Here is a 1100982-nt window from a genome sequence, read left to right as displayed (position 1 = left end):
AACCTATCAGTAATGATCTGCCAAGCAGAGTCATAGCTTTTCGTTTCTATGGGTAGATGTTGTATCAGACGAGCAGCATCACCCGTTAAAGATGTTTTTAAATACTGTAATTTTTGAATATCAGAAAGTTCTTCATTTTTATTTATTAAATTATCGAAAAGATTGAAAAATTCTATCCAATCTTCAAATTTACCCGAAAAAGGCTCTATTTTGATGCGTGATAAGCGCACATCTGAATTATATGATTTTGAGTTATTTAAATTGCTATTAGTACAGTTCAAGGCACTTGAATCTAAAGAGATTGTTGCTTTTTCTGCCAATAGCTTATCTCTATCATCGTTTATGGTACCGATATATTTGTAATATATATACTTAATTTTTAAAAAATTTCATCAGCAAAATATGCTTCTTTAGAAGTATCGGACGTACTATTCACTATAACCGCGTGGTCTTTCTTGGCTCGTGAAAAAATGTCCTCAACTTCTTTCATACACGCGTTCACGTACCCCTTTGATTTTCGCGACGCGATTTCTTTTAAATAGTTTTCGTAACCACTGGATAATTCAGATAAAGTTAAACTTTGTCCTTCTATTAATTTTGTTAATTTAGACATATTTTTTTTTTTAATTAAAGATTCTGATTGTGATATGATTTTCGATTTAAGTTTAAAATTCTTGATTTAAATTTTATTTGAAATAAATTTAATATAAACACATGAGAATTATATTAAGTTCTTAAATATGTGTTATAATATGTAAATTGTATGGTATTGGAGAAACAGTTTACCTTAATGCCATATACTTAATAGTTTTGTTAATGATAGCAGTAAGCAGTTCTCGGATGAAGATACAGCTAGTACGGTGCTCCTTACTGTCCCTTGATTCACGCTCTGATGAGGTAGCAGTAAGTAGTTCTCGGGTGAAGATACAGCTAGTACGGTGCTCCTTAACTGTCCCTTGGTTTACGGTCTGATGAGGTAGTTTTGGTGAACAAAGATGCTTCCTTGACGTTCTGATGCTTTTTAATTCTGACCATAAATCGATGCTATCCTGGTTCTTTTTGATCTTATTGGCAATTTTATTGCAAACTTCCACTCACGTTGATTAAATTTACTTTTAAGTTATAAGTTCTTAATTATTTTGACTTCAACAGTTAAAACTTTAAACTTTAAACTTTAAAATTTAAACTTCTTAAACAAATGTTCTTAGGTGCATTTAAATTATTCGAAGGCTCGAAGGACCATGTTTCGCGGCAAAGGTATAACCAACGAAATAATATTATTTTATTTTAAGTTTTAATAAAATACGGATTTTTGTTTCACGTTATAAAAATGACTTGTTTATTTTAAATTGCAAGGAAGAATGAAAATATTACAAGTGTATGAAAACTTTACACCTCGCTATTGAAAGTTATATGAAAGTCAGCTGTGATATATAAATAATTACATAAGTATTTCAAAGGTTATTGACATTTCATAAATTTCTTGCAGACTGGAATAATATTAAATTTAGCATATACAATTACATGCTTAACTTCTTTTTGCAGTGTGAAGCAAATACATATTTAATTTAATACATACAAAACATGTAATGATGAAAGTATGACAATTAAATTTTAATGAAAAGAAAAGAGATCATTATATAATTAGCTTTGCAGTCTGCACATATAGTCTGCAAATCTAGTCTGCATATTTAGTCTGCACATTTGACAGTTCGTGTTTGACAGTTTATTAGATTTCGGCTTGTTTCTTTCACGCGTTAATTAATAGTGATTTTAAATTTAGATTTTTGTTTTGTTTTTAATTTAGTTATATAAATCAAAATATCTCATATAGAAGAGCAAGGTAAAAATTCGCTTGACTGGTTGTTGAGATTGTTAAACCTTGTGTTTCAATTTCTTAAAAGGCATCTCAGCATCTCAGTCCAACGAATGTTTTTCCCGCCTTCATCATTGGTGTCAAATGTGCAGATAAAGTTTTTAAATTCTTTGAGTTAAATAAATTAAATAAATAAATGTATATAATTTTGAGATACGAATCAAACAAAAGTGATTTTAAGATATAAATAACAAGATATAATAACAAAAAATATGTTGGGAAGCAACAGTGCGTGAAATGATGAAAAAACCAAACACATTCTCACATTTAGTGTTCCGGCCCATCAAAATGCTTCTTTATAGTCTGCAGGCACATCTAAATGCTTTATTTAGAATGTTTTGTGGCCTCGTTCAAAAACTAAACAATCCTAACCAACAGAATCTGAAGTGCTGACATGGTTTTAAATTGGTTTTAAATTAAATTTTAATTTAATATTTATTAATCAAAATGGAATTGAAAAATAGTTGCAAGCTTAAATCATCAAAAACAAACTATAAATATACTTGGATTTATTAAATTGATACAGATTTTAATTACTTGCAAAAAAAATTTGAATTCAATAAATTGCGCTCGCACCCTTAACTTGATGGTTCTTCGAACGCATTTTTGATACAATAATCCGAAGTTAGTTATGAAATTTAAACAATTTCGTAGTGATTGCTGTAAATGAGTGAATAAATTATATTTAACTGGTGTTGAACATGCTTTTTTCAAGAAAAAATTTACATTGGTTCGCTAACAACAAAATGACTGCAAAACAAAAGCTTAAAACTGAGTTTTTCATCGAAAAAAGTAAAAAGAAAAATCTGAAAACAAACTTATTAACCACCCCATTTTGTTTTTGCTTTGCAAAGTGCCGCTAGCCCACGGCATCGTTTTTTTTTGTTTGTTTTCACATCTATTCATGGACTAATTGTCAAAATTACAAATACAACAATGTAAACAAACGGGTTTGGGAGAGTGAAACGTACGAAAGATTCCGATCTTGGTAAATGGAGTATTTTTGCTTTCGATAGACTCTGCAATGTACTAAAGGATCTGGAAATGCAAGATTTAGCCTTAAAGCCTAGTACATACTTCCTCGTGAAGTGAACGTTCGCCAGTGGAGAAAGTGAACTTTTGACATTGCTCACTGGTACACACTTGTGAGTACACGTTGTGAACATGAACAAACCAAATGTCAAAGCTTCACCAACAGTTCCCGTACATTTTTCACGTGAATTGCCCGTGAACGAAAACTCTCCACTTTGTTCTCCACTCAGCTTCACGAGCAAGTTCACGGGTGAACCAAAAACTGAAATTTGTATGGGTTCACGAGATGGTTCACAAGTATGTACTAGGCTTAAGAGCCTTGCACATGAGAGCGAACAACGAATGGACGAACAAACGTGATTTTACACATTTCAAAACGTCAATTTCAAACAAAAACACAATTAAATTATAAGAAGCCAATTGACACTTATGTTAGGATAATAAAATTTGCATTTTGTTCTCCAAAACAAGACAATTTTGTAAAAACAATTTGTTAGCAACGAATTGCAACGTGGTTGCTACGAGCTGTCAAACTCTATTCGCGTTCCACATACAATCCACACTGCAACGAATAAATTGTTCGCGCTCAACTTAACCTCAAAATTATATCTCTCTTATTTTGTTTGTTGAAAAGGGTAATTATAAATTGACAGTTCGTCGCTGTCTGCGAATAGAAACAAAGCTCATGTGAAAGAAAAGTCATCCACAGTTCGCAGTTCGTAGCTCATGTGCAAGATACTTAATGTATTAACTTATCAAGTTGATTTTCAGGAAGACAAAGATCTATATGTGCTCCAAAAGAACGAATGGGATCCCGCCAATGAGTTGTTTAACAAACGTTTCGATACGAACATACAAGAAACTTCCAGTTTATCACCACCCACCGTCTCGGATGCGGATAAAATAAAAATATCCAAGTACTTCCTTCCACACAGTGAAGATGCTCTATATGGTATGTATTCTCTCAAGGAATTTTTTGAAAATTTTTGAAGCGGAAACGTTCGCCTAAGGATTTGTCTTCACCGTCAACACCCTTAAGTCGATAATCCTTTCTTGTGCCGTGATGGTGCAGCATATCAGCTCAGACAAAGCCGTAACACAAGCTCGTCTCGAAGAAGAGTTTCAACTGAAGTTCTGGGGACAGGTGGAATGGGCTCACGACATGAACCAACAAGAACTACAAGTTCGCTTGGCTGCAGCTATCCTCTTTGTTCTCTTTAACCGGTCCGAACAATTCACTAAGCTAATTGTCTAGAAAATATATCATAGAACTAACAACAAACTTAACTGTAACGATAAAAATTAATTTTATTTGAAACAATTTTTTCTCCTTTCACAACAAATTCAATCCAAAATACTAAACTTATGACTTTTGCTTCTGTTGGCCAAATATGCCTTCAGAATCGCAATATATTGTGGCCGTCCGAGCAACTTATAGGAGGGGTTGAGAAGATTCTGAACGATTTTATGTAGGTCCTTATGGCCGGAGCAGAAAAGGTCAATTCCTAGTTCTAGATTATTACCAAAATCATACTCATCCAGAGTGATCACTGAAGCTGTTATGATGGGCTGTATACATAATATTACTTACCGCCAATTTTATTTCAAAATTAAATTTTTGTTCTGACAGCAGCCATTAGCTGTTTGTTTACATTCATTTGAGCGCTGAATGTTTCGAAAGGTTTGTTTGTTTAGTTCAACTTTGAATTGCTACTAGTTTTCGAAAGGTTTTATATAAAACTTGTGGTTTACCAAAAATGTATGAAAAAACTTGAGTTTTCAATGTAGGTTTTCTGCCAAAAGCGATAATTTCTCGAAAACCAGGTTTTGGACTTGGTGCGAAAAGCATTATTAGGCTTACTATTATATTTGGGGTAGGTGCCAAGTTTGGTGTACGTAGAGTTTCTTTGCGTTTAATGAAATTTGGCATGCATCTAACCTCGACTTATTTCGCTTTCTGAAAGTGAAGCGATCTGTCATTTATTTCGTTCAATGTTTGCGTTTTATTTTAAAATTTAAAACTTAAATATTGTAGTGCACAAAATAAATTAAATAAAAAAAGTTAAAAAAAGTTGTCAGAATGTCCAAATGTTGAAATGTATAATATTTCTTGGTCAGTATGTCAATTTGTAATTTGGACGTTATGATATTTTCGCCTTGTTGAAAATAAGCGTCATTACTAAAAACATTTTTTTGATGCCCATACGGATTCTTTTGATGTAGTTCAACTGGCTTGAATTCTTGTTGTAACTTAACTTTAAAAGTCTTCAATTAAAAGTTTTTATGCAAAAAACGGTGTAATGGTGATTTTGGAATGCTATATTATAAAGATCGATCAAAAATCCACAAACCCGGTGTTTTGTCGATACTACGGACTGCAACTGCTCTTGTTCCAATAACTAAAATATCTCCACAGTTTACCTATTGGAACCAATGAATATATATGTTAGTCCGGTATTACATGGCGCGTGTTTAGCCTCGCGTGAATGAAGTGCAAAAGAGAAAGAAGGAACGAATAGATGAAACAGAAATAAATCTATCTCAACACGCACGGGTAGAAATTTCCTTGCGTGTTTTTGACGTTTCTCTTTCTACTGTTTCTCTCTTTTTTGGATTTGCTTTATTTACATTTTGAATGTTGATGAATGAACACAAATAAAAATGGCTGAGGAATTCAAATGGAGCAAGGAATTAACGTCCGATCTCATTTTAAATTACGAAATGCACCTCATTCTCTATAATCCTTGCCATCCGGAATATATAACAAACAGGGTCAAAAAGGCAGACGCATTTGAAAGCTTGTTAAACGCACTGAAGCCAAGGCATCATCCCTAACAATGACAAATGGAAGTACTCTTCCATCTCCCACAATCCTGTCGTGTGGAAACTTATTAGGTGCATCATCCAATATGTTTTGCAATGAGCTTTGTAGCAAAACTCCAGCGTCATTAGTTCCTCCATTGCTTCCTATGTCCACGTAAATTAACCTGCAGTTTGCGTCTGTCAAAGCTAATAAAATTATGCTGTTAGTGCCTTTATAACTATGGTATTAAGCGCCATCTTTTCTTAGGCTTCTGAAAGCAACATGTTTGCCGTCTAGAGCTCCAAGGCAATTTGGAAATTGCCAACGTATCGCAAAGTCTTGAGCTATTTGTTTCCAATCGGATTTCAATTCTGGAAACTAAAAAAATCATCATTTTCAACAACAACAATAATAGTAATATTAATAATAAAACCTTTTTTTTTCGATTCAGAGAAGATTAAATACACCAAATATTGGCAAAAAATAAACATTGTGGCCGAGCTTCTTAAAAAAAATGCAAATAAATCATCGTATTCTTGGCTGGGGAAACAAGTTACTTTTGAAATGGAAAATATCCAAAATGAAGCAGTTAAGAGGAAGGCAAGTTGGGCCATACAAAAAATTCTCCGCGAATGCGTCGAGGAAGATTTATCCCTCCCTTAGAGATAACGCAGGGCCTCCATCTGAAACTTTTTTGACACCAGATCGACCTTTGGAATCATTTCCCTCCACATCAAACAGTTCGAGGGTTAACATTTTAAGTGTGGAACAAATAAGACCTCCATCTTCAAATTCAGATACGGCTAAGAGTTATTTCACTCCAGATCCAGACTTGCTTGAGCAGTCAATGGCAGGGATATTCGAGGATGAAGATTTTATTTAATTAATTTGCAATTTTTTTAAACTATGTACCTACTAAGTTATCTAGACTTCTAGAGTAATAAAAATAACTTACCTTTAAATATGAGCTTTTTAAGTTTTTCCAAATCGCTGCGCAAACTTCTGGGATGGCTTTGGAAAGAAAGGGTTGCGACAGCCTGGTTTAATAATGTCTGCTCTTGAAAGATTCACCTGTAGATAGAAATCTCCAAGTAGCTGCCAATTTTTCAGACGGTGAGATCATTTCATCATTGTATTTTCTTTGTATTTGTATTTTCTTTTTTGATGTCATTTTCAATTAGTTATAAAAGCAGGTCAAAAGTTTTTTCGTTTATCCAGAGATAATTAAAAAAGGATTCACTGTCATTTACTTTAAGTTAAGATGTTAAAAAACTGAATGATCCCTGGACAGGTCTTTGTTTCCTCCATTGTTTAATCCATTTTCTTTTTTTCTTTTTGTTTAATATATCCAAAGCATCTTCACAAATATCTACAATCCCTAACGTTATTTGTCGGAACTGCTATCGGTATCTATACAATTAACAATAGTTATCGTCGTTTCTAGTAAATTTGTTAGATCTTTAGCTTCCATTTTTGCTATTAGAATTAAGTTTATTTACATGAGTTTCTAACAATGAGCGAAGAAAATAAAATGAAAAAAACTGTCAAATAAACGCGCAGTACTGAAATGAGAAAAAGGCTTTGTGTAATAACACTCGCGTTACGGAATGAATGTTCAAAAGAAAATAACCAAGAGTTGCGCGTTAAACTCACGCGCCGTGTAATACATCAATTATTTAAACAATTTAAAAACTTAAATTGCGAATTGCAAACAAAAAGGTAGATTTATTTTATATTAAGGTAATAAAATTAGCCTTTTCATTGACAAAATAAGGGAAATATAAGAGAGAAAATTGTTTGTCGTGAATTGCAATATGAACTGTCAATCTCAATTCGGGTTCCACATAAGATCCACACTTTTCCATGCTTTTAACCCAAGAAATTCATTCTAATCTTTGTTGTAGTGACAAATAAAAACAAGCCATGTGAAAGAAATTTCATAATGTTTGACTTTTCGTTAATTCGTTGTTCATTGGTCGCTCTCGTGTGAATAGTCCTTGACTTTTTACAGGAGTAACTTATCGTCGGCTAAAGGTGCTCGTAAATCCACTTTTTTCCAAAGTCGAGATTTTTGAAAATATATCAAGTAGGCATTGAAATTTATGTCTGGATTAAAAAAGGTCATTATTGTTGTTGTAAATGCAGCCAAAATAGATAAAAGACAACTACGTGCATCTACGTTGCCATTTTACATTGGGAAAACCACGTAAATCCACAGCTTCAGCAGAACAAGTGTCGCGAGTAAGAACTGTGTTAATAAAATTGCATTTTATTTGTGAAAACAAAAGTTTCTATTTGAATTTGGATGTTTTAATTTAAAAAGGTATGTATGAAATTATTTTAAATCATTAGAATTTCTGATAATAAAGATTGTTCTTAGAGTAAATAAAGAAGTTTTGTATGAGTAAGTGGATATAAAGGGTGTCCCAAAATTAACGCAAGATTTGAATTAAATAGAAAACGCCGTTCTTAGTCTTTTGATAGTTATATTTTTATTGACTCGTAAAGTACGTAGGATAGGGTTATGTATGGAATAACACATTGGACAAATGGCCTCCACGGCTTTGCATGCACATGCGCACTCTTTTGTTGAATTTTTCCATGACCATTTTGCATAAATGTTGCTGAATTTCGTTGATACAGCGTTGAATCTCCTCCTTTAATGCACGGGTGGTTGTGGGCTTGTTGACATAGACTTGTGATTTCAAATAACCCCATAAAAACAAGTCTAATGGTGTTAAATCACACGATCTAGGAGGCCAATTTTGATTACCGAAACGAGAGAGTACACGACCTGGAAATGTCTCATGCAGTAATTAATTTGTTTCACGGGCTGTATGACATGTGGCACCGTCTTGTTGAAACCACATATTGGACACATCAATATCATCCAATTTTGGCAGAAAGAACTGTGTAATCATGTCGCGATATCGAGCACCAGTAACAGTCACTGCTTGACCAGCATCATTTTCAAAAAAATATGGCCCAATTATGCCTCCAGCCCAAAATCCACACCATACAGTCACGCGTTGTGGATGCATTTGTTTTTCGACAGTCACATGTGGGTTCTCCGAACCCCAAATGCGGCAATTTGGGCGATTGACAAAACCATCAAGATGAAAATGTGCTTCATCGCTTAGGATGATTTTGCTCGAAAAATCAAGGTCCATTTGTTGATGTTCAATAATCCATTCAACGAACTCTCTTCTCTGTCCATTGTCATTAGGCTTCAATTGTTGTGTTAATTGAATTTTGTAAGCATGAAGACACAGATCTTTGGTGATTTAATAACCCTATACTGTTAGTTGTCAAATTGCTTTTTTTTCAGGGTTGCCAACACTTCACTGCACAAATGGGGGCAAATTCAAATCTTGCGTTAATTTTGGGACACCCTTTACAAGGTTTTCTTTCTTATGCATTTCATATCCAACAAGGATTTTCAGGTTTTTCTTATTTTCTCTAACGAACAATATTTTAACAGTTCTAATGTTTTTACACTTCAACTACCACGTTAAGCTTGCCTTGAAAAATGACATTATTCTATCCGAAGAACTTCCAAATAATGTCATTGAGTTTCAAAACAGAATTTTCGAAGGAGAGAATAGTGTAATCGATATGCCAGAAGATTCGCACGAATTAATATTAAACGATTTTTATGAATATATTGAGAGCAATTCAATCTTGAGCAAGCATGTTGAACTTGAAAGTTTGGTTGAAGTTGAACCTATTCCAACTGATGACACAACAGTAGTTTTTCATAATTCAGAAACCCTAATTCAAAGTGATCTTAAAACTCAAGAATGTGTGAATACTGAAAGTTCAGATACAATTCTGCCACGAAAAAAAAGTCACAAAAATAAAGTAGACAAAAAAAAAGGTTTGGTAATAAGCAAAAACTTTCAAGGGAAAAAGGGCAGTCATCAAATCAAATGGGGTGGCGCAACAATCCGTTGTGAACTAGGGCCTAGTGACTTACGACTCTCAACCATTCCTGTGTTCGAGTACTGTTGTCAGGAATGGAAGGGACCGAACGGCTAGTTTGAGGAAGCACTTTTTCATGACATGAATTACTCTTGAAGGATTTGTCAATTCCTCGCAAGAGGCAGTACCCGCGAAAATTAGTTTTTTTTTTTTTAAATTAAGGTGGTACAGGCAGGGATTGAACCCAAGACCCCTTGCATGACAGTCCAACGCACTAACCATCATGCCACGGGCAGTCATATTTTGGAAAAAAAATCAGGTTTGGAATGGGAATACAAGAAATCTTGGAATGCAAAAAAGGTTTACGTTGAATGCACAACTAAAATTGAAGAAATTAAAAGACGACGGGTCCAACAATCAAGGAAACGAAATAGTTCAATTTATTATTTTCTTAAATACAACAATGAAACGAAATGCGTTTGCAAGGTGATGTACTTGAATACCTTAAGTATTGGTGAGTGGGCTGTAACTAACTGGAAGAAAAAAAGTTTGGAAACTGAAAGTAAATCCCTATTCAAATAACCGCCAAACAAAATTTAATGTTCTAAAGGACTTTTTAAAAGATTTTCTACTAGCCCTACCAAAAATGGAATCTCACTATTGTAGATCAACTTCATCAAAACTGTACTTCGAGTCTACTTGGCAGACAAAAACACAGCTGTATAATGAATATTTCAAAATTCGGTGTGCAGCACATGACAAGAAATCTCTCTCCATTACAGCCTTTAATGAAGTCTTTCATGATATAAATTTAAGTCTTTTTCGTCCAAAAAAAAAGACGAGTGTGAAGTTTGTGTAGGATATAGGACGGGAAATGTTCAGGAACCAGTCTATTTGGAACATATAAGGCTCAAAGATAAAGCTCGCGAGGAAAAAACTAGAGATAAATCTGACCCCAATACAAAAGTCTTCACTGTAGATCTACAATCAGTCTTACTTACTTACTAACTTAAGGTGGCGCTACAGTCCTGTGTGAACTAGGGCCTCACCCAACAAACTTCTCCATCTAGCTCGGTCCCTAGCTAGATGTCTCCAGTTTCGCGATCCAAGTTGGGTGAGGTCACCTTCCACTTGTGCGCGCCACCTGATCCGCGGTCTTCCTCTACTGCGCTGTCCTGTGGGTGCGGATTCGAAGACTTTCCGGGCCGGAGCATTGGTTTCCATGCGCTCTGCGTGACCCAGCCATCTTAGTCGTTGGACTTTTACTCTTCTGGCTAAGTCTACGTCGCTGTACAGCCCGTTCAGTTCGTCGTTCCATCTTCTCCTCCACTCCCCTTCGATGCATACGGGACCGTAGATCACACGAAGAACTTTTCTCTCGAAGCGACCCAAGGTGCTTTCATCCGCTTTTGTCATGGTCCATGCTTCTGCACCGTATAGCAGGACGGGGATGATAAGGGTCTTATATAGCAACACTTTGGTCCCTCGAGAGAGGACTTTACCACTCAATTGCTTTCTTAGTCCAAAGAAACAGCGGTTAGCAAGAGTTATTCTGCGTTTGATCTCAGCGCTGGTGTTGTTTTCTGCGTATACAGCGGAGCCTAGGTAGACGAAGTCCTTGACTACCTCAAAGTTACGTCTGTCGATGGTGACGTTTTGACCAAGACGTCGGTGTTGTATGTCCTTTCTTGACGACAGCATGTACTTTGTTTTGCCCTCATTAACCGTTAAACCCATTTTTGCCGCTTCTGCCTCAATACTCACAAAAGCCCCATTGACATCACGCTGAGTTCTTCCGATTATGTCAATGTCATCAGCATATGCCAGTAATTGGACAGACTTTTGAAAGATAGTGCCTCTAGTGTTGACGTGTGAGCTCTGCACTATTCTTTCAAGCACGATGTTAAAAAAATCGCATGACAGAGCATCACCTTGTCTAAAGCCTTTTTTGACATCAAAAGGTTCTGTTAAGTTGTTTCCAACCTTTATGGAGCAGCGTGAATTCTCCATGGTCATCCTGCACAAACGCACGAGTTTGGCAGGGATGCCAAAACTAGACATGGCTCTATACAGCTCGTCCCTGTAGATGCTGTCATATGCGGCCTTGAAATCGATGAAAAGATGGTGGGTGTCGATTTGGTGCTCTTGAGTTTTTTCCAGGATCTGCCGTAATGTGAATATTTGATCAACTGTTGACTTTCCTGGTCTAAAACCACACTGATAAGGACCTATCAGGTTGTTGACGATGGGCTTTAGACGTTCACATATTATGGCAGAGAAGATTTTATAGGCGATGTTAAGTAGACTTATTCCTCTATAGTTGGTGCAGTTTAGAGGGTCTCCTTTTTTCAGGATCGGGCAAACAATACTGAGGTTCCATTCATCGGGCATGTTTTCTTCCGACCATATCTTACAGATAAGTTGTTGCATGCTCCTAACCAACTTATCTCCAGCTGCTTTAAAGAGCTTGGCATTCAAGCCATCTGCTCCAGCGGCTTTATTAGACTTCAACTTAGATATGGCAATCTTTACTTCGTCTAAGTCGGGAGGACGGGATTGTTGGCTTTCGTCGTCTATATCGAATGGGTCATCCTACCTGACAGCGGAATTCAGTTCTTCATCGCCGTTATCAGTCTGCAGAAGTGGTCTTTCCATATCCTCAGCATTGACTGCGGTTCCACTATGATGTTATCACTTTCGTCTTTGCAGCCTTCGGTTCTAGGTTTATGTACCTGTGAATTTCGTTTCACCTGTTCATAAAACTTTCGAACTTCATTCCTGCTTTTAAACCTCTCAACATCTTCGACCGCACGCTTCTCATGCCCTCTCTTTTTCCTTCTGAGAAGTCGGCAACGCGTACTGGCTACCATTACGTTTCGCCCCGTAGCAAAATCTATGAGCCTGAATCCATTGTCGGAAGTGTTGTCGTGCAGGCTGTTCTTCCCAATTATTCCACCAAAGATGTCTTCCCTTCCTAGCTTGGCATTAAAATCGTCCAGGACTATTTTAATATCGTAGCTAGGGCACTGCTCATATGTTTTGTCTAAGAGCTCGAAGAACATATCTTTGCTGTTGTCGTCTTTCTCTTCTGTGGGGGCGTGCGCGCATATCAGGCTAATGTTGCCGAATTTAGCCGCATCCAAATAAGCGCTGTTGGTTTTCGTGGTAGCAGTCACCATAGTATAGATATCGCAGTTTTTCATCCTCTTTTTGCCCGGCCCATCCCATAGTATTTCCTGGATGGCGGTGATATCTGCTTTATATCGTTCTAGGGCCTCCGCTAATTCTTCGGCCGCACGTGGTCTGTTAAGGGACCTAACATTCCACGTGCATATCCGAAGTTCGTTGTCCTTTATTCGTTTGCGTTGGTTGTCAACAGTAAATCCGTCCGTATCCGAGGCTTGTTGGTGCTTCGCAACTTTGAAAGCTTTTACGTGGCCAGGAAGTCACCCCGACGCACAACCCCCAACCTGGAGGGCCAGATCCTAAGTATAACTCCAAGGATAGGGAGCCGGATAAAACCGCTCCTTACAGGCCTGGGCTCCGAATAAGTCGAAGAAGCCCTATAAGGTGTTCACTAAGTAGTTCAACCTTACTGGAACTGTAGACGCCACCGTTGATTCCATCTCGGGAATTCCTCCGCTGCCGTCTGGATAAGGAGAGGTGCCTTAGTGGAAACACCTCTCCCCACCTCTCTCGTTTGCTGCCCCCAACAACTTTCCACTGGGGTTGGAACCCAATCTCCAGTTGAGGTACTAGGCACCCGATGTTCACCACGTTGGAGGCGAGAGTAGAAGTTGATAGACAGAGGTTGGTTTTAAGAAAAATCTGTGGACGCTTGTGTCCTCTTGAATGCACATGTCTACCATTTGAACAACAATCAGTCGTACTTTCGCCAAAATCAAATGTATCGTCTTTATACTACCGATAAAAACTAATAGTTCACAACTTTACCATTTTTAACTTGGCAACACATGAAGGTTATTGCTTTTTATGGCACGAAGCTGTACGTGGAGTTAGCGCTGATGAGTTTTCATCCATTTTGTGCAACTTTCTCGTTGAGAAAGTTATACCCACCAACGATCGTAAGGAAATTGTTATTTACAGTGACGGGTGCGCTGCTAAAAATAGAAATGTCATCTTAGCAAATGCACTTCTCAATCTAACAGCCTTACACAAAATAAAAGTATTTCAAAAAATACTTGTGAAAGGACACACCCAGATGGAAGTGGATTCAATGCACGCAGCAATTAAAAAAAAAACCGCGTAACCGAAACATAAACGTCCCAGCAGATTATGTTGACATCTGTGAAAAGCTCGTGTCCACCCCTTTCCTTACAATGTGAACTATTTGAATTTTGAATTTTTCAAAAAGTATTCTTCACTTAAATTTATATCTTCAATAAGACCAGGGAAAAAAAGTGGAGATCCAATAGTGAACCTGATCCACGCTTTAAAGTACAACGATGAAGGCTCTATTGAATATAAATTGAATTTTTCTGACGATTGGAAATCAAATTGACATTTTTCGGATAATATTTTCATATCTAAATACCTACTACAATGTGTAATTTGTCTATAACTTTTTAACTTATGTCGGAAAATTCCTTTTAATTAACTTATTTTACTTTTACTTATCTTAACATCTAAATTAAAACCAATAAAAAATACTGCGTAACATTTACTTAAAAGAAAACCTCTTAAATCCTTCATATCTTTGGTTTTTTGAGGACGAAATCCTCGTAAGTACCTAAAGAATGGTAAGAAGTCAAATTCTCAAAACTTTACTACAATCAATCTAAAGAACCCAAAAAAATAATAAAATGGTATAAAAAACAATATCAGATTTGTTAAACGTATAAAATTGGTAGCAAATTAAACATTTCGAAACGCTCTCCTGAACAATTTACAAAAATGGACTTACGAGGTTTGCATCTTTAGCCGACGTTATATGTTCGTTTGACACTAGTGAAACAAATGTAATTCCAGATATGTGGTAGCACAATTATGTTGTTGTTTTAGTATTCAAACCCAACTAATGTTTATATAGACATGAGCCAGGTAATCTGCTCACATGTTAATACAAGAACTGCCTTTAGCTAAAGTATATATAAAGTTTTCAGTACCATCAACTTTGTAATCACAAAAAAAGAGCATATACGACCAAGTACGCATTCATTTAATAAGGCTGTGGATTATTCGATGTAAATAAATCCTTACAACAATCCTTCAAGCTTATTGCTATGACCTATCAAGTGGCACTTCTTATGTATAAATAAAGTTTATCATACACCTTATTTATATCAAGAAAAACGATTATCTAAAATGTAATTTTTCCCAACTATTTAAACTTAATTTCTTTAAAAATATCAATCTCTTTCAGATCTATACTAGGTTAGATATACCTCAACTAATCGTACGACAAACTTACTCTTCTCACGATATTTGTAATAATTCTTTTATAAGGATATCTTAATTCTCTGGTCTGCCATCTGACATATCTATCAATTGTACACTCAATTGTCAATTTGCAGTCACTCAAATTGGCTTTAAATTGTTCATATAAGGTATATTTTGTACCTGAGTCTATGCGCACAGGTAGACTATTTGTTCACTTTGTTATGTTATGTAAAATCAGCGTCTTTCAAGTTGGAACTTTACCAACTGAACAAATTGCTTGGTAAATTGGTGACATTCATGAATCAATATAAGATTGAAATTCCCAAAGAAAACCAAAATAAAATTGGCTTGTCTCTTCATATAATAAACTTTTTTTGAAGCAGTTGTTTTTTCTCATAAAATAGAATATGAAAATAAAATAAATATACATACATAACGGAATTTTTATTAATTTTGACAGAATATTTTCCCTCGCAAATGTCCTCTATGTTTCGAGTTTGGAAGCTTTAAAACACGCTGTGACGTATAGAAAACATACAAATGTACATGCACTATTAAAATTGAGGACATAAATCCTTTTTATGTTTTTAGACCATTTATATTACAAATCCGTTTAATAACAGATCATTTAATATGTCAAAAAAATATCCAAAAATGTCACGCACCATCTTATCATATGTACTCGTAAGTCTATGATCCCGAGTAAATAGTTTGTGACACTTAGTTGCAGTACAGTTAAAGATATCAAATTTAACTTCAATTAAATAAATTAAAGTCAAACAGAAAAGTTTACTTTTTAATCTTCCAACTTGTTTTATCTAACTTTACAATAATAATTATAATTGGCTTCGCGCACACTAAACATCATCGGACACAACCACTACTGATCGTTCCAATTTATTTGCATCATGCCTTCAAGTCTCTGAAACGAAAAGAAGACCGGAATAATATCCTAAACAAAATCTATTTGGAATCTGGACCATACTTACTCTCGAAATAAAAAAACAACTCCAAACCTGAGTCTATACACTTAGGTCTTGAATTTAAATATCTTAGTTGTAAGTATCTGCTCTTAAGTCAGAATAATAGAGGCCATGAAAGTTGACAGTTAAAGAGTATTTTTGACAGTTGGTATTTGGATTGATTAAGGTTCTGTTCCTTTTTGTAATGGTTTAAAGTCCTGTGAAGTTTAAATACAAAATTCAATATATACAAAATTTAACAAGTAGACTATATTTATATATTATTTAGACTATAAATTTAATCGAAAACAGATAAATTGTTTTATTTTCATGAATCTTAAACTCACTCAAAACTTAAAGCATTCACATAAGAAAAATGAACTCTACCTCTGTAGTCTGTACCTTACATTGAATTTAATGTTGTTTAACTAGTCTATGTGAGACTAGACTTGTGAGCATAGAAGACTTGTAGCTAAAAAAGTATTTGAAGATTTTTAAATGAGATATTTCAAGTAATTTGTTAATATGACGCATGCAGTTCTGGTCACGCTCTAAAATTGAAATCGGCATTTGATCATAAGCCCTAGTCTAGCTTTAGTTTTATTTTAATAAAAAATAAACGGACCAAGGAAATCGATCAGCAGCACAATTGAACTACTAAGCTGAATTTATAGTCAAACATTTCACATTTTGATATCCTATTATCGTGTTTAGAGTTTCGTCAGGAAAAGGATGTTGTGTTGCAACAAATCAATTAAACCAGGCCGGTTTAATTGGGTTTGACATCATTACTGAATTGAATTTGTGAATCCATTTATAAAATTTTGTATTATTAAAAGTCGTATTTGGCATTTTTGAACTAAAAAAATTTCATATTTCCAGTGTCAACTGACAACTCATTTGGGAAATTAAAATTACCAGTTTAAGGGCTAGTTATAACAATCATCACTGAAATCAATTGTTGGAAACTTTCTGTCAGGTCGGTTATAGCTTTCCTTGAAAATTCCTGTCATTGTAACAAATTTCTGATTGGAATCATTCGATTCCTGCTCCTGGAATCAAGCACTTGGGGTTGAAGTTGATCAATGAAGTAAGACTTACAACACATGAAAGCAATAACTGGCCTCTAAATCAGATTCAAAGCATTTTATTGCAGTAAGTTTATATTACTTACTTACTTTACTTTACTTTAGTTGGCGCTCCAGTGCATTGTGCTCCTTGGCCTCAGGTAATAACTTTCGCCAGCTTACTCGATCTCTAGCTTTCTGCCTCCAGTTTCGAACACCAAGTTGACTTGCGTTGGCCTCAATTTGATCACTACACCGAAGATGAGGCCTGCCTCTGCTTCTTGTTCCCTCAGGCTTGGCGTTAAATACCTAACGGGCTGGAGCTTCGATGTTCATTCGCTCGACATGCCCTAGCTATCTTTAGCGTTGAGCACGTAGTCTTTTGTCCAGTGGCAAGTGGCGGTACAGCTCGTATAGTTTATGATTATATTTTCTCCGCCTGTCGACACAAACCGGACCATAGATCGTACGCAGAACCTTCCTCTCGAAGATACCAAGAGATCCTTCCTTCGCCTTGGAAAGGGTCCATGCTTTGGAACTATTCAGAAAGATTGGTATAATTAAGGTTTTTTACAGTGTCTCTTTGGTACCTCACAAAGGGGCCTTAAATTGTCACTTTTTGACCAAGTCTATGGCGTGAATCGACTCTGTTTGACGATACTACGTCCTCGTTAATGTCAAGACCAATTTTCTTCGCCTGAGACTCGATATTAGATTAGGGACAAGTCACTGCTCGTTTGGTTCTTCCCATAATGTCGATATCATCTGCACATCCAAGATATTGTGTGGATTATTGAAAGATGGTGCCACTTGTATTGGCGTTGGTTTAGCGCACCACTCTTTCAAGAACAACATTGAAGCAGCTACATGACAGCGCATCGCCTTGTCGAAGTCCTCTGGTGGTTTCGAAGGTTTCGGTCGAGTCTCTTTCAGTTTTGACGCAGCAACGAGCATTTTCAAGCGTCATCCTGATAAGTCATATCAGTTTGGTAGGGATACCATAGGTATAGTTCGCTCCTGTCTACACTGTCATAAGCTGCTTTAAAATCGTTGGAAAGATGGTGTGTTTCGATGTTATGTTCTTGGGTCTTTTCCAGAATTTGGTGTAGAGTGAAAGTTTGGTCGAAGGTAGATTTTCCAGGCCTGAAGCCACACTGGTAAGTGCCAATTAGTTCGTCAGTAAATGGCTTCAGGCGTTCACATAATACGCTGGACTAGATCGTGTACGGGATGTTTAAAAGGCTATAAATGCCTCTGTTGTTGCTTAAGTTCCATTCGTCGGGCATGCTTTCTGCTCCAGAGTACTTAAAAAGGTTCGCCTGCAGGCCGTCATCACCGGTCGCTTTGTTCGACTCAGCCTGGTGATGGCTAGTTTGATCTCACTCTAAATCGTTAACTAAAAGGATTTGACGTGGCTGCTCGCTGGTGGAATCGTTGACTTCATCACCATTAAGCAGCTGGTTGAAATGATCTCTCCAGATTTTTAGCATTGACTGCGTCTCGACTACGGTATTCCCCTCCTTATCTTTGCAGGCTCCAGGGCGGCTAGTGGATCCCGTTGTTTTCTTTTTGACTCTTCTATAAAAGCTCCACACCTATTTCCTGTTAAAACATCTCTAGATCTCCTTCACTTCACGATGCTCATGGCCTTTTTTTTCTCTTCTGAGCAAGCGATTCTCATCCCTTCTCTTGTCGACGTAGAGCTGGTTTGAAGATCGTGTCCTCCTTTGCTGCCACAATCTGTATGTCTCCGTTTTGGCTTTGTTTGCCTAAGCACATTCAGAGTCAAACCAGGGGTTCCTTGGTTGTGGCTGTGAGAAACCTTTTCCTCGAGGTTGTTGTTCGCCTAAGAGCTTCCATCATTTAAATAACCACCACCTGATTTGTTGCAAGCATTGATTCTTTTAAGTTAATTTTTGACCACTTTTTGACATATATTGGGCGGTATCTCAGTCATAACTTGACGAATGTTGGTTTTTAAGTGCTTTAAAATAAAAGATTTATTTGCATAAATAGTCTTTCGCATAGCCCCACAAAAGAAAGTCCAGTGATGTCAAATCGTCAGTTGATATCGCCATGACGAAACGATAAATTACACGGCTAGGAAATGTCTCTTGCAATAAACCCATATTCGTTCTAGTTGTGTGGCATGTTGCACAGCTTGTTGAAACCACATATTCTTTAAGTTGAATTCTTTAATAGCAGGCAAAGAAAAATCAAGTTCAGTTGTCATATTACAATAACGGTCCGAATTGAAGGTGACAGTCATCCATCGTTGTTTTCAAAGAAGTAAGGTCCCATTACACCTCCGGACCAAAAAGCGCGCCAAATAGGTGAGTTTTTGTGGATTTCTTTTCAATTACTTGAGGATTCTCAGAACCCACCCCAATACGGCAACTTTGTTTATTGCCATACCCATCGAGTGAGAACAGTGCTTCGTCGCAGATGAAAATTTTGTTCGAAAAATCGCCATCCGTTTTTTATGGCTGAAACACAAACACGCTTCATCTTCGGCTTCTCCTGACGTTTACGAGTTCAGCCATATTAATTTAATACATGCTATCACAATGAAGCTTTGACCTCACGATTTGTTTGACAATCGTAATGAAAAGAACGTAATGTTACGTAATGTGACTCCAAAAGGAAGCTCTAGTTCAAATTTTCTGAACATTTGCTTCGTTAGAAAATGCAACAGAGAAAATACATTTGCATTTTGAGAGATAACCATTGTTTATTAAAAAAAGTTGAAGGGTAAGTTATTGAAATATTGAAAACGTTTTATTTTTGTAGAACAGAAAAATAGATTGAAGAACTCCGTAGATTGAGCTCCCGAACCCATCAACGTCTCTTAGTTTGCGCTTCTTCTTGCTCCATGAGCTGAACATGTCCACGATAGGCTCTGTAAGCTACTTGAGCGATAAATTCAATTTAAAAATTCATATCTTTTACTGCATGATAAATCAAAGCTAACTTTTGAGAAAAAATTACAGCTGCTAAAGACAGAAGTGTGATTTTAGATATGGCATATTAGAAATGTCATTCAAAGCAACCTCGAAGCAGGTTCATCGTAACGCAGACGAAGCCGAAGCGTGTTTGTGTTTTAGCCATTAAGCACCCATTTGATGTATCTACGACGACCGACCGGCGGCGTTGTGAATGGTCAGCTGGTTGTTGTGTGTGTTGGACTTTATATGGATATAGGTGTAGATCCAAATGGAAAATACGCCACTATGTGCCGTCAGACAGTACTAATTCCTGAGAACGACGAGGAATCAACACAATGGGGTCTTCGGCAAAACTTTTACTTACATATACGTGCATCAGCGTATATTTTCAATGCTACGAGCACATAGTGGCGTATTTAGTTTGACAGGCGTCGAATTCTAGCCCTATACTTATAAAATGGAAGATCCGTTGCTCCAAAAGTTGGGCTCAAGGGTATAATGATGGGAGAGCTTACAGCAGTCCTCAATAAAGCCGTGGAAACTGCTTGCACCCTCACTACAGTGCATGGTAAGAAGAAACCATATTGGTGGGCTGCTGAACTAGAAATACTGAGGAAAGGTTGTAAAGGTTGAAAGGCTTTTTAATCGTGCGAAAAAGAATAGACATCCCCAAGATTGGGACTCCTATAAGGAATCCCTCAAAAAGTATAAACAAGAACTGAGAATAAGCAAAAGATCCTCATGGAGACCCTGTGGCTCAATAGAAGAATCCTCGGAGGCATCAAGGATAAGGAAGATTCTCTCGACAAATCCAACCATGTCTAGTTGTCCTAAAAACTCAGATGGTACATGGACTATCTCTTGCGAAGAAATGCTAAACTTGCTAATAGACACACACTTTCCAGATAGCTCTAAATTTAATACAACAAACCGTCGTGGGTTGGGTATTAACTTAACTTTTCCTCAAGGTCTTGTTTCAAAAGAAAAATTGACATGAGCTCTGAACAGTTTCGAACCTTATAAATCTCCAGGTCCAGATCAAATCGTACCAGCTGAGCTACAACATACCATCGATATAACTTTGCCCATTATTGAGATGATCTTCAAAAGTTGTCTAGATCTGGTATAATACCGCAGCGATGGAGAGAAGTAAAGGTAGTTTTCATTCCCAAGGCGGGCAAATGCTCGCATGTCAACCCTAAAGATCTAAGATCCTATTACCCTATCATCATTCATTCTCAAAACTCTGGAACGATTGATTGATATCCATGTACGTAATAGCATTGATAAGAGACTATCGATGTCTCAGCATGCTTACTGCAAAGGGAAATCAGTACAAACAGCCTTCCATACTTTGGTAAGAACTATCGAATACTCCCTACAGCAAAAGGAATATACTATGGTGGCCTTCCTGGATATTGAGGGCGCTTTCAACAACGTTGACATATCCGCTATCGCTTCTGCTATTACGACCCTAAACGTCGAATACTCAATCTGTGAGTTGATTAATCTAATCCTAAAAAACAGGATCATCAGCTCTAAGATGGGGGACGAACTACTTATATCCCTTGAAAGGGAAGGCTACAGAGTGGTTGCGTATGCCGATGATGTTGCTATCGCCGTCACAGGAGAACATCCTAATACTCAGAGAAACCTCCTCCAAAACGCACTCAATATGCTCACTAGATGGGCTAATCACTGCGGACTTTGTATTTATCCTCAAAAACAGACCTCGTTCTTTTTACACGGAAAAACAAGATCCCAGTAATTGCACCTCCTTGAAAAAAAGGTGTACCACTAATTTTTACCAATGAAGCGAAATATCTTGGTCTGATATTGGACACAAAATTAAGTTAGAAATCTAATATTCAGGAAAGATTTAAAAAAGCTACAGCAGCTCTTTTCCTTTGCAAGAAATCCATAGGAAGCAAATGGGGTTTTCAACTTCGTATAGCCTATTGGCTGCACACATAGGTCATCCGACCAATACTTATGTACGGGGTTGCATTATGGTGGACTGCATTGGAGAAAGTCACATACTACGACAAACTCAGCAGAGTCCAAGGCACTGCATGTCTCTGCATAAGCGGGGCATTGAGAACCACACCCTCAGCAGCGTTAGACACTCTCCTCCATCTGACACCCCTCGACATCTTCAGTAAACAAGTGGCAGCAAGTACAGCGATAAGAATCGACGCCTCATCTCAAAGGACCAACAACAATGTGGAGCACTCCAACACTCTTTGGTTCTATGCCAAAGTACATAGACTACATTATTCCTAAACAGCTATTTGGAAAAAACTTCCAGGTATCCATTCCATCCAGAGATGAATGGGAAGACAAAAAACTCCTGGATGATAAAAGCATTCATTTTTATACAGACAAATGAGGGAGTTGGTAGTGGTGTGTACTCAGAAATTTTAATCTAAGCATCTCATTCCGCCTCCCTAATTATTGTAGCGTCTTCCAAGCGGAAATTTTAGCGATCAAAGAGGTTCTCTCCTGGCTAAGAGAAAACGGGATATCATCTTCTGATATCCGCATCTTCTTTGACAGTCAGGCTACTATTAAATATCTTGACGGTGTCTCAACCAAATCTCAAACGGCCCTCGATTGTCGATCGTCTCTTACGGTGATGGCGCATCAGTTTAACATTCATCTTTGTTGGGTGCCGGGCCACAGGCACATCACAGGAAATTATAGAGCCGATGAACTCGCCAAAAATGGAACTGTCATACATATTTCACCTGAAAGGGAGAAGATAGGTATATCGACAGCTACATGTAAACTTCTGCTAAAAGGAACAGCTTTTGCGGTAACAAACTCTAGGTGGCACAATTCACCAACATGCGCAGCCACAAAACTCATTTGGCCTTCACTGGACCTAAAGCGCTCTAAAGACTTGTTATCTCAAAGCAGACTTCAAATTAGCTCCCTAATAGGTGTCCTTACGGGACACTGTTTAATAGGCAGACACACAATATGACTTGGTGTCTGCTCTTTCACTAAGACGCAAACTTCATCTGGAAGTCTTTTGATAATCTCAGTGAACTAGCTAAAAAACATATAAAATATCTTCTTCGCTTTATAAAAAGCTCAAAATGGTTCAACTTGTAGGAAGTAATTCTCTAGATTCATTTAGTATCACAATAGGCCTTTTCTTTTGGTTGATTCTGAATTTGCAGCCACTTTAACCTAACCTAACCTAGCGGATCCTTAAAGTAATAAATAACCATGTTGTTGAGCATGCTGGTCCATGTAAACCTAAACCCTATTCATTACCCAAGAAGTTAAAAGTGCTGCCAAATAATACACAACTTTTATACACTCAATTTACATTGGAATTTTGAGTGGTTGACTTGTTGGGTAAAAGAAAAATAAAAAAAAGAGGCTGGGATGCGACCCACACTGATAACTTCCCATCCCGTCAGTCCATTTGTCTTGCTTAAAAGTTTGTCTATATGTACTCGTATCAACTTTTACCAAATTTGCGTACTATTTTTTGTAGATTTTATTTTTTATGAAAAAACGGATTGTTGGATTTTTATAAAAAAAATTACTGGATTATTTCAGTTTCAAGCCAATATTTTTAAGTTTTGAAAAGCTATTTGAGCCGAAAGTAAATTTTTACCAAGTTTTAGTATTGTTTTTTTTTTTAGAGTTTTATTTTTTGTAAAAAAACTGTCAATTCGAATTTTTTAAAAATTTTACCAAATGTTGAAAACAATATTTCTTATACGATAAAATATATTATAATATTTAAAATTTTTGAAGAGATATTTAATTCAAAAATACATTTTTACTAACTTTTATACATTTTTTTTTAGGTTTTTATTTTTTGTAAACAAAACTGTTAATTCGATTTTTCTCAAAATTTGTCGTAATGTTGAAAACAATATTTCTTATAAGACAAAAATAGTAAGAAGCTATTATCTTAAAGTTTTGAAAAGATATTTAAATCAAAAATCAATTTTTACCAACTTTTGTTCATTTTTTTTTTCGGTTTTTAATTTTTTGTAAAAAAACTGTCAATTCAATTTTTCTCAACATTTTTCAAAATATTGAAAACAATATTTCTTATAAGATAAAATAAGCTTGAAGCCTTTAATTTCAAGCTTTTGAAAAGATATTTGAATCGATTTTAATTTTTACGAACTTTGAGTAATGTTTTTTTTAGATTTTTATTTTTTATAAAAAAAAACTGTAAATTCGATTTATCTCAAAATTTTATTAGATGTCAAAAACATTATTCTTCGTTGCACAAAATTGTTTTAGAGATGTCATCGTATTTCAGTCGTAAAATTTTGGAGGTGACAAATTTTTTTTTTCAATTTTATTGATTTATAAAAAAAACCGTTATGTTGATTTTTTTCAAAAAATATACCTGTTTGGTATCACGTTACCATATATTATATAAAATTCTGTCTGCATCTTTCTGTCTTATTATCTCTATAACAAAATTTATTTCAAGTTGATATCTCTTCTGGTTCTTGAGCTATGGAGGACGAAAAAAACGTCGGGAACGTACGGACGTACGAACGTACGAATGTACGTACACACGCACGCACAGACTTCTTTCTAAAAATCTTTTATTTCGACTCTAGTGACCTTGAAACGTCGAGAAATGTCAAAATTTTCAATTTGACAAATCGGACCCATTACAATAAATTCCTATGGGAAGTTAACAAGGTTCAATGGTTCTGTTGTTTTTGCAAACATAAGACCTCAAAGACAACAATATGATGTCGTAAAAATATTTCACATATGCTTTTAAGAAAATTCCACCCATAAAATCACTTTAAATGCTTTTTTTTTAAATAAACACACACTCAAGGGGATATTACTACCCTTATTATGCAGATGCACAGTGTGAGCACTAGGAAGAGGAGAGAGGGTTTAAAAGGAGATGTCGGTGCACATTGGTTTTGAATTCCTGAATATTGCAATGACTAGGAAAGACAGAGTGTGGTAAGGCATTCCACATTCGCGTAGTACGGCTAAAGAACGAATCTCTGTATTTGACAGTACGACCGAAGTTGGGCTCGAGGGTATACTGATGAGCATTCCTAGAAGCGCGAGTATTACGGTTGAACTGTTTAAGGGAAGGAATGCAACTGGCTATATAACGGTAAAAAAGGGTCAGACAAGAGACCTTACGACGATGTTCAAGCGAAGTAAATGAACTTATGATGATATTATCATCTATCAATTTAAATGATCTACGTTCAATACTATCCAAGAGGCTTAAGTAAGTTGCAGGAGCACCAGCCCAGAGATGGGAGTTATACTCAAGCTTTGGACGTATGTAAGTCTAGTAGATAACAGCCAGATCAGAAGGGGAGAAATATTTCTTGCATCGCCTAAGAAAACCCAAACACCTTGCGGCATTTTTGGCGACATCGCGTATGTGATCATTCCATAAGGGGTGGTTGGTGACACACATACCGAGAATATCGAGGTGTTCAGTCTCATTGATGCAAGTGCCATCCATGGATAATGGCAATGGGGGTATATCTCGCTTTAACGATACAAGACAGCATTGGGTTTTCAAAGCATTAAACTCCACGCGGTTTTTTAATCCCCATTGAACAATGCTGTTTAGATCGGAATTTAATGAGCTTATCATATTTTGTCGTTGCAGTTCCACATCCGAAGAAGAGGGATATGAGTCTGAAAACGAATATGAAAAGCTAAGAGTACTATCGTCAGCGAAACAATGTATTGGATTAGATGTTGCAGACAGAAGATCATTAATAAAAATGAGAAAGAGTGTTAGAGATAAAACAGAGCCCTGGAGCACACCAGCATTTATTTTATGGTTTTCAGACTTGAATCCATCCAATACTACTTGTATTGAACGATCCGAAAGGTAATTTCTAATCCAATGAAGCAGGGATTCATTAAAACCGAATGCACGCATTTTCGATAAGAGAGCCTGATGCCAAATCCTATCAAATGCTTTTCGGCGAGATAAACCATGAGATCACCGGTGATACCATCCGGACCAGCGAATTTATGTGTGTTTAGATCTCTGAGGAGTCTTGCCACAGTACGAGTGCGAAAAAAGATTGGTCCCATAGAATCACTAACTCGCTCAAGTACAGGCGGAGTCATAACACTCACTGGCAGCGTAGAATTGGCGGCGGCGAACTGCCTAGCAGAGAGATTAGCTTTTTCATTGACAACGAGCGTAGGAACCGAAGAAGAGGAAGAATTCCTCATGTTTTTTACAAGTGACCAAAAATTTTTACTGCCTTTGGGACATTGCAGTATTTTTTGCCGTAAATTTTGGTCATGTAAAAATTTGGTCCGTCGAATATGGGCGTTGCAGGCCTTCCTGGCTTGTTTGAACTTTTTCCGGCTTTCCTCAGTACGGTTGGCTTCATAGCAACGGAAACTAACCTCTTTGGCCCTAATAACCTCTTTAAAGCTCGCATCAAACCAAACGTTTTCCTTGGGTCTGATACTTTTAACCCTGTTTGGTATAAAAGTTCTCATTTCCAGGAGAATTAAACTTGTGATCATATCAGCGCTGGCGTCAACGTCACTATCGTGGAAGCATAGTGACCAGTTAAAGATCCTGAAGTAATTATTGAGGCCGTCCCAGTTGGCTTTCTCGTATTGCCAAACGGTTCTCTTAGGAGCTCTTTCTTTAACTGAACAGTTCTGACAAGAGAAATTTGCTGATATAAATATTAATTCAATTCTTACTACTTATTTTTTTCAACTTTAAAATGTGCTATCTCAATAAAAAATACGCTGCTGTTCAAAATTTTTGATTGCATTTATTTTAAAAAGCCTTAAATCAAACTAACAATGAGGTTCTCTGCTTGACTCTGAAAAACCATAAAGGATAACGACTCTCAAACTGACGATGACGGCAAAGTCTAAAACTGCACCACCGACCATAACCATAACAACTACTGCCCACACATTGAGCTTACGATATTTGTATGGTGCTTAAGCCATGAAAAAGATTCGATAAAATAAAACTTAAAACTTTAAACCAAAAACGTATACTCTTTTATCTTCAGAAAGGTACAACTTAACTATAGACTTTTATATTTATATACGTTACGAAAAGTCAGCTAACTCAATTGCTTTCATTAATAATTGGTAAATTGCTTTTGGACCAGAGTTACTAGCGGTATGAGGTTTTGAAATGGCGGTTCGTAGATCGTAGAATGAGAAATTCGAACCACCTCCATGGTTTTGAGTGTTAATTTAGTGGAGGCCTGAAAGTTTATCTTGAAGGAGAACCAGCAGTCAGCAGACGACAACAACAACAACAAGAAATACAAACATTGGTGACAGCCAAAGTCGGAGAAACCTGATGGCAAAGGAGTCGCTCGTGATGAATTGGTCGCGGTAAGCTTGTGAAGAATTGCGGATACGTTTTGTGTTTTGGGTGGCAAATTGATCAATTGTGTGTAACTGTGGCGGTACGGCGCAGCAACGGCGGTGGTAGATAGATTTAGCGGTGGTAAAGGCGGGCGCCGCGCGTTTAGTGCTCGTTTTGAAAACATTAATTTGAATTTTTCCAACAAAATGTGTATTAAAGTGTAAGGACTTCGAGTCTCAAATATATGTACGTTTATAAATTCCTTATGTGAGACAACACGGCCTGATCGAGTTTAAACTGATACTAAGTCACCCAAATAAAGACTGATCTATGTCGATCTACAAAAATATGCACGGTAGTGAGATATTTCAGCAATTATGCAAACAATTTTAAACAATATATTTGTTCCATTATATAACAAAAAAAGGTATAAAAGCTATAGAGGCTCAACTATAAGTCAGACTTGCTGGAGGGAGATCAAAATAAAAACCATAACACTGACTGCGCTGCGGTGGCAATGGCTTGGCTTGGATTGGCTTGACTATATGGCGTTTGCTTCCACACGCTATCGATTATCTATCGATATCGGCCCAAGTTTATTGGTTATTTTAACAACACGATATTGAAAGACGGATATGGTGTAGACAAAGACATGTTTGAAAGGAGAATTTAAAAACACTTAAGTGTAATTTAAATATAAAACGAACAACAAAAAATTCCTTGTATGTTTTATGACAGAGAGCTTATTTTAAGATAACATTTTAATTGTCACAGGTATAAGTATATGTAGGCATGTTAATTGTGCAAACTTTCGAACTCGATAATTGTTTCTGTTTTGTTTTAATAAACAAATTGGGTGAGGCTCTGAAGGAAATAGTTTAAATTTATAGTTTGGGGCACATTTTGGCCACACACTTTTAGTTTTTAAGGTAATTAATAATAATAATAAATTTAATATGGTATAAAGATTTCGATTTTAATTTTAAATAAAAATGTATTGGAAAATAAACGCAGAATAAACAATGAACTGCCACTTTGACGTTTGGCGGGACTGCATGCTTTGTAATGGGCGCATTCACACAGCCAGTGACTACGTAGTGAAAATTCAACAGCTTTGTGAATGCACTACAAAGCTGGTCAATCCGGAACTGTCATAGTAATGACAAAAAGAAATATATAAAATAAGAAACATTTGTGTTTTCAGAACTTTAAATTGTTTTTTTTCTTTTTAAATTCAATAAAACCACATTTTTTCGTGCTTGAAAGAATAGTGCAGAGATCACACGTCAACATCAAAACAAAGTACATGATGTCTTCAAGAAAGGTCCTTCAACACTGACGTCTTGGTCAAATCGTCACCATCGACAGATGTAACTTCGAGGTAGTCAAGGACTTCGTCTACCTAGGCTCCGCTGTAAACGCAGAAAACAACACCAGCGCTGAGATCAAACACAGAATAACTCTTGCTAACCGCTGTTTCTTTGGACTTAGAAAGCAATTGAGTGGTAAAGTCCTCTATCGAGGGACAAAAATGTTGCTATATAAGACCCTTATCATCCCCGTCCTGCTAAACGGTGCAGAAGCATGGACTATGCGCTATGGATGAAAGCACCTTGGGTCGGTTCTAAGGAAAAGTTCTTCGTGTGATCTACGGTTCCGTATGCATCGAAGGGGAGTGAAGGAGAAGATGGTACGACGAGCTGTACAGCGACGTAGACTTAGCCAGGAGGGTAAAAGTCCAACGAATAAGATGGCGCATGGAAACCAATGCTCCGGCCCGGAAAGTCTTCGAATCCACACCCACAGGACAGCGCAGTAGAGGAACACCACGGATCAGGTGGCGCGCACAAGTGGAAAGTGACCCCACCCAACTTGTAGCGTGAGACTGGAGACATCTAGCGAGGGGCCGAGCTAGATGGAGAAGTTTGTTGAGTGAGGCCCTAGTTCACACAGGACTGTAGCGCCGCCTTAAGTAAGTAAGTAAAACCACATAGAAGACATAATATGATTGATTTATATTTGTATTTAAATGCCGAAAGATTCATTTCATTTTGAAGTCTTCTGTCCTTGCCGAGCAGCTGATTGTGAAACGTCAAAACCAGTGTGTACTTACCTTGTAGCCGAAATTTGTACACTACTTCGGAGGAGAAATATCAATTACTTTTGTAGTTAGATTTAGCCAATCAGAATCCCTTGACTATGTAGCCACTAGCTTTGTGAATGCGACCTTTGTAATTTTTGTGTTATTATGGCAAACAAAATCGTTCAAGTGTCAATGTTACAAATTGGCCAGTTTATATACTCGTATGTATCTAATATTTTAGAGATTTCAGTTTTCTCAGAAATATGAACAAGGTTTTTCATACAACTTTCTCACCTTTATTTTCAGAAATCTGAGAACAGAATTTGTATTAATTCGATTTCTCAATAATTATATGTATATCACACAATTCAAGGGGCCATTTACAGCTATCATTGAAATCAATCCGGAAAAATGTTTGAATCGATATTTGACGGTGTTTTCCTTTGATTTGAAATGTAAATTATATACTGATCGATCGGAAATCACAAAAAGAATTTATTTTTAAGGAAAAAAAGTGCAACTGCCCATTTATTTTTCTCTTAAAATGTATTTTTCTATTTATCGGACGGAAATTCATTTTCTTGAACAGCTGATACTTTTATGTTCAAAAGTGAAACGAATCGTTCCTCTGATTTTTGTCCCAATTTCACACAATTCCAATGACAGATTTCTGTCAGTAAGCATTTTTCGGTGGGCTTCAATCAAGAAATTTTTTTCAATGACAGAAATTTTTAATGATAGCTGTCAAAAAATTCCAATGTTTGTTTTCAATGATGAAAACCAATGATAGCTATAACTGGTGCCTAAATTGGAAGAAAGAAATGGGAAGCTAATTTGACTGCTAGAGTAGAATGTGTTTATATGTATTTCATTCTCCTGCTTTGTCATTCCGTCTGAGAAAATTATCAGAAATCTTAGAAATATAAACTGACCAATTGTTGGAACTAAAGATTCTCTTATGAACAACTAAACGGTGATTTTTTAAGAGCTTGAGAACTTTAAAAAAAAAAACGCATAAAATTTGCAAAATCTCATCGATTCTTTATTTGAAACGTTAGATTGGTCCATGACATTTACTTTTTGAAGATAATTTCATTTAAATGTTGACCGCGGCTGCGTCTTAGGTGGTCCATTCGGAAAGTCCAATTTTGGGTAACTTTTTCGAGCATTTCGACCGGAATAGCCCGAATTTCTTCGGAAATGTTGTCTTCCAAAGCTGGAATAGTTGCTGGCTTATTTGTGTAGACTTTAGACTTGACGTAGCCCCACAAAAAATAGTCTAAAGGCGTCAAATCGCATGATCTTGGTGGCCAACTTACCGGTCCATTCCTTGAGATGAATTGTTCTCCGAAGTTTTCCCTCAAAATGGCCATAGAATCGCGAGCTGTGTGGCATGTAGCGCCATCTTGTTGAAACCACATGTCAACCAAGTTCAGTTCTTCCATTTTTGGCAAAAAAAGGTTTGTTAGCATTGAACGATAGCGATCGCCATTCACCGTAACGTTGCGTCCAACAGCATCTTTGAAAAAATACGGTCCAATGATTCCACCAGCGTACAAACCACACCAAACAGTGCATTTTTCGGGATGCATGGGCAGTTCTTGAACGGCTTCTGGTTGCTCTTCACTCCAAATGCGGCAATTTTGCTTATTTACGTAGCCATTCATCGCTGAACAAAATTTGTCGATAAAAAAGCGGATTTTCTGCCAACTTTTCTAGGGCCCATTCACTGAAAATTCGACGTTGTGGCAGATCGTTCGGCTTCAGTTCTTGCACGAGCTGTATTTTATACGGTTTTACACCAAGATCTTTGCATTAAATCTTCCATGTGGTCGAATAACACAAACCCAATTGCTGCGAACGGCGACGAATCGACATTTCACGGTCTTCAGCAACACTCTCAGAAACAGACGCAATATTCTCTTCTGTACGCACTGTACGCATTCGTGTGGTTGGTTTAATGTCCAATAAAGTAAACTGAGTGCAAAAATTGGTCACAATCGCATTAATTGTTTGCTCACTTGGTCGATTATGTAGACCATAAATCGGACGTAAAGCGCGAAACACATTTCGAACCGAACACTGATTTTGGTAATAAAATTTAATTATTTGCAAGCGTTGTTCTTTAGTAAGTCTATTCATGATGAAATGTCAAAGCATACTGAGCATCTTTTTCTTTGACACCATGTCTGAAATCCCGCGTGATCTGTCAAATACTAATGCATGAAAATCCTAACCTCAAAAAAATCACACTTTATTTTTTGAGATTGTTGATGTGTCAAAAATTAAACAATTTCTTTTGATTCAAAGCATTTACACTCACATTTTTGTAAGCAAAATTGATTAAAAATTTACTTTTTAAATTTGTATCCATTTTCTTTTCTTTTCAAACTCGCAATTGACGCAAACATACAAATCGCTTTGACAGTTAAACTCATCTCCAAGTAGTGAGATGTTATCAACGTTAAGTTTAGAAACGAGGTGGATGACAGTAACAAATCTCAACATTCTTTGTCTTTAGAAACGACAAAAGTTAACGATTGTTAAAAACAATTTACTATTGTTAAAAAAAAACTCACCTCAGAAGTTTTTAAATAAATAGATGAATTCACTGGGTTGTTGCGTCGTTATTGTATTGAGTACAAAAACTTGAATCTCAGTTTGATAGCCCGTAACTCGTGACTGAAGACATACTTCGATCTTTTTGCTCAGTTTGATGGGTTGATTTCCCATTCCAGAGACTTCGAGGGATTCGTGTTTTGTGATGAGATGAAGCTTTGAAGCTAGCTTCTCGGTTATAAAGCTCATTTGTGAGCTTGAATCGAGCAACACAGTCATCGACTGATCTCTGAGCCGTCAACATCGTTCCCTCGATTGTTCTTTTGCTCGCTTCCTAATCAGTTAATTTTCTCATCGCACTTCTCCTATTTCACTCTAAACATCCCTCCTTCTTTTTCGGTTTCCCTCTTTCCCATTATAAAAAGTTTTTTATATTTAATTTGTGTAAGAAGTGAATAATGGCCTCCGGGCCAAATGTGCTGAGAGGCAACAGGTTTGCTGAATTATTTCAGCCACCTGACCCGCCTCACAAAAGAAAGAAAAAAAATAATACTCCCCACAAAATAACAATTGAAGATATCCCATCCCACTCAAGTTTTAAAAACCCCAAATTCATAGTGATTACCCCTACCGACCCAAAAATCCCTCTTACTTCTATAAGCGTGTTTGTACTAAAAAAATCAATAGATGCCATAAGCACTTCGTATGATTATATAACACAACTCCGTGACGGAAATCTCCTTATCCTTGTTAAATCCCTGCATATTGCTAACCTTTTCTTATCTAAAAACAACCTTTCCGGCCACTGTCCAGTCTCGATTTCACTACACAACCAACTCAACTGTTCTAAAGGAACAGCGTACGCTCCCTGCTTGATAAACGTGCCTGAAAATGAAATAATCGAGGAAATGAAAGACCAAGGTGTAACAGAGGTCTTTAAATTTAAAAAAAAATCTGATGGTAACGAAGAAAAAGTAACAGGCTTAATGTTATTTACATTCGACCTCTTCCGTCCTCCACAATCGATAAACGTAGGTTGGTACAATATCAAAGTAGAGGAGTATTTCCCCAATCCCATGCGGTGTAAAAAATGTCAATTACTCGGTCATACCATGAAGAGATGCACAGGCACGCTCACTTGCGTTACTTGTAACCTACCTTTACCACACTCCCCTGAAATTTGCACCCGCACTTTATGTGCTAACTGCTCAGAAAGTCACCCGGCATCATCTAAGCATTGCAAACGGTTCTTAGAAGCAAAAGAGATTTTGAAAATAAAAACAGTAAACAAATGCAGCATGGCAGAAGCCAAAAAAATTTATAACGATCAAATCGCTTCTACTCCCACAATCTCTTTCTCTTCCGTAGTGATAAACGGTACAGAACCCCCTCTGAATAGTCATATAGAAACAGCAAATTCCTTAACATCTCCTCTCTCCATAGCAAATAATTCCACATCTAACCCACCAACAAACAATCCGTTTACAAAAATAGTAAAATCAACAAGCTACTCATCTATTCCTTCTATTACTCCAAATACACTCAACTCAAACTTAAACCCAAACCCCTCAATTCCCACTTCATCCACTATAAATCAAACAACACAAAACTCTTATCAAAATAAAACTTCCCTACCAAAATCTATTATAAATGATCCAACAATCGATCACACAAACTCTTTTAAAACCTTGAACACAACACCAAACACTCCTCTTACTCCCAAAACAGCAACAAACAAAAGCTCATCTCTCCAAAACACCTATCTAAAAACACACAATACAACCTCTACAATTAATAGCCAACAACAACCCAATTCACAACACCTTAATCTCCCCAAAAACTCTCTTAATTCCACTGCAAAAACGTCACCTTCAAACCTTAATTCTAAGAGTAACCTAAAACAAACAACTGATTCATCTCACATAATAATGGAAACCGAAAACATCTCCCAAAGCGACGATGATGAAGACATCTAAGAATACAGTCGACTCCCTAAATAACGACTCTGTCGTCCGAAGGTCGAATCACTCAAACACCTCAAAGTGTTTCAATGATTCGACTTTGGGGCGACAGAGTCAACCAAATCACCATATAAATTCACACCGCAACTTTTCACAGTATAAAACCTTTTATACTGCACAAAAGCCGCTCCTAAACTCAGCTCGAACAATCCTTAAGATTCTGCAATGGAATCTAAACGGATATCTAAATAATTTTCATGAGCTCGAGCTATTGATAAAAGAAATAAGACCACGAATAATAGCACTTCAAGAAACCCACGTTTATGATAACCTTCCAATCAAGACTCCCAAGCAATATTCTGCCTATTTTCATAATTTGAATTCTATTGACACTGCAAAACAAGGAGTTGGCTTGCTTGTTCACAAGTCAATCCCACATAAATTTATACCAATCAACTCTAATATTTCAACAATAGCCGTAGAAATAAATCTTAAATTTAAAATAACCATATTATCCCTTTACATTCACCCAAAACAAACTTTTTCTTCATCCGACTTAGAAGACATTATAACAACAATAAATTCTCCACTAATAGTAACTGGAGACTTTAATTCATGGAATACACTTTGGGGTTCGCCCTCGACAAATAACAGAGGTAAAATAGTTGAAAATTTTGTATTAAATACAAATCTTGCCGTACTAAACGACGGTAAACCAACACATTTCTCAACACACAAAACTTACACGCATGTCGACCTAACTCTGGCATCTCCAAATCTCCTCCCAAATATAACCTGGAATAGGTCCGATTTTCTGCACGGCAGCGACCATTTTCCTATCTTAACATGCATTAGTTTTAATGATCAATTAACACAACATAAACCTTCTCCAAAGTTCTTAACTGACCGGGCTGATTGGAAGCTTTTCCAATCTAAATCACTAGAATATTTTGAAAATAAGCCTCGATCCACAAATGTGAACAGGGAAGCAGCATTATTTAGTAAAGGTCTTCGTTTCGCAGCCAACCTGGCTATCCCACAATCTAACAGCAAACCATCCAAAAAATTCGTCCCTTGGTGGAATCCTGAAATCGCTGCCCTCCGCGAAAAAAAACAACACCTTTGGAAAATTTATCAAAAATATCCGAATATTACAAATCTTATTAATTACCGTAAGTTCAATGCCATTTTTCGCAGCAATGCCAAAGCGGCAAAAATCGAAAGCTTTAAAAATTTCACCTCAAACCTAAATCCCAATACATCTAGTAAACAAATCTGGTCAGACATAAGAACACTTACAGGCAACTACATACCCCAATCAATAAAAGTAATTGAAACTGGCAATGAATCCCTAACAGATCCACACTTGATCGCCGAACTTTTTTCCAAACACTGTTCTGCTTATTGTAGTGATTCTAACTTTTCTACTCAGTTTCAACAAGCTAAATTAGCATCATTCAACTTAAGACCGACCCTAAATAACCTATCACTACAAGCAAAACAATTAGAATCTTCATTTAATTTACTTGAATTGGAATGCTGTCTTAGTTCAGTCAAAGGCAAAACACCCGGATATGATCGCGTATCGTATCCGATGCTAAAAAATATGCCACTAAATATCAAAAAGCGACTGTTGGAACTTTTCAATGAAATATACAACCAAGGGATACTCCCACATTCTTGGAAAATTGCCACTATAGTTCCAATCCCAAAGCCTAACAAACACCCTACTGATATAAACAGTTATCGACCCATTTCCCTTTTACCCTGCACAAGCAAACTGTTAGAGAGAATGGTCGCCAAAAGACTTCTTTGGTTCATTGAGAAAAACGAACTTTCAAATCCAAATCAAGTAGCTTTTAAGCACACCCGCGGTACAATAGATTCACTTCTACATATAGACGAATACATATCAAATAGCTTATCATGTAAGAATCACATCTCAATCGTCTCAATAGATTTCGAAAAGGCTTTCGAACGTATAGGTATACACATAATATTGAACAAACTTGTCAAATGGAATATTGGACCTAAAATGTTTTATTTTATTAAATCTTTCTTGAACAAAAGATCTTTCAGATCCAAAGTTAATAATTGCTTTTCAAAAATCCATGCAAGCGAAAACGGAATCCCACAAGGATCTCCGTTATCGGTCATCCTTTTTATTATAGCTTTTAATGACATCAGCGAAATAATATTAAACTTTAAAAATATCGATCATTCTATTTACGCTGATGACCTATATATAATGTCTAAATGTAATAATGTCACCCAATCTATTAATTTATTTAAAGAAGTCATAAACGAAATCTGTAACTGGTGTTTACACTCTGGTGCAAAAATATCCTTAAATAAAAATAAACATCTACATATATGTAGAAAGATTAAATGTTCTAATTTTAATATTGAAATGAATCATGTAAACATTGAGACTGTTAGTAGTTTAAGTATATTAGGCATAATATTCGACAGCAAGTTTAAATTTAAAAATCATTGTATCGAATTAGTTAAAAAATTAGCTCCTAGACTCAATATTATAAAATATCTAGCATCACGAAATAGCCTTGTTCATACCAACACACTCATTACCACAGCAAAAACAATTTTGTTATCAAAAATTGAATATGGGCTTACAATTTATGGCAAGTGTGCTCCTTCTAACCTTAAAATACTTAACCCAACCTACCACACAGCAATAAGAACAAGCCTCAGAGCTTTCCGTACTACACCAATTAAAAATATGATGGCCGAAGGAGGATTTAACAGTATCGCCGAAAGGAAGAACCTTCTTACCGCTCGGTTGGTACCAAAACTCTTTGAAACGTATAGATCACCAATACACGCAGATTTAACTAAAATTCTAAGACGTAAGAAAATACCAAAACAGCCTTCAACCTTATACGCAGCTGTTTCTTCTGCAAGAAATCTCAATATCCATGCTAAAATAAAATGCACACCCATCGAAAAACAACCTCCGTGGTTACTACCACCCAGTGCCATCGACACTTCCCTGGCAAAATATCCAAAAAACACAACACCAATTGACACATACACACAATTGTTTTTGGAACTCCTCAGCAAATATCCTGAAAGCAAATGGAATATTCTCTACACGGATGGCTCCAAGTGTGACGTAGGCTGTGGTTTCGCAGTTGTCAACAAGCTTGGTGAAATTAAATCCACTGCAAAACTTCCGGTCTATTTCTCAATATTTACTTCAGAAGCTCTGGCCATATACGAAGCCACCAAACTGGGAATATCATCAAATAAAAAAACCGTTATTTTCACAGACAGTTTATCTACCTTACAAACTATCACAAACATCAAACGCCGCACACTGCTGATAAATAATATCCGTGATAATATCATATCACACAAGGATAAATTAAAAATTATCTGGATCCCTGGCCATACAAACATCCAAGGCAACGACTGTGCTGATAGTAAAGCAAAAGAAATATCAACCAACCCCAACATCGAAATATCTCAATTTAGTCCCACAAAAAAGGACTTATCTAAATACATTAACCAACAATTTCGAACACAGATCAAAGATAATTGGAGTTCATATATACACCACTATACCAGTTTCAACAAAGATTGCTCACCAATAACCTACCCATCAGATACGCCAACCAATATGAACAGATGCTTCATTCGACTTCGTCTAGGACACACCTGGTTAACCCACAGCTACATACTAAGAAGAGAACCCCAACCAACATGTCACATTTGCCAAACAAACAAATTACTAACCATAAACCATATTATAACAGAATGTAACACAATTAATCAAACTTGTAAACAATTAAATAAAGAAAATTTAAGTTTTCTGTTATCAAACTCATCTGCAAAACATATCAAAGACATTTATGACATATTGAAACACCTAAAGGTAGAAAAATTTATTTGATATTTGTAAATAATTATTTCAAAAAAGGGGAGGAAGTGAGGGGTCTCAGGTGATCGTGTTAGTGCGCTATCTCCTGACACCCCTGACTTCCTCCCCCATATTTCATATTTCAAAGTTAATATTTAATTTTATATTAAGTATACATTATTTTTAAAAAACACTTTGTAAAACTACTATTTCACCCCAGCCAAAAGCGTAGTGCTAGTGCTGTAGCTTGTTTAAGATTAGTTTGTAACAACGATTAATAAATAATAATAATAATAATAATAATGAATCGAGCAATGTTTTTGCTTTGACAGGTTGATTTGTTCGATTAAGTATATTAAAAAGGGCTGTTCCCAATAACACATATTTCGACGGTTTTGTGTTGCTGATTGTAGCTGAAAGGCTGGTCCACATGAAGCAGAGTATTGTGATACTTATTGCACTTTGTACAGTGTATTGCTTTACATTTTGGAGCTTAGTGTCCGAAGAGTAAGCAATTAACGCAGCTGTTGAGAGATTTTATAGTTTTAAGTCTTTCTTGTGGTGAGAGTTGAAGAAACTTCGGACAAACGAATATGGCATGTTTCTTCGTTTTACAAATCGAACAATTAATAGCTTTCTTGGTAGAAGCAAGAGCTACCTTTGACCTTTTATTTAAGACGTCTGGGATTGGTTTTACTACCTTTCATCCCATAGCTTCTAACGATTGTAATCGTTGTTCTAAGAATGACAGGAACTCGCTCAATGATTGCAAGGTCTTTGGTTGTTTTAACGATTGATCCCAAAGTATTAAAGTGTTTCTATCAAGTTTCTTAATTAGAACGCTCATTAGAAGAGGATCCCAATTATGAGTATCAATGGTAAGACCTTTAAGACTCAGCATACATTATTCTGTGGTATCATGTAATACCCTAATTGCTTTTGAAGTTTCGAATTGGATTGTTGGTTGCATCAAAAGTCTCAAAAGTCAAGGATCAAACGATGGTTTGTTTCAAGCTCACTCCAATACTTTTGTAGCATGCTTAATTTGACGCTACAAAATGTTGAGCTCCAATTTTCCTGTGCAGTTTGAAGAGAGGCGATCAACCGCTGTAGATACTGCAAGGTTGTGCTATGTCTTCTCATAACACTTCAGAGTTCGACATATTTTTCTTTAGGTTGATTTTGGCTACTAGTAGTGGCACTTGCTTCACCTGTAGCAACTGCGGCTGATTTCTTTGTAAAGTCATTTTCAGAACCTGTAGACACGATTGATTCTAGTGTTTGCTTTAATTCTAGGTTTTCCCTTTTGACTTTCTCGTATGTATTGCCTTGAACATACGGAGTGTCCGCCTTTAAATGTACTTTTATTTGTTCATGATTATAATGGAATTCTCCCCATAATACCAACAATGGCCTTCTGTCTGTCCACTATACTGAACACCTGCATTTCATCCATATTGACAAGTTTTTAATATCACCTGTGAAGACTGCAGCTGTTTGCTTTTGTTGCTGAAACAACGACTGGAACAATGCGAAACTGGAACAATACTAAACTGGAACGACTGACCTGGAACAATGTGAAAATGCAACAACTGAACTGGAACAATGCCAAATTGGAACAATACAAAACTGGAGCGACTGGAACAATGCAAAACTGGAACGACTGGAACGTTGCGTAGCTGGAATGGTACGGAACGGGGAACTCCGGACGTTGACTACCAGCGTTGAAAAGCCCTGGTACATATATGTTTGAAGTGCCAATGTTAGTACCCTGGCCACTAGCTATCACTTGTCGAGTGTTCATTAAAGATCACGTCGGGGTCACCAACGTTTAACGTCGAAAACTCTTTTGAATTCGATTCGATTTTTATTTGATTTTATTGCTCCTTACCTCGGGTGGGGGGTAGCAATAGTAATAAAACCACCTAATTGACTTCTGGATTAAAAGTGATTTATTATTAATTTTCCTGGCTATTTATACTTGATTCATAAACAATTTGACAATAATTGTAATTCTATGGGAAAATGAATGTCGGAAAATAAATGTAATAAGATAGGAGAGTACATGTAAAAAGTGCTGATAGTACAGTTTTGGTGGGAACCATATGAAGGGTATGGATAGTGATGTTCATAGAAAATAAGGTGTTCTAGATTTTAATAGGGTGTTACAAAATAAGCTGCTTAAACACTAAAAAAATGACAGTTCTTGTTCTAGATGGAATTTTACTCAGACAAGTGATGATAAAATAAAAACCGTTGATGCCACAAGAGCATCATTTATGTAAGACCGTTAAAAAACTTTTGGGAAAAAGCTTAAGTATAGTTTCGTTGTTATCACAATTACAATTACACTATTACATGAAATAACTGTTTGAATGTGAGTTGCAAATGCCATAAAGTCAAATTTATAAATTAGTAACCTATTTTTTTTTCAATTTGAAAGAAAAAGTGAACGAAAGTTAACGAAAAATTAAGTTATTGTTTAAAAAGGGTATAAAAGGGGTATAAATGAAACACATATTTTAAAGGAACTAATATCATTTCTTTTTAACTTCCCATAGGAAGCTATTGTTATGGGTCCGATTTGTCAAATTGAAAATTTTGACATTTCTCGACGTTTCAAGGTCCCAAGAGTCAAAATAAAAGATTTTTAGAAAGATATCTGTGCGTGCGTGTACGTTCGTATGTCCGTACGTTCGCGAAGTTTTTTCGTCGCCCATAGCTCAAGAACCAGAAGAAATATCGACTTTAATTAAATTTTGTTATACAGACAGATAATAATGCAGAAAGATGCAGAAAAGGCTCTCAAGAAAGTTGCGTGGGTGATTTTTTTTCACCATAGCAGTTTAAAATAGGTGAACATTTTAGTAAGCCCTAAATATCTCACGAACCAAAAAGGCTAGAGACTTGATTTAAATTTTATATTAAATATTGTAACCAATATATATTTTTATAAATCAAAAGCATTGAAAAAAATTTTTTTCACCTCGAAAATTTAACGAATAAAAAATGATTTTATCTCCCAAACAATTTTGTGCAACGAAAAATAACGTTTTTAATATCTGGTAAAATTTTTACAAAAATCAAATTGACAGTTTTTTATATAAAAAATAAGTACCTAAAAAATAAATCAAATTTGTTTTTAAAAACTCATAATAAATATTGTTTTTACCATGCAGAAAAATTTCGAAAAAAAAATCGAATTAACTGTTTTTTTTACAAAAAACTAAAAACCTAAACAAAATTTAACAAAAGGTGTTAAAAATTAATTTTCGACTCAAAAATCTTTTCAGTTTTTTTTACAAAAAAATAAAAACCTTATACTAAAACTTGTTAAAAATTAACTTTCAATTCAAATAGCTTTTCAAAAATTAAAAATATAGTCTTCAACATTTTTTTTATTTCATATAAAATATTGTTTCGATATTCAGTAGACTTTTTTTTAATCAACAAAAAATAGTTTGCAAATTTAATAAAAATTTATGTTCGGTTCTTGATATCTCTCAAATTAATTGCATTTATCCAATTAATAAAAATTGGTAAGGATTTATTTTCGATTAAAAATCTTTTTAACAAAACTAGATTTTCAAACTTAACTATTTTTGTATATGAAAAATATTGTTGATAAATTAAAAATTTTTAAGAATAATTCAACTGACAACTTTTTTAACCCAACACGAAAACCTACAAACTTTTAAGCAAGACAAATCGACAGACGGGATGGGAAGTTGTTATACCGTTAACGTGCAGAATCAATTTACCCTTAAGCTCTTGAAATGTTGCTGGTTAGTTGAAGTACAGTTTTTCTTTTAAATAGCCCAAAAAAAAGAAGTAAAACGATGTCAAATCACATGATATTGGCAACCAATTAATATGGCCACCACGTTGGAAACACTGCCATTGAATTTGTCGCACGAAAGACCCATTGCTTTGTAAGCTGTCCATATCCATATATTTCAATTCGGGCTATAAAAAGTTCGTTATCATCTCACGAAAGCGAAAACCATTAACTGTCTGTCCGGCCTCATTTTAGCAAATAAGGGCTCGATGATGCCGACAACCCATAAACTGCACCAAACAGTCTCACTTTGTGGGTACATTGGTTTTTCGACAATCACTCTTGAATTTTTTGCCCAAATACCGCTATTTTAGTTATTGACGAATCCACTGAGGTAAAAGTGTGCCTTTCTTTAGGATACGCATTTTCATAATAAGCCTGGGATTGGTTTTACTACCTTTCATCCCATAGCTTCTAACGGTTGAAATCGTTGTTCTAAAAATGACAGGAACTCGCTCAGTGATGGCAAGGCTTTTGGTTGTTTTAACGATTGTTCCCAAAGTATTTAAGTGTTTCTATCAAGCTTCTTAATTAGAACGCTCATTAGAAGAGGATCCCAATTATGAGTATCAATTTTAAGACCTTTAAGACTACATTCTTGTGTGGTATCATGTAATACCGTAATTGCTTTTGCAGTTTCGAACTGGATTGTATAGGTTTCATCAAAAGTCTCTGCACATGCGCTGCTACTAGTAGATGCGGGTTATCGTATCTATCTTTTACTACTTGCCATGCTGAATCGTAGTTGTTGTCAGATGTTAAAAAATGACTTATTAGAGTTTCAGCTTCACCGGTTAAAGTTTTCGTTAAGTAGAACAACTTCTGGCAATTAGCTATATCTTGTTTATCAACAAGTTTTGTGAACAGGTCATAATACTGCTTCCATTTCGTGTAGTTCCCATCAAACTTTGGCAAGGTTATCTTAGGTAACTTCAGAGTTTACCTATTTGTATTAACGATAGGAACGTTTGTAGCTGAAGTCGGTGGTAGTGTGGAAGATTATTCAAGTCTACTCGTTAACCATATCAAGGAATGCAGAACTTCTTCATCGAATTTGTAAAATTCTTCCAAGTTATACCCTACTTGAGTGACATTATCTACAAGCTTATATGGATCAAGCGATGAATAGTTTCAAGCTCACTCCAGTACTTTTGTAGCATGCTTAATTTGACGCTACAAAATATGGAGCCCCAATTTTCCTGTGCAGTTTGAAGAGAGGCGATCGACCGCTGTAAAGACTGCAAAGTTGTGCTATGTCTTCTCATAAATCTGGAGACTTCGTCATGTTTTTCAACAGGTTCGTCATGTTTTTCAATATTTTGGCTACTAGTAGTGGCACTTGCTTCACCTGTAGCAACTCTGGCTGATTTCTTTGGATTGATTCTAGTGTTTGCTTTAGTTAGCATACCTATGCCTTTCTGACTTTCTCGTACGTATTGCCTTGAACATACGAAGTGTCCGCCTTTAAGTGTACTTTTATTTGTTCATGATTATTATGGGATTCTCCCCATAATAACAACAATGGTCTTTAGGCACTGTAATTCTTCAGTTATAGCCTTCTGTATGGCCACTATACTGAACGCCTGCATTTCATCCATATTGACGAGTTGTTAATATCACCTGTGAAGACCTCGGCTGTTTGCCTTTGTTGCTGAAACAACGACTGGAATAATGTGGAAATGCAACAACTGAACTGGAACAATGCGAAACTAGAACAATACGAAACTGGAACAATACGAAACTGGAACGACTGGAATGACAATGCAAAATTGGAACGACTGGAAAGTTGCGTAACTGGAATTAACAGAACGGGGAACGCCGAACGTTGACTACCCTGTTAGTACCCTGGCCACTCGCTATGACTTGTCGAGTCTTCATTAAAGATCACGTCTGGGTCACCAATGTTTAACGTCTAAAACTAGCTATCCCCATCCATATATTTGAAAAAGTTCGTTATTATCTCACGGTAGCGGACACCATTAACAGCAACTGTCTCTTCGGCCTCATTTTGGCAAAAATACGGCCCGACGATGAAGACAGCCCATAAACTGCACCAAAGAGTCACTCTTTTTAGGTGCATTGGTGTTTCGACAATCACTCTTGAATTGTATGCCCAAATGCCACAATTCTACTTATTGTCAAATCCACTAAGGTAAAATTGTTCCTCCTCACTAAAGATGATTTTCTTTAGGATATGCATTTTGATTTGAACGCTCATTTTCACAATAAACCGGGATAACTTTAACGCGTTGCTCAATTGTGTATATTTCTACAGTTCAAATTGAATTACATATTCTAAAATTAGAAAATGTCAAATAAAATGCAGAAAAAAATTGACGTTTAGGTGTGGTTCACATTTAACATCGCCCATTAACTTTTAACCACCCTTTATAAAAAATAAATTGCATTTGTTGCGGTTAAAATAAAAAAAGTTTCGAAAAATACTACGCATTGCATTAGTATGTTAAGTACATAGATTTTTCAGCTGATATTTCGCCCATAATCTAAAATTACATTAACTCCAGTACACAAAGAAACAAATAATAGAGCAATGTGTAAATTTGTAGGGTAAATCATTTCGATTCAATAGTGGAAAACAGATAAAAGAAATATTATCTTAAAATGAATGAACAAATTTAAATTTAACTAATAAAAAACCTACAAGGTAAAAAAACTTAACTTTAAATGAGAAAAGGAGGTTCAATCATACTTTAAACTTCTGTTTAACCTCAAAGTTAAATTACCTTAACCGAGTATACTTAAATGTTAAAAGCTTTAATAGAGTGGTCCTATTCGCAAATTCTATAACTTCTCTGAAATATTCAAACAAAGCAGATTTATTTAATTTACAAATAATGTTTGCTGTCCTAATTAGTGCATAATTTTGTATACCGCCTCAGATTACCCTTATAACCTTAAACACAGTAAGTATTCATAAAATAGGATCGGATTTGAAAGAAGATGTCCATGCACATTTGTTTTGAATATATGCTTCGTGCTCAGTGCAATGGGTGGAAAATATTGAGCCGTATAAAACATTCTAAATTCGTGTAGTTCGGTTTGCTGAGTTAAATCAATTAACTCAGCTTGTCGATGAGCCAACTCGAATCCCAGTCGTTGCAGGTCAATCCGCCAACACCCTAGACTTGTTTCTTACCTTTGACCCTAGTAAATACCCAATCAGTGTATTACCACCTCTAGGCACATCAGACCATTGTATCGTATCTGCAAATTTCTCATGTCAAAAAAAAAACAATTAAAGAAAAAACACCTATGAGAACCGTTTGGCAATATGAGAAAGCCAACTGGGACGATAGTGACGTGGATTCCAGCGCAGATATGGTAACAAGTTTAATTCTTTGTGGAATGAGAAATTTTGTCCCGAATAGGGTAAAATCTATTAAACCCAAAGAGAACTCATGGTTTGATTTGAGCTAATATTAGGTTCAGAGATGTAAGTTTCCGTAGTTATAAAGCCAAACTGACTGAGGAAAATCGGAATAAGTTCAAAGAAGCTAGAAAGACCTATAATGGTCATATTCGACGAACCAAATTTTTGCATGATCAGAAATTAAGGCAAAAAATACTACAATGTCTCAAAGGTAGTAAACATTTCTGGTCATTTGTAAAAAACGTACGAAACACCACGTCATCCTCGGTTCCAACGCTCGTGCACAATGACACTCCCTATGTAAGCTCGATTGGTAAAGCCAATTTGTTTGCAGCACATTTTGCTGTTAATTCGACGCTACAGGAAAGTGTCATGAGTCCTCCTGTTCTTGAGAGCGTAAATGATTCTATGGGACGAATCTTCTTTCGCACTCGTGCAGTCGCAAGAGTACTAAAAGACCTAGGCATACACGAATCCGCTGGCCCGGATAGTATTCCCCCTATTGTTCTGAAGAGGTGTTCTTCAACGCTGGCAAAACCACTGCGTTAGCTTTTCCATGTTTCCTATTCTACAGGCCTCTTCCCGAGTGCATGGAAAATTGCATTTGTCCAGCCTGATTAATTTTCAGCTTAAAAAAATATCTTGAAGAACGGAAGTTTTTTAATGACCGACAGTATGGCTTTCGTACCAATAGGTCTACTGGTGATCTCATGGTTCATCTCACCGAACAGTGGAATACATCTTTACATCGTTTTGGAGAAAGTAAGATTATTGCACTTGATATTTCAAAAGCATTTGATAGAGTTTGGCACCAAGATCTCTTATCGAAAATGCGTGCTTTTGGTATTGATGAATCTCTTCTTCGTTGGTTTAGAAATTACCTTTCTTACTGTTCAGTATAAATTGTATGAGATATATGGTTTCAAGTCAGAAATTCATAAAATAAATGCTGGTGTCCCCCAGGGCTCCGTTTTGTCTCTGACTCTCTTTCTTTTGCTCATAAATGATCTCTTGTCTGTCACTTCTAATCCATTTAACTGTTTCGCCGACCACTGTACCCTCAGCTTTTCATATTGGTTTCTAGATTCACACACTTGTCCTTCGGATGTGGAACTTCAACGGCAGCGTATGATAATCTCATTAAATTCTGATCTTGACAGCATTGTCCAATGGGAAATCAAAAACCGTGTAGAATTTAATTCTTCGTAAACTCAATGCTGTCTCCTTTCGTTAAAGCGTAACGCACCCCCGATGCCACTACCTATGAGTGGCACTTGCATCCAGGAAACCAATCAACTATCAGTATACCGAGTACAGATCACCTCTTATGGAATTACCACATATTCGATATCGCCAAAAATACTGCCAGGTGCCTAGGATTTCTCCGAAGATGCAAGAAATGTTTTATTCCCTCTGATCTGGCTATAATTTACAAAGCTTTCATCCGTCCAAAGCTTGAATATTGTTCGCATATCTGGGCAGGTGCTACTAAAACAAGTTTAAATATCTTGGATAGAATTCAAAAAACCGCTTTAAAAATGATAAGCGACAGAACCATAATCGAAACATTTACATCGCCAGAACACCGCCGCAATGTTTCATGCCTTTAGTTGTTTTAACGATATTTTTACAAACAATATTCTATCGAATTAGACAGCTGCATTCCACACCTTAAACTATTCAGCATATTTAACTATTCAGTTAAGTATAGAGATTTTTTCTTAAATCGCACTTCGAGAATGTGTAATGCTTTGTCCAACTCTGTTTTTCCCTCCCATTTTGATGTTTAGAACCTTAAGACCAATGTGTACCGGTATCTCCTTTTAAATCCTTCCCTATTTTCCTAACACTCGCACTGTGTTTAAATATAAACATATAAAGAGTACTAATAACCCCTTGAGTTCTTGTTAATTATAAAAAAAATGTCCGTACTTGACAGTACCTCCGAAATTGGGCTTAAGGGTAAAGTAATAATAATTTTTAGAATAACTGGTATAACGGTTGAACCGTTTGAAGGAAGATCTATCATTTTAAAGCTATATTTCTAAAAGAAATTCAGTTATGAGAATCGTCCTCAAGTTTCGGACGAATAAAGTCTTCAAAGACTTTTTTCCTGTATCATCGAAAACAAACATTTTATCGCATAACTTCTGATAAAATACAAACCTCTCTTAACTCATCGAACCATTGAATTGAATATCTGATCTACGAGTTGAATACTGAGCCACAAATGTGTAGTTAGCCTTAAGTTTAGTTTCGAAAAGTGGGTCTATTAAACAATAGTTCAATTAAATTTTGGGTTCTTAGTAAGTCAGAAAATGCGCTTCCATTTAATCAATCAAACCTTCATTCTATCGCATTAGATTAGATGAATGGAGCATAAATTATAACGCGCTTTATAACTTCTTAACTATCTGCAATCGTGAAAATATGATGATTATCGGAGATTTAAATGGTCGTATAAGCGACTATCAGAATTCGGTCTTAAATAATTTCCACTCTTCTAGCGAAAGAAAATCTTTTGACAATTGTCTAAATCAAAATGGGAAACTTTTATTAGAATTGATTGAAGACTTTGGTTTTTTCGTTCTCAAACGTGACTCAAACGGAAACTTCACTTTCGTGTCTGCTCAGGGTTGCTCTGTAATAGACTACTGTCTTATTAAAGGTGAATGGCTAAGTATAATTGATGACTTTGAGACCTATCCAGCTAATTTTTCGTCTCATCTCCCTATAATTGTCTTTTGCAAATTAGAAAATCTATTAGTAAATCTACAAACAACTGGAAATGATAAATTAAAATGGAAAGAAAGACATGCAAATAGATATAAAATTAAACTCAATCATCAGCTGCTTGCGATGCCAAGTGTGACATCTGACTCTATAGATTCTATAACTGACATAGTTTCTTCAGTGATTAGACAGTCTGCAGAACTTTCTTCCCAACGTAGAAATACCTTTCAGTCTGTATGGTACGACGAAGAATACAAAAAAGGTAGGAGAAAATCTTTCGCTTTCTTAAAACTATATAGAAAAACAAATAGCGCAGTTTTTAAATCACTGTATTTACAATCAAACCAAGAATACAAAAGGTTATGCAATCTCAAAAAAGAACTTTATTTAAAAAACACTGCTTCTAAGCTCGTTGAATGCAAGGACTCAAAATCTTTTTGGAAGACAGTACAAGTGTTGAGTGGGCGGAATAGGAGGGTATTGCTCACAATTGATGAAAATCTACTTGCTAATTATTTTGAAACTCTACTTCTGCCTGACCCTAATCTAAACACAATGAGCTTTGCATTTCCTAATGGCATTATTTCTGAACTGGATTCCAATCTTACAATGGTTGAACTAGTAGCTGCTTTAAAAAAAATGAAAAATAACAAAGCACCTGGATCTGATGGGATCCCAGTAGAGTTTTATAAACATGCTACTCCTGAGTTTTTGGAATATCTGTTAGAATTTTTCAATAGAATATTCATTGAAGAGACAGTGCCTGAAAATTTTCGTCTGTTTCGAATTACAGCCATTTTTAAGAAAGGTAACCGTGATTTGCCAGAGAACTATAGAGGAATTGCTGTGCTTAACTCATTACGAAAAGTGTTTACACAAATACTCTTTACTAGACTTACGACCTGGTTAGAAGATAATAACATAATTAGTGGCTTTCAAGCTGGTTTTCGAGCCAACCTTTCAGCTATTGATCAAATTATTGTACTCAGCACCACTGCTAAGCGATTTATTGATAAAAAACAGAACTTATATGCCTTTTTCGTTGATTTAAAAGCGGCTTTTGAAACTATTAATAGGAGATACTTACTCTATAAGCTCTCAGCAATTGGCCTATCTACTAAATTTATCAGAGTCTACGAAAAAATTCTCGAAAACACGATGGCATCTGTTCAGAATGGTGGAAAAGTATCTAGAGAATTTAGTTGTGAAGCAGGTGTCCCTCAAGGATGTGTTCTAAGCCCTATCATGTTTGCACTGTATATGAACGATGTCGAAAACAGTATATCTGGGGGAGTTCAGTTCGGGGATATTACACTTAAAGTCTTGTTTTATGCTGACGATTTAGTGATTTTATCAGACAATCCGCTTACTCTACAGCTCCAGATAAACAAGCTGAAACAGTTTTGTGATCTATGGGATCTTAGAATAAATACCACCAAATCCAAAATAATGGTTTTTAGATCCCGAAATAGATCAACTGGCTATGGGCGGAATTGGACTTTAGATGGTGAGATAATTGAGGTTGTTAATGAATTTAAGTATCTTTATAAAAGAAAAAACAACCGCTGCAAAAATTGCAATAAATACAATGTGGTCCCAGTTCTTCGCAAATAAACTCGTAGATCCAATCTCAAAATTCAAAGTCTTCAATGCCACCGTGAATACTTGTTTTTGCTATGGTAATGAAGTATATGGTTTCGAACAGTTGGAGGAAATGGAAAAAATACAGAGGTATTTTTTCAAGCGAATTTTTAGGTTACCTATTAACACTCCTAATTATGCTATCCACCTAGAGACAGGCTTACCTCAAATTTTCTTGAAAAACTTAAAGGCTAACGCCGATTTTATGATCAGAGTTATGAAGCGATCTGACCAAAACTTGCAAAAAAGACTCCTTAAAATTTGTTTTAGTAGTGGATGTAGTCCGGTCAAAAATTGGTATGATCTTGCTGTAGCACATAACCTTTCAATATCATTGCCAGTGGACAATGTGGAAGCAATAAAAAATGCATTATATGAATGTATCTCTGTTATAGATGACTCGATGTATAGGTTTTGCGTTGCGAGAGGGACTGCATCAACATCCAGGAATATATGCAGACAACTTAATCTGAAACTTGGTGAAAGAAACTACTTTAGAGAAGAGTTTACAGTTTCTGAAATGAGCTTGATCTTCAAGATAAGAACGGAAATGCTCGATTTGAATTATAGACCACATAGAACAGACTTAAAACCTGTGTGCTCCCTCTGCAAACTTGGTCAAAACGAAGGTATTTTGCATATTTTAGCACTTTGTCCAATATTACAGGAAATCCGAAGGCTCTACTTTTATTCTAGTTTTCTTTCCCAAGAGGAATGTGTCAGTGTACTAAACGGAGATCGTGGCTGGAAGCCTCTTATACGCTATGTCTCACATGCACGAAAATATCGAAACGAGTGTTTGTGTTTGTTTTGAGTTGTAAGTCGTTCTTTTCCTATTTTTTTGCTTTTTTTCTCACTTACAAACCATTATCTGTTTTAGCTAAACTAAAAGCCCATTACCAATACTTTTCTTTTTTTCCTTAATTTTTTTGTTTTGACTAAACTAAAAGTCACATTTTTTATTAAACATATAAATTCCTGTTATTGCTTTTTTTTATACTATATATATATCAAAATATACTTTAATGGTGAACATTATTCCATATGGTTCAATGTTTTCTTTTTTTTTTTTCTTTGTTTTGACTAAACTAAAAGTCACATTATGAAAATAATAATTTAAAAAAAAAATTGTTTTCTAATATTTATATTTATATTTACATTTTCTTTTTTTAACTTATTTTGTGAAATATTCTCTCTGTTTACTCAAATTGTCCTTTTCTTTTTTTTTTTGGTTGTTTATTTAATTAGTTTTTTTCCCGGCAGACGGCTTATAAAGCCATGCTTTGTATATCTTTTATCATGAAATATTGTACTTATAAGAAAATTGAAAAAATAAAGAACTTATCTATCTATCTATCTATCTATCTATCTATCTATCCATCTATCTATCTATCTATCTATCTATCTATCTATCTATCTATCTATCTATCTATCTATTTATCGCATTAGATCCGAGCTCAGTATCGCTTCAGCCAAAAGCTTAAAGTGTTACAGCTTATTCAAAGAACATAGGGTAATTTGTTAACATTTTCTCAGCTTAGCTGTAGCCTCATTGTGTGGCATATTTTGTTGGATACGTAACGTACTTCTCAAAATAGTGGCAGATACCAACTCGGTATACTAATTGAACTACTGGATTAAAGGTATCCAAACCCAACATAAGAGAGGCGCGTTCATTTCATTCTTATGCGCACCACCACAGGTATTATACCAGAGATAACCTCTGTGTCATGTAGCACACGGTCTTGTGCCAACAACAGCGCTGATGCTGCACTGTGCGGAAGGAAAACTATACAAAAATGTGTAAAATTCACAAGTAGTGACAAAACCATTGTAAGATAAAATAATACAGATTGTTTTGCAACATTGAGATAAACAAATTTATGACCAACTTCGTAAAGCCATAGACTCCAGATATGTATAGAGTCTTAAGTCATGGCGGGTGCTTGTGGTTTTGGTGTGCAATATGATGAAATTTGCGTTTATACTCTACAGTCCTCCAAGCCACCGCCGCCGGAGATCGATTGGTCTATTAACATTATATAAAACGCCTTTATAGTCAATCTGATAACTATAGTAGTCCGCCCTTGTGGTAGAGGGCTCTATTTCAGTACCTTCTGTTATGGAGGTCTACACGGCCAACCGAGATGTCTAGTGACTTTTAACAAGTGACAGCCAGAAATAAATTATAGCATTCTCGTGATTTTATGTCATTCTTTTAATATTTTTTCTAATGATTCTGCAGTGGAGTCGGAGTGCAGTGGTCTAGTTCTCACACAGTTGATAGATATTAATGGTGGCCTAATAGCAAGTCTAATTTCAGAAGCACGTTCAGCACAGCGATAATAATAAATGTCGAAAAGGAAGTTAAATAATTGTAATATGATATTTTTTTCTTTAGACCACTTTTGAAGGTTTTTGTTATTTTATTCCCGTATTCTTATTATTATCATTTATTAAAGTTCGTTTGGCAATTTGAATAAAAGTGTTTAACTGTCAAATTCTAAAACGAATTGCATTTTAAAGGGTTGGGCTAGATTGATTAAAAAAAGAGATAAAATATGGACTATGGCCATTATTGTACCTAAGACAAAGGTTGCCAATTTGCTTTTGTTTCCTTGTTGTAGATGCATTGAATTTGAATGCAATTTATCTTGTTTAAATAATAAAATTGGTATACAAAGGCAAAAAGTCTTAACTATTCTTTTGAGCATTTGAGTTGTTGTGTTAAGTTTACCAGAAGAAAAGAGAATATTCAGTAAATAACATTGGAAGCGTTTTATCGTGACAAAAACTCTTGACGCTTGAAGCATTTGTCAGTTCTTTAGGAGTAATGATAGTCGCTCAGTGTTAATTGCTTATATTCTATCCATAATCTACTTCCAGACAAAACAAAATGGAAAATAACAACAAAAGGTTTGATCGACAAGAAATTATAAGTCACGTGCAGTTCGACTAAAGCTTGAGTATAACTTAAATCTCTGGGTTTTGGATTCAAAATGATTGAAGGATTGTGATTTGGTTGTATTTGTCCCCGTAGGCAATTTAATTATAAAACTACAAGTACACAGTTAATGACGTCAAAATCTATCCAAAGAGCAAGAGTGTCAAATCATATAAACGTCAACAACGCGTGTTTACGGGTACATTTTTGGTTCCACACATTTAAAACTTTCAGAGACCGTATAAGGTTTGAGCCACGCAGTTCCATTTTCCGGATAGAATAACGATTTCTCGAAAGCATTGTTTTCATTGACTGAATGTGATTAAAACAGTCATCATTAGAATTGTTTTGACAGGTCACTTTCTTTGAAAATTTCTGTCATTTGGACTCACGTTTCCTGATTGGAATCAACCTTTTGAAGTAAGAGTTTATCATTGAAACTTTAATTGACATATTTACACATGAAAATAGAACGTTTTAAGTGAAACGAATTTGTTCAACAACCAGCTGTTCATTGAAACCAATTTCATCATTGATATTTCTGGATCAAATAATGTATTTTCTTATAGTAGTAGAAGTACATGTACCGCCTGCGGATCATTATTGAACAGTGCGTTGAATATCGATCACTACTACACCTGCTGTTCATCGACTTCGAGAAGGCCTTTGAAAGCGTTAACAGGGAGTACATCTGGCTAGCTTTGCGGAGGAGAGGCATCCCAGAAAAACTAATTGCTATTATTAAAGCAACAAATGATGGATCCAAATGTCACGTTCTGCACGATGGTAGGTTGTCAGATGATTTTGAAATCCGAAGCGCAGTCAGACAGGGCTGTATTCTGTCGCCAAAATTGTTTTTGTTGGTGATAAGCGATGTACTGCACTCAGCTCTGTCAGGTAGCGGAGGGATTCAATGGAATTTGACATCCTATGTAAAGCACTTGGATTACGCGGACGATGTTTGCTTAATCTCTCATAGAATCATAGATCTTTATCAAATGACAACAAGTGTGGAGAGAGAAGCAGAAATTGTGGGGCTGAAAATTAATTCCGGCAAAACAAAAATGATCAGCTTCGGAACCCGACCATCCTCTTAAATTAATACTGGTGGCAAATGTGGAAAGCTTTCAATACCATGGAAGCATCATTTCCATTGAAGGCGGAACCGAACAAGACGTCATCTGCCGCATCGGCAAAGCAAAAGCATCGTTCTGTATGCTGTCAAAAATTTGAAGGAATAACAGATCACAAAGGGTTTTTTCTGGGGGGAAATCTTCAGCTCTTACACCTGTTACGCAAGGAGTCCCACAGGGTTCGATTCTTGGTCCAATACTCTTTTGTATGTTCATCAATGATCTGCCTGCGTGTTGTTCGCACTCTTCGGTTCACCTGTATGATGATGATGTTCAACTCCACCTTGCCAGGCCTTTTCATCAGCTCAATAACTGACCCTCTCTATCAACGAGGATCTTAACCAAATTAATGCGTGGTCCATTGCAAATGGCCTATTTTTAAATCCTTCCAAGACCGTAGTCATTCTAATTTCGAAGAAAAAGTTCGATCTCTCTACTCTTCTTAATATTTGGCTAAGTGATCGTTGAATTAAAGTAGTAGATCATTGCACCAGCCTTGGATATACTATTGACCTTCTGTCAGGCTATAGACACACTAATTATGTCATTGGTCGCATTTATGGATGCTTACGTAAACTTTGGCCCTCAGTATATTTTACGCCTGTTAAAACTCGACGTAAACTAATAATTGCTTTAATAGTTCCCCTGATATCATATGCTGAAATAGTGTACAGTGATCTGGATTTACTATACCTAAACAAAAACTGCAAGTTTCTTTCAATGATGCTGTCCGTTACGTCTATGGATTACGTACATATGACCATGTTTCGGAATTTTCCAAAAATATATTTGGTTGCACACTGCAGCAATACATAAATGCAAGAAACTGTTTATTTTTACATAAAGTAATACATACTAAGGCTCCGTCTTATCTGTTTACCAAACTCTCATTTAACCGTTCCGCTATAGAAGTATCAACATTACCCCTCAACTCGGCAATTATCTGAACTCGTCCCATTTATTTTTCATACGCGCTGTTAAACTTTGGAACTCGCTCCCATCTCCAATTAAATTAATTGTTAACTATACAAGATTTAAAACTGCAATATTTCTTCACTTTTCGGCTCTCCCAATTCAACCATAATCCTCTCCCTTCTCCCTTCAATCACAAAGAATTGCTATTAACATTAATAAAATCCTATTCTCTTAAATTGTATTTAATATAATGTAAATTTGTAAACCTATTATATCTAAGTACTATAAAAGATGTAATCTTACTGTACGTGCAATTATTGTCAAATAAATGATATGAAATAACTCTTATCAGCTTATGAACAAAGCTACGTCTGTTTCGCACAATTGTCGAATCTTTGCTTCTTTATGGGTGCAGTACTTAGTACTTGGAATGTTACTTCAGCCATAACAAGAAAGCTGCAAACCTTCGTGAATAGATGTCTTTGTAACATCCTAAGGATCTTCTAATCTGAAAATCGAACTTGTCGAGTTGTAGAAGCTGAGTAAGGTCAATGATTCTCGAGAATTTTCTCCAGATCAGATCAGTCCTGAAACTAAAGGACATTCTTATCCCACTACCTTCCCAGAATCATCACCCACTCCCACTTAAACAAGGCATACGTTTATGTCACCAACTCCACTCCCACCTCCCACGTGTAACGGTAAAAAAGCTAGCAACGCTCCTATCTCCTATGCTCCTTCCCACTCTAGGTAACCTATCTGAATTGTTGTTAACGAATCCCAATCTTTTCCTTACATATCAGAATGATGCTTTAACATCAACTGGCTCCTCACCCTATCTCTTCCTCCCCAACCACCTCTCAGCTTTATTGGGCTGGATCTAAGGTGATAAACGACCCGATGCCGATGATCAGCCAGACTGGGGAACCAATTCAAAAATAGCCCAGTCTCTAACGGAGTATCCGAATACCTGGCGACCTCCGGATCAACTAGCCTTATCTGGTCATGCAAATCTCTGTGCAGATGGACCTCTTTTCTTCGCAAACTGTGGGACCTAAGATGTATAAAAACAAAACAAAAATGAAAAAATGATTAGACCGGTGTCTCTTCAGGACCGGGCGGCAGTTTGGCGACAAACAATGTTGCAGAATCTCCAGCGGCTAACACAGAAAAGAGAGTAGTGGCTAACCATGGACCCTCCTCTGCTGTTGGTAGCAACCAGAGTAGGAAGATAGCGATACCTAATTTCAGTAGTGGCAGGGTTGTGAAAAATGGCCCCACCACTACTAATGAGAGTACATACGGAAATGAAAAAGAGAAACTCTCAAAAAGCCTGTATAAACAATGGCAGCAAGCGGCGAAAATCCTAAAGACCTCTGGTGCATCATTGGGGGCTGCAGACAGCGCAGCAAACCGCTAGCGTCGAATGGACTAAAAGCGTACTTGCTGCAACAAGGACCAATAAGGACTCTACGTCCAATCCAAAAATATTCACATTTTTTTAAAAGAAAGTTATTTAACACTTAAAAACTATGAAAACTTTAAATGAGCACACAAAATGCATGTTAACCAATGAAAACTACTACCTTAAAATTGTTTTATTAAATTGTGATTTGTAAAAGATTCGTACCTATAATATCTTATTCTCAAACATTTTTTTTGTAATTCTATGCTTAAGAGTTGTTTGTGATTAAAATTAATTACAAAAAAAATGTACATAAATACATTGTAATTTGTCAAACCGTGTGATTATCAAAGCTAAGCTTCGGCTGCGCTACGTTGGGCCTGCTTCAAGGTTGCTTTAAATGACACTTCCAATATGACATTTCTAAAATGATATTTCTGTCATTAGCAGCTGTTATTTTTACTCAAAATAATAGTTTTGAAATCGAAAAAAAATAAATCTATCGCGGAAATGCTTACACAGCCTTTAATAACCAATGGGAATCCCTCCAAAAGCAAATGTATTTTGCTGTTGAGCTGTCAGACAAAGCAAATGTTCAGCAAATTTGAACTAGAACTTCCGTTTGGAGTCACAATACGTAACATTACGTACTTTTCCTAACGATTGTCAAATGAAACGTGAGGTCGAAATATAATTGCGATAGCATGCATTAAATTTGTATTTCTAAACTCGTAAACGTCAGACGAAGCCGAATCTGAAGCGTGTTTGTGTTTTAGCCATAAACGTCACGATAGTTTTATTTTGTAATAGTCAACGCTTCAAACTATGTAACGTTGACAATGCGTTGACAGAGCCAAATTGCATTTTTTTTAAACGTCAAAAAGTCGATGCGTTGACCTTTACATTGACAGTCTAGTTGTAGCTTAATACTCCTACATCAAGGAGTGCTCTTCAGTATAACCATTCATTTAAATTATTAACCTAACTTAAAAACCCTTTTGATTCTCTTGCATAAATTCAGTTAAATTTATCAAAAGAACAATACTTATGTAATAGAAGTTATAAATATTATGCATTAAATTTTTTGTTTATTTTATCCATCAGCACAAGTTGTAATAGTTATTTGTATCTGTTTTTTTCCTTTCTTAAAAAACCTATAAAAAAGTATCTAGAGAGAAAAAATGATCTACAAGTTGGAACGAATAAAAAGTAACAAGTTTCATTTTAAATTGGATCAAGATTACCTTACCTGCATTTAAATATGCTGAGAGGTATAGTGCACTCTTTATTTTCCAGACCAGACATGGCTGGAGTCTCAACCTCAAGCTTAACATAGAGTAGTATCCGTTCCGTTCCGTGAATAGTGCCAAAGATGTAGTTAAGAAGAAAAATATGTATAAATAAATACACACCATCATCAGGCCAAAGAAGTAACCTCCTCTTTAAGCCAGCAAGCAACTTGTGTGCTCCCCTCTGGTACCTATATTGCATTGCGCTGAAAGCCAATAATGTATTGTAGATTGCACCAGCCTCCTTTTGGTATCTTAAGATCTTTTGGATTCATGTTTTTTTCTTTTCGTTTTTAGAAAAAAATCTTTTAAAAAACGAAGAAACGAAATTACAATATCAAAGTGCATGATTGCTGTTAAAACATACTTCAATCTTGATGTGCAGTGCATATAAAAATGCCTGCAAACATGTTTAACACTTCCCAGCGGCTATTTAGAAATAAATACCAATTCATCGCTATGATGTTAAGCTTCTATATGTACATGTTTTTTTTTCTTTTTATTATTTAAATTAAATTGGACTTTGAGCAAGCGTACTAAACATATTCGAGTATGCGCTACCTTGCGTTACGTTAACATTTTTTAAATTCTTTAATTTTTTTTTTAAGATACAACCAATTATATAGGAAAATAACACTAGAATACTTGTTATACGTTTTATATGTACAGAGGTTGGTTAATTTAACTAAATTTTTGTTTTATTCAATAACTTAATAACTAATCAACATACATAATTATTTAGATATAAAAGATAATGACTTAGAAGTATCGGAAAAATTGACTGTTGAAGTAATCTAACGATGGTTGTGATGGTGTTTCATAGTATTGACCTGAAATTAATTATTTTTAATTATTATGGAGCAAAATTCAAGATAAAAAATAAAGCAATTTAAATTAAATTAATATGTTACAGTGCTGAAATGCATTTTATGGAAATGTAAGCAAATTAAAAGAAAAATACTTTGAAGTGAAAAAATTTGCATGGTGTTAATTTAAAATAGACTATATTACAAGTACTTTATTTCAATTATATGAATATTACGTTTTATGTATTGGTAGCACTGGCATTTGACATCTGTCAAACTCAGCTGTCATTCTAATTGTCATTATATAGTGTAAATGTTGGTCACATGCTATAATGGACAGCTTAGCATTCTAGTAACACGTTGACATTTTTTTTTAATGTACGCACACTCAAGGGGATTGAATACCCTTAAAATGATTATACACAGAGCGAGTAATTAGGAATGGAGGATAGGATTCGAAAGGAGATACCGATGCATATTGGTTTTGAATGCCTGCACATTGCCATGAGTGGAAAATATCGAGTCTGGTAAAGCATTCAACATTCGTGTAGTACGACTAAAAAACATCTCTGTACTTTACAGTAAGACCTAAAATGGGCTCAAGGGTAAACTGATGGTCATTCCTAAAAGAACTAGTATTACGGTTGAATTGTTTGTTTGAATTGTTTCATTGTGGCATGATGGTTAGTGCGTTGGACTATCATGCCAGAAGTCTTGGGTTCGATCCCTGCCTATGCCATCTTTTCACGGCAATGGACTGTTGCGCCACCCAATTTATTTATTTATTATTGCTTAGGGTAAAGCAGATCCCGAGGCAGCTTTTGCTTGTTACCCAAGGGAATGGAAGGATGGAGTTATTGTAAAGTTACCAAAGAAAGGAACCTTAAAAACTGTAAACGCGGTATCACAGTTCTGTCCGTTTTTCCGAAGTTAATGGCAACTATTATTCTCGAGACGATTAAGTCCAGGATCGAGTCTACCCTCAATAGGCACCAATCGGGGTTTCGCAGTGGTCGACCACATCAAAACCTTGCGAATCATACTCGAAGCGAACAATCATCTGAGTACCAATCACCGCTGTACCTGATGTTTGTAGATTTTGAGCAGGCGTTTGGTCGGGTCAATCGTGAATGCATCTGGAGATCGCTTATTGCGCGAGAAATCCCTGAGAAAATTGTCGCTGTTATTAAAGAATCGTACAACAACGCAAGGTGTTTTAAGTTGCACAACGGACAGCTTTCTGACTCCTTCGATGTGCGTCAAGGAGATGTCTTATCACCAATTCTGTTTTTGTTAGCGATTGAAGATGTGATGACTGCCACGGTGGGTACAAATGAAAGACACGGTATCCAATGGAGTCTGTTTGACAAGCTTAGCCACATTGATATATGTCTCATGGCAAACAACACGGCAGGCTTAAATCAGATGTGTCATTCGCTGCAATTGAATGAAGAGGTGGCTGGCTTAAGGACTAACACAAATAAGGCCAAATTAATGACCACGGGCCAAAGCATACAAGTTATTCTAAGGCAAGGGACCATAGAGGAGGTCGAGAAGTTTAATTGTCGGGGAATTTTTATACCTCTGGATAGCGGAACGGGCCTGGATGTTAACAGTAGAATAAACAAAGCCCTCTCCTGTGTGGAATTCTAGGAAAATATCGCTACGCACCAAGTTGAAACTCTTCGAATCCAACGTCAAATCAGTGCTGTTATATGCTTCTGAAATATGGAAATGCTCTGCCAACATCTCGAGTGGATTACAAGCTTTAGTTAGCCGTTGTCTGCGCTCTATTCTGAAGATTCGGTGGACGCAAACCATATCTAACGTTGAGCTGTGGAATAGGACCGGATAGAAAAAATTGGACGTAGACAACATGCAACGGAAATGGCTTTGGATAGGCAATACACTGAGGAAACTTGACGACAGTAAAGTAAAATAATTCGTCCAATGGAATCCCCAGGGTAATAGACGCGTTGGAAGACCAAAGACAACTTGGAGGTCATCAGCTTTGAAGGAATCTCGGTATTAAGGTATTCAATCGTGGCCACAGCTGAGGTGAGTTGCAGTAAATCGGGATAGGTGGAAGGATCTTGTTGCTGCCCTATGCTTCAGGAGGAGTTAAAGCACTGCTGTACTTGCAGCCGGACAACATTTGTTGCTTATGGAAGTAGCATCGTCGGAGAAAACTTAAACACTTAGCAGCATTTTTGGCGATGTCAAATGTGTGATCACTTAAAAACAAGTGGTTTGTAATACACATACCTAGCCCTGATAGCTGTTCAGTCTCCTCGATTCAAGTACCACTCATGGACAATGGCATTGAGAGAAGGTTACGCTTTTGCGTCAGTAGACAGCATTGAGTTTTCGAAGCATTAAATTCTAAACGGTTTTTGATTCCCTATTGTACATTGCTATCAATTTAGTGGGTAAGAAGTTTCAGACAAAAGATCATTTATAAAAATAAGAAAGAGCGTCGGAGACAAAACGGAATCCTGAGGAACACCAGAGTTTATTTCGTGGATATCAGGTTTTAATCCATCCAAGTTACTTGAATTGATAGGTCCGAAAGGTAATTTCTAACCCAAAAAAGAAGAGTTTCATCAATACCAAAAGCACGCATTTTCGATAAGAGAGCTTGATGCCAAACTGTATCAAATGCCTTTGAAATATCAAGTGCAATAATCTTACTTTCTAAAAAAAGATGTAAAGATTTGCTCCACTGTTCGGTGAGATAAACCATGAGATAACTAGTTGACCATATTGCTACAAAAGCCATGCTCCCGGTCATTAAGAAGCTTCCGTTCTTCAAGATATTTCTTCAGCTGAAAATTGATCAGCGTTTCCATGACCTTGGAAAGAAGGAATGTAAGTGCAATTGGACGATAGTGAGGAAGATTCGCCTTTTTAGGGACAGACTGGACAAAAGCCATTTTTGCATCCACTCGGAAAGAGACCTGTAGAATAGGGCAGATGGAAATGCATACGCAGTGGTTTTGCCAGCGTTGAAGAACACCTCTTGAGAACAATAGCGGGGATACTCTCCGGGCCAGTGGATTTGTGAATGTCAAGGTCTTTTAGCACTCTCGCAACAGCACGAGTGCGAAAGAAGATTTTGCACCGTAAGCTCGTTTACGCTCTAAGAACAAGAGGACTCATGACACTCATCGGTAGCGTTGCAAACAGCAAACAGTGCTGCAATCAAATTGGCAATAAAGCTCACATAGGGAGTATGATTGTGGACGAGCGTTGGAACCGAAGATGACGTGGTGGACGAGCTTTGTTACATAGCAGTGTTTTTTTGCCTTAATTTCTGTTCATGGAAAAATTTAGTTTGTCGAATATGACCGTTGCAGGTCTTTCTCGTTTGTTTGAACTTATTCTGGTTTGCCTCAGTGGGGTTGGCTTTATAAATCTGGAAACTTACGTCTTTGATCTTAATAACCCCTTTACAGCTCGAATCAAACCATGAGTTTTTTTTTGGGTTTGATAGATTTTACCCTATTTGTAAAAATATTTCTCATTCCACGAAAAATTAAGTTTGTAATCATATCTGCAGTGGTACCCACGTCACTATCGAGGAAGCATGGTGACCATTACATTATTAAAACTTACTACTAAAGTATTCATTCAAAAGTAACCATTTTTTGCGCATTACGATAAGATAAAGGGCTTCATAATGGCCTACTAAAAATAGAATCGTGAAGAAATTGAAAGAAAATAATAGTCTAACTGATGTGGTAAAAGGCCTGTGCGTATATATCATCGAAATTCACGCTCGAAAATATTACTAATGCGAATGAAAATTTTCCTGATTATCCGAATTTATCGATTCTCCGGTGTTTAAAAGGGTCTTATACCGCCTTTTTAGCTGACAATTGAAACACATTTGATTTATGGCTTTGTGCGTGAACATTTTCCTAGTCACGTAATTTCACGTTTTGCTAATGTTGATTCTATTCTGTGAAGAATTTTGTTCACTCGAATAATCATCGCAATGGGTATTGCTTTAGGAGTGTAGTTTTCAAGATTTAAAAGCAATACTTTTTTTTCTGGGGGTGGCCTTTTTGACAGCTATCACTTGTTTTTCATACTGGTTTGCCATTTTATAATGAATTTATTTACTTCTGAACAAAGTTTGCAAATGATGCAAAGTTATTACCAAAAAATGGCATTAAATTTCATACAGCCAACGAAACATTCAATCTATTGAAGGGATTTTTGTAAGCGCATTATCACACGTTAGTATACGCCTGTGGCTTCCAAGATCGGGCAATTTAACACCGCAGTCCATGTTGAGAGCATATAAAGACCGTTTTTCTAAACTCTATAACGAGGAAGAGGTATCTAATAAAATATGGTCAGAAAAAAGCATACCCGCTAAGTGGAATCTCAGCATAGTTTGCCCAATACCCAAGAAAGGAGACTGTAAACTGCACTAACTACAGAGGCATCAGTCTTCTGAATATCAGTCTCCTTTCTGTCGAACTATGTGAACGTCTGAAGCCGTTTGTCAACAACCTGATAGGTCAATATCAATGTGATTTAAGACCAGGGCAGTCCACCATTGGCCAAGTATTCATATTACGGAAAGATCCCAGATTTCAAGGGACTTTTTCATCATCGCTCTGGAACGAAGGGTGCAAAACTCAAGGGTCAACACTAGAGCACAATCTTCCAAAGGGCAGTCCAAAAACTTGGATAAGCCGATGATATTGACATACATAATTGGAAGATCAAATCAAATGTGATGTCAGTGGAGCATTTTGAGGATTGCGACGGTAGCGGAGAAGATGCATTTAGTGTTCAATGAAGGTAAGACCAAGTATATGCTATCATCACAAAAGAACATTGAACAACGACGTTTTGAACAAAACGTCTCCATGGACAACTACAACTTTGAGGTACTTAAGGACTTTGTCTACCTAGGCACCGCTATAATTTAGAAAACGACACCAGCGCTGAAATCAAACGAAGAATAATTCTTTTAAATAGGTGCTTCTTTGGGCTTAGTAGGCAATTGAGTTGGAAGTCCCCTCTCTCGAGCATCTAAAGAGTGACGTAAGACACTCATCATTCCGTTCTCATTTATGACACTGAGGTTTTGACCTTCTTAAGCATGAGAGCATCTTAGGACATTTTGAGATAAAAATTATTCTGGTAATTTTTAGTCCTGTCTGCATAAATGGAGAGTGGTGGAGAAAATACAACGGTGGGCTGTACAGCGACAACGATCGGGTCAAAAGAATAAGATTCCAACGACTTAGAGGGCTAGTTCTTGTAGAGCGAATAGACAGTGAAGGAAGACCGGAACTCAGGTGGTACACACAGGAGGAGTGGACCTCAACCAACTTGGCTTGTGAAACTAGAGCCAGTTAGCTAAAAATAAAGCTGGCTGGAGACGCCTGTTAGTTAAGGCCCAGGCCCATCATGGAATGTCCCCACCCCACCTTTGAATAAATAACTTCGTAAATTAATGAACCAGAAATGAAAACAGAATGAAAACACAGATAAAGTAAAAGTATTTCAACTTAAGTTGCTGTTTTTGAAACTTCATTCTTTTGTTGAAGTCATTTTTAAAATCTTAACAATTGTCTCCAATAAAGTGAATGCTGAAGAAAGAAGTAGAATATAAGTCCTTTGGCCCACAATAACACTTTGATAAAAAGGATGGATGTAATAAACGCTGATAAATTTTTTTATTGGTGCACTTTTGTAATAACAATATTTCCACTTAAACAAGAATTCAATTAATTGTATTATAGAGTTTAACAATATAAGGTTCACATTTGAAGCGTTCATCTTTTAACGCTTGAGAAGTAAAAAATAATAACATTGTAGAAATTTAACAACTCACACTCTAACACCACTGCAGCATTGTTAAAATTCACTACAAAAAGTGTTGAACTTTTTCCCAGATTTGTAAGAAAAGTTTCCTGAATGTTTTTGACCACCAATAACTTATGCTCTATAATCCATTTCTGAAGTTTTCGAGGACGTAAAGCAGCAACTGTGTGACATTTTTATGACATTCCTAAAATAACACTTCTGTCATTAGCAGTTGTTATTTTTTTAAAAAGTTTGTTTTGGTTTATCGTGCAGTAAAACATATGAATTCTGAAATTGAAAAAAATAAAACTATCGCGGAAGAAGTTTAGCCTATCGTATGTATGTTGAGCTCATGAAGCAAGAAGCGCAGACTGAGAGACGTTGTTGGGTCCTCAATCTTAATGCGACTTTTTTGGCCATGTCAAAGTTCTTGCTTTACCTCCTCGTAGTCGCCCCCGGGCAATGATTTCTGTATCCCAAAATACATAAGTTAACAAAAATTGCAAGGGCGAAGTTTCCTGACTCTCTAGGATAGGTTACGGAGATTAGCATTCTTCGTAACTGAACACCAAACTGAAGTTACGTTGACGACTTTTGGCTATTGTACCCGAACAAAGATTGGTTTTTGGAATGTGAGGACGCTTCTAGACGCAGGAAGTGAAGGTCCGCACAATGCCAGATTCCTACAAATAGAGAGAGAACTTATGCGGTACAGGATAGATATCTTAGGGTTAAGCGAAGTGGGATCGGGCAAATACAAGTCACCGTCACGTAACACTGTACTGCTTTACTCTGATCGTGATCCAGGAAACGCTCCAGAAGCTGGAGTTGGGTTACTTCTTACAAAAGCGGCAACCAGAAGCCTTATTTCATGGCCCTTTGGGGAAAGGCTTATCAAAGCTAGGTTTCAGAGTAGAGTACGACCCGTCGCCATTATACGGTGCTGCGCACCAACGGAGCTCACATTTGATAAAGAGAAAAAAAGCTTTTGTAGTCAACTGGGATCCGTCTAAAATAACACTCCCAGCGGAGTTATTATTTTGGTTATGGGAGACCTCAATGCTAAGGTTGGCAGTAACAACAACGGGCTCAAGGAGTCTGCAATTGCAATGATAATGGTGAGAGGTTCAATGACTTCTGCAACGCCAATAGAAGCAGTCTCTTGGATGTACAAAACAGAAGAGGCGCCGACATGGGACTTGCCCGTGACCACCACTTAATGATAGCTACCGTAGATTTCGTACAGCTACAGTTTGAAGATATAACGCGAAAATGATCAGCCTTGAAACCCAACCACCCTATCAAATAAATATTTTCTCGCAACCGGTGGAAAAAGTGGAGAATAACTGTATCAGCTGTAGTACCCGTCGCAAATATAGTGCTTTGGACTGTCATGCAAGGGGTCTTGGGTTCAATCCCTGCCTGTGCCACCTTAATTAAAAAAAAAAAAAATAATTTTCGCGGGTACTGCGTCTTGCGAGGAATTGATAAATCCTTCAAGAGTAATTCTTGTCATGAAAAAGTGCTTTCTCAAAGTTGCCGTTCGGATTCGGCCTACAATTATTGTAGGTCCCTTCTATTCCTGATAACAGTACTCGCACACATAGGAATGGTTGAGAGTTGTAAGTTACTAGTCTGCAAACCTTCGTAAATAGATGTCTCCGTAACATCCTAAGGATTTTCTGGCCAAACCGTATTTCAAATGAAGTTCTTCATCGAAGGATAGGCCAAGAACCTATAGACTCGCGTAAGTGGCAATGGATTGGAAATACGCTTTCAAAAGGTAACGACTCCATTGCAGGCCAAGCAATGCAGTGAAATCCGCTCACACAAGAAGGAAGAAGAGCTGGATGACCAAAAAGCACATGGCGTAGGACAATTGAGGTGGAATCAGCTTTACTAGGCAAAAGTTGGATGAAGCTAAAACACATCTCCGTAAACCGTAAACGATGGCAAGTCGGCGTGGTAGAGCCCTTATGCTCTTTAAGGGGTTCCCAACGGACTTAACAGGTCTAAGGACCTAAGTATTAATAGCAAACACGTCAATATTCAGTGCCCACCAGAAGCTGGTTCGGAATACTACAATTATAAGGGACACCATTCGATAGTTCTTCTGGCCACTGTTTTCATAAAATTCCCTCTTCCCAGTCGACTTCCGACCTTCCATTACATGCTAGTTGATTCAACTTTTTCCTTAAAACCATATTCGATGCGGTCGTTCCCTGGAAAACTACTCACGATTAAGAAACATAATTTTAATAAAACGCTTCCTCGAGCTCAGAGAGTTATTGAGAATGCTTTTGGAACACTAGCAGTTGAGAATTTTAAGTATTTTAAGCCTACAAATGCAGACAACATCGTAGAGGGCAGTTTTGTGCTGCATAATTTTGTCAAGCTAAACGATTCAGCCAAAGCTGAAGCGTGTTTGTGATTCAGCCATAAAACTTTTCATATTCGTTTTTATCTTTTGCAACCATGCTCCTATTGGACTTCAGTGATTGAGTATGATAAATCTTATTGAACTCAGTTCTCTTCATTCCAAAACCTATTGGTCCTATTTCTTGGTTTCTGCAAAGATCTAATTTCTTGAAACTTGTTTTTATATTATTTCCTGATTAATTCCATTCACCAAAAAAGGGACTCTTTAAGGGTTTTCACTTGTGGTGGTGGATGCCTTGACTAAACTCAATAATAATGAACAGGTGTTTGGTGAAATAGTATCACAACATCGTAAAGCTAATGAATTTGTTGATTAACTCAACTTTCACATGTTAAGGATTATAAAGCCATAAATAATCATGATACACCTTCTAACTGTACACAATTACTTTATTGTAACCCTACTTTTTGTGGTGTCCATAAAAATCCTTTCGGCTCTTGTTGCACGATATTGGTTTAAGCGAGCTTATAGTCAAATGTTAAGATTGTGGCTAGAAGGGCACACCGTTATACATTACATAACCTCTATATCCCGCCATGTTTCTCTCTCTATATATATGTAACTGTATAACTTCTGTTTGTGGTTTACCAGTGTGTAACCGAGGCTGCAGTTGTGAGTTGCGGACGCATGCTACCTCGAAAAAGGCAACAAGCAAAAGAAATTGTGTAACACATTTTTCAATTTCACCCTCTCTACTATAGCAGCAGAATATAACTGCAGCACACAGGTTGGACTTTCCGCGGCTGCTAAATTCGCGCTAAGACCGCGTTCCACCGCGCTGCTGCGCTGCGTCAGTATCGTCATCGCGTCGTAGTCGATTCGGGAATGGTTTCATTTATTTTATTTTTATACCTTGTGTTTTACGACATTTTCTATTGGAAATATCTGAACCTAGTTGATGCCTCACTGCACAAGTGGGTAAGACAAAAAGTCCGATAGGTACTTTATTGTATTTTTAATTTTCAACCAAGCGGAGGGGAAATAGTACATATCAAATAATTAGTTATTTAAACTTGCATTGTATACGAATACCACCGAGCTTGTGATGGCAATCAAACAAGGTCGTTAGGTTTAAAGGCTTTAGAATGTAATTTTAATTATTTCAAAGTTATATTGACACCAATCACTGGACAGTGTTAAAAAATGTATTAATTACTTCCCTGATAGACATACATGTATAAATATTTTAGGTGAATACTTCTAAGACATTACAAAAGTTGTAAAATTGTTAGAATTGTTAAGCTATAAATAAAGAATTTGTCTTTATTATCATTTGGATGGTTAAGAGCTTATCGTTGCCCAAGTGATGAGCACTTTAAAAGACAGTATCTTTAAGCAAACACCTATTATAAGACCCCGTGTTCCAAAAAAAAAGATTTAAGGCAGAAGCTAGACGGTTATCTATTTTTGCGGGAACTCGAAGAACTTTTGGAATTTAGTGAAAAATTTGAAAAGGTAAAATGTTTAAAATCCACCCCAAGTTGTCCCGCATGCTTTTGACCATTTTAAAAAACTGTTTAACCCAATTCATGAAGGAAACAACTTTCATTTTGTACATCCGGATATTTATAATGAAGTTTTGGACAAGAAGTAGATGCAGAAATGAACAAAATGAAGGATACAAGAGCGGCAGGCTCCAATGAGGAATTTTTTAAGTATGGAACCGTTGAGTTAATAAGCAATCTTACTGCAGTTTGCAACGAGGTGTTGGGAACAGGCATGATTTCTCAAGGAATTAGTGAATCAATCATTTTTCAGATCCACAAAAAAGGAAGCTGATCTGTGATGTCGAACTATCGAGGAATATCAGGCATTAGACAAGGTTGTACGATGAGCCCAAGTCTTTTTGCTCTCTTTATCCAAGATTTAGTCGATTTCTTACCTGTTGGTATCGAACACGCTTTAGAATTAATTAGAGTAATCTTGTTCGCTAATGATATTGTGATTCTCGCGTCATCTCCGGAATCACTACAGCCTATGATAAACAGAATTTTTGAGTACTGTACAATATGGAATCTAACATGGAAAAGCCCAAGATCATGATTTTCAAGAACGGAGGAGGTAGAAACTTCCTCAATGAAAAATCGAACTACAATGGTGAGAATATATAGAGATTGTCAAAGAATTCAAATACCTTGGAGTGAATTTGACAAAAAATTTAAATATTGAAAGGCATCTGAGAGAAAAGCTTAGAAGTGTAAAGGCAGCCATTAGCGCTTGGAGTAGGTGTATCTCAAACAAAAGTATCGCACAAAGCAGTAAGTACACTGTTTTTAAGGCAGTAGTAGAATTAATCTTGTTCCATGCAGCTCAAGTATGGGGAGCGAAGCAATATGAAGATGTGGAAAAATTGTTAAAAGAGTCTTTTTGCTTACACCAAACACGCCGAACTATATAGTTATGTTGGAAACGGGACTGCAGCCACTCTTTGTACGAGCACTTCGAATGCAGTGCTCAAAATCATGAATATCGATAATTATTGGTTACCGAAGATGTGACACTTCAAACTATTCGAGAGAAGTCAGGATGGCATGCAGAATGGATGAAACTAGCTAGGCAATGTGACATGGACCTTATACATAGATACCTTTGATTTTAACTACTGGAAAGAGTCACTGTATCACCTCATTGCAACAGTTGATGATATATTATGGAGAAAATGCCTTAATGAAGCAGTTCTGCACAGAGCAATTTACAGTTAACTCAATCACAATTCGAAGAGGAGATTTCGATGATTGTAAGGCTGCGTGGTGAACTATCTAGAGATGTAACTTTCAACAGAAATGGTTTGAAGTTTAGTATCTTAAAGCAAGGAAGAAATCATTTTCGCTTCTTAAGCTCTTAAGAAAATGCACAGAAGAACCACTGTTTTCAGAAAATGTTTATGCGGCTGCCAATAAGCATTTCAAGCATCTCTTCTTTTTAAAAAGGAAACAATATGAACAAAACACACCACGATTCTCAACGCTTCCACATTACTGAGCCCCATTCTTCACAGATATACTACTCGATTCATCTTGTACATATTTCGAAGTGGAGAATGTTAATTATGATAACGTGAAAGTAGGAGCTTTCATCAGACGACCGAATGCCAATGGAGTTTAGCTGGATTTTTGTCTGCACTGACCGAAGAATTCAGCAGGATATTTGAGACGGTAACTGTTCCCGATAGCTTCAAAAGAGCAATACTATATCCGCTACTTAAAAAAGGTGCGAACAATAACCCTGAGATTTTACCGGGGTATTTTATTATAAATTTCCTCGGTTGAGCTGTTTGGTACCCTGAGATTTAATAGGTTGACGTAGTAAGTTGAAGTAAGAACAATACTTAATAAGTTTCAAGCTGATTAAAAAATAACTCGACCTTAGATCAATTATTCTCCTTGGTCAACATTGAAATAAAAGCTTTATGCATTTTTCTAAGATGTTTGCGCCGAATTTGATTCGATTTCACTATAAGTACTTTTTTATAAGCTTTATAAAATTGGAGTTACACATTAGGAACACATTTGTAACAGAAATAAGCGTAAAGCAAGGATGTGTATTGTGGTGGTGCAAAATCGTATCATCACCTCCTAGTGGCGCCCGCTGGATAGCCGAAAGGTGAACTAACGACGAACGTTGGATCCATCGGATCCAGAGCTGTGTTACCTGAGCTACATACCGTAATCAAGACGCAGTCAATGGTAAAAACCAAAAAAGGTAGTTACTAAAATTTAGTCGGAAGAAAGCATGCCCGACGAGCTGACCTTAAGCACCATCTGCCCGATGCATAAAAAAGGTGACCGCCTTCTCTAGGCCAACTACAGAGGCATTAGATTTTTAAACATCGCGTACAAGATCTTGTCCAACATATTATGCGAACCCTTACCAATGTGGCTTCAGGCCTGGAAAATCTACCATCGACCAAATTTTTACTCTACGCCAAATCCTGGAAAAGACCCAAGAACACAACATCGAAACACACCATTTGTTCATCGATTTTAAAGCAGCTTATGACAGTGTAGATAGGAACGAACTATACCGTGTCATGTTGAGTTTTGGTATGCCTAAGAAACTGATACGACTTATCAGGATGACGCTCGTGAAAATGCTCGCTGCTGCGTCAAAATTTTAAGAGACTCGATCGAAACCTTCAAAAGCACCAGAGGCTTTCGACAAGGCGATGCGCTGTCATGTACGAGTAGCTGCTTCAATATTGTTCTTGAAAGAGTGGTGCGCAACACTAACGCCAACAACTTGGATATGCAGATGTCATTGACATTATGGGAAGAACAAAATGAGCAGTGACGGGTGCCTTCTCTAATATCGAGTCTGAGGCGAAGAAAATGGGTATTGACATTACCAAGGACAAAACGATGTATTTACTGTCGTCAGATAGAGTCAATTCACACCGTAGACTTGGTCAAAATGTGACAATTGACAGGTATAACTTCGAGGTGGTTAACGAATTTTTAACGCGGAGATCAAACGCAGAATTACCCTTTCTAGTCGCTGTTTCTTTGGGCTAAGCAAGCAGTTGAGTAATAAGGCCCTATCGCGAAGCACCAAAGATACACTGTACCAAGCTCTAATCATCTCAGTTTCTCTCTATGGTGCAGAGCAATGGACCCTCTCCGAGGCGGATGAAGGATCTCTTGGTATCTTCGAGAGGAAGATCTATGGTTCAGTTTGTGTCGACAGGCAAAGTATCATCTAGCGGAGAACATTTGATCAGGAGTTATACGAGCTGTACAGCGCCTTGTCACTGGTCAAAAAACTGCGTGTTCAACGCTTAAGATGGCTAGGGCAAGTCGAGCAAATGAACATCGTAGCTTCAGCCCGTAAGGTATTCAACGCCAAACCTGAGGGAACAAGAAGCAGATGCAGGCCTCATCTCCGGTGGATTGATCAAGTTGAGACCGACGCACGTCAACTTAGTATTCAAAACTTATTACTTGAGGCCCAGGAATACAATGCGCTGTAGCGTCAACTAAAGTAAGTAGGTAAGGATGTGTATTGTGCACCTTACTCTTCATCCTATTTATAAATAATATCGTGGAGGCAGTCGGAGAAAGAATAGAGTTTGAACGAACACAGGTACCAAAGCTTATATTCACTGATGACATTGTTTTTCTGTCTGAATCTGTAGAAGCGAATGATTAGCCGCTTTGAAAGATACTTCGGCATTTGCAATCTGTCAGTTAATCTTGAAAAATCAAAAAATATGATCTTCAGAGATGGCGGTGGTGGATATTTACGAAATGAAGACTGAAAATTTAAAGGAGAATTGTGCGGGAGTATAAATATTTATATGTGCTGATCAACTCAAACTACAACATGAAAAAACTCTTTTATTTAAAGGTTGCTGAGGTGGAAAGTGCTATTTTTGCATTGATCGCTTATTTTTTGCAATTGCAGTCTCCATATTGTTGTATGGTGCGCAAGTTTGGAATTAATTTAAGTTTGAGAATGTGGAAAGATTTATGAAAAAGTTTCTTTAACGAATTTTTCGATCTCCATTCTTCATTTTAAAACATTAAAACCAACATTGTTTTTAGATACTCTTAAATTTCATTTTCGAATACACATTGAAAGTGTGGTATACAGAAGAGAAAAGGCTTCCTAAACTAGGCTTCCAAAATATGCGAGTTTATTCAAGATTAGGTCGAATGAAGTCTTTGCAAATTATACCTAGGTCATAAGAGGTGAAAAATGTCTTGTATCGTCGAAGAAAACCTAAACACTTAGCAGCATTTTTGGTAGTGTCGTCTTTTGAAGCATTAGATTCCACATGGTTAATTACTGCTGTCGAGATCGGAATTTAATGGGCTTACCACACGTTTACATTGAAGTTCCACAGCCAAAGAACAAGGATGTGAATCTAGAAACGAATATGAAAAGCTAAAGTTATTGTCGTCAGAGAAACAGTTAAATGTATTAGAAGTGGCTGACAAGAGATCGTTTATGAATATAAAGGAAGAAAGTCGGAGACAAAGGGACCCCTGGGGGACACCAGTATTTAATTTGTATTGAACTGTTAGAAAGGTAGTTCTCAATCCAACGAAGAAGAGATTCATCAACACAGGCACGCATTTTAGAATAAAACTCTATAAAATGCTTTTGAAATGTATGTTTATGAAATTTATGAAAAATACTTTAATAAATACCTTTAATTAAATACTTCCATGCATATGAAAGCCTTAACACTTATCTTCGATAGTTTTAAAAAAGTGGTATTGGAAAGTATATAAATTAAAATTCAAAAAATTGTATTATTTCCTTTTTGATTCTTAATCAATTTTGTTTGCATGGACTTAATTCTTATACTTGAAGCGATTTCTGATAACAAAAAGTGTAAACTACTTATAGCATGCCTTCCACAAACTCAGTTCAACCATGAGACAAATAGTTAATTTTTTCTTTCACGATTCAAAACTATCTGGACTGTACGAGCATTCATTTTAATATGGTATATTTTTAAAAGTTATCAATAGATTCTAATTTCATTGTAAAGAAGAAAGTACGACAGTAATGATGCAAAACAATACGATATATATAAAAAACATAAATATTTTCTTCATAAAATGTTCAATGAACAATTTGCATATTCACGCATTTCATTTTTACGGTAATAAAGTAATAGGTTTGCATTATTGTCCGAGCTAAAAATGAACAAATTATGATTTTTCGATTAAAATCCAAATTCAGTGAAGATACGAAGTTTATACTGGATCTTAAAAAGTTTAAAATCTAATGTTTAGTGTCACTTATTGAATTTCTAATTCCGAAGAACAACCAGAATCCAAAAAACTTCGTTTGCATCAACACATCGAGCTACAACATTAAAATTGTCAGTTGTTCTCGAGTGATGCACACGATTTCCATTGTTCACGTCACTATCGTAATCAATGACTTCAAATGTGTTCACCAGCTTCATAATTGCCGGCCTAACGAAACGACGAGGACCCGAAATTGCTTTAAATTTGCATGCGAGCTTTGGCTATAAATATGTTCATGATCTTCGTAGTAAATTCAAAAAATTTCAATGCGTTCAAATTTAAGTATTGGCTAAATTCTTACTTTTAAAATGCTCAGCGATAACAGCTTCAAAATCAACCTTCTTATTGGAAAAACCTTTTCTTTTTATTTTTTAGTTTTACTTTGGGTTTTTTTTGAAGCGTTGATATTCGATACTTACAAATATTTAAAAAGAAAAAGGTACACTCCAATTATTCAACTCTATGTACCTTAAAAAAGTGTTTCGTATTCATCTATAATAACTGTTACATTAAAATTATTACGCGTAACAATATGGAACTCTCCAACACCATTTTTTTGGGGGAAGGGGATTCAAATTGGGGGTAATTTTGTTTTGGGTACCAACTCCAGATATTTATTTTATAGTGCATATTTTTCTAGCCTTTTACCCTCTACTTATATAGTTTACCTTTATTTCACTTCCAATTGTTTAAACTATTGGGTAAATTTATAAATCAAATTTAAGAGTTATTATAAAGTGCTAATTTTCAAAATTTTGTGTGCCAATTGATTAAAATAAAAAAATACGTACAATACTAAACTTCAAATTTATTTTTTTACTTAATTGTTTAAATTTTGTATTAACTTTATTGCAGTTTTCTTTTCTTTTGCAAATGGAGTATAATTTATAACAGTGATATTAATATTATTATACGTGCAAACACAGATCACAAACATTCTCTTATATAAATATATATGTATATAAAATAATTAAATATGTATTTTTATTTCCATTATATGTAGGAAGTAGGTACTAAGGGGAAATAAACTAGAGGATTGTTTAACTACATTTTATGTGCAATTGTGCATAATTAATTAATAATAATTATGTGTGCATTTATGCAATTCATAAATAATTATAACAGTGCATAAGGTTACCATAATAATAAGAGGGGCTTTTACATGTTATGAGGTATCATCTTATGTACAATTAATCAATTAATTTATATTAGTTCGGGAGAAAATTAATATTAAAGCAATTTCTTAAAAAGCTTTATTACTTTGGGAAGGTGGCACGAAACCAAAACCTGATGCACCTACAACAACACCACTGGATTCCATTGGACCATCACGGGGAGGTGGAGGGAACACAACTGGTCCTATAAAATTAAAAAAAATTAAACGAATATAATAAAAACATTTACAAAAAAAAATGAAATGAGAACGAATTAAACTATTTAATGTATATGAATCAATAAAAAGATATTTTACCTCTGTCTTGTCTTGCGTCTCTGATTCCATTACCACTGAAATCATTTGGAATTGCGTTCAGTGAAAATCTTCGGTCGAAACCACCGAAAAATTGTCCAGAAACAAGAGAGATTGACATGCAGATGGCAAAGAATACGGCAAGCTGGAAAAAACATAAAACAAAAAATTTAAACAATCAACTAAATTTTACGTACAAAATCAATATTTAAACAAATTGTATCTATAAAATAACTTATTACCCTTCTAAGAGACACATATATGTGTATTTGCATGATATTTTTCAAAATCAAATAAGTTTTAGTTCAAACTTCGTACAACAAATCACACAAACAAAAGAGCTGATGCTCGAACTCGAAAATAGAAAACTATTCAGTTTCGAGTAATTTAAGAAAATATGTTCGTAGTTTCAATATACTGCATGTAATCTATACCATTTTTAACAAAATTTTCCCCCAATACGCGCTTTTTAACTGTCAAAAAATCAATGAAAAAAGTACATTATTTGAAAAGAATCTAATGCATTCATCACTGTCACTCCAAAAATGTCAAAACAATATGTGTAAATTATTCCCTCATCTAAAACAAAAGTGTTTCAAAATTGTTACATTTTTATCTAACAAAAAGAATTCATCCGATTTAAATACAGTACATACTTTGAAACAAATTCGATCTACTTTGCATATGTAAAACTAACGATTTGGTGAAGAAAATGAAATAATGAACTTTTTTTTCTACTACTACGGTCGCCGCCGCCACCGGTCCAGCCAATAGTCAACGAATCGTGTTCAATTTAACCTGAGAGTTTTATATATGTATGTATGGGAACTCAATAGAGGAAAAGAAGAAAAAAATATTTTTCATAGTCAAAGCTGTCAAAGCAGCCAGATAGTCGTGATCTAGTCGACCATTATCATCATCCAACTGAAACCTAGGTACCGAAGATAGAAAATCAAAGTGCAATGTGTTTGTGCTACTTTTGTGCTACAATCTGCTGCATCAAGTGGAGTTTGAATTTTTGTTTTTATTTCTTACTTTATGCAAATTTATGTGTATGTTCACTTGTAGGCATGCCAAACCCATGGGAGGACATTAAGCGCGTAGTATAGAGTGTAGCCTATATTCTACTAGCCTACATTTGAATGACGACTTCCATTCAACTCTGATGGTTACCTGTAAATCAAAAATACAGCACAAACAAAAAGAAATAAATAAGACTTGTTTAGTTTGTTGAGTATAAGGAAGTCTTATTTGAAGACAAGATGAAAACAAACAAAAATAAAAACACAGCGCCACCACGCCAGAGCCAGCAGCAACGATTTCGCATTGAATTGCACGAACTTTTGATGTTTAAATTGCCGATAATCAGTGTCGATTAATCAGTTTGACTGCAAGAGAGACTTCTGTGTTATAAGGTCTTTGTATATGGTAAACTAAGACCTTCCTCTTCAATAGCAACTTTTACACAATTAAGATTGTTATCAATTTTATCAGGGGTATAATAAACGTCTTTGAGCGTTGCGGTTAATGCTCTAAACTAAAAGTAGTTTTATAATTTAACTTAGAGCCTTTTTATGGTTTATTGGTTATATAATAAATTTGCTTATAGCCTGATTTTTAAAATTTATTATTTTAAATTAATTTTGTAGGTGTTATAAATTATGTTTTCGACTATTTTAAAATACAACAAGGAATTTGCATATACCATAAGTCAAACACTAGTTAAGTGGTTTTTTGAACTTTTGAACAGGTTGGGTATTCTTTTCCGTAAACATATTTTGAATGAATATAAGATTTTCATATGCATATACGAGTACTACGAGTATAATTTACATTAATATGGAGTTATTTATTGCAGAACAAGGAATACAAGGAAAAAGAATTTAATTATTAGACTACTGCATTTCATTCAAGGTGATTTTAAGTTTAAGAACTTAACATTATTTTTAGCATCGTATTCCTTTTAATGGCTAACTTGTTCAACTGATTTTTGTTTTTAAGTCAGTTTATGACATTTAAGATCATTTCTTCACATTATCAATCAGGAGTGCCGGGGAATCAATATTGCCCATTAACAATTGGTGAGCAAATAATATATCAGCGTTTTTGCGTCTAATATATAAGGGCTGCAAACCTATCAGTTTTAGTCGATCGGCAAGTTGGATGTGTCATCCCAGGGGAGGCCACGTAAGGCAAATCGAACGAAACGTCTTTGAACATTTTCAATTCTGAGTGAATGGTTTTCATAAAAGGGAGACCATACTTGGCATGCATATTCAAGATGAGGAGGACTTGAGAAATATTGTAAAGTGTTTTAATTACATAGGGGTTGGAAAATTCTTTTGATCTTCTCTTAATAAAACCAAAAAGATCTATTAGCTTTATTAATAATTTTATCAAAATGGGAATGGCAATTCAAGTGTTTGCCACACATAATACTAAGATTTTTAATAGAATCGAGTCGGGGTAGAATAAGGGTTTGCAATGGAAATAAACGGAATCATAAACCAGGCTTTCAAAAAGTTTCGCAATAGGACTATAAACGTTAATTTCATTTTTAATGCCTTGTTTATGAATGGGAAATATAAATTAATCTTTTCATATATGAGAAAACACACCTTGGGAAAGAGAGAGTTCAAAGATTGCTGTTAGAGGCTTTGACAGAGGATGTATACATTTTTTTTTGAACAACTGATGGCACGCTATCAGGACCAGGGCTAAAGTTTTTTTTTTGAGGCTAACGATCTTAGTAACAAAAGTAGTGAGGATCAGGATCATGGAGAAGTTCAGTATAAGATTTGCTAAAGTATTTAGCAAATAGATTTGTTTTAGTTGTTGGATCTGAGGAGATTATGTTGGATAAAACCCATTGAAGGTGGAAACCCATTTGATTTTCGTTTGACATTTAAAAACTTGAAAAATGCCCTTGCATCAGAAAGAAGGTTTATTTCCATTTGGTTAAGGTATTCGTTATAAAAGCATTCCCTTAATTCAGAGAAAGAATTTTAAGCGAGAAGATAATTGTTGTGGTCAGTATCAGATTTGGACTATAAAAAGATCTTCCAAAGTTTGTTATGAGTATTTCTTAAGCTACGGAGCTCTCTGTTGTACCACGGGAGAGAAGATGTGAAATCTTTTTTGTGAGAGGATGCTACTGATTCTTTAAAACAGTATGAAAGAACCAAATAAAACTAATTTGTAAAGGACTCTACGGCTGAGCTAAGAAGATTGTTGATTTTGGAGAAATCAGCCATACGAAAATCATAGCAATAATTCTCCATTTCAAAAAAGTTTTTTTTTCAAATTCAATGGTTTAGGAGAGATTAAGATGAGGATGATAGTGATCCAAGCTTGAGAGAAGGTTTTTTTCTTTATAATAAGAACAAATCGTTAGGTTGCACTTGTTCAAGCAGATTTACGAGTAATGTTATAAGGGATGAAGGGGACCTACAGTTTTAAGCCGAACAGGTTATTTGAAAAAGCACTTTTTATGACAAGAATTACTCTTGGAGAATTTATCAATTCTTCGCAAATGCCAGTAGCCGTGATAAAACTTAAAATTGCACAGACAGGCAATCTCTGATTTTATTTTACCAACAATTTAACTCAAGGGTTACCTGGTGGGCAAAATGTTTGTGTTATAAATGCAACCGAATAATTTTCTAGATCACTTTTTAAAATTGACCGTGTTCGAAGGATATAAACATTTATGCAAGACCGCTTTTTACAATTCGATAAGACTAAAAGCTGTTCGGTCTCCCTCATACCACCTTTGGATAGTGGTTATGGTTAAAGAACAGACTGCTTCGCTTTAAATAAAATTTAAATAGCATTGAATTTTCAAAGAATTTATTTATTTAATTATTTATTTCATAAATTGATCGAAGATCTGCTGATTACAAAATTACTAAATAAGGACTGAATATCATTGGATTTAAGTTACTCGTATTCCACACATTGAGGAAAAGATGAAGAATTTCTTTTAGAATTCAAAAATATCCAAAAAGATTTCGAATTATGTTTTATATTTGATTTAATATCTATAATATAATGTCTATATAAAAACTTGTTAAGAAAATCAAATTCTTCTCTTAACTGAATACTGCACGATCTTCCGAAAAATTTGTTACTTTATAATGCTTAAATGCATTATTTTTAGCATTCTCTAATTTTTGTATCGTTTTGTTAAACCATGGAAGCTTAAACGTCTTTTTAATTTTACAAGGTTAGAGTTTTCCTATTCGATAAGGCTGTCAAGGTCAGAATTTGGCGAGCTTATTATACACTTTGATCTATGATCTTAATTAATATCCAAACTATTATATTTTCTTTGAAATTGTTTTCGTAAAATTCAGGCAAAAGAAAAATAAAGGACTTTTCATTTCGACTATGAGGTTTTATTTTGTCACGTTTAAAACTGATTAATGCTTTAATAACGTGTTAAAAATGTCCGATCTTGAAAAAATGTGCCAGGCTAATGAAAAACTGCTGCAGTACCTACATATAATGTTAACCCACCGTTGTTGACTTCTCATCGAACTTGTGACACCAAATTTTACTTTAAGATTTTATTCTTTTGAATGATCATTAACAACGTTGTATCTTCGCTGTTTATGTCTTTGAAGTACATCAAAATGATCCGGATTTTCATCCAAAATTATTTTAGTGATAATGTCTAATTTTAAAATGCGAGAACGTTAAGAATGACTATTGCAAATGGTGCTATGTTTGGACCTTACTTATTCAAAAACAAGGTTTTCACAACAGGACACCAAGATCTTGTGATTTAAAACTTTAGACTGTTTTCTTTAGGACAGGTGAAAGATTAAGTCTATGTAATTCAAATTTCAAATTTAAATATTCATTTATTGCAAGTAATCATTATACATTTTTTTAAAAGCTTTTATGAATTTTTAATTGGCTTAGCCGTTAGCTCCACTGATTAGTTTAAAATATTTAAGTATAAAATTGAACAAGTACTATGTAATCGTATAAAATTAAAAAAAGGAAAAAAAAGTATGATTTGAACGTATAAATATTTGCATTAAATAATTAAAGTATATTCCGTTATTATAAGCATTCTGTAGTGGTAACTAGCTCTGACAAATTTGACAAGGTTCGCCCAGTCTGATCCATTTAAAATTTTAATCATTTCCTGTACTGATAGGGATGGTTTACCAAAGCATACTCTTCTTTGCTGGTTAAAAATTGGACACTCACTGATGAAATTAAAGCAATCTTCTTTAGCTTTCAAGTTACATAAATTGCAAAATTGATCAAAGCTTCCGTTGTTTGGTTTTCCATTTAAATGTAGAAGTTCGCATCTTGATTTTAAAATTAGGGAAATTATCGTTATAGGAGAAAGAATCTTGGAAGTAGTTCTTGTCACACAAGTAATAATTAAGCTGGCTATACAGTAATTCGCTCTCCGATTGACAGACATTTTCAATCATCTGTTTTCGGTTAGTATTTCTAGTTTTTGGATGATTCGTAGAACTTCATTTTCATCTAAACAATATTGTTTAGATTGATCTGCACTTCTTCTCCACAGAAGGCAGCAATGTATTCCCATGTCCATCTTCATTAGCTTACATAACCTAGCTTAACGTAGAGCAAGCACTTTAATTAAATAATCAGCCTTTAACTTAAGACCTAAAGTAAAAAGTTTTGGCAAGCATGTTTCCTAATAAATATTGTGTTCTAAAGGTGTTCCTAACTTCACTATGATTGGAACCCATTACTTTCGTTTTGTCTGTGTTGATGACTAGACCTCACTTGAAACAATAGTCCATAAGACGATTTACCAATAATTGCAGGGTGTCTGTTGATTCGGATAACAAAAGAAGGTCATCAGCCGATTTCGATTCACCTAATTGCAGCTTTAAAATCGACGAACAATGTGTATACTTTTTTGTTTCTGGCTTGAAATGCTTTTACTTTGATGTAAAAGTAAATATATGTTCAACCGTCAATAGTTCTTTCTAAAGCCTGCTTGAACCTTTGTAAGAATGTTGTTTACATCCACCCTATTTTCAAGCCTGTGTATGAAAACAAAATGAAGGATAGTCTCAGTAGTTTTGAAATTCATTTAGATCACCTTTCTTATGGATTGTAAAAATTATAGATTTTTTTAAAGAGGGCAGCAATTAAAATCTTTTTACAAAGTGTATGGTATGTATGCAGATGATTATAAAAAGTAGGAGTTCCATTTTAAAAATATTTTTAGGGTATCCCATCTTCAACTGGGGCTTTTCCGTCCTTGGCTCTTTGGAGAACGAGTTGTATTTCATTGACTGATATAACTGGGTTCAATATATCATTACAAACGAGCGGCTGTGCGTATGAAAAAGTAGTTGTTCGGTTGATTTTAAAAAGATTTTTGAAATATTCAGATAGATCGTCTGCGGAAATACTCAAGCCAATGAAGAAGCTTATTTCGTTGTTAAGCTTACTCAGGTTGTTCTTTGGTAGCTAAACAATAAAATAAACTTTATTTATAAATCAATTTAGGCACTTTTTAAGTTTAAAAACTGAATATAAGGTTTTGTTTTTAAATATTTCTCAAGAGCGATATCTTTGTTCAACTTTCCACTTTCACAGCAGCGTTGCTAGTCTGTGTTATTGCTCGACAATCGATAAAGGGCTTGAAGATATTGATTATGGATAAACTACCGCAGATGTAAAAGTTGGTTATGGTTAAACAACTTTTTTTTTAAATTAAAATGAAATCACATATTGGAAAACTATGTATAGTTAAATATCTCTCATTACTTTTCTTTGAATTATTAATTAAGTTAAAATGATAAATAAGTAAATACAAAGCGATTGATTAAATTTAAAAAAAATGTACACCATTTAAGTTATTGAAATGTTAGAACTGACAGATTTTCAAACAAAAACACAATGTGGATCAACTCAAACTATTTCAAAACTTCTTTGACTACATGGAACTTATTTGTAAGTCTTCTTCAAGAACATATCCATATGCATAACTTATGAGTGCAGTCAAACATAAATTTCTGTGCAATATGTTAACAGACTGACCACTTTGAAATACTAATTGATTAATTTCCTCCATTTGCCTTTCAAAATTTGTTTTCATTAATTCATTCCTTTATGTGTTCCTCGGTGCTACTCCTCTACAAACTCTATATATTCAATTTCAAAAGATCAATTGGTATAGTAATAAATTTTCTCACATCCATCCCACATGTGGTTTGACTTACAAACATGCGAGCTTAGATACTCACCCACAAATTCGTATCTATCCTATCTTTCAAATATAAGAAAAGCTTACATTTTGAAATCGAATGCCTTGAAGCTCAAAAGAGCCTTCATATAAATCTATGTAAGAGTATATTGTTTATCCATTGAAATATCACGATCTTCAAAAATAGATAAATGTTTGTATGGATATATATTTTTTTGAAAACTATGTTTTATTGCAGTAGCAATGCATTAACAAATATTGTATCAACTTTTTGAATTTATTCTAACCTAGAAACATGAACGTATAATAAATCTTCACATACATATGTTCATAAAATATTGTTCAGAGGGTAATTAATTATTTTTCAATTTGTTAACAAACATAATCTCAGATCCTCTTTGGTGTGCTATATGAAATCAAATTTCCGCTTGAATACTCAAACAAAGTATCTTTGATTTAGTTTTTCCTCGCTCGTCAAAACATACACATTTTGTCCGTATGTATAGTGGACACATATGCTTGGATATGTATTCCAGAGTTGCCATATTATGTGCGGAACAAGTTCGATAGCCCAATTAACAAATATTTGTAGCCCCTAATTCGGAATTGAAAAAGTAGCTCAGTTTAGCCCAATTTCAATATACAATCTAACAGCTTCAATTGGAATGAATAATAATTTAAGAACCTTATCGGAAAATGAAATATGAATGAATAAATATAAAATATTCGTAATACCCGTAGCGTGATGGTTAGTGCGTTGGACTGTCATGCCAGAGGTCTTGGGACTTGGGTTTGATCCCTGCCTATGCCATCTAAAGTTTTTTCACGGATCCTGCCTCTTGCGAGGAATTGACAAATTCTCCAAGAGTAATTCTTGTCATTAAAAATGCTTTCTCAAATAAGCCTTTCAGATTCGGCTTTAAACTGTAGGTTCCTTCCATTCCCGACAACATTACTCACACACAGGAATCGTTGAGGGTTTTAAGTCACTAGGCCATAGTTCTCAACGGACTGTTGCGCTACCTAATTTATTTATTTAAATATATCATATAAGCGGCTCGATAGCCCAATTAAAAAGTAGCCCAATTTAGCCCAATTCCAATACGCTATTTAATAGCTTCAATGGGAATGTATAATAATTTTAAAACCATAACGGAAAATAAAAAAGTTGAATGAATAAATATAAAATATAAGCTGATTATACTGTTTACATCTTTTATTTTTGGGCTAATTTGAGCTATTCATAACCCAATTATGAACGTGCTGTCATACTAAAGTTTTTTTTTGAGCAATTTTGAAAGAACTTAGCTTAATTTCAGATATGATTAGCCCGCAATCTGGCAAGCCTGATACATTCATTAAATTTATATTGGACATGAAGTAACCATACGTAACATACCTTACCTACTGATCTGGTTTACTCAGGTTAAAGCTATGAAAGTATGAAACTTAAACCTATAAAAAAATGTGGTCGATTGTGGCTAGAGTTCCATTGACAGAACGGACGGGGAGATGAAACATGTGTATTATTAAATGATGCCGTGAGCGGAGTAACCTCGTCTGATTCGCATGATTACACCTTCATATAAAATAACTAACTGTCATTTTATGAAACTATTTCTTTACACATACATATGTGCAATTCTTTTCACTTTTTTTTAGCTGACCCGATAGTATCTTTATAGTTAGTGATGAAGAAATGTTAAGATACTTTTTTGTAGTAAAAATAAAGCTAAAAAATGGTATGAAGTTTAAGGAACTAATAGAGCTAACGAAAAACACCGAGGGAAGTTAAGGTGAAGTGACAAAACAAAGCTTTTATGATGATTATATTAAAAGAACGTCAAAAGTGAGACTATTTGAGCTATTTTTATGGACGTTCATAGTTCTTAGTTCTCAGCTTGCATGTGTTGGTATTTATGACAGATCATTTATGACACTTATTAGACATTTCACAGGCGAGACTTGCGTCAACGTTTATAGTTTTTACATCCTTAGTTCATGTTAAGAAATATGAATCAAACGGAGCGAGCACATGCTCAAAAAGTATATACTTTGAAAAGTGGTGAGATTCGAGCAGGTTTTCTGTGTTATTTAGTAATTTGGTTTTCTAATTATCAACGAGCACTAAATTTAGTACATGATTGTAGGTTTTAGATAATGGTTTAAATAAACACCAGATAGCGCAAGCACTTTAAGACATGGTATCAATTAAAAACATTCGAATTCGACTAACTATTAGCATACATATTTCAACACCCATTTATAGTCAATCTCAGCTTGAATTTTAAAAGCACATATAGTCATTATCAGTAAGACACCAGTTACAGTAGCTCACATTGAAACTTGTCGTTTTAATTGTTAACTTTGCAACATTTTTAAGAAACCAATCCTGTAATTTGTTTTTGGTGCCAAATATGTACATAAATGATCGTGACTTAGTCATTATATTTCGCCAGAAAAGCAACATATTTTGGACCTACCCTTTTTTCATGTTTTAACTTATTGTCAATTTCATAACAAAAAAGGTACTGTCATATTTTGGTGTCAAAGTGATAACCAATTTGACAAAAAAAACCTTTAAATCTCTGTGTTTACATTGGACTCTTTCGGAGCTAATCATTTTGACATATTTAAATTAGATCATAATCTCATTATACAATTTACATTTATCTTTGGATATAATTTTCAATGAAAATCCATACAATTTTTCAATCAAATTTCACCACTTTTGTAGCTATCATTGGATTTCAACATTGAAATCAAACATTGGAATTTTTTTTGACAGCTCGCTTATAGCTGTCATTGAAAAATTTGTCCTTATTGAAACCCGCACACAAATTTTTACTGACAAAAATCTGTAATTGAAATTGTTTGAAATTGGAACACAAATCAGTAGAACGATTCGTTTCACTTTTGAACATAAAAGTGTCAGCTGTTCAGGAAAATGAATTTCCGTCCGTAAAATAGAAAAATACATTTTAGAGAAAAAAAAATTATTTGTGTGATTTCCGATCGATCAGTATATAATTTTCATTTCTAATCAAAGGGAAACACCGTCAAATATCGATTCAAACATTATTCCGGATCGATTCCAATGATAGCTATAATTGGCGCCTTATAGGCACGTTGTTTTAACTTTACGTATATCAAAAGATGTGAGATTCAAAATTTGACAGCTGGTCAAATAGTGGGAAAATCAAATAGAAATGTCTTATTCAAAAACCCTTTATTTAAACAAAAATTACAAATTCTTTCTTTTGTCTTGTCGTCAAGAAAAAGGTAAATGATGAGATGCCAGAATGATGAGCCTTAAATCTGTACTTACTTGTAATGAGAACTTTAGAATTTTTAGTTGACACAAATCTACTACACAAATTGTAAATGTATAAGAGTAAAATTTCATATGTCATAAATGATTAGTAAGTGTACATATTAATAAAGCAAAAATTGTTCCTCTAATGCGTAAGCTGACTTTATAAATCCTCTTTTTTCATTAAACGTAAAAGTCACTTTTTTGTTTACAAGTTTGGGTAAAAGTAAACAAATTTCTTTCCCAGTAAGCTTAATTCCAATTTTAACAAAGTTTTATTTCCATCCAGAAGTTTGGCATTGAAAAATTCAGTATTTATCACTTTGCAACAATTATTTTTGTAAATCATAAAATATCATTTAAAAAGGGTGTTTTTTGTAATGTATTGGTTTCGTAAATTTAGAATTATTGTATCCAACAATTACCAAACCATTAGAATAAGAGTACTGGAACGAAATCGATATTGAAGTGCAATTTTGATGCGAAAATATACCGGGTGTTTTTTAAGACGAAAGGTTTTCAATCTGGCAATAGTTTTTGACAGCTGTCAGTTGATTTATGCTGAGGTTAGTTTGAAATTTCATAATAAATGGATTTACTCTTTAACAAATAATTGTTCTACAAGTCATACAGCCAATACTTGTCTACACAGATAAACCCGAGACAATTGACGTCTTAGAAGATATGCTGCGCGTTGTTTCTGACATACGGCCCTGAAGTGACCCTACATGAAAAAACTGGTCAAAAATTTTGGGTGTCAGCTGGAGTCTTTTTAAACAAACGAAGTGACCCCAAAAGGAAAACGTGGTCAAAGATTTGGACTCTCAGCTGGAGACCATTTAAACAAACAACTTGCTCGAAATCATCTTCAAAACATAATATATGTAAATATCATAAATGGAAAAGTCAGTTTGTTTACTTGTTTGCTTGCCGTCGCAACAGGGCAACATTATAATATGATTCTTTGTATAGAGGATTTTTTGTAGAGAGTGTAAAACAGCTACTTTTTACTGCGGTAAAATATCTCATTCACAGCTTATTCTAGAAGTTCCGCCATTAACACTTACATATATAATTAGATATTCGAAACATTCTATTTTAAGAACACTATTCTTAGGTCCTTCCTGTTTTTGGACCTACCATCGTTGCCTATTATTAGGCGTTTCTTAAAATGACAGTAAAGCATCTTGTACATGAGCTACGAACTGCAAACTGTGGATGTTTTCATATTTTGACTTTTCTTTCACATGAACTTTATTTCTATTAGCAGAGAGCGACGAATTGTCAATTTAGAATCAAATTTTTCTCAATATTTTCCTCAGCCATGATCTTTCACACAAAAAACAAAACAAGAGTGGCATAATTTTGAGGTTAAGTTGCGTGCGAACAATTTATTCGTTGCAGTGTGGATGGTATGTGGAACGCGAATAAAGTTTGACAGTTCGTAGGAACCACACTGCAATTCGTTACTACCAAATTGTCTTGTTTTAGAAAACCATGCAAAATTTTACTATCCTTACTAACATAAATGTTAATTGGTTTCTTATAATTTAAATATGTTTTTGTTTGAAATTGACTTTTTGAAATGTGTAAAATCACGTTTGTTCGTCAATTCGTTCATTCGTTGTTCGCTCTCATGTGCAAGGCCCTTAACGCACGAAACTTTGTCAACACACTATCAAAAATAGGAGATGGACGGTTAAAACCCGATTGCAAGGGATAAGTTACACTTACGAAAGGTTTTTGTAATTTAGTCCAGAGTTATTCTGAATTTATTGCAAGTGCTTACTCTGATTCATAAAATAATTTACATACATTAGGAAACATTTCTTTGTCAAGTAGAAAGGTGCCCACATTCAAGAACACAAAAATGGATTCCTGAGGTAATTTGTTACCAAAAAAAACGAAATTGTCTAGTCTTAGTTTCTTTCAATCCATAAAATTCTTATGATTTTTGCTTAAACTTAATTTGGCCTTCTTTGGCTTTGGCTGTTTTTCTTACTTCAATGTGCTTATGTTCCAGACTTTGATACATAAAAGATGATTCAAATCGAAAATAAAAAAAAAACACCCTCTAAAATGCATTGACTCAAACTCTTAACCACGCTTTCAATTCCAGTTCAAACTTCAATTCAATTTCATTCCAAAGAACATTCGTGTGTACTTAAAGAGTGAGATGGAGATATGTTAATCTCGCTCGGTAGTTCACCTCAAACAAATTAATGTATCATTGAAGTTATGAGTTATTATATTGGCAGCCGGTTTTTTAATCGCGTGCTATTACAATTTAAATGCAAAAACATACATTATTTGAGTCTTTGTTTACTTTGGCGGCAGTTTTGTTTGTTTGCATTTAGCAAAAAGATTTGTCTTTACTTTGTTAATTTTAAATAAAGCATGAAGTGCATATTTGACTTATCTTTCATCTTTTCGTTGATATAATTATATTGTATTACCAATGAGACATAATTTGTGCCTTTAGATTTTTATACGAATTCTGCATTGACCTAATTTAAATCAATTTAACTTAAAGGCTTCAAGAGTATGATAAATTGGTTTATTTAAATAAATGTTTTATGATTCATGATTCTCCTTGTCATTGTTTTGATTCTGCAATCTAACCAAAAAGTCATCATAATGTCAAAAAATTCCACTATTGGGGAATTTATTTCACTTGGAGTAAATGTCAGCAATACTAATGACAGAAAAAGTTAAACAAAAATTAAAATAAATCAAATTTGTTATAACTTGTTCAGAAAAGAAACGTGAAAATTATAAATAAGAAAAACGAACTAAATAAACAAACAATTTATTATTTGACAGTCTTTAACCACCTTAGTTGAATATTAAGTAAGCACACATTTGGAATAGTTGATAGAATTGACAGTGCAATAACTGCTACATGTGAACCTTTCTGTTATACACATACAAAACAGACCTAATTTTTGTTTGTTCATAAACAGACAACTCAAAAATTTTAATAAGGTGTCGCCTTCATCGACATTAGTTAAAAACCAGAGATGAAATGGTTTCTCGTAAATCAAAATGCTTTTTCTTTGCTTTCATGTACATCAAAGTGAGCTTGTCGCCTTCTTTATGTTGTCTTCCCTTGCTTTGTAATGGAGGCTTTCCAGTAAATTACAGACAAAAGGTTTCCACTTTGTAACATCTTCCAAAGTCAAGCTTGAGTCTGCTAAATTTTTCCATTCTTTATACCATGAACTTTGGGACCTTATGACTGATACTCCAATCTTCCAAGCAATTTTATCGGTGTGGCTGTTCATTAGTTTAACAATGTAATTGAAATGTAATCTAAGTGATTTTAGGTACAGTGGCGATAACCCAGTTTCAATAAGAAGCAGAAGTTTGGTGTTGTGTCCGGTTTTAAAAAGAATCGGAAGAGTTTTTTAGTGGTCTCCGAACGGCGCCAGACCCATGATTCTGCAGCATACAACATCATGGACTGAAACGTTGCGGTAAACACACGGTATTTGGTGCTGAATGAGAGATCCGAATTTCCGTAAATATTTTACCAACAGCGTTTTTGGAAGCCGATAGCTTTTTCTCAAGGTGCTTTTCGGAATTCAGGTTGCTCGTTGCAGGGACTCCTGTGATTCCGATAGCAGAACTAGGTCGTCTGCATACATAAATATTTTAATATGGAACCCATCGATTGTAATGCCACATGGCAATTCATTATTTAAATCTTGAATGTAAAGGCAAAATAGTGAGGGCTGAGATTACAACCTTGTTTCATTCCAGCGAACGCAAGAAACCACTCTGACAAATTTTGCCCATCCCATAATGTATAGCTTGTTTCTCTGTAGATGTTTTCAATCAACCTTCCAAATTTAAGAGATATCCCTTCTCTAAACAGCTTAGGGCTTTTCTGTCGATAGAATCGAACGCTGCTCGGAAATCGACGAAAAAGGTGTAACATTTTTTGCGCCTACGAAGATATAATTCAGCAATTTTCGTCAAGCTAAAGATGTGGTCTACTGTAGAATATCCTTTTCTGAATCCAATTTGTACTTCACTGAGAAGGTGTTTACTTTTGACCCATTTTCTGAGGCGGCATCTTAAGATTTCCATAGAAATTTTAAGCGAAGAGTTATAGTTCGCTGGGTCCATCTTATCTCCTTTTTTGTGTAGGGGAAAAATAATAGATTTTATAAAAGCATCCGGTGCATTCCCTGTGGTGAAGTTATCATTATATACTTTTGTAAGATGCATAAGGTTTTAGACAGGGTGATGCGCTGTCATGCGATTTTTTTAACATCGTGCTTGAAAGAATAGTGCAGAGCTCACACGTCAACACTAGAGGCACTATCTTTCAAAAGTCTGTCCAATTACTGGCATATGCTGATGACATTGACATAATCGGAAGAACTCAGCGTCATGTCAATGGGGCTTTTGTGAGTATTGGGGCAGAGGCGGCAAAGATGGGATTAACGGCTAATGAGGGCAAAACTAAGTACATGCTGTCGTCTAGAAAGGAAATACAACACCAACGTCTTGATCAAAACGTCACAATCGACAGACGTAACTTTGAGGTAGTCAAGGACTGCGTCTACCTAGGCTCCGCTGTAAACGCAGAAAACAACATCAGCGGTGAGATCAAACGCAGAATAACTCTTGCTAACCGCTGTTTCTTTGGACTAAGAAAGCAATTAAGTGGTAAAGACCTCTTTCGAGGTACCAAAGTGTTACTATATAAGACCCTTATCATCCCCGTCCTGCTAAACGGTGCAGAAACTTGGACTATGACAAAAGCGGATGAAAGCACCTTGGGTCGGTTCGAGGGAAAAGTTCTTCGTGTGATCTACGGTCCCGTATGCATCGAAGGGAAGTGGAGGAGAAGATGGAACGACGAGCTGTACAGGCTGTACAGCGACGTAGACTTAGCCAGAAGGGTAAAAGTCCAACGACTAAGATGGCTGGGTCACGTAGAGCGTATGGAAACCAATGCTCCGGCCCGGTAAGTCTTCGAATCCACACCCACAGGGCAGCGCAGTAGAGAAAGACCGCGGATCAGGTGGCTCGCACAAGTGGAAGGTGACCTCACCCAACTTGGAGCGCGAAACTGGAGACATCTAGCTAGGGACCGAGCTAGATGGAGAATTTGTTGGGTGAGGCCCTAGTTCACACAAGACTGTAGGGCCACCTTAAGTAAGTTAGTAAGATGCATAAGAAAATCTTTTGTTGCATATTTAAAGAATTCGTTTAGGATCCGATCAACTCCGGGAGCTTTATTTTCCTTAACATTCGCTGCAATTACTTCAATCTCTGAGATTGTTATTTCGCTAGTATTAGGTTTTCCGAAATTAAGCCTGGCATGCTGAATTGGTTGAGAGAAAAGTTCTGCATTCAACTGATAAAAGTGTTTTTGATCCAAACGTTTTTCCTTTAAGGATTCTTATTGCTCTCCAAAAATCCGAAGAGTTTCCGCAGACAGCTATATTTTCTTCAAATAGTTTCCTTTTTTGACATTGTAAATAGTTTTGAAGGCTCTATTAGCAGTAATGTAGTCGGATGTTAAAGAAATGGCATTGAAGTTTTAGTACAAGTTTAAAAACGCAGAAGATTTTTTCCTCGCAGACTCACAGTCCTTATCATATCACGGTGATTTATAGCTTTTCTGGGAACTGGATTAGCTTGATGTGTAATGGCTGTGGATGTTATGATGTTCTCCAAAACTGCTATCGTCAAAATGTTATCCTTTATTCCTTGTATACTGTCATATTTCGGTTTAAACTCATTTGATACGCTTCAACTCGATTTTTGTTCCATTTCAGTTTTGAAAGAAGGCGATTTTGTGTTAATAGTTCGGTTTCTGATTCTGAAGTGGTCAAAGTGGTGACCAATGGCATATGGTCGGAGTATATCTGACTGTCCACCTCGAAATCATAAAGATAACAGATTGGCCTCGATTGCGGATGATAGTGAGTTTACCTTCCTCATCGCTTTTTTGTATACCCTTCATAATGGACAGATCGATAGCATTTCCCATGTCAAAAATCATACTGATATTATAAATGATAAAGTCTGTTTGTTTCTTTGTTTGCTTGTTTGTTTGCTTGTTTGTTTGCTTGTTTGTCCGTCCTTTACGTTGCAACGAAGCAATATTTTGACGTGATTCGTTGCTTGAATGTAGTTGCAAGGCTGGACATTCTTTTAAGCTTCTTTTTATCGCTGTAAAATATATCTTTTCTAGCCTTTTCAAGAACCACCTGTTAAACTTATAATAAGCATGACGATTAATTATCTGTTTTAAAAGGAAATTCTAGCACCAAGATACGATATTGTTTCAAAATAAATTCAAACAATTTGGGTGAAGTAGCAGAAGATTTGAGGGAGTATCTGTCAATAGACACAACCATGGACTCAGAACACAACAGTTTCTTAACGCACTTAGGCTACGTTCAGACGGCGACCATTCCATTCGATTTTTTCACGTATGTGGTTTTATCGAATACGTCAATATAAAGATAAGCACTACTAATCATGTATACGATAAAAATACATTCGAGATTTATCGAATCGTAGTGACAAGTTCGTACGGTATACGGACAAAATTATTTTAAGAATACTGGATTTTCCCGCATCGGCGTCGTGTGAACGTACAAATATAACACTGCTCTATTCGATAAAATCCCGTATACGGTATACGAGAAAAATATGTTCGTCTGAACGTACCCCTAAGCTATTCGATGTGTCCTGACATAAGCTCACATTTAACTTAGGAAGCACACCGAACAGTACTTGTTGCTAGAAATTGTCAGTAATTGCAAGTCATCCAATCTTTTCCCAATATAATTCTGACTCACTTAGAAGTGTCTTCAAAATGTTTGATGTTATCTCTAAAATTTAAAATCAATTAAGATCATAAAATTTTATTTTAAAATTAAAAATCAATCTAAACTATAAAACAAATTAAAGATAGATTCTAACACTTTATCCATGAATAATTTATGTCTTGTTATTTCTCAAGGTAGTTTATAAATTGAAACAAATATCTATCTATCTATCGTGCAGTGTTATTTTTAATAAACACCAAAAACACAAATATTCTGTCTTGTTATTCTAATTATAATTTTATCCAAGAACCGTGTTAAGCTAGATTCTCTATAGTGATTACCGCTAATGCTAATCGCACTATACAGAATGTTTGATTGAGAAGTTAGCCATAATCTTGGGCTTTTCTACACAAAACTGGAACAAATTTAAATGTTGATTCGTGCGCAGGTTGCAACAGCAGCAGCGGCAGCGGCAGCAGTAATTTTAACAATGCATACTTCACAGCATAGCAATTAACTGGTTAAGACCGTATAGGTATAGATTATACTTAAAATTCGACCTTCCACCTAAACAAATTGATTGTTAGCTCACTTTGGCATACAATATTTAGGCTTGAAAGATTGAACTACAAGCGTGTCATAATTTATAATTTTTGTTCGTATTTCCACAATCACCCACCCACAATGGAAACTGGTTAAGCTTTGGATATTGTAGACCGAAATATTTGAAGTACTTCATCTGGAACTCCATACAAAAATGGTGGGTACATGACTAATCTCTTATTCGAAAGCCGCCTTCCGGTTTGAAAGTAAAGGAACTGCCAGTGTGCCTATGAGCACAATCAAATCCGCAACACGATCAAGTGGTATTTTATTATTTTTTCATCAGATGTTTATATTTGCGTTCACTTTTTCTTAAATAAATTCATTAATTTTGAATCTTTCACATCAAAAGTAAACGCAAAAGATCAATTTTATACATTTTATTATAAAGACGTAGCCTGATTACTATAAGGAAGCACTATCGATCGAGACCGATCGAGTGGCTATTGATTTCCCCCTTTTCATTCAAAAAACATCTTTTAATCGATGATAGGTTAAATAATGGATTTACTTCCTGTTATATTAATTGACGATTATTATCTCAATCATTGATCCGGGTGATTGGTTACAAGCTCACAAAACGCCGCCGACACGGTCATGAGTTGTGGTTCGAATGAGGTGGACAAAACAACTCAAACCACAACAGAGGTCAAGTGGGTTATTAAATAGAAAATTAATGCTATTAATCGAGAAATTGGTAATAAGAAAATCACTACCAAGCAATTGAAACTTGAAGGTGGTAATTATATTCCTTAACACGAACAAATCACAGTGATATAATTATGCATTAAAGTCAAAATAATTATATTGTTTAAAGTTCGAGTTCGAGTTCGATTGACCTTCATCGAGGTGAGAAGTTTATAATGGTATATGTATGATATGAACTTTTCTTACGACTATATTTAAATCGAGAACAATTTGATGAAAAGGTGTTTATTGTTTATAGGAGATAATGTCCCAGTATTGGTTAGTACACAATAGATAACAATTTTTAAATTTTTCAATACGAGAATAAGACATTGACATATAAACAATTTAATTTGAAATTTAACTTTGGTAATAAAATCAAATGCGATTGTACTAACGTCATATTTTTAAGGACGGCATTTGCAATTTCTTTGTTTTAACAAGGTTTAAGGTATAAAACAGTTGTTGTTTAACTTATTTTTATAACCTTTAGCTGGAAGAATTTTATTTGGTTTCTACGTCATTTTTTTCATCTTACTGTGGTAGTTCAATTAATTTTAGATAGATAAGTTTTTTTAAATAAAATATACGATGGCGGACATTTTTTATGAGACTATACTTAAAAAAGTAACGTTGACGCGAATAATCCTAGAACCCTGTTCTTAAAAACCAACATTATTCAAACTTAAGTTATAGCCGAGATACTGCCCAAACTGTACGAAAAAAGAATTAACCTATACTGATATTACAAATAGGAAAGTCAGTTTGTTTGTTTGCTTGCTTGTTTGTCAGTTCTTCACGTTGCAACGAAGCAATATTTTGATGTGATTTGTTTTGTGAATATAGTCGCAAGGCTGGACAGTCTTTTAAGCTATTTCTTACAGCTGTAAAATATGACTTATCCAGCCTTTTCAAGTGGAACCACCTGAAATACTTATAACAAGCATGACGATTAATTTATCTGTCAAAAAGAAATTCTAGCTTCAAGAAACGACGTTGTTTTGAAATAAGTTCAAATATATTGACTGAAGTAGCAAAAGATTTGAGGGAGTATATGTCAAAAGACAAAATATTAGACTCAAAACAAAACATCTTATGGCTGAATCACAAACACGCTTCAGCTTCGGCTTCACCTGACGTCATGCTATCACAATGGAGCTTTGACCTCACGTTTCCTTTGACAATCGTAAGGAAAAGAACGTATTGTAACGTAATGTGACAATTTGCTTTGTCTGACAGTTCAACCGCTGTAAAAAAATGTCAAAACGCTCTTTGGAGGGATGAAATAATAGAATTGTCATTCAAAGCAACCTCGAAGCAGGCCCAGCGTGTTTGTGTTTCAGCCATTATACCCCAGTAGAGTTTCTTAATTCACTTGAGCTGTTTGGTGCGCCCTCGTATCTTAGGAAGCAAACAGTAATTGTTGCAAGGAATTCATAGTAATTGCAAGTCATCTAATCTTTTCCCAATACATTTGTTTCTTTAGGCCTCTTTCACACGAGGCGGTTTCGTCCATACGGTTAAAATCCGTACGGTTTTTATCCGTGAGCCAAGTTAATAAAATTAACTAAAGCTTTCACACAGAACGGAGACAATTTTTTTCCGTACGGACCATTTAAAATATACGGCAACCATGCCGTCGCCGTCTTATCAGTGGCGTACGTGACCACGCGAACGCATTCACAAAAGACGATTTTTATTCGTCCGCCGTCCGTGTTTATGGTCATTTGTACTAAAGAAAAATATCTAAAATATAACCAAACGTAGACGATTCACGGTTAAAATACGTTATGTGTGAAAAAAAAAGTCCGTACGGATTTTAACCGAATGGAGGAAACTGTCTCGTGTGAAAGAGATCTTAGAAGTCAGTTACATCTTACATCTACCATCGGTTTTCACCTTTAAAAATTTTGTTTCGAGATTGAAAAGTGATTTAAAGACTCAAGTATGTGTGTTATGTTTGGTGTCAAAATAGAGATTAGAATTTTTTACTAAAATAAAATACATATTTTTTTTTTTAATTTGTCGATCATTAAACCGTTTTCAATTTACTTATTGTTAATTACCTATTTCTGAACATAATCATTCCACTGAAAACGTTCCATTTTTTTGTATTCCCAACTGTCAGTTGAACTTTCAATGACCGGCTCTAACGTCAAATGCTTGTTTCCAATAAGTAAATTTGCCTTAAATGACAGCCATTTTTAATAAAAACAATAACCAACCTGTCACAAAAATTTAAACGATTGGTTTCAACGATGAAATTAAATGATAGCTATAACTGGCCCCGTATTGTTCGAACTTCAAAGAACTTTGAAATAAATGGCACCAAAATCACAAAAATTCAAAATTAATAGTTTGATAGTATTATTCATTGTGAGAGGTCATTTGCAGCATTCAGCTTTCAATTTATTAGAAAACCCAGACATACTATGTACTAAGGACTGTTCATCCATTAAGACATTTCTTTTCAATGACTTGCTTTTATTCGTCATTTCACAGATGGGCAACAAAGACTAGAATGACATTTTTAGGTTAAGACGCGCTTAAATATTTTATTTGTTGAGGTGTGAATCGTATATGAAATCCTATTTTAGTTCGACAGTTCGTTATTTTCATATTTTAGTTGAAGATTAGTCGAGTTGAAATAAGCTTTCAACTATCGGAGATCGGTGGCTAATTGAAATTCGCGAAGAAAAGTTTGGGTCGAAGAGTTGGTTTGACAGATAGCTCTAGAGCTATGTTTTATTGCCATTATGACCCATCAAATGCATGATGGATTAACTTCACAAAAATGAACAACTACTATAATTTACATTAATGAAGTTTTGGTCTACTATTTTGACTAAACAAATGCGATTTAAATATTTTGAATTCCCTTTTTTCATAGATTTGAAAATGCATAAAATGCAAATTCACTTTTTTCTTCTTTAAACACTGATTTTACTGTATACCTTCTTAGGTCAGTTGGAATTTTAAAAAGAATTATCAACATTAAAATAATCAAAGTACGAGGAATAAAATGTCCTGTCAACATCATTTTAACTGAAATTCTATTTAAGCTGTCAACAGAAGTTTCGAAAAATCTAGATCAAAATCTAATTCAACCCAATTCTATACTTGTAAACGATGCAACAATTTATATTGACGCTGTTCTGTTCATATTGTATTCTTTGATGGGGACTCATTTTGACGTTTCATTGTTCTATCTTGCTTTTACTAGATTATTAAAAAGAGATAGAAAATGTCCTGTCAACATCATTTTAACTTAACTCCAATTTGAGCTGTCATCAAAAGTGACGAAAAATCTAGATTGAAATCAAATTCAACCCAATTCTATGTGTGTAAACGATGCAACAATTGATATTGACGTTGTTTATATTGTATTCTTTGATGGGGAGTCATTTTGACGTTTCATTATCCTATCTTGCTCTCATTAGATGATTAAAAAGAGATAGAAACCATTTTCAATATTTAAACAAATTATTAGAAAGGTGCTTATCACGTCAAAATGAGTCAACTTAACATTTTTTGAGTAAATGCTGACCTTTGTCGCATTGAAAATGATTAGACATCTTTGTTAATGTGAACTAACAATACACTTGACAATGGCTAAAAATTTCATACTTATCCACTCATAGCTTTTATAACCATATCTAAAGGACTATTCACGTGAGAGCCACCAACGACCTACGAATGAATAAAGAAGCGTGATTTTAAACAATTAATGGACCTACATTTTGTGTAAATTGTAAACAAAAAGGTAGAAGTATAGCTTAAAGCAGTATTCACATGAGCGCCACCAACAAACGACGAATGAATTACAAAATGTGAGTTTATAAACGTTTGAAGACATAATATTTACACAAATTATTAACATTATTGATTTATGATGCATACTTTTACTTTTCAATATCGTATATTAATAAATTTAAGAAAACAAAAATGTATTCGTTACGAAAAAATTGTAGTTGATACGAACTGTCAAACTTTATTCGCTTTCCACATTATCCACACTCGCAACGAATAAAATAATCGCGCGTACTTAACCTAAAAAAATCATTCTTGTTTTGGTTTCGGTGGTGAATATTGTTCATTCGCGACGAGTTAAAAACTCTCATTTGAAAGAAATGTCAAAATCGTCGAATATTCTTTCATTAGTTGGTCGTTCTCATGTAAATAGTGCTTAAGTTCATCTTAATGTAATAAAGTTAGCTTTTTTATTGCCAAAATAAATGAAACTTAAGAAAACTAATTGTTTGTTGCAAATTGCAATCTGATTGTAGCGAACTGTCACATTCAACGAGTTCTACATACGATCCACACTTAAACGAACAAAATGTCTAGGCTTGCTTTATTCCAGCAATTCATTTAAGTCTTTGTTTAGAACCTGTTATGACGAAAAAATACAAGCCAATTGAAAGAAATGTCAAATGTTGGACGAGTATTCCTTTATTCGTTGGTCACTCTCTTGTGAATAGTACTTAAGATTCATATAACCTCACAATTTTGTACGTCATATTTTGGATAGCAAAGTCATTGTTAGTATTTAAAATATATGTAAGACTTTGGGACAAGATCAACGAATCCTGTAAACTGACAATTAATAAGCAACCCTTCTTGAGAATTATAAGTACATTGTCAGATTATTGACAGCTATCAAAATATTATAAGATTTTAAAATCGCCTAATTTTAGCTTAAGAACTAGTTTTGTATATAAAACAGAACTTTGATTGTTTCAAACTCCAACATCAAAGGATAGGAAGAGTTCTCTAAATTTTGACATTTACAGTACAGTTATTGTCATCTGAAATGTCAATTCTGTGTGAAGTTTTCTATGTTACATGAGCTGAAGCTGTCCAGTTGGTTGAGTTAACTTACGTTATTTTTGGTTTGAGTTGAACAATTTAAATAAAACGTTTCAATAATCAAGTTTATTATTCAGATTAAAATTTTGATGATGAAAATTAGACGCCATACCCCTTAATTTTGCATAATTAAGCAAGCGGTATAAAAAATGATACAGGAAGGAAAAAAGTATTGATATTTAAACTGTGGGGGCATTGCCCTTATATCATTAAGTTGAGTTTAAAGGTAAAAACAATAATTCAAATTTATAAAAAGCAATAAAACCCGTCTGCAAGATAAACCTTCAAAATATACATGAGGGTGGCATCACTCGAATCAAAAATGATTCAAAACTCGATAACATTTGCATAATTTTACCAAATATCAACATAAATTAATATAACTATACTCGTATAAGCAAATATAAGCTACAAACCCGCAATGAAGTTGTAAAATAAACATTAATTTATCAATAAAGAATTGATGAGAAATGATAAAACGAAACCAACCACTACCGCGCCAGCTTCAAAACCGCACCAAATTATCAAATAACCATTTTAAACCTCATCATTATTACTCATGCAATATGCAAATGAATTCCCCCGGTTGACGACTCACGATTATGATAATAATATATTTATAGTAATTTAACACCTCATAACATTACTTAACACCTGTCTCTGGCTCTGGCTCTGACTCCGACTCCGACTCCGACTCGGGCTCTAAACCACATCACAGAGGAAACTTAAGCTATATCTATTTTTAGTAGCTCCTCGTTAATAGATACAAGATATGTGTATCACCCTAAATGCCTACGCATGCGGTACGCAGACTTAGACAAGATAAGTTTTCTATCTTAAGAGCTTCAAGCCACATGGGATATCCCAGTCCCAGTGCACATTTGATTTTGGCCGTTCCTCCAACTCAAGACTCACTCAACTATGTAAGATTATAAAAATACGACTATACGAAAATCCACATGCGTGCCTTGCTAAATGAATCCGGTCAAGCCTGCCGTTCGTTCGTCCGTCCGTCCGTGCGTTCGTCGTCATAGTCAATATAACCTAAACGATTGAACGACTTTTATCGTCTGGCGTTCTCCGAATACTACATCACAGCAATTTAAAAGATTTCAAGTTCAAGATTGAGGTTAAAAAACTCCAATAACCACTCAACATCAATATTCAGATAAAAATAACCAAAATCAAATGATCGCTAATTGATTCGTTAACCTGTCTGCATCAGTCGTATAATATAGCCGTGGACTTTGCTAAATAAAAATTCCTGATCAGCAACACGCACCGTCGCGTTGCGGCCGTATACTCGTACCTATTCATTAATCCCGAGGTAAGTGTAGGCCAGCCGAGCCTTCGCGTCGTCGTCCGTCGTAAAGCTGCTAGCCACACTCATGTGCGGTGCGTGTAAATGTTTGCAACGCAATCTGAGTTGTTGTGAAACTAGGCTTTGAGGTTTTAAGATACTAGGTAATATCTAAAAGGTGTGTGCCGTCAAGTAGTCGTCGTCGGTCGTAGCCGTGTAGTACAACTTATGTTCGTTTAAGCTCTTTTAAGAAGGGATGAAAGGCTAGGAGGCTTGAAATGAAAAAGCAAGGCTGTTATTTTTTGTATTTTATTTTTGCTGATGATAGTTGGAGATATGAACACTTGATTGCAGATCAGGTACCGCACAGAAAAAGAAAAACATAGATCAGTCATAAAGTAATGACTCTTGAGCATTGACAAATAGTTTTTTTGATTGACAGCCAATAAATACAATTTGTACAATTTTATATGCGAGTCCAATAAGACCAAAAGACTGAGCAAGGTTAACCTTTATTTTTTTGCCTTTCAATGTATCGTGAACAAAAAGAAAAAATACTGCCTATACGAGTAGTTCTAAAGATTTATTCAAGATTTTTGTGTTTGTTTGACTTCCTGTCTTGAGGTCATAGCTAATCTAATAAATCTTTTTTAAAGTTCTTCTCTGACTTTAGCAACAACATGTTAATAATTTATCAAATTATTTAAATTTTAAATTTATAGAAATAAAATGTGTTATATCCTGTGGTTTATAGCAAAAAAGTGAAAGGATAACTAAACTAAAGAATTAGCTTTATACAGTTATAAGGGTTCAGTAAAGTTCCAAAATTTAAAATTCATAAAGTATTATGTGTAATAGAAATAATTATTTTCAACGTTAATCATTGCAATATTGATCGAAAAGCATTCAAAAGCTTGACAGGCTTTAGAACAAAAAGCTGTCTTTGTGATAGCTGTCACTCCAAGAAATATTTTTAGCTAGTTACTATTTCTATGATTTCTGAGAATTTTGTCAGACAGATTGAAGCACAATCCTCTGTTCTTTCTCACCTAGCAATCAAATTAGCTTCATATATTATGTACATATCTTTTCTTTCTATTTGCATTGTGAGATAAAGAATTCTTCATAAATCAAATCATACAAATTCAGATGTTTGGCAGAGAATTTTGTTTGTATTTGTGAAAATACGTAAAGCTTTGAGAACTTTGAAATATAAGACAAAAATCAATATGTTGTCAAAATGATAGATAACAATTATGTTTAGTGTGGATAGTATGTAGAACGCGAATTGAGACTGACCAACGATGAACGATTCCATCCATTCATTATGACATTTCCTTGCAATGAGAGCGAATAACGAATGAACGAATAGACAAACAAACGTGATTTTACACATTTCAAAAAGACAATTTTAAACAAAAAAAAAACATTTAAATCATAAGAATCCAATTGACACTAATGTTAGGATAATAAAATTTGCATTTAGTTCTCTAAAACAAGAAAATCTTGTAAAAACAATTTAGTAGTAACCAATTTTTAATGTGGTTGCTACAAACTGTCAAACTTTATTCGCGTTCCACATTCCATCCACACTGCAACGAATAAATTGTTCGCGCTCAACTTAACCTTAAAATTATACCACTCTTGTTTTGTTTTGTTTGTGAAAGATCATGGCTGAGGAAAATATGGAGAAAAAAGTAATTATGAATTGACAAGTTCATGTGAAAGAAAAGTCAAAATATGCGAACATCCACAGTTCGCAGTTTGCTTGCTTTCATTCGTCAATACAGATGCACAACAAATACTACTACTGCAGCTTAAGACAAACGCTAACATTTAAGGGCCTTGCACATGAGAGCGAACAACGAAGGAACGAATTGACAAATAAACGTGATTTTACACATTTCAAAAAGCCAATTTCAAACAAAAACACATTTAAATTATAAGAATCCAATTGACACTACAATTTAAGGATAATAAAATTTGCATTTTGTGCTCTTAAACAAGAAAATTTCGTAAAAACAATTTGGTAGTAACGAACTGCAGTGTGGTTGCTACTAACTATCAAACTCTATTCTCGTTCCACATGCCATCCACACTCCAACTGCGCGCAAATTAACCTAGAAATTATACTACTCTTGTTTTGTTTGTTGAAAAGGAAAATTATATTATGAAAATTCTTCGCTGTCTGCGAATAGAAATAAAGCTCATGTGAAAGAAAAGTCAAAATATCCGAACATCCACAGTTCGCCTTCGCAGTTTTGTATATGTGCAAGATCCTTTAATTCGTTGAAGTGTAGATCGCATGCGGAACGCAAATTGAGTTTGACAGTTCGTTTCAATTAGATTACAGTTCACAACGAATAATTTGTTTTCTTGTATTTATTTTTATTTTGTCAATTAAAAATCTAATATTATTGACATAAGATTAACAAAAGTTATATTTCTACCTTTTTGTTTACAATTTGCACAGAATTCGGGTTTATAAATTGTTTAATATCATGTGTATTATACTCTCATGTAAATAGGTCTTTAAGCACCATGCACATGAGCCACGAACTAATGGCCCAACTATAATAGACTTAACCCAAAGTAATCTAATGTCAAAAACCGAACGAAAAGTTATCAGAAGTTATCGTCAAAACAAAAAGTAACCATAATGGATTCAAGTAACTTAAGCAAATTTGACATTTGCTTAAGCTCGAGCCATTTAAATGGCTCTTGCGTAATTGCGCGAAAGTTAGAGAAATTTAACGAAACTGAGCAGAACGTCTATTATGGTTAGTGACATATAAGGCTGCGTATAAGATCGTTCCCTTAAGCTGGCATAAGCTCGGTTAAGTCTATTATAGTTGGGCCTTAAGAACTGCGAACTGTAGATGTTCGGATATTTTGACTTTTCCTTCACATAGGCTTTATTTCTATTCAAAGACAGCGACGAATTGAAGGGCCTTTTTTCCATATTTTCCTCAGCCATGATCTTTCACACAAAAACAAAACAAGAGTTGTATAATTTTGAGGTTATTTAGCGAGCGAACAATTTATTCGTTGCAGTGTGGATGGTATGCAGAACGCGAATAGATTTTGACAGTTCGTAACAACTACACTGGAATTCGCTACTACCAAAAAGTTTTTAAAAAAATTGTCCTGTTTTAGAAACAAAATGCAAATTTAATTATCCTAACATTATTGTCAATTGGTTTTTTCTAAAATTAAATATGTTTCTGCTTGAAATTGACTTTTTAAAATGTGTGTCACGTTTGTTCGTCCATTGGTTCATTCGTTGTTCGCTCTAATGTGCAAGGTCTTTAAGGATAACTTATTTGCAAATTCAGTGAGAGATTTCTGTAAACTGTATTAAAATTAGTTTTATTGGACGTATTCAGAAAACCGACTTAATTGCTAACGTCCAGAATTTATCAAACATTTTATTAGCTGTTTAAACCTCTTTACGATTTCAAATCTATTTAGATAATAGCTTTCTGACTAAAATTGATTTAAGGACTGCAGGACGGGAGAATAATATTCAAAATTTTTAGAATCTTTTGTGAGAAAATTGTATAAAAGCACTACCTTATAGTTCTACCCGTTGTATATGTCTAAAAAATGCAAAAGTATAGCTTTTGTTATCTAAACAAAATAATTGATAAATTGACCGAACGTAGTTATAAATTATAAGAACTTAATGTTGTTGTTGGTTATAGTTTGACAGCTAATAATGTCAAAGTGTGTTGACATTTCTATCTGTTTAATAAGGTTTGGGTTTTGTAATGAATCGTTTAACGTCAGAAATTTACATTAAAACAAAAAATAAATCTGTCCTCCAAGTTCATAGAGCACTTTTCATATATTTTAAGATCAAAATAATTCTGTGAAGTGATGAAGCTATCATTTTTGGTAAACGTCATTGACAATAAACGGAACTAACGTGAACAGAACAAAGACAATCCTTATGCCATTAACGAATTGCCATAGTATGTTCATTGCAATTGACTGTTTGATGCGTTCTACAAGCTAGCGGCATCAATGGCTAGCAAATTTATTGGGAAATGGACAGTTTAAAATTAAACGGATCGAAATTGTTGCCAGGGTAGCGGCAGAAATATGCCAAAAATAACATTAAATCCAAAAATATTTCTGTCTTTACTTTTATTATATTATATTTGAGTTCTCTGGCTCATAAAAAAACCATATATCAAATGAATAGTTAAAATAGACGTAAGGAGGAAACCTTTTTTTGTAAATAAAACCAATTTTGATGATTAAATCATTTGATCAATACTTAATCTTTAAGTAAATAAGGTTAATTTATATGGAAAATGTTTTATTCTTTTACGACCACGTTTAAATAGTATTTGAAAAGATATTGTTTTACTTTCGATTTCCTAACTTGACGTTTTCTTAAACAAAAAAAACGATATATCTAAAGACAAGAATGATTTAATAAATCAAATTACCCTTTTTTTGTTGGAAAATCTATCCATAGTATAGTAGGATTGTACACGAATAACAAAAACAATACCCATAGTATGAATAACATTGATAAAAGTTCGATTAAAATCTTACTATGGATGGGATTTTGACATTTATACGAGTCTCGAATGTATCTTATGTGATTTCGTTCTCAAATGTTGGTACGATTAATATTGCATTTGTATTTCGATGGCTGTGTTCGTTGAGTAGTTGTTCATTTGGAATCATATGTGTTAGGGAAAAAATCAATCAATTTTAAGTGAAAATGAACTAACTGGGCTTATTTTGCAAAAGAAAACAATAGAAAAGATATTTATGTTTTGCTATGTTTCCACCAAAGGTTTATCTCAGTTTAGATTAGAAGATTTAAAAATGATTAAGTTTGACAGCACTCTCTAAAATGCAAATAGTGTTTCGATGTTTTCGATGTGTGAAGTGCAAGTGAGAAGTTTGATCCGTGTTAAACAATGAAGAACTGATTAGCTCAGAACAATATAAGAATACCACTCCAAGTCCATTTTTTTTTTGTAATTTTATTAAAACAAAACTATATTTTTTGTACACAAACATGCAAATAAATAGACAATAATGCATTATCTAAACCAACTCCTCCATACAGGTTTTTTTTCATTCATTTTGACTGAACTTCGATCCCCGAATGGATTCGAGTCGAATCAAGCTCATTTCAACTCCATTCAGGTATATAAGGAAATGAGGCGATCTTCAAGATCGCTTCAACACCACATGTTAATGTAGTTGTCTACGAACAGACCCCTTCCTTGAAGCAATTTTTAAATGAACTATTTAATAGAATCGCAATTTCCAGATGTTTTCTTACCATTTGTTTTTGAAAATCGGATCGTTTTGTTGGCAATTTCTTACTGTACTATATATGGAATTCCAAAAAAACGAGCTTATTGAACTAATTCATTAGAATTAAGGAACTAATTAGTAGGCTTTTCGTTTATTAATTGAAATATTTATTGGATTAAATTTGAAACCAATTTCTTAACTGGTTTAACTTCTAATTTAAGATGTAAAATAATCTTATAGACACAAAAGCTTAAGATAACCTATTTTTATAGACTTTTCTTATGATGAACGAATTGTTCGGACAACATATTCGTTACAAGGCCAAAACCCTAATTTTAAACCGTTTTGCCTTTTTCTGTTGAAAACCGTTTTAAAATGAAAATGAGGATGAAGATTTTTCGAAAGAATGAAAGGGAATATAGATTTGGAAAACCAGCACAGAATTTATTGAAATAAATCTACCTGATAAATTTAGATAGCTTCAAAAAGTGTTTTTTTTTCGAATTTTAAAAAGTAATATCTCAAAAATTTGACGTGATAAATTGATTTTGTAATTGCATTTGAATAATGGCCACCAAGATCGTAGAAAGTGAAAAGTGTAATTTTATTGCCAGTAAGAAAACCTATTGACCAGTGTTATCCTATAAAATTTGAGCAACAAAATTTGCATTTAAATAATTTTTAAATATATTTTTCTAATGATGCTGTATGTTGAAGATATTTTTCATCAATTTAAAAGTTTTAACATTTATTTTAATTAAACTTTTTACTTTAAATACTTTATTTAATTATAGGCCGGTTTTATTTAAATCCCAGTAATTATTCATTATTTTTATTACGAAAACAAAGCTATAAATCATGGTTGTATTTCACAAAAAAAATAACATACATTTGTTAAAATTCACTTCTATAAAAAAACAAATGTTTTTGGCACCATATTTTCTATATGCTGAAATTCTTATTTCAAAACCAATTTTCTTAAAAATAAATACAAAAAAACATAAAATTAAGCTTACGAAATTCATGTTGATAACTATTATTGAAGTTTTAACTGCGTGATAAGGTGTATCCTTTTATTTTTGAATTAAATACACTTTAGGCTTAATTAAGCATAAAATATAAAATGCAACACTTTTTTTTCACAAAAAACTTGGAAACAATTTGCACTTCCCGTCGTCAGTAAAATTTATAATTACCACTTTTTTTTAAACTATTTATTAAATTTTAATAATTTCAATAAATTTTGTTTTCGTTTATAAAATTACTGAAACTAATTTAATTATTATTTTTTGTATTTGTTTAAACCGCCTTGACTCTCATGTATTATATGGTATAGGGAGAGGAAACAAATACTATAGACTATAAAGCAACAATCGGTGCGAATAGCTAGACAGTGGAATGCAAAATGAATTTATTTGCACTCAGATCAGTTGGTTTTATATTAAAAAAGCTATACTCTATAGGTAGGCTAAAGGTACATGCTCTCAGTTCTTACATCAAACTCTCTTACGCGCGGTCATATTTCTCTTGTTGTGTTACACACCAGCACCAGTTACCAGCGCCAGCGTTCACTTGATGATAAACTTCACCACCTTGGTTTTAGGGGCTTTAGCTTAAACCAAACAAAAATAAAGGCTATTATTATAAACAAAAGCCAAAGGCAATATCCATGCGGCAGATACAAACTTTACAAACATAAACTCTCGCATGCGCGAAAACTTACTTTACAAAACAATAATAAAATAATAACAATAAACTTAACGCTCGATGGCGCTGTTTGCTTGTGTATTGATTGGAATTGCACCCATGGTTGCCACACTTTGTTAATTTTTAATATCATTGTTATTTGTATAGAACTTAATATCTAAAGAGGTTCTTTAAAGATTTTGTGTAATTAAGACGATGAATGAATTAATTTGATTGACATACTTTATTACCCAAGCACCATCACTTGTATTCAAGTCTAAAGTACTTTGTACGTTGTTGCTTGTGAACAAGAAAAATTCACACATCAGTGCCGACCATAACTACCAACAAATGATCGAATATTCGTCCATTTCTTTCTTCTATTCGTGACATTTCTTTATTATTGTTATTTATTGAAGTTTGGAACGTATGTGGAACGTGAGTTGAGTTTAACAGTTGCTTATAGTCAGTAGAACAAGTAGAACAATCTATGTTAGAATTCAAAACATCGAAAGCAAAGAGTATCGAATATAGCTTTCTTCTCTGCACTAAAGGTTTTAAATTAATTAATTTACACCTGGTTTCATAAGATGGAATATCTGAGTTTCGAAAAACCTTACGTAAGGCGAATTTGGTTAATCTTTTCTGAACTTTTTCAATCCTAAGGATACTTGATTGAGTAAAGGGATTCCATATAATGCAACAATACTCCAGGGTTTTTAGAGTAAATGTATCTTCAAAAGACTAAGAACTTCTAGATAGTTAGTTAGTTAGTTATTTATAAAGACTTTATTTTTCAAAATATAAAAGATTATAAACTGTGATTATATATACATGAGTCTAAATGGTTTGGGCTATGACCATTTTCCAGATTGACATTTTGAATATAAATATATCAATAAAGCTACAGAAAAAAGATCTTATTATATACATATATGTAATTATAACTATGATTTTAAAAATTTTCTTCGATTATGAAATTTCTGCAACGCAGCGCAGCAACATAACATAATTATTCAATACATCACATCCTCTCTCCCCGTTTAATATACCAATGAACTCGTCATCATTCAGGCAACTCTTCTCAAAATACCTTATCCGAAACTCCTTCAAAACTGTGCATATTGCAATGAAATGACAGGTGTCTTCTCGAGTCTTCATATTGCAGAGGCTGCAAAGTATTGGAAGATCAGATCTGTGCGGTACATAATTCAAATTCAATAATTCCCCTCTCGTTTTGAAAACAATGCTTATCGTATTAATTGAATTGCCGTTAAGTAGGTACGTATTGCTCCCAAGGTTGTTTTCAAGGCGGCTGTAAAAGCATATAAACACCGAGGATCTGGCTTCCACTACATTTCTGTCATACAGAACCTTTCCAAGTTTTTCGAGAATGTCGTTGAACTTGAATCTTAGTGAAGACGAGTTTTCATCTTGACCAAACAATAAATGTATAACGCATTTGGTTGCCAGGCTCTCCCACTCCACCATCATTGATCCTCTCGTCTGAATCGTGTTATTAAGAATGATTTTTGGAATTCTTTCATTCTTCATCTCCATAACCTTGACAACATAGTTAAATTGAACGCTAAGAGTGTCCATTATCATAGGTGGTGTCCCCGTTTCTAAATAAAGCATATAGCTAGGGGTATTTTTTGATAGACGAAAAATCCTTTTTAAAAAGTATCGAAGAAAGAAAAATAACCCCAGACTTGCGCTCCATATAAAAGAATCAACGCTGCTGTAGAGCGGAATAACCTTTGCTTTGCACTATGTTCGATGCAATTGGTCTTGATGCATCGCTCTCATACAGCAGAAACCGCTCGTTTTGCTTCTGATAATTTTCCGTCCAGGTGCCTCTTCATGTTGAGGTTTGAAGTTATAAGGACCCCAAGTTATTTTTACTCTCGCACAGTTTCCACACCATCACCATTAAAATTCCATTTTTCATTTTTCGAGAGTCTGCCCCCTCCTCCTCTGAACACCATCATTTTAGATTTTTGTAAGTTTACTACCAGATTCCAGTGTTTCCAATAATCTCCTAATCTATTCATCATAAGTTGCATTCCAACCACCGTTTCAGCAAAGAAGACTATATCATCTGGATACAAAAGCGCAGGAATCGTGGGTCCCCCAACTTGTATTCCACCTCTGACTGTATCCGTTATGTCATTAATGAACAGCACAAAAAGCAAATGCACTTAGAATACAGCCTTGTTTTAGGCCCATTGTTGTAGCAAACTCCTCTGATAGAGCAACTTCATCCCATATGCATGCTGTGTTCATATTGTACAACGCTCTCATAATATTAATAATCCTACTGGACAGTCCTAACTCAAATAGTTTATAGAAAAACGCTTCTCGCACAATTGAGTCAAAGGCTGCACGGAAATCAAGAAAGAACGCATATAATTTCTTCTTTTTTTTCAAGTAAGTATCAGCAATATTGTAAATTGAAAATATATGGTCTGCTGTCGAGTAATTTTTTTGGAATCCCGCCTGGTTTTTTTCTCTCATCAACCCATTGCGTTGGCCTTCTGTGAATCAGACCGGCAAATAGTTTAGCACTGGTGTTAAGGAAGGAAATCCTCATGTAGTTTAATGGATCTTCGTGGTTTACTTTTTTGAGGAGAGGATATATAATTGATTTTTTAAAGCTGCCGGGAACTGCTGCTGTTTGAAGATTCGGTTTAATTCAATGGTTAACAATGAAATGAAGTCATCTGTTGCGTTTTTGAAGAATTCAAAAGAAATACGGTCATTACCAGGGAATTTATTCACTTTGGAGTTCGATATGACTTCTTGTAATTCCTAAAACTTAAAAGGAGCGTCTAGAAATTCATCCAGGATTAGTGGTTCAGCATATTGGACGAGTGGTGAAATTATCTCTGAATTGAGGAGGTTTTTGAAGTGGTTTTTTAAACTTGATACTTGCAGGCCTAAAGCGATGATATTTCTTCCACCATTAACGTTTTTCACAGCTCTCCAGAAATCGGTTGAACAACGTGCACTATTTATGACCTTTATTTCTTCTATCAAAAGCTGCCTTTTTCATGTAACACATTTGTTTGAACTCCTTATTTACCTGTGGTCTTGATATAAAACCCAACATGGCGTTAATTCTAGAAATAACGTGGTCAATATAAAGCGAAAAACTCATTTTATAGTCAAAGATAACTCCAAGATCTTTTTGTCTTGTTAACCTTTGTAATGGATGATTCTCAATTTTTTAATATAAACTTAATGGATCTAGTATCTTAAAAAATGTAACAACACGGAATTTTATAATATTTAAATATAAACCATCCATAGCACACCAGTTAACAATGCAGTCAATATCAGTTTGAATTTTACTGGCATAATGGAGATCTTACACAACTAAAAATCTTGAGATCATAGGCATATAAGAGACATAAGTAATATAATTTGGCAAATCATTAATAAAAAGAATAAAAAGGAGTGGCCCAAGGTGGCCGCTTTGAGGAACACTTGAAAAGTTTATTGTTTTATTTGGTAAAACATCACCAATTTTAACATAATGACTACGTCCACCCAAATAACTTTTAATCAAGTCAAGGAGAGCCGAGTGAAACCCTAGCAGCTCAAGCTTTTTCAAAAGAATATTGTGGTGAACACGATCAAATCCTTTAAAAAATCGGTGTAAATAACGTCGACTTGCAAGCGATTTTCTAAACAACCAAGACAATAATTCGTAAATATTGATAAATGGGTTGCTGTTGATATATAACTCATAAAGCCATGCTGATGCTCAGAAATATGATTTTTAGCTAAATTATACAGTTTATGTTAAACAATTGCTTCAAATACTTTTGGAGTTAACTGATGTTTAGCAATAGGTCTATAATTTTCCACAGATCCCATGTATCTAAAAATATACCTTGTTGAAAATATAACACAGCGGGGCTGCTAAATTGTATTTACAAAATTTTAAAAGAAGTGGAGGAATATTATCTGGTGCAGCGGAGAAACTATTGTCCAGAGATGATAAAGCTGACAACACATCATCTAAAGATAAACAAAGGCTACCAGCATTTATATTAGAATTGGAATTATTAAAATCTTGATCATAATTTATTCCCAAGTCAGCAAAATTTTATTGAAGAAATAAGGCAAAATTATTACAAATATCACTTAAGTTCTTTGAAAAGACCCAATTGTAAGATACACTAGATGGAATCCCAATTGATTTTCTTTTAGTATTCAAAAATTACCAAAAAAAAACTTTGGAATTACTCTTTATTCTGACTCCAGAGACCAAATATATTGTTTATCAGTATTTTTTGTAAATTCATTTTACTTTTTTTATGAAGTTTAATCATAACATTTTTAAGCCTTGATAAACTTTTATAAAACCAAATCGGTCTTTTTGATTTTCTTTATGGGAACAAAATTAAAAACAGCCTGATCTAATATATTTCAAATCATAGTAAAAGCTAACTCTAACTTATAATATTTAAGTGTTCAAGAGTTAAAGGTTTATCTGAATAAACACGTGCAGTCTTCCAAAATAAAAGTGGCAAGTTGATATCGCCATGACGAGAAATTAAGCTATCTTTTGCAATAAAAGCATATTCGCTCAAGTTGGCATGTCTTGTTGAAACCACATATTTTCCAATTCGTATTCTTCAATAGCTGCCAAAATTGGTTATCATATGACCATAACGCTCTGAATTGATAGTGACAGTCGATTCATCGTCGTGCCTCGTCGCTGAAGAAAATTTTGTTTAAAAAACAACCATCGACCGCCTATTGGTTAAGCACCCATTCAACGTATCTAATACGTTATGTATGGTCAGCTGGCTTCATTTGCTGTGTTAGCAGGGCTTTATATTAATGAAGGTGTAGATCTAAATGCAAAATAAGCCATAACGTGCATGTGAGACAGTCCTATTTCCTGAGAACGACGAGGAATCGACACATTAGGGTCTTCGGCAATACTTTCACTTACAGCAACAATATGATGAACAACGCTTCCAGTATCTGCTACCAATCAAGTCGCTCCAAATTTCGTTTGCCAATTGCTTGCGGGGTTCGACGATTATATAAACCATAATCTCCTCTTAAAGCACCATATGTGGCTGTGGCAGGATGACCATGTTTGTAATAGGTTTCAACAATTTGTATGTGTAATGTGATAGTTAAGCGATTAATTTTCGTAAATGTCAGACTTTTAACTGACAAAAAAAAAATTAGTTTAACAACTTAGTTTGACAAATGTCAAATTCCAGCCATAAACTTTTGAAACGCAAAATGGATAACCCGTTATATTTCAGAAATAGTGAACATAATGAAGTCACAGTTCAGAGTTTTGCGAAAAAAGTTTCATGGATATGGAATTTCCATAAGGTGTGATCACATTTGACCACTGACATCTGTCATTTAATATCTTAAGCCACGTAAAAGATAAGGTGTATGCCAATGCTTCACTATCCATTCAAGACCTTAGGGACAAAATTGATGATGGTATCGAGGACATACAACTGCAATTGGCTTTTCTCTTTGATTTATCTTTAAGAAATATTCGTGTTTTTAATATCAAAATGAAACGTCTTATTGGAAACCCCTATGTTGAAAAATTATATGTGATCTTAGATAATACGAAGTCTGTGTTTGAAGCTTTATCGGACTTAAATTATGTTAGTAATAGAACTTGGACATTATTTTTTATTATTGTCAATTTTGGACAGCAAATTTATTATCATCTGGCAACCATGGTCATATCGCACACAATTGAGTTTATTTTTGTTTCCTTCATGAGAATCATCTTATGCGAGATACTTTTACACTCAGATACACTGACCATAAGTTGCGCTATACGCTGGTATGTTAATCGGAATCAGCGAATCGGTGATCGATCCAGGAAAAGCTATAAATGCACCAGATGTCTGAAAACTCTCAAGCCCACCAAGTTATAATTATTCCATCTAAGAACCAGTTTTGGACCGATTTAAAGCGAAAAGTGACAACAATTCTCGCATAAACACAATTTTGCTTGGAACATTTGCACGCGGTACTCGTGAGAAGCCAGACAGTTGGTTCATTCTTAATCTTAACGCTTTAGAATTAGAATTAGAATATTATGCGAGTTGCGAGTCAATAGATTTTTTATGGATTTGTTCTTGAAAAAGTTCTCTCTTAAAGTTGCGCTGGCACAGGCGAGTACGCGCGCGACAACTTTTGTTGTTGTCTTTTTTTCGTATAAAACTTAGACTCGAAGACAGTGAAGCTGGTTGAAATGACCATGACAGTCGAAAGTATGCTTGGGCTTTGGCAAAACAAAGTTTTATTGCTAACGGCGGCGATAGCAGCGGCGCGCGGCTTTGCTAAGGAATTTGCATTTCGTTCACTTGGGCGTATGAGTAATATTTGTTCAGCATGAAACTACTATTGGGTTGCCATACGATTCGCACAGCAGTTTCCGGATTTCTAGAATATCCTTTTACTGTTTGTTTATATTAATTACGTAAAATGTTCTATACAAAAAGATAGTTTGAACAGAACTTAATTAAACGCATAAAGCATTTGTGCTTTCTGTGTAGGTCTATGTTATAAGTAGAAGTTGGAAGAATGAATATTTGCCAATAGAGAATCCAACAAGATATCACGTACGCCAAGTCACTTATAGCGGTTCAAGAAATGTCATGTTATTATTTTATTATTTTGTTTATATTCATGGTCTTATTGATCTTTTGGGGGTACGACAACATCTTATTAATATAAATAATAGGCATACATTTCTTATTAACGTGATACGTATTTCAACTGCATTAGGGAGTTCTATTTGAAGATGTCAGCTATACAATTCTCTTAAATGCATATAGTAATCGTGTGAACTTACAATTTTCTGACAAGCACAAAATCCATTCGTAGAAAATCTCCGAACAAAATCTACGCTACGAATTACGAAAAGTTTACATCACAAAATCCTAATGGAATTCAAAAAGACATTGCCTCATTTGCCGCTTTCATTTTCATTTTCGAAATCAGCTGTTTTGTGTCAAACATTGTCATTTGTGAAGATTACCCGAAAACTTTTGAATCAATTTCCAGTTTTTTAAATAAAACAAATTTGTTTTTTAAAATCATAAACTATTACAGGTTTTAGCGTCTCTTTGTAGCATTTTAAGTTTTATTTTATTTTTTTTTTGCAGAAACTCTTCGTATATTTTGTTGTGTCTTCGTGTTTCTTCAATTTTTGTTTTTTCATGTCGCACAGTCTATCTATTCCTCTGTATATTTTTGTGCTTACAGCAATATCTTCCTTTTGGTTTATTTGTATATCGTGATATTTCTCTGTTTTCGAATAAAAATTGTTTTGCAATTCAATTTGCTATCTTAAGAGGCTCGCAGTATCATCTTCACTTAACGCATTTGAAGACTGATTTTTCCGAAACGTTCCACGATCGGATGACATGGACACATCTACTGGTGGGTCATCAAGCTCAGGAGCCACATTTTCAGTTTCCACCAACAGTTGCATTTATCTCTTTTTTGTTGTCGACAAGTTTCTTTTTATGTAAGATTTCCAATCTAACCAAATCTAAGAGTATTCAGATGGATTTGAAAATGGAAATCGTTAACGTACTTTTCTCCAAACTGAAGCTTCTTTAGAAGGTGGCCCAAGAGCATTCAGTTCCGATTTAACTTTTTTTCCAGAACAGCGTCACATCTTTTGGAGCTTAGGTATATCTATCCTTGAGCTATGTCCGGTTTCTCATTTAATAATTAATAAAGCCTTTCATATTGTGCCTTATTTGTTGTTTTTGCCCTTTTAATGCAACAAATATTATTAAAAGTAAGACAAATTGGTAAATACTTACATATTTATAAAAAAAACACAACTGTTTCTCACCGATTCCGACACAAATTACTTGTCGTAGAAAAAGAGGCAATATTTCCGTTTCATTCGGATTGAGTGATACCAAATTTCACGAACTTCTAAATTCGTAGCAAATTTTTCACTACGAATGAATTTTGTTACCAATTTTTTGGGATTCGGAGCAAATATCCGATTACGATGGAATTCACGATAGGTAAGTTAAGTTATAGCGGCTGTCCAAGATGTAACCGGACACATTTAGGCCAGTTTAATGGCCCATTGTGATACGACATGAATCTTGAGGCGTCCTCCTTAGCTCAATGGAACCAGTTTAAGTCCCTTAAGAAACGTGAAAGGCTGTTATGCTGATATGATTAAGATCGTTTAGATCGTTATAGAAGAATTCTCCTAGGTAATTCTTGTGTTTTCGAACCAGAGCAGTGCATGTGCAGAGAAGACGAACAATTTTTTCCTCCCCTTTCTCGTCCACACAGCTTCTGCAAAAGTCATTTGAGAATACGCCTGGTCTCGTGGCGTGCTTTCCTATTAGACAGTGTCCAGTTATGACACCTATTAACGAGCTTATATGCGATCTGGTTAGAGAGAGCAAGCACCTTAAACGTTTTAAATCCAGTGTTGGCCAGATGTTTTTTGTGACTTGACACGTGGTGATGTTGTTCCACCTGGTGCCTGCCCTCCTCACAGCGTCTTGCATTAGCAGCAGTTTACAAGTAGCGATTGGTATGCCAGTACTTGCCAAACGTGGTAGGATGGGCTGTACTGTACAGTTCCTGGCGATTTCATCTGCCTTACAGTTACCTGGAATGTCTCTATGGCCCGGCACCCAGCAAAGGTAAATATTAAACTGTTGTGCCATCTCCATTAGAGATGATCGACAGTTATGGACTGTTATAGAGTTTGTAGAGACAGAGTCCAGAGATTTGATAGCGGCCTGACTATCTGAGAAAATACGGATATCAGATGTTGATATCACGATTTCTTTAAGCCAGAACAAGACTTTTTTCATCTTCAAAAATTCCACCTGGAACACGCTACAATGATTGGGAAGGCGGAATGAGAGACTTAATTTCAGTCGTTCAGAGTACACACCTCCACCAACCCCTTCTTTTGTTTTTGACCCACCTGTGTAAAAATGGATTGAGCCCAAAAAGATCTGGGAGGTATAGAAAGTTTCTGTCGAATTGTTGGGGGATGGTGTAGCCGGTGTACTTTGTTATTGATTCTAAATACCTTAGCATTACGGAGTGGCCAATGTTGTTGTTAGCCCACTGCGACGAAGTTTTGAGGCGAATAGCAGAGCTTGCAGCTGTTTGTTTGCTAAATATGTCAAGAAGTGTTAGGTAGAGGAAGGTGTCCAGTGCCGCAGATGAGGTCGTGCGAATCGATCCGCTTGCCAGTTTTGAGTTAATTATTCTGCTAGTAAACATTAAAAGAATTACTCCCGAATCGAACTCTCTACATTTAGAGATGTTAGTGCATATGGGATTGCAGATGTGTCCACGTTGTTAAAGGCACCTTCGATGTCGAAAAAAGGAACCATATTGAACTCTTTATGATGGAGGGAATAAGGATTGCCAAGAAGATCGCTTAGATTTCCTTAGTGTCCTCTTGTAAATTCTTATGGATTCTTTGTAAGAGTCCCAGTGAGAGGCTAGTCTTGCGGCCTTGGCTCGGTTGAAGAGTTTCCTGCATTCTTTGCTGAGTCAAGCTCTGAGGCCCACCATTGTGGTTTCTTCTTTTCTCTTATGTGTCTAAGGGGACAAGCAATTTTCAGCGATCTGTTCATAGTTGAGGTGAAGTCATTGACTTTGTTGTCAAGTTCATTAGCATTTGTGGAAGGACTAGATATTCCAGGTTAAAGTAAACTTTGTAACGAGTTCCTGTATGAAGCCAAGAGTTATATCTAAGACTTCTTGCCGAGTCTTAGTTATGAAGGTTGGTTCATTTCCAACATTATTTACTAAGAGGTTAGTACCAAGAATATAATCAAAAAGAGACTTACCTCTGTCGTGATATTTGTACTTCCCCAATTATCAGCCTTAGTCAGCTGTCATTTTTTGAGGTATTTGACATGTGCTGACAATTTGTTCATATTAATTTGCAGGAACATTTGATTCAGCAAATTATCTGACAATTTTAAGACTTTTGGCTTTTGTCAGTTATTGTTACAGCACTTACAGACAATATTAAAATATCTGTGATAACCTTAAATCTCATTATAATATATTTATGTCAACTATGATCAAAATGGAAATGGCACGGCCCCACAATTTTATTCCAAATTCGAATAGATAATAAATCCCCATCAGAGGTCAACAAATCTGTCAAAATAAAAATAAATTCTTTTAAAATTCATCATTTTAATTAAAGAATAAAAGAATTAATTTATTCTTTTCCAGTATCCATATTCAATATATTTAAATGGTAGAACAAACACAGAAGCAGAATATATAATGTTATCTTATATCTTTGATTACTTCCAATAAATTTTGAATACAAAATATCATAAAAAGAATCCCATAAAATATCAAGTCAAGTGAAAAAATGTCTTATTATTGATTTCTATTTTTATAAACTCAATGAATTTGTTGACCTGCAATATGGTATATGACTTAACGCCAAAACGTTTTAAAATGTTTCCTGAAAAAAAGAATGTTTCACTATATAATTGAGTATCAGCGCAAAAGGTCATTGCTCATTCAAGTGATTTCAGTTAAAATTTATTCATTTTAATTAAGTAATATTACTTAAATTCTTTCCGTATGAAAGGTTAAATGACATTTAATATAACAGACAAGTAAATACTGAAATGTCAGTGACATTTTTTTCGAATGAATTCTGAATCATAATTATTCGTAAGAAAGAATTTATATCATGGAAAGTAGAACAATTAATCATTGTTGTTAATTTAATATTTCATGTTATATTTAATCACTCTTCAATGTAAGAAGTCTTACTCTATAGAAAGTCATACTCAAAATTTAAGTTAAGTCGAATTTTGTTTTAAATAGATTTGATATTTTATTGTTATTAATTTTAAAGCACAAAACAAATTTCCAAGAGTGCCTACTCGTAGCTCTAATTTTTGTATAATTTTCTGAATTATGTTATACTAATGACAGCTGCCATACGAGTTGATCATTAGTTGATCATTAGATTTCATTCAGATGGCGCTATTTGTAAATAATCAGTATTGTAATACCATAAATATAAACTCGTGAAGAATTCCATTTGTAAACTTTACATCACGTGTAAAAATACATTTTCTGTAGCTAATTAAATGATATAACAACAACTGCCCGTCTTATTATCTTATTACAAAATACCGAATCTAGATTAGATTGTATAAAAATTAACTTGAGAGTTAGTTTATCAGTATTTCTGTAACGTGAATGCCTTCCGGTTGAATTGAACAGCTGGAAGTCATGTATTCACTATAATCAGTTTTGAAGACATATGAACTACCAACTTTCTATGGCCCATTTAATAATGCTGTTTTTTGACGTAATCATAAATACTGGTGCTAACATTCTAAAATATATTTCATAAGTGAGGTTTGAAAGTCTCAAATTTAGAAGTGTAACGCTTAATCTAACCAAACTATTTTAAAAATTATTTACTCTTTTTTTGTTATGGGACATTGTGGTATTTCAAGTATACATTTAAATTGTATACAGACTTGGGTGAGAAGTATAAAAATTATGAAAATTTCTTCATATTCTAAAATTTAAATTTTAGAATTTGTTTAACAGAATATTTGACGATCTTAAATGCTTCTCGTAATTGGTTCGATTATTAAAATATTCAACAGACTAGAAGTGTAAAAATCAACGAAAAGCATTGAAGTTGGGTGCAGTTTGCAGCTTGTTGGGGATTTTATATTTGGTATTTTAAACGAACATTAAAAATATGATGTTAAAATCACTTTGAACTTAAAATCTATCATTGGAAGTAAACTTCTTTTATTTTTATTAAATTGAGTAATTGGGAATTTCAATTCAACGACAGCATATTTAAAGAGGACTTCAGAAATATTTTACTTATTGATGATTTTAATACTTGAATTGGTTCTAAAGCAAGTAAGATTATTGCACTTGATATTATAAATGCATTTGATGGAGTTTGGCATCAAGCTCTCTTATCGAAAACGCATGCTTTTGGTATTGATGAATCTCGTCTCTATTGGGTTAGAAATTACCTTTCGGACCGTTCAATTCAAGTAGTATTGGACGGGTTCAAATCTGATATTCACAATATAAACGCTGGTGTGCCTCAGGGCTCCGTTTTGTCTCCGAATTTCTTCCTTATATTCATAAATGATCTTTTGTCTGAAACTTATAACCCACTCCATTGTTTTGCTGATGACAGTACGCTCTGCTTTTCATACTTGTGTTTAGATTCTCATCCTTGTTCTTCGGATGTGGTCTACCAACGTCAGCTCATTAAATTCTGATCTTGACAGCATTGTTCAATAGGGATTCAAAAACCGTGTAGAATTTAATGCTTCGATAACTCAATGCTGTCTACTGTCACAAAAGCGTTACCCTCCCCCAATGCCACTATCTATGGGTGGTATTTGTATCGAGGAGATTGAAAAACTATCAGTTGTGGGTATGTTCATCACAAACCACTTGTGGAGTGATCACATATTTGACATCCCCAAAAAAGCTGCTAAGTGTTTAGGTTTTCTCCGACGATGCAAGAAGTGTTTTACCCCTTGTGATCTGGCTATAATTTACAAAGCTTTTATTTGTAATTAACTTCAGTATAACCCTCATATTTGGGCTGGAGCCCCAATAACTTACCTAAGTCTTCTGGATAGAATTGAAAAAGACCTCTAAAAATGATAGGTGATCGTTCTCTCTACGAGACATTTGCTACTTTCGAACACCGCCGCAAGGTCTCATGCCTGTCATCCTTTCCTAATTGCTCGCACCGCGATCATGTTAAGGGTATTCATAACCCCTTTAGTGCGCACACAATATAAAAAAAGGGGGGAAGGAGAGCAAGAGATTTAATCGTGAACGTGGAAGGAAGAATCATTTTAGATCTTTACAATTCTTACGGTCTTGCCATTCCGTTGCAAATGGCTCGCTCGTCTGTCTACAAACCCGGGATTTGTACTTTTATTGGACGCCAAGGAAGTTCAACAAAAGATTATTTGCTACCTGGAGAAAATTGCCACTTGATAGAGGACTCCAAAATGAAATCGCAAATATTTTCCGATGACTTTAACATTAAATTACAACTGAACGAAACAAATGTATCTTGGTTGTCAAGCACTTCGTTTTCTGTGCTTAGTCAATAAAAACCTGCACTTGCCGAGAGATATAACATTGCCTTGACAGACAACTTAAACTCTCAAATTTTTGGCAGCTTACAGTAAAAGACTTAAATGAAGTTTTGATTAAATCAATATCTACCATATGCAGACAAAGAACCAAGAGTAGAAACTTGAAGTTAAGGAAAAAATAGTTCGCTGATAAATTGGACCAAGTAAGAAACAAGTCTTTTGTCTAGTTAAAGATTTTACACAACGATTTCCTTAGGAAAAAAAAAACATTCAATTAAACAAGAACAACAAATTAACAACTGTATCTTTAGTTGAAGAAATTAATCGGAATTGTGGAAGTTGGGGAAAGAAACAAATAAGAAGGACACTTCAAAATTTAACAGTTCCCATAGGGCTAAGGGACCTAAAGAAAATATTATTCAACTGAAGGCCAAATCTACATACATATGTAATGGAAACCTGTTTGAATAAATTACAAAAATATACAATTTTTTGTATAGATTTTAGAGAAGCCTTTATAACGATAGATTATCGAGTTTTAATGCTTAAACTATATAACAAAAGATTGCTTATGAAATTGGCATTTGAAGACTTTGAAGTAGAAATCGGCCTAAGGGTTGCAAGATCAATTCCTTGCTGTTAGTTCTGTATATACATTATACATTGATGACATCCAAGACATTTTTTATCCAGAGACTCAAGTCAAAGATTCATATAATCAAAGCTTAACAAAAGCCAGTGCAACAACAATTACTTCAGTTGCATCTATAAAACAGCTTTGATTTCAAAAGTTTTCAAAGCAATAGCAAGGATACTTCTCCTTGATTTTATTCCAAATAAAAATGAAAACAATAATTCTATTCCATGCGTTCAATACAAGAAACCTAAGAACTTAATTTTGAGCGCATCTGTGACAGTTGTCATGAAAATTATATGGACATTTTTTTTAGATTATTTAATGTCAATTATTTACCCAATTTCATATTTTATCCTTGACTTTACAATCACTACGATAACAGATTCCAATTGATAAGTTGCGCATTGATTCGAAGTGATTATTTGACAATTCTATAAAGGTAGATGTCAAAATTGACATTTGATTCCCTATTCTTTGGATTCTTTTAGAAATAGTTACTTTTCTGATAAAATATACACAAATTGTACTTTAAGTTTAAAAATAAGCCCATAATGTTTTTTTTATAAATTCAGTCATAAACGTCAATTATCCATAAACAAGGCAGTCTTCGATTTGCAATCTCATTTGTAATTCCTTATGAATGAGCAGCCTTAATAGAATATCCTTTTCTAAGATTATCAATGAAGTTTATAAGTAGATTTTTTTTAATCACTACCAGATCTTTGCATAAGAAAGCTTAATACAAGCAATATATTTATAATCTAAATGTTAAAACATTGTTTTGTTATTATCAAAACCACTCGAACAACATCTGCATAAATTAAAAACCTATCCACTTAATTTAAACGTCTACATAAATATTCAGAATTAAATATTTAGAACTAAACATTATTTGGAATCTCTAAAAAACGTAAACAATTCTTTTGCACTTTAAATTCAAGTTTCAGGAAAAGTTGCAGCAACAGGATGTAATCTTTATTAATGACATTATTGTACAGTTTTTTTCATTTCTCAGGCGGATTGACAGAACAGGAAAATAAAATAACAATCCAATTCGCTATTCATTCTCATCTTTAGGTATTAAACTAGCTTTTTATTTCTTGTAACCCTTTTTGAAATCTTGATAGACGAATTATAAAAGTTATATTCTCAGATTTCTGACAACAAAATTTAAACATTTGCATAATTCGGAGCATACAGAAATCTCTGAAATTTTAGAAACATAAAAACTATAATACCCTTATGTTCTAGTATTTTTCCATTCTTAACTCTATTAATTTCCTTGAAGGTTTCCCAGTCTTATGTGAACGAGATTAAACTAGAATTTGATATGAGACTTAATTTTAATTTTCCTTACATTAAATTACTTACATTTACTATTTGCGTTCAACATGATCTGAAAATTTAATACCTATTGAACGTACCCAATAAAATTGAGTTGACGTCAAACTGTGTAATCCTAAAACTGTCCAATGTGAACACAGTCTTATAATAAGTTTTCATACGAACTTCATTCAAATCGAGAGCTTAAAGATTGTACACGGTAATTACTACGTCATTTCCCTTTGTATTTAAAGTAGATTATAAACTTAGAAGAAATATTATGTCCAGATGTTTGATCAAAATCTACATTTTCTATGAATCAATTAACATAATTAACTATTTTAATATTTTTTATTGATATTTAAAGGAAAAGATTTCCAATGAATATATAATTACATACAACAAATTAAAATCCAACACATTTTGATGTTTTATTTGTTCGAGTAAACAAATTTGTAGGTTCTACAAAATAAACAGGATATTAAAGCTGTATGCACATATGGCATAGCCACACTTCCTGTTCCGGGTATAATATTTTCACAGTTATAATAAAAACTTCAAAGAACTTTCCGATGTTTTTTTTTTAAAGAACAAGTTCTTGTTTAATCGAAAACAAGTCTAAGTGTATACAATTAAAATTTTTACATCTAATACGAGTACTTTCATGCATAAGTGACAGTTATGAATAATACAATCAACTTATCTGGTTAACTGTTAATTGAACATGCTTTCGCTACCACCAAGCGACAAAGATCGATAAATCAAATCCAGTTTAAGGCTTTTTCACTATGGTTTACAGGCTTGAGCAATGACCGCAATCATTTTTACAGTAGACAGACCCCAACTGGCTCTAAAATAAAGCTATAGTTAGATGCAGTTAGATACATATTATCAAAATGTATACGCACATGCGTCAAGGGATCGACTTCGACAGTAAATGAAGTTGGCGTTTACCAAACACAGCTGTTGGGCACAGAAACTCAGTGAAGCATGATAAACGGTTTGAACGGACTACTAATAGAATTGTTGGTTATAAATACCTGCAAGTAGTTGACTTGAAAAACTTAAACAATGACAAAAAAAGGTTTTATAGACGAAAAAACAACTTAAAGGTTAGATTACACTCGATAAACAAAATAAAAGTAGGTTGTTGTTAAAACAGAAACAGAGAGTGTGCCCCAGTGAACTTGGAAATAAATCAAACTTGTTGCATGATTCTTGAACTTGAATTTACCATCGATAGCTAGCTAACATATAGATTTGTTTTGCACTGTTTAATAAACTGTGTTACTGTATGTAGCATATGCGAGAATTGACATTGCCTTATTTGTACCGTTATATAGAGTAGGCTAATTTACAATTTTACAACAGAAATAGACGCGACGTTTCCTTCCTTCCTTATCAAATTAATTGGATTTTAGCATACCTAATTAACTGAAGTGAGTTGCAAATTTCCGTGCATATATGGATATTCCACGTGTGAATGTGACAGTTGCTGTCACTTTACACCGTGCACCGCTTACTATCGCATCAACGATAATTGCACTGACATTTCAAACATACATAATAGTTTATAGAGAGTGCTTAACTTGGCGCTGTCAGCTTTGGCTCTGCCACACACGGAATACACAGAGGTTCGTTGATTGACTTTGAACTTGATCTGTGCGCTGCGCTGCGCCGCTGATACACCAGGGTATATAGCGCTCAATTAAACCAGCTAAAGATTTATGAATGTCTTTATGTTACGTTGTTTATATAATTCCATAAATACAGTTATTAAATGATCATAGCTCAACTTCATATACATATATATAAATATATAGCCTTGAACGAAGTCATGAGTGTTTAACGTTATTGTTTAAAGCCTTTGGCGGTTCAAGATGATTTTTACCTATGTTCATTTTTGTTTGTAAGATGAATCTTTTAAATAAATAGTTAAAAGCAACATATATTAGCATAAGTGTCGCGTCGTAGTGAGAAGATTATTATCGCTGCAATTATTGAAAAAATATGAAGTTTCAGGAAGTTCTCATTAAAATTATAATGTTGTATTTTATTGTCTCTAATAAATTCTTGATTCTCTTTTTGTGTTGTGTTAACTAAAAGAATAATTTTATAACGATCTTTTTGTTATTAATGTCAATTATAATAACAAAGAATCATTTTGTTATGATAATTTTGTATAAAAGCAGAAAATAAGAAAAGAACAGTGTTTTTTTTATTTTTTCGAATTAATATTCATATCTTCTTTAAAAACCACCCATACTTACCTCTGTCTAAGGTCAAGTCAGATTAATATAAAATAATTTGATTGAAAGACATATTTTGTTGATACTTTGAGTTAGGTACACTATAAAGCATACTTGATGTCAACAGGTCATCGATCATATAAAATTAAACAAATGTCAAAATTTTAAAACAGTGCTTGAAAGAAGGTTATTTAAGAGTAGAGTGATCGAACAGATCCAGAGAAGGAAGAACAAGATCCATAAAGAACAAAAGACATCGTCGCTTTTATGTTCGCTTTTAGTGATTCACAGAAATCAACGATATAACTGAGAAAACTTTTGCCCTGAAACGTCAAATTAACTTTACCTTGCTCATCGAAGACGTTGTTCACATGTCACTTTTTTTAAGTGCATTATTTGGATGATTCATCATTTTGCTTCTCTATTTCTTTTAAACCATTAATTTAGAGCGAAATAAAACAATGAAACGTCAAAATGAGTCACCACGGAAGAATCTTCTTGACGCAGTAATATCAAGTATAAATCCCGCATATTCCAATATCAATTTGACGTACTAGTTATTATATATACTAATTCCCATACAAAAACCCCCTTTAAAGTAATTCCACCTCTTTTGCTATGCTTGCCCTCTTGTAGGTTTGGCGGACAAAATTATAATAAATTATCGAACGCCATCTGTTGCTTTTTTCCTTCAAAAACCTTTTTTTTCCAAGACAGTAAGGACACCTATTATAATAACTTACTTATTTAAGGTAGAGGTACAGTCCTGTGTGAACTATGGCGACACCAAACTTCTCCACCTAGTAACTAGCTAGATGTCTTCAGTTCCGCACTCCAAGTTGGGTGAATTGACTTTCCACTTATATAGTGACACTTTGGTCGCTCGACCAATTGCTTTCTTAGCTCAAAAAAACAGTGGTTAGCAAAAAAAATTCTTCGTTTGATCACAGCGCTGGTTCTGTTTTCCGTGTTCATAGCAGAGCCAAAGTAGACAATAATCAAATTTAGTGACGACTTAAATATTTAAGTGGACTCTAAATAATGAACCATGCAAATAATAAATTTAATAGTCAGCTTAACGCTAAACGTCACTCTAAATTTTAGAGTAGAGAAACGCGTGTTTAACTTCGTGATTAAGTGTAAACGTCATGTTTGTGCTGTCATTTTGACAGTTGGTAGCAAAAGAAATGTTTCATATGTTTCTTTTATCTGTAGCAAATTTATTTTTAACCGTGACCGTGAGCTCATAAAAATCAACAAAACTATCTATCCTTTTCCTGTAAATTTTCCTTCTTCGGGATTGTGACACCTCGTCCAAAATGTTAACATCATTAATAATGCTTGTATCGTCGGAACTCATAATTAATTTGTACTTTTAATAAATTCACTTCAAAACTTTTATGCTGACATTTCATAAATAAAACAAATGGCCGCGTTCGGGTACGTAACAAAAGGTATCTAGATTTGTTCGTGTTGTTTTAATCCCTTATTAAAAAAACAGCTGATATCAGCTGATGCAAAAAATACACAAAAGAAATCTGAATTTTTTTTGGATTTGGATACGTATCTGTTAGCATCCCGAACGTGGGGAATGTCATTTCGACAGCAGCTGTCTTTTTGGCAACAAATGTAGTAGATAATGTAATAGAGCACATTTTAGTTAAAGACGTGTTAAATTTAGTTATTGGTTAACACACAAATAAACTCGTCTCTAAAGTGTAACGTGGCGTTTATCTAAACGCTTGTTTAGTCAATAATTATTGGTAAGGCCCAAAATGTTTAACTATCTCAAAGTTATCTTTGTTATGTTATGTTCGTATTGTAGGGTTAAACTCATTTTTGTCGGCTCTGAATCAATACTCACAAAAGTCCCATTGACATCACGCTAAGTTATTCCGATTATGTCAATGTCATCAGCATATGCTTGTAATTGGACAGCCTTTTGAAAAATGTTTCCTCTAGTGTTGACGTGGGAGCTCTGCACTATTCTTTCAAGGACGATATTGAAGAAATCTTGTATAAAGCTTTTGTTGACATCGAAAGGTTCTGTAAAGTTTTTTCCAACCTTTGTGGAGCAGTGCGAATTCTCTATAGTCATCCTGCGCAAAAGGCCAAGTTCGCCTGGAATGCCAAGACAAGACATGGCTCTATACAGCTTGTCCCTGTAGAGTAGATGCTGTCATATTCCAGGATCTGCCGTAATGTGAACATTTGATGGACTGTGGGCTTACCTGGTCTAAAACCACACTGATAAGGACATATCAGGTTGTTGACGAAGGGCTTTAGACGTATAAGACATATCACGCAGGGAAGATTTTGTAAGCGATGTTAAGTAGACTGATGCCTCTATAGTTGGTACAGTTTAGAGGGTTTCCTTTTTTCAGTATATTTTATTATAAAGTTTGACAAAATAAACAAATCAATTCTTTATATTTCCGCTAAACCTTAAGATGTGCTAGTAGCGTTACGGAAATAATTATACATATCTAGTAGGGCAATGCAACCAATTATGTTCTTATTGCAAACGTATTTGGATTTAGTGTATTCAATCGCTGAATTTTCTTACATCAAAATTGCTCTGCATAACTTTTATAAAATTTTAAGAACTCATGGGGCATTGTATTTTCACAAAAATGACGTTTTCAAAATCAGTCGAAGGTGAAAATGCCTTCTTTTCTTTACCTAACTTAACTACTTTTTGAAATGAAATGAATCTACCCTATAAGCTATGAATTTATTAGTTCAACTTAGCAACATTAAATGTACTTTTGTATATGTACAAAAATTCAATATTTCCATACCCTAAACTTTACAAATTACATATTATAAATTACATATTCCAAAACACTTATTATGTACACGGTAAACATATATTATGGGCAATTACCCATAACTTTGACCTTAAACTAAAAACATTTAATTAAACTACCTTAAACCCTCTTCTACATTAAAAAAATGTTTCAAATGAATATCAGCACGTGCTCTGCAAAGCGGCGAATTCATTTATGAACTGCACATTGCATTGACATTTGAGTGACATTTGTGTATGATTGTTTGACAGTTAAGTGTAAATTGCATACAACTTTAATAATGGCAAAACAAACCATTAAACAAAGCAATGAATAACATAAGAAGACTTAACCGAGTTAAGGTAAGTATAGCAAAATAAAATAATAACACAATAATTCAAAATAGTGCAACATAATTTAATTCGTTTGTATATGATCAAGTTTTTGAGCTAGAAAACCATTTACCATATCATAAGAAATAATGGTGCTTCATTGTAGCAGCAATGTCAATGACAATAAAACGTCATTGAACTTACTCACATATGTATTTATTCACTCAACTTCTTTTCTTATAATTTTTCATATGAAAATAATTGTACTTAATTTAATAAATGAATTCATGATTCATTAAAAATTATGCAAACTTATGATTCACTTACATGTAGCCATTTTTTTTGTCCATAGAGGTTTCAATCTGTACCCGTCTTAAATGCCAAACCTCAAACAAAATCAGCTATTTATTTTGTATATCAGTGAATAAAAACCAAACTAATTGACATAACTATTCATTTTAATTTGTCACTTGGTTTTAACAACTTTTGTTTTCGTTCAAAAACTTAGACAGCTGTTAAAATTAATATTTATATTTTGACAGCTGTATTACTCTCATAAAGAGAAACGGCCGTAGTAAGAAGTAGAAGAAGTAGTTATTGTGTTTACCGCCAAACATACCAAAGCGCTGATGGCGTTTAGTAAAAGATAAAATCAACTTGAAGTTGGCTCCTAACCGTTCATATTAAGTAGGTTAATTTCTTGAAACTATTGTTAGTGTACTTAATTGTTATATTAGTACTTAAAATTTAATTGACGATGCTTAAAAACTTACTTTTTCTTGTCAACATTTGCATATGTTAGATATGAAAATATTTAAAACTATATTTACATCTTATTTGTTAAACATAAGTTACCCTCAATTTTATTTGTCTATTTATTTTTACTTTATAAATAATAAGTTAAACGTTAATGAATATTGACCATAACAGACCTTCAGAGTGGTATTCATTTTGTAAACAAGTATTATTATTATTATTGTGAGGAAGTTTTGAACCAGATGCATATAATTTACAACTTCTGAAGCTCTTATGGCACTCGACCAACATTGTCAATTGTCTTTTCCAATGTTATTACAAACCACATTCCGACAGCGTGGGATATTGCACAAGAATGCCGCTTGTTAAACTTTAAACAAAAATTCATGTGTCCATCAAATTCCATCATAAGGCGTAAATTGAAATTGAAATTATATTTTAAGCCTCAATATACTTAGTGACCATAATAACATATTGAATTGCCATTGGCAGTACTCATACTGAAAACAATTAAAACTTACAGAAGAGAAAAAAGCAGTGAGAAAAATTAAAAACAGAAAAAGAGTTGAAGATTTGCCAAGAACAAAACAAATAAACAAGAACTGGTAGCAAGCAAGGTGGTCACGTATGCATGTATGCCTCACACGCGCTAAGCTTAGATAAGTTCACCATCTGTTTCTGTGGCTTTAAAGAAAAATACCAGGCTTACCATATAATAGGCTTTTTATCGGATATTGAGCTATCTTTTTTTGAAAATTCTCGAATACAATTTAAGTTTGACAGTCTTAAAAGTGATTCCACCTAGCTATGCTTGCTCCCTTGTAGTTTTGGCGGACAAAATTATAACTAATTTTCGAACGCCATCTGTTGTTTATTTCCTTCAGAAAGTTTTTTATCAAAGAAACTAAGGACATCTATTAGTATAAAGTTTTACAAAACAAACAAAGTACAAAAATGAAGTTCCAAAGTTTCTCCATATTTCCGCTGAACCTACAGAAGAGCTAGTAGCGTTAAGGAATAGATGAAATCAACGCGAAGTTGGCTACTACAATGTAAATCTGTTAGAACGTTATAATTAAAGACGCATTTACAGTAGCTATTTGGTTAGTTTGTTTTAAATAAAAGTATGTGATTTTGATTCAAGTTTTCAGAATGTTTCAATTGTAATTGGGCTACTTTTCCGGCTCCATTTTTGGGGTAAATATATTTCTTCATTGGACTCTTTAAAACTAGCATAAGACATGGCAACCCTAGTAAATACCAGTAATGTTTGCATGGTACATGAACTGTACATACATGGACATATCTACACTATACAACACAGAGTGACCTTAGGTTTAACATTGCTGCTGTGGTAAGTAGATAATAATCAATTATGACTACTTTGTGATTAAAAAGTAGGTATTTTAAATGAAAGGAACTTGAAATTGAACCTCACAACACGAGTAGAGAGGAAATAGGTAAAAGTTACTATACTAAACGTAAGAATATGGTTATTAATTAATAATTTCCATTGAAACTTAACAATTTTATTTATCATTGTTAATATAAATACCCTATAGTCATGCATACCATATATCTATGATAGAGTAGCACTTATAAAATTTTTAATGTATAGGCAAATATATTTCAATGCTATGGTTAAATGATTTGCAATTAAAGGTAATATGAAGATTTAATTTAATGAAGGTAATAAATTTGAAATGTTAGAAGAATCTTTTTTTGTATTGTTGTTAAAAAGTTAAACCTGCCATAGTGTAATAATTTTAACTGTCAATCAGCTTCAGATGATTATACTCGTAAATAAAAAGAGTACAAAAGAAATCAACAATTTCTCTAAGTACCTACTCGTATAAAGGTATACTCCTTAAAAATTTCAAGTTCACTACCTTCAAGGTGCAAAAAGTATACCTACATTACTCGTATAAGGTCATTCTAAAGTTTGAGGGTTAACATTCGAATAAAATTTATTTTTAACTGTCCTTAATGAAATTTCTTCGGCACTATAAATCACCATAATCATTAAAAAATCAATAAAAGTAAGTTTGGCAATAACGTTTTTTATTTTATTGGCAGATATTAAAGAGATAAGCTCTTTGGAGAGTTTGGCCAGACGAGCGTGCCCTTGTGATGAATTTACTTTGTTCCGCACATTTAAAGCGGCACAAAAAGAGGATGCAAAATATTAAAATCACATTAGTTAGATAGAAATAGTGGATGCAATATATACAATTATGAAGTATACAATGAAGTACCACAATGCGGATATGAAAACTAGCGAACTCATCTTCCTGGGATTACGCATTCGGGCTTTGGTATCATCTATAAAACTCTAATTTAATTTATAATTTTCACTTTAAATTGGGTGGCGCAACAGTCCGTTGTGAAGCAGGGCCTAGTGACTTACAACTCTCAACCATTCCTGTGTGCGAGTACTGTTGTCAGGAATGGAAGGGACCTACAATTTTGGGCCGAATCCGAACGGCGAATTTGAGAAAGCACCTTTTCATGACAAGAATTACTCTTGAAGGATTTGTCAGTTCCTCGCAAGAGGCAGTACCCGCGAAAATTATAATTATTATTTTTTTTTTATTAAGGTGGCACAGGCAGGGATTGAACCCAAGACCCCTTGCATGACAGTCCAACGCACTAACCATCATGCCACGGGTACTACCTATATAATTTCACTAAGATATATTTAAATTGGTGGTGCAAAATCGTATTCGCTGGATAGCCGAAAGGTGAACTAACATCGAATCCAGAGCTGTTTCACCTGAGTTACCTTTTTAGGAAGTAGGAGAAAAGACCAGATATCGCCCTGAAGAATCAGCTCTAACGATCTCAGTCATGCAGAGGCCTCACAAGACGGCCATGAAAGGAAATTTTAAAGTGTCATGAAAACACAAGTAATAGCCTCGGACTAATAATGTTGCCAGACACCTCCCCCCCCCCCCCCAAACGAAAAACGGACAACGATTTTCGGGTATGTACATGGATTGTGCATACACTTAACCGACCACGCAAAGCAGAACAGCTTGCCGATGCCCTCACCGAAATCAAAGCTGATGTGACGGCCCTCCAGGAGATGCGATGGAATGGGCCAGGCAGTTGGAAGATTGAAGGCTGTGATGTCTACTATGGGAAGTGTCAGTTTGATGGGAGGAAGCGCTTATTTCGATATGGTTTTGTTGTTAGAAGAAATCTAAGGCAAGGGGTTTAAGGCTTTTGGGAAGTAAGCGAAAGAGTGGCGACAATCCGCATTAAGGCCAAATTCCACCATTTGAGCCTTATCAGCGCGCATGCTCCGACGGAAGAGAAGCATGACAATACCAAAGAAGAATTCTATGAGCTCCTCGCCAAAACATATGAGCAATGTTGTTAAAATTCTCCTGGGAGATTTCAACGCCAAAATTGGTAAAGAAGGCATCTTTATAGGTCAATCGAAAGACATAGCCACACGACATCACATCTGGAAACGGAATCAGGCTTATCGACTTGCTAGCCGAGAAGAATATGGAGTTTAGAAGCACCAGATTCTCCCGCCCAGATATCCACAGAGGTACTTGGCTATCCCCCGGATGATCGAACATGCAACTGAATCGATAATGTTGCTTTTGATGGAAGACACACCTCTAGCATTGGCGTTCGTACGTACAGATCAGCCAACATAGATTCCGACCACTTTCTAGTTGGTGCTAAACTGCGCGTACGAATATCCATCGAAGCTCTTAGGCGAACAACAACCTCGAGGAGAAGATTCAACGTTGGAAGACTGCAGCAGAAGGATACCACCAATGCCTTTTCCGACCGAGTATCCCTAAAGCTTGCGAGAAACCCTACAACTGACAAGATGTGTCCAGAGACATACTGGCAGCTTTGCAAACAATCCATCAGGAATGCTGCAGAAGAGGTGCTAGGTTTCTCACAGCCGCCACCAACGAACCTCGAATTTGTTTATCTGCGCACTGATGTTAGCGCCAACTAAAGTAAAGTATATTTAAATCGAAATGGAACTAATTTTACCGTGACATTTGTAAATTTATTCTTTTAGTAAAACCTAACCTATAAAGTCCATTCGACTGAACCACCAAATATTGACAAAATATTTATATTGCAACAGATCTTGGAAAAAAACCTCAGGGACTTCAAACCGATACCCACCTTCTCTTAATCGATTTCAAGGCCGCGTATTACAGCTTCTATAGGGAAGAGCTTTACAGAGCAATGTGTAGTTGTTTTTTGAAAAATTCAATCACAAACACAAGAGAGACATCTTCCAAAGGTCCGAGAATGATATTGAAATTATTGGAAGATTAAAGCGTGATGTCAGTGGTGCGTTTTTGAGTATTGAGAAAGTGAAGAAGATGGCTTTAGTATTCAATGAGAGCAATACCAAAACTGTATATGCTATCATCGAAAAGTAACATTGAACAACGAAGTCTTATACAAAACATCAACATGGACAGCTATAACTTTGAGGTAAATAAGGACTTTGCCCTCCTTGGCCCTCTAAAAATTCAGACAACGACATCAGCACTGATATCAATCTGAGAATAACTCCTGTAAATCGCTGCTTCTTTGGACTTAGAAGGCAATTGAGTAGAAAAGTTCTCTCTCGAGAAACTTAAGTCACCCTCAACAGCAACTCTTATCTGGTCTAAAGAAATAAAGTCCAACGACGTAGATGGGTGGGCCACGTAGGTCGAACGAATATCAACGCTCCAGGCCCAAAGGTTTTCTAATCCAATCCAGAGTGACGATATAGGCCACGACTCAGGTGGCACACGCAGGTGGGAGAGGACCTCAACCAGGTCCGCCACCTTAAGGAAGAAAGTATGTAAAAGACAATAAGGTATAAGGTTTAACCAAGCATTTAAGGGCATTAAGGTGAAAGACCTTAAAATATACAATTTTTAGATTGGACTCACCTTAGGTGATTATTTTTCACATTTAATAACGTTATTTCGTTCCTACCTATTTAACGAATAGTGTTTTGGTTTGTTTATTTTGAACCATCAAGTAAAAATGATCAAACGTTGAAAAGAGACGTACACTTCGTCTCACATGTATAGGGACAAGATCTAAATTTACCTGTTATACCCTTCAAAGTAAAGAAAAAAAGAGGCTGGGATGCGACCCACACTATTAACTTCCTATCCCGTCTGTCGATTTGTCTTGCTTAAAAGTTTGTACGTTTTCGTGTTGGGTTTAACCCTAGACCCGTGTACTGGGCACTGGGCAGGTCATGTTTGCAAAGTAAAAGAGCCGATATCGTGTATGTGGGCACTCAGTGCCCATATGAGTTTGGAGTGCATTATTATATTAGATTAGATGAGAATTATTCTTTTTCAACGGTTTTTTATGTTTTGACAGCGGTATTTTCATCAAGTTTGCTTTGATTTTTATTGTTTATTATAGATTTAGGTAGGCTGCAAATAAATCAGTCAGTTAGTTGCTGCTATAGTAAGAAATCGACACAATTGTTTTACGTTTTTTTTTCATAAAATAAAGTGATTTTTTTAGATATCTAATAAATTATTCTAATGTAAGTAAAAAAGCTTGTGTAAAGTGAATTTGTTATTGATGGAATATTTTTAGAATATGGATGATATGAGTCGCATACTATTCCTGCTAAATGCATCATCAAGTCGGGATTTGACTGATGCAGAGCAGGAATTTTTTGACGAAAATTATGGTCGAGTTATGGATGAAGAAGTTGATGAAGGAGAAAGAGTTCATGAAAATAACTCTGAAGACGACGACAGTGATGATGGTGCAGATTTCTCGGATGCTGATGATCCGAACTACGAGCCAAACGAAGCTTTGCTTGACTTACGCGTCCAGCAGGTTGGGTTTGATATGGAGGAAGAAGCTGAAGTGGAACTGCAACGACAGCAAGGAACTCGCCGTGAGGAGGAGGTTGAAAGTGAGCCTGCTAACCCCAATCGAGGAATGCGATATACGGCCCGAAATATGAAATTCAATGACATTTGGTGGTCAATGCCAGATGAAATAGAAAAAAGAAGAGAGATCGCAATGAACGCTTGATTCATGGGGGTGGTACATGTTCGAAGACATTTTCTTCTAAAGCTGATTATTTCAAGTCATTGGTGACTCCAGCCATTGTGGAAAACATAGTCTTGGAAACAAATAGAAAAGCAAAAAGAGTGTATGAAGAAAATCGATTATCAAACGAACCTAAGGTAATGCGTCGGTGGTATGATACAACTGAAGATGAGATCTTTGCCTACATTGCCATACTGCTGTACGCTGGAGCTGAAAAAGCTTATGGTGTAGAGGCAAAGGATCTTTTCCATGAGAGTAATATGGCCTTTTACCGTGCAGTTATGTCCTTAGAGAGGTTTGAGCAAATAAGCAGATTCATTCGATTCGATGACGGAAGATCCCGAACTTTTCGACTCCAAAGTGATAAGCTAGCTGCGTTTAGGCATGTGTGGAATTTGTTTCAAAGTAACCTCATTAGTTGTTATCAACCTTCGAAAGAGCTTACCATCGATGAACAACTCGTTGGCACAAGGGGAAGATGCCCATTCAAAATGTACATGCCCAATAAGCCTGGGAAATATGGAGTAAAAATATTTTGGATTGTGGATGCTAAAACCAACTACCCTCTCCAAGGAGAAATATATATTGGCCAACAACCCGGTGAAAATCGATCTGAGGGAATATCTCATCAACTCGTGATGCGACTAGCGGAAAAGTATCTGGACAAGGGTTATAACATAACGACGGATAATTATTTCACCTCTGTACCATTAGCCTTGAACTTGATGACAAGAAAAACAACAACAGTCGGCACAATAAAAAGCAATAAGCCGCAACTATCTAAGGTCTTTACACCAGCCGATAAGGATTTCAAAAGGACCAGGGACAAATTTTCTTCAATTTTTTGTTACTCTCAGTGCATTCAATTATGTAGTTATGCAAGCAACACAAAAAAAAATGTACTTATGCTTTCTACAACTCATCATGAGGACAAAATAGATGAAGCAACACAAAAACCAGAAGTCATCATAGATTACAACTCAACAAAGGGCGGGGTTGATACTTTGGACCGAATGGTGACCGTATACACCTGTAAGCGAAAAACTAACCGTTGGCCGGTAACGGTATTCTATAATCTGTTGGACTGTGCTGGTGTTGCTGCTTACAGGTTGTTTGACATTTGTCAACCCACATGGTATGTAAGCAAGAAAAGATCCGATAAGAGAAAAAGGTTTTTGAAAGAACTAGCCTTAGAGCTTGCGGACAAGCATTTACAAAATCGAATCGCCAAAACAACGCTTCAAACAAAAGTGAAGACAGCCATGAAACTCATAGGTTACGAGATTCAAACAGTAACTATGTTACCCACATCCAGACCAAATACTCTAAAACAACGCTGCGAAGTTTGTAAAGTTATAAAAAAAGATAACAAGACTACAGCAGTTTGCGATTTATGCTATACAGCTACATGCACAAAGCACTATGTAAGAGTGTGCGAAAAATGTTATGTGGCTAAAGATGGCCATGGTGACGAAGATGAAGATGGTGGCACTTTTCTACCTTCGACCTCTGCGGGACAATCAGAAAAACGGCGAAGAACACACAGTCCAACTTAATTATACACATTTCAATTACACACATTAATATTATTCTTATTCATTATTCTGTTCATTTGTAACACATGTTTATCACATTTATCAATTAAATTTATCAAAACAACTTGTAAAATATTAATTATCATGCTTATTCATTCCATTTGTATTATATATTTCAATTCATTTTTCAATAAACTATCAATTAATTAGTTTTTTTTAAATTAAAATCGGCTTTTCAGCACAACTGTCTCACATTTTGTATGAAAATTAAACTAGGGCACACAGTCCCCAAGTGCACGATAAGTAGAAATTTTATAGTACACGGGTCTAGGGTTAAAAAGTTGTCAGTTGAATTATTTTTAAAATTTTAAAACTACTAACAATCAAGTAACCTGTAGTGTATGGATTCAAAGAGAGCTGTCAGATAATTGAGGAAAAATTTGGGCTCAGGACCATTTTATGGCTTCAATAATAATTCAGAAAATTGAGAAAAAGCTCGTTCCAGAATTAATTTTTAAGTAATTGCCGTTATTTAGAGCTTTGAAAATTCAGCTCCACGGTCCCGTAATAGGTTATTGCTCCTCATACCATTACACCGCCTTTTGTTAAGATAGATTTCATAAATCATGGAAGCTAAATTCCGTCTAAATTTAATTTTTTTCATCGGTAAAGATGACAGTGTACCAACCTCGATTCCACCTAATATGATTTTTTGCCAAATTAAGGCGTTGGCTCTTGCGTGCATTCAATTTCGGCTTTCCTTTATTTTTTTATGACGTATATGATCTTTTTTCTGTATCACCCGAGCAGCCGATAATCTAATAGCATTTATCCCAGCTTCTGCCTTGAATTCACTATGGTATGACTCTTACTTTGTGGTTTTTTGCATACCTCTTTGGGACCTTGAGGTAGTTGCATACAAGATTGGCTATAGATCCCGGTTAGCTCGAATTTGGCTTATTTTTCCTTGGTTAGACCCTTACTTCTACCCCTTCCTATTGATTATATCAAAGTAATACTCGTACTAAGCTCCCAAATAATCAGGATATCCTTTTTCTGATATAAAACACGCTAATTTAGATCTTATAGTAGTACCCGTAGCATGATGGTGAGTGCGTTGGACTGTCATGCAAGGGATCTTGGGTTCAATCCCTGCCTGTGCCACCTTAATTAAAAAAAAAATAATTTTCGCGGGTACTGCCTCTTGCGAGGAATTGACAAATCCTTCAAGAGTAATTCTTGTCATGAAAAAGTGCTTTCTCAAAATTAGCCGTTCGGAGTCGGCATATAAACTGTAGGTCCACTCCATTCCTGACAACATTACTCGCACACAGGAATGGTTGAGAGTTGTAAGTCACTAGGCCCTGGTTCACAACGGACTGTTGCGCCACCCCATTTGATTTGAATTTAGATCTTATCCCCATTCATGTGACACAAAAACCAGCTAGTTTTTATGATCTTTTTGGGAAAAACCGCCAATATAAACTTTATAAGTACATCATTCATTCCAAGTTTGGGTTTTTTCAAAAAAACTTAAAGATTTAAAAAATATCGTCAAATTTAAAACGAAAAAAGCTTGCCCTTATTCATCTGATACGAAGTGAATGAAGTGTGGCGCAAATACAAATTTCTTCATTTTCTTTCTGCAATCAAATCAAATCAAATGGGGTGGCGCAACAGTCCGTTGTGAACCAGGGCCTAGTGACTTACAACTCTCAACCATTCCTGTGTGCGAGTACTGTTGTCAGGAATGGAAGGGACCTACAATTTTAGGCTGAATCCGAACGGCTAGTTTGAGAAAGCACTTTTTCATGACAAGAAGGATTTGTCAATTCCTCGCAAGAGGCAGTACCCGCGAAAATTATTTTTTTTTTAATTAAGGTGGCACAGGCAGGGATTGAACCCAAGACCCCTTGCATAACAGTCCAACGCACTTTTTTTTTTTTTTCCAAATTCATTTTTATTTATTCAATCCTTAACCTATCTTAAAGCTAGACAAAAATGCATAAAACTAGCCTAATTATCCATAACTTACAACTAACTTAATGGTCCCATACGGACACTCTAAGCTAAACTATAACACTAATTACTAATGCCTTTCGGCCTTAAGATCTATTTTACTTCAATTTAAATTTTATTTGTTATTTGCACTAACCATCACGCCACGGGTTCTTTCTGCAATAAAATGATAAAAATGTGTCCATGAACTATAACGTCCTTACTAGTGAGAGGAAGCATTCTCATTAATTATGTTACCAAAAGAAGTTCAAGTGGCTGCCATTGCAGTAACGTATTCTATCACTTCTATTTGGATTGTCATGCCAGAGGTCTTGTGTTTGATCCCCGCCTGTGCCATCTAAAGTTTTTTTTTTCACGCCTACTGCTTTTTGCGAGGAATTGACAAATTCTTGTCATGAAGAGTGATATCTCAAATTAGCCGTTGGGATTCGGCTTAAAACTGTAGGTCCCTTCCATTCCTGACAACATGACTCCCACACAGGAATGGTTGAGAACTAGGCCCTAGTTCTGTTACGCCACCTGTTGTTTTTTTTAATCGCCAAACAGCGCGAACCAAGGTCTTTTCTCCTCAGGTTAGTGTTTGATAAGCCAGCCATTGAGATGAATAAATAGTTAAATTTCGTGAATTGAGTTGCACGCTCGCGGCTAGTCTATCATTCTCGTTTGTGCGCACTTTGCGACTGCAGAAACTTGCTTACAGCGAACGCTATGGGTTCTTCATTTCGGTCAACACACTCTGACTTTAAAAATACGTTTTCAATATTCCAAAAAAAAAGTAGAGTAGAGAGTAAATATCACACTAAATTTCTGTCAATATTTTGAGTGGAAAAAAAAACCATCGCTGTCCCACTTTGTAGGAACCTGGAGCTTATGAAACGTTGGGCACATCCCTTTAGAAAGCACATATATTTATAGAAAATATAAAAATGTTTAGAAAAACCAATAGAGATCGACAATTGTATAATAGAAATTCAACACGAATCCAAGTGCACGTTCCTCCTTAAATTATGTATTTGCAATTTTCTTTCTACTTCATAACCCACTACCTGTCGGCGACTGAAGAAAATACAAACTAACGAGTTAAAATGTTAAACTGACGTTTCTTTTAACGAGTGATACCATATTAAACCAAGAACGGTCATAATCCGAGTTTCCACATATTTCTAGAAAAAAATAATAAATACAAAATTTGTTCCTTAACTTAAAACTATTCAAAGTCTATAAAATTCTAAGACCACCAAACTCTCCACACAAAAATAGTTCATAAAAACCAAACATGCTGCAGTGCTACAATCGAGGATGTGGTCAAACATACGACCCTGAAACCAACAACGATGGTAAGTAAGTTGGGTCGAATTAACGATGACGGATCGCCGCCGGTATGAAAACCTAACTAAATGCTTTACTAAAATATTGAATTAGACTCCTGTTGCCATCATCCTGGTGCTCCATATTTCCATGATGCCTACAAAGGCTGGTCATGCTGCAAGAAAAAAAGTGTCGACTTTACTGAGTTCCTAAATTTCAAAGGATGCACCAAATCAAAACACTCCAATGTGAAACCTCCAGAGCCAGAGAAACCCAAAGAGAATGTCGATATACCTGAACCCACTAAAGAAATTCGACCACCCATCAATACCGAAGCAATGACACGGCCAGACTTCAACTCTTCCCTAACACAAATCAGTGCGACGGTTGCGCCTGCTTTGAAACAAGCTATAGATAGTTTAAAAGCTAAGACCGGCAAAGTGGATGGTAATTCTTTGAAATCGGGGTGAGTTTTACAGTTTGGCACATCAATGCGTCACTTTTTAACGTTTCTATTTGCAGAGATATCCCCATTGGAACTGCGTGTAAAAATCGTGGTTGCAAGTATTCCTATGCAGGTTCGCCAAGCGACGAAGAGGAATGCCAATATCATCCGGGTGTTCCGATTTTCCACGAAGGTCTTAAATACTGGTCATGCTGCCAGAAAAAGACTACTGACTTTGGAACTTTCATGGCACAGCCAGGGTGCGCCTATGGATCACACAAATGGTTCAAGGACGACGAAGACAAAGTGGTGAATTGTCGGTATGACTGGCATCAAACCGCTTCGAATGTCATCGTCGCCATTTACGCCAAAATGTACCACTACGAATTGAGCAGCGTCAAAGTCAATCCCATCCGCCTTAAAGTTTGTCTTATCTTCCCTGAGCAAGATGATTCTGAATTTAATTTAGATTTAGAGCTAAGAGGAGTAAGTTCAAGAATCACATAAATTGATGGTGTTACTATTTAAAGAATCATCCCCTTTTTTCAGATTATCAAAGTCGAACAAACGCAAGTTCAAATGTATGGAACTAAAATAGAGATAACGATGCCAAAAGCAGAAGCTGGATCCTGGGCTAAACTGGATTTCCCACGGAAAAAAGAACAACCAAAGTCAAATAATAGCGACGGGAAAATGATGAAGAACCACCAAGCAGATGATAATTCGGACTCAGACTTCGATTTGGACGACATTGAAAATGTATCGGCGGGTGTCAGGCTGACGGATATTTCCTAAGAACTCTTAATTCGAATAAAAACCAAAATAAACTTTATTTTTGTTATTTTTCTTGACTTTGTTTTGCTTTAGAAACAGACTTCAAGTCTTTTCCAAAAAGAATATTTGTTAGTATCGAAAAACAAAGAAGATGAGGTCCTACATAAACTTCTACAATGTCATGGCTTGATGGCGGTAGAAATGCTTTCCCTTTAGTAACAAGGCTCCATTATTACAAGACCTCATAAATGTTTCATAACTTGAAATTTTTTTCTATTCCTCGAGAAATAAAAATCACCCTTTTTTAAATTATTAACAAATTTTATTTATTTCCCATTCTAATCATCTTTGCCAGGGACGTAGTCTTCATCGTCGTCGTCTGATTCTAGATCCTCGCCCAAATCAAGATCTCCAATACTCTGAAATAGAGTCTCATCGATTTTAACATTCTCAATGGATTCTCCAGCTTCAAGGAGAAACTTAATATCGGATTCGTTGAGGGTATTATCACAAAGGAACAATTCTTTGCCAGTCAGCTTCTTGCCATCGCTCAAAACTTTTTCTCTCTTCGCAGCGATACCGGTGCTTTCTTCGAATTCCGTTTTCCATTTCATAAATGTCTCCACCGTAACTCGAGTTCCTTCGAATTTTTTACGTTCGGCTTCTTCGCTTTCGTATAATTTGCGAGCTGTTTCGTTTTCTTGTTCCTTCTTGTGATCGTCCCAACGTTCGTTTAGCCATTCCTGAGCACTGCTCACCAACGAGAATATCATTTCCATACCCACATGTTCTTCGATTGTGCTTTGTATGTGCTCCAATAGAAGACGTTCATATGAATCTTCAAAATTGAATGCATCTTCGATTTCAACGATGGGACCTTCATCGGGATATTTGGCAGTATAAGTAAAGACAAGATTGCATGAAAGGCCGTTCTCATCTTCAGCGGCAAATTCTTCAGTGGCAATTGGAATTTGGAATTTATGAAATGGTGTTGTTTCGAGAACTTAAATTAAAAGAAAATTAAGAAAATATTAAAGAAATATGGATAGACTATTCATGGCGGGTCTTACTTTCCATATCGCCACAATAAATGGAATCTAGGGCTTCGATTTCGTTGCATTGGTCTTCTTTGTAGTTTCTACTCATTTTGCTGGAATTAAGATTTGCAAATTAAGTAAGTAATATAATAAATAATAATCTTAACAAATAATCCCAAAACAATCGACGTCGATTTGCCAATTTACACGGTTTTTCGAGGGTTATGTTGTGATTGTGACAAAGTGTCATTCAAATGTCAGTGACGAGTAAAGAGTAATGCCAAACTACTTCTTAGGACACAAATTTATGATACGTACCATTCCTTTAATTTGAGTCCCCTACCACACTAAGATATTGGTAAAGACTGATTTTTGCAAATTTTCTTTCAAGTGAGTTTCCAAGTCCGGTATTACACAACACATGTTTTTCCTTGAAATAAAAATGAAATAGAAACAAATCTATCTCGGAATGCACGTACAAGCTATTCCTTGTGTGTTTTTGACGATTTTATTTCCTTTTCTTCGTATTTTTTCGCATTTGCTTCACCTCAATATGGGAAATGAAAGGGCATTCAAGTGAAAGAAGGAAAGCAACGAAAATAGAAATAAAAGATATCTGTCAAAAAATGCACAGACTTAAACATCCAAAAAGTCTTCGTGTAATAATGCGCGCATTTTCGAATGACACTTCAAAACAAAATAGCCGATTTATGCGCATTATATACATGCTCTGTGTAATACCGGAATAAAAGCTTTATATTTATGGTTTGATGTAAAAGTACTTGACGATTTGAGCAAAAACACTCTATATATATATATAGAGAGAGAGAGAGAGTGTTTCTGGATTTGAGGCTTCATCATACATGCTATGAAACTGGATTTTTAATGAGATAAAAACTTTATTGGACTATCAATTAAATTTAAGAAATTACTTAAGTTAAATTAAAGAAGTTATCTTTATTTGTACTTTCCATGTCTACTGGAATGAAATACATCCCTAAAGCTGGCCATATACGACGGAGCTTAAGATCCATATGGACCCAAGCCGATACAAACACAATAGTGTGTAGAGAAGCTAGCTGGGTTTGGCTCTGGCTATCCATTTAGGTTCTCAGCAAGTAAAATATCATTGAGCCAGATCTAACGAGCCAATTCTCGGCTCTGCCATGTGTGGGGAATAAATGAGCCAAGCACTTCTGTCTGTTTTCACAATCTTATCTCACCACCTAACAGCTATCTAAATAGCTTAGCGTATCTCGTAAAAAATTCATGAAAACAGATCTTTAATTTCTCTTTTCTTCTTTATATTTGTTCTGGTTAGTGACTTACTTGTTTTATATAGTGTTAACATTTTTGGGAACGTTTATCTGCTTACAAGCTATGTAATTTCAACATATTTATCTAAACTGCTCGTGCTTGAAGTGGAAAATAGAAAAGTCATTAATCTGTCACATTAGCTGTGGCTTGGCCGTTTATGGCGGCCAAATTTTGACCATTTTCAATTAGTTCAGGTTTGGTCTCAAGCTTAAGATATCGATTTGTCCACACAAATAATTGTTTGCTATAACCTGCATGAAATCTAGAAGCCGTTAACAAACATATCTACTTTAGAATGTGACCTCACTTTAAATATTAACTCTGATCACAGAACCTTGTGAATATACTGGGGGTTGTCGTCAATTTCAGGAGGAATATTTAAAAAAACTTCACCAAAAAATTCTCAAGAGATCGTTCAAGAGTTGTTGGAAATTTAGCGGAAACATTGAATAAGCATGGTACTCCTATAAAAAAAGTTTCGGAATGGAAAAGGATAAATAATGAAAGTAATGGATTAAAGCAAAAATGCTCTACGGTTTTCACAATTTTATACACATTAGTAGAGAAGACGTATTCCAGTCGGTTTATCTAAAAGACTGTGTTGAGGATGTTCCACAAACTTTTTCATGAAAAATGAGGAATCAAATCACTTTATTTAAAAATTGACGAAAACTGGTTTCTTAAAACAGTAGTCTCTTGGAGATATATATTACCTGAAAGATTCTTTTCACTAAGATCTCCATCCTTTTCTTGAGAATCCTTCAGAACTTATTCCTCATTCAAGCACTAACATTGAGGTCCTCTCCAATTTCATCTCCAAGGAAAAAAATGTTGATCTTACAACGGGTGGAAGCTTAGATTTAAATTCACTCAAAGTGTATTAAAATGCAGCTTTGTTAAGTTTTAAATGCTTTGTTAATTTTTGAAAAGCAGTTTTATATGTATATTATTTTAATTCAAATGACCTTAAGAAATGTGTTCCTTTACAGATTATGTAATTTATTTACTTTTTTTGTATGAGTGATTCATTTTTAAAGTACTGATTTGAAGCAAATATAGTTGTGGATGCAAACTTTCTAATATAAAGAAGCCGATTTCCAACAAGTAACAACCATGGCTGTTTAACTGAGACAGGTGAAAGCTTTTTTGTTTTCACCAGCATTGGTTTACTTTCTGATACCTTGGTGAATTCACAAATTTGGGGCTCCTTTTTAAAGCAAAAAAACTCACTCTGTTGTATATACTGTTCGAAAGATAGAATTCCAAAAAGACTGAGTAAACAGTCTTAAAGGTTTTACCGTGTTCATATCAAATGGTTAAACCTATCTTCAGCAACACTTCCATTAGCAATGTTTTTGATGACCAAACTTGCATTACGACCTGCAAAAACTAGCTACGTTGATATAAATAGTTCTGTTTTAACAATTTAAAAGCTTGCCGTAGCCTACCAAGCTTCAAAAATCTGAAAGTGGTTTTTCTCTGTCATTCGATTTGGATTTTTGAAAAGTTCAAAACCAAAGTGTCGGAGCCAACGAGCGAGCTATTCGTGAGTGAGGAATGAAAGAGCCACATAGTTCTGCAAGATTACACAATATCAGATTGCCTTCTAACAATTATCTAACAATATCAAGTTTAAAACCGAAAAAAAATCCAATTACTATATTTTGAAATAGTTTTACAAGAACCCTTTTTACGTGATACTATTCAGTCGGAATAACGAAGGAGTCGGCGCGTTTATTGTGTTCGAGCTATATATTTATATTAAAACAAACAAACCTTTTGTCCCAAAAGTATATCATCAAAAAAGTGTAACCAGTCCCATAATCGTCGAATGACAGCTGTCAACGTTTTTCAGCACATTCGAGGTTAGAGTTTTGGCTGGAGTAAGAATTTATTCATTCTATTAATTATTATTTAAAAAATTCAATTTAATTATCTTTTATTTAAGTAATACAAATATTAAGATCTTATTTAACTCTTTTTCCTTATAATCTTCAAGTATTGAATAAAAATTATTAACTAACCAAGTTTTTCTCTTGCAGTTTTTTTTTGCGCTGCTCACAATTACATAATTGTCCAATAAGAAAAATGTCTCAAGCTCCAGTACGTGTTTCTCCACTCATCAAATTCGGCAGATGGAGTCTTCTCCTGGTCGGTGTTGGCTACGGCGCATTCCACCAGAGCCGACTTTCCACCCGTGAAGTCAAAATCCGTGAAATCGAAGCCCAACAAAAGATTGTTCGCGATGCTAAATTGGCCGAAGAGAAGAAGAGGAACGCAGCAGCTGAAATCAAGGCTCTCGAAGACCTGTCGAAACCATCTAAAAAGTAGATTTTATTCCAAAAAAAAACTCAAGCCTGTATGTTAAATCGAAACGATCTGATTTTTTCCGATACTGGATTTATAAGAATTCAATAAATAATTGTTCATAACCAGAAATATAAAATTTGTGTAAGATGTTTTGTAGGCAAGGTATGTATGACGAATGTCTCCGTCTCGTTGTGCAGTGTGTTAAGAACAACATTGGTCCTTGATCTGCCCTCGTATTAAACTCCTGTTATCTTTTTAAAGAGAAATTTTGAAGCTATGAGCTCATCGAAGGTCTTGCCAACCAATGAACGTAAAGTTTTCGCTGCCACAAGTTTGCACTAATTTTGTTGTTGATTTCAAATATCCTCAAGTCTTTCAAGCTTAGTTGGAAAGAGTATAAGGAGTTTTTTTAAATTTAAAATATTGTTTAACTTTCAAGGAGATATATTTACCCAATCAATTGATGAATGGAATAGTTCTTTGGGCCTATTACAGATTTACGAATAATATTTTTGAGTATCTATGAAAAAAATATGTTTGAGCATGCGAATGTTTATGCCAACCAAATGCCATACTTGAACCGTATTAAGACTTCTTGAGGCTATCTAATTTTATGAAGTAGCTTCTTTTACAATAAAATCCGTGATGGTTTTTCAAATCTATACTCCTTTTTAATATTCGAAAGTACTTTAAAATTTGTTAGATTTTACGTGTCTTTAAAAAAATAAATGAATCGCTAAACCATTTATATTAAAATGGTTTTCAGCAAAAAAGGCAAAACGGTTTGAAAGTAAGTTTATTTCCTTTATTTCGAATCTGTTGTTAAAACAATTCCATTATAAAAAGTTTTCGAAATAAAGGTATTAATAAATATAATGTTGAAAACGGGTATTTTTAAAACTTGAGGAAATACATAAAATTAGAGTTTGGATTCAAAATCAGCGCTAAAAATTAATTTCGATTTCGAAATCACTGGAATACAAACTGGGAGCGATATAGGGAGGTACTAGCACAACTGCTTGATCACATCCTTCTTAAAAGCTCCTCCAGTAAAGATGAACTTGACCTTTCTGTAAATCATCTCACCGATGCCTTAAATAAATCAATGAGATCTTCATGCCCTGTAAGCATTTTAAAGGGTAAAAAGAAACCTCATTGGTGGCGTAAAGAACTAGAACCATTCAGAAAGAGCTGTCGCAAACTCTTCAACAGATCTAAGTACACTAGATCTCCATCTGACTGGGACCTATATAAACAAGCTCTAAAGCAATATAAAAAAGAATTAAGGAAGAGTAAGAGGTCTTCTTGGAGAAACTTTTGTGGTAAAATAGAAAATACTTCAGAAGCCTCAAGACTCAGGAAAATTCTCTCAAAAAGTCCAACTATACCCAGTGCTTTAAAGACAGAAGCAGGCACGTGGACTATCACAGATGAAGAATCTCTTAATCTGTCATTAGACACCCACTTTCCAGGTAGCTCTAACATAATAAATGACTTAACATCAGAGTCTCTAGCTTATACAAGCGATTTAGTTGATCTAATAACGCGGGAAAAACTTCAATGGGCCATAAACAGCTTTGATCCATATAAATCTCCAGGGCCAGACGGAATCATTCCGTCCGAACTACAAAAATGCTTAGACATGATCATTCCACCATTGGAATTCATTCTGACAAGCTGTGTAAGGTTGAGATATATTCCCAAAGCCTGGAGAAAGGCAAAAGTAGTCTTCATTCCTAAAGCAGGGAAACCCTCACACGTTAACCCTAAAGATCTACGACCAATCAGATTGACTGAAATTTACATCAGACATAATTTAAAACCATGTCTCATTTCCACAGCTCAACATGCTTACTCTAAGGGAAAATCAGTAGAATCAGCTCTTCACTCGCTGGTACGTATTATTGAACATTCCTTCGAATACAAAGAATATAACTTAGTAGCGTTCCTAGATATTGAAGGAGCACGATGTTGCGATATCCGTATCTGGGAAGCATCCCCAAGTTCTCTCGGAACTCCTACAAAATGCCCTAAATGGGCTAACTAAAGGGCTTAACAATGTGGATTGGACGTCAACCCACACAAAACAATTAATTAATTAATTAATTAATTGAATTAATACTCTTTTCGAGAAGATATAAAATTCCTCAGATTAGCCCACCCAAGATTAGAGGAATACCATTAAGCTTTTCCGATCAAGCTAAATATTTGGGCCTCATTTTAGATAAAAAACTAAATTGGAAAGCAAATATTAATGAAAGAGTAAAAAAGGCTACTGTAGCGCTTTTTACTTGTAAAAAGGCCATAGGATCAAAATGGGGCTTCTCCCCAAAAATAACCCACTGGCTATACACTTCGGTAATCAGACCGATACTCATTTATGGAGCTGTCGGATGGTGGACCGCACTGGACAAGATGCGTGCATCACAGGAGCACTTCGCTCAACACCAACCGCAGCACTGGAAGTGCTTTTAAACCTAACACCACTTGACATCTTCTCCAAAAAGGTGGCTGCCAGCTCATGTGTAAGACTTAGAGCCACCTCTCAATGGACCAGTAACAATACTGGACATACTACTATTCTAGACAATTTCAGATCTATCCCAGATCGCTTAGACTATACCACCCCAAAAATGGTATTCGGTAAAAGCTTCCATGTGTCCATCCCTTTAAGATCCTTCTGGGAAGAAGAGAGACCCCTGGAAGACAATGCGGTACACTTCTATACAGACGGTTCAAAGACCGATCACGGAGTTGGAAGTGGTATCTTTTCAGAACAACTGAATCTCAGTCTATCCTATAGACTTCCCAATCAATGTAGTGTATTCCAGGCAGAAGTAATGGCGATTAAAGAAGCACTATCCTGGCTCAAAGAAAACTTTATATCTTGTAAGGATATACGATTCCTCTCAGACAGCCAAGCCGCTCTTAAATCTCTCGCGTCTGTCTCCACAAACTCTCAAACAGTCCACGATTGTCGATCATCTCTGAATGAGATGACGGAACAGTTTAACATTCACCTCATTTGGGTGCCGGGCCACAGAGACATTCCGGGAAATTGTAGAGCCGATGAGATCGCCAAAAACGGAACACTTCTGCCTCATGTTAGACAAAAACATAACATAGGAACACCACTTGCTACATGCAAATATCTTCTCAAGCAATATGCTCTAGAAACAACAAATGCTAGATGGTCACAAGGTACCACCTGCCTAGCAACCAAGCAAATATGGCCAAGTATGGACTTAAAACGGTCAAAAGGCTTGATATCACTGAGCACACAAAGTATAAGCTCTACAATTGGAGTAATAACGGGACACTGCCTCATAGGAAGACATGCTCTGAGGCTAGGGGTCTACACAAATGACTTCTGTAGAAGCTGCATGGACGAGGAGGAAGAGGAAACGGTCCAACACCTTCTATGTACATGTCCAGCACTCTCCATTAGAAGGAATGACTTCCTCGGTAATCCCTTCTTCGATAACACCAGTGAACTGGCAACGATTGACACAAAATGCCTCTCTAACTTTATTAAAAGTACAAAATGGTTTGTTTAATTTCATTACTCTCCCATGAGTAACCTCATTAGTGGTATCACAATGGACCCTTGAGGTCTACGTGTGTCAATGACATCTGGACAGCCACTCCAACCTTACCTAACCTATCTTACATGCATCAGCGTTGGCGACAGTAAAACTTACAAAGGGATGCTAGTTATCGTCTTTAATGACGGTTTTAATGGTAGTTTAAAAGTAATGTCGGTTATGGGATGCCCTATAGGCCGCGAAAACCATACTTATGTTGAGAAACGTGGTGAAAAGCGAATCTCACGTTCTGAGCGGTGCGTAAGTGATGCCGTTAAACAAGCCAGAATTGATTCAAGAGCAAACAATCTGATTAGAAAGAGTTTCAAGAAGAAGAGGAAGGAATATTCTATGGACCAGGCATCGCAGTTTACTTTCTTTGTTTTAGATAAGCCAATCAGCCGGAATCGTGGAGGAGGTGCGAGCCCATTTTTTCGAGGTGGAGTTGTTTACCCCGGTGTAACTCATGTTCTTTACAATATTTTATATTTATACTGTCGAACTATGTTAATAAATGATAATAAAATTAATAAAGTTGTATCTTTTACTGGTCGTAAAAAAACCTAAAAATTCCTTAAATTACAGGCCGTCACATGGGATGACCCCCTTAATACTAAAACATATTTTCCAAAACTATGAGTAGGTATATCAAATTCAAGTTTTTCTCCAAACCTCATGTAGATTCAAATAAAGACTCATAATTAATAAGAATTTCCAGAAACTAAGTAAGATACTTTAGTGCTTTAAATTATATCTAAAAGAGAAGGATTTGTACTTTTCAAAATCAACACACAATTTAAATTAGGGTTTAAAAACCCTGTGCTCGGTTATTTTTAACATTTTTAAAGGGGCATATTTTAAAAGCCTGATGTGATAGAAAAAGTTAAAGGAGAGATTCGAATTGAGGACACCTTAATCCCTTAAAAAAGTATTATTTTGTTTATGCGACAGAAAAAAAAATAATTTTGTCGAGCAGTTTTATAGTTAGGCTGAGAGCTACGAAAGTAAATTGTAAATTGTAATTAGGTATTGTGAGTAATTTGGATAGGATAGGTTCGGGCGAGGGATTGCGGGAAGGATTGTCCGTTAAGGCAGTTGTGGCATGCATGTGTTGCTCGAAGTAGCTCGTCGGATGTGGGGGGAGGGCGTCTTGTTACCGTAACTAGACCTCACCTCTGCAAAAAACATAAATCATACCGAATAAATTCGATGACCGGAAATTACGAGTGCACTACCACCGCTCATCCAATTTTCTCAGCGGCCACTGTGACGTCAAGGCCTGGCCTTAGCCGACCCATCCTGGCATACATTCGAGCTGGTTTCCGGATTCCCCTAAAGTGAAACCAGAAAAGTTCGCTATCCTATAACCTTCCTTGCCCGACCCTATCCTACTCTTTCTTTTCCGATTTGCCTAAATCCAAATGGCACCTAACGTCATTACAAATGGCTCCCAATACCCCATTGCAAAATGTAAAATAAAATTGCTCAACTTTTTAAAAAAGTTTATTGGAGGCGAGAACCTCTTTATTTGCTTGCTAAAATTTAACTCCTAAAGATTTTCTTAAAATTATCTAACCTATTGAATCTATGCTGCTGGCGGGTGTTGCCACAGGTGGTGTTGTGTTACTTCTATGCTACGTGCTAGAATGCAGCTGTTGATTCATTTTCAGATGTCACGTCAGCGAAATTAAGTGTGGGAATAAATCATTCTTCCCAATTTCACACCTTAACTTGTATAAATACGTATTTTAGAAACATTTAAGTAGAATTACCTTTCGGCTATACTAGGAGTGGATATGTATTTCAATATTTATGATTTTGATGCAGGAACACTATTTTGAATGCAAATTAGATATTACGATAAGTAATTACAAAATTAAATACCTAACTAAATTAACTTCGAATCACTTCAAATCCTGAATAGGACACTTGTTGGTCATAAACATCTTCAAGAGCATTATGCTCTTGATTTCTGAGAGCAATAGATTCTTCATTTCTTTTGATTTGAATTTTAAATATCTGTTACTTTAACTGTATAACAGTTTTGTCTCTAAATCCACCGTCACAAAAATTTATCCAAACATCACCAATGACGTTTTTCGCTACTTGGCGAGTGACCATAGTAGAATTAGCTTTCCTTTAAGTAGATGAAGTAAATAACCTCTTGACAGCCCATATCTAGTAAGCAAAATAAAACTGTTATATTTCATTTTCGTAGACCTCATCTCTCAGGTTATCCCAAAGAAAAAAGTCGAAAGATCTTAAATAATCGAGAAATGGTGGGAATTTTCAAAATTCTTGTTGAAACCAAAGTTTATATTAATGTCGTTCATTAAATGACTAATAGGTTTTCGTCTACGGGTTACAGCAACAATATTCCAAGTTGTTTGTTAGTGACCACGTGGTTTCGTTTCATCGCATCAGTAACTTGAGCCAACAGCTCAAATTCTTCCAGCGGCTCTAATATTTTCATCCGAAAACGTTTGTCACGCAACAACCAAAAGAACTCAATTTAAATTTAAAGGTAACTTTGTAGAAAATTTGACTTAAAACTTTCGTCAAAAAAAATCAGTTTTGCTATCAAATCAAGCCTACTTATGTCAAAATATCAGCTATATAAACTTTATAAAGCCTGCGATTTATTAACTTCCAATAGGAAGTTATTGTAATGGGTCCAATTTGTCAAATTGAAAATTTTGACATTTCTCGACGTTTCAAGGTCCCTAGAGTCGAAATAAAAGATTTTAAGAAAGATGTGTGTGCGTGCGTGTGTACGTACGTTTGTACGTCCGTACGTCCGTACGTTCGCGACGTTTTTTTTCGTCGTCCATACCTCAAGAACCAGAAGAGATATCGACTTCAAATAAATTTTGTTATACAGATAACAAGGCAGAAAGATGCAGAAAGATGCAGAAAGGGCTCTCAAGAAAATTGAGTGGGTGGTTTTTTCACCATAGCAGTTTGAAAAAAAGGTGAAAATTTTAAATATCTTACGAACCAAAAACGCTAGAGACTTGAATTAAATTTTATGTAATAAACTGTAATGTGATACCAAACACGTATATTTTTTGAAAAAAAATCAATATAACGGTTTTTTTTATAAATCAAAAAAACTGAAAAAAAAAATTTGTCACCTCCAAAATTTTAGGACTGAAATATGATTTCATCTCCAAAACAATTTTGTGCAACGAAGAATAATGTTTTTGACATCTGATAAAATTTTGAGAAGAATCTAATTGGCAGTTTTAAAAAAAAAAAATAAAAACCTAAAAAAACATTACTCAAAGTTCTTAAAAATTGAAAAAACTTGAAATTTAGGCTTTAAGCTTATTTTATCTTATAAGAAATATTGTTTTCAACATTAGGACAAATGTTTAGAAAAATCGAATTGACAGTTTTTTTACAAAAAATAAAACTCCAAAAAAAACAATACTAAAAAAAGTTACTTTCGGCTCAAATAGCTTTTCAAAAATTAAAAATATTGGCTTCAAACTTATTTTATTTCACAGAAAATATTGTTTTCAATATTTAGTAATTTTTATATAAAAATCCAACAGTCCGTTTTTTCATAAAAAATAAAATCTACTGAAAATAGTGCACACATTTGGTAAAAATTGATACGAGTACATATAGACAAAATTTTAAGCAAAACAAATCGACAGACGGGATGGGAAGTTATCCTTATCAGTGTGGGTCGCATCCCAGCCTCTTTTTTATTAATAGAATTGGACAATTGTATTTAAAGATTTGAGTAAAAATGTTCTTTGTCATAGTTGGAAATGCATAAGGACTTCTTCCTTTATAATACAAACATAACACGCCTAGTTTCTTTCTGTAGATGCATAATAATGTTGACAGATAGTCAAGTAAAGTTCCAAATTTGAAATTAATGACATCTGGAAACTAGCTTTCTTGATCTTATTTTGCGTTCAAAAAAATCCATTTACTGAAATTAAAGTCCCTTGTGTATTTTGAAGCTAACCAGTGACTGTTGCTCAAAAGTTTAATATTCAAAATGAAAACCTTTATGAAATTCAGTATTAAAGAGTTCAAAATTTCCGTTTTAATTGATAATTTCTTGACAATAGGCCGGAATTTTCGATTTTTCATGCGATACCAATCTTCTGCCAACAAACATTCTCTTATTTATTTTGTTTCTGTTTCTGGTAACAAGAGAAGAATGGTATGTCTCCTCTATGTTTTTTCAGACGTGCCTTTTCAGCTAATTTCTTCCATGAGTTTCCGTGTGGCTTAAATCTAAATATCCATTTTGTTCTGTAACATTCCCCTATAAAACATAACATTTTAGTATACTGACGAATGTGATGGTGGCGCTGTTGATTTTCCTAAATCTTAACTTTAACAGAAAAAGTCCTTTGACAGCTGCCCAGATGTCACTTTAGTCGTTCTTCTCCATGAAATTACTATCTTTGTATATAAACAATCTTATTTAAAACCGCTGTATAGAGCCTACATAAAGTTATGTAATCTCTATCATGCCTCTTAACTCGAAAATGCTATTTATAAAACTTATGCAAGATTGCATAGTCCCATAATAAGCTAAACTCGTTTTTAGTTTGAATAGAGCATACAAAAGGAAATTATTGTTATTATTATTTTGTAAGTGTCATTTTGATTCTCTCTATTAATGAAATTAAAAAGAAAACAATAATAATCGCATTCTCAAAGCTAGTGGCTACGTAGTCAAGGAATTCTGATTGGCCAAATCTAACTACAAAAGTAGTTTTAATTTCCCCTCCGACGACATAGTGTAAAAATATCGGCTACAAAATTAGTGCACACTGGTTTTGACGTTTCATAATCAGCTGCTCGGTAAGGGCAGAAGAGTTCAAAATGAAATTAATCTTTCGGAATTTAAATACAAATATAAATCAATCATATTATATCTTCTATTTGGTGTTATTGAATTTAAAAAGAAAAAAACTATTTAAAGTTCTGAAAACACAAATGATTCTTATTTTATATATTTATATTTGTAATGAATATGACTGTTCCGGATTGACTAGCTTTGCAGTGCAATATTGCATTCACAAAGCTAGGTGAATTTTGAATACGTAGCCACTAGCTTTGTGAATGCGCCCATTGCCTTTTCAGTTTGGTTCGTTTATTAATGATGTTATTAATTTAAATCGCGTTTTACCAACTTCAAGAAGGCGGAAAGTTTATAAAAAAAGGTTCAACCCAATGAGCTTATTTTTGAAAGAGAATACCGTACAAATAATTGGAACTATCCGTTGGGACCTCAGCATCGACAATAGAGGAGGCCACATCCCCACAGATTTTCAAGTAATGACTGCAATAAGATATTAGAAACAGAACGAGGTAATTTTGTACTAAATGTTCACACTAATTCGAAATTTGTACCTTTTATGATTTGTTTAATGATTTAAGACGATGGAGCAGACATCCACGTATTTAGCCAACCTATGCTTTGCCAAATTTGTAAGCGTGTGGCAAGAGCATTAGCTACCAAAAGACCTTTGTTCATTTAAAAACTTCTTTCTTCTTTTTCGGACCAGCTAAGAAATATGAACAAGTTCCCTCAAATACGGAAGTTTCCAAAGGTGGTTAGGGCCATTGACTGCACCCACATAAGGATCACAAAAGTAGGTAGCCCACCAAGGCAGTACTATATAAACAGAAAAGGGTACTATTCGCTGAATACCCAAGTAGTATGCAACGCATCCCTAAAAATGAATGACATTGTTGTTTGCCGCTGGAGAGGCAGCACTCATGAATTATTAGGGAAAGCAGAATTAAACAAAGATTTGATGATGGGGAGTTCAATGGTTGTCTGCTTGATTTCCCTATTTTGGTACTTTTTTGGCACAAACATTGTATAACTAAAATGCATAGAACATTTTTTTCTTAATGGGAATTTTCTGATCGTTACATAGAGCCTACATAAATCCTTATGCACTGTATAACTATTCATCTGTTTAGCGAATTCTATTAAATAAAACTGAAATCTATATTAGTACCGTTGTGAAAGCTCAACTCGTGGCTTTTTTTATATAAAACTTCCAACGTCAAGCCTAGTACATACTTCCTCGTGAAGTGAACGTTCGCCAGTGGAGAAAGTGAACTTTTGACATTGCTCACTGGTACACACTTGTGAGTATACGTTGTGAACATTTGACGTTTCAAAAACACAATGAAGACATAAATCCTTCGTACGTATCACCCTCCAAAACCCATTTGTTTACATTGTTGTATTTGTAATTTTGACATTATGTCCATGAATAAATGTGAAATTCAAATCACTGAATCACATGGCAAGCAGCCACAAACTTTAAAATGCGGAAACCAAATGTCAAAGCTTCACCAACAGTTCCCGTACATTTTGCACGTGAATTGCCCGTGAACGAAAACTCTCCACTTTGTTCTCCACTCAGCTTCACGAGCAAGTTCACGGGTGAACCAAAAACTGAAATTTGTATGGGTTCACGAGATGGTTCACAAGTATGTACTAGGCTTCACGGCGAATGTAAAATAAATCAGTTCCAGTTCAGATAATACTATAGATTTTATATGCAAATAATATAACAAAATAAAGTAAATGTCATTGCATTTATGGTAAATAAACACGCCATATTTTTCAGAAGAGTTTTACCAGAACAATTCTCATCGAACACATCTCATGACGTTTATCAGCTGTCACCTGTCTTTTTGCTGCCTGCGGCTTGACTGAAGGTTCTATGGTTTAGGATTTGTCCAATCTGCAAAACATTTAACAAGAACATAAGTGAAGTTCTTCGTTCAAATTTTCTAATCAAGTCAAGTTTCAATTAATTTATTTAATAATTATCTTGACAAACAAATTAATATATTTCCTATAAATTTAATAATGAATAAAGTTATTTCGATTTTCACATTTTAATGCAATTAAAGTGAAACATTGAAGTTCTTTTTCATCAATAATAATTCTTGAAAACAAGAAAAGATGAATTTATACAAATGGATCGAGGGAAGACAAAGTGGGATACTTTCCACGATTTGGACAAAAGACCAAGTCATGAAAAGAATCTATACAAGACTCGAACCGTGTAACTACTGGAATGATCTATATCCTGCCCATGTTAATAACTCGGAATATGGGGCGATTTTTAATTTAGAATTCTCTCCAGCTGGGTAAATATTTGGAACTAAAATAAAACATGTATCATATTGAAGCCATCACACAATACACTCTCGTCTTTTTGTTTAGAAATGTTTTAGCTGCTGCTTGTGAACGAAGGGCAATTGTTCTATTTGATGCCATTTCACAGAAACAAATTCAAAGAGTTATGAAAGCTCACACGGACAATGTTAACTGCATCAAGTACGAAGAACTTATATGTTTTAAGATTTTGTCTTAACTTCTTGGTTTTCTTTATAAAGGTTCCTTGACAATAGGACATTTGCTACTTGCTCCGATGATACAACAGTGGCCATTTGGGACACACGTTATTTAAAGAATCGAGTTCGAAGTCTGCAGGGTCACTCGAATTGGGTGAAGAATATTGAATACTCGAATAAGGATAAGCTTTTAGTAACGTCTGGGTTTGATGGGAGCATTTTCACGTGGGATATTAATTCCTACACCGAAGAAGGACTCATCTACGAAAAAGTTTTCAACACTTCCGGGTTGATGCGTTGTCGAATATCTCCAGATGGTACTAAGCTGGTAATGTGTACGACTGGAGGCTATCTAATGATAATTCATCATCTGGATCTGACGACTCTGCATAAGGATTTGTGTGGATTCAGAGTGAGTGTACTTGACCAGACAATTCCAGGAAATAGCAAGGTTATTTTTTTTAAAACCATTTTTGTATATTCCCCTAGCCGACTTTATATAGACTGATGCAAATGGCTAACCAATTTATACCTAACGCTGCCAAGTTTGATCACATTTTCTCCAAGAACCAGAAGAGAAATCGTGTAGAATTAGTGACTGATTTTCCTGATGACAATGACGCCGAAATAATTCATGCGCTTCAGGTAAGAAAATAATCATTTAAAATGCATATTTTAATATTATGAAAATGCACCATTTTAATCAATACGTTATTGTTTTACTCTGTGTTTTTAAATAGATTCACCCACAGGGGCTTTCATTTCTAAGTCGCAATGTTAGTATTGATGAACGAAACGAATATAGTTGCATTCACGATATAAACGAAGAGTTGTACGATTTTAAACCTCATATAAAACGAAAGAGGAAAAACAGCGATTGCGATCGACCCAGCACATCTAAAGGTATTCGAAGTAAGAGGAGAATAAGACACACAATAGTCCCTCACGATTCCGATTCCGACCAACCATCAACCTCGAGTGGTATCCGGCCCTCAGGCAGAAGAACCGAAGAACCAACTTCAGGAAGACGACCAAAGTTTCGAAAGAGAGTGGTCAGACAAGCAAATCCTAGTAATAATGCCAACTACGATAGTCAACCATCCACCTCCACAGCCATTGCTATACCAGTGATCCCCAACAACAGCAGCAGTACAAGTTCAACTGCAGCATCATCCACCGCTCCTGGAACAACTCCAACAACAAATCGTGTCAATTTTGTACCGGATATTTGGGCAGCAGAAATAACCGTAGAAGAAAGAGCAGCTCGACAAACTCGACAAAACTCTACCAACACAGTCGCTGGCTATGATTTTGTGTATGCCATCAGCAGTGGGATAATGCAAACTTCATCGGCAACCAATAACTCAAGTACAACTGCAACTGCACCCTTACCTCCGGTTGCAAGCAATGGCACCACACTATATTTAAATGATAATCCAATTCCCTACAGCGAGGAGTTCATACTTCAGAATGCTAAAAAACTTATGTATTATGTACAGGAATCAAATGAAGGAAGAGGTTTCATCAAAGAGCCATCATTCTCATCCGATGGACGAATTATTTGTTCACCATACAAAAATGGTGTACGATTATTTTCATATTCAGAAAACTGTTCCGAACATCCAAGACTGTATATGAATGAAGAATTGAAAAGAAGTCCCAAGCCACTTGTTGAGGTGAAAAACATTGACTGCCATTCGGATATTGTACTTAGCACTTCGTTTAGTCCAACGCAACCACTTTTGGTGACAGGCTGTAAGCTGGGCAAGGTTACCTGGCATTATCCATATTTGTAGAACAATAATATACCTAGGCATATTTGAAATAGACCTTTTTTTTACATATATACATATATTTTCACCATTTGTTTGAATTTGAAATAAGATCTTTTTGTTTTAAGTAAATTTGAACTAGTTTAACTAACTATTGTATAAATCACCTGTGTATCAATAAAATGGGAAGTTATTTAAATAAGATTGCTGAAAAAGTGAAAAAGAGTACAATATTAATTGCTTAATCGGTTTTGTTTAATTTTTAGTAAAGAATATAAATTTATTAGATACGTTAAATGCTAACGTTAAGTTAATAATATTAACTTAGGTCTAAACTTTGAACTAACATAATTTCAACTACTTATAGCAAACAAATTCAATTTAAAGCCTTGCAGATTTGAGGTAGGACAATTAAGAGACATTTTTTTATAGACTGAAGTTAGGTAGTGTGGTTTTAGACCAGGAAAGTCCACAGTCGATCAAATATTTACGGCAGATCCTGGAAAAAACCCCAAGAACATCAATTCGACCCCCACCATCTTTTCATTGATTTCAAGGCCGTATATGACAGAATCTACAGGAACGAGCTGCATAGAGTCATGCCTAGTTTTGGCGTCCCTGCCAAACTCGTCCGTTTGTGCAAGTTATGACATCTGGTCACCCCAATCATTATTTCTATTGGTTCTCAATGATTTCACTCAAAGAAACAGCTTTGATTTCAATTCTATAAATGCAAATTTTGTAAATGAAAAAACGGCATAAACCGTAAACTGAACAAGAGAGAGCTCTTATCAAGTCTTTGATTGAAATCAAAAACAACAAGCGATGTTTGGTACAGTCGCATAGCTTTAAGTCTAGTCGATTCTACGGTCCCGTATGCTTAGAAGGGGAGTGGAGGAGTAGATGGAATAACGGGCTGTACATCGACGTAAGCTTAACGCCAGAAAGAAGTACAACGGCTGAGATTTCCGAAAGTCTGGGAACTTTAACATTCCAGAAACTCGTTGAAAAGAAGAAACAATGGAAACGAAACATAAGACAATAAACTTTTGTTCAATATAAATTATGGCATTCCATCAAGACCACGACTGAAACATTCATTTAGCTTTAAAATATTGTCACGTATAGAGGGCTCAGAAATCGAAAAATATTGATTGATGAGAGAGTACTGTATTCTTGAGAGTTGAGAGAAATAAGTGAAGATATACATATGTACATGGAGAAGAAAAATCTTCATGTTTGAAATTGACTTTGGAAGATGGCTTGAAGAATTTTGAAAGGTCAAGCTAAGGTTGAGTATTAACGTTAATTTTTAGACCATACTTTGTTTGAATAAGTCACAAAGTCGTATTGCAGTTTTTGGTAAACTGTAAGCGTGTGATCACTCTTCGGTAGATTGAACTTCATTCGTTATTCCTTTCATTTTTTAAAGTTTTTACATGTGAATCAAACCTTACTTTACTTTAGTTGGCGCTACAACACATTATGCTTCTGGGCCTCAAGTAATAACTTTCGCCAGCTTATTCCATCTCTAGAATACCAAGTTGACGTGCGTCGGATCACTCCACCGGAGATGAGGCCTGTATCTGCTTTTTTTCCCATCAGGCTTGGCTTGAATACCTTACGGGCTGGAGTTTGATTTTCAATCGCTGAACATGCCCTAGCGATCTTAAGCGTTGAACCCGCAGTTTTTTGACCAGTAGCAAGTCGATGTACAGCTCGTATAGCTCATGATTCTTCTCCACCAGATGTTACTTTGCCTGTCGACACGAACCAGACTCATAGATCGTACGCAAAACCATCCTCTTGAAGATACTAAGATATCCTTCATCTGCTTGGGAGAGGGTCCATGCTTCTGCACCATACAGCAAGACTGGGATGGCTAAGGTTTTGTACAATATCTCTTTGGTACTTCGCGATATGGCCTTATTCCTTAACTGCTTGCTTAGGCCAAAGAAACAGCAATTAGCAAGGGTAATTCTAAATTTGATCTCCGCGCTGATGTCATTTGCAGAATTAACAGCAGTGTCCAGATAAACAAATTCGTTTACTACCTTGAAGTTATACCTGTCAATTGTCACTTTTTGACCAAGTCTAAGTCCAATTGTGAGTCGACTCTATTTGACAATACTTCGTTTTGTCCTCGTTAATGTCAAGACCCATTTTCTTCGCTTCAGACTCGAGATTAGAGAAGACACCCGTCACTGCTCGTTTTGTTCTTCCCATAATGTCGATGTCATCTGTATATGCACCATATTGTGTGGATTTTTGAAAGATGGTGCCACTTGTATTGGCGTTGATGTTGCGCACCACTCTTTCAAGAACAACATTGAAGTAGCTACATGACAGCGCTTCGCCTTGTCGAAGTCATCTGGTGGTTTCGAGAGATTCGGTCGAATTTCTTCCAATTTTGAAGCAGCAACGAGCTTTTTCAAGCGTCATCCTGATAAGTCTTATCAGTTTGGTAGGGATACCAAAACTTAACATAGCACGGTATATTTCGTTCCTGTCTACACTGTCATAAGCTGCTTTAAAATCGATGCAAAGATGGTGTGTTTCGATGTTATGTTATTGGGTCTTTTCCAGAATTTGGCGTAGAGTGAACATTTGGTCTATGGGAGACTTTTCAGGTCTGAAGCCACACTGGTAAAGGCCAATTAGTTCGACAGTAAAAGGCTTCACGCATTCACAAAATAGATCTTGTATGCGATGTTTAAAAGGCTAATGCCCCTGTAGTATTGCTTAAGTTCCACTCATTGGACATGCTATCTTCCGACCAAATTTTAGTAAATAGCTCGTGTATGCTCCTTACCAGATATGCTCCAGCGTACTTAAAAAGCTCCGCCTGCAACCGTTTTGTTCGGCTTCAGCCTGGTGATAGCTAGTTTGATCTCATTCTGGTCGGGTGGGTGGAACTCTAGATCGTCAACAAAATGGATTTGATGTGGCTACTCGCTGGCGGAATCGCAGCTGGTTAAATGATCTCTTTTTTGATTTTTAGCATTGACGTCTCGATTACGGTATTTCTCTCCTTATCTTTGTAGGCTCCAGAGCGGCTAGTAAATCCCGTTGTTTTCTGTTTGACTCTTCTATAAAAGCTCCGCACCTGTTTCCTGTTAATAAATCCTCCTCGACTTCACGCTGCTCATGGGCTTTTTCCTTTCTTCTGAGCAAGGTGTTCTCATCCCTTCTCTTGTCAGGTTTGAGCTGGCGGGAAGATCGTGTCCTCCTTTGCTGCCACAATATGTAGACCTCCGTTTTGGCTTTGTTTGCCTGAGCACATTCGGAGTCAAACCAGAAATTCCTAGGTGGGGGCTATGAGAAACCTAGCTCTTCTTCTGCAGCATTCCTGATGGATTATTTGCAAAGCTGCCAGTGGGTCTCTAGACACATCTCATCCGTTGTAGGGTTTCTCGCAAGTTCTAGGGATACTCGGTCGGCAAAGGCAGTATCCTCCTGCTTTAGTCTTCCAACGTTGAATCTTCTCCTCGTGGTTGTTGTTCGCCTAAGAGCTTTCATGGGTATTCGTACGCGCAGTTTAGCACCAACTATATGTAGGTAGTGATCGGTATCTATGTTGGCTGATCCGCACGTACGAGCGCCAAGTATGCTACAGGAGTATCTTCCGTCAATAGCAAAATGTTGATTTGGTTGCATGTTCGATCATCGGCGGACCGCCAAGTACCTTTATGGATATCTGGGTGAGGGAATGGCGTTAAAATCTCCCAGGAGAATCTTAAGTAACTCAGGTGTCACAGCCTTATCCGTCGTAAGCTCATCTTTCGGCTATATAGCGTTAACTAGATGGTTATCTTTTAGTTCAAACTTGAAAAGATGGTGTGTTTCGAATCGCTTGGGATAAAGGCAGTATCAGTATTCATAACGACTTTCTTTTGCTACTCATGCAATTCAAAGTTATCAACCACAACGATTAGATTTATTGGAAACTAGCTGCGACGATGGACTTATGCTTATCTTCTAGATGATATACTTTTGTCATTATCAGTGTGAAATATAGAGCGAATTTGTTTACAATTGAATTAAAATATTACTTATACGCCCCATTGATGTTTTTTAAAAGCAAAACTTATGCAGACTTTTTGTGTTCTTGTGAAACGTAATAAATTCGTTTTTCTAAACTCTTGTTGGTAAGGATGGCGAACTATGTAACTGAATGATATAGTATAGTGGGAGGGTTCAGGTTACAAAGAGTCTTAATTATGCAATCCACCGCATTCTTTAAATAGTTGTAAAAATGTGTAAGACAACTAGTTAGTTTAAAAATGTTGAAAGTTTAAAACTCGGAACTTTTCTTGACTTAGTCTTACATTCAGTCTACGGAGCAGCAATTAGGGATAATGAAGGGTGCTTTTTAGACCCAAGAAATTGGATAAAACTAAGATATTTATTTCTAAATTGACATGAGATTGACTTTATTTTAAAGATAATTTTCTACCATTGTAATATATAAATGTATTATACATATGAACACAACGGTTGGTTTGGACCAGTGATCCGGTTTGCGATTAGTTTTTCCGACATTTATAGCCGTATATTGGCAATAACGGGGGGAATGTTGTCCTCCAAGTGGTCAATCGTTTCGGACTTATTAGGACAGACTTAGCAGCGTTAAATCACCAATGCATGGGATAAATTTACTTAACTTAGAGGCATTATTCAAGTATCAGTCTGTATGTATTAAAATGCTAAACCAACCTAAAAGTAAATCACCTGATAGCTGAAAAAATGGCCGCCAGTTAAAAAAGTGTTCGTAAAATAAGAATTAAATGTTTACAAAAACACCCGTTAGATAAATACAAAGTAAAATTTAACTGTCAGCTTCAAAACTTTGTTGACTAGTCAACATGAAAATTACTTATTCCATTTAAAATCAATTTTCGCAGAATATAATTGCTTAGGTACATCGAAAAGAAATTTAAGTACAGATTAGAAGCTTATATGCTTGCTAAACCTTAATTTTTCGATTTTAATAAGTAGAAACCTTTAAAACAAATAAAAACATATTTACTTTAAAACCCACACCGATATTTCAGGTTATTCATTTGAAATTTCATATATTTCCGTATCTTTCAAAAATCGAATGGAAAGAGATATTTGACAGCATGTTTGAATTGGAATGCTAAATTTTAAAAGTTGTTGTCTAAAAGTCACCCCAAAAATAAATTTGCAAAACCCTAACTAATCAGTGAAGCTTAACTTTGTTTTCATTTAAAAATCGTAGTCAAGAGTTCTAACGGATTGTCTTTTAACTATTTTAAAACTTAAGTTACTATGCAGAGTTTTTCAATAAGAATCTATTTTGATATTAAAGAATAAAGAATACCAGCTTAATTGGGTGCCACTGACCACGATTGTACTTTTGCAGTTGTTTGTGCTTTATAAATTCTCGAATTCCATTTTTAAGATTTTGAAATGATTTAAAGCAAAACGTAATGCCCAAGAAAAAAGTATAAAGTTTTTAAATAGCAAGATTTCTACGGCCAATTGTGATCCCTTCTAGAAATAGCACGCTCAAAACACTTTATTTGTAGAATTAGGATAGGTTCTCTGCTTGTGTGGCACTTGTAACACCGTATTGAAAATAAGTTTCGTAGACGGCATACATACACATCTTCCAACTGTCGATATAGCAAAACAATTTATCATTCTTTTTAATCGCATTACGTTCACCGTTACAGATAAACCTTCCTCATGTTCGAAAAAGTAATGTCTGATACCTCAAACTTTCGGCTTTCGGCGTTCTTTTGATCTAGTTTTTTTTTAAATAATAAAATTAAAACTTTTCACTTCTTGATTTTCCTAAGAAGAATGGGCGTGGTCAGACGACTGATGGGACTTGAAAGTTAGGCAAGTCTCTAGTATCTATCAATCAAAATTACAGTTGATCATGTTTTTTTCATTCGACTGAAAGCTAAACTTTATTACTATATAATTTATGTATTTTTTGTACAACTTCATTTAATGCTTTCTGTAAATATTTAATATTTCTTTACAATAAAAATTAAAATCGTAATGGACTTGTAGCTTGTCTGAGGAGTGTTTTGTAGACAATAATTTTGTTGGTACTTTTTGTACTAGGAACTTAAAGTAGAGGTTTGTAAAGTAGAAGTAAAGCTCTGAATTTGAAATTCATGACACTTGAAAAACTAACTAGTTGCCTTGGTCAAAATTTACTTTCAAAGAATGAACTTGACTGTAAATGAAAACCATTATGCTGCCTAAACCTGTCCAACGATTACCTATGAATTTTAGCTTGTTTGTTTATTTTTTTTTTTCTCTTTTGACGTTTGACTAACATATTATGTGTAAATATCTACAACTTAAGTTTTACCGTCGCGTTCCATTTTTAACCGCTAGCCTTGATCGCGTTGGGGCACAATTGTTTCCTGTCCCACATTACCGCGTTGTATTGGGTCATAACTAAAAAAGGTATGGTGTTGTTAGTTAACGACTGTCTTGATTTCTTGTGTGAGTTGGAGCCGCAGAACTAAAGTCTTAAACGGAATCGACAAACCTTAATTTGCGTCTTCTTCACATTAATAATATTTGGAAAAGCTCAAATTTGTCCACCAGTTTTACACTTACTGGTCTTAAAGGTGCTTTACGACAATCCGAAAAATTGGTTTAATCTTTTGAAATGGGACTGCGGAACTAAGTTAATTACCTTAATTACGTCTGTCGATGGTGACGTTTTGACCAAGTCAACGGTGTTGCAGGTCCTTTCTTGATGACAGCGTATACTTCGTTTTGCTCTCATTAACACTAAACCCGCTTTTGTCTCCTCCATCTCAATACTCAAAAGCGCTCTATTGGCATCACGCTGATTTCTTCAGATTATGTCAATGTCATCGGCAAATGCGAGTAATTGGACATCATTTTAATAGATATAGTGCCTCTCCGTGTAGTGTTGTTGTGGGAGCTCTGTATTATTCTTTCAAGAACGGTGTTAAAGAAATCGCATGACAGCGCATCACCTTGTGTAAAGAATTTTTTGACATCGAAAGGTTCTGTCAAGTTGTTTCCAACCTTTATGGAGCAGCGCGGATTTCCCATGGTCATCCTGCACAAACGAGTTTGACAGGGATGCTTTATTCTGAAGATGATAAATGTTTATTTCCAATACATGTACTAAAAGATTTTGAGGCCGTTGTAACTGACACATTTTCTGATTTAAATTTATCTCAGGTTAACAATGTTGAAAATGAAATAGGAAAAATTTTCGATTTGGTTTATATTCAAAATGAATTTGATGTATTGGTTATTGAAGATGATAATCCGTTGTTAAATAACAGTATTCACCATAAAGCGTTAAGTATAGAATTTAACTTATCAGTTTTTAGAACTTTATCTGATCCATTATCTATTAGAGGTTTAAAATATGATTTCAAAAGGGCCGACTACTTTTGCATTAATAATTATATTCAAAATATAGATTGGTATTAATTTTTGGATCGATCTGCATTGTCTACATGTTTCTCTGGTTTTATAAATTTAGTTCAAGATTTGTTTGATAAGTTTATACCTAAGAAAGTTGTAAGGCTGGTATCAAAAAAGCAGGTATGGTTTTCTAAAGGCTTACATCGTTAAAATAATGCTTTACTTAAGGCTAAAAAAGAAGTAAGATCAGTTCAAATCTTCGAGGCAATTAGTGTCGCCTGCTCAGGGAATATAACTAAAGGGTGATTTTTTTGAGGTTAGGATTTTCATGCATTAGTATTTGACAGATCACGCGGGATTTCAGACATGGTGTCAAAGAGAAAGATGCTCAGTATGCTTTGACATTTCATCATGAATAGACTTACTAACGAGCAACGCTTGCAAATCATTGAATTTTATTACCAAAATCAGTGTTCGGTTCGAAATGTGTTTCGCGCTTTACGTCCGATTTATGGTCTACATAATCGACCAAGTGAGCAAACAATTAATGCGATTGTGACCAAGTTTCGCACTCAGTTTACTTTATTGGACATTAAACCAACCACACGAATGCGTACAGAAGAGAATATTGCGTCTGTTTCTGAGAGTGTTGCTGAAGACCGTGAAATGTCGATTCGTCGCCGTTCGCAGCAATTGGGTTTGTGTTATTCGACCACATGGTAGATTTTACGCAAAGATCTTGGTGTAAAACCGTATAAAATACAGCTCGTGCAAGAACTGAAGCCGAACGATCTGCCACAACGTCGAATTTTCAGTGAATGGGCCCAAGAAAAGTTGGCAGAAAATCCGATTTTTTATCGACAAATTTTGTTCAGCGATGAGGCTCATTTCTGGTTGAATGGCTACGTAAATAAGCAAAATTGCCGCATTTGGAGTGAAGAGCAACCAGAAGCCGTTCAAGAACTGCCCATGCATCCCGAAAAATGCACTGTTTGGTGTGGTTTGTACGCTGGTGGAATCATTGGACCGTATTTTTTCAAAGATGCTGTAGGACGCAACGTTACGGTGAATGGCGATCGCTATCGTTCAATGCTAACAAACTTTTTGTTGCCAAAAATATAAGAACTGAACTTGGTTGACATGTGGTTTCAACAAGATGGCGCTACATGCCACACAGCTCGCGATTCTATGGCCATTTTGAGGGAAAACTTCGGAGAACAATTCATCTCAAGGAATGGACCGGTAAGTTGGCCACCAAGATCATGCGATTTGACGCCTTTAGACTATTTTTTGTGGGGCTACGTCAAGTCTAAAGTCTACACATATAAGCCAGCAACTATTCCAGCTTTGGAAGACAACATTTCCGAAGAAATTCGGGCTATTCCGGCCGAAATGCTCGAAAAAGTTACCCAAAATTGGACTTTCCGAATGGACCACCTAAGACGCAGCCACGGTCAACATTTAAATGAAATTATCTTCAAAAAGTAAATGTCATGGACCAATCTAACGTTTCAAATAAAGAATCGATGAGATTTTGCAAATTTTATGCGTTTTTTTTTTTTTTTAAATTCTCAAGCTCTTAAAAAATCACCGTTTATTTAAAAAAGTTTTTATATACAATTATTTATGGTCTATTGAATCAAGGATCAAAGATGATTCTAAATATTTTTGGAAATTTTATAATGAAAAAAGAAAATCGGTAGGAATTCCCTCAAACATTAATTACAATAGTAATGTAAGTATAGTGATATTAATGAAATATGTAATATGTTTGCAACTTTTTTCCAATCAAGCTTTATGGTTGATACTTCAATTAATGATATTTGGATAAATCACTCTGAAAAAATCGATATGGGTTCTGAAGAAGAGGTTTATAATGAACTTTTAAGTTTAGATAGTAATCTAAGCCTTGGACCTGATAATATTCCTGCAAAATTTTTAAAAGAATGTGCGTCTAATTTGTCGAAACATCTGTATTAAATATTCAACTTATCTCTTCAAAGTGGTGAGTTCTTAGATGCTTGGAAATTTTCATATATTACTCCGATTTATAAATCTGGTTCAAAGCAAGATGTGGAGAATTATCGACTCATTGCCAAGTTGCAACTGATTCCTAAGATCTTTGAATTGAAGGTGAGGAATCATATATTTGTTTACCAGCATGGCTTTGTCCAACGTCGATCGACTGCGACTAATTTGACTCTTTTCGTAAACTTTTGCCTAAGAAACATGGAAAACAAATGCCAAAGATGTAGTTTTTACTGATTTTTCAAAGGTGTTTGATAGGGTCAGCCATCGAATTTAATTGAAAAAACTGTCAGCACTCCTTAAATGGATGAGTAATTACTTATGCAATCGCTCAGTTTGTTAAAATTGGATCTAAACTATCTGTCAAAATTAGAAAATTATCTGGTGTGCCTCAGGGCAGTCACCTTGGACCCTTGTTGTTTCTACTTTTCATTAATGATTTACCCACGGTGATTAATTTTTCAAAATGTCTGATGTTTGCGGATGATGTGAAAATCTTTAAGTCAATTGCTGATAGCTTAGACTTACAAAAAGATATCGATGCATTGAATGAATGGTGTTGTTTGAATGTTTTAAACCTAAACGTAAATAAATGCTCAGTTATGTCTTTTTCAAGATCCACTGTGCCAATATTTTTTGAGTACAAGATGGTAGATACAGCATTGCAAAAAGTTGTAAGTCAAAAAGATTTGGGAGTTATCTTTGAATCACAACTTTCTTTTAATGAACATATTGATTATGTTATATTGAGAGCTAACGCTATGTCTGGATTTGTATTTAGGAACTCCCAAGAGTTTGGGGATCCTTATACGTTAAAATCCCTTTTCGTAGCATTAGTTCGTCCAATTTTGGAATATTGTTCTATTGAATAGATCATAAAACCTTGGAATTTTATTTCTGCTTCCGAACATCTACACATTTTCGACGCACGCTTTTCATCCATGTTCTTTTTTTCTTCTGAAGATTCAGTGTTTCATTCTACCCTTCACAACGAATGTTTCGACTCGAACTTTTGCACTAAAAATGTTGTTAATTTGAGAATTACGACCGAAAATTGGAGACAACGCTCTTAAAATTGTGGCCACCGACTCAGAATTTCGATTAATATTCTTTACAATTTGAAGACGTTTCTTGTTCGTGTTCTTTACCTAGATGAAAATATTGGATTTACTGAATGAATTGACAATGACAGTTCGATAATTAGTAAAAAGGTTTGTTCGTTCAGAGTTGTCAAATCCGATATTTTAAAAAATATTTTTTTCAAAAGCACGCAATTTAAAAAAAAAATATCAAACAATGGCAACTCATTTGCACATCATCCTAAAAGCTTCCTATTCCCTTTTCTAAATATATTCTTCCTCAATACGCATGAAAAGCTTTTTAAATGTTAAATCTCTCTCCATCTTCACCACATCCTATATTCACAGTCACAGCACAGATGCCTGGTCCAATGCGCTCTATTACAACACAGTAGATAGTAAAGAAGCAGAAGTAACATAAATTTTATCAATTGTCCTTAAAGAAGAACACAAAAAGAAAAGAAAAAAAACCTACCGAACAGGACGAAAAAAAGGAATGACCTATCTCCCTTCCACTATACGATTTTTGTTCAGGCAAAACAGGCACATACATTGAATCTTTACTCTAGCAAGGACCAAAATCGTTTTAATTGCTCGTTTTACAATTACAAAAAGGACCAAAGTTGATTTTGAACGCGCCTGTGCTTTTTTTCGTATTTCCTTCTTTTAAATAACTTAATAATATCGCATTTAAATAATGTAAATTACAAACATTTTCCATTTTCAACCCCTTCAACTCTAAGTTATTCTAATTTTCCTTAATTTCAAATCTTTGTTCGGTGCGTGGTGTGAACAAGGAAGCTGCAAAAGGATACCCGGAGTGAAAAAATAAAACACATTAATATGATATGGGATTAAAAGAAGAGAAATGAAATAAATAAAATTCCTCTTTCCCTCTCGGTATACATTATATAATTGTTACGGAGTGTTAATTTAATACGGTCGGTGGTATCTTCAAGATAGATATTCGGGGCTTCGAGGAAAGTCATAACACAATTTGATTTTGCTCTTAAACGAGTTCCTGTGAAATGTAAAATTGATTTTTTTCCTCCTCTAAATAAATTTTTGCAATTTTTCATGTCCTTTTGTTGTGCTTGAAAGTCTCAAACTAAAAAAACAGAAAAAAGGACATTTTTCCTATAAAATTTAAGTGATATAAATTGTTTATGGTAAAAACAAATTTAGTGAGATATCATTTTGTAAATTGAGAAAAGTACATATGTACATAATCAACAAACATATTTAGACCTACAGAATTTTTATCTCTGCTAAAAAGCGCATCCTCTACAACTATACGACTCAACTCATCAGCTTTCGTCCTTTATCCTGCCTATAACAAAAAGTGTGTGAGAGTGCGAGTGTTATTTTTCCTCTACCGTACCGTACAATAGGTTTTTTTTTTGACAGCTGCTGTCAAAAATAAAAAAGTCCGATTCTGGAAGAAAAAGTACCTGCACAATTTATTACTTTATGTCGGTTATATTTATCACTCGCATGGATGAGCTAAAGTTTTCACATTGGTAGGCCTCAACTACTATTCTCAGGACGAAAGGATTCGGCAACTTACTTGTGTATTTCTTAAAAAAAAACATAAAGTTTAATGTTTTTCTTTCTGTTTTGTTCATAAAAATCGGGGCTATACCCATAGTAAAATAAAATTTGAGAAAATGTTTCCAACAATTTAACGAGGGCAATCTCAAATATTTGTTTCCAATATAAATGCTCGGGACCTAGGTACATACTAGCGTAATTTATATGAAATCATAAAACTCAAAAGTTGTTCCTTTGGAATGGGATAAACTACTTCTGTAGGATTTACTCGTGTATATCCGTGGAGTGGTGCGATATAAAGGCCAAAACGACTGCCCATGAAAATGATGCTTAGAAAATATTGTGCTTAAAATGATGCTGGTTGTTTGCGGCGCGGCGTGATAAATCTCAAAATGCCATCAAGGATAAATATGTACAAAAATCTTTCATCATTTTAAAATACATTATGATAAGAAAATGGTGAACTTCCAAGGGCAGCTAAAAATAAATATAAGAAAAAAGAAAAACATCAAAGTTGTGAAAATGCATTTCAATTACTTAAATAAATATTATAGTGAAATCTGATATTATACTTCAGTGTTGTGAAGATCGCGTAAATCCCTCTTTGCTTTATAGTTGAGGGGAGGGGGAGTCGTTGTCGTTGTGGTTTGGCGTTTAGCGTTTGCCTTCAGCGAACATAATATAGTGTAGATAGCGTTAGTGTTTTTTCTTTTTTATAATTGGATACCTGGACCATTAATAATGTAGAAAGTAGGAGGCTTTAAAAAAAGAACAACCAAAAATGCCAACATGTGGAAAAATAAATCCGATAACAGAGCCTGAGAAAAGTTAGCATAAAATTGATTTGATTACACATAGTGTCGTCAGCGTCAGCGTCAACGTCAAGTGTCAGTGTAAGCGTCAGTTTCAGATTGAAGCAAATATAAGTATACGTCAAAGTATTACGTGGTGGAATACAAAAAGAAGAAGTTATAATAGAGAAATAAAGTAAGAGTGGTCGGGTTAAATTGGCGCGTAGCATAAGTTCTAGTATAAAGCTGGCCTAAATGAAGAATGAAGAAACAAAATGTTCGCACGATATCCTTGATCGTGTGCACATTTACTTACCTATTGGTTGGTGCCGCAGTTTTTGATGCACTCGAATCGGAAACAGAGAAAAAACGTTGGGAGGCACTTCAAGGTAAGTTTTTTTTTTGTATATTTTCAAATAATTAATAAATTTAAAAAATTTTCTTTAATTGACTTCATTTGCAGTCAACTTCATTCTTTAAACGTACATAGTTACAAAGGCAGCTAGTTGGTTTTTCAGGTGTCATAAATTTTAAACTCAGAACTTTACTTCACAAACCTTCAGTTCATCGTACAAAAACTACCAAAAACATTATTGTCTAAAAAAAACACCCCTCAGTCAAGCTGCAAGTCCATCACGATTTGTATTGTAAAGAAATATTACTTATTTCTTTTCCAAATTGACAATCAACTCTTTTACAGAAAAAATTAAATGGAACAGTGCATAAAATTAAAACAAATTATAGAGGAATAAAGTTCAGCTTTCCGTTAAGCGAAAAAGAACTGATCGAATATCATTTTGACAGAAGTAGACTTGAATTGATAGTTATTTTTTTTTGACTAACTTTCCAGTCAACTTTCCATTAACGTTGCCTTAATTGGAAGGCAATTTTTTGACAGCTGGCCAATCAGATGCTAGAAACTTGCCTTACATTCAAGTTCCTTATATATTGTTTTAACCAAGGCACTAGTTAGTTTTTCAAATGTCATGAGTTTCAAATTCAGAACTTTACTTCACAAACCTCTTCTTTAATATACAAAAAGTAACAAAAACATTATTATCTACAAAGAAAGAAAGAAATATTACTTATTTCTTTTCCATATTGACAAGGGACCCTTTTACACAAAACAATAAATGAAGCTGTGTGTAAAATAAATACATCCTAGATTAATAAAGTTCAACTTTTGAGTTGAATGAAAAGACATGATCAACTGTCATTTTGACAGGAGTAGACTTGGTATGATTTTTCGCATTTTTTTCGCTTCGTTTTGTGTTTAGTAGAGAAAACACCTAAATATAAGAATTTAAGTAGAGCGAGTAACGAAAGTAGAAACAAAAGATATCTGTCAAAATAATGCACACATTACAAAGAAAGATTTAAACTTCGGAAAGTCTTTGTGTAACAAAGCGTGGATCACCGAATGACACTTCAAAACAAAATAGCAGTGTAATACCGGAAGTGGGAGGTTTTTCTTGATTAACTTTCCTATCAACTTTCCAATAAAGCTACCTTAATTGGAAGGCAAACTTGTGGCAGCTGGCTAATCAGATACTAGGAACTTGCTTTATTTTCAAGTCCCTTATTTTGCTTGAACCTGGCCATTGTAATTTTATAAAGTCACATAGTATCAGGGTCGAATTTAGAGGTCCAGAGACCCCGGGGCAATAAAGGAGGCCCCCTCCTCCCAAATTATTTTCAAACTAAAGTAAACAATTTTTTTTCACTGAGTTTTTTAATAAATAATTTATTGTGAAACCAAGTAGATTAGTTTATTATTGAACAAACACATATAAATATAAAGGGAAAAAAGAATTATCTGAATTAAATTTTAGGCTTAACGAATGGAACCTTTCGAGCTTTTTTCGCCGAAAAATCGTTGATGATTTCGTTGAAATCCAGTTCTCGGAGTAAATGACTTGCAATGCTGAGGAGAGAAAGCTTCGATAGACGGTTTTGTCCCCTTCGTGGTTCGAATCCTATTTTCTATTATTTTTTTTTTTTTAATGAGCGCTCTCCAGTGTAATTTGTTACCATCAAAACCAAATACATTCTCAATGCAATTTCAAGGTCTGAAATCTCTGAAATTTTGATTTTCGAGAATTTGGTAGTAAAATAGTTCCGGCTTTTGATCTCTTTCATAGTCCTTTTCCATTTTATATGAGTCAATCAAAGACACAAATTGAAACAACTCATTACCAAGACTAGGCTCTTAATCATGCGGATACATTTTCACTAATACCTCTGCTGCAGCGTGAAAATTTTCAGCACCAATGTTCTCGATGTGATTCAGGAATCCAAATCTCGAACGTACAGCTTCATAGGCATGTAATATTTCAGTAAGAGAAACGGATAGCTGGTCAATCACTGGGATGAAGGCGGATTTGAGATTTTGATATTTCACTGATTGCCTGATTGGAGTTATTTAAGTACTAGGCTGTAGCTAAAGATAAAGGAGCAACAAAAAAAATACATATCAAAGGAAAAGAAGTTTACAAGTGTTTACTAGTTGGAATTTGAAACCAAAAATTTCCAAAGTCTCTATTGTGGGGGCCGCGGGGCTTTCACCCCGGTTGCCCTCCCTCAAACCCGGCCTTGCATAGTATATTTCTTTAAAGCTCTTTAAAATTCATCATGATTACACTGGTTGACAAAATTAAGTTTTTCAAAGTGCAAAACCAAAACAATACTTTTTAAAGGATTAAACGTCAATTTCTTGACAAAGTTCTAGTCTCTAAAACTCTCTTTATTGATAAATTGTAGCTCGATTGAACTCTAACTCACTTCTTCATCAAATTCACAAGAGTTAAAACTCTGATTTTAATCTCAGTCTGACATAGAACTTCAATTTTGGGGTAAGGGTATAAGAAATCGGTTCAGCAATGTTTTCACAAAACATCATCCAAAGGCCTAATTCTTAGATTCATCCCGTTCTTGGATTCAATTAGAACATCTAATCTGCAATAATAAAATATTTCTAAAAAATATATGGACTGTTCGTTAAAAGACATATATATTAGCTGCATAATTTAAAATGTTTTGAACGCTGACAGTTTCATAAAGAAAACATCTTTCGGTCACACGAAATATTCATCTGGCGAAAATTGCTGAGGAGTACGGCGTATGCCCTGCGTTTTGTTAACAATACATCAACCAGAAGGAATAAAACACTCAAAGTGAGCGGCCCCCTATCAAGAAGCGAACTACGTCAGCCGAAAATGCATTGGTGAAAGAGGCACAAAAATGAGTATACGCCGAAGAAATTGCAGATTTAACAATGAACCGTGGTGTTGAACGAAGTAGGCCACTTTTTAACCTTAACCCATTTTTGGATGAAAACCATCTTATACGAGCTAATGGACGAATTTCTCTAAAACTAGAATTCAATCAAGATCTTAGACTGCCTGTTATTTTTCCAAGATACCATCGAATTACGGCGCTAATTATCGATTAGTTCACTGCCATTTTAACCATCAAAGTGATGAAACGGTCGTCAACACTCTTCGTCATAAATTCTATATATCTCAACTGCGATCCGCTCTCAAAGCTATCAAGAAATTATGCTCACGTTGCAAAATAAACAAAGCACGGCCGCACCCACCGATTATGGCGCCACTTCCTCAAGCGAGACTAGCATCGTTCTGCCGACCCTTCGCATATGTGGGCGTGGACTACTTCGGCCCCTTATGTGTCACCGTAGGGCGAAGAACGGAAAAGCGATGGGGAGTTCTTCTAACCTGCCTCACCGTTAGAGCGGTTCACATAGAAGTTGCTCATACGCTGACAACGGATTCTTGCATTCTTTGCCTTCGTAATTTCATAGCCAGAAGAGGTACACCGATTGAGTTCCATAGCGATAACGGTACCAATTTTTGCTGGGCTGAAGGAGAGCTGACAGAAGCCGCAGTCAGTATTCGGAAAGATAAACTGATGGAAACCTTCACCACCACAATAACGCAGTGGAAGTTTATACCCCCTGGCTCGCCACATATGGGCGGTATAGCTGGGAGCGGCTAGTACGATCTATTAAAAATGTTCTCTACTCTATTATGCCACCATTTTCTGTTAGGATCGCAATGTGGCTCAAAACCATTAGCAGAATTCGACGATGGCGCAACAGTATTGCGGATAAATTGGCTCATCTCACAACAGTATGCGGACCGTTTCTGGAAGCGCTGGATAGCAGAATACCTACCTTACCAGACGAACAAAATGGCTCACTCCGGCAAAACCCTTAGAAGTGGGAGACTTAGTATTTATTGTGGACCCAACTAGTCCCAGGAGTAGCTGGCCGAAAGGGCGAATAGTAAACGTGAAAAGATCATCCAAAGATAATCAAGTACGAAGCGCTTTCGTACAGACGGCGAATGGGGTGTATGAAAGACCCGCAGTCAAGCTAGCTGTCCTCGACATCAAGACGCCACCTAACACTTGCCCAGGAGAAACTACAGAGGGGGAGTGTTTAGAGGGATGTGTGTACATCCTAAAAAAGAATTGTAGTTACTCCAACCGAGTGTAAGATGGAGCTATAATCTGTTCATACCAACATTCAATCATCAAACAAACTATAATTCAACATTTTAATAATTACATCTTTTTTTTTTAGTATGATTGAATGTTGGTACGACCGGATTATAGCTTCACCATTTTTGTAAGCCACGAGGCAAGTTTCTTCTAGACCACTTAAAAATTTAACTTTTGCCGGCCACTTGGTGGCTATTTACCATAAATTAGACTAAGTTAGTAAGACCATTTATTGAACTCATATGTATTAATACTTATTTTCTTTGAAATAAAGGATTTGTAACCTACCGTAAAAATACCAAGTTTGTATTTATACTGCGTTCACAAATAAGTCTTTGCTGTGACCAAATTGTCACAACATGTACGTCACATATGTATGCATTTGAAGCCATTAAACTGTTTCATTTTCGGGCGCTTTATTTTGGTTTTACATATTTTCCACATCAATGTGTGGGAAGATATTAAACATTTTAACATTTAAAATCACTACGAGTTTTGAATCTGCACAAATAGACATAAGAATTATATCAATTACATATGTCGAGTAATAACATCCAATCTAAAATAGTCTATATTCATATGAACAACATGACCAGATAAAAGTGTAAATAAATCTGTTTATAAAAGACAACAGGCCCGTTTTGACATTAAAGAAACATTTAAAAATATTAACAGATTATAAATATTGTCGTATTGTTCATCTGGATAATAGTTTTTTGGAAAATTTCTTATCTTACTGGCCCTATCCGGGTGCTCTAAGTTAATCCATTATGTTATAAGTACTGTCTTTCAGCCTAAGAACAATAATACTAAATAACAAGACTTAATCTAAAACCAAGAAAATTAAAAAAAAAACTTGGTAAGTAATCAATTTTTTTTATATAAAACTTAAAACTATATTTAAAAAAACAACCGAAACTTATACTATAATACTTGAGCTACTTAAAACTAACCAAAACCAATAATACTACTAAAAATTACTTAAAACTACTTAAAAACTACAACAGCCACAGTAAGCCTTTTTTTATAATTTTTATGGTGCACCTTGACTGTCCCTAACTCAATCCTTAAACCAATGTTAGCCGACCAAGACCAAACACCCTAGACAACTTTAAATGACATTCTCAATTCAAAACTGGTTCTCCTGCCTTACCATATCTCTTCGGTCCCTATCGGAAACAGTCCCACTGAACCGAAGGCACTCGGCTCCGTCCAGTGCGAGGATGTCTCGACTCCATATAGCGGAGTCTTGAACAGAATAGTTTCGCATTTCTGAATGTTGATTTTCAACTTCCAGTCATCGCAATAGTTCTGAATCTTGTCGAAGTCACAATGCAAAAGTGTCTTGATAATTTTTGGGGCCTTCTGTCGTCGGCGTACGCTATCGCCTGAGTCAGAATTGCTATCAGATCACTGGTGTACATGCTGAATAAGATGGGCGAGTTACCGCACCCTGTTAAAAACCATTTTTAGTATCAAAGATTTTGGTAGATGTTACATTGCCAATTTTGACAATAAACTGTCTACTATTAAGCGTGTCATAAAGCATATACAACAGTGGTTTACTTATGCGAAGTCTGTTTAACTTTAGATACAGACCCTCTAACCATACGGTGTCAATGGCGTTCTGCAAGTCAACGAGACAAGCACCCGTACATTTTGTTTAGATTTATTCTACTGGACTTCTTTTGATCTTTATTGAAGTAAAAATGTTCATTGCAACACGAGTAGGTGTTATCAAAAAAAGAATGTTCGTAAAATGTCAGAACTACCTATGGAGTGCTACATAGTTAGCAAAAAATACGTTAGAGCTCAGTTTCATTCAATTGAGATCTGAAATTCCTAGGTTCTGAGTTCTACACGTTTGTAAGATTAGGTGTAAAGAAATGCTTGAGTTCAAAATATTTTTGAAATTACGATAAACCGAGAATTACTAGATCGAGCTTTTAATTTATTTTAGAATTTCGAATTTATTTATCACACCAGAGGTGGAATCGGCTAAAGTGATAGTTGATTATTAAATTTTTGATAGTCAAATTGACTATCGCAGACTTTTCTGTTTGTGTAAGCTGATTCAATTCAATTCAATTCAATTCAATTCGATTGAACAATTTTAAGAATATACGAGTAGTTGTCACAATTCATTGTTGCTATGGTAAAATTTTAAAATGATTTCTATAAAATATCTAAATAAAAGTAGATATCAAATTGGCTGTGTTTAAATAACGTTCTAACTTTTCTTGTGTTTTTCGAATTACATAAGCTTCGTCGGTTATACGAATGTGTTTTTGTACCTAAGGGTAACTGAAAAAAATGTCCATTTGTTTTTTGTAAGCGTCTGGTAGCTCTATTCAGAAACGACATATTTGTAGGAAAACGACTATCAAATTTTTCTAGTGACAGCTTTTTAGGTATCAATTTGACTATCACCTTGCACATATCAAATTCGATTATTTTGACTGTCAACAATCAAAAATCACCTTAGCCGATTCCACCCCAGGTTTTTAAAATATTTCTTCCTATACTCCAGTAATTAGACACTTTTTGTTTGACTTTTTCTTCCTATATTCCAATGACTTGATACTTTTGATTTGACAGCTTTCCACAAATTTTGTTTTGTTTTCATTGAATTTGTGAAAGTTGCGGTTATTTATTCAATAAACAATATTAAAAAAAATGGAATCAACTGTCGTGTATATTTAAATATATTAAAATAAAGCTAACTCAAATTTTTATATAATAACAATCAAGTGACAGTGAATAATAATAAACACTCTTTTTCCTGTGAATCGGCCAAAAAAAGCTGTCAGATTTCAATTCGCCAACAAACATTATGACATTTCAAATTCGCCTTTGAATTCGTTAATTGGTCGAAATCAAAATGAAGAATCGAAAGCAATAATTGAAAAATGGCAAACAAAACAATTCGCCGCGAATCCCATAATCAGGCCCTGTTTGCAGTTTCGAGCAAACATTGGCTCAAGCTTTCATAGTTTAAAAAAATAAATTTTAGAGTTATTTTTAAGTGCTTAAGCTCGAATCCAAACTGTGATTTTAACTTTTGGCTCAAGTTTTAAAAACACTCGTTTTCAATTTTGTTGTTATATTTTTTAATATTCGAGTATTTCAAAAACTTGATATAATAATATAATTAAGAAACAAGAATCGTTACAATAACAACACTTATTTTCAAACCGTTTTGCATTTTTCTGTTGAAATCCGTTATGTGTTTTGTGTTTCTTCCAGATTTTTGTAAGACATGTGAAATCTAAGAACTTATGCAGGCTTTTCAAATATTATATGAAATAACATCCCTGCCTATGCCACCTACATTTTTTTTCACGGGTACTGCCTCTTGCGAGGAATTTACAAATTCTCCAAGATTAATTCTTGTCATGAAAAGTGCTTTCTCAAATTTGCCGTTGGGATTCGGCTTAAAACTTTTCCATCCCTGAAAACAGTACTCGCACACAGGAATGGTTGAGAGTTGTCAGTCACTAGGCCCTAGTTCTCAAAAGGACTGTTGTGCCACCCAATTTATTATTTAAAATTTAAAAATACTTTGATTATTCAACTTAGAATCGGAAATTTTCACATTCAAATAAGTATTTACACGAGGCAACTGCAGTTTTGAATTTGAATTTTGTATTCACCGGTTTGCCCTGTTGCTGGGGACTGCGTCTGTTCCTGTAGACTTTATCCCAGTTTTTTAAAGTGGCAAAATAGGCACCCAATTCGACGTGCACCAACATTCCAGAAGTTGTCATTTATTCAGTGAATTAAAAAATTCGTTCAATGTGGTGAATGAGTATACTTAACTAAAACATTTCCTTTAATTTGTCTTTCTTTTAACCCTTTGCCGCCCGAATTAATACATTTTTTGAATTTACAAAAAATAATGTTAGAATTTTCTTTATTAATATCAATTAAGTTTGTATTAACTTTAAAATAAAAATTTTCACAAAAATATACTTCTAGAATTACTCCTTTTTGTGTGGTTCATCAGTGTAACCACCAGGCCATAAGCACGTTTTTATTCTGAAACAAATCGAAACAAAATTTGTAAACATGTGAATGTATGTATTCTATTTATTTAGTGTGAAACTTAACAAAACAATTTTTCTCATATGATAAACACAAGGCTACTTGACAAATAGAGCAGCACCATTTTGAACGATGAGGCTGGGTTTTTGTACTGCAGTATGCACATCTTCTAGAAGAACCGTATATGGGCATGTGTGCGGATTGGTCATATCTCACCTCGAAAGGAACATTTAGTTTGAAGTGGTTTGTATTTGAACATTCTGATAAGCGGCCTCCTCTGCGGGTTTGGTGTGTATGAGCTCCTACAAGTCCATTTGCTACTGCGATTCGGAACTCTTTCAATGTCAATGACTTATCATTCTCAACTGAACTTTCTTTGAAAATAATAAATGAGTTCACAACAGAAACATCAAGGAAATGCCAAAAAATACGATGCCACCATTTTTTCGATTTCCGATCGATATCATAGCATGACTTCAACATATCGGCTTTATCAACGAATCCCATGTTTTTGTTGTATACTGCTATCATTTCTGGGCAATTGATGGATACCGAAGTACCATCTTTTTGCTTACGCATGGTGGTTGTATTTTTGGAAGGGTCCAAAAAGTTTCCTAAGATATGGACAGCTTTCGTATCCTTCCACTTTACGAACGCCATTCCGTCTCTGCTGACCCGCCAGTCGGAATTTCCTTTTGTCAAACACTTATCACTAAGAAGGTCAGTTGGCAGATTTTTTCTATTGGCTCGTACAGTTCCGCAAGAATAAATGGTTTGGTTTTTCAAATCTTTTTGAAGCTGGACGGAATTGAAAAAGTTGTCAAAAAACACATGGTGCCCTTTTCCTATTAATTTTTGAGTCAGGTCTTTGACAACACGAGCACCGAGATTAAGCTCAGCAGAATCCGACGATCTTCCGGTGTAGATTTGAAATTCAGATATGTATGCAGACTCATTGGCTCGAATCCACACCTTATATCCGCGCTTTATGGGCTTCATTGGCATATACTGACGTAAACTGCTACGTCCCTTGAACTTAATCATAGATTCATCGATTGCTTGATGTTTCGAGGGCATATAGCATGACAAATAAGTTCGCGCCAGTATTTCGATCATTGGCCGTATTTTGAAAAGCTTGTCGAAGTTTGTACTTTCTCTGCTAGGTTGTTTTGTATTGTCATTCAGGTGAATGCTTCCCAGAAGCCATAGAAATCTGTTTCTGCTCATTATCGAACTCAAATACTGATCACGCAATTCTGGCTGAGCTGACCAGTAGTCTCTGCAGCTTGGCAGTTTTTTATACCCATAAACAGATTAATTGCCAAAAAAGTTTTGATCTCTTCACCATCCGTCGGAGTAAAAGATGAGACGCCTCCACCAGCTTTTTGTACTGCAAACAAGTTAGTTTGAAAAACAAGCAAGTCAATAAGCTCTTCTGGAAAGATTTGTAAAAAAAACTGAACAGGTGTTTCCAGATCACGCGGAATATTTGGTCCAGTCTCTGCCACAAAATCCATCACATTACAGTTACAGAATCTGTTTTTTTTAGTCCACACAGTATTATTCTTAATTTGTGTAGCTCTTATTTTGCTAAGTAGAACTTCATCCTCAGAATCCCAATCTGATTCAGACACATGTGCAAAGCTCGAAGGGTCTCCTTCATTTTCACTACCAAGACACATAAACTCAGCTTGGTCATCATCATCAACATCTCCGTTTTCGGAATCCAGATCGGAAGGAATATTTTCAGGAAAAGCGTCATCAAAAGTTGAAATTCTTGCTCCTGATAAGGTTTTCGCAAAACAAAAAAAAATAAATAATTAGTTACATCCCAGTGGCTACGCACAGAAACCACCCACAAAAATATACACAAAAGCAATACAAACAATTATTTTATCACAAAACTTTAAGAAACACGTAAACATTATGCACAAGATTCAGTATACTAAAAAACTTACTCGACATTTTGTTCAATATAAAAAATAATTAATATTTCCTGTAAGATCACTTTCACACCTTTCACAACTGACAAAGAGCTCAATTTGACTCTCGAATCTCACAAAATATAATCTTCTTATAAGAAATTAAAAAAATCCGCTATTTTATGAGTCTATGTTATATCTGTACCAACGATGGTTTTGCAAAAAAACATACTGGTACGCTAGACAATAAGGTTTTAAAACGTGGTTTCACTACATAACCACCAGGCGGAAAAGGGTTAAATGTTTTTAAGAATTTCTTAGCGATTTGTTAGAGGTTTTTATTCAAGTTTGAGTTCGATCCCAAATTCTGTCACCAAATCTAGCCAGCAGTGTGTTCTAGTGCTTATTCATTTTTGAAACTTTAATGAAAGTGCATCTTAAAAGTTCGAAGGAACAGAGGTGACAACCCTGTTTCCAAAATAATGACATACAAAATTAGGTGTATTATGTGAAACTTGGAAGATTTTGTGCGCAGTAAGTTTCTTCACCGTGTCATACTGCTTCGATCTCCAATTCTGTCCAGCGTAAAAAAGTATCGATGAGCTATAGTCCATGTTGCACTGATTGCGCTATTGGCCTTCATCAGCCTTCCTTTCAAATGTCTTTGCATGCTTACATTTATTTTTTAAATCATATTCTTATATTTAACTAGGTTAGCTATTAAGCTCCAAAAAAGGCGTTTATCACAAGCTGCAATGATTTAGTCGAACCTGCTAAAAGTACAATGTCACGTCATAGGTGAACATCAATATTTTAATTATCTTTCCGGGCATATTCAACATAGTATTGTAAAGCATCTTGCACATGAAAACTGTGGATGTTCGCATATTTTGACTTTCCTTTCAAATGAGCTTTATTTCTATTCGCAGACAGCGACGAACTGTCGAACAATTTATTCGTTGCAGTGTGGATAGTATGTGGAACGCGAATAGAGTTTGACAGTTCGTAGCAAACACACTGCAATTCGTTACTACCAAATTGTTTTTACAAAATTCTCTTATTATTGAGAACAAAATGCAAATTTTATTATCGTAGCATAGTTTGAATTGGTTTCTTATAATTAAAATGTGTTTTTGTTTGAAATTGACTTTTTGAAATGTGTAAAATCACGTTTGTTCGTCCATTCGTTCATTCGTTGTTCGCTCTCATGTGCAAGGCTCTTAAGAGCATTTTGCATTTTGCTGCGGAAGATAACCTTACCCTCAAATCGTTCATGCAAAACGTCAATCGTGGGGTTTGCTGTGTGGCACGTACCACCGTCGCCGTCCTGCTGCAACCACATATCTTCTAGGTTTATATGGCTCAAATTGGCCCATAAGAAATTAGTTATCATCGTTATGTAGCGCTGTGACCGCCTTGATAACGTCGTTTTCAAAAACGTACGCACCAATTACGCCACCGGCACGAAATCAACACCGAAACGATAACTTTTTGCGGATGCATTATCACCCGGGGAACCTCACGTGGGTTGGTGCCGTCCGATATATGGTAATTTTGCTTGTTATCACAGCCACCCATCCAAAAATGCGCCTCGCCATTGAAGGTGATTTTTCGGCAAAAATTAAATTGTTCTTCCAAACGATTGGAAGCAAAGTCAGCAAAAAAAGTCGTTGTCTATGGTCATGAACTTTGAGCTACAAGTTGAAGTCTGCGAAATGCCGAGTTCTCATGTACGGCGAGGAATAGACTGCCTCGGGTTCTGCTGTACACTTTCACGGACCGCAGCAATGTTCTCGGGTGATCTTGCGTTCCTTAAACATACGGGTATTAGCTGATTGGTTACTGAACCGATTGTCTCAAATTTGGCCATCAAACGTTAAAATTCGGCTGTGAAGGGCCACCATGTCTTCCGTAAACATGCTGTTGAATCGTGTAACTTACCATCATGATTTGGCATAAAAAGCTTGTGATATTTTATAGGTTTAATAAAAAGCAACGTGTTGTGAGGTTAGTCTTTATTCAAGTGCCTGCTCTTTTTATTTTGTGATAGTCTTTCTTATAATTCTTACAACAAATGACGTGGTGCCAACCTACCAAGTAAATGCAAGTTTATAAAGGCTAGTGTTACGCTGATACTACAAAGCTGAATAATAAACAAAAGATTTGACAGATTTCACCAAAACAAAATGGAGTGCCAAAATCTACCCCCGCCAATTGAAAAAGCACCCCACAGAAAATCACAGAAAAATCAAAACATGGAAACGGATAAGAAGTTATCAGTGTGGGTTGCCTCAGCTTTTTTCGTTGTTCTTAGCTGGCTCTTTGTTCTAAAATTCATAAAGGTTTTTTTTTTTATTTTAAAATGTCTTCAGGGGCCAATTTTATTAAACTATGAAGAGTTCAATGGTTTTGAATATTTACTTACTTAGTTACTTAAGGTGGCGCTACAGTCCGGGTGGACCTGAGCCTCAACCAACATGCGTCTCCAGCCAGCTCGGTCCCTAGCTAGCTGTGTCCAGTTTTGCACACCAAGTTGGCTGAAGTCTTCACCCACTTGTCTGCGCCACCTTAGTTGCGGTCTTCCTCTACTCCGCCGTCCCTCGGGATTTAATTCCAAGACCTTCCGGGCTGGAGCGTTGATGTCCATTGGCTCTACATGACTCAGCCATCGATGCCGTTGGAATCTAATTCTATTAACTAGGTCAGTGTCGGTATACAGCCCGTACAGTTCGTCGTTATATGTTCTCCTCCATTCTCCATCTATGCATACGGGACCGAAAATCACTCGAAGAATTTTTCTCTCGAAGCATCCTAAGACGCTCTCATCTTTCTCTGACAGGGTCTAGACCTCAGAGCCATAAATGAGAACCGGGATGATGAGTGTCTTATTGATGGTGATTTTAGGTGCTCAAGAGAGAGGTTTACTTCTCAATTGCCTTTTAAGTCCAAAGAAGCAGCGATTTGCAAGAATTATTCTTCGTTTGATTTCAGCGCTGGTGTCGTTGTCTGTATTTATAGCGGTGCCTAGGTAGACAAAGTCCTTAACTATCTCGAAGTTATACCTATCCAAGGTTACGTTTCATCCAAGATGTCGTTGTTCATTGTCCTTTTTTGATGACAGCATATACTTGAAAAACTACAATATTTACTATGGTGACAGCTACCACGAAAACCAACAGCGCTTATTTGGATGCTGCTTCGTCATTGGAGCCAGACTTAGGCAAGAAGTCTTGAGCTATAGGTGCATCAATGAGCGCCTCATGACCATACGCATCAAGGCTAAACTCGGCAACATTAGCCTGATATGCGCGCACGCCCCCACAGAAGAGAAAGACGACAACACCAAAGATATGTTCTTCGAGCTCTTAGACAAAACATATGAGCAGTGCCCTAGCTACGATATTAAAATAGTCCTGGGCGATTTTAATGCCAAGCTAGGAAGGGAAGACATCTTTGGTGGAATAATCGGGAAGAACAGCCTGCACGACAACACTTCCGACAACGGATTCAGGCTCATAGATTTTGCTGCGGGCGAAAACTCATGGTAGCCAGTACGCGTTTTCCACACCTCAATATCCACAAAGGTACTTGGACTTCTCCAGATCAATCTACCGTCAACCAGATTGACCAAATTGCGATCGACGCCAGACACGCTTCCAGCATCATGGATGTCCGAACTTTCCGAGGAGCTAACATCGACTAGGACCACTACATCGTTGTAGCCAAGGTAGCACTTCGGATTTCCAGACCCAAGGCAAAACAGGGAACTGCTGGGAGAAGGTACAACGTCGAACGGCTATAATCGCCAGAGATCGCCAAATCCTTTTCCCACCGCGTTACAAATAACCTCTCTCGAAGTTCTCTGCCGCCAACACAAGGTATCGAAAACCAGTGGCAACATTGCCAAGATGCAATCAGAGAAGACGCCTCTGATGTGCTGGGTTTCAAACAGCCACCAACAAGGAACCCCTGGTTTGATGAGGAATGTCGGCAGGCAAATGCAGCCAAACAACAGGCACGCAAAGCGGCGCTGCATAAAAGGACGAGAGCTGCTCGTGAGACCCAAGGCAAAACAGGGAACTGCTGGGAGAAGGTACAACGTCGAACGGCTATAATCGCCAGAGATCGCCAAATCCTTTTCCCACCGCGTTACAAATAACCTCTCTCGAAGTTCTCTGCCGCCAACACAAGGTATCGAAAACCAGTGGCAACATTGCCAAGATGCAATCAGAGAAGACGCCTCTGATGTGCTGGGTTTCAAACAGCCACCAACAAGGAACCCCTGGTTTGATGAGGAATGTCGGCAGGCGAATGCAGCCAAACAACAGGCACGCAAAGCGGCGCTGCATAAAAGAACGAGAGCTGCTCATGAGTTCTATGAGCAGAAGAGGCGAGAGGAACGCCGACTTCTCAGAACGAAAAAGAGAGGGCATGAGAAGCGTGCGGTCGAAGATGTTGAGAGGTTTAAAAGCAGGAATGAAGTTCGAAAGTTTTATGAACAGGTGAAACGAAATTCGCAAGTACATAAACCTAGAACCGAAGGCTGCAAAGACGAAAGTGGAAACATCATAGTGCAACCGCAGTCAATGCTGAGGATATGGAAGGACGCTGTCAGGCAGGATGAACCATTCAACATAGACGACGAAAGCCAACAATCCCGCTCCGACTTAGACGAAGTAAAGATTGCCATATCTAAGCTGAAGTCTAATAAAGCCGCTGGAGGGGATGGCTTGAATGCCGAGCTCTTTATAAGTGGAGATAAGTTGTTTAGGAGCATGCACCAACTTATCTGTTGTTGTTATCTGGAATCAGTCTACTTAACATCCCCTATAAAATCTTCTCTGCCGTAAAGCCCATCGTCAACAACCTAATAGGTCCTTATCAGTGTGGTTTTAGACCAGGAAAGTCCACAGTTGATCAAATATTCACATTATGGCAGATCCTGGAAAAAACCCATAACATCACACCCAACTTCTTTTCATCGATTTTAAAGCCGCATATGACAGCATCTACAGAGACAAGCTATATAGTTTTGGCATCTCTGCCGAACTCGTCCATTTGTGCAGGATGACCATGGAGAATTCAAAGAATTCAAAAAAGGTTTTAGACAAGGTGATGCGCTGTCATGTGGTTTTTTTAACATCGTGCTTGAAAGAATAGTGCAGAGCTCAAACGCCAACACTAGAGGCACTATCTTTTAAAAGTCTGTCCAATTACTAGAATATGCTGATGGCATTGACATAATCGGAAGAACTTAGCGTGATGTCAATGGGGCTTTGTGAGTATTGAGTCAGAGGCGGCAAAAATGGGTTTAACGGTTAATGAGGGCAAAACAAAGTACATGCTGTCGTCTAGAAAGGACATACAACACCGACGTCTTGGTCAAAACGTCACCATCAACAGACGTAACTTTCAGGTAGTCAAGGACTTCGTCTACCTAGGCTCCGCTGTAAACGCATAAAACAACACCAGCGCTGAGATCAAACGCAGAATAACTCTTGCTAACCGCTGTTTCTTTGGACTAAGAAAGCAATTGAGTATTAAAGTCCTCTCTCGAGGGACCAAAGTGTTGCTATATAAGACCATTATTATCCCCGTCCTGCTATACGGTGCAGAGGCATGGACTATGACAAAAGCGGATGAAAGCACCTTAGGTCGCTTGGAGAGAAAAGTTGACGGTTGAGTTTTGCACAATTCTTTCCAGAACGATGTTGAAGAAGTCGCATGACAGTGCATCGCCTTGTCTAAAACCTCTTTTGACATCAAATGCATCGGTAAGATGTTTTCCGACCTTGATAGAGCAGCGTGCATTCTCCATCGTCATTCTGCACAAACGTATAAGTTTGACAGGGATGCCAAAACTAGACATTGCTCTGTAGAGCTCTTCCCTATAGATACTGTCATACGCGGCTTTAAAATCAAAGTCGATAAAGAGATTGTGGGCATAGATTGGAAGTTTCTGTTGCTTTTTTTCCAATTTTTTAATATTTATAATATATTAGGAGTATTTGCTGAGATTAAAGCAAATTCAAATTAGTTCTACGAACGGTTTCTCTCAAAATTCTCGAAATCTATTTCAAATAATACTTCGAGGAATTTTCCTTCAAGAACTCATTGTTTTAACCTTTGAACCATGCAACACGCGATAACGTATCATGTTGGATAAAGTGTTTTTGTTCCAGTGAAATATTTCTTCAAAGGTTTTAAACACTTGGAAGAAATTCGATTTAAAAACTCAAAAAAGTGTCACAATAACAAAGGAACCAACACCAAAAGAAACAAAATATACATTTTGTAAAACCACTAAGCCTTCCGCGTTTCGGAGTATAAATAAATTTGTCTCGTAAACAAAAAGTATCTTTTTACTTTTAAAAAACACTACACCGCTTTTTCTTCATATGAAAAATGTTTCCAAGAACATTGGGAATTGGTCCTTTATCAACCAATGCGCCAAAAAAAAAGATGTGTACTCGTAACTCATATATAAAGCTTTGTTTTTTTTTTATTTTAATTTTTAAGAAACAAAAATCAATGAGGGTGATGCAACGTGTGTCTTGTTGCTGCCTCAAGGCTTCTTACAGCCAAGGCAGGGAGATCGTCATCTATCCCACATCTGAGATAGAGATGTACACACAAATTGGTACGTGAGCATGTAGATATGCTGTAGTGCGGCGTTTTCTAGTCATAGTCGTTTTGGTAGTCGTCGCTTAAGTTTCCGGGGTTACGCAAGGGACCAGTCAGTGAGGCAATCAGGTCACGAACGTTTTCTGGTTTCTTTAACCCTTTTGGGCTTAATTTGTCCTTCCTTTCCTACTGCTGCCGTGCTGCGTCGCGTCGCGTCACCATCGTTGTCGTCGGTTGTAGTGTCAGTTTTGCTACAGAGCTACATACTTTGTTGGAGTAAACTTTTTACGAGTTACCCTGAGGTTTCGTCCTGTGCTGTTGCTGTTTATGTAATTTATTTACAATAAAATAACACTTCACAGCGAGAGTGGAGCAGAGCACAGCAGCAGCAGAGCAGTGATGACGATTCCATTGCAGATATAAATACGGGTATATGTATATTTTTATTTTATTTTGGATGATGCTGGGCCGGTACGGTGCCGGTGGTGGTGGTATTTCCGATTCTTCGGCGTCGTCCTCGTACTCGTCCTAGTCGTCGTTATTTGCCTCTTGAGGTTGACGATTCTGGATATGGTACTGGCTCTAGTTTTGGCTCCAAACCTGCTCTTATATGTTTATATTTATTGGGGACACTTTTGAAGATAACTCCTTGGAGGAGCTAAAATTAGTTTGAAGGTTCACTGTACTCTCATAGCTCTCTTATTTTTCTCGGTACCCAGAACCGTTTCTAACAGGTCAGTTTTTTTTCAATTAGAAAAGATGTTAATGGAAGTAACTAGGTGGTAGGTAAGGTAGTAAAAAAGTTGCCATGGAGGTATAATAAAGTCATTGGCATTGCAGAATTTATATGGGCTTGAGGGTTGGTTTATTTTCTATACGTGGTGCGATGATGTAGACGAAATCCAATTTGTTCTATTATTGACACGAGAGTGATGAGTGAATTTTGTGTAGAATACAAAAGTACCTCTCTACCTAGGTAACTAACTGTTACAGTTTTCGTATACAATTCAATGCAAACCATGCAGATGACGTATTCATCAACTTTATTTTTATTTTTTTTTGTTTTTTTTTTTTTTCAAACAAGTTCATAATGGCCTTGTTTTTGAGTTGAAGAACCCCTCAATAGTGATGATGCTGGTAGGTAGTGGTTCTGGTCTATAAATGATATAGTGGTTTTGGTTTTGAAAGTTGTTGGTTTGTGGACTTTGAGGGGAAACAATTGGTTTTACGGATCTTTTGTTCTTTTGAGATTTGTGAACTTTTTGAAAATCAAGAACTCACATTCACATTCACATTTATTTACTTTAACTTTAAGCTATTTTTGATTTAGTGTTAAGTAAATGTACAATGAACATACATGTTTATAAGTAATTGAAGATGCAGGCAATAATCTGCATACATATTATGTGCTATTAAATTTGATGTTTATTTATTGAGTCACCAATTTTGGAGTTGAAAATAAATTTGTCTTATCCTACTTTTGGTTTGAATAATAAACGGTGATTTTTTAAGAGCTTGAGAACTTTAAAAAAAAAAAACGCATACAATTTGCAAAATCTCATCGATTCTTTATTTGAAACGTTAGATTGGTCCATGACATTTACTTTTTGAAGATAATTTCATTTAAATGTTGACCGCGGCTGCGTCTTAGGTGGTCCATTCGGAAAGTCCAATTTTGGGTAACTTTTTCGAGCATTTCGGCCGGAATAGCCCGAATTTCTTCGGAAATGTTGTCTTCCAAAGCTGGAATAGTTGCTGGCTTATTTGTGTAGACTTTAGACTTGACGTAGCCTCACAAAAAATAGTCTAAAGGCGTCAAATCGCATGATCTTGGTGGCCAACTTACCGGTCCATTCCTTGAGATGAATTGTTCTCCGAAGTTTTCCCTCAAAATGGCCATAGAATCGCGAGCTGTGTGGCATGTAGCGCCATCTTGTTGAAACCACATGTCAACCAAGTTCAGTTCTTCCATTTTTGGCAACAAAAAGTTTGTTAGCATTGAACGATAGCGATCGCCATTCACCGTAACGTTGCGTCCAACAGCATCTTTGAAAAAATACGGTCCAATAATTCCACCAGCGTACAAACCACACCAAACAGTGCATTTTCGGGATGCATGGGCAGTTCTTGAACGGCTTCTGGTTGCTCTTCACTCCAAATGCGGCAATTTTGCTTATTTACGTAGCCATTCATCGCTGAACAAAATTTGTCGATAAAAAAGCGGATTTTCTGCCAACTGCTCTAGCGCCCATTCACTGAAAATTCGACGTTGTGGCAGATCGTTCGGCTTCAGTTCTTGCACGAGCTGTATTTTATACGGTTTTACACCAAGATCTTTGCGTAAAATCTTCCATGTGGTCGAATAACACAAACCCACTTGCTGCGAACGGCGACGAATCATTTCACGGTCTTCAGCAACACTCTCAAAAACAGACGCAATATTCTCTTCTGTACGCACTGTACGCATTCGTGTGGTTGGTTTAATGTCCAATAAAGTAAACTGAGTGCGAAACTTGGTCACAATCGCATTAATTGTTTGCTCACTTGGTCGATTATGTAGACCATAAATCGGACGTAAAGCGCGAAACACATTTCGAACCGAACACTGATTTTGGTAATAAAATTCAATGATTTGCAAGCGTTGCTCGTTAGTAAGTCTATTCATGATGAAATGTCAAAGCATACTGAGCATCTTTCTCTTTGACACCATGTCTGAAATCCCGCCTGATCTGTCAAATACTAATGCATGAAAATCCTAACCTCAAAAAAATCACCCTTTAAAAGTGAGTATACGCCTCAGTGTACCAATTTGATTCATTTGTTCTCGATTTTTAGAATTGTTAGAAAACTTCAAAGCTTTCAATATTAAATTTTAATCTCGTTAAAAATCAATAGAAAACTATGTATTTATTTATTCGTCTTAAAAGTTACACACTCTATTTAGACTAATAACTATGATACTTACTTACTTAGGTCCTCAGACCAATTAAGTACGTTGGGAACTCCTTAAGGGGCATAGGGCCTCTACTACGACAACGCGCCATCGTGTACTGTTTCCGGAGATGTGTTTCAGCTCCATCCAACTCTTGCCTAGTGGCGCTGATTGCGCCTCGACTGTCCGGCACCATGTGCTTCTCGGTCGTCCAGCGTTTTTTTCCTCTTTTTGTGAGCGGATTGCACTGCCTTTGACTTTTACCTTTTCGAAGCGTATGACCAATCCATTGCCACTTAAGTCTTCGTATTATAGATCTTATAGGTTCCTGACCTGTCCCTCTATGGTGGACCTCACTTGATATGCTGTTTGGCCAGAAAATCCTAAGAATCCTAAGATTTGCAGCTTTCTTGTAATGGCTGAAGTAACCTTCCAAGTTGCTGCACCCATAAAGAAGCACAGATTCGACATTTGTGCGAAACAGTCGTAGCTTTGTTATTAAGCTGATAGAGTTATTCCTCCAAATTTTTGAAAAACCGAAAGCCGCTGTTGCTTTGCCGATGCGGCAGATGACGTCTTGTTCGGTTCCGCCTTCGATGGAAACAATGCTTCCAAGTTATTGAAAGCTCTCCACTTTTTCCACCATTTGCGAGAAAACATTTATTTGAGAGGATGGTCGGGTTCCGAGGCTGATCATTTTCGTTTTGTCGGAAATAAGTTTTAGCCCCATGACTTCTGCTTCTCTCTCCACACTTGGTGTCATTTGATGGAGATCCATGATCCTATGCAAGAGTAAGCAAACATCGTCCGCGTAATCCAAGTGCTTTAAATAGGATGTCCATTATATCCCTACTTTACCTGACAGAGCTGAGCGCAGTACATCGCTTATCACCAACAAAAACAATATTGCCGACAGAATACAGCCCTGTCTGACTCCGCTTCGGATTTCAAAATCATCTGACAACCTACCATCGTGCAGAACGTGACACCTAGATCCATAAATGCTGCTTTAATAAAGAAATTAATTTTTATGCGATGCCTCTCTTTCGCAAAGCTAACCAGATATACTTTGACGCTATCAAAGGCTTCCTTGAAGTCGACGAACAGCAGGTGTAGTGGTGGTCGATATTCAACGCACTGCTCAATAATTATCTGCCGGGTGTGGATCATTACAAAATGATTTAGCGCGGAATCCTGCTTGTTTGGCATCGAATGTGGCCTCAAGGTGTTCTCTGATGCATTCGAGTATGACTTTTGCTACTATTTTGGCACCGGCAGGTAGAACGCGAATTCCTCTTCTGTTTTCGCAATTTGTAAGATCTTCTTTTTTTGGCAGCTTGAAGATAATTCCCTTCTTCCACTCATCGAGGAAGCTTTCGGTTGTTCATGCTTCTTTTATAAGCGGATGAAACAGTTCGCTTTATGACGTTAGAGCTTTTTTAAAAGCTCTGGAATTTCATCAAGTCCTACCGCTTTGTTGTTCTTAAGGTTTTTAATTGCGGCAACGATCTTATCCTTACTGGGAGGTGCGGTGCGGATTCGGGGTTTAGTTTCTTCAGGGGCTTCAAAATTTGTCGGCTGCCCGTTGTTTGCAAAAACTCGGTTTCTGACCAAGGAAAAGTGTTCTTTCCACCTTCTGACTTGCTCATCCACCGAACTTATCACAGTACCGTCTACATCTTTCACCAGGTGTTGCTTTGAGCTGTGTGCACCGGTCAGCTCTTTGGTAATTCTGTAAACGGTCCTGCTGTCGCACCTGTTTGCAGCATCTTCTGCTTCTTGCACCAATGCGTTGATGTAGTAACGCTTGTCGCGGCGCACACTGCGGTGAACCTCTCTCTTTTTCATGCAATACGAGGAATCCAGTTCGTTTCTTTCTTCCTTTTGTGCAGCAGTTATTCGAGCCCTTTACTGTTTGCGTTCGTTGACCCTTGCCCAAGATTCTTCTGAAAGCCAAGTGTTGTTGCTTTCTTTTTTCCGACCGACTATTCTGTCAGCACCTGAAATGAAAACATTTTTCCCAGCATTGCAATGGTGTTCGATGTCGTCATGTACTGTGCTGCTGATTGTTCTCACTTCGTATGACAGGTGGTCCCTAAATAGTTGACGGGTAGTGGGTCCTTTAGTCTGGCGATGTTGAATTTGGGGGCTCGTGTTGTTCCGTTGGATCTTCAAACTGTAGCTGTCTGCAATCTTAGGGTAGCTATCATTAAGTGATGGTCACGGGCAATTCCCATATCGGTGCCTCTTTTGTTTCGTACATCAAAGAGACTGCTCCTAAAGCGACGACTAATCGCGAAGTGGCCAATTTGGTTGGAAGACGCTTGCCTGTCGCTCAACACCCAGCTAATTTTATGACAGAGTTTGTGTTCAAGCATAGAGCCACCAATCACAAGGCTATTGGCGTTGCAGAAGTCAATGAACCTCTCACCATTATCGTTGCAATTGCCGACTCCGTGAACACCCATCACATGCCTTTGCCCGTTGTTGTTACTGTAGGCGGATTCTAGTTGACTATAAAAGCATTCTTTCTCTTCATCAGATGCGACATGCGAGCTCACTCGGAGCGTAACACCGTATAATGGGAATGGGTCGTACTTTACTTTGAAACCTAGATTTGATAAGCCTTTCCCCATGCGCTCCCACGAAATAAGGCTCCTGGTTGCCGTTTTTATAAGGAGTAACCCAACACCAGCTTCTCGAGCTGGACTATAAATAAATTGGGTGCCCCAACAGTCCGTTTGAGAACTAGTGCCTAGTGACTGACAACTCACAACCATTCCTGTTGTTGAAAGTTGTTAGTCACAAGGCCCTAGTTCTCAAACGGACTGTTGCGCCACCCAATTTATTTTTAAATGCCCAAAAACTCTTAGGATTATTCTTAATATTCGATTCAAGACACAAGATTTGTTGCTTGTATACAATTTTTTTTTTAAAAACTCATACTCCCTTTTAATTTCTGACCACATTTGATTTTATACCGATGTACTTTATTTGTTAATTTTGGAAGAAAAGTTGGAACATTTTCCTAAAGAATTTCAAAGTAAACCTAAATGTTCAAAGAAGAAGAACTATTGAAAGGTCTCAGAATCTGCATTGCTCGGTATGCAACATTCTTACGTTCAGTCGTATCTAACCAGTCGCTCTCCAGTCTCCACAATTGCTGCTTAAGATAGAGTTGGTAGTACTAATGACAGTATTTTTGAGGTGTATCCACTTACATATCTTCTACACTTGGCATGCTGGCCCCAAGACTTATTCTCCTCATTGAAGGCGAGTTTTAACGTTCTAAAGTATGACCAAAGGTGTTACTGGTATTCTCGTTTCATAGGACACACGCGTTTGTTCGAACCTAATCGGCGGATGTGATACGTCAATATTGGCACCACGGTACGTTCGTACCGACATCAGTCATCAGGTCCGATAACTGGCGACCGTCTATCAACACGTCTTCTATTTTGTAATGTCTTCATTGGGTTATCCGCAGGTCGCTTCGTAAATATCTTTACGCGGAAACCTGGTACTCACAACAATCAAGTTTTTCGATGCTGCTAGGTCTAAGACATGATGTCTTCGTGCCTGCGTTATGCATTATAACTTGGGCACGCACTGGATTAGGACCCTTTCTACTTGTAGTAAGACTCTTTCTCTTCTTAAAGAGACTCTAGCCTTTTCCCTGTAGCGTTAAAATCGATAATAGTAGATTTCACTTTTTAGCAGACTAGGGAGGCTTCTTCGAACATATGGTGTTTTTTATGACAGCTGTAGTATACGTCATATTCTTTGACCTGTAAAGCACTATTTCTGTGGCTTGTTGTTGGGCGTGGAGTACCGATAACACTTCTGATATTTTATACAATGTCGACGTTCTAAAAGGTAGTATCCTTAAAGCTCTTCCATCGAAGTTTGATTTCAAATAATCGCATGCTTCCCGATTTGTTCCTATATCGTTCAATATTGGATTACTTACTTACTTACTTAAGGTGGCGGTACAGTCCAGGATGGAACTGGGCCTCAACCAACAAGTGTCTCCAGCCAGCTCGGTCCCTAGCTAGCTGTCTCCAGTTTCGCACGCCAAGTTGGTAGAGATTTTCACCCAAATGGTTCGCGGTCTTCCTCTACTGCGCCGTCTCCCGGGATTGGATTCGAAGACCTTCCGGACTGGAGCGTTGATGTCCATTCGTTCTACATGACCCAGCCATCTAAGCCGTTGGACTTTAATTCTGTTAACTAGGTCAATGTCGTTGTACTCCATTCTCCATCTATGCATACGGGACCAAAAATCACCCGAAGAATTTTTCTCTCGAAGCATCCTAAGACGCTCTCATCTTCCTTTGAAAGGGTCCAGGTCTCAGCGCCATAAATGAGAACCGATATGATGAGTATCTTATATGTAGATGGTGATCTTAGATGCTCGAGAGAGGGCTTTACAACTCAAATGCCTTCTAAATCCCAAGAAGCAGCGATTTGGAAGAGTTATTCTCCATTTGATTCCAGGGCTGGTGTCGTTGTCTGAGTTTTGGCGTTGCCTAGGTAACAAAATCCTCAACTACCTGAAATTTATAGCTCTAATCTCTAAATGGTGACGTTTTGTGAAAGACGTCGTTGTTCAATATTCTTTTTTAATGACAGCATACACAGTAGTACCCGTAGCATGATGGTTAGTGCGTTGGACTGTCATGCAAGAGGTCTTGGGTTCAATCCCTGCCTGTGCCACCATAATTTAAAAAAAATAATTTTCGCGGGTACTGCCTCTTGCGAGGAATTGACAATTCCTTCAAGAGTAATTCTTGTCATGAAAAAGTGCTTTCTCATACTAGCCGTTCGGATTCGGCCTTAAATTGTAGGTCCCTTCCATTCCTGACAACAGTACTCGCACACAGGAATGGTTGAGAGTTGTAAGTCACTAGGCCCTGGTTCACAACGGACTGTTGCGCCACCCCATTTGATTTGATTTGATACACTTGGTCTTGACCTCATTGAATACTAAACCCATCTTCTTCGCTTCATTCGCAATACTTAAAAACTCTCCACTGACATCACGCTTTGATCTTCCAATTATGTCAATATCATCTGCGTATCCCAGTAATTGGATGGACCTTTGGAAGATTGTGCCTCTAGTGTTGACGGTCGAGTTTTGCACAATTCTTTCCAGAACGATGTTGAAGAAGTCGCATGACAGTGCATCGCCTTGTCTAAAACCTTTTTGACATCAAATGCATCGGTAAGATCTTTTCCGACCTTGATAGAACATCGTGCATTCTCCATCGTCATTCTGCACAAACGGATAAGTTTGACGGGATGCCAAAACCAGACATTGCTCTGTAGAGCCACTTCCTATAGATGCTGTCATATGCGGCTTTAAAATCGATAAAGAGATGGTGGGTATAGATTTGAAGTTACTGGGTTTTTTCCAAGATCTGCCATAGTGTGAATATTTGGTCGATAGTGAACTTTCTTGGTCTGCGATACAATATTAAGGAGACTGATGACTCTGTAGTTGGCGCAGTTTAGAGGGTCTCCTTTCTTATGTATCGGGCACACTATGCTGAGATTCCACTCATCAGGCATGCTTTCTTCCGACCATATTTTGCAGATTAGTTGGTGTTTGCTCCCTACCAAGTCATCGCCTGCTGCTTTGAATAGTTCGGCAGCGATGCCGTCAGCTCCAGCAGCTTTGTTTGACTTAAGTTTAGATATAGCTATCTTCACTTTGTCAAGGTCGGGTAGGCGGAATTGTTGATCTGCGTCGCTGAGGTTGAGTGGTTCTATCTCCCTTACAGCGGAATTCGGTTCGTCATCGCCGCTATATAATTTGGAGAAGTGATCTTTCCATATTCTCAGCATCGACTGTGGTTCTACTACGATGTTCCCTTGATCGTCTTTACAGGCTTCGGTTCGTGGCTGGTACCCTTGGGAGGTTTTTTTTACCTTTTGGTAAAATTTACGAACCTCATTAGTGTTGTGACATCCCTCTATCTCCTCGATCGCGCGCTTCTCGTGCCATCTTTTTTTGATCTAAGAAGCCAGTGTTCCTCTCTCCTCTACTGCTTGTAGAGCTCGCGAGCAGTACTGGTCCTCCTGTGCAGCGCCGTTTTGTAGGCCTGTTGTTTCGCTGTGTGCGCTTGCAGGCATTTGTCGTCAAACCAGGGGTTTCGCTGTGGTGGCTGTGTGAAACCTAGCACTTCAGAGGCTGCTTCTCTGATAGCTACAAGTCAATGTTGCCAATGCAGGCAGGATAGGACTATTTAAGAGGTTATTAGAGACTCGATCGGAAAAGGACATGGCAGTCTCTTGCGATTGTAGCCGTCTAACGTCGAATCTTCTTACAGCACTTCCTTGTTTTGGCTTGGATCGGGATATCCGTAACAGTACCTTGGCTACAACGAGGTAGTGGTCCAAATAAATGTTTGCCCTTCGGAAAGTTTGGATATCCTTTATACTGGAGATCTGGTTGACGGTTGATTGATCAGGAGATTTCCACGTCCCCTTGTGGATATTGAAATGTGTTAACTGCGTACTAGCTACCAGAACGTCTCGCCCCGCAGCGAAATCGATCAGCCTGAATCCGTTGTCGGAGGTGGTGTCGTGCAGGATGTATCTCCCAAAGATGTCTGTTGGCGTTAAAATCTCCTAAGATAATTTTAATTTCATAGCCAGGGCACTGCTCATATGTCTTGTCCAAGAGCTTGAAGAATATGTCTTTGGTGTCGTCATCTCTCTCCTCTGTTGGGGCGTATATTAGGCTTATGTTGGCGAATTAAGCCTTGGTGCGGATTGCTGTGATGCGCTCGCCTGCACTGTTGCTACTCAAGACTTTTTGCCTGTGTCTAGTTCCAACAACAAATCCACACCCAAATAGACGCTTTCTTTGTTCTCTTAGTTTGCGTTTGTCCGGTCCACCCCATCGCACTTCGGATCGCGGTTATATATGACTTGCAGGAGTTAAGGGCTTCCGCTAATTGTTCGGCTGCACGTGGTCTGTTAAGGGACCTAACATTCCACGTACAGATCCGAAGTTCGTTGTCCTTATTTCGTTTGCTTGGGTTGTGAACAGTTAATCCGTCCGTATCCGAGGCTTGTTGGTGCTTCGCAACTAAAGGTATTTTGTACGTGGCCAGGAAGTCACCCGACTGCACAACCCCAACCTGGAGGGCCAGATCCTTAGTATAACTCCAAGGAAGGGAAGGGGGAAAAACCGCTCCTTACAGGCTTGAGCTCCGAATATGTCGAAGAAGTCCTATAAGGTGTTCACTAAGTAGTCCAACCTTACTGGAACTGTAGACGCCATCGTTGATTCTATCTCGAGAATTCGTCCGCTGCCGCCTGGATAAGGAGAGGTGCCTTAGTAGAAACACCTCTATTCCCCTCTCTCGTTTGCTGCCCCCAACAACATTCCACTGGGGTTGGAACCCAATCTCCAGTTGAGGTACTAGGCACCCGATGTTCACCGCGGGGAGGTGAGAGTAGAAGTTGATAGACAGAGGTGGGTTTTGAGAAAAACCAGTGGACGCTTGTGTCCTCTTGAATGCACATGTTTACCATTTGAACATCAATATTGGATTAAGGGTGCAAAGTATCTCAGTAACGATCTTTTGCAGCTTTTATGTGACTATCATTTCGTTCAACTATACAATTTGAATTTTTGGTAAATGTATACTTATTGATGCCAATGAGTGTTTTCATTTGACAAATAACCCATATAATGATAATTTGACGTTATCAAGAAAAAGCTACTTTGACAATTTCCTTAAGAAACGAAAATGTTGTTTAATTTGAATTTTTTTACATTGACAGATTAAGGGTGTGTTCACAGTAAAAGATTAGAGTTGTGAAATTACATTTAAAAGGAAATAAAGTTTTCAGAGTTTTTGTGCTGGTTTGACGTTTCAAAAACAAACTTATGAATATGAACTCTTGTTTGTCAAGCAAGACGAAAATAAAGTTGCAAGCGGTGTAAGAAATTATGTATTAAGCTATTTTTATGGCTAAAGCGAAATTTCAGAAGTATTTTTTGACACACATTCAATTAGTTAAAATGGTTGTTCAATTATATTGTAGCATTTATGACCGGTGTTTACATTCGATTGTTTTTGAGGTAAAATATTTTGACATCTCACGGAAACTTGAATATTGAAAGTCATTAATAGCGCGGCACAAAATACTTTAATGTTCTTCTTATCACCACTGTATAATTTTTACTAAGTTTTGTAATGAATTCAGCAGAATTTAATAATTTTTGGTTTTTTTTCTTTCAGCCGTCGAAGATATGATTATACGAAAATATAATGTTTCACAAGAAGACTTCAAGGTAATGGAAACTGTTGTCTTAAAATCTGAACCACACAAAGCCGGACAACAATGGAAATTCACGGGAGCATTTTATTATGCTACCACCGTTCTAACCACGATCGGCTATGGACATTCAACACCAAGTACAATTGGCGGAAAACTCTTTACAATGTGTTATGCAATTGTTGGCATACCATTGGGTCTTGTAATGTTCCAAAGTATTGGAGAAAGAGTGAATAGACTGAGCAGGTAAATACTTTTTTTTTTTCAAAATATCAATAATTTGAAAGTCGTTAACGTAATGTTTTTAAATTTTATTTTATTACAGCTTTGTTATACAATCAGTGAGGATATCACTTCGCTGTAAACGAACTGCGGCTTCCGAAGTAGATTTAATTTGTGTTGTTACAACTTTAAGCTCTCTAACGATAGCCGGTGGTGCTGCGGCCTTCTCGAAATTTGAGGGCTGGAGCTATTTTGATTCAGTATATTACTGTTTTATTACTCTAACTACTATAGGTTTGTATTAAATGAAAATTCTTAAATTATATTTTATTATTAAATAAACCGTAGGCATACAAATGTTCAATATTCAAGCGATAAATTTGTTAACTGACGATTATATTTAATTTTAATGAAACAATTGATTTTCACTTTGTTTCCATATTTAAAATTAGTTACTAAAAGATCAAATCTGGACATCTGATTTTTTTGGTAGATTAACCCCTCTTTGCACTTAATATTAACTAAATTTTTAAAAAATATTTGACAACTCTACCACTCTCGTTAACACGTACACAAAGTTATAATAATAAAATGACACAAAAAAAAAAATCCCAATTGTGTTCCATGCGCCACAAAAAAAAAATCAATTTTTGAAATCTGAATCTGCCAATATAAAACCCCGTTACTATTGTAATCATGTTTTGAACTAAAAATGTTAGATTCTGGATGATCTCGTAAAGGATTTAAAAAGTGTATCATAAAAATACTTATAACATGGTTTTCTCCTAAAAAACAAAAACGACAACTCTTGTAAATACACGCTGACCGAAATTAGTATAATGATAGCAATTCTCTAACTATTCAATTTGACTTTTAAACCTCAAAAACTTTGTGTTAGTGCCCTGCATCCATTTGCTGCAAAATAGCCGATCTGAATTGTTATTAATTAAATTCAAAATGATGGCGCTGCAAGAAGATCTTGCCGATAAAGCTCTTGAACTCACGCAAAAAAAAACACGATTTAACATCTTCCCTGATTGGTTAGGTTAGTTTAGGTTAAAGTAACTGTCCAAGATGGAAACGGACACACTTAGCCCAGTTTAATACCCCATTGTGGTACCACACGAATCTTGAGGCTTCCTCCTACCCTCAATGCTTTCCTATTAGAGAGAGTCCGGTTATGAAACCTATTATCAAGCACCTTGAACGTTTTAAATCTATTGTTGGTCACATGTTTTTTGTGACCTGGCACGTCTTGATGTTGTTCCACCTGGTGTTTGCCTTCTTCATAGCGTCTTGCATTAGCAACAGTTTACAAGTAGCGATTGGTATGCCAGCAAGAGCCAAACGTGGTAGGATAGGCTGCACTGTACCGTTCCTGGTGAGTTCATCTGCCTTACAGTTACCTGGAATGTCTCTATGGCCCGGCACCCAGCAAAGATGAATATTAAACTTTTCTGCCATCTCTATTAGAGATGATCGACAGTTATGGACTGTTATAAAGTTTGTAGAGAAAGAGTCCAGAGATTTAATAGCAGCCTGACTATCTGAGAAAATATGGATATCAGATGTTGATGTCACTTTTTCTTTAAGCCACGAAAAGCCTTCTTTTATCGCCAAAAGTTCCGCCTGGAACACGCAACACGGGAAGGAGGAATGAGAGACTTAATTTCAGTCGTTCAGAGTACGCAACTCTACCAACACCTGCTTTTGTTTTCGAACGAAATATGGATTGACTCATCTTCCAGGAATGTCCTTTCCTCCCAAAAATATCTGGGTAGTATAGAATTGTGGAAGTGCTTTAGAATTGATTCTAAGTACCTTAGAATTACGGAGTGGCCAATGTTGTTGTTAGTTCATTGCGACAAAGCTTTGAGGCGAATAGCAGAGCTCGAAGTGATTTGTTTGCTAAATATGTCAAGAGGTGTAAGGTGTGCCGCAGATGGGGTCGTGCGAAGCGATCCGCTTATACATAGGCAGGCTGAACGTTGGACTTTATTTAGCTTATCCCTGTTTATACCTTTCTCTAAAGCAGTCCACCATACTGCCACACCGTACGTTAAAATCGGTCTGATTAGCGATGTGTATAGCCAATGCGTGATTCTGGGTTGTAAGCCCCATTTAATACCAATAGCTTTTTTGCAAGAAAAGAGAGCTACAGTAGGTGTTTCGATTTCCAATTTAGTTTTTTTGTCTAAGACAAGACCCAGGTATTTAGCCTCATCTGAGAATTTTAATTGGATTCCTTTAATATAGGGAGGGTTGACAAATGGAATTTTGTATTTCCTCGAAAATAAGACCAGATCGGTTTTGTCTGGGTTAACACCCAGTCCACACCGATCAGCCCAAAGTATTAGTCTGTCCAAGGCATTTTGTAAGAGTTCTTTGCTTTCCTGAAACTGCTATAGCAACGTCGTCCGCATAGGCTATCAATCTGAAACTCTCCGCATCCAGATTAGTTAGGATTTCATTTACCACTAGGTTCCAGAGGAAAGGGGATAGAACACCACCTTACGGTGTTACTCTACTAACGAATCGTCTACTAGAAGAGTTGCCCAGATTTGTGTTAATTATTGTGCTAGTAAGCATTAAATGAATTAACTCCCGAAGAAAACTCTCTACGTTTTGAGATGTTAGTGCAAATGTGATTGCAGATGTGTCCACGTTGTTAAAGTCACCTCCGATATCAAGAAAAGCAACCATAGTGAACTCTTTATGATGGAGCGAATATTCGACGGTGTGTATTAAGGCGTGTAACGCTGTTTCCAATGATTTACCTTTACATTATAGGCATGTTGAGACGAAGAAAGAAGTCTTGTATCAATACTTGCCCTTAAATGGATATCAATCAATCTTTCCAAGGTCTTAAGAAGGAAATGGATATCAATCAATCTTTCCAAGGTCTTAAGAAGGAATGATGATAGGTTTATATGTCGTAGATCTTTAGGAATTGACTTGCGAGCTTTTACCTGCTTTGGGTATTAAAACAACTTTAAATTCTCTATATGTCGAGGGAACATGGACCAAGTAAAGACAGCTGGTAAAAATTGCCTCAAGGATTAGCGCAATTATGTCAGAAGTCTTTTTTGTAGTTCGGCTGGTATAATTCCATCTGGTCCTGCAGATTTAAATGGTTTGAAGCAGTTGAGAGCCCATTGTAGATTGTCCTTTGTGATCAGACCTTGTGCATTTTTCAAGCAGCTTGTATTAGTTGAAAGTATTTTCCGTAACCTAGAGGCAACAGAAGTTTCTTCTATCGTGGAACAGAAGGATCGCCAAGTAAGAGGCTAGTCTTGCGGCTTTGGCTTTCCTGAGCGAGTCAAGCTCTGGGGCCCACCATTGTGGTTTCCTCTTATGTGTATAAGTGGACAAGCAATTTCTAGTGATCTGTTCATAGCTGAGTTGAGGTCATTGACTTTTTTGTCAAGTTCATTAGCGTTAGAGGAAGGACTAGATATTCCAGGTTTTACTAAACTTTGTAATAAGTTCCTGCATGAAGAACAGTCAGTTTTCCGAAAATTTCGAAAAGTCAATGGACTAGGGTGTTCATCTGAACTGGATTTATCTATGATCAGATAACGAGTGTTCTTTAGATACTTTCCAGTCCCTGATTGGCATAATATAGAATTTGAAGTAGGAATTCTAGTTCCGGTGAATGCAAAGTTTCAAAGTTGGTGTTCGCAGTCGTGAAATCAAAATTCTTTACCTATTAAAGAAACTCTACTATAGCGTGATGGTTAGTGCGTATAACTGTCTTGACAAATCTTGGGTTCAATCCCTGCCTGTGTAAAATTAAATTGTTTTTCACAGCTACTGGCTCTTGCTAGAAAGCAACAAATCCTTTCTCAAATAACCAGTTCGGATGCAGCATGAAAACTGTAAGTCCTTTTCATGCCCAAAATTACTTTTGTATAAAAATAAGAATTGACATACAGCCCATATCTCTGGTCAATAAAATTACGTTTTTCTGTCCCACAAACAAAACATTTTTAAAATTTAATTTTAATATATTTAAAAATGTTGATAAAATAGAATTGTTAAGACAATAGATTCCTTACAAAATCAAAACTTACTTTAAAACCGTTTTTTAACTTCCCATAGGAAGTTATTGTAATTGGTCCGATTTGTCAAATTGAAAATTTTGAAATTTTCCCACGTTTCAAGGTCCCTAGAGTCGAAATAAAAGACTTTTAGGAAGATGTCTGTGCGTGCACGCAGCTTGAAAAAAAGGTGAACATAATTTTTGGTCAACCCTAAATATCTTACGAACCAAAAACGCTAGAGACTTGAATTAAATTGTGTATAATATATTGTAACGTGATATCAAAGAAGTACATTTTAAAAAAAATCAATTAAACGGTTTTTTTATAAATCAAAAAAACTGAAAAAAAAAATTTTGTCATCTATTTCATATCCAAAACAATTTTGTGCAACGAAGAATAATGTTTTTGACATCTGAAAAAATTTTGCGAAAAATTGAATTGACAGTTTTTTTTATAAAAAATAAAAACCTAAAAAAACTTAATAAAAGTTGGTAAAAATTGATTTTCGACTCAAATATCTTTTCAAAACTTTGAGATATACTTTTATCTCAATTTTCTTGAGAGCCCTTTCTGCCTTATTATCTGTATAACAACATTTATTTGAAGTCGATATCTCTTCTGGTTCTTGAGCTATAAAAAAAATTGGGTGGCGCAACAGTCCGTTTGAGAACTAGGGCCTAGTGACTGACAACTCTCAACCATTCCTGTGTGCGAGTACTGTTGTCAGCGATGGAAAGGGACCTACTGTTTTAAGTCGAATCTGAACTGCAATTTTTGAGAAAGCACTTTTTATGACAAGAATTACTCTCGGAGAATTTGTCAATTCCTCGCAAGAGGCAATACCCGTGAAAAACTTTAGGTGGAATATGCAGGGATCGAACCCGAGACCTCTCGCATGACAGTCCAACGCACTTTTTTTTTTCAAATTCATTTTTATTTATTCAATCTTAAACCTATCTTAAAGCTAGACAAAAATTCATAAAACTAGCCTAATTATCCATAACTTACAACTAACTTAATGGTCCCATACGGACACTCTAAGCTAAACTATAACACTAATTACTTATGCCTTTCGGCCTTAAGATCTATTTTACTTCAATTTAAATTTTATTTGTTTTGTTTTTATTAGAACATTTTGAAAAAAACTAATATCAATAACCTTTTATATTTATTTTTACTTACAAACTTCTTAAAATAAGGTCCTTAAATAAAACTTAAAAACTAACTTAAACTACCTATTCTACCTATAAACTACTTAAAACTAGAACAACCACAGCAGCAAATCTAACTATCTAACATTTTTGTTTTTCATATTTCGTTGTCTTTTTTTTTTTTTTTTTTATTTTTATTTATTTATTTTTTTAATGTTTTTTTTTTTTTTTTTTATTTCTTGTTTTTTGTTTTTTTTTTTTTTTAATTTAATTTTTTTTTTCGTGCCACCATGCCTATTCTACTTAAAACTAAACCCTTAAACTATAAAACAAGTATGTAAGCCGGCCAAGGCTTAAAACCTCATCCCGACTACCCAATATCAAGTGCCGATTGAAGCCACCAAAACTGGTTCTCCTGCTTCACCCTGTCAGTTCGGTCCCGTTCGGACACAGCCCTACTGAACCGAAGGAGCTCTGCTCCGCCTTGTGCCATGACGTCCCGATTGTACAGGAGTCGCCTATCCACGGTTCTTCGTCTGACGTGGTAGATTAACGGAACTGCCAATCTATCCTGTATCAGACCGCATCTATCTAAAAAGAGGAAAAGCGTGCACTCTCTAAATACTCGTCGTTCGGATAGAACGCCCCGAAAATTAAATTGTTGGTCGAAGACATAGCTCTTGCAATGTGACCTCGAACGAGTTTTATCACGAAATTGTCAATTCTGTTGATTCGGGTCCCGTTGTACAGGACCTCGTTGGAATAATAATGTACATAAGAAGATTCGGCTGTTCGATATAATCCGGTACAGCGTCGTAAACACTGCCGCTCGAACACCCGAAACTTCTCCATCTGGGAAGGGGCGACGTTGAACCACACAGGCCAACCATACACGATCATTGGCCGTATGAGGGCCATGTAGCAAATTACCTTCACTCTGGGGTCAAGCCGACTGCTAAAAAACAGCCGTTTCGTCAGACCGAAGGCTCCTCTGGCCCTGGTCAGAGCAGCATTTATATATCTGTTGAAATATAAATACTGATCTAACCAGATACCGAGGTACTTCACTACACTTTTGCTCGCTAAGATCAACGATGACCATTTTGCGCCAATTTTTACACGTATCCCTCGTGGCCCTAGCCCACGGAGTCCGGAACAGAATTGTCTCTGACTTCTGGACATTTATTTTTAGTTTCCAGTCGTCGCAATATCGCTGAATCTTGTCGAAATCACGCTGCAAGAGAATTCGAATAACCTCAATCTTTCGGGCCGTTCTGTACGCAATTAGATCATCGGCGTACGCAATTGCCTTTGTAAGACTACCTATCAGATCGCTGGTGTAAATGCTGAAGAGAATCGTCGAATTCACCGCTCCCTGTTGAAGACCATTTTCAAATTTTGTTGTGGTAGAAGTTACATTGCCACTTTTGACAACAAACTTTCTACCGTTAAGCATATCATAAAGTATATACAACAATGGCTTGCTTATGCCAAGCCTGCTCAGTTTTAGGTAAAGACCCTCTAACCATACGGTGGCAAAGGCCTTTTCCAAATCAACCAGGACAGCACCTGTGCATTTTTGTTTTGATTTATTCCATTGGATATCAGAAACGAGTTTAGACGCAGCATGGCATGAATTGTGTCATGACCCGCCTTGAACCCGAACTGATTATCCGGAATTATTTTGTTGTCCGCAGCCCACTTAGTCAGAGCCCTATTAATGATCTTTTCGAAAACTTTGCTGATGCTCGGAAGAAGACTTATCAACCGAAGATTTAACGGGTTGGAGTTGTCCTTTCCCTTTTTCGGGAGAGGATGAACCACAGCGGTCTTCCAATGCACTGGATAATAAGCATTATTCAGTGCATTATTGAAGAGCGTGGTGTAAATGTCAATTGCTTCTATCGGTAAATGTCTTAGTACAACGTTGGATATACCGTCGACACCTGCTGACTTTTTGTTTTTTATTGAGTTGAAGATGAGCTGAAGCTCAACCTTCGTCACTAACAAGGAACTTGGTCCCGTTTGCTCGGCGATTATGGCATTTGCCAAGGAATCGTCATTGAACCGCATGAAACCGCGGTTCTCAGATCGCCAATGTGTGATATTATTTCGAAGGTAAAAGTGATTAAGTAGGGCTCTGTTTTCCAGGTCGTGGTTGGGGCGAATGCTAACATTCACCTTGTACACTTGCTGGAAAGCAGCTCCCACCGCCTCCACTTTTTCCTTCGGATCTTCAATTATGTAAAAGTCATCGTCAAAGATGGCTTCCTCTGGATCTATTTGCGCTGTCCTGAGTACGTTTTTGTTCTCTTCAGTTCTTTGGAGTTTAAGACACGGAAGGTCATTATCGTTTTTTTTCCTGAATATCTTGTTGATTTTGGGGAACATACTAGGGTCACTCGAATTAACTGACCGGATCTTGCGGTCCCAGTACTTGTTAATTAATAGCCTGTAGTTCTCCTTAATCAACAGATTGACATTTTTTATTGACGATTTCAGTGTCCTAACCTCCAAGTCGCATGGGTCTGTAAGTCGTCTGTGCAAGTTTTTGAGTCTTGTCAGTAAGCCACTCTTGTGCCTACGTAGTGCGTCAATTGTCGCGTTTCTGTAAGCGTCCATTTGGTCCCGTTCTTTGTACTTTGGGATTGTCCGTTCCATCGTTCGTTTTATTGTTTCGTCCATCTGTTGTAAGTGTTGGTCGATTTCTGTATTTGTCAGGTTTCTGTTGTTTGGTGGGGCTATGTCACTCGAACGAAGTTTCTCGCTAGGGCATTGGTGAAACGAGGCCACCGCATCTTACTGTAATTGTAAGAATGCGTTGGAACGTATTCCTCCAACTCCACGCGTTCGTTCGGAATCTGCATTACAGCAGCCAGTCCGCAGTGATCACTGTCGTACTCGACTGTCTGTAAGCAGTTTCGCGGGTGATTACCCACTTTGTCTGTAACTGTCAGTCTGGTGTCGTACAGCAAAAGGTCCAGAAAGGAGCCGCTTCTTGGATACGATGGCCTTTCAGTAGCCAGCAGGTCGACGCCATATTCAACGCTGTAAAGATTCATCAAATTAAAAAGATGATTACCTCTGGGATTACTATGTTGATTTTCCCAATCTTCATGTTTTGCGTTCAAATCACCGGCCAAGATGAAATAGTTTTCTTCCAAGCTCAGTTTAAGTTCCCTAAAAAGAATCTCGAGTTCTGAAGCAAAGTAAGTAACCTGCGGAGCTCCAGCCGCAATCATATACATCCGCTTCCCTTGAGAGAGAGAGATGCATACAACGCAAACTTATAGCGTCTTTCGCAATTCATTGTTGTATATGACTTCATAATTAATGCCTTTTCGTATAAAGAGAGCGACACCGCCCCCTTGAGTGGAGTCGGGCCGGTCTCTTCTTACGATATTGTAATTTTTATGAGTCAATTTGTGTTTGTGGTTTAGCTTAGTTTCGCTAGCCATAAACACATCGGGACTGTAGTCTTTCAACAATTGGAACATATTGGCTCTTCGTTCAATCCTTATCAGTGAATTTACATTCACAGCTAGGACTTTAAGGCGCGTCTCCGGGAGCCCGCCCATTATGGTCTAAATTGCGCCAGGCCAGGCAACAAAGAGTAGAGATGATCTACCCTTTTGCCTTGCTCCTTTATCTGACTTTGCAGCCCTGTTAGTTGACCTTGAATGCTCAACAACAAGGCTACAATGTCAGGCTGCACCTCTGGTGCCTTAGGCACAGGGGCATTTGGGGCAACCGTTGGTGGAGCCTGTCTCGTGTTTCCACTCCCTGACATCATTTGGGCGTAAGAGAATTTGGGATCCACGAATTTTTGTGTTGGAGCCTGTCGAACTGTTCGACTTCTTTCGGCTTTTTGACTGGCCTGTTTTTGTTTAATTTCTTGGGCCTTAGGGCAACCCCTATAACTAGCCGGGTGCCCTTGGTTTCCACAGAGGACACACTTGAGCAGGGTCAAATCCTCAACCCGCTCATTCCCCAGCTTACATTCTCCTTCTTTGTGGGTTTCTCCGCACCTGACACAACGCAACTGCATATTGCAGTTGGCATTGGCATGGCCAAACCTCTGGCAGTTAGTACATTGTAAAATGCCGTCGTGCCTTTTTAATGTATCCCAGCGTGCAGTTTGATAGTCGAGAGATGTGATTTTCTTCACACTATCAAAACTGCTTTGGGGCGATGATGTTACCAGGAACATTGGCAGCCTATAACCCCCTCGCCTGGACTTCACCGTAGTGAAAGGCTTGACCCCGATAAAATCGAGATCGTCCGTGGCTTTTTGGCGGAGCTCAGCTAAGAGCTCCTCTGGTTCCGTGCAGGAACTTATGCCCTTCAGAAGGACCGTCTTGAATTTTTCACTCTTAGGCGTGTAGCTGAAGAACTCAGCGGTGGCCTGTTTGAGCACGCCTTTAAGTAAATTGTATTCGGCCAGTGAGAAGCACTGTATAACGCCTTTCGTTGCTTCTGCTTCTGCTGATGCTGCTGCTGCTGCTCCTGCTGTTTCTGCTGCTCCTGCTGCCTTGGTTGTAGCTGTTGTTGTTGCTGCTGTTTGGCCTTGGCCGAGGTCGATGGGCCATCAGCAATTGGGCCTGTGACTGCTGCTGGCTTCTTTTTATTTTGCTCCGCTCCTGTGATTTTGGGAGCGGGCTTGGGTTGTGGTTGTTTTTGCTGCTGTGGTTGCTGTTGCTGTTGTTTTTGCTGCTGTTGTTTTTGGGCTGCCTCTTGCTTTCGGCGCGCCTCTTGTTTGTTTTTAAGTGCAGTGAGGAGGGGCTCTATTTCCTCCTTGAGCTTGTTAAGACTTTGCTCGAACTGGCTGATGGCTGCCTGTTTGGTTTGCAGGGCCTGCACCAGTTCGGTTTCATCTTGGAGATCCGCCACTACCTCCAAAGCCTTCGTTGTCGGCGGGACTGGCTCTGGCTCCGATAGGATTAAATCCATATTCGGAGGCCTGAAACGTATTCAGTTTTTTCATACTCTGCGTAGTCTGAAAACTCGCTCTCGGTGGTAACTCCTCCTTTACCACCCTTCATTTCTTTCCGCATGTCCCGCCGCTTAGCAGAGTTGGCCCTCTCCACTTTGTTTGGACTATGCTTTTTTAATTTTCTTTTTTTGATAGTTGCTGCTGCTTCTATCCAGTGGTCTGATGTTTGACCAGATGTTGTTGCTGTTGTTTGTGGTGCTGTTACTGGCACCACCGTAATATCGCCTGATGTGTTGGCCGAGGTATCTTTCGATACCCCAGCTTTCTTCTCCTTAACCATTTGCTTCTCTTCCCAATCGATGAAATCAACAATTTCTCGATTATGAAAAAAAGCAATAATATTTTTCGTCGACTCCGCCCGGGATTCGAACCCACGACCTCTGGATTCGTCTGCAGACGCCACCTCCACTGAGCTACCGATGTGTTTAAAAAAAGTTGTGGCAATTTGCCAACTTTAGATTGACTAACACACTTTTTGAACTTGTTTTACTTGAAAATAAAATAAAAATAAGCACTTCTTCACTGGTTGGAAGTCAAATAACGACGACAGTCCAACGCACTAACCATCATGCCACGGGTACTACGGTTCTGGAGCTATCGACGACGAAAAAAACGTCGCAGACATAGGGACTTTGAAACGTGGAGAAATGTCAACATTTTCAATTTGAATAATCGGACCCATTACAAAGGTAAAGCCAAAAAGTCAAACTTCACTTAATAGAAACTTGAAAATTGTCACCTAATTGACAGTTCGGCCAATATTGGAAGATCTCCAAACCGTGTACTCGTGTACTTAGCTTTACGTAAATCCTTACTTAAAAACTCTATGCCTCCTCTAAAAGGGTTACGCTTTGTATGTCTCTATTCAATTTTATGTAACCTTTATAAATAACTTAATTTTTTCTACTCGTAACTTAAAGCAACCTTTTTGCAATGTTTATAAATACAACTACTTAACTGTATAATTTTTGTATTTAAATATATTAATAGAAGGCTAAAGTTTGTTCACCTATATATTTCCAAATAAAAAAAAAGAAACCCCATCCAAACAGACCGTTTTAATAAATGCGAACAAGTCTAGTTTTATCTTTAACAAAGTGAGAACAAGAACACAGTCCAAGGCCATCAGTAGTCTAATAAATTATAAGTTAACGCACCACAACTCTTTTGAAATAAATTTATTTCTTTACACAGGTTTTGGGGACATGGTGGCTTTGCAAAAGGATAATGCCCTCAATAAAAAACCAGAATATGTAATGTTCGCATTAATATTCATTTTGTTTGGATTGGCAATTGTGGCCGCTTCATTGAATCTCTTAGTTCTCAGATTTGTAACCATGAATACGGAGGACGAACGACGAGATGAGGCTCAAGCAATGCAGGTATGTCCTTTTTGTTTTCAACTCTCCACTTATATTTTTGTAAATAGTTAATATTATACGAAATGGTAATATTTTATTTGTAGTTTTTGTATAGAAATGTGTCTTCTTGTTGTATAGTCTTTATTTATACTTTATTTTTTGTCTTTAAGGTGTTTTTGTTTATTTTTTAAAACATCAATTATTTTTTTTAACTATGTAGTTGGAGTTATGTATCTTCTTTTTTTAAAATATCTATCTTTTTGCTTTGGTATCTAAAAATACTAAACATCTTTATTTTTTTAAGTGAATGTGGAATGTGAAAATTTGTAATTATTTTTGGTTTAGTTTAAAGAAAAAAACTTTGTTGAATTGAAATCATAATTTTTTTTAATAAATCTATAATTTCTTCTAAATTAGTTTTATACTTTTAGAATATTTTCAAAGTTTCAACACATTTACACTTATACATTGTTAAATACTTGATTCAAAATTAATTTTAGTAACTTTCAAACACAATGATACAAGATATTAAGAAGAATTAAGGTATATTTAGTTTTAGTTCCTAGTTTAGATACTTTGAAGTTAAAAACGGTGTTTGGTACAAAATATTTTGAAATAACCATTAATATAGTCTTTTTGTAAACTTTCGACTTAAGCTCGAATGTAAATTTTAACAACAAAAACATAACAAGGCAATTTACATCCGTTACATTTGTTTTTATTAGATTTTTTATAAATTTTAATTAAGTTATTAAACTTTAAAGTTAAAAAAAAAATAAATGGATTTTTATATCATTGTTAGAATAAATGTATTCCAGTAACAATGAAAGAATTGCCACCGTGACAATGACATCGATTTCAAGACTAATTCGCGTAGATCGCTTATAGCTTTGAAAAGCCTTATGGTTGAAACACAAACAAGCTTCAGCTCCGGCCTCGCCTGACGTTTACGAGTTCAGCCATACGAATTCAATGCATGCTATCACAATGAAGCTTCGACCTCACGTTTCATTTGACAATCGTAAGGAAATAACGTAATATTGCGTAATGTGACTCCAAACAGAAGCTCTATTTCAAATTTAATTTTTTTCTGACAGCTCAACAGCTGTAAAAAGTCAACAAACAAAATATATTTGTTTTGGAGGGTTTTTCTTTGGTTATGATAGGAACTATTAGAAAAAATAACAGCTGATAATGACAGAAGAGCTATTTTAGAAATGTCATATTGGAAGTGACATTCAAAGCAACCTCGAAGCAGAGCCAACGTAACGCACACGAAGCCGAAGCTGAAGGTTGTTTGTGTTTCAGGCATGGCAACTATAACAATTTTTATATCAAAATTTCGACTTTTTCTTTGATTGTATGGAACGTAGCGCCGTGATGTGCGTCACCCACATCAAAGCCTTTCAATTCAGGCCATCCATTTATCATTAATCATAGCCTGGTAGCGTCTTAATAGTTCAATCATCCTTATTTTCGATTGAGTAAGGTCCATCGGTAGCCCAAAACACGGAACAAACAGTGACGACATTGGGGATAAAGAGAGACTTTTCAATAATCGTTCTTGGATTTTCTGAGCTTCAAATGTGACATTTCAGTTTATTGACGTAGTCCACGAGGTGTCTCTCATAATTGAAGACGATTTTTTGAATCAAATTGGGATCATTTTGATGAACGTCAATAAAAATCAGCAAAGATATGACATTGATATCATCGACCGATTTAAAGCATCTTGCACATGAGCTACGAACTGCGAACTGTAGATTTTGACTTTTCTTTCACATGAGGAATTGTCAATTTATAATTACCCTTTTCAACAAACAAAACAAAAGTGGTATAATTTTGAGGTTAAGTTGCGCGCGAACAATTAATTCTTTGCAGTGTGGATGGTATATGGAACGCGACTAGAGTTTGACAGTTCACAGGAACCACACTGCAATACGTTAATACCAAATTGTTTTACAAAATTGTCTTGTTTTAGAGAACAAAATGGTTTCTTATAATTTAAATGTGTTTTTGTTTGAAATTAACTCTCATGTGCAAGGCCCTTAAGTTCTTGTGTGAACTGAACTTTAAAAGCTTTAAGGCCTAAGTTTTTATGCAAAATACTCTGTAGTGTCTAATTCGAAGACCGACGAGGATTCAACAGACCTGAGTTTGTATCAGCACTACGATTTTATTTTTTTACAACGCGGTGTTGAAACACATTTTAATGATGGCGGCTGTTTTTATAAAGCTTATAAAGGGTTTTTCAATAAGCGCGGGTAGATGTCGAAATGAAATAAGACAATCTGTGTGTGAGGTATTAACAAAATTATTTTTTTATTTGAAAAGCGCATGTACGCCATTAAATGAGAATATGACATCAATCAAATGCCCGCCTCAGCTTCTTACGGCGACACGGATCCGAGTGGCCCAATTTTCAATGACTCTTCCGCATAGATCTGCGTGAATTTGAGCGATGGCCTGTGTTATGTTCACCTTTAGGGCATCGGTTGATTGTGGTTTATTTTCATAGACCTGCGACTTCAAGAAATCCTGCAGGAACAATTCCAGGGGGGTCAAATCGCATGATCTTGCTGGCCAATTCACATCACCCCCGCAAGTCATAATCTTACCCTCAAATAGTTCATGTCAAATGTCAATCGTGACGTTTGCTGTGTGGCACTTAGCGCCGTTCTGCTGGAACCACATGTCGTCTAGGTCCAACCTGGGCCATTCGAAATTAGTTATCATCGTTTTGTAGAGCTCGCTGTTGACGCTGACTAAATCACTGACGTCGGTCGTTTTCAAAAAAAATGCGCACCAATTACGGCGCTGCACCGGCCCAATATCCACACTAAATTGTAACTTTTTGAGGATGCATTTTCACCTCGTGAACCTCTTGTGGGTTTTTCGGCCAAAATTGGAGCCCTCTTCGATTCGGAGCCCAGTCAGCGAACAAACGGCGTTGTATATGGTCATGAACTTTGACCTCCTGGGTCAGTTAGAGCTTGAACGGGTGTAGGCTTAAGTCCCGACGCAAAATTCCCCAAGTCGAAGGCCGAAAACGCCGAGCTCTTGTGCACGGCGAGGAATAGACTGCCTTGGGTTCTGCTGTACACTTTCACGGACCGCGGCAATGATCGTGGCTGATCTTGCGTTCCTTGAATGTACGAGTGTTGGATGATTGTTTACTGAACCGATCGTCTCAAATTTGGCCACCAAACGTTGAAGGGTCGACTGTGAAGGGCCACCACGTCTACCGTAAAATGGGCGCATGATGTTTTGGCACAAACAATTGAATAATAAACAAAAGATTTGACAGGTGTCACCAAATCAAAATAGCAGCGACTGGGCCCCAAAATCTACCAGCGCGTATTGAAAAACACTTTAGTATAAGAGCTTTTATTTTACGTTTGCAGTTGCCTCAAGGTGGCGTTGAAAGTAAAATTCCAATGGGCAGCCACTAGATGCCGTAGCCACCAGCGGCCACCCCCGTAAAAAAAAGAGCAGCACTATAATATTTATATACAAAGATGGCGTGTTACTTGCCAAATGTCAAAAGATGACTGCTTAGAAAGTGACAACTGCAAATTTAAATCTCTTATAAGTCGTTTTGTTTTTTAGCTCAGGAAAGAGCTGCAAACGCGTCGGTTAAATTAAAGATGTAGATTTTTACAAAGAACTCAATGTGAACTGAATGTCAACTTAAACTCATAGGTAATTCTTGTTAGAAAAATCAAGAAGCAATTTTCAACTTTGCTTTGACAAGTGGGTTAATAGCTGACAGCTTTTTCTTTGACGTAGCAAAACACGAAGGGTAGCGGCGTGCCAGAACGCGTTCTATTTGACTAGGCTGTTAATTCCTGCTTGATGATAAGGAAATAAGTGGTACCCGTGGCATGATGGTTTGTGCGTTGGACTGTCATGCTAGAGGTCTTGGGTTCGATCCCTGCCTATGCCATCTAAAGTCTTTTCACGGGTACTGCCTCTTGCGAAGAATTGACAAATCCTTCAAGAGTAATTCTTGTCATGAAAAAGTGCTTTCTCAAACTAGCCGTTCGGATTCGGCCTAAAATTGTAGGTCCCTTCCATTCCTGACAACAGTACTCGCACACAGGAATGGTTGAGAGTTGTAAGTCACTAGGCCCTGGTTCACAACGGACTGTTGCGCCACCCCATTTGATTTGATTTGATAAGGAAATAAAGTTGCTACGAGTCTAAATCAAAGGACTGAAGGACTGTATAAGGGACGAAACCAAACGAAATCGAAGCTACATATATTCTTCAATGACCTTTAACAACTCAAGACTGGGAATATGGCCAATTTGACAAGAAACTCTTTTATATAAAACATCAAATTAAATCCAACAGAAAATAAATAAATCACAGAGTAGTAAAGTTCAGCTTTTAGTTGAATGGAAAATTGCGTTTAGCTGTAATTTTGACATAAGAGGATTTGACTTGGTAGTTAATAAAGAAGACTTACTGACTTACTTTCCAGTCAACCTTCCAATAAGGTTGTCTTAATTAAAAGACAATTTTTTGACAGCTGGCCAATCAAATACTAGAAACTTGTCTAACTTGCAAAGTCATCTGAATCTACCCAATTTTCTTGAAAGTTAACAGAAAATATGAACATTTACATATTATAGAAGTGACAACAACAAGTTGTGCTTAGCCAAAAAAAATATAAAATATTAAAAACAATATCAAGGTTAAAATTGAAAGTTGTGCAGGGATTCAACTATATTGCCTTACATTAGTTGAGGCATCTAAATAGCCTCGCCAAAACGTCTTGAAAAACTAGTCCTTTGGTAGTTTATAATTGACACAACCTCTGCTTCACAAATATCGGCTGGTCTCACTTTTGACTTATAAAATTGAGTGCTTACCTGGTTGATAGAAAATTGGAAAAGTGGAACAGAGGGCGCTTATGAGTGTTTTGACATTGACACTTTCAATATTTGCTTAAGGGTACGTTCGCAGAGAATGGAAAACAATCAAATTGTAAAAAATAGGAAAATTATTAGTCTCAAACTCTTAATTTAGTTGCTGTTTATTTTTAATTTAAAACAATCAATGTTTTATTTGTTGACTTAAAATTTTATTTCAAACTTATTGTCCGTTTCAAACATATTGACAACTTAACAAGTTACACAATTACAAAACAAACGCAGTCCAAAACCTTTCTAAATTACTATTAACATATTAATGAAGAATGTAATATTTTGTTAAACAAATTTCAACAAAAAAAAATCTCTATACTTTTTAATTAAACTTTTATAAAATTATATTTAAAACCCCTTGCATTATTTTTAATTCAACTAAATTAATAAGAATCTCTTCAATACTTTTTAATTGTTTTTTCTTTTCTTTTTGACCAAAAGAAAATTTCAAATAAAATTTTTAAGAAAATAAAAACAAATAAAGAACAACAATTTATACTGACTAATATGTTTGAACGTAATATGTAACTTTCATTGTTATTATTTTATTTTAATTAACATTTAATTTTGTTTAACGTTTTTATTTTGTGTAAAAACCCAAAGTTTATGACCAAGTCCAAATTTTGGACATCTGAGGTGAATGTTGTTAATTTTTTTTTTGTAAATTTATATTTTTGTTTTTATTTTTTTTTTTAAATTTATGTTGAATAATATTTTTTAGAAAATTGTTAAAACAAATTGGAATATGAAAATTATTACTGAAATTAATTAATTTGTGTGTGTGTTCCCATAATATGTTAATTTTGTGTATAATTTTTTGGTTTGTGATAAAATTATAATTTTGGTGTTTTGTTGTTATAATTCGTTATCCCCCAATGATTATGGTTTGTTCTTTTTGTTTGGTTTTCTTTTGGAATTTCAAATTTTTCAGGCTCTGCAAGTTGCTGTGCGGTTAGATGGCGATGTTATAACAGCAAACGGTTCCATATTAAGTGGCTATACGGGTCATGAGCTGCAGTCTATAAATGCTGACGATGCATCGATATGTTCGTGTGCCTGTTTTAGGGCAAGTCGACATAAAAAGTAAGTAAAAGCTGAATTAAATATTTTTAATATAAGTTAAATCTAACGAAAGATGTACAGATTTGAGATTAGATGGTTTATTATTTTTATACATATACTGAAAAATATAAATCATGAATAAAAATATAAAATGGCAATGGCGGAAACGATATTTTAGTATGTAAAAATAGTATTTGCTAAGTATTTAAAGTTGTGAAGTGAACAAAAAAAATTATGATCTTTATTTTATTTTGGAAACATTGTAATTTTATTAAAAAAAAAAATTTAAATGGTTACAAAAAGGATATTTATGAAATTAAAAATTCTTCTTCTACATTAAGAACATTTAAAAGTTATTAAAACTAATTCGAGTTTAGAACTAGAGTCCAGCGAAGCAACTTTATAACTCTCAAAAATTCCTGTGTACGAGTCATGTCAGGGATGGAGGGGACCTAAAGTTTGTCTGCCGAATCCGAATAACTAATTTGAGAAAGCATTTTCATGACAAGAATCACTCTTGGAGGGTTTTCCAATTCCTCGCAAAAAGTAGTATCAGCGAAAATACCTTAGGTGTCCCAGGCAGGGATTGAACCAAGACCTCTAGCATGACAGACCTACGCAATAAACATCATGCCACGGGTACTACAAAAAATCATAAAAAGGACTTTCTATGAGACATTTCAATTATTTTGATATTTACCAAAGAACTGTCGACATAAGCTCCTACAAAAATATTATTGGAAGAACAAGATTCAATAGAAAATCATTTACAAAATTCCGATATTTTTAAGGACAATTCACATGAGAGGAGCGACCAACGAATGAACGAGTATTCGTACATAGTGTACCAAACACAATGATTTTCTTCAAAACTCTTCTCAGTCAAGCTAAAGGTCCATCACGATTTGAATTTTGTATTGTAAAGAAATATTAGTTATTTCTTTTCCTAATTGACAAGGAACCCTTTTACAGAAAGCATTAAATTAAGTTTTGCAGAAAATAAACAAAACATAGAGTAATAAAGTTCAGCTTTCAGTCGAATAAAAAAATATGATGAACTGTTATTTTGATAAAAGTAGAGTTGAATTAATAGTTTCCATTAAATTGCCTTAATTGGAATGTAATTTTTTGGCAGCTGGCCAATCAGATACTAGAAACTTGCCTAACTTTCATGCCCCTTATGTCGTCCGAATTTGCCCAATCAGATTGTTTTTAAAAAACTCTTTTTCAAAAGATTAACTAAAGCTTTAATTTTTAGCGTTTTCTTAATAATTTGCACAGCATAAAGGTTTTGAAATCTTTTTAAATTACATTTATTCATTGATTCGTCAACAGTTTTTTTTCTTATAATTTGTCTTCATCATTTTGAATTCGCTTTAAAGACTACTGGTAGAAATAGAATCTTTTAGTGTATTTTAATATTAAATTCTTTTATTTACAATTGGCCAGACTAAGCTTCGGTTAGGTAAGGTTAAAGTGGATATCCGCGATGGAGTGGGACACACTTAGGCCAGTCGTTGGTCCACCATAAATCTTGAGGAATTCTTCTGAGCTCAATGAAACTACTTATGGAGCATGAAAAAATAATTATGTTAATGTGTTTCAGATCCTTTAGATCTTTATAGATGAATTCTCCTAGGTAGGGCTTACGTTTTTAACAGAGGAGGTGAAGAACTATTTCTTCGCATGGCGGGCTTTCTAATTAGGCAGTGCCCAGTTATGACACCAACACCAAATATCGAGCTTATACATATATGCAAGCTGCTTAGAGATATCAAGCAAGTTGAGTGCTTATAGGCTAGGACAGACATTTTTCGTAGTTATGTTATTTGCACCTGGTGTTGTTTTTTTTCATAGCGTCTTGTTTAAGCAAAAGCTTACACCAAGCAATTAGAATGCCAGACGTGATAAAATGGATAGTGTTGTACCATTCTTGGCGATTTGCATGGGCGAATGTTAAATGTGTCATCTTCAATAGAGAAGATTAACTGTCCTAGATTCTGTAGAGGCAAAGTCAGATGGAGGTCGTCCGAGGCGATTTGCTTATACAAAGGCAAGCTGAACGTGCCACCTTGCTTAGTTTTCTGCGGTTTACTAATGCCGTCCACCATACTACCACACTGTAAAGTTGAATCGGTCTGATAACCAATGTGTATAACCAATGCGTGATTTGGGGTTGAAAGCTCTATTTATTACCAATTTGACTGATATAGCAATGTCATTCATAATCCAATCACCCTAAATAGTTCTGTCAAATTAGTACAAAAAAAAAGAGGCTGGGATGCGACCCACACTGATAACTTCCCATTCCGTCTGTCGATTTGTCTTGCTTAAAAGTTTGTCTATATGTACTAGTATCAATTTTACCAAATTTGCGTACTATTTTTTATAGATTTTATATTTTATGAAAAACGGACTGTTGGATTTTTATATATAGAAATCACTGAATATCGAAAACAATATTTTCTGTAAAATAAAATAAGTTTGAAGCCAATGTTTTTAATTTTTGAAAAGCTATTTGAGTCGAAAGTACATTTTTACCAAGTTTTAGTATTGGTTTTTTTAGAGTTTTATTTTTTGTAAAAAAAACCGTCAATTCGATTTTCTTCAAAATTCCATCGAATGTTGAAAACAATATTTTCTATAAGATAAAATTAGTTTGAAGCCAATATTTTATAGCTTTGAAAAGATATTTGAGTCAAAAATCAATTTTTACCAACTTTTGTTAAATTTTTTTTTAGGTATCTAATTTTTTGTACAAAAACTATCTATTCGATTTTTTTCAAAATTTTACTAAATGTTAACAACAATATTTTTTGAAAGATAAAAGTAGTTAAAAGCCAATATCTACAATTTTTGAAAAGATATTTGAGTCGAAAATCAATTTTTACCAACTTTTATAAATTTTTTTTTAAGGTTTTTATTTTTTATAAAAAAACTGTCAATTCGATTTTTCTAAACATCTTTCAGAATGCTTAAAACAATATTTCTTATAAGATAAAATAAGTTTGAAGTCTAACTTTCAAGTTTTTGAAAAGATATTTGAATCCATATTCAATTTTTACCAACTTTTGTTAATTTTTTTTCGGTTTTTAATTTTTTATAAAAAAACTGTCAATTCGATTTTGTTCAAAATTTAATTAAATGTTGACAACAATATTTTTCAACAGATAAAAGTAAATTAAAGCCAATATCTCAAAGTTTTGGAAGTATATTTGAGTCGAAAATCAATTTTTACCAACTTTTATTCATTTTTTTTTGGGTTTTTATTTTTTGTAAAAAAAACTGTCAATTCTATTTCCTCAAAATTTTACTGAATGTTGAAAACAATATTTCTTATAAGATAAAATAAGCTTGAAGCCTAAATTTTAAGTTTTTGAAAAGATATTTGAATCGATATTTAATTTTTACGAACTTTGAGTAATGTTTTTTTTAGATTTTTATTTTTTATAAAAAAACTGTCAATTCGATTTTTCTCAAAATTTTATCAGATTTCAAAAACATTATTCTCCGTTGCTCAAAATTGCTTTGGAGATAAAATCATGTGTTAGTCGTTAAATTTAGGAGGTGACAAATTTTTTTTTTTAAGTTTTTTTGATTTAGAAAAAAAACCGTTAGATAAATTTTTTTCAAAAAATATACCTGTTTGGTATCACATTACAATACATTATATAAAATTTAATTCAAGTCTCTAGCGTTTTTGGTTCATAAGATATTTAGGGTTAACCAAAATTTTGACCTTTTTTTTAAACTGCTATGGTAAAAAAAACACCCACGCAATTTTCTTGAGAGCCCTTTATGCATCTTTTTGCCTTATTATCTGTATAACAAAATTTATTTGAAGTCGATATCTCTTCTGGTTCTTGAGCTATGGACGACGAAAAAAACGTCGCGAACGTACGGACGTACGGACGTACGGACGTACGGAATTTTCAATTTGACAAATCGGACCCATTACAATAACTTCCTATGGGAAGTTAATAAGAGTAAGGTTACCTAAATTCCCGCCAAGCTGAAAATCAAATAAAAATATTTGAAACAAAAATTACGCATATTATGACGATTACAACTTTTACAACTTTTTAAATCGTTATATCTCAAAAACAGTGGCTCGTAGAAAAAAAAGGTATTAATTAATTTTTTGTAGATAATTTCATGATCTACAATTTTTGTTTGAAATATTTTTGAGATCAAATTTACCGAAAATCGTTTTTTTTACCTTTGACCTTGAATAACAATTTTTCCTTACAGGGGAAAGATGTGGAACTTTCAAATTTTGTTTTTGATGATATTTTAGATAATCTTAACGATTTTTAGCTCGGTGTGATTAGACTTTGTGGCTATGTTCCGATATTAGAACGCATTTGATTAAAACTATTTATAGTCTGAGAGCTACCAATAAATTGTGTATCCAGTAGCAAGTTGAGCAATTCTTCCCTAGAATTTTTCCAGGAGCCATCTGCATTTGTTAGGCATCTGGGCATCATTGGACTGGCTGAAGAATTTTTCTTGGCCTAGAAGCTTCGGATGTTTCTTCTTTTGTACCATTGAAGTTTTGCTAGGAAGATAGTTTAGATTTTCTTAGTTCTTATGAATAATTATTAGAAGCCATGTCTGAAGCTAGTTATTTTTTTTTAATATTGTGCGTGCACTAAAGGGGTTGTAAATATAAATACCCTTATAATGATTAAACACAGTACGAGCAATTAGGAAAGCAGAATAGGATTAGAGTGGCGAAACCGATGTACATTGGCTTTAAATGTCTGCACATTGTAATGAGTGGGAAGCATTTATCAGGTAAAGCATTCCACATTCGCGTAGTGCGACTAAAGAAAGAATCTCTGTACTTAACAGTATGTCCGCAATTGAGATCAAGGGTAAACTGATGGGCATTCCTAGCAGTACGGGTATTACGGTTGTATTGTTTAAGAGGAGGAATGCAACTGACTATTTCGCTAGAGCATTGTTTAAAAAAATAACGATAAAACAATGACAGGAGACCTTGCGGCGTTTGCCTAAAAGCAAATGTCTCGGTGAGAGAATGATCTCCTATCATTTTAAGAGCTTTTTTTTTCAATTCCATCCAGAAGACTCAAGTACGTAATTGGGGCTCCCTTTATATACATAGGTAACTGTACTTGCAATCTATATCGATTTGCTAATAGCTGAACTGAGGTCATTGACTTTAATATCAAGTTCCGCAGCGTTAGAGGGAGTACTAAATAATCCTTATTCAATTATTTAGTAGTTCGTACGATGGAAGCATTAGGACCCGAACAATACATAACTTTCAACATTTGCTTATAAGCTTTCCCAAGTTTTTACAAAAAAAAATATTGTTCGTAATAATATAAATATGAAAAAATTTAGGAACGTAAGAATCACTGCATTTCTGTTGGAAGTTATTTTAATCTGGCTGATTCAAGGCCTTTATAACCTAAATCTTTTTAAATTCAGAGAGATGTCTGTGAGTAATAGAAATAAAACATATATCTACAAAAAACGATCACAAAAATATGTTTGATATTCATTTATAGTTATAATATTGCCGTTTTTGACATCTGCTAAATTTTATTTATTTTATTACACTTTTGTGAAGGCTTACGGCAACACTTTGTGAGGGCACACACTGGCCAGCTCAAGTGAGTTAAGAAACTCTATTGTCAAGTGCTCTGTTTTAAGTCTATAACAGTGTCTCAAGTAAATACTCCCTTATATCTCCTATTACTTGAATTAATTTTCAAAACAACAGTGTTTCTTGGTGCTCTTTGGCAGAGAAATTGATAGAGAAACTTTGTAAATCAGGGTACACTTGTAATAAGTTTGAAATTTGTCTGCACTAAATTACAAAAATCTTATCTTAGTGTCACATAGCCCTCCGCATCGTGTTTTAACCCGCCCATCTCCTATTGCTAAGTGTTCCACCATAGTTTCGTGCGTTCTTGCCATTATCATTCATTTTAAAAACGTTAAGCAAGAAGTCCGCTTGCAACTTCAATGTTTTTATAAACATTCTTTTTATAAAGCGCGTTAGGAGTTTTTCAACCAAATTGTACTTTTTACATCCTCATACCTGCGATCCATATAAAAGTATGCTTTCCGCTACTGCTTCAAATACTTTATACTTGCTACTATGAGCTGTACACTTATTCATGAAGTATTGTTTCCATGTCATACTAATAGCAGTTTTCGCCTTAACCAATTTCTTCTTCAAGTGTATATCCATATTCAAATTATTTGTAACAGTAATGCCAAGGTATTTGTATTCTCGCACACATTCAATATTTTAACGATTATAGCTCCATTTTTCATTTGATGCATTACGTCCACCATCACTTTTAACAACCATAACCTTGGATTTATCTATATTTACTATTAAATTCCATAGCTTACAATACTGGTAAACCCTGTTATTTATGAGCTGCAAAGTTTCCGGTGCTTGCGCAAACATGACTATATCATCTGCGAACAGAAGTGCCTTAAGCCGCATCCCTGCGAAATCCACTCCACCCGGCAGGTAGTCTAAAAGGTCTTCAATGAATAATGCAAACAAGGTAGGGCTTAATGCACAATCTTGTCTCACTCCAGATGAGGTTTCAAACCAGTCTGAGAGTTCTCCACCTGGCCGTACAGCCGCCCTTGTTCCGCTATATAGGTGCTCAAGTACGCGACCAAACTTCAATGAAATCCCAAGACTATACAGCTGCTTTAAAAAGAACATACAGCTTTTTCCTTTGTATCAAGAAATTCTCTGTCAAGCTTCTGAGTATAAAAATATTATCTATTGCTGAATATCCTGGTTTAAATCCAGCCTGGAACTCCCTCAGCAAGTTTCCGATCTTAATCCAACTAACAAGACGCTTATGCATCATCGTTGTAAATATCTTGTAAGATGCATTTATTTCATGTTTCAAAAAAGAGCACATTGAATATCTAATTATAAGTATTACCGGCGAATCTGCGCTAATGAGCTGTGAATAAGATATTGTACCTCGGTAAAAAGTAGCCTGAGACACTCTTCAGCTACGTAACTACCTCCACACAAAAAATCAAGTCATAATATTGCTCCGTTGCAACATGAAGCACAGACAAACAAACAAACAAACAAACACTCTGCTTTCCCATTTATAATATTCATACAGATATAGATCTTAACCAATAAAATTATTCAATGATTTTATATAAAAAATACAATAGTTTATAGTTTTACAATAAAGGTTTTGCATTTAAGGTCATACAAAAAATACATTTACCATTCTATGTATAAAAAAACACCTCATCCTTTTCTCAACAGAACAAAATACAAGAAGTATATTTGTTTATTAAAAATAAAATAAACACAAGTTCTTCACATAATCTTTATTTCATTCACACAATTCATTATTTATTTTTTACTTTTATTTGTATCTTTCTTACATGCAAACGGACAGAAACGCAAATGAATTTCAATCTCAAATAAGTTCAATTGAAGGCAATATGTAAGATTTTTGTTTGTACTAAAACAATGTGTATTATAGATAAAATAATATTTATAATTAATTAAATATATATCTACATAAAAACCTTCCTGGATAAATGTACATATACATAAATCAAAAATAATTCAAATTGTGTTTTTAAAAATTCAAAAATGTTATTCCTATAAATTATTAAATTCATAGCTTTATAAAAAATAAATAATTAATAAAATTATAATAAATTTTAATTGTACTATAATTTCAGGCACCAATATAAAGTTCGCAGATCACCATCGCACATAAGACATTTACTGCCCGAGGTAGTTCCAATGAAAGATTTGACCTTTGATACGCATAGTACGAGTGGCAGTGCCATGCAATCAAGACCTCAATCACATCTTTTAAAAAGAAATGTATCGCTTTTATCCTTTCGAATCTAATTAGGTACCATAATAATAAGTAGAGAATAAAATAATGAAAACAAAACACAAGAAAAAACAATTAAGATTAATGATTTTTTGTATATTAATTAATTACGATTTTCTAATTTATTTTTAATTATTGAAAAAAAATTGTATTTGTAAAATGTTATTAAAAAAAGAAAATATTTTAATCTAAGTTTTCTTTTTTCCACTATTTTCTATTGTTTTTTTTTTAATGAAATCAATTTAATTGACTTATTTGTGAAATTTATTAAAAAGGCTTTAAATCTGCAAATTGTGAAACATAACTTTAGCATTAATAACTTAAAGAATCTTAATGCCAAATTTACAACAAACAAATTTAAAAAAAAAGAAACTTTGTATACACTTTTATCGTTAAAAAAATTAATCTTTTGAAAAGTTAACTTAATACTTTAAACTTTGAACGTTGTGTTTTGGAATTATATTTTATTTAAATTGGTTTATACTCGCAAAAGAAAATATTACCAATATATTAAGTTTAAGTTTATTTTGTAAATCAAAGTTAAAATTATTCTATTGTTGTTAAATATGCGCTAAAAGACTTAACATTTTTTAAAAATAATCTACGTTTTCGTTGAGCAATATAAGTTAAATAACTTAATCTGTTATATTACTTGATCACATCAGCGCTAATAGCATTCTAAAAATATGTAGTCTTACTGTCATCGCTTAAAGCCATTCCAACATGATAGCATTTTATTACCGCTAACGACTCATGTGATGTTTAGGGGAGCACCCCATGAAAACAATACCATAAGGTCTTCTAATGCTAGTGTTGTGCATATATTCATCTCTTTCTTATATTTCATTATGTTGCTTTATTTATCATTCCTTGAATACTTACCTAGGTTCTCAAGCCTGTTAAGTCCGTTGGGAACCCCATAAGGGGCGTAGGCCTCTACTACGCCTACGAGCCATCGTGCGAAGTTTCCGGAGATGTGTTTTTCAGCTCCCTCCAACTCTTGCCTAGTGACGCTGATTCCGCCTCGACTGTCCTGCGCCCTGTGCTTCTCGGTCGTCCAGCTCTTCTTCCATCTTGTGTGAGCAGATTCGATAGCATCGCTTGGCATGCAATGCAGTCGTTACCTTTTTGAAGCGTATGTCCAATCCATTGCTCTTAAGCCTTCGTATTATAGAGTCTACAGGTTCCCGACCTGTCCTTCTATGAGGGAGCTTATTTGATATACGGTTTGGCCAGAAAATTCTTATGATGTTACGAAGACATCTATTCACGAAGGTTTGCATCTTTGTTGTAATGGCTGAAGTAACCTTCCAAGTGCTGCACCCACAGATTCGAAATTTGTGCGAAACAGTCGTAGCTCCAAATTTTCGACAGATGACGTCTTGTTCTACTCCGCCTTCGATGGAGACGATACTTCCATTCCAAGGTATTGACAGCTCTCCATTTTTTTCACCGGTTGGGAGGAAATATTTATTTTAGACGATGGTCGGGTTCCGGGGCTGATCATTTTTGTTTTGCCGAAATTAATTTTCAGTCCCACAACTTTTTCTTCTCTCTCCATGATCCTTTGAGAGATATATTTTAAATAGGATGTCAAAGTCCATTGAATTAAGCCGCTATCTGACAGAGCTGAGCACAGTACATCGCTTACACAAACAAAATAATATGGACGACAGAATGCAGCTCTGTCTGAATCCGTTTAGGATTTCAAAAGCATGTGACAACCGACCATCGTGCAGAACGTGACACTGTCCTCAAAGCTAACCAAGTTGTACTCCCTGTTAACGTTATCGAAGGCCTTCTCGAAGTCGATGAACAGCAGGTGCAGTGGTGATCGATATTCAACGCACTGTTTAATAATGATCCGCAGATTGTAGATTTAATCAATACAAAAGGTTCCATCGTGGAATCCTGCTTGTTCGACATCGAGTGTGGCCTCAATATGTTCTCTGATGCGTTCCAGTATGACTGTTGCTACTATTTTGGCAACTGGAGAGAACGAAAATTCCTCTCCAGTTTTCGCACTTTGTAAGATCGCCTTTTTTGGGACTTTGACGATAATTCCCTTCTTCCACTAATCGGGGAGGCTTTCGGTGGTTCAGGTTTCTTTTACGAGCGGATCCTGAAGAGTCAGGAAACTTCGCCCTTGCAATTTTAGCTTACTTATGTACGAGTATAAATGGAACGGATACAGAAACCATTGCCCGGTTGCCACCACAAGAAGGTAAAGCAAGAACTTTGACATTGCAAGAAAGTTACATTGCTGGCCTAGTGCGCCATTTATAGCTATCGTTGAAATCGATCCGGAAAAATTTTTTAATCGATATTTGACGGTGTTTCCTTTTGATTAGAAATGAAAATTATATACTGATCGATCGGAAATCAGAGAAAAAAAGTGTAAGTACGCATCTATTTTTCTCTAAAAATGTACTTTCCGGACGGAAATTCATTTTTCTGAACAGCTAATACTTTTAGGTTCAAAAGTGAAACGAAGCGTTCCACTGATTTGTGTTCCACACAGTTGCACTGCCAGACTTCTGTCAGTAAAAATTTGCCGGTACGTTTCAACTAGGAATTTTTTTTCAATGAGAGACATTTTTAATGAAAGCTATAAACGACCTGCCAAGAAAATTCCAATGTTTGTTTTCAATGATGAAAACCAATGATAGCTATAACTGGCGCCTAAAAAAAGTTTTAAGAAATCACCAACTGCCCGATCTGCCATGCCACAGGCCCGCCTTGCATATATTGGGTTATTGGGTGGCGCAACAGTCCGTTGTGAACCAGGGCCTAGTGACTTACAACTCTCAACCATTCCTGTGTGCGAGTAATGTTGTCAGGAATGGAGGGGACCTACAGTTTATATGCCGAATCCGAACGGCTAATTTTTGAGAAAGCACTTTTTTCATGACAAGATTTACTCTTGAAGGATTTGTCAATTCCTCGCAAGAGTCAGTACCCGCGCATATTAATTTTTTTAAATTAAGGTGGCACAGGCAGGGATTGAACCCAAGACCCCTTACATGACAGTCCAACGCACTAACCATCATGCCACGGGTCATGGTGATACTTAAAATGGCTGTATTAAGCTTGTAATGCAATATTTAACAAATGATATTTTTAAACACAGCCGACTTCGCTAATTTGCTAGTGAAAAATACCATTTAAGAGTTTTGGTATTAAAAAGGACAATATTTTATCGAATGAGATATTACAAAAATTATGATCTGGACTTTTAATAACATAAACCAATCAAAAGTCAGCATTTCATTCCAAATAAACTTAAATTGGCAGAAGTATTAAATTTGTTTGCTAAGTTATGTTACCAACTGGGCGTCAGCTATAACTGGCGCCTTAAAAAATACTTTATCATTGGCATGACAGAACCAGCAGCGGTGTCAGTCGTTCAAAGTTAATTACTTCGGCTTTACTTTAGCACTTCCCTTGCAAGACAAGGACTTTTTTCCATCACCAAAACTTTTCTCTCTAACAGTTTTCTGTTGCTTACTATTCTATTCTTAAGGCGCAAGTTATAGATAACATGGTTTTCATCATTGAAAACAAACAAAATTTTTTGACAGGTCATAAACGACCTATAATTAAAAATTTCTGTCAATGACAAAAATTTCCTGACTGAAATCCAACGAAAAACTTTTACTGACAGAAATCTGTCATTGGAATTGAGTGAAATTGAAACACAAATCAGTAGAACGATTCGTTTTACTTTTGAACATGAAAGTATCATCTGTTCAGGAGAATAAATTTCCGTTCGAAAAGTAGAAAAATACCTTTTTAGAGAAAAATAAATTACAATTACACTTTTTTTCTCAAAAAAAAATTCTTCGTGTAATTTCCGATCGATTTTCATTTCTAATCAAAGGAAAAACACCGTCAAATATCGATTCAAAAATTGTCCGCATCGATTTCAATGATAGCTATAACTGTCCTCTAAATCAAGGAATTTCTTTCTGTCAGAAATCAAACAAATAAAACTAACTTTTCAAAAGTGTGTAATGACATTTTATATGAGAATGCGAAAGAATGCAAAGACTTCAAATGAATTCATGAAGTTTAAAATGATTGCAATTAAATGATTTCATTTCAATAATGGAAGAATAAAATCGTTTGTGCTGTATACCACAGTACTTAAGTTAAACTTCTTTAGATTCACCTATATGTATATGTATGTATGTATGTACATATGTATACATTTATAAACTATTTTATACACTTCAATACATTCAATAAAAATCTACACAAATATTTTAATTTATTATTTTTTTTTATTGATAAATTAACATTTTTGAATAGATTTCTTATTTTTGTATTCACCAAAAAATTCACAATTATAAAATGTTAAAATGAATTTACAATTGTATTTACTTTTAAGATACAATGTTTAATGTATTGAACAAATTATTAATTCGTGTAATTATTCAAGATTGAAATGAAATTACGAAAGAAAGCAATCACCATTCACATAAAGTTATAGCAAAGTCGCAGATGAACTTTTATCCCATTGGCTGGCTATGAGATTAGAACACGAAAGGTTACCTGCTCTCTTTCTATCTTGACTAACCTTTATCTTCTTCTCACCATCCTTTCGTTTCGCCCAATCACACTTTAAGTGACGCAATCCCAAGCTTACTACCTAAATCAAACGTGCATAAAGTGTACCTCAAAAATGATCCAAATCTTGTGAAGAAGATTTTGTTCCCAAAAGATTGCATTCTTTTTCAGGCCTGATAAACAATACATTTATAAATTTTGCCAAACAAATGTTGACCACGAAATTATGAATATTTAAAAGTTCAATTAGTTTTCTCTTCAGGACATGACATTTATACGTCATAAATTGGAGTTACAGTTGTTTTTTAATGTCAGACGGATGGTTTGCCAAAAACTATCCACACTGTGATCTAGTCGTAATATCATCGTTTAACCACAACCACATGTTAGGTCGGTCGGGCTTTTGACAGGCTTCTTACCGACTTTACGATATTTTACAATATAATTGGCTGCGTTCAATCTCGTGTTGGATAGGGTATCTTGGATAGGTTGATTTTTAGATACCTTGTTGAACGAGTATAAATTTGAATAAAACCAACTTTCAGCTGTTCACAAAAAGCAGAAAAAATTTAAGCTACGAAGTCAAAATTGTTGTAAGATAAAACATTAAATGGATAATTCAACTGATTCGTCGGACGATGATGAATTGAATTGGCCATCTACAAAACGAGAACAAAATAAATCAATTTTTAAGTTTAAAAAAATAGATCATAATTACATTCTAAAATTCGGAGGCAAACAGCTTCTTCATCGCCTTTTATGTGTAGAACATCCTTAAATACAACTTCAACTAACATTTTGTATCTTTTTGTTTACCAACAAATACAAAAAGCTGAAATCAATGTTCAAGTTTCTTGAAATTCAACCATGTGTTGAATCAGCTGTTCTGTCAAAAACCTACATACCCCAGAAATTCTTGGATACCTTTGGATTCCTTTTTTGACATTTCAGCTGTTTTTGATCAGCGTTAAACACTTACAAAAAAGTATATGGGTAACCTATCTATCTGAGATTGAACGCAGCCATTGGAGCTACAGGTTTTTCTAATGTCAAAAACGGATGGTCTGCCAGCTTCAGATTGATAAAATCTATCCACAATGTTATCTGGTCATAATGAAGTCACTTAACCACAACCAAATGTTAGGTCGGTCTGGCTTTTGACAGGCTTCTTACTGACTTTACTGTATTTTACGATATCATTGTGTCTTAAAGGTAACCTAAGAATTTACAAAACGTATTGAAGCTTCAATCCTCGGACGATGAGAATTTATTATTTTTTAATAAATTAATCAACATAAGGGAAGACACTTCTGCTCTGCTTTTCATAGATTTTGAAATAAAACAAATAAAATTGCAATGATAAAAGATCCGTTCGCTTACTTTCTGCACTAAAATTCGTAAAAGAGATATTTTAAACAATGGGTGAAAATTCTCTCACAAAAAGACAAAATTACAAAAAAGTAAGCGAACAAGAAAACAACAAATTTTTCCAACAATTTGATTGTCAAAAAAGAATATACATTTTGAAACATCATCGTTTAGAATTTATTTATTTTTTGTAAATTGATAAATTAAGAATGTCCATTGTTTTCTTACGAAAAAACTTGATTAAATTAAAACTTGAAAATTGCAATCTTGTTGTTGTTCTCTGGGAAAAGAATTTCCAATTTTATAATTGACAGTAAAAGCGAGCAATTTAGAACTTCAATTCTATTAAATTTGACACTTTTTACAAATCAGCCCAACAAAATTTCGTAGGTTTGTGAAATATTTTACTCTCTCGTGAGCGCTCTCTTTTACGAAAAACTACGAAATTTTTGAATACACGAACAGGATTTAGTTCAATTTCGTAATTTTTCGTAAAATTAAACTGTTTTAGGAAGGTACCCGAACGGACCTAATATGTACCGTTATTTGCTGCTAAAGCGTGACAAACTAGAAAATAGATTAATTTGGGCATTGAGATCGTACTTACGATATTTACGATCTATAGCGAACACAAAGCTTGAAGAAACATTTCAGATTGATTATGTCAAAGTTGGCACGACCGAACGCATGATTGTGGGGTAGCTGTCAATCGTTATTTAACATATTAACCTTTGAGATTGGACGTCATCTCTTTACATAATGTAAATGGTCCTTATATCCGTTTGTACGGACTTAACAAGTTGCATACACAGATGCATTTTTTGTCTTACATTTAATGGTAATATCTAAAGATGAGTTATTGGACAGTTCAATGGCATTTAATTTATAGAAATATGCTCTTAAAAGAAAGAATGTTAAAACCACCAGCTAAAGCTTGTGTTAAAAAGGAAACTAAAGATAATTTATCAACCGACGCGACGAAGTAACAGCTTCAGTTCCCCGTTAGAACAAAATCGAAGACAAAAGTTGAAGTCTTTTATGTCATAACATACTATAAAATGACGTGCCTCCATTGAATATTTTATGTTAAGTCAAGTCGACATGCAATGCAGTTATGCCAATGAAGGCGGTCTATAAAGTCGATGGGCCTTATGTCATTTTTTTCTTTAATGACTTCATATTTATTAAGTATTAAAATGATTGTGAAACATGTATAAAATTCTTCATATTTTTTTTAAAGCACATTCATATCACGTCTAGAATCGACTGTTTTCCTTAATGCTTTTCGCTTATTTTAAACAAGTTCAATTTTATTTTCATCATCATCATCAACTCAATTTTTAACATTTTTAACTCAGAAATCAAATTCAATGACTCGCTATTAAGGAAAAAGTGCCAAACTTACGAAACTATAAGATAACTTGTAAGATCTTTATGTTAGCCCACATTAATTGTCATAAGAAAATTTTGTATAAAGGGTGGTTTAACCATAACACAAAATGTTTATTGTTAAGAACAAAAACGAAAAGTTTTGAGAAAATTACCATGATTTATAAAAAAAAGATATTTCAAAATTTTATCCGGTGTTTTTAAAAACGTGTGGTTTTCAATCTAGCAAGTTGGTCTGTTTGACAGCTGTCACTTGAACGATACTCAATTTGTTAGACTTACTACTGAAGCCTTTTTAGAGGGGTGGCGAAGATTCTTACGAGAAATTCTAATAGGTTGAGAAAATACTGCAGTTAAACAAACCAATAAAGTTAAAAAAAGGTTTATTAAGAAAAATGATAAATTAAAGGAAATATTCATTTGTGTCAAATAAACAAAAAATAAAAATAACCTATGAGATATAATCCATCTTAAACATTTGTACCAAATTACCAACGAGTTATTCTCAATGCGAGGGTCGACCTTGTTTTTCAGAAATCAATTTTTCCCAACGTGGATCCGGTTTTGCTACATTGAGAATTTCTTTCCATACTTTAAAATTTGGCCATTGATGCAAATGTCAACTCACAAAGGTACGAGGTGGCAAATGGAATCAAACACTTCAAAGCCTCTAATGTAAATCCAGGATATTCTAATTTCCTTTTTAACCAAAAGGTATCCAAATTGAAAGACTCAAATTCCAATCGCAGCATTCCATCGGCAGATAGATCTAGCAGACTATCCTTGATCTTGATTGCCAATTTTTCCTCATTAACAGCTGCATTAAAAACGGATAAAGATCCACCTTAGCAAAATGTTCTTCGATATCTCTTCCATTGAGAAGTAATGACACATTTCTTCCTTCAACTTTTCTAATACCATTTTCATACCAGATATAAACTCCTTGATATTTATCTCACATCCGACTTCTTCAACAAAAGATTGTGTCGAGGAAAATGTATCTAAATGGTTTTGATTAAGAGACGATGACCAAAATTAAATTTTGTTTGCAAAGTTATGGATTTTGTCCTTATCTATGATGACATTTTCATCCCGCCCTTGAAGACTTTTATTCCAGATATGAAAGCAAAAAAGTTCGAGTTTTCAAAGTTAAAATGTATAAAATAAAAGCTCTTAAGACTGTTGCCACATTATTTTAACTAAACAAAATTCGAGTTATAGAAGGTCGAGCAATCAAAGATTGAGGCCTTTGATGAGAATATTTTGCGCTTTATTGCTGGCATACGGCTCCAAAAGTAGTCCCGTGGGTTGAAATGGCGATCTCAAGGCAACCTACCTTGAGATCCAATTAGCGCTGTAGTGCGCCTTTTTGATACCATAAACTCGTTTGACCTTTGATTGAAAGGGATAGATTGATAGAGAAGCTTCATAGCGATTATGTTAGAGCCATTTTGTCGCATTGAGAAAAAAGATTAGGTCTCTAATCTTTGTCTCAGATAGCTCATCAAGTTCTTTAAAGAATGCTTTCCCAAAGTATTTCATTCTAGTGTTTGCCAAAGCAGGACATTTGCAGAGGGAATGGATTATCGCTTCACTTTCTCTTTGTTCACTACAGCTACGGCAAAAGGTGTTGTAAGAGATACCCAACTTCTCTGCATGAACTCCTATAGGCCAATGTCCGGTACAAACCGCAACAATCCTGGCTATGTCTTGCCTTGGACTGCATAGAAGATCGTTTGTACGGGTTTTATTATAGGTAGGCCATATCTTCCTAGATATAATGCAGTTGGGTAAATTGATCTACCTTCGGTTTGATTCAGTTTGGTAGATAGAAAAGATTTTACCCTTCATAGCGCCAAGAGGAATGTTAACCATTTCCGCAAGTCAGCTATGAAGGGCCGATCCTTGCCTGGCTAGCTCGTCAGCCCGTTCTTTTCCCACGATACCACTATGGCCCGGAACCCAGATCAAGGTGACACCGAGGTTAATATTCAGGCTCGCAAGCTCATCGAGACATAGTTGGACCAATTTAGATAAGGATATGGCCGAGTTAAGGGCTTTGAAAGCTGCCTGACTGTCTGTAAAGATAGCCACATAACGGTTTTGGTTTGGGTTTTGTTTAAGTATCTTACATGCCTCCCTTATTGCCAGCAGTTGAGCCAAAAAACCCTAGCAAAGTCAGGAAGCCTAAAGGATTTGGCTACATTTAGGGACTCAGAAATGATCCCAGAACCAACTCCGCACTCCATCTTTGAGCCGTCAGTAAAGATGGTTGTGTCGAAACCTATCGACACGATGTCATCCTTCCAATCTTCTCTCGATGGGAAAATAACCTTAAAACCCTTAGTAAGGTTCAAAGTAGGAGTGTAGTAGTCAGTGTCTACCGAGATAATATCTGAGGGAATCAATTTCGTTGTGTTGCTGTGACCATAAGGTTTTGACAACCAGCTGTTTGATTCCTTCAGCCTAATAGCGCTGCAGGAAACTATGTATTTAATAAAAAGGACGATTGGTAGAAGATCCAAAATAACGTTTAAGGCGTCCGTTGAGCAAGTACGAATGGCCCCTGTGGTGCCCACGCAAGCTGTTCTCTGAACCTTCTTTAGCTTATCAATATTATAGGCTTTGCTAAGAGCAGGCCACCACACAATCGAACCATATGTTAAGATTGGGCGTACTACGGCTGTGTACGTCCATAAAATCATCTTCGACTGAAGTCCCAACTTTTTGCCGAAAGTTTTGCTGCAGGCGTAGAAGGCAACACAGGCCTTCTTAACCCGTACTTCAATATTTAGTTTCCAGTTTAGTTTAGGATCGAGTATAACTCCCAAATATTTTGCACTGGAAGACAATGATAGGATTTGATCGTTGAGTCGAGGTAGCGTGAAGGGCGGTACTTTAGTTTTGGTGTTAAAGAGCAACAGTTCAGTTTTACTTTGGTTAACTCCTAGTCCATAACTCGTGGCCCACTTGCTAACTTTCTTCAAAGCTGACTCCCATACTGAAAAAAGTTTTCGAAAATTGGGCCCTACGGCTTGCAGCCTGTTGGCCGAAGTGTTTTAAAAATATATTATCAAGCCCTTATTTTAACAATAAGATAAATTCTTGGCCATAACATTAAGTTATATGCTTTTTATTCTTCTTGAAAACCACACCTCTAAAAATACCATTTCGATTCGTTTTGACTAAAGGGCTTCAAAAAACTTATGTACTTCGAAAAATATAACAAACTTAAGGATTTGTATTGGTCCCAAGGATTACGTCAAAAAATGTTGTTTACAAATATTTGCCAACAGAAGACAAGCTATGTTTGTACCACAGAACTTACATTTCTCAATTTAATGTTGACTTAAAACTTAAAATAAATAAAAGAAATAAAAACGCAAACCTTATTTTTGCAACCATTAAAAAACAATAATTTTGATTTAAAAAAAATACCAAAAAAGCTTTTTTAATTTGCTAAACAATACTCAAACTTTACTCAATTGTATGCATTTAAGTTCTAAGCCTACGCAAATATCTTTAGTTTATAACTTTTATAAATAAATTTAAAAATTATTTTAAATGTTGTGATTTTTCAATAGTTTTTCTTTCATAGATTGTAAAAAAAAATTAAAAACCAAAAAAAACTTAAACCAATTTTTCTAGAAACTCTGTAGGTATGTAGGTAGTATTGTAACTCTTCTAGAATCCGATTCAAAAAATAAAAATAAAAACAAAAGATTAAACAAAAAAAATAGTAATATGCATAGTCTAATGCACTGCCAGTTCCAGATATGTAAGTTAATTAAAATTATAATTTATAATAATTGATGAAATACACTGTCACCACAATAAGCTCCTAAAATTACTTAAATACATTCTTACAAAAAATAAACAAATACAAATATTCACAAAATGTGTGAAATATAAGAAATGTTATATATACAAAAATGTTCCCAACAAATTCAAATTTTGAAATTTTTCATTTTTAATTAAAAATGTGGCTCTAGTCATTGTTTGCCAAACTGGTTTATAAAATTTATTCTACAAATTTTGCTTTTTTTTATGACTTTATTGACAATATTCATTAATCTACTTGGTACTTATTTTTGAAAAACTTAAGTCTTAAGTTGAGTCAAACACATTTTATTGTATATACAAATCATTACCCAATAAGTTTTCCAAGCCTTTAAATTTAAATTTTAACCCACCTAAAAGAAAACACTTTAATTTTATTTAAATAAATAAAAAAAAAAACATACATTTACAAAACAATTTAATTTTTAAATTTTAAAAATAACCTTTTTCTGTTAAGATTGATGGGATTTAAGGTGGCGCTACAGTCCTGTGTAAATAAGGGGCGGACGTAACGAACTTCTTCTCGGTCCCTAGCCAGATTTCTACAGTTTCACACTCTATGTTGGGTGAGGTCGCTTTCCACTTTTTGCGCGCCACCTGATAAGCGGTCGTCTGTGGGTGTGGATTCAAATACTTTCCAGGCAAAGTATTGGTTTCCATGCGCTCTACGTGATCCAGTCATCTTAGTCGTTGGACTTTCACCCTTCTGGCTAAGTCTACGTCGCTGTACAGCCCGTACAGCTCGTCGTTCCATCTTCTCCTCTACCCACCTTCTATGCATACGGGTCCGTAGATCACACGAGAAACTTTTCTCTCTAAACGACCCAAGGTACTTTCATCCGCTTTTGCCATAGACCATGTTTCTGCACTGTATAGCAGGACGGGAATGATGAGGGTCTAATATAGTGAAGCTTTGGTCGCTCGAGAGAGGGCTTTGCCACTCAATTGCTTTCTTAGCCCAAAGAAGCAGCGTTTGATCTCAACGCTGGTGTTGTTTTCTGCGTTTACAGCGGAACATAGGTAGACGAAGTCCTTGACTACCTCAAAGCTACGTCTGTCGATGGTGACGTTTTGACCAATACGTCGGTGTTGTATGTCTTGTCTTGGCGACATCATGTACTTTGTTTTGCCCCCATTAACCGTTAAACCCATTTTTGCCGCCTCTCACTCAATACTAAAAAAAGCTCCAGTGACATCACGCTGAGTTCTTCCGATTATGTCAATGTCATTAGCATATGCTAGTAATTGGGCAGACTTTTGAAAGATAGTGTCTCTAGTGTTGACGTGGGAACTCTATACTATTCTTCCAATGACGATATTGAAGAAATCGCATGACAGCGCATTACCTTGTCTAAAACCTTTTTCGACATCGAAAGGTTCTGTTGAGTTGTTTCCAACATTAATGAAGACGCGCGTATTATCCATTGTCATCCTGCACAAACGGACGATCTTGGCAGGGATGCCAAAATAAGACAAAGCTCTTTAAAGCTCAACCTTGAAATCTATGAAAAGATGGCGGGTGTCGATTTGATGTTCTTGGGTATTTTCTAGCATCTGCCGTAAATTGAATATTTGACCCACGTGACGGTGGACTCCTGTTCTAAAATCACACCGATAAGGACCTATCAGGTTATTGACGATGGGCTCTAGACGTTCACATATTACGGCAGAGAAGGTTTTGTAAGCAATGGTAGACTGATGCCCCTAAAGTTGCATGCTCCTAACCAACTTATCTGCAGCTGCTTTAAAGAGCTCGACATTCAAGCAATCTGCTTCAGAGGTTTTGTTAGACTTCAGCTTAGACCAATCTTTACTTCGTCTAAGTTTTGAAGACGGGATGGTTGGCTTTCGTCGTCTATGTTGAATGGATGAGCCTGCCTGACAGCGCAATTCAGTTCATTGTCACCTTAATACAGTCTGCAGAAGAGGTCCTTCCATATCCTCAGCATTGACTGTGGTTCCACTATGATGTTTCCACTTTAGTCTTTGCAGCCTTTGGTTCAAGGTTTATGTAACTCTCAACATCTTCGACCTCACGCTTCTCATGATCTCTCTTTTTAATTCTGAGAAGTCGGTGTTCCTCTCGCTTCTTCTGCTCATAGAGCTCGTGAGCAGCTCTAGTCCTTCTATGGAGTGATGATTTGCTTGCCTTTTTTTGCCTTTTCTTCCCCGACATTCCTCATCAAACTGAGGATTCCTCTTTTGGCGGCTTCTCTGATTGCATCTAGGCAATGTTGCCATTGATTCTCGATGCATTGTGTTGACGGCAGAGAACTTCGAAAGAGGTTACTTGGTAGAAAAAGGATTTAGATTATGTCCTACATCGTAGCCGTTCGAGGTTGTATCTTCTCCCAGCATCTCCCTGTTTTGCCTTGGGTCTTAAAACCCCAAGAGCTACCTTGACTACAACGATTTGATGTTAGCTCCTCGGATAGTTCGAACATCCATGATGATGTAAGCGTTTCTAGCGTCAATCGCAATATACGGTCAATCTGGTTCACGGTAAATTGATCTGTAGAACTCCCAACTCCAGAACTCCTTTGTGGATGTTGAGGTGCTGCTATTCATGTATTCATGTGACAAAAAAATAGGTACTTTTTAGGACCTTCTTCGGAAAAACCACCATAACTTGTATTTATCAACTTCATCCAAATTGCAATATAAACTTTTTACACTGGCGACAAAATAAATAGCACATATACACTAAGATCCGTTGAATGAAAGTGTTTCCCCTTCTTAACTTCGAACAACCATTTATTAATGAGGAAGTAAGAACAAAGATATATTTCATTTATTAAAAAAAAATATAAAGTGTATTGAATTCATAAAAATAAAAATAACAACAAAATCATTAATACATTTCAAGATTTCTTAGGAGAAAATAAATAGCACATTTCATAAATAACGAAACAAAATAAGAAACAATTCCAAACAATTAAAAGAAAATAGCTAGTATTTGGTTGGGTAAGCCTTATTTTTAATCATAGCAGCACACCGTCGGCATCGTTTAACAGGTACTGAGTAACAAGCACGTTGAACTTCCTGCGAAAGTTCGTCCAAATTTGAAATATCAGATCTATTTATAGCTTTTCCACATCACTCCATAAGTTCTCAATAGGATTGAGACTTGGGGGCTGGACTGGCTATTTCATAGCACTGATTTTTTTGGCGGATAGCCATTGCTTAACAGACTTAGCCGGATGTTAATGATCATTATCCTGTTGAAATGTCCACTTCAAGGGCATTTCCTCCTCGGCATACGGTAGCATTGTATCCCTTAGGATATCCTTGTATTTAGTCTGGTCCATTATACCCTCTATACGATGAAGTGGCCCCACACCATGCCAAGAAAAACATCCCCAAACAAAAATGCTACCCCCACCATGCTTAGAGCTCTTTATGATATATTTAGGGTTACATTCCTGGTTGATTTCGCGCCGCATATATTTTTCACCATCTGACCCGAAGCGATTGAATTTGGACTCATCGCTCCATAAGATATTTCTCCACCAATTTGGATCTTTTCAAATTATGCTCCTTTGCAAACTGCAGTTGCTGTACTTACAGACACTTTAATACCAAGATCTTGTCCAATTGCATTTTTTATTTTCGGAGCAGTCATGAATGTTTCAGCTTTGCTCAGGCGGGCGATGGCAACATCAGTTCGAGGGGATGGTTTTTCTTGTCTGATTCTTGTTTTCTTTTTTTTTACAGGAGGTAATCTTCAAAAGACACTCGGCAGTATTCGACACCAAGTAGTGTGGGACTTTAAACCACTAAAACCACCTGTTCATCAGGACCAATCTTGAAGGATCGACTTCCGATTTTTCTTTCTTAGTTTTGTACAATTACTTTGCGGGAAGTTTAAACTTTTAATACTATCCAATGTTTTTTTAGACCATAAGCTCATGAAGCTTGGTTCTTCTTAATCTCCGAACCTGGTTTCTTATATTCAAGACGGACTCCATTTCAGAATTAGTATGACTTTGCAGTCTCTGGTTGTGTGATACAGCATATTTTTTAACAACTTCTGTAACCATTTCTATTTGTAAGTCACGATGTAGATCGGTATTTCTTATGAACCAAGGTGCATTGTTTTGGAATTTTTGAAATTTCGGTATTTGTTTTCTTTGTACAGCCCCATAATTGGATTCTATAAGTCCAAACAGGCTTTAGTACTTGATTGTACAGCATTATTTTTTTTTGGATTGATAAATCAGAGTTGTTACCAAGCAACCAGTACATTTTTCTATATTTCAAATTTAGTTCTTCTCTTTTCTTATTGATGTGCTCTTTCCACTTAAGCTTTGCATCCAAAGTCATTCCAAGGTATTTGGCCGTATTGGCGTAAGGTACAGCTTGATTATGAATGATTATTGGAATATTGTTCATCTTTTTATTTTTAAAGTTTATATGTGAAGATTTTGTTTCATTGAATTTGATACGCCATTTTTCGGTCAAAGCTCTCACTGTGTCGACGGCATTTTGTAGTTTTACTGCTGCCTTAGAGACACATTTGTCGGGTACCAAAATTGCGATATCATCTGCAAAAGTAGCCATTATGGTGTGATTACCAACTGGAATATCCCTTGCGTAGAGTAAATACAGGGAAGGACCTAGGACACTTCCTTGTGGTACACCGGCTTCTATTTTCTTCAATTCCGAGTATTCTTGATCGTACCTTACTCTAAACAATCGGTCTGAGATGTACGATTTTAATATTTCAAACTACTGCCTGGGAAGATCCCTTTGCAGTTTGTACTCAAGTCCCTCATGCCAAACCTTGCCAAAAGCTTGAGCAACATCTAAGAAATAGCTGAACATACTTGTTTTTCTTCTAGTGCTTTATCTATTACATCCGATATTCTATGAACTTGGTCTATCGTGGAATGTTTATTTCTAAAGCCAAACTGATGGTTTGGGATTAACCTTCTTTCTTCTATGACTTTGCTAAGTCTCTTCAGAAGCAGTTTTTCAAAAACTTTTGCCATAATTGGTATAAGCGATATTGGTCTGTAAGCCGTCACTTCTGTAGGTGGTTTACCTTGCTTTGGTATGACAATTACTTCAGCAATTTTCCAATGGTGCGGGACATACCGGTGCTTAAGGTTTTTCTTTTGATACTTGTGAATTTTCTTTTGTACACTCCCTTCTTTTCGGCAAGGGAAGAGCATTAATTACCTTCTTCCTTGAACATTCTAATTTTCGCGCTACCTCCGAGTTTGTGTGTCCTTCTTTCTTGAAATCAAGAACTCGTAGCCTGAAGGCCTCTGTTGAGTATTTGCCACGTCTCATACTATAATTTATTTAATAAAATTGAAGAATCTACCAAAAAACGTATGCAAAATTATAAACTTTATCACTTAGCTTTTAAAAAGTAAGTATATGTATAAAAACTGTAATTAATTTACAACGAAAAAAATGTGTGCTAAATTGACTTAGCTTGATTGGACCTAAGTACCATTTGACTTCCATTTGGCTTTGTTTATAAAATTATTTGTACATAATTGATTTACCTTTATCTCACATTGAAAATATACATAGCAAAAAACCTCTTACGGTATTGGCATTAATAACTGCTCTTTCTGTCAGAGCCCTAGAGAGAATTTTTAACAAAATTGTGCTATTTATTTTGTCGCCACTGTAAATACCTCAAACATTTCACATAGGGGTTATTCCAAAAAAAGTGTTTCATAAATATAAAATATAAATACAAAACGAAAAAACTTGTCCCTATTCATGTGACACGAAGTGTTTATACAATCATTACCCAATAAGTTTTCCAAGCATTTAAATTGTATTTCACCCAAACTTGAAAACTTGCAGTTTGATTTTATTTAAATACAAATAAAAACATTAATTTACTAAACAAGTTTATGTTCAAAATTCTAGAAATAACCTTTTTCTGTTAAGGCGAGTTCTACAAAAATCCATTTTGGTTAAATTTCGAAAAAGAAAGATGGACTTTCAATTTCTTTCAAATGACATTAGCCGAGCATCCGTTTTTAGCAACAGCTTTCTTAATGAATGCATTCAGCATTCAATCGTTTCCGGTTGACATTACAAAATTCAGTTCTTGATTTCATGCTTTTGTAAATATAAATTTAAAACAAATGTTTATAATTTTCAATTTAAATAAACATCTTTTCACTTTTTATTTAGATAGGAATCTAAAAATTATTTAAATAAAAATTAGAAACGAAATAGAAGAAAAGAAAAAAAAAATAATTTAAATGTAAATAAAAAGAATTCTGGCAAAATAAAAAAAAACTACAAAATAAAATAAAAACATAAAAATATCATATCCAGTTTTATGTAATGTACGTGTACGTGAATATGTTTATCTTAAATTAAACAAAACACACAATAAACAATTAAACAAAAATATTCTAATATGGAACCAAAAGGACATACAATAAAAATCAGCTCCCATTATAAATAAATCCAGTTACAATTTACAAAACAAAACAAAAATAACTAAAAACGGAACAAAAACTAAATTTTACATGCCTACACAATATATAATATAAAAATAATTATAATTGAATGTATAATTTTTTATTTTATCAAGCTTTAATTTTTAATTATTATAATATTAAAATAATAATATTAAAACTCGCTTAGTAGATATTTTAAAATTAAACTTAAATTAAATAATAAAAACTATATTCAAGGGAATACCAATAAAGTGAGAATGTGAGATATTACAGTTAATCGAAACATAATTGAATTAATATTACAATTTTATTAATTAGAAATAATAATTAGTTTTTTAATAAATTATAAATTAGACTTAAAATCATTATACGCCACATTTTAAATTAAAAAACAAAACAAAAATATTTAAAAAAAAACCAATGTAATAATAAAAAATTAAGAAAAAAACACACTTTGTAATATAAATAACTAAACAAGATAAAATAATGAAAGAAAAAAGCTCAAAAGAGAAAAAATAAATTTATATAATTAAAACTAATTAAAGTTGTTTTATTGTTCTTCTTAACCACTACACTGCTTCAAAAAAGAGACATCCAAAGCGGTGCAATGAAAACTTATTTACTTACTACTTACTTAAGGTTACGCTACAGTCCGGGACGGACCTGGGCCACAACCAACATGCGTTTCCAGCCAGCTCGGTCCCTAGCTAGCTGTCTCCAGTTTCGCACGCCAAGTTGGTAGAGATCTTCATCCACCTGGGTCGCGGTCTTCCTCTACTGCGCCGTCTCTCGGGATTAGATTCGAAGACCTTCCGGGCTGGAGTGTTGATGTCCATTCGCTCTACATGACCAAGCCATCTAAGCCGTTGGACTTAAATTCTGCTAACTAGGTCAGTGTCGTTGTACTCCATTCTCCATCTATGCATACGGGACCAAAAATCACCCGAAGAATTTTTCTCTCGAAGCATCCTAAGACGCTCTCATCTTCCTTTGAAAGGGACCAGGTCTCAGCGCCTAAATGAGAACCGATATGATGAGTATCGTATAGATGTTGATTTTAGATGCTCGAGAGAGGGCTTTACTACTCAATTGCGGTCTAAATCCCAAGAAGCAGCGATTTGCAAGAGTTATTCTCCGTTTGATTCCAGGGCTGGTGTCGTTGTCTGAGTTTTGACGTTGCCTAGGTAACAAAATCCTCAACTACCTCAAATTTATAGCTCTAAATGGTGACGTTTTGTCAAAGACGTTGTTGTTCAATATTCTTTTTTAATGACAGCATACACTTGGTCTTGCCCTCATTGACCACTAAACTCATCTTCTTCGCTTCCGTCGCAATGCTCAAAAAAGCTCCACTGACATCACGCTTTGATCTTCCAATTATGTCAATATCATCTGCGTATCCGAGTAATTGGATGGACCTTTGGAAGATAGTGCCTCTAGTGTTGACGGTTGAGTTTTGCACAATTCTTTCCAGAACGATGTTGAAGAAGTCGCATGACAGTGCATCGCCTTGTCTAAAACCTTTTTTGACATCAAATGCAGGTCTAAGGTCTTTTCCGACCTTGATAGAGCAGCGTGCATTCTCCATCGTCATTCTGCACAAACGGATAAGTTTAACAGGGATGCCAAAACTAGACATCGCTCTGCAGAGCTCTTCCCTATAGATGCTGTCATACGCGGCTTTAAAATCGATAAAGAGATGGTGGGTATGGATTTGAAGTTCCTGGGTTTTTTCCAAGATCTGCCGTAGTGTGAAAATTTGGTCGAAAGTGGACTTTCCTGGTCTGAAGCCACACTGATAAGGACCTATCAGGTTATTGACGAACGTCAGAGAGTATCTTATATGTAATGTAAAGGATACTGATGCCTCTGTAGTATGGCAATTTAGGGTTCTCCTTTTTTATGTATCGGGCAAACTATGCTGAGATTCCACTCAACGGGCATGCTTTGTTATGACCACAGTTTGCAGATGAGTTGTTGCATGCTCCCTACCAAGTCGTCGTCTGCTGCTTTGAATAGTTCGGCAGCGATGCCGTCAGCTCCAGCAGCTTTGTTTGACTTAAGTTTAGATATACGAGTAGCTATCTTCACTTCGTCAAGGTCGGATAGGCGGAATTGTTGATCTGCGTCGCCTAGTTTGAGTGGATCTACCTCCCTTACAGAGGAGTTCGGTTCGTCGTCGCCGTTATATAATTTGGAGAAGTGATCTTTCCATATTCTCAGCATCGACTGCGGTTCTTCTAAGATATTCCCCTGATCGTCTTTACAGGCTTCGGTTCGTGGCTTTTTACCTTTTGGTAAAATTTACGAACCTCATTCCTGTTGTGACATCCCTCTATTTCCTCGATCGCGCGCTTCTCGTGCTCTCTTTTTTGCCATCTAAGAAGCCGGTGTTCCTCTCTCCTCTTCTGCTCGTAGAGCTCGCGAGCATCGCTATTCCTTTTGTGCAGCGCCGTTTTGTATGCCTCTTGTTTCACTGCGTGCGCTTCCTGGCATTCGTCGAGAGGAGAAGTATCGTGCGTCGATCGCAATGTGGTCAATCTGGTTGACAGTTGCGTGCTTCCATCGTCCCTTGCAAGCTCTCTCTAGTCGGTGAAACCGAGTGCTCTTGCGTCAGTAACCGTCTGATCTTTATAACGGGGTTTAGTCTTCCTCGACGTCTCAAACCTGGGGTGGGGGCTGGGAACTCCTTGACTACCTCGAAATTAAAATTGTTAACATCATGCGGAATAGCTGGATCAGTTATTTCGGGACCCTGTTGACGTATGATATCACATGCGGCTTACAAGTTAATGAAAAGATGATGGGTTTCGACTTGAAATTCGTTGGTCTTTTTCAGGATTTGCCTTAATGTGAATATTTTGCCTGGGCTCAAGCCATACTGCTACGTGCTGATCATGGTGTTGCTGAAAAGTTTTAGACGCTCACAAAGTACGTTAGACAGGATCTTGTAGACGGCATACAGGGATATGTCTGGTATTTTTATAGGACACAGGATCTCCTTTGTTTTAGATTGGCCATTTTGAGCCACACTCAGTTAGTGAGCTGGGTGCGTGCACCTTACAAGAACATAATCCCACACATCCTACAACATGGTCTTCATTGACTTGTTTCATGGTTCTAGTCAACGTGCTGTCCATTCATTAGCAGCTGGAAGTGCTACTTAAACACGTCTAAAATTCCCTGGCTACGGTAGCTAGGTTTCCATCTTTTTCTTTCGTGGCACATAGTCTATAGTAGTCTTGGCTGCTCACTACTTGATATCGCGGTACTGGTTCCACTGGTTGTTGACGCTTGTGCTAGTAGAAGTGGTCTATTTTTTGCTAAATAGCATTTTCTGAAGGACTATAAATTCTTGATAATTTCATTTTCGGGGACGAGTCCACGTTTACTATATTTGGGCCTGACAAAATGCCTTACATCTGGCGAAAGCCAAATGCAAAGCTAAAGGAGGAAAACCTTAAAGCATGTCAAAGGAAGCTTAATGGTATGGGTCGGTATGTCTTCAATAAACTTATCACTTCATCTTCCAATAAAAGGTCTTTTCTGAATAAATTCCTTCTGATTTCTCTGAAAAGGGGGCATTTTCCCAAGAAGTTGGCAGTATCGTCTCTTTCTGGTATATTGCACATATTACACTATAGGGGTAAATCAGGTCTGTGTGGAATGAAATTAAAACTATTAGTTCATTACGTAGTCTGACCATCATGAAAATCACACGGACATTATTGTAATCCTTAAAATAGTTCTTCTCTGCAAGGTTATGATTTAATCTGCTGTAAGTTGTTCTGTACAAGGAATTAGACGCTTCAGCAATATATTCAGCTCTACATTTATCATCAAGCTTAAAAATGACTTCATACAAGATGTTTTTTATAGCGGTTGTTAAATCCTCGATGGGTACATTAAAATTAATTTGACATTCGTCAGCAAGATCTTGCCACTCTCCATACCAACTGTTTTGATCTTTTATGGCCACACTTTTCACTAGCCGTGAATCATTCATTTTAAAAACGTTAAACAAAAAGTCCGCTTGCAACTTCAATGTTTTTATAAACATTCCCAGCATTATTACGTAGTTTGGCGTATTTTTCGGCAAATGAAATATTCTTTTTATAAGGGAATTTTTCAACCCAATTGCACTTTTTACATGCCCATACCTGCGATCCATATAAAAGTATGCTCTCAGCTACTGCTTCAAATACTTTAAATTTGAGCTATACACTTATTCATGGAGCATTGTTTCCAGGTCATACTATTGGCAGTTTTCGCCTTAACCAATTTCTTCTTCAAGTGTATATCCAAATTCAAATTATTTGTAATAGTAATGCCAAGGCACTTGTATTCTCGCACACATTCAATATTTTTGCGATTATAGCTCCATTTTTCATTTGATGCATTACGTCCACCATCACTTTTAAGAACCATAACCTTGGATTTATCTATATTTGCTATTAATTCCAGAGCTGACTAACCCTGTTAATCATGAGCTGCACAGTTTCCGGTAATTGCGCAAACATTACTATATCATCTGCGAACAGATGTGCCTTAAGCCGCATCCCTGCGAAATCCACTCCACCCGGCAGGAAGTCTAGAAGGTCATCTATGAATAATGCAAACAAAGTAGGGCTTAATGTTCAACCTTGTCCCACTCCCCATGAGGTTTCAAACCAGTCTGAGAGTTCTTCAACTGGCCGTAACGCCGCCCTTGTTCCGCTATATAGGTGCTCAAGTAAGATACCAAACTTCAATGAAATCCCAAGACTATACAGCTTATAGAATAGTGCGATTGTATCAAAAGCTGCTTTAAAATCGATAAAAAATACATACAGCTTTTTCCTTTCTTTTAAGAAATTCTCTGCCAAGCTCCTGAATATAAAAGCATTATCTATTGCTGAATATCCTGGTCTCAATCCAACTAACAAGTCGCTTATGCATCATCGTTGTAAATATCTTGTAAGATGCATTTAAAAAGGAAAACCCTATGTAGTTAGCTGCATCAAACAACGATCCTTTTTTATGGATTGGAAATATAATAACATCTCGAAATTCATCTGGCGACTATTCCCCCTCCAAAACTGTATTAAAACGTTTTGTAAGGTGTTCTTCGAACTTTGAAAAATAATTTGATTCAAAGTGCCGACAAGTTAAGTGTTCGACAAAATCTGAGATTCTATCAAGAAATTGATCCAAAGCACAAGGCAGGAAATGTGCAGATGATACCTGCGGCACAGTCACCTGACAGCTATGTGATTGTATATTGTCCGTACACGAATTATTCTGACGTTTGATTTCTTTACCGTAATAACTCCTTCTTCCTTTATTTTCGAAACCTCGAAGCTGTAGCTAGTTCATACAATTTAGAAGGAATGAATGAAACTTAATAAAAGACAATCATGCCTATTACCGATGTCGTCTCGTTTTTTCGACGGCTCTCGTTTTCTTTGTAGTGTCGTTTTTTAAGTGGAATTCTATAACTTTTTCGACGCAACTATTTTGTAGCAGATTTTTAAACGATGAAAATGTATTAGAGATCCACCAAACTGAAAAAAATTCTAAATCATTTCATTATTCGATATTCAACAATTATGTTATTATTAAATTGTTACCAAATAAATAAATTATTAAAATAATAAGTGTTGAAATGTATTACAACACAAGCAGCCATAGTCAAAATGATGAAGAAGGTAGAGAGCGAAATATTGCAAATTCACAATTAATTGTACAAATAGGACAGTGATATGTGGGCATGTGCATTTGTAGCCCGAATTTGCTTTGACTTATGTATGTCCGAATCATGAAGACGTTGAAGTGGTTGGGAGCTGCGATACACCAATTGCATTTCCACTTGGGCTTAACTATCTGTTTATATTTAAGCAGATTTGCAACAGCATCCTGCAAGGCACAACATATGATGAGCAATTAGTTTGGCCCTACTCCATTTCCTTTCACTTCTTTTTTGTTGTTCTGAACAATTTGTTTTTACTTTTAATTCAAAGTCAGCCCAACCTTGAAAAGCAAATATTAAAAATGTGTTAATGTAAATAGAATAATCTGATTCAAACCTTTTGCCAACTATCACCATCTCTTATTGGAGGACCTACATATGCTGTTGAGTTTATCAGCTATAACATTTCATTTTTTTTTTAATCGGCTTTGTTCATACATTTAAAAAATCCCCTAGCCAACTGCTCGTTAATTACCATCAGCTGAACAATCGCCTCGAATTGGTTTTGGTTTGTTAATTTTAACTGAAAATAAAGTATACTAATAAATTCCATAAAATTAATAATTTAACAAGGAAACTTAGTTTTGCGAACTTCCATTTCTTCGTCGTAAGCAAATTTTCGAGTGAGAGATACCGTCGTTTTTTTTTATTGTCGTCGTTTCCTTTCGTTTTACAGAATGCTGAATTAGTGATCAATACATTTGACGTTTACACACGACAACGAAACAAGTGACAAAAGTTGAAAACGACCTATGGAATGCAAATTGTGTCGTGTCGTATATTTTGCTGTCGTTTACGACATCGGTAATAGGGGTGAATATAACCGGAACTTGAAATTTAAAACAAAAACACATTCGTTTACAGTTTTATCCTTATGTTTTTTATTATTTTATTTATAATTTTTATAAGAGTTTAGATTTATAATTTTATATGCATAAAGAATTTTACAAAATATTTCTGACCAATTCGCATTTAAATAAAAATCAAAATATGTCTCCATATAAATAATAATACCAATCAAATGTAAAATATCAAATTATGTACTTACAATTTCAAAAATATAGGTAACAACTTATACAGTTAAATATTACGTTAAATTGTTTTTTTGTTTTTCTTTTCTTTTATTTGACTTATAATTTATTTTAAGATTATTATAGCTGATCTAACTTAAAGAGCATTTATATAAATAAAACAAGTTTTCTTTTTGTTCAATCGCGTGTCCGAAGTCCCCATATCGAAGTCCTTCGTGTTCCAACTGTCGGTCTTGCTACCGAACTATGAATGAATTTGTTGATCATTAATAATGGAAAGTTCTGTTGTAGCATTTCTAAAGCCGTATCTGATAATATACCAAATACGTCTAAATATTTGAGAGTTGGTATGTTGTTTAAATCCCTAAAATTATTAAAAAAAAAAAAACATATTTCAAATGTGATATTTCGATGTATACTTTTATAATGGACTTACATGTAGGCAGGTGCTAAAATTTGATAGCATCTTGATAGAGATAAATATTCGAGACTCATAAATTTACAAACAAAGGATACTGCATTTGACGAAAGAGCTGTGCAGTCTGATACATCTAATTCAATAAGTTGTGGACATCTTCTGGCGAGGGTTACTAAATCTTTAAAAAGGAACAAAACAATTTAAAAAATCAAGGACTTTCAAAATGGTTTAATTTTAAACTTACGCGAATCGAACATAGTTTTTCTGCAGCCTGATAAATTAAGTCGCATTAAATTTGGCGAAACATTCGAAACCAGAGCAGAAACCCCATCAACATTTAAATTTGTCCACGAACAATTTAAACTGTTTAAATTATTCAGTTCAAGCATCATTTTGCGTAGACTCCATGCTTCCAGTCCAGCAACCATTGCCAAATTTAATGCCTCTAAATCTTTATTCTTGGAAATTTCATCACATATTTCATCGTTAACTGGAACATGCTCCAAACTAAGCTTTTTAAGCTGTCGACATCGGGAGAGCAAAGACTTGAGGGAGGGTTTTGTTATAACGGCCATACTTAGGTCTAAATACTGTAGTTTACTCTCAAAATCGGGGTACATCTGTAGGAGTTCAGGATCAAATACTGGATGACTCATCTCTGATTGAGCCAGGCGGAGTATTACAACTCCTCGAGGAAGAATATCGCCAAGAGCTCCAGCACGAAGTGACCTCCCACCCAAATCCAATCTAGTCCACAGAGACTCATCTCTGGCACAGCAATTAAATCTCTGACACACATAGCTGCATCTTATGAGCGCCTTTTTAGGTAGTAACTTAAAAATTTGTAGAATTATTTCATCCGAAAGTTTTGAGAAATGATCTTTCCCATCGGACCCACGCATCGCTCGATTGCGATAGAGAAAGAAATTCTCATCCGGTACAAAGAACTGTTTGGATTCAACCGCGGATGAGGTTGCAGCACTTGTTTCCTTTGAACTGCATGGCTGTGCACCTCCGGAGGAAGATGACGGAGTGATTTCCTGAATTGAACCAGCAAATGTCGGAGGTTGTGTTTTATTTATATTCTTATAGTTATTGTTGCAAGCCACAGTCGCCAATGGACTGCGTGATTTTTGTGAGCTTAAATTTCCAGCACCTAATATTGCAACTCTCTTCTTCTTTTCACTGCTGTTGCGTGGATCATTGTACTTTTCAGTCGAATTACAGGCGATGTTGTTATTATTGTTGTTGTGATTATTTGTGGTTTTGTTAAAGTTATGTAGCTTAAGTGAGTCATTTGAATAAATTGCATTATCTGTAGTGTCCAAGTCAACACTGTAGTTGAGACGGTTTTGTTGCAATGCTTGATAGCACAATTTGGGGGCATCTAAATTGGGAGTTGCTTCATTTGAATTTTCATCACTAGCACTAACTGCTAAAGCTATCGCCGACGCTGACGAGGAAGACTCGTCGGATTCCAACATTCCGATACCCATTTCTTCAAGACACTGTGGAATATCGATAGTTTTCACCTGCGTCCAAGATGATGGGGTTGTCGGTTTTATGCGTTTTCTAAAATGATATCAATAAAAGAATAATTAAAAATACAAAAATAATAAGGTATACATTCATAAATGATTTGATTCAGTTTTGGGTCAATTGTATTTTGACCTAGATCTATTGTGCTCTCTTTTAGAACTGAAAGAGGCTTTCAACTTCACAACTCTTTGACTAAGCTTAAAGTCATTTCATTTCATTTAAGTTTATATTGTTAGGCCTTGAGATTCAAAACAGATTTGATAAACAAATTGAAGTTATTTATGCTTCTAAATTGAGCTTGTAAACTGTTCCTGATCTTAGCATCGATCACGAAAAAGACATTCTATTCGCTTAATTGATTTAATTTGAATCGTATTAATTTGAACATGAATTCATAAATTTCAAATAAAAATATTTACAATAAATACCACAAATATGCAATGTGACTTTTTATTTGCTTATAATCGGAGCTAATAAAGACCTAACTAGCATGAGACGTGTTTCCTAAGACCCAAAATTTAAAATTCTCCACGAAACTTCTGCGTCCGCCATAAATTCCACAGAAAACTTTCTTTACATGATTTCCCACCTACGTGTTTTTTTTTTAAACGAACCCTAAATTTGTAACAGTTATGCGGAAAAATTAACCAATAAATATTTATGCTTATACTAAAGAAATGATTTGTGATTTCACAGGTATCAAAGCGAACAAACGGGAATTTTGTACAGCCCACTCATGACTGTACCTCCAAAAACTGAAAAGAGATCCCAAAAATTACCCTTGGGGTATGCCCAATTTAAGTTCAAACAGGTCTCCGATAAAAGAACCAATACAAACTACCTGTTTTCATTGAGATAAAAATTATTATAGTTTTGTGAAGCTTCCAATTTGCTAACATCTTTTTGATTCGTTTATGCATTTAAAAAATATATTCTCACATATTAAGTGTCTTATGTCTGCTGTAAACCGGGACAACTACTTGTACTCTTTTACAAACTTGAGTATTTAAAGTACCGTTGGAAGGACGGTCGTTTTATACGAAGTTGGTAGTGTTTTCGGCTTTGGTTCATGAGCTTTTACATTTCCCCAAAATTTGGTTTTTGTATTCTTAGTAGGAATTTTCACAATATGGTAATCACTTTTAATTGTTGGAAAGAAGCTGATATATATTTCCGTAGCCGCTTTTCTAGCAGCGTTATCTACCAAGCCAGTATATTTAATCCCCGAGTGCTCTGATACCCAGAATATCTATTCTCAACTCGCTTAGAAAGATATTTGCTAGAATTCTGTATGAAAGGTAATCTAGCTGGACTGAAAGAACAATCTTCTCAGCATATTTCAAGCTGGCTTCCGCTCTAGGTTCACCACTATGGATCACATATTTGCATTGACTAGATTAGCTAGAAATCATATTGAAAAAAAAAAACAAAAAACTTTATCGTCTGTTTCGTTGATTTCAAAGCTGCATTCGACACAGTAAACAGACAGGCTTTGCTTTATTAGCTCTCAAATATGGGAGTATCACGAAAATTGTTGATGCTGTATTTTCAATTTCTGAAATCTTCAAACGCAGCTGCATGGGATGGATCTAAATTGTCAGAGTGGTTCGAAAGAACGGCAGACGTTCCACAAGGATGCATTGTGAGCCCTCTGATATTCGATCTGTTTATTGATGATATTCCTGATATTCTACCAGGTAGCGTTATCTTTGCGGGAACTCTCATCGAAATTTTGCTCTATGCTGAGTTTTTTATATTACTAGCCGACAATCCTTTTTTCACTGCAACTTCAAATTAATAAATTCCACTCGTACTGTCAAACATGTGATCTAAAAATTAATGTTCAAAAAAGAATAGCAATGATATTTGAAAACCGACAATGTAGAAGAGCTCCTGAAGAAGCTTGGAGACTTGGTAGCGAACGGATTAAATGTGTACGTGAATTTAAGTATCTAGGAGTTCTGTTTATGAACATATTATTACTTAAACTTTTTTAAGCACGCGAAGAAAAAAAGCAGTGGCCGACTTTTTTTGCAAATCCCGATATTGACCATTCTTTAAATTTCAAGTTTTTTAATGCTACAGTCAACACCTGTATGTGCTATGGGATACAAGCATTTAAGGTTACTCCGTTCGAAGAGTTTGAGTTGGTCCAAAGACATTTTCTTAAACGCATCTTTCGTTTGCCCAACTCCACGCCGACCTACGCGATTCGTGTCGAAACAGGATTACCACCAATCTGTATAAGAAACCTTAAGGCTACTTCATATTATTATACGAGAGTGATGAGAAGAAGTGATACCAGTCTTCATAAATTGATATTGGTTAGACGATTGCAAGATGTTCAAATGGTAGACATGTGCATTCAAGAGGACACAAGCGTCCACAGGTTTTTCTCAAAACCCACCTCTGTCTATCAACTCCTACTCTCACCTCCCTGCTGTGAACATCGGGTGCCTAGTACCTCAACTGGAGATTGGGTTCTAACCCCAGTGGAAAGTTGTTGGAGGCAGCAAGCGAGAGAGGGTGGGAGAGGTGTTTCCACTAAGGCTCCTCTCCTTATCCAAGCGGCTGCGGGCGAATTCTCGAGATGGAATCAACGGTGGCGTCTACAGTTCTAGTAAGGTTGAATACTTAGTGAACACTTGATAGGGCTTTTTCGACATATACGTAGCCCAGGAATGTAAGGAGCGGTTTATCCGGCTCCCCTTCCCAGGATCTGGCCCTCCAGGTTGGGGGTTGTGCCGTCGGGGTGACTTATTGGCCACGTAAAAAATACCTTTAGTTGCGAAGCACCAACAAGCCTCGAAAACGGACGGATTCACTGTTGACAACCCACGCAAAGGAACTTCGGACCTGTACGTGGAATGTTAAGTCCCTTAACAGACCACGTGCAGCCGAACAATTAGCGGAAGCCCTAAACTGCTGCAAGGCAGATATTACCGCCATCCAAGAAGTGCGATGGGATGGACCAGGCAAACGCAAACTAAAAGACTGCGATATCTACTACGGCGACTGCTACCGAGAACAAAGACAGCGTCTATTTGGGTGTGGATTTGTTGTTCGAACTAGACTCAGGCAAAAAGTCTTGAGTTTCAACAGTGTGAGCGAGCGCATCACGACAATCCGCATCAAGGCTAAATTCGCCAACATAAGCCTAATATGAGCGCATTCATATGAGCAGTGCCCTGGCTATGACATTAAAATTGTCTTAGGAGATTTTAATGCCAAGCTAGGAAGAGAAATCATCTTTGGTGGCATAATCGGGAGAGGAAGCATGCCCGATGAGTGGAATCTCAGCATAATATGCCCGATACATAAGAAAGGAGATCCTCTAAATTGTTCCAACTACAGAGGCATCAGTCTCCTTAACATTGCGTATAAGATCCTCTCTGCCGTATTATGTGAACGTCTGAAGATATTCGTCAACAACCTGATTGGTCCTTATCAGTGTGGCTTCAGACCAGGAATGTCCACTATCGACCTAATATTCACACTACGGCAGATATTGGGAAAAATCCAGGAACTTTAAATCGATACCCACCACCTCTTTATCGATTTTAAAGCCGCGTATGACAGCATCTATAGGGAAGAGCTCTACAGAGCAATGTCTAGTTTTGGCATCCCTGTCAAACTTATCCGTTTGTGCAGAATGACGACGGAGAATGCACGCCGCTCTATCAAGGTTGGAAAAGATCTCACCGATGCATTTGATGTCAAAAAAGGTTTTAGACAATTCGATGTACTGTCATGCGACTTCTTCAACATCGTTCTGGAAAGAATTGTGCAAAACTTCTTTGGACTTTGGACTTAGAAGGCAATTGAGAGTAATCGAGCATCTAAAATCACCATCTATAAGACACTCATCATCCCAGTTCTCATTTATGGCGCTGAGGCCTGGACCCTGTCAAAGAAAGATGAGAGCATCTTAGGATGCTTCGAGAGAAAAATTCTTCGGTTGATTTTTGGTCCCGTACGCATAGATGGAGAATGGAGGAAAAGATATAACGACGAACTGTACGGGCTGTACAGCGACACTGATCTAGTTAGCAGAATTAAAGTCCAAAGGCTTAGATGGCTAGACTATGTAGAGCGGATGGACATCAACGCTCCAGCCCGGAATGTCTTCGAATCCAATCCCGAGGGACGGCGCAGTAGAGGGAGACCGCGACTCAGGTGGCGCATCCAGGTGGGAGAGGACCTCAACCAACTTGGCCTGCGGAACTGGAGACAGCTAGCTAGGGACCGAGCTGGCTGGAGACGCATGTTGGTTGAGGCCCAGGTCCGTCCAGGACTGTAGCGCCACCTTAAGTAAGTATGTAGACTATTGCAAGCAAATGCTCACCTTTCAGGACCAGAGCATTATCGTCTTCTTCTAGAAATATTTATAATAACTCAATCACCGAATACCTACGGAAGATATCTATTTATATGTTAAAAACCCAGCCGATTTAATAAATACAGTTTTTAAAGCAATGGTGAAAATTCTCAACCTTAATTTCATCCCCCATAGAGTTGATTTACAGCAAATTTGTAACCTGTATAATAGAAGAGAACCAGAAGATGTTTACCATTTTATAGCTGTGTGCCCAATTTTGCAAGAAATTCGGCGATAATATTTCCAAGAAAGTTTTTTTGTTTATCAATAGTCTTCACGAAATATTAAATGGTGTTCGGGGCAGTAATAAATTGAACAAATTTTGTAAACATGCTCAAATGTACCGTAATAGTTTCTAGAATAACACGTATGCTCTACATTATTACTTTTTGTGTTTTAAATCACCATTAGAATTGACTTTTTTATTTATGTTTCAAATCATTAAAATTGTAAAAATCAAAACTCTCGCTTCTCATCCGAAATTATGATAATTAAATTCAACTTAACTACATTAAAAATCTTTTTTTGTAAATTCCTGTTTAATTTAGTAATTTCAATTATATTTCTTCCTTTTTCTAATTTTTTTATTAGTTTATTTTGTAATGTAAACTTCGGCAGACGGCAGAATAGCCATGACCGTATTCTTTAACCCATTAATAGCCGTTGTACCCATGCGGGTAAAAATAGTAATTTTCAAGTAGCCCTTATGTCGAAACGTAAAGAGTTTTTGGACAGTTTTTTTTTTGTTTCGCTCACGTAAATTGTGCTTTACAACTTCGCTTACAAAAAATAACAGCAGCGAATCCCGTTACTTTTTAGTTTGCTTTGCATCAGTCAGTTTTGCGTGATTTCAGTAGGCTAGTAATCATTTGTCAGAGTCAAAGGAAATTTGCATTGTAATTAAAAGCATTATAACTGAATTTAGAACGTTAATAGCTTTTGTTTTCATATTGTTAATAAGTTTTATTGAAAAGAAATTCTTTTGATAGCATTCGGTAAGTAATAAAAGGACTGTACTCGCTTGGGTACAATGGCTAATTAGGCACACATATTTTCTAGAAATATAGATATGGAATTTCAAAGCATCAAACCAGCAAGTTTTTACGGCAGAAACTTTCAGAATTTAGGACATGCCTTAGACTTCGTTAAAACGTCTTCAAGCCACAGCAATTTCGACATTGTGATGCTTCCACCAGATCCAGATTGTAATACGGATGCGGAGGAGGGTGATGCTGAAGATATTGTTGCTTGCACCATGCAGCAAGATGTTCCAGGTGAAGAAGAGGTGTTTTGCATCAGTGACAGTGACAGTAAAGACGATTTACCGCTTCAAGAGCTACGGCGCAAAATTCAACCCGCAAAACGTTGTGAAAATTTTCCAAAATGGTCCACAAAACCATGTGCAATTGAAATGCCAAAAAGCATTTTTTTTTCGGGACAAAAGGTAAACTTGGTAGCTAAATTAGATAGAAAGTCGGAACTTGAAGTTTTTGAAACTTTATTTGAAGAAGAGGTAGTTAATTTGATTGTTGAGCAGTCTCTCCTTTATGCAGCACAGTCTAATGCCCACAATTTTTCATTCACCGAACACGATTTGAAAGTCTTTTGCCTTGCTTTACAGCGGTTACCACTCTATGCCAAGAGAATATGTACTGGCAAACATATGAAGACACTCGTGTACCATTTGTTGATAACAATATGCCCCGAACCATATTCAAGGAAATACAAAAATATCTCCACCTTGCTAATAACAATAATTTGGTTCTCTTTGGAAAAAATAAGGCCTCTAGCAACCCTTCACAAAAAACTTTCAGTTGACGAGTCGATGGTAAAATACTATGGAAGTCAATCTTCGAAGCAATTCATTAGAGGCAAAACTGTTAGATTTGGTTTTAAAAATTGGATGCTGACGAGCAGTTGTGGTTATTGTTACCAATTCGAAAACTATTGTGGATCTAAAAACGTCACTATGGCAAAGCAGCAAATGCCGCTCGGATCCAGAATTGTTAAATTTTTGGATAAAGTAACCCATCCTTCTGATCACATTGCATTTGTTGATAATTTTTGTACGTCACATGACCTGCTTGTTTTGTTGAAACAAAAAGATTTTCGAGCTATTTTGACTGTACGCGAGTCTAGAATAAAAAACGTCCGCTGAAATCGAATGCAGAGTTCAAAAAAGAAAAAAGAGGATTCTATGATCACAGATACGATACTGCCAATAAAACACTTTTTGTGAAATGGAATGACAACAGCGCTGTGAGTGTGGGCTCAAACTTTGAAGGTATCGAACCGATGCATTCAGTCAACCGATGGTGCTCGAAGGAAAAAGCAAAAGTAAATGTAAAGCAGTCGAAAATGATCGCAGAGTACAACTCAGGGATGGGAGCCGTTGACCTTCATGATCAAGCAATCACTTATTACCGAATTAAATTTCGTGGCAAAAAGTGGTGGTGGCCACTTTTTACAGTAATGATGAATTCTGTGATGGTCAGTGCCTGGAAGTTGCATAAAATGGTCTACAACAGCAACATAGACTTAGTTTCATCGTGCTATTGTTCGTCACTACTTGCGAATTATACACAGCCTTCAGCGTCATCCAAGCGATCGGTAGTTCCCTCTGTAGCATTTTTTAGTGGAAACCATTTTCCGAAGCAAATAGCTAAACAACTACGCTTGCGACAATGTCATAACCGAATAAGATGGACTTGCAAGCAATGCGACATAGCACTTTGCGTAGAGAAGGATTGTTTCAAAATGTTTTATTTAACAAAGAAAAATGAGCATACAATGTGCCATTGTACTCGCTTGGGTACAGGTCCCAAAAACCTACTTTACATTTATTTTTTGAGTTTTTTTTATTTTTAAGTAAAATATTTATTTTTCATTAAAATAAAATAAATGAACATAAAAAGATTTTGTTTTAAAGACATTCGGCTCTTAATGGGTTAATAAACTTAATAGAAAATTAAATTCAAAAAATAAAGAATTTATAATAATAAAAAAAAATTAAATTTGAGCAAATAGTTAAAATTGAAGTTCGAAATCAAAATAATCACTAAAAACTATTAAACGTATTTTTTGAGAATTGAAAAGCATTCAATTCAAGATTTCATAAAAGAGTCAAACAAGGACTAATAATTAATAAGAATTTTTAGAAATTTAATAAGATACTAAAATGATTTAAGCTTTGATGTTTGCAAAAAATCATACAATTTATTGTACCTACATACTGTTATGTTTTTCGTAAGTCTTAAAAAAACGGTTTTGGATATTTCAAATATTTTTGAAGGGGTATATTTAAGAAAAACAACCTGATTTGATAAGAAAATTTCAGGGCGAGATTAGAATTCATAAAATCTTAATCCCATACAAAAGTAAATATTTAACTTAATTTAAGGATCAACTTGATAAGCGTTGGCTATCAGGACTTTCTGCCGATAAAAAGAGTTATTAAATAATGACACAAGAACGCACTCCAAATAGCACAAAAGAAGAAGCCAAAGGACCTTCGTTCGGTTTTCGGAACTTGAGTTTACCTGCTTGGCAGGGTATAATCGCCTTACACTCATACTGAGGATATACCCAGCGACTATCATAATTAAAGTAACCTACTTCATCACCACAAAAATATTGCAGATATGTTACCCTTGCCAATCATCCTCAAATTCGTAGTAATTGGTACGTGGCAATATTTTTTAAATACTCTTTCGAAGAATATGGCAAAAACATAAGAAACATATGTACCTCGTCTACAGGTAATTTTTATATTAAATGTCCCGAAAATTGAAGCCATAGATAATGCACCCATGAACCGAGAGAACAAAAGGAAGCACGTCTATGAAAAAATGTACTCGTCAATAATGAGAAACGAAATTCTTTACAGACGAAAAAGAAAGTGATTTGCATATATCACAAAAGCTAAACACAAAAAGTCTATGGGTGCCCCCAATCTGTATGCATAGGTTCCGATCCGACCGATAGATGAAAGGGCATTAATCTCCGCCGCCTACATCATAAACAAAAAAAAACTAGACACCCAATCAATATTCTATCGTCAGCTATTTAGCTTAAAAAGAAACCGAATTAATATAAATGTGCAACACTCATTTCTTCATTATTTCTAAACAACTTTTAAGACATTAATTGAAACCGTAGCAGTCAAAAAATATAATTAATTTAAAGCTTTTTATTTAAGAAAGTATAATCTTAAGAAATTTGTCTTTATTTTGTTTTTCACTTTGAATACAAAAGGAAATGACTTCCAGACGAAACATTGTTAAACAAATCTTCATCAATTAAAAATCATTAACTAACAATTCGTGATTAAGTTAAAAAGGAAATAATGCACTCGAGAAATTTTATTTATTTATTTTATATTTTTAATGTAGCTACCTTCGGCAAATTTGTAACAAAAACTTTTTAACTTTTCTCCACAACGTCACTCACTTAAAGACTGCACGAAAATCTCGCCGCCTTTTTGTTTTTTGACAGAACTCAACAAGACGAAATTTTCCAATGACGTTTCACCTTCGCGTAGTGAAAAATTTTTCCTTTTAACTTGTTTTTGTTGAATTTCCCCGTCCAAATGGAGGGGAAAATTAATTTTCCTTTGATGCAACACGTGCGACAAAAAGAAAATCAAGATATTCCGTTGAGCGCCAATTTCCGAGATTTACAATTTTACATAAATAATATGGATATGGAAAAACTTTTGTATGAGACTTTTAAAAATTACCTTGATAATGGACACAGATTTTCGTTATTTTCAGCTGATTTAACTTTCTTTGCGTTCATAGTTTGACAAGAAATAGTTTCTTTTTTAATAAACTAGATAACTATTTCTAGACTAATTTGTAAATAATAAATAATTATAGAATTTATTTTTGATTTGATTTTGAACCGACTGGAAGTGCGCCGTTTTCTATCTCAACAAGTGAAATTAATTTTTCGGGCAGTGTCATATGACGTTTCGGGGAAAAGCGAGCGCGAAAAGAATTGTGTTTTGATTAATGTAAGTGCTGCCAAAACTTATTAACACAAGCAAAAATAATTACGAAATTTTAAATTGCTTTTAAGGCTGGTTTTTAGTTGTGGATTATTTTTTGTTATACTTTTAATTGCTCACAATTTTTCTTATAGTTGAAATGTGTAGTTTGACAAAATTTTTGTACGACAATAAGAGTTATTCGCAGTTATTGGTAAAATTCTATGCAAAATAAATCGTTAAAAATGTTATTTTTCATTGGTTTAGTGTGAATTCCGGAAACTTCAGCTAGGCACAAACGACAGGGCCACTGATTCAAATGGACCCGACCCCATCGAAAACCGATCGTGTGTGTATAAACTGAAGTGGTTTGGTCTTGGATTTTCACCAAGTCAAAAATCAAAGAAGGTGTGGGGAACCGACGAGCCAAGTAGTTATGTCTGTTGACACTATCTTACATCACCATTTTAAAACTATCTTACTATCTAATTCTCTCTTATACAATAAATTATGAAAACAAATTAGTATTTCTTTCCTTCTTTTTATTTTTTTCTGGATCAGTTACCAGCTTTTGTATATGAGGCTAACAGTTTTGGTCATTATTGTCTTCTGTTTCGTAATTTTAACATTTGTTTTGATCAAATTAATGCAAATTTATAATTTATTTTATAAGAATCCTTTATACGTTGATTATTATCAAGATACAAATATTTTTACTTCAATTTGAAATCAAACAATTGGCCCGGTCTCTTTTACCCAGCTTTAATCTTAATAAATAAGGTGAATTCTGTTCAGAACTAGGGCCTAATGGCTTACAACTCTCATCCATTTCTGTGGTATGGAGGGCCTACAGTTTTTATGCCGAATCCGAACGGATAATTTCAGAAAGCAATCGCTTTATGACAATAATTACTCATGGAGGATTTGTCAATTCCATGCAAAAGGCAGTACCCGTGAAAAACTTTAGGTGGTTCAGGCAGGGATTAAACCCAAAGCTTCTATAGAATGACAGCCATACGTCCTAACTAACATGCCACGAGTACTACATTATGACTTTATGTAAAGTTTATTTTGTAATGTTTTGTTTCATTTTCAATAGGCTGATATATAAACAGGACTTATTCTCTGCTTACGGCAAGTAAAAAATCTTATCCTTGGCAATGCAAGACCTGAAACTGAAAAAAAAAAACAAATGAAGACATTTCCTGTGCAAAGAATTTAGATGTAACAAATGCCCATAAAATGTTTATAGTTTGAACTCCATGTTCTTAAGTCTAGATAATGTAAGAATTTGTTTGTACACTAAAATTTTAATCAAGAAATTTATAAAGGAATTTGTAATCACTCAACTTTGCTTTATTCCATTCAAAGAAGAATTTAGTGAAGCTGAGTTTTTTTGTATACTGGAAGCTTTCAGGAATACATAATATGCTACGTTTATATAATATGTAGTTTTTCTATCACAAGTTTAGCACAAGCATCTTAACTCTCCAGAAATACACCGATTGCTTTATTTGAAGCGATCCCAGGTTCTTCTAAGTCACAGGTCAAGAAAAGTCTCTATAATATTAACTTATATGAATATTAAAATACAATAAATGTACAAAAAATCAATTAAAATACACGCATAAATAAATAGTTAAAGAACTTAATATTACATATATTAAAATTTGACAAAATATATTCTTTTTAATATAAAATTTGAAAAATTACTTTATTTCCGCTTAACCTACAGAAAGGTCTATTAGTGTTAGGGAAAAGGCGAGATATCTGATTTTATTTATTTAAATTCGTTAAATACGGGATCTATACTTATAATCTAAACTAATCTGATATGTCAATGTAAATAGTTACTATATAGACATTACATTTTATCTTCTTGGGTTTTCTGCGACACCACAATCGTTAGTTTCACTCTTAAATAAAAACTTATACTTTTAAAATACATTAAATACCATTTAAATTTTTGTAAATTACACAAATATATGGAAGCGACATCTATCTCTGAACAAGAAATACGAAGATTGTGCCTAGAACTATACAAATATGTGCCATTTTTGGTCAAAAAAAGGCGTGTTCACCAAAAATGTTAATCTGTGAGACATCTCAAGAAAGATTTTAATTCTCCGTGTTCTGTTTAAAGACAAAAGATTTTGTCACCTTTCCACTTCTTGAAGTTGAATGCATTTAAGCATATACCCAGTTAAACAATGCATTTCCTTAAGCTGCCATACTAATCCCAAATTCCTAATTCAGTTTTGACAAACGAACTGACAGATAAATTGATGAATGGTCTTATCGTTTGAAATACTGTTTTCTTTTTAGAATTTACTTTGGTATTCAAAAATTTGCAACTTTTTGTCCACGCCTGTCCAAGCTGACAGAACTTCTTAACATATCGATGGAACTAGCATTTCTTTTAAAATTTAAAAAGAACAGATCTTTTAATTTGGGACACTTGCCGGTATGCCATGCAGTCCCAACCAAGACTTAGCTCAGCTGATAACTGCCAAAAATTGTCTTATGGCTTATGCCATAACAATAAAAATAAAATTAATAAATTGTATTTAATATTCAAATTTTAAAGTTATAATTCGATATGATGAGCCTCCGCTATTTATTGCCAGTCGCTTGTCCTAAGCGATGGCTCCGAATATCCACAATTCAACCAGCAAAACACTTTTGGTCAAAAAAGTCCGACACAGAAGACGACAATAGAAACAAAAATAACAAAACCAAAAGTAAATCACAGCTCCCGGCCATAAGAAACCCTTTCGATTCGGCTCAGGACAAAACAAAGGAGACCTACTTAGACATGATATCGATATTTGAGGAGAACAGTGTGCACCGACGGAATCATGTCGAATTCATTTATGCCGCCCTCAAGAGCATGGCAGAATTTGGAGTCGAACGCGACATAGAAGTCTATAAGGCTCTGATCAATGTGATGCCCAAAGGTAAATTCATTCCAACGAATACCTTTCAAGCTGAATTCATGCACTATCCAAAGCAACAGCAGTGTATCATTGATTTACTTGAGCAAATGGAAGATCTCGGAGTTATGCCAGACTATGAAATGGAAGCTATGCTCTTGAATGTGTTTGGCAGGCGGGGGCATCCAGTGAGAAAGTATTGGCGTATGATGTACTGGATGCCAAAGTTTAAAAATGCGTCTCCCTGGCCACTGCCTAATCCAGTGCCTGACGAGGCACTAGAATTGGCAAAGATGGCAGTGCAAAGGATGTGCACTGTGGATTTGCTAGCGCAGGTGGATGTTCTTGATACAAAAGATGTTAAAGATGCAGTGGATCAAACTTGGATCGTGAGTGGAATGAGTTTGGAACAATCTCAACTTCTGCGGGAGCATAATAAATCGAAGGCAGTTTATATCGAAGGACCTTTTCTGATATGGCTGCGAAATAAATCAATCAATTATTTCACCCTCAGAGCTGATCCCGACCAGGAACTCCTTAAAACCTTCGATATATATCAAGATGCTGATGGTAAATTGAACTCACTTGCGAAAAATCAAGTAACTAATGCAATAAACTCTTTTCAGATGTCTCTAATCTGAAAGTTCCATTCTTCGGTAAACCTGTGACGGAATCACGAATAGCTAAAAAACGCTCTGTCCATCAGCAGAATGATGGAACAATATTTGCAATTTGTGCAACTGGAACATCAACAAAAGACTCACTTCTATCATGGGTCCGTCTGTTAGAAGCCAATGGTAATCCTGTTCTTGGGGAAATACCAATTTTATTTAAGTTTAGAACCGTTGTCGACTCAAATATTGTACCTGTGGCGGATACACCAAAACAGACTCATAAAATAAGTTAATTTTTCTTAATAGTTTTTTTTTTATTTGTATAGTAAACAAAAATTGAAAAAGGCGAGCGTTGTTAAGCATGATTGTTTCTTAAAGTCAAATAAATAGTTGTATTTATTATTTTGAAAATATTTCTTTCAACCAATTTAGGACTTCCTATGAGAGCAAGAGGAACAGGTTTAGACTTCGTAGACTAGTTAATTTAGTTCCAATGACGGATCCTGCAAGATTTTTAATCTAAAATAGTCAACAACTATTTTGAAAGAGAAGTACACGACATATCAAATGCGGTGGAACTAAATCGAAACAAAAACAGCCTTTATCTCAAATAGCCAAGCTGTAGGCCCTACTGTAATTAACTCAGAATTAGTGTGGGTATGTATTAACACAACAATATTGTCTCTCTTAATTTGGTACTTGGTCATGTCGGTGTTCAGGGAAATTAAGATTAATTAAAGCCCACTTTACTGTGGAAAAGAGAACATATTTAATAAATACAAAATTTAGAAGTATTCAAGTCACGAAAGAACTTCCAAAGATGAGTCTAACAAAGGCATTACCCAAAGAATAATTTTAGTTTACTTCATCCCGACTTGTTTTTCTACATTAATGCTATGAGAATAACTTTAAAACTAGCTTATATCTAAACTTGTAACCATTAGGGGAAGCTGTAAGTGCTGTTGTTAGAATAAAATGAATTTTGATTCAAATTTAAACCGGAGTATATTATAGATTACAAAACTAATGATGAGTTGGCTTTATGGTAACAGCCAAAAAGTGTCCAATCTTGGAGAAGATTGATCGATAATATATCATCATCATCATATATATATAAATACATAAATTGGATAAGCTGGTGACTACGTAGTCAAAATTCAACTAGCTTTATTTTACCATTGGAGTTTTTATTATTGAAGGACAAAGAGAATAGATTCCAATTTAACTCTGTTTTGTTATTAATGAGATGAAAGAAGGACTTAGAATCATAAATAAGGTCAGATAGGGTTTTATGTAAATATTGTTAATGGAGAAAGCTGAACCGTTGCTTGAATTGAAGGTAAGCACCAGGTTACTAAAAGTATTCAATTGGGCATTGAGAGGGTAGACAAACTGTACACAGATTGTACATTTGTTTGTGCAGCGAACGAAGTCTACAATTATACCAAGTCGTGATAGACGGCGGAACTCTCGTCGTTGGTAGAAAGGAATTTTAATGAAATAATAGAATTAATTTTAAAAAGTTTCTTTAACGGACATTTTTTCAAAAATAAATGGAATTCGATTTATAAAATTTATAATTTTGGAGAATTGGGCTTTATGTAAATAATACAAAATTTTATCAAGTCTACTTACTAGCCACTGTACGCATCCTTGGCCTTACAGACATTGCATTTTATAGAATAGTTTAACTCTTATGAGGAAACGCTTGATCATATTTTGGAAAAATTTGAAGTTCTAATGCACAAAAGGTAAACCTTCGGATCATTTTAAGCTGAAGAAAACAACCTCTCCTTTCCGGCGGTTTCTCAAAAAATTAAGTTTTTAAAGCTGATAAACTTGTAGAAAGAAATGTAAAAAAAAACCCCAAACTTTGTTTATTTATTCAAACCCATTTTCAGGTTGGGCTATTCCATTTTGGAGTCTTTTGCCCATTTATTTTATAAGTAAGTTATTAATTTTGTTGCGGTCACATTTTAAGTTTAAATAAATTTACCGTCAGCTCCGTTGGCAAATTAACGTTTTAAAATTGTGTTTAAATATATACATATGTACCTACATTATAACATTACATTAAATAAAGTCCAACGTTCAGCTTGCCTATGTATAAGCAGATCGCTTCGCACGACCCTATCTACGGCACTGGACACCTTACTCTACCTAACACCTCTTGCACACAGACACAGACATCCCCCAACTGCAATACCAGATTTCTATACCTCCCGGGATAGGACATTGCCGGAAGATGGGTAGATCCATTTTTTTACAGATAGTTCAAAAACAAAAGGGGTTAGTGGGGGTGCGTACTTTGAACGACTGAAATTAAGCCGCTCATTCCGACTTCCCAATCATTGTAGCGTGTTCCAGGCGGAACTTTTGACGATAAAAGAAGTCTTGTCCTGGCTTAAGGAAAACGTGATATCAACATCCGATATCCGTATATTCACCTTTGATGGGTGCCGGGCCATAGAGACATTCCAGGTAATTGTAAGGCAGATGAACTCGCCAGGAACGGTACAGTGCAGCCCATCCTACCACGTTTGGCTCATACTGGCATACCAATCGCAACTTGTAAACTGTTGCTAATGCAAGACGGTATGAAGAAGGCAAACACCAGGTGGAATAACATCACGACGACGTGTCAGGTCACAAAAAACATCTGGCCAACACTAGATTTAAAACGTTCAAGGTGCTTACTATCTTTAAGCAGATCGCATATAAGCCCGATAATAGGTGTCATAACCGGACACTGTCTAATAGGAAAGCAATCCAAACGACGAGGCGTATTCTCGAATGAATTTTGCAGAAGCTGCATGGACGAGGAAGAAACAATTCTTCATCTTCTCTGTACATGCCCTGCTCTGGCTCAAAAACGCAAGAATTACCTGGGAGAATTTTTCTTTAACGATCTAGATCATATCAGCATAATCAGCCTCTCGCGTTTCGTAACGGTCAAACTGGTCCGTTTTACATCTTAGACAGCCACTTTAACCTAGCCTTATCTACATTATAACAATAAAGTAAAATTAAATGTTTTTAAATACGTTATTAACTGTTGAATAACTTTTCCTGAACCCAGCTCGAAATATTAATTGAAAATGTGAATTCCCAAAAATATTCCAAGAAATTTATTTACCACGCAAAATAGCTATCTAGGTTAAAAGAAACATGGTAAAAGTACAAGCGTTTCCAAATTTCGTTAATGAGAAAATCTTGTTGCATTGTTTTTAAACCAACCACATTCAAATTATAAAAACAAAACATTTTATTGCTGTCTTTAGATAAATTTATTTTGTAATAATGTGGCAGGGCTTGACCCTTAATTCCAAATGAACACAAACTAAAAAATATCAAACATGGCTTTTGTTTGAGAAACAACGGCAATATTTTTCATTTGCTATTAGCGTTTCTTTCTACTATTCAAAGTAGGTATATAAATTCTTTTATTACACACTATTTTATGTTTTTTAATTAATTTTTATAATTAAATTTCATTTCGAGTTTGTTTTTTTAAATTTTAATTCTAAGTGTAAGTTTATTAAATTTAAGAAAAAGGAAAAAACAATTCTAGTAAAACTGGACGTTAATTATTTTCCTACCAAAAAATGAAAATTATAAACCTTAAACTTTATTTTATTTCCTTTGTAATAATAAATATCTTCATTTTGTTGTAAATATACATAAATATAGATAGATTATAATTTTATTATTCGTCTACGCAAAAAACAAAAAAAAATATATTAACAAGCATTTTAAGTAAACTTAAATTAAAGCTATACAAGTCAAAATTTCTGTATTTCTATTTCTGTTTAGCCTTTACAAGTTTTAGTCAAAAATTTTATTTAAAGATTTGTTTTTGTTTTTTTTTAAATTTCAATTGAAAAATAAAAAATGATATCTTTTTTTTAAATCACAGAAGAATTATTTTCCACAATCTCCAAGTCATAGCTACGAGTACTAAGTTTTAAGTAATCAATGATGAATCGTTATCTTTATAAGAATAATAATTATTTAAAAAAATACTAATTAATTCGGAGTTTATATTTTGTTGTTGTTGTTGTCTGTTAAATGTTTTTTTTTTTTTTTAATTCAATGGCAGCATTTTTATTTGTTCAGTGGAAACACTTGTGTCACCAATCCAATGCCTTTGCTGGTGCCTTCGCGAAAGAGTATTCTCATTCCGGGTCGAACGTATTCGGGATGTCCAACGAATTGGAACATTACCGAGGCGTTGTCGTTTGTCCCGATTTTCTCGCCTCCCATTATGCCACGGATAATGGCAGTTTGTCTGATACTGCCAATGTGCACTGTTGTCTGGAATCCCACATAAATTGCAGTTGCGTGGAAAAGTACGGATACTTTAGCCTAAAACAAAAGGAAATTGATTTGTATTTTTATTGTTATAGTATTTAATTTATTTAAGAAACTATGTTTTTTAGGCAGTTTCAAAACAAGACCTTCTTACTTTTGAAACATAGTTTTATTTTGCATATTAAAAGTTATTGGGCAGAAATAAAAAGATTGAAATATCAGATGTTAAATGCAGTAATAACACAAATGGACTTAAGATACTGATTCAGGTGCAGATCAACGGAGGAAAACAACTTAGGTATAGTGGTTGTCCGAAGAGAAGATAGGAACAAGCTGGAATTCACATATCGTATGCAGATAAAGGAGGTTTATTGCAATGTAAGACGTGAATAATGTCATAACAAGAAACAGATCCGAAGGCTAAATGCTGAAAAACAAACTGAGGATCATAATCGATTACTTCAATCACTTTATCTGTTGTTTATTGATTTCATGATAATTTTTAAAAAGAAGTTTATCTGGCTTGTTTTTCGGAGAAGGGGTATTTCATTTCATTAAAACCATTTAATCTTCGAACGCTTACTTTAATGCTATAATTACCTAGATAATTAGAAGAACTATTACCAGAAAATTGTAAAACTTATTGACTAGATGTCTACAAAACGTCTTTCTTGGGCCCAATCGTATAGCTAACATGGAACTATACTTACAAACGGATCATGAACCCATTAGCTCTTTTATAAGAAGATGTAAGGATATCGCTTTTAAACAGATAATAATATATGAACTAAAAGACGTAGAAGATTCAGAAAAACAAGAAGCAAATAAGAGAGTAGACTGAGAAAAAATTAGAGGGACCTTAAACACATCGCTGGTACGGCTCACGATGGCGCGTAGGAGCGTAGGAGTGGAGGTCCTGATGTCCCGCTAGATAAGAGCTACGGGCTCATTAAGACAAATTATAATACCCGCTTATCAAAAACACATTCGGATAAAAAAATATCTAACCTATTCGGACAGTCTTTAAAATCCAGATATTCGGATAATTTAATAAAAAAGGTGAGCTCCGGAATTAAAATTAAGATTCCTGACTCATCAGTACTATAAACTTCAGCATTCGTACAACAAGTACCGTGAGAAGTTTCGCAAGAGACTGCCATGTCCTTTTCCGATCGGAGCCTCTCTTAACCTCTTAAGGAGTCCTATGCTGCTAGGTTTCACAAGGCCACAACAGCGAAACCACGTCGCTTGCTGGCAAGCGCACGGCGCTGCACAGAAGGATCAGAGCTGCTAGCGAGCTCTACGAGCAGAAAGGAGAGAGGAACACCGGCTTCTTAGATAGAAAAAAGAGAGTATGAGAAGCACGCGATCGAGGAGATAGAGGGTTGTCACAACAGGAATGAGGTTCGTGAGGTTCCACGAACCGAAGCCTGTAAGGACTATCAGGGGAACATCGTAGTGGAACCGCAGTCTATGTTGAAAATATGGAAAAACCACTTCTTCAAATTATATAACGGCGATGACGAACTAAATTCCGCAGTAGGGGAGATAGAACCACTCAACTAAGGCGACGCAGATCAACAATTCCGCCTACCCGACCACTAAATTGCGCCAACTACAGAGGCATCAGTCTCCTTTACATTGCATATAAAATCCTTTCTGCCGTATTATTAGAACGTTTGAAGGCGTTCGTCAACAACCTGATTGGTCCTTATCAGTGTGGCTTCAGACCAGGAAAGTCCACTATCGACCAAATTTTCACACTACCGCTGAAATTAAACAAAGAATAACTCTTGCAAATTGCTGCTTTTTTGGACTTAGAAGGCATTTGAAAAGTAAAGTCCTCTCTCGAGCATCTAAAATCACCATCTATAAGACACACATCATCCCGGTTCTCATTTATGGCGCTGAGGCCTGAACCCTGTCAAAGAAAGATGAGAGCGTCTTGGATGCTTCGAGGGACAAATTCTTCGAGTGATTTTTGGTCTCGTATGCATCGATGGAGAATGGAGGAGAAGATATAACGAGGAAATGTACGGGCTGTACAGCGACACTGACCTAGTTAACAGAATTAAAGTCCAAAGGCTTAGATGGCTAGGTTGTGTAGAGCGAGTGGACATCAACGCTCCAGCCCGGAAGGTCTTCGAATCCAATCCCGAGGGACGGCGCAGTAGAGGAAGACCGCGACTCAGGTGGGTAAAGACCTCAACCAACTTGGCGTGCAAAACTGGACACAGCTAGCTAGGAACCGAGCTGGCTGGAGACACATGTTGGTTGAGGCCCAGGTCCGACCGGACTGTAGCGCAACCTTAACTAAGTATTCATTTTAATGGTTTAAATCATAGAGAAATCAAATCAAATGGGGTGGCGCAACAGTCCGTTGTTAACCAGGGCCTAGTGACTTACAACTCTCACCCATTCCTGTATGCGAGTAATGTTGTCAGGACTGGAGGGGACCTAAAATTTTATGCCCAATACGAACGGCTAGTTTGAGAAAGCACTTGTTCATGACAAGAATTACTTTTGAAGGATTTGTCAATTCCTCGCAAGAGGCAGTACCCGCGAAAATTATTTTTTTTTTTAAATTAAGGTGCCACAGGCAGGGATTGAACCCATACCCCTTGCATGACAGTCCAACGCACAAACCATCATGCCACGGGTACTGAATCATAGAAATAGGTGAACAAATTACAAAAAAAAAAACATTTGAAAATTTTTATTGTTCACAAAAACTTAATTAGAATTTATGTTGGGAGATTGCAAAAAATAAACATACATTTTTTACGTTTATATTTACTTTTCAAACAACTTATTAAAGAGAAAACAAAAATATAAACACTAAATCAGCAAAGTCCGACGAGCAGCCTGCTTATGTATGAGTTGAGCACTCCGCCCTTACCGATGACGGGTTTAGAGTAGTCTCATATTTCGTCTTCCCAATCAATGTAGCGTGGCTCAGGCAGACCTTCTAGCCATCAAAGGAGCCCTCTCTTGTATAAAAAAAAACCGTGATATCGACTATCGATATACGCATCTTCTCAGATAGTCAACTAAACTAATTTGTACAATGCTTGATGCTAAACTCTCTAACCATCTCATTTTGGTTGACAGTTTGCACATTAGCTCCCTTATAAGAGTCCTTACAGGACACTGTTTAAGGGGTAGGCATGCTTTTTTTCAGAAGCTGCATGGATGAATATGTCCATGTTCTGTCCTGTCACAAAGACGAAGACTCCACCTTGGAAACTTTTACTACAATAAACTTAGTGATCCAAGAAATACTGACATCTATTGTCTTAAACGCTTCATAGCAGCTGTAACTGGTTCGACGAGTTATGTAGCTCTTAAGATCCATGTGGTATGGTATCACAACGGATCATTTATTGGTTAAAGTGTGCTGGTTTTCCCGTCAACAGCCATCCTAAACATAAAAAACAACTGCGTTTAATCCTGGATAGATGGATTTTTGAAATCAATTTTTAAGTCCTAGAAATTTAACCGTATGTTGAATGAGCTATTCTGTTAGATACCAGCATTTTCTTGCATTACCTTTGGATTCCTTTTTTGCCATCCCAGCTGTTTTGGAACAGCTGTTATTTTACACGTGAAACACTAACAAAAATGTATTTGAAAAGCCAGTATGTCTCAACGCAACCAATCATTTGTTTTTACTTATAAGTATATATAATAAATAAATATACAATGGGCCAACCAATTGGCCAAGAAGTGTACAAATGCCACAGACCGGGCACACAACCAAATTCCCCCAAATTCCCACGAATTCGAATTGAAGAGAAAGAGTGTGAGTTTTAGATTCAAAATACGTTTTTATCAAGGCTGTATGGTAAATAAAGAAAGATCAACATTTCATAATATTTAAAACAAAAGAAAAATAACCATCAAAATTGTGAAAAGAAGTTACATTTGTTATTTTCATTTTATACGATATCGAAATGACTATTACAAACTAAAATGAGCCCACTTCGACTCTAAACCTCCTATTAACCCGTACTTGTTTACTCCGCCTCTAATGCTCGTGTATTTTCTTATAAATAAGCTTTTTAGAATAAAGGAAAGTTGTGAATTTGGAGCACTCCGAAGATAATACATGTTAATAAATTGGTTCATATTGCATTCAAATCGATTTAGATATACAGTGACCCCCACGACTAATCAAACACAGAAAAGAAACATTTTAACGGTACAATTTATCTATTTAAATGTATGGAGCGTGAAGAAATTTACCTCTGATTTATTAAATAGAAACACTGAAGTTTATTTTGTAATAATAAAAACTTATTTGGAATTAATAAACAAAACAATGTAGACTAAAAACTAAAACAACTCTAATAATATTCCGTCTCCCACACATAATCCGACACTTGCTACTGATGCACTGTAGAGTGCTCAGTAACAGTACTTTTCCGGTCAAATAATGATGGGCTTTAGGAAATGTTCTATTGTGATTCATATTCAGTTTGTTTTTTAAAAGTTTTCCGCTAAATTTTAAAATGACTCCGAAAGGTAAACAGACGTCTGTTGAAATACGCAAATTGGTTAAAACGCATAGACAGGACGGAAAATCAGCTATTCGAGAAATAGCCCAAATTGTCAAACGGAGCCATTCAACAGTTCAGGATATAATTTCATGTTTCCAAAATGAAGGTAGGGTCCTTAATGTTAGCACGAAAGGACAAAGGAAAAGTCGGATATGTACTTGTTCGGCAAGCAAAGAAAAACCTTTCTTATTCTCGGAATCTCTAAAGGTGTTTTTGAAGGAGACCAGGAATAAGGAAGTGAGCAACGAAACGATCCGAAGAGTATTTTGAAAACAAGATCTGAATGGCCGCGTAGCTCAAAAAAAGCCATTCATAAGTAAAACAAAAATAGAAAAGAAAGGCTTAAATTTGCTGGGGAACATTTAACTAAGGATACGTCATTCTGGAAGAAGGTAGCATTTCTTGAATTTGTATTGTTTGTGTACGGATACACATTATAACATCATAGAATAGGTTTTGTTCACGGATGAAAGCAAATTTAACTTGAAAGGATCAGACGGACGAATGTTTCTATTGAGAAAAGCAAATGAAGAATTCTCTCATAAACATACACAGGCAACTGTGAAACATGGCGGTTGGTCGGTCATGATATGGGGATGTATGTCGAGTTCTGGTGTTGGAAACTAACACGTTGTGGAAGGTAAAATGTATCAAATAGGCTACATCAACATTTTACAGCAACACTTGGTGCCAAGTGTCAGTAAGCTTGGAATAAGAGACAATTTTATCTTCTACCAGGAAAACTACCCCAAGCATATATCTTACACAGCAAGGTCGTGGTTGTTGTATAATTGTCCCAAAGTGCTTAAAACACCTGCACAGTCCCCTAAGATGAATTGGGACGTCGAGTCGCTCAAAACAATTTTCGAAATATTCAGGAGCTAAAGTACTATTCACATGAGCACGAACAACGAATGAACGAATATTCGTCGATTTTGACGTTTCTTTCACATGAGAGTTTTTAATTCGTCGCGAATGAAGCCACAGACGAACATCATTCACCACCGAAACCAAAACAAAAATGATTTTTTAGGTTAAGTACGAGCGATTATTTTATTCGTTGCGAGTGTGGATAATGTGGAACGCGAATAAATTTTGACAGTTCGTATCAACTATAATTTTTTTCGCGAAAAATAAATTTGTTTTCTTAAATTTATTAATATATTATAATGAAAAGTAAAAGTATGTATCATAAATCAAATAGAAACTATATTGCTATCGTTTTGTTAAGAATTTGTGTGGAAATATGTCTTCAAACGTATATAAACTCACATTTTGTAATTCATTCGTCGTTCGTTGGTCGCGCTCATGTGAATACTACTTAAAGACGGGTCTTCAAGAAGAATGGACAAAAATACCCCCCGAAGTTTGTTCAAAACTTTCTTCTCGGTAAATTAATCAAAAGGATACGCCACAAAATACTAAATGCATTGTGTTCGATTATTTGTGAGACATGAAATTATGGAGTTGTTTTAGCTTTTAGTTTCTTTGTTTTATATAGTATTTTAAAATGTTGTTTTTGTTTACTTAGGGGCGACTTTCCATTACCGCAGCACGAATTTCCTTCTGATTTTTTTTACTGTACTTTTTGCATTTGAGCACTAAAATCAAAGAAATCCCCAACGAAAATAAAACAAGTATGGCAACACTGAAGAAAAAACATGGAAGAAATGTCAAAATCAACCATTTTTGTGTTTTGTATGTAAAAAAGTGAACTTTGAAAATTAATTAAAAATAGAAATTAATGTTTCATCGCTCTAAAATTGCTGTAGTTATTATTTATTTGCACTTATCTATAAAATAAAAAAAAACCGAGTCGAAATTCGTGCTGCTGTAATGTTCGATTAGTCGTGGGCGTCACTGAACATCTGAAAATACAAATATATTCCTTCTCAATATTACAGCAATTATTTATTTGCATCAACTATCGGCAATTTTAAATTCAGAATAATTTTATTTGAATTTCTGTGACTCCGCAGAAACGCAAGTTCGATTTATAATAATAGCATCTTCCTTCGTTTAAAACTAAAAAAAAATTCATACATATTTAAAACCAATCAGAAAAATAAATATATTTTTATAACCCAATATTTTTCATCCAAAGTTACCATATATTTGATGAGATTCGGACCTCATGTCATGATGCGCACATGAAATAAACATGTCTCAAAAGAAATCAAACAGATCTAAATACTTTGACGTTCCTTACGTCAGAAATGTCAATCTCATTCTACGTTTTGCCACCACCACCAAAGCAACCACTGCACTGCCTTGACTCGACTCGACCATTGGACTTTGTATATCTTTTTTTTATCAAACAGTATGTCTTTCACCTGTTTAGTTAAAATAACAAAACAGTGCAGTTTTGTAAATCCCAGCAGATCAATTAACCTGCTGAGGGAATGCTCAAGGTCATTATCTTCAACTGCACAAGATGGCAACGAAATTATTGTAGAGAAATTGTCTGGTAAAAAAGAAGGAATCACTGTTCTCGGACTCAATCGTCCAGCGGCTAAGAATGCTTTTAGTAGATCGTTGGTAAATAGATTTACATCTATTCTGTCCGACTTGGCTCATGATAAACACACCAGAGTTGTGGTCTTGCGTAGTCTGACGCCTGGCATTTTCTGTGCAGGTGCTGATTTAAAAGAACGTCTCCAAATGACCCCAGATGAGGTCTCTAAATTCGTGTCAACTCTGCGCTCTTTGCTTATTTCAATTGAACAGTTGCCGATGCCTGTAATTGCGGCAATTGATGGAGTTGCTCTGGGTGGAGGTTTGGAAATGGCCTTGGCATGTGATATGCGAACAGCAGCTGAGGATGTGAAATTGGGCCTCGTAGAGACAAGGTTGGCAATTCTCCCAGGCGCCGGTGGAACTCAACGTCTGCCGAGACTCTTGAACCCTGCTCTGGCCAAGGAGTTGATATTCACTTCGAGAATATTCGACGGATCAGCTGCCAAGGAGATGGGAATTGTAAATCATGTTGTTTATCAAAACGACACCCAAGACGCTGCTTATGCCAAAGCTATTGAATTGGCTAAGGAAATCATTCCAAATGGACCTGTAGGTGTTCGTATGGCTAAAAAAGCTATCGATAAAGGTATGCAGGTTGACATAGCAACTGGATATGCAATTGAGGAGGCATGTTACGCACAGGTTATACCAACCAAAGATAGGGTCGAGGGGCTAAAGGCTTTCGCTGAGAAACGAAAGCCAGTTTATAAAGGAGAATAGATGCAGATTGGAATTTATGTACAACTTATATTTTTTTTTAAATGTTCTTGACAAAGTGCAATTATTGTTGTTTACTGATTTTTTAAATAAATGGTGTTCATTTTTACTTTTTTAAATGTTGTTTTTGTAATGGAGATATTTGTATAAAGCCATGAATCGCAGACACATGGGTTTTTATGCCAGCGGCTTTAAATAATAATATGACAATAATTGAAGAATTTTCCATTATTCGTTAAGCTATTCCGTAGTGGTAAGAGGTGTAATCTTTTTTTTAAAGATGATTTCTGTAGTTAAAGGACTGTTCACTGACAAAGCGTCGGTTTCCATCAATAATCATAAGAAATCATCTGAAACCTTGTTTTTTATGACTAAAAACAGTGTAATCGATTAGGAAAAGGAGAATAATTAGGAAGAAGATATCGATACGTATTGATTTTGAATGTCTGCACATTGCAATGATTGGGAAATATTTAACCGTACAAAGCATTCCACATTCGTGGAGTGCGGCTTGAAAAAAAAGAAATGATGATCAAGATAAACAAATGTTTTAGTAAAACAACAGTCGCTCATTATTTCTAGACCTTTCTTTTGAGTTATATCCAAGAGACTCAAGTTGGTTATTTGGGAACCAAGGCTTTACAGATTACAGCTTAATCAAAAGGGCTTCAAAAAACTTCTTACATCGTCGAAGGAAAGCTAAAAACTTAGCAGCAGTTTTCGCGATCTCAAATTTGTGATTATTTAATGAAAGATGGTATCCTCTATGAAAGTGCTACATACTTGTTTTAAATTCACTTAATCGTTCATTTCTGTCTAGTGAAGCTTAATCAAATATATTCGAGTATGAAGCGGTTTAATCAGCTTCCTCTGAACACCAGGCCCAATTTGAAACCGTATAAGAGTCTAAAATCATTGATATCGTCTTGTCACTGAAATCCAATGCTGCGGGAGAAGATCGAGTGCCTCTTTAATTCATTAAAATGTTATTGCCCCATATTACTCTTCATATCACACATGTTATAAATTCGTGTATAATGAGTTGAACTTTTTCCCTTATGGAAATGTGCAAAAGTGATACCCGTCACCAAAAAAGCGAATCCAAATTTTGCGAATGATTATCGGCCATTAAGCATTCTTCCATGCCTATTAATGGTACTTAAAAGAGTCTTGGCAAAGCAGATAGACTTCAGTCGGTTTTCTAAGCTGGTCATATGGAACTGTTTGTCAGAGAGGAATTCGATAGGGGCAGAGTTACTTTGCTTGGCCTTTTAAACCTTTTAAATCCTTACTTACTTAATTAAGGTGGCGTGACCCAGCCATCTTAGTCGTTGGACGTTTACCGTCCTGCAAAGTCTACGTCGCTGTACAGCCCGTACAGCTTATCGTTCCATCTTCTCCTCCACTCCCCTTCGTTGCATACGGGACCGTAGATCAAACGAAGAACTTTTCTCTCGAACCGACCCAAGGTCCATGCTTCTGCACCGTATAGCAGGACGGGGATGATAAGGGTCTTATATAGCAACACTTTGGTCAATCGAGACAGGACTTTACCAATCAATTGCTTTCTTAGTCCAAAGAAACAGCGGTTAGCAAAAGTGTTTTGCGTTTGATCTAAGCGCTGGTATTGTTTTTTGCGTTTACAGCGGATCCTAGGTAGACGAAGTAGTTGACTACCTCAAAGTTACGTCTGTCGATGGTGACGTTTTGACCAAGACGTCGGTGTTGTAAATCCTTTCTTGACATCAGCATGTGCTTTGTTTTGCCCTCACTAACCGATAAGCCCATTTTTTCCGGCTCTACCTCAATACTCACTAAAGCCCCATTGACATCACGCTGAGTTCTTCCGATTATGTCATCAGCATATGCTAGTAATTGGACAGACTTTTGAAAGATAGAGCCTCTAGTGTTGACATGAGAGCTCTGCACTATTCTTTCAAGTACGATGTTAAAAAATTAGACTTCAGCTTAGATATGGCAATCTTTCGTCTAAGTCGGGAGGACGGGATTGTTGGCTTTCGTCATCTATGTTGAATGGATCATCCTGCCTGATAGCGGAATTCAGTTCATCGTCGCCGTTATGCTGTCTGCAGAAGTGGTCCTTCCATTTTCTCCGCATTGACTGTTCATCAAACTTTCGAACTTCATTCCTGCTTTTAAACCTCTCAATATCTTCGACATCACGCTTCTCATGCCCTCTCTTTTTCCTTCTGAGAAGTCGGCGTTCCTCCTGCCTCTTCTGCTCATAGAGCTCATGAGCAGCTCTCGTCCTTTTATGCAGCGCCGCTTTGCGTGTCTGTTGTTTGGCTGCATTTGCCTGCCGACATTCTTCATCAAACCAGGGGTCCTTGTTGGTGGATGTTTGAAACCGAGCACATCAGAGGCGACTTTTCTGATTGCATCTTGGCAATGTGGCCACTGGTTTTCGAAACATTGTGTTGGCGGCAGAGAACTTAAAGGATTAGGCGATCTCTGGCGATTGTAGCCGTTCGAAGTTGTACCTTCTTCCAGCACCTCCCTGTTTTGCCTTGGATCTGGAGTCGATGTTAGCTCCTCTGAAAGTTCGTACATCCATAATGCTGGCAGCGTGTCTGGCGTCGATCGCAATATGGTCAATTTGGTTGACGGTAGATTAATCTTTAGAAGTCCAAGTTCCTTTGTGGATGTTGAGGTGTGGAAAACGCGTACTGGCTACCATGACGTTTCGCCCCGCAGCAAAATCTATGAGCCTGAATCCGTTGTCGGAAGTGTTGTCATGCAGGCTTTTCTTCCCGATTATTCCACCAAAGATGTCTTCCCTTCCTAGCTTGGCATTCAAATCGCCCAGGACTATTTTAATATCGTAGCTAGGACACTGCTCATATGTTTTGTCTAAGAGCTCGAAGAACATATCTTTGGTGTTGTCGTCTTTCTCTTCTGTGGGGGTGTGCGCGCATATCAGGCTAATTTTGCCTAATTTAGCCTTGATGCGGATGCTCATGAGGCAATCGTTGATGCACCTATGCTATAGCTCAAGATTTGTTGCCTAAGTCTGACTCCAATGGAAAAGCCACATCCAATTAAGCGCTGTTGGTTTTCTCGGTAGCAGTCACTATAGTAAATATCGCAGTTTTTCATCTTCTTTTTGCCCGGCCCATCCAATCGTATTTCCTGGATGGCGGTGCTATCTGCTTTATAGAAGTCTAGGGCCTCCACTAATTCTTTGGCTGCACGTGGTCTGTTAAGGGACCTAACATTCCACGTGCTTATCCGAAGTTCGTTGTCCTTAATTCGTTTGCGTTGGTTGTCAACAGTAAATCCGTCCGCATTCGAGGCTTGTGGTGCTTCGCAACTATGAACTTTTCAAATGCCTTTGATAAAGTCAACAACATCATACTTTGTTGGAAATGCCTTAATTTTTTTGGTTTTGGAGACAGGGCTATAAAAGTTTTTTTAGAGATATATTTTAAAGAGTAGTGGTTAGTAACAATTGCTCTTGTACAAATTGTACCTCAAGGATCAATCCAGTAGTACTTATTACGTAATTCCTATTTCTAACAGGTTTTTTGAACTATCTTCTTTGTCTGATATACTGCTAATGGGCACGAAGATAAAGCTAGTGGAACCGTAACAAGTCTTGGTTTGTTAATTAATCTGAACTCGTGTTATAACCACATCCTATATTGTCTAAAAATGTTTAATGTTGTTCTCTACAACAACATAGAAGTATTAGTAACTGTATATTTCTCTGCAAACCATTAAATTCTACACGGTTTATGATTCTCATCAGCAAGATCAAAATCCAATGCGGTTAGAAAATTTTACCGTTGGGTTGGTAGTACACGTCCAAAAACGAAGAACGAAGCATACCAGCTTGATGCCGAACTCTATTAAATTAATAAGAAATATTAAGTGCAATCATTTGTCTTTGTCCACAACAATGTGAGGATGTTCTTCAACTGTTTGTTGATATAAATCAAGAGATTGTCAGTGTATCTATTGTTACAAATTATTCTGCGAGCCTTTGAGCACTTTTCGTTCCTCAACATATTTCTCAAGCTAAACATTTATCAGCGTTTTCCTGATTTTATAATAAAGGGTCAAGTTAAATCGGATGTTAATTAGAGGGAAAAAAGGTTTCAACTTTTTAGTCGCTTCTAGAGAGTATTTAAAAGCACGTTGTAGTTTCTTCAACGTTAACGACCAAAGCAAATTTTTAAATTCTAGAAACTGTGGACTGCGAACAAATGTTCTTCAAATTAAATGGTTTACGCTGAGGTTCTGATGAGAGGCACTTTTTGGCAGCGTAGAATTAATCGAATTAACAGCTAAATGTGCAACAAGCTAATTGGCTTTATCAGTCGTTCTTAACAGAGAAGAGTCATTGAAAAGTAGCGTAAGAACTGTCGATAGTCATACGCAATTTATTTTACTTAACTTAAGTATTTTAGGATTGATATTTAACTGTATTCTTGGAAAGAACATCGTTTAGAGCTTAAGAAATCCCTAGCTGCACAAACTAACATAATAGGATATTTGGCAACAAATAAAAGCAATGTACATATTAACACCCTTTCATACATAACCAAAACTTAAGTTCTAAGTAAAATTGATTATGGGCTAATTATATATGGTCACTGTCCAAAGTTTGTTTTAAAAATCATAAAAACCATCTATCACACAGTACCTAGAAGAAGCATAAACGTCTTCCAACAACTCCAACAAAAAATATCCTAACTGAAGCAGGCCTCACCAGCATCGAAGAACGAAGAGACACACTAACTTTAAGAATGCTCCCAAAACTATTATTCTTCAAGAACTCCATTATCGACAACGACATCAAAAAAACAACGAATCAAAACTAACTAAACGTATTCCATCTGCCATCAGTACAATTCTTAAAGAATCAAAGCTTAACAATCTACCGGCCAAAAGAGAACGACTCAACGCCCCACGCTACCCGCTAAGGTTCATCAATCCTGAATCGCTAATATTGGATCCTACAAAATATAAACAAAATTAAAAACAGCAACCAGCACATATCGCCAAATTTATTTATGTATCGCCTCTGACTAAGATCTGACGGATGGAGATTTATCTTTACCGATGGCTCTAAAACTCCGGACACCACATCTTATGCGGTGACTGATAAAAACGGATCAACCATAAGCATTGGTATTCTCCACAGATTTTGCCTTGGTCTTTACAGAAAAAGCATTTGCCATACTTCAAGCTACTAAAGCTGCAGTTAATCTTTCTGAAAAGTGCATTATATGCTCCGAAAGGATCTCAGTAATCAATGCAATTCACAACTTAAACAACAACACCGAAATCATATCAGTAATTAGATATTAACTCATAGAATTGAAAAACATTAAACTAATGTGGACTCCAATCTATGTTGGAATACTCGGAAACGAATATGCCGACAAAAAACCGGGCGGTTCTTATAGGATCTATCATGCTCGTATTAATGTCTTATGTTGTATCTATTCGCTAATTCAAAATTGGTCTATGTCATAAACATGGATAGTATATTTTTTGAGTTAACGGTAACTTACTTGCATTTAGTTCTCTTATTATAAGGACAGAAAAAATCCAACAAGAATAAAAGATATTTACCTGAAAGAAGAACGTTCCGCATGGTTCATCGCCGAGATTATTATCGACCAACAGTACCATTCCACTCCTCAAGGCTGGCAAGTTTTGGTTGGGTGTGAACGAAAGCGAAGCACTTTGTCCTGCTCGTACAACTCTGCAGGGCGCCTTGTTCCGATGTATTGTTTGTACCGTCACTGAATGGAATTTTCCATCTGGTAGTGGTCCTATTTTCATTTGCATATTCTCTGTCAGCACACCCTTTACCAGTAGTCCTCCCACCACCGGTCCAACCTCAGATACCCGGAAAATTTCATCAATATGAAACTCACAAGGGTCCTGCTCTAATCGCTCCTTTTCCGAATTGCTAATTCCCGGCGAGAGTACATATAAAAACTTTGTTACCAAATTGAGACCAGCTCCTGTAACATTGGACACACAAAATATCGGCACTATATTTTCTGATTCTTGATTTGAACCCGCCGTTAAGACATCATCACTGCTGGTGACCAAAAAAGGGACTTTTCGACACCCAATCGACGTTAGGATGTTCTTTAATTCGTGGACAGTCTCGTCGGGCGATGTTATGTCGGTTTTGGTGACAACAATGAAGAAAGGCATATCCAGAGCTCGTACAATCGATAGATGCTCTTTGCTGGTTCCATTAAATCCTCCTCCAGCCGAAACGACCAACATTGCGTGATGCGGCGAGTATCCCGACAGTGCTTGCACAGTTGTCTTCATGTACCGTCGATGGCCGGCCAAATCCATGAAAGTCACCAGCTTGGTTGATCGGTCACTGATTTCCTCTGCCGTCATCATCTCGTTGTATTTGTAGTTGATGACATTGCCTTGCGAATCGAAACCTAGTGTTTCATGGGATATGCAGGATGTTCGACCTGACTGAATTTCATGCATGTGTCGGAACATATTTAGACGTGCTCTTCCTCGGCCATTATCGAATTCCCCCTGTGTCAGAACACCCAAGAGTGTCGATTTGCCAGCATCGGCATCTCCCAGGACGGCTACTCGAACTTCAATGTTATGTTGGTCATCGGGGATTTTCCGAACTAGAACTTCGGCAACAGATCGCCGGCCTGCGACAAATTTCCGCCTAAGAACAGTTGTGCTTGCACCAAGTTTATGGGCCATTTGCTTGAGAGTCGCCAATGATGCATTCATGTCTTTTTCATTCAGACCATGCAGATGACCCGAGTCAGAAACTCCAATTTCGTAGATAGCTTCTCCGTGGCCCTCCCGTAGGCGCCATTTCATTTGTGTTACCAAATGCTCAAAACGCTGTTTTGATGGACTTATCAGCTTTAATTTGTATTCGATATTTCCCAATTGAGGTTCAGGCGGGAGAATTCCCTGATCAAAATCGATTATGATTTTGCCATTGTGATTGTCGGTGTCACTCTCACTGCTGCTGGAATTTGTTTGATTGAGACCGTTGCCGTTTCGTATGTCCTCTTCGTCGAAGCCATCATCGGGCGAGTTGGGATCGAATAGGCTTAGAAATGATTCCATTGTCTAAAAAAAAAACATTGATTTTATTATATTTAAAATAAGTATTCAAGTGCAAATTTATTAGGAAAGTTAAACAAGAATTTAACGTTTAACATAAAGCGAGAATTTATGTAGATACAACCGGTTGATTTGTTTCCCTGTTTTGGATTTATAGCAGTTATTTTGAAGACAAGACCGCTGTTTTGCGGACATAAGGTATTTATCTGCATCGGTTAACTGAGAGAAATAAAATGTGTGTCCTTTTTTGTTCAACAGTGTTTTATTATAATTTAATTTAAAATCTGTTGAAATATTAAATAGGATTATCCCACCTGTTGTTCGGTAATGAGAATAGATAAGATGGATGTTATCACAGTTTTTTTGCAATGCGATTTTTTGGGAAGAAATTTACAAATCGTAAACGGAAAGCAAAACTTTTCTAACTAAATAGGGTTTGTTAAGGACTAAGGACACACATTTTTCTATGGTCTTAGGGGCCAGTTAAAGACTCAGTAAATTAACGCCATTAAACGTTGTTACCTTTCGATCAAACATCGAACTTTGCGTCTCAGACAATTTTTTTACTGTTGCTTTTATAAGCAAAATTTTGAATGATGTGATCGGAACAGTTCAGCTTGCCTATGTATAAGCAGATCGCGTCGAACGACCCTATCAACGGCACTGGACACCTTTCTCTACCTAACTCTTCTTGCACACAGACTACACCATCCCCCAACTGCAATTCGACATAAATTTACAGATTTCTATACCTCCCGGGATAGGACATTGCCGGAAGAAGGGTAGATCCTTTTTTATACAGATAGTTCAAAAACAAAAGGCGTTAGTGGAGGTGTGTACTCTGAACGACTGAAATTAAGCCGCTCATTCTGCCTTCCCAATCATTGTAGCGTGTTCCAGGCGGAATTTTTGACGATAAAAGAAGTCTTGTCCTGGCTTAAAGAAAACGTGATATCAACACCCGATATCCATATTTTCTCTGATAGTCAGGCTGCTATTAAATCTCTGGACTCTGTCTCCACAAATTTTATAACAGTCCATAACTGTCGATCATCTCTAATGGAGATGGCACAACAGTTTAATATTGATCTTTGCTGGGTGCCTGGCCATAGTGACATTCCAGGTAACTGTAAGGCAGATGAACTCGCCAGGAACGGTACAGTGTAGCCCACTTACCACTTTTGGCAAATGCTGGCATACCAATCGCTACTTGTAAACTGTTGCTAATGCAAGACGCTATGAAGAAGGCAAACACAAGATGGAACAACATCACGTCGTGCCAGGTCACAAAACACATCTTGCCAACACTAGATTTAAACCGATCAATGTTCTTTCTATCTCTAAGCAGATCGCATATAAGCTCAGTAATAGGTGTTATAACCGGACACTGTCTAATAGGAATGCACGCCACGCGACTAGGCGTATTCCCAAATGACTTTTGCAGAAGCTGTATGGAAAAGGAAGAGGAGGAGACAGTTCTTCACCTTCTCTGTACATGCCCTGCTCTGACTCAAAAAAGCAAGAATTACCTATGAGAATTTTTCTTCAACGATCTAAATCATATCAGCATAATCAGCCTCTCACATTTCGTAAGGGACTCAAACTGGTTCCATAGAGCTTAGGAGTGTGTGTCCGTTCATGTAACATTTTCAAAAACTAAAAACAAACATTTTGCTGATGGATTTTACTGATAGCTATAACCGGCCCCTTAATTAAAGTAGTCTGAGTGCAATTCAAAACTGGATGTTGCTTTGAAATAATTTCGGCTTGTTTAATCCAGCAAATGAAACCTACTAACATATCAAGAAGCCGTGGGTAGCCTTTTGGTGGATCAAGACCTGACATCGCATATGTTGTTATTAATGGATGTGGCATCATTGAGTGTAGTGAAGTGTATCTATAGATACTTTAAATCTAAAATTATTCTTTATTTCTAACGATTTGATGCTGATTCAACTTCTGATAAACGTCCCCACTGCACATATTTCCTATTCAACTTTTGTTGAGGTTCAATATCGTGAGGAAGCAGAAGGCAACCAACCGTTGTATTGTGAAGCACTGAGTCCGAGTCTAAGGCACTGTCGGTAAGTGGCCAAGAAGAATAAACCAGCTTTCATTTGAATAAGAAAACATGACCAGCTAACATTTTAACTTAAGTAGACTTGACTTGATAGTGTAATATTTTTCTTCACTAACTTTTAAGGAAATTTTCCAATAAAGTTACATTTACTTAGAGGAAATTTGTGTGGCAACTGGCAAATCAGATTATAGAAACTTATATCTTACTTTAAAGACCCGTTAATAAGCAAATTGAGAATTTAAAAGGCCGTGATAATTTTGAAGATTGGAAGTTAGTATATCACAATTTTTTAGAGTATGAAGATATATATGAAGATGAAAACAAAGATAATTTTATTTTTTTGAACCAAAAAAAATGGGTTCATGTCAAGATCGCAACAAAATCGAAAGAGGTGGGGGATCGTTTACAAGCAGCTTTTGCTGGTTGAAGACCTGATTCTGTAGATGCGTATGTCAACAGAGTCATTATTACACCACATAAATTAAATTCAGTTGGAATGATTGTATTAGAGGAATGGATAGGATTATTGTTGTTGGCCGGACTGCGTGATGAGCACAAGCCAATGGTCATGTGTTTGGAAAACTCAGACTTCAAAATTACTGGAGAGAAAATAAAACTCCTACAAAAATAAAGGTAAGACTGAAAACGTTTACAAAAAACAATTTCTTTTTACATCTTTTATAGCAAATTTAAATCATAAGAGTAGGCTTGAATGTTGTATTGAATCGGGAGCTTCCGAACATATGACGAATATAATCAAAAATTTAGAAGTAATCGTGGCAGATACTTATAGCTTGGACGTAGAAGCAAAAGAAAATGTTAAATTAGAAAATTGGGTCTAAGAATATATTATGTAAATGCAAAATTTCGAACCAAAGAACTTTTGTTTACAACTGGAAACAAAATTAACGATAAGCTCTTCATACTAGTTATGAAGGAAATGCAATAAACATGCTTACGGAAAAGAAAACTTTTTATGAGTTATGGCATCGAAGACTGGGAGATATTAATCATAAAACCATGAACAAGATGAGGAAAGTACCTGTAAATGGCTTAGATTTCATAGATATGAAAAATATGTCTTATATATTAAAGGAAGTACTCAAGAAAGTCTTCCACTAAATCAGAATCGAAAACAAGGGAAGTGCAAGAGCTTGTTCATTCTGATAACTGTGCATTAATGGAATAAAATTCACTTGGTGGAGCCTATTAACTTCTGACATTTTTGGATGATTTTGTTGTGTATATTTATTTTTAACATCTAAGCCTGATATGATGAAAAATTTTATTTCATTCAGAGTTTGGTTCAAAACCAAACCAACAAGAATATGGAAATAGTTAGAAACGATAATGGAGGCGAATAAAAGTTGCTGCAGCAACCTGCCCATTTTAAACTGTCCAAAATTTTACAAGTCGTTCTATGTTGTTCAAAGCTTTCATTGAATGAAAGGTTTGTTCCATACAGCCTCGATGGTTTTTCGGATGCTGGTGCGATTACTTATTGGAAAACCACGCTGGTCTTACTGATACCGACTTTGTTATGGAAGATATAGATATAGGCAACCTTAATTTTAAACAAATAATGAAAACAAAAACGTTTTGGAAGAAGTGGCGAAAATTGACTACCAAGATATTGTGATTTAAAACATTTAGACTTTTTATGTAGCTATGTAAAAGACATATTTAGATCTATGTTAATGCTCCATAATTGATTTAAGATCTCAAAGATGGAATTCATACAGTGTATCAAAATAAAACTCGTACAAAAGCATCCAAAGTAGACCTTTAGAGGAGTTGGTAATTTATTAAACACAAGTCACTAAATGGTCCAATACATCATCAAGCGGTATGAAGAAGGAGCATTTATAGTAAAAGAAAAAGTAGCGGTAGACATGTTTTAACTGATGCGGATGAGCAGGGAAAACCCCAAAATTATTGCTCCCAAATTGCCTAAAGAGGCTGAAAAGTATCTAGGAAAGAAAGCATGCCCATAACCAATTCAAATCGTTTTAGGAAAAAATAACTACACCGTTCATCAGCAAAATAAACAAGTTAAAAAGAACTGCATGTGCAGAAGACAACTTTTCTAAATATATTGATCATTGGAAGAGGACATATTTACAGTTGAGAGTATGGTAAATCTTTTTGACTGAGATGGGAAAGTTAATGCCTGGCGTTTGCCCAATGAGAGCAACATTTAAGCATGTTGATGGATTGTTTATGATAAAGAATTGCATGGCAGCATTAGAAGTGGAAAACCCGCATTTCTTTTGAAGACATAATGGACCAACATCCTTAAATCGTATTTACATGTTAGTGCTAGTTTAAGAGATGGTTTACATTTTTACCAAGATAGCGATTCCAAACGCAAAACTAACAAAGTGCGTTTGTAGCTGCTGTATAACTGTCCATCAGTAGTTGAGACACCTCCGCAATGGAAACACATTAAGTTTATGTTTGGATTTATTTGGAGGACCGGATAAAACTGCATCATATTTCAGTCAAAATGATCTCAGAAAGGTGCTGCTGGAAGACTACCAACCTCTTACTGTGAGAAATTGGTCAGATAGGTTTAAATTAAAACTTTGTTAACAAAAAATATAATTTTGTCCTTAAAGTACATTGAATATTTTCGGCTTTGTTTTAGGTGCATAAGGCAGATACATAATTACACGTAATATACCAACATTACCACTACCACTGTTGCTTATTCTGATTGTATAAATTCATACTGAAGGACTTATTTTCGGTTATCATTAAACTAAAATCTTTTAACTAATATTTTTGTTTGAAAATGTTCTTGGTTGTAATAAATCACAATAGTAAAAGTTAAAAGTCCAAATCAAGTTGTAAATGCAACAAGCCTTTCAATTGCACCAAGTCAAACCTAAAACTCATCTTTCTGCCTCCTACCAATAAAGATACACAGCACAGCAACACATAAAGTTAAAATGTTGTCAGGTTTACTAGATATTGCGTAATGTATTTCAAACAAAATTGAAATGAACTGTGTTACTCATACAACTTAGTTGATATGAAACGTGATGTGAAAGAAGCTCCCGCTTGAAAGAGGACAACATCAAACGTATGCATAAAAGGAAACAACAATTTTGAATTAACTGACGACACCCCCACTTATTTATTCCAAAATCCCTTAACAATATAATAAATTAATAACCAACCCCGTTATTACAATTTTTCAAAACACAAATTATATGCAAAGGTAATAATTGGGTCAAAACATATAATTTCGATAAAAAGAAATACATAATGACTTTACTTTCTAAATGCTTCCAAATAAATAGTAATAGTCCATATTTTCAATGAAAACTACAACTGGCGCCTTTATTAATTCACAGAAACGACCTTGAAAGTCCAAACAAAAAAATAAACAACCTTCTAGTTAGGTATATAATATATGTATATATTATGCTTTGAGATATTTGAAATGAAAACATACATTTAGATAGATACACTTATAACTTCCGGCATATGTAAAATGCACAATATCATAAAAGGACATAAACAATGACTGTACAAGTTTACAGACAACGTCATCGTAGAAGATTCCCACCAAATCGATTTTAATCAGAATCTAAAAACCAGAAGCCAGTTTGTTTATCAACACTACACTAACTATATAGTTACCTATTTATGAACAAATGTCGTACGTGTGGACAGGGACACCGACGAAACAAACAGAAACAACTGTGGTTTCTTTCTATTTTAAGAATCCGAAATTTTTACGAAACAAAGAACAAACAAGAAAAACGAATTTAATTCAATTATTTATGTTATTTCATTTGTTTATACGTTAAACTATTTATTTGATGATGTGATGACACACTCCGCGAAATGGTCGATGGTCATTTATGTACGTTTTTCTTTTTAGAGAGGCAGAGACAGAGGCAAAGATTGTGCAATTCTTGTTTGCAATTGCAAAGAGAAGGTGACATATTGTGATGTGATTGCTTTTGGTGTTTCGCCATAGCAGCCATAGACGAAGCCACAGCTTGAAATTTGTTTGTAAATAAAAACAAAAACACACACGTCCTCTTCTGATTCTGCTTCTGCTTTTAACGACCTCTGCTGCTTGTGGCTTTTGGTCGTTCTTTTTTTTATTTTAATCTTTTCTCTTTGGTTTCGAAGACGCCCAACAACAAAATCAAAACAAAAACATGGAACCACATATTTTGAGTACACAATTGTACACAATTTGAGGGAACAATAAAAATGAAGAAATTTATAATTAGATTTCAACAACGCGACCAGAAGACAATAAGAAATAAATTTTTACCTACCAACTTTTTCGTCTTCAATTTTTTAATTTGAATTTATACTCTTATTGGATGTCCTTTAACACTTTGTTCTTTTTTCTAATTCTCACTTAGAATACAAAAATTGTCCACGAATAATAAATTTTCAACTTTAGGTAATTTTTCCCTCTTTTTATTTGTTTTTGTTTGCAAACATTTTTCTTACACTTGTGTCTTTCAATACTTTGCACCACACAAAATTGAAATTGTATGTCTTAACTTATTTAGTGGCGAATATCAATTAGTTAAGAAGAATTGGGGTTTTCAAGTTGAGTTGAAATTGAAATTGCATGCGATTGCAAAATTGGATAAAATAAATTATTAATTCACAATAATTCTCACACACAACAAAACAAAAGAAGGCGATTTAAGTTTTAACATCATCGATATATCGATTCGATGTTTTCTTTTTTGTGTGAAACTTCAGGTCTTGTGTACACATCCGTATAACAGTAAGTCGAAGATGGCTGAATATGTCAAAACATAGAATTATTGCATAGGCGCAGGCTGAGATAAATTTAGTACTTCTAGCAGACAGTAGAGTTACTAGGGGGTAGCTTGCACTGTATGACTTTATTTTGGTGACAATCATTTTTGACACCTTTTGAGTTTAACCGAAATGCTGTTGAGTTAAAAAAAGAAAGAGATGATATTTTACTTCAAATTAATGTACAAATGAAAGTAGATGTTAAGGTCTTTGAGTGTATCCAATCCTGTATAAGGTTATTTTGGGGTCCATTTTGGGGTTTCAAAAATAAACGTAAATAAAACACATATAAACTATTTTGTTTCATGATATTTTTTTTTTAATTATAAAGATTGAACGTTAACATTATGTGTGAAACACTTCGTAATTTTAATGACCACCACTTGAATTGTTGCAAGCATCGATTCTTTTAACGTAATTTTCGTCCACTTTTTGACACATGTTGGGCCATAACTTGACGAATGTTGGTTTTTAAGTGCTCAAGAGTTAAAGGCTTATCTGCCTAAACTCGACCTTTCGCGTCAGTTTTGTGGCAGTTGACACCGTCTTGTTGAAACCACACATTCTACAAGTCGTATTCTTCAATAGAAGGGAAGGAAAGTCGGTTATCGTATGACCATAACTCTTTGATTTGACGGTTACAGTCGTTCCATTATAGTATTTGAAGAAGTAAGGTTCAATTATTCCTCCGGACCAAAGAGTACACTAAACAGTATGCCTAGACGGCATACCAGCCGAGTTTTATAAAAACAGCAATATTGATTTCAAAAACTACCTCGTGTCCTTTTATAACAAGTTGTACAATGATGGATGTGTACCTATCAGTTTCAACGAATCTGTAATTTTTGAAATTTTTAAAAAAGGTGATGCTAACGCTGTGGAAAATTATAGAGGTATTTTATTTTCAATAAGAAAAACTTTTACTGCAATCCTATATGAAAGGCTCACAAAATGGATTGAGGATAACAGTCTTTTGAGCATCTTTCAAGCTGGTTTCCGCCCAGGTTTTTCAACCATGGATTATATCTTTGCCATTTCAAGCATTGCTAAACAATTTGTAGATAGGAAAAAGAAACTATAGACTTGCTTTGTTGATTTTAAAGCTGCATTTGATAAAGTTAATAGACAAGCTCTAATTTACAAACCAATACAAATTGGTTTGTCACGAAAGTTTCTCCAAGTGTATACAAGTTTTATTTCGTTCTGTCATGACCGATAGTTCTGTCATAGGAAATGTTCAATGGAGACCCCAAGTCATAAATAAATGCTTCAATGTTAGCTGCCAGTACTTCAATTAATCTGTATCTGAATAATGCAGAAAAGTAGAGAGAGGAAGATATATATGTCAAAACTTGAACTTTTTTTACTTCCTATAAAATACTATAACTATTTGACAATACAGTGTTACCGCAAAAAAAAAACTAACAAAAACTATATCATTATTTTTGGGCAAACAAAAAGAAAAAAGTGGGCTATAATTTTAATTTAAGAAAAAGGAAATGTTTTGGGAAAAAAATTATAACAAAACGTACAAAATGTGACAAAATTAAGTAGAAGTGTAAAGCTTTTGTTACACTAGCAACATTTAAAATCAAAAATTATTGATACACATTTTTGTAGTATACACTTATATAGCATTCTTTCTAAAGGTCCACACGATTCCAATCAAGATATTAGTTAAGTAGAGGCCAGTCAATAAAAGTTTAATAGCTTGGATTTTCAACAAAACAAAATTAGGAAAAATGCCATAACTCACATTTTTTATTTTCTATTAAATTTTTTCCTCCACAATGTTGACCAACGATCCGCTTCATCCTTTGAAAAACTTAAACTTTGTTCTCTTTTATTTGACATATTTTACAATTTTTTGACAAATCCGAATTTGAAACTAAAACACAACGGACGATGAATGATCTTACAGTTTTTTTTCTTAGTTTTTATTTGTCAAAATCTTTTCAACTGAAAAATTAGAATAACTGAAAAATAATAACCCAATACATACATTTATGAAAATGATGGATGTGAAACGCACAACTCTCTTACAGGAGGATTTAGCTGGTAAGTAATTTAAGTGGGAAGCTATGTAGCTATGAGAAGTATCCTTTAAGTGCGTGAAAGACATCTGAAGAATTAGCACAACAAGAGCGCAATATAAAAAATACGTAAATAAAACAAAACATAACCATTCTTGCCATTGACATACTAGATATTCGTTGATAATAATTCTCATGTAACCCCCCCTTAAAAGTGAATCTAACTCATTAGCTATGATTGATCTCTGTAGGTTTGGCGGTAAAAATTGTAATTAACTTTCAAACGCCATCTGTTGTTTCTTTGCATTAAAAAGCTTTGTTGTCAAAGAAAATAAGGACACCTTATATTATAAGGTTTGAGAAAATAAACAAAAGTTTAAAAATTACTCCTTATTTTCGTTGCAAGATAGGTTTTTATGTCAAAAGTAATACAAAATAAAGATGCTGTTTAATATCTGCCACTCCAAGAAAATTACGTTTTCTCATAAGTTCTTTAGTATTGATTGTAAGTAGGTAAATAATGTAATTAAGCCTTGAACCAAAATTATTTAACATACCCTATAGCAATTAACGAACTTATTGAACACACCCAACATTAATTAATCGGCACTACCAACATTTCTATATTAAACTATGTTTTTCGAAGAAAATGACATCTGTCAGTTATCGCTTAAAGAAAAAATATCAGCGTTGCTAAAAAATATTTTTCGTTTGTCGATATTATTAAAAATATTAGTAAATAAAAACTAACGAAAATAACAACTCTCTCGTTTTTTCATTTAATTGTTGTTTTGTTTAAAACAAAAACCAACCAAACATGGCGGATCCCCTCAGTCTGCTGCGCCAATACAATATCAAGAAAAAAGAAATCGTCGAAAAGAATTCACAAATTGTATTCGGTGAGTTTTCGTGGCACAAAACAGTTAAAACCAATTACCTGAAATATGGTTCTGGCAAAAATGGTTCCCTCAAGGAATACTACTCCCTCGAGTGCTTGCTGTATCTGCTGCGAAACGTCCTGCTGCAACATTCGGTTTATGTGCGGCAATGTGCAGCGGAGGACATACCCGCCGTCAATCGGCCCGATCGAAAGGAGCTGCTGGCCTACCTCAACGGCGAGACGTCCACATGTGCTAGCATCGACAAGAGTGCTCCTCTTGAGATCCCCACACAGATAAAGCGGCCATTGGAGTCAGATGGCTCTGGGCCGGAGATATTCGCAAAGAAGGCCCGTTTCGAAGACATGCAGGTACAAAAGGTACGCGAACAACTGGCTGCGAGGTGGTCGGTCAACAGAAAAGAAGCCACAGTGAATGTGGACAACATTAAATCGCTGTCCGAGACCATGTCTGTGGAGAAGATCGCTGCCATCAAGGCCAAACGATTGGCCAACAAGAGGATCACAATCAAACGACACGACAACGAAGACGTTATGGGCAATGACATGAGGGCAATTCTTGATTTTGACGTGGACTCAACGAAGGACATCATAAGCCGAGAGCGTCAATGGCGAACTCGAACCACGATCCTTCAGAGTACGGGAAAGATATTTGCTAAGAACATAATAGCCCTGCTCCAAGGCATTAAGGCGCGCGAGGAGGGACGCAACAGACCCCCACAGAACATAAAAGTGCCGGAACCAGTGCGTGTATCGAAGCCGCAGCAACAACTGGCCCAATACAACAGATACGATCAAGAAAGGTTCAACCGGCAAAAGGAGGAAACCGAGGGATTCAAAATCGACACCATGGGAACGTACCACGGAATGTCCCTGAAGTCTGTGACAGAGGGTTCTAGTGCGCAGAGGAAGACCCAAATACCGAATAACTTTGGGCTGGACAACAAAAATCCAAAAGTGGTGCCGTCGAACGTGCCGAAGCGAGTGTCCAGGACGCCCATCATCATCATACCCTCAACCAACTCGAGCTTGATCACGATGTACAACGCAAAAGACATCCTCCAGGATCTCAAGTACGTATCGACGGAGGAGAAAAAGAAGGGCGGATATTCGCGGGACAACGAGGTGTTGCTGCAACGCCGAAAGAACAACACCACAGTGTCCTATCGCATCATAGACAACCACCAGAAACTCGCCCCGCACGACTGGAATCGCGTTGTTGCCGTCTTCGTCATGGGTCCTGCTTGGCAATTCAAAGGCTGGCCATGGGATGGCAATCCAGTGGAGATTTTCTCAAAGATATGCGCCTTCCACTTGCGATTCAACGAAATGAAACTGGACGGGAATGTTGGTAAATGGGCAGTGAACTTATTGAATCTGTCCCAGACCAAAAGGCATTTGGACAGAGCGGTTTTGATGTCGTTTTGGGAGAAGCTGGACAAGTACATGTTGAAATACAAACCGGAACTAAAGTTTTAATTGTGTGTTTGCGCAATTATCATCAATCGATTAAGTGGTCTGGACCAATATGGCGGCATTGGCGTTGGCGTGTTATTTGAAGTCTTTCTGCTTTTGAAGTCGTCCGCAGCACAGACAGATTTCAAAATCAATCAACATGGACTTTGTTCTAAGCTCTCAATTTATATAATTTTACAAGTCTATATAACCGATTCTTCTTATTTTTTGTTTTTCTTTTGTTCTTTTGGATTATAAGACAAATAAACTTATAAACAAAATGTTTTGTTTTTTCTTTCATTATTTGTTGGTCGTATACACATAAAGTGTGTTTAGATTTCTCCTTTTCGAAATAGAAAACAAAAGGCGTATTTTATTGGTATTTTATAGCTACGCGGCCGTCATGCCGCCAAAAAACTTTAAGAAAGAAAAAAGCTAATTTAGCATTAATGGAAATGTTTTGAATGTGATTTCCTTTGAAGTGTTTCTGTGTTAGATTTCTCTACCAACATTTTTCATGGAATGAATTTGTTTTAAATATTCAAGCTCAATTTTTCGATATATACGAGTAGTTTGATTTGTTTTGAAAAATTGAAAAATCATAAGTTTTGTGGAAATATTCAAAAAATATTTTTTTTAAAGTAGAAAAGGGACAATTTGTGTTTGGAAACGGCTTAAATTACTACACACTCATAACATTATGGCAAAATTAGAAGTTAGTCCGGGTCCTAGTAGTGTCCCATCTATTCTTATAAAAAATGTTTACGTGTCAAATCCAAAACTCTTACTAATCTTTTCCTTTTATCCTTCTCACAGTGCGTGTTTTGTTTTCCGATTACTGATTAGATTTATTTATTTTCCCAATTCATAAAAAAGATCACAAAAATGTGATCGGTATTTTCACCAGTTTAAAATGGGTTTCCGTAGTACCCGTGGCATGATGGCTAGTGCATTGGACTGTGATATGTCACAATGGCGATATGAGAACCGCGGTTTCATGCGGTTCAATGAGGATTCCTTGGCAAATGCCATACTCCCTTGTTAGTGCCAAAGGTTAAGCTTCAGTTCATCTTCAATTCAATAAAAAACAAAAAGTCAGCAGGTGTCGATGGTATTTCCAACGTTGTACTAAGGCATTTACCGATGGAGGCAATTGACATTTACAGCACACTCTTCAACAATGCACTGAATAATGCATATTATCCAGTGCATTGGAAGACCGCTGTAGTTCATCCTCTCCCGGAAAAAAAAGGACAACTCCAACCCGTCAAATCTTCGGTCGATAAATCTTCTTCCGAGCATCAGCAAAGTTTTCGAAAAGATCATCAATAGGGCTCTGACTAAGTGGGCTGCGGACAATAAAAAAAATTTGTCTTCAACAGGGAGCGGTGAATTCGCCGATTCTCTTCAGCATTTACACCAGCGATCTGATAGGTAGTCTCACAAAGGCAATTGCGTACGCCGACAATCTAATTGCGTACAGAACGGCCCGAAAGGTTGAGGTTATAAGAATTTTCTTACAGCGTGATTTCGACAAATATCCAGAAGTCGGAGACAATTCTGTTCCGGACTCCGTTGGCTAAAGCCACAAGGGATAAGTGCAAGAATTGGAGCAAGATGGTTATCGTTGATATTCACGGGCACCCATTAGCGAGCAAAAGTGTTGTGAAGTACCTCGGTATCTGGTTAGATCAGCATTTATATTTCGACAGGCATATAAATGCTGCTCTGACCAGGGCCAGAGGAGCCTTCGGTTTGACGAAACGGCCGTTTTGTTTTGACCTCATAAGGCCGATTGGTTGTCCTGTGTGGTTCAACGTTGAGCCTTACCAGATGGAGAAGTTCAGGGTGTTTGAGCGGCAGTGTTTACGACGCTGTACCGGCTTACATATATCGAACAATCGAATCTCTGTTCGTGCATTACTATTCCAACGAGTCCCAAAGGGACTCGAATCTATAGAATCGACAATTTCGTGATAAAACTCGTTAGAGGTCACATTGCAAGAGCTATGTCTTCGACCAATAATTTAATTTTTCGGGGCGTTCTATCCGAACGTCGAGTATTTTGAAAGTGCACGCTTTAGCAGCTTTATTCCTCCGGAGGCATTTCCCTTTTTAGACAGATGCGGTCTGATACAGGATAGATTGGCAGTTAAGCTAATCTACCACGCCAGACGACGAACCGTGGATAGGCGACTCCTGTACAATCTGGACCTCATGGCTCAAGTCGGACCGGGACCGGCTTTTTATAGTTTTAGGGTTAAGTTTTAAGTTAGGCATGTTAGATAGTAAGATATGCTGCTGTGGTTGTTCTAGTTTTAACTTTTAAGTAGTTTATAGGTAGTTTAAGTTAGTTTTAAGTTTTATATTAAGGACCTATATTAAGTAGTTTTGAAGTAAAAATTAAAAAGGATATTGATATTAGTTTTTTTTTTTAATTTTCTAATGAATAGAAAGAAATAAATAAAATTGAATTGAAGTTAAATAGATCTTAGGGCCAAAAGGCATTAGAACTACATAAGTATTATTGTTTAATTTAGAGGACCAGTAAGTTAGCTGTAAGTTATGGTTAATTAGACTAGTTTTTTTGAATTTTTGTCTAGCTTTAAGATAGTTCTAAGAATGAATTAATAAAAATGAATAAAAAAAACGTTCGTTGGACTGTCATACCAGATAACTTGGGTTCGATTTCTGCCTTATGTAATCTAAAGTTTTTTCACGGGTACTGCCTCTTGCAAGAAATTGACAAATTCTTCAAGAGTAATTCTTGTCATGAAAAGTGCGTTCTCAAATTAGCCGTTCGGATTCGGTTTAAAACTGTAGGTCCCATTCATCCCTGACAACGGTACTCGCACACAGGAATGGTTAAGAGTTGCAAGTAAGTAGGCCCTAGTTCTCAACGGACTGTTGCGCCACCCGATGTATGTTTTTTTTTAAATGGTTTTCCAACGACTATAAACCTTTTAGAAATCATTTTCCCAACATTGATGACTCTTAAAAACAGAATATAAAGTTGACATGATCTACACAGAATTTGCCAAAGGCTTTGATCAAATTTATCATAATATCATTTGCCTTCAATTCAAAGCTTTTGGCGCTCCACCGAGTTTTACTCTATGTTTGAGATCATACTTGGAGAATCGAATTTACGAGTTTTTTTTTGTTTCTCCCTTTTAAAACCTATCTTTTCCACATCTGGGGTACCTTCCTCAAACAAGTCATCTTGGACCTTTAATCCTCGACCTTACATTGAATGATGTTAGTCTTATTTTAAAAGCCTTTTCTTTCTATGTTTGAAGGCAATCAAGGAAGCAAATGTACAAATATTACCTTTTCCTGAAAACGATCATCAAAAACCTCAAGAAATTATCATGTATAGCGAAAATCAATCCTGCCGAATTGAAAATTCGTATCGTATTAATCTAATTAGTCGTCGATCTCAAGCCCAATGTCGGCAAATAGCTTATGTTCTGTTCGCGTAAAAATTGCTTGTAAGCAACATAGATTCTTCCACTCTGCTAAGTCAAATTAACATAAACATAAATCCTAGTAACCTTCTTTCTAGTACTTTTTTCTACCTTCCTTCTCATAGAATCATACGATCAATTTGAACCTATGTCAGAATCATCAACTCTCGACTGCTGCCATGCATTCCTTTCATTTTATCACAAGTAAATACTCTCTTAAAACAGCCATTTTCCATTCCCTGCAAGATTCATTAGTTCCTGTTTCGTTCCTATTTTAAATTTTTGCTTTTAAAATGTTTAATAAAAGCATCTAAGGTGGGTGGTTGAGCCCATCTCTCTAAATGATTAAGAATAACAAGGAAAAGAGCTAATAAATAAACTCGTTCAAATGCTGAAGACAAACCATGGAGGTTATCCATTATGTCAAGAAATTAGTACTTATTTTAGAGTTATCTTTCCTTTTAAAATATACATAGTCTAAAACAATTACGTAGAAAGTAGTTGGGCGCGAGGGTATATTCATGAGCATTCCTAGAAGCGCGAGTATTAAAGTTGAAGTATTTAAAGGAAGGAATGCAACTGGCTATTTCTCTAGAGCATAAACCATTAAAATAACGGTAAAAGAGGGTGAGGCAAGACACAATTTCGAAGATGTTCAAGCGACGTAAATGATCTTATGATGGTAATATCACCAATCAATCAAAATGCTCTACGTTCAATACCGTCCAAGAGGCTTAGGTAAGTTGCAGGAGCACAAGCCCGGATATGGGAGTTTTACTCAAGCTTTGGACGTATAGTCATGTAGATAACAGCCAGATCAGAGGGGAAGAAAAAACTTCTTGCATCGCCTTAGAAAACCCAAACATATTGCGGCATCGCGTATGTGATCGTTCCACAGAAGGTGGTTGGTAATACACATACCGAGAATATCGAGATGTTCAGTCTCCCCGATGCAAGTGCCATATATGGATACTGGCAAAGGGGGTATATTTCGCTTTAACGATACAAGACACCATTGGGTTTTCAAAGCTTTAAATTTCACGCAATTTTGTATTCCCCATTGTATTATATTTTGTCGTTGTAGTTCCACATCCCAAGAAGAGGGACGTGAGTCTGAAAACGAATATGAAAAGCTAAGAGTACTATCGTCAGCGAAACATTGTGTGAGATTAGATTTTGAAGACAGGAGGTCATTAATAAAAATGAGAAAGAGTGTTGGAGATAGAACAGAGCCCTGGAGCAAACCAGCATTTATTTTATGGTTTTCAGATTTGAATCCATCCAATACTACTTGTATTGAACGATCCGAAAGGTAATTACTAATCCAATATAGCAGGGATTCATGAAAACCGAAAGCACGCATTTTCGATAAGAGAGCCTGATGTCAAATCCTATCAAATGCTTTTGAAATATCAAGTGCAATAATCTTACTTTCTCCAAAACGATGTAAAGATTTGCTCCACTGTTCGGTGAGATGAACCATGAGATCACCAGTGGACCTATTGCTTCGAAAGCTGGCGGTCATTAAGAAGCTTTCGATCTTTTATAATATATTTATATATAAATATTTCTTTAGCTGATAATTAATCAGCGTTTCAATGACCGTGGAAAGAAGAGATTCAAGTGCAATCGGTCGGTAATTAGAGGGTTATCAATATCCGCCTATTTTGGGGATGGGCTGGACAAATTCAGTTTTCCATCCTCTCGGAACGAGACATGAGGAGCAGCACAGATGAAAAAGATTACGCAGTGGTTTTTCCAGCGTTAAATAACACCTCTTCAGAATAATAGTCATAACACTCACTGGCAGCGAAGAATTGTCGGCAAACTGCTTAGCAAAGAGATTAGTTTTCTCTAAAGAGCTAACAAAAGTAGTGTCATTGACAACGACCGTAGGAACCGATAAAGATGTCATGTTTTTTACAAATGACCAAAAAGTTTTACTGCCTTTGGGGCATTGCAATATTTTTTGCCGTAATTTTTGGTCATGTAAAAATTTGGTCCGTCGAATATGGGCTTTGCAGGCCTCCCTGGCTTCTTTGAACTTTTTCCGGCTTTCCTCAGCACTGTTGGCTTTATAGCAACGGAAACTTACCTCTTTGGCCCTAATTACTTAGGTAGGATACTTTTAACCCTGTTCGGTATAAAAGTTTTCATTCACAGGAGAATTAAAATTGTTGGCTTTCTCGTATTGCCAAACGGTTCTCTTAGGAGCTCTTTCTTTAACTGAACAGTTTTGACACGAGAAATTTGCTGATATAACACAATGGTCAGATGTGGCTAGAGGAGAGAGAACACTAATAGTGTACTTACGAGGGTCAGAGGTAAGAAACAAGTCAAGAGTGTTTTTTGCTCGACCTACCACGTCCGATATTCGAGTGGGCTCGTTAACCAGCTGAGTTAGGTGGTTTAACTCAGCGAAGATCTCAGCACACACTCCTTCTGTTGTTGACTGGCCAGAATGTTGAAGCCATGAAGAATTGTGTACATTGAAATCGCACGTAACAGCGATTTCATTGCGAGGATAGGACTAAACAATTCTTTGGATTTAATCAGACAAAGCATCGAATTTACGAGAAGTTGACACTCTGTCTAGATTGGGGCTTCGATAAAGAACAATAGTGAATGCTTTGCTTATTCACGGAAAATTAAAACCACATAAAATTGCAAAAAGAATTGTAGCAGAGACAATATTGTGGCAAAAACTGATAAGCAACATCATTCCTAATGTATACGGCGAGACCATGGTGGAAAAAGAATAATGGCACCAAGTTATACCCTTGAATAAAGAATTCAGAGTGATCGGAATCCTCACCTACTTGGTTTTCACTTAGTGCCAATACGGCTGACCTATTTAAAACAGAATGGGAGTACACCGAAAGAAAATTCGCTCTAAGCCCACGAATATTACAATAATCTATCCTGAAATTTACTACCATTGCAAATAAAAAAATAGCAAGAAACAAAACAGACGAACACTATTGAGTGGGGTTCCCTCCATACTAGGAATTATATAATCTTGCATTTTTGTCTTATTTGTAAAGAGACTTAGGTCTTTTTGAGGATTTAATCTTTACTTACTTTGTCCACGTGCAAATTCTAGATAAATCTTGGTTTATCATCATTTGCGTAAACTACTTCTTTGACTTCACTGAATGCAGGTTTGATAAGGATTTCGTTCATGGGTAGAATCCAGAGGAGTGGTTAAAGTACACCTATGTAAGGAGTTACTATGGATGATTATATTTAGTTCTCTATACTACTTAGTTCGCTGTTAGCCTGTCTACGTTTTATTAATGTGTATGGTCTTACCAGCTTTAGGTATAAAAAAAAACCCTGACCTCAAGCCACAAATCAGGAATGTATACCCTTTTAAGTCTCCTATTGAGCAGATAGCTAAGATGTGGGATTACGAAATCGTAATTTTTTTTGTAGCATCATAAGGATGATCTTTTCAAAACCTAGACAGTTGAATGTATAAAAGAAGATTAAAGGCCTTTTTATCATAACATAGTTATCATACCAGTAAGTTGCTGGCTCTGATTCGTTGTTTACATGTTTGCAGCCCGGGAAGTGGATATTTAGCAATAGTTATAAACTTTCCTAAGATGAATTTCCCTAAATTATTTTTTAATACTATTTCGTCACAGAATTTCCTCCGAGAACTTCGTTTGAATTGTTGAGACTCTGCTTTAAATTTTATTGGACTTGACTTGAAAGAGTCCCCAGTCACTATTTGCGATTGGAAATAGTGAAAAGTCTTCTTGCTTCTTTGCTTATGCTGCCAAGCTCATAAGTTCACAAAGGTGATTTATTGCCTGCTTTATAAGTTTCAGTTTTTCGGCTCAGGTATGAATTGGATTTTTGCACTCTAACGGTACTTCGAAGGTCGTTAACAAAAAGAAAAAGAATACTTCCAATATTTTAATTACAATTATTATGTATATATATTTGTTTTTAAAATTTTATAACAGTTTTTTTTTTTTGTTTTTCAAAGACATTCATCGAAATATATAATTTATAATTTATTTACACTCAAGATATTGTGATGATAATTTTGAAAAGTTAGGTCCTTCGTTGAAATTTGATTTTAACACACGACTTAACCAAAATCTTTTCCTTTTTCCTAATGAAATGTGTATTTGTATTTTGTTCTTTTTGTTCGCTTTGCTGCCTGTGGTTTTCTTGGAATGCCTTCACAACTTTGCTCTCCCTCTTTCAATATTATTGATATATAGCCCGCTTATTTTTCATAGTATGCTTTTGGGCATCATTTATATGTTTTGTATCATCTTATTTACATTTAGTACAGAATAATGTATATATTTAACTTAAGCTTTACTAATGCATCAACTACAACTAATACGTTCTTGCTCTTGTCAAATCCATCAGAATAATCTCTGCACTCTTGGTCTGAGGAATTTAAATGCACCATACAGAGTCAGGCTTATAAGGCCGTATTTGATTGTGTACTTGGCAACTCTGGTTCCTAAACTGGCAGGAGGAATCTCCAATATGGGTTGTATTTGGCTGGGATTCACTTTGCCCCAGTTCTCTGCAATTCCATTGGCGTGGCCAATTCCAACAACACCCACCACACTTACTGGTCTCGATGTGCCATCGGCCTGGGGTATCGGCAGAGCGGCAACTTGCAGCGAGTGACACAAAAACAGATCACGCTCTTTGACGAAGACATCACTGAAAGCAGGAAATTCGCCAGCCATTTCTTGCATTAGTTTCTCAAGGAGATCGCGCTGTTTGCACTCTTCGACCTCCTCAATGCTGATGGTCTCGGATGAAGTTAGTCGCCATACGAGCTTCAATGTCTGGCGAAATGATAACGCCCGCAGGGCTCGCTGCAGTGTGATTCTAATTGGACGGTCACCTAAATGCAGTACGCATCCGGGAATTTTGTGAATCTCTTCGAACGCACGACGAAACTCACCACCAGGCGCCATGCCGAGTTCTTTGGCTAATTGTGCGCTCATATGGAGGAGGAGAATAAAGAAAATTCCATTGATATAGCCGTTTGTTTGAAATATACTACGGATCTATAAAGAAATTGATATGATATAAACAAATAAGTAAAACAAATTTAACACTCATTGTCAGTTTACCTTAGCAATGTTAAAGTTCTTTGCTTCCTCTAGGAGTGTTTTTTCATCGAGTTTCAAAATGTGTATACGTGATGGACACAATTCGACCATAACAACATCTGGACGAACATTACGAATAACCTTTAATAGAATACGAAAAGACATAAGATTTTTCTTTCGAAAACTTTCAGAAGAGACAACAAACTTACATATGAAACATCATCTTGTGATTCTTCACTAAAATGAGCTGTACCCACAAGATAGACTTTACTTCCAAATGGAGTTGTAAGCACCGTTACTGTATGAGGTAGATGCTTTTCGAATTCGTCAATATCATCGAAAACATGTATGGATTCCCTTTTCTTCGCATCGACCCTATTTTTAGGTGGATTATTGCCATTTTCGAGTGTCTTGGATGGTGATGCGGATGATTGTGGATTAGCTGGAGAAATTGGTGATAATGGTGATGTAGCGGCAGTTGTTGACGATGGCTCTGGGGAGATATTCAATCTCTGCTTGCTGGAATGTAAAAGTGATTCGACCTTTTTGCGACGTTTTTCACTTGAGATATCATTATTCGAACCACCACCACCGCCAACGCCGCCGCCACCACCACCACCACCACCACCACCTTCGCCTTCGTCTGATGATGATTCAACTACATAAACGGAGTTCTCATTTTCTAGAGTGGAACTATCACTAATCTCTATAATTGACAAATTTGGATTATCCGTTTTAAATATTGTCTTGTTTGCGAGTTGGGATTTTGGATCAACCTCTTCCGAATTATCGGTTGATTCGGATTGAATGAGCTTATAGCTAGCGTTTTTTGCATCAATGCTCTTTGAAAATGGAGTATCGCTATTACTTAGCGCTATATCTAAATCGGTGGAATTGTTGATGCTTGAATTGTTGGTTCTATTATTGTTGGCACTCTCTATTTTTTAAACAAATTAGAATAATTTAAAAATTGAAAAGAGAGACATTTTTTTATTGTTACCATTAAACGAAGAATACGAAGTGTACGAAGGAAGATTCTCCAAAACACCACTGTAAAGACTGCTACTGTCATCTGTTTCATTATGTACTGACATTTTACTCATGTTTCTGCTCATTACTGGCTTCGGGCCTTGTGTATAATTACTTATTAAAATTAACTGAAAATATACATATAAATTATTGTTATTAAATGGGAAAAACTACATTTAAATTAAATTTATTTTTAAAATTAAACAATTTATAGATGTAATTGTATATAAACACATCTTGTTTAAGTTTAAGTTGACTGAAATTATCAACGGGTTGATGTTGTTGCACCTGTTTTTGGTTTGTTAAAAATAAAACAGACAAAAAGATAACAAATTTAATTCATTGTGGAATAAGAAATTTTATTCCGAATAGGGTGAAATCTATCAAACCCAAAGAGAACTCATGGTTTGATTCGAGCTGTAAAGAGGTTATTAGGATCAGAGATGTAAGTTTCCGTTGTTATAAAGCCAACCCGACTGAGGAAAACCGGAATAAGTTTAAACAAGCTAGAAAGACTTGTAATGGTCATATGCGACGGACCAAATTTTTGCATGATCAGAAACTAAGGCAAAAAATACTACAATGTCCCAAAGGTAGTAAAAGTTTCTGGTCATTTCCTCGGTTCCAACGCTCGTCCACAATGACACTCCCTATGTAAGCTCGATTGATAAAGCCAATTTGCTTGCAGCACATTTTGCTGTTAATTCGACGCTACCAGATAGTGTCATGAGTCCTCCTGTTCTTGAGAGCGTAAATGATTTTATGGGACGAATCTTCTTTCGCACTCGTGCAGTCGAAGGAGTACTGAAAGACCTTGACATACACAAATCCGCTGGCCAGGATAGTATTCCCCCTATTGTTCTGAAGAGGTGTTCTTCAACGCTAGCAAAACCACTGCGTAAGCTTTTCCATCTGTCCTATTCTACAGGTCTCTTCCCGAGTGCATTTGCTGTCCCTAAAAAAGGCGAATCCTCCTCTCACTCAAACTATCGTCCAAATGCACTTACGTTCTTATCTTGAAGAACAGAAGCTTCTTAACGACCGACAGTATGGCTTTCGTAGCAATAGGTCCACTGGTGATCTCATTGTCTATCTCACCGAACAGTGGAACAAATCTTTACATCGTTTTGGAGAAAGTAAGATTATTGCACTTGATATTTCAAAAGCATTTGATAGAGTTTGGCACCAAGCTCTCTTATCGAAAATGCGTGCTTTTCGTATTGATGAATCTCTTCTTCGTTGGATTAGAAATTACCTTTCTAACCGTTCAATACAAGTTGTATTGGATGGTTTCAAGTCTGAAATTCATAAATTAAACGGCAGCGTATGATAAGCTCATTAAATTCTGATCTTGACAGCATGGGGAATCAAAAACCGTGTAGAATTTAATGCTTCGAAAACTCAATGCTGTCTCCTGTCGTTAAAGCGTGAGCGGCACTTGCATCTAGAAAATTAATCAACTTTCAGTACTCGGTATGAATATCACAGATCACCTCTTATGGAATGATCACATATTCGATATCGCCAAAAATGCTGCCAGGTGCTTAGGATTTCTCCGAAGATGCAAGAAATTTTTCACCCCTTCTGATCTGGCTATAATCTACAAAGCTTTTATCCGTCCAAAGCTTGAATATAATTCGCATATCTGGGCAGGTGGCCCCAAAACAAGTTTAAATCTCTTGGATAGAATTCAAAAAAGGGCTTTAAAAATGATAGGCGACAGAACTATAATCGAAACATTTACATCGCTAGAACATCGTCGCAATGTTTCATGCCTTTCGTTATTTTATAGATATTTTTACAAACAATGTTCTGTCGAATTAGCCAGTTGCATTCCACCCCTTAAACAATTCAGCCGTAATACTCGCACTTCTAGGAATGCTCATCAGTTTACCCTTGAGCTCAATTTCGGGCGTACTGTCAAGTACAGAGATTCTTTCTTAAATCGCACATCGAGATTGTGGAATGCTTTGGCCAACTTTGTTTTTCCCTCCCATTTTGAAGTTCAGAACTTTAAGACCTATGTGCACCGGTATCTCCTTTTAAATCCTTCCTTATTTTCCTAACGCTCGCACTGTGTTTAAATATAAACATATAAAGGGTACTAATAACCCCTTGAGTGCTTGTGAATATTAAAAAAAAAAAAAAAAAAATCTGGAAACATTTGTTATATTTCTGAATGTTGGCCAAGAAGTGCCTAGAATCAAATCTAATCCCAGTAACTAAAGAGCGTAAAGCATCTGGATCTGAATTGCGGCAATTTTACTTTCTCTCCAGAGCAACATAATCCAGTAGATTCACCAGTGTATTGTAACGCCTTGTCGGCACAATAATCAATTCATAGTGGAATGCAGCTCATTCAAGAATCACAGGAGCACTGCGTCTGGGGATTCGCTCAATGCCATTAGCACGTTAGGTAGCTCTTCGCACATTTGATTGAGTGCAACGACCTAAGTCAGGTCGTCTTCTCTTCGGCATCGTAACGTAACTAATCAAAGTGAAAAAATTTCTCGCTCACTTAACAGTAAAGTGTCACTACCACAAAATATCATCAAAAAAAGAGCACACTACTTGCAATGTCACTATTACAAAGGATCATAAAAGTAAAGAAAGTTTTCGCCCAAGTTATATATATTGTTCCAAAGAAAACAGTGTTACTTGTTCTTCGGGTCGATTGCGACTGCCGAATTAGTTTTATTATTCAAGGTCAATGCATCCACTTCCCGTTGGGCTTCGGATATTGCAATATATCGATTGTCAGCGGAGAGTGGTGTTGAATTACATTATGGGTTGCGAAGTAACCCATAATGTTTGCTTACTTGCATCTGTGTAACTCGCACGTAGCGGTAATCGGCACTCACAAAGATAGAAGGATGCACTCATAGAATATCGTAACCATGACTTTTTTCAGTGTTCTGATTTTTTTATTTTTTTTTTTTGAGTTTACCTTTAAGCCATAAATCTCCATGTTCAGAAGCGCGACAAAATGATTGACATATAAGTTGTTTTTCAAATCTAAAATCAAATATTATGGTTCTGTTCAGAAACTTAATTTGTGAAAAAACTTAAGACTTTTCAAACTTTTCTGATACAATTACTCCAACTGAAGTTAGCTAAAATTAAGTTTCGCGAAGCCGACCAAACTAATTGGAAATCAGTACTAGTAATAGTTCCTTACATTTTTTGTCGCTTTCGGGATTCACTTTTGTTTATTTTCGGAACGCGAAATTAGATCCTTCAAAGCGCACGCGAAGACTATTTTCATAGATATGATTGAATTTGAACTTTATGCAGCTGTAATAAATTGAAAATTGACTCTTTGAAGTTAGATTCAAAGTTTTTTTTTGGATTATATCCAAGAGATTTAAACTTGTTTTTGGTGCACCTCATGAAGGACAGGAGACAGCATTGTTTTCAAACATATTCTTTAAAACCATCAATACAATTTTCCAAGCGTTTTCACATTTTTGAAAATATTTTAACAACTCCGCGTGAGAGATCAAAAAAAAAAATAACTTGTTCTTGCGTCGATGTTCACGAATTGTTGATGTTTAGAAATATGAAAAAGTCTTTAGATGTCAAATCAAGACTATAGGATGGATGTGTTTTTCGAAAAAAAATTGTTGATTTTTGATTGCATAATGAATAATCAGAAAGATAGATAGGATAATTATTCAGCATCTTTTATTGGCTTTCCCCATTTTATCAAAGATTATCGGCAAACAAATGGTTTGATGACAACATGTCGTTTTATGGCAACACAAGTTCTGTTAAAGCACAAATATTCTCAGCATCATAGGCATAAAGCCATGATTCATCAATTGTGATAATATTATGGCCGTCTTTTGAGCCACCACCATTGAATTTCATACATCAGTTTGATTACATCATTTTATAGTCTTGCCTGTGTGAACTAGGGACTCAACCAATAAACTTCTCCATTTAGCTCGGTCCCTAGTTAGATGTCTCCAGTTTCGCGCTCCAAGTTGGGTGAGGTCACTTTCCACTTGTGCGCGCTACCTGTGCAGCGGTCTTCCTCTCCTGCGATGTCCTGTGGGTGTGGATACAAAAAATTTCCATGCGCTCAACGTGATTCATCCACTTCAGTCGTTAGACTTTTACCTATCTGGTTAAGTCGCTGAACAGCCCGTACGACTCGTCGTTACATCTTCTCCTCCACTCCACTTCGATGCATACGGGACCGTAGATCACACGAAGAACTTTTCTCTTGAAACGATCCAAGGTGCTTTTATCGACTTTTGTCATAGTGCATGCTTCTGCACCGTATAGTAGGACGGGGATAATGAGGGTCTTATATAGCGACACTTTGGTCCCTCGAGAGAGGGCTTTGCTACTCAATTGCCTTCTTAGCCCAAAGAAACAGCGGTTAGCAAAAGTAATTCTTTGTTTGTTCTCAGCGCTGGTGTTGTTTTCTGCGGTCATAGCGGAGCCTAGGTAGACGAAGACTTTAAGTACCTCAAAATTACGTCTGTCGATGGTGATGTTTTGACCGATACGTCGGTTTTGTAGCATATTTGGCACTTTGTTTTGCCCTCATTAACAGTTAAACTCATTTTTGCCGCTTTTGACTCAATACTCACAAAAGCCCAATTGACATTACGCTGATTTCTTCCGATTGTGTAAATGTCATATTCTTATTCTAGAATTGGACTGACTTTTTAAAGATAGTGCCTCTAGTGTTGACGTGTGAGCTCTGCACTGTTCTTTCAAGCAAGATGTTAAAAAAAATCACATGACAGCGCATCACCTTGTCTAAAACCTTTTTTGACATCCAACCTTTATAGAGCAGCGTGAATTCTCTATGGTCATCCTGCACAAATGGACGAGTTTGGCAGGGATGCCAAAACTAGACTAGACTAGGCTCTATAAAGCTCGTCCCTGTAGATGCTGTCATATGCGGCCTTGAAATCGATGAAAAGATGGTGGGTGTCGATTTGGTGTTCTTGGGTTTTTCCAGGATCTGCTGTAATGTGAATATTTGATCCTGGCGAAAAACTACACTGATAGGGACCTATCAGGTTGTTGACGATGGGTTTTAGACGTTCACATATTACGCCAGAGTAGATTTTGTAAGCGATGTTAAGTAGACTGATGCCTCTTTAGTTGCAAGCTCCTAACCAAATTATCTCCAGCAGCTTTGAAGAGCTCGGCATTCAAGCCATCTGCTCCAGCGGCTTTATTAGACTCCAGCTTAGATATGCCAATCTTTACTTCGTCTAAGTCGGAAGGACGGGATTGTTGGCTTTCGTCGTCTATGTTGAATGGATCATCCTGCCTGACAGCGGAATTTGGTTCATGTCGCCGTTGTTCAGTTTGCAGAACTATGATGTTTCCACTTTCGTCTTTGCAGCCTTCGGTTCCAGGTTTATGGACTTGTGAAATCCGAGTTACCTGCTCATAAAACTTTCGAACTTCATTCCTGCTTTTGAACCTCTCAACATCTTTGACTTTTTTTTGAGAAGTCTCCGTTCCTCTCGCCTCTTCTGTTCATAGAGCTCATAAGCAGCCTTTTTATTAGGGAGTATTAAAATATTATACTTCTTACATGAACATACTTTTATCACAAACGTGTTTATGTTGATGCAATACCTAGTTACCGTTAGTAGTACTAATGTCTAAAGTAGCCCCCATCTCCCGGCATTAACTTATAATTATAGATAACTTTAAGACTTTGGAAGGATTGAATTTGTTATATCAGGATGTAATAGTGCCCAGCGATAAGGTTTTAACACCAAACGTGGATTTAAAATGGTTAATGCATTCTTTTCATAATTCACTCTTAAAGTCGTCACTGCCCAAAGTCAAAACTTTCAACAGCTGCAACCTAAATACGTTCAAGTCTAAGGATATAAATGACAAACTTTTAAGCGGTAATGTCAAAAAGCATCTAATTTTATCAATAAATGGATGCTTTTTTTTATATGAAGAAGGTGATGTAATTTTATAAACTTATTTCTAACACAAAGGAGGGCATTCAAGCTGTTTGCCTGCTGATTGTATTCAAAGGATAACCTACACTTTAAATCCTTTCTTAGTATAGCAAATATGTTTCGAGTACAATGCATGTTGGACATTATTTTAATGAAGAGTATATACATGTAGTTCGTAAGTTTAGATATCTTTATGAAAAAAAAACCTATTGCGACGCATAAAAGTTTTGTAAATTTACATTTATCAAAAACGAAGCAAACCATTCTATATTTTTAGTATTTATCACCATACAAATATTTCCATTCTTAAGCAATTTGTTGAATGTTCAAAACAGGTGCATTTAAAACGCCTGACTTTTAATATTGTTAAAAGATTCTATAAACGTATACCTATTCTCTTGAAATGTAGCCTCTAAAGAGTTCGTTAACTTTATGAAATGTAGGCCTTTTCGCAATTTTAATTAAACGCAAAATAATTGCATTGAATTGGTAATCGTTTTTTTAAAACAATGAAGCAATTTGAATGAGAATATATTTTAAAGAGATAACTTAGGTCATCGGTCGTGAGGTTTGCTTTACGAGATATTGAAAACTCAATCCAATCATTCACCCCTTATCCTCACCCCCTCACTCCACCGCCCCCCTTCCAATCGTATGTAGTTAAATGTGTACAAGAATTTATTTTTAGTCAAAAGAAAATCTACCTCAAAGTCTTATTTTATTCAGTCGAAAATTAATTCGAACACGCACAACACAAGAAAGTCGAATTAAACATGAACCACTGCACTTGACCGTGGACAATAAAGGGGACACAACACATTTTCAAAAAAGAGGACTCAACTTTGAAGATCATGCAATCAAAATCACATAATTAAAAATAGATCAAATTTTAAGAAAGATTTTTTTTTAAATCATCTAAATATTTATTACTCATATATAAATATTGTAAACATACGCATTTTATTTTTAGATGTACCTAATTTTGTATGTCTACATAATATAAAAATTAAAAAATTATTATTGATAATAAAATAATATGAATATTGATAAGAACACCAAAACGTCAGTTTCTTTTTAACAACAAACAAATGCAACTCAAGATATCTTTTAATATTTTTTAACTAATTTGATTCATTTTAAATTTAAAAAGAAAGATACTTACATAAAAAATATATGTTTTAACAAAATAAAAGGAAATGTTTTAAAAGAAAAACAAAGTTTTTCACATTCGGCTGCCAGTAGCTAGCAAATACACGTACACAATTTTATTCGTTTTGCTTTTGACATTTCTCTTTAAACTCATTTAAAAGGATTGTACTAGAATTTTCAATTTAAAATTCCCTTTCATATATAAGGGCTCGTCTACAATCAGAAAATTATTTCTTTAATATTCAAAAATGTAATGTAAAAAGTTTTCCAAAGAAATTTCAAAATTGAGTTTTGCAGCGATATTATTTTGAAAACTTTTGATTTTATGTTCATAAAAAATAAAGCTATTGAGGTTTTTGAGTTGACTCATGTTGGCGTTTTACTATTTTATGTAGATTCACTTTGGAAGTGGCATTGGCTGCTTCGAATCTCGAGTTGGACAGGCTATGTGCATTTTTAAATACCTTATTGAAAGAGTTGGATACCTAAATTGAGATAGCTAGGAACAAATAAAAAACTTTCAGCTGTACACAAAAGGCAAACAAACATTTAGATTCAACCATATGTTGAATCAGCTGTTCTGTTAGATACCCACATATACCTGAAATTGTCGGATCCCATTAGAACGTTTTTTTTTACATCAGAGCTGTTTTAGACTTGCTGTTCTCTTAGACGTAAAATACTTTCTTTCTGAATTAAAATCACCCATTGAACAAAATGAAATCCATTTTTTAAGACATTAATTAATGATTATGCTAATTGGCTGAGTTATTAGGCTATGATATAAAGTTGATAGCTCTTAATCGCTAATAATCGGACAATGTGGCAATTGAATGTCACCAGTGTATTTTGATGGCCTTAACATAAATGTGGCTCCAAAATCACTCTTACACGTTTCATGCTGAGCTTCATGCAAGAAAGGGTGAGGAACTCATAGGATCTTTATTATACTAAGACGATAAAGGGGTTTGTTAAGGACCAGGCGATGTAGTAGATAACCAACTTTTAAAGGACGACAGACAAGTGAGCCAGCCTCTACTTGGTGAAGAGCGATCGAACAGAAATTAGCACGACTAGGAAATAGTTTGAGAGAGCTGAAGCTTTTTGTATACTTATTGTTGGTGCGTAGGAATAGTGGAGGAACTTTTTTAACATAAGGAGAATCTCACGGACGCTATTGGTCAAAAGATGTAAGAAGTAAGCAACGTAAGGTTTTTAAGAAATTGAAACTCGAAAAAAAAACAAAAATACAAGAAATTTTGAAGCTTTCTAAATACATGAAGAAGAAGCAACAAATCATCTAAACAAGAATACCACATTGAGTTTTAGAAATATATTGAAAAACAAAGAAAAAATATTGAAACCAAAAACAATACCAAAATATAATTTCAAAAACCATGTAAGCATTAAATTCAAGGTTTCTCAAAAACTTCGTATCGAGTCTAATGATGACCCAGAAGCTAGGTAAAATACAAAACGATTAAAACTATCTTAATGATAAGGATTTAACTTATAAAAACCTCCATACAAGTTATTTTAAACCGTAACTTAAACACCTGTTTTTGGTTGTCTTATAGGCTTTTCACACCAATCCCAAAACCCCGGTTTTCACGAAATTATCGGTTTTGGCCGAAAACTCAAGTTTTCCCATACATTTTTGGTAAACCACAAGTTTTATATAAAACCTCTCGAAAACTAGTAGCAATTCAAAGTTGAACTAAACAAACAAACCTTTCGAAATATTCAGCGCTCAATTTAATTTTCATTTTATTTAAATTTTAAACAAAACAGCTGATTGCTACTGTCAAAGCAAATATTTCATTTTGAAATAAATTTGGTCTTGGTAAGTAATATTATTTATAGAACTACTGCTTTTTGTTTTTTATCTACAGAATATGGAAGAGAAAAAAAAGGAAACCTTGGGGGAGCTGCGTTTCAACAGAAAAAATTGAATAAAATCCCGGTGACTATTTGCGGCACTTTTATGATTCTCCAAAGTTTCAAACGCTCTTTGTTAAGCGAGGAACCGGAATTCACTAAAGCTACTGGCGTGACAACCCCAAGGACGAGACGAGGAAGACTTGCTCATGGTTCGTAAAGACTTTCCGGTAACTCCGTTCAATCACAAAGGTTTGGGAGATATGAGAAAGGCGATAAGTTCATTTGTGGAGGAGAATATGAATGGAAATCTCTGGTGGAGACTAAGTCACAGCGAGTTAGAAAAATTTGCGTCAAAACATTCCACAATGTGGGAATCGTTGTTCCAGTGAATAAAACCACAACAGTGGGCTATCGCCCCTTGATGGACAGTGATGCCAACATCAAGAAGATCCTCAGTGCTTTGGACAAACCAGGCGAGTCCTCAAATGAAGAAGCCAAAGAGATAGTCATGGAGAAATTGCAGCCCATCATTACAGCTTCAGTGATCGCTCTGGATGAGTATGATTTTGGTACTAATCTGGAACTAAGAATTGAACTTTTCTTCTCCGGCCATAAGGACCTGCACGAAATCGTTCAGAATCTTCTCAACCCCTCCTATAAGTTGCTCTGTAGGCACATTTGGCCAATAGAAGCAATAGTATTTTGGATTGAATTTATTGTGAAAGAAGAAGAAAATCTTTTAAATAAAATAAATTTTTATTGTAACAGTTTTGTTTGTTGTAGATTATATAATATATTTTCTAGAAAATTAGCTTCTCCTTAGAGAATTGTTCGGACCTGTTAAAGTGAACAAAGAGGATAGCTGCAGCCAAGCGAGCTTGTAGTTTGGTTCATGTCGTGAGCCCATTCCACCCGTCCCCAGAACTTCAATTGAAACTCTTCTTCGAGTAGAGCTAGTGTTATGGCCTTATCTTCGCTGATATGCTGCTCCATCACAGCAGGATTATCGACTTAAGGGTATTAATGGTAAAGACAAATCCTTGAAAGAATTCAGTTCAAGAATTTTTTAAAAATTGAATCTGAGAGAATACATACCATACAAAACATCTTCACTGTGTGAAAGGAATTACTTGGATATTTTCATTTTATCCGCATCCGAGACGGTGGGTGGTGAAATACTGGAAGTTTTTTGTATGTTTTTATCAAAACGTTTGTTAAACCACTCAATGGCGGGATCCCATTCGTTCTTCTTTTGTAACTCTTATAGACCTTTGTCTTCCTGAAAATGAACTTGATAAGTACCTACATACATAAGGCTAAAGTTTGTATCTTGCATTTCCAGATCCTTTAGTTCATTACAGAGTATATCGAAAGTTCTGCGGCTAAAATCAATTTGAATTGGTGAGAATACATTTTACTTTCACAAATAATTTGAGAAGAACAAAACTTTTTACTTACACATTTTTTCATCAATACAAAATTTGACAGCCGGTGTTATTGTTTATTTAAATGTCAAATGAAAACGTGTAAATGTTTGGTGTGAATGATTTTCAGGTTTTCGAAAACTTTTTCATCAATACAAAATTTGACAGCCGGTGTTAAACAAATTTAAATGTCAAATGAAAACGTGTAAATGTATGGTGTGAATGATTTTCAGGTTTTCGAAAACTTTTTGCCGAGGTCGAAAGAGAATAAAACCCCGTTAGCTGGTTCTTTTGGTAGACACATTTTCTCTATGAGAATACAAAGCTAAGTCAACTTTTGATTATCTTACAAGGAAACAAAAGGTAATTCATTTTTTAGTTTCATGAACTATAATAATATGAACAATTGAATAACACTTTAAAATTTATAAAAATTACATCAAAAGTAGCACAATTTTGAAGACATTTAAGGAGAGCAGTAAAAAGTTACTGATTTGGTAAGGAAACATCATCGTAATGCAGGCTCAGTGTCCTCCTTCCCAATGTCCTATTCTTTCGCGGTGAGGAAATAACATGACTTAGATGTGTAGTTTTAATAGCTACACAACACAACCAATCGTATTTTTATTGCCGTGAGTAGGAAACCTGCTCACGAAATTTATTTTTTGGGACGTTATTTAGCCACTAAGATCATTCGATTTTACTGCGTTAGAATTTTCAATGGGGGACTAAAAGGACTTAGTTTACCCAACATACTATTTATGTATTTTAAATCAGGATTAATGAGGTTGTGACCATAACTACCACAGTATGCTCCAAAAAAATGTTAAAAAAGAACCACATGATGCCATAATCTTTTCGAGGAATTCGTTTGAAAACCTTTTCTAACGTTTTTAAACCGAGAAATTAATGATCATGTAACAAAACAGTAGTCATTCCATCCATAGAGGAAATATATTATAATATATATAATATATTTTCTCTAATGTTGCATCTATATAACTGTTATTAGCAAAATTGTGTTTTTGGTCACACTAAATTGAAAGTCATCTATTACTTTCTTTGCAATCGGGTGCAATCACAATAGTAAGTGACCTATCAAAAATCAAATCAACCTGTCATCTGTCAATTTTTTAAACCGACCTCCAGTTGCACGTGCGGTACACAAAGATTTTAAACTTTTATTTATTTTTATTTAAATAAATAATAATATTAATGTTTTACTAAAGAAAAGACAATGAGGTAATAAATTTTAATACAATCTTGATTCAAAATAAACTCTAAATTGTATCTGACAATTGACTCCTCTACAGCAAAACGTTTTATGAGACGCCAAGGGAAACCAAAATCAAATTCCTTCGAAGCAATCCAAAATACAGTGAAATCGAAGACGATAATGAAGCTCTGGGAGATTTTTTTAAGATAAACGAAGAAGACGAGGTATGGTTAGTGCAATGTCCCAAAGGAACCGATATTTCAATTCTCAAAGATCAAAAAATCAAACTACCTGGACGCAGTAATCAAGATGAATACGAAACGGTAGCTACTGAATTCCCCGAACCTATTCCACATGCCTTCGGACACAAAAACAAAAAAGCCCACAATAGTCTTAAGATTGTGCCAATTCAAGGAAACATTGTGATAAGAAGTCGTCTCAAAATCTTAACGCCACCGGATGCATCGCTGTCGGAAGGTTCGTCGACAGTCAAGGTCCCGATGCCAAAAGGCATCAAACAACGTCATCCCTTGCATGGAGTCGATTTCGAGAGTAAGCTGACAATTTGTCCGGAAATAGCTGAGAGACTTAAGCAAGCTCATGCGGTCTCGGAAGTCCCGAATGGAAAGCACAAATCCAAGAACTCAAAACACAAATCCAATGAATCAAACACTGTTGCGATGGACAGCGATGGAGAAGTAGAATTAGTGTTACAGAAAAAACACAAGCTAAAGAAGAAAAAACGAAAGCATTCATCTGGTGATGAGGATGTCGAGGTGGCGCCGAAGAAGAAAAAGAAGAGCAAGAAGAACAGTCAGAGTGAAGATGTGGCAGAAGATTTGGAATGGCTTAAGAGGTTATAGAACTTGAATAAATTAAACTTTCAACGGAAAATGAGTTTTTGCTTATTATTAATAGGGTTTTGTAAACAAACCTTAACACGGATAAACATTGGAAATTCTTCTTGGTCAGAAAAAGTGTTAGTCTAAGCCTCGGCAGCAAATTGTAGGAGAGGAATGATAATCAAAATTCCTTTATATGAATGTGTAGACCTACGCATGCACCATTATATCAAATTCAACCTTCTGACAGGCCGCGGTAAGCAAATCGGAAATGGTAATTTTTCCGATTTTGAGGACGAAATGATAACCACATGAATGATATATTAAAAAATCTCCAGATTACAAAAATGTGTGTCCAAGACGTTTTACTTTAACACATTTAAAACTTTTTCCAATGCATTTTTCAACTTAAAACCACGATAACGTTTTTCTTATAAGGTATTACTAAAATAGTGTATTTTGGTTATCACTCTACTCTAAACAATGTGTTGCCGGCTCTAGGGCTATTTGTGTGTTCGGGTGTCTGTATTAGCGATGTTGCGAATATTCGCATCCGCAATTGCGGATTTTTCGCAATAATTTCAACATCAGCATAAACTGATGCGTAGTTTGTTGCGGATGCGGATGTTTTTTAACGGTTTCTTTTCAAATTCGTAAAATAGCAACAGCACGGAATACTATACCTTGATCAATAAAAACGATCCTTTCACCCTAAGTAAAAATTTTAAATTAAAAAATCTCGGTACCAAGTAGGCGACGACAAAAACAACAAGTCATATGCAATGGTCACAGATTTGAGGGTATGAAACCTCTTGCTAACTGGCCAGAGAACACAGTTTATTTTTATATATTAAGTGAAAAATTGATACAAATACAGAACATAAATGCCGCCACCAACAAAAAGCAGCATTTGGATCTATTTTAATTTAAATAAAAGTGATCCTGACAAGTCCGAATCCAAAATATGTCGTAAAACATAACATAAACGAAAAAGAAGCACGACTTCTTCGTTGAAAAGCACTTGAAGTCAAAGCACCCAGAAGAGTTTGTTTTATTTGCGAGCGCCAACAATGAAAATCTTAAAAAAAAAAAGAAAGAAGATGCAGGTATGATATTTTTTTATAAACATAAAACAAAGGCTTGCTTCAGAAGCGATATGGAAATGATGCTAGATTCATCAACTAAAGACGAAGGTGAAGGAGAATCTGATAACGCTAGTCACGAAGCACTTCTCCGAAGGGAGTTGAGGGGGATGGGATTTTTGAACCAAGTCGGGATTAGAGCACTAAATTAGCACAAAAAGAGCCCTAAATCACCCCATCATTAGAATTTCGAAATTCGATTGTGGTGTTTCCAGCTTTACGAACCTGAGTTATTATTTGTAACAATAGCTAAAAATCAAATGCAAAATTGTGAATTTTCGGATATAGTTTTATTTTTTAGTTATTTTGTTTTCATTTTTAGAGCTAGCTCGAATAATCTGGGGGACTTTTCTTTATGCCGAATTTCGAATATGCGGCAACAGGTGGTCTGTCATGAACAGCCGATTATTAAAAGCTTATGAGTTTAATGATACGAATGTCTCTTATCGATAGTACAATTTGGATAGGTTAAGCTTTAACGGCAGATGGAAACTTGCGTTTCAAAATTTTAGAAATCCAATACATTAGAGTGACCTCAATCAAAAACGGGAGAGGCGAAGCATTTCGATTAATTTATAATTCGTTAAATACTAACGTTTACAATTCTTAATATACATATACTTAAAATCTAAAAACTTAAACTACGCTGTTAAAAAATATTAATTTTTTATATTATCATTTGGTGAATTAATACAAGATTGAAATTCATTATAGATTTCAATTAATTGATTTAAGGTTCTATGTACACCATAGTTCGATCTGCTAAAATTTGTATTCAATGGTTTCTGGAGTCTTATACTTGAACGACTAAAACTATAGTTTAAACTACCAAGAACTCATGCTGATGAAATTTGTCTGTTTATTATTCCAACAATAAAACAAAACTGGCAATTATTATATCCTATGATTTGTCAAAGAAGGAAGATTTATAAGAGAAAGTCTTTGTGAATATCATGAAACCACGGAAGGGTTGGATCTGGGAAATCACGGCCAAATCTTTTAATAAAACCCAGAACCCTATTCGCTCTTTTACATATACTTAAAGAACAAGAATCAAACATGTAACTAAAAACGATTGGAACTTTTTTGCGTGTAAAAGTCATGGTTTTACATTTGTCAACATTTAAAACAAGACGATTATTATTGCACTATTCCCTGAATAATATTAAGTATTCTTGCAAGAGAAGATAGTGAGATGTAAAGATGAAGAGGACAGACGAATTTTGTATGATCGAAACCAAGTCGTTTATAAATAAAACAAATAGTATAGGACCAATGTGACTACCCTGGGGGACACTAGAATTCAAAACAAATTAACTTGAAAACTCATTACAATATTTAACACTATAACGTCTATCTTGCAAGTATGAGAAGATCCAGTTTATGAAATAGTCGTTGAAACCTTGCTGCGAAAGTTTTAAAAGTAATGTTTTATGACACAATCTGTCAAAGGCCTTGCTGAAATCAGTAAATATACAATCTACTTGTTCACGTTTTTTAGAAACATCTAAACAAAAGGACGTAAAGTGAAACCGATTAATAACAGTTGAACGCTTTTTAACAAAACAATGGTGGTTATCAAAGATAATTGAGCTAAAGTGAAAAGAAAGGGCGCTACATACGATTGACTCAAACAGTTTAGGTATCACAGATAGTTTAGCAATAGGTCGGTAGTTCATTATTTTGTTTTTAAGATCTTTTTTGTGTACAAGTATTATGAAGGAGCTCTTCCAGATAAAAGGAAATGAGATTATTATACGCCACAACGCGAGGAATTGACATGAAAAGTGCTTTCTCAAATTAGCCGTTCGGAATCAGCTGAAAATTGTAGGTCCCCTCCATCCCTGATAATATTACTTCCACACAGAAATGGTTGAGGGTTGTAAGTCACTAGGCTCTTGTTCTCAACAGACTGTTGCGCCACCTAATTTAATTATTTGTCATTCGCTGCCGCAGCAGTTCAACATTAGAAGGACAAGGGTTCTAATCTGTTCACATCAAATTATCATCTATAGCTGTAAAAAAAAATAGATGATTGTTAAACGAATTATAATAGAGCTTTATATCAAGATGTAAAAAAAAGTATATATTGAGAAGAAATTTAAATATCTTTAATGTCAAATTTAACAAATTTTCTTAAGAAAAAATGAAAAAGGCCTGAATTAAATATAATAAAACAAAAGCTGATAATAACTTGGTAATATACAATGAGCTAAGAAATATGTTAATTGACTTTTCAGATATTCTTTTTAATGGCTTTATTTAAAATACTGAAACCGACATAAAAAATAAACCAAAAACTTTTGGAGCTATGTTAATAGTAAGAGAAATATTGACAGGTATCCAAACTGCATGTCTTTCAACAACGAACTTAAACTTAGCCATGACTCTGAAAAAACTTCAAATATGTAGCGAACTCCTGTCAAACGCCTGAGTCATTGGCCCCCTCACAAAATTTTATTCATTTGAATTCAATTAGTCTTTGGATCGCTAAAGATGAAATCGTTCGCAAAGCTTCAGAACTTGACGTTTGTTATAGCCCTGGTCCAGATGGTGTACCTTCTTATATTTTGAAAAAATGTGCATCCTATTTATCCTATCCTTTTCACATTATTTTTAATGAATCGCTCAAATCTTTAATTTTTCCTGAAATTTGGAAGAGTTCGTGCATAACACCGATAAATAAAAAGGGTAGTTAAAAATGAAATAAAAAATTATCGTTTCATTGCAAAACTGTCCGTCATCCCTAAGTTATTTGAGTTCATTATTTGTAAAGTCATATCGTTTAATTGTAATTCTTTAATATTTGACAGTGAACATGTTTGTTTTCAAATTAAGTCAACAGTTACTAACCTCTTTCATTTCAGTTCCTTTTGTTTAGATTCGTTTGAAAAACGAAAACAATTTAAGTAAGGCTTTTGATAAAATGTGCCATAAAACATTAACTTCCAAACTTAAATCCCAAGACTTTAACGATAAATTTGTTAGTTTGGTTTCTTCGCACTTATAAAATAGATCATACAGCGTAGTTTTTAGGAATGAGGGGTCATCAAATGTTAATACCAACTCTGGCGTACCACAAGGTAGCCACTTAGGACCTTAACTGTTTATTTTGTACGTTAACGACTTAGCTTCTGTTATAAAACACTCATCTGTTTTAATTTACGCTAATGACGTTAAAATTTTCAAACGTATTGCTTCACTTGACGACTGTTTACTCCTACAAGATGATCTTAATAGTTTTCGCGAATGGTGTTTTATAAATAAGCTTTTACTAAACATAGACAAATGTAAATCAATGTGTTTTACACGTAAACAAAATGTTTTGACTTTCAATTATCAATTAGACTCTTCTTATTTGATTTAACTCTATACTTTCTCTGACCTACATAGGTAAGGGGTTATTCTTGGACTAAAATTAACTTCTACAAATCATTATAACTATATTATTAAAAAAGCAAATAAGACACTCGGATTTATAAAACGGTTTTCACATGATTTTCGAGACCCTTATATTCTTTAACTTCTTTATATATCATTTGTAAGAACAATATTGGAATATGGCTGCATAATATGGGCTCAATTTTATTCAGTCTATATATGTAAACGGAACAGAAGGAGTACAAAGAAGATTCATGGGCTTCTCCCTGCGTTTCTTCCCATGGTCCAATAGGCTCGAACTTCCACCCTACAATCATAGGCTCAGGCTCATAAATCTTCCATCGCTTTCTAAACACAGAGTACATTCAGCTGTGCTCTCGAAATGATTTGAAAGCATTATATGATGAATAACGTTATTGTATGTAGTTTCTAAATTCAAAAATTTCGAATGTTCAGCTTTAGCAACTTTTTAAAAACTTTTATTATATGTACTTTATATTGTGTAAATATTTTAATTTTGAATTCAAGATATACAAAATCTCTTACAATTATTCATTAGGAGCATGGGTACACATTTCTATTTATTGCTAGGCAATCTTGAAGCCTTAAGCCGAGATTTTAGTATAGATCAGTGCTGGGAGATCTTGGGAAGATCCCTTCTTGTGCGAATTTCGAACCTGAGAGGGACAGAGGGAAAACCGCCTGGTTTTGTGGGAATTTCTATCTAAGCCAATTAAGTAGCTCTACCATGTGTCGAAATTCCAAAGGCCTGCGGGATGTTGCGACTTTTGTTTCCGAAAGCAGTAAGACTGCTGCAGAGCTTGTAGATTTTCAAAACTTTTTTGACGTTGAATGTCGTGAAATACTCAAACCTACTAAATCGAGATGGCTTTCCCTATATCCATACATTAAAAGATTTATTATGTTTAAGATTTTGCAAAACTACGAAGTGTTAAAGCATTTATAAAATCTAACATGGCCCTGAACTTAACAGAAGAATAAATTAGAAAAATTTAACAACTTTAAACAAAATCCTTAGTTTGAAACTTCTAAGACAATATTCGAATGGCGATCACTTCCGTCCTACTTTAATGAGGCTCAAAAACAAAAACTTCTCTCACTTTCCATTGAAGAGTTTTGGACAATGGTTTGAATTTAAAAGACATAATATCCGATTTCATAAACAAACCTAAAATCACTTTTATCTAAAAGCATGAGCGGTCAATCTGTCATATTCATTTTTTAATGACACTTTTAAAAATTTAATGAGCCAAAAATGGGCATTTACTCGTAGTTTTAAAAGGTCGCCCACCAAAATTAAAAAAAAATATAAAGTTTGCATTAGCGTTGCCCCAGCATTGTCACAGATGTTAAGACAAAAAAAGAAACTGAATGAATAATAGTGCACTTAGCTTAATATGCGTCTTTAGATCTGCTTTGGCTAATAAAAATCTAATATGCATAGATTAATAAATAAGTGACCGCCACTACAAATTTTTTGATAGCGATATACATATGTATAAAAAAGTGAAGTAATGTTTTATGGATTATTTTATTAACGAGAGCCTTTGAAAATTTATTTAAATACCCAAATTTGTTAATAAAAAATCTGTGCATTAATTATTATTTAACTTTTTTTGTCTGTGGGAAATAAAAACGGAAAAATGAAATCATATGTGGAAAAAAATGGAATTTGGAGACTGGGTAAAGGGATTTCGGAAAAATATGCCCCCCAAGTCTGGAATAGATTTTTTTAAACATAGTTCTTTGCCTGATTCCATTTTGGATCTGACGGCAAAGAAAAGAGTTTTTAGTTCCGTAAATGTACCGATCTGACTAGTTTCTGGTTCTTGTTTCGATCATGTAGTATTTGATAGATTTGCAAAAATTTTCCATTGATAAGTGTGATGGTACTAATTTTGATTAAGGAATTACTGACCATTGTATGACTGGACTTCTGCTAGTTGATTTGAATAGCGTTTTAAAAATAAGACTTCAAAATATTTCAATCAAGAAATTTAATTTTGATGAGTATTCTTTTGGACATGGTTGGTCTTAAATCTAAAAAATAAGTGTTTTAAACATCCTTCAAATCAAAACTTTAAAAATTGATTAAATTATTTGAATAAGAAAGTTAAAAGTGAAATCAAAAATATTCATTCTTCTATATTTTTTTAGAATAAGTTTCACAGTGCTTAAGGGAATTCAAGAAAGCATTGTGAAATTATCAATTCAATAACCAATACAAAAAATAAAGGGTTTATTTAGAATAAGTTTGATCTTTGGAATTTTTGTAAACCTTCACTCGAATTGAAGGTTTTTAAATTGTTGGAGCAAATTAAAAAAAAAGATCAATGACCAAAGGAAAACGACAAAACATTATAAAAGTACATAATTCACAACCATCACCGTGAATGTAGCCCAATTCACAATTATCCCATCTGTCAATGTCAAAAAGACAAGCGTTTGTTCAGAAGAACAGCAGAAGAAAGACACAAAAAGTTAATTTTTGTTTGGATCGGAAGGAAGAGTTTTTCAATATTTTTGTGTTTATTTTAGAAATAGAATAAGAATTTAATTTATTTGAAATCAAAAAACAATTCAATCAAACAAAATGCCTGAAGAGGAAATGCCAACGGCATTTCTAAAATTCATAGAAATGGAAAACTTCAAATCATACCGTGGCCATTTAATAGTTGGACCATTGAAGGAATTCACAGCAGTAATTGGGCCAAATGGATCAGGTAAACTTAATTTTCTACACTCAACAATCAAATGCCATGAAATTAAAACAAAAATATAACTGATTTTAAAGGAAAATCAAATTTCATGGATGCTATAAGTTTTGTTATGGGTGAAAAAACATCGAGCCTTCGAGTGAAACGTCTGAACGATCTTATACATGGTGCGTCGATTGGCAAACCTGTGGCGCGCTCTTGTTATGTTACAGCCAAATTTATAGTGAATGGAGATACTCAAGTGGACTTCCAAAGATGTGTTACGGGTGGTTCATCGGAGTACAGAATCAGTGGAGAGGTACATTTTTAAGATATTCCTCTGTATATGACTTAATTTTATTGAACTTTGATATTTTTGTCTTTAAAGAGTGTTTCGAGTAATACCTACTTGTCGAGATTGGAAAAGTTGGGGATCAATGTTAAAGCAAAGAATTTCTTGGTGTTTCAAGGAGCTGTGGAAAATATTGCTATGAAAAGTGCCAAGGAACGTACAGCTTTGTTCGAAGAGATCAGTGGGTAAGAACTGAAAATGATTTGAAACTTGTGTACCAAATTCAAGCTAAAAAAAATCATTGTATCTCCTAATTTAGTTCTGGACTTCTTAAGGACGACTACAATCGACTAAAACAAGAGATGAATCTTGCCGAAGAGGAGACACAATTTACTTACCAAAAGAAAAAAGGAATTGCTGCTGAACGCAAAGAAGCTAAACACGAGAAAATGGAAGCTGATCGTTATGCCCGCCTAAAGACAGAATATGTAAGTTTTAAAAAAATATAATGTCACCAAATTTTTGTATTCTGGGGACTGAAACGCATACAACAGCATCTCTCTTTTCAAAGTTTGTTTCTGCCGCACCATTACTAATAATAAATTGATATGTTTTATCTGTTGTTAACTAATTTTGTTAAGAATAACACCACTTCATACTTTATTCCAGTTTGTAGTAGCAATTGACCCCCTTAGGTTAGGTTAGTTTAAAGTAACTTTCCATGATGGAAAGGGACACACTTAGGCCAGTTTAATGGCCCATTGCGATACCACACGAATCTTGAAGCTTCCTAATAAGCTCAATGGAACCAGTTTGTGTCCCTTACGAAACGTGAGAGGCTGATTATGTTGATATGATTTAGATCGTTAAAGAAGAATTCCCTAAGGTAATTCTTGCGTTTTTGAGCTAGAGCAGGGCATGTACAAAGAAGGTGAAGAATTTTTTCCTCCTCTTCCTCGTCCATACAGCTTCTGCAAAAGTGGTAGAATGGGTTGTACTGTACCGTTCCTGGCGAGTTGTTCTGCCTTACAGTTACCTGGAATGTTTCTATGGCCCGGCACCCAGCAAAGGTGAATATTAAACTGTTGTGCCATCTCCATTACAGAAGATCGACAGTTATGGACTGTTATAGAGTTTGTAGAGACGGAGTCCAGAGTTTTAATAGCGGCCTGACTATCTGAGAAAATGCGGATATCAGATGTCGACATCACGTTTTCTTTAAGCCAGGACAAGACTTCCTTTATCGCCAAAATTTCCGCCTGGAATACGCTACAATAATTGGGAAGGCGGAATGAGAGACTTAATTTCAGTCGTTCAGAGTAGACACCTAGACCAACTCCTTCCTTTGTTTTCCAGGAATGTCCTATCCTCCCAAAAAGAATTGGGAGGCGTAGAAATCTGGAAATTTATGTCGAATTGTAGTTGGGGGTGATGTAGTCTATGTGCTTTGGAATTGATTCTAAATACAATAAATAAATAATTGCAAATGCGGCTATTGGTTTGCTAAATATGTCAAGATTTGTTAAGTATAGTAAGGTGTCCAGTGCCTTAGATGGGGTCGTGCGAAGCGATCCGCTTATACATAGGCAAGCTGAACGTTGGACTTTATTTACCTTTTCCCTTTTTATACCTTTCTCTAAAGCAGTCCACCATATTTTCACACCGTACATTAAAATCGGTCTGATTACCGATATGTATAGGCAATGCGTGATTCTGTAAGCCCCATTTATTACCTTTTGCAAGAAAAGAGAGCTACAGTAGCTTTTTTGACTCTTTCCTGTACATTGCGTTTCCAATTTAGTTATTTTTTCAAAAATAGGACCCAGGTACTTAGCCTCGCCTGAGAATTTTAATTGGATTTCTTTAAAGGGAGGGTTGATAAATGGAATTTTGTATCTCCTCGAAAATAAGACTAGATCGGTTTTGTGTCGGTTAACACCCAGTCCACATCAAAATATTAATTTAGCTAAGGCATTTTGTAAGAGTTCTTTTAAGGTGTTAAGATGCTTTCCTGAAACTGCTATAGTAACGTCGTCTGCATAGGCTAGGATTTCATTTGCCAATAGGTTCCAGAGGAGAGGGAATGGAACACCACATTGCGGTGTACTTCTACTAACGAATTGTATGCCAGAAGAGTTGCCCAGTTTTGAGTTAATTATTCTGCTAGTAAGCATTAAATGAATTAACTGCCGAAGCGAACTCTCTACATATAGAGATGTTAGCGCAGATGTGATTGCAGATGTGTCCACGTTTGTAAAAAATACCTTCGATGTCAAGGAAAGCAACCATAGTGAACTCTTTATGATTAAGGGTATATTCGACAGTGCGTACTAAGGTGTGTAACGCTGTTTCACCGATTTAGGCATGTTGAGACCTTTACATTTAGTAAAAAAATGTTATCTCATGTGCTCAGAAAGCATTAAGAAAAATCACGCTGCCGTCTTTCGCATGAAACTGTTTGAACAAGAGTCCATACATTTCAAAAAAGCCTGTTATATGTGGATAAATCATATTTAGAAGGAGGCGGAGTCTGACAATTAAAATTATTTGCTTTTAAAGATCTGTTCAGTCGAAAGATAAATATCAACACTCCTCCAAAAACCCAGCTTTTGTTGAACTCTTGATCATATCATTAGTTTGGATAGCAGTAATTTTCTCTTAGATGACTTTAACTCACCATACACTAACTGGGTCACATCAGAAGAAGATTCGTCTCAACAGGAGCTTATGTTATTAGAATATATTATCTGCACGTATTTACAGCAAGTAAGCTTTATTAACAATTCTTTCAGTCAACAAGTCTATTTAGTTTTTTCATCTGACGTTATAAGTACGGCAGTGCTTGAACCAAACTCTGCTATATCGAATATTTGTAAATAAATACCTTCTACCAATTGCGGTTTTTTTTTAACTTTGACGGCCATCTTCTAAAACATAGTAATTTCAAAGACTTCTTACACTATTTTAATTTCGGAAAAGCTAATTTCCAGCTGATTTCAGAGCATCTACATATAATCTATTTGTGTGGTATTAAGAAAAACAATTTTTAAGTCTTATTCATACTTTTACACTGTATTGGAAACCTGTGTAAAAAAATACTTACTTACTACAGACCTAAGCGGACTAGGTCTCAACCAATATGCCTCTCCAGCCGACTCAGTCCTTAGCTAGCTGTCTCCTTTTACTATCTGGACTTTTATTCTTTTGATTTGATCAGTGCCGCTGTACAGTTCGTCGTTTCTCTCCTTAACTCTCCATCTATGCAGACGGGACCAAAAATCACCCGAAGAATTTTACTCCCGAAGCATCGTAAGACGAGCTCATCTTTCCAAGCGCCATAAATGGGAATTGGTATGATGAGTGTCTTATTGATGATAAATTTAGATGCGAACTTTACTGTTCAATTGCCTTCAAAGAACGAAGAGAAGCAAGAGTTTCTCATCGTTTGATTTTAGCGCTGGTGCCGTTTTCTGAATTTATAGCGGTGCCTATGTAGACAAAGTCCTTGACTACCTCAAAGTTATAGCTGTCCATGAGGAAATTTTGACCAAGATGTCGTCGTTCGGAAGAACTTATCCTTTTTTGATGACTTGGTCTTGCTCAAAAACGCTCCACTGTCATCACGCTTTGATCTTACAATTTTGTCAATATCATCGGCGCATTCGAGTAATTGGATGGACCTTTGTGTTGGCGGTTGAGTTTTGCACAATTTTTTCCAGAACGATCTTGAAGAAGTTGCATGGCAATGCATCGCCCTGTTTAAAACCTTTTTAGATATCAAATACATCGGTGAGATCTTGTCCGACCTTGATAGAGCAGCGTGCATTCTCCATCGTCATTCTGCCCAAACGGATAAGTTTGACAGGGATGCCAAAAATAGACATTGCTGTGTAGAGCTCTTTCCTATGGATGATGTCATACGCGGCTTTAAAATCGATAAAGAGATGGTGGGTATCGATTTGAAGTTCCTGGTTTTTTTCCAAGATCTGCCTTAATGTGAATATTTGGTCAATGGTGGACATACCTGCTCTAAAGCCACACTGGTATGGACTTAACAGGTTGTTGATAAGTATGGAAGGAAGGATCTTCTACGCGATGTTCAGGAGACTAGTGCAACCAGTTCAGAGGGTCTCCTATCTTGTGTATTGGGTAAACTATGCTGAGGTTCCACTTGCCGGGCATGCTTTCTGCCGAGCATATTTTGCAGATGAGTTGGTGCTCCCACCAAGTCATCCCCTACTGCTTTGAATAATTCGGCAGCGATGCCGTCACCTCCAACAGCTATGTTAGGCTTCAGTTTCGATAAAGTTATCTTTACTTCGCCGAGGTCTGGTAGGTGGAAATGTTGTTCTGCGTCGCCTGGATTGAATGGTGTGCCATCTCCATTACAGCGTTATATTTTGGAGAAGTGGTCTTTCCATATTATCAATAAAGACTGCGGTTCTAATATGATGTTCCCCTTAAAGGCTTCGGTTCGTGACTTTTACCCTTGGGAGCTTCTTTTTAATTTTTGATACAATTTACGAACCTCATTTCTGTTGCGAGTTGCGACATCTCTCTATGTCATCGATCGGGTGCTTCTCATGTTCATTCTTTGTCTATATTAGCTGGCTATCACAATCTTCTAATTCTAGTCTATCTATCTTTAGATCAAGGGTAATTTCCCCTGGTGTTTGAAACATTCTTTGATACTCCAGTTCACAAAATAGACCCCAAAGATAGTATTATAAACTATCGCGCAATTGTCAAACTGTCTCATATTCCAAAACTATTTGAAAACATCTACGATATTTGAATTTTTTAGTGAAAATCTTTCAATTACCTTAAACAACATGGTTTTATGAAACTCAAGTCTACAACTACCAATCGTGTAGAATTCATGTCCTTAACAGTTTTGGCGCTTTAAAGAGAATCGAAGTTGACGGAGTTTCCACTAACTTTAGCAAAGCCTTTCACAAAATATCGTACAGACTTATGCCCTTTAAGCTTTCTACTCTTGGCTAGCTTTAAATCGATTTTGTTGGAATAGATTTATTCTTACCTATAAAGCCGCGTATATAACGTTCGCTTCAGGTGGCTCTCTCCTACCATTTCTTACTATCTCTGGCGTACCACAAGGTAGCCACTTAGGCCCTCTCTCTCTCTTCATCATAAATGATATAGAGTTGATCTTTGCATATTCCCATATCTTGCTTTACATTTCGTCGATGCATGATTGTTACCCTATTTAGGAAGTTCTCGGCAACTTCTCTATCTGGTGTAAAAAACTGCTTAGACCTAAATATAAACAAACAAATGTCAGTCAATTATTTCAAGAAAGCGAGTAAGAACTTCGCAGCACCAGAGTCGATGCTTTCTCTATGACCAACCCATTTCCTCTGTTTTGATTCTTTGAAACCTTGGGCTCTTATGTGACCAAAGATTAAATTTCTGTGCTCATATAGATTATATAAAACTAAAAGATAACTCAGCGCTCTGTTTTGTAAAACGTTGGCCAAAGAAGCCTCTAGGTTACCTGATCTCTATATCTCCTTTGTCAGTCCCATCCTTGAATATGCATTTCGAGTATGGTCTCCTTACCAAGGCGTACATATTTCAAAAATTAAAAGGTTCGAAGGCGTTCAATTCGATTTGTCCTCCGAGGCCTACTTTGGCATGATGATGTAAAGACAGATAAATAAAATCTTGTTCATCCAACGTCTGCTTTCTGGATTCATTAACTGTCCTAACTTTTTTACATAACTCGCATATTCCTTAACGCATATTCCTAGCACTTTTTGCCTAAGCCATCGTCTCCAAAACTGTCCTTTCACCAGCCTCTTCGTTAGCTATAAGTTACTTACTTCTTAAGTTTTTAAGAAATCGTCTCCAAACTGCCTCATCCTTAGCTATAAGTTACTTAGTTCTTAAGTTCATCCAACGTTTGCTTTCTGGATCCATTTACTGTCCTAAACCTTTACAACCCCATCTTCCTTAACTCTAAGCACTTCTTACCTAAGACATCGTCTCCAAGACAGTCCCTTTTTACAGCCTCATCCTTAGCTATAAGTTACTTTGTTGTTAAGTTATATTAAGTTTATAGCTTGAATAAAATTAGTTTACCAAGGAGGGACAAGAAAATAATATCAAGAACCCAAGAATTAAAATAGTGTTAACCTGCGTAATCTTTATCATACTTAATTTTGTATTTTATACATTTTATTTTAGAACGAAAAACAAGTGGAATATCAATTGTTTCGGCTCTTTCACGTCGAGAAAGACATCGAGAAACTCAACAAAGATCTGGAAGCCAAACAGGAGGAAATAAAAGCCGTCGAAGTGAAGAAAGAACAAGCCGATGAAGTCCTAAAGGAGAAGAAAAAAGAATCCGGCAAAATAGGTCGTGATCTGGCCAAAGTCGATCAAGAAATTCGTGAAGTTGAAACTTCAATCAATAAAAAACGACCACTCTTCATAAAGGCCAAAGAAAAGGTATCGCATTGTCAAAAGAAACTCACGTCATTGGTAAAGACCCTAGAGACAGCCAAAGAAGCTGACAATGCCCATCAATGTGACATCAGGAATTTGGATCAAAAACTAGCCGATGTTGAGGCTTTGAAGAAACGCTTCGAAGAAGAGATCGAGGGAGAATCTCAGAGGCGTGGCAAGAGTGTTCACATGGAAGAGGGTCTCGTTCAGGAGTATGATCGTCTCAAGCAAGAAGCTGAAGCAACAGCCACACAATATCGATCGAATTTGGATTCGGTCAATCGTGAGCAAAAATCCGATCAGGATTTACTTGACAGCGAAATGAACCGCAAAGCATCAATCGATGAGGCATTTAAGAAGTTGACTCTTCAGAAGGAAGAAGCCATGAAGCGACACGATAAGCTTATGGATCACATCAAATCCAGTCAGGCGGCTCTTGAGGAGCAGAATCGTATAAAGGAAGATCTAAGGCGTGATGTTGGCTCATCGAAGGAGAAAATTGCAGAGAAGCAACGTGAGTTGGAGAATGTTCGTGATCAGTTGGGCGATGCCAGAATTGATAAACACGAAGATGCTCGCCGAAAGAAAAAGCAAGAAGTTGTGGAGTTGTTTAAGAAACAGGTCCCCGGAGTATACGATCGGATGATTAACATGTGTCAACCCACACACAAACGATACAACGTTGCAGTTACCAAGGTGCTGGGTAAATACATGGAGGCCATAATTGTCGATACTGAGAAGACAGCACGTCACTGCATTCAGATCCTCAAGGAGCAAATGTTGGAAGTAGAGACTTTCCTGCCACTGGACTATTTGCAAGTGAAGCCACTGAAAGAACGATTGAGAAACATCTCGGAGCCTCGTAATGTGAAGCTGGTCTTTGATGTCCTTAAATTCGATCCGCCAGAGATTGAGCGTGCTGTCTTGTTTGCAACCAACAACGCCCTCGTCTGTGAGACCCCTGAGGATGCCATGAAAGTTGCCTACGAAATTGATCGCAGTCGATTTGATGCTCTCGCTTTGGATGGAACATTCTATCAGAAATCTGGTATCATATCTGGTGGTAGTCATGATTTGGCTCGGAAAGCCAAACGATGGGACGAGAAGCATATGGCACAGTTGAAAATGCAAAAAGAAAAACTCACCGAGGAAATGAAGGAGTTGGTGAAGAAATCACGCAAGCAGAGTGAGCTGGCAACTGTTGAGAGCCAAATTCAGGCAAGATATAAATTAAGCTGTTATTGATTGTATACAATTTTTAATCTCTGCTTCTGAAACTTTTTAGGGCTTAGCAAATCGTCTAAAGTACAGTATGGTAGATTTGGAATCGTCCAAAAAATCAATTTCACAATTTGACAGGCAGTTAAAGGATGTTCAAGGTCAACTTGATGAATTTGGCGTAAGAGAAAACCTACAAATTTAGTTTATCTTTCTTTTAAAACATGTACTTTCTTTTTTGTTCCTAGCCAAAAATTAGTGAAATCGAACGCCGAATGTTAAAGCGTGATCAGCGTATTCAGGAGATCAAAGAAAACATGAACAACGTCGAAGATAAAGTTTTTGCTAAATTCTGTCGTCGTTTAGGTGTCAAAAACATCCGTCAATACGAAGAGCGGGAACTCGTAATGCAACAAGAGCGTGCCAGGAAGCGGGCTGAGTTCGAACAGCAAATCGATGCAATTAATACGCAATTAGATTTTGAGAAACAAAAGGACACAAAAAGTGAGATCCTGTTAAGGGTTTTAATAAGAAATGTTTTTAATTAAAATTGATTTTGGTTGTTGTTAAGAAAATTTGGAACGTTGGGAGAGAGCCGTTCAGGATGAAGAAGACGCCCTGGAAGATCTAAAAGTAGCTGAAAAACGGTACTTGAAAGAAATCGAACAAGATAAAGAAGCTATTGAAAAGTTAAAGCAAGGAAAACTAACCAAAAAGACTGCCGTTGATGAAATGGAGGAAGAAATCTCGAAGGTAATATTTTTATTCTTACTTCACGTACTCATTTGAAATCTTGTGCAACTTTTTGAAAGGCTCGTCGTGATGTTGCAAACTTGGCTAAAGAAATTCATTCCCTGGGTAGTCAAGTGTCTGGCATTGAGGCGAAAATTGAGACTAAAAAGAACGAGAGACATAATTTGCTGATGCAATCTAAGGTTGTAAAATATTTTTAATACTTAATTGGTCAATTAACTGATTGAGATTATATGGTTTTAGATGGATTGTATAGCTATTCCATTACATAAAGGATCTCTGGATGATGCAGTTCGGCAAGGTGATTCGGAAACTACAACAAATGGAACATCGACTTCTATGATTCTTGAAAAGGAAAATCTGTAAGTTTTCTTTGAAAATCCTTTAAATTAATGAATCCTCTGTTTCACATGAAAATCCCTTTATTTTAGAATTGAAGTCAACTACAGCTCGTTGCCTCGTGAACTTTGTAAACTTAAAGACGACTCACACTTCAAAAAAACCAACGATTCTCTGCAAAAGGATTTACAATCCAAATTGGACATTCTTGAGCGAATTCAAACACCCAACATGAAAGCCATGCAAAAATTGGATCGTGTTACCGAAAAAGTCGCCTCTACAAATGAAGAATTTGAAAATGCCCGTCGCAAGGCTAAGAAAGCAAAAGCAGCATTTGAAAAGGTCAAAAACGAACGTGCTGAAAAATTCATTCGTTGTTGTAATCATATTTCGGAGGCAATCGATGGCATTTATAAATCTCTAGCACGCAACGAAGCAGCTCAAGCCTATTTGGGTCCGGATAATCCTGAAGAACCCTATTTAGATGGAATAAATTATAATTGTGTTGCACCGGGAAAACGTTTCCAACCGATGAGTAATTTGAGTGGTGGTGAGAAGACAATTGCTGCTTTAGCTTTGTTGTTTTCTATTCACAGGTTTGACATTTTCGGATTGTTTATAAAAGTTTGAGAATTAATGAATTTTCTTTTAAAGTTTTCAACCTGCTCCATTTTTTGTTCTTGACGAAATTGATGCAGCTTTGGATAATACGAACATTGGAAAAGTCGCATCTTATATTCGCGATCATACGATGAACCTACAAACTATTGTCATTTCGCTCAAAGAGGAGTTTTATGGACATGCTGATGCATTGGTTGGAATTTCACCAGCTGTAAGTTTTGTGGAATTCAATTGATTGTTTTCTATTTCATTTTTTTCTTAATCTGTTTTCTTTTAGGATGGAGACTGTTTAATTTCCAATGTTTATCTTTACGACCTTACAGAATTTCCAGACAAATAATTTTATGTTTTTGTATTGAAATATTTATTAATTTGTATTACATTAAAAAAAAAAAACTATACTAAAACTAATAAATTAAAAAAAAAATAACGTTCCGATTTTTAATGTTAAAGTAATTTCTTTTACAACATTAACATGTTGAGAAGGATAGAGGAGGGGATACTCGTTGATCTTGTTGTTTAGAATATAGAAATGGGAGGGAAAAATAGAGTTGTGTTAAGGCTTTGACATTTTTTATATGCGTGTGTAAAAAAAAACTCTTCGATAGACAGTTCGTCTTAAACTCAGCTCAATGGTAAACTGTTAGAAAGCCTTTAAATTTTGAGTGATACGGAAGAATATTGCATGGACAAACATTAAGGGAAGTATATTTTGTAAGGATCTATTGTGTCCTATGTAGATAAATGGGGTAGTTAATTCTTTTGAGACATTTAAATGTTAAGGCTATTTTAAGAAAAGGTATCTTTGATCAGGGCCGTCAAGACAAATTCCAGGCCCAGGACTGAAAAATTTAGGGACTCCCCATATTTACCATTTTTGTTTTTCAAAGTTCATGCCTACTGATATGATACGTTCTAATTTCAATAACGAATAGCATACAAATGGTTGTAATTAACAGAAATAATAATTTTTTGTTTGCAAAGTGTTAATTTATTATCAAATCAAAATCGATCTCACGGGTATCGTCCAGTTTAGTTGAAATGGAGGATGGATAGAAAATAATTCAACATGCAAGTAGATCAGATTCCGAACAGAATCATACATTCCATTCGATATTGCCAACGACATGTTAGTAAATGATAACACGGTCGATTAAATATTTAAAAAAAAAATAGCATGAAGATCTTTTACCTACTATGAAAATAAAATAGAGCGAAATTTGTCTTAAAAAAGTTTGCATTCAATGGAATATTTTTTGTTTGGCAAACGTGCTTTCCAAGATTTCTGAGCAGCAAGACAACTTATAATTGCATCGAAATTCAATTTCCTTGCCAAAGGTGCTTTGATGCATAGTGTACCATGTCCGGAAACACGATCTTGTGATTACCACGAACGATGAAAATTCTTTGTTCTGGCAAAGACGCTAAATGAACGTTCGGCACTAGCTACGGTTACAGATATGGTGGAAAACACACATTGAGCAATACAAATGTTGGGGAATATCGTCTCCAAGATCCGGGAATAAATAGCATTGAGCGGAAGTTCTGCTTCAAAATTGGGTTCATAAACGTGTTTCAGATGAATTATTTATTCTTGAGACACATGCGAGTTATACTTTTGTATGAAACTTAGTAATTCCAGATATAATTGAATCAACTATCAAGTAAAGGGTGTTTCTCTTGAAATTGATTTCTTCGTTTGTTTCAATTTGCTCTCCGACTCCTTTATTTCCCCAAAATGCTTCTTAAATTGCCTTTTTCAGTTCGATGGGAACGATTCTCGAACATCCCCCAATCCAGCAACTCATTTGCATTCAAATAAAATTTGATCCCATGCGTTTCGATTAATGTTCAAATCAGAGATCAATTTGTCAAGATTTCGAATTTCAACGCCAATAGTCAAGTTTCTGGCTTAAAGAATGATCGAAGACATCAGGACGCCATTTACATCTTTTCGAGCTTCATCAGTTAAATTAATATTACTTAAGGCTTCTTATGATGTTCTAAGGTTTTTCGTATGATTTGCAAATAGTTTTACTGCATCAATTCTTGCTGACCACCTTGTATCGGAAAGTTTGTGAAGGGAACCCGCACATTTTTCTTAAGAATTTCCCAACGCAACGTTGCAAAACAAGTTAAATTACTTTTGAACAACACCAAATAATGTGATTGCGGCAGTTCAACATTCCGCTGAATAGACTCCAAACAAGTTAAGGCTTTGAGCTGCACATGGTGATAATAATCAGGGGCCCAAATCGAAAAGCTTGTGACTGATAGATTGGTAGATAACATGCAAACAGGGGCCCAAACGCAAAAGCATGAATGATTTTAAATTTTCGGGCCTCTAAAAATAAGTGGGAATAGTAAGTGGAAATAGGTATGTACATATGTATGTACCCTCTCCTCACTGCTTTTTATTTTACGGAGCCCTAGACAATCCCGGGCCCTGAGGGGTTCCCCCCTTTTCCCCTCCCTCTCGACGGGGCTGTCTTTAATTTATTTACTAGTGAATCTCCAAGATATTTTTGTTTTTTGTTACCAATTATTGATCTAAAGTTGTATTTAGTTAAACTAGTACAAAATAAAATCTGTCTTTAATTGTAGTTCCCAAGTAGTAATCTATCGTGGGGTAGAATAGTCTGACATGATAGTTGGTTGATGGAATAATTCCAGCGAAACTTAAAAAAAATTCGAGTGTTTTAATGCCCATTCTTTCCAATGACGTCTAGAATAGTTGTATAAAACTGGCTCACACTCCGTTGTCATTAAGAGAATTCAAAGGTTGGTTTATTCCTAAGAGGAGAAACCTAGCCCTGTAAACCCTAAAGATCTAACATATATAAGCCTCATCATCATTCCTTCCAATAAAACATTTAAACGTCTGATTTATATATGAGGGCAAACATAAACAAATCTTTGTTATTCAACGCTCAACATGTATACAATTAAGATAAATCTTTAGAAACTGCTCTACATGCACTTTAGTTGCTTTCCTAGGTATAGAAGCAACTTTCAACAATGTCTCCATATTTGCAATCACGCTGCTTTGACATCGCTAAAGGTAGACAAATCAATCAGTAGGTCATTTTTATTCACAAGAAATTAAATAAAATTGTGCATGAATGAAAAAACATGATCGATTGTCATTGGGCAGGTTAAAACGACATAAGGGACTTGAAAGTTAGGCAAGTTTCTAGTATCTGATTGACCAGCTGCAAAAAATTACCTTCCAATTGAGGCAACTTTAATGGAAAGTTGACTGGAAAGTTAAGTCAACTTTTATCAAAATGAGAGCTGATCATGTTTTTTTATTCAACTGAAAGCTGAACTTTATTACTCTATGATTTATTTATTTTCTGCACAACTTCATTTAATGCTTTTTGTAAAAGGGTTCTTTATCAAATTGGAAAGGAAATAAGTAATATTTCTTTACAATACAAAATACAAATCGTGGTGGACTTGTAGCTTTTTTTTTTCTTGTATTCACAAGCACTCAAGGGGTTATTAGTACCCTTTATATGTGTTTAAATATAACACAGTGCGAGCGTTAGGAAAATAGGGAAGGATTTAAGAGGAGATACCGGTGCACATTGGTCTTAAAGTTCTGAACATCAAAATGGGAGGGAAAAACAGAGTTAGCCAAAGCATTCCACATTCTCGATGTGCGATTTAAGAAAGAATCTCTGTACTTAACAGTACGCCCGAAATTGAGCTCAAGGGTAAACTGATGAGCATTCCTAGAAGTGTGAGTATTACGGCTGAATTGTTTAAGGGGTGGAATGCAACTGGCTAATTCGACAGAACATTGTTTGTAAAAATATCTATAAAATAACGAAAGGCATGAAACATTGCGACGGTGATCTAGCGATGTAAATGTTTCAATTATAGTTCTGTCGCCTATCATTTTTAAAGCCCTTTTTGAATTCTATCCAAGAGATTTAAATTTGTTTTGGGGGCACCTGCCCAGATATGCGAATTATATTCAAGCTTTGGACGGATAAAAGCTTTGTAGATTATAGCCAGATCAGAAGGGGTGAAAAATTTCTTGCATCTTCGGAGAAATCCTAAGCATCTGGCATCATTTTTGGCGAGATCGAATATGTGATCATTCCATAAGAGGTGATCTGTGATATTCATACCAAGTACTGAAAGTTGATTAGTTTCCTGGACGCAAGTGCCGCTCATGGATAGCGGCATCGGGGGTGGGTTACGCTTTACCGACAGGAGACAGCATTGAGTTTTGGAAGCATTAAATTCTACACGGTTTTTGATTCCCCATTGGACAATGCTGTCAAGATCAGAATTTAATGAGCTTATCATACGCTGCCGTTGAAATTCCACATTCGAAGGACAAGGATGTGAATCTTGAAACGAATATGAAAAGCTGAGGGTACTGTCGTCGGCGAAACAGTTTAATGGATTAGAAGTGACAGACAAGAGATAGTTTATGAATATAAGGAAGAGAGTCGGAGACAAAACGGAGCCCTGGGGTACACCATGAGCTTGCATGAGGAGTGTTTTGTAGACATTAATTTTGTTGATACTTTTTGTACTAGGAACTAGAAGTGGTTTGCGAAGTAAAGTTCTGAACTTAAAATCCATGACATTTGAAAAACTAACTAGTTGCCTTGGTCAAAATGGACGCTCAAAGAATGAAGTTGACTGCAAATGAAGTGCCTTATAACTTTCCAGTCAACTTTCCATGAAAGTTGCCTTAATTGAAAAGACATTTTTTGACAGCTTACCAATCAGATACTAAAAACCTGCCTTACTTTCAAGTCCCGAACCTGCTCATAAATTAAATAATTTTACTGATCGAAGAGCTGTCAATAAAGCAACACCACTAGCCGGTGTCTTTTCCCAACTCCTCTGGAACATAGTATGAAATGAACTACTAATACAATGTTAGAAAAGGAGGGCTTAAGAGTGATTGCCTATGTGGACGACGACTTCACTGTAGCGATATCTACACATAGCGATTGCAAGTTGCCTTAAAAAAGCTCATTACCTATGCAGATCGCTGTGGACTTGGCTTAAAACCCCACAAAACCGAAATTACTCATGGAGTAGCAGTATGGTGGACTGCGCTGGACACAGCAACAAACCGTCACACTAAAGTCCAATGAACAGATTGCTTATTTATGACTGGAGCACTTCGATCTACCCCTTCACTGCACTAAGTGTTCCGTTCCATCTTATACCACTAGATATTTTCAGCAAAAAATCCGCCGCTAGCACAATCATTCGACTTAAGGCCTTCACGAAGTGTATCAATAATAAGATTCGCAACTCCATTATTTTGAATTTATGTAGATCCTTACCTAGTATCTTTGAATACATAACCTCTCATTTAATGCTTGATGCTAAACGCTGTAAGCAATCATTTGAGTTGTTAAATTCCACATTAGCTCTGCTATAGGAGTCCTTACAGGACACTGTTTATTGTTTAATGGGTTTGCATGCTTTTCGACTTGGAGCTTCTGCAAAACATTTTTGTAGAATTTGCATGGATGAAGAAGAATATGAATTTCTATGTTCATGTCCTGCCCTGTCATAAAGGCTGTAATTTAGAGACCTTGTCTACAATGATCCTAATGATCTAAAAAACTCCGAAACGTACTGTCTCAAATACTCCATAAAAGGCTCTAACTGGTTCATCGAGTAGGGTGGATCATAAGATGTACGGTAAGTACCACTACGCACCAACTATTGGTCTAATTGTGTTGCTTTTTACTCCAACAGCAAGAACAGCTAAACAGACAGCTTATTTCAGGAACACCAGAGGTAACTGGGATCCTTTCGGAAAGTAGATCTGCTCTTCCGAAACCCGTTTTATCAACACAATGACTCAAAACTATGGGATTAAAGCCTAAAATATCATGTCTAGGTACTACATCTTTAAGTAATTTGAGTACACCAGCTAGATAAACTTTCAAAGCTGAATAATGAATGGAATTGAAATAACAAGAAAGAACAATGTACATATACCTTGAAAGTAATCAGCAAACATATCAGAGATTTCATTAGATTCACAGTCGCATAAAAGAATGCAATCTTTAAGTTAAATTATTAAGTCTCAAAGTTAAATCAATGAATGCAATAAAATATTTTTAAAGACTGCATTTAGAAAAGACTTGATTTTTCCAAGGCTGCTTTGATTTGATAAAATTCCAAAAAAAATATTTGGATTATAATTTAATTTACATTTAACTGATGGAATATAATTGCAATATAGAGACCATAAAGGAAATATATTATCTAGAGTCCCGACCGGTACCCGTCCTACCTGAAACCAGAGGAACTCTTTCAAATTCGCCATCGGTGAATATATGTGAGTGGTGGAAAAAAGCAAAATGGGGGATTGGGCTAAAAAACAACTTTTGAAATTTTTTTGACTTGTCAAAAATAAAAACTCCACAATTTCAATTTTCAAAAACAAAACAATGGGAATGCAAAACCACACTACAAAGCTAGTCAATCTGGAATTGTCATATTATTGAAAAATACAAATATATGAAATAAGAAATATTTTTGATTTGATAACTTTAACTTAATTTTGTGTGTTTTTAAATTTAAAAAAATCAAATTTAAGACACAATTTTAATGATTTATATTTGTATTTTAATATTTTTAATGATTTATTTCATTTGAATTCGTGTCACTTTACCGAGCAGCTGATTGTGAAACGTCAAAATTTCTAACCGAATTTTGTACACTACGTCAGAGGGGAAATTTCAACTATTCTTGTAGTTAGATTTAGCCAATCAGAATCCCTTGACTACGTATCCACTAGCTTTGTGAATGCTAGCAATTTTGCATATACAAAGCTAGTTGAATTTTAACTACGTGGTCACTAGCTTTATGAATGCGTCACATGTTTTAAAAAAGGATTTCCCTGCAATCAAGGATATTTGTAGGCCCATCGAATGGAAGTTCCAGGGCTCCAATCCACACCCCTAAGATTGTAAAATCTAAGATTGAGCTTCAAAAGGTGCCCTTATTAACCTGGCCTTACTCGCCCGACATCAACATAATAGAAAATGTTTGGGGATAATTAGCACGCACGGTATACGAGTCTGGAAGGCAATATCAATCTGAATCGGAACTCAATCAAGAAATAAATGTGAGTGGTAAACTATTTCTTTGAATTTTATAAAGAAAGTGGATTTCTCATACTGATTTTTTTAAAATTGTGTTAAAATGTTATTAATTGAGGTACTACGTTACTTTTAATTAATTTAATTTATTTAACAGCTGTTTTTCTTTTTAACTAATGGAATTGAGTAGAATTGAAGTCTCATTCCATAACATAACGAATTTAATTTTGAACGCCTTTCGTTCAGAAACAATGAGCGGGTTCAAACAACATAAGGGACTTCATTTGATTGCAGTCAACTGCATTCTCTGAACGTACATTTTACAAAACTTTTCTTAGACAAGCAACAAGTCCATATCTACTTGTATTTTTTATTGTAAAGAAATATTACCTATATCTCTTCCAATTTGAAAAGAAACCATTTTACACAAAACATTACAAATTGAATTGTGAAGAAAATAAATAAATTCAATAGTAATAAAGTCCAGCTTTCAGTTGAATGAAAAAATATGATCAGCTGTCATTTTGACATAAATGGACTTAAATTGAGTCAGGTTGCATTGGACGGGTTTAGACAACAGGGACTTTATCAGTCAACTGCATTCTTTTACCGCAAAGTAAGTCCAAGTTCAAATGGTAGACATGTGCATTCAAGAGGACACAAGCGTCCACAGGTTTTTCTCAAAACCCAACTCTGTCTATCAACTCCTACTCTCACCTCCCCGCGGTGAACATCGGGTGCCTAGTACCTCAACTGGAGATTGGGTTCCAACCCCAGTGGAAAGTTGTTGGGGGCAGCAAACGAGAGAGGGGGGAGAGGTGTTTCCATTAAGGCACCTCTCCTTATCCAGGCGGCAGCGGACGAACTCTCGAGATGGAATCAACGGTGGCGTCTACAGTTCCAGTAAGGTTGAACTACTTAGTGAACACCTTATAGGGCTTCTTCGACATATTCGGAGCCCAGGCCTGTAAGGAGTGGTTTATCCGGCTCCCCTTCCTTGGAGTTATACTAAGGATCTGGCCCTCCAGGTTGGGGGTTGTGCCGTCGGGGTGACTTCCTGGCCACGTAAAAATACCTTAAGTTTCGAAGCACCAACAAGCCACGGATACGGACGGATTCACTGTTGACAACCCACGCAAACGCAATAAGGACAACGAACTTCAGATATGTACGTGGAATGTTAGGTATCTTAACAGACCACGTGCAGCCGAACAATTAGCGGAAGCCCTAAACTACTCAAAAATCAAATCGGGTGGCGCAACAGTCCGTTGTGAACCAGGGCCTAGTGACTTACAACTCTCAACCATTCCTGTGTGCGAGTACTGTTGTCAGGAATGGAAGGGACCTACAATTTAAGGCCGAATCCGAACGGCTAATTTGAGAAAGCACTTTTTCATGACAAGAATTACTCTTGAAGGATTTGTCAATTCCTCGCAAGAGGCAGTACCCGCGAAAATTATTTTTTTAAATTAAGGTGGCACAGGCAGGGATTGAACCCAAGACCCCTTGCATGACAGTCCAACGCACTTTTTTTTTTTTTTCCAAATTCATTTTTATTTATTCAATCCTTAACCTATCTTAAAGCTAGACAAAAATTCATAAAACTAGCCTAATTATCCATAACTTACAACTAACTTAATGGTCCCATACGGACACTCTAAGCTAAACTATAACATTATGCTAATGCCTTTCGGCCTTAAGATCTATTTTACTTCAATTTAAATTTTATTTGTTTTGTTTTTATTAGAAAATTTTGAAAAAACTAATATCAATAACCTTTTTTATTTATTTTTACTTACAAACTACTTAAAATAAGGTCCTTAAATAAAACTTAAAAACTAACTTAAACTACCTATTCTACCTATAAACTACTTAAAACTAGAACAACCACAGCAGCAAATTTAACTATCTAACATTTTTGTTTTTCATATTTCGTTGTCTTTTTTTTTTTTTTTTTTTTTTTTTTATTTTTTTTTTTTAATGTTTTGTAATGTTTTTTTTTTTTTTTTATTTTTTGTTTTGTTTTTTTTTTTTTTTTAATTTTTTTTTTTTTTTTTTCGTGCCACCATGCCTATTCTACTTAAAACTAAACCCTAAAACTATAAAACACGTATGTAAGCCGGCCAAGGCTTAAAACCCCATCCCGACTACCCAATATCAAGTGCCGATTGAAGCCACCAAAACTGGTTCTCCTGCTTCACCCTATCAGTTCGGTCCCGTTCGGACACAGCCCTACTGAACCGAAGGAGCTCTGCTCCGCCTTGTGCCATGACGTCCCGATTGTACAGGAGTCGCCTTTCCACGGTTCTTCGTCTGACGTGGTAGATTAACGGAACTGCCAATCTATCCTGTATCAGACCGCATTTGTCTAAAAAGAGGAATGCCTCTGGTGGAATGAACCCGCTCAAGCGTGCACTTTCAAAATACTCGTCGTTCGGATAGAACGCCCCGAAAATTAAATTGTTGGTCGAAGACATAGCTCTTGCAATGTGACCTCGAACGAGTTTTATCACGAAATTGTCAATTCTGTTGATTCGAGCCCCGTTGTATAGGACCTCGTTGGAATAGTAATGCACATAAGAAGATTCGGCTGTTCGATATAAGCCGGTACAGCGTCGTAAACACTGCCGCTCGAACACCCGAACCTTCTCCATCTGGGAAGGGGCAACGCTGAACCACACAGGACAACCATAAACGATCATTGGCCGTATGAGGGCCATGTAGCAAATTACCTTCACTCTGGGGTCAAGCCGACTGCTAAAAAACAGCCGTTTCGTCAGAGCGAAGGCTCCTCTGGCCCTGGTCAGAGCAGCATTTATATGTCTGTCGAAATATAAATACTGATCTAACCAGATACCGAGGTACTTCACTACACTTTTGCTCGCTAATGGCTGCCCGTGAAGATCAACGATGACCATCTTGCGCCAATTCTTACACGTATCCCTTGTGGCCCCAGCCAACGGAGTCCGGAACAGAATTGTCTCTGACTTCTGGACATTTATTTTCAGTTTCCAGTCGTCGCAATATCGCTGAATCTTGTCGAAATCACGCTGCAAGAGAATTCTAATAACCTCAACCTTTTGGGCCGTTCTGTACGCAATTAGATCGTCGGCGTACACAATTGCCTTTGTAAGACTACCTATCAGATCGCTGGTGTAAATGCTGAAGAGAATCGGTGAATTCACCGCTCCCTGTTGAAGACCATTTTTAATTGAGAATGTTGTGGTAGAAGTTACATTGCCACTTTTGACAACAAACTTTCTACCGTTAAGCATATCATAAAGTATATACAACAATGGCTTGCTTATGCCAAGCCTGCTCAGTTTTAGGTAAAGACCCTCCAACCATACGGTGTCAAAGGCCTTTTCTAAATCAACCAGAACAGCACCTGTGCATTGTTGTTTTGATTTATTCCATTGGATATCAGAAACGAGTTTAGACGCAGCATGAATTGTGTCATGACCCGCCTTGAACCCGAACTGTTTATCCGGAATTATTTTGTTGTCCGCAGCCCACTTAGTCAGAGCCCTATTAATGATCTTTTCGAAAACTTTGCTGATGCTCGGAAGAAGACTTATCGACCGAAGATTTGACGGGTTGGAGTTGTCCTTTCCCTTTTTCGGGAGAGGATGAACCACAGCGGTCTTCCAATGCGCTGGATAATATGCATTATTCAGTGCATTATTGAAGAGCGTGGTGTATATGTCAATTGCTTCCATCGGTAAATGTCTTAGTACAACGTTGGATATACCATCGACACCTGCTGACTTTTTGTTTTTTATTGAATTGAAGATGAGCTGAAGCTCAACCTTCGTCACTAACAAGGGACTTGGTCCCGTTTGCTCGGCGATTATGGCATTTGCCAAGGAATCGTCATTGAACCGCATGAAACCGCGGTTCTCAGATCGCCAATGTGTGATATCATTACGGAGGTAAAAGTGATTAAGTAGGGCTCTGTTTTCCAGGTCGTGGTTGGGGCGAATGCTAACATTCACCTTGTACACTTGCTGGAAGGCAGCTCCCACCGCCTCCACTTTTTCCTTCGGATCTTCAATTATGTAAAAGTCATCGTCAAAGATGGCTTCTTCTGGATCTATTTGCGCTGTCATGAGTACGTCTCTGTTTTCTTCGGTTCTTTGGAGTTTCAGACTCGGAAGGTCATTGTCGTTCTTTTTCCTGAATATCTTGTTGATTTTAGGGAACATACTAGGGTCACTAGAATTAACTGACCGGATCTTGCGGTCCCAGTACTTGTTAATTGACAGCCTGTAGTTCTCCTTAATCAACAGATTGACATTTTTTATTGACGACTTCAGTGTCCTAACCTCCAAGTCGTGTGGGTCTGTAAGTCGTCTGTACAAGTTTTTGAGTCTTGTCAGTAAGCCACTCTTGTGCTTTCGCAGTGCGTCAATTGTCGCGTTTCTGTAAGCGTCCATTTGGTCCCGTTCTCTGTACTTTGGGATTGTCCGTTCCATCGTTAGTTTTATTGTTTCGTCCATCTGTTTCAAATGTTGGTCAATTTCTGTATTTGTCAGGTTTCTGTTGTTTGGTGGGGCTATGTCACTCGAACGAAGTTCTCTCGCTAAGGCGTTGGTGAAACGAGGCCAACGCATCTTACTGTAATTGTAAGAGTGCGTTGCAACGTATTCCTCCAACTCTACGCGTTCGTTCGGAATCTGCATTACAGCAGCCAGTCCGCAGTGATCACTGTCGTACTCGACTGTCTGTAAGCAGTTTCGAGGGTGATTACCTACTTTGTCTGTTACTGTCAGTCTAGTGTCGTACAGCAAAAGATCCAGAAAGGAGCCGCTTCTTGGATACGATGGCTTTTCGGTAGCCAACAGGTCGATGCCATATTCAACGCTGTAAAGATTCATCAAATTAAAAAGATGATTACCTCTGGGATTACTATGTTGATTTCCCCAATCTTCATGTTTTGCGTTCAAATCACCGGCCATGATGAAATAGTTTTCTTCCAAGCTCAGTTTCAGTTCCCTAAAAAGAATCTCGAGTTCTGAAGCAAAGTAAGTAACCTGCGGAGCTCCAGCCGCATAAGCAGCAATCATATACATCCGCTTCCCTTGAGTGAGAGAGATGCATACAACGCAAACTTCTAGCGTCTTGAGCTTTCGCAATTCATTGTTGTATATGACTTTATAATTAATGCCTTTTCGTTAAAGAGAGCGACACCACCCCCTTGAGTGGAGTCGGGCCGGTCTCTTCTTACGATATTGTAATTTTTATGAGTCAATTTGTGTTTGTGGTTTAGCTTAGTTTCGCTAGCCATAAACACATCGGGACTGTAGTCTGTCAACAATTGGAACATATTGGCTCTTCGTTCAATCCTAATCAGTGAATTTACATTCACAGCTAGGACTTTAAGGCGCGTCTCCGGCAGCGCGCCCATTATGATCTAAATTGCGCCAGGCCAGGCAACAAAGAGTAGAGATGATCTACCCTTTTGCCTTGCTCCTTTATCTGACTTTGCAGTCCTGTTAGTTGACCTTGAATGCTCAACAACAAGGCTACAATGTCAGGCTGCACCTCTGGTGCCTTAGGCACAGAGGCCTTTGGGGCAACCGTTGGTGGAGCCTGTCTCGTGTTCCCATTCCCTGACACCATTTGGGCGTAGGAAAATTTGGGATCTACGAATTTTTGTGTTGGAGCCTGTCTACTTTTTTCGGCTTTTTGACTGGCCTGTTTCTGTTTCATTTGTTGGACCTTAGGGCAACCCCTATAGCTAGCCGGGTGCCCTTGGTTTCCACAAAGGACACACTTGAGCAGGGTCAAATCCTCAACCCGCTCATTCCCCAGCTTGCATTCTCCTTCTTTGTGGGTTTCTCCGCACCTCACACAACGCAACTGCATATTGCAATTGGCATTGGCATGGCCAAACCTCTGGCACTTCGTACATTGTAGAATGTCGTCGTGCCTTTTTAATGTCTCCCAGCGTACAGTTTGATTGTCGAGAGATTTGATTCCCTTGACACTATTAACACTGCTTTGGGGCGATAATGTTACGAGGAACATTGGCAGCCTATAACCCCCTCGTCTGGACTTCACCGTAGTGAAAGGCTTGACCCCGATAAAATCGAGATCGTCACTAGCTTTTTGGCGGAGCTCAGCTAAGAGCTCCTCCGGTTCCGTGCAGGAACTTATGCCCTTCAGAAGGACCGTCTTAAATTTCTCACATTTGGGCGTGAAGCTGAAGAACTCAGCTGTGGCCTCTTTTAATAACTCTTTCACTAGCTTGTATTCGGCCAGTGAGAAGCACTGCACCGAATACCGCTTTTCTTTTTCGTTCAAAATGTTTAGTAAAAAATTCCCCTTAGTGGCCGACTTACATACCTGTTTCAAGTCCTGCAGGTCAACCTGATAGGTTCTAATTGGTGGCACCTTCTCCTTGGGCTGTGGTTGTTTCTGGTGTTGCTGCTGCTGTTTTTGCTGCTGCTGTTTCGGCTGCTGCTGTTTCGGTTGCTGCTGCTGCTGTTTCTGCTGCTGTTGTTTTAGCTGTTGTTGTTGCTGCTGTTTGGCCTTAGCCGACGTCGATGGGCCCTCAGCAATTGGGCCTGTCGCTGCTGCTGGCTTCTTTTTATTTTGCTCCGCTCCTGTGTTTTTGGGAGCGGGCTTGGGTGGTGGTTGTTTTTGCTGCTGTGGCTGTTGTTTTTGTTGCAGTTGGCGTTGCGCTGCCACTTGCTGCCGGCGCGCTTCCTGCTTAAGCTTAAGTTGACTGAGGAGTGGCTCTATTTCCTCCTTTAGTTTTTTTAGGCTTTCTTCAAATTTACTGATGGCAGCCTGTTTAGTTTGCAGTGCCTCCATCAGTTGATTCTCTTCTTGGAGGATTTGGTCCACCTCCCCCTCCAACGATTTATTTGTTGGCGGTTCTGGCTCCGATAGGATCTTGTTCCTATATTTCGGTGACCTAAACTGCCCTTCTCCACCCTCTGAGACGTAATCTGGGCTCCCAGAGTCGTCACTCTCCGATGTTTCGTGCTCTGACGTCACACCTTTCGTCTTTTCTTCCATTTTTTTTTTATTAGCGTTCCGCTTAGCTGGATTGGTTCGCTTTACCAAATTGGGAGATTGCCTCTTTCTCTTAACAATGGCCCACTGGTCCGTTGACTGGTCTGATGTTGTTTCGGTGATTTTTTGTACCGCTGCTTGCACCACAGTAACATCACCTGATGTATTGGCAGAGGTATCTTTCGATACCCCTGCTTTCCTCTCCTTCTCCATTTGCTTTTTTTCCCAATCTATAAAATCTACGATTTCACGATTGTGAAAAAAAGCTTCAAGATTTCTAGTGCACTCCGCACGGGATTCGAACCCACGACCCTTGGAGTTGTGTTCGGACGCCACCTCCACTAGGCTACCGATTACTTGTTGAAAATGTGGCTTACTGCCTTCTTAAAAGGAAAACCCTACAAATGCACTTTTTAATTTTAAATTAACTATAAATCACTTGTAAACACTTGCTATCTCTCTGGAAGTCAAAGAACGACTGACGACGACAGTCCAACGCACTAACCATCATGCCACGGGTACTACGGGTAGGCCCTAAACTACTGCAAGGCAGATATTGCAGCCATCCAAGAAGTGCGATGGGATGGACCGGGCAAACGCAAACTACAAGACTACGATTAATTTTCGCCAACATAAGCCTAATATGCGCGCATGCCCCAACAGAGAAGAAAGATGAAGACACCAAAGACATATTCTTCGAGCTCTTGGACAAGACATATGAGCAGTGCACTGGCTATGACATTAAAATTGTTTTAGGAGATTTTAATGCTAAGCTAGGAAGAGAAGACATCTTTGGTGGCATAATCGGAAGATACAGCCTACACGACTCTACCTCCGAGAAAGGATTCAGGCTGGTCAATTTCGCTGCGGGGCGAGACGTTCTGGTAGCTAGTACGCAGTTCACGCATCTCAATATCCACAAAGGGGACATGAAAATCTCCTGATCAATCAACCGTCAACCAGATTGACCACATTGCGATAGACGCACGACACTTCTCCAGTACCCAGGATATCCGAACATTCCAAAAGGCCAACATTGACTCGGACCACTACCTCGTTGTAGCCAAGGTACGGCTACCAATATCCCGATCCAAGCCAAAACAAGGAAGTACTGTGAGAAGATTCGACGTTAGACGGCTACAATCGCGAGAGACTGCCATGTCCTTTTCCGATCGAGTCTCTAATAACCTCCTAAGGAGTCCTATGCTTCCTGCATTAAGCATTGAAAACCAGTGGCAACATTGCCTTGCAGCCATCAGAGATGCCGCCTTTGAAGTGCTAGGTTTCACACGGCCACCACAGCGAAACCCCTGGTTTGACGACGAATGCCGGCAAGCGCACGCAGCGAAACCGATGAGTGGAATCTCAGCATAGTGTGCCCGATACATAAGAAAGGAGACCCTCTAAACTGCGCCAACTACAGAGGCATCAGTCTCCTTAACAATGCGTATAAGATCCTCTCTGCCGTATTAAGTGAACGTCTAAAGCCATTCGACAACAACCTGATTGGTCCTTATCAGTGTGGCTTCAGACCAGGAAAGTCCACTATCGACCAAATATTCACACTACGGCGAATCTTGTGAAAAACCCAGGAACTTTAAATCGATTCCCACCATCCTTTATCGATTTTAAAACCGCGTATGACAGCATCTATAGGGAAGAGCTCTAGCGAGCAATGTCTAGTTTTGGCATCCCTGTCAAACTTATCCGTTTGTGTAGAATGACGATGGAGAATGCACGCCGCTCTATCAAGGTCGGAAAAGATCTTAGACAAGGAAATGCACTGTCATGCGACTTCTTTGTCTACCTAGGCACCGCTATAAACACAGACAACGACACCAGCGCTGAAGTCAAATGAAGAATAACTCATGCAAATCTTCTTTTTTGGACTTAGAAAGCAATTGAGAAGTTAAGTCCTCTCTCGAGCATCTAAAATCACCATCTATAAGACACTCATCATCCCGGTTCTCATTAATGGCGCTGAGGCCTGGACCCTGTCAAAAAAAAAATGAAAGCGCCTTAGGATGCTTCGAGAGGAAAATTCTTCGGGTGATTTTTGGTCCCGTACGCATAGATGGAGAATGGAGGAGAAGATATAACGACGAACTGTACGGGCTGTACAGTGACACTAATCTAGTTAGCAGAATTAAAGTCCAACGGCTTTGATGGCTAGGTCATGCAGAGCGGATGGATATCAACGCTCCAGCCCGGAACGTCTTCGAATCCAATCCCGAGGGACGGCGCGAGTAGAGTAGAGGAAGACCGCGACTCAGGTGGCGCACCCAGGTGGGAGAGAACCTCAACCAACTTGGCGTGTGAAACTGGAGACAGCTAGTTGGGCCGAGATGGCTGGAGACGCATGTTGGTTAAGGCCCAGGTCCGCCCAGACTCCAGCGCTTCCTTAAGTTAGTAAGTAAGTAAGTAAGTAAGTAAGTAAGTAAGTAAGTAAGTAAGTAAGTAAGTAAGCAAGTAAGTAAGTAAGTGAGTAGTAAGTCCAAGGAAACTATTTAGTTTTTCAGGTGTCATTAATTTCAAATTGGGAAGTTTACTTGACTATCTTTTACTTGCAGAAAGTACCTACAACAATATTATCACAAAAAAAAAATCCTTACACAAATTAGAAGTCCATCAGCTTTAAGTAACGTATGTACTTAAAACACTACCACTCCTTGGTGGACGAGGAGGAAATATTGGTGGACGGGAGGTGGACGAACCGTCGTCGTGTCGGTTAAAAAGGTCGTTACAAGAACAATTTACGGACGATGAAAATTTAAGAAACCAGGCTGAAATCACAAGTGCTAATGAAAGTCAAGAGTAACACAAGAAACGTCTTCGAGATTTGGGTCACTAGTAAGATTTAAAATTAAATTAATTCACCACACACTCTTAATTTGCCATCTAACGACTTCTTCGTGTTTCGAAAATGAAAAATAAATTTCATGAACATCTCTTTTCTAAGCCATCCTGAAACTTAAGAAACCTATTGGTGATTTGGGTATAAGAAAAAAACACTCAATTTAAATAATAGTAATGTTATCTTTATTACAATGTTTTCATAACGTTTTTTTGTTTTGTGTTGCAGATAAAAATATTATAATTCCTAAAAACAAACAGGAAACAAAACTTGTTTCAATTATAAAACAAAAGAAAAACATTAAAAGTTTTGTTTTCTTCTTTAACTACACAGTCCAAACTTAAAAAGAAAATTTTATATAAATTATAATGATAATTCAATTACCTATGGCGAGTATATAAAAAAGGATGAAACAATTTATTAAACAAATAAAATTGATTCATTTGGGAACAAAATTTTGATAAATATTGTGTTATTCATATTATTTTTCTTCTTTTGTCTACTTTCTCATTGTTTTATTATTTTTAGTACAACTATTTCTTTTTCTGAATAGAGTTAATTTTACTACATTCTATTTTTTTTTTTGTTATTGGGGGGCATACAGCTTATAGTTTACAAAATTTCAGATACGATAAGCTTAAGAAAGACTCTTGGAAGGTTGATTAAAAAAGTAGGTAAAAACTTTGTTTTGTATTTTGTTTGTTAAATAAAAATAACTTTTTTTGTTTTTGTTTGTTTATAAAGAATTAATAAACGCGATGTTGAGGCGTTAGTATCTGCTGCTGAACTTAGAGGTATTTGCTGAATTTCAGCTTTTCAGTTGGACTTTATTTCTGTAAAAGAGAAAAAACCGTTGAATTTATTTGAGTTTGATAAAAGTAAAGAAATTAAGTAACTTACATTGCTACATATTTAAGGCTATCACAATGAATCTTATATTCCATTAATAGATTAACAGGTAGATTTAATATTCTACGGAGTGTGTCGCGGATTCGTGTCGTACTGGCGAGGTCTGTGGCCGTACGATTCCACACTGACAGACTGTCCTCCTAAAAAAATATAATTAGAAAAAAGAAGAAATTATTATTAAATGTTTTTGATATTTATTTTAAAAATTCAAACAAAGAAAATGATTGATATAAAAGCAAAATATAACCAATAGAAAGATACCTCGATTTTTATCGTTGATTCTTAAGTAAAATGTACGAATTAAATAAAATATCATTTACAAAACTTTGAAAAAACGTAAAAGTCTTATTTTGACGATTCTAGGAATGTGTTTCAATATGTCAGGTAACATTTTTTAAAAAGTTATTTTTTGGGTGAGTAAAATACGCCGGCAAGCTGCTCAAAGCCGACAGAGCCTACTTTAGTCTGTCAAAGCATTTTAAATCCAGAAACCTTACCATGACTTCTAAGCTGCTGCTGTAAAGAATCCAAGACTTTGAAAGAAAAGTTTTACGGAGAATTTTTGGACCCTTATGTGAGAAAGGACGATTACGGAGACGCTACAATCATAACCTCTATACAATCTACATGGAAGCAGATATCATCACAGAAATTAAACTTAGTAGAATGGATACCTAGGTGATGAGCGTAGAGGAACCAGTTGAAGGAATAGCGTAGACGAGTAAGTCCAAAGCCTTGGGGTGCGCAACTGGATGGCCTTAGCTCGCGATCGAAATAAATGAAGAGACTCGATAAATTTGGCCAGGACCGGATCCCAGTTGATGATGAAAATGTATTTTTGATTTTGTTCTTTCCAATTACATTGGGGTTCCAGACATCGAGTAAAAACAAATTGATAAAACGAGTTAGTTTGTTTTGAGTGGTCCACATTTTGATTATATAAGAAATGTCTCCAAATTATGCAAGTCAAGTCAATAGGAACATTCTTAATTTTTAAAAGATGCTAACTAATAAGGGTCCAGTTAAATTATGTAAAATATGTCGGATTTCAATTCGCGTGTAATTGAAATGGAAAACTAGTTGAAAGTCTTTTATGCGATAACATCCTCGTTTCAAACTTCGATGTTATACTTTTGAAAAATCAGCAAATTGAAGTTTAATTTGTTGAAGTAATTCGGATTTGTCTTCCAACTCGTCGTCGTAGGTTGCTGCAACAAAAGCTCAAGTTACATAATTATGTTTTTAAGATATAGAATTGATTTTTAAAAATAAGTAGTACATCGGTAGATTTTGGGAGACAAGTCACAATAGACCTTAAAAGTAAACGGAAATAAGGTCGAAAACAGGAAAGTTATTTTTAGCTCATTCTATGATAGGCGTAAAAAAAAAAACAAGTTTAAACTGAAATTATTGTGCAGGCCTAGAATACTGACGTGATTGAGGCTTTTTGAAGAAGCCCGTCGGCTTTATCTATTTTACGGGTGTTGGATCTTGGGAGTACTTGATGAAATTCTGCAGGAGTATCTCATGAGAGCCACTCAACTAAGTCGTTCGTATTCGGCATAAAAGCTGTAGGTCCCCTGCATCCCTGATTTACTCCACACATGAATCAGAGATTCATTAGGCCCTGGTTCTCTACAAGCCGTTGCGACAATTTATTCATTTATTTACATAACATGATTGATCAAACTGCAATCCTTAAACAAATAAGGAAGGTTTACAGAGAGGATACCAATGTAAATTTGTCTTTAAGTTTTGAATGTCAAATTGAAAGCCAAAAAGCATTCCAGTTTTTATGTGCAGCTGAAAAGAGGATGGGCAGGTTCATACAACGTAAAGGAACTTCATTTGCAGTCAACTGCATTCTTTGGACGTAAATTTTAACCAAGTCCCATAAAGCTTCAAACTTGGAATTTTACTTCATTAACCTCTACTTTTAACTGATCGTGTGAAAATTACTTACAACATAATTGTTTCACAAAAGGCTTTTCAGACAGGCTACAAGTCCATATGGACTTTTATTTTGTATTTTAAATAAATATTACTTATTCCTGTAATAAATTAAAAATAAAATCAAATTTTGAAGAAAATAAATAAATAAATTACAGAGTAATAAAAATCAGCTTTTAATTAATTAAACAATTATGACTTCATTCTGACCTGATAGTTGGGGAGATTTTTCTTGACTTACTTTCCAGTCTACTTTCCAATAAAGATGCCTTAATTGGAAGGCCATTCTTTGACAGCTAGCCAATCAGATACTAGAAACTTGACTATTAAGTCTTTTATGTCGTCTGAACCTGCCCAACCTCTATATTTGACAGTACGTTTTAAATTGAGCTCATAGGTAAACTGATGGGCATTCCTTAAAGTTGAAGTATTACGGCAACATTGTTTGAGGGGTCGAATACAATTGCTTATTTCGAACACTAATGATATGCATGCAATTTGGTAAGTTCACAAAACTGTGTTAAACGATAAGTTTACACAGAAGTTTACGTGCACGCCTTTTAATTACATTTCTTAAATGCTGTGTGTATCAGCTGTTCTTTAAACGTCATCACATCGTCAATATTTATTCCTTTTTAAAAAGTTAATATACAAAGATGCCAAAAATAAGAAACAAAAAGGAATTAATTCAGTTATAAGAACAAATTTCTTTGAATGAATAACTCATTTAAGAACTATTCAAACAAAATTATGGTCCGTCTAATTTAAAAGTCACAATGACGTTTGTTTAAGTTTACCTGAACATTGAACAATTTTAATAGTTTTTGTCCAACAAAATTCTTGGAGAATTTTAACCAAAATTTGTAAATCATTTTTCATACAATATTTGACAGTTCATTTAACAAATAGTAAACTTAACCAAATAATAAACTTATCCAGTGTTTTACGTCATTGCGTTGCCTGTTGCTTATATCGATAAAATACTACATGAAATAAGTTCTTTCGCCTATCATTTTTTAAAGCACTTTTTTATATTATTTTCACAAGATTTAAGGTGCATTGGGCACATGCTCTGATATGTCATATTTTCTAAAGTCTTGTACGAATCAAGGCTTTTTAGATACGTGTCAGTGCAACGTCGGAGAAATCCTAAACATTTAGCAGAATTTTTGACCACTTCGAATATTTCATGCTCTCAAAAGTAAAGTAAGTAAAATAAAAATTTTAAATAGGTTCTTTCTGTTATAAAATGAAATCTTAAATAATTTAGCTAAAGGTATGTATTTTATGCATAATATTACTGACGGTAACGTCAGTAATATTATGCTGTGTTCCGCATAAGAAATATTGCGTACGTGATAGACACGTAAGTGGAAAAGCTGTCAAAATCTGTATACACAAATTCAACGTTACAAACAAAATGAACGGAATTGTAGTTGGCGGCGGTGTTTCAAAGATTTTCTAACTTTAAAATTGGTCGCATTCACAAAGCTAGTGGCTACGTAGTCAAGGGATTCTGATTGGCTAAATCCAACTACAAAATTAGTTGAAATTTCTCCTCCGACGACGTAGTGTAAAAAATTTGGCTACAAAGTTAGTGGAGAATGATTTTGACGTTTCACAATCAGCTGCTCCGTAAAACACACGGATTTGAAATGAAATAAATCGTTCAGCATTTAAATACTATTATAAATCATTAAAATTGTACCTTAAATTGCATTTTATTGAATTTATGTTTGGTACTGCTCCAGCTCCATATTTAGCGAACAGAACTCTCAAAAAACTTGCGTCTGACGAAGATTCAGCATACCCACTAGCCGCCCAAATGATCCGTGAAGACATGTACATAGATGATTTAGTTTCAGGTGCTGACACATTAGAGTTAGTCAAAGAAAAGTACCATCAAATTTCAACATTATTATCTTCAGCTGGATTTCATCTTCGTAAATGGATGAGTAATGGAACGACAATATTCCAGTTGAATTACAACAAGAATGGTCCTCTTTTCAAGAAGAGTTAGAAATTTTAGAAGACATACACATTCCAAGATGGATAAACACTCAAAGTGATATCAAACAAATAGAACTCCACGGATTCAGTGATGCATCAATTAAAGCGTATGGAGCTTAGAGTATTAGACAACCAGAACCTCATACACACTCATTTGCTCATTTCTAAAACAAAGGTAGCGCCTGTAAACACAATATTGTTACCAAGATTACAACTTTGCGGAGCTGTCATACTGGCAAAACTTCTCGATTATACCCGATCAGATCTTTCATTTAAAACCGTCAAATTATTTGCATGGACTAATTCTACAATCACCTTGAGCTGAATATCTGGATTACCATCGAAATGGAAGACATTCATAGCCAATAGAGTCACCGAAATTCAACGGTTGACCAATGTAAGTTAGGGCGACATATCCCCACCAAATTAAACCCAGCGGATTTAATATCTCGTGGTATCCTTCCATCGAAATTGAAGATCAATACACTATGGTGGAATGGACCACACTTTCTTCGGAAGAAGAAAAGAGACAAATCAAGATTCATGTCACCATCAAAGATGCTAATGGCATTCTTGATGTAGTTTGCAAAAAATCCAAGCTTATCAAGGTATTAAGAATCGTCGCTTTTGTGAACAGATTTATCTATAATGTAAGAAAGGATGATGTTTTAAGAATGAAGTCAGTTCTTTCGCCCATAGAACTTGACATTGCATTGCGTACAACCTTAAGGAGTGTTCAACAATTTATGTTTCCCGATGACATAAAAGAACTCGAACTTACTAAGAGAACAAAGCTTAATAAATCTCTATACATGTTTATTGATCGATCTGGTATTATAAGAATTGGAGGCCGACTACAAAATGCCAACCTTACGTATGATCAAAAGCATCCTATTGCGTTGAAACCAGATCACAACTTCCCGAAACTCAGAAAACCCTACGTGGAGGTATCCAGCAAACAATCGCTTTTATTCGAAATCAATTTGGGATTTTCAATATGAAAAGAACAGTGAAGAAGTGGTTGAGTAAATGCTTTACTTGTTTTAGTAATCAATCCAAATCAATGCCACAACTGATGGGAAACCTTCCTGCACCCAGAGTAAATATGTCACGACCATTCACTCACACTGGTGCAAAGGAAGAAATTCCAAGAAATTTAAAGGATATTTTGCGATTTTCATATGTCTCTCCACGAAAGCAATTCATCTTATATCTGTAACAGATCTCACAACTCAAACCTTTATCACCGCGTTCAGAAGATTTATATCTAGAAGAGGAATATATTCAAATATTTATAGCGACTGCGGTACTAATTTCAAGGGTGCTAATACCGAACTTCAAAAGATGTTAAATATAGCCAAACATGATTATAAAGAAATAGCTGACTTGCTAAGTAAATTGGGTACCCAGTGGAACTTTATTTCTCCTGCTTTTCCTCACTTTGGTGGTTTATGGGAAGCAGGAGTGAAATCAGTCAAATACCACTTAAAACGGGTTGCCGAAACCAAGCCCTAACATTCGAGGAGCTCAGTACGCTTCTAACACAAATAGAAGCTTGTCTAACTCGAGACCCCTTTGTCCCGTTACAGATAGGTTGGATGATTTTAACGCCTTAACACCAGCACACTTTTGATCGGCACATCAATGCATACAGTCCCTTAAGCCAACCTACCAACTGAAAAGATAGGCTACTTGGACAGATGGAAACGACTACAAGCATTACTGCAGTCATTCTGGAAGGAATGGAGCGGAGAATATTTAACAAGGCTTCAAAACCGACCGAAATGGTTGTACAAGATAACTTAAAGTTATCAAATAAAAAATGTGTCTTTTTTATATATTTGCATTTGTCAATAATATGACATTTCCAGATTGACTAGCCTTGTAGTGTAGTTTTGCATTCACAAAGCTAGTTGAATTTTGACTACATACCCACCAGCTTGATATAAATAACAGAGATGAGTCTCTTTTTGATTATATTCTAACAAGTAATCTGGTAGTAAGTAATGTAGGTAGTGAACCAACCTTCGTCACAAAAAATCGACAAGAAGTTTTAGATTTGACTCTTGTCTCGTTAAATCTCTCAAATAAAATATTGAATTGGAGAGTATCAAAGGAGAACTCGTTCTCCGATCATATATACATCCAATTCTCACTTATTGAAGGGACCCCAAAACCGATCCAATTCCGGAATTGTATTAAAACAGATTGGCCAAAATATGGGGCGACTCTGAAAAATCTGATTAAACCAAAACTTTCGGATCCGCCCTTGTGCGCTCTTGAACTCGATCAAAAGGTCGATGAACTTACAGCAGCCCTCAATAAAGCCATGGAAACTGCCTGCCCCCTCACCACAGTGCGGGGAAAGAAGAAACCATATTGGTGGGCTGCTGAACAAGATATACTCAGGAGAGGTTGTAGAAAGCTTTTCAATCGAGCAAAAAAGACTAGACATCCCCAAGATTGGGATTCCTATAAAGAATCCCTCAAAAAGTATAAAGTAGAATTGAGAATAGCCAAAAGATCCTCATGGAGATCCTTTTGTAACTCAATAGAAGAATCCGCGGAGGCATCAAGGATAAGGAAGATTCTCTCAACAAATTCAACCATGCCTAGTTGTCTTAAAAACTCAGATGGTACATGGACTAACTCTTGCGAAGAAACGCTAAACCTGCTATTAGACACCCACTTCCCAGATAGCTCCCAATCCGTTAATACAACATACAGTCCTGGGTCGGGTATTAACTTAATTTTTTCTCAAGGTCTGGTAACAAAAGAAAAACTGACATGGGCTCTGAATAGTTTCAAACCTTACAAATCTCCAGGTCCAGATCAAATCATACCAGCTGAGCTACAATATACCATTGATATAACTTCGCCCATCATTGAGATGATCTTTAAAAGTTGTATAAATCTGGTCTATATACCTCAGCGCTGGAGAGATGTAAAGGTAGTTTTCATTCCCAAGGCGGGCAAATGCTCGCATGTCAACCCTAAGGACCTAAGACCTATTAGCCTATCATCTTTCATTCCCAAAACTCTGGAACGATTGATCGATATCCATATATGTAACAACATTGAGAAGATACTATCAATGTCTCAGCATGCTTACTGCAAAGGGAAATCGGTAGAAACAGCCTTGCACACTCTGGTAAGAACTATCGAATACTCCCTAGAGAAAAAGGAATACACTATGGTAGCCTTCTTGGATATTGAGGGCGCTTTCAACAACGTTGACACATCCGCTATCACTTCTGCTATGACGACCTTAAACGTCGAATACTCAATCTGTGAGTTAATTAATCTAATGCTAAAAAGCAGGATCATCAACTCTACTTTGGGAGATTTTTGCACAAAAAGGTCTGTCAGTAGAGGCACTCCGCAAGGTGGTGTTCTGCCCCCTCTCCTGTGGAACATAGTGGTTAACCAACTACTAATATCCCTTGAGAGGGAAGGCTACAGAGTGGTTGCGTATGCCGATGATGTTACTATCGTTGTCACAGGGGAACATCCTAATACACTGAGAGACCTCCTCCAAAATGCACTCAATATGCTCACTAGATGGGCTGATAACTGCGGACTTAGTATTAATCCTCAAAAAACAGACCTCGTCCTTTTCACACGGAAATACAAGATCCCAGTAATTGTACCTCCTTCAATAAAAGGTATACCACTAATTTTTACCAATGCAGCCAAATACCTTGGTCTGTTATAGGACAAAAAATTAAGTTGGAAATCCAATATACAGGAAAGAGTTAAAAAAGCTACAGTAGCTCGTTTCCTTTGCAAGAAAGCTATAGGAAGCAAATGGGGTTTTCAACCTCGCATAACCTACTGGCTATACACATCGGTCATCCGACCAATACTTATGTACGGGGTTGCAGTATGGTGGACTGCACTGGAGAAAGTCACATACTGCGACATACTCAGCAGAGTTCAGTGCAATGCATGTCTCTGCAGTGGCTGCGGGGCTTTGAGAACCACACCGTCAGCAGCGTTAGACACTCTCCTCCATCTGACACCCCTCGACATCTCCAGTAACCAAGTGGCAGCGAGTACAGCGATAAGGCTCGACGCCTCATCTCAATGGGCCAACAACAATGTGGGGCACTCCATCATTTTGAACCTCTTTGGTTCTATACCAAAGTACATAGACTACAATATTCCTAAAATCCTATTTGGAAAAAACTTCCATGTATCCATTCTATCCAGAGATGAATGGGAAGACAAAAAACTCCTGGATAACAAAAGTATTAATTTTTATACAGATGGATCCAAGACAAATGAGGGAGTTGGTAGTGGTCTGTACTCAGAAAAGCTTAATCTAAGCAACTCATTCCGCCTCCCTAATCATTGTAGCGTCTTCCAAGCGGCAATTTTAGCAATCAAAGAGGCTCTCTCCTGGCTAAGAGAAAACGTGATATCAACTTCGATATCAGCATTTTCTCTGACAGTCAGGCTGCTATCAGATCCCTTGACGGTGTCTCAACCAAATCTCTAACGGCTCTCGATTGTTGATCGTCTCTTATGGAGATGGGGCAGCAATTTAATATTCACCTCTGTTGGATGCGGGGCCACAGAGACATCACAGGTAATTGTAGAGCCGATGAACTCGCTAAAAATGGAACCGTAATACCTATTTCACCTGAAAGGGAGAAGATAGGTATACCGATAGCTACATGTAGACTTTTGCTAAAAGAAACAGCTTTTGCAAATTCAAGGTGGCACAGCTTACCAACATGCGCAGCCACAAAACTCATATGGCCTTCACTGGACCTAAAGCGCTCTAAAGACTTGTTATCTCAAAGCAGACTTCATATAAGCTCCCTAATAGGTGTCCTTACAGGACACTGTCTTATAGGCAGACACGCAATACGAATTGGCCTCAAATGACTTCTGTAGGAGCTGCATGGACGAGGAAGAAGAGGAAACAATTTCTCATCTCTTATGCACTTGCCCTGCTCTTTCACTCAGACGCAAACTTCATCTGGGGGACTACTCTTTTGATAATCCCAGCGAACTAGCTAAAAAGGACATTAAATATCTTCTTCCCTTTATAAAAAGCTCAGAATGGTTCGACTAGTTAGAAGTAATTCTTTATATATATGTGGTATCACAACGGGCCTTTCTCTTGGCCTAAGTGTGTGGATTCTGAATCCGCAGCCACGTTAACCTAACCTAACCTTACCCACCAGCTTTGTGTATGCGACCAATTGTTCGTGCAGAAATATTGACATTTCAAATATTCTGCTGTCAAATATGGTAACTGTCAGTGCTTTTGAGTGTTTATTGTAATGTCTTATTATAATAATGGACACAAGTTAAGAAAGTGTACAAGCGGTTAGTATACGTAAGCTTTAGTGGAACTTGTCCAACAAAAGATTCAACAACTAAAAATACAAAATTAGAATGTTAAAAAGTCGCATACTACATTGTGGGCACGTATAAAACAGGACGTACGACAATTTTTGACAGCTCTTTTAGCTGCAGCATACAGTTCCAGTTGCAATTGCTGTCAGGCAGTAGCTTCCAATGCAATGGAAAGTTAATAAAATATGAGAGAATAAAATAAAATACGTAAATTATTTTTTTCGCAACAAAACAAAATTTTTATTTACCTTAGGTAAGATTACATTTTTTATAATTATAATATTAATAATAATAATTAATAAGAATACATTTGTTTGTTTTTTTTTTCTTGTTTTTGTTTTATTTATTTATTAAACTTCACCTACACATGTGTTGATTTCTTTTTTTGTTTGTTTCGCATTTGCTTTGATACAATTTTTTGTTGTTTTTTTTTTTTTGTTTATTAATTTTAATTTTGTTGTTTATCAATGAATTTAATTTTATGTTTTCCTATGAATTGTAAATTTATATAATATGAAATTTTGTTTTTACTCTCAATTTATTCCTTCTCTTTTTTGGTTTTTGTTTTTTTTTTTTTTGTATGCTTTAGTTAATTTGATTATTATTATTATTAATTTCTTAATTACATTTAATGGGTTAATTAGTAGTGTGTTTTATTTTATGCAGTGTTTTGTGTATAATTATATACATTAATGTATATTAATATATCTGTGAATTTTTGTTTGTAAAATACTCTTTTTTTTAAAATTTTTATTTCTTTATTGTTTCGTGTGAATGTCTTGTGTTCCAATGTTTTCTTATTTTGTTTGTAGCTTTTTTTTTTCTTTTTTTTTAAATAAATTTAATTTTTTTTAAAAGCCGTTTTCGTATTTATGTTAATTTTGTTTATTTGTTTTATAATTTATACTCCAGCTATCTCCGAGAAAATATTAACAAATTCGGAGAAATCACACCATATTTACAATGATAAATACATATATAATGTTTTATATAATATATAATTATAATAAGAATGAACTTTTTTGAATTTAAATGTTTTGGTTTTTATTTTAATAATTTATTATTTTATTACAGATCACCATTAAACGCCATTTGAACTACTTGAAGTAGTAAATCGAAAAATAAAATCTACCTAAGAATTGAGTTTTATATAAATATTTTGTTGAAAGTTTTATGTTTTTTTTTTCTTTTACTACATAAATCAGGAAGTTTTTCTTTTTTTTTAATTATTTATTTGTTATACATACTTTTACTTTCAAATGCTGCAATTATTTGAAAAGTGGCAGTTATAACAGAAACATATAACAACACACACGCTTAATTTTTGTTTTGTTTTTTTAAATTTATTTTATACACGAATAAAAACACATAGAGAAAAGATAAAAATTACATGAAGATAAATTTATTAATTTTTGTTTTTTTAATTTTTAGTTTTTAATTCAGTGAATTACACAGAGAGATAGATAATTGTATGAGAGAGAACGAGAAGAATGTATTTTATTTTTTGTTTTATTAAATATTCTATTTTTTCTTGTTAAATTTAAATTTTCTCCTCAATTCGTCGTTTCTGTTTAAATTGTGATTAATAATTTTATTTTTTTGTTTTTTGATTTCCTAGAAATAAATACATTAGTTAAATTTTAATCATCTATCTATTATACAACTTATCACTAACCCATAAAGATTTTGTTTAAAATAAATTTTGTGTGTTTTTGTTTTTTGTATATAATAATATAATGTATGCAGCTAGAAATTGCGATTTTGTTTAAATTATTATTATTCTTGGAGATATGTCATAGACCCGACAGATATAGGTTTGTCTAAAAGGTATTAGATGTAATGCTGACTTGGAAGAGAGGCTAGAGAGAAAACTCTTATTCGACTGTTTTTTTTTTTGTTAATTTTTTAATTTTTGTAATATGTTTTATTTATTTGTTGTATTATTGTATTTTTTAATTCGCTGTCAAAAAGTGTTGGACAATGTGCTGAAACACAGTATTGAAAATATTTCTTTTGGACATCAATAAATTATATTTTTTTGATATGCATTTTGCGCATTCAAGTATAGGTACTTTTTTATTTAATGTCTTTTTTAATTATTTTTAATTATTACTTTGATATAAATTTATTCTGCCAGAAGAAATATTTTTGGTTTTATTTTTGTTTTTAGTTGTGAAGTTCTTTTCTAGCACATTATCCTATTCAGACATTGATTTGTATTTAAATTCTTAATATATCTGAATATAAATATCAATTTTATTTTGTTTAAAGATTTAATTGTTTTTTGTTTTTCTTATTTTCAATCTTCAATCAAGTATGCGTGATTTTGAATTTCGTCTATTTTTATTTTTGTTTAATCACTTATAACTAAATTTTGTTATTATTATTATTTTATTTTTATTTTTGCTCAGTATTATAATTTATGTATGTATAAAAAATTTGCAAGCGTAAAGTATAATCTATGAAAAATTTTGTTAACTTACTACTTTTCCCAATAGAATATATAAATATATATGTATATATATAAATATTTTGTTTTTATTACGAATTTTTAAATGTAAGTTTGCTTTTTAATTATTTCTTTCAATTCGACATTTTCTTTTAATTTGTTCTTAATTTTTGTTGATTTGATGAAGCTTAAAGAGCGCGTAGTTTGCTTGAAAATATGATTTAAGTGAAAAATAAAAATTCAATTTTCTTCCACATTGAAAAAACTCATGAGCTCCATCTCAAAATTACTCATATTAGAGCAAAAACATTGAGTAAGTAAACAAATAAACTTGAACCCAATTTATTTGTAATTTTTATTATCATCTATACAAATATTATAAATGGCAAAGTCAGTTTGTTTGTTTGTTTGTTTGTTTGTTTGTTTGTTTGTCCGTCCATCACGTCTCAGAGGAGCAATATTATGACGTGATTTTTTGTGTGGAGGTAGTTACAAGTGGGGAGAATGTTTTGGGCTACTTTTTACTGCGGTAAAATATCTCATTCATAGCTCATTCGAGCAGATCCGTTGGTAACACTTATAATTAGATATTGAATACATTGATTTTTAAGAACTATAATCATAAGTATATCATTAGGTGCTGTCTTTTTGGTTTTTGGGCCTAACATCGTTGCATATCCTAAGGAGATGAGTGGTTAAAAACCGATGCCGAAGGCTACGTAAAGTGCAAGCGGTTACCTTGATGTCAAAAACAACATACACAGCTGGTCAAAAAAATAGGTGCGAGAATATTTTTGATATAAATTCTTGACTTGTTGCTGATTAGCGGTTGTTTTGAATGCAGGCAATGAAACGACATTTTTTTTAAAGAAATGCTAAGCAGATAAGTTATTCCAAGATTCTGTGTGATCTAGAATTTGGCCATAAAAAAAGGTGTGTTCCAAATAAAATCCAAGCTTCTTATAATATTCTTTTTTTTTTATGGTATAAACTCTTGAGGTGGTCTGTTCAAAATCATTTTATTAGCTTCAAACAATAGTTTTTTATTCATTACTGTTTGAATATGGGTCGTAAAGACCACTGATCGACAGAGGAAAGTAAATAAGTTCGTCGACTTAGAGATAAGGGCAAGACCTACAAATTTATTGCGGAGGTCCTAGGGAGATCTCAAAATTTAATAATAAATGCTCTCAAGCCTAATGGAATACGCGAAAATGGAGGCCGGCCGAAAAAAAAACATCAGCTATGTACGACTGACCGCCTCATACTATTTCAAGCTAAATCTAATCCTTTTATTTCGTCTAGGACTATAGGTGCTCAAATTGATAATAAGGTCAGTGCACGCTCGATCTGAAGAAGGCTTCAGAACTCGAATATCCCAGGAAGAATCGCCGGGAAAGTTCCATTGGAACGAAAGAGAAAGCGTACAAAAATGGCGAAATATCTTGTGGAGTGATGAAACAAAAGTAAATTTGTTTTTATCGGATTTTGGGCTCAATTTAAGGCGACCAAAACATGGGGACTACCACCCCCCTATACACCGAAAACTATTAAACACGCAGGAGGGAATATAATGGCGCGGGGCTGTTTTTTTCTGGTTCAGTGTAGGTCCTATATTCCGTTTGAATAACATCTTAACAAAATAAGGATATAGTGATATTTTGGAAGATGTCATGTTAACGTTTTCTGAGGAAAAATTGCAACAATCCTAAACATACCGCAGGTCTTGTTGTCCCATGGCCAAGTCAATCACCTGATCTCAATTCTATTGAGAACTTGTGGAATGAGCTTAATGGCTGAATCACAAACACGCTTCAGCTTCGTCTGCGTTACGGTGGGCCTGCTTCGACCCTTCTTGAATGACATTTCTATTATTTATCCCTCCAAAGATCAAACATTTTGTTTGTAGACATTTTGTACAGCTGTTGAGCTGTCAAACAAAGCAAATGTTCAGATAATTGAACTAGAGCCTCCGTTTGGAGTCACATTACGTTACATTACGTTCTTTTCCTTACGATTGTCAAACGAAACGTGATGTCGAAACTCCATTGTGATAGCATGCATTGAATTCCTATGGCTGAACTCGTAAACGTCAGGCGAAACCGAAGCTGAAGCGCGTTTGTGTTTCAGCCATAAGCGTAAGTTAGGGCGTCAATAATTCACTAATGGAAACCAATTGTGGGAAGCGGTTTAAAGAGAATGGTATTCCATACCCCAGCAAACCTGCCGAAAGTTAATAGAGTCAATGCCGTGACGACTTTAAAAAGTTTTGGATAATAATGGAGGATACTCAGGTTATTAAAGTAAGTAAAACAAAAATTGTGATAAGATACAGAAATTATTGTTAAAAACGATACAAAGTGAAAAAACCTCCAACCGTAGTTTTGGGGCTATATTATCTATAATTGTAATGTTTTTAAAGCCTTTAAGTGTTTTTATTTAATTAATATAAGAGCTTTAAAAATATCTACGTAAAATTAATATTTAACATAAAAAAGGAACACAAAATGAATTAATACAACAATTAATTATCACACCTATTTTTTTGACCAGCTGTGTACATGACTATCAATTTCTTTTTAAAATAGAGATTCTAGAACCAAAAGATTATGTCGTTTTAAAAATAATATCAAACATATAATGTGCTTACGTGAAATTGAGATGGCCTCGATTATGTAACGTTACGAGACTACGTGTCACACGAAGCATAATTAGTGCTCATATCTTAACCGGGCAAAGTTTGGGGTATCAGCTAGTATGTTATACAGGCAAGAAGATGACAAACGTAATGTCAGTAAAATTTTACTTTAGTTTATATTTTTTGTACGTAAGATTGAAAATTTCAAAATTTATATCATACAGGTACTCCACATACGCCTTAGTGAACCTTTTTCATTTACATTAAAGAGTTTTGAAATAAATATGCTTCGGTTCTTGTACGAATAAGTATTGATAAACTCCAGGTATATGTTGCTTTATAGGAAGCTATAGACCTCTATCAGGTGATAAAGGGTCTAACAAAGTTCACCAAATACATTTACGACATATTAATATGTTGTGTGCAAAGTTAGGGTACAATGGAGCTACGTTAATTCAAACCTTGGCTGGTTTTTTTGAACCAAAGGTTTAACGGACATATACATACACATTACATACGTCTTAAGATGCTTAATAAAACTAAATAAAGTCTTAACAATTATCAAAAATGTGAAGCAAATTATTTTTATAATTCACATAAATCATATTTTTCTTTAAACTTTTCATAACTTTTTCAATTTACTTCGCGATGCTTATTTTAAAAACAAAATAAATTTAATTTATTATTATTATTCCAAGGACATTATTAAAGTTAATTTATGTTGTATGTATATGAAGTTATTTTTTATTTAAAATAAAAACATCGTTCTTTAATATTTTCTTCAGTTTTTTTTTGTTGTTTTTGAAAATATCTACATTATTTTTGGTGTAGTATTAAATTTTAAAAATTTTTTCTTTGGGTTTTTGAAATTTAGTTTTAACAATTTTTTTGTTTGTTAAAAATTTGGATTAAAAGTTAAAATTTATTTCAAAATTTTAATTCTAAGTTTTTTTTTTGTTATTGCTTCTTGGATATTTTTGTTTTTTAAATATGTATTTATAATTTTGTTTTTGTTTTTTTGTTTATATGTTAAAAATAGACGAAAGAATATATATTAATTAAAATAGATATCGTCATTTAAATGCAGGGATATTAAAGTTTTGTGTTTAGAAATTGTTTTTAGCATTTCTTTCTGATTTATATTTTTTTTAAATCAACAAAAGAATAAAAATAAATTATCTTGAATTTTTTACATTCATATGAAAATTTAATTATAAATGCAACAAAAATAAATTTTAAAATAAATTAAAGCTCAAATTAAAGCCTCTTCAATCTGTTTCTAAACTTTTGATTTTACTTATTAAAGAAATTTTGGATAAAATTAAAATTTAATTAAGTTTTCTATCTACACACATACATACATATGTAATTATTAATAATAATTAAGATTTATAATAAAATTTGAAAAAATTACATTAATGGCTGGAACTGCAAGTAACCTACATTTTTGTTTGTTATAGAATATAAATAAAATATCAAAGGAACTCTAGTTTATATGTTAAATTGGCTCTAATTTAATAATTTATTAATAAAACATTCTTGGTAATTTATAAATGAAAATAATATAAAGATTTCTACTTATGAATAATAATTCGTATATTTATCTATAATTTTACTATTTTAAATAGGTTAACATTACAGAGAAACGTCGAAAATACAGCAATTTTAAATCAACTGAAGAAAAACTGTCCAGATAGCCATGTTCACAAAAAAAGTAATGCCTCAATTCACAAAAAGATGGCTCACCTTTTCGAAAGATTTGTTTATTTTACAAAACATAGTTATGCAATTTTAAGCTACCCCATAAGCCCTTTAAGATGATTAGACCCTCCCACTTAGTTTTTATTTAAAGGTTGAAATCCCAACTTTAAATTTTCAAGGTTCGAAACTTAAAATTTCTAAGGTTCTGATCATTTTGAAGTTTGGTGTCAAAATTATGGGAATCTTTTTAATTTTATCAATTTCAATCTTCGCACAATTAGGATACAAAAAATGACAACTATAGATTTTTATAGATTCAGAATCTGAACTGTCCTTTTATCAAGAAAACACATTTCAAGACCAAATAAATACGATATTGTCTCCTAAATATACAATTATCCTATTTTGGGAGTTCATTAGTAAACTGATAGTCGATAAATCATACTCTGGCTTATATTTGGTAAGTTTGAAAGACAGTCCTTAAAAGGGTTGCAATGCGTTTGTCAATAACGTGGTACAGAATCTAAAAAATCGTGTTTTTAAAACACTTATGGCTGAAACACAAACACGCTTCAGCTCCGTCTGCGTTACGTTGGGCCTGTTTCGAATAACACTTTCACTATGACATTTCTAAAATGGCACTTCTGTCATTAGCAGCTGTTATTTTTTAAAAAAATAAATCGTGTTTTTGAAAGCACTTATGGCTAAAACACAAACACGCTTCAGCTTCGTCTGCGTTACGTAGGGCCTGTTTCGAAGTTGCTTCGAATGACACTTCTAATATGACATTTTTAAAATAGCACTTCTGTCATTACCAGTTGTTATTTTTTCTCAAAATTAAAGAAAATATGAGTTTTGAAATCCAAAAAATCAAAGTTATCACGGAAATAGCTAACACAGCCCATAATTACCAATGGGAATTCCTCCAAAAGCAAATGTATTTTGTTTGTTGACTTTTTTACAGATGTTGAGCTGTCAGACAAAGCAAGTGTTCAGCAAATTTGAACTAGGACTACCGTTGGGAGTCACATTATGTAACATTACATTATTTCCTTACGATTGTCAAATGAAACGCGAGGTCGAAGCTTTATTATGATAGCATGGCATGCATTGAATTCCTAATCCTGTGGCTGAACTCGTAAACGTTAAAAAGAATCTCAATACTTGACAGTACGTCCAAAATTGAGCTCGAATAATCTATTATGTGAGTCTCAAGCCGGATTCAGGACGGCTTACTCGACCATTCATCATATATTCGTTCTAAGGAGCATTGTTGAGTCTTTTTTGGAAAAATATAACAAGGTATACGCTTTTTTGATCGAAACGCATTGATGTTCAAGTTGTTTGGATCCGGGATGTCGTTTAAGTTTGGAAGAGTTATTCAGAACTTGTACGCAGACAAGAGAGCAGCAGTATGGAATGAAAAGCAGGAATCTGAATAGTTTCAGACGCAGTCGGGAGTAAGACAAGGCTGTGCTCTCAGTCCTAGTTTGTTCGCACTGTTTTTAAATGCCATCACTGACGCATTACCAGGAGGTGTTAGATATGCTGGAGAGGTCAAGCCTTACTCTTCGCAGATGATATAGCCTTGCTGGCAAACTCACAGCAATCCTTACAGCTTATTATAAATTGACTTTCTGAATACTATAGACGATGGAGCTTGGTAGTAACCCTGAACAAGTGATGGTTACCAAGAAAGGTGGAGGAAGTTAAAGCTCAAGTGAACAACATTTTTCCGCTAAGAGGTGAACTGCTAAACATAAATTACGTTCCACACCGCGAAGATCTTCCACTGCTTTGTGATATTTGCAATATGGCTGAAAGAGAAGATATTTTTCATTTTGTCTGAAGGTCTCCAGTCCTGAGAGAAACTAGAAGAAATGTACTTGGTAGAGACTTTATATCAAAAAACGAAACTTTCGCTCTCTCTTAAATGAAGTAGATGTGTCTAAAATGGTATCCCGTCCTCCCGACTTAGACGAAGTAAAGATTGCCATATCTAAGCTGAAGCCTCATAAGGCCGCTGGAGCGGATGGCTTGAAAGCATGCACCAACTTATCTGTAAGATATGGTCGGAAGAAAGCATGCCCGATGAATGGAACCTCAGTATTGTTTGCCCGATCCTGAAAAAAGGAGACCCTCTAAACTGCCCCAACTATAGAGGAATCAGTCTACTTAACATCGCCTAAAAAATCTTCTCTGCCGTAATATGTGAACGTCTAAAGCCCACCGTCCACAACCTGATAGGTCCTTATCAATGTGGTTTTACACCAGGAAAGTCCACAGTTGATCAAATATTCACATTACGGCAGATCCTGGAAAAAACCCAAGAACACTAAATCGACACCCACCATCGATTTCAAGGCCGCATATGACGGCATCTACAGTGACGAGCAGTATAGAGCCATGTCTAGTTTTGGCATCCCTGCCAAACTCGTACGTTTGTGCAGCATGACCATAGGAAATTCATTAAAGTTAGAAACAGCTTAACAAAACCTTTCGATGTCAAAAAAGGTTTTAGACAAGGTGACTCGCTGTCATCTGATTTTTTTAACATCGTTCTTGAAAGAATAGTGCAGAGCTCACACGTCAACGCTAGAGGCGCTATCTTTCAAAAGTTTGTCCAATTACTAGCATATGCTGATGACATTGGCATAATCGGAAGAACTCAGCGTAATGTCAATGGGGCTTTTGTCAGTATTGAGGCAGAGACGGCAAAAATGGGTTTAACGGTGAATGAGGTCAAAACAACGAACATGCTGTCATCAAGAAAGGACCTACAACACCGACATCTTGGTCAAAACGTCACCATCGACAGACGTAACTTTAAGGCAGTCAAGGACTTCGTCTACCTAGGCTCCGCTGTAAACGTAGAAAACATCACCAGCGCTAAGATCAGACGCAGAATAACTCTTGCTAACCTCTGTTTTTTTGGACTAAGAAAGCAATACAAGTGGTAAAGTCCTCTCTCCAGTGTTGCTATATAAGACCCTTATCATCCCCGTCCTACTATACGGTGCAGAAGCATGGACTATGACAAAAGCGGATGAAAGCACCTTGGGTCGCTTTGAGAAAAAAGTTCTTCGTGATATCTATGGTCCCGTATGTATCGAAGGGGAGTGGAGGACAAGATGGAACGACGAGCTGTACGGGCTGTACAGCGACGTAGACTTAGCCAGAAGGGTAAAAGTCCAATGATTAAGATGGCTGGGTCACGTAGATCGCATGGAAACCAATGCTCCGGGCCGGAAAGTCTTCGAATCCACACCCACAGGACAGCGTAGTAGAAGAAGACCGCACCCAACTTGGAGCGCGAAACTGGAGACATCTAGCTATGGACCGAGCTAGATGGAGAAGTTTGTTGGGTGAGGCACTAGTTCACACAGGACTGTAGCACCACCTTAAGTAAGTTAGTGTCTAAAATGCTTATATATTGCAAAACTGCACTTATTTATAGAAGCAGAATTAGAGATGAACATTTTTAGTTAAAACAACTGCAACTTAATTAACTACAAGACTTTAAAACAGTTAAAACTTTTATCAATCAGGCAGACGGCAAAACCATGCTTTAAAGATTGTTTGAGATTGTTAATTGAGAAATTGTACAAATAATTGCAAGTAAATAAAAATCTGTCTAATCTAATCTACTAACCGGGTCAGCGAATTTGTGTATATGTCTTTCAGTACTCTTGCAACTGCACGAGTGGGATAAAAGATTCGTCCCATACAATTATTTACGTTCTCAAGTCCGGGAGGACTCATGACACTCTCTGGTAGCGTCGAATTAACAGCAAACAAGCAAGCAAACAAGCAAGCAAACAATCAAGCAAGGAAGTTAGCAAGCTAGCAAGCAAGCTAGTAAGCTAGCAGGCAAGAAAGCTAGCACACAAGCAAGCAAGCTACCAAGCAAGCGAGCAAACAAACAAGCAAGCAAACAGGCAAGCAAACAAGCAAGCAAACAAGCAAGCAAGCTAGCAAGCAAGTGAGCAAGCTAGCAAGCAAGTTAGCAAGAAAGTTAGCAAGCAAGCAAGTAAGCAAGCTAGCAAGCAAGCAAGCTAACAGGCAAGTAAGCTACCAAGCAAGCAAGCAAGCAAACAAGCAAGCAAGCAAGGAAGTAAGTACTTTAACTAGCTTTTCGCAGACAGTTTTCAGAGAATCAGGCTAAATGACTAATTGAAGAAGTTTGTTGGTTGAGTGAGACACAAATTAATATCTCAACTAAAATAAAAAAAAAATCATAATTTTCGAATAGGAACAGGATCAACAAAAATGATAATTTTCAAAACATACAAACAATATTCCTATTTTACAACATAAATAATAAATCTTTTCAATTGCTTGATTTTCTTTCAAATATGTTTGTTTTTCAGTTAAATTTGAATATTTGCTTTTTGTTTCATAATAATTAAGTATTTGTATATTTTATTAAAATTAAATAATTTTGCAACAGTATAGTAACGTTTTTTTTTTCTTTAGATACATAGAATATAGATTTTTTTGGTTTTGAAAATAAGGATTTTGTTTTGTTGTTGTTGTATTACTTGATGTATAATGTAGGCATTATGTATTTAGTTTATGTAATGTATAATAATTGTGGTGGTTTAGTTAAAATTTTTAATTTATACTTGATTTTTTTCTCCTTTTATTTATATCGTCTTATTTTGCATTCTTTAAGTGTGTATATAATATATATATATATATAATTTCATTATATAATTGAATCTTTTTTTTTTGTTTTTGTTGTATGTTATTATTATGTTAATTTTTGTTTTGTTTTATTATTTATAATAATGTTAATGTTTTTTTTTTCTTTATTTATTTTAATTGAACTTTCGATCTTAATTAATATAATAGTTAATTTATTATTTTTTTTCTACATGCATTTATGTATACATATATATATAATATATTATATACCTATATGAATGTTAATCTTTGATTCTAATAATAATAATAATAGTATAATAATAATAATAATTATGTACAGTGATTTGTTGTACAATGTGAATATATATGTATATATATATTTTGTTTAATGACTTGGTTATATTATATATACATATAAATATATATTATACCCATATAATATTAAATAACTTTTGTACTCATAGTATAATAATTATGAATAAAAATTTAATTACTATTTTTTTTTTATTAAATTTTTGTTCCTAAATTAGACCAAAAAATAAAAACACACTCAATATAAAACTTTTTTTTTTGAATTAAATATTATTTTAAAGTAGTTTAGTGAAGCAAATGTATAAATGTTTAATTTAAGATTTAAGATTTCTTAAACATTATTAAACAATGTGTCCTTAAAAAAAATTAACAATTTATGAACTAAAAACGGACACAGGTTTTAAAGTTTGTTTTATTGAAAAGGACAGAATAGACTTCGCTCGAGAGTGGAAGAAATGCGATTATGATTTAAAAGAAAAAAAAACTTAAAAAACATTTTAAAAAATAGCAACAAAAAACAAAATAAACAGCTTTAATTTGTTTATAATATTATGTACTTTATAAAATGATAGTTTAAGTTTTCTCTTAAAAGTTTTGTTTAAAATTTTTAAAGTGGACATTTTTGTGTTGTTGTTGGATCTTTATTTGGCGTTTTAAGGCTTTCTTTCTTTTATAACAATTCATTTTTTTTATATTGTTTATATATTTGAATCTACGATTGAATGTAGTTCAATAGTTTTTCGTTTTTATTTTTCAAGTCCATGAAAAGTTTTTTCTTCTTTTTTTTGTTTAAGTTTATAATAATTTTTATACAGTACTAACAGTGCGGAGTTTTTTTTTGTTTTATTTAGTTTTTTGTTTAATATTTTGTGCTCCTAAAAACATAAACAATTTGTTTTAAAATTTAAATTTCTAATTATTTTTTTTTTAATAATTTTATTTCATTTTAATAATCGCTCTATTCACTCACTAAGTGTAACCGCATTTAATATGATTTGTTTTGTTCATTAAATTGAATAACATTTATATATGTAAAAAATATACAAATTTTAACAAGAATAAGAATGTTGCTAAAAATTATAAATAAATATGGAAACAATATCAATTGAAAACGAAACAAAAAAAGAAACGATTTTCAAAATTTTTCATTATTGTTGCCAAAAAAGTTATTGAATATTATATATATTTATCTTCAACCGTAATTTTCTTTAATTTTTATAAATTTATTAATTTATTTGTTTATTAAAAACAAAAAAGATGTTCTGTTGCATAGGAACGCGCCTTGGTTGCCAATATGTATGTTTTTTTTCTTTCTACTATTTATTTATTAAAATTTTAAATTTTGCTTTTTATGTATAGCCGTTTTACAACAATTATATTTTCTATTAATTAAAAAAATATGAAAATAATAAACAAAAAAGAAATATTTAGTTAAGAAATTGTATTTATGTTTTGTAATTTTTTTTTGTTTTTTGTTGGTTTAATTTATTTTTTACTTTTGGTTTTAATTTTTTTTTATTTTCCTTTTGTTTGTATTTAAATTTAACATCACATTATAATTACTAATAATAATATTAATAATAAATATTAAGATATTAATGTATATATATATATATTATGTATATGTATATGAATCTATTTTATATACAAAAATTGATCACAACGTCGCACCGGACTAAATCATACTTAATTAACAATAAATAGTTTAAGAAATAAAATTAACATTTTTTTAATTTTTTTGTTTAAATTTAAATATAACACTGTTTTTATTTTTTAGTTTTGTTCTATTTTTTTTGTTTGGTTTTAAGTATTGTAGGCAATTTATTATAATAATAATAATAATTGTATAATTTGTGTTGTTTATTGTTTATTTCCATTGCGTGTTATCCTATCCTGGGTTACTGGGTGTGTTTTGAGAGGAGGAGGAAGAAAATAGTCGATTAACTTTTTGATAGTAGCAGTAGCGGACTTAATATTTTTTTCTTTTTACTGGCGCTGCTTATTTAAAACAACCTAAAATAGAAAATTTTAAATAGTAATTTATTGTTTTTTTGGGAAAATAATAAATGGATGCCCTTTGAATCGATGTGCAAATCGCGGTAACATACCTGGGATCTATCTCACTTAAATGTATTATGTTTTATTTTCGATGTCACTTCTAATAACTTTATAAAGATGGACAAAGTGCAAGTGCTGACGGAGATTTTAAATGTTTTTCCATTGGTTAAATAAATTGATTTTTGTTTGATTTGAATCTGCCAAAACGACAAATATTTTCAGAATAATTTTTTATTCCAATGGGGTTTTACATGGGAAATTTAAATTTCCTTTAAAGATTGATTTTTTCGTGGCGTATGGAACATGATTGGTTATTTGTCATTGTATTAGAGTAAACCTTTCGTGTTAAAGATTGCGTAGAGCTGTCAAGTTTGCAGATTGTATCAGTATTAGATAGATAGATAGAGATAGATAGATAGATACATTCTTTATTTTAAAAAGAGATTCCTATGGGGTCTGCCTGAACTGACATTTCATAAGTGATAAAAAAATATATAAATTAAAAAACAAAATGTAAAATTATTTAAATAAAAATATTAGAAAAATTCGAACAATTTTTACGTGATTTGAAACACAAAATTTCAATTTATAAAAATAATACAATTTTTTGAATAGTAGGCTTTAAGGACCTTGCACATGAGAGCGAACAACGAATAAACAAATGGACGAACAAACGTGATTTTACACATTTTAAAAAGTCAATTTCAAATAAAAACACATTTTAATTATAAGAAAACAATTCAAACTATGTTAGGATAATAAAATTTGCATTTTGTTCTCTATAATAAGAGAATTTTGTAAAAACAATTTGGTAGTAACGAATTGCAGTGTGTTTTGCTACGAACTGTCAATCTCTTTTCGCGTTCCACATACAATCCACACTGCAACGAATAAATTGTTCGCGCTCAACTTAACCTCAAAATTATATCTCTCTTATTTTGTTTGTTGAAAAGGTTAATTATAAATTGACAGTTCGTCGCTGTCTAGAAACAAAGCTCATGTGAAAGAAAAGTCAAAATATGCGATGATCCACAGTTCACAATTCGTAGCTCATGTGCGCGATGCTTTACTCAAAGTAAAGTATTGACACAGATCACATAGCTGCGGCAAATCACTTCGGTGTGGTGTAAAGTTTAAGTTTAAGATTTCGACTCTGGCTCTAAAAATAATACTTATCTGAGCAACTGAGTAATCATTTCTGAAGTAGTTCATGTCTGAATTCAATTGATGATTTAAGGTCATATAAACGTTTCTAGATGTTGGGGAAATTGCACTAAAAAGATTTGCTACATACAAATTTTGGTCAAACTTATCAATAACACCTGCGAAATGCGCTTGCCAGTCGTTAACATTGGTTTCCGAAAGATTCTGTTGGTATTGCGAGTTGGTTCCAGTCTTTAAACGGAGATGCATTCAATTGCAGCAATTTTTTCAAAATTATTTTGTGAAGGCACAGTTCACTTCTTTTCATCATCTGAACAATAAAATCCCCATTAGCCTTTAATTTTTGTATATAAATAAGGGTGATGCCTGACTCTACGTAAATGGCGTAATATAGAGTTGAGTTAGGCAAATGAAACAAGCTCTTAAAGAAGTGCCTTTGTAGGCTCTCGAAAGCATCTAGGTTCAAATAACCGAAAAGTTGTGCACCTTAGCACAAACATGAATTTATTGTTGCATTAAAGACTTTATATTTAGATAAAAGATCAATATTGGAGTTGGAGAAGAACTTAGGCCACATCAAATTTAGTGCCAAATTGACTTCTTTATTTTTTATTTAAGCATGTTTAGCGAAATCTAAATTTTGGGTAAGAAGAACACCCAAGTATTTAAATTAATGGACTATTTTGATAACGTTCTTCCACTTGTTTTCCTTCCTTCAAAAATTATAATTTTTGTTTTTTGTACATTTATTTGCAGACCCCAGGTCTCACAAAATAAGCAAAGTTGGTTAATTTGCATCTGTAGGGAAACTGGATTGTCGGCAAACATCGTAGTGGATGCGCACACACCTTAAATAAGCATTCATACTTAAAGCTCAACGTTTAAATGTTATCTAGCAAAATCTAAAGCTCAAATCTAAGAAAACGATATAGAAACACGAAATGCAGACATCTTGCATTTCCGCTTTTCTCTCGTCCATTTTTGATCGTGCTTTTCACCCGAGTAGGTGCTAGGAATATAGCAACAAGAGACTGTCCATTTGTGATGGAGCGACAAATAACTCCTACCTAAATTAAGTTGTAAAATAAAGTTTTGTATATTTATAAGAGTAAAAAGTTTGTTCTTTTTTTTGCAATTCCGAGAGTTGCATTCGAGGAACCACAACATAACCAAATCGTCGGCATATATCAGTATTAGTGCAAAGAATGGTAAATTTGCCAAAAATCCAGATCTGCAGATTTGATCATCATGGAATTAGAGGACTACATGCATCAGAGTTTATACTATACAAAGCCACACAAGTAGTAAATAGTAATATCAGATCCTGTAATTTATCCAGGAAGAAGTTTAATCTCTTTCTTTTAGCAAATTACAGTGATCCAGGCCAGTGTGCTGTGAAACTAGAAAGAAAGGGACTCCCACTACTGATCCTGACATCGTGCTATATGCCGCATGACGGACCATAATGGCCTCCCGCTAACATCACAAGCCAGCTTGTAGAACTAGCAAAGAAGCTGATTGGGAAAATTACAAGACCAGTTAACGTATTTTTAAGGTCGAAACACAAAGTGCAAAACGTAGCTCATGGATGGCCTTCTGCGACGAAATAGAAAGTACAAATGTATTAGTAAGGCTCAGGAATATTCTGACCAAAGATTCAGGCACTCTAGGATCTCTAAAAAAACCTACAGGCAGCTGGACTGAATCCGGCGGCTTGAGCTCCTTGCGTAGCTGATATCCTCAGTCCAGAAACAGAGTCTCATACAGAAACAATAGTACCATCGGATATTATAACGGAAGAATAGATAAAATAGGCCATTCACTCCTTTTCCCCTTCAGAAGAGCATAAACCTTATTATCTCACACCTAGCTAGCATTTTCAATAATAGCCTTAAATGGGGGTATGTTTCCTTATGGTGGCGTGAAGTAAAGAGTGGTTTCATCCCTAAGGCTGGTAAACCTAACGATATGGAGGCCAAAAACTATAGACCCGGATTGTATATCGGAATTTCAACATGCCTACATTAAAGGAAAAAGTGTCATAGAAAAAAAGTAGAAGAAAATTCATAGAAAAATCACTGAATTAGAAGGTATAACCCCTTGCAACATTTTTGGATATTGAGGGAGCCTTCAATAACGTGAAGAACGAAACAGTGAAGCAAGCCTTGGAAGACCACAAAGTCGAAAAGGCAATAACACAAATTAACTCAGACCTAGCGGAAGAAAGGGTGAGAGTAACCACATCCAGGGGCACCCCTCAGGGTGGAGTTCTCTTACCGCTACTTTGGGTTCTTGTCATGAACGACATACTCTCTAAATTGAAATCAAGTGGAGTAAGGTTAAAAGCCTACGCTGATTATCTTGCATTACTAGCGACTGGCAAGTCCCTACCCACTATCAGTGAACAAACCGAATACGCCCTCTCGATGGTAAGAAAATGGACTAGGAACTGTGGGCTGACAGTCAATGTCGGTGTGATAGATAAGAAACTAAACTGGGGCCTGAACACCAAAGATAAATTCAAAAAGTCATCCATTGCCTTTTACTCCTGCAATAGACTTTTCGGGAAAACCTGGGGATCAAACCCTAAAATTATCAGATGGATGTGTTCGGCAATAATTAGACTAATACTAACCTATGATAATTTGGTATGGTGGAAAGCTTTAGAAAAGAACACGAACCTGAAAACTTTGACAAACATTCAAAGACCTGCGTGCACTGGCATTACGGGAGCAATGAGATCCACTCCAACTGCGGGACTGGAAGTTATGCTCAATCAAATTCCCATAGATCTCCTTGTTCAAGAATCTGCAGCCAAAAGTGCCCTAGGACTTAGTCAAGCTAAAGTCTGGATAAACAGTTCTATAGGACATACCCAGATCCTTCATAAAGTTATGGGTCATAATATTACAACAAACTATAAAATACTCGAACTTGATTTTCATAAACCATTCCAGGCTGCCAACCCAAGCAGAGAGGAATGGGTAGATAATATACCATACTCCAATGAGTCGTCAATAGCTATCTATACTGATTGCTCTACAATGGACACTGGTGTAGGCGCAGACTTCTATTCTGAAGCTCTCAGGTTAACCGCATCGCTTAGGCTTCCAAACTACAGTAGCGTCTTCCAAGCGGATGTCCTGGCAGTGACAACAGCTGCTAAAAAGGTATCAATGATGGCGATACCACGAAGGTGCATGAAGAGACTTTCTGTGTCAATGTACCGCACTCTCAAATCAAAGGAAGAAACTGCTTGGCAACTATTTCTTGGGGGATTTTGAAGAACTCTCTAGTACGCCAGGTACGAAAATTCGGAACTTCGTTAAAGCCTCTAAATGGCTTGACTAACTGAACACATAGGTTTTTCTTATTAGCTTGAGTAGCTATACTCACGGTTATTACAATGGATCTGTATTGATCTAAGTGTGACGGTAAATACATCGACTGTCAGCCGCTCAACCTAACCTAAACTATCATCATGGAAATCAAAAACAAAGAAGATTTGTATTTTGACGGATCTAGATCAAGAAAAAAATTGATTTATTTTACTAATGAAAAATCCCATAAATCAATACAGATTTAAAATGTTTTCCCATTTGTTCAATAAATTGATTCAGGTTTGACTTCAATTTGTCAAAACGTCGACTTTAATTTGGGAGGAAGTTCTAATTTGGATGTGATTTTGCTGTCAGAGGTACATTAAGGCAAAGCGTTTAAAGCTTTCGGGGAGTAAGCGAAAGAGTGACGACAATTCGCATTAAGGCCAAATTGCACCACCTGAGCCTTATCAGCACGTTTACCCCGACGGAAGAAGGATGACAATACCAAAGAAGAATTTTACGAGCTCCTCGCCAAAACATGTGAGCAATGTCCCAAAAAAGACGTTAAAATTCTCCTCGGAGATTTTAGTGCCAAAATTGGTAAAGAAGGCATCTTTGGTAGGTCAATCGGAAGACATAGCCTACCCGACATCACATCTAGAAACGGACTCAGGCTTATCGACTTCCTAGCCGAGAAAAACATGTTGTTGTGTAGCACCAGATTCCCTCGACCTGATATCCACAAAGGTACTTGGCAGTAACCCGATTATCGATCATGCAACCAAATCGATAATGCTGCTATTGGCGGAAGACACTCCTGTAGCATACTTGGTGTTCGTACGTACAGATCAGCTAACATAGATTCCGAGCACTACCTAATTGCTGCTAAACTGTGCGTACGAATATACATGGAAGCTCTTAGGCGAACAACAACCTCGAGGAGATGATTCAACGTTGGAAAACTGCATCAGGAGGATACCTCCAATGCCTTTGCCGACCGAGTATCCCTAGAGCTTGCGAGAAACCCTACAACGGAGGAGATGTGTCCAGAGACCCACTGGCAGCTTTGCAAACAATCCACCAAGGAACCCCTGGTTTGCATCTGAATGTGCTCAGGTAAACAAAGCAAAAACGGGGGCATACATATTGTGGCAGCAAAGGAGGACACGATCTTCCCGCCAGCTCTACGTCGACAAGAGAAGGGATAAGAAGGGCCATGTTTAATTTTGGTATCGATACCAAACTGATACGACTAATCAGGATGACGTTTGAAAATGCTCGTTTCTGCATGAAAATTGCAAAAGACTCGACCGAAACCTTTGAAGCTGCAATACAAGTGGCACCATCATTCAAAAATCCACATAATATCTTGGATATGCCGATGGCATTGACATTATGGGAAGAACCAAACGAGTAGTGACGGGTGCCTTTTCTAATATCGAGTCTGAGGAGAAGAAAATGGGTCTTGACATTAACGAGGACAAAACGAAGTATTCACACCGTAGATTTGGTCAAAATGTGACGATTGACAGGTACAACTTTGAGCTGGTAAACAAAAACTGCGGAGATGATTTAATCAGGAGTTATACGAGCTGTACTGCTACTTGCCACTGCTCAAAAAACTGCGTGTACAAAGCTTAAGATGGCTATAGAATGTCGAGCTATACATCGAAGCTCCAGCCCGTAAGGTGTTCAACGCCAATCATGAGATAACAAGAAGCAGAAGCAGGCCTCATCTACGGTGGAGTGATCAAGTTGAGGCCAACGCACATCAACTTGGTATTTTAAGTGGGAGGCAGCACGCTAGAGATCGAGTAAGCTGGCGAAAGTTATTACTTGAGGTCCAGGAGCACAATGCGCTGTAGCGCAAACTAAAGTAACTTTCCGTTTCCAGTCAATATTCCAATAAAGTTACCATGGAACTCAATTTTTTGACATCCGTCCAATCAGATACTTGAAACTTTCCCTATTTCCAAGTCCCTTATGTCGTTTGAATCTGCTTAATTTCAATTGTAAAACTTTCTACAAAAGCCATGGAATAAAAAAAAACACCCTATAAAAAAACGGTTTGTTGAAAATTCGTTACCGACTCAGATGAATTACATTCACAATTTCATTAAGTATTTACTACTTTTCATATAAGTATTAAAGATGCTGTAACGTTTGGCAACCTTTTTACCTTTTTAATTTATTTTTCGATGATTTTAGTTGTCAGTGGCTGTCAGTTTTATACTGTTGTCCTTCTTTTACATATACATTGTCTGCGTTCAGTTTCAGACAGATAGGGTGTTAGGACACCTTTTTGTCAGTGTTTTACGTGTAAAAGAACATCTGAGATGTCAAAAAAGGAATTTAAAATTATTCATGAATTTCTGGTACATGAAGGTAACTGACTGAACAGCTGATCAAACATATGGTTGAATTTGAAGGAGTCTGAAAATTGATTTCAATTTGTAAGTTTTTTAGTAAGAATTCAGTGAATTGAAAACTTTTCTTTACAATTATTTTGTTTTTTTGAAATCTGATGTTTTTCTGCTAATTTGTGAACAGCTAAAAGATGTTTTATTTTGTGCTAGCTATTTCAATAAAAGTATTCAACTCGTTCAATAAGGTATCTAAAAATTCAATTCTTGAACGCAGCCATTATAAAGAAAAGCTTGGCATGAATGTTTTGTTCAACGACTTTTGACAATGACAGTTTGGCCATTGATATAAGGGTGCGATCACAGTGAAATTTTAAAAGAAATCTCAAGTCTCAAATGAAGATCGAATTAAAGTTAATACAATAAGATTTAATTTCTATGCTTTTTGAAAAAGTGGTAAAAATCAAAAGGTTAAGTATTCTAGCGTTTAACTGAGAAAATTCAAATTGAACATTAAATGGAATTGACAAGAAAAATCCCATTTAAAATTAAAACCTTAACAAACCAAACAATTTTATTAAATAAACAAATGAGTTTTATATTAATTGACCCTTCAATAGCTCCGAAGTGGTACTTAAAATATATAATTCTGTGCTGTAGATAGTATTTTTTTTTCTAAAAATAGTTCTCGCCGTAAGGTAAAATGCAAATTAATTTTTCCACCCTTAACTGTCAATGGCAATAATATCTCCTAAGAAAAAAATAAATTAAAACAAAGCATGCAAAATAAAAGTTGGATCAACAAGATTTTTTATTTTTCTGTCAAAATAAAAAAAAAAGAATCTGAGAACGTACATTTTTGTATACATCAAAAAAATACTAAAAAAAATGAGCATCCTTAAAAAGATATCTACCTATGCACACAATAACAACAACAACAAAAAAAGTTATAAAAATACAAAAAGATAAAAACTTTGTCGTCTTTTGTTGTCGTTTCTAGAATTCATTATTTTCTCTATCTATATTATATTATGTATATTTTCCTTGACTCTGAATGCAATTTTCTTGGAAAATTTTTGTGTTTTACATTTCGTGTGCTGAATGAAAATGTATTTTATATTTTTTCGAATCTGCCCTCAATTCAATTCTGTCATTTTTTACATGACTATACTAATGTATATATTGCACCTAATTGAGTTTACATAGAGATTAGGGATTTAAGTCTATCAAGGTACATGTCTATCCGCTATCGTTGAATATTTCTTTTTTGAATTAAATCGACAAAACGAATTAAATTAACGGCTTTATATGCAATACAACAAAAAAGAAACATTATAAATGCAAGAACAAGTTGTATTACTTGACATTAAATTGGTAGATAAGTAGAATTACAGTAAAAAGACTCGTCCAAGAAACCAATTCTGTCAAATCAAATGTCAATTTTTCCATTATTGACAACCAATTTAAAAATTATGAAAATCAAAGTCGTTCAGCTGACATATCGAACCCGTCATGTTCTAAACGCATCCATTTTCAGCTTTAGGGTCCGTTCATATTAAAGGACTGTTAACATAAGAGTGACCAACGAATGAATGAATATTTGTCCATTATCTTTCACATTCGTTAATATATTTGCATAACAAAGACTAGAATAAAAACTTTCGGGCGAACATTTCAAACGTTGAAGTGTGGATCGTTTTTAAAAAGTGAATTGAGTTTAACATTTCGTAACAAGCAGATTGAAATGAAACTTTAACCTTAAGAACTACTCAAACTATCTACCTTTTTGTTTACAATGTTTACCAAATTTAGGTTTATGAATTGTTTAAAATCACAGTTATTAATTCATTCATCGATTGTTGGTTGCTCTCATGTGAATAGTTCTTAAATATTCCGATGACCGCATTCAGCTAAAAGCAATAAAAACTTGCAAGGTTAAGTGAAAATTAAAAAAGATATTAAATTTGACGTTTCTACAGTTTCACTGAATAAAATATAAAATTTTAGAGTCTAAAGATTAAATGTTTCTATTTAAGACTAGACAATGCAGTTCAACGGCTTTCATCACAGTTACCAAATTGAACTATCAACTATGGGAGAATTTACTGTATAGAACTATTTGATATAAAAAGGAAGTCCTAGAACACAGATAATGAAAAGGAAGCTCCATAATATTATAAAACACCTGACACTCTACAGAGAAAGAATAATAATAAAAAAGTGACTCAACGTATAAATTTGATGTGAATGGAAACAAAAATAAAAAGGAAATAAGAAGTAAGAAAGTTGGAAAGAAACAACACTATAGATAATATCATGACTATAGTAAGAGCTGGTTTACGTTGGAGATTATTTATTTTATTTAAAGTGTGATAAATTATTCATTTTTCGTTGTGCTTTATGATGAAATGATTCTATAAAAAGGAAGCTAAAAGAGAGATGTTTTTTAAATTTAAATTTATACATTCGAAACGGAAAATGGAAATATGTGTATGGATTTTCATTTTCAGGGTTTCAATTTATGATCGATAAAAAATAGAGGACATTATTCTTTGCCAACTACAACTACAAAACCTTAAAGTACTTTAAAATCATTTCCACAGCAATTAAAAAAATGTTCCATTTCTTTAGGGCAATTGTCACAATTTAAAAATTTAAAGTATAAAAAAAAGTATTTCTTTTTCTTTCTTTAGACAAAAGTTACAATCTAAACGTACCCTTAGGTGATTATAAATTGGCATCATTCAGCACTATACTCGTATATAACTTATTCAAGTTATATCTGTTGAAATGCATCGGCATTAAAATAATAATCCCTTAATTACGATGACCCTATTATTAACATCAGTTGAGTTGCCAATAAATTATAACTTTGTTATAATTGACGTAATTACTAGTACTTTTTCTTTTTGTGGAGAAATGAGTTTTAATGTTCATTAGTTTTCTTAATTTAATCATATTATACAAACGAATCCAAGAAACTAATCAAATTAAATCGAAGGACATACGAAATAGAATTTTTAAATCAAAGGAAATCGATGTTTTATATATTCATTCGCATATAAGTTTAAATAAATGTTTGAAAGTGGTTAAAATTGACATAAAATGACATTTAATGCATCAAATCATGACAGTTCATCAAAATATGATTTGACTTTTAATAGAAGAACATATTTGTGATCAGTTCTAATACTTGACACTTGAGGGATTAAGGCTATGTTCATACTGATTTTTTTTTTAATTTAAGGGAAAAAGATTTGAAATATTTCTTGTTTTTTTTGTTTAGTGCAAGTTTGATCAATAATAAATCAATTTATTTTTGAAGATATAACGCAAAAAATAGAAAACACTTGACAGATTGAAACTAAAAATTAATTGATCTCCTTTTGCGGTAGAAATCCACATGCAAAAATTTCCAAGAAATGGAATTAAGAAAATCTCTAACAACTTTTTTGATGTGAAACACCAATGAAATGTCAAACACAGAAAAGTCAAAATGAAGTATGTAACTATCAATTTTGGCCGTTCTAAACAAATAAAACAAGCTATAAACCACACGTCTTTAAAGTTCACAAGATAAACCTCATTCTCAAAAATTACGAAGAGTAAATATGAAACCGGCCTCGTTTTTGTACCTTGTTAATTTTAACTTACCGAATAGTGTCTGTGGCTGTAAATATAAGCCTTCCACTTTTACTTGCTTTGTAAAACGATAACAATGTTAGATTTTTTAACAGCAGAAATGTTAAAAGCTTTTAAGGTAATATAGGAAATTAAAAAAATATATATATTTTCACAAAAAACATAAAAGCTACCAACACACAATAGAATTTAATGGATTGCAAACATATTACAAATGTCCTTTCAATGAGGATGAATTTGAGATGAGAGTTAATATTTTTGTCTGTATTCGAACAAAGAACACTTTTACTGGAAAAGTTTGTGGTATGTCATTCAGTTCAAAAGATTCACCTTAGTATTCAGTTTTGTAGGTTTAAATCAAGTTTTAAAAGCAAATAAGTTTGTAAACATGAGATATTTCAGATATGCAATTCAACTGTTTTGACAGTAAGTGTGTTTTAGTCGAAGTTTAGACATAAAGAGGTTTATGGGTTTGACGTATGTAAGCATAATCATACATTCGAATGAAGTATAAGTCAAATGATTATTTGACAGTTAGTTTGCACACATTTTTTGACCTTTTCCTTTAGCATTCTTTAAAAATGAATCACTTGTGAATATACCATTAAGAAAAAATGTTACAACCAATCCATATTCCTGTCTAAGGTCTTCTGAGTCTAATTGATGTAATCACTATAAAATTGCAAATTGATTTAGCATTTAGATATATGTTCTTCATTGAACTTAAAATCTTTTTTAAGTGACATCTTCATTTCGAAGAAAACAACAATAATCATCGATGACATTTGAAACAACAATATAACTGACAGGAACTATTAACTCTTTCGCCCTCTATCCGTCGAAAATGCATTTAACAAAGTACAACTACAAGTAGAACTCATCCTAACAATCAATGTTCGTGGATTATTTTTTTTTCACCCATATCGAATCCTATCGACGACAGACGACGACGACGATGTCACACCACTCAGTCTGTCGATGTCAAATATCAAATTAATTGAATGACACAATTACACCCCCGTTGCATTGGGGACTATGTCCATAGATCCATACCATATAGAAGAATTTGTTCCTTGCACATCCAAACAAACATAGATCCGACATACGATGACAGTTCGCTAAGAAAAATCAAAGTGAATACAAAAAGAAGAAAAAATGAAGTAGAAGAGCAACAGCTGATGCAATTTGAGACATAATGGTCTTTTCTTTGTGAACTAGGTTCGTTCGTTGGTTGGTTGGTTGGTTTGGCATTTGTAGGTGGGTTTATGTTCTTGTTAGCAAAGATTTTTCTTACATTTTTGTTTGTGTTTTGCACAATTTAAAAGCACAAATAAAAGAAGAAGAACTATATCCTCTTATTCCTTTTTTGGACGTCTAAAATAAATTTTGTAGGATATAGTATACACTGCGCGTCACTGGCATAGAAACGACTTTATCTTGAGTTTTTGTTCATGATGATAATAATTTTTTTTTGGCAAAGGTCAAGATAACAAATGACTATGATTTTCATGGTACTTCACTATCCGTAGTAGAATCCCGCTTAGAATGAGAAGTTTTTCTTAAAAGAATAAATTTGAAAGGATAGTTTTGCAGATTTGGTGCAACAATTTGGTTTTGTGACTTTTCAAAGAGCAACTTTTACCCGATTTTTTTTTCAAATTTTCCCGTGCCATTAATAAAATTTGTGTGCTCCATTAAATATGGAAATAGAATAGAATATCAAACTTAGACTGAATTCAAGACAGAGAATAAATGTTAGTAAGAAGATGATTCTGCAATGATTTTATATGAATTTTATATCAATTTGTTACTCAAAAATCCAAAATCAAAGCTTTGAAATGTCACTTAGTTTGCAAGTGTAAATTGCTTTAAATTGCCTTTGTTCGTTGTTTATTAATATGAAGTCAAAGTTTTTAAATGTCTCTAAAATAATAAGGTTGCATAAGTAATTTCTTGCTCTAAGAAGATCTAACATATTGAAACAAAATTGAACTTAAACCAAAATTTGTAATTCCTGCGTATTTTATTTAAAATTCGTTGAAGATTTCACACTTCTTTAATAAGAACTACTCAAGGTCCAATTTTCAACAACGATTTAACTCAGTGTCAAACCTAAGTAAGCAACTATCATTCATGGAAACAACACATTAGTTTGTCAAATCAAACAAACTTTTCTGTTGAGGGTACTCTTGGAACACATCCATTTAAACGTCAAGTTCTTTCGTCGTCCGATAGGAATTTAATAACAATATTTAATACAATTTCAAAGGAATCGGACACGAACACAGAAGAAATAAAAGGAAAGTACAAAACAATAAGTAATAAACAAACAAATATTATTGAAGATTTCACACTTCTTTAATAAGAACAACTCAAGGTCCAATTTTCAACAACGATTTAACTCAGTGTCAAACCTAAGTAAGCAACTATCATTCATGGAAACAACACATTAGTTTGTCAAATCAAACAAACTTTTCTGTTGAGGGTACTCTTGGAACACATCCATTTAAACGTCAAGTTCTTTCTTCGTAAGATAGGAATTTAATAACAATATTCAATAAAATTTTAAAGGAATCGGACACGAACACATATATAAGAAATAAAAGGAAAATACAAAACAATAAGTAATAAACAAACAAATATAATGACACTAAATATTTGTGGAAGACAAGACAAGAAGAGACGAAGCATTGTTGGTGGAGCTATGAGCTGACAAGCATAGAACAAATATTATGAGTATAAAGCGGCCTATAGAAACCACACTTGTGTGCACACCTATGCACTGGCACACCAAATCGTACACACGTCGGCTGTAAAAGAGGAAAGATCAGAATGAGTGATGCTGAGACATGAAGCTTTTATTGAAACAAGTTGAAACGTACCGCACCTAAAAAAGACTTAGATGCAACTGATTAGTGAATGTAGGCGCGCATGGACTGCTTAAAATAAGACTTGTTTGATTTCTGAAAAGAACTGTCAACATCGAAATAGACATCCCAGTTTGGGTCTAATTTCATCTTATTTGTTCTGATTTTTGTTCCAGGTACAACACAAGTTTCGAACAAGACCAAAGAAGCTATTTTGGCATCTGTCAAAAATGTTTTCTCAGTCAAACCATAGTTAATTCTGCACGAATGTAAATTGACCAAAAGGCTTTTTGATATGGTTAACTCAGGTTTAAATCAGGTTTAAAACTAGGATAATCTTGCATTGAAAAACTATGGACTCTGGTCTACTTCTAAGAGTAAATGGACTTCTTATAGACATTTAAAACATTATGAAGAAGATTGATAGTAAACTTTAAGGAATTTGTAAGAATATTTTTGCGAGAATATTTCAGTTAATGGTTTCTTCCTTCCTGTTTTCAACTCCAGCAATTAAAATTATGGTAAAAGTTTGAAGTTAACTTCTTCCTTCTCCTCGCTCTCAAGAGTTTTGAAATACAATAAATTAACCTCCTAGCTATACCTCACTTGGCAAAGGATTACTTAGAAAGTTTTTTACATTGCGAGTTTACATTCCGTCTTCTTTTTATTGGATTTCAGTTTTAAATGAAATTTCCATTTACTTTGCTGCCTAACAAAACTTGTTTCCTATTTTCATCTGATATAGTTCTATAAAGTTGTTTCAAATCTCTTTAACTTAAGACCATTCCATTGCTATAAAGCAAAACTAAATCAGCAATACTTATAGGCTTCTAAAAAAAAAGTTGTTTTCTACATAATAGATTTTAGGTAGTCTACTTTTCTAGTATAACCTCTCAATTCTTATGTAATCACTTCAAGTAGTGTAGCATAGAAAAGCTGAAAAAGCAATGCAAGATTAGCTTGCAAAAGGCAATTCCAATTCCTATGTAGGTACGTTTCTTAACTATACGACTTACAAGTGCTATAACTATATGTGTAGGTATATAATTGAACATTTAAGCCAATAGAAATGAATTCACTGAACTATACAACACTCTACAAAAGCATAGAAAAAAAAGAAATAGAAAAGAACAGAAAAAAAACTTTCTCTACGAAATCCTTTGCTTCAGCAGCAGCTGTTGAATTTGCACATTTTCCATGAGCAGCAGATAGCTATTATTGCACTATTGCATTAACATTGCCACCAGCAAACCCATATATATTCGCCAGGGTTGCCAGGTCTATCAACGAGTTGAATAGCTCAATTTGAAAACGATAGTAGCTCAGAATCAGAGCCGAAGGAAAAAGTAGCCCAAAGTAGCCCACTACGAATATACAAAACATCTAAAAACTTTCATACGCCAAAGCAGAAATTTAATTTGCATAAAAGATTTTGTACGTTTTTACGTCCATGTTTTGGTTGAAATATTTTATTACACGCGAAATTGTGATAAAAAATAGCCCAAAATTTGATTTGGACTATTTATAGCAAAAAATTGGATTTTGCTATTTATAGCCCAATTATGATTGGGCTGTCATACTAAAATTGTTGTCTGCGAAAAAATATCTTAGTTTCCAATAAACACGCTGACTTGGCAAGCCTGATACTCACCCACTTCTTCCGTGCCATCACACACAACAATCTCACCATATCAAGCTATAGGTACCTAACCTACCTACCCAACATAACCTCAGTCATCGAAGCGAACTACGACTACGAATGGAATCCACCATAGACATGCCTGCGGCAAGTCTGAATGCTTGCGTTGTCTATTTGAACGAATGTAACTATAAATCTGCTCGCACAAAACGAATCTAGGACTTTTACGTTTCTATGTGTACCTAAAGGTGGGTGCAAACCCCATCACAACGACAAACAGCGCACAAAAAAAAAATTACCAAACTTTTCAATGCTTTTTTAGGCAAATTCATTAAAATACCACAAAAGCAAGGCAACAAAAAAAACCCCACAACATCCCTGACCCAGAATGAGGTCAGGTCAAGTCTCCAAAGACGATAAAAAAAATCATACATATTCGTAACAAAACGAAAAAAAAGTACGAAAATAATGAAACGTTGCAGTACAAACATCCTCTCCTCGGTTAAGCTCGAATATACGCTAACCCGGCCTCTTGCATCGCATCACAAGAGTGTGTACAACTCGACCTCATTTTATTATGTAATTCATCGGATCAAGTGTATGACGATTATGCATTATGATTTAAGCTTTCATATCCTCCTCCTCTTTAAATCTTTAGAGCATTTATATGCATCATATACAAACTGCATTATCTTTATTGACGTATCAATGTAAAATTCCTTTGAGTTGTAATATATATGCGCTAGAGGCGCTTATTCCACTCTACTGCAACTGGTTATTAAGTAAAATTAAAACAAGGAGGGCTCTTATATAGGTACATATTCGTAGCAGAAAAGGGTTTTCCAATCAGAGGATTTATTGTGAAAAATCAACTATTTTGACAGCTGTTATCTTTTGACATTTGACACGAGTAAAAACCTACTCTATTACTTAAAATAGATAAAACGGTACACGCTGCAGCTACGCATTTTAACTATTAAAAATTAGCTTAAAAATGAGCTACGTTCCACACAAGTAACTTTAAAGATGGAATTTGTGAAGTTATTCAGGACATAAAGCATCTTGCACATGAGCTCCGAACTGCGAACTGTGGACGTTCGCATATTTTGACTTTTCTTTCATATGGGTCTTATTTCTATTCGTAGACATTTACGAATTGTTAATCTATAATTATCCTTTTCTCACAAAAAAAAAACAAAACAAAAGTCGTTTAATTTTGAGGTTAGGTTGCACGCGAACAATTTATTCGTTGCAGTGTGGATGGTATGTGGAACCCAGATAGAGTTTGACAGTTCGTAGCAACCACACTGCAATTCGTTTCTGCCTAATTGTTTTTACAATATTGTCTATCCTAACATAAGTGTCAATTGGTTTCTTATAATTCAAATGTGTTTTTGTTTGAAATTGACTTTTTGACATTATGTAAAATCACGTTTGTTCGTCCATTCGTTATTTCGTTATCCGCTCTCATGTGCAAGGACTTTAAGGGCTCTTCACATGAGAGCGACCAACGACCATACAGTGATTGAATATTCGTCCGTCATGAAATTTCTTTCACTTGTCTAGTTTTCATTCGTCTTTTCAGATGCACAGTACGCAAACGGTTTATTCGTTGAAGTTTGGATTGTATGTGGATTTTAAGGTTGGCAATGTTGCCCACTCGGATCATGTTCCCATAGAAGCCTAGTACGCTTCTGAACGACGAAATGTGTCATTTTAGAGGATAGCTGTACTAGCTTTCTTACTACAATTCTGCACTCTTTTCGTTCTCAATTTTATTTCCCGGCATATTAATTGCTTGCGAAATTTTGACGTTTAATTTTTTTTTATTGAACAAAAAAATTGTTTATCCGTGACTTTCAGTGTTCTGACTTTGCATTTCATCTGCAGAAATGAAAAAACTATGTACTAACTGCTCAACAAAATGTTAATAAATAGCATTCTTTTCAACTTTTGTTTACCAGCAGCTGATTGTCAAAACTTTTCAATTATTTTTGACAGCTGACAGAACACTCCACAAAAAATGCGTCGGCCGAGAATTCGAAAGTCTTGCGATAGAAGAAGGGACTGGAAAATGTATACACGACAAAAACGGATGAATTGTTGCAAAATAAAATAATAAATTGTAGAGCAAGATATCCGCCATTGCTTGAACTGCACCACGGAGTTTAAGAAACTAACACAAAAAAATAAACGGAAATGAAGGAGACACTAAGAATATTAGCATTTCTGTAGGACTTAAGATTACATTTTTCGGGATTGCTAAATATCTCTTCGGAACAACTAGTATGGAGTTATGCGACACCACATACCGAAGATGATATTCTTGATGCGCAGATAACGGGTTTTGAAGTAGAAAGGGTACTACAGTCGCTTAAAGATGGCAAAGCAGCTGGCACAGACGGAATTCCCGCAGAGTTCTTCAAATATACTTCCAACGAATTTAAGCAAAAACTGGCGCAAGCACTCAATATCATCTTTAGTTTTGCTGTACAACCCGATTGCATCGATGAGGCTTTTATATGGCCAATACTTAAAAAAGGTGACCCAAACGACCCAGCAAACTATAGGGGAATATCATTTCTTAATGCAAGTTTGAAGATTTACACTTCAATACTAAATAGAATGCTTATTAACTGGGCAAATTTAAACAACAAACTTAGCGAGTATCAGTCAGGGTTTCGGAAAAGGTATTCTACAGCCGATAACATTTTTATTCTTGGATGAATAATACGAAGCAAATTCAATCGTAATGCTAAACTTTATACCGTTTTCGTTGACTTGAAAGCTGCATTTGATACAGTTGACAGAAAAACGCTGTTCTATAAACTTTACAACTTAGGTGTATCATCTAAGTTTGTTAAAGCACTGGAAAAACTTTACAATCAAATGACAGCTAGCGTTCATAATAGATGTGACAAATCAAAAGAGATCCAAATAAATCGAGGACAACGTCTAGGATGCAATCTCAGCCCACTATTATTTGCGTTATTTCTTGATGACTTGGTTGATTGGCTTCCTTGTGGAGTGAAGTTTGAAAGCTTTGAAATAAAAGTAACTATGTATGCTGATGACATTGTCATTTTGGCAGAGTCTCTTCACTGCAGCTTATGATCAATATGATTATTGGAAAAATTGGGGACTGGAGATAAATTCTAAAAAATCTGAGATAATGGGATTCCAAAATGGTACAGGTCGTACCGCAAGAGGAGAAAACTGGAGATATGATAGATAAGTATGGGAAGAAGTCAAGGATTATGTTTATCTGGGAATGACTCTCACGTTTAATTTGAATATGGACAAACACCTCAAATCCAAGGCTGATGCTGCTAAAACAGCTCGAACTGGAAGAAAATGTTCAATAATAACAACATGTCAAAAACGCCAAATATGAAGTATTTAACGCAACTGCAAAAGCAGTTCTGTTTTATGGAGCACAGATCTGGGGTCTTCGGAAATACGAAATTGTTAAAAAATTTGCTTCGATTCTTCCTTAGAAAAGTATTTCTCCTGTCTTCCTCTTAGTACGCCTAAGTAAATGTATCATTTCGAAACAGGGCTTTCGAAACTCTTTGTATCAACATTGAAGCTGAGCGCAGACTTGCCAAATAATATGTTGAGAAGTGTCATGCGTCCAAAAATTGGATTCTACAAGGATTAGATTGATCTTGCTGCAAATTGTGGTATTGTTCTAAAACTGAATGGATGTACTAGTTTCCAGATGAAAAAAGCATTGTACGAAGTTATCGAATCAATCGATGAAAATGAAAGGAACACATTCATAGAAAAGGCGAGACCATCTTAGGAAAGGGACACTCGAAACTTAACTACAATCTAAATGAACATAATTACTTTAGGCTCGATTTTTAAGAAAAACTATTGGAACTATTTTTAAAGTAAGAGGTTAACTTCTTAACCTATGCCACACAAAAACGATTTGGTTAATATTTGCTCTTTATGCAATATGGGAGTGAACGAAAACACTATCCACTTCATCGGCGTAGGTCCAATATTAAAGCAGCTAAGGAGACCCTTTTTTCGAAAAAGCTATCTAAGCGAAAATGAAACAATAAGTTACCTAAATGAAGAAGATAGGTTGCTGATTCAAAAATATACCACAGAGGCGATGATCTGCAGAAGAAGAATCATAGATGAACATTTTTAAATTACCTTTTTTTTGTACTTTTGTGTCTACTAATAAAGGGTGATTTTTTTGAGGTTAGGATTTTCATGCATTAGTATTTGACAGATCATGCGGGATTTCAGACATGGTGTCAAAGAGAAAGATGCTCAGTATGCTTTGACATTTCATCATGAATAGACTTACTAACGAGCAACGCTTGCAAATCATTGAATTTTATTACCAAAATCAGTGTTCGGTTCGAAATGTGTTTCGCACTTTACGTCCGATTTATGGTCTACATAATCGACCAAGTGAGCAAACAATTAATGCGATTGTGACCAAGTTTCGCACTCAGTTTACTTTATTGGACATTAAACCAACCACACGAATGCGTACAGTGCGTACAGAAGAGAATATTGCGTCTGTTTCTGAGAGTGTTGCTGAAGACCGTGAAATGTCGATTCGTCGCCGTTCGCAGCAATTAGGTTTGTGTTATTCGACCACATGGAAGATTTTACGCAAAGATCTTGGTGTAAAACCGTATAAAATACAGCTCGTGCAAGAACTGAAGCCGAACGATCTGCCACAACGTCGAATTTTCAGTGTATGGGCCCTAGAAAAGTTGGCAGAAAATCCGCTTTTTTATCGACAAATTTTGTTCAGCGATGAGGCTCATTTCTGGTTGAATGGCTACGTAAATAAGCAAAATTGCCGCATTTGGAGTGAAGAGCAACCAGAAGCCGTTCAAGAACTGCCCATTAATCCCGAAAAATGCACTGTTTGGTGTGGTTTGTACGCTGGTGGAATCATTGGACCGTATTTTTTCAAAGATGCTGTTGGACGCAACGTTACGGTGAATGGCGATCGCTATCGTTCAATGCTAACAAACATTTTGTTGCCAAAAATGGAAGAACTGAACTTGGTTGACATGTGGTTTCAACAAGATGGCGCTACATGCCACACAGCTCGCGATTCTATGGCCATTTTGAGGGAAAACTTCGGAGAACAATTCATCTCAAGGAATGGACCGGTAACTTGGCCACCAAGATCATGCGATTTGACGCCTTTAGACTATTTTTTGTGGGGCTACGTCAAGTCTAAAGTCTACACAAATAAGCCAGCAACTATTCCAGCTTTGGAAGACAACATTTCCGAAGAAATTCGGGCTATTCCGGCCGAAATGCTCGAAAAAGTTACCCAAAATTGGACTTTCCGAATGGACCACCTAAGACCCAGCCGCGGTCAACGTTTAAATGAAATTATCTTCAAAAAAGTAAATGTCATGGACCAATCTAACGTTTCAAATAAAGAATCGATGAGATTTTGCAAATTTTATGCGTTTTTTTTTTTAAAGTTCTCAAGCTCTCAAAAAATCACCGTTTAATAAAAATATCTATCTATCTAACCATTTATCTTTTCTGACCTTAATAGAGCAGTGTGCATTCTCTATCGTCATTCTACACAAACGGATAAGTTTGACAGGGATGCCAAAACTAGACATTGCTCTGTAGAGCTCTTACCTATAGATACTGTCATACGCGGCTTTAAAATCGATAGATTTTGCCAAGATATGCCGTAATATTATTATTTGGTCAATGGTGGACTTTCCTGCTCCCTACCAAGCCATCGCCTGCTGCTTTGAATAATTCGGCAGCGATGCTGTCAGTTATAGCAACTTTGTTGAACTTCTTGGTATTTTTGTATTCATTAGTTGGTCGTTGGTTGATTTCCTTTTTTGAATATCAATATGAAATCTCTTATTGGAAGACCCTGCCTGTAGTTTCCTCGATACTGCTAGAAACAGCAACCAACAATCATCTTAATCCGTCAGGCAAATCAAAGACTTTAATCCATTTTTTAGTTTCTTTTTGATACAAATGAGATTTTCTCTCTTCTTTTTGATTTAGTTTTTCCTTTGCTGTTTTCTCATAAAGAACAAGTACAGTTATATTTAAACTTGGTAAAGTGGGGTGATCTCTTTCTCAAAAGAAGTCGTCGTCTAAAGTGTCGTTAGATAAAAAGTATACCATACAATTTATATAGGCTTTTATCACACAACTCAACTTACAACAAAACTAAAGGGAGCCCTTATTTTGTATTTTCTGTTTTAAGTTTATTTCCTTTTGAAAAGGATAAATATTGTAATGACAAAAGTTTTAAACTCTATTTTATCATTTCAAAGAATATCAAATTATATCGAGAGAAAGGTGTGGAAACATTTTGTCAAAGAAAAAATAAAAGAAACTTAGATTAACTTCATGAACTTCATAATTGAGAAATTAAATTTTTCATAGAACAGTTTCCTGCTAACTTTTCTTTTAGTTTTTAATGTACAATATATACACATAATGAGGTTTGGTCATAAGTCCAAAAGTTTAAAGCAAAGCATCATTTGTGTCCCTAGGTTCCCAGAAAGTACAAAATGTCTACGTCAAAATTATGGACTTTGAACTCCCACAAGTGGGGAAAAGGCCTTACAAAATTCGTGTGGACACAATGACTTATTGATTGTGGCTTTATGTCCCACTTGTATGAAGTATTACTTTTTATTGGTATCGTGGGTATTGATAGTTAAAAAACTGAGACAGTTTCTCAATGTATTCGGGACAAAGGGCCCTAGAAGAAATTAAAAACCCATCGAGTCCGCCAAACGGTCAATATGCGAAACTGTCAATTGTAATACAGAAAATGTCCACTTTAATAGAATGCAATCCTTTTATGAACTTTTCTCGTTTCATTCACTAAAGGTATTTTGAGACAAGAGGCCAACAATCTAACTTTTAGCAGAAGTTATATTACCTTCCGAGAAGGTGGCGCAATGTTAATGCAAAATATGTTGTTCCATTTTAGTAATGGCGTAGTTTTTGCCTGTCAAATTTCTGAAGATGACAGCTCCAAAAGTGACAGTTGCCAAATAGCTTGCTATTAAAAATGAAGCGTATAGTGGACTTAAAACCCACTTTATTCCATCATTATGAAATAAAACCCTATTTAAATATAAGCAAATGTGAAAGCCCATCCTTGAAAAATGGACAAAAAGTATACGGATCCAGTGGATGAAAAATATGTTCCTAGTTTTTGACTTTCGCAGACCTATGACTTTGCGTCTAATATCACATTCACTTTATAATTACTGGGCAGAGGATCAGAATTTCTCTTTGATCATGAAACGTGTTTTATTTACAGAAATTGGTCAAATCTACGGGATATTTTAATAGGAACCTGCAAACTTTTACTTTAGTTTGTGAACGCACCCTTTCAACAATCATAAATATGTCATTGTCAATTTATTCAGTAAACTCAAAATTTTTTGACAGGCAACAACAAAAAATTGAGTCTTCATATTCGTTGTGTGATGTACCCGTATCAGTGAGATAGCTGGTGGATTGAAGTGTCAAGAATATCACTGTCGTTTGGAATTCCACAATGTTCTTAAAACAAATAAATGTTAGATGATAAACTAACAAAAATGTAAAATAAATCGTTTCTAAAAATGTTAAATCAACGTCTATTCAAATGTCAAGTAACAACTTTTAAAACAAAAGTCATCCTTCTTCGAAGACGATTTTATGAAACAAATAGATTTGCCAAACTGCCTTATCGACGTTTTTTTTTTGACGTATATAACATTTTCGAAAACGACCATGTCACTTAAAATTTGTCTCAAAGCTTAAACAAAACAACAGAGGAGTGGTATAGGGGGTTAACATCTGGGACAACATACGTTTTTAATGAAAACTTTAAATTTAAATTCTGAACGCACCCTTAAAACAGTCATGAAAATGTCATTGTCAATTTATTGAGTAAACTAAACATTTTTTCGATTGTCAACAACACAAATTTGAGTCCACATATTCGTTGTGTGATGTTCATGTGTCAGTGGTGAGACAGCTGGTTGATTGAAATGTCAAAAATTTCACTTCGTTCAGAATTACACAATCTTCTTAAAACAAAAAAATGGTTGACATTATGACTAACTTTGATGAACTAACAAAAAATGTAAAATGAATCGTTTTTAAAAATGTCAAATCAACGTCTATTCGAATGTAAAGTAACAACTTTTTGAACAAAAGTCATTCTTCTTCGAAAATGATTTTATGGAACAAATAGATTTTTCAAACTGCCTTGTCGACGTCATGCAATTGCTTTTTTGACGTATATGACATTTTAAAAAACGACCATTGTCACTTAAAATGTGTTTAAAGCTGAAACAAAACAACAGAGGAGTCGTATAGGGGGTTAACATCTGGGAAAACATACATTTTTAATAGGAACCTGACAACTGTAAATTTAAATTGTGAACCTACCCTTCCAACAATCATGAAAATGTCATTGTCAATTTATTGAGTAAACTCAACATTTTTTCGATTGTCAACAACACAAATTTGAGTCTACATATTCATTGTGTGATGTTCATGTGTCAGTGAGACATCTGGTTGATTGAAATGTCAAAAATTTCACAGTCGTTCAGAATTACACAATGTTCTTAAAAGAAAAAAATGGTTGACATTATGATAACTTTGATGAACTTACAAAAAATGTAAAATGAATCGTTTTTAAAAATGTCAAATCAACGTCTATTCGAATGTCAAGTAACAACTTTTGGAACAAAAGTCATTCTTCTTCGAAAATTATTTTATGGAACAAATAGATTATTCAAACAGCTTTGTCGACGTCATGCAATTGCGTTTTTGACGTAAATGACATTGTCAATTAAAATTTGTCTCAAAGCTTAAACAAAACAATAGAGGAGTGGTATAGGGGTTAACATCTGGGACAACATACATTTTTAATGACAACTTTAAATTTAAATTCTGAACGCACCCTTCCAACAATCATGAAAATGTCATTGTCAATTTATTGAGTAAACTAAACATTTTTTTGACAGGCAATAACAAAAATTTGATCCTACAAATTCGCTGTGTGATGTTCCCGTGTTAGTGAGACAGCTGGTTGATTGAAGTGTCAAAAATATGTCACAATCTTCTTAAAAACAAAAAGGTTGACATCATGACTAACTTTGATTAACCAATACAAAATGTTAAATGAATCGTTTTTAAAAATGTCAAATCAACGTCTATTTGAATGTCAAGTAACAAATTTTAAAACAAAAGTCATCCTTCTTAGCAAATGATTTTATGGAAGAAATAGATTTTTCAAAGTGCAAAACTGCATTATCGACGTAATGCAATTTCATTTTTGACGTATATGACATTTTCGAAAACGACCGTTGTCACTTAAAACCTTAAACAAAACAACAGAGGATTGGAATAGGGGGTTAACATTTGGGACAGCATAAATTGATGGACATGGACGAATATGTTTTCCAAGAATTTTCATAATCATCGAAGTTTGTTCGGAAAGATTGATGTTTTTGCTGTCGGTTCACTAAAATTAGTGGAGTTGTCAAAAACTGCTTTTCTATGTAATACTCTCCCCTTATGATTTGCCCAGAGGATCCAAGAGAGACAAATATAATATCCTTTGAATTTATTAATTCGGTACTGCCGTTCACTTTGACCTTCATTAAACAATTGTGGACTTATGACTCACTTGTCAAAGTAGTCGATTCTTTGGAAAAATTGAATCAAATTATTATTTTTTTGTTGTTCTGTCATTGACCTCAGGATATGACTTATTCCAGGAACTTATGAACAGGTTAATGCAACTTTTCTGTTACCTTTAACCTTTTATCCGTAAAAAACAACAAGTAAAAAACAAAACTCAAAGAAAAAAATCATGAACCCACATAACAACATAAAAGAAAATAAAGTCAGGTGAAAAAAACGTCCCCCTCCCCCGTCCCACATACGAATGGGTATATAAATTTCTCTGATGTGGCAAAAGGTAGAAAGGGGTCAAAGGTTAGTATAGACAATCTATACACATATTTATGGACTTTGTACATCATGATGGGAGGATGGATGGATTGGATACTATCTCTGTTGCATAAACATATATTCAGAGACAAAGTGTTTATGTATGTGAGTGACGTGTTGTGTGTGTAGTAGTTAATCCTTCGAAACGAAACTGTAATCCAGCGTAGACTAGTTATTTAATATCCTACACAAATCCCCTGAGATTGAACTCAACGTGATTCTTCAATTTCTTCTCACTGGTACAAAAGGTTAGTCCTTTTTTTTCAAACTTTTTGCGGTTAAAAGTGAACGAGTAAAATAATTATACGACGAGAGAGGGCGCTGGCGTCACTAGATGGGATGTTAAATAAAATTTGTTAAGACCATGACTCCTATTATTATTATGGACTTCCAGTGGAATCTATATTTATAATAATTATTATCTTGATTTATGGAACAAATTAATGGAAATCAATAAATAAATTATTATTGAAAAATATGAAATAAAAAATTGAAAGTGGTATTTATCTTTTCTTTAATTTTTTTTGTGTTGCTTTTGCGGAGCTGCGAGACTGACTGAGGTTGGCAAAAGTGATTTCAAATTGCGGTGATTATGAGACTTTTTATGATGTCTTCAATGATTCAAGAAAGATAGCTACAAGCAATTGAGAAATTTATTTTTATGGAAGACATAAATGTGAGAAAATAATCGATTTTAAAAACTTTATGTACAATTTTGCACATCGACATAATTAAAGAAAATGGATGCATGCAATATAAGTTAGGAATATTCAGTATCCACAATGGCAGAAGTATTTCGTATTAAATAAAAGATTTTTCTTCTGAGTAGATAAAAACTTGAATCTAGCATTTTCAATGGCTAAGTTGTTATGCACTATAATTCCACCAGGGGGTAGCTGGTAATCCAAAGAGTATTATCTTAAAAGTGACATTTGTTTGTTTGACATTTGAAACCATTTCAATTGTTTTCATTAATATAAATTTGAATTAAGTGATTTCCAGCATACAATTTAAGTTGTTTTGTACCATACAAGAGTTGGGAAACAATAATGACTTTTCGTAATTCATTTTGACTTTGATTTCAATTACAATTGTAATTACACGTAATAATTCATTCATTCAATGTTTTATTTAAATGCTTCACCACTTAAAAGGAAAAATGAGTAACAGAACATACATTTCGAACTCAACGTCAAACCAAACCAATTTGAACTGAAATCAGTCATAATATGAGGTTCAAACTTAAAACCAATAGGTGTCAAATATGTTTGACAAATGCAGACCAATTGACTCGAAAATGAAAATGTGAACACATCAATATATTTTGATATTTATTATGATATTGATTATGAACGCAGAAAATTTCATAAAAAAGTCCTATAGACTTGGAAAACACAAATTAAAAAGTTGCATTAATATTTCGAGTAGATCCACAATTGGTAAAATTTTTGACGAATGGGAACGCCAATAGTTTCAATCCTTCGTGTATTCATCAAAATCTTCTTAAATCTATCGACGGATGAATATTTATATGTACTAGATTATTATTCGGTTGCACAGGAAAAATGGTATAAAGTAGTAGAGCAGACAAGTAAAGAGTATTGTTTAAAAAAAAGTAATATAAAATATAAATACTTCAATTGTTTAAGAGTAAAACAAAAGGAATGCAGGAATAATATATTACTCCATTAGTAATATTTCGGCAGCACTGGAAATAAGAAATTTCAAAATTTATTAAAGCGCTTAAGTCAATGTCAGTACCGCACGAAAAGTTGTCACTTAAGTCAATGTCAAAACCGAACGAAAAGTTGTCACTTACCGTTACAAAAAAGTAACAATCTGTCAAGTTAAGCAAATGTCAAAAGTAGTATTAAATTGGAGTACGATTTTCTGTTTCGCTTTTGGTATCTCCTTAAATGTCAAATATTGTTTGTATGCCTGTGTGTATAGTATATAAAATTGAACATGAATCGAACCTCGACTGTGATAAAGTTACAAAACAAGAAGTTCAAAAACTAACAACAACATATATATCTGTTTTCAATCAAAATTGGTTTGAAATTTGACATTAAGTTTAGTGGAGAGCAATTTCAATGCCGATTTTGATTGATAACAATATCAATCTATTAAGAAGAAGAACTGTCATTTTTTAGAGTTCAGAAATTACTAAACTGATTAAAATGACAGATGATATTTATGGCTGTGTGGTTGACAGGTCATATAAATTGAACTCAACTTCAACGTTAATTTAAGTTGCGAGTAATAACAGTTCTGGTTTTGTTTGTTTGCAATACCAAAAGATTTATGCTTCTTTTCTATTAAGAAGAAGAACCGTCAGTTTGTAGGGGTCAGAAGCTGCTAACTAAGCAACATTAAAAATATGACAGATGACATTTTGATCTGTGTGTTTCACAGGTCATATAAGCTTACCTCAACTTTAAGGTTAAAATTTTCATCCTGTCATAATAACGCCTATACGTCTTAACTATTCATCAAATATAAGGTTGAATGATAAAATTTTCAAAGGGATAAGGTGGGTTCATAAAAGCTTACTTTTTACGTATTCAAATGAAATTATCCTAACTCCATTGGGCTCAATATTTCATAAGTCAAAGTACTTGGGAATATTAATTTTATTGATAAACGTCATTACATTACAATAACCTTCTTCAATATACTTTCTCGAGTGTGAACTTAAAGAAAAATCAATTTATATCACGATCAATGAAATTCAATTGAATATAAAAACCCTCAAAAAGCAGAACTAAAATAAACAAATTTCCCAAAGTTAAGCAAGTTCATGTGCTGTGTATGTAATTTTTATTCAGTCAAATGCCATTAATCACTCAATTCCAAATTGAACAAAAAAAAAAAAAAACAAAAATACCATAATATCCATATCCAAATCCAAATTTGAATCTGAATCCATTCGTTGCATTACACTCAATCATTGAAAATAAAATGCCGCAGCTTACTTTTATGTAGATACATCGGAGTTCATACAAATGTTTATATACATAATGTATGAAGGTATATCAAATGGCGAGAAGTGAGACCCCAGAACCTAGCAAGAAACAAAAACATTACAAAACACTCGCAACGCAACTCACAGTTGTAGTACTTTAATGTTTATTAAATGCTGCTGAAATCGGAAAGATAAACATAGATTGATTCCAAGATAGTCAAGCTATCATACACACGCTTTCGGTTGGTCATGACCGCACCAAGCATGTATATATCAGGGTTGCCATGTCTTGAATGAGCTGGATAGCCCAATTTGAGAATATGAGTAGCTCAAAATGGGAACCGGAAAAGTAGCCCAATAATAGCCCAATTTTAATATAAACACTTCTAGCATATTCAATTAGAATTTTTCATTTAGAAAAAAACAATACGGAAAGGTTTATGACAAAAATTCCGTTTTTTAGCCTAATTTAGCTCAGTTATTACTGAGCTTCTTATAGTCCAATTTATCTTATGATTTAAATACATATTTATGGAAGAAAAATGCTGGATAGCCCAATTTGAGAATGGAAGTAGCCCAAAATGAGAGGAAAAGTAGCCCAATAATAACCAAATTTTAATGCAAAAAGTATTAGTACTTTCAATTAGAATTTTCCATTTAAAAAAAAAACAATACGGAAAGTTCTATTACAATATTTTTCTGCTTATAGCCTAGTTTAGCTTAATTATTATTTAGCTACATAAGGTCCGATTTATCCTATGATTTAAATAAATTTTTGTGGAAGAAAAATTCTGTGTAGCTCAATTTGAGAATATAAGTAGCCCAAAGTGAGATGAAAAGTAGCCCAATAATAAGGAAATGTTAATACAAAAAGTTCATGTATCTTCAATTAGAATTTTTCATTTGAAAAAAAAAAAAACAATACGGAAAGTTTAATGACAATATTCCTCTCCTTGTAGCCTAATTATGCTCAATTATTATTGAGCTACTTATAGTCCCATTTATCTTATGATTAAAATAAATATTTATGGAAGAAAAATTCTGGATAGCCCAATTTGAGAATATAAGTAGCCCAAAATGAGAGGAAAAGTAGCCCAATAATAACCAAATTCCAATACAAAAAAGTCTGATATCTACAATTAGAATTTTTTCATTTGGAAAAAACAATACGGGAAGTTTAATGACAATATTCTGCTTATAGCCTAATTTAGCTCAATTATTATTGAGCTACTTATAGTCAAATTAATCTTATGATTTTAATACACGTTTATGAAAGAAATATGCTGGATAGCCCAATTTGAGAATAAAAGTAGCCCAAAATGAGACGAAAAGTAGCCCAATAATACCCAAATTCCAATACAAAAAAGGCTGGTATATTCAATTGTAATTTTTCATTCAGAAGAAACAATACGGAAAGTTTAATGACAATATTCTGCTTATAGCCTAATTTAGCTCAATTATTATTGAGCTACTTATAGTCCAATTTATCTTATGATTTAAATAAATATTTATGAAAGAAAAATGCTGGATAGCCCACTTTGAGATTAAAAGTAGCCCCAAATGAGAGGAAAAGTAGCCCAATAATAACCAAATTCCAATACAAAAAGTCTGATATCTTCATATAGAATTTTTCAGAAGAAACAATACGGAAAGTTTAATGACAATATTCTGCTTATAGCCTAATTTAACTCAATTATTATTGAGCTACTTATAGTCCAAATTATTTAAACAAATATTCATGGAAGAAAAATGCCTTTGCGCAAAAGTTTAACGATATGATGTGAAAATATTCTGTCTTATTGAGCTGTCATTCTAAATTGTCTGTGGAAAATTTTGGAAAAAGTAGCTCAATTTCCAATTTGGCAAGCCTGGAAGTTATATACACAGTAAAAGTATACATCTTTATGTATATACATAAACAAACATAACACATTTACGAATCGATTTGATTAAGCCACGCACAGTACAGTTTATGTGCGATAACCTTATACGACGCGGCACGGCACAGGCATGGACATGGGCATAGGCACGGGGCTATAAACTAAACAAAACATGTAAGCAAGAAAATACGATGTAACTGCCTCTTAAATAGAAAACAAAGAAAACAAATTCGTCGTAGTCGCTCGACAATTATACAGTGGGGTATTTTTACCTTATAAATGGATCAATTTAAAATGATTGCTTCAAATAATGAATGAAGGAAATGAAATCTTAACAATATTATTTTGTAGCACAAACAAAGTTCAAGATGAGTTCGAAATTTAATTTACAATTAAACCTTAAATCCACGGTAGAAATGTACTTAGGTAAAAATTGGTGCTTTAAAATACATGAGTCTAAGTTTAAATGAATATAGTCTACTGTGTATGTACGAACTCACCCTAGATTATACCAAAAAGCCCTGTTTGCATTTGGGAGTGTATAATTTACACCGTGCCACTTTGTACGGTCCAAAAATGAGAATAATGGTCGTAAGTAATTTTATAAATACCTCCAGTCAAGAAATAGCTTTCTACATTTATTGTATTCTTACGTATTAAGAATATAAAGCGATAAATAATACAATATTTGACTCATTATGTCCTTAAATAAACGCCTCCTAAGTGTCAAATATAAGAAAGGGTGTTTTTTGAACTGGCAATTTTTGTTTCGAGGCGCAGTACAACTGATTTAAGGTTAATTATTGTTTCTCAGTGTTGTAATTTTTTTATATTGGATGGACTTTCATTAATATTTACACATATTAATGTCAAAATGACATAAACTGAAACTATAAGTCATGTTTTTCAACGGAAACCTTGAACACTCAATCTGAACGCTCCCTTAGACTAGAGATTTAACTGTCAAGAACAAATGAATACAAACAGATCTAATTTACTACTTAAATTTCAGTTGCTGTGGATTGTTGGCTAAATGACGTTAATTGTCAAATACAAAACTGTCATAAATGACTTTATTTGTCAAATAAAAAACTGTCCTATGCTAAAAGAAACACGAAAAATATCTTCATGATGGTGTTGTTTTCAAAATGGAAATGAAAAGTTGAAGTGCATATTTTGAAAGTAGCGCCGGTATTTGACACCTGTCAAACAGTGCTGTCATTTCAAGTGTCATAATTGTATGTCATTTACGATAATGGATCTCTTAACAATCAATTTACTATTGAAGGTTATGAAAACGTAAGCAGTGTTCATAAACGCGTCATAATCTATAGACTACGCTAGCAATTGGTAAAATTTCAACCAAATTTGAATAGAGTGGAAGCTTCTTCATGATCCTAATGCACAAGGATGATCGATTTTCCTCACTTCGTAACAATTGAATGTTTTCTTTGTTGGAAATTGAAGATGAAGGTATGGATGAGGTTGCAACAAGACGAAGCAACACAACCTAAATAGTAGATTGCATTTCTCTCCGTAACCAATCCAGTCGAAATACACCCGTTTCCTCAAATAATCATCAGTAACCTCTAAAACACAGATTTGGTCATACTGTCAGGCAAAGATATTTGTTGTTTTGCCGTACTTCACGAATGTTGAATCCTTAACCATCAATGCAGCACCAAGACCACTTTTCAAACCCTCTTTTCCCTTCCCAAAGCACTGTGTTTTTGCCATAAAAAAGGGTACTAAAACCCCTTAAAAAACAAAACGAAATTCTTTAAGTGCCAAATTACAAGGAACTGTTTAGGCTTCAGCTTAAAGAACAAACATTCACTGAGGCGTATACGAACTTATTTGATTGATTTTTTAAGAAATTGTACGCTTGTTTATCTAAAGCGCAACCAACATTAAACAATCGATTTTTTCCGGCGATTTAACTTAAAATTAACGCCTCCCTATATATTTTCAAGTAAATGAGCAGTCATAAAATTAAAATCGTTAAAGCAAGGAAAGTGGCTGATACTTAAAAAAAAATAAAAATTCAAGCCCCATCGCCATCGTTTACGTAAGATTTTAATGACGCTATAATCATCAGGTTTTCACTTAACTTGCTCCGAATTACGTTTCCACAACTTTGCGTTAAATTATAATTTTGGTTATACCATAAGCATAACTATGGATCTTTACTTTTCCTTTTCCACATCAAGTGGAGGAACATTGAACTTACGTGCTATCCAAAAATATATAATTTTTGTAAGCTTGTTATTTTCCCTTTTCATAAATTGAATGCCACTAACCCATTGCCATGCATCGTTTAACTCACAGAAATCACTCATGCATCGAACCCGTATTTGGATGCATCTATCTCGGAATCATTATCTCCATGAAGTGAACTCCACAACCGACAGCAACACCGCGGCAACACACCATCGTTTATAGCTGGCCATCGATTGCACAATCTTTCTTTTATTATAGCAATGACCCAAAGAACGTCATCCATTGCCATGGGAACTGGGCACCGCACTTGCTGACATACACGACACGGCAAAGCAAGTCGAGGCATATACTGTATGCACATAATTACTAATGGAGATCAATTGGCAATGATCTCGGAATCATGGCGTGCCACACCATCGCCATCGCACGCTATAAAAACAATTTTGTTTTATAGCAACTATGAATCTATTTTATTTCAAACATGACATCAGATAAAGATTTTCATTATAAATTTTGCTGCGTTCATTATAGAAATTACTTTTGATTTCTTATTTGATTGGATGTTTCCGGATGGCGCTGAAACTGAGGGAGAGGCACCTGCCAGGCCCAGACATCATCCGCCATCACCCTCTACGCAAGAAATCTAAGATTCTTGTTATTTTTAAATTAGCTTTCAAATACAGAAACCGAGAAGAAGGAAAAGGAAGAAATCAATAAACTTATGTGTTCGTTCGGGAGTATCCGGTGCGCGTTCCATTAACCGCACTCGATACTCTATAACTCTGTAGAAGGTACGTGTGATAGGTGTTAAAAAGAGCTTCCAAGACCACCAACTAAACACCGCATCATAAGTATGGATGACACTAAGCCAAAAAAGTCATCCAAACATTACAACCAAATCCATTATAAAAACGTTCCTTAGGTACATATCGACAAGACACCTTTCCTATGAGGATAAGGTAGGTATAACACCCCTATCACATCGCCGCTGTTTTAAAGGGAAACATTTTAGCTTGTCTTCCTTCTATTTTCAATTTTTTTTATTTTTAGAATATCCTAACAAAATTGGGGATTAACCTGATGCTAAAAATATTACAACACGTTACCTTTTTTGCTGTTTTAATACCAATTGTTTCTATTTGTGACAGTAGGGAGGGGGTGGGGTCTTTGGGAAAAAACTTCTGTAATTTTTTGGAGATTATGCCTGGAGAGTGTGAAAATTGGACACATATAATTTTGTTTAAACAAAAACATATTTTCGGTTAAAATGAAAACTGCCCTATAAAGTCTTTACAAAAAATAAATAGAAAAAGGATCTCATGCGATTTTACAAATTATGGTTCGATTAGGCGACGGAAGTGTCACTTTTGAGCTTTTTTACGTCATTTCGACATATTAAGAAAAATACACAGCGTTTCTGAAAAGAAATGACATTACATAGTTAAGCTGTCAAAAGGGAGTATTAAACGAAATAGTGCACTGACAGTTTTCAAACATTCATAAAGATGTGTATGACTACACTTCTTTTTTGAACAGACGATCATTTTTTGAAGCCAACGATAAACAAACATCGAGTGCTGTCAAATATGCGTTGAAATGTTATAGATTCCATACGAATGGCTGCGTTCAATCTCGTGTTGGATAGGGTATATTGGATATGTGGATTTTTAGATACCTTGTTGAACGAGTTGGATAGCTGTATCGAGATAGCTGTCAAAAAATAAAAACAACCTAGCAAATTGGTCGTCTATAAAACGAGAACAAAATAAATCAATTTTGAAGTTTAATAAAATAGATGAAATATTTGGAGGCAATTAGCCTTTTCATGATCTATTATATACAGAACATTCTCAAATACAGCTTTAACTAACATTTTGTACCTTTGTGTTTTTCCAACATATATGTATATAAAAAGCTGAGATCAATTTTCAAGTTTCTTGAAATTCAACCATGTGTTGAATCAGCTGTTCTGTCAGATACCTTTAGATTCCTTTTTTGACATCTCAGCAACACGAACAAAAAGGTATCCGGATACCCTATTTGTCTGAGATTGAACGCAGCCAATGACATTACAACGAGGATGTAATAGATGGCAAGTACAAAGATGTCGAAAGGAATATAATAGTACTTTGGGAAGATCTGTGCACGAAGCATCATCTAAAATATTTTGACATTTTTCTTAAATACCAACTGACGTACGTACAGGTCACGTTTTTTTGTCGGCCATATTTAAAGAAAAAGTAGCGATATGGACTACGAATTGAAATTTTAAGATTTATAGATGGGATAATAATGAAAATTTTAACAATCGTATTTGGAGGTAGAAACAATGTTGTAAGTGGTAAATCATTTTTGATTCGGAAACTCATAATGTTATGGGTGAAAACAAATTTTAAATATGTTTTGTTAGGTGCTATAAAAATTAAAAATGTTGCATTATTTTTGATCAAGAGGTTAACAAATGAAAATTTTTGGGTGACAATCATAAGAAGATGGTACACAAATAATTGCAATCACTTCGAATATTCTAAGTTTATTTTTAGGAATGTAAAAGTAGACTTAATACATATTTTTGGTTTTCAAAAGTTGCTATAAAAAGAAAAATGTTTGAACTAATGGAGGACAAATACTCGTAAATGTATCGATTGATTTCAAAGATTAGCGGTTGGAAAAACCAATCCAACCAATCCCGATAGTATAAATTAATTTTTGAGGTAATTAGACAATTTTAAAACTTGTAGGTGTTCCTATAAAAAAAGAATGTTTTATATTTTTTGAACTAAGAATGGCAAACGAGTTTAGTAAACAATCATAAGTCGGTGGATAAACTCGAATACTTTTAGTTTATTTTTGGGAATGTCAAAGTAGACTTGGTACATACTTTTGGTTTTCAAAAGTTCCTATAAAAAGAAGAATGTTTGAACTAATGGTGGACAAATAAATGTTTCGGCTGATTTCAAAGATTAGCGGTTGAAAAACCAATGCAACCAATCTCGATGTTATGAATTCATTTTTGAAACAGCTAGGTGATTTTAAAATTTGTAGGGGTTTCTATAAAAAAAGAATGTTTTATATTTTTTGAATTAAGGATGGCAGGACAAAACGATTTTAGTGACAAATCATAAACAATATTACTGGGTTCGCCATTATTAAAAGTCATTAATTGTGGACGGCAGGCGACTATATTAGTTTTTTGTGAGTTCCTATCAAAAAAAAAGTTTAATACATTTTTCCTGCTGTGACTAAATTGTATTGGTTGGACAAACGTGGATTGACATGGACAAACGAACATCAAACATGCATTCGTGAACACACCCCGGAGATCGGGGTTCTGACTAAATTGGTTTGACGTTTCGAATATTACGAAATAAATTATGCACATTTTTAGGGACATCTATGGGAAGTTTCCAGTTATGTTTTTCTTTTCTTAAATATGTTGTGTTTGGGTAAGTAGACCGGCGCGGCGGCGGCGTCGATAAAGAAGCTACGAGCCAAAATTGGACGGGTGAAAATAACGGCTTTCGTTGAAATTTGTAGACACAAGAATGTGTAGATCGAATTTCTAAAGCATCTCAAGTGTATGTATATTTGATGTGAGATCCGATAGCAATGAAAATGTTTCTATTTATTTCCGGTGTTCCTCAGGGTAGCCATTTGGGTCCTTTAATGTTTATTGCACATTTAATTGTGTTCGTTTTAACCATTAAACGATTAATGCGTTTGTATTTTTACTCAATTTCTTCACTTTACAAAAGACACATTTTCAACAATCTAAAAGAAGTTTTTGCATTTGGTTGCAAGTTGCAAGATTTATTTTCAATTATTGTTCTACTTTCTAAACTTAATTTTTACTAAAATCTAAACTCAGCCATTCAATTTAGTTTAAAACCTGTAAAGCTTCTTTTACTATTAACCATTTGTTTGATACTTAAATCTCAAAAAGGATTTGCATGATAACGTCCTCCCAAAGTCTGCAAAGCTTTTTCACATTATTATTTATGAGGGTTGAAATGTTAAAATGTTACAACAAGTTGATTGTGCTATGACTACGACGACGTGGGTAATTTGTTTTATAGTTTCTTCTGTTACTTTTTAAAAATTCAAAAACGATAAAGTTTTATTGTTTTCTTCTTAAGCTTTACTATTTTTTATGTTTTAACTAGAAAACAAAACTTCACAAACTCATATAAATAAATAGTTAAAATCCTTTTTGTCAAGCAAAGTATTTGTTTATACGAGTATAATATCCCCAGGCATTAATCCCTGTTTCTACTTTTATTTTATTTGAAAAAAAAAAAAAAAAAATGTTTTGCAAGTCACCAAGGATTAAGAGGGAATGCTTCCGCTTTTATTTTATGAATATTTTATCAATTAAAGTGCAGCTCTATTCACAGGAAGTTTTTGAAATTCAGAAAAATAAATTCACATTTCACGGCTTTGTGAATAAAAACTGTTTGTATATGACATCTAAGTAAGGTTACCAATCAGAACATAAAGTGACACCCAATGTGCTTTTGTATTAAGACAAATTCTCAATTCTGTCGGAAGTTTTTTGATAGTTACATATTTGGAACATTTGATAATGTTTATTGTTCTTACGAATTACGAAAACAATATGACATAAAGTGTTAGTTCACATTTTCTAAATAAAACAAAGCGTTGGTCACTCTACCACATAGCAGAAAACCCCATTTACAGATGACACACTTGACAGGGAGGTTATTGATGAATTGAGTGTTTTAGTTTTATTTGTTTTTTCTATTTTTATTGTTCAACAATTGGTGTTTTGTTCATATATAAACAACGTATAGATATCATATATGTATGTATATGCAAGTGTGACAAATAAAAATTGATATATTGATGCTAATGGTTTACTTTATCATCAAAAATGGGATTACTTGTATGTTTATATATTTTCACACTTACAGAATATTGTCAACGATCAGGTGGAATTTTAGAAGTTTACACAACAATTTGACATTCCTTAACATTTTTCTTATTTCCTCTCTGCTATATTCTGATGCATTACAAGATGAAAAGTGTAGATTTATAATAAGAATGAAGATATTTTTGACATAACTTTCAATTGGTATTTTGACAGTTGACACATCAATACAAAATATACTGCTGGTACTTCATTTCCTCACTTTATAGAATTCTGAAATTGAAAAATCAAGCAAAACTATTTCCTGCTATAGACAATGGTTTGTCTAAGTTTGAAAAAAGGCCAACAATAAAATGACACATTCAGATCAAGTTAAATAAAATGCAGTCCTCAAAGAGGTGTTTTTAGATCCGTTTGATTCTATTTCAATGTGTCAATTTTAATGTTATCATGAAAATAAAAAATATAAACTACATTCAAAAACATCAGATAGAATCTATGTTAGCAAATCATAAACGTCATTTAAGGGGAAACAACACCAAGTACATTGCGAAGCCCTAAAATATAAAATGTTTGTTTGTCCAAAGGAGGAAATATTAATAAAACTTTTCAAACAGATTTATGAACAATTGGTGCTGGAAACTGTCACGAATGTATTGTTGTTTAAATTTTGTAATTTGTTCGAGTTTGTGGTAGATTTTTAATTCAATAGAGAAGCCCTTTTTCTTACTTGGTTTCTTTTTTTTGTTGAAGAAGAACTGTTATTTTTTAGCGGTCAGATAATTTGTGGAAAATGGAAAGAGGCATAACTGTTTGCAAATAAAAATAATGTGTGACATATGTTTAGACAATAATAGCTCCCAAAGTATGCAAGTTAAATTTGTTTACCAAATTTACGAACTGTCACTTTTTACTTCTTATTTTCAAACTGTCACTGGATACAAATTTTCATTTTTTGTATAAATAAACAAATCTAATAAGGGGAAATAAAAAAGCGCACTGAACTGTCATTACACATTTGTTTTTAAATAAAATGTATATTTTTTTTGTTGATATTATTGTTTATTGAAACTATTTTTTTTCTCAAATTTGAAAAATTTGTATCAAGCTTATCTTTTCGATCGATCCATTTTTGTCGAAAATCTTTTACATTTCCATTGCCAATAGTTACTAAATATGGCAACAGTTTTGCGACATACTTCAAAATTATCAAAAGTAAATAAAATAAAGATAAAGAACACTAATAGGAAAACTGTTAAGTCTTGAAGAAAGTTAAAATAAAGTGAGGAAAAATGAAAATTGTACTAGAATTAGTTATCATTCGACTGCCTAACTACAACTTTTGGTTATTGAAGTTTTGGAATGGCTTTGAAGTAAATTCTTCATTTGATGTGTCATATACATAAAATGTCTTAATTTTTTGATACAAAACAAGATTATTCATCGATATAAATGTGTTTTTTTTTTTTTTTTTTAAATGTATACCAATGCAAAGGGTTTTACATAAGAGGTGTCATTTTGTTGAATAGCCATTTAACCCGCTTTCACTATTAAAACTGTCATATTTAGATATTTGACAAGTAAAAACACCGCCACTACTCAAATGCGACGATATACGCTACAAAAACGCAATGAAATTATTTGAATTAACTACAAAAATTGTGAAAATATTGGAGTCACAGTTCCCAGCACTTTAGACTTTTTTTGGTGATGGTATTGAAAGATAAGATCAATGGTGAGAGAAGGAGTTAAATAAAAAGTCAAAGTACTGCTCAATGATGCAAAATGAAAATTCTACTAGACTTAGTTTTTATTCGATTGCAAATAGGATTGCGTATTACTATACCTGATTTTTGACGTTTACAAATGCCTTCAAATGTTATTCCTAATTTGATGTCTTAAAAATGAAACAAGGTTACTCGAAAAGGAAATAATACTGCGTACCTACTACTATTGATTTTTGACGTTAACAAATGCTTATAACATTTTATATAAAAAATCTATTGTACGGTGAAGCTTTACTTAATTTTATTTATTTTCTTATAAGAAACGAGGTCTTCATACCGATGTTACTTTTCTTTATTAAAGGGACGTATTCAAATTTGTTTAAGGGATGTACCTTGGTCCAAAACCCGGTTTTCGGGAAATTATCGGTTTTCGCCGAAAACGTTCATCGATAACTCAAGTTTTACCATACATTTTTGATAAACCACAAGTTTTATAAAGGGTGATTTTTTTGAGGTTAGGATTTTCATGCATTAGTATTTGACAGATCACGCGGGATTTCAGACATGGTGTCAAAGAGAAAGCAATTGGGTTTGTGTTATTCGACCACATGGAAGATTTTACGCAAAGATCTTGGTGTAAAACCGTATAAAATACAGCTCGTGCAAGAACTGAAGCCGAACGATCTGCCACAACTCCGAATTTTCAGTGAATGGGCCCTAGAAAAGTTGGCAGAAAATCCGCTTTTTTATCGACAAATTTTGTTCAGCGATGAGGCTCATTTCTGGTTGAATGGCTACGTAAATAAGCAAAATTGCAGCATTTGGAGTGAAGAGCAACCAGAAGCCGTTCAAGAACTGCCCATGCATCCCGAAAAATGCACTGTTTGGTGTGGTTTGTACGCTGGTGGAATCATTGGACCGTATTTTTTCAAAGATGCTGTTGGACGCAACGTTACGGTGAATGGCGATCGCTATCGTTCAATGCTAACAAACTTTTTGTTGCCAAAAATGGAAGAACTGAAATTGGTTGACATGTGGTTTCAACAAGATGGCGCTACATGCCACACAGCTCGCGATTCTATGGCCATTTTGAGGGAAAACTTCGGAGAACAATTCATCTCAAGGAATGGACTGGTAAGTTGGCCACCAAGATCATGCGATTTGACGCCTTTAGACTATTTTTTGTGGGGCTACGTCAAGTCTAAAGTCTACACAAATAAGCCAGCAACTATTCCAGCTTTGGAAGACAACATTTCCGAAGAAATTCGGGCTATTCCGGCCGAAATGCTCGAAAAAGTTACCCAAAATTGGACTTTCCGAATGGACCACCTAAGACGCAGCCGCGGTCAACATTTAAATGAAATTATCTTCAAAAAGTAAATGTCATGGACCAATCTAACGTTTTAAATAAAGAATCGATGAGATTTTGCAAATTTTATGCGTTTTTTTTTTTTTTTAAAGTTCTCAAGCTCTTAAAAAATCGCCGTTTATAAAGCCTCTCGAAAACTAGTAGCAATTCAAAGTTGAACTAAACAAACAAAGCTTTGGAAACATTCAGCGCTCTAATTAATGTAAACAAAACAGCTGATGGCTGCTGTCAAAACAAATATTTCATTTTGAAATAAATTTGGTCGTGGGGAGCTGCTTGGCAACAAAAAAAGGTCGAAAATAAAAGCCCCGGTGAATATTTTCGGCTCTGGCGGATCTTTCATGATCCTCCAGAGCTTCAAATGCTCTTTGTTAAGTGAGGAACCGGAATTTACTATGGCTACTGGCGTCACGAACCCAAGGACGATTAAGACTTGCTCCTAGTTCTTAATGACGTTTTCAAGGGATGCGTCTTCGAACTCGTCGCCACAAATTTCTTCCACGCTTTCGGTTACTACCTACAGCTAGTGTTACAAAATTTAAATGTCAAATGAAAAAGTGTAAATGTTCGGTGTGAACGATTTTCGGATTTTCGTTGACAGCCGGTGTTTAAAATATTTAAATGTCAAATGAAAACGTGTAAATGTTCCGTGGGAACGATTTTCGGATTTTCGTTGACAGCCGGTGTTAAAAAAATTTAAATGTCAAATGAAAACGTGTAAATTTTCCATGTGAACGATTTTCGGATTTTCGTTGACAGCCGGTGTTAAAAAAATTTAAATGTCAAATGAAAACGTGTAAATGTTCCGTGTGAACGATTTTCGGATTTTCGTTGACAGCCGGTGTTTAAAAAATTTAAATGTCAAATGAAAACGTGTAAATGTTCGGTGTGAACGATTTTCGAAAACTTTTTGCCGGAAACTCGTTTTTGGGCTTGGTTGGAAAAGGCTATTAGAAAAAATTGTGATATTATTACCCATTGCATTCTAGGAAGTTTCGACATACTTTTTTGTAGGATTCTGACTTCATCCTATTTTTGTGATTTTTATTAAGAATCTTAAACACTTTACATTTAAGTCACAATCCATTATGAATTTTCGACTTGTGAACTTATGACCCTAACCAATTCCACAACTGTTTCAAAACCAAGACTTGTCATCAAATATGTTATTTGTAAAATTACCACAAACACTTTTCAGAGTGAACTGCATCTAAGGTATCTTAGAGCTTCAATTCATTTCAATCCGAATATTGTCCTGAACCTTTCCAGGCAATCACCAGTAGCAGCTGTTTCATTTCTATAGTCGTGTTGTGAATTCTTCGAATATCAAATGTTTGTATCTTATTGTTACATGTCTCTAAGATGTCTTTGTGTCTTCAAGGAGCATTTCTAATTTGTCTCGGACCAAAACAACAAAACCAAGCAAATACATATAAATTCTGTCTCTTTTTTAAAGCCTTAATTTTCTTGATGCTTATTCTTAAAGACAGTAACAAATAAAAATAAAAAAGAATTACCTAAATGTATCCACAAAATGTACATACAAAACCGTGAAATGAACTTCACCTTGAAATATATGTTCGTTATGTATCTCAGAACATATCTACATTCATTTATCTATAAGTTGGGATATTCTAGAAAATTGTTTTCATCATTTCTACTCGTGTATGGTAACTTCCTATACTCTTTTTATGGTTCTGACGTCAAGCCAAGCAACAAAATAGAATATCTACATTTATATTGATTAAAATGAAACCAAAATAACATTTCAATTTTATTATTTCTCTTTTGTTTTCTAAGATAAAACAAAGATCATTAATTGAGATAGGTTGTCAAGATTTTTGATTAAAAATAAAACAAAAAATATAGACACACACAAAAAAGACTCAAGTACCTATAAATTTGGTTTAAATGATTCATAATAATGGTTAAGATTGCTATAATTTTTCTTTCTAACTCAATTTCTCTGAAGAAAGAAAATAAAAACAATCTTTTAAGGGAGGAACTTTGTATATGTATCTTAGCAAATCATGTTCTTTGAAAAGTTTGTTTTTCATAAGCTTATATTCTAGAAGAAACTTAATATTCATTTTTGTTCATTTACTTGTTTTCATTCGAGATGGCACATTTTTATAGAAAACAGTTTTATTTGAGTTGATTTGACTTCTTTATCATGCACGATTGAATAATTTTAGTTCTGTTTGTTTTTTTTTTTGTTTCTAAGACCTTTTTGAAAGTTCGTGCAGAATGAATTGAATGAAGACGTGACTTTTAATTTTATCGTGAACATAATATAATGGATGCGTGTGGCGGCGGCAATAACTATAATATTATTTCAAACGATCATCATAAAGACTAAGATTAAATTGAATCTAAGATCAAATAGACAAACAGGCAATGGTATGTCAAAATTTTTAACTTCTATTGTGTCAAATTCTCGGTGAACTAATTGACACTGTTATATTATCAAATCACACCTATCCGATTGCGTTAATTTATGAAGTTATTGTTAGTCATTTGACAGCAACATGAATAACAATAGATTTGACAATATACCAGAAGAATAATAATTGGCGGAAACTCATAAAAGAAATGTCAAAAAATAACGAGCTGTCAAAAAAGACAAGTAGGGTATTTTGCTCAAGTAAAGTTAATTTTCAGTTATATTTCACTGAACATAATTTTTGTCAATAATATAAGAATTTAAAAAGTGACAGTTGTAGGTTGGTCACATCACATCAAATATTTCTACCAGAAAGATCCTCTGTTGAAATTTTGATCGAATAACGGTTTAAAGAATAAGTTAATTTGTTTAAATGCTCCAATACTGATTTTTCTATAAATCGTTCTTAAATATGTCTAAGATTGTTTTATCATTTTTACGCAAAAGAATTAACTGTCTTAGGCGCTAGTTATACTTATCATTGGTTTTCATCATTGAAAACAAACATTGGAATTTTTTTGGCATGTAGTTCATAGCTATCATTCGATATTTCTGTCATTGAAAAAAATTTCCTGATTGAAATCCAGCACATAAATTTTACTGACAGAAATCTGTCATTGGAATTGTGTGAAATTGGAACACAAATCAGTGGAACGATTCGTTTTATTTTTGAACATGAAAGTATCAGCTGTTCAGGAAAATGAATTTCCGTCCGAAAAATAGAAAAACAAATGCGTAATTACACTTTTTTTTCTCAACAAAAATTCTTTGTGATATGTCCGATCGATCAGTATATAATTTTCATTTCTAATCAAAGGGAAACACCGCCAAATATCGATTCAAAAATGTTTCCGGATCGATTTCAATGATAGCTAAAAGTGGCGCCTTAAAGGGAAAATTTGACATAAAACGATTAAAGTTTATATACAACGTACTCAAAAATAATGAATAGAACTGCCAGAATTGTAGTAAACAAAAGACAGCAGTTTTCAGCTATTAATTTTGACACTTCATTTACAAGGGTCTCCATTGTTGTTTCGTGGAACGCGTCCTGTTATTTTTAATTTAAATTTGACAGTTTGCAGTTAAAAACATATCTAGACTAATTTTAATGGGTTTTTTTTTCAATGGGTAAATTTATATTTCCTTTAAAAATTGTTTTTTCTTTCGTGGCGCATGGAACATGATTGGAATTGTTTTTTTGTTTGTTGTCATTGTATTAGTGAATCTTGTGCACGTGTTAGCGAGTGCGTCAGAGTTGTCAAATTAACAGCTAAACATATTTTTAAAATTGTATAAGTGTTGGTGTAAAGAGGGTCATATCCGTCGTGAAATCCAGATCTGTAGATTCAATCTTAAATCGAAAATAAATCAATTTTTTTAACCATGGAATGCAAAAACAGGGGAAATTTTTGTTTTGACAGATCTAGATCAATAAATCGAATTATTTTATTTTACCCATGGCAAATGGTGGTAGTACGAATATCAACGACAGAGGTGAGTCTCTTTTTGATTATATTCTTTGGTACTAACCTCTTAAAACTCGACAAGAAGTCTTAGACTTGTCTCAGATACTATACACCATATGATCTTGGACTACAAAGTATCCAAAGAACACTCGTTTTCTGATCATAGATATATCCAGTTCAATATCAATGTTGATGAAAACCCTAGTCCATTGACTTTTCGAAATTATCGCAAAACTGACTGGGCTTCATACAGAAACTCATTACAGAGTTTACTAGAACCTGGACAATCTAGTTCTTCCTCTAACGCTAATGAACTTGACAACAAAGTCAATGACCTCACCTCAGCTATGAACAGATCACTAGAAATTGCTTGTCCACTTATACACATAACAGGAAACCACAATGGTGGGCCTCAGAGCTTGACTTACTCAGGAAAGAATGCAGGAAACTTTTCAACAGAGCGAAAGCCGCAAGACTAGCCTTTCACTGGCACTCTTACAAAGAATCCCTAAGAATTTACAACAAGGCACTAAAGAAATCTAAGCGATCATCTTGGCGAACCTTCTGTTCCACGATAGAAGAAACTTCTGTAGCCTCTAGGTTACGGAAAATTCTTTCAACTAATCCAGCGATGCCAAGCTGCTTGCCATGCAGTTGAACTTACTATTGGATACTATTTTTCCTGGTAGTTCTCTTACCGAGACTTGCAATGGTTAAATGCGTTCAAGTCCCAATACAGCATATCCACAAGGTCTGACCAAAAGGGACAAGCTACAATGGGTTCTTAACAGCTTCAAACCTTTTAAATCTGCAGGACCAGATGGAATAATACCAGCCGAGTTACAAAAGACTTCTGACATAATTGCACCAATCCTGGAGGCAATTTTCACCAGCTGTCTTTACCTGGTCCATGTTCCCTCGGCATGGAGAGAAGTTAACGTTGTTTTTATACCTAAAGCAGTCAAGTCAATCCTAAAGATCTACGACCTATAAGTCTATCATCATTCCTTTTCCATTACATTCCATCCTTAAGTCTAGGAAAGATTGATTGATATAAGGCAGGTATTGGTACAAGACTTCTGTCTTCATCTCAACATGCCTATTGTAAAGGTAAATTGGTGGAAACAGCGTTACAGCAAGACCTCACCTGCGGCACTGGACACCTTGCTCTACCTAACATCTCTTGACATATTTAGCAAACAAAAAGCTGCAAGCTCTGGTATTCGCTTCAAAGCTTTGTCGGAGTGGACTAAGAATTACGGAGTGGCCAATGTTGTATTTAGAATCAATTCCAAAGCACACAGACTACACCATCCCCCAACTGCAATTCGACAGAAATTTCCAGATTTCTATACCTCCCAGATCTTTTTGGGAGGATAGGACATTCCTGGAAGATGAGTCAATCCATTTCTATACAGATTTGTCAAAAACAAGGGAAGGGGTTGGTGGAGGTGTGTATTCTGAACGACTGAAATTAAGTCTCTCATTCCGCCTTCGCAATCATTGTAGAGTGTTCCAGGCGGAACTTTTGGCGATAAAAGAAGTCTTGTCTTAGCTCAAAGAAAACGTGATATCAACATCTGATATCCGTATTTTCTCTGATAGCCAGGCCGCTATCAAATCTCTGGACTCTGTCTCTACAAACTCTATAACAGTCCATAACTGTCGATCATCTCTAATGGAGATGGCGCAACAGTTTAATATTCACCTTTGCTGGGTGCCGGGCCATAGAGACATTCCAGGTAGCTGTAAGGCAGATGAACTCGCCAGCAACGGTAAAGTGCAGCCCATCCTTCACCGTTTGACTCATACTGGCATACCAATCGCTACTTGTAAACTGTTACTAATGCAAGACGCTGTGAGGAGGGCAGGCACCAGGTGGAACAACATCCCCACGTGTCAAGTCACAAAGAACATCTGGCCAACACTGGATTTAAAACGTTCAAGGTGCTTGCTATCTCTAAGCTACAATAGGTGTCATAACCGGAAACTGTCTAATAGGAAATAATGTCAGGCCGCATTTTGTGTACATGACGTTTTAAAGAAAATGTTGTTCAGAAGGAAAAATCTAATAACACTTTTTTTTGGAAATGCAATATTTCTTTTTTATTAAAGAATTATACTATTTATTTTGTGGAAAGTTCTATTAAATGAACATTCAAAAGCCAAAAATCTTGTTTGGATAAATTGTATGTCAAAACCTAAAGCGTTTCTTGTTTTATAGAAATACACATTCATTTCGGCATCACAATTTTTAATTATAGTGGTTATAGTTGACAGCTGACAGATAGTTTAGACTGAGTTGAAAATGTCATTCCTCTTGACGTAAGAAAATTGCATTTTCATTTGCCTACGTATTCTTAAAGGTCAGTTTACAATTGTAGGTTGGTCTGTTAAACCCTTTAATATTGAGTTAAAAATATCTATCCCCTCATATGAAAAAAGCACCACATTTTAACTACTTTTACTCCTACAAGTCATTATTTATCTTCTGAATAATCCAGCATTGTTTAGAAGGTAGGAAAGTTAGGTAGAGGGTTTTCATACTAGATTCTGAGAGTAGATAAAATCATAGATCAATAATTGTGTAGCACAAGTATATTCGATTCGATGAACGAGATGACTTAGCATCATTTTTGTATTTCAATAGCATATCCTTTGCTATTTATAGACATTTATCATACTATGCTCTTCATTTCCAATGAACCAGAAAAACAATAGGGTCGCTATGTTTTCTTTTTGACATGAAAAAAGAAATGATTTCGAACAAATGAATACAAAACACGATAAATGAAAAATAACATTGGTTTTTAGGGTAAGAAAGAATAAAATATAAAGGTTGTACACAAAAGTTAATCCGCTGATTAAGAACTCAAACCGTCGATTAAAAGAATTGTAAGAGGTTCAAGTATGAAATTGACTATTAAAATGAAATGTCAACGTTACCTAAGCTTCAGTTTAAGACATTAATCGATCGAACACCTGAAGTTTTACCAGTGTTTTCATTCGAGTTATGATACCATGCACTTAAACCCAGATTAAATCTCACTGTATTTGAATACAAAATGATTTAAGTTTGTACAATTGATGTTAAACTTAAGTTTCTAAAATATCAAATAAGTTTAGTTGGTTTAAAAGTTTATTTTCTATTTTAATTTATAATTTAGTTTTTCTTACAAGGAAATATCTTAAAATGGCGTCAATGGCCGTTGGCTTCTCGAATTCGAATGCCTTCGTCTTCGTTATTTTACATGAAGTTGGCTGCGGTTATTTTATATTTACAATGAAGTTGGCAATAATTCTATAAAATAAGGTGAAGCTGCCATCGTTGAAGTGCAAACCAAGTATAAGGGTCTTCTTACACTTGGTCTCTTCAATTTGTTATACTACATTTCCTTTTTTAAATCTGTGGACTACAATTGATTGTACTTAACTAACCCCTTGATTATTCAATTGGAAGTTAAACCAGAGCTAATTTTATTCAAAAATAAAATTTCAATCTATCGATTATTTTATTTTAAACTCAAGAAACTAACTCTGAAAAAGCATTGATTTATTAATTTTGACAGTTCATTGCTGACTTTAAGGAAATCTATTGATAAATTGTTTTTTGAAAACTCGATTAACTGATAGTCCTTATGTTCAAGACTGAGACGTATGAACTTAGGTTGAATTGAACTTAAACTTCAACTCTACAAAAAAACCTACTTTCAACTTTGAATAATAAATAAAGCTCCTGTCAAATTAATTTGTATAAATTCACCATAACAAATACTAAAATAGAATGTATTCACAATATCAAAATCATTATTTATTATTTTTTTTATAAATTGTTATTTAAAAATGTTAAAAGTAATTATTTAACATTTAACACAAGTTTGGTTTTACCAAGAAAAAAAAGTGTTTTTATACACCAACTTTTATTACTTTAGGGCCATTGTTTTATTATTAGATACATAAATACATTAAAAAAGTTTAATCATTTTTCGTGAACATTAAAATTAAAGAAAAAAAAATTCTTGGTTTCCTGTCATTTTATTATCGTGATAAACCATCAACAGATTTTAATTTAAGACACTTAATTTAATTTCATTCAGAGGGAAAATTGCTGAAAAGTCAATTTATGCAGGGTGTCTTATGCTCCTTTAAAATTGGAAATTATTAATTAGTTTTTAGAAAAGTAAACACTTTTTGAATCATAAGACTTTAATTAAAATGGTTTTTCAATTTTGACTAAATAAAATTGAAGGTTAACTGTAAATGTTACTATAATGTGACAAAACGAAACTTTGAAGATATACTTGGACCTTTTTTTAACAAATAGTAACTGTCAAAAATTGGACATTAAATGCTGTCAACACAGTCTAAGGCCAATGACAACACTGTCAAAATGTTTATTCGAGGTTAAGATTCATGAATATTGAAGTGTTTTTAATAAAAATAACTCTTACAAAATTAATAATTTTGAACATTTACTGTGAATACAACTTTAAACCAATGACAAGACTGTCAAAACGTCACTTTAAAGATATTTTTTTATTAAAAAAGAAAAGTTTTCATTTCTGTATTGTTAGACGGGGAACTTTTTTAAACAAAATTCTCAAGACATTTGTTTTAAGGCTTATTAAAAAACTCATACCGCATTATATCTATCAATAAAAAGTTTGAAGGACTTCAATTGATAAATAAGTTCAAATAAACCACCCTGTGACCCAATTTAGTTTGAATGAAAAGATATTTATTATACTGTTAGCGGGCTATGGCCTGCCATTGCCATCAACAGGGTTTCTTTTCTTTTTTACTTTTTTTTTATAATATTAAGTGGGGACAACGCTGCGCAGCGCGCTGGTGCTGCGAAGGCTTTTCTGATTGAGAGGATGAAGATTCAAAATATAACAAAGGACGAAATAGGACGACCATGAAAAGGAAGGGATTGGGGGGGGATTGGTGTACAGTAATTGTTCCTGAGCTCATTCTCTTAAGATAACCCAGGAAATAGCCGACTCAAGGAAATTGGAAACAATTAATTTGAGAGAAAACATTTACACCTTCCTCTCTCATCCTCTTCTAAAATGTGTAGATTTATACATATAGATATAAATTATTTAGACCTCCTAGGGGGGTTGAAGGGAGAAGGAGGAGGAGGAGGAGGAGGAGAAGCAAAGGACTAATAGAGACTTGAATTGCTTATATTGTTTGGTTTAATACAGGTGCCCAAATAAATGTTTATGTTAGCAAATGGAATATAGGTAGTTTTCCATTATTCAAGTCCTCTATTTTGTTTGGGTGAATGGTGCTCTGGGCTGCGGAATATACCTACAAAACCTTCCTTTTTTTACAATATATGTATATTCAGGCCCAGGCACAGGAGCAAAGGATGATAAATTTCGAAAGGACAAAATATCTATTACACAAAATGTACATTTTTGAGGTGGAGCCCAAGATAAATTAATTCGACTAACTTTGACACATGGAGGACCGAAATTAACTGATTACACAAAAAAACATACAGTGTAAATTTAAATATAAGAAAAAATAAAGAAATCAGGTTTCCAATTAAAGGTCGCATTTTAATATTTAAAAAAAAAAAAACAATCATTTTTCAGAAAAACGGAAGAGAAGAAAATATTCCATTAACAATGGAAATCAATCTTAGCTGTTAGGGTTAAAGCTTTGCCCGAACATATCCTTTTCATGAAATGTTCAACTTTTTCGATAACAGCTAAAGAATCAAATTCTTAAGGTCTTGAATAGTTTGTGGTGAATTTGTGTAGACATAAGACAAAAGTTTAATGGTGTTAAATCATAAAATCTCGGTTGCAGGCTAGTAAAGCAACACAGGACTTCAATATAAAGATTGCATCTAAGGGTTGGAACTTCATTTTTTGCAATCGTTAATCATTTGACTTAAATGTATGAAGTCTTAAATGATTGCAATCAAATAATTGGAGAACAAAATGGTTGTAATCTCTTTATGGTCAAATTATTGGTAATTGCAAAATTTGAAGCCTCAATCCTAGGAAGAAATCAATGAATGTAATCTTTAAGTTGAATTCAATAAATGAATTGCAAACTGTGACTGTGAAATGTTCAACGTATTTTCAAATATCAACAGATGACAGCTTTAAAAGTGACAACTAGCCAAAAAGTGGACTGTTTAAATATAAACCTGGTTTGACTTATTTTGACCTCAATTGATTGCTTACTATTTCCTTAAGATGTATTCACGCCTATTGTGACTGTTTGGCACGAAATATGATTCAACGCACCTGGAGTCAACCTAGTGTATTTATTTTATTATTATTATTATTTTTTATTATAATAATTCCTTTATTTACGAAAACAAAAATTGTTTACATTTTCAAAATAATATAATAACTTAAAACTAAATTTATTTTCAATTTGGTATTTTGAATACTTAAACTTCAATTTAAATGTAAAACTTAAAGTCTAAACTTGAACTAAAAACTTAAAACCTAAATTTGAATTGAAATTCTAAAATGTTAATAAAAAATCATTGCGATTATAGCTTAAAATGTCAATATTCTAAACTCATACTAAAATTCTTAGCTTTTCAAATTTGCCGCCACTAAAAATCATCGGCCATCTTTTATTGTAACAAAAATGTACTAAAATTAAAAACAAGAAAGAGAAAGAAAAAAATTAAAGAAGGATCGGGCATTCAAACACAGACCACCCTACTATAAAGTTTAAATTAGTTTTGCTCCACGGGCGTCGCCGCTCTTTTTTGGTAAGTAAGTAAGTAAAAAATAATAGAAATATCTATTTAAATAATTATCTGTGAATATTTGCTAATTAGATCAACATTTGGGATTCAAATCTAAGTAGAGTGAGTAAAAAAAAGCTTTGTTTGTACATATATGATCTTTTGATAAATATTGATTTTTGCATTTTAGTTCACTTTTTTATAAATTCATATTATATATTGTTTAAGAAAGTTGTAAATTAATATTTTTAGGACAGCAAATTAAAAAAAAAAGGTTTAAAAGCTTCTTCGATAATTTAAGGCATGGTCACAGAACATGAATAGACATGTTGAAAATAGAGCCTTCGAATTTCTTGTAGTATCGGATAAATAGCTATGAAATGGTAAATATAGTCACGCTAATTTCTGTTACAATAGAGGTAGATCTGACCGATATATATAATTCTAGTTCAATATTTCAACCCTTGCTCTAAAAAAAATTACCTATAACTCTGGCAGAAAGTCTGTTATTGAAATTATTTGTCGCATTAGTATTTACGGAGTGGCTTAGATTTCTATAAATTTCTCTTGTTGACGATGATCATGCTCTATTTAGATGCTGAAAATATATATTTTCATCAACTTTTGCGATAAAATTCGAAAAGATATCTTGCCAGTTATCTATTTATGTTAAATTAAGTGAGTTTAAGAGAAACATTATGCAATCGGGCAAGTTGAGTCCCTTCCTTACATGGCGATTCTTCTTTTTGAAAAAGAACCTTCGTAATAGAAGTGTCAAGATTTGAACTTGGTTCACTCAACACTCTTGTTAGAAAATCTGCATGCAATTTCATATTTTTAATATAAATCGGGGCAATTCCAGACTCAACACGAATTGCATAGGTTGGAGTTGAACTAGGGAACCAAAATAATCTTTTGAAAAACAGGCGTTGTATCAACTCAAATTCCTCAAAATAAGTGTGACCAAACCTTGAAGACAAACAATTGTTAATGGTTGCTTGGAAAACCCTAAGTCTATGTTTATGTTTGAGAAGAAAGTTCGCCACATTAAGTTGAGAGCTACTTTAACCTCTTTTCTCTTATGCCGAACATGTTTATTGAAGCTACCGTTAGAAGATATCAACACTCTTAGATATTTAAATTCCTTTACTATTTCAATAGGCTGGTTGTTAGGGAACCACCTTTCTTCTCTCAGCCTTTTACAACTCCGTGCCACAAATACTATTATCTTTGTTTTTTTCTGAGTTTATTTAAGGTCCCAGCAATTGCTGTACTTTTGGACCCTATTGATTTGAAGCTGGAGAGAAGATGCGTTATCCGCTAACATAACCAAAACATTCGCGTAAAGAAATACTTTTATGTGAATATCAGGAAAACAAACTCCACCGAGTAAATTATCTAAAATATCATCAATGTAAAGGGAAAACAAGATTGGGCGAAGACGAAAAGTGTACGTTGATTTCTTCCAAATCAATAAAATAAATGAGAAGTATTATTTGTTTATTTATTAAGAGGACAAGACGTCTAGTTTGAGATGTAAGCCCTCCGAATATCTGGATATGATCGGCCACTTATTGAGAAGGGTTAATGCATAAAGGCTATGTCAAAGGGTGGAAAGAAAAATATCGCCTTTTGAACAGAACACTACATTTTAATTAAACGACTTTGACAAATATATTTTCTAAATTCGTTTACTAACAGAAAGTTTAGAAAAAATAGTTATTGTTGAAAAGGCTGAATGCAAAGCAAAATCTACCAGGGTATAGTTAATAGCCCCTATTTGGATGTGTCACGAATGTTTAAAAAGCTTCTACGAATACGCCTGTAACTGTCAAAATTTCAACCTTTAACCCAACACCTACTCGTACATTTTTGTTCTCTCAAAAACCGACAAAAGCTTCATTCACAGAAAGGGTTTACGGTCGTTTTTAAGGAAAAGAAAACAGAAACAGCAAACAAAACAAACTTAACTATCAAAAATTTTCTGTTTCACTTTGGTTAATCATCATCTTCTTCTTCTTTCTTTTTCCCAACAACAGTAAATAAAGTTATTTAAGTCTAGGTGGTTTGGCGTGGGGCTGCGGCGTTCGTGTGGTGAAGGCGGTCCACCCCTTTTTTTCCAGTGAGAAGGATTGCGGGAGTAAAATACTGCTCATTTTCCACTATCATCCACTTATCAATGTAAAAAAAAGAAAAGAAAAAGGATTTCTTGGTTTAAGCAAAGCCTTGAGAATTTTTTCCCACTACTGTATAGTTGGGTACATGTTAACTTTTTTTTTCTTCCCTTAACTCAGCTCAAGAAGAAATAGCATTTTTCCAATTGCCAAGAGCTTGTTCACTCAAAATGCTAACCAGACCAGCAACAACACCACTTATGTTGATTCTTCCTTTCATTCTTTCGTCCTTTTTTTTCAGTTTTTCATTTTTCATTTTCCTTTTTTTGAGGGGATTTAAAAAAAAATGAAGAAATTCGCAAAGTGGTGTAGATGTGCTGAAAGGAATTCAAGACGAACAAGAGCAGAGAAGAGAGAGAGAGAGAAAAAACGTTTTCTTCTTAAATTGGATCACAAATAATACATCCAAGTGAAATTTTCTAAAGCCTAAATCATTAGAAACTTAAAGCAGGATGAGTTGAATTTATATACGTAAAGGGTGGAAATATGGGCTTTTCCACATCGGAGCAGGATGTGCTGAGCATAACGAATAAAGAAGAAAAAAAATAACATAATATGGAACATAAAAATCCAGTCAAAGTCAACAAATGGAAATGGGCAGAGGGTTGAGCAGGACCATTATTCCAATTTTCATCCTTGCGTATTTTTAAACTTAAAAAAAAAAACGAAAGAAGAACGAAGGAACGCTGCGTTGTTGCCAGCTACACTATATTTAAATGTATGACAATGTTGAATAAAGCCTGAGGGGTAGGGGAGGAGGATGTGAGTTGTGTAGCTGGAGGTCGATCATAAATAAGATGGTCGATATGTTTGTATTTGTGTTCGCTACGCCTACATACTCTAAATCGCATTGTGTGCACAGTTTTGGTCTTATAAGTTAAGCCACAAACACATGTCTGCTTCAATATTGTGCTTTTTCATTAACTTAAATTTCTTTTATTTTATTTATTTTAAAAAACAAATTAATATTTAACCTTAAAACTTAAGGTCAGGACAGAAAAATAAGTTGGGAATACTATCAAAAGCTCCAAAACTTTGTTAAAAGTAACATCAATCTTACAGCCCTATTCTGCTATTCACGTGGATCATATATTCGATGCATCAATTCGATTCCCTTTCACGCTGCCTTTGCGTTCTGCTATCCATCTACTGAACTACATTATCCCAAACCAATTTGACAGTCACGTAAACAGCTGTTTATGTCTTGTAATCTTAAAAATGTTGGATAAATTGTTTTTGTTCATAAAAAAATTAAATTTAATCAACAGAATTAATTGTTAAATTTGTGTAATTGTTGGAAATGGACAGTATTTAACTTTTTATTCCAATTTTAAGCTTTGTTAGAAAAATTATTTCTTGTGTATTGTACTTCCCCCAAAAATGTTAATAATCTTTTATTTCTAAAATCAATATTCTAAATCAAGCAATAAATTAATTTTTATTTACATTTAGCTAACAACAATTAACAAACCGCACATCAAATGAATAAATCCGATACATTTTGTATGCGGATTTGAATTGTACAGAATTAATGCGTTCACGTGAATAGAAGAATACCGCGCAGTATTACCGACGTTACCGACATACACAGATTCACTTCGAATGAATAGCGAAATAGTGATTAGTGAAAATTCAAGAAAAATTCACCCCGATGAATAGCAGAATATCTGGCAATACTTTTTTCGGAATTTGTCTTTTTGACAGCTGTCAATGATTTAAGCTCAATTTAGTTTGACATTTCTTAATTAATAGACTGAACAATTATTACCAAAATAATGATTCAGTTCACGCAGCAGTCACTTGATTAAAAGAAATATTGGGTGAGCGCATTGTCTTGTGTCGTGACCCTGTGGTGTGGCCTCCAAGATCGTGTGATTTGACACCGCCGGACCGTTTTTTGTGGGGTTATGAAGCTGCTTGTCAAAGCAGATAATTCCGAGACGATTGACGCTTTGAGAGAGAATATTCGGCGCATTATTGCTGACATTCGGCAACAATTTGCTGCAACAAGTGATCAGAAATTGGACCTCTTTGCTGGAATTTATTTAAGCCCTTGAAATTGTTTTCAAAACACAATGGCAAACCCTTATCTTCATAATGAAACTTATTTCACCTCTTGCTAAGGATAGAAAACTACTAATTGTAGCGAATTTGATCGTGATATGGCCTCAAATTATAGTCCAAATGGCAGTGCTTTATGAATAAGAATCTGAAAAGACGCTATGCTAAAAGTAAACCAGAAGAATTGTAATATACAATACATATGTTTTGTTGAAAAACCTATAAATAGTGCAATAGGATTTTACACGAATAACAAAAACAATATCCATAGTATGAAACTAGCTATAAAAGTTAGAGCACAATCTTACTAGGAATGGGTTTTTGACGTTTTACGAGACTCGAATGAATCTTATGTGATTTCGTTCTTAAATATTGGTACGATTGATATTGCCTTTGTATCTCGATGGCTGTGTTCGTTGAGTAGTTGTGCATTTGGAAGCATGTGTTTTCCATTGGGGACAAAAATCAATCTTTCACTGTTGATATTAATTAGTTTTGTTAATGAAAATGGACTAACTGAGCTTATTTTTCAAGAATAGTTCAGTTTAGATTTAATAAATCTTCATGGTGTTTCTACCGCACAAGAAGATTTAAATATAATTAATTAGAATAATAACTTTGGAAAATGCAAATGGTGTTTCGATGTTTCTTATGAAGTGCAAGTGGGATAGTTTGATTCGTGTTAAACAATGAAAAACTGAATAGTTCAGTTCATATAAGAATATGCTTCCTACTCCAAGTGCAATTTTTTTTTTTAATTTGATTAAAACAAAACTATATTTTTTGTACAAAACATGGAAATAAACAGACCATAATGCATTATCTGCAAAACCAACTCCTCCACACAGGTTTTTTCCCAGGCGGGATTCGAGTCGAATCAAGCTCATTTTAACTCGATTCAGGTATATAAAGAATTGAGGCGAGCTTCAAGCTCACTTTAACACCACATGTTAATGTAGTAGTCTACGAACAAACCCCCACCTTGAAGGAATTGTTAAATGACATTTTTTCTCAATCTCAATTACCAAATGTTTTCTTAACATTTATTTTTTAAAATTGTTCATTTTATTAGTTTTAGTTTGTTTTTTTTTTTTTTGCTAAGTTAGTTTTAACTCTTGAATTTCACAAAACTTTCTTCTATTTGTGTGTTTTTTTATTATTATTTTGACAGATCTTCTTTCAGTTGTACCAATTTTTAAAAACAAAAATTTGGCTACTGCGGCAATTTCTCACTGTACTATATATGGAATTCCAACAAAAACACACTTAATTTTAACAAAAGACATCGTTTCGTGAGAAACATCTTCACAAAAGTCCGTGTTTTTTTAATTTTAATCATTAGAAGTGACAAATAAAGGTACAAAATTTAAATACAATAGAACATCTTGCGTCAGGGAACCTTCATTTAAATAAATGAACAAACAAAATACACCAAATACAGGGTTTTCTAAACTATTACAACTTTGAATTAAATTTTTGAACGCACCCTTTTACTAATCATCGAGCTGTCAATGTCAATTTATTGATTACACTCAAAATTTTCATCATGGTAAAGTGATCGTATGAGCAACGTCTGCAAGATGTCAAGTTCTTATTGGAAAATCCTTTAGACTGTAATTTCATTGGCTTAATTTTTTGACCACAACTGTTTATGCTCTTGAAGAAAAAAAAAAATATAACAAATTCACATCGAAATTGTCGTTTGCAGGAATTGTTTTTACTGTTTAAGTTAAAAAACGTGCGACACACACAAGTGTTTTTGAAACCATTTTTTTCATATTTTAAATTTAAGACGGCTCTGCCCAAGTTAATTAGAATTCTCGGAACCAGGGCTGTAACCTAAAAAATTCATGGGCGAAATTTTAACACATGTATTTTACACCTTTTTTGTTAATATTATGCATCCAAGGTCTTTAAATTGCTAATGGAAATAAGAACGGTTGTACCGTTCAAAAATGAGTCTTTGTACAGACATAGCCAGAATTCGGTCTGAATATTTTTGAAGCCGTAATAGCTGAAGGTAAATTATGTAGGCTTCTATAACTAAATTTAAGTATATAACTAAGCAAGACCTATCAAATCCACAATGATATTTCTATTAACTTAGAATTCTGAAAAGACCTATACAGCTATTTCTTAGGCCACCCAAGTAATAATTTTTTTTAAAAAAGTGTTCATTTTAAAGGTTAAGAGGCTGAAAAGGCCAAATTTTTACCCAGCAAAATCCTTGCAGCTCTCTGGCTTAGTCTGCTGCGGGATGAACCATACAGTTCTTCTTCTCGATATTTTATAAAACTAACAAAAATGCAGAAGCGTTTAGAAACTGCGACAAAATTCAATAAACGACATTTTATTAAGTACCCGTTAAAAAACTAAAGTTAACACTTTTTCTGTCTTTTGACTTAATACATAAGACATGAAAACAAATGCGTCGGCCATTTTGTTTTTGTGGGTCTAGTCTGACAGATGATTTGATTTTGACGGTTGTCAAAATCATATCGATTCGTGTTAATTTTACATAGAAATGTCATTAATTTGGGATTTAAACCAAAACGGGACAGTTAGTTTTGGATTCCTTTTTTGACATCTCAGCTGTTTTTGATCAGATGTTATTTTACACGTAAAACACTAACAAAAAGGTATCCGGATACCCTATCTGTCTGAGATTGAACGCAGCCATTTCAACACTAACCTATTCCGCAGTTTATTGAGACATACTTTTCGGACGAATGATTTTCCAACTTATCCCTAAACTTTTTCAAAATTTAATTTTTTAAAATTATTAAATATTCTAATCTTTCAGTTAATTTATTATTGGATTTGATTTATTTGGGCCAAAGATCAAGAACTACACATTGCAACAGCATTCATTTGACACAAATACAAACTTTGACATCTAAATTCGGTGTAAGTGATAAAAAATTACTTTTTTTTTCGATTTCGGAGATTAAAAACTTCATAAATGTCTTTGTTTTTTTTTTCAATCAAAAATGTAATACACATTTAATAAATCTCATTTTATACTATCGACCAAAATAGTACACATCCAACTTTTCTTCAATCCAACTAATGTAACTATATGGAGCATAAAACTTAGTTCAATCACAAAAGTGCAACAATTTCAAAAGGATTCGAAAGTCCTTAAATCCCCTGTCATCGTGTCGTTCTAAAATAAGTTTTGCAGATACGAGTACAAAGATCTTCTTCTAAATTTCCGGTTTTTCAGAATGCGTAAATGTTGAAATTCGAAACAAAGTATAACATAATACTTTACGAACGAATTTATACGTCGTCGTCCTTATATCCTCATCCTCGGCGTCGCAGTCATTGTCGTGTAGCATTTAAACTTGCACAGTTTCTCTAAACCCAATATACCGACAACATGAGATTACATTCTTTGCTTTAACGCCCACCTTACACTATTCACCATCCAGCATCAGCATCAGCTTCATCATCAGGTGTACCAACAAACAAACCAGCAAACGCAATGGATGAGCTAACTCCTTGTCCTATTATCCTGGAAAACCGAATGAAATGAATGAATGAATGTAACCATTGCAGCAACAGTATACGAGTATATCCAGTTCCAGTGTGTAAACCGTGTGCAGCTGCCACATGAAGGATCTGTACTCACTTACCATCACATCGCACCACACGGCACACCGCGCTTACAGCGCCATCGCTATATAGCCGGAAGGAAACTACATAGGCGGATTCGCATACCACACCTGATGTAACTAAAAATAAAATAAAAGTAGTGCACCCCACATATAAAATATACAATTGTTGGTACATGAGTGTAGGAGATATACCTATACTCGCACCCATCTGTCATACCATCTAAGTGGGAGGAGTGAATGAAACACTTCTATGTTTTACGATGACTTTTCAAGCGAACGAGTAGTGGTCAGGTTACCCCTTTTGCTTGTTGATTTGTGCCATATAAAAATATATGCGATAACTCCTACACCACCTGTCTTAACACAACGAACGGCAATGACGACGACGATGAGGAGGAGAAGCAGGAGGACCATGACAACAATGGCTTCAATTCATTGCAGAAAGCACTGAAAAAGAACCTACACTTTTGTATACTTGATTAGTTCCACATATTCATTTGAAATGTAAGTTTATACATCAAGATATATATAACAATGAAGAACTTAACGTAAAATCATAATTCAAACTTAACGAAACAAATTTCAAAATTGAGTTAAGTTTCATTAAATTGGTGTAAGGAAAAGAATTTTTGTTCAGGAAATAGTGTTTTTTTTACCCTGATGAAAAGTTTCTATGATTTGACAGTTGAGAATCTGATGACATTTTTATTAAGTAATGTTTGCCAATTCATCATGAATCGTTAAAAGCCAGAATGACACTTCTAGATTGACAGATTAACATCTACAAAACTGGATTCTACCAACACTGTGCAGCTTTCCATACTTATACAATATAAATTTGATGGCAACTTTATTTTTCTAGAAAAGGTAATGTTAAGTGGCCTCCTCTGTCGCGAGACTTATGGCTGAAACACAAACTTCGGCTTTGTCTGCGTTACGTTGGGCTTGCTTCGAGGTTACTTTGAATGACACTTCCAATATGACATTTCTAAAATGTCACTTCTGTCATTAGCAGCTGTTATTTTTTCTCAAAATAAAAACAAATAGTTTTTTTTTTGACAGCTGAACTGTCAGACAAAGCAAATGTTCAGCAAATTTGAACTAGAGATTCCGTTAGGAGTCACATTACATTATTTCCTTACGATTGACAAATGAAACGTGAGGTCGAAGTTTTATTGTGATAGCATGCATTGAATTCCTATGGCTGAACTCTTAAACGTCAGGCGAAGCCGAAGCTAAAGCGTGTTTGTGTTTCAGCCATTAAGGCTTCTCGATACCTTTGTATGGGACTCATGTTAAGTCATTGTGTAATGCCGACTAGCCAACAATTTTTAAAGCATTAAAGCGTTCAGATTTATTGGGATAAGTAGTGATCCAAAGTGTAACCAACAAAATAAATGTCATTAAATGATCGAAAGTGTAACCAACAAAAAATTTCATTAAATGACTGTTCACATTCACATCCAACAACGACATATGATTTAATGTGATTTCCAACAATTTATGGACCAAATTTCTGTTATTAACAGAATTATACTTTAAGTTAATCTTAAGGTAATTAAATTAGCTTTTTCATAGCCATCAAAGATAATTTTAAGAAAAAAATTGTTCATCGCGAATTTCAATCTGATTGTAACGAACTGTCAAACTCAATTCGAGTTTCACATACGTTCCACACTTCAACGAATACAATGTTGACGTACAAATTTCATTCTAGTATTTGCTGTGCATCTGTAATGACGAATAAAAACAAGCCATGTAAAAGAAATGTCATAATGGACGCCATTTTATAATAAATGACACTTTTGAACGGATTACTGTCAAAATTTTATTTCAAACAGGATTCAATTCAATTCAATTCAATTAACAGGAACGAAGTTTCTATATTTTGACACATTCTTTTCAGTCCTGTTCATAATTTATTATTGTTTACCTAAGACATTACGAACAAAGCTTTTGCATTTGACACATTGTGTGTCTGATTAACACAGCGTTTACATTTGCTAAATTATGAACAAACTTCTTTGTATGCGAACTTGCGATTTAAAAAAAAAAAACATATTTTTAATGTTGGACTTTCATTTTTAGAACGTGTATTGGGCCTATTTTGTTAATCTAGAATGTATTCTTAAGGTATATTTAGACTGACATATACCAAAAAATAGGTACTTTTTAGTTTTTACTATCATCATATTTTATGTCTAGGTGTCCCAAATTGGAACGAGGACACACAAGATATAACATAAAGATTCTTCATATATCCACCAGAGTTTTGTTTTGCTTTGCTTTTCTTTTGTTTTTTTTTCGGTTTACTTCAATCTTTCTTGTTTCTAAGCTTTTACACACAAATATTAACTTTATCCCTCATATCGTCTTCATCGTTTTGAGTGAATTTATCTGTTTTATTAGTGAACAAAATATTATTTATTTGCAGACATCATTCAGTGATGATGTTGTTCTATTTTATATTTATTTTCATTTTTATATTATATGATTTTGTATAGGGTTGTGTGTACAAAATAAATAAACTATGTTGTTCTAAATAAAATCAACAAGATGGTCCGGTTTACTTTTTCGACTTGTGACAGTTCTCTTCAGATTTTTGTTCTATGTATTTTGTTTTTATATTCTTCATTTGTTGTTCAAAATTAACACTTTTAAGACCTGTTAAGAGGAAAAAAAAGTTTGATTATATTTAAAATGTTAGTCCTGAGATAAACTTTGACATTAGAAACGTCAGTCGTCTTTAAACTCTATGGACAACATTAAAATTGTAAAATCAGTTGTGCATATGATCGCGAGTAAGGATAACTTTATTTGGGTCCAAGTTAATCTAAATTACACAGCTAGACATTTTCAGAGACATACAATCGCTGTGGAAATTTAGGCTGATTTACTGTTATATTGTAAATGTCATTTTCTGCAAACTTTTCAAAGAATAAATGTATCGTTTCCTTTTTTATTTCATTATTTTAAAACCATTTTGACGTTAATATGAACGATGACTACAACAAACAGAAATATATATCAGTGAACACACCCGTGAAATCTGGAAGTCTAACAAATGTCATTATTACTTTAGATCAAATTCTATTGGAAAAAGATCAACTATTCCCACGAAAAGTTCATTTTGAATTGAGAACAAAGAATAATATTAATAATTGAGTATTTCTCATTAAAAATGTCAATCTCTTTCAAATTTCTTTAAGAATCAACAAGTTTTCGACAAAAAAATACAATGACTAACAAAATATCAGTTAATGCCAACTCTTGTTACAATCTCTACTATATTATTAATCTTATTATACAAATATTTGATTTATTAGAAAATCAAGATGAAAGAACATCCTAGAAAGCTATGTCCAACCAACTGTTAGCACATTTCTAAAACACGTTGTCTCCTTACTAACATCAGCGCCACCCAGACGCGTCACTTTTCATTACCATCCATAACCATCATTGTCATATCTTTTGTCTGATGGCAGCATCACATAAAAAAGTTAATAGACCAAATGCGGAATTTAATAAAAAATAAAATAAACCTTCATTAAATTCAAAATAAAGACTTTTACATACTCGTATATGGAGAAAAACTTGTATAATATAAATTTAATCTTTTCTTCATGGCAAAGAAGATGATGAAGGATAATACAAAAAGTCTATATAAAGGACGAAATAAGTAATGAATGATGTAATATAGATAGAAGAAAGTTTAATACTCTGTCACGTGTTGCGTTTTTAATGTTTTTCATTTTTAATATAAAACAAAAGAAAAGATGTTAATTAGAATAACAAAAAAAAGATGAATTGTTGTGTGGATGAAAGAATTATAATACATCTTAAGGTTGGTACTTATGAAAATATTTTATAACTCCCAGTTTTGAAATTGGATATATGTCATTTTATAGTGTCAGATTATAAAACTAAATTCCGTCATTTTTTAAAATTGCTTGCAACATTTGCAACGCAACTTAAAAAAAAAAAAAAACAAAAATAATACATCATATTTTCATTTTATAGTGACATCTAGAGAAACATTATGCCCCTGTGCATAGAAATGTGAAGGACAGTCTAGATTCAAACCTTTATGAACATTTGTTTGGAGGTTAGATATTTTAGCGTATTCGGCACGCACCATTTAAGAGCCTTGCACATGAGAGCGAACAACGAATGGACGAACAAACGTGATTTAACACATTTCAAAAAGTCAATTTCAAACAAAAACACAATTAAATTATAAGAAACCAATTGACACTTATGTTAGGATAATAAAATTTGCATTTTTTTTCTCTAAAACAAAACAATTTTGTAAAAACAATTTGGTAGCAACGAATTGCAGTGTGGTTGCTACGAAATGTCAAACTCTATTCGCGTTCAACATACGATCCACACTGTTCGCGCTCAACTTAACCTCAAATTTATATCACTCTTGTTTTGTTTGATGAAAAGGGTAATTATAAATTGACATTTCGTCGCTGTTTGCGAATAAAAGCAAAGCTCATGTGAAAGAAAAGTCAAAATATGCGAACATCCACAGTTCGCAGTTCGTAGTTCATGTGCAAGATACTTTAGACTGACATTTTTTCATGGAAGTTTTTCTGTAGTGAGCTGAATGACACATGTGAATGGACTTTGCCGAGTTGATTAAATTGATTTAGAAATAACACGTTGGAGTTGTCAATTACAAATCTAAAACTTAACATTTCTTAAATTTATTTACTTGTCCTGAGAAGGATAAATGTTTAGTTTGTTGATGACATTTGGAACAAAAATTGAATGAATGTCAAAATATGGCATGATTTCGCTATCTGTTGAGTCATATATACACTGTCAGATTTATCTTCAGAAAATGTAACGATGCTATCAAATTTAAATATTCCATTCGTCAAATTCAAAAATCAACATTACTTAATACCGTGATTACACTTGCCGCTTTATTTAGATTAACTCAATACTTTCCCGAAAACTACTCCTTTGCTCATATGAATGATTTTTTTTTTTAATTTCAACGAAATCTGCTTCAAATCTACTTGTTTAAACTATTCAGAAATTATTTAAAGATTTGAATATTTCACACGTAAGTATCTTTGGCATCCCCACAAAACATTTTGTTTACATTTCGCACATATGAAGGTTTGTTAATTGACAGCTTAGGATTTTCATCTCTATTTAATTAATCAATGTGGTTACTAATTACTGAGGAAGCTTCTACAGCAAAATTGATTCTGCTTTCCACATGCAAACTATTTCGTTTTTTTGGTAAACATTTTTTCAAATCAATAGTAAGTTTTTGTATTTGTCAACTTAAACACTTATTTTTAGTTGGAAATAATTATAAATAAACTGAGCATTTCTTAAATAATGTGTATTTAGATTAACTAAGTGCGTTTTTTTAAATTCAAACTTAATCATTTTTAAATCTTCTTGTGCGGTGGAAACATAGCAAAACTTAATTATCTTTTCTATTCTTACAAAATAAGCCCAGTTAGTTCATTTTCATTAACAAAACTAAATAATGATTTTGTTCCCCAATGGAAAACACATGATTCCAAATGCACAACTACTCAACGAACACAGCCATCGAGATGCAAATGTAATATCAATCGTACTAATATTTGAGAACTTAATCACATTAAGTCCATTCGAGACTCGTATAAATGTCAAAAACCCATCCATATGGCGTTTTTCTTTTTTAAGTTCAGAGCAGAGCTCGAACTGTCAAGAAAATAATTGTGTTTCTTTTCGAGCTCTGATCGTTCAGAGCTTCAAATTTGTATTTCTTTTTTAGTTCTGAACATGTTCAGAGCGCGCTCTGTGAGCTCAGAATAAAATAACAGTGTAAACGGAGTAAAATGCTGAACACAAACAATTTGACGTTTGAAAGCCGGGAAATTAACAAAGGAATCATCGTCAAAACAATAAAAATAGTGGAAGAGGCTGGTCTCTCTAGTCCAGAAGAAAAGATAATCTAGAAAAATCTAATTGCATATAGCATTTTTATGGATCAAATTTATTTCAGGCGTCAAATGGACAAACACTATGACTGTTTTTTTAATTAATTTAATTACAGAAAATTTGGAACGCCTTCAAGCAGAAGACATTTCAAATCATGACCGTTTATTGCTCAAGTTGTTTCATAATTTAATCAGAGAGCTCTGAACATACTCTGCTCAGAACTCTACTCTGTTTGCTCAGACTCTGCTCAGAACTCAGCTCTGAACTAAAAAAGAAAAACGAAATAAACCGGTGGCCCCAGAACCTAAAAAGCCCATAAGTCTAATTTATTCACTTTTATTAAACAAATAATGAAATGTCTTAACACAACGAAAAAAAAAAATTCTTGACATCTGTCAAAAGAATTATTTTTATTTACTTGAACAGCTAACTTAGAGTTAAACTCCTGACTAAAACTAACTTGGATTGAAGATCTTATTTTCTACATATCTTTACAACACAATGTCATAACTATTTCTTCTGCTGCAAAACGTCATCTTGTAGACTGGACGATTTCATTTCTTAAGATTAAACATTCTGTCTGACAAAAAAGGTGCTTCTTAAATCTTGATTGTTTGATTTCTAATTTCAGTTTTGTTTCATAAAAAAAAAGAATTATTCCTATTTTTTATAGATACATAAGACAACTATAGAACAAAAGTCGCTTTTACGAAGGTAAACAATCTAAAACTTTTATTTAGTTCCAATGAATACAATAAAAAAAGCTTTTGCATAGTCAACACTCTATAAACGAAACAATAAAATGAAAGGAGATGAATTGTTTAAACAGTGATGTATTATTTAGTATCTTATGAGCGGTGAAAAATAAAAAAAAAAAGAATAACAAAATAAACGCAAACGAGAACTGAGAATCAAAACATTTTTAGTATGCGTCATATTTAAAGGTTGATGTCATCACTTTTGTTGGAACTTGGAAGTTTGCATGTCATAGTCGTCGTCGTGTCGGTCGTCGGTTACTTTCCATATTTGCAGACGTTGATTTGCCATGCAAAGTGGATTTTATTTTAAGTTCATGTGTGTTTATCTCTCATCCCTCTTATTGCCATTCAAGGGAAATGTATCGTTCTACATATTTGTGATGATGCGTTCTTGTTTAAATTCTTTTAAGTTATTCGAGAAGAGTTTGAGTGAATTTTTCTGTCTACGAGATGCACTTTTAGGGGATCAGGAAAGTAGAGATACTTCCGTATGCCATGAATGCACATTTTCCCCCAATTTAAGAAGAAAAAAAGGAATAAATATTTATATGAATAAGTATCTGCATGCAAACTACTCACAATTGAACAACCATTCTTGAAAAGTAATGCAAAAATAAACCATTATTTCAAAAAAAAAAAAGTAAGACTTATATACTCGTATCTTAACTGTGGTAAATATCTAGGTAAAATGAGGTAATAAAATGCTTACAAAACATAATTTTTTCAACTACTTCAATCATCGTATCAATCTCATGAATGCATTCAGTGTGCATCATCAGGAATCATAATGTATGTTATTATTTTTGAAATATGCTACCACACAAATCCCTGAATATAATATAACAATAATAATACATTATATCTATAAATAAAGCCTGAATCGTGAATCATATCGTATGTTATTATATTTGAAATGTGCTACCACACAAACCCTTGAACATTATATGACAATAATTACACATTACAATCTATAAATAAAGCCAGAAACTTAACGAAACGAAACCAACGAAGGAATGGAATGCAATTCAAACACTTTTCGTCTATAAAAAGGCTGGCTGGGTGTGCACTCTGTGTGGCAGCAGGACGAATGCATTTAAATGCTTTTCACTTAAATGTCCTTTACTAATGGAAAATAAGTTTATTATGCTTTTTTATTTTGTGTGTTCCATTTGACAGATTGTGGGCGAGTATTCTCGGTATTCTGATGTTCTCTCTTCTGTTGGAGAAAGAAATAATTAAACGAAACGTCACTCTTTCCATGTGCACGTACATAAATTGATAGATACTATATGCATATTGGAGCTGGGGGAACTGAAATGGTTCGTTTAATGTTCAAGCACACAATAAGATGAAAATATAAATAAATGTTAAATTTTCATTATGTGGACGTACAACTTTCTTAATCAAATTTAACGAGTTTGTTACTCTTAACGATAAAACTCGTTTACCATAAACGAAATGTTCGGAATTGATTGTGATTTAGATACTTGAACAATTTCAAATCGGTTTAAGATATCGTTTTATAATGGAACAAGGAAATCAAGAGTTTTTGGACATGTTTGATACAAAGTCCGAGTGCCTTAATTCCCAAAAAAATGTAACCTTTTTTGGATATTTTATGACGAAACATATTCAAGCTTAGTAATGTCATTAGCTTTTTGTTTACATAAACTGCATTTCATTTTAAAAAAACATCTCATTCCTCAAGTTCTAAGTTCAAATAAAGTCTCTATAATTTGAAGGTTGAATCGATAAATCTGAATGACTTTGTATATTATGTCTAAGGACAATAAAACCTTTTATCGGTTTGGAGACCTAAAATTAGGTGGAACAAGAATGATTTTGAGAAGACTGGAGAATAAACTGGTAACCAACCGACATAAATATACAACATTATGACTACCACAAGGAAACTATCTTGGACCACATTTGGTTTTTTAACTTTTTCAGCAGAATTGGTTGGCATGAAACTTTATTCTCTGCCGAAATATTTAAAACTTAAAGAAAATTTTGCAGTATATTGGCAGGGATTTAATTTCAATGCGCTAAATAAAAGACAATTGAAGTTGACGTCATTTTTGTTTAAAAAAAACACCCACTAAATGGAAAATGAATGTACAAAAGGACGTTCACACGAATAGACTTATTTCTTAATAAAAACCATGGGTGGACGTTCTACTGACTTTTACACATCGCGAAATGTGAAAATTAGTTATTTGATAAATCGAACTGAACACAACAACTTCCAATGGAAAGTTAATACAAATGTATCTGTCAATTTCAGAACGGGCTTTCCTATACCATAGACATGTTGAATGTATCAAAATAAAGTGACAAACTGATTTGAAATAAACTTAAAAATGTATGAAGTTTGGATTTTGAATCCATCATTCTTTAGTCTTAAAGAGGAAATGTTGAAGTAAAAAATTTTCAAAGAAATGTACAGATTTTCTGACATTTTCATAATAATTGCTCCTGTCAAGTGAATTTTTGACTTACCGCTGTTTTCATAACAATACATGCTTTTTTTCTACAAACTGATTTGAAATAAACGTACAAATTCATAAGGTATGGATTTTGAGTCCATCGTTCTTTCGTCTTTCGTCTTTAAAGTTTAAATGTTGAAGTAAAAAAGCTTCGAAGAAATATGTACAGATTTTTTGACATTTATATTCCGACTTTCATGAAAATTTTGTGAGGATAATTTCTCCTGTCAAGTGAATTTTTGACTGAACGCTGTACACTTATCATAACAAGACATGTTTTTTTCTTAATTGTTAATATGCGTTTTTTCTTTTTCAAACTCAGAGCACAATGCTGAGCACATCGAGTATGCTTTGATTTATTTATTGGCGTTTTTCTTTTTTAGTTCAGAGCAGAGCTCGAACTGTCAAAAAATAATTGTGTTTTTTTTAGCTCTGATCGTTCAGAGCTTCGAATTCGTGTTTCGTTTTTGGTTCTGAACATGTTCAGAGCACGCTCTGTGAGCTCAGGATAAAATAACAGAGTAAAGGGAGTAAAATGCTGAACACAAAATTTGATATTTGAAAGCCGGGAAATTAAAAAAAAATTATCGTCAAAACAATAAAAATGGCGGAAGAGGCTAGTCGCTTTATTGTAGAAGCAAAGATAATTTAGAAAAAATTAATTTCATACAGCATTTTTATGAATCAAATTTATTTCAGGAGTCAAATGGACCAACTCTATGACTGTTTTATTAATTAATTTGATTTAAGAAAATTGTGAACGCATTCAAACAGACGACATTTAAAATCATGACAGTTTAGTGCTCAAGTTGTTTCATAATTAAATCAGAGAGCTCTGAACATACTCTGCTCAGAGTTCTACTCTACTTTGTTTGCTCAGACTCTGCTCAGAGTTCAGCTCTGAAATAAAAAAGAAAAACGCCATATGAAAAGGGAAAATAAACTGTCAACATATTACAGTATCTATCTCTTTCATACCACACAAAACAAACGTCAAGAGAGCCACACTCATGTTTTTACTCCATTTCTTCCGTCGTTTTATTAAGAGCTCATAGAACTTCCTCTGTCTGAAAAAAGAAACAAACCGATAAAAAAAGAAACACACATTTTATTTGACAGCTCAGTTATCTGCTTTAACCTAATTGTTTTTTTTCCGCCATTTCTGTATTAATACTGGTAATTGCCAGATGTCAAATTCATTTTTGTTAAGGAGTTGCTTGCACTTGTACATACAAACATGGCGGCATTAACTTAACTAACTTTTGCCTTTATGATGTTTGTTTATTTTCTTTTATAATTGCTTGAACATAAGTGACCCCCTTCATTTTTCTTTCTAATTTAAATGCAAGGAGTTTAAAAATACTTAATTGGATACATTTCCATACCACACAACTCTTAAAAATATGACTGATTGACTAGGAACGTTCTACAAAAAGTCAGTCAAATATACCAACCATACATATACTAATTGCTCTGACTAAACACACACCCAGATCTTATCCTAAAGCAATATTTCATTGTAAGAAATAAATCACACATGTCATTAACCTCTTTTTCCTCCTTTTTTTTAAGTCCTCGTTACACTTTGCTTTGCCTTGGTGCTGAAATCATTTTTCAAGCAATTCACTTAAATTTAAACATGACAAGATTTTCAAAGTTTTGAGTTGGGAGTTGGAAGTGTATTTTATTTTCATTTTATCAAAAAGAAAACCATTTGGTGACACGTTTTTACTTTTTTATTGCAAATAAATTAAGTTTAATTTAGAATTAAAAAAAAATGATAAATTATTCTAAAGAAAAATACATGCACGTGATTTTGTTGACGTTCATATTTTCTGATATTGTCATAGGTTAAAATGGAAGATTTAATTCAATTACCCCATCTCAAGAATTCAATTTATAATTATTTTTAACTTTCTCAAGTTCAACTAGTCTACTTGTGGGATATAATTAGCAACATTTATGAGTATTGCATTTTATGAATCACAACCTAATATTTATATTGATTTCTTTCCATTTAATAAAATAATATTGAAACTAGATCACAAATAGAATTATAATATATTAGATTAAATTCAGACATGAAACAGCTATTAGAAAATTATGTCCATTTCAGAATTCTTAGAATTTTACTTCCGTTCGGTGTAAAATTTAATTATAAAACTCGCTGGATGAACTACATTGTCGATTTCTAAGACTACCTTATCATTTCTGAACTTGTCTATCGACGCTGTCAGTTGTCAACCAACGCATCTACGATACCTCAGATACCTTGTAAATGCATGTTTCTGTGTTCTTCTTTTTCGTTGGAATACAAGTTTGTCATTCAGTCCGTGGTTATGGGCATGTTACCGACATTTGTTCAACTTTCTTTTGTCGGAATTTGTAATAGCAATATTTTGGAACATAATTGAAACTGTCACTTAAGCTCATTCGTCGATTTCGGTAATAGAGTTAAATATGTGAATCTTTAAAATTAATCTACATTCGAAAAGCTTTATCAGGAATTATTTAAGCTTAAAAGGGCTTATATCGTTCTGAGAAATAAAGGAATAAAACAAATTATAATTTTGAATATGGTTTTAGAATGACATATTTGACAGTAAACATTCAAAAAGTGACGTTCTCTAAGATGACGTTTTACGAAAAATTTAATTTTTAATCCAAATTTGTTCTTCCTTAAAGATAGATGCAGTTTTGTTTAATTCTGGTAACTCATGATTTATTTGTTAAATATAAGTCAAATTGACATTGCACAGTTAAATAATATATCTGAAAAAAAATTTTGCTTGGTCGTTTATGCATTTTAATTATGAGAGTCTAGTTCAAATAGCTTTACCTAATTGATTCATAAAAATAGTAATTAATTAAAAGCAACATGCAGTGTCAAACTTTCTTGAAACACTGATGTCAATAAGTGATTTGTAAGCTTCATTACGAATAGATTATGGCGGTTGTTAATTTTACTCAAGGCAATCAGAGTTAGTCATAGCTTAGGAGTATGGTCGTGACATTGACTATGATGTTATTATTATATATTTAGTAAGCAAAATTAATTAATTTAAATTGATTTGCATTTTGCACAAAAAGAAGTTCTGAAAAGTTCAGACCTTGGTTCAATTTGATTTTAATTCTTATCGATAATTTGGTTTTAAGCACATTTTGAAAGATGACAACCGCAACAAGACTTTTTTTGGAAATATTATATAATGCTCTGCAAATTTTGAGCCAACAAATGTTGAATAAAGAACAAAATATATTCACTCTGTTGTTTAAAGATATAAGCGCTGACATTTGACACCTGTCAAACTCAAATGACAGCAGAGTTTGAAAGGTGTCAAACGTCACCGCTTATATCTTCAAACAACAAAGTGAATATATTTTGTCCTTTATTCAACATTTTTTGGCTCAAATGACAGCTGAGTTTGGCAGGTGTCAAATGTCAATGCTTATATCTTCAAACAACAAAGTGAATACATTTTGTCCTTTATTAAACATTTTTTGGCTCGAAATTTGCAGAGCAGAAAAGCTTAAATATTGAGGAAGGCAATACAGTTATTTAAAAAAAACGCACTACAAACGTATCGACTTTTAGCACACTACGTGACGATTATGGCTGAATCACAAACACGCTTCAGCTTCACCTGACGTTTACGAGTTCAGCCATAGGAATCACAATGGAGCTTCGACCTCACGTTTCGTTTGACAATCGTAAGGAAAAGAAAGTAATGTAACGTAATATGTCTCCAAACGGAAGCTCTAGTTCAATTATCTGAACATTTGCTTTGTTAGACAGCTTAACAGCTGTAAAAAAATGTCAACAAACAAAATATTTGCTCTTTGGAGGGATGAAATAAAAGAAATGTCATTCAAAGCAACCTCGAAGCAGGCCCACCGTAACGCAGACGAATCCGAAGCCAAAGCTGAAGTGTGTTGGTGATTCAGCCATTATGGCCATAACAGACTGAATACGCAAACATTTGGTGAAATTGTGAAAAATTTTGAACAGATTGGAAGTGTTGCTGATTTCGTAAGGCCTTTGCATTATCGTATTGAAATATGTTGAACGTATCGTAGACCTCTTTTCTTGGCGATTGAAGAACATAACGGTATGACAATTATCCATCAAGATCATGCAATTTGGCACTGTTACATTTTGTATTTGTGGGGCTACGCAGAAGACAATACGGTGACGTGAATAATCCTCGAACTGTCTGACATAACACAACTTTTTAACGCTCAAAATTTTAAAAAAATTGGTGAAAACCGGCTCAAAAAATAACATTCTATAAATCTTCTCGAGGCGGTCATTCGAATTATATTCTAATTCGCTATTAATGGCGAATTCCAAACTTCATAATAATCTTACATTTAAGTTTTGCTTCTTAAATAAGACTCGTATAAAATTTGAAAATAATCCCAGATTAAAAATTTGACATTTCGGGATGACGTATGGGATTTTTTGTGATTGGGGGCAGGGTATGATAAATATCGTGTAAATCATGCACAGTTAATTATGAAATCGAAACACGATAAAAAAAGATATTTTGTGTACGCGCAGAGGATTTGTTTTAATTATGTGACAGCCAGGAAATTGTGGAACTAGTTGTCAAATATCTGTAACAACGACATCTGACAATTCAAAACTTCATCTGACACTTGCTTTTCTTACAATATGATATCAAAATTGTTAGCTCACAATTGTTAGACATTTGGGACAATTTTCTTACTGACAGATCTGTCAATAATGTCAGATCTGTCAGTAAGAAAATTGTCCCAAATGTCTAACAATTGTAAGCTAACAATTTTGATATCATATTGTAAGAAAAGCAAGAACAAAATCAATTTTTCACAATCTTAAACACACACATGACAAGTTCTTAATGTCAGTTGCTTAAATTTTTCAAAGATATTTTAAGAATCTATGTAAAATTACTTTAAGAAATTGTGAAAGCAATCGTCAAATATCTAAAACAACGACATATGACAATTATTTAAAACTTCATCTGACACTTACTTTCCTTGCAATGTGATATTTTGGCACAAAATTGTTAGCTCACACGATTGTTGCACATTTGGGAGAATTTTCTTACTGACAAATCTGTCAATAATGTCAGATCCGTTTACTTATTGCATTTAGCCTTAGGTTTGGTCTACACTAATTAAAGTTGAGCAAAGTGAGAACAAAATCAATTTTTCGCAATCTAAAACACACACATGACAAGTTCTTCCATGCAAATTGATTTCTTCAAACATAAATGTCAGTTGCTTAAATTTATCAAAGCTATTTAAAGAATCAATGCAAAATTACTTAAACTTTTGTTTTTATTATAAATAAATACAAACGAGTTAATCATGCGAAGTCATTTAGAAATCGTAATGCGTAAAAAAAAGACACAACAAACAAACAGAAAATAGAAATACTTAATTTTCTAGAATTTAAATAATTTCTACATTTAAATGCTACCCTAGTTATTTCTTCAACAACATGTCAAGGTCGAAACGTCAAAACTCTGGAATATTGATAAAAGATCCAACAAAAAAAAAAACAAACAAAACATCAAGGTACTCTTTGTCGTTATAGTTGAGTACGTATACTCAAGCGTGTGAACTGTGAACTCAGTCGGTGGCATATAAGTTAGGGGTTGGGGTGTTTTAGAACAAACATTTACCCAAAAGTCAGGGAGCGTCATGTCAGTGGTACAAGGTACAACCTCTTCAAACGTATGTATGTATGTAGCAATTAAAAACTTTAACTATTTTAATTTTTGTTAAACTTGATTGCAAACCTGAGCAATGCATAGTTTTGACAGAAGAGAGAAAACATCATTTACACTCCATGTCAATAAATTAAATGCACTTCATTATTTTTTATAAAATATAACTTGTTTACAACTGTCATTTTATTGGAAGAATTTGAGTTAGAATGTTACAATTTATGTGATAAAAATGCATTTCTAATGACAACCAGTACTAGAATTCACATACAAATAAATAAAATGGCTACAATTTATCGATCTAGCGTGTTCATGAACTTTCGTTTCTAACTTTTTTTTTTTGAAATTCTAATTTTGATGTTCCTTTTTTTCAAAAAACACTTTTCCTTGGTGTGAAATGGAAAAGTTTATGTTTTTCAACTAATTAGGGAATAACATTGCACCCTCAACATTTTAACGCCTTCGTCAACAACAACTTTCCCCCCTTTTTCTCTAAGCGTACGACACGACGCAAACGATGAAAACTATAACGACAACGACGCCGACGACGATAAGGATGTGAATGAGGATAACAACGATGACGATATGACGCCAGAAGAAAAGTCTAATTGCGGAAAGGATGAGTGGTTCTAAAATAAAAAAGGAACCTAGAAGTGAGATGACTTGCGATTTCGTGCAAATTCCAAAATTTTTCAAGACAGAATCATAATAATAATATATAGCCTTGCCTTTTATTGCTTAGTACAAGCTTGAAACTAGAGTAGCATCAGCTAAAGAGCACAGGATAAAAACAAAAACAAACGGAAGGAAGGAAGGTTAAATGTTTATTCATTCCGATGATGGTTGCTTGCACATAGAAATTAATGTTTCTCTCGTGAGATTGTTTTGGATTTTAAAACTTTATTTTTTTTTAAATTTGAGTGGTTTGTAGTGTTCCGTATATTTCGTAGTTTTAGTAAAGTTTGTTTTCCTGTTTTGCTTTTTTATTTAAAGCAAGTACGTGCGTTAAAAATTTGATTACTTTTTTAAATTTAAAAACAAAAATTAAAGTTCCCTTAATTGAATGTATTTTGAAAACAATGATTTCGAAAATTCGTCGAATCTTCGGATGTCTGAACGAAATTTTAATTTTTACACTCAGACTTAAAATGTGAACAAATTACAGGAGGACCTATTAATAGAATCAATGGTATTAATAGGTCTGTTCCTAAACTTGATCAGAGCTGTCAATTTGCAAAAATGTTTGTCCAATCGCTGTTCCACACAACATACATTTTGTAGTTTCGAAGGGAGAACTCTAAAGAGAGAGAAGAATAATTGTTCCTTCTTAAGAATTCCGCTCAGACATTTCTTTTAGCAAAAATTGTTGGTCTGTCAAATGTCATATTGCTGAGAATAAATTGACTGCTATTAGCATCATTTTTTCGCTTTGCGCTTTGACTCAGTGGCAGACAATTTTCGCCATGAAAAATTAGATAGACCAACAATTTTTGCCCAAAAATCTTGGGAACAAACTTCATACTTAGGAGTTTCTTCGGCATAGTAAGAAATGTCATTTTTGTGGTGAAAACGTGGTAAAAAAAAGGTAAAAAAGTAAAAAAAGAAATTAAAGCGTTCAGCTAACTTCTTGTTCTGTTCGATTCACGTTTTTTACTTCGAGAGTTGTTATTTCATTTACAGATGTGAAGAAATCACAGTTGATTTTTAAATTTCAAAAATCAAAAGACATAGGTTTAATTTTTTCTCTCAAGCTTTATTCAATTTTCAGTAAGCAAGTTGAAGAACGTCATTACGTGCTATAAAGCACAAGACAACTTTTTTATAACATTCAGTTTCGCTAAAAACGTCTTTAATCAATGTCATCAATCATAGATAAATAAAAGTGGTCCAACGTGACTGCCTTGAGGTACTCCTCTTCAAAAACATTAATTATGATCGAATTATGACTTATGAAAATGTAAGACCCGTAATTAAAGCTTCTTAGAAGACTTTCTAATCTAAATCTTAATCTCCACTCACAAAATTGTCAAGAGTCAATACCAATTATAGTTCCAGGACAAAAATTAATTCGTAAGTACACAATTCTGAAAATAGGTTCTTTCTGTAAATCTGCCAAAGAAGTCACATTGTTGTTTACTTTTAGTTTTGTACAATATTAATTTTCGCTCCAAGGGTTATTTTGATTGTTCTTCTGACATTTTACGGGGTAAAAACGAAATCAAAATAAAAATACATTCCCTCTGACGTAAATATTTTGTTGGTTTTGTCGCTCGCAGTATTTGACTCGGGGATAAATAAAAATCAAATATACACGTGATTCATTGTACCGAATTAAGTTTGGTCCTTATGTTTTTTGGTGGTGGGATTTTCGTGTTCTATAAATGTACACTTTTATACATAATCCTCATCCTGCTTTCCATTCGCTTTTTTCTCCCCTTCTATTTTTCGTATTCTGTTGCTTTTTCTTTTTCTTTTTTTATTTTATTTCATTTTTGTTTTTCGCCTGGGAGCTTTGATTTTGTTGAGGATTCTTTTAGTTATTTTTGTTTTGGTTTTGTCGTCATTTTAATGGATTTTTGGTTTTATAACAAACACATTGCGCTATAAGATCATAAATATTCTTTAAGTTAGGTAACAGGATATTATTTTACAAATGATTTGTTATTTTTTTCTTATCAACGACAAAAACAAAAAAGCAAATTTTTTGATAACCTTGGTTAAGTGTCAAATAAGTCAAAAATGAAAAAGAAAATCATAAATAAATTAAAAAGAATGCCTTGAGTATTGTTAACATTGAATAATGAGAGTTTTGATAAAATCGGATTGAAAATGACATTAGTTTTTATGCTGTTGACTTGTCATTTTTTTCCATTATAGGAACATCTGCTTTTGAATGTTATGGAACTTAACCAGATCGATCAGATCAAAAAAAGTGCAGCCATATAAATTAAGTCCCTACATAACCCGCCTCCACTTAATTGAATCTGACATTTAGTGACAAATTAAAGAAACTAGTGTTTTTTCACTGTTTCACTTCAATCCAATATGGCGGTCTATTCCGTTTTGTATTCTTATCTTGTTATTGAGCAGTTTCAGACAGCATAATTGATTTGCAGTCAACTTCATTCTTAGAAAGTAAATTTCGGCCAAGGCAACTTGTTTGTTTTTCAAGTGTCATGAATTTCAAATTCAGAACTTTACGTCACAAACCTCTAATTTAAGTTCATAGTACAAAAACTACCAAAAACATTCTTTTCAAAACAATCCTGAGGCAAGGTAGAACACCATCACAATTTGTTCATTGTATTGTAATGAAATGTTACTTTTTTCTTTTTTAAATTGACAAGGAACACTTTTACAGAAGTATTAAATGAAGTTGTGCATAAAATAAATAAATTTTAGAGTTATAAAGTTAAGTTTTCAGTTAAATGGAAAAAAACACGATCAACTGTCATTTTGACAGAAATAGATTTAACTTTCCTGTCAATATTCCAATAAAGTTGCCTTAATTGGAAGGTATTGTTATGTAAGGTTATGTCCTCTGAACCTGAACATTGTTTGACATTTGTTTTTGACACTTAATTGAATCTGACATTTGATGAAAAGCAAAAGAAAGAAGATAGTTTTTCTTTCACTGTTTCATTTCAATCCAATAGTGCAATCGATTGCGTTTTTTATTCTTATTTTGTTATTGTTTGACATTAACTTTTGATACTCACTAAATCTGACATTTGGTAAAGAGCAAAAGTAAGGAGCGAGTGTTTCTTTCACTGTTTCACTTCATTTCAATATGGCGGTTTGTTTAGCATTTGCTTTTGACAGCGAAGTGAAATTTTACGATTTTAAAACTAAAAGAGTGCAAAGGAAAGAAAAATGGTTTCTTTTGCTACTTCTTAAAATATCTGCAATCGGTTTGTATCTGGTGTGGTATGGCAGGTACATGCAGTACATGATAAGATATCTTTTTTTAAAATAATGACGGACTTCACGTTTAAAGCGAAGATGGGTATAGTTGCGTATTAATTTGTTTGAATTAAGCAATTGGTTATGATTTTGGCATTTATTATGAAACTTCGCTTAAATCTGTGAACAGCCAAACACAGTTAACGTATATTTTTGTGGAACGCATGACTTCTGTGGATTTAGAGTTGACATTTGACAGTTCAAAAACTATTATGTCATAGGCCTTAAAGCTGAACCACAATCACTCTTTCGGTCACGCCGACTTTGACAAATAGAGTAGACACAATGGTATTTTATTAGGCAGCAATCTGAAATGTTACCTGCTCAGACTTTGTCTGCGCTTAAGATCGTATATATGCCTGACTGCAATGCCTCTTTGACATTTTGACGGCTGACAACTATATTGTAGGTATGGTTATAGCTATTCATCACACTTGAATTCACTACAAAAATAATAAACAAAAACAGATACACATTATATTCTGTTAAGAATGTGTATCTGTTTTTGTTAAGGAAAGGAACAGAACTTTTATGCTGTCATATTCACTTTCTTCTTAATGTCTTAGGTTTGAAACTGCATTACGTTTTGCGAATTTAAAGATCACGCTTTTTGACACATGATATCGTTAAATATTGTAAAGTCGGTAAAAAGTCTGTCAAAAGCAACCGACCTTACGCGTGGTTGTGGTTTAGCCTTGAAAGGTAGTGAACTCTGGAAATTCAGTATTACAGGAGTTTGAGATTAATAACTCCGTAAGACGTATAAACTAATTTCAATTTTGAACATACTGGGGTAATAGATGGATTCTATTCCAAGAATAAAATAACTTGTCTTTTCATAAATAAACAAATAAAATTTTAAAATACAGACAAATAAATGTTGAAGACAAACACACTGAACAGAAAAAGAAACACAATGTTTAGTTTGACAGTTCAGGCTCTATTCAGATATAAAAAAGAACGGAACCTAATATAAAGCTGTTATAAATAACGCGGCAAAAGTTCATTCAACTTGGAATTGTTGTTGTTGCTACACACTGCAGTGCAAATAACAGGTGGGGTCATTCAAAACTATTTTAAGAGACCTGTACCAATACAAAAATATTGTTTTAACTAGCTTTCATGCTCCGATACCCCATTGTGGCTATCGACCTTTGGTTTGCTACAATAGTAACGGTATTTAATGCTACAACAGAAAATACAGTTTGGGGACTAAGAATGTTGTTGCTCTATCTGTGACAGTTTACACCCTGTGTATAAGGCTACCCCATTATGCACGAGATCATTATTCTTTAATTTCGTCGAATTCTGTGTATCAAGTTTGACAGTTTGTAGAAAATAGTCACAGGTGACGTGGGAAATATTGAAACATTAAAAATTAGCACTATTCACTTTTATGTATAGATATGAGAAAGACTGAAAGAAATAATTATTCTTTGATTTCGTAGAATTCTGTGTATCGAGTTCGACAATTTGCAGAAAATAATCACAGGGGACGTGGAAAATACTGAAACATTAAAATTTAGCACTGTTCGTTAACTTTTATCTATAGATATGAGAAATTTAATCTGGTTCGCAGTTGGCAACTGACACTTCGGTACACAAATTGCTAACTTTAAATTGTCATATACCAAAACTGTGTTTTCAATGTTGGGGTTAAATTTGAACGAATTTTTTCTATGAACTAAACGAAATCATTATTCTTTGATTTCGTAGAATTCTGTATATTAAGTTTGACAGTTTGCAGAAAATAATCACAGGGGACGTGGAAAATATTCGCATATATACATTCGCAGTTGTCATATACCAAAACTGTGTTGGGGTTAAATTTAAACAATTTTTTTCTACAGGTTTTTGGGACGAGTTTTGACATTTGTTAAGTCAAGTATGCGTTTGACAGATGTTGGGGAGAACATAATAGTATAACAGTTACATAAATTTAAGGCTGGCTTTACACTTTAAGCTTTATTGAAATTTTTCAACTCTAAATAGAACTCTACAAACAATTCCAATCTAGGTACCCTAGTCAACTACACAGAGTTTTATATCTTGAAATCCGGCCGTGGTATCATGACTAAAAATAGTAAACATTATCCAATTGATGACGTAACATTTTTTGTCTTGCGGCGAACCTGTTAGAGATATTAGTTTTTGTATTTATTTTATCTCTTCCAATGTCATACGATATATCGATATCATGATGGCATGTTAAGTTTTTTAGTATTTTAGTATTCACAGCAAAAGACAAGAGGACCCCGAAATAATTTATATAAAATGTATATGATTTGGATACATATTGGCATCTGTACGTAAAAATACCGACATCTATAGAAGTTTATTTCTGTGAATCGAATGATGATGCCGAGCAATGAGCCATGTGTTTTCTTTTTCCTACTTCTGTCCATTTTTAATCAAAACCACAACAGAGTTTGCAAAATAAAAAAGTTTATTTTTTCTCTCAAGCCATCATCATAATATTTTCAATAGGTTATAGGTAGCACTTGGAAATGGAATATTCTATAGATTTTCTTTCCTATCCACTTTTTATAACATCAGAATCAGAAGAGATAAAGTTGAGACAACAAAAATGCTGTTTCTATTCAATCCACGATGGAATGCTATGATGGCTGGTGATCTGGACTGATGATGATGCAAATAGCCAACATGGACAGCAGAAAATAAAAAAAAAAAAAAAATTCAGAGAGAAATCCCCAGAAGCGACCAGACGAGAAATTGTTTGCATCATACGTTTTTGTGTTCGATAGAATCAACCCATCTGCTATTTGCCATTTGCCGGCTGATGCCGCTGCTGTTGCTGTAGCTGTCAAACGAATAGGAGGGCGGCGCAGTTAATGATGTCATTATTTTTTGATATCGTAAAGATTTGTTAGGTATCTAACCTAACGCTGTAGTTTTTTTTTTCAGTTTTATTGTAGGTTTTAGTTACCTACATATAACTTATGGCAGATAGTGTCAGTCGTTATGAGTGACTAAAGCGCAATCATCGAATGGGAGTAGAATATTTTTTTTGTGTAGTTAAAGTGTGATCAATGGTTAAAAGAAATATTGACGGCTGATGGTTTGCTGCAGAGGTTTTCTGTCAAAATAACAAATTATATGTGCTTTTTTTTTGAAAGCCTGTTGACTTACTACGGAGTATTTTGTGAATTTAGTGTCAAATTCTTTTCAAGAACAAAATATTCACAGTAAACTGTCAAACTGACCAACCCATTCTTGTTTTGATATCTGCCGTCACCAGCGCCTGAATGAGGGGATGTTGAAAATGCCAAAACAAAATCGAGGCAAAAGATTTGATTTTTTTTTTATTATGGGAACTTTTTAACTTGTGCTCTTTGTGTTTTTCTAAAGCACCAGTTCACAAACTTTCAAAATAGTTGAGCTAATGCTGAACTATCAATGTAAAAGAACAGTGAACTATTGACCTACTTGTAAAATGAATTAAAGGTCCATAGATCTACATTTTAATTATGAGCTTAAAATTCAGCTAGTTTAAGGCCATTATTGAATTATTCATTAATTTATAATTTCTTGTGGAATTTTTCGGAATAATTGTGAATATCTTTAAAAGACTATTGACATTCGTCCATTATGACATTTCATTCACAATCGTCATCACAGATACACAACAAAGACGAGAATAACATTTTAGTTTAAAACACGAGCGGATATTTCATTCGTTGAAGTGTAGATCTTATTTGGAACGCAAATTGAGTTTGACAGTTCGTTACAATTATTAGATTGCAGTTCGCGACGAACAGTTTGTTTGCTAAATTTCCCTTTTTTTGGCAATGAAAAATTATTATTATTATTTCATTGCTTTAAGATTGACTTAAGCTATATTTACACCATTTTGTTTAAAACTTGCATAGATAAGGACACCAATAACTTGATTTTTTAAACAAATATAGCTTCGACCGCATTTTCTCATTCGTTTGTTTTTAAAACATAACACAATAATGATAAACACAAAAAAACAATAGTCAAAGTCAAACTTCATTCGCGGCGAATTAAAAAGAAAGAAATGTCAAAATCGACGAATATTCGTTCATTCGTTTGTCGTTGGTCGTGCTCTTGTGAATAGTGCTTAAGTAACATATCATCGAGTCACACATTTCGGGTGATAAGACCATTCTACTGGACCAGTTATTAATTCACAAGGTGGACCATCTAGTGGTCCATTTTCAAACCATAGGTTATTTTGACATTGACAGCTCGAAATCTTTAGAGAAAGTCAGTATCATAATTCTATGGAACGAAATAAGTTGCTTGAATTTTTGGGAAAATATTGAAAACTTATTAACTTCACATAGGATGTTGTTGTAATGGTCCGATTTGTCAAATTGAAAATGTTGACATTTCTCGACGTTTTAAGGTCCCTAGAGTCGAAATAAAAGATTTTTAGAAAGATGTCTGTGCCTACGTACGTTCGAACGTCCGAACGTTCGCGACGTTTTCTTCGTCGTCCATAGCTCAAGAACCAGAAGAGATATCGACTTGAAATAAATTTTGTTGTACAGATAATAAGGCAGAAAGATGCAGAAAGGGCTCTTAAAAAGGTGAACATTTTAGTTGACCCTAAATATCTCATGAACCAATGACTCTAGAGACTTGAATTAAATTTTATATTGGGTCTTATGTGAAAAGTAATTAAGACTTAAAGTGATCAAATGGGTCATAAATCCATTGTGGACATTTGGACTTTTCTTCTTGGGTACCAGTCACAAATTTATACCAAATAACGGTACCTTTAATGAACCATCAATTCACACATTTAGGGTCAGAAGACCAAATGACTAGACCAGTTATTCATGTGCAGGGTAGGTCATCTAGTAGTTTATTTTCGAATAATTGGTAATTTTGACACTGACAGCTTGAAATCTTGACAGAAAGTCAGTATCGTTAGGTACTCTCTTAAAATTTACAAGCAAGCCCTGTCATCAGCCAAAAGACAAGGATCGAGAGAATACTGTCAATCAATCGAAGACATAGAGAACTCCGCAAGGCTCAGCAAAGTTTTATCGAAGGAACATTGTAATCCTTCATTTCTAAAAAAGCCTGATGGAACCTGGACAGCCTCTCCAGCCGAATCTCTTGAGCTACTGATGAAGACGCACTTTCCGGGTTGCGAGAATGATAACCCCGAATCGCTTGAAACCACAGAGCTAAACGTAGCTCATATGGAGCAAGTCAATTCCGTCATAACCAGAAAAAATATTTTGTGGGCCGTCAATACTTTTTCTCCTTATAAATCCCCAGGCATGGATGGCATACTGCCAGTTATGCTTCAAAAGTTGCATGATGTGGCAGCTCCATGGCTTGAACAAATTTTCAAAGGATGTCTCCTTCTCAAACATGTCGTGGAGACAGGTCAAAGTAGTTTTTATCCCGAAAGTGGGTAGGCGAGGTCACGAATCCGCGATGGATTTCAGACCAATAAGCTTTACATCTTTTGTGCTTAAAACCTTGGAGCGCATTCTTGATTACCATATTAGAGAAATCCTAGTTAGACGACCTCTCGAAAGCTCTCAGCATGCTTATCTTAAGGGCAAATCTACGGAGACTGCCCTCCATGAGGTAGTGCGTACTGTAGAACAAACAATCCATTATAAAGAATTTACTCTTGCCACCTTCCTAGACATAGAAGGTGCTTTTAACAACGTCCTTATAGAAACCATAGAAGAATCGCTCGTTAAGTTCGGTGTAGAAGACTTCATTCGAGAATAGATTATTTCCGTGCTCAGTGGTAGAAAGATTCGAGCCACTTTAGTCAATACAATCGCAACAAAACACGTGAGTAGGGGAACCCCCAGGGTGGTGTCCTTTCGCCTCTTCTATTGCTTCTGGTCATGGATACAATTCTCGTTAAATTAGAGAGATGTGGAGTGAAGGCGGTAGCCTAAGCGGATGATTTGGTGGTTTTGGTGTCAGGAAAGCACACCCCTGTGATTAGTGAAATCACGGAGTCAGCTTTGAAGAAAGTTAAGCAACTGGGCCACGAGTTGTGGACTAGGAGTTAACCAAAGTAAAACTGAACTGTTGCTCTTTACCACCAAAACTAAAGTACCGCCCTTCACGCTACCTCGAGTCAATGGTCAAATCCTATCATTGTTTTCCAGTGCAAAATATTTGGGAGTTATACTCGACCCTAAACTAAACTGGAAACTAAATATTGAAGTACGGGTGAAGAAGGCCTGTGTTGCCTTCTACGTCGGGACTTCAGTCGAAGATGATTTTATGGACGTACACAGCCGTAGTACGCCCAATCTCAACATATGGTCGATTGTGTGGTGGTCTGCTCTTAGCAAAGCCTATAATATTAATTAGCTAAATAAGGTTCAGACAATAGCTTGTACTAGTACTAGCTAGTACTTGCCAACGGACGCCTTAAACGTTATTTTGGATCTTCTACCAATCGACCTTTTTATTAAATACATAGTTTTCTGCAGCGCTATTAGGCTTAAGGAATCAAATAGCTGGTTGTCAAAACCATATGGTCACTGCAACACTACGAAATTGATTCCCTCAGATATTATCTCGGTAGACACTGACTACTGCACTCCTACTTTGAACCATAGTAAAGGTTTTAAGGTTATTTTCCCATCGAGAGAAGATTAGGAGGATGATATCGTGTCGATAGGTTTCGACACAACCATCTTTACTGACGGCTCAAAGATGGAGTGCGGAGTTGGTTCTGGGATCTTTTCTGAGTCCCTAAAAGTAGCCAAATCCTTTAGGTTTCCTGACTTAGCTAGCGTTTTTCAGGCTGAACTGCTGGCAATAAGGGAGGCATGTAAGATACTTAAACAAAACCTAAACCAAAACCGAAATGTGGCTATCTTTACAGACAGTCAGGCAGCTGTCAAAGCCGTTAACTCGGCCATATCCTCATCTAAATTGGTCCAGAAATGTCGCGATGAGCTTGCGAGCCTGAATATTAACCTCGGTGTTCCGGGCCATAGTGGTATCGTGGGAAATGAACGGGCTGACGAGCTAGCCAGGCAAGGATCGGCCCTGCATAGCTCACTTGCGGAAATGGTTAACATTCCTCTTGGTGCTATGAAGGGTAAAATCTATTCTATCTACCAAGCTGAATCAAACCGAAGGTGGAGCAATTTACCCAACTGCATTATATCTAGGAAGATATGGCCCACCTATAACAAAACCCGTACAAACGATCTTCTATGCAGGCCAAGGCAAGACATAGCCAGGATTGTTGCGGTTTGTACCGGACATTGGCCTATAGGAGTTCATGCGGAGAAGTTGGGTATCTATTACAACACCTTTTGCCGTAGCTGTAGTGACCAAAGAGAAAGTGAAACCATAATCCATTTCCTCTGCAAATGTCCTGCTTTGGCAAACACCAGAATGAAATGCTTTGGGAAAGCATTCTTTCAAGAACTTGATGAGCTATCTGAGACAAAGATTAGAGACCTAATCTTTTTCCTCAATGCGACAAAATGGCTCTAACATAATCGCTATGAATCTTCTCTATCAATCTATCCCTTTCAAGCAAAGGTCAAACGAGTTTTTGGTATTAAAACGGCGCACTACAGCGCTGATTTGATCTCAGGCTAGGTTGCCTTGAGATCGCCATTTCTACCTACCCACCTACACTATCTCAACTATGGAAGACAAGTTTAATATGGTTTATGAAAATCAGAAAATAAATGTGGACTGAGAACGGAGCCTTGTGGGACTTTTATGTGTTAGATGAAAAAACAATTTTTGAAATAAAAAACCTAAAGAAAGTTGTATTAATTCCTAGATAAGACTGAATTTATCCTTTTTTTAATTAAATAGACTTCATTTATTTTTTCTCCATAAGAAAAGAAAGAACAATTCAAGAGATTTTATATTTGGATTGGATTGTGAATAAAGTTTTTTGCGATGTGATAAAAATACTTAATCTCATCATATCACTTCTTGACATTTTTCTGTTCATAATTCCCATATGAAAAGGGTCATTTTCTCTGGGTATCTACACCTACATACCTCTAACTTCAAGCACTGCTCAACACTCATTTGAGTAAAAATAAAATGCCAAAAATAAAGCTCCAATTTACAACTAAATTTACTACAAAAATGAACAAAACAAAAAAGGTGCAGACGGGGGGTTGTAAATTGAAATACAAACTCATTACAAGTTGCCGGCATATTGGATATGAACAACAATAAAAATATAAGCAACATTCTTCGTCCTCGTAGTCCTCGTCGTCGTCTTCGTTGTTTTCGTCCTGGCCATATAGGCGCCTTTATATGACCGCTTTTTTATACTCTTGTGAAGTTGCTATATGCGCTCGTATAGGTAGAAATAGTATCCCAGCGGAGTTCAAAAACCCCTACATCAACAACAAACCCCATTAAGAGTTAGATCGAAAATAGGGCAAGGCAATTTGTTAAGGACGAAAAAAAATAGAACTTCTGTTCGCTACTAAACTACACACGATAATAATATAGTTTTGTTAAGTTGCGTGTGACTATAGAGACAGCCCTTAGGCAATATACTCGAAGCTCGAGGCATACCATACACGGGCTGGTGGTCATAAAATAAACTGGCGCCATTTTTTTCTTTTATTTTAACTTTGCAGGTTCTGAGGGCTGATGAGAATATAACATAAGAATGCAACTAAACACATTTAACTACGCCGCCGCCGCGCCACGCCACGCCATGCCGCTTTCATTATGCAAAATACGTTATAAATAAATGATGTTTATATTTCTATGCTCGTATTTTCATATTCATTTTTGTTTCTTTTGTTCGTTTAGTTTAAGTTAAGGTGAGGGAAAAATATCACTGCCTTCATTTTTGTGTATCGTAGAAGCATTTTTAAGTCAGGGTTCGAGGATATTTCACTGTAAATATAGGTGTGGCAGAAAAAAAAGGGGCCTAATGGTGGTATCACATATCAACCCAAGTGTTTTTCATAAGGACGCTCACGACAACGCCGATGACGACTATGACGGCGAATAGCAACAGCAATGGCCACGTCAAGAGGTTGTGAAGGTATTTTTTTGTAGCACTTTGGAGTTTAGTTTGAAAAAGAAACATACAAGTAATTTATGGAAAGAATTTTTGATTCGATATTATTTGAATGTGTTTGTTTACGATAGTTGATTCTTCGGAAATCATATACCTTCAATGAAGTGGGTGTCAAAGTTTTGACACTAATTATAGTTGTTTTTGTTTTTTTTTTTTGGGGGAAGCTTGATGAAGATTGCACGAATATGCTAACACGAACATTTGTAAACAGTTTAATACACAATGTTCACTTTTAACAGTTCAGATACAAGTCGTTTTGACACTTTTGCCGAAATGTCAAAGTGACATTTTATATAAAGTGCAGACATTGGTTGATTTTTACTTCTGTAAAATGTCAAACATGTGTTACGATTTTCAGTATCTTTTAAATGGTACACGCGGGCGTATACGTATTTTGTTTAAATGCATGTTTAATGAATTAAAAAAATCACGTTATAAATTTTAAAGAGCGTTCTTTGTTCGAATTAGTATCATTGCCTATTTTTTTAATTGAGAGCTATTTTATTTATTTTTCAGGTGACGTCTAGTAACGCTTAAACCTTAAAACATTAATTGATTAGAAAAAGGTTTTCCAAATTGACAAAGACATTTCACATTTATGTAGTACGGCTCGAGAACGTAGCTCTGTGCTTGACAGTACGACCGAAGCTAGGCTTAGGGGTACTGAAGATTATTCCTAGAGCCCCAATTGTCATTAATTTAATTTTTAAAGGGAAGAATTCAACTGAGTAGGCTTGGGGGTACTTAAGATCTTTCCTAGAGCCGCAATTGTCAATAATTTAATTTCTTAAGGGAAGAATTCAACTGGGTATTTCATTAGAGCATAGTTTTTTAAAATAACGACGAAAAAGTCCACTGTTCGGTGATATAAACCATGAGATCACCAGTGAACCTATTGCTACGAAAGCCGTGTTACTTACTTAATTAAGGTGGCGCTACAGTCCGGGGCGGACCTGGGCAGAAAGCCGTATTGCGGGTTATTAAGAAGCTTCCGTTCCTCAAGATATTTTTTAAGCTGATAATTAATCAGCGTTTCCATGACCCTGGAAAGAAGGGACGTAAGTGCAATCGGTCGGTAATTAGGCGGTGAGGAAGATTCACCTTTTTTGGGAATAGGCTGGATAAATGCGGTTTTCCATCCTCCCGGAACGAAACCAGAAGAGTAGGAAAAAGCTTATGCAGTGGTTCCTGCGTTGAAGAACACCTCTTCAGAACAATAGCGAAGAGGTTAGCTTTCTCGAGAGAGCTATCAAGTGGAGTGTCATTTACAACAAGACTAGGAACCGACGAACAGGAGGAATTCCTCATGTTTTTTTACCAATGACTAAAAATTTGTACTGCCTTTGGGACATTGCAGTATTTTTTGCCGTAATTTATGGTCATGTAAAAATTTGTTCCCTCGAATATGGGCGTTGCAGGCCGTCCTGGCTTTTTTGAACTTATTCCGGTTTTCCTCAGTTGGATTGGCTTTAAAACAACGGAAACTTACTTTCTTGACCCTAATAACCTCTTTACAGCTCCCATCGAACCATGCGTTTTCCTTAGGTCTCATGCTTTTAACCCTATTCGGGATAAAATTTCGCATTTCCAGGAAAATCAAACTTGTGATCATATCAGTTAAAGATCCTAAAATAATTATTGAGACCGTCTCAGTTGATTTTCTCGTATTGCCAAACGGTTCTCTTAGGAGCTCTTTCTTTCACTGGAGAGTTTTGGCACAAGAAATTTGCTGATATGACACAATGGTCTGATGAGCCTAGAGGAGATAGAACACTAATAGTGTACTTACCAGGGTCAGAGGTAAGAAACAAGTCAAGAGTGTTTTCTGCTCGAATCACCACGTCCGATATTCGAGTGGGCTCGTTGACCAGCTGAGTTAGGTGGTTCAACTCAGCGAAGATCTCAGCACACACTCCTTTTGGTGTTGACTGGCCCGAATGTTGAAGCCATGAAGAATTGTGTACATTGAAATCGCCTGTAATAACGATTTCAGTGTGAGGATTCAGGGAGGCAATGCTTTGAATGGAGTACTTGGAATGATGCAAATACCTATTATCGATCATTTCTAGATTGGCAGAGCCTTTGAGGCAATGTCGGAATTTCATGAGCTTATCGAACATAGTCGTTAAAGATTCACATTCAAAGGTTTGAAGTAAGATTACGAAACGGAAATGAACAGCAAAGGGCACTGTCGTCAGCGAACGGATTAGATGTTTCAGACAGAAGACCATTAGGAAAATTGTTTAACTCAACTTGATGAACGTGTGTGTTGAGAAATGGTCCAGTCGATTGACCGCTTGCATGAGGTAACGTTTAATCATTGATCTAAGCCGTTAAGCCATCACTAGGAAAGGAAGCGGTTTCTTTTTAAATGGTTGGCCAAATCATGAACAATTTTATAATTATATTAACGCCTTTACACCGTCTCAACGAAGTTGAAGTCGGAGGAATTCAAATGTTTCATATTTATTTGATATAGTTGAGGAACTGACGCATAGAATCCTTCGTGTGCGTTGCAGCAACGAATCCGTTGATATTGACGTACGAAATGATTTGGGGTAACACAATTGATAAGTTAAGTTGTTTTGACAGCTAAATTCAAGTTACTTCAAATTACAAGGTCTGTTCAATTTCTGCAACCCAGTAAGTACTAAGGAATTTCAGAACATTTTATAGAACAGTCAGAATTAACCTCATAAAAAAAAAAACAAAATGTGGAAATATTAAACAAGCTGAATTTCGTGATTTTTATTTATAAACATTTTCATTTTTAACTTCCCATAGGAAGTTATTGTAATAGGTCCGATTTGTCAAATTGAAAATTTTGACATTTCTCGACGTTTCAAGGTCCCTAGAGTCGAAATAAAAGATTTTTAGAAAGATGTCTGTGCGTGTGTGTGTACGTACGACGTTAGCGACGTTTTTTTCGTCGTCCATAGCTCAAGAACCAGAAGAGATGTCGATTTCAAATAAATTTTGTTATACAGATAATAAGGCAGAAAGATGCAGAAAAAGCACTCAAGAAAATTTCGTGGGTGTTTTTTTTTACCAAAGCAGTTTGAAAAAAAGGTAAAAATTTTGCTTAACCCAAAATATCTTATGAACCAAAAACGCTAGAGACTTGAATTAAATTTTATATATCTAATATATTGTAACGTGATTTCAAAGAATTATATTTTTTTAAAAAAATCCATTTAACGGTTTTTTTTTATAAATCAAAAGAACCGAAAAAAAAATTGTCACCTCCAAAATTTTACGACTAAAATATAATTTCATCTCCAAAACAATTTTGTGCAACGAAGAATAATGTTTTTGACATCTAATAAAATTTTGAGAAAAATCGAATTGACAGTTTTTTTTTATAATAAATAAAAATCTAAAAAAAACATTACTCAAAGTTAGTAAAAACTGAATATAGATTTAAATATCTTTTCAAAAACTTGAAATTTAGGCTTCAAAATCATTTTATCTTATAAGAAATATTGTTTTCAACATTCTGAAAAATGTTGAGAAAAATCGAATTGACAGTTTTTTACAAAAAATAAAAACCTAAAAAAAAAATTAACAAAAGTTGGTAAAAATTGATTTTCGACTCAAATATATTTTCAAAACTTTGAGATAATAGCTTCTAACTGATTTTTTCTTATAAGAAATATTGTTTTCAACATAAAAACAAATTTTGAGAAAAATCGAATTGACTGTTTTTTACAAAAAATAAAAACCTAAAAAAAAAGTATAAAAGTTGGTAAAAGTTGATTTTCGACTCAAATATCTTTTCAAAAATTGTAGATATTGGCTTTAAATTACTTTTATCTTTAAAAAAATATTGTTTTTAACATTCGGTAAAATTTTTAAAAAAAATCGAATTGACAGTTTTTGTACAAAAAATTAAAAACTTAAAAAAAATTTAGCAAAAGTTGGTAAAAATTGATCTTTGACTCAAATATCTTTTCAAAAATTTTAAACATCGGCTTCAAACTAATTTTATCTTATAAGAAATATTGTTTTCAACATTCGATAAAATTTTGAAAAAAATCGAATTGACAGTTTTTTTCTAAAAAATAAAAACCTAAAACACCATTACTCAAAGTTGGTTAATATTTACTTTCGAATCAAATAGCTTTTTTAAAAAAAATATTGTCTTCAAACTAATTTTATTTCACAAAAAATATTGTTTTCGATATTCAGTAATTTTTATATAAAAATCCAACAGTCCGAATTTTTCATAAAAAATAAAATCTACAAAAAATAGTAGGTACCTAAATTTGGTAAAAATTGATAGACAAACTTTTAAGCAAGACAAATCGACATACGGGATGGGAAGTTATCAGTGTGGGTCGCATCCCAGCCTCTTTTATTTGTTTATTGTTGACAAATGAAACCTTCTTACTTAAGTTGGCGCTACCGTCCTGTGTGAACTAAAGTGAAACCTTCTATTTATACCAATTTTCAAACACTTTATTCGTTTAGAAGGACACAAAGATTAAAAACATCACTGTCGTATAGAACGTTTCACTTTATTCCTAAAAACTGATACGCAACTTTAAAAGAAATTGCATAGATAAAACACCTTTAACTCGTCAAAAATGAACTGGAGTGAACAAACCTCATCAGAACAAGTTCGGAGCACAGCAATGCATCATGTTATCAAACAGGCCTATTATTGACAACTAAGGTCAACGGACCGGCTGGAGAGGAAAGTTTAAACTTCAGCTTTATTTTGCTTTGAGTTCTCTAAAAACGTTGCTTATGGGCCGCTTCTCATAACCACTTCTTTTATTATTCGAACTGTCAGTTGAATATGTTGCCGCAACGCCTGCAACGGATTCTAAAACAAAACGGTTCTTTTCTTACTCCATATTACTTTATATGACATTTTTAAGCATACAGACTTTGTAAGTTTGTCGTATTCGTTGTCCTGAATCCGTCACAATCGTACTAATTTCCAAAGCGCTATATTTTGTTACACCCAATGAGGATAAGAAAAACTCTAAACTCCTATGTTTCTTTACCTTAAGAATTCGATGGTGAATGGAATTCTAACATCTCATTCAAGAAGTAATTCTTTCATGGCTGACGAAATTTGAAGATTTCCTTCAACAAGAATGTATTTTGTTTATTTAAGTTGGCATAGGCTAAAATTCAACCTTCAAACCTTTTGTTAGAATCAAAAATAAAATTCCTACGCAGTTACAATCGTGCCCCCACTGGGCTGTAATACCACAACAATGTCTCAAGTAAATATTTGCAAAAGTTTCTCAGAAATCGGAATCACCTTCAGCTTATAATAGGTACTTATTTAGATTCCATAGACATTTTGTCATCAGAAAAAAACTTTTTATGGTAGAAACACAAAATAAAGGAATCTATCACCCTCCAAAGTAGTTATATCTTATTAAATACGCCCATAAAAAAGTACCATTCCAAACGAGACGACACGACGACGCATGATGGAATGATGACAATTTAAAATTAGAATCATTCCAAAGAAAATAAAGCCCCTATAATGATTCATCAGAAAAACAATTGATTCATTATAAATACATCACTTTTCATAGTATAATGGTCTCCGTAATTTCTGTATAATTTCTCAGGAAAAAACACACAAAATACCAACTTTAACCGCAATTTTCAATTCATAAAACTTTTGCTTCGGAAGTAAGAAAATATATAAAAAAAAATCAACATCAATTATTACCTTCACTATGTTTACAAAAGTTCCATAATGTGAATCTACTCCTGCGCCCCCTGACGGAAATGATGACGGTTATTGTTTTAAACCCCCATCACACCATCAACCATTGCATATTTCTCATATTATTTAATGATTTTATTTTATTTTTGCTCGGCGTACAGTCAGCTCTGGTCGCGGTGTAGTGGTGGTGTTAAACTTTATCTAATTATACCAATTTAAAATAAAATGCTACACGCAAAATGATTCTCCATAAAGACAGATAAGATTACCGACCACCAACCTACCTACAATAATATTTGTTTTTTTTATAATTATGGATTTACGTGGGAGAATTTATGTCAAATCGTGGAATGGGCGGGGAAGGGGGGGAGGTGTGTTGATTAAAATGAATAGACTTTTTATGGAGTGTATTTTTATATAAAAATAGAATTAAAAATAAAATAATGAACCAAACAAAATATATATGTATGTAAAATATAAATAAAGGTACGAGTACACTGAGAACAAATCAATCACACATAATAAATTAATTAAGACTGATGATAGAGCTGCCTATTGGGACATAAAGTCCCCTATTCATACACATCAATGATTGGTAAATATGTACATTTATGCATATCTATGTATATTTTACACATATGTGTAAGCTTGTACAGCAATGGCTAAAATAATAGGGACGCTTGGTTGAAAAAGTCAATTATTTTGTAGGATTTTCAATCGGAGATTGATTTCGAAAGCTTTTCTTGATTTTCTTGAAGTATGCAGCGAAACAATATCCATAAGTGCAAAGTAGACCTTAGTTTTGCAAGAATGTTGCTTGATAACTCCTATCAAAGAGTCCCTCATTTCACGTCCCAGAAAATGTTTTATTGTGTTGAATAGGAATTAATTTACATCATACAAAATCAAAAAAGGCATTGTCACATAGAAATGCTATTTTCGCTGTTCTTTTTTTTATTAAGTTTTGATTTGTTTGGTCCTTAAAAATGGTAAGGGTTACCGTGAGATCCAAACACCGATAATGAGGCAATAAACATAAATAGAGGCTAAAAGAACTTATATTCCACAAGTTTTTGTCATTCGCCTACTCTTAATTCACAGTAACTTTTGATAGGATATTTCATATAAGAAGGTGAAGTTTCAATGTCTATTCGTCTTATACAGCTTGGAAAGAAGGATATCATTCAACATATTTATGAAAAACAACAAACCGGACATCGCCCTCATCAGTATAATCAACGTAGCCTGCAGAAAAAACATCGATGTCGTCGGATACAAGACCTTCCAACAGGATAAATCCCAGGGTCGTTCGTAGAGGAACAGCTATATTCGTGAGGGACAATATATCTTATAGAACCAGTGAAGTTATCCTTATCATCCCGATCCCAGGGCTTTATAACAGCGAAGCCACTGAAGTGAGAATAGAGTTGGGACAAGGTGAGTACCTCACAATTATAAGCATTTATTTCAAATGCGGCTCCATCCGAAACGACTTGGGAATCCTCAACAATGTTTTGAAGCGGACTACTTACGGACTCATTGGAGGCGACTTCAACGCATACCACCATCACTATCGAAGGGAAAGCTATAGTGGACTGGTTGGATGATCACGTTGAGGAACATTCTTTGGTTGTAGTGTCGAAGCCAAAGCCAACATTTCCTAGAACTCCATCAACTCTTGATTTCTTTCTTTCAACTTCCAATTTTGTTTTTGTCATTCCAGACATATGCAATTTTACATGCTCAACTGTCCCAAGCGATTCGGACCTAGAAGCATTACTCCTGTCCATAAAGCTCAGCCATTTTAACAGCGAAAACTCAAGCGGACTTCATCGACTGCAATAGACGAAATTTCGAGGGATTGCAGTTGTACATTGAAATATCCAGGACAATGAGATTGATGAGGCTGACAAGTCCATGGAATCAACCGTAACAATCGCTCTTGATATCCAAAAAATCCACAGGACAATGAGGGACAGATACCAACACCTCCCGGAATATGTTCCAAAAATAAACTTTCACTGAAAAAGGCTGAGAAAGCTCCTTCAGAGGATCCATCAGAGGGAACTCATCAGGGTGAACCCCGCATACCAGACTATCAAGAGCGAACTGGAATGTGTGGACATCATGTTCCCAAAAGGAGATAAAACCTGGACCAAATGCCTTCAAGGAAATCAACCGCCTCATCGGTAGGAGAAAACCACTGCCGGAAGTCATGATGAGCAACAACATCGAGCTAACATCAACAAATAGCAAAGTAGAAAAACACTTTGAACCTAGTTTCACTTCATAACCATCAACGGAGCAAGCCTCCTTGAACGAAGTAGAAACATCCGTCCAAGAACTGCAAAGCCGATGAACCAGCTAATACCCATAAATTCTGCAATCCTGAGGATATAGCTGAGATCATTAACAACTTGAAGCCGAAGAAATTAACTGGAATGGACGGGATTTCTTGAAAAGACTTCCGCAAGTTTTTATGGTAATCCTGACTATTATCATAAATAACTGCATCAACAACGGTTTTATTTTCCAAAAAAGTGGAAGACAGCCAAAGTAGTGGGAATACCAAAGAAAGGCAGTACCAATATGATTTCCAACTACAGACCAGTCTCACTCCTCAACAACATCAGCAAAATTCTGGAAGAAGTCATATTAAGGAGGATGAAGAAATTCTGCAATGAACAAAACATCATCCGCGACATGTAGTTTGGATTCCGACAAGCTCACTCAACGATCCATCCACTTCTAAAGTATCAGTCCGACGTTACCACCGCTCTCAATAGCTACTGAGTTACAGTTGGATGCTTTCTGAATGTCGAGAAAGGTTTCGACAGAGTATGGATTGAGGCCTTCATCCATAAGCTCCAAATTTTGAATATCCCACAGCCAATTATAAAAATGTTGTTTTCTTTTCTTTCTTTCAGAAACTTCTTCGTAGAAATAGATTGTTGCAAGTCAAAGATTAGAGACGTAAAGGCTGGAGTCGCCCAAGGATCAAAACTTGGACCGTTCCTCTACAGCCTGATGACATCTAACCAGCCAGTGCCAACGGATTGAGAGAACCTGCTGTTTGCGGATGACTCACTCACCTATTCGTTATCCATGTTTCCTACGATCACAGCCCAAAGAGTAGAAGCACACAACCAGACTCTACGAGTACTTCCAGAAGTGGGGAATAAGGATAAACACCTCCAAATCGTTTTAGATCGGCGGCATTGGAACGAAACCTTGTTCTAACGTTCCCGGATGGATCAAGGATTAAAGCCAAGAAGAATGCCAAATGCCTGAGAATACATTTCAATGAGCTTCTACGATTCAACCAACACTCTAAGGCTGTGATAACGAAAGCCAACATCGCACTCTAACGAGTTCATCCTCTCTTTAAGGAGAAAACAGGATTGAGTAAACCAACGAAACTGTTGATAAACAACATCTGCTAAGACCGGTTATCACATACAGTTTTAAGATATATTTCACCATATCAAAAACTGCAATGGAAAAACTTAAAGTCTTCGAGAGGAAGATACTAAGGATATACACTGATCTAGAATTCGACCGTCAACGACAGAAGCACCATAGCAATGAGTCTACGTGGTATGCTGCTGAACGCCTCCGCCACACCAAACCAACCTCCATCAGGACAACCGGGACTGAACGACACTCTTATTTTTAGCCATCGACTTCATGTTAATTTTCATAATTTACCAATGGATAAAGTTAGTCCCCCTTTGTGCCAACAAATGTTTTAATTTTATTGTTAATTATTATTTATGTTAGAATTAAGCTAAATGTAGTTCAATAAATTAAAATGTAAAATGAGAGAAATGTCAATTCATCTTCTGCCTTTGTCCAGTTTGAGTACCAATTTTGCCTTCATTAAAGGAAAGAATTCCGCAATTTTTGGGTCTAGAAATACCTTTATCCTACCGTCCAATTATTCTGCCATCAACTACTTATGACGGCCAGGCTTAGGACATTCGTTTGTTCTCTAGTTTACTTCTTTGGACAGGGAACGTATTCCCAACTGTTTATTCCGTGGTAATAGCTTGTTAACGCACGAAGGGAGTTTAGCCCTGTTTATTCTGTTGTCCACTTCTTCTCAGTGTTCGACAGGCAAGGCTTAGGTTGACCGATTATTCTCTAGTTTGTAGCTCCGAACACAGTCACTGTCTAAGACTATGCCTAGAAACAGGTCTTAATACCCGTACCGCCGCATTTCAAAAGTTAGTTCAGTGATAAGAAATAAAGTATATAAAAAACCTAATAGTTACGATTTTATTGAAAATAAAGTTGGTTACAAATCTAACCATGTTTTCACTTTTTTTGGGAAGGACCCTGGTCACCAATAAGTCTAACTCGGCCTTATACAAAAGGAACGCATATTTAAATTAGGGATTCTTGTTGCGTCTTTATTTGAAAAGTGAGCACTAAGCTATTCAGTTAGAGCGGTCGTTAAAAGGTGGGCCAAGGCTAGTTAACTTTGTTTCGAAAAAGAATACTCATCTTTAGGGATTTTTGGTAATAATTGGACAGTTTCAGATTTTTATTTTGACATTTTTCATTTTACATATATAAAGGCTGTTTTTTTTTTGAAGAATTAAGCTTTTTTTTTCAAAGATAAGGGGTTGATATTATGTTTCGAAAATGATTTCCGTCAAGTACGGCCACAGCAGCTGGTTCGAATAAATTTCAGTCGAGAGGCTGTATGTCAGCAATAACGTGGCAAATATTTTTTTCAAGGCATCAATTGTTTTAGGCTTATCTGTGTAGGCAAGCGACTTCCAGAACCCCGTTTATAAAATAGTCAATTATTTTGGTAATATATGTGCATGATTTACAAACGTTGTTCAAACCGCACTGAGCTCATAAAAAAAGTGACAGCTGTCAAAAAAATATTGCCATATTGAAAATCTAACAAAAAACACCCATTACTTTTTTTTAAATAAATAAATTGGTTGGCGCAACAGTCCGTTGAAAACTAGGGCCTAGTGACTTACAACTCTCAACCATTCCTGTGTGCGAGTAATATTGTCAGGAATGGAGGGTACCTACAGTTTTTAAGCCGAATCCGATGGGCTCATTTGAGAAAGCACTTTCTTGAAAAGAATTACTCTTGGAGAATTTGTCAATTCCTCGCAAGAGGCAGTACCCGTGAAAAAAACTTTAGATGACATACGCAGGGATCAAACCCAGGACTTCTGGCATGACAATCCATCGCACTAAAGATCATGCCACATCATGTTACTTTTTTTATTATGCTTTATTTTCGTTGGCTAAATTTTAACAGAATCAAAAGGCCCAAATTTCGTATTCTTTTGGTTCTAGTGATACCGCTTTTGACGAACCTCAAATTTTGTAGCAATTTTACAAAAAACTGTACCCCAATGCGGATGTATTTTCCAAAAATGTATTCCAAAAACCACGTCGCTTCAAAGACGTTAGGAGAGCCAGAATGCACTTTAAAGTGTTTAACAAAAATAAAGCATTCTACATTCGATTTGTACGGTTAAAGAGCAAATCTCTCCACTATTGAAGTTGAAGTCTATCATAAAATGATGGGCAGTCCCACAAGCGCGAGTATTAAGGTTAAACTCTTTAAGGGAAGAAATGCATCCTGTTTTTCACTGAAGCGCAGTCCGTTAAAAAAAAAATATGAAAATGGAGAAGCAAGAATCTTTTCGAGTTATATTGTCCAAGAGGCTCAAAGCCTTGGCAACCAGAGATGGAAGTTATACTCTAGTTTTAGACAATATACCTACTTATATAAGTTTTGTAAAGTGTTAAAAGATCAAAAGGAACGAAAAATATATTGCCTAGTTTTAGAAAACCAAAATATTAAAAATACGTGGATCTTGAATCTTTGAGAAAAATGTCAGCACAAAGTTTTCCCTACGAAAAATCTAACTAATTTTAATTAAATTTCGAATTTTTCAATTTCAATCTTTCATCAAATTATATTAATTCACAGTTTTTGTCGAAATTTATTGTTTTTTAAAGCTTATATCAAGTGTTCCTATTTTTTAGTTAGTCTTTTATGAAGCCTGCAGCAAATAGACTCCAAACTCTTGATACAAAATATTACTGTTTAAAATTACAAATTAGGAAAATTTAAATAGTACCATTTTTGGAGCAACACGCCTTCATGATCCAATTTTTTTGACCATGGATGTATGCATGAGCTTGTATATGTATCCAGGATACAAGACTATACAAACATTAATTGCAAATAAGGATACTTCACATTGTGGTGGCACACATAACAACTGATGGTTGGTTATAGTCAAAGCAAGTACACTACATCGCTGATTTATACATATACAAATATTAAATATAATACACACATACATATACACATAAATATAGTATATAAATAGAAATATCCTTGTTGATGAATAAGATCTCAGACCTGGAACGATGATAAGACAAACTCATCCTGACCCTGTTGTGTCAGCATTCAGTTTACGCATCATTTAAAAAGCAAAATCTCCATTTATCCTTTACTGAATAGCCATGGCCATGCCCATAACCCATAACCATATAACCATATAACCAAATGCTGCAACAATATTCAATGTCCTTCAATTCGTCCTGCTATAATAAGAAAATCTATTGTTGTGTTATGTGTATGTAGTTTAAACAAAACTCGTAAGTCCACAACCAATACAGCAATATAGTCCGGGGGTTAAGACTATTTTGTATTCAATTTAAAGAAAAGGACATAATATCCTGCAAGGAGTTTATAGCTCAGAACAAAATAAAAGCACAGTTTGATGAGTTTGAAGTCCACAAATACATAAAGACCTCAAAACAAAGTCGTTGCGAGCCAAATTTCTATATGTTATTTATGTGGAAGGGTCTTTTGACCATTTGTGGTCTTCGGAACTTCTGTCCAGAAAAACTGCTAGTATTGCTATCGAAAAAAGCTTAAATTCAAAAAAAAAGATTAAGCTGTTATTTAGCCAAAATAAATATAGTGGAATTATGTCTCACTTAAATTTCTACAAATAAATAAATAAATTGGGTGGCGCAACAGGCCGTTTGAGAACTAGCGCCTAGTGACTTACACCTCTCAACCATTCCTGTGTGCGAGTACTGTTGTCAGGGATGGAGGGTACCTACAGTTTTTAAGCCGAATCCGAACGGCAAAATTGAAAAAGCACTTTTCATGACAAGAATTACTCTTGGAGAACTTGTCAATTCCTCGCAAGAGGCAGTATTAGTGAAAAAAAAAAACTGTAGGTGGCATAGGCTGGGATCGAACCCAACACCTCTCGCATGACAGTCCAACGCAATAACTATCATGCCCCGGGTACTAATTTCTTATTTCTACAAATGCATTGTATTTTTTAAGTCGCCTTCTTTATTGGGACATAAATCCATATTGAATTTTTGAAATTGAGATATACTCCAAACTTAAAAAAGTCAATTCGAAAAGACCTTAAATCATTTTATGTTTTCGAGTTAGTGTCAAACTCAGCTGTCATTTAAAATGAAAATCCTTTTCGGGCGTCACTTGAACTTTCCAGGCAATTGGTAAAATTGGGAAGAAATTTCAAGAAAGTGGATGCGTTGCGTTAAAGCCTGTGAATCATCATAATATGTGCAATTGTTGCTGATGACCCGAATTAGCTGATTTATCAGCATTTTTAGCAATTGAACGTGTCGTCCTGATTTTTGTTTGCCGGCTGTTGAAGATCATGACTTTAGACGGTATGTGATTCCAACAAGACTATTAAGATTGGGCAACAATCCACACTACAGAACCATTTATGGCTTTATTGCTTGAGAAGTTTCGCGTTATTTCACAGCTATTATTTTTGTCTAATAAGCCAAATATTGAATGACACTGTACGTAAAAGATGCAATACATCCAAAGAACTAAAGTGCTCTTAGAATTTTTCTATTTAAAAATGTACAGAGTAATTAAATCCAACTCTAGGCGAATAACATGTCAAATGAAACTTCTGTGGAAGTGGGAGTTATGACCCTCGCGTCAGATGAAGTGAAAATATTAATTGAAAGTGTCTTATGTCAGACAAAAATCTTATAAGGAAATCAAAAGAAAAAGATTTGACATTTTGACAATTTTATGGACTTATGACTCACTAACTACACAAACATTTATGGCTTTATTATTTCAGAAGTTTCGCCTAACTTTACACCTATTATTTTTGTCTTAAGCCAAATATTAAATGACACTGTACCTAAAAACTGCAATTTATCCAAAGATCCAATGTGCACTTAGAATGTTTGTATTTGAAAAATTTGTAATTAAATCCAAATCCAGGCGAATAACATTTCAAATGAAACTTCTGTGTAAGTGGGAGATATGGCCCTCCCTTCAGATGAAGTGAAAATATCAATTGAAAGATTCTTATGCTAGAGAAAAATCTTGGAAGGAAATCAAAAGAAAAAGATTTGACATTTTGAAAATTATATGGACTTATGACTCACCGACTGATCTAAATAATGTATAAAAACTGTACTAATAATAATAAGTTAATTTTGACCAAAAATTCAATGTGCATTTAACATCAACGCTCGTGAGACAAAATTTTTTATAAAATGTTTGAAAAAGTAATTAAATAACCATCTGTGGACTTATGGCCCCTTTTTCAAATAAAATTATATTTTCTAATGCTTTTTTAGCAAAAAACAAGTTGATAAGATCAGAAAATAAATCTGGAAAGGAATCTAAAAAAGATTTGACTTTTTGTCCATGATTATTGAAATACTGCAATTCATATTCAAACAGAAAACAATTATGTGGACTTATGTCTCACTGATCCAAATAATTTACATATACACTTAATTGTTATTTTTCACCATCATCAGAGTGGTTTAAAAGTTTACCAGGGCTTATGACTCGGTAAACATAGAATTTATAATTGTGGGCTTATGGCATGTGGAGTTATGGCCCTCTTACAGTAGAGCACTTCATTAAAATACATGTTTTGAACACTTTCCCAAAAAAAAAGTTTCAAAAAGAATAAAGTATTGTAACTTTATGGAATTTCCTCAGACCCTTCAATTTTCAAAAAAAGAAGATAAACCCTATTTCTCAAACTATTTGGCCTGCCCATTCACCAAGCACCCTCATAATATTCTTATATTGTCATCTCGTTCGCTTCTGCGAGTCTAAGTCTGAGCTGGATATTATATAGTGTACAGGACAAACAATTAAATTACACAGCAAATTCGGAACGACATTGTTTGTTCTATTTTAAGATATACACAATTTATTCGCCATAGATTGAGGACGACACTTTTAATGTATAACATGGCTTTCCAAGTTCCGCCGAGGAGATGTTTTCTATTGTATCATCATCCATGAGATGTTGAAATAATACAAAAAAAAAGTTTTATAAAATGTATGAAGATACATAAAAGTTGATGTATGTATAACGGTTATTATGTAGATAGAAGAAGGATAAAAGTTTACGCAAAAATATGCACCACCTACCCTCCTCTTCTACCATTTTCCCTGCCCCCCTGCCCCAAGGACCTAATGGGAACAATATTACAAATAAAAAAACGTAAAAAAGTGCCAAAGAAATTTGAGGAATTCATGAGTTTTTGTGCTGCTGCAAGCGTGATATTTAGGGCTTAATATCGTGTGTGCGTTCTTTTTTTTGTTGAATGTTTCTATGCGGCGGGGGGGGGGGGTCTGTTGAAATAACTTCAAGGATATATAAATAATATGATGTCAGCCAAAAAACCAGTCATGCTAACAATAAAACCAGACAAATGAGTAAAAAAAAAAAACAAAACATCAACTGTTCTCAGAAAAGTTTGTTTTTGAAATGACATAATTAAGCGAAAATCAATTGGCACTCATTTTCTTCCTTTTTTGATGTTTTGTATACAAGTTTTTTGATTATTACTTTAATTGGCGTCTTAGGGGCTATCGATCGTGGACTGATTGTTAGATTTTGGCACGTTTAATGACCATGGAAACTATTTTAATTGACCCGCATTTCAGTTAATAAATATATGCTTAAGTTTTCCTAATTCATTTCTTTCAATATAAAAGCTTTGAATGTTTGAAATCTTAGGTATTAACTTGTCTTATTCAGAGACTTTTAACGAAAACCTCAGGGTAATCGGATTGTGTATTTTTACCTGATTTAAGTAATTATTATCGGAACTAACCAGCTGAATGAGTCACAAGTACGAGTATGAAGCACGTCTTCGCGACACAAAAGAATTCGGTACGTGTAAATCAACAGTGTCGACAAAAGACTGGATAAGTGATATCTTACGTAAGCTACTTTGATATGCTTCAAGCTAACGTCAAAGTGAATTTTGTGTGACTAACGCTTCACACATTTCTGACATTTTTTATGATTTACTTGCAACATTACTTTTTTATCACTCAACAAAAAAGAAAACAATTTAACTTTAACCGCTTGCATTGAAAAATCTCATTTAAATCGTTGCATCGGTGAACATGAACACACAGAAGTTTTGATAGAGTGAACGCTGCCATTACACAAATTCCAAACACGATAGAATTTCCGAACGCATACTTTCATTAAACACTGGAACGAGTCCATTTGCCATTATTTTCATGCTATCTCTTTTATTAGCCACGTTCGGCAAAGTAACCAAGGAATCTTGATCTGGATTTTGGGAAACGTCACCCAATTAAAGGTGTCTGAGAAATATTGAAATTGACAGATAGAATAGGCGAGGTTTCAAATACAATTTTGTATGAATTCACAATGGTAAATGTAAATTTTTATAAATCCTTCAACATTATGTATTTTCCCTTTTAATGCTCAGTTCATTTCAAACTATTCATTATTACATTATGCATTATGGATTGTCATGCGAGAGGTCTTGACACCATATGCCATATAAACTCTAGGTCCCCTCCATTCCTGCAATTACTCGCACACAGGAATGGTTGAGAGTCACTACGCCCTGGTTCTCTACAGACTTTGCACCACCATTTTTTTTTAAAATTACAAATAGTAAACTTTCTGAAATTGCAATTAGATTAGTAAGGAAAGTACAGCATCATTCATTACTTGTAGGTAGAACTGGCATTTGACATCTGTCAATCTCAGCTGTTATTTAAAGTGTAATATTGATAACTGAAAGGTTGCCATTGAAAATATTAAAACATAGTAAACGGGTAGTGATTGAAACGTAGCAATTGTTAAGCGATGATTATCATTTATGGAAGTGTTACTGATGTCATAAGGCATGTATATTTCGTAGTTCTTTTTAAAATCCGATGACATCAACATGTGGAACAAAAGAAAATTTGTGATCGAATGTAACCGCTAGATCTAAAACTTTAAAAGTTCTTTGAAGGTGGCTGGATCCTAGAGAATAAGGAAACTCGTAAATAAAATATTTCTTGGAGATAGAAATAACAAAGCATTTATTAACGTTAAGGTTTAGGCTGTTTGACTTACACCAACAATTTTTTAAATCCATTTAAAGTTTAATGCAGTCGTAGTCGCTTGTTACTTAAATATTATAAACAGCAAAGGACCAAGATGACTACCTTGAGGGACACCTGAAGTACAACTAATAGGCCGTGAAGTATATTCCTCTATTTTTACTTCTTGCACTCTACCAATTAGGAATGAGCCGATGTACTGAAGTAGACTTGAGTGTATGCCGAATACTTCAAGCTTACGAAGCAATATATTGTGACATACAGAATCAAAGGCTTTGCTGAAGTACGTATAAATAGCATCAACTTGGCTTTGGGTTTCAATAGATTCAACCACGACAGAAGAAAAACAAGCTACATTAGTAACTTTCAATCTTCCAGAAATTAATCCATGTTGGGCACTACTAACATGTTCCTTCACAAGAAAATCAAGTTTTATTTTAATTAAACTTTCTAAAAGTTTAGGAATGGCAGATAAGTTACAAATTCCTCTATAGTTTTCAACGTTGTTTTTAGAGCCCCAATTTAAAAATTGGAATCAAGAAAGATGACTTCCAATCGTCCAGAAATATTCCGGAAGACAAAGAACGGTTAAAAATAATAAGCAGAGGTATGCAAAAAGAATTAGAATTCCATCCACACCAGGTTTACCGGTGGGTTTGAGACTTTGTAATCCTTCTACAACATCAGCAGAATTAAGCTGTATGGACCCAATATCCACTTTGGGCTGACCATTAGAGGGAATGAAAGCATATCCCTGAGCGTTAGAGTATACGGATTCTAAAAACTGAGCAAAAAGTTCAAGTGTCTTACTAACCTCAGTAGATTCTTCACCTTTAAGTATCATAGAGTTGGGGATCCCAATTGATTTCCGTTTAAAATTATTAAAAGACCAGAACCGCTTTAAGTCGTATTTTGAGTTCACTTAAGCGTTCATGACATAATTTCTGTGCGAGAATTTACTGAGACCAATGAATTCTTTACGAAGCTTACAAAATTGGATTTTGTCATTCAAATCGTTGGATTTTTTAAACTTGGAAAACTATTTATTTTTTTTTAGATTTTTAAGGTGAGCCAGTCTCCAATTATACCACTAAGGCTTTGAGACATTCTTTTTCAATCTAGCTGGAATAAATACATTGAAAACGTTATGTAAGAAGCCCGAAAAATGATTAAACATATCCTTCAAGTTTAAATTTAAAGATTCATATATTTGACGTTTTAGAAAATAGATCAAAATTCAATATTGACAGTTCGAATCAATTTCGAATTCGAAAAAAGTGATGGTACAGACATTGTATGGATTCCATATTTGAATAAATGCTAAAAATAAAATCATGAATGAATCCAATGAATGAGATACGTATTGGGATTGTATTTTTGACATTTTAAATATGCTAGAAATGTCAATAATGACATTTGATGTACCCAGTCTACTTCATAGATTCAGTGTGAATATCCCAACTAAGATATCGTTTTTTTTACATGTTCTTCAAGCTGCATAATGTTTCAAAATATAGCACAAATTTACCTTTGAATTTTTATGAACTATTTAAACATCATGATTTTATTAAAAATTACAAAAAAAAAAAAGAGAGAAATAAATATTCATAATTTTCCATGTGAAAAATAATTAAATGTCATCTCTATTTAGCGATTCCGTAAGTAACCGTGTGAATGTGCGTGGTAGTAGAAGTGAAAATGGAATTACAAAAATTATGTAGGCAAGCTTTTATACACATAAAAAGTACTAGATTTTGTTGGTCGTTCTACCTAAAAGGACTCTCACTCTAGGTTGGTGTTGATAGCTAGGTAGGTATACGAGTAATCTCATTTCTTTTGAACCAAACAAACGCCAAAAAAAGGACTATAATTAATTAAATCCAATCTTTTTCAGTCATTTCGCGCGTGGGTTGACATAGGCATCAAGCAATTCGAATACCAACCTACCTACCTAACTTAACGATACGATACGATACGATACGATACCATTGCTGACAAACAACCAAACAAACAAACAAGCAGCAAGCGAAAAGCGAGTGGGTTCAGTGAATTTTCCGCGGACACTCTCGAGTGTCACAACTCAAAACTTCATTGTACACACGCAGAAAAATATATAAACAAAAAAAAAAAACATAATTAACAGTCGGGATGAATTTAAGCTGTTTTTTTTTTCACATTTTGCTTCCTTCCTTTCCCGTCATGGCGCTGGCGATGTATAGTAGAATAAAGCATTAAAATTCCAAACATAGAACATAAAGTTGCCGTGAAAAAACTTCTCGGTAGTTATCGAGCGCCCTCAACGAAAAGGCTATTATTGGCACGACAAGCTTATAGCAGCTACTACCTATAAGCTTGGGGTTGGGTACGTACATATCTAGAACGAGTATCTCTACAAAACAAGGTTACACGCGGATACACATTCGAGTGCACATAAACGTGGGTAACTTTCATTTCGAGGGTGAAATTCCATTTTTAAGCTTCCGAAGAATTTCCCAGGGATAATATTCTAGGTATGTACTTATACCTACCTAACCTAACCTATACCGCGGCGTGTATCCTTTTTGCTGTATGTACGTCTCTATACACAACATAGCAGCGGTTATATTATCCTGTTGCAACATAGATGATTTTTCTATTAGGTAGGTTCTACACGTATGCTTGGAGTTTTATTTTTCTTTAAAATGAGATTTTTTTGTGTTCAAATTAGCTCATGAGAAAATATTGCTAGTTTTAAAGGACAACCGACAGACGCGACAATAGCGACGACGGGACGGCAACGGACGACGGAACAAGATTTAAGGAAGAAAAGACAAAATAAATCGATAGTCAGGCTATACTCGTATAGAGATAGTGCCAAGCAGAACAAGGACACACAACATGCGATAGCAAATTTGAAGCCGGTTGCCATTTATAAAACATCGCCATAGCCATCCTTATAGCCATCATCTTCATCCTCATCCTCGGCGCTATATATGTAGTTGTCGTTTTTGTCGTCTAGAGGAAGTATCAGTTCAGTTGAGCTCAGTAGAGTGTACCTATAAAGCATCAAACAACAACGTCTCTCTAACCCAATATGTACTCTGAACAACAGTGAACGAACATCCAACATCCAGTTCCAGGTTTTTACAAAATTAACGTCAGAGGTTATGTTCCGAATAGTCTGAATGTGCGATGTGCCACATCGCACTGTTGTCTGGAAATAATGTATTCATTCAATTCAGATATATGGTATGTCCTGAGTGCAGATAAATATTGTGACACTTTCAGCGTGTATATAGTACAAATACACTGTACACTGTATAAGGGAGTCCTTGAGCTAAATGCGCCACCAACAATTTAACTCTCTGTAAAACGTAATATCAAAATACATACTTATAAAAGAAAAGCACTACATAACGATTGCAATAAAGTGACAGAAAACATGTAGAGAGTATCATGGATAACGAGAATTTTGTTTGATTTCAATTGGAGGATATTTTTCTTTTAGCTTTCGATCTATATTTTGTGTTGACAATGATTTTTGAGTTGACAAAAATGTAATACGGATAGATTTTTTAACAAGAACCATTATTTACGAAGTTGTTGACCGAGAGTCTAATATTGAATGTGGAGTAAACTTAATGTGTACACCGCTTAATTTGTTGGTACACAAAATAGAACTCTAATAACATTAAACGCAATTCAGATCTTAAATGTCATAAATGCATTCTGACAGTTTTGATGAAACTTAACTTAATGTCACTTTAAAAAGTCTTCCTTTTGTTTATGACAGCTGAAAAATATTCACATGCTTGAATATGCAATCCTTACAGTTATTAAACAGCTTTCAATATTTTAATTCTAATAGATCGTTCATAAACGTCAAAATTAAGAACTACCACAATCACATGTCTGTTCTTTTCTTATTTGATTTGATTTGGAACGCTTTCACCATACGAAGAAGGTATCCTGTCAAAACCATGAAAACTCGATTGTACACATTTTTACATAAACTTGATATAAATGTCAAAAGTTATGTTTGGAACAATTTGTTGAGTAGCCAAAGTTATACCAATTACAACAGTTTCGCTAAAAACTGCGGCGGAATTTTGTCAGTTCGGTTAGATCTTTAGAGTAGCAGTGGATCGTTCAAAAAATCTACTACAAGCGTGAAATCTCTTAAGACAATATTAAAAACTCTTATTGGATTAATTTCAAACACGCATCAGCTTCGGATTCACCTGACGTTTACGAGTTCAGCCATAGGAATTGAATGCAATATATCGTAATGGAGCTTCAACATCACGTTTCGTTTGACAATCGCAAGGAAAAGAACGTAATGTATGGTAATGTGAATCCAAACGGAAGCTTTAGTTCAATTATCTGAACATTTGCTTTGTCTGACAGCTCAGTAGCTGTACAAAAATGTCAACAAACAAAATATTTGAACATTGGAGGGATTAAATAATAGAAATGTCATTCAAAGCAACATCGAAGCAAGCCCACCGTAACGCAGACGAAGTTGAGGCGTGTTTGTGATTCAGCTATAAAAGGCAGGTTTCATGGTAAAAAAAGTGGAGTTATTTTGGCAGCTTACATTAGTAGCATTTAAAAGGAAAACTACAGCTACACCAATAAAATTCCCAGTTACCAAAATTGCAACCAATTTACTTCAAACAGCGCCAGCGGTTGAATTTTGACAGTTCTGTGACACGCATAGGCCTTTGGGACAGTAATGGAACGTTTACAAAATCTACTACAATTATAAGTGTGAAATTACTTTAGAAAATATAAATATATAATACTACAATTTTAAGTGTGAAATTACTTTAGAAAATATAAAGTTTTACATACTCTGCCCCATTTTCATCGATTATTTAAAAGACGTTTACATAATCTCAAATAAAATTTAAAAAAATGTAAATGGTTTATTTTTTTGACATATTTTATTATTTTTTTTTTTGATCATCTGCTCGCAGTTGAGAACCCTAGTGTTAAAGTTTTTATTTAAGGATTCGTTTTTCTTAATCTTAATCAAATACAGCACTGAAAGAAACTGTCAGAAATTTCATGGTAAAAAAAACTATCAAATGTTCATTGATCTTTAAAGTGCACCTCTTTTTTGACTTTAAAAGATTATTGCTTACTAAATTTTTTAACGTCAGTTCTCATACAGCGCATATTATTTAGAATTATGATCACGATGGAATGAATGACGTTCGCATAGGCAATAATATTAAGAAACGTCAACTTCAACTAAATTTGAACTAATTTATAAATTTCATGAGCTCGTCATAGACAATTCATCCAAGTTTCTCAGTTGAGTCAGTGAATGAAATCAATCAGTTTATCATTTGACAATAATTGACAGTTGATTTCAATATTAAAATACTATGTTTAAATTGGCTGCGTTCAATCTCCGACAGTTAGGGTATCCGGATATACCTTTTTGTTAGTGTTTCACGTGTAAAAAAACAGCTGATCAAAAACAGCTGAGATGTCAAAAAAGGAATCCAAAGGTATCCAATAATTTCTGGGGTATGTAGGTATCTGACAGAACAGCTGATTCAACACATGGTTGAATTTCAAGGAACTTGAACATTGATTTCAGCGTTTGGTATTTCTTAGTTAAAAAAGGGTTGTATTTGAGGATGTTCTGTACATAATAGACGATGAAGAAGCTACTTGCCTCCAAATTTTGGAATCTCTTATTTATTTAACAACTCGTTCAACAAGGTATCCAAAAATCCACCTATACAAGATACCCTATCCAACAAGAGCTTGAACGCATCAATTGAGTATATTTAAATGACAGTTAACCAATTGGATTCGCTTCAAATTCAGTAGTTAAATCGGCTAAGAGAATTTAGCAATTAATCATTCTAAAACCTTTTATTCTTCTTAAAAAAAAACGAAAATGCACCTGGATTTAAATTCAGAATGTACTAGAAGCACCAACATATTCACACAACTGAAATGACAGATGTGAAATCCACGACCTTCAGAATCGATTAAATGGCTGCGTTCAATCTCACGCAGAGCATATCCGGATAACTTTTTTCTTAGTGTTTTACGTGTAAAAGTATAGCTGGTCGAAAACAACTGCGATATCAAAAAGGAATTCAAAGGTATTGAAGAATTTCTGTGTGTGCGCATTTGACAGAACAACTTGTTCAACATATGGGTCAAGTTGAAGGAACCCGAAAATCAATTTTAAAGTTTTAAATTTATTAGTAAATTCATTGAAAATGTTGTTTTACAATAATTTTGGACCTCGAAATCTAAATATATTTTTATAAATAACTTGTATGTTCGAGTTATCTAATTAAGGTATCTAACTCGTTTAATAAGGTATCTTAAATCCACATACGCAAGATAGCCTATCCAATTTAAGATTGAACGCAGACAATATGGATATACGGATTATCTACCATTAAAAAACTCCATTCGGAGGTGCTTTTATTTGAATGTCAAACCGAACCTTATTTTTTTACAGTTGGCAACTAAAACCGATTTTAGATAAGTCAAACAAAAATTGAACTGTGCAAAGGCCACTTTACAAATTCAAAATTAATTGACATCAAATCAATAAACTCACACAAACGGAAACTTTTAAGTAAACAATACATTACGTTTCAAATCCAATAAATCAAGGATGAGAAATATTTCCAAAATAAAATATAAGGAAGATTTAGTTCAACTAAAAAACCAAAATCGCGATAAGAGTTAATGCTCTTAAAACAAGTAGGTCAAAAGTCTACGACCGCATCAAAATCCATTTCAAACGCCATTAAGAAAATAAATTGAGACAATCCCTATCAATTTTTTGGCAGGCAACTTTTTCTTTTAACTTCAAATCCTTAAACAAAAAAGGAACAAAAACAAAACAAACCATCAAAACGTCAATATTGATTTAGTGTTTTAACCCAATTCTTTATTTAACACAAATTAAATGCATATACGCACACATTTAGACATCCTTTTATCAAATGTGTGTAGGTATATGTTCAACATATACACCGATACAAATCATGATAGACATTATTACTGATGGCGACATGATGATGATGGTGAAAAATGTTGCAACTTTTTATTAATTCAAAAATAAATGCACCCTTTGACCCAATATACAAATACATTTACACAGAAGCTTGAATTGATTCAATTAGTAACGTTTTTGTGATTACATCTATTTTTTTATGTCAATTAATCATTTAAAACAATTTTGTTTTAATGATATCTTTTTTATTGACGGGAAAATCTATGCAAATGAAAATAATAACCGTGAAGTAAATTTATTTATATGCATAAACAATTATAATTTTGTTATTTTAATTTTGAATTTGACATTTGTGTGAAAAGTTAAAACTTTCAAAAATGTTATCGATGTACTTAAATATTTCATATTTTGAGGCGAAAATTGTTCTGGACACATTTTACGCATCATTTATACACATGAATTTTAGATGAGCGGGAAAAGCATTCAGCAAGCAAACAAAACAATCCTCGTATAAATACCACCTCCTCCAAAATAAAACAAAAATTGTGACCTGACCTCGTTGAAGGCAAACTCTGGGTTTTCCTGCGCAAATAATAATCGAAAAGTCCTTCACATGGAAATATGAGTATACTCGTATTCGTAGTTATAGTAAAATGGATACATAAAAACATACGCATAATTTATATACAAAACCCAAATACACAACATAGCAAAACTCAGCATACATAATTTTGTGTGTTAACTGAAATTATGGAATTTTATAAATGTGCCAACCAAGCCAAGGCGGAACCAGCGCCATAGCCAGGACATCAGGATGTCATTATAATAGCTAATCTGTAATGGTTTAGGGGATTTATGTTAACTAAATGCATATACCTACTTATTCGGTGAAATTGAACATAAAATGGGGGACATTTAGAATGCGGCACACAATAATTATTATACTTAGTCGATGATGAATTAAAGTACATATAATCATATTTGCGAGTAAGGTCACAATAATTATGCATATACAGGGTGGGTGAGCCAAAATTGTTTTGACACTGACAGCTGTCGGCCAAATCTTAACAGAAGGCAATATCATACCTTTTGCGGAATTAAAAATGTTGGGAAATACCGAAAACTTATTTCCAGTCAGCTAAAACGAATTCAATGCACATTGAGACTTTAAATTCCAGCAAATTTAAAGGAATTAATTGACATTCGCCTTTAGTTGCTTCTTAAGGAATTGCTGATAAGACAAATACAAATTCATCAATGTTCGTAATCATATTTTTAAGTAAGGTCACAATAATTATGCATATACAGGGTGGGTGGGCCAAAATTATTTTGACACTGACAGCTGTCGGGCAAATCTTGACAGAAGGCAGTATCATACCTTTGTGAAATCAAAAATGTTGGGAAATATTGAAAACTTATTTCCAGTAAGGTGGAACGAATTCAATGCATATTGTGACTTTAAATTCTAGCAAACTTAAAGGAATTGATTGACATTTGCCTTTAATTGCTTTTTAAGGAATTGCTGATAAGACAAATCAAAATCCATTAATGTACGTAACCATATTTTCGAGTAAGGTAACTATACATATATAGGGTGGGTGAGCCATCTAGTGGCGTCTTTTAAAATTATTTTGACACTGACAGCTGTCAGGCAAATCTTTACAGAAAGTCAATATCATACCTTTGCGAAATAAAATAAATTGTTTTTAACTTGAATAACGTTGGAAAAAATTGACAACTTATTTAGAACGAATTCAAGCCATATTAAGGCCTTAAAGATTATTGAACTTAATTGAAATAGGAATTGTTGGACATTTGCCTTTAGTTGTATCTTAAGGAATTGCTGATAGGATAAATAAAGAATCATCAATGTATCATTATATACTATAACCCTCATATAAACTTAAACCCAAAACATACCTTGTCAATGTCTTTATTTTAATAGCCCTCATAAAAACATTATTTGCTAGAAACATACACAATACACACACATACTCTCTCGTATAAAACATCTTCAACTAAACTTGGACACACATATCTTTTAAGAGCTTACATGATATTTAAGTATGTACAACAATCTACTGTATATTTGTGCTTTTATTTAATTTATATACCTACATAAGACACGTAAATAAAATTAAAAAAAGATTTAACATAGTCATAATATAACACCATAGCAAATAACAAAAATCCAAACAAGTTTCATTAAATAAACTAGAAGTAGGTACCTACTACAAGTGAGGTGAGAAGTGTTAATATACCTTAAATGTAAACATCATATTATAAATAAAGATTTAAACTATTAGCCGCCGTGCCGCAGCTGAAGTTGAAGCTGAAGAGCCATTGGGTTGGCCGAGCTGACAGAAGGTGATAGACGATAGATAGACGTCAATAATACAAAGTCAATGATCTGAAAAAACCAACTGTTGGTATGTTTATAAAAATTCCTCACAAGACGTGTAGAAATGAATAAATATTCATTTTACATTTTTTTAATCATATTCGCGTTTTTTAACGATATAAAGATAAAACTATTTAAATGTTTAAAAGAATTTCAACCGAAAGAGAGAAAGTGTAACACAATCTCTTATAAATTTGTTCAGCTTTATTGACATAACACAGTCTAATGAGGTGAGAATATGTAATAAGGTGCTGTAACTGCCAACAAAATTGTCATACATTTGTTTACGCCATTAAAAAAAAAATTAGTGTACACAATTGTCAGATTAAACAATATTGCTATGTAAATCAGTCAATTATTTGACAGGAACTGTCAATGAGCTGACAATAGCCAAATAACTTAAGTTGTTAAAAATCGTTTACTTTAGCTGTTCCTAAAGTCCAAGATTTTTACAATTGGTGTGAATTAAGAGACTCGTTGGATGCTATCAATTTGGTGTTGGATAGGATTCTTTGAAACATTAAGGAACGCGTTGAACTTCTTCTTTAAAGTTCAACCATAAGTTGAATCGGCTTTTCTGTCAGATACTCACATATTCCAGAAATTCTTGAATACCTTTAGTTTCTTTTTTTGACATGCCAGCTGTTTTGGATCAGCTGTTTGCTTGCAATTAAATAACTAATAAAAAGGTATCCGGATACTCTATCTGTCTAAGATTGAACGCAGCCATATTCATGCTATTTGAGCAGCTGTCATTTTTAAAGCTGCCATCTTTTGGCTTTTGACAAGTAAAAACTACGCTATAGCAAAATCAACAATGCACTAAAATTGTTTTAATTAACTACAAAAAATTTAAAAGTTTATTTTCAGCAAGAAGTAAGCACTATAAGCCACCTAGGTCTTGTAGGGAAATGTTTTTTTTACCCATGTCAAATATACGCCTACAGTGGCTCAAAGTAATAATGGGACACATGCAAATTTGAAAAACAAAAGCCATTCTCTGGAAACCTATACATGTAATATAACAAATAGATATTAAATTAAATTGTTTATATTATTAGTTTATTGAATAACAAAAATTGCATAGATTCATAAATTATAAGTTTGATAAAAAAATATTACGTTAAACAACTCAGATATTTCACCTCAAAGTAATAATGGGACACCCTTTAACCTTAATTCATATTGAGCGAAATAACGGTACTTTTTCGCTTTCTTTCAATCAGGATTGCAGTACAGTTATTCTTCACTATTTTGTGTTGCATTGAGTTCATTTGGAAGGAATAATTTTATTATTTATTAATTATGGCACCACGCGGTCGTCAAACATCGGTTAAAATACGGAAATTAATTATTAATCATTCCAAATCTGGAAAATCTATACGGAATATTGCCGAGATTGTGAAACAACCCAAATCTACAGTTTTTAGTATAGTAACGCGGTATAAAAATGAAAATAATTTTAGCAACAAACCAAAACCGAGCAAACGAAAAATTTTTTCGGATTCAGATGAGAGATGGCTTTTAAGACAAGTTAAGAAGCAGCCGCACCTTAGTGCCCCAAAACTTGCTGCAGAAGCAGAAAAATGCCTTGGGAAAAAATCAGACCCAGAAACAGTGAGAAATGTCTTAAGAAAACATAACTTCAACGGTCGATTTGCGCGGAAGAAACCTTTCGTGAGTAAAATTAACAAGAAAAAACGCGTTATGTTCTCCAATACATATAAGAACGAAAATTTTGCTTTCTGGAGTAAAGTAATTTTTACGGACGAAAGCAAATTCAATGTTTTTCGTTCCGATGGGCGTTCATATGTTTGGAGAAAACCCAATGAAGAGCTTCGGGAAAGAAATTTGAGACCAACAGTAAAGCACGGTTCAGGATCAGTAATGGTATGGGGTTCAATGTCAGCAGCAGGACCCGGAAAACTTTACATAATTGAAGGCATAATGGACCACAAATATTATCTCAATATTTTAAGATCAAATCTGGCGGAAACTGCTGATAAACTGGGACTTTCGGAGGATTATCATTTTTACCAAGATAATGATCCTAAGCATAAGGCGTATAATGTTCGAAGTTGGTTGCTGTACAACTGTCCTCACGTGCTGGAAACGCCCCCGCAATCTCCTGACCTTAACCCTATAAAACATCTGTGGAGCTATTTAGAAGAAAAATTAAGAATTCAGGACATCAGAAACAAAAACGACTTAATTGCCAGCTTGAAGAACGAGTGGGACAAAATTTCGCCAGATTACTGTCAAAAACTAGTCAAATCCATGCCTAACCGCTTGAAAGCAGTAATAAGCCAGAAGGGCCTTCCCACCAAATATTAAATTATTAAGATAAAGCTTGTAATACATTTTATTTTCATATTTACATGTTTGTCCCATTATTACTTTGAGGTGAAATATCTGAGTTGTTTAACGTAATATTTTTTTTATCAAACTTATAATTTATGAATCTATGCAATTTTTGTTATTCAATAAACTAATAATATAAACAATTTAATTTAATATCTATTTGTTATATTACATGTATAGGTTTCCAGAGAATGGCTTTTGTTTTTCAAATTTGCATGTGTCCCATTATTACTTTGAGCCACTGTATGTTCCGAATTTCGATCGAAAGTCAATTGTAATGACTTTTTATTTTCACGTGAAATGAAATAGCATGTTCTTCAATTCTGTCGATTTCGAAAACTTCGAAATTGCTTCGAACTGTCAGAACTGAAAGATCATCCATTTTTATTTTGTTTCTGAAGTGATGGATGCAATATTATTGGCAATTTGAAGTGGAAAATGGAGGCAGAATTGAAGTGAAGACGGATTTTGAGAAAAATCCAATACATTGGATTTACCTGACACAACCTAAGTGTGTGAAAATTATGTAGAATTGTTCCGATAAATAAAGTAATTTTAGATTAAGCAAAGACGCTTGTTTATGTATTCTAAGGGAAATAGAACCTTTTATAATACATTCATCGATTCCTTCAATTCAAAAACTTGCTACAACCCTCCGATTCCTAGCAGAAGGAAGCTATCAAAGATGAATTCACAGAAATAAAAAATGTGATTTGAATGCGTTTAAAAAATGGAGCAAACCGAAATACAGAACATCCATTTGCATTTTCGAAAATCTAATTCACGATAACGAATTGTGGAACCCCCAAATTCACTTTCGTAAAGTGTATTCACAATAAGTGAAATGCAGAAAATAGGCAATAATGTCTAACTTAAGCATCTTGCACATGAGCTACGAACTGTGGATGTTCGCATATTTTGACTTTTCTTTCACATGAGCTTTATTTCTATTCACAGACAGCGACGAATTGTCAATTTATAATTACCCTTTTCAACAAACAAAACAAACAAAGAACAATTTATTCGCTGCAGTGTGGATGGTATGTGGAACCCAGATAAAGTTTGAAAGTTCGTAGCAACCACACTGCAATTCGTTACTACCTAATTGTTTTTGCAATATTATCTTGTTTTGGAGAACAAAATCCAAATTTTTTTATCCTAATTGTTCGAATTGAATTTTTGAAATGTGTAAAATCACGTTTCTTTGTTCGCTCTCATGTGCAAGGCACTTTAACGCTCTATAATGCTCTTTAACAATGGAATTTTTAAAATTATCAAAAATGGAAAATTTCATAAAAAGAATATGTGGCTGCAACCTTAACAGTGATGACCATTTGGGTTACATCTTTTAATCTTTCATTTTACAATGAAATAAACATCCATAGATTTCGCTTTTTAATATCAAAATCAAACTTCGTATTGGTTGACCCTGTTGTGGCGATTTGTTACAATCTAAAAACTCAGGTGAGTTAAAAGCATTAAACTGTCAAAGTCAATGGTTTGTTTAAAATCCAATCATTTGTTTTGTGTGTTAATTGTGAATTTCCAAAGTCATAAAAGAATTATCTTTCAATTTTAAGTGTAAATAATATTTAAAGATAGTACAAAATGTAATGGTTTTAGTTACGAATAACACGATTATTTATGACAATGGTCATAATGGTATTTATTCACAAAGCTAGTGGCTACGTAGTCAAGGGATTCTGATTGGCTAAATCTAACTTAACTACAAAAGCAGTTGAAATTGTAAAAATTTGGGCTACACTGGTTTTGACGTTTCACAATTTGGTAAGGACACAAGCATTCAAAATTAAATGAATCTTTCGGAATTTAAATACAAATATAAATCAATCATATTATATCTTTTACTTGGTTTTATTGAATTTAAAAGGCAAAAAAAAAACAATTTGTATATGTCATTTATTGACAGTTCCGAATTGACTAGCTTTCTAGTGCAATTTTGCATTCACAAAGCAAGTTGAATGTTTAGCCACTAATTTTGTGAACGCGCCCAATGACAGATCAACAATTTGGAATAAAGGTCTTTCCTAAGTGATGTTTATAAATTCTACCAATTTGTTACAATGACAGTTCAACAATTTTTTTTGACATAACACCAATGCTTGACTTGATAGTTAATTAGATTTATTTTGACAAACTTTTCAGTCAACATTTCAATAAAATTGTCCTAATTGGAATGCAAATAACTTCAAGTCTCTTATGTCGTTTGAACATGCTCAAGGCATTTTTTTAACGGACAGAATTGACATTAATGTAAGATTTGTAAACTCTCGTAAATGACTTGGAACTAGTGAAACTACTCACAATCATTTCTTTGTACAAGTATTTTCAGTAATAGAGGGAGCTACAATCTTTATTCCAAATTTGAATGGCTTATTTGAGAAAGCACTTTTCATGACAAGAATTTCACTTGGAAGATATGCCAATTCCACTTTTAAATGCCACAAGCAAGAAGTAAACCCAAACCTCTTATTTGACAGTTCTACGCACTGTACTATGCTTCAGTTTAATATGACGTTAAACTAGACCTTTTATTTTCAATTATCATTTCGAAAATCAAAAGTAACAACCATTTACTATAACAATTTATAAATTTATTCGAAATGTCAACTTTAGCTTGACTTCATGACTGCGCGTACAATCCACGTACGATGATTATGGTATCAAGTGTAGTTGTTATCTCTACAAACAATTTTTCATTTTGCGATAGCACCTGCGATACTCTACACTTATAATGTCATATCAATCACTACTAACTAACCTACTGGTCATAACCATATATTTAGTAACAAAGACAACAGACCTTATTAAGTTATTAATTTAACTCCACATAAGTTCAAAATTCGAATGAATAATTAAAATTATTTAATTTGTAATCTTTCGATGACAGCAAAGAAAAAGAAGTTAACTCAAACAATTGAATTGCAAAATGAAAGGAAATTTCCTCAAACGTCATTTTCATTTATTTAAATTCAAAGCAAGAATTCTTAATTATTTCAATTGTACACAAAATTTAATGAAACAAAAAATAGCTATGTTTCGATTATGAGAAAGAGAAATATATAGCAGCAGCTAAATGATTTTAAGAGTACATAAATAATATATACCAACTTACTTACTTATGGATACCTAAAATATGTCAGTCATAATATTTATTAATTTGTGATATCTTTAGCACACCCACTAATATAAAATAAATATTAGTCATTCTTTTAAACAAACAGTGAGCTCATTATATTTGAAAAAAGACATTTAGAAAAAATACATATATAATGTCAATGTACATAAGAGAAAATTAGAACAAAAACAAAGTAACAACAAAATGTGTCATGTACATAATATACGAAACTTTGACAGCTGGACTTAGCACACTACTTGTTGACAAAGATAATTATTTATTGTGATATCAAAATAAACCAAAGTATATAGTAGCTTTTGTGTTGCTTTCTTTTTTTTAATTATTATTATTTGGGGATATTTTGATTAATGTTTAGCTTTTTGTTTTATTTTATTTTCAGATCATTTTTTTTAATCTCAAACGACGGACTTTCTTTAGAGAAAGTGATTTTATTTTTGTCTGACAGATAGAATTTTTAGTTGTCCATTAAACGATTAATTTAAAATAATATTCATAATATTATTAACTTTAGGTGACGTCGTTACGTACGTTGATATATGTAATTATAAACAAATATTAGCATAAACGACGTGTAACTGACAACTTTAAACAAGCGAACATCATTTTCTTCGTAATAGTTGTCAAAAACTGGAGATGACAAACAAAAAACTTGTGACACATGTGCATTGGGTTCAAAATTCGATGATGTAATAACTACTTAATGCCTTCAATTTGAACATTTTTAAATTAAAGTGTACGAGTATCTTGAATCAGATTCTTAATTATTTTTAATATTTTTAGAATGGTAGAAATGTCAAAATTGACATTTGATTTCCTCTGTAGCACATTTATAGTATTTCCTAATTGGGGTTAAAACTGTTTTCTCTTTAGTTCTTATAACTTTCATCACTGAGTGACCTTCTTACAATAATAAAGTCTCTTTAAATGTAAAGAATATAGTAACTTGCAACAAATTATGACTAAGAACTGACAGCTGACGACTTGTAGTTCGTTAAAATAGCATTAGCATTCTCTAAATTCGTGTGATTTTCTGTACGTTATAGGGCTACTTTATGAGCAGTGAGTAAAGTTTTAAACATATTTTTTGAAAGTTCGCCTACTTGGCTTTATCCATGATTAAAGTCTCAAACTATGCATTACTTCATACAAAATTGGCCTTGAAGTTCATTTACAAACAAGCCCATTGTTCCAGTTAATATGTTCAGCCGACATAAGAGGCGAGAATGTAAGGCAAGTTTCTAGTCTCTGATTGGCCAGCTGTCAAAAAATTGCATTATAATTGAAAAGTTAAACAAGAAAAATACTCGTTGCTATTAAGTCAAATGCGTCATAATATCAGCTAATAATGTAATTTTTTCAGTCAACTGAAAGCTGAACTTCTTTACTTTGTGATTTATTTGTAAATTTTTAATGTGCATGAGTAAAGTTCTTGTTTTGAAATAATGATGTTTGAGTTTGCTTTTGCGATTTTGCGATACAGTATTCTTGAGAAATCAAATCATACAAATCCTGTTCTCAGACATTTGACAGCAAAAGTGAGAAATTCTGTTCATATTTCTGAGAATAAAAAATCTCTCAGATCCTATATTTTTGTGTATCTTATGAGTATATAAACTGGCCTTATTTTAGAAAGATGTCATAATACTGGACTTGCAACAACACTTCAACCTCTTTATTTTAAATTTGACACTTTAATGGCTTATTGAACGACCAATGTACTCAGCTTCGCCAATTTACTTATGTTGCTTTTATTTGGCAATCATGGAGCTTTCAAGAATTAACTGAAAGTGTTCACTTGGATTTGAAAACAAAACTTTAAAACAATGAGAACAAACTTCTCTGGCTAAGATTGAACTATTATTGAGTGAACTACGACCAAAAATTGTGTTTTTTTGAACGTCAGGTTTTCAAAAGAAGAAATAAAGCACATATATTTTAATGTATGGTCAAGAATATAGCTTTTTTATAAAGATAAGTTAAAGTAGGCCCTCAAATAAATTCCAGCCAAAAGGTACAATTTTCGACTCCTTTTTGTAGTAATTGGACCGTATCCTCCAATAAATTAATTGTTTCGTTAGATCTGTGGAAATGAATTAACACGATTTACAAGCGTTGTTTCGAAGAGTCTTTTCATTATGTAATGTCAAACCAAATTGAGCATAAATCAAGTGACAGCTGTCAAAAAGACTAACTCTAAAACAAAAGGTATTGCCAGATCGAAAACCACGCGTCTAAATACTCATCACTCACAAGTGACAGAAATATCTGTGACATTACTTAATAGAAGAATTATTACTCAAGTTTCTCAATGGAACTTATTTGTAGGACATGTTTTAGAATGATATCAAGTTAAAAGTGCAACAGTAGCCCAAAAATGAATTCATGTGTGTAGCCTAATCAATAAAGTTACATCTAGAGTTATTGTGACCTTTATTGTTTCGAATTACAAAAACTCATTACATTTTGAACTCCAAAAACGATAAAGTGTCACTATAACGATTTTTACAAAATCATGTTTTAAATTTCAGACTTTATTTTGTATATTATAAATTATATAAATATAAATATTGTTACTCTCCTATATTACTACAAAAACCTTTCGAATTGATTCAAATAGCCATCGGAAAAATTAAATTATCCTTCCATTAAAATAAAGATATAAATTAATTGCTTTCAAAAATTCATTCAGTCAGATAAGTTCCTACTATTTGGAAATTTATAATTTCAATAAATCTCTAACCAGAGGCGATTTACAGGTTTGTATCTATAAAAGAAATCAGTACCAAAATAATAATAATATTTCTATAGGCCTTGGTTATTATGTATAATATATTTCCAAAGCTTGAATTTTAATTGAAAAAGAAAAACAATTTGAAATTGTTTTGACCTAGATTATGTTTTTTTTTCTAGAAGTCAATCAACCCAAAAATCAAATTTTCAGGAACAACATTAAAATAATTAAATTATATCAGAGTCAATCGAAAGAAAATTTTGAAAATATGTCTGTATGTAAAATGTGCACTTGTTAGAAGATGAAATAAATATATACTGTTTACAATTTGTTTTTCCAAACACTCCTTGAAATTCAGATACATATTTGGAAACAACATACAAAAATGTATTCTGCTATCTTTTAGCCTTGCACTGTAAATCCTCTTAACTACTCTATTATATGTTCAAGTAGTGCCTACAAGCATCATTCTTTTCGGAACTACGAGCATTTGCAACAGTTCCGACTGAAATACGTAATTTGCAAACATAAATTTATTTCTGAAAATGAGAAAAACAACAAAAGACTACGAACTGAAATAGAATAAAGTTTCGTAGTAGTCATTTACTTTCAATTCAAAAACTTAAAATTGAAGCTGAAGACCTCGTGGCCATGCACTTCCCTATGTGATTGACACCCCATTTATTAGGGAAAAACCATGTATGAGCATTTGGCCATGTTCATATCAATTTCATGTTTATTGGACAATGGACACCTTTTAATTACTTTCTGTGGTAAAATGTAGCATGCTGTCATTTAGGTTTATAAACACACAAGTGGTTTCTTTTTTAAATCAAGTGTGATTTTGACACCGACAGCTGTTTTTCAATCGAAATTTTGACATAATGGGAGCGTTCAATATCGTGTTCGATATCATCATTATTCAAAACATGGTAAAGCTGAATCGAGACCAACCACCAAGCAAGCAACTTGTTCATCGTCTAACTAACAGCTTTTACTTTTCGTTTTTTGAGACATATACAATATAAATGAGTTTCTTTCAGGCAAGATGTTGAATCAGCTGTTCTGTCAGAAAGCCATATATACATATTGGGCTAGTTCAGCCGATATAAAGCGTTTTTCTTTTTTAGTTCAGAGCAGATCCTGAACTGTCACACAAAAAATTGTGTTTCTTTTTTACCTTTGAACTTTCAGAGCTTCAAATTTGTGTTTCTTTTTTCTTTCTGATCTTGTTCTAAGCTCGTTTGCCCTATGAGCTAAGAATAAAATAACTGAACAGATCGAGTTGAACGCTGAACACAAGAATTTGACAAGTGAATTTGGAGAATAAAATATCGCCCAATTAAAAAGGCCAAGAAAATAGTCGGGCTAGTTCACAAGGTAAGTTCATACAAGAAATAACAAATAAAATATATTTTTTTAAGTCTTGGTTTTATTTCAGGAGACTTGAAGAAACAAATCGCATACTTGTTTGATTATAATTAGTTTTTCCATTTTAATTCAAACTTTGAATCTTATTTCTTGTTTTTGAAGAAAGACAAATAAATTTAAATGTCAAATAGTGTTCAGGTGTGTTTAAAAAATAATTCTGAACGTTCAGAACACGCTTTTTTCAGAGGATTTTCAGAGCATGCTCGATAAGCTCGGACTCTGTTCAGAGCTCTATTATGAGTTTAAAAAGAAAAACGCCTAATGGGAGCGTTTAATATCGTGTTCGATAGGTGGGTGTATCGATATCGTATCAAATTGAAATTGCTGTCAAAAAAATCGACCAACCACCAACCGAACAACTTGTTCATCGTCTAACTAACATCTTTTATTTGTTGTTTTTTAAAACAATCAAATTTAAAGTCGGTTTTTAGGTTTCTTAGTTTAAGCAGTTCTGTCAGATAGCCACATATACATATTGGTCTGGTTCAGCCGATATAAAGGGCTTAAGGTTAAGGTTAGCTTCTAGTATCTGTTTGGGCAGCCTCCAAAAAGTTTCTTTTCAATTAGACAACTTTATTGGAAAGTTGACTGAAAAGTAAGTCAAGGAAAATTTTGGTAACTCTCAAGTCCAGTCAACTCATGTCAACTGTCAGCTGATCATGTGTATCTGTGATTTGAATGTAATAGGCTTCCTTGTCATATTAGAGAAGGAATTTTTCGTTACTATACAAAACACAACTTATGATGGATTTTTAATCCAATACGTTGTCTGAACCTGACAACCTCAGCTGTTTGTTTACACGTATTAGGATACCCAATATATTAGAATGATAGAAGTCAATAAACCAATTGAGGCCTAGACAACATTTGAAAATATTGAAAATTTATTTCCAAAGTTAGATTTGTTTGAATTCTCAAAACTATAAAGATAAAATCTAAATTCAGCTGTAATAACTTTTATTTTATATTTGTATAGAATTAGATTCAATAAATGTAGCTGTTGTAGCCGAGAATGTCAGACCCCATTAAGTCTTCATCGATCTCAGCCAAAAACACTCTATATAAATCCTTCTTATGTATCACCCTTTAAAACCTATTTGTTTACATTGTTGTATTTGTAATGTGGACGAATTCAACGAAAAAAATTGACGTATTTTCACGCATACATAGAATCAACTACTGAGTTTTTAGGGGAAATACCATAAATTAGAGGAGAAATGACACGCATACTTAAATGAGTTTATGAGTTCGATTTCCGGTTAAGCTTGTAGGCAAACCAAGATGGCTACTGAGGATTTATATCTTTATTAGTGTGTTTTTGATCTCAGCAACTAATTTTTTCACGCACTAGCTTTAGAAGAATTCTGCACAAATATCTCTTATTATTTGCTTACAAGGTCCAATTGACTTAGCAATTGAAGGTGCGTCACCATTAGCTTAGTTATCACTTAGCTGTTTAGGTCTTAAAGAAGCTTGAATTGGACAAGGATTTTGAGTGAAAAATCATCTATTTCTGACAATGTGAATTTTTATTTCGGCGACTACGTTAACAAATGATGGACTCGAAAAACCCACTCATTATTGGCGAGATCGCGCAGTCAATGCATTAATCGGGTTTCCAATAGGGAATGACAACTCTGAATGTAATTTGTGAACGCACCCTTTCACATATCTTATCGAACTGTCATTTTCAATTTATGCAGTAAACAAGACATTTTCTTCATGGTACAAGTACACGACGGCCCAAAATTTTAACGATTTTATGTCCAAATTAAGTGTCGATGACAGCAACTTTAAGACCGTTAACTCAAATTTTCAATCCGAATTCTCACCCTAGTAGAAAGACAATAAAAAGTTTAGTTCGAAATTTATGACTTCATATTCGTCGTGTGAAGTTGTCGTGTCAATGAAACAACGCGTTGGTCGAAGTTCGAAAAAATCGCTGACAATCAGACGTCCTTGGCAAACGATACAAATTAGTCAATTCCACGACGACGCGACGTTTTTTAGAATCGGTCATCGTTCAGACAACATTATGACCTCTTTTTCTTAAGGATCTTCGTTTAAACTTAAGAAAGACCAAGCAACAAAGAATTGAAACCGATGTTCAATTTAAAGCGACATAAATACATTATTTGATTGTCAAATTTTGTGCTGATTGTAATTTTGTTTAAAACAAAAATAGCTTGGGAACTAAGATTTAGATTTAGATTTAGATTTATTCATTGAATGCATACACAGTAAGACGTACATCTTATAATATTAGTGATATGCTAAAATACAAAACATAAAATAGTTAACAGGCTACTTCAAAGATGAATTTATATAAATTTTTTGAGTTTAAATAAAATTTAATTTAATTTAATTAATAATTAATAATCTCATTCTTTAAATTCAAATTGATTTATTCAGTTAAAATTACAATTAGTATATAATATTTATGTACATATGTATATTTATACAAATTTTTGTAGTTCAGTTCGTTATTTAAAATCATGTAATATAAAATTCGTACATATTAATCTCAACTCTCAACTTTATGCGAGGTTCTTTGAAAATTAGGCACTTTGAAAATGACTTCGGAGTTCTAATCGAAACCTAGTTTCTCCATTTAAAGTTTTCAAGTTTCTAGGCAGAAGATTCCACAGACGAATAGCGTAAACAAAAAATTGTTGTTCAGAGGTACGACAGGAATAATGAGGGTGCATAAGCATTAAGGATCTGCTTGAGGAACTGAATAGAATCCTATTATATAAACTAGAAGGTTGTTGCGTGTTTATTATGTTACAGAGTAGGAGTAGAGTCCTGTACCGCATGAGATGATCAAAGGAAAAGTTGTAAATTTGGCGTGAAAATTCCGAAATACGATCAAAACGACGTAGACCAAAAATGTAGCGAGCTATGTTATTAAAGGCGACATTCAATTTCCTTCTACTGTTGGCATCACAGTTGCTAAAAACTTCGCAACCATAAGTTAATATTGGGATCACAATCGTTTTGGCAATCATCATCCGAGTGTTCAAGGGCGTAAAATGTTGTGACGACCATAACATTCTAAGAACCCCATAAACCTTACCCACCGCCACATTGATATGGCTGTCCCAAGTAAGTCTCCTGTTAAACAACATGCCTAGATTTCGCGCATTCGATGTAAATTCAATTGGTATACCATTCAAGCAGATGCTTGGAAAATACTCCAGGTTAATTGCTGATTTATTGATGATAACACATTTTGACTTGGTAGGATTTAAGAAAAGACCATTATTCTGAGACCAATTTGATATTTTTTCGAGATCTTGGTTGATAGTATAAGCTCCATCTTCTATTAGCCCCAGGGGACAACTATAGATCAACTGTACGTCATCAGCAAACATTTGAATCGCACATCCCGAAATCTGAGTTGGTATTTCATTAATGTATAGAGAGAAGAGAAGGGGACCCAAAATAGAACCCTGGGGAACTCCTCTGGTTGTGGGAAGGAATGACGAAATTTTGTTATTAACCGACACCGCCTGAAATCTATCTTGCAGATATGTTTTTATCAACTTAACCGCCAATGGAGACAAACCATAATAACTAGAAAGTTTCTGACATAAAACGTGATGGTCCACCGTATCAAAGGCTTTTGAAAAGTCTAGTAATACTAGAAAAGATACTAGGTTATCATCTAATGCCAATCTTATTTCTTCAACTACATTGACTATTGCTGTAGTACAACTGTGCTTCTCACGAAAGCCAAATTGTTTACTTGACAACAAGTTCTGTGATCTGATATGGACATTGAGCTGTTTTTGGAGAATTTTCTCGAAAACCTTGGACAGGAAAGGTAACATGGAGATGGGCCTGAATTCATCCGTGTTTCGACCCTTGGGAATTGGAATGATTTTTGCCCTTTTCCAATCATCAGGGTAAACGCCCGTCATAATTATAGTGTTGAAGATATGGGTCAAATAGGTTAAGATGTATGGTAAAATTGCTTTCACAAAAACTGGATGTATGCCATCGATTCCAACCGCATTCGATTTGATGCTAAGCAAGCTTTCAACGATATCTGTATTATCAATACCAACAAAGTCAAATGACATACCTTGGTGAGAAGTATTAAGAGATTCCCGAGTAAGTGATGAAGATGAGTTATGAGATAGATGTGGAAAAGGAAGCGAAACAAAGTTTTGGTTTAATACATCTACATCTATGTTCCCATTATACTCAATATTAGATCTACCTACCCCTAATTCTCTTAAATTTTTCCATAATTGGCGTTTGTTGGCTGTTCCTAACTTTAAACTGTACGCTTCGATTTTAGCGGATCTAATTTTAGCATTTGCTTGGTTACGAAGAGTACGATAGGTTTCGAAGTGTATTACAAGTCTATATCTCTTCCACTCACGGTAAGCACGATCCCGTTGAAATAGAAGCCTACGAATTTCATTCGAGAACCAAGGACGTTGATAATTTATAGCATTTCTTCTTCGGATTGGTATATGGTTGTTAAACAGGTTTAAAATATTAGAGTTCAAAAACTTAACTTGGTCATTAGGTGAGGGGAGGTAGAAGACTCTGTCCCAATCAATGTTCTGCAGATTTAGTTCAAGGCTAGTATAGTCTACCCTGTGAAAATCACGATACACATATGGGGTTTCAGTTGTATGCTTCCTAAAATCAAATCTTAAATAAATAAGATCATGTTTCGAAAATGCTGGTGCCGATAACTGGTCATAATGCAAAACGTCGCTTAATTCACTTACAAAAAATGCGTCTAAAAGTGTTTGTGAAGTACCTACAAAATGAGTGGCAATGGTTGTGTTAACTGGGAATAAGTTATATGACCCCATTTCATTAATAAGTGCATTCTCAACAAGAAGATTACTGTTAAAGTCACCACAGATTACCATCTTTGACAAATTTAAAGAAATATTTTCAATGAGCGTAAACAAAGGACTTAAGGAAACATCATTATTGGGTCTATATACAACACCTAATGTCAGAGAATTTTCTTCTGCAATGATGTCAATGAATACATATTCCATGACACAACCTCTTTCCGATTTACATTTAAATTTACACTTCAAATTATTCCGAACATACACTGCAACACCCCCACCCCTCCTCCCACATCTATCTCCACGAAACAACTTAAAATTAACAAGCTTATACATTTCTTCAGGATTTGTATCTAGAAACCAGGTTTCTGACACACAAATGATGTCGGTGTCAGAGTTTTCAAAAACATCCCTAAATTCGTCAATTTTACAAAATAAACTTTGTGCATTCAAATGACACACCCGTATACCCGTCACTTGATTTTTGTTCAATATTCTAACCATAGACCGCAAAATTCCGTCACTATTATCGCCTGTGTAATCCGCATGATTATCAATTCGTTGCATAACAACGAGATTAACGAGTTAATAAGCAAATGAATTTACGTGGTGTCAATAATTTCGTTAGGACAAAAAAGCCACCTGCAAAGGACAAACCGGTACAAGTAAAAGATAATCAATATGTGAGAAAAATTGAGATTTAATGCAGAAAATTATTTTAAAATGTGAAGAGAAGAAAATTATATGAGCAAATGAACAGCAATTATAAAGGTAAACAAAAAAATAAAATAAAATATTATATGGAAAATTAATAAAGAATGAGAAAGAAATAAAAATAAATAAAAAAAATTAAATAAAATAAAAAATAATAATAATAATAGAGCAGAATGTAACAAAATAAGTATTTTAATAAAATTCATAAAATTCTTAGCTGGCAATTCTCTCTAGGTCTTCTACACTATCGACGCAAATCCCTCTGACATCTGACAGCGAACGCTTCACATAAACTCGGCCTCGAATTGTAAACACTGCAGCGATGTTGTTGGATTTCTTGAGTTCAATTGCATGCCGCACCAAGTTATTGTTCATTTTCGATAGTGACTCGCGAACAAAGATGTGTGCAGTTGATGCAATGCCAATATCATTGAGACACAGTTGAGTTTTATTGGTTTTGATGTGTTTGGCAATGGATGTGAGGAGAAAATTTTTTTCATATGGTGATTTAAATTTTATAATGATTGAGGTGTTTTTATGCGAGTTTTGAATTGGGCGTGAGCGAAACAAATCCAACACTACCGGTGGTTTAATATCGAGAGTATGACAGAGATGGTTATAGAGTGATTTAAGGTTTTCTTCGGGGAGTTGGGGAACACCAAACATCACTGCGTCACTTGCTACAAATTTGTTATCGAGATTTGCAATTGATGTTGATGCTTCGGCAAGTTCTTTTTTGGTTGAAGACAGCTGGGCATTGCTTAGTTCAAGTTTTTTTTTGGTTTCATTGAGCTCTAAGTTGATTTTAGTCACATCTGATTTTAGGGAATCAATTTCGTTCATGATTATTAAGTTGTCACTCTCGAGTTGTTGAACTTTAGTATTAATAACATTTATGTTTTTGTTAACAACTTCAAATTGTTTTTGAATTGTGTTAGTGAGGTCTTGATTGTCCTGTTTCATTTGTTTAGCTAATAAGGTTATTATGAAATCACTTTGTTCTTTCATCCTAGCATCCAATTTGGATAACAAAGCACTTTCATCATAAGCCATTCTTTTCGAATTATGTTGTGGGGAGGTTCGAGGTGAATTTTTAGAGCTTTTTTCTATTTGAGTGGCGTTGTCTGTTGCGCGACTGCGTTTTTTGTATGATGCCGACATATATATGCGTTTAGGTTGATTTTGGTTTTATGTACCAGGTTTTCTTTCAGTCTCGGGAGAAGAAAATATTAATTTAAATGGCAAATAATAATGATCAAAAGTGACACAGGTAGTCTATTATTTCACAAATCCACTATATTAGACTTTTAGCAACTATTGTCAGAGGCTTTATGAAATTGGGAACTCAATTAGGAGAGAAAACACCAGAGAAAACTGCCCGACTATAAAACACGTCTAGTCTGTAGCCCGCACCATTACGCACTAAGTTTAAGTCAATGGTTAACGTCACAGAGACATGTTCACCAATATTGTTTGTTTATTGAAATTGAAGACATGAATTTGAACAATTTGGTTTTGGCAGCAAGACGAGCTTGGCAACACAACTTACATATACCAAAATCGATTTTTGGCGACCAAGTTGAAGTTCCCAATTCGTCTTGACGCTTTTTGGCTACCTTGGATCTGCGATTTAACTTCTTAGGAATTTATTTTCACCGTGGTACCTAAAGGACCAATGTTAAGCCAACAATTCGGAAACAATTCAAACACTCAAGGCTTTAAAGAGGCCACTCAAACATCGTTTCCCGTTTAAACTTTTTTTTACCGGTATTCATTCGGAGTTTTCTAAGTCAAAGAAAATTAAAAATGCCCATAAATTTCTTTTTTTCATTGTAGATTCAAATTTAACACATTAAAATATAGGAACTCAGAAACTGAACTCTTGACATACACAATTTCTAGAGGATAGTGTTACCAAACCCTATCCAAGTTTCCAACCTTCGAAAGAAAAAATTAAATTTCATTTACGATGGTTAAAGAACACTTACTGTCATTCTAACGCTTCTGGGATTAGTTTACTGCCTTGAGCCCATCTCCTATCGAGCTTTGATGCACAGAGATTCGGTTTTTAGCCGTACTACACGAATGTAAAATGTCTTAAACAATGTGTCTTTTCCTATCATTGCAATGTTCAAAAATTTTAAGCTAAATGCTCACACAGATTCACTGCTATATTAATAGTAAACTAATCCCTTGAGTGTGCCATATTTTGAAACGAGACTTATTGTATCATCACAACTAGAGTGCCTTGAAAAATTGCAGGTCAGGCATCCGAACAACGTTTTGATCCATAATTAATAATTATGTTCGTTCTTTCTAATGTTATTTACTTCAAATTATTTTTAAAACAAAGCTTGTAAAGTATCTTGCAACACAGATAAGGTTCCCATTTTCATTTCAAATAAAATTTGTAGAAATTGTATTTTAATAGAGGAAAAATCTAATGATTAAAATAATATTATTCAAACACCTTCTACTCCTTTCTACTTTGTTTCCTTTGTTCGATATCCTTTTTAATTTAATTTTCCAACAGCCTTCAAAAAAAAAAGAAGAAAATCCCACTCTTTGATATTCATCGATTATATGCCTACTTTTGTTTGATTTAATGCCTTTTTAAATAAGAGCAGCAAACTGTCCCTGTTTTATATACCAACAAAAATAGGTCCAGCCAAATGTTTCCAATTAAGGTCAAAACTAAAAAAAGGCCTTAGCATTTGTATCTTTTTTCCATTACTATTTTGTGTAACTTTTGTTTGTGCTTGAAAAAAAAAGAAAGAAAAGACTTGAAAAAACTTTCAAATCAAAATGTGTCAATTTTTGTATTCCAAATCGATTTTTTGTACATAAAAAAACACAAACTTTTATCAAACTAACAACTAATTTAAATTCGACACTTTTTGCCTTTTTTTAGGTTAAGTTTTTTGTTTTGTTGGTTTATTTATCGTTATCTATTCAAATTAGAATTTATTTGACAGGTTAAAATATATTCCCATTCATACTTCATTTTTAAATATATTTATAGATTTACAGTGTTGACCAAAATATTTGAAATAAAAAATACGTCAAAAATTAATAACTTAATGTAGTATAGTTTGAAGAGACCAAGTGTGAGAAGACCATTACACTTGGTTTCCACTTCAACAATGGCAACTACGCCTTACTTTATAAAACTGTAGCCAACTTCATTGCAAAAGTAAAATAACCGCAGCCAACTTCAGGCAAAAAAACGAAGATGAATTCATTCGAATTCTAGGAGCTAACCGCCATTGACGCCATATTTTTTGTAAGATATTTTCCTAAGAAAAAGAAAACTAAATTATAAAAAAACCCATTTTAATAAACGTGGGAAGCAACCAAACTTCTTTTGTTTTTATATATTATATTAAATAAATAATGTTAATTTTTTTCCAAAATGTACATATGTAAGTACTTCGAAATAGAGAATATACTTTTCATAACGGTCCATTTAAATATGACATACATAAGTAGGACAGTTAACCCTCTCTTTTTTTGTCATCTCTAAAACAAATTTTTATTGCTATCTCTCTTTTTCTTATCAATAGAGAAAAGTTAGTCCGAAAATTACAAAATAAATTGCTCATATTAAAGGTGTTGGCAAACGAGTACAGTTGAATTTATTTATTATAGGTGTTATTTAGTTAACGGACAAGCTTATCAGTGTTCTTAGCTAACTTTTGTAAAATGTCCGGAAATAAATACTCTAACGAAATAAAAGAAAAAATTATAAAAGAATATAATGAATGGAATGAGTCAAATTTCAAATATCGGAATAATATTCCATTCCAAAATCAGTGATTTGCCCATTTATAAAATTTTACAAATCCAAAAAGTCATTCAAAACGATTCATCGAGGCGGCAGACAAAGAAAAACAACAAAACCACAGGATTCTGCTGTAACAAAATCAATTTAAAAAAAAAACCCTTTTACCTGACCTGAACATAAGCGCGAGAATAATTCGGAGACAAGCTGTTGATGGTGGACTAAAATCTTTCAAAGCTGTAAAAACGCCTTTTATGTCACCAAAGAGAAGCTGACGAGATTAAAATTTCCTCATGACCACATCTGTTAGAAAATGGAGGAACGCACTCTTTTCGGACGAGTCCAAATTTAATTAAAAGAGTTCGAATGGTTTCCGTCGTATCGGCAGACCAGCCGAAGTGTCACTAAATCCACGTTACACGCTAACACGGAGGAAGCAACTTAATGGTGTGGGGATGTTTTTCAGGGCATGAAATGAGACCGATTCACCAAAAAGATAGTACAATGGATGGTTTTATACACCGTAACATTCTGCAAAATGTTATGCTGCCACACGCTGAAATCAGTTGTTTCTGAAATTGATATTTCAGCAGGACAACGACCCAAAGCAAGCTTTCAAAACGGTTAAGACGTGGTTTCAAAAGAAACTGAATCTATTGGAAATTGTAGTTCAATGAATTGTATTGATTATTTGCAAAAATAAAAACGATCTGTTTGATCGAATTCAAATGGCTTCGAAAAGTATCCCAAACAGCATTACAAGCAATTTAATTGACTCCATATCTTGATGTGTTTAAGTGGCAAAAAACAAGGGCTTTGCTACCAAATGCTACCAATATTTCAGTAAAGGGCCTTGCACATGAGAATGGATAAACAAACGTGATATTACACATTTTAAAAATTCAAACAAGAAAATTTTGTAAAAACAATTTGGTAGTAATGAATTGCAGTGTGGTTGCTACGAACTGTCAAACTCTATTCGCGTTCCACATACCATCCACACAGCAACGAATAAATTGTTCACGTGTAACCTGACCTCAAAATTAAACCACTCTAGTTTTGTTTTTAAGTACTATTCACATGAGCACGACCAACGACCAACGAATGAACGAATATTCGTCGATTTTGACATTTCTTTCACATGAGAGTTTTTAATTCGTCGCGAATGAAGCCACAGCCGAACATCATTCACCACCGAAACCAAAACAAGAAGATTTTTTAGGTTAAGTACGCGCGATTATTTTATTCGTTGCGAGTGTGGATAATGTGGAACGCGAATAAAGTTTGACAGTTCGTATCAACTATAATTTTTTTCGCGACGAATAAATTTGTTTTCTTAAATTTATTAATATATTATATTGAAAAGTAAAAGTATGTATCATAAATCAAATAGAAACTATATTGCTATCGTTTTGTTAAGAATTTGTGTGGAAATATGTCTTTAAACGTATATAAACTCACATTTTGTAATTCATTCGTCGTTCGTTGGTCGCGCTCATGTGAATACTACTTAACCTGACCTAAAAATTAAACCACTCTTGTTTTGGTTTTTGAGTGAAAGATCATGGCTGAGGAAAATATGGAGAAAAGGGTAATTGTAGATTAACAATTCGTCGATGTCTACGAATAGAAATAAAGCTCATGTGAAAGAAAAGTTAAAATAATCGAACACAGTTCGCTGTTCGCAATTCTTTTATATTTTATTTTCCATTGGAAACTGTAAATATTTTTAAATTATTTAATAATCGAGGCAGTTAAAGTAGCTTTTATTTTGGCCAACACTGTATATTTAGTTTATGTAAAAAGTCCATAAAATTTGATATGTTTTACGTTTTTCTCACGTTGCTTTGTCCTTAATAATAATTGATTCACTTGGGGGCTAACAAAAAAAGGAAGAACACAGTTTAATTTAGTTTGAGGCAAGTTTCATTGTAAAAACAGCCTTCATTCCTTTATCTCTGTCACAAATGTAGGAATATGTGCCTATGGTTTTATTTATTTATTTTGTATCTGCCCAAAGGCCTAACCATTGAATTAACTTACCATCAAGAAATAAAATATCTACAAAAATCAAGTTCAAGAGAAATATCTATCTACTCGCACATATTTACATAAATAATTTATAAATCTATGCATTTATTTATAGGGTACACATAAATAATTTACATAACTTTCGTGTCAAATAAGAAAAAATAAATAAACAAGGAATAATACACAAAAAAAATAAGAATGAATAATCAAAGAAAAGAAAAACTCAATTTAAGCTGCCATAAAGCTATAAATTCATAAATCCTTCAATTTTTAATACAAAATCAACCAGTAACCAGTTTACAAGCTCAACATTTTGTCTTCTTAAAGGTTTTTCCTGTACACAAAAAGAAAACTGAGATGAAAATGATTCGAGTCAGGTGAGGGAGGATGTTGGGTCGGTGTTGGTGTTGGTTTTGGGGTAGATATTATAAGTTCAAGGGAGGTTTATCAATTTAACTATGGTAAATGGTTGTATTTCAAATTTTCCATTCTACTCACAAAAACTCATAGTCATCTTTGTGTTTAGGATACATTAACCTCCCCCATTTGGGCTTAACACAAATCCAAAAAAAATCAAAAAATAGGTCAACGCATAACAGTGTCGGATTTGGTCAAGATTTAATGATTATTAAGGTAAAAGGTTCCAGGTCAAGTTACAGTAAACGAAAGTTGACGCACGACTTTTTGGAATACTTCATAATCGTGGTGATTAATTTCATTAAAGTCTTACTTAACTTAGGGACCACGTAAAGTTATTATTGGTTTTCATAATTGAAAATATAGTTTCGAGACTTAAAAGTAAATTAGAGAGTCAATTTTTTTTATTTTTGAAGTGTCGACTTGAAACTGATGAGTTGTAAACTTGTTCTACTTAAAAAAACAAAAATATTATTTAACCCAGAACTGTTCTTTTAGTTCATTTTTAAATTCTCAATCATGAAATCGTTGTCAATGATCAACTGATTGTTGATGTCACATTTCATAACATAAACTGTTCCAATGAAAGTGTTCCATTTTTTTTGTATTCCCACCTGTCAGTTGAACTGTCAATGACCATTTCTAACTTCAAATGCATGATTTTAATCAGGAAATGGCTGCGTTCAGTCTTAGACAGATAGGGTATCCAGAAACCTTTTTGTTAGTGTTTTACGTGTAAAATAACAGCTGATCAAAAGCAGCTGAAATGTCAAGAAAGGAATCCAAAGGTATCCAAGAACTTCTGAGGTATGTAGGTATCTGACAGAAGAGCAACGCATAGTTAAATTTCAAGAATCTTGAATACTGATTTCAGCTTTTTGTATTTGTTGGTTAACAAAAAGATACAAAATGTTAGTTGAAGTTCTATTTGAGGATGTTCTGTACGTAATAGACGATGAAGAAGCTACTTGCCTCCGGATTTAAGTGATTGATTTCAATGATTAAATCAATCCGGAAAATGTTTTGAATGAAAATTTGAATATGCTTCCTTTTGATTATAAATAGTTATAATGTATTTATCAATCGGCAATCACTTTTAGAGTTTTTTTTTTAAGAAAGAAAAACAGTTTCATTCCGCAGTTACATTGATTTTTCTAAATAGCTTATTCTTTTATATCCAAAAGTGAAACAAATCGTTTTGTTTCAATTTCACACAATTCCAATGACAGATTTCTGTAAGAAACAATTTTTTTCAATGACAGAAATGTTCAATGATCGCTATAAACACGACTTGTCAAAAAAAATTCTAATGATTGGTTTTAATAATGAAAATCAATGAAACCATTTTGCCTTATTGTAGAGCTGAATGAAGCTCTAAATTTATAAGTTCTTACTAAGTGTATCTATTTTCTAGAAACGTGAATACTGGAAGTACCATCAAAGAGGGAAGGTTGTTTTCTAATCCAAGTGCTTCCTTATTTCAGTTAAGTAGGCTTATTACTTCAACTGAAAACAGTCCACTTTACTTAGCCAGTTAAAGCTATCATTGAAATCGATTCTGAAAATTTTTGAATCGATTTTTGATGGTGTTTCCCTTTGATTAGAAATGAAAATTATTTACTGATCGATCGAAAATCACACGAAGAATTTTGTTTTTACTGTAAAAATGTATTTTTCTATTATCCGGACGGAAATTCATTTTCCTGAACAGCTATTACTTTTATGTTCAAAAGCGAAACGAATCGTTCCACTGATTTGTGTTCCAATTTTACACAATTTCTGTCAGTAAAAATTTGTGGGTGGTTTTCGTTAAGCAAATCTTTTCAAAGACATACATTTTTCATGATACCTATAAACAACCTGTCAAAAAATTTCAATGTTTGTTTTCAATGATGGAAATCAATGATAAATATAACTGGTGACTTACTAACTGCCAGTTTTTAACTTGGTTTTAATCTGAGACATTATGAATAACTGCATTCTGGAGCGAGAAATAAAAAGTTCACTTCAGCCAACTGTTCAACTCTAAATTTAGGTTTTTTAACGCAAATTAATAAAATAAGCTTTAAAATGATTCTATTAGATGGTCTCAATTTGTATTCTTCCCTCTATGGTTTTAATGACACTCATAAGATGTAAATTCAGCCTTATGTTGATGAATTCATAAATACGAGGGCAGTTCAATAACTAAGTGATTTTTTTAATTTCCTTCTTCTTAATTGAAATACATAGCAAAACTTCTGCTGTCAACAGGCAACTCTCAGTTGATACCTGTCAAAATTTAAAAAAAATATACGTCATTTGTATAAGATTTTCAATGGCAAAAATGTATGATTTCCGTCAAAATTTAGTTCGTGGCGAATGGAACACAATTGGAATTGTTCTTCTTCTTGTATGTGCTAACGAGAGCGGTAGAGCTGTCAAATTTCCAGCTAAACAGAACTGCAGATTTGATCTTAAATCAAAAATAAATCAATTTATTTTGCACCATTGAATGAAAAAGGGAAAGTTTGTGTTTTGACAGGTCTAGATCAAAAACAAATTGATTTATTTTACCCATGGAAAACCTCATTAGTTTGTCTATGGCAGCCGGTCATGCAAAAAATGGATAAAGTGAATTTCATGAAAAAGACTCCGCTCCATCTGTTTCCATGGCAAATAAGTTATTCACTGAATTTTGAAGTGTACACGTACAACCCAAACAGAGATGCCGAACAATTGAAAAATTATACCATATGGTCTCAGACAATCGGAGATTGAAAGTGAAAGAGTGTAAAAGCCATAAGTATCTCGCATGGTTTGAGAAAACCAAAAACGTAACTGTGTGACAATTTCAAACGATTGTTTGGGGAGGAATGAATTGAACTACGGATTGCTTTCTCATTGGCAAACGTGAAGAAATGACTTAGCTTAAAGCGATTTGACTTTAAAGACGAACTCCTATTTTGAAGACCTCGACAAATAATATTTTCAATATAGGAAGAAATACAAGCATTTAGAAAACGTTGAACTTAGTGTATAGAACTTAAAGCAGGCAATGTTGAAAAATAAAATTACCTTTCTCCAATAAAAGTATTTTCTTGATTCAAAAAGTCACGAAGTTATTGACCCGCCCCTTGTACTAAGAAATAAGTTCAACGTTTTGAATAACATAATCTTCGAATCGGTCAATCTTCTGACTCTAATGACTTTCTATAAATCTTTGGTTCCTTAAAAAATAATGTAACTCTCTGATAAACTTAAGCTTTAATAGGAACATAAAGTCATTGGGTTGTTTTGGTAACGTCCGAAATAAAATGAATGAGATTTCCTAAGCAAACTTCTTTCAGATGTTAGGTAATGAAACCTGCGAGTGGTGTGCCTTGATATTTGTTTTCAAATGCGTTTGAATTAAAAATAAAATTGTCTCATATACATTGCAACTAAATTTCATAATTTATTCAAATGATAACAATCTTTCACACATATTTATGTATGCATATATTTATGTTGCAGTCAACTAATCAATAATTCACATTGGATTCTTTTAATAGTTTAATAACCAACAACAAACTTCGCAATTGTTTGTGTTAATCATGAAAAACAAGTGATTTTAATACATTTTTAATGACTTAATTTTAAAGTGCATCAAGAATTAATTAACATATTTAAATTAAAACAGAAAACAAGTGTTTCTTTTGAATTCAAAAGTAGATTCAATTATACTTAAAAATCGATTTAAGCGACATGGAAAGAGGGAATCAAACTCATGTCACGAATCAAAAAAGAATTGAAATTGCTACAATAGACTTTTGAAATTAAATTAAAATTCTTTTTCCTTTTTTAGATGCTGCAAAATTCCTCGAGTAATTATTTTTCTTTTGTTTTTATTTTTACTCAGGACTTTTTCTTACCATAAACGATTGATATTGTATGTTTTAGAATATAATTAAAATCTATGCCTAAACACTCGATATTCGACTACAAACTGAAAATGTATAAATCAATATCTTGGTACGTGTTACCGCCACTGTCAACACCCTGTAACTTATTCTACTACATTTCGTTTCAAACTTTCTTATACCCTTTTTTCTTAATATTTTTTAACTTAATCTTATATATTATATAATTGTCATTTTCATTTTACTTCCGATGTCTTGAATTACTTATAATATAATCTTACAAATTCAATCCAAACTGATTATACTTTGTGTGATTAATAATCTTAAATTTGTGCTTTAATCCTTGGTTTCTAAACCATAAAGTAAGTTTATTATTAAATCATATTCTTATTAGTTTAAAAGCATAACAATATATTTCAGGAATTTTAATCTTCTTTAAACTGAATTAATAAATAAAGAACCACTTGTTCTAAATTGCATTTGGTTGTCTTTTCTTACAAAGAGATTCAAAATCTTCAAGAGCCAAGCCGATTAACCCAACAGTACGACTTCTTTTTTATCAGAAGTTCATCAACCTACTGGCTGAAGTCGAACAACCCGCCAGTAAGCGTTTAACAAGCTTTTGAGACATAATTTCAGAGTAAGACTCTATGGAAGAGTAAAAATTAAATAATGACCAGTTCTTTTAGCCAATCAATGGAAAAATTGCCGTAAAAATAATGGTCACTTCTCTAAGCCATTATGGAAATTTTTTCCGTAAATACTGACGATTATATTGTGACACTATCTTTCCACTATAAAATGAAGAAACCTCTGACAACAATATCATTTTTTTTTATTTACATACGTTGCTTAAACACTGTTCATTGTAATGTTTCTTAACTCACTCTATTTTTACCGTTATTCAAACGGATTATGTTATAGTGAAATAGCAAGTTGCATTCGTCCTCTTAAACAGAGATTTATTCTTTTGACGTACTACGCGAATGTGGACGGCTTTACCACACTCTGTTCTTGTCTGTAATTGTAATATTTATCAATTCAAAACCAATGTCCACTTACATTTCCTTTCAAGCCTACTTCGATTCCTAATGATCGATTGAACTTATAGCTAACGCCAATTAAGTGTATTCTCATTAATAGGAGGATGGAGTTCAAAGGCCAGACAAAATTTCAAGTTTTACTCAGCTGTTTTGGCGAATTAACAGTTTGGTGGTATTACCAATGACGAACTCCGTAGTTCGTCTTTGAAAACAAGACTGCCAACATTAAAAACTGAAAGTGAAATGTCATCAATTGTCATAAATATTATAAAGCCAGATTGAAGAATATTGTTTTTTTTTTTTTTTTGAAAAAAAGTAAATAAAAATAAAGATGATTAGCAGCGTTGAATTGTTTCTCGAGGATGAAAATGAAGAAATAACAAATAAAGTAGAAAAAATCATGATCTGCAGATTGAGGAGAAGTTTAAGAGATGTTCCCAAATGAAAATTAACAATTGCTTTAATACAATTTAACTAGATTTTTTTTTCTCATAGATTTGTGTTATACTGTCGGCTTAGCAAACACACATTTAAATATGTTTTAAGTGAAATTAGTTCAGGTTTTCAAACGACTCAAAGTTCTGCAATTCCACCAATCTTAAAACTTACGTGCGCACTACGATTTCTCTGATATGGAAGTTATCAAAATAGTGTAGGAAATGACTTTGAGCTAGGTTTCTCCCAACCTGCAGTTTCAGTAGTTTTAAGCGAAATTCTAAATTTGCTTGAAGCAAGAATCTGCCCAGTTTAGATCAATGCAGATATTTCCACTAATGAAAAGCAAGAAGCGGAAACTATTTTTTTCAAAGAACAGGCTTACCAGGGATAGTTGGACCACCAATATTTAAATAGAAAAGGTTTTTACAACTTAAATGCGATGGTGGTAAAGTACATCAAAATTGAATCTTGATGTTTAGGAAAAACTTTTTATTTTTAAAGCTTGTGACAATAATGGAGTAATAAGATACTCGTAGATAAGATGCTAGATATCCTGGTTCTACGCATGACTCGTGTGTGCGGAATCATAGTATGTTAAAGGATTTGTTGGAAAGGTGGTGAATAAATGGATACCTTGGTATCATTATCATACTTTTTATTAGCATATGTTTAAACAATTTTTTTCTTAGGATATGCTCTACTGCCGTACTTAATGGTTCCATTTAGAAATCCCTCCTCAGGGTCTAGAGAATAACTATTCAATAAAAAAAAAATGCGAAGGCAAGATACATTATTGAGAGAACAATTGGCATTTTAAAAAGTAGATTCAGGTCACCAATACCTACACCAATAAAAGATGTAATGATAATTTATTTAATAATTATTTAATTTGTTCTTACCTTTGTATAACAATTTCTCAACAATCACGGCGATGAATATTTGTGTGACTTTGAAAATATGACAACTTAATAATCGCTCAATTAGTGTGAAAAATAATCTTTTCCATGCTTATTTTAGGAGTTTAAAGACTTGAAAAAGCTTAGTCTTATTGTATCCGTTTATTTAGCATAAAATTAATTTTGAAAATCATTACATATTCGACAATGAGAAGTGACAAGGAATGGACTTTTAAACAGCGTGTAATTAAAAGAAGACTGTTCTTGTCGTTCAAGCGTATACACAACCATATTCGTTCAGCGGAAGGATAAAACTAATTATCTGTCAAATCAGACATGAGTTAAGTGTTACCATTCCCGAAATAAGCACTAGTTGAAAAAAAAGTTAGAGGGCGGACCCTATACAACAGGTCGTAAGGCATAATTTAAATAAATAAAAACAATTTTTTTGTTGGGACTTATTTTTATTTTAGGAAAGCGTGGTCAAGTGCAAACAGTCAACGAAAGGTATAGACAAACTTCTGTATGTGAAATATAAACACAATTAAAATTGCGAAGTAATGAATATAGGTACATAAATAACATTAATGGTTTGGAATTGTCCGCAGTCTCCAGGACTCGACCCCAGTCAGCACGCTTCCAGCATCATGGATGTCCAAAATTTATTAGGACCAAACATCGACACGGACCACTAACTCGTTGTAACCAAGGTAGCACTTCGGGTTTCCAGACCCAAGGCAAAACAGGGAGATGCTGGGAGAAGGTACAATGTCGAACGGCTACAATCGCAAGAGATCGCCAAATCCTTTTTCGATCGATTTACAAGTAACCTCTCTCGAAGTTTTTTGCCGCCAAAACAATGTATAGAAAACCAGTAGCAACATTGTCAAGATGCAATCAGAGAAGCCGCTTTTGATGCTGGGTTTCAAACAGCCACCAACAAGGAATGTCGGCAGGCAAATGCATCCAAAAAACAGGCACGCAAAGCGGCGCTGCATAAAAGGACGAGAGCTGCTCATGAGCTCTATGAGCACAAGATGCAAGAGGAACACCGACTTCTAAGAAGGAAAAAGAGAGTGCATGAGAAGCGAGCGGTCGAAGATTTTGAGAGGTTTAAAAGCAGGAATGCAGTTCGAAAGTTTTATGAACAGGTGCAACGAAATTCACAGGTACATAAACCCTAGAACCGAAGGCTGCAAAGACGAAAGTGGAAACATCATAGTGGAACCGCAGTCAATGCTGAGGATATGGAAGGACCACTTCTGCAGACTGTATAACGGCAACGACGGTCGGAAGAAAGCATGCCCGACGAATGGAACCTCAGTATTGTTTGCTCGATCCTGCAAAAAGGGGACTGCACCAACTATAGAGGAATCAGTCTACTTAACATCGCCTATAAAATCTTCTCTGACGTCTAAAGCCCATCGTCAACAACCCGATAGGTCCTTATCAGTGTGGTTTTAGACCAGGAAAGTCCACAGTTGATCAAATATTCACATTACGGCAGATCCTGGAAAAAACCCAAGAACACCAAATCGACACCCACCATCTTTTCATCGATTTCAAGGCCGCATATGACAGCATCTACAGGGACGAGCTGTATAGAGCCATGTCTAGTTTTGGCATCCCAGTCAAACTCGTCCGTTTGTGCAGGATGACCATGGAGAATTGACACTGCTCCATAAAGGTTGTGAAAAACTTAACAGAACCTTTCGATGTCAAAAAAGGTTTTAGACAAGGTGATGCGCTGTCATGCGATTTTTTTAACATCGTAGTTGAAAGAATAGTGCAGAGCTCACACGTCAACACTAGAGGCACTATCTTTCAAAAGTCTGTCCAATTACTAGCAAATACTGATTACATTGACATAATCGGAAGAACTCAGCGTGATGTCAATGGGGCTTTCGTGAGTATTGAGGCATGCTGTCGTCAAGAAAGGAAACACAACACCGACGTTTTGGTCAAAACGTCACAATCGACAGACGTAACTTTGAGGTAGTCAAGGACTTCGTCTACCTAGGCTCCGCAGTAAACGTAGAAAACAACACCATCGCTGAGATCAAACGCAGAATAATTATTGCTAACCGCTGTTTCTTTGGGCTAAGAGTGGTAAAGTCCTCTCTCGATGTACCCTCGTCATCCCCCTCCTGCTATACGGTGCAGAAACATAGACTATGACAAAAGCGGATGAAAGCACCTGGGTCGTTTCGAAAGAAAAGTTGTTCGTGTTATCTGCGGTCCCGTATACATCGAAGGGCAGTAAAGAAGAAGATGGAACGACGAGCTGTACGTGCTGTACAGCGACGTAGACTTAGCCAGAATGGTAGTTCAACGACTAAGATGGCTGGGTAGAGCGCATGGAAACCAATGCTCCGGCCCGGAAAGTCTTCGAATCCAGACCCACAGCACAGCGCAGTAGAGGAAGACCGCGGATCAGGTGGCGCCCACAAATGGAACGTGACCTCTCCCAACTTAGATCGCGAAACTGGAGATATCTATCTAGGACCGAGCTAGATGGAGAAATTTATTGGGTGAGGCCCTAGTTCACACAGGACTGTAGCGCCACCTTAAGTAAGTAAATAAACTCATGAAAAGTAACCCAAGGATCAGTACTAGGTCCGTTTTTATATAATTTATACACATTTGATTTCCCAAAACTTTAAAATTATGAAACTGCCATCTTTGCGGATAGCATGTTTCGTGTATTCATCAGATTCAACTGGTTTTTTAATCAAAGCCAATTTGCAATCTACGTTATACAAACTTATTTGAACAATTTGTACATAATTCAAAATAAATGCTTCAAAAATACAGGTCCCTTTTTTTCGACAAAAAGGAAACCTTGTTTATTGTCTTTTAGCACCTTTCAATTAAACGGAGAACAAATTGAGTAAAAAAATTCAATTGATAACTTATTTTTAAAAAACACAACTACAAAAAAAAAATACTAATAAGAAATGGTTTTCTACAAATATTTTTTTTTTGCACAAAATATTGTTATTAATATTTTGTTAAAGTTTTTAACAAATCGACAGACAGGTACCGAAGGGAAGTTATCAGTGTGAGTTGCATCCTAGCCTCTTATTTTTCATTTCAGATCACTGTAGTAGAAGTGATATTTCCCGCTTGGGGTTCTTGGCAAAACAAAACACCTTAAAAAAACGATCAAAATTCACGTGGTTACATGTATCACCCCCCTAAAATAACAATAGTACACGGTGCGTATACGCACTTTTTTAAAAATGAATTTATACTTTTTGTTTAAGTTTCATAGATTTTGTTTCGAAATTCATTACTGTCTAAACAAAGAGCAAAAGAATGAAGAAAATCAGTTAATCCCATAAACATTTCCAACAATTTTACATTACACATTTTTGTCTCCTATTTTTAAGATTTTATTGAAAAAATGTCAATATAATGTTGATACACACAACGAACGCACTTTGCATAAGAAAATCAATTCCGTATGACGAAACCTTATCTCATGATATCAAGACCTAATTGAATCCTTACCAACAAATAGTAAAATGGTATAACTTTCCGTCAAAACCCAAAACAAATACATGCAGAAAGTGTAGCCAAAATAAGTTGAGGTTAAGTAAAGTGATACTTTCATAAGTCAATCCAATTTCAAGACCTTCCCCAATAAAAAAAAATTAACATAAATTCGACTCAAAATGTTAAAAAGTTTGTTTTTTTAAAAAATATTTTTTTGTTTTTTATTTACAAATAAATCATAATCATAATTTTAAACTATTTACATTTTTATAAAAATTTACTTTAAAAATTAATTATAATTATAAACAAACAAAACAAAATTTAATAAATAATATTTTATTTCTAAAATTAATAGGACATCTGAATCGGCGCCTTGGCGTCCAAAAATTTCAACAAGAAAAAGGCGCCTCATTGTCTCTCTTTGCGCCTCATAGCCGGCACTGTTTATGGCCCCAAAAACAACATTCCCATTATGTTAAAATTCACAAAAGAAAAAAAAAAGATCTTCTCTATGAATAATAGGTAGGTTAGGTTTTGGGACGTATTCTTTGTGTTTTTGGTTTCGGTCTCTTTATGCACAGCACATTGGATTTTATTTATGAAGATAGCAGAAGAACAAGATATTCCCTTAAGCTTGCACATCGATTCAAAGGTAAATAAATTAAAATGAAAAAGAAAAGAAAAAAAAACACAACAAGCAGAAAATGACGACGAAGACGAACGACTACGACTACGACTACGAATCCAACGATTCCGACGAAGGTGGTTGATGGACGGACGATGACGACATAAAAAGACATCGCTCGTCGTTTGTTGTAGCGCTGTCTCATTGTCGTTGTCGTAATCGTCTTTTTTTGTGTGTGTTGTTGTTGTATTTTCTGCTGCTGTGCTGTGTTGTATTATTAATAAATATTATAAAATGTGTAAATAATGATAAATGACCAACAATAATATGAGGGACCTACCTGTTTATTGCAGAATGAAGCTGAGCAATTTTTGTTGTTGATTTTACTTGTTGGTTTGTAGGGGTTTTGTTTGTGGGTTGTAGGTTGTAAGTTGACTCACGAGTCGTAGTCAGAGGGTTGGTGGATTGTGATTAAGTTTTTCTGTTGATGCACTGGATTTAAAGCCCATTTAAGCTTTAAAAATGTAAACGACGACAACAAGAAGTTCCCTTCTCCTTGTAGTTTGTAACTTGTAAGGCCGTTTTTTTATATTGATGATGAGATGATGACCATTATGACGATGATGACGCCGAACACCACAACGACGACGACGAAGACGATTATTTGGTTGACTGAGCGGGGTGGTTCTGGTGCTGGTTGTGGTTGTGGGTTAGTCAATGGATGAAAGGCGGCGACAAGGGCAGCTCACATGCAGGGACTTTCTTTTCAATTTTATTTAAAACTATTGTTGTTGATTATAGACAGGCAGGCAGGCAGGCAGGCAGCAAGCAGGATTTTATCAGTACAGGAAAGGGTTAGGAAGTGGGATGCAAGGTTATATATTAAAATGATGAAAAAGGAAGATTAGGAATAGGATAAAATAAAAGGATAAAATTCATATTCCAAAAGCAGATAAACAACCAAAAAAGAAAGAAATAAAATAAAATTAAACAAACGAAAAAAGAGAATGAGAAAAAAAAACGAAAAATTAGATTCTTTACATGAAATAACTGCTAACATATGATGCAGCCATGATACCCAGCACAGTCAAACAAATGAGAATCATGATCTTCTTCCGGCGGGCTTTGCTCTGGTACTTGAGAGCCTTCTTTGTGTCCTGTGTGGCGGTTTGCACATAATCCATAGCGTGCTCCACATGATACTCGATGCGATCGATCATCTCGCCTTGGCTCTCAACCAACATAGCCATGTCCATGAACATGTCGTGCAATTCCTTAATGGACGTCTCGAGTTTCATAATGTCAGCGTGTCGAGCTTCGATATCGGCTAGTGTCTGTTTGGCCTGTTGTGTCTCCATAATGATGCCTTGAGTAAATACAGCTGGATTGCCCTGTTCCAGCATGTCTTCGAGCTCGTCGTTGGTGGTGGCCCGACCGGTGATTTCTAGTTGACGTTGTATTCTGCCTTTGCAGCGTTCTCTGTAGTCGGTCTGGGTGCGATTGTATTCGGTCATGACCTCGACGAACTTCCTGGACAAGGTGGAGTGTTGGGTTTTGCGGATTCGCAGATCCGCACTCGATTTGTTTGCCTGCTCTTCCTGTTCGATGTTTTGTTCGATGCCCTTCAGCTTGCCGCGCACCCTGTTGGCGTTCTTCTTGATATCAGCCATCAGATCTTCCAATTCTTGTTTGGTTTTCTCGTCAGATTGTGGCGCTGACAGAATGGCGCTATGTTTCTTTTTGACTTCTTCGACATTGTCTTGAACTTTGTCAATCATTTCACGGATTTCTTCGACTTGATTGAAGAAGTCATCCATATAGCCATCGCGTCCTTCGACATTGACGGCTACATCGTCCTGGGCGACATCTTCGTCATCCGATTGGGCAGCGTGCAACGCTGCTAATCTGTCTTTCGTCATTTTTCTTTTTTAGTTTTTTTAAGTTTTGAGGTGGAGGTGTTAAGTAGCTTCTGGGTCTACACTGATGAGATGGTTATTGTCTCTCTATATACGAACAAGAGAAGAAGAAGAAGAAAAAGAGGTGGGAGGCGGTGGTCGGGTAGGTCGGTCGGTAGAGAGTTTGGTGTAGTTCACAAGCGGGCGGTACACTAGTACACTTTTTTTTTATTTTTACTTTCGTCGCTCGTCGTTTTGTCGTTTTATCGTTCCCGTGTCTCGTTTGTTGCTTTTCTTTTTAACACCGAATCAAATCAAATCGAATCGACTCGAGGAGTCGCACGCACTTTTTCCGAATACGAATTCGATTCAACACTCTGCTTCCAGAGTCTTCATTTACTTATTTTTTTGGGATTTTGCTCTTTTTGTGGTCGATTGCTTCGGATTCGGAGCTCTACGGAAGAAGAAAACGAACGAGAGGAGGAAAAAAAAAAGACTTTATGACTCACTTTCGGTTCGTGAGACACGGGTTTTCTTGTTGTTTGGCGATACTGGCGATTGGACAATTGGCACTACACTCCGCGAGGGACGTACTCCAAATAGATTGCTAATTGTTCAACTAAACTTAGCACTTCGAGATTACGTTTGGGTGTCGTTTTTTCTTAGATTTTTGTTCGTTTTTCTTTTTGTCGATTCTGTGAACACACTTGAATCGAATGTGAGAGATGGGAGTGTTCTTTCCCACTGCTTCTTCCAAAGCGCACTCACTCGTGCTGTAAGAGTTTTTCGAATAAATTCCACTTTAGTTTATCATTTGCAATCGATTTCGCACACGATTCGGAATTTATTTGAATTAATTTCTATGAATTTTGAGAGTTCGCGAAAAAATTAGCACACAACGAATCACACAAACTTCCTCGAGAACTACCTTGTGTGCTGAAAATCGATATTTTGCTTTCTGCAGTGGTTGAGATTTTTTCGTTTTTTCTTTCTTTTTCTTTTGGTTGGTTGGGGATAGAGTGAGCATGCGTTGGTATTTTGGGATGATGGTTTCTCTTTTCCACGCAGGCGATTGATAAGCGTTGGTGAAGGAAGACGGTGTATTTTTTGTGGATTTTCTTAGGCTAGTTGTTTCGGATTATTTGTTGAAATTTATGACAGATGGGAAATTTGTAGTAGATTAGGGATTTGTAATTGAATGGCGAGTGGTAGTAGAGTTTTGAACGGGGATGGCATTCAATGGGGTATGGTAAAATAGTACTTTAAGCGAAAACTATGTTGGTTGACAAAATGGAATTACATTTTTCGATTGCAAAAGTCACAAAAGAAGTTTTTCAAAGATTTTTGTGATCTTGAATTCGAATTTGGTCACATAATTTTGTAATGATGCCGAATTTATGAAATGTTACTCTTTAAACACGTACAAAAATCTATGACACGTTGTTTTTTAAGGCTAAGGTGGAATTGCAATTTATAAATGTTTATCTTTTACGTACACTTTAATTTTTTTAAAGTAAAGCTAAGTATATACGATTGGAGGATATTCCAATATTAACTGAATGTCTTCCGATAGCATCCAATTAGGTGACAATTTCCAGTTTTCTATCAAGTGAAAATTGTCCGTTCATACGTTCCGAATATTGGACAATTTTTTGAAAGAACATTGGTTGACAATTGCCTGCATTTTTGTTTGTCTTTCAATTAAAAATTATCTGTTTACACGATTTATTTTAAATTGGTTGACTTATTGCAAGACAATTATCTTGACTGATGACAGAGGCAGCCTCAAACGACTTAGGGAACTTGAAGATAAGGCAAATTTCTAGTATCTGATTGGCCAGTAACTTGCCTTTCCATTAAGGCAACTCTTATGGAACGTTGATGTCGAAAAACGTTTAAGACAAGGCGATGCACTGTCATGCGACTTTTTCAACATCGTTCTGGAAAAAATTGTGCAAAACTCAACCGTCAACACTAGAGGCACAATCTTCCAAAGGTCTATTCAATTAATCGGATACGCAGATGATATTGACATAATTGGAAGATCAAAGCGTGATGTCAGTGGAGCGTTTTGGAGCATTGCTACGAAAGCCAAGAAGATGGGTTCAGTGGTTAATGAGGGCAAGACCAAGTATATGCTGTCATCAAAAAAGGACATTGAACAACGACGTCTTGGACAAAACGTCACCATGGACAGCTATAACTTTGAGGTAGTTAAGGACTTTGGCTACCTGGACACCGCTATTTACACAGACAACGACACCAGCGCTGAAATCAAACGAAGAATAACTCTTGCAAATCGCTGCTTTTTTGAACTTAAAAGGCAATTGAATAGTAAAAACTTCTCTCGAGCTTTTAAACATCATCTATGAGACAGTCATCATCCCGGTTCTCATTTATGGCGCTGAGGTCTGGATCCTGTCAAAAAAGATGAGAGCTTCTTAGGATGCTTCGAGAGAAAAATTCTTCGGGTGATTTCTGGTCCCGTACGCATAGATTCTTCATCATGGAGGAGAAGCTATAACGATAAACTGTACGGGCTGTACAGCGACACTGAACTAGTAAGCAGAATTAAAGTCCACCGGCTTAGATGGCTGGGTCATGTGGAGCGAATGGACATCAACGCTTCAGCCAGTAAGGTCTTCGAATCAAATCCCGAGGGACGGTGGCGCAGCAGAGGATGACCGCGACTCAGGTGGAGCACTTAGGTTGGTGAAGACCTCAACCAACTTGCGAAACTGGAGACAGCTAACTAGGGACCGAGCTGGCTGGAGACGCATGTTGGTTGAGGCTAAGGTCCACCCCGGACTGTAGCGCCACCTTAAGTAAGTAAGTAAAGTATTGAAAAGTTGACTGAAAAATTCGTCAAGAAAAAGCTCCCTAACTATTAATTCAAGTCTTCCAACGTCAAAATGACAGTTGATTATCTTTTTTTTTTATTTAAATAAAAGCTTAAATTTATTATTATGTAGTAATTTTTGCACAATTTCATTTAATGGTTTGGCAAGGTTGAAAAGGAATAAGTAATATTTCTCTACAATACAAAATACAAGTCGTGATGGACTTTTAGCTTTTCTTAAGTGTTTTGTAAACAAACATTTTGTTAGTAATTTTTGCACTATCAACTAAAGGTAGAGGTTAATGAAGTAAAGTGCTGAGTTTGAAATGTTTTGTCAAGATTAAAATTGAAAGTTGGACCATTTGGCTTTGGCTTTACATTCGCTGACGGCCGTCTTAATTGCATCACCGATGTCTTGCCGAACTTTGTCCTTAGGTAGTTTACTCCTCACAACCTGCATCCCATAAACATCACCTGGTTTCGATTTCCTGGATTAATTGTAAAGTTAGCATCTAATCTTTTAAAAACTTTTAAATTGTTGCTTAAAAACTTTCTGCCAATTAAAACATGGATTATGTTGTTGGAACAAAAATCAAGGTAATTTCCGTTTTTCTGTTAAAAACCGTTTTAACAAAAGTGTTCCAAAGTTACTTTAGGCTAATGCAGGGCAAGTTAAGAAAAACAACTAATAAGGATTGTTTTTCAAATACCGAAGATGGTCTTTAAAAAAACTAATATGACTTTTTTATAGTCTTTAAAGGTAATATTTCAAAAATCTAAAACGATTTTACAATTTTTAAGCCGGGTTCGGACTAAGACCACCAAAAACTTTGCTGACATAGTTGCTTAATTTAGGATTAATATTCAACTCGTGGTTCATCAACTTTTACTCGTCGATTTCGATGTTTTAAATAAAGTTTAAACGTGGTTTAAGCACAAATGTACAGAACTAAGAAGACAAACTGGGTGATTATGTGAAAGTTAAACGTAGACTTGTTAGTTTAGAAGTTACATATTTTAGTCAAAAAATCTCAATTTTCTTAAGGTCTTGTTAGTTCAGGGTAGGTTACATTTTATTCATGATAGTTCCGATTTGTGCTTAAATGTGTTTTTTAAACTAACATTTTTATAAAAGAAATATATAGCTTGAGGCTTTAATTATAATTTAAGTTATGTATTTGAAAAAAATTTTCAGAGGTTCTAGCTTTCAATCAGAACGGGCTATTTTTATAACTCACTATCTATGAATTTGAGGATAAACGAGGAGAAAAAATCATTAATTAAAGGTGACCTATTGACAAAGAAGTCTTTTTCTCCCAAACTAATCTGAATTTTTACAGTAATCATTGGGCAGGTTCAGCCAACATAAGGAACTTCATTTGCATTCAACTTCATTCTTTGAACGTAAATTTTGACCAAGGCAACTAGTTAGTTTTTCAAGCGTCATGAATTTCAAATTCAGAACTTAACTTCGCAAATCTCTACTTTAAGTTCATGGTACCAAAAGTACCAACAAATTTACTGTCTTTAAAACACTCCTCAGACAAGCTACAAGTCAACCACTATTTGTATTTTGTATTGTAAAGAAATATTAGTTATTTCTTTTCCAAATTTATAAGGAAGCCTTTTATAAAAAGCATTAAATAAAGTTGTGCAGAAAATAAATAAATCGTAGAGTAATAAAGTTCAGCTTTCATTTGAATGAAAAAACATTATCAACTGTCATTTTGATACAAGTAGACTTCTCATGATAGTTAGGGAGATTTGTCTTGACTAACTTTCCAGTCAACTTTCCATTAAAGTTGCCTTAATTGGAAGGTAATTTGGCAGCTAGAAACTTGCCTAACTTTCAAGTATCTATGTCGTCTGAACCTGACCATTGAAAAATTGGTTTGAATTGAACAAAACAAAACCTACGGAATTTCTTGCAACAGAAATGTCAAAATTATTTTTGTTTTGCCTATCAATAAATTGTCGTTGGATCCCACTCAAAAAACTTGAGACAGATTTAAGATAAATTTTTAATAAATGAAATGAAATTTAGCTTTAAAAAAAATGCACTCATGTTTGTACATCTAACAAAATTATTTTATGCTAGAAGCGTTTCTTAACATATAATGCTCCGTTTCTTTGGTGTTCATTGTTGCGAAAATTGTATGAAAACGATATGGTACTACATCCGTGCCAATAATTTGGCGCTGATATCGTTTTCTATTGTTAATAACATAACTCGTTAAGCCTAGTACATACTTCCTCGTGAAGTGAACGTTCGCCAGTGGAGAAAGTGACATTGCTCACTGGTACACACTTGTGAGTACACGTTGTGAACATGAACAAACCAAATGTCAAAGCTTCACCAACAGTTCCCGTACATTTTGCACGTGAATTGCCCGTGAACGAAAACTCTCCACTTTGTTCTCCACTCAGCTTCACGAGCAAGTTCACGGGTGAACTAAAAACTGAAATTTGTATGGGTTCACGAGATGGTTCACAAGTATGTACTAAGCTTTAACTGTTAACAATAAAATAAACATCAATTGATTAAATTTTTAAGAAATACTCGTTTAGTTTGTTCATTTTTGGCACAACTAAAGCACGGTGGTGGAATTTCAACCCAAAATCAAAATGAATCTTTGTTTGCGTCTCAAGAGTAAGCCAAAAATCGTTCGTTATAAAAATCGATTTCTTATGGTTCAATAGAAAACAACATAAGATTAATTCCTATCTAGGACATTTTTAAAGGTTTATTATATTTTACTAGATGTCCTTAATTCGTTTAATTTTCGTAGTAAATTCAAAAATCTATTACAGAAGCTTTGTTGTTAATAATGTCTTTTTTGTATGTATTCACGAGGCTGACAAGTCCTTTTTTTTATTTTTTACTCCGAATTATTCAAGAATTCAATTAAATTCCATTTTCAAAACAGTCAACGAATAAAACATACCCACACAGCTTCTACTTATATTTTGCCTGGGTTAAAGGATGTAAGAGCTTTATATGTATGCTTTTATTGTTATTTAATATAAACTTAAAAAGAACTTTTATAGGAAGTAAAGAAATTCCTAAACAAAAAAAGAATGTGTTGACTTAAAATCATCAGGTCTTTAAAAAGTTTAACATAGACAATAACCGGCTGAAAGCTTTTGTGCGCAATTCTCAAAAGCTTTCTTTAAAAATGACATTTCATATAACTTTAATAAATTGGATTGTACACAAATCTCCTGGGTAACCCACACACGACCGAACCATTTGGTTCGGAATCACTTCAAGACAATTTAGCTGGCAAGATTTTTTAATTTTCTAGATATCCAAATGATAATTTTACGAATCATTCGAATTTTCAACAATTTTTAAATCCAAACACCCCCAAATGACAAAAGCCATTAGTTGATAATAATGAAAGTGATTTATAACTTTTGAGAAGTTCAAATTTGTAGAATGACTTAACTTTAAAAATGTTCACGTAAAATTACTAAAGTTAAATTATTATCATAAAGCTTATCGATAAAAAAGTATTTTTTTAAATAATTTAAATACCAAAAACTCACTAAAAGTAATATACCGTCATAATTTTCGCTTTTCACTTTTTTTTTCTTGAAATTTGTAAACTTGAAATATGAACAAAATAATGAAGATTCTGTAAATTTAAATGCTATAAATTTAAAATTAAGAATTTCAGTTCTTTTTAAACTTGCACTTGAAACGACTAAACTTATTTTCGTAAAATTGTTAACTATTTGTTTAAGCCGAGTGGTGTATTTTTAAATTCCACGATCTCATGAGTTTTACAAATTAATCTTAGATTTTCCGTAGCATATTTACTACAAATTTTCCGTTTATTATTGCTTTAATCATTAACTATTTTATACAGTGGCTCAAACGACTTATCGGCGAACACATGAAATATATACGGTTTTGCAATGTATTTTTTCCAAGAAAATGTACAGTGAGTGTAAAACTTTATAACCTTTTTATATGACCTTTAAAAACTTTTTTATTTTAAATATGCCAAAAATATAATTTAAGTCACTAAACAGCAAATTAAGGTTTAAAACAAAAACAACATTATAATTTAGCACATATTTAAATATTCAAAGTATTTTAAGTTACTTTTTTGAATTGGAAACAATGATAATAAATAATCAATTTGAATTTATCTTGCTAAGTGAGACTTGTGTTACTGATAAAATAGATGATGCTGAACTTTATTTAAGCAACTATAATATATACAGGAATAAAAGTGAGTCAAGACATACTGGTGGAATCATTATTTATTTAAAAGATAAGTAGCAAGCGGAGACAATTCAAATGTATGCAATTGATAAAGATATTTGGTGGCTTGCACTCAGTTTTTTGTGACACTTTTGTTTTAGTTTTAGTCGTTGTTTACAAATCCCCAAGAAGTTCAAAAAGAGTTTCTTGTGATAAGTTTATCGAATGGATTGATGAGTAAAATGAGTTACCAATATGAAGTGTTTGTTATTGGTGATTTTAATATTGAATGGATGCAGTCTAGTGAACTGTATAAAAGAAATATTGAAAGATATTTAAAAAATAATAGTTTTAAACAGATTCTTATTAAACCCACTAGAATAACTCAGAACTCAAAAACATTAATCCATCTTGCAGTAACTAATTCGATAAAAATCAAAGCAGAACCGATTCCCAGCTTGAAAATTTGTGACCATGAAACTATTTTAGCCGAAATAAAAGAAAAGAAATAAAAAGGAAAAAGATACGAATTTTAAAATATCAGATAAGTGACTTTTGACAGCATAACTGAAATATGCGCCTCAATCCCATTTGTCCCTTTTAATAACTAGATCGTAAGAAATCCTGTTTCCTTTCGTTTTCAAGAAATTGAATTGAGTGTGCTGATTTAAAAAAGTGCTTGATAATATAAAAAATAAACGTTAACCGAAATACCTTAATATACAAATTTTCAAAGATGTGTTTAATTTCATAGCGCCCCCTTTAACTAAAATAATAAATAAATCCTTTTATGACGCTATTTTCCCCAGCTCATGGAAAGTGTCTCAAATTACTCCGATCCCCAAAGTTAAAAATCAATTAAGTGTGAAGATTTTAGACCAATTAATGCCCTCCCTCTCTATGAGAAGGTACTTGAAAAAGTTATTCACTTCCAACTGGAATCTTTTTCGATTGATAATTAATAACCAGTCAGGATTTAGAAAGCAGCATTCTTGTGAAGGTGCACTTAATATGGTCATTGCAAATTGGAAACAACAACGCGGCGCAAAAACAAAAATGATATGTGTTTTTCTTGATTTAAAGCGGGCTTTTGAGGCAGTAGACAGATCAATATTAATTGAAAAACTTGAAAGTTATGGAGTGCGTGATAAATTACTATTTTGGATAATTTCGTATCTATCATTTCGAACGCAAAAGACTAAATTTAACAACATTTTATCGGATGAAATCTTAAATGATATTGGTGTACCACATGGGTCCATCCTTGGCACTCTTCTGTTTAACCTTTATATCAATGACATCGGCAGTGTAATACAAAACAGTGAATATGCTTTATTTGCGGATTATGGGTTATTGTATATTAGTTGTGATAATTTAAAATAAGGTGTCGCTTAAGGAAAATTTGGATAATGTAAGTGTTTGGCTTAAAGCAAACAAGTTAAAATTAAATTTATCGAAAACAAAATTGATGATTATTGGTAATAATACAAGTGAAAGTGTGACAAACATTAAAGTTAATAATAAAAACTTAGAAATAATAACAGAAGGAAAGTACCTTGGTGTTGTTATAGGCTTTGAATTAAACTTTCATTTAATAACCACATAGACTATGTAGTGAAAAAATATCAAAAGAGATTGACTTATTGAGAAGAATTCGAAAAAATATTTCAACTGTTGGTGCAATAAATATCTTCAATGCGATGATAAAACCACGCTTTGAATAATGCTCATCATTTCTCTTTTTGTGCAATCAAAAAATGATTAATAAGCTTCAACTTTTCTAAAATAAAGAAATGCGAACAACTTTGAAGTGCAATATTTATACTCCAATCGCCTATATGATAGATATGTTAATGTGGCTTAACGTTGAACAAAGAATTTTAATGAATGTTTTACTGTTTGTCTTTAAAATAAAACAGAATTTAATGCCTGCTTATCTTCCTCGTTTCCATAACTATGTAGGTAATGTTCAACCATTCTCTCTGAGAAACATTATAAATTTTGTTAAACTCCATAATTAGTAATAGTATATCTAAGTAGGCGAGGTATTGAAGATACAAGCTTTTACCATACTTAAGGACTTTTCTTGAGGTCTTCAATGTTTCTAAAGTTCTTTTGAGCATCTACTCGACAAACCAGATCTGTTATTCGATATATACCTCAGGGTAATTATATTTACAATAAATACGACCTTGTTGTATAAGATCTGCGCTTTGGGTAGTTGGCTTGTATTCATAGCTCACAATTCACATCCACTAGATCCCTTGAATTTGATACATTTTACTTTCTACAAAATATTAGTTCCGAACAAAACCTAATTTATTGTATGTCTAAGGGTTAACTTACAACCTTAAACTTATTCCAAAAATACTTAGGTTTTTCATTTTTATGTATTTCTCTTCACTGATGTATAACTTTTTATGATGGATTCGTCGCCTGACTTCTTTACTCGAGGTCTCTTTTAAAAAAGGTGTTACATTTGAACCACATCTAAACGTCAAGTTTTTTTCTGCATTTCATTTGACATTTATAAATTTTAGCCTAATTCAATTTGAACCATGGAAAGATACATAATCGAGCAATGCGTTTAATTTATTCAGGTTTATTATGAAAATAAGCGTTCAAATCAAAATGTATACGTGCATTCCGTGATTTTTTCGGTCAATTTAGTCGTCCAAAAACTTTGAGCGAACCGGGTCTGTAGAAGATGTGAAAAAACTCTCACTGCAGAAAATTTTGCTGCCGTTCGCGATAGTGTGGCTGAAGAACCGTTCACCTCAACTTGTCGTCTTGCCAAAACAGTTGCATCTATCAAGCTCGACTTTGATAAATATATATCATTTAGACGCTTACAAGGTGCAATTGTCCAAAAACTAAAGCCTCTTGACCATTTTAAGCGTCGCACAGTGTGATATTTTGACCTGAAACGTGGTCATAAATCAATTTTGTCAACTTTCACTAAATTCGTCACCCCCGTTCGAGACACCAACAGTTGCAATCTGCAATTTTTGAATTAGCACGAGTTTGTTTGCGATTGTGTGTTTTTTTTTAAATCTTAAAAGTGATTTTTGTGAAAAAGTTTGATATGGATATCAATCAAGGTATGTACAATATTTTAAGCAAAGACATTTTTATATTCAACTTAAGTTCTTCATATCGATGAGTTGAAGAATGTAATTACAAAATTTGCACTTTTTTGTTGGTTTTACGAAACATTAGTGTTTTTGAATATTGGCAACACCCCGCAACAAAGTTTGTCACATATATTATTTAACTTCTGGATATGTAGAACAATCCTGCATTTCAGAACCATTCACAAGTTTTCACATAAGAAAACACAAAGCATTTGAAAAAAACTCCTTTCAAGCGAACATAAATAAACATTTTTTATATTATTCCACATGACTCTAATTCCACCTTTTCTCTGACCAGGAAACCGCTCCATGACTTGGTAAGAGGAAGCTCACAAAGACTCCTTGACGGTAAACTTAAAGATGTGGATACAAAATGTATGCATATCACAAAATGTCCCCCAGGGAAGATAGATGAACTTACAAAAATTATCAAGGCGTTCAAAGCAAACTATAAAAGGAGATGGCAACTCTGCAACTGCACAGAAAACCGTTTCTTGGATAAGAATGAGGAGTGGCTTAGCGAAGAAGTAACACTTCCAGTTGGCATACTTCCCGGAAGGTCTAAAGGTAGCCCAAGCAAAAAGTTTGGGGAATCCAAAGCTCGTCCACAATGACACTCCCTATGTAAGCTCGATTGATAAAGCCAATTTGCTTGCAGCACATTTTGCTGTTAATTCGACACTACCGGATAGTGTCATGAGTCCTCCTGTTCTTGAGAGCGTAAATGATTCTATGGGAAGAATCTTCTTTCGCACTCGTGCAGTCGAAAGGGTACTGAAAGACCTTGACATACACAAATCCGCTGGCCCGGATAGTATTCCCCCTATTGTTCTGAAGAGGTGTTCTTCAAAGCTGGTAAAACCACTGCGTAAGCTTTTCCATCTGTCCTATTCTACAGGTCTCTTCCCGAGTGGATGGAAAACTGCATTTGTCCAGCCTGTCACTAAAAAAGGCGAATCCTCCTCTCCCTCAAACTATCGTCCAATTGCACTCACGTCCCTTCTTTCTAAGGTCATGGAAACGCTGATTAATTTTCAGCTTAAGAAATATCTTGAAGAACGGAAGCTTCTTAATGACCGACAGTATGGCTTTCGTAGCAATAGGTTCACTGGTGATTTCATGGTCTATCTCACCGAACAGTGGAACAAATCTTTACATCGTTTTGGAGAAAGTAAGATTATTGCACTAGATATTTCAAAAGCATTTGATAGAGTTTGGCACCAAGCTCTCTTATCGAAAATGCGTGCTTTTGGTATTGATGAATCTTTTCTTCGTTGGATTAGAAATTACCTTTCTAACCGTTCAATACAAGTTGTATTGGATGGTTTCAAGTCTGAAATTCATAAAATAAATGCTGGTGTACCCCAGGGCTCCGTTTTGTGTCCGACTTTCTTCCTTATATTCATAAACGATCATTTGTCTGTCACTTCTAATCCATTAAACTGTTTCGCCGACGACGCCGACGGTACCCTCAGCTTTTCATATTCGTTTCTAGATTCACATCTTTGTCATACGGATGTGGAATTTAAACGGCAGCGTATGATAAGCTCATTAAATTCTGATCTTGACAGCATTGTTCAATCAAAAACCGTGTAGAATTTAATGCTTTGAAAACTCAATGCTGTCTCCTGTCGTTAAAACGTAACCCACCCCCGATGCCGGTATCCATGAGCGGCACTTGCATCCAGGAAACTAATCAACTTTCAGTACTCGGTATGAATATCACAGATCACCTCTTATGGAATGATCACATATTCGATATCGCCAAAAATGCTGTCAGGTGCTTAGGATTTCTCCGAAGATGCAAGAAATTTTTCACCCCTTCTGATCTGGCTATAATCTACAAAGCTTTTATCCGTCCAAAGCTTGAATATAATTCGCATATCTGGGCAGGTGTCCCCAAAACAAGTTTAAATCTCTTGGATAGAATTCAAAAAAGGGCTTTAAAAATGATAGGCGACAGAACTATAATCGCTAGAACACCGTCGCAATGTTTCATGCCTTTCGTTATTTTATAGATATTTTTACAAACAATGTTCTGTCGAATTAGCCAGTTGCATTCCACCCTTAAACAATTCAGTCGTAATACTCGCACTTCTAGGAATGCTCATCAGTTTACCCTTGAACTCAATTTCGGGCGTACTGCCAAGTACAGAGATTCTTTCTTAAATCGCACATCGAGAATGTGGAATGCTTTGGTCAACTCTGTTTTTCCCTCCCATTTTGAAGTTAAAAACTTTAAGACCAATGTGCACCGGTATCTCCTTTTAAATCCTTCCCTATTTTCCTAACGCTCGCACTGTGTTTAAATGTAAACATATAAAGGGTACTAATACTGTATTGGCATTTCCGCCAATACAGGGTACACTTTTCACGAAAATTCTCCAGAACTGCATGCATCGTGGATGAGCTTAACCGGATTTTACTGACATCAGACCCTTATATCCCAATACTGAAGATGTTTATGATGAAAGATGAAGAGTATTTAAATTAATCCTGGTCATTTTGTATTACATGCCATAAAACAAGAGTTGGGGAAGGAAAATAAAAAAGGTTTAATCTGTTTATTCAATATTTGACCTGTACTCATAAAATATACAACTAATCCACATCTCGCATTCTTCGTATTTTGAATTAAGAGGGCCGCAAGTATTTTAGACTTGGTTACCTTTATACAGGGACATACAATTTTGGAATGAAATTTGAACACCCGGATTAAGAAAATTTCACTCATAAAAAAAGGAAAAAAGGGATTTTCTAGGAAAAAGTATCTAACAGTTTTTTTAAATTTCTTATAAACTATGACATTTATCATAAAGAGGTTTTTTAAAACAAAGAATAGAATATTAGCTTGAACAAAAATTATGGCGCAGTGTTTTACGTGTTTTTTTTTTTGATTTTTAATAATTTTTTTCTTTGGGCTAATCGGAATGGACATTTAAGTGGGTTTTACTTTTTAATCATTTGGTACCTATTTGATATGAAAAATGTACCCAAATATTTTTGGCCAGGTTTTCGACCAAAATACCGCACTGTGCGTCGTCAATAGTCAGAGGATGATCAATTTTCGAAGAAAATTATCTTCAGTGACGAGTAACATTTTCACCTCAGTGAATTTGTCAATAAATCTAAAAACAATTGATAATTCGGTTCATTAACGGCAAAGAACCTCAATTATGAGTCAGAGTCATCGAAAATTTAAACATATAATGGAGGTGATCGGCTTAAGTCGCGACGTCCGTTTGGCCGATATTTTTTTCCATGCATAAATGAACTATACCAATATAGCCCGTGTTTTGTTGGAAAATCTATCAATAGTATAGTAGGATTTTACACGAATAACAAAAAAAATATCCGCAGTATGAATACTATCGATAAAAATTAAAGTAAAATCTTTTGACAATTATACGAGCCTCGAATGGATCTTATGTTATTTCGATCTCAAATATTGGTACGATTGATTTTGCATTTGTATCTCGAGTAGTTGAGTAGTTGAACATTTGAAATCATGTGTGTTTTCCATCGGGGAAAAAATCAATCTGTTACTGTTGATATTATTTAATTTTCTTAATGAAAATGGACTAACTGGGCTTATTTTTCAAGAGGAAACTATAGAAATGATAATTAAGTTTTGCTATGTTTCCACCAAAGGTTTATCTAGATTAAGTTTGACAGCACTTTCTTAAATGCAAATTGTGTTTCGATGTTTTCGATGATGTGTAAAGTGCTATATGTGTAAGGCTATATACCTACTCCATGTGCATTTTTTTATTATTTTGATTCAAACCTTCACACAAATTATTCTTCGCAAATTTTGACTCGAATCCGATCCCTGATCAGAATCGAGGCGAATCAAACTCATTGCAACTCGATTCAGGTATATAAAGAATTCAGGCGAGCTTCAAGCTCGATTCAACACCACATGTTAATGTAGTAGTCTACGAACAAACCCCCGCCTTGAAGCAATCGTTTCATGATTTTTTTTATAGAATCTCAATTTCCAAATGTTTACTTAACATTTCTTGTTGAAAGTGGTCCATTTTATTAGTTTTAGTTATTTTTTTTTTGCTAAGTTAATTTTAAATTTTGATTTTCACAAAACTTTCTTGTATTTGTGTTTTTTGTATTATTCTAACAGACCTTCTTTCAGTTGTACCAATTTTTAAATACAAAAATCTGTCTACTGCCGATGCGTTTTCTTGGGAATTTTCTACTATACTATTTATAGAATGCCCAAAAACAAGGGTATTATCAAAAGAAATGACACTAATTTAATAAATAATTTGTGTTTCATTCAAAATCAACATCGGCCATTACAATTTTACCACTCTTTACTTATATACATTTTCTTGGAGAAATTGCATTACGAAAATTTACATTTTATGTGTCCGTCTGACTATTCGCTTGAGCCACTGTATATGATAAATAAATAACTGTATTCTAACCTAATTTATATTAAATTTAAATTTTATTTTGCTTTTATTCGATCACTTTCTGTTTTAAATATAAAATTAATTTATTAATATATTAAAATGTATTAAAAAAAAACAAATTTGACTTACCGGATATTTGGTTGTTAAAACAATTCCACATATTTCATCACCAACAAGAAACTGTTCACCTAACATAGCCATACAAGCATTCTCCCATGCCCGATCGATTTTATTTTTTCTCAGCCGTATTACCCATTGGCCTCCAGTTGAATTAGCTGGATCCTCCCACATTGGTTTTATGCCTTGTTTAAAGAGACTCAACTCTCTGAAGGGCGGTAGATCCCGTGGTCGCACCAAATGAGAATACAATGACCACCATTGTTGTACCGTTGCACATCGTCCAACAAAACGCAACGATTTACTATAATCCACAGCTCTGTGTGCACCTTTGCGTGAGAACCACAAACAATAAGTGTGTTGTAAGCGGTTTTCATTTGGATTTATTTCCAATGGTGCTAACTTATCGACATCTATGTCATTTTCCATATCACTGTCATCACTGTCTTGAAGTTCAGGCCATGGTTTGCTTTTAAAAAATTGAAATAAAGAAATAAAATAAGTTTAAAATTTTAGGTTAAGAGGTTAAAAGAAGTCGGTTGGTTGAAAACGTGGTTTTTCAAAAGGGGCACAGAAGGGACCCACCCACGATACCGGATTGTATCTGAAAACTTTGCAATGCTTTGCTCGAAAAGGATTAACTATCTTTAACTTGTCTTAAGGTTTTAATTCAGTACATCTTGACGTAGGACAGTCCTCGTACTGAATTTGAATCTATTTTCTTTAGAAAAAGAAGTGAAAATCGAGGGTAACTTGCCGAGTGTCGGAATTTTTAAGACGGTAAATATTTTTCATGGAGGAAAAGTTGTGTTAGTGCGTAGGCCTGTCAACCAGAGACCTTGAAACTGTCACTTAAAAGTTTTTGTACTAACAAAACCTTTAAATTTAATTCTGTACTTTCGGATTAGTCTTAAAAGCTGTAAGGCCCTTTTCATCACATTAACCAAGGAATGATTGAAAGTTGTAAGTCACTAGGTCGTGGTTCTTCCTCTAGACGTACTCTTTTCGATGGCCCCTTAATTTGGATTTGAAATATTTTTTTAAAAACGGAGTAAAAATCCTTGGTAAATTGTGGACAGCATGCCTCGCTCAAATTAGGAGCTTTAAGGAGCGTATTGTGCTTTGCAATCACTTTTAAAATTCTCAGGCTTAGTTTAACTTTGATTTTGGGAACAATCTTAGGCTGTCCCTCTAATAGAGAGACAGATAGGATTTAGAGTATGGCCATGTCCTGGAACTTGAAAAAAGGAATTGACAGCTAAATCTTATCTCTGCAAATTTGTAAAGTTAAAGAGCTTTAGTTAGTACTTGGAGCTACAAAATTATGTACACTTCCATCCACTCTCAGTTAGAAAACAGAAAATTCCTAACTTCGAAGCAACAAGTCGATTGTCAGTGAATTTAGTTGCATCTAAGTGTCTCCCCAGGACCTACGACGCTTTGTCACCCAATTCAAAAAATTACTACCCACAAAGTTTCCTCATAAAACCGGTCAAATCCAGTTCCACATTGAATCTGAGTTTGTTAAAATCCTAATTTCCATTCAACCCAATTGCATTGCCATTGAATAATTCTTTTCTGCACGCATTTTGACAGCTCAGACAGCTAGACATAACCTAAACCTAGAGAGTCTCTACGATAGGAGAGGACTTCCTGGTTCGTAGGTAGGTAAACTGATTCTAGTGAGGATTGCTTTTGCTTGCCAAAAACTCTGCCATCCATCGCTTGCTTAACGAACGATGGTCAATTCCTGAGACAGGACGTGATACTTACGATTCGAACTGTTTAACTGCTGCCTTTTCCATTTTTGTTGTTTACTGTTGGTTTGTTGGTTAGTGTGGTTAGTTTTCGTTTAGACTGTTTTCTTGCCTTGGCGATTGGATTGGATTTTGTGATTGCCTGCCGCTGAGCGGTTTTGAGTTTTTCTTATTTTGTTTTAAAAATTGCTTCAACACTTTGCTTATCACAGATGCTATTATTTCAAGCAATCGATTGTGGTTGGTTTGAATGGTTGTTATGATATCAGGATGATTTAAAAATATTGCTGAATATTTGTTTAAGTTGGTTTTTAGATTAAAAATTCACTCTGGAGCTCGACTCGTAGAATCTTTTAACTTTAGGTCTTTTTTTTGTACACAAAAAGAAATATTTCTGATGACAACCTCAATTTGGAATTGTAGTAGATTTGTTGTGTGTGTGTCTCTCTCTCTCTTTAGATGAATTTGTTTTGACTTTTGTTGACACATGTGATTTTTGATGGATAGTGTTGGCAGACGGAAGGAAATCAATGGTCGTTGTATTGGTATTGTTGAGATTTTTAGGTTGTTAAGGCCCCTTTCATATGTGGAGGTTTATTTTGTGTAGGGTCTACACGGAAGACGACAGACAAATTGTTTTTTAATAAAAAACAAATATTTAAAGAATTATTGCCATTTCTTATTATTATGATAATATTGGTATAGTTCAATTATGTAAGAAACAGAATATGGGCCAAATGGCTGCTAAAAGACTCAACAAACAACTAAATTACTTAATTAGTGTATTGCTATAGCCCGGGGCGGACCTGGGCCTCAACCAACATGTGGCATGTGTTTAATTCTGTAAACCAGGCCAGTCTCGCTATACAATTTGTCCCTCCAAGCATCCTAAGACTCTTTCATCTTTCTTTGACAGAGTTCAGGCCTCAGCGCCATAAATGAGTACCGGGATGATGAGTAACTTATAGATGGAGATTTAAGATGCTCGAGAGAGGACTTTATTACTCAATTGAATTCTGAGTCCAAAGAAGCAGCGATTTGCAAAGGTTATTCCTCTTTGATTTCAGCGCTGGTGTCGTTGTCGGTGTTTATAGCATCGTTGTTTAATGTCAAAAACGCTCCACTGACAGCCATCACGCTTTGATCTTCCAATTATGTCAATATCATCTGAGTATCCAAGTAACTGGATTGACCTTTGGAAGATTGTGCCTCTAGTGTTGACGGTTGAGTTTTGAACAATTCTTTCCAGAACGATGTTGAAGAAGTCGCATGACAGTGCATCGCCTTGGCTAACAACTTTTTTGACATCAAATGAATCATTGAGATCTTTTCCGACCTTGATAGAGCAGCGTGCATTCTCCATCGTCATTCTGCACAAACGGATAAGTTTGACAGGGATGCCAAAACTAGATATTGCTCTGTAAAGCTCTACCCTATAGATTCTGTCATACGCGGCTTTAAAATCGATAAAGAGATGGTGGGTATCGATTTGATGTGCAATGTTCAGGACACTGATTCTTCTGTAGTTATCGCAATTTAGAGGGTCTCCTTTTGTATTTATTGGGCAAACTATCCTGAGATTCCACTTATCGGGCATGCTTTCCTCCGACCATATTTTGCAGACGAGTTGGTGCATGCTCCCTACCAAATCATCGCCTGCTGCTTTGAATAATTCGGCAGCAATGCCATCAGCTAGAGCAGATTTGTTTGGCTTCAGTTAAGATATATCCACCTTCACTTCGTCAAGGACGGGTAGGCGGAATTGGTGATCTGCGTCTTCGCTTAAGTTGATTGGTTCTATTTCATTCACAATAACTTCCTGACCCGATGATGCCACCAGCCCATAAACCGCACCATCCAGTCACTCTTTGTGGATGCATTGGTTTTTCGAAGCTCACTCTTGGATTACCATTCTCCCAAATGCGACAATTCTGCTTATTGACGAATCTACGGAAATGAACATTGATCATCCACGTTTCTTGTCACCATTCTGACCATTGACGAGGACGTCGATCTTGTAGGCGGGTAAATACAATTCACAATTTTTTTCTAAAAACAAGAAAATCTACAAAAACAACACAAAACTGGTATGAAATGGCTTTAGACTCAAATATTATGTGAACAAAGACGAGATATTGATTTAAAACTCACACAATATATTGTTATTGATATTTTATAAAAGTTTTAGAAAAATCGACAAGGGCAGGGATGGGAAGTTATCAATGTGGGTCGCATCCCAGGCTCTTGTTTTGGTAAGTTATCGATACATTTCTAGTTAGGAAAATTGCTGATTTGGGGGACTGTAATGTGCATAACCTTAGCCTAGAGTGGTTCAATTTTCCTGAACTTTTTGGATTCGGGTAGAGATCAGGCTTGTAATTACAGTCCTTTATAAATGCAATCATTTTAAACATTGCATTCACCAAAAGATTTAGAAGTAAAATTTTGCCATAACCAAACACTTGACCTATAAACAATTCTAATCAATTTTTTTTAATCATTTGAATGTAATCAATTTATTGCATTCATTTATAGACTTAAAGCTTTCTTTGCATTTACTTAAAGTCATTGAATTTTTTAAGGTCATTCACTCTTTTCATTCTTTTGAAGTTTTTGCATTCTCTTGAAGTCTTTCCATTTACTTGAAATTAAAAAACGAGCAAGAATGTCAAATTTGTTATATTTGATGTCGATTTGAAGCTGAAGAATTGTATATTTTTTTCTATGGAAAAAATACATCAATTACCCTTTTCTTTTAGTCAATTTTCCAATGATGAAATAGTTTTCAATGAACAGCTGATTGATGATTTCACAACGCGTTCCATTTTCTTTATATTCCGACCTGTCAATTTTACTTTCAATGGTCAACTCTATGGCGCCAGTTATAGCTATTATTAATTTTCAACATTGAAATCAAACATTGGAATTTTCTTGACAGGTTGTTTATAGCTATCATTACAAATTTCTGTCATCGAAAAATGTTTCCTGATTGAAAGCCACCGACAAATTTTTACTGACAGAGATCTGTCACTGGAATTGTTTGTTTTCAATGATGAAAACCAATTATGTATAGCTATTACTGGCGCCTAAAAATACACTGAATGTGCAAATAGTACGGCTGAATTGTTCGAGGGGGAATGAAACTGGCTAATTCGACAAACAAATTTTTTTGTAAAAACATCGGTAAGACGATAAAAGGCATGAAACATTGAAGCAGTGTTCGAGTGATGTAAATGTTTGGTTCCAATTCTATCGCCTTTTATTTTCAAAGCCATTTTTGTATTTTACCAAAGGACTAAAACTTATTTTAGGGGAACCTGCCCAAATAATTAAGTTTTCGAAGAATGAAGGATTTGTAAATTACTGCTAAATCAGAAGAGGTGACAAATTTTTTTCATTTTTGTGAATCTTTGATACACATAGCCGCATCGGGGGTGGATTACGCTTTAACGACAAGAGACAGCATTGAGTTTTTGAAGCATTAAATTATACACCGTTAATAATTCCCCCTAATACAATTCTGTCGAGACCGGAACTTGATGAGCTTATTAAAGCTGCTGTTTAAGTTCCACATCGGAAGCACAAGGTTTTTAATCTAGAAACGAATATGAAAAGCTGAGGATACTGTAGTCTGCAAAACAGTTTAATGGATTAGAAGTGGCAGAGAAAAGATCGTCTATTAATATAAAGAAGAGAGTCGGAGACAAAACGGAGCCCTGGGGGACACCAGCATTTATTCTATGAGTTGCAGACTTTTGTCCTAAAGGTTGCAATCCTAAATGTTTGTTTGCGTAATAAATGTATATGCTACTTTAGATATTAACTATTAACTGAAATATGGTTGTGTATTCAAAGACTTTTGGGCCATAGCATTGGTTTCCATTCACTCTACGTGACCCAGCCATCTCAGTCGTTGGACCTTTATCCTTCTGGCTAAGTTGACGTCATTGTATACAGCTCGTCGTTCCACTATCTTCACTACTCACCTTCTATGCATACAGGATCGTAAGCCACAGAACTTTTTCACCGTAATAGGATGGGGATAGACAAATCTTTGTTAATTAAAAACGATATATAATAATTTACAATATAAAAAAAACTTATGGCATTAGAGCCGTCTTCCGAATATTATCAAGATATTTACATTGAGAAAAAAGAGTATACAATTATGGAATATAAAATAAAGAACATAAAGAACTGTAAGAGGTTCAAGTTATGGAATATTAACGAAATTTGTTTTCTTTTTTTATTTAAGTAGATACTTCCAAACAGACTCAAATAAGAATTTCTGTAATTATTTGCATGGGAGAGATAGCGTACCAGCAATTTACAACCATACTCCCTGTTTAAAGCACGTAAACATTCTTCTGACGAAAACAAGCTTTTATCAAAATGGAGTCTACGGATTTCTAGTAAAATAAGACAAGTTGCTAAAAAATGATAAACATCTTCGTTTTGGTTTTGCAGAGTGAACAAATTTCATATATGTTAGTTCTATGTGGCCTGTAGTTGAGATCAAGAGTTTCAGCCCGTATTTTGAATATCAAAATTATATATGAGAAAGGTCCTCACAGAAATAATTATAATCATTCAAAGTTAAATTAAGATGGCTATAGGTTGTAAACCTTCAAAGTATGTGGCCAGGTCGTCAACACTAATACTTAAAGACGATGACTTGCTGCGACCTCCCAAAATCCCAACATTGTACCAGAATAGCTTTGAGTCTTATATAGCAACGCTTTAGTTCAAAGCTGAGCCTAGGTAAACAAAGTCCTTAACTACCTCAAAGATTAGTCTGTCGATGTTGACGTTTTAATTAAGACGAAAACTAGACATACCTGGGTTTTTCAAGGATATGACGTTATATGATCTTTTGTTTCGCTGTGGACTTTCTTGGTCTAAAACCATACTGATAAGGACCTATTAGGTTGCTGACAATTGGCTTTAGACGTTTAAATATTACAACAGAGAAGATTTTGTACACGATTTTAAGGATGCTGCCCCTCTATAGGGAGTTTAAAGGCTATCCACTTTCTCAGTAGTATGTACTATAAGTCATCACATTAAAAATTACTTCAAATGGCCTCTAAGGAACCTACGGCCGTATTGGATTGACAAATTTTTTGTATTTCTTCTAAATACCTAAACATAAACATTAACAATGTAAAAATAAAAACAAAAAAGTTCAATTTCAACATTTGGAAGTTCATCTTCAATTTTATTAGTTTTTAAAAAATTATAGCTCTAGAATGCTGTCAGTTTTTTCATTTTCGTGTCGACTAATTTTCAAGTAGTCTTTTAAATTCAGGTATTCAGCATATACTTAGTTCATCTCCGTTCACATCTTCTGTGTAAAATTTAGCAAAATATTTGCAGTTCTCTTTTAAGTCTTCTGAATTTAGATTTTTTTATCGAAAAAAAGTCAAAACGTTGGCCAATCTTCGTAAACGAACCTAGTCGCTGTTTGAAATGAACGCTTTTTGTGTCAACAATGGGAAGAAAGGTTTCAATTTTAAATCTTTCTTTCCCAGTCAGAATTATTGAGGGTCCAGAGCCGTCAAAAAAGTCTGGCGTAAGCTTCTACACCTTATCCTTTTAGAGAGGTTCTTACATTCGAAATCTGAGTTTTTTTGTCTGGCTGATGATGATGAATCAAAGTTATCAAAATTGTCCCTGACCCCAATTAAGAATTCATCTATTGCACTCAGCAAATTTATTGCAAGATCCAGAGTAATATTTTGTTTTTGAAGCAAAGTACTTGTTTTATTAATTCTTTGTAATACAGAGTTCCAAAGTTCTGTAAATATGGTAATTACAAGCTTGCAAAGACTAAATGCTTCCTCTCTGGCCTCTTGTGCCTGTCCTAAATCGTTCGCGATGGACATCGAAGCTTCTTCAATTGTTTGATGGCCTTTATATAAGGCGCTTCGTGCATCAGCTCGCGGCGACCATCTTGTTTGAGACAGACTTTTTAAAACTTTTTTTTGCACCTAATAAGCAGTCAACACAATCCATCGATGAGAAGATACCGAAAAAAAGTTATACAATTTTTGAATAATGTCAAAGCATTTGGTTGCTTCTAAGACACACCCAGCGGCATGCACTCCTACCAAGTTTAATCAGTGCCCTGCACAAGGTACAAAAGTGGCAAATTTACATTTTTCTTTTATTCTTGCCTGCAGACCAGAAATCCTTCCTGACATATTTGCGCGTTGTCGTAGCTTTGGCTTCTGCAATCTTGTATCGAAATGTCATGATCCTCCAAAAACTTCAGTATGGCTTCCGCTACATAATCAGATCTAGGCTCGTGATCTTTTACAAATAATAAATGTTAGCTTGTCAACATGAGACAGATCGGATGTACTATCAACGCTAATTGAAAAATATTTTGCCATTTTAACTTCTTTTACAATAGTTTTCGAAACGAGTGAATAACTTCATTACAGATATTTGCTGAAAGATAACACGCATGTCCAATACCTGAATTTCCAAATTTGCTTAAATGATCTGCGAGAAATGGGTCAAACTCGCTAAGCAATTAAATGCAGTCCAAACAATTCCAGTTATTGGGAGATCCGAGGATCTCATTGTCACCGCGAAATGGAAGCCCTCTCGAAGCTAAAAACTTAACAACAGCTACAATCCGCTACAATCCAAAATTGTATCGAAATATTTTTTTTTCTTAAAAAACAGGCCAATAGACGTTAAGTAATGTTTCAGCAATTTGGGGGCCCCTGGTGATTGCGGGACCCTGGGCCTGGGCCCAGTTGTAAAGAGGGGTCTGGTTATATGAAGAAAACACTGATAAAGACCTATTAGGTTGTTGACAATGGGCTTTAGACGTTTAAATATTGCGACAGAGAAGATTTTGTAGCCGATGTTAAGGAGACCGCCCTCTCTATAGTTGGTGCAGTTTAGAGGGTCTCCATTTTCTCAGTATTATGTTCTAAGTCTTCACATTCAAAATTATTTCAAATGGCCCTTACGGGACCTAAGGAAGTATTGGATTGGAAAATTTGTTGTGTCCCTACTAAATACATATCGATTCAATAACCGTAAAATCTCCAACCTAACAAGCTTTCAGATTTAATGGGCATGGTGCCACCTACTATTTTCAGTTTAACGAAATTTAAATGTTACATTTTTAATCCTCATTTTACAAAGGAAAGGAATTGACTAAGCGGTATCTAATATTTAACTTTTTCCCATCATATGACTAAGCAAACTGTTTTTAAAGTTTTACTTACAACTCAAACATGGTACCACCTCCATATCCCTTTGATTTACGGGACGCTTTGTTGCTGCAGGATTGCCTGAATGAATCTCTTAAACAAACCATGCACAAAGAACATTCATTTACAATACACTGCCTTCGAGTCTTCGAGAAGTCTGAAGGGAGGCGCTGAGAAATCCACGACGCGAAGACAATTAACACATTACCCACAAAGGTACATAACATAGTTCTTGCCAAGTTGATGGCCAAGGGTATACGACAATACATAGTATATCGATACAATAGACATTAATGTCCCACCCGCCATTTCCACCGCGCCTAAGTAAACACAGCTCCTATCCGACCAAATACGAACTTTCCTTTCCTTTCAACAAAAAAAAAAACCCAACTAGCCAACTTAATAAAAGGAGCAGTCATCGCTATCTGTTTTGTGACCCATCAAAGTGCGGCAGAAATCAAAAGTATTTACTAGCCTTCATCATCCTCATCATCGTCGTCGCGGTCGTCGCAAAAGGACTTTTGTACCTAACAGAAAGTAACCTCAGGTCTAGAATTTCAATTTAGTTGCGGTCAGGTATTCATTCGCGACGGTTCTGAAATCAAAAAAAAAGGATACAAATTTAAGGATATTGTCCTTGCAGTGTTCAAAATAAAATGTGATATCATAGAAAGAGTGACAAAAATGGCAAAAATTATATCGACAATCAAAGCAATCCTAACCCGTCTCATATTCAGTGCACATAGTTTAATTGCAATTTGGCAAGTGACAGAAAATAAGGGCCACATTATTTACTGGTCCCTATGCGGACCGTTGGCTTTGCTTCTGCTCGAAGGAATATTCACACTAGCAATCAAAAAGAATCAGGAATGGCGATGGTAAATAATAATATACAAATTTGCATGTGTAAACCTAGGTGTAACCTTGTTCTGTTAGTGCGAGAAAGTTGAGAGAAATTTGAATAACCGGAAACACCACCGGATATCCGTTTCGTTTGATTGAGTGCTAAGCGCGTTTACCATATAATAAAGCGTTTAAGTTAGTGCGTGGCGTCTGATCAAATTGAATCTTTAATGGATTCAAAAAATCCCTGCATTACGTAATTTCTATCTAAGAAATTCTTTAAAGTGGGAGAGTCAAAGTTTTTCAACTTATTTTTCGTTTCGCAGTTAAAAAAGGGAAAGGGACAACGTTTTCGTATGGGGCTGTAGTGTAGCGTAGTGTATAGCGGTATTAATATGAACATTAGGGAGGGTTACATATATGTATATAAATCTCCTCCCTTAGTTACATGAGATTAACAAACTCTGCGATGGTTTTTCAATGAATTATCAGCGATGGCGAGGCGCGGGCGAAACAGCGCGTGGTTAGCGATAAATGAAACAAAGTAAACATCATCATCATCGTTCGATTTAAATTGCAATTTTTAATGATCCGATAGCAATAATTATGTTTGGCGGTTTGAGTGATGTAATTAATTTTAATTGTTTATCTTGTGTTATAAGATAGGTACAAGCTTTTGCTTAAAGATCTTAAAGTTAAGGATGTTTAACTATAATTAAATTAGCACCTTGACAAAATAAATTGTAAAAGAACCATGAGGTGATTAATCAGAGGATAATGAGCAATAAATCGGATATTTATTTTAAAACGAACATTTTATTAACAATTTGTAATGGATCAGGGTTGGAAATGGCGCAGTCGAAAAAGTGGTTACTTGCTTACTTTTGAGGAGTACCTTAAAGTGTGTTTTGATCAAGAAGCAACGAATACGATACTGCAAGCTATTAACAAAAAAGACTAAGGGGGCCAGTTATAGCTATCATTGAAATCGATCCGGAAAATTTGTTTAATCGATATTTGAAGGTGTTCCCATTTGATTAATATAATATAAATTAATAAATATAAATTATACACCGATCGATCGGAAATCACACAAAGAATTCTTATTGAGCAAAAACAGTGTAATTGCGTATTTACTTTTCTCTAAAAATTTATTTTTCTATTTTCCGGACGGGAATTCATTTTTCTGAACAGCTGATACTTTTATGTTCTAAAGTGAACGAATCGTTTCACTGATTTGTTGTTCGATTTCACACAATCCAATGACAGATTTCTGACAGTAAATATTTTTCAGGAATTTTTTGTCGATGACAGAAATTTCTAATGATCGCTATTAACGACCTGTCAAAAAAATTCCAATGTTTGTTTTCAACGATAAAAACCAATAAAAGTTTAACTGGAGCCTCAAGCTAGTTTTTTGATAAACTCTACTGATTGTTTTTAAGGGAGGAAGGACTGAAGTGGAAGTGGTATTCAGGTTATTAGCTAAGCGACGCATTCTTGTGATAGGTTAGTGAAGTGTCTGTTTAAAACGCATAAAATTTGCAAAATCTCATCGATTCTTTATTTGAAACGTTAGATTGGTCCATGACATTTACTTTTTGAAGATAATTTCATTTAAATGTTGACTGCGGCTGCGTCTTAGGTGGGCCATTCGGAAAGTCCAATTTTGGGTAACTTTTTAGAGCATTTCGGCCGGAATAGCCCGAATTTCTTCGGAAATGTTGTCTTCCAAAGCTGGAATAGTTGCTGGCTTATTTGTGTAGACTTTAGACTTGACGTAGCCTCACAAAAAATAGTCTAAAGGCGTCAAATCGCATGATCTTGGTGGCCAACTTACCGGTCCATTCCTTGAGATGAATTGTTCTCCGAAGTTTTCCCTCAAAATGGCCATAGAATCGCGAGCTGTGTGGCATGTAGCGCCATCTTGTTGAAACCACATGTCAACCAAGTTCAGTTCTTCCATTTTTGGCAACAAAAAGTTTGTTAGCATTGAACGATAGCGAACGCCATTCACCGTGACGTTGCGTCCAACAGCATCTTTGAAAAAATACGGTCCAATGATTCCACCAGCGTACAAACCACACCAAACAGTGCATTTTTCGGGATGCATGGGCAGTTCTTGAACGGCTTCTGGTTGCTCTTCACTCCAAATGCGGCAATTTTGCTTATTTACGTAGCCATTCAACCAGAAATGAGCCTCATCGCTGAACAAAATTTGTCGATAAAAAAGCGGATTTTCTGCCAACTGATTTTGGTAATAAAATTCAATGATTTGCAAGCGTTGCTCGTTAGTAAGTCTATTCATGATGAAATGTCAAAGCATACTGAGCATCTTTCTCTTTGACACCATGTCTGAAATCCCGCGTGATCTGTCAAATACTAATGCATGAAAATCCTAACCTCAAAAAAATCACCCTTTATAATGAGTCAAGGTCGTTTTGGAGTAAGACAGAATTAGTTGGAGTAGAAATAATCTTTGATATTTTAATGTCATCAGGTTAACAACGTTGTTAATAGTTAAGAGGTACCTTTTAATTAATCAAAAATAATATAGTAAAGGTTCTTCAAGATGATTATTGCACGTTTGGCTGAAGAATGAGGCAAAGAAGTTTGAATAATTGCTTTAGGGTTGGTAGACGTCATATCCTAATTGAAATGTTGAAGCGAAGCCATCGGATTTACGTTAAATCCATTTGCATTGAGCTTTTTGATGGTTTGAGAAGTCAACCTGGCTTTTAAATATGTTTTAAACACCGAATTTCTGATATTTCAAAGGGTTCTTAGATCTTCACTATACCAGGGAGGGGAGTAGGTTACATTTTAAGGAGGGGCATATTGTAAGGATTGAACGAGACGTTGATAAACACAATTCCAGGGATAAGTATTTTTGTAATGTTTTTGGAAGTTCCTATAAATGTTTAATATTTGATGTTAGGCAAATTTACTGCTCTTGTTACTACTGGATCATCATGATGGCAGAATCAACCAGAAATCTCAATTGTAAAATAAAAACAAAATTAACTCAAAATATTTACCTACATAATATGCTGGGCCATAAAATAAATAAAACATTTAAAGTCACTAAAATATTGTTAGGTCGTTGAATATCTGAAACACATATTAAATTAAAGTGTAATAAAAAACCTCCGGATCATGAAACAATTTAACTGTGTTGACCAAACACCTTTGAAAAACGGTGAATGGAACTTTTACTCCAAAACCTGGTCGAAACGAAGATCAGTAAAACAACAGAAAAGGGTGAAAAGGTACACACCACTGAGTTGTCAGGTCATCTCGTTAACAGTCTGCAGATCCTAAAATAGGGATTTTAATACTTGTCCAACACTGTATTTAACATTTGATCCTAAAAATGACAACTATAGTTCTCTTGATAATAATTTATTTCTTGTTTACTTCGAATTACTTATACCCAAACAATCACGATAAAAAAATAGCTGCTTGACTGCACTATTATGTGTTTTACAGGACGTTAGAACAAAAAAATTCATTTAGAAAAAAATTACTTCCTAAGTACTTCTTGCTTTCCCAAAAGCCTTTGATATGGTAAACTACATCATTCTTTGCCAAAAGTTCTTACATCGATTTAACCTTTCTTTCACGTCAAACTTTTGTTCTCACATTTAACAGTCTGAGAACAAACTGTTGCATTCGACAAATCAAAACCAGCATATCTGTCGGTAAATAGTGGAGTACCACAGGGGTCTACCTTTGGCCCTTTGTTATTTTCAATGTACGTTGAAGAATTGCCTAAATTAGTTACATATTGTTCAGCTGCGTATAAGCGGACGAAACTTAGTTATACCTAAACTGTCTCTTTGGGATAACCGAACATCGATAGCATACTTGAATGAAGACTTGGAAATAATTCATGGATGGCCTATTGAAAACCATGTTGGGTTGAATCCTAAGAAATTTAAATGTATCGTTATTTCTAAAAACAACGCCGATGTTTCATACTTTCCTCTAATACTGCTCCAACAAATTCTTATTTCGTATGTAGAGTCGGTTCAAATGTAGGTGTAATATTTAAACGGACTCTAACTTGGGATCTTCATGAAAAAAGCACGGTTGTAAAAACTTTCTGTTTCCTTCAAATGCTTTGGCTGATAAATGAATAAATTAAGTGGCTCAACCGTCCATTAAGAACTAGGGCCTAGTAACTTACGTGTCAACCATTCCTGTGTGCGAGTAATGTTGGCAGGAATGGAGGGGAACTACAGTTTTAAGCCGAATCCGAACGGCTAATTTGAGAAAGCACTTTTTATGACAGAATTACTCTTGAAATACTGACTCTCTCTTTTCACTCGTTTTAACGTCTCATAGTTGATATATCCTCCCCATTTGGTAGTTTAACAGAGACACTTATGTGGATTAAAGATGTTTCTGATACTTTAATATTTCATAATATATTTTTTTTATAAATAAACAGTGCCGTTTTTAAGAATCTTAAAATTGTCGATTTTTAAATTTAAGGCCATGGGGATGTATTTACTATTATACGTACTATTTTTTTGAACTATATATTCATTAAATTTTTTGGCTAGATAGAACACACACCGGTAGATGTTTGATGAACATTTTATTAAATTATAAAGTTTGGAATGGCAAGCTTCCGGGAAGGGTTGATTTGCAGCGTGCGATGCATTTGAAGTATTTTTTAACCATTTTTTTCGAAAATTTTGGGAGTTATTTTATTCATAGTCTAGAGATTATTAGCTAAATTATGGTTTTTTGTTTGGTAGTCAATTGACGTTGTAAAGTGTAATGCATCGGCTCCTTCAGTCACTTGGTCAAGGTTTGATCCTCATTGACTGTAGAAAAGTTGTTTAGTTAATATGACCGAACCATAGATTGGAAGATCTTCCGATATTCGCAGAATTTTCACGAGAATTTGTATCTAATTTTTTTAAACACTCAATTCTGTCTGTCATAAGTGACAGACAAAATCTGCCAGCCAATCGCCAACCAATTTTTTATCAACAAAATGACTTCTTTCAATCGTTTGATATCGTTTAAGCACCCAATTTTTGTCACTTTTAAATAATTGTCCACAAACTGGATATTGTCCTTGCCAACAACAACATTAAGTTTTACCAGAAAGAAATTATAAAAACAAAAAAGTTGAAAAAAGATTGGTCGCATAAACAAACTTTCCAATTTATACTGGAGATCGTACAAGAATGGAGATCTCTCCAAGAATGCAGTTGACTGCAAATGAAGTCCCTTGTGCTATCTGAATCTATCAATTTTCACCTAGTTGGATGCTGTTGGAAGACTTTTGACAGTTCGGCCAGTGTTGTGTACTTAGCTTTTATTCATTAAGTTTTATAAATTGTTTTTCAAATGGCTCGGGGAGATTTTGGCGCCCTTTGGCGGCCATGTTGTTTTGGTGACATTTCAAATATTTTTTGTATTTTATTCACTTGTTTATGCCAAATCATCAAATGACAAGTTACACGATTGAACAGCACCTACAAATGATACAAATTTACTATCAAAACGAGTGTTCGTTCACGCAAACGTTGCGCGCAGTGTGCCCATTTTACGGTAGCCGTGGTAGCCCTTTACCGCCGACTCTTCAACGTTTGGTGGCCAAATTTGAGAAACAAATTTCAGTAAACAATCAGCCCGAGGCAGTCTTTTCCTCACTGTGCACCAGATCTCGGCCTTTCGCAGAGTTCGACTTGGCGAATTTTGCGTCGGGACTTGGGCCAACACCCGTACAAGATCGAATTGACCCAGGAGCTCAAAGTTCATGACCATAGACAAAGCTGTTTGTTCGCTGACTGGGCTTCAAATCGTTTGAAAAAGAACCACAATTTTGGCAAAAATCGTCTTTAATGACGAGGGGCATTTTTGGATGAATGGTTGTGTTAAACAGCAAAATTGCCGTATGTGGCACGACACCAACTCACGTGAGGTTCCCCACTTGATAATGCATCCTCAAAAAGTTACTGTTTGGTGTGGATTTTGGGCAGGTGGTATAACTGGTCCATAATTTTTTGAAAACGACGTTAGTGAGGAGGTCACCGTCAATAGACGACATGTGGTCCAGCAGGACGGCACGTCAAGATTGACATTTTGCATAAACGATTTGAGGGTAAGGTTTTCTCTCGCAGAGCTGATGTGAATTGGTCACCAAGTCCATGCGTTTTGACCCTGCTAGAATTTTTCCTATGGCCGATGCCCTAAAGGTGAATATAACACCGGCCATCGCTGGAATTCAGCCGGATCTATGCGGATCCGTGCCACCGTAAGCAGCCGAGGCGGGCATTTGAATGATTTCATATTCTAAGTATGATATATTTTTAGCAAACCCATTTGCTGACTGCACTATGTAGCTCCTCAAATTCTGCGTTAATTCTGGAACCTCTTTTGGGTTCTTCTAAATGTAAATGATTTAAATATGACATTTATTCCTTTGTTTATTTCAAAAGGTTTTGTCCATCAGTATTTCTATATTTGGGCAGCATTGTGCCGGCGATATGGCTTTTAGAATTGGACAAAGTGGATCGTCGCAATGCCGGAAAAAACAACATCCCAACAAATCATTCGCTTGATTCGTCTCCTTTGGGGACAATCGATGATATCCTCGGAAATACAGGAATTGATATGCCAAGTATCAATGTCGACACTTGGACAACATTAATTGAACAATTTCTAATGTTAATTTTGATAGTTGGAAGATGGTTGCTACCGAAGGGTGATCTTACTCGAGATCAACTAAGTCAGCTTCTATTGGTGTATATTGGTGAGACGATTTTGATGAAATTATAGAAAAAGCATGTTTTAATGTTGAACTATTGACTTTTTAAACTTTCAGGTACAGCAGCTGATATAATTGAATTTTTTGATTCTTACAAAGATGACTCAATTGCCAAAATACCACTTTTGGTATATTTAACTTTGGGCATTTGGTCATGGAGTTTGTTGCAGTTTACAATTGTTTTGTCTGCGACAAGGGCTCGTAGATCACGTGGAGGTGGTCCACGAGATAATGAGTAAGTTCGTACAAAACTACAACAAGGAGAAATACATTTTAATGATTATTTTATTTAATTATTTTTTCATGAAAGAAATCACGACTGTTGCAATAATTGTTGCTGTGGAATTGACATTTGGGGAATAGTTTTGAACGTTATTCTTCAAGATGCGCCATTTTTGACATTTCGATTGCTTATTATTTTTCAATATAAAATTATTAATTATATGAACGTGTTTTTTACATGTAAGTTCTTCATTTCTGAAGAAATGTGATTAAGAGGCCTTGAATTAGTAAATATACTGGTAGTCTTCTTAAGAACCTTTGTCCAATTTTTTTATTTGAATTTGATTAATTATAATTGCCAATATTTTAGGTAAAAACTCTTTGGTGATTGTCCTACAACTGTACAGGTTGTATGTGGTTAATTCGGAGTTCTGGAAGGCACGGAAAGCAAGTAAGGCTTTGAGAAAATCGCAAATAAATAAAACAAGAAGACGTGGATCAGGTGATCTGACAGATGTTTATGTGATATCAGAAAGAGGCACAGAGTCAAGACGAAGACCGAAAAGGTAAATATGAATAAATGGAGGGAATTTTCGGAGAAACTGCTCAATTATAAGAAAACTTCGTTTTTGACTGCTATGTTTTTCCATTTAGAGCACTTGTCCTATTTTTGTATAAATGTGAATTTGATTTTATCGGGCATTCCATGGGTAAAATAAATCAATTTATTCTTGATCTAGATCTGTCAAAACGAACATTTCACCTGTTTTTGCATTCTATAGGGCAAGATAAAAGATAAATCGATTTTTTGCAATACTAAAACAATTTTTAAAAAATGCTTAGCTGAGATTTGAAAGCACTACCGCTCTTGTTAAGACGTACACGAAGTTACACTTATGCAATAACAAACGAAAAACAGTTCCAATCGTGTTCCCTGAACTACAAAAAAAATTGATTTTTGGAGAAAATATAAATTTACTCATGGAAAATCCCATTAAATTGATCTGACATTGATTTATTTTATTTTGCCACTTTTTAATTTTTAAGAGAAATAATATTTTCTTTTTTTACAGAGCAAAAAACTATAGTGATGATGAATATGTTCGAAAGAAAAAACCAAAGAAGGATAAGTAAGTTTTATTATGATAAATCAATTGAATTACAATTAAAAACTTTAGTAAAATGAAATCTCATTGAAAAATGACAGTTTGATAGATCCCGATCCAATATTTACTGAATTTAATTATACTGAGCAGCTGATTTTTTCTCTAAAAATAAAACGAATCGTTTCACAAATGTATTTCTGTTTCATTTTTGTAAATGAAATTTGCTGTCAATCTAATGATAGATTGGTGTCAAAAAAAATTTACCACTAGATTTCAATCATGTAATTGGACAGGTTCAAGCGACATATGGGACTAGTAAGAGGCAAGTTTCTATTATCTGATTGGTCAGATACCAAAAAATTGACTTCCAATTAAGACAACTTTATTGGAAAGTTGACTGGAAGGTTAGTTTAGTGGCTGTCCGTGATGGAGTAAGACACACTGAGGTCAGTTTAATGGCCCATTGTGATACCACATAAATCTTTATTCTTTCTTCTAAGCTCGTTTTGATCGTTATAAAAGAATTCTCCTAGGTAGTTCTTGCGTTTTTAAGCTAGAGCAGGGCATGTACAGGGAAGGTGAAGAACTGTTTCCTCCTCTTCCTCATCCATAAAGCTTCTGCAAACTTTATTTGAGAATACGCCTAGCAGGGTGGCGTTCTTTTCTATTAGACAGTGCCAAGTTGTGACACCGATTATCGAGCTCATATGCGATATGCTTAGAGATAACAAGCACCTTTATCGCTTTAAATCTAGTTTAGGCTAGATGTTTGATATGACCTGACACGAGGTGATGTTATTCCACCTGGTGTTTGCCTTCTTCATAGCGTCCAGCATTAGCAGTAGTTTACATGTAGCGTTTCGTATGGCGGCATTTGTTAAACCTGGTAGAATGGGTTGTACTGTACAAATTATAGCGTCTGCCTTACAGTTTCCTGGAATGTCTCTATGGCGCGGTACCCAGCAATGGTGAATATTAAACTGGTTTGCCATCTCTATTATAAATGATCGACAGTTATGGACTATTATAGAGTTTGTAGAGACAGAGTCCAGAAATTTGATAGCTTCGTGACTATCTGAGAAAATACGAATATCACGATTTTTTAACCCAGGACAAAACTTCTTTTATCGAAACAAGTTCCGCCTGGAACACGCTACAATAATTGGGAAGCCGGAGTGAGAGACTTAATTTCAGTCGTTCTCCAACCTTTTCTTTTATTTTTGATCCATCGTCTTCCAGGAATGCCCTAACTTTCCAAAAAGATCTGGAAGGTATAGAAATCTTTAAATTGACAGCAAAGTAAGTCAAGAAAAATCTTCCTAACTATCAAGTCAATTCCACTTATGTCAAAAAGACATAATCACAATTTTTCATTCAACTAAAAGCTGAACTTTATTGCTCTGTGATTTTGCATTGTCTGTTGTCTGAGGATTGTTGCGGATGTACAAATTTTACATCCGCGCATGCGGATTTTTTGAGACTCACATCGCGGATGCGGATTTTAGAATTTATTGCAGTGGCCTTTGTGGGAAATACTTACACCCCTCTTGTGCTGGCTTGGCCAGAAAGACGAGTGTATACCTAAAAGACTATCTACGCAATTTTGCCTTTTATTGCGATAAATGCAATAAAATATCTGTGTCGAATATTATGATTGCAATTCAATGTCTAAAAGAATCCCTTTCTAACGAACATTCCCTTTGCCAAGATCAAATTTCTAATCTCTCCAAGAAATTTGATCACGTCTGTAATAGTGTTGAGGACTCAAACATCCAATGTCAACAATCGTCTACGCAGTGCCTTTCCACGATACGTTCTTTGGAAAAACAATACTGTGACGTCATTGGTGGGTTGAATTCTCTTCGTATAGACATTGACGATAAGTTAAAGGTGCTAACTTGGTCGGCAAATGATCTGAAAAAAAGCTTGTCTGACCAGTTAAACCTACTGAAATCGGATATTGATTGCTGTTTTCAAAGTTCGTCATACCGGCTCTCCCGGTTACAAACGTTAGACTCGTTAACGAATTTGAAAACATTAATTGTATGCTTTCTCGGGTTTCAACGGAACTCATATCTATTGCTTACGATATAAGCAATCAAGAACAGAAATATACGAGTGTGTATCGCGAGCTTGAAAGCCTAAATGTTAAATCTCAAAAAATTGAATCGCTTCTCTACGACATCATTAAACAAAACAGCATACCGTCGTGTAATATCGTGAACGTATCCATTCGTGATGAAATTCATGCGGCAAACCTGGCTGCTGACTCTCTGCAACAAACCACCTCAGTGAATACCATTGCGGAGGATGAAATAATTAACAAATTTGGCCATTCCTGGAAGTTATCGGACTGAAATTTGAGACTAAGCAGGCTTGAATCTGCTAATAATACATGGTTCGTGCTTAATAATTGTCCCGGATATGCTGATGCTACATGGATTCGCTCCTATTTTAAACGAGAATTCTGTGTCAATATCTGCGAATGTCTTCAATTGTCTGAAAGAAGATTCAAGTTCCTGATTCCCTGCAAATATAACTGGATGTTTCATCACCAAAAAGGATATATACGAATTGGTCGAATGCGGCTTTTCGGAATGAGTAGCAATAATAATTTAATTAAGTGTAACAAATCCAAACCTAATTCCAAACCTTATCTCAAACCTAATCCCAAAACTAATCCCAAAAAAAATATTGAAACTAACTAGACTCTTAAAACACACATCTTTCCAAACTTTTCTCTCTCTAACCAACTTTCATCCCTTAAACGGAAAACTTCTACTACATCTGTAAAGCCTCCATCCAAACGAGTTTCTTTTAAAACTTCTCATCCGGGTCTTGGTTTTTACTCTCCGATGGTTGATGCTCCTGCTAAAACATCCGCTTATACAAATTTCATCCATTCTCACACCATTAACCCTACTTCTTCTTCATCAGTTTCCCAAGAACCACAAGGATTTCTTAACCCAATGATCCCTCCAAATGTTAAGTTAACTAAACATTTATCTGAGGCCAATTCTAATGATCGGTATGTTATGTCCCGTCTTAGAGACCATAAAATCTACAATAATGTTCGTCTTTACCTAGCTTTCCCGCACGACAAACCAGATTCTGTTTGCTTTGAAGGTATAACAAATACTAACATTAAGGTTTTAATCCTCCAAGAAGGCCTCCCTACCAAACGTGATGCACTTATGGAAATATTCTTGAAATTTCATGATGGCCTTGAAATTTCTCATCCAAAAAGTGAGAGAAGACCTAACCTCTTTTGGGTCGTTTATCTCTTCAAAACGACTATCTCATATCCAAAAATCCCGTGCAGATATGAAGAAATACTATCGCTCCTAACCTAAAGACCACTAAACCTAAATGTCTTAGCCTTTACTATCAAAATGTAAGAGGGTTAGGGTCTAAAACTTGTGCCGTCTTTAATAACTCCCAAAACCTTCCTTATGACATCTTTGCCCTGAAAGTCTGTTTGATGGATTTTCCACCAATCAAGTGGATAATTATCCACTTCTAGTCTTTTCTTATTTCGGTAACATGCTAACTCCCTTCGGAGAAGTGCTCCGGGACTAGCGTTATCAGATTCTCCTTCACCTTCGTCTTCAGTTGAGGAATCTAGCATCATTGCCATATCGCTTTTGAACCAAGCCTTGTAACTTAAACTAGACGTTCCTGGTTCGGAATGTAAAGACTCATCCATTTTCTTCTTTTTTGTGTTGTTTGAATTTGGTGACAACGTAGGAGAACTGGTGCTTAATGGATCATTTATTATCTTTAGAATTACATCTTTTATTCTTTTCTTGGTGATGGGTTTGAAAAATGTATGCTTATGACAATGATCTAAATATGTTAAATCGCATACAAATTGTTATCTTGCTAAGATGAACATTTTGTTGAAAAATGAGTTCTCAGATTTAAGGCTGCCAGCCGAATGGCATCAGTGTCCGATGGTTTTGATAAGTATTCATCAAGTTTTTTCTTAAGCATTTGAATTATAGGGATCACAGATGATATAAGTGCCTGAGTGCTGTTCATTTCACGAGTAGCTTCTTCAAAAGGTTTCAGGCAGCTTTCAATTATTCAATATTGTTGTCATTGACATAAAGACTTAATGCGTCTTTTATGTTGGAAAAACCATCAAACATGTAGCATGTGCTATTTCAGCGTGTCACACAATCCTGGAGTACTTTAAGTTGTGGTTGATTAAGTCTGTCCTGAATTTTTTCAAGCTGTTTTTGAGCAATAGTTGAATGGTTGAAATGGGTTGAAATTTTCTTTAATTTTTTCTTAATGTCTTTTATATTTTCTTGCGATTGTAAACCATGTCGAATTACAATTTGCATCTTGTGAAGAGTGCAACCTAAATCTAAATAATGTTAATCGCATACATCTTTTCATATTGGAGCCCTCATATCCACCTGACGATGTCACCTGTATAGCGATCCCTAAACGGCTCTCATTTTAATACGGTTGATGTTCGTTCAAAGTTTTCTGATACTCCGTGGCAAGTAAAGCTAAGCAAGGAAACACTTGAGTTGGGATCTGTCCAAATATCAGAAGTAAAAGACATGTAGTCATATTTTTCAATCAATTCTTTGACTTTAGCAGCTACTTTTCCGTACAGTTCATTGCAAATAAAATAGGTAAAAAGTGTTCGTCCTCTAAAATTATATTTAGGTGCTCGTTCTTGTATAAGACGGCGAAATTCAAGTCCGTCTAAAAAGTTAAATGGTAAATTCTGAAGCACTATTATTTCCTCAATCAGTTTGTCAATTTTATATGAATTGCTGCTGCAAATATCCCATTTTTTAATGTTGTTTCTTTGCTTCTTGTAAAGGTGTTATAATTGTGTCTAAAAAGTAAAAAGATGGTTTTAAAAACATAACAAACAAGCTATTTCGGTAGCTAGCTGTCTCCAGTTTCGCACGCCAAGATGGATGCGGTCCTCTCCCACCTGGGTTCGCCACCTGAGTCTTCCTCTACTGCGCCGTCCTTCGGGATTGCTTAGGTAGACAAAGTCCTTAATTACATCAAAGTTATAGCTGTCCATGGTGACGTTTTGTCCAACACGTCGTTGTTCAGTGCCCTTTTTTGATGTGACACTAAAACCACCTTCTTCGCTTCCGTCGCAATGCTCAAAAACACTCCACTGACATCACGCTATGATCTTCCCATTATATCAATATCATCTGCATATCCGAGTAATTGGATGAACCTTAGGAAGATTTTGCCTGTAGTGTTGACGGTTGACTTTTGTACAATTCTTTCCAGAACGATGTTGAAGAAAAAGCATGACAGTGCATCGCCTTGTATAAAATCTTTTTTGACATCAAATGCATTGGTAAGATCATTTCCGACCTTGATAGAGCAGCGTGCATTCTCCATCGTCATTCTGCACAATCGGATAAGTTTGACAGGGATGCCAAAACTAGACATTGCTCGGTAGAGCTCTTCCCTATAGATGCTGTCATACGCGGCTTTAAAATCGATAAAGAGATGGTGGGTATCGATTTGAAGCTCCTGGGTTTTTTCCAAGATCTGCCGTAGTGTGAATATTTGGTCGATAGTGGACTTTCCTGGTCTGAAGCCACACTGATAAGGACCAATCAGGTTGTTGACGAATGGCTTCAGACGTTCATATAATACGGCAGAGAGGATCTTATACGCAATGTTAAGGAGACTGATGCCTCTGTAGTTGGCGCAGTTTAGAGGGTCTCCTTTCTTATGTATCGGGCACACTATGCTGAGATTCCACTCATCGGGCATGCTTTCTTCCGGCCATATTTTGCAGATGAGTTGGTGCATGCTCCCTACCAAGTCATCGCCTGCTGCTTTGAATAGTTCGGCGGTGATGCCGTCAGCTCCAGCAGCTTTGTTTGACTTCAGTTTAGATATAGCTATCTTTACTTCGTCGAGGTCGGGTAGGCGAAATTGTTGATCTGCGTCGCCGAGGTTGAGTGGTTCTATCTCAGAATTCGGTTCGTCATCGCCGTTATATAATTTGGAGAAGTGATCTTTCCATATTCTCAGCATCGACTGTGGTTCTACTACGATGTTCCCTTGATCGTCTTTACAGGCTTCGGTTCGTGGCTGGTACCCTTGGGAGGTTTTTTTTACCTTTTGGTAAAATTTACGAACCTCATTCCTGTTGTGACATCCCTCTATCTCCTCCATCGCGCGCTTCTCATGCTCTCTTTTTTTCCGTCTAAGAAGCCGGTGTTCCTCTCTCCTCTTCTGCTCGTAGAGCTCGCGAGCAGCTCTAGTCCTTTTGTACAGTCATAGCCAGGGCACTGCTCATATGTCTTGTCCAAGAGCTCGAATAATATTTATTTGGTGTCTTCATCTTTCTCCTATGTTGGGGCATGCGCGCATATTAGACTTATGGCGAATTTAGCCTTGATGCGGATTGTCGTGATGCGCTCGCTCACACTCAAGACTTTTTGCCTGAGCCTAGTTCCAACAACAAAACCACACCCAAATAGACGTTGCCTTTGTTCTCGGCAGCAGTCGCCGTAGTAGATATCTCAGTCTTTTAGTTTGCGATTGCCCGGTCCATCCCATCGCACTTCTTGGATGGCTGTAATATCTGCCTTGCAGCAGTTTAGGCCTTCCGCTAATTGTTCGGCTGCACGTGGTCTGTTAGGGGACCTAACATTCCACGTACATATCCGAAGTTCGTTGTCCTTATTTCGTTTGCGTGGATTGTCAACAGTGAATCTGTCCGTATCCGAGACTTGTTGGTGCTTCGAAACTTAAGGCATTTTTTACGTGGCCAGAAAGTCACCCCGACGGCACAACCCCCAACCTGGAGGGCCAGATCCTTAGTATAACTCCAAGGAAGGGGAGCCGGATAAACAGCTCCTTACAGGCCTGGGCTCCGAATATGTCGAAGAAGCCCTATAAGGTGTTCACTAAGTAGTTCAACCTTACTGGAACTGAAGACGCCACCGTTGATTCCATCTCGAGAATTCGTCCACTGCCGCCTGGATAAGGAGAGGTGCCTTAGTGGAAACACCTATTCCCCCTCTCTCGTTTGCTGCCCCCAACAACTTTCCACTGGGGTTGGAACCCAATCTCCAGTTGAGGTACTAGGCAGCCGATGTTCACAGCGGGGAGGTGAGAGTAGGAGTTGATAGACAGAGGTGGGTTTTGAGAAAAACCTGTGGATGCTTGTGTCCTCTTGAATGCACATGTCTACCATTTGAACATCACCTTTCAAAATTACAATGATTTGTTTCAATGATGAATAGGTCGAGATCAATGATGACAAGGTCGAGATCATTTCCTTCTTCTGCAGGGCATCAAGCGTAATTAAAATAAAATACAAAATTGACAGATACACTGACACTAGTTCCACCGCCCGACAAAGTAAAAAAAATAGCTGTTTCCAATTGTTTTCCATGCGCAACGATACAAATCTATTTTATTAAAATCCAAATTAACCGATGGAAAATATAAACATATTGAGTTTTTCTTTAATTAAGCCTTGAAAACTCAATTTTAATTTAAATCTTTGTAATCTGTTGATTTTAGAATGTAAGCACATATTTTTACAGACAATATCCCAGAGACCTATAAATCGGTATTATTTCTCTTACAGGCAAAGTAAATATCGCACCCGCAAGGATACTGGTTATTCAACAGCGAGTTCTCAAAATCTCCACTCAACTCGAATTCTCGACGAAAAACCCGGAACTCGGCGCAAAGACAAGAAACCCCCAAAGAAACCCAAACGAGATCCCAGCACTTCGCCAAGTGATTCCGATATAAAAATGAAACGTTTAAAAACCAAGAAGCCAGATAAAACTGATCATCGGGTTGATAAAAAGTTGGTTAGCATCGTTGCCATAAATTAGTTACAAAATAAAAGGAATTCTTTTTTTGTTTCATTTCCATTTTATTCCATAGAAACGGAACAAAAAAAAATAAAGTTTTTGAAGCTGTGACCGAAGAATCTTCATCTTCATCATCATCGTCGTCGACAACATCTCCATCATGGGCAAGCGATTCATCTTTGCCAAGTTACGAAGTGATTAGGGATAAAAAGTCAAAGAAACGTCGTCGAAGATCGAGTTCATCGTCATCGTCGGCAACATCATCTGATGGTTCATCGAGTTCTTCTTGAGCAAACGAATTTCGATGATGAGAAAAAATAAAAATTAATATTTGGAAAGCTCATTTGTGTCATTAAAAAAAAAATACATAAATGATAGCATTTATTTCTTTGTGAATAAAAAGAATAATCATGTTTATCGAAAAAATGATATAAATAAGCAACGAAGTACTATAGGAATGTATTTTTGTCAAAATAAGCCAATTTAAGATTTTTTTAAAATTTAAGTTAATATTTTGTAAGTTAAGCCTATGAAATATGTAAATCCTTTTAACTATAGGAATGATTATTATGATTATCAAAATAAAGATGTTAAGCTTAAAGAAATAAATGGTATACGTTAATTAATACTAAATACGAAAAAGAATTGATTGTCATTAACTTACTAGGAAGCCAAAAGGAATTATAGATAATACAATTTTCTATACAAATGTTTTCTTCTTTTTTTTCGAAAATGTAATTTATTCACATATTCAGATATTATGTTCCCCGTAACCATTACATATTTTTATAAATAACCCTGGTTAAGAAGCTTATTTAACTTTATCTAAAGGTTTTTAATGGCCCTACTTCGAATTCGATTAAAAAACCTTATAATAGCCTTTTTGAGCATTTTGAGTGTCGTATTTGCTTTTGGAAAAAAAAACCCTTTTTAGTTTTTAAACTGTGAGCAGTGCCCTGGCTATGACATTAAAATTGTCTTAGGAGATTTTAATGCCAAGCTAGGAAGAGAAAACATCTTTGGTGGCGTAATCGGGAGATACAACCTGGTCGATTTCGCTGCGGTGCGAGACGTTTTGGTAGCTAGTACGCAGTTCACGCATCTTTATATCCACAAGGGGACGTGGAAATCTCCTGATCAATCAACCGTCAACCAGATTGACCACATTGCGATCGACGCACGACACTTCTCCAGTATCCAGTATATCCGAACATTCCAAGAGGCCAACATTGACTCGGACCACTACCTTGTTGTAGCCAAAGTACGGCTACGGATTTCCCGATCCAAGCCAAAACAAGGAAGTACTGTGAGATGATTCGACGTTAGACGGCTACAATCGCAAGAGACTGTCATGTACTTTTTCGATCGAGTCTCTAATAACCTCTTAAGGAGTCCTATGAAAACAAGTGGCAACATTGCCTTGCAGCCATCAAAGATGCCGCCTCTGAAGTGCTAGGTTTCACACGGCCACCACAGCGAAACCCTTGTTATGATGACGAATGCGCACGAAGCGAAACAACATGCATACAAAACGGCACTGCACAAAAGGACTAGAGCTGCTCGCGAGCTCTACGAGCAGAGGAGGAGAGACAAAAACCGGCTTCTTAGATGGAAAAAAAGAGAGCATGAGAAGCGCGCGATCGAGCAGATAGAGGGATGTCACAACAGGAATCAGCTTCGTAAATTTTACTAAAAAGTAAAAAAAGCCTCCCAAGGGTACAAGCCACGAACTGAAGCCTGTAAGGACGATCAGGGAAGCATCGTAGTGGAACCGCAGTGTCTATGTTAAGAATATGAAAATACCACTTCTCCAAATTATATAACGGCGAGGACCAACTGGGATGACTTAGTAGGGAGCATGCAGTAACTCATCTGCAAAATATGGTCGGAAGAAAGCATGCCCGATGAGTTTAATCTCAGCATAGTGTGCCCGATACACAAGAAAGGAGAACAAACTTGAAAGCAAGTTGTCTAGCCGATTATTTCAAAAATTTACTCAATCCTGATCCAATCTCGAATCATTTTTCTTTTGCGGAACCTTTAATTTTAGATCAAACTCTCGATTGTCAAATTTCAATAATTGAAATCAAAACTGCATTCCATTACGCAGCGAACAACAAAGCCCCAGGTCCGCATAGAATAAGCAATGAGTTTTACAAAAATGCGCCTGTTGATTTTTTATATGAAATTCTTCACCTTTTTAATAATATTTTCAATACCGGAAAGGTTCCACAAGCTTTTCAAGATTCTCTGGTCTATCCAATTTTTAAAAAAGGCGATGTTAACCTAGCAAATAATTATAGAGGGATATCGTTTATGAATTCTATTGCGAAGCTATTTGCATCTGTACTCCTTAGTCGCGTCAACATTTGGTTAGCAAATAATGAAGTGCTTAGTGAATACCAATCAGGTTTTCGTGAAGGCTACTCCACAGTTGATAACATTTTTATATTAAACTCAATTTCGCAGTATTTCCTTCGGCAAAAAAGAAGTTTGTACATATTTTTCGTGGACTTTAAAGCTGCTTTCGATTCGATAGACCGACAAGCATTATTTTATAAGCTGTCACAAAAAGGACTGTCGACGAAACTTCTTTTGGTCCTGAAAAATGTGTACAAAAATACTCGCTCAGTGGTTTGGGATGAGAAATGGTGTCAAACAAGGTTGTCTTTTAAGTGCAGTTCTCTTTGCTATATTCATTGATGATATTTCAATGTTTCTACCCGCTGGAATAAGTTTTGCAGGTCTAAATGTTAAGGTACTCATGTACGCAGATGACATTGTACTTTTAGCAGAATCGCCTCAAAGTTTACAACTTATGATAAATAAGCTATTTGATTTTTGTAGAGTCTGGAAATTAACGGTAAATCTAGAAAAATATAAAGTAATGATAGTAAGAAATATACAATCAAAACTTAAATCGAACGAAAAGTGGTTCTTTAATGGTTAAGCCATTGAAATAGTGACAGAACCCAAATACCTTGGAATACTTTTAAAATCAAATATGAAGCTAACCCCACATCTCGAAAAAAAACTGATTGCATCACAAAGTATGATTAACGCGTCATGGAAAGATGTTATGAGCAGCAAAGATGTACCAATCTCAGCCAAGTACAAGGTATTTTATGCTGTAATGTGTTCCGTTATGTGCTACGGATGTCAAACATGGGAAAATCAGTCACATGAAGAAGTAGAAAAACTTCAACGTTACTTTCTCAAACGGCTTTTCTTCTTACCATCCAATATTCCGAACTATGTTCTTACACTTGAAACCGGCCTTCCTGCTCTTTTTATTCATACTCTAAGACTCCACTTTGACTACATCTTGAAAGTACTGGCATATACACCAAATAGAATTCAATTGTCAATAGCAAAGTACATCATCGATAACAAAGTGGAGTGGATAGGAGAATGGAGAGAATGGGCAACGAAGTGTGGAATTGAGCTAAATTTTCAATATACTAACATAATCTTGCTAAAAGAACAACTCTACGGGTTATTACAGGCTGTCGACATCTACCAGCGTAATAAAAGTTCACAAAAAATGTCATCTTCAATCAACAGAGTCATCATAATATTTTAAATAACTATTTTAGTGATGAATACAGTACAAGGGAAATTTCTTTAATCTGTAAAGCAAGAAGTGAGCAACTTAATTTAAACGGCTCACCCTATAAGGGTTCACCCACTACACATTGCACCCTTTGTAATTTGAATTCAAAAGAGGATACTTTTCATTTTTTTATCAATTTGCCCAGTCTATAAAGAACTTAGAGTCCTCTACTTCGGGAAACCAACTCTAACTATGGAGCAAACGTTAACAATTTTAAACGGTGAAAATTGGAAAAATGTAACCATTTATCTTGAAAAATCAATCTGTTACAGAGAAATGATTATAACAGAATTTTCTTAATACTTAAATTAAAAACAGTACAATTATATATCATGTTTTTATAATTGCTAGTATATTATTGTTGTATATTATCTATTTTTTTATTATTATTTTAAATAACTAAAATTTTGTTTTAACTAAACTAAAAGTCTGTACATAATGCTTAAATTAATGGGTTCAAAACCCCGTATTTTTGTTTTAGCCAAACTAAAAGCTCTTTTTTTTTGTAATCTTGAAACCAAGTTTTACTCAATTTTATTTTTATTTTTGTTTTTGGCAAACTAAAAGCTGTTAATCCATATGTCCAAAAAATTTATTATCTATTAAGTAATTTATTTTTGTTTTAGCTAAACTGAAAGCCCTATTTGCATATATATATAATTTTTGCAATTGTTCATTTACATCGTGTTAAATAGTAAACATTTTCTTTGTACACAATTTGAAAACACATAGTCAATCTGGCAGGCATTGCCACAGCCAAAACACTTTTATTACCAAATTTAAATGTTATTCAATTGTAACAAGTAATAAAAAACATCTATCTATCTATCTATCATAAGAAACGAGACCCTCTAAACTGCGCCAACTACAGAGGCATCAGTCTCCTTAACATTGCGTATTCTTTCTGCCGTATTACGTAAAAGTCTGAAGCTGTTCGTCAACAGCCTGATTGGTCCCTATCAGTGTGGCTTCAGACCAGGAAAGTCCACTATAGACCAAATATTCACATAACGGCAGATCTTGGGAAAAACCCAGGAACTTCAAATCGATACCCACCTTCTCTTTATCGATTAAAAAGCCGCGTATGACAGAATCTATAGGGCTCTACAGAGCAATGTCTAGTTTTGGCAAATTTATCCGTTTAAGCAGAATGACGCTCTATCAAGGTCGGAAAAGATCTTACCGATGCATTTGATGTCAAAAAAAGGTTTAAGAAAGGCAATGCACTTTCATGCGACTTCTTCAACATCGTTCTGGAAAGAACTGTGCAAAACTCATCCGTCAACACTAGAGGCCCCATCTACCAAGGGTCCATATAATTACTCGGATACACAGATAATGTTGACATAATTGGAAGACCAAAGCGTGATTTCAGTGGGGCGTTTTTGAGCATTGCGACGAAAGCGAAGAAGATGGGTTTAGTGGTCAAAAATGACATTGAACAGCGAACGTCTTCGACAAACGGAACCATGGACAGCTATAACTTTTATGTAGTTAAGGACTTTGTCTACATAGGCACCGCTATTAACACAGACAACGAGACCAGCGCTGAAATCAAACGAAGAATAACTCTTGCAGATCGCTGCTTCTTTGGACTTAGAAGGCAATTAAGAAGTAAAGTCCTCTCTCGAGCATGTAAAATCACCATCTATAAGACACTCATCATCCCGGTTCTCATCTATTGCGCTGAGGCCTGGACCCTGTCAAAGAAAGATGAGAGCGTCTTAGGATGCTTTGAGAGAAAAATTGTTCGGGTAATTTTTGGTCCCGTACGCATAGATGGAGAATGAAGGAGAAGATATAACGACAAACTGTACGAGCTGTACAACGACACTGACCTAGTTCGCAGAATTAAAGTCCAACGGCTTAGGTGGCTAGGTCATGTAGAGCGGATGCACATCAACGATCCAGCCCGGAAGGTCTACGAATCCAATCCCGAGTTACGGCGCAGTAGAGGAAGACCGCGATTCAGGTGGCGCACCCAGGTGGGAGAGGACCTCAACCAACTTGGCGTGCGAAACTGGAGACAGCTAGCTAGGGACCGAGCTGGCTGGAGACGCTTTTTGGTTGAGGCCCAGGTCCGCCCTGGACTGTAGCGCCACCTTAAGTAAGTAAGTACGTAAATAGTTTTTAAACTTCTTCTGCCCTACATTCATTTTAAAGGAACAGAAAAACGCGTAGCGATATAACAGTAACTTCTTGTTCTTATAACGAATTTATCGTATAAACAATTTTTTTTTCGAATTTACACTAATGACTATTCAGCTATTCATTCGAAGTGAATCTGTGTATGTCGGTAACGTCGTCGGTAATACTGCACTGTATTCTTCTATTCTCGTGAACGCATTCATTCAATACAATCAGATCCGCATACGAAATGTAACGGATTTTTCATTTGATGTCTGGTTTGTTAATTGTTGTTAGCAAAATGTAAATAAAAAATAATGTATTCCTTAATTTATAATATTTATTTTATAAATAAAAGATTATTAACATTTTAAGGGGAAGAACGACACTTTCTTCTATTTCTTCGAACCTCTCTGTTTAACGATTTTTTTAGTCCTCTGCTTACAATTAGAATGAAAAGTCCAATGTTGCCCATTTCCAAAATATTATTCAAATTAAACAAATAATTATGTTAAGGTACATTGATCAAACCTATTATTTATTATATGTAAGTACAGATATTTACGTGAATTTCAAATTGATTTGGGATAATGTAGTTCACCCGATGGATAGCAAAATAATTGATAGCAGTGAAAGAAACTTGAGTGGGTGAATCGAATACACGATCCACGTGAATAGTAAAATAAGTATGTATTTTAAGGTTAGATTTGAGTATGCGAGTATTCAGAACACGGCTGCCACTTAAAAAAAATTGTGTCCAAATTTGAGGATAAAAATTACCACTTCTAGGTAAAAAAGACCAACATAATTCAAGTCCGAAATTTTTTTAAAAACAGAACATATTTTTCATATTATGCAGATCACAAAATGGCTTAAAAATTTAATTATATTAGACTAACACAAATAAAGGTAACGAAACATAAAATAAATGGCTTTAACATGAGATCACAGTCTATAAGCTTAAAAATCTAAATGCAAAAATATAATTTAAGAAAATCTATCGCTCTCCAGATACTATGACTATTTTGTTATTTTGAAGCTTTTTATCCAGCACATTATCAAAATTAAGTCAATTTCTTAATTTTAAAACTTAATTTAAACAATTCCTTTCAGCGGCAGCATCAAATTATAAACCGAATTATTTAAGTTTCTGAAATAGAACTCGTTTATACCATGTTTTAAGAAACTGACTTTTTCACAAAATTCGCATAAATGTTAATTTTATCGTTAAGATTGTAATTTTTGAAAATCTAGAGATCCTTCTCCATTTAGGGATAACAACTCAATTAGAAAAACAATCAATATTGAAATTTCTGAGTCCACCAACACTCTTTTGGAGTTATTAGTTATTATATCACATCCTTCTTCTTGGGATGTTGAATTGCAACGACAAAATATGATAAGCTCATTTAATTCCTACCTAAACAGCATTGTTCAATGCCAATATTCATATATGGCACTGGCATTGAAGAGACTAAACATCTCAATATTCTCGGTATGTGTAGTGTACCACCAAGCACCTTTTGTGGAACGATCACATACGCGATGTCGCCAGAAATGCCGCAAGATGTTTGGGTTTTCTAAAGTGATGCAAAAAGTTTATCTCACCCTCTGATCTACATGACTTATATAAACCAAAGCTTGAGTATAACTCCAATATCTGCGCTGGTACTCCTGTAACTTATTTAAGCCTCTTGGACAGTATTGAACGTAGAACATTTAGATCCATTGGTGATAATATTTACCATGATAGGATCATTTACGTGGCTCGAGCATCGTCGCAAAGTTTCTTGCCTCACTCTCTTTTACCATTATTTAAACGGTTTATGATCTAGAGAAATAACCTTAATACTCGCGATTCTAGGAATGCTCATCACTATACTCTCGAACCTTACCTTAGCTAGTAACATTCGTTTAAATTTTTTTAAAAAGTGGTATGGTTTGATTTTAACAACTTAAACGGCTCTGCTTCCAATATAAAAATGTGTAATGCGTAGATAATTCTGTCTGTTCCCTAAGTCAAATTCAGATTAAGAGTTTGTATTTTTAAGAAAGTTATTTTTTACACAAAGTTGCTTAAAATGAGTTTAACCGTTGATTCTATTTGGTCATGTGAACGTTTCGGACTAAAATTCAAATTGAAACTCAAACTGTCGAATATATTTATTCGTTTTGGAAAAAAAAAATACCAAATGGTATAAAAAATTACCATTCATCTACGTGAACAAATAATGACCAAATTTGGTCACAAATGACCAACGTGGCAACCGTGATTCAGGCTTAGAATTAACATCAAAAACCGTCATCAATTTATCGTCAAGAATGATGTTGTGCTCAACCCACCAATGCAAAGGACGACAATGAATCCAAATTCCGAAAAAAGAACGCCTTCGGTTGTTAAACATCCAAAAAGAAAAACTAAGTTTTTGGTCCGACATCTCTCCAGATTTACAAGAAAAAGGTATTATGAAATACAAGGAAAGAAGCTTGCTGTATTAAAAGTAGCAAAAAAAAAGAAGAGAATATTGATAAAAACCATCCACATATTGAATATCTGGAAATCTAACCGTAAAAGTACGAGTTGGAGATATTTAAATTTAATTTATAAATTCTTTTCCTGTTTTCTCTTGTTGATGAAGCGTCAAGACTTAATTTTTAAATCAGATGTATTATTTATTTTATTTGAAAGCAAAACAAACTTGAACTTAAATTGCATTTCAATGTTATGTTTTTAATTTTGGATCTGTTTTGTCTTTGAAGGAGCGTAATGCAATCTAATTTTAGTATAACAGGCATTTTTAAATTGGCCTTCAACTTGTTTAATACGGAAACTTAGTATTCATACGAAACTTAAGAAATTATTTAAAATTAAAAGAATTTTCAGTAGAAATTTGTTTTTTATATTTATAGATGATCAGTGAGTTTCAAGACATTGAAATTGTTTTTAAAAAACGAAAACTAAGACCGATAAAATTCATAGAATGTGTTTTTATTCTCTGTCGTTATTCTTATATTAACAATCCTTTTCATTCATAACTTATAGAAACGGCTTAAACTGATAGAAAATAATATCAATTTACTGAGCTTTAACAGTTTTCCAAACGCTCTTACAATTTTCACCGAGCCAAGTTCGTTTGAAAGTTTCGTAGTCTTTTGTTAAAAAATTGTTTTTTCTTAATTAAGTACAATATTAAATAACATTGCATGAAGAGGTGTTTTTTAATTTTATACTAGTTATATTTTTCTATCTTACTTACTTAGTTACTTACTTGCTTAAGGTAGCACTACAGTCCGGGCGGACCTGGGCCCCAACCAAGATGCGTCTCCAGCTAGCTCAGTCCCTAGCTAGCTGTCTCCAGTTTCACACGCCAAGTTGGTTGAGGTTCTCTCCCACCTGGGTGCGCCACCTGAGTCATGGTCTTCCTCTACTGCGCCGTCCCTCGAGATTGGATTCGAAGACCTTCCGGGCTGGAGCAATGATGTCCATTCGCTCTACGCATCTAAGCCGTTGCATCCTAGGACCTTCTCATCTTTTATTGACAGGGTCCAGGCCTTAGCGCCATAAATGACAAGCGCAATGATGAGTTTCTTATATATGGTGATTTTAAATGCTAGAGAGAGGACTTTACTTCTCAATTGCCAAAGAAGCAGTGATTTGCAAGAGTTATTCTTCGTTTGATTTCAGCGCTTGTCTGTGTTAATAGCGGTGCCTAGGTAGACAAAGTCCTTAACTACCTCAAAGGTATAGCTGTCCATGGTGACATTTTTTCCAATACGTCGTTGTTCAATGTCCTTTTTTGATGACAGCATATACTTGGTTTTGCCCTCATTGACCACTAAACCTATCTTCTTCGCTTCCGTCGCAATGCTCAAAAAGGTTCGACTTACATCACGCTTTGATCTCCCAATTATGTCAATATCACCTGCGTATCCGAGTAATTGGATGGACTTTTGGAAGAATGTGCCTCTGGTGTTGACGGTTGAGTTTTGTACAATTCTTTGAAGGAGTCGCATGACAGTGTATTGCCTTGTCTAAAATATTTCTTGACAACAAATGCACCGGTGAGATCTTTTCCGACCTTGATAGAGCAGCGTGCATTCTCCATCGTCATTCTGCACAATCGGATAAATTTGACAGGGATGCCAAAACTAGACATTGCTCGGTAGAGCTCTTCCCTCGATGAAGAGATGGTGGGTATCGATTTGAAGCTAATGGGTTTTGTCCAATATCTGCCGTAGTGTGAATATTTGGTCGATAGTGGACTTTCCTGGTCTGAAGCCACACTGATAAGGACCAATCAGGTTGTTGACGAATGGCTTAAAACGTTCACATAATACGGCAAAGAGAATCTTATACGCAATGCTAAGGAGACTGATGGCTCTGTAGTTTTCGCAATTTAGAGGATCTCCTTTCTTATGTATCGGGAATACTAACTGAGATTCCACTCATCGGGCATGCTTTCTTCCGACCATATTTTGCAGATGAGTTGGTGCAAGCTCCCTACCAAGTCATCGTCTGCTGCTTTGAATACTTCGGCATGCCGTCAGATCCAGCAGCTTTGTTTGACTTAAGTTTAGATATACATACCTATCTTCACTTCGTCGAGGTCGGGTAGGCGGAGTTGTTGATCTGCGTCGCCTAGGTTGAGTGGTTCTATCTCCCTTAGAGCGGAATTCGGTTCGTCATCGCAGTTCATCTACGATGTTCCCCTGATCGTCTTTACAGGCTTCGGTTCGTGGCTGGTACCCTTGGGAGGTTTTTTTTTACCTTTTGGTAAAATTTACGAACCTCATTTCTGTTGTGACACACCTCTATCTCCTCGATCGCGCGCTTCTTATGCTCTCTTTTCTTCCATCTAAGAAGCCGGTGTTCCTCTCTCCTCTTCTGCTCGTAAGGCTCGCGAGCAAGCTCTGGTCCTTTTGTGCAGCGCCATTTTGTATGCCTGTTGTTTCGCTGCGTGAGCTTGCCGGCATTCGTCGTCATAACAAGGGTTTTGCTGTGGTTGCCCTTTGAAACCTAGCACTTCAGAGGCGGCATCTCTGATGGCTGCAAGGCAATGTTGCCACTAGTTTTCAATGCTTAATGTAGGCAGCATGGGACTTTTTAAGAGGTCATAAGCGACTCGATCTGAAAAGAACAAGGCAGTCTCTTGCGATTGTAACCGTCGAACGTCAAATCTTCTCACAGTACTTCCTTGTTTTGGCTTGGCTTTTCTATCTAGATATATCTAATTTGGATAAAGCATTCTATACACTGCCCTGCCAAGCTACATATTTTTTGTCCCAGGTGCAAAAGCATATTTTTCTTATAGTTTTGGATATGCTGAATTTAAAACCAAAGTCAACGAAAATCTATTATGTCAGGATTTTGAAATATATGCATTAGAAAATCACAAAAACAAGTTTTTTTTAAAAAGAAAACCTAAAAAAAATAAACTTGTATACCTCAAAAACGGGATCTGATCGAAAATTTTGAAATCTGAATTCGAAATCACCATATCAAAGAGTATGATTTTGTCTCTGAAATATGAAGTTTTTTAGATCAGATTGTAAATTTAAGTTTAAGATATCTCGGAGAAAAAAAGAGATATTGAAAAGATTGAAAAGAAATTTAAAAGAAAAACCAAGTTCTTTCATAAACCATGACGTGATACAGCAACTCTGACTTCAGCTTCAGAATCGGCGTACTAAAATCCTTCAGAAAAGTTAATCTTTATTAAAAGGAGTGTTTTGTTGCAGACCAGTATTGGAAAATTTACTTTTAAGAATATATTCCAGATTTCAAGTCAATCGGCAAAAGTAAGTATTGATATAAACGCGTTTGAAGTTTTGAATACTTGAAAGTCATGAGAAATGTTTGCAGTACCTTTAATACAATCATTTTAAACAAAGTTGTTTCCTTACCAATATCTTTTGGCACAATATTTTTGAGATCCCAGGAAACAATTTAAGATCAACAGAAAAATCCATTCCCTAACCTCCTTATCCAGAATGTATTTATTTAAAGAAATTTAAAATTAAAAAAAATAGTCAAGTATTATTTTTTTGTATTTATTATTTGTATTTTGTGTTTTATTTCTTTTCTCTGCTTTTTGTTTTTTTTATCATTTAAATTTTCTTAGAAAATTCTTATAAAATAAAATGTTTTACAATATGTTTTTTTTTTGTTTCTCTCTCTTTCTCTCTCGAATTTATGGTAATATTTTATTTCATTTTTATATCTTCAAAATATATAAATTTTCTTTTTACATTTTCTCATTTTGTATTTCTTTTATAACAAACAGGAATTTTTAAGTGTGAACGTGTATAGCAATTAATTGTTTAATTTTTAGTTTTAAAATATAGATTTTGTTTTTATTTATTATTAATTAAATTTTGTATTTAATTCATCAATTTCGAAAATGTTTGCTTTTGTATAGAATTCAAAAACAAAATAAAAAAAGAAAAATAATTAATGTCAAGGCCGCATTGACATATATGTATACAATTTAACAAATATTATTATAATATTATAAAGAATGTATGAATTTAAGAACATTATAGTTAAAAATGCTTAGACGCTTAAATAAGACAAATATATTCGTAATTGATTAATTTTTTAGAAAATAAATATTCATAAACTTTTCACAGAGGCCTTTTTAAATAGTACTTAAAAAGTTTACTTAACACAAAGCTTAAAAATGTGAATATAAACAATATAACTAAAATTACCAATATTACAATTTTGTTTGTGTAAATTTATAAAAGTTTTCTTGAGCGTTTATTATAAAAATTAATTTTGAAAATAATTATTAAATTCATAAAAGCGACTTAATTATGATGATTTTATGATTTTATTAAAAAACAAAAATATTAAAATAGAAAAACAAGACAATTTGTAATTTGTTAATTAAACTTAATGAAGTACATTGAATAGTAAAAGACAAAAGAAAAAATATTGAAACAATTTAACGGCATTTTAACACAAAAAATAAACATAATTTTATAATATTATATCATGAATATATAAAAACTGAGGTAGATAACAATTCTTTAAAAATAAAACAATTATATTAATAATTATGTTTTAAACAATTAAAACAATAGTAAACAAAATATGATATTCTTTTCGGTGACAATATATTATAATTTGTTTTTAAATACATCTCATTTTGTTTATACGTAATATCGAGTCTCAAATATACATGTTCTTGTATATATATATTTATTTATTTATTATTTATAAATAGAAGTTAAACTAAAAAGAGAGCTTTTTTCTTATAAAACAATAAAATAAAAAAATATTATTTAAAATATAAAAAAGTGTTTATTTTTGTATTAACTGAATTAAATACTTTTTAAAAACAATTATTATTTATTAATAAGGTTTTGAAATTTATAGATGGAGGATGAATTAACTTAATGGATGAGAATTTACAAACTTATTGTTTACTTGTTTTATATTTATTTTTACATTTTACAAAATAATATTCACTTACACAACAACTTAATAACTTTTATTCGAATTTAAAATTGTTTAATTTATCTATATATTGACCAGGAATATTGAAGTTGGAATGTTTTAAATTAAAGTATTTCTTTTTGTGAACATGTGCAGCTTGAAGTGTTTTTTAGCGTTTTTAACTCATTTTCGTAATTTTGAAAAATATTCGGATAACTTGAACGGATATATTTTCAACGTAGGTATTCACGATCTCAATCAAAAACAGAAACAATAAAATAAAAAGAGTAGTAAGGATTATAAATAAATTAGTGAGAAAAATAAATATATGTAATATAGGTACTATTGGTTTAAAGCTACATGGTTGTATTGCACTTGTAAATTTTTATTTTTCAATTTGTTTGTTTTAAATTAATAAAAATTTACATTGTTTGGAGTATTTTATTAATATAAATTGTTGTTTTAATATTAATAAAATTATGGAATGTGGTTTGCTGGTGGTAATCTATTGCTATTTTATTGTTGTATGTTGTGTGTATGTTGTGTGTATGTATACTGTTTGTTGTCTTTTTGTTTAATTATACTTTTTTATTTAATTTTTGGTTTATGTACACTCTTTTCATTTAATTCCATTTTTCTACCTAACATTTGAAGATTGCTTAGTTTTGTTTTGTTGTTTTTTAATTTGTTTGTTTATTTGTTAAAGTTTTCTTTTTGTTTATAGTTTTTGAACACATTGGGTTTTAAATATATATTTTTTGTTTATTTTAGGTACATACTTTTGTTTGTCAAATATTGAATTTTTAAATCTGGAATAAATACTCGATTAATTCGATCAAAAAATGGAAAAAGTCATCCGAATGAATATGAGAAAATATCTTCTTTACTGCACATTGTTTGTTTTTTTCTTAAGGCTATCTTTATATAGTTTTGAATGAATATAAAAACTGAGGTAGATAACAATTCTTTAAAAATAAAACAATTATATTAATAATTATGTTTTAAACAATTAAAACAATAGTAAACAAAATATGATATTCTTTTCGGTGACAATATATTATAATTTGTTTTTAAATACATCTCATTTTGTTTATACGTAATATCGAGTCTCAAATATACATGTTCTTGTATATATATATTTATTTATTTATTATTTATAAATAGAAGTTAAACTAAAAAGAGAGCTTTTTTCTTATAAAACAATAAAATAAAAAAATATTATTTAAAATATAAAAAAGTGTTTATTTTTGTATTAACTGAATTAAATACTTTTTAAAAACAATTATTATTTATTAATAAGGTTTTGAAATTTATAGATGGAGGATGAATTAACTTAATGGATGAGAATTTACAAACTTATTGTTTACTTGTTTTATATTTATTTTTACATTTTACAAAATAATATTCACTTACACAACAACTTAATAACTTTTATTCGAATTTAAAATTGTTTAATTTATCTATATATTGACCAGGAATATTGAAGTTGGAATGTTTTAAATTAAAGTATTTCTTTTTGTGAACATGTGCAGCTTGAAGTGTTTTTTAGCGTTTTTAACTCATTTTCGTAATTTTGAAAAATATTCGGATAACTTGAACGGATATATTTTCAACGTAGGTATTCACGATCTCAATCAAAAACAGAAACAATAAAATAAAAAGAGTAGTAAGGATTATAAATAAATTAGTGAGAAAAATAAATATATGTAATATAGGTACTATTGGTTTAAAGCTACATGGTTGTATTGCACTTGTAAATTTTTATTTTTCAATTTGTTTGTTTTAAATTAATAAAAATTTACATTGTTTGGAGTATTTTATTAATATAAATTGTTGTTTTAATATTAATAAAATTATGGAATGTGGTTTGCTGGTGGTAATCTATTGCTATTTTATTGTTGTATGTTGTGTGTATGTTGTGTGTATGTATACTGTTTGTTGTCTTTTTGTTTAATTATACTTTTTTATTTAATTTTTGGTTTATGTACACTCTTTTCATTTAATTCCATTTTTCTACCTAACATTTGAAGATTGCTTAGTTTTGTTTTGTTGTTTTTTAATTTGTTTGTTTATTTGTTAAAGTTTTCTTTTTGTTTATAGTTTTTGAACACATTGGGTTTTAAATATATATTTTTTGTTTATTTTAGGTACATACTTTTGTTTGTCAAATATTGAATTTTTAAATCTGGAATAAATACTCGATTAATTCGATCAAAAAATGGAAAAAGTCATCCGAATGAATATGAGAAAATATCTTCTTTACTGCACATTGTTTGTTTTTTTCTTAAGGCTATCTTTATATAGTTTTGGAATTGTGTTTCTTGTTTTTACAAAATTTTAAATCGAATATCGTTAAAAACTATTATTTATATTTATTTTTTCAATTGTGTGTAAGATGAATTGCTTTTGTTTATGTTTTTTATTATTGATTAAAAAAAAGTTGATGCTAATAAAAAAAGTAACTATTGCTAAAGATAGTTTATTTTTTTCTTTTGTTTTTTAAATTTAATGAATATTATTTTTTAAATGGTTCAGGTACAATTATTTCTATTTTTTTTAAATTTAATATGTAATGTATGTACATAATAATTATTAACTATCATGTTATATTTGCCATGCTATTTTGTTTTTATTTTTTGTTTTTTGTCAGGAGCTTTCTCGTAAGTAATACAATTTATTTTTGTTGTTGTTGTTCCTATTTTGATACAAGTTTGTGTTTTTTAAACTAAAAATATATAATTTTAGTGTTTTTTTGTGTTAGCTTTAAATTTAAATTCCAATTAAATTTATTTTAGTTAAAAAGTCAAAAAGTTAGATATTTGATTAAAAAAACTTAGAGAATAAAATTATATTGATTCTCACTGAAATATTTATTTTTTTAAATCAAATATATTTTTAAATTAAATCATAAAGTAAATGTGCCTTTTTTAATAAGTATTTGATACAGAAAAATTCTTCAATAAATAAGTATATTGATAAAAAATGCAGAATAACGAAAGGATTTGGATGAAATTGACAATATTAAGAAGCTTGAATGTAGATAAGATCTCAAGAGCTTACTCTTGGGAATCGTAGGAAATATAGCTGTTTTTAAAGAATGTAAAAACGTTAATTTCAACAAAAATTCTTATACGTGCAAAATTAAAATGAATTTTTTTCCTAGACACAGTCAATTTAGTCCCAAACTCTGTTCTGCCTATACAAATTTAGATTTCAAAAGATCTAAGTCAAATTGTTAGTTATTATCTATTAGTTAAGTTTAAAAAAAAAAATGGACTCTTTTACAATAATTTGGGATTTACGGATTGCTTGTTTTGAATTGGTCCTAAAATTTAAAATAGTAAATAATATCCTAATCATTTTATTTTTATTAAAAAGTCGAGTTTAGAAATCATTGTTTTGTAATTTTTGTATATCTGAATTTTAAAACTCTGTATGTTTTATTGGATGTTGGATTTAAAATATGAAAAAAATGATATTTCCTAGGTAAAAACTTTAATTTTAAAATATTTGGATTTAATTTAATTTAAAGATGTAAATAAAACGTACTTCAAACTACGAAATTTTTATTTCCAAAAAAAGGTTCTGCAATCAAAAACCAGATATTTTATTTTTGTTCAAATTAAAGAAATTCAATAGAAGACTTGATTCGCAGAGTTTAAGGTTTAAAACTCTTTGTAGAAATTTGATATACTTCTTAAAACAATGCAATATTTTTCGAATAACATCTTTTTTTTTATTTCAATTTAAAAATTTCAATCTTTGAATTCAATAAGCGGCTATTTTGTAAACAGCTTATTGCAATAATTTGTCTTCCGTAATTATTGCAGTAGAGTTCTGCACTCAGAATTCACTTTAAGTATTTTCATTTAATTGAAGCCTTTGCAATCTTTTGAATTATTTGCATTCGTATGAAGTCTTTGCAATCTTTAAATACTCATTGAATCTCAATTAATTGCAATCAAAGGATTGAAAAGAGAATGATTTGATAGGGTTTTTCATAATGAATGCATTCAAAAACGGCTGCACTCTTTTACATGTCTAGTGTTGAATAGAAATGCAAAAGATCTCACTCACTGAACCTTGTTTCATAAAGTGAACTAACTTTGCCTTTTTTTACTAATAAACTGTTTCACTGGTGAGTAAATAGAAAAATTATATCGTAATAGTTATGGAATTACATAATTTGAAGTTATTTTAGTATAACTTTTGATTTTGGTGTTTTTATATACACTGAGTTACAAAAAGAAATGGCGCAATCATGCTCTATGAATATGATGTGTAGTTAGTATTTTGGTAATATTTTTGAAGAGATATTTGGTGATTCAAAACCTTCGAGATCGTCACCAAACAGAGGTTGAAGTGTTTCACAGACTTTAATCAGTGAGAGGGACCAGTGTCAATGCTTAAATGTAGAGTGATCTGGTCGTATACAAAGACTTAAGATACAGCACGAGCGAATGGAATTTGCTCGCCTTCACCAAGATTGAACCGGGGGCGACCAAGGTATAGTTCTCTTCACTGGTAATTCCAGGTTCTGTCTACGTTCACCAGATGGACTTAAAAGAGCATGGAGAAGATCAGGTGGGAGATAAAATTCAACAACAGTTGCGCAGCGGGAAAATTTTTGAGGAGGTTACGTCACGGTGGGTGTGGACAGGAATTTCCGTATACGGAATAAGTAGGTTGTGCATAGGGAAATGATCTGTGAACTCACCAACATTTTGGAAGAATATGTGGTCCCTTTTGCACCATTTATTGGTGAAAATATCTTGCTGAAGCAAGACAGTGCGAGACCTTACGTTGCCATATGCATTACGGACTAATTGGAAGAAATACAAATCTATGCTTGATTTGATGCCGGACGTTAATCCCATCGAAAATATTTGGGATCCGCTGGAAAAATGATAAGAAAGCGATCTGTTCTTCCCGAGACACTAAGTGTCTCTACTATTCAAGGTATGCCAAGTTGAATTAAAGCTTTGATAGATGTTAGGGGAGGCAATACCCACTCTTCAGTGAACATAAGCTTCAAATATTTTTTGTTTCATTTAAAAGTTCTTGCCATTTGTTTATTTTGTACAGAAATTATTAACACTAAATTTTAATGAACAATACTGAATTAAAAAAAAAAAGTCTTTTTTTACACATTTGAAATTATTGCGAAATTTTAAGTCCGCCACTTTTTTTGTAACTCAGTGTAGAAAAAGATCCTTGTTTATTATATAATTTATGTTTCGAAGTAAAATCTTTTTAAAAATTCGCTTTTTTAACAAACGACAGTAAACTTAGTCTTGTCTTTTGAAATTAAAACAAAGTATAGGCTAGATTAAATTCAAGATCGAATATTCTGTTTTGGGTGGATCAAATGACTTTAACAAGACCTTTATAACTTAACTATAAAAATAACCAATTACGCAGCACGTTTTGGAAATAAGAATCTTGAAACTGAAATTTAGTAGTTTATCTATTTTTCCATGTTCGATCATTATTCAGATAACACAAAGTTTGAAATAGAGCTATTTGTTAAATAGTATGACTAACTACTTTCTCGTGGTCAAAAAAAGGTTAAGCGTCTTTTTGTTGATATTTTTAACCATTGTATCAGATGTGAACAACTTAGGTTTTATTACATATTTTTGAAAAATGACGTTTGATAACATTGGTTGCCAAAAGTACGTTTGAAGAAGCACAAACAATTCATTTTAACAGGATTAAGAAGTTCTAAATTCGAATCTCTTTTATGACATTAGGTTTTTAAAATATGCTCTTTTTTAACTTAGTTCTTAGACTAAGTTAAAACTCAAAATATCTCTTAATAATGAATTGTATGATTAGTTTGCAATTTTAAACATTTGACGCTATATGAAATTTTGAGTAAACCTTGAATTTAGTGCTAATTCCAAATCCAAACTTTATTTTTAACATTTTGAAAATACATTTTCAACAATATTTTAATATACTCCAAAAACTTGATATAATAGAGTTGTTAAGACAATAGAATCGTTACCAGAACAAAACTTAATTTCAAACCGTTTAGCTTTCTTTTTGCTGAAAAGGGTTTTAGCATAAATGGTTTCTTTCAAAATTTTGTAAGACAAATGAAATATAAAAATGAAATATATAAAATATTTGAACTGAATACTGAAGAAAGGGATTATAGATTTGAAAAACCATCACGAATCTTATTGAAAAAAGCTTCTTCATAAATTTAAACACCTTATAAAAGTCTTATATACGTGTTTTATTGAATTTAAAAAATTAATATCTTAAAAACCTGACGTGATAGATTTGGATTTGAAGTCGGATTTGAATGAAGGACATTAAATCGAATTGAAATAGTGCAAATCTTATTGCCAGTAAGAAAACCGTGTCGACCAGTGTAATTGACGATTTAGTTTCCGTTCTCGTCAAGTATCTTCAATCTGAGAAAATAAGAGATCGTTAAACTGTAAAATATTGAAGTTAGGAAAATAAAAACAAACATTTAAATTATTAAAAATGTAGAAAAACTTGAATAAAGTAAGAAGTAAAATACATAACTACTATTATAATTTCAGTGAGAACCAAAATACATTTATAAAAATTCTTAAATATAAATTATAAGTATACAAAATTTTGAAAAATAAAACATAAGAATCAAACATTAAAATATGAATTTCCAATAATTAATTTTTTTCTTAAATTTCTTACAAAACTATATTATATAAAATTTTTTTAAGGATTTTTCGAATTTAATTCATATATCCCCAATATCCTGCATTCCGAAGTAAATAAATTCAGCTCAATTATGGTACCCATTTCTATAAGTTTTTAAAAAAAAGATCTTTTTTAATAATAAGTTTTTTAATCAAAGTGGAAATACGTTTGAAGATAAATTACTTTTTGTCCAAAATAAGCGATGAAATGAACTCTAAAATATCAAAACTTCTAAGTCCAACAAAATGGGATGCCGTTTGAACGTTAATAGAAAATTTTCGAAATAATCTCCAGAACGCGGATACCTAAGAAGAGCTGATTTATTATACAAAATAGTAGAGTCTACTTTTCATTTTATTTTAGTTTGTTGTTTTTCTTTTAAAATATAGAAGCCTCAATTTTAATTTCACAATAAATCACCTTTTCTCTGTTGATAAAAAAGAAGACAATAATGTTCCTCTTTTTCTCAATATTAAAACACTTTTAAATTATTTAAAAATTATACAATACTCGTATTTAAATAAATCTTTTTTATACTCATTTCTTCGAATTTACAAAGTTTTTCTTTTTTTTGTATGATTTTAGCATTCGGCTCGAAAACAATTTTAACATTTCAACATCTGGAATGTATAATAACAACCATAAAATCGCAACTTTCCTAACCCACCTAACTTAACCCATGAAGTCTGTTTTTTTTTTTTAATTTTTGTGTCTGAGGTTGCGTTGAGTGAGGATGAGGAAGAGAATTTCATCGTAGCATGGATCCTCTAACAACATCGATTTGATGCTTGATTCTTCTATCCATTCGGATCTACATTTGGCCTTCGATGGTTCCAATTGGTTTTCAGTAGAGGATTATTTATAGAATTATCTGAATCATGGTGGTTATGATGATAGTTATTCTGATGGTGATGATGATGATGATTAGTGAAGGCTATACCATCAGGACTACTACTGCTAGGATGATCGTCTACATTATTTGTTATTGATGAAGATGATGCTTCGGAACCAATTGTGCTGTTGTTTCTAATAAGAGGAGCTACCGATGAATTATGTCGATGTCGATGATCGTATTCGTCGTCATTATTGGATATTGGTTGTTTTTGTTTGCTATTCCATGACAATGTATTATTATTGTTGATGGCTGCTGATGCTGGAGATGTTCGGAACATTTTCATCTGTCCATCGTTATTTCTATCTAAGGTTGAGGAATTTATTGGATGAAATTGTGTGTGTTCGAATAGACGTTCGGTGTCATCGGGGAAGAGAGCATGATTCTGTAAAATTAATAGAATTTATTTATAGTTTTAGTTAGTACTGGATCTATTTCATAATATTGTGTAATTAGAAAATTTTAACTGTTCATTTAGAGTTCAAACAATTCAATAAGAGAACGATGGCCTATCATTTCTATTGCTTTTTTTAAACTAAGTCCAAAAGACTTATAAGTACGCTGTTGAGAAATAAATGAACAAAAATATGACCTGATTAAGCGCTGCCGTTGGTAGTCCACTTCCAAAGAACGAGGAGGAGGATAAGAAAGAGTGTCGTGGCCAAAACGGAACCCGGGGCACACCAGCGTTTATTTTATAAATAACAGATTTGAACCTGTCCAGTACTATTTAACTTAAACGGTCCGAAAGGTAATAATAAATTATCAAATTCTCTATCAGAGAACTTGATGCCGAACTCTATCAAATGTTTTAGAAATTAATATCAAGTGTAATATTCTTGTCTTGTCTAAAATCGATGTAAAGATTTATTTCACTATTTGGTAAGATAGGAATGCTATTGAACGTATACTTTTACGAAAGGCATACTGCTGGTCATTTAGAAGCTTTCGTTCTTCAAAATATTTCAGAATATTAGGCATATAAATACTTATGATATGAAAGCAATCTTCTTTCGATTTTAGGTTGCAAAGCGTACAGAATTGATTAAAGTTTCCATTAAAAGGGTTACCATTAAAGGAAATGGCTCACTCCTTGCTTCGAGTATCACGAATATTTCATCATAGCTAAGAGGGAAATTAGACTATAATTAAGCTGACTGAATAAGATTCTATTTTCAGAATTCCGAGCCTTAACGATGAAGGCATCTCGAATAAAGTCTTGGTTTTTGTGAATAATGAGGTAGAGTTGGTCTTTCAAATTACACATCAATATGTAAGGTTTCCCCACAAGCGTTGCCAATAAATTGCCATCTTTCATACCACCAGTCCTTATTCCGCAACTCATACAAGAGTAGTTTTTTTGAAAGCCTTAATTTCTCATAATGACAGCATACCTTTATTATAAAGTCAGCCCGTGACTTGAGTGTATTTGTCAAGAGTTTTGGTAGTCCGGTTTATGGAATTTTATGATATGTTAAGCAAGCTTTGAGAGCTATTGGGTTTTTTAGTTAGGTGTTTGTTTTACCACAACAAGTTTCACCTCAATTTTTGCTAACCACCCTTAACAATTCTTACTGCGGCATCAAAATTCTGGAAGAGATGAGTAGAAACCTGGACCATCGGCCAGTTAACTGCTTTTTTTGCTTTTTGGGAAAGCAAATTTAACAGGTTTAACAGTGCGCGAAAGGATTCCACACCAACGAACTGTTAGACGGTTGGTCCACATATTTGCCTAATAATACCTTTACGATACCCATGCCCAACAATGTGTGTAGGAAAGTCAAACCAACTTTAACTTAGTATGGCCTAGGGCCCATCATATAGTATTACTGATAGAAAATCACTCCAAGAATATTTTAATAACTTTAATTTTAATTATACGCTTGCCTACCTTCAACACGACATAAGTAGTTTTTCCTCAACCGAAGTCGAGCGTATGTAGGCACTCGGTAATGCGAGGAATTCCGCACGATTTTCGAAAGTCTTGGCTGGAATGGGTTCGAAAGGTGAAGAGCTAAACTCATTCACTGAGCTTCTGGGTGATCGCATCACCTTTTAACAGAGATCGCGTGCGATGAAAGATACCTGGCTTCTTGGTCGCACACCCCAATCATATGGATGGAGGAAGTTGCGTGCCCGAGACAGATCGATCACCACGCATGAGATTCGAGAGGATTGGTTGAGGGCAAGTAGCCGGAAGGGTCAAGCTCGCCATAACGAAGGCACTTTTTGGATTGTGCCCAGAGCTTAAAGACAAACGAAATATTGTGTAAAGGAATTTTTTTTTTTAAAGAAGTTTTTCCTTAAGTTTTGTATTGAGTTGAAGATTTGTGTTCTGCTGTGAAGTCAAATTGTTAAGGAAGGACTACGATAGCTGTTGGGGAAGTCGCAAAAGCTAAGTATAGTGTTCTCTTTTTTTTTCTGGGAACATTGCTTTCGGGGTCTTTTATTTTTTTTTCTAATTCGTCCTTTTGACCTTTGAGTCGAAATATTTTTTTCTCTTGTCGAAATTTTTCTTTTTGTTTGCAAAACATTTATCGAAAATTGACCTTCTGTCAATCTCAATAATTTAATTTATATCTTTCTCTTTTATAAAAGATCCTGGTTTTTAATCCCAGCTTCGGCCAAGGTTTTTTAGGCAATAAAACCTAACTTAAATGTCCCATCTGGAAAATAAAACCTTTCTTTTATTTCATAACTTCATTTAAAGACTAATTTTACAGCTCTTGGTTTTGGTAAACTTCCATTAAAAAGTTTCCTAATGCCCATGGTAATCAATACGACTTGGTGAAATCTTCCCCTTCGTATTTCGATATCATTTTGATTGATCACCTCGATCAATAAAGTATTCACCTAATCTGAGCTACCGTGCCTGCAATTACAATTACCAAATGTTTACCCAAAAAAATTATAAACACTGGGGCATCGGCACTTGTCTTTTTAAATAGAATCCAGATTAGTTTTTAGAACAAGGAGATGGATTATGTTAATGAATCCATTAATTCGTTTACATTTTTTTTATTTTTTAAATTTGATTGTTTAATAGCAAATAAATTACAAAAAAAAAAGAAAAAAATGCAAGTTTTAACCTGACAGCTGAACATTTTATTTTATTAGAATTAGTTTAAAAAAGGGGAAAATCTGTCGAAAAATAAAATATAAATCAATTCATTTTGCTACATGTAAAACAAAAGCAGGCGAATTTAATATTTTGACAGATCTATATTAAAAACAAATTGATTTATTTTACCCATGGAAAATCCCATAGAGAGTCCTTTTTTCTGACAACAAAGATGTTAATTCTTTTTGTTGTTACTGTTGGCAAATTAGGAGAAAAACGGTAGCAAACATTTTATAAGGTTATATTTTTGTGTGAGAAATTTGTTGATAATTGTTTCATATTTAGAAAAATGGGTTTGTTTCTAAGTGATACCGCCAGGGAACCACCATCATCTTGAAAGAATGCATATTGTATAATAAGTCCCAATCTTGCTCAATCATGCTTCCAAAAAAATATACAATTACCGATAAAATAGACAGGTTCAAATAACTTAAGAGAATTCATTTGTATTCTCAATAGCATTATTTGAATGTAAATTTCCACAAAGCAACCTGATTAGTTTTTAAAGTTTTCCAATTTGACAAGGAGCAACATCAAATAGAATTGTGCAAACAATTAATAAATCACGTAGCAATAAAGTTCAGCTTTCAGTTATATGCAAATTTTGATTAGCTGTCATTTTGACATAAGGAGACTTGACCAATAGTAAGAGAAACATTTCTTGACTAACTTTCCAATAAAGTTGCTTTGATTGGAAGGCAATTTTTTGGCAACTGGCATTTGAGCTAGAAGCTTGCCTTACTTTCAAGTCCCTTTTGTAGTCGGAACCGATAGTAAATTAATGACAACAGTCCATATATCAACTATCTTTATTCATAGCAATACAAACTGTATTTTTTCGACAAGACGGAGCTAAGACAACTTTGACTTTTTCAACGGCGAAAAAATGTGCTAGAGTTGAAAGATCTGCTTTTTTGCATATTTGGCGATAAACCGATATTCATGTTAACTGCTTATTTCAAAGGTTATTAAGAGAACTCACAAAAAAATTTAAGTCAGAAACCAAGTTTCTAACTTTCTTTTATGCTCATTGGAACACAATTGAAAATGGATTTCTTGTCATTTCCTTTTTTTTCTTGTAGCTGTCAAATTTGCATTTAAAAAAGAGGCTGGGATGCACCCACACTGATTAATCCCCATCCCGTCTGTTGATTAGTATTGCTTAAAAAGTTTTCATATTTTGTTAAAAAATTTGTCGGTTAAATTATTCTAAAAAAATATCTAAATATTACCAACACATGATGAAATAGTTTGATTTCGAATTCTTTTTTTGTTAACAAGATTTTTAGTCGAAAACCAATTTTCACCAATTTTAGTAGGATTTTTTGAAAAGCTTTATTTCTTTTATAATCAAATACAGATTTGATTTGTCTAAGAAAATTTATCACAAAATGAAATCATTTTACAGTCAGCACCTTCCTTTATTCACGAGGTATCGAGAAACGAACATCAATTTTTACCAATTTTGTGTACTATTTTTTGTAGATTTTAGTTTTTATGACTAAAACTGACTGTCGGATTGTTATAAAAAATTTTCTGAACATCGAAAACAATATTTTCTAAAAGACGAAAAAAGTTTGACGCCAATACCTTAAATTTTAAAAACGATATTTACGTCGGAAGTAAATTTTTAGTTTTAGTTTTTGTATTGTTTTTTTTAGGTCTTTATTTTTTGTAAAAAAATACTGTCAATTCGATTTTTCTCAAAATTTAACCGATTGTTGAAAACAATATTTCTTATAAGATAAAACAAGATTGAAGCCATAATCTTAAAAAAAGATATTTGAGTAGAAAACAAATTTGTACCAACTTTTAATAGTGTTTTTTTATTTTTTCATTTTTTATAAAGAATCAATTAGATTTTTCTCAAAATTTTATCAGATGTCAAAAACGTTTTCCTTCATTGTATAAAAACATTTTGGAGATAAAATAATTTTTTGTTCGAAAAAAATACTCGAGGTGAAAAATATTTTTGTTCAGGTTTTTTGATTTATAAAAAACTGTTAAAAACCAAAATCTTTAAATCTTTTTTCATGCATTATTATCTTTATGACAAAATTTATTTGAATGCGATATCTATTCGATTCTTGAGCTATGGACGACGAAAAAAACTTCCCGAACTTCGGATGCACGGACCTACGGACGTAAGAACGTACGTACACACCCACGCACAGACATCTCTCTAAAAATCTTTTATTTCGACTCTAGGGATCTTTGAAACGTCGAGAAATGTCAAAATGTTCAATTCGTCAAATCGGACCGATTATAATAACTTCCCATGGATAATTAAAAATATTCAATGGGCAGGTTCAGACGACATAAGGGACTTGAAAGTAACGCAAGTTTCTAGTATCTGATTGGCCAGCTGCCAAACAACTGCCTTTCATTCAATGCAACTTTAATGGGTGAACCACAAACACAAAGCTTCGGCTTCACCTGACGTATACGAGTTCAGAAATAGGAATTCAGTGCATGTTATCACAATGGAGCTTTGACCTCACTTTATGTTTGACAATCGTAAGGAAAAGAACGTAATGTAACGTAATGTGACTCTAATTAGTTCAATTATCTGAACGCTTGCTTTGTCTGACAGCTCAACTGCTGTAAAAAAATGTCAACAAGCAAAATATTTCCTCTTTAAAGAGATGAAATAATAGAAACCTTATTCAAAGCAACCTCGAAACAGGCCCACTGTAACGCAGACGAAACCGAAGCTGAAGCGTGTTTGTAATTCAGCCATAATGGTTGTTTACTGGAAAGTTAAATCTGCTTCTGTAAAAATGACAGTTAATCATGTTTTTTCATTCAATTGAAAACTGAACTCTATGATTTATTTATTTTCTGCACAATTCCATTTAATAATTTGTATGATGTTTAAGTTCTGAGTTTGAAATGTATGACACTTGAAAAACTAATTATTTTTTGGTCAAAATTTACGTTCAAAGAATCCAATTGAATGCAAATGAAGTCCTTTGTGTTGTCTGAATCTGACAGATAGAAAATGCATTGATTATTCTGCAAGGAGGAAAATTGATTTTAAATCAATTTTTTCTTGACACATTTAAATTCTAAATAAATTGATTTATTTTAATGTAATGACAAAAATCAATTGTTGTCCGATTATTCGCAACTTTTTGAAACCTACTCGTGTGTCTTGTTTTTCTTTATCAAAACTTTTTTTAGTTTGATTGAATTATTTCTTTTAGTAAAAGACATAATAAGAAAAAAATGTGTTTGATGTCTATATTAAGTGCTATGTGGACACAATTCCGATATTAATTACCTAATGGATTCTAATTAATTCTTCTCTAACCTAGAATAGCACATATCAAATTATTGTACTTTTTATAGACTTATAGAGCCAAGAAAGGAATAATATATTTATTTGAATACATTTTTTCTACTACATTTACATTAATTAATATCAAACGTAACTTAAGTTCCATTGGATTAGAGTAAAGAGAGTATATGGTAACAGTTCATTTGGGGATGTGTTTCGTGTCAATTAGAAGTAAAAAGATGTCTGACTTGTGGAAGACAAAACTTTTGTTTAAAATTCTGTATTACTACGCTTGTTTGTGTGGCATGTCGAATTTTAAAATCACCCAAAACAACCGCATAAAACACTCATTGAAAATTCACATATTTTCAATAACATACCGCCTGATATCATTTTTGGCATTGACGTTTTCCATGCCACAAACTTTGATGAACATTCTGAATACGTTTCGTCCAGATTTATGGGTCATACACCTCACGCATCTTTTCATAATACACTCCTATTCCGTCATTTTACTTTCCTGGCAAATTATTCGGTATAAGCAATTCAACAAAGTTATGAATGAGACTATTGAGCTTATAAGGCGTATTAGAGCGCTCACTAAAAATAGTAGCATCTTTGGCAACGAGGTCTATGTGGTAATTCCATTTCGAGTGGCAAGTGACTTTTGTGCATTGGTTTTTGACATTCCAAAGTTTTTACGTGTCACAACTGCTAATAAATATCTTAAGCCACTTCTGTGTGTATTCGTTTATAGTGAAGCGGTAAGTGCTCTGCTCCTGTTATATGTCCTCGCACTGGGCTACCTTCTGACAGCGGGACTTTATCAAAAACTGGGACAGCATATGATTGGTTTTGCTAAACGGATCACGGGCCTAGAAATTTCAAACAGAAAACCAACGAACTTTCGACAAATGGCGATTTTGTGTGAATTATCCGACGAATTGGACGAATGTTCAGCTCTATATTCAAAAGTTTATCGAATTTTGAGTGAATTCCATTATATGTTTCAATTGAATGTAATGTTTATAATGGTGGGAAATTTGGTGATGATAATAAGTTATGTTCATCAGAATTTTGTGGTTTATATAAGTACTGGGGTTGTGATATGGGAGAATGTTATTTTCGGAGTAATTCGGATTTTGGATTTTCTTGTGTTTATGCTGATTATAGATATGATTTCGCAGAGATCACGAATACCAAGTAACCTTAATTGGGATACATTCTACTCGGACATGGATGCACGATGGGATAAGAGTGTAAGTATTTACAGCTCTTTTCGAAAATGTCATTTGTGTCAAAAAGGACATAATGATTTCGGAGTTAGATACCAAAAGTCAACTCAAAAGAAATGTTTTCGATAACGATAACAGAATTTTTTGCGACGCATCTCTATCTCTAAAAATGTTTAAATGTCTTAAATGACATTAACCAAAAAAATCTAGCCAAAAATGACAAGTATTTGACAGTTAAATTAACATTTGTTTGACGTTTTCGAGAACAATCTTTGAAATAAAGTAAATATAACTATTTTATTTTTTTCTCTTTCAGGTAGATCAATTTTTGACTCAACTAAGACTGCAAGAATTCAAATTGGATGTGTATGGATTGTTTTTATTAGATAATGAACTCTGTTTAGTTGTTTTTTCACTTATTGTGGCCTATTTGACAATTCTTATACAATTTACAATGTTGGGTTATTAAATAATGAAAAATTTGTTTTGTCATTGTTTTTATTCTTTAGTTTTAAATCATATATAATCTTTTGAATAAATAAACACTATAAGCTGTCAGTTTGATTTGACAGATTAAATAACAACTATTCTCTGCTTTTATTTTGTTTCATTTATTTTAATGACGTCTGACAGTTGTCAGTTAAGGATTGAGTGAAAATGGTATTCTATACTTGAACATTTGAAAACAACAATTATGTTTTCCATTGGTTTAATAGATTCATTTATTTTTTATTTAAATCTGGAAAAATGCAAGTTTTCCGTATTTCTGTGTTCCATTAGGGAAAATAATTTGATTTATTTTTAATATCAAGTCAGTTTTTGAATTTGTTTGTTGTACTAAAAGCTAAAGTTTAATAATCGGTGATTTATTAATTCTTTGCTTTATATGCAAATTTGCAAGAAATTAATCTTAAAATATTAAATAGTTATTTGTTGTATTATTATTTTTAAAGAATGAATTTGACTTCAAATGAAAGACTTGCTGTAAATTTACCTCTATTTGTGTAAGAACCTAATAAAATATGCATTTGACAGTTGACGGTTTAGAATTAAGTAAAAGTGATGTAGTACACATATAAACTGAATAATGATGAACATGTACGAACTTTCCGAGGAGCTAACATCGACTTGGACCACTACCTCGTTGTAGCCAAGGTAGCACTTCGGATTTCCAGACCCAAGGCAAAACAGGGAGGTGCTGGGAGAAGGTACAACGTCGAACGGCTACAATCGCTAGAGATCGCCAAATCCTTTTCCGACCGAATTACAAGTAACCTCTCGAAGTTCTCTGCCGCCAACACAATGTATCGAAAACCAGTGGCCACATTGCCAAGATGCAATAAGAGAAGCCGCCTCTGATGTGCTGGGTTTCAAACAGCCACCAACAAGGAACCCCTGGTTAGATGAGGAATGTCGGCAGGCAAACGCAGCCAAACAACAGGCACGCAAAGCGGCACTGCTGCCGAGAGCTGCTCGTGAGCTCTATGAGCAGAAGAGGCGAGAGGAACGCCGACTTCTCAGAAGGAAAAAGAGAGGGCATGAGAAGCGTGCGGTCGAAGATGTTGAGAGGTATAAAAGCAGGAATGAGGTTCGAAAGTTTTATGAATAGGTGAAACGAAATTCACAGGTACATAAACCTAGACCCGAAGCCTGCAGAGACGAAAGTGGAAACATCATAGGGGAACCGCAGTCAATGCTGAGGATATGGAAGGACCACTTCTGCAGACTGTATAACGGCGACGAAGAACTGAATTCCGCTGTCAGGCAGGATGATCCATTCACTATAGACGACGAAAGCCAACAATCCCGTCCTCCCGACTTAGACAAAGTAAAGATTGCCATATCTAAGTTGAAGTCTAATAAAGCCGCTGGAGCGGATGGCTTGAATGCCGAGCTCTTTAAAGCAGCTGTAGATAAGTTAGTTAGGAGCATGCACCAACTTATCTGTAAGATATGGTCGGAAGAAAGCATGCCCGATGAATGTAACCTCAGTATTGTTTGCCCGATCCTGAAAAAAGGAGACCCTCTAAACTGCACCAACTATAGAGGAATAAGTCTACTTAACATCGCCTATAAAATCTTGTCTGCCGTAATATGTGAACGTCTAAAGCCCATCGTCAACAACCTGATAGGTCCTTATCAGTGTGGTTTTAGACCAGGAAAGTCCACAGTTGATCAAATATTCACATTACGGCAGATCCTGGAAAAAACTCAAGAATACCAAATCGACACCCACCATCTTTTCATCGATTTCATTCCGCATATGACAGCATCTACAGGGACGAGCTGTATAGAGCCATGTCTAGTTTTGGCATCCCTGCTAAACTCGTCCGTTTGTGCAGGATGACCATGGAGAATTCACGCTGCTCCATAAAGGTTAGAAACAACTTAACAGAACCTTTTGATGTCAAAAAAGGGTTTAGACAAGGTGATGCGCTGTCATGCGATTTTTTTAACATCGTGCTTGAAAGAATAGTGCAGAGCTCACACGTCAACACTAGAGGCACTATCTTTCAAAAGTCTGTCCAATTACTGGCATATGCTGATGACATTGACATAATCGGAAGAACTCAGCGTGATGTCAATGGGACTTTTGTGAGTATTGAGACAGAGGCGGCAAAAATGGGTTTAACGGTTAATGAGGACAAAACAAAGTACATGCTGTCGTCTAGAAAGGACATACAACACCGACGTCTTGGTCAAAACGTCAGAATCGACAGACGTAACTTTGATGTAGTCAAGGACTTCGTCTACCTAGGCTCCGCTGTAAACACCGAAAACAACACCAGCTCTGAGATCAAACGCAGAATAACTCTTGCTAACCGCTGTTTCTTTGGACTAAGAAAGCAATTGAGTGGTAAAGTCCTCTCTCGAGGGACCAAAGTTATATAAGACCCTTATCATACTCGTCCTGCTATACGGTGCAGAAGCATGGACCATTACAAAAGCGGATGAAAGCACCTTGGGTCGCTTCGAGAGAAAAGTTCTTCGTGTGATCTACGGTCCCGTATGCATCGAAGGGGTGTGGAGGAGGAGATGGAACGACGAGCTGTACGGGCTGTACAGTGACGTAGACTTAGCCAGAAGAGTAAAAGTTTAACGACTAAGATGACTGGGTCACGTAGAGCGCATGGAAACCAATGCTCCGGCCCGGAAAGTCTTCGAATCCGCACCCACAGGACAGCGCAGTAGAGGAAGACCGCGGATCAGGTGGCGCGCACAAGTGGAAGGTGACCTCACCCAACTTGGAGCGCCAAACTGGAGACATCTAGCTAGGGACCGAGATAGATGGAGAAGTTTGTTGGGTGAGGCCCTAGTTCACACAGGACTTTTGCGCCACCTTTAGTATGTAAGTAATGATGAAGATGCTTTCCATTGAAAAAAAAAAATCAATTAATTTGTGAATTAAATCTGTCAAAATGTCAAATAAATAACCAATTAACAAATACAATTTCATTTTTTGGTTGCACAAATTTTGTTAAAAATATTTTGGAATGTGGAAGCCGTTAATAATAAGTTGACACTTCTTCATCTTCTGAAGTGTATTAAGTGAAAAAAAATTTGGATTTAAATTTGGCATTGTTTTTTGTTTTTTTTGGATAAGAAGGAAAACCGAAAATCAAAATATTCCAATACAAAACAAAATTTGAAGAAAGGACACCAGAGCGTTTGTGAAATTTAATTTGACACAAGAAAACAATGTCAATCAGAATATAACCTTATAACTGTTTTCATAAAATAAAGAAAAATTAACTTACCTTAGAATCAGGATTCCTTTCGCCATTATTGATGGTCGCAAAAAGTTTCGGTTCTGACAACGATGCTACACCATTGTCATCAATGGAATGATTTAACTGATCAATAGGATGTTGGTGTTTTTGTGAAGGAGGTTGTTGTTGGTGTTGTTGGTTTGGCTTACTATTATTACTAGAACTACTATAACTATTTCTATTGTTTGTTGTATTTACATAGTGTGAGCAGCCATTTTGCGTTGCTGCTGCTGCTGCAGCTGCAAATGGCTGCCGTTGTTGGCTGTGACGGTTTGTATGGCGCTGGCGGCTACAGTCTTCAGCAGGTCTAGCCAAAGGTCTGCAGCCACCGCTTACACTACTACAATTGTCACTATTGAAGAAATTCGGTGAGGAACTTATTTTATTCAAAGTAAAACGATCCGAAAATAATTTCTTTGGATTCGCATATTCAACTTCGATATTATTTTTTCGATGATTTTTTGTTGTTGCTGCTGCTACAGGTATGAAATATAGAGCAGCAGGCGCATCATCTTTACTTATTCTTCGTTGCGGTGGTACTTTTGATAGAGGCGTCGAACTTGATAGAGATGTTGGCTCTTCGTCGAGCTCTGTTTCGGCGAATATACATTCAGAGCTGTTGTCATTGCGGCGAGGGCAGTTCCCATTGCCATTGGGAAGTTGTTGCTTTGGTGATTGAGGCATGTCCCTGAGATATTGATATTGCTGGGATTTCGGTATCAAGGTACGCATTTCATGATACTCATGCAGGGCACTACTATCGCCTAAGCCTCCACTCAATCCACCATCTCCGAGGAATCCTCCCAGACCGGTAGTTTCAGTATTTCCACCTGGGGTACTAGCAGCTCCGATATTTGATTCAGATTGTGACGTCAGCTGTATTTGTCCAGATCGCATCTTAAAACGATGTCGTTGGCATATGAATATCAAACTAAAAACCAAGATGCACAGCGTGGAAAGCGCACCTCCAATTGCTACACCAAGGTAGGTGTCTAGTATGGAGCGTCTTCCGTCATCCGTATTGCGGGACCAGTTCCGAAGATCGAAAAATATCGGAGCTCCTATTCCATTCTCACCCACCACACGAACTGTAACATTTACTTCTTCTCGCTCAGTGATGTTGGGGAACTGCGCAAGAATGATAAGAATTTTAAAAACACCTTCCCAATTATTGGTATAAATTTGTTTGCTTACTTTGAAAAAAGTCTCACTGGAACTGACATTAGCCCCGTGGGTGGCATTATTGACCGTCCAAAAGACGCTATAGTAGTAAATTTTTCCATTGGCGTTGGTTGGTGGATCCCAGCTTAGTTTTAAACCACCATCGTTGGCTACTTTGTGATTCGTTACAGTACCAGGAGCTTGAAATGAAACAATAAAACATTTATTAGAAAATACAGAAATAGCTTAAAGCGTTATCAATCATTTCAACAAAAATTGCATTTTTGGAATAAAAAACAAAATAAATTAATTTAACTAAAAAAAGAATTAAGAAAATTAAAATAAAATAAAACAAATTTAAATGTATAAAAATAAATCAGAAATGATAAAAGTAAACAAATTACATTTTAAAAAATACAATACATTAAAACTTAATAAAACAGAAAACAATTACAGTCAATTAAACAAAAATAAGTTAAATAAAATAAAGAAAAATAAAATTAAGTACAAAAGCGAAACAAATGAAATAAATTAAAACAACAATAAAATAGAATAAATAAAAATAGATACATTATTATAAATTGAAATAAAACAGAGCAAATTAAAATATAGTAAAATAAAACAATATAAAATAGAAAACATGCAAATAAATATGGATGAAGTAAAATAAAATAAATTTAAATAAAAGAGAAAATCTTAAGTCAAATAGAATATAATAAAATGAAACGACATAAAATAGAAACAAGTAAAATAAAATAAATTATAAAAAAAAACACACAAGAATAAATAAAATCTTTAAAATGAAATAAAATAAAGAAAAGTTAAATAGAATAAAGTCAAACTATTCTAAATGCAATGAAATAGAATTAAGAATTTTAAAAATGTCCAACAAGGCAAACTAAAATTATAAAATAAAAATAATACAAACAAATGTTTGCGTAACTTAAGGGATTTTTCTGGTTTATCACAAAATTTGATGAAAATATGTTTAAAGTAACTCAATTCGAGTTTAAGTACATTCATTCAAATATTTTCTAACGTTTTGCTACAAGGCACACTTCAGGGTTATCTAAACGGTGGCGGGGAGAAAACCTCACGATGCCAACAAAATTGTCTTTCTCGTCATTGTGGACTACTTAAAGGCTATTAAAATCATGAACCATAATATCTTTTGTCAAACACTTTCATCAACTTGTTTTAACATATTTCTTTCATAGGCACAAGGATATTAATTTGGAAAATAGGAATTCAAACTTTCTGTCCATATTTAGATATGGAATTTCACTAAGTTCAATTTTAGATCTAATATTTTTCTTAATGTATACCAATAAAAAACCAAAACTTTGCCATACACAACTTTTTAGCTATAACCCTTCAACTAATAGATGTTTACCATATTGATTTGGTTGGTGATTGTGTTGTCAGGATTAATGACGGTTTTTAATTAGAGATTAATTTATTAGTTGTGGCCTTACCTTAAATCCACTTAAAAGCATATGCATTGTTATTTCTAGGAAAATATTTGAACTACATATTTCATTTTCCTGATATAGAAATAACCTAGGCAATTGTTTCAAAAGGACCCTCAGTTAAAATAATCGCATTAATCAAACTGTAGGAAGGACTTAACACTACTCTAAGTACAAGAAAAACGTTAGCGAAATCTCTCGTCATCCTCATTCTTACTTTCGGTTGCGAAATTTTGTGTAAGCTTGAAACTATTAGCACGATACATTTTTGGATTAAGTACGACCATATCTCTCAGTATTTGGTATGGTATGGTATTTTTTTCGAAATTCTTGTTTAAGTCTCGTACCCCTGTAGCACCCTCATCCCTGCACCTGACTCTTCAGTTTGGAATTTCAAAACTTTTGAACCAAATATTATTATAACTCGCTTAATTTGCCTTTAATCAGTCATAGCACTCCTCCTATACTTCCTAAACCGTATACAAAACCGAAACTCTCGAGTAGCAGTGCAACTCGAGGATCCAAAAAACCACCAGAAGGCGTTCTTCTCAGGAACCGCTTCAAAACGGCCCCTCACATTCTTGCCAAGATTGCCAAAAATGAAGAGACCGGAGTGATTCATGAGAGGGACGCCCAAGATAAAATAAAGTACCAGAAGGTTGTTGATGAATACTCTCCACAAACAGCAAAGGTCTGCTGAACGTGTGGAACTCTATCGAGGGCAAGCTCTCTGAGATGGTGTTTTCATACACTATATCTAACAGTGAGGGCTCCTACCCTAGTTTTGACTCTGGCGAGATGCTCAGGGGGTATAGGGTAATTAAGTGTGCGGACAGGTTTTCTAGGGGTTTCCTTAGTGAAAGCATTGCTAAGGTTAGCAATGACTAGGAAGGCTTGAAGCTCAAGCTTATCCTAGCTAAGGACATCCCTAGACAACTGAAGGTTCGCATTTGGTTGCCGCTTATAAACATAAAGCCAAGCGGACAGGAATGCCAAAATTAAAATTCTGCAGAGTTCGGGGAACAGACACCGACAAAGCTGATGATAACGTCGAGGTTGACGATGTTATAAGCGGAGTCGAGATTCGAGCCGGGCCCCAGCTCTGCAGCTAAAAATAATTAAAAAACGCGCTAAAGGTCATCCAGATTAATCTGAAGCACTCTAAGTGTGCTTCAGATAATCTGAGAGTTTTCCTTAGCGAAAAAAACTTCGACATTGGCGTTATCCAAGAACCGTGGATAAACGGCCTCAAGGTGCGAGGCCTCTAAGAGAACCAATACGACCTCTTTTATAAAACCGCAGATCAAGACCAAGGTAATCCCAGAACTTGTATTTTAGCTAAGAAACATTTAAAAGGTTTTTTATGTCCAAATTTTAGCACTCCCGATCTGACAGTTGTCAGATTTGAAGATAAGAATACACAGGTAATGCACCATCACCTCCGGAGCTAACATCAAAAAGGCAAACCTTCTGATTCGGATTCGAGCAAATGCTCGGGATACCCTTTGGGGAAGTTCTGTGATCAACGAACGAGGGTCACTTTTTGATTTTATTATTGAAAATAATATGACCATTTGTAACAGAGGCAATACTGCCGTTTTCGTCTTTCCATGCTCGGAAAATTATGATGGATGGGAGGATGTGCTTGATGTTACTTTAGTAAACAAACGTAATTTATTAGTGGAGAATTTCAGAGTTTCCCCTTTGAATTCGTTTTCGGATCACAAGTGGATTCTTTTTCAAATTAATGTCGAGTCGAAAAACCCTCCACCTTACAGAAATCCCAAAAGAACTGACTTGACGAAATTCAGTCAAATTGCTTATTCCAAACTAAGCAACTTACCGAATCTCACTAAATCAGTGAATCGATAGCAGACCTTGGATCAAAGGTGAAAACCTTTGAAACTTCTATAAGTAAAGCTTTTAGAGTCTCTTGCCTAGTTAAATGTAGCGGTGAAACCCTTCCTTCTTGGTGGAATGAAGAACTGTCCAGTCTTAGGAAAATGACGAGGACAATTTTCAATATCTGCCACAAGCATAAGTTTTAACAACCGTATAAAGACTCTCTTAAAATTTACAAGCAAGCCCTGTCATCAGCCAAACGACAATTCTTGATTACCATATTAGAGAAATCCTAGTTGGACGACCTCTCGAAAGTTCTCAGCATGCTTATCTTTAGGGCAAATCTACGAAGACTGTCCTCCGTGCGTACTGTAGAACAAACAATCCATTATAAAGAATTTACTCTTGCCACTTTCCTAGACATAGAAGGTGCTTTTAACAACGTCCTTACCGAATCCATAGAAGAATCGCTCGTTAAGTTCGGTCTTTATTCGAGAATGGATTATTTCCATGCTCTGTGGTAGAAAGATTCGGGCCACTCTAGGCAGTACAATCGAAACAAAACACGTGAGTAGGGGAACACCCCAGGGTGGTGGAGGAGGTTACCAAAGTAAAACTGAACTTTACCACCAAAACTAAAGAATCGCCCTTCACGCTACCTCGACTCAACGGTCAAATCCTATCATTGTCTTCTAGAGCAAAATATTTGGGAGTTATACTCGACTCTAAACTAAACTGGAAACTAAATATTGAAGTATGGGTTAAGAAGGCCTGTGTTGTCTTCTACGCCTGCAGCAAAACTTTCGGCAAAAAGTGGGTACTTCAGTCGAAGATGATTTTATGGACGTACACAGCCGTAGTACGCCCTATCTTAACATATGGTTCGATAGTGTGGTGGCCTGCTCTTAGCAAAGCCTATAATATTGCTAAGCTAAAGAAGGTTCAGAGAACAGCTTGCGTGGGCACCACAGGGGCCATGCGTACTTGCCCAACGGAGGCCTTAAACGTTATTTTGGATCTTCTACCAATCGACCTTTTTATTAAATACATAGTTTCCTGCAGCACTATTAGGCTGAAGGAATCAAAAAGCTGGTTGTCAAAACCTTATGGTCACAGCAACACTGCGAAATTGATTCCCTCAGATATTATCTCGGTAGACACCTACTACTGCACTCCTACTTTGAACCTTAGTAAGGGTTTTAAGTTTATTTTCCCACCCAGAGAAGATTGGGAGGATGACATCGTGTCGATAGGTTTCGACACAACCATCTTTACTGACGGCTCAAAGATGGAGTGCGGAATTGGTTCTGGGATCTTTTCTGAGTCCCTAAATGTAGCTAAATCCTTTAGGCTTCCTGACTTTGCTAGCGTTTTTCAGGCTGAACTGCTGGCAAAAAGTGAGGCATGTAAGATACTTAAACAAAGCCCAAACAAAAACCGAAATGCGGCTAGCTTTACAGACAGTCAGGCAGCTGTCAAAGCCATTAACTCGGCCACATCTTCATCTAAATTGGTCCAGCAATGTCGCAATGAGCTTGCGAGCCTGAATATTATCGTGGGAAATGAACGGACTGACGAGTTAGCCAGGCAAGGATCGGCCCTTCACAGCTCACTTGCGGAAATGGTTAACATTCCTCTTGGCGCAACAAAATGGCTCTAACATAATTACTGTGAAGCTTCTCTATAAATCTGCCCTTTTCAATTACAGGTCAATTGAGTTTTTGGTATCAAAACGGCGCACTACAGCGCTAATTGGATCTCAGGCTAGGTTGCCTTGAGATCGCCATTTCTACCTACCTACCATATTTTTTTCTAGACTATCAGATTGGATAGCTGAATTTATATTTGGTTACTCAACTATAGACCAGAAATGATCTGTTTACTCGACTATAGACCAAGTATTTTTACGTACAATAATTGCGGAGTTTTCGATTTCAAGGCGGCATTTGATATTATAGATCGAGAGGCTAATTTGTATAAAATATCAAACATCGGTGTATCTGTTTGATACGCGTCCCTGTGGCGTGAAAGTTAGTGTATAGAACAACTTCTACCACAACATTCTTAATTGAAAATGGTCTTCAACAGGGAGCGGTGAATTCGCCGATTCTCTTCAGCATTTACACCAGCGATCTGATAGCTAGTCTTACAAAGGCAATTGCGTACGCCTACAATCAATGCGTACAGAACGGCCCGAAAGGTTGAGGTTATGAGAATTCTCTTGCAGCGTGATTTCGACAAGATTCAGGGATATTGCGACGACTGGAAACTGAAAATAAATGTCCAGAAGTAGGAGACAATTCTGTTCTCGACTCCGTTGGCTATGCCCACAAGGGATACGTGCAAGAACTGGCGATGGTCATCGTTGATCTTCACGGGCAGCGATTATTGAGCAAAAGTGTAGTTAAGTACGTCGGTATCTGGTTAGATCAGTACTTATATTTCTATAGACATATAAATGCTGCTCTGACCAGGGCCAGCTTACAGCAGTCGGCTTGACCCCAGAGTGAAAGTAATTTGCTACATGGTCCTCATAAAGCTGATGATCGTTTATGGTTGTCCTGTGCGGTTCAACGTTGCCCCTTCCCAGATGGCGAAGTTTCGGGTGTTCGAGCGGCAGTGTTTACGACGCGTCGTCGCGACGCTGTACCGGTTTATATCGAACAGCCGAATCTTCTTATGTGCATTACTATTCAAATGAGGTCCTATACAACGTGGCTCGAATCAACAGAATTGACAATTTCGTGATAAAACTCGTTCGAGGTCATATTGCAAAAGCTATGTCTTCAAACAACAATTTAATTTTCGAGGCGTACTATCCGAACGACGAGTATTTAGAGAGTTCACGCTTGAGCAGCTTCATTCCACGAGAGGCATTCCTCTTTTTAGACAGATGCGGTCTGATACAAGATAGATTGGCAGTTCTGCTAATCTACCACGTCAGACGACTGGATAGGCGACTCGTGTACAATCGGGACGTCATGGCACAAGGCGGAGCAGAGCTCCTTCGGTTCAGTAGAGCTGTGTCCGAACGGGACCGATCGGATCGGTGGCTTGATAGTGATTAGTCGGGATGGGGCTTTAAGCCTTGGCCGGCTAACATACTTGTTTTATAGTTTTAGGGTTTAGTTTTAAGTAGAATAACAAAAAAATATAGAAAAAAAAAACAACAAAATATGTAAAACAAAAAATGTTAGAAAGTTAAAACCCAGTTCAATCTTTAAAATGAGGATTTGGTTGGACTGTTGGATGCAGGGGTGTGACCGCGCCCACTATACGTTCACAATAGTGCAACTGTCAGAATATTCTGACACGTGGATCTCATCGGCTATTCTCGAGAAATCAAATATACTGATTTTTAGCAAGGGAAATGGATGATACTCTATTGAGGAAAAATGAAACTTTCAGGGACAGGATATTAAAATGGTCATAGAATTTAAGTACCTTGGAGTGCCTATAACAAGTAATCGTTGCATGAAAAAAAGAACTTCAAAAAGCCACAGCTGTATTATAACTAACAAAGATATCCATCACTCTAATAAGCAGTGACCAAATCGATTATGTTTTAACGCAGGTGTGCGGCTATAAAGAATATGAGGATGTTGAAAAATCTCTTTCGTACTTTTTTATCTCTCCTTTCAACTATACCCAAAACTACATCCTTCATATTGAAAAGGGGTTACCTCTCTAGAACATCTGATTTCAAATCAACTCGTCGGAGTGTGTTTTTTTCTATTTCTAAATTCTTTGGATAAATCATTTGAAATAAATTTAGAAGATCAATCATCATTAAAATGAACTTTGAAAGATTTGAATTTGTCGCCATTTGTGCAGTGAAGTGTTGGCAACCCTGAAAAAAAAGCAATTTGACAGCTAACAGTATAGGGTTATTAAAAATGGAGCGTTATACGATAGAACAACGTGTCTTCATTATTAAAGAATATTTCAAAAATAGTGAAAGCTTGGCGGCTGCAGTTCGAAAATTTCATACAAAATATGGTCGGAATAGTGTTTTAACTTCGTCAACTGTCGTCCAAAAACAAGCCGTTCAAATGTGAATGTCGAAGCAGTGCGTGAGAGTGTTGCTGACAATCCAGGAACCTCAATTCGACGTCGTGGACAAGAATTGCAAATTTCAAGAACCTCTCTACAGCGTATACTCACAAAAGATCTGTGTCTTCATGCTTACAAAATTCAATTAACACAACAATTGAAGCCTAATGACCATGGACAGAGAAGAGAGTTCGTTGAATGGATTATTGAACATCAACACCCTGATTTTTCGAGCAAAGTCATTCTAAGCGATGAAGCACATTTTCATCTTGATGGCTTTGTCAATCGCCAAAATTGTCGCATTTGGCCGCATGTGATTGTCGAAAAACAAATGCATACACAATGCGTGACTGTATGGTGTGGATTTTGGGCTGGAGGCATAATTGGGCCATATTTTTTTGAAAATGATGCTGGTCAAGCAGTGACTGTTACTGGTGCTCGATATCGCGACATGGTTACACAGTTCTTCCTGCCAAAATTGGATGATATTGATGTGTCCAATATGTGGTTTCAACAAGACGGTGCCACATGTCATACAGCCCGTGAAACAATTCAATTACTGCATGAGACATTTCCAGGTCGTGTACTCTCTCGTTTCGGTGATCAAAATTGGCCTCCTAGATCGTGTGATTTAACACCATTAGACTTCTTTTTATGGGGTTATTTGAAATCACAAGTCTATGTCAACAAGCCCACAACCACCCGTGCAATAAAGGAGGAGATTCAACGCTGCATCAACGAAATTCAGCCACATTTATGCAGAATGGTCATGGAAAATTTCAACAAAAGAGTGCGCATGTGCATGCAAAGCCGTGAAGGCCATTTGTCCGATGTGTTATTCCATACATAACCCTATTCTATGTACTTTACGAGTCAATAAAAATATAACTATCAAAAGACTAAAAACGGCGTTTTTTATTTAATTCAAATCTTGCGTTAATTTTGGGGCACCCTTTACAAGAAAACGAACTGACACCGGACAAAGTTACCCAAATTCAAAATGACAAAGAAAGTTGGATGTTCGGCACTAAGCTACAGAAAAAGGATCCTTACAGAATGTATACAAATATTAACTTCTATTAAGTCAATCCGATCGACGACGATTTATACCAGAAATTTCTCGACTTTTATCTTAAATTGTAATTGTAATTTCTATACATATTTGTGTGAATACAACTTTTGTTTGTATTAAGATTAAGGTATTTTAATTAAACCCAAACCGTTTTATAATTTTAAAATTTTTTTAAATATAACAGTTTTTTGGTGTCCTAAACCCGGAAACTACCTAAAGTTTGAATTGAAAAAAAAGAAACAAATCACAAAGAACTAAAAAAAGACTACTTACGATCTGGAACAGTTTGAACATCAGCTTCTCCATATGGAAGATAATTGGTACAGTTGGAAAATAGTGCTTTATATTGTTTTCTCGGCTTAAGGTGTCTCAATACCAACTTCAATGATGTTATTGTCCTAAAACATAGAATATCAAACTATAAAACAATTTTTTTTTAAATTATGAATCATCAACTTACATATCTTCACATGTTGGCCTACTCGTTCCAAAATCTCGTATTTCATAAGCAAAATAACACACTCGTACGCATTTGTCTTCGAAACTTTCGTTAAAAGTGAACGAAATACTTCGAGGTTCAACATTCTGTACTCGAAATGGTACTAAAGTAGTTTCTTGAGTATCGTTTTCAATCTTAAAAAATAAAACAAAAAACAAGAATTCAAAACACAAATAAAAAGAAATAAAATTATTTGAATTTACAATTTTCCATTGGACAAATCGAAAGTCTTGTTGGAGGTTTTCATTTTCGTTTGTTATTATAAGAACACGAATTTTAGCAATTTGACAATTCTTTAGGAGTAATCCAGTTACATTTGATGGAACAATTATGCTAAAGACATCTTCATCATCTTCCGAATCATTACTGGTAACTTGTGCTCGGCTAAGAACATCTCTTGCCTGTGATTCGTCCAGAGGTATAACATCCTTAAGATTATTTTCAATGTCTTTTGGAACCGTCATTATTGTAACCGAAGATGAAATTCCCTGAAGTCGAGAGTCCTTGAAGAATTCATAAGGATGTGGACGAGTTAGTGCAATAGAAAACTGAATAATAAAATATTTAGTTTCTAGCATTGGTTTGGACCAGGTGATGAAAACTCCAGCCGTTAAGTGAAATGCTCGAATGGGTACTAGAAAGATAAAAGAAACTACATCAAGACATATACATTTCCTAAGGTGATAAAGTCGAACTTACATCCTTGGGTACAACAAAATGCTGGTTCACTGAGGAAGGAACTTTGCATTGTTTCTTCGACACTTTCCTTATTATACCGAGTCGAAGAAATTGGCAATAAGGCTCTTATGAGGATTACGAAAGGTTCATAAGTTGGCATTTGTCCAGAAATAACAACATGTTGGGAATTATGTAGTTGGAGTAAAGGCTTCGTCTCCCAGCGAAAAGGATTCTTCTGTACAAAATGTACCGTGATCAGGAAAAGCTGGAAAAAAACAGTAAACAAAATTAGAAGGATTATAAGATAGAAAGGTCCAAGTAAACTTACCGAAGTTGCACTCTGGAATGTTACATTGATTGTGTCAAAATTCATAGCATAGCATTGAACATTCTTCAGAGGATCTGGCATAATTTTTAGATCTTCACGTTTGGACAATCGCAACAAGGCTGCTGAATACGTTTCGCCAGCAATGTTCTTGGCAAAGCATTGATAGATCCCGACATTCGCTATATCAAAGGACTTGATAGTGAGGACATTTCGATCCACGTTTGTCGTATAGCTGTCCTTACTTATGGGTCTTCCATTGTGGTACCTTTAAAACACAAAGACAATTATTTAGAACAAAGTGACAGACATTCATGTAAGAAGAAGGACTCACCATGAAAATTCGGGTTTTGGATTACCCTCAGCCGAGCATGAATAATTTACAAACGCTGCCAAAGCACTCTCATAAGAATCCAGAGGTTGCAGAATCACAGGTGGTTCGGTGACAATTACTTGAAAAACCTGTGAATCGTCTTTCGTCGAACATCGATAGAATCCATCATCTCTCAGAACTTTTGCATCACGAATATGGAAGTCTCGGCTGTTGTTGCTTAGGTTTTTCGGTTGCAAGTCGAGCGATTTTCCAAACCACCATTCGATTGTTATGGAATTTGATGTTCCAAAGCAACGAAGTCGTAGGTTTGTCCCCGATGGAATGTAATGAACATCATCTTGTAAGGGAGGAAGTAATTTGTACTTGGATGGAGATGGTTTATATGAATTATTGGTAATATTTGGTGGTTCGACGTTTATGGTAATTCGAAATTGACGATGTTTCTTTTCGGCATAAGTATTTCGAGCAATGCATCTGGAAATAGAAAATTCAAAAGAAGATTAAAGACGATGTAGTAAATGAAGCATTAGAGGTCAAAACAAAACAAAGACTCTTTTTATCTAAGCAATAAATTAGGGCAGTCACGAAACATAGTCCACACCTTGAAAGTTCTGTGAAAGTATAATGGGAGAGGGTTAACATCACAGGTATTAAATATATCCAGAATGCATTTCGAGTTTTTATCTATGTTCGTGACTAATGTCCAGGACGGGACATGAAACAAAATATGATTTTTCAACAATTAGTTCCATCGAGATTAGCTCTGATGCCGCCCCATACCCATGCAAAGACATCAGCAGCAAGTACTGGCTTAAGATCATAATAGTTAAGCTCTGTCAGTAAGTACATAGATACTGAGTATATAAATTCCCATTTCTTTGAATCTCTCATGGATATGGAATCACCATTCGGTTGGACTGAGTTCGTGAATTTAAATAGAGATACAAGTCGAGTACGAGTAGGCTCTGCTCTTCCGCACTAAAAGCAGATTTGTTGCAGCTTTTAATTTATTATACGTAATTATATCTCGTCATCATCAACCATAATATCATGCAATGGATGTTGAATGGTCGAGTGGCTTTAGAGATATGACCAAACTGATTGTTATGATTATGGTGAAGATGATGACTTTGTTGTTGTTCTTTTCAAAGCCCTATATAAAGAGTGAATAATTGTATTGCATTTTATTTGGTGATTAAGTGTTAAGAACACGCTAACGTACTTTATACAGTGCTGTGAAGATTTTGTTGACACAATTCTTTCTTTTTTAATATGAAAATGCCATTGGTTAAAAATCTTAAACAACCAGGTGTAAAGGATATACACTGTTTTTGAAAGTTCAAGCTTCTCCGATAAAAGGTTTCATTTTAACTAGCCTGCTTACTGGGCAGCTGTAACTTTTTAAGCATTTATCTTTTGACATATGACAGATACAAATTTTAAAAATGGAACTGTACACGCTTTGACAACACAATGCGTTTTTCAAAATTCACTACAAAATGTTAAATTAGACAACTGTCACTTTTTAGGCTCTCAACTTTTTACATTTGATAGATCATTTCTTAAGGGGCCAGTTATAGCTATCATTGAAATCGACCCAGGAAAATGTTTGAATCGACATTTATCTACGTTTCCCTGCGATTAGAAAGCTGCTAACTTTTCACATTTGATAGATCAAAATAACGACATTTCTTAAAGAGCCAGCTATAGCTATCATTGAAATCGATCTGGAAAAATTTTTGAATTGATATTTGACGGTGTTTCGCTTTGATTAGAAATGAAAATTATTTACTGATCATTCATTTTCCTGAACAGATGATACTTTTATGTTCAAAGTGAAACGAATCGTTCCACTGATTTGTTTTCCAATTTCGCACAATTCCAATGACAGATTTCCGTCAGTAAAAGTTTTATCAGTGCATTTAAATAAGAAAATTGTTTTCGATGACCGACATTTGTAATGATAGCTGTAAACGACCTGTCCCAAAAATTTCAATGTTTGTTTTCAATGGCTGCGTTCAATCCAGATAACTTTTTGTAAGTTTTTTACGTTTAAAATAACAGCTGATCAAAAACAGCTGAGATGTCAAAAAAGGAATCCAAAGGTATCCAAGAATTTCTGGTCAATGTAGGTATCTAACAGAACAGCTGATTGAACACATGGTTGATTTTCAAGAAACTTGAACATTGATTTCAGCTTTTTGTATTTGTTGGTAAACAAAAAGATACAAAATGTTAGTTGAAGTTGTATTTGAGGATGTTCTGTACATAATAGACGATGAAGAAACTATTTGCCTCCAAATGATCTATTTTTTTAACCTTCAAAATTTACTTGTTTTGTTTTCGTTTTGTAAATGACCAATTTGCTAGCATTCTGAAGTTGAAGAACCTCATCCTGTTCCACTAAATCTTTTATCTTAAAACAATTTGGACTTCACTTTTTGTGAACAGCTGAAAGTTGTTTTTATTTTTTGACAGCTATCTCAATACAATTATCCAACTCGTTCGACAAGGTATCTAACAATCCACTTATTCAAGATACTCTATCCAACACGAGATTGAATGCAGCCAATTTGTCAAAATTCGCTACTAAAAGGTTTCATTATTAGCCCGCTATTTTGACAGCTGTCATATTTTGACATTTGAAAAAAAAACTAAGCATTTATTTAAATTTACTAAAAAAATTTGATAATTATTTATTCACTAATAGCAAAACTTAAGAACTTTTGGGAGTGTGTAAAACAACTTTTCGCCCGTCAAAAATTTGACGTTTTGAGTCAAGCTAGTGATGTGTAGAATTAAAAACATGTATGTCACTCGAAAACTAATGGAAAGCTTGGTGATTAAGCTCGTTATGTTGAAAATTCCAGGTTCTTACCTCGATGATTTAAGGAATTAGGCATTCTTCGGTATTACATTTTATAAAGACCTTAAGGCTTTAAAAGTTCAGTTAACACAAGAACTCAAGTTCTAAGATCACCAGTTTTGGTGATAAGAATAAAAGTTCTCCATTTATGTATTATGAAAATTACTTAAACCTTACCTAAAATTACTTTTCCAAAAGAAAAAAATACAATTTTTTTTTCACAGCAATTTAGACACAAAAGTTGAACTTTTAATTATTGTTTAATTAATGAGTTTCGATTTGCCAAAGAACCACAAAAGACTGCTTTAGCATAAGATAAATAGGTGTATGCACTAAAAAGAACAATAATATTCAACACAAACTGTTTTTGTTTTAAATAATTACTTAATAACCTCAACGGAAATAATTCAATGCTGAAAGAACGAGCGATAGGGTGGTGGAATGAGTTACTTTAAAATTATAGCAATACATTAATTTTAACTTGTTTTTTTTGTTCGTTCTTTTTAAAGGGTTACATTACAATCTTAATGTAAAATTTTAGATATGTTTGTTTTCAAATAACTTCTTTCCGTCGGTAAAACAAATCAATGTATGTATGTTTTATCTAGATCTTTCAAAACACAAATTTCCCTTGTATTTGAATTTTATGAAGCAAAATAAATTGATTTATTTTTGATTTCAAATCAAATCTGCAGATCTGAACTTTTCGGCAGATTAACTTTTCTTTGCACTAATAGTAATACAATTATAACAAAACGGTTAGCTGTAAATTTGACAGCTCTAACACATTCTTTAACACGCACCCAAAATTAAACTAATAGAATGACAAAAAAACATTGCCATTCGTGTTCCATGCGTCACGAAAAAATATCAATTTTTTACGGAAATCCGGATTTACCCATGGAAGAAACCATACGAAACCTTAAATTCAATGCATACCATGACAGGTGTGTTTTTTTTTTAAATATTCAACGTCTTATTCAGGTAAAATTTAAATAAACTTATGGCTGCATCCGTAGTACCCGTGGCATGATGGTTAGTGCGTGTCATAGTGTCATAGTTTAACTTTAAGTAAGTTGTAAGTTATGGATAATTAGGCTAGTTTTATGAGTTCGGATTCGGCCCAAAATTGTAGGTCCCTTCCATTCCTGACAACAGTACTCGCACACAGGAATGGTTGAGAGTTATAAGTCACTAAGCCCTGGTTCACAACAACAATTTAATTTAATTAGATACCTTAGATACCTTGTTGAACGAGTTGGATATCTGTATTGAGTTATCTGTCAAAAAATAAAAACAACTTTCAGCTGTTCACAAAAAGCAGAGAAACATTTAAGCTTCGAAGTCAAAATAGATCATAATTACCTTCTAAAATTCGAAGGCAAACAGCTTCTTTATCGTCTATTATGTAAAGAACATTCTGTAATACAACTTCAACTAACATTTTGTATCTTTTTGTTTACCAACAAATACAAAAATCTGAAATCAATTTTCGAGTTTCTTGAAATTCAACCATGTGTTGAATCAGCTGTTCTGTCGGATAACTACATACCCCAGAAATTCTTGGTTACCTTTGGATTCCTCTTTTGACATCTCCGTTGTCACAACAGCTGTTTTTGATCAGCTGTTATTTTACACGTAAAACACTAACAAAAAGGTATCCGGATACCCTATCTGTCTGAGATTGAACGCAGCCAATCTATGTTTGTCAGTTTGACAGATTTGGTTTGTTTGGAAATAATATTTCTTCTTATGGAAGCAGTTTAAAATACATTGTTTAGTATAACAAGCTCATTTAATTCATCTAAAGTAAATGAAAACAGGACATAAACATCGACCAACTTATAAGACACAAAACCAGTTAAACCTATAATTTGTTTTTATCTTTGAAACCAATTATTGGATTTTTTTTGGTTGGTTTTAGCTTCTTTCTTCTGTAATTTGACACGAATTTTTTGATTGAAGTATAGCATTTGAGGTGGAAGTTGATCAATGAAAGTAAATTTGACAGGTGGAAAACAAGGAAAATGGAACACTTTCAGTGGAACGATTTTATTCCGAAACGTAAAATCAACAATCAACTGCTCATTGAAAACGATTTTATAATTAAGAAATTAAAAATACCTTAAAGGAAAATGTGTGACAACAACGCAAGTTGTTTTCTGTTGCACAATGGACAGATTTCCGATTCCTTCAAAGTGCGTCAAGGAGTGAGACAAGGAGATGTCTTGTCATAAATTCTGTTTTTGCTGACGATTGCCGGTGTGATGACTGCCACTGTGGGTAAAAATGATACACACGGTATCTAATAGAGTCTGTTTTAAAGCTTAGCCACATAGATTATGCTTAAGATATATGTATGTCTCATAGCAAACAACACGGCAGGCTTAAATCAGATGTGTTATTTACTGCAATTAACTGGAGAGGTGGCTGGCTTAAGGATTAACACAAATAAGACCAAAGTAATGACCACGGGCCAAAGCCACACAAGTTATTCTAAGGCAGGGGAGCATAGAGGAGGTCGAGCAGTTTAATTATCTGGGAAGTATAATAGCTCTCGATGGCGGAACGGTCCTGGATGTAAACAGTAGAATAAACAAAGCCCGTAGTGCATTTGGAAATATTTCTCCTGTGTGGAACTCTAGCAAAATATTGCTACGCACCAAGTTGAAACACTTCGAATACAACGTCAAATTAGTGCTGTTATATGCTTCTGAAACATGAAAATGGTCTACCAACATCTCGAGCAGACTACAAGCTTTCGTTAACCGTTGTCTTCGCTCTATTCTAAGATCCGGTGGCCGCAAACCATTTCTAACGTTAAGCTGTGGAATAGGACCGGATAGAAAAAATTGGACCTAGACATCATGCAACGGAAATGGCGTCGAATAGGCCATACACTGAGAAAACCTAAAGAAAAACAATGCGCCCAATGGAATACCCGTGGTATTAGACGCGTTGTAAGACCAAAGACAACTTGGAGGATATCAGTTTTTAAGGAGGCTCAGTCTCAAGGTATTCAATCGTGGCCACAGCTGAGGTCAGTTGAGGTGAATCGGGATAGGAAGGCGAAGGATCTTGTTGCTGCTCTATGCTTCAGGAGTTAAAGCGCTGCTGTAATTGCAGCCGGACAACATATACAGTGTCGAGCATAAGTCATGGTACTCAAAGTGCCATGTCATTAAAAGCTTTGAAAGAAAAGAAAACTTAAGGGCTTAATTTTCATGCATCAAGTTATTTATTATGATAAAACCTCATTCTTTGTTTTACCAATAGAAAAATTCAAAAACAAATTCTATTTTCTAGCAAAAAATAATAAAACCTTTAAATCTATGAAAAAAGTAGTGCACAAGTCTAGGTACTTCTGCACTTTACTAGTTTTAACTGTTTAAATTTGTAACGGTCCTGTTGGCTTTGTTTTTTTTTTTGCATGAAGCTTGTAATATGACATGTGTGTGTCAATCAGTACAAAGCGATTGGTCGTGCAGGTTAAGGTTCAAGAAATTTTGTTGTGTAAAACCAAAAAAGCGATGGTTAGAAAAGAATTAACGGTAGATAAGCGTCAAATTATTATTAATTGCCATGAGCAAGGTAAAAGTTATGCAGATATTAATAAAATAGTTGGACGACCCAAATCTACCATACAAAATGTGATTAACCGTTACAATAAAGAAAACCGAATCGAAAATAAAGTCAGGTCTGGTCGTCCGCGCAAGCTTACAGAAAGAGATGAACGAAAAATCGCGAGTATAATAAAAAAAAGATCCATTCAAAAGTGCCCCAAAGATTGCTACCGATATACAGATTAGTTTAAATAAAACAGTTTCTCCGTGGACAGTTGCAAGATCGCTCCAGAGATCTGGGTTTAAGTCGTGCACACCTTGTAAAAAGCCGTTTGTAAGTGAAATAAATAAAAAGAAAAGACTGGACTTTGCAAAGGATTATAAAAATAAATCAAATGAATTTTGGGACAACGTAATATTCTCCGATGAGTTGGCTCAGATGGGAGGATTAGAGTGTGGAGAAAACAAGGCGAAGCCTTGAATGCTAAAAACACAATTAAAACTGTGAAACACAGTGACGGTGGTGTAATGGTATAGGGGTGTATGTCATCCAATGGTGTCGGGAATTTGACAATAATTGATGGAATTATGAATAAGGAAGTTTATTTGAACATCTTAAAACAAAACTAACAACAAAGTGCAGAGAAACTTGGGATCGTAGACACATATCACTTCCAACAGGATAACGATCCTAAGCATACCGCTACAAATGTAAAGTTGTGGATCGCCTACAACACGCCCCACATGCTAGTTACACCCCCCCCAAATCTTAACAAAATCGAACATTTATGGGATGTCTTAGAGAAACGACTTCGAAAACACAATATAACGAGCAAAACCCACCTTAAAGAGCTCCCGGTATCAGAATGGAAATTAATAGGGTCAGATGTCATGCGAAAACTTGTGAACTCTATGCCAAATCGTTTAAAAGAGGCTATTAGGCTCAAAGGTTTTCCCACAAAATATTAGTTAATTATATTCTTAACATAAAACATTCGAAACCGAATTAAATTCGTTTGTCCTTCTAGGGTACCAAGACTTTTGAACTATTGTTGTTAGGGACTAATACTTTACTTTTAACTTTTTTAAGATCCTTGAAGGATATTTTTCTGTTTTTCTTGTGTTAATTTGTTAAATAAACTTAAACTTGAATAAATCAAAACATAAATTGAAAATTGTGTCTTAATATCATTTACACAACTCATTTATCAAGAATACCCACACGGGTACCAAGACTTTTGCTCGACACTGTATATTGAAGGAAAAGTTCTGTTTAAATAATGTATTGTAATGTATAAGATTTCTACAAATCATCAGTTTCATTTCGACACCAAACATAGCAAATTTGAATCTCTAACTCGCTTTCAAACCTCGAAACAAATTGGTCAATGGCGAAAACTAAATATAAGTTGGATTTTATGCGAAACTATATTTTAAGGAAAAAAAAGCTGAATATACCCTTAAAATAATCACACCGATTCGATAATTAAATTAATTAAATGGTAGACAATTCAAATTTTTATATTTTCCACGCAATCTTCAACATAATACTTTGTGAGCTAACAGATAAATGTAAACTTGAAATGAAATCGTATAATAACAGGACCCTATCCAATAACGTACGTTCAAATTTTAAAACATCTTGTTAACTTATTGATTTATGACAATTCAAAGCGGCAGCCATAACAGACTTGTCATAATTTTCAATCGTATGTAATAAGCATTTAATAGTTTGCAATTCTTGTTTCGTATGTTGTCAAAGCACTTTAAAAAATGTTTAAAATGTACATATGTTTTGAGTTTCTATGGTATACTCACTTGTATTCCCCCCTATCTGTTTCAGTCAAGTTCCTCAGCACTAAACTCCCATTTGTCAAAATTATGAATCTGCAAAAAAATTACAAAAAAGTTTTTAAGTTAAATTTTAACAAAACAAAAACAATCAAACATTCAATTGAATAGTTTTCTTTTCGATCTTTACTCGCCTGTTTTCTTTAAGTTTTCTTTCAATCGAAATGTTCTCATGTAACCAGGTGACATTTGCCGTTGGTATACTTTGTACTGGACAACTCAAAGTAATTGGCATCCCTGGTAAGGCAGTTAAATTTGAATAATGTATTGGTATTCGCTTTAAAACTGAAATTAAATATAAATTAATAAATTTAGTAATAATAAAAAGTTTTGTAACTTATTTATATGTATGTATGTACCTGGATATTCGACAGAACAACTTTCTGACAAGAGAGCTTGATAATGATGACCCGATGTTGTTGCATTTACTAAACATTTATAAACTCCGGTGGCTTTTTGATTAATTGGCAATCTTAATGTTCCATTTTTTAGTACTTCAAAATGTTTTAAATTCGCTTGTTTTAATGTTTTAAGTTCGATTCCATTGCGATACCAAATGTAAATTAATCTTTTTACAGGAACTGTGTTTTCGTCTGAAAATATAGTGAGGATATAAATAATATTATATTACTATACATTCATGTTATTCTGCTTAAGGACGAATCTCTGTTCTTGACAGTGAGAAACATAATTTATTAAAAAAAATGGTAAGAAAGGGCAAGATAAAAGACTTTACGACGCTGACTGTTTAAGCTATGAATCAACAATGTTCTTCTCACCTGTCATTTTGTAAGTACAGGTGTTATTAAAAAAAACTAAGAACTGTGAAATTCTATGACTACAAAAATGGTCCGTTTTTAAATGCTTATATAGAGAAAGGTGGAAATACATTTAGACCTTTTAGCCATAAGCTCCAAAGTCATTTAGTTTTGCTTTCTACCATTGTTGCAGAGTAAAATATTTGTGTATGATTAAAGTTAAATAATGTTTCAAGCAGATGCTATGGCTCCTTAGCTTTGGTGTAACCCTCAAAGGCATCTTAAGGACACATATTAGGGAACTTATTAAATATTTTTCAAACCTGGAAAGATTCTTTGGCAAAACTTACTTATAAAAGTTGCGTATTGACAAGGTTTTCTCACTCGTTAACTGCGGTGGGTGCAAGTGAGAATAACGGGACGAAACGCCAATGTATGAGTTTTTGATTTATTCAGGCCACAAAGCCATTTCGGACTTTTAAATTTATCAATCGTCGCTGCTGTTTTAGCAGTTTAGAGATTGAATATAGTCGCACAAATTTGTGTAATCACACGAAAGAGTTGTCTATTCAGTAACTGAACGCTTGATTCCACAAAGCGCACTCATGTTGTACCATCTTAAAACGGTCCTGTTCGCGATAATAACGAACAAATATTCCAATGTAACAGTCATTTTTAGGGATAAAATTAAGTTTTAAGATCTTCAGGTTGACTTAACTGCTAAGCCCCATCTATTGCTAAAGATTATTAAGCGAAACAAATCTTAATAAGGTTGACAAACAGCGCGCAAAACTCGATAATACATTTCTAGACATTTTTAAACGTTGTTTTGGTTAAAGCCTTTGCGGAGTGATTAGTAAAGGTATAATACAAGAATGACGGATGCAGTTTATTAGTATGACAGCTCGTTTGACAATTATTCCAATAGCAAATCTTATACCTTTAAAAAATACACCCGACATAAGTAAGAAAACGGGGAAACCACAAAACCTCTGTAGTAAAGGTTGTGTGATGGTAAGTGCAAATGACTGTCATGCAAGAAGCCAAGGTTAAAAGCTGAAGTTCCCCTCTTTTAACCACTCCATCCTTAATATGACTCGCTAAGCGCTCTGGTTTTCTTTGAGCTGTTACACCACTTATGTTATTTTTTTGTAATTCCATACATTTTATTAAAAGTTAATAGATAGCTTGATGCTAAACTTTTGTTAGAAACTTATGAAAGTTTTACTTTCTTTTTCCACAAATAAACAAAGATTTGTGAACAATTTGGTAAGAAAAGACTGCAACTACCGTTGCTCATTACAAAGCTTTGCTTTTTTCAAACCAATTCTTTAATAAGCCAATAAGCGTTAACGGTATTAGGAACAAAAATATTAGCTTTTTAAGGGAAAGAATTGGAAAGAGATTAAGTTAGGTTAGAAGGATAAAATGCTTCTGTAGTTGTTTAAGCCAAGAATATGTCTTCAAAGTAACGGGAAGGTTAATATTAGAATCAGTCAAATTTGGTTTGAGTGATATTTGTTAAGCATTTGTTAAAGTAATTTAATTTATTATTTTAAATTTTTTGACACAATTGACAGAGATGCGTTATGTTTTTAAGTTGTATAATTTAGGGGTGTCAACAAGGTTTATTGATGCACTGGAAAAATTGCAACAACGATCATTTCCCCAAGTGTTTGATGGGAAGGAAAAATCAGACAAACTGGAAACAAACCATGGTCTTAAACAAGGTTGTAATCTTAGTCCGTTGCTTTTTACACGTTACAGTGGTTATTCTGTGGTGTTTGAATTTGTGCGGGTACAGTAAAAGTTATTATGTACGCAGATGATGTCATATTATCAGAATCAGTTATCTCAATTCAGGTGATGATAATAATAAGGATCTGGCCCTTAAGGTTGGGGGTTGTGTTGTTGGGTCACACTTGGCCACGTAAAAAATACCTTTAGTTTCGAAGCAAAAAAAAGCCTCGGATACGGACAGATTTACTGTTGACAACCCAAGCGATCGAACCAAGCACAACAACTTAGGATCTGTTCGTGGAATGTTAGGTCCCTTAACAGACCACGTGCAGCCGAACAATTAGCGGAAGCCCTAAACTGCTGCAAGGCAGATATTACCGCCATCCAAGAAGTGCGATGGGATGGACCGGGCAAACGCAAACTAAAAGACTGCGATTTATACTACGGCGACTGCTACAGAGAACAACGACAGCGTCAATTTGGGTGTGGATTTGTTGTTGGAAGTAGACTAAGGCAAAAAGTCTTGAGTTTCAACATTCTGGCCCAGCGCATTACGACAATCCGCATCGAGTCTAAATTCGCCAAAATAAGCCTAATAAGTACCCGTGGCATGATGGTTAGTGCGTTGCACTTTCATGCTAGAGTACTTGGGTTCGATCCCTGCCTATGCCATCTAAAGTCTTTTCACGGTTACTGCCTCTTGCGAGGAATTGACAAATTCTCCAAGAGTAAATCTTGTCATGAAAAGTGCTTTCTCAAATTTGTCGTTCGGATTCAGCTTTAAACTGTTGATCCCTTCCATCCCTGACAACAGTACTCAAACACAGGAATGGTTGAGAGTTGTCAGTCACTAGGCCCTAGTTCTCAAACGGACTGTTGCGCCACCCAATTTATTTATTTTATTGTAAGTCTAATATGCGCGCATCCCCTAAAAGAGGAGACAAATGAAGACACCAAAGATATATTCTTCGAGCTCATGTTGAAGACATATGAGCAGTGCCCTGGCTATGACATTAAAATTGTCTAAGGAGATTTTAATGCCAAGCTAGGAAGAGAAGACATCTTTGGTTGCATAATCGGGAGATACAGCCTGCACGACACCACCTCCGACAACGGATTCAGGCTGGTCGATTTCGCTGCGGGGCGAGACGTTCTGGTAGCTAGTACGCAGTTCACACATCTTAATATCCACAAGGGGACATGAAAATCTCCTGATCAATCAACCGTTAAGCAGATTAACCACATTGCGATCGACGAACGACATTTCTCCAGTATTCAGGATATCCGAACATTCCAAGGGGATAACATTGACTCGGATCACTACCTCGTTGTAGCCAAGGTACGTCTACGGATATCCCGATCCAAGCCAAAACAAGGCAGTACTGTGAGAAGTTTTGACGTTAGACGGCTACAATCGCAAGAGACTGCCATGTCCTTTTCCGATCGAGTCTCTAATAACCTCTTAAGGAGTCCTATGCTTCCTGCATTAAGCATTGAAAACCAGTGACAACATTGCTTTGTAGCCATCAGAGATGCCGCCTCTGAAGTGCTAGGTTTCACAGGGCAACCATAGCGAAACCCCTGGTTTGACGACGAATGCCGGCAAGCGCACGAAGCGAAACAAGAGGCATACAAAACGGCGCTGCACAAAAGGACTAGAGCTGCTCGCGAGTTCTACGAGCAGAAGAGGAGAGAGGAACACCGGCTTCTTAGATGGAAAAAAAGAGAGCATGAGAAGCGCGCGATCGAGGAGATAGAGGGATGTCACAACAGAAATGAGCTTCGTAAATTTTACCAAAAGATAAAAAAAACCTCCCAATGGTACCGTTTGGGCAGAATGACGATTAGAACGCACGCTGCTCTATCAAAGTCGGAAAAGATCTCACTGATACATTTCATGTCAAAAAAAAATTTTAGACAAGGCGATGCACTGTCAAGCGACTTCTTCAACATCGTCCTGGAAAGAATTGTTTAAAACTCAACCGTCATCACTAGGGGCACAAAGCGTGATGTAAGTAGAGGGTTTTTGAGCATTGCGACGGAAGCGAAAAAGATGGGTCATCAAAAAAGGACATACAACGACGTGTTGCAAAAAACGTCACCATGGACAGCTATAACTTTGAGGTGGTTAAGGACTTTTTCTACCTAGGCACTGCCATTAAAACAGACTTTGGACTTAGAAGGCAATTGAGAAGTAAAGTCCTCTCTCGAGCATGTAAAATCAACATCTTTAAGACACTCATCATACCGGTTCTCATTTATGGTGCTGAGGCTTGGACCCTGTCAAATAAAGATGAGAGCGTCTTAGGGTGCTTTAAGAGAAAAATTCTCGGGTGATTTTTGGTCCCGTACGCATAGATGGAGAATGGAGGAGAAGATATAAGAACGAACTGTACAGCCACATTGACCTAGGTAACAGAATTAACGGCCTAGATGGCTAGATCATGCAGAGCGAATGGACATCAACGCTCCAGCCCGGAAGGTTTTCGAATCCAATCCCGAGAGACGGCGGAGTAGAGGAAGACCGCGACTCAGGTGGTGCACGCAGGTGGGTGAAGACCTCAACCAACTTGGCGTGCGAAACTGGAGACAGCTATCTAGGAACTGAGCTGGCTGGAGACGCATGTTGGTTGAGGCCTAGGTTCGCCCAGACTGTAGCGCCACCTTAAGTAAGTAAGTTAGATTATTGTAAAACATGGAGTTTAGAAGGCAACATCGGCAATTGTAAGTTTATGATCTTTAAGAATGAAAGTAGCAAAGAGCAGAACAATTGCAATTCAATGGAAAAGATCTAGAAGGAGTTAAGTAGTGCAGCTATTTACATATGGCTTTAAATTGTAATCTTGAAATGGGAAAACTCTAGAACTGCTATGTGTGGAAATGGATACCGGTAGTGTGCAGAAGAAAAGTAATGTAACCTACAGACTAGTATGATACCAGAAAACATCAAAAGGATTTGGGGATCTACACGCACACTTTCGGCTGTTTAAAGAATTTCTAATCGGAGAAATGAATGCAGGAAAAAGGTGGTTTCAACAGCATTGTGACATGGCTAACGCAGCGAGAATGTCAATGAATTTCTTGCGTGGACACTTCCCCGAACGGCTTATCTCTCTTAGAGGAGATTTTCAGTGACCAGCACGATCGCTAGATTTATCCCTCCCCTGTTTTTTTTGTGGGGTTACATCAAATCTCTGGTTTACACGGATAGTCCGTGTTTGTTATCCAAAAAATAATATTCGTACTGCTGTTTCCGACAAAGTCACAGATATGCTAGAAAATGGAATCGCACAACGCATACAAATATTTAATACCTACTTCAAAAATGGAGATTCTGCCACAGCCAAGTATCGAGCTTTAACGGTTTAAATAATCGTCCAACTACACAAGCAATAGGCAAAATTGTAAAGAAATTTAAAGAGGCTGGATTGGTTACAGATATTGTAAGACCTGCGCATCATCGTTTCGCTCATACCACTGAAAATTTAGCTGTTTTAAGTGAAAGTGTTACCGAAGACCTGAATGTGCCGATTTCTTCTCGTTCTCAGGAAATAGGACTATCTTACGTTACATTATGGCGTATTTTGAATTTAGATCAACACCTAGGTACATCCGTAAAAAACAAGAACTGAAGCCAGCCCACCATTCAGATACATTGGATTGGGCTTGAACAACAGGCGGTGTACGGCGATTTTTCCTACAAAATTTTCTTCAGCGTCGAAGCACATTTCTTACTCGGTTGGTATGTTAATAACTAATATTGTCGTATTTGGGTTTCTCAGAATCCTGAAGTAATAAAAGACAGGCAATTACATCCACAAAAAGTCACTGTTTGGTGCGCTCTTCGGTCCGGATTGGACCTTACTTCTTCGGAACGACTGTCATCGTCAATTTGGAGCATTAGGATCACAAGATAAGTGACTTTTTTTGCCTGCTGTTGAAGAATACGACTGGAGAATATGTGGGTTCAACAAGAAGGTGCTACATGACACACAACTCGAGTGAATATGGCTTTACTGCAAGAGACATTGGCTGGCCGCGTAGTTTCTTGTCGTTGCGATATCAACAGGTCACCAAGATCATGCGATTTGACACCTCTGGACTTTTTTTGTAGGGCTATAATACAAACAATATTTTATATGTGTTTTATTTATGTTAACTTTTGAAACCGCAATATGGATAATAGTGTAAAACTTAAGCAGTCAAACAAATGTATTTTCTGATCGTGTACAAACAATGTTTGATTTCTATCAAAACATAAATTTGGCAGAGATTGAACCCAAGACCTCTGCCACAATAGTACTAATTGTACTAACCATCACGCCACGCTTACTGAAGGTTTTATATCGTTATATAGATAAAATAAGCTCTTAAAAACTGTCATTTTCGAAATTCAATCTTTATGGCGACAACATTAATAATATACTCATTTCAATTTTATTCAATTACAAACATACTTGCTCTATTTTATAATTCATTCATATTTATCGCAAAACGTAATATATTTTTGTTTGTCATTTAAAACCTTATATTTTACACAAGAATCGAAAAATTAATATTGCGCACAGGGAGGACGGGCGGGGCGGACAGGGCCGGGCGTGGTGTAGAATATAAATATTTTGTATTCAACATGTTTTGCAGCAATATATCTCATAAATTATAAAATTTCATCATCAAATGCCAAAACAGTTGAATATGTTAATATTCAAATAACATTTTGTATGTTTTTTTTTTCTGTTTATTTCCAAATAAATATTATTCCCCTGACAAATTTAAATCATAATAAGTACAAACATATCTAAAAAGATATAAATGAATGAATGAATGTAACCTACATGCAAAAATATAAAAACAAAAATCCATAAAATCCATCTGACTCTTAGTTTTTTATTTTTTTTCATTTTTGTTTTTTTGATAAACTGTGAGCTTTAAAATTTAAATTCGTATCTTGTATTTGAATGAATCTGGAAACAAGAATTTTTATCTATTCCTCCATGATAGGAGTATAAGAGAATTTGTGTTTATTCAGATTTGTATCCTTTAAGCCATTACACAGCTATGGCCAGAATAATAGGAACAATACTTAATTTTTGGTCGGTTTGACGCCTGTTGCAATTCTGAACGGCAACAAATTTAAATTTTAACCATTTTAGTTAAGTTATAAATATTTTTGAATAATGTTTCTTAATTTGTGATTTCCAAAAAATGGAGTTTGGAGTTCATTAGCTTCAGGCTGGATCAGAAAAATAGAAATTTTTAACTTAAAAAATCACTACATTTCGACATAAAATGTCACTTTAATTTTGTGTTTAGTATGGCCTGGCAAAAATCCTCGTTTCAAAACCTCCCAGTGGGTGCCGGGCGGTAATGATCACCACAGTTGTCTTGCACGTTGTCAAGATGGAGATCAGCTAAGGTCTATCCTATACTTCCTAAACCGTATACAAAACCGAAACCCTCGAGTAGCAGTGCAACTCGAGGATCCAAAAAACCACCAGAAGGCGTTCTTCTCAGGAACCGCTTCAAAACGGCCTCTCACATTCTTGCCAGGATTTCCAAACAATGAAGAGACCGGAGTGATTCATGAAAGGGACGCCCAGTCGAGAAAAGGCCGCTGGTGAGCATAAATAAAAGCTCAGTTTTGGCATAAGGAATGCCAACATTAAAATTCTGCAGAGTCGGGGAACAGACCCGACAAAGCTGATGACAACTTTGAGGTTGACGATGTTATAAGCGGAGTGGAGATCCGAGCCGGGCCCCAGCTCTGCAGCTAAAAATAATTAAAAAACGCGCTGAAGGTCATCCAGATTAATCTGAAGCACTCTAAGGGTGCTTTAGATAATCTGAGAGTTTTCCTTAGGAAGGAAAACTTCGACATTGGCGTTATCCAAGAACCGTGGAAAAACGGCCTCAAGGTGCGAGGCCTCCAAGACAACCAATTCGACCTCTTTTATAAAACCGCAGATCAAGACCAAGGTAATCCCAGAACTTGTATTTTAGCTAAGAAACAATTAAAAGGTTTTTATATCCAAATTTTAGCACTCCCGATCTGACAGTTGTCAGATTTGAACATAAGAATGGCCTCTCATTTCTCTGCCTATAATGCACCATCACTTCCGGAGGAGGTGTGCAAAATCATAACCGAAGCTAACATCAAGAAGGCAAACCTTCTGATCGGAGGCGACGCAAATGCACGGCATACTCTTTGGGGAAGTTCTGTGATCAACGAACAAGGTGAGTCACTTTCTGATTTTATGATTGAAAACAATATGATCATTTGTAACAGAGGCAATACTCCCACTTTCGTCTTTCCGAGCTCGGAAAATTATGATGCATGGGAGGATGTGCTTGATGTTACTTAAGTAAACAACAGTAATTTATTAGTGGAGAATTGGAGAGTTTTCCCTTTGAATTCGTTTTCGGATCACAAGTGGATTCTTTTTCAAATTAATTTCGAGTCGAAAAACCCTCCGCTTACAGAAATCCCAAAAGAACTGACTGGACGAAATTCAGTTAAATTGCGAATTCCAAACTAAGCAACTTACCGAATCTCACTGAATCGATAGGAGACCTTGAATCAAAGGTGAAAACCTTTGAAACTTCTATAAGTAAAGCTTTTAGAGTCTCTTGGCCAGTTAAATATAGCCGTAAAACCCTTCCTTCTTGGTGGAATGAAGAACTGTCCAGTCTTAGGAAAATGACGAGGACAATTTTCAATATCTGCCACAAACATAAGTTTTACCAACCGTATAAAGACTCTCTTTAAATTTACAAGCAATCCCTGTCATCAGCCAAAAGACAAGGCTGGAGAGAATACTGTCATTCAATTGAAGACATAAAGGACTCCGCAAGGCTCTGCAAATTTTTATCCTTCATTTCTAAAAAAGCCTGATGGAACCTGGACACTCTCTCCAGCCGAATCTCTTGAGCTACTGATGAAGACGCACTTTCCGGGTTGCGAGAGTGATAACCCCTAATCGCTTAAAACCACAGAGCTAAACGTAGCTCATGTGGAGCAAGTCAATTCCGTTATAACCAGATAAAATATTTTGTGGGTCATATAAATCCCCATGGATGGCATACTGCCAGTTATGCTTCAAAAGTTGCCTGATGTGGCAGCTCCATGGCTGGAACAAATTTTTAAAGGATGTCTCCTTCTCAAACATGTGCCCATGTCGTGGAGACAGGTCAAAGTAGTTTTTATCCCGAAAGTGGGTAGGCGAGGTCACGAATCCGAGAAGAATTTCAGACCAATAAGCTTAACATCTTTTGTGCTTAAAACTTTTTAGCACATTCTTGATTACCATATAAGAGAAATCCTAGTTGGACGACCTCTCGAAAGCTATCAGCATGCTTATCTTAAGGGCAAATCTACGGAGACTGCCCTCCATGAGGAAGTGCGTACTGTAGAAAAAACAATCCATTATAAAGAATTTACTCTTGCCACCTTCCTAAACATAGAATGCCTTGAGATCACCATTTTTACCTACCTACCTATCACTTTTAGTGGCATTTCTCAATGAAAAAGTGTTAGAAGTCTAAGGCTCTGGCCACATTTTAAACAAACTTAACAGTGTTTTTCTCTAAACAGCCTTCTCGAAATCGGTGACCGCTATATTTTAGTTTTAAAATTTTGCATACATTTTTATAGCAGAAGACAGCCATTGATCGAAGTAGTAAGAAGTAGACGCTACTGTAATAAGTTCGGTGGATTTGCAAATCAGAAGGTGGAAAGAATACTTTTCCGCGGTTTTAAATCGAGTGTTTGCAAACAACGTGCAGCCGATACCTCCTGAAGCGCCTGAAAAAACTAATCCCCGAATCCGCACCGCACCTCCCAGTCAAGATGAGGTCGTTGCGCAATTGAAGCACTTAAGAACAACAAAGAGGTAGGACTTGATGGAAATTCCACAGAGCTTTTACAAGCAGCGCTAACGTCATCAACCTAACTGCTTTATCCGCTCATAAAAGAAGCCTGGACCACCGAAAGCTTCCCCCATGAGTGGAAGAAGGGAATTTTCGTCAAGCTCCCAAAAAAGGAGATCTAACAAAGTGCGAAAACTAGAGAGGAATTTGCGTTCTACCAGCCGTTGCCAAAATAGTAGCAAAAGTTATACTGGAACGCATCAGAGAACACCTTGAGGCCACACTCGATGCCGAACAAGCAGGATTCCGCGCTTGATCCTCCTGTATCGATCATATCAACACCCTGCGGAACATTATTGAACAGTGCGTTGAATATCGATCACCACTACACCTGCTGTTCATCGAATTCGAGAAGGCCTTTGGTAGAGTTAACAGGAAGTATATCTGGATAGCTTTGCGGAGGAGATGCATCCAAGAAAAACTAATTGCTATTATTAAAGCAGCATATAATGGATCCAAATGTCACGTTCTGCACGATATGGTAGGTTGTCAGATGATTTTGAAATCCGAAGCGAAGTCAGCCAATATAGTTTTTGTTGGTGATAAGCGATGTACTGCGCTCAGTTCTGTCAGGTAGCGGAGGGATCCAATGGACTTTGACATCCTATTTAAAGCACTTGGATTATGGGGACGATGTTTGCTTACTCTCTCAGGAATCATGGATCTCCATCTGCCGCATCGACAAAGCAAAAGCGGCGTTCGGTATACTGTCAAAAACTTGGAGGAATAACTCTTTCAGCTTAAGAACAAACCTACGACTATTTAGCACAAATGTCGAATCTGTGCTTCTTTATGAGTGCAGCACTTGGAAGGTTACTTCAGCCATAACAAGAAAGCTGCAAACCTTCATGAATAGATGCCTTTGTAACATCCTTAGGATTTTCTGGCCAAACCGTATATCAAATAAGGTCCTTCATAGAAGGACGGGTCAGAAACCTATATAGAATCTATAATACGAAGACGTAAGTTGCAATGGATTGAACATACGCTTCGAAAAGGTAACGACTGCATTGCAGGTCAAACAATCCGCTCACACAAGAAGAAAGAAGAGCTGGATGACCGAGAAGCACATGGCGCAGGACAGTCGAGTCGGAATCAGCGCCACTAGGCAAGAGTTGGAGGGAGCTGAAACACATCTCCGGAAACCGTACACTATGGCGCGTAGGCGTAGTAGATGCCCTATGCCACTTAAAGTGTTCCCAACGGACTTAACAGATATGAAGACCTAAGTAAGTTCGATGAATAAATCATTTGGTATAGAAAAAGGTTCTAGCTTATTTTGAGTAGTTGCTTGGAAAGGAGTCTCAGCTAATACTCTGTTGGAAAATGACAAAATAAGGGCTTTTTACTAGTGTGAAGAAATTGACTGTTATTTTATTTTTTATGAGTTCTAATTCTAAGACTAGTACCAACTCTGTTAAGGAATTTCTTGTGTACAAATTGAACGATAGTTTTAAGTTCAGAAAAGAACGTAACCGAAAACCAATATTCTTCTAATATTTTTCAGAAATGTTATATTCAATGTAGAAACTTTGTATTTCTTTTTCACTTAATTTCTTCATTGTTGTAATAAATATTAATAACGTGATTTTCTAAAACTTGCATTCAGGTAATATATTCTAACAGCTTCGGTTTGTATTTTCAGGTTAACATCCATAATTATTCTTAAGACACATGATAACACGCTTTCAGCTTAAGTAGGGAAAAGTTTTGATATTGGTTAATTTGTTTCGCACGTAAAACAAAGACTTAGTTAATTTGGTTTAAATAATTAAAAATTGTACTGATTAAAAGATGTACCCTCGAAGTGAGAAAATCAAATTATACCAAATGCAGTACAATAATAAGCCGTCGTAGCTCAGATTCGTAGCTCTCTCGTTCTGTACATTTATTTCTTCTATTTTTAACCTTGGAATGGATTAATTATCAATTATTGATAGGTTAGGTTAGGTTAAAGTGGCTGCGGATTCAGAATCCACACACTTAGGCCAAAAGAAAAGGCTTATTGTGATACCAGATGAATCTAGAGAATTACTTCTTATTAGTCGAACCATTTATAGTTTTTTATAAAGCGAAGAGGATATTTGATACCCTTTTTAGCTAGTTCACTGGGATTATCAAAAGAGTAGTCTACCAGATGAAGTTTGCGTCTTAGCAGGTCAAGTGCACAGAAGGTGAGAGATTGTTTCCTCTTCTTCCTCGTTTATACAGCTCCCGCATAAGTCATTTGAGGCTACACCAAGTCGTATTGCGTGTCTGCATATAAGACAGTGTCCCGTAAGGACACCTATTAGGGAGCTAAAATGAAGTCCGCTTTAAGATAGCAAGTCATTAGAGCGCTTTAGGTCCAGTAAAGTCCATAAGAGTTTTGTGGCCATGCGCATGTTGGTAAATTGTGCCACCTAGAGTTTGTTATCGCAAAAGCTGTTTCTTTTAGCAGAACTTTCATGTAGCTATCGGTATACCTATCTTCTCCCTTTCAGGTGAAATAGGTATGACGGTTCCATTTTTAGCGAGTTCATCGGCTCTACAATTTCCTGTGATGTTTTTGTGGCCCGGCACCCAACAGAGATGAATGTTAAATTGATGCGCCATGTCTATAAGAGACTATCGACAATCGAGGGCCGTTTGAGATTTGGTTATGACACCGTCAAGAGATTTAATAGCAGCCTGACTGTGAGAAGAGATGCGGATATCAGATGCTAATATCATGTTTTGTATTTGTATTTGTATTTATTTATTATCATTAAGCATTTTAAAACATAGAGTCTTATTTTTAATACTTATTATGTTCAGATTTAAATTTTATCAAATTAAAAAGAGGAATCAAATTATTATGCTAAATTTGTGTTTTCTCTTAGTCAGGAGAACTTCTTTGATCGCTTAAATTTCCGCTTGGAAGACACTACAATGATTAGGGAGGCGAAATGAGATGCTTAGATTAAGCTTTTCTGAGTACAACCACTACAAACTCCCTCATTTGTTTAGATCCATCTGTATAAAAATGAATGCTTTTGTCATCCGCAGAATTTTTTTGTCTTCCCATTCATCCCTGGATGGAATGGATACCTGGAAGTTTTTTCCAAATTAGTGTTTTGAAATAGTGTAGTTTATTATTGATAATAGTACTCAAAATTGTAGGTAAAGAAAACTTTGACATAATTTCAAAATTCTCGTAACCAAAAGTATTGAATATGAATCATTCAAACTATTTGTTACTCTATAACTGTTCGATTGCTAGTTAAACTACTATCCTATTGGCGTCAGCGTTTATAAATTTGTTAACAAATTCAATAATAGCAATAGTTTTCACTAAAATATGCCAAGACCATCAAGTCGTCGATATTTTCTAGAATCTGTTCCTCTTCAGTTTTAAAAAATTTGTCGTTGCAGATTGCGATGATAGTGAAACAAAAAGCTTTAAATTTTAAAATCGAAAAAACAAGATATTCTCAAGTTCGATGACTGATGATTGTTAAAAGACAAGATGCTAGATTTTACACAACTTTTTTTCGGGACTTCATTCAAAGTGTTCATGCACTGGTACTTACTACGTGGTACTTACAACTTTGATACTCTTAGCTGTGATATCTTAAAATGTGATATTTCAACGTGTGACGGACTGACATGATTTTCAATATTTATACTGACAAATTTACAATGCTAAAATCTAATATTGGAGACACTTGTAAACCAGGTCCTAATGGTATACCATTTACAATTTGAAAAAATGGTGTGAGTCGTTTTTTCAATTTCTTCTCGTGTGTTTTCATCTATTTGGAAAAGTTCCATAACAATCCAGTTAAAAAATACAAAGTTAAATATAACAGATCTATTAAGTACGTTTTTTTGGAGTTCCATATATAGTAAAGTGAGAAATTGCCAACAAAACGATCCACAATATCCAGATTTTTGTATTTAAAAATTGGTACAACTGAAAGAAGATTTGTCAGAATAATAATAAATAAAAACACACAAATACAAGAAATTTTTATGAAAATCAAAACTTAAATTAAACTTAGTAAAAAAAATTAACTAAAACTAATAAAATGGAAAATTTTCAAGAAGAAAAAGTAAGAAAACATCTAGAAATTGGGATTGAGATAAAAAAGTTCATTCAACAATTGCTTCAAGGAGGGGGTTTGTTCGTAGACTACTAAATTAACATGTGGTGTTGAAGCGAGCTTGAAGCTCACCTCAATTCTTTATATACCTGAATCTAGTTGAAATGAGGTTGATTCGACTCGAATTCCGTAGGGGATTGGAGTCGAGTCAAAGTTTGTGAAGAAAAACCTGTATGGCGCAGTTGGTTTTACAGATAATGCATTATGGTCTGTTTATTTGCATGTTTGTGTACAAAAAATATAGTTTTGTTTCATTCAAATTACAAAAAAATGGACATGGAGTAGGAATTCTTATATAGTGCTGAACTAATCAGTTCTTCATTGTTTAACACGAATCAAACTATCTCACTTGCACTTCACCCATCGAAACACTATTTGCATTTTAGAAAGTGCTGAGAAACTTAATCATGTTTAAATCTTCTTGTGCGGTGAAAATACCAAAGAGATTCAATTTATCAAAACTGAGATAAACCTTTGGTGGAAACATAGAAAAACATATATATCTTTTCCATTGTTTTATCTTGCAAAACTAGCCCAGTTAGATAATATTTACTAACAAAACTAAATAATATCAACATTAATAGATTGATTTTTTTCCATAATAGAAAACGCACATGATTGCAAATGCACAACTACTCAACGAACACAGCCATCGAGATGCAGTATCAATACCAACATTTGAGAACGAAATCACATAAGATCCATTCGAGACTCGTATAAATATCAAACACCCATCCATAGTAAGATTCTACTCTAACTTTTTCGGTGTTATTCATACTATGGATATTGTTTTTGTTATTCGTGTAAAATTATACTATACTATGGATAGATTTTCCAACAAAACACGGGTATTGCTTGATTATCTGTAATTCCGAAACTCTTTGAAGCCATTATTATTCGTGAATTACTTCTGGTCCTTATTTATTGAAACTAGCAGAAAACTTTACTGACTCAATTTAAAACAAACAACAGTTGGAATTTTGTTTTTTAATGACTTAAGTAAGGCTTTTGACAAACTCTTGCATCGAGTTTTGCTTTTTTAAATTAAGAAATCTTGTTTTTTGCTAACACTTCATAAAATGGCTTCAATTGCATTTATTTGGTAGATCATACTTTTCAATGGTTGAAAATCAAGCAATTTCAAAGTTAACTTTGGAATCCCGCAAGGTAGCCATTTATGGCCTTTTCTTTTTATTTTGTCTTTATTATGTCTATGTCAAATACTTGTGATTATAAAAAACTGCAATAAATTAACTTAACTCGTTTTTGATTGGTGTGTTCGTAACTGTGCTGATAAATGAAAAACTTTTAACAATGTTTGACTGGATTAAGAGGAAACCAAAACTTTTGTTATAAAGAAGCTTTTTATATCAATTGTTCGACCAGTTCTCGAATACATTTATCAGTTTTGAGAACCAAATTATGATAGTCATAAACTTAGACTAGAATTGGAACAAAATAGGCCCTGAGATTTGAGCTAAGCGGGTTTAGATCCCTACAATCTTCCACCTTTTCAAAAAAGACTAAAACTTATTGATATGACGAGTCTTGAGAGCAGACGTTTTTTATTAATGTTTTGTGTTAACTATTAAATTAGTAAATGGAAATGTTGACTCTTTGCTACTTCTTTCCCTGAGGAATTTAACTAAATCTTATACGTTTTCCAAACTGTCGCACAAATTATTAAGAATTTTCTCCTTTAAAAAGCATGTTTGATTTTTGTAATTATATTTTAAGTTAATCCTATTATTCTGGCCATAACTGTAAATGTACTTTTATATACTTACGTGGATCATAGTTTATTGAGGCTGAACACGGTAGATAATGTGGCACATTTGGCTGTGATATTAAAAGTCTCGTTACTGGTGGCCTTTTTATCTGAAGGAAGTTTGCTGCTATAACGATGTTACCAAGTGAAGCACCAACTGAAAAAGAAAACAAACAAAATAGATAGAAAATAAGTAAAGAAGATGATGATGATGTTTTTGATGAATAAAATTCTCACATGTAAAATGTATACCTATGAATTTTAAATTTCTATATTATATACATACCTAGGCATATATAGTATATCTCATATTTTGTCTAAGCTTTGGGGTATAGGTACATACATATGTATGTAGGTAGGAATGTGCTGGTGTATAAGTTTTTACCCATTAGTTGATTAAAAATCAAGTCATCAATGTGTTACATATATTTAAGGACATACAAACCTTATAGAGGATAAGAGCATGACACAGCCACAGTAATGATTTTACGGTGGTTTAGAAGGGAAATATCGTTATTTGAATCGAAAATTTTAAATTGTGGATGACAGATTTCGTAGAACAGTTTAGTGACTTTTATAATGATGTGGCATAGTTAAAAAGAAATATTTAATTTTATAAATATTCTAGAATTCACCACTTAAAATTGAGCTCGTGAATTAACACACGTGGATGTACAAAGGCATTTAAATAATGAGTTTTTCCATAATTTTGAAAAAACTTACATTATTAAAGGAAGTGTTTATAGGATAGTTTTAAAATTAACGGATGGTTTCATTTCTGCAAGTGTTTTTTAGGTTCTATAAAAATAGAGTATAAGTCGTGTAGTAGAGTAACATGTTGTGGAAAAGAGCAGCAATTTCATAAAACTATAGCTCAGATTAGAGGAAAGTAAAACGAGATATAATTATTTGATTCAAGAGTTTTGAGATCGAAAACTGAAGAGTATCATTCAGGTATAAGGATGCGACACGGTACGAGAATTGTCAAAAAAAAAACCATATCTGCTAATCGAGAACTGAGAGATATCAACCATCTGGATTAATAAAAAAAAATCGTGCTTCAATGCTGATACTTTCGAACTTACACAAAATTTCGAACCCATAATTTTTTTTTTTTTTATAATTTGCAGGCACTCAAGGGGTAATTAGTACCCTTTATATGTTTACATTTAACCACAGTGCGAACATTAGGAAAATAGGGAAGGATTTAAAAGGAGATACCGGTGCACATTGGTCTTAAAGTTGTGAACATCAAAATGGGAGGGAAAAACAGAGTTGGCTAATGTGCGATTTAAGAAAGTCTCTCTATAATTGACAGTACGCCCGAAATTGAGCTCAAGGGTAAACTGATGAGCATTCCTGGAAGTGCGAGTACGGCTGAATCGTTTAAGGGGTGGAATGCAACTGGCTAGTTCAACAGAACATTGTTTGTAAAAATATCGATAAACAACGAAAAGCATGAAACATTGCGGCGGTGTTCTAGCGATGTAAATGTTTCAATTATAGTTCTATCGCCTATCATTTTTAAAGCCCTTATTTGTATTCTATCCAAGAGATTTAAACTTGTTTTAGGGGCACCTGCCCAGATATGCGAGTTATATTCAAGCTTTAGACGGCTGAAGGCTTTGTAAATTACAGCCAGATCAGAAGGGGTGACAAATTTCTTGCACCGTCGGAGAAATCTTAAGCACCTGGCAGCATTTTGGGCAATATCAAATATATGATCGTTCCATAAAAGGTGATCTGTGATACACATACCAAGTACTGACAGTTGATTAGTTTCTTGGATGCAAGTGCCACTCATAGATAGTGGCATTGGGGGTATGTTACGCCTTAACGACAGGAGACAGCATTGAGTTTTCGAAGCATTAAATTCTACACGGTTTTTGATTCCCCATTGTACAATGCTGTCAAGATCAGAATTTAATGAGCTTATCATACGCTGCCGTTGAAGTTCCACATCCGAATGACAAGGATGTGAATCTATAAACGAGTATGAGAAGCTGAGGGTACTGTCGTTGGCGAAACAGGTTAATGGATTAAAAGTGGCAGACATAAGATCATTTATGAATATAAGAAAGAGTGTCGGAGACAAAACGGAGTCCTGGGGAACACCAGCATTTATTTTATGAATTTCAGACTTGTAACCATCCAATACAACTTGTATTGAACGGTTAGAAAGGTAATTTCTAATCCAACGAAGAAGAGATTCATCAATACCAAAAGCACGCATTTTCGATAAGAGAGCTTGGTGCCAAACTCTTATCAAATGCTTTTGAAATATCAAGTGCAATAATCTTTCTTTCTCCAAAACGATGTAAAGATTTCTTAAGAATGGAATGACAAGCGATTTTGCTTTAAAATTTTAAGTACTTGGAAAACCCTTCCGACAACTTGAATAATAATTATTCCAACTTAGGTTCCTATTGAAACAAATGCCTAGGTTATTTCACTTCGCTCCGTAACAGAATTTTGTGAGAAAATGTGACAACTTAAATGTTTTCTAAACATGACGATGCATTTGATTTTAAATGGATTTAAGGTCAGGACACTATTAATGGATGAATCTCTAATTGAAAATCTTCGTTAATTCTGACAACACAATACTCATTATCGTAATTATCCATGAGTTGAAGATCATTAGCCAAAAAGTTGTTTATGGCGATGCTTCAATAGTTCTAGTACTTCATTCACATAAATTGAAAAAAGTATTGGGCCTAAAATTGAACTCCATTTTGGATATGAACACAAAGTTTGAAGGCCTTTTTTTCCAAACTAACAGCCTGATGCTTATGAGATAGATTTGAAAAAACAAGTCTAACTGCATCCAGTGAAAAATTGTAAGTTGAGGAAAGTTAGCCGCCGCTGTTTACGAGTAGATAACTCAAAAGATTCCCGTCTATTTAGAAATATTTACTGAGTGTATTTTTGTATTTCTATCGAAATAGAAAGTTGCGTGAAAGAATAAATGACCCAAACATATTTGTACCTACGCGTTCGAAAATATTTGAATTAATGCACTTAAAAAACTTAAATCATTAAAAAACTCGAACTGAGTATTTTTTATTCATATTTCGCTCAAGAATTCAGGTATTTTGTTAAAAGCAAGAAAAATCTCCCTTAAGTTTTGCAAAATATGTTTATATTATTTTATTTTATTATTTTAGTTTGTCTTGTTGTCAATTTTTTGAATTTGTAATTTTATTTCATTGCATTTGGAGGATTGTTCCCATATTCTATTTCACTTTTCTTTATTTTATTAATTTTAAAGATTTAATATTACATATCTGTAGTTTTGTTTTATTTCATATTTAACTTTTGTATATTTTAGTCGATATCTCTGACGTTTCTAGAGATATAGTTGACTAAAAAAGGTTCCCAAAAGTAAGCTTTGGTTTAGGAAACAGGGCCCTTGAAACATCAAACAATTTAAAAACTTTTAATTCCACTGTTCGGAACTTTTACAATAGCTTTCTATGGGAAGCTAAACGGAGTTCACCGCCTTTCTGTTGAAATGTTTCCTGAATTTTGTCTGCTATAAACCTAATGGAGCCCAAGACTTTTACAACGAATGCAAAACCGTGGAAATCGGTTCGTGCGTTCTGGAGTTATAAAGCCAGGAATTAAAACCCGAATTATTTTTATATAAAAGATTATTTATTATTCCATTTTATTTAAAAACTTTAAAACCGAAAACGGTGGCGTATGAGCGACAGTTTTTTAGATATAAATTTTGAATGTAGATTTTATGTCATTATTGAAACTAGAAAGCATTTTCATACTTTGAACATTATTATTTATCTTTTCTTTATTGGACTAATTTTAAAATATTTTCATTTTATAACTTTTAACTTTAAATTTTCAAAGTTAAAATATAATATTTTTAGATTTAGTTCTTTGGTTCCTTTTAAAAGCAGGTGAAAAAAGAGAAGATTAGTTTTTGATGATTTTCACAAGGTGGCAGAATGAGGTTTTAACAGATAGAGAAAAACCACTGAGTGCAAGTTGAAGAAATATACGGTTTATACATAGCTTCAATTTTTTGAGAATAAGATTTGTGATGAAGGAAATAGAAGTATCCCTTATTATTTTTATATTATAAGTTCAGCCATTGACAGCTATTACTTTCAGGTAGTTAAGAACTTTGTCTACTTAGGCACTGCTATAAGCTCGGACAACGACATCAGCGCTGAAATTGAACTAAGAATAACTCTTGCGAATCGCTACTTCTTTGGACTTAGAAAGCAATCTATCCAACTAACGGTTCTCATCTATAGCGCTGAGGTATTTGTATTGTATTTATTTATTTCAAAATCGCTTACAAACTAGGACATAAGTCTTATAAAGTTTGAATCCTTTAAATTAATTTATATAAACAAAATTTGAATTTTAAATAAAATAAAATAGAGAAAAAAAGAGGGTCTATTTACAAACATATAATTTTTATATGAAAATGTAAAAAAGAGAAAATAAAAAAGAAAAAGAAAAAGGAGAAAGATGAGGACTTACCTAATAAATATTATGAACGATTTACCAAATAATTTAAAACTAAAGATTTAAACCTATTCGCGCTTCTTATACTTCTCATCGCGGTGGGCAGGGAATTCCAAAGGCGTGTAACATGGACAAAAAACTGACGCTCAGTAGTGAGATATTTAAATGGAGGTTGTATAAGGACAAAAGATCTTAAGGAAATAGGGAAGTTCAGCCTGTTATGTAGATAATCCGGTTTTTGAGTTTGAATGATTTCATGCAGATAGCTCACCGATCGGAAGTTTAGTAATCTGTCAAGACTACAGCCAGATATACGTTGTGCAAAGTTCGATATGTGGTGATATCGTCGCAGATTATAGACGTAGCGGGTAATGTTATTATATTCAACATTTAATTTGCGGCTAGTGGCAGAGTCCAAGTTGCAAAAAAAAACTCACATGCATATAACATAACAGGTAGTAAAAGAGTTTTGGAAAGTAGCAATTTAGGTTTAGTAGGGTTGAAACTTCGAGTGAACTGAAGAGCACGAAGACTTTTCCAATGGCACTATTGAGATGGTCGGTACGATTGAAAATTATCCTTAAATTTCTGGCAGTATTGACATAGTCAATGACTTCGACTTCAAGATTTAAGGGGTTTAGGACCGAAAAATCAAAGGTTTTTGTGATAGATCGGAAGAGCTCTTGATTTGAGAGGATTTAAGCAAAGATGGTTCTTTTTGGACCATTGTACAATGAGGAGCAGGTCCTCATTCATTAAATCTACGGCATAATTTTTTGCTACAAAGGGTCGACTTATAAGGAGCTGTAAATCATCAGCATAAAGATGAATCAGACAATTTTTAACAACACGTGAAAGCTCGTTTAAATATAGTGAGAAGAGAATTGGTCCGAGGATAGATTCCTGAGGCACTCCAGCTAAGACATTGAGAAAGGAAGAAGAACGTTCACTTACCATCACGCACATGATTCTAAGGAAAAACCAAAGCTAAGTAGCTTTTGCCTTTGAAAAGTCTAAAAGCATTAGCAGTGTCATATAATCATTGTCCATTGCTATTCTTATTTCATCAATCACGAAAAGTAAGGCTGATTTGCAGCTGCGCATTGGACAAAAACCAGATTGACAGAAACTTAACAGGTTGTTAATTGTTAGGTATTTTTGTATCTGCTTCAAAATAGTCTTTTCGAACGCCTTTGAAAGAAACGGAAGAATAGCAATGGGCCGATATTCTGTAGCAGAAACTGTTTGCTTTTTAGGGACGGGAATAATTTTCGCGTTCTTTCATTATAATGGAAACTTGGATGTGGTTAGCATACTATTAATGAGTAATATAGCGAAGTAAATATGGTAGTAACAATTTAACGAACTTGGGTTCTATTAAATCCAGGCCTGTAGAGTTTGATTTGATGGATAATATTGCCAACACAATATTTTGCTCTTGTATTCCAAGGGTGGGACCCTTTCAAAAAAGAATGAAAGCGTCTTAGGATGCTTCAAGAGAAAAATATTTCGACTAATTTTTGGTCTAGTTTGCATAGATGAAAAATGGAGTAAAAAATACAACGACGAATTGCACTGGCTGTACAGCAACACTGACCTGGTTAAAAGAATAAAAGTCCAATGACATCAATGCTCCAGCCCAAACCCAATCCCTAGGGACGGCTTAGAAATTTTGATTTTCAATTTACTCCGAGTAGTAATTTTAAGCTTTTATAAACCTCTTATACTTGTAAGTAACTTCCTTTAACGTTAAGTATTAAAAGAATAACTTCAAAAATAATTGTTGTTCATTCATTTAAATTTTTCGCGTCGTAACGAAGTTAAATTTATCTCCTTTAAAAAAATCAACTGTAACAATTCCTTCTTTAGCCGTACTATGCGAATGTGTAATACCTTATCACATCCTATCATTCTTAAACTCTAGCTTCTTTTCTTTATGCTCACAGTAAATGTTTGGCATAGAAAAGGTACCAAATACTCTTTGAGTGCGTAGACAACAATTAAGTTCAATTCTTCGAAGTCAAGACAAATTTATATTTAATTCAATTACCTCTTTCATTACTAATATTATGATTGGTTGTGTAGGCTTCAAAATTAAAACCATAACTTCTATTAGTAAAGCTAAATTAATGGATACCTATATAACATTTTATATTAACGTCAACAAAAGTAGTGAACTTCTGGGAATTACGATCTCTCATTAATCATAGGAGCTCTTTAAATAAGTTAAAGTATATTGGTTATGGCCTATCTCCATAATTATTTTTTGAAGGTATGTTCGTTCAATGTACATAATATTTTAGCATATGTAATATAGAAGTAAATAATGTTCATTTCTACATATCATCGTCTTTATACAGCAGATACAGCATTTTCTTCTTGTTCTTATAAAAAAATAATAATTAATTTTCAATTACAGTAAAACCTCTCTTACCCGAACAAAAAAAAAAGTAAAACTTCAACATTTCAATTTTTATGATATACCATACAAATACAAGATTTTAGTGGGACATTTTTAAACATCAACATTTAAAAGTTTTTAATATAAACGATAACAATTTTTGTTTTATTTTAAAAAAATCAAACTCAAGGCGTATTTCACATTCGCGTTGTACTGCTAGAAAACAAACCTCTGTACTTCATAGTATAGCCAAAGTTGGATTCAAGGGTAAACAGATGAGCATTTGTTGATTCTGTAATAATTTTAAACCTCTTCTTTTAATATTATCTAAAACCAAAAACCCACACATCTTGCAGCAGAAAATGGTCAATGAAAAGTCGACTAAACAAAAGCAAAACAAAAAACTCCTAACTGATTATAATAGATGTCTTCAAAGGTTGAAGTAGTAGAAAGCCAAGTACGTTTAATACAAAAGCTCAAAACCTTGAAAAGTTGTTTCACGGTCCTAATCCTTTTCGGGTTCAATCATTAGCTAGGTAGGTAGGTAGATATGGCAGTCACAAGTAGCCCTTTCTGAGCGACTTAATAAGCACTGTAAAGCGTCGTTTTGGTTACATAAACTCGTTGGACCTATGTATGTAATGACAAATAAAGATATAATAAGATGCGATCCTAGACCCAGTTCGTCACATTGAGAAAGGAAATCAGGTCTTTGATTTTCATCTCGGGAAGTTCGTCAAGATATTTGAGCAATGCCCTTCCGAAGGTTAACAATCTAGAACTGGCCCGAAACAGGACATTTACAAAGGAATGAATAACAGTTTCGCTTTCAAGTTGGCCTCCGCAGCTATGCAAGCTTTGCTGCATGCTCTCATATCGTTACTCTTGCTATATTATGCGTGGGCCTTATATGCAAGAATGTATTATATCAAATAACAATTATAGCAAAATTAAATAACAATTATAACAAAATATTACTAGTTAATTTTACAAAAGTAAATTTAAGCTTAATAAAGTTTTTAGATTAATTTAATAAAATTTAAAGCAAAGTCGCAAAAGAAGAAGATAAATAATAAATAATAAAAAAGTCATATCAGTTCATGTTAGAGAAATATTCAAAGATAAGTTCATTAAACTTTTTGTTTTCGATTCCAGACCTCATGTGACTGGGAACATTATTCCACAGTCTGACAGCAAAAACGAAAAATTGTCTGCGTGATGTCAAACAGGTATACCGTGAGGAGCGTAATAGAATGGAACGATTTGAAGAACAGAAATTAAGTTTGGAAAATAGATAGTTCGGAGTCTTATCAACAATTAATTTGAAGAGAAACAAACAACACCGATACATAAAGAAAGCTTCTAATTTGCAACCCAAAAGTTGACGAGCCTGAAGCGAGATGTGATCAAACCTTCGAAGGTTGAAAACGTAACGGGCAATAGCATTGAAAGCAACCTTTAACTTTTGAAGTGAATGAAAATCGGGATCTGCGAACAACTCACACCCATATGATAATATGGGTAGTACAAACGATCTTACAAGCTTCAATTTGACTTGAGTAGAGAGTATTGTTTTAGTTACAGATAGTCCTCTAAGTGAGCCATATATCTTGGCAATTATAGAATCTATATGAGTGTCCCATGTTAGTTTATTGTTTAAGATTATACCCAGGTTTTTTACATTGGTGACATATTCAATTTCGCATGTATTTAAAAGGAGGCGAGGAAGGTTTTGAAGGTGAGGATTATTTTTGGATATGCGGATAGCTTTCGTTTTCTCTGGATTAAGTTTCAGTCCATTGCGGTTAGACCAGTCATATATTGAGCTTAAATCAATGTTCATGCTAGATATAGCATCTTCAACCATCCCAATGGGAAAACAAATGTATAACTGCACATCATCCGCGTAGATATGAAACCGACAGTAAGAGAAAACAGATGGCAAATCATTAATGAACATAGAGAACAGTAAAGGCCCAAGGATAGATCCTTGAGGAACACCAGAACTAACAGGAAGAAACAAAGACAGCTTACCATTGCACAATACAGCTTGCATACGATTGGTCAAGTAGGAATAAATAAGATTTTTTGTTGTGTCAGAGAAATTAAAATATGTCGTCAGTTTATCACGGAGAATATTAGAGGACCAGTATAGAGGATTTTGTGGTGGAATTTATAGCCATAATAGCCACCTGGCTGTCGTGTTTCTATTTTGGTTTAAGTTTGATTTGTTGATTTGGGTATTTTGCATGATTCTACGATTACTAGTAAAGCCGAAAAGACTTAGTGACATTTAAGGACTAAGAGAAGATTGCCGACCCAACTCCAACTCGAATTCTTTCGTAACTATACCATCCTCAAATTTTTTTCTAGTATGAAAGATGACTTTGAAATCTTTACTGAGGTTTAAGGCAGAGTGCAGTTGTCGGCGTCCGTCGCAAAAAGATCGACTGGAATCAGTTCGTTAGTGTTGCCATGCCCATGGGGTCTGGAAAATCAAAAGTTTGATTCTTTTTTACTACTTAATAAAGGGCCGATACCTTATAGAGGATGATTTTTAAAAAGCTAAAAAAAGAAAACACATACAATTCAGAAAGAAGCTTGAAATCTTTATTTTGGTCCAAAAAACGGTCTAAAATATTTTAATGTTTAAAGATTATTTAATGCAAATGTTGACCTTGACTGAAATGAAATTCAATAATTTGCAAGCGTTGTTCGGTTTTAAGACGACTTATGGTTAAATTTAGACCAAACTGAAGATATTTGATTGTGAAACGAAACACGAAACGTGCTTCAGCTGTTTAAACCAATGAAAAAAGATAATAGCTAAAAAACCACCCTTTATTAAAGTGTCTACTGGTAGGAGGTCCAGAGTAATAATTAAGGCATCTGTTGGGCAGGATCGAAGAGCGCCTGTAGTACCGACACTAGCTATCCCTAAATCTTCCATATTTTCTCAATATTGTAGCGCAGGCCACCACACAATCGATACATAAGATCAAATACAACGGCTGTAATTGAAGGCCCCACCTTTTATAAAAAAACGTTTTTCTACCGGTGTTAAAGGCAAAGCAGGCCTTCTTAAACCGTTCTTCAATGCTTAAAAATGATGTGCCCATAAGTTTGCCTCAGACCCGAATTTTGTGTGAATGCATTGTCACGTATAAAATTTCTTTTTTCTAGCCGTACATCAAGAATGCGTAAAATACTTTATCTAACTCTGTCTTCTCTCTTATTTATAACTTTAAGATCGATTTGCATCGTGTGAAATTTTGTTTAACCTTTCAAAAAATGTCTAAATCCAAAAGTAGGTTATTAACTTCCCATAGGAAGTTATTGTAATCGGTCCGATTTTTTGGATAGATAATTTTGTCATTTATCGACGTTTCAAGGTCCCTAGAGTCGAAATGAAATTTTTTTAGAGAGATATCTGCGCGTGCGTCTCTACGTACGTTCGCAACGTTTTTTTCGTCAAAGAAAGACTGCAGAAAAAAGCAAAAAGGAATCTCAAAAAATTGAGTGGGCGGTATTTTACCATAGCAATTTAAAAAAAGGTGACAAATTTGGTTAACCCAAATTATCTCACGAACCAGACCTGAATTAAATTTTATATTTTAAATTGAAACGTGATTCTTAACTAGTACAGTGTTGGAAAAAAAAATCAATTAATGTTTTTTATTTGTAAATCAAAAAAACTGAAAAAAAAAATGTTTGTCACCTCAAAAAAATTACGGACAAAAAATGATTGTATCTCCAAAACAATTTTGTGTAACGAAATAAATTATAAGTGTGGGTCGCATCCCAGCCTCTTTTTTTATAGTTATTTTGTTGCTATTTTGTGGATTTTACTCAAAGCCTTTTAAGTATTTTTTTAAAGAAGTTCTACTGTAGATAATTTTATTTTTTGATAAATTATTAAGATATACTCGTTCGATGTACAAATTACATTATATTTCTCTCATTACTTTGTGCCCTGAGAATTTGTAACTAAATCCCTATTCTCAAAGATGTATTTTTGTGTGTTTTGTAATAACATACATATATGTACAGTACTTGTGTAATTTAAAAGCAATTCAAGACGTGTTCTCGACTAATTTAAAAAGTATTGACTTACATTTTACGACGTACAGGTAAACGCATAATGTCGAAATAAAATCCAAGTACGGTGTAAGGTAGATGATTTATACTTTTTCCAGTTTAAAATAAATTAAATTTTTGTTTCTTTATTTTAAAATTTTGCGCTTCTATTGAAAGCGGTCTTAGTCACGATATCCGTTTTTTAAATTGAAAAACATACATAAATAAAATTGTAACTTGAATCGAATATATCCTATTGCAAAAGTTGAATCAAGTTAGTATTTTATTAATTTGATGCGAGAAACTCGAAACTTAATTGACACAAGTTGATGCAAATACATAAATTACGAAGAATCAATCCAAAGCAGTTGATTTTAGGTAGAATCTTTAAGGACATTGACAGACCAGAAAGTACTCTTATCGTAATCAAATTTAATGTCTTCACGTTCTACTTCACTAATGAAAACGAAAAGTTCTTCCCTTTTTTTGCAATTTGAACAAATCAAAGAAAAAGGAGGAATGTAATGGGTTGCCAGCAGGAAGTGGAAGATTTTTGTAGAGTTTTACAGTCATACATAACCTAGAAATAAATAATATTAAAAATACATAGAGGTTGGTAAGTTATCTAAAAATAATCTAAAAACTAACCCTACAAAATCAAACTTTTTCTTCAAAGTTTATTCTTTCAAGAATAAGTTTTATGGAGGGGCTTATTTCCGTATGACCTAAACGGCTTCCTTAAAAGGAACCTTTAATTAAAAAAAGTTTTAGGGACTGAAAAACCATTTTCACATTTTGTATAGTTTATGAGTTTTTTTTTGTGGAAAAAGTGTAAACATACACTCGAAATCACAAGGATATAATCAGGCATTGTTGACAAGTGAAACTTGCATAATTTCCTTTATTTGAAAGATCTCAGAAAAATAGTATGAAGTTAGTGCATTTTCAACTTAATCGAGAACTTGAAACTTTTGCAAGGCTAAGACTCCCCAAGAGGAAAATTTTTAGTTAGTTTAGTCACGTTATTTTAACAAAAATAATTAAATAGAATGAAATAATTTTGAAGTCAATATCGGTAGAAGTGTATTTCGAAGAGCTTCCCAAACTAAAATATGGTTTAAAGAATGAAGAGTTAAAAATTGCGAACAATCCAACAGAATCAAACATAGATGGTCTCAAAGTTAATTTGCAAGCCATAGAGAAGCAAGCCAGGAAGGATACCCTTTAAACCAGTACCAGAATGAGAACGTAGTTAAAGATGAAAAGTCGCTATTCGAATTGGTATCAGTGGCTACACTAGATGTATCCATCAATTGTGAAGAAAACGAAGATGTAATTTTTCTACACTTGACCAGATTGTAGACTGAAAAAACAAAGTTTAAAGTAATTGAAGATCTAGACAAGGCTGATTTATTTCCGTTTAAAGAAGTTAAAAAACAAGTTACTTTACGAAAACAAGTATCCCCTAGTTCGATCTCGATGCAGAGAAATTCAAATTATAATGAGAGTCATCCCACAGATCACATCAATCTTGAAGACACGAACAAAAGAACCCATGTCAAAAGTTTAATCTTCTACATCAGGCAGCTATACGGAAACAAAGTCCCACTGCATATCTTCGTGTAATTTTCGACGATTAAGCTAATTCAATTCTATCAAGTGCCACAATTTCCAATAGTTTAATACAAATAGAACTTAAGTTACAACGTGATATTTCTGCCATGCCACGGTATTTTTCATTAAACGTAACTTGTACAATAGCTGAAGATTGATCATACTCAGGATTTTCCTATTTAAATCAACTATTGGCTTGTTTCTAAGTTTTTACTACTGGTGGGGGAAAACTTATAAACAATTAATTACCAATTTGAATCTTGTTTGGAATTTTCCAAGTTTTTTTGTTTCACTTTTAATTTTTTACCTCACTGGCAATTGACAAAACAAAATATATTTTTTTTCTTTGGTTCAATCGCTACTAACAATCCGGCTCGAAGGACCAATGAAAATAATTTTGGAAAGAAGTAAATGAAACGTCTGTTTTTGGTTATGCGTTTATTTTAACGTTTATTTTTAGTTACAACTATTTATACCTTCTTAAATCTAAGGAACACGAGTTAAGACACTGATTAAAATAGAATACACATTTCCACCCCATGTTATCTTTGGTTATTTTTGTGTACACATGTATTCCTATCCTATGACTCTACGCCCTATCACAAGATTATTTTTTATATGTCTTGTGGAAATGCGCAGCTGCACCCTTTTATGGATCATGTTCATTTATGAACAATCGGTTTTTAACAATTTTGCGTAATATTTTGTATAGATTTTTCTTAAAATAAACACGTCCCTACAGAAATGAAGGATGGCAACAACACGGATATGTAATTCGAGGTCTTGGAAAACGCATTTAAGTAATGGCCTAGCTGCGATTTTAAGATGTTAATGCCAAGCTGGAAGGGAAGATATCTTTGGAGAATAGTAGGGGATAAAAGCTTCCACAACAACACTTCCAAAAGTGTACTGGTAGCCAGTACACATTTCACTCACCTTAATTTCGACAAATGAACCATCAACCATATTGACCGAGCTACGATCGACGCTAGACACGCTTGCAGCATAATGGATGTCTGAACTTTTTGGGTAGCTAACATCGACTCGGAACACTATCTCTGTGTAGCCAATGTATAGTTCTTCGGTTTTCCAGACCTAAGGCAAAACAAGGACATGCTGAAAGAATATACAACGTCGAACGGCTACAATCGCAAAAGATCTCCAGATCCTTTTTGGACCGAGTCCCAAGTAACCTCTTTCGAAGTTATCTGCCGTCGATACACTATTTCGAGAACCAGTAGCAACATTGCGAGGATGCGATTAGAGAAGCCGCTTCTGACGTGCTGGGTTTCAAACAAACACCGACAAGAAACTCCTAATTTGATGGGGAATGTCGACAGGCCGTCGAATATGATGCGAGGTTTAGAAGAAGAAATAAAGTTCGACAAATTCCTGGGCAGGTGGAACTAAATTTACTATTGCTTTAACCTCGAACCGAGAAGTCTGCAAAGACGAAAGTGGGAACATTATAGTGGAACCGCAGTCAGTGCTGAGGAAATGGATGAACCACTTCGGCAATACCGCTGACAGCAGACAAAGGCGAAAAATTCCGTCTTTCCAAACTAGATCAAATCAAATTTATCACAACTTAGCTGAAGTAATACAAAGCCGCTGAAGAAGAACTTTTCAAAAGCACCTGGAGATAATTTGATTAGAAGAGAGTATCAGCCCTGTTAGAATAAGAACGACCGATCACTGTGGAGTACAAAACTAGAGTGAGTGTTTATTGCATTAAATAGAATTGATTAGGTTTACAATAACATGATTCTAATAGCTTACAAAAGAGAAAAGTAAGAGAGATGAGATATGTATATAAATGATCTTACAATAAGACGTGTTAATATTGTTGAATATTCCCAACACTCCCACTTTCAACATTATTAAATAATTTATAACTTTTAACTTTAATATAGGTATAATATAATTCAATTAGTTTTTTAAATTCATTTTTTTATAGAAATTATAAAATTTTAGAAATCTCAATAAAAAAAATTATAAATTAATAATTCCAATTTTTTTTCTTAATAATTCGAATCTTGTCTTTGGCAAAGGCTTAGTAAAAATATCTGCCAGTTGATCGTCGGTTGGTACATATGTGAGCTCAAAAATACCTTCAGCGAACTTCTCCCGGATGAAATGGAACCTTACATCAATGTGTTTGCTTCGTTTGTGGTATTCTGGATTATGTACTAGTTTGATGGCACTTTGATTATCCAGATAAAGACTTGGTTTGCCACATCCTTCCTTCAGTAGATCGTTCATTAATCGTAACAACCATACGATTTCCTTTACTGCGTTTGCACCTGCCATATATTCGGCCTCCATGGTCGATAGAGCAACACATTGTTGGCGTTGTGAAGACCATGATATTGGTGAATGACCCAGTAGGAACACAAAGCCACTTGTTGACCGTCTTGTCTCAGTATCACCACCATAATCGGCATCGCTGAAACAACTAACGATTAATTTATTATTTGATTTAAAACATATACCAAGTAGACGTGTTCCTTTCACGTATCGAATAATACGCTTAACTGCAGTAATGTCTTGTGTAGTTGGCTTATCCAGGTGCCGACTTGCAACCCCAAGAGCATAGGAAATGTCGGGTCTGCTGCCAATTGCCAAATACATTAGGCTCCCTACCGCCTCTCTATAGGGAAAATGTTGTACCTCGTCTTTTATTTTGTCAGTGTCCTTGTAGGTTATGGAATCAGCCGGTGTTGAAACAGGTTTTGCCTCATTCATATTGAACTTCAACACGATTCTATCCGCATAAGCAGATTGCTGAAGAAAAATTGAACCATCTGTCTGCCGGCATATGTCTAATCCCAAGAAACATCGAGCCTCGAACACTTTCACCTCAAAAATCACCTTCATTTGTCGAATGAGTTCATTTATATCGTCCTCGTTACCTGCGATCAAACCATCATCGATGTATATAGCCATGATGATATTTTTCCCAACGAACACGCATGGATCAGCTTCAGTAGCTTTAAGTTGAAACGACGTTAGGAATTTTGTAAACTTTATGTTTCAACATCTTGAAGCTTGTTTCAAGCCATAAAGGCTTTTCTTCAATAAACAAACTCGATCCGTGTCATCTTGGAAGCCACAGGGTTGTCGCATATAAACTTCGTCTTGAAGATCTCCATTAAGAAAAGCTGTTTTTATGTCAAATTGCTTTAAAGACAAGTTTTTGCTTGCCGCAATAGCAAGAATCAAACGAATGGAACCAAACCTAGCTACAGGGCTAAACGTCTCCTTGTAATCTACCCCTTGCTGTTGTGAAAACCCTCTAACAACTAGCCTGGCTTTGTATCGTTCTGGTTCATTGCTTGTTTCATGTTTAATCTTAAAAACCCAACGATTATCGATGACCTTTTTGCCAGATGGAAGTTCGACCAGCTCCCAGGTGTTGTTTCTTTTCAGAGCCTCGACTTCTTCCTCCATTGCCGCCTGCCACTTTTCCTTTTCTTTTGATTCAATAGCCTCTTCATAACTTCTTGGTTCACAAGCTTTGTCCACAAAAGCTCCTGCTTCCAAAATAGAAACTAGGGAATTTCCATTTTCTTTCTGAGAATTTCTCAAACGACTGCTTATAGGTTCAGTTGGTTCAGTAGGTTCTTTTTGTTTAGTTTGCATTAATTTTTTAATTTGTTTAACTTTATTTACCTTTTCAGTGGCTAACTCTTCATCAGGCTCATTTGATAAATCAGGGAAATCATCAGCTTTGTTTTCTGGTTGATATGCCATTTCATCTTTTACGTTTTCAATTCTGTTGACTTCAGGATATTTTGTGTTTTCATGCAGAATAACCGTATTTTCTACCAAGTTCTTAAACGCAACATCTCGATTCACCTTAATCGTATCACTGGCTGGAAAGTAAATGCGGTATCCTTTGGTGTTCTCTGGATATCCCACAAAAAACCCGCGCTGAGACTTTGGATCCCACTTTCGACGTTTTTGCGATGGAATGTGAGCATAACATTCATCCCCAAAAACCTTAAAACTTGTATAGTCTTGTTGCTGATCAGTTCCCATCCATAAATCTATTGGACTTTTTTTGTTAGAATCTGTCGGTCCCGTCCGATTTAATAGAAAACATGCGTAACTCACTGCTTCTGCTCATAGTCTTAAAGTTAAACCTTTGGCGTAAATCATAGTCCTGGCTGCCTCAACGATTGTTCTTAAATCTCTCTCAGCCTGCCATTTTGCTGTGGTGAATAGGGCACAGATGTCTGATGGCGAACGCATTCTTTATTAAGAAAATCTTTCAGACCTGAATTAACAAACTCTAGTCCATTGTCCGTCCGAATTGTCTTAAGTACCATCCCAGTTTCTAATTTCAATTTACTTACAAATTATTTCAAGCATTCGAGAACCTCATTTTTTTCTTTTACAAAATATAATACCCTGTACCTGGAAAAATCGTCTTTGAGTAAAAGGAAATATTTAGAACCACCAACTGAAATGTTTTACATAGGGCCACACAAATCAGCGTGCACCAGCTCCCCTACAGAGCTTGCTCTACTATTACTTTCAAAAGGAAACCGATGCATTTTTCCTAATGCGCATGCATCACAAAAGAGGTTAGTTGAGTCACGAAAAACTATACCACGCTCTTTCAAAAAACTACGAACATAATTCACATTTTGGTGCCCTAAGCGTTCATGCCAAATCTTAATATCATCAATTTTATCGCTTACATTGGCAATTGCAGGTACCACAATCTTAAACATCATCTTAAATAGAGTGGACTCCCGCACTCCCACTGCAACAGTGCGTCCATTTTGCAAAAGGTGACATTCGGACTTAGTTGATTTTAATCGTTTGTGAGGAATTTAGGTAGCCAGATTTCACCGTTATACGATAGAATGCTGATTTTACCGCTACCTACTGCATTGATAATTTCCCCGTTACCTACGCGAACAAACTGTGATTCTTGAAGGGCACATATTCTTGAAACCAATCTAGGCGAAACGTCATGTGATCACTGGCCCCGGAGTCCAAAAACCATTCACTGCTCTTGCTTTCAGATGACGCAACCACCATAGATGTGCATACAAAAGCATCACTTTGGAACTCCTGCTGAGCAACATGTCCATGCCTATGCCGACTCCCATTTCCTTGCCTAGATGGGCAATCTTTTTTCCAATGGCCTGGCTTTTTGCAGAGAAAACACTTTCCTGGCTTCCCCTTGGATTTATGAAGACCGCTTGAAAAATGTGCTCCCCTTTTTGCAACCAATGCACTTGTTGTCGATGTTGCAATTTCATTATGCACCTGTAAACTCAAGCGTGACTCTTCCATTAGCAGACGAGCCGTAAGATTGTCTATTGTCTTCTCATTTTGTACTGTTGACTCCCAAGCAGTAAAAAAATGGTTGTATTCTTTTGGAAGTGTCATGATTATTTTTGTAATGAGCATGTTCTCGGAAATCGATTCACCGCAATCTTTTAATTGATGTGCAATCGACTCAAGCTTAGAAATGTGAGTTGCAACATCGTCAGATGCATCTTTCGAAAAGCTATAAAACTTTTGCTGGAGCAAGTGTATATTGGTAGAAGCTTTTTGCTCGTAAACCGATTCTAATTTCTGCCACATGGCATGCGATGTAGAACAATTCATGAGATGAACGAGTGCTTGCGAACCTACACCCATGACTATAACCTTTTGCGCCTTTCTATCAAGCTTTTGCCATTCCACTAACTTTGCAGCCTCATGCAGGGCTCTGCATCACACCAGTTACAATATCATACATATCACTGGCACTTAGCATGACTCTCATTTGGAATTTCCATGTACTCCACTGGTCTGAACTTAAAAGCTTGTCAATTTTCATTAAATCGACACTATCCATTTTCCCAATATTTTAATAATATGTACTTAGGTATACAAAAAAAAATGTGCTTCCAAATCACATGCAAAAGCAATCATGCAAAAAAAAACCTACACTTTAGTATACTGAAAAAAAAAAGGAACCGTTAACACAGTAGACTTGGGTCTGGGCCCATAACCTGTTAGAATAAGAACGACCGATCACTGTGGAGTACAAAACTAGAGTGAGTGTTTATTGCATTAAATAGAATTGATTAGGTTTACAATAACATGATTCTAATAGCTTACAAAAGAGAAAAGTAAGAGAGATGAGATATGTATATAAATGATCTTACAATAAGACGTGTTAATATTGTTGAATATTCCCAACAAGCCCGATACCAAAAAAGAAGAAATGGATGCACTAACTATAGAGAAATCAGTCTCTATAACATCGCTCACCGTCAACAATATCGAAGGTCCTAATCAGTATGGCTTTATACCAGGAAATTTCACAAATCCAAGAACATCAAATCGACACCCACCATTTCTTCGTAAATTTCAAGGCAGAAAATGACAGCATCTAGAGGGACGAATTGTATAGAGCCATGTCTTATTTTGGCATCCGTGCCAAACTCTTCCTTTTGTGCAATTACCATGAAAATCGTGTTCTGTTCCATTAAAATTGGAAACAACTTAAACGAACCTTTTGAAGTCAAAATACTCTGTAGAAAAGCCACTGTCATGTGATTTCTGTAACATCGTCCTTGAAAGAATAGAGCAGAGCTCCCAAAGTCAATTTTAGAGGCACTATCTTTTAAAAGTCTGTCCAATTACTAGCTTATGCTATGCTGTTGACATTGACATATTGGAAAGAACTCAGGGCTTTTATTGTATTAAAGCAGAGGTGTAAAATGGGTTTAGCGGTCAATGACGGCAAAATAAAGTACATGCTATCATCAAGAAATGACCTAAAACATCGACGACGTCTCGGTCGAAACTGCACCATCGACAGATGTAACTTTTAAATAGTTAAGGACTATGTCTAGCTAGGCTCCACTATGAACACAGAAAACAACATCAGCGCTGAGATCAAACAAAGAACTAATCTTGCTAAAAGCTGATTCTTTGGGATAAGAAATAAATTAGTAGTAAAACCCTCTTTAGAGCAACCAAAGCACCTTGGGTCGTTTCGAGAGAGAAGTTCTTCGCGTGATCTGCGGTACCGTTTTCATTGAAGGTGAGTGGAGAAAAAGACAGAACGACGAGCTGCACGGGCTGTGCAGCGACGTAGACTTAGCCAGAAGGATTAAAGTCCAACGCCTGAGATATCTAGGTAAATGCCATAGAAACCAAAATTACGGCCCAAAAAGTCTTCGAATCTACGCCCACAGACAGCGCAGTCAAGAAAGGCCGCAGATCATGTGGCGCGCTAAATGAAAAGTGACCTCACCGAACTTGGAGTGCGCAACTGCATACGCTCGTGAGTTTTGGTCAAAGAAGAAAGGTAGCTCGAACGAACGAACTCCAATACAAACTTCTCAAAAAATGATGCTTATCCAATGATATGTTTGACGTGGAAAGTTTGTTGTGAAGACTTAACCTTAAAGCTTCTCAATAAGTGTTTTTAAAGCTACGAGAAGGTTCTTTTAGGGGTGCCAAGAATTGATGATATTGAATATCAACAACTATCCGCCAGAATTAAATATCTTAATAAGCTTATCAAACAAAGTGTTAATATTGATCTTAGCTTTTAAGACAAGATTACAAAATATTCGTCCGTCGCCGCAAGCTTTCAAAGAAATTGATAAAATTATTGGAAGAAATTTGTTTGGTACAGATATCTCACAAGATTTTCTTATCCATAATGGGTTAGAGTTACCTGTAACAAGATGAAAAATCAATGCTTTTCAAAATTTCTTTCCTGCAGTCTATACCGAAAAACAGCCTACTTACGATTTAGACCTAACCAACGACGTCCTTCTTAAAGTTTCCGAATTTTCTTCACCTGAAAATAATTCAGAAATCATTACCTTTTCAGCATCCAGGCCATCATATAACCCAGCCACTTCACCGTTCGCAACACCTCAACATGTTCATATTTGCAGAATGGTTTCGAAAAATAAAAAAATCCTCAGGAATTGATGGAATATCCAACTTTATTCAGTGAAAAAGCTCCCATTAACTCGATAAAATACTGGCATCGCTGTTAAATCATTGCATTAACAATGACTTCTTAGCTTAGAAAAGAGCAAAATTGTTACTAATAGCTAAAACTAGATCTACAACAGAATTAAAAGACTTTCGACCTATTTCCTTGCTTTCCAATATTGGAAAGCTCTTCGAAAAAATTAATAGTTGAACCAGTGAATATTCTTAATTCTTTCATATATTTAAATACATAAGAGAAAATTGTGTTTCAAAAGCCTCAATAAAAGAATTGAATTGAAAAAAAAACAATGCCATCAAATTCTTGGGACCTTGAAATGTAGACAACATTCGTCAAAAATTTCGATTTAACAATTCCAAGTATCAATAAAAGATTCCAATGAAAATGTTGGTTTGCAGGTACAAAATTCAAGCAATTATTTCCTGACACATACCCTAAAGCCTTCTCTATCACCTTTCGAGCATCCATTTGATTTTTATAGTAAAAATCTAGAAAACTATTCGGAATGAAGATATGTATCACCTTTTCTTTCAATGATCCCCGCATAGTTTTCCTTCCTCATATAAGTCTACAACAAATCAGTCCTCGTGTATAGTGAAATATTTCTAATGCATTTTGAAGCCATTAAATTGTATAACTATTTTTTTTTTAAATCTGATACCCGCAACTTTTCTACCGCATTCACGCATAATCATTTAATCCTTCTTTAATTTATGGCCATCAAGGAATCAGCCTCAAGCTACCTTACGACTACGATTACGAGTATGTGCTGTGTAGAGTACATACGAGTATAATCTGGTACAACTTTGAAAGATGTTAAGGAATTTCACAATAGTTCCATTTTCGTTTAAGATCTATAAGAAATTGAGCTGCGACAAACATAAACATACAATGTGGGATGTGTGGAATAATACACTGCTGGCCAAAGGTATAGGTTCGCAGCTTTTCTGAAATTCAGTAAATGTTTCAAACTTTTAGGATAACGGAGCCCTCCATACCGTCAGAGTCTTGAAAGCTTTGATAGTACACCAGACCTTGATAAAAATGTTTATAAGGATATCTCGTCTATGAACTCTACAAGTCTGTGAATCAGTTTGAAGACAAAAATATGATCGTAAGACTATTTTGCAAAAAAAAAATATCTCCTGTTTACTTTAAATGCTTTAAACCTATTCTATTGACCGGCAGTGTATATGCTAAGCATACTTCATTGAACAGGAGTTGTTTCTCAAAAACGATCCAAGTTACACACCACACGGCAATACATTATTCGAGTCGAGTATCTAGTTTAACCTTTTACTCCTCTGCTCTGGACCTCTTCTTTATAGAGTACTCCTCGAAGTCGTAGGTATGAATATTGAAACGCTTCTAGCCTCCTCGCGTTCACCAGCCAGCGGAGCGGTCTTCAGTCGTGGTAAAAATGAAAATAATTTATGTCGATGCATGTGCTACTACATTCCCGAACGAGCGAGCCAAGTCTTTTTCTATACACAAAACTAGTCCTAATTCCTTGAGCTATTTACCGCAACAATGTTGTTTTCTAATCCTTTCGCAAAGCCATTTGAAACCACGTTCCATCATCATTGCATGGAATGAACGTTCAACGACGACGGACGACTTCAAGGAACGGCTATAGCTTTGCCCCCATTCCGACCGAAAGCCAAACACACCGACCGCACCATAAAACTAACCGATCCAGTCATCAAGCTAGCTGGAATCTATGCATAAATAATAAATTCTCTGCAACATCTCTCTAGCTCGCCAATGATCTAAGTTGTAGAACTTGCAACTGCAACCCACATCGATATATTCACATTCGCATAGGAGTAGTACATTACTTGCGGCAAAAGCATAAGACATGCGATGAGCTAAAGTGATGAGAATCTGCAGATATAGGAGACATTTTAGATTCAGAGGCTATTGGAGTATTCCTAAAAATTCTTGTATACAGTGGGGCAGCTTACTTTGTTAAATTAAACGCTTTTAGGATACTTTTAAAAAGTTGCTTATTTTCTTAAGCAGTTTTTGCATTTACTTGAAGTCTTAGCACTCACTTGAAGTTTTACCATTCTTTTGCATCCTGAAGGAAATTTTCAGCACACACTTTTGAAATATAGATTTAAATCTCTTGGTGCCTGACACTGAACATTGGTGTGCAAGGTGTATGGGCCGCTTTATAATATTTTCTGTAGTGAAATTTCCAGAGACTAGTCTTGGTAATGAGGTGGTTCAATTTGTGTCTTTGATTGACTCATACAAAAAGGAAAAGGACTATGGAACAGATCAATCGCCAAACGTATTTTACTACCAAATTCTCGAAAATCAAAATTTCAGAGCTACATTTCCAAATCTCAAAATTGCATTGAGAATGTATTTGGTTTTGATGGTAACAAATTGGACTGGAGAGCGCTGATTTTCAAAAACAAAAATTATAAAAAATAGGCTTCTAACCACGATGGGACAAAACCGTCTATCGATGCTTTTTCTCCTGAGCATTGAAAGCGATTTACTCCGAGAACTAGAGTTCAACGAAATCATCAACGATTTTTCGGCGAAAAAAGCTCGAAAAGTTCCGTTCGTTAAGCTTAAAATTTAATTTTAGATAATTATTTTTTCTGTTTATATTTATATGTGTTTGTTCAATACTAAAGGAATCTACTTGGTTTCACAATAAAATATTTATTGAAAAACTCGAGTGAAAGAAATGGTTTACTTTATTTTGAAAATAATTTGGGGCGAAGGGGGCCTCCGCTCCTTTTATGCCCCGATGCCTCTGGAATTTTAAATCCGGCCCTGGATCAAAAGATTACTGATTGAAACATTTGAAGTCCCAATCCCAATCAATAATGTTTTGTTGTACACAGAGATTAACATTATTGACTTTAAGCTGCTTATTATTTTAAGCTGAAACATCTGCAGAAAGCTATTAGCACCATTTTTCGAGAACGTATGTTCTTTATCAAAGTGTTTTTTCTAGGAATTTTGAACGGTTCAGGTTTTAGCTATTGAAACTGTTTCTTTTTATTCTTATGGTTCTTATACAATATATCAATTATTAATTAAAATATTAACATTAATACAAGACAGAATGACAGAAGAGAAAAAACAACAGACAGAAAGAACACATGACAACATCACGCGGTAGGTTTCGAGATGATCCCCCATCTGTCTCCTAACCACACTGATGGGAACCGAAGCTTTATCAGTGATCAAGCCTGCTCACTCTAGAAATGAAAACTGGACGTTTGAGGAAGAACCAATAGAGATTATTAAGGAGTATAAGTATCGAGGAGTCGAAATAGCTTCTTACCTACACCTCAATAAGCATCTTCAATACAAACCACTGCATGAAGTATAAAATCTTTTGAACTGCTGTACTATCAATTCTCCCTTTTAGTGCCATAGTATGGGGAAGCTGTAGAAAAATGACTTCGTGCTTTTATCCGGAACTATTTTGGGCTGCCTTGTATTGCAACAAACTATTTGTATGTTATATTTGGAAACAGGTATAACACCGCTGTGTTTGGAAACACTTAAGATGCATTTCTGTTACGTGGCAAGAGTAATGGCGACGGTTCTCACGCAAATGATGCGTTATGAGTTAAACAGATTGGAAAACTAATCTTTTACAGATTTGACAATGTCAACTAACGATAGATTAACAACTTGCTTAAGAATGTTGGACATTTGATGTATGATAAGTACAGTAATGAACCAGAGTCCTGTCTATAATTTTTTTTCGTTCAATAGTGAAAGAGTTAAGAAGGCGTTTCATTTTATTTTGGGATCTTTTAGTTGCTCCGGCCAAACTATACTGTAACGAAACGTTATCTACTCTGAGTTCACAGTAACTCTTGACAAGATATCCGTCTTCTTCTTACAATGAGTCTCGGTACCAATCTGGTGCATATATAATATACAGGTCACCCGTTTATTTTCTACTTTCTGCTAGGGACAGGGTACTTGTTTATTCTATTTTTTTGTATGAAGACCCAGACATATCTTGTTACCGCGGGACAAGGCACCGAATGTCTTTTGGTTTTCTGCCAGTGGCACGAAGGGAATAGATCCCTGGGGCCTTACTATGTAACTCGATTCTATAATGAAATTGCTCGAATTCGAAAAATTGGTACGATGTATCTATTTGACTACTTTCGAACCAACGAGAATCGAATAGTTCTAGTAATGCCAACTATATTCTTATGAACTTTCGAATAAACGAGTAACTAAAAAGTAGAATTCAAAACAAGTCAAAATCGAAAATCATCACTTTGCATCAAATGTGTTTGCGAGCGAAGTGTAAGATTAATTTAAATAAGGGTACGACGGACAAAGCTTAGGCCGACTGATTTTTCTTTAGTTTGCTACTAGGGTCTGGAAACGAAATCTCAACCGGTTAATCTTAGGTCACTGTCTAAGAGAACCTCGGACAAATATAGCTAGTGCTCCGTTGACAATTCTGTAACCTTTGTTAGGGACAGGTCTTAATACCTGTATCGCTCGCCGTAAGCGTGCTTCTTAGATGGGATCTTAGGACTTTAGGTTAGTTTAGGTTATAGTGGCTGTAAAAGATGGAAACGGACACACTTAGGCCAGTTTAATGGCTCATTGTGATACCACATGAATCTTGAGGCTTCCTCCTAAGCTCAATGGAACCAGTTAAAGTCCCTTACGAAACGTGAGAGGCTGATTATACCGATATGATTTAGATCGTTTAGATCGTTAAAGAAGAATTCTCCTAGGTAATTTTTGCGTTTTCGAGCTAGAGCAGGGCATGTGCAGAGAAGATGAAGAACCGTTTCTTCCTCTTCCTCGTGCATACAGCTTCTGCAAAAGTCATTTGAGAATACACCTAACCGCGTGGCGTGCTTTCCTATTAGACAGAGTCCGGTTATGACACCTATTATCGAGCTTATATGCGATCTGCTTACAGAGAGCAAGCACTTTGAACGTTTTAAATCCAGTGTTGGACAGATGTTTTTTGTGACTTGACACGTGGTGATGTTGGTCCACCTGGTGCCTGCCCTCCTCGCAGCGTCTTGCATTAGTAGCAGTTTACAAGTAGCGATTGGTATGCCAGTACTTGCAAAACGTGGTAGGATGGGCTGCACTGTACCGTTGATGGCGAGTTCATCTGCCTTACAGTTACTTGGAATGTCTCTATGGCCCGCCGCCCAGCAAGGGTGAATATTAAACTGTTGTGCCATCTCCATTAGAGATGATCGACAGTTTTGGACTGTTATAGAGTTTGTAGAAAAAGAGTTCAGAGATTTGATAGCAGCCTGACGATCTGAGAAGATACGGATATCAGATGTTGGTATCACGTTTTTCTTAAGCCAATACAAGACTTATCGCCAATAGTTACGCCTGGAAGACGCAACAATGATTGGGAATACAGAATAAGGTACTTGATTTCGGTTGTTCAGAGTACACACCACCACCAACCCCTTCTTTGGTTTTTGAGCCATCTGTGTAAAAGAGGATTGAATTATCCTCCAAGAATGTCCTATCTTCCCAAAAAGATCTGGTAGGTATAGAAATCTGGAAATTCCTGTCGAATTATAGTTGGGGGATGGTGTAGTCTGTGTGCTTTGGAACTGATTCTAAGTACCTTAGAATTACGGAATGGCCAATGTTGTTGTTAGTCCACTGCGACGAAGCATTGAGGCGAATAGCAGAGCTTGCAGCTATTTGTTTGCTAAATATGTCAAGAGGTGTAAGGTAGAACAAGGTGTCCAGTGCCGCACCCGGGGTCGTGCGAAGCGATCCGCTTATACATAGGCAGGCTGAACGTTGGACTTTATTTAACTTATCCCTGTTTATACTTTTCTCTAAAGCAGTCCACCATACTGCCACACCGTACGTTAAAATCGGTCTGATTACCGATGTGTATAGCCAATGCGTGATTCTGGGTTGTAAACCCCATTTATTACCAATAGCTTTTTTGCAAGAAAAGAGAGCTACAGTAGCTTTTTTGACTCTTTCCTGTACGTTGTGTTTCCAATTTAGTTTTTTGTCTAAGATAAGACCTAGGTATTTAGCCTCGTCTGAGAATTTTAATTGGATTCCTTTAATGTAAAGAGGGTTGACAAATGGAATTTTGTATCTCCTCGAAAATAAGACCAGATCGGTTTTGTGTGGGTTAACACCCAGTCCACACCGATCAGCCCAAAGTATTAGTCTGTCCAAGGCATTTTGTAAGAGTTCTTTTAGGATATTAAGATGCTTTCCTGAAACAGCTATAGCAACGTCGTCCGCATAGGCTATCACTCTGAAACCCTCCGCATCCAGACTAGTTAGGATTTTATTCACCACTAGGTTCCAGAGGAGAGGGGATAGAACACCACCTTGCGGTGTGCCTCTACTAACGAATCGTCTGCTAGAAGAGTTGCCCAGTTTTGAGTTAATTATTCTGCTAGTAAGCATTAAATGAATTAACTCCCGAAGCGAACTCTCTACATTTAGAGATGTCAGTGGAGATGTGATTGCAATTGTGTCCACGTTGTTAAAGGCACCTTCGATGTCAAGGAAAGCAACCATAGTGAACTCTTTATGATGGAGGGAATATTCGATGGTGCGTACTAAAGTGTGTAACGCTGTTTCCACCGATTTACCCTTACAGTAGGCATGTTGAGACGAAGACAGAAGTCTTGTATCGATACGTGCCCTTAAATGGATATCAATCAATCTTTCCAGGGTCTTAAGAAGGAATGATGATAGCCTTATAGGTCGTAAATCTTTAGGATTAACTTGGGAGCATTTACCTGCTTTAGGTATAAAGACAACTTTAACTTCTCTCCATGCCGAGGGAACATGGACCAGGTATAGACAGCTGGTAAAAATTGCCTCAAGGATTGGTGCAATTATATCAGAGGCTTTTTGTAATTCTGCTGGTATTATTCCATCTGGTCCTGCAGCTTTAAATGGTTTGAAGCTGTTGAGAGCCCATTGTAGCTTATCCTTTGTGATGAGACCTTGTGGATATGTTGTATTTGAACTTGAACGTGTAAAACTGTTGCAAGTTTCGGTAAGAGAACTACCAGGAAAGTGAGTGTCCAATAGTAAGTTCAGCGATTCATTACATTCATTAATTTGTCCAGGAGCCATCTGTATTTTTCAAGCAGCTTGGCATAGCTGGACTAGTTGAAAGAATTTTCCGTAACCTAGAGGTTTCAGAAGTTTCTTCTTTCGTGCCACAGAAGGATCGCCAAGAAGATCGCTTGGATTTCCTTAGTGCCTTCTTGTAGATTCTTAGGGATTCTTTGTAGGAGTCCCAATGAGAGGATAGTCTTGCAGCTTTGGCTCGGTTGAAAAGTTTCCTGCATTCCTTCCTGAGCGAGTCAAGATCTGAGGCCCACCATTGTGGTTTCCTCTTTCCTCTTATGTGTATAATCTTAGGACTTTAGTAGACAAATCTTTTATTTTCTCTTTTCAATTTTTTCGGACCATCATCTTGTACACTTACCGATTTAAAAAAACATTTGTTAAACAAAATTAACAAAAAAGTGCGTATACGCCTAAGTGTTCCCTTTTAGTAAAAACTTCTTCGGCACACTAAAATCCCAAAGTGTCTCCAGTTTAAAAAGAGTATTTGTTCAAGTCAGCTTCCAGATAAATCAACCCCACTGTTCTTTGTTAATCGATGAGAAAGTTAAAATGTTCTAAGAATTTATGGAAACTTGCATTGGATTGCATCGGATTCTTCTCCGCGTCCGCATATACTCTTTGCCATTGAATTTATCTTTGTACCTATGAATGAACGTATGAGGCTGAGGCCGATATTTTAATATATACACATATACGTTCTGTGGTAGGTTCAAGTATAATCAGTTTTACGCGATGACGACGAGCGACGACACGGACGCTTGAGAATTCAAATGGCTCGGGGAGCTTCGCTGGCGATGTTTTTGATGTGGAATGTTTTCCTCATTCTTTTGGCCGCTTGCAGTTATGCACTGCTACACGCATATTGCATATTGGACGGGATCTGTTAAAAGTCTCTGGGGGAGAGAAATTCCAATATTAATTGGAGCAATTTACATCTGTAAGTTATGGGAGGGTTATAGATGTGTTCTTTTATTTCTGTTTTTCTTCTTACTTTTTACAGTAAAATTAATGTATCTAGATACTTGTGTATATTTTTAGTTGTGTCTTCAATAGGGATATGCTAAAAAATCTACTCTACAGGTTGCAAAGTGAAAGAATGTTTACAAACTTGTAGAGTTTTTGAAAAATAGCTGAAAGATGTTTGCAACATTGAAGAATGTTGATGTAGTGTGGTGCAGAGGCGTTGTTGGTTTATTTGTTTGCATTTAAATTGGTGGAATATGTACTTCGTTTTTGTGTACAAAACAGGCAACTCGAATTTTATTGTTTTGCATTGACTGGGGGCACGGAACAATCGTATATGAGAAATCTGCAACAATTCAGTGGTTGGTTATAGCTGATGGAAAAACAAGCAATAAATATTGACTGCCATTAGATTGCCATCGGGTTGTTCCTACATTCAAATTTTATAGGCGAAACGTTTGGCTACTCTCTAGAGGTTTTAGATTCTTTGGAAAATCCACGCTCAAAGCTGAAAGCACAGCACATTATTATAATCATAGAGAGATAATCGTTTATTTTGGAAAATGCTTCATGGAATTTTGATCATGTGGTCAGATATAACAAGCGGAGTGATATAAATTATCGCCTTTGCAACTTACGTACAGTCCGTAATATTTTATTTTGTATGTGATGGACAGATATTTTGGAATGGAACTTGTTTAACATTGGCTAATAATTTCATATGCATAGGTATTTACAGTACATACAAAAATTAACATATAGAAAACGGTGGTCGGCAAATTTTGATTATTTTTGAAATATTGTTCGACAGCGAAAAGACGTTGGCTGAGATTAGCTAATTAGACTAATATGAACACACGCTCCCACATAAAAGAAGGATGACAGCACCAGGGATATCCTCTTCGAGCTCTTGATGGACAAAGCATGTGAGCAGTGCCCTAGCTACGGTATTAAAATTGTCTTGAGAGATTTAAATGCTAGGCTAGGAAGGGGCAACGCAACGTCTTTAGTGGAATAATCTGGGGAAAATAGCCAGCACGACAATACTTCTAAAAGCGGATTCAGACTTATCACTTCTAGCATTATGGATGCCTAAACGTTCCGAAGAACTTACTTCGTTGTAGCCATGACAGTATTTCTAGTAAAACAGTGATACGCTAGGAGAAGATACAACAGCAGGCAAGCAAATCAGCGCTGCCTAGAAGGACGAGAGCTCCTCACCGGAGTTGTAAAGACTGCAGTCTTTTGGGTAATGCATTCAATTAAGTCGCAGTTGATTAACTAATTTTTTGAATGAAAGTGAATACTACGACTGGAAAATTTAACTGCAAAAACCAAGTCAACAGTTAGTACTTACTTTCCAACTAGGCAGTTAAAAAAAGCAGTTAATTGACCAAAAGTTAATTAACTGCAGTGAATAGACTTACTGACTAAAAATTCTAATACCCCAGTACAAAAGAATTTGTATTAACTAAAAACACTAAAACCAGTTAAAAGAACTGCCAAGTCAGAAAGTAAGTACTAACAGCTGACTGTTAAGTTACAGTTAAAGTACTTTTGTAAGTTAAAAGACTAAAGAAAAAAAGTCTTATTAGTGACTTAACTGCAGTCCCAAAAAGACTGCAGTTTTTACAAGTCTGCTGCTCACGAGCTCTATGAACACACTTTTTAGAAGAAAAAAGAGAGAGCTTGAGAAGCAAGCGTTGGAAGATGTTGAGAGGTTTAGAAGTAGAAATAAAGTTTGAAAGTTTAAACATGTGCATAAACCTCCAACCAAAGGCTGAAAGTGAACACATCATAGGAGAAACATTTTCAATGCTGAAAATATGGAAGTACCACTTCTCCAAACTGTATAATGGCGATGATCAACCGAATTCCGCTGTCAGGCAGGATGATCCATTCAATATAGACTACGAAAGCCAACAATCCCGTCTTCCCGACATAGACTATATCTCTATACCCCGATTGCTATATCTAACCTGAAGTTTAACAAACCATCCGATGGCTTATGTGGCTTATTTGTGTGTTTCAAATCAACTGGAAATAATTTAATTATGGGAACATACAAGTTGAAGCATCTGGGCAGACACAATTCCAGGTTTAAAAATAGTGGTCACGAATCCTTGCTAGTAAAAATTGAAGTGTCAAATAAAAGAGTACGTAAAAGAGAAAATTATGTTGATATTTTTAAATATAAAAGAAAAGATTTTAGAAGCATTTTGCTTACAAAATGTAATAAAATTGGCTTTCGTCCAGGACATTCATGTGAAGCATGATTAAACTGGCTGATTATGACCTTTAAGCAGCTTGTTCACGATGAAGATATCATAGTTGCGTTATTTTTAGATTTTCAAAAAGCGTTCGACAGAATGATATTAGTTGAAAAATTGGAGAAATATGGTGTACATGGTATTGAACTTGAGTGCTTCAAAACATATTCAACAAATAGATCCAAGAAAACTTACGTTTATGGTAAACTTTCTGTGCAAAATTTAAAAACTTTGGTGTACCACAAGGAACAATTTTTGGTCCTTTATTATTTCTTATATTTATAAATAATATCCCTAACTCCTAACGTCCCAAGTTATGTGAGTGGTAAATATATCGATTTAAACTAAAAAGGGATAAATGGTGACTTGGCTAATCTATGCGAATGGTTAAGTGCTAATAAGTTAAAGACTAATCTGACCAAAACTAAGTGTATGGTCATTAACAGTGATTATCGAATTAACCTTGAAATTGTTAACTCCAAACTTGAACAAATCGATGAAATAAAATACTTGGGTATTCAATTGGACAATAAATTAAACCTTAAAAGTCACTTTCCAGTGGAAAGTTGTTGGGGGCAGCAAACGAGAGAGGTGAGGAGAGGTGTTTCCACTAGGGAACCTCTCCTTATCCAGACGGCAGGAGATGTAATCAACGGTGGCGTCTACAGTTCCAGTAAGGTTGAACTACTTAGTGAACACCTTATAGGGCTTCTTCGACTTATTCGGAGCCCAGGCCTGTAAGGAGCGGTTTTATCCGGCTCCCCATCCTTGGAGTTATACTTAGGATCTGGCCCTCCAGGTCGGGGGTTGTGCGTCGGGGTGACTTCCTGGCCACGTAAAAGCTTTCATAGTTGCGAAGCACCAACAAGCCTCGGATACGGATTTACTGTTGACAACCAACGCAAACGAATAAAGGGCAACGAACTTCGGATATGCACGTGGAATGTTAGGTCCCTTAACAAACCACGTGCGGCCGAAGAATTAGCGGAGGCCCTAGAACGATATAAAACAGATATCACCGCCATCCAGGAAATACGATGGGATGGGCCGGGCAAAAAGAGGATGAAAAACTGCGATATCTACTATGGTGACTGCTACCACGAAAACCAACAGCGCTTATTTGGATGCGGATTCGTCATCGGAGCCAGACTTAGGCAAGAAGTCTTGAGCTGTATGCTGAATTCGGGAACATTAGTCTGGTATACGCGCATGCCTACACAAAAGAGAAAGATGACAACACCAAAGATATGTGCTTCGAGCACTTAGACAAAACATATGAGCAGTGTAATAGCTACGATATTAAAATTGTCCTGGGCGATTTTAATGCCAAGCTAGGAAGGGAAGACATCTTTGGTGGAATAATCGGGAGGAATAGCCTGCACGACAGCACTTCCGACAATGGATTCAGGCTCATAGATTTTACTGCGGGGCGAAACGTCATGGTAGCCAGTACGCGTTTTCCACACCTCAACATCCACAAAGGAACTTGGACTTCTCCAGATCAATCTACCGTCAACCAGATTGACCATATTGCGATCGACGCCAGACACGCTTCCAGCATTATGGATGTACGAACTTTCCGAGGAGCTAACATCGACTCGGACCACTACCACGTTGTAGCCAGGGTAGCACTTCGGATTTCCAGACCCAAGGCAAAACAGGGAGGTGCTGGGAGAAGATACAACGTCGAACGGCTACAATCGCCAGAGATCGCCAAATCCTTTTCCGACCGAGTGACAAGTAACCTCTCTCGAAGTTCTCTGCCGCCAACACAATGTATCGAAAACCAGTGTCAACATTGCCAAGATGCAACCAGAGAAGCCGCCTCTGATGTCCTGGGTTTCAAACAGCCACCAACAAGGAACCCCTGGTTTGATGAGGAATGTCGGCAGGCAAATGCAGCCAAACAACAGGCACGCAAAGCCGCTGGAGCGGATGGCTTGAATCTTTAAAGCAGCTCCGACTTAGACGAAGTAAAGATTGCCATATCTAAGTTGAAGCCTTATAAAGCCGCTGGAGCGGATTGCTTGAATGGCGAGCTCTTTAAAGCAGCTGGAGATAAGTTGGTTAGGTACATGCACCAACTTATCTGTAAGATATGGTCGGAAGAAAACATGCCCGATGAATGGAACCTCAGTATTGTTTGCCCGATCCTGAAAAAAAGGAGACCCTCTAAACTGCACCAACTATAGAGGAATAAGTTTACTTAACATAGCCAATAAAATCTTCCCTGCCGTAATATGTGAATGTCTGAAGCCCATCGTCAACAACCTGATAGGCCCTTATCAGTGTGGTTTTAGACCAGGAAAGTCCACAGTTGATCAAATACGGCAGATCCTGGAAAAAACTCAAGAACACCAAATCGAAACCCACCATCTTTTCATCGATTTCAAGGCCGCATATGACAGCATTTACATCGGAAGAACTCAGCGTGATGTCAATGGGGCTTTTGTGAGTATTGAGGCAGAGGCGGCAAAAATGGGTTTAACGGTTAATGAGGGCAAAACAAAGTACATGCTGTCGTCTAGAAAGGACATACAACACCGACGTCTTGGTCAAAACGTCACAATCGACAGACGTAACTTTGAGGTAGTCAAGGACTTCGTCTACCTAGGCTCCGCTGTAAACACAGAAAACAACACCAGCGCTGAGATCAAACGCAGAATAACTCTTGCTAACCGCTGTTTCTTTGGACTAAGAAAACAATTTAGTGGTAAAGTCCTCTCTCGGGGACCAAAGTGTTGTTATATAAGCCCCTTATTATCCCCGTCCTGCTATACGGTGGAGAAGCATGGACCATGACAAAAGCGGATGGAAGCACCTTGGGTCGCTTCGAGAGAAAAGTTCTTCGTGTGATCTACGGTCATGTATGCATCGACAGGGAGTGGAGGAGAAGATGGAACGACGAACTGTACGGGCTGTACAGCCACGTAGACTTAGCCAGAAGAGCAAAAGTCCAACGACTAAAATGTCTGGGTCACGTAGAGCACATGGAAACCAATGCTCCGGCCCGGAAAGTCTTCGAATCCACACCCACAGTACAGCGCAGTAGAAGAAGACCGCGGATCAGGTGGCGCGCACAAGTGGAAGGTGACCTCACCCAACTTGGAGCGCGAAACTGGAGACATCTAGCTAGGGACCGAGCTAGATGGAGAAGTTTGTTTGGTGAGGCCCTAGTTCACACAGGACTGTAGCGCCACCTTAAGTAAGTAAGTAAGTAAGTAAAAGTCATATTCAATGATAGATAAAATATCCAACAAATTGGTTTTCCTTAAAGAATTAGGAAAAATATAACAATAATATGTACTGTCAATATTTATAATACGAAAGTTAGACCTCATTTTGGCTTTTGTTCGACTCTTTTAGTTAGGAACCAATGCTGATATTAAACGTCTTCACATTCTGCGATAAGAACTATTACAAGAAGCAGTTTTCGTACACTTACAGTCTGGATGTTGTCCTGCCTAAAATGGCTACCTGTGAACCAGTGCATCATACAAAAAAAAACATACTAAATAAATTTATACTACTACAGCTACTATATAAACTATGGTCGGAAGAAAGTATACCCGATGATTTTAACCTCAGTATTGTTTCTCCGGTATTGAAAAAGGTAACACTCTTAACTGCACCAACTGTAAAGGAATCAGTCCCTTAACATGGCTTACAAAATCTTCTCTGCCGTAATATTTGAAAGTCTTAAGCACATCGTCAAGAACTTCATAAGTCCTTATCACCACAGTCGATCAAATATTCACATAAGACAGATCCTGATGTGAAGAAATTCATTGACACAATTTAGTGTTAGGACTACATTCACAATATTCGGAATGTTCTCAGACCATAGAATGGTAACAATTAAATAAAACACGAAATTGAAAATCCTGAAGCCGACAGAAATCTCAGAAAAACAAACAATTCAAAATCAGTAAAATGGAGTAATTTCTGTTATGATATAGGTAAAATATATATGAACACTTATTTCCCATAACGTGTGATTTTAGTAAAATTATTTAATAGGTTGTCTGAACACATCCTATATATAAATTGGGGCAGGAAGATTTTGATTTTGAGTTACAGCAGAACCCGAGGCAGTCTATTCCTCGCCGTGCACAAGAACTCGCCCTTTCGCAGACTTTAACTTGGCCAATTTTGTTCGGGACACTCGGACAAGATGCAACTGACTTAAGAGCTAAGAGTTCATGAACATAAACAAAGCTACTTGTTCGCTGACTGGGCTTCGAATCGTTTGGAAGAGGACCCCAATTTTGGCCGAAAAACCATCTTTAGTAAAAAGACGCATTTTTGGCAAGCAAAATTGTCGTATATGGGTCAACACCAACCCACGAGAGTTTCACCAGGTGATAGTGCACGTTTTAAAAGTTGAGCCTTCTCAGACTGAACCGAAGCCTATCTTCATTTTTTCTAAATACTTTAGAAAGACTATGAAGTAGTCGCTACAATTATTGAAGAATGAATTTACTTTAGGTGAAAGAATTGTAAATACAGAAAGAGGTGACAGCAGGTTAAAAGTTAAAACATGTAAAGAGGTACACCGCAGGTTGGGGTATTACCTCCCTTACTCTGGTTATACTAGTGGGTTGTTAATCAAATTCTAGACGAACTAAGCAATGGATTAAAGGTCATTGCATATGCTGACGATATCTTAGTAATGGCTTCAGAAAATGTATACCTACACTTTGTGAACTTTTACAATTAGGTCTTAATAAGTTCATTAACTAGGCGAGTAACTGCGGATGTGACAGACTTTAGACAGACGAGGAACGTAACATTTTAATTATAGTCTGCCTTAGTTTAAATGTTATTTATTTCACATTACTGGTTTTTCGAGAAATCTTAAAAGAAAACATTAAAGGAACGGAAGCCGAATTTTTAGAAGAAGAAGTGTGTAAGCTACAAATAGACAATACAAAACACCTTTTGCACTGAACTCAATTATCTTTATTGGTAGGTACCTAAAGGGCCGTACCTCATTGGGTACCCACATAAGCAGAATTTAGAGGGTGTGGGGACAAGGAGACGAAAGAGGACACCATCCACATTAGCAAAATTAAGAAAGGCGATACTACTTTAACCTTGGCTTACCATTTCCTAGGAAACACAATGTACCCATAGTTATCCGAGTGAGATGAGCACTACACCGTTAAACCTAATCAAAGATAAAATTTTTCACTTTCTTAAAAATTGCTATAATAAAAAATACCCGCTCGGTTCGGCTACGATAAAAGATAATTCTAACGCACGAACGTTAGAACGTGAGAAAAAACGCACAAACTTTCTTAAACCCTTTGATATCGATTCGATCGGCTTTGAAGCTTCGAAAAATGTCAAAATGATACATCGGACCGTTTAAAATAGTTTCTTATGGGAAGTTAAAAAAAAGTGATTTAGTTTTTATTCAACACACTAGTTAAGGAAAATGGTCATAATTAAAAAAGGTATTTATACATGTATTTTAAAATCAAGCTCTTACGAAAAAAAGCTAGCACTTGAACACCTATACATATGTACTTAGTTTTTTTTTTTAATAACTGATATTGAAACATTGTTAAAAGTCAACTTAAAGTTGGTTCAAACTTTAAGAATAACAAATCAAAAAGGTTTTTAAGATACATATGTATAACTTGTCAGATTATAGGTTGTTCATCCAATCATAGTCATAATACCTGAGGTACAAGGTACAACAAGTAGATATGTAATGTTAACACACAATATTCAAAGTTACCTTTTTTTTGAAAGATTGGATAGAAGGTCCTAGTTTTGGTTTATTTGTTAACATTTCAGAATTGGCAATTTTTTGTTAAAACACTCTAAATCAAAATTATGAATCCATATTAATAAAATAGAGATGTTGTCTGTTAACTTTTTTTCTAAACCTTAAGAATCAATACACAAACTAAAATGTATCGGTTACTATAAAATAGTTTAGCGTATGACTTGTTGCAACATTTTGTTGCCTAGCCTATACAATCCATACCCAATGTTTTTTCTTTAAAATTGATTAAGGGGATAGCCATCGGATTTTAAATAGTAATCGATTTTTTTATCGATATTTTTACAAACAATGTTCTGTCGAACTAGCCAGTTGCATTTCACCCCTTAAACAATTCAGCCGTAGTACTTGCTTTTCAAGGAATGCTCATCAGTTTACCCTTGAGCTCAATTTCGGGCGTACTGTCAAGTATAGAGATTCTTTCTTAAATCGCACATCGAGAATGTGGAATGCTTAGCCAACTCTGTTTTTCCCTCACATTTTGATGTTCAGAACTTTAAGGCCAATGTGCACCGGTAACTCCTTTTAAATTCCTAATGCTCGCAATGTGTTTAAATATAAACATATATAGGGTACTAATAACCCCTTGAGTGCCCGTAAATTATCAAAAAAAATCTAGAAAAAACTTTCTGCAATATTTCACTAGCACTCCCGTAAATTGGCGTAGAGGAGAATTTGTTCCAATACTTGCGAATCTGTCTGCGCTTACAACTTTTAATAATGTTCAAATAACGATAGACAAAATCTTATATCGGGTTTTTCAATAAGAACGCTACAAAAGTTATTTTTTTTTTATAAAACAAAAACGGTTTTGGATATCAATGAAATTCTTTATTCCTCTAAAAGTACGTTCGATGCCATTATTTATAAAACTCGATTTTTTTGGATGGCCATTACATGCACGCTTACAGAAGTCCAGATACGGAACCCAATTTTCGATGGTTTTCAAGTATAAATCGGATGATACTGCTGCAATTTTACGTTCGATATTCGTACGAAGTTCACCAACAGTCGCTAGCTTGTTGGTTTAGACTATAGACTTGACGTAGCCCCACATAAAATAATCCAACGGCGTCAAATCGTAAGAACGAGACGGCCAAGAGACTGCACCATTTCTTGAGATAACACGTTCTACAAACTTGGTTTCCAATACATTGATTGTGACATTCGCTGTGTGACTTGTGATGCCGTCCAGTTGGAACCACATGTCTCCAAAATGCACATCATCCAATTTGGGCTAAAAATATTTGGTTATCATTGAATTGTAACGTGCCGGTCTTGATCATCACGGAAAAAGTACGGCCCAATGATGAAATGAGCCTCATCACTGAAGATGATTTGTCGATGAAAATCCGAATCATTTTCAAGTTGTTGCTCAGCCTAATTTACGAACATAAGACGTTACTGGTGGTCAAGCGGCTTCAGTTCTTGCGTTAACTTTATCTTGTAGTGATTTATGCCTAGATCTTTTCGCAAAATTCGTAACAATGGTATCACAGAGACGCCCAACGCTGAGAACGACCTGTGAGAGACACATTTGGCCTTCTGCTACAGAGCCCTCAGCGGCAAAAATATTCTGGAAACTACGGGCACTTCTTTGTCTCACTGGCACGGCAACATTTTGTACTGTGCATGTGGATTCAAATTTGTCCACTTGATGCTCAATTGTTGATCTGCTAGGACGATTATGACCACCATAAATTGGACTTATCGCTCTTAGCGTTGAGGCTACTGACTCCGAATTTTGATGGTACCTTTTAACAATTTCGACTCGTGGTTAGCTTCTTTATCTTTCCACCACTGAAAAGAAGTGGCAACAAATATTGCGTCGTTTGCTGTTCGTGTCGCTCTACTTTTGTAGCGTTCCTTAAAGACGATTATTCCTCTGTCCCAGAAGGAATGTACATGACTAAACTTTCTTCAATACCCAAGTTCTTCGAAAACATTACCTATGAATATTTTTATTTTCATTGTAAGTGAATAATTTCTTCTTGTATTAAGGGCAGGTAAATTACGACGCACCTAACTCATTTTATTTGAATGAAGCTTCATGCTATTAAAAAAGGTTATGATGTTGATATTATCACTACTGGCATCAACAAAATCTAAATAACCTAAAATCCTTCGGGTTTCCACTAATGTGCATCCAATAGCTGAGATCCTACTTGGAAAATCGCTAACATAATGTTGATTTCAGATGTTCTGTGTCCAATCCTTTCTGTGTGCCACCTAAGGTGTTCCTCAGGGTAGTCATCTGTGTCCACTTTCATTTGTCATTTCCATTAATTATAATGAAAGCATTATTTCTTTCTCAAACCTGTGTATATAGGTTTGTTGATGACATGAAAATTATTAGTGATTCTTCCCTGCTTCAAAAATACTTCGACTGTACTAACGCTGAACAGTTACAGTTGTGTTCATAAAAATAGCAGTGCTCTCGAAATAAAACAAAAAGGCCTTCAATTTCAACGTTATAATATATTTCATTAAACCTCTAACAACAAATTAAAATATTTTATTCATAATAACAGAAAATAAGTATTATTGATTTTTTACCGTTAGCTTTGTCATAAAAAAACCGTTTTTTAAATATATGGCTGTTCATAAAAATAGCAGTGCATAACAAAGTACTAGATCTATTACGTAAGAAGTAAGAAAAACTGTAATAAGTTATATGAAAGTATACAAATAATGTTAGCTTGCAATTAGTACTTTGTTGCATAACCATTGTTTTTTATGACTGCTTCGTATCTATATGGCATTGAGCCCACTAAAACCTGTAACCTCTCGACTGGTATTGCGTTCCCAGAATCACGCATTGCTTCACAATTCTTTCGAATTATTTGGTTTTGCTTTATGAACTGCGTTCTTAACATCCACCCACACACTTTTCATGTATTTAAGGTCAGGGGATTCAGCGGGCCACTCCATAACCAATAACTTCTTCTGCGCAAACCATGATTTTGCCTTTTTTGACGTATGCTTCGGGTCATAGCCTTGTTGGTATACCCAAACTAATGCCATTTCTTCTTTAGCACAGGGTAACATAAACACCTCGAGAATTTTTACATACTCGGTTGCATATCTTATACCCCCGATGGGATTATTAAGCCCGACCTCGTAATATGAGAAGTAAGCCCATATCATAATTTTCCCTCCACCATGCTTCACTAATTTAATAGTGGATCGTATGCTTCATTTTAGGGCCTTCGCACATATTCTTAATGACCCTTGGACCCAAAAAGGACGACTTCGCTTTCACCGCTCCATAGAACATTCCGCCATTTCTCTTTTGCCCAATCTCTATGTGCTTTAACAAACTCCATTATCTTTGCCACATACCTTTTCGTCATGAATGGTACCTTGCGTGGACTTCGGGCTGGTAACTTCGCTTATAAAAGACGTCTTCGTATTGTGACAGCGTTAACAGACAGTTAAAGTCCATTTCTTATTTTCCTAGAGCCTATGGAAGGGTTCTGTTTTGCTAACTGAACAATTTTTCTGACAGTTCTTTCAGTAGTCACCCTTTTTGGGCCCTACGTTTTCGGTTTATTTTGCCATTTTAAGGCGTTACTGACCATTTTTGCTGAGCAGCCTAGGATGTCTGGAATATTTTGGTAGACTTTTCCCTCCAAACGCAGTTTTTGAATAAGTTTTCGATTTTTTTCGGTGCATTGTCTTGACCGTCCCATTGTTTAATTTTAAACTAATATTTATTAATTTCTTATATGCTAGTATGTTACAAATACTTAAAACTTTATATAGTAAATATTCACTTAACGAAAAATTAAAAAAAAAATGGATTTTTAACACTTTTTAAATACAAAATCAAAAGCACTGCTTTTTTTATGAACACTCTATATCCAGAGAGTTTGAAATATTGTGTGTTCACCGGCAAAAGTTGAGTATAATTTTAAGCTAAAAGTCTCTAATATGAAAACGAAAGACTGTTAGTTGCAAGCAACATATTCATTTTTTTGTAAGAATTTCCGTTCTTAAAAAAATTGACAACCTAATCTAATGTGGCCAGTACTGCTATTTTTATGAACACAACTGTAGTACACGAGGCACGAATGCAAGCAATACAAAATATTTTTGGAAAGCTATAAGAAATATTACTGGCAGGCCTTTCACTTTTGGGGTTAGTTTACATCCTAATATCCTTAAAGACCACTTCTGCAAACTTCTTAACCCTTTAAACAATGGTTCAATAATCCAATATGCCAGTTCTTTGGTTCTAAATGATTACCTATGTTTGGAGGAAGTCAAAGAGGCCATTGCTAGAACAAAATATAATAAAGCACCAGGAGAAAATCAAATAACTTTTGAGTTCTACAAAAATATAACAAAATAAGCTTTAACTGTGATGGTGGATTCGTTGAATCAAATATTTAATGAAAACATTTTACCACAAGGTTTCCGAAAGGCGATTCTATTTCCAATACACAAAAAAGGCGACTTGTGATTCAGTAGAGAATTATTGAGGTATTTCTTTCCGGAATTGTTCATTGAAGATTTTTGTACTAGTAATGTACGCAAGACTCACAGCATGGGTCGGTATTAAGAACCTTCTAAGTGATTGTCAACAACAATTGACGAAATGTTCAACCTTATGAATATTGCACAGTTGTTTCAGGATCAACATAGGAAACTGTATACTTTTTATGTAGTCTTTAAAGCTGCTTTAGATTCTATGGATAGAAGATCACTATTCTAAAAAACTTTTATTGATGGGAATGTCAACGAAATAATGATCTTAAGCTCTTGTACTTGGACACAAAATCAGCGGTATGGAACGGCAAGCATCTGTCAAAGTGGTTTGACACAACAATGGGAGTAAAACAAGGGTGTGTGCTAAGAACCCTCTTGTTTATCCTGTTTCTTGATGACATGCAAAAATGAAGTGCTTTGTGGTGAAATTTTGTAGGCCGGAAGGAGGATTAAAGTACTCATGTATATGCTGATGATATATGTAGTCTTGTTATCGGACAGACCCCAAGGACTAAGTAGCATGATTTTGCAACTTGAAAAAGATTGTGAGATTTGAAATCTCAGAGTAAATTTGAGTAAGTCCAAAATAATGATAAGTCGAAAGGCTGGTGGAAGTTATGCCAGAAACGAAAAGCTGAAATTCGTTAAAAATGATATTGAAATCGTTAAGGGGTATGAATATCTAGGAATGAAAATAACCTCAAACTTAAACATAAGTGGCCCTCTTCCCGACAAGCTACAATTAGCAAAAGCAGCACTTAATAGCACATTGAAGACCTGTATGAGTACAAATGAACTCAGTTTTAGTGCGAAATACAAATTGTTCGAGGCAGCTTCTAGATAAGTTCTGTTTTATGACGCTTATCAGCAAAATGAAGAAGTTAAAAAACTACTTAGATTTTTTAGAAGCGATCTTTTAAACTTCCATTTAGTTCCTCAAATGTTATGCTTTTATTAGAGAAGGGATTATCTCCCCTATTTATTTCAACTTTGAAGCTTCACTACGACCATATTATTAGGGATGCATTTCATCTAGAAAACCTGTTAACAAAACTTATGCAATCTCTTGAAAATCATTGCTCTATAAAAAGTGGGACTTTATAGCCAGGAGATACAATCTGCCTCTTAATGTTTCGGTCAATAATGTGGAAGATTGGAAAATTAATTTGTACACTCTCATAAGGAATCTGCACAAAAAACTGAGAGAGGAGTTTAAAGACAAAGCAAACTTAACTATGACTTAATTGAACTCAACTAATTTCGGGAAGAAAACTATGTCTTTGACATATCAACAATATTTAAAGCTAGAGGAGAGTTTCTGAACTTGAATTTCAAACCGCATACGGATGATCTTCCTTTAATTTGCACTTTATGTAATTTTAAGCTTGGGAGGACGTATTCCATAATTATATAAACTTTGTAAATTATTATTTACTTCCCATCTGAGGTAACGGCCTAGGATATACCTTAATAAGATTGAGTTGAGCAATATTGTCAACTTTGTGATCATTTTTACTTTTGAATTGTATAAAGCAACCTATCTAATCTAAAAAAAATCTAATAACACTTGCTACTCTAAAGCTTTTGAAAACTTAACCATGATATCAAAACATTAAAGTTGAAAACAGTTGGGTTTCCTCCTCAATAAATTACATGGATTTATTCGTATTTTAAAGAATAGAACCTACATTTTCAAATCAGAAGTTCCCCAGGGTAGTCATTAAGGGCCACTACTTTTTTTCTTAGCTATCAATAACGTATCACTTTGTGTACGATACAATAACATCTTAAATCGTTAGCTACTAAAAGACGATATTAATTTGTTTCATAGTTTGGTGAATAAGAACATTATTAACTTAATTCAATGTCAGGTCCTTTTCTGACCTAATCTCTTGATTTGTAGTGTAAATTATCGAAAAAACGTGTTTGTTTTATTTTTGCAAAAAATCTTCTGTTTTCTTTTATTTTGGCTTCGTCAGATTTTGCAAATGAAAACAAAAATTCAAAAACAATATAAAAGTCTTCAAGAATAGAGTCATCCTCAATTTAACCTTCGATTGTTTCCTAGAATTTTCTATGACCACACAATCATTTGGTTTTCGTTCGTTTTTATAGATAGAAGCGTCGGCGGTGCTGGCGTCGACGACGACGACTTACTTGTCTTTTTCTATGGCCAAGTAGTGCGGTGATGGTGAGGTTGTGGCGTTGGGGACTCTCTAGGACCGACCGCTTTGCTGATTGTAGAAACTACGACGCACGGCCAATAACGAACGACGGTAGTAGCATGTATTTAATTGAAGAGGTTCATTTGCATTTGACTTTAGCGCTCATACAAATTTTAAATTAGCTACCGCTGTATTTCGCTTTTGTAAGGGAAGTTAAAACAACAAGAAATAACAACAACTACAATAATAATAATAATTGTATTTTCTGAATTGTGGCAAACAGTCGGTAGGTGGCGTGGGGGTTGTTTGCATTATTCATCTGAAATTTAGGTGGCAAAGTTCTATTCCCACTTTATGTTTGTTTTGTATTTTTACATTTATTTTAATCCTGATAGAAAATGTATTCTTTTTTTTGTTATTAATGAATAAAGATAGATACCTTCGTATAGATATGTAGCTTAAAGGTTGAAATGGGAGATTAAGGAAGAAGTCTAGGAAGTCCAGCGAAGTGGAAGTAGGAAAAAAAAAGTAAGAAGATTTTTCTAATTTCTCATTTTCGGTGTTGTTTTTTTAAATTTTTAAAGGTGCCGTAAACAAATAGAAGGAAACATTTTTAGGTATTGTTTGGAAAATATTTTTGGAACCGTTTTTCAACAACCAAAATTAATCAATCAGTGAGTTGTCGAACAAATTTTCTCTTAATATAAATTGAATATTTGGTTCCAAGCTACAAGCTCTGCTATTCTCCTCAAAGCTTCGTCTTAGTGGACTAACAACAACATTGGCCGTTCATCAATTCCAAATCCAAATCAATTCCAAAGCACACAGACTTCATCATCCCCCCACCGTAGTTCGACAGGAGCTTCCAGATCTTTCTGTGAGGATAGGGCATTTCTAGTCAGTCCACTTTTATACAAATATTATAATAAATTTATATATAGGTCCAAAACAAAAGGAACTTTTGGTGATAAAAGATGCCATGTCCTGAAAACGTGATATCAACATCTGATATCCGTATTTTCTCAGATAGTCAGGCCACTATAAAATTTCTGAGCTCTGTCTCTACAAACTATACAACAGCATCACCACGTATCAGGCCACAAAAAATATCTGGCCAGCACTAGATTTAAAGCGATCAAGGTGCTTGCTATTTCTAAGGCAATCGCATGTAAGCATGATAATAGGTGTTATAATCGGGCACTGTCTAATAGGAAAGCACTCCACGCGGCTAGGCGTATTCTCAAATGACTGTTGCAGAAGCTGTATGGGCAATGAAGAGGAGGAAACAGGTTTTCACCTTCTCTGCACTGCCTTACACTAGCTCAAAAACGCAAGAATTACCTTGAGTAATCAGCATCTCACGTTTCGTAAGTGACTCAAACTGGTTTCATTCAAGATTCATGTGGGATCACAATGGGCCAATAAACTGTCCTAATCCATAACGGACAGTCACTTTAACCTAACCTAACCTGGCCTAAATGCTTTGTTTACATACCCTTAGTCACTTGATTGATGATTCACAATAAGAAGCTATTAATTTATATGGACTAAGTGGTTTTAAGATAATTGTACTTAACGAATTTTTATTTCTTTTAAATTAAGAAAGCTTGGTTTTATCGAACATTTTGGAAAATGGCTTCAATCTTATTTATTCGTTAGATCATAACCTGATTTTGATGGTTGCGAATTAAGCTAGTTTAAAGTAAAATGTGGAACCACACAAGGAATTTAAGACCTATTTTCTTTATTTTATTAATAAACGATTCATCGTCTGTTTTGAAGTATTCTCAGTACATTATTCATGCAAACGATGTTTAAATTTTTAAAACTTTCAAGTAGTTGATCCCATCTCGTTTTTTGGCTTGTATGATCGTAACTGTCTACTTCTTAATGTACGGCAAAAGGCTGAAGAATTCCAAAAATTATTGAACATTCGAATGGAAAAAACTCAAACTATAGACGAATATCTGCGGTAATTCTGTGGTATAAGCAGTCGTTTGACGGAACTAGAAGTAAAGCTCGATGATGATATTTTCGTGGTCCTACTTCTTGATAGTCTCGACGAAAGTTATAAAGATGTTTAAGCAGCACTTGCAGGGCCAAAAGAAATCCCCTCATTAGAAACAGTACGTATAAGATTGATGGAAGTTGTTGATTCGAAGCCAAAATTATCAAATGATAATGCACTGAAAGTAAGAGGTAAATTTAACAATTTTTCATCTCATTCCTACAAACTCAAGAAATTTGGTCAATCAATACAACAAACATCCGGTACAAGTTCATTTGGCTCCAGGTATTGCAACTACAATTGTCAACGTTGTGGACGCAGAGGGCATAAAGCAAGTAATTGCCGATCTAATGATGAAGTGGCAAGAAAAGTTGATGACCCTTATTCCGAGACTGGTTTTATGATGCAGGACTTCTTAGAGCTGTCTCCCACAAGAGCACTCGAGGTATCAGACAGTCTTAAATACTACAAAAGTTCTCGTTGGTGCTTGGATAACGTTCCTATTCACAACTATAAAGAGAAATCATATTTGTCAGACCAATCAAAAGACGACGATCGTCAAACCCTAAAAGAAGTTAAAAATTCTTCAAATATAGACAAATGGAAAGAAGCCATGAAAATCGAAATAGATTTTTTACAAAAAAATGAAACCTGGAAGATTGTAGATCTGTGGTGTTGATTATTATGACACATTTGCTCCAGTTGCTGAGATAAGCTCTATCTGTAAGCTCTATGCTATTGAATAGATGATACATAGATGTATCAACGGCATTTTTATATGGAGACTTGGACGAGGAAATATTCATGGAACAGCCTGCAGGTTTTGTGACTGACATATCAAAGGTCTGTAAGCTTCAAAAGTCAATTTATGAATTAAAAAAATCTGGCCATCAATGGAACAAGAAACTTGATAGCAAACTTCAAGAAATCGGCTATATAAATTAAAACTATGACCAATGCATTTATTTCAAAAAAAAACAAAACGGTATTTTCACTTTAATTACATTGTGGCAACAAATAGCCAATCCTAGTTTGTAAATTTCAAACAGCTTCTTAAACAATTTTTTGAAATAAGGGACATGGGTAAAACCAATCTTAACAATAGAACTGGAAATTTCAAGCGATCGTAAAAAAGGAACTTTATCGATCAGCCAATCAAATTATATCAAGAGCTTAATTTCAAAATATGATCTCACGAACTGCAAACCACGAACATTACCATTACCACCTAAAACAAAACTCCAAAAAGATCCTGAAACTGAGGGAGAAACTAAACCTGTGAATCAAAAGTCATATCAAGAACTCATTGGCAGCTTACTTCATCTTTCTACGTACAAGTTGGTATAACCGGCATTCGATTCTACTTTCATACGTAGTACGATTCGAAAGTAGAATCGGAAATGAGTTTCGAATAGAATCAAAAGTAGATTCGAGTTACATAGTAAGGCCCCAGTTATAGCGTATACAGTGAATACTATTTCACAGTTTAATCAAGGCCCAAGAGTTCAACATTTGAATTCAGCTATTTCAGTTCTTAGGTATTTGAAAGGTACTCCTAACACAAAACTTTTCTATTGCAGAACTGGAAAGCCAATTGTAGCATATGCTGACTCAAGCTATGGTGAAGACGAAAATGACCAAAAGTCGCAATCTGGTGTTATTTTTGTACTTTGTGGTGCACCAATTGATTGGGAATCTCGCAAACAGCCCATAGTTACTTTGTCCAGCGCAGAAGCAGAGTATGTCAAATTAACTATAGCTGCAAAACGAGCGAAGTACTTCAAGCTTTAACTTGTTGAACTTCATCTAAATTTTGCTAATGAACCGATTACCATATCCACCGATAGTCAAAGAGCATAATATATTGCGAACTTTGAAGGAAGACGTTCGCGAACCAAGCACATATAAGATACCATTACATCCGTGAAGCCATATCAGATGGAACAGTTATTCTTAAATACTCATCAACCGGAGATATGTTAGCCGATCCATTAACTAAAAATTTGTCTTTTGCTAAACATTGTGAACATTTTAAGAATCTTGGAATAATATTAGCTTAAAATTAATAGAAACCAAACTGTCTTAAATTTAAATTTATGTTTTAATTGTTAAGTGTTGAGGAGGTATGTTAAAATGAAGTATTTAATGCAACACTTACCTTAAGTATACCATCTCACTTTAACTACTTTGTATAATTCTACTTTATGTTTAAGAACTTATTCAGTCAGATATTCATTGGTTTTGTATATTTTTCTTCATAAATAAAATTTCCTTACTTGCTTGTTAATAGTCACATAGTCAACTTGTTTTCCTGAAGCTTTAAGTCAACTGCGAACATCCTGTACTCAATCTAATCTCTACATGAATAAATTAAATTAATTTGAAGTCAACATCCTCTATTTTAAACGAACTATCGAGAACCTAGCATCAATTTTTACCAATTTTGCGTACTATTTTTTGTAAATTGTATTCTTTTATAAAAATGACTGTTGGATTTTTATAAAAAAATTATTGAAGATCGAAAACAATATTTTCTGCAAGATAACAATAGTTTGAAGCCAATATTTTTAAATTTGGAAAAGATATTTGTGTCGAAAGTAAATTTTTACCAAGTTTTTTTTTCAGGATAATATTTTTTGTTATAAAAAACTGTCAATTAAATTTTTCTCAAAATTTAACCGAATGTTGAAAAAAATATTTCTTATAAAATAAAATTAGCTTAAAGCTATAATCTCAAATTTATGAAATCGATATTTGAGTATAAAATCAATTTTAACCAATTTTTTTTATGTTTTTTTTTTTAGGTTTTTATTTTTTGTAAGAAAACTGTAAATTCTATTTTTCTCAAAATTTATATAGAATATTCGCAGCAATACTTTTTGTAACATAAAAATAGTTTAAAACCAATATTTTAAAGTTTTGAAAAGATATTTGAGTCGAAAATCAATTTTTAATAACTTTGAGTCATATTTGTTTTAAGTTTTAATTTTTTAAACTGTGAATTCGATTTTTTGAATTAAAAACGTTATTATTTGTTGCACAAAATCATTTTTTGGTTCGTAAATTTTTCGAGTGACAAACATTTTTGTTTCAGTTTTTTTCATTTATTATTTTAATTGTTTTTTTCGATATCGTGTTAAAATATAAAATAATACAAAATTTAATTCAAATCTCTAGTGATATTTGTTCGTGAGATATTTTGGGTTAACAGAAATGTTCACCTTTTTTAAATAGCTATTGCCACTAATTTTATTTAAGTCTTCCTGCATATTTCTGCATTATTATATCTAAAGGTAATAAAATTTATTTCAAGTCCATACCTCTACTGGTTGTTAAGATATGGAGAAGGTACAGACGTATGGGACCTTAAAGTGTCGAGAAATGTCAAATTTTGAATTCAACAAATCGGAACGATTACAAAAACTTGTTATGGGAAGTTATAAGGTTTATTCAATTCTTGGCTGGATTAACAGGGGAATGAAAACAATTGTCTGATTCTTTTTTTATAAAGCAGCTTTTTATAACAGTTGTTTGACCAATTCTCAGAAGCGTTTGTCAAGCCTGGGCTCCAAATTGTCTTCCACCTTAACAACACAGACTAATACTCATTCTTATCCCGAGTTTTGAGAGCAGACATTCTTATTCTTGTCCTTTCTTTTTCATGTCAGCTTGAATGTTTTCTGTAAATTGGTTAATTATTCATTATTAATGGTTGCCTAGGCTTACAATAGTTTTAAGAATTAATTAATACCAATGAATTAAAAAACTGTCATGTTAGAGGTCTTGGGTTCAATCCCTTCCTGTGACATCTAAAGTTTTTTTTAACGGATACTCCCTCTTGAGAGGAATTCACAAATTCTTCAATAGTAATTCTTATCATGAATAGTCGTTCTGATTCGGCTTAAAACTGTAGATCCCCTCCATCCCTGACAACATTACTTGCACACAGGAATGGTTCAGTATTTTAAGTCCCTAATTACTAATTCTCAGCGGACTGTTACGCTACCTTATTTAATTCTTTATTAATTATTTGAATGTGAAGTATATCAACTTGTTTGACCATACAGCTATATGTTCAAGAAAATTTAAGTAAACTTTTGTGTATGTTAAAAACTTAAAACAGCATCATTCAGTCATTTTTAACGATGCTCTTTCAAATCATCATATTGGAATTTTTTTGATAGTTCTTCAAAAACTGTTGTTTAGCAATATTTCATTGGATCCTTTCGATGTTCTTCAAATAATAATTTCTTGTTTTTAAGGGATGTATTCAACGTGGACTCTTTTTACTTTGACTGATCTGAAAATTTTTAACAAAAATGAAAGGGCAAAGTCAAAAAATGTCAAGCGATATTAAAGCCATTCTAGAACCTTTCTGAAGATAATATTTGTAGTTTTCAATTATGTTAGCATTTCTGTATTTCTTAACATTTTACAACTGTGACTGCTTAGACGTGTCATTTTGAAGTATATAGTAAATTGCTAAATATAAGGTTTTTTAGAAAGAGCTTTAAGTTTTATCTTTTGGAATGTGAATACAAAGCCTTAAAACTTACTACAAATATGGTGAACATTTTGCAGTCACATCAATTCGCAGTTCACAGTTTTGTGAAAAAAGTTTTCTGATCGTATTATTTTTCGAAAAATAGATAACCATATATTGTGATTTAACCTTTCACTTTTATCTTGCCAAATTTAAATTCTACTCGATTTTTGAATCCCCATTTAACAATGCTGTCTAGGTCAGAATTAAATGAGCTTATCGGGCATTGCCGTTGAAGGTCAACATCCTTAAGAACAAGGCTATTAATTTTAAATCGAATATAAAAGGCTAAGGTTTCCAACGTCAGCGAAGCAGGAAAGTGGATTAGAAGTTTCATAAATGAGATCATTGATAAAAATGAAAAAGAGTGTCAGCGACAGAACAGAGCCCTGTGGCACACCAAGTTTTATTTTATGTTTCTTAGACCTGCACTCATTCAATATAACTTGTATTTTAAGGTCCGAAAAGTAATTTCTAGTCCAACGAAGGAGTGATTTGTCAAAAACGACGGCAAGCATTTTCGATAAGAGAGCATCTCTTAAATCAAATGCTTTTGAAATATAAAGTGCAATAATCTTACTTTCTCCAAAACTATGTAAGGACTTCTTCCACTGTTTGGTAAGATAAACCATGAGATCACCAATACACCTACTGCTGCAGAAGTCATACTGACGGGCATTATTAAGCTTTCTTGGATACATTTCTTGAGCTGATTTTCATGCATGTTAATGATTGGGATCATTAATAACTAGTGTTTACATTTTTAAAACAAATTCCTCTAATGAAATATATTGAACAGTTATAAAGGTATATCTTAGTGTATCAAAAATATAATTTAATTAATTTTATTGACAGTTAAAAAGAGCTTAAAACACACCTATAATAATAAACCCCCATCATATCTACAAAACAAAGCCTTGCATACAAAATGTTTAATTAATATTTTTATTTATTAATGTACTGTCATTTATAAATGTATTTGTTTTTATTGATTTTCGACTCGAATAATAATTGTCACCTTAATTGCCATTAGCATGTCTATTAGTCTAATGCCTTCTTACTTCCAATCCCAAATTGTTATTAATAATATATCTACATAATATATTGATGCAATTACCGATATTGTACGTACACCACCTAATCTGATATGCAACTTGTGTCTCTGATGCAAATTCAACACCTCTGGATACAAGTAAGCTCGTTAAAAAAAAAATCCTCCCACATCATTTATAAACTTTATACTCGAATCAGAAAGCTAAATAAAAGTAATAGAAGTGATGGCAATCAAAAAATTTTGATTGTTTTGCATAAATTTATATTTATTTTTACATAGATAAGTATTTAAAAAAATCAGGCGCATCACAAAATCATGGTAATGACAAAAACCAAACTAATCAAATATTCGTGATTATATTAAACATCTCTTTCCTCTTCACGAACATTTATGGATGTACATACTTTTCTCCAATATCAGTGAAACAAAAAAGACACTTATTATTATGCATACAAATGCATACAGTAAGATCTCTCTAAGGCTAGGTGAAATTAATGTGATATTTTATCATCAGGAACTTGTTTCAATTTTTATGGCTCATATTCGGTTCATTTTTTAAATCTTATTTATAAAATCATTTGGCATGAATTTTTTCATTTAAATTTGAACAACCAAAATACCAAATTTCAAAACAGCTTTATTTTCTGAGATATAATTTTAAGCGTAAATTACACTTATCGACAGTATTTTCTTACTGGCTTAAAATTCCAATGAGTGTTTTTACGAATTCAAACCTAAATTAAATGTGATGGTTTTTCAAATTCATATCCCTTAGTTTAAAAAAAAAACTGCGTAAGTTATTAGATTTCCAATTCTTACAAAAATCTGAAAGAAACGCTGAACTATTTGTGTTAAAACGGTTTTCAACAGAAAAGGGCAAAACTGTTTGAAAGTAAGTTTCATTTTTGTAACGAATCAATTGTCTAAGCAATTCTATTAAATCAAGTTTTTCAAATATATTAAAAACTAGCTGACCTGACAAACGTTGTTTTGTCATATAAATAATTTCTAGAGAATATTTTGCTAGAAATAAATGACTTAATAACTTCTAACTTATTGTAAGTGTGTAAGAATTTGGTATTTAAGTGGGAGTGGGGTAAACGGTGACAAAATATTAAAATAACAAATCACCAAATAGACAGACAACGTTTGGCCTTGAGACTTATTGATAGTCATTGCAAAGGCCAATCTTGTGGAGTGTATACCTCTCTCTCTCTATCGCTCTATATATTTACGTATATGTTATAATAGGATAAGTTATTAAGTTAGTCAATAAACTGAACTCACTAAGAAAGGTCGTCTTTCATTTAACGTGCGAACACTACATGGTGGCAGCGGTGTCGAGATATAAGTATTAATTTTAATATTCGGTCGTTCGCTTGGAAAAAAAAGGTAAAGATATTCCAGGTGCTCAAGCTATAATGCAGCCTTTATCCGGTAATAATTTTAAGGCTCAAGAGCCGGGACACTTTTCGTTCAGCCCAACAGATTGACGGTGATGGAAAAGTCGATTTGATCGTTTAAGAATAGCTTCGGTGCTAGATAAAGAAATGAGATGACAGATGACATTTTTCTCTCATTCAAGCTAAGTTTCGTTGATGAAAAGAAGTTTATGCCCGTAATGAAGCCTAACGTGAGTAACGAAAGGGCAAAGTTCAAATGTTACGGGATCGATTGGTCGTTGGTGTGCGAGACAGACGGTTGTCAGAGAGGTTGCAGTTAGAATCGGAGTTAACGCTAGAAAATGCTATAGAAACAGTCAGACAGCACGACGCAGTTAGAAGACAGCAAGTAGACTTGTCAACTACAGATACTAGTACAAGCACTGTTAATAGCCTTCACTCTCATTCTCACAAATCAAAAACGGCGTCACCTATACAAAGTTCTTTTCGAAATAAAGGAGAAAGAACAAAGACAAAAGATGTTTAATGTCCGTGGTGTCTTGTCAAAATTTAAAAATTATAGAACGCATAAACGCTTTTGTAACTCCTTGTGACCGAACAGTTCAAAAATCATCGATAAAAATCGAAGTTGAATATCCCAAGTTATTTAAGAAACTGGGTTGTATTGACACTCGCTACTGCAAAACGCATACCTATACCTTTAAAATCAAAACTCAAGTCAAAACTTGACGGAATGGTGTGCTATAACGGTCATTGTTACCAAACCCGATGGTGACATTCGGGCATGTGTTGATCTCGGGAAGCTGAATATGGCAATTCAACGGGGTATCCACCCAATGCCGGTCGCAGATCATTCATTGGCTTAGCTAGAAGGCGCTTAATATTACACCAAGTTAGATGCGAACTACGGATTCTGGCAGATAAAATAATCACCTTAAGTCAGAGCTTCTTACAACAATTCTCACTCCATTTGGTAGGTTTTGTTTTATAAAGGCTGCCCTTTGACATTTGCACCGCTCCGTAGTTGTTTCAGAGGGAAATGCAGCGTATTCTTGAGGGAGCTGATGGAGTTATCTGCCAAATGGACGACATTTTGGTAAAGGACATACAAGAACATGATCGAAACTTGCGTGTTGTACTTAAGAAGCTCGAACAGAGTGTGTTACTCCACTCCACTCCACAAACAAATCAAAATGTCAGATAGGCGTTACATCTATTACGTTTTTTGGACACAAAATTGACGAGGAGGGTATTCACCCTTGTCCATCGAAAATCAAAGCAATTGAAGAATTCCCACATCCACGAAATGTAAGAGAACTACGTCAGTTTTTCGGATTGGTCAATTGCCTGGGTAAGTTCGTTCCATACCTTTCTTCAGTAAGGCATCCATTAAATGAGCTTTTAAATCCCAAACAGATTTTCTTTGGACGCCGATGCAATAAGAGGCTTTTACTCAGCTGAAGGGAGCACTTACTTCAGCTCCAGTGTTGAAGGCGTACGATCCAACACACAAAACCATTGTGTCGTCTGACGCTTCATCTTACGGACTTGAAGCAGTCCTGTACCAGACGGATGTCGACGGCATTCTCAAGCCCGTAGCATACGCCTTTCAAACCATGTCCGACAGCGAAAAAAAGTATGCCCAAATTGAAAAAGAGGCTTTAGGTAACAAGTGGGCATGCGAGATATTATGGGATTACATCATTGGCCGTTGATCCCAATTTTTACGACTATAAATCTTGATGACTTAACGTTAAGAATTCAACGGTTTCGTATGAAAATAATGGGCCTTACATTCAACATCATTTTTGCATCTGGTAAGGTTAAAAATTACCTCAAATTACTTTAGTAAGCAGAGGAAATATGTAAAAATACAAAATAGCAAAAATAGTTCAAGTGAATGAGCAGCGGCTTTACTAAGTTGATACTAAATTTCTATTTTGAAAATAAGGTTAAATAATTCTTTAAATTTTAAGTTTATTTCCGCCTTAAATCTTTACTTTTCAATACTATGAATTTAGATTTAAAAAAAACGTAAGTGGAGCTTTAATAACTTTTACGAAAGTAAAAAAAACCCAAAGAAGTTTTTCAAAAGGTCAATTTTCAGAAAGATTAGCCAAAAAAGATATGTTTCTTCGTCATACGTTTATTTACCTTTTCTAAATACTTTTAATTTGTCTAAACAAAAATTGAAAAAAAGTTTTATTAAATGGTTAGTTAAAATGCCTTTTAGAAATCTAAATTTTACTTTTACTGATTTACTCTAACCTCAAATGCTTGATTGAAATCAGGAAATTTGTGTCAAAGACAGTAGTTCTTAATGAAAGCTATAGTCAACTTGTCAAACAAGTTTCAATGATTGGTTTCAATGAAAGCTATGAATGGACCATACAAAAACGGGACGAACTGGATAGTGAACGAACGGAGCTTAGTCTTCACATAATCTTTTTTTTATTAAATAATTAACGGTCCAAATTGTTTTACAACTTATTGTTAAGGACTGAGCACGTTATAATTTATCAAATATTAAATATTTAGCAATTTATTACGTATTTTAAAAGTTAAAGTTAATTCAAAATGTTGTATCGTCTTAAAATTGACAGTTCTGGGAATATAGAAACAAAGCAAACAAACCAAAATCTGGGTGATTTTTATGTTAAAAACTCAGTCATTATTGATTTTACAATTGAAGAAAAAAAAATTGATCTAAATTTTAATGTGAGTGACAGTTCGCAAAAAATAAACAAAGCACACAAATATAAACGGACCTAATAATTGGAAATCTCAAATAAATAAAAACTACAATATGATTTGGTACATTGTAATATTAAAGGTATGTATGGATGTTTGTATTTGCTTACAATATGATCTTTATTTTATTTTTAGAAATAGTCAAGTTTTTAAAGATGATCAATATCGCAAAAGGATTTGTTTTTTGTTTCTTATAGCATTTATTTTATTACTGTTTTCCTTTCAGAAAACGTAATTCTACTCCAAAAAAAAGGTCCATTTAAGATTTGAAATGTTTAATTGTGTGGACTCCAGAACTAGCCACACAGTTTGCGCCCTTGGAGAGACCTTTGAACCAATTAAGAGCAGCATTAAGAGCTATACAACACCTACTTCATCTTACATAAACGTATGCCTACTACCAACGATCAAGAATAAAACTTGACCGAATGCTGGAGCGATAGACGAAACTTCAACAGAAATGTCTTCGGTGCTAAGCCAAGGAAGGAAGTGTGACCTTCTTAAACCTATACCTAGTATAAAACCCTTAAAACATAGAACTTTTTTGCACAAAAGAGAGTCTTGAAATACTTGGAAATATTTGTCTTCAAATTAGATTTGCAAGATATTTTTTCTGGGGTAATGACAGATGTCAAATGGAATAAGTGAATTGAAGCAAGTTATAGTAGTAGGTCGATTTTAAAATCATTTAAAATGTTTAAATATTGCACAACTGAATCAATTCAGCATAATTTCATTCGCTTTGCCCTAAAAGGTCTTCCTTGAGAAGATCCCTATCATCTGCCTCCCTATGAACATCGTATTCTACTTCTTCAAATGCAATCTCTCCATCAAAGGCGTGTTAATAATGACTTAGTATTTTTTCATCAACTCATTAATGGTGAAATTGATGCACCTTATTTGCTATCTTGTGTACATTTGAATTACCGGGGCGGAACTCATCACCCGCACACATTTGATTTTATCCATATTGACTTCCATAGAACTAACTATGGGAAGAATGAAGCTTTAAGTCGAACGAGCATTTTATATAACTTAAACTCTTCATCGATAGATTTAAATTTAAATAAGGTGGAATTAAAATCAATGTTTAGAACCAGTGCTCCACTATCGTAAACGTTCTCATTTTATTTTTTGTTCTGTAATAGTTAAATGCTAATTTTGTTTTGTATTTTGTACGTGTGTTAGGCTTTATTTGTATTATTTTTTACTAACAACTAACACATGCACTTATAATGAGCCTCTGATCGTAGTTTAACGCTTGCTATAAGCTTACTAAAATTCATGAAAGGTGCGAAATAAAATTGTTTTATATTCATTCCAATTTAGAGAGACTTCACTGTACATCGAGTGTTCAAACTCATAAAAGAATCAAATTTCATCATCATCCTCGTTCTCATCATCATCATTATTTTTTGTTTCGCTCAAACGTGTGATGTTTCGACTCATCTGTTCAAAATGTTAATGTTATCGACGAGCATATCAAACATTCATCATCATTCATCAATAAATAATTCGTTATCGATTTTTATGATTATAATTAAGTGAAAAGCATAACATTATTATCGATTTCTATCGAATATTATTCTACTACATTTTCGGAAACATGCAATATCCCAATTATGACAGTTTGCTTGACAGCGTTTATAAAACATGGTTGCCGTTTATTGTTTTTATTTTTCATTTTAATTTTATTCAAATTGAAATCGTTAACCAATTGACATAAATTATAGCAGCAGTTTGTGTCACAATCACACACAATTGAATGTGACTTGCTAAATGTTCCGCTAATAAATATTCTCGAGTAAATTTGTTCGTTAGACAGATCAGATCATAAAATTTAATTGAACTGTGGGCGCTAGCATCGTTATAAAGAAAAATACAAAAAAAATGTATATTGCAGTTATAATGTGGTCTTGTCGTGCTATAATACGAGTATTATAGTGATTTCATTAAAATTCACAGAATTGGAGTTCATTCATGATACGAGACGAGTCGAGTCGAGTATGGCTTTTGGATTGGATGGAATCAGGAGATGAAAGTTTTAGATTATAAAAATTAAAATGGTACTGGCGGTTGGTGGTCGGTCGGTGGTGAATTAAATTTTTTGACTTCCTGGTTCACATTCCACGGGGGGTTTGACTTGATTTTATTTAGGTTGTAGGAATCACAGATCTAAACTCACATGGGATACAATCAATTGTTATTCAATACTTCTTCCAGTTGACCCATTAACTTGAAAAAAGTAAAAGATCTAAATCTCAGCTCGAATCAAATGCATATTGAAAGAAAAGTTGTCCGTGGTCCGTCGTCGTTTAGGTTTAGGTGCGGGATTTAGATTTGATAAAGTAAATTGGCGCATTTGTTAGATACTTTTTTGCATTTTAACAGCCATCATAGATTGTAGATAGATTTTATCTCAATTGGTTTGGTGGTAATGCTATAAATGTTCGCTGTTCAGTTCAGTCCTTTGGACTCGTTTGTATAATAACAAGATATATGTTCAAAGACTTCCCTGTGAGGTTGGTTGGTTGAATAAATTGAGTTAAGTTAGTTTTTAAATAATTCCTTATATAGCTGGAGATAAGATTGGAAATATTGAAGTACATTGCCTGAAAATGCAGTGGCTATGATAAGGAACAGGAAAATTGTTATGAATTTTTATTGATTTGTCTAATTCAACATTTTAAACATTTTATAAACTTTATCACCAAGATAAGAGGAAAAGAAATTAGCATAAAACAACCGAGGCGTGAGATGTTATATAGGATTTAGATATAGGCTTTATTTTAAAGTTGCACTTATTCCATTAGAAGTGGATGCGTGCTTTAAGTACACCAGCCGGTCCAAATTTCCATGGTATACGGTAAAGTATAAAGGTTTTGCAATAAAAGGTTTTATTTTAAAAAGCGCCCTTTTTGTGCAACTGTCACTTATTAAACTGTCATCGTTTGACACTTCATAAGTAATAAACTACTCTATTACTAAAAGTGGAACTATAAACTCTTCAACAAAGCATTGACAGTTATAAAGTCTTTACAAAAGGTGTGAACATTTTTAAAGTTACAATTGGCAAAACTAAAGAACTTTTCGGTTCGAAATAGCGTCTTGAGTCACATCACGTAGTTTCTAGGAAAAAGCCGGTATTTGTATAAATCATTTGTAGGTTTGTAAGAGAGCACCTTAAAGAAACACTTGACGCTGAAGAAGCAGCATTCCTGTATTCAATGAATTTGAGACGACTTTCACAGCTTCAAGGTTATCATGCATAAGCTTATCTCTACTGTCAAGACGACTTATTACAGTTCTAAATGTCAGGTTTTACATTCAGGTAGGTTGTCAGAGGAGTTTGAAGTCCAAAGTGAAGTCAGAAAGGTTGGCATGCTGTCACCAATTCTTTTGTCTGGGGCGATCACTGATGTGTTGCAGGCAGCCTTGAAAGGAAATGAAGAAGTTAGATGGATTCTGATAACATAGCTAAAACTTCTAGATAACGCAGACGATGTATGCTTCCTTTAACCCAATGGCAACAAGGGTAAAGAGAGAAGCAGAAATCGTGGGACCATAAATCAAGATGGGAAAAACTAAGATGTACTCAGAACAACCCATTCATCCTCTCTTGTAAAAATTGCTCACCAACCAGTAGAAAAACTAGAGTTTTCAGTATCTTAGAAGTATAATTCCTAATGAAGGTGGAACTAAACAAGATATCGCAGGCCATATTGGGAAATTTAGGCTGCGTTTGGGATATTGTCTAATGTTTGGAGGAACAACTCTCTCAGCTTGAACACAAAACTAACTCTTTTCCGCTTAAACGGCCAATGAGTATCGTCGTACTGTTATAAGGTTGCAGTATTTGAAAAATTAGAGCAACTATTACCAGGAAACTGAAGACCTTCATTAATAGGTGTCTACTGATCACCTTACGGGTTTTTTGGCCCAATTGTATATCCAATGAAGAATTATTTAGGATAACAGCTCAAGAACCTATTCGAAGGCGAAAGTGGCAAAGCGTTTTCGACACACGCTTTGAAAAGTGGATTCTGCTCACTCAAGGCAGAAGAGTTATTAGCCTGAGAAGCACCTGGAGAAGAAAAGTCGTGGAGGAATCTTAAAGATTTATCTTTCCTGAGTTTGGTTCTGGACGTCGAACTTGTCGAGTTGTAGAAGCTGAGTAAGGTCAATGATTCTCCAGATGAGTCCTGAAACTAAAGGATGTTCTTATTCCTCTATCTTCCCAGATTCATCACCCCTTCCCACATAAACAAGGCACACAAGTCAACGTTTATGTCACCAACTCCCATTCCACCACCCACATTGTAATGGGGAAAAAGCAAGACAGCGATCCTCTCTCCGATGCTCCTTGCCACTCTAGGTAACCTAGCCGAATCTCAACCATTTCTTCACATATCAGAATGATGTTCTTAACATCAACAGACTCCTTACCCTAACTCTTCCTTTCCAACCACGTCTTATCGTTATTGGGCTGGATCTAAGGTGTTAGACCACCCGTGCCGATGATCAGCCTGGCTGGGGCACAATTAAAAAAAATTAAGTCTCTGACGAAGTATCTGAATACCTGGCGACCTTCGGATTAACTAGCTTTATCTGCATAATGCGTATCTTTGTACAGACGGACCTCTTTTTCTTCGCAACTCGAGGGACCAAAGATAAACAAAAACAAAAATTAAAAGAATGATTAGACCGTTATCTCTTCAAGACCGGGCGGCAGTTTGGCGTCAAAGCCTGTTGCCGTATCTCCTGCGGCCAACACAGGAAGGGAGTAGTGGCAATCCATGGATCCTCCTCTGTTGTTGGTAGCAACTAGAGTAGGAAGGTGCCGATACCTTATTCCAGTAGTGGCGGGGTTGTGAAAAATGGCGCTACCACTACTAATGAGGGTACATTCAGAAATGGAAAGGGGAAACTCTCAAAAAACCTATATAGACAAGGGCGGCAAGCTTCGATAATTCTTAAGGCCTCTGGTGCGTCATTGGGGGCTGAAAGGAAAACGCAGCAAACCACTTTCGTCGACTGGGCTAACAGCGTTCTTGCTGCAACAAGGGCCAATAAAGACTCTACGTCTAAACGTGAGAGGTCTCTTGAGGGGGCCATATCGACACCAAAACGGCCTCGTGTGCACAACACCAGCACTCCCTTTAATCCAATCGAGAAATAAGCCAGTTTCAGTGACGTCGCGAAGGGCAAAAACGTGGTTGCGGTCATTGACTGGAGCGATGATGATGGCACAATATCGTCTGATCGTTGGCAGCTATGCAAGGTTAATTCAAATTTATAACAAAGATGAGGATAGCGAACCTAATACAACAACCGAAGGTGAACTCGCGGTTGGTAGGCCATGAACGTCGTCTTCTCTCCTAACAGAGTGTGACCCATGCCCTCGCCAATCACGACTTCACCCACTAAAAAAGTCGTAGACACTCATTCCTTAATGGAGACTGAGGACGACCTAAACATGATCCTTCTGAGCGAGGACAAACTCTTGGGTTCATCCTCAGACTCAGAGGATTAGAACAAAACCGTGGTGGAGGTTGATCTGCCTAATTAGTTAGTACAGATTAGTCTCCAACACTCCTTAAAGGCCTCACTTCTTCTTCGTCGTCTGACAAGAAATGGGGAAGATATTGTCCTGATCCAAGAGAGGGATCATTCCTTCATAATGCCTTAAAAAGATTGATTGATAAAAATTGAAGGGCAAGTATTGATACAAGACTTCTGTCTTCGTCTCAAGATGCCTACTGTAAAGGTAAATCGGTGGAAACATCGTTACACACTTTAGTACGCACCATCGAATATTCCCTCCATCATAAAGAGTTCACTATGGTTGCTTTCCTTGACAAAGAAGGTGCCTTTAACAACTTGGACACATCTGCACTAATATCTCTAAATGTAGAGAGTTCGCTTCGGGATTTAATTAATTTAATGCTGACTAGCAGAATAATTAACTCAAAACTGGGCAACTCTTCTGGCAAACGACGTGTTAGTAAAGGGACACCGCAAGGTGGTACTCTATCCCTCTCCTCTAAAACATAGTGGTGAATGAAATCCCAACTAGTCTGGAGGCGGAGGGCTTCCGAGTGATAGCCTATGCGGACGACGTTGCTATAGCAGTGTCAGGAAAGCATCTTAACACCTTAAAAGATCTCTTACAAAATGCCTTAGAATATTTTGGGCTGATCGGTGTAGACTGGGTGTTAACCTAACCTAACCTTCAACATATTCCAGAAGTATATTTTGACAGCAGAATGACATGGGTAACTTTGACAGCTGTTAACTCATTGTCATTCTAAATTGGTGAGCCAGTAATTAGAAAAGATATTTTCACCAATCTTAGCCTCTGGCTTACAACTCTCAACCATTCCTTTGTGCGATTATATTGTTGTCAGGGATGGAGGGGATTTAAAGTTTTAAGCCGAATCGGAACAGCTAATTTGAGTATTTGTCATGGCATATGCTGAGATTGAATCAAGATCTCTGGCATGGCAGTCCAGATTTTAATGTTAATAAAATATCTAAAAATATGCTAATAACGTCAAAACCATAAAATGTTGATTTTCTCACTTCCCAAAAGCAGACCCAGAAAAAGAGCTTAGGTTATCCTCTTTACTGAAAACCAGCTTGGCCTAGTGAACTTAAATTTTATTGCAACAAAAACATTATTAGCTGACTTCTGGAGATACGAAGATAACACATAAATCTGAACTCTTAAATCTTCCAAAAACTACACGAAATACTAAATTAATTGAATTAATTGCACGATACGAAACACCCTATAATTGGCCGCTTTTCCCACTTTAAAACAATAATTTGGCACTCAATTAAGCCTCATAAAGCTAATTTAATAAAATCGACTGAAATGATTTGAAGTTGCAAACATATAAATACAAAAAGACTTAGACATTGACCTTGTCTAGGAACAAAGATCAAAAGGACTCAACATTCAATTTCGTATGTTCATCGTTATCCTATAAGTAAAGTCATCGAGGACAATAAACTCTAATAGAACAGTCAAAACAAATATATCCGATATCCATCAGTTAGTAAACGAGTATATATTCAAATAATAATCGACTCGCTCGATAACACACCTTTTTAACAACATGCAACACGACAAAAACGACAACATTCGAACAGTACATTCATCCTCCTGCCACAAAATAATGACCATAATTAACCGAACAATCAAAGCAAAGGTAAACAACAACAACAAAAACCATCCTTCAACACACTCCACCCATTTACCAAGAAAAGGACACAAAAGAACACCCAAACACAAACCAGACACACAATGACGAATAACAACAATGTTGACGAAAAATTACATGCAACAAATTCAAAACGATAAAAATAGAAGCCAGCATTCGTTTTCAACTTTTAAAATACGTAATTTCGTGTATGCCCCCAACACGAGAGAGAGCATCACTAATTACCACACCTATGCAACCAAATCATATTGCAGCAGTTTCATCAAAGCCAACAAAGGTGCATGCATTCTGCTGTTGCATGCATATAAACTGCAATTGAATTTTTAAAGACACAATGCTTACTTGTAAATGCAGCAATAACACAACAAAAACAACAAAATTACAAGTTACTTCAAAGCTGTGGTAAGTTACCAGCAGCGAGTTACATGAAGTTCTTTTCTTGCAACCTGAAATTTAATAATTTAAGTATGCGCCATAGGTTTCTTTTTACTACGAGGCTGCCTACGAGCGGAACGGTCAACAACTCTCCTCTCACTGGCAACCGAATAATGGAACATGACTTTGCCTTTATTTTGACTGTCATAATAGAGCGCTGTTTCGTCTTATGTCAAATGGTTTTCGTTGTGGTGCCTATATATTTCACGTCACGGCCATAACACCATGCATCGTCATAGCCAACCGTCATCTTCGAGTCGTCCCCCACAAAATGCAACAATGTTGCAAGAAAAAAACGTTTCAAATTAACCTAAAAGAATAAAAGTACCTACGATAAGATTGTTGCATGCACTCAACGAAAAAGATAATAAAAAAATAATGTTCAAAATTAGAATTTTTAGGACTCAAAAAATAATATAACATCAATTAGAGAAGATTCATGTTGCAGTGAAGCCAGAAACATAGTCAACAAAACATGACATCTGTTTAAATTAACCAAAACAAATTCTGTGACCAACATTTATTACTTAATTAAATTTTAAAAAGTTCTTACAAAAAACAAACAAGGTCATGCAAAAACTTTCACTGCAGACGAGTTCTGCAACCAATCCTTGCAAATGTTGCCATAACTGCAATTACAGCGTTACCTTACGTTACCAATTTTGAACGTCAAATGCGTAATGCACGTTTAGTAAAATTAACTGCCGATGACGTTTAGGAATATCAACGTCAAAACATAAGCATTACTTAACGATTAAAGTGACGTTCGATTAGACATTTGACGTTTATCAAAAAGGCTATGAATGTACCCTGATAAACTGGAATTCAAATTTGCCTCCATTTTTAACGTCTTTAGAACAAAACTTTGCTAATGTTGCGATTTCTACAACTACTTAACGTTAAGGAGTATACAGATTTGCCGATTTATCGAACGTCAATTGTGTAAATGTCAAATGCATTTTCAGCTAAATGAACTTATGATGAATTTGATTATTTGCGTAACATAAAAGAGTTACTTAACGAATAAAGGGACGCTTAATTGACATTTGAAATTATTCGAAATGTCAAATTGGAATTAATATTTGCATTTTGCTAATGTTTACGATAGCACCATTTGCGGCCTAACTCTATGTTAGTGAGAATATCGATTTAACGAAAGATGATTATACGTCAAAAGACGACTTCAGATAACTAAATTAGGTGGGGCATCAGGCATGACAGTTGTACGCACAACCATCATGCTACGAGTACTACACACGACGACGTTTAAGGATGAGACTTGTAGTTTTCAATCTGGCAATACTTTTCTTAGGAGTTGGTCTTTTTGACAGGTGTCAAATGATTTACGTTCAGTGTGGTTTGAAATTTTCTTTATGAATGGATTAACTCCAGAACATCGTTTGCAAATCGTTCATATTTATTATAGAAATAATAATACATTTCGCAAAGGAATCTTTTGATGAACGCATTATCTAGCGCCTTAGGCCTTTCTCGTCAACACGAAGATCGAGCAATTTAGCGACACTGGATTATTTTGTGTGCTATTCTATGACATGGCTTGTGTACGCAGATATACCTAAGACAATTCAAGCCTAAGAAGAGAATATTGTGCATGTTATTGCTGACATGCAGGCTTAATTAATGCACATTTATTTTAGCCAGCCGACGCGGCCACTTGTCCTAAATCAAATTTAAAACATTATAACAAAGCCTTATCCTTATATTGAATCTAAATTCTTGGTCCTAACATTAAAATACGTATGTTGCTTTTAATTCTTCTTGAAAACAAACAGGTCTAGAAGAACACCATTTACGTCAAAAAACTTGACGATTAAAGTGGCGTTTGATTTAACGTTTTCGAAACATACCAACATATTATAAATCACGAAATGAAATCGATATTTTTCACTATTTGAAATGTTTATAGCATCTTCGGGTTAAAACTTGAAGCTCTGAACATGCAAAGCCAAAAATGAAACACTATTTTTGTCTAAAAGTTCCGGCACTGCTCTTAACTACAAAAAAAAAAGTTCATTGTTGCGATTATGTCAGTGAAAATATCGGTTTGACGAAAGATGTTTAACCGTCAATTGTGTTGGCAGGACAATTTACAAAAGTTGACGTTTGAGAACATACATTTAAAGTAATATTTAGACGCGTAGTTTTCAATCTGGCAATACGTTTTTCAGAGTTTGTCTTTTTGACAGCTGTCACCTTGATTTATACAAAGTTTAACTGGCCATTTAATATTTAATATACTAACTCCTGAACAACGTTTGCAGATCGTGCAAATTGATTACCAAAATAATGGTTCGGTTCGTGAAGAAATGTTTTGGTGAGCGCATTAACACGCGTCGTCGTGGTTCTATGTGTGGTTATGTGAAGTAGCTTTTGAAAGCACACAATTAACACTTTAAAAGAGAATTTTGCTGACATACCATTATCCCCATTATCTTCATAATAAAGCTTGATTCTTGGTCATAACATTAAATTATGATGAATATGCGTTTAATTTCTTCTTGAAAACCACAAGTCTAAAAAACACACACAACACGTCAAAAATTAAGTGTCACTTGACGAATGAAGATGCGTTTGATTTGACTTTTTCGAAAACGACTACAACTTCCTAAATGACAAATTGGAAATTACATGTGTCACTATTTGCAATGTTTATAGCATCAAATGACGTTTTGTATGTCACTTTCATGGAAACATATATTTAAAGTTCCACCAGTTGCTTCAACTTCACTCTCGACCCTTTAAATTTATGTTTTTTTCTTTAAGTGCACAGGAGAATAATAATTTAAGTTCCCTCCTCACATGAAGCCTTAAACGTTATTTTATGTATTTTTGTTTTGTTTTTATTTGTATTTTTCTTCAAAACATATTTTGTAAGATACACACAACACACTTAAGACTTTTCTTTTTAATACAAGAGAGACGGGTGATGATTATCACGTAAACACGAGTCCATTTAATTTGCCCTTTTTTTAGTTCGTTTTTTTCCTGTTGTTTTTTTGTTTTGTTTTGGTGGCGCAAACATCGAAAAGAAGAAAAAAAGAAGCAACAACGCCCAACAACTGATGACAGAATAGGGAAGAACACTTTCCATTCATGTTTTTCTTTATTTTTTAATACTCATATAACAGAGAGTGATGATGATTAAGAAAGAATGAAATGTCTTTCTCAAGATTGTTAAAAGAACACAAAAATGAAAGAAATTCATTGGTTTTTAAAGTTACAACTTAATTGATGTAAGTTTACAAAAAATATTTTTCTTCTTTCTTGTCTTAAATATTTTATTTTATTTTATGTATGTACAAGGGAAGGAAAAATCTATTTGGAAAATGTATTTCCTTCCAAAGAAGGTGCTCTTTATACATGCTAGATTTTTAAAGTATAAAGATGTAGGCAAGGCATAAATGCAGTAATGACTCTTTATGAAATAGGAATTAGGAGAACAATCTAAACCGGATGTCACCAACTATGCATTCCAGTAAGCAGACTGTCACTTTGACATTTACTATGACTTATGGTTGGCATTACCAACTCCGAATTTTTTTCCAGAAAGATTTACACAAATATTTATATGTTTGTTCATTGAACTTCATTATTACTATTTATAAAATAAGTTGATAGCAAGTTTATTTAAACAGGAAAAATTATGAGCATTTGCATTCAGTTCCAGCTCACAGCTAAAAGATCAACTAAAACAATTGAAAATGACAATATTAACCCTTAAATTTTAATTTGAAGATATCAGAAACTGGAATAGTTGCATTAATTTTAAAACCATTTTGTTTGTTGCTGGGTTAGTGGGAGGAGAGGAGCGTGGATAAGAATAAGTCGAATAGGCAGTAAAAGTACAATACCGTGGCAGGAACATCTGGAAAAGGAAATAGGAACACCAGGAAAAAGGGACAGAGTATCTACTCCCGAGAACGGGAGTACTACTCTACTCGCAGAAGTAAACGTCACCAGCAGCCAAAAATATAAATCAGGCCGGTTTACTAAAAACATGATATTTTTTATTTCAAACTAACATTTACATATCCGCAGGCTCAGGTAGAATCTTCGCTATTGTTCTGAAAAGTTGTTCTTTAACGCTGGCAACACAAGTACGTTGTAGGCTTTTTCATCTATCCTACTTAACAGATTTCTTTCCGAGTGGATGGAAGACAACATTTGTCTCCCTTTAAACATCGTCCAAATACACTAACGTCCCTTCTTTTCAAGATTATGGAAACGATGATTAATTTTCAGCATAAAAATTGGAGAAAGATTGTTAAATAAGATCCTTTATCGAAAATTCATGCATTTCATAGACATGAATCTTTTCTTTGTGGGATAAGAAATAAGCTTTTATACCGTTTAATATAAATATGTAAGTACTACTAAACGGATTCAAATCTGATATTTACAAAATAAACTTTAGAGTACCACAGGGCTCCGTTTTATCTCCGACATTCTTTCCCATTTTTAAAAATTAAATTTTTTCTGAGATCCAATAAATTAGTTCGCTGAAGATTTTAGAATCATTAAATTTTTTAACATTTCACTGAAGTTAAAATCTCAAAAAATAGTTTAACTGTTTTAATTTGATTTATCCATATAAACTAATTTCAAGTTGTTGAACATCGTTAAAAACATTCATCCCGATTGTACAAAATTGATAAATGTAAATGTTTAATATTTAATCAGCTGTTTGATAAAAAGTTTTTTAGACTTCTAAAAATACGAACAAATTTTCAATATTTATCGGCAATCCATTTTGAAGTTGAAATTTGCGATAGGTGTGCACAGTATTTCTTTCCTAAAAAAGGTTTATTAACCTTTGTACCCGTGGCATGAAGGTAAGTAAACTGTCATGCCAGAGATTTTGGGTTCGATCCCTGCTTATGACATCTAAAGTTTTTTTCACGAGTACTACTTCTTGCGAGGAATTGACAAATTCTCCAAGAGTAATTCTTGAATAGTGCTCTCTCAAATCAGCCCTTCGTATTCGGATTTAAAACTGTAAGTCCCCTCTATCCCTGACAACTGTATTCGCACACAAGAATGGTTGAGAGTTGTAAGTGACTAGGCCCTAGTTCTCAACGGACTGTTGCGCCATCAAATATATTTATTTAAATGTTCTACTGATATGTTCCAGACTTTATGTTGTAAACACTGTAACATTGTGAATTCCCGAAAAAGTTTTGTATTCATGATATTGGCTTGAAATTCTTCTTTTCTTTAAGAAGACATCAAAACTAAAAAATGATAATTCTTATGGTTATATATTTTAGCAGCTGTCAAAATCACCAATGAAATTCATTTGTCAAAACATTAAGTCTGCCATTTTTTCATGCATCGTTTGAGGAAGACAAAGTGATGCAAAATAAGACCACCAGTTGTCTGATATTTATGGGAGACTGAAACGCAAGAATCTTTGAAACAAAAATGTCGGAATTTCATCCAAATTTCGTTTAAGATTCAACAGGAAATCAATAGATGTGAATCGCACAGTTTTTTTGAACGGACAAACAAAAGCCTTTGAAGACGGTTCACTGTTTTTTTTTCAGAGGAAACGCTTGTTTGACAGCATATAACTACTTTCTAGTTAAAGAAGAATGGATAAACTATAAGCTGGATCTTAAGATCTTTTGTTGGACTATCTTCTTAATTTGGTCACCACCAAAATGCTTATGTATGTCGAACCTGAGAATCAACTTCTACCGGAGTTAGTGTGGAACTTAGGCGAAACTTGTCCTTGTAATCAAAACTAATTTAATGTTAGATAGTTTGACAACTTGTGTAACTCTTACGAATATAACTTCTCAGCTGAATGGAAGGGGCATATTATCAGTGGGCGAGACAGAAATCTTATGCCAATTTAAAGCTGGCAAAAAACATAATAACCCTTGCTCGAGAGTCAAAGCAGAGGTTTTAACAGAATACTTCAAAAACTAAATGTGGATCTAGATGCGAGGATATACCATATGAGTTAAACACGTATCTAAAATACAAGACGGAATGTTTTAACCGAATATTCAACGAAAGATGAAATTGGTGACATTTCTGTTAAAACGTTTCATAATAAGGATTCCGCACCAAAGACTATGAAGAACGTTTTATTTGTGAAGGATCTAAAATGCAGCTTGATGTCTAGCCGAAGTCTGACAGAAAGGGGTTACCGTATAGTTTTTCAAGGCGACGAGGCATATGCATCGATCGATGGAACACCTATGTTTGAAGCAAGTACCAGAGGCAAGCTGTACGAAGTAGATTTGCGTGTTGAACAAAATAAACTCGCTGGCATTTCAGGTGAGAAAAATGATTCACAATCTTTGTGGCATTACATATTAGCACATTGGAATACATATGATTTGAAGAAGATGGTCAGTCATCAGATGGCTAAAGGTTTGGAAGAAGTGAATGTTGACACTGAATTAACAATCTGCGAATCTTGTGTTTTTAGAAAACAAACAAGTTCATCGTTTCCAAGGAACAAAAATACTAGATCCAATCGCATTTTGGAACTAATTCATAGTGATGTCTGTGGTCCTATGCCAACGTCGGCATATGATGGAAGCAGATATTTTGTGTCATTCACTGCTTCAATGATATTCTACATTCTTCAGCTTCAATGATATTCTGCATTCAACGAAAAAGTAAAGTACTTAAAAAGTTGAAAGAATTCGTAGCCATAGCTGAAGCACTACATTGCAAGAAAGTTGCGAAGCTGAGAGCTGACAACGGTGGAGAATATACCTACTTCAAATTAGTTTGGACAGTTCTGTAAGTCTGTAAGAGTATTCAAATGATGCTTACTGTCAATCCAGAGATGAACTCTGTGTCTGAGAGATTGAATAGGACACTTCAAGAAAAAGCTACAACTATGCTGGTGGCAAGTGGTTTGGATCAAAAATTCTGGAACGAAGCGATTCTTGCAGCAGAATTGATCGCCAACGAGTGCTGTTGGGAAGCAATTTATAAAGCAGACACCTGCTGAGATTTGGTTCGGAAGAAAACCAGATCTGCCCCATTTAAGAATTTTCGGTTCAGAATGCTTCAATTTCGTACCAAAAGATAAGCGATCGAAATTTGAATGCAAGTCGAACAAATGTCTGATGCTAGGGTATGATTCATCGATTGGTTCATATCAGCTTATTGGTCGACACATTACGTTCAATGAAGATTCAGTGTTGAGAAGGCCGAAGATAACAGAAATATCGACTTCAGAGGCGGAACGATTTGGTGATAACAAAAATGATGAAACTCTAGAATATCTAGCTGTTGACGGCGTTGATGGAATAGTCCACTGCTCTAATTTGGATTGGGCTGGTAACCACATTGAAAGAATCCACGATGTCGAAGAAAACGACATGGGTAACAACAGTACCAGCGGAAGCGAAAATAGTGTTGAAGACCTCGAATCAAATGTGCAACGAAGAAGCGAACGTACGCGAAGAGAACTTGAGCCACTTGGTTTTTGCACTTATTCAGCTGAATCAGACAACTTTTCTTTTAGTGCCAAAGAGTACGTCAAAGATGACCTAAGAACCCAGAACTGAGAAAATGCCATAAAAAGTGAGTACCAATCATTGATACATAATTCAACTTGGACTATTTGTAATTTGCCAAAGAATCAAAAAGCCATAACCAGCTAATGGGTATTTCGATTGAAACGCAAAGCAGATGGGAAAATTGAACAATACAAAGCTCGTTTGGTGGCCAGAGGGTTTAACCAAAAACCTGGTTTCGATTATACCGAAACGTATGCGCCAGTTGCACAGTTGGTAACATTAAAAATATTGCTTCCAATTTGCAAATGAGAAGGGCATCTATATTCGCCAGATGGATGTAAAAAGTTCGTTTTTGAATGGTGAACTGTCCGAAGACATTTATATGGAGTTACCGGAAGGTATTGAATTTGGAAATAAAATCTGCAAGCCCAATTAGGGTTTGTATGGGTTGAAGCAAGCGTCCTGAGCCTGGAATGAGAAAGTTTCATGGTTAGAATTGGATTCAGGCGATGTAAGTCAGATCAATGCTTGTAAGTCAAGGACCAAAACGGAAGCAATTTCTAAGTCCTGCTGCATGTCGATGACATATTGCTGTCTTGTCAAAATATTCAAATGATTATCATCATAAAGCAGCTGTTGTCAAACGAATTTGACATGAATGACATGGGTAGAGCAAGTAGTTTTCTGGGAACGCACATCCAGCAAAACATCGAAGATGGAACCATTGAACTAAGTCAACGGCAATACTTGGAGAAAGTGTTGCATAAATTCAAATTGAAAGACTGCAAGCCTAAAGCTACTCCCATGGAAAAGGGTCTGCACATCGATGATGGTGACAAGGAAAGATGTACAAATCACCCCCACCGCGAATTGATTGGTTGCTTGAAATACGCAACTGTTACCACAAGGCCGGACTTATGTGCTGCAACTGGATACATTTTACGCTACATTCGTGGAACAATCGTCTTGAGAATGATTTACCGAAAAGAAAATACTGCCGAGACCCTGGTGTGTTTCTGTGACGCTGACTGGGGAGGAGATAAAAATTACCGGAAATCTACTTCAGAATACGTGTTCAAGTTATTTGGAAATACCGTGAACTGGGCCTCAAAGAAGCAATCAACAGTAAGTTTGTCATCAATAGAAGCTGAGTTGATTGCCCTAACTGAAGCAGTATGTCAACTCAAATGGATTCGAAAGATGCTGAATGAACTGAATGTAGAATGCACGATTGCAGTATTCATATATGAAGATAATAATTCCTGTATTAAAATTGCTGAAGATTCCAAGGAGAGAAAACGAATGAAGCATTTAGACGTCAAATACCATTTTATTCGAGATGAAATTTCAAAGGGCGTTATTCGACTAGAACAAAAACCAACTGAAGATCAACTTGCTGACGTCATCGTAGAGGTTTAAATTTACGCCCATGTTCCGAATTTCGATCGAAAGTGAATTGAAATCACTTTTCCATTTCACGTGATATGAAATTGCATGTTCTTCAATTCGATCGAATTCGAAAACTTCGAAAATGCTTCGAACTGTCAGAACTGAAGAATCATACATTTTTATTTTGTTTCTGAAGTAAAATGTTTGCTGTTTTGAAGATGGATGCAATATTATTATCAATTTTAAGTGAAAAAAGGAAGAAGAATTCAAGAGATAAAATAATAAAGAAAAAAATGTATTGGATTTGCTGACACATTTTACGTGTGTGAAAATTATGTAGAATTGTTCTGAAAAATTAAGTTATTTTAGATTAAGCAAAGACGCTTTTTTATATGTTCTAAGGGAAATAGAACCTTTAATAATACCTTCTACAATTCAAAACTTGCTGCAATCCTCCGATTTCTAGCCGAAGGAAGCTTTCAAAGATCAATTCACAAAATTAAAAAATGTGATTTGAATGCGTTCGAAAAATGGAACAAACCGAAATACAAAACATCCATTTCCATGTTCGAAAATCCCATTCACGATAACGAATTGTGGAACACCCAAATTCATTTTCGCAAAGTGTATTCACAATTAGTGAAATGCAGAACATGGGCATTAGTTTAGTTTTTCTTTTCTTGATTTTGTTCGATAAATGTACCTACTTATGATTTAACTTCAATTTATAGTTTCTATTAAATTAAGAGGCGCGTTAATTTGCAGGTACTTTGTATAAAGCTACTCTCAATAATTTATTCGAAAATACATTAATCTCAGTTTACTTTTTGATTCAAGTTTTCTTTAATTTGTAAAATATAATTAGTCTTTTTTTAAACTTCAAACAGTAAAATACTTCTTTTACAATAAATATTGGTCTTTTTATATTCTCTGGATCTCGGAACATTCTGACTGAATAATAAACGAAATATTTGACAGATGTCACCAAAACAAAATGGCCGCCACAGAGTGCCAAAAATCTACCCGCGCTAAAAAAGCCCTACCTACAACCCCATTTCAAAAAACATATCATCAAGTTTCGATAATAATGTGTCAAGAATTAAAGTAAACAAATTTCTTGATACGTAGCTTTAAGCCTAGTACGCTGCTGATTCGAAACGAAATTTTTCGGTGGTCTCCAAGTGTAGAGCGAAATTAAAACGAAAACCACAACGGAAAAATATTTGTGTAGAGTTCTGTCAGCTGTGGAAAACAAAAAACCAAAACACCGAAAGTCACGAGCAAACAATTTTCAATTTTGATTTGTAAACAATTTTTTCCAATAAATAAATTAAACGTCAAAATTTCGCAAGCAATTAATATACCGGGCAATTAAATTGAGAACGAAAAGAGTGGAGAATTGTACTAAAAAATCTAGTACAGCTATCCACTAAAATGACACATTTCGTTGTTCAGCAGCGTACTGAAAAACGAAAAGCACAGCGAAATTTTTCGTTTATGATTTCGTCATGTCATTTTTGTAGGGGAAATTTCGTTTCGCATCAGCAGCGTACTAGGCTTTAATAAAAAGAGAAAACTTAAATTTTAAGCAATATTTGTATAACAACAAAATATTATTCTTAATTATTTGTATCGATTTTTCGTTTTAAGCATTGATTGGTAACGAGGCACGAATTACGAAATAACCTTTAAGCTAATTCTTCTGATTTATTCTACGTAGGTGGATAGCCCCAGTATCAGGGTTATAAGCGAACTGTATTTTAAAAACCTTAAAAATAATGTTTTCTTTTTCCAAAAAGTCACTTTGTACTGTTTTAAGTTTAACTAAAAAACTTGGAAACATTTTTCTAAGAAAATTTAACCAATTACCAGAACGAATCCCACCAACGCCTTTTTAATGATAATTTTAATTAAATTTATAAAATTTACACTTCAATGTTTTTTAATGTATAAAAATATTAGTTTTACTTCAATAATTCTGACTTTTAAAGTACATAATCAATGATAATGAAGAAAATTATCATAATCAAAGACTCAAAGACTACATTTGCAAATAATTCACTAATGTATGGTTATTGGTTTTTGCTTATGGTTACGAGGTACGAGCGTTACGAGCGATTTTGAAACAGAGATAAATACAAAAACAAAAATACCACGAAGCATCAGTGAAGCGCTCAGCGCATTCCAATGAATCAAACAAATTGATTTCATGATTAATTGATGTCGCGAGCATGAATAAAAAACGCTCAATACTAAATTTTCCATACTCGCAACTCGTATACATCCATCCATCGAATGCTTAAAACGAAAATCTTATAGATTCTTAGTTCAATCAACACGCGCCTTCTTGAATGGAAAACCCTCCCATCATCGTGTCGGTTGGGTAGTGCGTCGGTCGCTCGTCGTTTCGGCCTCCAGAGAATTAAAAATACAAAAATAAAACGAGTAAAGTTTCGGATTCGGAGGACAAATCAATATTTTTGTTCTCCTTTAGGTTTCTGCTTCGTGTTGTACTCGTGGTATATCGGAATCGGGGTTTGTTTCAGGAACTTTTTTCATAGAACACAAGAACCTAAAGAAAATGATATAAAATGAAAGTATACAGTTCAAAGACCCCTTTTCCTGCAGTAGTAGTGTGTATACAGTTGTGGTCATATTTAATTAAGTCACTGAAATTTAATTTTTGTTTCCTTATAATGCATGCATTGGAAAATTAATATTTTAAATCATTTTAGGGACAGTTTTAACATCAAGTTTTTAAAATATAATGAACAAATATATAAGTAATGTTGAAAACGGGTAGTTTTTCGAATCCTCCAAAAAACGATCACCGCATTCTTTCGCAATACGAATTTGCATGATATTTTTCACTATACATTACTTATAACTTAAATGATAGTGTTTCGGTGTTTGCAACAATTTTCTGATTACAATGTTTTGAAATGACGCCGAATCATTATTAAGAAATAAAGTTTAATGAAAGAGATAAATGATTTCGACAATATTTCACCTTGCAAATAGAATTAACACCAAATATCAGAAATTTTCTTTTGCGCACTTAAGAGGCACAATTATTTAAGTAAAGGACGCTTAAATTTTCAAATACATTGAACTTAGAACATTCAATACTTAGAAATCATAAAATTAAAAGAAACACGGGTTTTGTGAAAATGTTTTCGGGATTTTCGATACCTTCGCTTAGTATGTTATTACGTCACTTATTTCTATCAGAGCGTCTATCGAGGTTCTTTTCTTATTATTATTTCACCGATATTTCTATGTGGCTATAATTTCAAGCTACGCAATGAAGGGAGTCTCGTTATTTGTCTATTTTCAGCAAGTGATAATTCTTCATAAAAGTGTGGCACTAATCAAACTTAAGAAAACAATAAGTGTAGTCAAAACATTTCACTTGTTTTTATTTTTTTGAACTTAAGCTTAAAATAGCTATTTTTAGAAAGTTTTTCATACTTGGAACCATAAACGAGTCTTTGGGATGAATCTTCTTTCGCACTCGTTAAGTAATTACTAAGAAACCTAGACAAATCCGCTGGCCTGGTTAGAATCCATCCTTTTTTTCTTAAGATGTTTTCTTAAACGGTACCAAAGCCATTGCGTGAGCTTTTCCGTCTCTCCTTTACAGGTCTCTTCCATGTAAAATACCATTTGTCAAATATGTTCCTTTTTTCCAAGCTCATGTAAAAATATCAGCTTGAAAAATATTTTGAAGAACAGAAGCTTCTTAATGACTGGCAGTATGGCCATCGTAGCAATAGGTCCACTGAACTCACCGAACAGTGAAACAACTCTTCACATTGTTTTGGAAGAAGTAAGGTTATTGTAACTGATATTTCAAAAGAATTGGATAGAGCTTGGCATCAAGCTCTCTCACCATAAATGAGTGCATTTGATATTGAAGAATCTTCATTTACGTATGTAGTACTGAACAGATTCAAATCTGATATTCACAAAATAAACTCTAGGGTGCCACAGGGTTCCGTTTTGTCTCCGACAATCTTCTTTATTTTTGTAAATGATTTTTTGTCCGAAACTTCTAACACACAAAATTATTTCGCTAATGAAAGTACCATTAGCTTTTCCTATTCATTCAATTCTGATCTTAAAAGCATTGTTCAATGGGGAATCAATAACCGTGTAGAACTGAAAGCTTCGAAAACTGAATGCTACTCCTGTCGCAAAAGCGTACTATCCCCCAATGCTACTATTTATGGGTGGCACTTGCATCAAAGAGGCTTAACAACTTTTAGTTCTAGGATTGTGCATAACAAACCATCTCTTATATAGTGATAACATTTTTGACATCGCCAAAAATGCTAATAGGTGTTTAGGTATCCTTCGACAATGCAAAAATATGTGTACCCCTTTTGATGTGGCTATAATTTAAAAAGCTTTAGTTCGTCTAAGACTCGAGTATTATTTCCACATCTGGGCTGGAGCCTCATTTACGGGTTTGAGTCTTTTGGTTACTCTGTAACTACTGTAACTCTTTTTTGCCGCACTACACGAATGTGAAATGCTTTAACAGGATCAATATTTTTCACTCATTGCAATGTGCACCGATATCTCTTTTGTTATCAAATTCTCCTTTTCTAAATATTTAAAGTATTAACCATTATAACGGTATTCATAAACCTTTTGTGCTCCCACAAGGAAAAAGAGTTAGCCATCACTTTGTTTGAAATTGTATGTAGACTGTCTTCAATCATAAGCTCAAACCAATACATATAGCATTTAAAAACATCCAATTTGGACACACAGTCAACCAAGAAATGCACCCTACAGAATGTACATTGTACAGAATGGATCAAAAAATTCTTCCATTTTTTTGGTAGTTAAAAACAAACTAAGAAAATTTAAAAAATTAGCGACAACACCAATCTAATTGAATTTTATGTTCAAAATAATCACTATAGTTTATTTTAATGATCGATCTAAATCAAGTGGGGTCACATTTCTACAAGTGTTGTGAAGAATAGCACTTTGGTCAATGCAAGAAGTTGTTAGAAATGCATTGCAGCTGTTTCTACACAAATTCAAAAGCTTAAGCCAGGTGGTTCTACAATCGTGCAAATAAAGTGATTATATTCAAAAATTCCGCCTTTAATTTACATTCTGTGGGGTTATTTGAACAGTAAGGTTAACGTAAACAAATACACTACTGTTTCATTTCTTAAGACGTCCATTCGGACATAAAGCCCAAATGTCCTACGAGTACTAAGTGTTATAAAAACTCGCTAGATAAAGACTGCTTTGTTGAGCTTAAAGCTGGTGCTCATTTGAGGGATATTATATTCCAAAACCAAGCTAAAAAGATTTCCAAAAGTCATGCTTCGTGATTCTGAAATAAATTATTATTACAAAAATATTTAAAGTAAAGGTTCAAGTTTCTGATGAGATTGTACTGAGACAATTAACTTTTTAAAATTGAGATGGAAAGAGAATTGCGCCGATCTATAAAAATCATTACTAATCCGTAACATCAGCACTATTCCCTCGTGTCAATATAACAGTCTAAAAAGCTATGATTAACATATTACAAGAGTTATCAAGTCATCAGCACCATTCGCTTGCAGTAACAACATTGAAAATCATGCTTGTACACCAAAGAAGAAAAGGTTTGATAATGATTGTGTGAAACTCCGTAAACTTTTATTTGTTTAACTTAAGTTGTTCAGATCTACAAACGCTCTAATTTTTAAAAACATTTATTTTCATATTAACAACAACTACGTAAACAATGTTGCCAAAGAACTGGCAAATTGTAACAACTCGAAGGCTTTCTGGAACAGTGTTCGTGAGCTGGGTGGTTGTGATAGAAGCATGGTGACTACGCTCGAATTTGAGCCACTAGCAGCTCATTTAAAAACTCAATGTCACTATCTGCGAACTGGATAATTCTATTACTCGACTTGAGCTTGGAACTACTCTGAGTAAAATGAAAAATAACAAGACTTCTTGCATGGATGGCATTCCGATTGAATTCTACAAGAATAGTACGGAACAGTTTAAAAATCATCTTCTGGCATATTTCAATAAACTCTTCTTTTTTTTTTAACCAATTTCAACAAAGCGATAATAATCACAATCTTCATAAAAAAGATTCCAATCAACCAGAGAACTATAGAGGAATCTCGATTCTCAACTCGCTAAGAAAGGTTCTAACTTCAATTCTTTATGAAGGGTTGACGGAATGGATTGAGTAACAACAACTGACTCACCATGTCAGGCAGGATTTCGGTCAGGTTTCACAACGCAAGATATATTCGCTCTGAGCGGAAAAAGAAATTATACGCCTGTTTTGTTGATTTTGAAGCAGCCTTTGACAATGTAAATAGAAATGCCTTGATGTACAAATTGTCATCGTAAGGTATTTTACGTAAATTCTCAATGTTTTACTTCTTGCCTCATCTACTGCATCAGTGTAGGACGGAACTAAATTCTCTGAATAGTTTGTAACAACATCAGGTGTCCCACAAGGGTGTATATTAAGCCCGATATTATTCTCCTTGTTTATTGATGACGTTTGGAATGTACTTCCAGGTGGAATAATCTTTGCCGGTATACAAATCAAAGTTTTGCTCTACGCCGACGACTAAGTTTTACTGGCTGACAATCCATCTATCCTTCAGCTGAAAATCAACAAGTTTAATATATTTTGTGAATCCTGGAGTCTCTGTGTTAATACTAGCAAGACAAACATAATGATTTTATAACAGCGTCAGAGAAGAAGATTCGCAGAAGAACACTGGTCCCTAACAAACGCGCCTATTGAGCTTGTTCATTATTTAAAATATCTTGTAGTTTTGCTGTCATACAATCTTAATGTTTCGAAAATCGTGAAAAAAAAGCAACTTAGCCAAAGTACCTCTAAACTTGATGTGGCCTTAGTTTTTTTCTAACCAAAAAATCGATCTTAAATCTATATATTGTGTTTTTCAAGCAACTGTGAACTGCTGCATGTGCTACGGTACGGAACTTTTTTTACAACTGGAGGAGTTTAAAGCCGTGCAAAGGTATTTCTTCAAACGCTATATGTAGCTATCTGGCATAACACCGTTTTACATTACGAACCTTAAAACCAACTCAGACTACATATTGAAAGTTATGAGGAGGGTAGCTTCTTCAAATGGCAGTAATCTATTCTTTTTGGAGTCTAATTTGAATCAATGGCACACCATGTTCAATACTCTGATCGCCAGAACTGATGAACATATCTTCAGTGAACATCTTTCAAGAGCCTCAACAACTTTATCAAGAAATGTGTACAGAAACCTCAACCACCAAATAAGATCACAGGATAATTATTTCACTAACGAGTTTTCTTCTGAGGCTATTAGTTACATATTTAGAGCCCAAGTCGAAATACTGAATCTTAACTTTAGTGCCGCATCGAACTGATCTTCTACAAATCTGTAGTATTTGTAACAGCGGAGAACCAGAAGACATCACACACTTCTTTGAATCGTATCCTCTACTCCAGGAGATTCGAAGGCTCTATTTCGAACTGAGTTTTCTTCCCCCAACTCGGATCTACCAAATCCTTAATGGAGACATGCTCTAAATTACCGAAATAAATCCTCCTTTAAAAATTCTACCAAAACAATTTGTTTTTAACTAAAATATTTTCTTCAATTGGTTTTATTACTTTGGCCATGGCTGTAGATACTTTTAGTGCTTTTTGTTCTGTGTGCTACTATTTTTGTATTGCTGCTGTTGTTGTTGTTGATTTTGGTTAGGTTCATGCTTTGCCTATAACTTCCTTGTCGTCGTAGTCATTGTGCCTTAGTTTTCATCGTTTGTTCGTTCGTCTTCAGAAAGGTTGCGTATACGCCCTAGAGCTCGAGTTGTCTTTTACACGTAACGGAATTTCCACAAAATAGAAATAGAAAAACCTCAACAATAGTCAAAATGTACAAAGAATTAAAAAAAAAGATACTCACTCATAATGAAAACAAGTATTGTAGCTTACGTTAAGCTGTACAAAGCTACATACCTTCTTACTCTGCGCTTACTGTCTTTATAAATGGGTTTATCTGTGGGCCACACCCCTTTTTGGACATTTTTGTCGTGTCGTCGTGATCGTCATCATCATCATCGTCATCGTTGTATAGTTATCGTGGTCGTCAACGACAACGGCGACGTCCTTTGCGTCCTCCTCGACAAAATTTTTCTCTGATTGCATTTGAAGAAGGCACAAACAAAAATACAACAAAATTGAAACGCAGCTTTCAAGAGCGAGTTCATCCGGCGGCGTGCAGCCTAATGACGACAGTGCAATGATGATGACGATTCCGATGACGACAACGAAAAACGTCAGCCATGATGATGACAGCGACTGTCATACGCTTCGGATTTGAACAGAGACAACGAATTGGATGTACTGTAGCGCCAACTTTGCCTCTACTTTCCTCAAGACCACAAAAAACGGGTGTACTTATAAACATAGTATATGGCATAGTATAGAGGGTTTAGGACTTTAGGCTATATATAGGAGCCTTTAAGTGGGTGAAGCTTAACGAAGGTGGGCAGGCTGGCTGCAAGCACAGAAAATACACTTTTTGTTGTGCGTGCGTGCGTGCCATAGTGTAGACCAACGTATTATAGATGCACGTATATGCGTATAAAGGATTGTAGGTAGGGAACTTTTATGCATTTAGTTGTGTGCTATGATGATGAATTATTTTTATACACAAATAGATATGCTCCTGCACACTCCTCCTCTTCTTGAACAATGATAATGAATTTGATGCACAAACTGTTATAAGTTGAAGAGTCATAACTTTTACATACACGTCATTGTATCTATGAATCTATACGAGGAACTTGGATTAAAGTATCTACCAATGAGTATTTTCTTTTACTTAGCCACATCATACGGGGTTGAAAATCCTCTTTTTTACTTCAAAAACTGAGAGAAACTTTAAAATTGTATGAAAATATTCCGAGCTGATGAATATCTAATATTTTAGAACGTTTCTTCAGGAACATTGCAGACAGTTATCTGACATTTGATTTTGTTGGTGTGGACGCTTTGGAAAACATTTATGAATTTGTTTTTGTTTCTCATTTATGTTTCCAGTTTCTTCGAGTTTGCAACAAAATTTATATATTTTTGTACAAAATTTTATATATTTTTAGAAATTTAGGACACATTATTAGCTTTTTTAGTTTTATTTTCAATGTTTTCCTCAACCGGATCTCACATAACTATTTTGTTTTAATGTTTTTTTTTCAATTGGATGCTCGCTGCCTGACATTTTATATTTCTATTAGTAACCATTAACGAACTTTCCTGTGACCTGTGTTAATAATGTGGAAACAAATAAAGTTTCCCATTCAGAATGAAAATCAGAGAAAAGTTTTTTTTAAATATTTCAGAAATGTTTCACTAGAGACCAAAGAAAACATTAAAGGAACATTTCAGAAATTTTTGTCTGTTTCTGGAATGGTTCTTAAGTGTTTTTTAAATATGTGTTAAATGTTTCTGAAATTTCTCAAAAATGTTTTATTTATTCTGGACAAACTTTAAGTGATCAAAATAATCTGATACAGAAATATATTTTATACAACTTCATCTATATAATCGATTTTAATTAATTTTAAGGTGGGAGTATACCACACCCCTTTGATAGAAAATCAATAACATTCAATTCTTCGAGTGAAATTTCACAATTCTATTGAAGATAAATTGTTATTAGTCTTAAATCTGGATCCTTAATAATTTGTTGTGACAACAAATTATAAATCAATAATTATTATGTATCGTATATTAGAAACGAAGATCTCCACAAGAATCTTGGAATTGCCAACATTCGATTTCTTGGAAAATAATTGTATTGATAATTTTAAAAAACTAAGGTGTTGGAGGAGGTTTTAGTTCAAGAGTGAATCTCCTAAGAGAACGTGTTCATAAGGCGGTTTGAACCTTGTTTCTTAAGGTGTCTAGACAAAAAAAAACATTTTTGAAACATTTCTTAAAGAAATATTTTAGTAACATTTGAGAAACAGTGAAACATTTCTGAAATGTTTCAAAAACATTCTTGAAAGCTTTTTACAAAGTTTCTGATTTTTTTTTTTTAATAAATGGGGAACATTTCATTAACGTTTTTAAGCAATGTTTCCTGAAATGTTTCTTTAGTGTGCACACAACTTTTGTAGCTGCTTGGGTTATGGGCTTGGGCTAAATGTTTTTATTTATTAACTTCCCATAGGAAGTTATTGTAATGGGTCCGATATGTCAAATTGAAAATTTTGACATTTCTCGACGTTTCAAGGTCCCTAGAGTCGAAATTAAAAGTTTTTCGAAAGATGTCTGTGCGTGCGTGTGTACGTACGTTTTTGAGTCCGTACGTTCGCGACGTTTTTTTTCGTCGTCCATACCTCAAGAACCAGAAGAGATATCGATTTCAAATAAATTTTGTTACACAGATAATAAGGCAGAAAGATGCAGAAAGGGCTCTCAAGAAAATTGCGTGGGTGGTTTTTTACCATAGCAGTTTGAAAAATAGGTGAAAATTTTGGTTAACCCTAAATATCTTACGAACCAAAAACGCTAGAGACTTTATTTAAATTGTATATAATATATTGTAACGTGATATCAAAGAAGTATATTTTTGAAAAAAATCCATTTAATGGTTTTTTTATAAATCAAAAAAAACAGAAAAAAAATTTGTCACCTCCAAAATTGTACGCCTTAAATATTATTTCATCTCCAAAACAATTTTGTGCAACGAAGAATAATGTTTTTGACATCTGATAAAATTTTGAAAAAAATCAAATAGACAGTTTTTTTTTATTAAAAATAAAAATCTGAAAAAAACATTACTCAAAATTGGTAAATATTGAATATCGATTATAATATCTTTTCAAAAACTTAAAATTTAGGCTTCAAACTTATTTTATCTTATAAGAAATATTGTTTTCAACATTCTGAAAAATGTTGAGACAAATCGAAGTTTTTTTTACAAAAAATTAAAAACCTAAAAAAAATTTACAAAAGTTGGTAAAAATTGATTTTCGACTCAAATATCTTTTTAAAACTTTGAGATATTGGCTTTAATTTACTTTTATCTTTCAAAAAATATTGTTGTCAACATTCAGTAAAATATTGAAAAAAAAAAATCGAATTAACAGTTTTTTTACAAAAAATTGAAAACCGAAAAAAATTAACAAAAGTTGGTAAAATGTGATTTTCGACTCAAATATCTTTTCAAAACTTTGAGGTAATAGCTTCAAACTAATTTTTACTTATAAGAAATATTTTTTTCAACATTAGAACAAATTTTGAAAAAAATCGAATTGACAGTTTTTGTACAAAAAATTAAAAACCTAAAACAAAATTTAACAAAAGCTGGTAAAAGTTGATTTTCGGCTTCAAACTAATTTTATCTTTTAAGAAATATTGTTTTCAACACTCGATAAAATTTTAAAAAAAATCGAATTGACAGTTTTTTTACAAAAAATAAACTCTAAAAAAAAAAATACTAAAACTTTACTTTAAAAATTTACTTTCGATTCAAAAATTAAAAATATTGGCTTCAAACTTATTTTATTTCACAGAAAATATTGTTTTCGATATTCAGTACTTTTTATATATAAAAATCCAATTGTCCGTTTTTTCATAAAAAAATAAAATCTACAAAAAGTAGTACGCAAATTTGGTAAAAATTGATACGAGTACATATAGACAAACTTTTAAGCAAGCCAAATCGACAAACGGGATGGGAAGTTATCAGTGTGGGTCGCATCCCAGCCTCTTTTTTGAATATAAATTTGTTTATAATGAAGTTAGAAACATACATAGCTCCTATTATATTCTTCATTTATCAATACTACAATTTTGTTGACTTACTTACATAAATGTGTTCATGTCTAAATACCTGAATACTGATGAAAATTTTGTACATATTTTTTGCCTTCATTTCAAGGAATTATTTTATTTACCTGTAAAATAAAAAAAGTAAAAGGTTAATTCACAAACAAATATTTTTATAAAAAATAGTAAAAGTTTTGCTGTAGAGAGTGAGAATATTTTCGATTAAACCGATTTTAATAATGTAATTGAATTTGTTTTCCACCGACTAAAAGAACTAAACAAAAATAAATTGGCTGGTGCAACAGTCCGTTGGGAACTAGGGCCTAGTGCCTTACAACTCTCAACCATTCTTGTGTGCGAGTAAAGTTGTCAGTAATGGATGAATAAAAGAACTGATTCTGTAAATATTGCTATGTGTAGTTGCTAAACAGAAAATTTCCAATAATAATGTTACAGGGGCGAACATATATAAAAAATAAATTTCATTTCAATTCTTCAACGATTTTGAGATATCAAAAATATAAATTAACTAGCTTTTTACCCGCGGCTTCGCCCGCAGTGGAGAAATTAAATAAGTATGAAAGATAAAGGGTAAGGGTATAATAATAGAAATGAGTCAATATAATAACTAAATTTTATTGCTTGGCTGAGATCAGCAATTTTTAAAAATTACTACAGACAATGAAGTTTCAAAATTGAAATATATTTCACCGTAACAAAAATAAATAATTCTGAATTCTAACAATTTAAAAAAAGAATACAAAGTATTAATTTAAGATATTTTTATAGACAATGATATAAGTTTTCCCTTCGGGTGCAAATATGTGTAAATTCCGGGCATTAGATACACGTGAACAGGCTACCTAAAGTTGACCATGAGAGAAGCATGGGTTTTCTAAATGCATTCCTGCTACCTGTAATGTTTGTCCTTGTGCCTTGTTTATAGTAACAGCAAAGCTAAGCTTGACGGGAAACTGAACCCTTTTAAATTGGAATGGAAGGTCAGTGGGAATAATTGGTATCCGAGGTATTACAACACTATTCTTCTTACCGACACCTGTTAAAATAGTAGCACCATGTACATATGTTCTCTCCCAATTTTGTTATCCGAAGCTTTGTTCCATTACATAGCCGAGGAGCATCTAGATTTCGCATAAGCATTACTGTTACATTTAGTTTCAATTGAAGTTTATGTGACTGTACACCCGATAGTTCAAGTGAATTTAAAAACTCCACAGGATATGAAGTACTTAGTTCCGTATCCATAATTTTATCCATTGACAAATATTCCTTCATTTCTCCTTGAACCTCGTTTAAAATGTCAGTGTTGATCCTATTTACAATTTCATTTCTTGGTGCTAATATTGCTCTTGCACATAACCACTGATCTCTACACAAATTTTGTTGCAATTCCGGAAAAACATTAGCAATGAGATCCACATCACTTTCTACTTAATTACAAAATTCTCTTGACAGCGATATGTAGCCTTCAGCGTCAACGTCTAAACAATCATCACCAATATTCCTGAATCCACGTCATTATGAAGATGCACTCTCATATTCGTTTTCAGGCGGAGTTTTTCAACTGTCGGCCATAAGATTGATGATTTAATGCACGCTTGAATTTCATCTGCTGGTGTCCCCCTTTGAATCACTGGGAGGGTTTAACGGAAATCAATAGCCAATAAAACTACCATGCCTCCAATTATATCTGTACTATCTCGCAAGTCCTGGAGGGTCCGGTTTAAAGCTTCTATAGCCTTCTTGTGAGACATTGTACTTTCATCCCACACTAAAAGCTTGTATTCTCGCAGCATCCTACCTCGTGAACTATTTTTACTAAAATTACAGATGGGCGAATCTTCCTGTGCCAAATTCAATGGTAATTTTAAAACGAAATGTGCCGTACAACCGCCCTTTAATAGCGTCGCGGCAATACCTGACGAAGCTACAGCAACTGCTATTTTTTGGTCTTTTCTGACGGACATTAATAATAAGTTAAGCAGAACCGTTTTTCCAGTTCCTCCTGGTGCGTCGAGAAAGAAGAGTGCAAAGTTTCATGATGATCGGTTAAGTAGTTTTTGCGTGAAAGCGTAACAAACAAACTTACATTCGCATTTATAATATTAGTATGATTGACTGATTTCTTTGTATTAATTTTATTTATCAACTGGTTAATTTTTATAATAATCAACTTAAGGATTTTACGAAATGGTTAAAATGTTCAAGATTTTGTATTGAAAAAATATATAAAACATATTTTTAAAAATGTATTGTTCTACAATTTGAAAATAACAAGTTAAAAACAAAAAGCCTGGCTTTACTGCCGTCTGCCTAGTTGACAAATCATACAAAAAATAACATAGCTCAATAATATATTTAAGAACTTTCATTTATAATTATATTTCTATAGAGAAGATATAAGTTTTTAACTTTCATATTCTTAAGCAATAGTGTAGCTTGATTTTGCGTCAGTATTTCGGTATCAAAAGTATTCTTTTTTATTTCTTTAGGAACTGGACATCTTCCACAAAGTGTAAAACATCTTCCATTTTCTTTAAATTTCACAATGAGCATATAATTGGTAAGTGATCTCAATTCAACCATCATTGAAATTTCGACAATGCTATTATCATCTCTAAAATAATTCCTCTCTTCCACGTTGTGATTTAGTTGACAGTATGCCTGCCTGTATAAAGATCCTGTGCGTCATTCAAGTATTTCCCTCGTTGTTTTATGTCCTGCAGAAGTGATCATCCTGAATATTACACAAAAGGTTAGTTTCCATTCCACATTATCTTGCCAAATTTATCCAATCAGCACTTCAACTTGTTTTGGTTCGTATTACTTGAAGCGCTGCTGTCTTCGAAAGCCTATAATTGCTCATCTTCATAACAATTAAGATGTAATCGACTTGCATTCTAAGAATTCGTATGAACATAGGTGATAATCCTGATTCCAACATAATAAAATAGATGGATGCATTTGATGGCATTCTAAAAATTCGCTTAATAAAGTATTGGAGAAGTTTCTCAACTGCTTCTCATTGTTTCGTTCCCCAAATTTGTGCCGCGTAAAACATGACAGATTCAGAAACCGCTTCAAATATCTTGAACTTGCTGCTATGTGCTATACTTTTGTTAGAAAAACATCTCTTCCAAATTTCAATAATTGCACATTTAGCCTTAACTAGTTGCTCTCTTAGATTAATTTCCATGCTCAAATTTGTCGTTAAGTGAATTGCAAGGTATTTAATTTCCGTGACAAATTCAATGACCTCCATTATAGAACCATTTTTCTTTCGCCGAATTGCAGCCTCCTCCTCGTCTAAAAATCAAAATTTTGGACTTAAAGCTGACAATGTTGATTAACTGCAACGATTCAGGTGATGCTGCCAAAAGAATAATGTCGTCCGCAAACAGCAATGCTTTTATTTTTTGTCCGGCGAAGTCTATACCACCTGGTAAGAAATTTGTAAGATCTTTAATAAACAAGGCGGACGCAATGTACAGCCCTGTCTGACTCCCGATTATAGTTGTCAGTCGGTTGATTAGCTCTGATGTGCCATACTTATAAAATTCTGCTGATATGCCATTCAAGCCTCTTTAAGTTTCATTACAGCTGAAATCACTTCTTGCTATCTTATTGCAGCACCAAGAGTTTCATTTCTAAAAACCGAGGAAGCTTATTGAAAAACAAATGTCCCTTCTGTTGGATTTAATAAACTCTGAAAGTGATCTGCCAGCTGATCAGAAGCTTTACTAAAATGGGTTGAAAACTTTTTTTCGTTCAGCTGCTTTGCCAGGTTCCAAAACTCCTTTCCCTTGTTACAAAACGGTAATCTCTTGGGTTCAGCTTCAAAGAATGCTGCCTTTTTTAGCTTTCGACGAACGAGAACGTACGGACGTACCGACGTACGTACACACGCACGCACAGAAATCTTTCTAAAAGTCTTTTATTGAAACGTCGACAAATGTCAAAATTTTCAATTTGACAAATCCGACCCATTAAAATAACTTCCTCGCTAGACGTAAGCCCAACCTGTCATACAAAAATATTGCTCGTAGAATAAGGTTTGCTAAAGAACACCTTTATAAAAGTCAACATTTTTGGAATTTGGTCGTGTGGAGCGACGAATCCAAGTTCAGCGTTTTTGGCAGTGACGAAGACAGTATGTGACGCAACCTCCATTGAAATAATTGGACCCGAAATACACAAAAAACTGTAAAACATAAAGGGTTTTCCGTGATGGTTTCGGGATGTTTTACATCATCAGGAGTTGGTCCATTGGTGTAAATTCATGGAAATATGACAGGAGAAATGTACAAGGACATTTTGAACAATCATTTAAATATGGATTATGCTGACAATTTACCGTTAGCCTGGATATTTCAACTAGAAAACGACCAGAAACATTGCTCTCAGGTCGTTAAATCCTGGTTTGAATCAAATTCAATCCAAGTCCTAAAGTGGTCTGCTAAAAGCCCGGATCTAAGCCCCACAGAAAATCTATGGGGTATCATAAAAAAACAGTTGCGTCTAGAAAACCTACGAATAAGGCTTCTCTTTGGAACATTGTTAAAGAATAGTGGTCAAAAATAACTCTTGCCCAGTGTTCATTGCTTGTAGATACAATGCAAAAAAGATGCTCAGAAGTAATAAAACAGAAAGGATAAATACTAGCTGCACAGAAGGTAAAAAAGTTGCCCTCAATAGGGTTAGTTATTTATAAACGTACATCATTGCAGATGGCTTAGTTGCATGTCCACTTCCAAAATCGATTAAAACAACATGTCATTATTGTAACAAGTTTTTCAAAGATATTTTTTAAAAATAATATATCATCTGAACTTCTATAAATAAATTAATTCATCATTGTGTTAAGTTCCTTTATTTTTAACGAAATCTTTTGCTATATATTGATGGCTTAATTGTTTGACCACGACTTTATATATGTATATAAACGAATGTTAATCAACCGAATTATTTATCTATCTATCTAATTTTCGGTTCGTAAAATATTCAAACAGACAAATATTTTATTTCAGTTCTTCTGATTTATGAAATATAATTAATAACTTTTTCCACAATTATTCTTACTTGGTACCACGTCTAATTATATAACACTAAATTTAGTTTAAGTCGTTGATTCTAGAGATATTTTGGGTCTACCAACATTTTTTTTGTTAAATGCTTAAGTAAATACATATAAGCAACTGTTAAATTTTTTAAAAATCCTTTCTTCATCTTCCGATGATATCGCAACTAATTAAAACAAGGGTGATTGCTATGACCGAGGTTGCTGCAATAACCGAGTAAATATTTTGTTAGATTTTTTAAAATCGCCATTCATCGAAGTTTTTGAAGACTCAAAATTTATTCAATAGGGGCTGAATTCTGCTCAGCCCATTGAATTGCTGTATTAAAAGCTTGTATTGCAGTTTCAGCCTTTATTTTGGGAGCTGGAATCTGAACCTCGGACCCACTTTCACTTGATATTTCACCTGTTTCGTTGTCTTCGTAGATTTCCTGATTATTGTAAATGGTTTCGCGTACCCATTCATACGTTTCTTCATTCGAAATGGATTCGTTTACCGACATTTTATTGAAGAGAGTTGATATCGATTCTACGACGGCGTGTTCATTCATAATTTGAGCTCGAACTGTGCTCAAAGGTAGTTTATGCTCATCTTCCTCATTATGAGAGGCCATCAACACATTCCAACATTTTTTGATTGGATCTGCCTGCAATCCATTCCATGCGTTGTATAGAAGGCAAATTGCATTTCGAAGGTTAAATGCTTTAATTTTTAATTCAAGGTCTCATCCCTCACATCCAACCAAGAACGCCAATAGACTTTTTTTGTAGTGCAATTTTGTTAAATTTATGACGTTCTGGTCCATTGGCTAAAGAATTGCAGTACAATTTGCTGGAAAACACATAACAACGATCATGCCGTCATCACTTATTAACTCACCATCTTTTGGATGACAAGGAGCGTTATCCAAAAGTAAGAGCGCTTTTGTTGGAAGTCCTTTCGAATTTAAAAAGAGTCGTACCTAAAAGACACAAAAACATATGAAAAAAAGATCTACCTCTGGCCTCATTTTTAATGATGACGAATAGCTTAACTTTGTGTGAACCGGATGCGTTCGTGTGGGCGAGAAACGTGATTCTTTCTTTGCTTATCTTTCGGACAGGAGCTGTAGATTCCTTAAAAGTTACTAGGGTTTTGTTGGGCATAAGTCGATAGAATAACCCAGACTCATCGGCGTTATAAATTTTATTGGGAGTCAAATCGAGCTCTCTGACTTTTTCCTTAAATTTAATCAAGAATGGATCTACAAGCTGCCGTTTGTTTGAAAGTTTTTCTCCACAAATTTTCAACAGGCGAATTCCGTACCTTTTTTTAATATTTGTCATCCAACCATTGCTCGCATTAAAAGATCCTGGCCTCTCTTTAATTTTTTCATGCAATGAGCACGCTTTTGTTTTCAGGACCTCGGTGGAAATTGGCACATTTTGCTTTCTTTGATTCAGGAACCACTTGTACAAAGATTTTTCCATCTTAGGGTATTCGCCGCCTTTTAATGTGATCCTCCTTCCTGGTCCACATTCAGCATTAGAAACAAACTTTCTTATTGCACCCTCTTTTCGTTTTCTTCTGCTGACTGTAGATTTATGAACATTATACTCACGGCATATAATGATTTTATTGAAGCTCCTTTACTAATTTTTTCTATAATTTCACTTTTATTTTTAATTGAAAGTTTCACAATTTTTTTAGTAACGCCCATTTTTTTCCAAACACAAGCGACTCACTGAACAAAATTCAATAAAACTAATGAGAACATTTTGCATTGTACAGTACAGATACATAAACGTACATTCATACAATTTCATCGTACCAAATGTAGCGCAACCGATAAAAACAAAAATATTAAAGTTGCACTTATCGAGTCAATTTTTTTGAAGAGTTGCGATTACCGCGTCAATAATGATAAAAATTGAGCTGTTGCGAAAATCGAGGAGTTGCGCGAATCGAGAGTTGCGTTAATCGAGAACGTACTGTAATTTGAAGTCGATATCTTTACTGTTTCTTGATATATGGACCACGGAAAATGGTTGTCCGAATAAAATGTTTAGTAAGCGAAATATCTCGGGTCGGGGGTTTCTCGCGTTGGCCTCTATGAACGGTCGATTTAACACCCCTTGACTATTTTTTCAAAGGTTATGTGAAGTTGCTTGTCTACGCAAATAAACCTGAGAAGATTTAGGCCCCCGTGGAATAGAATATTTGGCACGTTATTGTTGACATACACACCCAAGCGAAAAAAATGTTTTAGATAAGTTCAGGGATGCTCAAACAAAAATGTCGTCAAATTTCAAATTGAATTAAATTTAAATTAAACAATCAATCGCAAAGCTATTTCAAAAATGCAACTAATTCAATCCCCGTAACGCCCTCTACCAATTGAAACTAAATTTAAAACAAATCTTTCAAATTTTGACAGATCTATTGACAGAAGCATCAAAATAAAAAAAAAACATTAAGAACCGAACACAGGAATTATTAAAATTTAAAATTCATAGATATATATTCACAAAAATATCAACAAGAGCAAAAAACTGAGGGTGGTCGTTGTCGTTTGTTGTTGCTGACGACAACTTGACAAAGCTTTATTACATCCTCCACACTAATCAAGGTAACGTGATAATTAGTATTTAAGCCGTTATATCAATAAATAAGTAGCACGTCAGCCATTCAGCCTAAGATCAGCCTCCTCCGTTTCAACTTGGATATTTATTTATTTTTCATATAAGTATATTTGTGGGGGTAGTACATTAGCAACTGCAGCAGCAGAGCACATAAATGTTGCATGCAACGCACCTATATTCACCGCCGCGCCGCGTCGCGTCACAGTCATCATCATCACCATTACCATCATCATTATCATCATCATAAGATTAAAAGCTCTGTTCCTGAAAGCAGCTTGCAAGTATAATTGAAGAGAAGAAAAAGGACAGAAAATTATAATAAAAATGACGAAGAAAAGAGAAAGAAAGATAGGTTCGAGGGGTATAATGGAAGAAAATTGCATTGAATAATTGTGCGTGTGAAAAATTTGCATTTTCCTTGAAAATTGTAATGAACACGCGAGATAGACAGCACCAACAACAACAACAACAACAAAACAACTCGTCAACGACGTCGACGTCAACTAAAACAACGCTGACTATACGACGCAGAGTTAGGTGCTGCTACCTAACCTATGTTATAAATATACGGTACACATAAAACAAGGTATTGGGTTTTTGTGATTCTATATGTCGCTCCTTGGGCTGTCACTATTCTGTCCCACTTGGACATGCATAAGTGGTGCTGCTACAACTGTTGTTGAAAACTAAAGAACGCCATCGCCATAGCTTTAGCTGTAGCTGTTCCATAATCTATAAGCTTGCTGCTGCTGCTGCACTCCTTCTGTCTTGTCTGGCAATTTGCGGTGGAGGTGGTGTGGTTGGTATAAGGTATCTCCATCACTGCCCGCCTCCGCACTATGCCGCTGATTAACAGTGGGGCAGACTTACTAGAAATGTTGAAATTAAATTAACTTATTTTAGTATTGGAATCTAGAATAAGTCCTCAAAAGTCTTACTTACTTTCTTAGGTTTACAGACCTGTTAAGTTCGTTGGGAACCATAGTGTACGGTTTCCGGACATGTGTTTCAGATCCCTCCAACTTTTGCCTAGTGACTCTGATTCCGCCCCGACTGTTCTGCGCCATGTGCTTCTCGCTCGTAGAGCTCTTCTTCCTTCTTGTGTAAGCGGATTCCACTGCATTGCTTCGCCTTCATGCAGTCGTTACCTTTTCGAATTGCCACTTACGTCTTCGTATTATAGATTCTATATAGGTTCCTGATCTATTCTTCTATGAAGGACCTCATTTGAAATACGACCAGAAAATCCTTAGGATGTTACGAAGACATCTATTCACGAAGGTTTGCAGCTTGTTTTTTATGGCTGAAGTAACCTTCTAACTTCTAAGTGTTGTACCCATAGAGAAGCACAGATTCGACATTTGTGCGAAACAGTCGCAGCTTTGTGCTGAAGCTGATAGAGTTATTCCACCAAATTTTTGACAGCATACCGAACGCCGATTTTGCTTTGCCGATGCGGCAGATGACGTTTAGTTCGGTTTCGCCTTCGATAGGAACGATGCTTCCAAGGTATTGAAAGATCTCCACTTTTTCCAACGGGTGCTAGAAAATAATTATTTAAGAGGATTGTCGGGTTCCGAGGCTGATCATTTTTGTTTTGCTAGAATTAATTTTCAGTCCCACGACTTCTGCTTCTCCTTTCACACTTGTTGTCATTTGATGGAGGTCCATGATCCTATGAGAGAGTAAGAAAACATCGTCCGCGTAATCGAAGCGCTTTAAATAGGATGTCAAAGCCCATTGGATCCGTCCGCTACCTGACAAAGCTGAGAGCGCCGAACATCGCCTTCCACCAACAAAAACAGTACGCTACGGATTTCAAAATAATCTGGCAATAGATAACATACGTAATACCATCGTACAAAACGTGACACTTGGATCTATCAAATGTTGCAACATCAAAAGTCTTGAATAATTTTTTTTTTTTTTTTTATATCCGATGGAAATCTTCAAAAGACACTGGGTAAGAATCGGTACCGAGTAGTGTGGGACTCTTACCGCACTAAAACCACCGGTGAATCAGGACCAATCTATGAAAGATCGACAAATGATTTTTATTTCTTAATTTTTAAAATCGCATTGGGGGAAGTTTAAGGTTATAACACTTTCCCGTAGCTTTTAGCCCATCAGCTCATGAGGCTTGGTTCTTCTTAATCTCCGAACATTGTCTCGTACATTTAATACGGTCTCCATTTCAGAGTTAGTATGACTTTGCAGTCGCTGATTGTGTGATACAGCGTGTTTCTTAACCACTTCTGTAACCATTTCAATTTGAAGGTCACGATGTAGATCGCTATTTCTTATATACCAAGGGGCATTTATTATTCCACGAAGGACCTTGCTTTGGAATTTTTGGATGGGTTCAGCATTTGTTTTCTTTGTACAGCCCCATAGTTGGATGCCATATGTCCAAACGGGTTTCAATACTTGCTTATATAACATTAGTTTGTTCTGGATAGATAGGTCAGAGTTCTTTCCTATTAACCAGTACATTTTTCTGTACTTCAAGTTTAGTTCTTCTCTTTTCTTTTTGATGTGTTCTTTCCATTTAAGGTTTGCATCCAAATTCATTCCAAGGTATTTGGCGGTATTGGAGTAAGGTACTTCTGTACTGTTTATAAAAATTGGAACATTGTTTATGTTTTTGTTTGTAAAGTTTATATGCGTCGATTTTGTTTCGTTTAATTTGATACGCCATTGTGCGTCCATTTTTGTGTAGCCTTCGTAACGGATTTATCTGGCACCAATATTGCACTATCATCAGCAAAGGTGGCCATGATAGCGTTGATGTCCACTGGAATATCCCTTGTATATAACAGATACAGGGTTGGTCCTAGGACACTTCCTTGTGGTACACCGGCTTCAATTTTCTTAAGTTCCGAGTAATTTTGGTCGTACCGTACTCTAAAGAGTCGGTTCGTAACGTAGGATTTCAGTATTTCGTAGTACTGCCTGGGGAAGTCCCTATGCAGTTTGTACTCAAGTCCCAAGTGCCAAACCTTGTCAAAAGCTTGAGCAACATCTAAGAATACAGACGAGCATACTTGTTTTTCTTCAATAATTGAATAATTGAATAATATTTTAGAAAGTCAGATTTATTTAGCAGCTTCGACTAATTGTAACGAAAAATCTGACTTTAACATTTGCTAGGGATTTTGAAAGTATTTCATTAACCTTAAAATTTGAATTTTCCTAATTTTGTTCTATTTTTAAGATAACCTGTCCACTGTTACAAAGTTGCAACGTCCGTTTGTGCGTCGCCTTCGTCATCATAGGTTTAAGTTTGGCTTGGTTTTTACTTTTATATGTGTATGAACAGCACATAGGAATAAGTAGTAAGAGTTTGTTATAGTCGATGACTTCTTAGGTTGTAAACAAAAGTAGAATAAGAGGAGTTACATACGTAATACGTTCCTTAGAAAAATAACTCCAGAGGTTACACATTTTGTAGTACAGATAATAATAAAACGTAGGTAGGTAGATAAGTAAAACAAATATGAATGTATAGGTTCATGCACATATTATTTTTATTTTGTTAAAAAAAAAACATTACATAAAATAACAAGCAATACTTGATATTCATATACATATGTTCTGAGTTTAGTTTAAGTAATTAAAACTTTCTAAGAAACGACGATAACTCCCATTTTAAGTTTTACACGTTAAGACTTTAAAAACTTGAGAATTCACGTAAGGTAATTTTTGCAAGATTCTATATCCGTTAAATAAGGGTTATCCAAGGAGTACGAAAAATGTGAATGTAAATAAAACCACCCCATTCCGAGAATACAATAAAGCATTCAATTAAAAAAAAAGTAAACACTTGAAGTAACTTTAAAATTTGTAAAGTACTTCCTAATTCTTTTTAATTCCTGAAATACTTCAAATACAATTTACTTATTAACATGAAATTTCAAGAAGAAGATTACCAAAAATAGATCTTAAAGTATCGTTTTTTTTCAACAGGGACTTGACAACTTTAACTTTAATTTGTGAACGCACCTTTTCACAATCATCGAATTGTCATCGTCACTGAGAACCATTTCAGTTCGGAAATGTTTGACAACCAGCTGTTTAATGTTTATCGTAATGATCGCTGTTTATTCACAACTGGACAGACTCGAGGGGGTGGTGTGTTGGTTGCAGTGCGTTCGTCTATCAACAGTATGCAGTTAGAGTTGCCGTCTTCTTCAAATTCTACATTCAATATTGATCAATTAATTATTCGTTTTTCTGTTAATAATAATCATGATGTTTTTCTTATTATTAGTTATATACCACCGAAGAGTTCTTTTGAAGTATACAAAACGCATATCGATAATTGTTCATTTATTTTAAAAAAATTAACAGAAAATCAGCATATTATATTCTTAGGTGATTTTAATTTACCTTCTGTAAATTGGTCTTTGATCCAGAAGATAAATACTTAATACCATTTAATGTTATTAGTGATTGGGATAATTTGGTTGTTGATACTCTAGCTGGATTTGGGCTCACACAAATCAATTTTGATAATGAGTTCGGTGTGAGTATTGACAGCCCTACTCCACCTCTTTTATCTAACTCCGAAAATTATCTTGTACTTTGCATATCATTTGAATTCTTAGAATATATAAAGCAAACTTCTGAACCTACTTTTTTTCTTAATAATGATAAATGTAACTTTCTTAATGTCTCAAATTTTTTGAATAGGGTTGATTGGTTTTCTATGTTTAAAAATGTTGACGTGGAGGAATCGTTTACTCTTTTAACGAATCTGCTGGGTGAAGCAATCGATTTATATACTCCTAAATATTTGAAGAAATCTCAAACTAAGCCCTGCTGGTTCAATAAAAAAACTTATTAATTTGAATAATCGAAAAAATAAGGCTAGGATGATAATAGTCTATACATCAACTATCTTCGGTGTAATCGTGAATTCAACTTTCTCAATAATTTCTTATACAACCAATATATTTTAAGTATTGAATATAAAGGAAAAAGAAATAGTAAATGTTTCTTTAAGTTTATAAAGGATAAAAAAAGGTCTACCGGAATTCCGAATTCTATACGTTATAATGGTCAAACATCTAGTGATCCGTCCACAATCTGCAATTTTTTTGCTGACTTTTTTCAATCCATCTTTAATCCTTCTTATAATCAAACGAGGCCTTGGTTGATGTCTTCATCTCAATTAATTAATACAAACCAATTATCAGTTGATAAAGAAGATATTATCTGTGAACTTTTAAAGTTACATGAAGATAAACACTCTGGGTATGATGGAATTGCTCCTATTGTTCTAAAAAAATGCTCTATTTCCTTAGCAATCCAACTTGAAATCATTTTAAACCGTTCTCTCCGTAAAGGTTGCTTTTTAAAACAATGGAAGAGTTCCTTTATTTATCCCGCAAAATATCTGTGATCCCTAAGCTATTCGAAAAAAATTATTTATAAAAAATACTTTTTTCTGTGGAAGAAATAATCTGGCCTTTGCAGCATGGTTTTATCAGTGGAAGATCAACTTATAATCATCTTATAATTTTTTAGTAATTATGTACTCAAAGCTCTAGAACAAGGTAACCAATGTGACGTGTTGTATACTGATTTCGAAAGCGTTCGATAGAGTTGATTACTCAATATTAATTTCGAAATTGCATAACATCGGTTTTCATTCCAATTTATTGACATGGTTTAAATTTTACCTTACTGGCAGAATTCAATATGTTCGTATTATTAATGTTACTTCCAACCCTGTTTTTGTTACTTCCGGTGTCCCACAAGGAAGTCATTTGGGTCCTCTTCTCTTTCTCTTGTTCATCAATGATATTCCCAGTTGTCTAAAATTATTCCTGCCCATTAATTTTTTTTCCGATTGTATAAAGCTGCAGAATGATCTTAATAATCTTTTCGTTTGGTGTACTAACAACGATCTTCATTTAAATGTTTCTAAATGTCATAGTATGTTATTCTGTCGCGGCCCCTCTCCAATTATGTTTTCTTACAATTTACTTGGGTCAACCTTAACACAAGTCACTGAGAAAAAAGATTTGGGTGTAATCTTTGTTTTAAAATTCGAATTCGCTAATCACATTGACTATATTATTTCTAAGACCAGTTCTATGCTTGGATTTATTTCCAGGAACGCTAAGGACTTCTCTGATTCATATACTCTTAGAACCTTATATTTTTCATAGGTTCGGTCAATTTTAGAATACTGCTCATCTACCTGGAATCATAATTATGTACATAACTTATTCGGTAAGAATTGAACGAATTCAGAAACGCTGTACTAGAATTGCAATTCGGACATTGCGTTGGAACACGGATATGCCTCCATATAACACTAGGTGTTTGTTGTTGGGTATTCTATCCCTAGAATCACTACGTATTTATTTCGATGTAATGCTTGTCACAGATTTAATAAATTATAAAATCAATTGCCCTCACTTGCTTTCATGTTCCTTGTCGTGAATTACGTAATAATCGTTTATTTTGTGTACCCTTTCATAGGGTCAATTATGGAATCAATGAACCCTTAACTCGCTGTTAAAGACAAGCTAATTCTGTTTGTAATGCTATCGATTTTAAATTTAATTTAAGTAGGGACTGTTTTTAAAGAAAAATTGTTATTAATAATAAACTTCGGTGGCTAGGTCATGTAGAGCGGATGGACATCAACGCTCCAGCCCTGAAGGTCTTCGAATCCAATCCCGAGGGACGGCGCAGTAGAGGAAGACCGCGACTCAGGTGGTGCACGCAGATGGGAGAGGACCTCAACCAACTTGGCGTGCGAAACTGGAGACAGCTAGGGACCGAGCTGGCTGGAGACGCTTGTTGGTTGAGGCCCAGGTCCGCCCTGGAATGTAGCGCCACCTTAAGTAAGTCAGTAAGTTTAATGTTAATTGTACATTCTTTTTTTGTTTTGTTTTATTTATTATTATTTATATAAACTTACTATTGTTCTAAGTAGCCTTTAAGAACTGTGTCTCCACTTGATGAATAAATAAATTTATTAAGTAAACTCAACATTTTCAAAAATGTAAAGTACACGAGAAAATAACGAGAAATTTCTGCAAATTATATGAAACTTTCTAACGAAATTCGGAGTCAGTGACGGCAAATTTAAAAACGTTAACTTAACTTCGGTCGTAACTCTCACCATAATATTGAGATAGATAATTATAACAAGTTCAGACCGAAAAATTGAGTCTACGTACAAACACGTTGTGTGATTTTTACGTTTCAGCGAGAATTGGACATCCTTCAGACCACATATTGTTTAAGGTAAGGATCGCATGGTTTTCTAAAAACACGTCGCGAAGAAGTGTCACAAAGAAGTGTCAGAAGAGCAGATGGACAAAATCCTTCAAAAAAAGACGGAAGCAAACCTGGTGGTACGACTTCCTACAAACAAACCGAACTGCTGTGAGAAAGCTAAATCCATCTGCGCTGGTCTTCATAATGAAACCAATGCAAGCTCTGGCTCGAATCCGCTTATAGCATACGAAACCGCAACACACTTGGAGCAATAATAATGTAGAGAATGAAGTCTCGTGAAACAGCTTGGAACGTGCTAAAAAACTCAAATACCCTGAAAGTAAAAAACATAAGCATCCAGAAGGATCTACCACCAAATGTGCGTCATAGGCGAGCGAAGCTCTTACGCATAAGAAAGATGCTCCTTGAAAAGGTCCCACGGGAGGGAAAAATTGCGGCGACAGAATGATAATCGAGGACAACCTGGGACTCCAAGTTGGGGCTAAAGTGTGGTGAAAATGATGATCTCGATGTTCTGAAAACAATTTTTGGACACATTTCTTCTTTAAACTTATTAATGAATGAACTTTTAAATCAAAACAATGTGTATAATATGTCAAACTCTTCGAGACATATAGCTGTCAACTCAATTGACAGCCAAGCACACAGGGTGACAACGTATCAACCAATTTTAAATTTGGGTGCGACCACAAGTGATCGGTGTTCACACGAGGCGTGAGAATCTGCAGTCTACCAGAAATAAAATAGTTTGTTAGTTAATGTTAAGATTTTAAGTTATAATGTGTCAGGATTGAAAAATAAATTATTAATTGTAAACTTTTTTAATTATATTAAGCAATTTGATATTTTTATTCTTTTTGAGACACATTTGTTAGAAAACGAAGAGGCGCAACTTTTTCTGTACACAGTGGCCCAAATATAAAATTGGAACTTTTAGATGGATATGACTGTCATGTGTTGAATGGTAGCTGCACAGGAAATTCAGAGGGTGAGCTTACATTTATAAGAGGTCAAGCTAGCTCTTTAATAAACTACTGTTTTGAATCTTGACTGTGGAACAATATTGTGAGTGATTTAAAAGTAAGAACTCACAATTTCTCTGATCACATGCCGCTTTTACAACATAGCGAACAACCGGCGCAAACAAATTGAATCTTATACGGAAAATACGCTGGAATGAAAGAAATAAGATAAAATTCCAAGAAAACATGAGAAAAAAACTTCAAGAACTAAACGAACTTGTAGATGTATCGGTTCTAACGCAGATCATCAAAAAAGCGAACCCAAAAAACCAACAAGCAAAACAAGAAACCAATTATAAGCAAAAGTGGTTTGACTCTGAATGCTTAAAAGCTAGAGATCTATCATTCAAATTTTTGAAGCTATTTCGGTCACGAAACTTGCCTGTTTTTAGAAAACTGTACTCCGAGACAAATATTGATTCAAAAAAAATATGTGCAGTAAAAAAATCTTCTTTTAAGCAAGAGACAGTATCGGTTATCATTCACACCCGTAGCTTTGCCGAATTCTTGAAGACTGTGAAAACCTTAAATGGAACCACGAATATCATTGCTCTGGGATTACAAGCGCAAAATCTAAGCGATCACTTCAAAAAGCTTCTGAACGCAACGATAAGATCACCATTGGTGCTATACGCAGTCCCTTTAATCACAGATGACTTTCTAGATGCACCGTTTTCAATAAATGAATTAAAAGAAGTTATTGAGAAAGCTAAAGTGAATAAGGCACTATAACTGATGGTGCTGCTTACTTAAGAATTAAACCGACTTTTCGAAAATGCTATAGTTCCCAAAAGTTTCAGAAAATCAATAATTGTTCCGCTTTTCAAAAAAGGAAACTATGATGAAGCATCAAATTATAGAGGTATTTCTTTCTTAAATACAAATGCAAAGCTCTTCGCTGGGCTTATTCAGAATAGAATGTCTGACAGGACATATGGCAAAGGAATGGGGAAGTTTGGTGGATACCTGCAGTACGAATCTGATGGTGGCTCAAAATTAACAACCTTCTCTGGTGAGGAAAAAGTTTCATATACTTTTAGAAAATATGGTCACATCTTGTACGACAGAAACGCATCATTGATGATGAGTATTTTTAATATCATTTCAGAGTAAGCTTTGTAATGAACTAAAAGATCTGGAAATTCAAGCTACAAGTCTTAGAAATGTCCTAGAATGTATACCATTCCAGGACAAGAACGAAATAATAATACTTTTACTATACTTGTTTTGTCCTGTAGAAACCTTAAAAGTTCTGTCTCTAATCGAAAATTCGTTCGTTTGGTATAGATGAATATTTTATTCACTAAATAATTAATTAACTTTTTAACAGTTACCACCACAATGGTGGGTTGCATCCGTAAAAAACTTCAAGTACAAATACAAAAACATAAAGAAACGACTTTCTAAAAACTTGAGTAAGTGTTTATTTGTTAGTTTAGCAATTTAAAAAATATTTGTCACGAACTAATAATGTGACACAATACCAAATTGGTACAATTTTGAACTCAAGAGGTTTTGACTTGTTATTAAGCTCACAAGTAAGCGGGGCAAAGTACGATAACACAGGCGACAAAGTTTAATGACGGATTTGTATAGTTAAAAACAAGCATTTTTTAACTTCCCATAGGAAGTTTTTGTAATGGGTCCGAATTGTCAAATTGAAAATTTTGACATTTCTCGACGTTTCAAGGTCCCTAGAGTCGAAATAAAAGATTTTTAGAAAGATGCCTGTGCGTGCGTGTGTACGTACGTTTGTACGTCCGTACGTTCGTACGTTCGCGACGTTTTTTTCGTCGTCCATAGCTCAAGAAACAGAAGAGATATCGACTTTAAATAAATTTTGTTATACAGATAATAAGGCAGAAAGATGCAGAAAGGGCTCTCAAGAAAATTGCGTGGATGGTTTTTTTACCATAGCAGTTTGAAAAAAAGGTGAAAATTTTGGTTAACCCTAAATATCTTACGAACCAAAAACGCTAGAGACTTGAATTAAATTGTATATAATATATTGTAACGTGATACCAAACAGGTATATTTTTTGAAAAAAATCAATGTAACGGTTTTTTTTTAAATCAATAAAACTGAAAAAAAAAATTTGTCACCTCCAAAATTTTACGACTGAAATATGATTTCATCTCTAAAACAATTTTGTGCAACGAAAAATAATGTTTTCGACATCTGATAGAATTTTGAAAAAAATCGAATTGACAGTTTTTTTACAAAAAATAAAAACCTAAAACAAAATTTATAAAAGTTGGTAAAAATTGATTTTCGACTCGAATATCTCTTCAAAACTTTGAGATATTGGCTTTAATTTACTTTTATCTTTCAAAAAATCATGTTGTCAACATGCAGTTAAAGTTTGAAAAAAATCGAATTGACAGTTTTTTTACAAAAAATAAAAAACTTAAAAAAAAAATTATAAAACTTGGTAAAAATTGATTTTCGACTCAAATATCTTTTCAAAACTTTGAGATATTGGCTTTAATTTACTTTTATCTTTCAAAAAATATTGTTGTTAACATTTAGTAAAATTTAAAAAAAATTCGAATTGATAGTTTTTGTAAAAAAAAAATAAAAATACTGGCTAAAAAATTATTTTATTTTACAGAAAATATTGTTTTCGATATTCAGTGATTTTTATATAAAAATCCAACAGTCCGTTTTTTCATAAAAAAACAAAATCTACAAAAAATAGTACCTACGCAAATTTGGTAAAATTGATACGAGTACATATAAACAAACTTTGAAGCAAGACAAATCGACAGACGGGATGGGAAGTTATCAGTGTGGGTCGCATCCCAGCCTCTTTTTTTACTAAGGGATGGGGTCTATCTTACCCGTTTAGGAGGAAGGGGCAATGCAAAAAAAATACTTGCCTTTTTTGTTCTAAAAAATACGTTATAATATCTCAACGCCTGAGTTATCGTACTCCTGCCAGGAATCGCGTAGAGAATTTTTGTCTAGGTGCAACCGAACGGGATCTAGTTTTGCTCATCAGCTCTCTTGATCCCAGATACATTAATGTGGCATGGTACCCATTAGAGTCTTATGTTTTGCTGTGAGAAAAGAACAGTAAGTTCTTGGAGACAGTAATTTAAAAGCTTCGATTTGATTGTTGTGGCAGAAATCGATATTAATGCTGCTTCGCTATAAATAAATATGGTGATATCAGCATTTGATAGCGCCATAATTGAGACCAGTTTTGCAGCGTATAACACTGGCAATACTTCTCTGCTTAAAAGGCGCAGCTTAGATCGGGAAGTCTAAAGGAGTTGGCAAGATTGAGTGTTTCCGTAAAGAAATCGGCTCTAATTTCTTGATGACAATTTGGAGATTTCATTCTACTAAAAAAATGCATTATTTAACCCAGAAATCTTCTTTAAGCAAATTTTTAACTTCACAAAGGAAGTTATTGTAATCGGTCCGATTTGCCGAATTGAAAATTTTGACATTTCTTGATGTTTCAAGGTGCCTACAGTCCCTAGGTCCATAGCTCAACAACCAGTAGAGATATTGATTTCAAAAAAAACTTTGTTATACAGAAAGATACAGAAGGGACTCTTAAAAATTGAGTGGGTGGTTTCTTACCATAGCAGTTTAAAAAAAATTGAAAATGTTGGTTAACCCTAAATATCTTACGAATCAATAACGCTAGAGACTTGAATTAAATTTTGTATTATATATTCTAACGTGATACCAAACAAATATATTTTTTGATAAAAATCCAACTAATGGGGTTTTCTATAAATCAAAAAAACTAAACAAAACTGAACTCGAATACTTAACGAACAACAAATGATTTTATTTTCAGAACAATGTTGTGCAACAAAAAATTACGTTTCTAACATCTGGTAAAATTTTGGGAAAAAATCAAATAGACAGTTTTTTTTTATAAAACATAAAAACCTAAAAACAAAACATTAGATACTAAAAGTTGGTACAAATTGAATTTCGACTCAAATATCTTTTCAAAAATTTAAAAAAAAATGGCTTCAAACTCATTTTATCTTACAAAAAATATTGTGTCCGACATTCAGTAAATGGTTTATAAAAATCCAACTGTCAGTTTTGTCATACAAAATTAAAATCCAATAAAAAGTAAGCAAATGCTACTAAAGTTGGTAAAAATTGGTAAACGACTAAAAATCTCGTTAACAAAAATGGATTTTGAAATCAAACTATTTCATCATATGCAAAATATTGTTGGTTATTATTAAATTTTGTTAGTACCCGTGGCATGATGGTTAGTGCGATGAACTGTCATGCCAGAGGTCTTGGGTTCGATCCCTGCCTATACCATCTAAATTTTGTATCACGGGTAGGTACTGCCTCTTGCGAGGAATTGACAAATTCTCCAAGAGTAATTTTTGTCATGAAAAGTGCTTTCTTAAATCAGCGTTCGGATTCGGCTTAAAACTGTAGGTCCCTTCCATACCCGACAACAGTACTTGCACACAGGAATGGTCGAGAGTTGTCAGTCACTAGGCCCTACTTCTCAAACGGACTGTTGCGACAACCAATTTATTAATTTAATATTAAATTTTTAAGAACAACTAACTGATAACTTGTTTAACAAATCACGAAATCCTACAAACCTTTTAAGCAAGACAAATCGACAGACGGGATGGGGAGTTATCAGTGTGGGTCTCATGATCCCAACCACTTTTTAATTTTTCAATAATGAAACCATTTTCAATGAATAGTTGATAGTTGAATTCACATTTCGGAACAAAAGCGTTCCACTGCACTGAAAGTGTTCCATTTTCATTAATTTCTCAACTGTCAGTTTTGTTTTCACTGATCAACTCTTTTCTAATTATTAATTCCAATCAGGAAAATTTGTTTCAATTGCAGAAATGTTGGTTCTACTTATAAAAACCAATGATAGCTATAACTGGCCCTTTAAAGTTATTTGATTATGAAAACAAAACATTTCTCAAAAAAACATCAAATTTCTTGTCATCTCTTCTTCAGAAAAAAAGCACCCTGTCACTATGTTTTTTGTGAATGAACAAGGAACACACGCTTAGCCCTAAGATTAAGATGAAAAAAAGATAATAGTTCCAAAATAAAAAAAAAACAAAAAAACTAAAATGCATTAACATGGCACATGAGCTTTTAGCTGTATAGTAGGTAAGGTACAACCACAAGACAATTCAGAAACAATACGATTTTATCGGGAATGCGCACAAACGCATGAGAATTGAGAATGACACATCACAGACAGAGACATTACACATCCGTCAGCCGTCACAATTCACAGTCAGAGACGTCAGAGTGAGAGTCAGAGCCAAAGTCGCCATAATATCAACGCGCACTAAGCCCCACAAATTCAAAAATCAAAATAAAGCACATTTCATTTTTCAACTTATGGGTTTGGTTTCAGTTTCGGTTTGGCTTCGTTTTCGCTGTCATACTCGAACTCAACAACTCGTGTAGTGTAGTACGAGTAAAGGTACTTAGATACATAGTAGGCAGCATCGCTTTCGCTTGTCGCTTCTGTCAGCAGTAAAGCCCTCACAGCTCACAGTAAATCCTATTGGGATAGGTCTGGAACACTCTCTTTCTGACTTGGACGCCACCACCACCTCCGCACCGTCATGCGGTATATCTTTGCGCCTTCATATGTATTATTGCATTGCATTGGAGTGGAATCGCATGAGAGTGATATTTTACGAGATATATAAAACAAAACCATCGCATCGTCACCACCACTCAACACATATGTATCATGTATGTGTATCTCTGTCACTCTCGCTTTAAAACAAAAACAAATAAAACTTGTTATTTCTTTTGTTGTTGTTTTTTAAAGAAGTAGTGGAATATATGAATGGAACAGCGATGAGATGCGAATGCATGTGCGCTTAGCGACGCGACGCGACATCCAGTGACAACAACGACGACGAAAGACGCACGTAAAGACGTAAGACGTAAGACGTGACTGTTGTGTCAGTTTAACAAACTTCAAAACTAAATAAATGTATCTACAGTGTTGTTGTGTTTCGCTGTTGATTTGCATCTTGTTGTATACGGTGGATATATTTTTGTTGTACTTTTTCTTTTTTGAAATTGCGATCGATGACGCACTCAGTCAGTGGTTATTTTGCATTTTTCACATACGAAATAAGATAAACGTTGGTATTTTATATTTTTCAGAACAGAAAATAACTCCTTTCAATGAGAAAAGGAATTAATTATAGGAAAAGAAGAAAACTATATTACTGTAAGCTACGCTTAACAAAATAAGGTCCACCCAAGATTTATTTTGTATTTTGTCTAAAAAATCCTTTTTTTTTTATAATAAGCGCACACTCAAAGGGATATATTACCCTTATTATGTAGACACAGTGTGAGCACTAGGAAAGGGAGAGAGGGTTTGAAAGGAGATGTCGGTGCACATTGGTTTTGAATTCCTGAATATTGCAATAGCTGGGAAAGACAGAGAGTGCCAAGGCATTCCACATTCGCATAGTACGGCTAAAGAACGAATCTCTGTACTTGACAGTACCACCGCAGTTGGGCTCGAGGGTATATTGATGAGCATTCCTAGAAGCGCGAGTATTACGGTTGAACTGTTTAAGGGAAGGAATGCAGCTGGCTATTTCTCTAGAGCATAAACCATTAAAATAACGGTAAAAGAGGGTGAGACAAGAAACATTTCGACGATGTTCAAGTAACGTAAATGATCATATGATGGTAATATCACCAATCAATCTAAATGCTCTACGTTCAATACTATCCAAGAGGCTTAAGTAAGTTGAAGGAGCACCTGCCCAGATATGGGAGTTATACTTAAGCCTTGGACGTATATAAGTCTTGTAAATAACAGCCAGATCAGAGGGTGGGAAAAACTTCTTGCATCGCCTTAGAAAACCCAAACATCTTGCGGCATTTTTGGCGACATCGCGTATGTAATCATTCAACAAAAGGTCGTTGGTGGTACACATACCGAGAATATCGAGATGTTCAGTTTCCTCGATGCAAGTGCCATTTATGGATAATGGCAGGGGGGTATATTTCGCTTAAACGATACAAGACAGCATTGCGTTTTCGAAGCATTAAATTCCACGCGGTTTCTTATTCCCCATTGTACAATGCTGTTTAGGTCGGAATTTAATGAGCTTATCATATTTTGTCGTTGCAGTTCCACATCCGAAGAAGAGGGGTGTGAATCTGAAAACGAATATGAAAAGCTAAGAGTACTATCGTCAGAGTGTTGGAGATAAAACAGAGCCCTGGGGCACACCAGCATATATTTTGTGGTTTTCAGACTTGAATCCATCCAATACAACTTGTATTGAACGATTCGAAAGGTAATTACTAATCCAATGAAAGAGGGATTCATGCAAACCGAAAGCACGCATTTTCGATAAGAGAGCCTGATGCCAAACCCTATCAAATGCTTTTAAAATATCTAGTGCAATAATCTTAATTTCTTCAAAACTATGTAAAGATTGGTTCCACTGTTCGGTGAGATGAACCATGAGATCACCAGTGGACCTATTGCTACGAAAGCCGTATTGCCGGTGATTAAAAAGCTCTCGATCTTCAAGATATTTCTGGAGCTGATAATTAATCCATGACCTTGGAAAGAAGGGACGTTAGAACAATCGGTCGGTAATTAGACGGTGAGGAAGATTCGTCTTTTTTAGGAATAGGCTGGACAAATGCGGTTTTCCATCCGCTCGGAACGAGACCTGAGGAGTAGGACAGATGAAAAAGCTTACGCAGTGGTTTTGCCAGCGATGAAGAACACCTCTTCAGAACAATAGGGGGGATACCATCCGGACCAGCAGATTTGTGTATGTTAAGATCTTTTTGGACTCTCGCTACAGTACGAGTGCGAAAAAAGATTTGTCCCATAGAATCATTAACTCGATCAAGTACATGCGGAGTCATAACACTAGAGATTTGCTTTCTCTAAGGAGCTAACAAAATGGAGTGTCGTTCACAACGAGCGTAGGAACCGAGGAAGAGGAAGAATTCCTCATGTTTTATACAAATGACCAAACATTTTTACTGCCTTTGGGACATTGCAGTATTTTTTGCCGTAATTTTTGGTCATGTAAAAAATTGGTTCGTCGAATATGGGCGTTGCAGGTCTTCCTGGCTTGCTTGAACTTATTCCGGTTTTCCTCAGTTGGATAGGCGGAAACAACGGAAACTTACCTTCTTGACCCTAATAACCTCTTTACAGCTCACATCGAACCATGCGTTTTCCTTTGGTCTGATGCTTTTAACCCTATTCGGGATAAAAGTTCTCATTCCCAGGAGAATCAAACTTGTGATCATGCCAGCGCTGGCGTCAACGTCACTATCGAGGAAGCATAGTGACCAGTTAAAGATCCTGAAGTAATTATTGAGACCGTCCCAGTTGGCTTTCTCGTATTGCCAAACGGTTCTCTTAGGAGCTCTTTCTTCAACTGGAGAGTTTTTACACGAGAAATTTGCTGATATGACACAATGGTCAGATGTGCCTAGAGGAGATAGAACACTAATAGTGTACTTACCAGGGTCAGAGGTAAAAAAACAAGTCAAGAGTGTTTTCTGCACGACCTACTACGTCCGATATTCGAGTGGGCTCGTTGTCCAGCTGAGTTAGGTGGTTTAACTCAGCGAAGATCTCAGCACACACTCCTTCTGGTGTTGACTGGCCCGCATGTTGAAGCCATGAAGAATTGTGTACATTGAAATCGCCCGTAACAACGATTTCAGTGCAAGGATAGGACGAAACAATTCTTTGGATGGAATTCAGACAAAGCATCAAATTCACGAGAAGGTGACACTCTGTCTAGATTGGGGCTTCGATAAAGGAAGCAAAAGTGAATGATTTGCTTATTCACGGAAAATTTAAACCACATAAAATTGAAAAAAGAGTTGGTGCAGAGACCATATTGTGGCAAAAACTGATAAGCAACATCATTCCTAATGTATATGGCGAGACTATGGTGGAAAAAGAATAATGGCACCAAGTTATACCCTTGAATAAAGAATTCAGTGGGATCGGAATCCTCACCCAATTGGGTTTCACTTAGTGCCAAAACAGCTGGCCTGTACACAGAAAGAAAATTCGCTCTAAGCCCACGAATATTACAATAATCTACCCTGAAATTTCCAGCCATTGCATATAAAAGAATAACAGAAACAAAAACAGACGAAGACTATAAGAAAAATATTTCTGCGTTGAACCACAGAATGCTATTCGATACACGCCACTACTAGTGTTATGCCTTAGTAGTGACAAGAATCGAATCCGGCCCTGTTAATCCACAGCCTTCTCAGGCTGTAATCTGTTTCTTAGTGGATCGTATATTAATCCAGCTCCACTAAATAGTTGTTTGCTGGGAACACTGGCTGGTGGAGGTGATAAATACATCACTACAACTTTGGGGAGTCTTTTAAAGTCTATTTGATGGATTTTCCACCAATCAAGGGATTGTTATCCAATTCCAGTCTTTTTTATTTCGGTAACATGCTAACTCCCTTCGGAGAAGTGCTTCGGGACAAGCGTTGTCAGATTCTCCTTCACCTTCGTCTTCAGTTGATGAATCTAGCATCATTGCCATATCGCTTCCGAAGCAAGCCTTGTAACTTAAACCGGACGTTCCTGGTTCCGAATGTAAAGTCTCATCCATTTTCTTTTTTTTTTGTGTTGTTTGCATTTGGTGACAATGTAGGAGAACTGGTGCTTAATAAAACATTTATCATCTTAAGAATTACATCTTTTTTTCTTTCCTCGGGGATGGGTTTGAAAAATGTATTCTTATAGCGAGAGTCTTAAATAAGTTGAAATAGCATACTAACCGTTGTCTTGCAAAGATGAAAATTTTGTTGAAAAATGAGTTTTCAGATTTAAGGCTGCTAGCCGAATGGCATCAGTGTCCGATGATTTTGGTAAGTATTCATCAAGTTTTTTTCTTAAGCATTTGAATTATAGGAATCACAGATGATATAAGTGCTTGAGAGCTGCTCATTTCACGAGTAGCTTCTTCAAAAGGGTTGAGTAGCTCAAGGCAGCTTTCAATTATTTTCCACTTTTCTGGCAAAATTGGTTCAATATTGTTGTCATTGGCATAAAGACTTAATGCATCTTTTATCTTGGAAAAACGCTCAAACATGTAGAATCTGCTATTCCAGCGTGTTACACAATCCTGGAGTACTTTAACATGTGGTTGATTAAGTCTGTCGTTCAAAGTTTTCTGATACTCCGTGGCAAGTTAAGCTTAGCAAGGAAACACTTGAGCTGGGATCTGTCCAAATATCAGAAGTAAAAGAAATGTAGTCATATTTTTCAAGCAATTCTTTGACTTTAGCAGCAACTTTTGCGTACAGCTCATTGCAAATAAAATCGTCCTCTAAAATTATACTTGGGTAAGAATTTCAGAATTGTATGTTGTTGTTATTTTTCGAATTTAAAAAAAAAGTTAAAAAACATCCACATCCGCAACAAACTCCGCATCAGTTTATGCGGATGCGGATCTTGGAATTGTTGCGAATGATTTGAAATTGCGGATGCGGATGCGAAAATTCGCAACATCCCTAGTACATACGCTGGAGCAAGGAGTGTCTTAAAGGGCTGTGTAGCAAGGAGAATTTGTAGCAAGGAGACCAGGATGAGGAAGAATTCGATCCACAACTAAATTAATTAATTTTTAGGTAATATAATTTTTTGTTTTCCGAAGACAAATATTTATTTTTCACATTCAAACATTTTTTTTTTCAAAAAATGTAAAAGTCATTTGACTACTCAAAAAATTTTATTTTTTTAATTTTTTTAAAATCGTACGTGTGTTTTTTTTTCCAATTATTTATATAAATTTATACAAGTTTCTATAAGGCCTAGATATTATTTTTTTAAATTTTAAACAAAAACTAAAAGACGCCTAAGCGAATCAGCTTAAAACCTTAATTTTCAAGTTCAATATGTCGCAAGTAAAAGATATGAAAGGCATTTTACATAATTCACATGCGGATTAAAGTAGTCTCTCAGTAGTTGAAAGTTCGACGACCTAAACCAAGTTTTTCAATGGTTACCTGAAGAAGATATCTGCAAGTCGATACATAACGGCAGAATGAATAAAGGAACTGAATTTCTAGGGATATTTCAATAAAACAATAATTCGGCCTCTAAGTCCCTATAACTTCAAGCAAATAATTCGTACAGAATATTACACAATTTTCTTAAAATACAACAATATCTAAAAAAAGCCTTGATCATTTTGGTAAAATGTGCGCATTCTAGCTGGTCGAAATAAGAAGTCAACGGTCTCTGCTATTGATGTGGATACAATGGCTACTTACTTGAAAACACTTTTCACTTTTAGGGGTCTATGAAATAACTCCCACGAAATAAGTCCCACTTTTAAAAACGAAATAAGTCTCACTAAAAATTGCTTAAAAAAAGGAAATAACTCCCACAAAATAAGTCCCACTTTTGAAAACGAAATAAGTTCCACCAAAATGAAATGATTTAAAGATTTAGTTGAAATGAAATAAATCCCACTCAAAATGAAATAACTCCCCCTTGAATAATATATTTCTTAAATGAATTAAGTCCCTCTTTCATAATTCAAATTGACGAAATAAGTCCCACTTTTAAAAACGAAATAACTCCCACTTTTAAAATTAGCAATTTTTGGTGAGGCTTATTTCGTTTTTAAAAGTGGACTTATTTCGTTGGAGCTATTTCATAGACCCGAAATTAGCTCTTCTGAAATCAAAATTATATAAGCAATCAAAATAATTACTGTATTCAATAAGGTGATTACTTAAGTCAAACAAATTGTCCGAGGGGGGGGGGGTGATATTGATCAATATTAGTAATTCCTGATCTAGATTCTAGAACAACAGTACTAATAGCGTCAGAAGAAAAGACTAAATCAAGAATTCGATTTTTGAGTTTTTAATACAGCTTCTTTGCTGTAAGTCAGTAAGAAGGACTTTATTGTGAAGAAGTAGGAGAGGCTTCAAGGCAAGATTCGTCTTCAGATGGAATCCAGTCAATGCGTGGTAAATTAAAATCACCTAGAAGTAAAATATTGGTGTTAGAGCTGGACAAATTTATAAGATAGTCTAATGCCAAGGAGAGATCGTTATAAACAGACTACAAACTTTTTGGAGGAATGTAGAAGTTTAAAATGAAAATAGTCTTAGTCTGTACCATTATCTTTATACATACCAGTTCAATTGATAATTCAAATGGAAAAGAGGTAGAAGGAGAGAAATATGTATTTATTACCTCCATGAGAACACCTCCACCTAAATCTTTTGCATTACCAACATGACGATCGTTTCTGTAAACTTCGAACTCTTCTGTGTCGGAAAAGCTCGAATTAAGCCACGTTTCTGTCAAAACGAATACGTGTCGAGTTATGAATTTATTTTTGGGAGTTAATAAAATTTCGCCAGTCTTCCTAGGAAGTCCCCTTACGTTTTGGTAAAAGAGCGTAAGCCTGTTAAGTTTTTTACTTGGTTTTCAAAGCAACACAAACCTACCAAAATATTCAAGACATCCTAGGCTGCACAGCAAAAACGCGAAGCTTAAAAAGGATGACTACTGAAAGAACTGATTGAAAAATTGTTCAGTTAGCAAAACAGAACCCTTCCATAGGCTCTAGAAAAATAGGAAATGGACTTCAACTGTCTGTTAACGCTGTCACAATACGAAGACGTCTTTTATAAGCGAAATTACCAGCCCAAAGTCCACACAAAGTACCATTCTTGACGAAACGGCATGTGGCCAAGAGAATGGAGTTTGTTAAAGTGCATAGAGATTAGGCAAAGGAGAAATGGAGGAATGTTCTGTAGAGCGATGAAAGCAAAGTCGTCTTTTTTGGGTCCAAGGGTCGTCGGGAATATGTGACAAGACCCTAAAATGCAGAAATCGATCCACGGTACACTATAAAACAGGAAAGCATGGTGGAGGAAAAATTATGAGATGGGCTTGCTTTAAATACTACGGGGTCGGGCCTATTTATTTTATCGGGGGTATAAGGGATGCAACCGACTATGTGAAAATTATCGAGGAGGTTATGTTACCCTATGCTGAAGACGAAATGACGTTGGTTTGGGTATACCAACACATTTATGACCCAAAGCATACGTCAAAAAATGCAAAATCATGGTTTGCGCAGAAGAAAATATCAGTTATGGAGTGGCCCGCTCAATAACCCGACCTTAACCCCATCGAAAATTTGTGGGGGGATGTTAAGAACGCAATTCATAAAGCAAAACCCAAGAAATTAAAATAATTGTGGGAAGCAGAAGTTCAATGAAATATATTATAACGTTGATATTGAAGGCCTTTTTGTTTTATTTGGAGAGCACTGCTATTTTTATGAACACAATATGCCCAGGGCAAGGACATAAAAACTATTTTTGAACTTAATTTGATATTTCTCAAAGATTAAATAAAATGAATTAGGTGCGACAATAGCTCGAAGAACACCAGGGAATAGTGACTTACAACTCTCAACCATTTTTGTGTGGGGATCTTGTCAGGGATAAAGGGGATCTACAGTTTTATTCCGAATCTTAACGGCTTATTACAGAAGGCACTTTTCCTGCCTTGAATTACTCTGGAGGATTCGTCGATTCCTTGCAAGAGGCAGTACCATCAGTGAAAAAAAAAACTTTAGGTGGCACAGGCAGAATTGAACCCAAGACCTCTGGCAAGCCAGTCCTACTCCTTTTCAATGAATGTTTTTTTGTAAGATGCGCGGCAGATCTATGAGAAAACACCAAATTCAGAATGTATGTCTCCTTTTAATAAAACTTGAACTCTTTGACTTTAAATGAAAAAGCAATTTCTGATTCGCTCTTCAACACAATATATTGTTCTTGAAAAGTCACTTACTTGATGATAATTCCAATAAACTTGATCTTTCTCAAACTTTCGTGGTTCAAATTTTTGATTATAATTTGACCAAAGGTATAAATATAAAAGTTCAAAAATAAAACTCATAATAAGTTCCAAGCAGACCTCACACATGTGAATAAATTACATCCCTGAGATATGCGCTGCACTGCACTGCCCCTACCAAACCGCATCACGCACGTATTCACTCACCTAACCAACTTGTGTTCGCATATTGTGTACCTTTATTGTTTTATCATCAAAGTCAATAATTCAAAACCCCGGCAACATGATTGCCTACAAAAAACAACAACAACAACAAAAACTTTTGCCAATAATAATTTTGTTATGAAATGTAAAAATAAAATCTATCTAATAGATACGAATACCTACAAGTTTATAAATATACACAAAATTTATTCTCAGATACGTTTATTGTAGGTATATGCAAATACGAACAATATAATAATAAAAAGGGGGTAAGAGGGTAACCCTGATTCGTGCATAAGATAGAATACGCATTCCTTTGGCATTTCCTTTGCGCACTCAGTGGTTTCCAAATGCAAAATAAAATACACAAAGTTGAGAACCTATACAGAAATAAAAGGAAGAAAGGTATAGAAAGATAGGTTGCGGCGACGGCGACGACGGAGCGGTACAACGACGCAACGCAAAGGACGGACTTACGGTTGGGTTTCTGTCTATCTATCTTTGTGTCTATCTAGATACAAAAGCTGCCACAGCCACGCAGCATGAATATTTGTACAGCATTTTGTTTAATCGATAGGTATGCAATAAGACACCGCCCGCCAGAGTGCGTTTCTCCACTTTGCTCGTATCGTACTTGCACTTGCACCCTTCTAGCCCCTCATATTATGGTCACTTGAGACTCTGGAGCTTCTACTCCAACTCCAACTCTGACTCCGCTTTAAGGTCTACACACATATTATTATTATTATATAACGGAGTTAGCACCAGTAGAAGTACATCAATCGTTACGGTCGGCAACAACGTAACGTAGGTAAGGTATACACTTCAACCAACAACGACGAACGTACAGAATGAAAAGTTAAATTAAATCAACTCGCTGAACTGATGGTCTGTATTCCTTTACATCGTCTCTGACGTTCGGTCGGTTCTAGTCTGTACAGTCTACAAAAACAGGCATTTTTGAAAAAGAGGCGGGAAATTGATAGGCATGTAGCTACCTATATAATTCCTACTGCTGACGATGACGACGAGGACGATGCCAGTGCACATCCAAATAAATACATTATGTCCTCTCCTTTTGCTATATCGCTACAGATGCTTCAGGGTCGGTCACCTGAAATTTTTGCAAACCCAACTGAAAAGAAAAACAGGACAAACCATAAAAAAAGGAGCAATGGACATGTGCAATGCGCAACCCTTATTCCTGACATAGGTACAAAAATATAAGAACGGTAAACCAGGTCATTGTCCTGATGGATATTTTGGCACTGGCACTTTAGCCCTGATGGTAAATAATAATTAAGTAGAGTAGCATCAGTAGGAAAGTAACGTAGGAATACAAAGTGAATATTGTGTACCTATCTATCTTAGGTATGTAGTATCTGTATCTAACTTGAGCCTAGTGGAATATTCATATGGGAATTATGCAAATGATTATGAAATTTGAAAGAAGAGAAAATGAGACAAATTACCTTTAAAAGGGTTTTTTATTCCAGAAGCTTTTGAAGAGATGCATACATAAATACAAAGAAGATACATGAGAAACATATAACCAAAAATTAGACAATGGGTGAAATTAATAAAACGGAAGCTACTACTTTCTGTTACTTAAATAAAAAATAAAAGGCTCAAAGAATTTGTGCTATGTTTTTGACGAAAAAGCCAGAAAATTCTACAAATGCAATTCTTCTAAAAAAAAAAACTGACAAAAATTTAAATTCTTTTCTTAAAGTTTTCTGGCGTTTTCTTTAACAACTTGAAACAGACAACATTTCTGGAGTAATTTTAGGGATCGAATTTTTCGATCGTAATTTCCAAAAAAGGTAGAAAGAATAAGTCTTTGTTGACCATTATCACATCTGGGTGCCTGCGGCATGGCAGAACGGGTAATTGGTGATTGATTCACGTGATGGCCCCTGTGCAATAATTTGTGTATCGCTATATGCATAAGTTAGCTTAAATTACAAGGGCGAAGTTTCCTGATTCTTCAGAATAGGTTACGGAGATTAGCACTCTTCGTAACTGAGCTCCATCCCGCTATGGAAACCGTAATCACTCCTAGGATAATTACTGATACCTTCTTGATGACTTTTGGCTATTGTACCGGACAAAGATTGGCTTCTGGAATGTGAGGACGCTTCTGGACGAAGGAAGTTAAGGTCCGCACAATGCCAGAATCCTTCAATTAGAGAGAGAATTTATGCGGCACAGGATAGATTAGGATTAATCGAAGTGCGATGGTTGGGATCGGGCAAATACAAGTTACCGACACGTAACACTGTACTGCTCTATTCTGGTCACGCTCGAAAAACTGGAGTTGGGTTACTCTTTATAAAAACGGCAACCAGAAGCTTTATTTTGTGGAAGCCCCTTGGAAAAGGCTAATCAGAGCAAGGTTTCAGAGTAGAGTACTACCCGTCACCATTATACAGTGTTACACCCCGACGGAGCTCGCATTTGATGAAGAGAAAGAATTCTTTTACAGTCAACTAGTATCCGCCTACAATAACACTCCGCGCGGAGATATTATTTTGGTTATGGGAGACCTCAATGCTTAGGTTAGCAGTAACAACAACGGAATAAGGCATGTGATGTGGGTTCACGGAGTCGGCAATTGAAATGATAATAGTGAGCGGTTAATTTTTCTTCTACCACGCCAATGGCTTTTTGATTGGTGGCACTATGTTTGAACACAAACTGTGTCATAAAATTAGCTGGGTGTCGACGAACAGGCAAGCGTCTTCCATCCAAATTAACCACTCTGCGATTAGTCGACGCTTTAGGAGCAGTCTCTTAAATGTACGAAAAAGAAGAGGCGCCGACATTGGACTTGCCCGTGACCACCACATAATGGTAGCTACCCTTAATTTGCGTACAGATACAGTTCGAAGATCTAATGAAATAACACGATCTTCCAAATTCAACATCGCCAAACTAAACAATTTAGGGACCACCTGTCTGACGAAATGAGAATAATCAGCAGCACAGTACATGACGCCATTGGAATGTGTTGACAAATGTTTTCATTACAGGTGCTGAAAGAATAGAAGGTCGGAAAGAAGGAAGCTACAACACCTGGCTTTCCAAAGAATCTTGATGAAGGATCAACGAACGCAAACAGTTAATGGCTCGAACAACTGCTGCACAAGGGAAGAAACAAATGAGCTGTAGTCCTCGTACAGCATACAAAAAAGAGAGAGGTTCACTGCAGTGTGCGCAGTGACAAACGCAACTACACTAACACATTGGCACAAGAAGTAGAAGATGCTGACAGCAGGACCGTTTTCAGAATAACCAAAGAGCTGACCGGTGTACACATCTCAAAGCAACATCTGGTGAAAGAAGTAGACGCTACTGAGATAAGTACGGTGGATGAGCAAGTCAGAAGGTGGAAAGAACACTTTTCCTCGGTTTTAAACCGAGTGTTTGCAAATACCGATACCTTCTGAAGAAAATTCATACTGGAATGCATCAAAGAACACCTTGAGGCCACACACGATGCCGAACAAACACCCTGCGGAACATTATTGAACAGTGCGTTGAATATCGATCACCACTACACCTGCTATTCATCGACTTCGAGAAGGCCTTTGATAGCGTCAACAGGGAGTATGTCTGGTTAGCTTTGCGTAGGAGAGTCATCCCAGAAAAACTAAATGCTATTATTAAGCAACATATGATGGATCCAAGTGTCACGTTCTGCACGATGGTAGGTTGTCAGATGATTCTGAAATCCGTAGCAGAGTCAGACAGGGCTGTATTCTTTGGCCAATATTGTGTTTCTTAGTGCTAAGCGATGTACTGCACGCAGCTTTGTCAAGTAGGGGAGGGATCCAATGGACTTTGACATCCTATTTAAAGCACTTAGATTACGCGGACGATATTTGCTTACTCTCTCATAGGATCATGGACCTCCACAAAATGACAACAAGTGTGGAGAGAGAAGCAGAAGTTGTGGGGCTCAAAATTAATTCCGGAAAAACAATCATCCATCATCCTCGGAATTCGACCATACTCTTAAATAAATATTTCCTCTAAACCAACGGAATAAGTAAGGAGTTTTTAATACCTTTTTACTTAAGCCATTACAAGAAAGCTGCAAACCTTCGTGGATAAATGTCTTCGTAACATTCTAAGTGTTTTCTGGCCAACCGTATATCAAATCAGGTCCAGGAACCTATAGACTCTATAATACGAAGGTGAAGGTGGCAATGGATTGCGCTGCTGTAATTGATTAACAGCATTTTTTCCGTGGTTTTGTTTAATGCATAGCGGTTATGCTATTAAATGTAAACTTATATAAAACGTTTTTAAGTTTTATATAAGTTTGACGTAGCGCCATCTATTGAATACTTACTTAATCCAGTCAACAGATGTCTGCATCTATCGTGCTGGTGCTGTATTTTTAATTAAAGCCGAACGAACAACGTAAAATTTTTCGTGAATGAATTTTTGAAAATAAGCCAGAAGCATTGCAAGTGCTACCAAGGCGAGTTCGTTGAACATTTTATTTCACGTTCGGGACCGGTCAATTGGCCGCCTAGATCGTGCGATTTAACGCCTTTATACCACTTTTTGTGGGCTATGTTAAAAGACATTTCTATATAGACGATCCTACTTCAATTGACGCAGTGGAAGACAATATTAAAGCATCTTAATTGAAAATTAATATTTCCTGATAAAAAACTAAATTGCTGGAGTTTATTGAATTTGTTGAATATTCTTCTAGTTTATTAAGAAAACCTTGATATGTATTGGGAACATGCTTATACAATAATCCTGATGGCAGCAAACTAACAAACAATTTTGACACCTAAATACATATATATTAAAAGGATGGGCCAAGTCCCGAACATTGCGGTACAACGGTCACTCCATCATGTGCTGGGAAGGATTCCTCATTCAATATTACCATAAACTTTCTATTGGTTAGAAGTCTTTAGATAATTTTTAATGTTGGAATTGAAAACTCTAAGGATTTGAGTTTACGAAGCAATCCCTCATCGTGTCGAAGGCCTTTTCAACATCTTACATTATTATTAATAAAGATTGTTCAAAAATAGAATATAATAAAATATTATTTGTATGATGTTCGGTGGCGTATGTGGAACATTTTTTTCTTAAACACGTTATTTTTGTTACGTTAGTGACTTTGGAACTATTTAAGCAGCATAAAACATCTTAAAGATAAATTAAACAGTTCTTTTGAATATTGTATAAGTATGTTTTTTTCACATTTTGAACTATTTAACAGCTTGAACTTTTAAGTGTAAAAAAATAAAAGGAAATGTTAAAAATTTCAAGCTATTATTTAACTTACGGCATAAAATAGGAAGTATGTATGTACATATGTATATGGCTCTAGATTTTAATCAGACTTGACAAAACGATGTTAAGAAGTCCGACTCCCGATTACGTACGTAAAACCTCGCCCCTACAGCCCAAACCATGGGGTTGATTGAGTTATTATTGTAAATTAAAATTTTAAACAAATAACAGTAGTCCTCATACAATTTTTTTTTGGTAAAAAATCAGAAATCCGAATTTTCTCAAAAGCGTACCGATAGGTTTTCATAAAATGTTCTCTAAAATGTTGTTTTCTTAACTTGTCTTCTTTCAAAAAATGTAATTATTTGTGTATTGCTCCAAAAGAGTAGCCACAATATAGTCGTTACTTTGTTTTTAAATTTTCTGAGGAACTTATAAATCGATTTCAATTAAAATATATAAAACAATTTTAAAGAAGAAACTCTCTAACAATTTTAAAAACAATAAATTGAAAAATTAAACTTTTTTTGGGAAATCAAATAGATAAACTTATTTTACAGGTATATTTTTAAATTTTAAATAAGTATTTACAATAGATTCCTTAGTTTAATTTTAGACAGTGTAACCGTGAGATACCGTCCGAAATGTTGGAAAGAGTATGCCAAATTTGGACTAAGTGGGTGGACCATTTGAGGCGCAGTCTTCAAACATTAAATTATATGGACAGTAATATTGATTCCAATAAAGATTTCATGCATTTTTATGAATTGCATTTGTGTTTTTTTTTTTTTTTTAAACTTTCCTACAGCTTTTAAAAAACCACTCATTACAATTTTATTACCTGCCTTATTTTGTGCGACAATTTTTCCTATGGTAAAGCACACATTTTGTTCGTGATAAAGTGAGGAATGCCGTTCAATATAATCGATATAGGCAAACTCTTTAGGATTCTGCACTAAAAATCACTCCTGCTGAGGATAGAATAATGAATAGACTCAGTAAAGCGGATTCTTCCAAGACGCCGCGGCGCGGCGGCGCGCGCGCCGACCGTCGGTAAAAATTGGAGCCCCAACTTCCCAACCCAAGGAAAACAACTTAAATGAACGCATTGCGAGACGAAAACCATGTGTCGAAAAAATATCAACATCTTTATAAGAGCCTGAATTTTTGGATTTTGATCGTTTGGAGTGATGAATCCAAGTTTTAAATCAAATCAAATGGGGTGGTGCAACAGTCCGTTGTGAACCAGGGCCTAGTGACTCTCAACCATTCCTGTGTGCGAGTACTGTTGTCAGGAATGGAAGGTACCTACAATTTTAGGCCGAATCCGAACGGCAGGTTTGAGAAAGCACTTTTTCATGACAAGAATTACTCTTAAAGGATTTGTCAATTCCTAGCAAGAGGCAGTACCCGCGAAAATTATTATTTTTTTTTTTAATTAAGGTGGGACAGGCAGGGATTGAACCCAAGACCCCTTGCTAGACAGTCCAACGCACTAACCATCATGCCACGGGTACTACTGAATCCAAGTTTAATGTGTTTAAAAATGATGAAAAAGAATTCGAACTCAAATACACGAAAAAGACTTTTAAGCATGTTGGTTTATAAGTGATGGTTTGGAAATGCCTTACTTTATCTAGGGTTGGTACTATTATACAGATAAATGGCAAGCTGGCTGAAGAAATATATGAGGACATCCTGGACTGTAATTTAAAAACTGACTGATTATACTGACAACAGGATAACTACCCGATCCATTGCTCTCGAGCCTATAAATATGTTTGAATTGAATTTAATTACAGTTCTGGAGTGACCTGCTCAAAGACCAGATATAAACCCAAAACATAATGTATGGGGTATTATAAAAAAGGGCTGTTGTGGACCAAAATAACCCAACGTGAGTGGATTGAATTTACTCCTTTTCAATGTGCAGCGCTCGTTGGTACAATTTCCCAAAGATGTGCAAAAGTTATACCACAAAAGGGATTTCCAACTAAATATACTAAAAAAAGAGGCTGGGATGCGACCCACACTGATAACTTTCCATCCCATTTGTCGATTTGTCTTGCTTAAAAGATTGTCTATATGTAGGTACTTGTATCAATATTTACCAAATTTGCGTACTATTTTTTGTAGATTTTATTTTTTATGAAAAAAACGGACTGTTGGATTTTTATATAAAAATTACTGAATATCGAAAACAATATTTTCTGTGAAATAAAATAAGTTTGAAGCCAATATTTTTAATTTTTAAAAAGCTATTTGAGTCGAATTTTTACCAACTTTTGTTATATTTTTTTAGGTTTTTAATTTTTTGTACAAAAACAGTCAATTCGATTTTTTTCAAAATTTTACTGAATGTTAACAACAATATTTTGTGAAAGATAAAAGTAAATTAAATCCAATATCTACAATTTTTGAAAAGATATTTGAGTCGAAAATCATTTTTTACCAACGTATGTTAATTTTTTTCGGTTTTTATTTTTGGAAGAAAACTATCAATTCGATTTTTTTCAAAACTTTACTGAATTTTGACAACAATATTTTTTGAAAGATAAAAATAAATTAAAGCCAATATCTTAATGTTTTGAAAAGATATTTGAGTCGAAAATCAATTTTTACAAACATTTTTAATAATTTTTTTGTTTAGGTTTTTATTTTTTGTAAAAAAACTGTCGATTCGATTTTTCTCAAAATTGTATCAGATGTCAAAAATAATATTCTTCATTGCACAAAATTGTTTTGGAGATGAAATCATTTTTTAGTTGTTAAATTTTGGAGGTGACACATTGTTTTTCCACTTTTTTTGGTTTATAAAAAAACCGTTAAATAGATTTTTTTCAAAAAGTATACTTGGTATCACGATACAAAATATTATATAAAATTTAATTTAAGTCTCTAGCGTTTTTATTTTAAGATATTTAGGGTTAACCAAAATTTTTCAAATTTTTTTCAAATTGCTATGGTAAAAAACCACCCACGCAATTTTCTTGAAAGCCCTTTCTGCATCTTTCTGCCTTATTGTATGTATAACAAAATTTATTTGAAATCGATATCTCTTCTGGTTCTTGAGCTAGACATCTTTCTATAAATCTTTTATTTTAACTCAAGGGACCTTGAAACGTCGAGAAATGTCAAAATTTTCAATTTGACAAATCGGACCCATTACAATAACTTCGTATGGGAAGTTAATAAATAAGGGAAGTTTTTAAAAAAAATTTGAGAAAAAGGGCCAAATGACTTACAATTCTCAACCATTGCTGTGTGTGAGTACTGTTGTCAGGTATGGAGGCCTTTCCTTTAATTAATATTTAAAACTTTGATCAGTTTGAAAATATTTATAAATATTCATCAATCAAAAATGATTTGTTTAAGTATGAAGATTATATAAAGTTGATTGTGAAGTTTTCGAGAATGTGCAAAAACATTTTCCAAGAAATCTAAGTTGTCGATGTAAAAAGAATTCACATCCAAATTCGCAAATACCAAATGGGAAATCCGCTCCCCGGCTCACATTTAAATAATGGCAGAACTGCAAGGACAGCCGATGACGCAGAGCAAGAATGGACGAGAACGGTCAGTTGAAACCCTTTGGTACGAATTCTCTATTATCGCCGCGCCGGCCTCCACCATGTTTATTTTGATTACAACTTTGATTTTTTTCACACGAAGTCCATTTCTTTCATGCAGAACATGTTAAAGCCTCTTCCTCTTGAAGCAAATATTTGCTTGGCACATATAGAGACCGAATATCTCCCAGTTACATTGACTCCGAAACACAATAGGTGGATGAGTCAGCAGAACCTGTTTCCTATGTCGAACTTTGCTTTAACTAAAGGATAAAACATTCAAACTAGTTCTCGAACACTCAACACTTTGTTTCAACAATGAACTTAAAAGGTTCAATTTAATAGTAGTTAATAGCATTTGATTAAGCTGATGTTAAAGAAATGACCACTTCTTCCCAGCGACATCGATTCCAGGATTTTTAGATGCTTTATCATCAGGTAAGAAAATTAATTTGAAACTGATATATTTTTAACAACAGTCTTATCAAGTCAAGACAAATATGTCCAAAACATGCAGAAACGCTGGAGGGTATCAAAAGTCTTGATGTTTTGACAACCTTTTCTTCCACAACTGCCACCACCAATGCCGCTGGCCGCCAGCCAGTGCTTTTTTATGTATTTGACCTATAAGACATACATTTGTAAACCAGGCAAACCGAAACAAAAGTCCAGCCTAGTCGAACTTTGTATATTTCCAATATAAAATATAAATGAAAAGTTCCTTGGAGCGTAAATTTAACAAAAATAAAAATGTGAAACGAAAAACCTATCGCCCTTAAGCGATCTCTGGAAGGTTTCTTAGGTTCGTTTTTTTCCGCAATTTTGTTGTTTATTTTTTCAATGTTTCCCTTTCAATAAAAAGCACCCAGCTGTAATACTTCAGCCAGCCTGACAAATTTGTAACAAGACCAGAAGTTGAAAAAAGCAGGCAACGTTTCTTTCTTTTATATTTTATTTTTATTTCCATTTAATTCGGCATTTCGTTAAAATCAAATTTGCAAAAGATAAATTACCAAAAAATTTACAAACGTAAAAAAAAGAAAGACTTATGTCTACATACAGGTATAGAAGCTTCTATCTAAAGGTATATAAAGGTACCTGAGAAAAATGAGGGAATATTTTAAAATAAAAATGTATACCAAACCCGAAATTGAATTAAATGATACAATTACAGATGGTCGTATGGGAAACGGGTAAGAATGTGAATTTAAAATGATGAGACGGCTGCGCGGGGAGATTTCAACAAGCGGTCTATAAAGGTAAGTTTATTATAAAGTAGGTTCTGTCTTTTTGAATATTTTATATACGATGCATATCCCTATTTATACAGCGCTAGAGGCTATACTATATATTCGGCGAAAATGGGTTCAATTTTTGATGTTGTTGCAAAGCACTTTTATCGTGCAACATGCAAACATTGCCAATTGCCCCAAAACATAACAAAAGTGGTTATTTTATGTTGCTGCTCTAAAAAGGGGTGAATAATCAAGTAGGTTATGTATAGGCTGCCATTTTTTTTAATGAGACTTTTACGAAGATAAGTTATCTACAATAAGTCAACAGATACCTTTAATTTTGAAGGTACGTACCCCTGTACCTTAAGGTTGTATACCTAACTATAATAGAAGCATACAATTTTAAGATATAACAGGTATAGAGGGAAACTAATTTAAAAACATTACGTCCTTATTACATACGTTACAAATTATTGTTGGGGTATTCTTTGTATTGTACTTAAATAATAATTACATCAATTATAATTGTTTTAGAAAACTTAATCTTTGGTACCTTTTAATGGGTAATTAATTATCTACATGGTTTGAGATTTTTCAGAAATATACAAATTACAAGTAGGAAAAAAGGAATATTATTTGTTTGAACTTACTCAAATTTTAAGAACATCTTACCTGAAAATAAAGAATACAAAATATTAATATTATGTAAAAAAGATGATTTTATAGTAAAGGAAAAATAGAAAATAGTTAAAAAAGAGGCTGGGATGCGACCCACATCTGATAACTTTCCTTCCCGTTTGTCGATTTGTCTTGCTTAAAAGTTTGTCTATATGTACTCGAATCAATTTTTACCGAATTTGCGTACTATTTTTTGTAGATTTTTTTTTTATGAAAAAACGAACTGTTGGACTTTTATATAAAAATTACTGAATATCGAAAACAATATTATCTGTGAAATAAGGTAAGTTTGAAGTCAATATTTTTATTTTTTGAAAAGCTATTTGAGTCGAAAGTAAATTTTTACCAAGTTTTAGTATTGTTGTTTTTTTAGAGTTTTATTTTTTTGTAAAAAAAACTGTCAATTCGATTTTTTCAAAATTTTACTGAATGTTGAAAACAATATTTCTTATAAGATAAAAGTAGTTTAAAGACAATATCTACAATTTTTAAAAAGATATTTGAATCGATATTCAATTTTTAGCAACTTTGAGTATTTTTTTTTTTAGATTTTTATTTTCTTTATAAAAAAACTGTCAATTCGATTTTTCTCAAAACTTTATCAGTTGTCAAAAACATTATTCTTCGTTGCACAAAATTGTTTTGGAGATGAAATCATATTGTAGTCGTAAAATTTTGGAGGTAACAAATGTTTCAGTTTTATTGATTTACAAAAAAACCGTTAGATGGATTTTTTTTAAAAAGTATACTTCTTTGATATCACGTTACAATATACTATATAAAATTTAATTCAAGTCTCTAGAGTTTTTGGTTCGTAAGATTACGAACGTACAGACATCTTTCTACAAATCTTTTCTTTCGACTCTAGGGACCTTGAAACGCCGAGAAATTTAAAAATGTTCAATTTGACAAATTGGACCCATTACAGTAACTTCCTATGGGATGTAAGTACGAAGATTTACGATTTTTTTGTCGATTTTAAGGCCGCTTTCGACCTTGTGAACAGAAATTCACTTTTTTAAACTCTCTCAACTCGGAAACTCCTCAAAACATTTAAATGTATTAAGTTATATCTATTACTGGTACAGAAGCAGCGGTTTGGGATGAATCTACGTTCTCACAATGGTTTGATACTAATGCTGGTGCTAAACAAGGTTGCCCTCTGAGTGCTTTGCTGTTTGCGTTGTTCACTAACGATATTGGCAAATATCTTCCTGGTGGGATTTGGATAGGTGGCACTACAATCAATGTTCTACTGTATGCGGATGATCTGTGACCTTTTTAGATTCACCAGAAAATTTGCATAAATACTGCAACACATGGGGACTTGCAATAAATATTGAAAAATCCAAAATCATTTCATTCACAAGATCTTCTCAAAGTTTGGTTAGATAAGGTTGGTTCTTCAATGGCCACCGTTTTGAAATCACTAAAGATAACAATTATTTAGGCGTGAAGTTGAACAAAGCGATGAATTTCAAAAATCATTTAATTGAAAAGGCGAAGTCTTCACGAAGCTAGCTGAATATGACATGGAGGAATATTTTCTCTAACCAAAATATTCGAATGTGTTGTTAAAACATCGAATACGGCACAAGTTTGGGGAATGGATGAATTTGAAGCAGAAGAAAAGCTCCAAAGAAATTTCATAACAAAATTGTTTAATCTGCCAAATGGAACACCTAACTATGAAATTTATTTAGAAACGGGGGTTTCAAAACTGTTTACCAACACCCTTAAGATGCAGGCTGATTACATCTATAAAGTTGCTTCACATTCAGATGCTCGTTTGATAAAGAAAATGCTCTTTTATGAAATGCGGAATAAGGACTGGTGGGTTGCAAAATGGGAAAATATTGGCGATAGCTGTGGAGAAGTTAACTAATTTGATTTAAATAACTTGGGTCAACTAAAGGAGCAGCTTTACAAGATAATTCAAAAACAAGAAGACTTTGTTCAAGAAAAATTAGTAGCAGAGTAAACTAAATCATAACTTCATAACTTCATATTTTGAAAACACATTTAGTTATAAAGAAATATCGTTAATATTCAAATCCAGATGTGAGCTCCTAATATTAAATGGCAGTTCATACAAGGGAAATTTCCAGCAATTCTGTAGCCTATGCAACATGAAAGCAAAAGAAGACTGCTTCCATTTTATAAGCATTTGCCCAGTGTTAAGACACCAAAGACTAAGTTTTTTCCAGAAAAAAAAAACAGTTCTACAATGCAAGAAACAATAAAATTATTAAATGGTGTAAATTGGAAATTATTGTACTGTTTTTTAAATTAAATTTATTAGTATAGAAATCTTTTAATGACTGAATTTATTTAAATTCATTTAAATTTTACTATACAAACTAAAACGCTTTATATATTTTGCCAACTGAACTGAAATTTCTTACTTACTTATTTACTTAATTTGAATTTTTAATATTCATCTTAACAACTTAAAAATAAAAATTTTCATAAAAGTTGAGAAATGAAATCAAATCTAGTGATAGTTTATTTAAAGTAGTACATTTTACAATTCTACAAAATTAAAAAGAGGCTGGGGTGGGACCCACAGCCACACTGATAAATTCGAATCTATGCCCGTCTCTCGAATTGTTGTAAACAAAATATTTATAACATTATTTTGTGTGAGATTTTATTTTTTTTGTAAGTTTTCATGTTTTATAAAAAAAAATTGGAACTGAATTTTTAAAAAAATAAACTCAATGTTAGCAAAAATATTGTGCTTATTATAAAATGTTTGATTTCAATATCTGTTGTTCTTCATTCATATTTATTTATTTACATTCATTCATATTTATTTATTAATTCATAATTCACATTAAAATTACAACCTTATTATTTGTGAAGGCTTTATAAAACATGTTAGAGCATTCGAAAATTTTAAATTTAGTAGATACTAAAACTATTGTTTACAATATTTTTTTTGTTTGCTGTTGATTTAAAAAAAAATGTATTAATCATAACCCTAAGCATCATTGGTCAGATGCGTAAAAAGACGATATTTGAATGTGTTTGTGTTAATTATTCTTCTAATTGTAATGGGTAGTAAGTTCCATAATTGAATGGCATGGACAAAAAATGTACGTTCAGATTCCAGACAAGCAAATCTTGGCTAGATCAGTATAACAGTTTTTAGCGAATTTAAAAAAGTTAATCGGTTGTGCAAATAATCAGATTGACGAGACTATTATAATACTTTGCATAAGAGTTTTAAATTGTATTAGGTTATCAAAAGTCAGACCCGTTATTTGTTAACAAGAACATATTTCGTAATATCTTATATTGAAGATGCATCTGGCAAAGTTGTTGTATATAACATAAGGTTTTCGCCTTGTATTTGAGTTAACACACTTCACATCTATACAGCAGAATAGGAAATAGAAGAGATCTTAAAAGCAACATCTTACTGCTTACAGGAACAAGCCATTGGGATGTCCACAGTAGACGCAAGGTTCTACGAGTATATAACTTGCCAATTGTAGTAGCTGCATGGTGATTCCATTTTAAGGTCTCGTTTAAAATAATACCTTGATTCCTAGCAGACGTTACAAATTCAATAACTGAGCCACTCAGCAGAACTGGTGGAAAGCTTCACTTATCAAGGGCGCGTTTGTAAATACACAAATTTTAGATTTTCTTGGATTGAGGGTGAGGTTATGCTTGAGAACAGACTCTTGTATAACTACTGGATCCTTATTAACATAGTTAATAAAATTTCTTATTCTATCTACAGGAGTGTCCAAGTATAATTGGACGTCATCCTCATCAGCAAACATATGAACTTTACAAGATTTAACCAGTCGAGGAAGCTCATTAGCGTAAAGTGAAAATAATAGAGGTCCAACAATAGAACCCTGAGGGACCCTGTTGGGACTGTCAGAAATAAACATGTCTGATTTCCTGCTGCAACGCACTGTTGTCTATAAGATAAGTATGAGTGTAGAAGTTTACCGATGTTTTTAGTCAAAATCAATTTTTATTAATTTTAGCAGCATTTTTTGAAAGTTTTTATGGATTTGATTTTTAAAAGAACATTCTTCAAAATTAATAACAACTTTTTACATGAAATTAAACAGTTTTGGAGTCATGTATTCTCCAGTTATTCCAAGAGAAAAAGAATTTTTAACAAACGTTTTTCGATTTTTCTTAATATTCGAGGCAACCAATATTTTATTTTTAGTTTTTTAAGGCATAAAAGAAACCTTTTAATAAATTTGTTCCTTTTTTTCCAGTTCATAGTTTATCTCACCGAACAGTGGAACAAGTCTTTACATCTTTTGGGGGAAAGTGAGATTATTTTACTAAACTCTCTTATCGAAAATATGTGAATTTGGTATTGATGAATCTTTTCTTTGTTTGGTTAGAAATTACTTTCCGGACCGTTTAATCAAAGCAGTATTAGACGGGTTCAAATATCCAAAAAAGAGGCTTTGATGCGACCCGCACTGATAACTTCCCATCCCGTGTGTTTATGTTTTCGTGTTTTGTTTAAAATGTTATAAGTTAAAATATTCTACAAAAATTAAAAAATAACAAACAATATCTTGTATAAATTGAAATAGTTTGATTTTAAAATCTGTTTTTGTCACCGAGATTTTTAGTCGTTAACCAATTTTTACCAATTGTAGGAACTTTTTCGTACTATTTTTAGTAGATTTAAATTTTGTATGAAAAAAACTGACTGTTGGATTTTTATAAAAAAAAATTACGATATGTCGAAAGCAATATTTTCTGTGAAACAAAACCATGTTTGAAGCCAATATTTTTAATTTTTGGAGAAGATATATTTAAGTCGAAAATCAATTTTACCAACTTTTGTTAATTTCTTTTTAGGTTTTTACTTTTTTGTAAAAAATATGTCAATTTAATTTCTTTTAAAATATTGCTGAGCATTAAAAACAATATTTTTCAAAATATAAAATTAGTTAATATCTCAAAGTTTTGAAAAGTCAATTCGATTGTTTTTAAACTTTTTCCGAATGTTGAAAATGGATATTTTTTTTACGAACTTTTAGAAATGTTTTTTTAGGTTTTTATTTTTGATAAAAAAAAACTGTCAATTCGAGTTTTTTCAAAATTTTACAAGATGTTAAAAACGTTATTTTTCGTTGCACACATTTTTTTTGGAGATCAAATAATTTTTCATTCGTAAAATTTTCGAGGTGACAAAATTTTTTATTTAGTTTTATAGATTTATAAAAAAACGTTTATTGGATTTACTTTTCAAAAAATATTATAGTTTCGTATGACGTTACAATATATTATATACCATTTAATTCAAGTCTCTAGCGTCTTTGGTTGGTGAGATATTTAGTGTTGCTATGGTAACAAAAAACACCCACGCAAAGGTGTAGAATTAAATGCTTCAAGAGCTGACTACCGTCGTAAAAGCGTAACCCTTACCCCATGCATCTATTCACACATGGTACTTGCATCTAGGAAACTGAATAGCTCTCAAATCTAATTATGTGTATTACAAACAATCTCTTGTGGAGTGACATCACCAAAAATATGTTGTATTATTATAAGGGTATTCATACCCCTTGAGTGCGAGCATATTATTTGATTTTTTGATCTTGAGTTCAATTAAAATTTTCATTTTATTTTGAAAGTTTTTTCTGAATTTTTTGATCTTATCTTATAGTGACCTTGAAACGTCGAAAAATAACAAAATTTTAAATTGGACAAATCGGAAGGAAGTTTCATATTTAATAACCCTCTATTTAAGCAGCTTTTGCAAGAAAAATTTTACTGACAGTATTAAGAGGTGAACACAATTGGCCACCAAAATCATAATATTTTTTTTTATGAGGGCCTTGAAGATATCGCCTATGCCAAGGTTTTTTTACAGTCGATAAATTTGCAAATTGGTAGTGGAAAATATAATTAAAAAAACATGTCACTGAAACCGTAACCGTCTTCCCTATTTCCTCCTATTTCCCTCCTTACTACCAAATAAACATCGATTTATTTCTCCTTAAAAATATACATTTTTTTAAGTTTTGTGTAGCTCTGGTAGAGAGGGTAAAAATTATATCCGTCCACGACTCGGGTAAAATTCTAATATTTGATTTAAAATTCATAATTCTAGGAATGCAATGTACAAAATTAATCACAATTTTGATCGTAGTCTTAAGTACAGATATTCTTTAGCTGTACTACAAGAATGTGGAATACTTGGTAGAAGGAGTCTCAAGGAGTTTAGGAATTGGAAGTCAGAATAATAAATAATATAAATGTGAGAATTTGTGAAAAACACAAAAATAACCCAGGTAAAATTATTTTAGCTTTAATGTTATGTTCTCAAATTCTAGGAATTGTACAACAAATTCAGCACAAATCTCTTAATTATTCTTTTTCAAAGTCTTTCAAGCGAAAAATACTTTTATCATAGAGAACAAGTGTCATATATCTGGGGAAAAGCTCTAAAAACCATTTGAGTCTTTTGAAGAGAATTCAAAAGAAAGCTCCTAAAATAATAGGTGACCCCCTTCTAACTTCAATATTTGTATCTCTTTTTTAATGCCTATCATTTTCTTATTCTTATTTTCATAAACAGTGTTTTAGGGGAGAAGCCATTTGTTTATTTTCATTCAAACAATTATGCTTATCGTAGTACCCGTAGCATGATGGTTAGTGCGTTGGACTGTCATGCAAGAGGTCTTGGGTTCAATCCCTGCCTGTGCCACCTTAATTTAAAAAAAAAAAAAAAAAATTTCGCGGGTACTGCCTCTTGCGAGGAATTGACAAATCCTTCAAGAGTAATTCTTGTCATGAAAAAGTGCTTTCTCAAAAACTAGCCGTTCGGATTCGGCCTAAAATTGTAGGTCCCTTCCATTCCTGACAACAGTACTCGCACACAGGAATGGTTGAGAGTTGTTAGTCACTAGGCCCTAGTTCACAACGGACTGTTGCGCCACCCCATTTGATTTTTTTTTTTTTCGAATTATGCTTATCAGTGAGCACATTTTGAGTTTTGGATGTACTAATAGGGATTTACTCTCTGTAGCCGCACAACACGAATGTGGAATGCTTTGCCTATCGTTTTTCCACAAATTACAAAGTAAAGAAATTTAAAAGCAACTGCAACTGCGGATCATATTCGAACACAACTTTAAAATTTGTAAATTAGTATAAAATAAATCGATCTCCTTTTTAGCATTTTAAATTTTTGTATGTATAAACTCCTTGTTATTTCAATTACTTGATAAACTAAGATTAAAACATAAATTATGCGTTCAAGAGCTCTAAATTTTGTTTTTCAAAATTAATATCAATCTAGTACTCGTTTGGAGAAAGCCATAAACCTGATCATTTAGTCATTATGTATTTTATGTTTTTCGTCAACAAATTTAATTTTCATCTCTTCATGCATTTTGTGTACGTTTAAATATGATAATTTTGAGAAATCCACAATATAAAATTATATAGGTGGCTGTGATTGCTTTTTTATTGGTTTTTAAGAATCAAAATGTTAATTCTTCTACACGTGTTTTAGGTCTTTGACGCAAGTGTATTAAATGTTAGAAAGAAATATTAGATTATTTTAACATTAATCCCACAACAGATGGGTTCAAATTTTATATTTCATATTCCAAACTTCTCCAATAAAATACAACAATTTTAAATAAAGGGTTACCAATTGGTGCCAGGCGAAAACATTCAACAACATTTTTGGCGAAATTGTGTATGTCATCCTTAAACAAGAGCAAGGTTTTCAGTCTAAAAACAAATATGAAAAGCTATGGGTCTTATCGTGTCGGTCAAGCGGGTTAGTAGATTATACATTTTAGACAGGCAATCATTGATAGAAATGAGAAAGAGTGCGGGAGACAGAACAGAGCCCTGAGGCAGACCATCATTCATTTTGTGTTTCTCAGACTTGAATTCATTCAAGTTCGAAGAAATCATTAACTGAAAGGTAATTTCTAATACAACGAAGAAGGGATTCATCTTAACCGAAGCACGCATTTTTAATAAAAGGGCCAGATTTCGAACTTTCTCCAAAAGGATGTAATCATTTGTTCCACTGTTCGGTAAGATAAACCGTGAGATCACCAGAAGATCTATTGCTAAGAAAGCCGTTCTGTCGGTTATGAGAAGCCTTCGGTCTTCGCGATATTTTTGAGCTGACAGTTAACAGCGTTTCAATGACCGTAGAAAGAGGGGACGTAAGTGCGATCGTAAGATAATTCGAGGGGCCGGAGAAATGCCGTTTTATACCCACTCCGAACGAGATTAAGTTCACAGAACTTTAAGTACTCTAGTTACTGACAGGGTGCAAAAAAGATTGGTCCCATCAAATCATTAACGCTTTCGGATACAGGTGTATTCATAACTGCCTTTCAAAAGAATTAACCTTTTTTAGAGCTATCAAATAGAATGTCCTTTATAGTGGACGTAGGAACCGAGGAAGAGGAAGAATGCCTCATGTTTTTTACTTTTTTACGAAAGAATTAAAATTTTTTACGAAAGAATTAAAATTTGCACTTACTTGAAAACATTGCAGTATCTTTGCTCATTCATAAAAATGGTCAAGTATGGAAGCTGCAAGCCTTCTTGGCTGGCTTGAAGTTTTTTGGTTTTCCTCAATCAGGTTGGCTTCATTTCAACGGAAATTCACTTCTTTAACAACGATAACCCCCTTAACCGTACTTGGGGTAAAAGCTCTTATTTCCTCAAAAATAAAATTTTTGATCATACCTTCACTGAAGTCAACTTCATTATCGAGGAAGAATTGTGACCACTTAAAGTTCCTAAAATAATTGTTAAGGTTGAACCATCTGCCTTTAGTTCCCTATTTGGAGCTATTTCTTTAACTGAATTTTGACACGAGAAATTAGCAGATATAACAAAGGGGTCAGGAGTGCGTAGAGGAGATCAAACATTTTTGAAGAGTTAATATTTTTTATTATGTGCTTATTTTGATTTATAAAATTCTAAAAAAAATGGAAGTGGTACTTAGTAGTTCAAAATTGAAGCCTACCAAAGAAATGTAGTTCCCTAGAATTATGTTCACTTCGTCCTCTTCCTTGGTTCCTACGCTTGTTGTCAATGACACTCCTTTAGTTAGCTCTATTGATAAAGCCAACTTATTTGCAAGGCAGTTCGTCGAAAATTCCATCTTACCAGAAAGTGTCATGACTCCCCCAGTTCTTGAACGCGTAAATAATTCTATAAGACCAATCTTTTTTCGTACTCGAACTGTGCCGAGAGTTCTTAAAGATCTCAACATTCATAAATTCGCTGGCTCAAATGAAATATCCGCTATTATTGTGAAGAGGTGTTCTTCCACGCTAGCAAAACCACTGTGTAAGCTTTTCCATCTATCCTATTCTTCTGGGCTCGTTCCGAGTAGTTGGAAAACTGCATTTGTTCAGCCAATTCCAAAAAAAGGCGAATCTTCTACTCCCACAAATTACCTACCGACCGATAGCACTAACGTCCCTTCTTTCTAAGGTCATGGAAACGCTGATTAATTATCAGCTTAAGAAATATCTTGAGGAACGGAAGCTTCTTAATGACCGGCAATACGGCTTTCGTAGCAATAGGTCCACTGGTGATCTCATGGTTCATCTCACCGAACAGTGGAACAGATCTTTACATCGTTTTGGAGAAAGTAAAATTATTGCAACTGATATTTCAAAGGCATTTGATAAAGTCTGGCTTCTTGCTCTCTTATCGAAAATGCGTGCTTTCGGTATCGACGAATCTCTTCTTCGTTGGATTAGAACATTTCTTTCGAACAGTTCAACACAAGTTGTTTTGGACGGATTCAAGTCTGAAGCTCATAAAATAAACGCTGGTGTGCCCCAGGGCTCCGTTTTGTCTCCGACCCTCTTCCTCATTTTTATAGATGATCTCCTGTCTGCTTCTTCTAATCCTGACGATAGCACTCTTAGCTTTTCATATTCGTTTCCAGACTCAAAACCCTCAATTGCAACTGCAAAATATGATAAGCTCATTAAATTCCGATCTACACAGCATTGTACATTTAGGAATAAGAAACCGTGTGGAATTTAATGCTTCGAAAACACAATGCTGTCTTGCATCGTTAAAGCGAGATAAATTCTCTTTGCCACTATCTATGAGTGGAACTTGCATCAACGAAACGGAAAATCTTGACATCCTAGGAATGTGCATCAGCAACCACCTTTTGTGGACGGATCACATACGTGATGTTGCTAAAAATGCCGCAAGATGTCTTGGTTTTTTGAGACGTTGCAAGAAATTTTTCTCTCCGTCTGATCTGGCTACAATCTACAAAACCTATATACGTCCGAAACTTGAATATAACTCTCATCTCTGGGCTGGTGCTCCAGTCACTTATTTAAGCCTCTTGGACAGTATTCAAAAAAGAGCTTTTAAAATGATTGGTGATATAAACATCATCAACTCGTTTACATCACCCTTTTTTACCGTTATCTTAACGGACTATACTCTAGTGAAATAGCCAGTTGCATTCCTCCCCTTAAACAATTTAACCGTAATACCCGCGCTTCTAGGAATGCCCATCAGTTTACCCTTGAGCCCAACTTCGGCCGTACTATGAAGTACAGAGATTCTTTTTTTAGCCGTACTACGCGAATGTGGAACGCCTTGCCACGCTCTATCTTTCCCTGTCATTGCAATGTTCAGAAATTTAAAACCAAGGTACCCCGACACCTCCTATCCAACCCATCCCTCTTTTCCTAATGCTCACACTGCGTCTTTGGCGTATTAAAGGTATAAAAAACCCTTTTAGTGTTTGCTTATTATAAAAAATACTTTAATACTTTAGAAACACAAATAAATTAAGTATGTTTATAAAAAACGTAGATTCGTTTGTTTCACAAAAACATAAACTACAGTTGGGCTTCATTAAAACTACAACTCTGATGTAAATCAAAAAACAACATTTCAAAAAGAAAAATATGTTTATCTCAGAGTTCATTACAAGCTCATAAAACATTCTTGAAGTACAAACATAAGATACATATTGCCATTGCGTAGCTCTTCGGTCGCCGAAAAGTATACAGACAACAAAAAGACATAACATAACTTCTCTATTGAAATAAAAACTTTTTTATTTTTTCGCAGGATAGTGATTAATCTACCTAATAAATGTATTATACTCAAGAAAACATCTTTTTCACTTCCTTGATTTGAGGCTTAATAAAGCCAAAACGCGCAATAAACTAAAAGCAATATTCCTCCACTATAATAAACGACTTAACAAAGTGTCTTCTTATTTAGCTACAATCAAAGGAGGAACAAAAAAAAAGATATACCCTGGACTTATAACATTTCCTGACGTATCTATCTATCTAAAGCCTATTTTCTAGCTCATAAATATTGAAACCCTAAAATAAATAATGATGTTGGTTTTTTTTTAAGCAAAAGAAAAAGTAGGTTGACGCCAAAAAGAATTTATGAGAATTCATATTGAAGAAAAAAAAAACTCATCCATATTACTTACTTCGGCTTCTTATAAAAATGTTCTCGTAAAGATTTATCAAAGAAATGGAATTCCTTTTTTATCGAAATTATTGTGAATGAGAGAGTGTTTTATATGAATCATAAATATATTCACTTTTCTTCAATGGGAAAATCATTCAAAATTCCATTAACTGATCGAAAGGTTTCCTTGTCTTTTCGGAATCAACAAACATGTGAAAAAATTGGCCTTTTAGGTGAGCAAATTACTTCTCTCGGTTACTGTGGTTTCCTGCCTTCGTTTCGTCTTCGTCGTCGCTATTGAATCCTTTGATGCTTTTCACGACTTTTTAACATTAATTTACCTCTGCATTTCCTCATTAATTTTTTGAATTTTCCATCGCATTCAATGAAACCGCTTGACAAACTTTTAAAAAGCTAGATATGTTTTCTAATATGGTAATTCCCACAAGACAAAACTAGTCAAAATAAAGGCTCTAACCATATAAGAACATTTTTAATAGGTTGCACTTTATATCATCGAATTCAATACAGAGTTCGGACTTCAAAGTGTAACCAGTTTGGGATTATTGTCATATCTGTCACAATGTCAACAGCTGATTGGAAATCTGCTAAATGACAGTTCTTAGTATTATGTACAATCGTACAGAATCATTTTGCATGGTCTTACAGCGGACGAGCAACAAGATGGATTTGAGAAAGCGAAGGAGTTAGTTCATTTGTCTAAAAACGGACAATATCCGAACATCGTATTTAAAAGAAAAATATAGAATTTACTTGAAGAACCGTTCATACGGGAACTTGAGTGATCGGTAGGGCGCTCTCCAGTTGATAACAATCTTGAGACTGCTTTGACACCCTGTGCAGACAGATATTTAAGTCGCAGACCTTGAACTTTTCAACAGGACTTTGTAATGGTTGAAAAACAACGCCCCGAAGTTCATTTCGACGACACATTAGTTCTCGAATTTAACTGACGCGAATCCAATGGTAGACATGTGCATTCAAGAGGACACAAGCGTCCACAGGTTTTTCTCAAAACCAACCTCTGTCTATCAACTCCTACTCTCACCTCCCCATATTGAACATCGGGTGCCTAGTACCTCAACTGGGGATTGGGTTCCAACCACAGTGGAAAGTTGTTGGGGGCAGCAAACGAGAGAGGGGGGGAGAGGTGTTTCCACTAAGACACCTCTCCTTATCCAAGCGGCAGCAGACGAATTCTCGATATAGAATCAACGGTGGCGTCTACAGTTCCAGTAAGGTTGAACTACTTAGTGAACACCTTATAGGGTTTCTTCGACATATTCGGAGCCCAGGCCTGTAAGGAACGGTTTATCCGGCTCCCCTTCCTTGGAGTTATACTAAGGATCTGGCCCTCCAGGTTGGGGGTTGTGGCGTCGGGGTGACTTCCTGGCCACGTAAAAATACCTTAAGTTTCGAAGAACAAGCCTCGGATACGGACGGATTCACTGTTGACAACCCACGCAAACGAAATAAGGACAACGAACTTCGGATATGTACGTGGAATGTTAGGTCCCTTAACAGACCACGTGAAGCCCTAAACTGCTGCAATGCAGATATAACAGCCATCCAAGAAGTGCGATGGGATGGACCGGGCAAACGCAAACTAAAAGACTGCGATATCTACTACGGCGACTGCTACCGAGAACAAAGACAGCGTCTATTTGGGTGTGGATTTGTTGTTGGAACTAGGCTCAGGCAAAAAGTCTTGAGTTTCAACAGTGTGAGCGAGCGCATCACGACAATCCGCATCAAGGCTAAATTCGCCAACATAAGCCTAATATGCGCGCATGCCCAAACAGAGGAGAAAGATGAAGACACCAAAGATATATTCTTCGAGCTCTTGGACAAGACATATGAGCAGTGCCCTGGCTATGACATTAAAATTGTCTTAGGAGATTTTAATGCCAAGCTAGGAAGAAAAGACATCTTTGGTGGCATAATCGGGAGATACAGCCTGCACGACACTACCTCCGACAACGGATTCAGGCTGGTCGATTTCGCTGCGGGCGAGGCGTCTTGGTAGCCAGTACGCAGTTCACGCATCTCAATATCCACAAGGGGACATGGAAATCTCCTGATCAATCAACCGTCAACCAGATTGACCACATTGCGATCGACGCACGATACTTCTCCAGTATCCAGGATATCCGAACATTCCGAGAGGCCAACATTGACTCGGACCACTATCTCGTTGTAGCCAAGGTACGGCTACGGATATCCCGATCCAAGCCAAAACAAGGAAGAACTGTGAGAAGATTCGACTGCCATGTGCTTTTCCGATCGAGTCTCTAATAACCTCTTACGGAGTCCTATGCTTCCTGCATTAAGCATTGAAAACCAGTGGCAACATTGCCTTGCAGCCATCAGAGATGCCGCCTCTGAAGTGCTAGGTTTCACACGACCACCACAGCGAAACCCCTGGTTTGACGACGAATGCCGGCAAGCGCACGCAGCGAAACAAGAGGCATACAAAACGGCGCTGCACAAAAGGACTAGAGCTCTACGAGCAGAAGAAGAAAGAGGAACCCCGGCTTCTTAGATGGAAAAAAAGAGAGCATGAGAAGCGCGCGATCGAGGAGATAGAGGGATGTCACAACAGGAATGAGGTTCGTAAATTTTACCAAAAGGTAAAAAAAACCTCCCAAGGGTACCAGCCACGAACCGAAGCCTGTAAAGACGATCAGGGGAACATCGTAGTAGAACCGCAGTCGATGCTGAGAATATGGAAAGATCACTTCTCCAAATTATATAACGGCGACGACGAACCGAACTCCGCTGTAAGGGAGATAGAACCACTCAACCTCGGCGACGCAGATCAACAATTCCGCCTACCCGACCTTGACGAAGTGAAGATAGCTATATCTAAACTTAAGTCAAACAAAGCTGCTGGAGCTGACGGCATCACCGCTGAACTATTCAAAGCAGCAGGCGATGACTTGGTAGGGAGCATGCACCAACTCATCTGCAAAATATGGTCGGAAGAAAGCATGCCCGATGAGTGGAATCTCAACATAGTGTGCCCGATACATTAGAAAGGGGATCCTCTAAACTGCGCCAACTACAGAGGCATCAGTCTCCTTAACATTGCGTATAAGATCCTCTCTGCCGTATTAAGTGAACGTCTGAAGCCATTCGTCAACAACCTGATTGGCCCTTATCAGTGTGACTTTAGACCAGGAAAGTCCACTATCGACCAAATATTCACACTACGGCAGATATTGGACAAAACCCAGGAGCTTCAAATCGATACCCACCATCTCTTTATCGATTTTAAAGCCACGTATGACAGCATCTATAGGGAATAGCTCTACCGAGCAATGTCTAGTTTTGGCATCCATGTCAAACTTATCCGTTTGTGCAGAATGACGATGGAGAATGCACGCTGCTCTATCAAGGTCGGAAAAGATCTTAGCGATGCATTTGATGTCAAAAAAGGCTTTAGAAAGGGCGATGCACTGTCATGCGACTTCTTCAACATCGTTCTGGAAAGAATTGTGCAAAACTCAACCGTCAACACTAGGGGCACAATCTTCCAAAAATCCATCCAATTACTCGGATACGCAGATGATATTGACATAATTGGAAGATCAAAGCGTGATGCCAGTGGAGCGTTTTTGAGCATTGCGACGGAAGCGAAAAAGATAGGTTTAGTGGTCAATGAGGGCAAGACCAAGTATGTGCTGTCATCAAAAAGGGACATTGAACAACAACGTATTGGACAAAACGTCACCATGGACAGCTATAACTTTGAGGTAGTTAAGGACTTTGTCTACCTAGGCACCGCTAATTATGCAGACAACGACACCAGCGCTGAAATCAAACGAAGAATAACTCTTGCAAATCACTGCTTCTTTGGACTTAGAAGGCAATTTAGAAGTAAAGTCCTCTCTCGAGCATGTAAAATCACCATCTATAAGACACTCATCATCCCGGTTCTCATTTATGGCGCTGAGGCCTGGACCCTGTCAAAGAAAGATGAGAGCGTCTTAGGATGCTTCGAGAGAAAAATTCTTCGGGTGATTTTTGGTCCCGTACGCATAGATGGAGAATGGAGGAGAAGATATAACGACAAACTGTACGGGTTGTACAGCGACACTGACCTAATTAGCAGAATTAAAGTCCAACGGCTTAGATGGCTAGGTCATGTAGAGCGGATGGACATCAACGCACCAGCCCGGAAGGTCTTCGAATCCAATCCCGAGGGACGGCGCAGTAGAGGAAGATCGCGACTCAGGTGGCGCACGCAGGTAGGAGAGGACCACAACCAACTTGGCGTGCGAAACTGGAGACAGCTAGCTAGGGACCGAGCTGGCTGGAGACGCTTGTTGGTTGAGGCCCAGGTCCGCCCCAGACTGTAGCGCCACCTTAAGTAAGTAAGTAAGAATCCAATGGTTTATTTTCTCGGGGCTTTGTGGAAAGCAAGGTCCGAACTTAAAAATACACTACCCTCAAGACACTCAAAAAATCTATTGTCTGTGATTGGGCTAAAATACCAGCAAGTTACGTTGGGGCAGCTTTCGATTAGTTTTTCTTTACCGTCTCAAGGCAATATTTAAGGTTAAGGGTGGACATTGCGAGCCGAAGTGAATAAATTCTGAATTTTGTACTTTTTCACAAATTCTGTTCATTGAAATAAAATAAAATCATTTTCCAAACAGAATTTAGGAACTTTTGAATAAGTAACATTTCGCGTGCCGGACCTTGTACAACTTAAATAAAGGACCCTAAAGAAACGTTAAAATTATTTTGATAACTTAATTTTCGTACAGAACGTTTTGATAATTACTTATAATTTATAACCCTTTGAAAGTTAATATAAAAAAGGTTTCTTTTGTGCTCTAGTTTTCATAAACAATCAAACATTTCAACGTATTTTTATTAATATCATTTTTTCGGAAGAAGTTGAACCGTTTTCCCTTGAATAACGGGCCATAACAAGCTCCGTCACGCGCAGGCCTCACAATGTAGCAAAAAAGGAAACAGAGGTAATAGCCTTGGACTGATAATGTGGGAAGACCCCTTTTCACAGAACAGCTTGCCGATGTCCTAGCGAAATCGAAGCTAAGGTGATAGCTTTTCAGGAATTCTATGGGATGGTAAAAAGATGAAGTAAAAACATAGTATTAGGATGTGATTTGTACTTTGGGAAGTGTTTACTTGATGGGAAGAACCGTTTGTTCGGATGTGGATTTAATGTCAGAGGAAAATGAATTTTAAGCGAAAGAATGACGGCAATCTGCATAAAGACCAAATTCCAACAATTCAGTCTTATTAGAGCGCATTCCCCTGTGGAAAATAAGGAATGACTCTATCAAAGAAGAATTGTTCGAGCTCCTTTCCAAACTTATGAGCAATGTCCCAAGATTCTGCTGGGAAATTTGAATACCCAAATTGGTTACAAAGTAATTTTTGATAGATCAATCGGAAGATATTGCCTAGAAGACATAACATCTGAAAACGGACTCAAGCTTATCGACTTCTTAGCCTAGAAACAAGAGCTTTCTGTCTGTTCTGGGTCGACAAGTGAAGGAAGAAAACCGCTTTCTCAAAAGAAAAAAAAGAGAACCATGAGTAGGTTGAAATTGAGGAGATTTAGAGATGTTTTAGCAGAAAACAGGTTCGGATCTTCTAATGAAGAGTAAGAAAGAAAACATCAGGATTAATCGCCCTGGTTTCTGCAGAAATAAGAAATGAAATACCACATAAAATATGAAGTGGACGAATAGGACCCTATCGCGAAGTAGCGAAGAGATGTTGCACAAAAGCCTTATCATCCTGGTCTTGCTGTATGGTGCAGAAGCATGAACCAGCTCTCAGGTGGATAAAGGCTTTCTAGGTATTTCCGAGAGGAAGGTTCTACGTACAGATTTAAGTCAACTGGAAAAATAACACGTGGCGGCGACACGACGATACGACCACGTATTCAACAAGCTGTGAAGCGTCATGTTACTAGTAAAACGAAGTACGTATTAAACGTTAAAGATGGCAATTGATAAGAAATCCAGAGGTAACATGAAGAAGAGACATACCATATATCTCCGGTGGAGCGATCAAGTTGAGGCCGATACATGTCGCCGGCCGTCTTTGTATTTAAAACTCGAGATACAAGCTAGAGATTGAACAAGCTGGTGAAATCTATTACTTGAGTCCCAGGAGCACCCCGAACCGTAGCGTCCACAAAATTAAAATAAGTAAGTAAAACTTTCCTTACAAACGTCATGGAAAAAATATAAATATATTTAAATTTTCCATAAACTATTCTGGAACTTTTAAGTTTTTAAAAAGGATTTTCTTCTAAGAACCAACCTACAAACATAAAGATTAGCCTTTTATTGGTTCAAAGCGTTCCACAAATGTTCCCATCAAGTCAAGATTCATTATGCATACTTTTGCTTCGTCATAAATTTTAACTACTTACTTTAAAAAGCTTTTCCCAAAACAAAATTAAAAGTTCTAATTCTAAGCATATTTTCATCCTTAAAGTACTTGAACGTTACTATTACTGTAAAAGAACATATTGACATATTTTAATCCTTATTGACAAAAAACTCGTACACACTTAACTCGAAAAAGGATATTTTTTTCTTCTCAAGAAAATTATAATTTTCCGAAGATGAAAAATTGCTATGCTCAAAGGGAATGATGTGAATTTTCAATCAAGATCAAGATGAAAAAAAAAAGAAAGAAAAAGAAAATATAGGATCAAAAACTTGTATGGTGTCCTTAAAATTCGATTCGTGCTCTTTGTAATGGAAATTAAGTGGGGAGATTACTAGGTCGATGGAAAACACTTTCAAGCAAGTAATGAAAAACGTGTTATAGTTTGTTTATTGTGACTTGGGTTTTATTGAAGTTGAAGATGACGAAAAACGAAAAAAAAATATATTAAGTATACTAACTTCTAAAAATAAAGCACAGAAAACGGTTGATGGAAATGATATAATATTTATACACAGTCTTTTGTAAACAATTTTCAAATAGCCAAAATTTCTTTGATTTTTAAGATATGTGTTCTTCTTTTTTTCTATGAATGAATTTATACATAATTCATTTAGATGAAAGAAACACAGTTGACGTTTAAATATGGTCTTAAGTTTTAAGGGTTTTTCTCAAAACCCACCTCTGTCTATCAACTCCTACTCTCACCTCCCCGTGATGAACATCGGGGTCCTAGTACCTCAATTGGAGATTGGTTTCCAACCCCAGTGGAAAGTTGTTGGGGGCAGCAAACGAGAGAGGTGGGGAGAGGTGTTTCCACTAAGGCACCTCTCCTTATCCAGACGGCAGCGGAGGAATTCCCGAGATGGAATCAACGGTGGCGTCTACAGTTACTTAGTGAACACGTTATAGGGCTTTTTCGACTTATTGGGAGTCCAGGTCTATAAGGAACGGTTTTATCCGGCTCCCCATCCTTGGAGTTATACTTAGAATCTGGCCAGGTTGGAGGTTGTGCCGTCGGGGTGACTTCCTGGCCACGTAAAAGCTTTCATAGTTGCAAAGCACCAACAAGCCTCGAATACGGACGGATTTACTGTTGACAACCAGCACAAACGAATTAAGGACAACGAACTTCGGATATGTACGTGGAATGTTAGGTCCCTTAACAGACCACGTTCGGATGGAGAATTAGCGGAGGCCCTAGACCGCTATTAAGCAGATATCACCGCCCTCCAGGAAATACGATGGGATGGGCCGGGCAAAAAGAGGATGAAAAACTGCGATATTTACTATGGTGACTGCTACCACGAAAACCAACAGCGCTTATTTGGATGCGGCTTCGTCAATGGAACCAGACTTAGGCAAGAAGTCTTGAGCTAAAAGTGCATCAATGAGCGCCTCATGACCATACGTATCAAAGCTAAATTCCTCAACATAAGCCTTATATGCGGGCACGCCCCCACAGAAGAGAAAGGCGACAACACCAAAGATTTGTTCTTCGAGCTCCTAGACAAAAGATATGGGCACTGCCCTAGATACGATATTAAAATAGTCTTGGGCGATTTTAATGCCAAGCTAGGAAGGGAAGACATCTTTGGTGGAATAATCGGGAAGAACAGCCTGCACGACAACACTTCCGACAACGGATTCAGGCTCATAGATTTTGCTGCGGGGCGAAACTTCATGGTAGCCAGAATTCGTTTTCCACACCTCAACATCAACAAGGGAACTTGCACTTCTCCAGATCAATTTACCGTCAATCAGATTGACCATATTGCGATCGACGCCAGACACCTTCCAGCATCATGGATGTCTGAATTTTCCGAAAGTTAACATCGACTCAGACCACTACCTCGTTGTAGCCAAGGTAGCACTTCGGTTTTCCAGAGCCAAGGCAAAACAGGGAGGTGCTGGGAGAAGGTACAACGTCGAACGGCTACAATCGCCAGAGATCCCAAATCCTTTTCCGACCGAGTTACAAGTAACCTCTCTCGAAGTTCTCTGCCACCAACACAATGTATCTAAAACCAGTGGCAACATTGCCAAGATGCAATCAGAGAAGCCGCCACTGATGTGCTGGGTTTCAAGCAGCCACCAACAAGGAACCCCTGGTTTGATGAGGAATGTCGGCAGGCAAATGCAGCCAAACAACAGGCACGCAAAACGGCGCTGCATAAAAGGACGAGAGTTGCTCATGAGAGCAAGAGGAACGCCGACTTCTCAGAAGGAAAAAGAGAGGGCATGAGAAGCGTGCGGTCGAAGATGTTGAGAGGTATAAAAGCAGGAATGAGGTTCGAATGTTTTATGAACAGGTGAAACGAAATTCACAGGTACATAAACCTAGAACCGAAGGCTGCAAAGATGAAAGTGAAAACGTCATAGTGGAACCGCAGTCAATGCGAGGATATGGAAGGACTGTATAACGGCGACGAAGCACTGAATTCCGATGTCAGGCAGGATGATCCATTCAACATAGACGACGAAAGCCAACAATCCCGTCCTCCCGACTTAGACGAAGTAAAAATTACCATATCTAAGCTGAAGTCTAATAAAGCCGCTGGAGCGGATGGCTTGAATGCTGAGCTCTTTAAAGCAACTGGAGATAAGTTGGTGAGGAGCATGAACCAACTTATCTGTATGATATGGTCGGAAGAAAGCAAGCCCGATGAATGGAACCTCAGTATTGTTTGCCTGATCCTGAAAAAAGAAGACCCTCTTAACTGCACCATCTATAGAGGAATCAGTCTACTTAATATCGCCTATAAAATCTTCTCTGCCGTGATATGTTAAAGTCTAAAGCCCATCGTCAACAACCTGAAAGGTCCTTATCAGTGTGGTTTTAGACCAGGAAAGTCCACAGTTGATCAAATATTCACATTACGGCAAATCCTGGAAAAAACCCAAGAACACCAAATCGACACCCACCATCTTTTCATCGATTTCAAGGCCGCATATGACAGCATCTACAGGGACGAGCTGTATAAAGCCATGTCTAGTATTGGCATCCCTGCCAAACTAGTCCGCTTGTGCAGGATGACCATGGAGAATTCACACTGCTCCATAAAGGTTGAACAGAATCTTTTGATGTCAAAAAAGGTTTTAGACAAGGTGATGCGCTTTCATGTGATTTTTTTAACAAATTGCTTGAAAGAGTAGTGCAGAGCTCACACGTCAACACTAGAGGCACTATCTTTCAAAAGGCTGTCCAATTACTAGCATATGTTGATGACATTGACATAATCGGAAGAAATCAGCGTGATGTCAATGGGGCTTTTTTTTTGTTGGGTGAGGTCCTAGTTCACACAGGACTGTAGCGCCACCTTAAGTAAGTAAGTCTGCGTAAAAAAAAAACATGGAAGAATAAAAGAGGACAACCCAATTATTAAGAAATAAACTGTTGTTGACGCTTTCGATAGACCATGGCTCATTAAAATATAGATTAAGAAAAGAGGGACAAGTTAAACTTGTGGTTATGATCCTATCACCTATCATTTGTACTGCTATTTTTTTTAGAGCCTTATGAATAGACGTATAGTTGTTATGTGGAAATATTTTTTTTTCTGTCTACGAAGAATAAAGAGGTTGATTTGTTAAAGATCAGTAAGTAAAACATTTTTTGCATCTTCAGAGAAAACGCTTGATCGATGATCTGGGATAAACACAACGAGAACTGAAAGTTAATTAGGTGCTTTGCAACAAGTGCAGCTCATAATTCAAATCATCGGGGTGGATCAATCTTAAACGCCAGTTTTCAATTCTTCCCAGTTGGTAATTTTCATTCAAAAATTTGTATGGAGATTCCAATTTATTGAGCTAGAAGTTTCACATCTGAAGAAACAAGGATGTGGATCTTGAAACGAATATGAAAAGGTGAAAGGAATTTCATCAACAAAATAATTCATTTAATTAGAAATAATTGTAAAGAAGAAAATCTCAGATAACAGTGTCGGAGACAAAACGGAGCCTTGCGGAATACCAGCATTTATTTTATGTTTTTTTTTAGTTAAAAGCAATCAAATGTATGCCTCTTATTTTTTCTAAGAAATATTACAAAATAAATGGACATAATCTTGTGGCGATTTATTTCAAAATGTTTGGTGTGCAGCATTTTTGTGATTACTTCTCCTTTTTTAGGAATCTGGGCCAGTCTATAATTTGTAACTATCGAATTAATAATAATAACTGCTTTATTAATTTTGTGATGTATTGATTTTAGTCTAAATGGCGCACATTTATATTGACATAAATTCTTATGATGTTTTGAGTAGCAGAAATTCATGAATAATTTTCAAGAACGTTAATAGTTACAGTTTTTTTCTGGCTGTAATTTTTTAAGATTTTAAAATACATATTTTCAAAAATTATACGGTGTACATACACCGGCATTCCAGAAACTTTACGACGATGTTCGAGTGACGTATTCGTGTTGATGATGTTAATGTCACCAATCATTTCAAAAGCTCTTCTTTGAATACTGTTTAAAAGGCTTAAATAAGTTACTGGTGCACCAGCCCATAGATGAGAGTTATATTCAAGTTTCGGACGTATACATGTTTTGTAGATTTTAGCCAAATCAGACGGAAAGAAAGATTTTTGGCATTTTCTCAAAAAACCTACATAGACATCTTGCGGCATTTTTGGTGACATCGCTCCACAAAAGGTGGTTGCTGATGCAAATTCCGAGATTGTCAAGATTTTCCGTTTCGTTGATGCAAGTGCCACTCATAGATAGTGGCAAAGAGGGTATATCTTACTTTATCGATACAAGACAGCATTGTGTTTTCGAAGCATTAAATTAAACACGGTTTTTTATTCCTAAAAGTACAATGCTGTGTAGATCGGAATTTAATGAGCTTATCAAATTTTGACATTGCAGTTCTACATCCGCAGAGGAGGCTTTTGAGTCTGGAAACGAATATGAAAAGCTAAGAGTGCTATCGTCAGCGAAACTATGTATTAGATTAGAAGAAGCAGACAGGAGATCATTTAACAAAATGAGGAAAAAGGACGGACACAAAACGGAGCCCTGGGGCACACCAGCATTTATTTTAAGGGTTTCAAAGTTAAATCTGCCAAAAACAACTTGTATTGAACGGTTGGAAAGAAAATTTTGCATCCAACGAAGAAGAGATTCGTCAATACCGAAAGCACGCATTTTCGAAAGATAGAAAGATTCCAGACTTTATCAAATGCCTTTGAAATATCAAGTGCAATAATCTTACTTTCTCCAAAACGATGTAAAGATTTGTTCCACTGTTCGGTGAGATGAACCATGAGATCACCAGTGGACCTATTGCTACGAAAGCCGTACTGCCGATCATTAAGAAGCTTTCGTTCTTCAAGATATTTCTTAAGCTGATAAATAATCAGCGTTTCCTTGACCTTAGAAAGGAGGGACGTTAGCTCTATTCGTCGATAATATGTGGGGGAAGAAAATTCGCCTTTTTTTTGGATTGGCTGAACTAATGCAGTTTTCCAACTACTCGGAACGAGCCCAGAAGAATAGGATAGATGGAAAAGCTTACGCAGTGGTTTTGCTAGATCTATTAAAAATAATTTTTCTTTATTTTATTAAATTTAACTTGAATTCGATAAATAAGAAAACCGGTAGAACTTGAAAACATTTCAATATTTTTATTTATTCGGTTTAAGCTCAATAGATTGAGTCCCTAATGGACCTATTTATGATATGATTTAGATAGATCGTTAAAGAAGAATTCTCCTAGGTAATTATTGCGTTTTCAAGCCAGAGTAGGGCATGTGCAGAGAAGAAGAACCGTTTCCTCCTCTTCCTCCTCCATACAGCTTCTGCAAAAGTCATTTGAGAATACGCCTAGTCGCGTTTCGTGCTTTTCTTTTAGACGGGGTCCGGTTATGACACCTATTATCGAGTTTATATGCGATCTGCTTAGAAAAAGCAAGCACCTTGATCGCTTTAAATCTAGTGTAGGCCCGATGTTTTTGTGACCTTACCCGTGGTGATATTATTCCAACTGTTGTTTGCCTTCTTCATAGCGTCCTCCATTAACTAAAGTTTACAAGTAGCGATTGGTATGCCAGCATTCGCCAAACGTGGTAGAATGAGTTGACTGTACCGTAACCGTTCCTGGCGATTTCATCTGCTTTACAGTTACCTGTAATGTCTCTATGGCACCCAGCAAAGGTAAATATTAAACTGGAGATGATGGACAGCTATGGACTGTTAAAGAGTTTGTAGAGCCAGAGTCCAGAGATTTGATAGCGGCCTGACTCTATTTAAGTCAGGACAAGAATTCCTTTATCGTCAAAAGTTCCGCCTGGAATACGCTACAATAATTGGGAAGGCGGAATGAGAGACTTAGTTTCAGTGTTTCAGAGTACACACCTCCACAAACCCCATCTTTTGTTTTTGAACCATCTGTATAAAAATGGATTGACTTGTCTTCCAGGAATGCGCTATCCTCCCAGAAAGATCTGGGAGATAAAGAAATCTGGAAATTTCTGTCGAATTGCAGTTGGGGGATGGTGCAGTCTGTGTGCTTTGGAATCGATTCTAAGTACCTTAGAATTACGGAGTGGCCAAGGTTGTCTTAGTCCACTGCGATGAAGCTTTGAGACGAATAGCAGAAATTACAGCTATTTGCTTGCTAAATATATCAAGAGGTGTTAGGTAGAGTAAGGTATCTAGTGCCGCAGATGGGATCATTCGAAGCGATCCGCTTATACATAGGCAAGCTGAACGTTGGGCTTTATTTAAGTTTATGCTGAAACTTATGGGGTTTATCTGACTCCATCTGAATTTTAGAAAAACCTCTCGAATAATTTGTTTAAGAGTAAATTTGTTAGAGCTGATTCCGATACACAATATAATAGTTTTATTTTTCAATATAATCCAAACACTCTTTGTTTTTTATATACTTTTGTGTATTTTTATGTTAAGCATGAATGATTTAGCGTTCTATTAAAATAAATTAATTTTTTTTAAAGACTAACAACTACATTACCTAGTTGACCAGTGTTATCGTAAAGGAAACAAATTACCTCTCAAATTAAAAAAGAATTGAAGTCTTTGCATTTATTCAAAAATATTTAGCGACAAATGTTGAAACTCTAGAAAACCTAGTTTAGATATGAAATTTATACAAATAATACTTTCAAGTTGTCTAACTTTTGACAAAGCTTTTAATGCACTACTATCTTATTCACATTTTTTGTCTTTCATTATTGTAAGTATCGAAACTTTTGTATATGTGCAATAAAATTCATATCTTCTTATTACAATAAATCAAGTTTCTATATAAAAATGTATCCAATAGGCTTAAAATTATTAATCATACAAATTACATTACCCCAACAAGAATACAGCAAATATATAAACATGTTAAATCCTTCTTTTTAAAAACCCCTCACGTTTTTCACGTTTTGGAATTACCAATTTAGAAAAGGTATAAATTATAATTTATCTATCTAATAATCATCTACAGTGAGTTAAGTCGAGTTGAGTTGAATTGAGCAGAGTACATACATTGTATTAAATTGACATTAAAAACAAGGCACCAATGACTTTTTTACCTGCTTAATCCGGCAAACCATTGTCACTAATAATTGTTTGTCTTTTTTTAATATTGTAATAAAAAAACAACATATTGCAACAATATTAACCATCAAAGACCGCACAGGCTTTCTGTTGTTTTATTTTTATTATGCTCATATAATATTCCATAAATACGTATATAATATACATATCCATAAGTACGTACGTATTTTTAAACGAGTAGATGAGTTATTGTTTGTTTATTATGCAAATGCTTCGTGAAAAAATAATTATTACAAAAAAAACGTTACAAACAAATTATGGAAAAAATTATAAGCATGTAAATTGGATTAAAGAAAAAAGCTTAAACATACATTGATTGTTAATATGGCATTTACAAAAACAATATTAAGTTTAAAAAAGTCAAGTCATCAGACTAAATAATTTCTACGCAATCTATTTATAGAAAATTTCCATAAAAATATCAGAGGTAGGATGATAACCCGAATCCATTGACTTTTCGAAACTACCGGAAAACTGACTGGGCTTCATACAGGAACTCATTACAGAGTCTACTAGAACCTGGACTATCTAGTCCTTCCTCTAACGCTAATGAACTTGAAAACAAAGTCAATGACCTTACCTCAGCTATGAACAGATCTCTAGAAATTCCTTGTCCACTTATACACATAAGAGGAAAGAGGAAACCACATTGGTGGGCCTCAGAGCTTGACTCGCTCACGAAGGAATGCAGGAAACTTTTCAACCGAGCCAAAGCTGCAAGACTAGCCTCTAATTGGGACTCCTACGAAGAATCCCTAAGAACCTACAAGAAGGCACTAAGGAAATCCAAGCGATCTTCTTGGCGATCCTTCTGTGGCACGATAGAAGAAACTTCTGAAGCCTCTAGGTTACGGACAATTCTTTCAACTAGTCCAGCTATGCCAAGCTGCTTGAAAAATGCAGACAGCTCCTGGAAAAGTTGATTCAAGTAATGAATCGCTGAACTTACTATTGGACACTCACTTTCCTGGTAGTTCTCTTACCGAAACTTGCAACAGTTATACGTATGTGTTCAAGTTCAAATACAACATATCCACAAGGTCTGATCACAAAGGATAAGCTACAATGGGCTCTCAACAGCTTCAAACCATTTAAAGCTGCAGGACCAGATGGAGTAATACCAGCCGAATTACAAAAGACTTCTGATATAATTGCACAATCCTTGAGGCAATTTTTACCAGCTGTCTTTACCTGGTCCATGTTCCCTCAGCATGGAGAGAAGTTAAAGTTGTTTTTATACCTAAAGCAGGTAAATGCTCCCAAGTCAATCCTAAAGATCAACGACCTATAAGTCTATCATCATTTCTTCTTGAGACTATGGAAAGATTGATTGATATCCATTAAAGGGCACGTATCGATACAAGACATCTGTTTTCGTCTCAACATGCCTACTGTAAAGGTAAATCGGTGGAAACATCGTTACACACTTTAGTACGCACCATCGAATATTCCATCTATCATAAAGAATTCACTAACGTGGACACATCTGCACTAACATCTCTAAATGTAGAGCCAACTCAGGGGTGGGAACGGGTTGTCAACCCTGTGGTTGCCACAAGCAGCGGGAGTCTTTCTCCCTCTACTAGCCGCAAACTTTATTTGAAGGAATTACCCGTCAGTGGAACAGCTGTGACGCTCGGCTGTTCCAAGGGCGGCAATTCCAGACCCCACCTCTTCCCCGCTTCTGCTAGGACGTTGCAAGCGACCCCAAGAAGGGACATCCCATCTGGAGAGACAAAATCTGCGACATGTGGAATTGACTCGAAGAGTGAGGGCACACCCCGATTGGTATCGGTAGCGACTAATTCTGGAGATGGACCCACATCCAAATCACACGGACATAGCTCTGGGCCGGCCAAAAAGAAGTCCAAGAAGTCACAGGCCAATCGAGACCAACGCAATGCTAAGAGGATTCTAGCCGCAGTCGGTGTCATACCGGCGGAGGAAAGAACCACAGAGCAAACTCGAAAACTGACCTGCGGCGACTCAACGTCAAAGCGCAATAGGTCTTTCGAGGGCGATAAGCCTGAACCAAAAAGGCAAAAGGTGCTTTCCAACAGCACAACAACCTTTCATAAACATCTTTCCTTCTGCGACGCGCTCAAAGGCAAGATCATAGCCGAGGTCATTGACAGGAGTCATGTGGATGGTAACATCTCTAATGATCATTGGGCAGACGTCAAGGCTCACCTCGGTTTCAGATTTGTATCTGTCATCGAGGAGAATCCGGGGCCTCCCCCAGACACAGCCGATGCAGGATTGTATCAAAATCGTATCAAACTCATCGCCTGTGGTGATCAGAGATCTTTCGATCTATACAGGGCTGCTGTCAATGGCTTGAAAGAAGTCTGGCCGTTTGCGAAGCTCGAGGTTGTTTCAAGGGAGAATATTCCTTGCCGGCCAAGTGCACGCATTATGGTCCCGGCTCTACACAACTGCCCAGATGTGATCATGAAACTGATCAAAATAAGTGATCCGAACCTGCCTACGCACGACTGGAAAGTACCAAAGGTTAAGAAGGAGACAGTGGGTCACTATAGATCGGCTCTCGTGCTGACCAATAGAGACTCACTGGCTCCACTGGCCGCGACCAAAGGCGTGATTAGGTATGATTTCGATGAAATCGTGATACGTATCTATAAAAAAGACAAAGATACGCTTAACACGCCCCCCACAGAAGCCCTTTCAGCAGAAGGAACCGCTTCACTACTACGTCGTGGAAGAATTTAGTAGAAACCTGGACCATCCGCCAGTGACCTGCTCTTCTAGCATTTTGGGAAAGCAAATTTAACAGGTCTTACCAAAGTGTGCAAAAGGTTTCCACACCAACGAACTGTGCGACGGTTGGTCAACTTATTGGCCTAACAATATCGTCAAAGGCATGACCAACAATGTGTGTAGGAAAGTCACGCCAACTTTAACTTAGTATGGCCGAGGGCCCATCATAAAGTATTAACGATAGAAAATCACTCTAAATAAATTTAATTAAAGGCTTGCCTACTGACTTTCTTCAAAACGGCATAAAGTAGTTTTTCCTCTACCGAAATCGAGCGCATGTAGGTACTCGGTAATGCGAAGAATTCCACATGATTTTCCAGAAAGCCTTATCTGGAATGGGTTCGAAGGTGAAGAGCTAAACTTATTCACTAAGCTACTGGGTGATCGCATCTTCTTTCATACCTAGCTTCTCGATCGCCCACTCCAATCTTATAGATGGAGGAAGTTGCGGGACCGAGATAGATCGTTTACCACGCATTAGATCAAGTAGCTCGAAGGGTCAAGCTCGCCATAATGATGGCACTTTTTGGATTGCTTCTAAAGCTAAAAGACAATCGAAAAATTGTGTGGAGGAAACTTCTAAGGACCTGCGTAACGTAATTTTTTTTGGTACGATAGTATTTTTATTGAGTTGAAGGTTATGTTCTGCTTTGGACAAAAATTGGTTTGAGGAAGGACTACGATTGCTGTTGTGGAAGTCGAAAAGCTAAGTATAGTGTTTTCTTTTTTTTTCTAAGAATATTGTTTTTTTTCTTGTCCTTCCTTTAGCTTATATTCGTCCTTTAGACCTTTTGTATCAATTGTATTGTATCTTATGTAAGGTTAGGTTAAGTTGGAGTGGCTGTTCAGATGTCATTGACGAACGTAGACCTCAAAGGTCCATTGTGATACCACTAATGAGGTTACTCATGGGAGAGTAATGAATTTAAACAAACCATTTTGTACTTTTAATAAAGTTAGAGAGACGTTTTGTGTCAATCGTTGCTAGTTCACTGGTATTATCGAAGAGGGGATTACCGAGAAAGTTATTCCTTCTAATGGAGAATGCTGGACATGTACAAAGAAGGTGTTGGACTGTTTCCTCTTCCTCCTCGTCTACCATCTTCTACAAAAGTCATTTGTGTAGACCCCCAGCCTCATGCATGTCATCCTATTAGTCCGTTTCGTCAGAGCGAAGGCTCCTCTGGCCCTGGTCAGAGCAGCATTTGTATATATGTCTGTCGAAATATAAATACTGATATAACCAGATACCGAGGTACTTCACTACACTTTTGCTCGCTAATGGCTGCCCGTGAAGATCAACGATGACCATCTTGCGCCAATTATTACACGTATCCCTCGTGGCCCTAGCCAACGGAGTCCGGAACAGAATTGTCTCTGACTTCTGGACATTTATTTTCAGTTTCCAGTCGTTGCAATATCGCTGAATCTTGTTGAAATCACGCTGCAAGAGAATTCTAATAACCTTAACCTTTCGGGCCGTTCTGTACGCAATTAGATCGTCGGTGTACGCAATTGCCTTTGTAAGACTACCTATCAGATCGCTGGTGTAAATGCTGAAGAGAATCGGCGAATTCACCGCTCCCTGTTAAAGACCATTTTTAATTGAGAATGTTGTGGTAGAAGTTTCATTGCCACTTTTGACAACAAACTTTCTACCGTTAAGCATATCATAAAGTATATACAACAATGGCTTGCTTATGCCAAGCCTGCTCAGTTTTAGGTAAAGACGCTCTAACCATACGGTGTCAAAGGCCTTTTCCAAATCAACCAGGACAGCACCTGTGCATTGTTGTTTTGATTTATTCCATTGGATATCAGAAACGAGTTTAGACGCAGCATGAATTGTGTCATGACCCGCCTTGAACCCGAACTGTTTATCCGGAATAATTTTATTGTCCGCAGCCCACTTAGTCAGAGCCCTATTAATGATCTTTTCGAAAACTTTGCTGATGCTCGGGAGAAGACTTATCGACCGAAGATTTGACGGGTTGGAGTTGTCCTTTCCCTTTTTCGGGAGAGGATGAACCACAGCAGTCTTCCAATGCACTGGATAATATGCATTATTCAGTGCATTGTTGAAGAGTGTGGTGTAAATGTCAATTGCTTCCGTCGGTAAATGTCTTAGTACAACGTTGGATATGCTATCGACACCTGCTGACTTTTCATTTTTTATTGACTTGAAGATAAGTTGAAGCTCAACCTCCGTCACTAACAAGGGACTTGGTCCCGTTTTCTCGGCGATTATGGCATTTGCCAAGGAATCGTCATTGAACCGCATGAAACCGCGGTTCTCAGATCGCCAATGTGTGATATCATTACGGAGGTAAAAGTGATTAAGTAGGGCTCTGTTTTCCAGGTCGTGGTTGGGGCGAATGCTGACATTCACCTTATACACTTGCTGGAAAGCAGCTCCCACCGCCTCCACTTTTTCCTTCGGATCTGGGTCTATTTGCGCTGTCCTGAGTACGTCTCTGTTCTCTTCAGTTCTTTGGAGTTTAAGACACGGAAGGTCATTACCGTTTTTTTTCCTGAATATCTTGTTGATTTTGGGGAACATACTAGGTTCACTCGAATTAACTGACCGGATCTTGAGGTCCCAGTACTTGTTAATTGATAGCCTGTAGTTCTCCTTAATCAACAGATTGACATTTTTTATTGACGACTTCAGTGTCCTAACCTCCAAGTCGCGTGGGTCTGTAAGTCGTCTGTGCAAGTTTTTGAATCTTGTCAGTAAGCCACTCTTGTGCCTACGTAGTGCGTCAATTGTCGCAATTGTTTCGTCCATCTGTTGTAAGTGTTGGTCAATTTCTGTATTTGTCAGGTTTCTGTTGTTTGGTGGGGCTATGTCACTCGAACAAAGTTCTCTCGCTAGGGCATTGGTGAAACGAGACCACCGCATCTTATTGTAATTGTAAGAATGCGTTGGAACGTATTCCTCCAACTCCACGCGTTCGTTCGGAATCTGCATTACAGCAGCCAGTCCGCAGTGATCACTGTCGTACTCGACTGTCTGTCAGCAGTTTCGCGGGTGATTACCCACATTGTCTGTAACTGTCAGTCCGGTGTCGTACAGCAAAAGGTCCAGAAAGGAGCCGCTTCTTGGATACGATGGCCTTTCAGTAGCCAGCAGGTCGACGCCATATTCAACGCTGTAAAGATTCATCAAATTAAAAAGATGATTACCTCTGGGATTACTATGTTGATTTCCCCAATCTTCATGTTTTGCGTTAAAATCACCGGCCAAGATGAAATAGTTTTCTTCCAAGCTCAGTTTCAGTTCCTTAAAAAGAATCTCGAGTTCTGAAGCAAAGTAAGTAACCTGCGGAGCTCCAGCCGCATAAGCCGCAATCATATACATCCGCTTCCCTTGAGTGAGAGAGATGCATGCAACGCAAACTTCTAGCGTCTTGAGCTTTCGCAATTCATTGTTGTATATAACTTTATAATTAATGCCTTTTCGTATAAAGAGAGCGACACCGCCCCCTTGAGTGGAGTCGGGCCGGTCTCTTCTTACGATATTGTAATTTTTATGAGTCAATTTGTGTTTGTGGTTTAGCTTAGTTTCGCTAGTCATAAACACATCGGGAATGTAGTCTTTCAACAATTGGAACATATTGGCTCTTCGTTCAATCCTAATCAGTGAATTTACATTCACAGCTAGGACTTTTAGGCGCGTCTCCGGCAGCGCGCCCATTATTGTCTAAATTGCGCCAGGTCAGGCAACAAAGAGAAGAGATGATCTACCCTTTTGCCTTGCTCCTTTCTCTGACTTTGCAGTCCTGTTAGTTGACCTTGAATGCTCAACAACAAGGCTACAATGTCAGGCTGCACCTCTGGTGCCTTAGGCACAGGGGCCTTTGGGGCAACCGTTGGTGGAGCCTGTCTCGTGTTTCCACTCCCTGACACCATTTGGGCGTAAGAGAATTTGGGATCCACGAATTTTTGTATTGGAGCCTGTCGAACTGTTCGACTTCTTTCGGCTTTTTGACTGGCCTGTTTTTGTTTAATTTCTTGGGCCTTAGGGCAACCCCTATTACTAGCCGGGTGCCCTTGGTTTCCACAAAGGACACACTTGAGCAGGGTCAAATCCTCAACCCGCTCATTCCCCAGCTTAAATTTTCCTTCTTTGTGGGTTTGATTGGAAAGTCTATATGGTAGACTGAGATTCAGTTGTTCCGAATAGATATCTCTTCCAACTTCGTGATCGGTCTTTAAACTGTCTGTATAGAAGTGTACCGCATTGTCTTCCAGAGGTCTCTCTTCTTCCCAGGAGGATTTTGAAGGGATGGACACATGGAAGCTTTTACCGAATTCCATTTTTGTGGTGGTATAGTCTAAGCGATCTGGGATAGATCTGAAACTGTCTCGAATAGTGGTATGTCCAGTATTGTTACTGTTCCATTGAGAGCCTCACACATGAGTTGGCTGCCACCATTTTGGAGAAGATGTCAAGAGGTGTTAGGTTTAAAAGCACTTCCAGTGATGCGGTTGGTGTTGAGCGAAGTGCTCCTTCTGACCGCTGGACCTTGATGAGCTTATTTAGATTTACCATCTTGTCCAGTGCGGTCCACCATACGACATCTCCATAATTGAGTATCGGTCTGATTACTGAAGTGTATAGTCAGTGGTTTATTTTTGGGGAGAAGATCCTATGGCCTTTTTACAAGTAAAAAGCGATACAGTAGCCTTTTTTACTCTTTCATCAATATTTGCCTTCCAATTTAGTTTTTTGTCTAAAATGAGGTCTAAATATTTAGCTTGGTCGGAAGAGCTTCCTTTAATCTTGGGTCGGCTAATCTGATTAATTTTATATCTTCTCGAAAAGGGTTTTAAGTCTGTTTTATGTGGATTGACGTCCCCTTACCCCATTTTGTTAGCCTATTTAAGGCATTTTGTAGGAGTTCCGAGAGAACTTAGGGGTGCTTCCCAGATACGGATATTGCAACGTCGTCAGCATAGGCAATCACCTTGAAACCCTCTGCTCCCAATTATGTAAGTAGGTCGTTTACTACCATGTTCCATAAAAGAGGCGAAAGGACCCCACCTTGGGGGGTGCCTCGATACACCGATCTAGTAAAACTTCTCATGCTAGAAGTTATTGTCCTGCTTTTGAGCATGAGACTTATAAGATCTATGAGTGATATACACTGCCAATCACTAGGATGAGGCCACATATTTTTCAACCGATTTTCGTTCTTTATACCTGCTGGAAATTTCGTACCAATAAAAATTTACTACATTTGAGTAGGTAGATATTTTCTTTAAAAAAAGTAATAAAATTAAGGGGTTAAATAGAAAAAACAGTTGGAATTTCCCTACATTAATTAAAGAGCTACTTAAAAACAGTATGAAAAAGTGCGTCACTTGGATGAAGCCACATGAAAAATCTTATAAAATATCAAAAAAATAAAAGAAATGTTTACAGTTTTTGGTTTTCAAACATTTATTTATTAAGTTTTTCTCAATTAATAATGAGTATGCCCCCCATTTTTCGATAAGACCTCTATTAGACGGTTTGGAATGGAATCATAAAGTTTTTTTTAAATAGTCAAGTGAAATCTCGTCCCAGGCATCACGGATAGCTTCAATTAAGGAGTCCTTGTTTTCAAATTTCTTCATAAACTTTTCGAGATAGCCATGCCCATACGTTTTCGATTATGTTCAAGTCCGGTGAATAGGGTGGCCATGGCAAAAGCTCTACGTTTTCTGATAAAATCCAGCTTTTGACAACCCTGGAAGTGAGGATGGGGGCATTGTCTTGTTGGAAAATCCAAGGCAGAGGTCCAAAAATATTTTTCATCTTCGGAAATGAGCGTTCCAACAAGTATTTGTAGCTGTTTCCGTTCATTGTTAGAGAAAGAAACTCCAATTCGATTTTGCTATAGTAGGTGATAGCTCCCCACACCATAACACCTGTTGTACGGCTGTGATGTCTTCCCAAAATTAGTTCCTCTTTTCTTAAATCATGGAAATAAAAGTTGTAACCATCGGGGCCGTCAAGGCTAAACTTTTTTTCATCCAAAAAGACGACGCGTTTCCATTGACTGCTCCAAGAGACATGTTCTGTTGCAAAGTTCATTCGCAGCTCCTTGTGTACTTGCTTTAGAACAGGTTTCTTTTTGAGTTTTCTTCTCTGGATAGTACCATCTTTTCTTATTATCCTTCGGACTGTCGAAATACTGGCTGATACTCCGCTTTTGGACCTTATTTTAGTAGCTGATTGAGTAGAATTTGAAGCAATACGTAAAATTAACCGCTTTTCTCGGGATGTTGTTGCTTGGGCTGTGCGTCCTTTTTGGTTTTTTCCATAGTTTTGAGGATCAGCAAGATAGTTGTTTACAACTGTCTTACTTCTGTTCAGCTTCCTTGCTATTTCTCGGCTTGAGAGTCCCATTTCCTTGAAAGCATCGATTTGTCCTCTTTCTGCTACTGTCAACGTCTTTCCGGAACCCATTTGTAGTTGAAATTTAATAAAAATAGTTATTTGTAAAACGTTCTTAAATATTGTAACTCAAATTTTGAAAAAAATTGCTGATCTGAACTTCTACAACGAAATATTCGCAATGGCCTCATCCTAGTGACTCACTTTTTGATATCCTTTTTAGGTAGCTCATTCATTAATGTAGGGAAATTCCAACGGTCTTTTCTAATTAACCCTATAATTGTATCACTTTGTTTTAAGAAAATATGTACCTACTCTCATGTAGTAAAATTTTCCGGATTAAACAAATTCCAACAGGTATCGGACCGTAAATCGGTTGAAAAACATGTGGCCTCATCCTAGTGATTGGCAGTGTATTGTTTAATGTTCAAATTATATTTTGATTTACTGGGCGTAACAGTGGGTGGACATTTCTGAAGTTGTTTTATCTTGCATTTTTCAATCTTTTCTAACCGTTTTATGAAAATCGGTATATACAGTTTTTTTTTCGGTTCCCTCTACAAGGTGTGCCACTCTGTGTATGCCGTCACCGCCGGCCGCTATCCATAATCTTAATGTTAAATTCGCCTAAAACACATGGAATGCTAAACATGCGGATTGCGGAACCAATTACTTCTCCTAAAGAGCAAATAAAAGACAACATTACCTCCAAACAAAAGACAAAAAAAAGAAACTAATGTTTGTGCTTTATTTTTAAAGGCTTATCAATGCCATCCCAAAATATCATCAAAAATGGACATATTCAGCAGACATTTATTTTTATTATAAATCTAAACCGAATTAAATTTGCATACGGTTGCATAATTTTATCGTCGTCGCGTCGTCTCTCCACTAAACGAGAACTTAATATCTTCTTTAGATATTTTTTCTTAAATAAAATAAAACCCACCTTGAACTCAACACCACATGGTCGGTCGATCAGGCTGTCTACAACATTCATTAACATCAATTTGTTGAATATATAATAAATATACCAACAATCATTAAACCTAATACCAAACAATAACAACAAAAGCAAAAACAACAATAACAATAACAATAAGAAGAAGCAAAAGCTTATCTTAAAAGATTTACCCAGACATCTAATTTTTTTGAATTTTTATTTTATGGCAAACTATATAAGTATAATGTTGAAATACTACATGACACAAACTAAAAAATACGAAATATAAAACAATTGCAGTTATTAGATTTTCTTTTTGTTTATTTATAAACAAAAAATAAAAAAAATACAGAAAACGAAAAAAACAGATGAAAAAGTTGCTGCGCACTCATAAACGCAACGAATTCAATTTAAATAATAATAAATTTTATCTTGGCGCAAACTTTGCGACGACTTGAGTTTATGAGACGCGAAAGACCATTTAACAACTTAACTAAACTAGGCCATGTTGGTGACTTCAAAGTTCAAATTTAAATAATGTTTTTTTGTTTGTGTATATAGTTTATAGTTTTTATTGTTGTTGTTGTTTTATTTGTTTCTTATAATTTTTATGGCATTTTCTTGGTATTCGTATTTGTATAAGGGTAATGGACCCATAAACTATTTTATGCGACTTCAAAAGAAAAAATTTAAAGTTAATAAATTAAACATTCATAATGAACATATGTATTTATGAGACACCATGTTTAATTTTTGTTCAAGGCTAGACAAAAGTGTAACACTTTTTTAAAGACTTAACAAACTACTAAAAAATGCTAACCTAGGTAAGGTGGATAAATCATCAATTTGCAAATTAGCCTGATAACTCTTAACAGAGAAAAAACTTAAACCAGTAAGAAACGCCTTAACTCATGTTTGTAGTGTAGTTAGATATGTAGTTTAAGCATTGAATTTGATTTGCTTTATCGAAGCTTTGAGATAAGTTAATATGGTATATGACTAGGGAGGAATTTCCTATGAAGGGCATAACGCCGGAATTCTTTGGATTAGGTTTTGAGGTCATTCGGGAGTTTGTTTATAGTGCCGGTAATGTTGGCGATAATACTTCCAGACATTATTTAAAACAAATTAAGTACCAATTTTTAAAAAATGGAGAGAGGGGGAGAGATTTGTTTGTTAGTTAAAGTAACCAATCTACGAATTAACTTTTAAATAAGTTTCTGGACATTGATATAACTAAATTAGAATAAAACATATTAAATAAATTAAAATTTGAGGACATTGGTTCACGTTGTCTATATAGCGTATGATGGCAATCAATTGACAAGACTGGTCTGGCTTTTAAGGAAATTGATGGAGCGTACAGATGCAATCAGTTAAGCAAATTCTAACAATCAATAGTTGAAGTCAAAATATCACGACTCAAGAGTCTGTATTCCAAGTAATAGGCATTTTAAAATATAAGAATGATGGAAACCTTCTATATTGTTTTCAAAAATATTTCGACAAGCAAAGCTTATAAATTTTGTTTAAACTTTTTCAATTCTCTTTTTATTCAACTCAGTTGAAGAGCTCCAAACAACACAGTTATATTCAAGAAAAGGTCGCACAATACTGCAGTATTAAGATTTAATGGTGTAAGGGTCCTAAACTTATAATGAGTTTCTTTTGATGAATCCAAGTAAAGAAAGTTAAATTTCAATTTAAAATCAAATATAACGCCCAAGTCTTTGAACTTTTCAACAAAGTTCTATTCTAGGCCATACAAGCACACTTGTCAACATTTAACAACAAATCATTTGACTTGAACCATTCAACAAATGAATTTAGACCATTTTGAAGCAAAAGACAATCATTTAAATTAGATATATTCTTACAAAAAACAATGAGAATTTTTATGAACATTCGGAAGATCATTAATAAAAAGTAAGAATGATAAAGGAACACCAGAAGTAAATTTAATCTCTTTTGAAAAATGAGGTTGGGATGCGACTCATACTGATAACTTCAAATCCCATCTTTCGATTTGTTTTGCATAAAAGTTTGTCTATATGTACTAGTATCAATTTTTTACCAAATTTGCGTACTATTTTTTGTAGATTTTATTTTTTATGAAAAAACGGATTTTTATATAAAAATGACTAAATATCAAAAACAATCTTTTCTGTGAAATAAAATAAGTTCGAAGCCAATATTTTAAATTTTTGAAAAGCTGTTTGAGTCGAAAGTAAATTTTTTGTAAAAAAAAAAACGGTCAATTCGATTTTTTTCAAAATGAATGTTGACAACAATATTTTTTGAAAGATAAAAGTAGTTTAAAGACAATCTCTTAAAGTTTTGAAAAGATATTTGAGTAGAAAATCAATTTTACCAACTTTTATCAATTTTTTTTAGGTTTTTATTTTTTGTAAAAAAACTGTCAATTCGATTTTTCTTAACATTTTTCAGAATGTTGAAAACAATATTTCTTATAAGGTAACATAAGTTTAAAGCCTAAACTTCAAGTTTTTGAAAAGATGTTTGAATCGATATTCAATTTTTACCAACTTTGAGTAATGTTTTTTTTAGATTTTTATTTTTTATAAAAAAAACTGTCAATTCGATTTTTCTCAAAATTTTATCAGATGTCAAAAACAATATTTTTCGTTGCACAAAATTGTTTTGGAGATGAAATCATATTTTAGTCGTAAGATTTTGGATGTGAAACATTTTTTTTCAGTTTTTTTTGATTTATGAAAAAAAACTGTTAGATGGATTTTTTTTCAAAAAATATACTTGTTTGAAATCACATTACAATATATTATACAAAATTTAATTCAAGTCTCTTGCGTTTTTGGTTCGTAAGATATTTAGAAGACCTGCTTAGGTCCTCCTCAGACGAGGAAAACGCCGACAAAACAGTGGTGGAGGTTGATCTGACTAATAGTAGCAATGCTGCGATTAGTACAGATTAATCTTCATCACGCCATCATGGCCACGAACAACCTGATACTCCGATTGAATATGAACAAGGAAGACAACGTCTTAATATAGGAGCCGTGGGTCTCAAACTCCATCATCAGAGGTCTCAGGACTCCTGGCTATAAAATATTGTATGCATCGGAGAAAGTTGAACCAAGGTCATGCAAGTTAGTAAAAAATGACTTAAACATATTTTTACTCCCCAATTACAGCTACAAGGACACCACCACCGCTGTCCTAACAACGGATAAAGCCACCTACTGGCTCATATCCTCCTACCTTGGCCACGACAGCCCAATTCCAGGAAACGCCTTGAGGAAGGCAATTGCGGACGCGCAATCGAAAAAAGTTGGTCTCCTAATTGGTTCAGACGCTAACGCCCATCACACGGTATGGGGTAGCTCTGATATAAATGAGAGAGGTGAGTACTTATTTGATTATTTACTAAGCACTAACCTACTCATAAGTAATATTGGTAATGAACCCACTTTTGTAACCAAGAATAGGAAAGAGGTACTTGATATTACACTACCTCTGACTCGATCCACAATATGATTTCAAACTGGCATGACCACAAATACATTCAGTTTAAGCTCAAAGATGTAGCAAATACATCTACGGGATTTCGAAATCACCGGAATACTAACTGGGAGCGTTATAGGGAAGTATTAGCACAACTGCTTAATCACAACCTTCTTAAAAGCTCCTCCAGTAAAGATGAACTAGACCTTTCTGTAAATCATCTCAGCCTTAAATGAATCAATGAGATCTTCATGCCCTGTAACCATTTTAAAGGGTAAAAAGAAATCTTATTGGTGGCGTAAAGAACTAGAACCATTCAGAAAGAGCTGTCGCAAACTCTTCAACAGATCTGAGTACACTAGATCTCCTTCTGACTGGGACTTATACAAACAAGCTCTAAAGCAATATAAAAAAGAATTAAGGAAGAGTAAGAGGTCTTCTTGGAGAAATTTTTGTGGTAAAATAGAAAATACTTCAGAAGCCTCAAGACTCAGGAAAATTCTCTCAAAAAGTCCAACAATACCCAGTGTTTTAAAGACAGAAGCAGGCACGTGGGCTATCACAGATGAAGAATCTCTTAATCTGTTATTAGACACCCACTTTCCAGGTAGTTCTATCATACTCAACGACTTAACATCAGAGTCTCAAGCTTCTACAAGCGATTTAGTTGATCTAATAACGCGGGAAAAACTGCAATGGGCCATAGACAGCTTTGATCCATATAAACCTCCAGGACCAGATGGAATCATTCCGGCCGAACTACAAAAATGCTCAGACATGATTATTCCACCATTGGAAATCATTCTGACAAGCTGTGTAAGGTTGAGATATATTCCCAAAGCCTGGAGAATGGCAATAGTAGTCTTCATTCCCAAAGCAGGGAAACCCTCACACGTTAACCCTAAAGATCTACGACCAATCAGCCTATCATCCTTCCTTCTTAAAACCTTGGAAAGATTGATTGAAATTTATATCAGACATAATTTAAAACCATGTCTCATTTCCACAGCTCAACATGCTTACTCTAAGGGAAAATCAGTAGAATCAGCACTTCACTCACTGATACGTACTATTGAACATTCCCTCGAATACAAAGAATATAACCTGGTAGCGTTCCTAGATATTGAAGGAGCTTTCAACAACGTCAGTTACCAGGCGATCACAACAGCAATGGATAAGCTGAAATTAGAGAAGTCACTCATAGATCTTATAAGTCTCATGCTCAAAAGCAGGACAATAATTTCTAACATGAGAAGTTTACTACCACCAGATCGGTGAATCGAGGCACTCCCCAAGGTGGAGTCCTTTCGCCTCTTTTATGGAACATGGTAGTAAACGACTTACTTACAACATTGGAAACAGAAGGTTTCAAGGTGATTGCCTACGCTGACGACGTTGCGATATCCGTATCTGGGAAGCACCCCCAAGTTCTCTCGGAACTCCTACAAAATGCCCTAAACAGGCTAACTAAATGGGCTAAGCAATGTGGATTGGACGTCAACCCACACAAAACAGAATTAATACTCTTTTCGAAAAGATATAAATCTTAAATCTCCTAGATTGTCAATCATCTCTGAATGAGATGACGGAACAGTTTAACATTCACCTCATTTGGGTGCCGGGCCACAGAGACATTCCGGGAAATTGCAAAGCCGATGAGCTCGCCAAAAACGGAACACTTCTGCCTTATGTTAGACAAAAACACAATGGTCACAAAGCACTACCTGCCTAGCAATTAAGCAAATATGGCAAGTATTGACTTAAAACGGTCAAAAAGCTTGATATCACTGAGCAGACAAAGTATAAGCTCTACAATTGGAGTAATAACGGGACACATCCTCATAGGAAGACATGCTCTGAGGCTAGGGGTCTACACAATTGACTTCTGTAGAAGCTGCATGGACGAAGAGGAAGAGGAAACAGTCCAACACCTTCTTTGTACATGTCCAGTACTCTCCATTAGAAGCAATAAACTGGAAACGATTGACACAAAACGTCTCTCTAACTTTATTAAAAGTACGAAATGGTTTGTTTAAGTTCATTACTCTCCCATTAGTAACCTCATTAGTGGTATCACAATGGACCCTTGAGGTCTACGTGTGTCAATGACATCTGGACAGCCACTCCAACCTAACCTATCTGTATAACAAAATTTATTTGAAATCGATATCTCTTCTGGTTCTTGAGCTTTGGACAACGAAAAAAGACGCGATCGTACGGACGTACGAACGTACGTACACACGCACGCACAGACATTTTTCTAAAAATCTTTTATTTCGACTCTAGGGACCTTGAAACGTCGAGAAATGTCAAAATTTTCAATTTGACAAATCGGACCCATTACAATAACTTCCTATGGAAAGTTAAAAAACTCCCCGATCTTTACATATTGTTTTCTACCAAGTAGCCGTATGCTTGAAGTTTTTTTAAGAGAATGTGTGAATTAACCCTACTAAAGGCTTTTACAAGGTGTGTATAAATCACATGTACTTGTTTCCGATTGTCCAGAGTATTAATGACAAAATTTGTGAATTCTACTAGATTAGAATTGGTAAACATATCCTTTCAAAAACAATGTTGATATTTGCTTACTGTTGCTTTATGATAGATTTAAATTTATCTTGAACAAGGCTATCTAAAGCTTTGGTACAATAGGTAGCTTAGTTATTGGTCTATAGTTCGTTACTAAGTTTTTTGATACAGATTTAAAAATTGGATCAATGATAGAGACTTTCCACTCATTCAGGAAAATATCATTGGAAATTGATTCATTGAATAGATAAAAAAGCGGAACAGACAGAGAACTTGCAAAATGACGAAAACAATAGGGAAAAATCCTAATATATCTGCTAACTTTTCTACTATACATAAATATACAATCATTTAAAACATTTAAAAAAAAAGATTTTAAAACAATGGAACTTTTCATTTATATTTTTTATCAATTTTAGAATTATTAAATTTGCTAAAACTACTATAATTATCATAAGGTGTTTCCACTTAAGCTACATACACGTCGGCGAAAGAATTCTAGAATTTCCGAGATTGAATCAACTATGGCATTTACATTTCGAGTTAGGCTTAACTCCTTCTGCAACATATTGAAAGCTTAGAGCTGTAAAGAGCGGCTATGCCGAATCTCGCCCTTGCAGTTCAAATCAAGGACCTGATCTTTTAGGTTGAACTTAAGTTAGTTGTAAAAAGTACCAACAAGCCTCGTATACAGACGGATTTACTGTTGACAACTCACGTAGTACCCGTGGCATGATGGTTAGTGCTTTAGACTGTCACGAAAGAGGTCTAAAGTATTTTTTCACGGGTACTGCCTCTTGTGAGGAATTGACAAATTCTTCAAGATTAATTCTTGTCATGAAAAGTGCTTTCTCAAATTAGCCGTTCCGATTCGGCTTTGAACTGTAGGTCCCCTCCGTTCCTGAAAACAGTACTTGAACAAAGGAATGGTTGAGGCCCTAGTTCTCAACGGACGATTTAGGCATAACAAGCTTTGGATATGGACGAGGAATGTTAGGTCCCTTAATAGACCGCGTGCAACCGAATAATTAGCGGAGGCCCTAGAAGCAGATATCCAGCACATGCGCTGGGATGTACTAGGCAAAAAGAGGATGGAAAACTGAAATTTTTACAATGGTGACTGCTACCGAACAAAATAACAACGCCTATCTGGTTGCGGTTTTTTCATTGGAGCCAGGCTATCTTGAGCTATAGGTGCCTCATGACCATTTATAGCAAGCTTAAATTCAGGGCTTACGCCCCAACAGAAGAGAAGGATGATAACACCAAGGATATTGATCTTCAAGCTCTTGGACAAAGCATATACTAGCAGTGCCCCTACGATATTAAAACTCTCTAGAAAGAATTGGTGGAATACTTGGGAGAAACAGTCTGCTCGACAATACTTCCAATAACGGATTCAGACTTATCGATTTTGCTCTTTAATCGTCGTCGTGGTAGCTAGTATGAGTTTCCTTTGTAAACTTGGAGTTCTCCAGATTAATCTACCGTCAATCAGATTGACCATATTACGATCAATGCAACGGTAGACAAGCTTCTAGCCTCATGGATGTAACCGAACATTTTAAGGAACTAACATCGACTCAGACCCATACCTTGTTGTAGCCAACGTAGCGCTTCGGTTTTCCCGACCTAAGGCAAAAGAGGGAACTGCTGGGCGAAGATACAAAGTCGAACAGCTACAATTACAGGAGATCGTCATATTCTTCTCCGATCAAAATGCAAGTTGCCTCTTTCGAAGTTATGTGATAGCAACACAATACATATGTACATCAAGATCCAGTGACAAGATACAATCAGAAAAGCCGCTTCTTACGTTCAGGGTTTCAAACAGTCACCAAAAAAAAACCCCTATTTGATAAGGCAAATGCAGCAAAACAACAGGCACGCAAAGCAGCGCTGCAAAGAAGGACTAGAGCTCTATGAACAGAGCTCTTCTCTAGAAGAAAAAAGATGGATCATAAGAAACGTGTGGTTGAAGATGTTGATAAATTCAGAAGCATCAGGAAAAGGTGGAAGGACCACTTGTGTCCTTACCTAGCCCATGTTCCCTCGGCATGGAGAGAAGTTAAAGATTTTTTTATACCCAAAGTATTTAAATGCTTTCAAGTCAATCTCAAAGATCTACGACCTATAAATCTATCATCATTCCTTCCTAAGACCTTGGAGAGATTTATTGATATCCATTTAAGGGCAAGTATTGATACAAGACTTCTGTCTTCGTCTCAACATGCCCACTGTACGGGTAAATCGGTGGAAATAGCGTTAGACAGCTTAGTACGCACCTTCAAATATTCCCTCCATCATAAAGAGTTCACTATGGTTGCTTTCCTTGATATCGAAGGTGCCTTTAACTGATTTAGCCTTGTTTTCGAGGAGATTCAAAATTCCATTTGTCAACCCTCCCTATATTAAAGGAATCCAATTAAAATTCTCAGACGAGGCTAAATACCTGGGTCTTGTCTTAGATACAAAACTAAATTGGAAACGCAACGTACAGGAAAGAAGCTCTCTTTTCTTGCAAAAAAGCTATTGGTAATAAATAAGGCTTACAACCCAAAATCACGCATTGGCTATACACATCGGTAATCAGAACGATTTGAATGTACGGTGTGGCAGTATGTTGGCCTGCTTTAGAGAAAGTTATAAACCTGGATAAATTAAATAAAGTCCAACGTTCAGCTTGCCTATGTATAAGCGGGTCGCTTCGCACGACCCCATCTGCGGCACTGGACACCTTACTCTACCTAACACCTCTTGACATATTTAGCAAACAAAAAGCTGCAAGCTCTGCTATTCACCTCAAAGCTTCGTCACAGTGGACTAACAACAACATTGGCCACTCCGTAATTCTTAGGTATTTAGAAGCAATTCCAAAGCACACAGAGTACACAATCTCCCAACTGCAATGCGACAGAAACTTCCAGATTTCTATACCTTCCAGATCTTTCTGTTAGAATAGGGAATTCCTGGAAGACGAGTGAATCCATTTTTATACAGATCTTTCAAAAACAAAAGAAAGGGTTCGGTTGGTGGAGGTGTGTACTCTGAACGGCTGAAATTAAGTCTCTCATTTCGCCTTCGTAATCATTGCAGCGTGTTCCGGGCTGAACTTTTGGCGATAAAAAAACGTGATATCAACATCTGATATTCGTATTTTCTGAGATAGTCAGCTTGCTATAAAATCTCTGGGTTCTGTCTGTACAAACTATATAACAGTCCATAACTGTCCAGCATCTCTAATGGAGATGGCACAACAGTGTATTATTCACCTTTGCTGGGTGCCGGGCCATAGAGACATTCCAGGTAACTATAAGGCAGATGAACTCGCCAGGAACGGTACAGTGCAGCCCATCCTACGACGTTTGGCACATACTGACATACTAATCGCTATTTGTAAACTGTGAGGAGGGCAGGCACCAGGTGGTACAATATCACCACGTCCCAAAAAATATCTGGCCAACACTGGATTTAAAAGCGATCGCATATAAGCTCGATAATAGGTGTCATAACCGGACACGCCACGAGACTAGGCGTATTCTCAAATGACTATTGCAGAAGCTGTATGGACGAGGTAGAGGAAGAAACGGTTCTTCATCTTCTCTGCACATGCCCTGCTCTGGCTGGAAAACGCAAGTATTACCTAGGAGAATTCTTCTTTAACTGGTTCCATTGAACTTAGGAGGAAGCCTCAAGATTCATGTGATATCACAATGGGCCATTAAACTCGCCTAAGTGTGTCCGTATCCATCTTGGACTAACCACTTCGAAAGAATGTATAAACAGCGACGGACAACGAACTGCATTCCGCTGTCAGGCAGAATTATCCATTCAATATAGACGACTAAAGCCAACAATACCATCTTTCTGACTTAGAATAAGTAAAGATTGCCATTAAAGTCTGATAAAGCCAGAGAATGGACACAACAAGAATGGGTTTAGCAGTTAATAAAAGAAACAACGACTCGGTCAAAACGACACCATCGTGAGAAGTAAATTTAGGATGGTAAAGGACTTTGTCTAAACCTGAGCTTCGCTAATGCAGAAAACAACACCAGCGCTGATTTCAAACGAGGAATTTTTCTTGCTAACTTTTGTTTCTTTGGGATATGAAAGGAATTGACTATTAAACCCCTTTCTTCAGCAACCAAAGTATCTATAGGAGGGCGGAAGCATGGAATGTAACAAAAGCTAATGAAAGCACCTTGAACCGTTTCGAGCATAAAGTTCTTCGCGTGATCTACGGTCCCGTATGCATAAAAGGTGAGTGAATGAGAAGTAGGAACGCCGAGCTGTACGGGCTAAGCGACGTAGACTAAGCCAGAACAGTTATAGTTCAACGCCTGAGAACCAATGCTTTGGCCCGGAAAATCTTCATTTATAATATTGTAATAATATAGATTAATGTAGACATTTTCTTCAAATAAAAACCGTTAAGCATTAATGAGCCCAGGGTAAAAGGTGGCTAATTAATGCTTGACTTATATCAGCCGTTTAATGTTCGTAATTTTTATCTGTGAAATGTTGTTCTTGATAAGAAACATTTTAAAATTCTTAGATACAAATGGCAGTTCCATAAATTATACCACCGAACTGATATAAACTCTTCTTTAATGTCTTTGCCAGTCTTTCTTGGTTTCCTAGTAGATAATTATCATTAAACTTTATATTTTCTTCAAAATTGTCATTTCCAAATGAAGGTTTATAATTTTAATAAAAGACAAAAAAGCATAATTAGCTTCTTAAGTACCTGATGCTTCTTTAATATATTTTAGCGCACACTTCTTCGGTAGGTGCTTAAATTGACACTTTTTTTTAACTAATTACCATTATAATCAAAACCTTAGGCAGATATACCCACTTGACAATTTTTATACTTTAATTACAAGGAAAAGTCAAGACACCAACAACCAACAAAAAAAAATTCCAACTCTCAGTGGAAAAGAAAAAGATTGTCATATACATAATTAATGCTTCCTCTGGCCTATGATGGTTTTGTGGGAAACGGATGAGCTCACAATGACAGTTAAATAAATTGTACTAATCTTCAGGTGGGCAATTAAGCTCTTATACACATATATAGAAAAATAGCAACTCGTTAAAATCATATTAAGTCTTTTTTATGGAATTGTAAGCTTCCAAGTAATAACCATTTTTTTGTATATATTTGCTCAACTGGTGCATCGTATTTTTAATTAAATAAACTATCCTTACAATGACATTTGTAATAAGCCCATTAGACGATTATAACGTTTATGGTTTGTTAAGAAAGATGCTTAAAGACCATTTCCTGATTTTATGGTATGAAGAAAATGCAACCATTATCTCACGACGATAATTAAGACGAATGGAAAATAAAATATAAGATTGATTTTCCTTATGTCAAACTACCATATTACAGTTTAATGGATTATCAAACAGCTTTCATTTGACATGTTCTTGTAAATAAATAAAAATCAATCCTCCATCTCAGGGTCACGATTTTCACCCACATTCTATACATTGTTATTTTTATGGTATATCATGAGCTTGTTGATGACTTTTCCTTCCCTTACTGTTATTGGAAGATTGAAAAAGCATCACGTCTCACTCTCCATACACGTTAACATTAAGTTAGAAGTTATAGCTGGATACTTGTAAAAATAAAATGCGATGTTTTTTTTTCAGCTTGGTTTGGATTAAGTTTTATTCATTTGACACAAAAGAAATACTACGAACGTACATAAGTAACATTTAGTTGAACTCGTCGTCGGAGACGTATAACTTTTTTTTTCACGGAAGAAGACAACAAGGAAAACCTTTTAATAAAATAGCTACTTATACAAATACACTTCTTATCCTTTATAAATAATAAAAAAGTAGGACGAGGTCCTTGGGTGTTACACATGTAACATATTTTTGTTCATTTCATAGAAATATTAGTCAGAAAAAACACTTAAAGTTTTAACTTAAGAACTAAAGGCATTATTAGAGAAATTCATAGAATCATAAAATTAAACTAGAATTAAATTTTTTAAACGTCATACAACGATTATAATAAGACCGTAATAAAATAACTTTACAATGAATGTCAAACCAATTTAAAGTCAATTGGTTATAACATTTTCCCATGTTTGCTACGTTTTTTTTTATATTTGTTCTCCAGAAAATTCACTTAGTTTACTGAATTATTTTAAAAATTAATTGATTATTATTTTTAACTTCCCACAGGAAGTTAATCAGGCTCATAGATTATACTGCGGGGCGAAACGTCATGTCATTCAGTACGCGTTTTCCACACCTGAACATCCACAAAGGAACTTGGAGTTCTCCAGATCAATCTACCATCAACCAGATTGACCATATTGCGATCGACGCAAGATAGCTTCCAGTATCATGGATGTCCAAACTTTTAGTGGAACTAAAACGACTCGAAACCACTACTTCGTTGTAACCAAGGTAGCATTTCGGGTTTCCAGACCCAAAGCAAAACAGGGAGATGCTGGGAGAAGGTACAACGTCAAACGGCTACAATCGCCAGAGATCGCCAAATCCTTTTCCGACCGAGTTGGAAGTAACCTCTCTCGAAGTTCTCTGCCGTCAACGCAATTTTGCAACGCAACATTGCCAAGATGCAATCAGAGAAGCCGCCTCTTAACTGCTAGGTTTTAAGCAACTACCAACAAGAAACCGTTGGTTTGATGAGGAATGTCGGCAGGCAAATGCTGTATAAAAAGACGAGAGTTGCTCATAAGCTCTGAGAAAAAGAGACGAGAGAAACACAGACTATTCAGAAGGAAAAAAAGAGAGCATGAGAAGCGTGCGGTCGAAGATGTTGAGAGGTTTAAAAGCAGGAATGAAGTTCGAAAGCTTTATGAACAGGTGAAACGAAATTCACAGGTTCATAAACCTACAACCGAAGGCTACAAAGACGAAAGTGGAAACATCATAGTAGAATGTAGATATGGAAGGGCCACTTCTGCAGACTGTTTAACGGCGACGACTAACCGAATTCCTCTTTCAAGCAGGATGATCCATTCAACATAGTCGGCGAAAGTCAACAATCCCGTCCACCCGAGATCAAACGAAGAATAACTCTTGCTAACCGCTGTTTCTTTGGGCTAAGAAGCATCGACAAAACTGGTCGTTGCAAGCCGCAGCTTCTCGCGTAAAGATATCTACCTAGCAACTTGGGTATTACCTGATGAAGTCACTCCTAACCAAATTGACCAAGTGTTGATAGGCCATCGCAAAGACTCGGGCCTAATGAGCCAAAATTGAATCAGAATACTATCTTGTTGGTAAGGTGTTTCGAGATCGGATTGTCTTATAAAGACGTATTGTATTCGCCAATCAGGTTCGAATCAATACGGCTGCCCTAGGCAAGGAGAATATCAGTGTATGGTTGATGGATGGATGGTCCTGGGACCAGTATGCCTTGCTAAGAAGAGAAGTCAACACGTCTTTAAAATATTTTCTTAGAAAGAAGTCGCAGAGATCGCAGTTATTGGTTCGATACTATGTATATACTGGATCGATAGGAAGTATATTGCTAAACGGTCAGTTCACTGAAGAAGTCGAGGCACCATCAATTCAAGAACAAGCCAAAATGCTACCTCCACCAAGCATTTTTTTTTATAAGCGCACACTCAAGGGGATATATTACCCAGTGTGAGCACTAGGAAAGGTAGAGAGGGGTTAAAAGGAGATGTCGGTGCACATTGGTTTTGAATTCCTGAATATTGCAATAGCTGGGAAAGACAGAGTGTGGCAAGGTATTCCACATTCGCATAGTACGGCTAAAGAACGAATCCCTGTACTTAACAGTACAACCGAAGATGGGCTCGAGGGTATATTGATGAGCATTCCTAAAAGCGCGAGTATTACGGTTGAACTGTTTAAGGGGACGAATGCAGCTGGCTATTTCTCCAGAGCATAAACCATTAAAATAACGGTAAAACAGAGTGAGACAAGAAACATTTCGACGATGTTCAAGTGACGTAAATGATCTTATGATGGTAATATCACCAATCAGTCTAAATGTTCTACGTTAAATACTGTCCAAGAGGCTTAAGTAAGGTGCAGGAGCACCAGCCCAGATATGGGAGTTATACTCAAGCTTTGGACGTATATAAGTCTTGTAAATAACAGCCAGATTAGAGGGGGAGAAAAACTTCTTGCATCGCCTTAGAAAACCAAACATCTTGCGGGATTTTCGGCGACATCGCGTGTGTGATCGTTCCACAAAAGGTGTTTGGTGATACGCATACCAAGAATATCCAGATGATCAGTTTCCTCGATGCAAGTGCCATTTATGGATAATGGCAGGGGGGTATATTTCGCTTTAACGATACAAGACAACATTGCGTTTTCGAAGCATTAAATTCCGCGCGGTTTCTTATTCCCCATTGTACAATGCTGTTTAGGTCAGAATTTAATGAGCTTATCATATTTTGTCGTTGCAGTTCCACATCCGAAGAAGAGAGGTGTGAATCTGAAAACGAATATGAAAAGCTAAGAGTACTATCGTCAGCGAAACAATGTATTGGATTAGATATTGCAGACAGATCATTAATAAAAATGAGAAAGAGTGTTGGAGATAGAACAGAGCCCTGGGGCACACCACCATTTATTTTGTGGTTTTCAGACTTGAAACCATCCAATACAACTTGTATTGAACGATTCGAAAGGTAATTACTAATCCAATGAAGGAGGGATTCATGCAAACCAAAAGCTAGCATTTTCGATAAGAGAGCCTGATGCCAAACCCTATCAACTGCTTTTGAAGTATCTAGTGCAATAATCTTACTTTCTCCAAAACTATGTAAAGATTTGTTCCACTGTTCGGTGAGATGAACCATGAGATCACCAGTGGACCTATTGCTACGAAAGCCATACTGTCGGTCATTAGGAAGCTTCCGTTCTTCAAGATATTTCTTGAGCTGATAATTAATCAGCGTTTCCATGACCTTGGAAAGAAGGGACGTAAGAGCAATCGGTCGGTAATTAGATGGTGAGGAAGATTCGTCTTTTTTAGGAATAGGCTGGACAAATGCAGTTTTCCATCCGCTCGGAACGAGACCTGAGGAGTAGGTCAGATGAAAAAGCTTACGCAGTGGTTTTGCCAGCGATGAAGAACACCTCTTCAGAACAATAGCGGGGATACCATCCGGACCAGCAGATTTGTGTATGTTAAGATCTTTTAGGACTCTCGCTACAGTACGAGTGCGAAAAAAGATTTGCCCTATAGAATCACTAACCTAACCTGCTCAAGTACAGGTGGAGTCATAACACTCACTTGCAGAGTTGAATTGGCGGATTTGCTTTCTCTAAAGAGCTAACAAATGCAGTGTCATGCACAACGAGCGTAGGAACCGAGGAAGAGGAAGAATTCCTCATATTTTTTACAAAGGACCAAACATTTTTACTGCCTTGGGGACATTGCAGTATTTTTTGCCGTAATTTTTGGTCATGTAAAAATTTGGTCCGTCGAATATGAGCGTTGCAGGCCTTCCTGGCTTGCTTGAACTTATTCCGGTTTTCCTCAGTTGGATTGGCTATAAACAACGGAAACTTACCTTCTTAACCCTAATAACCTCTTTACAGCTCGCATCGAACCATGCTTTTAACCCTATTCGGTATAAAAGTTCTCATTCCCAGGAGAATCAAACTTGTGATCATACCAGCGCTGGCGTAAACGTCACTATCGAGGAAGCATAGTGACCAGTTAAAGATCCTGAAGTAATTGTTGAGACCGTCCCAGTTGGCTTTCTCGTATTGCCAAACGGTTCTCATAGGAGCTCTTTCTTTAACTGGAGAGTTTTTACACGAGAAATTTGCTGATATGACACAATGGTCAGACGTGTTTAGAGGAGATAGAACACTAATAGTGTACTTACCAGGGTCAGAGGTAAGAAACAAGTCAAGAGTGTTTTCTGCTCGACATACCACGTTCTATATTCGAGTGGGCTCGTTGACCAGCTGAGTTAGGTTTTTTAACTCAGCGAAGATCTCAGCACACACTCCTTCTGGTGTTGACTGGCCCGAATGTTGAAGCCATGAAGAATTGTGTACATTGAAATCGCCCGTAACAACGATTTCAGTGCGAGGATAGGACGAAACAATGCATAGAAAAAGTCGGGCTCAAACAATTCAAAGCCCCGTAAGCCGATTGCATTTTAGTAGAGCTGTTACAAGAAGACGGGCCAGATTTACATCGAAGACTATCCTCAAAACCAACAGAGCCTACTTCAGTCTTCCAAAGCTTTTTAAATCCAGAAAGCTTTTCATATTTTTTTAAGCTCCTGCTTTACAGGACGATGGTTCTGCTACTTACATATGGATCCCAGACTTGGGTGCTTAGTAAAAAGCACTCTGATCTTTAAGGTGAGTTTGAGAGGTGGGTCTTGCTGAGAATTGTTGGCCCCTTATGTGAGCAAGGACGATTTCGGAAACGCTAAATCAAGAACTGTATGCAATCTTTATAGACTCCGATGGGCTGGATATCTAGTTCGTATGAGTAAATAGAAACCAGCTCGGAAAGGCCTTTGTAGTATATTTTATATAAGCGACAGCTTGGCAGATCATGCTTACCTTTTCGAGACTTTCGGAAAAGATGAATTCTCGTCAAGAGTCGTCGTCTAATTTAAGCTGCGTCAAGGTCTGTTTGGAGATGTAAGCTATGAACTATGTTTAACATTCTCTGGCTAAAGAAGACATTGGACCATAACTGTTTTCCACTACTAAATAGTAATTTATTTCAGATTCAAAACTAAAATATTCATTATTTTGAAAGAATCTTGTTCTTAATGTGAATTGAATTGTTCGAATCATTTTCGAAAATTTTACAAAAACTGTTGAAAAAGTAAAAACAGAATTAAAAGCTTTAGTTATAAATGAACAACAACGAATTACCTCTTAGGAGGAATTCTAAAAAAATACGACTCTGTTCAAAATTTCTATCTAATCACTTTGATTTAAACTCAAATTAAAGTTAGGGTACGGATTACAAACGCGACGAAAGAAGATTGTAAAGAAATCCATGTTTTTAAAATTCTCCATCATTAAAAAGTCATAACTTAATTTCTACAAAATCAACAAAAGCAAAAATAAAAATTACCTCAAATAAATAATCCGAAAAATAATAATTAATGTCATAGTGATAGCAAATCAAGAACCAAATTATATTCTTGTTCTTGAATCATAAATAAAATTCAAAGAAATAAATAATTTTAAAAATTCTCTGTCACAGAACATTCGAAATTAAACCAATTTAAATCCATCTTTCTTAAAATATCATTTTGCGCAACAAAATTAAATTTATTTCATTTTAATATTTTTGTTTATTGGTCGAAGCAGATTCTCGCACAAATGTCACAAAATACTACGAATCAAGTATTTCATTTATTTCATGAAATTATTTTTTAATAACATTTATAGCCTAATAACTTCGTTGTGATTAAATAATAATTTAGAAATTTGAATTTTGTGCAAATTTAAGTTTCGCTTCTTGATTTCATGGTTATTTAAAGAAAAAATAAAGGCAGATGTCTTGAACTTGAACAGAAATAAAATTAAGTCATTTAAAGACGATTTGTTTTCTTTTGACAAATGTTGGAATATGTAATAAAATTTAATTTATAACATCCAAAATAGGTAAGGAAGAAAGTTTAATGATTCGTTTGTTTTTCACTTTGTTTTAATGAAACAAAATTTCCTATTCATTTGGAACTGTAAGACATTTAATTTATATTTCTACTATTAGCACTCGAGGACAAGTTTTAGGCCACGGATGGGAAAAATAAAGTTTTTGATCTTAATTAAAATTTACATTATGGTGAAGAAATTCCGACAATAGGTTATTGACTCTTAAAGTATATGAAATAAATATTTAAATTAGCATTATGGTGAACCAAATTGACACAAATTGATTTTATTTTATTGTTAATAATAAAAGTTATTTCGTTCGATCCATAAAATAATTCCCTGAGTAAAATTATTTTGGGTCACTTGGGCGTATACGCACTTTTTTGTTTTTCTGAATCATTTTCTCTAGTTTAAGCACGTTGTTCATAAACGAACATGATCCTTACATGGGTGCAGCTTCGTGTTTTCACAAGACATATAAAAAATGATCTTGTGATAGTGCTTAGAGTCATATTGTAGGATACTGATATGTTAGGAACATATTTGTACACACAAGTACCCAAAGATAGCATGGGATGGAAATGTGTATTCTATTTTTATTAGTATCTTATCTCATGTTCCTTAATCAGGTATAAATAGTTGTAAGTAGGTTAAGAACAATTGATTTGAAATAAAGGCATAGCCGAATAAAGACGTGTCATTTATTTATTTCCAAAATTATTTTCAGTGGTCCTTCGAGCCGGATTTATTTTCACACGTAACGATTTTCTATTAATTTATTTATTAGATTACTCGTAGATTAGATAAGATAAGATTTTATTAATTTATTTCATTCAATATTAGTTACAATTTAAAACACCGATAAAAGAAACCAGCCGTCATAATGGACTCTTCAAAAAAATAATAGAAACCAAAGATACAATGTATTTGTGGATTTAAGCAACAGAGAACAAGTCAGGCGCATTTTTTCGTCAAAATCAAAACTGTAACGCACTGGAGTTTCAATACGACGCGACTATTAAGCTGTATTTTGAGCAAGAAGGAGGTGATTGTAAGAACAAAAAGCTGACATCAGTAAAAGACAATAAATCGGCTTTGAAATGTAACGGCGAAAGTGGGTTGTCACTCCTTCAACAGTTGATTAAAGACACTTCGAACAATAGCGTTTCAGGATGCAGCAAAACATGTCAACGAGGAGAAAATCAAACTTGCTCTTAATAGGTGATTTTAAACGGAAAGTAAAGAAGAAGGCTTAAAAAACAACAAGTTGGAATTGTGAACACAAAAGTTCTCAACGAAACTAGTAAAGGGCACTCCTGTGGAGAATATTCGTGAGGCGAGTTGAATAACCATTTTATCCATTTTGAAGTGCTAGTGAACCCTATTCCGATCACATGTCAATCGCGGTGCCCTTTTGTATGCTAGAAGTGGTCAATGAACAAAATAACAACTTTGGATTTTCTACCTAAAATATGAATGGAATAATAGTAACGAATAAGCCTATAAAGAGTGATTAGGTGCGTTGCTACTTAAGGGGGCCGTCTATCTTCGAGGTTTGAAAAAATCGTTTTTTTTTCATATTTCTAATTTAGACATAACTTAAAACATGCTCTGCGAGGGATTTGATCGAAAGCATTCTGGTTTTTAAGATGTCGAGCCTCAAACCCGGCCTCGCCAATCGTGTTTAATTTTAACATATATCTTTAAATGCGTTGTTCCAAAAATAGTGCTTTTAAAAACTGCAAGATTTTGGCGAAATTATAAAACATATCTGTAAGGCGTTACTTATTCACAAAACATCTCGCTACGTCTAGACACAAGTTTTTTGTCGATATTTTTTAGATTAGAAAACATGAAATTTTCAAATATTCAAAAAAGCTTGTGCCTAGACCTAATCAACGTTCTAAAACTTAAGTTGAACATTTTTTTGTTGGTTCAAGGTTCTGAAGCTGAGGTAGCGTGCCAGCCGTTCTTCTCCGTAGCACGGGCAACAGTGGCCCGTTTATGCAAAATTGCTTGCAATATTCATTTTTCGAGTGGTTCTATAATGGAAAACTTTTTAGTTCACTGGATTCACAAATATTTGGAGCTCGAGTAATCGAAAACATTATTCAATTTGGGTTATTGGTGTGCCTTATAGAGCAGGCTAAAGTTGAAATTTTCTTATGATGATCATCAATGTAAATGTAAAAACTAGAAAAAAGGCTTCGAAACGCTTTTCGTTTATGTTTTCATAATATGCTCTGCCTTTATTTTGATCGATAATTAAAAAAACAATATTTTTTAATTGTTAATTTAATGTTTTTGGAAACACTTCATTTTGCACACTTTTTCGACTTCAAATTGTATAGAAAAAAAAGGTTCAACGAGTGGTGCTCAGATCTCAACTGATTCAAAATCCTTACATATTTCTTAACATAAATCCAAAAGATCAACTGCGTCATTTGCATCGAACTAAATTAGGATTAAGGGTTTATTGATTAGATTTAAAGATATAACCATTTTGAAATATGTTAGTATCAAGGTAGACAGACAGGTATTGGGATGTCTTTAAGTATAATTAATATATGTATTAGAAGTGTCTTGAGTGCAGGTATTTACTGTAAGGTATAAAAAGATGAAACATTAGACCAAAATAAGCATTAAGAATTTTAACGAGCGTTTTGAGCAGATCCTTTTATCTTTCAAAAGAAATTAAAATGGATATTCTCAATAAGAATTTGTTTGAACTTTTTTGTCCCACTTCGACTCAATAGTACAAATGGTGAACATTAGAAGAACCCTCGTCCATCATCAGTTCATTTCTGTCGGGCCATTATGTTCCAATATGTTAAAGAGACTAGTGACATCCTTAACACCACAGTCAATTATATTACAAGTCAAATAGAAGATATTCAACCAGCAATATATAAATTTAATGAAGAAACAACTATAACTGTGAATCACGAGTTCGTTTTAACTATTATAGATGGAAAAGTATTAAACGAATTAACGGAACCCAATGTCCCAAAGGCAGTAAAAAAAATGTTTGGTCATTTGTAAAAAACATGAGGAATTCTTCCTCTTCTTCGGTTCCTACGCTCGTTGTCAATGACACTCCATTTGTTAGCTCTTTAGAGAAAGCTAATCTCTTTGCTAGGCAGTTCGCCCCCAATTCTACGCTGCCAGTGGGTGTTATGACTCCGCCTGTGCTTGAGCGAGTTAGTGATTCTATGGGACCAATCTTTTTTCGCACTCGTACTGTGGCAAGAGCCCTAAGAGATCTAAACACACATAAATCCGCTGGTCCGGATGGTATCCCTGCTATTGTTCTGAAGAGGTATTCTTAAACGCTGGCAAAACCATACTGCGTAAGCTTTTTCATCTGTCCTACTCCTCAGGTCTCGTTCCGAGCGGATGGAAAACGGCATTTGTCCAGTCTATTCCCAAAAGAGGCGAATCTTCCTCACCTAATTATCTAATTATCGACCGATTGCACTTACGTCCCTTCTTTCCAAGGTCATGGAAACGCTGATTAGTTATCAGCTCAAGAAATATCTTGAAGAACGGAAGCTTCTTAATGACCGATATGATACTGGCTTTCGTAGCAATAGGTCCACTGGTGATCTCATGGTTCATCTCACCGAACAGTGAAGCAAATCTTTACATCGTTTTGGAGAAAGTAAAATTATTGCACTTGATATTTCAAAAGCATTTGATAGGGTTTGGCATCAGGCTCTCTTATCGAAAATGCGTGCATTCGGTTTTCATGAATCCCTGCTTCATTGGATTAGTAATTACCTTTCGGATCGTTCAATACAAGTTGTATTGGATGGATTCAAGTCTGAAAACCACAAAATAAATGCTGGTGTGCCCCAGGGCTCTGTTCTTTCTCCAACACTCTTTCTCATTTTTATAAATGATCTCCTGTCTGCAACTTTTAATCCAATACATTGTTTCGCTGACGATAGTACTCTTAGCTTTTCATATTCGTTTTCAGATTCACACCCCTCTTCTTCGGATGTGGAACTGCAACGACAAAATATTGTACAATGAGGAATAAGAAACCGCGTGGAATTTAATGCTTCGAAAACGCAATGCTGTCTTGTATCGTTAAAGCGAGATATACCCCCATTGCCATTATCCATGGATGGCACTTGCATCAATGAGACTGAACACCTCGATATTCTCGGTATGTGTGTCAGCAACCACCTCTTGTGGAATGATCACATACGCGATGTCGCCAAAAATGCCGCATGGTGTTTGGGTTTCCTTAGGCGATGCAAGACATATTTCACCCCTTCTGATCTGGCTGTTATCTACAAGACTTACATACATCCAAAGCTTGAGTACAACTCCCATCTCTGGGCTGGTTCTCCTGCAACCTACTTAAGCATCTTGGACAGTGTTTAACGTAGTGCATTTAAATTGATAGATGATAATATCATAATAAGTTTATTTACTTCGCTTGAACATCGTCGTAAGGTCCCTTGTCTGACCTTTTTTTACCGTTATTTTAACGGCTTATGCTCTATTGAAATAGACTGTTGCATTCCTCCCCTTAAACAGTTCAACCGTAATACTCGCGCTTCTAGGAATGCTCATCAGTATACCCTCAAGCCCAACTTCGGTCGTACTGTCAAATACAGAGATTCGTTCTTTAGCCGTATTACGTGAATGTGGAATGACTTACCACACTCTGTCTTTCCTAGTCATTGCAATATTCAGGAATTTAAAACCAATGTGCACCGACATCTCCTTTTAAACCCTCTCTCCTCTTCCTAGTGCTCACACTGTGCATCTGCATTAAAAGGGTAGTAATATCCCCTTGAGTGTGTGTTTATTATAAAAAGAAAAAAAAATATGCAAGAGGACACAAAAGAATCAATAGAGGACGAACATAGTTACTAATATGGAGTCTCTACACTGCACGCTAGAATCAGATGCATGAAATTTATTTGCGTATACTCTTCGACAAGAAGGAGAAGGTACTGATGAACCGATTGGGACCAAGGAGAGATAAAGAAAACAATAGAGGCGTTTCGCGATGAACTTAGCCTTGTTGTGGATAAGCTAAAGCAAGCATTTGGAAATACTATTGATGGAAACACTGCAAGAAGATTTTTTGAACAATCAGATGCAACCACGAGAATAACTGGGAGTCAATGGAGTCAAAGTAATATTGAAAGTTTTGAATTGCAAGGAAGTAGAGAATGCAGTTAAATTTGGGGATTATTATAGAAAACGGCAAAGCTTTTAAAACAAAAGTATCCTGAAAAACTACTCACACCTACTCTACAGAAAATATTGGTTCATAGTCAAAATATCATTGAATATCAATCACTACCATCTGGAGAACTGTCAATAGAAGCCCAGGAATGCAAAAATAAAGACTACAAGATATATCGATATCAGAATACGTGTAAAGTTGCAAGCATCCTGTAGAATGAGGACATATTAAACATGCTTGCAACCTCTTCGGATCCACTTATTTCTTCCTTAAGGCATGTAAGAAAATAAAAAGATATGAAAGAAGGATACTCTTCAGAAATGATGAGTTTATTACACATTTCTTGGGACATAGATGATAGTTTTCAAGAAATTTAATGTTTATACATTAATTTGTTTTGTCTTTATTTCTTTTTCCACTGTTTGAATACTGGAAAATAAAAAAAATACCATACAATTTAAAAAAAAACATACTTTTTCCCACTGTGTCACTCAAATTGGTCTTTTTTATTTTTGCTCTACTGTTTGAATTCATTCAGATGACCTAAAAAATTGATTTTAACAATTCCATATTAAAATACCGTTATTTTTATCACCTTTGTTAAAACTTCTTATTTTCTTATATTACTGAAACACCCTGTTAGCAGTTTTTTTTTAAGTCACAATTTTTTGTAGCCAGAAAGCAAGAGATGTGTCTCATGCATAGTCTAAACTTTTTCGCAAAACCATTAATAACACTGTAAAAAACTTATATTTGGAAGCAAATCGATGGAATACCAGTTGAATTTTATAAGTACGGGACGAATTACAATTTCCAAAAGCTGACTGTGTTGATGAACCAAGTTTGTATAGATAAAATTTTCCCAGATCAGTTTGACGAAGCGCATATTTGTCGATACTTAAATAAGGTAGAAGTCATGACCCATCTAACTCTAGAAGTATTTGCTTCCTCAATGCCACATTTAAAGTGTTCACTCCAGAAGCTACTTAAAGTCTAGATAATGTCGAAAAATCCCTTAAGTGAGATTCAAGCTGGTCTTAGATCTGGATATTGATCATTTATTTGTGCTAAAAAATGTTGTTGTGTCATTTTTAGCAAGTTCAAAAAAATTGTATGTTGTTTTTGTAGCAAAGCGGCTTTTAAATTTATTTATTATCATTTCCTTATTTCTTACATACAGTTAAAATTCCAGAAATATATTTATACTGTATTTCTGTTAGCACAAAATTATTTGCATTTGATGACCAATAGCATTTCAAACTGGAAAAATATAATTTTGGTATTTCATTATGAACAACTTTATGTGCCTTACGTGACATTGCCTGGATTTGAAATTCATTAAAACTTTGTATAAATATGTATTTAAAGAGCAGTTAAACAAAATGTCTAAAATTATTAAATTCGCACTCATGTAATAGTATAAATTTAGTCTTTGTCCATAATAATAGATACAAATATATCCATAAAATGTGTGCGTGGAATTCTTTTTTGAAACGACAATATTTATTTAATGATATACATAAAATAAAAGCATTACCATCGCATATCCTCAAAAAAAAATATAAGATATATATTCACGAGATAATGAAAAATAATTTTACTAATAAAAAGAAAATAGGTACTTAAAGTCAGCAGCAGAATATGAATGAGAAATCTCAAATCAGTATTGGGAATGGTCTTCTAAGTCCGAATTTTGTCTTATTAAATGTTTATATTGTTTTTCCTTATACGTTTTTTCAGTCAGATACTTTTTATGGAATTTTACTTCATTTTCAATTATACTTTATACAAATTTAATTCATTTCCTTTGAATTCCCTATTTTTGTATATATTTACGTAGGAATTTAAGTTTCGATGGGGTAACATGATTGACGGGTTTCAATAGGCTTTGAGGTTGTTTTAAAAATTACTTTAAAACACTGGACAAAAACATACTCTTTTGATACCAAAAAAAACTCAAGGAATTTAGATACCCTTATTCTGTTAAGACCCGTAGTACTCTTAGCGTGATGGTTAGTGAGTAGTACTGTCATGCCAGAAGTCTGGGGTACAATCCCTGTCTGTGCCATCTAAAGTTTCTTTTCACGGTTACTGCCTCTTGCGAGGAATTGACATATCCTCCAAGCGTAATTCTTCTCAAGAAAAGTGCTTTCTCAAATCAGCCGTTCGCATTTAGCTTAAAACTGTAGGTCCCCTCCACTCCTGACAACATTACTCGCATACAGAAATGGTTGAGAGGCACTTATATATTTATTATGCCAAGACACTTTGTGAGCATGAGGAAAGGGAGAAAAAGTTAGACAAGAAACTTTACGACCGAAACGATTCAACAATAATATGATAAACAATCAATTTGAATGTTCTACGAGCTTATTTATCAAGTAATACTATTATTTTAGTGCATTCATGTAAAATGTGATTATTATTTACCGTTAAATCTCTATTTAAACAGAATCATAATGGCAACTGAGACGATGATGGTGAAAATTGAGCATCGCGCTGTAATTAAATTTCTCACTAAGCGAGGAAAAAGTCAAAAAACTATTCATGAAGAAATGGTGGCAGTTTACCAGGGTTCCGCACCTTCATTTTCAACTGTGCAAAAGTGGTCAAGTGAGTTCAAGAGAGGCAGAGAGAGCATTGAAGACGACCCCCGCTCCGGCGCCCCGGCTAGTGCTCGTACGGGAGAAAGCATCAAAGAAGTCGAAAAACTTGTTCTCAAGGATGCCCGAATAAAGGTGAAAATGATGGCAGAGATCACCAAGCTTTCGACTGGTACCATTCACACCATCCTTCATGACCATCTTAACCTTTCAAAGGTCAGTGCAAGGTGGGTGCCACGAATGCTCACAGCGCCTCAGAAAAAAGTGAGAATCGCATGCTGTAGAGAGCTTTTGGAGATGTGTAGTGAGAACGCGGACGGTGTTATGCATCGGAATGTTACTGGGGACGAAACATGGGTTCACCACTATGACCCTGAAAGCAAACAAGAGTCCATGCAGTGGAATAAAAAAGGAACAGACCCCCCGAAGAAGTTCAAAGTCACTCCGTCTGCCGGGAAGCTCATGGCCACAGTTTTTTGGAACTCAAAGGGAATCTTATTCATTGAGTACAAAAAAAAAGGTGAAACCATCAACGCCAAATCCTACGCTTCCACTTTGCATAATTTGCGGGAGGAAATTAAAAAGAAAAGACGGGGTAAACTCGCAGCGGGTGTGTTGCTTCTTCATGACAACGCTCGTTTACACAGCGCGAGTTTCCAAGGCTGCTGTGCGAGATTGTGGTTTTGAAGAAATTCAGCATCCACCCTATAGTCCAGACCTTGCCCCTAGTGATTACTTCCTGTTTCCGGATTTGAAAAAATGTCTTCGTGGAAAAAGATTTTCGGATGATGAAGAACTCAAGTCGGCAATAAATGGGAATTTTGCAGGGAAAGAGAAAACTTATTTTTTTGAGGGTTTAAAAAAGCTTATCTCAAGATGTAACAAATGCATCGATGTTAGGGGAGATTATATTGAAAAATAAAAACAATTTAAATTGAATTCGCATTTTCCTTCATATCGATACCGAGAATATATTGAACGCCCCTCGTACGTCCAGTACTTCAAGAAACTTAAGGTAGTTGCAGAAATACCAGCCTAGAGATGGTTGGAGATACACATACCGAGAATTTCGGGGAAATCTGTTTCCTTGATACCAAGTGTCACTAATGAAAAATGGAAAAGACGGTAAATTATGTTTTAATGACAGTAGACAGTAAAAAGTTTTTGACGCATTCAATTTAGCTCCATTTTTGATTATTCATTTAACAATTCCCACTTGGTCCTGAATTTAATGAGGTTAATATACATTGCCCTTTGAGATCCACATGCAAAGAGCAAGGTTGAGAATTTAAAAACGAAGGATAATTATCTTACCGAGACATTTGCTTCTCTTGAACAACGCCGCCACAACGTCTCATGCTTGACATTGTTTTATCGTTATTTTTTTTAACAGTGCTCTATTGAAATAGCCAGTTGCATTCTTCCCCTTAAACAATTCAACCGTAATACCCGTACTGCTAGCAATGCCCATCAGTTTGCCCTTGAGCGCAATTTCGGACGTACTGTTAAGTAAAGAGATTCCGCACCACAAGAATGTGGAATACTTTACCAGGCTCAATATTTCCCACTCATTACGATGTGCAGGTTTTTCCTTTGTAATCCTGTCCTTCTTTCCTAATTGCTCGTACTGTGTTTAATCATTATAAGGGTATTCATAAACCCTTTAGTGCGCGCACAATATAAAACAAAAAGGGCGATATTGTCAGCGAAGCAGGATTAGAAGTTTCAGACAGGAGATTATTAATCAAAATGATAAAAAGTTTCGGAGAAAAAACAGAACCCTGGGGAACACCAACATTTATTTTGTGGTTTCTCTCTAATCTAATCAAGGAGAGATTCGCCAAAAAAAGGTTTTGATAATGCTTATTTTCTTCCAAACGATGTAAATACTTGTTCAAATGTTCAGAAGAAAGATGAGATCACCATTGGACCTATTGATACGAAAGCCTTACTGTCGGTCGTTTAGAAGCCTTCGGTTAAATGCCGTTTTTCATCCACTCGGAACGAGAGCTAGAGAGTAGGATGGATAAAAAAAAGCTTACGTAGTTGTTTTTCCAGTGTTGAAGATCACTTCTTTAGAAAAACAACGGGGATACCTTTCCGGGCCTGAGGAATTATGTGTGTGTCAGATCTTTTAAGATGAAACGAGATTGGTCCCATAAAATCATTTAAGCTTTCAAGTACAGGCGGAGTCATAACATTCTCTGGGAGCGTGACAGAGATTAGCTTTCTTATAGAGCTAACAATTGACAACAAGCGTAAGAACCGTATTTCACGAACGACCAAGCATTTTTAGTGTTTTTTTTAGTATTTTATTAATCATGATTAGCTAATATTGTAAGAACATAAATTCTTATTTATAATAAAGCTTTAAAGTGTACAGCAGCTACGGCATTTTGTATCACAATAAATATAAGTTAAAATGTTAAAACATCAAATTAAAAAAAGAAAGAAAGAGAATAATAATAACAAAAATATCAATAAGAATAGGTACTTATACAATTTTATAAAAAGATGAATTTAAAAAATGTATTATTAATTGTTTTAATTGTAATTAATTGCTAAGGTACAGTTTTAATTCATTTTTTAATTTCTTTGCGCAATTTAAACTTCTTATTTCACGTGGTAACGAATTCTACATTCGTGAGGAGTTTACAAAAAACTGGCGTTCAGATGTCGCACAACAAAAACGCAGGACCAAAACTTGAGCGGAACGATTTGAGTTTAGGAATCTTACTCATTATAAAGGTATTCAGGTTGTCGGGTTCAGAGAAAAAAGTTAAAGTTCGTTATTTGAGAAAATTTGTAAATGTCATTCCGAGAAATTAAATCACGTAATTGGATATTCGATCAAAACGTCTAAGTCCATAAACATAACGAACAGCACAGTTAAAGACGACACTAAGTTTTCTTTTGCTTTCGAAGTCAAGTTTGCAGAAAATTTCGCAACCGTAAGTGATTAAAGGCAGAAACAACGTTTTTATTAAAAGAACTCTGATTTTTATTGGAATTAAATATTGAGATGGCCAAAGCATACGAAGGACACTATAACACTTACAAACAGTTCTATTGATATGGTCCTCCCAAGTCAGGGTCATATTGAACAAAACACCGAGGTTTACAGCTTTGTCGACATACATGATGGCATTTTATTTGAGAGCAACTTGAGGAAAATATGACACATCCATCTTATTCCTAGCGATGACGATGCATTTCGATTTTATCGGGTTAAGTAGCAAGCAATTTTCAATTGACCATTGATCGATTCTTTTTAAATCTTCTTTAATACATGCAACGTAGTGTTCAATCATCCCTAAGGGACAACTTAGGTAGAGCTGAGTGTCGTCGGCATACATGCGAATGGAACAATTTTTTACAATACTAGGCAACTCGTTCACATACATTGAAAAGAACAAGGGGCCTAGTATTGACCCTTGTGGAACACCATTCGCAACAGGTAATAAGATCGATTTTTGTTGATTATGTTCAACCGTCTGTTCACGTTCTGTGAAAAACAATAGATCGACTGCAGAAGAGGAAAAATTTAAATAATTTGAGAGCTTAAGGCAAAGAATGTTGTGATTTACCATATCGAAGGCCTTAGAGAAATCGAGAAGAATTAGGAAAGTAAATTTGTCCATAAGGAAGTCATGCAGCTATTTTTCTTTCGAAAGCCAGATTGTCTTGAGGTCAATAAGTCAAACCGTGATAGAAACTCGTTTATTTGCTTTTGAAGTATTCTCTCAAAAACTTTCGACAAGAAAGGCAATATAGATATAGGTCTAAACTCATTTCCTTTGGAATTTTTTGGTATAGGAATAACCTTTGCTTTTTTCCATAGAGAAGGAAACTCACGTGTTCTTAAAATGGAGTTAAAAATGAATGTGATGAATGGGGAAACGGGGTAATGGGAGAGAAGTCGAAAAGGGGTGTATTAGGCCCAGCATTTGATAAATTATTCTCCGATGAATTAACCCGATCTGGAAAATGCGAGGTGCCTGTCGTGCTTGAGACGAAAGATAAGTTTAGGGCATTTATGTCAAGCAAATCTGTAGATTTGTTATCAAATTTACCAATTCCTATGTTTTTCAGATTCTTCCAAATCTCTTTGCTTCCCAATACGGCATTGAAACGTGTTGAATATGTCTGAGCTTTGGCCTTGCGTATCTCCCGAACAATTTTGTTTCGCAGTTTGGAATAATTAACATAAAAACTGTCAATGCGAAATAATTTCCAGCGTTTGAAGAATAAATCTCTTTTTTTAATGAGAGAGAGAATACTTCTCGTTATCCACGGTTTTCTATTTGGACTGAAAGTTTTAGCTCTTAGGGGCACATGACTATAATAAAGTTCATTAATTTTTTTAGTAAAAAATTCTACCTGCATAGAGGGCGAAGATATATATAACAAAGAGTTCCAACTTATAGTATTAAGATTTTGTTCCAAGGCGGCGTAGTTCAAATTACGGAAATCCCTGTATTCGATGGTATGGTTTTGCCTATGTCTTTCAACGTGGAAATCATAAACTAAGAAAATAAGGTCGTGTTTTGAAAAACCTGGAGCAGATAGTTGATCGTAGTGAATAACTTTATTTCGATCACATACTACAAAAAGATCCAACAATGAAGGATTACCATTATTAGGGAAATGTGTAGGCTCAGATGTGTTTACAGAAAATAGATTAAGCGTCAGAAATTGGTCATACTGCCTTTGGGACATTGCAATATTTTTTTTTATTTAATGTTTGGAATGACCAAATATTTTAAATTTAGGGCGTTGGAGGCCAACCGAAATTTACTTCCTTAAGCATGATAGCCTTGTTTATTTTTGGCGCTGAAGCTTTTAACCCTATTTTGGATGAAAGTTCTTATTCCCAAAAGATTAAAATTTGTGATCTGCAGTGGAGCCAGAATCACATATGTAAAAGTCAAGAACTATATTGTGCACATTGAAATCGCCCGAAATAACGATTTCAGTGCGAGTATCAGAAGAAGCATCAAATTCAAGAGAAGTTTAAAATTATTTTTCATTTAAAACAGTTTTTAAAAAATTCAAAAATGTAAATTGAAACTTAAGCTATTAAAGAAAACCTTACTTTACTATCGTTCCCTATAACAATTAATTATATTCTAGGGTGGCATGTTCAGTACATGTCCATGTACGCACGAATGACGCGTTGCGTACTGCGTAGAACGTGGACAAAATGGTAGAGAAACGTTGCAGTTGAAGAATCATTATTTGTATAGTGCTTTGCTTTTAATATCTACGCGTGCACGGAAGTTATTGGCGGTGTTAAAAGTGTCAGCAAATATACGTCCTCACGTATTTCATAGATTGAAGTATTCTCTTATATGTTTTGCATGTCAAACATTATGTTTTAGGAACGAGTTGAACGATTTGTAACGCATAGTTAATTATAATGTTAATTTGGGTTTCCTATTTTTTAAATGTCATAAATACATAATTCCTTTGTCGGAACTTATTTTAATGAACACGATAACACGACGAACGGCCGGCGACTTATCAAACAGCTCTGTAAATTGATTTCTGCATTTTAAATGAAAAATGCAATAACTAAGGATGATTTTTGAAAGATTTGTATTTCTTTTACTTGAAAACTTGAAAACAGATTCCCGACAAAGCTGAATTTTGGTGAAGAGCTTCAATTTAACGTCCGTAAGGCTTCATTAAAAGCCCTAATTTTTTGGACAAGATCATCAAAATCTAAGGGAGATTAAACATGGTCAAGTACGAACTTTTTTGAAAACTACTTGAATACCATAAACTGGGGTACATTCGTCTTTGGGGTACTTTCGGCATTGCAGTTTTCACCACGAACTCTTCTGTGTACACCCAAATTTGTACCAAAAATCTTTTCTTTAGGTTGTTTATTACCATACATTCCAATTTGACAGATTTCGGCAGCTTTTGCAGAATGCTAAAAGTGATAGTTGTTTTTTCAGCTCTCTTCTGTTATTTCTGGGTTAAGGTAAGTAAGTGTTTTTTTTATATTTTGAATTGTAAGTTAAAAGTGATAGTTTAAGAGTAGATGATTTAAATATTGAGCTTTCAATATAAATGTCTAAATCTGATCACATTGTTGATTATTATTTTATAAAAAATTGTTATTGGGGCAACAAATTACATTCGTCATTCTTAAAAAGGGATCATTCGTCACTGCAAGGACACATTCGCCATCTTCCGAAATTTTAAATATAAACCAGCAAAAAAAATAGAATCCGGACTTACAACTGTGATGGAGACTCCAAAAGTATATTTAAATGCCTCCTGAACTTAACAGTCATATATTCAATGTATTAAATTCAAAGTTTAAGGGTTTGGCTCAAAGAGATCAGAGATCAGTTTGCCAAGTTTCGTCGGCTGAACCCGGAATTTTGGTTACAATAGTCGAAGTTAGTGCCTTTGGGAATCATCTTTCACCAATATATGTTTTTCTAAGATGCGATACGCAGATCGCTTTTAGGGCGCATGCTTAGCTGGTTCCTTAGGTCTAGTTTTAAAGAGTGGAAGGATGATATCAGAGCTGTTTGTAGATGTCCTCGAACATATTCAAAGAAATTCGAACTTCTTAAAAAAAAAAAAACATTCTGCTGTTGTTGGACAACATCTCATTCCATTGTAGATTGGAAAGCATTACATTTTGCGGACATAACGGTATTTGCTTGTCATCATTTCCTCCTCATACTTCACACTGCCGTCAACCGCACAATGTTTCTGTGTTTGGGCCTTTCAAAAGGTTCTGCCGAATTCCATTTAACAATTTTGTATGTTCAAATAACAGATAACAGTTTATGACATCGCCAAATTGACAAGTCAGCCATTTCAAAGAGAGTTTTCAGCGGAAAATATCTCCAGAACAACTCGAATATTTACCAAATTTCCAAGAGGAAGATTTTCATTAGAAAATGAAACCGGTGAAATTTTTGTCTCCGCTCAATCATTGGAACCAGTAGAGATTCCATTAATAGAACTTCCAAGTACTCAATCACCTGAAATGATACAATTCAACGTTTCAAAGCAGCAAACTCAAGTTCGAGGAGCGGATGTTCTCGGATTTTGACAAGCTCCGCAGAAAAACAACAAGCAGAGGATAATAAAAGGCAGTAAAAAGAGTTGTGAAGTTTCTGTCGAAACGTTTAAAACGTAAAGAGCAATCTATTAACAAGAACAAATTAAGCCAACAGAGAAAGAAGAAGAAGACGCTGAGTCATTTCAGTCATATGGCGCATTTTTTCATTTCTCAAGTAGTTCTGAGACTGCTTGGCAGATTCCAGAAAACGATTTTTCTTCTGACGAATCATTAAATGTGGGAGATTTCGTTTAAGTTGAATTTAATGAAAATTTTAAGAAAAAAAACCTATTGCGAAATAATTGATCATTTAAGGGACTCAATTTTCAACTTTTTAACTTTCTTCGCAGATTGGATACTTCATCGAGGGTGTTTGTAGAACCTCATATTGAAGACATATCCTTAAGATTGAAAAATGAGATTGGATTAAAGCTGCCTCATCCTAAAAACCCAGCTGGAATGTCAAGATCTCACACTTAATATTTCTTCAATATAAACTTCTACGTTAAATACCGATATTTCTTTGTTATATTTTTTTAAGAGGGGGAGAAAAACTTCTTGGGTCGCCTTAAAAAACCCAAACATCTAGCGGCATTTTTGGCAACATCGCGTACGTAATCGTTCCACAAAAGGTGTTCAGTCTCCTCGAAGCAAGTGCCACCCATGGATAATGGCAAAAGGTACAATACAAAACAGCATTGGGTTTTCGAAGCATTAATTTCCACGCGGTTTTTTTAATCCCCATTGAACAATGCTGTTAAGATCGGAATTTAATGAGCTTGTCATATTTTGTCGTTGCAGTTCCACATCCGAAGAAGAGGGATGTGAGTCTGAAAACGAGTATGAAAAGCTAAGAATACTCTCGTCAGCGAAAAAATGTATTGGATTAGAAGTTGCAGACAAGAGATCATTAATACAAAATGAGAAAGAGTGTTGAAGATAGAACAGAGCCCTGCGGCACACCAGCATTTATTTTGTGGTTTATTAGACTTGAAACCATCCAATACTACTTATATTGAACGATTCAAAAGGTAATTATTAATCCAATGAAGGAGAGATTCATGAAAACCGAAAGCACGCATTTTCGATAAGAGAGCCTGATGCCAAACCCTATCAAATGCTTTTAAAATATCAAGTGCAACATCGTACTTTCTCCAAAGCGATGTATTGAATGTCCGGAATGTTCTAAAGCGATGTAAAGAATGTTCGGTGAGAAGAACCATGAGATCATAAGTGGCAATATTGCTACGAAAGCCTTATTGTCGGTTTATAAGAAGCTTTCGATCTTCGAGATATTTCTTGAACTGATAATAAATCGACGTTTCAATGACTTTGTAAAGAAGGGATGTAGGTGCAATTAGGAGGTGAGGATGATTCGCCTTTTTTGGAGATGGGCCTCTGGGAACGAGACCTGATAGATGAAAAAGCTTACGCATTAGTTTTGCTAGCGTTAAAGGACACTTAATCAGAAGAATAGCGGGGAAACTATTCGGAAAAGCGAATTTAAAAATTAAATTGGGTGGCGCAACAGTCTGATGGGAACCAAGGCCTAGCGACTTACAGCTCTCAACCATTCCTGTGCGCGAGAATTTTTGTCAGGAAAGGAAGGGACCTACAATTTTAGGCCGAATCCGAACGGCTAATTTGAAAAAGCACTTTTTTCATGACAAGAATTACTCTTGAAGGATTTGTCAATTCTTGGCAAAAGCGGATTTATGTATGTTAAAATCTTTAAGGACTCACAGAATCACTAGCTCACTTAAGTACAGGAGGAATCATAACACTGACTGACAGCGGAGAATTGGCGGCGGGCTGCCTAGCAAAGAGATTAGCTTTCTCCAAAGTGCTAACAAAAGGAGTGTCAAACGAGCAATGGAACCTTGGAAGAATTCCTCATGTTTTTAACAAATGACCAAAAATTTGTACTGCCTTTGGGACACTGCAGTATTTTTGGTCATGTAGAAATTTGGTCCGTCGAACTTGGGTGTTGCAGGCCTTCTTGGCTTGCTTGAACTTATTCCGATTTTACTCAGTTGGATTAGCCTTAAAACAACGGAAACCTTCTTGGCCCTGATAACCTCTTTACAGCTCACATTGAATCATGCGTTTTCCTCATGCTTTTAGCCCTATTCGGGATAAAAGTTGTAATTCCCAAGAGAATCAAACTTGTGATCATATCAGCGCTGGCATCAACGTCACGATCAACGAAGCATATTAACCATTTAAAGATCATAAAATAATTATTGAGACCATTCTAGTTGGCTTTCTCGTATTGCAAAACGGTCCTCTTAGGAGCTCTTCCTTTAACTGGAGAGTTTTGACACGAGACATTTGCTGATATGACTTAATAGTGAGATGCGCCTAGAGGAGATAGATAGATAGATTGATAGATAGATAGATAGAAGATAGAATTGGTGCTGAGACCATACTGTGGCTGGTAAACAACATCATTCCTAGTGTATATGGCAAGGCCATGGTAGGAAAAGATTAATGGCACTAAGTTGTTCCCTTGAATAAAGAATTCAGTCGGATCGGAATACTCACCAACTTGTGTTTCACTTAGTGTCAATACAGCTGGCCTCCTGCTTAAAACAGTATGGGAGTACACCGAAAGAAAATTCGCTCTTTTCCCGATACTAAAAAAAGGACCCTCTTAACTGCCCAAACTTAGAGGAACCCCCCTCCTTAACATCGCTTAAAAATTCTTCTTCTTCTTTTGTCGTTATATATGAACTTCTAAAGCCTATCGTCAATAACCTGATAGGTCGTGATCAGTGTGGCTTTAGATTCTAGTTGACATAGGACTGTAGCGCCAGCTTAAGTTTTAATCGTTTTAATCGATTTCGTGGGAGAAAATGTTAGTTAAATTTCAAAATTGGTATTGCCAGGAATTAATTAAAAACAAATATGCAAATACAAATTGAAAATTATTTACATTCATAATAATACAAAACTTCTCAAAAAATCATGTCTAATAAGTTTAAATGACACAATAATAAATCAAATTATTCTCATATAATTATTCATAATTACTGTATCGTAATATTGACTAATTTCTATCAATTACAATATACGACTACGAGTACAGCTGCATTCATGACTAAATCGAACAATATAATAATTATTATAAAATCCAAAGAAAATAATAATCAACCTTATAAATGCAAATGTCATTTCATTTTTATCTCACATATTATAGTTATGTACACTTTACAGTAAATGTATCTACGTATCTATACTTCTATAGATTGGTACTTTAAAGAGGGATGTTTGCTGCTTATGTGCAATTATCATGGCTGTTTTTATCATCCATGCTGCTATATGAAATGGTCTTAAATCTTTTAACCTCTGACAGCGGATCACACGATCTTTTAGTGTATCTTAAACGGAAATCAGTTGTCTATGCGCTGTCATAACTTAAACTCATGAACGTGCAACTCTTAAGGAAAAAACATGAGTAAACTTCATGATGACTAAATTTTGTATTTTTTTCGTATGTTTGTAGGAAAGTCATATTTTTGTATTCAAAGCTGACAACTTCTTAAATGTGCAATATTACAAAGTGTTGATTGTGTTATTTTGCAGGCATATCTCATAAAATGCATCATGCATCACGTGAAATGAAATTGATAATTTTTTGAGGTTTTCTTCTGCTTCAAGCTTCTTCTCTTCTTTTGATACTGAGGGTGGACAACAATTATGGGCGCTGAAAAATTGTAATTTGATAGTCACGAAAATTGTGTTTATCAAGGAAATTTTAATTTAAAATTTTAATCGAGTTTTTACAAAAATTGGACACACAAATTTAATGAATTTAATTACATAAAGCTTTAAAAGTTAATGAAGCTTGCTTATGGCCGGCAGTGAGTTCAAAGTGTCAAGTTATTTAACGTTTTCCTATAAAATTTTACAAAAAATTTACAGAAGTAATTCACCAATAAACTTCAAAGAATTAAGATAGATAAGGGTCGACTTCGAGAAGGCCTTTGATAGCGTCAACGGGGACTACATCTGGTTAGCTTTTCGGAGGAGAGCCATTCCACAAAAACTAATTACTATTATGAAAGCAACATAATTATGGATCTAATTGCTACGTTCTGTACGATTCTAGGTTGTCAGACGATTTTGAAATTCATAGCGGAGTCGGACAAGGCTGTATTCTGTCGCCAATATTGCAGCTTTGTCAGGTAGGAGGGATCTATTGAACTTTGACATCCTATTTAAGGCACTTGGATAAGGCAGACGATGCATGCTTACTCTGTCATAGGATCATGGAGAGTCTAGATCAAATGACAACAAAGGTGGAGAGAAAAGCAGAAGTTGTGGGGCTGAAAATTAATTCCGGCAAAATAAAAATGATTTTGCAAAAAAACAAGGAACTTTAAATCGATACCCACCATCTCTTTATCAATTTTAAAGCTGCGTATGACGGCATCTATAGGGAAGAGCTCTACAGAGCAATGTCTAGTTCTGGCATCCCTGTCAAACTTATCCGTTTATGCAGAAGGTCGGAAAAGATCCTACCGATGCATTTGATGTAAAAAAAGTTTTTAGACAAGGCGTAGCACTGTCATGCGACCCTAGAGGCACAATCTTCCAAAGGTCCATCCAATTACTCGGAAACGCAGATGATATTGACATAAGTGGAAGATCGAAGCGTGATGTCAGTGGAGCGTTTTTGAGCATTGCGACGGAAGCGAAGAAGATGGGTTCAGTGGTCAATGAGGGCCAGACCAAGTATATGCTGTCATCAAAAAAGGACACTGAACAACGACGTCTTGGACAAAACCTCACCATGGACAGCTATACTTTGAGGTAGTTAAGGACTTTGTCTACCTAGGCACCGCTATTAATGCAGACAACGACACCAGCGCTGAAATCAAACGAAGAATAACTCTTGCAAATCGCTGCTTTTTGGACTTAGTAGGCAATTGAGAAGTAAAGTCCTGTCTCGAGCATCTAAAATCACCATCTATAAGACACTCATCATCCCGGTTCTCATTTATGGCGCTGAGGCCTGGACCCTGTCAAAGAAAGATGAAAAACGCTTTCAGGATGTTTCGAGAGAAAAATACTTCGGGTGATTTTTGGTCCCGTACGCATAGATGGAGAATGGAGAAGAAGATATTACGACGTACTGTACGGGTTGTACAGTGACACTGACCTAGTAAGCAGAATTAAAGTCCAACGGCTTAGAAGGCTAGGTCATGTAGAGCGGATGGACATCAACGCCCAGCCCGGAAGGTCTTCTAATCTAATTCCGAGGGACGGCGGAGTAAAGGAAGACCGCGACTCAGGTGGCGCATGCAGGTGGGTGAATACCTCAACCAACTTGGCGTGCAAAGCTGGAGACAGTTAGCAGGCGACCGAGCTGGCTAGAGACGCATGTTGGTTGAGGATCAGGTCCGCCATGGACTGTAGCGCCATCTTAACTAAGTAAAATAAAAATGATCAGCCTCGGAACCCGACCACCCATATTTCCTCACAACCGGTGGAAAAAGTGGAGAGCTTTAAATACCTTGGAAGTATCGTCTCAATCGAAGACGTCATCTGCTGCATCGGCAAAGCAAAAGCGGCGTTCGGTATGTTGTCGAAAATTTGAAGGAATAACTCTATCAGCTTAAAAACAAAGCTACGACTGTTTCGCCAAAATGTAGAATCTGTACTTCTTTTAGGGGTGCAGCACCTGGAAGGTAACTTTAGCCATTACAAAGAGGCTACAAACCTTCGTGAATTGATCCCAAGGATTTTCTGGCCAAACTGGAAATCTAATGAGGTCCTTCATAGGAGGACAGGTCAGGAACCCATAGACGCTATTATAAGAAGGCGAAAGTGGCAATGGATTGGACATGCGCTTCGAAAAGATAACGATTGCGTTGCAGGCCTAGCAATGAAGTGGAATCAGTTCACACAAGAAGTAAAGAGAGCTGGACGACCGAGAAGCATATGACGCGGGACAATCGAGGAGGAATCAGTGTCGCGAAAGAATCGTGGTCTATGGGCTTGCAAAATCCAACTCGTTAAAGAACTGAAGCCAAACGGCCATCAAGCACGTGTGGCACGTTTGGCAAATGGGCCCAATACCAAAAATTCACCGATCCCGATTTTCAAAAGAAAATTTTGTTAAGCAATTAAGCTAATTTTGGTTGATAGGCAAAATTTTCGTTATCCAAATAATTTTTAAAACATAACGATAATCGTTTATCTTTATAATAAAGCTGTATTCTTGGACAAAAAATAAAATTATATTTCTTGAAACCCAGACCTTTTTTTGCTGTATCAAAGGGTATTTTTGTTTAGAACTGTTGGGCGATAATGACCACCACAGCTGTCTAGAGACAAGTCAATATGGCGATCAGCTAAGATGAGGACGAATTGTTCCTTACCCTTCAATAGTTTAACCTACATCCAGTCTTTCTGATAAAAGATACGGGGTCCCTAATTTCCGACTTTGAGAATTACTTTTGGCCTCCAGCGAGAAGACCTTAACGGGAAGTCTTCATAGCACTGGAACCTCAGGTATCACAGCAAGTGCCAGCCATGCTTCCTAAACCGTCTAACCTATCCACATTCTCGGGTAGCTAAGCCAAAGCAGAACTACTCGGGGAAATAAAAAGTCATCAGACATTCTTCTCAGGAACCAGTTTAACAGAACCCATCTTCATTTTTGACCAAATTGTCAAAAATGACGAAGCTGGAATAATTCATAGGAAGGACGCTAAAGACACAACAAAGTACCAACAGATTATTGACGAGTACAATAAGTGTTTAGCTACTCAAGAAAAGGCCGTTAAGAGTGACAGATCGCAGAAAGATGCCCTCCTAGCTGCTGTGGGTGAAAAAGCTTCTAATAATGTTCTACTGTTAGTTACAGCTGCTATTGTGGATGGTGAATTTACACTTCAGTCTATATTTCGTCTACAATTTCTACATCTTTCACGCTTCGATAGTAATGTGAAAGAGGAAAATGTTATAGAATACCGCAATGAAGTCAAATATTGAAAAGAATACCATGAGCTGTTCAAAACTTATACAAAAAGTAGAAGATTCAACTTTTCTCCGGTTTCTGAATTTCAAGCTAGGGATTTCCGCAAGCCACTTCGATACTGCTTTGGACGATTCAATCTGGCCTTAACATGTCCAATTAAAGAAATGTGTACATTTTTCCTGACCTAAAGTTTAAAGCGAATATATCTGAAATTCGCGTATATTTTCAAAATGCTGGTGGTTTACGTACGAAAACTAACGAGCTTTTTCTATTATCTTCTCTTCAAGAGTTCGATATCATGATAATTGTTGAAACATGGCTGAATTCAAATATAACATCGTGTGAGCTCTTGGATTTTTCGAGCAATGTAAATCGTAAAGATCGTTCAACTAAGTCAGGATAGGATCGAGGAGGTGGTGTTTTGATTACCGTCCGAACAACTTTCAACAGTTCTCAATACAAATTAAAGAACAATGCAGATGTTATTGAGCAGCTTTGTGTTTGTGTAAGCTCTGAAGATTCTGCTGAAATTTGAGCGGAGTAGATTTATGAGTGAATTAACACATAATCAATTTCCTTGTATACTTGGCGATTTCAAGATTGGTGATATCGACTGGTGCTACATGGAAGAAGATCATATTTTGACCTATTTTTATGCAAATGAAGATGTAGAAATATTAGTAGTTGGGTCTTTTTTCTGCTATCAGCCTGTTTTAAATTAATAATGTTAAACAGAATATTGGATTTCGTTTTTATTAAAAATGATTTAAAGTATTCCCTTAAAATTTCTAATTTCCCTCAATGTATGTATTACGAGCAACTTTTTCAATCCTCATGTGACCAATTTGCTCTATTCTTCAAAATTTCTTATAATTGTGATATTTAAACAAAATTTCAACAGCTTGTATCCCGATATAACTCCTTTGATAGATTTTAAACACAAAGTTTTTCAGAGCAGGATGTTTTGGATAGCTTAAAAGAAATGTATGTTTCAAAAAAACCTGGCTTTGATATGATTCCTCCTATTCTTTTGTCAAAATGTTTGTATTCACTTTGCAGTGTTCTAACCCTTATTTTTAATAAATATTTACAAACTGGTGTTTTTCTTAATGAATGGAAAATATCTTATATAGATCTCGTGAGCTCTATGAGCAGAAGAGGCGAGAGGAACGCCGACTTCTCAGAAGGAAAAAGAGAGGGCATGAGAAGCGTGTATAAAAGCAGGAATGAGGTTCGAAAGTTTTATGAACAGGTGAAACGAAACTCACAGGTACATAAAACTAGAACCGAAGGCTGTAAAGACGAAAGTGGAAACATCATAGTGGAACCGCAGTCAATGCTGAGGATATGGAAGGACCACTTCTGCAGCTTGTATAACGGCGAAGACGAACTGAATTCCGCTGTCAGGCAGGATGATCCATTCAACATAGATGACCAAATCCAACAATTCCGTCTTCCTGACTTAGACGAAGTAAAGATTGCCATATCTGAGCTGAAGTATAATTAAGCCGCTGGAGCGGAAGGCTTGAATGCAGAGCTCTTTAAAGCAGCTGGAGATAAGAAGGTTAGAATTATGAACCAATTTTTCTGTAAGATATGGTCGGAAGAAAGCATGCCCGATGAATGGAACCTCAGTATTGTTTGCCCGATCCTGAAAAAAGGAGACCCTCTAAACTGCACCAACTATAGAGGAATCAGTCTACTTAACATCGCCTATAAAATCTTCTCTGCCGTAATATGTGAAATAGTAAAGCCCATCGTCAACAATCTGATAGGGCCTTATCAGTGTGGTTTTAGACCAGGAAAGTCCACAGTTGATCATATTTTCACATTACGGCTGTGCGATTATACATGAAATATTTAAGAAAATAATAAAATTAATAATAGTAATAGGATTAATCAAATTTAAATAAAAGCAATGTAAATTCAACTTTAAAAACAGTATTGCCAACCTTTGTATGTAAAATTAAACTTATCGAAAATTTAAAAGAATTCAATGTCAAATTAAAGTTAACGCAAAGATATATGTTATAATTGGATATTCTATTTTAACCTTTGTAATAAACTTATACTTAAATTAACCTTCAAACTTTGCGGTTTAACTTATTCAATTGTTCTCTTTTTTTCTTAATTTTTTCAATAAAAAATTCTTGTTCAAAGTACACATTGGTCCTTCGAGCCTTCTTTTAATATTTGATTCAAAATTAATTAAATAATTTAATTTTATAACTTAAAAACGACATCAAATTTAAAAGTTAAATATACATATTAATTTGTCATACTTTATAACCTCAAAAGTGTTAACGTAAATCTGTGACAATACAATTTACAAATTACAAATATTTACATAAAAAACTTTAAATCTAAATCGCGATATAAAAATCGCAAGCAAATTGCATCTAAACAATATAAATATCAACTACAGCGGCGGCGGCGACAGCGGCAGCGACATCGACAGCGGCAGCGACATCGACAGCGACAGCGGCAGCGACATCGACAGCGGCAGTAAAGGTTACACCGGCATCACCAGCTTCAACAGCAGCATCAATATCTTCAAACAACGCAGTAAGTCTTGCTTGATTTGTGTTGTAAACTCGTCAATATTAATTTCTGTGGTCCTATCTGTAAGATAAAAATATTTAAGTAACAAAATGGACCGTAAAGGTTTTAAATATGGTGAACTCCAAAAAGGAATTCTCAATAAAATAGTGAGAGACCTTGAAAATTTTAAAAAGTCGCCAAAAGAACGCTTGACAAAGACACACATATCAGGACGCTTAGATAAGTTGAATGATGATGAAAAATCGGCCAAATTTTATCATGAGGCAATTGTTGGTGGAGGTTGTCTGGAAGAAGGCTTAAAATTAGAAGACTTGAAGGTTATATATGACAAAATTAGTGATATTTACCTTGACTATAAGGCCATTTTAATGGAATCATTAGAAAAGTTTTCGACGCCTCCACCTGCAGTCAAGTTAGACGACAAAGCTTATATTGCTTCTGTTTCCGAAGGACAGCGATCCGCCCATTCAGAAGTTAGGTTGCCTCGTATCGATCTTCCTAAGTTTGATGGTTCATATACCACCTGGCGGCCATTTTATGACAGATTTCAGGCGCTGGTCCACAACAACAAAAGTTTGACAGATTTAGATAGGCTCCATTTTCTACAGTCTTGTTTAACTGATGACGCAAAACGATTCCTTCATAATTTATCTGTTGAAGCTGCCAATTATGAGAAGGCATGGACACTTTTGAAGGAAAGATATGACCATAAACGCATTCTGGTGCATATCCAAATGCAACAACTTTTTGGACAGTCTCCACTTCCTCGTGAAACTGCCACAGGTTTAAGAAATCTATTGTACACTACAAAAGAATGTTTTATTGCGTTGCAAAATATGGATGTTCCGGTTGAAAAGTGGGACATTGTTCTCATCTGGTTCATTAACCAGAAATTGCCGTCGGCTACTCAAAAGCTGTGGGAAGAAAGTTTAGGTGATAAAAAAGAACTACCAAAATTCAATGAATTTACCTCATTTTTGGAAAAACGTTTTCGAACTCTTGAGGTTTTCGACCAAAAGGATCAGAGTACTTCAAATTACACCAAATTTGATCCAGCAGCTAATGCGAAACTACGTTTTCCACTGAAGTCCAAGGTTTTACTTGCTAAGCAAAAATTTAAGCCTGCTAAACCAACTGTGACTGAAAATTTAATATGTAAATTATGTAATAAAGAAAAGCATTCCTTGAAAAGATGTCAACAATTTTTAAATATGGACACCATGGGTCGTACAGATGTTGTTCGACGGTTGAAGGTATGTGAAAATTGCCTTTCTTACAGGCATTTCTTAAATGAATGTCCAAGTCCACTATGCTGCTTCTTTTGTCAGCAGAGACATCATTCTTTGTTGCACGTAAACCAACAAGTGCAGAATAACAATATCCAAAGAAATCCCGCACAATCTTCTTCGAGATTTCCAACACAGCCGAGAGCAACTACCTCAAATGTAGTTCAAACTACAATGAATGCAAATGCCTTCGAATTCCAACCCAACAATGATGCTCAAAATTCCACCACCTTAAACTATCACACTTCATATGGTGATCGAGATTTCTCTCACCAAGTGCTATTAGCAACCGCTATAGTTAAGGCCCGTTCTTCAGACGGCCGGTTACATTTTTTAAGAGCCATGATTGATACAGGTTCTGAATCTTCATTTATTACTGAAGAAGCTGCTCAGTTGCTTAAGTTGAAAAAATTGAAGACATGTGTCGAGGTATCAGGGCTGGGGTTGGTCAGTAGTGGCACATCGCAGAACGCTGTACAGGTACAGATAATATCTTGCCACTCACCGTTTCAAACTGCCTTACAGGCATTCACATTTAAGTCGCTCACTGGCCTTCTACCAACCCAAAGAATGGTGCCTGATACATGGAAACACCTTATTGGACTTCCGTTGGCAGATCCACATCTCCACGTACCAGCACCAATCGATTTACTTTTAGGCAGTGACGTTTGTGCCCAAATATTTCTACCGGAAATTAAACGCCCGGAAGATGGCACCGGACCGATGGCACAAAAAACGGAATTGGGCTGGATTGTACTAGGAAGAGTTTCAACACATCCTCGTCAACAAATCCGCAGTTTCTTTCAAACAACTGATTTGAACCTTCAACTACAGAAGTTTTGGGAAATGGAAGAGTTACCGTTTCAAGTTCATGAGACCGAAGAAAACGTAGCTTGCGAGGCACATTTCGAAAAATATACTCGACGTTTAGCTAATGGTCGATATCAAGTAAAAATGCCGTTCAAAGATGACACGTTGCCAAAGATGGGATCCAGTCGACAGATGGCTTATCAACGTTTTCTTCATCTTGAAAAGAAGCTTGAAGCTAACCCAACTCTTCGAGCTGACTACATAAAATGTATAAAAGAATATGAGACGCTCCATCACATGGAGCAGATCAGTAACGATGATGAGGTACTCAACACACCAAACCACTTTATCCTACCACATCATGCTGTGATTAAGGAATCAAGCACAACTACGAAGACTCGAGTTGTTTTTGATGCTGCTTCGAAAGATTCGAATGGAAAATCTCTTAATGATTATCTTCTGGTCGGTCCAAAGCTACAAACATCTATTATAGATCTCGTCATACGATGGCGAACACACCGATATACTTTTACTGCCGACATAGAAAAGATGTACCGACAAATTTTGGTGAGTCATCCAGATTGCTTTTATCAAATCATCATGTGGAGAGAAAACCGAACAGAACCTTTGAAGCTTTACAAGCTCAAGACTGTAACGTTTGGTACAGCAAGTGCTCCTTATTTAGCCATAAAAACCCTACAACGTTTAGCCCAAGATGAACAGGATAAGTATCCTGTGGGGGCGAAGGTCGTACGAGAAGATATGTATGTTGATGATTTGATTAGCGGTGCAGATTCTATGGAAGAAGCAAGAAGAAAACGAGATGAAGCAAAAGAACTTTTATCGTCAGCCGGGTTTAATCTACGCAAGTGGACAGCCAATCATAGAGACTTGATTGAGGATATATTAATTCAAGATCGCGAATACGATTTCGAGCTTCCTTTTGATCTGTCCAATCACGTGAAAACTCTTGGCATAAAATGGTTTCCTAGCTGCGATTTCTTTTCATATAAAAATGCACAGGAACCAAATGAAACGACAACGAAAAGAACTATTTTATCGACCGTCGCCAAGCTTTTCGATCCGCTTGGATGGATTTCACCATGCATAATCACTGCAAAGATTATTATGCAGAAGCTCTGGGATCACGGATGTGATTGGGACGAGGAAGTTCCAGCCCACATCAAGAAGAGTTGGGAAGCTTTTCAGCTAGAACTCCCGATGATAGAAAATGTGAGAATTCCGCGATGGAATCGAATGAGCCCATCAAATAAAGCAATCGAGTTGCATGGCTTCTGCGATGCTTCAACCAAAGCATATGGAGCAGTGGTTTATGTTCGAGTATTAGATAGCAAAGGAGCTATCCACAATAACATACTTCTAGCAAAGACGAAGATTGCTCCGAGCAAGCGGACGATCACGTTACCTCGCCTTGAACTTTGCGGTGCAGTCATTTTGGCACAACTTTTGCAATATACTAGAGATGTCTTAGCCATTCCTAATGTTCGCATCTTTGCCTGGACTGATTCTACAATTGCTCTTGCTTGGATTCGAACAACTCCATCAAATTGGACAACATTCGTTTCAAATCGAGTATCCGAAATACAACGATTAATAGGCAGCGATTGTTGGTCTCATGTACCAACACAGCACAATCCAGCTGATCTGGCATCCCGTGGCGTATATCCATCAATTATGGAATCCTTAGATGTCTGGTGGAACGGTCCAATATTTTTAAGATCGATGTGGGAGTTTGATGTACCCGGTCAAGTTGAAAGTGTTGAAACAGAAGAAGAACGTCGTCCAGTAAAGATCCATACCATTCAAGTTGCTGAAGAACTCACCAGCGTAATTATTCACAGGATCTCGAGCTTACACAAGGTAATTCGAGTAATAGCGTGGTGGCTTCGATACAAAACCAATCTCCGAGCCATGAGTCTGGTCAAAAAAAAGTCAAACATTAGCAATGTGGTAGTGACTGCCTCGAAACTCACCGGACCATTAAGGGTGTCGGAGTTGGAAGCAGCTCGAACTCTTGCTATCAAAACAGCTCAGAGCGAGATGTTCTCCAAAGAATTGAAAGATATGCAAGAAAATAATAAAATACCCAAACAATTACAATCACTAAATGTATTCATTGATACCAACGGAATTATGAGAGTCGGCGGTCGACTTCAAAACTCACTGCTACCTTATGAGGCGCAGCATCCAATTTTGTTGAATAATAGTCACCATTTCACAAGACTTGTGGCAAAAGACGCTCACAAAAATACCTTGCATGGTGGAATCCAACAAATGATAGCGTACATACGTCAACGATTTTGGATTGGCCAAATTCGAAGAAGTGTGAAGTACCAACTACATCATTGCACGACTTGTTATCGGCAAAAGGCTGCAGAGATGCAGCAACTGATGGGAAATTTACCAGCTGCAAGAGTTCGTATGGCCAGACCATTTTGTCACACGGGCGTTGACTACGCAGGACCCATCGAAATCAAAGCCTGGAAGGCACGCGGCAGTAAAATCCTGAAAGGATATTTCGCTGTCTTTATATGCCTGACAACAAAAGCTATACATTTAGAAGTCGTTTCAGACTTGACGACACAAGCATTTTTGGCAGCATTTAGAAGATTTACTGCCAGACGGGGAATATGCAAACAAATTTATAGTGATTGTGGTACGAACTTTGTTGGAGCAAATACTGAACTAAACAAAATGTTAAAAGATGCACAACATGATTTTAAGGAAATCGCGGAAAACCTTGCAAATCAAGGTACGGAATGGCATTTTATTCCTCCCGCTTCTCCTCACTTCGGTGGATTGTGGGAAGCTGGTGTGAAGTCGGTCAAGTACCATTTAAAACGGATCGTTGGAACAGAGAGATTAACTTTTGAAGAGCTCACAACACTTCTAACTCAAATAGAAGCGTGCTTGAATTCGAGACCTTTGTGTCCTCTTTCCAATAGTATTGATGATTTAGATGTGTTAACCCCAGCACATTTTTTAATCGGCGAATCCCTTCATGCTGTGCCACAAGGTGAAATTGACATCAACATCACGTATATGGATAGATGGAAGCGAATCCAAGCGTTAATGGAGACATTTTGGAGTAAATGGAGTTCCGAATACTTATCCCGGCTTCAACAGCGTCCGAAGTGGATGAAAGTCCAAGAAAATATCAAAATTGGAGATATCGTTTTGATCAAAGATGAAAGATTTCCACCGACTCATTGGAACCTAGCTCGCGTTCACGAAACTCATCCGGGATCAGATGGATTAATTCGTGTTGTTACAGTGAAAACCAAATCCGGAATGATAAAACGGCCCATCGCAAAAGTTTGTCGCTTGCCATCGAATGAAACACTTGAACAACAAACAATCGTTTAAAATTCAAACACAAAATCACTTCATCACCGTTCAAAATAACAATCAAATTACTTCACAAATTATTTCACCGGAAATTAAATTTCGAAAATAAAATAATAATATTCAAATGTAATAAATTAAAATAATACATATATAATAATAATTAATCAAATCATTAATTCATTAATAAAACCATCGCTTCAGCGTTGTGTAAAATGTTTTTTATAAACTAAAATCTATAATTGTTAAAATTAAATAAACCACAGTTTAATTTTTTAATAACATTTATTAAAACTTAAAATTTTTACAAACATATATGATATACAATTGAAATCATGAAACAAAATATATAAATATAAAATGAGAATATTAAATAAAACAACAAATTAATTTCAACATTTAATTTTATTTCATAGAAATTCAAACAAAAATCAAATTGTTCTTACAATCGAACTTAAAAGAAAATGTAAACAAACAAATAAATAATTTAAAATGGCCACTGCAAATAGCTACCAGCTATGTCCAACATTTAGAAATTAAAACACAGATAAAATTTATTCAACATTTATTTATTAATATTAAGGTACATTGCATACAATTAATTAAAATTTAAATAAATATTTAAAGTACTATCACAAAGTATACTTAATTTAATATTTCAAAAAAAAAAAACACTAGCTGCATCAATGCACTAATTAAAATATAAACAATAAATTTTCACAAAATACAAATTTTCACATAACACGAATACCACCATTGAAAATATAAATTCAAATTTAACTCGCGATGTCAAAATCTAATATAATCCAAATAAATAAAATAACACAAAATCAATTAATTACGTCATTGATATTTACATGAATTTCACCACGCACAAATATTTCACACCACAGATTATATAATTTACTTAGAACAACTCATTGCACATAGAAACTTAAGGTACCGTTGTATGAAGCATTAAAACATAATGCAACTCGGTCGCGGCGTATGTACTTTCCTTAGCAAAAAAAGGGGTACAGTCCCGAAGAGGCATATGCATATTTTAATATATTAAATATACACATATTATTAAAATAAAATCACGCCTAATCGCCCGAAATAATTATTAAATTAATTAAAAAACAACCGCCCGCAATAATAAATAAAATATATTAATTTAAAATAAATAAATAAATAATAAAAAAAAAAAAATCACTTACCCAATTCGTCTGCGACCAGCAATCAGCAATAAATAATATCATGTATATCATGTAAACACTATTAACACTCGCGACAAATTAATTTTATTTTAATATTTTAAAATAAACAAAAACAATTAAACACTATCAAAATTATACTAAAAAACAATTAAACACTATTAAAATTAGACAAAATAACAAAACAAATGAACAAAAGAATTTAACACACGGCGACGACGAACGATAGTAAACAACACGAACACGAGTACGAGAGAAAACTATAACTAATTGATGGAATGATCAGTTACCAGTTATCAATTTACGCACCATGTCCATAGTATAGTCGCAAAAGGATAACGGAACTTTTCCATTCATGTATAAACTGTTTGCACTATTGAAGTGTTGAATTGTTTATGTGCAATAATGTTGTTGTTGTTGTTGTATTTTATGTCATTCTATTTGTTCCATTATTAATTTGTTCCACTTTGTTTATATTTCAAATTAGATAGTGGTACTACGCGAAACTAGAAGGGACATGTTCAGATGATTGCAGAACAAGGCTCCGGAATCAAGAACTTGGAGGGCGAAGAATGTGCGATTATACATGAAATATTTAAGAAAATAATAAAATTAATAATAGTAATAGGATTAATCAAATTTAAATAAAAGCAATGTAAATTCAACTTTAAAAACAGTATTGCCAACCTTTGTATGTAAAATTAAACTTATCGAAAATTTAAAAGAATTCAATGTCAAATTAAAGTTAACGCAAAGATATATGTTATAATTGGATATTCTATTTTAACCTTTGTAATAAACTTATACTTAAATTAACCTTCAAACTTTGCGGTTTAACTTATTCAATTGTTCTCTTTTTTTCTTAATTTTTTCAATAAAAAATTCTTGTTCAAAATACACAACGGCAGATTCTGGAAAAAACCCAAGAACACAAAATCGACACCCACCATCTTTTTTGGCATCCCTGCCAAACAAGTCCGTTTGTGCAGGATGACTTTGGAGAATTCACGCTGCTCTATAAAGGTTGGAAACAACTTAACAGAACCTTTCGATGTCAAAAAAGGTTTTAGACAAGGTGATGCGCTGTCATGTGATTTTTTTAACATCGTGCTTGAAAGAATATTGCAGAGCTCACACGTCAACACTAGAGGCTCTATCTTTCAAAAGTCTGTCCAATTAGTAGCATATGCTGATGACATTGACATAATCGGAAGAATTCAGCGTGATGTCAATGGGGCTTTTATGAGTATTGAGACGGCAAAAATGGGTTTAACGGTTAATGAGGGCAAAACAAAGTACATGCTGACGTCTAGAAAGGACAAAGAACATCCACGTCTTGGTCAAAACGTCACAATCGACAGACGTAACTTTGAGGTAGTCAAGCACTTCGTCTACCTAGGCTCCGCTGTAAACGCAGAAAACAACACCAGCGCTGAGATCAAACGAAGAACAACTCTTGCTTACCGCTATTTCTTTGGGCTTGAAAAGCAATTGGGCGGTAAAGTCCTCCCTCGAGGTACCCTCTTCATCCCCGTCCTGCTATACGGTGCAGAAGCATGGACTATGACAAAATCGGATGAAAGCACCTTGGGTCGTTTTCGTTTCGAGAGAAAAGTTCTTCGTGTGATGTACGGTCCCGTATGCATCGAAGGGGAGTGGAGGAGAAGATGGAACGACGAGCTGTACGGGCTGTACAGCGACGTAGACTTAGCCAGAAGGGTAAAAGTCCAACGACTAAAATGGCTGGGTCCATGGAAACCAATGCTCCGGCCCGGAAAGTCTTCGAATCCACACCCATAGGACAGCGCAGTAGAGATGTATCTTTGCAATATATTTGAAGAGAATCCAAGATCGAGATGAAAATATTTGTGAGCCTATTCAAATGAGCGGCAGTGTAAATAAGGCAAAAAGTAAGGGACTAAAGATACATCCCTTAGGGACACCAGCACAACGATTCCATACCCTTGCACTTGTTTGTGACATAAACTTGAATACAATTGCAGAAACTTTCGTGACGAGCCTACATATGAATGCTCATAAATTAAAGCTTGCCCATAGATTTTGTCAAATGATTCCTTAAAGTTGACAAAGCATCTAGAACTTGCTTTGTGGTACTAAAATGGTCTATCGCTTGAAAAATACTTAGAATATTGTTATTCTCAGATCATTTTGGTTGAACGTTGTAAGTCACTAAAAAACTACTACTGCAATTTGGTAAAATATTGGAAAAATGTCTTGAGAATGAATATATTGACTTTAAACTTATTTTATCTTACACAAAATAATACGTTTGGTAAAAATGTTAAATACTTAATAACCCAACCAAATATATCAATTAAATTACTTATGGCATATTTTCTCAGTTCTGTAAATTACATTTTGGATTTTTGGATATACAAATAAATAATTCTTAAAAGGGCACAAATTAGCGTGAGTCTTATTCCAGCCCCTTTTTATATTTTCATTTTTGAAAAAGACTCTCCTACTTTTCTTTTGTACCGTAAGTTTTGCCCTCTTTTTAAGAAAATAAGAACTATTTTTAGTGTGTACCTAACCTTTTTGGTAGTCGGAAAATTTCTGCGAATGTTAATCAAAATCAGTTCAATCATTTACGAGATACATAATTATTTATGAATATGTTTTGTAGGAAAAACGATACAAAATTTTAGATGGTCTTAAATCATTAATGGAATTTCTGAACTTCTGTTGACCTTCGACGACTTACATAGGTTAAATTCCCAAATAAAATTCTTGCATCAATTATGCAAAAAATAGGATTTTATTTACTATTAAATAAATAAGATTAATTACAAATTTCATGTATAATTTATTGTGTCCTACTTACATAGGTATTTTTCAAAAAAAAAAGAATTAATCTCGTCGCTCGTCAACTTTTTCTCTTCTCGATAATTTTCAGTCAAAAGAAAATGACAGACAAAATGGTGGAATTATCTTTGGACTTTTCTTTAAATATGTGCTGCCACAGAACGGACAATACGAGAAACAGCATAATTAATTTTTTAAAGCTGAATTGGAACTATATGTGGGAATTTTACTTTACAAATCTGGCGAGATGACAACTTCATTGTTCTCTTCACATATCCATATATTTTCAATAAATAAAATATCCAAATTCCACAAATAGTCGTTATAGGAAAAAAAAATCAAATATTTGAATTCAATTATAATAAAAGATAGATTGATTGGGTGGGTTTTTGATTTGTCTATAAATACCATAAATTATATATATGTACGTATATTTTGTGCGTCTTTGTTGGCTCTAGGCCTATTTTATTTATTTGATATGCCTATTTAAAATTCCTTAAGGCGCGTCGCATTGCGGTGCCAGTACAGCACAGCGCAGCGGCGGCGCGGCCGGCGGCGGTGGCGTCTATCGATTAGGAATTTAAATTTACGCATGCTTATTCGATCGGGCGCCAATATCAACAACCTATAGCCATCATTTGGCGCGATCTATCTTCTTCTCTTTTATAGATACGAGTATGTATTATAATCTTGATGATTGCTATTTGAAATTCAAATTCAAAATACTCGTTGATAGATATTATTTCATGTTTTATTTATTTGAATTATTTTAATTTTGTTTCTTTTTTTTTTTTGATACAGGAATAAAATCATGGAAGTCATAAAATGTTTTGATTATTTTTCTAAATCAAGCTTGCGAGACAAACAAAGCTTTAAAAAAAAAAATTTGATGGTGCTTTAGTTTGTTTTTGCATTAAGGGAAACATTTATTTGGGTGTGTTTTCGAGTTCAATATCCGTTTATAGATCTAGAAAAATGTTTGAAAAGTGCCTAATATCTTTTTGGTAAACTGAATTCTGAAAATTACATTTATTGATTGTTGAAGAAAGGATGTTTTTAGAGGAATTCCAATTAAATAACGAAAATGTCTGATATTTTTTAGAAAAAGGTGTCAGTGCAAACTGATTTTGAATTCTTGAATATCGAAATGACAAGGAAGGATTGTGCGGGGTATAACATTCCACATTCGCGTAGTACGGCTAAAGAACGAATCTCTGTGGTTGGGCTAAATATATAATTTTTGAGTGATTTGAAACACAAAGTGCGAATGATGTCAAAAACTATTTCTATATGAAAGGGCAAGCTTACAGAATTTGTACACTTACGACCAACCTTCAGCACCATTTAATAACCCATACAATCTTGAAGATAAGACTTATTTTTTCGGCAGAGAAATTTAAGTTGAAATATCCTACATTTGTCTGCAATCGATGGTTGAGGTTTCGATAAATTGTTCTGGCTATGGTCGTTGAAGCTTTGCTATGGTGCTGGTTCAAAATATCTTCATCTATTTTCGCAATGAGAAGTGAAAATTGATCAAGCCACTCTGAAATGTTGTTTTCTGAAATCGAAAATGTGCAGTTATAAAGGGTGATTTTTTTGAGGTTAGGATTTTCATGCATTAGTATTTGACAGATCACGCGGGATTTCAGACATGGTGTCAAAGAGAAAGATGCTCAGTATGCTTTGACATTTCATCATGAATAGACTTACTAACGAGAAACGCTTGCAAATCATTGAATTTTATTACCAAAAAGTTGGCAGACAATCCGCTTTTTTATCGACAAATTTTGTTCAGCGATGAGGCTCATTTCTGGTTGAATGGCTACGTAAATAAGCAAAATTGCCGCATTTGGAGTGAAGAGCAACCAGAAGCCGTTCAAGAACTGGCCATGCATCCCGAAAAATGCACTGTTTGGTGTGGTTTGTACGCTGGTGGAATCATTGGACCGTATTTTTTCAAAGATGCTGTTGGACGCAACGTTACGGTGAATGGCGATCGCTATCGTTCAATGCTAACAAACTTTTTGTTCCAAAAATGGAAGAACTGAACTTGGTTGACATGTGGTTTCAACAAGATGGCGCTACATGCCACACAGCTCGCGATTCTATGGCCATTTTGAGGGAAAACTTCGGAGAACAATTCATCTCAAGGAATGGACCGGTAAGTTGGCCACCAAGATCATGCGATTTGACGCCTTTAGACTTTTTTTTGTAGGGCTACGTTAAGTCTAAAGTCTACACAAATAAGCCAGCAACTATTCCAGCTTTGGAAGACAACATTTCCGAAGAAATTCGGGCTATTCCGGCCGAAATGCTCGAAAAAGTTACCCAAAATTGGACTTTCCGAATGGACCACCTAAGACGCAGCCGCGGTCAACATTTGAATGAAATTATCTTCAAAAAGTAAATGTCATGGACCAATCTAACGTTTCAAATAAAGAATCGATGAGATTTTGCAAATTGTATGCGTTTTTTTTTTAAAAAAAGTTCTCAAGCTCTTAAAAAATCACCATTTATGTATTAGCCAGTTCATTCAACTCTTTAAAAGGTGATGCATTCGTTCGTAGTGCTTTAGCCATTATTTGTTTATTTAGACTTGAATCCTTTTTACCCATGATTCTAATACAGTTATCTGCATTTTGTTTAAGACTTTTTATAAAAAGAGGCTGGGTCGCAACCCACACTGATAACTTCCCATCCTGTCTGTCAATTTGTCTTGCTTAAAAGTTTGTGAATATGTACTCGTATCAATTTTTACCAAATTTGCGTACTATTTTTTGTAGATTTTATAGATTAGAAAGTTACTGAATATCGAAAACAATATTTTCTGAGAAATGAAATAAGTTTGAAGGCAATATTTTTAATTTTTGAAAAGCTATTTGAGTCGAAAGTAAATTTTTACTAAGTTTTAGTATTGTTTTTTTAGAGTTTTATTTTTTGCAAAAAAAACTCTCAATTGAAAATTTGACTGAATGTTAACAACAATATTTTTTGAAAGATAAAAGTAGTTTAAAGCCAATATCTACAATTTTTGAAAAGATATTTGAGTCTAAAACCAACTTTTACCAACTTTTATACACTTTTTTTAGGTTTTTATTTTTTGTAAAAAAAACTGTCCATTCGATTTTTCTCAAAATATGTCGTAATGTTGAAAACAATATTTTTTATAAGATAAAATTAGTTCGAAGCTATTATCTCAAATTTTTGAAAAGATATTTGAGTTGAAAATCAATTTTTACCAACTTTTGTTCATTTTTTTTCGGTTTTTAATTTTTTGTACAAGAACTGACAATTCCATTTTTTTCAAAATTTTACTGAATGTTGACAACAATAATTTTTGAAAAATAAAAGTAAATTATAGCCAATTTCTCAAAGTTTTGAAAAGATATTTGAGTCGAAAATCAATTTTTACCAAATTTTATTAATTTTTTTTAGGTTCTTATTTTTTGTAAGAAAACTGTCAATTCTATTTTTCTCAGAATTTTTCAGAATGTTGAAAACAATATTTCCTATAAGATAACATAAGTTTGAAGCCTAAACTTCAAGGTTTTGAAAAGATATTTGAATCGATATTCAATTTTTACCAACTTTGGGTAATGTTTTTTTTAGATTTTTATTTTTTATAAAAAAACTGTCAATAAGATTTGCCTCAAAATTTTATTAGATGTCAAAAACATTATTCTTCATTGCACAAAATTGTTTTGGAGATGAAATCATATTTTAGTCGTAAAATTTTTGAGGTGACAAATTTTTTTTTCAGTTTTTTTTTTGATTTATAAAAAAAACCGTTAAATTGATTTTTTTTTCAAAAAATATACTTCTTTGATATCCAATATATTATATAAAATTTAATTCAAATCTCTAGTGTTTTTGGTTCGTAACATATTTAGGGTTAACCAAAATATTCACCTTTTCTTCAAACTGCTATGATAAAAAAAAAAACACCAACGCAATTTTCTTGAGAGCCCTTTCTGCATCTTTCTGCCTTATTATCTGTATAACAAAATTTATTTGAAATCGATATCTCTACTGGTTCTTGAGCTATGGACAACGAAAAAAACGTCGCGTCGTGGAGTTACATTTTTAGATGCTCCCAAGATCTATTAAGATCGATGAAAAGGCGTAGTTTATTCTTTTGGCAGAGTTGAAGTTGAATTATGCGTGAAAGATTATAAACTTGTTCCACAGTAAAATAGTTGGTTCTATATGCAACTTGAAATTCATTTATGATGTTGTTTCCAGAATATATCTCGTGCAGTTCAATGGAGTAATCTAACTCTGGAACATGTCGCTGAGGAAGAGCGTATGAGATAGTAGTTGAATCATTTGATTGCGAGAGTAAGCTTTCAAAATGCATTTTAAATTCATTTGCTTTTGCTGGCGTTGTGGCTTTATTCGACTGTCTGCGTATTTCCTTAGCAATCTTCCACCACTCTCGGGCTGGATGAACAGATTCAAGATCAAGACTCCTAGTAAGGCTAACGAAATAAGCTTGTTTTTTAGTTCTACATAAAATTTTATATCTTTTGTTCACATCATAAAAGTTTCTTCGACATATTTCCAGGTTAAGTTTTCTGAAGGATCAATAGTAACGCTTAACCTCAAGACCTCGGCGTGATAATTAATCAATGCTATATTTTATTTTGCTTAATTTTCAAGAATTCAGTGACCCTCATACTTTAAAATGTCTGGTCTTTGCATTTGTAAGATCGACCTTAGAGTATTGTAATACCATTTAGAAACATAGGTATTACAAAATTAAAAATATTCAAAAACGCTTTACAAGAGTTATAGTGAAAAGGCTTCACTGTCGCATTGATATGCCTTTCTATCGTATAAGGTCCAAATTATTTGGAATCTTGCCTTTTATCATCAGAAGAATATCCTTTGAAGCTATGTTCACTCGCGACGTATTGACAAATCATGTTAACTGCTCTGATATTTTGGCCACAATTAACTTTAATGATCCAGATAAGATGGTTAGAAACGGACATTATGCTGCTAATGAACCAATGTTTAGGTCTATAAGAAAAGCCAATGCTGTTTTCAATATGATAGACTTTAGTCTGTGTAGCCTTTATTTGATATATTCAACATTCTTGATGTGCGGCTGAAAAAAATTTAAATACACAATATTGACACTATATTTAATTATATTATTTATTTATTATCATTATCAAGTAATCACTAAAGTCTTGTAACTTTGTTGGATTTGAATAAACTAAAATAAACATTGTTGAGATACACGAAGTTCTTAGAACCATAACCAAGGCTTAGGTCATGATCAAGATTTTTTTTTCGTTTAATATTTTTCGAAACAAAAAATAGGAAAACTAAATTAATTTTTCAATTAAGTTTAGAAACTATTTGTTTCTGAATACGTGTTTCTATGAATCTTTTGATTAAATTTTAAATGGCTTTATGCTGATGAAATCATGTCCTTAGGTACAGTTTTGAAGGATACGATAAGATGACAAAAAACTACATAACCCTTAAAAAAATTAAGGAAGTACATGTCCACTTGACGTGTAAACAAAATTAAATGAAAAAAGTACAATTACTTGTATCTTTTAAAGACCCTACTTATTTTTTGAAGATAATTCTTTTACTAATCTAATTTGCCAGATATTTTCCATTACTTTTACAAGTTTTTTGAAGCATATTAGTCGTCATTTAGATGTTTCACTTCAAACTAGATATGAACATATCAGTCCCAAACATTTTTTAGAAGGAGTAAAAATGTCCTCATTGGTAATACTTAGAAATGTTTGCCCTAGATGGGAAGGGATAGGTATACGAATTCTAAATATCATGCATATGTTGTTATCCTTTTCTTGAGATATACGAAAAGAATAGGTTGAAAATGACAACATTTCTAGACAAGGTTTACAGAATCTGAAATAAAATTGAAATTTAAAATTGGAACTTTAATCAAGTTGAAATAATTCGTTACTAGATATTTGGATAGATAAATTTTCACATTTGCATTTGAACGTCAAGGGTGGAATACGTCCGACATTAAAATATTTCCATTGGTGCCCGCTACAAACTTTCAAAATTAATTTTATTTTGTAAACCACTCATAAGTCTTTTTTGTATCTTTTCATATTGATATCTGTAATATCTGCATTTGAAGTCGATATCTCCCCTGATTCTTGAGATATGGCTGACGAAAAAGGTATTTATCCATACACACAGACCAGACGTCTCTTTTACTTAGATTCATGTTTTATTCGAAAAATCAAATAAATTATAATAACTTTCTATTCGAAGTTAAAAAGGCTAAGGGTGTTAAATCACAAGATCTCGTTGGCTTATTATAACAACCTCTTCGAGAAATAACATGGTCAGGAAACTTTTTCTGCAAAATTGCGATAATTTCGTTTCTTGCATGGTACTTACTCATCTTCCAATTCGTCCAATACAAATCAATAATTATAGCTCAATAGGCCTAAACAGTTGAAACAGTCCTTTTTTCGAATAAGTAAGGTCGAATCACACTGTGTCGGTGGTTAGGCCTGAAACCGCAACAAACCATGATATTTTAAAGATGGAAAGACTTTTAAAGATGCGTTTTTCCAGAACCAAATAGGGCAATTGTGCTTATTAACTTCTGGTTAAAAATGGAACTCATCACAGAAGTTGAATGTTCGATGAAATTCCGGATCATTTTGCTGCATTTTAAAAACCACTATATACAATGAAGAAAGCTCTCTACCAGAAAGACCTAGCAAATAAATTGTCTCCTAGCAATAATTCAAAAGAATTTTGGAAGATTGTAAAAGAAGTAACCGATAGGAAAAGAAGTACGAAGAAAACTCGTGACGCTGAACTCTAGTTTCTGATTTTAAAACTGTATTGTCGGCCGAAGGGAATCTTCACACTTTCAGCTTCGCCCTTCCAAATACTGAAGTTGACGAAATCGATGCTCATATAACACCAATGGAACTTGATTTTACTTTGCAACAATTAAAAAACAACAAAGCGTCTGGTGTTGATGGAGTTAAAATGTTGATCAAATGTATGCATTGCCAAGTATTGTAAGAAATTATCTCGAAAAAAAGAAAACTTTACGTATGCTTTTTCGAATTTAAAGCAGCTTTTGACACTATTAACAGACAAGCTTTATTTTACAAACTCTTGAACATGAGTATCTCAGGAAAATTCCTACTGTTATACTTCCATATTCTCTCGACAGCTTCAGCTGCTGTATGGGATGGATTGAAGATATCTGAGTGGTTCGTACGTCCGTACGTCCGTACGTCTGTACGTTCGCGACGTTTTTTTCGTCATCCATAGCTCAAGAAATTAAAGAGATATCGATTTCAAATAAATTTTGTTATACAGATAATAAGGCAGAAAGATGCAGAAAGGGCTCTCAATAAAATTGCGTGGGGCGTTTATTTAAAAAAAAAGGTGAACATTTTGGCTAACCCTAAATATCTCACGAACCAATGACGCTAGACTAGAATTAAATTTTATATTATAAATTGTAACGTGATACCGAACCAGTATATTTTTGGAAAAAAAAAACAATCACCGGTTTTTTATAAATCAAAAAAACTGAACAAAAAATTGTCACCTCGAAAATTTTACGAATAAATATGATTTCATCTCTAAAATAATTTTGTGCAACGACAAATAATGCTTTTAAAATCTGGTAAAATTTTGTTAAAAATCGAATTGACAGTTTTTCCAACAAAAAACCTAAAAAAATACAGAAAATATTGTTTGTAATTTTTGTATAAAAATCCAACGGTCCGTATTTTCATAAAAAAACTAGCAGACCCCCGTTTCGCCACCAGATGGCTTCGTTTTTTATAACATTTCGTTTGGGTATTAAAAGATGATGATATTTGAATAGGGAACCGGAAATTACAATTTGAAGTCAAACGGAAGATCAGTCGGAATCATTGATATTCGAGGAATACATACATTTTGAACTGCGTCCTTTCCGGTAATAATGGTTGCCTCAATCAAATTCAGCACAGGTCTTTTCACCGCAAGTCGAGTACCGTTCGATAATTTACTACATCATCGGGATTTGTTATGGAATGAACGGATTTGTATGTCACCAAATCATCAGCGATTTTTGATTGAATGGTGAAATTCAGGTTAGAGTAATTAATCCAATTGTCATCAATTGGCACTTTTCCATTTCCAACAGCTAACAATAATTGTTTGGAAAATTGTGCAGCATTTTGATCAAATCAAATGGGGTGGCGCAACAGTCCGTTGTGAACCAGGGCCTAGTGACTTACAACTCTCAACCATTCCTGTGTGCGAGTACTGTTGTCAGGAATGGAAGGGACCTACAATTTTGAGCCGAATCCGAACGGCTAGTTTTGAGAAAGCACTTTTTCATGACAAGAATTACTCTTGAAGGATTTGTCAATTCCTCGCAAGAGGCAGTACCCGCGAAAATAATTTTTTTAAATTAAGGTAGCACAGGCAGGGATTGAACCCAGACCCTTTGCATTACAGTCCAACTCACTAACCATCATGCTACGGGTGGAATAAAGTAAAAGCGATAATGCTTTTACTTTATTCCACAAAAGTGATGTCTTCAGATAAGCATTCTATTCATCTGCAGGAGTTCCACGGGGAATTACTTGCAACGTGTGCCTGAAATCACCTGCCAACAATATCATCAAGCCGCCAAAGATGTTGTTACTTCGTCGAAGGTCCTTAAGTGTGAAGTTAAGTGCTTCAAGTGATTTCTTATATGCCATTGTGCACTCATCCCAAACAATGAGCTTGAATTGCATCAATAATTTTCCCATTGCACTGGATCGGTAAATATTGCATCAATTGTGTTTAAATTTAGTGGCAACTTAAGCGCAGAGTGTGCAGTACTACCACCATCTAGAAAAGTTGCCGAAATTCCAGATAATGCTAACGCCAAAGCTTAGTCAATGAAATGACAAATGTTTTCCCTGTTCTCCAGGTGCGTCCAGGAAGAATAGACCACCAGTAATATTGTCCACCGCTTGCATAATTGTTTCGAATACTTGTTTTTGCTGTTCATTTAGTAACGCACATTATTTCGAACGAACTCCTGCAATGTATCAACCTTGTATTGCAGCTCTCGATTTAATTCTTGGTTCAATGCATCGTGCATCCATTGATTTGGCGCAATCATTCTTACTTCAATCAGTAGCAGTCAAGCATTGATCTTCAATCAGAATCATTCCCTCATTGAAGATTTCATCGGTTATTTGCAAGTCGGGATCATTCGTTTGAAAGGGCAAACGATGTAAGATATCTTCACGTATGACGTCCTTGTATTTTTTCCATAACTGAATTGTTTGCGAAGGTAAACATGTGGTGATGATAATTGCGAACGGCGTTCGTATTTTGTACGCATTTGATGAAACAACTGAATCCGCAAGTGTTAAATCCCAATGAAAATCGTTCTCCAGCAAACCCAATAGTCGACATGCTTCTTGATATGTTTGGCTTCACACATTGCAAAGAAGCTAGTCAATGTTGTCGATGGTGGTGTCTCAGCTCGTTGTGCAGCATGAGCCTCAATGAAGTAAACTCTTTGTAAATTTTCCAAATCCACTGCTAAATGTACAACTGTTGGATATCTTTTGTGAAGGTGAAATGCCAATAATCGCCATAGTGCTTCATTAGTACTGACGTATCTATTTGGAAGTTACTGATTTCGTACCTGCACAAATATTTGACAGGGAGTCCTATGCTGCCTGCATTTAGCATTGAGAACCAGTGGCAACATTGCCTTGCAGCAATCAGAGATGCCGCCTCTGTAATGCTAGGTTTCGAACGGCAACCACAGCGAAACCCCTGGTTTGACGACGAATGCCGTCAAGCGCACGCAGCGAAACAAGAGGCATACAAAACAGCGCTGCACAAAAGGACTAGAACTGCTCGCGAGCTCTACGAGCAGAAGAGGAGAGAGGAACACCGGCTTCTTAGATGGAAAAAAAGAGGGCATGAGAAGCGCGCGATCGAGGAGATAGAGGGATGTCACAACAGGAATGAGGTTTGTAAATTTTACCAAAAGGTAAAAAAAACGTACCTACCAGCCACGAACCGAAGCCTGTAAAGACGATCAGGGAAACATCGTAGTAGAACCACAGTCGATGCTGAGAATATGGAAAGATCACTTCTCCAAATGACGAACCGAATTCCGCTGTAAGGGAGATAGAACCACTCAACCTCTGCGACGCAGATCAACAATTCCGCCTACCCGACCTTGACGAAGTGAAGATAGCTATATCTAAACTTAAGTCAAACAAAGCTGCTGGAGCTGACGGCATCACCGCTGAACTATTCAAAGCAGCAGGCGATGACTTGGTAGGGAGCATGCACCAACTCATCTGCAAAATATGGTCGGAAGAAAGCATGCCCGATGAGTGGAATCTCAGCATAGTGTGCCCGATACATAAGAAAGGAGACCCTCTAAACTGCGCCAACTACAGAGGCATCAGTCTCCTTAACATTGCGTATAAGATCCTCTCTGCCGTATTATGTGAACGTCTAAAGCCATTAGTCAACAAACTGATTGGTCCTTATCACTGTGGCTTTAGACCAGGAAAGTCCACTTTCGTACTATTGACCAAATATTCACACTACGGCAGATCTTGGAAAAAACCCAGGAGCTTCATATCGATACCCACCATCTCTTTATCTATTTTAAAGCCGCGTATGACAGCATCTATAGGGAAGAGCTCTACCGAGCAACGTCTGGTTTTGGCATCCCTGTCAAACTTATCCGTTTGTGCAAATGACGATGGTGAATGCACGCTGCTCTATCAAGGTCGGAAAAAATCTTACCGATGCATTTGATGTCAAAAAAGGTTTTAGACAAGGCGATGCACTGTCATGCGACTTCTTCAACATCGTTCTGGAAAGAATTGTGCAAAACTCATCCATCAACACTAGAGGCACAATCTTCCAAAAGGTCCATCCAATTACTCGGATACGCAGATGATATTGACATAATTGGAAGATCAAAGCGTGATGTTAGTGGAGCCTTTTTGGAGGATTGCGACGGAAGCGAAGAAAATGGTTTTAGTGGTCAATGAGGGCAAGACCAAGTATATGCTGTCATCAAAAAAGGACACTGAACAACGACGTCTTGGACAAAACGTCACCATGGACAGCTATAACTTTGAGGTAGTTAAGGACTTTGTCTACCTAGGCACCGCTATTAATACAGACAACGACACCAGCGCTAAAATCAAACGAAGAATAACTCTTGCAAATCACTGCTTCTTTGGGCTTAGAAGGCAATTGAGAAGTAAAGTCCTCTCTCGAGCATATAAAATCACCATCTATAAGACAGTCATCATCCCGGTTCTCATTTATGGCGCTGAGGCCTGGACCCTGTCAAAGAAAGATGAGAGCGTCTTAGAAAAATTCTTCGGGTATAGATGGAGGGATGGAAGAGAAGATATAACGACGAACTGTACGGTCTGTACAGCGACACGGACCTAGTTAGCACAATTAAAGTCCAACGGCTTAGATGGCTAGGTCATGTAGAGCGGATGGACATCATCGCTCCAGCCCGGAAGGTATTCGAATCCAATCCCGAAGGACGGCGCAGTAGAGGAAGACCGCGACTCAGGTGGCGCACCCAGGTGGGAGAGGACCTCAACCAACTTGGCGTGCGAAACTGGAGACAGCTAGCTAGGGACCGAGCTGGCTGGAGACGCATGTTGGTTGAGGCCCAGGTCCGCCCCGGACTGTAGCGCCACCTAAAGTAAGTAAGTAAGATAAAATGTACCCGTGGCATTATGGTTATTGCGTTGGACTGTCATGCAAGGGGTCTTGGGTTCAATCCCTGCCTGTGCCACCCTAATAAAAAAAAAATTATTTTCGCGGGTACTGCCTCTTGCGAGGAATTGACAAATCCTTCAAGAGTAATTCTTGTCATGAAAAAGTGCTTTCTCAAATTAGCCGTTCGGATTCGGCCTAAAATTGTAGGTCCCTTCCATTCCTGACAACAGTACTCGCACACAGGAATGGTTGAGAATTGTAAGTCACTAGGCCCTGGTTCACAACGGACTGTTCCGCCACCCAATTCATTTATTTAGATAAAATCTACGAAAAACAGTACGAACATTTGGAAAAAATGATATTCGGTTCTCGATAACTTCAAATTAATTTCATTCGTCCAATTTGTATTTGTTTATATTTTTTATATGTACAAAATTTTAAGAAATGCTACTAAAATTGGTAAAAATTGGTTTCGACTAAAAATATGCAAAATATTGGTATTCATTTTTAATTTTTTAGAATAATTCAATTTACAACTTTTTTTAACCCAAACAACAACCTACAAACTTTTAAGCATGGGAAGTTATTAGTATGGGTCGCATCCCAGCCTCTTTTAATAAAATGCAAACACCCATGCTTAGTTTGTATGCACTGAAAGTTTTTGAAATAACCCGCAGGAAGTTGGAAATCAATAAAAAGTCAAATTCTCTGGAGTTTAATTTACAATAATTATTAGCAATCCTTAGGGTTGTTGAATATTTGAAGACATCCGGAGTCTTATTGAAAGGAAATGACATGAAATTTCGATTTTGCCTAATAAACTTGATATAAAAAAACTATCTAATTTGTCATTCAAATCAAAACTCGCATCGGAAGTTGTCAATCTGCTGATTGTTTCAGGTGGCCGGATATAAAATTTGTTCACTGACTAATGGCTTCTTGGAAAAAGCTTCGAAAATTCGGCAAAAGCGGTTTGCTTTGATAGCCAAATCCTTCAAACTAAGATTTTAGCACATAATGTAAATAAAAACCCCTCAACCTATTTTGGACTCTTGCCTAAATTAATTAACTATAGAATAAACAAGTAAGTTTCTACATAGTTCCAAATTCATCGGGAATTTCTTGGAAAGAAACTTAAACTGTTTCAAAGCAAATCAAAGCTAACCATGCATAGTCTAGCTATATCCGTCAACATCCGGCGGCTTTTTTGCGACACTTAATGGAATATTAATTAAACAAAAATAAAAATAATCGCTTAATCTAGGTACTATACCTTTTTAACAAACTATTTATGTAAATAAACTAAAAGTGCAAATAAAAATAAGAAAATAAATTCACTTGTCACGTAACTGCGTAGAAAAGTAGAAAAACAAACACAAAAGCGCCAAACAAATTATGTGAACTTTTATTCATCCATACGATGAAAAAAAAAAAAACAAAATGATGAAAGAAAGTATTCCCCATATCAAAAAAAATTATAGAGCTCACGCAGCTATAAAGTCAAAACAATAACTTAAAAGACCAAGGCGTAGGTAAGGTATATCAACGATATACGAGAGTCAGAGCAATAATAACGCACAGCGTATTTGCTTTGGCTTGCACCCCTTTTAACCTACTTATGTTCTACTTGTAGCTTGAAGCTTGTGTACCTATGCCTAGTTCTATAGTTCTCCATGGATACGAATATGCGAAATTCTTCTTTTAGATTGAAGACGTGAATGAAGATGAAGACGAAACAGACTAAAAGTTGAACAAAATCAAATTTAATTTAAATCACTGTATCGAGGTCAACGCAATTATTATTATTTTTATTTTATGTTTTTTATGATGTTTATTTATATATATTTGTACATAAATTATTAAAAATTGTTTGTTGTTATTGTTTTGGTGACTTAAGTGCGATCGATTAATTTTTGCATAGTTTAATAATAACAAATAGAACATTGTACAAAGATACACGTAGTTTTTGAAACCATGACCACCATTTAAGCTTTAAGGTCATAATCAAATTTTTTTTACAGCTACGAAACACATTAACTCGGTGGGTATGTTCATAAACACAAATTATAGTGTTTGGGATTCTGAGAACCCTCAAATAATTGATGAGAGGTAATAACATCCACAAAAAGTTATTGTTTGGTGCGCTCTTTGGTCCGGAGGTGTGATAGGACCTTACTTCTTCGAAAATGACGGGGCTAAGCGAAAGACCGTGTTTATGCATATACAGTTATAGCTGATGTCCACAGGATTATCTCAAAACCCACCTCTGTCTATCAACTCCTACTCTCACCTCCTCGTGGTGAACATCGGGTGCCTATTACCTCAACTGGAGATCGGGTTCTAACCCCAGTGGAAACGATAGAGGGGGAGAGGTTTTTCCACTAAGGCACCTCTCCTTATCCAGACGGCAGCGGAGGAATTCCCGAGATGGTCGATCAACGGTGGCCTCTACAATTCCAGTAAGGTTGAACTACTTAGTAAACATTTTATAGGGCTTCTACAACTTATTCGGAGCCCAGTCCTATAAGGAGCGGTTTTATCCGGCTCCCCATCCTTGTAGTTATACTAAGAATCAGGCTCTCCAGGTTAGGGGTTGTGTCGTCAGCGTGACTTAATGGCAAAAAAAAACATCATAATTACGAAGCACTAACAAGCCTCGGATACGGACGGATTTACTGTTGACAACCTACGCAAAGAAATTAACTACAACGAACTATGGATATGCACGTGAATGTTAGACCGCTATAAAGCAGATATCACCGCCATCCAGGAAATACGATGGGATGGGCCGGGAAAAAAGAGGATGAAAAACTGCGATATTTACTATTGTGACTGCTACCACGAAAACCAACAGCGCTTATTTGGATGCGGCGTCATCATTGGAGTTAGACTTAGGCAAGAAGGCTTGAGCTATAGGTGCATCAATGAGCGCCTCATAACCATCCGCATCAAGGCGAAATATGGCAGCATTAGCCTGATATGCGCGCACGTCCCGACAGAAGAGAAGGATGACAACACTAAGGATATGTTCTTCGAGGTCTTGGACAAAACTTATGATTCCATCCAAAGAATTGTTTCGTCCTATCCTCGCTCTGAAATTGTTATTACGGGCGATTTCAATGTAGACAATTCTTCATGGCTTCAACATTCAGGCCAGACAACACCCGATGGATTGTGTTCTGAGATCTTCGCTGAGTTTAACCACATAATTCAGCTGGTCAAAGAGCCCACTGCAATATCGGATGTGGTAGGTCGAGCAGAAAACACTATTGACTTGTTTCTTACCTCCGACTCTGGTAAGAACACTTTTAGTGCTCTATCTCTTTTTAGGCGCATTTGACCATTGTGTCATATTATCAAATTGCTTGTGTCAAAACTCTCCAGTTAAAGAAAGAGCTCCTTAGAAACCGTTTGGCAATACGAGAAAGCCAACTGGGACGGTCTCAATAATTATTTTAGGATCTTAAACTGGTCACTATGCTTCCTCAATAGTGACGTTGACGCCAGCGCTTATATGATCACAAGTTTGACGCTAGCTGTAAAGAGGTTATTAGGGCCAAAGAAGTAAGTTTCCGTTGCTAGAAAAGCCAACCCTACTGAGGAGAGCCGGAAAAAGTTCAAACAATCCAGGAAGGCTTGCAACGCCTATATTCGACGGACCAAATTTATATGTGACCAAAAATTACTCAAAAATACTGTTATGTCCCAAAGGCAGTAAAAATGATTGGTCATTTGTAAAAAACATGATGAATTCTTCCCCGGTTCTAACGCTCGTTGTCAATGAAACTTTTTTTATTAACTCTTTAAGGAAAGCTAATCTCTACACAGTTCGCCGCCAATTCAACGGCCCAGTGAGTGTTATGACTCCGTCTTTACTTGAACGAGTTAGTGATTCTATGGGACCAATCTTTCTTTCGCACTCGTACTGTGGCAAGAGTTCTTTAATATCATAACATTTATAAATCCGCTGATCCGGATGGTTCCCGCTATTGTTCTGAAGAGGTGTTCTTCAACGCTGGCAAAATCACTGCGTAAGCTTTTTCATCTGTCCTACTCCTCAGGTCTCGTCCATCCGAGCGGATGGAAAACAGCATTTGTAATTAATTACCGACCTATTGCACGTACTTTCTTTATAAGGTCATGAAAACGCTGATTAATTATCAGCTCAAAAAATATCTTGAAGATCAAAAGCTTCTTAATGACTGTAATTACGGCTTTCGAAGCAATAGGTCCACTGGTGATCTCATGGTTCATCTCACTCAACAGTGGAGCAAATCTTTACATCGTTTTGGAGAACGTAAAATTATTGCACTTGATATTTCAAAAGCATTTGATAGGGTTTAGCATCAGGCTCTCTTATCGAAAATGCGTACTTTTGGTTTTCACGAATCCCTGCTTCATTGAATTAGTAATTACCGTTCGGATCGTTCAATACAAGTAGTATTGGATGCATTCAAGTCTGAAAACTTCAAAGTAAATGCTGGTGTGCCCCAGGGCTCTGTTCTATCTACAACACTCTTTCTTATTTTTATTAATGATCTCCTGTCTGCAACTTCTAATCCAATACATTGTTTTGCTAACGATAGTACTCTCAGCTTTTCATATTCGTTTTCGATCACATTCCTGTTTTTCGGATGTGGAACTGCAACGACAAAATATGATTAGCTCATTAAATTCCGACTTAAACATCATAGTACAATGGGGAATAAGAAACCTCGTGGAATTTAATGCTTCGAAAACACAATGCTGTCTTGTATCGTTAAAGCGAGATATACCCCCATTGCCATTATCCATGGGTGGCACTTGCATCAATGAGGCTGAACATTTCGATATTCTCGGTATGTGCATCACAAACCACCTTTTGTGGAACAATCACATACGCGATGTCGCCAAAAATTCCGCAAGGTGTTTGGGTTTCCTTAGACGATGCAAGAAATATTTCACCCCTTCTGATCTGGCTGTTATCTACAAGCCTTATATACGTGAAAAACTTGAGTATAACTCCCAGATATGGGCTGTTGATCCTGCAACTTACTTTACCTTCTTGGATAGTATTGAACGCAGAGTATTTAAATTGATAGGTTCATTTAATTCGCTTGAACATCGTCGTAATGTTTCTTATCTGACCCTTTCTCAAAGTTATTTTAACGGTTTATGCTCTATTGAAACAGCCAGCTGCATTCCTCCCCTTTAACAGTTCAACGGTAATACGCGAGCATTTAGGAATGCTCATCATACCTTCGAGTCAAACTTCGGCCGTACTGTCAAATACAGATATTCGTTCTTAAGACGTACTACGCGAATGTAGAATACCTTACCACACTCTGTTTTTCCAAGTCATTGCAATATTCAGAATTTCAAAACCAATCTGCACCGACATCTCCTTTCAAACCAAACGAATTATCGATCAAATTAAATTTGCTTGGGTAGTTTTCCAAACAGCATTATAAGCAATTTAATTGACTCCATGCCTAGAGGGTGAGCTGAAGTGATTAAAAACAAGGGCATTGCTACCAAATACTAGCAATATTTAAGACTATTTTATTTGTATTTATTACATATTATCGGTTGTCGTGTTTGCATGACATTGTGGAACATTATTAAGGTCTTAAACGAGAAAAGGTTTTCAAAGAAAAACCATATATTAATTTTGCATATGAGGAAATGTGAACCCTATTTCCGTAGTCAAAAAATATATCTTGTCACACTATTTTAGACAACATTAAGTTTTCTTTTGTGCTTGGAATCGCAATTACTAAATAGTACACACCCAAATATTTAAAACGGAATAAACAGCGACTTAGCAAGTATCATTCTTGTTTCTACTGGAGAGATTCATACGTAAGCCTCCGTTTATCTCCTAAATACCATTTTCAAAAAAATACCTTTAGTTGCGAAGCACTAACAAGCCTCGGATACGGACGGATTCACTGTCGACAACCCACGCAAACGAAATAAGATCAACGAACTTCGGATCTTACGTGGAATGTTAGGTCCCTTAACAGACCACGTGCAGCCGAACAATTAGCGGAAGCCCTAAACTGCTGCAAGGCAGATATTACCGCCATCCAAGAAGTGCCATGGGATGGACCGAGCAAACACAAACTAAAAGACTCTGATATCTGCTACGGCGACTGCTACCGAGAACAAAGACAGCGTCTTTTTGGGTGTGGATTTGTTGTTGGAACTAGACTCAGGCTTAAAGTCTTGAATATGATTTAAAATCATGAAAATAATTTTTTTATTTTTAAAATCATGAAATGAAAATAAAAATAAACCAGCATAGGTGTTTTTATATGCGTTTCGCCCCGGTGTAATGGTTGGGTTCATCAGAAGATGATCATTACACCTTGCCTTGACGTATATTTTCTCGAATAAATCGAGATTCCATATAATATGAGCTACATAAAGCTACTGTCGAATTAAACATTTCTCTTCAAAAGTCCCTTAGCAAGGAAATAAAAACAGAAGAATCTCAGCATAGTGTGTCCGATATATAAGAAAGGAGGTCCTCTAAACTGCGCCAACTACAGAGGCATCAGTCTCCTTAACATTGCGTTTAAGATCCTCTCTGCCCGATTGGTCCTTATCAGTGTGGCTTCAGACCAGGAAAGTCCACTATCGACCAAATATTCAGACTACGGCAGATCTTGGAAAAAACCCAGGAGCTTCAAATCGATACCCACCATCTCTTTATCGATTTTAAAGCCGCGTATGACAGCATCTATACGGAAGAGCTTTACAGAGCAATGTCTAGTTTTGGCATCCCTGTCAAACTTATCCGTTTATGCAGAATGCCGATGGAGAATGCACGCTGCTCTATCAAGGTCGGAAAAGATCTTACCGATGCATTTGATGTCAAAAAAGGTTTTAGACAAGGCGATGCACTGTCATGCGACTTCTTCAATATCGTTCTGAAGAGAATTGTGCAAAACTCAATTGTCAACACTAGAGGCACAATCTTTCAAAGGTCCATCCAATAACTCGGATACGCAGATGATATTGACATAATTAGAAGACCAAAGCGTGATGTCAGTGGAGCGTTTTTGAGCATTGCGACGGAAGCGAAGAAGATGTGTTTAATGGTCAATGAGGGCACGACCAAGTATATGCTGTCATTAAAAAAGGACACTGAACAACGACGTGTTGGACAAAACGTCACCATGAACAGCTATAAGTTTGAGGTAGTTAAGGACTTCGTCTACCTAGTCACAGCTATTAACACAGACAACGACAGCAGCGCTGAAATCAAACGAAGAATAACTCTTGCAAATCACTGCTTCTTTGGGCTTAGAAGGCAATTGAGAAGTAAAGTCCTCTCTCGAGCATCTAAAATCACCATCTATAAGACACTCATCATCGCGCTTCTCAATTATGGTGCTGAGGCCTGGACCCTGTCAAAGAAAGACGAGAGCGTGAAAGATTCTTCGAGAAAAAGATTCTTCGGGTGATTTTCGGTCCCGTACGCATAGATGGAGAATGGAGGAGAAGATATAACGACGAACTATACGGGCTGTACAACGACACTAACCTAGTTAACAGAATTAAAGTCCAACGTCTTAGAAGGCTAGGTCATGTAGAGCGAATGGACATCAACGCTCCAGCCCGGGCGGTCTTCGAATCCAATCCCGAGGGACGGCGCAGTAGAGGAAAACCGCGACTCAGGTGGTGAACGCAGGTGGGTGAAGTCCTCAACCAACTTGTCGCGAAACTGGAGACAGCTAGCTAGGGACCGAGCTGGAGACGCATGCTGGTTGAGGCCCAGGTCCGCCCGGACTGTAGCGCCACCTTAAGTAAGTAAGTAAGTAAGTGCTTTTGTTTTTACCAGTAAAATTTTGAACTTATTGTGCTATATTTAACTATATATACATATGAACTATTACAAAAACAATATTACTTTATTTTTCATTAGAAAATGTAATATTTATTTAAATTTAAAAAAAATACAATAATTGAATCCTAAAATTTGTTTTTTAATTATTTAATAATCGAGGTAATTAAAGTTGTTTTTGTTTTGGTAAACACTTTATATAAAAATATATGAACTCAATTCTTATGGAATGGTCGAAGGTACCTACGTTCGTAGATGATTGTGATGAAAGCATAGAAAAATTCATAGAATACAGGAATGGATTTAAATATTTATCATTTATGTCGGTACTTTTTTGATTCAGTGAATTAATTTTCACAAAAAGTTGTATACCTTTACCCAAGTTCCTACTCGACCAAACAATTTTGAAAAACAAGTTTTGAAAAAATACAAGATCATTCATAAAATGGGTAAGTAAGTCACTATTATGTGTGTGTGTTTTTTTTATTTTTGTATGCCTAACCTACCTACATTGATTTATTATTAAATCCAATTATTTTTGTACATTCGCAAATAATAACTAAACAACCCTAAAATACAAAAATGAAAAAGGTACCCATTGAGTTTCCACCCAAAAAGAAAAAGAAGGAATTAAAAAACAGACAAACTTGTTATGAAGGTACATAGATGAAGAGTCACATATCGCGGCGGTCGGTGATGAAATTATAAAACGAAAAGCACAACAAAAAGTTTGTTCCTTTTCTTTTTTATTTGTTTTGTACATAATTTGCTCAATTGTTTTTGTAACTACATAGGTACACTTCGTGTCACATGGATAGGGAAAAGCTTTTTTTTGCAGTATTGCTCTATTATTGATAAAAGTCTCACACCTAACGGATCATATTGTCATCTTTTTATGATCTTTCATTCTTTCGCTTTAAAACAATATGCATAGCATCTTGATAGGTGACACTTTATGCAAACCGTTATGATATTAGTTTAGGCATATGCTTTTTTGGTTGGCATCTAATTAGAAACGATTGTCTTCAAGGTAAAAATAATCAAAATTTTCGGTATTAATGTAAATTAAAAGGTGAATATTTAATTAATTATCATAAAAATATCCATTTCTAACAAAATGCTATTGAGCAGGCGGTTCTTACAATGATAAAAGGCAGAAGTTGTACGCCAAAAATCCGAAGCGCTATTGTTGAGCTTAATAAAGCTGGCTTATAATACCAACAAATTGCAACCCAGCTTAACTGTTCCAAATAGATGGTTTTCGGTGCCGCTGGGAAAACATCAGTTCACATGGATAGAAAAATTGTCCGCCTGTCAAAAGCAGATCCTAGAAGAAGTGCAGCAGTCATTCAGCGCAAAATAATGGACGATTCTGATATCCGCATATCAAAAAGAACTGTTGCCCGTCGTTTGGTTGAAGCTGGACTTCAAGGATGGATTTCACGTAAGAAACCAATGGTCAGAAATGTTCAAAGACAGCGAGTTTTCCAAGAGACATGCCGATTGGATGGTAAATCGATGGAAATTTGTGTTGTGGAGCGATGAGAAGAAGATAAATCGCTTTAGTCCCGACGGCAGAAAGTACGTCCGACGCCAAAAATGTAAGAAACTTGACCAAAAGTACATTTCACCGGTAGTCAAACATGGCGGTGGTTTAATCTGCGTTTGGGGATGTTTTTCTTGGAACGGCGTGGGACCCATTCATCGTATTGACGGAATTCTTAACAAAGAGAAATACGTTCAGATGCTGGGGAACATAATTCTACCGTGGGCTGAACAAAATATACCGGTCATTTGGTCTTTTCAACAAGACAATGATCCGAAGCATACTGCAAAACTCACAAAACATTTGTATGATCAAAATTCTATGCGAGTACTTGACTGGTCATCGTCAAGTCCAAAATAAATCCTATCGAGCACCTATGGGATGAAATCAAAAATGCCGTAAGCACTCAAAACATTCAAAATGTGGACAGTTTATTCGAAAGAGTAAAAGAAGTCAGGTATGCAATTCCAGTTAAGAGATGCCAAGACCTAATCGAGTCAATGCAAAGACGTTGTGCAGCAATTTTGAAGCAGAGAGGATTTCCGACAAATTATTAACCTTTTTAAATCACAAAACATAATCGAATTTTTTGTTTTCTTACTTTTTGTTTGATATTTTTCTAAGTTTCTAATTAGTTGGCTCGGTCAAATCAGAGGTTTAAATATACAAATATTTTTAAAACAATATGTGCCTGTAATAATTTGATAAATACGGTTATATTTGCCAAAAAATATTCCAAAATTTATGTTCATAATAAATAAAAGTAGTACCCGTGGCATGATGGTTAGTGCGTTGGACTGTCATGCCAGAGGACTTAGATTCGATCCCTGCCTGTGCCACTTAAAGTTATATTCACAGGTCCTGCCTTTTGCTAGGAATTGACAAATTCTCCAAGAGTAACTCTTGTCATGAATAAGTGCTTTCTCAAATTAGCCGTTCGTATTGGGCATATAAACTGCACATCCCTCCATTCCTGACAACATTACTCTGAGAGTATGGTTGAGAGTTGTAAGTCACTAGGCCCTAGTTTTCAACGGACTGTTGCGCCATCCAATTTATTTATTTTTTTTAATAAATAAAAGTCAATATTTGAAAAATTGAATGGTATTATCATGTTTATAAAAAGTAACTCATCTATTAAAATTTTACATACAATAACAACATCGTTCGAAAATATTCAAATACAGTATTTAGAATATAACATAACTTCTTCCGTAATATGAATTTATAGACCACCCGGTTTCAGCAAGGGGACATTTTGTAAAGAGTTATCGGATCAAATAGGGCAAATTAAAAAAAAAAAAAAATGTGACTGTTATGGGAGATATGATTATTAACTTAAGCGACAACAACTCGAAATATGTGAAGGACTATTTAGACACTAACCACGATGTTTTAAAACAAGTGTATTACTCTTTGATGGAATCTAGGAAACGATATGGTACCGATACAATATTAACAGCAACTATCGACGAACGTATCACTTTTTAAGCCACTACAAGTTGAAGATATTTTTACGATGACAACCATAATAGAATACCTTGATGACAACCGATTCATATACAACCAATTCAACACCAACTCAACACCAGAAGACGTGCACAACTACGATAGACATAAACTTCAACACATAGTACCAAATATAATCAACGGACTAAAAAAATATTTCATTAATTGTACGAATTCAAATCTTACTTCTTACTAATATTATAAATGTGAAAGTAACTCTGTCTGTCTGTAACTCAATCACGCCTAAACTACTGAAGCAATTTCTTGAAATTTAGTATGGAGATATTTTGATACCCAAGAAAGGGCATAGGCTACTTTTTACCCCGGGCCGGTCGCTTTTACGCCTAAACTACTAAACGGATGTAATGAAATTTGGTAAGGAGATAGTTTGAGACTTAAGAAAGGACATGAGTTGCTTCTGACCTCGGGAAAATAACGCATTCCCATTGAAAAAAAATTACTTTCTGGGGAATCTGATCGCTTTCACTCCAAAGATTTATATAATATATGCATGAAACTTATATTACGGGAAAACAACTCATTCGCAACCTTCATGAAATAAGTTGTCGAACATGTTTAACTTATCATACACGTATATTAAGGCCGGCTTCACACGAGCAAATAGACAAAATCATCAGTGCTGAAATGCCAGATCCTTATAGTAACCTGACAATTCATGACATTATTGTCAAAAATATGATTTATGGTCTATGTGGCACCGAAAATCCTTAAAGCAATTGCATGAAGGATGGGAAATGCACCAAGAAATTGCCTTGCCAGTTAATCAAAGAGACTGTCCACAACGATGCATTTTTCATCCTTCATCCAAGTTATTAGTATGGATTTTTCAAAAATGTTCAACGCCCACATAAACGTTAAAGCTTGCAGTTCAGTACGCGCTATTAAATACATTTGCAAATATATTAATAAAGGCAGCGACTCAGCAATATTTAATTTCAGGAACTCGGAAGCTGCAAATCCCATGAATGAAGTTCAAACCTATCAGTCTGGCCGTTATGTCAGCAGCAACGAAGCTGTGTGGCGTCTGTTAGGGTTTTCCTCAGTTACTGACCTCAGTGTGCATTAACAACGAAAGTCTCTATTTTAAGGAAAACTATTTAAAAGAGAAGCTATCTTCTCTACCTAAAACGACTCTCGCCGCTTTTTTTAACTCTGTTCAAGAGATGAATTTGCAAGAACGCTTATTTACGGCAAGGTACCAAGGTATTATACACTTAGAATGCAACACGAAAATAATGGAAACGTCGCATTTAAGGAGTGCCAGTTCAAAATTGATCTGCTGTTAAATCCGGAGATACCTTAGTGCGAGTATACACGGTCCATGTTAGTAACATGCAATATTTCTGTTTGTGAATGTTGTTACATCATGTGCGTGGGCAAGCCTCTTTTAATGATCTTAAAATGCATAATGATCAAGAATTTAAAAAAACTTCGACAGACGTGTGATGCCAGAGGGTTATTCGAAAATGACAACCAGTGGGAACTAACTCTAGAAGAGGCCGCACAATGCAAATCTGCTCCCAAAGTGCGAGAGCTTTTTGTTATATTAGTAGCAACATGTGCACTGTAAAATCCTCAACAATTTTGGGATAAGTTTAAAAATGATATGGCGGATGATATTTTTGAAGAACAAAATCCGACTGATATAATTTACAATGAGGCGTTAACTTTTGTAGAAGATCACGTTGTAAAAATTACTGAGAAAGATTTCTCTGAATTTGGGATGACTAGACCACGAAGAATTGGGTAAGTGAGCATTGATTTAGTTCGAGAATTAAACTATGATACTGTCGATCTAGATCAGAGAATAACAGAGGATATTCCACTTTTAAATTCAGAACAAAAAATAGTTTTGACACAGTTATACACAAAATTTCCAGCGGAGAAGATGGTTTCCTATTTTTAGATGCTCCAGGAGGCACAGTCAAAACTTTTCTTTGGAATTTATTGTTAGATCAAATTCGGAAAAACAATGGAGGTGCTTTAGTAGTAGCTTCCTCAGGAATAGCAGCTACGCTGCTTAGTGGTGGACGGACAGGTTTTGAAACTGCAGTTGAACTAAGTTCATGAGAAAACGCCAGTATGTAAAATCAGCAAAAGTAGTGAGCGTGGAATAATAGTGCAGCAGTGTAAATTCTTGGTTTGGGATCAATGTTCAATGTCCCAAAAAATAGCCATTGAAGCACTAGATCGTACACTGAAAGACATCAAGAACAACCGGGCTATCATGGTTCTCTTAGCAGGCGACTTTAGACAGACCCTGCCGGTAATTACAAGAGGTAAACCGGCAGATGAAATAAACGCATCTTTGAAAGCATCTCTGTTATGGGTACATATAAAAAAGTTTTGTCTGACTACGAATATGCGAGTACAGCTACACAATGATTCCCAAGCAGGACAACCGCTGCTCTTCTAAAAATCGGAGAAGATTGTATGCCAACAGACTGCAACGGCTCGATTACGTTGAGTCATGAATTCTGTCAAAACGTTTGTCGCACACAAGAAATAAAAAATAATGTCAATCCAAACCTGCATATAAATATGGGCAATCGGAAGTGGTTGTATGAAAGGGCAATTTTAGCTCCAACTAATGAGATAGTTAGCCAGATAAACGAACAAATTATGTCGGACGTGGAGGAAGATATCGTCGAGTACCTCTCAGTAGACAACGTTATGTCCACGGAGCAAGTAACATCATACCCAATAGAGTTTCTTAATTCTTTGGAATTATCAGGGGTGCCTTCTCATAAGTTGAGATTGAAGGTTGTTGTTCCAGTCCTGTTAATGGGAAATCTTGACGCACCAAAGTTATGTAATGGTACACGGTTTCAGATCACGCACCTAGGACGAAATATTATATAAGCCATAATCATGACTGGAATAGCAAAAGGAAAAAATGTTTTCATTCTGATAATTCAATCATACGAACAAAAAAATACAGCTCAGGTTTTTTCATACTACTATCCAAAAAAATATCTAATGCGGACGAAGTCGGGTAAAAACTGGTTATAATAAGTTTTGTTAAAAATTTTTCAAAAAAGGCCTTCATAATTTCAATAATATCAGCATTAGCTTTCGCTAAGTTCATTTTGACATTTGAGCTATCTTATACTGAAAACGATAGATGAGACGATAGTGACAAAGTTATGTGAAGCAAATTATTGAGGATGGAATGACTCCCCTGGCTATAAAACGGATGGTTTTGTCAAGATCCCGGCAAATTTGGCCTATTTCTTTCTTGGTTGGACTCTTACCTCTTACAATTGAACACGCTAGTAGGTAATTTAAGATCTTGTCCCTATTCATGTGACACAAAATAGCGGGTCTTTTGTATGGAAGATTAAGGGAAAATCGCTAGTAAACTTGTTTTTATTAACTTACTCCAAAAGTTGACAATATAAACTTAATACATACCTCATACATTCAACATTTGTGTTTTTCAAAAAAAAACATAAGGATTTGAAAAATATCGTCAAATAAAAAACGAAAAAATCTTGTCCCTATTCATGTGACACGATGTGTATTAAACGCTACTATATGTATATCCATTCTCTAGCACTGCCGCGTTCCATAGCAGAACAGCTCCCACATCTTCTTCGTGTTCGTCATGGAGATGGAGAACAAGAAGAAGAAGCTAAAAAAGTATCTCGGATATAAATTAAAATAGGAGTACAAAAAGAAATACTTAAAATACTATTAACCAATAACCAAAATATGCAAGATGAAGAGGAACAACAAAAACCGGAGGAAAATATAACAACAACGCACATAATAAGAAAAACAACAAAATAAAATCAAAAACATTCTAAGCCCGGCTACGGTTGTTTTGTTCTGTTCTGTTGGTTCTGTTCGTTTTCGTCCATCGTCGTCGTTCATCTTCTTCTTCAATATTCGTCGGTTTTGTTTCATTTTGATATTCAAAAAACTCTGTTTTCTGTTATGGCGGTTTCGTTCGATTGGGTTTGGAATTAGGAGAGAGAACAAAGTTGATTTCTAGTTTTTTGTTTGTTTTTAAGTTCAACATCGACATGCGCTTTTGAACAATCAGTGTTGCCATTTTGCCAACCTATATTGAATTGATTTAATAGAAAGGGAATAAGGTGTAAGAATCACAGCAAGTTCAAAAGGTTAGATAGAAAAGATATAATTTTTAATACCGTGAAAGCTACCGAATGAGCATAATGTTCGTTATGGCTAAAACACAAACACGCTTCAGCTTCGGCTTCGCCTGACGTTAAAGAATTCAGCCATAGGAATTCAATGCATGCTATCGCCAATCACAATGAAGCTTCGACCTCACGTTTTTTTTTGACAATCGTAAAGAAAATAACGTAATTTTACGTAATGTGACTCTAAACGGTAGCTCTAGTTCAAATTTGCTTTATCTGACAGCTCAACAGTTGTAAAAAAAGTTTGGAGGGATTCCCATTGGTTATTATAGGCGGTGTAAGCCGTGATAAATTTAAGTTTTTCGATTTTAAAACTCATATTTTTTTACTTTGAGAAAAAATAGGAGCTACTAATGACAGAAGTGCCATTTTAGAAATGTCATATAGGAAGCGTCATTCAAAGCAACCTCGAAGCAGGCCCAAAGTAACCTAGACGAAACTGAAGCGTGTTTGTGTTTCAGCCATTAAGTTCTTATTGAATGACGAGGTCTTAGACAAAACGTCAACATGGACAGCTATCTAGGCACCGCTATGCATTCAGACAACAACGACAGCGCTTAAATCGAAGGAAGAATAACTCTTATAAATCGCTGCTTTTTTGGACTTAGAAAGCAATTGAGTAATAAAGTCCCCCCTCTCTTCCGGTTCTCATTTTTGGCACTGAGGCTTGGACCCTGTCAAAGAAAGATGAGGGCATCTTAGGATGCTTCGAGAGTAAAATTCATCGGGTGATTTTTGGTTCCGTCTGCATAGATGGAAAGTGTAGGAAAAGACATAATGACGAACTGTAAGGTCTGTATTTTTTGTACTAGTATTTTTTACTAGTATTTAGTATTTATTTATATCTTGATTAGCTTACACTTTAAGATACAATATCTTATTTATAGTATAGCTTGTAAAATGTACAGTAGCTACATACATAATTGATTTTAATTCAAGTTTTACATATTTTTACAAATTAGAGAATGTAACTTAATCTATGCATTATTAAAGTAAATTTTAAGTTCCTTTCCCCTTTTTTTGTGTTATTAAGACTTTTTATTTCTCTGATTATAATAATTCTTGAAATGAAATTCTTACAGAGTTGACAAAGAACTGACGTTCAGATGTTAGACACTGAAAACGCGGAATTACGATAAAAAGTTTAATTAATTGTAAAGATCCACAGGTTGGCGGGTATGTCAGAGAACAAGGTTATTGTGCGGAATTTTATAAAATTCTCAAACGACATCCCAAGAAGTTGGGATGTATGCTACGAAACTCTATCGTAACGTCTCAGCCCGTGAATATATTACTAGCAAAATTCTAATTGTTAAAGGAATAAAGTGCTGTGTTGACCAAAGTATGCGTAGGACAACATATGATTTCCCAATTGTGTTGTTTATATGATGTGTCCAGGTAAGGCTGCGGTTAAAAACTACACCTTAATTTTTAGCTGAGTCGACATAAGCAATAGGTCAGTTATTCAAAAGGATTGCTGGAAAGTAAGACACATCAATTTTGTTTTTTGAAACCACGAGACACTTTGATTTCTTTGGAAGTAAGCAGTTATTACCCGACCAACGCTCAATCAAGCGTAAGTCCTCATTTATAGAAGCTGCAGATTGTTCAATACGTCCCAATGGGCAGCTCAAATAGAGTTGGGTGTCAGCAACATACAGGCGTATTGAACATTGTCTTACAATTGAAAGAAGTTCGTTAACATAGTTTGAAAACAACAACGGGCCAAGAATCGAACCTTGCGGAACACCCCTAACGACAGGTAGGAAGTTAGAAAAAGTTCTGTTAACTTTTACTGCTTGCATTCGATCAGTAAGGTATGAAAATAAGAGCATGACTGCGGAGGAAGTAAAGTTAAAATGACGTAAGAGTTTTTCGCAAAGTACCATGTGATTTACCATGTCAAACGCTTTTAAGAAATCGAGGAGTATTAAAAATGTGACATTATCCTCGTCTATAGCTTTCCTTGTATCTTCCGAGACTGACCTGGTAAAAAGAATAAATTTCCAATGACTAAGATACCTGGGTCATGTCGAGCGAATGGACATCAATGGTTCAGCCCGGAAGGTCTTCAAATCCAATCGCGACACACAGCTCAGCAAGTGGGGAGAGGGCCTCAACCAACAATATAACCAACGGCTAGCTAGGGACCGAACTGGCTGAAGATGCATGTTGGTTGATGACGGGCCTGGCCTTCTGTAACGCTACTTTTTTTAAGAAAGTAAGTATTTGTCGAAATTCGGCAAATAAGTATGCAACATTAAGGATTTATTATTTAATGTACATAGTAAACAAAAAGTTTGTAGGATTGAAAGATCTTTGCATATCTTTTCGTTGTCCAAATTTAATATTAATATTATTGCCCATCAAAATCAAATGTCTTACACCGATTAAGAGGAAAAGAGTTAGACTTATGAAGGGTGTATTTTTTTTTAAGTTTGATTTTCAAGGACAAATAAAAACACATATAATTTAATACTATGGCCAGGAATTTAGTTTCATAAAGATAAGGGAACGCCGCCGTAATATTTTAAAAATGATTTCGGGACACCGAAATTCGGACAACTTTTTGCAGAAATTGGGGCCGTATGAGAGCAATATCGCTCTGAATATTATCTTTCCAGCTGTCAACAATGGTCTAGGGTTTATCTGCGTAAGCAAGCGATTTCATATAACGCCACCGAAAACACAAGAAAAAACTCATTATAAGAACATATGGACCTTATCAATGTTAATGGCTTTAAATCTTAAACTTTCTATAAAGCTACAGTCAAAGAAAATTACTCTAGGGCTTAGTTTTTTCACTAAGCACATTAATACCAAGAAAAGGAAAACCTACACTACCGATCATATCTATTAACATATCTAACATAAAAGCGATTGGAGTATAATTATTGCACTTTAAAATTGTTCGCATTGCTTTATTTTGGAGAAATTGAAGCCTATTAATCATTTCTTGATTGCACAAAAACAGAATTGATGGACAGTATTCAAAGTGTGTTCTTATTGTCGCATTGAAGATATTTATTGCACTAAAACGGTTGAAATATTTTTTCGAATTCTTCTCAATAAGTTAGCCTTTTTTGATATTTTTTTCACTACATAGTCTTTGTGTTTATTAAATGAAAGTTTGTTGTCTGTAACAACACCAAGGTACTTTTCTTGCGTTATTATTTCTAAGTTTTCATTATCAACTTTAATGTTTGTCAAACTTCACTTGTATTATTACCAATAATCATCAATTTTGTTTTTGATACATTTAATTTTAGCTTGTTTGCTTTAAACCAAACACTTAGAAAATCCAAATCTTCCTGCGTTTTAACAGCCTATCATCCGCAAATAAAGCATATTTACTGCATTATTACAATGTCGATGTCATGGATATAAACGTTAAACAGAAAAGTGTCAAGGATGGAACCCTGTGGTACACCAATATCATTTATGGCTGAATCACAAACACTTTTCAGCTTCGGCTTCACCTGACGTTTACGAGTTCAGCGTTCTCATAGAGAGGTGATGCCCTCCCTTTGGTCATTATTTTTGCGACCTAATTTTTGGAGTTATCTTCTCAAAGCTGTCTAACAAAGAATTAGAAAAAATTAAACCATCTAAAAAAGACAGCAGTTGCGAGCAAGTAAAAGGATAAAGCAAGAAATTCATGATACAAATAGAAGATTAAAACATGCATAATTTTCCTTCTTATAACAATTCTCGGTCATAGCATACAATGGGCGTTTTTATGAAAACGAACGTTAGCTAGGTCATCAGTGTTAACACCAAGCACTTTAGTACGATGATTACCAACTTTGTTGGTCTAACTTTTGATTTCAACAAGATAGTGTTTCGTTTCAAATGATTCGAGAATATGGGTACCTCATGTCAATGTAATGTTAACTTCAAATTGTGCCGTTTGGCTCTTTTAGATATTCGAATATGCCACAAGCCTCAGATGTATGGGACCATTCAACACGCCATACGTTAAATTCAGATTATTTTTCACAAAGTAATGGAAATTGAACATTTTAGACGTGCTTCAGAAAGCTATGCACCCGTTATTACATTTTATTCAATAGCTTCTAATTTACCGCCTACATATTATTAAAACTTACTCAAAAATCAATAATATTCAATCTGCAGATATGCAAGGGGAAGCGTGTTTTAGCTTCTTATATACTAAATTTTGACACACATTATACATTTTCGATATATCAGCTCCGCTCCGTTGATACTCAATGCCTAAAACTTCTGGTGCTGAATTGAAACACGACATCAGAATCTGCTCTTAATTTTAGACACAATAGTTCTAACCACACAGGTTTAACGACTTGCTATTGAAAGTTTTTGATGATATTAGCAACGTTGATAACTGTTCCAAAAAAAAATGTGTTTTTACATTCTTTGGTATCGAAAAAGAATTTTCTACTCTAACCAACCTTATAATTAACGATTTTCGCTATAAAAATAAATTTTAAAATTCAATCGTTGCGATGCAATTAAAAATCATTAAATGACATGTTTTGTTCTTATTTTGCTTCCAATTCTTTGGAATCCGTAAAAGAAAACCTAAGCTTTCTTCACTCCGGAGCAGTCACCTACATAATATATCTTATATTATTTTTGCCGGTCTCCATTAACCTCTCGCGTTACTCAAAATGCCGTGGATACTATAAATATAATTAAATACAAAATATTCACCTCCTCGATCCAGGCACCACAAAAGCTTTAAAATCAACATGCCTGCAAAATATCAATGGCTTTTCTGTTCCTGTTCCGACTAGAAAAAACGTCTTTGACGAAGCTGAATAAACTGGAATATAATTCAAAAAAATATGTTCCACTATCCTCTAAGGTCATTAAACTTAAAAAACCTGTTTCATAACCCTCAAACCCTAAACCCAATTCTACTCAAATAACTAGATTTGACTCTAAATGGAACTTTAAAAATAACCTCTTTCGCAGTTTTAACCCCTCCTCAATTTTACAAAATTAACAAATTACAGGCAATCGAAGTCAAGTCAAAACCTTTTTCCTTTAATCGAAACTTATTTTCCAGCTTTATCTAAGCTAACAGTCAACAGAATGATTTTCTTTAAGTGATCATCGTTCCATTTTTATTTCACAAATTGTACAATATGACAGCTTCGAAAGTAATAGCTGCCAAAAAGATCGTTATTTAATATGAAACTTCTTATTCCAATACTCATAACAACTAAACAATCAGCGGCATTAACTTGAACACTAACGTTGTAAATCTGAAAAACGGCTTATTTTCTGATATGAAAGAATTTCCTAAAATTTAGAGATCCTATTAATTTATAAGATCAAAAGATCCTTATATAAAGAGAAGTGTCATATATAAATACAAATTTGCAAAATCGTCAAATAAATCACCATGTGGTCTTTTTTTTATAGTTTTTAAGTAATTTTTGAAGAGTCAGTTAAATACCAGATCATAGAAATTCCAATTTTGAAGTTAAAGCATATTATTAAACACTGCTTAGAGGCATCATATATTTATTGTACAACTTAAAGTCAAAAGCCCATGTATTAAGGCTATTAAGTTGGGCTTAATAGAAAGTACTTTATCTAACACAAAGAAATTATATTCGTAAAAGATCAGGAAATGTTATTTTTATATAGATTTAACATCAAACCGAGTCTTTATATAAAAACCTATTGACTGTATAACTATTCGGCCTTTAAGAGATGTTTTATAGTGAACTGTAATAAAATCCTACCATCAATAAAATTTAACGACTGATTGAAACCTACACGAAATAATTTACTACACTAAACTTTTAATGAATTTAACATTTTATTCTCCAATGGCAGCACCGAAATCTTTAATACTTTTACATCAAACTAAAAGAAAAAATAAAACCCCATGTTTCTTTCCCCTACTTTTCATCGTCCTCATTTATCCTCATTCCTTTTCTAGGCTAACCACCTTCCCAAAATCTATAAAGCTGGGTTGGTGGGTAAGTAGGATAGGAATAGGTACGGAAACTGCCTTCTACGTAGCACCTAAGATTTAATTTATGAATAGAATAACTTTCGCTGATGATGATTTGATTTAATTTAAACTTCAAGAAATATAAATTCTAGTTTCTAGTCAAATTATATATAAAATAATTAACAAAACTCACCTGTTATATTATTAGTTATTAATCCATGTTGTATTATAACAAAACTATAAACAATTAGTAAAAACACTAATTCATTATAGGAAAACAAAAACATCGCCATAAAGTATTAATATAACTTTCCTCCTTTTAAGCATTTGGTTAAGGGTTGTCAAAAATCAGCAATCTTTTTTTAATTTGTTTGCTAATAATAATAATTTATTATTATTGTTGATTGAACAAAAACTTGATGTCGTCGTTGTTGTAATTTGTATTCTTTCTTTTTTTTATTTAACACTTTTAAATAAACAAATAATTTATGTATAATTTATGTGACACTTTAAAAAAGCACAAATGACACGGTACAAGGATTGGAAAAAAAACATAAACAATAAGACGGAATGCAACAATCAATTCTTTTTAATTTTTTTCTTTTGTTGGTATAAAACAACACTTGGTACGAATTTTATTTATTTAGGCAGTAGATTGATATTAATTGTTATGCGATGAGGGAAGAGAGGCGGGTGGTAGGTACATTGGTAAGGTAGGAGATGATTTGTTTAAAATTTTGCGTTTTTTTCTTTCTTTTGCAGTATTAATTTATATTTTTACAGCAGGTTGGTATTTTTCTTTTCTTCATTTGTTTTAAACTAATTCAGGAAGAATTTTTAATTTTCTTTTTTCTCAGATTTAAATAATTTTAACCTTTATTGGAGAAAAAAGGTACACTTAACACAATATTTCGATAAAGTAGTAATGGAGAAGTAGAAGAGGAAGAATCGATACACTTTTGTAAGAATAAAACAAAATTTAAGTTCAGTTTCACCATTGAATAAAAAACAAGTGGGCCAAAAGAAATTGTGTGTAACAAAAGAGCCACAAAATGGCAAATGGTAAAAAAAAAGTGCAGATCAATTGGTTTTGCATTTTGGTAATGGAATGTCCAGCTTTTATCATCTGTCAGTATAATTTTAGTGATACCAATATAAAAGGGCTTTTATTTGGTTCTCTATTCCTTGCGACAGCCCTGATTAAAATGACATTAGAGTGTTTAACACTTTAAAATATTGGACAGGTTAAGATTACATAAGGGAAAAAATTACCATCCAATGAAGACAACTTCGGGTCCGTTCGAGTACCTTCCTAAAACAGTCTAGTTTTACGAAAAATTGCCAAATTTAACTAAATTCTGTTCGCGTACGCAAAAATTTCGTAGTTTTTCGTAAAAGAGAGCGCTCACGAGAGTAAAATATTTCCCCAACATAAGAATTTTAACCCTTGAAAATGTTTTGGGCTGATTTGTGAAGTGTCAAATTTGAAAGAACTTCAAATAAATTAAATAAATTGCTCGCTTTTGCTGTCACTTATAAAATTAAAAATTCTTTTCCAAAGAACAGCAACAAGATTGCAATTTTTAAGTTTCAGTTTAATCAAGTTTTTTCATAAACAAAAAACAATAGACCAGCATGATGTCACGAAATGAAGCGATGATGTTTCAAGATTTATATTTTTTTTGACGGTCAAATTGTGGGAAAATTTTTTTGTTTTACCGTTCGCTTACTTTTTTGTAGTTTTGTCTTTTTGTGAGATAATTTCACCTCTTTTTACGAATTTTAGTGCAGAAAGTACGAACGGACCTTTTATTGGAAAATTATCTGGAAAGTTAGTCACGAAAAATCTTCCTTGCTATTAAGTCAAGTCTACTTATGTCAAAATGACAAAATGATCATGTTTTTTCTTTGAACTGAAATCTGAACCTTCATACCTTATGATTTACTTATTTCTTTGATAGCTTTTGCATTGTAGTTTTTTAGCGAAGTAAAGTTCCGAGTTTGAAGTTTATGACACTTGATCAGCTAAATAGTTGTCGTGGTCACAATTTACGCTCAAAGAATGAGCTTGACTACAAATTAATCGCTAATGTTGTCTGAACGTGACCATTTTTGACAAACGCAATTTGATTGAGTGGAATTTGAAAATGGGAAGTGGTGTTTGACAGCATTTGAACTCTAATATGATGTCAAATTTTAATCCGGCACATAGTTATCGAACCATACTTGACAAACAACTTTAAGAATTTGAACACATCTTTTAAACGTCAAGCTTTTTAAACATAGTTAAGATCATTGTAATGATTCCGGATTTGTATTGGCGCTATAATGTTGTTTATATTTCTGAGAATACTCTGAGATCTCCGATATATAAACTGACCAAATGAAATTTGAAATTGACATTTCAATTGTGTGATATATGAAAACTTTTGATCTTATTTGAATTTAAATAAAAAATAAAGTTATTCATTTATACCAATGGAACGCTAAAAATGGTAACATTAGCACTTTGATAGATTTAAATTAAAACCAATGTTTTATTTTACCATTGGAAAACCCCGTAAACTTTCGGGTAAAGCAGTTATTGCCCTAGAAAACAGGTTATCGAGCTTAGGATCATAAGATTAAATAAATAGAATCCCTTTGATATTAATTAGAGTGATAATTCTTAAGAATTCTTGCAATTAGGCCATAACTAAACTGACAAGTAAAACATGACCCGATATTGTCTTGTCTTGTATGATTTGAAAGATCCAATCCACTATTTAACTAATAGGATATACCGCCCTTTTGAATACAATAATAGCAAGAGCTATCGTCAATAAAATTTAAGACGGATTTTTTCCAACCTTCTCGAATTGGAAAAATATCCTTTGGAATTTGTTTAAATCATGCATTTGGTTTCTTAGGACCTTATTTGGATGTCTTATGTTTGAGCTAACAAACCCTGAGGCTCCACAAGAGGAAAGGCCCAACTATAATAGACTTAACCGAAAGTAAGCTAATGTCAAAACCGAACGAAAAGTTATCGTCAAAACAAAAAGTAACCATATTGAATTCATGTAACTTAAGCAAATTTGACGTTTGCTTAAGCTCGAGCCATTTAAATGGCTCTTACGTAATTGCGCGAAAGTTAGCGAAATTTAACGAAATTGAGCAGAACGTCTATTATGGTAGTGACATATAAGGCTGCGTATTGGTTCGTTCCCTTACGCTGGCTTAAGCTTGGTTTAGTCTATTATAGAGGACGGTGCTTTGAAGCTGTTCTGTGCCTAGTTAAGATAACTTTGAATTAATGAATTTAGGCACTCGAAGACAATTTAAACGAAATGAAATTTTAATTTCAAAAAGACTGTAGAAAATGGACGCTCACACTACATACAACACAAACGTCAAATTTGATGAAAGGATTTTGATCCGCTCAAAAAAATCCAAACTAGGATGACCGGATTATGGACTGGATGTTGAATTGTTGGGCTCTATTGGATTATCTGATGACAGGCCGATAGTCCTGTCATCGGAAATGTTTAATGGAGAACCCAAGAAAGGAAAGCAATGGGCATTTTTAAATTTCGTTGATAGCCTCCAAAAATTTTAAATGGGTTTACACAACGCTAATAGACCAAAAAAATTTCTTTGATCCGAAATTCGCAATTCACCAAAATTTGAACATGGATAAAAACTATAAAATTGAATGATCGTGCTGTCTCTGTCTCACAGATAAGAAAGTTCGGATCATGCTATTTTGTAAAAAATAAGTGTTTAGTTCACTTTTTTAGGTGATTAGTAAACTAAGCAATTTCGACGTAGATGGCATTACCTGTTGACTGTCATTTTTGGATATCAGTCTCATGTAAAAAATAGTAAGGATGAACTAAATTTAACACAAAGATGTATCCCGCGAATCTTTCTAAGTTTGTATCGGAAGTGGCACAAAACAAACAAATAAAAATCGGCTTTTTTGAAAGCTTCCATAAAATTACGTATAACACTAATAATACGGCGAAGGCACTGTGACAATATGTCAGGTGTGTTTTAGACGTTTGGTTTTCGATCTGGCAATAATGTTCGAAGTTGGTCTTTTTGAAAGCTGTCACTTGATTTATTCTGTTTTGACATTTCATTATGTAGACTTAAGGCCCAAATATAATAGGCATAACCAAACATAAGCTTATGTCAAAAACCCAACGAAAATTTACTTAAGTTTGTGAAATTACGCGGATAGCCATAATGCAATTTTGATCACGTATCTACACGTCAGATTTTACTTATGCGGCGAGCGACTGGGATCGCTTAAGTTTGCTTAAGTTAACGAAACTGAGAAAAATTTAACGAAACGGAGCTGGACTCCATTATGTTCACTCGTATTGAGATTCTTTGTATTCGCACGTTTACTTATGCGCGCATAAGCTAGCTTATGTCAAAAACCCAACGAAAATTCACTTAAGTTTGCGAAATTACTGCATAGCCATAATGTAATTTTGCTCACGTATCTACATGTGAGATTTTACTTATTCGGCGAGCGACTGGGATCGCTCTTGCTTAAGTTAACGAAACTGAGAAAAATTGAACGAAACGGAGCTAGACTCCATTATGTTCACTCGTATTGAGATTCTTTGTATTCGCACGTTTACTTATGCGCGAAAATGCTAGCTTATGCCTATAATAGTTGGGCCTTAACTCCTGAGCAACGCTTGCAAGTTGTGTTAATTTATTACGAACATAATTTACGTCAAAAATTGGAACTCCCAAGCGGGTTGAACAAAATCATTACTTTCTTCTTAAAAACCAAGACCAACCAAAAATATCGTTTATTTAAGTCACTGAGACTACAGTTTTAAGTCGCCTCCGAAATTTAGCCTTACGAACGAAGCCGTCATGTGAAAGAGGCGTAAATCTGAACCCAGACTATTTAAAAAGATCTTTTCAAATAACGACATATTACATTCTGCAAACCATGTGATCGAATTTGTTTGGTTTTTGAGTTGCATGAAGCAAATTATTCAGAGGAGCGTAAAATTCGTTCGTTTTTTCCTTACAGAATATCACCCCTAGTTTTCCACCTGTCATTGATTTTCAATACTTAACATTTTATTGACTACATTTTTATTGAGAGAATTCTGTCGAAAGGAAATTCAAATTCCTTATTTTTCAGAGTAAACGAACAGACCTAAGAACAAGTGTCAACCTAGCATAAAGTAGCTAAGTGGATTTCCCCTACAAAAGAACGGATTTTATTCACTATTGGGCCTGGCCTGGACCCTTGACCACTGTATTATGCCTAACCAAATAAACCGCACTGTATGAAAAAAAAAACAGTGATGAAATTTGTTTGGGTCGTTATATTTTTATTTTCATTTGCGAATTGTTTGTTGTTTTTTCTATGTTTTTCTTCTTCCTCTTCTCTCGTTCCGGTATCAAAAATTAAATTTAATTTTTTTTTACTCCTTTTATTAGCCGATCCGTAGCAAAGCAAAGCTCAAAGCATAAGCAACTTTTGCTATTTGTTGGTAGGGTATACGCACACTCAAAATTCCGTCGTATTTTTAAGTCGATTTCTTTTGATTGTTATTTTTTTTCGCACACGGACTACGGACATTGCGTATTATGTATTTTTGTTTTATTCACTTTGAAATTCTACTAAACAATCTTCGTCGTCGCGGTCGCTTTCGTCGTCGTCATTCTCAATTCTCACTAAATTCATCAACTTGTTAATTTCTTATTCGAATTTAAATTAATTTGATGAACTTGGTCGCATTTTTAGTTTCGAATTTTATACACGGAATTTCATTTCAATTCGAATTAAATTTATAAATGGACATTATTCGAATATCGAAACACGAAAATTGTTATTGTCGAATTTGCACAATCCTTTTTGCTCCCCATTTTGAAAAACTTTTTCTTCATATTTCTCTTGTTTTATTTTATTTTCTTGGATTTTCTTCGTTTTGCAAACACACTGTGGGACTGGCCAAACAAAAATTTGATGTTATATATTATGTCACTGTCATTTTGATTTTACATTTTTCCAGCTATCCACATTTTAATTGTTGTATATTTTTATTGGTGGTTAAATAATTTTCCTTTAAATTCCACTTTTATAGCGAAGAAATAGAAATAAAAGAACTAAAACGATTAACAAAAAGGAAACAAAAAACAAGGAGAAACTTGGTTTTGTTTCTTTTTATTTTATTTTGCACAGAAATTAAAGCTTCAAGTGAGAAGAGATACGCGCGATCCTAATGCAAAGTACGCCATTGACAAACTGAATTTGTTTTTGTTGAGACTTTGTGGATATGCGGCGCAACGCAACGCGAACGCCACGGGAGAATCGCACATCAAAAGAAAATAACAGAAAAAACGAAACATGAGCATGAGCAATAAACGAACAAACAAAGTTGCCACTTTAATTTGATGATGATGTTGCTGATGAATGATGATGAATCGTGGAAGGTATTTAAGCGCTAAGAAAACTTTTTTTTGCAAAACGAAAGTTTTGGAGGTTATGGTTGGTACCTATTTGAAATTCTTATAAGAATTTTCAGCTGAAAGGGTAGAATTTTGATTGCCAATTAATTACCCTACCAGATGATTTAATTGTAACTGAGCTGTAAAACATTTTCAAAATCAAAAATTCTGATTAACATGTAGACAAATTCAAGAATACACGTGTTTACAAGAATTATTAAAAACAAAAACAAATATCTTTTTCTTATAAGAATTTTGGAATCTGTCTATTTCCAGTACATGTGTATCTACCGCAGTGGCGTAGAAAGGGGGGTGAAAGTGTTTTTTTTAAATTCTTAAGGGGCTATAAGTCCCTTGCGGTTTTTTTCTCTGTGCTGTGCATAGTTCTTCTGATGAATCCTTTTTCTTAGGCTCTAAGGGAGGAGATCGTAAAGTTGTTGCGGTTTATTGATTTTTGGCCAAATGACACGCTTCATTAATTGAAAAAAATGCTAAATTTTCCTACAAAATATTCATATGCTTGTTAATACAAAATTACCTACCTAATGTAAAGCAAATATCCTAAGTATTTCGATAGAACAATTACTTTTAAATGATCGTCAGTAATTTATTGCAATAGCTTCAATAAAAAATAACTAGGAAACAATTTAAGGTAAAAAAACATCAATTTTTCTAAAATTCTGGGGTGCCCTAACACCTTAAACTTTATGACTTTGACATAAAGTACACACAAACAAACTATTTTCGAAATCATCTAAGTTTAACCCTGATATATTTAAATTTATCTACAAAATATTTATATTAATAAGAAATAGAACCGCAATAGAATTCGAATTTTTGTTTAACTTATAGGTTTTCGAACGGGTTTTAAAAATTTGTTTGTACTTAAACTGCATATTTCAAATTCGCGTAATACGGCTTAAGAACGAATCTCTGTGCTTGACAATACGACCACAGTCGAGCTTGAGTGTATACTGATAAGCATTCCCAGAAGTTCGAGTATTTTGGTTGGACTGTTAAAGGCAATTAAATATTTCTCTCGAGAGTAACTTACTTAAGGTTGCGCTACAGTTCGGGGTGGACCTGGGCCTCAACTAACATGCGCCTCCAGCCACCTCGGTCCCTAGCTAGCTGCCTCCAGTTTCGCACACCAAGTTGGTTGAGGTCCTCTCCCACCTATGTGCGCCACCTGAGTCGCGGTCTTCCTCTACTGCACCGTCACTCGGGATTGGATTCGAAGACCTTCCGGGCTGGAGCGTTGATGTCCATTCGCTCTACATGACCCAGCCATTGAAGTCGTTGTACTTTAATTCTGTTAACAATTAAGGTCAGTGTTGCTGTACAGGCCATGCAGTTCGACGTTTTACCTACTCCTCCATTCTCCATTCTATGCAGACGGGACCAAAAATCACCCGAAGAATTTTTCTTTTGAAGCATCCTAAGACGCTCTCATCTGTCTTTAACATGGTCAAGGCCTCAGCGCCATTAATGAGAACCCGGATAATGAGTGTCTTATAGATGGTGATTTTAAATTCTCGAGGGAAGATTTGCAAGAGTAATTCTTCGTTTGATTTCAGTGCTGGTGTTGTTGTCTGAGTTTATAGCGGTGCCTAGGTAGACAAAGTCCTCAAATACCTCAAAATTATAGTTGTCAATGGTGACGTTTTGTCCAATACGTCGTTGATCAATATCCTTTTTTGATGACAGCATATACTTGGCCTTGCACTCATTGACCACTAAACCCATCTTCTCCGCTTCAATCGCAATGCTTAAAAACGCTTAACTGACATCACATTTTGGTCTTCCAATTATGTTAATATCATCGGCTTATCACAGTTATTGGATGGACCTTTGGAAGATTGTGCCTTTAGTGTTGACGTTTGAGTTTTGCACAATTCTTTCCAGAACGATGTTGAAGAAGTCGCCTTGTCGAAAACCTTTTTTGACATCAAATTCATCGGTGAGATCTTTTCCGACCTTTATAGAGCGTGCATTCTCCATCGTCATTCTGCACAAATGGATAAGTTAAACTGGGATGCCAAAATTAGACATTGCTATGAAGAGCTTTTCCCTATACAAGCTGTCATGCGCGGCTTTAAAATCGATAAAGAAATGTTGGGTATCAATTTGAAGTTCCTGGGTTTTTTGCAAGATCTGGCGCAGTGTGAATTTGTAATAGATAGTCTAGATTCCATTCATCGGGCATGCTTTCTTTCGACCATATTTTGCAGATGAGTTGGTGCATGCTCAATATCAAGTCATCGCCTGATGTTTTGAATAGTTCGGCAGCGATGCCGTCAGCCCCAGCAGATTTGTTTGAATTGAGTTTATATATAACTATCTTCACTTGGTCGAGGTCGGTTAGGCGGAATTGTTATTGTGTTAATTTGGAGAAGTGATCTTTCCATTTTCTCAGCATCGACTACGGTTCAACTACGATGTTGCCCTGATCGTCTTTACAGGCTTCGGTTTGTGGCTGGTACCCTTGAGAGGGTTTTGTACCTTTTGGCATACTTCTCATGCTCTAAGAAACCGGTGTTCCTTTCTCCTCCTCTGCTCGTAGAGCTTGCGAGCAGCTCTGGTCCTTTTGTACAGCGCCGTTTTGTATGCCTACTGTTTCGCTGCGTGCGCTTGAAGGCATTCGTCGTCAAACCAGGGATTTCGCTGTGGTGGCCGTGTGAAACCTAGCACTTCAGAGGCGGCATCTCTGATGGCTGCAAGGCAATGTTGCCACTGGTTTTCAATGTTTAATGCAAGCAGCATAGGACTCCTTAAGAGGTTATTAGACACTTGATCGGAAAAGGACATGGCAGTCTCTTGCGATTGTATCCGTCTAACGTCGAATCTTCTCACAGTACTTAATTGTTTTGGCTTGGATCACGATATCCGTAGACGTACCTTGGCTACAACGAGGTAGTGGTCCGAGTCAATGTTGGCCTCTCGGAATGTTCAGATATCCTGGATGCTGGAGAAGTGTCGTGCGTCGATCGCAATGTGGTCAATCTGGTTGACGGTTGATTGATCAGGAGATTTCCATGTCCCCTTGTGAATATTAAGATGTGTGAACTGCGTACTAGCTACCAGAACATCTCGCCCCGCAGCGAAATCGATCAGCCTGAATCCGTTGTCGGAGGTGGTGTCGTGCAGGCTGTATTTCCCGATTATGCCACCAAAGATGTCTGCTCTTCCTAGCTTGGCATTAAAATCTCCTAAGACAATTTTAATGTCATAGCCAGGGCACTGCTCATATGTCTTGTCCAAGAGCTCCAAGAATATGTCTTTGGTGTCTTCATCTTTTTCCTCTGTTGGGGCATGCGTGGATACTGTTGAAATTCAAGACTTTTTGCCTGAATAGACGGTGTCTTTGTTATCGGTAGCAGTCGCCCTAGTTTGCGTTTGCCCGGTCCATCCCATCGTACTTCTTGGATGGCGGTAATAATAGCCTTGCCGCAGTTTAGGGCTTCCGCTAATTGTTCGGCTGCACTTGGTCTGTTAAGGGACATAGTATTCCACGTACATATCCGAAGTTCGTTGTCCTTATTTCGTTTGACTGGGTTGTCAACAGTGAATCCGTCCGTATCCCAGGCTTGTTGGTGCTTCGCAACTAAAAGTATTTTTTACGTGGCCAGGAAGTCACCCCGACGGCACAACCCCCAACTGGGAGGGCCAGATCCTTAGTACAACTAAAAGGACGGGGAGTCGGATAAACCCACTATAGGCTTGGGCTCCTAATATGTCGAAGAAGCCCTATAAGGTGTCACCAATTAGTTCAATCTTACTGGAACTGTAGACGCCACCGTTGATTACATCTCGAGAATTCGTCCGCTGCCGTCTGGATAAGGAGAGGTCTCTTCCCCCTCTCTCGTTTGCTGCCCCCAACAACTTTCCACTGGGGTTAGAATCCAATCTCCAGTTGAGGTACTAGGCACCCGATGTTACCGCGGGGAGGTGAGAGTATGAGTTGATAGACAGAGGTGGGTTTTGAGAAAAACCTGTGGATCACTACCATTTGAACATTTCTCGACAGTAAACCGTTACAAAATGGCAAGAAACACTACGCCGATATTCAAGCGACGAAAATGAATAAAATAAGATATAATCACCAAACAATTTAAATACTCTATGTTCAATACTGTCCAGAAGGTTACGAAAGTTTAAGGAGCACAAGCCCAGATATGGGAGTTATACTCAAGAGAAAAATTTCTTGCATCGCCTTAGAAAACACAAAAATCTAGCGGCATATTAGTTGGAGATACACATACCGAGAATTACGAGATTTTCAGTCTCCTTTATGCAAAGGTTATGAATTGTGTTTTAACGACAGTAGACAGCATTGAGTTTTAGACGATTTGAATTCGACTCGATTTTTGATTGCCCATTTAACATCAATCTATGTCAGAATTAAAATTAAATTAAAAATTGGGTGGCGCAACAGTCCGTTTTGAACCAGGGCCTAGTGACTTACAACTCTCAACCATTCCTGTGTGCGTGTACTGTTGTCAGGAATAGAAGGGACCTACAATTTTGGGCCTAATCCGAACGGTGAATTTGAGAAAGCACTTTTTCATGACAAGTATTACTCTTGAAGGATTTGTCAATTGCTCGCAAGAGGCAGTACCCGCGAAAATTATTTTTTTTTAAATTAAGGTGGCACAGGCAGGGATTGAACCCAAGATCATTTGCATGACAGTCCAACGCACTAACCATCATGCCACGGGTACTATGTCAGAATTTACGTTGACTATAAAGATCGCATTTTTCAATAAAACGATCTGATGACAAACACTACCGAATGCGTAGTCACGTTGGAAAGAAGAACCGCTCGATATTTTTAAGAGTGGGAGGATTCACTTTATCTAAAGAGCTAAATCAAGTGTTAGCGAAAGAGGATACATTTCTCATATTTTCAGTGTTTTGTGCCTTAATTGTTGGTCATGCATAAATTGGGTTCGAGGTGTTCTTTACAGGCCTTCCTGACTTGTTTGAAATTCTTCCAGTTGGATTAGCTTAAAAATAACTGAAGCTTACCTCGTCAACTTTTTCTTTTATCTTTCCATTTTTTTTTTGTATTTTTTCGTTATTTTGTATTAAATATTTATTTTAAAATTGTCTTGTAAATATGTCTTCAATATATACAGGAGCACTTACAGTTAGCTAGGACCAAGCTGGTTGGAGACGCATGTTGGTTGGGGTCCAAGTTCGTCCCGAACTGCAGCGCCTCCTACAGGTAGGATCACTTATAACTTCTGATGAATTAGGTTCATCTTGAAAGGCATAGATCACTGATTCAACACCTGAGCATTAAATTTAATCCTATGTGCCCCCATTCATTTATTTTTTTATTAATTAATACCAACGACGTTTTGAAAAGTATTTTGATCTTCAGTCTTTTTGCTTGATCCTTTTTCCAATCTTGTGAAGTAACTCTGTCAAGAATTTACAACATTTCGAAAGACGTGTGAGGCCACGGATCATTAAAAAACGGCAACCAATGGGAACTAACTCTAGAGAAGCCGCAATCTGCTCCCAAAGTGCGAGAGCTTTTGTGCTATATTAGTACATAGCAACATGTGGACTGTCAAATCCTCAACAATTGTGGGATAATTTTAAAAATGATATCGCGGATGATATTTTACACAGAGTTTAAGAACAAAATCCAACTGATATTGTTTACAATGAGGCGTTAACTTTTGTGGAAGATTGTAAATATTACTGCGTTTGGGATGGCCAGACCACAGAGAATTGGGGAAGTGAGCAGTGATTTAGTTCGAGAATTAAATTATGATAATGTCCCTCTAGAGCAGAGAAAAACAGAGCATGTTCCACTTTTAAATTCAGAACAAAAAATAGTTTTGAAACAGTTATACACAACATTTCCAGCGGAGAGGAGAAGGTTGGTTTGCTATTTTTAGATGCTCCAGCAGGCACAGGCAAAACTTTTCTTTGGAATTTATTGTTAGCTCAAATTCGGAAAAACAAAACGCTGATTTGTGGTGGGCGGAAAGTGCACTCGGTTTTGAAACTGCCTTTTGACCAAACTCATGAGAAAACACCAATGTTGCAGCAGTGTAAATTGTTGGTTTGGGATGACTGTTCAATGTCCTACAAAAAAGCAGTTGAAGCACTAGATCGTACACTAAAAGACATCAAGTACAACCGGGCTATCATGCGGGGATGGTGGTTCTCTTAGCTGGTGACTTTAGATAGACCCAGCCGGTAGAGGTAAACCGGCAGATGAAATAAACGCATCTTTGAACACATATCTGTTATGGGTACATATAAAAAAGTTTTGTTTGACTACGAATATGCGAGTACAGCTGCACAATGATTCTCAAGCAGGACAACCGCTGCTCTTCTAAAAATCGGAGAAGATTGTATGCCAACAGAATGTAACGGCTCGATTACGTTGAGTCATGAATTCTGTCAAAATGTTTGTGGCACACAAGAAATAAAAAATAATTTCAATCCAAACCTGTATATAAATATGGGCAATCGGGAGTGGTTGTATGAAAGGGCAATTTTAGCTCCAACTAATGAGATAGTTAGCCAGATAAAAGAACAAATTATGTCGGACGTGGAGGGAGATATCGTCGAGTACCCCTCAGTAGACAACGTTATGTCCGAGGAGCAAGTAACATCATACCCCATAGAGTTTCTTAATTCTTTGGAATTATCAGGGGTGCCTTCTCATAAGTTGAGATTGAAGGTTGGTGTTCCAGTCATGTTAATGGGAAATCTTGACGCACCAAAGTTATGTAATGGTACACGGTTTCAGATTACGCACCTAGGACGAAATATTATAAAAGCCATAATCATGACTGGAATAGCAAAAGGAAAAAATGTTTTAATTCCCCGCATTCCGATAATTCCAACCGATTTGCTGTTTCAGTTTAAAAAATTGCAGTTTCTTCTGAATGCATTTGAAATAACAATAAATAAAACTCAGGGGCAAACGCTGAGAGTATGGCCTCATGCCATCTCGGCACAATTCAAAAATACGTACATACTACTATCCAAAAAAAATATCTAATGCGGACAAAGTCGCCGGAAAAAGCTAGTCAGCCCTATCGAGGTAACCTTCGGAGCGGAACTTTCTCCGCAACGCATCCTATTTCGGAGATTGAATTCCGGTTGGAGGTAGCTGTCATCGGAAGAAATCTTACAGACATGAGACGACGCAAGCGGTCAGCTGATCGGACAACTACCTTGAAGCAAAATGTCTCCGAATTGGAGTAAATTCCGCTCCCACGGTTACCTCGATAGGGCCGAGTATTAAATAAAAATAGAATATAATTACTTTCAGGTATTTGTATTAAATGTTTTTTTCTTTTAATATCGGGAATTATTAAAAAAGACGTTTTAATTTATTAAAATTTTGAGTAACAATTCAACATTAAAAAAAACTTTATCTTTGAGCGAAGGGCGTCCAGGGGTGGAATCGGGTAAGGTGATTTGTGATAGGTGACAGTCACAATCAACAAATTCGGTCTATGTAAGGTGATAGTCACCGGTGACAATCACGATTTGGTGACTTTTTCTGGTGACAGCTCTTTAGTTGTCACTTTCATTGGAAATTGATTTTTATTTTTAGTTGCTGAAATTTCAAGACAATATGAATGCCTTTGATTTTACCTTCTGAAAATGCCAAAAATGAAAATATTAATCATAACAGAAATGTCCGGCTCTTGAGCATCAACCTCCGCAATAAAATAAACAATCTTGAAATTCCAAGTCCAAAGTAAGTACGCATATGTGCTACATATATATTTGTTCACATATAAATACCTATTTATTATAACTAGTTTTTTTAATTATAATTAATATTCTGAATTAAATAGATTCTTAAAAAACTTTCCATTGAATAAGGAATCATTTTTACAGCTTCTGGATTTGTCAGCTGGAACATCAAAACTTATAATTACATAATAGGCCTTTCTGTATGTGATCGTAATATGCTCTCATTTTTCTCTTTACTGTATATAAGGGGACAGCGGTTACCCTTTAGAGCTATTTCTATTAATACCATACAGAAGCGCAGCAGACGATTCTCCAGAAGCACGGTTCAATTATGTGCACTCCCAGGCTAGAATTATAGTTGAAAGATGCATTGGCGTGATGAAAAGTATTTTATTGGTGTCTCTTCTGTAATTAGTATATTGACTTTTTTGTTATTACTTGCAGATTGATGGAGAAGTATCTTAGAGGAAAGAAAGTAGAGATACTCTCAAAAAAAAACGTCTAAGTATTGAATAAAAAACAAAATTCAATTAATATTATTTTTTTTAATACTTAAAATGAACTTAAACTAAATAAAATGAACAAAAAAAAAACAACGCATATAGATTTGTTTTGTACATGGTTATAAATTTTCTATATACAAACTTATCCGGATAGCTTCAGATCGGTTTTTGAATACAACCACTGAAATTGTAACAAACGTCAGTGAATTTCTTTTAAAGTGATACCAAATTCTAAACAAAATTTGGTGATCACCTTACACAGACGCAAAAATTAGTTTGATCACTTTTTATGATCACAAAGGTGACAATCAAAAATCACCCTAGCCGATTCTACCCCAGGATTCAATTCTTTTTGAAGATTAATTAACCAAACTAGCCTGGAAGTTTAAATTTGGAACACTAACTAAGCTAACCAAAGACATGCATCTTACCAAATATCTCCATAACATAAAAAGTTTCTGAGCTACAGTACTTCAACACTTAAAAGCCGTATTTGACCGATCGTCAAAGTTATGAAGCACTTTCCGTTATGGTAGAAACTTGAAATTTGTTATGCAGACAAGGGAAAAAATCGAAAAATTGCGGTTTTCGTTTTAGAGGGCATATTCAAAGTATGACCGAAAATTACAAGTTTTTTAGAACAATCAAATTCAGTGAAGTGGTAGGTATAAATATGCCACACAAATTGTGCATCTAGGGGGCTTTGTATACACTTACCTTTTGTGATTGGTACCATTTACAAGAAACATTTCATATTTTTATATGATGGACTGAAAGAGTTTGATGTGTATGCAAAGACAAAGAACAAAAATCTTTGGTTATACTCTCAAGCAAACGTGGTGTAGATGATATATGTAAATATCTGACGAAATAACAACACGCTTTCATATTGAGTCATATTTTTGGATTGAAAGTATTAAGACTTTGTCGCTCTTCCTATATCTTGTCATGTAAGCGTTGATAAAGGATTTACCTTCGTGATTATTCGAATAACTTTTGTGATAACTGTTTTAAATGTTGTAATTATTATTCTCTCACCTAAAAAGCACGTACATATTTGTTTTTCATAAATGTAATCAAGATTTAACTATAAATATTTTTTAAATTAAATTAAGTCTGTGAGAGAAATGTCCACTGTTTACATTTGAAAGTGTGTTGATACTAAACCAGGTCTTTCTTGAAAGATGTTTATTTGTATTTTTCAGCTGTTTGTGTTTAAAATGTATGAAGAAGTTCTCGAGATACCTTAAAGAAAATTTAAACCAATTTTTGTTTATAGAAACGTACTCAATAAATAGGTCCGTTTCGTTTATTTGACGTCAATTGGAAAATATTCATTTTGAAAACATTAAAAACAAAATAAGTCCATTTAGCTGTGTACTGTACACATAATGTATTAAAACATGTTTTCATTTCAGGTAATATGTACTCATTATATTTTTAATTTAATTGGTATTTAATTCGTGCAATATTTAAAAATACTGTACACAAAACCGTTCTTATATTATTTCGGTGCAATTTAAAATTGCACTTAAAATATAATTTGTTTTTTTTGTTGTTGTTGTCTGAAAATTTACGTTTTTTCTGAAATTATAAAACTGACTCCCATGCTTCTTCTCTAATCAGAATCTGATTCATTGGATGATTTGCTGTGTTTCCTTGATTTCTTGCTACGTTTTTTCTTTTTATCCTTCGATGAAGACGATCGCTTGTCATCTTTATCCTTTTCTTTTTCCCTTTCCTTTTCCCTTTCTCTCTTCTCACTAGATTTTGGAATATCTGATACTTGCTGTTTTTTGGTATTATCATGATCTTGTAGCTTAAGTAAAGTTTCTTTTTTCAAATTTTCCAATTCTTGTAGTTCTCTGGTAGTTCGTTCTTTTTCTTCATCTTCGAGTCTTTGCTTTTCGGCACGGCGTTCTTCTTCTTTGGCAATTTCTTTGCGCATGTGGTCTTTGAATAGTTGAAGGGCTTCAGCGCGTTTAAGCATTTTCTCTCGGGCAAGTTTTTCTTGTTCTTCTTGGGGATTTAACGGGGCTGATGTGGAGCTGGATTGGGGACCTGGTGATGATTTTCGTGGAGATTTTGACTTGGAACGCTTATTATCTTGACGATCCCGAGATGTGTTCGATTGCTTTGGTTTGCTCGGGGACTCAGATCGACGACTGTCACGCCTTCTGCGAGGGCTGCGAGAACGACGACGACGTCTGTCACTGGATCTATCGACTGATGACCTACGATTGCCTGGCGAACGGCGGTCAACCGATGACTTGCGGTTGGCTGGCGAACGGCGGTCAACCGATGATCGGCGTTTAGCAGGTGATCTGCGATCGTCAGATTGTTTCCGATTAGCAGGTGATTTGCGATCAGCAGATCTGCGCTTAGGAGATGATCTGCGATTGGAGGATGTTTTACTTACTTCCGGAGATCTGCGATCTGTAGAGGGCTTGCGTTTGGCAGGAGATCTATTGCCACCCGATGATCTATCCTTATTCGGAGATCGATCTCTAGACGATCTGCGATTGGTAGTGGATTTTGGTTCTGCTGATGGTTTCCGTTCGACAGACGTTTTCAGATCACAAGGTGATTTACGCTCAGTAGGTGATTTGTCAGTGGGTGATCTTCGATCCGCAGAAGCCTTTCGATTTGAGGGTGATCTACGATCAGTTGATGCTTTGCGATTTGCAGGTGATCTACGTTCGGGAGACGATTTACGATTATCCGGTGATCTACGATCAGAAGAAGATTTGCGGTTAGCCGGCGATCGATTACTTCGATCAACCGATGATCTTCGATTGGCTGGAGATCTACGATTAGCCGGGGATCGGTTATTTCGATCGACCGATGATCTTCGATTGGCTGGAGATCTGCGATCTGTGGATGACCTGCGCTTCGCCGGTGATCTCCGATCGGTGGATGTTCTACGCCTTGCTGGTGATCTACGATCACTAGATGAACGCCGATCAGCGGGTGAACGGCGTTCAACTGGTGAACGACGATCACCAGGTGATCGCCGGCGAACAGGAGACCGGCGATTTCGGAAACGATCAAACGAGCGTGACCTTTGCCTGCGTCTATCACCAAAGCCACCTCCATTATTATTGCCACCGAACCCACGACGACCGAAATTTCGCCTGCGTGGAGAGCGAAAATCTGCTCTACGACCAGCGAATCTATTACGTCTGTCTCCATCTCTGGAATTTGACCTACGACGTCTTTCCCTGTCCCTGTTCGTGTCCGGCGATCGTCTACTTCGTGGAGAAACCCTTCTATCTCGTCGATCGTCTTTCTTCTCTTTGTCATTTATTTCAGTTTTAATTGGCGATTTCTTGTCCACCGATTCACTTCGTGATCTCCTTTCCTCATTTTCACTCCCAACTTGGTCTTCATAATCCAAAGCATTCATATCGACAAGTTTCTTCTGTTCCTTTTCGACAGATTTATGCCTTGTGCTCTCCGATGGTTTGTCCTTCTCATGATCAGGATATTCACGTTTGTCACTAACAGCAACTTTATCAACGCGTCTATTTTCAACGTTTGGCTTTTCATAGGCATTTGCATCCAATTCGTAAAACGATTTCTTGGTATCTTTGAGTCTTACTTCTTCATGGCGTTTCTTACGCTCAGATTCACGCCTTTTGATTTCTTCATCTCGCATTTGTTTTTCTTCTTCCAATTTTTCTAAGTCGGATAATTTAATTGTTCGTTTCTGTGCCTGTTTCCAATGTGGTGGAGTCACACTTCGAGAACGGCTGCGAGATCTGGATGGAGTACGATAGCGCTACAAAAGAAAGAACAATCATAAATCCAAAAAAAGGATTTAATCAAAAAAAGAACTTACGAAAACTCCACGTCCTTTGACTACACGTCCGCTTCGTGATGTAGGAACTCTCTTTTTAGACCATCCGAATGCATTTCGACTGCCACTGTCACGTCGATTTCTATTTCCATCATCCCTCTCTCTGCGGTCTTCATCGCGTGCGTTGTTTTCCTGTGATGCATCTCGTTTGGATCCACCACGCATAAGGAATTTATTAGATACCTTTTTGCCAAAATAATAAGCGTAATAAGATTTTAGGAAGGTTAGACGTAATAACAAACTTACTTCTGGAATCTCATCGGGATCGATTTTTGTAATGGATACTAGAGGGTGTATTTCGCCATCTTCTAAGGTTTCTGAATTTTCATTTGCCTCTTTGACATCAGTGACTTCTTCCTCAGACCTTAAAAGAAATAATTTTTTTAAGTCATATCTTAAATTAATTTTTGACAACTTTTTTTCACTTCTGATTTTTAGACATGTACTTAGATCAAGTTTTTGAATTAAAAGCTTTGAAGTCAACCTTAAGACACTTCAATTTATAAAAGTTTTAACATTTTGTTTCAATTAAAAGCCATCCACCGGCTTACCGGTTCATGAAGGGAAACTACCTATACCTTTTATTGGCTGTTCTTTTATAAATTGACCTGTATCTAAGCCACTTCTAAATACTGGACAACATACTCTTCATGCTTTGATCGTTTTTTGTCCTTTTTCTTCTTTTTATCTTTGCGCTTCTTCTTTTCGCTTGATGAATCCTCCGAAGAACCCTCGTCTTCTGAAGATGCTGCTCGTTTCTTTTTCTTTTTATCCTTTTTAACTAAAATTAAAAACAAAATAAAGTAAGACTAAACCGTTAGGGATCTGCTTAAGAGTCAATAATTATTTGAAAAATCTAAGGTCCGTTTGCTGAAACGAAGCTTAAGAGTTTATGTACCACATATAAGTATAACATAATGCATTGGTTACATTCGTAAAAACATTTTTTTGAATATTCGGTATTTTTAGTTTTGAAAGCAGTTAATATACAAAATATTTAAAAATGGTATTTGTTTCAAAAATCGCTTACAAGGTAGGACATGAGTCTTATAAAATGTTGCAAGCCTTACATTAATTCCAGAATTTAAATAAAAATTATATAACTGAGACTTCTATTTACATATTTATTAAAGAAAAGGAAATTTAAAATCAATTACTTTCCAAATAGGTAAAAAGTAAAATATTTAAATCTAGTTATGCTTCTTATTCTTCTCATAGCGATCGACAGAGTTCCAAAGGTGTAAAATATGAATACAAAATTGACGCTCAGTATTTAGAAAATTGTATCGGGGTAATATTAAAGCAAAGGACCTTGTCGAATGAGGGAAATTCAGCTTACCGTATAGATAATCAGGTTGTTGTGTTTGGATGATTTCATGCAGGTAATTCAAAGAGCGAAAGTTTATTAAACTGTCTAGGCTACAACCAGAAATCCGTACCGCAAAAATGGATATGTGATCATAACGACGTAGATAATAAATATAGGGCAATATTGTTGTAAGCAACATTCAATTTGCGGCTAGTCACACAGTCTAGTTTACAAAAGATTTCACACCCATACAGCACAAGTGGTAGTATAAGGGCCTTAGCAAGTAGCAGTTTAGTTTTGATCGGGATGAAATTTCGAGTGACTTGAAGAAGACGGAGACTTTCATAGACTTTACCAATGGCACTATTAAGGTGGTCATCCCAGGTGAGAGTGCGATTGAATACTACTCCTAGGTTTCTAGCAGTACTAAAATATTCAATGGTTACGTCCTCAAGTTTCAACAGGTTTAAACCCCATAGATCAAAGTTTTTGCGATAGATGAGAAGGGATATTGATTTGACAGGGTTAAAACGGAGATCGTTCTTTTTTGACCACTGTGAAATGCGGAGCAGATCCTCGTTTATTAAAGCTATGGTATCATTTTTAGCCCCAAAGGTTCGACTTATCAGGAGCTGCACATCATCAGCATAAAGATGAATCAAACAATGTTTAGCAATTGGTGGTAACTCATTTATGTAAAGTGAAAAGAGGATTGGTCCAAGAATATATCCCTGTGGCACTCCACTCAAAACATTAAGACATGTGGACGAGTATCTATTGGCCACCACGCATTGTTGCCTTCCGCTAAGATACGAAAGAACAAAGTTAAATCACAGCTTTCACAAAATTGATTGGTTAACAGTATCAAAGGCCTTTGAATAATCTAGCAGTGTTAGCAATGTAACATGATCACTGTCCATAGCCATTCTTATTTCATCAGTTACAAAAAGTAAGGCGGATTTGCAGCTGCGTTTAGGTCGAAAACCAGACTGACAGGTACTTAACAGGTTGTTGATTGTAAGATATTTTTGGATCTGCACCAGAATAGTTTTTTTCAAACACCTTCGAAAGAAACGGAAGAATGGCAATCGGCCGAAATTTGTAGCAGTACCTGTTTGCTTTTTGGGTATGGGAATAATCTTAGCCTTAAATCCATTCTAAAGAAAACTCGAAAGTAGTCAATATGCTGTTAAATATGTAGGTTATATAGCGCAGTTTATATGGAAGCAGTAGTCTCAAGAATATGGGGTCCATTTGGTCCAGGCCAGTAATGCCTTCCTCTTGTATTCTTATAAAACTAAAAGAGCTGTTGATAGCAGTTGGTTCCTCCTCAGTTAGGGAATGAACGAGTGAAGCAACGTTTAACGGCATGGACGTAAACTTTTTGTTGAGTGCATCACAATCGACGTCACCAACAGGCTTTTTAGGTTGTTTGCCAATACCGATTTCACGCAGGTTTTTCCATAATTTTTTGCCAGAGATTAAAGAACAAAGTTTGTTTTCATAATAAAGTCTTGTTGCCGTTCTGACCATTACGACAACTTGATTACGCAGTCTGCAATACAATTTGTGGAAGTGCTCCAGTTTGTAACTTCTCCATTGACTGTAGGCGGCATCTCATCGTGACATCAGAGCAGAGATGGTGCTATTCAGCCAAGGTGGAGCCGTATGCCTAACGAGAAGGGTTTTAATAGGAACATGCCTCTCAAAAAGCTGATTGACGTTTTGCCGTAAAAACCATTCTATGCAGTCAAAATCACTCACTAAGTCAGATGTGTTTAAGTTTTAAGTCTCGGTATTGACAAAATTGTTGATCAACCTGAAACACTAAATCCAAACATACAAAAAGTAAATCGTGCTTGAAAAAACCGGGTGCTAAAAGCTGGCTGTAAAGTAGAGAACTAGACTCTTTGGTGAAGTAGGTAGCAGTGGAGCAGTTAATGGGACTCAGATACAGCGCCTTAAATACATTAATAAGATCAGCTAAACGCTCATCCAACAGATTACAGTTGAAATTACCACACAGTATATTATAAGTAAAGCAAGAAGAAATTGTCTCTAACGTCGTAACCAAGAAGTAAGAATTCCCTTGTCTAATAGACGAAAGAAATTAACATTTTTCTTTATTTCGTGTCTTATCTTTATGTCTCAAAAGTTTTATGGTTAACAAAAGAAAAAAGAATTCTAGTTTAAGCGAATATCGAAAGCTTATTTGAATGTCCAACGTTTGAAATGGCTGGGTCATGTAGAGCTCATGGAAACCAACGCTCTGGTTCTGAAAGTTTTCGAATCCACTTCCAGATTGTTGCGTGAGGCCCTAGTTCACATAGGACTGAAGCGTCACCTGAAGTAAGTATGTCCCCAGATTCAAGGACCGTTTTAAAAGTTTGTCAAGGCAATATTTAGACTTGGAAATGACTTGGGTGTCGTCCGAATAGTCAGCAATAGGGAAGATCTGTTTGAGATAGCGTCTACAGGTTTTTTCGGGATTTGCTTTAATGTGAATATTTAGTCTATCGTTCCTCTACGATTCAAATCAATCTATTGCACAACTGTGCAGTGTGGATTGCTCTGGCTTACACCCATACAAGTTCAATCTGACTCAAGCCCAAGCTGATAGACCATTTGAGAAGCTGCTGCTTGGAAGAACTGTTTAAACACGTATACAATTTTCTGTGCTTCGGTGTTTACAAGAGCTTGGGGTCCGATTCTATAACCAAACCCGAGTTGCTTAGCTGTTTTGTACAAGCCCCGTCCCATTTGTTGGGTGCGGTGCTGGGCTCTCGGGACACATAGGCTGAGAAGCTACGGCACTACACTCTTGTGTAAACTAGGGCCTCACTAAACAAACTTCTCCATCCAGCTCGGTCCCTAGATAGATGTTGGAGCCGAACTGGAAGAACTCTAAGTTGGGTGAGGTCACTTTCTCCTTGTGCGAGCCACTTGATCCGCAGTCTTCTTCTACTGCTCTGTCCTGTGGGTTCTCTCAAAACGACCCAACCTGCTTTCCTCCGCTTTAGACATAGATCATGATTCTGCACCGTATAGCAGGACGGGGATGATGACACTTTGATTGCTCGAGATGCGGCTTTACTACTCAATTGCTTTCTTTCGTTTGTCGATGGTGACGTTGGTTGGTGGTGTTGTAGGTTCTTTTTTGATGACAGCAGGTGTTTTGTTTTGCCTTCAAACCCATTTTTTTGGGCTCTGCCTCAATACTCATAAAAGCTCAATTGACATAACGCTTAGTTCTTTTGTTTGTGTGCATATGCAAGTAATTGGACACTTTTGAAAAATAGTGGTTCTAGTGTTGACATTTGAGCTCTGCACTATTCTTTAAAGGACAACGTGAAGGAAATCGCACGACAGATTATCACCTTGTTTACAGTCTTTTTTAATATCGATCGGTTCGGTTAAGTTGTTTCCAACGTCGTCCTGCACAAACGGAAGAATTTGGCAGTGATGCCAAAACTTGACATAGCTCTATATGGTTTATTCCTGTAGATGCAGCCTTGAAATCGATGAAGAGATGTTGGGTGTTGATTTGATGTTCTTCGGTTTTTCCAGGAATTGCCGCTATGTTGATATTTGATCGACTGTAGACTTTCCTCGTCTAAAGTCATAACGTTCTGTCTGGTTATTGACAATGGGCAGAGAAGATTTTAGTAAGCTATGTTTTAATGATACTGATTCGTCTATAGTAAGTTTTGAGCGTTTCCTTATCGAGCAAGCAATACTGAAGTTCTATTCATCGAGCATGCTATCTTCCGAACATATTTTACAGATAAGTTAGAGGATGCTCCTAAGAAATTTATCTGCAGCTACTTTGAAAAGTTCGGTATTAAAAGCCACCCGTTCCATCGGCTTTGTTAGACTTCAGCTTATACATGGTAATCTTTTCTTCAACTAAGTCGGGAAGACGGGATTGTTGGCTTTCGTCGTCTATATTGAATGGGTAATCCAGCCTGACATCGAAATTCTGTTCGTCGTCATCGTTCTACAGTCTGCAAAAGACTGCGGTTCCACTATGATGTTTTCACTGTCGTTTTCGTAGTCTTCTGTTCGAGGTCTATGCACTTGTGAATTTCGTTTCGCCTGCTCATAAAACTTTCGAACTTCACAACCTAGCAAGTACATTCTGTGATGACAATTGTAACAAATGTCATGATCTTTTCTCTTGGATGCAGAATAAGATAAAATGTTGACATCTCATACATCGAAGGAAACTTAAATGTATTTTTAAATGTGTTACTTTTCTAAGTTCCACTTGAGGTTTGTACGTGCAACATAACTGCATTTTAAAATTAAAAGTAACATATCTAATAATACGAATCAGCAAACGGGCCTTAACCATAAACAAGTTACCTTTAATTTGTTTTATCAGTTCGCCACAATTTGAAATGATAGCATCTTGCAGAGGACGAGAATTCCTATCCACGGGTAATTGTTCCAACTGACGGACTAAATCATGCCCAGAAACAACATGTCCAAATACAACATGAATACTGCAACAAAAAGAAAAAGTTGTCATTAATAAAATCGTACTTAAAAAACAGAAAAAGAATCAAGCTATTTAACTTACTTGTCAAGATGTGGAGCAGGCTGTGTAGTACTATAATGAGAAACAAAAAGAACAAAGAATAATTTTTGCAATTTGTTTTGGTGTTGATTTAAAGATTGAAGATTTTTTTTGGATTTGAATTTGCTGGATGAATAATTTGTAATGTTTATTTTGTTATTATTTTTTAAAATCCTATTTTGTGTCGATCGGTTTTTATTTCGAATAGAAATTGTGATGATGATCACAATAACCACAAAATAGCAAGAAGCAGAAGCAGAAGTAGAAGAAGAATAATTAGGTTGCTTTTGTCCAACTAAGATCTCCCAAAGACTGTGTGATGGGCGTTGATATAGTTCACCCAACAAGATTCTTTTTTTTGGTCTGCAGTAATGAAGTTCTGAGCACCACATCCTCTCGCATATGACACCATTTTACAAATCACATTATTTTATTATTGGAGGCACTGACTCTGAGTAGAAGACATGATAATGTGACTGTGACTGCGACGTGTTAAACGAACGCTACGCCCTCAGCGCAGCTGGTATATTATTCATTTAGCTATATAACAATATTGAAAATTGATATTGTTTTAAAAAAATTTAAATTAAGTGCATTTTCGAGTGTGGTTTAGGTATTAAAAAGAAAGAAAAACAAGAAAACAACAATTTTTTAAATATTTATGTAGTTGTATATAATTTTTATTTTTTGTAAATAAACAAAATGACAGACATCTCCTGAAATGAAACAATTTACATTTAATCTCAAACCTTACGCAGGAAAGATACTTACATAAAGAATTGAGAGCCGTTTGTGTTTTTGCCACGATTTGCCATCGATAGCAGAAACGGGCGATTGTGTTTGATTTCAAAGCTCTCATCTGTAAAAAAAAAAAAGGAAATGAAATATTTAATATTTTCAGTAATTTTAAGTATTGAAAAGATCTCTCACTGGTCTGAAATTATCTTAAATGCTAAAACCTTTAAAGCCTTTTGTCCACAAAACGAACAAACAAATCAACAGTTTTCTTAAACGACGATAAAAAACTCACATTTAGGTAAAGTTAGGTTAAGGTGGGTGGTGAACAAAAAAGCTAACATAATTAGACCAATTTAGTTGGTCCGTTGTGATACTATATGGATCTGTAAGCAGAGTTAGTGGCACTCTACGCACAGAATTGAGTTGATTTGAGCATTTAACATTAAGCATTAGCCAAATTAGTTATGTTGACAGATAATTGGTAGTATTAGTCCATTTGTGGGTGGAAAAATTGTTTTTTGTAAGGTTTTTATTTTTTTGTAAAAAAAAACTGTCAATTAGTTTTTTCTCAAAATTTTACTGAATGTTATCAACAATATTTTTTAAAAGATTAAAGTAGTTTAAAGCCAATATTTTAAAGTTTTGAATAAATATTTTAGTTGAAAATCAAAATTTTGATTTTTTTGTTTAGGTTTTTATTTTTTTGTAAAAAACTGTCCATTCGATTTTTCTCAAAATATTTCAGAATGTTGCAAACAATATTTCTTATAAGCTAAAATTAGTTGAAAGCCCTAATCTCAAACTTTTGAAATGATATTATTTGAGTCGAAATTCAATTTTTACCAACTTTGAGTAATGTTTTTTTAAGTTTTTTTTTAAGGTTCAATTAGATTTTTCTTAAAATCGTACCAAATGTTAAAAACGTTTTTTTTTGTTGCACAAAATCGTTTGGGAGATAAAATCATTTTATATTCGTAAAATATCGAGGTGACAAATTTTTGTTCAGTATTTTTGATTTATAAAAAAACCGTTAATTCGATTTTTTTCAAAAAATATACATGTTTGGTATCACGTTACAATATATAATATAAAATTTAATTCAAGTCTCTAGCGTTTTTGGGTCAATAGATATTAAGAGTTAACCAAAATTCTCACCTTTTTTAGAACTGCTTTGGTAAGAAAACCAGAAACGCAATTTTCTTGAGAGCCCTTTCTGCATTATCATCTGTATAACAAAATTTATTTGAAGTCGATATTTCTTGTAGTAGGAACTTACGAACGTACGTACACACGCACGAACAGACATCTTTTTAAAAATCTTTTATTTTGAATCTGGGGACCTTGAATGGTCGAGAAATGTAAAAATTTTCATTTGACTAATCGGACCCATTACAATAACTTTCTATGGGAAGTTAAAAAAGAGTGTCGGAGACAAAACAAAACCCTAAGGAACACCAGCGTTTATTTTCTGCATATTAGATTTGAATCCGTTTATTACTACTTGAATGAAACAGTCGCTAAAAGCCCATTTTAATCCAACGAAAAAGAGATTTATCGAACCCAAATGTAATGCTAAGAGACGTTGATTCCAAATTCTTTCAAATTCCTTTGAAATATACCATGAATCTATTGTTACAAAACTCATACTGCCGATCATTAAGAAACTTTCGTTCTGCAAGATATTTCTTAAGCTGAAAATTAATCAGCGTTTCCATGACCTTGGAAAGAAGGGACGTAGGTGCAATTGGACGATAGTTAGAGGGACAATAGATTCGCCTTTTTTAGGGACAGTCTGGACAAATACAGTTTTCCATCCACTCGAAAATAGACCTGTAGCATAGCGGATGGAAAAGCTTACCCAATGGTTTTGCCAGCGTTGAAGAACACCTCCGGACCAGCGAATTTATGAAAGGTAAGATCTTTAGGCAATATGTACTCTTGCAACTTTCGGGTACAGGAAGAGTCATGTCACTTATTGGCAGCATCGAAGATTACATTCGAGCTTACAAAACGATAATAATATTCCGTCAAACATATAATTAAAAAATGAATTATATAAAGCTTTTTCGTAAATCTTAAGAACTGGAAGCAATTTTGAAAATTGTAACATTCGAGATAAATGATGTATGTACAGACTTATAGTGTTTCAATACAGCCTGTAAATCGTTTATAAATAAAATAAAGATAATAGAGCCCAAATGACTACCTTGTGGTATTCCAGAGTTAACTTTTCACTTCTTTGATTCACAATAATTGAAAAGTTTTTAGCAAAATCCATTGCAAAAGTGACGATAAAACTCCCCTTAGTAAAACCATTCTGATTTGAAACGATCAATGATTTAACATAAAACAAAGTCTTTCAATGTTTAAAATCTTAAGTATTATAAAATGTTTGTCATTCAATGACCTTCACTACTATCTTGTTAATAAAGCCCATTTAATGGGTCGTAAAATAAAAAGCAAAGCAAATACTGCATTTGATGACACATTCTTTTGGCCTGTACGAAAAAAAAATGAATGCCCTTATTGAAACATTTAACTTCAACCTTAAAAAACTCAATATTTATATGAACTATATTTCAATTTTACTAATAACAGAACTTTAAACAATTAAATTATCGTTTTTAAACCGATTTGGAAAAGCATTAATTAACACGTTTTTAAAGTTCATAGAAAAAGAAAAACACGGATAAGATTTTTTGAAAAACTTATTTGTACGACGACATCGACAAAAATCTCGAAAAAATATTTTATTTCTCTAGAACGTAAACATTTCGAATAAGCAAACATTTTTGATTTGAGATTTAGTTATCTTTTTAAAGAGTTTAACTTAAGCAGTTCAAATGGTAGACATGTGCATTCAAGAGAACACAACCGTCGGCAGGTTTTTCTCCGTACTGCTTAGTACCTCAACTGGAGATTGGGTTCCAAACCCAAGTGGAAAGTCGTTGGGGGGGAGGGGGTGTTTCCACTAAGGCACCTCTCCTTATCTAGGCGGCACCGGAGGAATTCTGAGATGGAATCAACGGTGGCGTCTACAGTTCCAGTAAGGTTGAACTACTCAGTAAACACCCAGGCCTATAAGGAGCGGTTTATGCGGCTCTCCGTCCTCGGAGTTATACTAAGGATCTGGCCCCGCAGGTTGGCGTTGTGCCGTCGGGGTGACTTCCTGGCCACGTAAAAACATCATAGTTGCGAAGCACCATCAAGCCTCGGATACGGACGGATTCACTGTTGACAACCCACGCAAACGAAATAAGAACAACGAACTTCGAATCTGTACGTGGAATTTTCGGACCCTTAATAGACCACGTGCAGCCGAACAATTAGCGGAAGCCCTGAACTGCTGCAAAGCAGATATTACCGCCATCCAAGAAGTGGGATAGGATGGACCGGGCAAACACAAACTTAAAGACTGCGATGTATAATACGGCGACTGCTACCGAGAAAAAAGATAGCGTCTATTTGGGTGTGGATTTATTGTTAGAACTAGACTCAGGCAAAAGTCTTGAGTTTCAAGAGTGTTAGCGAGCGCATCATGTCAATCCACATCAAGGCTAAATTCGCCAACATAAGCCTTATATGCGCGCATGCTTCAACAGGGGAGAAAGATAAAGACACCAAAGACATATTCTTCGAGCTCTTGGACAAGACATTTAAGCAGTGCCCTGGATATGACATTAAAATTGTCTTAGGAGATTTTAATGCCAAGCTAGGAAGAGAAGACATCTTTGGTGGCATAATATTGAGATACAGCCTGCACGACACCACCTCCGACAACGGATTCAGTCTGACCGATTCCGCTGCAGGGCGAAACGTTCTGGTAGCTTGTACGCAGTTCACACATCTCAATATCCACAAGGGACATGGAAATCTCCTGATCAATCAACCGTCAACCAGATTGACCACATTGCGATCGACCCACGACACTTCTCCAGTATACAGGATATCCGAACATTCCGAGGGGCCAACATTGACTCGGAACACTACCTCGTTGTAGCCAAGGTATGACCACGGATATCCCGATCCAAGCCAAAAAAGGAAGTACTGTGAGAAGATTCGACGTTAGACGGCTACAATCGCAAGAGACTGCCATGTCCTTTTCCGATCGAGTCTCTAATAACCTCTTAAGGAGACCTATGCTGCCTGCATTAAGCAATGAGAACCAGTGGCAACATTGCCTTGCAGCCATCAGAGATGCCGCCTCTGAAGTGCTAGGTTTCACACGGCCACCACAACGAAACCCCTGGTTTGACGACGAATGCCGGCAAGCGCACGCAGCGAAACAAGAGGCATACAAAACGGCGTTGCACAAAAGGACCAATGCTGCTCGCGAGCTTTACGAGCAGAAGAGGAGAGAGGGACACCGGCTTATTAGATGGAAAAAAGAGAGCATGAGAAGCGCGCGATCGAGGAGATAGAGGCTGTCACAACAGGAATGAGGTTCGTAAATTTTACCAAAAGGTAAAAAAAACCTCCCAAGGGTAACAGCCACGAACCGAAGCCTGTAAAGACGATCAACAATTCTTGACGAAGTGAAGATAGCATGCACCAACTCATCTGCAAAATATGGTCGGAGGAAGGCATGCCCGATAAGTGGAATCTCAGCATAGTATCCCCGATACATAAGAAAGGAGATCCTCTAAATTGCGCCAACTACAGAGGCATAAGTCTCCTGACCATTTCATATAAGATCCTTTCTGCCGTATTAAGTGAACGTCTGAAGCCGTTCGTCAACAACCTGATTGGTTCTTATCAGTTTGGCTTGAGACCAGGAAAGTACACCTTTGACCAAATATGCAAACTACGGCAGATCTTGGAAAAAACCCAGGAACTTAAAATCGATACCCACCATCTCTTTATCGATTTTAAAGCCGCGCATGACAGCATCTATAGGGAAGAGCTCTACAAATCAATGTCTCTTTTTGCCATCCCTGTGAAACTTATTCGTTTGTGCAGAATGAAGATGCAGAATGCACGCATGATGTCAGAGCAGCGTTTTTGAGCATTGCGATTGAAGCGGGGAAGATGGGGTTTAGTTGTCAATGACAGCAATACTAAGTATATGCTGTCATCAAAAAAGGACATTGAACGACGACAAAACATCACCATGGACATCTATAACTTTGAGGCTGTACAGCGACTGTTACCTAGTTAACAGAATTAAAGTCCAACGGCTTAGATGGCTAGGTCATGTAGAGCGAATGGACATCAACGCTCCAGCCCGGAAGGTCTTCGAATCCAATCCCGAGGGACGGCGCAGAAGCGGAAGACCGCGACTGAGGTGGTACACGCAGGTGGGTAAGGAGCTCAACCAACTCGGCGTTCGAAACTGGAGACTGCTAGCTAGTGACCGAGCTGGCTGGAGACGCATTTTGGTGGCGCAATAGTCCGTTGAGAACTAGGGCCTAGTGACTTACAACTCAAAACCATTCCTGTGTTGGATAGGGATGGAAGGGAACTGCAGCGTAGAAAACACTTAATGACAAGAATTGCGCTTTGACGATTTGTCAATTCCTCACAGGAGGCAGTACTCATTCAAGGGACTTTAGAAAATTTGTATTGAACAGCTGACTTGAAAATTCCAATAAAGTTTCATTTCGTGTTTCTTATGGTATTAACATTTTGTACTGTTCCGATAGCTTTAGTGAATAAAATGCACGACTGGGTTGCACGAACTTGCTCCTGTATGCAAAAAGTCTGTTTAAAAAAGTACCCATATAAGATTTAAAAATATACCTGTAAAATAAGTTTGTCTTCAAATTTTGTCAAAATAATACGCTCTTTCGGGCTCAAGCACAGTTAAAATAATTTTTAAAAAATACCTATTTTAAGATTCAAAATTTTACCTGTTTGGTGTACAAGTTCGACCCAATGGTTTAGGCTGTAGGAGTGTGGACAGACGGAATCGCGGGACCCACCTTTTTCGACTTCTCTACCATCGTAATATCATGTTTGATTAAAATCTCGAGTTCGAAATTTTGCACGAATGCAAAACTTGCTAAATAGTTACTATATGTCGCAAGAAAAACGATACTGATGAAATCAACAGTAAAAAGAAGATGCAAAGGTATTGGAAGATATTAATTTATTTTTTTCTAATCAGTTAAACAAACTGTTGTCCTTAGAACCAGTCTTGTAAATCTTTCAATGATTTGTCGAATTTTTGCTGTAGTCACAGGTGCTACATGTAACACTTCAAGGTAGTGTATAAGTCAAATTGAGTGTTACAAATTTTAAATGCGACTCGCTGATAAAAAATCCAGCATCCATTCTGGAAAACTTAATCAAAGAACTATTGGTAGGTATACGTAGATAGACAGTTAATTCCTAAATGTTATTTTAAAGGTGGTAAATAAGCATTTCATTATTATATGTCATTCTCCTTAATAAAGTCTTATAAGTTGCCAGAAGAGTGTACACATTTAACCTCTCATACAAACAATATATATTTGTAGTTTTTTTTCGTGGCAAAAAGGAGTTAATTGATTTAAACACCTTCTTCCCCTAATTAATAAAAAAATTTGTTTGCTTTAAACCTTTTATACCAAAAATAAATGAGATAAATTGGAAACTAAAGATCTTAGCGAAATGATGATAAGACAGAAATCTACGTTTGCATTGAGTTTAATAATTTTTGCATTAAAATCCAAACATGTCACTTAACCCCTTCTTAATTTAAACGCTTAAATTATGAAAATTAAAAAAAAATCATAACAATATAAATGATTATGATTCAATTATTTTCTTTATTGTAACATGTTAAGTAGAAATAGGATACAAAACACAGCTTTCATCTGATACCCCAAAAGTAGAATTACCGCAAATGGAATGTAGGTATGTTATGCATATTAAACCGAAAAGATAAAAAGTATATTTTTAACCAAAGCAACCATAAAAAAGCTTGTGTCATATGCGTTTTGTAAATATTTGCATTGAGATGAGACTATCACTATCGGTTATCATCTTTCAAACAAAATGTGCACAAAATTTTGATTTTTTGTATGGCTGACAACGATAACGTAGAAAGGCATCCAATTAAATTTTTAATTTTACCTCTAAAATTCATAAAAATCTGTTTAATTTAAAACTGTATCATGCGAGTTCGTTGAAAAATTCTTCCAAACATCCCAAAGAGATTTTTATATTTTATATACCTACAGACAGTTTTTGTAGCATTGAAAATCAAAATGAAAAACTTTGGAGCATTGAAAAACAAAATGAAAAACTTCCCACATTTAAGTAAGGTACACAAAATATGAAATTAACCTTTTTTAACAACTTAAGCTACAAGAAACACCTCCCAGAACATTAATTGATGAAATATACCCTTACAAAAAATAGTTGTTTTTTTTTAACTTAAACACTAATTATTGATTTATAACAAAAATATATCTTGGTTTTTTGGAGTGCATGGTGGACATGTATGTGAGTGTTGTACCTTCAAAAGTTCCGCCATAAATTGATTCGCCTCCAGTTCCATTATTCGCTGAAAAATCACCAGCTTGTATCATGAAATCCTTAACAACCCGATGGAATATAACATTTTTATAATGCAATGGTTTTTCAGTGACCAAACCAATTCCCTTTTCACCAGTGCACAGGGCACGGAAATTCTCAGCAGTTTTCGGTGCGATATCCGTGAATAACTCGAAAACAATTCGGCCCGCTGGCAAACCACCGAGATTAATATCGAAGAAACAACGCGCTCTTGGCGGTGGATCTTCTTGTTTTGCATTAACGGTCATTTTTGTTTTTAAAGGGTATTTTTATTAGAAAACGTGAATACACTAGAAGAGGATTAAAAATTGTAATTTTATTTTTTTAATTGAACTTATTTACGCAAGAAAAACGAAGTTTTCTACTTTTTAAAGAACTAGAACCGACATTTGCAAAATAAAATGCGTATGTGGTGTGGGTAGTTTTTTTTTGACAGCGGAGTGAAAATGTGGAATGTGGATGGTAATGGGTTGTGGATTGTGCAGATTCCTGTAGATCTGTTTGTGGGGTTTTGTGGTGTGTTTAGACCCCTTTAACACTATCATGCTGTACTCTTGTAGGTGCTTATAAAGCACTATTCACATGAGCACGACCAGCTACCAACCTATGAACAAATATTCGTCGATTTTGACATTTCTGTCACATAACAGCTTTTAATTTGTCGTGAATGAACACCATTCACCACCGAAACCAAAACAAGAATTATTTTTTTAGGTTAAGTACGAGCGATTATTTTATTCGTTGCACGTGTAGAGAATGTGGAGCGCGAATAATGTTTGACAGTTCTATAAACTACATTTTTTTGGCGACGAATAAATTTATAAAAACATATATGATATTGAAAAGTTAAAGTATGTATTATAAATCAAATAGAAACTATATTGCTATTGTTTTGTTAAGAATTTGTGTGGAAATATGTCTTCAAACATATTTTGAGATTCATTAGTCTTTCATTTGTCGCATTCATGTGAATACTGCTTAACTTGAAATTAATAATAATGAAACTACCATCGCTATTAACTTTTGAGTCTTCAGAAAAAGAGGAAGCAAAATATTGAATTCATGATTAATCAGAGATAGTAGATAGTTGAATAATGAAGACTGAAAGACTTATTATGTTTATATTTATGAAATTTCGCTCTACTTTTCTTTAAAATTGCAGATGAAGTTATAAATGTACATCCACCACAAGACAAAAGTCTTTAAGTGCATCGGTTCATGTGTGCATTAGATTATGGTTGATGATAATTTTCAGTTGCTCTCTAAAAAGAAATTGAAATTTCAATCTTTATAAAGCCTTTAAACATTAACATTTTACAAAAAGTATAAAATTGGGATGCAAAACAAAAAACATGAAATACATAACCGAGCCAAAGTATAAAATATTTAAAAGTTGTTCGTTTCTTTGCGTCCACCAACACACACCTTTTTATGCTTTAACGACAAATGGAATAGGGTTCTTCAGAACATGGTTTCATGTTGATAACCCTATCATCTGTCAACTATCCAACACACAAATTTAAAGAGAGTGAAACAAAATCCACCCTGCAGTCGAAAATCTTATATAATTTTATATGTTTCATTAAGTGTTTCAAAAATTAAATTAACAGAACTAGGCTTAAAAAAACCTAGGCTTGTATAAAAACTTTTTTTTAAGTTGATTATTATGTATGAACAAAAATTTGTTTGTGCTCAAAAGGGAAATATAAATAATCGATCTGTTGAAGATGCTACCGCTAGCTCGTGTATACGGAGAAAATTTGGACCGTGTTCATTTGGACCTAGTCCAAATGGCTCAGAGCCAATTAGCTCGTTGTTAAGCTTGAAAAAGTACATCGATCAGCGTTGGAAGAGCTCCTTAGTCAGCGCCCCGTTACATTGCTGGGTTGCTTCATGCTATGGCCATGCTTGTTACGTTATCCTTCTCACGCTTTCACTAGTTAATCATGAAATCGGAGTGATATATATAATAGTGAAGCTGAATAATGAGTATCCACAAAATAAATAAAATAATACTGGACACTCGAAAGCAGTCAACATTCGTGTTGTCTAATGCCTCACGGGCAAACCAATATTTTGTTATATGAATGGAATTTTAAAATATTTTCAAAGCAAACGTCGTTTTAGATAAGGTTATGACAATAGTAAATTGATCATAAATATGTACATTTAAAAAAAGTTGATAAAATGTGCTCATTTAACAGAGGTGAAAACCATAGTTGAAGGTTCATAATGTGGTGAAATCTGATTATGTATTTAAACCTCTTTCACTTTAAAGAGCGAGTTACAATTCAAAATTGTAATACCTATGCATTCTTTGGAGTTCAGTGCCTGCATATGTGCGTGCTGCCTCCAACAACTTTCCACTGGGGTTGGAACCCAATTGAGGTAATAGGCTTATGTTCATCACGGGGAGGTGAGAGTAGAAGTTAAAAGACAGAGGTGGGTTTTGAGAAAAATCTGGGGACGCTTGTGTTCTCATGAATGCACATGTCTACCATTTGAACATCGAGATCGTGTGATCTACGGTCCCGAAGGGGAGTTGAGGAGAAGATGGAACTGTAAAGCGACGTGGACTTAGCCAAAAGGGTAAACGTCCAACGACTAAGATGGCTGGTTCACGTAGAGCGCATGGAAACCAATACTTCGGCCTGGAAAGTCTTCGAATCCACACCCACATGACAGCGCAGTAGACGAAGAACGCGGAACAGGTGGCGCTCACAAGTGGAAAGTGACCTTACCCAACTTGGAGTGCGAAACGGGAGACATTTAGCTAGGAACCGAGCTAGATGGATAAGTTTGTTGGGTGAGCCCTAGTTCACATAGGACTGAAGCGTCACCTTAAGTAAGTAAGCAAGATTGTCGTCGTTCGTCTTCACTCGTAAATCAATATTTTTATATAAGAATCTATAGCTTTTGATTGAATCACATTTTTTACTATATTAAAAATACCAAGCCCATATTTAACGAAGCAAACTATGTATTCCTATAATCCCGATCTTTACCTCTTTTTGCCTGAAACAACCGCAAAATTAAGGTGGTCAACTCTCTTGCGTGATTTTTTTTGGGTAAAACAAATCAATTTATTTTGTATCTAGATTCATAAAAACAGACATTTCCCCGGTTTTTGCATTACATGGGCAAAATAAATTGACTTATTCTGAATTTAAAATCAAACCTGCGGATCTCAATTTTTCAGCCGATTTATCTCTCTTTGCATTTATTCTAATACAACGATAAAAATGTTAAACTGGAAATTTGACCGCTCTACCGCACTCGTTAATAAGTACACGAAGTTGCATTCTTCCATGCGTCAAAAAATGCATTTCTATGAATTTATCCATGGAAAACTTCTATTCCTCGGTAAAAACATGTGAGTGATGGAAAAAAGCAAAATTTCAGATTCGAATGGTCAAACATGACATAAAAGTAAAGGGAGGCAGATTGTATGCATGTCAAAAGCAGAAAGTGGGAGAGAATAGTCGACACCAATAGCAACCCTTTTTTACTTAATATATTAATATTTTACATAATTTTTCGACACTTCAATGTTACGCGCCTCTACTAAAATTTCATTTTATCGCTTCATGATTTTCATTACTGAGCTGTCAAAATTTAGGGGACTGATAAATTGCTCGGCGTATTTATTTCCAACTAAGTTTTGACAGATAATTGAAGTTCGTAGTTAAGTCTCTTCAGAAAATTTGTTTTAACAGATAAAAATGGTATTTCGAGTATAAGTTCAAATACAAAATAATAATTTGTTTTATTTTAGAACATTAAATAGAAGCATATCATTAGGTGTTGCTTGCTTTTGGACCTTTCATCGTTGCATATCATTCGGGGTTTCTTAAATTTAATCTTATTGCAAGTATATACCCTTATTTGCAAAATAATGACGATCAATTTCTCTTGCAAAGGGCGATTCTTGTATAAAAAAAGATATTCTTAAAAAAAAAAAAAAACAAATTCAAGTAGCAAGAAAAATGTAGGAATTTTAGTCAATAGGCACAGTCATCGGTTCGCAAAATAGAGCACTTTATTGCCTGTAGAGTTTCTAAGCTCACTTGAGCTGACCAGTATGCCATAACATGAGCTCCAAAAATAAGCTCACGTTAAATTTAAATGACTATAGATTATATAACGAAACGTAACTTCACTGCTAATATCTTATCAGGCGGCGTTCCTCTAATCAGAATAATTCCTACACATTTACCATTTCAATATACACCAATTAAGTTATTTTCACTACTACAATTAATAACGCTCAAGGTGCAAACACAAAAAGCAGAAACCGCGAAACAAGAAAAGCTGTGCTTCATCACTTTAAGATAAAACAGCGTTACTTTTGCTTCTTTTGATTATGCGGAAAGCTTACCGACTTACTCATGTATACTAGCCCCTGGAATGTCTCCATGCGATATTTTGATTTTCTTTTACTACGCGTGCAAAACGCGGAGGGTGATACTTTCGAAGGATTTATATCCTATCCTTTGAAAGTATCACCCTCCAAAATCCATTTGTTTACATTGTTGTATTTGAAATGTCGATGAAAAGATGTGAATTCCAACAAGAATTTGTAACTTGTTCTCACGGAAACAAAGATTTAACTTATGACTTTTGCTTGCCAATTTTACGCAGGCATGGGACCAACAAATAAGATCAGCTGTTCTCTTTAGATTGTAGGCAAACCAAAATGGATACCAAGCATTTATTTGTGATTTTGATTCCCACAACTACAGTTCCAATTGCATTTAACTAAATTTTAGCTCGATCTGAAAAATTCTCCCAATGCAAAGGAAGAGAACAAACGCTTTACTTTATGTTGTCATCAGAACTCTGGATAATAGAGTTTCTCTATTACCAGGCCTTTGCAAGTAATAAAAACATTTACCTTCATGTTAGATTTCCGTTAATTTTTAAATTTGAAAACTACTGTCAAGCCGGAAATCAAAAATCCAAACAAATATATTTTTTCGAACTTCAAAAGCAACAAACACTACAAAATCGAACACACCTTACAAAATTTGCAGATTTTCGAATTCCTTTTCGAAATTATCTACATTCGGCGTTAAAACCACATGTCTCCTCGTCATAACGATAAATTATAGTTTTCCATTAAAAAATGGTGAAAAGTTTTGTGAAATCTATCAAAAGTGCTTAAAAACAATCATTTGAATTGTAATCAATTGAAAATTTGAATTAAACTTCTATCGATTAAGTGAAAATTCAACATTTCAAAATCGTTCTATTTGCTCAAAGGTAGCAGAAGTCAGTCGTGTAAAGTATTCAAAAAAAAAAAAACTCGCTCGAGTGTGGTAACCAAAAAATTGACATTTCTCCCCACCACCTCACGAATTTTGTCGTCTGCAAAATCCGAAAGAGCCAAAAGAAAAACAAACCAACTATATATACCAACGGTGTATGTTGTGAATAATTTAAGTGAGAGTAATAAAGAAAGAAAGAAGAACGAAGAAGAAGAATTAGAAGAAGTGCGTGTTTTGTGTTGATTTTATTCTTATTCTTTAAAAAATTTAAATTTGATTTCTCGATAAAAATTTATTTTATTTTTTGAATTTAAATTTATTTCTTTTTATTTTCATTTTCCAATTGATTTTGGTTTTCTTATTCGTTTTGACATTTCTGCTTATGAAAGAGAAGTAAAACAACAATTCCAATTCGAATAACAAGGCAACAACAAAAACAAAATAGCTATCCTTGTCTTTTTCGAAATTAAACAGCTAATTGTGGATTAGTGTGCGTGTGCAGTGTACAGTGTGCAGAAGTGAATTTTGACAACTAAACGGTGTGACTGACTGAATTTTGACAGATAAAACTAACCTCTATTTTTTTCTACGTTAAGTGCGTGAGAGCATCGAAATTGAAGAAGAAAAAGACGTGAAGTAGGAAAAATTTTAAGATTCTCCAAGAAAATTCATTAATTTGGAAAACTAATCTCAAGTATGTTTAAAATTTTAATTATTTATAATAAATAAATAACTATTTTACCTATTTTTAATTTGATTTCGACTTGAAACAACTTTGTGCAATTGTTTGTTTAAGAAAATATCCTTACCAAGGTGCTTATAATCTTGTGCAATAATATTCTCTACTGCGTATGGTTTGGGGTAGTGCTGTGAGCTGTGAGCTGAGCAGGTCATTGAGAAAAGGCAAAATTGGTAAAAGGAAAAAGCGAAGAAAAAGAAAACACCAAATTGTTTTTGCCGGTGGTAGCTGGTATACACATTTCCTGTATTTTTATTCATAAGACGTAATTTTCCCTAACGCTACCTCGAATCGAATCGAATCGACTCGACCTTCTGCTTGAAGGGACATTGCAATCGCATTAGCTGCTAGTTGTTGATTAATAAACAGGATTCTCCTCGTAGTAGTCCAATTAGCATTTCCAATAAGATTGATGGGATCATCCTCATCTCTATAGTCCAGCTGCTGTTTCTTGGTGCGAAAATTGAATTTGCAAAATAATCTTTTCTTTTTTTTCAAACCAATAAGATGTCATGATTCTCAAAAGCCAGCGAAGCGAGGCGATATTATAGAGCTTCGATTACCAACATAACCTTTATCAGATAATGATACAAAACTAAATTTTAAAATCTAATGTTAAGATTTTTGCGAATTTTTAGATTTATTTATTTTCCTTAGTCTCGTATCAATATTATTGCTTATTCATTTTTAATGCCAAAAAACGTGTTTGCTTCCTCAAAAATACATGAATTTTGTTTTGTTTAATTTGGCTAAAACTTTTGCCGAAAAAAAATAAGAAAAAATGGTAATTGATTTTGATTCTGTTGCATAATTTAAATTTATTGTCACTTTTATTACTATGCAGTAGTGTGTGCAATCAAATGAGAAGAAAGAAACGTACCTAGTTATAGTTGTTGGATCACCTTGTAGGTAGGTTGATATTTGATACTTATTGTGTAACATTTTTATCTATGAACTATGACTGTTCCTAGTCACAGAGTCTTGTCGTTTATAAATGATTTTTACTTGAACATAATTTCAACATTTCAATTTCACAAGACCTAAAACTATTGAATAATGATTAAGATTGAAACAAATAATTCAACGGAGCTTGAGTTTAATCTCTTATCCTTTTATAGATTATGTATTTTAAAAGAGAAATGTAACACAAATATGGGTTTTATATTTTGCAAACGAAAACTTAAGCTCTTGAAATCTTAGATTTTTTGAAACTACTTCATGTCCTTCGCGCTCAAGAAAAGACAAATAAATAGCACAAGTTTGTAGGAACTTAAATTTTAGAAGGATTACATATCATCATCGGTTTTAAAGTCGAGTTTGGTCGTTAACCTCCTTCAAAAAGTTGCTCTTCCCATCATCAGGCTAGCCAACGTCATCTTATTCCGGAACAGAACAGTTGTTCTCAAGGCTGTATCTCCAAGAGTTTAGTCATATTCTCACGTCGTCGCGGTCGTAATCGAGACGATTCTGATCTTGCGAATTGCCCACTCAATTTTTTCAGAGCATATTCTTCAAAGAACATTGTGCACGCTGCATGATTGTAGCGTCTGCGAGGAAGAGGTTGGGTCGGAATAACTTTTAAACAGCACTCAAGCCTCGGATCTACATGTTGTAAATTGGTTTTTGTAAAGCAACAACTTAGAAATTTAGCATAGTTTGAAATAATATCTTCTTGTTTAAAGCAAGCGCCCGTATATTTGTTCTTCAATAAGAAGTTTCAGCTCAGCTCCGCCAAAAATAAAATTATACACTCTTCAATAAATCATTTTCAGTCACAGTTCATAAAACTAAAGCACTTTTGGTTGATGATGGAGCATCTTATCGTAGCTCCATGCCACACAAGCAAGAAACAAATACAATTTTGCATGAATAATTTGCTGAGGAAAATCGGCCACCGAGATCTTTTGCTTTAACACCTTTAGACTTTTTTTGAGCCAAGTGAAAAATAAAGTCTAGGAAAATGCTTCACAATTTGTTAACAACTTTAAAAGTGACATAGAGACGCATTAGTGCGTGATTTCGACTGTGTAAAATGGAACTCACTGTACCATATGCAAAATGAAAATTATCAAGTCAGGTTTTTACGGCAAAACGTCAATCAGCTTTTTGAGAGGCATGTTCCTATTAAAACGCTTCTCGTTAGGCAAAAGGCTTCATCTGGCTGAATAGCGTTAGCTCTGCTCTGATGTCACGACGAGATGCCTCCTACAGTCAATGGAGGCGTTACAAACTGGAGCTCTTCCACAAATTGTATTGTAGATTGCGTAATCAAGTTGTCGTAATGGTCAGAACGGCAAAAAGACTTTATTATGAAAACAAACTTTGTTCTTTAATCTCTGGCAAAAAATTATGGAAAAACCTGCGTGAAATCGGTATTGGCAAACAACCTAAAAAGCCTGTTGGTGACGTCGATTGTGATGCACTCAACAAAAAGTTTACGTCCATGCCGTTAAACGTTGCTTCACTCGTTCATTCCCTAACTGAGGTGGAACCACCTGCTATTAACAGCTCTCTGAGTTTCATAAGAATGCAAGAGGAAGGCATTACTGGCCTGGACCAAATGGACCCTAAATTCTTGAGACTAGTGCTTCTTTATATACTGCGCTATATAACCTACATATTTAACAGCATATTGACTACTTCCGAGTTTCCTTTAGAATGGAAGAATTCTAAGATTATTCCCATACCCAAAAAGCAAACAGGTACTGCTACAGAATTTCTGCCGATTGCCATTATTCCGTTTCTTTCAAAACGGAGTGGAGTGCCACAGGGATCTATTCTTGGACCAATCCTCTTTTAACTTTACAAAAATGAGTTACCACAAGTTGCTGAACATTTTTTAATTCATCTTTATGCTGATGATGTGCAGCTCCTGATAAGTCGAACCTTTGGGGCTAAAAATGATACCGTAGCTTTAATGAACGAAGATCTGCTCCGCATTTCACAGTGGTAAAAAAAAAACAATCTCCGTCTTAACCCTGTCAAATCAATATCCCTTCCCATCCATCGCAAAAACTTCGATCTATCGGGTTTAAATCTGTTGAAACTTGAGGAAACCATTGAATATGTTAGCACTGCTAGAAACCTAGGAGTAGTATTCAATCTCACTTTCACTTGGGATGACCACCTTAATAGTGCCATTGGTAAATTCTATGGAAGTCTCCGTCTTCTTCAAGTCACTCGAAATTTCATCCCGACCAAAACTAAACTGCTACTTGCTAAGGCCCTTATACTACCAATTGTGCTGTATGGGTGTGAAATCTTTTATAAACTAGACTGTGTGACTAGCAGCAAAGAGAATGTGGCTTACAACAATATTGCCCGCTATATTTATTATCTACGTCGTTATGATCACATATCCATTTTTGCGGTACGAATTTCTGGTTGTATCCTAGACAGTTTTATAAACTTTCGCTCTCTGAGTTACCTGCATGAAATCATCCAAACATAACAACCTGATTATCTATACGGTAAGCTGAATTTCCCTCATTCAACAAGGTCCTTTGCTTTAATATTACCCCGATACAATTTTATCAATACTGAGCGTTTTTCATTCATAATGTACGCCTTTGCAACTCTGCCGATCGCTATGAGAAGAAGAAGAAGAAGAAATTAATGTAAAGGCTTGCAACACTTTATAAGGCCATGAGTCTACCTTGTAAGCGATTTTTTTAAATAAAAAAAAAAATAAATAAAATAAAAAATAGAGACGCAAATATACGAATTGAGCATGGACATTTTTTTTTTAAATAATCAGGCCTAATGATCTCCATCGTAATCAGAAACTTGTACGGATTCCGAAAGACCATATCACGAAATCCCTTACCAAATGCAAAATTGTATGAAATTTTCCACTACGAACGTATTTGGTAATAGCTTTTTTTCGGAATACGTAAAAGTTTCTAATTACTATGCAATTCGTATTTACTTACTTACTTAAGTCCTCAGACCTGTTAGGTCCGTTGGGAAACCCTTAAGAGGCATAGGGCCTCTACTACGCCTACGCGCCATCGTGTACGGTTTCCAGAGATGTGTTTCAGCTCCCTCTAACTTTTGCCTAGTGACGCTGATTTCGCCTCGACTGTCCTGCACCATGTGCTTCTCGGTAGTCTAGCTCTTCTTCCTTCTTGTGTGAACGGATTCCACTGCGTTGCTTGGCCTGCACTGCAGTCGTTACCTTATCGAAGCGTACGTCCAATCCATTGTCACTTACGCCTTCGTATTATAGAGTCTATAGGTTCCTGGCCTTTCTTTCTATGAAGGACCTCATTTGACATACGGTTTGGCCAGAAATCCTTAGGATGTTACGAAGACATCTATTCAATTAGGTTTGTAGCTTTCTTGTAATGGCTGAAGTAACCTTTCAAGTGCTGCACCCATAAAGAAGCACAGATTCGACATTTGTGCGAAAAAGTCGTAGCTTTGTTCTTAGGCTGATGCTCTTCATGATAAGGATTAATATGGTACTGCAACTAGTAACTGTAACGAAAATTTTGGCTAAACTCATTTTTTATTGGTAATGGCAAACCTTTCTCTTCATAATGAAATAAATAAATATTAATTTCTCTAAAAAATCTTCTTTTTTTTTTAAATATAATGAAACATCTTATTGGAAAATCCTATATCTTGTAATTGTCTGATATTAATGACTTAAGGTATTTGAGTAATTGGAATACTTCAAATTCATGCTTCACTTCACCTATTTTCTATCAATCGTTCCCGAAACAACCACGTGCTGGATTACTATAAAAAGCTATCCCAGCCATACTCAACCTTTTTTTTAATGGGCCACATTGTAAATTTTGTAATGCTACCCCGGGCCACAAGACATTTTTTTTATCGTAAATAATAATACTCATTTTAATGTGCACACATACATACATTATATATTTAATGTGATTTTTGAAATTGAGAACACATTTTAAAAACCTTACTTATGTAGATCTGCCGTGTTGCTGCATGCCAACCTAATGACTTTAGGTGGGAGTCCGGTAAATATTTGTTGCATATTTCGTTCTGAAAAACGAAGATTCGCAAACAAATGTAGATGCAAACAATGTCAGCAGAATCTGTGAACTTCTTTTGACGATTGCATATTTTTCGGGGACGATGCTCCAAAATTCTAAGAATTCCCCTTTTTCCCTTTTGTCCTTAAACAGAGCTTCAAGATTTGAATCGTTTTTAAAATCGATGATCTCATCAAAAAACTTTGCCTGATCTTGATTAAAAACAGAAGCCAATTGTGGAATAGTTTTCTGATATCATGAAACCTTTTTTCAAATTCTTTTGACAGAGCTGTTAAGTAATTCAATATTGTTGGGTAGTTTTCTTCAGAGATGTCGATGAGGTCTTTTGTTGCTATTAGCATTGTTGGAAAATATTGTAGGTGTTTACTTCTTACTTCTTCATGAAAAATATTAAGATTTTCTTCAAAAGCAAACATTTTACTTGCCATCTGTAAAATTATGTTATTTTGTCCTTGTAAATTTCGATAGAGGCTATTTAGTTTTCCTGTGATATCGCATAAAAATGCTAAAAGGCACCACCATTGATCATCTTGCAATTCTGGGTAAACTTTTTTTATTTGTTTGTAAGAAGAGGATTATTTCGTGGCGCAAGGAAACAAACTTTTCCCAAAACCCTTCCCCTACTAAGCCATCGCACAGAGGTATGCAAAAGAACGTCACCATACTCACTTCCCAATTCTTCCAAAAGGCTTTTAAATTTTCAATCTTCATCGCAGCATCGATTTTTAAATTGATAATCCGTGCTGCCGTTTTCCGTTTTCTTAATGAATAATGCAATGAAATGTAATTAAATTTGTCAAACTATATTTTGTTTTGACCAAGATTATAAATCCATTTTCAGATCCAGTCATGGATGGACAACCATCTGTACATACACCCTTGATTTTCTCAATATCAATGTCATTCTGCTCTAGAAAGTTTGAAATCGTATCAATATAATCTATTCCCCGGGTCTAACCTTTCATCGGAAGGAATTCGAAAAATTCTTCGAAAATTAAATTCTGTTCTGTGCAATATCTAACAAACACCGAGCATTGAGATGTTGCTGAAATATCAGTGCTGGAATCGATAGCCAAGCTAAAAAACGTACAGTTCCTTAAGTTTTCTATTACATTTTTACGAATATATTTTGAAATGTCTTCAATACGTCTCACACATGTTGAATCAGACAGCTGTAGTTTTTTTTATTTCAGACAATATTTGTTTTTTGTTGCTAAATTTATCAAACAGTATTTCGGCAGCACTTACGAAACATTCTTTGACAATTGCATCGGCGAACGGTTTCATGTACTTACCAAGAGAATAGCAAATTTCGTAAGATGCCTTAGTTACCACAGAGATAAAGCCACGGACATCACATTTTGTTGTTGTTGTAATGACCTTTTTAAAAAAGTTAATTTCTCAATTCTTAATTGTGTTCCAGGAGGATAAGTTTCGTTGAACGATTTGTGTTTTGTGTTAAAATGACGATCAATATTATACTTTTTTAAAATAACTTTTTCACGGCATATTAAACAGGTAGCCGCAAACAAACAACAAAATATTCTGTTTCCCATTCGTCTTAAAATGATCTATTTTCATCTGATAAATACACTGAGGGTCATAAGGTTAGAAGCAGGATTTTTTGAGAAGTAAAATCGATATTTCTCTTGTTACATAATGGATTAAAAAAATAACTATGGTTAATGAAAGACTATTTGTTAACAACACAACATACATTTTGGGTACAGAAGAGATTAAGCTAACTGAACTTCTAAGACAAATTGTTAATTAAGTCAAGAATATGCGTAAATAAATCGGGTCATTAGATTAGAAGCACGTAAAATAAATGAAAATAAAATGCAGCTATTCATATTTGGTTTGAGTTTTTTTGGGTTGTATTAAATATTTAATAATGAGAGCTGATACCAGGCTTTTAAATAACTTCAAAAATTCTATCTTTTAGGGATTTATAAATAGATTCCAAGTATTCCAGTGAAATCTCACTCCAAGCTAATTTGATACCATGAATAAGCGCTTCCTTGTCATCGTATTGCTTCTCTCCCTCATACACCTTACGTGTAAGCCAGCCCCACACATTTTCCATTATGTTAAGGTCCGGGGAATATGGTGGCCAAGACAGCAAGTAGATGTTTTGGTTTGCAATGAAGGATTTGACCTCTCGGGCTATGTGTATCGGAGCGTTGTCCTGCTGAAAAATCCATGATATTGGTCCAAAAAGCTCGGTAGTTTTGGGGAATACTGATTTCAGCAAGGCTTTGTAGGTTTTTCCGGTCATTTTACTACCAAGTCTATAGTGCCATAAAACGAAATTGAGCCCCAGACTATAACGCCTCCTTCTCTGCTATGGTGACGGTTTAAAAACCGCTCCTCTTTCCTCATGTCATGGAAATAATAATTATAACCATCTGGCCCATCTAGGTTAAATTGTTTTTCGTCGGAAAAAATAACCTTCCGCCAATCATTTGTAGTCATTGAATTCTGCACATCCCAGCTCATGTGATCTTTCGCAAAACACAAGCGTTGCTTCTTCCTTGCGTCATTAAGTGGTAGTTTTTTTTTAAGCTTCAGGCGCTTTATGTGCGGATCGTGCGTTTGACAGTCGATAAGCTGGCCTTTACATTAGCTAATTTTAGCTGCCGATAAAGATGAATTTGACGCTATTCTAAGTATATTTCGCGTTTCGCGAAGTGTTAAGGCAGAGGAAATGTTTCCTTTATAATTTTTTAGATACGACGATGAATTTTTTAAATAGTTACTGACACAATGATCACTTCGATTTATTTTTCGGGCTATAGCACGGCATAAAAGACCTTCAGAGTAATAAACATCTATTCTTACCATTTCCTCCACTGTCAAACATTTTTTCTTGCCCATTTTTATTACAACTCAATAAACAACAATTAATTTATGAAATGCACCGTTTATACCTAAAATAAAATGAATTTACTTCACAAGATAACGTTTATATGTTCACTGCTTCTAATCTTATGACCCGATTTATTTTCGCATATTTTCGACTCAAGATCCGTTAGCTAATTCTCTAATATTCCCAAATTTTACATTTTGTTGTTAACAAAGTAGTCTTTCATTTACTATAGTTGTTCTTTTCTAATCCATCATGCAACGGGAGAAATATCGATTTTACTTCTCAAAAATGGCTGCTTCTAACCTTATGACCCGCAGTGTATATTTCGTTTTAGTTTCGAAGAAATTCTTGCCATTATCCTTTATTTACTAAAATTCGCTGCAACCGCACTAACTGAAATTCAAAATTTAAGTACCTAATTATCAAAACGAGGTATGTCAGCAAAATAGCTTTCTTGACTTATTATGCCTGGACTGCTGTGTTTATGAATTTTCCATTCAAAATTTGAATTAAATGATTCCAATTCAGTTTCCAATGGCAAGAAAATTAAGGAATACTTAGCGACATCTGTTTTTTATTTAGTTATGAAAACTTTTCATGGCGTTGAAAGAAGAGACATCTAGAATATATTTTTGAAAACACAAGCTGTCCACTTTTCAGATGATGTACCTTCGCAAGCGGCCCGCTTGCCGCAGGTTGAGTATAGCTGACCTAACCTAACCTCAGTCTCAGATTTTTTCCCACTCGGTGTGTATACAAAACGGTTGTCGTAATTGATTGCTTGAAAAAATAATCGGACAGGTGTTAATTAAGACGACCCGATCTTTGAATTTCTCTTTTACAACTCCACTTGTTGCTTCCCGTTCTTCAATCAGCGTCATAATTGTTGTCTAGCTCTGTCACAGAATTTAGGCTTATAAGGTGCGAACCTGAGATCATTGACAGTAGGTGTTTGCTTCGTCATATTGTGGATCTAACATTTGTACACTGTGTCCACTGAAACAACGAAAAATGTGTACTTGTTTTACTGAACTACGGTAAACCTAAACAAATAATTATAAAGCATTAATGTTTGATTTTGATTGAGAAAATGCGAAGGCTAATAATTCCACCGCCAGGTTGTCTTAAGCGGTGAGAAACTTATAAGTTCTTCAAATTAAATGTTAGAAATTTGTCATTGGCTTAGAATGTGATTTTAGTGGTAAAGTTATTTGTAGTCATTATATTCTGATGCAAAAAGCTTAGAGTCACTTCTAATACATCATAGAGTCACAATTTTGTGTTAGATATATATTTTACCTTCTAAACTTTTAAGAATACTACGAAGCTCGGAAAAATGCACACTTTTTAACTTTATTATAAAAAAGTCTACCATCGAGTATAATACTTATGATATAGCAGATATAGAGCTTACTTTAGGTAAAACACAACCAAAACTCTAGCACCTGACGAAACAAATCTTGCAAAAGCTTGAGGTTAAAAGTTCCGATAATCAAATTTTTCCTAAAAAGTCTGTACATTACCTACCTGTTTAAGATACAGCTATTCAACGAGATTTGAAGTGAATGAATTTAGCAGAAGATGTATAAATACCTTTTCACACTTTATTCTACGTGCTCATTTAATTCACTTAACGCAAATAGTATCATAATCCTTCATATGGAGCTAAATATAGTTTAGAGATTTGGGAACTTTTTCAAGCTAAGTCGTATTACAACGAACTAAACATTAATTTTAGTTCTTTGTTCTTGAAGCCACTTCTACATAATCTGCTCTAACCTTAAATTGCATTTTAAGCTTTTTCTCTAAACCAAACCTTATCATGTTCTACTGTTAAAAACTTGTGGGTTAAGATAAATATAATATTTTAACAAGAATATTATGATGACAGCACACGTACATACATTATTATATCACAAATTAGTTGGTTTACAAGTTATCTCTATTTGATTAGCGGTTTTATAGTTTTAGTTAATATCGATTATAAATTCGATACTCGTAGCGTTACTAACCTACCTTCACAATCTCAACGACATTATTTAACTTACCTACTAGTTACTCCACCCTTCTCCCCTCATGTTTTCCTTTTAATCACTTTCAAAATCGACGAATTAAAATGTAATAATTATTTTAGCATGATAATAAATAAATTTGAGACTTGTAATTTAAAGATTTGTTGCCTTTTCTTTTTATTTTTAGGATTTCATCAAACGTACACAAAAATATTTGTGCGAGTGTGAAGGGATAAACAAAAATGGCAACCTAAGCTAAGGCCTGCCGCAAAATGCCATTACTGCACTGAGTTGCAAACACAACTAAAAAACAAAAAACAACCTTTAACCACTGACTGATCAGAAAGACATCTTTTCGTTTAAGTCTGACTGCTAAAAGTCTGGATTAGAAAACAAAAACACAAAAAGTCATCTTTATTTCTTTGATAATTTGATTTATTAATTTTTTAATAAGATCAATTGAGTCCTTTTGATTTACGACACGAAAATCAATCAAGACAACAACTTACATTATTGGTTGGGCTTTGCGAAGAAAAGTTTGATTAACTTGAATTTCTTTTGCTTGTGTCCTATTTTTTAAATTTTTTTCTTTAAATTTTGAGAGATGTCTGCTAAAGAGGAAAAATCTCCAACAACTGCTGCACCTGGTGTGTCAGTAGTAGCAGCAGCAGCAGCAGCAACTGCTTCGACAACATCATACGCCAATGTGTTGCAGAATTTAGAAGCAAAAGTTTCGCCCACTGCTCCGTCGACTGGAGCCGCTGCCAGCGCTTCGGTTACAAGTGCTGCTCACGATCCGGATAATAAGGAGAATCAACCGGAATTGAAAACTATCAAATCTTGGAGCGAAGAATGCTCTGCTGATGTGGAAACCGTAACTCCACTACCGCCGCCACCATCATCTACCGTATCTAATGTGACTAGTGGCGAGAAACGTTCAGCTAATCCTGATAATACAGAAAACTCATCGGAAGTTGATGATAATGCCGATTTTGTTCCGGTAACATCTCATGGTCGTAAAGATCGTAAAATACGTCGTCGAGAGAAGCAACGTGATCGTCCATGGGCTGGAAACAACAATAGCAAATCCTCTAATAACAAAGATAATGCTAATTCGGTAGCTGGGGGATCAAAAGGTGGCGCTGGTGCGCCTTCTCATCCCTCTGGCAAACCCGATGATGAACGTAAGAAATTTTCAAGGCGGCCGCGTGATCGTCGCCCCCAACAACCGAGAGGAGACAAAGCTGCTCAGCAACAAGGATCTGTGTCTGGTACACCAAAAGAACCAAAGGAAATTGTTAAGGATCGCAAAGATTCGTCGCCTAGTGGAACAAGTGCAAATGAAAATAACAGTGGTAATGAGGCAAAAACCGATGATCAAAATCAACCCAAGAAATTTGTCGCTGCACCACCACCAAAAGTCAACGCTTGGAAGGTAAGTTTTTTTTTTATTAGTTTACAAAATAATATTTTATTTCTTTCTATTGGAGCTTTTTTCAAATTGAATGCCTCGATAAAGAAAAATCTCCTTATAGATCAAGCTTTCACATAAAACGGTTAGTTTTCTTAGAAATTTAAACAATAATTGAGCTTGACTACAAAATATAATAATTATTCTGTGGCATATCTCGACATTAAAAAATAATTAAGAAAAGAAACGGGGGGAACTGTGGGTTTTCCGTGAAATTTACAAATTGTAATTTACATTGTGTGCGTTTAAAGCGAACGAAAAGCAAGTTAGTACGATTCGGGTACTTTTTTTTACTTTTTTGTTCAAAATATAAAAATAATCATTGCAAAACTTCTTCGCTATTAAAATATGTTTACAATTGAAGTACAAGTTCATGATCGTGCGATGTAGTCGTGTATTTACATTCAAAAAAGAAATAACCTTCACCTTTTATAAAAACTTTCAATGGACTGGTTTTCATGACTTCACTTCACTCGTAATTAAAATTATAAATTGTAACTAATTATTATTATTTTCAAAATATTGGATGTTTTTTTAAAAGCTTGTGAGCTTTAATTAAAAATACCACAGAAGAATTGTTTTAATTAATTTTTAATTATTATAAATTAAGTTATTGTAAAGTTACCAAAGAAAGGAAACCTCAAAAACCGTAATAACTGGCGCGGTATCACAGGTCTGTCCGTTTTTTTTCGAAGTTAATGTCAACTATTACTCTCGAGAGGATTAAGTCCAGGATCGAGTCTACCCTCAAAAGGAACTAAGCGGGGCCGATCGTGCGTCGACAACATCAACACCTTGCGAATCATACTCGAACAATCATCTGAGTACCAATCACCGATGTACCTAATGATCAGGTCAATAGTGAATGCATCTGGAGATTGATTTTTGAGCGAGGAATCCCTGAGAAAATTGTTGCTGTTTTCAAAGGATCGTACAACAACGCAAGATGTTTTGTGTTGCACAATGGACAGCTTTCCGACTCCGTCGATGTGCGTCAAGTAGTGAGACAAGGAGATGTCTTGTCACCAATTCTGTTTTTTCTGGCAATTGACGATGTGATGGCTGCCACGGTGGGTACAAATGAAAGACACGGTATCCAATGGAGTTTGTTTGACAAACTTAGCCACATAGATTATGTTTACGTGTATGTCTCATGGCACCACGACAGGCTTAAATCATATGTGTCATTCACTGCAATTAAATGGAGAGGTGGCTGGCTTAAGAATTAACACAAATAAGACCAAAGTAATGACCACGGACCAAAGCACACAAGTTATTCTAAGGCAGGGGACCATAGAGGAGGTCGAGCAGTTTCCTAGTGTGGAACTCTAGCAAAATATCGCTACGCACCAAGTTAAAACTCTTTGAATCCAACGTCAAATCAGTGCTGTTATATGCTTCTGAAACATGGAAATGCTCTGCCAACATATCTTTCGTTATCCCTTGTCTGCTCTGCGCTCTATTCTGAAGATCCGGTGGCTACAAACCATTTCTAACGTTGAGCTGTGGAATAGGACCGGACAGAAAAAATTGAACGTCATACAACGGAAATGGCGTTGGATAGGCCCTACACTGAGGAAACCGCACGACAATATAGCAAAACAATCCGTCTAATGGAATTTCCAGGGTAATAGACGCGTTGGAAGACCAAAGACAACTTGGAGGTCATCAGTTTTGAAGGGGACTCGGTCTCAAAGTATTCAATCGTGGCCACAGTTGGGGTCAGTTGCGATGAATCGGGATAGGTGGAAAGATTTTGTTGCTTCCCTATGCTCCAACAGGAGTTAAAACGCTGCTTAGTTCGTATGGTGTTAATGATGTCTTGAATTTTCGCTTCCAATACTTCAGGAGTTGTTTTCTTGCCACACAATCGAGAGGCCCAGTTAACAAGACCACTTGTAGACATAAAGTGCTCACCAAATGGATTTTGCAATAAATTGCTTCGCCTTCTTGTTGGAACCAAATATTGACGATAGTTAGCTGTTTGAATTTTAAAAACTAAATATTATTCAGAATGACTAGGTCGATAGCGCTTGCCATTCGACTAACGTGTAATTTTTTGCTTATAGATGAAGCCATTGAACCTGAAATAAGATTCCTCATTTAGCGCCTTCAAATGCTCCCGTAAAGGCCGAGAAACCTTTCACTTGGATCTCTTTGGATCCATTGTGCTCCTAAGGAAGATGTGAAGCATTGGGTAAAGTAAAGCAAAGTTGTTGAGGTATTAGGTTAAAAATCTGGATTTGTAGGAACATTTTAATATGTTTCGAGGTGGCAAGGAAGAGACGTCACATAGTTCATCGAAAAATAATTTTTGAATACCTACAATTTTCTTTTGGCTGAGCTTGGTCATTGGTATAGAAAAAAGAAGGTATCTTTCTTGTCCTCAAATCCTCTACATATTACAAACTTATACCGATTCTATTCATGTAAGTTCTCAATGAGTTGATAACCGTTACGATGCCTATCAATGAGGACAAGTGAGGTCTACCTAGTTGCGACACAAAATTTGTATTACCTTCCTCGGAATTGTGCAAGTTTCAGGAGCTGACTAATGAAAATTTGGTGTTTTATGCTGTAGTGGGCTGTGGATAATTAATGCCATATGGCTCGGACTAAGCATCGATCCGTTTTTGCCCAATTTGTCTGCCTTTTCATTTCAGTCAATGTACCAGTGTCCTTGGAGCCGTGTTGGCTTCGGAAAGTAAACGAAGCTCTCTACGGCATTGCCTTAGAACTTTTTACTTTGAAAGCGGCATCTATGACCTTGATTGCTGCTGGCTGTCGATAAGAATGTCTATGTCTTCCTAACTGTGGAAAGAAAGAAGCTTAGCGGCTTCAGAAACCACCAGTACTTCTGTTAAGAAGACACTGCACTGAGAATGGAAAATGTATTGATCTTAATATGAAAAGATACCAGAAACCATCCTTAAAGGCAGATGATAGCGGTGCAACTTCGAGAACAGATTAATGGTTTTCATGAATTGCCAAACCCTACCTTACACCACAGTTCGACTTTCTCAACCATAAAGTCATCGATAAAAACCATCTCGAAATTTCTCAGGCAGATAAAATAAACACCCTTTATTTCGTAAATTATAAAAATTAAGTCATATAACATAGAGAAATATAATGGATGAGGAGTTTTTTCGTCTTGCTGTTGCTGTGGAGATCGACACGATGACGTGGAAATTCTTAAAATGTGGAAATAGTGAAGAAAGAACGAATGAACATGTTAACGTCGATTGTGAAAAAGACAGTTGGCCAAACTATCAGAGCCTAAAATCGAAGATGTGCAACCCTTCAAATATGAGTCAATAGTACCATCCGATAAAAGAACAACAAGGCCGCGTTCGAGAAAAAAATCTAACAGAGTATTTTGGGACCAATCAACATCTACCTTCTCTCCAACCCCAAAAATCTTTGAGTGGGTGTTAATTGTAAACAAAAATAGGAACGATTCCATTATGCTCTACAATTATAATTTGTACTCAATCTGAAGTAGATATTGTTACAAAAATTGAGCTCGTTAGAATCCGATTAACTGGTCGTCAGAGCAGTAACTGGTGTTATCAAAATGTAACCGGATCATAATTACGCTGAAGAGAATAATCAATTTGATAGCACAACGGATTACGTGTCGACTTTCAAATGAGACCAGTTCTAGACTTTCAAAGAAGGCCAGATCTAGACTTTTAATAATCAAATCTTTGTTTGATGAAGGTCGATAAAGGTTGTTTAGAAGAAAACATTGTTTTGTTTTGGAAAGGTCTTAGCAGTAGGTAAACTAGGAAGTATTAAGATACATAATTTCACACGTGTTTTTCAAGATAACAGCCAGCGAAACAACTTATGACTTATGATGTTTGTTTAATCCACTTCACTTATATTAAAACAAACAAACAACAACAATATTTTTTTTATTTTATTTTTATGAATCTACTCAAAATTTTCAAGCATTTTATTTGTCATGAACAAACTAATAAAACTTAAGACTCGATAGAAAAAACCAAAGTCCAAAAAGTTTTTTTTACCATTCTATTAAGATATCATTTCTGCAACGTCACAACCAACAGAGAACCAGATACAATGCCGTCCAAAGTTAGGCGCCATTTTAAAAAAAATCTTCTATTCTCCATTCAAAAGAGGATATATGAAATGACACAAAATGTTACAAGTCATAGTCATACATTGCATTGATCTAAGCAAGAATAACTACCTACTTTTTAGTTGTTCTAAATTTAGAAGATTTTAAAAATAACCTCCGCCTATGTTAATGCATTTTATTTTTATATTTCTAATTGATATTTTCATAAAACAAACTAAACGATGCAACGAATAGATTCATTTTGTCATCATTTCAAAATATATTCAAATACAAAAAAGTTGTAATTAAAAATAACATCAAAGTTGATTACCCCTTTGGGCACATGTACATTGTACAGGTAATATATATCTATAATTCTTTTTCTTACACGCCCACAAAATTAATTAATAACCTGTTGCATAATACAATTTGATATCGAGAGAAGAATAATAAAGAGAATCAGAAAATGGGAAGGAGAGAGAAATAACGAAAAATCTCGATCAAAACATCGAAAACAAAACAAACAACAGAAAGACACAAAAATAACATCAATTTACCTACAAAATAAAAATCAAAGAAAAGTAAAACTACGCACTAATAAAAATGATTCGTTCAAGTACAAACAAATTTCTGAAAAGCCCACCAAAATAATTGCGTATGTTGTCATCTAAAACATAAAACTATCTTCTATTCCACGTTTAACACTTTTATCTATATCCAATTATTTTTCATTTGCTTCCGAAAGTAAAATAATAGAAGAAAAATAAAACTTAAATAATTAAACACACTTTTTCTTTTTCTATTTTTTTGAACTATAACAACAATTCAACACATAAACCTGCGAGCTTTTTGGGAGAGATAAAAACAAAAACCTAAAAATAAATGTCAAGGTCAGCATTTATTAAAAACTGACAGCACGAGCGACGGACACTTAGCGACAGAGACGTGGTGAAGGGAATGAATTTTGTTTAATATTATTTGGTTTGGTTCGGATTTGGTTTATGTGGACATTGGTGTCTATGAAGAATTAAGACGAAGACGTGAAGAAAAATAAACCTGAATATTGTATGGAATAAACATTTGTATTTGATATCGGAAAAAACAATTAAGTTTGCTTCTATTAAATACGTACCCTATAGAGACTGATGATATTTGAAACTTTTTGAGTGAGAGAGCTTTTAAATGATAATTTTGTATGCTTTCTGTGAAAAGAAGTAATTTATCTTTGATTACACGTACAAAATTTGGTTTGTTTGGAAAATAATTGATTTTAATGAGGAAAAGATAGTTTTAAATTTTATTTACTCATGTCTTGCATTGCAGTCGAACACGATACACAATAATGGATTGGAGAATTTTCTGAGGTGACTGATGCAAGCATCTTCTGGCCTTTAACCAATATTTGTATACCAATGAGACAGGAAATAAGTATTTTCAGGCACATTCAATATCAAAATACACATAATCAAAAGATAGTCAAGTTGCACTTTTTCTGTTTGCTCGAAAATAGTGAGGGATTGTAATTACACATTGAATGTACTTGGCAAGAAAAATACTGTCACATCTGGCTATTTCAGTGTCCAGGGAAAAGAAGAGGCAGACTTCTTACCAAAAACTACAGCTATAGGACACGAATCCTACTGTGGACAAGGAAATCAAGTCATTAAGTACAGAATAAAAGATGTTAAGAAGCCAAAAAGATGTCAAATCAGGAAAGAACTCCCAAAAAATGAGACTGACAAAAACATTACTTTGGATTTATAAACACAAATATTTCTAGGACTGCATAGGTTTAGTATAGATAACCTTATCAACATAAATAGGCACATAAATATCCTTGACTCAACATTCATTAGATCTTAGAGATTTTGTAAAATCCCTAATGAAACGTCTGAACCACTTTTGTCGAAATGTGGAATACTTGTTCTTCAAGCAGGAAACACTTGGGACAGTACCAAGTGGAAGAAAACAACCTCTCTTCTCTGACGGCACTTCAGATATTCAACTTTCAACAATAGATCTTTTGGTCGCAGTGCATATAGTTAAATTAACTTATTTGTTGCCCAAGTTTTTAGTGGAAGTCACAAATTGTTATAAACAATACAAACAATTGTTTTAAATTTGTAAAAATTTGGTTTATTTTTTAATGTTCGTTAGTTTCAAATTATTTGAATACAAAATTGTTAATGATTGCTTTTAAACTAGTTTTGTTTAAGCGTTGCTCCAAATCCAAAAGTTCAGGTTTGATTGCGTTTAAAAAAAAAAAAAACAATAAACAGGTCACAATTGTGTTGTTGACAATAAACTAAAATTTCAGCTTTTTGTTTTAATTTCAAAAAATTATTTACTAATGAACGACAGAGCAGAAGTTAATAAAAAATAACTTCTTCAAATCTTAGTTTAAAGGCGGAATTATTCAACTCTTTCCTACACACAAAATTAAGTTCCTTTAAGATGAGTTCACATAGCTAGCGACCGCACGTCTCCAAAAATAGTGAATTTAGTTTTCATGGTTAGTTCTTCAAAGAACTTTTAGGCTATCTTAGAGCTCAACATAGAAACCTATTTATCTGTATTTGAAGGTAACAAATTACACTGGTCGACAAAACAATACTTTTTTAAAGGCTTAAGTTGAACTTTATTCAAATCTCGCCCTTAAATTTCTCTACCACAATTAGTGGTTGTGAAAATATCTCTTGACAAAAAATGCATGATTATTTTACAAACTAAATTGCCTTTTGAATACCCTTTAAATCATTTGAGAATCTTACTTAGTTTTTGCAAACTAAGTTTAAAGAAATGCTATTGAATGCTATTTCGCGTTCAATGTTGTTTCTGAGCTGTTCGAACGTCGTAGTCGACTTGGTACCGTAAATCGGCTTAACGTAGCCTCCACCGAACATAGAGGCGTTAAATTGCATAAAGAACGAGGTGGCCAAAAGACTGGCTCATTTCTTTAGATTACACGCTCATCAAACATACTCGCCTATAAATCGTTTTTAAGGTGTGCTGTGTAGCTTGTGGCACCATCCTGTTGAAACCACATGTCGTTCAAGTCCATTTTTTCCAATCGGGACAAAAATAATCGGTTATCATTGCGCGATAACGCTGACTGATTAAACAGTTTTTTTTGTGCATGAAGTGGTGATTCATGAGGTAAATTTAGATTGTCACCCGATCAATAGCGAATATTTTGCTAATTGACCAACTTAATGAGTCAAAAATGAGATTGGTCACTGAAGATGATTTTGCGATAAAATTCATTATTTTGTTGCATCCTTTTCAGAACCCAATCGGAAGACCATAGTCGCTTCAAATGGTACATCGGCTTTAATTCTTGAGTCAGCTTGCATGGGTGTAAAAATAGATTCTTACCGAAAATACGCTATAATGTGGTCTTAGCGATGCCCAGTTCTTAAGAAAGCCTAGATATTGACTGAATGTTTGTTAAAGAGGTCTAAACGGCAGCAATATTCTCACCACTTCGACAAACCAGTTGTTGTTATTTCCTGTGTAATTACGACCGAAAATTTTTATTAACGTGACTTTTTTGGTTCATAGTTAAGGTGCGTGTCCATTTGAGAGTACTTCTGCTAGTTAACTCTCGGGAAACTGTCCATTAAAGAGCCAAGTTTTGCTATTGCGAGCTCTCTGCTAGAATATTGAGAGTTTTCTTGTTGAGGGTAATCTCATAATTGTGTCCACTTGATAGAATTCTTCTGCTAGCATATTATCAGTTGGCCATGCATTCATACAAGCTAAGGGTTGCAACTGCTTTAATTATCGGCACTGTTCTTAAGAAAGAAGAATACAAAAAAATGTTGGGTCAAACCGTGGGTAGATCGTCGAACCCAATTTCGGTGCGGGGTCTGCTCTTTCAATAGAGCTTCAAATTAAAGATCCTCAACAGTTTCAAAAATTTTGCCGTTTGTCAGTTAGTGAAATTGAATTTTTAATACAAAACGTTGGACCCATAATTTTTAAAAAGAGAAACCTAACTAAGGGAAGCCATACCATTACGCGAGCGTATACTGGTAACACTTAGATTTTAAGCATCCGGTAAGCATATGAATCGTTAATCATTTTCGAAGTTGATTCATACGGCAGTCTTCAGTACCTTTTTCGGATTTCAGTATGTACAATTTCTCCACAATAATTCAACTGACTCATATTTTTTAATGAGTTGATTGGTTTCCTCCAATGTTCACTGCTTGCCATGTTTACATGTTTACTGACTTTCAAAAAGATCGAATGTCGAGAGTAATTAGTTAACCTAAAAAAGACTTAAAACTTTTCTGAAAATTGTATTCTAAATTTATGAGTCATATGGTTATAGTGTCAAAATTTGACTGCCCTTTATTTTATAACACCCTTTTTAAATGCGTCTAGATAAAAAGGCAACAAGGAGGTTTTAAGGGACTTTGTACATCCTACTCAGGGTTAGATGCTACGTCGATTACAATTATTTCTTCTTATTGTTAAATTCCTAAATTAAAAAAAAAATATTCATGTGATTTGAAAAACTGCTGATTATCGAAACAAAATAAACTAAACATTGTTTCAAGAATAAGACAATTTGGTGCCTCGATCGATTCCAATATCTCATTGCAATATTTCACCATGGCAACGAATTTAAATTGAATTGGTATGAAAAGCCTTGCTGAGATGAAAAGCTCAGTAATGACCCCACTTGATGATGATAAGTCGAGTCAACCCCTAGTTCAAATTAGAATTCAGAAATGCCAAGTTTAATTTTTGTTTTAACAAAAAAAATCGCTTTCGACTTTATTTATGATTAATTTTCTTATTCTCTATTTTTAGACAAGCGAGCACTATAATTTGTTTTATATTAAAATTCATTCGCAAATTTGTTCTAATATCAAATTATTTTAAAGTATATATTGCAAAAAATGATTAAGTTTACAACTTAGTTTTTCACTGATCTCCATGCGTGCAAGCTGCTTAACAACATTAAATTATCAATTATTGAACAAAGGAATAAGCATATTTGCATAGAACATATTTTGTTTGATAAAGATAAGTCGATCGTTTTTCAAACCGATGGTGAAAGGAGGCGACAAGGGGGAGAGAAAGTTAAGCACGGCCAAGGAGTACATTTTTGTTTTCTTAAAAGAAACGAACTTTTCAAAGCAAAAAAAAGAATAATGTTAAACAAATTTATCAAATAACATAGACAATGTTTTGGTTTTTTGCATTTGAAAAATATTTCTTTATTGCAAATATTTTTTCAAGTGCATATTTTTGTATTTAAATATACGCTAAATAAACGAAGCTTATTTAAACATTATAATGTAAATGCTCACGCTTATCCGAAAAATAAATATATACAGGTATCGAAAGTGTTAAGCCATATCTTTTCTAAGAAAATATACCCTATATTAATCAAAAGTCTTATTTTGTATATACGAAAAGGTACACTCTGCATCAACTGAATAAGCACAAACATTTTCTAATTGTTGCTTGTTGATGGTTGCTGGTTGCTTATAAAGTGGAGAAAAAGATTATTCTCCTGGCAATCAAATTGCATTGCACTTTCTCGGCTTTCTTTCAAATTGTTTTCAATTGCGATATTAAAAGCTGTGATATATTTAAACCTGTGATAAAACAGGTGAAATATACCAGAGCTTTGTTCTATTCAAAGCTTTCAAACATATGACTGATATAATCATTCGTTTTAATATTGAGAACATTGCAAGGCTTATGTCTAATCGTGAGGATATTAGTATACCATCCACTATTTTAAAAAAAAGTCATTTATTGTTTCCTTTGTACATTAGTTTTAAATATTTTTGTTTTCAATATCTCCTAATGTGTTTCCATCTACTTGCAAAAATTCTTTTACAATCACTTTAATTACTTACTTAAGATAGCCTTACAATCCTGGATGGAGCCGAGCCTAAACCAACAGCTCGGTCCCTAGCTAGCTGTCTCCAGTTTCGCACTCTAAGTTGGTCAAGTTCCTTTTCTACTTGCGTGGCCCAAGCGAGTCGCGAACTTCATCTTTTTTGACGTTCCTAAAGATTGGATTAGAAGAGCTTCTGAGCTAGAGTGTTGGTGTCCATTCGCTCTACATGAACCAGCTACCTAAGTCGTTGTACCTTTATTATTTTGACTAGAACAGTGCCGCTGTATTCGTCGTTATATCTTCTCCTCTAATCTCTATCTATGCAGACGGGACCAAGAATCATCCGAAGCATTACAAGACGTTCAAATCTTGCTTTGACAAGGTCCAAGTGACGACAATTATGTCTCGCATCGTCCATTTCATGAGAGCATTGGTATGATGTTTTCCGATCTTGATGGAGCAGCGTCGTCGTTATTCCGCATAAACCACCAAGTTTGACAGGGATGCCGAAACTATATTCATATGGTTACAAATTTAATCGTGGAATGAAAAACTCACAAAACTCGTGGTTTCATTTGAGCTGTAAAGAGGTTATTCGTATAAAAGATGTAGCTTTCCTTTTTTATAAAGCGATGGCCCACTCAGGAAACCCAAAATAAGTTCAAACAAGCTAGAAAGATCTGTAACGATTATATTCAACGAACCAAATTTTAGCATTTGCTCTTAATTAGACTACTACTACTACTAGAGAGTGTCATGAGTCCTCCTATACTTGAATGCGTAAATGATTTTATGGGACGAATCTTCTTTCGCACTCGTGCGGTTGCAAGAGCACTGAAAAACTTTATGTACACAAATCTGCTGGCACGGATAGTATCCGCCCTACTGAAGAGGTGTTCCTAAACACGGGGTTGTTGGAGAAGAAACTACCTTTCTTAATTGTTGTATTGGATGATTTTTTAGTCTGAAATTTATACAATAAAAGGATGCTCATAAAATTCCGATCTGGACAGTATTGTCCAATGGGAAATTATTAATTGTGTATAGAATTTAATGCTGCAGAAACTCAATGGTTTCTCCTGTCGTTAAAGCGTAACCCATGAGTGACAAGTTGCATCAAGGAAACTAATCAACATTCAGTCGTCGCTATGTGTATCACAGATCACCTCTTTTGGAATGATAACATATTCGCCATTGCGAAATATTCTGCTAAATGGTAAAAATTTCTCTGGTGCGCGGTGCAAAAAATTTGTAAACCCTACTGACCTGGCCTTTATTCGTGCAAAAATTGAATATTATTTTCATATTTGGGTAGATTTCCCTAAAACAAATGTAAGATTTTTGGATAGAATCCAAAATAGAGGTTTAAAAATAATAGGCGATAGGACTATAACCAAAACACTTACGAGGGGCGTTCAATATATTCTCGTTATCGATATGAAGGAAAATGCGAATTCAATTTCAATTGTTTTTATTTTTCAATATAATCTCCCCTAACATCAATCCATTTGTTACATCTTGAGATAAGCTTTTTTAAACTCTCAAAAAAATAAGTTTCCTCTTTCCCTGCAAAATACCCATTTATTGCCGACTTGAGTTCTTCATCATCCGAAAATCTTTTTCCACGAAGACATTTTTTCAAATCCGGAAACAGGAAGTAATCACTAGGGGCAAGGTCTGGACTATAGGGTGGATGTCGAATTTCTTCAAAACCACAATCTCGCACAGCAGCCTTGGAAACTCGCGCCGTGTGAACAGGAGCGTTATCATGAAGAAGCAACACACCCGCTGCGAGTTTACCCGTCTTTTCGTTTTAATTTCCTCCCGCAAATTATGCAAAGTGGAAGCGTAGGATTTGGCGTTGATGGTTTCACCTTTTTTTTGTACTCAATGAGTAAGATTCCCTTTGAGTCCCAAAAAACTGTGGCCATGAGCTTCCCGGCAGACGGAGTGACTTTGAACTTCTTTGGGGGGTCTGTTCCTTTTGTATGCCACTGCATGGACTCTTGTTTGCTTTCAGGGTCATAGTGGTGAACCCATGTTTCGTCCCCAGTAACAATCCGATGCATAACACCGTCCGCGTTCTCACTACACATCTGCAAAAGCTCTCTACAGCATGCGATTCTCACTTTTTTTCTGAGGCGCTGTGAGCATTCGTGGCACCCACCTTGCACTGACCTTTGAAAGGTTAAGATGGTCATGAAGGATGGTGTGAATGGTACCAGTCGAAAGCTTGGTGATCTCTGCCATCAATTTCACCTTTATTCGGTCATCCTCGAAAACAAGTTTTTCGACTTATTTGATGCTTTCTCCCGTACAAGCACTAGCCGGGGCGCCGGGGCGCCGGAGCGGAGGTCGTCTTCAATGCTCTCTCTGCCTCTCTTGAACTCACTTGATCACTTTTGCACAGTTGAAAATGAAGGTGCGGAACCCTGGTAAACTGCCACCATTTCTTCATGAATAGTTTTTTGACTTTTTTCTTGCTTAGAGAGAAATTAAATTACAGCACGATGCTCAATTTTCACCATCATCGTCTCAGTAGCCATTATGATTCTGTTTAAATAGAGATTTAACGGTAAATAATAATCACATTTATATGAAATTTTACATGAATGCACTAAAATAATAGTATTACTTGATAAATAAGTCAATTTATATATATAACCACAGCTTCACCCCGATACCGAGAATATATTGAACGCCGATCGTGCATCAATTAAACACCGAACATATACATCACTCGATATTGTCTGACGAATTAGCCAGTTACATCAACTCCTCTCAAACAATTAAGCCACAATACTAGCAGAAATGCTCATCAATTACCCTTGAGTTCAATTTTAGACGTACTGCGAAGTATAAAGATTCTTTTTGTTAACCGCACATCGAGAATGTGGAAAGATTTACCCAACTCTGTTTTTCCCTCTCATTTTGATTCTCAAAACTTTAAATATACGCGGTTTGAAATCGATTAGATGGTGGGTATAGTGAACTTTCCTGGTCTGAAGCAACACTGATCTTGGCATTCGAAACAACTTAATCTAAAAAAAGATCATACGATCATAAGCAACCATTAGGAAACATCCACTGATAAGTTAACGTTGCAAATAATAGACAACGTATCTTAGAAAACGAAATGTTCTTATTTATAGGAACCGTAGTGTATGTACAAAAGTACACACATCTCTCAATTCTTAGAGCGTTCAGCGTTCCACTTATCGATGCGATATCGACCTCAACGAGCAACGAGTTTAAATGGCAAAATCACACCGTGATGTATATAAAACAAAATAGAGAGAACATTATTATTTTCAGCCAATGGGGATGGGAATATGGCCATGGGGATATCAATTTATATATTTTCATTTGAATTATGACATTAGTCGTATATCGTATACCTCTCTAAAAGTCTAACCTATGTATGTAATTCAAACTGGCAAAGATCTAATGCTTTGCCTATACTTAAATGATAGAAGTGCAAGAGGTGCGCTAAAGAACAGTTTTTTTTAATTTGAACCTACATTTTAATAAAATTTCAATCACATTCTAGTGACTTGGTGACTTGACGAGAGAATAAGTATCGCCGTGTCATTTAATTGAAGAATTAAAAAGAAGAAAAAATAGAAACAACGTGTGAATGGTTTTGATCTTCAATCCACGTCAGTGCGCGCTTGAAAATTAATCAGAACGTGGAGTTATTAAGTGGAGATTATTCACATCAAGATAGAACCTACCTAACATATCTACCTACTTGTTATTGTTATCACAACAAGTTTCACAAAAATCAATTGAAATGAAACTAAAAGTTAGTCTTTCCTGTTTTATAGCTTAATCATTTATTTGTTCTTTTTTTTTTGTAAAATAATTCTAAAGTCAGCTTTTGGTGTGTTTGATTAAATTGATTATAGTTTGAATACGCAAATATTTAGGTATGTATGCCTCTCATTATTTTTAAAAACGAGAAAAGGCAGGTCAAGTTGAGACATTCATGCGTTAACCAGCAAGTTTTTCAAATAAAATGCTTTTTGGGCTGATTTAAACTCGAGTGAAAGTGTTATTTCAAAACAAATAATTTAATTTTAAAATCTGGATATAAGAAGATACATTAATGAGATACTTCAATTTAGAAGCTTCAAAAGTTGAAAAAGCAAATGAAAGATAAACTCGTTGAAAAACAACACAAAGTTATAAATAAATTGTCACTAGGAGTTGAAAACTAATATGTACAAACATCGGCTTTAAAAAAAAGATAATAGTGCAAATAAAAATAAAACAAATAAAAAACATTCATATTAGACACGTCTTATGATTTTTGTGTAAATAAGTAAAACAAATAGAATTATAAAAATAGAATAGAAAAGGTTTAAAAACAATTCGCTACGAGAAATATACTCGTACTTAAAGTTAATTAAATGGAATATTTCTCACCTGAGTGTATGCGTTTACAAAGAAATATATTATTATAATTTATAGGGTGGCGCACAAGTTGTGGTACATTACCAATTTAACTTAAATTAATGTATTTTATTAACTAAATTTTGTGTATATAGTAAGTGTAAATTACGTATACGCGTTTGGAAGATTTTCCAATGTTGGCCGAACTATCAAAAGGCTTCGAATAGCATCCATTTATGTAGGTGACAATTGCCAATTTTCTATCAAGTGGAAATTGTCCGTTTTTACGGATTCTTCATTTTATCCAAATATCAGACGATTTTTTGGTAGAAGTTTGGCTGACAATTGCCGATAATTTGTCTTCCAATTGAAAATTGTCAGTTTACACGGTTGGATGTTATGCACCAGTTATAGCTATCATTGGTTTTCATTATTGAAAACAAACATTGGATTTTTTTTGTTCGTTTATAGCTATCACTAAAAATGACTGTCATTGAAAAAACTTCTGATTGAAATCCACCGAAAAATGTTTACTGACAGAAATCTGTCTTTGGAATTTTGTGAAATTGGAACACAAATCAGTGGAACGATTAGTTTCACTTTTGAACATAAAAGTATCAGCACCTCAGGAAAATGAATTACCGTCCGGAAAATAGAAAACTACAACATTTTGACTAGTTCGTTTTTCGAGTGTCATACGTTTCAAACTCGGAACTTTACTTCACTAACTTCTACCTTCAGTTGATCGTGCATAAACAACCAAAAATATTATTTTTTACCAAAACACTCCTTGATGTCATTTGACATAAGCGGACTTGACCTGATGGTTAGGAAGATTTTTCTTGATTAATTTCCAGTCAGCTTTCCAATGAAATTGCCTTAATTCGAAGGCAAGTTTTTGGTAACTTTCCAATCATATACTAGAAACCGGCTGAAGGCACATGCCAATGCTCTTTTGTGATAACTACCAAACTATGTAATTACTTCTTATAAATGTAAATAAAAATCACACTTACTACTACTACTACTACTACTAGAAACTTGCCTTTACCACCTTCAAGCCCCCTTAAGTCGTCTCAATCTGCCAATTGGTAGACTCATTACAGTACAATTTTTTGTTTTGAAAGGTGAGAGGAAAGTGTAAACAAAAGGAAACAATAATAAAGCAGGCAATAACAATTATCGTTGCCTTTTTCCTGATGGTTTGTTTTTCTTCCATAGAAGATTGATGTTCAACACTCCTATGGTGTTTCCTCTCAGTTGTCGTATTCATGTTTGTTATGTCTTGACCCACTCGATCCTCACGATCTGCAGTAGTATAAAAAAGAACACAACAAAAGTAGACTTGACTTCATTGTAAGTTTTATTTTTCCTTACCATCAACTTTCCATACAAATCTGTCTTAGTTGAAGGAAATTTTTTAGCAGCTGGCGAATCAGATACTATAGCTTGCCTCACCTTCAACTCTCTTATGTCGTCTGAACATTTCATGAAAAGATAAGCTGAACTAAACATATCTTAACTCCATTTTACTTCACTTTTTATTTCATTTCCGAAAGCAAACGACTTCTTGATCGATGTTTTCCTTTATCTTGAGGACGTTTGGATAATCTTACCAAATCAATTTCTCAAGCAAATTCTTGTGGAATTGTTCTCGTAACATGATTTTACCAAATCAATTTCAAAAACAATTCTTTGTGGAATATGTTCTCTACCTCATTAGCAATGTAAAATCAACCCGGGTTTTCCGGACCCCAAAGGCGGTAATTTTGTTTGTTAACGTAACTTCCGATATGAAATCCACCTCGTCAGAATTTTGTATGTCAATTTATTTTGTATGTCCACAATCCGAAATCTTTGTACATAACACTCTTTACACAATGTGATCAATACCAATGGTGCAACGAGCACCATTAGAGATTTTCCACGAGAATGGAAATATCATGAACTTATGTGCAGAAGGCGTCGTCTTGAGTGCTTTATTTCGACCAAAACTCTTTTTTAGGAAACGTACTGTTTTGGCTACACATAACTCATATTTAACACTTTAAACGACTCATTTAATTCCGCGGAGGAATACTGCTGACTAAGGACATACGAACAGTTCAAACCGCCCGTACTTAAAAATTGTTGATCCACTAGATAAGATTGCGAGGGATCTAAGAAAAACACTTTTGAAGAATGAAACTTATTTCTTTGGAATACATAAAAGAGATGATACCTCTTGTTGACGTGGAAGAGTCACGGATTAATTTCACCAACCCCAGGTTGAAGACCAAGCATGCCAAACCATCCCTTTTTCGGAGTAAATTGTAAATGTTGATTGATCTGGATAGCAATTCGGCTATTATATAGGTCTTTATATATATATATGTAGTTCTACCTTGGCTATGCTATTGTAAGCGGCCCAAACTTCTATAAACAATCAGTAAGTTGGAATATAAAATTCTAGACATTTTTCCATCGTCTGACAGAGGATACAATTCGTATCGGTTGTTGATTGGCCTGAGATGAAATTACACTGATTTCGTTGATAGTTTTATCGTATCTATCTTGAAGGATAGAGGATAACTCTGTAGTTGCTGCACGTTGTGACATCTCTTTTCTTGTGCATGGGACATATACAAACTTTTCGCCAGTCTTCTGGCATTTCTTTATGTTGCCTTAAGTGCACTTTAATTTAATCCACTGCTTGATGTAAAGCTGGCCCGCCATGTAGCTTTTTAACATCTTTCCGACCTCTTCTATGCTTGCTTTCGATAGCGCATGTGCTTCGTCTTGATGTGATTCAACTTCCACTTCTTCAGTGAGCTGACCGTTTAGCAATTCATTAAATAACCCATCCGAGCTCCCGATCTATCTGCAGGATTGGATTAGTAGAAATAATGTGTCATACGTTTCACAGAACCCAATAAGTATCCAGAGCCACGGCATGCATAGCCAACCCGATATTAATTTGTTCTAATGGCGTACGGTTTAATTCGAATGACTTAGTGACCAATTGACTAAATTGTTTGTCATTTCATTTGTTAATGTCACCGTGAGCAACAAGAAAATTATTCATTGCTGTCTGAGGGCTTGAAGTCGACATCTTCAATGGAGTCAAATTCGGTCTAGATATGTGTGCATCTTGCCAGAACACAAATTCTGCTGAGTTTTCGGCGCAGTTTTCTATAAAGCAAATCTGTTTCAACATTTTGAAACTACTATTCCCACTGAAACATATTGTTACACCGTTTTCTTTAAATACATTTGACCCGAAGATACACCTTAATGAATTGCGAAAATCAAGACTGAAGTCCCTCAAAACGTCGTGTTTAAACATGGTTTGTATTACTATTTGAAGCAAAATTGGGCAACCAGAAATAGATAGATAGATAGATATATAATTTTATTTTCAAAAAGATTTTACAAAAAATGAGTACTGCTGGTTTGAAATTAGTTTTTACAATAACTTTAAGTTGCCTGTCAGGTTAAAATGGAAATTTAAAAACATATAAGCTTAGTAAATAGATTAAGTTTACATACATATGTATGTTATGAAAATTCATTTATAATATGATTCCGATATTTAATTGACGCTTTTAAGAAGTAATATAAGTTTGAGTAGCATTGCCATCAAGAACGTTGGGAATGAGAAAGCATGGTATTTTCTGATTCATCAATATTACATAATTTACATATTCCATCTGTATCTCCTTGAAAGGCTCTTCCATTTATATTAAGGAGCCCGTATCGAGCTTTTAATATTATTTAAATCATATCACGTGAATTGCAGTCATCTAAGTAGTTCGGTATGCCAGAGTCCATCAAGTTGCAATATTCATCGTAAAACTGAGACTGAGTCGCCCTAACTATAAATTCCATCCTGTGTTTTTCTTTTATTTCCAGTAAGAGAATGTTATGTAAGCTGGACCATTCAAGTAGACTCATGATAAAAGAAAAATCGAACGAGCGTTAATGAAAAAGATCCAACCATTCCTTAGCCCAGAAGATTTTCTTCTTTATAATGGCTTTCGATAAAATGTTGAGTTAGGAAAATTTAGATTTCGTTTTATGAAAGAAAAATGTAGCTGCAGGGACGTTAGAAAACCCTTGGGTAAATCTGTTTTAATGTGCATAGTTAGAAGAAACGCTGCAACTTTTCGACTTGGTTGTATTCGCAGTATCCCCAAACTTGAGCACAGTACAACATGATAGCCTTTGAGGTGGCATTGTATATTTTGAACTTTGTGTTGAGTGTTCGACGAAATTGTCTCGCAGCTGTCTCGACCACGTTGCATTCATGGAATTTTTAGATGCTCCCAATCTGTTTGTTAGATGCTCATCCCAAGACATGTTGTAATTGAAAACTACGCCAAGATATTTGTATTGATTAGACACCTTTATTTCAGAATTATTGTAAAACCAGTTTTCGCACGCTACTCTTTTTACTATTTCCGACTTATCAAGATTTATTTTAAGATTAAATTGAATGCAGTAAGTCTTAAAACCCTAAATTAGCTGTTGCTAATTGGAAGGATTATCTAACAACAGTACAATATCGTCCGCATATCGACTAAAGATCGTCTAAAACAATACCGATTGGAAGTTCCGTATGAAGATCATTTAAAAACAGAACGAAAATAAGAGGTGCTGTGATAAAATCCTTGACAAACAACTTTCTTAGTGAACCATCCCAAACAGCTGCAGTAGTAAAGAGACTTTATAGTAGCCAGTATCTTTAAAGATATTCCTAGAGTCGATCGACATTCCTTTCGATGTTATCAAAAGCAGCCTTAAGATCGATGAAGAAAGTGAGGAGTTTATTCTTTTGGCAGAGTTGAAGTTGAATTATGCATGAAAGATTATACCTATACACTTGGTCCACAGCAGCTTGAAATTCATTTATGATGCTGTTTTTATCTAACCAAGCGAAGTCTGTTCAAGGCGAATAAAGAGTTTGTACTTGCTGAGTCATCGTGTATCGGCTGCTAACTTCCATTTGCACCCATTAATTTGCATAAAAAAAGTTTGAATTTCCGGGTATTGACGAGGCTATAGGCTTAAAACCTTAATTAGAGATCTCGATGGTTCAATATTCATGTGATGCTTCGTTTCTTTTTGCTAAGATATATCTAAATTTTAAAATTGTAACTTGGCCATAGAGGCTAATCTCCACCATGATGTTCCTGCAAATTCCCTTTGGAAAAGACATTATTTAAATATATCTTAATTTTAAATTATGCATCACCCTGTTGTAATAAATCAATACAAATTTAATATGACACGTTATCCACTTTCATTATCAAATCGTGTGTCTAAGCGAAAACAAACTTAGATTGGTATATTTAAAAAAAGTTCTTGGAAAGGGAAAGTATCGAGTTACATTTATTCACGAGAGTAGTTTTCATTAGAATCACTTACTGACGGTTAAAGTAATTTTATATGCCTTTTTCCTAAAATATATGCATTGACATGTTTTGCAATATAAATTTTTATAGCAGTCCTATTTAGTTTTTAGCTATGACGGTGTTTATTTTAATCACCATTATACATACGTACTCATTAAAATAAAAAACCATCTCATTATCGAAATTGATAATTTTCCCTAATTGCTTAAAAAAATAAAACAAATAAATACAAATTGCCACGCTCTTCAGATGCGGTGATTGCATATCGACACTACAATATGCGATAATTTCTAACCTACTTGAAAACACTTGATATAATATTCGTTTCTGAGAATGCCTCGCACAGTTTGCATGGTATTTTAATCTCGGTCAACATTATTTTCTAAGGAATAATTATTTACTTTTTGTTTTCCTTTTAACGTACATATAAATATTTATGCTTTATTCTTTTAGATATCCAAACAGCCATCATCCAGTCCAAAAACGGCATCTTCGCCTCTTGACAAGCGAGTATTGCAGCCAAAACCACAACCAGCTGCACAGAAAAAGCCTGTTGCTATAGGTAAAGTATTTCTATCATTTGAAAATCTTTTATTTTAACTTTCTTCTTTAATTATTAAAAATAAAAGCAGCACCTGTACCAAAGGCTCCCGAAACCGTTCCACATGTTGTTGTAAAAGATAAAAAAAGGATCAATCATAAGGTACAAAATTTCAACATCATTCAATTTTAGATCAATTTTTAAATGTAATTTTTTTAGGCTAGTGACTTTACAAACGTTGGTGATTGGCCACTATTGCTTGGAGGCAAGCCTAATTTGGGAGGTGAACCAAGGCGTAGTGGACCGAAAAACCGTTCTCATGATTCATTTGGATCCAAACAAAACGAACAAATTGCTGCTCCTGGGCAAACTTCAGCAGGACCACAAAATGAAGCCAAAACCGAAGCACATGAAAAGATCACACCCAGTTCTAGCAGCAAAGTTGCAGCAGCTGCACCACCTGCGGCTTCAGGAGTTCCGGCAGTTGCGGCAGCTTCTCTGACCACATCACCAAATGCTGGCACTGCTGCCGTGAAACAACCACAAAGTAATGTAAATAGCACTCAACAGCAAGCATCATCTAGCTCGGGCAGCGGCAGTGTTGCTGCTGGTGCTGGAACTGCATCGAATGCTAACGCACCACCGAATGGGGTCAACAAGAAGATCCCCAAACACAAATGGCGTCCGCTGCAAATCGATGTTGCCAAATCAACACGCAACAAGCCAATTCGCAGTCGCCGACCACCACCACGTGTTAGCGAAGGTGAACAGCGTGGTGATAGCGAAAGTACCTACGATCGATCATCTCGACCACGCCGCTTTAGGGCAACCAGCTATAGAGGTCGTCCTCGCGGGGGCTATAACAGACAAGGCCCCGGTAGAACAGGTAATCGACTGCCACGTCATTTGATTGCAAATGGAGAATATGTTAATTACTTAGCTGTCGACACAGAGCATCCGTTCGTTTTAATGGGAACTCATTATTATAGTGCTGTACCAGCAGCAGCTTATATTGAAATGGACGCGGAGACGGTCAAGAAGGCAATTCGCAAACAAGTGTAAGTTTTTTTTTAAATTGTTTAAATCTAGGATTGGTTTTTGTTGGTTTTTCTAATGTGTGCGTCATAAGCTTTTTAGGACTTGCATAATTCATTTTTGTTTTCAATATTTTTTTTTATTTGATATTTTTATAACAGCGGGTTTTTTTTTTACTTACATGATACACTTACACTTTTAAATTAGCCAAGAGTATTCTGTCAAAGATCCTCCCAGAAAATGGATTAGGCTTTTTTTTCTTAACTCTTTCAAATAATAAGTTTTCATCCTATTGGCTTTTATAACAAGATTTGGCTAAAAAAAAGACTCACTTTCATCCAAGAGCCATTCCAGTTTTCATCATCACTTCAACTTCCATTCCTGCTAGTAGCAAATTATGAATAATTTTCTAATATCGTTAAACACTTTAATTCGAAAACATTAGTACAAGTGTGACCACACAAAGATGCCCATATTACTTTTTTGTCCTACTCCGGAGGTAACACTGTTACAGTGTCGAATGCGCGTTCTAGCGGAAGTTCATTTGTCATGGATCGTTATAGAGATAAAGAACGAGCGTTTTGCGTAGAAGTATATTTTAGCGAAAAATCTTTTGTAAAAGTGAATCATGTGTTTGGGCGTCAGTTCAAAGTTCCTCATAAAAAAACCCGTGTCTTCATGCAAAACTGTAAACAGATGGGTTAAAAATGTTTGTGAATCAGCCAAAGCAGCCGATAAGAAGCGACATGCCCCGCCGAAAACGGTCCGCGGTTAGTCCCCATTTATCGACGTTTCAAGGTCCCTAGAGTCGAAATAAAAGATTTTTAGACAGATGTCTGTGTGTGCGTGTGTACGTACGTTCGTTTGTTTCGTCGTCGTCCAAAGCTCAAGAACCAATAGAAATAAAAAATAAAAATAAATTGGGTGACGCAACAGTCCGTTTGAGAACTAGGGCCTAGTGACTGACAACTCTCAACCATTTCTGTGTGCGAGTACTGTTGTCAGGGATGGAAGGGATCTACAGTTTTAAGCCGAATACGAATGGCTAATTTGAGAAAGCACTTTTCATAACAAGAATCACTCTTGGAGAATTTGTCAATTCCTTGCAAGAGGCAGTACCCGTGAAAAAAACTTTTGGTGTCATAGGCAGCGATCGAACACAAGACCTCTCGCATGACAGTCCAACGCACTAACTATCATGCCACGGGTACTACCAATAGAAATATCGACTTCAAGTAAATTTTGTTAAACAGATAATAATAAAAAAAGGAGTCTCAAAAAAATTGCGGTGAAAATTATGGTTTACCCAAAATATCTCACGAACCAATAACGCTAATAATTTTGTGCAAAGAAGATTAACGTTTTTAACATCTGGTAAATTTTTGAGATAAATCGAATTGACAGTTTTTTTTATACAAAATAAAAACCTAATAAAAACATTATGAAAAGTTGGTAAAAAATGATTTTCGACTCAAATATCTTTTCAAAAATTTGAGATTGTGGCTTGCAACTAATTTTATCTTTTATCGAACAAACTTCTCCATCTGGCTCGGTCCCTAGCTAGATGTCTCCAGTTTCGCGCTCCAAGTTGGGTAAGGTCACTTTCCACTGCGCCACCTGATTCGCGGTCTTCCTCTACTGCGCTGTCTTATGAGTGTGGATTCGAAGACTTTTCAGGCCGGCGCATTGGTTTAAATCTACGTGACCCAGCCATCTTAGTCATTAGGCTTTTACCCTTGGCTAAGTCTATGTCGCTGTACAGCCCGTAAAGCTGCACAGCGTAGCCTAGGTACACGAAGTCCTTGACTACCTCATAGTTAAGTAAGTCTATGGTGATGTTTTGACCAAGATGTCGGTGTTGTAAGTGATTTCTTGAAGACAGCATGTACTTTGTTCTGCCCTCATTAACAGTTAAACCCATTTTTACCGCCTCTGCCTCAATACTCACAAAAGCCCCATTGACATTTTTTTTTAAACTAATAAATAAATTACAATTACAAATTACATCACGCTGAGTTCTTCTGCATATGCTAGTAATTGAACAGACTTTTGACGTGTGTCTTTCATCGCATCACCTTGTCTAAAACCTTTTTTGACATCGAAAGGTTGTTAAGTTGTTTCCAACCTTTATGGAGCAGCGTGAATTCTCCATGGTCATCCTGCACAAGCGGACGAGTTTGGCAGGGATGCCAAATCTAAAAATGGCTCTATACAGCTCGTCCCTGTAGATGCTGTCATATGCGGCCTTAAAATCGATGAAAAGGTGGTGTCTAGGGTTTTTCCAAGATCTGCCGTAATGTGAATATTTGATCGAATGTGGACTTTCCTGGTCTAAAACAACACTGATAAGGACCTATAAGATTGTTGAGGATGAGCTTTAGCCGTTCACATATTACGGTAGAGAAGATTTTGTAGGCGATGTTAAGTATAATGATTCCTCTATAGTTGGTGCAGTTTAGATGGTCTCCTTTTTGTAGGATCAGGCAAACAATACTGAGATTCCATTCATCGGGCATGCTTTCTTCCGACCATATCTTACAGATAAGTTGGTTCATGCTCTTAACCAACTTATCTTCAGCTGCTTTAAAGAGCTAGGCATTCAAGCCATCCGCTCCAGCGGCTTTATTAGACTTTAGCTTTGATATGGCAATCTTTACTTCGTCTAAGTCGAGAGGACGGGATTGTTGGCTTTCGTCGTCATACATCAGAAATCAATAGATGTATATTTTGTACATGTACATTTCATCTTCATCATGCTGAGTCGATTCTAGAAGCATTGTAATATACCCTATTTTTCACGTGGCCTAAAGAAAAAAAAAACTCAAAGTGTTTAACCACAATATCTTGGTAAGCAGTTGTGATCACCTCTTGGAGAAATAATACGGTTTCGAAACTTTTCTGGTTGCAAATAAACATCATCAGAAATGTTTTCTATTTCCAGACATAAGCACAATTCATTCATTAATAGTAGTAAGGTCCAATCACATTCTTATTGAAAGGGTTTTCCAACAATAATTTCTCTTGGAAAAACTGAGCCCCAAATACGACAATTTTGATTAGTAGCCTTCCAGTTGAAAATAAGCCTAAAAATCACTAAAGATGATTTTGGATGAAAATCTAGATCATTTGGATGCGTAGCTGGTGATCCAACCACTTGAATTTAGTCTTTATGCAAATATGATTTAATGTGGTTAATAGAATCTCTAATTCCAAGGATTGATGAGAAATTGGCTACAAGCGACGCACGTGGTTTCAATTCTTCAGATCAATAATACTTGCCGTAACAGCTCAAATTTGACTTCTAAAACAGACCTACAATTTTTTTGACACCACTTGAACCCAAACACAAATATGGAATTTTTTGAAACTCCAAGCCAGTGATAAATAATAAAATGTAATATGTAGACTTGAGTACCCCAGAGTTAATAATAAGAGTGGAAAAATGCTAGTACCCGGAGGATGATGATGGAGGATACTATTCCAAATTTTTTTTTTTTTATAATGTATTCGCACTCAAGGGGATATGAATACCCTTATAATGATTATACACAGTGCGAGTAATAAAGAAACGATAATAGGATTTGAAAGGAAATACCGATGCACATTGGTTTTGAATGTAGCACATTGTAAAGAGTGGGAAATACAGAGTACACATTCGTGTAGTGCGACTAAAAAAAAGAATCTCTGTGCTTTACAGTTCGACCGAAATTGGGCTCAAGGGTAAACTGATGGGCATTCCTAAAAGAACGTGTATTACGGTTGAATTGTTTGAGGGGAGGAATGCAACTGGCTATTTCATTAGAGCATTGCTTATGGAAGTAGCGGTAAAATAATGAGAGACATGAAACCTTACGACAGTGCTCGAGAGATGCAAAAGTTTCAGTTAGACAATGGCTACCTATCATTTTTAGAGCTCTTTTTTGAATTCTGTCCAAGAGAATCAAGTGAGTTACAGGAGCACCTGGCCAAATTATAGCCAGATCATAAGGGGCAAAAACTTCTTGCATCGTCGGAGAAAACCTAAACACTTAGCAGCATTTTTGGCGATGTCAAATATGTGATCCCTCCACAACAAGTGGTTTGTAATGCACATACCTAGGACTGCCCTGAGAACTTGTTCTACAAGAACGGCTTCGGTGTGGCAGTTTAAACGTCTTGTTGAAAAAAGACGTATTTCAGCCCTTTTTGGCACTGATGGTCTCTCAAGTTTTAAAGAACTATTAAGTATTTATGTAAAGCGCTACGGTTCGTTTCGTGGTTTTTGTTTCCATTGTTTCCTTTTAAAATCGGGGCAAACTCATTCAATGTTGTGTTAGGATGCATCCAGTTGGCGCATCTTGTATAAATAATTTCTACCACTTGTCCAAAATTCAATGTTTCCATGTTTCTTTCTGCATTATAAAAAAAACATCTACTTTTCGCAAAAAACTCGGTTGAGAAACTTTTTTTTTTTTTTTTTAAAGCTTCACATTGACCACTTTTTGTTGTATTTTATTGTTTTATTATTTAACACAAATTCATTACACTTACAGTTACATAAATTTGGATTTTGGATCATTTTATGGGCAAACATACACATCTTCACAAAAAAAATACAAACTATAATTTTGAGTCTCGATTCACACGCTCAATCGAAAGAATATTATTTTAACTAACATTTTGTTCTTATTTTCTTTTCGTTTTCTTTTTCTTTTCATCACAGTGAATACTACTTTAGCGAAACAAATCTAACTGGCGATTTCTTCTTGCGTCGCAAAATGGATAACGAAGGTTATATCCCAATTGCTCTGATTGCCTCGTTCCATCGAATTCTGGCATTGACAGCTGACGTTGCTTTGGTTATAGCTGCAATCAAAGAATCTGACAAATTAGACATGTTGGAAAATTATAAAGTTCGTACAAAGGTTAACCCAACAGCGTGGCCAATCCATGATTTGCTTGAAAATGCTGTTGGCGAAGAGACTACAAATAAGGATGATACAGCCGTTACAGTGGCGGCGAACGCAGCTACCCAACTGCCGACTGATTCTGTTAAAAGTGAAGATGCTTCGACCACAGCTGCTACCCCAACAGCAAGCGATGTATCAGGTGTTGATCAATTGAATGCTTATGCTGCTCCTATTTTAACTTCAGAAATGGCCACCAAACCCTTGGCCAATATCCCACCACCGCCAGTGCCTAGAAACTCTCAAAGATCGCTACCGCCATCAGAAACAGAAGGTAACACAAATCAAGTTCCTGCCTCACGTAGCCCCCCTTCAGCCAATGCAATAAGTGCACTAACACAAAAAGTCGAACGCCGAGTGAATGAAAGCACTCTTGTCGATCATCTCAAAGGACTCGCCGAATGCGTTAAGACACAAAATGACCCGACTGCCGCCATAAAACCGAACTCTGCTAGTCCATCACCAACTAAAAACAACAGCAACAACAACAGTAAACTACCAGCCGCATCTACTCCCAAAGCGAACAAGGAAGGAGCGAAAGGAAAGAAAGACCAAAAGGATAGAGAAGATAGCGCAACGACGACCAACGCTGATGACACCGAAGACGGTGTGCCGAGCTTATGGAAAGAGGTAAAGAGACGCTCAAAAAATGCAATTACTAAAGACCATACTAAACAAACAACGACGCCCTTCTCACAATCAGGAGCAGCAGCCGCGGCCGCACTACCAATAGCCAATAAGCCAGCAGTAGAAAAAGAAGAACTAGATTTCCAATTCGATGAAGAGCTCGACGCTATCCCCACTAGTGGCCGCGTCAATAATTTCACAGAGAACTTCTCTGACGACGAATCTGATTATGAATTCGCCGACCGCGACATCAATAAACTGTTGATTGTATCACAGGTTTCACGTCCGCAAAAACACGAAGGCTACGACCGTACAGCTGACTATACATCTCGCACAAAAATCACCCAAGATCTTGAAAATGTCATTAACGATGGTTTGGTTAACTACGAGGAGGATTTGTGGACGGTTACGAATAAGTCCTCTGATTATCGCACCGTGAACGTGATTTCGCAGGAGGACTTTGAAAAAATGGCCGGAAAAACGGTTATGAGAAAACCCTCGCAACAAATTCCTCCTCCACCACCGCCACCGACTTACATCGATGACTTGGACAATACACTAGACAATACACTTACACATGACTCCACATTAAATTCCACTTTAAAATCTAGCAGACGCGCGCGTTTCTACGCTGCACCAAATAGCCACTCCATCGACCCGCGTACGCCGCGTAAGCGCAAAACCCGTCACTCATCGAATCCTCCGGTGGAGGCTCACGTTGGTTGGGTGATGGACTTTGTCGAACATCGTCCGCGTACTTCGTCGATGGGCAGTTCGGCAGGCACTAGTCCAACGGCGTCCAGTTATGGTTCGTCGGTGCCACAAAGCTTGCCGGTCTTCCAACATCCGTCGCATTCTTTGTTGAAGGAAAACAACTTCACCCAACAGGCTTATCACAAATATCGTAGTAGGTGTTTAAAGGAGCGGCGTCGTTTGGGTTATGGTCAGTCGCAGGAAATGAATACACTTTACAGATTTTGGTCGTTCTTCTTGAGGGAAAACTTCAACAAGACAATGTACAACGAGTTCAGGCAATTGGCTTGTGAAGATGCTATGAATGGATTCCGTTATGGTTTGGAATGCTTGTTCCGATTCTTTTCGTATGGTTTGGAAAAGAAATTCCGTCCGAATGTTTATGATGACTTCCAGGACGAGACAATTGCCGATTATGAAAAAGGTAAGTGCAAAACGATAAGGATGACGATGAAAATAATGAATGATGTAAGTTAAAATGTTGTGTTCATTAGTATGGCGTGGTTTTGTTTAATGTGTCTTTCTTTAGTTGTAAATCTTTAATTAAATGCTGAAATGATGATTTAAAAAACAAATTATTTCGTCTCATTAGTTAATTAATCTATAATTTTATATTTTTGAGATAACTTGATTTTGCTTATATAAGTGTTTAGGAATATAAATTCAAATCCTTATTTTATGTTCCTATAGGTTCCTATAAGTTAGGAAAATGTTAAATAAAAATATTAATTAGGAATATGGAAGTTATATGATGACATACAAGATAATATTTTGAAACTGTGAGCTTACGAATTGCTTCAAAAGTAGAGAGATATGAATTTTTTGAGTGTTTAAAAAATACATCTAGAGTTAGTTGTTTTAAAAAAAATTAAGATATTTAAGCATACCAAATACTAGAATGTTGAAACAATGAACTTACTTCTAATATCTTTTCTCTAGCAAATTAAGTTAAAATTAGATAATCTTGATAGTATATATTATATAAATATTTTTTTTTTAAATTTGGATCCAATTTTCGATGAGCCCGTACATATTTTGTAACTCGCCCAAGAAATGGTCTGTAAGGTAACGAAACAAACATTTTCATTCATATTCTTCGATCTTGAATTTCACCATGACGAAAATATTGCTTTAAATTACTAAAAATGACAAAACAATTTGTTCGTAAGTTAAAATGTGTTTTTGCGTATAATGAAAGTTAAAAGTTAGCTAGCACTTATCTAGCCCTTATTTCTAAACAAAATATAGTTATTTTCGCATGTTTAGCGCTCTTACTACATGGAAAGACAGTAAGCCATTGCCTTTAATCTTAGCTTAGAAAATTCTAAGGTACTCAAAGTCTCGAATTTTTCGAAGTGAGCATATAGCTATGGATTTTAAAGAAATTTGGACAGCCATTTATTGTAAAATGATTGGGTATACTTGATATAAGTTTTATGTAGCTGTCAGCTTTGTTGTTGCGAAGAAACTACAGACTTAAAGCTATCCTGTGCAAATTTATTACAGGCATTATTTGTACGCCGACGAATATTTCGACTTTAACTTTGGTTTCGGATAACTTCGGAAAAAAGTTTATTAAATTTTGAAGCGTTTTTTATAATACATTCTAAGTCTCCGCTACTGGATCCCACTTGGCCCTTTTTCCCTAACTGAAAATAGGCTAATCTCTATGATGTAAGTTGATAACAAACCTATATTTTTTTATCATTGGTGCAACAGACATTAAGGTGATGACCAAAAGACTGCTACTTGCCCGCTAAAAAACAAACTCACTATTATTAATTAAGCTCTTCAGTTTTAAAGTTGATACCCAAATCAGTATTTGCTCTTTATTTACATATCCCTTTTCCTAGTTAGCCCTAAAAATCAATTAAATTGCTTCCTATACCAGTTTGTAGTACAAACCCTAAACAAAAAATTAAGTGGCTCAACAGTTCTTTGAAAAATAGGACCTAGTGACGAGACATGTCCGAGATGTAGATACATATTGCATTCCTAGTGCGAACTTTTCATGACAAGAATTACTTTTGCAATTTTTTTTAATTCCTCACCAGGAACAAAAAAATAACTTTAAGTGGCACAGGCAGAGATTGAACCCAAGACCTCTGGCAATTCTTAGTTACAGTACTGTATTTTATTAGTAGTTCATAAGTAAGTAAATTAATTATTTTTGAGATTTATTGAAGGCAGATAACAATCATTAATACCCAGGATTCATAGTGTTACAACTTAGCAACAAAATAATTTAAACAAAACTAAAGAGCAAACATTTTAACTCGATTATTAAATTGGTCGCTACACTATGATTTCGATTGATCCTCAAGTATCTACAGGGTGGCACAAATTGTATCGATCTTATATATTCTATGCATTATAAGAATAAAATTTAGATTATAATTTGGGAATATGTTCGTATTACGTTGAAGGTTTTTGACCCCCCTCCTCCCCTTGTAACGCACCGTAACGTTTTTCTGTACTCCTCCTCCCACTCTCTAAACGTTACGTAACACTCAAGTGACCATTTTTACCCTAAAATCGCAAAAAAGTATTATACAGATTTTATCCCTGGTATAGTTTTAATTACCTTTACGGTAATAATACTAAATAAAGAGATTTTTAATCCGCAACACCTGCGTATATTGTTTATTTTTTATAAATTTTTGGCTTTACAATTGTTTTCATCCTTCATTCTCTCATTTTAGCTTTTCTTACCAACAAACTGTTAAAATAAAATAACATTTTTATTTTAATCTTTGACAATGCAATTATAAATGGAACCCAACTGAAATTAAACATTTTACTCGAAATAAAATCGTATTTTTAACAAAATAAAAAAAAAATCAACTATTAACCAAATATCTAAGTAGGTGTATAAAAACAATTCGATTGAAATTACTGCTCCTCTGTCCATGGGTTTGCTATCCACTCACATTTTTCCATCACTGGCAAGCCACTTGCATCACATTCGTCTTTATCGAGCTAGGAAGCATCTTCAGACGATGTTTCATAACGACACACAATGCAGAGAAACTCATTCGCTCTTCTGGCAGCAATGCGCTGTGGCGCTGTGTTTTACAATGGTCTGGGATATTCTTGCCATGCACGTAACGACAGTGCATTAGAACATTCTTGTGAGATGTGAAATAGATTCCACAGGTTGGGCATACTTTTTTCTTCAGGTCGGATTGTACAGATGTACAAAAGAAATCGTAAGGCATCTGCTTAAACCGTTCTAGAGAAAGTGACAGATCAACGAACAACCTCACAAGAAGTGGCGAAAACTTGGATATTCCTTTGTCTAGTAAACTTGGTACTGGGCAAAGTGGAGGCATGAAAGTATCCGCAAGCACAGATTTCAATGCACTTCTCGGTGGCAGGATTCATCCGCGCATTTTATAACCTGTAAGAAATATTGCCATTCCCGGATGTGAACGCTATACAATGCCAGATTTGGATCTGTTGGATCCTGTATGTTATCTTCGGGCAGTCTACAGTCCGCCGAAACATCGTAATTATCAATTTTCATTTCTCTACACACTTCTGCAAGTGTTTCCCCAGCGTGCTGAAAATTGCGTTTTTCCAAATCATCATACGTAGTCATTCCTTTGTCGTCGAGATTTTTTATTAAAAAAAAATAATCTTACGTATCATGTTGAAAGAAAGACCCTCTCCACCCCTGTAACGCATCGTAACGTTTTACGAGACCCCCTTCCCCCAATTGCGTTACGTATTACTTGAGCGCTCCCCAATCCAGAATACAAATCCTGATGAACTTGTAAATTTCTTAGTTTTTTGTATACAATAATGTTTTTGGTGAAGTTAAGTTTTTTTTTTTAAGTGAAGTAAAGTTCCTAGTTTGAAATGTATGAAAAACTAAATAGAATGCAGTTGACTGCAAATCAAGTCCCTTATCTTTACTGAACCTGTCCAATGCCTCTTATTTTTTTTTAAGGCAAAGCTGTTCTTTTCGGACTATTTTCCATTACTTTTATTAAACAATATAGTGTCCTCACTTCTTCTCCAAAATTTTCCTCAAGCTGTTGCATGATTTTTGGCTTATTAGTCCACGCTTAATTTTTACTTGCGACATATAGGAACTATATGGCAAGTTTTGCATTCGTGCAAAATTTCGAACTCGAGATTTTAATCAAACATGATATTACGATGGTAGAGAAGCCGAAAAAAGTGGGTCCCGCGATTCCGTCCGGTCGGTTTTGTCTGTCTGTCCACGCTCCTACAGCCTAAACCATTGGGTCAATTGACTTCAAACTTGGAAGTTAAGGTTTTCAGCAGATTCGCGTTAGGCGTTTTTTTCATTTTTTTTTTAAGATCAAAACTAACAGTGGCCCCCATACAATTTTTTTGGTCAAAAAACGATAATTCAAATTTTCTCAAAAACAAACCGATAGATTTTCTTTAAATTTTCTCTAAAATTTTATTTTTTAACTTGGCTTCTTTTAATAAGAAAAACATATTTTTGTATTGCTCAGGAATGGTACCGCTCATAGAACCGTTATTTTGTTTTTTAATTTTCTCAGCAACTTATGAATTGATTTCAATAATTTTTTTTCTAAGTAAGCTCTTATATAGCCTTAACAATATGTGATTATCAAAAGTGCAATTTTTAATTGTTTGAATTTTTAAAAAAACATTGAAATTTTTTTTTTCAAAACTCAATATCTCAAAAACGGGTCAACATTTTTTTACAAAATTCAAATGTAAGGCGTATATTTTTATTCTCTAAATAACTGCATACCAAAAATATTTTTAGAACAAAATTGAAAAATTTTATAAACAAAAAATTAATTTAAAAAAAAACCGCTCTAACGATTTTCAAAAAAATAATTTGGAAAATCAACGGTTTTTTTACTTATAAAATGGCATTTGAATTTTTGAAGACAAACTTATTTTTCAGGTAAAATTTTGAATCTTAAAAAAAATGTTTTTTTTAATTATTTTTACTGTATTTAAAGTAAATTATTTTGACAAAATTTTAATCACATTCATATCTTTTATCCAAATTAATGCATTTGGTTATTCATGTATTTTTATAACTACAATTACTATTGTAAATACCAACTATGGCCGTGTAGCGCCACTGCATCGGATTAACGAATATGATATGTTTAATCAACAATCTGTTTTAAAGTGTCTATCAAGAAGTAATATCTTGGTACTTTTGTATACTTATATGATTTTAAAATATTATTCTTTTGCTTGCCTCCGCCTAAATAAAAGAATAAATACTTAGTACAAGTTAAAGAAACGGGCCAGAAAGATTATTTTCTATTAGAATCACTTTTTCAACGTGTACACATTATACCTACCTACTTATAAAGGTATTACGTACATACAACTTCTACAACTACTGCTTACGTATTACTTCATCACTAAAATCCAAAACGTCCAAGAGCCTGACTGTAAACAACACATGAATTTCTTCTACCTGATCCTATACTTGTTTCTTTTAAACTTTAACGAAAAAAATAAACTGACCTTAATAACTCCATGTTTGCGCTGAAAACTTATAGGAAATGCGAAATGGGATTGGATTGTAGTAAGAACCTTCCAATTGCCAATAACATTCCTTCATTATCATCATAAACATGGCTTTATCTATCTAACCTTACTACCTAACTACTCAACCAATAGGAGGCGATCGCCTTATAATTTAAACATTCATGGTCTGCCTCTTTCTTATCTTATTTATTTTCCATCCTGGTTCTTCTTATATGAAATTACAATAAAGCTATCTAAAGGAAAAAAGCTTTTAAGGAACAAGTTGAATCTATATGAATCGCATTGTAGCTTTATAGGTAATAGAAATCATTTTTCATATACAAAGATCGTACACAAGTAAAAGCAGACTTATGAATGTAAATAACAACAAATATGGGTAAAAGATCCTAAACAGCTCACGTAAGCATGCAAAAGTTTGTTTCATCCCCTTATTAGATACAATATTAAGCCATTTTGTTTGTTATATAAAGTGCATTGATATAAATAAAACAAAAACAAATTCATGAACCTTCATATGGGTGCTCTTTATGTGAAAACATATACAAGTGTAGACTTTTTGGGTCGAAAATTAATTATCTCCCTTATTCTGCTGGCTGCTTATGGGAATGGAAATAATATTTTTCTCTCGCTCCCGCTGAATTTCTCCACATTCGATACTAACGCCAACGACTAGGTATCGGACATCGGTATCTTGTCGTCCTAAAAGTTTCGGCTCATGAGAGTACTATGGTTTTCACATACAAAGATCGCGCGGAATTTTTTGAGACAAATCAAATGGCGTTTATATCTTTGAAGACAAACTTATTTTACAGGAATATTTTAAAATCTTATATAAGTACTTTCTTAAACATACTCTTAGCATACAGGAGCAAGTTCGTGCGACCCAGTCGTGCATTTTATTTTTAAATGAGGGTCAGTTAAAATAAGAAAATAGCTATACATACTCGTACTTATCCATAGGACTGATTAAAGACAAGATTCTGAAGGTGAAAGCTGACTTTTAACGATTTTCATTTGAATGTCACTTTCCCCTTCAGATTGCTGTCGTTTTTCAGTCTTTTCCTTAAAATCCACATCCACAAAAAGGGGTCCAATAATTCGATCATTATACAAGGGCGGAACTCAGGAGATCCATTTTTTAGTTGGCATTTCTGAAGTCCTATATTCTGCACTTCTTTTTGTTCAAGATAATGCTAAGAACAAAATGGTCCTATTCGCACATATTAAGTTTGTGAATAAACGCCGAGCATACTGAATGCATTCAACTCGGGAATAAATTGAAATAAGATTACATAAGATGAAAAATGTCGTAAAATTGGTTGCAGGTGAGTTTCTGGCCATTTTTAGAGCCTTATTTATTTTTGTTTTCCTCGCTTTTATGCTGATACGAGTATGTTTGATTTAAAAAAAAAGGTAAAAAATGTTTGTATGTTTTGGGTTCTGATCTGACCAATCAGGACTTATTAAACTGCTTTATAATAAACCTTAAATGATAGAGCTTATGTATTGCAGTAGTACTAGCTTAAATTAAGTTAACTTAATATTCGTATTTTTTTCTTGTTTAAATAGTTTTAAGACTTAATAAAGAATCTAATATTCGACTGAAAGAGAACATTTATGGTATCACTTCTTTTTCGACTCCTTTCTTGTATTTACTCCAAGAGATAAATGTTTAGCGAGGAACACGTTGATCTATTTAAATGTTGAAGTTCACTTTTCCATTTTATAACTACATCATGGATTAAGCAAACGTTCATTTGGAGTTAAAATATTCGATTCTCAATTAGTTTAAATTGGAAAGACTGAAGTCTTTTAGTGACCACAGTAAAATCATGATCACTTTTAGTTAGAAAGTCATTTTTAAAGTCATAACTGAAAATCAGTTGGAGAAGTCAATTGACTCAAAATCAATTTGAATGCATTTCTTTCATTTCATTAACTTTGACTTTAAAAATGATTTTTAACTTTTATTTTAAAAGTGAAAGTTTTTTTCGATTTTAAGTTCACTGAAATTCACTTATCGCATTAAAATATAATGATGAAAATTTAAGGATTTATATAAACAACAAAACTCCCTTTTAGAAAAAAAAAAAATGGCACAAAACGTTCTGAATTCTCTTTGTATTATTTCATTTATTAATTTAAATTTCTTTCTAATTGTTTAAATGTTTAGGATTAAGAAACGCGATCAATATCTGGACTGTTTATGTTTTGTCTATAAAATTACATTAAATAGGTTGTTTGTTATAGTAAAATCGTACCACAACAATAAAACATTTAAAATGTTTTTTTTATGTTTTAAAAATTGAATTTAAATAAGTTAATTAGTTCAGGTTTAAAAGATTCAAAATTGAGGCACACACATTACCGTGTAAATATTATTTAGTTTTTGTTTAAGAAATTATTAATAAACATTCATCTTCGATCCTTACGATTTGTGTCTTGCACTCATTATTCGCATTAAACAAAAATTCTTTATGTTGCAGATATTCATTGAAATAAAATTATAAAATATATTTATTGGTTTTGGGGGAGAATATCAATCTCCAAATACATTCATCAAATATCAGAAATCCAGCAATATAATATACATATGTTTTATTCTCTATTGTACCTATCCACATTCTTCTTTTTTTGTAACCTTTAAAACAGACTTTGATTTTTTTAATTTTCTGCAAATAAGAAAAACAAAATTATTTCTACAGGAAGAGCCTTAAAACTCAATCAACAGCCATATTGATGAGGCGAGTGCGTATTTATTAATAACAAAATAAAAATTTAAAAAAAAAACAAAAAATTGGTCCACAAATTTCATAAAATTAATTTTTAAAAGAAAACTAATTTCAATTTTTTTATATGTAAATGTATTTCAGGACAATTGTATGGCCTGGAAAAATTTTGGGCGTTCTTGAAATATTACAAAAATGGCGAAAAGCTTGAAGTCCAACCAAAACTTACCGAATACCTGAAAAAATTCAAGACTATTGAAGATTTTCGTGTAGTTGCGTCTGAAATTGATGAAATGTTGCAGGGTGTGGGACATCTTAATAGTCGTGCTGCATTGCAACGTCATCGTAGTATTTCGGAAAGTGAGGGCGTCGCAGGTGCAGGCAAACGTCCCAACACAACAATCTCGAATCGTAGTGACTATGTGGGACATCAGCTTCTGGCACAACAGCAAGTTCACTCGCAGCAACAACATCTTCAGCAACAGCAACAGAACAACTACAACAATCGTCGTCGCACTGGATCCTTTGGCAGTGGTCGTGTTCGTAGTGGCTCTTTGGGCAACAAACCCCAAGTGGCCAATCGTAACTATCACTACGGATCGCCAAGTGAGGCAACTCTTCGCCGTAGCGGTGGCAATTCTGGCAGTAGTTCAAGCATTGGGCCATCTTCAAGCAACAGATATCGAAACTTTCAAACACATCAGCATCAAAAATCCAAACAAGTACAAAGAACCAGGGTAGCTCAGGCTCCATCAACAACAGCACCAGCTTCAGCAGCAGCACCGACAGCTGACGGAGCCACAAAGCCGCCTAACTCAAACGAAAACAAAACACCGAACCAGCCTCAGTCAACAGTCAAAACCTCGGAGAATAAAAAAGCTGTAGCATTGTCGTCAGAGAAATAAAGTAATCATTTTTTTAATTAAAAATATATTTTTATACTGAAAACAAAAATAAAAATAAATTAATATTCCCCACATTTCATAAGCTTAATCAATAAAACTAAAAATGAAAGAAAGAAGTATACTTTTTTGGTGCCAAGAGACACAACAAAACTCAAGACTTTTAAAGAAATAATAATAAATACCTTAAACAAATCTAAGAGCTCTCTTCGAAAACAGTGAAATATATTGGAATATAAACGAATATAAACGAAACGAAGTTAAAACAAAAAAAAAAAGAATATATAAAAATACAAAATTATTCAAGTCAAACACAAAAATTATATAAATATATAAAAATAAGAGAAAAATCTTCCTTAATTAATTTTTAAGCATTTAAGCAATGAATGGCGTTCGAACAGATTTATTTTGTTTATGCTGTTACTAATAATTTTATAAATTTTGCTTTTAGTATTGTTGTTAACATTTTTTTTCTTGTTTTACACACACTTACATATTAAATACAACTTTTTTTTTTGAAGATTACCACCAAACGGAAACTATGACTATTTTCTAAGATTTTTTATTATTAATTTTTTTCTCTCACTTCCTTTTTCTTCCTCGATTTCTTAAATTTTTTTTATTAACTATCTATTATTTTGAATTATAAATATTTTGTTTAAAATAAATACAAAAAAAAGCAATAAAAAGTAAAAAAAAATATATACATATAAAGTACATATATAATATATATTTAGAAATACAAACAAAATAATATTATCTATGAAACTATTAAGCAAAAATCATGTTGATCTTCTTATTTATTCGCTTGCTTTTCGTAAACGAATACAAAACAAAACAAAAAATACACAAAAACAAAACATAATGGAAACGAAAAAAAAAATTACAAAAAACAAATAAAAATAAAAATAACACACGCTATACAATAAAAAATAGTTATTATATTACATTATATAATATTCTACAATATACTAAAGAAATCTAATCGAGTTCTAAATTAAAGCTCAATTGTGTAAATAATTAATTTTTCTTTGTAGATTATTCATGATAATAATAAAAAAAAGTGAATTAAAAACAAAAAAAAAACAAACAAAAAAAAACATTAGTTAAAGAAAATGAAAAAAAAAAAATAAACAATTAAATTTAATTATTACAAAATACTATTACATATTATTATTATAATGAATTAAGGGATGATGATTTTTATTAAGTACTATAACTGTATAATTCTGATTTTTATTTAATAAGTTACTTTAAAAGTGATAGCGAAAAAAATCTAAAAAAAAAAATGTTAGAAACTATATAGAAGAAAAGAGAAAAAAAAATAATAAACAAGTTTCCAAAACTGACATTTTTGTGTTTATTTTATTTCCTTTTAATTTAGTATCAGTATTTTTTAAAAGCGATCAATGGATGTTTTTTCACTAACAATGAAAAGCGATATCAAGTGGCCGCCACGGTTACGATGGAATCATCATGAACTTTTCATGAAGTTTTCCATGGCCAATTCGCAAACTCCTGGGGAGTCATTCCGTAATATCCGAAACGGTAGTCGTCAAAAAGATTATTATTAACGATGTCGTCAATAATTTGCTTCACGTAACTTTATCACTACCTATCGTCTCGTTCAATCGTTTTCAGCATAAGTTCGTTTAGTATATTATACTATGACTGAAATGTCAAAATGAACTCAACGAAAGATAATGCTTGTTTAATAACTTGAAAATGTTATTAAACTTGTTTTTTTCTATGGGAAATTTTGAAAATTTGCAAAAAATGCTTTTTTAATAAACATGCCAGTTCCGCAGATGGGGCTCGTTTGAAGCGATTTTCTTATACATAGGTAAGCTGAACGTTGGACGTTATTTAATTCGTCGCGGTTTGTAGCTTTCTCTAAAGCAGTCCACCATACTGCCACACCGTACATTAAAATCGGTCTGATTAGCGATGCGTATAGCTGTGAGACGACACCTAACAGAATCATCGTGATCATTCCGTTTGTACCCTAATTCAAACATAGATCTCATTCCTTTTAAACTATCTTCCTCTTTTACATCTATTCCTTCATTCTTACATTCCCAAAACTATGTCTGCCATCATTCCCAATTAGTATCTGATTGAATAAAGTTGATTTTTAATACACAAAAGACATTTCTTTATCTTTTGATTAATTCATTTGCGAATCATAAGTTTACATGGTGCCGAAACCCAATCTAACTTAAATCTACAAATTTGCAATAAATTTCGAGTAGACGAGTAAAAATCTACAGATTTTGCAATCAATTTCGTGTAGTCAAAAAAAAATATAAAAAGATCCTTTGAGATCTCTGGGTACACAAAATGGCGAATCCACCAGCTGCAGTCGAGAACGTAAATATAAATCATTTTATCCGTCCACCAAAAGCTCTCATAATAGAGCATGATAAAGACATGGCTAGAACATTGAAATTGTGGAAACAACAATACACATATTTCGAGACGGCGGCAATGATGGTTAGTAAACCACAAAATATACAGATTGCGACGTTTATGTCCACAATCGGCCCAATAGCTATTCAACTGTATAATACATTGCCACAACCCGACATTCCTGCTGGAGGAGAGCTCACGTTGATTCAGGTAAAAAATGTTTTCGAAAATTACTTTATACCAAGAGTAAATGTTACGTTTGAACGATATAAATACCACAAGATCTACCAAAGTGATAATGAAAGCATCGATGAACTAATGTCTATTTTAAGACTTCAGGCACAAAATTGTGCATTCGAAAATTTAATTGATGAGATGTTGCGTGACCAGCTAATTTTAGGGATTAAGAATGACGAACTACGAACCCGCCTTCTTTCCCTAGATATCACATTGGAACAGGCGATTGTAAAATGCAAAGCCACAGAAATCGCACAACAACAAACTGCGCACATCACTTAGGAAACTGAAAAAGGTGTCTTATCGGTACGCAATCAATCAAAAACAAATAATTTAATCGATTGTCGAAACTGTGCCAAAAAGCACAAACTCCGAAAATGCCCCGCATTTAGACACAAATGTAAAATCTGCAACAGAGAAAACCATTTTGAAGCATTCTGTAGTAAGCAACACACAAATAAATCTTCTAAATTCTCTTACAACAAAGACAAGACGGTGAAAGCAGTAGCTTGCGATCAAAAAAGCGACACAAGCGATGACAACAGCTGGTCAGCATTCATTGGAAAAGTTGTCATTCCAAAAACACCAAAGAAATCAATTCAGGACGGAAGAAATCCACTTCGAATTTGGAAAAAAGTGCAACATACATCTCGACACTGGCGCAGAATGTAATGTACTGCCAATAAAATTGTTAAATGGCTCTAAAAACACCTTGCTACAAAGCAATATAAAGTCACTCCGTTCATTCGCCAACCACCAGATTAAAGTGCTAGGAGAAGTCATACTCAAGAGCACTGTTGCCAATCAAAAGTGCGAAATAGCATTTAAGGTGGTTGAAGAAGACATCATGCCAATCTTGGGCGCAAATGCATGCGAAAAGCTGGGTCTTGTTCGTAGAATTTATTCCATCAAATATTTCAAATATTTAATGGACTCGGCTGTATTAAAAACGTCGAGTATGACAATGACCTTATACCAAATCCGTGTTTTGAAATTTGCACTCCAAGAAGAATTCCGTACAAGATAAGAGATGATGTCATGAAAGCTCTAGACGAAATGGTTAATTTGGATGTCATCGAACCAATTAAATAACCAACACCAGCTGTTTCACCCATGATAGGTATCAAAAAGAACAACAAAATCAGAATCTGTATTGACCCGACCATCGTCAATAAGAATATTTTGCGTCGACATCACCCGATGACAACAATTGAAGACATTGCTGCGAGAATCAATGGATCGAAGTTCTTCACTCTATTGGACTGCAGGAGAGGCTTTTGTTAAGTTCGAGTCTCAGATCGTACCAAACGTATATCTACTTACGTTCGCAACACCTTGGGGACGATATTGCTGCAAACGTCTTCCATTTGGCATCTCCTTAGCCCCAAAAGTATTCCAACGGATCATGCAAGAACTTTTTACTGATCTCACAAAGGTAAAAGTAGCAATTGACGATATCCTAATACACGCAAGAACAATAGAGGAACTCAGACGCACTACTGAAAAATTTCTAACGATTATCCAAGAAAACGGTCTGAAACTAAAAAGAGACAAATGTCAGTTCGAACAGTCTAAAATAAAATTCCTCGGACATATTATCTATCGTAAGGGCATGTCAGCAGATCCAGAAAAAACAGAAGCAATCCGTCGAATAAAGCCCCCAACTAACCGAAAAGAACTCCAGCGCATCCTTGGTTACTTCACATATTTAAGTAAGTTTATACCAAACTATTCGCAGATGATGACACCACTTCGAAAACTCCTTGAGAAATCAACTCAATGGGTATGGGATGAAATCCAACAAAAGTCATTTGACGAATTAAAAGAAATTATCACAAAGCCACCCGTACTCAAACTTTACGACGTAAATCAAGATGTCAAGCTTCAAGTTGATGCAAGTTGTTCAGCACTAGGAGCCGTACTTTTGCAACAATAACAGCCGGTAGCATATGCATCCAAATCGCTAACCGAATGTCAACAGCGATACTCTCAGTTGGAGAAGGAGGCCCTTGCTATCAAGTTCGGATGCCAAAAATTCCATGAATACGTGTGGGGTAAGCAACTAGTTGTCGAATCAGACCACAAGCCTTTGGAATCAATATTCCAAAAACCTTTACATGCATGTCCAGCTAGACTCCAAAGAATTCGCTTGAGCTTATTGACTTACAACCCAAAGGTGATCTACATAAAAGGATCAAGAATGTTCCTGACAGATCCACTAAGTCGCGATGTTGAAAATACACCTCCAGTTTATGACAGAGAAGACAATAAATTACAAGTTCAATCAGTATTGGCCATAACGGTTGCAGAACACAGTCGCTTGACAAAGTTAACAGCTGCCGATGAATCATGTCAACAACTGTTCAAATACATTTCAACCATATCACCTAATCCATATTGGTACTTCCGCGAAGAACTCTCAGTTTGCGATGGTATAATCCACAAGTCACATAAAACGCTCATACCTGAAGCAATGCGTTATGAGATGTTGATTCATGGAGGTCATCTCAGCTACGAAAAATGTATACGTCATGCAAGAGAATACGTATTCTGGCCAAAACTGACAAAGGATTTACAGAATTTCATCCAAAAATATGCATCTTGTCAAGTTCATCAGCGTATCAACAACAAACACCCCATAGAATCCAAAGTGGTCCCCAAATTTCCATTTGAAATTGTTGTTACCGACCTTTTCCATTTCTTGGAAGAAGAATACATTGTTCTCACTGACAGTAATAATTCAGGATTCATCACATTTAAAAAATTGAAAGAAACAACAGCAAGTAATGTTATCAACTTTTTGAAAAACATTTTTGCTTGCCATGGAATCCCGAAAGTGTTGGAACCGGATAATGTTCCACAATTTTCATCTGTTGACTTCAAAAATTTCGCAAAGCTATGGCAATTCGACCACCGTACCAGTTCACCACATCATCCAAGAGGAAATGGCTTGGCAGAAAGAGCTGTACAAACCACTAAACAAATATTAAAGAAGTGTCACTACGACAATACCGATTATTACATGGATATCCTTAATTTCATGAATACACCTAGAGGAAATATCGGTACACCAGCCCAACGTCTATACTGCAGAAATCTCAGATCGCAAACTCAGTCGCTTATGCCAAGTCAACAAAATAACATCACAGAAGAACTGAACAATTTGAGACATAACCAAGCTATAAACAACAGTCATGGTTCCACACCACCTCAACAGCTAAATATTGGACAGAATGTTCTTACTCGCATCGATAAGAAAGAATGGGATCTTGACCTTGACGAAAACAAAGAAATTCAAAACATACCGAGCTCAGAAGACCCGATTGACGAAAAATCATCTAATCCAACAACAACAACTCAAGCTGAGAATCAACAAGTGAATTCACCACAGAAATCTACTCGCTCTGGGAGGATCATCCGACGCCCACTCCGACTAGACTTGTAAAAAAAGAGGATGTGAGACGACATCTAACAGAATCATCGTGATCATTCCTAATGTACCCTAAGTCGAACATAGATCTCATTCCTTTTAAACTATCTTCCTCTTTTACATCTATTCCTTCATTCTTACATTCCCAAAACTATATCTGCCATCATTCCCAAAACTATGTCTGCCATCATTCCCAATTAGTATCTGATTGAATAAAGTTCATTTTTAATACACAAAAGACAATTCTTTATATTTTGATTAATTCATTTGCGAATCATAAGTTTACAATAGCCAATGCGTGATTCTAGGTTGTAAGCCCCATTTGTTATCAATAGCATATAGCCGAGAAATGAATTGCTTCTAAAATGTTTGATTTCAGTCGAACTTTTAAGACGCTATTTATACCTAGTTTCATTCTCAACTTGAATTGCATTTTATACAAATTTTTAAAACAATCGTTTAACTTTGGAAGATGTTAGACCATCTTGTAAAAGTTTAGATGCTGGCTCTAAATATAGAGGTTGTTCCGTGAAAGAAATGTTATATCTTTTGAATTAATGTTAATAACTTTTAAAAGAAGCTTCTTCTTTTTTTGGGATAAAGATTCCAACATAGCCCATTCCAGGTTTGTTGTAAGGTCTTATAGTACGGGTTAAAAGTCACGGTAAGATAAACCTGCATTGTGAATTGAGATTCTGAAACTTTAAGACTTTCATCTTTTGGTCAAATAAAGTGCCTTTAATGAGTACCTAAGTTTGTGTCTATGATTTGTTAACAAATAAAATATTCATAAAACTCTAAAATATTCACCTTGTTAACAAAATTAGGTGTCAAGCAAGGCATGAGACCATATTATTATAATATAAAGCTGCCATCAGCAATTAGTATAGGATTATGAATCTACTATACTCCCAACCCTAGAGGACAAAGAACTTCCTCTTAACATATCTATCCATCTACCAACAATCCAAAATCCTATATTCATATAAATGTAGTTAGGTAAGAGGTAGATAGGTAACCTACCTTACCTTACCTACCTTCCTATTATATTGGTTTATCGACAACAAGGTATATAAATCCTGCATCGATGTTATGTTTACCTCCATCCACCAGCGCAGCATCAGCATTAGGAGCAAGCAGTAGGAGAAAAAGCGTCTATATCCATCCAGCCGAAGTATTAGGTTTCCAGGTCTACCAATTTTCAAGCTCTAACTAACCAAGGCAATCGAAAATCACTCGCTCGTTCATTTTCTAGATCCGGTGTGTCTCGGTATACCGCTACGTATTCTATATGTATCTATGCCATACGCGCATATGGAATGACATTTGGGACATGCATTAAACATGTAGCGATTGAAACATAAACGGGAAGTTATTAGTGGATGATACCAAAATTAATGTCCTTCGGCTAAGAATGTATGCATGTTGTATGTTGCAGGTATATACATTAGGATTACTCGCTCATTCTCACACTCTGGGTCCTTGTTGCTGTAGCCGTCCCGTCCCGTCACCCGTGCATCGTCGTTCGTCACCCGTTTTTCGTCTACCGTCTACCGTCGCCAATGAAATTGAAATATAAGGACGAATAACGAAGGTAAGGTAGGTACCTATAGTAACATCATCGGCTTGGCTTATAGCAGTGAAAAGTAAGGTATGGTTATAGACACGTAGAGTATAGGTTAAGGCTTATAGAAGAGGTGGGGATTTCAATCTTTATTTACGAAACGGCTCATCGATTTTCAGAGGGAGATTAAGTTGTTAATTTTTAAGGCGTTGCTGCAAGGCGTTATTTGGTTAGAGTTACGATAATATTTTGTCGTACATATACGAGCAGGTACCTATTCAACCTAAGGTACCTCTATTTTATTTTCGAATACAATGCCAAACACAAGAATTTTGTGTGGCACTTAAGCTCTGTTTATCGTGCTTAAATCATTAATTGGATAATGTAATTGGATTAATAATTATTATTATATAGACTTCTAGCTAGAAGGTTGAATATCTACATAAGAAAGGTACATTTAGCTTATAAATACTAATGAAAATATAAAAGTTAGCTTTATGCTAAAAGTATATCAAGGTATTCTTATATATTGTTGTGGCTGCAAGGGAAAAAATGAAAGATTAGCATATTGTTCATGCTATGTTTTATTTGGGAAGTAAAAATTAAAAAAATACACTAATACTGGTGTCGTTCTCCACCTCCATTCTTCGAATGATTCTGTTTCCAAAACAGAAGTGTTCTGCTCTTCTTGGTCAGTCAGTCCAACGGAATGGTTTCAGAAGACTTCTGGGCTCTTCCGAAGGTTTTCTGGACGACCAAGGGAAAGCCACCTGCAAAATAAAAGAATTTTTATGTGGCAAAACCATTGAGTAAAAATACAAAATACTTAGCTTCGGCTTGGGAGGTTCCTTCTTTCCGTGCTGGAGCTGTCCGTCTGGGTGGTTTGTGTTTTTTGCATCCTTCTTCCTGGTTTTTATGTTTTTATGTTTTTTTTATGTTTTTTGTCCGATATTTACTCGGGAATAAACATTAATTTAACGCGCGAATATGATAAACGTGTTGCAATTTGTAAATAAATAATTTATAATTTTGGTTCTGTCAAAGTTAAATGTACAAGTTGACAGATGACAGCTCACTTCGTATCCCACTGTAGCAAGGGATATTTTTGCTTATCCAAGACACGACCCAGGATAGAAGAAGGGGGGTTGTTATTTACTGGCCAGATTTGAATATTTACGAGAAAGACCGTTGCGCTTCTCAGCCGATAGTGCGGGCCAATAGTAATAAAGAATCGTTACATAATAATGATGAGGTGATGGGCTAGGTGGAAAGGTTAATAGATCGCACGGTAGATCGACAGTTTTTACCATCTTCATCGGTTCGATCAGTAATAGACCAAAGCTAGCGAATCACTAGTCAAGTGAAAGGTAGTAAGGGCGGTCATTGTGCTGCATGGAACTTGTTAACGAATAGTTTGTGCCGGTACAACAATTAAAAAAATCGAAATTGTGTTCGTGGTTACAAAAAACCGAAGAATAGCTTGGTTCCACATTTGTTTTATTTATCTAACTAAAAGCGCGTAAAGGTGAGTGCGAAAAAAATGCAAAATTAGTGCAAATTAGTGATTTTTTTGTTTTTGATAAAATTAGGGTGAATTTTTGGGTGGACGCAATCGACGTAGAACCGAAAGACAAAACACAATCGGCCGCATAAATTGGTGCCTAACTGTTGGAGGAGGGCCAAAAAAAACCCCGAAGTTAAATCTGACCCGTGAAGCACCCGGGTCCACAAGTAACCCTATCTTATTAAGAAATCGTATTGGTAGTGTAGTGACTAATTGGGCAGCTCAAATAAGCCTTTTCGAACACTCTGAGCGCCCCGAAAATTCACCCGCGCTGCGGATTTTTGCCTCCGCCAAAAAAAAAAGAATTTATTGAACGCGTGCTGACAAAAGAAAAAAGATTCATTATTGCTCAAGAAAATAGAAGTGCCGTCCGATAGTCCGTAGTGAAGCCCCGGCGTTGAACATATCACCGGCGGGCAGGACGCGCCAGAGCACGCATGGAAGAACGAAGTTTTTGTTTGGTCATCTCATTTACCATGGCTACTTATTTAAATAATTATAATTAATTCATTTATTTATCCAAAACTTTACTTATTTATTACCTTTTTTTTATTATATTCTTCAATTATTTACTTAATATTCAATCCTTATTCCTTTTTTTTTGTTTTTATAATTTTTTTTGTTTGATAGTTATTCTCACTGTGGTTTTGGTTTTTTTTAAACTCAGTTCAGAATTATTTTTTTGTTGTTTCAATTTAATTTTTATTCCGACTTGCCATAGGGAGTGTTTGTTAACGTGGGGTAGGTTTCAACAATTCAAAGCAGCGCGACGGCGACGACGTCGACGACAGCGCGCGCTTAACGCAACATTTTGCTCATCCCCTCGTATACACCCGCATAAGAGCTCTGTGTAGGTAGGAACGGCGGATCGTAAGTCAAGCCTTTATTGGGCAATAGTAAGGCCCCACTTTATTGAACCGACTCTTAGGTAGAGGTTGAGATATATATTTCATTCTTTTTATTAGAGTAAATTTATTAACATTAAAATTATGTCTAGTTAAGTTTGTTTTCTTTGTTAGTACGATTTTGTTAGAGTCAACTATTTTGTTTTCTTGGATGTTTTTTTTTTTGAAGCAATAAATCGAATGTTAATCCCAAATTGATAGAATGTCTATTCAGCTTCGATTCTGTTCCTTTTTTTTTGTTCATGTCTAAGATATTTGTTATCATGAAGTGGTGAGTCAATTGGAAGGAGGTGCGGTAAGGTAAGCGGGTTTTCGAAAAGGGGTAGTATGTGAGTCCACCACTGACTTGTCTCCAGATTTGGGGAATCCGAGATTCCGGCCGAATGGATTCCAGGCTGGGAGGGAACAGGCCAAACCGTGACGTCATCAACGGCGTCTGAGGAAAGCGAACCAGTGGTGGTGGTGTATCACTATTTTTTGAAATCTAGTATACTATAAAGGCATGATCTATGTTTTTGAAAAGAGGTGAGGTCCAGCTACGGTGGCAAGACCCCCCCATCCGACGAGTATAGCTGAGCAACGCAAGCATGCCGCAGCTACCGTAGCGGACATTCCTTCCCTTCCCCGATTCCGCCCAAGTCCTTCTCCTGAAGAATCCTTCCTCGCCCGTCCCTCTCCTACCCATACCCTCCCTGTTGCCTCGTTTCAAATGGCGCCCAACGTTTTGCCCAAGTCATTCCCTTTTGTTCTGACAGTTGACTTCAAAGCAGCTCGTATGTCTTGACCGGTATGGCTCATAAGCATGACCGGTTAACTGCGACGGTCTGGTTTGACGGCGACAGTCAGAACATATCAGTGTAGTCCTTGATTGCTTCCGCGGAAGAGTCGAGAGTCTTGGATGACTTCTATTTTAGAGATCATAATCATTAAGTGGAAACGCGCCAAGATTCTTGTACTGTGAAGCGAAAGTAATGTGCATGTGCCCTGTTTCGATAGAGGTCGTTGTCGGCTTGGAGACAAATCGTAAGTCTTGATGCGGATAGCTCTTAAGCAAGCCACCTCAATTGCGACGATGCGTTTCCTTGCAGGCAGCGATACCTATCGAAAATCGTGTTGATGTGTTGTCCAAATTGTTTCTTTGGTAGTTCGCTTTTCTCGGATAAGAATTTACGAATTATAAATCTAGAAAATTAAGCAAGTCAGCAAGGTGGAACAACATAATGGAAAAAGACAGCAGCCTTTTCGAAAGCCAGCTGCCTAAAACACCTCCGTATGTTATATAGAAAAAAAACAATCAAAAAGGTATTACAGAGATTCACCCCATTAAAGAGGATTAGGAATTAGAAGAGTAAAGTGTCAACAGAATTTGATAAAGGTGTTGGTACATTTTGTTAGTAATAAGTCGTTAAGATAGAAGATAGTTTTGTTTGTTATTTATATACATTGTTTTGGTAATTTTCGATTAATACCAAGTAATTAAGACCTTATTACCTAGTGCGTCACCTCATCAGTATCTAGGATATCAGTCTAACAAAGATAAAAAGGGAAGGTGGACGAGTTCGTATCAGTTGGCGAAGAGGAAGAGAAGACGGGGAGGGCAAGAAAAGACGGGTGGGGAAATAGACCAGTCACTAGATCCCTATTAAAACAAGGTGCGAATAGCAGGAGAGAGATGCCCGTCTCACACTCCCCGACAAAAGAGGACGAAAAGGGTGCTCAAAGCTCGAAACAATCGAGGTCTGAACAACCGGAACGACTCCCGAGCGCAGAAGAAGGTCTGGGTCAAAGTCATTCGGGTAGTGGTACTTCCTCGGGGAGTCAGATAACTTCGATTCAAACCCCTTCTTTCAGCAATATTAGCCCTCTGGGAAACCAGAATTCTGCAAATAATCATCCTCTGAAGCAAATTCTAGAAATAATAGGAGTCCAAACTACCCGGGCTACCGAACAGAATTTAAATAACATGGACGAACAATCCGTCTGGGCTGAGAGACCAGAGGAAGGGGCTGGAATCTCGCATGAAATCAGGGCGGCAATAAATTTAGCTGTCGCGGAATCGGTGAAAACCGAACTTCAAAAGGGACTGGCCGAGTTCTTCAGGGAACACAATATCCCTTCACGGGTAACTCAATCTGAGGAAAATAGGGCTCCTGAAGTCCACCCCGCACCAGCGACTAATCCACCAAACAATGGTCGATTATTCAACCAGCCACCACCGCCGATACGTGACCGACCACCCCAGCTGGATCATCATGCAAGACCCTTTGTCCCAGTAGGTAACCCAGGTTTAGGTTTAGGGATGGGAGGAAGTCAACCAGGGACTTCATTTTGGGGTGGACCAATACCTAATCCAGGAGGCCCCCCACCGACTTGGTTTTCTCCCGTTAGTTTTTCAAATGGCGTGAATCGTCCAGCTATCCGAGTGGATAAATGGGGCATAGTGTTCGATGGGAAGTCGGAATCCCTCACGGTAGAAGATTTCATCGGACGGGTGGAAATGTTACAGGCAAGCCATAACTGCTCCTGGACTGAGGTATTAAGAGACTTTCATCTCTTCCTCGCCCATGATGCCAAACAGTGGTACTGGCAGTATCAGATGGAGAATTCCACTCGTCGTCCCGATTGGCCAATGCTGCGAGAAGCCTTGAAGCGTCAATTTAGAAACCCTAAAACGGATTGGGACATCATGCGCGAGATAGGGGCTAGGCAGCAAGGATTGAGAGAGTCCAGCGACGATTTTTTCGCGGCCATTAGCAAATTGCGTTACCAACTTAGAACACCGGTGAATGAGACGGATCTGGTGAGAGTGGTCAAAGGCAATCTGAATGAAAGGGTAAGAAACTTAGTCTATCCTCAATCCATCTATTCGATGGATCACTTGAGGATAGCCTGCAAAGAGGTAGAATATGTGTTTTATAAGGAGGATAGGGAAAATAAAAGATTTCCGAAGCCACCGGTTCGATTTGCCAATGAACTCGATGCGGATGTGACGCAGGGAGAATATTTAGAGGCATTCCAGCAACAGGGTCTTCGTCCAAAACAAAATCGAGGGTACGGAGACGCGAAGTCGTGGGTGTGCTGGAACTGCAAGGTGCGAGGTCACTCGTTCGTAGACTGCCCATCCTCAGTCAGGAACATTTTTTGTTATAGGTGCGGTCAGGAACGAGTGATTACTCCAAAGTGTCCGGTATGCAACCCGGAAAACTCGATTCGGAACGCGAGGAACCAGGGGGATACGCGTTCGGCCGAGACTCCCCCACCGACTGTCAATCCCCAATAAGAAATTCAAATAAAGGCAATTGCCAAATTCAAATACTAGTAAGAGACCAATCAAATATAAATATTAACCCCAAAAATGAAGTAATTAACGGGAAATGGAAACCCCTCCACGTAAGAATAAAAGAATACCGAGAAGCAAGAGATCGTATCTGCGGTAGCAACACCGCAGGGCCGACCAAAAGAATCCTCAAGGCTAGAGAAAGGTTTAAGAATAGGAAATTAGTTAGAAAAAGCATAGCGTCGACAGTAGTGGATACTAATTCCGACCCCCGACCGTATGCTAAAGTGGGGATCGCTAACAAGGAGGTGCTAGGCCTACTTGATAGCGGGGCTAGCGTTAGTATCCTGGGAAAGGGTTGCCTGAAATTTATAGAAGAAATTGGATTAAAAGTACAACCTTATAAGTCGGGCGTTAGGACTGCTGACGGTAGGAACCAAGATATAGTCGGTAAGGTCCACACGTTATTAAGGTACAAGCAACAGAATCACCCATTAACGCTGTACTTAGTTCCAAACCTCGATCAGGAGTTATATTTAGGTATCGATTTTTGGAAGGCCTTTCAAATTGCCCCAAATTTGGTGAGTGCTTTGTCGGCACCGGAGGTAGAAGCCGATTTAAAAAATGCTCATGATCTTTCTTTCGATCAACGGTCTGATTTGGAGGCAGTCAAGAGGAAATTCTTAGATTTTGATCGCCATGGCCTGGGGAAAACTTCGTTGGCAGAGCATTCTATAGATACGGGGGACTCGGTTCCAGTGAAGCAGAAGCACTACCCCGTCTCTCCAGCGGTGCAAGCCAATCTGTACCAGGAAATAGACCGGATGCTTAAGCTCGGAGTTATCGAGGAGAGCGAGAGCCCTTGGTGCTCACCGGTTGTCCTTATTAAGAAGCCAGGCCCAAACGGTACCATTAAATACCGTTTCTGCCTGGATTCGCGTAAGGTCAACGCGGTTACCAAAAAGGACGCTTACCCTCTCCCCCATATTGACGGGCTTCTCAGCCGGCTATCTGATACCTACTTTATAAGTAGCGTTGACTTAAAGGAAGCATTCTGGCAGATCCCGTTGGAGAAACGGAGTAGGGAGAAAACTGCTTTCGTGGTGCCAGGGAGACCCTTGTACCAGTTCACGGTCATGCCATTTGGGCTGTGTAATGCTGCCCAAAGGTTATGCCGTTTAATGGACAAGGTAATCCCGGGGCGACTGCGGGAGCGAGTTTTTGTGTATTTGGATGATCTGCTCGTAGTTTCTCCAGACTTCGAGACGCATATCGCCTTGCTGGAGGAAGTAGCCGACTGTCTAAAGAAAGCAAATCTCACCATCAACGTTAAGAAGTCCAAATTTTGCTTCAAAGAGTTGAAGTATTTGGGCTATATCGTTGGTGGTGGGAAATTGAGGACCGATCCGGAGAAAATAGAAGCGGTTGTCAATTTTCCGTTGCCGAAAAATCCGAGACAAGTCAGGCGGTTGCTTGGTCTAGCGGGGTGGTATCGAAGGTTCATTAAGAATTTTTCTAGCTTGACGGCTCCACTGACGGATACGTTGAAGAGCAAAAATACTAAGTTCATCATGACCGATGAAGCGAAAACCGCATTCGAGGAGCTTAAAAAAAGCGTTAGTTTCATCTCCGATTTTAGTTAGACCCGATTTTTCTAGGAGATTTTTCATTCAGTGTGACGCGTCGGATACCGGGATCGGCGCGGTCCTATTTCAAAAATATGAGAATGGCCAAGAATGTCCAATTTCTTATTTCTCCCAAAAATTAAATCCTTGCCAGCGGAACTATAGCGTCACCGAAAGAGAGTGTATGGCGGCCGTCATGGCGATAAAAAAATTCCGGCCCTATGTTGAAGGCATGGAATTCACTGTCATAACCGACCATTCAAGTCTCAAATGGCTGATGTCCATGAAGGACTTGAGTGGGCGGTTGGCTCGGTGGAGCCTAGATTTGCAATCCTATGTCTTCGACATAGAGCACCGGAAGGGGTCGCTGAACGTCGTTCCCGACACTCTCTCTCGGGCGCACGCAGACGAATTAACGTTGGAATGGGTAGCCCCTCTCATAGATTTAGAATCAGCTGAATTCAAGTCGGAGGAGTATAAAGAGCTGGTAGAAACCGTTGGAAAACACGCCGAAGCGTTTCCGGACTTGAAGACAGAAGATGGTTTTCTGTATAAGCGCACCATCCCTCAATCTACTCAGATCCCTCTTTCCGATCACACTTGGTGTTTATGGGTTCCTTCGACATTAACTGAAGACCTAGTCAGGAAGGCCCATAATCCCCCTAATTCCGGCCATGGAGGAATCGCCAAAACTCTCCATCGAATTCGTCAACATTTCTTCTGGCCGAACATGACTGTCCAGGTCCGTCAGTTTGTGATTAATTGTGAGGTGTGTAAACTGTCTAAGTCTTCAAATCAAGTGTCCCGACCACCTATATGTACGAGCTATCTGTCTGAACGTCCGTTCCAAAAACTGTATGTAGATTTTATTGGACCTTACCCCAGATCAAAAAATGGTAATACGTGTGTCTTCGTTGTCCTCGACCATATGTCGAAGTATGTTTTTTTGGAAAGCCTTACGCGCGGCAAATTCGAAAAGTATCATAAAGTACCTCAGGGAAGACATCTTCAACACGTTTGGGGTACCCCAAGTACTCCACTCAGACAACGGAAAGCAATTCGTCTCGAAGGAGTTTCAGAACTTCCTACAACTATATGGTATACGGCATTTTAAGACCGCCAATTATTCGCCCCAGTCCAACGCGTCGGAGCGTGTAAATAGGACCTTGCTTGCAGCTATAAGGTCGTACCTGAAGGAAGACCAAAGGGACTGGGATGCCCACCTAAGCGAAATAGCTGCAGCGTTGCGGAGTTCGGTACACACGGCGATAGGGGTGTCCCCTTACTTTGCCGTATTTGGGATGAATATGCTAACCCATGGCAGCAGTTACGAGTTGGTACAAAAATTGAACGTGCTTGAAGATGGCGAGATAGCAGTACTTCCCCGAAATAATCGACTACAGCTTCTTAGGAGCCGACTCAAAGAGTCTATCCAAGAAGCCAATGAGAAGAGCGCGCGGGTGTACAACACTCGTTCCCGCAGCGTGCGATATTTGCCAGGTCAAGAAATTTACAAGCGAAACTTCATCTTAAGCGATGCTTCCAAGAGAATATCCGCAAAATTGTGCCCTAAATATGTTAAATGTCGGATTGTGAAGTCAGTGGGTAAAAGTCTATACGAGTTGGAAAATCTAGCAGGGAAGAAAATTGGCATATTTCATGCCAAAGACTTAAAGCAGTGAGAAAATGTCGAAAAAGAGAGAGAGATAAACAGTAAAAATCAAAAAAGGAAAACGGTCTTGAACAGTCCAAAACGTATTGATTAATGAATCACGCAACTCTTGTCAAAGATCATGAATATCACATTACATAGGCATTTTTCTTTGAACTTTTACATAACGTTAAGTTCAGGAATTACACTGGTGATAACCCTCTACCTAAAGACTGAACTAATTGTTAATAATCTGTGATCAATTTAGTACATAATGTAGATTTCCTTGGAATTCAACATTCCCAACCATGATATCTTTACATGATTGATTTTTCGTGTCTTATTTATTTCTTCTTCCTTTAAACTGTGATATTTTCTTAAGACTGATTTTTTTTTTAAATTATTTTTTTCATCTTCCCGCGAACATCTGTGATATAGGCTTAGCCAACCCGTGTAATGTCCATTTCATGTTATTTATTGATTCAAACGGGCTACTATCTATCTTGGATCCCGCGCGGTATCTTTAATTCAATTTAAAATTTGAACCTCTAAAATTAGGCCCCAAACATGCAAATCGCAACTCGGCACAATGACATTCACGACAAACAAAACACGAAAGTCAAAACGTCTGGAATTAGTATCGGTTTTGTCTTTATTGCTTCAGGAAGCTATTTAGTCGAGTGTATGCGAACTTATACTAAAATTACGTACTAGACTTAACTCGATGATCTTATAATTTAAACCTTAAAACTATTGGGATACTTAAGTCTAGGAATGTCTTAATCACAACCTCACCTCGATGAATAGTACCGTCTTTCTTGAAATTACGTATGCCCGGCTTTGGGGCGTGAGTTCTTCCCCACTTTGGACTACAACGTTTGTTTAGGGAGCAGCCTTCACCGTCTCTGTTCTTCCAGTAGCTGGTACCAGATCCGGAGTTTTGTTGTGGCTGCAAGGGAAAAAATGAAAGATTAGCATATTGTTCATGCTATGTTTTATTTGGGAAGTAAAAATTAAAAAAATACACTAATACTGGTGTCGTTCTCCACCTCCATTCTTCGAATGATTCTGTTTCCAAAACAGAAGTGTTCTGCTCTTCTTGGTCAGTCAGTCCAACGGAATGGTTTCAGAAGACTTCTGGGCTCTTCCGAAGGTTTTCTGGACGACCAAGGGAAAGCCACCTGCAAAATAAAAGAATTTTTATGTGGCAAAACCATTGAGTAAAAATACAAAATACTTAGCTTCGGCTTGGGAGGTTCCTTCTTTCCGTGCTGGAGCTGTCCGTCTGGGTGGTTTGTGTTTTTTGCATCCTTCTTCCTGGTTTTTATGTTTTTATGTTTTTTTTATGTTTTTTGTCCGATATTTACTCGGGAATAAACATTAATTTAACGCGCGAATATGATAAACGTGTTGCAATTTGTAAATAAATAATTTATAATTTTGGTTCTGTCAAAGTTAAATGTACAAGTTGACAGATGACAGCTCACTTCGTATCCCACTGTAGCAAGGGATATTTTTGCTTATCCAAGACACGACCCAGGATAGAAGAAGGGGGGTTGTTATTTACTGGCCAGATTTGAATATTTACGAGAAAGACCGTTGCGCTTCTCAGCCGATAGTGCGGGCCAATAGTAATAAAGAATCGTTACATAATAATGATGAGGTGATGGGCTAGGTGGAAAGGTTAATAGATCGCACGGTAGATCGACAGTTTTTACCATCTTCATCGGTTCGATCAGTAATAGACCAAAGCTAGCGAATCACTAGTCAAGTGAAAGGTAGTAAGGGCGGTCATTGTGCTGCATGGAACTTGTTAACGAATAGTTTGTGCCGGTACAACAATTAAAAAAATCGAAATTGTGTTCGTGGTTACAAAAAACCGAAGAATAGCTTGGTTCCACATTTGTTTTATTTATCTAACTAAAAGCGCGTAAAGGTGAGTGCGAAAAAAATGCAAAATTAGTGCAAATTAGTGATTTTTTTGTTTTTGATAAAATTAGGGTGAATTTTTGGGTGGACGCAATCGACGTAGAACCGAAAGACAAAACACAATCGGCCGCATAAATTGGTGCCTAACTGTTGGAGGAGGGCCAAAAAAAACCCCGAAGTTAAATCTGACCCGTGAAGCACCCGGGTCCACAAGTAACCCTATCTTATTAAGAAATCGTATTGGTAGTGTAGTGACTAATTGGGCAGCTCAAATAAGCCTTTTCGAACACTCTGAGCGCCCCGAAAATTCACCCGCGCTGCGGATTTTTGCCTCCGCCAAAAAAAAAAGAATTTATTGAACGCGTGCTGACAAAAGAAAAAAGATTCATTATTGCTCAAGAAAATAGAAGTGCCGTCCGATAGTCCGTAGTGAAGCCCCGGCGTTGAACATATCACCGGCGGGCAGGACGCGCCAGAGCACGCATGGAAGAACGAAGTTTTTGTTTGGTCATCTCATTTACCATGGCTACTTATTTAAATAATTATAATTAATTCATTTATTTATCCAAAACTTTACTTATTTATTACCTTTTTTTTATTATATTCTTCAATTATTTACTTAATATTCAATCCTTATTCCTTTTTTTTTGTTTTTATAATTTTTTTTGTTTGATAGTTATTCTCACTGTGGTTTTGGTTTTTTTTAAACTCAGTTCAGAATTATTTTTTTGTTGTTTCAATTTAATTTTTATTCCGACTTGCCATAGGGAGTGTTTGTTAACGTGGGGTAGGTTTCAACAATTCAAAGCAGCGCGACGGCGACGACGTCGACGACAGCGCGCGCTTAACGCAACATTTTGCTCATCCCCTCGTATACACCCGCATAAGAGCTCTGTGTAGGTAGGAACGGCGGATCGTAAGTCAAGCCTTTATTGGGCAATAGTAAGGCCCCACTTTATTGAACCGACTCTTAGGTAGAGGTTGAGATATATATTTCATTCTTTTTATTAGAGTAAATTTATTAACATTAAAATTATGTCTAGTTAAGTTTGTTTTCTTTGTTAGTACGATTTTGTTAGAGTCAACTATTTTGTTTTCTTGGATGTTTTTTTTTTTGAAGCAATAAATCGAATGTTAATCCCAAATTGATAGAATGTCTATTCAGCTTCGATTCTGTTCCTTTTTTTTTGTTCATGTCTAAGATATTTGTTATCATGAAGTGGTGAGTCAATTGGAAGGAGGTGCGGTAAGGTAAGCGGGTTTTCGAAAAGGGGTAGTATGTGAGTCCACCACTGACTTGTCTCCAGATTTGGGGAATCCGAGATTCCGGCCGAATGGATTCCAGGCTGGGAGGGAACAGGCCAAACCGTGACGTCATCAACGGCGTCTGAGGAAAGCGAACCAGTGGTGGTGGTGTATCACTATTTTTTGAAATCTAGTATACTATAAAGGCATGATCTATGTTTTTGAAAAGAGGTGAGGTCCAGCTACGGTGGCAAGACCCCCCCATCCGACGAGTATAGCTGAGCAACGCAAGCATGCCGCAGCTACCGTAGCGGACATTCCTTCCCTTCCCCGATTCCGCCCAAGTCCTTCTCCTGAAGAATCCTTCCTCGCCCGTCCCTCTCCTACCCATACCCTCCCTGTTGCCTCGTTTCAATATTTTTCGAAACAATTCCTGCACCAAATTCGAAGGGCTTTGTTGAGAATTTTGAGGAACAATTCATTACCATTGAAAATTTGTCGGCTAACTTAAATCTTCATTGAAATTGATCTCCGTATATCAAAACATATTACATAATGCAACGGTTGCAAAACTTCAATGGAAGTTTTGTTTCACTGTAGTTTTATCAGTTGGCTTTTGGACAGCTGCGAAACAAAGAAAAGAAGAACCTTGAAAGGGTATAGATTAGATTGAAGGTTCGTAAAGCTGGAAACACCACAATAGAAATTCTTTTAATAATGATAATGCAAGAATTTAGAAGAGCCTTTAAATCAAGCTTTCATAGTTGCAAAGCACTAACAAGCCTCGGATACGGAAGGATTTACTGTTGACAACCAACGCAAACGAATTAAGGACAACGAACTTCGGATATGCACGTGAAATGTTAGGACCCTTAACAGACCACGTGCTGCCGAAGAATTAGCGGAGGCCCTAGACCGCTAAAAAGGAGATATCACTGCCATCCAGGAAATACGATGGGATGGGCCGGGCAAAAAGAGAATGAAAAACTGCGATATTTATTATGGTGACTGCTACCACGAAAACCAACAGCGCTTATTTGGATGCGGGTTCGTCATTGGAGCCAGACTTCGGCAAGAAGTCTTGAGCTATAGGTGCATACGCATCAAGGCTAAATTCGGCAACATTAGCCTGATATGCGCGCACGCCCCCACAGAAGAGAAAGACGACAACACCAAAGATATGTTCTTCGAGCTCTTAGACAAAACATATGAGCAGTGCCCTAGCTACGATATTAAAATAGTCGTGGGCGATTTTAATGCCAAGCTAGGAAAAGAAGACATCTTTGGTGGAATAATCGGGAAGAACAGCCTGCACGACAATGATTCCGGCAACGGATTCAGGCTCATAAATTTTGCTGCGGGGTGAAACGTTATGGTAGCCAGTACGGGTTTTCCACACCTCAACATCCACAAAGGTACTTGGACTTCTCCAGACCAATCTACCGTCAATCAGATTGACCATATTGCGATCGACGCCAGGCACGCTTTCAGCATTATAGATGTACGAACTTTCCGAGGAGCTAACATCGCCTCTGACCTCCTCGTTGTAGCGCAGGTAGCACTTCGGATCTCCAGACCCAAGGCAAAACAGGGAGGTGCTGGGAGAAGGTACAACGTCGAACGGCTACAATCGCCAGAGATCGCCAAATCCTTTTCCGAGTGAGTTACAAGTAACCTCTCTCGAAGTTCTCTGCCGCCAACACAATGTATCAAAAACCAGTGGCAACATTGCCAAGATGCAATCAAAGAAACGCCTCTGATGTGCGGGGTTTCAAACAGCCACCAACAACGAAACCCGGGTTTGATGATGAATATCGACAGGCAAATGCAGCCAAAGCGGCGCTGCATAGAAGGACGAGAGCTCTATGAGCAGAAGAGGCGAGAGGAACGCCAACTTCTCAGAAGGAAAAAGAGAGGGCATGAGAAGCGTGCGGTCGAAGATGTTGAGAGGTATAAGAGCAGGAATGAGGTTCGAAAGTTTTATGAACAGGTGAAACGAAATTCACAGGTACATAAACCTAGAACCGAAGGCTGCAAAGACGAAAGTGGAAACATCATAGTGGAACCGCAGTCAATGCTGAGGATATGGAAGGACCACTTCTGCAGACTGTATAACGGCGACGAAGAACTGAATCCCGCTGTCAGGCAGGATGACCCATTCGATATAGACGACGAAAGCCAACAATCCCGTCCTCCCGACTTAGACGAAGTAAAGATTGCCATATCTAAGTTGAAGTCTAATAAAGCCGAGCTCTTAAAAGCAGCTGGGGATAAGCTGGTTAGGAGCATGCACCAACTTATCTGTAAGATATGGTCGGAAGAAAACATGCCCGATGAATGGAACCTCAGTATTGTTTGCCCGATCTTGACAAAAAGGAGACCCTCTAAATTGCACCAACTATAGAGGAATCAGTCTACTTAACATCGCCTATAAAATCTTCCTTGCCGTTATATGTGAATGTCTAAAGCCCATCGTCAACAACCTGATAGGTCCTTATCAGCGTGGTTTTAGACCAGAAAAGTCCACAGTTGATCAAATATTCACATTACGGCAGATCTTGGAAAAAACCCAAGAACACTAAATCGACACCCACCATCTTTTCATTGATTTCAAGGCCGCATATGACAGCATCTACAGGGACGAGCTGTATAGAGCAATGTCTAGTTTTGGCATCCCTGCCAAACTCGTCCGCTTGTGCAGGATGACTATGGAGAATTCACGCTGCTCCATAAAGGTTGGAAACAACTTAACAGAACCTTTCGCTGTCAAAAAAGGTTTTAGACAAGGTGATGCGCTGTCATAAGATTTTTTTAACATCGTGCTTGAAAGAATAGTGCAGAGCTTACACGTCAACAATAGAGGCACTATCTTTCAATAGTCTGTCCAATTACTGGCATATGCTGATGACATTGACATAATCGGAAGAACTCAGCGTGATGTCAATGGGGCTATTGTGAGTATTGAGGCAGAGGCGGCAAAAATGGGTTTAACGGCTAATGATGGCAAAGCAAACTACATCCTGTCGTCAAGAAAGGACATACAACACCGACGTCTTGGTCAAAACATCACAATCGACAGACGTAACTTTGAGATAGTCAAGGACTTCGTCTACCTAGGCTCCGCTGTAAACGCAGAAAACAACACCAGCGCTGAGATCAAACGCAGAATAACTCTTGCTAACCGCTGTTTCTCTGGATTAAGAAAGCAATTGAGTGGTAAAGTCCTCTCTCGAGGGACCAAAGTGTTGCTATATAAGACCCCTGACCTGCTATACGGTACAGAAGCATGAACCATGACAAAAGCGGATGAAAGCACCTTGGGTCGCTTCAAGAGAAAAGTTCTTCGTGTTATCTACGGTCCCGTATGCATCGAAGGAGAGTGGAGGAGAAGATGGAACGACGAGCTGTACGGGCTGTACAGCGACGAAGACTTAGTCAGAAGGGTAAAAGTCCAACGACTAAGATGGCTGGCTCACGTAGAGCGCATTGAAACCAATGCTCCGGCCCGGAAAGTCTTCGAATCCACACCCACAGGACAGCGCAGTAGAGGAAGACCGCGGATCAGGTAGCGCGCACAAGTGGAAGGTGACCTCACCCAACTTGGAGCGCGAAACCAGAGACAGCTAGCTAGGGACCGAGCTAGATGAAAAAGTTTGTTGGATGAGGCCCTAGTTCACACAGGACTGAAGCGCCACCTTAAGTAAGTAAGTAAGAATCTTTGAAAAAAGAAACGATAATAAACTAAGTATCTTCTGCACTTTTCTTAATTGCAACTTACTGTGAAGGTGAACTTACTGTATTATTTACCAAAGACATGATAATAACAAATGAAAACGTTGGTAAAACTACAATCCATATATGTTCATATACGAATATAGTGAAGCCTGCAAGCCACTTAAAAAAAATGTTATCATCAACTCTAGTATCATCACGTTGAAGTATTTCAATCAATCATTCGGAATGAGCCATCAAGGGGTTAACTACAAAGTGCAAATGCCACTTAAAAATGCAATTTAATTTCCTCAATTTATTTTATCATCCCATGCGAGTTGACTTGCACATAGCACATACTACTTCTTCTCTCTGGGTATAGAGGTACATACCATTTCTGCTGCCTCAGCCTCAGCCTCAGTCTCAACCTCAGCTTCAGCTCAGCTGCACAGCACATATCAAACCTTATATGTACTCCTTGAGGGTAGTCATTACCGCTATATCTACATACATATATTCTCAACTTCTTTTTATCGCACCCTCCACTTCGACTTCCACCACAAACCATGGTCGTCGCCCATCGTCGTCATATATGGAACCCATCCTTCCCTTCATGGTATAAACATCGAGAAAATATTCAACATGTATGGAAATCGTGTGAAAAACTTACCAATATTTATGGCCACTGGAAATCACTTGATATTCCAACGCCAGGCCCCATCGAGGTTTCGTCCTTTTTATACCAAACCAACATCGCATCACACCAAACCAAACTTAAAACCGACCGACAGCGACAGCAACACCGACACGCGGGGTTGAGCTGTGCGGCGCGGCGCGGCAGCGGAGTTCAGCGGTGATGCTGCGCTACTCTGCTGCATTTTAACATAAAAATTTACTGACACTCACTTCCTAAATGATGGCCCAGCAACCGCTATAACCAAGGGCAGCGTCCTTGTCGTCCTTGTGTGGTGGTGCAACATTGAGCACATTCGAAACGAAATGCTCCTGCTACTGCTTCAGCTCCTGCTTCCCATCTTTGGCCGATTTTCCTTTCTTCCTTTTTGTTTGTCCTTTTTATTTTTGTTGGTCGGTTTTATTCTTCTTTTTTAATGTCAAACGATAAATTGTTGATTGCCTGAAGGCGCGAGGGTATGCTGGCGTGGAGAGGGGCGGAGAGACACAGTGGTGTATAGTAGTGCAAGGCTTCAAGGCTAGCATCACATACGAGGTCAAATCAAGATCTTAAAAACGATTTGCAGAATTCTCTTTCCCCGAATTGCACATAAATGACACACCAGAGCTCTGCCAGTACGACTACGACTATAACTACGACGACGATGACGCCGAGGACGATGACGATGAAGAGCGATTTTATATAAGGGAGTTGAGTTGAACAACGACTCCCCGCACCCATCCCATAGCTGCTTTTCAGGAAAGAATATGAGTTCATTTCCTTGCGAGAAAAGTAAAAGATTCAAGGCAAGGATACTGCTCTGCTCGACGACGACGACGGACGGAGCTCGTATATATCGACGAGGGGGATTCCCTTTGAATTGGAACTTAAATGTATTTATTTCGCAACGCCGAAAAAAGAAATGTCATTATTTTGGATGATGCGCTTCTGCTGTTGGGATGTTTATGGACCTCTAGCATAGGTATTTGGGAAATTTACAGTTGGGGTTTGAAAAGCTTATACTTAAAATTGAGTGGGAATATAAAATTGTTGCTACATAAAGGACTAAAGGGGTATAACTCGTATAACGCGGCGCGGACTCGTATAAACGCGACCTATATAAACAACATATGTTGTATGTATGTTTTCTTAATCCACTTTTTTGTTTGTGTTCATCTTGAAATTTATTGTGATGTTTTCCTCCACTCAAAAAGCTGACATCAAATGTGCAAATCGAGATCATAAAATGGAAGATATTTCCGAGAGAATCTAGAATTCAATGCTAGAATTTTGTTTTTATCTAAGATACAAATTTTCGAACAATGATATTGGGTTCCATGTTTTTTTCAGAAAAGGATTTATCACTTCTCGGATTTGGGTTCCACTTTGTAGAAATAATCTTAGATATTGTAAGATTTAACAAAAACAAAATTCAGGAAGACTAGTACCCAGCACCCGTTATGAGAAGTTCTGCATGCTCCTCTGAACAACTTGACGTGGAACTGGTCGAATGTCTTGGGTTATTGTATATCTAAGGGCTTTAAATGTACGTAGTCTGTGCCGTGAGATAGCCCAATAAAAAGTAATCGCAAATCCGATGATCGTTAGGGCGGAACGGAAGTTTTGTTTTTATTGAAACTATTTCGGAATTGTGTCTGTGTTTCAAAAACCGAAAGGCCCTATTCAATGAACTTATTGTAAACAGAGACAAGCTGAGCTGTCGCCCATGTTTACTTTTTTTTTGTAATTAACAGACACTCAAGGGGTTATTAATACCCTTTACATGTTTAAAGTTTAAACACAGTGCGAGCTTTAGGAAAATAGGGAAGGATTAAGGAGCAGATATCGATGCACATTGCTCTTAAAGTTTTGAATATCAAAATGATACGGAAACATAGAGCTGGGTAAAGCATTTCACATTCTCGATGTGCGGTTAAAAAAAAATCTCTATACCTGAAAGTGTGTCCGAAAATGAGCTCAAGGTTAAACTGATGTGCATTCATTGAAGTAGGAGTATTACGGCTACATTGTTTAAGGGGGGGGGGGGATGGAACTGGCTAATCCGACAGAACACTGTTTATAAAAGATGGAAAAGTTTACGCAGTGTTTTTGCCAGCGTTGAAGAACACCTCTTCAGAACAATTGGGGAGATACTATCCGAGCCAGCGGATTTGTGTATGTCAAGGTCTTTCAGTACTCTTGCAACAGCGAAAGAAGATTCGACCCATAGAATCATTTCCGCTCTCAAGAACAGGAGGACTCAGGACACTCTCTGGTAACGTCGAATTAACGGCAAACTGTGCTGCGAGGAAATTGGCTTTATCAATTGTGCTAGCAGAGGGAATGTCATTGTGGACGAGGCGTTGGAACCGAGAATGACGTGGTGTTTCGTACGTTTTTTTGGACTGTTACTGAAATGACATTTGTCAATGAGCCGACACTAGCCGTACTCATAATAATACGTTTTGCCACAATTTGCTTAACGCCTTGTTTAAATCTTCACGGATTTTTAGAATGTAAACAAAAATGTTTGCCTAAGTAATTAATAATACCGTAATAAAAGATTTGCAAAAGATTTTTTCTTATACCGATTTTTTAACTTCCCAAATAGGAAGTTATTGTAATCGGTCGATTTATCGAATTGAAAATTTTTACATTCCTCGACGTTTCAAGGTCCCAAGAGTCTGAATAAAAGATTTTTAGAGGGATTTTAGTGCGTGTGGAGCGTGTGAAAATTTTGGTTAACCCAAAATATTTTTTAAAAATCAAAGAAATATTTATCACCTCGAATATTTTACGAACAAAAAATGATTTTATCTCCAAAACATTTGCAACGAAGATTAAGTGTTTGAAATCTGGTAACATTTTGAGAAAAATCGAATTGACAGTTGTTTTATGAAAAATTCAATCCTAAAAAAACATTACTAACATTGTTTTCGACATTTAGTCATTTTTTTTATAAAAATCCAACATTCTGTTTTTTCCATAAAAAAAATAAAATCTACTAAAAATTGTAGGCCAAGTTGGTACGAATTGATGTTCGGTATCGATAAATTAGTTTTATGCATCCAATTTGTATTTGTTTATATAAGAAATACATTTTTTTAAGAAATGCTACTAAAATTGGTACAAATTGGTTTTCGACCAAAATTCTCGTTAACAAGAACAGATTTCGAAATCGAACTATTTCATTATATGCAAAATATTGTTGGTAGTTTTAAAATGTTTAAGAATAATTCAACTGACAACTTTTTGAACAAAACACGAAAACCTAAAAACCTTTTTAACAAGACAAGTGTGGGTCGCATCCCAGCCACTTTTTTAAAATTTGTATTGAAGTCAATATCTTACTGTTAACATATAATAGAAGTTGTATCCCTAAACATCCCGTTTCTAAAAACGCAATTAAAAAATTTACCAATTTGTATAGCGCTGTACAGTTAGTTTCAAATATTATCGGACTACATTTGTTATCGAAAGATCTGTTTAAAAACAAGCGATTTTAGTTGCGTGTGTCTGGAGAATGTGGCCACCTAGACGTCTGTCATGAACTCAGAAAATAGATGGATTTTGAATGCAACCACTCTTAAGTGGTTTTCCAAAAGTCCAAAAACACCAAACAACATTTTTGGTGACGTCTGCCAAAAAATTGCGACCATCACACGTCTGTCGAAACCATGTATGTAATCGTAAACGTCAAGATGTAATGCATTTGAAGTGGTTTCAATTACTATTTCAATTTTCAGAATAGTTGTATTCTTGATGCACTTTTTCTCCTCGGCCACTAGGCAAACATTTCTGTTATCACCTTTATTAAGGCTACCTATAACTACTTTAATATCAATTGGTTTCCTTTTACGCCAAAAATTTGTCCTTAGCTCGTGGTCTTTGACCAGTCTTCTATTGATTTTTCAAAAAGTAATGGAAAAAATGATATCTGGCTTATGTATAATAAAAAATAAAATCAATAGAGAATAACAGTCAATTTAGATAAGTTTTAGGAACATTTTTTTCTAAAAAGACAAATCTGGTCAACCATACAGTCCTCCTTGTATCGTCTCAAAACTGTGAGTTTGTGTTTCAAAGATTTTCAATAAAAATAATTCTTTTTAAAACTAGCCATTTTTTATTCATTTAGTAATGAGTCGACCCTGCTTTATTAAGCGTTACCTCAAAAATTTGGCATGGAATCATACATTTTTTTAAATAATTTAAAGTAATTTGTGTTCAAACTTATTTTATTGCTGTTGTAAGTGTGTTTGTGTTCAAATTTTTGCCAGACTTGTAGACTTCACGGACGAGCCATGCCCAAACATTCTCAATAATATTAAGGTCTGGTGAGTAGGAAGGCCATTCCAACATTTAGTTGGTTTATTCAGGCTTTTACAACTCTGGCGGTATGGATGGTTGTGTTTTCCTACTGAAAAGTCCTTTAAATGGGTCCAAACATTTCACTGAATTTTGGAAAAGCCCTTTCAACAATGCTTTTGTATGAATTTTCCCTCATTTCTGATGATGGAAATTCCAGCTCAATATCTAAAATACTATATATCACCCAAACAATAACATCACCTTCAAGGATATTATGACGCAGCAAAAATTATTTTGCTTTTCGTAGATTAACGTGAACTTAAACTTTGTTCTGCGTACAGTTTGATTTTAATTTTTATTTTGAATAATTAACTTCACTTTGAAAAAATTTCACGCACTGATCTTTACAAATTCTGAACCAGAACTAACTTAAAAGCAGTTGAACCTATTCTATTGACCGATGGCAAATGCTCTTTTTTTAATTGCATTTCATTGTGTGCTTGTAATGTACCGTTAGGACATATTTTAATTTGTCTCTTTCTTGTAAATAGATCGATAATGAAACATGATTTCAGAATACAAAAGAAAAAAGCTTTTTAAAAAGCTCTATTCTGGAGAAAAAAAGCACTTTTCCTTGTAAAAGCTGCGAAATCAATTCGTTTGCCCAAACCGAAGCGCTAGGCTAATTTTTGTCCGATTTCCAATAAGGTGTCGTTTATGAACAGCTATAGACGCTTCGCTTTGTCTATAGCTGTAAATTTATCTAGAACAGCTCTAGCGCTTACACACTAATGCTATCATGTGCGGCTATGAAGTCAATGAAATGATGTTGGGTCTCGACTTGAAATTCGTTGGTCTTGTTAAAGATTTGACTAAATGTAAATAATGATCTTCCTGGCATGAGCCACACTGGTACATGTTGATCATAGTGTTACAAAAAGGTTTAAGACGCTCCCATAGAACATTAGATAGGTGACAACAAGCAGGGATAGGCCTATGTTATTTTTGAAGAATTTTATCGCCTTTTTTATAGATTGGGCATATTTGACTAGTCATTTGGCCCACATTTGGTTAAAGAACTGGTGCATGCACCCTACCTGTACATTACCTCCATCTTTAAAGATTTTTGCTGTTAGACCAACCAAGGCGGTGAATTTGGTGTTTTTAAGCTTGTTGACTCAGGGTGCCCATCCTAGCCTAGCCACCAAGGAATTCCTAGTTTGACTCCAAATGTGTACAGGCAAACAAAGCCAAAACGGAGGCATACACATTTTGTCAAAGGAGGAGACGATCTTCCCGACAGCTCTACGTTGACAAGAGAAGGGATGAGAACCGCTTGCTCAGAAAAAAGAAAAAACATTTTATAAAAGAGTCAAAAAGGAAACAACGGGATTCAGTAGCCACACTGGAGCCTGCAAAGATTAGGAGTTGAATCCGTAATAGAGACGCTTAAATTCTGGAGAGATAATTTCAACCAGCTGCTTAATGGTGATGAAGTCAACGATTCCGCCATTGACCATTTGGTTGACGATCTAGAGTTCCACCCACCCGACCACAGTGGCATCAAATTAGCCATCACCAGGCTGAAGTCGAACAAAACGGCCGGTGATTACGGTCTGCAGGCGGAGCTTTTTAAGTACGCTCAAGAAAATCTGGTAGGGAGAATGCACCAGCTTGTTTCTAAAATTTGGTCGGAAGAAAGCTGGCCGACGATTGGAACTTAAGCACCATCTGCTGGGCCCATAAAAAAGGTGACCGCCTTCTCTACGCCAACTACAGAGGCAATAGCCTTTTTAACATAGCGTAAAAGATCTTGTCCAGTGAATTATGTGAACGCCTGAAGCCATTTACTGACGATCTAATTGGCCCTTACCAGTGTGGCTTCAGGCCTTTAAAATCTACCATCGACAAATTTTCACTCTACCCCAAATCTTGGAAAACACCCAAGAACATGACACAACGAAACACACAATCTTTTCTTCGATTTTAAAGCAGCTTATGACAGTGTAAGCAGGAACGAACTATACCGTTACCAGATTTGGTATGCCTACTAAACTGATACGACTTATCAGGATGACGTTTTAAATGCTCGTTGCTGCGTCAAAATTGAAAGAGACTCAACAGAAACCTTGGAAACCACCAGAGGACTTCGACAAGGCGAAGCTCTCTCATGTAGGTGCTTTAATATTCTTCTTGAAAGAGTGGTGCGCAACACTAACGCCAATACAGGTGGCATCATCTTTCAAAAATCGAAACAATATTTTGGATATGCAGTTGACATCTACATTATGGGAGGAACCAAACGAGCAGTGACGGGTGCCTTCTCTAACATCGAGTCTAAATCAAAGAAAATGGGTCTTGACATTAACGAGGACAAAACGAGGTATTTACTGTTGTCAAATAGAGTCGATTCACACCATAGACTTGGTCAACACGTTACAATTGACAGGTATAACTTCGAGGTGCTGTTAATTCTGCAAATGACATAAGCGCGAAGATCAAATGTAGAATTACCGTTGCTAATCGCTGTTTCTTTGGCCTAAGCAAGCAGTTGAGGAATAAGACCCTATCCCGAAGTACCAAAAAAACACTGTACAAAACCTTAATCATCCCAGTCTTGCTGTATGGTGCCAGAGCATGGACCCTATCCCAGGCGGATGAAGGATCTCTTGGTACTTCGAGAGGAAGATTCTGCGTACGATCTATGGTCCGGTTTGTGTTGACAGGCAAAGTTACATCTGGCGGAGAAGATATAATCATGAGTTACACGACCTGTTCAGCGACTTGCCACTGGTCAAAAATCTGCGTGCTCAACGCTAAAGATGGCTAGGGCATGTCGAGCGAATGAACACCGAAGCTCCAGCCCGTAAGGTTCCCAATGCCAAGTTTGAGGGAACAAGAAGGTAAGACAGGCCTCATCTCCAGTGGAGTGATCAAGTTGAGGCCGACGCACGTTAACTTGGTATTCGAAACTGGAGGCAGCAAGCTACAGATCGAGTAAGCTGGCGAAAGTTATTACTTGAGGTCCAGGAGCACAATGCGCTGCAGCGCCAACTAAAGTAAATTAAAGTGGATGGCTTTCTTTACCTCTTCCATTCAGCAGCTGGTGGAAGTGCTGCTTAAACTCGTCTACAATAGCCTGTTACATTCGTACAGCTTTTATTACCATACCAAGGATTCTTTTTCTTTGGAGGCTGATAGCCTATGATAGCCTCAACTATTTCCTTAAATATATCGTGGTGTTGGTTCCACTGGTGGTTGAAGCTTTTGTAATAGAGTAAGTCCTTAAATTGCCATGATTGGGGTTCCTTTGTTTCTTGATGACCAGTCATATTGACAACCCGTATTAGTACTACCTTTTTTAATCTTAACCACTAACTTCTAACAGCAAATAATGGAATTTGTGGACATTTAAAGACTTTCAATCAAAACTACAGGTAAAAGTGGATGGGTCGATAAAAGATTATTCTGTAAACTCTCTCAATCTTATTGTCATGCTTCATGCAAATACTGGGACAATGGTCAGTTTTTAGTTGGAAACTGCCCTTAAAAGAATCATGCTTGTTAAGTTCCTGAGTTACTTCTTCTATCCCACTAATGTTATGCTTATGACTTGTTTCACTCTTCAAATGCATTTATAGCAATCTTGAAACTTAAAAACAAACGTAGATAGGTACTCGTACCATTACAATTCTAGTGCAATGTAAAGTGTGACTTATACTCGACTCTTATCTGCATATCTTTCATAATCATATATAGAACTTATTTAGATATTTCTAAGTTATGAAGAGATGGATACTTGAGGTCTCAAATGCTGCAACAACACCGAAGCCAACACCAACAACAAGTTCAATTTCCTTGACAACTTAATACCTTTCACCAGCAAGTAGGTAGCATTTATCCAACTTAAGAAGCAACAATGTGTTCATTCATTTTAATATCTTGTCTTGGGGAAAAGGTAAAAGACTACAAAGACGACGATGACGACGACGAAGACGACGACAATGATGGTAAAAACGACGACAACAAATACTTCTCTAACTTAGACGAAGACGATAGGTATATGACTATGATGATGGAAGTTGGGTCCAAGAGTCCTTTATTTTGTAGCTCTATATTCGTCGTATACTCTTTAGGATACTCATTCAACTTTCTATACTTCAGGATGCCATCGGTATCCTTATTTGTAACCCATATCACATGCAATTACCTGTTCAATCAATTTCCTCCCTCCTGCTGTTGCTTTTCCTGGAGTTGCTGCCATACGCTCCACGCTCCCTATTCTTCTATGCGAAGTTATTCCTTTTCGTTTGGGTTCTTATAGTTCCTTTTTGATTATAATGTACTGGAGTACCTTTTCATATAAAGGAACTTCGCCTAACTTCTTCTTCTTCTTAAGAGTAAGACAGCGACTCTTTAAGCTCAGTTAGCCAGCCACCCTACTGTTTAGGAACTTTCTTCTTCCTGTTTAGGAGAAGACTAGGAGTACGGAGTATACAAAAATAAAGGAATATAGTGGCGTCTGCTGGAGCTGGAGGTTCGAGAGGAGCATGCTGCTTTTCTTGCTTATGAATATATGTTGATTGCCTTCAGGCAGCTGAGCTGCAAAGTGTGTTCCATTCTGTGGGTTTTGGTTAATGCCAACAAAAATATATGATTGCCACCTTCGCAGCTTGCTCTATACCAAATGCTCCATAGAACGACAGTGGAGCTCGAAAACATGCAACTCAAATGCAATAAAATACTTGTAAGAGTGCATCAATTTCTAAAGCTTAACTAGGTTAAGTTAGGTTAGGTTATAGTGGCTGTCCAAGATGGAAACGGACACACTTAGGCCAGTTTAATGGACCATTGTGATACCACATGAATCTTGAGGCTTCCTCCTTAGCTCAATGGAACCAGCTTGAGTCCCTTACGAAACGTGAGAGGCTGATTATACCGATATAATTTAGATCGTTTAGATCGTTAAAGAAGAATTCTCCTAGGCAATTCTTGCGTTTTCGAGGTAGAGCAGGGCATGTGCAGAGAAGATGAAGAACCGTTTCTTCCTCGTCCATACAGCTTCTGCAAAAGTCATTTGAAAATACGCCTAGTCTCGTGGCGTGCTTTCCTATTAGACAGTGTCCGGTTATGAAACCTATTATCGAGCTTATATGCGATCTACTTAGAGAGATCAAGCACCTTGAACGTTTTAAATCCAGTGATGGCCAGATGTTTTTTGTGACTTGACACGTGGTGATGTTGTTCCACCTGGTGCCTGCCCTCCTCACAGCGTCTCGCATTAGCAGCAATTTACAATTAGCGATTGGTATGCCAGTACTTGCCAAACGTGGTAGCATGGGCTGTACTGTATCGTTCCTGGCGAGTTCATCGGCCTTACAGTTACCTGGAATGTCTCTATGGCCTGGCACCCAGCAAAGTTGAATATTAAACTGTTGCGCCATCTCCATTAGAGATGATGATATAGAGTTTGTAGAGACAGAGTCCAGAAATTTGATAGGAGACTGACTATCAGAGAAAATACGGATATCAGATGTTGATATCACGTTTTCTTTGAGCTAGGCCAAAAGTTCCGCCTGGAACACTCTACAATGATTGGGAAGGCGGAATGAGAGACTTAATTTCAGTCGTTCAGAGTACACACCTCCACCAACCCCTCTTTTGTTTTTGACCCATCTGTGTAAAAATGGATGGACTCATCCTATAAGAATGTCCTTTTCTCCCAAAAAGATCTCGGAGGTATAGAAATCTGGAAGTTTATGCCGAATCGCAGTTGGGGGATGGTGTAGTCTGTGTGCTTTGGAATTGATTCTAAGTACCTTAGAATTACGGAGTGGCCAATGTTGTTGTTAGTCCACTTTGACGAAGCATTGAGGCGAATAGCAGAGCTTGCAGCTATTTGTTTGCTAAATATGTCAAGAAGTGTAAGGTAGAGCAAGGTGTCCAGTGCCGCAGACGGGGTAGTGTGAAGCGATCCGCTTATATACATAGGCAGGCTGAACGTTGGACTTTATTTAGCTTATCCCTGTTTATACCTTTCTCTAAAGCAGTCCACCATACTGCCACACCGTACGCTAAAATCAGTCTGATTATCGATGTGTATAGCCAATGCGTGATGCTTAACTAATTTGACTTTATTTTTAAGATAATCTCAATCTCTAATCATTTGATAATGAATTGATTTACTAACTAACTTAAGGCGGTGCTACAGTCCTTTGTGAACTAAGGCCTCACCCAACAAACTTCTTCATCTGGATCGGTCCCTAGCTAGTCTCCAGCGGCAACAAAGTCCTTAACCACCTCGAAGCTATGTCTGTCGACAGTGACGTCTAAACCGAGACGTCACGCTGATGTTGTAGGTCCTTTTTTTGATGACAGCATGCCTTCATTAACCGATTATCCCATTTTTGCCTTAATACTAACAAAAGCCCCATCAACATCACGCTGAGTTATTCCAATTATGTCAATGTCATCAGCATATACAAGTAATTAGACAGACTTTTGAAAGAAAGTGCCGCTAGTGTTGACGTGGGACTCTGAACTTTTCTTTCAAGAACGATTTTAAAGAAATCATCACATGATGTAAAATCACTTTTTTGATGTCAAACCTTTATTGAGCAGCGCGAATTCTCCATTGTCATCCTGCAGAAACGAACGAGCTTGGCAGGGATGCTAAAACTAGAAATAGCTCATCTCTGTAGATGATGATATCAGTGGCTTTGAAATTTTCCAGGATTCGTCGCAATGTGAATATTTGATCGCCTGTGGACTTTCCTCGGCTAAATTCACACTGATAAAAAGTTGTTAACGATGGGTTTTAGCCGATCACACATTACGGTTCATATGTTCTTTAGAGGGTCTCCTTTTTCAAGATTCGGGTGAACAATACTGTGGTTCCATTCATCGGCTATGTTTTCTTCGGACCATATTTTGCAGATAAATTGGTACATACTCTAATTAAATTATCTCCAGTTGCTTGGGAAAGTTCGACATTTAAGCCATTTAGCTTATATATAGCAATCTTTAGTTCGTCTAAGTTCGGAAGACGGTATTGTTGGCTTTCGTTATCTATATTGAACGGATCATCGTACTTGACAGCGTATACTATTTGGTTTGTCGCCGCCCTTATAAAGCCTGCAGAAGTAGTCCTTTCATATTTTCAATACTGACAGCGATTCTACCGGTACCCGTGGCATGATGGTTAGTGCGTTGGACTGTCATGCAAGGGGTCTTGGGTTCAATCCCTGCCTATGTCACCTTAATTTATATAAATTAATTTTCGCGGGTACTGCCTCTTGCGAGGAATTGACAATTCCTTCAAGAGTAATTCTTGTCATGAAAAAGTGCTTTCTCAAATTAGCCGTTCGGATTCGGCCTAAAATTGTAGGTCCCTTCCATTCCTGAAAACAGTACTCGCACACAGGAATGGTTGCGAGTTGTAAGTCACTAGGCTCTGGTTCACAACGGACTGTTGCGCCACCCAATTTATTTTTGTTCTACGGTTTGTTCAGCGGTTCTACGATTCATGTTTCCGTTTGCGTCTTTGCAGCCTTTGGTTCGAGTTTTATGCTCTTGTGAATTTCGTTTCAGCTGCTTATAAAACTTTCGAACTTCATTTCTGCTTCTGTACCTCTCAACATCTTGAACCGCACGCCTCTCATGCTCTCTTTTATTGCTTTTAAGAAGTGGATGTTCCTCTCTCATCTTCTGCTCATGAAGATCGTGAGCAGCTCTCGTTCTTCTATGCAGCTCCGCTTTGCGTGCCTGTTTGCCTGCATTTGGCTGCCGATATTCCTCATCAAAACAGGGGTTGCAGTTACTTCTCTGATTGCATCTTGCCAATATTGCCACTAGTTCTCGATGCATTGTGTTTTCGGCAGACAACTTCGTGAAAGGTTATTTGTGACTCTGTAGATCTTTTGTGATTGCAGCCTATCGACGTTCTACAGTCGCAATAAAAAGAATCTAGCACATTTTATATCATAAAAAAAATAAGAAAAAAAGGACTTACTCAAAATGGCGGCCTTTACCCTTAATGCAGGATTTCAAACGTTGTTGCCATCGGTCTACAGCGGCACGCACTGAGTCGATGGGCAGCTTTAAGGCTAACCAAATTTCGATGGGGAGACTTACGGGCCATGTTCTTCAGTTCGGACCACAAACTGTAATCCAATGGATTCAAATCTGGACTCCGACAACACCCTGATACGTTTTTGTACCGGTTTTCACATCTTTTTCACAAAAATGCAGTAATGTGGCATCTTTATGGGAAACCCCCCACGAAACCATTACTGAAGCGGCGTGGTGTCCACGCTGAACCCTTAGAACAATTTTTTTAGCTTCTTTGGATGACGTCGCATACATTTTATCATTTTGTTTATTATAAACTTCTTATATTGTGAAAATGTTTTCATCCGAAAATTTACCGCTTTTTTAAGACTTACAGTTAAAAAATGTGTAGTGCCCATGGCATGATGTATAGTGCGTTGGCCTGTAATGCCAGAGGTCTTGGGTTCGATCCCTGCCATCTAAAGTGTTTTTCAAGGGTACAGCCTCTTGCAAGGAATTGACAAATTCTCCAAGAGTAGTTCTTGTCCTGAAAAGTGCTTTCTCAAATGAGGCGTTCGGATTCGGCTTAAAACTGTAGGTCCCCTCTAACCCTGACAACAGTACTCGCCAACAAGAATGGTTGAGAGTTTTAAGGCACTAGGCAAAAGTTCTCAACGGACTGTTGTGCCACCCAATTTATTTATTTAGTTAGAAGATGTCCTGTTGCTCGACAACAGGCTTTCATGTGAAGATCATCTCGGATCAGCCTTGACATGGATCTGGCGGATATATACAATTCTCTGGACATGATCTTCTGCTTTCGGAGAGGATTCCTATGAACTCGTTCACGCACAGCTTTTACTTTTGAGCTCGTTTCAGCGACGCGTGGACGACCACTTCCTGGTCGGTCCTCTACTCTTTACAGTTCATCAAAACGATTTATAGTAGGATACACAAACATTCGCGATAAACCAAGTGGTTTTAAAAGTTCAAAACCTGGTTTGTATTTTTCCACACTTGTTATGCGATTATCGCGACTCGATTTTCTTTAACAACCCACTCCATGATTTCCAATCAAGAGCTGAAACCAAAGTAGCTTCCATTTTTGAATAATAAGATCACGTTTTTCGAAAAAATAGCTACCGGTATTATTCCTAGTGGAAATTATTAGCAATGCGCTCTTAAAATCGTGTAATAGAACTTATGGCTAGACTAGGTATATTCTCCTTACATCTCCCTGTTTTGTCATAGGTCTAGAAACCCGAAACGTTAACTTTGCTGAACGAGGTAATGGTCATGTTAGAACTTTGGAAAGTTTAGACATCCATGACGCTTGAAGAATGTCTAGCGTCGATCATTATATGGTTAATTTGATTGACCTAGATTGATCTTGGGAACTCCAAGTTCCTTTATCGATATTGAGGTGCAAAAAACGCGCTTATGACGTTTAACCCTTATCGGAAGTGCTGTCTCGCAGACTGTTTTTCCCAACTTTTCCATCAAAGATTTTATCGCTCCCTAGCTTGGTATTAAAACCTCATATCGCAAAGTGTTGTCATCCTTCTTTTCTGTGGTCCCTGGGGGCATGTTAGCAATCATAATAATAAATAAAATAAATTGGGTGATGTGACAGTCCGTTGAGAACCAAAGCCTAGTGACTTACAACTCTCAACCATTCCTGTGTGCGAGTAATGTTGTCAGGAATGGAGGGGACCTACAGTTTATATGCCGACTCCGAACGGCTAATTTTGAGAAAGCACTTTTTCATGACAATAGTTACTCTTGGAGAATTTGTCAATTCCTCGCAAGAGGCAGTACCCGTGAAAAGACTTTAGATGGCATAGGCAGGGATCGAACCCAAGACCTCTAGCATGACAGTCCAACGCACTAACCATCATGCCACGGGTACCACTATGTTAGCAATCATGCTAACGTTAAATTTAGTATTGATACGAATGGTCATGAGGCACTTGTGAATGCACCGGTTACCTAACTCGGGCTCTAATAATAAAGCCCCATCTAAATAGGCGTTGTAGCAGTCTACATAGTATCTTGCACATCCGAAGTTCGTTGTCCGTAAATCGTTTGCATGGGTTGTCAACAATAAATCCGTCCTTATCTGAAGCTTGTTGATGCTTTTCGCAATTAACTTTTAAGTAGTTCAATCTGACTGGAAATATGACGCCAACTTTAATTACATCTCGGAAATTCCTCCGCGACCGTTTGGTCAAGGGGAGGTGCCTTAGTGAAAAAACCTCTCCCCCACTCTCGTTTGCTATCCCAAATAACTTTTCAATCTCTAGGTTAGGTTAATGTGGATGCGGATTTACAATCCAAACACTTAGGCCAAAAGAAAAGGCCCATTGTGATACAACATGAATCTAGAGAATTACTTCTTACTAGTGAAACGATTTTGAGCGTTTTATAAAGCGAAGAAGATATTTGATATCGTTTTTAGCTAGTTCACTGGGATTATCAAAAGATAAGTCTCCCAGATGAAGTTTGCGTTTAAGTGAAAGAGCAGGCAAATGCAGAGAAGATGAGAGATTGTTTAATCTTCTTCCTCGTCCAAACAGCTCCTGCATAAGTCTTTTGAAGCTACACCAAGTCGTATTGGGTGTCTGTCTATAAGACAGTGTCCCGTAAGGACATCTTTTGGGGAGCTAATATGAAGTCTGCTTTGAGATAAAATGTCCTTAGAGCGCTTTAGGTCCTGTGAAGGCCCTTAAGGGTTTTGTGGCTGCTCATGTTGGTAAATTGTGCCACCTAGAGTTTACTATCGCTGTTTGTTTTAGCATAAGTTTACATGCAGCTGTCGGTATACCTATCTCCTCCCTTTCAAGTGAAATAATATGTGACTTTCACAGGGCAGTCCACCATACTGCAACCCCGTACATAAGTATTGGCCGGATTACCGATGTTTATAGCCAATAGGTTATGCGAGGTTGAAAACCCCATTTGCTTCCTATGGCTTTCTTCCCAAGGAAAAGAATTACTGTAGCTTTTTTAACTCTTTCCTGAATATTAGGTTTCCAACTTAATTTTTTGTCCAATATCAGACTAAGCTATTTGGCTTCATTGGTAAAAATTAGTGGTACACTTTTTATTGAAGGAGGTACAATTACTGGGATCTTGTATTTCCGTGTAAAAAGGAAGAAGTCTGTTTTTTGAGGATTAATACTAAGTCCGCAGTGATCAGCCCATCTAGTGAGCATATTGAGTGCGTTTTGGAGGAGGAGGCGATAGCAACATCATCGGCATATGCAACCACTCTATAGCCTTCCCTCTTAAGGGATATTAGCAGTTCGTTAACCTATGTGTTCCACAGGAGTGGGGGCAGAACACCACCTTGCGGAGTGCCTCTTCCGAAAGACCTTTTCGTACAAAAATCCCCCATCTTTTAGTTGAAGATCCTGCTTTTTAGCATTAGATTAATCAACTCACAGAATGAGTATTCGACGTTAAGGGGCGTCATAGCAGAAGTGATAACGGATGTATCAACGTTGTTGAAAGATCCAGATCAGACGAAGAGGAACCTAACAGTTCATCTTCTTTCACACTGTGGAGAACTTTGTTGACTTTTGACATTTATAGTAGATGACTGCGCTGCGACAGAAGAGGGTTGTGGAAGCTCGCATGAAGTGTCTGCCTCATCTTTTTTATAAACGGGGAGCGAGACTGTCTCGAACCCGTATCTTATCACTCGCTTATTTCGCGCCAGAGAAGCCACAGAGTCTTTATTGATTACGATAACCGCACTTCGATAAAGACCCTTTGGTTCCTCCAGTTTCGCGATCTTCCAGTCGTGACAAGGGAGGTCCGGGTTGCTGATCTTGATCATTTCACTTATGTCATCTGGACATGAGGGTTCTTTCGGGATCTTTCAACGACCTCGAGTTTTGCGCCTTGTGAAACTTCGCCCAGCATGCCGACAGCAAGCGTATAGAGATCGCGCGACCTCTAATCGTTGCAAGCGATGAGTTTGACATGACCTTGATGTCAACCCCCATCGCTTGTTACAGGCGGTGGTCCCGGATGCTCTCTCATGACTTTGCGAAAACCAGCCGATAGCCCCAGTTTCACCATCTGCCAACGGTCAGGGTTAATCGTCCCATCAGCACCGTTACCGGTTTGACGCTTATGCTTTTGTTTTAGTTTTATGTTGTTCATTTAGTTCCCACGAGTAGGCGAAGTAAAGGGGGTTCCATCTATGCAGAGATTCGCTTACACAGATAAGGCTAGCTAATCCGGAGGTCGCCTAGTATCCGGATACTCCGTTAATAACTGAGCTATTTTTATAAATTGGGCCCTCAGCCTGGCTGATCATCGGCACGGATCGTTTAACACCTTAGATCCAGCCCGATTGGGAACTTAAAGGGAAGGATATGTTTTTTCTTGAAGTACTGGCACATGATATTCAACGCGAAGCGGTGAGAGTAGGATTTGATAGACAGAGGGGGTTTGAGGTTAATACCAAACTAACAATTGAAAAATTATCTATTTTAGCCAAATAGTTGACACCAATTAAACAAATCGAATTAAATGTTGGCTTTTTCCAAAAGCAAATGTATGTTTTTTAACTACCAGTGTTAACTTTCCATACTACAGTTGCAGTTAGTTTTCGTTTAGCGGTGAATTGGTAGAGTTTTTGTTAAAGTTGTTATCCCTGATAGTGTAGCATAAGCTGTAGCAGGATCAGAAGTATGTAGGTTTTTCTTCTTCAAGTACTGGTTCTGGTTGTAGAAGGTATATCCTTGGCATTATCGTTGTTGTTGTTGGGTTGGGTTGTCTTGACTTGCTCTTTAGTTATTTATTGAATTTATTCAATTATTTATGTTAATATAGAATGAATGACGAGGAACATGTGTTTTTCTACCTCCATCTTGGTTGGTAAAAGGACTCTTGTTTCCTTGTTCTTGTTTTATTTTGTTTGCTCCTGACGCCACAACATGGAGCATCCCTCTATGTCCAAAGGATAATCCATATCGTTGGAAAGGTATTTCGACTTGCGATTGCTGCGATGCGAGCAACAAGGTTTTCCTATACTCCATCCACTTTTTGGAGCTGATATAGGTAGATAGGTCTTCTATGGCTTCAATTTTGTTCTTCTTCTTGTTCTTGGTATGTTGTTTTGAAAGTTTTCATTATCCTAGCCAAATTGAGGCAATAAATTTTAATAGTGTCAAGTGTTAGACACATGAAAGGATGTGCGATTATTTCTTGATTTTCTTTGCTGTCGTTGATATTGTTGTTGTTGTTCTGTCTTGTCCGTTTCGTTAGTTTGGATAGCTACCTTTTTCTAGCTTGTTTTTGGATACAGATATATAGACAGATAATAAAATCCCCTTTCCGTTTGTGTTTCATTTGCTGCTGGTGCTGTCCCAAGGTGCTGTCCTATATAAGGGAGATATTTGTTCCTATAATATAATATCCTGTGCGTCGTCGTCTTCGTCTTCGTCCTTGTGTTGGGTTGGGTTGGGATACTGATGCTGATGGCTACGAAAAAGGTATTTCATAATTAAGGAGTCCTTTTTTTTGTGTTGCTTTGCTTAGTGTGATTCATTAACTTAAGATGGAGACTCTTGTTTTTATATCTCAGCTTGGCGTAGCACAACGCGATGTGGCGGGCGCTTGTTCGCTTCGCACTCCATTCCAGTTCCAGTTCCAGCTCCAAGTCGAGTTTTACTTTGCAAATGAATTGTTTAGTTATTCATCTAATGGATGCCGTGAAAGTGGAAGTGGATGTGGATGTAGAAATGGAAGCAAAGGAATTGCACTCACTTAAGTACATCTATATCTAAGTGTCTTGCTTGGTGTATAAAATGTAGACTTTATCCGCTACTGCCGGTACCGCCACCTTCACTTGCTAGATGGCTGACTCACTGGGCTCACTGGGGCTCACTAGAGCTCACCTGGCTGACTAGATGGCTGATGAAGCTGATTCTACTGTGAATATAGAAAGTGCAGGTAGAATTTTATATGTGACACTTACTCAGAATTTTGTAACAGTACAGGATTTATTTTTTAAACTCATTTCTTGGCTTTCCTCCATTACTCATAATTAAAGGAATTCATTTGCACAGGAAGTCCTCCAAAGCGCCTGGATAGGATATTCCCTCTATGTAATTCTCAAGCTATATATTTGTGTGTTTAAATTTAGGACTGTTTGTATGGAAGAGGGTGGCGAGGGAATAGGGTTTGGAGGGTGCTGTTTCAGAGAAGTTACAAGCTCTTTTCATGACGGTATGTAAGTAAGTATAGTATATAAATATGTGACAGCAAAGAGAATATCAAATGAATGTGTCCTAGGCATTTGGAATATGGGAATGGGAAATAATTAAAATTATTCTGATTGAGGTACAGGATCTGTGTTACGTATACAATATACATATAGGATGTGTTTTCATGGCTGATGGAAGGAGATGATGGGAGAACGTATACTGGTTGATTTGGGTGAACCTTAACGTATACAAAGACGACGACACGACGACGATGACGATGACGCCAACGACGACGAAGTACAAGTTTTTAGTTAATTTGTGTGACTTTCGACCTGTAGATGGGTTTTGTGAAATTCTTGTGGCACTCACTAATTAAAAATATTCCTCTCGGAGGCATGTTTCTCATCATCATACGAGTCTACGCACTTAAGATTTTGTATACTTACTCGTAACGAAATATATGTTTGATGTAATTTTGTTGGAATTCCGGGAACCAAAATCATGCAGTGCCAGCAGAGTTTAAGCCCTTTTCGTTCTTTTTGTTTCATCATCTTCATTACCATCAACACTTGCCTAAAATTATCAGAAAATTGCTAACATAAGGGTAATACCACAATATTACATGTCTCGTGTATTGTGCTTAATCAAAGGAAGGTGTGTTTTTGGTTCATCACAACATTAATCCATTGGTTGTTCTTTGAGTTGAAACAATGAAATCCATGTCAAGACTTTTGTGAGCAAATCTCGTGTAGTTTGAAGAATCAGATAATTCTAGTGGAAACTAGTCACAAGTTTTTGAAGATATTTTGCATTTATGAAAAATACTTCCACCAATCTGAAAAACAAAAAGAGGCTGGTATTCGACCCATACTGATAACTTCTCATACGTGCCTGTCTGTCGACTTTTCTAAAACACTAAAATATAAGAAAGGGCCTAGAAGGACCTTTATAATAATTTCCAGTCAAAAGGGTTATTGAAAATGTCTAGGTCGTATTTCAATACCAACGACTCGATTCTAGAAAAGATTGCCCAAATTCTTATTCTTTTTTCTTTTCACTATTCGAAAATTATTCATTGTTTTTGTTCCATTTTCAAACAATCCTTATCGAGGTTTTCAAAGCTTGTCGATCTGCTGATAACAAACCACATATTTATAACGCAATAAAGCAAACGAGAAAGGTTGGGGAGAGGTGTTTCCACTAAAGCACCTCTCCTTATCCAAACGGCAGCGGAGGTATTCTTGAGATGGAATCAACGGTGGCGTCTACAGTTCCAGTAAGGTTGAACTACTTAGTGAACACCTTATAGGGCTTCTTTGACTTATTCGGAGCCCAGGCCTGTAAGGAGCGGTTTTATCCGGCTCCCCATCCTTGGAGTTATACTTAAGATCTGGCCCTCCAGGTTGGGGGTTGTGCGTCGGAGTGACTTCCTGGCCACGTAAAAGCTTTCATAGTTGCGAAGCACCAACAAGCCTCGGATACGGACGGATTTACTGTTGACAACCAACGCAAACGAATAAAGGACAACGAACTTCGGATATGCACGTGGAATATTAGGTCCCTTAACAGACCACGTGCGGCCGAAGAATTAGCGGAGGCCCTAGAACGATATAAAGCAGATATCACCGCCATCCAGGAAATACGATGGGATGGGCCGGGCAAAAAGAGGATGAAAAACTGCGATATTTATTATGGTGACTGCTACCACGAAAACCAACAGCGCTTATTTGGATGCGGCTTCGTCATTGGAGCCAGACTAAGGCAAGAAGTCTTGAGCTATAGGTGCATCAATAAGCGCCTCATGACCATACGCATCAAGGATAAATTCGGCATCATTAGCCTGATATGCGCGCACGCCCCCACAGAAGAGAAAGACGACAACACCAAGGAGCAGACGACAACACATATGAGCAGTGCCCTAGCTACGATATTAAAATAGTCCTGGGCGATTTTAATGCCAAGCTAGGAAGGGAAGACATCTTTGATGGAATAATCGGGAAGAACAGCCTGCACCACAACACTTCCGACAATGGATTCAGGCTCATAGATTTTGCTGCGGGGCGAAACGTCATGATAGCCAGTACGCGTTTTCCACACCTCAAAATCCACAAAGGAACTCGGACTTCCCCAGATCAATCTACCGTCAACCAGATTGACCATATTGCAATCGACGCCAGACACGCTTCCAACATTATGGATGTACGAACTTTCCGAGGAGCTAACATCGACTCGGACCACTACCTCGTTGTAGCCAAGGTAGCACTTCGGATTTCCAGACCCAAGGCAAAACAGGGAGGTGCTGGGAGAAGATACAACGTCGAACGGCTACAATCGCCAGAGATCGCCAAATCCTTTTCTGACCGAGTTACAAGTAACCTCTCTCGAAGTTCTTTGCCGCCAACACAATGTATCGAAAACCAGTGGCAACATTGCCAAGATGGAATCAGAGAAGCCGCCTCTGAAGTGCTGGGTTTCAAACAGCCACCAACAAGGAACCCCTGGTTTGATGAGGAATGTCGGCAGGCAAATGCAGCCAAACAACAGGCACGCAAAACGGCGCTGCATAAAAGGACGAGAGCTGCTCGTGAGCTCTATGAGCAGAAGAGGCGAGAGGAACGCCGACTTCTCAGAAGGAAAAAGAGAGGGCATGAGAAGCGTGCGGTCGAAGATGTTGAGAGATATAAAAGCAGGAATGAGGTTCGAAAGTTTTATGAACAGGTGAAACGAAATTCACAGGTACATAAACCTAGAACCGAAGGCTGCAAAGACGAAAGTGGAAACATCATAGTGGAACCGCAGTCAATGTTGAGGATATGGGAGGACCACTTCTGCAGACTTTACAACGGTGACCACGAACTGAATTCCGCTGTCAGGCAGAATGATCCATTCAACATAGACGACGAAAGTCAACAATCCCGTCCTCCCAAATTAGATGGAGTAAAGATTGCCATATCCAAGCTAAAGTCTAATAAAGCCGCTGGAGCGGATGGCTTGAATGCCGAACTCTTTAAGGCAGCTGTAGATAAGTTGGTTAGGAGCATGCACCAACTTATATGTAAGATATGGTAGGATGAAAGCATGACAGATGAATGGAACCTCAGTATTGTTTGCCCGATCCTGAAAAAAGGAGACCCTCTAAACTACACCAACTATAGAGGAATAAGTCTACTTAACATCGCCCATCGTCAACAACCTGATAGGTCCGCATATGACAGCATCTACAGGGACGAGCGGTATAGAGCCATGTCTAGTTTAGGCATCCCTGCCAAACTCATCCGTTTGTGCAGGATGACTATATCACGCTGCTCCATAAAGGTTGGAAACAACTTAACAGAACCTTTTGATGTCAAAAAAGGCTTTAGACAAGGTGATGCGCTGTCATGCGATTTTTTTAACATCGTGCTTGAAAGAATAGTGCAGAGCTCACACGTCAACACTAGAGGCACTATCTTTCAGAAGTCTGTCCAATTACTAGCATATGCTGATGACATTGACAAAATCGGAAGAACTCAGCGTGATGTCAATGGGGCTTTTGTGAGTATTGAGGCAGAAGCGGTAAAAATGGGTGTAACGGTTAATGAGGGCAAAACAAAGTACATACTGTCGTCTAGAAAGGACATACAACACCGACGTTTTGGTCAAAACGTGACAATCGACAGATGTAACTTTGAGGAAGTCAAGTACTTCGTCTACCTAGGCTCCGCTGTAAACGCAGAAAACAACACCAGCGCGCGCTGAGATCAAACGCAGAATAACTCTTGCTAACCGCTGTTTCTTTGGACTAAGAAAGCAATTGAGTGGTAAAGTCCTCTCTCGAGGGACCAAAGTGTTGCTTTATAAGACCCTTATCATCCCCGTCCTGCTATACGGTGCAGAAGCATGGACCATGACAAAAGGGGATGAAAGCACCTTGGGTCGCTTCGAGAGAAAAGTTCTTCGTGTTATCTACGGTCCCGTATGCATGGAAGGGGAGTGGAGGAGAAGATGGAACGACGAACTGTACGGGCTGTACAGCGACGTAGATTTAGCCAGAAGAGTAAAAGTCCAACGACTAAGATGGTTGGGTCACGTAGAGCACATGGAAACCAATGCTCCGGCCCGGAAAGTCTTCGAATCCGCACCCACAGGACAGCGCAGTAGAGGAAGACCGCGGATCAGGTGGCGCGCACAAGTGGAAGGTGACCTCACCCAACTTGGAGCGCGAAACTGGAGACATCTAGCTAGGGACCGAGCTAGATGAAGAAGTTTGTTGGGTGAGGCCCTAGTTTACACAAGACTGTAGCGCCACCTTAACCTAACCTAATTTACCATATTTATAACAATTTTTTTGTAAGCTACGTTTATTCTAATAATACTTGAGCCAAAAACCATTTTTTATCAGTTTTTTGCTTTGTACAGCTTTTCGTGTTAAGTAAAAAAGTAGTCTATTGAATTATTTTAAAACATTAACTAAATGTTTTTTTTCCTAGGTATGCCTCTTCCAAAGAATTGACAAATCCTCCAAGACTAATTCTTGTCATAAAAATTCTTTCTCAACTTAGTCAAATTAGCCATTCGCATTCGGCTTAAAAGTTTAGGTCCCCTATATCCTTGACAACGTTAATCGGAAGCAGAAATTTTGAAGAAGATACTTTAATCTATTCTCGAAATATTCGAATCAAGCATCATTTTTGTCGAATTGAAAATTTTACCTTTTCTCGACGTTTCAAGGTCGCTAGAATCGATTCGTTTAAATTTTTAGAAATCTCGAACAGACAATTTTATTACAAAAAATAAAGACCTTAAAAAACAGTAATAAAACATTTTAAAAATTTACTTTCAATTCAAATATCTTTTCAAACAATAAAAATATAATATTGCCTTCAAACTTATTTTATCTCACAGAAAATATTGTTTTCGACATTCACTTTATAAACTTCCCATAGGAAGTTTTTGTGATGGGTCCGATTTGTCAAATTGAAAATTTTGACATTTCTCGACGTTTCAAGGTCCCTAGAGTCGAAATAAAATATTTTTAGAAAAATGTCTGTGCGTGCGTGTGTACGTACGTTCGTACGTCCCTACGTCCGTACGTTAGCGACGTTTTTTTCGTCGTCCATAGCTCAATAAGCAGAAGAGATATCGATTTCAAATAAACTTTGTTATACAGATAATAAGGCAGAAAGATGCAGAAAGGGCTCCCAAGAAAATTTCGTTTGTGGTTTTCTTACCATAGCAGTTTGAAAAAAAAGGTGCAAATTTGTGTTAACCCGAAATATCTTACGAACCACAAACGCTAGAGACTTGAATTAAATTGTATATAATATATTGTAACGTGATATCAAAGAAGTATATTTTTTGAAAAAATCCATTTAACGTTTTTTTTTATAAATCAAACAAACTGAAAAAAAAATTGTCACCTCTAAAATTTTAATGTTTTTGACATCTTATAAACTCTAAAAAAAAACAATACTGTTATGTGTATTTGACTAATTATTTTATTTATATATAAGATATTTTGTTTGGGGCTCCTTTAAAACCCCAGCAACGCCTGCGGCCCTGCACGCCCTGAGAACCGTGCTGATTCCGCAGCTTTACCACCGTCTTACACTTGGAAGGACGCATAAAGGAGTCTTAAGCAAACTAGATAGGAGAGTTAGAATGGAAGTACGTAAGTGGCTAGACTTGCCACACGACACACCCAATGTATATTTTCATGCCGACACTGCTGATGGTGGACTTGGAATCCCAGCAGTAAGATATACGGCACCTCTAATCAGAATAAATCGACTGCAAAGACTAAACCTACCAAACCTTGAAACAAACACCACCGCAAACACCTTCCTTGCAAATGAAATAGACACCGCTGCTAGGCGGCTAAGCGTACCTGGACATGATATTAGATCCAAAAACGAACTATATAACTACTGGGCAATAAAACTTAATGAGTCTGTTGATAGAAATGGACTTAGGAAGGCACCCGATGGATTCGCGAACCGACTAGACTCCTTACTATACGCGATTTCATTCATTGTATTAAGACGCGCATCAATACCCTCCCTACCAGATCAAGAACGTCTCGAGGAAGAGATAACCATGACAGATCATGTACAGCAGGATGCAGAAAAAATAAATGCCTGAACCACATAGTTCAGAAATAGAGTAATAGAGGGGGCTCTACACTATTGAAGAGCCTATCATTCAAACACCTGAAGGACCGCGAAAACAGGACCTCGTTATTAAGGACGGAAACAGAGCCATAGTTGTTGACGCGCAAGTCATAACCGACTCTTACTCTCTGAAAATGGCACACCTCACAAAAGCAAATATATATAACATCAGTACAATTCGCAATGAACTATCTACACTACTTGAGGTAGAGGAAGTGGCCTTCACATCTGCCACTCTTAACTGGTGCGGAATCTGGTCTAAAAATAGTGATCATTATCAAAAACTATTTGACCTAAAAGTGCTGAAAAACTCAGATCTCGCTCTGATATCTACAAGAGTGTTAATACGGACATACGCCAGCTTCAGAAGGTTAAACGATGGAACTTATACTTACAGAATAGACCCTGGTTAATGATTACCTACCCATCCCACCCCGTTAGTACTTGCTGCCTACGATTAGGCATAATTCAGTACGGCCACGTTGGCAAAAGAACAATTTACACTGCTCTTCAGCTTTAGCTCCAAGGCTATACGGTCTCCCAAAGATCCACAAACAGAATTATGCCATTACGACCCATATATCATCATCAATGAATGTTCCTTGCTACAACTTATTAAAACATATCGGAACAATTTTAAAAAATATCACATCGGAAAAATACAACATTAAAAATTCTTTCCAAACTAAAGAAACATTACAAGATGTGATTTTAGATGAAGATGACTTGATGGTGTAATTTGATGTTGTTTCATGGTTTACTAACATCCCTACTTATTTGGAAATCAAAAATATTTTAAAAGAGTGGGACAAAATACAAAAATTTATAAAAACAAAATTGAACCATTCTCGAAATATGACGATACAGAGTTTTATCGGCACTACAGGTAAAAATTTTTGTTTTCCGGTATAAACTTGAAAAAACAAAACAAATAAATTCAAGATTTGATAAGACAACTGTCAGATTCATTATTGATCTTTTGCGGGAAGACATCGCCTCGGCTACCAATAGAGGTGGTGCAATTTCAAGTGAGCTGATTGTATTGACAGGGCTGATATATCTTGCCGCAGGATCTTACCAGAAGGATGTTAGTAAGTTAAAATTATGAAACACATATTCAATGTTTCAAAAAGTTGTTCTTCTTCAGGTGATTGCCATAATATTTCTCAATAATCTGTTAGTAATTGTGTTAAGAAATTTGTTAGAGCCTTGGCCTCTAAAGCAAGGGACTTCATCAAATTTCCCAGTGAGCCCTCGGAAATTCGGTCAGTGAAAAGGAAGTTTTTTGATGTTGCTGGCTTTCCACAATGTGTGGGTGCTATTGATTGCTCTCATATCAAAATTAAGAATCCTGGTCAAGAATTTGGAGCACGAAACAGATGTAGACAAAATTTGTATTCAATCAATGTTCAGGTATGTTTGGCTCAGTTTACCCTGAGGCTCCACAAGAGTAAAATCCAATCCAACTTCTCTTCCGCCACCTAAGTGTTTCTTACAACCATTTTCAATTTAAAGAATGATTTCTAAAAATTCCCATGTAAAAGTATTTTTAACATTTCTTTATTCTCAAAAAAGAGTTCAAACAATTTTTAGATGGAAATTTTTTGAAATAAATTTTTCCTTTTCTTTCAGGTTGTATGTGATGCAAGTCAGGGCGTTACTGACGTTGTTGCCCGTTGGAGAGGTTCATCCCACGACTCCAGAACATGCCGAAAATCTTCCATATATCACCGTTTACAAAATATGGATTCACAAGGAGGTGTTATTCTTGGTGAATCTCGATCTCAAAAGGTTCCTTAGGAGGTTTTCCACCACCGGTCTCCCTCTGAGATCGATTAAATTGACTCAAATTGGCCCGTGCCTCCTGCTTGTAGTGGCTCTATCGGTCTCTTATTTGTTTCGGCGTCAATTCAAAGCCACTTGCCTGAAACGTTGTAGCAATATTTTGCCAGGCTATAGCTTTGGCTTTTAATGATTTGCCATCATTTAGCTTTGAATCAATAATATCCGCAAGTGGTCTAGCTGCTTCGACCAGTTGCTCCTTCATTGCTATCGTCCAATTTGACGATCTGCTCCATTTTAAATTTTGTTTTTCAGCCATTTCTAAAATGATGGATATTTATTAGAACATAACAATTATATATTCAAAAAAGTATTATTCGACTTACTTTTTCATAAAATATTGCCACGAACAATCAGCAGACAACAATCACAACAAATCTCAACTCTTGTGACCTGAAAAATATTTGTTGCGTATGCTGTCAAAATGACAGTGCAAACCATGGAGTTAAATATAACTGTCCGTTTATAGTTGAGTTTCCCAACAATAAAATTTAACTGAGCGTTAGCCCTTAACCTAACTATTAAAATGTTTATTGGCATGTCAAAATATTTAAAACCCAGTTAAATATTTAAGTGAGCTTTAATTTTGATTATTGGTAAGGCCCATAGAAAGAGAATATTAATCATTTGCACATATACCAAATCTGACGATCAAATCAATTTTTACTAATACAAAATCTAAAATACAAAAACAACAACAACACAACGTAGTCTATGAAATTGAATGCAAGGGCAAATGTAAAGAAAATGTGATCTGGTATACATAGGACAAACCATAGAGGAAATATATTATCTAGAGTCCCGACTTAATGGGTTTGCTCTCTTTCGGCCTACAAAACTAAATTGAGAGAATTTTGCCCGTTAGCATAAGCATGTATTCTTATGGGAAAATCCAGATTCTATGTAGTTGTTATGGGCTTTTGGTGAAGTTTGCACAATTGGGGGAAAACAATGTGAGGTGAACTCAGCCGTTCAAAAAAGAATACCGTTGAATTCAAAAATTGAAAAATGAATGCAATATTTTTAGAAAAATTAATTTTTACAACTTTTTTTAGTGAAAACTGTGCTGAAAACAATAATTGAATGCTTTTGACACACAAATTCTATGGTTTTTATGAAAAATTTCGCTAAAAACAGAAAAAATCGCGCGAAAGTATTAGCGCACCCTAGAATTGTAATGCGAACGGTGCCCAATTTGAGTTATGAAAAGTTTTGACAGATTAACAGCGAGGTGAGTGTTTTGACAATTCTACGAAAATGTAAACAAAACAAAATTCAGTATCAATAATGCAAATGAAGGTAAAACTAAAATATTAATTTATTGAAATAAAAATATAATATAATGTACTAGCTTTTTACCCGCGGCTTCGCCCGCAGTGGAGAAATTAAATAAGTATGAGAGATGGAGGGTAAGAGTATAATAATAGAAATGAGTCAATATAATAACTTAATTTTATTGCTTGGCTGAGGTCAACAATTTTTAAAAATTACTACAGACAATGAAGTTTCAACACCTTAATATATGCTTATTGAAATGCAACAACAAATGTTAAAATATATTTCACCGTAACAAAAATAAATAATTCTGAATTCTAAAGAAAGAAGAGTCCACCACTGCCGGAGTCTATTTTATGTAAAACTTGATGGAAAACATGATTTTGCTCTGGAAGTAACTGAGGGACTAATTCTGCCACTTGTTGTTGCATCGCTATGAAATCATAATCTAGCTCGCTAGCAGCGTTGAATCTCCTCCTTTAATGCACGGATGGTTTTGGGCTTGTTGACATAGACTTGTTATTTCAAATAACCCCATAAAAAGAAGTCTAATGGTGTTTAATCACACGATCTAGGAGGCCAATTTTGATCACCGAAACGAGAGAGTACACGACCTGGAAATGTCTCATGCAGTAATTGAATTGTTTCACGGGCTGTATGACATGTGGCACCGTCTTGTTGAAACCACATATTGGACACATAAATATCATCCAATTTTGGCAGAAAGAACTGTGTAATCATGTAGCGATATCGAGCACCAGTAACAGTCACTGCTTGGCCAGCATCATTTTCAAAAAAATATGGCCCAATTATGACTCCAGCCCAAAATCCACACCATACAGTCACGCGTTGTGGATGCATTTGTGTTGCAAATGAAAAATACTTTATATAAAATCTACTGTTCTAATTATATATGATCACTTATGTTTTGTAAAATATGTTTTGACTTTGAAATAAAATTTGTATTATTCTGTTTTTGTTCAACGTACGAAGAAGTTGTTTAATTTAAAAAAGGAAAACTCTAGAAATATTTTTCAAGGAGACGAATATTTCATCACAACTGTTATCAAAAAGAAGGAAATCTTGATTTTGTTAAATTAGATTTACCTAGTACTTCAAACGCAGATGTTATACCACCTCAACCAAAAGAAATACCAGGACCAACAGAAAATAAAGAAATAATTATTCGTCGTTCTGAAAGAATTCGAAACCAAACAAAAAGGAGTAAATGTGTTAGTTTTTTGGCTGATAACGTTCACTGTGACGATGATCCAGAAAATTATTATGAAGCCATAAACAGTGAAAACGCAAAAAAATGGTCAGAAGCAGCAAAAGATGAAGTTAATTCATTGGAAGAAAATAAGACATGGACTATAGCAGATCTACCAGAGGAAAGAAAGGCTTTAACAACAAAATGGATTTTTAAGACCAAACGAAATGAAAAAGGTGAAATATCGAGATACAAGGCAAGACTTGTAGCACGAGGATGTGGACAACGTAGTGGAGTGGATTATCAAGAGACTTATTCACCAGTTATTAGATACAACTCGATGCGTTATCTTTTATCATTAGCACTGAACAAAGACTTACATATTGATCACTTAGATGCAGTAACAGCCTTTTTGCAAGGTGATCTTGAAGAGGAGATTTATTTAAAAGCTCCAGAAGGTCTCGATATACCAGAAGGTAAAGTCTTAAAACTTCACAAGCCAATTTACGGACTTAAACAATCGTCAAGAATGTGGAACATGAAGTTAACTCAAGTATTAAAACTATTTGGATTCAAGCAGTTGAAAACAGATCAATGTATTTATGTTTTTGACGAAGGTTTTGAAGATTTTTTAATTTTGATGGTATACGTAGATGACATTTTTATACTTTGGAAAAATGAAATTTCAAGAAATAAATTAGTAGAACATCTTCAAGAAAATTTCAAATTAAAAGTGCTTGGACCAGCAAAGTCTTTTTTGGGACTACATTTAGAATATGATTTTAAGAAAAAAATATCAATAAATCAAAAACAATACATTTTAAAAATGCTTGAACGTTTTAGCATGCAATCATGTAATCCAGTCCCTCAACAAAAGAAGAAGAAGAAGAAATGGCTAAAATTCCCTACCAAGAGTTAATCGGAAGTTTGTTGTTTGCTGCACAGTTAACTCGTCCCGATATATGCTATGCAGTAAACCTACTCAGTCGTTTCAACAATAACCCCGGACGTGAACATTGGAAGGCAGCTAAACGTGTGTTGCGATACCTAAAAGGAACAATTGACTACAAATTGAACTATTTCAAGTCAGAAGAATTTAATGTAAAAGGTTTCTGTGATGCTGACTATGCCAATGATCCAGATGAGAGAAAGTCAATCACAGGTTACGTGTTTCTCAGCCAAGGTGGAGCGATTTCTTGGGGATCTAAAAAACAAACAACTACAGCATTATCGACCTGCGAAGCTGAGTATATGGCTTTAGGATCCTCAGTGCAAGAAGCGTTGTGGTTAAGAGGTCTTGAAGAAGAAATTTTTAATACAAACCTAACTCCAACCAACATTTTTTGTGATAATCGAGGAGCGATTGATCTTGCTTTGAATGAAGCTTATAGACAACGTACAAAACACATTCAAGTTCGTCATCATTTTGTAAGAGAAACAATTATTAATAAGCAAATCACTTTAAGTACAATAGATACAAACAATATGGTTGCAGACATTTTTACTAAATCTTTACCTCTTGCAAAGAATATTAAATTTTCGAAATTAATGGGCATTTTTTAGATTTTATCAAATAAAGTTTTAGTGGGAATGTTGCAAATGAAAAATACTTTATATAAAATCTACTGTTCTAATTATATATGATCACTTATGTTTTGTAAAATATGTTTTGACTTTGAAATAAAATTTGTATTATTCTGTTTTTGTTCAACGTACGAAGAAGTTGTTTAATTTAAAAAAGGAAAACTCTAGAAATATTTTTCAAGGAGACGAATATTTCATCAATTTGTTTTTCGACAATCACATGTGGGTTCTCCGAACCCCAAATGCGGCAATTTTGGCGATTGACAAAGCCAGAAAGATGAAAATGTGCTTCATCGCTTAGGATGATTTTGCTCGAAAAATCAGGGTCCATTTGTTGATGTTCAATAATCCATTCAACGAACTCTCTTTTCTGTCCATGGTCATTAGGCTTTAATTGTTGTGTTAATTGAATTTTGTAAGCATGAAGACACAGATCTTTGGTGAGTATACGCTGTAGAAAGGTTCTTGAAATTTGCAATTCTTGTCCACGACGTCGAATTGAGGTTCCTGGATTGTCAGCAACACTCTCACGCACTGCTTCGACATTCACATTTGAACGGCTTGTTTTTGGACGACCAGTGTGTTTGGAGTCTCCAACGGATCCAGTCTCCATGAATTTTTCAATTAATCTCTTCACAGTTGACGAAGTTAAAACACTTTTCCGACCATATTTTGTATGAAATTTTCGAACTGCAGCCGCCAAGCTTTCACTATTTTTGAAATATTCTTTAATAATGAAGACACGTTGTTCTATCGTGTAACGCTTCATTTTTAATAACCCTATACTGTAAGCTGTCAAATTGCTTTTTTTTTCAGGGTTGCCAACACTTCACTGCACAAATGGCGGCAAATTCAAATCTTGTGTTAATTTTGGGACACCCTTTAATTAGCGTTTTATTGTAGACATGTTCATTTAAAGTAATGTCTGTGTGTACTTGCTGCAGTTGATGTAAAATATCTTCAGCCATGTATTCTTTGTACTTATTCCAAAGAGTTTGAGGGTTAGAAAAACTGCAAGAAGATAAAAGCGTAGCGTAAAGTTCCCTGATTTTATCTGGCGATCGGCATTGTACAGCTTCCTCCATAGTTTCATCCCAATGATTGTCATTTTCTAACAGTCGCCGAGCTTCACATGCTTCTCGGTAGGTTTGACATTCCTGACCATTGACAATTTTAAGTTCTGTAAAGCTAATTGGACCTCTAACATGATGCAACAACACGCGGAGACATTCGTAACATGTACGGTAAATATAGAAAAATTAGAAACAGTTGAAACTATATTCAATTGAATTAGATATTGTCGTCACCGTCGGTAATACAGTGGGTTGGTATTACAGTATTCAGGGTTGAAACTTCATTACTATGATGGTAGATGGCGTTGAAGTAGCTAAATTTGACGATATTTTGACAAACAATTTTCTTATTATTCGTAAATTTGTTTTTTTTTTTTTTTTTTTAAATAAAAAGTATCCTATGTTACTTCTTATACCTTCAAGAGTGTATGTGCAAAGTTTCATGATGATCGGTTAAGTAGTTTTTGCGTGAAAGCGTAACAAACAAACTTACATTCGCATTTATAATATTAATATGATTGTTTTGTTTTGGTTTTTAGGTAAAATTACATTTCTCAAGAAGACTTTGTTCCTGGTTATTCCGAAGTAAAAAGAACTCTGGTGTGTCCAGTGATGGATCAAACCTAGATGATAACCGCGAACACAGTGCTATTAACATGAGCCACGAAGACCTGAGTAATATAAGCAAAATGGATTGAACAATTTAATAATCTAATATGACGATATTTTGAAGCTGAAACAGAGGATTGCCTTGAAGTGAGTAAAAAGGAACAGGATAAAATCGAACTCGAAGATGCCAAGAAGAAGGAGTAAGAAGCTAACAAGTTGGATTTAAAAAAAGACAACTACTATATCAAGAACAGCTACATGCACCACCAGAAGTAAGTTAATTCAAAATCCAAAATGAATTCGAATCGATTAAATTACTCATTTAAAGATTGTTTTACAATATCCAAGACATCAAAATCATCAACAAACAACCAGTCTGATTTCACTTCCTGAAGAAAACCACTACATATCTACGATGATTTAGATCCTTATGACCGCAGTGGACCGCAAAAAGGACTGCTAGCACATAGAAGTCCTCATTATGAGGACGAGAGTGAAGTCAACTGTGTTCGTCCAAATCATATTGCTGCTGTTAATGCTTTGTTGCAGCTTAACTTTGGAAATCTTCAAAAGACACTCGGTAAGAATCGGTACCGAGTAGTGTGGGACTCTTACCGCACTAAAACCACCGGTGAATCAGGACCAATCTATGAAAGATTGACAAATGATTTTTATTTCTTAATTTTTAAATCGCATTGAGGGAAGTTTAAAGTTATAACACTTTCCCGTAGCTTTTAGCCCATCAGCTCATGAGGCTTGGTTCTTCTTAATCTCCGAACATTGTCTCGTACATTTAATACGGTCTCCATTTCAGAGTTAGTATGACTTTGCAGTCGCTGATTGTGTGATACAGCGTGTTTCTTAACCACTTCTGTAACCATTTCAATTTGAAAGTCACGATGTAGATCGCTATTTCTTATATACCAATTACCAAGGGGCATTTATTATTCCACGAAGGACCTTGCTTTGGAATTTTTGGATGGGTTCAGCATTTGTTTTCTTTGTACAGCCCCATAGTTGGATGCCATATGTCCAAACGGGTTTCAATACTTGCTTATATAACATTAGTTTGTTCTGGATAGATAGGTCAGAGTTCTTTCCTATTAACCAGTACATTTTTCTGTACTTCAAGTTTAGTTCTTCTCTTTTCTTTTTGATGGGACAAATTCATTCCAAGGTATTTGGCGGTATTGTAGTTAGGTACTTCTGTACTGTTTATAAAAATTGGAATATTGTTTATGTTTTTGTTTGTAAAGTTTATATGCGTCGATTTTGTTTCGTTTAATTTGATACGCCATTTGTGCGTCCAATCACTAACTTTATCGACTGCATTTTGCAATTTTTGTGTAGCCTTCGTAACGGATTTATCTGGCACCAATATTGCAGTATCATCAGAAAAGGTGGCCATGATAGCGTTGATGTCCCTTGTATATAACAGATACAGGGTTGGTCCTAGGACACTTCCTTGTGGTACACCGGCTTCAATTTTCTTAAGTTCCGAGTAATTTTGGTCGTACCGTACTCTAAAGAGTCGGTTCGTAACGTAGGATTTCAGTATTTCGTAGTACTGCCTGGGGAAGTCCCTATGCAGTTTGTACTCAAGTCCCAAGTGCCAAACCTTGTCAAAAGCTTGAGCAACATCTAAGAATACAGACGAGCATACTTGTTTTTCTTCAAGTGCCTTTTCCACAACATCAGTAATTCGATGCACTTGGTCTATCGTGGAATGTTTATTTCTAAATCCAAACTGATGGCTCGGAATTAGTCTTCTTTCTTCAATTATTTTGCTAAGCCTTTTCAGTAGCAGTTTTTCAAAAACTTTTGCCATGATTGGTATAAGCGATATTGGTCTGTAACACACTGACTTCCGCAATTTTCCAATGATGTGGCACATATCTTAGTTTAAGGCATGCGTTTATTATAAATTGGAGTTTCTTGAAGGCTATAAGAGGCATTTCTTTCAGAACCTGAGCAGTTATAAGATCGTACCCTGGTGATTCTTTGTTTGACAACTTATGTTGACACATGCTTCTTACTTCTTTGAGTGTGACAAAAGGTATTTCACATTCGTCGTTTCTGTCAACAAACTGTAAGGGATCTGTAGCTGTGCTTGCTGGGAATGGCTTGAAAACATTCGCGAGATGTTCAGCGAAGAGATCAGCCTTTTGTTTCGGGTTTCCCATCCATTTACCATCTTGAGATTTTATCGGCGGGTTTTGTGTCTGAGGTCTTTTTAGGCGCTTAGCTGCTTTCCATAAGGAGTATTCTGTAGAAGCATATGTCATCGGACTTTTCAGGAATCTACTTAGTGAATCATTTTTAAACTCACAGATTCTTTTTTTTAATTCGTTGTTAAGACGGTTAAAAACTACCTTATAATCTGGGAATCTCGTGGATTGCCATTTTCTTCTAGCTTTTCTTTTTTCCAATATCAACTCCTTTATTTCGATAGGATATTTTATTTCTTTTTCTCTCGCATTCGAAATAGTTGGAGTACTTTCTTCTGCAGCCTGCTGCACATCAGCAATAAATTGTTCTACTTCATGATCAATTTGTTCAATTGTTTGCATAAGGGATCTTAGGTTTATAAAATTTTCAAGTTTGTCTCTGAATTCGTTCCAGTTTGTTCTGTTATTCGCGAGCTTAGGATTACTTTTTTCTATTATTTCTGTTTCGCTCAGTGATAAAATTACTGGAGTATGATCTGATGATAAATCGTAATTACCTTCGACACTTATATGATTTCGTTTAATACCTTTAACTACGAAAAAGTCTATAAGGTCTGGTATTTTGTTAGTATCAGATGGCCAATATGTTGGCGAACCAGAAGAATAAAATTCGCAGTTGTATTTTCGGCCTGCTTGGTATAGCCGTTTACCTTTTGTTGTTATGAGCCTAGATCCCCATTAAGTGTGTTTAGCAATGAAGTCGCCACCAACAAGGAGGTTATGTCCTAACATGTAGGAGTTCTGCATAGTCTTCTTCAGTTGGAGAGCGCCTCGGAGGGCAGTATATAGCTGCTATTTTGAATTCTTTCTTTTTTATACCAATACTAATTGTTGTTACTTGCATGTTTTCTTTAGTAAACTTTGGTTCTTCGTAGTGTGTTAAGCACTTTTTATAAGTATTGGTGATCCTCCCCTAGCTTTGTCAGCTGGGTGCGGAGCGTGATAACATGTATAGTTTGGTAATTTATTATCAAGACTTTGTTCAATAGCGAGGTGGGTTTCGGACACCAAACAAATGTCTATATGCTCTATGTCTAAAAAGATGTTTAGTTCTGATACATGCTGTAAAAGACCGTTTGCATTCCATGTTGCGATTTTGAGTGTTCTGTCCATCATTGTTTTTTAAAAGTGACTTCTTCGCTTAGCTGTTTTATGTTTAAATCTTGTTGGTCAATCCTTTTCAGTATGAGTTCCAGCATTTCTTTTATAGAAGTTTCCTCATTCTTCCGCACATTTTTTACAATCTGGGAATAGGATTTATTTTCATCACTTTTGCTTAGTGCAATTGCTTTTCCCGGTTGATTTTTAGTAATGTTATCGACTGTTACTTTTTTGCTTTCAACTACTGGTTTTGTGTTGGTTGAGTTTCTAAACTTGTTCCCAGTTTTGTTTTTTCTTTTTGTGTCTTGGAACTTTTTTGCTACTGGACATCCTCTGTAACTTGCAGGATGATTGCCTTGACAATTAACACATTTCGCTTTCTGTTCTCTGCCCATGGGACAGTTTTTAGTTGCATGTCTGCCTTCGCATTTAACACAAGCGAACTCGCGATTGCAGTATTTTTGTGTATGCCCAAAGGCTTGACAGCGCTTACATTGTGGAACAGTTTTTGACTTTCACAGTGGTTCAATTTTGACAACTATGCCCATAATTGATTTAATACTGTAAACCTTATCGAGACTTTCTTTATTTTAAAACGTGAGCATAAAGAAAGGTAGAGATCTATTTTTTGTCGTTGATACCCCAGTGGAGTCTTTTACTATCTTAGAGAGCTTGAAAGCCTTTTTGTATAAGGTCTTCGACAATTTCTTTGGCAACACATTAAGAGTGAAGGCCTCTTGCTACTACTTTTATCGATCTTGTAGCTTTATTTTCGTACGAGTGCCACTGAATTTTCTTTTGTTCAATTCTTCAGTGACAGATCTATACACTCAGAAAAAAAAATTGTAATATCAAGAATTTTATATTTTGGCCCAACAATTTTCGTACTTTAAAATGAACCCAAGTACTATAAATTCTTAACTTAAGAATGCAAGTGTTGAACGTGCAACAAGAACTTTTATTTTTGATTTAAAAATAAAAAATGTAAAAACTTCAAAAATTTACATTGTTGCCTCAAGAAAGAATCGTTAAAAAAGCTCAACAATTAAAATTGTATGGCCAAATACTAAAATACTTAAAATTTCAAGAGCGAAAATTGTTGCGAGAAAAATGTATTGTTAATAAAAATTGACAATTTAATAGTTAGATCAAGAACAAAACATGTCAGACTTTAAAAACTATAGATTGTTGACCCAAGAACAAATTGTCAATAAAAAATGAAAATGAAATTGTTGGGTTAAATACTAAAATTATGAGATTTCCGGAAATTGTTGTGTTGAAAATTGCTCATCAAATTACTTTAAGAATAAAGTTGATTTCTATATAAAAATGTGTAGGTTTAAATTTAAACTTACCTTTAAAACACCCGTTGGTTTCAGTAAATGGAGATTTTTTTCTTCAACAAAAAAGAAAAAACGCTAAAAGTTTTCGAATGCAACGAATTTCATATTTTATTTTTTTTATATTAGCCATACTTAAAAATAATGTACATAAATATTAAATTTAATTCAAAATATAGTATTAATAAAAACGGACAACTTCTTCCGAGTTATTTAAAGTGACACTCTTTACACACGTCGAAAAATTAACAATATGTTTCATATAAAAGCAATTTACATTTTGCTCTATTTTATATGCCTGAAATTGTTCTATATACAAACATTTGTATAATTGACATATTAAAAAAATATTTTTTTCTGAATCCAAAAAGATGTTTAATATTTTTAATACTGAACTTTCAAATTTCACAAAGCAATTAATTTTAAAAAGGTTTCCTTTGAAAATCAAACTTTCAACTTGGCTACCGAAAGAAAAATGTGTGCAAAGATTAAGGTAATACGGTAGTTTCGTTAAATCAATAGGCAAACAGTTGCAAAATTTGGAAAAATCGTCCTGAAAAAATAAATTTTGTAGAGTCGTATGTGAGAATTGAAGCGAGCTTTTTATGCATAAAGTGTGTGGAACATTTTTTCTTGAATTTATAACGTGACAATACTGCTTAAAAAATTGATGTTTTGCTTCAAATCTGAAGCACCAAACATTTTTTTAAAGGACCAATTTCTTTTATAACAGTGCTGTAGTGTAACATAAAATGAAATTTGGGCTTTAATTTTTCTTTAAAAAAATCAACATAGAAATTGTTGTGTTGTTCAATTAAATTATCAAGTTTTGTTAAAACAGCTGAATTGAATTCGTCTTGAAGAGTTACAATATCAATTATTTTTATAAAAGTTATTAGAAATTGGTAAACTGTGTCTGTATTTGGAATTAAATCTCCAATGATGAGCAAAACAAAATGTAAAAATGTTTTCATTTCAGCTGCGTTCATTTTTATATTGCAATTTTTAATTTGGTTTCCGTCAATTGGACGACTTATATTATTAATAAAATGGGAATCATAGGGAAACATCTGCTTTCTATAATTGAATGCTTCTAAAGAAAAATATTTTTTTTCAAAAATTAAGTAGTTTAAGATTTTTGACAAGTTGTATTTCGCAACACCCAGAAAAATATCGTGCATGATATCGCATGCCTTATTATCAACTACATGAAAATGGGTCAAAGTATTCCATATGGAATTTTCTTTTATAGAAGAAAATTCCGGTTGGTTGAATCCCAAAGTTGATTCACGAACGTAACCAGATAAATTTCGAATACTTTCTTTAACTTCTACACAATCATTTTGACAATTATTTTTGTCCCTCGTACAAATTCTACAATAGTGTCTAGCATTGAAACTTGGAACAAATCCTAAGACTTCGTTGAGTCCAAGATTATCACCAAGTATTTGTCCTAGATAAAAATATACTTTAGAAGTTTTCCCATCGATATTCAAATCAATGCCATTTAAAGCAAGATCTTCAAGAGTTTGAACTAACTTAGCCAAAGAAGCACTGTTTCCAAAGTGATTTATATCTTTTGATTTAACAAATCCTGCCACAAAAATGTTACTTAAGTGGGATAATTGGTGTTGAGGAATAACAGGGACAGTAAAATAAATTCCACAAATCGAGTCATTATGAGGCCCATTTGCATCATTTGTTTGAAATGAATCGAAATATAAAAACAAAGGAAAAATTATTTTATCACGTATTGTGTCAGTTTTAGTTTTCCACATATTTCCCATTATAAAGTGATTCAATAAGTTTTGGGTTTTAATATTTTCGATGTTCTTTAGGGTTTTACTTAAAACTAATGGTGACTCAAAATACTTTTTTAATTGAAAATGTATGTCGTTGAGACATCCTTCAATAGTGTTTTCTTTTAAAGTTGGCTCACCTCGTACGAAAACTTCATCTAACTGTCTGCTTATTGTAAACAATTTGGGTGGTTTAAAAATTTGTAGAGATTCAATTTTTTGAAAAAATTTGTATTCGGATGCTATGTCCTCAAACGGATTATTTACAAAGTTAAGAATGGTTTGGTATATAGATTGAAGTTCGGGCTCCATAAATGGCATAAATTCACTTAATGTATCTACAAACGGCTTTAGGATATCACCTTCTATAGCATTTTGAATTTCTGGAATACTTTTTCTGGTTACATTGGCTTTTGTATGAAGTTGGAGTGCAAAGGAAATTACTGCTTTAGTTAAGTTAGTTTTTATTTTATTAAGATCAATTTGAGGTGGTTTTTGACAAGAAGAACTTTGGGCTTGTAGCAAAACATTACATTCTTCAGAATCATTACGTGGTTGGGCATTCGGATGAATTTCATTGGTTGAAATAGTAGGTGCTATGGTCTTTACTCTTTTAGGACTGATTTCAAAATTACAACTGTCTGGTTTGTTATCGTGTTTTAAAATATGATGCTTAAATTTATAAATAGTTTGAAAGAATTTGTTACATGAATTATATTTACAAGAAAATTCATAGTGTGTTGGAATCCTATGATCATCTTTTAAATGAATGAGAAATTTATTTGAGTTTTGAAAAGTTTTCTTACAGATAAAGCAAATATGTGTGTTTTTATAATTATCTTTATTCAATGTTGACATTTTCTAATTTTGAAATAATGTTTTTTATTTTTGAAATTTTTTCGTCAGGGACAATTTCGTATATATATTCTTGCAAAAAGAACCACACATATTTGCTTTTTTGAGTATAATCTAAATTAAAAACGAAACAAATCTTAACAACTAAATCTATAGCATCGAGCAGCGTTGAAACTTTATAGCGTATACCTTCCAAATAAACATAAAATTCTTTCAAGCTTTCCAAAGACTCCCCAATGACAAAAATTTTTGGCTGCAACTTAAGTTTTTCCGAAATAGCTTGGAGTTGCAGCTCATCCTCCTTATGTTTAAAATTATTTAAGCTTACCAAGTGAACAAACATATCTTTTTGTGCATCAGAAATTGATGGTTTGCAAGTTTTGCTAATCCTTGGCGGAATTAATATGGTGTGCAACAAATTAAAAAAGAAAAAGTTTTTCGAATCTGAAAAAAGAATTTTATCAGTCAAATTATAAAATTATTATATTTTATTATATAATTACCGGCAAAAAGCTCGGGCGAAACCATTTTCTTATACATTTCAAGAAAGAGTTTCTCCTTGATTGATGATGGGAAAAAAACCTTGTTTGCCCTTTTTTCTAACTCGTAGAACTTTTCGAAGAGTTTATTAGATTTTCCCGGGTGTAATGTGTTGAAGTCAACATTAATTAGCTGTTCGGCATTTGTGTCCTTATACCGTGGCCATGCAGTTAAAAATGAAGAAATTGGATATTTTTCTTCCTTCATTCTCATTTTAGATGTTTCTTCCCACAAAGATTTTGCGTTTTCAGGAGAGTTATATAACAGAAATTCTTTTTTCTTTAAAAACTCTTCGACTTCCATGTTGTCATTTTCTTCGGAAATAGTACTCGCATCATTTTCAATATCAGTAGTGCTTTTGGCTATCTTTTCTGTTACTGACAAGTCAGCTTTTCTCTTCCGATTGTATCCGACGTTAAAGTACCTGTCAAAAATTTTTCCCGATGGCTGCTTTCCATTTTCCCGCGGAACGTAATACGTACGTTCGTCTTCATTTGGAAATAATTTTACTATTTCCTTAGCTACACTTTTCATGGTTTTTGGACACATTTTTAGACCATTGTGATGAAAATGGTCGACAATGCATCTAGATATGATGGTTTGATCAGTGCTAGATAGGTTTGGCGTTTGTTGGTATGCTTTAATCATATCGTCTCCAGCAACAGTTTTTTGCAATATTTCTTTAATATTAAAATCGATATTTGTATTTGTTTTTCCTCGAAATTCGAAGACATTTTGAGAAGACGTTGAAGAGCTGGCATGCATTGTATCCGATGAAAGCCATTGTGATACCATGGAAAGTGTTTTGTCACTCTGGCAGCATGGTATTACGTCGACCTAAAGTATTGCATAGTTACGTTTATTATTTCAAAATATGAGTTCGTACTTACATGATTAGCTTCCCTCCATTTATTTAGACCGTACCTAAATTTAATTCTGTCCGCCATAAGTTCTCTTTTTTGGAACACATTTTCAATATCATGCCCATTAAGAATCTTGATAACATCAAAAGAAGCTATGCGGCACTCCTCTAGTGCAGATATCCCAGCGCAGGATAGTCCCCAACTTAAAATAAGTTCCAGGATTTCAGCTTCGATATGTTTTATCACTACTTGTTCTTCTTCGGCCATTTTAAATTTTTAATTTAATTGTTTTCCACTTATAACACTTGCACGCGCCGATCGCACTTTTATTTGTTTAATTTATTTCCTTTAATTTATTTAATGTTGTACCGATCGCATTTCACAAGACAATGATTTCATTGCTTTTTGCATTTCTTTTACGAGACAATTTTACAGTTACGTTTGCAAGAGTTTAAGAATAAATTGTTGTTCCAAGAACTAATTGTTGTTTCAAGAACAAATTCTTGTGCCAAGAACTAGTTGTTGGAAAATTAACAATTTATACTTAAATCGCAAGAATTGATTGTTAAATAAACAGTTGCAATTATAATACACAAAAAACGATTCAAGTATGCAGTTCTTGTGCCAACAACTTTTATTGTTATTCCAACTTTTTTCATTCTTAATAATAATTGTTAGCTGAAGAACGAATTGTTGACTCAAAAATTTGATTCTTAATAGGATATTTTGCATGAAAAAATATTTAAAACAAACTTTTTATTCTTAGACTAACAATTTTCCATTTTTGAAAATGCTTAAAAATGTTTAAATAGTTGTTTCAAGAATTTTATTTTTAAAGTGACTTTTTGATTCTAGAAAAATCAAAAATGAGTTCTTGCTTCAACAGCTATTTGTTGAGCCAACAATTTTTAAATTACAATGTTACAAGAATGGAAAATTCTTCGGACAACAATGTTTTTTTTTTTGAGTGTACGCATCGGCGTCTTCAACAATGACTTTCCAATTGTCTTTATTGTATGATGTATATTTACATGCCTTATTCGTGCATTTTTCTACTATGCTCTTTAGCTCGCCAAACATTGCCAATCCGGAGATAATAATTGGAGGTGGGGCAGTTTGCCTGGTACCTTTAAGGTAAGACTTATTTTGGGGTAAATCTCTTATTTCTTTATTGGATGCTCTCATTATTGTAGCAGTATCTGATTTTGAACCTGTTTGCTGACATTTTATAACAGCCTCTGGGCTACTCTCTGCTTTTCGTTTCTTTGACTTACGTTTATTTCGGTTTCTTTCAGTTTCAAGGAGGAGCTCTTCCTCATCAGTATGAAACTCATTAGCAGTTTTTTGTGGGCTTTTCACTACTGGTGACTTTTGACTTGATATGTTGTCTTTCACGGACTTTTTGTCGAGCAAGCTGACTTTTTCTTCGAGTCTCTTCACTTGTTGCTGAAGACTTTCAACAAGGGCTTCAAGTTGTTTTCTGGCTAAGATTTCTATTTGCCATTTATCGAAATAATTTTCGGATTCAACTTGGTGGATCTCGTTGTTTTTTGTGAAACACTGCTGATCTTTTGTTTCGATCTTTTCATAGATGGTTCCTTTTTCGTTAATGACTTCTATGTCATTTGAGTAACACTTTGTGATATTTTTGGTGGAGTTATAAGTGTTTTTGAACTCCGTCTATTTCCTAGAAGCAATAATTGGTCCTCCCCAGAATCCATAGGACCGATCTCCGAAGATAGTGGATTAACCAGTTTATCTGGATTGCGACCTGGGGTATTATATCTATTTGTTTTACTCATTGCCATATTTGTTTTTGTTTTTGTAACTTTTGCTTAGTCCCATAAATAGCTCAGTTACCTCTTCTATTTAGGTTTCTTGGAGAGCTGGATCTTCAGAGCGATTATCTTATCTTTTGCTCCTAACAAAATTAAAGCAATTAAAAGAAGGAAACAAAATAAATTATACAATTTATAACAGTCAATCAAAATGTTTTTTAATATACAATTTCATATAATGATAGAACCCTGAAAACAATTTCACTTTATACTTAGATTTAATTTCACTCGATTTGGAAACCTAGCTGTAATATACATTTTAAACCTATAATCTATAATGGAATTGAATTTTAAAAACAAAAAATATACTCAATCACAAACAATTTTGAAAAATTACAACTTCATTTAAAAACTCCATACGCAACGACGAATCTTTACTAATCATGGATGAGATTCGAAGATATCGTCGAACCAACTGAACGGCATATCGACTTCTAAGCATCATTTTGATTTGTAGCTGAAAAAAAAACATCAATTAGTGCTTTTGTTTTGTTGATAATGTTAAACTTACTGTAAAGTAGACTTGCCAAAATGAGCCTCCTGGTCAATAAAATTGTGTGACATTCAGAGCCGGATTAACCATGTCATGGGCCCCTAGGCAGAGTAATTCTTGGGCCCTTTTCCGATGGTTTTTCGATATTATAAGCTCTTTTTGAGCTAGGTTAGAAGGTGTAGGTAACCTCCTGAGGAATAATCAGCTATAATCTGTCATTTTATAAATCTTAACTGAAACATTTGAAACATCTTAGACAACAGTCTGCAGTTGATATATAAATTAATAACTGTAGTAAATATATGCAGTGATATCTCAACAAAGCATATATGTATAACAACTTCATGGTTCTCAGACAATTTCGATTAACTACAAGTTATTAGAAATTATCTTGCATTCATAAGGTATAAGTATACTTACGGTTTCATTATAAAACTGGAGAGTTAAATCATACGCAAAAGTTTCAATTTTGGTTTTATTATTATGTAATAAAAGAAAGAAAAATGTTTTTTCCAAGTTAAGTTTTAATATTGACTTTTCTAATTTTTTTTGAAACAAAATCGCTTATTATGTCTTGGAAATTGACTTCATCCAGAACATCGTTTTCTATCGCCATTATTGCTAACGAATTCAATCGCTTTTGGGACATTGATGAACGCAGACAATTTTTTATAAGTTTTAGTCTTGAAAAATGACGTTCACCAGTCGCGTTAGAAATCATCAAACTTCTATATATTTTTAAGGCTATCATAACATTTGGGAACGTTGATTGGACCATTTTATCTGAAATTATTTTGAGTAACTTATCGGCATCCACAATTTTAGATTTTTCTGGTGCATCCTCTGATTGCAACATAAAAAACTTGAATTGCACCATCTCATTAGTAAACTGTGGCTCGATGTCGTCAGAATAATATTCAATGAATTTCATACATGCGTCTTTGATCTCTTGGTTCGTCTTTGTCATGAAATCTGTTAAAAATCCGAAGAGAGAATTAATTTCCTCATAGGCTTTTAATCTTCGCGATAATTCTCCGTACAGCATATCTAATATTGGCAAATACGTTTCAATTTTAAACTTTTGTTTTCCATTCAGTAAGACTTCTTCTCCACTTCCTTCATCATGATACTTTTTTCTTTTTCTAAACCTCTGATTTTCATCACTGTATTCGATGTTGGTTTTTTGGTTTGCCTGCATTTCATACTCATCAAACAATTCCCGCTGCGATGCCAAAAAATGTAAGAGCGATTTTAAAAGATCGACTGCTGTTGTAAGTTCGATGGCTGGATGTTGTAGGGATTTGCTTACTGCATTTATCCGATCCAGGATGGCATTCCAGAAAAGTGTCATTATTACATTTTCTTTTTTTTCAAATTCTTTGATTAAACAACGAGCCTCGTGAATTGTTTGTGTTGTTTGTGTTTTGTCTTCAATAATAGACTGCAAAGCTTTCTGAAAATCGAGGAAACCTTTTGATAAAGCTTTCGTTGCGTCGGCTCTAGCACACCACCTTGTAAAAGATACTTTTTTTAGAACTAATCCGTTTTCAATGTTATTTTGCATTATTCCCCAGCGATGAGTTGATGCGGAGAAAAAGTTATACAAGGTCTGCACAAATCCAAAAAAACTTATTGCACCAATGCAACACTCTGCAGCACGCACTCCCACCAAATTTAGGGAATGCGCTGCACATGGAACGTAATGTGCGAGAGGATTAATTTTTTTAATATGAGCCTGTAGGCCATTATAGCAACCTGACATATTTGAAGCGTTATCGTATGACTGCCCTCTCGCATTTTTGATGTTAATATGATATTTGTTTAAAAATTTCAAAATTGCTTCTGCTAGTTCTTCCCCTTTATGACTGGCCATTGGAATAAAGGCCAGAAAACGTTCTGCTACTTCTCCGTTTGACTTGACATATCTCAGCACTACAGTCAACTGGTCAGTATGAGAAATGTCTGGTGTGGAATCGACACTTATGGAGAAATATTTAGCTTCGATAATTTCGTTCACAATAAATTCTAAAACCCGGTTTCCCAATATTTCAATCAATTCCTCACAAATTGTTGAAGACAAATATGATGGTCTTCCTTTTCCTTTATTGCCATATTTAGCTAAATGAGCACTAAGAAAAGGATCATACTCGGCGAGTAATTCTAAAATTCCCAAATAGTTACCATTATGCTGAGAACCAAGAATTTCATCATCCCCACGAAATGGCAATCCACGAGATGATACAAATTTGATGACCGATACTAGTCTTTGTAAAATTTGTGTCCAATATTCTCTTTCTTTGTTGATGGAAATTTCCAAAGAGGTGTCAATTCGTCCATGAATACGGCGTCTACTAATAAGGGTATGAACACATTCTTGGTGTTTTGAATTATTCTCATGGGCTTGCATTCTGTCTGTCGCATTTTTCCAATCAGAAAATCCAGTTTTGAATTGCGATCCACTCTGCTCTTCACCAAAAAGAACACATGGAAAACAGAATACTTTTCCAGTAGATGGAGAATACATAAGCCACTCTCGTTTTATTTTACCACCACTTACATGTTTTCGAAAAAACATTGACTGAGAAAAAAATCTTTTGGTATCATCGTACTGTCGACTTGAAGCAGAAAAATCGCATTCAAAGTTTTGGCATTCGTATGGATCTCTTGCACACCAAAAATCTTGTATTTCGTTATTAATATTTTGCCATATTCCAATGTCATTCTGATATTCTACTCCAAGCTGTTCAATGCTTTGATTTAGTATTTGGACCTCGTCCTCGCCTCCGTCTGCACACTTCGAAGTAGATGTTTCTTTATCCTGTTGAGTCTGTTCAGAACACTCGGAAGGAAGTTCTACCGCGTTTGTATCCGAAGATTGGCCAGTAGACGTACTTGGAGAATGTTGGATCTCTGGCGATTGACGGCTGAATCCAAGTTGAAAAAGGTTGTATGTCTTCTTTAACACTTCATCTCGCTTGTTTTGTTGTTCAAGACGCTTTTTGCGTTTTTCTGAACCACTTAGGTGTTTTTTCTTAAGGCTTTCTTCAGACATTTCGTTTCTTTAAGGAAAGGGAAACAATTGTTTAAAGGTGAACCCACAACATACAAATACAAAGCACAATCATTTCGTTTTTAAGTTCACCCAATAAAAAAAAACTTGGTTACATCAATTTGTAGTTTTTACAAAATGTTGGGCATACAAAAAATAGAAACATTCCATATGTCGAGTTTTCCTTTACGCTTTATAGAAATAAGCAGTTCAATTCAAATATTAATATTTAATACCTTGATTTTTTACAAGAAAAATCTCAAGTTTTGAGATCTTAATCAAAAAGAAAAGTAAAATGAAGAACAAAATTTGATTTAAAAAAATAAAAATTGAATTAGCTATTATTTCTGAAAAGGTAAAAACAATAAATCATTTTTAAACATTTTACTTTATTTAATTTTATGCCCCAACTAAAAAAAAAACATAAACCAGGATAAAAAATATCTTGAAGTTTTTAAGAAATAAAAAAAAAATACTGTTTATCTTAGAAAATGCTTTATTATTTCTTTAATTTTAAATGAAGTTATTTTAATCAATTGCTTTCGAGATAATCGATTTCAAAGTCAAAATTTTAGAAAAAGAAGTTAAAAAAATAACACATTTACCTAATACTATTTTTGTCAAGATTGTGGATTTAAATTATGTACCTACATTCACGAAAAATATGCGACATTATCATTTATGATTTATCAACCCTTTCTTCCTGTAAGATAAGATATGTTTTATAGGTACATAACCTACACCAACTCTATGTTCATTATTTGCCCACACAGATCTCACATTTAAACAGACAAGAAACAGTTTCTATTCTCCTTACCGGACACCTAAAATGAAGAAGAAAAACAAAAAAAATAGACATTATCGCCTCTTTCTTCTTGTACGCACAAAAATCCGCACAAGAAAAAAGATACATAACCTACACCAATTCTCCAACCTGAACCCAAACGACGAAGACGAACATGCTCGAATAACTTGTTCGTGCTGGCTATTATTCGTCGTCTAGGGGCTTGTTCGCAAACGGTTCGCTGTTGGCGAACAATTTCTATGTTTTATTTATTCTTTGAAGAATAGGAGAAAATAAATGTTCGCAACAGAAACTGTTCGCCGTGTACTAGAAGGGAAACGAAAACGAACAAGTTCGGCGAATTCGGCAAAAACAATATTGCATAAAGGTGGCCATAGACGACGAACATGCTGGCCGAACATGCTCTTGCTCGCCAGATATTCGTCGTGTATGGGCTAGTTCGCAAACGGTTCGCTGTTGGCGAAACATTTCGATTTTCTCGTGTTCGTTGGTTTCAATGTTCGCCGTGTATGGCCATGTTCGAGAGCAAACCTCATTTTTGCTGTAAACTTCGTTGAGTGCACATCAAAAAATAAACACATGGCCACAGCCAGCCGCGATTTTATTGAAGAATTCATCGAATTCTTACGAAATACCCATTATCGCACATGATGTTTACTCTTTGAAGAATCGGAACGAAATGAATGTTCGCGAATAGTGTTCGCCGTGTAGGGGGAAATGAAAACGAGCATGTTCGGCGAGCATGTTCGTCGTCTATTGCCACCTTAATGCATAGCATACCCACTCATTTTGAACACACATATGTATTCACATGAAATGAAAACATTCTTGTTATGCAATTTTTTTTAATTTTATTTTAGGAATTAAAAACTTTTCACTCACAAATTTTTCAAAAGAGTTCTTGCTCCAACAAATAATAATAATTACCTATATCCTATTCCTAGGAAATTCGACATATGGAGAGTTGAAATCGAATTCCATTGTTAAAAAACTTACCTGTCGCTTACAATAGTCACAACTTTAGTTTTACTACTTTTAAATCTATAGATACTCGCTGAAATTTTTCAAGGCACTTGCTTGTTTTATATTAAAAACTTATCTCTTAAAATTAAAAAAAAAAACACATTAAATCTTTTTTTAATTAATTCACTGTGACTTCACTGCATGTAATTTAGTACAAACCACTTACCAAGCACCAACGATTAAAATATATACGTTCGAATCTAATCCGACAGAAGACGGATGCATAAACCAAGAACTTATCCCAACACATACATGATGGACTTGACGGATGTGTTTATTTTAACGGATGCAACACGAGTTCTATACTCTATAGTTTGCAGCGTTGCCAGACTTGGCAAGTCGAATCCTTTTATTTTCCATCAAAAAAGTTTGTTTTCACTTTTTGTTTTAGTTTTTTTTCCATTTTATTTCTTGGATATTTTTGTAAAATTAATGGTTTTTAAGTTTGTTTTCAATTAGTATGCCTTCACCAACAAAAATATAAAAATATTTTTGAAGATAAAATACATGTATACATAGATATGTATGTATGTAAATAATGTATTTAAAACAAAATAAAACTTAAAATAACTACAGTAGTTGGTTTATCTATTTGAACACAATAGAAGAGTTAAAAAAATTGCTTAATCTAACAGCCCTATTCTGGCAAACCTCACAAGTTATGACGACCTCACAAGGTGAGCTGAATTTGAGTTTGTGAGGTTTTGGCGTCACAAAAACTTTCGAATTTGTGATCTGCTCTGAAGGAGGTCACAACTCACAAGTTGGATTTTTCTTAGTAAGAAGTTTGTGAGAAATAAATCCTCACAAAATCAAGTTATGATCACCTTGTGGGGTTTTTGTGACTTGTGAGGTTTGCCAGAATAGGGGTGTAAATTATGTACATAATATCCATTCTTATTTTCATTTCATTTAGGTTCGTCTCCCAAAATGTATTATCCAACTGCACTTCGACCCTGTGCTAATGCGTTTTTATTTGTAACATTTGAAAATATTGTTTTTTTCTGGGGCCTTCTATGTTACTTTGTGCTACTTTCGAATCTGTTCGAAAGTTAATTTTAGTTGTACTTCCTACTAACTTTTATTAGATATTAAAACGTGAAAAAAATTTGAGCTGACTGTCGAAAATCCGAAAAAAAGGTAAAAATCTCTCATTCTGGCATCGCTGGGTTGGGCCCATTAGGATGGAATGGGGCATGGGAGTCATAATTCATTATAAACACGTATACATACACTGTTTCTTTTTTTGTTGTTCTTTTTTCTTATATTTATGGCAAGTATAAAAAATGTAATGCTGTTTTTTATTGAAGGTGCATCTCCAAAAAAATTTTTTGTTCGTATTCAGAGCGAGGGGCCCCTAACTCAAGCGGGGCCCCTAGGCAGCTGCCTAGTTTGCCTTGAGGCTAATCCGGCACTGGTGACATTGTGTTCGCATTGTTGACAACGCAGAGATCGCTTGGTCCACAAACACTTCCACTGCGAATAGAGATGGGTTAATCCGCAGGTTGGGCATGACGCTGCTGAATTTTCGTGACTATAAACAAATTAATTTTCATTATGTAAGGAAATCTCAATTAGAAGTTGACTTTTTTTGATGTTGATTTTCTGTGTGAAAATCGATGGATTCAAAACGCCGACATCGTCAGTAGTCGCCGAGAGACTGATCTGAATCTGTTTGACTTTTTGGGAATTCTTGTCGGGCCAGCCCATTCGCCTCCGAATGATTGCCACCGTTAAGCCAGTGCAATCCTGAGAAGCAAAATGAATGGATTCGTTGTAGATTTCAAATTTGAATTCACTTAATTTACAGCCAAGGCTTAAACTTTTTGGATTGGATCTATTCTTGTTTTTCTTGCGTCTCTGGTAGTACTTTTTACACCTAGAAGATGAAGATGAAGCTAGTTGACAACGATATGACTGTTTCGATACGTACTTTCAAAATTGATGGAGAAGGGCGTTAGCGGTCGACTATTGCATGGCAAAACTTTCTCTTGCATCATTGACTTGGTGGTGTTTTTGCTGATGGTTTTTCATGGTGACACCTCCACCGTCAACACCTGCGGCAGCTATTTACATTGAGAACACAATGGGCAGTATCTGTCGTTAAAAACATTAATATTATTTGTTAAGAGAAATATAATATACACAAAACTTGCCTGCAAATCAGCACCTTGTTTGATTTGTCTCCCAGATTTCTTCAAGGAAAATGTATGTTATTGGCAGTATCTAAAATGAAAAGACAGACCCCAAAATAAATCGATTATTGTTGTACCTCCTTCACTTCAATTTGACTTACTTTTTATTCAATTAAGTAAACTTGTATATCCTCTCTTCATTATAAAGATTTTTAGTCTGAAAAATATCAAATTATATTAAAAATCAGAACAATTAACAAATACTTACTCCTAAGACCCGAACCCATTGTTTTGTTTTGCAAAATTGATTGTAATTTTTGACAGGTCACAAAAATTCCATACATTTCTTTTTAAGCGCAATCCCCCATTTTGATTTTTTTTCTTTTCACCACTCACATGTATTCACCGATAGGGAATTTGAGAGAGTTCACCTCGAATAAAATTTGAGGGTGTTTCAGGTAGGACGGGTACCGGTCGGGACTCTAGATAATACTCGTATATTTCCTCTATGGGACAAACGAAGAGAAGCTTAGGTGAAAGACTAGCGGAACACGAAGCAGACGTAAGAAAGAATAAAGAGTCAACAGGGCTTTTGCAGCACATAGCGAGTTAATGATTCTATGGGGCAAATCTTTTTTCGCACTCGTACTGTAGCGAGAGTCCTAAAAGATCTTAACATACACAAATCTGCTGGTAAGATGGTATCCCCGCTATTGTTCTGAAGAGGTGATCTTCATCGCTGGCAAAACCACTGCGTAAGCTTTTTCATCTGTCCTACTCCTCAGGTCTCGTTCCGAGCGGATGGAAAACCGCATTTGTCCAGCCTATTACCAAAAAAGGCGAATCTTCCTCACTCTAATTATCGACCGATTGCACATACGTCTCTTCTTTCCAAGGTCATGGAAACGCTGGTAAATTTTCAGCTCAAGAAATATCTCGAAGACCGAGAGCTTCTTAATGACCGGCAGTAAACGGCTTTCACAGCAATAGGTCCACTGGCGATCTCATGGTTCATCTCACCGAACAGTGGAACAAATCTTTACATAGTTTTGGAGAAAGTAAGATTATTGTACTTGATATTTCAAAAGCATTTGATAGGGTTTGGCGTCAGGCTCTCTTATCGAAAATGCGTGCTTTCGGTTTGCATGAATCCCTCCTTCATTGGATTAGTAATTACCTTTCGAATCGTTCAATACAAGTTGTATTGGATGGATTCAAGTTTGAAAACCACAAAATAAATGCTGGTGTGCCCCAGGGCTCTGTTCTATCTCCAACACTCTTTCTCATTTTTATTAATAATCTCCTGTCTGCAACATCTAATCCAATACATTGTTTCGCTGACGATAGTACTCTTAGCTTTTCATATTCGTTTTCAGACTCACATCCCTCTTCTTCGGATGTGGAACTGCAACGACAAAATATGATAAGCTCATTAAATTCCGACCTAAACAGCATTGTACAATGGGGAATAAGAAACCGCGTGGAATTTAATGCTTCGAAAACGCAATGCTGTCTTGTATCGTTAAAGTGAGATATACTCATTTTGCTATTATCCATGGGTGGCACTTGCATCAATGAGACTTAACATTTCGATATTCTCTGTATGTGTTTGATTTGAGAACAATGAAGTGGTGATTCTCATCGGCTTTGTTGATCTTTTTGATGATTAAATGAAAACAGTATTCATCTGATTTGTCCCAACGTTTCGACGGTGATTGCCGTCTTCTTCAGGGGATGTCTTTATTCACATAAATGATAAAAGTGTTTATTTAATACATACGAATATTATGTAAAGCGTATTGTATTCTCTGTATGTGCATCACAAACCACCTTTTGTGGAACGATCACATACGCGATGTCGCCAAAAATTCCGCAAGATGTTTGGGTTATCTAGGGCGATGCAAGAAGTTTTTCGCCCCCTCTGATTTGGCTGTTATTTACAAGACTTATATACGTCCACAGTTTGAGTATAACTCCCATATCTGGGCTGGTGCACTTGCAACCTACTTAAGCCTATTAGAAAGCATTGAACGGAAAGCAATTAAATTTATCTGTGATAACACCATCGTACGATCATTTACGTCACTTGAACATCGTGGTAAAGTTTCTTGTCTCACCCTCTCTTACCGTTATTTTAACGGTTTATGCTCAAGAGAAATAGCCAGTTGCATTTCTCCCCTTAAACAGTTCAATCGTAATATTCGCGCTTCTAGGAATGCTCATTATTATACCCTCAAGCCAAACTTCGGTCGTACTGTCAAGTATAGAGATTCGTTCCTTAGCCGTACTACACGAATGTGGAATGTCTAACCACACTCTGTTTTTCCCAGCCATTGCAATATTCAGGAATTCAAAACTAATGTGCACCGACATCTCCTTTCAACCGCTCTCTCCTCTTCTTAGCGCTCACACCGTGTCTTTACATAATAAGTGTACTAATATCCCCTTGGTTCCTGTAGGATTCTCAATAAATTTTTGGAAATTAGGTTATTCAATCTGCTGAATTCGCCATGATGAAGTTATGTTATGGTTAATTTTATTTTTTATGCCACTTCATTAAAAAGAATTTATATTTCTAATATTTTGATGTTAGTACCAGAGAATCCCTTCAAAATCCATTTCCTAGTAGAATAGTTGATGTATTTTTTGGAAAACAGCAGAACCCTTCATTAACATCGATTTGACATGACGACATTCTCCCGCAGATAACAATTTACGGTACGGTAACTATAATGGCTGAAACTAAATACTACTCTCAAAATTAGGAAAATAGTAAATTTTGACATTTCAACGGAAGGATTGTAAGAATATGATGAGTTTAGTCCATCAAAATCATAGTAATGAAGCTAATGAGCGGATGTCAAATTCAAAAAGATCAGGGTCAATTCATGGAAGTTTTATTTGACATTTGATAGGATCCATCATTATAGCTGATCCAAAATAATAATGTTCACCATTGCGTTTAACATCACGAAGAATTAAATGGATTCCATTCTACTCGTAGTCACTCGAAACTACTGTTTCCTACCATTGAGATTTACGTCTTTAAAATCAATTCACGCTAACAACGAGGCTATTATATAAAATTCACTTTTAACGTTTTATTGTTGTAAAGAGTCGACTATCTGCGTAAATAAAGTCAATAATAATAATAATAATTATTCAAGTTACGTTTTCAGGCAATTGATGATTGTTTCATCTCAATGTTTCCCTTTGGTTATACAAAACACGTATGCGGCCCAAAACCCCAACCCTATGCATAGTGCGTATATTAAAGGTAAGGGTATCCTAGGAACACGCATGCAAGGATTAATAATCCTATTTCTACGCAATACCTACATACTCGACTAGAACATGTACAGATTTATATAATTTGGTATGTTGTATGTATATTTTATCTAATTATTGTAACATGAACTCAAGTACTTGTATAAATTGAAGGAAATTGGGAACTTGAAACATGAATTGAATTATTCAAAATACAATTATTTTATTCCTTTTGAAAGTTTCTCAATACTAATTATAATTACTTAACACTACAGGTATTCCATAATTTCATGTAGATACAAGTCGAGTAGTATATGAAACGCAAACCTATGAAATACAGACGTTTTAATTGTTTTAGGAGATAAAGGATATAACCATGTACATAAGTGAGATACTCCATCTTATTCATTTCCTTTTATAGCTTTAAGGCAAAAGTTGGATGATATCCTTTAGAGTTTGTAGTGAATTTTCAGGGGTGACAATAATAACCTCTTTTAATTGGTTTTGAGGTGTATCCATGACTTATTGTATTACAATTCAATCATCTACAAATGTCAATAGTCTCGCATGACATGGCAGACTGAAGACGGTGGCCCGTCTCCACTCAAGGGGGCGGTGTCGCTCTCTTTATACGAAAAGGCATTAATTATAAAGTCGTATATAACTGACAGTTACAGACAAAGTGGGTAATCACCCGCGAAACTGCTTACAGACAGTCGAGTACGACAGTGATCACTGCGGACTGGCTGCTGTAATGCAGATTCCGAACGAACGCGTGGAGTTGGAGGAATACGTTCCAACGCATTCTTACAATTACAGTAAGATGCGGTGGCCTCGTTTCACCAATGCTATAGCGAGAGAACTTCGTTCGAGTGACATAGCCCCACCAAACAACAGAAACCTGACAAATACAGAAATTGACCAACACTTACAACAGATGGACGAAACAATAAAACGAACGATGGAACGGACAATCCCAAAGTACAAAGAACGGGACCAAATGGACGCTTACAGAAACGCGAATATTGACGAACTGCGAAGGCACAAGAGCGGCTTACTGACAAGACTCAAAAACTTGCACAGACGGCTTACAGACCCACGCGACTTGGAGGTTAGGACACTGAAGTCGTTAACAAAAAATGTCAATCTGTTGATTAAGGAGAACTACAGGCTATCAATTAACAAGTACTGGGACCTCAAACTCCGGTCAGTTAATTCGAGTGACCCTAGCATGTTCCACAAAATCAACAAGATATTGAGGAAAAAAAAACGATAATGACCTTCCGTGTCTTAAACTCCAAAGAACTGAAGCGAACAGAGACGTACTCAGGACAGTGCAAATAGATCCAGAGGAAGCCATCTTTGACGATGACTTTTACATAATTGAAGATCCGAAGGAAAAAGTGGAGGCGGTGGGAGCTGCTTTCCAGCAAGTGTACAAGGTGAATGTTAGCATACGCCCCAACCACGACCTGGAAAACAGAGCCCTACTTAATCACTTTTACCTTCGAAATGCTATGACACAATGGCGATCTGAGAACCGCGGTTTCATGCGGTTCAATGACGATTCCTTGGCAAATGCCATAATCGCCGAGCAAACGGGACCAAGTCCCTTGTTAGTGACGAAGGTTGAGCTTCAGCTCATCTTCAATTCAATAAAAAACAAAAAGTCAGCAGGTGTCGATGGTATATCCAACGTTGTACTAAGACATTTACCGATGGAAGCAATTGACATATACACCACGCTCTTCAATAATGCACTGAATAATGCATATTATCCAGCGCATTGGAAGACCGCTGTGGTTCATCATCTCCCGAAAAAGGGAAAGGACAACTCCAACCCGTCAAATCTTCGGTCGATAAGTCTTCTTCCGAGCATCAGCAAAGTTTTCGAAAAAATCATTAATAGGGCTCTGACTAAGTGGGCTGCGGACAACAAAATAATTCCGGATAAACAGTTCGGGTTCAAGGCGGGTCATGACACAATTCATGCTGCGTCTAAACTCGTTTCTGATATCCAATGGAATAAATCAAAACAACAATGCACAGGTGCTGTTCTGGTTGATTTGGAAAAGGCCTTTGACACCGTATGGTTAGAGGGTCTTTACCTAAAACTGAGCAGGCTTGGCATAAGCAAGCCATTGTTGTACATACTTTATGATATGCTTAACGGTAGAAAGTTTGTTGTCAAAAGTGGCAATGTAACTTCTACCACAACATTCTCAATTATAAATGGTCTTCAACAGGGAGCGGTGAATTCACCGATTCTCTTCAGCATTTACACCAGCGATCTGATAGGTAGTCTTATAAAGGCAATTGCGTACGCCGACGATCTTATTGCGTACAGAACGGCCCGAAAAGTTGAGGTTATTAGAATTCTCTTGCAGCGTGATTTCGACAAGATTCAGCGATATTGTGACGACTGGAAACTGAAAATAAATGTCCAGAAGTCAGAGACAATTCTGTTCCGGACTCCGTTGGCTAGGGCCACGAGGGATACGTGTAAGAATTGGCGCAAGATGGTCATCGTTGATCTTCACGGGCAGCCATTAGCGAGCAAAAGTGTAGTGAAGTACCTCGGTATCTGGTTAGATCAGTATTTATATTTGGACAGACATATAAATGCTGCTCTGACCAGGGCCAGAGGAGCCTTCGCTCTGACGAAACGGCTGTTCTTTAGCAGTCGGCTTGACCCCAGAGTGAAGGTAATTTGATACATGGCCCTCATACGGCCAATGATCGTTTATGGTTGTCCGGTGTGGTTCAACGTTGCCCCTTCCCAGATGGAGAAGTTTCAGGTGTTCGAGCGGCAGTGTTTACGACGCTGTACTGGCTTATATCGAACAGCCGAATCTTCTTATGTGCATTACTATTCCAACGAGGTCCTATACAACGGGGCTCGAATCAACAGAATTGACAATTTCGTGATAAAACTCGTTCGAGGTCACATTGCAAGAGCTATGTCTTCGACCAACAATTTAATTTTCGGGGCGTTCTATCCGAACGACGAGTATTTTGAGAGTGCACGCTTGAGCGCCTTCATTCCCCCAGAGGCATTCCTCTTTTTAGATAGATGCGGTAGATAGATCTACCACGTCAGACGAAGAACCGTGGATAGGCGACTCCTGTACAATCGGGACGTCATGGCACAAGGCGGAGCAGAGCTCCTTCGGTTCAGTAGGGCTGTGTCCGAACGGGACCGAACTGATAGGGTGAAGCAGGAGAACCAGTTTTGGTGGCTTCAATCGGCACTTGATATTGGGTAGTCGGGATGGGATTTTAAGCCTTGGCCGGCTTACATACTTGTTTTATGTTTAGGGTTTAGTTTTAAGTAGAATAGGCATGGTGGCACAAAAAAAAAATTGAAAAAAAAAACAAAAAATAATAATAAAAAAAAAACATAAAAAAAAAAGACAACGAAATATGAAAAACAAAAAGGTTAGATAGTTAGATTTGCTGCTGTGGTTGTTCTAGTTTTAAGTAGTTTATAGGTAGAATAGGTAGTTTAAGTTAGCTTTAAGTTTTATTTAAGGACCTAATTTTAAGTAGTGTGTAAGTAAAAATAAAAAAGGATATTGATATTAGTTTTTTTTTTCAAATTTTCTAATAAATACAAAAATAAATAAAATTTAAATGAAGTAAAATAGATCTTAGGGCCGAAAGGCATTAGTTTTAAGTGTTATAGTTTAACTTAGAGTGTCCGTATGGGACCATTAAGTTAGTTGTAAGTTATGGATAATTAGGCTAGTTTTATGAATTTTTGTCTAGCTTTAAGATAGGTTTAAGAATGAATTAATAAAAATGAATTAAAAAAAAAAAAAAAAAACGGTGGCCATTTTCCAAAAAGGGAGTTTTAAATTGAATGATTTTCTTAAAGTTAAATTACAAAAGTCAATTGTTTATCAAAAATTTGTAAAGGCAAAAAACTAACTGAAATGATAAAAACGGTTTTTTTTTTAATAATAATAACGGGGTTATTAATACCCTTAACATATTTAAAGTTTAAACACAGTGAGAGTGTTATTATTAGATATCGATGCACATTGGTCTTAAAGTTTTGAATATTGAAGTGTATAGGGACCCTTATACGATAAACACAAATCATGGAATATCATAGAACATAGAATAGAAGTTTATACTAACACTTATATACAATACTGGAAATATTGTAAGGTAGTATGTAAGAACACAATGTAATTAGTAAGTAAGGATGAGGAAGATCAAATAAAGCTCAGTGTTAAAAAGACTGCGTTTGGTTTTAGACGTTACAACCATGGCGTATTTGGGCAGAACTCCAACCTACGATTTTAAAGAAAATGATTGGAATCTTTTTAAAATCCAAATCCAGCAATTTTTCATCGCTAATAATTTGGAAGACGCAGCTGACGAAAAGAAGCGAAAAGCAGTGCTGTTAAGTGGTCTCAGTGAGAGAACGCTCCGTTTTCTTAAAGAAATCATGCATCCAAGGGCTCCTGAAGGTGCCACCACAGCATACAGTGAAATTTAAATGGCGATGGAAAAACATTTCAAGCCATCATTTTCAGTGCTCGCAGAGAGACGAAAGTTTTATGAATCTGTGAAACATGACGATGAAACCTTACTGAAGGCTGAAGGCTTTGGCTGTAAATTGTTCTTTCGATACTCATCTGAACGTAGGGTTGCGAGACAGGTTTGTGATGGGGCTCAAAAAAGGCCCTGAAAAGACAAACTATTCCTGGAGAAGGCGAGTGATCTGACGTTTCAAAAGGCGTTAGAAATGGCTTTGTCTGTTGAATGCGTAAAAACGCAGTATGACGTCACTGTACAAGATATCAAAGAAGAACCAGTAAGCGTGTTTAGTATCTAGAGGAAGAGCGGTAAAAACATGCAACGTAGCGGTAAAGGTGAAACGGTATCATCATCTCATCAATCAACATCGGCGAGCGGTAAATCTGGTCGGTGCAACGTGTGTGGTTACACAAACCATAGTGAAGGTCAATGTAGATATAAAAACTATATTTGTAAAAATTGCAAGAGAAGGGGTCATTTAAAAAAATGTGTCCCAAAAAATTTAATAAAAAATTTAACAAAGAGTGTAATTATGTATCTAACGATGACCGTTTCTCTTTTTTTATTGCAGTACTAACTCTAGTTTAAGACCCATCACGGCTGATGTTATTGTAAACGGTAAAAACATGTGCATGCAGATCGATAGCTGGTCGGCAATCACAGCAATATCCGAGTTAATTTCATAAATGTTAAAGACCAAGATTTAGCACATGTTTTATCCAAGTTTTTTGAAGTTTTTGATGGGAAATTAGGCATGTACAACAAGAGACAAATCTCTTTACAAATAAAAAAAGGTGCTACTCCAAAGTTTTTTAAACCTCGTCGACTAACTTTTCACATAAACACATAAGGGAGAAGGTGGAGACGGCATTAGATGATTAAGTCCGATCAGGAGTTTATGAGCGGGTTGATCATGGTGAGTGGGGGACGCCGATCGTCCCTATATTAAAAAAGAATGGTTCAATTCGTATCTGCGGAGATTATAAGACGACTGTGAATCAAGTTATTGAGGGAGTGCAGCACCAATTACCGACCATCGACGTAATTTTAGCATAGCGGGACCGGGAAGTCATTCACAAAAATCGATTTGTCATCTGCATACCAGCAGTTAGTTTTGGATGAGAAATCCAGAGATTTGACCACGATAAGTACAACTAGAGAGTTGTTAAGAAGTACAAGGTTAGTTTATGGCATTGCTCCAGCGGCTGCCATATTCCAAAAAGAGATGGAAAAATTATTGATCGACTTATAGGGAGTAGTAGTTTTCATGGACGATTTACTTATAACAGCTAGTGACTCGGAAACGCATTTAGAAAGGTTAGCCGAAGTTTTAAAACCGTTTAAAAAGTGCGGGGCTTAAGGCAGCTAAAGATAAGTGTAGCTTTTTTGTACATTCGGTCAAGTATTTAGGGCATGTCATAGACAAGCAGGATCTACATAAGGATCCAAAACGTGTCGAAGATATAATACAACTTTGAAGTCCTAGCTCAGTGAAGGAACTGCAATCATTTTTAGGGGTAATCAATTTTTACCGGAGTTTTAAGCCAGATTTAGCATCTAAGGCAAACGACCTTTACAAATTGTTAAGAAATGATTGTAAATTCAAATGGGGCATTGCCCAAGAAAATTCATTCACTGAGGTAAAGAATCTGTTATCTTCAAATCAGGTGTTAGCTCATTATGATCCCAACGTGCCAGTTAAACTCATTGTAGACGCAAGCCCAAGCGGTTTAGCAGAGGTGTTAGTTCATGTATATGAAAGTGAAATAGACCAACCAATTTGTTTTTCATTTAGGAAGCTATCCGATTCCGAAAAAAACTATGCGCAGGTGGAAAAGGAGGCACTCGCGATTGTATTTGTTGTTAGAAAATTCCATCAATATTTATTCGCGAAAGAGTTTATTTTGTTGTCTGATAGTAAGCCACTCGTTTCAATTTTTGGTTCCTGGTATGCCCTTTTCCTTTCCGGCTATCAGTTTCAAACGCAATACGTAAATACGAAAAAGAATATTGCGGATTATTTCTCACGCACCCCCATAGATCCACCAGAAGAAGATACTGCCGCTGATGACGTTTACGTCAATTATGTACAAGAAGTTGGTAACTTGCCAATAAAGTTTGCGGACGTAGTAGCCGAAACAAGTAAGGACAGCGTGTTGACAAAAGTTGTAGGATATATAAAAAAAGGATGGCCTAAGCATGTGGATGATGAAAGTTTAAAAGCTTATTTGCTTAGAAGCTCAGAGTTATCGGTGGAAGCGGGTGGAGTCTTTTGGGGTTACAAATTGGTAATACCTGAATCTCTTAGGAAACAATTTTTGTTCGAACTTCATCGATCACAACTGGGTATAGTAAAAATGATGAGATTAGCTAGAGGATACTGTTGGTGGCCTTCTTGGGATAAGGACTTGGAGAACATTGCTAAATCTTGCGAATCTTGTTTGTTATATCATGATAACCCAATAAAGACGAAATTAAAGTTTGTGTAAAGTTTGGGAGAGAATCCATTTAGATTTCATGGGCCCGATTTTCGACCGAAATTTTTTAATTATTGTTGACGCATTTAGTTAATGGATCGAGAGTGTATACGTGGGTAAAAATATTACGAGTATTCATGCTAAAGAAATTTTGCTTCAGATTTTTTGTAGATTCTGGTTACCGACAATGGTCGAACATTCATTTCAAAGTATTTTCTAGATTTTTAAAATGTAACGGTATAAAGCATATTACCACACCGGTGGGCCACCCAGCAACGAACGGGCAGGCAGAGAATGGTGTTCGATTGATTAAAAGGGCACTCAAAAAAGCATTACACTCAAAGAAGCCAAGCGACAGTTTGAATCATTGTTTGCAAATCTTTTAATCGATTATAGAAAGTCCATTCACACTACCACCGGTCGTGCTCCAGCTGAATTAGTATTTGGCAGGAATTTAAGAAGTAGGTTAGACTTATTAAATCCGTTAAATGTAAATCAAAAAGAGAGAATTCAAAAGAAACCAAAAGAATTGTTAAAAAAAGTTAACTGCATGCGAAAGAAACAAAGAAAATATTATAAAGGAAATAATTCGAAAATATTTAGAAAAGAAGATGAAGTAGTTGTCAAAGATTTTTCAATACCAGAAAAAATTTCTTGGATTAAAGCAATAATCTTAAAAGTTATTGGCAAACGTTATCTTTTAGTTAAAGTTAAAAAGGGAAATTGCGATGTAATTTGGAAGCGACATTTCAATCAAACAATGTTATTAAATGAATTTAAATATAAAGATACAAATAATTATATTCCGGAAATCTTAATTGATTCCAGTGCAAAAATAAAAATCAGCGAAAAAGAACATATAAACAGCAACGAAAAATCAGATAATTTTAATGTTGCAACACGTAAGACATCACGCAAGATCTATCCAGCAGATACTCGTTGTTAGAAGGGTCGTTTGAGAAATCGAGTTGAATAGAATCCTGATTTTCATTCGTGTACTGCGCAATTTAAGGGGATGTTGAAGTGTATAGGCACCCTTATACGATAAACACAAATCATGGAATATCATAGAACATAGAATATAAGTTTATACTAACACTTATATACAATACTGGAAATATTGTAAGGCTATAGTATATTAGAACACAACGTAATTAGTAAGTAAGGATGAGGAAGATCAAATAAAGCTCAGTGTTAAAAAGACTGCCTTTGGTTGCCTTTAGACGTTACAAATATCAAAATGATAGGGAAAAACAGAGCTGGGTAAAGAATTCCACATTCTCCATGTGAAATGAATACCTACACTTGATAGTACGTCCGAAATTGAGCTCAAGGTTAAACTGATGTGCATTCCTAGAAATACGAGTATTACGGCTGAATTGTTTTAGGGGGAATGCAACTGGCTAATTCCATAGAACACGGTTTATAAAAATATCGGTAGAACAACGAAAGGCATGAAACATTGCGGCGGTGTTCAAGTGACGTAATTGTTTCGGTTATAGTTCTATTGCCTATCATTTTCAAAGCTCTTTTTTGTATCCTGTCCAAGATACTTAAACTTGTTTTAGGGGCACCTACCCAAATATGCGTGTTATATTCAAGTTTTGGACGAATGAAGGCTTTATAAATTACAGCCAGATCAGGATAGGTGAAACATTTCTTGAACCGTTGGAGAAATCCTAAGCACCTAGCAGCATTTTTGGAATATCGAATGTGTGATCATTCCATAAGAGGTGATCTGTGATATTCATACCGAGTACTGAAAGTTGATTAGTTTCCTGGATGCAAGTGCCGCTCATGGATAGCGGCATCGGGGGTGGGTTACGCTTTAACGACAGGAGACAGCATTGAGTTTTAGAAGCATTAAATTCTACACGGTTTTTGATTCCCCATTGAACAATGCTGTCAAGATCAGAATTCAATGAGCTTATCATACGCTGCCGTTGAAGTTCCACATCCGAAGGACAAGGATGTGAATCTAAAAACGAATATGAAAAGCTGAGGGTACTGATCAGCGAAACAATTTAGTGAGTTAGAAGTTTCAGACAAAAGATCATTTATAAAAATAAGGAAGAGCGTCGGAGACAAAACGGAGCCCTGGGGCACACCAGCGTTTATTTTGTGAATATCAGATTTGAACCCGTCCAACACTACTTGAATTGAACGGTCCGAAAGGTAATTTCTAACCCAACGAAGAAGGGATTCTTCTATACCAAAAGCACGCATTTTCGATAAGAGAGCTTTATACCAAACCCTATCAAATGCCTTTGAAATATCAAGTGCAATAATCTTTCTTTCTCCTTAACGATGTAAAGATTTTTTCCACTTTTCGATGAGATAAACCATGAGATCACCAGTGGCTACACTGCCGGTCATTAAGAAGCTTCCGTTCTTCAAGATATTTCTTAAGCTGATAATTAATCAGAGTTTCCATGTCCTTGAAAAGAAGGAACGTGAGTGCTATTGGACGATAGTTAGAGGGGAAGGATGATTCGCTTTTTTGAGGGACAGGCTGTACAAATGCTGTTTTCCATCCGTTTGGAAAGAGACCTGTAGAGTAGGAAAAATGGAAAAGCTTACGCAGTGGTTTAGCAAACGTTGAAAAACACCTCTTCAGAACAATAGGGGGAATACTATCCGGGCCAGCGGATTTGTGTATGTCAAGGTCTCTCAGTACTCTTGCAACTGCACGGGTGGGAAAGACGATTCTTCCCATAGAATCGTTTACGCTCTCAAGAACAGGAGGACTCATGACACTCTCCATTATCGGTCGATAAAGCCAATTTGCTGCAAGCAAATGACGTGATGTTTCGTTTGTTTTTTACAAATGACCAGAAATTTGTACTACCTTTGGGACATTGTAGTATTTTTTGCCTTAATTTCTGGTCATGCAAAAATTTGGTTCGTCGAATGTGGCCGTTGCAAGTCTTTCTAGCTTGTTTGAACGTATTCCGGTTTTCCTCAGTGGGGTTGGCTTTATAAATCCGGAAACTTACATCTCTGATCCTAATTACCTCTTTACAGTTTGAATCAAACCATGAGTTCTCTTTAGGTTTGATTAATTTTACTCTATTCGGGATAAAATCTCTCATTCCAAAAGAATTAAATTTGTAACCATATCTGAGCTGGACAAATCCTTCAAGAGTAATTCTTGTCATGAAAAAGTGCTTTCTCAAAACTAGCCGTTCGGATTCGGCATAAAATTGTAGGTCCCTTCCATTCCTGACAACAGTACTCGCACACAGGAATGGTTGAGAGTTGTAAGTCACTACGCCCTGGTTCACAACGGACTGTTGCGCCACCCCATTTGATTTGATTTGATCTGAGCTGGAATCTACGTCACTATCGAGGAAGCATAGTGACCAGTTAAAGTTCCTGTAGAATTCATTGAGACCGTCCCAGTTGGCTTTCTCATATTGCCAAACGGTTCTCATAGGATTTTTTTCTTCAACTGAGTTTTTTTACACATGAGACAAGGTGTTTCAATTGATTTAACTCAGCAAAGACCTCAACATACCTTCCTTCCGGTGTTGACTGGCCAGAAAAACGAAGCCAAGAAGAATTGTGTACACTAAAATCGCCCGCAATGACGATGCTTTCTTTGTCGACTTTCAAGCAGCCTTTGACTCCATACTACGAGAAGCACTCTTCTATAAATTATATATGCTAGGGATATCATCAAAAATGATAAATGTATTGAAAGCTTTGTACCATATACTGCTCGTATCTGGGATGGAAAATGTCTTTCCGAAGATTTCGAAACAACAGTAGGAGTAAAGCAAGGGTGCGTTCTTAGCACACTACTGTTTATCTTATACATAAATGATAACACAGATGCTGTTTAAGGTGGAATTGAGCTCCGTCAGACGTAAATTCCAGGGTTATTATTTGCAGATGACATCGTTTTCCTCGCAGAGACAGTTGAAGGCATGCATCTTATGATCAACAGATTAGGAAGTTATTGTAAGAGTTGGAATCTATCTGTCAAACTGGTTAAATCTAAAATGATGATCTTAAGAAGTGGCGGAGGAAGATATTCTCGGCTGGAGAAGTGGGCGTTTAACGGACATCAGGAAATAGAAATCGTAAGGGAGTGTTGATTTCATCGAATTCCAATATGAAAAAACATCTTCAAGGCAAACTAGCAGATGCAAAGCGTGCTATCTGCTCTGTTTTGGGCAGCTGCATAAATAAGAACAGTATTTCACATACATCAAAGCAAGTTATATTTCGTACAACTGCAACAACCGTTCTTCTATATGGAGCACAAGCATAGGGTTACCGACTGTTTAAAACAATGGAGAAGTTTCTACGTTACTTTATTAAAAGATTTTTTAGAATATCCGCTTGTTCCCCAAACAATGTGATTCATTTGAAGACTGGTATAACGCCTATGTTTTGGGATACTCTTAAGCTTCATTTCAACTATGAGTATTAGCAATGCATGAGCAGAGAAGACCAAAAATAGTACTTATGCACTTATTGTTGATTGAAGGGGATGTGTCCAAGAGTGGAAGAAACTGGCATCCGAATGTGGATTAAACCTGATATTTACAGTTGAGGAGCTAGTGGAATCACTAAAACCAAAATTTCATGAATTGCTAAAGAAAAAAGCAAACCGAATGTACCATAAATTCATGGAAGCAGCGCAGAATTCGCAGTACAGGTTGTATTATAACAAATTGGGCCACTACTTAAATGAAAGAACATACTTTTTAGCTAACCATTCTACGGAATTAATAAGTACAATCTTTCAATTGGGGGGTGAATTTTTGAATCTCAATTTCATGCCACACCGACCGACCAGAGTTACGAATTATATGTACCTTATGCAACCGTTATGAAAGAGAAGATGTGTTTCACTTTATGATAGTCTGTCCCGTTTTAAAGGAATTTCGAGTGCAGAATTTTGGAGTTCAGTCGTTGGAATTAGAGAAGTGCTAAAATTTTTAAATGGATCCTGTGGCTGGGAAGTACTTTTTAATTTCACTAGAAAAACATTAAAATATCAAAATTGTATTGTTAATGGAAATGTTTGAAACAAGAAAGAAAAATATGTACATCTATATTAATTAATAATTAAAGTTTAAATATGAATTTAAAGTATGTCAGTCTGGTAGACGGCTTTTATGCCAAACCAATAGACTTTTTTGTTAAAATAAGCAAAGAATGTTTGAACTTATTATTATTTTTATAAGTCAATGAAACTAAAAACTAAACTAAAAAACTAAATGATTTTTCGAAAACATCCATTAAGGACTTGAGGAAAAACGCTTCCAGGTCAAATGCATTTGCAAGAAATTTGTTTGCCGTTTGTTGCGCGGATCTTGTATCAGCGAATCGGTGTGATGATTTTCTTGAACATTGCAAAGACAGGGAAAGAAAGAGTGTGGTAAGGCATTAAACATTCGTGTAGTTCGGCTAAAGAACGAATATCTGCACTTACGAGTACGACGGAGTTGGATTCAAGGTCAAAGTGATGGGCATTCCCAGAAGCGCGAGTAGGAATGCATTTGGCTATTGTTAAGGCAAACGCAGTCCATGAAAGTTCAAAGGGAAATTCATCGTTTAATTAATAGTTTCTTATACCCGAGTCGAAATGTTGGCCCTATTTTGATCCTTAAAAGGATCTTTTCTCCTCATTTGCTCCTACATCTACTCTATCTCCAGGAATGGGATTCATTCTGAAACATTCCGTTCAACGTTTGGTGGCCAAATTTGAGACGAAGGTTCAGTAAACAATCAACCGACACCCGTACGTTCAAGGAACCCAAGATCCGATGAGAACATCGTCGAGGTCCGTAAAAGTGTACAGCAGAACCCGAGGTTCTATTCCTCGATGTGCACAAGAACTTGGCCTTTCGCAGGCTTCAACTTTGCAAATTTTTTGTCGGGACTTGGGCCTACACCCGTACATGATCCAACTGACCCAGGAGCTCAAAGTTCATCACCATAGACAACGCCGCCGTTTGTTCGCTGAATCGTGTGGAAGAGGACCGCAGTTATGGCCGAAAAATTATCTCTAGTGACGATAAGCATTTTTGGATGATTGGCTGTGTTAACAAGCAAAATTGTGGTATATGGGACTACTCCAACCCCCGCGAGGTTCAACAGATGATAATGCATCCTTAAAAAGTTACCGTTTGTTGTAGATTTCGGGCCGGTGCGGCGGCGTAATTGGTCCGTACTTTTTTAAAACGACGTTAGTGAGGCGGTCACCATCAATAGCGAGCTCTACCCCTACACAATGATGATAACAGCATTGCGTTTCCGAAGCATTAAATTCCACGCGTTTTTATTCCCCATTGTACAATGCTGTTATGGTCGGAATTTAACGAGCTTATTATATTTTGTCGTTGCAGTTCCATATCCGAAGAAGGGGGATGTGAGTCAGAAAACGAATTTGAAAAGCTAAGGGATTAAAAGTTGCAGACAGGAGATCATTAATAAAAATGAGAAATAGTGTTGGATATAGAACAGAGCCCTGGGGTACATTAGTATTTATTTTGAGGTTTTCAGACTTAAATCCGTCCAATACAACTTCTTTTGAACGATTCGAAAGGTAATTACTAATCCAATAAAGGAGGGATTCATGAAAACCGAAAGCACGCATTTTCGATAAGAGAGCTTGATGCCAAACCCTTTCAAATGCTTTAATCTTATGGACCTATTTCTTCGAAAGCCGTACTGACGGTCATTAACAAGCTTTCGATCTTTAAGATATTTCTTGAGCTGATAGTTAATCAGCTTTTGATGATCTTAGAAAAAAGGGACGATAGTGCAATCGGTCGGTTCTTAGGGGGTGAGGATGATTCGCCTTTTTTGGTAATAGGCTGGACAAATGCTGTTTTACATCCGCTCGGAACGAGACCTGAGAAGCAGGACAGACGGAAAATCTTACGCAGTGGTTTTGCCAGCGTTGAAGAACACCTCTTCAGAACAATAGCGGGGATACCATCTGGACCAGCGGATTTATGAATGTTGAGATTTTAGTACTCTTGCCACAGTACGAGTGCGAAAGAAGATTGGTCCCATAGAATCACTAACCCGATCAAGTGCAAGTGGATTTATATCACTCGCTGGATGGCGGCGAACTGCCTAGCAACGAGATAAGCTTCCTCTAAGGAGCTAACAAAAGGAATGTCATTGACAACTAGCGTCGGAACCGATGAAGAGGAAGAATTCCTCATGTTTTTTTATAAATGACCAACAATTTGTACTGCCTTTTGGACATTGTGGTATTTTTTGCCGTAATTTTTGGTCGTATATAAATTTGGTCCGTCGAATATGGGCTTTGCAGGCCTTCCTAGCTTGTTTGAACTTTTCTGGCTTTCCTCAGTAGGGTTGGCTTTATAGCAACATAAAATTACTTCTTTGGCCCTAATTACCTCTTTACAGCTATCGTCAAACCATGCGTTTTTATTAGTGATGCTTTTAACCCTTTTCGGGATAAAAGTTCTCATTCCCAGGAGAATCAAACTTGTGATCATATCTGCGCTGGCATCAACGTCACTATCGAGGAAGCATATTGACCAGTTAAAAATCCTGAAGTAATTATTGAGACCGTCCTAGCTTTCTGGTATTTCCAAACGGTTCTCTTAGGAGCTCTTTCTTTAACTGGACAATTAAAGAAAGACCTCCGAGAAATTAGCTGATAAGACACAATTGTACAATGTGCCTATAGGAGATAGAACAATAAAAGTGTGTCAGGGTAAGAGGTAAGAAACAAGTCAAGATTGTTTTTTGATCTACACACAACATCTACCCGCCCTTATGACCTAGGTCATATCAAATAAATAAATCATGTTGATCAATTGGGTACAAAAAAGGGCCCTAAATTGAAAAGTGAAAACTGGAAACTATGACTTTGATCTTTTCTGACGTAGATCTTCCCTGACGACAAAAACATCTTTTATTGTTAATTTCTTAGATTACATTTTTGTTTTGTTATTTTTTAGACTTTTAAAGGTCATGTTTAAATTTTCTTTCAAAATTTTCTAATTTCCTACCGTTTCAATTAACGTGCTTCTTTAAAAAAAAACTTAAAGAACTGAGGAAAGTTTGTTTTTTAAGCAATTTCCTACCTACTATGTTCAATTTATTGTTCTTCAATCTCTAGAAATACCAAAAGTGTGTCCCAAATTTTAGAGTATCTAAGGTATTATTAAAGAGTATGAAAGGATAAAATGCCTACAACATGTAAGGAGATACATATGTATGTGTGTATGTAAAAATGTAAATAAATCCACAAGTTATCACTAATTAAAATTTCAATCTAACAAATAACTCCAAAGCTTCTATCCTTCTAAAAGAAGTAAGGACCGAAAAGCTTCATCTTGTATTAAATAACCTAAGTTTTGAAATGGGTTGCTGTTCTCTCCCGACAAATAACAACCGACCGACGACGATGATGACGAAGACCACCACGAGCGACGGACGGACGGGTTCAAATCCCTCAAGGAAACCCATTTTCTCCCACAACTGTGGTTTTATTGCTTTCCTCTGGACTGACCTTTGATATGTTTACTAAATTTCCCATTATCCCCAGCACATTCTCTTAGTGTTCTGATAAAATGTTTTATTCGTTTCGTTTCTTTTTCAATTTTAGGAAAACTTATTTTCCCAGTCAGTCTTTTCTGTTGTAGGAATATATCCATAGATAGATAGTTATTCCTTGGCTATATAAGTTTCCCCTTCGGCATATGCTCGTATGGCATTTGGGGCACATCAGGGAGCTAGAATCAAGAAGGAGCTGACGCTGAGGGGTATTGGTACAGGGATGCCATTATACTCTTCCGATTTCTGCCACTGCCACTACTGCCACTACTGGCATCGCACATAAACACTCTGTGGGTTATTTAAATTTCATTTCATGTTCAAACTCAAAAAGTACTTGCAGAAGTAGTTATCATTGTGGCATTGAAGACGATCTCTCATCTCGCATCTTTTAGCCCTCGTCCTTTCGTCCTACTAACTGATTCCTATTCTCATACCTTTACTCTATAACTTGCCTTATAATGCTGCAGAGTGCAGGGAGTATAGAGGTATAAAAAGATGGAACAAGAGAAGAACAGGAAAGGGAAACAAGAACGAAGAAGAATCGAGAAGCAAAGTAGAATACCTTTTTCGAATTTGCAAAGTTTCTTCGAAAGTTTATATCCACAAAACGCTTGAATTGAGTTTGGAAAGCAAAACTACCAGCAAACCATTGCAACTATACCACAGCTAACCAACCAGCGGTAGTAATAGCATCAAACCAAGGAACTGATGTTCGGCTTCGGCTTTGGATACTGTGCTGCAGCTATAGTGATGTGCTGCCTGCTTCAGCTCTCAGGATCTCAATCCCTATACCACACCATCTATACGCCGAAAAACGAGAAACGGTGAGGAACAACAAAGAAAATTATCTAAATGTAACTTTCCATTATGCAAATTCTTACACAGCCACGACTTCAAGGTTGAGGAGGTCCGGGAACCTGAAACCTGAGTCCTTGGTCCCAGTCCCGGTCTCAGTCCACAGTCACATTACAAGCATTTTAAGGAGATGGCGGGCGTGGGTGTTATATTAAAATAAAAGAAATACAAGAAAATATCCTTCTCATCCTTTCCTAAAGCGAGAGGTTTGGGTGGAGGGTTTTTGGGATGAGGGATGTTTGTTTCGTCTTAGTTCATAAATTGGTTAAATTGAAAGTCTGTTCTTGGTTCGAGTACACGAGGATTTTGTCTAGTTTTACTTATACCGATGTTATGTGGAGGGAATGCGCTGATGGCATGATGAGTTAGTTACCTTTACCTTTGTCTTGTTACCTTTTTAGTTTGGGCTTTCATCTTCTTATGAAAAGTTTGTAAAAGTCATATTCTTAGTCTTGTTTCTTGTTCTTCTTACATTATATATATATATTTTCGCTACCAATTTCTATTTGTATCTCTTTCTCTCATCATCAAACAAAAGGGAGAGATAGAACTTTGAACTTTTTGTATAATGACAAGGCTAATGTGGAATTTGATTTGGGAAAATGTTGACGAATTTCATTCAAAACGCCCGTTGCCATTGCCGCACAGCCACCCGCACCATTTCAAAGGATCCAAGTAGAAATGCAAACAGTTTTCTGATGATAGTGCAATTCTTCATATGCGCATAAGTGAAGACTGAAAAGTTTCTTAAGTGATTTTCGTGTAAAAGAAAAAAATTATATTTTATTCAAGATGAAGATATTTTAAATATGATGATTGTACAGATCTATGTAGGTTATGTAAAAGTCTAAGACTGATGGGAAGGGGTTAGCTTTTATTTCGCGCTATCATCGTGCCAGTGTGCATATAGAAGTTTTTTGAATTCAATTTCATATACGAAAGTTATAAATCTTTGTTCATTTTATAATTCAAAATATCATTTTGTAGGTAGAAGTTTTTCGAAGTAAAAGTTTCTAAAGAGCACTTACTTTCGAACTTCTTTTTTTAACGTTTAGAATAACTGTTTATCATACCTTAGGTTTCTAGTCTTTAGCCAGTGAAATAGTGTTGAATTTTTGAACATTGCAATGACGGTGAACAGCACATTCGACTAGTGCGGCTAAAGAACGAATATCTGTTCATCACAATACTGCTCATATAATCAAGACTTAACTGGTTTGCATTCCTAGAAGCCCGGGTATTACGGTTAAACTGCTTAAGAAATCTGGGTATGTTTTCCACTTAAGCATTACAAGTTAAAATACCATTGAAAAAGATAGAGGTGGAAAACAAGTGGGCTGTAAATTGTTCAATTATTTTGAATATTAATTTCTAACACTATTTGAATATTTTCCAAGAGACTTTAGTATCCAGAGCTGGGAATTGAACTCAAGTGTTGGATGTATTTACACAGCTGGTCAAAAAAAGAACCTTACAAAAAGTTTTGTTTTAAGAAATAACCATTCTCTTGTCAGAGATGATTTGTTAATTTTGCTGGATTAAGATTTGGAGTGTTTAAGATGTTGGTCATAAAAACAATTCAAACTTCATATCTTACATAAAACAATTTTTTGATCTATAGACATAAGCTTTTTATATATTGGAGTTTTAATATGGGCATAGAAACGTGCACTAATCACCGGAAGAAAGAAGAATTGTTTTTCAATTAAGGAATGAGGGTAAGACGTATAAATTTATAGCGGATGCCTTAGGAAGATCTCAGAATTTTGTAACAAATGCTCTCAAGGCCATATCATTGCGCAAAAATCGGGGAAGGCCTAAGAAGACATCAATTACTACTGATCGCCGGGTCGTCTTGTTAGCGAAATCAAACCTTTTTGCTTCATCAATGGCTATAGGCGCTGAAATAAATAACGAAGTCAGTACACGCACAATTCGCTTCAGAACTTTAATCTACCAGAAAGATATAATGTCCGACGACCAAAAGGAAAGGACTATCACCCACGCTATACCAAAAAAACTGTTAAACACAGTGGAGGTAATATTATGGATTTAAGCTGTTTTTCCTGGTATGGTGTGGGCCGTATATTCCGTATCAATTACATCCTGACTAAATACGGGCAAAGGGATATTTTGGAACATGTTATGCTCCCATTGGCCGAAGACAATATGCATCTCCGATGGAAGTTTCAACATGACAATGATCCGAAACATGCAGCCAAGGTGGTCAAGGATTGGTTTACTTACTTACTTACTTAAGGTGGCACTACAATCCGAGGCGGACCTGGGCATCAACCAACATGAGTCTCCAGCCAGCACGGTCCCTAAATAGCTGTCTCCAGTTTCGCACGTCAAGTTGGTTGAGATCTTCACCCACCTGCACTGTCTCTCGCGATTGGATTCGAAGACCTTACGGGCTGGAGCGTTGATGTCCATTCGCTCTACATGACCTAACCATCAAAGCCGTTGGACTTTAATTCTGTTAACTAGGTCAGTGAAAGTGTACCAAAGATCACCAGACAAATTTTTCTCTCGAAGCATCCTAAGAGGCTCTCACCTTTTTTTGACAGGGTCCAGGTCTGAGCACCATAAATAAGAACCGGGATGATGAGCGTCTTATAGATGGTGATTTTAGATGCTCGATAGAGGACTTTACTTCTCAATTACTCTTTAGAATCCTTCCCTATGGATGCTGTCATACGCACAGTAAATCCGTCCGTATCCGAGGCTTGTTGGTGCTTCACAACTAAGGTATTTTTTACGTGGTCCAGAAGTCACCTCGACGGCACAGCCAGATCCTTAGTATAACTCCAAGGACGGGGAACCGGAAAAAACTGCTCCTTATAAGCCTGGGCTCCGAATAAGTGGAGAAGCCCTATAAGGTGTTCACTTAGTAGTTCAACCTTTTGGGAACTGTAGACGCCACCGTTGATTCCATCTCGAGAAATCGTTCGCTGCCGTCTGGACAAGGAGATGTGCCTTAATGGAAACACCTATCCTCCTTTCTCTCGTTTGCTACCCCCAACAATTTTCAGCTGGTGTTAGAACCCAATCCTCAGTTGAGGTACTAGGCACCCGATGTTCACTGCGGGAAGGTGAGAATAATAGTTGATAGATGAAGAGATGCGTTTTGAGAAAAGCCTATGGACCCTTGTGTCTTCTTGAATGCATATGTTTACTATTTGAACATGTGCAATAACTAGGATTGGTTTAGCCACGGAAATATTGAGGTTTTAAGCTGGCCTACGCAAAGTCCCGATCTTAACCTAATTGAAAACTTGTGGAGTTATGTTAAAGTTAAGATCGGGAAAAAAAAATCGGAAAACCCTAATTCAGGAAATTTGGTACTCTATTCCCCAGAGCAAATGTAGAAAATAAGTGGAAAGTTTACCATAAGAAGATGCCAAGTTACTTTGAAAAATCGTGGCCGGTCCACAAAGTATTAACTAGGTAAACAGAAAGACTGTATCAAAAAAAAGTTTTAATTTTTTAAACCTTTGATTTTTATTAGATTTCTATATGCGTGCTATTTCCATGTCCAGAAGAAATAATGTCATCACAAGCAAGATTTCGTTGTTTTCAATTTAACCCCCAGAAGATTAGTTTCTATTTTTTTTCTTAATCATCTTAAAGTCTTATCTGAATTTTCTAAAAAAAAAGAAATAAACTAAACTACAAAAAAAGTCTTGAATCGAATATAAAAAGCTAAGTGTGTTTTTAACAGTGAAAGAATTACATTGAAATGTCAAGATGGAGCAATATGGCACAACAGCATTTATATTGTTTGTTTTAGAATTGAATCCGTCCAAAAAATAATTTGATTGATTGGTTTAAAAGGAAATTTCAAATCAAACGAAAAAGGAATTCGCCGATACTAAAAGGGTGTGTTTAGGATAAGAGAGTAAAATTTAGATGTTATCAATTACCTTTAAAATATAAAGTGTAATAGTCTTACTCTATCAAATACCAGTAAAGATTGGTTGTACTATCCGATTAGATAAACCATAGGATAGCTGTTGCTGTGAAAACCTTACTGATATAGTTATTAAGAAGCTTTCGTAGCTCAAGATGTTTCGTGAGCTGATAAATTAATCAGCGTTTAAATGAAGTTGGAAAAAGTGGACCATAGTGCAATTTTTTGGAAGTTTGAGTGAAAAGAATATTCACTTGTTTTATGAAACGGCTAAACAAATGCAATTTTCCTATTACTCGGAACGATCTGGGAAAGATGCAAATGCTTACGAAGGAGTTTTACCAGGGTTAAAGAAGACATCTTTGGAATAATAGTTGCCGTACCATCCGGAATAGCAGATTTATGTATGTTGAGATCGGTCTTACCACAGTTTGAGTACGATAAAAAGATTTTTGATTATAAATTTAATCAATTTAAGATATCGCACAAATTTCTGAGGTTTGAGAAGACAGAATAAGCAAACAGGCTTAATTTGTGATTTATTAATTTGTCAATCAAAGATTGTATGTGGTTACAAGGTCCTATCCATCTGAGTACGAAATTTCAATAGTCTGTGTTGCACCAATTCTATTCTGAATTTAAAGCAGGCTGTGGAGTACGCTGTTAATATTGGCATAACTTGAATATCAAGGTCTAATGTCAGTGGTCCATTTTGAGCATTGTAACTATAAACTCAGGCAACGACACCAGCACTGAAATGAAACGGAAAATAACTCTTGCAAGTCTATGTTTCCTTTGGCTTATAAGTCCTATAAGACAATTGAGCATAAAATTACCCTCCCGAGCAACTGATGTTTGGATCTTGTCAAGGCAAGATAAGTATTTCTTAGAGTAAAATTCTTCAGGTTATTTTTGTTCCGTGTGCATAGTTGGAGAGTGAGGACAAACTGTACGGGCTGAACAACGACATTGAAGATTTGAAGTCTAACGACTTAGACTCAGGCGGGGTTATGCAGGCGAATGGACATCAACAGTCCAGACCGTAAAATCTTCAAATATAATCCCCAAGGACGTTAGCGGATCAGTAGAGGAAGTCAGTTTGCACACGCAAGTGGGAGAGGACCCCAACCAATATGGCGTGCGAAATTAGATACATCAATCTAAGCACTGAGCTACTTGGAGACGCATGTTGGTTGAGACCCAGGTCTATCCCAAAGTGTAGTGCTCTGAAAATGTTTTTGACTCCGTCTTAACATCATTAAATAACTTAGCTAGAACAAACTCCTTAGACGAGGTAAGTAAGGGTCATAATTTACATTTATGGACTTTGAAAAGCAGACTTGTAAAACTGCGAGCATTTGAAATAGTTCTGAAGATTATAATATCGTCCGCATAAAAAAAGGGCCTAGATGACTATCCTGAAGAATCTCACAATCGACCTTAAAGTTGGGTTATCGTGTTACTAATAAGCGTTTTAATTCAAAGAATGGGTTGTCTATGGTCGAGCCAGCACCGTATTGGTTTAGTGTTGTAAAAATCATCGTAAGCTCATCAGCTCACTCATTCCTCGGTACAAGGCTGTGAGGTGGTACCCAACTGACTCCTAGATAATATACATGTTCCGTTATTACATGATAAATTACTTGTGTCGATTTTGTACAGCACGAACTGTTTGGAGTTCAGTCGTCTAATCTGACCTAGGGTTTCTAATTTAGTGCTACGTCATAGTGTTCATTTTTCATTAAGTAGACCAAATTGGTACTGGCGGCTTTACTGTGTTGAACATTATTTTAAATGTATTTATTTTTTGTCATCATATTTACTAGCCACCTCACTTATTTTTTTCCTATGACCCGCCAACAATCTTAGTTTACATCGGGTTATTCTGATGTAAACCTATCTTACGGTATCGATTTGTAAGTAAACCTCAAGACCACCTCCGTACCTTTCTTCGTATTCCCTGTCCCATTCTTCCCTTGTATCTTTCTAGCCTATCTTTTGGGAAGTTGGATCCCATAACGATTAGTTTTCCAATTCTATTTCTCGGTTAAGGTTTTTGATCTCGCTTGTGGCCATAAGACGAAGATCAGTGCTCGGCCAAGCTGTTACAGTTCTGCTCTCTGAGCTATTGGAGAGTCTTATCATCGTCGCAAGTCATTATTTTGAACCCGAAGACTGTCGTGAGATTGTAGAAAAGTGGTGGTAGTTTACTCTTGACTATCATTAACTTCTTAAATGATTCTTGACTATTTTTCATTGCTGCTTCACCAATCTTCAAGTTGGCATCTAAAAGTCAACAATAGCGACTTCATGAAATTCTTGAAATAGAAATGCCTTGAATCTTTTACTAATCCTAGGCATGGAGCTTTTAAGTAACAAGCTTGTATTAATAGTCAATGTCTTTACCCTAAAGCTGGTTGGATTTGCTGAGGGCTAGTTCTTACGTTGGTGTTTCGGGATTTCTGCCAGCAAACTTCTGACCAATACTCTCAGCTTTCCATCGTTGTGTTATGGCTTTATGGCGCTAAGAACTCCAGCCTTGCTATGCTTGGCCTTGTTCTTATCGACAGTCATGACTCTCTCCTATGTGTGTACTGTACGGTCTTCAGGTTAAGAGGAAAGGGATCAGTTCTGAGTATACCTTTGGCTGGTGATGGCAACTGGGGCAACTACCTGGTTTTCTTGGCAATTAGGGATCATGATTCTTCCTTTGATGTGTTCCCTAATAACGTTCTTTGTACTGTCAGAACAATTCCCTCTCTAATTGTATTTCTTGTCTTCACCCCTTTGCAGGATGGTGCGGTAGGCTCTAAGTTTTGTTGGGTGGTAGACCCTAAGGATTCGATGTTTTATTTATGTAAAAATATTAATGGCTTTATTATAGACCTTGATTGTGTTAAGTATAATTGCCAATACTTGATTTCTCCACCAAAGAATTGTTACCTTAAAATACATAGTTATAAAATTGTCCCTTAAATTGTATCTGTATCGGTAAGTCTTAATTGTGACGCACTAAACTTCTCTCAAACTAAATGGCATACATATTAATGTATTGGTCCTTGATATCTTACAAGTGACAACAATACTTCCTCTTTACGTTCGAAGGAAAAACCCAGCAATGCATTCTGTATTACAACTTGAAGAGAAAATTGAACTACACGTTTATCTAGCTTCATGGAAAATGGATCCTTATACTGCACTCCTCCAGAATTGACAAGTTTTCCATAAATTCACTTTCTTTCTTTTTACCAATAGCAAAACCTATATACCCTGTATTCCTGTCTATACTTGAACTTGCATAGATACAAAAAGGAACTTATTCTTCATACTTATACCCTCTTTTAAAAGTAGCTAGGTACATCCTTATGCTGATGCATTTATCATAAGAAGAAAGGATCGATTCTCAAAACATGAAACTTATTTCAATTTTCACCTTTGGGAAAATTACAATATTGCATTGTTGATGGTCGTCTGTACATTTCATTTGTTTTGTGTTCAAAAGTAAAGTGCAATCCAATACCTGTTCCGGCCATTTCTATAAAATAAATGCCAAATCGACCATTGTTGCACTTAACTTCGCTTCCCTCCGAACCTATCTATAAGAAAAATATAGGTAGATACGAGCTTTCAGGACTCAAGACTCAAGGACTCAGGACAAATTGACAAAGTCATCACACACAACGTTCAACAAATTTCAAAATAAAGGATGTGAACATTATTTTGTCTGTCTCCATTGGGAAACATGTATATGTGTACCTATCGAGCTACCTAACCCCATCACCGTGCCTGATATTCCCTATAGCATCCTTTAAGGGCAGATAGGAATCATCGTTTTCTTAGACTATAGACAAACAGATGGAACAGCGTTTTTCGCGTTAACAACAAAAATGAAATGCAAATACGTTGACTGCTGACAAATAGTATCGCTTGTCAATTTATCACACACATCGCTCCTTCAAGTTTCTCAAGAACTAAGAATCTATCCAAGGAGGATGTACAAGAAGAAGTACAAACAAACAACATGCCATGTATCCTTTCAAGATTGAAGACCTATATGCTCCTTTTCTATATACCAATGTACGAGTATGTGTCGAAAGAAGATACCCACCAGAGTTGGTTTTATTGCTGATGCCTTCTTACAATCGACATCCGCATGATGTGAAATGTGGAATAGAATTTTTTTGTATTTTGTGTCGGAAGTAGATGTCTTTCCGAAAGTGTTGTAATCGAAGGGTCTTGGGAATTGCGCTAAGAACAAGGAAGAATGCTAAAATGGCATCAGCAACGAAAAATACGAAAAGAATTACTTCAAACTGTCTTAGGATGTCTTCAAAAATTTAAACTCTACGAAGTACAATTTTACAGATGTACTTCAAGGACTCTAGGGTTCGCAGTGAACATGTTTTGTTCATAATCGTATAATGTATTAGTGATGCTGCAACTTATTGGCCAGAAAAATGACGCGTTTAAAAAGTATGCTTTATGAATAATACCATGGCACGGCTACATATTTTTTTTTCTGAATGTTTTCTACACAAATGTGCATTATGATCATTCTAAGGAACTAGATTTAGACTTATCGATTCTGCTGCGGGGTGACACGCCATGGCTGCCAGTTAGCGTTTTCCACACCTTAATATCCATAATATGGAGTTCTCTAGGTCAACCAGTTTAATCATATTGCAAGCAATGCTAGACACGCTCTCGTTTAGCCAAGGTAGCACTTCGGTTGCTGGGTAAAGTTCAACGTTGGACGGCTAGAATCCAAAGAGATTGCCAAATCCTTCTCCGATCGAGTAACAAGTAACCTCTTTTCTTTATTCTTTGCCTTGAACACATTGTATCGAGACCAGTGGCAACATTGCCAAATATAATCAGAGAAGTCACCTTAGACGTTTTAAACAGCCACCAACAAGAAAGCTCTGGTTAGAATAGGAATTCGGAAGGCATCTGCAGACAAAAACAGGCACACAAAGCCGCCGGAGTTGCGCAGAAGGACGAGAGATGCACACGAGCTTTTTGAACATATATAGAAAGAAGAACACCGACTTATCAGAAGGAAAAAGAGAGATTATGAGAAGCGTGTGGAAATGAAGTTCGAAAGTTCTATTAGTAGGAAAACTAAACTCACAAGTGCATACACCTTGAACCGAAGGCTGCTGTCAGGCAGGATGATTCCTTTAATATAGACGACGAAAGACAACTCTGCGTTATTCTTTCAAGGTCAATGGTAAAGAAATGACAGCGTATTACCTTGGCTTAGGGCTATTTTTATATCAATAGGTTCGGTTACGATGGACCATTCGAGGTGGCAGATTCGAATCACCCGTCATTAAGATTATGAGAAAAATAGGACAAGATGAAGAGAAACGGATACCGATTATACGATAGCACAAAAGGGACTTGAATAAATAAATAAATTAGGTAGCTGAACAGTCCGTTGAGAACTAGGGCCTAGTTACCTACAACTCTTAACCATTCTTGTGTGCGAGTACTGTTGTCAGGGATGCCAGGGAGATACAGTTTTAAGCCAAATTCGAACAGCTAATTTGAGGAAGCACTTTTCATGCCAAAAATTTGTATTTTACTTCCTAAAGCTTTGTTGCCAAAAGTACCAGTTTTAGCTAAGGACTTGACCAAGAACATAATTTTAATCGGAAATTCAGCCCTATTACAAAAACTTAGCACAATTTCATCAAATTTTGCATAATCGACAATTCAGGGGAGGGATTTATTTGAGCTATAAAGCTTGTTCAGTTAAGTTGTACACGTAAAGATTTGTTAGTTATTTAACGAAATTTACCAAAAAGTGCTTTGCTCTCAAAAACAACTAAAATGTTTGTAACTTTAGTAATGATTTAAAATAAAATTTGTTTCTAAAAAAGAGTAAATATACAGGCTTTTAAGAAAAAACTTTTAATACGAGATCATCAATTTTATATAAAGTTCCCTTTAAATTCCTGCGACATGTAGAAACAATATTTATTTATTTATTAACTTCCCATAGGAAGTTATTGTAATTTGTCCGATTTGTCAAATTGAAAATTTTGACATTTCTCGGCGTTTCAAGGTCCCTAGAGTCGAAATAAAAGATTTTTGGAAAGATGTCTGTGCGTGCGTGTGTACGTACGTTCGCGACGTTTTTTTCGACGTCCATAGCTCAAGAACCAGAAGAGATATCGATTTCAAATACATTTTTTTATACAGATAATAAGGCAGAAAGATTCAGAAAGGTCTCTCAAGAAATTTCGTGGGTGTTTTTTTTTTACCATAGCAGTTTGAAAAAAGGTGAAAATTTTGGTTACAAACCAAAAACGCTAGAGACTTGAATTAAATTTTATATAATATATTATAACGTGATATCAAAGAAATATATTTTTTGGAATCAAAAAAACTGAAAAAATGTGTCACCTCCGAAATTTTACGACTAAAATATGATTTCATCTCCAAAACAATTTTGTGAAACGAAGAATAATGTTTTTGAAATCTGATAAAATTTTGAGAAAAATCGAATTGACAGTTTTTTTTTATAAAAAATAAAAATCTAAAAAAAACATTACTCAAAGTTGGTAAAAATTGGATATCGATTAAAATATCTTTTCAAAAATTTGAAATTTAGGTTTCAAACTTATATTATTTTATGAGAAATATTGTTTTTATTATTCTGAAAAATGTTGAGAAAAATCGAATTGACAGTTTTTTTACAAAAAATAAAAACCTAAAAAAAATGTGTAAGCGTTGGTAAAAATTGATTTTCGACTCAAATATCTTTTCAAAACTTTGAGATATTGGCTTTAAACTACTTTTATCTTTTCAGAGATATTGTTTTCAACATCAGTAAAATTTTGAAAAAAATCGAATTGACAGTTTTTTTACAAAAAATTAAAAACTGAAAAAAATTGACAAGAGTTGGTAAAAATTGATTTTCGAATCAAATAGCTTTTCAAAAATTACAAATATTTCGATATTCAGTAATCTTAATAAATAAAAATCCAGTGTCATTATGTATGTTCCCAATGAACTCTTCACCAAGTCAACCGATTTCGGTGAAAGTTGGCATTTTACGTGTAATTTGGTCTAACTTAAGATATAGGATAGTTTTTATTTCTAGTAATGGTCTAAATTGTTTACATTTTATCATTTTTAAACAGGGTTGTCTTGACTGCAAAATTGTATAATTTTTTTTTATTTTGATTGAATTTTAACTAACAATCCCTATTCTCAGTACAATGCCACAAAAAAAATTTAACCTCCACAATGTACCATCAGAAGAGCACGTGCGCTGGCAGATTCAATGCGCCAACCGTAGATGAAGTTGCTATTATTGTCATTGATCCAGTTGACAACAGATCTATTAAAATTACACACCGAGATAATACAGTGAGTGGAATTTCAGATATACACCGTTTGTTCGACGCACTCCAGTACCCATTGATATTCTGGCAAGGACAAGATGAATATCACATCAATATCAAACAGTGTCATCCAATCAATAGTAATGAATTAATTACAAAAGTAACTGCGAGCATCGATTAATGATTAGACATAATCAGGACAATTGTATTCTTCGATATCGTCAGTTGTATCATCAATACGTTGTAGATATGTTTGCTAATATTGAAAGCGAACGTTTGCGATTTATTCGGTTTAACCAAGCTTAATTACGATCAGAGGAATACATCCACTTACGAGATGCTGTTTTTGGAAACATCGATGGAAACTTAAACACCAATGAAATCGGCAGTGCAGTTATTTTACCTTCAATCTACATCGGTAGTCCACGAAACATGCAAGAATACATTCAGGACGCGATGACTTATGTCCGTCATTACGGGCGTCCAGATTTTTTTATAACATTTACTTGCAATCCAAATTGGGAGGAAATACAAACAGTCGATAGATCGTCACGGCATAACTGTACGAGTGTTTAAACAAAAATTAAAATCCTTAATTGATTTTATTATGTAAAATATTCAGTCTTTGGCAAAACGTGTTGTTGGTTGTATTCAATTGAGTGGCAAAAGCGAGGCTTACCTCAAGCTCGCATTTTAATTTGGCTTGATGTTAAAATTCGTCCAGAAGAAATTGATCAAATTATTTCAGCCGAAATTCCAGATCCAATTGATCTAGAATGATTTGACATTGTTACAAGTCACATGATTCACGGGCCATGTGGTGCTTTTAATATGACATCGCCATGCATGGGAAATGTAAAAAAATAAAAAAATAAAGAGAATGTTTTTCAAAGAGCATTTACTACTTACTTACTTAAGGTGGCGCTACAGTCCGGGGCGGACCTGGGTCTCAACCAACAAGCGTCTCCAGCCAGCTCGGTCCCTAGCTAGCTGTCTCCAGTTTCGCACGCCAAGTTGGTTGAGGTCCTCTCCCACCTGGGTGCGCCACCTGAGTCGCGGTCTTCCTCTACTGCGCCTTCCCTCGGGATTGGATTCGAAGACCTTCCGGGCTGGAGCGTTGATGTCCATCCGCTCTATATGACCTAGCCATCTAAGCCGTTGGACTTTAATTCTGCTAACTAGGTCAGTGTCTCTGTACAGCCCGTACAGTTCGTCGTTATATCTTCTCCTCCTTTCTCCGTCTATGCGTACGGGACCAAAAATCGCCCGAAGAATTTTTCTCTCGAAGTATCCTAAGACGCTCTCATCTTTCTTTGACAGGGTCCAGGCCTCAGCCCCATAAATGAGAACCGGGATGATGAGTGTCTTATAGATGGTGATTTTACATGCTCGAGAGAGGACTTTACTTCTCAACTGCCTTCTAAGTCCAAAGAAGCAGCGATTTGCAAGAGTTATTCTTCGTTTGATTTCAGCGCTGGTGTCTGCATTGTCTGCATTAATAGCGGTGCCTAGGTAGACAAAGTCCTTAACTACCTCAAAGTTATAGCTGTCCATGGTGACGTTTTGTCCAAGACGTCGTCGTTCAATGTCCTTTTTTGATGACAGCTTATACTTGGTCTTGCCCTCATTGACCACTAAACCCATCTTCTTCGCTTCCGTCGCAATGCTCAAAAACGCTCCACTGACATCACGCTTTGATCTCCCAATTATGTCAATATCATCTGCGTATCCGAGTAATTGGATGGATTTTTGGAAGATTGTGCCTCTAGTGTTTGTTGGGGACCCATACACTTAGCTTAAAACAAATAATCACACCGCTAATAATAATTCTTTTATTTTCACTGCCATCGTAAATGATGCGTTTATGAACTCAACCCATAAGGAATTCTGTGTGTTTCCAATAAATGACCGACATATTTCGAAGTACAAAATTACTACGATAAGTGTATCCATTTCCCTCAATGCGGAAAAAATGGAATTGAAACAAGTTGAAAGGTGTAATTATTTTCTCCTTCAATTTGATCTTTCTTTTCATTCTTGATATTAGGTGGAACTCACAAGAAAAGTCATCTAAAAATTGATTTTTTAGTCAAATTAAGTACCGACTTAACAACATACAACTTAATAATTTAAAGTAAAAAATAAAAAAAAACTATTGTGCCAAAACTAAATTAATCTTTTACCAAATTTTTGTATAACAAAAAAAAAGAGAAAAAAGAAGAAAAAGCTGTGTGTGTCATCGTGCATTTCGGCAAAACGAGTGCACAACTATACCAAATCTTTTATGCAAAGCGCTGTCTCTCTAGCCAGTGCCTTGCCTGTCCAAACGACTCCCGTGGACAGGGACACCAAACAGCACTTCGAAGATCGTAGTTAATCATACTCTGCGTGCACATGGTCATTCGAGTCTTTCTCCACACCGGCCTAGCTTTGGTTAACCTATTTGGTTCTCACCACTACGCTGCGCAAGTCACATGCTTGTTAAACTTTATCATAAGGCCTAGTGGAAAACTAACTTGTGACACCACTCTACGAGATTTTGTCAAAATAATCGACACCTCGTGCCCTAAACCTTGCAGCAAATTTCGTGACTTACAGAATTTCCTCGAAATAAATTCACATCATCATCGTACAATAGACCAGCAATAGACCTATGCATATCCACCAAACCTACCTACAATCCATCATCCAACACCCTATAATAGCAATCTTATATGTCAGCATCATCGTTATCATCAGCATCATTCCCAGCATCATTCCCAGCATCAACAACATCATCTCACAGCCAAGCCAAACAAAAAGATAACAACAACGACGATCTACATAGTATAATCAAGAGTCAAAATTTTGTGTTCTTTTTACTTTTTTTATTCGGTCATCCCGAAACCACCCAATTAATTTTTCCGAATTCACAACACCGAAAGTTGAGTATTTCCAATTTTATCATTTTGTTTTTGTAAAGATCGTTCATCTGTTTACTTTTCTTTTATTACATATTTTTTCATTTAGCTAGAGCATCGGTTATTCAATCTGCTGTGCACAACAAATTGAGAAGCCACCGCTGCTGCGCAAATGACATGGTATATTCAACTTATAAATTCGACAACAACATTTTTTTTTAAAAAACTTAATATTACCTTCGATTGGTGAGTCGTTATATGTATATATATATTTTTTAAAATTTTTTTATTTAAACATATGAACGAGCTATAATTATTTGAATTCATTTTTTTTGTTTATTATTTTTATTATTTATTTTGGTTCCTTCAACCCTTTAAAGGGTAAGATAGTAATATACATGTATATATATATTGTATATATATAAAAAGGTGAATACAAAAGTTCTTTCCTGAATCCATCGATAAATCATTTTTTTTTGTGAATATTTATTATTCGGAGTAAAGTAAAGTCAAAAGACGAATTCAATATTCCATTTTTTTAAATTTTAATATTTAGTTTGTTCAGATAATGAACTAATTTTTTTTAGAATGTTTGATAAAAACATTTTTTTTTTGCTCTTTAATTGAATAAAATTGAAGTGGATTGTAGATCTTAAAAATGAATCAAATTAAGTTTTATTTTTAATTTGAAATGATATTACCTTCCTGAGATGAGATTCTGATTTCGTTGTGTTAGTGAGGGTAGGTGAATTTAATAAGTGATGTGAGTGGAGATCAAGTGAACTTGTGAGGTTCACTTTTCGCTATAGGGGCTTTTGCTAAAATCGAGTGGAGCATAAGCCAAGGTCTTATCTGTAATCTTTGGTTATAGATAGTGGGAGGGCAACACTCTAGGAAACCAATACCACCTTAAGGTTTCCCATAAATTAAAGGTTTTGGATTAACATGCTGTTGTTTAATTTTGTTGTTTGATTTTGTTTTTTTGAAAACTATTTAAATTTGTCTAGGCATGTATAAAAAATGTACGGATGTTCAGTAGCCTGCGCAAGATCCCACCCCACCGAAGAGCTGGTTTTTCGTGCATAACGCAAGCATGCCTACCGCGCATCGCTAACTGAACAACCTTTCATACTACCCATAGATTCCTGCAAGGATTCCTGTGTCCTTGGGTTTCTTTGGGATGGCTTAAGATCGCCCTTTTTGGTGTGATAGGACCAACTACCGTTACATGTTGAAGGTTGAGTTTTGCACAATTCTTTCCAGAACGATGTTGAAGACGTCGCATGACAGTGCATCGACTTGTCTAAAACCTTTTTTGACATCAAATGCATCGGTAAGATCTTTTCCGACCTTGACAGTATTCTTGACAGAGCATTCTGCACAAACGGATAAGTATGACAGGGATGCCAAAACTAGACATTGCTCGGTAGAGCTCTTCCCTATAGATACTGTCATATGCGGCTTTAAAATCAATAAAGAGATGGTGGGTATCGATATCGTAGTGTGAATATTTGGTCGATAGTGGACTTTCCTGGTCTGAAGCCACACTGATAAGGACAAATCAGGTTGTTGACGAATGGCTTCAGACGTTCACATAATACGGCAGAGAGGATCTTATACGCAATGTTAAGGAGACTGATGCCTCTGTAGTTGGCGCAGTTTAGAGGGTCTCCTTTCTTATGTATAGGGCACACTATGCTGAGATTCCACTCATCGGGCATGCTTTCTTCCGACCATATTTTGCAGATGAGTTGGTGTATGCTCCATACCAAGTCATCGCCTGCTGCTTTGAATAGTTCGGTAGCGATGCCGTCAGCTCCCGCAGCTTTGTTTGACTTAAGTTTAGATATAGCTATCTTCACTTCGTCAAGGTCGGGTAGGCGGAATTGTTGATCTGCGTCGCCGAGGTTGAGTGGTTCTATCTCCCTTACAGCGGAATTCGGTTCGTCATCGCCGTTATATAATTTGGAGAAGTGATCTTTCCATATTCTCAGCATGGACTGCGGTTCTACTACGATGTTCCCCTGATCGTCTTTACAGGCTTCGGTTCGTGGCTGGTACCCTTGGGAGGTTTTTTTTACCTTTTGGTAAAATTTACGAACCTCATTCCTGTTGTGACATCCCTCTATCTCCTCGATCGCGTGCTTCTCATGCTCTCTTTTTTTCCGTCTAAGAAGCCGGTGTTCCTCTCTCCTCTTCTGCTCGTAGAGCTCGCGAGCAGCTCTCGTCCATTTGTGCAGCGCCGTTTTGTATGCGTCTTGTTTCGCTGCGTGAGCTCGCCGGCATTCGTCGTCAAACCAGGGGTTTCGCTGTGGTAGCCGTGTGAAACCTAGCACTTCAGAGGCGGCATCTCTAATGGCTGCAAGGCAATGTTGCCACTGGTTTTCAATGCTTAATGCAGGAAGCATAGGACTCCTAAGGTGGTTATTAGAGACTCGATCGGAAAAGGACATGGCAGTCTCTTGCGATTGTAGCCGCTTAACGTCGAATCTTCTCACAATACTTCCTTGTTTTGGCTTGGATCGGGATATCCGTAGCCATACCTTGGCTACAACGAGGTAGTGGTCCGAGTCAATGTTGGCCTCTCGGAATGTTCGGATATCCTGGATACTGGAGAAGTGTCGTGCGTCGATCGCAATGTAGTCAATCTGGTTGACGGTTGATTGAAAAGGAGATTTCCATGTCCCTTTGTTTATATTGAGATGCGTGAACTGCGTACTAGCTACCAGAATGTCTCGCCCCGCAGCGAAATCGATCAGTCTGAATCCATTGTCGGAGGTGGTGTCGTGCAGGCTGTATCTCCCGATTATGCCACCAAAGATGTCTTCTCTTCCTAGCTTGGCATTAAAATCTCCTAAGACAATTTTAATGTCATATCCAGGGCACTGCTCAAATGTCTTGTCCAAGAGCTCGAAGAATATGTCTTTGGTGTCTTTATTTTTCTCCCCTGTTGAAGCATGCGCGCATGTAAGGCTTATGTTGGCGAATTTAGCCTTGATGCGGATTGTCATGATGCGCTCGCTTACACTCTTGAAACTCAAGACTTTTGCCTGAGTCTAGTTCCAACAACAAATCCACACCCAAATAGACGCTGTCTTTGTTCTCGGTAGCAGTCGCCGTAGTAGATATCGCAGTCTTTTAGTTTGCGTTTGCCCGGTCCATCCCATCGCACTTCTTGGATGGCTGTAATATCTGCCTTGCAGCAGTTTAGGGCTTCCGCTAATTGTTCATTTGAATCACCAAAAATGACGTTAAATGGATTTTTCTCACTTTGTCAAAAAACTGATGCCTTTGACCATTTCGCATGGAACATGTCAACTAAAAAATGGGTAAAAAAGGAAAACCACATCCTTCTATAGCAGGTATATTTAAAGATAAGACACTGGGGCGACTCTATACAGTACATCCAAATCAATGTGAATGCTTCTTTTTGCGTTTGTTGTTGGTTAATGTTCCTGGACCAATCTCTTTCCAATTTGTACGAAAAGTTAATGGTCGAGTGTTCACTACGTACCAAGATACATGTCGTGAGTTGCAACTTTTAGAAGATGACAATCATTGGGGTCTGACACTTACTGTCCTCGCCAAGTTGTATTCGTCAACTATTTGTCATCATCTTGACGACATGTTTTCCAACACAGTCATCTATACTGTGGAAAAATATAAAAACTACCTGACTGAAGATATACTATACCGACTTAAACAAACAAACCAATGTCCAAATCTAGATTTCTCACCAGATATGTATAATGAAGCATTGATATTATTTAAAAACTTATGTATTATGATCTCAAATTCATCACTTAGTCTTTATGGTATGCCATCACCTAATCGTTCAGCTATGGACTTAGTGAATAGCGATTTGCAGCGAGAGCAACAATTTAATAATCTTGATTTAGCTTCAATTGTTGCTAATAATGAACCATTATTAACTGACGAACAAAAAAATGTATACAATCGGATTATGTTGGCTATTGATGCTAAACAAAGTGGTTTATTTGATATCGTTGATCCTTGCGAAAGTACGGTCACAAAAGAAAATTACATTAGCAATTGCATCATCAGGCATAGCTGCTACTTTGTTAGATGGTGGTCGAACAGCACATTCTGCTTTTAAGTTACCACTAGATGTCCATAAAAATCCAAATGCTATGTGTAACATTAAGAAAAGGAGTGGAATGGCTACAGTGTTACAAAGGAGTTAAATCATAATTCGAAGACGAGGCAATGAATTTTCCAATTGAATTTTTGAATTCTTTAGACATATCAGGAATGCCACCACACAATCTTCTCCCCCTAAACTATGCAACAGTACACGTTTGGTAATCAAAAAAATCACCGGAAATGTTCTCGAAGCAACTATTTTGCAGGAAAGTTTAAAGGAGAAATCGTTCTGTTACCACGCATTTCAATGATACCGTCAGATACTCCAATACCTTTCAAAAGACTGCAATTTCCTATCCGTTTAGCTTTCGCGATGACTATTAACAAATCACAAGGACAAACAATGCCTATTTGCGGCTTAGACTTAGAGAATCCATGTTTCTCTCATGGGCAATTATACGTGGCCTGTTCACGTGTAGGGAGACCATCGAGTTTATTTGTGTTGACAAAAGACAGGCTGACCAAAAATATTGTTCAACGATTGGCACTTCAGTAAACTTTAACTGTGATTTTATTTAATTTATGTTAATCATAGTATTTATTAATAAAATAAAATTAAAGATGTTATGTAAATTAGTGTTCAATTTTGCTCATTAAATCCTTTCTTAATTACGTAGCCACAGCAACGCGTAGTCGGGTCTGCTAGTTTTTATATAAAAATCCAACAGTCCGTTTTTTTCATAAAAAAATAAATCTACAAAAAATAGTACGCAAATGTGGTAAAAACTGATCCGAGTACATATAGACAAACTTTTAAGCAAGACAAATCGACAGACGGGATGGGAAGTTATCAGGGTGGGTCGCATCCCAGCCTTTTTTTTTAATCTTAATATAAATGAAAAAAAAAAACCTTACACGAATCTATTTAAAATGATGGTTCGAACTCAATTGGCCAAATGTAGGCTGTAAGGGTGACGACAGACAGACAGATGTACGGTAATATGGGACCTACTTTTTTGACTTTTCTACAAATTACTTACGAATGCAGAACTTGCCACATAGTCCCTATGTTGTATAATTAATAATACTAAATACTTCATGAATTAAGATAGCCTCAAAAACCTTATGTGTTTTATTATTTTAAAGTGTTTTTGGGCTTTGAATTACATAAAAAGATCATTATACTTTTATTAGACATGAAATACTTCAAGGTCAAGTTATCACAATTATCCCTATTCCTATTAAAATTTTCAAATGTCTGTCCTGTAACAAGACGTGATAAAAGCTAGGCACAAGTTAAATCACCTCTTGATAAAGCTTAACAATAACATTTCTTATAATATCGTTGAACAAATTGACAAAACCAATCGACAAAATCTAATCACAATTAAATCCAAACCTCAAATAGCCAAATCGTTGTAGTCGTTTGGTCGTTGGTTTAGCAATTACTAAAACCTGATGGTCAAACATACTCGTAGCTTCAATATACCATAAGTATCCTTCGTCCTGATCACATATTGTAAAATAATATTACAAGACAGCCGAGAGGGAAGTTTGGATTTCGGCTACTGACTTATCCAATTTCCCAATAAAATCAGTAACAAGCAATACACTGGTTAGCGTGACGTCGTCGGTCGTCAGTCGTCTCTTCGTCGCCGTCATTGTGTCGTTTGTCGTTTTCGAGTAAGTATTTGTCCATTGGGATAAGAAACTCTTCGTTTTTATACTATGATTTTTAGTTTCCTCTGCCATATTGTATTTCGAAACCAAACGACACGGATATCTCAATTTGGTCTAGCTGCCTTTTCTGATGGCAAGTTACGGCGAAGCGGCCAGTCAAGCAGCCAAGCAACAAGGCAGCAAGCGTTTTAACCCACACCGCAAATGCAATTTGAAAGTAGTCAATAAAAAGCTCAATTTTATTTGTCACTGTAACTGAAAGGACGTGACACTTTTTTTCGTTGTTGTATCCTTGATGTGCTGTGCACCAAACCAACCTACCACAAACTACGCCGGACAACACGATTCCATTTACTGGGGTCCAAAAAAATGGAATCAAATCAACAAGCCACTGCGGTGGCGGTGAACGGCGGGGGTGGTGGTAACGTGGGAACTGGGCGCTGGCACCTTTTAAACCAAATCGTGCTACCTGGTTTCTTTTCTTTGACAATGTTGCTTTTGTAGGTCGGTGTATACACAACACACTATACAGCTATGTGTTTGTAAAAAGGATCTTTGAAGGCCATTTTGCCAATATTAGAAGGACGGCGACAACGAAGATGTTGACGACGTGCACAATCCTTTTTGTTCGTCCTTCTGATGATGGCTGTGGTTTTTATACGTAAAGGTACTAAGTGAGAGTATAAGAGGAAGGAAAAATCTTCGAAGTGTTGCAAATGGAGTGAATTTAATTTACTTCTCTCTTTCGTGGAACAACAAGGTTGAGCAATTCAGTTTCTTCCGTTCGTCGTCCTCGAGTCGGTCGCGTTTTTGACATACATTTATATGTACTTTCTAAAGTGCTGCTCTTCGGTTTTGATCATCAGCACACCTTGGATCCTTGGATGTCGGCTGATGGTGGTAGAATTGGTTGGTTGTTGCTGTAGTACAAAAGATTCTATTAAAAACATTTATTGGAAGACCAGGAATGGAATGTGGCACATGTTCATCAGTTGTTCTGTTAAAGAGACATGTTAGAATGGGTCACAAGGAAGTACTTTTGTCGAAATTCTTAGGAGAGAATTTAATTTTTTTCTTAAAACGTCTGTAGTTTTGGGAGAATCAATTGAGAATTCACAGGAAAAAACATTTAAATTAAAATGTTTTAAATTTAATTTTCTATAACTATGGCGTAATACCTTCGGCATGGCAGATTGCCTAAAACTTAGTTTAGTCCAGCAAATGCAACTTTCTTGCTATTCGAAGTTCTTGCTTTACCTCCTCGTGGTGGTCTCCGGGTAATGATTTGTGTATCCCTCTTCTCTAATCATGATCTAGGAACCACTTGAGAAGCTGGAGTTGGGTTACTCCTTACAAAAACCAGAAGCCTGATTTCATGGGAGTCCCTTTGGGAAAGGCTTATCAAAGCTAGGATTCAGTAGGACCCGTCACCATTATACAGTGTTACGCATCTGTTAAAAAGAAAAAAATGCTTTTATATTCAACTGGGATCCGCCTACAACAACACTCCACGCGGAGGTATTATTTTGGTTATGGGAGACCTCAATGCTAAGGTTGATAGTAACAACAACGGGCTAAGGCATGTCATGGGTGCTCACGGAGTCGGCAATTGCAATGATAATGGTGAGAGGTTCATTGACTTCTGCAATAGTCTTGTGATTGGTGGCACTGCGTTTGAACACATAAAATTAGCTGGGTGTCGACGGACAGGCAAGCGTCTTCCAACCAAATTTACCACTTCGCGATTAGTCGACGCTTAAGGAGCAGTCTCTTGGATGTAGGAAACAGGAGAGGCGCCGACATGGGACTTGCCAGTGTCCACCACTTAATGATAGCTACCCTACGATTGCGTACAGCTACATTTCGAAGATCCAACGGAATAACACGAGCCTCCAAATTAAACATCGCCAGACTAAAGGACCCCACGACCCGTCAACAATTTAGGGACAACCTTTTATACGAAATGATAACAATCAGCAGCACAGTACATGACGACACTATTGGAATGCTGTGAAAAATGTTTCCATTTCAGGTGCTGACAGTCGGTCGGAAAGAAGGAAGCAACAAAACTTGGCTTTCAGAAGAATCTTGGGCAAGGATCAATGAACGCAAACAGTTAAGGGCTGGAATAACTGCTGCACTAGGGGAAGCAAGAAATGAGCTGGAGTCCTCGTAACACATGAAAAAGAGAGAGGTTCACCGCAGTGTGCGCTCCGACAATCGTAACTACATCAACGCATCGGCGCAAGAAGCAGAAGATGCTGCAAACAAGTGTGACAGCAGGACCGTTTACAGAATAACCAAAGCAACACCTAGTGAATGAAGTAGACGGTTCTGTGATAAGTTCCGTGGATGAGCAAGTCAGAAGGTGGAAAGAACAACTTGCAGCCGATACTTTCTGAAGCGCCTGAGAAACTAATCCCCGAGCCCGCACCGCACCTCACAGTAAAGGACAACAAAGCGATAGCGGTAGGACTTGATGGAATTCCCGCATAGCTTTTTCAAGCAGCGGAAACGTCATCAAGCGAACTGCTTCATCCGCTCATTAAAGAAGCCTGGACCACCGAAAGCTTCCCCCATGAGTGGAAAAAGCGAATTATCGTCAAGCTTCCAAAAAAAGGAGATCTTAAAAAGTGCGAAAACTGGAGAGGAATTTGCGTTCTACCAGCCGTTGCCAAAATAGTAGCAAAAGTCATACTGGAACGTATCAGAGAACACCTTAAGGCCACGTTCGACGCCGAACATATTAACACCCTGCGTATCATTATTGAACAATGCGTTAAATATCGTTCACCACTACACCTGCTGTTCATCGACTTCGAGAAGCCCTTTATATCTGGTTAGCTTTGCGGAGGAGAGGCATCCCAGAAAAACTAATTGGTATTATTAAAGCAACATATAATGGATCCAAGTGTCACGTTCTGCACTATGGTAGATTATTTTGAAATCCGAAACGGAGTCAGACAGGGCTGTATTCTGTCACCAATATTGATTTTGTTGGTGATAAGCAATGTACTTCGCTCAGCTCTGTCAGGTAGCGAAAGGATCCAATGGGCTTTGACATCCAATTTAAAGCATGGATCACCATCAAATGGCAACAAGTGTGGAAAGAGAAGCAGAAGTTGTGGGGCTGAAAATGAATTCCAGCAAAACAAAAATGATCAGCCTCGGAACCCGACTATCCTCTCAAATAAATATTTTCTCGCAACCGATGACAAAAGTAGAGAGCTTTGAATACCTTGGAAGTGTCGTTTCCATCAAAGACGGAACCGAACGAGACGTCATCTGCCACATCGGAAAAGCAATAGTGGCGTTCGGTGTGCTGTCAAAAATTTTGAGGAATAACTCTATCAGCTTAAGCACAAAGCTGCGACTGTTTCGCACAAATGTCGAATCTGTGCTTCTTTATGGGTGCAGCACTTGGAAGGTTATTTCAGCCATAACAAGAAAGCAGCAACCCTTCATGAATAGATGCCTTTGCAACATCCTGAGGATTTTCTGGCCAAGCCGGATATCTAATGATTTCCTTCATAGGAGGACAGGTCAGAAACCTATAGAATCTATAACACGAAGACGTAAGTGACAATGGATTGGACATACGCTTCAAAAAGTAAACGACTGCATTGCAGGCCAAGTAATGCAGTGGAATCCGCTCACACAAGACGGAAGAAGAGCTAGACGACCGAGAAGCATATGGTGCAGGACAGTCGAGGCGGAATCAGAGTCACTAGGCAAGATTTGGAGGGAGCTAAAACACATCTCCGGAAACTGTACACGATGACCTTCATCTTTTACTATTGGCATTGAAAAATCCTCTATATTTATTGTTTGATAATTAAAATCAAACTTAATGCATATTTCATATCCTTTTCTCAACTTCGAAATACACCAATTCATTGTTAAAAATAAACAAATTGATTATAATAATCAGAAAAAATATATGCATGAGTGCATTTTTGACTCTTTCTACTCGTTTATACCATTCTTCTTCAAAAAATAATTATAAGCTGCGTAATTTTGAATTTGAATTCAAAATATTATAAATTATCAACATCCTTTTGTGTCCTGGGGGCATTCAAAACAAGTGTGCGGAGCGCGCGAGTTTAAATGAAATCAAAATTAAATTATTATTGCATACACTATACAATACAGCCCTCAAGGCTTTTATATGTTTTCATTTAGGAAACAAACGTAGGTAGGATGTTGTATACTTTATACATAGGTACTGGCATATTTCTGCGGAGGTCCTGATGCTCATATGGTTAAAAAAAATAAAAATATTAAACAAAACCACTCCTTTGCATTTCGAAAATCCATATTAAGTAGTAGTCATGTCTCACACATAAATTTAAAACCCCGCGTTTTTATTCGCTCTTTTCGCTTCTCACTGATGGATAAAATTTCTTATAATAAAATGCAAAAATAAAACAAATATTAACAAAAAAAAAAAAAAAAAAAAAGAAAACAAAATTATTTGTAGATTTTTTCCTTATTATAACATTTACCGCTGGAAATGGGAAATGAAATTCGCTCATGTTTTTAATTAACTTGCAAATGTAGAGAAAATATTTTATTCAACAAAATCCGCTATGGATATGTTGAATACAGCTATGGCCAAAATAATTAAAACACTTTCAGAGTAGTACCCGTGGCATGATGGTTTGTGCGTTGGTCTGTCATGCAAGGGGTCTTGGGTTCAATCCCTGCCTGTGCCACCTTAATTTAAAAAAATTAATTTTCGCGGGTACTGCCTCTTGCGAGGAATTGACAAATCCTTCAAGAGTAATTCTTGTCATGAAAAAGTGCTTTCTCAAACTAGCCGTTCGGATTCGGCCTAAAATTGTAGGTCCCTTCCATTCCTGACAACAGTACTCGCACACAGGAATGGTTGAGAGTTGTAAGTCACTAGGCCCTGGTTCACAACGGACTGTTGCGCCACCCCATTTGATTTGACTTTCAGAGAAATCACATAGATTTTGTACAAAAAGTAAAATTTGCGGTAGAATGTTGAATGTTGGTTTTCAACAAGGACGCTTCACAAGTAGAGTAGAGCAAACCACGTCATATTTCCTGCCGCGCTTTTGACATTTCTCTTTAGTAAGATTTGCCATTTCATGATGGAAAGATGTACGGGCCATCAAAATCAAAATCGGAGTCATTGGCCCAACGTTAAGAGCGCTACGTCCAATTTATGGTCGTCATAATCATCCTAGCAGATCAACAATTGTGCGTCTAGTGGACAATTTCGAATCCACAGGCACAGTACAAAATGTTCCCGAGCCCGTAGTGTCGAAAAATATTGCTGGCATAGAGGCTTCAGTTGCAAGAAGCCCAAATGTTTCTCTCACATATCGTTCTCAAGCGTTGGGCATCTCTGTCACGTCGTTGTGGCGAAAAGATCTGGGCCTACATCCTTAGACTAAATTGACGCAAGAACTGAAGCCGCTTGACCACCGCAAGCGTCGTATGTTCGTTTATTGAGCTGAGCAACAAGTTGAAAATGATTTGGATTTTCGTCGAAAAATCATTTTCAGCGATGAAGCTCATTTCTGACTGAATGGCTTGTTAATAAACAAAATATGCGGTATTGGTCAGGCAGCAATTTACACGTAGTCCATGCGTCATCATTGAATCCCGAAAAAATTACGGTTTGGTGTGTTTTATGGGCCGGCCGGGGCGCGCGGTGTCATTGGGCCGTACTTCTTCCGTTTTTCCGTGATAATTAAGACCGCCACGTTACTGTGTATGGGGATCGCTACCGTTCAATGAGTACAGAATATTTTTGGCCGCAATTGGATGATATGGAATTGGACGGCGCGATACTCTATACCAACAAGCCAGCGACGACGGATGAAATTTGTATGAAAATCGGAAATTGCGTCAGTATTGTCCGATTTATTGAAAACTGTCGAAAATTGGGTTCATCATCTGGATTTCTGTCAACTTCTTCCGCAGAGCTTAAAGCACTATTCAGACGAGAGCGACCGACAAATGATTGAATAAATGTGATTTTAAACCATTTATAAAGATAAATTCTGTGTAAATTGTTAGAAATATGGCTTAAATTGATCTTAAGGCAATAAAATTAGTTTTTCCAATGCCAAAATAAGACACATGTATGAATAAAAATTTTAAGTTTCGAATTGCAGTCTGATTGTAATGAAATGTCATACGACACGCATTTCTAGTCTCTAGTCTAAAGAGGCCAGTTGAAGTTGTCATTGGTTTTCATCATTAAACGTTTTGTTTCGAGAGTTAAAAGGATAAAGTTTGTTATAATTGTTATCAAAACGAAACTTGTAAGATGAAGATTTTTGTTTACAAACAACAATATTTTTTTCAATCCAGAACTTTTCTTTATATTCATTTTTAATTTTTCATTGATAAAATAGTTTTTAATGAACACCTGATTGTTTCCACTCAAAGCTTTCCCATCTATCAGTTTGTGTAAAGCTTTTTTTGACATCGAGAGGTTCCATTAAGTTGTTTTCAACCGTTATGGGACAGCGCGAATTCTCCATGGTCATTCTGCATAAGTGGACGAGTTTGTAGGGATGCCGAAACTAGACATGACTTTTCACCACAGCTCGTCCCTGTAGATGTTATTTTATGCGGCCTTGAAATTAATGAAAAGATGGTAGGTGTCAATTTGATGTTCTTGGATTTCTTCCACGATCTGCCGTGAATATTTGATGGACTGTTGACTTTCCAGGTTTAAGACCACACTGATAAGGAACTATCAGCTTGTTGACGATGGGCTTTAGACGTTCACATATTACGGCAGAGAAAATTTTATAGGCGATGTTAAGTAGACTGATTCCTCTATAGTTGGTGCAGCTTAGAGGGTCTCCTTTTTTTAGGATGGGGCAAACAATACTGAGGTTGCATTCATCGGGCATGCTTTTTTCCGACCATATTTTAGAGATAAGTTGGTGCAAGTTTCTAACCAAATTATCTCCAGCTGATATAAAGATAAAGAGCACGGCATTCAAGCCATCTACTACAGCGGCTTCGTTAGACTTCAGCTTAGATATGGCAATCTTTACTTCGTCTGAGTTGGGAAGACGGGGTTTTTGGCTTTCGTCGTCTATGTGGAATGGGCCATAATGAAAGCGGAATTGGGTTTGTAGTCTGCAGACATTCCTCATAAAACCAAGGTAACTTGTTAGTGGTTGCTTGAAACCAAGCACGCGAGAGGCGGCTTCTCTGATTGCATCTTGGCAATGTTGACACTGGTTCACTATACATTGTGTTGGCAGCAAAGAACTTCGAGAGAGGTTAGTTGTGACTTGCTCGGAGAAGAATTTGGCGATCTCTTGCGGTAGTAGGCGTTCGACATTGTATCTTCTCCCAGCATCTCCCTGTTAGCTCCTCGGAAATTTCGGACATCCATTATGGTCAATCTGGTTGACGATAGATTGATCTGGAAAATTCAAGTTCCTTTGTGGATGATGAGGTGTGGACAACGAGTACTGGCTACCATGACGTTTCGGCCCGCAGCAAAATCGATGAGCCTGAATCCGTTATGGGAAGTTTTGTCGTGCAGCCTGTTTTTCCCGATTATTCCACCAACGATGTCTTCCCTATGTAGCCTAGTATTAAAAATCCCATGGCAGTTTTAATATTGTAGCTAGGACACTGCTCATATGTTTTGTCCAAGAGCTCGAAGAACATATCTTTGGTGTTGTCAACCTTCTCTTCTGTGGGGCTTGTTGGCATATTAAACTAATGTTGCCGGATTAACCTTTGATTCGGATGGTCGTGAGGCATTCGTTGATACACCTACAAATGAAGACTTGTTGCCTAAGCGTGGCTCCAATGACAAAAGATAAACGGAGAGGTGCCTTAGTCAAGGCCGAATATAACTACCCTAAGGTATACCTGAGGAAAGACAAATGTTCAACAGAACATTTAAATTTTTTCAGTTAAATTAGATTCTAGTATTTTGAATAAACTAGATGCTTTTCTTTAAGATCAAAAATCACCAAAAACATGCCGCATCTTACTCTTACCCGGTTCTTTCGTTATGGAACATGCCGTTTTCAAAACCAGCCAAACATATATGGTCTCTTTTGGCTGAAATTCGAACATCAACCATGGCTCAAAAAACAAGTTCAGCTCTTATCCGTCGATTCCAATTGGTCTAAAAATTAAATGAATAATTGTTAAGAAATAGTTTTTTTTAAATCCCCATCCCAAACCGGAGAAAGCATTCTTACAGATGGGATCCTTGGCATTTATCAAAAAAGATTGTGAGACAGGATCGGATAGTTCATGCTAAACCTTATAAAAATTGTAACCCCTTAAACAACCGTGCAGACAATTATAGAGGAAAGTAAAGGCGACTTTTCCTTGCATACCGAAACTTAAGGTTGGGCATTAAGCCATACTAATTTTAGGGTGCTTAGCATGGGTTAATTCGTTATGTTTTTTGTTTTTGTAGGCCATCTGCCCCACACATTTAAAAAAATCCACACGATCATGAAGTTTATGACCGTCCGTCTAAAGGTGGACGTTAAGTCACACAACTCTGCAGTACAAACTAGAAGACATTATAACGTTTGCCTTTCCAAAATACAATATAAGAGCAGGAACACTGAATAATGGAAAGCAGGATTCAATTGAACTCTTGGAATTTTTTGGAGCCGCAATGAAAAGGGGAAGTCTAAGAATTCAAAAAGATGTAAGATAAGCAAGTGAGCCTAAGAATAAATAAATAAGTTGGCAGAACAGTTCAATGCGAACTAGGGCCCAGTGACCTACAACTCTTAATCATTCACAGTTTTAAGCCGAATCCAAACGGCTAATTTGAGAAAGCACTTCTCAAAAGCCTCGATACTAAAGATGGTTTTTCGGCCAACATTTAGGCCCTCTTCCAAGCGATTCGTGGCCCAGTCAGCGAACAAACGGCGGCATTGTCTATGGTTATGAACTTTGAGATCCTGGGACAGTTGGAATCTATACGGGTGTATGCCCAAGTCCCGACGCAAAATTCGCCAAGTTGAAGTCTGCGAAAGGAGGAGTTCGTGTGCACTGCAAAGAATAGACTGACTGGGGTTCTGCCGTACACTTTCACGGATCGCGACGATGTTTTCGGTCGATCTTGCATTCCTTGAACGTACGGGTGTTGGCTGATTTTTACTTCACAGGTCCCCTCATATTTGGCCACCAAACGTTGGAGAGTCGACTGTGAAGGGTCACCACGTCAAACGTAACATGGGCGCAATGCACCCAACGTTTGCGTTAGCGATCCACTCATTTTTATAATAAAATTTTATCCTTCGAACGTGCTGTTCATTCGTGTAACTTGCCATGATGATTTGGCATAAGCAACTGAATCATAATAAAATATTTGACACCAAACAAAATGGCTTCCACGGGGCTTCAAGATCTACCCGCGCTAATTTAAAAACCCTACATTTCAAAAACTTGATATACAACCGTTGTTTAAAAAAAACGTTCAGTGTTTCTCCAAGATTGTTGTAAAAATGAGTTAAATCTAACAACTCATGAAGGCTTTTGAAAAGTTTTATGAAATGATTTGAATTAAAGAAATTGCATTGCCAACTACAAATTCATGTCGACCAGAGTTATCAAAGGTTTGCTTAAAATTATTGAAATGTATCTCACACAATAATTATTTGTTCCTTTTATTATGACCATAGCTGTACGAATATTTGTATATCCTTCATTTAAATTTCCACTCTGTTGCTGTTGCTGTTTCTGTTGCTCAGAATATTCAATTTAATAAACAGAAAACAAAATAAGCGCACATAATACTCATTCATATACAATAAACATATCCATAAATATAAATATAGAGACTTAAAATGAAAACAATAATATTATTTGGCCCCTCCGGTTTTAGTTGACCACCTGTTAAAAATTTTATGATTATATGGACGGCAAATCGAGGATATTATTTCATATTGCTGACTGATTCGTATATAATAAAAATCAGATAAAAAAAGGACCAATAAACTAATCCATTGTTGTAAAGGAACTTTACGTATTTTATAGGTATGTTTGTATGTATATGGCTGTATGACATGGCATCTCACACGCAACATACTTTTTTAGTTGTTAAGGCATCAGGACGATGAAGTCCTTCGGAAACAGCAGTAAAATGCTTACACACAACAGCGTCAAATTGCCTTGTTATTGGTCTCTTATCAGTTTCGAGCACGAATACCTTTTTGTGTTTTAGGGCTTCAATATATACTTACGACTATGTATACCTTGTATGAGCTCTAGGACTACAATAGCGGACATGATGAATTAACGGGAAATAGGCCATTGAAATATTGTTGTTGACTTGTTGATCGATGCTTTATTAGAAATGTGAAAAGGATTCAAAATTAGGATGATAAGGGAATTGTATAGGTGCTTTAAGTAATTATGGTATTTAATTATTCTACTATGTGTTGGGTAAGTACAGTTCCCACACACTTACTACTACCCCTTTATATTATGTTAGGATTCAAAAGTTTATTTAATTACAGGAGGGCAACATTTTTGTGAGTTTTACTACTCCAGTGATATTGAACTAAAATGTTGGTAAGGGCAAATTTTTCCTCAGTATGAAAATTGTTTTAAATATGAACTTTTCAAATTAATCAATTGTTTTTGAAGTTCCTTTCATGTTATCTGTAAATTTAAATAGAACAAAGTGTTAATATGTTATCATCAAATCGAATGATTCTATTTATTTAAGAGGTCTATTAAAGCCGTTGTGTCGAATATAAAGTTGTTCAATTGATGTCCGCTGCGGCTTACGTGGGTGGCCCGCATCCGAAGTCTGAATTTGAAAAATGAAATGGGTTATTTCAGCCTCAGGAGAAAAAGTTTGACAAGGTCTAATTGCAACGGTTTATCTTTGAGTAGAGCATACCTTCAAATCGATCGACTTTTTCTAATAGTAGGAGTGACCTAGATGCAATATTTACACTCATCTGTTGTTTCATAATGACCAATATTTTATTTAAGATATTAATTGGAATAACAATTTGAGCTTGAATCGCCTAGCTTTAACCTCTATTACATTCATCTGTTATTTACAAACATCGGGTAAATGATCAAAGACCATGACCTAAGGATAACTATTAATATAATAAATATTAATAGCTTGATTAATAGGTGAAGAAAATTGATTCGATCAGCATTGTATTGTCTTACTAAAAGTTTGTCTATTTCCCTCGTAACAAACTAATTAAGGCGAAAAGTAATAACAAACAGGTGGTATCTGAATTAAAACGATTTGCATTGATATCCGACGTAGAAATTCTTGTTTCTCCAGATCACTCCAGACGTTTACTTAACACAAGAGTAGCAGGAAAGTTGAATAAAAAAACGTAATGAAAGTATTGACAATATCATTCAGACAGTAAGAAAAATACCCTGCAAAAACAAAAACGTCATTTATTTCGAAATGCAATTTAACTCCTGATAGATTTAAAAAAAACAACGACATCAAAATTCTTAATTTTGTGGCAAAAGTAAGAAGGCCCGTTAAAAAATTTTGCAGTATGATTTGGCCGACTGCCTGCCGTTAGCATTGAGAAAAACAGCAACGTAGACCACGTCTTATCTTTTCCGTTAACACCTGTACCACCAACTCTTTTTTTGTATTCAGGGAAAATAAATTTTAAAATACAATGTCAAACCAGTTTAAGGAAAAAGCACTGATGTAGAAATTATAGACGACTTGTATTGTATGTATACAATGTAATCATCTATGCCGAAGACTTTTCAAAATATTGCTGAGTCGATATTGATGAAAAAATGTTTTAAAGCCGCTTCTGAAATACATATTACTTCTACGGGTACTTATCAAGTTCAATCGAAGACTCCGAGCGTCAATTTATGCTTGAATTTGAAAAAAGAGGCTGGGATGCGATACACACTGATAACTTTCTATCCCGTCTGTCGATTTGTCTTGCTTAAAGGTTTGTCTATATGTATTCGAATCAATTTTTACCAAATTTGCGTACTATATTTTTTGTAGATTTTATTTTGTATGAAAAGACGGACTGTTGAATTTTTATATAAAAAATTACTGAATATCGAAAACAATATTTTCTGTGGAATAAAATAAGTTTAAAGCCAATATTTTTAATTTTCGAAAAGCTATTTGAGTCGAAAATCAATTTTTACCAACTTTTATACATTTTTTGTTTAGGTTTTTATGTTTTGTAAAAAAACTGTCAATTCGATTTTTCTCAAAATTTGTCCTAATGTTAAAAAAAATATTTCTTAAAAACAAAAATTAGCTAAAAGCTATATTATCTCAAAGTTTTGAAAAGATAAAACTTTTATTAATTTTTTTAAGGCTTTTATTTTTTGTAAAAAACTGTCAATTCGATTTTTCTAAACATTTTTTAGAATATTGGGAACAATATTTCTTATAAGATAAAATAAGTTTTAAGCCTAAATTTCAAGTTTTTGAAAAGGTATTTGAATCGATATTCAATTTTTACCAACTTTGAGTAATGTTTTTTTTGAGATTTTTATTTTTTATAAAAACAAAACTGTCAATTCGATTTTTCTCAAAATTTTATCAGATGTCAAAAACATTATTCTTCGTTGCACAAATTTTTTTTGAAAATGAAATCATATTTTAGTCGTAAGGAGGTGACAATTTTTTTTTTCATTTTTTTGATTTATAAAAAAAAACAGTTAAATGGAATTTTCCAAAAAATATAATTGTTAGGATTACGTTACAGTTTATTATCTAAAATTTAATTCAAGTCTCTAGCGTTTTTGGTTCGTAAGATATTTAGGGTTAACCAACATTTTCACCTTTTTTCAAATTGCTATGGTAAAAAAACCACCCACGCAATTTTCTTGAGAGCCCTTTTTTACATCTTTCTTCCTTATTATCTGTATAACAAAATTTATTTGAAGTCGATATCTCTTCTGGTTCTTGAGCTATGGACAACGCGAACGTACAGACGTACGAACGTACGTACACAAGCATGCACAGATATCTTTCTAAAAATCTTTTATTTCGACTCTAGAGACCTTGAAACGCATAGAAATGTCAAAATTTTCAATTTGTCAAATCGGACCCATTACAATCCTATGGGAAGTTAATAAGAACATACAACACTCAGATAAATTAAAAATATGAGCACCTGCTTCAAAGTCTATAATGAATTACTGTGCCCAAGTTTGGGGATATTCGGGGAATGACGAAGTTGAAAACTTGCAAAGGTTTTTCATTTAAAGATGCTTCTCCCTTCCATATAACACGCCAAGCTCTGTTCTCAATATTGAAACTGGTCCAAGCAAAGCTTATATTACGACACTAAAACTCCACTTTAAATACATCCAAAGGGTAAGCATAAGCACGCTCCCTGAAAACAGACTGAAAAAAAGACTTATGGATATCATCGTGAGAAAAAAAAATCTACTGGGCTGACAAATGGTCAGAACTCTTTAACGATCTGAACATTCAGTTTGATTGGAACACTAAGTCTGAATGGAAGGCACTTCACGCAGAAACTTGCGAAAAACTTGTAGAAAGGCATTGGTCGAAACACACTTATAAAGCTCTACAATCACGATTGAACTATGCTGAGGTACCAAACTATTTCAATGATAGTAACTCGCGTAAAATGATAAGTATGGTATTAAAGTTCAGGTGTGGATTGCTCAACCTCAATCCATATTTGTTTATTCTAAGCCATTTGACGGCTGTCGCGGAAATTGATTTTTCATTCGATATGTTTTCTGTACCATTTTTAACGCTTAATTTAGCTGGAAGATTTTCTAATGATCGAAAGTAGTTCTCCGTGTCAATTATAAAGGTATTTTTGCTGGCACTTTTTATTATAAGTCGGTATTGTTCAAGAGTGTAAATGGTTTCGTTTTTTCGTAACTCTTTTTCGATTCTTCCAAAATCCCTGTCACTGTCAAGTTAAGTATGGCCAACTTCATTAAATTTGTGGTCAATCAGATCAAAATATTCCGTCGAAAAAAGTACTTGGTATAGACACAATAAAAAGAATTTTGTGTTTTGTCAAGGCAAGAATCGGTCCATGCAATCTAATGTTTCCTCTTTTCGGCAATTTCACATTCTTGGAAGAATGTAAGGAGTGCACTCATTACCTCGGTGCTTCCTCTGTCTGCAACATCTTTGGTCCAGGTTAACATATATGACATCTCCACATCGAAAGTAATGACATTCATTCCTAGATTATAAAACCACATCTGCCTCAAGTAAAACGCCTTAGGCATTGTTTGCTGGAGGATAAATGTAATATAAAAGACGTTAGGATCGGACCGCGTCAATTTTTTGACTTTGGAATCCGGACTTATAGCTGTTTTGGTGTTTAGTTGAGTTTTTGCCACAGTCACAAATACTACTAGTGTCACTTCTTTGTAGGCGGAAAGACAGATTGAATTTCGTGTTGAAAATTTGTCGGTAAAAATTTTGGCTAACAAAATATTGGACATTTTTTTCTTGTTCGGTTCATTTTTCAATGTAAAGGCTACATAATTTAGATATATTTAACAAAGGTGAGAGATAAAGTTTATTTGGGTTTCTGTTCCTTGAGTAGTGCGATTCTTCGGCTGGAAATTCGTTAATATGCTTCAAAATATAGTCGACTACATGATTGGACCTCTTTTATCCGAAGGTGGAGCGAACTCACAGCTGCTCATTTTGCTTTAAAGAACGTCCAGTTTTTTCTTTCCAATTTGAATAAAGGAACACATTGCACTTTTGCAAACTTGTATGGAATTTGTGCCGACTGTTACATGGTATTCATATGCATAATTTCTTTGCTTACGGGTATTTTTCTTAACTCCACTTGTTGGTTTTTAACTTTCCATAGAAAGTTATTGTAATGGGTCCGATTTCTCAAATTGAAAATTTTGACATTTCTCGACGTTTCAAGGTCAATAGAGTCGAAATAAAAGATTTTTAGAAAGATGTCTGTGCGTGCGTGTGTACGTCCGTACGTTCGCGACGTTTTTTTCGTCGTTCATAGCTCAAGAATCAGAAGAGATATCGACTTCAAATAAATTTTGTTATACAGATAATGAGGCAGAAAGATGCAGAAAGGGCTCTCAACAAAATTGCGTGGGTGGTTTTTTTACAATAGAAGTTTGAAAAAAAGGTGAAAATTTTGATTAACCCTTAATATCTTACGAACCAAAAATGCTAGAGACTTGAATTAAATTTTATATAATATATTGTAACGTGATACCAAACAGGTATATTTTTTGAAAAAAAATCAATATAACGGTTTTTTTATAAATCAATAAAACTGAAAAAAAAAAATTGTCACCTGCAATATTTTACGACTGAAATATGATTTCATCTCTAAAACAATTTTGTGCTACGAAGAATAATGTTTTTGACATCTGTTAAAATTTTGAGAAAAATCGAATTTACAGTTTTTTTTTTATAAAAATAAAAATCTAAAAAAAACATTACTCAAAGTTCGTAAAAATTGAATATCGATTCAATTATTTTTTCAAAAGCTTGAAATTTTGGCTTCAAGCTTATTTTATCTTATAAGAAATAATGTTTTCAACATTTTAAAAAATGTTGAGAAAAATCGAATTGACAGTTTTTTTTACAAAAAATAAAAACCTAAAAAAAAATGTATAAAAGTTGGTAAAAATTGATTTTCGACTCAAATATCTTTTCAAAATTGGCTTTAATTTACTTTTATCTCTTAAAAAATCTTGTTGTCAACATTCAGTTAAAGTTTGAAAAAAATCGAATTGACAGTTTTTGTACAAAAAATTAAAAACCGAAAAAAAAATTAACAAGAGTTGTTAAAAAATGATTTTCGACTCAAATATCTTTTCAAAGATTTGAGATAATAGGTTCTTACTATTTTTTTTTGTAAGAAATATTGTTTTCAACATTAGGACAAATTTTGAAAAAAATCGAATTGACAGTTTTTTTTACAAAAATTAAAAACCTAAAAAAAAATGTATAAAAGTTGGTACAAATTGATTTTCGACTCAAATATCTCTTCAAAAATTTTAAATATTGGCTTCAAACTAATTTTTCAACATTTGGTAAAATTTTATAAAAAATCGAATTAACAGTTTTTTTTACACAAAATAAAAACCTACAAAAAAAATGTATAAAAGTTGGTACAAATTGATTTTCGACTCAAATATCTCTTCAAAAATTTTAAATATTGGCTTCAAACTAATTTTTCAACATTTGGTAAAATTTTATAAAAAATCGAATTAACAGTTTTTTTTACACAAAATAAAAACCTACAAAAAAATTTTATAAAAGTTGGTAAAAATTGATTTTCGACTTAAATAGCTTTTCAAAACTATGAGATATTGGCTTTAATTTACTTTTATCTTTCAAAAAATCTTGTTGTCAACATTCAATTAAAGTTTGAAAAAAATTCGACTTGACAGTTTTTCTTACAAAAAATTAAAAACCGAACAAAAAATTAACAAAAGTTGGTAAAAAATGATTTTAGACTCAAATATATTTAAAAACTTTGAAATAATAGCTTCAAACTAATTTTATCTTATAAGAAATACTATTTTCAACATTTGGTAAAATTTTTAAAAAATTCGAATTGAAGGTTTTTTTTTTACAAAAAAATAAAACTCTTAAAAAAAACCATACTAAAACTTAGTAAAAATTTACTTTCGACTCAAATAGCTTTTCAAAAATAAAAAATATTGGCTTCAAACTTATTTTATTTCACAGAAAATATTGTTTTCAATATTAAGTAATTTGTATATAAAAATCTAACAGTCCGTTATTTCATAAAAAAATAAAATCTACTAAAAATAGTACGCAAATTTGGTAAAAATTGATACGAGTACATATGGACAAACTTTTAAGCAAGACAAATCGACAGACGGGATGGGAAGTTATCAGCCTCCCAGCATCCCAGCCTCTTTTTTTTTTGAAATGAGAAACTTGCAGTTATGATACAATGGTCTGATGTGACTAGAGGCGCGTATGTATTTATAAGGGTCAGAGGTAAGAAACAAGTCTAGGGTTTTGACATAAATTGGATGAGCTGATACCCATTCTATTTATGGAGGTGCTCAATGGTAAGGATACATATCAGCTATCAATAACGACAATTGAGACCTACCTAGTTGTAAAAGGAATTTCGTTTTACCTTCGGAAATATGCGGCCACGGTAGTATTTTCAAGAGCCGATCATCTTGTGATTGGCATTTTGGGCCAACTTGATTGACTTTAAATTTCTGTCAATATCACAGTCCCCGGGGCCCTACTTGACTTTGTAACAGTGACCTATACGGCATTGATTGCTGCTTTGCTATCGATAAATAAGTCAATCTTTATGTTTTCCAAATTTTGGGAAGAGAGATCCTTAAAGGCTTCAGAAACCGCCAGAACTTCTGGTTGAAAGACACTTGGCATAGCGCTGATAGAGAAAAGTACGTCATTGATGACATGTGTGTTGTTGTTGTTGTTGTTGTTGTTGTCCTCTTTATTTTGGCGTTCGTGGTTGCCTGGAATTTCAGTGAAATTCCTTAAGGGTCGGACGTAAGCCTCCACAAAACACGATGTTGAAACCCATAGGGGGGATAGGTAAGTAGAAATGGCGATCTCAAGGCAACCTAGCATGAGATCCAATTAGCCCTGTAGTGCGCCGTTTTTATACCAATAGGGGGGATACTAAGGACTTTAAAATAGGTGAAGAAAATTTTATAACCTTAATATAAAAGTCAATAAAGTTTGACCTTCTTAACTGTCAAGCCATTGGAAAGAAACATCGAGTTTCTAATACGGGTAAAAAAACATTTGTCGTAATGCTTATAGAAAAGTTACTTTAATGAATTTGTTTTCAGTTCTTTGTCGTTATGAAGATTGTCTAAAGCCAAATTAACATAAAAATGATTCTTTTTTTAAAAGTGTCATCAGTAAGAGCGGAGCTCAACCTTAACGCGGACACGAACACGAACAAACAAGGAATCTCGACAGCGTAGATTATTATAAATCCAAAAGATATTTCATATTATTAAACTCGTCATGATTTTAAATATTATATATTTTATAAATACGTTCAAGAATATTAAAAACTATATATATTTTTATGTGGAATAAGGCATTTTATCCAATCCACATATAATACATATTTGGTTGGGTTCGTTTCGTTTCGGTTGTCAGGAAAAGAAACAAAAATATTAACATTTACGCTCAGATCCCATTTATCACAGAATATAAAATAATAAATTTATTTTTTGGGAATATTAAAAGCCCAAAATTTATTGCCAAGTAAAATATGTAACATAAATCTTAAATCCCGTGCGTGAATAACATTGAACGCGCTTATATAAAACAACAACAACAATATAAAGAAAAAACACACACACAGATGGAACCCCTCCATTAACCAATGACAAAGCCCATCACTTTCATTGCCAGCAGATCATCATCCCTTAACCAAACCGTATTGAACTGGTCCGAAAATGGTCGAGTTGAGTGGTTCTGTTCTGATGGTACTGGTATTGGGATTGGTATCCTGCTTGGTCATCCCTCGTCAGCTCTGTTTGCAATCGCAGATTAAAATGAACGAGGACTACTTTATCAGAAGGAGAACAGTTTTTTTTTTTGTCGTTGCCACAAGCTTTGGGGTGGGCCGAAGCTTAAGCCAAAAAGGCATCTCACTTCGGGTCATGCCACATTGGAATTACTTCCTTTTAAGCCAACACAAATGAAAAGTCAACACGGGAAATGTGCAAAAAAACGACGACGACGTTAACGGTCGACGCGATGACGACGCCGACACCGACCGTGAATGTTGACCGTCGAGCGTCGACCGTTGCGTGCGTCTGTCGTCGTCGTACGTCCGTTGTCGTTGTCGTTGTTGTCGGAAACAAAAATCGCAGCTTCGAGGCATTGCCGGGTTTATCGAATGCGGACAAACGCCTTTGCACAATACAAAACCCCAAAAACCCTGCACCTCCGATATGAGTATGATGCGATGGCCCAATCGCGATGCCAACGAACGCCAAGGCTGCCTCATTGTCGCGTACAACGGTGAAATTTATGGGCAAACTTAATTGCAAATACCAATTAATCCTTTCGAAAGTATCGAAGGTTTTATGACCCAGCTTCGTCGGTATTGGGCTTGTGGGCTTCGGTTTGGGTTTGGGTTTGGGTTTGGGTTAGGGTATGGGCTTCAATGGGAAAGATTCGATTATGAGGTTGTTGGTTTGGTGGTGCTGCTGCTGTTGGTCCTGGTATTGGAATTGTGGAGGCAACCCAAAGGGAACATGTTTATGGCCACTAAAGTCGTAATGCATAATTTTTTGTGGGTTGTTTTGGTGATGTCGGTTCTACTTCCACTTCCGATATCAGCTTCGGCACCACACCGCTTCGAGCAACGTCGCTCCACGCCATAAGTCTACACAACGAGCGACGCCATATAACATCCTTCGTCTCATATCGCCCGATAGCAGCCGAGGCGCAGTGCAAGAAACCAAACAACCGAAGAATAATAATTCCTCGAAAATAAATTAAATTAAATTGGGGTATCGCATATATTTGCTTATAAGTGTTGTCGTTGTGTATGTTTAATGTTTATGTATATGAAAACATCCATACATAGCGTAGGTTTATGTTTGAACATAAAAATTATAATAAGGTTGGAGAGCAATGTTTCTTGACGCCATTGACACTTAATTTTCAATTATAGAACCGTGATATAAACTTTATATGGGGATTTAAGGACTGCGTGCTCTCATAGAGTGTGTGGCTTTTTTGGGAATATTGATTTGCAATTATTTGGTAAGATTTATTAACTTGAATTGTTGCGGTATACATTTTGTATAATAATAATATTCTCTTCATTATTATTGTTAAAATGTTCAAGGAAGTTACGAACATTTATATTTCTGCTGGGTTATGTGACACACGGAAAAGAATTTTCAACAGAACTTTTGTAAGAAGGGTAGGCTTATTCTACGGAAGGTTGTTAAGGGAGGGCCTGGAATGCAAATTCCAGTTTCAAAATTCAATAAAATGGAAGAATTTCAACGCCACCATCCAGTTTCGTATCATCCTTTCAGCGGATGATGTATTCTGTACTGAAAAGGACTTCTCGGATGATTTCTTCTTCGCTACCGGAATCTACCAAGCTTTATCTTTGTATTTATAGCAACTTCACGATATATATCAAACAACTTATTTCATGTTAAGATACATTAAATTGGATGGCGCAACATTTCGAAGATAGCCAGGGTATAGTGACTTACGACTCTCGACCATTCCTGTGTGCGAGTAATCACAGGAATGGTGGGGACCCACAGTTCTTATGCCAAATCCGAATTAGAGAAACACAACTGTATCTTTTGGTCAATTTGCCAATTCGTCTCAAGAAGCAGTAAGTATCTAGTATCTACCCTTACAAAAATTTAGATGCCACAGACAGGGATTGAACCCAATACCTATGACATGACAGTCCTACGCACTAACCGTCACGCCAAGGGTCCTACAACTTATGAATATTACTCCTCCGGAATTGTACTTTCTCACAAATAGGGACAACTTTTCTTTCGAAATCGAATAAGGAGTAAAGATGGCTTTGAATGAGCACTTAAGTCTCGTGAATATAAGTAAGTATTGGTAGGATCATAATCTAATAGAGTAAACTTAGAAAGCCTCGTTGACTTTAAGTAGGTACCTGTGAACTGTATCTTCTAAATTATTATATGCTGCTACTATTGACTGGTAGATGAATGATAGGAACACTTCAAATTCTTATTGAACTATACCTTTCTTGCTGTAGGATTTTAAATGTTTCCAGCAGAAGATGCCACCGTGCCACCACTCACTCAATCTAGGTAAATGAGTTTTATACAACTTATTGCTTTCTTCCAAAGATGTCAATGTCATCTGCGTAAGCTAGTGGTTGTGTGAAGTTATTCACGGTTGTCCTTCTGGAGAATGTTACAGGGGCTCAGCACTGCTTTATTTTCAAAGATTTTTTGAAGGGTTTTTTTTTTTAAACGGGTACTCAAGGGGTTATTAATACCCTTAACATGCTTAATGTTTAAACACAGTGCGAGCGTTAGGAAAATAGGGAAGGATTAAAGAGGAGATACCGATGCACATTGGTCTTAAAGTTTTGAATATCAAAATGAAAGGGAAAAACAGAGCTGGGTAAAGCATTCCACATTCTCAATGTGCGGTTAAAAAAACAATCTCTATACTTGACAGTACGTCCGAAATTGAGCTCAATCTTAAACTGATGTGCATACCTAGAAATACGAGTATTACGGCTGAATTGTTTTAGGGAGGGAATGCAACTGGCTAATTCGATAGAAGCACTGTTTATAAAAATATCGGTAGAACAACGAAAGGCATCAAACATTGCGGCGGTGTTCAAGTGATGTAATTGTTTCGGTTATAGTTCTATCGCCTATCATTTTTAAAGCTCTTTTTTGTTTATTAGTTGTTGTCTGGTCTGAAACCATTCTTACATTTGCCTATAAAAGTTTACGCGTACTGGTATATTCGATCTTGTAGGATAGAGGGGATATTTTATGGGTTGATCTTGTAGGATAGAGGGGATATCTTATGGGTTGAACTCAAGAACATTATAACCCTATAATTGCAGCACTCTTTGATCAGACAACATGTTTCGGATGGATTGTTAAAACTTCCGCGGATCTCGCTTTCTACTTCCTTCCATAGCTTTAACAGTTTCTATTAGTTCGAACATTATAATGAAAGGATATATAGAGCGCAATAAAGTATTTCCCATTCACGTTGTACGGCTAAAGAAGGAATCTCTGTAGTTTTTAAGTACTGCCGATGTTGGGCTTTGATAGATATTTCAAAAAGCGCTGTTATTAGAGTTAAATTGTCCGATAAAATGTTGCTATGCATTACTGCCAGTATTTTAACTGGTGATCGGCATTCTAAGGGTACTGTTTACCACCTAAGTCCCTAAGTATGAATTGCTCTGAAAGGAATAAGACAAGAACTTGGGGCGCGAAACTGGTAACATACAACAAGAAATTAAACTTTTTCCTGACCACGCTTGCAAAGCGATGCAATTTGTCACTTACTTACTGGGGGGAACCTCGGCTTTAACCAACATGCGTCTCCAGCCAGTTCGGTCCGTACCTAGCTGTCTCTACAGTTTCACACGCCAAATTCATTAAGGTCTTCACTCATCTGCGTGCGCCCTGGGTATTTGATTCGAAGACCTTACAAGCGGGACCAATCACATGAAGAATGTTTAACTAGAAGCATCCTAAGACGCTCTCATCTTTCTTTGAAATTGTCCAGGCCTCAGCGTCATAAACGAGGACTGGCCTCCTAATTTCAAAGAAGCAGCGATTTGGAAGAGTTGTTCAATGTCGTCGTCCTTCAATGTTCTTTTTTGATGGCAGCATATACTTGGTCTTGCCCTCATTGACCACTAAAATCATTTTCTTCGCTTCCGTCGCAATCCTCCAAAAACGCTCCACTGACATCACGCTTTGATCTTCCAATTATGTCAATATCATCTGCGTATCCGAGTAATTGGATGGACCTTTGAAAGATTGTGCCTCTAGTGTTGACGATTGAGTTTTGCACAATTCTTTCCAGAACGATGTTGAAGAAGTCGCATGACAGTGTATCGCCTTATCTAAAACCTTTTTTGACATCAAATTCATCGGTACGATCTTTTCCGAACTTGATAGAGCAGCGTGCATTCTCCATCGTCATTCTGCACAAACGGATAAGTTTGACAGGGATGCCAAAACTAGACATTGCTCGGTAGAGCTCTTCCCTATAGATGCTGTCATACGCGGCTTTAAAATCGATAAAGAGATGGTGGGTATCGATTTTAAGCTCCTGGGTTTCTTCCAAGATCTGCCGTAGTGTGAATATTTGCTCGATAGTGGACTTTCCTGGTCTGAAGCCACACTGATAAGGACCAATCAGGTTGTTGACGAATGGCTTCAGATGTTCACATAATGCGGCAAGTGTTGCATTTTTTTAAAAAAATCGAACACGGAATTTTAATCAAACATGACTATATGATGATACGTCCGTCTGTCTCACTGTACATCCCCTGCACTAACGATTTTCAAAAATATTCTCAAATTACATACATACGTAAGTAAATTTTTAATTGTTACAATACAGGAATTAGTTTTAAACAGTCTCTTTGGATAAATGATCAAGTTCGTACTACCCAGTCGTTTTGTTTTTTTTTTTTCGAATTATATGAAAATATGCAAGGTAAGTTCTTCCTTCACTGACTCTGTTCAACTTAAATGATCTTAATGTAGTTTATGGGTTGGGGTCGAAATACTTTATGGATCAAAATATCAATATTTTTGCTTCTCAAAATCCTGTATTTCAAAATTCTGGTTATAAAAATTCTATATTTCAAAATGCTGGAAATAAAGCTAAAAAATAAAAAGAATACAAATAATTAGACTGTATGTCCGTACCATTTGGTGATTTGAGGAACCAATGAGTGGCCTCAGGACAACAGAGGATATTGATGCACGTCAAAGTTTGGAATTAGGCATATTCTAAGAACGACATTACACAAATTAAGCACAAACTTATATGTACGTTCTTAAATTCCCCACAAAGTCCTCTTATTTTGGACCGGAGCAAACAAAAATGGAGAAAGGGGCCAAATTAATAAAACAATAAGTTGTTTTTTTAAAAAACAGGTAATAACCCATTGTAATATTAGTTTGTATACAACAAAGATTATAATGATTTTTTAGTAGAATTAACAGGTTCAGAGAAAAATAGTCGAAAACTCGACGTAGTGCATTCAGTCAAGAATTCAATTAATTGATATTTTTGGGCAGGGATTTTTTAACTTAGTTTTGTCTGGAAAAATATTGTTTATAAGAAACCGGAGTTTCAGAGTGGTAACGCCACTCAAAAACACCCCGATAGATTTTAGTATTGTCTAAATATTCTTAATGTTTTTGTCACAAATAATTTTGAACGCTTTTTAAATACTATCCAAGAGACTTAATTTATTAACTGGAGCAGTAGCTTAGAGACGGGAGGTCTAGCCAAACTTTGATCAAAGACTGGGAGAAAAATTTCTTGCAACATATCAGAAATATTATGGTGTTTTCAATATAAAGACGTACATTTGTAATGGTTCTTTAAGAAGGCACACCGAGAATTGGGAGATTTTAAGTCCATGATACAAGTGCCACTCGGTAGCAAGGTTGTTAAATTACACTATAACCTATTATCACCTGCATTGAGTTTTCTTCGACAAAAACTCACCATGGACGGCTATAAATTTAAAGTAGGACTATAAGGGCTTTGCCTATTAATGCAGCGTTCTAAATTCAGACAACGGAATCAGCCTAAAAATCAAACGGAGAATATCTCTTGTAAATCCATGCTTCTTTTTACTAAGAAGACAATTGATAAGTAAAGTCCTCCTCTCGAGCAACTTAAGTCAAAATAATTCCGATTCATATATATGGCGCTGAGGCTTGGACCTTGTCATGGCAGAATGAGAACGTCTAAGGACCCTTTGACTTAAAAAGTATCCGGTTGATTTTTAGTCACGTTCGCATAGATGGAGAGAGAATTAAAAGGTACATCGACAAACTGTTTAGGCTGTACAGCGACACTGATTCAAGTCCAACGACTTAGATGGTTGGACATCAACGCTTCCTCTCGGATCCTGAGGACGTTTCAGTAGAGGAAGACCGCGTTTTAGACGGCACACGCAGAAGGGAAAACACTTTAATTAACCGAGTTGGCTGGAGGCGCAGGTTCGTTGATATCCAGGTCCGTTCCAGACTGTTGAGCCATTTTAAATATGTGATTAAGTAAGTTCTATTCCGATTGCAAAAAAAAAATTGATTGCATAAGCGAAAAATATGCTATTTGTGACTATAATATAAATATATCCGTTTGTTTTTTGATTCTAATCAATAATGTTCTAAAACTCATACTTAATTTGAATATAGCTACAATAAAATGTTATTACTACTATCAATGTCAAGCCATTGTTTTGATTACCCCGGTTTGAACAGCAGTCACTTTCGAGTTCCCACATTACCATTAAGCTCACTATCACACGTCTTTTATCCCTCTATAAACTTAATTTCATCCATTTTGGTAAGTTATGTGCCCTAAATAATAACAATTAATAACAATTATTATTGTTATTATCCTTTCGGAAAGAAATAAAATTAAACTACCAAATGCCTCCATATCTGCTAACTTCTCGTAAATATTCAGCAAATGTGTCGAAAAAAAACAACACCAACAACAACAATGCGTGACTTTGTGTTTTTAGTGCGAATTATCCATATCGCATATCCATCTCTTATAAATCCCCCAAATGGACGACTTGCCATTGCCATATCCGTTTAATTGCGTTTAAAAGCTGGGAATAAGTCCAATTTTCAAACCTATCTGAATTCTGAAAGGACAAATTAAGCAAATCAAAAAGCTGAACAAAAAAACAAAATCCAAACCGATGCATTTTCCAATAAATTGTTAAAAAGTTCAACAAAAATTAAATAATAAACATAAATAACCATCGCATTATCCTATTTCAGCTCGATTGGTGATGAAGTGCATAGCTTTTTTTTCCTTCGTCCTTGTTTTATTTTATTTGTTTGTTTTCTTTTTTTTAATTTTTATATATTATAATTTTTTGTTGTTGTATTTATTGTATCGGGTTCGTATTTAACAAATTGCGTGCACGTATTCGTTTTTATGGGTTTTTGTTTTGCAAATCCTTTTTAATGGAAGTCCCAATATTGTTATGACATGCAAGTAATTAGCATACGAACGAGTGCTTTTGTGGGCAAAATTGGTGGTGGACGCCCGGTAAAGCCTTCACCTCCGTCTCTTCTACTCACTGTCCACTGCTGTCGTCCGTATCCTTTTTTCTTTTAAACAGAATTCCAAACCAAAAAGCTGCTCTCAACAAATGCGATTATGGCAATTAAATAAATATATTCATGAAATTAGGTTTGTAAAGTTTGTGGGATCGTTGAGCTGGAATCGGGATAGAGCCAGGGACGGACAGAAACAGGGATTGAAATTGAAATCGCAATCGAAATGGGATGGTTTTTTTATTTGGATCTGCGGAATCCTGAACAATCATAAAGAGCTGTTGACTTAAAATTGTTTTTCAATAAGTACCTATACACAGTTATACAGGATATATGTATGAGCGTATCCACAATAGTTAATCTCTTTTTGTTTTCTATTTTTATACATTTTTTTGTTGTTGTTTTTGAATAATATTCAAATCGTATCCGGTGAATTGAATTTCAAAGCAGCTTTTGTTTTTTAATCATTTTAAAAAACAAAAACATGATTTTAATAAAGAATGATTAAGTAGACTGAGATGAATTATTTATAAATTATTTGCTGAAACCATTGAGCTTTTTAATCAATGTTTTATTTTATATACCTGAAATGACCATCATGAGCTTTGTTCAGTGGAAATACATGCTAGGGCGCAAATCGAGAGGGGGCGTGGCTTATGTCATCGAATGCGAATATTATGCAAATACAGGGCAATCTGGTATTTTGACAATAAGACTGTTTCATATGCAAATATGTTTGCTTCAGCGGAAATTGTGATTCAGTAAACCTAACTCCCCATCAATCTCAGCAGCTTTAGAAAATTGTTTTACTATAC

At 35.5% G+C, this 1100982-nt stretch overlaps 24 protein-coding genes across 36 annotated transcripts; 13 read left to right on the top strand and 11 right to left on the bottom strand.

Annotated features, from left to right (window-relative positions):
• The first annotated feature begins 3634 nt into the window (after positions 1-3634).
• On the top strand, positions 3635-4163 carry LOC129954188 (ATP synthase mitochondrial F1 complex assembly factor 2-like). The gene is made up of 2 exons (XM_056067935.1): positions 3635-3860; positions 3919-4163. Exons 1-2 carry the CDS (start codon positions 3635-3637, stop codon positions 4161-4163), a joined length of 471 nt encoding a protein of 156 aa, XP_055923910.1.
• A 53422-nt stretch (positions 4164-57585) lies between these two features.
• LOC129939623 (uncharacterized) lies at positions 57586-105905 on the bottom strand. Its single transcript, XM_056047742.1, has 4 exons — positions 105506-105905; positions 74428-74569; positions 74217-74315; positions 57586-57950 (listed from the first exon to the last, which is right to left on the bottom strand). The coding sequence occupies exons 1-4, from the start codon at positions 105512-105514 to the stop codon at positions 57880-57882; spliced, it is 321 nt and encodes a 106-aa protein (XP_055903717.1). The 5' UTR covers positions 105515-105905; the 3' UTR covers positions 57586-57879.
• Positions 105906-138139: 32234 nt separating this feature from the next.
• On the top strand, positions 138140-139620 carry LOC129941019 (cysteine and histidine-rich domain-containing protein morgana). Its single transcript, XM_056049560.1, has 4 exons — positions 138140-138372; positions 138458-138809; positions 138866-139274; positions 139338-139620. The coding sequence occupies exons 1-4, from the start codon at positions 138312-138314 to the stop codon at positions 139581-139583; spliced, it is 1068 nt and encodes a 355-aa protein (XP_055905535.1). The 5' UTR covers positions 138140-138311; the 3' UTR covers positions 139584-139620.
• Positions 139621-139862: 242 nt separating this feature from the next.
• On the bottom strand, positions 139863-140841 carry LOC129941056 (RWD domain-containing protein 1). Its single transcript, XM_056049603.1, has 2 exons — positions 140633-140841; positions 139863-140565 (listed from the first exon to the last, which is right to left on the bottom strand). The coding sequence occupies exons 1-2, from the start codon at positions 140706-140708 to the stop codon at positions 139901-139903; spliced, it is 741 nt and encodes a 246-aa protein (XP_055905578.1). The 5' UTR covers positions 140709-140841; the 3' UTR covers positions 139863-139900.
• Positions 140842-143780: 2939 nt separating this feature from the next.
• Positions 143781-144362, top strand: LOC129941067 (ATP synthase subunit e, mitochondrial). Its single transcript, XM_056049612.1, has 2 exons — positions 143781-143799; positions 143945-144362. The coding sequence occupies exon 2, from the start codon at positions 144005-144007 to the stop codon at positions 144245-144247; it is 243 nt and encodes an 80-aa protein (XP_055905587.1). The 5' UTR covers positions 143781-143799; positions 143945-144004; the 3' UTR covers positions 144248-144362.
• Positions 144363-154529: 10167 nt separating this feature from the next.
• LOC129940949 (DDB1- and CUL4-associated factor 10 homolog) lies at positions 154530-157186 on the top strand. Its single transcript, XM_056049482.1, has 5 exons — positions 154530-154962; positions 155039-155152; positions 155212-155581; positions 155659-155814; positions 155910-157186. Exons 1-5 carry the CDS (start codon positions 154775-154777, stop codon positions 156963-156965), a joined length of 1884 nt encoding a protein of 627 aa, XP_055905457.1. The 5' UTR covers positions 154530-154774; the 3' UTR covers positions 156966-157186.
• A 12044-nt stretch (positions 157187-169230) lies between these two features.
• LOC129941029 (two pore potassium channel protein sup-9) lies at positions 169231-223786 on the top strand. Its single transcript, XM_056049572.1, has 6 exons — positions 169231-170177; positions 198090-198372; positions 198452-198642; positions 209730-209917; positions 215759-215910; positions 223612-223786. The coding sequence occupies exons 1-6, from the start codon at positions 170051-170053 to the stop codon at positions 223784-223786; spliced, it is 1116 nt and encodes a 371-aa protein (XP_055905547.1). The 5' UTR covers positions 169231-170050.
• Positions 223787-247967: 24181 nt separating this feature from the next.
• LOC129940974 (S-phase kinase-associated protein 2) lies at positions 247968-259415 on the bottom strand. 2 transcript variants are annotated; one of them, XM_056049510.1, is made up of 4 exons: positions 259208-259415; positions 248797-250124; positions 248571-248730; positions 247968-248498 (listed from the first exon to the last, which is right to left on the bottom strand). In XM_056049510.1, the coding sequence occupies exons 1-4, from the start codon at positions 259264-259266 to the stop codon at positions 248312-248314; spliced, it is 1734 nt and encodes a 577-aa protein (XP_055905485.1). In that variant the 5' UTR covers positions 259267-259415; the 3' UTR covers positions 247968-248311. The 2 variants fall into 2 exon arrangements, with proteins under 2 accessions (XP_055905485.1, XP_055905493.1); XM_056049518.1 differs by lacking the exon at positions 259208-259415 and adding an exon at positions 258865-258985.
• A 2524-nt stretch (positions 259416-261939) lies between these two features.
• LOC129941010 (evolutionarily conserved signaling intermediate in Toll pathway, mitochondrial) lies at positions 261940-263426 on the top strand. The gene is made up of 2 exons (XM_056049550.1): positions 261940-262959; positions 263016-263426. The coding sequence occupies exons 1-2, from the start codon at positions 262056-262058 to the stop codon at positions 263294-263296; spliced, it is 1185 nt and encodes a 394-aa protein (XP_055905525.1). The 5' UTR covers positions 261940-262055; the 3' UTR covers positions 263297-263426.
• A 2840-nt stretch (positions 263427-266266) lies between these two features.
• Positions 266267-288997, bottom strand: LOC129940957 (GTP-binding protein 2). 2 transcript variants are annotated; one of them, XM_056049493.1, is made up of 3 exons: positions 288593-288997; positions 280709-282217; positions 266267-267368 (listed from the first exon to the last, which is right to left on the bottom strand). In XM_056049493.1, the coding sequence occupies exons 2-3, from the start codon at positions 282212-282214 to the stop codon at positions 267108-267110; spliced, it is 1767 nt and encodes a 588-aa protein (XP_055905468.1). In that variant the 5' UTR covers positions 282215-282217; positions 288593-288997; the 3' UTR covers positions 266267-267107. The 2 variants fall into 2 exon arrangements, with proteins under 2 accessions (XP_055905468.1, XP_055905474.1); XM_056049499.1 differs by lacking the exon at positions 288593-288997 and adding an exon at positions 287940-288349.
• LOC129941039 (methylglutaconyl-CoA hydratase, mitochondrial) lies at positions 274093-275226 on the top strand. Its single transcript, XM_056049583.1, has one exon. The coding sequence runs from the start codon at positions 274196-274198 to the stop codon at positions 275108-275110; it is 915 nt and encodes a 304-aa protein (XP_055905558.1). The 5' UTR covers positions 274093-274195; the 3' UTR covers positions 275111-275226.
• Positions 288998-291776: 2779 nt separating the features above from the next.
• Positions 291777-293761, top strand: LOC129941000 (parafibromin). The gene has a single exon (XM_056049539.1). It carries the CDS (start codon positions 291945-291947, stop codon positions 293502-293504), a length of 1560 nt encoding a protein of 519 aa, XP_055905514.1. The 5' UTR covers positions 291777-291944; the 3' UTR covers positions 293505-293761.
• A 7106-nt stretch (positions 293762-300867) lies between these two features.
• LOC129940989 (traB domain-containing protein) lies at positions 300868-310319 on the bottom strand. Its single transcript, XM_056049529.1, has 5 exons — positions 310186-310319; positions 303044-303200; positions 302253-302980; positions 302065-302184; positions 300868-301998 (listed from the first exon to the last, which is right to left on the bottom strand). Exons 2-5 carry the CDS (start codon positions 303156-303158, stop codon positions 301336-301338), a joined length of 1626 nt encoding a protein of 541 aa, XP_055905504.1. The 5' UTR covers positions 303159-303200; positions 310186-310319; the 3' UTR covers positions 300868-301335.
• Positions 310320-314611: 4292 nt separating this feature from the next.
• Positions 314612-315587, top strand: LOC129941046 (uncharacterized). The gene is made up of 2 exons (XM_056049595.1): positions 314612-314719; positions 314791-315587. Exons 1-2 carry the CDS (start codon positions 314715-314717, stop codon positions 315554-315556), a joined length of 771 nt encoding a protein of 256 aa, XP_055905570.1. The 5' UTR covers positions 314612-314714; the 3' UTR covers positions 315557-315587.
• A 6944-nt stretch (positions 315588-322531) lies between these two features.
• LOC129941078 (structural maintenance of chromosomes protein 1A) lies at positions 322532-332896 on the top strand. The gene is made up of 13 exons (XM_056049623.1): positions 322532-322802; positions 322874-323094; positions 323164-323312; positions 323387-323555; positions 329275-330753; positions 330821-330934; positions 331002-331257; positions 331325-331506; positions 331566-331688; positions 331750-331868; positions 331938-332441; positions 332500-332677; positions 332744-332896. Exons 1-13 carry the CDS (start codon positions 322673-322675, stop codon positions 332804-332806), a joined length of 3687 nt encoding a protein of 1228 aa, XP_055905598.1. The 5' UTR covers positions 322532-322672; the 3' UTR covers positions 332807-332896.
• Positions 332897-349602: 16706 nt separating this feature from the next.
• Positions 349603-537079, bottom strand: LOC129939088 (eukaryotic translation initiation factor 4E type 2). The gene is made up of 4 exons (XM_056046960.1): positions 536693-537079; positions 534932-535388; positions 350341-350489; positions 349603-350273 (listed from the first exon to the last, which is right to left on the bottom strand). Exons 1-4 carry the CDS (start codon positions 536722-536724, stop codon positions 350249-350251), a joined length of 663 nt encoding a protein of 220 aa, XP_055902935.1. The 5' UTR covers positions 536725-537079; the 3' UTR covers positions 349603-350248.
• LOC129939087 (syntaxin-1A) lies at positions 350341-521474 on the bottom strand. Of its 4 annotated transcripts, none has more exons than XM_056046959.1 (3): positions 519330-521474; positions 518629-519070; positions 350341-350489 (listed from the first exon to the last, which is right to left on the bottom strand). In XM_056046959.1, exons 1-2 carry the CDS (start codon positions 520205-520207, stop codon positions 519061-519063), a joined length of 888 nt encoding a protein of 295 aa, XP_055902934.1. In that variant the 5' UTR covers positions 520208-521474; the 3' UTR covers positions 350341-350489; positions 518629-519060. The 4 variants fall into 4 exon arrangements, with proteins under 4 accessions (XP_055902934.1, XP_055902931.1, XP_055902930.1 ...); XM_056046956.1 differs by lacking the exon at positions 350341-350489 and adding an exon at positions 372221-373439; XM_056046955.1 differs by lacking the exon at positions 350341-350489 and adding an exon at positions 517846-518552.
• A 7442-nt stretch (positions 537080-544521) lies between the features above and the next one.
• Positions 544522-561000, top strand: LOC129942121 (transmembrane protein 26). Its single transcript, XM_056050932.1, has 8 exons — positions 544522-544786; positions 551213-551526; positions 551599-551776; positions 551852-552003; positions 552134-552329; positions 552837-552893; positions 560482-560670; positions 560784-561000. Exons 1-8 carry the CDS (start codon positions 544593-544595, stop codon positions 560998-561000), a joined length of 1497 nt encoding a protein of 498 aa, XP_055906907.1. The 5' UTR covers positions 544522-544592.
• An 18184-nt stretch (positions 561001-579184) lies between these two features.
• Positions 579185-879583, bottom strand: LOC129942587 (uncharacterized). 2 transcript variants are annotated; one of them, XM_056051592.1, is made up of 15 exons: positions 878736-879583; positions 873404-874084; positions 628937-629074; positions 612961-613194; positions 612736-612886; positions 612569-612637; positions 604322-604795; positions 603991-604255; positions 603684-603927; positions 603188-603618; positions 602946-603118; positions 602759-602883; positions 594083-594249; positions 592877-594016; positions 579185-581867 (listed from the first exon to the last, which is right to left on the bottom strand). In XM_056051592.1, the coding sequence occupies exons 2-15, from the start codon at positions 873501-873503 to the stop codon at positions 581388-581390; spliced, it is 4191 nt and encodes a 1396-aa protein (XP_055907567.1). In that variant the 5' UTR covers positions 873504-874084; positions 878736-879583; the 3' UTR covers positions 579185-581387. The 2 variants fall into 2 exon arrangements, with proteins under 2 accessions (XP_055907567.1, XP_055907566.1); XM_056051591.1 differs by having other exon boundaries at positions 878656-879582.
• A 9699-nt stretch (positions 879584-889282) lies between these two features.
• Positions 889283-906321, bottom strand: LOC129938519 (peptidyl-prolyl cis-trans isomerase G). The gene is made up of 8 exons (XM_056046140.1): positions 905845-906321; positions 898437-898524; positions 897669-897698; positions 897452-897591; positions 892423-892558; positions 892024-892141; positions 891760-891960; positions 889283-891699 (listed from the first exon to the last, which is right to left on the bottom strand). Exons 1-8 carry the CDS (start codon positions 906149-906151, stop codon positions 889537-889539), a joined length of 3183 nt encoding a protein of 1060 aa, XP_055902115.1. The 5' UTR covers positions 906152-906321; the 3' UTR covers positions 889283-889536.
• Positions 906322-910953: 4632 nt separating this feature from the next.
• On the top strand, positions 910954-961431 carry LOC129943356 (la-related protein 1). 7 transcript variants are annotated; one of them, XM_056052731.1, is made up of 8 exons: positions 910954-911395; positions 911565-911864; positions 922005-923252; positions 943483-943591; positions 943659-943732; positions 943790-944628; positions 949308-951355; positions 959325-961431. In XM_056052731.1, the coding sequence occupies exons 3-8, from the start codon at positions 922422-922424 to the stop codon at positions 960083-960085; spliced, it is 4662 nt and encodes a 1553-aa protein (XP_055908706.1). In that variant the 5' UTR covers positions 910954-911395; positions 911565-911864; positions 922005-922421; the 3' UTR covers positions 960086-961431. The 7 variants fall into 7 exon arrangements, with proteins under 7 accessions (XP_055908706.1, XP_055908707.1, XP_055908709.1 ...); XM_056052734.1 differs by lacking the exon at positions 910954-911395 and having other exon boundaries at positions 911405-911864; positions 943790-944456; positions 944523-944628; XM_056052732.1 differs by lacking the exon at positions 911565-911864.
• Positions 961432-963962: 2531 nt separating this feature from the next.
• Positions 963963-966173, top strand: LOC129954181 (uncharacterized protein K02A2.6-like). The gene is made up of 2 exons (XM_056067923.1): positions 963963-964592; positions 964668-966173. The coding sequence occupies exons 1-2, from the start codon at positions 963963-963965 to the stop codon at positions 966171-966173; spliced, it is 2136 nt and encodes a 711-aa protein (XP_055923898.1).
• Positions 966174-1023742: 57569 nt separating this feature from the next.
• LOC129954174 (uncharacterized) lies at positions 1023743-1026285 on the bottom strand. The gene is made up of 3 exons (XM_056067910.1): positions 1025379-1026285; positions 1024452-1025325; positions 1023743-1023765 (listed from the first exon to the last, which is right to left on the bottom strand). The coding sequence occupies exons 1-3, from the start codon at positions 1025616-1025618 to the stop codon at positions 1023743-1023745; spliced, it is 1137 nt and encodes a 378-aa protein (XP_055923885.1). The 5' UTR covers positions 1025619-1026285.
• Positions 1026286-1028269: 1984 nt separating this feature from the next.
• On the bottom strand, positions 1028270-1030734 carry LOC129954167 (zinc finger MYM-type protein 1-like). Its single transcript, XM_056067898.1, has 2 exons — positions 1028409-1030734; positions 1028270-1028319 (listed from the first exon to the last, which is right to left on the bottom strand). The coding sequence occupies exons 1-2, from the start codon at positions 1030732-1030734 to the stop codon at positions 1028270-1028272; spliced, it is 2376 nt and encodes a 791-aa protein (XP_055923873.1).
• Between the last annotated feature and the right edge of the window lie 70248 nt (positions 1030735-1100982).

The sequence above is a fragment of the Eupeodes corollae genome, chromosome 1 (assembly GCF_945859685.1).
Source record: "Eupeodes corollae chromosome 1, idEupCoro1.1, whole genome shotgun sequence".
Classification (NCBI taxonomy): domain Eukaryota; kingdom Metazoa; phylum Arthropoda; class Insecta; order Diptera; family Syrphidae; genus Eupeodes; species Eupeodes corollae.
The sequence above is the reverse complement of the archived record's forward strand: the minus strand, read 5'-3'. Positions and strand labels throughout refer to the sequence as shown.

Bases quoted from the DNA above. Each gene is read 5' to 3' on its own strand.
- LOC129954174 (XM_056067910.1), bottom strand. From the start codon at position 1,025,618: ATGGCCGAAGAAGAACAAGTAGTGATAAAACATATCGAAGCTGAAATC. The intron at 1,025,326-1,025,378 runs GTAAGTACGAAC...GCAATACTTTAG, and splicing joins AATGGAGGGAAGCTAATCAT to GTCGACGTAATACCATGCTG. The intron at 1,023,766-1,024,451 runs GTAATTATATAA...TATAAATTTAAG, and splicing joins TTCGCCCGAGCTTTTTGCCG to CATCATATTTTAAAACACGA.
- LOC129941078 (XM_056049623.1), top strand. From the start codon at position 322,673: ATGCCTGAAGAGGAAATGCCAACGGCATTTCTAAAATTCATAGAAATG. The intron at 323,095-323,163 runs GTACATTTTTAA...TTGTCTTTAAAG, and splicing joins AGTACAGAATCAGTGGAGAG to AGTGTTTCGAGTAATACCTA. The intron at 330,754-330,820 runs GCAAGATATAAA...GAAACTTTTTAG, and splicing joins CTGTTGAGAGCCAAATTCAG to GGCTTAGCAAATCGTCTAAA.
- LOC129940949 (XM_056049482.1), top strand. From the start codon at position 154,775: ATGAATTTATACAAATGGATCGAGGGAAGACAAAGTGGGATACTTTCC. The intron at 154,963-155,038 runs GTAAATATTTGG...CTTTTTGTTTAG, and splicing joins TTAGAATTCTCTCCAGCTGG to AAATGTTTTAGCTGCTGCTT. The intron at 155,582-155,658 runs GTGAGTGTACTT...ATATTCCCCTAG, and splicing joins AGGATTTGTGTGGATTCAGA to CCGACTTTATATAGACTGAT.
- LOC129941010 (XM_056049550.1), top strand. From the start codon at position 262,056: ATGATGAGCCTCCGCTATTTATTGCCAGTCGCTTGTCCTAAGCGATGG. The intron at 262,960-263,015 runs GTAAATTGAACT...AACTCTTTTCAG, and splicing joins TATATATCAAGATGCTGATG to ATGTCTCTAATCTGAAAGTT.
- LOC129940989 (XM_056049529.1), bottom strand. From the start codon at position 303,158: ATGAGCAGAAACATGAGTAAAATGTCAGTACATAATGAAACAGATGAC. The intron at 302,185-302,252 runs GTAAGTTTGTTG...ATTCTATTAAAG, and splicing joins CACAAGATGATGTTTCATAT to GTTATTCGTAATGTTCGTCC. The intron at 301,999-302,064 runs GTAAACTGACAA...ATTTCTTTATAG, and splicing joins AGAACTTTAACATTGCTAAG to ATCCGTAGTATATTTCAAAC.
- LOC129954181 (XM_056067923.1), top strand. From the start codon at position 963,963: ATGGATCGAAGTTCTTCACTCTATTGGACTGCAGGAGAGGCTTTTGTT. The intron at 964,593-964,667 runs GTAAATCAAGAT...CAACAATAACAG, and splicing joins CCGTACTCAAACTTTACGAC to CCGGTAGCATATGCATCCAA.
- LOC129941056 (XM_056049603.1), bottom strand. From the start codon at position 140,708: ATGAGTAGAAACTACAAAGAAGACCAATGCAACGAAATCGAAGCCCTA. The intron at 140,566-140,632 runs GTAAGACCCGCC...TTTTAATTTAAG, and splicing joins TTATTGTGGCGATATGGAAA to TTCTCGAAACAACACCATTT.
- LOC129941067 (XM_056049612.1), top strand. From the start codon at position 144,005: ATGTCTCAAGCTCCAGTACGTGTTTCTCCACTCATCAAATTCGGCAGA.
- LOC129940974 (XM_056049510.1), bottom strand. From the start codon at position 259,266: ATGAACGCAAAGAAAGTTAAATCAGCTGAAAATAACGAAAATCTGTGT. The intron at 248,731-248,796 runs GTAAGTTTAAAA...TCCTTTTTAAAG, and splicing joins AAAAACTATGTTCGATTCGC to ATTTAGTAACCCTCGCCAGA. The intron at 248,499-248,570 runs GTAAGTCCATTA...TAATAATTTTAG, and splicing joins ATTTTAGCACCTGCCTACAT to GGATTTAAACAACATACCAA.
- LOC129941029 (XM_056049572.1), top strand. From the start codon at position 170,051: ATGAAGAAACAAAATGTTCGCACGATATCCTTGATCGTGTGCACATTT. The intron at 198,373-198,451 runs GTAAATACTTTT...ATTTTATTACAG, and splicing joins AGAGTGAATAGACTGAGCAG to CTTTGTTATACAATCAGTGA. The intron at 209,918-215,758 runs GTATGTCCTTTT...CAAATTTTTCAG, and splicing joins ATGAGGCTCAAGCAATGCAG to GCTCTGCAAGTTGCTGTGCG.
- LOC129939088 (XM_056046960.1), bottom strand. From the start codon at position 536,724: ATGGAAAAGGCAGCAGTTAAACAGTTCGAATC. The intron at 535,389-536,692 runs GTAAGTATCACG...ATTTTTTAAAAG, and splicing joins GCAGTTAAACAGTTCGAATC to CAAACCATGGCCTGAACTTC. The intron at 350,490-534,931 runs GTAAGTCAAATT...ATATTTTTTTAG, and splicing joins TTTTAACAACCAAATATCCG to GAGGACAGTCTGTCAGTGTG.
- LOC129942587 (XM_056051592.1), bottom strand. From the start codon at position 873,503: ATGGCGATGTTTTTGTTTTCCTATAATGAATTAGTGTTTTTACTAATT. The intron at 603,619-603,683 runs GTAAGTTCGACT...TTATCTTTCTAG, and splicing joins ATTTTGTTGTACCCAAGGAT to TACCCATTCGAGCATTTCAC. The intron at 594,250-602,758 runs GTAAGTAGTCTT...TTTCATTTCAAG, and splicing joins TGTTCAAACTGTTCCAGATC to CTCCTGGTACTGTAACGAAT.
- LOC129941039 (XM_056049583.1), top strand. From the start codon at position 274,196: ATGTCTTTCACCTGTTTAGTTAAAATAACAAAACAGTGCAGTTTTGTA.
- LOC129943356 (XM_056052732.1), top strand. From the start codon at position 922,422: ATGTCTGCTAAAGAGGAAAAATCTCCAACAACTGCTGCACCTGGTGTG. The intron at 923,253-943,482 runs GTAAGTTTTTTT...TTATTCTTTTAG, and splicing joins CAAAAGTCAACGCTTGGAAG to ATATCCAAACAGCCATCATC. The intron at 944,629-949,307 runs GTAAGTTTTTTT...TTTTCATCACAG, and splicing joins AAGGCAATTCGCAAACAAGT to TGAATACTACTTTAGCGAAA.
- LOC129954188 (XM_056067935.1), top strand. From the start codon at position 3,635: ATGTGCAAGATACTTAATGTATTAACTTATCAAGTTGATTTTCAGGAA. The intron at 3,861-3,918 runs GTATGTATTCTC...CGTTCGCCTAAG, and splicing joins CAGTGAAGATGCTCTATATG to GATTTGTCTTCACCGTCAAC.
- LOC129942121 (XM_056050932.1), top strand. From the start codon at position 544,593: ATGGCAAAAATTATATCGACAATCAAAGCAATCCTAACCCGTCTCATA. The intron at 551,777-551,851 runs GTAAGTTCGTAC...TTTTCATGAAAG, and splicing joins GGTGGTCCACGAGATAATGA to AAATCACGACTGTTGCAATA. The intron at 552,330-552,836 runs GTAAATATGAAT...CTTTTTTTACAG, and splicing joins TCAAGACGAAGACCGAAAAG to AGCAAAAAACTATAGTGATG.
- LOC129954167 (XM_056067898.1), bottom strand. From the start codon at position 1,030,734: ATGTCTGAAGAAAGCCTTAAGAAAAAACACCTAAGTGGTTCAGAAAAA. The intron at 1,028,320-1,028,408 runs GTTTGATGATTT...ATGTCCCAAAAG, and splicing joins AGCCTTAAAAATATATAGAA to CGATTGAATTCGTTAGCAAT.
- LOC129941019 (XM_056049560.1), top strand. From the start codon at position 138,312: ATGCTGCAGTGCTACAATCGAGGATGTGGTCAAACATACGACCCTGAA. The intron at 138,373-138,457 runs GTAAGTAAGTTG...ATATTGAATTAG, and splicing joins CCCTGAAACCAACAACGATG to ACTCCTGTTGCCATCATCCT. The intron at 138,810-138,865 runs GTGAGTTTTACA...TTCTATTTGCAG, and splicing joins GGTAATTCTTTGAAATCGGG to AGATATCCCCATTGGAACTG.
- LOC129940957 (XM_056049493.1), bottom strand. From the start codon at position 282,214: ATGGAATCATTTCTAAGCCTATTCGATCCCAACTCGCCCGATGATGGC. The intron at 267,369-280,708 runs GTAAATATCTTT...CTTTTGTTTTAG, and splicing joins GCGGAACGTTCTTCTTTCAG to GCTAAAGTATCCGTACTTTT.
- LOC129939087 (XM_056046959.1), bottom strand. From the start codon at position 520,207: ATGACGAAAGACAGATTAGCAGCGTTGCACGCTGCCCAATCGGATGAC.
- LOC129941000 (XM_056049539.1), top strand. From the start codon at position 291,945: ATGGCGGATCCCCTCAGTCTGCTGCGCCAATACAATATCAAGAAAAAA.
- LOC129938519 (XM_056046140.1), bottom strand. From the start codon at position 906,151: ATGACCGTTAATGCAAAACAAGAAGATCCACCGCCAAGAGCGCGTTGT. The intron at 891,961-892,023 runs GTAAGTTTGTTA...TTTGGCAAAAAG, and splicing joins ATCCCGATGAGATTCCAGAA to GTATCTAATAAATTCCTTAT. The intron at 891,700-891,759 runs GTAAGTTCTTTT...TTTCTTTTGTAG, and splicing joins TCAAAGGACGTGGAGTTTTC to CGCTATCGTACTCCATCCAG.
- LOC129939623 (XM_056047742.1), bottom strand. The intron at 74,316-74,427 runs GTAAAATATCTT...TTAATTTTATAG, and splicing joins AGACGCAAGACAAGACAGAG to GACCAGTTGTGTTCCCTCCA. The intron at 57,951-74,216 runs GTAATAAAGCTT...AATTAATTTCAG, and splicing joins TTTCGTGCCACCTTCCCAAA to GTCAATACTATGAAACACCA.